At 47.0% G+C, this 961,300-nt stretch overlaps 18 protein-coding genes and 2 long non-coding RNA genes across 69 annotated transcripts in view; 13 read left to right on the top strand and 7 right to left on the bottom strand.

Moving 5' to 3' along the window:
• Positions 1–5,866, bottom strand: part of IQCA1 (IQ motif containing with AAA domain 1) — a 145,644-nt gene extending 139,778 nt beyond the window's left edge. Inside the window, exons 1-2 of the mRNA XM_050987541.1 lie at positions 5,840–5,866; positions 3,127–3,617 (exon numbers count right to left, since the gene is read on the bottom strand). Coding sequence (XP_050843498.1) covers positions 3,127–3,617; positions 5,840–5,866 — 518 coding nt within the window. The remainder of the gene's footprint in view (positions 1–3,126; positions 3,618–5,839) is intronic.
• On the top strand, positions 3,295–8,934 carry ACKR3 (atypical chemokine receptor 3). Its single transcript, XM_009088374.4, has 2 exons — positions 3,295–3,382; positions 6,954–8,934. Exon 2 carries the CDS (start codon positions 6,981–6,983, stop codon positions 8,073–8,075), a length of 1,095 nt encoding a protein of 364 aa, XP_009086622.1. The 5' UTR covers positions 3,295–3,382; positions 6,954–6,980; the 3' UTR covers positions 8,076–8,934.
• Positions 8,935–125,363: 116,429 nt separating this feature from the next.
• COPS8 (COP9 signalosome subunit 8) lies at positions 125,364–132,184 on the top strand. Its single transcript, XM_009088197.4, has 8 exons — positions 125,364–125,492; positions 126,309–126,379; positions 127,090–127,138; positions 127,275–127,407; positions 128,199–128,306; positions 128,974–129,036; positions 130,145–130,186; positions 130,845–132,184. Exons 1-8 carry the CDS (start codon positions 125,415–125,417, stop codon positions 130,922–130,924), a joined length of 624 nt encoding a protein of 207 aa, XP_009086445.1. The 5' UTR covers positions 125,364–125,414; the 3' UTR covers positions 130,925–132,184.
• A 57,013-nt stretch (positions 132,185–189,197) lies between these two features.
• On the top strand, positions 189,198–212,161 carry LOC115484626 (uncharacterized). 3 transcript variants are annotated; one of them, XR_007780592.1, is made up of 4 exons: positions 189,198–189,279; positions 193,567–193,653; positions 205,255–205,392; positions 211,983–212,161. It is a non-coding gene; the product is annotated as an uncharacterized LOC115484626 (long non-coding RNA). The 3 variants fall into 3 exon arrangements; XR_007780591.1 differs by having other exon boundaries at positions 193,567–193,702; XR_007780590.1 differs by lacking the exon at positions 189,198–189,279 and having other exon boundaries at positions 193,344–193,702.
• A 9,000-nt stretch (positions 212,162–221,161) lies between these two features.
• COL6A3 (collagen type VI alpha 3 chain) lies at positions 221,162–278,875 on the bottom strand. 11 transcript variants are annotated; one of them, XM_018911828.3, is made up of 46 exons: positions 278,584–278,875; positions 269,886–270,033; positions 268,383–269,000; positions 264,028–264,630; positions 259,500–260,102; positions 256,682–257,281; positions 254,847–255,413; positions 251,528–252,148; positions 249,804–250,403; positions 248,633–249,235; positions 247,638–248,240; positions 245,656–246,002; positions 245,103–245,181; positions 244,607–244,752; positions 243,312–243,404; positions 242,858–242,911; positions 241,862–241,933; positions 240,948–240,974; positions 240,785–240,829; positions 240,624–240,677; positions 240,406–240,468; positions 239,940–240,005; positions 239,199–239,252; positions 238,436–238,471; positions 237,884–237,946; positions 237,541–237,603; positions 236,799–236,861; positions 236,289–236,351; positions 236,052–236,102; positions 235,893–235,928; positions 235,733–235,795; positions 235,535–235,597; positions 234,866–234,898; positions 234,737–234,773; positions 234,614–234,625; positions 233,980–234,473; positions 233,317–233,416; positions 232,131–232,829; positions 230,982–231,090; positions 229,944–230,224; positions 228,318–228,572; positions 226,692–226,766; positions 224,968–225,147; positions 224,799–224,852; positions 221,796–221,966; positions 221,162–221,676 (listed from the first exon to the last, which is right to left on the bottom strand). In XM_018911828.3, exons 2-46 carry the CDS (start codon positions 269,971–269,973, stop codon positions 221,636–221,638), a joined length of 9,648 nt encoding a protein of 3,215 aa, XP_018767373.3. In that variant the 5' UTR covers positions 269,974–270,033; positions 278,584–278,875; the 3' UTR covers positions 221,162–221,635. The 11 variants fall into 11 exon arrangements, with proteins under 11 accessions (XP_018767373.3, XP_018767374.3, XP_018767377.3 ...); XM_018911829.3 differs by having other exon boundaries at positions 251,528–252,145; XM_018911832.3 differs by lacking the exon at positions 224,968–225,147.
• A 14,195-nt stretch (positions 278,876–293,070) lies between these two features.
• MLPH (melanophilin) lies at positions 293,071–318,111 on the top strand. 7 transcript variants are annotated; one of them, XM_009088195.4, is made up of 17 exons: positions 293,073–293,391; positions 297,301–297,522; positions 298,607–298,743; positions 300,158–300,196; positions 300,777–300,871; positions 301,549–301,677; positions 303,274–303,460; positions 303,749–303,900; positions 307,207–307,290; positions 309,073–309,264; positions 311,413–311,598; positions 313,358–313,513; positions 313,621–313,713; positions 313,912–313,977; positions 314,119–314,176; positions 315,705–315,802; positions 316,116–318,111. In XM_009088195.4, exons 1-17 carry the CDS (start codon positions 293,156–293,158, stop codon positions 316,140–316,142), a joined length of 2,157 nt encoding a protein of 718 aa, XP_009086443.2. In that variant the 5' UTR covers positions 293,073–293,155; the 3' UTR covers positions 316,143–318,111. The 7 variants fall into 7 exon arrangements, with proteins under 7 accessions (XP_018767367.2, XP_009086443.2, XP_018767366.2 ...); XM_018911822.3 differs by lacking the exon at positions 301,549–301,677 and having other exon boundaries at positions 293,071–293,391; XM_018911821.3 differs by lacking the exon at positions 307,207–307,290.
• Positions 318,112–319,842: 1,731 nt separating this feature from the next.
• On the top strand, positions 319,843–321,361 carry PRLH (prolactin releasing hormone). The gene is made up of 3 exons (XM_050987540.1): positions 319,843–319,915; positions 320,797–320,966; positions 321,204–321,361. The coding sequence occupies exons 2-3, from the start codon at positions 320,867–320,869 to the stop codon at positions 321,359–321,361; spliced, it is 258 nt and encodes an 85-aa protein (XP_050843497.1). The 5' UTR covers positions 319,843–319,915; positions 320,797–320,866.
• A 687-nt stretch (positions 321,362–322,048) lies between these two features.
• On the bottom strand, positions 322,049–325,852 carry RAB17 (RAB17, member RAS oncogene family). The gene is made up of 6 exons (XM_009088194.4): positions 325,730–325,852; positions 324,952–325,111; positions 323,546–323,697; positions 323,185–323,310; positions 322,902–322,995; positions 322,049–322,536 (listed from the first exon to the last, which is right to left on the bottom strand). The coding sequence occupies exons 2-6, from the start codon at positions 325,106–325,108 to the stop codon at positions 322,424–322,426; spliced, it is 642 nt and encodes a 213-aa protein (XP_009086442.1). The 5' UTR covers positions 325,109–325,111; positions 325,730–325,852; the 3' UTR covers positions 322,049–322,423.
• Positions 325,853–341,983: 16,131 nt separating this feature from the next.
• Positions 341,984–445,775, top strand: LRRFIP1 (LRR binding FLII interacting protein 1). 15 transcript variants are annotated; one of them, XM_050987528.1, is made up of 13 exons: positions 341,984–342,104; positions 387,044–387,130; positions 414,352–414,429; positions 422,911–422,943; positions 423,698–423,823; positions 426,379–426,549; positions 427,439–427,531; positions 429,730–429,871; positions 439,757–439,803; positions 440,629–440,746; positions 441,176–441,255; positions 441,875–441,979; positions 442,950–445,775. In XM_050987528.1, the coding sequence occupies exons 1-13, from the start codon at positions 342,015–342,017 to the stop codon at positions 443,058–443,060; spliced, it is 1,281 nt and encodes a 426-aa protein (XP_050843485.1). In that variant the 5' UTR covers positions 341,984–342,014; the 3' UTR covers positions 443,061–445,775. The 15 variants fall into 15 exon arrangements, 14 of the variants coding, with proteins under 14 accessions (XP_050843485.1, XP_050843487.1, XP_050843483.1 ...); XM_050987530.1 differs by lacking the exon at positions 414,352–414,429 and having other exon boundaries at positions 341,985–342,104; XM_050987529.1 differs by lacking the exons at positions 341,984–342,104; positions 414,352–414,429 and adding an exon at positions 380,159–380,238.
• LOC127061111 (uncharacterized) lies at positions 398,174–403,509 on the top strand. Its single transcript, XR_007780568.1, has 4 exons — positions 398,174–398,213; positions 398,735–398,785; positions 402,020–402,052; positions 403,462–403,509. It is a non-coding gene; the product is annotated as an uncharacterized LOC127061111 (long non-coding RNA).
• Positions 445,776–449,122: 3,347 nt separating the features above from the next.
• RBM44 (RNA binding motif protein 44) lies at positions 449,123–456,391 on the top strand. The gene is made up of 11 exons (XM_050987539.1): positions 449,123–449,866; positions 449,982–450,007; positions 450,599–450,766; positions 451,121–451,304; positions 451,395–451,420; positions 452,267–452,465; positions 452,663–452,753; positions 453,119–453,321; positions 454,820–454,965; positions 455,086–455,232; positions 455,901–456,391. The coding sequence occupies exons 1-10, from the start codon at positions 449,123–449,125 to the stop codon at positions 455,225–455,227; spliced, it is 1,929 nt and encodes a 642-aa protein (XP_050843496.1). The 3' UTR covers positions 455,228–455,232; positions 455,901–456,391.
• Positions 456,392–457,760: 1,369 nt separating this feature from the next.
• RAMP1 (receptor activity modifying protein 1) lies at positions 457,761–480,204 on the top strand. 2 transcript variants are annotated; one of them, XM_018911819.3, is made up of 3 exons: positions 457,761–457,847; positions 469,161–469,299; positions 479,398–480,204. In XM_018911819.3, the coding sequence occupies exons 1-3, from the start codon at positions 457,808–457,810 to the stop codon at positions 479,651–479,653; spliced, it is 435 nt and encodes a 144-aa protein (XP_018767364.3). In that variant the 5' UTR covers positions 457,761–457,807; the 3' UTR covers positions 479,654–480,204. The 2 variants fall into 2 exon arrangements, with proteins under 2 accessions (XP_018767364.3, XP_050843589.1); XM_050987632.1 differs by lacking the exon at positions 457,761–457,847 and adding an exon at positions 457,944–458,089.
• An 827-nt stretch (positions 480,205–481,031) lies between these two features.
• Positions 481,032–818,661, bottom strand: UBE2F (ubiquitin conjugating enzyme E2 F (putative)). 3 transcript variants are annotated; one of them, XM_050987610.1, is made up of 11 exons: positions 818,654–818,661; positions 537,061–537,147; positions 534,157–534,290; positions 525,459–525,488; positions 524,524–524,589; positions 519,386–519,453; positions 515,885–515,955; positions 511,263–511,320; positions 503,601–503,633; positions 501,357–501,419; positions 482,785–483,304 (listed from the first exon to the last, which is right to left on the bottom strand). In XM_050987610.1, the coding sequence occupies exons 3-11, from the start codon at positions 534,272–534,274 to the stop codon at positions 483,113–483,115; spliced, it is 699 nt and encodes a 232-aa protein (XP_050843567.1). In that variant the 5' UTR covers positions 534,275–534,290; positions 537,061–537,147; positions 818,654–818,661; the 3' UTR covers positions 482,785–483,112. The 3 variants fall into 3 exon arrangements, with proteins under 3 accessions (XP_009086441.1, XP_050843568.1, XP_050843567.1); XM_009088193.4 differs by lacking the exons at positions 482,785–483,304; positions 818,654–818,661 and adding an exon at positions 481,032–482,769; XM_050987611.1 differs by lacking the exons at positions 524,524–524,589; positions 525,459–525,488 and having other exon boundaries at positions 482,776–483,304.
• On the bottom strand, positions 540,390–543,140 carry LOC115484344 (interferon lambda-3-like). The gene is made up of 6 exons (XM_050987537.1): positions 543,120–543,140; positions 541,341–541,607; positions 541,011–541,073; positions 540,717–540,866; positions 540,569–540,640; positions 540,390–540,482 (listed from the first exon to the last, which is right to left on the bottom strand). The coding sequence occupies exons 1-6, from the start codon at positions 543,138–543,140 to the stop codon at positions 540,390–540,392; spliced, it is 666 nt and encodes a 221-aa protein (XP_050843494.1).
• LOC103814580 (putative methyltransferase DDB_G0268948) lies at positions 546,367–553,578 on the bottom strand. Of its 7 annotated transcripts, none has more exons than XM_050987608.1 (7): positions 553,495–553,578; positions 552,285–552,412; positions 551,754–551,914; positions 549,911–550,154; positions 548,498–548,598; positions 548,235–548,372; positions 546,367–546,792 (listed from the first exon to the last, which is right to left on the bottom strand). In XM_050987608.1, the coding sequence occupies exons 2-7, from the start codon at positions 552,393–552,395 to the stop codon at positions 546,702–546,704; spliced, it is 846 nt and encodes a 281-aa protein (XP_050843565.1). In that variant the 5' UTR covers positions 552,396–552,412; positions 553,495–553,578; the 3' UTR covers positions 546,367–546,701. The 7 variants fall into 7 exon arrangements, 5 of the variants coding, with proteins under 5 accessions (XP_050843565.1, XP_050843566.1, XP_050843563.1 ...); XM_050987609.1 differs by lacking the exon at positions 553,495–553,578 and adding an exon at positions 552,832–552,930; XM_050987606.1 differs by lacking the exon at positions 553,495–553,578 and having other exon boundaries at positions 552,285–552,798.
• MREG (melanoregulin) lies at positions 556,116–573,010 on the top strand. Its single transcript, XM_050987612.1, has 5 exons — positions 556,116–556,223; positions 559,668–559,827; positions 568,160–568,250; positions 569,791–569,954; positions 571,839–573,010. The coding sequence occupies exons 1-5, from the start codon at positions 556,135–556,137 to the stop codon at positions 571,965–571,967; spliced, it is 633 nt and encodes a 210-aa protein (XP_050843569.1). The 5' UTR covers positions 556,116–556,134; the 3' UTR covers positions 571,968–573,010.
• On the top strand, positions 716,887–769,863 carry FN1 (fibronectin 1). Of its 7 annotated transcripts, XM_030230653.2 has the most exons (47): positions 716,887–717,077; positions 717,320–717,448; positions 718,934–719,071; positions 720,908–721,039; positions 721,167–721,304; positions 723,676–723,834; positions 725,253–725,453; positions 726,246–726,425; positions 727,903–728,079; positions 728,521–728,673; positions 730,514–730,642; positions 732,141–732,284; positions 734,036–734,157; positions 735,359–735,536; positions 735,660–735,836; positions 737,393–737,521; positions 737,639–737,728; positions 738,268–738,462; positions 739,779–740,051; positions 742,973–743,239; positions 744,802–744,896; positions 745,175–745,343; positions 745,598–745,684; positions 746,419–746,610; positions 748,897–749,169; positions 750,219–750,401; positions 751,652–751,741; positions 751,876–752,145; positions 753,130–753,246; positions 753,593–753,757; positions 754,384–754,539; positions 755,227–755,340; positions 756,994–757,263; positions 759,040–759,227; positions 760,285–760,372; positions 760,530–760,706; positions 760,932–761,021; positions 761,222–761,401; positions 761,923–762,012; positions 762,790–762,889; positions 763,025–763,244; positions 764,360–764,498; positions 765,365–765,529; positions 766,573–766,698; positions 767,239–767,345; positions 767,812–767,922; positions 768,234–769,115. In XM_030230653.2, the coding sequence occupies exons 1-47, from the start codon at positions 716,921–716,923 to the stop codon at positions 768,306–768,308; spliced, it is 7,305 nt and encodes a 2,434-aa protein (XP_030086513.1). In that variant the 5' UTR covers positions 716,887–716,920; the 3' UTR covers positions 768,309–769,115. The 7 variants fall into 7 exon arrangements, with proteins under 7 accessions (XP_030086513.1, XP_030086511.1, XP_030086512.1 ...); XM_030230651.2 differs by lacking the exon at positions 768,234–769,115 and adding an exon at positions 769,157–769,863 and having other exon boundaries at positions 762,790–763,244; XM_030230652.2 differs by lacking the exon at positions 762,790–762,889 and having other exon boundaries at positions 762,922–763,244.
• ATIC (5-aminoimidazole-4-carboxamide ribonucleotide formyltransferase/IMP cyclohydrolase) lies at positions 772,610–792,329 on the bottom strand. 2 transcript variants are annotated; one of them, XM_050987604.1, is made up of 16 exons: positions 792,191–792,329; positions 791,599–791,725; positions 790,400–790,476; positions 789,377–789,443; positions 786,998–787,086; positions 785,593–785,744; positions 785,315–785,471; positions 783,991–784,116; positions 783,789–783,896; positions 782,501–782,586; positions 781,291–781,380; positions 780,202–780,330; positions 778,985–779,077; positions 774,400–774,582; positions 773,411–773,566; positions 772,610–772,899 (listed from the first exon to the last, which is right to left on the bottom strand). In XM_050987604.1, exons 1-16 carry the CDS (start codon positions 792,210–792,212, stop codon positions 772,780–772,782), a joined length of 1,782 nt encoding a protein of 593 aa, XP_050843561.1. In that variant the 5' UTR covers positions 792,213–792,329; the 3' UTR covers positions 772,610–772,779. The 2 variants fall into 2 exon arrangements, with proteins under 2 accessions (XP_050843561.1, XP_050843562.1); XM_050987605.1 differs by lacking the exon at positions 772,610–772,899 and having other exon boundaries at positions 773,418–773,566; positions 780,141–780,330.
• On the top strand, positions 813,148–891,991 carry ABCA12 (ATP binding cassette subfamily A member 12). Of its 2 annotated transcripts, XM_030231500.2 has the most exons (54): positions 813,151–813,582; positions 817,385–817,478; positions 829,425–829,572; positions 831,146–831,234; positions 832,271–832,380; positions 833,128–833,313; positions 834,125–834,303; positions 837,170–837,282; positions 838,334–838,430; positions 838,559–842,680; positions 843,266–843,381; positions 843,999–844,105; positions 845,560–845,813; positions 845,924–846,036; positions 846,482–846,606; positions 847,396–847,569; positions 848,459–848,623; positions 849,641–849,842; positions 850,431–850,570; positions 851,125–851,244; positions 852,361–852,451; positions 853,784–853,963; positions 854,831–855,137; positions 857,128–857,242; positions 858,543–858,872; positions 859,711–859,780; positions 859,882–860,016; positions 860,682–860,837; positions 861,577–861,754; positions 863,246–863,464; positions 864,114–864,310; positions 864,891–865,051; positions 865,772–865,996; positions 866,765–866,903; positions 868,394–868,646; positions 869,989–870,075; positions 870,879–870,972; positions 872,435–872,562; positions 873,789–873,876; positions 874,317–874,422; positions 877,725–877,779; positions 878,495–878,672; positions 880,869–880,984; positions 881,712–881,871; positions 883,117–883,385; positions 884,034–884,244; positions 885,685–885,794; positions 886,420–886,564; positions 886,694–886,828; positions 887,626–887,729; positions 887,973–888,065; positions 888,513–888,618; positions 889,262–889,399; positions 890,574–891,991. In XM_030231500.2, exons 1-54 carry the CDS (start codon positions 813,514–813,516, stop codon positions 890,691–890,693), a joined length of 11,922 nt encoding a protein of 3,973 aa, XP_030087360.2. In that variant the 5' UTR covers positions 813,151–813,513; the 3' UTR covers positions 890,694–891,991. The 2 variants fall into 2 exon arrangements, with proteins under 2 accessions (XP_050843560.1, XP_030087360.2); XM_050987603.1 differs by lacking the exons at positions 886,694–886,828; positions 887,626–887,729; positions 887,973–888,065; ... (1 more) ...; positions 889,262–889,399; positions 890,574–891,991 and having other exon boundaries at positions 813,148–813,582; positions 886,347–886,560.
• Positions 891,992–904,663: 12,672 nt separating this feature from the next.
• Positions 904,664–943,180, top strand: BARD1 (BRCA1 associated RING domain 1). Its single transcript, XM_050987621.1, has 11 exons — positions 904,664–904,927; positions 905,031–905,087; positions 906,891–907,036; positions 913,608–914,596; positions 921,799–921,879; positions 922,944–923,116; positions 929,958–930,066; positions 931,543–931,678; positions 932,682–932,774; positions 941,055–941,152; positions 941,839–943,180. Exons 1-11 carry the CDS (start codon positions 904,773–904,775, stop codon positions 942,166–942,168), a joined length of 2,367 nt encoding a protein of 788 aa, XP_050843578.1. The 5' UTR covers positions 904,664–904,772; the 3' UTR covers positions 942,169–943,180.
• Positions 943,181–961,300: the final 18,120 nt, after the last annotated feature.

Raw genomic sequence — 961,300 nt, 5'->3', positions numbered from 1 at the left:
TATGGGTTTCTGCTGTGAGTTGTTTTAACTCATTGGCCAATCAGAGTCAAGCTGGGTCAGAGCTCTAAAGAAAGTAATGAGTTTTCATTATTAGCTTTTTAGCCTTCTGTAAGCTTTTTATATAGTTTAGTATTCTTTAATACAATATAGTATCATAAAATAATAAATTAGCCTTCTGAGAACATGGAATCAAATTCATCATTCCTTCCTGCCACAAGGGACCCCACAAATACAATACATGGGATGGTGGGAGACTCATCCCGAGTCATCTGCTCTTGTTCCCTGGCATCCAAACCAGAAAGGACCCCAAAGCCCATCCAGTGCCACCCTCTGCCATGGGCAGGGACACCTTCCAACATCCCAGATTGCTCCAGCCCCATCCCACCTGGTCTGGAACACTTCCAGGGATGGGGCAGCCACAGCTTTTCTGTGCCAGGGCTTTGTCACCCTCCCAGAGAAGATTTTTTTTTCCCAATATTCCATCTAAACCTACTCTCATTTAGAAGCCATTTCTCCTTGTCCTGCTAATTGCCTGTGGATATATGATTATGTGGCTTTTGGGGCAGGTCCAAGGGCTAAACTTGAGCCCTGTATCTTCCAAAAAGTCGTGGTTCAGAGGTGTCAGCTAAGCTGCACGTGCTGGCTGGGCAGTGGCTCAGCCCTGCTGAGGAGATTTAGGAGCTGAAGGTCGGTGTGGGCTCAGGGGGAGGGTCTGGGGGCTGAGCTCACCTGGTGTTTTGGGAGCAGCCCAAAAAGCAGCCCAGGTTTGGGTCTCCAGGTGGGTGGACATCAATCCCAGCATTTCCCTGGGACACACAGCCTGACTGACCTCCCTCTCCCTCAGAATTAATGTTGCTGCTTCTAAGAAAGGGATGGGATTATTTTGGGGCTAGGAACCATTTATTGCCCAGATAAACATCAGTCTCAGAGGCTGTGGGGTTGGAAAGGAGCAGCAGTCAGCCATAGCTCAAGAGCAGTCACAAGTTTCTTTGTTACAAGGTAATGTATAACTTTCTAAGCTAATAGTCAGTTGTCACAAGGTTCATTTGGGTTTTCTAACCTATCACTTTTACTTGTTTCTACTGCACTGTGGATACTTTATTGGGATATTATCACATGTACACACATATGCTTCTATTATAACTTCAAAACTCTTAGCTTACTCTATACAATGACACCCCTCCTTCTGTATTTTTGTCTCTTTTTTTCTCTTTTCTCTAGTTTTCTCTTTTTCCTTCTCTTATTTTTTCCATTTTCTTTTTTTCTTTCCTCTCCTTTTCTCATTTTTTTCCTTTTTTCTATTTTCATCTTTCCCCCTCTTTCTCATTTTTTCTTTTTCTCTCCTTTGTTTCCCTCCCTCTATTTCCTTTCTTCTCCTTTATCTTTGTCCTCTTTTCTCCTGCTTTTGCTATCCTTTTCCCTCTTTTTTCTCTCCTTTTCCCTCTTTTTTCTCTCCTTTTCCCTCTTTTTTCTCTCCTTTTCCCTCTTTTGCTTTTTCCTCTTTTCTTCTGCTTTTGCTGTCCTTTGCCCTCTTTTTTCTCTCCTTTTTCCTCTCCCTATTTTCCTCCCTCTGATTCTCTTTTTCTCCTTTTTCTTTTTCCTCTTTTCTTCTGCATTTGCTCTCCTTTGCCCTCTTTTTTCTCTCTTTTCCACTTTTCTCCCCTCACCTTTTTTCCTCATTTCTCTTTTTCTTTCCTCTCCTTTTTATGTCCCTTTTTCCTCTCTCTTTCTCTATTTCTCTCCTTTTTCTCTCCCTTTTCCCTCTCTATTGCTCTCTTTTTCTCTCCTTTTCATTTTCTCTCTTTCCCCCTCCTTCTCTCTCTTTTTCTCTTATTTTCCTCCAATTCTTTTTCTCTTTCCTCTTTTCTTCTGCTTTTTCTCTCATTTTCCATCTTCTCTGCTTTTTCCTCTCCATATTTTCCTCCCTCTGATTCTTTTTCTCCTTTTTCTTTTTCCTTTTTTGTCCTGCTTTTGCTCTCCTTTGCCCTTTTTTCTCTCATTTTCCTCTTTTTTTTCTCCTTTGCCCTCCATCTCTCTCTTTTCTCTCTCCTCTCATCTTTTCTTTTTCCTCTCTCGTTCTTCCCTTTTCCCTCCCTTTTCCCTCTCGTTCTCCCTTTTTCCCCTCCTTTTTCCCCTCTCTCTTTCTCACTTTTTTCCCCTCCCTTTCCCTCTCTCTTTCCTCCCTTTCCCCTCCTTTTTCCTCTCTCTTTCTCCCTTTTCCCCTCCCTTTTCCCCTCTCTCTTTCTCCCTTTTCCCCTCCCTTTTCCCCTCTCTCTTTCTCCCTTTTCCCCTCTCTCTTTCGCTCCTTTTTTCCCTCTCCTTTCTCCCTTTTTCCCCTCCCTTTTCCCCTCCTTTTCCCCTCTCTCTCTCTTTCTCCCTTTTTCCCTCTCTCTTTCTCCTTTTCCCCCTCGTCTCTCTTTCATCCGCCTTTTTTCCCCCTCCTCTCTTTCGCCCTTTTTTTCTCCCTCCCTTCTCCCCTCTCTCTTTCTCCTCCCGATTTTTTCCCCTCCCTTCCCCTCTCTCTTCTGCTTTTCTCCCTTGTTTTCCCCTCCGTTTCCCCTCCTCTCTTTCTTCTTTCCCCTTTCCCACTCCCTTCTCCCCTCTCAGATCTTTCTTCTCCCTTTCCCCTCTCTCTTTCTCCCGTTTTCCTCTCCCTTTTCCCGCCTTCTTTCTCCCCTTTTCCCCCCTCTTCTTTCTCCCTTTTCCTCCCCCTCTCTCTTCTCCCTTTTCCTCTCACCCTTTTCCTCCCTCTCTCTTTCTCCCTTTTCCTCTCTCCCTTTTCCCCCGTCTCTCTTTCCTTCCCTTTTCCCCTCTCTCTTTTCTCCCTTTTCTCTCCCTTTTCCTTCCCCTCTCTCTTTCTTCTTTCTCCCTTTCCTCTCCTCCTTTTCCCCTCTCCTTTCTCACTCCCCTTTTTCCTCCTCCCCTTTTCCCCTTCTCTTTCTTCCCTTTTTCCTCTCCCTTTTCCCCTTTCTCTTTCTCTCTCCCTTTTCCCTCTCTATTGCTCTCTTTTTCTCTCCTTTCCATTTTCTCTCCTTTCCCCGCTTTTCCTCCTCTCTTTCTCCTCCCTTTCCCCGCTGTGTTTCCCCCATGCCGGTATCCCCCCTTTCCTCCCCCGGCTGCCCGCACCCCTCGCTCCCCGGGCGGGGCCGGAGCCGGGGCCGGACCGGGCCGAGCCGGGGCTGCGCTGAGCGGATCTCCGGCCGTGCTGTAGGGCTGTGGGGCCGAGCCGGGGCTGGGCCGATCGCCTTTGGGGCCGTGCCGATGGGAGCCAGGCCGCCGGAGCCGCCCCCGGGAGGCGGGCTCCCCTCACGGCCGATATAAGGCGGCGTTGGCGGCGGGGCCGCGCTCACTCGCTCGGGCAGCGCTGCCGCCAGGCCCTGAGGTAAGGGCGGCACCGGGGGAGCCCTGAGGGGCTGCGGGACCCGGGCTCGCTTCTCCTGAGCGCTCGCAGCCTCCCCCGCGTCCCTGCGGGCTCGCACGGGGTGGGGGGAGCCTCTCCTGCGTGTCCCTGCCCGGGTTTCCCGTGGCGGGAGGGTCTGCGGGAGCTTGGGGCGGCCCCGCTCCCCTGTGGGTGCCCTCTGCGCGCCCAGGTGCGATCCTCGGCTCCGCTCCTTGCCCTGCGGTTGTTGTTTGTTTCTTCAGCTCGGAGAGTTTGAATGTGCCGGGCTCGGGCTCGCAAAGCCCCTTGCGGGCATGGGTGTCCTCTTGTGGTGGGCGCCTCGCCGTGCCGGAGAGCCGGGACACGGGCGGGGTGAAGGTGTGCGGTGACAGCCCGCCCGGCCATCCTGACTTCTCCTGGCTTCTCCCTTTGGGAAGGGCAGAGCGCAGCGCTGAGCAGTCGGCAGGCAGGTCTGGGTGCGGGCCGGAGCGGGCTGTGGGATGCTCTGGGAAGCTCCGTACATTGCTGAGGGCTTGGACACTGCCCTGCCGTGCTGGGCTGCCCTCCTTGGCAGGGGTGCTGGTGCCTGTTTGCTTTGTCACAGCCTGCTGGAGGTGGGATGGGCAGGCTGCAATCCTACATGCTGCATCGGCTCCAGGGACAGCTCTGGGGGTCTGGAGAGGGGTTTTGGTTGCGTTTGTCCTTTCCTTCTTGTCCTGTAAACTAGCAGCGACTGGACTCAGTGCATGTGCCTGCCAGGTGAAGGGGGCATGGCCTGCAGGAGTTTTGCAGTGCCACGGACACAAATTACAGTCCTAGCTTCCTTGAGGAGTTTTTCGGATGCTGTGCTGTCTGCAGAGAGCGCTGGAGGTGCTTTTTTAGGAGCACGGAGTGGCTTGATTGAGTTTGTCCGGTGGGTTCCCCCCGCACCTCCCAGCTAATCTGGGTGGCAGTCGGAGCTCAGGTTACAGCAGCTAATCCCAGACTACAGCCCGGTTTGCGGGGCTGTAATCTGTGAGCACAGCCCTCCTCCCCGGCGGGGCTGGAGCCTGGGAGGCCGGCTCGGTGTCGGGTTTTTATTGCCGCGCTGGGGATGCGGAAGGCGCAGGCAGATGGATGCACGTGTGTGCAGCAGGCGGGCTGGGATCGGCCCGAGCATCCTTCGCGCTCCCCAGGGTGCCTCTGAGCCACCAGCTGCGACTGTGGTGGCCGTGGTGTCCCCAGCATTGGTGTGAGCCCCAGCCTCGGGGGCTCTCTGCTGCCCTGGTGCTGCCTCTCTGTCGGAATGTGACACCCCTCAGCCAGGTTTGAGTTTCTTCTCCATGAGGTATGTGCTGCGTAGTCACAGTCCTGTTCTGAAATGGGGTTTTGGGATGTGGAGTGAGCCTGTTCCTCTTGTTGTAGACCGTGTGCCTTTCCAGAGAAGCCCAGGCCCAACCATGCTACTTCTGTGGGGTAGCAGAGTGTTCCTCCTGCTGTGCTCCCCTTGCTGCCCTCAGATACCAGCAGGAGCCTATGGCCTTTGCCATGGGGCTGGAAGTTTTGTGGCTTTTAGGGAGTTTGCTTTAATTGCTGCAGAGTTTTGAGGCACAGGGACTTGGGGATGGTGTGTGAGAGGCTTGGAAAGTGTTTGTGCTGGGGATGCAGTGGGACCCTGGGTGAGGTCTGGCAGGAGCCCCATCTCTCTGTCCCGCTTGCAGCCCTGGGGTGAAGTGAACACCCAGGGGAAGCATCTCTGGGGGGTGGATCAGCCCTTTTGCCCTGCTTAGTGTTAGGGTTAAATCACTCTCTGCTTTCCCAAGATGAGCACAGGATCGGCTGTCCTAGGATGGAGAGCTGCCACTGGCTCAGCTCCCTCTTTAGCCAGTGTTTGAGCAAAATCCGTGCTTAATTTGGTTTGAGTCTTGGCTCTGTCTTTCATCAGGCCAGCAGGATGAAAGGCATAGGCCAGATCTCCTCACGGGCCAATTTGGACCTGTTTGTGGAGAGATTTGATCTCCCCTGAATGTGTGCAGGGCCCCCCTCATTGTTAGTGCCACCAGCTTCCCCTCTGCTGGGACAATAGTGCCTTGAGTCCTCCCGGGTAATCTCCCCCCTTATCTCCCTTCTCTTCCGTAGCCTCTGTCCCTGACAGGCAGGAGGGTGGGAGCTTTAGGAAGAGCTGATTATGCAGATGGAGAGGTGCTGTGTCTCCCTTTTTGGGGAGTGGGGCTGAGAAGAGGGTATTCAACACATCTGAGCAGTTCCCTGCTTACCCCCCACTCTGTGCTCCAGGAAACCCTACCAAGAGATCCTGTGGTGGGGTCAGGGATAGCTGGAGATCCCCCTTGCTCTCTGGTCACTTGGCCACACTGGCTTTGCCCCAGGCTGGTCCCTCTCTTTGTGGGGCTGTGGTCATGGGGAAGAGCAAGGTGACCATTGTTGGGGATGCTGGATGTGTCCATGGGTGGGCTGGCTGACCTGATGGTCCAGCTCAGGTGAAGCCATGACGGAACAAGGATGCATCCCTTGGGAACCCACCTCTGCAGCTTTATTTCGGCATGTCCCAGGCTGGATCCTGTGCTCCAAAAATGCCTGGCTGAAGTGTGGTGGGCACAGGCCTGTGGCTGTGGGTGGTACTGAGGGTCCTGTGAGGATCTCAGGGAGGGGGACAGCATTTTTATACCTCCCCAAAAGCACAAGGGCAATTAGCAGCCCCACTTGGGGTTTGGTGTGAGCTATTAAGGGCCTTTTCTTTCTGCTGGTGAGGAAGTTAACAGGTTGCTTTGTCCACTGCCTGCAGGTAGAAGAAAGCACTGAAGAGGCAGCAAAAGTAGATTTAGAAAAGCAAAAGGGTGGAAAGGAGGCAGTTGTGGAGCCAACTTTTGGGGGAGTGTTTTGAAATCAAAGCACTCTTCTGAAAAGAAAACTTAAAACCAGCAGATCTATTCAGCAGTCAAGCTCCGAGGTTTTTTTTTTTTTCCTTTTCTCAGCGCTGTGTAATGATTGTTAAATGCAGGGGATACTTTGTAAAATAGAAAGGAGGGAGGGAGGACAGAGCAGAATGTAAATTTAAGTTTGGATGGGAGTACAAAGCCCCTTAGTTCCCCACTTCTCCTTTATTCATCTGTATGGCTTGACAAGATGCTGACCAGAGCCTGTGGTAAATGTTTTACAGTACCATGTATCAGCCAGATCAATTCTACTGTGCTTGAGGGAGTGCAGATGAAATGGCTTAAAGGTTCCCCTGCTGAAAGCGATAGGGGCATCATTTCTGCCGGAGGAGACAGATTTAGTCGCCTGACATTTATTTGGCCACGGTGTACTTTGCAGATTTCACACCCGGGGACGATAGCCAACCTGATGATGTCAGATGCGAGCTGGAAGAGAAGGAAAAAAAATCACACAAAATCTGGTGCTGCTCCTCTTTTGTCAAGCAGATGAGTTTTGCTGAGTGTCTTGGTTGTTTTACTCCTCTGATGGAAGGTGCCTGGCAAGAGCAGGATGTTACTAAAGCGGCGCGTCCCGGTATGACATGGCAGCAGAAATAGCTCTGTAATTTGCGTCATTTCTCTCAATCCTGTTTTGCCTTTAGGTCGTTTGAATTCCAACCCGAGCGACCATGAGCGCGCTTGACTTGACTTCCATCCTGGATTTCCTGGAGACAGCCAACTTGACGGAGATCAACTGGACGTGCAGCAACGGCGAGTGCATCACGGTGGATGCCACGACATGCCCTGGCACGCTCAACAAGAGCGCCCTGCTCTACACCCTGTCCTTCTTCTACATCTTCATCTTCGTCATAGGCCTGGTGGCCAACTCGGTGGTGGTGTGGGTCAACCTGCAGGCCAAAATGACCGGCTATGAGACCCACCTGTACATCTTCAACCTGGCCATCGCCGACCTGTGCGTCGTCATCACCCTGCCCGTGTGGGTCGTCTCGCTCGTCCAGCACAACCAGTGGCACATGGGGGAAATCACGTGCAAGATAACCCACCTGATCTTTTCCATCAACTTGTACAGCAGCATCTTCTTCCTGGCGTGCATGAGCGTGGACCGCTACCTCTCGGTCGCCTATTTCACCAACTCCAGCAGCCGCAAGAAGAAGATCATCCGCCGCTGCATCTGCATCCTGGTGTGGCTCCTGGCCTTCTCCGCCTCCCTCCCGGACACCTACTACCTCAAGACAGTCTCTTCCAACAGCGAGACCTACTGCAGGCCTGTCTACCCCGAGGAGAGCTTCAAGGAGTGGTTGATTGGCATGGAGCTCATCTCAGTGGTGCTGGGCTTCCTCATCCCCTTTCCCGTCATCGCCGTGTTTTATTTCCTCCTGGCCAAGAGCATCTCCACCTCCAGCGACCAGGAGCGCAAGAGCAATGGGAAGATCATCTTCTCCTACGTCGTGGTGTTCCTGGTGTGCTGGCTGCCCTACCACGTGGCTGTCCTGCTGGACATCTTCTACAGCCTTCACTTCATCCCCATCAGCTGCCAGATGGAGAACTTCCTCTATGCCACGCTCCACATCACTCAGTGCTTCTCGCTGGTCCACTGCTGCGTCAACCCCATCCTGTACAGCTTCATCAACCGCAACTACAGATACGAGCTCATGAAAGCCTTCATTTTCAAGTACTCTGCCAAAACTGGCCTCACCAAACTCATCGACGCCTCCAGAGTGTCAGAAGCAGAATACTCAGCTCTGGAGCAAAATGCCAAATGACTGCAAGCCCAGGAAGGAACTTCCTTGACTCTCTGACCTGATGTGGTTGTTTTGTTTTGGTTTTTTGGGTTTTTTTTTGTGTGTTACAGTTTATTTTTATTTTTTTTTTACCCCTTCCTTTCAATGTGCTTGTCACGAACGCGGCGTGAATTCCAGCCTACAAAAGAGAAAGGACATAAATGTAATTTAAGAGTAGGATCAGTTGCAAAGTGGAAGTGGTACCAAAATTAAAACCTTTTCTCCTCCTAGCCCAGTGTGGACTCCTCAACAACGCTATGCAAGTGGAAATTACTTCCTAGCAGACAAAGCCATTTTGTACCATAGATAACATGGATAAGCTTCTCCTTCCACATCTTGATTCCCTCTTGTCTCCTTGTGTATGTTTATATATATAGTGTGTTGTATTTAAAAGCTCAAGACTTTATTTTCTGCCTCTTTGGTGTACCTTATACAAGTGTATTTGAAAGTTAAATATATTTTTATCATGTATTTGAAGTATATTGCTGATGAGTGTATCCAGAGTGCTGTAGTCTGAGTGTTAGGTGGCCGTTTGGCTCCAAGAGGATGCTGATAAATAGGATGGAAATGATCTCCTGGGAGCATCCTCCCTGGCTGGCACACTTTATGGACCATGGCTTTATGTGGTGTCACACCCACATGCTGGAGCATGAAATATATGTAGTGTAATATAGCTGCCATCATGTTAAAATTAACAGTATTGTCAAGAGTCCTTAACTTCTACACCCCTGCTTCACCAGGCTGTATCCTCCTGCACAGAGTGAGTGACCTTACTGCTGAGAGTTGTCTCTATTTGTAAGTTATTTTTGTAAAATAAAGGTCTGAGAAAAAGAAAACAAAACCTGTGCCTACCAGTGGTTTGACTTGCCAACCTTCTCCTCAGGTAAAAAAAAAAAAAAAAAAAGCCAAAAAGGAGAGATCTCAAGGCCACCTGGGTCCTTTGGTGCAGGAGCAGACAGGTCAGTCAGAGTTCCCCAGGTGTTTGGTGGCCAGAAAGAACTGATGGAGGAATGGGAGATGGCACTGGAGCATGGTGAGCAGGGGAGGGGTGGGAGGAGTGGGTCTGTGCTGGAGGGGAAGGTAAAAGTGATGGATTTATGAGGTAAAAGCTGCTAGGACTGATGAAAAGCTGTGTTTGTAGCTTAGAAATAAACACAGGGAAGGAAAATATGGAAGTGTGCAGATGGAGCGGGTATTTGGACTAATCCAGGTTCAGCCCTCTGTGGTTTTTGCTGGCTGTGGAATTGGGGGTTAGCAGTCCTGACAGCACTAAATCCCTTTTCATCTCTTCTTCCCTTTGGTGTGGATTTGCAGGGCTGTAGTGTCCGAGTGGGGCAGGATCCAGGCGCTGTGGGACGCCTCAAGTGGAGCTCCAAGCCAGCAAAGGAATTGTGGTGGTGTTCACCTCAGGACAAGGTATTTAATGTCAAATCAGTGATGTCTCCCAGCCGTGTTTGCTGCTCCAGGGCAGTGCTACACTGAAATTCCTGTTCAATCCAAGCATGCCCTCATCCCTCTGCCATCCCAGCAGCCAAACAATCTGGGAATGACTGGTTTTTATTTCTCTCTGCTCGTTCCATTACTGCCTCCTCAAAGGTCATCCTGTAAAAACAGATGTTAAGTCTGCCATCCCCTCCTCATACTGGTGTTGCTGAAAAAGCACCAGTGCATTCCCAAATGGGGAGAAATCCCAAAAGAAAAAGGATTCCTGGTTGCAGGGAAGCTGTCAGGGTGGAGTGCAGGCGTTGCTTTTTGTGCTGATGCCTCTTGTGCACTGTGGGTATTTTGAGTTTCCTGTTAACCTTAAGCTGCTGCTGAGCTGCAAGGAGAGTTCTCCTTTGTGCTGACATTGAAATGAGTGAGAAATTAATGCCCTGCTTTAGCTGGGCATTGCTTCCCTTCCCTCAGCATCCCTGTGTGCAGCTGTGTGTCCTCCCCAAAGGTGCTGGATACAGCTCTGGCATCCTGCTCCTGTCCCCCTGCGGGGTGTTTTTCATTTTAGAGCAGCAGAACTGTTTCAGTTCAGGTTCCCTCTCAGGCAGTGGGTTGTTCTCACGTGGTGCTGTAGCTTTCCACTGGCAGAAACTCACAGAATTTCTTTTTTTTTTTTTTTTTTTTTTTTCACCTCTGCAGTTTGGTATTCCCAGAGCAGCGTCAGCCCTGCGCAGAGCCCGGGTGGTGCTGAGTGTTGGGGAGATCCTGCAGACCTGCTGCTTCAACCACGCTGATAAAGTCTCCAGGCCTCTTCCTCAGGGAGGTGAATCGTGGTGTGATGGTGCCTTTTCCAAAAGCAGGGTCAGACAGGGAGCAGGGAAAGGTCAGGACCATGACCCTTGCTGTCAGTACTGTGCTCACATGGATCCTTTCCAGCTCCTTGATGGGAAAACCTGGAGCTGAGCACTCACCTTGTCCCTTGAAAGGACAAGTGGAGCTGGGAGGCAGCACCCCCCCCCCCCCACAGCAGCAGTTTGGGAAGTGGGAACCTTCCAATCCTCTCTCCAAATCCTCTCCAGGGATTGGCACTGCTGAGTGGCCCCGAGGTGGCCATGGCTCTGTGGGAAGGGGTGTGGTGGGCAGAGGATGGGAAATGGGTGGAGGGCAGGACAATGCAGAGGGGCAGGAGGGATGGAGTTTGTAATTGTGTATTTCTCATTAGGACTCTGGTTTCGTGCTCAAAAGTCTCAAAAATCAAACTCAATAATATGGTGTAACAGCTAAAAACGTGTCTGTGCTCTAGGAAGCTTTTCTGCTGTGTGACACAATACCCCAGCTGGTGTTTGCACAGAGACCAAAGTGTGGATCTGGACTCCTTGGAGACTGAAATGAGGGAATTTATCAGCAGGTGAGTGAAAATAGGTGTCTTCTGTGATGGGACTGTGACATAGAGTGATTGATATGTTGGCTGCTGTCACTTTGTTTGGCCAAACGTCCCCAGCCTGGAACTTAGGGTGTTTAGGAAGAATTTCTTCATGGAAAAGGTTGTTAAGCTTTGGAAGGGGCTGCCCAGGGGAGTGATGGAGTCCCCATCCCTGGAGGTGTTCAGGGAAAGACTGGACATGGCACTTGGTGCTTTGGGTTGGGTGACCAGGTGGGGATTAATCACGGGTTGAACTTTGTTGGAAAAGACCTCCCAGCCCATCAACATGACTCTGTGCTTCTGTTTTATTTATGCTCCTCCCTGCTGTGGCTTTGTGCCTTGCTGTGCCTGGGGATCTCCCTTGCTCCTCTGACAGCCACAGGTGTCCATGGGGATTCTGATCTTACCTTTTCCAGGAGGTCAAATTCACAGTGTAAAGGCTTGGCTGGAAAAACGAGCACAAATCAAACATAATCCATAACCTGGAGCGAGTCCTCCTGCTTAGCTCTTTCTGGTAAAGCATCTCCACGTGCCTCAGAGGCAGGCACTGAGCAAATAAAAATGCATCTGCTCCGTGAGAAAGGCTTTATTTCTCTTCTTCCACAGAAAGTGCAGTGCTGCTTTATTGTTCCTTAAACACAGCTTTCCTTTTATGAGCCATAAACGACGTTCAGGTGTAGCGCAGTGACTTTAAATCAGCTCCTCTGGCATTATGCAGATAATGCACTGCAAGAAACACCCAACTGGCCCCTTTCTCCTTGTGCTAATTCATGGTTTCAGCGCTGCTGACTTTAGGTACTCTCCTTTCACGAGTTCACTGAGCATAAAAGCCAGTTCAAATTCCTAAGAAGCAAGAAATAACTCAGCTGTGAGCAATATTGAAGCACGTGGGGGCGGCGGCAGCACTGCCAAAGCCCAGCTCTTAACTCTGAGACTTCCTCCATGACAAGAGTGGAGCTGCTGCTTCAAAAAGGGAAGGGCTGTGGGGCTGGGGATGGGTTTTGGTGGGGGAATTTGGTGTGTGCAGAGCCCAGGGTTTGCTTTCAGCCTCCCTGCTCCATGAGGATGTGTGGCTGAAGAGCATCTGAGGCAGAGCCTGCTCCGACCTACACCCCGGATTTACAGCAGGATAATGCTGCTGGTTTAAAAGGAGCTCTCTGGGATTTATAGGGCTTTTTATAAGCAGGATCAGGAATTTCAGCCATAATCCTGTGCAAATGGATGGGTGTGAGTGGCGACGTGTGCATCTGCATGGCTAATGCAGAGTAATACCCACGTCAGCCAGAGCTGAGAGATGAAATCACAGCAGCACAGCAGAGATAACCACGGCAGTCTGCTCCCACAAGAGGACTTGCATTACAGGGTTATAATGGGATTCAAACCAGGCTCCCAAAGATCCTGGCATGGATAAGCCAGCTGTAAGTATAAACATGTGGCTGATTCTTCAACATCCACTGTCACGAGAAAAATCAGCCCCCTTCCACTTTGGTAGTTGCTGTTTGGAAGCAATTCTTTTGTTTTTTCATAGAAGTCTTGATCTCTTTGTTTTTATTATGTGAAATACATTCAAGGCCTTGGCTAAAGGAAATGCTGTAATTTAAACATTTTAAAAATGCTGTAATGTAGTACCAACATCCCAGTGAGTGAATCCAGGGAGATACCCCAACCCTAAAATACTGAGCAGGATGGCACTGGAATGAGCATCACAGTAAGGCTTCTTGGGGCTTTTAACTTACTAACAAGGTGCAAGAAAGCACTGGGAAACCAACCAGACCCTCTGCAGATGATGCTTCTTGTCATCCTCTGGTTTGAAGCCAACTCTGATGATGGATGGTGCCTCTTGCCTTGAGGTTAAAGGGGGAAAAACAACCCAAGCCCCTCTCATGTTTGCTGTCTGTACAGTGCTATTTCCAGACTAAAGAAAAAGAGTTAAATTACATTTTAGCAGAACAATACTGACAACAGCAAAGGTCAGGAAACTCTTAGGTAAGGTCACCCTATCGATTGCAGCAGTGAAAGGAGAGACATCAAATACTTGGCCGTGAAAGGCTGAAAAGCAGTAAATTCAGCATGAGATACTGAAACCCAAGCCTCTTTCATATGTGGCAGAGCCTCTGACATAGCAGGTTTACTGTTCAAGCTGAGATATGTTGCCTTGCCAACATATATTCTGAGTTACCCAAGCAGATTTAATGTTTTTGCAGTGCTGACTTCTCCCTTTTTAGTTGTTTTTTTTTGGGGGGGGGGAAGGCTTTTCTTTTTCTTTTCAAAAAGGCAAAAAATTGTTGCAGAAGATTTCAAACCTACCTAGGAAATGACCTTAATCAATTTAGTTCCACCGATGAGTATGAAAACTCAGATCTTTCCTTTTTTGCTTCCTCTGAACATTGTCTTGCCCCCATTGAGCGGGGTGACCGAGTCACAGCTTGAGAGAAAAGTGTGTTTTGTTTGTTGTTTTGTTGTGGGCTTTTTTTTTTTTTCTATCCATCCAAGTGGCAGCTCTGCTTTGTCCAAAAGGATTGATGTGACTGACAAGTGTTTTGAATTTCTAAGCTCCGAGGTCTCCAAATGCATGAAAAGCGAGTGACACACACATAAAAATGTAAATCTTTGGAAAACAAGCACCAAGTACACACAAAAAACATAACAATTCTGCAGAAGGGTGACAGACGCTGCATTCATGCTGGGTTTTTTTTTTCTTTCTTCCCTCCCTTTTTCTTTTTTTATGAGCCAGAGTTTCTGGGCCACCTACAGGCACATTTGTGTGTCCTGCAGTGAGGAATTGGGATGCACAATAAGGCAAAGTCATGGTTGTGCATCAGGGTGGGTCTTGCTGCAGCTCCCATCATCGCCAGCTGACCAGGATCTGTTCCCAACATCTCCACATCCATCAGGGTCACTCCCTGGATCTTCATCCAACGGGCACACCCCACTCCAGTGTCCCCATTCCCTGGGGCCTGGGCTCTGGGAGTGCAGGGGAGTGAAGCAGGGCTGTGCCTCCCACCCTGGGAGCCCTGTCCAAACCCCCCCTGGAGCTCTGGCAGCTTTGGGGCTGTGCCCATGCCCTGGGAGCCTGGATCTTGTATTTCTGGGGTGCCCTGTGCCAGGCAGGAAGGGTGAATCTGACTCCATGTTCTCAGAAGGGTAATTTAATATTTTATGATGCTGTATTATATTAAAGAATGCTGTACTAAAGAATACAGAAAGGATTCAGACAGAAGGCTCAAAAGGATAATAATGAAAACTTGTGACTCTCTCCAGAACCTCGACACAGCTTGGCCCTGATTGGCCAATGAGTGAAAATAATTCACATTAAACCAATGAAACAATCTCCTGTTGGATAAACAAACACATTCCAAAGCAGCAAAACACAGGAGAAGCAAATGGGATAAGAATTCTTTTCCTTTTCTCTGAGGCTTCTCAGCTTCCCAGGAGAAGAATCCTGAGCAAAGGGATTGTTCCAGAAAATACAACTGCCATATTCCACCCTTTTTTTATATAATTTAAATTAAAAAATAAAATCCTGTGAAGTGTGGCAGTTGTATTTTCTGAAAAAATCTCTTTGCCCAGGATTTCTCTCCTGGGAAGCCTCAGAGAAAAATCCTGAGCAAAGGGATTGTTCCAGAAAATATGACTGCCATATTTCACCCTTTTTTATATAATTAAAATTTAAAAAACCCTGTGAAGTGTGGCAGTCGTATTTTCTGGAACAATCCCTTTGCTCAGGATTCTTTTCCTGGAACACAGAGAAAAATCCTGAGCAAAGGGATTGTTCCAGAAAATACAACTGCCCCACCTGGGCAGTGCCCAGCACCTCTGGGGAAGAACATCTCCCTGATCTCCAGCCTGGCCCTGCCCTGACACAGCTCCATGGCATTCCCTCCTGTCTCTGGTCACCACAGAGGGACCACAAGGTGTGAGAGGGAAGGAAAGGCACATTTCTGGGCTGCCAAACAGCAAGCTGGCTTTTCCCTCCTTCCAGGCACCCATCACAGCCTTGTTGTGTCCTGGGCAAAGCCTGTTCAGCTCAGGGTTATCCATGACAACCACGTGGAGTTACTCCAGAGAGTATTTTAATCAAATTTGCCTCCTGGTAACATATCTGAGAGCAGGGTGTGACTCCGTGGAGCAGCCCAGGAGCCCTCTGAGGCATGGCCCTGCTCCCTCCTGGCTCTCTTTTCCCCTGTGGCAGGATCAAAGGTGTGGGAATGCTGCCCTGGGTGGCCTTGAGGACACAATCTGGAGAGCTCTTGTCCCCAGCTCGGCCACCCTGTTCCAGGGCTGGCTGGAACCCCAAGGTCGTGCCTTTGGTGGGTGGCAGTTGTATAAAGAGGAGTGGTGGTGGGGAGAGAGGTTTTCTTCCCATTTCCCGTCCTGTCTGGCCTGGTGAATGCCATGTTCTGGTTGAGGGGTTTGAGAGAGCAAGGGAAGCAGTGGGTTGGAAAGGCCAATTCCACAGCTTCCCCTCAGTTCAGCTCCAGGGCTTCCTCATGGCTGCTTCCTGGGGAGCTGGCTGGCACAGGAGGATCCATACCTGATGTATTGTTCACAGGGGTCCCAGGATGAGGGACGAGAGGAGAAAGTTGACTCCATGTTCAGAAGGCTGATTTATTATTTTATGATATAAATTATGTTTAAAACTATACTAAAAGAATAGAAGAAAGGATTTCAGCAGAAGGCTGGCTAAGAATAGAAAAGGAATCAATAACAAAGAAACTGAGACAGTTTGGACACATGGACTGTGATTGGCCATTAATTATAAACAAATAAATGACACCAATCCCAGACCCACCTGCTGCATCCCACAGCAGCAGATAAGAATTGTTTGCAGTTTGTTCCTGAGGCCTCTCAGCTTCTCAGGAGGGAAAATCCTAAGGAAAGGATTTTTCACAGAACATGTCGGTGATCCATACCTTCCCTTTGCACTCCATCCATAAAACACCAGAGTGTATTGGACTCCTGCTTCCAGGAGAGAATGCCCTCACTCTACTGCTGGAGAATAAAATAGGAGAGGGAGAGGGAGACCCTTCCCCACTCAGGCTCTGGTCCCTTGGCTGAGAGGCAGCTCCACTCACCCAAGTTTGATTTTTGGCATCATTCGAGGCTTTCTAAACCTTGCCTGAGTTGTGGAGCAAATGCCAGGCATTGTTTGCTCAATCTAATGATGGGATGAGGGTGATGGAGCCTGGGAGATCCCTGGGGAAGGATGGGAAGTGGATTTTTCCTGGTTATTTTGCTGTCTCCCCTGGGCACCATCTCAGCTCCTTTGCACCTGGTGATCTCTTGGCCCTGCTTCTGCCTGAGGTACTGCAGGATGAAAGCCTGGATTTCAGGTTGGAAACTGCCAGACAGGTGAACACCCTGTGTGTCTGAGAGGGGTGTGTGACTGCTTGGCTCAGCCCCTGGAAGTCTGGAGGCAAACCTGAAGTGCACCAAACCCTCTCCAAGAGCGGGGAGTGAGGGGTGTTCACACTTTGGAAAGCTTCCTGAGCTTTCCAGTGTCTGCTGCTTCCACTCAGGCTGGAATCCAAAAGTGCAAAGGCTCGTGAAAGTGATTAATAAGGAACAAAAACCAGACCCTGAGGCAGGTTCAGCTCCATTACAGCTCTGAAATCGTGGGCTTGCAGCAGTCTCGTGCTTTCCCCAGGTAGGTTTGCTCTTGGAGAGCTGGAAATCCATTTTTCACTCTGCATTCACTTCCAGGTGCTGTTTGTATGAGAGTTAGGAATGCCTCCAGGTGTAAAATTTCCAGAGTCTGCTGGCATCTGTGTCTTGCCCTCCTTTATGGGGCTGGAAATTTTGGGGAAGTGAAGGGGATTTACCTGCAGGGAGGGGAGGTGCCCCTGTGCACGTGGCCTCCCATAGATCTGGTGACAGCCTCTTTTCCCTGAAGCCACTGAGAAATTCCCAGACACCTCTCAGCCTGGATTTCTCCCTAGGGAGTTCCTTGATCCCTCTCTGCCCTGTGAGACCACAGCTTGTTTGCTGTTGGGAAGGAGGGGCTGGATCCCATTTGTGCCAAGGAATGTCCAGGCAGGAGAAGATGCCTTTGGGGGTGGTACAACCCCAAAGATGAACTGCTGTCATGCAGACTGTGAAAGGAAGCAATGCACAGCATCAGAAATATTGCTTGGGATCTCACAAATCCCTCCTCCTTTCCTTTGGGAAGTGACCAGCCCCTTTCCCCTTTCCAAGCAGTTGGAATAGGTCTGTGCTGCTGGAGAGCTAAAGCTGTGTCAGCTTTAGGGTGATGGAAAAGGGAAGTTGGAATGAACTGCAGGTTTGTGTTGCACACATTGCACACGTTGTACCTTCCTCCCCAGCTGATTAGATCACATTTCCCCTTCCACTGACAGCTGGAGTTGTGCATTAGAGGAAGGTTATAAAGGAGAACAGCTCAGAACAAGGCTCTGAGGTAACCCATCAACCCACAGGACAGGGATGGACACAACTGCTGGGGGAAGAGCAAAGCTCTTGGCTGTTCCCGGTCTTGGAAGTTCACTGGGCTCTGTGACCCTGGGATGTGTTAAAAGTCTCTGCCTCAGCCTGTGTGTTCAAAGGAGGAGTCAAAGCTCCTCAGTTTTCAGTCTCAGAATTGTTTATTGTATCTCATCTATAAAATTTTCTCCCTGCCCAGCCCAGCTCTGCTCAGCAGGACAGCCAGAGGCACTCTGCCTCCCCCAGGGCAGTGCTATCTTTATATACTAAAATCTACATGTACAATATTTACAGTTATTTTCCAATACCCATCACCTGTGTGAGACACTGAGCTTCTACTCTAAACCAATCCAAAAGTGCCACCACCACCAGTGAAGGTGGAGGTAGAGAAGGAGAAGAAGAAAGGCCAGACACGCCCAAATCCCTCCATCTTGTCCCCAAACCCCTGTACTAACAATCCCCAAACCTACATTTGCACCCTGTGATAACTTTATTCTTACACTGTTGAACCTGCTGTGGCTTTTATCCCTTCATGTGAAGGTGGCAGTTTGCTCCAGGGTTCAGAATGGAGCCCACTGCTGTTCTGGGCTGTGTGCCAGGGTCTCTGAGCCCCCTGGCAGGGTCCTGGCATCTCCAGACTCCCAGAGGGATGTCCTGAGTGCTGACAGAGTTGTGTGTTAGAGGAAGATTATAAAGGAGAGCAGTTCAAAACAAAGCTCTGAGGTAACCCATCAACCCACTCCTCGTAGGACAGGGATGGACACAACTGCTGGGGAAAGAGCAAAGCTCTTGGCTGTTCCCAGGACCTGTGCTTCTCAGCTGAGGAAGGATTTTTCCCCCCCTTTGCAGCTCTAAGATATAAATTAAGCTGCCCTCTTAACCAGAAACACATTCAGTTCTGACTTTGAGTCAGCTGAGGTGTTGTTTGAGCTTTATCATAGTGTGCAGCCTCTCTGGGTGCTCCTGGTGCTCGTTTGCAAGGAATGAAGGTGAGAGCTTCAAGAAGCCCACACTGAAGTGGAGAGCTGTTTTTAGCAGCAGCATCTGCTTGATAGCCAGCACTGCTTTCATCAACATGGATAAAACAGATTTTTCCGGATTGACTTCACTGCTCTCTGCCTCCTGTGCTCTTCTCGCCCTCCTCCTGCAAACCTGAGGCTGGGAAAACTTTTCCCTGCAGTTTCAGGAGCCCTATCTCTGCCTTACAGCCAGGAGCAGGGCCCTGTGCTATCTGCTGCTGCAGGCTCCTGAAATCCAGCAGGGCTGGGTCTCTGCTCATCTTTCCTGCTGTGGGACCTTTCTCTGGGCCCCCAGATGCAGGTGACAAGGGGTGATGCTTTGTAAAAGCCATTTTGTAGCTGAGAAGTGCCTCAGGCCCTCCTGGTGCCAGCAGCCTGCTTTGTAGGGAGCAGAGTCTCCTGTTGGATGATCCAACAGATCTGGGGAAAAGCTCACAAGCCACTCCTCAGGCTAAAAGCAGGTCTGGCTTTTCCTCAGTTGTGTCCCTGCTGGTTTTTCCAGTGGTGCACAGATAAAAGCCATGTGCTCCCCACTGTTCCCAGAGGGATGTGCCTGCCTCGGAAACCAGCCTGGAGCTGCTGGGATCCAGTTCCTGGGGTGATCCCAGCCCAGCTGGGGCTTCCCATCCACATCCCAGCCCAGCTGGGGCTTCCCATCCACATCCCAGCCCAGCTGGGGCTTCCCACCCACACCCAGCTCTTCACAAAGATGTTGAGGACCCTTCTCCTGGCTGGAAGTGCTTTTTCCTTGTGGCTCCTGAGGGAGAGGTTGCCCACAGCCCCTTCCAGACCATGTCTGACAGCCTGAAGCAGCTTCTTGTGAAACCCCCTCCAAGATAATTGAAGTTTCTTCTGCTTTACAGTGCAATCCACTGACTTTTTATTCCTCCACCACCAGCAGCCAGTTGTTTCTGTGCAAGTTTAATACAGGTTAGTCATCCATCATGGAATCAAGTTATGGGTTTCTCATGGAATCAAGTTATGGGTTTCTCATGGAATCAAGTTATGGGTTTTTCATGGAATCAAGTTATGGGTTTTTCATGGAATCAAGTTATGGGTTTCTCTCCAATGCCAGACACTTGGAAGCATCTGCTGAGATAGAGGAGTACCCAGCATGGATAAATCATGTTTAAAAAGCTTGCAAATTTTAACTGCCTTGTTAAAGTGCTTTATTTTTTTCTCTTGTGTGTATGGTTCCACCTCGGGGGCATCTCCCCAGCTGGCTGGCAGTGAAAGCCCAGCCCAGAGGATGCTCTGCTGGAAAGGCAAGAAAGTGTTCTGAATCCAAGTTTTATACCTCATTTACTAGGGATTGCCTTTAAAAGCTGATTCTTCAGCTAAAAAAAATAAAAATAAAAAAATAAAAATAGGTTTCCTTTACTCACTTGGCAAAGGAAATATTTTGTGCAGGGTTCTGGTCAGAGCATCTGTTCCCTTTGTTTAAAGCCCAGCTTTTTGAGCTGTGCTTTGTAAATGTTTAGTACATTACTGATCTAGCAATTCCCTGCTCCTCCTAAAAATAGGCTGGGATGTCCTCTCAGCTCCAAACACTGATGGTTGGGATGGGAGTTTTCCAGCTGAGGGGTCTGCCTTGGCCCAAGTTCATCTGGAGAAACAGCAGCTCGGAGTGGAGCAGCCACTCCTGAGACTCAAACTGGGAAAAACCAAACCATTTTCCATGCTGAAGCAAGCCTGGTTCCTGTGGAAAAGGCAAAGGGGAAGGAGAGAGGCTGAATTAGAGCTTTGCAGTTAATTCCCTGCATGTGCCTCTGTCTGGGTCATGTTTGGTCTTTCCTCTGAGCTCTCCTTGGTTTGTGCAAGCCTGAGGGCTCTGGCCACAAGGAGATGGGTAGCCTGTCCTTGGGGGAGCTTTGTCTCCTTTTGGTGGCTTCCAGAGGGATGAAAAGGGGCTCTGAACTGGCTGCTAACATGAGGAGGTTGCATTTCATGCTTTTATCAAATTTAACATTATTTTCAATATAATTTCTTTACTTTTTAAAGGCGGACCATATCCCAAAATGAAAGAAGTGATATCCTTTCCAGAAAATCTGGGTGAATTAATGACACCTAAAATCATCACCAAGTTTTGTCTCCAGTTCTGGGCCCCTCACCAGAAGCACCTTGAGAGGCTGGAGCGTGTCCAGGGAATGGAGCTGGGGAAGGGAATGGAGCTCCAGGAGGGGCTGAGGGAGCTGGGAAGGGTCTGGAGAACCAGGAGGGGCTGAGGGAGCTGGGAAGGGGCTGGAGAACCAGGAGGGGCTGAGGGAGCTGGGAAGGGGCTGGAGAACCAGGAGGGGCTGAGGGAGCTGGGAAGGGAATGGAGAACCAGGAGGGGCTGAGGGAGCTGGGAAGGGTCTGGAGAACCAGGAGGGGCTGAGGGAGCTGGGGAAGGGAATGGAGCTCCAGGAGGGGCTGAGGGAGCTGGGAAGGGAATGGAGAACCAGGAGGGGCTGAGGGAGCTGGGAAGGGAATGGAGAACCAGGAGGGGCTGAGGGAGCTGGGAAGGGTCCTGGAGCTCCAGGAGGGTCTGAGGGAGCTGGGGAAGGGAATGGAGAACCAGGAGGGGCTGAGGGAGCTGGGAAGGGGCTGGAGAACCAGGAGGGGCTGAGGGAGCTGGGAAGGGACTGGAGAACCAGGAGGGGCTGAGGGAGCTGGGAAGGGGCTCAGCCTGGAACAAAGGAGGCTCAGGGGGGCCCTTGTGGCTCTGCACAGCTCCTGCCAGGAGGGGACAGCCGGGGGGGGTCGGGCTGTGCTCCAGGGAACAGGGACAGGAGGAGAGGGAACAGCCTCAGGCTGGGCCAGGGCAGGCTCAGGGTGGGCACAGCAGGAATTTCCCCATGGAAAGGGTGCTCAGGGATTGGAATGAGCTGCCCAGGGAGGTTTGGAGTCTCCATCCCTGGAGGTGCCCAGGGAACACCTGGAGGTGGCACTCAGAGCTCTGGGCTGGGTGACAGCCAAAGGTTGGGCTCGATGACCTTGGAGATCTTTCCCAACCTATTCCTGTGATCATAAAACCCCCCCCAGGATGTGGAGCTGCCCACCAGAAGGACAGAGCTGGCTTCATTCAGGACCCCCAGTGCTGGCAGGCTGGCAAGGAGGGCATCTGCTGGGCAAGGAGCATCCCAGCCTGGCAGGGGACGGCCAGCCTGGGCTTTGGGACCTGCAGAATGAGCCAGAGGGGCAGTGGCTGTGGGAATGCTGTGCTGAGGAGCCTGTCACCCTGTCACATTGCCAGTGGGGAATTGTGTGCTGCTCCCCAGCCTCTCCCAGCAGGGACACGGGGCACAAACTGCCTGGGGTTCAGGGAGCTGCTGGCTGCTCTCCTAGAAAGGAATCCCTGGTGCTTTTCTCTTCAGGGGAGCTCTGAAAGTGAAGATATTCAAAGCTAAACAAACAAACAAAAAAATTTAAAAAAATATGTTTACATGAGCTAAAGCCCCATCCTGTTGTTTTCCAGCTGAAATCTCCCACCAGGTTTTCCCGATCAGATAGGAGGGTATTATTATTATTATTATTATTATTATTATTATTATTATTATTATTATTATTATTATTATTATTATTATTATTAATGTGAGGGTATTATTATTATTGTGAGTGGGGTATTAGGGATAATTTCACACCCCAGGGGTTTCCCCCGGGGACTGAGATCTCCCCTGGAACGGCTTTCTGTTCCCTTCACGAGCGATTTGCTGCGAACAAGCGGGGCCGGCTGCGATCTGCATGACAAAAGCTCGGAGCTCCAGCTGCAGGGAGGGTCCCACCGCATCCCTGCCTGCTGCAGGGTGGCTGGGTGGCCCAGGCAAGGCCACCTTGGTGGCAGCCCAGCCCCCAGAGTGACTCTGTGATAGCTGAGCGATGCAGTGGTTGGCTCACAATTAAAATGCAAATATTAGTATGTGTGTTGGGAGAGGTTTTATGGATTTATGGTGATGTTTTACCCCCCTTGTGTTGTTTTCAGGGGGTGTTTGGGGACATTTGGGAGGGTTGGCTTGTCACCATGACAGCACCTGAGCTCCAATCAGGATTTAAGGAGGTGATCTCCACCCCTGGACAGGGAAGGAATCCATGGACAGAACTTTGGCAGGAGCTAAAGGGTTAAAAGATGAAACCTCCATTGTGTGGATGAGAAAAAGGTGAGAAAGATCCCCTGCTCGTGGTGCTGTGATATTTTCTCTGTTCAGTCTTCTGTTGTGTTTTTGATAAGGCTTTAATAAACCTTTCAGATATTTGGAGGTGAGGATCATTTCTCGCAGCTCCCAGAGCAGCTCTCCCAGAAAGGAATCCCTGGTGCTTTTCCCTTCGGGGAAGCTTTGAAACTGAAGATATTCAAAGCTGAACAAAAACTGGATGCTGTTTAGTCACAAAGATTCAATCTTTTGCTTGCCTAAAACTGTGATGTTGGCAGTGATTTCCAAGAGGCAGAGACTGACCCTTTGAGCAGCCCTGCCCAGCTCATCTGTCACAGCTGCTTTGAGGCCAGCAAGAGAAGAAGATCTGGAGGAGCTCAGAACCTCTGGGCAAGAGGGTTTTTTGTCAAAACCAGAGGTTTTTTGGGGTTTTTTTGGCTAAACAGCATCAGGGCTTGGCCTCAGCATTTCTGTTTTGGGGCTAAACCTGTGCAAGGCAGTGTTACCCCTGATCCTGCCCAGCAAAAATGAGTTTGTGCAGGGAGTGCCAGCACCAGGACAAACTTCAGAGGATTTGGGCAAAGGTGTCAAAAGGCAAAGAAAACTCCCACAGAGGGAGAGGTGGTTTTGGCTGCTGCCCTTCAGAGGAGAGAAACCCTTCCAGTTTTTGCTGTTTTACCCCAGGAGAGTTTGGTACCCCAGCTGCCTCTGTTGCCCTTGGCAACTCTGCTGCCCTGATGCTTGTGCCTTTTGAAGGAGTGGGAGAGGAAGGGCTTCTCCTGGAGCTGACATCTCAACTGCTCCTTTCCAGTCCTGCTGGGAATCTCTAGGTGCAAGAGCAGAGCATTCAGCCCAAGCAGATTAGGGAAAGGCAGGAAGGGCTCCTGATTGTGCTCTATCTGCAGCATAGGTGTTAGAGATGTGTTTGTGAGCCAGTCAGGGAAGAATGCTGAGGAAATCCTGTTTGGGTTAATCTTGTTTAATTTTGTAATAAAAACCAGATGGCCGGCCATCTGCTGCTTCTTGCAATCAAATATCTCACAATTAACAGTCATTTGCTTGCCCTGAGATTTCCATGCTCTTCATGTGCTTTTTTTTTCCCCCTCTCCAACCTGAGCCTGTGTGGTCCCTTCCCAGAGGAAGGCTGAGTGTGAGCCTGCCTGTGCAAAGCTGGGATGGAGGAGCTCCTGGGAGGCATCCTGGATTTTCCCCCCCAAAAAGCAGAGCTTAGGCAGCACATCTTGTGCTTTTCTGACCCTTCCAGGACCTGTGTTCAGGATGAGCAGAGTGTGTGAAGCTGTGGGTGGGTCGTGGCAAGGTGTGCAAGGCAGCACTTCAGGGGGATAGACAAATTAAATCTGTTTTTCACCAGGCTGGGGGATGAAAAGAGCTCAAAAGGGTTGTTCCTAAAGTGGCTTTGCTCCAGCAGCTGGGCTTGCTGGATGTAATTAAATGAGATTTAGGCCATCCTCAGCACTAGGAGAGCTTTCTGAGGGAATTGGCAGCAGAGTGGGATGCAGAATAAAATCCATGGAGCAAATGGAGAATCAGAGAATGGTTTGGGTTGGGAGGGACCTTAGAGATCACCTTGTTCCACCCCTGCCATGGCAGGGACACCTTCCACTGTCCCAGGGTGTTCCAATCCCCATCCAGCCTGGCCTTGGGCACTCCCAGGGATCCAGGGCAGCCACAGCTTCTCTGGGCAGTGCCAGGACCTCACCACCCTCCCAGGGAAGAATCTTTCCCCAATATCTGCTGCTTTTCTCTGCAGTTTTCCCTCCAGGATTTGATATTCCCAGAGCTGGCACTGGATCCTCTTCAGGACCTGCAGGGCTGTGCCCTTGCCCCAGCCCCTGAGCAGCACCAACAGTGAACAGGACCAGTGAATCCCAGAGGAGAGCTCCTCGTGCCCCCAGGCTGGAGCTCTCCAGCCATCCCTGCCTCTTTACCACCCCAATATTGTTTTGGTTGCAGATTAAGAAACAAAAATTGAGGTTTTCCCTTTCTCCTCCTCCCCCAAAGCAGCTTGGTGTGACTCAGAGGGTGCATGCAGATCCTGGGGTGCCTCAGTGCTGCTCTGCTCCATCCCCACGCTGTTTATTTATACAAATACTATTTATTTAAATGCAGAGGAGCCCTGTGAAGGGCAAGAGCTCCTTTCAGCAGGGCTCCCGGAGGGCTGGCAGGGCAGCAGGATCGGGTTTCACACTGCCCCAGCTGCCGAACTGCCCAGCCCGGCCCGGGAGGGGATCCCACATCCAGCGCCTCACCTGCCAGCCCGGAGAGGGCGGCTGGGAACACCGAGGGACCCGAGCTCACAGCTCACTTACATGGCTAGGAGTGTGAAATTATCCTAGAATTTATATTATTATTATCATTATTAAACAATAATAAATATTATATTACATTACATTACATTACATTATATTATATTACATTGCACGAGCACACAGGTCACTTAAATGGATATCATTATAATAATTAAATTATTATTGATCATATTATTATTAAACAATAACAATAAATATTACATTATATATTATATTATATTATATTATATTATATTATATTATTTATATTATATTATATTATATTATATTATATTATATTATATTACATTACATTACATTACATTACATTACATTATTATCTATATACATTATATTACATTACAGTACAGTACATGAGCACATAGGTCACTTAAATGGGTATTATTATTAAATTATTATTAAATTATTATCAATAATATTAATATTAATATTAATATTAAAAATGATACTATATTATATTATATTATATTATATTATATTATATTATATTATATTATATTATATTATATTATATTATATTATATTATATTATATTAATAATATAATATAATGATATTTCTTTATTAATAATATTTCTTTATTAATAATAATATTTATTAATAATATTCAATATTATCATTATTAAATTTTGTTATCATTAAATATATTATTATTATTAAGGAATATTTTTAATGATTTTTATTATTGATTATTTTTAAGGATTATTGTTATTGATTATTTTTAAGGATTATTTTCATTGAAGATTCCTACTGATGATGACTGATGATTGGAGCAGCTGCTGCCTGTGCTGCCCCAGGAGCTGTGTGTATTGAATCCTGCTTGAGCATTTCAGTGCTGCTCAGCTCACAGCGAATTCTGAACTTATATTGGGCCTGTTTCCTCCTTTTCTGTCTCCCTTTTCCAGCTGGGACCAGGCCAGACTCTCTTTGATGCTGCTTTCCCCCCACCTGCTGCAGTTGTTTTTTGTTTTTACAGTGTTTTTCCTGAAGAAGGAGAAGAATGGACGGGGCTTGGAGCAGCCTGGTGCCGTGGAAGGTGTCCCTGCCCATGGCAGGTGATTGCAGTGAGGTTTTCCAGCCCAAATCATTCTGTGATTCCACGATCCAGTAACTCCACAGGTTTTCCTGAGGGATGTGCTGCTTGGCACGTCACCAAGGATGTGACTGCCAGCAGCAAGCTTTGCTCCCAAGGCAGTTTTCCCACCCAGCCAGCGATTTCTGTGGAGGACAGGGAGGCTGTGGGGCTCTCCAGGTGGGATTGCTGCCACCTGGACATTCCTGGCATGGCCCAAGCCCCACCACGGTGATGTTTGCTGTGTGCCCTGCCCAGGGGATGTGCAGCACCAGCCTCGCCCAGCCTCCACTTGGAATGATTTTGAGCCTGGAGGTTCCACCAGGCCATTCCTGCCTCTCCCAGGCTGCAGGGAGCCTGGATGCCCAGCACAGCTCTGTGTGCCAGGCTGCCAGGCAGGGTGTGTTCTATCACCATCTGGGCTCAAGGGGGCAATTCCCCTTATCTCTCTCTGAGGGATCACACCCACTCCTCCATGGGGAGGGGACACCTGCTGATAACAGCCATGCAATGTCCCTGCATGGCTGATAAGAGCTGCAGCATCCCATTGGGAGATGTGAGCCCAGAGGGAGGAGCCAAGCATTCCTACCTGGATATAATCTGGAGATTCTGGAACACCAGCACAGCTTCTGCACTGGATTTCCCAGAGGAGCAGCAGCTGCCTCTTCCCCTGGACCTTCAGAGGAAGCCTGCACCTTTCTCCAGGATCCCTGCTCCAGCAGAACCAGCCCTGGTACTGCAGGAGGGCTCAGCCACAATTCCAGTGGGAATGGGACTGCTCCAGGATCCCTGCTCCAGCAGAACCAGCCCTGGCACTGCAGGAGGGCTCAGCCACAATTCCAGTGGGAATGGGACTGCTCCAGGATCCTGCTCCAGCAGAACCAGCCCTGGCCCTGCAGGAGGGCTGAGCCACAATTCCAGTGGCAATGGGACTGCTCCAGGATCCTGCTCCAGCAGAACCAGCCCTGGCACTGCAGGAGGGCTGAGCCACAATTCCAGTGGCAATGGGACTGCTCCAGGATCCTGCTCCAGCAGAACCAGCCCTGGCACTGCAGGAGGGCTGAGCCACAATTCCAATGGGAATGGGACTGCTCCAGGATCCCTGACCCACAGGGTGTCAGGTTGGGTTCTGACTCTGTCAGTGCTGGTTTTAGTTCACTGCATTGTTTATTTTAACCCTTTTTTTTTCCTTCCCTATTAAAGAACTGTTATTCCTGCTCCCATAATTTTTGCCTGAGAGCCCCTTAATTTAAAATTCACAGGAACTGGGAGGGGTGGGGAGGGTTTGCATTCTCCATTTCAGGGGAGGCTCCTGCCTTCCTCAGCAGACTCCTGTCTTTCCAAACCCCGACACTGGCACTGCTTTAAGGGTCCCTGCTGCCCCTGCCAGGCAGGGCACAGCCAGGGGGCACTGGGCACAGATAAATGCTGCTGAATCAGCCCTGCCAGGAAGTGAACCTTGCTCTTGAGGGGAGCTGGGTCTTGCCAGCACAATAGCTGGATTACAAAGCCATTTCCTCCAATTACCTCCCCTGTCAAACCTCTGGGCTGTGGAGAACTCGGATTCAAGCTCGCTGTGAATCGGGGCAACGGCACCAGAGATTTCTAAATTAATACCCTGCCAAGAGGAATCGAGCTTGTTTTTTCCAGCCATGTCACTTCTCATTCCTTGGCTTGTCAGGGAAAACCTGGGCCTGCCATCTGTTTTCAAGGGCACGGGCTAGGGGAGCTGTGGCTTGCTCAGAGCACTGAGTTTGCAGAGCAGCAGCTGCAGGGAGCTTTGGGGGTGAAAAAAGGGAAAAAATAATCAACTAAAAGGGATTATTGGGCTATTCCCAGCACCTGGCAAAGAGTAGAGAGGGAGACCAGAGGCACAGGGTGCTGCTGAGAAGGAAAAAGAGTGCATGACCTCTTCCTTGGAGCAGTGGGAATGTGCACAGCAGAGTGGAGTGGGATGAATTACTGCCCTCTTCACGTCTGCCCAGCAGAGAGTCCTCAGCCATTCTGGGTGCATTAACCATGGTCTGTTTGCTCCACAGGCTGCATTAAACACATTCAGCTGAGCACCAAAGGGCTCCTTTGCCCTGCAGAACCCACAGACCTGAACATTTCCAGGAAAGGAGCAGCTCCCGTGGCACCGAGCTGGGCTCTGTCTCACCCTATAAATTGGGATGGCCTTGGGAAGGAGATCTCCACGGGTGATTTTGGGAATGCTGTGGGAAGGGAGGAGCTGGGGAATTGGGATGGTCTGCATGTCCTTGTCCTGTTGCAGATTCTTTTCAGGAAGAGGGGGGTGCAGGGTGCAGGGCTGTGCAGCAGCAGGGAGCAGCTCGGTGCCTGGCCTGCCTCCCTCTGTAGGGGCAGATTTGGGCTTTGTGTCCCTCCTGCTGCCTCCCAGTGCCTGCAGGACTCTGCTGGGGTGGCCCAGAGCTGAGCCCTCCCAGCTGGTGCCACTGGGGCTGCACAGCTCCTTTGCCACATCCAACACAATTCCCCGGGCACCCAGCCAGGGTCACCCCTGTCAGCCCTGGGTGCCAGCAGTGCCACCCTGGGAAGGGACAGCTGCTTCCTCTGGGCATCCCTGCCAGCCTGGGCACTGTCCCCGTGCCTGGGGCTGTGTCCCTTCCCTCCCAGCCCCTCCAGCTGCTGCCAAGGGGCTGGGGACAGGCAGTGCTGTGTGCTCCTGGGAATCTGGAGGGATTTCCAGCCCTCTCCCCCTGAGCTGTGTGCACAAACCCTCTGCCTGGCCTGGGCACTGAGCTGGCACCTGGGGGAGCTGGAAGGACACATGGCTGGTGGCAGGTGACTCCACAGGCTTTTGGGATGTCACTGAGGATGTGGCTGCAAGCTTTGCTCCAAACTCTGCTCCAAGTGCAGCTTTCCCACCCACCCCACTACTTTATGTGGAGGAGAGGGAGGCTGTGGGGCTCTCCAGGTGGGATTGCTGCCACCTGAACCCCCCCATCCTTGTTCTGAGCCTTCTCCCTCCCTGTTACCCCCCCAGAAGGATGGGCAGCTCTCCCCCAGCAGCTGGGGAGGTGTTGGTTGTCTCCCCATTTTTATCTCCCCCTGCCCACCCTGCAGCCACTCCTTATCTCTGTTCCCAGCTCTGACAAACCTCTGGGTGTCCCCCTTGGCTGCTCTGTCACCGCTCTGTGGGACATTCCAGGTGCTGCTCTGGGAATGCCAGGGGCTCTCTCAGGCAGGGCTTTGTAAAGCCCAGCAGATGTGGCTTAGAAAAGCTCGGCTTTGAGGCACGCCGGCTCTTCGGACGGCTTCCGAGGAAATTTGCACTTCAGTGGATGGGCCGAAAAATGGCGTTTTCAAAGTGAAAATGAAATGGAAACCAGCCTTCCCCCTCCCTCCCTCCCTCCCTCCCTCCTTCCTTCCTTCCTTCCCCCAGTGAAGCAGAATTGCAAAGTGGGGCCTCTGTTTGGAGAGACTGGAAGCTCACACACGTCCTTCTTTCTGCTCCTTCCGCCTTGCTGCTCTTTTCTTTGCTTCCATTTCCCTATTTTAGCTCTGCCTCCAGCCCATTCCCAGCCAGCTCTCAGCTCCCCTTGCCACTTGTCAGGAGAGGGCTGCTGGAGGCTTGTCCAGGGCGCTAAATCCTGCTGCTTTCCATTTTTTGGTGGGTAAAATGTGCTCGGAACTGAAAATCTCGATGGAAACTTTCTGGTTTTTCCATCAATCAGGCCTTGGAAATTATTCCTGCTTCCCTCAGGCTGTGCCTGTGAGCCTTGGGAGGTGGGAAGGTTGGAGGTTTGGAAGGGAAGGTTGGGAGGGAAGGTTTGGGAAGGTTTGGGAAGGTTGGGAATGAAGGAAGGTGGGAGGTTTGGGAAGGTTGGGAAGGTTGAAGGAATTGGGTTTGGGAAGGAAGGTTTGGGAAGGTTGGGAAGGGAAGGTTGGGTTTGGGAAGGTTTGGAGTTGGGAAGGTTGGGAAGGTTTGGGAAGGTTGGGAAGGTTTGGAAGGTTTCGGAAGGTTTGGAAGGTTGAAGGTTTGGGAGGTTTGAGGTTTGGGAAGGGAAGGGAAGGTTGGAAGGTTGGGAAGGGAAGGTTTGGGAAGGGAAGGTTTGGGAAGGGAAGGTTTGGGAAGGTTTGGGAAGGGGGAAGGTTTTTGGGAAGGTTGGGAAGGTTTGGGAAAGTTGGAAGGGAGGGAAGGTGGGAAGGGAAGGGAAGGGAAGGGAAGGGAAGGGTAAGGGGAAGGGAGGTGGGAAGGGAAGGGAAGGGAAGGGAAGGGAAGGGAAGGGAACGGGAAGGGAAGGAAGGGAAGGGAAGGGAAGGGAAGGGAAGGGGAAGGAAGGGAAGGGAAGGGAAGGGAAGGGAAGGGAAGGGAAGGGAAGGGAAGGGAAGGGAAGGGAAGGGAAGGGAAGGGAAGGGAAGGGAAGGGAAGGGAGCACCTTTTATAACAAAAACTTTATATCATATAAAGTATATCCTAAAAAGTATAAAGTATATATCATAAAGTATATATCATAAAAAGTATATAATATTTATTTTTTATCCCCAATACCTGTCACCCTCGTCACCCAGTGCACCCTCACCCCAGACCAATCCCCAAGTGCCAACACCACCACAGCAGATGGATGACAAGAAGAAGAAAGAAGAGCCCTGTGACATGCCCTGACTTCTCCATCTTGTCTCCACAACCCCCCTGTACCCAAACCCCAAAATCTGTGATTTACCCTATAATTGTGTCTTCCCTTCACCATTCACACCCGAGTGATTCCCACAGGTTCCATCTCCTCACACACAGGTGGCACATCCCTAGATGGATCAAAATCCATCCACCAAGTGCTTCTGGCAACATTCCAAGGCTCCTGAGCCCCCCAGGGGTTCTCTCATAGCTCTGGACATCAGGAGGGATGGGCTGAGCTCCCACACAGGAGGGAGAGAGGGGAGCAGATGTCTCATTCTGGCCTCTCACCATGCCATCCATCAGGGCCCCCCCAGGAAAGCACCTGGGACGTTTTTGCAGCAGGGCCAGGATCTCACCCCTGGTGTGCCCGGGTGCCCCTTGACAAACAGCTCTTGGCTCTGGTTTTGTTCTGGTTTTTGCCAGTCTCAAGCATTCAAGTGCCCACCAACAGTGCCCCACAAATGGCCATTTCCTCCCCTTCTCTTGCTTTCTTTCCCCCCTGACAGTCACTCAGGAATTTATTTTTTAATCCCATCGGGAGTTTTTAAAGACAATTTTCGAGGAGCAGAGCAGCACCTCTTTAGTACAAATTATAAAATGCCCTGGGAGTTCATGAGGTGAGGGATTCCAGTTTGCACGGTTGTGTTGCTGACACCACATTCAGTTGCTTTTTTTAAGGCAGCTTTTCCAGCAAGTTGATTTATGGAGCTGGCTGGCAAAGCCTTGAATGCCTTGAGGAATGCTCAGACTCCTACAATGGGCCAGTGCAGCATTCATGAATGGTTCCTCTTTAAACTGGGAGCTGTGCTGGGAAAACCCAGGGAATTCAGCCACGGTGCACAGTGCCACTGGGGTGCTCTGTGCTTAGAAAAATTTGGGGTTTCAGCCGTCTTTTGTATCCCCTGGGCTGCAGCTTCGTGCTGTACCTCTCCATCTGCAGTCTCCCTCTGACCTCAGTGAGTTCATTGTCTGCTCAGAGAGCGTTTTCCATCTCTGGAGCCTGGAAAGGGAGAGGATTTATGGAATGGGGAGCGTGAGGCACCAGCTCAGCACATACCAGAGCGAGTGTGTAAGGGCTCACAGGTCGGAGATGGAGCCACACAAGTGCTCTTGATCATCTTCAGCCACTCTGTGCTCCCAGCTCCAGGGCTGAGCTGAGAACATTGCACAGGAACACTCTCAGCTCCTCCAGGGAGAGTTTTCCTCCTGCTCTGCTCCTGCATCTCCTCCTGATTATCCTCAGCCTGTGGATGGACTTGGAGCTGCCCAGCTGAGCTGGTGCTGGCAATGCTGCAGGTTTGTTATCATCTCCTCACGGCCTTGGCCTCCATTCCCTCCCCTCCTGGCAAGCCCATTGTGGTGTCTGTGACCTCTCAGGGCTTCCCTCTCCTTCTCACCCGCTGATGTCCCCCCTGCTGCCATCATTCAGGAGGTTTTTGGTGGCCCCTCTGCTTTTTGGTGGCCCCTTGTGCCTTACACTTTCTCTAGAGAGCAGCTTCCACCCCAGCCTTTAAAGGCATCTCCTGCTTCTTTCCAGCCAGGTAAAGCCTGCAGGGATCCCGTGGCAGATAATGGGAGAGCCTTGCCTGGTAATTGGAAAGTCAGGATCTGTAATTAAATTTTCTATCAAGCTCTCCACCCCAAGGTGTGCCTTTATCCCCTCTATTAATTGGCACAGGGAAGGGACACTCCTGTCCAGAGGCAGGGGACAAAAATAGGAGCAGGGACAGAACTGGCTGCTTTGAATGATAAATATTGTTCCCTTCGTGCCTGAAATAAAATGAGAGCTTGGCTAAAACCAGTGGGGTTTTAACTCTTGGAAGCACTGGCTTAAAAAAAAGAATTGGAGGAAATAGTGCTGGAATAGGCACCAGAGACCTCTTCCATGGATTCCTGTCATTCCAAGGCGAGCTCAGCAATCACCTGCGTGGTTCTTGGGAAATGTTTGCTTGACCTGTTCCTGGGGCTGCTGAAATGTTCTTTTTTTGCAAAGAGGAGGCCCGGGAGCTCCCACAGTTCCTCGGGTTTGCGTGTTAACCCCGTGAGCTGTGGCTTTGGGAAGACACCAAGAATTGGAAGCCCTGTTAGCACATCATTACTTGCTTTAAAAAAATTTTTTTTTTTTTTGATTAGCAACTTGGAAGCAGTTTAAAAACTCTTCCCTGAGAGGGACTGTCTGGGAAGGGTTTTTTTTTTTTTTCCCAAACCTTCATTTGGAATTGATTATCCAGCCCTGTTACTGGAAGGAGAACTTGATGTACCTCCACCTAAATCTACAGGCAGCAGGGTTTGTGCTGCCAGATTCAAAGGGAAGAGAGGAGTCCCCCTGGGCTGAGGGCAATAGGCAGCAGGAGCAGAGAGTGCCTGAGCATTGAGGACTCAAAGGTGGCTGGGCTGCAGAGCACAGCAGCTGGATATCTGCAGGATTCCTGCTCCAGGACCACGCAGCTGGGCCCAAAAAATGGGCATTCAAAAAGGCAAAGTGGACAGCTGAAGTGCTTGTTGGTTGGCTGGAATGAAATAAAAATGAAAAAGAAATAAAATTAAAAGGCTGTTTCAGCTGATCCTTTTGAAGGATTTTGGGGGAGAGTTGGGAGAAGCACGGTGTGAGTGATGGCAGCAGGACTTCTCCCCTCGATGTGGGCTGGTGGCCACCTTGGGGAGGGCTGCACTGCCCAAGACTCACATATCCCAGTGGGAAGCCAGCAGGAGAGCCCTGGGAGCTGCTTTGGAGGCGTGGAGGTGAAAGAAAGAGAGTTCAGACGTGACTTCAGCTCAGCACTGAGCCCTGGGGCTCCCTCCAGCAGGAACGAGCGTGCTGGGGTGTCTTGGCCCTGCACTTGCAGGGATGCTGAGAGACAGCTGAGCTGGTGTGGGAGGGTCTGAGCTGTTGTGGGTGGCTCCACGAGGCAGGCAGCTTCCCTGGTGGGTGTGATTTTGGTTTTTTTTTCTTTTTTGGTTAGGGTTTGTTTTCCTCATTGCAAAATTCCTTGGAGCAGCGCCCTTCGCCTTTCCCTCTCAGTGACTCAGGTCGAAGGCATCTGACTCCAGGGCAGTTGTTCCAGGGGGTGTTTTGTGCTTTTCCAGATGTGCAGGAGCTCTGGGACCACAACTGGGATGGGGATGAGTGCTGGGAGGGTGCTGGTGCTCCGCTCTGGCTCTGCCAAGAAGGGAAAGGGGACGAGGCTTTGCTGGAGCACAGGGAACCCTCACATTCCATCCAGGCACAGCTGACAATGCCCCTTTGGAGCTGGGACAGCTGGCAGGGAACCACTGAGCTGTGCTGCAGCTGAAGGTGCCACCAAAGGGGTGTCCCCAGGTGGCCAGGAAGGCCAATGTCCCCAGGGCTGGCCCTGCTGAGGGGCCGTGTCCAGCCCTGGGCACTCCCAGCCAGAGGGACCCTGAGGGGCTGGAGAGTGTCCAGGGCAGGGAATGGAGCCCCAGGAGGGGCTGAGGGAGCTGGGAAGGGGCTCAGCCTGGAGCAAAGGAGGCTCAGGGGGGACCTTGTGGCTCTGCACAGCTCCTGCCAGGAGGGGACAGCCAGGGGGGGTCGGGCTGTGCCCCAGGGAACAGGGACAGGAGCAGAGGGAACGGCCTCAGGCTGGGCATGGTGGGGTTTAGATTGGAGATTGGGGAAAATTTCCTCACTGGAAGGATGGACCAGCCCTGGCACAGGCTGCTCAGAAAAGCTGGGGTGTCCCCATGCCTGGAGGGGTTTGAAAGCTGTGAGGATGTGGCACCTGGGGACCTTGGCAGTGCTGGGTCAAGGTCTGGGCTCCGTGATCCCAGAGGGCTTTTCCAGCCTCAACCCTTCCATGGTTCCATGAAAGGAGAGGCTCCAGTGCCCTCCCTGCAAGATGCAGTGGTTCAGCACGGAGTCACATCCCAAAATGGATGGAGGATCCAGAGTCCAAACCTGGAGACTGCCCAGGCCTCCCTGCTGACCTCCCACATCCACTCAGCCTCTTGGCCATGGAGCCGTTAAAGCTTCCCCAGGTTCTGCCTCTCCATCAGCCAGCACCACCCCTCTCTCCCTGCAAGGAGAGTCTGGGATCACACAGGTTTCCAGCTGGGACTCTCCAGAGCCAAAGCAAGCCAAGCTCTTAAATACTTCTGAACCCTTGAAAAGCCCTCAGACTCTGGGATACTGAGCCCAGAACTGCTGGGCTTATTAACTGCTAATGACCCTGGAGGGCTAATGACCCTCTGCTAATGACCCTGGAGGGCTGCCAGGGCTGTCATCACAGAGTGGGGAAAGCTGAGGGCCCTCAGGTGGGTGTTCTTAGCACCGTGGGCTCAAACTGGGGGGTTTAGGGACCTTAAACCCCATCCAGTGTCACCCTTGCCATGGCAGGGACACCTCCCACTGTCCCAGGGTGCTCCAAGCCCCATCCAGCCTGGCATTGGGCACTGCCAGGGATCCAGGGGCAGCCACAGCTCCTCTGGGCACCCTACTCCACCTTGAGGTAGGACAGGATCTTAGGTTTAAAGATTTAAATTTGGAGTTTAAAGTTGAAATTGGAACCTGTCCCCAGTCCAGGTCAGGGCCTTTCCTGCATAGCAGAGAATCTGGGGGGAACTAAAGGGCAAGATCCTGATTGTTTCATGCAAAACCTACAAATTTATTCTGGATAAAAGTAGGGCTTGAACTCACTGACAGGGTTATCAGGACAGGTCAGCAGGCAAAGGGAGATTCAGAATCTCTTTTGTCTCAGCCCACAGCCTCCAGGGCTTCAGCAAAACCTTCCAGACCAGACCAAGGACAAAGATGTGAGGACTTCCCCGTGGAGGGTCAGACTTTGGTTCCTATCTTGATTAAATTAAGCCTTGGACAGGATGAACTCACATAAAATTCCTGCTCTCCACTTCCCTCCACGCTTTATTAGGTGCTTTAATTGTTTCACACCCTTTTCCACACTTTGCCTGGGATGTGCTGAGCTTTGTTTTCCTCTCTACAACAGCCGCTGATGGATTTTGGCTGGAATAATCTTGGCACCGGTCTTCTCCTTTGGGAAATGCCCCTGTGACTGGGCCAGGAGGAGCTGATGGCAGTGCTGTGCCCAGAGGCTGCTGCAGCAGGGGAAATCTGTGATTTGCCTTCACCAGGCTTGGGATGGAGTCTGCCCTAAGGAGACGGAGTCAGCCTGCTGCTATTTCCTGAAAATCCGCCTGGCCTGGAGCAGGGATCCCATCCAGAGGGCTCTAATCTGTCCTTCTGGCCCCTTAGTGATACCAAAGGCCCACTAAGGCCTGGACAATTCCTTGGTTTAATTTTATTTATTTATTTTAAGCGTTGCTTTGAGTAAGAGCCTGGGCCGAGAGCGCCAGCGGTGGAAGAGGGAAGAACCTGAGCCTCTCCACGTGGAATGTTCCTTCATTTCCCAGCCACTTCCTACTCAGGGAAATATTGTTTGCAGATGGTGCAGTCAGAAAAGCATCATGTACCACTCTGTTATTATCCAGATGGATTTACTGCTGCCGGGAAAGCCTGCTGCTGTCTGGTTTGGGGAACAAACTCACACACGGAATGGTTCTGCTCAAGATCCATCCAGTGCCAAGAGGTAAAATCTCCACATCCATAACCCTGACAGACTGGTTGGCTCTTGCTTCCTTTAAATCCCAGCCTGGGCTTGGCAGGATGGACAGAAAGGCCTGGAGAGTCCTTTTGGGGTCAGGCAGGGAGAGACTCTGTTCCTCACAGGAAAAGCAGAGGTTTTGCCATGGAGGAGGCTGTGGCCTCTGTCCCACCCCACCTCTCAGGGGAGCTGGAAAAATGCTCAGCATTCCAGCAGGAAGGGGACATGCTGCAGCTGCCTCTGACTTCTTTGCTCACCCACTGGGCACGAGTTGTTTCATCCACTTGCCAAAAAAAACCTTGGAAGAAATGGTAAAGGATGTAATGCCAGCAGGCAGAGCAGAGGCACCTGGAAATCCTGGGAAGGGGCCTCTCCATCCCACAGGGTGGATGATGCCAACATCTGGCTGTGACTTCCCTTGGAGACACCCATTTTCAGGCTCCCTCCCATCAGCCTGCCCTGGAAGCTGGGCAGGTCCAAAACACCACTCCACACTGAAACCAGCTGGGAAAAATCTCACAGGTGAGAGGAAATTCTTCTTGGCTGCCATAGAGGAGAACCCCAAATTATCTCCAAACAAGCAATCCTCTCATTTCCCACTCAAACCAGGGATGGGGAAGCACCAGGGCTGGAGCTCCAGGCTGGCTCCTGGATCTCCAGCAGGTTATTCTCCCTGCCCTGGTCACGCTCTCTTAAATTTCCCAACTTTTTTTTGGCTGGCAGCAGTGTTTTTGAAACAGCATCCACGGAAATTACGGTCTTGCTTCACTGCCCACACTTGGACGACAGCTGGCTCTGGCTGCAGCTCTTTAAATCTAGTGCCCTGCATTTAAATAAGTCTCATTTATTAAAATTAGGTGAAACATAACTCTTGCCATAAAACAATATTTGTTTTTTTTTTTTTCTTTTTCCCCAAGACCTGCTCAGCGATTTCATCCTTTCCTTTAATGGAGGCCTTTTGATTAACTCTGTATTTTTTTTCCTTGCAGGTTATTTATGTGTGTGCAGCCCATATTTGTGTGGGTTTGGTGCTGATCAGCTGCGTGTGTGTGTTTACAATAGCCCTTGTGTTATCCCAGCCGGCAGCCTGAAAACACTTCCAAATTATTCCACATCAGAGGCAACCAGCGTTTGGATAGGCTCCTAGGGGAAACTCTTGTCATGGTGCCCAAACCTCAGTCCCAGTGCTGTAAGTCAGGCACGTGGCTGATATTTTATCCACCCCAGCCTGGACTTTCACAGGCTGTTTTGTTTGTGGAGGAAAAGGGAGCTTGGGAGCAATTTTAATCAGGGGGTTTCTTGGAGGTGGGCTTCCTCCACCCCTTCGTCCTGCTCTCCTCTCCTCACGTGCCTGCACTCTGCCTGTGTTTTCTGGGGAGAAATTATGGAAAATAAGTGAAAAGAAATACAATGGGCAGGCTGGACTGGAACAAATCCCTCAGTGGAGTGGGGCTCATGCCTTTGTACCATGCTGATTTTATGTATAAAACATTTTTTTTTTTTTAATTACATATAAAACTTGGATGAGTGTAGGTGGGTGAGCACCAGGGATTTCAAGTCCAGCTCTGTTTGGAGTTCAGATCTAAACAGTGCTGCAACAAAACCTGGAAATGCTCCAGTAAATCCCAGAGAGGTTTGGGTTGGAAGGCACCATAAAAACCCATCTTGTTCCATCCCTTGCCAAGGGCAGGGACACCTTCCACTGGACCAGGTTGCTCAACGTGGAAAAAATCAGTATTGTCTCAAAAACAAATTCCTACGTGAGTTCAGCTCTGGAATTCTTTGCTTTTTTAGCTGGACTAAATATGACAATGTTTTCCCAAAAATATTGCCATTACTGGGGCTTGAAGACTCAACACCTGAGCCAGCTCTGGTCTTGGACCCTCAGTAACTCATAAATAATCCACTGCACCACTGGAGTAAAGATCACTTGAAGAAATGTAATTTAAAACCTGCACACGCATTGATTTAGGAATGCAAAACGATTTTGTTCCTATCTCATCTCAAAAACCTTTTCCTTGGCCGTCTGCGATTCCAAATGGCAAAACGTGTTCCAGAAACGCCCCTGTCGTGTCCTGTAATGTGAGGGAGGATGTTCCAGGGGGGTTGTTTTTCCCTAAAACATTAAAACATCGCAAGCAGCGTGGATTCCCCACCCCTGGAAGTGCCCAAGGCCAGGCTGGATGGAGCTTGGAGCAACCTGGGATAGGGGAAGGTGTCCCTGCCATGGCAGGGGTGGAATAAAATGGACTTCAGGGTCCCACCCAACCCAACCAGTGTGGAATTCTCTGAGGAGGAGGAGGAGGAGGAGAAGGAGAAGGAGAAGGAGAAGGAGAAGGAGAAGGAGAAGGAGAAGGAGAAGGAGAAGGAGAAGGAGAAGGAGAAGGAGAAGGAGAAGGAGAAGGAGAAGGAGAAGGAGAAGGAGAAGGAGAAGGAGAAGGAGAAGGAGAAGGAGAAGGAGAAGGAGAAGGAGAAGGAGAAGGAGAAGGAGAAGGAGAAGGAGAAGGAGAAGGAGAAGGAAAGGAAATTACTGCAGGGGCAGCATTCCAGGTCTTGTAAGAAGTACAGATCTGTGGCCACTGTTGTGTTTCAGTCCATTCCTTCAGCTCTGGGCTGTGTGACACATCCAGCAGCAGAGATGGGAGCTGCTCCATTAGCCCTGCATGGAAGTGGTTTTGTTTGCCTTTCAGAAAACCACAGAGTAATCCAAAGCCACTCTTGGCACCAGATGGCATTAGGGCTGGAGGGCCAGACTAGCCAGAGCTGGGGTAGGAGGAGGAAATACACACGATATTAAACACATTCCCAGGTTTCAGGTATCATCTGCTGGCTTTTGAGAGTCCAGTCTCCACCCAGCAGGATCCCAGCACAATTCCAGAGGCTGACACCCCCAGCTGACACAAACCAGAGCTCTGCTCAGCTCATGGCATTGCAACCACTCTCTTCAACCACAGGATCTGCCCCCTTCCCGGATTTCCAGCTCGGCATCCTGTGATCCTGACAGCCCTCTGCTCACTCCGAGGCAATCCAAGTCTTGGCAGGACTCTGTTGAAGCAGAAACATTCCCAACCTTGTGGTTTTCCATCTCTAATTACCAGGAGATTACATTCTGCTGGGGATGAGGGTGGTTGCTGCCTCCAGACTCGCTCTCAGAGAGAGGGAGAGGGAAGGCCAGGGAAAGGAGAGGATGGAGGAGGCTCTGCAGACACAGAACTGTGGAAATATTTAGTCTGGGAAGGATCTTTAAGATCAGCATGTCCAGCCATCAACATTCTCACATCCACACGTTTTTTGAAGACTTTCAGGGATGGTGACTCCACCATTTCCCTGGACCACCCTTTCCATGAAGGATTTTCTATGATTTCCCCCCAATACTCAGGCAGCACCCTTTCCCTCAGGGATCCAGCCTGCCCAGGGGTCCAAGAGACCTCCAGAAGGGGTCCAGGTGCTTCTGTTTCAGCAGCCCAGTGGGGAAATCCACGAGGGAATTGTTCCTCATCCTCCTGCCCTCCAATACCAACAAGTGGAGGCACTTGGGCTTGAGTTTCCTTCCCCTTCTCCCACCCTGGATGCTGCAGGGCTTCCTCCAAGGATGAGTTCAAGCCTCCAGCCTAAGCTCTGAGGCAAACCTTTCCCTTTCCCTTTCCCTTTCCCTTTCCCTTTCCCTTTCCCTTTCCCTTTCCCTTTCCCTTTCCCCTTCTTTCCTGTCCCTTCACTTGCCCTGCCCTTGTGCCCTTTCTCCCTTTCCTTCCCTTGGCCCATGCCGTGTACTAGTGCGAATCCCCCTGCCCTCTGGGCGGTATCTCCTTCTTCTTCTCCTGCTCTCCGTCTTCTCCTTCGTGCTCCGTCTGTCCGACCGTCGGATCCTCCGTCTCCCTCTCTTCTTCTTCTTCTTCTTCTTTCCTCTTCTTTCTTCTCTTCTTCTGCTTTCTCTTCTTCCTCTTCTTTTTTTGCTTTTTACTTTTTCTTTTCTTTCTTTTCCATCTCTGTCACTGTGGCACTTGATAAAGAAGGATGCAGGACACGTTTTATGGTGCACAAAGAAAGGATCAGTCCTGGTTTATTCTGTGTGTCCCTTTTTATGGGGTTTTTCAGGAACACCCCCTGTCTGTCCCCAGCTGGTCAGTAACAAGTTGTTACTCTATCCATTGGTCAGTCAAACCAATTTTTGTGAAAAGATAATTTTGTATTTTGTGAAAGACTGTTTTCATTTTTCTATATGACAGCATAAAAACAGTTTATACAGGTGGCTGGTATATATCATAGTCCTGGAGTTCCTTCTCAGGGAAAACAAGTTGTTTTCCACAGTCCTGGAGTTCTCTCTCCAGGAAAACAAGTTGTTTTCCACAGCTGCAGGGCTCTGTTCTCTCTAAGAGCTGTCAGCTTTCTGGTAGCTCCTGTCAGCTCAGTCAGGATTCAGCCTGCAGGCCTTTGGCTGCTGTTTCACCACCACACTTCCCCTCAGTACAATCTTGTCCAGAAGCTGCTCGGCAAATTTTGACAAAATCCTGGAGTGCCAGGAGAAGGGGGAATGGTTTAAACTGCCAGAGGGCAGGGATGGATGGGATACTGGGAAAAAATCCTTCCCTGGGAGGGTGGGCAGGCCCTGGCACAGGGTGCCCAGAGCAGCTGTGGCTGCCCCTGGATCCCTGGAGGTGCCCAAGGCCAGGTTGGATGGGGCTGGAGCACCCTGGGATGGTGGAAGGTGTCCCTGTCATGGCACTGGATCAGCTTCAAGATCCCTTCCAACCCAACCCACTGAGTGATTCTAAATTCCCTGCCTGAGCTGTTGGTCTGATCTGTTGGATCTGAGGCCATCTGGAGGCTCCCTCCCTCCCTGCCACCATCTCTGGGCAGGAACAAGCCCTGATGGAGCCGCAGGGACTCAGCTCCTGCAGCTGGAAGCCAGGGCAGCCCTTGGGTCTGTGCCCACTTGGCAGCCCCCTGCCTGAACCCAGGGCTCATTGTTGGCTGGGGGGCTCCCAGAGCCAGCCCCCAGGGCCTGGCCAGCAATTCCTGGCACTCCCTGGGGCCGATTTGCATCTCCTTTGGTGCCCCCAGCCCACCTTAGTGAGCAGCTCTGCCTCGCCTTGCCCTCCTTCCCAGGGTGCCAGATTTTGGGGAGACAGAAAGTCTGCAGAATGGAATCTGAAAATAAGAGAGGAAAACCTGGAATAAAGCCCTAAACCAGAGCATTTCAATGCTCCTGGCACTCCCTGGTGTGAAGAAGCCAGGCTGGGATGGCCAACCCCAGGCACCTGGCAGATGCTGGGTCCCCTTCCCCACACAGCTTGGCTCCAGGCTGGATATCCCAGCAGAGCTTGTCAGGAGAGAGGGAATTCACCTGTCCCTGCTCCCTGCAGCTGGAAGGAGGGAATTGTTCCGTGGTGACTCTGCTCTGCACTCCCACAGCACAGCAGGGACCTCAGCTTGGGTCACTCCAGAGCTACAGAGACAGAACTTGGTAACAGATATCCTGATTTTCCAGATAAATGCCAGCTCTCTTTTTTTGGTCTTCTGAGCTCTGGCTCACTCCTTTACATCCTTCAGAACTCTGCTGGTTGCATGTCATGGCACCCATTTTATGGTGTTGTTTTTAATCTGTTAAAAACTGTATTTTCTAGAAGTCAATTTTTCTTTGTCTGCACCTTATAAAAGACTCATTTGAAACTCTGGTTTCCCTCAGTCTGGTGTCAATCACCAGTATTTTCTACGTATGAAAAAGAGAATAATTTGAATTCAAAAGTGGCTTCAAAACGTGGAGTTTGGGGTTTTTCCCCAAGGTAAAATAGCTGTAATTTTAAAAGTGTTTTTTGTCTGTGTTAATGTCAAAGTAAATTTTAATTGCCTTTTTTCTTTGTTCTTTTTTTTTTTTTTCTTTTAGCAGAAGCTTGAAGTTATTGATAATGAGACTTTTGGACAACTTGACTTGAAAATTTGATGCTTTGAAAGCTGTTAAATGTCTGAGGAAGGCTGCCAACTTTTTTTTTTCTTGTTTTTTTGGAGGTTAATTAAAAATAATCATGGTTCTGGGAAGGGGCTCATTTATCCTGGCTTCTTGTTGGTTCTCTCCAACCTTTCTTGCCTCTGGTGATGGAAACTCATCCCAGAGCTCTCCTCCTGGACCTGGCTCAGTCCAGGACTCACTTCTGGAAGTGCTGCCACAAAAAACCAAAAGCTGAGGCTCTTGTAACTCCCTTGGCACAAGCCAGCCTGGCATTTTCCTCATCCCAGGGTGGTTTAAAAGCTGAAAGGCAAACAAAAAGCAGGATTGCACCAAAGCAGAGCACAGGTTGTACATCCTGATGGCTGGTTGGAGCAGGAGAAGGCTGGCATGAGGGTTCAGCCCTGCTTCCTGAATGCCCCCTTTGCCAGTCAGATGTTCTGCCCCACTGAAGGAGTCAGGCTGGTGAGATTATGGGTTATCACCTCGAGAAATGAAACCCAGCCACAGGAAGGACAAGATTTCTGTGTTGGGTTGGATGGCTGGGCTCTCCTCCTGGGGCTGAGCAGGGGAAAGCTCTGAACCTTCCAAGTGTGTCCTCAGAGGTGACTCTGCAACTCCCAGCCAAAAAAACCCAAACTGGAGCCACTTTACATCCTGGGTTTCACCAAGGCTGAGCAAAGTCAGGCCAACTTTAACTGTGGCACATCACAGATTTGTTCTGCCCCAGCTGCCAACGCTGTGCCTGCTGCACCACAAAAAACCCCTTGGGATTTTCCACAGGTGCTGCTCCCTAAGAGCACAGCCAGGTGTGCAGGCAGAGGAGGAGGGAAACCTCCACAGCAGTGATCTTCAGGAAGGAAACCTCTCCAGGTGTTTCTCCTGGCTGAGGCTGTGCACATCTGTAGGAACAGCTGCAGCCTGCACTCCTGTTTGCCCAGTTCTGCACCTCTGGCATCTCCCACTCTCCAGGCACTGCAATTCCAAGGAGGGTTAAGGGATGGGAAGTGCTTTTCCAGCTCTGTGCCCGTTCCTGGTGGGTTTTAAGAGCAGTTTTGCAGTTGGGTTTCTTTACCTTTGTTCCCTGTAAAATCCCCTGCTGGCAGAGCAAACAGTGCTGCTGTGGAGAGAGAGATCCCAGAGTATGGAATCTCTTGAGCTGGAAGGGACCCACAAGGATCATGGAGTCCAACACCCCAACAACCCCACCCTGCGTCCCTGAGAGTGTTATCCAAATATTCCTTGGGCTCTGTCAGCCTGGGGCTGTGCCCATTCCCTGGGGAGCATGGGCAGTGCCCAGCACCCTCTGGGGGAAGAACCTTTTCCTGATCTCCCACCTGACCCTGCCCTGACACAGCTCCAGCCATTCCCTGGGTCCTGTCCCTGTCACAGGGAGCAGAGATTGGAGCTGTCCCTCCTTGTGAGGTAGCACAACAACCCACAACCACTCTAGTGGGCAGCAGCATTTGCCAGCACAAGGAGCCTTCATGGCTGGGGATTTATCCCTCTCCACCTGTTTTCCATGCTGGCATACTCAAGGATTTATCCCTCTCCACCTCTTTTCCCTGCTGGCATACTCAAGGATTTATCCCTCTCCACCTCTTTTCCCTGCTGGCATGCTCAAGGATTTCTCCCTCTCCACCTCTTTTCCCTGCTGGCATACACAAGGATTTATCCCTCTCCACCTCTTTTCCCTGCTGGCATACTCAAGGATTTATCCCTCTCCACCTCTTTTCCCTCTTGGCACGGTGAAGGATTCATCCCTCTCCACCTCTTTTCCCTCTTGGCACGGTCAAGGATTCATCCCTCTCCACCTCTTTTCCCTGCTGGCATACTCAAGGATTTATCCCTCTCCACCTCTTTTCCCTCTTGGCACGGTGAAGGATTCATCCCTCTCCACCTCTTTTCCCTGTTGGCACGGTCAAGGATTCATCCCTCTCCACCTCTTTTCCCTGCTGGCATGCTCAAGGATTTATCCCTCTCCACCTCTTTTCCCTGCTGGCATACACAAGGATTTATCCCTCTCCACCTCTTTTCCCTGCTGGTATACTCAAGGATTTCTCCCTCTCCACCTCTTTTCCCTGCTGGCATACTCAAGGATTTATCCCTCTCCACCTCTTTTCCCTGCTGGCATACTCAAGGATTTCTCCCTCTCCACCTCTTTTCCTTGCTGGCATGCTCAAGGATTTATCCCTCTCCACCTCTTTTCCCTGTTGGCATACTCAAGGATTTATCCCTCTCCACCTCTTTTCCCTGTTGGCACACTCAAGGATTTATCCCTCTCCACCTCTTTTCCCTGCTGGCATACTCAAGGATTTATCCCTCTCCACCTCTTTTCCCTGTTGGCACACTCAAGGATTTATCCCTCTCCACCTCTTTTCCCTATTGGCACACTCAAGGATTCATCCCTCTCCACCTCTTTTCCCTCTTGGCACGGTGAAGGATTCATCCCTCTCCACCTCTTTTCCCTGTTGGCACGGTCAAGGATTCATCCCTCTCCACCTCTTTTCCCTGCTGGCATGCTCAAGGATTCATCCCTCTCCACCTCTTTTCCCTGCTGGCATACACAAGGATTCATCCCTCTCCACCTGTTTTCCCTGCTGGCATACTCAAGGATTTACCCCTCTCCACCTCTTTTCCCTGCTGGCACTCAAGGATCATCCCTCTCCACTGTTTTCCCTGCTGGCATACTCAAGGATCTCATTCCTTCATCCACTCTCCACCTCTTTTCCCTGCTGGCATACTCAAGGATTTCTCCCTCTCCACCTCTTTTCCCTGCTGGCATGCTCAAGGATTCATCCCTCTCCACCTGTTTTCCCTGCTGGCATACTCAAGGATTTATCCCTCTCCACCTGTTTTCCCTGCTGGCATACACAAGGATTCATCCCTCTCCACCTGTTTTCCCTGCTGGCATACTCAAGGATTTACCCCTCTCCACCTCTTTTCCCTGCTGGCATACTCAAGGCCTGGCTTATGGGCTCAGGGGATTCACCAGCTGAACTTCACCTCCAGTGCCTTTCAAACCTTCTCTCTCCCCCTTGGTTTGCTCTTCACCAGCAGGAAAAATATTTGCAGAAGGGCAAGGGGTAAAGGATGGATTGCCAGGGCTGTGACACAGGCCATGCTCCCTGGGGGTGGCTGCCAGGGCCACCAGAGCCAGGGACACGAGTGCCACCATCACTCCAGGTCCCACCATCCTCCATGCCCTCAGGTATGGAAATTCCTGATATTCAGGGATTTTTGACTCAGTCCTTTTTGGAAACAGAGCTAAGGACTGGCACCCTGCCTAATCACCACTCCTGGAGCAGCAGCACTTTGATTTGTTTGGGGAATTTGAGTTTTTCCCCTCTCCTGTGTCCAAGTTTTCCTTGCAGAGCCCCGTGCCACTCTGGGAAGCTCACAGCAATCCCCCCCTTCCTTGCTTTATCCAAACAAACCTGGCCTGCCACATTCCTCCTGTCTGCTGCTCCAGGGGAGAGGAGTCCCAGGAAAGCCAGAGGGAGGGGAAGAGAAGCAAACTAGGAGACAGGGGAAAAGCTGGAGGATCTTCTGTTTGGGGAAGAATTGGTGTTGTGGGGCAGATCCTGGGATTATCAGTCCTGCCACTCCCTTGGGTGACACTTGGAGGGCAAATGCTCCAGTGAAGCTCTTGGGAATTCCCTTTGGAATTCAGTATTATTTATATTATTCAGCATTATCTCATATTATTCTGTTATTCTATTATTGGTGGTTTTTTTTTTTTTGGTTGGTTGGTTGGTTGGTTTTTTGTTTGGTTTTATCTGGTTTGGGTTTTTTTTTTACCTTTTTGTTTTCTTTTTTTTTTGGGGGGGTGTCTTTTTGGATTTATTTATTTTTTTGATATTTTTGGCTTTATTTTTTGGAGTTTTTGAGGGTTTATTTTTTGTGGGTTTTTTGGTTTTTTTTGGGGGGGGAACTTGTCTTTTTCTTTGGGTTTTTTTTGTTTTTGGTTTGTGGGTTTTTTTTTTTTTTTGGTCGGTTGGTTTTTTTGTTTGGTTTTATCTGGTTTGGGTTTTTTTTCCTTTTTGTTTTCTTTTTTTTGGGGGGGTCTTTTTGGTTTTTTTTTTTTTATCTTTTTGGCTTTATTTTTTGGGGGCTTGGGGGGTTTATTTTCTGTGGGGTTTTTGTGGGTTTTTTTGGGGGGGTTGTCTGTTTGGAGGTTTTTTGTTTTTGGTTTTTTTTTGGTTGGTTGGTTTTTTTGTTTGGTTTTATCTGGTTTGCGTTTTTTCCTTTTTGTTTTCTTTTTTATTTTTGGGGGGGTCTTTTTGGGTTTATTTTTTGGATCTTTTTGGCTTTATTTTTTGGGGGTTTGGGGGTTTATTTTTTGTGGGGTTTTTGTGTTTTTGGTTTTTTTTGTGGGTTTTTTTTTTTTTTGGTGGGGGTTGTCTGTTTCTTAAGGGTTTTTTTGTTTTTGGTTTGGCTTGGTTTTTTTGTTTTTTTCATTTTGAGTGGAAAAGCACTCAAAATGAGTGGAAAAGCACTTTTGCCCAAACACCAGGTGAATATTTCAAGCAGGACCAGCCTGCTGATGCCCATGGGGATGGTTCATCCCCTCCAGCAGGGAATTGTGATGGTGCTGCCAAGAAGGGCTTTGGTTCCACCCAAAACCACCCAGAAACGTGCTGGAATTGGGGTGTGGGCTTTGGAGGGCACTTTTGTGTGCTTGGCAGCTTTGGTGAAGGGCTTGATGCAGGCAGGGCAGCAGTGCATGGATGGTTTCTCATCCCGGAATGCCTGCAGCCTGATAATTTTTGGGGGAAGAAGAAAAGAGAGGAGAATTGGATGAAGCAAACCGAGCCTGGGGAGGCTGTCTCTCCCTGGGGTGCCACGAGGCAGCCACAGCTCATCCATCACTCTGAGGGATGTGTCCAAGCCTTCTAATTAAGGAACATAACCTGAGGTAGGGAGCTGAAACTGCTTCTGACCTGTATTTTTTTAATTAAGGCATTTTTTAATACAGCCCTTGCTCGCTCGGGGTCATCTGACAGTGCTCATCTGGACCGAGTGCAGCCCAGCCTTGTTAACCCTCATTGTTCCTGCTGCACTTTAAAGCCAGTCCTAAGGAAAACCACCCCAAAAGTTCAGCAGCAGGCAGCCAGGGAATCCCAGAGTGGTTTGGAGTGGAGGGGACCTAAAGATTGTCCTGCCATGGACAGGGACACCCTCCCCTAGACCAGGCCTTGAAGCATCTCCAGACTCTCCTTGGGATCTTTGTTTCCTTGGATCTGCCAGACCAGAGGTCTGTGACAAAGGGCTCTGTGGAGGAGAGCCTTGTTCCCATGATCAGATGGAACAACTGCTGAACTCAGGGGACTGAGCAGACAAAACCAAGCCCTGAGCAGATTGACAGAACATTTTGTAGGTTTGGGGTTTTTCCTTGGCCTCTGGTGTCCTGCCCCAGCAACACTGCACAGGGAGAGCTGCTAATTCAGTGTTTTCACAATCACAGCCAGGGGAAACAGCAACCTAAGTGCATTCTGTGGCATCGTGTTTTTAAAGATTTGTTATTATTAGTTGTGTTCGTTGTTTTGTGTTAAGAAAATGGTTCGGTCCTTGGTTCCCCCCATGTCCTCCCCTCACGATGGTTTGTCCCAGGTTGTCTGTTACTTTCCTTTCCCGCCACTTGCCTGCCCATCAAACCCAGTGATCCTTCCCCCCTCCCAGTGGTGCCACCTACTCCCCTTGTCATTCACTGTAACCACCCCCCTTTTGTTCCAGATTTTTCCATGTCAGTCACCCTTACTGTGTATGATTTGCCCCTGGGGCTTTTCCCCTCCCATGTATGATCTTTATTGGTTTAATTGTTTTGCGTTAAGAAAATGGTTCGGTCCTTAGTTCCCCCATGTTCTCCCCTCACGATGGTTTGTCCCAGGTTGTCTGTTACTTTCCTTTCCCGCCACTTGCCTGCCCATCAAGCCCAGTGATCCTTCCCTCCTCCCTCCCTGCCCTTAGAAGTCTAACATTATCTGCAGGACACCAGAAGAAAAACTGGCACCAGCCTACCCCTCCCAGATGGAGCCCTGTAAAAGTTTGGGGAAGGGGAATTTTGGGAATTTCCCCTCCCAGTGGTGCCACCTACTCCCCTTGTCACTCACTGTAACCACCCCCCCTTTTGTTCCAGATTTTTCCATGTCAGTCACCCTTACTGTGCTCTATGATTTGCCCCTGGGGCTTTTCCCCTCCCATGTATGATCTTTATTGGTTCAAATATGTTGTTGGTTCCTCCCCTACCCTATCCTTATTGGTTACTTTGAGTCTCCCCCTTCACGCCCACTCCCTGTATCAGCTCCCCCCTGAGCCTGTCTCCTTTGTCACTTGGCCTCTGCAACCATGAAGGAATAAAGCCTTCTTGACAGCCACTCAAGTGTCCTCTCTTTTTCCTTCGCCTTGGACTCCTCGTGGTCTCCTCCTTGCCTGTGCCACCCACGCCACAGACGGCACCACCACCTGGGGTCCTCTGAGGGAACCTGGGGGTGGCAAGTCTTGTGGCTTCCTCCAGCCAAGCTTGGGGAGCTGCCAGCCGGGACTGATTTGCTCCCGTGGCTGCAGGGAAGAGCCGCACATTCCAAGGAACCAGATCCATGAAAAGCACGTGCCGAGTGCCCTGCTAGGCTTGGCTCTTTGATCTGCCATCATTAAAATATTTACACTGAGGGGGTGAAGAATTGCTGGGTGCTTTGGTTTTTTGTGGCCTTGTTTCTGGGTACAGGTCTTCCCAAGGTGGGAAAGGTGCTCTGCAGAGTGGCCTTTGGGAATGGTTTGGGCTGGGATTCCCTGGGCTGGAGCCAGTGATAATAAACACACGGACAGAGGTTTTTCCTTGCTTGCCCATTCTGGCACCCATTCTGCCTGCTCATCTCAAATACAATAAAAAGGAACTGAGGAATGGGAAGAACAAAAATTTGAGGAAGAGGCTCCACCAACACTTCCCCCTTCCCCCCAATAATTCCCACCAGTTCTCCCAAGCCCAGAGTCTCAAATTCAATTTACCACCTCCTTGGTGGGGGGAGTGTTTACGACACATTCCCTGCATTCCTTTTTCAGAAATGCTGTAAAATTGGGCTGGTTTTTGGTTTTTTTTTTCTTTTTTTTCCCTTGCATGTGAGGCAGAGAGTGACTCACATCTGGAAAATTCACCTTACACTGAGCTCTTCCCAGAGCAGCTTACCTGAAGGGGACACCAAAGGTGACCCTGAGTGTGCTACCCCACTACTTTTGTGGTTTTGGGGTTAGCTTGAGTCAGGAAAACAACAGAAATGGGGAGGGATGGGCTGAGATGGAGGATTTGCATGTTCTAGAGGAGGAGACCTGAGGAAATCCACCCCAGGTTGTGCCCAAGGGTTTCTTTTCCGTGCCCATGGTGGTCTGTGCTCAGCGTGGCAGGAGTGGGAAGGGAAAACTCCAGGGATGGGCTGAGGTGTCCTCAGCCCATCCCTGGAAGTGCTCCAGGCCAGGCTGGATGGGGCTTGGAGCCACCTGCTCTGGTGGAAGCTGTTCCTGCCCACGACAGGGCTGGAATGAGCTCCAAGGGTTTCCTCCAGCCCAAACCTTTCTGGGATTCTGTGACCCAAGGAGGAGAAGTGACGAGGTTCCTGGTGTTGAGATGGCTTGGAGGTGTTAGAAAGTCTCTTTTTCTCAGCTCTGAGACCAAAGAAGAAGAAGAAGAAGGGATTTTTTTGGCTCTGGTTCTCAAGGTTGTTTATTTTCTATTATCTATAAAATTTTCTCTCCCTGCTGAGATCTGTCCAGCAGGTCTGGGTGAGGCACACTGACCACCTTGGGGTGCTGTTGGCTTTATATACTAAGAACTACCTGTGCTTTATTTACAATAATTTTCTAATACTTATTACTTATGTTAGACAGTCTGTACCCTAAACCAATCCAGATGTGTCACCATCACAGCAGAAGATGGAGGACAAGAAGAAGAAGAAGGAGAAGGACAGGACATGCCCAAATTCTTCCACCTTGCTTCTTGAACCCTCATTCTAAAAACCCCAAAATTGTACATTTTCACCCTGTGATAATTTCACCATCATTCTACTCAAACTCTTGTGGTTTGTAACTCCTCACACAAAGTTGGTGATTGTTTCCATGGGCTAAAACTGAAGGCACAGGTGGTTTTGACTTTGTGCCAGGGTCTGGAGTTCCCCAGGGCAGCCAGAGCAATGTCCTGGGACCTGACAGAGAAAGCCCAGCCAGGCACTGAGGTCAGGAAAAGGCACCAAGGTGCTGCTCTCCAAATAAAAAGGGTTTAACCCTTGGAAGAGGTGTCTCCAAAGGACCTTGTGCTTTTTCCTCAGCTCTGCCCTGAGTTTATGCCCGCCCTGCAGTGGCAGATTCCTCCTCAGCTTGTTGGGCTTGGTGGTTTCCACCACAGCACAGGAGGTGGGGCTGGGTGTGGGTGAGGATTCCTTCCTGCCTGCAGATCTCCTGCTCCAACCTCTGCCTCCTGCCACCAGCTGGGAGCCCAGCCCAGAGGGTGAAATTGGCTCCCCCACGAGTTCCACCCCTCATTCCTGCAATCTGCCTGACTGCAGAGTCCTCACTGGCTCAGGGAGGGGAGATCCCTGGAAACAATCCCCAACTTTGTGTGAGGAGTTACAAACCACAAGAGTTTGAGTAGAAGGTTGGTGAATTTATCACAGGGTGAAGAAGTAGAATTTTGGGGTTTTTAGAATGGGGGTTCAAGAAGCAAGATGGAAGAATCTAAGTGTGTCCTGTCTTTCTCCTTCTTCTTCTTGTCCCGCATCTGCTGTGATGGTGACACCTCTGGATTGGTTTAGGGTAGAGACAGACTGTCTAACACAGGTGATAGGGATTGGGAAATTATTGTAAATAAAGCACAGGTAGTTCTTAGTATAAAAAGCCAACACCACCCCAAGGTGGTCACTGTGCCTCACCCCGACCTGCTGGACAGAGCTCAGCAGGTCAGAGAAAGAATTTTATAGATAACAGAAAATAAACAACCTTGAGAACCAGAGCCAAAAAAATCCCTTCTTCTTCTTCTTCTTCTTCTTTGGTCTCAGAGCTGAGAAAAAGAGATCCCCAAACCCAGGGCAGCAGCCCCAGCTCCCCACGACTCCTGCTCTCCCCAGGTGGTGTGGAGCTGCTCCTGCTGATGCATGAGGGTGTCAGGAGTGGTTATGTCACGTCAGGGGCTGCAGGGGGACAGGGAGAGCTAATGGGATGAGGCAGGAGTGGTTTGGGAATGGCAGAGGGAGAGGAGGCTCTCCGTGCACCAGAGCACACATCTGTTCTGTGGCATAATTCCAATTAACTGGGGGGGGTTCGCTGCGTCTCGTGTGTCTGCTGTGGTGACACACAGCACAGAAATGAAGGCTTGGAAAGGTTTTGTGAAAGCTCAGCAGCCACAGTGGGTTTAAATTGCCTTTTTTTTTATTATTATTATTTAAAAAAAAGAGAGAGAGAGGAATTCTGATGGCAATTTCCTACTCTTGACTGATTCTACATAATTTGTGCTTGCACTGATTGCAGTTCTATAAACAGGAACTCTGTATCTCTCCACCAAGGCAGGGGAGGTTTAGATTTTCACTTTTCTCCTGGATGAAATGTGAATTGCTGGCGTTTCATTCCCAGGGTGAGGAATTCTGGCTGCTACTGGGCTCCAGGTGACAGCCCACACTGGCAGCATCCTCCTCTCCAGGACAAAGGGGGATGGAAAGTGACCTGAACTTGGGATCCTCTAGGGATAAGAGCCCTCCTAAAACCCCCAAGGAAAAATCCCTCGGTGTGGGAATCACAAAAACAGAAACTCCTACAGACACTGAAGAGTTTAATCTGGAAACTTAGAAAAAGCTCCAATTGATGTAAAAATGCAATGTAAAAACATCAAGCATAAAAAACCATAAACTTAAGTGTCTGTAGCTGTAAGAAAAAATGTACCGTAAGTCAGTAAAAAGCTGTGTTGATAAGATAGGGAGGATTTTATAATATAAAAGTCTAGTTATATAAAATTAGGTAAGAGTTTAAAGGTTATAGTAGAAGCATAGGTGTCTACATGCAACAGAAACCCATGAGATTAAAGTGTCCACAGTGCAACAAAATCCAGTGGAAGTGATAGGTTGGAAAAGAAAATAAACCTTGTAGCAAATATCTTTTGAGTTAGAAAGTTATTTATTGTCTTGTAGCAAAGAAATTTATACCTGCCTTAAACTACAGCCATGTAATTATTCCTCTAAAACCTCACAGCCTCTGAAACTTGCATGGTCTGGAGAATGGGAATGTTGGATTGGCATGGTCTGGAGAATGGGAATGTTGGATTTGCATGGTCTGGAGACTGGGAATGTTGGATTGGCATGGTCTGGAGAATGGGAATGTTGGATTTGCTTGGTTTGGAGAATGGGAATGTTGGATTTGCTTGGTCTGGAGACTGGGAATGTTGGATTTGCTTGGTTTGGAGAATGGGAATGTTGGATTTGCTTGGTCTGGAGATTGGGAATGTTGGATTGGCATGGTCTGGAGAGTGGGAATGTTGGATTTGCATGGTCTGGAGAATGGGAATGTTGGATTTGCTTGGTCTGGAGAATGGGAATGTTGGATTTGCTTGGTCTGGAGATTGGGAATGCTGGATTTGCATGGTCTGGAGACTGGGAATGTTGGATTTGCATGGTCTGGAGAAGGGAAAAGGGATTTTATGCAGTGAGGGCAGCTGTGGGTCTGTCCTTCCCCACTGGGTGCAGCCAGTGAAGCTGGGAGGAATTTTGGGCTCATGGTGGTCCCTGCTGCTGTCCCTTGCCCTGCTCCCTCCCTCCCCATGGCACCCACCCCCCTGCTCCTGGATTTTGGGGGATTTTTGGAAGGAGTGAGGAGCTCTGGAAGCAGTTTGGTCCTGGGGTGTTTGTGATATGGAGGTGAGGGGTTTGTGTGGTGCTCAGCTTCACAAAAAACCACGTCCTTGTCCTCTAGGAACATCTCTGGCTTCACCTCCAGCTGGTCTGGAAAGAGATCCTATTTATTTATTTATTTATTTATTTATTCATTTACAGATAACTTTTTTGGGTGGTGCAGTTGGACAAAATATCCCCAAGCCTCTCACCAGGTTCTCAGGATGCAGGCAAGTCTGCAGGGTGCTGTGCTCTCCTTTGGGATCAGGGAGCTCATCCCACTGCTCTGGCCCTTCCTCCCCTTTCTCCTGCCTGGTCAGAGGGTTTGAATGAGGAGGGTGGTGTTCACTAAACTGGGAAAGGTGGATTTGCTGTGTTCTGGTCTCTGCTGGGTGGCTTTTCCAGGGAAAAGGAGTCCCCAAAAGAACAGGGCTGGATGGTGCAGCTCCCAGCTCGGCAAGGAAAGGGTGGCTCAGGTGGAGCCCAGGAGGAAAAAGCCCTGCTCCTCACGTGGATAACGAGGGGAAAAAAAGAAAATAAAAAAATAAAAAGAGCAGGAAAATCGGCAGGGAACAAATAGGTTTTGTTTTCCTTTCCTGGATGGAGAATTTCAGCTTCACCTTCCTCCTGGTGGCTGTGGAAAGTGAGTTCAGCCGGCTCCCAGGGCTCGCCTATTCAAGTTTTCCAACAGAAAAACTCTGCTTTTTCAGGACTACTTTCCTCCTTAAACAAAAGGGACATTGTCCAAGGAAGGATTTTGATTTTATGCTTCTTAAGTCGGGAAACTTCTTCCTGCAGGAGCTTTGCAGTGGCTTTCAGAGCACGTCTGCACCTCTCTGGGGGTGCTTGGCACTGTCCCCAGGCTGGGGTCACTGCAGGGAGCTGCACCCCTGGTCCCTCACCTTGCTCTGGCTCTCTCAGGAAAGCAAAAAAAACCCTCAGACTGCACATCCACCCTGTCCCTGGAGCACAGACTGGCTGACAAGGACTCCTGGAGCATCCCTGGATGGGGTGGGATTTATTTACCTGGCTTTTCCCTCGTGAAGATCTGCCCAAGGGTGCTGGGCAACAACCAGCCTGGTGGTGACAGCCACTGCCATGATTGTCCAGCTCACCTGCTGCTCTCTGAGCATCCAGCCTGAACTCCTTCTTCTCTGGAGCTGCAGGGAAAAAATGGATTGGGAATGGGCTGGGATGGAGAGTCAGCTGCAAAAAAGGAATGTCAGAAATAATAGAAAAAGGAGTATCAGAAATAGATAAAGGAGTATCAGAAATAGATAAAGGAGTATCAGAAATAGATAAAGCAGTATCAGAAATTGATAAAGGAGTATCAGAAATAGATGAAGGAGTATCAGAAATAGATAAAGGAGTATCAGAAATAGATAAAGCAGTATCAGAAATTGATAAAGGAGTATCAGAAATAGATGAAGGAGTATCAGAAATAGATGAAGGAGTATCAGAAATAGATAGATTGCTGTGGTTTGGGGGTTTTTTATCCTCACATCTTTGTCCCATCTTTGCTTCCAGCCAGTCTGGAGCAGCCAGAGGAGCCCAAACTCCCCTCAGAGGGAGGCTGGAAGGAAGGAGGGCCCTCGTGCTCTGTTCCTGGGGAAATGGCAGGCATTTGTCATCCTGCAGCAGCCAGGGTGTAAGCCAGGCTGCCAGACATTTCTGACAGGAATTTTTTTGAGATTCATGGCTGGGATTGCTGCTCAAACCCAGCAGGGATTTGGGAGCAGCCATGCCTGAGGCTTGGCCTGCAGGGAGGAAATCTTCCAGAGCAAGGGAAGGTGGTTGGGATCAATCTTTCCCTGCTGCTGGCAGATCCTGCTCTCCCAAAGGAGTGCTTGGGCTTCAAGGGGAGCTCTCACAGCTTTCCCTTCCTGGGGCACCTTCCCTAATCTCTGGCTGATGGCCACCTGCTTGTGCTCAGGGCCCCAGATGTTGAGGTGTTCCAGCTGTTGGTGCCCCAGCATGAATCCCCCACGTGGATGCACCTGAGGGATGTGGTGGCAGCTCTGTTTGCAGGGACAAGGCTGAGCCCCCCTCCAGCTCCTCCCCTGGCACCCATTTCAGCCTGGGAAACATTTGGGGTTTTCCTGCCTGCTCCTGGAGGGATGCTCTCCTGGCACTTGGGATTGCCACGTTTTGGTCTTCTCCAGCTGCCAGCAGTGCCTGCTTTGTGCTCCCTCTCCCTTCTGGGACTTCACTGTGTGTGTATTCATCTTTTTGCTGCTCTTCTAAGCATGCTGAGCTCCACTAAGCTCCACCATTAGAGATTCCCTCCAAAAAAATGGCTTGAAGGAGTGAGGAACTCCACCCCTGAGCAGGCACAGTGGTGGAGCAGCGAGGAATGAGGTAGGCAGGGAGATGCAGCACCCTGACACCTCTGGCCAGGTGTCACCCCCAGCCCTCCAAACCCACGTGGCAGAGCTCTAAACCCCATCAGGCAGGGCATGAGCTCACTTAGAGCCCCCCAATCCGTCCAAAATGGGGTGAATTCCCTGCCAAAAGGTGACCCCTGTGCAGGGTTTTGTGCTCCAAGCACCCTTTGGCTTCACAGGGGACAGATGTTGGAGATCTCGTGCTGGAGGGACAAAGGGGGAAATCCTTCTCTAAACAAAACCCTCCCTCATGTCCCAAAGCTTCCTAAAAGTGCTCCCTGCAGATATTTATCTCTCCCCTCCTCCCTGTGTATGTGTGCATTTATAGATATAAAAATTCATCATGGGGAGAGCTCCACCCTAAAATTCATCACGGTGAGAGCTCAGCCCTAAAATTCATCTTGGGGAGAGATCAGCCCTAAAATTCATCGTGGTGAGAGCTCAGCCCTGAAATTCATCCTGGGGAGAGCTCAGCCCTAAAATTCATCATGGGGAGAGCTCAGCCCTAAAATTCATCACGGTGAGAGCTCAGCCCTAAAATTCATCCTGGGGAGAGCTCAGCCCTAAAATTCATCATGGGGACAACTCAGCCCTAAAATTCATCATGGGGAGAGCTCAGCCCTGAAATTCATCCTGGGGAGAGCTCAGCCCTAAAATTCATCATGGTGAGAGCCCAGCCCTGCAAACACCACAACTTTTTGGCTGTCAAAACTCTGGTGGCTTCTCCCATGCCTTGCAAGGATGCTTGATGCAAACCACCCTTACCTCTACGAGGGCCAGTGATCAAATTAATGTGTTTGGTGTTAAGGCCATGGCCAGAAGCCCCCGTGCCTGATTCTGTCAGAGCCACAGGGAGATTTTGGCAGGTGTGGAAGGCTTGAACAGCAGCTGGGTGGGAGAAGATAGGCCCAGCCTAGCAAATCTGCCTTTGGTGGCTCTTGAGACCAGCCCTGTGGGGAAGAGCAAGGCCCAGGAGTGAGGCAGGAGAAGCAGAAAGGAAAGGGAGCTTGGAAGGGACCTTCAGGACCATTTCATTCCAACCCCTGCCCTTCCAGCCCCTTCCACGAGAGCAGGTTACCCCAAGAGAAAATCTGAGGCTCAGGGGGGTCAGAGCAAAATATTTTCCCCTGACTTCCCCTCTGGATTTCAGCTCTGCTCTCGTGGGTGTTGAGGGAAGTTTGTTTATTGCAGAGAATCTAAATATTGTGGTGCATGTGTATTCAAATCCACATGCAAATGGGAATTGCCTAATTTATTTTTTGTTTCCTCCTGCAAACAATTTCCCCGCTTCCTCCTGTGTAAATCAGGAGTATGTTCCCCAACACTGATAAATCCTGGGCTCATCTAACCCTGCTGGGGGAAGAGCTGGACTCTCTGTGTTTATAAACAGAGAGGGGAAATATAGATCTCTCCCCACAGAGTTTACATTCCACATGGTTCTCTGGCCAGGGTGTCCAATAAAAAAAAATAAATATGTATTTCTGGGAACATCTGGCTGGGTGGCACCATCCCTGATCCAATGAGAGGGATCCAGAGGAGGCCAGGCACGATGCAATTTGGGGACAAACTGCTAGGGACAAATAAACTTTGTGATTAAAAAAGATCAAAAGCAGGAAAACAGGGCCCTGGGGCTCTTAGGAGAAGCCCTGATGGTGGCTGAACATATTAATTAATTTCAAAAGTGTTCTGGTGCCTTTTTTGTCGTGGTTATCCGTGCACAGTTGTCGTCCCACGTGGTTCTAAACTCACTTGGAAGAATTTTTGGCAGGTTTCCTAAGCGTGTGAGGTGCAGAGATATTATTTTAACCATTAATTGTTGCTGTTGCCTGCTCTCCTGTCCCACCACTTTGCTGCTCCTTTACCAGGTGTCAAGGCAGCTTCTCAGCAGGGGTTAGAAACTGGCTGGAGATGAGGAAAGGGAACTTTAATATCTATGAACAGGAGAAAACAAACAAAAAAAATTAGTAGTTGATGTATCAATCAGCTTCTGCATCTTGGGCCAGTGGTTGTGCAAGCCCTTGCTGGGATTCTGATGGGACAAATTTTATTTTTTTTAAAATGTAGCAATAATGTTCTGCTCACTCCATAAAATTATTCCAGTAACCTCTGATTGGACTCCAAGGGTGAAATACTGCCAGGAAAATCCAATTCTGTGCATGGAGCACAATGGTCCAGCACTGAAGTGCTCTTTCCAACAAAAACAGGTGTGAAACCACAGACATTCCTGAGGGCAAATGTTGGGAAGCTCTGGAAGGTGGGCACAGCCTTGCAGCCCCACAGGGCACTTTGAACGCTTGGCAGTAGTGCAGGGACAAACCTCAAGCTTCTTTTCTCCCCTTCTTTGCACTTCAGCAGAGCAAAAATCCTTGCTGACCTCTCACCTGTGTGGAATTTTTCCCTCCCTGATCCACAATTTGGCTCCTGGCTCTTCATTACCCACCCCGCTCTTCACCTGGCACGTCCGGCCCCATCCTCGGGGATCCTTGGTGGGAATCTGACAGACAAACCAGCTGAATCCTCCTCCTCCTCCTCCTCCTCCTCCTCCTCCTCCTCCTCCTCCTCCTCCAGCATCCTCAGGTGGGTTTGTTTTTCAGAACCAGTGGGCTGGAGGCAGAGAAGGTGCTCCAGTGGGTCTCTTATCTTTGAGGAGTGATGCCAGGTGCCGGCCGTTCCGCCGGGATCGCTCTCCCTCGGAGGAATGACACGAGCAGGATTCACTGGAAGTCCCCTCATCATTCTTCCCACATTTCCCCCATAACTGTTGAGTGTGTGTGGGGCATCTTGTCGCTCATGAACCCTGAGGGCTCATCCTTGGCTGCAGAACTCCCTAAAGCAGGAATTTTCCCACTGCTGGTCCTCCAGGCGAGGAGCACGGGCTCGCTTGCGGCAATCGTTGTTCTTATCAGACACTGCAGCTCGAGCTGGGTGGTCTCTGAGATGTCCCACACGGCTCACGTGGGCTGGCCTGGGGAGAGGAGAGGTTTTTATGGTCAGGGAGGAGCCAGCCAAACTCCTCGTGGGATCTGGTGGAGCCCCCTCCTCGCCTGGTTCAGCGGAGGTGGATTGGAAGGGGCTGCCCTGCTCAGTTCTGCTGCCTTGACCTGCTCACTTCTGCCCTGCTCAGTTCTCTTCTGCTGCCCTGCCCAGTTCTGCTACCAGTCTCAGTTCTGCTGCCCCGCTCAGTTCTCCTGCCCCGCTCAGTTCTCCTGCCCCACTCAGCTCTCCCACCCTGCTCAGTTCTCCTGCCCATCCCTTTGAGGAGGACAGCAGGATTTCCTGCCCTCATCCCTGGCAGGACTGCAGCAGGTCAGCAAATCCCACTGGAAGGGTCTCGCCAGGAACAGGGCTGACGAACTCCACAAAAAGCCACCTGAGGAATGTTGTCTAAATTCATTTATCCTGGGCACAGCTCAGCTGAGAGGACTTCAAGACCTGGAGCCTGAGGGGATCACCTTCAGATCTCTGATCCAAGCCAGCACATCTCCCACCACGGGGAGATCTCCTGGCCCCCAAGGGTGGCTCTTCCTCCCTTCAGCTGGGCTGTGTGTGGTCAGCAGAGTGACCCTGTGCTCCGATGGCCAGTGGGAATGACCAGCACCCCTGGCATTGCTGGAAGGAGTTTGGCAGCCCACTCCAGCAGAGAGTTTAGGGCTGGACACACTTTGAAGGCTTCCACTCCCCCAGGCATTTATTTAAAAGCAAATAAAGAGGGTGATAGGGTGGGAATTATCTTCAGCAAGGGATTGCTCTTTTCACAGGCTTTTCTTTTTTTCCCTGTTAGTGAAAGCATTTCACAAACAACTGGTGAAGTTTTTCATCATCCCATGGCAGCTGGAACCAGCAATAGATCATTGCTCTATTTCCCTCTTCAGCTGGGAAATCTTCAGCAAATCAGGAGGTGCAGGTGGAAGAGAAAGGAGGGAAAAACCCCTCCACGTGCATGGAGAGCTATGGAAAACCCCAAGAAAAGGATTGGCCACAGCTAGGAAAATCCCTCTGGTTTTCCAGCAGCCCCAGAGCAGCAGAATTCCATCTGCTGGTGGTGTCACCTTGTCTGAGCAGAGAAAGCCCACCCCACCCCACGGATGTCCCGGTGTTTTGCCGGATCTAGCTGCACGTCCCATCTGGGATGAAGGCCAGTTGGATGCTGCACTACAATTGAAGTTGGACTGGTTAGATCCTGCTCGGGCTTGGACTCCATCCTCAATTTCCTTTGTGTGGTCTTCTCTTGGGAAGCTTTAGAGAAAACCAGCAGTTTGTTACAGGAAGGTCTGGATGCCGTCCAGGCAGCGTCCTCCTCACGCTGCGGGCTACTGTGCAGCTCCAGAACATCCCTGGCCACCTCCTGCCCTTCCTGGAGTCCCACCTCCAGGTGTTCCAGCCCTGGGAGTTCTCCCTGCCCCCAGCACGCTCAGCAGCTGCCGTGGCTCGGGAATGGAGGGTCTCCAAGTTGGACACGTGCCCACCCTGGGATGGAGACCACCAGACTCGCCTGCTGTGCAGCAATGAGCTGCCAGAGGCTCTCAGCCATCCGAGTTTCCACCAGGCAGGAGTTCTCTTCTCCCTCTCAGAGGGATCCAATTCCTTCTTTCCTCCCTCTGCAACCTCCACCTCTCGGGTCTAAGTCGTGGGGCTGCCCAAATATCCGGATCCCTGCAGGGCAGGAGGCTCAGAGGATGAGGTGGGACCAGGAGAGGCATGGAAATTCATCTCTTTTGGATTAAGTTGTGCTGGTTTTCCCCCCAGTTTTTTCATGAGGAATAATTATTATCCTTGATCATATTTTTCCTCCCAACTCTCGTACAATTTTCCAGGGAAAATGGTTTTGCTTTTGGTTTCATTTCACCAAAGTGAAACCAGGACAGTTCCTTAAGAAATGGTTTGTTTTCTGAGTGGGAAACCTGATAAAATTAGTGTGGCAGTGGAAAATATTCTCCCTAGCTGCAGGGGTGCTGCATGGCAAAATACTTCTGATTGAGACTAATCCAATTACTCTGGATTTGGCAATCCTGAAGGATGGGTTGCCAAACCCATCCTTTTCCTGGAACTGAGCTCCCTGAATGTTCCCACGTGCCAGGAATGCCAGGACCTCGTGGATGCTGCCAAGTGCAGTGGTGCTGTGTTGCTGCCCTGCTAGAGGTAATATTTTCAATTTCAGCTGCAGGGCTGCAATAAACTCCATCCTAAATAAACCCCAAATGGGAGAAATTGCATGTTTCCTATCTCTGGCAGAGGGTGTAGAGGAGATAGCCATTCCCTCATCACTCTAAACCCCAAAAGGACCATCCCACAGGCAGGTTCTTCCTCCCATGTCAGGCATTCCCAGCTGATGATTTCCACCTTCGGCCCTGGCAGTGGTTATTCCCAGATGCTCCATCTCCCATCCCAGGGGGTGTTTGTCTGCTTTAAGGATTGCAGAGCAGCCCTGAGGGCACCTGAGTGACATCCTATGAATGCCAGGAGCTCTGTCACCTTGGGGAACATTCCTGCAGCCAAAGCTTGGTGGAAACATGACTGAAGCAGGGCCAGCAGGGAGAGGCAGGAAGGGTGAGGAGCTTGGAAAGTCTTCCACAGGGTGGGGGTCAAACAGATTAGGGGTGTTTAATTCACTGAGGAGAAGAGTAAGGGGTGCCAGGGTGGGTTTTTGAAAGAGTGAGAGATGCAGAGAAGGTCAGGAAGCCACTGCTGTCTGCCAGCTCCTGTGATTTATAGGATACTACTTCTTCTAATCCATAGAATTAAATCAAATGATTAAAATGGGGGGGGGGGGAAAGGGGGAGAGGGTTTCAAGTACATCAGAGCTCCAGCTGTCTTTGAGTGATGATGTTAGGACAGATGGTGTCCAGGTTTTGGGAGCAGCACTTCTCCAGGGTCCACAAGGGTTTGCAGAACAATCTTCTGCCTGCCCCAAGAGGCAGCTGAAATAACTCTCAGGGGATGGGGAAACTCAGCTGAAGGTTTTGAGGATTTAAGGCTGGACCTGTAAAAGCTGGTTGAGGAGTTCTGCCTGCCTGGCAGTGTTGGGATGTGGTGAATAACCCCTTGGGAAAAGGACTGGATGAGGAGCTGTGGTTTGCTCCCTGGGAGCTGTAGCAGGATTTGCTGTGTGAGGCTGGCATTCCAAAGAGACAGATGAGGTTGGGACAAGCTGTGTCACCCGTTCAGTGTCACCCTGTGATTCCACTGTCACCTAAAGTCACACGGATTAGGGTTGAAAATCCTGGCAAAAATATTTGGGATGCCTGATGAGAGGGATTTGCTCTGCTGGGATGGTGTGATGGATGTGCTGGGTGCTGGTGCCCTCAGGTTTTGGAGGAGCTGGGACATGGGACATCCCTGTTCCACGGGGCTGGGGTGCTCAGACTCCATCACTGCTCTCCTTGGAAAGTGCAGGGCAGCATGGCAAGGTTGGTGGGGTCATTTTTGAACAGCTGTGAAAGGTTAAGGAAAACTGCTCAGAAAATCAGGGAGCTGCTCCCTCCTGCTCTGAGTCCAGTCTGTTTGCTAAAATACACACGGGTGCAGCACACCCATGTGAAAAAAAAGCCCAATTTCTGTCAGAGCTGTGGGAAATCAGCTGTGCCAGGATGGTCCAGGTGGAGTTAAGCTGAGCATGGTACAGCCTGCCAGAGAATATCTCCTGACAAAATCCAGGCATGAATCACTCTGCTGAGCGTGTTTTACCCACCTGGGCCTGTCATTCCAAGGTGTGGCTAACCCAACACAGAGAGGGAATAATTCAGCCCCATCCAGCAGAAAACTTGGCTCTCTCCCTCTTCCCCACCAGGTGCTGTCAGGACAGCAGGATTGTCCAAAAAATGAGTGTACAATGACAGATTCTGTGTTTAGGCACAATGTGCTTCATGGCATTTCATCTTTTTCTTGTTTTTCTACCTAAAAAATTTGCTTTGGCTCAGAGGAGGGGGCTCGGAGCACCCTGGGGTAGTGGGAGGTGTCCCTGTGGATGGCAGGGAGTGGCACTGGATGGGCCCTTCCAACCCAAACAATTCCAAACCCAAAAATTATGATTTTATACACAGAGCCAAGTTCCTCCTCCCAGCAGGGCTTGGGATTTGTCGTGGGGCAGGTGTTGGTGTTTGGTTTGTCAGTGTCTATCCACCCATCTTTAATATTAAAATAATAAACTGGGTGAAAATATTCCTCCTTCTTGTAGTGGCCGAGTTTTGTTTAAAAACAAGGAGCATGTGCAAAGTGGGATTTGTCACTGTAAAATATTTAAAATTAAAAAAAAAAAAAAAAGTGTAGCCAAGCCTTTGAAACCTCAAAGATGCTGTGGGATTGGTTTTGGCAGGAAATGAAAAAATTTCCTTTTCCTTGATATTCTTCTCTTTGCTTTTTTAATTTTTTGGTATTATTCTTATTATTTTTCCTAGGACGATGTAATTTCCTGACTCTCCCTGATCTGAGCTGTGCAATCAAAGGGAAGGGAAGACAAACTGGGATAGCTCCTTCCTGTAAGGAAATGATTTCCAATCTTTATTTGAATGCCCCATTGCTCTGCAGGCCTTCAGACATGACTGGAAATGTTCTTTGGCAAAGGTCCTGCCAGCAGAGAGAGAGACAGGCTGGGCATGGAGGGCAGAGAGGAACCACCCAAGGTGGGGAAAAGGCTCCCAAGAAAAATTTCCCTGAGTTTTGCAGCACATTCCTACCATCCAAGCAGTTTTTAGGTTTATTTTTTGCCATCACACCCTGCCTTGGGGATTTGGGTACCTCCAGCAATTCCTTTTCTTCTCTGATTGGTTTGGATCCTGGAATGGTTTGGGTGGGAAGGGACCTCAAAGTTCAGCCCATCCCATGGCAGGGACACCTTCCAGTATCCCAGGCTGCTCCAATTCCTATCCAACCTGGCCTTGGGCACTGCCAGGGGCAGCCACAGCTCCCCTGGGCACCCTGTGCCAGGGCCTGCCCACCCTCGCAGTGAGGAATTTCTTCCCAATGTTTTATCTAAATCTCTTGCAGTTTGGCTCTTCCCTCCCAGGCCAAATTCTGGGAGTAATTAAAACTTGCTCTGTTAGCAAATGGGAATATTTTTCATCTTTCAAACCAGCCTGGGACGTTACCAGCAGTTACTGGATGGGGAGCCAAGCAGGAAATGCAGGAAACTCCCCCCAAAATCAGATTTTCCAAGAGGATGCAAAGCTTTATGCTTAAAAAAAAAATTATGGAAGAGTGCCATGGTGTGGTTTGGTTGGGAATGGGGTTTCAGAAAGCCTTGTGACTGTTGGAAAATGTTCCTAGACTTGGTCCTGGCAGATTCTGCCAGTGGGACTCGGGATCCTCGGCTCCAAGCAGGACTTGCAGTTTGGGAAGCAGGAAAACCCTGGGGAATCTGTCACTTGCAGCAGTTTTCCAGCCACATCTGAAGCAGCTTTCTGAAAGGGGTCTGGCCTGGCTTCCCACATCAAAATGCTCAGCCACAGACCCAGATCTGGGGAGTCTCATCCCAACTGCAGCCCAGCCCTCAAAAAGGTTGGATTTGCAGCTCTGTTTTCAGCCCACTTGTAATGGGAAAATGGATTTTATTTTGGAGGATCCCCAGGAGTTCCTCTATCCTCCAAACTGCTGATTCCCAGATTTGTGTGGAGCACAGAGCAGGGGGTTGGAAACCTGATATTTTTTGCAAGTTTTATGTTCTTTCTCCATCATCCAACTGCTTCTGCTTTTGGCTGGGTCAAATTTCCCACGAGGGGAAAAAAAAAAAAATAAAAAAAAGTGGGAAAATTTGCATGTTCTTTGAAAATACAAAGAGATTTGGTTATGGACAAAGCCCTGGACCCCTGGAAGTGTCCAAGGCCAGGCTGGATGGGGCTTGGAGCAACCTGGGATAGTGGAATGTGCCCTGCCCATGGCAGGGGGTGGGATGGGATGAGCTTTGGGATCCCTCCCAACCCAAAGGAATTCCATGAGAGCTCAGCCTAAGAACCTTTCAGTCAAACCCTGGTCCTTATTTTCATTCCCAGCCAAATAAATTTCCCCTCTGTTTCAAGAGTTATGGCCTGATCCAAGGAAAAGAAAATGTAATTCTTATGGAACCTCTTAACAACAGGTTGTCTTTGTCATTTACTGGGTGTTTTTGCAGTGTAAAAACCCCCCAAATATTCGGGAAATGTTCTCTTTAATGCCCTTATGGAACCACTCTCTTGCCCCTGCAAAAAGCCAACAGGAAATCATTCCTGGGGCTGATGATCTTAGAGGTCTCTTCCAGCCCTAATGATTCTGTGCTGTTCACTATTTAAACAGCATGTTCAGCATCAGGAGGTGCTGAGGAAATGTGGTGCTTTAGACTGGAATTATTTGACTTGTAAAACTTTTAAGGGAATGTTGAAAAACCATTCTGGCTCTTGCTGGAGGAAAATCAAGGATTTGAGCTCCTACTGGGATTTTTATTCCTGCTTGTTTCTAAAAATGGCAGCTTCTAGTTGAGACTCCTTGGGATTCAGCACGGCCTTACTGAGGGATCATTTCCAGGGGCTTTGAAAAAGCAGAGGGAAAAGGGTTTAAATCACAAAAAAACCCCCTATTTTAAATAATTTAAATCTATGTAAATAATAATAAATAATTGTATAATAAATAATATGTAAATAATAATATGTAAATAATAATATGTAAATAATAATAAATTAAATAATAATAAATTATAATTAAATAAATAAATTAAATTAAAATAAAATAAAATTAATTAAATTAAATTATTTAAATAAATAGATAAATAAATAAATAGATAATCTATGTAAATAATAATAAATACTAAATCTATGTAAATAATTTAAATCTATGTAAATCACAGAATTGTTTAGGTGGGGAAAAGCCCTCTAAGAGCACCAAGTCCAAGAATTCCCCCAGCACTGCCAGGGTGTCTTCTTACCCACGTGGCTTTCAAATCCCTCTTGGAATGGGGGCTCCACCACTGCCTGGGCAGCCCCTCCCAAGGTCTGACAATCTTTTCCATGATGAAATTTTTCCCAGTCTCCAATTTAAACCTCCCCTGGCCCAGCCTGAGGCCGTTCCTCCTCCTCCTGTCCCTGTTCCCTGGGAGCAGAGTCCAACCATCTCCTTCCTAGTAGGAGCTGTGCAGAGCCACAAGGTCCCCCTGAGCTCCTTTGCTCCAGGCTGAGCCCCTTCCCAGCTCCCTCAGCCCCTCCTGGTTCTCCAGACCCTTCCCAGCTCCCTCAGCCCCTCCTGGTTCTCCATTCCCTTCCCAGCTCCCCCAGCCCCTCCTGGTTCTCCATTCCCTTCCCAGCTCCCTCAGCCCCTCCTGGTTCTCCATTCCCTTCCCAGCTCCCTCAGCCCCTCCTGGTTCTCCAGACCCTTCCCAGCTCCCTCAGCCCTTCTTGGTTCTCCAGACCCTTCCCAGCTCCCTCAGCCCCTCCTGGTTCTCCATTCCCTTCCCATCTCCCTCAGCCCCTCCTGGTTCTCCAGACCCTTCCCAGCTCCCTCAGCCCCTCCTGGAGCTCCAGACCCTTCCCAGCTCCCTCAGCCCCTCCTGGTTCTCCAGACCCTTCCCCAGCTCCCCCATCCCCTCCTGGAGCTCCAGCCCCTTCCCAGTTCCATTCCCTGGACACTCTCCAGCCCCTCAGTGTCTTCATTAAAACAAGAGGGCCAGAGCTGGGCACAGGCTGTGGAAGGAACTGGGTGTTATTTTGTAATATTTTCCACCATTTCCACAATTTTAAATTTTTTTTTCCCCCCACTGTTTTCCAGCTGCCAGCCCTTGCTCTGCCTCTTCTTGACACCCTTTGGATCAGCTGTATCATCCCAAAACCCTCATTTGTCCTTGGAAAGGAGGCAATGGGAGCTCTGGAGGTAGGAAAGGAGGTGCACAAAGGCTGGTGGTGAGTTTGGAATGAAGGGGAGGTCCCTCCAAGCAGCTCCTTTCCATGGGAGCAGGCAGGACAGGGGACCTGACCCAGACCTTGCTGGCCTGAGGACACAGCCAGCTCTGGGATTTGGGCACCAGGGAACAGCCTGGATGGTAAATTGTTGGTCCTGCCCCTCACCAGGATGTGTGCACGGTGTCAAAGGTTAGAAAATTGACATAAGGAAAAGAAACTTCACACAAATGTTCTTTTCACTATCCCTACACATCTGTCTTGTTTTGTTTTCCCCAGCCTGGAGAAGAGAAGGCTGTGGGGTTTTCCAAAGAGGGAAGCCACAAGGGACATGGAGAGAGACAATTTAGAGGGGATGGAGTGACAGGAAAAGGGGCTTCCCACTGCCACAGAGAAGGTTTAGTGGGATACTGGGAAAAAATTCCTCCCTGTGAGGGTGGGGATGCTGTGGCTGCCCTGGATCCCTGGCAGTGCCCAAGGCCAGGCTGGATGGGGCTTGGAGCACCCTGGGATGGTGGAAGGTGTCCCTGCCCATGGGACAGGGATGAGATTTGAGGTAATTTCCAACTCAGGCCGTTCTGATCCTGCTTTCAGGGACAAACCCAGGGGATTTTGGAGCTCCTCTCTGCCCTGCAGCAGCACACAGGGAAGAGCACCCCAAGTTTCAGGAGAGAAAACCCTGGGAGCTCTCTCTTGCCCAGGATGAAGCTCTGGGTGCATTTACACACACAAATATCACGGGTGTGTCTGTAGATCCTCAATATTTCAGTGAAAGGAGCTTTCCTGGAGCCACAGCAGGCAGCTTTTCCCTGCCAGCAGCCTTTCCCCCAGGCTGGGCTTCCACGTGGGGACCAGATGTGCCCATCCCAAAAGTTCTGCTCACTTCTGGCCACTCTCTTTTAGGGTTTTTTATTTTTTCCCCTCCACCCCACTGAAGTTCAGCAGGAGCCAACCTGAGCAGGAACCAGGAGGGACTGCTCCCTCAGAATGCCATAAATAGCTAAAGAGCTGCTCCCAGCAGCAAACAGGGATGTGGGGATGAGGAATGAACTCTCCCCCCAGCCTGCAGACATTCCAGTTGCTTGTTTTAATATCTTCATGTGGCTTTTTTTCCCTCCCCTCTCCTTGGCTTTTCTTGGTGGGAGGTGACACAGAGAACAATGAGCAAGGGGCCCACTCTGGTTATCTGAAGCAGAATGAAAAACAAGAGGGGGCGAAAAAAATAATTAAAAATATAAAAAAAAGGCTGGGATTCTTCAAAGGGAGCCTAGGAGAATTAGAGACCTCAGGTATTTTGGGAACTGCATATTCAGTTCTTAGAGGGGACCCTGAAGGATCCCATCCTCACGGTGTTGGCAGAGGATTTGGGGATGCTCTGCCAGCTTGGAGCCTTTGGATGAGATTCCAGAACTTCCCTGAGTTGTCTCAGCCAGCCTCCCCTTCCTCTTGACAGCAACCAAAGGTGTCCAAAAAGTGGAATTCCTGTCTCATGGAATGAAATGTCCTCATGGATTTTTCTCTGCTTTTGTTCCAGATGAGGGGGAAAAGGTCCAAGTTTTTTTTTTCACCGAGTGGAATTTTTTGTGAAATGGAATCAGTGACCTGACTGAAGTGGAAAATTTAGTGTAAAAAAAAAAAAAAAAAACCAAAACAGGTAAAATTGATACAAATCACAGGCATGCAGAATGGAAGGAAAGGGTGGGATAACCAACAGGGAAAAGAAGAAACAAAGCTTTTGGGTATCTGAACTTAGAGATTTTGCTGTCCAACTCCTTCAAAATCATAATTCTCTCACAAAGTCAAACGAATTTGGATGAATGGGAATTTACTGCTGAAAAACTGCTGTGGGAATTTCCTGAGGTTTGCCCTAAGCACAGCCTGCTCCCACACCTGTGCCCATCCTTACAACACTGAGCTCACATGGACACCCAAAATTTGGGCTCCAGCTCTGAGTCTGGCCCTGCTTTGAGCAGGAGGTGGGATTAGAGACCTCCTGAGGTCCCTCTGGACTTTGGTGCTGTCCACAGCCCATGGAAAAGAGTGATTTTGCTGAGAGATCAAGAGGGAAGAAGGAGAAGGGAGGAAAAAAGAGAGGAGAATTAAAACAGGGGTAGAGGAACACGTTTAGTCAAAGCCATTCCTAGAAGGAATAAAAAAAACACCTTTCCAGGCTGAAAATTTAAAATTCATTCCATCTTTTCTTCCAAAAGAGCCCCAAAGTGATGGTTTGGGTTTGAAGGAACTTTAAAGTCATCTCATCCAACCTCAAAGTAACTTCCAGCCACCCTAAGGACCTGAGCTCAGCAGTGGAGGAAGGATTTTCCAGGTGTGGTGTCTTTGGGAAGGGGACACCTCTGACTGTGGGGTGCACCCATTGGTGGGGAAGGCATAAGCAATAGGCCTTCAACTTTTCCCTTTCCTTCACAGAGAGGGGAGGAGAAGGCAGCCAGAATTCCCAACTCATGGGATGGAGGAGCCACTGCATGGATCCAGAGGGAAGAGTAGGCTCAGCACCCCATGGCAGAGGGAGCACTCAACAGATTGAGAGGTTTAGTGAGGTGAGAAGGAGCATTTTGATGATCCAGCACTGATTTTCCCAGGAAATCTTGGAGCTGCACAAAAATCTGAAGGTGATTCTTGTTGGTCGGTCTTCAGGGAATCCATGGCAGAGAGGTCTGGGTTGGAAGGGACCTTGGAGACCTTCTCAATCCATGGGCAGGGATTGTGAGGTTGAGATTGAGAGGTTTAGATTGAGAGGTTTAGCGAGCTGAGAAGGAACATTTTGATGATCCAGCACTGATTTCCCCAGGAAATCTTGGAGCTGCACAAAAATCTGACGGTGATTCTTGCTGGTCGGTCTTCAGGAATCCATAACAGAGAGGTCTGGGTTGGAAGGGACCTTGGAGACCTTCTCAATCCAAGGGCAGGATTTGGGAGGTTTAGATTGAGAGGTCTAGATTGAGAGATTTAGATTGAGAGGTTTAGATTGAGAAGTTTAGCGAACTGAGAAGAAACATTTTGATGATCCAGGAAATCTTGGAGCTGCACAAAAATCTGAAGGTGACTCTTGCTGGTCGGTCTTCAGGGAATCCATGGCAGAGAGGTCTGGGTTGGAATGGACCTTGGAGACCTTCTGAATCCAAGGGCAGGGATTGTGAGGTTTAGATTGAGAGGTTTAGATTGAGAGGTTTAGCGAGCTGAGAAGAAACATTTTGATGATCCAGCACTGATTTTCCCAGGAAATCTTGGAGCTGCACAAAAATCTGAAGGCGATTCTTGCCGGTCGGTCTTCAGGGAATCCATGGCAGAGAGGTCTGGGTTGGAATGGACCTTGGAGACCTTCTCAATCCAAGGCAGGGACAACTTCCACTAAAACAGGTTGCTCCAAGAAGGGTCTGAGAAGGAAATCAGAGCCCAAAGCCACCCAGCTTGAAGGGACAGCAGCGTGGCCTTGGTGCTGGTGGGGTGTGAGGCTGTGGCAGAGCCGCCCGCGAGCCTGGCGACGTTCGGTGCCGGAATTCCGGGAGTTCCCAGCACTGGCTCAGCCCTGCCTGGTTCCAAGCCAGCAGGAAGGGCTGCCAGGGAGCCAGCAGGGCTCTTGCAATCCCTCTGGCTCCCCTAATTGCTTCTGGCTGCTGTGGAAGCCCCGAGGACTTCAAAGGGACGAGGCTGGGTTTGCGCGGGGCTGTCTCTCCGCGTCTCCCATGCCGGGTTCTCAGCCCATGGTGGTCCAAAAGGGACTGCAGAAAACATTAAAATACATTCCAAATGCACATTCCCACACAGACAAAGGCAAGGAAAATGGAGAGAAATCAAAGGGCTAAGTGAACAATGGAAATTCAGCTTTTTTTTTTTTTTTTTTTGGCTGTAAATGGAAAAGCGTGTGTGGGAGATGGAGACGGCTTCTCCAAAAGGAGAAATGGAACTTCTTGGGTAGGTTTAGATGGGATGTTTGGAAATATTCCTCCCTGTGAGGGTGGGCAGGCCCTGGCACAGGGTGCCCAGAGCAGCTGTGGCTGCCCCTGGATCCCTGGAAGTGTCCAAGGCCAGGCTGGATGGGGCTTGGAACACCCTGGGACAGTGGGAGGTGTCCCTGCCCATGGCAGGGGTGGGATGGGCTGAGCTTTAAGGTCCCTGCAACCCAAACCATTCTGGAATGAAAGAGGAGAGATTCTGGTCCAGGCTAAGCAGAAAAAGGACATTTTGCTCTTGGTGGAGGTTTGATGGAGGTGCTTGTGCCAGGGAGAGCGATGGCACAGAGCTCAGGTGGGATGAGGGAGGCAGGCTGGGAATTGATGCTCTCCATATCCCATGGATGGGCAGCAAAACAGGGCTCTGGAACCAGAGCAGTGAATGTTCCAGGGGCTTTTTTCTCTTTCCCAGAGCATTGCCCACCTTCCTGGCCCCTTTTGGGTTGGAAAAGTGATATAATCCCAGGGCTTCTCCTGTCAAGGCTGTTGGGAATGCTCCTGCACATATCCCAAAAGACAAGGAAAGATGGATTTCATCCCACTAGACATCATCAACCCATGGCTCTTCTGGGCAGTGGGGAGCAAGGAGAGTGGGGGCTCTTTATCCACCAGGGGATAATCCCATTTGCTCAGCTCCTGGGGCACAGTGGTGGCACTTTTCTCCCTGTCCAGGAGCCCCAGAGGGTTTTCCAGGGCATGACGCTGGAAAAACACATCCCAGAGCTGGATTAACCCTGCCCAGCGTGGAGATGCTTTGTAAGGAGCTGTATCATTCCTCAGTGAGCTGGTGGGACAGCTCTGGGTCATTGGAGCAGACAAATGGCATCATCACACAAATTTCAGTGATTTTGGCAAAACTCTCCTGGCCAAAAGGAAGTTGGCTTTGTTTGCTGATTTTTCTCCCGTTTCAACCCCGAAGAAAACGGTGATTTCCAGCCAGCCAGGCAGCTCTGCCTGGGCTTGAAGAGGCTTTTAGTGAGCTTCAGAGGCTGGCAATTGGGGTGGTAAAGCCACTTTATGGGCTGTTATTTGCTCAGAGGCAGCAAAACTCATTATGTGCAGGAGCGCTCCCGTGCACCCACGCAGGGAACCTTTCATGCTCCCCCTTTTCCGGCTTCCCAGCGATAAAAACACATTATTGGGGGGCAAAAAAAGCACAAAACAAAAGCCTCAGAGCGAGCTGCTGGTTCTCTCAGCCTTCAGGTTTTATTTGGCTGCTGAGGTCCTGTGGATGGCTGCAGAACAGGCACTTGGGTTTTAGGAAGTGGGCCAGTGTGGTGCACTCTCTGTTTTTTATTTAGCTGCGCATTAAATGTTCCCCTTTGCCCCAAGTTTTATGAAGGAGAAATTAAAGGGAGCCTTGTTAAGCTGGGGACATGAAAGGAGAGCAGGCTGTCCTGCTGGGCTGAAGAAACAACCTCAGGATCAACAGCACAATTAGCCCAGTTCTGCTGGCCTGATATAATTATGGCTATCACAGCCTGCAAAGGGCATGGGAACAGCAGGAAACTCCTCTCTGAGAAAACTGGGCAGAAATGAAGGCTGAGAAGGACCTGGGAGTTCAGCAGAGCTCCCAGCTGGAGGATGTTGGCTCACGCTGGGTTTGTTGGGTGATGGAGATCCCTGCCTGACCCTTCCCTGATATCCCAACGTTTCCCTGCAAAACTGGGCACAGTTTGTACCTCTGGCAAGCAGGAACACCAGAGTGAAAACCTCCAAGAAGTGAAGGCCCTGTGGAGGAGACACAAAACACCAGAGGTTTTCCAAAGGTGCATGGAATGATGTCCTGAGTGCTGAGTTCCCATTCCCCACCACCTCGGCTTCTCCCATCTCTCCCCACTGCTTTGGTTGAACCCCTGGCACCACAATTTGGACTTTATTAGGCCTTGGTGATGTTTTCCCCATGCCCAACCTGGTGCTGGAGTCTCTCAGTGGAAGGAAAAAGCCCAAATTAGGTCGGGATTAACTAATACTGAGAGCACCATCTGGTGGGCTGAGGGGCTGGGGAGTGTGGCCATCAGAGCCAGGGATGGGCTGCTGAAAGCATCCCAGAAATGCAGCTGGGATGGGGCCAGCAGGAGGCTGTGGGTCTGCCTTCCCACAGCCTCGAGGAGAAGGTGGAAATAATGGCCAAACCTCCCCAAATCCTTCCTGCTTTTGGAGGGATGGATGGAGCTTGATGTGCTCCCTGAAGAGTGGGAAAAAACCTCTGAGTGGGATGAGTAAACTCCTACCATAAATACCCACCTGTCTTTCCTTCTTTGGACTGCATCCCTCCTTGTAGGGGCTCTTCCAGCTCGGGGGATTCTGGGATTCTTTGGAAGTGGAGAAAACCTTGAATTCAGCTTTGTTGTGGCCGTGGGTTCCACGGATCTGTGAGTGTACATTTAGATATATTTCTCTCATTTATATATATCCATTTTCAGCTGGCTGGTATTCAATGTTCCCACCTGTAGCCTTCATCTGTGAGAGAGGGATTTAGTGCCCGTGTTCCTGGGGCCATCCACACCATTCCTGTCCCTCATGGATTTTTCCAGAGCCCTGTGAGATCCCATTAACCCTCCCACAGACCCTCCACGTGCTGTGCTCACAGAACCCAGGGATGGTGACCTCCAAAAAAAAAACCAGATGGATCACATGGAAACTACACAACATTTTTAAAACCCCCAATCTTCTCCTTGACCTTTCAGCACAGCCCCAGAGCTCTGTGTGTGCTTTGGGGTTGGGAACATCCTCCCAGGATGTCACCTGGCTTTTTCCAGGCAGCTGATCCTCTTTTTATCTGCAGGAAAACAGGTCAAGGATGCTCCTTAGAACTGGAGCTCCTTCCTCCTGTCCTGTTTGCTGCTGGCCATGGCTCTGTCCCTCCTTTAGTCCACAACAGGGATAAACTATCCCAGGAGGGTTTTTTTTGTGCAAAATTTTTATTTATCATATAAATTTTGATCTATCACAGCTTTTTCTCTATATGACCTGCCAGGGATTGTGGTTTTTTTGTTGTTTTTCTATGTCCTTGAGCACAAAGATGCTCAGCTGTTCTCCTGCAGGAGGTGAAGGAGATGCTGGCAGAGGTCTGGCTGGAGATAGAAGTGGGATAGAAGTGATTATAAATATATTCTCAGCACAAAAGGCATTGCTGAGTGTGTGCTGTGGCTGTTTTGGGGCTCTGCAGAACAAGCTGGGTGATGTTCCATAAAACACTTACAGGGAATTTTATTCTCATTCCCCGTCGTGTTCCTGCGTGGCCACCAGACACCTCACAGAGCCTGGATAAATAATTAATGTGAATTATTGAACAACGGGGCAGCTGATGGTATTTTATCAGAGCTGGGTTTTGATGCAATCAGCTCAGATGGAGCACAAAGAGAAAAATGAGTGAGTGCCAAGGGAATTTGCAGCCCTGCCTCTCCGGGATGCTTTTCCCCGAGTTCCCAGGGCTCTCTGCTCCATCCTGCACTTGTGTCCTCCCTCTGCACCCTCCTCTCCGGGCTGAGGCATTGTGGTTCCAGTTCCCACGTCTCCTCAGAGGGCAGAATCCCAGAAGAAAACATTTCTCTCATAGTTTTCATAGCGTGGCAGGTGGAAACGTGCAGGCAGGCTGGAAGGAAATCCAGCTGGGTGCCCCCAGCCCTGCTGCCCCTGAGCCAACAGCAAACAAACCCCACCCCAAAAACACTTTTTAGCAGCAGCCTTGGGCAGGTTTCCCGACCTGGAGGGCTTTCCCCTTTGGGCTGAGAGCCCTGGGAAGTGCCAGCAGTGCCTCGTGGAGGTTTTCACTCCTTTGCACAGCCCCTTGCCCAGCTCACTGCTCGGTTTGCTTTGCCAACAGGGCAAACTTTGCCTTGGAGGGGAACCAAGGCACTCAAGGAGGCCAAGGGCAAAGTGTTTACCTCTCCCCCTTTTCCCAGCCCTGTGCCAGTGAGATTGGGCTGCTGTCACTGCCACTCTGTCCCTGATGGATGTGTGAAAGCTCCAGGGCCACCAGGTGCCAGCCCCATCTGAGCTGAGCCCTCCCTGTGCAGCTGTGCTGATCCCAGGCTCCCAGGTGTGCCAGCTGTGTTTTGGGATCAGTGGGAGAGCCCAGAGCTGTGCTGCCCACCAGCATCTCTGCCACAACCCCTTGCCAGCAGCTTGGCACCCTCAGGGGTCACAGAAGGAGGTAAAACATGGGATATCCTGGGCTGGAGGGCACCCACAAGGATTAAAGTCCAGCTCCTGTCCCTGCACAGACACCCCAACAATCCCACCCTGAGAGCATTTTCCAAACCATCCTTGGGCTCTGCCAGCCTGGGGCTGTGCCCATTCCCTGGGAGATTTGTGGGAAATGGATGCTTTGATTCAAATCCCTGGGCACTGCAGCAGAAGCAGGCTTTGACTTCTGCTGGCTGCCACGTGATGCTTCTCCAGCAGCTCCTTCCAACCCTCCCAGAAGAGCCAGCACAGCTCTGCTGCAATTTAAGAAGGCAAAAAAAAATCCTAAAAATCCCTCATGCAGATGAGTTTTCCCCTGTGATGTCTCCCTCCCCCCTTTCCATGGGCTCTGAATCACAGCACCTGCTTGCTTCAGCTGCTCTGATTAAAAGTGGAGAAGAAAATGATCAGTGAGGCTTTGCTTTCTTCTCCCCAAACAATGCCCCCAAACCTCCCCAGACTGGCATGTCCTGTACAAAAATAAAAAACACTTCTGCATTAATCAGCCAGCCTTTGGACCCTCAGGAGTGTCTTTTGTGTGGGGTTCTCCCTGCATTTTAATAAGCCTGGCTTTTACAAAGACCCCCCCCCAAAATAAGAGAGAAACAGAGACAAGCACAAAGACAAATTTCATTAGGCTCCAATCTCCTCTCTGACAAACACACTCCTGCAGATCCCTAAGCCCTTTCAGCCCAGAAAAGCTTTATTTTTTTTTATTATTATTTTATGTATAATCTTGTTGTTGTTTTGTTCCCCATCAAAATAAAACTCGTCCCCGGGTCCAGCAGGGAGAACATCTCTTTCTTTCTCAGAGGTGAGAAGTTGTTAATGAGCTGCCTCACGTGCAAGAAACCCCAGCAAACCCTTTGATTAAAACCAGTCCGAGGGGCAGAGCCTGGATTATTTGTGCTTGGATGCCTTTGAGGGATGGAGGTGGCTGTGGGGAGAGGAAGATGAGGAAGATGAGGGATGGCACTGGGGGCAGCAGGTTTGCTTGGCTGGGCAGAGCAGCAGAAGGGGAGGCCAAGGAAAGGGAGGGGAGGGTGTTAAATGCCATCAGCACCCGGTGTTGTACAAACAGAGGAGGATTTGCTGTGAAATCCAGCGGGTTTTGGAGGAGGGCAGCTCGGAGTGGGAGATCTTGGGCCAGCGTGACGCTGCTGGGATGCCAACAGTCACACCCAGGAGTTTGGGAGGGCTTGGCTGGTCCTTGCTGGCTGCTCTGCCTGCCCTGCCCTTCACAAAGCTCCTCAGCTCTGCTTCATTCTCCCTTTTCAGTGGGAACCCCCCACCCATCACATCCCAGCTGCAGAGACAGGGGGAGCACACCTGAAACCACCGAGGGGCAGAACTGGGGCAAAACCGAACAAGAAGAGGAGAAATGGCAGCAAAAGGAGCCAAAAATCCCCCCCAGAGTGAATCACCCATCGTGGCACTGCTGGAGGAGCTCCCACCTCTGGCTGGGAGCCCACTGGAGCATTCCTGGCACAGCTGCTCTAAACCCGGGCATTTTGGGTGGCTCCCCTGCTCCCAGGGCTGGGGTGGGGTGAGGAGGCAGACTCAGGGTGCATTTTGGGCATTGGGGTGGGAGATGCTGTGCCTTGGGAAGGGCTGAGGGAAATGCCAGCCTGGCACCCCAGAGCTGGCACCTGCACAGGGCTGGAGCCAGGGGAATGCAGTAAACATCTGTCCAGCTGCTCCATCCTGGGATGGAAACCAGCCCCCTTTGTCCTCTCTTTTGGCTGCTGAGATTCAAACACTCCCAGCGAGCTCCTGAGCCTCAGAGGAGCCTGGAAGGTGCCAGCAGCTGCCTGTCCCCCCCTTCCTGCTGCACATCAGGCTGACAAAAGCAGCCCAGGAGCAGCAGGCTGGGCTGGCAGGCTCCTCTGGCACTTGGCTGCAGCTCCAGGGTCCCTTTGGCTCCAGCCCTGGTGGCTCAGTTCCATGTGGATGCATGGCACGGAGGGGACGGCACGTCAGCCCTCTCTGGAGCCAGCCCAAAAAAGCAGCCCCCAGCCTGGGGGGGACAGGAAACATCTCAGCTGCAGCCCCCCCCCAAGAGGGGCTGGTGTCACTGACACGTTTTATGAAAAATCTTTTCTTTAAAATTTTTTCTTCTTAAAAAGCTGAGAGGCCTCAGGAACAAACTGCAAACAATTCTTATCTGCTGCTGTGGGATGCAGCAGGTGGGTCTGGGATTGGTCTCTGTGGTTGTTTCAATTAATGGCCAATCCCAGCCCAGATGTCCAGACACAAACCTTTGTTATTGATTCCTTTTCTATTCCCAGCCAGCCTTCTGATGAAATCCTTTCTTCTATCCTTTTAACATAGTTTTTAATATAACATATATCATAAAATAATAAATCAAAACTTCTGAAACATGGAGTCAACTTTCTCCTCTCTTCCCTCATCCTGGGACCCCTGTGAACACCATCACAGGCTCCAGGGGTTTTGGTGGAAAATGGTTTTTATACCCTGCAAAAATGTTGGTGGTGAGCCTGCAGTGCCTTCAGCCTGGGGGTTAAAGCACATTTGTAACCCCTGAAAACAGAGCCAGAGGGGGCTGCTGGTCACTCCTTGCTCTGATGGAGTGGTTTTCCTGGTCAGAAGGGCAGAAAGGGACCTGGAAAAAAACATGGAAAGGGAAAAAGGGGAAAAAGGAAAGGGGAGGAAGGGAAAGGGGACAAGGGGGAAAAGGGAAGGGAAGGGAGGAAAGGGAAGGGAAGGGAAAGGGAAGGGACAGGGCAAGGGGAAAGGGAAGGGAAGGGAAGGGGGAAGGGAAGGGAAGGGAAGGGAAGGGAAGGGAAGGGAAGGGAAGGGAAACGGGAAGGGAAGGGACGGAAGGGAAGGGAAGGGAAGGGAAAGGGAAGGGAAGGGGAAGGGAAGGGAAGGGAAGGGAAGGGAAGGGGGAAGGGAAGGGGGAAGGGAAGGGAAGGGAAGGGAAGGGAAGGGAAGAGGAAGGGAAAGGGAAGGGAAGGGAAGGGAAGGGAAGGAGAAGGAAGGGAAGGAAGGGAAGGGAAGGAAAGGAAAGGAAGGAAAGGAAAAGGAAAGGAAAGGAAAGGAAAAAAGGAAATAAGGAAGAAAAAAAGGAAAGGAAGGAAAAGAAAGGAAAGGAAAGGAAAAGAAAAAGGAAAGGAAGGAAAGGAAAGGAAAGGAAAAAGGAAAGGAAAGGAGACACAAACTCCAGCCCCAAACATCTGTTCCTGGCTTTCTCCTGGCCAGCAGGGTTAGGTCAGGCTGAGCTGCTCTCCAAGTGCCTTTTGCATCCGGCAGCTCTGCACAAGCTCAGCCCTGAGCCAGGCAGATCATCCCTGCTCTTGGAATTAAACACCTCCAGGAGCCCTGCCAGGAGCTGTGTGCAGGGCTTGGAGCTGAAGGAAATGATGGCTTCTGGACCAGACCTGGAGAAGTGAATAAATAAACTCCTCCTCTTCGTGTTGGAGGTGAAAAAAAGGTGCAAAACCAACAAAAACAACAACAAAAAAAGGCACATTGCATTACTGCAAGGAGAAAAGGACTCTCTGTGCCTCCCCAGCCACCAGGCTGGGTGTCAGGGAAAGGATTCCCTGTTGGAGAGAATTTTGTGGGATAAACTGGAGCAGCTCCAAGCCAGAAGCTTTTTTTTTTTTGTTTGGTTTTTCCATTAGCCAGGGCACAGCAGAGATGGGGTACCAGGGGCTCCCTCCTGCCTGAGACAGAGGGTGAAGGCAGAGCACACCAAAATGGGTGTGTGGAGAATGGTATGGGAACAGAGCCTTAAAAAATTAACAAATTAATTAATTTCAGCTAGATGGAAAGGGGGTGATTTACTGGAAAATGGGCCCTGGATGTAAATTTATTTCCCATTCATGCTGTCTGTAAATTGATTTATCACATGCTCGTCTTTGAGGGAGGCTTTGGGAGAGTCTCTCACAGCTTGGGGTTTTCTCCCGAGCCTTTCATGGCAGGGAGAAGCAGCATCCCTCTTTTCCTCCTTCCCTAAGGAACTGGATGGGGGGGAAGAGGAGCAGAAATTCCTTGGAGTGTGGAGAAGGTGGGGAGGTGCCAGCCCTGCTGTACCCCCCCCTTGGGAGCCCCTTTTTGGGGAGGGCAAGGTCAGCTGGGGGCACCCTGGACAAATGCCTTCATCTTGGGGTGAATTATCCACTTTAAGGGGTCATTGGGGCTGGGATCCAGGATTTCCTCCATCTCTGCCTGCCCATGGAATTTCTGTGAGGATGCACCTGGATTTAGGCAGGGCTGAGGTGATTTGGGAGCCACAAAACCAGTGGTGCTGCTTTCCCTGGGGAATGTGGGGCTGTGCTGTGGTCTTTGGGAAATGGGACCTGAATTGGGAGGGGGAGGAATAAACTGTGGGAGAACAGTAAAAGCCAGGGAATGGAGTGAAGGGTGAACAGAGCAAGGATCGTGGGTGATGTTTCCTTGACTCTGGGGCTGAGAGGCATCTAAATATAACAAATATTGAAAGCTTTTATCCCATCCAGTATAAACAACAACAAAGTACTGAGTGGGTTTTTTTTTTTTATCCCCTCTGCCTGGCAGAGGAATTGGAAAAAATTCCTTTTGGATCCCACAGGCAAAGTGAGGACAGGAGGGAGTCCTGCCCCAAAAGTGGTGGCATGGCCCTTCCTGACCTCTCTCTGTCAAGCTCAGCTCCCCAGTCTGCTCTGGTCCAGCTGGGGATTTGTCCCAGGTTTCAGCAGGTCAGGAACATCAGAGACACTGGAATTGATATTGCCTGCAGAATTCCTCATTCCAGCGGGATTAAATCCGGCTTGGATCAAACCTGCAGGCAGAAAGAGAGCCAAGAGCCAAATCTAGGCTGGGTTTTGCTGTGCCATGCCCAGTTAGGCTGGGGATTTGTCCCAAATTTCATCAGGTCAGGAACATCAGAGACACTGGAACTGATATTGCCTGCAGAACTCCTCATTCCAGTGGGATCAACTCGGGCTTGGATCAAACCTGCAGGCAGAGACAAAGAGCCAAGAGCCAAATCTGGGCTGGGCCTGGCTGAGCCATGCCCCGTTAGGCTGGGGATTTGTCCCAGGTTTCAGGAACATCAGAGACACTGGAACTGATACTGCCTGCAGAATTCCTCATTCCAGTGGGATGAACTCGGGCTTGGATCAAACCTGCAGGCAGAAATAAAGAGCCAAGAGCCAAATCTAGGCTGGGCCTGGCTGTGCCATGCCCAGTTAGGCTGGGGATTTGTCCCAGGTTTCAGCAGGTCAGGTGCTCCTTTGTAGGAGAGGAATTCCTGCCTGCAGGCCAAAACTAGCAGCAAGATCCTGGGTGGAAATCCTTCTGGAAGAGGGAGGGAAGTCTGTCTGCCCCCCAAAAGTGCACATCCCTCAGGTCTGAGCCAGCAAGAGCTGCTGGTGATGGTTAAAGGCACAGGATTAGCAGTGGCACACTTGGGGGGGCACAGAGGGGCAGTGGAGGGGTGCCAGGGGTTGGGAATTGTTCCATGGACAGTGGAGGGGTGGCAGGGGTTGGGAATTGCTCCATGGACAGTGGAGGGATGGCAGGGGTTGGGAATTGTTCCATGGACAGTGGAGGGGTGGCAGGGGTTGGGAATTGCTCCATGGACAGTGGAGGGGTGGCAGGGGTTGGGAATTGCTCCATGGACAGTGGAGGGGTGGCAGGGGTTGGGAATTGTTCCATGGACAGTGGAGGGGTGGCTGGGGTTGGGAATTGTTCCATGGACAGTGGAGGGGTGGCAGGGGTTGGGAATTGTTCCATGGACGTGGCCAAGGATGAGCAGTGTGAACAAAGCAGCGAATAAACAGAGGATGTCAATTTAGCCTGATTGCTATCAGCATTTGCCATCCTGGAGGCAGCTCCCTGCCATGTGGCTGTGGTTTCCTGTTTATCCAGAAGGGAGAGGCACAACAAAAAGCTGGAGCACTTGCCTGTGATTTATCTTTTATTTGTTTTTATTCCTTGAGCTCCAACCAGCCCTCGTTTCTGCGGGGGCACTGGAGCTCCTGCTGCCTGCAGGGGCTGAGCACAGGTGACCTGATCCCAGCTCCTGCTGGAGCTCTGAAATCCTTCCCTCCATCTGAACAAGAGGGAAAGTGCCACATGCTAGCAAGGAGCAGAGGCAAGGAATTAATTCCCTGTGATTTTCTGCTGCTCCTGGTTTGACACCCGATGACAGGGCGCCTCTGGAATCAATCCTAGGAACACATGTAGAGCTGTTGGGGGGGAATTCTGCCTTATCATCTGTCATGATTTATGCTCCCAGAGCTGCTTATCTCGTGCTGCCTGGTGGGACCCCTGTGAGCTTCTGGAATTCTCCTTCTTCCAGGCTTTTGGTGCCTCCCCTGGAGGAGCAGACCCAGGATCAGTCATCGCTCTCCTCTCCAGGGAACCTTCCAGCTTCCCTGCTGAAAGGAAGGGGAAATCTCACCCAGTTTTGGCAGAGGAGACCTGCAAGAAGGAAAGAGGAGAGTCTTTGTGGGATTATGGTGGTGTGAGGTCGGCAGGGACCTTCAAGCCCATCCAGTTCCACTGGCAGGGACACCTTCCACCATCCCAGGCTGCTCCAAGCCCCATCCAGCACTTGGGCACTTCCAGGGATGTGGCAGCCACAGCTGCCTGTGGCCAGGGCCTTTTCCTGCTGTTGCTGTCTGGAAGATGAAGGACACAAACCCAAAAATATTGTGGAAAGGCACTGCCAACCAAAAACTTGCTTTAAAAAAAAAAAAAAAAAAAAAAAAAGAAAAAAGGAGATTGTCTTTGAGCCCTTTCCTTTGAGCTGCCCCAAAGTTTGGCAAAGCTTTCCTTGGAAGGATGGAGGGCAGAATCAGGAAATGGAAATGGATTTAACTTTAAAAGAATGAGTTATTTGGTGAGATCTGCAGCCATTCTGATTGCCCTCACATAGTGAGAACAATCTCCATCCTTATTTACCTTCGTGTCAGCCTAGCAAGGATTTTGGCTCTATTTTAGTGGCATATGAAGAATTTCCTGCTTGCTCATATTTTAGGGAACTGGATGAGTGCTTCCATATAAAGAAAAAGGCCTGGAGGAGAGGGTTTATCTCAGGAAGGAGAAAGGTCTTCATTTTCCAGGATGTTTGAGAGTGCCTGGCTTGTGGATGGGGCTTGCAGCAACCTGGGATAGTGGAAGGTGCCCCTGCCCATGGAGAGGGATTTTAAGGTCCTTTCCTGGGATTCTGTGGTGGCCAGACAGGAATGCCCAGGTTCACCAGGGAGCTAAAGCTCATCCCTGCCATCAATCCACACCAGGCACCATCGGCGTGGTGGCACCACAGGGCAGGGCTTTGGCAGGGCCACTTGTGACAGTCTGGACCCAGGGGGAGGAAAGCAGCAGAGCTGTCAAACCACCCCAGTTCCTGTTTGTGTCACCAGAGCCCCAAGGTTAGGGCTTGAACAATGGATTAATGGGTTCAAGGGATGGGCTACAGGCACAGAAAGCTCTGGAAGAAGGAAGGAGGAAGAGGTTTCCCTCCCACATTTGGAATCGGTGACGTGGGGCTGCTGGGCAAGCAAAAGGCTTTTAGAGAGCCAAGGAAGGCTTAAAAAAAATTAAAGGGAGCTTGTAGGAAGGCTGCAGGAGAGGAAAGAAGAGCTGGAGGGATGCTCAGCTGCTCTGGGAGTCACGGGTTGGTGCAGTCAGGAGGTCAGAGCCAGTTCAGCACTTGGAGCCTCCCCAGAGCAGCTCCTTGTTCTGGAGCACACCTTGGCTTGTTGTGGTGTGAAGCTAAATCCTGTCCCTCAGCTGTGACTGCTTCCTCCTTCCCTTCCCCCTGCCCTCTTCCCAACTGCTGTCCATCAAGTTCCACATTCCAGCAAGGGCATCCTGTGATTGGCAGCAGTTCCAAAGATGCTTCTCAGACCTGGGGTCATTGGCCTGTCCAGGTGTCACTGTCCCCTGAGACCCTCCCCCTCCCACCTGGTTGGTGGCTCACCTGTCCTCTCCCTCCCCCCTCCCTGTGGGTGTAAAAGACACAGAGACCATGGGGTCAGGATTCTGTTGGAGCTGTTCCCAAGGTTCAGAGCTCTGTCACCCTGGAATAAACTCTGGATTTAACCCTCTGGCAGAACCCGCTCTCTTTCTCTTCACCATCGCCTGAACCTTTTCCACCAGAGGTAAACTGAGTTTCTGCCATGCCTGGGCTCATTCTGAGTGCCCAACTGCAACTTCCAGCCAGCCAGAGGTGTCTCTGAGGAGAAACATCCCCAGCAGTCACCCCTAGCTCGGTGCAATCAATATTTCAGCTTGTTTTTATTCTGCCTAATCACATCACTCTGAGCAAACAACTGCACAACTGCTGGGGCTGAGGCTTTGCTGCTGCCAGCATTCCTGGACCCATCCTGATAATCCCCAAATCCCAGGATCCCATCTCTGCTGAGTTCCACCCCACCAAGGCCAGGTGCAGTAGTGGGGAGCAGCCCAAGGGCCAGAGCCACGCTGTGGGTGAAGCTTGGGCTCACAGCAAGCCAGGAGGTTCAAAGTTCTCTCCCTTGGTTTGCTGCGTGCTGTTAATTTGTCAAGTTTTATCTCTTTCTGCAACCCCTGGCTGCTGCAGTCTGTGTGAAATCCTCCTTCTCTCCCTCTGCCTGCCTTGGACTGGGAAAACAAAAGCAGAGGTCTATTTTTATGTAAATGTTTAATTGGGGGCCTAATTGTCTCCCAAATCTGACTGAAGGCACTTAAATTGGTTTAAAGCCTTGCAGTTCCAGGCTTTTGACACATCCAGCCACAACCAGCTTGTTCTGGCATCTGTGGGCTTGTCACGTGAATTTCTTTGCTCTCAAATTAAGCTTTTTTTAATCACTTAACATCAGTTAATAGGCACTTAAGATGAAGTAATTTCCTTTTTATTTTCTTACTTGGTCTCTGCTGATCAGTGCAGGATGAGATCACCTGAATTTTATTTAGGGGGGGAGGCCAAAGGGAAAATTGGCAACATCCAGCTAGGGCTTATTTTGGTTTTATTTCCCCCTTCTCCTTTGAACAGGGTGGGATTTCTGCAGAACAATTAACAGTCGTTCTCTAAGTGCTTTTGCAAGCATGTTTACCAGAAATGCAAACACCCCAAGACTGGGCTGGGCTGGATTTTCACCTCAGTTCAGCCCCAGACCCTGTGGGCTTGGAATTTTGCACTCCCAGAGCTGAGCGTGTCTGCAAACCCCTCTGGGGTGGAGGGGCTAAGGCGTGAGAGAGCTGGAGATGTTGCAGCTCAGCTGAAAAATCGAGGCTGTTCTGGACTCTCCAGATGTCCTGGAGGGGAATTCCAGAGCCTGGAGACCAGCATCCCATGAAGAATGTTCCCCCAAGTGGCCCAAGATAACCCAGGGAGGCTGATGCGTCCAGGGCTCTGGTTTTCCACCTCAAACCATTCTGCTGGCAGAGCAGGGCTGCTGGGAATTCTGGTAATTCTGTGAATCCTGTGAATTCTGTGATTTATGGACTGGAGGCTGAGCTCCCAGCCAGGAGCAGCAGAGAGGTTTTCCATGGGAAGTGTGACAGAGGAGCAGGATCTGCGCTGGGTTTACCCAGCCTGGTGAGAGCCACCCCCAAATTTGGGGTTTTTCACGGGAATTGTAGGCAGCAAGACCTCTCTCCTCCTGTTTGAGCTTTCCAAGGAGCTGGCCAATCCATTCAGGGATGGAGGAAGGCAAAGCCCCATCATCTTTTCCTAAGGAGAAGAAGCTGAGGATGGAATTCCTTCTTCCCAACCCATTGATGGACCTCAGAGAACAAACCACGACCAAGGGCTGGGGAAAAGATTGGCAAAGGACAGTGAGAAGGGATGGATTTAACAGGGCAACCTGGATATCCTCTCCCACATGATGAATAGAGTGCCTTGAGGGCACTCACTGGGGAAGTCTCTGCTTAATTACAGCCTAATTACTGCTCTGGGAGCAGTTCCCACACCTTTGGAAGATGGCTTGGGACTGGCTGGTGGAAAACTGCTCCCAAAGATGTTTTTTTTTTAGGATATCAGGCCTGAAGGAATTATGCCAGGGAGTTGTGGGTATGGGTGGAGCAGGGATGAGAAGGGGCATGTCCTGTTCAGGGAGTCTTGGAAATATTCCTGGAATGGCAGCAGCAAAAAAAGAGATGATTTGTGCTTTTGATCCTTCAAACTTCATCAAAAAGAGGCTTGTGCTGCAGGGGGCTGAGGGGTAATACTGGGGATGGGTAAAGGATGACCTTTATAATATTAAAACCCTGGAAATTAAGTACCAGAAGATGATGCAGAAACTTGGATTTAAAGCAGGGTTTTAAACCTGATAGGAATTAAAAACTCACCCAAAGGACCTGTAAGAAATGATGGCTGACAAGGATTGTGGTGGATCAGTGCTCAGTAAATAATCAGTGTGGTCAGGGGAGGTGGGTGAAAGCTCCTTTGCTTCTTCTCCACCCCTGGATGTGTCCAAGGAAGGTTTGGGTGACAAAGTGGGCATTGGGCACAGCTTGGACTCCCTTGGAGGTCTTTTCCAACCTAAATATTTATGGGATTCTGTGACCCCCCCCCCAAACACCACGTGCCCCAGCAGGACCAAGGGTGCTGCACCTTCCACCTTCAAGGTGCCACGCTGGGCTCCAGCCTTGGAGCTTTAATAAAATCACCCTTGTTCAAGGTTACAGCACGAGCTGATTGCTCCTGATTAGGGATTTGTATTCAGTTGTGACATCCTGCCATTTTTATTACCTTTACGGCAATAATTGCAAATAATAAAATGGCAAACGATCGTAATTAAATTTTAATTAATTACAAACCCATTACTTTTAAGTTTATTCATGGTAAGGACAATGATACCCAAAACAATTCATTAAAGCACTTGATATGTAAATTATGAAGCCTGGCATTAATCTCAGGCAGCTCATGTGGGGAATTTGTTTAAGGAAAGGCAGCTCTGGATGATCTTAACTGCTCACTTGAGGGAGCAGGGAAATACTGGAAATACTCTCAGGCTGATTCCCAAAGTCAAGTTCTGCATCCTCCAAAGGAAAAATGCTAAGGAAGCAAAAAGAGATCCCTGGCTCCTTCCTGCTCTGGGTGTTTAATCAAGGAGATGGGGCAATCCTGCAGGGAGCTGGGCAGGAGGGCAGCTCCTGGCTCCCAGCTCTGTGTCACTCCTGATGGGCAGCTCTGTGCAGGCAGAGTGCTCAGGGAGAGGGTCTTGGAACACCAGGAATGTTTCCTGGGCTTCGGCTGTAAACACCCACCCACCTCCCCAAACCCATGGAATTCTGTCCTTAAGTTTCTCCATCAGGGCAGCAAACCTCTCCTGCCAGCTCTCCAGGCTGAAATGATCCCATCTGGCACGGTCTGTTTGCCATCAGCTTTTGCTGGCTTCATTCCATGCACCAAGCCACGCTGGGCATTGCTTCCCCCAGATAACCTGAGCACAGGTCCCTGCACATCCCACGGGAAAAATGGTCCATGTCAGGCACAGGATGGGGATTGTTCCTGGGCAGAAAGGCTCATCCTTGGCCCTGGACATGCAGCAAGAGAGCCTGCTGCAGCACAGGTCGTGTTGGATGGGGCTGGTCCAGTGGAAGAGATCCCTGCCCATGGCAAGGGCTGGAATGGGATGAGCTCCAACCCAAACCCCTCTGGGATTCTGGGATCTCCACAGGGCTCTCACCCCAGGCTCTTTGACAACCTGGCCTGAAGGAGGTCAGCAGCAAGCTCTTTAATTTTATTTTTCCCTCCAACACTGCTTTATACGGGGCAGCACAAGTCTATATTTGCCTTTTGCTGAAGCGAGCTGGCATCTGGCTGCAGCACCCCCTGTGCTCCCAATTGTCTGGGATCCATGTGTAATCCTACCCAGCCTGGGAGCTCTCCTGCCAAGGGGGGAGGCAGGGATGGAGGGGAGACGTGATCAGACAGAGAGGCACCTCACAGAGAGCCTGGAGCAGGGAGGCACACCCAAGGTTAATAACACGTTGCTCCACCAGCTTCTATCTAATCTTGGGAAAAAAAAAAAAATAAAAACCTCCTCTGCTGCGAAGAAAAATGGGAAAGTGATTATGTGACTTGAAATAAGGTCTTGCTCCACTGTCTAGACAGCTTTAAAAAACATCAAGCTGGGGTGTTCCTATTTGTGAGGAATGCAGCTGCAGGGCTGCCTGCCGCGGGCCAGGGAAGCCAGAGGAGCACTCGAGGTCATCTGGCTGCTCGCTGAGCCTGTCCATGGGAATTTATTCCTCTCTCCTTCCTGCTTTATTTGTTTTCTTCCTTCTGCTTCCAGCCTGCCATCCCCAGCCCTCTGGGCTGTGCCCTTGGGGGCTGTTGGCAGCGGGACAGGGATCCCTGTGGGGGTCTGTGAGCCAGGGTGGCTGCTGGCTGCTGATCCAGGATTTTTCCTTCCCGGATTATTGCTGTAGGGATTACTGCCCGGAGCAAAACTGCAGACAGCCTCCAGCTCCTTAATAGAGTCTCTTGTAACCTCTCTTTTAAACTGGAAGGATTTCATTTGCACTAAATGCAACCTCAGCAATTCCCCTCTGCCTTTTTTCCCCCCTCCCAGAGCATGTAGAGCTGGACCTTTTTTTTCCTGGTGGGATCCAGGCAGGTGGAATCTGATGCCAAAACCAACTGGGGCAGGATTTGCAGCAGGGCTCAGCATCCCCAGCACCACATTCCTGCCAAGGCTCAACCTTGGATGGTCTGGGGGGAAAAAAAAAGGGAAATGGGAAAAGGAAAAGGAAAAGGAAAAGGAAAAGGAAAAGGAAAAGGAAAAGGAAAAGGAAAAGGAAAAGGAAAAGGAAAAGGAAAAGGAAAAAGAAAAGGAAAAGGAAAAGGAAAAAAGGAAAAAAAAAAAGGAAAAGAAAAAAAAAAAAAAAAGAAAAAAAAGGAAGAAAACCCAAAACAAAAAAAAAAAAGAAAAAAAAAACGGAATAAAAACGGAAACCGAGACAAAAAAGGAAAGGAAAAAAAGAAAAAAAACGAAAAGAAGAAAAAGAAAGAAAAAAAGAAAAAAAAGAAGAAGAAAGAAAAAAAAAAAAAAGGAAAAGAAAAAAAAAAAGAAAAAAGAAAAAAAAAAAAAAAGAAAAAGGAAAAAAGAAAATGAAAAGAAAAGAAAAAAAAGAAAGGAAGAAAAGGAAAAAAAAAAAAGAAAAAAAAAAAAAGAAAAAAAAAGAAAAAGAAAAAAGAAAACAGAAATAGAAAAAGAAAAAGAAAAGAAAAAGAAAAAAGAAAAAAGAAAAGAAAGAAAAAAAAGAAAAAGAAAAAGAAAAAGAGAGAAAAAGAAAAAAAGAAAAAGAAAAAAGAAAAAGAAAAAGAAAAAAAGAAAAAGCCCAACTGGTCACGGGGCTGTGTCCTACAAAAGGGGGAAATGGGTCAGCGGATCTGTTAATCCCAGCTTGATCTAAAGTCTGCGGGACAGGTGGCAACCTTCATTTAGTGGAAGAATGAGATCATTAGGATCGGTAATGAAGTGCAGCGCAGCCAGGGAAGTGGGTCAGCCCCAGCCCAGGAAGGCTCCAGCCTGTCCCCGGGGGCAGGGGGACAGCTCCGCCCTGGGCTCTGCTGAACCAGATGATTTTAGGAACAGAGCAGGGCACAAAACGGGTTGGGTTATCTCAAATAAGAACAGGACTGAAAGCTGATTCTGGTTTGGGTGCTGTGTCCCACTGGCTGCCCATGATCTGTGGGGAGGGTGGTGCTGGCAGAACCAGTCGGGCCAGGGACAGTGATCAGCCAGGAGGAAAAGGGAGGAGATCCTTCCCTCATCCCCAGGGGAAGCTTTGCCCACCCCTGAGCATCACACAGCTCCCTGTTCCTGCATCATCACAGAGCTCCCTGTTCCTGCACCCTGAGATGCATCACACAGCTCCCTGTCCCTGCATCCTGAGATGCATCACACAGCTCCCTGTCCCTGCATCCTGAGATGCATCACACAGCTCCCTGTCCCTGCATCCTGAGATGCATCACAGAGCTCCCTGTCCCTGCATCCTGCGATGCTCTCCTCACTGCAGCACCCTCAGTGGAGGTGGCACTGTCACCCCTGAGCTTCTCCTTTCAGATGCTTTCCCTGTTGCAACTTCTGGCTTGGTTGAGTCATCTCAAATAATTCCAAAGATCCTTCCAGACACAAACCAAATTTTGCCAATCAGCCCAGCCCAAGGTCCCAAGCCTTGCACATCAAACATGATTCACATCCATGAATTTATTTCTTCTCCCTCCTGGATGAAACCCAAGTGCTCCTGGTAATGAGACCACAAATTTGAACAGCCTCTGTTCTTCCCTCCACCTTCATTTGCTCCCAAATCTTGACATTCCTACAGCTCCTTTCTGAACCACCAAGCAGGCATCCTGCTGCCCTGCAGGAGGAGAGAGCTTTGCTCAGCCAGTGAGAGCCCCAAGGGCTGAAGACAGGAAAGGTTATGAAAATATTTTGCCCGAGATGCAACAAGCAGCAGTGGGGTTTGGAAAGTTATTATTTCATTTTACTTTTTTTTTTTTTTAAGGGGTATTCAAGCAAGCACTTTGTAAATATTTATAGACAAGGAGCTGTGCTAAAATAACACTTGGTGGCTGGCTTGAGCTCCTCCAGGAAACTGAGGAGGTGCATGGTCCCCATGAGCACATCAGGGCACCAGGAGTGCCACCAGGCCACAGGAACAGGGCTCTCTTTGTCCCCCTTCACTGGGAAAAGCTCCACCAACCCCCCCTTCCCTCCACAGCTGGAGGTGATTGTCCACGTCCTCTCCTTCTGGGCTTTCACCAATGCTTAAAACCATCAGGAGGGGAGGGATTTGTGCTCTCCCTTCCCAGTTTTCCTTGTCTTGTTGATGTTTTCTGTGCTTCTCTTCATCTGCCCACAGCTCCAGGCTTTCCTTCCATCCGTGCTCCCGTGGAGTCTGAGCTGCTTCGTGGGGAATTTCTGTCCTGCCAGATGGGATCGGGACATCATTCCCTGGATGAAACCAGAAAATGCTCCAGGTTGTCTCCCCCGATTTCCTGCCAAAAACAGCTCTAGAGGATGGGGGGGAGCAAAAGATCCCGGTGGAGCTTGGAGAGGAGAAGGATTGGGACACTGGTGACACCTTTGGTGCAGCCAGCTGGGCTCTCCCATCCCAAGGGAGCTGGCTCTGGGGGAAAAAGGGACACACAGGGGCTGGGGGAGATGGATGGAAAAGCTTGGGAACCCTTCGAGGGAGAGGGATGCAGTTCCCCTCATCAGAAGGGCTGATTTTATTAGTCAGAAATACAATAATTAGGGCTGATTTCTTTTTATTACTCAGAAATGCAATAATTAGGGATGATTTATTACTCAGAAATGCAATAATAAAAGCTGGGTTTTTTTGCATTGCTCAGAAATACAATATTAAAGGCTGGTTTCTTTTTATTACTCAGAAATACAATGATAAAAGCTGATTTCTTTTTATTCCTCAGAAATGCAATAATAAGGGCTTTTTATTACTCAAAAATGCAATAATGGGGCTGATTTCTTTTTATTACTCCGAAATGCAATAATAAGGGCTGATTTCTTTTTATTATTCAGAAATGCAATAATAAGGGCTGATTTCTTATTATTACTCAAAAATACAATAATTAGGGCTGATTTATTTTTTATTACTCAGAAATGCAATAATTAGGGCTGATTTCTTTTTATTACTCAAAAATGCAATAATAAGGGCTGATTTCTTTTTATTACTCAAAAATGCAATCATTAGGCCTAATTTCTTTTTATTACTCAGAAATACAATAATTAGGGCTGATTTTTTTTTATTCCTCAGAAATGCAATAATTAGGGCTGATTTCTTTGCATTGCTCAGAAAGGGGCAGCCTACCTAGGTACCCACGTGTGGCTGAGCTGCTGAAAAATTCATTTTTCACCTTTTGAGGGAGGACTGGAGAGGGTCCTGTGTGTGTGTGTGCGTGCCCTTGGCTGTGACATCTGACAGTGCCACTCCCCTGGCACCAGTGCCAGCTCTCGGCTCCCCCAGTTTGGAGGGTGGAATGGAGTGGAATATCCATCTTGCTCTGCAGTGCAAACATTGCAGCTGATAAGGAATCACTCCTTGGTTTTCAGCTTCCCTTCAATAAAAATGTAATAGCCAATAAATTTGAGCTGAACAGCAAAAACTTCTGGAAGTGTACAGCGAGCAGTTTGGCCTAGAAATTTTTTCACCCCCTCTAAGAGCAAGGAAAGCATCCAGGTGAGTTTTGGGGCTTGTTTTTTTATTTTCTCCTCGTGGCCCAGCATCACCTGGTCCTGTGACATCTCAGCAACTCTTTAAAACCCAGCCAAAAAATCAGGTTTGCTGGACTTGAGCTGGACACTGGCCATGCTTCCTGGCAAATGTTGAATTCTTGGATTCCTTCCCACTGTTGTCAGCCAGCTGTGCCCAGATGGAAGGATGGTGGTGCTGCATTCCTCAGGGATCCCCTTCTCCAGCTCTGCTGTCTAAATGGAAGATAAAGGTAGGGGGACATGCAGTGACAGGGGGGTGGCTTCAAACTGGCAGAGGGCAGGGTTAGGGGGGATGTTAGGAGAAAATTCCTGGCTGTGAGGGTGGAATGGGGTGCCCAGAGAAGCTGTGGCTGCCCCATCCCTGGGAAGGGCCAAGGCTGGGCTGGATGGAGCTCTGAGGAGGGTGATGTCCCTGTCCCAGGCAGGGACAGGTAGAACTGGGGGGTCTTTAAGGTCCCTTTCAGCCCAAACCATTCTGGCATTCCGTGGATTTCATGGAAAGGAGAGGGTTAAGACACCATGCTGGGGTTTCAGGGAAGCTCTCCAGGGTCAACAGAGATCCCCCTCAGGGGCTCCTGAGCACACGAGGAGCAGGCAGCTAAAAGCAGCAGAAGGATGCCAGGGTGCTGGCCTTGGCTTGAAAACACTTTCTTTGGGAAGGAAACAAAACCACAATGAGTTTTTTATGACCACAATGAATATCCAGGGTGGATTCTGCTCCCAGAGCCCACACCCAGGAGGGCAGCTCCAGTTATTGACCTGAGGAAATTCCTGGTGTTGGTGCTGAAGTGTTTTCACGTGCACACAGAGACTCTCAGGGGTGATATTGTCCTTTTTTTGGAGCCCTGCTGCTAACTCAGCCCCTTCAGAAAGAGAAAATTTGGCAGCTTGTCCAGTGGGGGATTCAGGGATGTGTTCTCTTATCTCTGCCCCAAAGTTCAGCCTGCCATCCCTTAAACTCCCCTCTGAGCTGAGAGGGTGGTGGGTTGTGCCTGTGCTCCTTCATTTAAATGTTGGGTTTTTTTAATAATTCATCATTTAGGTTATTATTAATTAAGATCAAAACCCCCTTTTGATGGGGAGGAGTTGGCAGAGGTGCTGCTCACTGGAGAGATGGATGGGGTGGGACACCTGGGTATCCCAGGACTGGAATTTCCTTGGTGTCTTTGCAGGAAAGGATGAAAACCTGTCCTTAAAAGAGTGGTTACACTTTCTGTGCCACCTGGAATGCACAATTCCCTGTTGATATTAGCATTATTTAGTCCTCTGCAGCTTTATTTTGATAATTCATCCGTTTGGGAAGGAAGAGGTCATTTGGGAAAAAAAAAAAAAAAACAAAAAAAAAAAACCAAAACAACCCAACCCCAATGTTTCCATTCCCTCAGGAATGTCTTTCCCTTATAACAAACAACTGGTTGACAATTTCAACTGAAATGCACAAAAAGCTTCTCTCTCCCAGGCAGAATTTTCCAACAATTTTTCTGGAAATAGGCTGTCTTATGCCTGATTTATTTTTTACAAAAGCCAAAGATTTCAAGACCTGGCTTCTCCAATTCACCAGATATTGAGCAGTACAACCTGGTCGCATTCCCACACAGATAGCAGTAGAAATCTGTGTGGATTTCTAATATAAATCCAATCTAATATATTGGATTTATATTAGAAATCCACACAGACTTCTAATATAAATTCAATATAAATTTAAAATTTATAAATCCAATATAAATTTTAAATTTATATTGGTTTTATATTAGAAATCCAATATAAATTTAAAATTTATAGGACAAACATGAGGCATTTTTGTGGTTTATCACATTTGGTGTCTGTGGGAATTCCTTCTCCACGGGCATGCTCAAGGAAAACCTTAAAACACCGGGGGAAAAAAGTGTATTTTAAATGTTTACATATGGGGACAGGGAGTCAAATGTAGCAGAGATGCTTTTTTATGAACCAGATGGTAACTCCTTATTTACAATTCCCATATAAAACCATCTGTGCTTGAAGTGGGGAGATGCTCCAGTTGGGAGTTTGGCTGCAGGGGGTGGATTTGTTACATCCAATTTTCCCCTCTCATCAGAGCTGAATATGTAACACTTGTTTTATTTAACCTCCCCTCAATGAGAGGGTGACAGAAGTGCAGTTGGCTCCTCCATGCAGTAGCTGGCACTCTGGATTTTCCTGCTTTTGGACAAAATTGAGGTTTCTTGCCTCGAATCCTGCCGCGCTGCTGCTTCGAGTGCACTTTACTCCCCTGAGAGCGGGGAGGAGGCGGCGCCGGCTCGCTGGGAGCACAGCAGCAGCCAGCAGCTGGGGGCACTGCCTTAATTCACCGGGGTGTCAGGCAGCACCTTCGACAGGGCAGCGATATCGAGAGGAGCGGCAAAAGCGGAGAAGCTTGAGAGAAAAGAGGGTCTTAACTCGGCTGGTGCAATCCAGAGTTTTATTGTCTCCAGGGGATCCAGGTGGGAAAAGGCAGGGAACAAAGAGTAACAGCAGTATATAAAGGGGGTGGAACATAGGTACAAGAACCAATGGGGGAAACTGAGGAGGGGAATCGGACATAACTGACACGGGCGAGAACCAATGATATAAGAGCTAGGGAGGGGCCCGGAGCAGCTGCCCAATCACCTTGTGAGGAAGGGAGAAGTTTCTGGAGAAATGGGCAGGGCCCCGGGAGATGGACAGGGCTCTGGAGGCGGGGAAAATGTAACAAGTGGGGTGGTTGCTATGGGAACGGGGGTGGAGACAAGGGCTTGGCAGTATGGCCAGACTGGGAGGGAACCATTTCAGGGAGAGGGGAAAACCAGGACTGAACCATCAAAATAGGTTTGGGATTACAACTGGGGGGAACATTACAAAATGGGGAGAACGATACAAACAGGGAAGATAACACAACTGGAAATCGGATGCGCACCACAACAGAATCCCCTTGGCCTTGAGCGTGCTCCATTTCCATCCCGCGGTTCCCTCTCCAAATCCCCTTTCGTGGTGTGAAATCCTGGCCCTGCTGAAGTCCGGGGAAGTCTTGACACCAGCCCCAGCAAGGTCAGGATTTCTCCCTGGGTGTTTGTTTCCTTTAATCACTCCCAGCCTTTTGCTCTGTCCAGCTTTTCCCCGAGCCAAGTCCAACACTTCCCTCTCCCCTGTCTCTGTCCCTCCTCTCTGAACTCCCTCCAAATTAAAATCTTGGGTGCCCAGAATGCTCACTGCTGTTTCAGGTGTTGTCTGAGCTGTAACCTCATGGAAATTCCATATTTTCCCCCCCCCGTCAGCCTCACTGTGTTGTTTGTTTTTCTCTTTTCCCCCCCTTTTTATTGGCATATTGTGCTGCATTTTCATGCCATGAATAAAAAAGGACCAAAATACAAAATACCAGAGCTGACAGTGACCTCCCCATGGAATCCACCAGCTCTGGTTGTCCTTTTGCTCTTCCTCCCATCCAGTTCTTATCCTTCGTGGGCCATTTCCATCCAGGCCAATTTGAATTCATCCTGTGTGATCTGAGGAGACACCAAACTGGAGGCTTCATCCTGCTGAGAATCCCATCCATGTGGGAGCCAGATGTTGGCAGCTGGGAAAATTTTCATCGTTCAAAAAAAAGGAATTTAGAGGAAATTTTTTTTTTCCCCCTTATGTGTCAAAATAGAAATTTGACCAAAAAAGGATTTTAAAAAAAGAAAAATTCGCTGATAAAAATTTTCTGAGTGACATTTTTGGTGTTAATTTGAGTTACCTAAGCTTGTGCAGAACCTAAAAAGACTAATTGGGTGAAACCAAGCCTGTAAACTCTGATAAAATCAGGCTGGTCTGACACAACACTCTCAAAAATTAGGGTAACTCCACAGAACATAATTTCCCAGTAGAAAACTCCCTGGTGAGACCAGTTGTGACTAAGAGCAGTAGCCTAAAAATGTGATTTTTTTTTATTTTCCCCAGTCCCACAAATGCCTCTCATTTTCTGGAAATAAAAATTTAAAAGAAAAACCAAAAAAACCATGTTTTCAGAGTAGCATTTCTCATCTGAAGGGTTTTATCCTTTCCAAAACTGCTGCAGAAAATAAGAGTATACTCAGGAGGGAGGGGTTACAGACGGGGCTGGAACTGTCTGACGCTCAGCATGGAGCATCCTTTCCTGGGGCTTTCCCATCTCCTGGACTTCACTGGGATTTGGGGATAGTTTGGGGCTGAGCTGGGGATCTCAGCAGGCTCAGAGCTCCCCGTTTGCTTTGGCACTGTGCTCTGAGCGTGCTGGGATGAGGCACTGGCTGCTGCCCCCTCTCCCTGTGCTCCCCGTTTTCCTTGGCCTCTGGCCAGCTGTTCCTGCTGGACTCCTGCTCCAGGGCTGGGTTTGAGCTCCCTCAGCCATCCCCAGCATCCAGATGGGACAGATCCAGAGCACCACGATGCAGATGTTGCATATTGGCTGCAGCTGGGGGAAATTTCATTTCTACATCCCCACGAGGGTGAAGCAACATCTCCAGAGGGTTTGGAGGAGACTCACTTTGTCATGGGCTGCCCTTGGGCTCCTTCTCTTTTCTCCTCCTCTTTTTCAGGAAGGGGAAAAACCCTCAAGAATTTTTTTTTATTCCCTCTGGAAGGGGATTTCAGCTCTGCCTTGGATCCTGGTCAGGAAAACAGAGCTCTTTGTTTGTGATGGCAGCCTCCCCCAAAACGGCTCAGGGGCCAAATCAGGGCTGAGGAGGAAATTCCTCCTCTCCAAGGATGAAAGGTCTGCTTGGTTCCTTCCCTTGCCTCTGCTGCTTGCCCTGCCTGCCTCCCTCTGCTTGATGGATCATGGAATTACAGAATGTCCTGAGCTGGAAGGGACCCACAGGGATCATGGATCCAAGCCCTGGCCCTGCACAGACACCCCAACAACCCCACCCTGAGCATCCCTGGGAATGCTGTCCAAACCCTCCTGGAGCTCTGGCAGCCTTGGGGCAGTGCCCAGCACCCTCTGTGGGCGGAACCTTCTCCTAAAATCCAGCTTGAAGAGTCCCAGCTGTTCCCTGGGACTGTTCTGGCACCCCTTGGGAGGATGTGGGACCCCAGACCCTCCTACCCAGCTGCTCATCCCACAGCTCCAAACTGGGATGAGCTTTCCCTTCCCTTTTCCCTCAGGGTGTTTCTGGCTCCCTCCCCAACCCCAAAGCAGAACCTGGAAGGGAGAGCAGGAAAGTATGGACTCATTGAATTGGTGAAAAAAAAGAAAACCTTTCCATGAATTAAAAGTTCAGGGAAGTTCTGAGGCTTTTCCATCCCGTTTTTCAGGAGTGGCAGATTTGGGAAGGAAGCTTTTATTTGGAGATTTTCTCCTCTAGCCAGATTGGGGTTTTGTGATGAGCTGGCAAATCCCAAAATTGCTGTGCACTCACACAGGTGGGTAAGCAGTGATCAGTGGGACCCTCTCTTGTCTGGTGGCCTGATGTTCATATTTTATTTGAAAATACTCTTTTTTGGATAAGTTTTCAATTTTTTTTTTTTTAGGTGGCCTGATGTTCATATTTTATTTGAAAATACTCTTTTTTGGATAAGTTTTCAATTTTTTTTTTTTAGGCAGCTTGATGTTCATATTTTATTTGAAAATGCTCCTGTTTGGATAAGTTTTCAAATTTTTTTTTTAGGCGGCTTGATGTTCATATTTTATTTGAAAATACTCCTGTTTGGATAAGTTTTCAAATTTTTTTTCCTTTTTTTTTTTTTAGTTGGAACCCACAAGTTTTGAAACAGCTCAAAAAATCAGCTGCAAAACCGAGCTGGAAAACCCCATTTTGGGCAGATCTGGTTCCCAGCTTGTTTACCACAGCTAATAACACATTCCTGAGATCTCAGGCCATTTGAGACACTGTGTTCCAGCCTGAACCCCAAGTGGAAGTTGCTGGGCACGTCTCTTTGCCATTGAGAATGGTTTCAGTGGAAGCTTTTCCCTGCTGGAATCATTTCCCTGCTGGAATCATTTCCCTGCTGGAATCTTTTCGTTTCCCTGCCATCCTTTTCTGCCTGGAAATGTTGTTTTTCCCTCTTTGGGGTCCCATTCCCTCTCTGGTCCTGCAGGGGTGGGTGGTGCAGCCTGTCATCCTTGAACATCCCCAGGGTTTGAAATCCCTTCCCTGAGCTGGGAGAGCATTTTGTGGAGCTTGGATATTGCAAAGCCATTTTCACTTTCCACCAGGCAGCACAGGCAGAAATCTCTCCTAAATCCCAGCCCCTTCCAGCCTGTGTTTGATCTGCTGCCTGCCAGGCTCAGGGTTTTGTGTCCCTGGAGGTTTTTGGGGCACTGCCACCACCTCCTGCACCCCCAAACTCTGAGATTTGGGGTTTTGCTGCCATCCAGCACTGCCACCTGCGGCTCCTTACACCACATCCAAACTAAACAACACCTGGGGTCCTCCTCCCCCTTCCCCCTGCATTCCCAGGGCTCCCAGATGGTGATGGATCACCTGGAGGGCTGATGGCTGCCAGCCAAGCCCTAACCTGTTTAGTCTGCTGGGCACAGCCAGCTCAGACAATTGGCAGCTCAGCTTTGAAGGCTGAGGCGTCCCCCATCCTCTCCTGCAAATAAATCACAGCTCAGAGCAGCTGGGGCTGAGGCACAGGGGGTGTTTGACCATGGGATAATGTGCTTCCAGCTCTCAGCCCTCATAAAACCCAGGAGAGGGGCAGAGAAGCTGCCCAAAGTGGGTCTCAGCTGGGTGGAGCCCCACACCAGCACCTGAGGGTGGGGGGAAGGTGAGAAGAGGAAAAACGATGGGATCCCCACTCCAGTTTGCTGCTCTTCAAGTGGCAAACCTATCCCAAAGGGCCACTTTGTGGATTTCATTTCTGGCTGCTGCTGCCCTCCATCATCCCTGAGAGGAGAAGTGCCACTTTGGGTTTGTGTATCTTTGGCTGACATGTGTATTTAGCACTCATTAACCACTTACCTTGGGCTAATAATTCAACTTTTGTTCCAGATTTCCTCTTTTGCTGGAGCCAGAGACCCCCTCCTGACAGATTCAGCATTTTAGCTGATTTGAGCAATATTTACCCTGTTTTTTTTAAATGATTAGTCAGAATGAAACCATCTCGTTGCTTTAAACCTGCAAATGATTCTTGCTAAAAGCTAAAAGCAAATTCAGAACATTTGTTGATTTTTACAAGGAAAAAATCAATTAATTCACTTCATCTTGCTGCTTTAGCCAAGCTGGTTGCAATTAACTTTGTTGTTCCTGTCCAAATTTTTCCTGCTCTTGTTTCTGGGTGTTTTTATTGTTTTGTTCCATCTCCAGTGGGCCTGATTTTTTGTTTCCTATCTATTTAACCTGTGTCAGCACATAAACTCCCAGGACTGACAGGACCTGGAGTGTGTAGTGCTCACACAGTGTCTTTTTCATTGGAGTTTTAACTCAAATGTCTTTTTTTAGTTGGTGTTTTAACTCAAATGCACTTAAACCTGACTTCAGCATGATCTAAGCCTGTGTTAAATAGATTTAGGCAGGACTGGGGCTGTTTGCTATGAAAGCACCTGAGGCAGGAGGGGCTGTGAGCCTGGCACAGGCGTGGTGGGAAATACCCAGCTCTGTTCTCTGTCATTTCCTGTCCACATGAAACTGAAAATGCTGCCATGAGTCGAACCAAGTAGAGGCTGAACCACCGGGTTTTTCCCCCTTCAATGGAAATTGAACTCTCAGAGGATCAGGTTGGCAGCTCAACCCAAACCAGAATCAAATTTGAGGCACAGAACTTTAAAAAAAAATTTATTTAAATTGAGTTTAAATTGCTTTACAGTGCCCAGACCTGGGGCAGCCCCTGCTTGGATGAGCTCAACACACGTGGGGCTCCCAGAAGGGGAGTTTGGCATCTCCCCTCCTTGGCTGCTGGGCAGGAACCTGCCTGAGCTGTCAGATTTCCTCATCCCACCTTGGGGAATAACGTTTTGATTTCAGCAGCTCAGCAAATGCTCTCCAAGCAGTGCAGGGTTTGGTGGTTGTGGGGATTTTTTTATTTATCCTTGTTATTTCCAGTGCTGTGGGATGCGTGCACAAGGAATCCTCCATGGATTTATTGCAGGAGAGCAGCAAACAGCCCAGGCTGAGGAGGAAAGGGATGGAAAAACAGGAAAATGAGAAGTGAAGGATTCAGCCTTGGCTGTGCCCAGGGATGCTGAGAGCTCTGCTGTCACTGACTGCAGCAGCCTGGGGGCTGGGGACAAACCTTCTCCTAGGTTTAGTCAAGCCCATTCCCAGTTTTTTCCCCCTTTAATCTGTTTGTTTTTCCCAGGTAATTTGCACCCATATGTCACAAAACTCCTATTTTAAACATCAGTGCCTTCAACCAAGGGCTTCTCCTTCAATCCAAAGGTTTTGTATTCAATTCCCAGGAGCTCCCAAGCAGGCAAGGACATCCAAAAGGCAACTTCAGATTCAATAGAAATAAGGGAAATATTGGGATTTTAAACTTTTTTTTTTCCCCCTTGTCTATTCAGCAGTGGAACAAAACCCAGTGAAGGAGGAGGGAAGATTTCTCCCTCTGGTTTTGGTTATTTCCTTGGGCAGAGCTGCCACAGGGGTGGAGAAAAGCTGGAAGAAAAAGTCCCCAAGATGTGGGAGTGGAGAAATCAGCCCTGCTGGGTCACTCTGCTGCAGATCCTGCTGCACAGCTCCCCCCAGGCTGCAGGAATATCCATCTGTGGAGCCTGTTTTAAAGTCTTGTTGTGCTAATTTGTGGTTTTCAGGAGAAAGTGTTGGAAAAGAGAGCAGAGTCAGGAACCCGAGCCAGACTTGCTAGTTTTGGCTGGTTGTCCCTTTTCTATATTCCAACTGCTGTTGGATTTTTGGTATTTTTACTTTAAATCAATGAAATGAGAGAAAAATGAATAATATTAGGAAGGCTTCCATTCACTTCTCTGACTCAATGGGAGTCAGCTTTGCATCACTCTGAATCCCCCTGCTCCTTGTTCTGCTGATTCCAAAACATATTCCACGGTGCTGCTGAATTCTAAAAACTTAACTTGAGTCTGAGATTATCTTCACATTTAAGTCAAATTAAGCCTAGGAGTAGTTCCACATTTTGCAGCCTTCCAGTTCCTAAAAGGGTTCCAGAGTGATGGAGAGGGATTTTGGACCAGGGCATGGAGAGACAGCACGAGGGGGAAGGGTTTCCCACTGCCAGAGGGCAGGGTTAGGTGGGATGTTGGGAAGGAATTCCTCCCTGTGAGGGTGGGCAGGACCTGGCACAGGGTGCCCATGGAAGCTGTTCCTGGATCCCTGGCAGTGCCCAAGGCTGGATGGGGCTTGGAGCACCCTGGGATAGTGGAAAGTGTCCCTGCCATGGCAGGGGGTGGCATGGGGTGACCTTTAAGGTCTCTTCCAGCCCAAACCACTCTGTGATTCTCTAATTATTTATGATTTTTGCTGCTGATACAGCCCCTCTTCACCAGAATTCAAACATTTCCCACCAGCTTTGATGTGTTTATGACAGCAGGGATCCCCACGCTCAACCCATCTTATTTCTGTGTACAAATCACTGATTTTGGGGCAGACTCGGGTGCAAAGCTCCCCTTGCCTGCAGCAGGGGCTGGGGGAGGGATGTCCCAGGAATTGGGCACCTCTGCCAAGCCCTGGTGGGGTGCAGCAAGTGCACCAAGTGCTGCACAAAAAACCCAGCAGGTGATGAGGTCAAGGCCACATCTGCTGGTGGAGAGCAGATTTGAGGAGCAGATAATTCTGCTCCTCAAAAATCTGCCATTTTCCACAAAGCCTGCTTGCTGCTGTCCTCTTCCAGCCCTGCACTGAGGCAGCTTGGCTGGGCTGCCAAGGAAAACAGAGGGAATCACTCCTTTAGGAGCCATCCCTTCCTGCCTTTCATGTTGTTGGGAATTTCCTTGTGTGTCCTTCCCTCACCATTTCCTTTTAATTACGTTGCATCCAAGAGAAAGGAATCCATCCCAGTTTGGCTTCTCCAGCTTCTCGCTCTGCTCCTCCTCCTCTCCTCTGTCCTTTTTAAGGGTTTCCAGGACATCAGGCCAGTGGCCTGAAGAAGAAAAATCATCTCAGGTGAGGGCCAAATATCACCTGAGTGCCTGTAGGGGCTGGGAGGAAACGTTCCCCTGGAATTCCAGGGATTTGTGGGGTTTGGATGAGGGAAGAGCACGAGGAAAAGGTGGGGGATGTGTTGCTGATCCTCTTCATGGCTGTAGCCATGAGAGATAAGGGGTGAGATAAGGGGTCACCACACCAGGCATTTGGAGCTGTAATCCTTGGAATTCTAACACTGTGTTCCTGGTGCCTCTGAGGTTGCAGCAAACACAAATCTGAGGAAAACAAAAAGTGCTCGAATCCTCCCAAAGGGATCATTATTGTTCTCCAAGGGAATGATTATTGTCTTCCAAGGGCATGATTATTGCCTCTTTTTTTTTTTTTTTTTAATGGTAAACTCCCCTTTGTCAAAATGAAAACTTTCCAGTAGGAAAAAAAAAAAAAAACAACCAAAAAAAAACCCACCAAAAAACCACAAAACAAAAAACCAGCATAAAAAAAAATCCACTTGCAAAGATTCTGCTCGAGCCTTTCAGTTGTTTGTTTCCAAATGTCATTTTAATGAAGTCAAGGAGCTGCATCAGATTTTGTCAAAGCCAGAATGAAAACAAGATGTATCCACTAAAAACAGCCCTGGAAAGGGAGATTAGACAATTCCCCTGACCTAAAACAGGACTGACTATTTTCAGATAAAACGCCAAGAACTGATGTTACTCTGGCTTTGCTTTCATCCCCTTACCCAAAACTCAACCTCCTTTTTCCTGTGGCTTTGCTCCCACACCTTGAACACTCCCTTCTGCCTCTGGATTGTGGCTGGCCTAAATTAGGAATGCCCAATTAGAAATCTTCTTTAGGGGATCCCATCCCAGAGCAGCCCCTTGCATGGGATGCATGGGATGCATGGGATGCATGGGTGGTGTTCCCCTGTTCCCTGCCCTGCCCCAGTCCTCATCCCCCATAAAATCTTGCCATGGCCTTTCTGTGGCATCTTTGTCACCTCTTTTCTGGCTGGGATTTTACCAGTTTTCCTAGGAATTAATTTAACACCAATGCTGGAGAAACTCCTTTATATCTACAAGATCCTTGAGCCACTGCTGCTAGCGCTGGATCCATTTAATGAATCCAAACATTTTGGGAGAATGTATCAATTTCACCTGCAGTTTCAACAGGAAATTATGGAAACATTCCCATCCCATAGAGCCTGATTTTTCCCTGCCTTTCCTTTTTTTTTTTTTTTTCCACCATAACTACAACACTCAGAGCAGCTGATGTTCAGATTTCTATCTTGACTTATTTTAGCACAAAAGTCAAACCAACCCAAACATTTCAGCTTCATTGCTAATTTGCTTCCATATGTATTTGGGGAAAAAAGAAAATCACATATTCATACACTCCCTTCCCTCCAGACAAATGCTTTGGAGAATGCTTTTCCCTGACTTTTGTGCTCGAAAGTGTCAAGGAAATCTGAGTCACTTGTCTGCTTTGAATTGTGAAGAATAAATGGGCTTCTCGAGCCCTTGGGCTGTGTTGGAATCTCAGCCAGAGGCCTCTATTAATAACCCAGTGAGTTCTTGTATGACACTTTCTTATCCTCATCTCCCAGATGGGAATGTGGCTCTCCAAGGTCACCCAGCTTTGGAGCCCAGGCTTCTCCTGCTGGAACTGGAGGAAAGGCATCACCCTCTTACACAGCAGCTCTTCCAGCAGTGCACACCAGAAAATTAGGGATGTCTTCATGGGCATTTCCATGGGAAAGGTTCCTTTGCCTGGTCACAAATGTCTGTCCTGGGGAAATTTGCTTTTTCTGCAGGGCAGATTCAGAATGCAGGGAAGAAGGGGTTGCCTTCTGCCTTCCCTTCCAGTTCTCCTCTTCCCATGCAATTCCCATTTGGAGAGGGTATCTGTGCAGCTGCAGTGGTTTGATTCCTGAACACACAGGAGCTGGGATTTATCCTCACAGCAGTCTCCTGGTGGCCATGGGAAGACTTTGTTCCATGGCTCAGAACACCAAAAAACACGAGTCCAAGGGAGATGCTCCAGGGGCTGGAGCCCCTCTGCTCTGGGGCCAGGCTGGGAGAGCTAGGGATGCTCACCTGGAGAGGAGAAGGCTCCAGGGAGAGCTCAGAGCCCCTTCCAGAGTGGCTCCAGGAGAGCTAGGGATGCTCACCTGGAGAGGAGAAGGCTCCAGGGAGAGCTCAGATCCCCTTCCAGAGGGGCTCCAGGAGAGCTAGGGATGCTCACCTGGAGAGGAGAAGGCTCCAGGGAGAGCTCAGAGCCCCTTCCAGAGGGGCTCCAGGAGAGCTAGGGATGCTCACCTGGAGAGGAGAAGGCTCCAAGGAGAGCTCAGAGCCCCTTCCAGAGGGGCTCCAGGAGAGCTGGAGAAGAATTTAGAAACAAGAGAGTGCAGGGCTTCTGTTTCCTGCATTTGGGATATAAGCTGGGAGGGAGAGCTTTTTTCCTGTGTTTTACACAGCTAGACCTGAGTGTGATAGGAAAACCAGCAGGGATTAGAATATCCTGAGGTGGAAGATTCCCTTCTTTTGGTGCTGGGCACCCAGGGGTGCTCCCTGGGCTGTAAATCATCTTTTCCTCCCCAAAAGCAGACATCTCTTCCCTGTTCTGCTGTAGCCAGTGGAGTCCCAGAGGGGGTTGCTCATTCCAGGATGGAAATAGAGATTTATTTTCAGCTCCTACAAACTGAGGTCATCTGCATGAAAATAGGGGTTTGTAAACCAGGATAAAATTGTGCCTGTGGGAAGTTACACCAGTGCATGCAGATGACCAGGAATTCCTGTCCTGCATTCGTTGACCTCATCCATGCAGACAGGGATGGGAGTGGGGTGGAACTTGAAGGACATTTTCCACTATTCCAATTTCCTCCAAGCCCCATCCAGCCTCACCTTGAACTCTTCCAGGGATGTGGCATCCACAGCTTTTTATATCCTTCCCTATCATGTAGCAATTAGGGAATTGTTGCCTAAGGTGGTTGTAGCAGACAAGGGGGTGCAAATCTGACTCAATATTCCCTATTCCTCAGATTCCTGGGATCTGCTCTGTTTCTCCTGATTCACCAGGACCCCAGGAAAACAAAGCTGAGGAATTTATCAGGGGAAATGAACCCAGCTCGTGAGTGGCACCACAGCAACATTTCTGCAGATCCTCATGAATGCTGAATGGATCTCAGCTCCTCTTCCCAAACTGCGGGGTTTTAACCCCAAAGAAACTGAAATGAAATTATTGTTTGGCTTCTGAGGGGCTTTTTTTGTTATTTGGTCCAAAGGGAAAATGGAGTCTCCAAAATGGTAGCCTGCAGAAAACTTGGAGTGTTCAGAGATTGCATTTACCTCACCAAAGGAGATATTTTTGGGGAGGACTCCCCATCCAGTTCTGAAGCTCATTGATTTAGGGACGAGCTCATTTATTTAGGGATGTTAGGGATGCAGCTCAGCTAAGTTAGCTGCAGAACCCGATCTCTGGAGTATTTATCTTTAATAGAAACAGAGCCATGAACAGGCTCAGTGGTTATTTACGTTTTGGACAACTCCCTGCTCTTGTTTTGTGGACACCAGGGTTGTTCCTGGATGCCCAGGGAATGATTCCTTGGATGCCCAGGGAATGATTCCTTGGATGCCCAGGGAATGATTTCTTTAGAAGCCTCTCAGTCTGATAACTACCATGAAATATCAGTTGAGGTGTCAGAACCACAGAGAACCACAGAGAACCTCACAGAGCCAACCAGAACCACACAGAACCTCACAGAACCACACAGAACCACACAGAATAACACAGAATCACACAGAACCACAGAGAACCACACAGAATCACAGAGAATCACACAGAACCACACAGAATCACAGAGAATCACACAGAACCACAGAGAACCACACAGAATCACACAGAATTATACAGAATTATACAGAACCACAGAGAATCACACAGAACCACACAGAATCACAGAGAATCACACAGAACCACACAGAACCTCACAGAACCACACAGAACCACACAGAACCACAGAGAACCAGAGAACCACAGAGAACCACTCAGAACCACAGAGAACCACACAGAACCACACAGAACCACTCAGAACCACAGAGAAGCACACAGAACCACACAGAACCTCACAGAACCACACAGAACCACACAGAACCTCACAGAACCACAGAGAACCACACAGAATCACACAGAATTATACAGAATCACACAGAATCACACAGAACCAAACAGAACCTCACAGAACCACACAGAACCACACAGAACCTCACAGAACCACAGAGAACCACACAGAATCACACAGAATCACACAGAACCACACAGAATCACACAGAACCAAACAGAACCTCACAGAACCACACAGAACCACACAGAACCTTTTACCTTGGAAAAGGACTCCCAGGCCATCGAGTCCAAGCTGTGCCTGATCCCCACCCTGTCACCCAGCCCAGAGCACTGAGTGCCACATCCAGGCTTTCCTTGGCCACCTCCAGGGATGGCACACCACCACCACTGCTTGGGCATGGTCCTGTAGCCACATTATTGCTGACACCAGCCAGGTGCCCTTGGCCTTCTTGGCCACCTGGCCCCCTCTGGCTCGTGTTCATCCATGCCTTACAAGCCCCCTCCTCACTGCTGGGGCACCACAGGGGCACCCCCCAGTGTGGTCCAGGCTGTTCTCCTTCCTCCCTCCCTGCACCTCTCCCCAGATTCCCCTGCCATGACATTCCTGCAGTTATTCCCACTCCTGTAAATCACCCCAGCCCTGCCAGGCCGTGCTGTTAATTTTGTCACACGGAGACAAATTTACAGTGTGGAGCAACAGTGAAAAATAATCCTGCCTGAAATGATGGGAGATCTACATTCCATGGGAATCTCTGTAAATCACAGCCAGCTCCGTGTGCTGGGCTGGTGGGCTCTTCTTTGGTGTTGACAGCCCCAAAGAAGGGAGTGCTGAATAACCTGCATCACTCCCAGTGGGTGAAAAAAAGTCTATTTTAGGTGCCCAAGTGTTTGAGTACCTGACGTTCTACGTGGTGGCACCATAGCTTCTGGTGAAGAAAATTTATGTTCTCCTAGCACCTGAAAATCTGACTTTTCCAGGAGGAAATCTGCCCAAAATGTGAACTTCTGCACTTCAGGTAGGAGAAAAGCAGGGGCACAATTTCCAGGTGCCCAAGAGTGGTGCTGGCCTTGTCTCCATTGAAGGAAATCCAAGTTCAGCTGCCCAGCAGCTTCAAGACAGTGTGGGAACATCTTCAGCCCTTTCAGTGAAAATGTTCTGCAGTAAATCTGAGCTGGGTGCCAGGGAAGGAAATCCAACACCCCATCAATCACACATTTAAACAGCCAATTAGTGAAATGCCCACCTTGGCACTCAGTCATTTTCCCAATTCCTGGCTTCCAAGGCCGTTCCTGTGTAAATCCACGGAGCCAACATCTCACAGGCCACCCACTTGTTCATTGCATGGACTTCTGTGTCTGGACATCCATCCAGGTGCCTCCATCTCCCCATCAGGTCCAAAAATTTATGGCAGTTCACCTCCTGGCTCTGTTCTGTGCAGCCCAATGTTTTTCTTGGAAGAGGGAAGCACATCTGGGACACCTGCAGGCAGTGGATTAAAGACATCAGTGATCAGTCAAGGCTTTCCAACTGCACCAAGGAGGTCCAGGATGGATATTGGCCACACTGGAAGAGTGGCTGAGCATTGGAACAGCCCAGGGAAGTGGTGAGGTCACCATTCCTGTAGGTATCCAAGGAACTGAGTGGACATGGCACTCACTGGGATGGTTTGGTGGGAATGCTGGGAATGTTCGGCCAAAGGCTGGATTTGATGTCTTGAAGGTCTTTTCCAACCTTCATGATTCACTGGGACATTTTGTGCATGGAAACCTCTGGCACAGGGAGGCTCCCATGGCTTCCCCAAGACAGGACAAATTTAGAGAGTGGTCCCAGAATAAAAGTTGCCCTGACAGCCCCAGAACATCCAGGGAAATGCCTGGAGCCAAGGTGGGAGCACCTGGCATGTCCCAAGTCCTCCTGTACACCTCATCTCTCTGCTTTGCCAGGGCGTGGTGCCCCCAAAATTGGAGCTGCCTGACATCAGGGTGGCCATGGTGACTGTCCCCTTTTCCCGTGCTGCTGAGGAGACAGCCCCAGCTAAAATCTCCCTGCTTTAATGCCTCAGGGCTTCTCAGCTTTTGAGGCTGCATGTGGAAGGCAGCTGTCAATTAGCAGCTGAAAAAACAGAGCAAGTCTAACAGAGACCTTCTCCAAATCGTTTCCATCCATTTTCCAGGGCTTTTAATTGCTGTCATATCACGAGGAGGATGGCAGATGGAAAACACAGGGGGAAAAGCCCCATTCTGAGGTAGATTCCTCTCTGCCAGGGCTGACTCGGTGGCAGCCTTCTCCCCAGGGTTTTATTTAAAGGATAAAATTCTCAAGTTGTTTCTGAAGTTACTGGCTCTGGCTAGTTCCTGTAACCACTTTTCCCCCAGGATTGGGATGTTCTGTCAGCTGCCACAGCTGGATGGGAACAGATGTCTGCCATCCATCCTCAGGGCTAGATTCTGACTTTTTAAAATAAATATTAAATATAGTCAATAATATAGGAATATAGTCAAAAAAAAAGTATTATGAACTGAAACAGCAGTGGTAAAATGCTCAGTATTTCTAAATTCTTACCAAAGGAAAGGCTTCCTAATTGTTGTGTTGGGATGTGCTGGAGCCTCATCACGTGAGGGAGCAGGAATGAGAGGAGAACAAGGGAATGAATGAACAGTTGGACAGGGCTTGGAGCAATCTAGGATGGTGGAAAGTGTCCCTGCCCATGGCAGGGGGTGGGAATGACACGGTCTTTGACATCCTTTCAAACACCAGCCATTCTGGGATTTTATGAAATGCAACAAAATCTTGGAGCAAAAGTTAAATTTTGCAAGAGGGTTAAGGGTGAGGCAGGCCAGCATTCCCCAAAGCACATTACAAATGACCTGGAAGGGCTGGGATGGCAGCCCTGGCACCGGGAGCTTCCTGCTGCCTGCGGCTGATAAGGAAAGCCCAGGCAAACAAATCGATGTCCTTGTCAGGAGTTCAAGGACCCTGCGAGGTCCCAGCCGCCCCAGGGTCACCTGTGAGCTCCGGGCGATGCTGCAGCCACCAAAGGCTGTGCCAGGGTGGGGCCAGTTGTGCTCCCTGTGCATCATTCCTGGAGAAGGGAGGGGAGGGGAGGGAGGGAGGGATGCTGCTTCACTGGGATGGAGTTACACCAGTTCAATCCCCACTGGTGTTTTCTGAAAAATCCTCTTTGCCCAGGATTTTCTCCTGGGAAGCTGAGAAGCCTCAGAGAGAAATGAAAACAACCAATTATCTGATTGCTGCTCCTGTGTTTGCTGCTTTGGGATGTGGTCTGGACATTGTTTACCAGCAGGTGAATGTTTGATTGGTTCCATGGGAATTGTTATTAATTAATGGCCAATCCCAGCCAGCTGGGTCAGACTCTGAGGAGTCAGTCAGGAGTTTTTATTATTCATTCTTGTTAAGCCTCCTGATGGATCCTTTCTCTTTCTTTAGTATAGTTTCAGTATAGCATTCTTTAATATAATATCATAAAATAATAAATCAGCCTTCTGAGAACATGGAGCCAGATTCTCATCTCTCACCTCGTCCTGGGGACCTCACAAACACCACGCCCACGTGTGATTTTAACCCCCAGGCTGGTGCCAGGGGCTGAAATCCCCTCAGAGGGTGCTGCCCTGAGTGTCCCCTTCAAAGTCTCAGAGTCTCTGCTGGTCAGAGTGACTCTAAGATAAGTACAAGCTTCTTTTCCTCAGCTTGGCAGCTGAATAAGGAGTCAGGATTCTTCAGTTCTCGTTCTCAAGGTTGTTTATTGTTTCTTATCTGTAACATTCTTTCTCTGGCCTGCTGAGGTCTGTCTGGCAGGTCAGTCAGAGGCACACTGGCCACCCTCAAGGTGGTGTTATCTTTTTGAACTAAAAGCTACGTGTACACTATTTACCATAACTTCCCAATACCTATCACCTATGTTAGACAGTGAGTTTCTACTCTAAACCAATCCAAAAGTGCCACCATCACCCAGCAGATGGAGGCTAGGAAGAAGAAAGAAGAAGGACAGGGCATGCCCAAATTCCTCCATCTTGCCTCCTGAGCCCCCATTCTAAAAACACCAAAATTCTATTTTTCACCCCGTGACAAACTAACTGTTATTCTACTTAAACTCTCTTGACTTGTAATTCTTCATAAAAGGTGGGGTTATAATTTGCTCCATGGGTCAAAATCAAGGTCACAGTGGTCCTGTGACTCTGTGCCAAGGGCTCTGAGCCCCCTGGCAGGGGCTCCAGCCATCCAGGGCAGCCAGAGGAATTTCCTGGCTTCTGACACCCAGGGATTGGGGTGAATCCATGGGTGGCTGTGCTGGGATTGTGCTGGGATGAAGGTGATGAGTGTGGTGATGCAGCAGCCCTCGGAGCCATGGGGCAGCGCATCTTTCTGAGCCTCACTAAACAAACAAAAAAAAAGGCATTTCCTGCTGGATTTGCCAGGATTCTTGGCCCATCCTGAGTTCCACCAGCAGGGCTTAGAGAGGGGCTGATGTACCCTCGTGCCTTCCTTGACCTTGGGACAGGAGCAGCTTAGCAAAGCCCAGCTGCACCGGGCTGGAAACAATCCCGCTCAGCTGCTTTCCGGGCCTGCCTCGGGAATCTGGGCCAGACTGGGACAAACTGGGGATGGCCCTGGCCCAGGGAACATGCCGTTCAGGGAATGTCAGCTCCTGCCTCCCAGGGGCTAGGGGGGAGCCACAGGGAGAGCCTGGGGCAGTGGCTTTGTCCCAGCACACCTGCCCTGGAGCCAGCCTGGAGAGGGTCAGGCAGGGGAGCCCTGGGAAGCCTGAGGATGGATCCGTGCCTGGCTGCAGTGGGATTGCTGCAGGACAACAAGCTCAACAGTGAAAGGAGAACAGAGGAGTTCCCCATCCATGAACCTGATGCCTTCTGGGACCACACAGCACCTTCAGCTCCTCCTCTGCCTTTTCTGGAGACACTTCCAGAGCTTGGACACTGATGACTTTTAGTGCAGCTGGAAAACATCTTGCCTGGAGCTTTTGCTTTCCCATAAAGCTGCAGCGTGGTGGTGGCTGGATGCTTCACCTGGTAGCATGAAACACCTTTTCCCCCTCAGATTAGCAGTTTTCCAAGTGCTTGGCCACCATACACGAGGCCTTTGCTGCATCCATCCCTCCATATCCATCCCTCCTGTTTTTCCCAGACCATCTGCGAGGTCATGAACCCCAAGCCCACGTGCTGGGGGGACAGTGGGGACAGAGTGGTCTGAGCTCAGAGCCAGCCATCTGTTCCATGGAATGCCACGTGTGCTCCCTGTTTGGAAAAGGGAAGGAGGCAAAACAACCCCTCGTGAGGCAACGGCTTGCAAAGTCCTGTGGAGTCAGATCCTCCTCTCTGGTCTGTCTGGCTGGAGCTGGAGGTCAGCTCTGACTGGGGGGGGAGAGCTGGGCAGACAAATAGGGGCTCTGTTTGCCTTTCCAGTCCAGGATGAGACAGGAAACAGCAGGAGAGAGCTCCAGGCTTTATTTATCCTCATTAAGTGCCGAGGAGAAGCAGGGAAAAGAAACGCAGGGATGGGGTTGGTTCAGGTAGGCAGCACTCAGGGACAGGGAGGGGAGACTCAGAGGAGCCTCAGGAGGCAGCTTGGAGTGGAAAAATTTGATTTGCTTATGGTTACAGAGATTTTTTCCCAACTGTTTGCTGTGTGGTGTTTTTTACCTGTGCAGGGTCAGAGTTGAAGGTGGCCTTGGGGTACCAGTGGGGTAGAGAAGGTGGAGCATTGTCCCTTGGAGCCACTATGGAGCAGGACAGGTTTGGGGACAGCAGGACCACTCCCTGGTGCAAAGAGGGTGCCAGGGACGTGCCATCCCAAAGGGAATTCTTCACCAGGACTCGAGCACTGTGTGGGTGTGCCCCAATTTGCATGGAGATCCAAGACTTTAGCAGGAGGGTTTGGGTCTGTCCCTCCATCTTCCCAAGGAGCTGGTGTGTCACCCTGTTAAGGACTCACCACTGGACTCCATTTCCTCCCTCTCCCCTGATGGAGAAGGTGTTGGATGTGGGGGTGAGGTGAGGGCTCCTCACTCCTGTGAACACCGAGTCTAAATCCCCTGATTTCTCAAACTGAGATGGAACATTTTCTTCTGCCGAGCTCTTGGCAGCTTTCCTGGGGGCAGCTGGTCAGAGGCAGTCGTGTCAGCCCTGCCTTTACACCAGGGACTGACATCAGGCCCAAAACATCCCATGGTTGGTGCAATCTGGGACATTCCTGCAATGCTCAGAGCCTGACGCAGCCTGGAGGAAAGGGAGAGGCAGCACCATGGGGATTTTTCACTGGTACCTAAACAAATCCCCATCTTCTCCCTTCCCCTCCTGGGGATTTCTGACCTGTGCCTAAATAAACCTTGGGTTTGGACTGAGCCTAACCCAGCCCTTGTCTGCAGGCTGAGCTCCTGAGAGCTTGACAAACCTGGATAAACTTTGGTGGTAAATTCAGAGGAATGGGCAACCTCCTCCTGGAGGAGTCAACCGAGGCACTGCTGCTCCCCTGCCAAATCAAGGACCTTGTTTCAGGCAAATGAGGTTTTGGAGTGTGAGGAACCTCTCAGATTTGTACCAAGGCTGCTGTTGGTCCCACTGGAGCAGCCCCATTGTCACCACAGTCATCACCTGGCTGTCCCTGCATATGGCAGGGGGTTGGAACTGGATGGGCTTCAAGGTCCCTTCCAAACCAAACTGTTCCAGGATTCTATGTTATTTCAGGAGACATGTGGGACTGATCTCTCCTTTCCTGCTGGAAAGAAATGTAAAAGTATGGAAATGTTAATTTTAAGCTCCCTTTATTCCACCTCCTCTCCTTCCCTTAAAGTTTTGTTTAAAGAATTTATCTGGAAATTATTTTCAAGGTCACAGTGCCTGTGAGTAATCCACTCTGGCTGGCTGGAAAGCTCTGGGTGTCATTTATCATTTTATTTCGTGTTTTTTTTAAAACTACAGCACAGATTATGGAAGTGCATCCAGAGCTGAGGGCTCCCTTAAAATCAATGAGTTTGTGCAAGTTTACACCCACAGAGGAGGTGAGGGAGATGATGGTAAGGGGAAGTTTGAATTTAATATTGGGAAGAAATTCTTCCCTGTGAGGATGGGCAGGCCCTGGCACAGAGAAGCTGTGGCTGTCCCTGGATCCCTGGAAGTGCCCAAGGCCGGGCTGGATGGGGTTTGGAGCACCCTGGGATAGTGGAAGGTGTCCTTACCCATGGCAGGGGTGGAATGAGATGAGTTTAAGGCCCCTCCAACCAAACCATTCTGGGATTCTGTGATCTCCCATCATCTCAGAAACCTTCCTGTGCCTTTTAAGACTATTCTCCAAAGAGCTCTGCTCCATGTCAGCCTCAGGTAGTTTCAGAAGTGAGGGAGAAGATGGTAAAAAGATCTGCTCCTGCCTTAAGCCCGTGGCAGAAATTATGATGTGCTGGAGAGACACCTGCACAGGGAGCAGGACTTGTTGGGAGATGGCTGTGCCGGAATCTCAGGCACACTCCATCCTCTCTCCACCTGGGAATGGCACAAGGTGTCCATGCCCCGAGCTGGCCTCCAGGCTGAGGCCTCTGCAGGTGTTAAAGACATCAACTGCCCACTCTCCTCCTGGTGTTTTTCCATCTGCCTGTGTTTAGCAGCTCATATTTCTCGAGCTGCAGGATGGGTGTGAAGAGTACCGGGGCATAGCTGGGGCACCCAGGGACCCCAGTAAGCCAGCACTGGGATGGAGCTGGCTCTGGGGCTGTGCACTGCTGGAACTTTCCCAGGTACAGGCTTGGAAGTGACAACTCCAATGGAATTCAGGGGGAAGTACACAGCCAACCCTCCAGGCTTATGTCAGTGGAGCAGCAGGAGAAATAGTGATTTCTTCCAAGAAACCTTCAGTCCAAAATACTTTCTGTGCCTTTTTGCTCAAGTGCAGATTGGCACCCTCCAGGGAAAATGGTTTTCCTCCCAGAAACCACAGAGGGTTGACAGGGAAGGGAGAGGGGTGGGTGACAGCCAGGTTTTGGGAGTGTTTTTAAAGGGGCAAACATCCCATTGTGCTTTGCTAAGGGTTGTGCTTAAATCCAGGTGACTTCCATCTCCTGCTGTGCCCCTTCCCTGCAGGTGAAGGCTCACTGTGCCAATGAATCCCTTGGAAAACCTGTTGGGATTATGCAATAGAATCCCAGAATGGTTTGGTGTTGGACTTCAGGATGCTGGGAAGTTTAGATTTTCTGCACAGAAAAACTCTGGCCCCCCAGGAGAGCACTGCATTTGACCTGATGGGCGTGGAAAAAACTTCCAAAATTGATTGATAGCACTGGGATTGTGGGTGTGTGCTTGGTTAGATGTGTGTAATATCACAGGGTGGAAAACTTGGAGTTTGGGTTTTAGAATGTAGTAATAAATATGAAGCAATGTGAAAGTTTTAGAGTGGAGGCAGGTTGTTCTTTTTACCTTCTTCTTCCTCCTTCTTTACTTTCTTCTTCCTCCTTCTTCACCTTCTTCTTCCTTCTTCTTCCTTCTTCATGGGTTTGGGTGGTATTTTGTAATTGGGCAGAAAAGTCTGCCCTGTGGACTTTGAGTGATCAGATATTGAGCTAAAATGAGTGAAAATAATTTAGGTGAAATTTCTCAATTGGATAGTTTAGCCTTAAAAGACCTTGTAATGTGATAGTTAGCCATTTTTGGGCCTGGTTAATGAAAGACTGCAAAACTCACTGCTGTGAGACTGTAATATAGATAAAAAATAATAAACACCTGACTGTGCTCTTGAGTGCCTTCAATCCTGACCCCAACTGAGGTAGAAAAAGGAAGCCAAAACCCAGTTTGGGTTGGAAGGGACCTCAAAGACACTTTCTACCAGACCAGGTTGCCCCAAGCCCTGTCCAACCTTGCTGGGACATTTCCAGAGGTGGAGAAAAGAACAGGATGCAATGGCAAAAATCAATATATATTCCCTGCCAGGGCTTCCAAAAGCCACCAGTGCACTCCAGCTTTCCAAGGATGTTTTCCAGCCCTCTGGAGGGAAGCTGGAAGCAGGCACAAGGGCTGTGAAAACCCAGCTCTAGAAAGCTCATTGTGCTTCACCAGGACAAAGCAAAACTTAATTAGGGCCGGCTGGAAGAGCTTTTTCCTCTGCAAAAGCTCCTCTCGTGCAAAACAGATCTTTCATCAGAATGGGAAGGACATCAGGAATTTTAGCAACGAGGTGGATGCTGTCATCTGAAATGTTCTCTTCAAAAAAAACCCAACCAAAATGCTCCTTTGGGGGCTTTGAAGTGATGCAGTCACTTATTCATTTGGATGTCAACAGAACTCTTTTTATCCAGAGAACTGCTCTAGGAATGGAGCTTTTCCAGGCGTGGCGGGGTGATGGATGGATGTTTTGTGTGAAAATCACTGAAAATTTGGAGATAAATTTAAACTGGAGACCTCAAGTGCTGGCACAGCAGTTGATCAATTCACCCTCGTGCTTTCAACCCAACAACCTCCAGTAACCTAATCAAGATAAATTTTAAACATATATTGGATATATTTTATATGTGTATTGCTGGTTCTATGCAATTTAACAAATACATTCCTCCTGCTCCTTTGCCTCCCTTCCCACAGACAACATTTTAACAGCTTGAGTGATGCTGCTTTTATGATGCACAAGTCATTTTCCTAAACAGCAGGATAAAAGTTTGCTCAGGCAGGAATTTCATTAACTTAGGGATCCTTGTTGCACTTAGCTGCATCGGGCTTGGCATGTGGGAATAATGGGTTCCAGGGCCTGGAATTTCCATTATTTTCCATCCAGCTTATTTAAAAATCGTTGGGTGGATTATAAAAGGCCACAAAACAATGAAAGTACTGTTGTTTTGTATTGTTTGCTGCTGCATCCATATGTTTGGTGTTCCAGGGTTCCCTGGGAGACCTCTGGGGTGCCACAGAGGGAAATGCATCTCGTAAAACCATTCCTAAATCTTGCTTTGTCCTCATAAAAGAAAATTACGAGTCTTTGTGGATGGGATGAGACACTGGGAAGTTGCTGATGGAGCTGATGGTGTTGGTGAGGATTTTTTGTCTGCAGAGCTCTGTGCAAACCAGGAGCATTTGCAGAGGGGGAAACTGAGGCACAGCACAGCTGGTGTCCTGCTGTTCCAAAGCAACCCAAACATGGGATCAACCCTTTTTTTTCCAACCCCAAGCCAATGTTTTCCATGTGCCTTCACCCAGATCCCTCCTGAGGGATCCCAGCATCCCTTTGCCCCCAGCTGGGGATGGGACCAGTGGTTGTCTCTGTGCTTCCCATCCATGGGAAGTTCCTTAAAAAAGCCCCCCTAGATCAGATTTGCTCCCAGCCCATTTTTAATAGGAAGGAAGCACAATTCCTTACAAAGGCTGTGTTGCCAGAGCCCTCCTGCTGGCTGTGCTCTGCTCCCCAGCCTTTTTAGGGATCCCTCCTGGATGGTGTGTGTAAATTGGACCAGGCTCCAAAAGAAATAGCCTTGTCCTATGGTCTCCAGCATTCCTGAGGTGGGGAATGCCTCGTACTGTAAATAACTGGCTAATAAAAGCACAGTGTTCTTACAGAATAAACAGCTCTGCTGCTTAAATTAAATAGGGATGTGAAATATGGAGATGCTGGGTTCATCCCAAAATATCCCCCTGGGGAGGAGCTCCCAGAGGGGACCCTCTAAGCAGTGGGGCTGCTGTGTCCCCCTCCCTCGGCCCTCTGGGAAGGATGGAAGCGCTTGCAAGGCAGTTTCAGCTCAGCTTTTGATGGAAAAAATCCCCATTCAGAGCATGGCAGTGCTGGGAACTGCCAAGGAAAGGGTGTGAAGAGGGAGGAGAGCAGGATGGGGAGTGATCTGTAAATGTGGACAGTGTGTACGAGTGATCCTAATTGCCTGGCAAGCTTTCACTCCGTGTTCCAGGGATTCTTTTCCAGCTGGCTCTGTCCAGTGTTATCCTCTCTGAGACACAGGCAGATGTGCAAGGGGAATTGCTCACAGTGCCCTGTGCCCAGCTGTCTGCTAAGAGGTGTCCTGCACCCACAGCAGGCTCACATCTGTCTAATCACAGAATCACAGAATCACAGAATTTCTAGGTTGGAAGGGACCTTTAGGATCATCGAGTCCAACCCATGTTCTAACAGCTCAACTAGGTCATGGCACTAAGTGCCACATCCAGTCTTTTTTTGAACACATCCAGGGATGGTGACTCCACCACCTCCCTGGGCAGATGATTCCAGTATTTGATCACTCTTTCTGTGAAAAATTTCCTCCTTAATTCTAGCTGGTATCTCCCTTGGCACAGCTTGAGACTGTGTCCTCTTGTTCTGTCTGTTCCTGCCTGGAGAAAGAGACTGACTCCCAGCTCACCACAGCCACCCTTCAGGAAGTTGAAGAGAGTGATAAGGTCACCTCTGAGTCTCCTTTTCTCCAGGCTAAACAATCCCAGCTCTCTCAGTCGCTCTTCATACGGCTTGTGTTCCAAGCCCCTCACCAGCCTTGTTGCTCTCCTTTGGACACGCTCAAGCATCTCAATGTCCCTCCTAAACTGAGGGGCCCAGAACTGGACGCAATACTCCAGGTGTGGCCTCACCAGTGCCAAGTACGGGGGAAGGATGACCTCCCTGCTCCTGCTGGCCACACTATTCCTGATACTGGCCAGGATGCCATTGGCCTTCTTGGCCACCTGGGCACACAGCTGGCTCATGTTCAGCTGACTGTCAACTAGCATCCCCAGGTCCCTTTCCACCTGAGCACTGTCCAGCCTCACCGTCCCCAGCCTATAAGGTGTCAGGGGGTTATTGTGGCCAAAGTGCAGGACTCGGCACTTGGACTTATTGAACTTCATCCCATTAGATTCTGCCCATCCATCCAACCGTTCCAAGTCCCTCTGCAAAGCCCTCCGTTCCTCTATCAGTTTGACACATGCTCCCAGCTTAGTGTCGTCTGCAAATTTGCTAATGAAAGATTCTAAACCCTCGTCCATATCATCAATAAAATGATGAGAAACCCCCCCCTTGTAGCTTTGTTTAATCTCCTTCTAAATCCCTTTGCTCCTCATCCTCATCTTAGTCCCTCGATGCATCTGATGGTGCTCAGTCCCTGTATGGACTGCGCAGAATGGAGATTATTACATTGATTGTTGATTAGTAAAATTATGTCACATTCAATGCCACAAAATCCTGGGGGAAAAAAAAAATCTGGAGAAAATGTCATAGTCCCAGTCCCACAGTCCCAGAAACTTCACAGAATTCCAGACTGGTTTAGTTTGGAAGGGACCTTAATGACCACCCAGGGCCACCCCTGCCATGGGCAGGGACACCTGCCACTGTCCCAGGGTGCTCCAAGCCCTCTCCAGCCTGGCCTTGGATACTTCCAGGGATCCAGGGGCAGCCACAGCTTCTCTGGGAATTCCATTCCAGGGCCTCCCCACCCTCAGAGGGAACAATTCCATCCCAATATCCCACCTAACCCTGCTTTCAGGCAGTGGGAAGCCATTCACCCTTGCCCTGGCACTCCATGCTTGTAGAACCACATCCTGCCCAGCTCACGGACTCTGTGTCTGTACCTTCTCCTTTTGCTCTCCTTCATCTTTGCTTTCCTGAGAAAACATCATTTTCCACAAAATCATGGTCTCACCCAGGGCCAACTGGCCATCCCATCCTTCCCAGCAGAAATAATTAAGGAATGAAACCTGATTGTGCCAGAGATAAAGGTACATCCAAATTATTTCTAGCTTTGAGGGGCAGATTTGCACTTGCCTGAGATATTGTAAAAGATATTGCAGGAAACAAGGAAAAATTCCCAGCTCAGCACACAAAACACAGCCCCAAAGAGCTGAGCAGATCAGGAGGATTTTTTGTCCCACACCCCATCCCTCTTAACAGGCAAAGATCTGCTGTGCTTGATGGAAAAGTCACTCTTCAGCTAAACAAAACCTCTTCCAGAGTGAGTTTTCACTCCCTGAGATACAAAATACTTGTAAAAATGGATGAAGTTTGTTATGAATCCGAAACTTCTCTAATGAAAAACTTTTGCTCTCCTCCCACAGCCAGCGAGGACCGACACCCCAGGCAAGGGAGGATGGCTGGGACGAGTCAGCAAGAGACCCCACCCTTCTGCACCCAGGAGCCCAGTGAAAATCCTGTTGGATCATGGTGAAAAACATGGCTTTTCCCATCAGTGGAAGATGTCTCTGCCTTTTTTTCTTGGATTTCCTTTCCTCTGGGTTTTTCCATGGAAATAAAAGGGGGGAGGGGTGGGGAATATAATGGATTTGAGGGTTTCACCTGGGAAATGATGTCCAGAATAAATTTTGGAGACAAAACTGAGCCATGAGAGAGGGTGGAGGGGAGTTTCCAGGTCCTGGTGGCCACAACCCTTCCCCTGGCACTTGTTTGAACCCCATCCCAACTTTCCCCTAGAGGGGACAGACCCCCACCAGCGAGGGAACAGGGTAGGACCCTCTCACGAGTCTGGAACAGCAGGAATAACAGGACCTCCCACCAAGCTCAACCAGGCTGGAAGAAAAGCTCCTGCAAAATTATGGTCCTCAAGGGGAGTGGGATCTCTGACATTGCCTCAGGGAGTGGGGCACTGGGAACATCCTCTCCTCCCAACTTAGGAAGCCACCAAGCAATGGGAAGTGACCTCTCCATCCCAAGGGCTCTGATAGCCTGGGGTGTGCCTGCCTGTGCCATGAAATATTTATTCTGTGTGGCATCCTTGATTGCTTTTCCAACTTGTTTCTTCCCCACACTCCTTGTTTCATATCCACTTCTCTTCCTTTTCAGACCCGCCTTATTCCGGGAATTATGGGAAAAGTGTGGCAAAAATCCGGAAGGGGTTTTTAACTTTGTTTTAAGAAGCACTTCCCCCCTTGCCATCCTGCTGACAAAGACCCTTTCAGGAATCTGTGATTCTGTAAAAATTTACAGCAACCTGTGGGGTGCAGCATGGCACTGGCTTCTTTCTAATTCAGAGGGATGCAGGATCTGGTCTAAGGATTCCTACAGCCTAACTGCTGGGAGTTATTCTGGAATTTTCTGGCTTACACCATGCAGGTTTGAGCCAATCCTTGGAAATCAAAGAGCAAACAAGAAACACATTTCCTCTTCCAGTGTCACCAAATTATCTCCTCAGAAGGAGCTTCACAGCATCATTTGGATTGGAAAAGTCCAACCTGGGACTGATCCCCACCTTTTCACCCAGCCCAGAGCACTGAGTGCCACATCCAGGCCTTCCTTGGACACCTCCAGGGATGGGCACTCCAACACCTCCCTGGGCAGTCCCTTCCAGTGCCTGGCAGCCCTTTCCATGGAGAAATTCCTCCTGCTGTCCAACCTGAACCTCCTCTGGAACAGCTTGAGGCCATTTCCTGTTGTCTTGTGCCACTGGTCACCTGGAGAAGAGGCCAACCCCACCTGGCTACAGTCCTCAGCTTCTTCTGAGCCAGGATGCTTGTGTGGCATGCAGAGACCTCATCTCACACAGAGTGTCCCCTCTCTGGAGTGACCAGTATTGTTTGCTGCTGCATCCATATGTTTGGTGTTCCAGGGTTCCCTGGGAGAGACCTCTGGGGTGCCACAGAGGGAAATGCATCTCGTAAAACCATTCCTAAATCTTGCTTTGTCCTCATAAAAGAAAATTACGAGTCTTCGTGGATGGGATGAGACACTGGGAAGTTGCTGATGGAGCTGATGGTGTTGGTGAGGATTTTTTGTCTGCAGAGCTCTGTGCAAACCAGGAGCATTTGCAGAGGGGGAAACTGAGGCACAGCACAGCTGGTGTCCTGCTGTTCCAAAGCAACCCAAACATGGGATCAACCCTTTTTTTTCCAACCCCAAGCCAATGTTTTCCATGTGCCTTCACCCAGATCCCTCCTGAGGGATCCCAGCACCCCTTTGCCCCCAGCTGGGGATGGGCCCTGTGGTTGTCTCTGTGCTTCCCATCCATGGGAAGTTCCTTAAAAAAAGCCCCTCCTCAATCAGATTTGCTCCCAGCCCATTTTTAATAGGAAGGAAGCACAGGACCTTACAAAGGCTGCGTTGCCAGAGCCCTCTTGCTGGCTGTGCTCTGCTCCCCAGCCTTTTTAGGGATCCCTCCTGGATGGTGTGTGTAAATTGGACCAGGCTCCAAAAGAAATAGGCCGTGAAATCCGATTCGTGCCCCTCGGCTGGGGAAGGGAGCGGGAAAGGAGCCCAGCGGCAGGGCCGGGAGCGCGCTGGGGCGGCGGGGACGGACGGACGGACAGGTGGCCTCGGGCTGGGAAGAACTACCGTGACGAGGCGCCGCGGACACAAGATCCTCTTTGTTCGGGTGTTACTGGAGTAGGAGAGTGGCTGCGGGAGAGGTCTCGGCACAGCTGCCCGAACTCCTTCCCTCCCGGAGATCAAAGCCCGCCTTTCTAATTGCGGCTTTTATTGCGCTCGCCCGAGCGCTCGCCCGCTGCCCCGGTGGCTTTGGCGGGGGACAGGTGTTTTTTAACACGCGTGCCATCACGGGGGATTAGCGGATTGAAAAGCGTGTCCCGGGAGACACGGCGGTGCTGTTAAAAGGAGGGATGCTGAGCCGCGCAGGGAGTTTTCTGCAGGAGTGTCTGCCTCCCTGGCACAGGAGAGGGAAAGGAGGAAGCCGCTGGGTTCACAACGTGAGCATCCCATCCTGGTCAAAGGGCATCGGCTGGAGAGGGGCTCCTGCACAGGGATGCTCCATCCTGCAAATGCCCCAGCTGGAGCAGGGATCACTCACTCCATCCCCCAGATGCTCCCTTACTGCACTAAGGACTGTACTACTGCAAAATGCCCCAGCTGGAGCAGGGATCACTCACTCCATCCCCCAGATGCTCCCTTACTGCACTAGGGACTCTCCTCCTGCAAAATGCCCCAGCTGGAGCAGGGAGTCGCTCACTCCATCCCCCAGATGCTCCCTTACTGCACAGGGATGCTCCATCCTGCAAATGCCCCAGCTGGAGCAGGGAGTGCTCACTCCATCCCCCAGATGCTCCCTTACTGCACTAGGGACCCTCCCCAATTCATGGCCTCCAATATCCCTGTTGGACCAGGGACCCACCTGCTCCATTCCTCAAATGCCTCAGCTGGAGCAGGGATCCTCCATCCCCCAATCACCACGTGCTTGACCTGGGATTGTCCCACTCCATACCCAAAAATATCCCATGCTGGATGCTTGATAACACCCTACCTTGAGCCCATTCCGACCAGGAATCCCCTGGAATTTGGGAGCATTCAGAGATTTCCAAGCGAGGGAACTGCATGATGGGGATACAGTCAAGAGAAGAGCTGTTACATTGCTCAGAGGTACCACAGCCCCTTTCCACAGAGGATTCAAGTATGTGGAGAGCAAGAACTGCTGGCCCAGGAGCCAGGGAGGGGACAGAAACTTGGCTGAGGATCCCGGAGAACAAAGCAAAAACAGGAAAATGCACAGACGAGCCTGGAAAGTCATAAAAACAAAGTTTAGGTTAAATACACAGAGGGTCTCTTATCCCCTTGGCAGGTTAAGAAAGGGCAACCTTTGTCTGCAGAGCCTCTGGCAGACCAGCTCCTGGTTACTCAGAGGGAAGGCAAGAGAAGGGGGATGGAGGTGCCCAGGGTGGACAGAAAGGGGCTCAGCCACCCCCTAATCTCAGCTCTGGGGGAGGTTTGCTCCAGGGCAGCAGCAGCAGGACACAGAGCCCCATGGGCAGGGACAGCTGGGTGGAAAACCTTTTTCACTTCTTGCTACTCTGGTCACTTTTCATTCTCCTACACATCCTCCAAGCTCCTCAGGCTTTCTGATTTAGGTTTTTTTTACCTTTACTTCATAGAATCATGGAATTGTAGGATGGTTTGGAAGGGACCTTAAAGCTCATCCAGTTCCACCCCCTGCCATGGCAGGGACACCTTCCACTATCCCAGGTTGCCCCTAGCCCCATACATATCTGACCTTGGACACTTCCAGGAATCCAGGGGCAGCCACAGCTTCCCCACGCTGTGCCAGATATTTATGCCACCATGCTGGAGTATAACCCTCTAGAATTGAGACCTTGGGTGTGAGCTGAAAAATCAGGGATAAGGACAGCAGGAAAAAAAAAAAAATAAGGAAAAATGTAATATCCCAAATATCCCAGACAGCTTCTTGTTTATTGGAGTTGAAACCAACACCCCTGTGGAAATGCAATAGATTTAAAAGCTTGTTTGGGGAAAAGCAATGATCATTTCCCACCGTCTGCTCACAGCTTCCTTTCGTGGGTGCAGCTCCCAAAAACGAGGCGTTTTTCCCTTTGATGTCATGGAAGGAAATAACCTTCCGTGTTTGGATCCAGCTTTTGCTCAGCTCAGCCCAGCTAATGCCAATCAGGCTGTTGAGGGATGGGAAGGGTGTGGGGAGGTTCAGCTTGACCCTTTAGCACCCTTTTCTTTATCTTTCACATTAAATTGCTGTCCTATTGTTCCATATCGCCCCGATGCATCCTAATTTCCCCATCATGAGTCTTTTGTTCCCCTACAAAGCTTTGGAAGCAGATGAGAAAGGGAAACCACTTGCAATCATCTTTCCAAAGGGTACCTCCAGATCACAGGCAGCAGCACATGGAAACGACTGGGAAAATGAAGCCCTGTCACGAAATCTCTGTTAATTTTTCTTGGAAATGCCTCGGTATTGCTTTGAAAGCTACTTGGGACTGTGCAGGATGGCAGAACTGGGATCCATTTCCCTCCCTGCTTTAAAATTCATGCAAGGCACAAACGAGTTGCTGAGATCTTCCTGCCATCATCACCAGGAGCTGAATAAAAATCACATTAAACTTACTTTACACTTCTGCAGCAGCAGCAGCTGGCGGCCAGTGTCTTTAAGTGCTTTTTGAGCCCGTGGGCCAAAGAAAAATCAGGATGCTGTCAAGTCAAGGAGCCTTCCTGTTAATTTAAGGTGGTTAGCTTTGCCAGTGGGATAGATTTTCCAACGTGCTCAGCTGTTTTATGAGCCTGGCCTCTTCTTTTGGTGTCTGAATTGAGGAGAAACTCCTGAGTGAAATAAATGACCCTGTGGCTTTCTGGGATGCTGGCTCAGGCAGTCTCCATCACTGTCCAGAGGTCCTGGATGATGCCACCATACCGAGGCCAGGCTCCAAACAACCCCAGGAGCATCTTTCAAACCTCCTGGATTTATGACAACCCTGAAAATACAACAAATCTGCTGTATTTTGTCTTGGTGACCCGAAAAGAAGTGTATTCCCTTCTGGCATGTTTCCTTCCTGAAAATGTTGCCACAGCCTTAAACAGCTTTGGAAAAGGGGGGGAGAGAGAGGGGAGGATGCTTGCAAAAGGGTAGGTTCTGGCTAATTCATGCCAAGGAATTGCTTCCAGAGAGGGGCTGGTGCATTTGGGAGGCTCAGCTCAGGACAGCGGGAAGCAGCACTTCCTCTGTTGTTCCAAAAGAAAAGTGAAAAGCAAAACGAAATGCTAAAAAATATTAAAAAGCCGATTTTCCCCCAAACCGAATCTCTCGGGTGGAAAGGACAGCGGGATGTGTGGATGTCCAGCTTCCTTGGATTTTTCGGCAGTTTCTCTTGCACCTAGTGCCCTCTTGAGGAAACCTCTCCTCTATTCCATTTTTACAGCGTTTTTTCCCCCCTGGCTGCGATTCCGCCCTGACCCAACACAGCCAGGGGACCGGCTCATGCCTTCCCACCCGGAGCTACCAGGAAGGAGGATGGCATCGGGATGTGGGATGGCATCCCCCCAGGAGACGAATCCCAACTCAACGCGTTCCCGCTGGCAATCCGGGATGCTCTGACCCCAGCCCCGAGGGAAGGTCCCCCACCGGCACCATCACAAGCTCTGCTCCCCTCCTCGCCTCCCGAAAACACGAGATAATTGGGAATGGGAGCAAAAGGTGAGGACAGTGCTCCTCTCAGATGTCCGAATGTCAAAGCGACGCTGGCACAGAGCTGGCGGCAACAAAGGGCCGTGGGGATCGATGCGGCTGGCGGGGACGGGATGAGAGGTTGTTTCCCGGGAAAAGCGATGCCTGAGCCGGCGGAGCAGCAGTGCCATCGCCTGGAGCCCTCCTCCAAGATGCTGTAGCCTCGGGCGAATCCCAAAAGCGAACACAAACACGCGTTAGTTTTGTTTTTCCACAGCCAAAACCTCTCCCGCAGCGCGGGGATTCCATGGCAAAGGGATCGGGATTTACACCACTCTTCCTCTTTTTCACCCCTAAAGCGTGGGGAACGAGGGAGTTTTGCAGCTCTTGAGCACGGCTTGGGAAAACTCCCTGCATGGAGGATAAATGGTGTGGGGAATGATTTTTAGGGCAGTGCTGGGGATGGAGGGTGGTGGGAAGAGCTGGGGTCAGGCGTTGTTCAAGGAATACGGGGCAGAGGATGATGGTGGAAAGCAAATCTGTTGTATCAGAGAGCAGAGTTTTGCAGAAAAGGAGCCCCTCGCGTTGATTTTACCCTAAAAATGTGAATTTACATCTGTGGCCCCCGGTAATAACACAGGTTTTGTCATTTCCCGTTGCCTCAAACTGGGATGCAAACACATCCAAGCCATAAATGGGGCTCCTGAGCTCAGTTCTGGGGAAAGGAGGGCAGGGCTGGGGGTCCTGGTGCTGGATGGGACCTCACTGGGGATGGATGGGGAGCCATGGATGGACGAGGGGCAGTTCCACCTCTAAAATAGCACCAGTGCTGTTAAAAATGCTGTTTTAGCGTATTGTGGGCTCTTTTATAGGATATAAATATCTGTGCTTCTATCTATCTATCTATCTATCTATCTATCTATCTATCTATCTATCTATCTATCTATCTATCTATCATCTCTCTCTCTCTCTCTCTCTCTATATATATATACCTGTATCTATCTCTCTCTATACATATATATCTATATATCTATCTATATCTCTCTCTATATATCTATCTATATCTCTCTATATATATCTATATCTATCTATCTCTCTCTATATCTAAGCACAGATACAGATGCCTGGCTCTATATATATATTGAATATTTATTGGGTATGTATCAGAGCTGTGTCAGGGGAGGTTTAGGCTGGACGCTGGGATAAAGGGTGAGCTCTGAACAGGCTCCCCGGGGAATTGTGACATTCCCAAGGCTGCCAGAGCCTAAGGAATGCTTGGACAAGGCAAAGGCTGGGATTGCTGGGGTGTCTGTGCAGGTCCAGGGGTTGGACTTGATGATCCTTGTGGGTTAACTCAGGATATTCCGTGTTCCTGGCGCCAGCAGCAAGCAGGGGATTTCACAGGAAACAAAGATAAAGGAACCCACCTGTAAAAATTACTTCTAACCCCCACCAGAAACAGGCACAGAGCTGGAAAAGCAATTCCCATCTCTTGAAAGCAGCCCTTACATACATGTAATATGCAATAAGGGACGGAGGGAGCCCGTCTTACGCATCCCATGACAAATATGGAGAGGAAACCCAACGCATTGCACGCCAAACACACTAATTTCTTTTTATGACACGGAAATTTTGCTTATTACACAGAAAACAAAAGGATTTTTAACGACCGCCACCCTCAGCAGCCGCGCGCCGCCCTCAGCCCCTCACGGACTGTGACCACGCCCCCGGCTCAGACCACGCCCCCTCAAGGTCAGGCCACGCCCCCCCCGCGCGGTCCTCCAGGAGCACAAAGAGGCGGGCGGAAGGTGCTGAGGGGAAGGCGGAAGTGACGTCAGGGCGCGGGCGCCTGCAGCGGGCGGGCGGGCGGGCGGCGCCGTGAGGGGAAGATGCCGGTGGCGGTGATGGCCGAGAGCTCCGTGAGCTTCAGGCGGCTCCTGGAGCAGTGCGAGACGCAGGAGCTGGAGGTGCCGCGGGGCGGGGTGGGGTCTGTGTCTGTGCGTGGGAGGTGGGCGTGTGTGTAAGCGGGGGAGGGCGCAGCGTTTGAACTTGCCCCTTGGGCTCGTCATGGAGCCCTTCAGAAGGTCGCAGGCTACACATAAATTGGTGGTTCTGAATAATTATTCGCGTCATTTCAGGGGGAGTATGAGGGAGGGGGAGTTTGTGTGTTTCAGTCCTTCTCGTGGCTGAGAAAAGGAAGATATTTATCAGGGGAGTGGGGCCCTGAGCCAGGCTCGGGGAATTATCTTTAGACCGAGTTTTACTGTGGCAGCTTTCGCTGGAAGCTCCCTCCGTGCTGCTTTACGTTCTCTTGTCCCTTGAGAAAAGGCCTGAAAGTTGGAAATCTTTGCAGCTTTCAAAATTTTACAGCTTTTTTTTGTCGCTCGTTTATTTCCTCCTTGTGAGCTCTGCTGAAGTGTGGCAGGGGCTGAAGCTTAGCTTGAGGGTTTTGGGAGGGGGAGAGAGGCTTTGCTGTGGTGGAGTGGCCTGAGCTGAAGGTAAACGAAGTCAGGGGTTAATTAATAGGGGTAAATCAATAGGGGTTAATTTAATTTCACTTTCAACAGCTGCAACTCTCACGAGCATTTGAAAATAGAAGATGCAGGCTTATTTATTCCCCCTCCCAAAAAAATTGCACAGGTCTGTTATGTGATGTGAAAAAAAAGAAAATAAAAATCACTCATCTTGGAGTGTTCAGTTTACATAAACCTTGGCTTCCTGCTGTGTTTTGTATCACACCCCTCTTTAAAATCTGCAGCCCTGTAATGTGTGTTTGTTTCCAGGCCCCTGGAGGAATTGCCACACCCCTGGTTTATGGCCAGCTGCTGGCTCTGTACCTGTTGCACAACGACATGTAAGTGGCTTGTCCCAGCCTGTGGCACTGGCTTTGTCACCAGCACGCTGGGAAGGGGCTCTGTGATTAATAAAAATGTTGGTTTGGCAAAGAAATGATGGCAATGCTCCTGGGGATCAAGTCTCTTTCACCTTGATCTGACAGGAAAGCTGTTCCCCTTTCCTGTGGGGAAATTTGGGAATAAAGTTCCTTCAGTGGTGAAATTGGCTCCTCTGGGAAGTGTTGAACATTTCAGAGTTTTGTTTTGGGTTGGATTTGGGGGTGTTTTGGATTATTTTGTTTTGGGCTGGATTTGTTTAAATCCCAGCAGGATAACTCTGGACCATCCCTGTTAAAAATGAGGGATGCTGTTGGCTTGAAGGAGCTAAAACTGCAGGAATTCCTGGGAATTTGCTGTGGGGGGGGATATTCCATGTCCCTGTGTGTACTCAATGCACTAAATTGAGGTTTTAGGGAGAAATTGCTTTCCCAAACTGGTGTTAAATGAGGCAGTTCATGAGCTGTTGGTTGTGTTACAGCAGTCCAGCGTTGTCTGCTGGAGGGCAGCTCTGCTTTCCCACCTCAGTATCCAACATTCCTTCCTGGAAAGAATATTTTTAAAGCACTGAGAGTGTTCATCACAGCACCTGGGCAAACCTTGTGGTGTCCCTTTGCAGCATTTGGTGACTGAGAAGTATTTTTAATATTTTTATTTGTTTATTTATCTTTAGGAATAATGCACGTTATCTCTGGAAAAGAATCCCTCCTGCTATCAAATCTGTAAGTCCTGGGCCAAATTCACCTCAGAAACTGCTGGTTTTGTTGCACAGCAATGTTCTCTGAAAACCTGGGGGTGGAAAGGGGGATTTTCTTCTGGATTAACACTGGGGTTTGGTTTTGTTTTTGGTCACAACAGGCAAATGCTGAACTTGGTGCAGTTTGGTCAGTGGGACAAAGAATCTGGCAGAGGGACTTCCCAGGGATCTACACAGCAATCAGTGCACATCAGTGGTCTGAGACTGTCCAGCCAATCATGGAAGCACTCAGAGGTACCAGCTGAGCTCCTGAGGGCAGCAGGGAACTGCCTGGAATCACTTGTGTCTGCTCCAACAGAAATAAATTGTTCATTGTGAAAAATCAGGACAACTGCTGACAAGTTTTTGTGGGTTTTACTAAAAGGGTTTCAGGTGTTGGGTGTAAATTAAAAGCTCTACAAAACCTCATAGAAACAACCAAATTGGTCTCAGTAGGATTTTGTTTCTGTGTGTTCTTTGATACTGGATTTTCATAAACCATGTGGTTTGTTCTGTAAGAGCAAAGCAGACCATAAATCACCCAGTTTTATCAGACTTCTAACCAGGGAACTCAGCTTGGCATTCCAGGACCTCGTAGGACTTACAAGGTGGTTTCTCTGTGAAATGTTTTCCATCCTCTGTTGTGGTAGCATGCAGATTCTAGAGGGCAGTGCAGACTGCTGAAAAGAGGTGTTCTGCAAGACAAATTCTCTGTAGCTTGAGAAACAGCTGCTTTTTAGATGGCACTAATTATTAACTAATTGCTGGCACATTGCCAACAGAGAATGCCATCAGCTGCAGAGTTCCCTGTGCTGTGATGTGGAGCCCAGGATGCTGCAGGCTGCACTTGGAAGCTTTGCCCTGGCAGAGAACAAGCTGTTGTCTCTTGCTGCTGACTGTGAGCTGTGGAAAGGGAGGGGGAACTCCTGAAGGGCTCCCTTGAAGGCTGGTAGTGATTTCCCAAAGGTGGTAGAATTGAGGAAATGTTCTCAGCTGTCCAAGCTCTGGAGGTGAGTCTCTGGTGTCCTGTGTTCCTCTCTCCCTAGATGCAACCAGGAGACGAGCCTTTGGACTGGTTTCCCAGGCTTACACATCCATAGTTGCAGATGATTTTGCAGCCTTTGTTGGCCTTCCTGTAGAAGAAGCTGTGAAAGGTACTTGGCTTTATTCCTTGAGTAATTTTTATACTGATGATTGTGGCATTCACATTCTCTGATAAAATCCCTTTTTTGCCCAGGGCTTTACTCCTGGGAAGCTGAGAGGCGTTAGAGAAAAGGGAAACAATTCTTATCTCATTTGCTTCTCCACACTTCTCACATGTGTGGTGCTCACATGTGGAATGTGTTTGGAGATTGTTCACCCACAGGTGATTGTTCCATTGCATTCTGTGTGAGTTGTTTTGGCTCTTTGGCCAGTCAGGGCCAGGCTGTGTCAGGACTCTGGAGAAAGTCAGGAGTTTTCATTGTTATCTTTTAGCATTCAGTAAATGTCCTTTCTGTGTTCTTTAGTACAGCATTCTTTAATATAATATGCTATAATGAAGTAATAAATCAGCCTTCTGAGAACATGGAGTCAGATGCATCATTTTCTCCCCTCATCGGGGTTGCCAGCATTTACAATAGATGATGAGCTCAGAGAGCTCTAAGTGATGATTAATAAAAATGTATCTACAAATTCTGAGCCTCTCAAGTGACTGGGCAGTGATTAGAGGAAAAAAAAAAATCTTGGTTCTGGATAATGGTTTGATTTTCTTAAAAAAATTATTTGCTGTTAATTATCACTCTTTATTCTCCCCTTCTGTATCTTACAAATCCTCTCCAGGTGTGCTAGATCAGGGCTGGCAAGCAGACTTTGCAACTCGCATGGTGATGCCTAAAAAGCCAGGTAGGTGGAGCTGTAACTTCATGAAACAGTTCATTTTCTAGGAATTAGGTGAGATGTTTTTAATTACAGCTTTGCACAGGATTCTCTTCGATACTTTTTGGACACTCATGCTGCACATAAACACGGGGCATGTGTAAAACGGGAGGGAGTACAAAGTGGTGGATTTGGTTTGGACTTGCAACGAGTAGTTTGGATTAAGCTAAGTCCTCACCTGAACTTGTTTAAACAAAAGCAGACAGGATGTGCTGGGATTGCTCCTTCTCCTCCTGCTGCTGGCTCTGCCTCTATGCAGCATAAACTGGATAACCTCAAATGGTCTTAACCTCATCAAGATGAGTAAAAAATAGACCATCTTGAACCTGAGATTTTTTTTTTTTCCCCTTCAGGAGAATTAGAACTTCTTCAGGCAGGTGTTCAGAGGAGCTCCAGTTGTTGATATAATGTCCTTTCTTGTAAAACCTAAATATTTTCTTCACTTTCATGGTGTTGATTACAGAATGTCTATTCCTGCAAAGCTTGGTCTGCAGAAATACTTGGCTTTTTTTTTTTTCTTTTTCTAAATCTGTAGCTGGCTGTGGCAAAAATAAATATTAAGATGTAAAAGCAGGATGAAACAACTGTTCTTAAGTGCTCTGTGCAGCTCTGGCAGAAGGAGCCAAATTACAGCATATCCAAAAGGGCAGGACCTGTTAGACCAAGAAATGACACTGCTTGTATGGGCAGAGCTTTTGGGATTTCAGAGCCCATAATAAACAGGTGCCAGGTGTGAAAATTCACCCCTAAGGGGCACAAAGCCAACCACAGCCCTGAGGCTTTATGTATGAGCAGGTGGGGTTTTTATGAACTGGCTGCAAAATATGCAGAGCTTTAAAAAACTGGGAATTACTACATGTTTTTTTAATTCCAAAAGTGAGTGCAAAAACTACTATTCAGGCAAAAGAAAGAGGCTCTTTTGAAATGGCTAATCCTTAGGTGTTCTGCTTTTTAGTTACAAAGTCAAGTGTGAGGAATAAACAGGTTTAAATTTAACTAGCTTTTGATCCATGTTTTGTTGCATAGAACTGTTTAAAACTGTTCCACTGGGCTAATTTTGTATGTTTTTCTCCAGGTGTGCTGGAAGCTTCCTTTAACAGATTTATTCCTTCATCAGGTATTTTTGTTTATATATCATGGATTTAGCTAAACCTGCATAAACAGTGTCAGCACTGAGTGGGAATTGAGTCCTAGAGAGGTGAATGTCCTTGCTGCCTCCCCAAAATAAAAAACAACAGCCCAACCCAGTCAGGTGCTCTGTAAATGTGCTTCTCCCTCTGTCTTCTCACTCCCTCTTGTTTTAAGCAGTGCCTGAGATTTCTGAGGTTCCCAATCCCACAGCAGAGCTCCTGTGTGTTCTGCTGCTCTGGTTACCCACCAGATCTGTTTGTTTGGAGTCTCCAGGATGGCAACTTGCAAGGAAAGGAGCAGCCAGAGAGCTCCAGGAGCTTTCTTGTCAGGGCAGAATACTGCCAGAATTCAGTCTCAGTACTCAGACTGCAGTGTGTGCAGAGAAATTCTGGGGGCTGCTGACAAGTGGAACTTGTTGCAGCAGTTTTTGTGGTTAGTAACTCCTGGCCTACTGAATGGTGCAGATAACAGGAATTATGGCAGCTGGAGCTGTGCAGGGAGGAGATGCAGTTAAATCTGTCCCCAGAAGGCTGTTGAAAGTCAGATGCATTTAATTTGTTTTCCCTTACTGTTGTGATGGATGGTACTGCTGATGGATTTGCTTTCTAAATTTCATTATTGATCCATTTGTTTTATCTTTGTAGAACCTGCTCCGGTCCCACCAATTCCCAACGAACAGCAGTTGGCCAGATTGACTGACTATGTGGCTTTCCTGGAAAACTGATCACCCTGCTCCTGTGTTCAGAATAACTTGGGAATCCTGTGTACTGACAGTTTTAGATCTAAGATTTATTTTATTCTGTTTTATTCTGTTAAACATTGCAGCGTCCCCCACTCAGAAGTGTCAAGTATCCAGTGTGTGTCAGCCCCACTCCTGTTTTGCCAAAGCCCAGCTAGCAGTGAAACAATCCTTTAACTCCTGCAATATTTATTCAGTAGGTACACAGAATACACAGCAGTATTACATAGTACTTTTTTTTTTAATTGACTCAAAGCAGAACCTTTTTCAGATGTGTTAGAAATGGAGAAGAAATAATTCTCTGGTGAGTACTGCAGTGCTTATCACAGATCTACTGCATGTTGAACTAGAGGACAGAGAGTGGAAGGCTGCCCAGCCTGTATGTACAAAGAAAAAAATATTTTGATGAAAGTGAAAGAAAACAATTTTGCAGTAATTCTCTTGCAAATATTTTTGTGGCATATTTATAATTGATTTTTTTTTCTTGTTCTTTCTAGATTGTTAAATCTACTTCGTGTTCTGATGTGAGAAATTTCACATCAGGCATGTTTTTACAGCAGAATAATTGTTTAACAAAGACAAATCTATGCTTTGAGGAAGTATTTTGACTTTTTGAAGGTTTTATTTGAGTGATGTAGGACACCAGATGTTTTCCTGGGTAACCCTACACCTTGAAACCTGTCATGTCTTGCTCCCTTTCAGTACGCTGGGCCAGGATCTGCAAGAAATAACAATTCTTACCTGTCTTTAAGCTTTCTGGGTTACTTTTGCAGTGATTGGAGAGGAGTTTCAAGGTTAGAGTAGGAGCAGAGCCCAGCAGAGAGAGGGGTGATGCATTGTGCTGTGTCAGTCTTTGAGCTGAGAGTGGATTTTGGAAGCAAACATGAATTCTCTTGCTGTTTGTGTCGCGTTGGTGAAAAGGCTGCGGAGAAAGAGTGGTGCTTTAAAGGGCAGTGCATGTCTCCATTTATTTCTCTCCCCTTTCTGAAATCCTATCCAGAGGTTCCATGGAAGCTGGCGAGTGTGCCCTTGGGTTGTGATTGTTTTTCCAGTGTGCACTGCCTACTGTACATTCTCTTGGTGAGGGGGTGTTAGCAGGGAGGAATTACAAACTGTGCTCTTGCTGCCTTGAGAGCTCACTTGATTTGTAAACACTTTCTCAAAATGATTATTTATTTGAAACCCACCTAAGACTTGGATTGCTAAATTTTTCTTCAGTGATATTAAAGAACATGTTTACACTGACTTTGTGCACTTTGAGTTTTTAAATTTTCTGCAGAATGAAGGTCTGGTTTGGTGAGTTTTTTTAATGAATTCTTACTGGCCTAATTTGGAGAGGGCTAGTTAAAGATTACTGCAATATTTTATGCCTCAGCAGTTTCGTGTGCAGCAATTGTATGGTGGTTATTAAAAAAGAACCCTGGCACCCTTCAGATGTCTTAAAATATTCCTTGGTGTGTAAAGTATTTGAACAGCTGAGTGAAACTTTCCCTTCTGTGTTTGTATTGTACATGTCTGCACTCGTTGGTAGCACACAACCCTGCTTGGGGAAATGAAATTTTGACATAATTAACGGATTATTAGATATTCAAGGAATGGTAAGAGGAGAGGAGCAATCTGGACACTGGCAGTCTGTGTCTGTCTCAAATCTAGTATCAAATCTATGTCAAATACACTAAGTTTGACCCTGTCCTCTTCTGACAAGTTGATAACTGATTTTTGGTCTGCTGCAAATTTTAAGCTGTCTTTAGCTTTGGGTGAGGCATTAACTAATACCTTGCCTTGAGTACTGTTTTTCCAGGCACACTTTTTGCCTTGTGCTACTTTGGAATCCAAGCTATTTCACCTGGCTTTCATCCTCATTGCCCTTGTCCTGGTTTTTGGTTCAGAAATACCTGACTTCAGATGAGCAGCTTTGTGCTTCCCTGTCCAGAGCCCTACCTTGGGAAACACTGTGTGAAATATTTCCTAAAGTGACATCTTCAGGCATTTGAATTCTCACCTGGCCTGCACTAATAGGAAGTGCACTTCCTATTATTCTGCACTAAAAGGAAGTAATTTTTTGTGCTTGATTTGCTGTTTTAATTGAAGAAATTGGTGTGGGTTTTGGAGTTCTTCCAAGTACAGTGCTGAGTGGGAGGACCTTTGAGTTAAGAAACCATTAGGAATTCAGTTGGGAGCAGAGGTTTGTGAAGGATTTGGAAAAAAGGAACTATTTCAGTTTCAGTTTTCCATTTCATCTGCATCCCACACGTAATGGAACATAGTTTCTTGGCATTTTATTATCCTCTCCTATATGGGTCAGCAAAGCTCATTTACCCACAGTTCCAGTCTCTGTAAGGAAAGCTCCTTGAGCTCCAGGGTGGTTAAACCAGGAGAAATTGGGTGGGGAAGTAGGAGAGCTGAGTATCCCTCCCTGCTGAAGATCCACATGGAAACCTGTGGGCTCTAATAAGATATCCTGACAGATTTTCCAGTATTTCATTGGAGCTGCCAGTAATGCAGTGAAGAAAATGAAAGCAGAATGCATGTGTACAAGAGAAGTCTCAGCAGGCTTTGCAGGAGAGCAGTCTGGATGTGCTCTGAGTCTGTTTCAGCCTGGGCTATGCACAAGACAGTAGGGGACATCTGGAAGGAGTTCTTGGGCCAGTGGTTGGTTCTCCCTGAGTCCTACCCTGGAGGAGCTGGCTGGACTGTCACCCAGACACCACGCTGGTGTGTTCTCCTCCTAAGAAGGACTGGGCTGGCTGCCATGGCAAAAAAACCAAACAAACCCAAAAGACAAGCTTTTCTGTTAAGTGTCAAACAAATTTTTGTAATTGACTCTCAAGGGACCATGTGAAGGCAAATGAATTGCTGTTTGGAGATGGGAAGTAGATTTCCAAATATTTTACCTTCTCGGGTCATGCCAATTGACTTGGGAAATTTGTAACTTTATTTTTGTTTGTAACTACTTGTGTTGAGCAAAGGGAAGTAATGTGCATTCCTGGTTTCCTGAATTTAGGATTATTAATTGCCAGATTCTTCTGTGCCTTCACAGCAAAGAACCTCAGGTTAGGAATGGCCAGGCAGTCTGGCACAACTGGGTGTAAATAAAGTCAGAGAACAGGTTAAGCTTTAGGAATCAAGATGCTCCAAATCAATTCCAAAGCAGGAAATGTGGATACCTCTCTCTTGAATGTGCTCTCATGTAATCAAAGTACAAGACTGGGAAGGAAGGGAGGTTTTGAGCAGTAGGAACCCCATTTGGTTCTGCCATACGAGTCTTTTGTTACACAAGGATAAATGATAGAAACAAACAGTGCTGAATGGTGACCAGCATCTTACTGTGTGCTGTAATAGCCCCTCAAAGCTGAGGTTGGTGTAAAAGTATGCAATGAGAATCCACATGATGTGACAAGGCTGGTAGATCAGCGACTGCACTGAGACCTGGCTTTGGCCTCTGATCCACTCGTGTCTCAGATGTTTGAGAACCAATGGATGTTTGAGGTATGGAACATGTTTTATTCCTTTGTCTTTTTAAGCAGCATTGAGCCTGTGTCAGGTAGCACATACCAGCTCTGAGAGCTATCCTGAGCTTTACAAAGTGAGAAGGATGATGATGACACCACACTGTGCTTTCCTATACTAATTGGGATCTATGTTTAGACTGAGTTTATGAATTAACATATAGGACTTAAGTACCACAGGCATGGCAAGTCTCACTCTGTAAGTCAAACCTGCAGCAAAACAAAGGGAGCTATATTCAGTTCAAACATTTTACTGGGTTCCAACTTGTGTGTGTTGCACTTTGAGCCTGGCACTGCAGCTGATACAAGGTAAATTAATTACTCAGCCTGCCTTGCCTTTGAAAGAGTTAATACTTGCAAACAACTTGACACCTTTAGTGCTTATACTTGGAAAAATTACTTGGCTGCATAAATATTAATTGCTTCCAGGTATTTAATGCTTAATGCTGTTTCTGTGGTAGATCACTACAGCAAATGGGTTCAGCCTTGATCGGACAGGTCAGCAGTGCTGAAGAAGAAGTAGATGCTGAGTAAAAGTAGAGACTCGTGTGGCTGAGGTTCAGGGGTGGAGGGAAGCCCTTTAGTGTCCCCTGAGAAGATGTGCAGGTCACAAGCTTGGGCTTTGCTGCTAGAAGATCCTTCTTTGCTCTTGCTGGAGGCCATTCCCTACCAATGCATGGCCTTCCATTGTTCCTGGATCAAGTCTACTGAACCTCTGGGCGACAAGACCGTCCTGTGTGCATCTGACAGCAGAAAAGAGCAGGACGTGTCTGCTTCCAGCACTTGCCTTAGCTGCTCCTTCAGGGGGCTGCACTATCATCAGAACACAGAACAGCTTCTCCTACCAGAGTTATTCCTATCCTGTGTACTTCCCCAAATGTCTGCCTCAATGTTCACTGGGGAACCTCCCTCTTTGTGGCCATCCATGGCCAAGCACAGCAGAAACTGACTGTGTTTGGACATGAGCTGCCACACCTAGACACACAGAAACTGGACCCTAGAACATGAGAGGCTGGGCTGATTTTTTTTCCAGAGAGCAAGAAGAAGAGTTGAAAGAACAAAAGGAAACTGAACAATGTCTCTACAGAACACGAAAATCAGTGCTGCCCAACCACATGGGGTGGTGGAAAGTTTACACCTGCTGATGTCAGCACTCCCTGGGCCCCAAGGCTCAGAGCAGCATTCGTGCCCGGGCCCACCTGTTCCTTGTGCGTGTCACACCCACGGGTTTAGGATGGCCACCAGCCGGGACGTGTCCCAAGGAGGCCATGCCACCTTCCCTGGAAGGCCCTGTGCCCTTCCCAGCGCGGCTGCGTCTGCAGCCCTGGGGGCTCCTTCTGCTGCCCTGAGCCTGCAGAGCAGGGCAGTGTTTGCTGATGCTCTGAGCCCTTCCTAAAGATCCTGTTGGGCTGGCTTAGACACCTGGGGCCAGGGATTCCTTCCAGCCTGGGCCACTTTGGGTGGGCTGGGGGTGGGGCCAGGGCAGGCGGCAGTGTGTGCAAGGGCCTTTGTGACACAGTGCAGCACAGTCACCATGTCATGGAATGGGACAGGGTGTCCTTTGTGACACGTGGTGACATAGGAGCTGGTGGTGACAAGAGCACACCAGACTGCTCGGAGCAGGCGACGGGACAGGACAGGACTGAGTGGTGCTGTGAGGAGCCCCCGCACAGCGCGCTCGTTCTTGCCCAATCCGGAGCTTTTCCGAGGCGTTGTTCCTACAGGTGACCTCGTGGCAAGACTGCGGGCCTTGGTGGCCTGTGGCCTTCCCGAGGCTTCTCTTCTGCAGGTGTCCTTCAGGACTTGTTGCCTTGGAGCTTTCTGAGCCATCTCTCTAGAAGGTGCCCCTGACTCCCAACTCTGGAATGGCTGACAAATTTCTCAGCCTGTTCAAAATCTTCAGACGGAAAAAAAAGAGAGGGACTGAAACTGCCACAGCACAACAGCCTAAAAAAACAGAGCAGTTCCAGACACTGCAGGATGGTGAGTGACAGAGCTGGGTCACACGGCTGATGGCTGCTGACAACTTGGCCCCATCCCATCCCATCCCATCCCATCCCTGGGGACATGCCCATGCACAGGACAGAAGAGGGGCCAGGCAGACTCCCCACAGTGGCCCTGCTCCATCCCCTGGGCCATCCCGGAGTTCTCCCTGCCTGCGGAGCGCAGGCCTGGCCTCTCTTCTCCAGCCTCTCCCGCAGCCCCTCAGCTCTGGCTGCCCTCGCTTTTTGCCAGATCCAGCCTTGGACAAGACACAAGAGCAGGAACCCGGCCGTGGACGCTTCCGCAAAACCCTGAAGGTACCTGCAGCCATCCCCACCTGGGCTGGGCCTGCTGTCCATGCTCAGCCGAGCACCACGCCTGGAGCATGCCATGGAGCAACCCTGGCTTCCCTGTCCTTTGCTCCCCTGCAGAGTTTCCGGAAGTTCCTGCGCATTCGCCGTAAGAAGACCGGCACCACAGCAGCTGAGGGCCCAGCCCAGCCTGACTCGGGGCTGACCGAGTTCCAGGCAGAGCCTCAAGCCAGCCCAAAATCGACAGCTCACTCAGGAAACAATGCAATGAATTATCCAGTGGTGAAGGCTGTTCACATGGCAATGACTGAGAGCATGCCCATCAGAAACACTGACAGCAGAAAGACTCGGGACATCACAAATACTAGAGCCATGACCGTTCCCATTGTGATTCATGCTCCCCCTAAGGATTTTTTTGAGGAGAGTACTATTCCTATTCAGCAGCAGGTAAGCAGCCTGGGGCCAGGCCTGGAAGCCTCCCAGGATGGTGTGTCCCCTCAAGCCATGGTCACTGGGCCCCCTCAGCCTTTGAGGCCAGCACAGTGTGGCAGGAAGGGAAGCACTTCTTGGGGAAAGCTGGGGAAGTTGTTGCCTTGGACAGTGGTCCAAGTCTTCCCCATGCCTCTTCCAGGTACCAGCCATCGTAAGAAGCATTTACAAGAAGCTGCTGTCCCATGACTCTTTGGATGCCAGGCGGCAAATTGACATTGTGCGGCTGGCTGAAGAACACCCTGCTGACCTGGTGCTGACCCTCCTGCATTGTGCCCCAACGTGTGACAGGTACGGGGCCCACGTGCCTGGAGAGCTCAGGGCTCACCAGCCTTTAGGGCCCATGGCCCTGCACAGCCTGTCCAATGGGCTCTGCCAGACAGGCAGAGAGGTCCAGGACCCTCGGGCCCCTCTGTTTCCCGAGCCTGCTGCCAATGCTCCCTCCCTGGCCCTCAGGGCACCATGGCTCTGTCACCTGGGCCCCCACAGCTGCACAGGGCATGGTAATGTGACTGAGACACCCCTGACACAGAGCTCTGATCCCACAGAGCTGCTAAAATGATATGGAGAGCCATAGGATCATCGGGACCACCAGTGGAGAAAGTGCTGCCAACACTGCTGTGCGTTATGGAGGACTGGCCAGTGCACAGCACATGCACCTCTGATGGGGACGAGCAGGACGTTTTTGCCTTGACTGTGAGTTTCTGAAACTGGCTTCTTCTTGCCCCTCGGTCACCCCACCAGCGGCTCTCCATCCTCTCCATGCTTTAGTCTCTGGGCTGAAACCTGGGCTAGGGGAAGGCTCAGGGGGCACCAGGCCTGCTGCTACCCCTGCATCTGCCCTTGGGCCCTGCCCCATGGACACCTCAGCTCTGAGCGCTGCCTTGGGCTGCTTCTTTTGCAGGCAACTCTGGTGATCTGGCTGATTATCAAGTTGCCTGAGTGCCACGAGGCCATGATCCTTTATTCCTCCCGCCTGTTTGTGGCTCTGCTCTTCCATGTTGTCATCACCACACAGCAGATGCCACCAGTGGAAGCTAGTAACTTCTGGAAAGCATGCCAGGAAGAACACCAACTTCCCAGCAAGCCCAACAGGTCCCAGTCCTCCTGCCCTTCCCATGCCCTTGTGGCCAGTGCCAGCGCTCCCAGTGTGACCTGGGCTTTGCTCTGCACACAGGTTTGCAGTGCAGGCCATGAAGGCTCTGCTCTACCAGCTGCAGTGTGACCATGTGGTGATGTCCATGGAGCGCAAGCGTGGCTGGGACACGCTGCTGTGTCCTCAAACCCAGCACTATGCCGTGGGTCTGCTGGCCAGGTTAGACCCCCTTTGCCCCACTGGCCCACTGCCATTTGTGCCCTGTGCCTCACACTGTCCCGTGCTCATGGGCCAGAGGGCCTCGTCACTGAGGGACGGCCAAGGAGACTGGAAAAGGCTGGGAGAGGAGGGTTCCCAGAAGGGGCCACCTTCCAGAGCACCACATCCCCTCCAGGGATGCTGGGGAAAGACCAGACCTCTGTGAGTCAGTCCTGGGAGAGGTTTGCCTCCCCCACCTCAGGGTCTTGCTGCCTTCTTCCCTAGGGAGATGCGGCGTAACTTGATCCCTCTGTGTTCTCGCATCGCTGTCCACTTGCTTCGGCAGCTCAACAGGCAGGACCCATTCTGGGATCTGTCCTTCCTGGCATTCCTTGTCGAGGTGAGCCTGGTGACCAGCACTGCCTGGCTGAGCTGCCCCTCATCTCTCTGCCCTCTCACAGCCACAGCTGCCAGGACAGTGCCCACGCCCTGTGCTGTGCTGCTGCCTGGGCCCAGCCCTGTGCAGTTCCGGGCTCCTGCTGGCCGGGTCCCCTGTCACTGCCCTGTGCCTTTCAGGTCCTCGAGTTCCTGGACTTGAGGGAATGTGGTGGCACTGTCCTCAAGATCTTGTTGAGGTACCTGCAGAGCAAGTGCAGGGAGCGGCATCGCCTGGCGCTCAGGGCCCTCGTGGTGCTCAGCAAGGATCTCTTGATGGTGAGAAGGGGGCAGTGGCTGATGCTGTGCTGTGGAATGCAGCCCCTTGGGCTGGCAGGGCTTCAGGAGCTGAGGCAGCTGCTGCCAGCTCTCCTGCCTCACCTGCCCCAGTGCTCTGGCTCAGGCCTTTGGCCTGTGGGCCCTGCAGCAGCAGGGTGGGCTTGCAGTGCCAGGGCAGTGTTGGCGGTGCAGCCGTCCGTGCCTTCCCAACACAGCCTTGTGTTCCATACAGGCCAGGAGAATGTGCCGTCTGTCTCCAAGCCTTCTGGAACTGTTGGATGATGAAGATGGAGAGGTGGTCAGCATGTCCCTCCGTATTTTCACAAATGTGCTGCAGCACGAAGACATCCTGGTATCCAGCACCACTGCCCCAAAGCTGGCTGAGGCACTCCTGCTGCTCTTTGACCACGTAAGGTTCTGCATCCTGAGCCACAGACATCGGGTGCTTCCCAGAAACTTTGTGCCCTCTGGGTTTTCAGGCCTTTGCCCAGGTTAGCCTGGAGTGGTTCATATAGGTCATTTTGTTTCCTCTAGGACAACAGCCATGTGCAGTTGCTCTCCATTGAACTCTTCCGTAAAGTGATGGAACTGGTCGTGGATGAGGGGAAAAAGCCCCTGAAGACAATTGTGAACAAGAGCTTTTATGCACTTTTAATTTACTGTCATGCTGAGAACTGCGACGTAGCAAAGGTGAGGTTTTCTGGGATGCCGGTGGAACCCTGGGTGGGGGCTGGCTGCCTCCTGCCCTGTCACCTCGCGGGCTGCAGCCTCCTCCAGGCTTTGGCACAGGGATGTGGGTCCGGTGCCCTGGGCTCTGGGGCCATCTCTGGGTCTCTGCTGCTCTCCAGGCCTCTCGGGAAACGCTGCTTCGTGTGGCCGAGTTCCTGAAGAGGAGGAAGCTCGAACAGCTGTTGAAGAAGCAGCCGCCATTGGACGTGGATGAGTGCCTGGTAAGGAGGGCCTGCAAGCCCCAGGCTCAGCCTGGAGAAGCCCCCGAGGACGGTGCTCAGTGTGCAGGGCTGGCAGCTGTTCCCCTGCCCGCTGGGGCACACAGAGGCCGTGCGGGCTCTTCTCCAGGCTCCCGTGGGCCCGAGCCGGGTGCCCATGGAGCCCCGGCCCGGCGGGGCTGCGGGGAGGCACGCGCTCCGGGCAGCCTCTGCCCCCTCCCCTCAGGAGCCCCGCCCTAGCGGCTGCTGGCCGCGACTCAGGGCTGCGCGGGCAGGGGAGGCCGGGGCCGGGCACAGGCAGCGTCCGGCCGAGGGACTGCGCCCACACCAACGCTTCCTTCCCTCCTGCCGCTCTCTCCAGCTGGCAGAGGAAAGGAGCAGAGCGGCCGAGCACCGGCGCCGGGTCCTGCGCTACCTACAGAGACCACAGGAGCCCCTGCGAGAGGCGGCCGGCAGGTTCATGGGTGAGCCACGAGCCCGGGCTCCCTCCCCGGCCCGCGGCAGCTCGGCCCCAGCCCCGCCTGATGGCCCGGCAGCATCAGCCGGACCCGGCGCTGTGGAGCCCCGCCTGGCCTTGGCACCGCTGCCGCCCTCTGGCAGCCGTGCCCTTGGGCGGCAGCGTCCGGCCAGGGCCCGGGCTGAGCCCTGCCGGGCCAGTGGGCCGTGTGGGCACAGCACCGGCAGCGCCGCTGGCAGGGAGCTGTGCCACTGGGGCCATGACGGGCTCTGTGTTCACAGGCATGGCCGGGCGGTGCCTGAGGAGGCAGCAGGAAGGGCTCCAGCTGATCTGGAAAGGTGAGTCAGGGCAGCGGGCTGACAGCGGCGGGTGGTGCAAGCCCTGCCCCGGCTTTGGAGGGCTCTGCTCCCTGTGCGGACGAGTGGGGATGTGGGCAGAGCACAGAGACATTTCAGGGGCACGTGGGTGAGTCATGGCAAGTACCTCCCAACTGATTCCTCTCTCCTACTCTCTTCTGGGTCGCGTAGCCCTGTTCACAAGGTCTTGTAGGAATCCCACAGTCCCGGCCTGTTGCCATGGCTCTCTTCCTCTCTCTTTCAGCCCTTCAAGCCCGGAGGCAACGTGCCAGCCCATCCCGCCCTGACGTGGAAAATCAAGCTGAGTTTCCCCAAGGAGCTCAAGAATTAGGAGCATCTTCTGGATCCAGTGAGCCGGTGTCCGAGGAACAGCACCAGGAGACACCAGAGAGGACATCAGCTGTCAGCGCTCCTGGAAGTCCTGGCACAGCTGATGCTGGAGACAGTTCTCCTGGCTCCAGCGCTCTCCCTCCCAATTGACAGCTCCCTCCCTCCAGCCCTCAGACACTGCCCATCCCCATTTTTCCTCTCTTCTATTCCTCCCTTTTGATAGCTCTGCCCCACCAGCCCTCAGACAATCCAGTACCTTTTTTTCCCTCCACTCTCCCTCCCTGTTAAGGCTCCCTCCCTGCAGCCCTCAGATAATGCCCATTTTTCCTCTCCTCTATTCCTCCCTTTTGATAGTTGTGCCCTACCAGCCCTCAGCCTGTCCAACACTATTATTTCCCTCCACTCTCTGTCCCTGTTAAGGCTCCCACCCTCCAGCCCCCAGGTCCTCCCCATCCCTTTTTTCCCTCCCTACTCATTCCTTTGCTTTACCGTATATTAATAAACCGTTTGGCTTCTTCACTTTGGCTTCATCTCTGTGGAGCTGATTCAAATCCCGGGCCCTGGGACACACTGGCCCCTGCTGCCGTTCTCTTCCACGCCGTGTTTTGTGCACAGACACAGAGGAACGAGGGCAGGTCGGGCTGGGAAGGTCCCTGTGCTGGAGGTGCAGTTGCACAGCACTGTGCAGTTCCAGATCTCGCTGAGCACACGGAAGGCCAGCAGTGGCACAAGGAGCCTGTGTGTCAGCACCAAAGTCCTGTCTAAGGCCCTGCCATATTTGGTCCCCTGTTGAGCACGTCAACAAGATAATGGAGAGCAGACAATGAAGGAAAAATTATGGTTTACCTGGTGGGAATTTGACCCCTATGAGAAACAATGGACTGGTCAATCGTTGGGAAAAGAACCTGTGAAAGATAAAAAATGGAGCTGTGATTGGTATGGAGGTGGTATCACAAGTCACTGCGGCCTCATCTCATGCACTGGCCAAGCATGAAATAAAGTCATAACTGGAAAAACTCCACTGCAGAGAAGGAGATGCCAGGCCTGGTACTGGCCTAGAGGGACGAGAAGGACAAAATGCAAATCCTCTTGATGCTGAGGATGCCGTGAATGTTGGTGGCCTGCCTGCCCGTCCCACTGAAGCACCATGCTCCATCTGCTGCTGCTGCTCAGTGGCTTTTCTCCATTCCAGGGGTCCATACATATCCTCTGACACAGCAACTGATCAAACAACACTTGCACTCAATTACGGGTGCGATTCAGACATTCTGCATTGGAGTCCTTCAGAACCTGTAACACCCTGGTATTTATAAACACCCAACCTGCGTATGCTCTGAACCCAGCTGACAGGGATTCCATGGCATCCACAGAGGGCAAAGGAGCTTGGAATACTGCAAGTTTTCAAGAATAGCTTCCTGAAAGCACAGCAGTGCTCCATCCCTGCACAGGATGAGGAAGAGGGCAGAACCAGAGACCATCTGGGCTTAGCAGGGAGCTTTGGGTGTGCCAGAGGGCAAATGAAGCAGCAGCACGGTGCCCAAGACTCGGACAAAGAACTGTGCCGGGGCCCGGAGCGCTGTCAGGCAGTGCCAGGATCCCGGCTGTGCTTCTGGTCCCCACAAGTGAGGAATGGCAGCCCCAGGCTCAGAGCCTGTCAGAAAGCCAACCAAGGGAGACCAGAGGGAGGGCAGCCTTCCAGTCTCTCTTGGGCATGGCTGCAAAACAGCCCCTGCTGCTGCTTCCTCCGTCTGTGTTTGGGGTGTGCTGGTGGCAGAGTCAGCCAGCTTGTGCTCTGCTTTCCAAAGCCTGTTGGGAGCGGGCATGAAAAGCGCTGTGTGCACAGCAGAGTCCTGGAAGGTGCTGTGCCAATGGAACAGCCGTGCTCGGGAAGGCTCGCTGGGAAGGATGATCCAGGAACCACAGGCCTGGCGGCCTGAGCTTGCTGCTGGGGAAGGCCTGGGAGCAGATCCCCCTGAGTGCCATCGCACGGCCCGTGCAGGGAACCAGGGGGTCTGCTGGTGCGTGGGAAAGCTCTGCAGAGGGACGGGGACAGCTGGGGGTACTGGTGGGGTGTTGAGGGCTTCTGTGGGGGTGTTTGGGGGGGTTGGTCTTGGGGGCTGTTTTGGGGAAGGAGTTGTCTGGAAGGTGAGAGGTCTGGGCTGGAATTTGTGTCAGTTGATGGCAGCACCTGTGCTTGGCACAGCTTGGGTTATGGAGGGCAGAAAGAATATCTGTGACTCTTTCTGTTCATGGTCCTGTTTTCCATGCAGAGAACAAGAGGGCAGACCTGGTCTTTATTGGCCACTAAGATATCTGTACTGGGGGAGGATCAGCCCTTTTGCCATCTACTCATTTGTTTGGGTAACTCTTGTAACACTGAGTGGTCTTTCATTCCTTGAGAGTTGAGAGCTTTTATTCCTTAAGAGAATTAGGTGATTATAATCCCTTCATTGAAATCCATTTGCAAATCAAAGAATGTCCATCTTTTTGCCTCTGTGTAGTGTTTTGTAAAGTGTCTTCCAGTGGATTATAAGGCAAATGAGTTGCTGCTTCAAGATGGGATGCAAACTGGTAAACCAGTCATATTCTCAGGCCATTGCTATTAATTTTAGAAGTTTGCAAATTTTGGAACTACTTGAGTTGAGCAATGAGAAGTAAAGCTTTCCTGAAGTGAGGATTCCATAATGCCAGATTTTTCTGTGTCTTCACAGTAATGTTGTTTTTGTGCTGCAGGAAATGACTTCTATGAGAAATAAATTCCAGCATGGAGTAAGAGCTTCTGACAGAGGCCAAAGTGTAGCCAGCAGTTGCTGCAGGTGCTCCAGCCATCAGCCCCTGCAGGAAGGAGCACAGCCCCCAATGCACACCGGCTTTGGCTCTCTCTGGCACAGAAGTCGCCCGGGGGCACAGGTGTCTGGGGCAGGAGATGGGCACTGTTTTGCAGAGAAAATCAAAAACTTCACAACTTTGTAAACGTTGTAAAGCTGGTTGGTTTATTGCAGCACTGGATGCATGCAGGGATTACTCCCCTTAAAACGCTTGCATACTTCTTTGATCTCCAGGTCTATTTTATCTCCTTCTCTAAATACATATGTATACAATTTCACAATATGTTCATACACATTCATTTTACAGACTTCCCGTGACATTTAGTGCTAGTTCTTTTGTTATCAGAAAGAATTCCTAGGCCAACCTGACTTGTCTCCTGCCTTATCTCTGTTTTTCAATGAAGCAGTTTCTCTGAGCTTAGGTTTTGCAAGAACAGGCAGTCAGACTAACCAGCTAAGATTTTAAGGCTTAACTAAAAGATGTACATTTAACCTAAATCGAAATGGATTTCTACCCTGGAATTTGGAAAATTTCTAGTCTGTCTCAGCACCAGCGCTGCCAGCGCTCGGGGGGGTGGCAGGTCTGCTTGGGCAGGGACTCTGCCACACCTGTTGATGTCAGCGCTCCCCGGGCCCCAGGGCTCAGAGCAGCATTCATGCCCAGGCCCACCCGTTCCTTGTGCGTGTCACACCCGCGGGTTCAGGCTGGACACCAGCCGGGACGTGTCCCAAGGAGGCCGTGCCACCTTCCCTGGAAGGCCCCGTGCCCTTCCCAGCGCGGCTGCATCGGCAGCCCTGGGGGCTCCTTCTGCTGCCCTGAGCCTGCAGAGCAGGGCAGCGTTTGCTGATGCTCTGAGCCCTTCCTAAAGATCCTGTTGGGCTGGCTTAGACACCTGGAGCCAGGGATTCCTTCCAGCCTGGGCCACTTTGGGTGGGCTGAGGGCGGGCCCAGGGCAGGTGGCAGTGTGTGCAAGGTTCCTTTGTGACACAGTGCACCACAGTCACCATGTCATGGAATGGGACAGGGTGTCCTTTGTGACATGTGGTGACATAGGAGCTGGTGGTGACCAGAGCACACCAGACTGCTCGGAGCAGGCGACGGGACAGGACAGGACTGAGCGGTGCTGTGAGGAGCCCCCGCACAGTGCACTCGTTCTTGCCCAATCCGGAGCTTTTCCGAGGCGTTGTTCCTACAGGTGACCTCGTGGCAAGACTGCGGGCCTTGGTGGCTTGTGGCCTTCCCGAGGCTTCTTTTTGCAGGTGCCTTTGAGGCACGACTGAGGGACTTGGTGACTCAGAGCTTTTCCGAGACATCTCCTGTCCCTGCAGCCGGTGTCCTCGAGGCAAAGCCATAGGATAACGTGACAACAATCATTTATGAGGAGTCTCCTGTCCTTATGGCAGGAGCCCTCAAGACCAGAGTGCAGGATTTGCCATCCTACACCCTTCTTGGCACTTCTCTCTCCCAGGTGCCTTAAAGTCAATACTGCACAACTTGTTGACTTTGAGCTTTCCTGAGGCATCTCTCTTTAAGTTGCCCTCGAGGCCAGACTCTGGAATGGCGGGCAGATTTCTACGCCTGTTCAAAGTGTTCAGGGGGAAAAACAAGAAAGACCCTGGAGCTGCCCAAGCACAACAGCCTGAAGATCCAGAGCAGATCCAGACACTGCAGGATGGTGAGTGACAGAGCTGGGTCACACGGCTGATGGCTGCTGCCAGCTTGGCCCCGCCCCATCCCATCCCATCCCATCCCGTCCCATCCCATCCCATCCCGTCCCGTCCCATCCCTGGGGACATGCCCATGCACAGGACAGAAGAGGGGCCGGGCAGACTCCCCACAGTGACCCTGCTCCATCCCCTGGGCCATCCCGGGGCTCTCCCTGCCTGCGGAGCGCAGGCCTGGCCTCTCTTCTCCAGCCTCTCCCGCAGCCCCTCAGCTCTGGCTGCCCTCGCTTTTTGCCAGATCCAGCCTTGGACAAGACACAAGAGCAGGAACCCGGCCGTGGACGCTTCCGCAAAACCCTGAAGGTACCTGCAGCCATCCCCACCTGGGCTGGGCCTGCTGTCCATGCTCAGCCGAGCACCACGCCTGGAGCATGCCATGGAGCAACCCTGGCTTCCCTGTCCTTTGCTCCCCTGCAGAGTTTCCAGAAGTTCCTGCGCATTCGCCGTAGGAAGACCGGCACCACAGCAGCTGAGGGCCCAGCCGAGCCTGACTCGGGGCTGACCGAGCTCCAGGCAGAGCCTGATGTCAGCCCAGATCTGGCTGAGCCCTCACAAGACTCAATGAACGAGGACATGGCTAAGGTTGACATGGCACTGACTGAGGATGCGGCGATCATTGGAGAGACTCGGGGCATCACAAACACTGACACCAAACCATATTCAGCTGAGTGCTCAGAAGACACTGAGGCTGCAGTGAATTCCAGTGATCACAGGACAAAGGCTGACATGGCAGTGACAGAGGACCTGACCATCACAAATACCAACACCAGAATGACTCAGGGCATCACAAATACTAGAGCCATGACTGTTCCCATTGTGATTCATGCTCCCCCTAAGGATTTTTTTGAGAAGAGTACTATTCCTACTCAGCAGCAGGTAAGCAGCCTGGGGCCAAGCCTGGAAGCCTCCCAGGATCGTGTCCCCTCAAGCCATGGTCACTGGGCCCCCTCAGCCTTTGAGGCCAGCACAGTGTGGCAGGAAGGGAAGCACTTCTTGGGGGAAGCTGGGGAAGTTGCTGCCTTGGACAGTGCTCCAAGTCCTCCCCATGCCTCCTCCAGGTACCAGCAATTGTAAGGAGCATTTACGAGATGCTGCTGTCCCATGTCACTTTGGATGCCAGGCTGCAAATTGACATTGTGCGGCTGGCTGAAGAACACCCTGCTGACCTGGTGCTGACCCTCCTGCGCTGTGCCCCAACGTGTGACAGGTACAGGGCCCACGTGCCTGGAGAGCTCAGGGCTCACCAGCCTTTAGGGCCCATGGCCCTGCACAGCCTGTCCAATGGGCTCTGCCAGACAGGCAGAGAGGTCCAGGACCCTCGGGCCCCTCTGTTCCCCAAGCCTGCGGCCAATGCTCCCTCCCTGGCCCTCAGGGCACCATGGCTCTGTCATCTAGGCCCCCACAGCTGCATGGGGCATGGTAATGTGACTGAGACACCCCTGACACAGAGTTCTGATCCCACAGAGCTGCTAAAATGATATGGAGAACCATAGGATCATCAGGACCAGCACTGGAGAAAGTGCTGCCAACACTGCTCATTGTGATGGCAAACTGGCCACTGCACAGCATATGCACATCTGATGGGGACGACAGGGACGTTTTTGCCTTGACTGTGAGTTTCTGAAACAGGCTTCTTCTTGCCCCTTGGTCACCCCGCCAGCGGCTCTCCATCCTCTCCATGCTTTAGTCTCTGGGCTGAAACCTGGGCTAGGGGAAGGCTCAGGGGGCACCAGGCCTGCTGCACCTCCTGCATCTGCCCTTGGGCCGTGCCCCATGGACACCTCGGTTCTAAGCGCTGCCTTGGGCTGCTTCTTTTGCAGGCAGCTCTGGTGATCTGGGTGATTGTCCAGGTGCCTGAGTGCCACGAGGCCATGATCCTTTATTCCTCCCGCCTGTTTGTGGCTCTGCTCTTCCATGTTGCCATCACCACACAGCAGATGCCACCAGTGGAAGCTAGTAACTTCTGGAAAGCATGCCAGGAAGAACACCAACTTCCCAGCAAGCCCAACAGGTCCCAGTCTTCCTGTCCTTCCCATGCCCTTGTGGCCAGTGCCAGCGCTCCCAGTGTGACCTGGGCTTTGCTCTGCACACAGGTTTGCAGTGCAGGCCATGAAGGCTCTGCTCTGCCGACTGCGGTGTGACCATGTGGTGGTGGCTATGGAGCGCAAACGTGGCTGGGACACGCTGCTGTGTCCTCAAACCCAGCACTATGCCGTGGGTCCGCTGGCCAGGTTAGACCCCCTTTGCCCCACTGGCCCTGCCATTGGAACCCTGTGCACCACACTGTCCTGTGCTCATGGGCCAAAGGGCCTCATCACTGAGGGACGGCCAAGGAAAAGGCTGGGAGTGGAGGGTTCCCAGAAGGGGCCACCTTCCAGAGCACCCACATCCCCTCCAGGGATGCTGGGGAAAGACCAGACCTCTGTGAGTCAGTCCTGGGAGAGGTTTGCCTCCCCCACCTCAGGGTCTTGCTGCCTTCTTCCCCCTGCCTATAGGGAGATGCGGCGTAACTTGATCCCTCTGTGTTCTCGCATCGCTGTCCACTTGCTCCGGCAGCTCGACAGGCAGGACCCATTCTGGGATCTGCCCTTCCTGGCATTCCTTGTCGAGGTGAGCCTGGTGACCACCACTGCCTGGCTGAGCTGCCCCTCATCTCTCTGCCCTCTCACAGCCACAGATGCCAGGACGGTGCCCATGCCCTGTGCTGTGCTGCTGCCTGGGCCCAGCCCTGTGCAGTTCCGGGCTCCTGCTAGCCGGGTCCCCTGTCACTGCCCTGTGCCTTTCAGGTCCTCGAGTTCCTGGACTTGAGGGAATGTGGTGGCACTGTCCTCAAGATCTTGTTGAGGTACCTGCAGAGCAAGTGCAGGCAGCGGCATCGCCTGGCGCTCAGGGCCCTCGTGGTGCTCAGCAAGGATGCCTTGATGGTGAGAAGGGGGCAGTGGCTGATGCTGTGCTGAGGAATGCAGCCCCTTGGGCTGGCAGGGCTTCAGGAGCTGAGGCAGCTGCTGCCAGCTCTCCTGCCTCACCTGCCCCAGTGCTCGGGCTCAGGCCTTTGGCCTGCGGGCCCTGTAACAGCAGGCTGGGCTTGCAGTGCCAGGGTAGTGTTGGCGGTGCAGCCGTCCGTACCTTCCCAACACAGCCTTGTGTTCCATACAGGCCAGGAGAATGTGCTGTCTGTCTCCAAGCCTTCTGGAACTGTTGGATGATGCAGATGGAGAGGTGGTCAGCATGTCCCTCCGTATTTTAACAAATGTGCTGCAGCACGAAGACATCCTGGTATCCAGCACCACTGCCCCAAAGCTGGCTGAGGCACTCCTGCTGCTCTTTGACCACGTAAGGTTCTGCATCCTGAGCCACAGACATCGGGTGCTTCCCAGAAACTTTGTGCCCTCTGGGTTTTCAGGCCTTTGCCCAGGTTAGCCTGGAGTGGTTCATATAGGTCATTTTGTTTCCTCTAGGACAACAGGCATGTGCAGTTGCTCTCCATTGAACTCTTCCGCAAAGTGATGGAACTGGTCGTGGATGAGGGGAAAAAGCCCCTGAAGACGATTGTGAACAAGAGCTTTTATGCACTTTTAATTTACTGTCATGCTGAGAACTGCGACGTAGCAAAGGTGAGGTTTTCTGGGATGCCGGTGGAACCCTGGGTGGGGGCTGGCTGCCTCCTGCCCTGTCACCTCGCAGGCTGCAGCCTCCTCCAGGCTTTGGCACAGGGATGTGGGTCCAGTGCCCTGGGCTCTGGGGCCATCTCTGGGTCTCTGCTGCTCTCCAGGCCTCTCGGGAAACGCTGCTTCGTGTGGCCGAGTTCCTGAAGAGGAGGAAGCTCGAACAGCTGTTGAAGAAGCAGCCGCCATTGGAAGTGGATGAGTGCCTGGTAAGGAGGGCCTGCAAGCCCCAGGCTCAGCCTGGAGAAGCCCCCGAGGACGGTGCTCAGTGTGCAGGGCTGGCAGCTGTTTCCCTGCCCGCTGGGGCACACAGAGGCCGTGCAGGCTCTTCTCCAGGCTCCCGTGGGCCCGAGCCGGGTGCCCATGGAGCCCCGGCCCGGCGGGGCTGCGGGGAGGCACCGCGGCTCCCTGGGCAGCAGCCGGCCCTCTGCCCCCTCCCCTCAGGAGCCCGGCCCCAGCGGCTGCTGGCCGCGACTCAGGGCTGCGCGGGCAGGGGAGGCCGGGGCCGGGCACAGGCAGCGTCCGGCCGAGGGACTGCGCCCACACCAACGCTTCCTTCCCTCCTGCCGCTCTCTCCAGCTGGCAGAGGAAAGGAGCAGAGCGGCCGAGCACCGGCGCCGGGTCCTGCGCTACCTACAGAGACCACAGGAGCCCCTGCGAGAGGCGGCCGGCAGGTTCATGGGTGAGCCACAAGCCCGGGCTCCCTCCCCGGCCCGCCGCAGCTCGGCCCCAGCCCCGCCTGATGGCCCGGCAGCACCGGCCGGACCCGGCGCTGTGGAGCCCCGCCTGGCCTTGGCACCGCTACCGCCCTCTGGCAGCCGTGCCCTTGGGCGGCAGCGTCCGGCCAGGGCCGGGCTGAGCCCTGCCGGGCCAGTGGGCCGTGTGGGCACAGCACCGGCAGCGCCGCTGGCAGGGAGCTGTGCCACTGGGGCCATGACGGGCTCTGTGTTCACAGGCATGGCCGGGCGGTGCCTGAGGAGGCAGCAGGAAGGGCTCCAGCTGATCTGGAAAGGTGAGTCAGGGCAGCGGGCTGACAGCGGCGGGTGGTGCAAGCCCTGCCCCGGCTTTGGAGGGCTCTGCTCCCTGTGCGGACGAGTGGGGATGTGGGCAGAGCACAGAGACATTTCAGGGGCACGTGGGTGAGTCATGGCAAGTACCTCCCAACTGATTCCTCTCTCCTACTCTCTTCTGGGTCGTGTAGCCCTGTTCACAAGGTCTTGTAGGAATCCCACAGTCCCGGCCTGTTGCCATGGCTCTCTTCCTCTCTCTTTCAGCCCTTCAAGCTCGGAGGCAACGTGCTAGCCCATCCTTACCTGACGTGGAAAATCCAGCTGAGTTTCCCCAAGGAGCTCAAGAATTAGGAGCATCTTCTGGATCCAGTGAGCCGGTGTCCGAGGAACAGCACCAGGAGACACCAGAGAGGACATCAGCTGTCAGCGCTTCTGGAAATCCTGGCACAGCTGATGCTGGAGACAGTTCTCCTGGTTCCGGCGCTCTCCCTCCCAATTGACAGCTCTCTCCCTCCAGCCCTCAGACACTGCCCATCCCCATTTTTCCTCTCTTCTATTCCTCCCTTTTGATAGCTCTGCCCCACCAGCCCTCAGACAATCCAGTACCTTTTTTTCCCTCCACTCAACCTCCCTGTTAAGGCTCCCTCCCTGCAGCCCTCAGATAATGCCCATTTTTCCTCTCCTCTATTCCTCCCTTTTGATAGTTGTGCCCTACCAGCCCTCAGCCTGTCCAACACTATTATTTCCCTCCACTCTCTGTCCCTGTTAAGTCTCCCACCCTCCAGCCCCCAGGTCCTCCCCATCCCTTTTTTCCCTCCCTACTCATTCCTTTGCTTTACCGTATATTAATAAACCGTTTGGCTTCTTCACTTTGGCTTCATCTCTGTGGAGCTGATTCAAATCCCGGGCCCTGGGACACACTGGCTCCTGCTGCCGTTCTCTTCCACGCCGTGTTTTGTGCACAGACACACAGGAACGAGGGCAGGTCAGGCTGGGAAGGTCCCTGTGCTGGAGGTGCAGTTCCACAGCACTGTGCAGTTCCAGATCTTGCTGAGCACCGCAGAGCCCCTGGATTTTGAAAGAGCAAACCTGAGTATGCTCTGAACCCAGCTGACAGGGATTCCATGGCATCCACGAAGGGCAAAGGAGCTTGGAATGCTGCAAGTTTTCAAGAATAGCTTCCTGAAAGCACAGCAGTGCTCCATCCCGGCACAGGATGAGGAAGAGGGCAGAACCAGAGACCATCTGGGCTTAGCAGGGAGCTTTGGCTGTGCCAGAGGGCAAATGAAGCAGCAGCACGGTGACCGAGACTCGGACACAGGACTGTGCCAGGGCCCGGAGCGCTGTCAGGCAGTGCCAGGATCCCAGCTGTGCTTCTGTTCCCCACAAGGGAGGAATGGCAGCCCCAGGCTCAGACCCTGTCAGAAAGCAGACCAAGGGAGACAAGAGGGAGGGCAGCCTTCCAGTCCCTCTTGGGCATGACCGCAAAACAGCCCCTACTGCTGCTTCCTCCGCCTGTGTTTGGGGTGTGCTGGTGGCAGAGCCAGCCAGGTTGTGCTCTGCATTCCAAAGCCTGTTGGGAGCGGGCATGAAAAGCGCTGTGTGCACAGCAGAGTCCTGGAAGGTGCTGTGCCAATGGAACAGCCGTGCTCAGGAAGGCTCGCTGGGAAGGATGATCCAGGAACCACAGGCCTGGCGGCCTGAGCTTGCTGCTGGGGAAGGCCTGGGAGCAGATCCCCCTGAGTGCCATCGCACGGCCCGTGCAGGGAACCAGGGGGTCTGCTGGTGCGTGGGAAAGCTCTGCAGAGGGACGGGGACAGCTGGGGGTACTGGTGGGGTGTTGAGGGGGTCTGTGGGGGTGTTTGGGGGAGGTTGCTCTTGGGGGCTGTGTCGGGGAAGGAGTTGTCTGGAAGGTGAGAGTTCTGGGCTGGAATTTGAGACAGTTGAAGGCATCATCTGTGCTTTGGCACAGCTTGGGTTATGGAGGGCAGAAAGAATATCTGAGACTCTTTCTGTTCATGGTCCTGTTTTCCATGCAGGGACCAAGAGGGCAGACCTGGTCTTTATTGGCCACTTGGATATCTGTACTGGGGGAGGATCAGCCCTTTTTCCATCTACTCATTTGTTTGGGTGACTCTTGTAACACTGAGTGGTCTTTCATTCCTTGACACCTGAGAGCTTTTATTCCTTAAGAGAATTAGGTGATTATAATCCCTTCATTGAAATCCATTTGCAAATCAAAGAATGCCCATCTTTTTGCCTCTGTGTAGTGTTATGTTTTGTAAAGTGTCTTCCAGTGGATGATAAGGCAAATGAGTTGCTGCTTCAAGATGGGTTACAAACTAGTAAACCAGTCATATTCTCAGGCCATTGCTATTAATTTTAGAAGTTTGCAAATTTTGGAACTACTTGAGTTGAGCAATGAGAAGTAAAGCTTTCCTGAAGTGAGGATTCCATAATGCCAGATTTTTCTGTGTCTTCACAGTAATGTTGTTTTTGTGCTGCAGGAAATGACCTCCATGAGAAATAAATTCCAGCATGGAGTAAGAGCTACTGACAGAGATCAAAGTGTAACCAGCAGTTGCTGCAGGTGCTCCAGCCATCAGCCCCTGCAGGAAGGAGCACAGCCCCCAATGCACACCGGCTTTGGCTCCCTCTGGCACAGAAACCCCCGGGGGCACAGGTGTCTGGGGCAGGAGATGGGCACCAGCGCTGCCAGCGCTCGGGGGGGTGGCAGGTCTGCTTGGGCAGGGACTCTGCCACACCTGCTGATGTCAGCGCTTCCCGGGCCCCAGGGCTCAGAGCAGCATTCGTGCCCAGGCCCACCCGTTCCTTATGCGTGTCACACCCGCGGGTTTAGGATGGCCACCAGCCGGGACGTGTCCCAAGGAGGCCGTGCCACCTTCCCTGGAGGGCCCCGTGCCCTTCCCAGCACGGCTGCGTCGGCAGCCCTGGGGGCTCCTTCTGCTCCTTCTCCCTGCTCCCTGAGCCTGCAGAGCAGGGCAGCGTTTGCTGATGCTCTGAGCCCTTCCTAAAGATCCTGTTGGGCTGGCTTAGACACCTGTGGCCAGGGATTCCTTCCAGCCTGGGCCACTTTGGGTGGGCTGGGGGCGGCCCCAGGGCAGGTGGCAGTGTGTGCAAGGGCCTTTGTGACACGGTGCAGCACAGTCACCATGTCATGGAATGGGACAGGGTGTCCTTTGTGACACGTGGTGACATAGGAGCTGGTGGTGACAAGAGCACACCAGACTGCTCGGAGCAGGCGACGGGACAGGACAGGACTGAGCGGTGCTGTGAGGAGCCCCCGCACAGCGCGCTCGTTCTTGCCCAATCCGGAGCTTTTCCGAGGCGTTGTTCCTACAGGTGACCTCGTGGAAAGACTGCGGGCCTTGGTGGCCTGTGGCCTTCCCGAGGCTTTTTTTTGCAGGTGCCTTTGAGGCACGACTGAGGGACTTGGTGACTCAGAGCTTTTCCGAGACATCTCCTGTCCCTGCAGCCTGTGTCCTCGAGGCAAAGCCATAGGATAACATGACAACAATCATTTATGAGGAGTCTCCTGTCCTTGTGGCAGGAGCCCTCAAGACCAGAGTGCAGGATTTGCCATCCTACACCCTTCTTGGCACTTCTCTCTCCCAGGTGCCTTAAAGTCAATACTGCACAACTCATTGACTTTGAGCTTTCCTGAGGCAACTCTCTCGAGGCCAGACTCTGGAATGGCGGGCAGATTTCTACGCCTGTTCAAAGTATTCAGAGGGAAAAACAAAAAAGACCCTGGAGCTGCTCAAGCACAGCAGCCTGAAGATCCAGAGCAGATCCAGACACTGCAGGATGGTGAGTGACAGAGCTGGGTCACACGGCTGATGGCTGCTGCCAGCTTGGCCCCATCCCGTCCCGTCCCGTCCAGTCCCATCCCGTCCCGTCCAGTCCCATCCCGTCCCGTCCCATCCCTGGGGACATGCCCATGCACAGGACAGAAGAGGGGCCGGGCAGACATCCCACATTGGCCCTGCTCCATCCCCTGGGGCATCCCAGGGCTCTCCCTGCCTGCGGAGCGCAGGGCTGGCCTCTGTTCTCTGGCCTCTCACACAGCCCCTCAGCTCTGGCTGCCCTCGCTTTTTGCCAGATCCAGCCCTGGACAAGACACAAGAGCAGGAACCCGGCCGTGGACGCTTCCGCAAAACCCTGAAGGTACCTGCAGCCATCCCCACCTGGGCTGGGCCTGCTGTCCATGCTCAGCCGAGCACCACGCCTGGAGCATGCCATGGAGCAACCCTGGCTTCCCTGTCCTTTGCTCCCCTGCAGAGTTTCCGGAAGTTCCTGCGCATTCGCCGTAGGAAGACCGGCACCACAGCAGCTGAGGGCCCAGCCGAGCCTGACTCGGGGCTGACCGAGCTCCAGGCAGAGCCTGATGTCAGCCCAGATCTGGCTGAGCCCTCACAAGACTCAATGAACGAGGACATGGCTAAGGTTGACATGGCACTGACTGAGGATGCGGCGATCACTGGAGAGACTCGGGGCATCACAAACACTGACACCAAACCATATTCAGCTGAGTGCTCAGAAGACACTGAGGCAGCAGTGAATTCCAGTGATCACAGGACAAAGGCTGACATGGCAGTGAGAGAGGACCTGACCATCACAATTACCAACACCAGAATGACTCAGGGCATCACAAATACTGGCACCATGACCGTTCCCGTTATGATTCGTGCTTCCCCTAAGGATTTTTTTGAGAAGAGTACTATTCCTACTCAGCAGCAGGTAAGCAGCCTGGGGCCAGGCCTGGAAGCCTCCCAGGATCGTGTCCCCTCAAGCCATGGTCACTGGGCCCCCTCAGCCTTTGAGGCCAGCACAGTGTGGCAAGAAAGGAAGCACTTCTTGGGGGAAGCTGGGGAAGTTGCTGCCTTGGACAGTGCTCCAAGTCCTCCCCATGCCTCCTCCAGGTACCAGCAATTGTAAGGAGCATTTACGAGATGCTGCTGTCCCATGTCACTTTGGATGCCAGGCTGCAAATTGACATTTTGAAGCTGGCAGAAGAACACACTGATGACCTGGTGATGACCCTCCTGCGCTGTGCCCCAACGTGTGACAGGTACAGGGCCCAAGTGCCTGGAGAGCTCAGGGCTCACCAGCCTTTAGGGCCCATGGTCCTACACAGTCTGTCCAATGGGCTCTGCCAGACAGGCAGAGAGGTCGAGGACCCTCGGGCCCCTCTGTTTCCCGAGCCTGCTGCCAATGCTCCCTCCCTGGCCCTCAGGGCACCATGGCTCTGTCACCTGGGTCCCCACAGCTGCACAGGGCATGGTACTGAGACACCCCTGGCACAGACCTCTGATCCCACAGAGCTGCTAAAATGATATGGAGAACCATAGGATCATCAGGACCAGCACTGGAGAAAGTGCTGCCAACACTGCTCATTGTGATGGCAAACTGGCCACTGCACAGCATATGCACATCTGATGGGGACGACAGGGACGTTTTTGCCTTGACTGTGAGTTTCTGAAACTGGCTTCTTCTTGCCCCTCGGTCACCCCGCCAGCAGCTCTCCATCCTCTCCATGCTTTAGTCTCTGGGCTGAAACCTGGGCTAGGGGAAGGCTCAGGGGGCACCAGGCCTGCTGCTATCCCTGCATCTGCCCTTGGGCTCTGCCCCATGGACACCTCAGCTCTGAGCGCTGCCTTGGGCTGCTTCTTTTGCAGGCAGCTCTGGTGATTTGGGTGATTGTCCAGGTGCCTGAGTGCCACGAGGCCATGATCCTTTATTCCTCCCGCGTGTTTGTGGCTCTGCTCTTCCATGTTGCCATCACCACACAGCAGATGCCACCAGTGGAAGCTAGTAACTTCTGGAAAGCATGCCAGGAAGAACACCAACTTCCCAGCAAGCCCAACAGGTCCCAGTCCTCCTGCCCTTCCCGTGCCCTTGTGGCCAGTGCCAGCGCTCCCAGTGTGACCTGGGCTTTGCTCTGCACACAGGTTTGCAGTGCAGGCCATGAAGGCTCTGCTCTGCCGGCTGCGGTGTGACAATGAGGTGATGGCTATGGAGCGCAAACGTGGCTGGGACACGCTGCTGTGTCCTCAAACCCAGCACTATGCCGTGGGTCTGCTGGCCAGGTGAGAACCCTTTCGCCCCACTGGCCCTGCCATTGGTGCCCTGTGCCCCACACTGTCTTGTGCTGATGGGCCAGAGGGCCTCATCACTGAGGGACGGCCAAACAAAAGGATGAGAGAGGAGGGTTCGCAGAAGGGGCCACCTTCCAGGGCACCCACATCCCCTCCAGGGATGCTGGGGAAAGACCAGACCTCTGTGAGTCAGTCCTGGGAGAGGTTTGCCTCCCCCACCTCAGGGTCTTGCTGCCTTCTTCCCCCTGCCTATAGGGAGATGCGGCGTAACTTGATCCCTCTGTGTTCTCGCATCGCTGTCCACTTGCTTAGACAGCTAGAGAGGCAGGACCCATTCTGGGATCTGCCCTTCCTGGCATTCCTTGTCGAGGTGAGCCTGGTGACCACCACTGCCTGGCTGAGCTGCCTCCCAGCTCTCTGCCCTCTCACAGCCACAGATGCCAGGACGGTGCCCACGCCCTGTGCTGTGCTGCTGCCTGGGCCCAGCCCTGTGCGGTTCCGGGCTCCTGCTGGCCGGGTCCCCTGTCACTGCCCTGTGCCTTTCAGGTCCTCGAGTTCCTGGACTTGAGGGAATGTGGTGGCACTGTCCTCAAGATCTTGTTGAGGTACCTGCAGAGCAAGTGCAGGGAGCGGCATCGCCTGGCGCTCAGGGCCCTCGTGGTGCTCAGCAAGGATGCCTTGATGGTGAGAAGGGGGCAGTGGCTGAAGCTGTGCTGTGGAATGCAGCCCCTTGGGCTGGCAGGGCTTCAGGAGCTGAGGCAGCTGCTCCCAGCTCTCCTGCCTCACCTGCCCCAGTGCTCTGGCTCAGGCCTTTGGCCTGTGGGCCCTGCAGCAGCAGGGTGGGCTTGCAGTGCCAGGGCAGTGTTGGCGGTGCAGCCGTCCGTGCCTTCCCAACACAGCCTTGTGTTCCACACAGGCCAGGAGAATGTGCTGTCTGTCTCCAAGCCTTCTGGAACTGTTGGATGATGAAGATGGAGAGGTGGTCAGCATGTCCCTCCGTATTTTCACAAATGTGCTGCAGCACGAAGACATCCTGGTATCCAGCACCACTGCCCCAAAGCTGGCTGAGGCACTCCTGCTGCTCTTTGACCACGTAAGGTTCTGCACCCTGAGCCACAGACATCGGGTGCTTCCCAGAAACTTTGTGCCCTCTGAATTTTCAGGCCTTTGCCCAGGTTAGCCTGGAGTGGTTCATATAGGTCATTTTGTTTCCTCTAGGACAACAGCCATGTGCAGTTGCTCTCCATTGAACTCTTCCGTAAAGTGATGGAACTGGTCGTGGATGAGGGGAAAAAGCCCCTGAAGACAATTGTGAACAAGAGCTTTTATGCACTTTTAATTTACTGTCATGCTGAGAACTGCGACGTAGCAAAGGTGAGGTTTTCTGGGATGCCGGTGGAACCCTGGGTGGGGGCTGGCTGCCTCCTGCCCTGTCACCTCGCAGGCTGCAGGCTTCTCCAGGCTTTGGCACAGGGATGTGGGTCCGGTGCCCTGGGCTCTGGGGCCATCTCTGGGTCTCTGCTGCTCTCCAGGCCTCTCGGGAAACGCTGCTTCGTGTGGCCGAGTTCCTGAAGAGGAGGAAGCTCGAACAGCTGTTGAAGAAGCAGCCGCCATTGGAAGTTGATGAGTGCCTGGTAAGGAGGGCCTGCAAGCCCCAGGCTCAGCCTGGAGAAGCCCCCGAGGACGGTGCTCAGTGTGCAGGGCTGGCAGCTGTTCCCCTGCCCGCTGGGGCACACAGAGGCCGTGCGGGCTCTTCTCCAGGCTCCCGTGGGCCCGAGCCGGGTGCTCATGGAGCCCCGGCCCGGCGGGGCTGCGGGGCAGCAGCCGGCCCTCTGCCCCCTCCCCTCAGGAGCCCCGTCCTAGCGGCTGCTGGCCGCGACTCAGGGCTGGGCGGGCAGGGGAGGCCGGGGCCGGGCACAGGCAGCGTCCGGCCGAGGGTCTGCGCCCACACCAACGCTTCCTTCCCTCCTGCCGCTCTCTCCAGCTGGCAGAGGAAAGGAGCAGAGCGGCCGAGCACCGGCGCCGGGTCCTGCGCTACCTACAGAGACCACAGGAGCCCCTGCGAGAGGCGGCCGGCAGGTTCATGGGTGAGCCACGAGCCCGGGCTCCCTCCCCGGCCCGCCGCAGCTCGGCCCCAGCCCCGCCTGATGGCCCGGCAGCACCAGCCTGGCCCGGCGCTGTGGAGCCCCGCCTGGCCTTGGCACCGCTGCCGCCCTCTGGCAGCCGTGCCCTTGGGCGGCAGCGTCCGGCCAGGGCTGGGCTGAGCCCTGCCGGGCCAGTGGGCCGTGTGGGCACAGCACCGGCAGCGCCGCTGGCAGGGAGCTGTGCCACTGGGGCCATGACGGGCTCTGTGTTCACAGGCATGGCCGGGCGGTGCCTGAGGAGGCAGCAGGAAGGGCTCCAGCTGATCTGGAAAGGTGAGTCAGGGCAGCGGGCTGACAGCAGCGGGTGGTGCAAGCCCTGCCCCGGCTTTGGAGGGCTCTTCTCCCTGTTCGGACGAGTGGGGATGTGGGCAGAGCACAGAGACATTTCAGGGGCACGTGGGTGAGTCATGGCAAGTACCTCCCAACTGATTCCTCTCTCCTACTCTCTTCTGGGTCGCGTAGCCCTGTTCACAAGGTCTTGTAGGAATCCCACAGTCCCGGCCTGTTGCCATGGCTCTCTTCCTCTCTCTTTCAGCCCTTCAAGCTCGGAGGCAACGTGCCAGCCCATCCTTCCCTGACGTGGAAAATCCAGCTGAGTTTCCCCAAGGAGCTCAAGAATTAGGAGCATCTTCTGGATCCAGTGAGCCGGTGTCCGAGGAACAGCACCAGGAGACACCAGAGAGGACATCAGCTGTCAGCGCTTCTGGAAATCCTGGCACAGCTGATGCTGGAGACAGTTCTCCTGGCTCCAGCGCTCTCCCTCCCAATTGACAGCTCCCTCCCTCCAGCCCTCAGACACTGCCCATCCCCATTTTTCCTCTCTTCTATTCCTCCCTTTTGATAGCTCTGCCCCACCAGCCCTCAGACAATCCAGTACCTTTTTTTCCCTCCACTCTCCCTCCCTGTTAAGGCTCCCTCCCTGCAGCCCTCAGATAATGCCCATTTTTCCTCTCCTCTATTCCTCCCCTTTGATAGTTGTGCCCTACCAGCCCTCAGCCTGTCCAACACTATTATTTCCCTCCACTCTCTGTCCCTGTTAAGGCTCCCACCCTCCAGCCCCCAGGTCCTCCCCATCCCTTTTTTCCCTCCCTACTCATTCCTTTGCTTTACCGTATATTAATAAACCGTTTGGCTTCTTCACTTTGGCTTCATCTCTGTGGAGCTGATTCAAATCCCGGGCCCTGGGACACACTGGCCCCTGCTGCCGTTCTCTTCCACGCCGTGTTTTGTGCACAGACACACAGGAACGAGGGCAGGTCAGGCTGGGAAGGTCCCTGTGCTGGAGGTGCAGTTCCACAGCACTGTGCAGTTCCAGATCTTGCTGAGCACCCCAGAGACCCTGGATTTTGAAAGAGCAAACCTGCGTATGCTCTGAACCCAGCTGACAGGGATTCCATGGCATCCACGGAGGGCAAAGGAGCTTGGAATGCTGCAAGTTTTCAAGAATAGCTTCCTGAAAGCACATCAGTGCTCTATCCCTGCACAGGATGAGAAGAGGGCAGAACCAGAGACCATCTGGGCTTAGCAGGGAGCTTTGGGTGTGCCTAAGGGCAAATGAAGCAGCAGCACGGTGCCCAAGACTCGGACAAAGAACTGTGCCGGGGCCCGGAGCGCTGTCAGGCAGTGCCAGGATCCCGGCTGTGCTTCTGGTCCCCACAAGTGAGGAGTGGCAGCCCCAGGCTCAGACCCTGTCAGAAAGCCAACCAAGGGAGACCAGAGGGAGGGCAGCCTTGGAGTCTCTCGTGGGCATGGCTGCAAAACAGCCCCTGCTGCTGCTTCCTCCGCCTGTGTTTGGGGTGTGCTGGTGGCAGAGTCAGCCAGGTTGTGCCCTGCGTTCCAAAGCCTGTTGGGAATGGGCATGAAAAGTGCTGTGTGCACAGCAGAGTCCTGGAAGGTGCTGTGCCAATGGAACAGCCGTGCTCGGGAAGGCTCGCTGGGAAGGATGATCCAGGAACCACAGGCCTGGCGGCCTGAGCTTGCTGCTGGGGAAGGCCTGGGAGCAGATCCCCCTGAGTGCCATCGCACGGCCCGTGCAGGGAACCAGGGGGTCTGCTGGAGGGTGGGAAAGCTCTGCAGAGGGATGGGGACAGCTGGGGGTACTGGCGGGGTGTTGAGGGGGTCTGTGGGGGTGTTTGGGGGAGGTTGCTCTTGGGGGCTGTGTCGGGGAAGGAGTTGTCTGGAAGGTGAGAGTTCTGGGCTGGAATTTGAGACAGTTGAAGGCATCATCTGTGCTTTGGCACAGCTTGGGTTATGGAGGGCAGAAAGAATATCTGAGACTCTTTCTGTTCATGGTCCTGTTTTCCATGCAGGGACCAAGAGGGCAGACCTGGTCTTTATTGGCCACTTGGATATCTGTACTGGGGGAGGATCAGCCCTTTTGCCATCTACTCATTTGTTTGGGTAACTCTTGTAACACTGAGTGGTCTTTCATTCCTTGACACCTGAGAGCTTTTATTCCTTAAGAGAATTAGGTGATTATAATCCCTTCATTGAAATCCATTTGCAAATCAAAGAATGCCCATCTTTTTGCCTCTGTGTAGTGTTTTGTAAAGTGTCTTCCAGTGGATGATAAGGCAAATGAGTTGCTGCTTCAAGATGGGATACAAACTGGTAAACCAGTCATATTCTCAGGCCATTGCTATTAATTTTAGAAGTTTGCAAATTTTGGAACTACTTGAGTTGAGCAATGAGAAGTAAAGCTTTCCTGAAGTGAGGATTCCATAATGCCAGATTTTTCTGTGTCTTCACAGTAATGTTGTTTTTGTGCTGCAGGAAATGACCTCCATGAGAAATAAATTCCAGCATGGAGTAAGGGCTTCTGACAGAGGCCAAAGTGTAGCCAGCAGTTGCTGCAGGTGCTCCAGCCATCAGCCCCTGCAGGAAGGAGCACAGCCCCCAATGCACACCGGCTTTGGCTCCCTCTGGCACAGAAACCCCCGGGGGCACAGGTGTCTGGGGCAGGAGATGGGCACCAGCGCTGCCAGCGCTCGGGGGGGTGGCAGGTCTGCTTGGGCAGGGACTCTGCCACACCTGCTGATGTCAGCGCTCCCAGGGCCCCAGGGCTCAGAGCAGGATTCGTGCCCAGGCCCACCCATTCCTTGTGCGTGTCACACCCGCGGGTTTAGGATGGCCACCAGCCGGGACGTGTCCCAAGGAGGCCATGCCACCTTCCCTGGAAGGCCCCGTGCCCTTCCCAGCGCAGCTGCGTCGGCAGCCCTGGGGCTCCTTCTGCTGCCCTGAGCCTGCAGAGCAGGGCAGCGTTTGCTGATGCTCTGAGCCCTTCCTAAAGATCCTGTTGGGCTGGCTTAGACACCTGGAGCCAGGGATTCCTTCCAGCCTGGGCCACTTTGGGTGGGCTGGGGGCGGCCCCAGGGCAGGTGGCAGTGTGTGCAAGGTTCCTTTGTGACACAGTGCAGCACAGTCACCATGTCATGGAACGGGACAGGGTGTCCTTTGTGACACGTGGTGACATAGGAGCTGGTGGTGACAAGAGCACACCACCACAGTGCTTTGAGCACACAACGGGACAGGACGGGACAGAGCGTTGCCGTGACGAGCCCCCGCACAGCGCGCTCATTCATTGCTGACGTGGAGTTTTTCCTTGACTTTACTGCGGCAGGTGACCTCGAGTCCAGATCACAGGACTTGGTGACCTGTGGCCTTCTCGGGAGTTCTCTTCTGCAGGACCCCTCAAGGGTTCCCAAGGGCAGACCACGGGACTTGGTGGCTCGGAGCTTTTCCGAGGGAACTCGCATCCTTGTGGCCAGTGCCCTTGAGGCTAGACCGTTGGACTTGTCAACTTAGAGCTCTTCCAAGGCCTCTCTCTTCCAGGTGCCATCGACACCAGATTTTGGGAGAATGGCAGAGAAACGCCAAGGCCTGTTCAGTAGGAAGAAGAACAAAGATTCATCAGCTGCCCCAGCAAAGCAGCGTAATGCAGGACCAAATTTCCAGCCACTGCAGGACAGTGAGTGACAGAGCTGGGTCACAGGACTGATGGCTGGAGCCAGCTTGGCCCTATCCTATCCTATCCTATCCTATCCTATCCCATCCTATCCTATCCTATCCCATCCTATCCCATCCTATCCCATCCTATCCCATCCATCCCATCCCATCCCATCCCATCCCATCCCATCCCATCCCATCCCCATCCCATCCCATCCCATCCCATCCCAGCCTCCATCCATCCCATGCCCATCCCCATCCCATCCCATCCCCATCCCAATCCCATCCCATCCCCATCCCCATCCCCATCCCATCCCATCCCTGGGGACATGACCATGTACAGGACAGAAGAGGGCCTAGGCAGACACCCCGCAGTGGCCGTGCTCCATTCCCTGGGGCATCCTGGGGCTCTCCCTGCCTGGGGAGAACATGGCTGGCCTCTGTTCTCCGGCCTCTCCCGCAGCCTCTCAGCTCTGGCTGCATTCGCTCTTTGCCAAATGCAGGGAAGAAGCAGGAAGCCGCTGGTGGTAGCTTCAGCAAAACACTGAAGGTACCTGGAGCGATCCCCACCTGGACTGGGCCTGCTGTCACTGCTCAGCTGAGCACTGTGTTTGGAGCACTCCACGGAATGTCCTTCTCTTCCCTGCTCTTCTGCAGAAGATCATTTTGTGTGGAAGGACAGATAAGGAGGATGCCAAGCCAATTGATTGTAGCACACCATCAATTGAATGCGCCGAAATGAGTAATTACATAGTGAAGGCTGACCAGGTAACAAATGAGGCCAATTCTGACACCTGAATGACTGAGGTCATAAAAAACACGGATACTACCCGCACCTTAAGAGCCATTTATGCTCACAATTTATTATTTATGGATATTTGTGTTTTTTATCAGAAGTAATAAGCAGCCAGTGCCCATGGCTGGAGGCCTTCAGGGTCATGCGGCCCATCAAGCCATGTCCACTTGCCTGCCTCAAGCTTTGAGGCCAGCACATTGTGGGGAGAAGGGGAGCACTTCTCTGGGGAAACTGGGGAATCTGCTCCCTCAGGAAGCACTCCAAATTTTCCCCACATCTCTTCCAGGTGCCAGAAATGGTGAGGCTTATACACCAGAGACTTGCGTCCCCTGAGACTGCCGATGTCAGGCTATTCATGAACATTCTGAGGATGGCTGATGAACACCCTGCTGGTGTGGTGATGACCCTGCTGCGCTGCGCCCCAACATGTGACAAGTATGGGGCCCACATGCCTGGAGAGCTCAGGGCTCACCAGCCTTTAGGGCCATGGCCCTGCACAGTCTGTAAAATAGGATCTGCCAGACAGGCAGAGAGGTCCAGGACCCTCGGGCCCCTCTGTTTCCTGAGCCTTCTGCCAATCCTCCCTCCCTGGCCCTCAGGGCATCAGGGCTCTGTCACCTGGGCCCCCACAGCTGCACAGGGCATGGTAATGTGACTGAGACACCCCTGACACAGAGATCTGATCCCACAGACCTGCTACAATGATATGGAGAACTATAGGCTCGTCAAGTCCCACAGTGGAGAAGGTGCTGCCAACACTGATCTGTGTGATGGAGGATTGGCCTGTGCACAGCATGTTCACTTCTGATGGGGATGATACAAATGTCTTTGCAATGGCTGTGAGTTTCTGGAACTGGCCTCTGCTTGCCCCTTGGTCACCTCATCAGTGGCTCTCTGTCCTCTCCATGCCTCAGTTGCTGGGCTGAAACCTGGGCTAGGGGCAGGCTCAGGGGGCACCAGGCCTGCTGCTCCTCCTGCCCTGCCCCATGGACACCTCGGCACTGAGCGCTGCCTTGGGCTGCTTCTTTTGCAGGCAACTCTGGTGCTCTGGGTGATTATCCAGGTGCCCAAGTGCCATGAGGCAATGCAGAATTATGCCCCCCACCTGCTCGTGGCTCTGATAATTCAAATTTGCAACAGCACAGCGCATGCTTCTGAGGAGAATGACACCTTTTGGAAGCAATGCCAGGAAGAGCACCACCTTACCACAAACCCCAGCAGGTGCTCCATCCCACTTCTCCCATCCCTCCCATGTCCCCAGGGCAGGAGCCAGAGATCACAGTATGACCTGGCCTTTGCTTCTGCACACAGTTTTGCAGTGCAGACTATGAAGGCTCTGCTCTGCCGGCTGCGGTGTGAAAATGTGGTCATGGCAATGGGACGCAAGCATGGCTGGGACACGATGCTCTGTGCTGAGACCCAGCACTATGCTGTGGGTCTGCTGGCCAGGTGAGAGCCCCTTCTCCCTGGTTCTTCTGACATTTGTGCTCTGTGCCCGGGTGCCCCACACAGTCACTGTGGTCATGGGCCAGAGGGCCTTGTCACCGAGGGACGGACAAGGAGATTGGAAATGGCTGAGTGAGGAGGGTGCCCACAAGGAGCTGCCTCTCAGAGGGCCCAAATCCCCTCTAGGGATGCTGGGGAAAGATCAGAAATCTGTGACTCAGTCCTGGGAGAGGTTTCACACCATGCCTCAGAGTCTTGGTGCCCTTTTCCTCCTGACAGGGAGATGCGCCGTGAATCGATCCCCTTGTCTTGTCGCACTGCACTCCACCTGCTTGGGTTGCTCAGCAAGGAAGGGCATCCCTGGGATCTGCCCTTCCTGGCATTCCTTGTCGAGGTGAGCCTGGTGACCAGAACTGCCTGGCTGAGCTGCCTCCCAGCTCTCTGCCCTCTCACAGCCACAGCTGCCAGGACAGTGCCCACACCCTGTGCTGCTGCCTGGCCCCAGCCCTGTGCGGTTCCGGGCTGCTGCCGGCCGGGTCCCCTGTCACTGCTCTATGCCTTTCAGGTCCTGCAGTTCCTGGACTTGAGGGAATGCAGTGAAAGCGTTCTGGAGATGATGTCAAGGTACCTACAGATGGAGTGCAGGGAGCGGCGTCGCCTGGCGCTCAGAGGCCTTGTGGTGCTTATCAAGGATCCCTTGGTGGTAAGAAGGGGGCAGTGGCTGAAGCTGTGCTGTGGAAAGCAGCCCCTTGGGCTGGCAGGGCTTCATGAGCTGAGGCAGCTGCTCCCAGCTCTCCTGCCTCACCTGCCCCAGTGCTCTGGCTCAGGCCTTTGGCCTGTGGGCCCTGCAGCAGCAGGGTGGGCTTGCCAGTGCCAGGGCGGTGTTGGCGGTGCAGCCGTCCATGGATTCCCAGCACAGCCTTGTGCTCCATACAGGCCAGGAGAATGTGCCTCCTGTCTCAACGGCTTGTGGATGTTCTGGGTGATGAAGATGCAGAGGTGGTCAGGATGTCCCTCTCTGTCTTCATGAATGTTCTCCAGTACAAGGATATCCTGGTATCCACCACTACTGCCCCAAGGCTAGCTGAAGCACTTGTACAACTCTTTGACCATGTAAGGCTCCGTGGCCCCAGCCATGGGACTGGCTGCTGCCCAGAAAATTTGTGCCCTGGGAATTTTTAGTCTTTTACTCAGGTGGGCCTTGAGAAATTGTTGGTGAGGTCTTTTCTGCTTCCTTTCCTCCAGGACAACAGCCAAGTGCAGCTGCTCTCCATTCAGCTTTTTGAAAAGGTGACAGACTTAGTAGTGGATGATGGAAGAAAGCCCCTGAAGAGAACTGTGAACATGAGCCTGCTCCCACTCTTCATGCACTGCCATGAGGAGAACCAGCGTGTGGCAAAGGTGAGGTTTTGTGTGATGCTGGTGGATCTGTGAGAGGAGGTTGGCTGCCTCCTGCTTTGTTGCCTTGCAGGCTGCAGCCTCCTCCTGGCCTTGGCACAGGGATGTGGGTCCGGTGCCCTGGGCTCTGGGGCCATCTCTGGGTCTCTGCTGCTCTCCAGGCCTCCCGGGAAACACTGCATTATGCAGCTGGATTCCTGAAGAGGACAAAGCTCAAGCAGCTGGTGAAGAAGGAGCAGCTCTCAAAGTTCGGCAAGTGCCTGGTAAGAAGAGCCTCGAAGCCCCAGGCTCAGCCTGGAGAAGCCCCCGAGGGCGGTGCTCAGTGTGCAGGCCGGGTGGCTGTGCCCCAGCCCGCTGCTGCACACAGAGGCCGTGTGGGCTCTTCTCCAGGCTCCCGCGGGCCCGAGCCGGGTGCCCATGGAGCCCCGGCCCGGCGGGGCTGCGGGGCGGCACCGCGGCTCCCCGGGCAGCAGCCGGCCCTCTGCCCCTCCCCTCGGGAGCCCGGCCCCAGCGGCTGCTGGCCGCGCCTCAGGGCTGTGCGGGCAGGAGAGGCCGGGGCCGGGCGCAGGCAGCGTCCGGCCAAGGGGCTGAGCCCGCGCCAACCCTTCCTTCCCCCCTGCCGCTCTCTCCAGCTGGCAGAGGAAAGGAGTCAAGCGGACGAGTACCTGCGCCGGGCCCTGCCCTACCTGGAGAACCCACAGGAGTCTGTGCGAGAGGCGGCCCTGAGGTTCATCGGTGAGCCATGAGCCCTGACTCCCTCCCCGGCCCGCCGCAGCTCGGCCCCAGCCCCGCCTGCTAGCCCGGCTGCTCCAGCCGGACCCGGCGCTGTGGAGCCCCGGCCTGGCCTCGGCGCCGCTGCCGCCCTCTGGCAGCCGTGCCCTTGGGCTGAACCGAGCAGCCAGGGTCGGGCTGAGCCCTGCCGGGCCAGCGGGCCGTGTGGGCACAGTACCGGCAGCGCCACTGGCAGGGAGCTGTGCCACTGGGGCCCTGACGGGCTCTGTGTTCACAGGCATGGCCGGGCGGTACCTGAAGGGTCAGCCAGCAGAGCTTCACGTTCTCACTCAGGGTGAGTACGGCCAGCGGGCTCTCAGCGGGGGCTGGTGGGGAGAGCTGCATTGCCCCGGCAGGGAGCTGCAGTCCCTGTCCCGGCTGTGGCGGGCTTTGCTCCCTGTGTGGATGAGGGGAGATGTGGGCAGAGTACAGAGTGATTTCAGGGACACTGGTGGGGGGATTCATGGCCAGCGTCTTGCAAGGGTCAACCTCTCTTGTGGCTGATGCGAGAGCTGGGAGGGATGGGCTAAGCAGAAGAATCTCCCACTGTCTGTCTGGCTCTGACCCTGGTAGCTCTTCTGCCTTCCAGCCCTTGAAGCCATGAGCAAAGATGACAGTCCATCCTCCACCAATCTGGAAATCCAGGCAATTTTTGGACAAAGATCTACGGAACTACGGTCATCTGCTGGACTCAGAGAATCATGGTGCCAAGAACAGTTGCAGGACACTATGAAGAGAGGATCATCATTCAGCGTCACTGGAGCTCCAGGCGCAGCTGATGCTGGCTACAGCTGAGCCTGTGGGAGGCTCCCATAGCTACTGCCTTCTCCCTCCCTGTTGACAGTTCCCTCCCTCCACCCCTCAGACCCTCCCCGCCCCATCCCTTTTTTTTTGCCCCCATCTCATCCCTTCACTTTCCCTTCCATTAATAAACAGTTTTGTTTTCCCCCTTACCTCCCATCTCTTTTGGAGCTGAAGCAAATCAGGCAAATCCGGGGCCCTGGGACACACAGGCCCCTGCTGCCGTTCTCTTCCACGCCGTGTTTTGTGCACAGACACACAGGAACGAGGGCAGGTCAGGCTGGGAAGGTCCCTGTGCTGGAGGTGCAGTTCCACAGCACTGTGCAGTTCCTGATGTTGCTAAGCACCCCAGAGCCCCTGGATTTTGAAAGAGCAAACCTGAGTATGCTCTGAACCCAGCTGACAGGGATTCCATGGCATCCACGGAGGGCAAAGGAGCTTGGAATGCTGCAAGTTTTCAAGAATAGCTTCCTGAAAGCACATCAGTGCTCCATCCCTGCACAGGATGAGAAGAGGGCAGAACCAGAGACCATCTGGGCTTAGCAGGGAGCTTTGGGTGTGCCTAAGGGCAAATGAAGCAGCAGCACGGTGCCCGAGACTCGGACACAGGACTGTGCCGGGGCCCGGAGCGCTGTCAGGCAGTGCCAGGATCCCAGCTGTGCTTCTGGTCCCCACAAGTGAGGAGTGGCAGCCCCAGGCTCAGAGCCTGTCAGAAAGCCAACCAAGGGAGACCAGAGGGAGGGCAGCCTTCCAGTCTCTCTTGGGCATGGCTGCAAAACAGCCCCTGCTGCTGCTGCTTCCTCTGCCTGTGTTGAGTTGTGCTGGTGGCAGAGCCAGCCAGGTTGTGCTCTGCTTTCCAAAGCCGGTTGGGAATGGGCATGAAAAGTGCTGTGTGCACAGCAGAGTCCTGGAAGTGCTGCCAAGAGCATCCTGCTGGAACAGGGCTCTGGTCCCTAGGCAGGAACAGCCTGGTTTTGGTGCCATGAGCACAAACAGGAGTTGAGGCAGGTGAAGAGGCAGCAGGGAGCTTGAGTTTGTAGAGGGCCTGGGGCTGCATATCTGAACCTCCACCTGCAAACACCCTTGGGGGAATAGGAGCTAGAGCTGGAGTGCCTGTCCTGAAAGGACATGAAGTCATTCAGCCTTGCCAGTGTTTAAGGGTGTGTTGGTGTTACCCAGGAAAGCTGCACATTTGGGTCAAGATCAATGATTTTAACAGTGTGGAAGTTAGGAGAACTGGCTAACACCTCCAAACAAGGCCCTGCTGCAAATGACATGGATTTTTTCCTCCATCTCCTCCAAAGATGAGCAGGAATATTGACTCTGAAATGGTAAGTTTCAATGTTGGCATTTTTTTATCATGAGAAGTAACAGATGAGGGTTTGTTTGGTTTTTTTTCCATAGAAGGGCACAATTTGTTGCATTGTTTGTTTTTTCTTTTATAAGCAACTTCACTGCTTAACTTTCATTAGTAAAAATAACATTCCAGTGTAAGTGGGATGTCCTCCCTATGAGGCACTGCTGGGAATGATGTAGGGCTCTGGTCAGTTGAGAGAGAAGTTCTTTCCCCTTTTAGAAAATTCTTACTGTAACTTGCACTTATCCAGTTTTTGGGTCTTTCATGGTATCTAAAGAGCTTTTAGTGAAGTATTCTTCACTAGAACATGACTCTTCCTGACATTTGCAAAAATGTTCCTAGAGTCTCAAGAAAAAGCCATTTAGAAAGGATTTCACAGGAATCCTGGAATGTCATGAACAAGGACACCTCCAAGCCATGTCCAGCCTGGCCTTGGACACTTCCAGGGATCCAGGGGCAGCCACAGCTTCTCTGGGCCTCACCACCCTCACAGGGGAGGATTTCTTCTCAAATCCTTATCAAACCCTGCCCTCTGTCAGTGGGAAGCCATTCCCTGTGTCCTGTCACCCCACACCTTTGTAAACAATGAGTGGCCCCAGTCCTTGCCATGTCCATGCAGGCAGAGCAACGCTTCTCTGTGTGTTGGGGCCTTCTGAAAGAGAGGCAGAGCAAAAGGGAATCTACAAAAGAGTGGGAAGTACATTAATTAATCTTTGCTTCCCAGTTTCTTCCAACATCTTTGCAAAATAGCCACGATGAGTCATCCTGAAGCCTGGTCATTTTTCCTGTGGTTTAGAGTTCCCAGACTTTTGTAGGATGTGTCCTGTTGGAAGCATAGATTTACTCCAGACTTTTTTACAAGGATCTAAACTATCCTAAATAAAAGTCATGAAACCTTAGCTGAAAGCCTTTCAAATAAAAAAAATTTAAACAGTCTAGGTTAGTATAAGAGGCCATGTCCTGGTTTATGTATGGAGATAAACCAAATCCTATTCCTTGTAGGCAGGATTTAAGTCATATTGTTGCAGTGCTGCTCCCACAGAAGCCCATGGAAAACCTTCCAGAGACTTCAGAGAGGACAAGGATCCCATCTCAGATCTAGCACCACCTCTAGAGAACACATCTGGCCAGTGGGAAGAGGACAACTGATGAGGAATTTTGCAGGCTCTGTTAGGAAGCCACTGAGAACAGGACTGAAACAGCAGAGGGGGAAGGAAAAATAAACAAATATGGACCTGTTTAACCTTAAATTCAAATTCATTTCTGTTTTTCAGTGTCTTCTACATGAGGGAGAAGGCAGTGCTGCTTTTGCCTCTACCCTCTAAGCTTCATGCTGTCTCTAGGCACATGGTACAGAACTTAGACTCTAGTAAAGCAGTAACTTTACCAATTATGGCACCAAAATTATTGAGTGGAGGAGGCTGAACTCCAGAAATGCCAGCATATCTGCTCTGATCAACTTAACAGCACACACAGGAGCACTTCCTCCTGGTTGTGTTGTATCCCACAAAATGGCAAACCATGCTTTTCCCTGTAATAGTTGCCTTGGACAGAAGTCATGCAGTGGGAGGGTAGACACAAAAACCAAAGTTTTGACTGCAAAAGAGGCCTTATTCAGAATTACTGGAGGACTTTTTTATATCACAGATGCAGCTGTAAAACTCGAAACAACTCTCAGCTTCTTGTCCCTGTAGAATTTGTTACAGAATTTGACATCCTTCAACATTCATGTTTGAAATCTATTGGGTTTTTTTAGCTGTTTGTGTTCTGTGTTTGTTGATGGAGCTGGTATCAGCCCCTGCCAGTGTGTGTGTTGTCTCTTGTGAGTGGTCAGCTCTACAGCAGCAAAACCAGTCAGCAGAGGAATAATCTGGGGAAATTCAAGTTACTGCACTGAAAGCATGTTCATTTTAATGTTTTGGCCTGGAAAAATTGCTTATTCAGACAGTCCAAATTAGCAAAAAATCATAATAATAGTTGCAGACAAAGGGACTTTGAAGGATGACCTATGATATTTAGTTGTGTATTCACAACATGAGTGTGACTGGGGGACAGAGTCAGAAAAGGAAATGATAAGAATTACCATAATTTGAAGCACTTACCTCACATGTGATAGGTGGTGTTTTTATGTCTAAGCACTCTGGACTCTCTGAGATGACTGGGGAGATGGATTTAGCCAAAGGATCCTGGGGAAGGAGCTTAGAATTAGAAGGAAGATAAGACACTGTGGACTCAGAGATCTCTTGGCAAGTTCATTAACTCACCAAAGGCTTGTCCCAGGTTTGAGGCTGGGTTTAGAGCTGGATCCTTTGATTCTATATTTTTATTTTTTTAATTAGGTCTTGAGCACCTTGGCAGTTTTGCAGCTTTCCCAGATATATTTTGTAGCCAAAAGAGAAACCCTCTAAAGCCTGGCAGCTCAGGGATCTCTCAAGCACTTTCAAGGGTCCTCTCAAACACTTTTCAGTGATTGTGACACTGAAAGACCATGACAGATCTGTTAAAACCCCTGTGTCCTGCATGACCACCTGGGCACCCTTGTGTCTGTCAGCCCAGTGGCATGCTGAGAGTGAATCAGTGAGGAGAAAAGCTGTCAGAGGTTCTGCTGGACAATTTGTCCCTATGGCAAGCCAGAACAGTTCCTTGAACTGTTTTGGAGCTTGACTCATGCCAGGAGGGGACCTTCCTCTTAGCAATTTCCCAACTGCTTTCTGGGCTCATTTGTTTTTCTTGCAGGGGTGGTTTGTGCTGCAGACACTGCAAGGAGAGGGCATTCATCCTTCCTCTGACACATCCCTGCCTTGCCCCCCTCCTGCTCCTGGAGAGCACAGCTGGCACAAAGCCCTCCTTGGAGAGGTTAACCAAATGGATGGGGTCCACAGCAAGCTGGGGCTGGTAGGAAATGCAACGGTGTGCAGTGCCAAAGCCAAGATGTGTGTGCTCTTTCCATTGGGAACACTGACTCATAAAACAGAATAAAAAGCTGTTACATTTCTGCATGATGAAAAAATCAGGCTCTAGTCTAGTCCCTCTTATGCATTCACACAGTCTCTGTCCAGTGAATGCTTTCCCTGTTAGAGCTTGTGAAACCTGGCTTCCTTTGGTAGGAATTAAATTTATTTCAGCTGAAAAGAATTGGGTGTCACCTTGGATGGGCCTTCTCCTCACCCCTAGCCAGGGCCAAGCATTGGTCTTGTGACTCTCTAAATACAATCCAGATTCTTTATTTGCTGTTATTTTAATTGAGCTGAGAAGTGTTTGGCCTTGTCTCCCCTGGGTTGTGCTGTCAGCTGGTTGCTGATCAGTTATCCAAGGTATGCTTGGTAGAAAATAGAGAATGAAGCCCTTCCCATGGCCATGGTTCCCACTTCTGGTTCCTGTTTCAAGCACAGTGTGAGAGACCAGCAGAAGAAGTAGATCAGATAATCAGAGGCAAGGAAGCTTTGGAGAGGGTGGGAGTATTCTCACTGTATCCAGCATGAGGTGCAACAATTAAACACTGGATTTTATTGCATGATGTGTTACAACGTAATTGTGATGTTGTGTTAGACCTTTGTAAATTGATAAAGTTTAGGCAAAAAACCCTTGAACCTCTAATTATTGCAACCCTGAACTGAGATACACAGCTAAGTTGCAGCTTATATTGCTGTGACTGTTGAGCCATGGCCTCAAACTACCTGAGATTTCTGCAAATGCCTCTTTATGTTGCCTAAAATAGGAACAAATGCAATATAATTTAAATATTGTGACAGATCTTGAACTGCCTTTGGTAGCAGCAGCATGATAAATGTAGAAGTTAAACAGACTCTGTCAAGTCTGGAGTTGGATCAGTGATCCTTGTGGGTCCCTTCCAACTCAAAGTATTCTATGATTAAGAAAGAAAAAAGTATTTTGCTTTGCACTGAGGTTCAGACACAGCTCAAGGAGTCACTGCTGCTTGCCCACACCCTCACAGTTGATAATTGTGTGAGTTGTGCCTCAGCCAAGAGCTGTTCCTGATTTTTTGTGCAGCACAGGCTTGGATGTTCAGCTTCTGTGGTTTTGCTAGGGAGGGAGGTCAGTTTTTGGGAGAGTGTAACCTGCCTTTTGTCATGTTTAATCTCCTTTGTTCTGTCACCCCAGGCCTTGGAAATAGTCTCTCTCCATCTTTCCTGCAGGTTCCTTCAGGAACTGTAAGGCCACAGTTGTGTGTCTGATCTAGGTGGTGTAAAGAGATGGCACTGTTGTGACAAGACTTCTCCTCTCAAGCAATACTTCCATGATTTATTTTTTGGGGGGGGGAATCCAGAGGGATGTGCAGGTTACAGTTTCTTGGTGACTACTGTCCTGCTTGGGCCACTAAATAAAATTTTCGTGAGCTTAAGGCATCCTAGTGAAAAAAAAACTTGTTGCTTGGATTGGACTTGGATTTTTCTTGGATTTTCTTTGACCAGTGGCTTTTTCATGTGCTCTGGGAAGGGATTCTTGCCTTTTAGTTCAGTTCAGTTCAGTTCAGTGTTCTGGCTAGATGAAGTTATCAGTGCGTGTGAATTTCTGGAGGCAGAGTGGTTTCCTGCTCACAGTGGGAATGAAGATAAAGGCCAGGAACTCTGCTTAAATCCTTTTGTTATTAGCAGAATGCACTGTGGCCTATGGCATCCCCTAATTCTGCTTCTCTGCAAACTGATAGATGATTATGGTGATTATGGTAATTATGGTAATTAGGGTACCTGCCATTTGTGGGAATGTGGAGGATCCTGGAGAAGAATGCAGCCTTTTTGGAATTGCAAACCAATAAATCTGTTGAGTATTAATGGTTTGTTAAATTTATTGAGCCCTTTGGGACTGCTGAATGAAAGACCTTATACAAATGACACTTAATTATTGTTATTGCTAGAGAAGAGCTTGCACAAAAGCAGCAGTTATCTGGGAATCTGGGAAACAAAGGTCTGGAGCTCTCTGCCAACATCTGCTACCACTTAAAACTTACAGCATGAGGCACTAATTTGGAGAGAGAGATTCTGCAGCCCCTGAGTGTGGCAGTCCTTTGGTGAGGCTCTTCATATCCTGAATGTGTTCTGCCCACCTTAACTCCTTGGGAAGGGACTCTGACTCTGCCCTGGGTAGTCACAGGGGTTGTGGGACATTCTGGTTACAAATCTGGTTACAAATCTGCTTTAAACACTGTTTCCTTCCTCACAGAATTGAACAGGAACGGGCAGTGATGTTTTTTACTCACGACCTCAGGTGTCCTCACAAACATGGGCAGGATTGTGCTGTAGAGTACCAAGCAAAGTTTTCCAAGGCAGGTAAGGAAGCTTTCTATTTCTAGGAGCTCCTTCAAGCTCTTGGGTCTCAGCATGTGGAAAAAATCCATTAATGTGTGGTGTTTGGCTTTGCTTCTGGAGCAGTGGGAAGCTCCACCCCTCCATCTGAAGGGAACCTGGGAACCTTGCAACACCAATCTGCTGTGAGTCATGTACTCAGTGGCTTCAGAGGAGAGAGGAATAAAACCTTCTACCCCCCAAGCTGATTGCCAAGGAGTGCTGCCATGTCCTAGCAATTTCATGGATACTATGATGAATTCACTGACAAGCTTCTTGGAGCCTTTCTGTGCTGCAACAACAGCAGAGGGAACAGGGCAGGGCAAACACATTTATTTAATGCTTCTATTTCTGTTCCTGTTCTGGACCAATAAACTGTGAACTGGCTTTTGACCAGCAGGTTTGCTCACAGTCATGAGGAGCAGGTAGTGGTGACTGGTGGAGTTTTGTGTGTTGACTGAGCTGAACTAAATTCTTCCCATAACAGCTCAAATGGATCACTTAGCCATTTTGAGAGCATATTCAGCTAAAAACAAAGCCCATGATTCAGTAAAGCACTGTTTTCTTTATCCCAATTTTAAAATATAATCCAGGGAGCTTCCAAACCTGAGGAAAGAGGCCAGAAAAAAAAAAAAAAAAAAAAAAAAAAAACCTTCCAAAGAGGCCAGAAGAGCATCTCAGATGTGTGAGCAGCCCTTCTAGGGCACACAAGATCCAACCTGAGGTTTAGTTTTATGTCAGGTTGAGGAGGAGTTTGCTTTTTGGAGATCTCCCATGGCACACAGACTTCCTCATCCCTAGGGGAAGAGAGGGCTCCACTTCCATCCCCTCACTCATCTCTCGACTGGCCTCAAGTTCCATCTGTATTTGTGCCACTAATGGTGTAATGGTATTTTAACTCCATTTGACACATAAATACTTCATTATTCAGCAAACCCTTTTGTTAGAGGTTAGGAGGAAAGAAAAAGTTCTTTTTCTGAGATCCTTTTTCTTTAGCAGCTCAACTACAAATGAAGGCAAAGAAAGAGAAACAGTAGTTTCCCTCCTGTACTTTCCCTCCTGTTTGATCTTCCCTGCTCTTAGGACATTTCTGTTGCTCTTTCCACGCCACAGAGATGAATGTTCCCTTCAGCATCTGCCCTCCCTTGAACCATCCCCACAAAAGCTTGTGGTTGCTCAGCACACTTGCATTAATAATAATTTGGCTGAGAGCAGTGCCCTGTGTTCAGGACTGCTGGGATTGCTCTTGCAACTTGCTTTCCCAGAGTACTAGGAAGGAAGATTTCCTCCACAGCAGCCCTGCATAGCTCAGGAGAGAGTGGAGAATGGAATGCCAAGGATAAGTTGGTTCCCAGATAATTTCATGGTGGCAGGAGCTGTAATTTTCACGGTGGTTGGTTCTGGTTTGGTCCAAGAGCCCACAGCCTTCCCACTTATGTGCTGGACTGGGAGAGTGAAAATATTAATTTGAGCGTGGAAGGTTGATCCCTTTGCTCAGGAGAATGGAGAACTGGGTTTTGTGCATGGATGTGAATTCTGGTTTTGCAGGGATCTTGTTTCTTTATAAAGCAGCAGATGCACATTTCCTTCCAAAGGCATGCAAGACCTCTTCACTCAGGACTTACCTGTGTTTTCATAGACTTTGAGATCAGATCATGCTCAGTAGTTCATGTGCACAATCCAAACTGTTTGGTTTCTACTCTGCAAAGTTATTGATGCTTAATGAGTCAACTCCCTTAGTTAATAAGGAATCTGATTTTTTTCTTCCTGGTCTGGAAGTTTCCCCTCAGGAACAACTTAAGCTGACTCCCTCATACTTTTGACAGCCTTTGATACTTTCCTAACAAGGTCTTAAGTAAGTATTGTTGCTCCCCAGTGATTTAGAAACAGTAAGTCAGAACCTCAAAGACTGAAAAATAAAATCAAAATTCCTTTTTTCCCACATTTGATGTTTCTAAATCTTTTAAGGCTTGTTAGTTCCTATTCCCCAGAGCTTGCTGAACTGTAGCTGCTGAAGTGCTTTTTCTCACAAAATTACTTCCAGAGCAGCATTTTGAACAAGATATTGAATAATGTGAGAGTTGACAGCATTGATTGTGCAGAGTGTTATTGGCATGTTCCCTGTGCTGATTTTAAACATTTCAGTGGTGTTGGATATTGCTGAGAATCTGATTAAAATTCTGATGTGCTTATCCTCAGGTTGTCTGTGCAAGAGGGAAGTTACCAGGGCTGGATTTGAAGCAGATGGATTAAAAACTAGGCTCTAGGTGGAGCACATGGAGCATCTTCCTTGCTTATCCATTCCCTAACAGAGGAACTGAGGTGAGGACAAGCACCAATGTGGTTGGAAAAGATCATTCCCAGTGTTGGACTGAGGGCATGTACAGATACAAGAGTCCCTGATGTCAGGGAGGGAGAAACTCTGTGCTGCTGCAGCTCAGTTTGCCCTCCAGCCTTTTTGGTTCTCATCTCTCCAGGCACAGCTACTGCTGAATTTGTTCCTTGGGACCATTCAACATATCCATATTGGGGATTTTGTTTGGAACTGGAGAGAAAACACAATCCTAGTGCATTTTACACCCTCTTGGATCAAGGGCTGGATGCGTTTTCTATCTTCCCCTGCAGTAGTTTCAGGAAATGTTGTTTTGTTCCTGGTGATGCTCCATCAGAGCTGCTCTGTGGAGATACTCTGGCTGACACTCAGCTCCAGCCTTGGAGCCTGCTCCAGAACCATTCCTGCCAAATGCCTGGCCACTGAGTCCCTGCTTCCCAGCACCAAGAACTGGCTCCTTGCAAGGTAGGGAACTGCTGGGGGAGGGAAGCATTTCATGAATCACAACTCCCACGCCTTTGCATACCCACGACTTCCCAGCCAAAATACTTCCACCCTTATTCACACCAGATCCCACCTTTACTCCAGAATCTTTTCCATCTGTCCTGCAGGCTGCCATGCAAAAGGGAGAGGAGAGAATCCAGGCCTTCTCTGAAAAGACAGAGGGCTGACTTGAGGCAATAAATGGGTGTGCCTGCATCCAGTGGCCCCTGATCTCTGTTCCTGCTGCCACTGCCACCACCAACACAGGTGACAGCAGGAGGAGGATGGATTTACCAGTCTAGGAATATCTTGCAGCTGGACAAGAATCAGTCTCAATTTCGAAGTGGGTACCTTGAGAAGCTTTCTCAGCTCTGAGAGCCTCCAGAGGGACTCTGCTCGTTTTTTATGGGATGTGTATTTGATAGTAGGCCAAGGAGGATATTTCTTCGGGTCTTTAGCTAGTGGCAGGGATTTCCTGCAGTGTGGACTGTTTGAAGCCCCTAAAAGCATTGCTGACTGGTGTAGGACACTCTAAAATGGCTTGGTTTGGAGGACCTGGGTGGGAATATCAGGCAACATCCAAAACTTTTGTACTTTTAGGATATTAGCAGTGTCTGGAAAGGAAATGATAGGGATTTTCTTGCTGGTGGGGAGTGGTGACAGCAAACCACGCTGTTGCTGGAACATTAATCATGAAGGTACAGGCATCTATTCTATCATATGTTGGGGTGGTAAGAGTGGTCTTCTCCTCCTCTTTCTTTTCCCATATCCATGTAATAAGGATGGTCTCTTGCCTAGATGTAATGCAAGGATATTAATCCCATACTCTTTTAGTTGGTGTTTGGGTACCCACTGGAATGGATGGGCATGAAGAGGCCAAATCACACTAGGCTTATCTTGTCCTCAAAGAGATTCCCAGAGCTGGATCTGCTCCATGGAATAAGAATTTCAATATGAACAGAGCCCCTTGAGCTGATTGAGGATGCTGAAGGTTGGCAGGAGTGGCTGCAGCTGGCTCATGGTTTGAGGAGGAAATGCCAGGCAGGAGTTTGTCACTGTGTAACTGATATTCTTAGCTCCACCCTGCTCCCCGTCCTCCAGCTAAAGCTTTCCATGGAAAATTTAGCTACCATTGGCTCTGGTTGAGGCTCCAGGCATTGAGGCAGCTTTCATTTGTGCTGTTCAGGTCTTTAAAAAAACACAGCAGGGACTAAACCCCCAGTGAGCTCACAGTCTGGGTAGTGACTGATGGATGAAAAGTTGGCCTTGTCCCCCAAAATGGTGATTATTACTCTCTTTATAGTCATGTCTGGGGTGTTCAGGTTACAGAGAGGGGCTGACTCAGCTCTATCAACATCTGAGCTGCCTTACAACATTGTCTGTCTTCATAACCACCTTGGGCAGACTGGGAGTGGAGCTCAGTGCCCTCCATCAGCTGGGCTGAGTCTTGGCTGTGGTGGGAAGCAGGTTCTCCCCAGCTCAGTGATAAACCACTCTCCAGTTAGGCTGGCACTAAGGGTTGGGAACATTTGCTTTGGAAAGAAATTTGGCATTACACAGCAAAGAGTCAAGATATTTATTTTGTTCACAAGTGAGCTGCAGAGAATTTCAGGACGTGGTTCTGACTTTTTCTTGAGCATTTTGCTTTCCTCACAGCTTTGTCTAATGTGATAAGATTTCAGAGAGTTGGTTCAGCCAGAGGTGGGTCTTCAAGCATCTTCAGTTCACACCAGGTATCTGTGTCAGAGCTAGAAGTAAACCCCATGTCTCCAAAGAATTGATCTCATCACTGCCAGGGAGTTAGAGGTGCTTTTTCCTTGTGTTATATGAAAAGAAGGTTGGGCTGGAGTGTCTGCCTTGGCAGACACTGCTTTTCCTTTTCCAGGGAATGAGGGGAAGGGATTCCAGTGGCAGTGAGAATTGCCTTAGTGTTCAAGCCCATAAAGTGCAAGAGATGAAGCTGAACATTATGTACAGATTAGAAATGTAGTTTTGCCCAGGAACTGAAGATGCAGGAAAAAGAGTCAGTGCCTTGGCAGCAGCCTGGAACGTACACCCAGTTCCTGTGTTGGGTGTGGGATTAAAGCTTCTTCTTATGGCCATTGCAGGGAAATCTTTGAGACTGTCTTCCAGTGATTCTTGGAGTTTTCCTGGGAAATGGGCAATGGGTGCCATGGGGGAATGCTGCAGCATTTCTGTAAACCAGACCAGCTGCTTATTAGCTTTAAAGCTCTATTCCCCAAGCTGAATGTGCCCCACTGCTCCAGGAAAAGTCATGCACTTGAATTAGAAAGCCTGAGGCACTCTGTTGTTCTTTGGTGTTTTTATATGTGGGAGAAGGAGCCACAAATTTTATGTTCTCTTCACTGTGTTAGGGTGGGGAAGAGTTTTTTTAATAAGAATGAAAAAAAGACGAGCTGTAACTTTTTCTGTTTGGAATCTGAGGGGGTAAAAAAATCACACCTCTGAAAAAAAAAAAATGAAGATTTTATTGGGCCTGTTGAGGACCCAAAAAATGTCTTATATTTCAGTTCAGCTTCAACAGCTGAGCCTGGAAAAGAAAATTAGTGGAAGAAAGAAACATTGTTTTAAATAAAACCACTTCAAGTTCTAAACTTGGAACTTTTCCCTTGAAAAATGTTACAGTGAAACATTTTGTGAAATTTGAAACTTAAAACTCATATGGAGTCACTCTTTCCTATGAATATTTTAATTTTCAACAAGGTCTCTATTTGCTCCAGTGCTCTAGTGAAATATTCCTAAATAATGTATGTGTGTAAAAAATTGTCTCTTCCCTGCATTAAACCAACTGTTGTCCAAAGAACCTTTTCTATGAAGGGAGCAGATGTGTCAAGGTGTATTTGCAACAGGGAGAGCCTGAAGTACAAAGATACCTCCAGTCATTCTGACCAGCTGGGTGGTGCTGGAAGATGGTGAGAGAATTTTTGAAAGGCACAGAGGGGTAAAAAAAAGAGGGATGGTTTAAAACTCAAAGAGAGAATGTTTAGATCAGATATTGGAAAGAAATTCTTTTCTGTGAGGGTGGGGAAACCCTGGCATTGGTTGCTGTGGCTGCCCCATCCCTGGAAGTGTCCAAGGTCAGGTTGGATGGGGCTTGGCTGGGATAGTGGAAGATGTCCCTGCCCATGGCAGGGGTGGGATGAGATGGGCTTTGAGGTCACTTCCAACCCAAACCATTCTGGGATTCATGCACCCAGGCCTTCCCCTGCAGTGGCTGCACATGACCTGTTGAGTCCATGAGGTTGTTCTGGTGTGTCTGTCTGTCTGTCTGTTGGAAGCACAGCCAGGAGGAGCACGTTTGGCACTGTGTCTGCTGCGTGACGCCGTGGGCTGTGGCTTCTGGACGGCTGCTACGTGCACAGGGAGGAATTTGATCCTGTACAAGCAGGACAGCCACGTGCAGTCACAGGCAATTCCATGTTCCCTTTCCCAGGGAATGTTGCTGCTCAGCTGACGTACATCCCTCTTGGTTTTGCTTGCCAGCACTTTCCAGCTGACATGTTTGCACGAAGGCTGCACCAAGTATGAACTGCATTAACAATTTAGTTTTTTACCCCCCTCTGATACTCCTATTTTATCCTTTTCTGTTCCTGTCTACTATTTTATCTAAAACACTTGGAGTAGAAGTGGGGAGAGGGCTTGTTTTTACTTGCCACAGGTTGAGGATAGTGTAAAGCTATAAAAATGCAGGCAGAAAGAGACTCTGAAAGGGAGTGATGGAAACAGTAGGATTGTAGTTCTTGAAGTTTTAGACCAACCAGGCTGCTGTCAGCTGTCTGACTTCTTCCATCTCTTACACTGGTCACCGAGGTAACTGTGTCTGTCTGTAACTAGAACTGAAAATTCTGCAGAGGCTGAATGAGCTCTGGAGTTAGGAAGCCCAGTTTGCTGCCACAAACAGCCATGTGTGTGCTGTCTCCTCATGGATTCCCCTTGGATGCCCTGGCTTTCCGTGTCTGTAAGATGGAGCGTGACAAGGCTTTAGCTTCCACCAGAGCAGCCACATCCCTGTCACTTTTTACAGGCACTTTGCAGCTCAGACCAAGTCTCATTTGCATCAGGGCTGATGAGCTCAAACACATGCAGGGACAATGCCAAGCAGTAACTCTTGCCATATCCCTGGATTGCACTAGAAGTCACTCTTGTTCTGCACTGAGGCTGTTCCAGTAACTAACTGGCAGTTCCTGGAGAAATATGTCACTGTGAAAGATGCCATTAAACCTAGCCCATTTGTCTCCTGATGGAGACATTCCTTGTCTGACTTCCTCATGAATCATGGGGAGAGGGAATACTTGCTTGCCAGGCCTCCTACTCATTTTTATCCTGAGAATATTAATCCAGGCTTCTTCTCCAGAAGCCTCCATATAACCAAGCCAAGAGAGAGCAGGAAGGACAGCAGGAGATGGGCCAAAGTCCTACAGCTTCCATCCTTGTGTGCACCTTGGAGTGGCTTTGGAAGACCAGAGAGGGTCGCACCACCAAACTGAGCAGTGTGTAAGATGCAGTTCATAGGTTTCAGTGCATCAAACTGAAAAATAGTGGGTTTAGATCAGATATTGGGGGGAAAATCCTTCCTTGTGAGGGTAGTGAGGCCCTGGCACAGGTTGCCCAGAGAAGCTGTAGCTACCCCATCCCTGCAAGTGTTACAGACCAGGCTGGACTGGGCCAGAGTTTGAATCCTGTTCTCAGGAGGGTGATACAATTTTGCAGGATTTTTCTGTGTCTTGGACTGACAGGCTTATAGCAACACTGTTACTTTAAAGGCTGATGCCTTCCTCTCCTCTTTGTGCTCCAGAGTCTCAACCACAAGCCTTGCTTTAATTTAAATTTTAAACAGCAGACAGACACACATGCAATGAAGAATTATGGGCTGTTGCTGCCAAGGATGCCATCAAATGGCTGAGTGAAAGGGAACATTTACAAACTAATAAAAGTTGTTATTAAGGGGATTATTAATGAAAGACCTTCGAGCAAAATAACTCCCTCTCCCTCCAAATGCCTGAGGTTATTTTTTTGCAGCCTCCTCTTTATTTTTCTTTTTACCAAGTTTTTTTGGAAGCTAAATACCAAAAGGAATGATTGAAGAAGCCGTCACCATCATATGGGCCATTTTTTTGGGACCTGGTTTCGCAAGAGCTCATGTCATGTGTCTGTCCACCCCTGCTTTTTTGCACAGATGTAATGAACTTCACAGCCTGTTCTAATTAACACCAGGCCTAATGAGGGGCTGTGAGTGGGAATTCGGGAGGGGGGAGAAGGAGGGAAGAGAAAAATAATTCATACTGTTATTACTTGGTTTTGGTAGTTAGGGGGAGATGGTTGTAGAGCTGGAAAATATGACTTGGCATTTAAGGTTTCCTGTGGCAAATGGGGTGAAGAGCTGGGATTCAGGTGTGTTTTCCTGGTAAGGGTTTGCCTGTCATGTCCTGGTAGGTGTGAAGGTGTTGCTGTACTGGACACTGATCTGACAAGGTGACAGCAGAGGTTACTTGCTTTGCTTTGCTGCTGGGAGGTCACTGATTCCTGGCATTGTGTCCCTCCCCAGCAGCTCCAGCTCCTACTCCAAAGTAAGCAGTGCTGTTTCCTGGTGAATGCAACATCAGCAGGTTGGGAACACCTGGGCTGGGCCAGAGCAGGCTCTCCATAGGCTAGGCTGGATATATCAGTGCCTGAGGAGCAGATGTTCTCTCTCCTGTGCCACCTTTCCTTGGAAAGAGGTGGGAGGACAGCTCTCTCAAGTCACTGGATGTCTGCACTCCCACAATGTGGGCAGCAGGCACAGGAAGGAGAATCTCCTGCTCTGCTCTGCTCTCCTGAGACCCCACCTGGGACACAGTGACCACTTCTGGTGCCTCCAATGCAAGAAGGACATGGAACTATTGCAGCAAGTCCAGAGGAGACCACAGAGTTGATAAGAGAACTGGAGCACCTTCCCTATGGAGACAGGCTGAGGAAGTTGGTGCTGTTTAGCCTGGAGAAAGTTGATAGATGGAAGAAATTCTTCCCTGTAAGGCCCTGGCACAGGTTGTCCAGAGAAGCTGTGCCTGCCCCATCCCTGGAAGTGTCCAAAGCCAGGCTGGGTGGGGCTTGGAGCAACCAGGTCTGGTGGAAGGTGTCCTTGCCCATGGCAGGGAGGTGAGATGAGCTGGAATGAGATGATGCTCCTCATAATGCTGTGTGAAGGAAGTGCATTTCTGAGATGGATACAGGCTTTTCAGGGAAACCACAGCTTTTCTGGGAAGCTCAGAGCAGTTTGGCAGATGTTTGTGGATGGAAGTGCTCACAAGAGAAAGGCAGAGATTGATCAGTGTGGAGAGGAGGGAGGGCAAGGCCAGAGTGCCTGGGGTGGAGGAGGCAGCCTGTGCTCCATCTCTGGAAGGGACCAGACTTGCTCCTGCAGCTCTGGTCTGACTTGGGCCATGAGCTCAGACAGCTGGTAGAAAATGGATGATGCAGAAGAAGCATCTTTGGAGCTGGAAGCAGTAAAAGGCTTGGCTTCTTCCACAGCAAATGTTTCCATGAATCAGGACGGAACAAAACTTCAGCTGGATGAGTTGTGTGCAGCTGGGAGAGGGGACTCTGCCAGTTCCTCCCTCCTTGCTGTCACTGTGAAGGAAAATTGGGAATGTCTTTAAAGGGATTTTACATGATGCAAGTGCATCTTTTCTGAGGTTTGGGAGGCAGAAGCCTTGCTGGTGTCTCTCTTGCTTGCAGCTGATGTGGATTGTCCCCAAAGGCCACATGCCCCTTGCTCCCAGCCTTTGCAATTAAAATCCTCTGGCCAAAGGAAATGAAGGAGCTGAGCTGCTGCTCTGCTGAATGAAGCACCTATCTCATGTGTGGCACTGGACAGCTCAGTGGGAGCCTGGGAAAGGGAATAAATGGGATTTAGTGCTCCCCACTCTCTTCCTGACATCTCTGCAACCTGTGACAATGCTCTGAGTGTCCTGTGGCACCTGAGAGGTGCAGCTCCCACAAATCCCTGGAAAATACACCTCCAGGTGCGGAGGAGGAGGAGTTGGCATTCACAGGAGAACGGTGCTCCCCAGAGAGCAGCCAGCAGGGGCTGAATACAAAACTGAGATCTCCATCAAGTCCTCCTGTCCAGGAGCTGTCTCACCTCAGAAGCAGAACTTTCCTTGCTGTTTTAACTCCTGCACCTGGAGGAGCTGGGAGGCAGTGAGACAAGGGGTTAGAAATTTAACTTAGATTAGAAACCAATTTTAGGTTTAACTAGAATCTGCTGTTTAAACTTATTCAATCTGTTAACTTGTTGTGCTCACAAAAAGGACTGCAGAGAAAACAAAGGAGATTGAAAGCTACTTAGAAAAGAATGCAGGCATCCAAGCTGAAGAGGGATAAAGATCCAAATCTTTTAACACTGGTCTCCTTGCCAAGAAGCAGCCATGAGGGTTTGACATGGCATTATTACCTTCTCCTCATGAAGCTTTTGACTGGCACAGGGAGAAGGTGACAGGTGTACCAGGGGTTTGACACAGAGCAAGATGTGGCCAGAGAGATCTGGGAGTAGCTGACATAACCTGAGTAACATTTGGGAATGGTTTCCTGGTTGCTGGCTCTTGGGAAGACTCTGTTGGCTTAACTGGAGGGATTGCTGCTTTGTGGGCTGAGTGGGAGGAGAGGATCATCCGTGCAGCCTGCATCCTCTGGGCAGTGAGAAGGAGCAGTATTCCCAACAAACATCTCTCTCTTCTCTCTTAACAGTGTAAGATGATCAGGGCAGCTGTGCTTTACAGTTTCTGGTCTAAGCCCACGCCACATTTCTTTCAGAAGCTTTCCTGTGTTGGGTGCTTCTGGTCCTGCCTGTAAAAATGGGGCTTCCTGATCCTCCTCTCTGGTTTCTTTCCTTGTGGGCTGCTACTCTGCTGGTTTGCTTCTAGATTTGTTCTCTGCCCCTCCTTTCTGAACACCCTCAGTGGTAGCCTGAGGTGTGCTGGAGCCTCTCCCAGATGCTGGTGTGACTGATGTCCCTCAAACTTTTTGAAGGCAGTGCAGCACAGAAGGTCTGTGGGTTCCTCTTGCATCTGGTCCTGGTTCTGCCACCTCAGGTGACAGCACAGTGGGTGCATGGCCAGGCAGTATCCATGGATTTACTCTGTGTAAGGACAGCAATATCACAGAATCCCAGAATCATCTGGGTTAGAAGGGACCTTAAACTCATCTCAGTCCACCTCCTGCCATGGGCAGGGACACCTTCCACCAGACCAGGTTGCTCCAAGCTCTGTCCAACCTGGCCGTGGACACTTTGGGGAAAAATTAGTCTTAATGTGAGAATCTCTGTTTTGGTCAGAACACTTTGCCCATTTGTGCAGCAGTGTCTCTCTCCTGGCTGCATGCAGTTGCTTTGGAAGAATCAGCTTATTTAGGGTTCAGGCTATTAAAAACATCTGCTTTCCCATGTATCCTGAAACACTGCAGGATTTGAAAATGGAGAACATGTATCATGCTTGTCCCAGCCACCATAAAACATTGGCTCCATGGTTTAAATTGTGGGATTCTAATGATGGTGTATCTGTATTATTCAGTCCTGTGTAATGCACTTTTGGTTGTGGTGCTGTGATCTCCCTTCCTGTGTTGGACCTGAGCCACCTAGCCATATTTGCAGTGTGTGGTTAAACATCAAATGCATCAGAATAAGCAAAATAATCACTTCCAGACTAAACACATTTCAGATTTGTTTAGAATATTGAACAAGTTTCATCACTGGGAGATGTCTCTTCTGTGACATGAAGCTACATCGATGTGGCTCTGCTGATGCCAATTTCTTTTTCTCATGTTTTTGGACCAAAAGCTTAAAATCCTCTGAAAATCCTCCTTTGACTCTGGTGACTCTTGGATGAGGGTCAGTCTGAGCATAATATCTATGTCATCCATGGCCCCTGTGCAGCAAAAAGTTATAGACACTTTTCCTCCTCTTTCATGTGGGAAAACTGGATCATGAACAGACAATAATCCTCATCTGTTTAGCTTGGAATGAGTTGGGAGAAGCTGGTGACAGCACTGGAGGGAAGCAGAGTTTTGGCATTGGTTGAGTTTCCTACAAGACCCTGAACTATTTTTAGCAAAACTGGAGATCAGGGCACTACAGCCCTCCTGCTTCCATCTATCCTTCATTTTTGGGGGCTGATTTGTCTGTCTCCTTGCTGGCTACACTTGTGCAGTTGTGGAAAGGGTTTGTAATGCATCTGTGCTCCCCAGGGATTCTCTGGCTGCCTGTTTCTCAGGAGGGAAGGGTGTAGTTAAATAAGAGTCTCCCACCAAATTCCAGTGGGTAATCACACACGGACTGCTGTTGTCCCAAACCAGCCCTGACTCAGGCACCAACCACCCTCTGGGTACCACTGCAGGAAGAGCCAACAGCCTCCTTCCTGGCCTTGAAAAACAGTGGGAATGCTGAGTAAGAGTGGCATAAATAACAAGGCTGGGTCCTGAGTGAAAAAAAAAAAACAAAAAATCCCAAAAAGGTGCCTGCAGTCAGTAGGTGTTGTCCAAAGTTAATGCTGAGTTTTCACACAGCCCCACGGTGAATGTGGATGCTCTGGAATGGTCAGCTTCCCATTGGGAAGCTTTCCTTTGAGTTTAACAAGGTATTTAGCACATACCTCAGGGCAGAGAAGGGATTTTGGCAAGATCAGACATAAATCTGATCATCTGACTGGAGCCAGCCTGAGATAAGATTTTAAAAATGAGTTCCTAAGTGAGCTCTTCCCCACCCAGAGATAGTTTTTATCTTGGACTTCTGAAGTTCTTTACAAATGAACCCTGGCTTCCCCTTACAAAATATTTCAGCTTGGATAGCAATGTAGTCCATCATTTCAACCTGCTCTGGGAATGTTTGTGCTTGCAGCAATTATTTTTGCAAACTCGAGTTGTCATTTTTCTTCCTCTCGTACCTGAACAGTAAAAGACACATTACCATGGATAGCACACAGGGTTTTTTTTTCCCAAATCATTGGAGTACAAGAATGAGGATGGAGAGTTTGTGACAAATTGTTGTGTTGATAAATAAAGAAGCTCAAAGGAATTAGTTTCCCAAAGTTAACTGCAGCCATTAAAAAAGTCCTTCTGCTTATGTTTGGCTTTTCTGCACACATTCTTATCAGCATGTTTAGTTAGAAAAAATACTTTTTTATCTACCAAGAAGTGTCTATTCTGGTTTTTTTTCAGCAGTTTTGAAACTTCAGAAAAAAAAATTTAAAAGCCTCCAATTATATTCCAAAAACAATCAAGATTTTAAAAGATGCTGCTTTCTTCACAATTTTTATGTCATTAAGAACAGGGCATTCAGAGAGGAGGTTGGATGAGTTCTGTCATGTTTATGAAGCATCTGGATACAGTATGAAAATCCTCAACCAAAAACTTATTGAAGTCTCATTTTAATGTAATCATCCAGGATTACTCCACTAAATTATGTGTTTATTGGATTTGGGTGGAAGATGAGACAAGAATCAAACTGATATTGTGGAATATCATTTAAGATTGCACAGCTTTTGGGAAATATCCCTAATTGTGAATGTTAATTGCATGCACTTTTCAACATGTAATTGATTCCCAACCATCATGAGCATCAAACAAATCAGCTGCAGAGCAGTATCTGTTTGATGTCCAACCTTGAATCAACATTGTGTCATGACCTTTTGCTTTCTGAAGTATCAGGGAGCAAAGAAACAAAGTAAACTGTGTGCCTGACCCTGCAGTGCATCACTGGTGCTTGGCTTATTTAGCATCAGTTCCTTAATTACCAAGTGGGAATAAATAATAAATAATAATAAAGAATAAAACCTGAGGCACCACTTGGGATGTGTTGCCCCAGGATGAAAAGCTTCTCCCTGATTCTCTTTCTGTGTGTCCCTATTGCTGCTAAACCCCAGCAGACAGAATAATTCAACATGTGGTATCAATGACCCTTCCTAATTGTCATTTACCCCCCCACAGGTTAATTAAGCTGCTGATTAATGTGGCTTTCACCTTTCCCACATAGCAGGGTCACAGCAGCTTTGTCTGTGATGGGATTTACCCCTCTGTAGCTATTTCCAAAAGAAGTCCCTGAAGTGATTCAAGAAGTCACTTGAAATGATTCCATGAAAAGAGAATGGGACAACTATAACATTTATTTATTTCTTCCTGTTTGCCAGGCCAAAAGGAGCTGGGAAAAAAAAAAAAAAAAAAGAAAAGAAAAGGAGGAAAGAAAAGGAAACAGGTATTCAGGAGTGTTGCTCCTCATGTCAGGACAGCTGGTGACACTTCACTGGGGATATTCCAGAGCTTTCTGGACACAATCCTGTGCCCTGGAATGACCGTGCTGGAGCAGGGAGGTTGGATCATTAACCCATTGTTGTCCTTTCCAACCTGACCCATCCTGCCATTCTGTGACACCAAAGCCAGCTGAGGATTGGAGGAGAGTTCCCATTCCCTTGAAATTCCCTCACCCAAGTCCAGGCTTGGGGAATTGCTGGACTGTAACAGGTAAGGGTGACCAGAGCTACCTGCAAAGCTGCCGTGGGATAATGGCTTTTATTTGAGCTGGAGAGTGTTGGATCAGTTCCCAGCAGCAGCCGTGGGGATGGCCTGCAGGAAGCAGCTGAAAGCAAACAAACATTAGGTTTTTACTGTTTCTGAGAACAGTCTGGGTCACCTCCTTATCTGTGATTTGTGTTTCTCAGGAATAGGCTGCTCAGCTCTCGGGATGAGAGGACTCACCGCCTTGGAATTACAGCTGGGAAATGCTTTTGGAAAAACGGAAGATGTGCTGGAGGAAGATAGTGTTGTCTCTCTAGCCTGGCAGGTTTGTATAGGTTTGAGGCTTTTTTTTCCATTAAGATGAGAAATTGATTATATTATTTGGAGGGAGATATTCCTTGGAAAACTCATGATTTCCTCACACGCCATGTCTGTGATGTTCTGTTGCTATGACCTCAAAAGAAACAAACAGCTTCCTTGTCAGAAAGCCTCCAGCTCTCTTGAGCAGGCTGTGTCCCAAGAGGTCTGACTGTCTCCCTCCTCCTGAGGGTGTCTCCTGCTCCTTCCTTCTGGATTTCTCCTTAGGTATTTGTTTCCTTTCCTTTATATAGGTCTGTGATGGTCTGGTAGATCTCAGAGTCAGTTCACAGCTTCCAAAGTAACTTTGTGTTTATAATATTCTGGGAGGAAAAGGATTTTAGCTTGGGAGTAAAACGAGATTATATTTTTGTACTGACTTTTGTATTGTGTTTGACTTTGGACTGTGCATTGCATTTTACATTTCACCACGTGTTATTCCTCACCCCATGTGGACTGTAGAACAGGAGGGAAACAGAGGCATGATGGAGGATAACTGGATTAAAACCAGTGTTTGATTGTGCTCATGTGATGCTTCTTTCTGGCCTTGGTCTCTGAAATTATAATTTATAATTTATTTATAATTATTTATTTATAATTTATAACAGAGCCCAGTGTCAGGGCTGAGTGTGGGGCACAGTGCTGAATCCCAGGAGGGGCAGTATCCTAAAGTAGGGTGGGATAATCTGCTCCAGGTGGGAGCACAGTGTCTCAGAGCATTGTCATTCCATGCATGATGTTAAACTAGAGCACTGCAGGAGTGGATTCTGCTCATTCATTTCATGACAGTAGTGAGGAATTCCGTGCCAACCACACCTCCCTGAGGATTTCTTGGCTCTGTAATTCCTTACGTGCTGGAGCAGATGATCTCCAGCAATGTGGGGCTTCCCCTTCTTGGGGTGGCTACTGGGATTTCCCAGCACATTCAGGCAGAAATTCATCTCCTTCTTGTGTGGAAGGTCTATGTCTGCTCTGGATGCACAAACAATGTGTGCACAACTCTCTGAGAGGTGGATTTCCCATCCCTCATCGTGCAGGGATGAAATCTCTGACTAATGCAGAAAATCTTAATTGTTTTTTAAACTCACCCTGTGGGCAGGAAAAAAAAAAGCACAAATGGAGAGAAATATGACTTTATCTGACAGGATCTGAGCTGTGACTGATTTATATTCTGTGGTGCATCATGACCCTGCCCTGAGCTGCAACAGAAGGAAACTTGCCTTGCAATCAGAGAGTTGTTAAAAATGTGTCTATTTGTGTTAACCCAAGTGGGGAGACCTTTGGATCCCATTCAACAGGTTGGGATGACTCAGCTCCCAGCTGGGTTGGTCACCCTGCCCCTGAACATACAGTATGTGACACAAGGATTGATTCTTCTTGGCTTGCTCACTGGGAATTTTTCTGTGGCACGTTGCAAAATCCTGTACTCTTAACCCCCCAGAAACCCCATGGAACAAGCTGGACCCTCATTACCCTCAACATATGGTGAGGAATAGGAAGTTTCTGACCTAATTCCATCATCTCAGTCTCCTCCTCATCACCACTCCCAGGTTCTGTGGGACATTTCTTCTGACATCTCATCTCTTATGGCCTGCAGCAGGGAACAAGATTTTCCTAACCCTTTAGCAGCTGTGAGGTGGAGGATGGGATTTTTCCAAAGCACTCACCCTGTGAACTGCCCTTCTGTGGAAATAAGTGGTGAGCAGTCTCAATTTTTGTGGGACCAGGGTCAGAGCAGCAATAGGATTTTTGTAGAATCCCACAGATCAAGCCAAGATTTGAGCACTCACCATCCTGAATTCTCTTCAAGGACAAGAAGGGAAATCCCAGCAGGAGACCCCAAAGGAAAATAACATTTTCCCTGCTCATTTCAGCACTCAGTGTGGGAGCAGAGACCTCTTGTGAACTTGCCTGAATGCTCCTACCTCTGTTTGTTGTGCAAAAGATGGAATCTGAACAGAGGATGGGCTTTTTCAGATATACCCCTGTGTGATATGGGCTTAAATGAGCTTGGTCTTGAAGTGTCAGGACATTTTATGGATCACCTTTGCTCTAGAGTGCAGACAGTGACATTGGTCTTAGAAGGAACAGATTTCTCCCAAAATTATCACCATAACAATCATGCTGAAAGGGTCTTTAAAACCCAACTCATTCCACCCCTGCCATGGGCAGGGACACCTTCCACTATCCCAGGTTGTTCCAAGCCCTGTCCAGCCTGGCCTTGGACACTTCCAGGGATGGAACAGCCACAGCTTCTCTGGGCAAGCTGTGTCCATGCCTTCCCACCCTTAAAAGAAGAATTCCTTCTTTTCCTGGCCCTGAAATCCATGTCACTAGGCTATAGAGTTAAAAGAATGGGGGAAAAAACCCAACCCAAACCAAAAAAATAAACAAAAAACCCCAAACAAACAAAACACCCCAACAACAACAAAAAAAAAACAGCAAAAAAAATCCCCAACAACAAAAACCCAAAACTGTGTAAGTTATATTTCTCTTACTTATTTTAATCAAGAGGTTGGGAATTTCAGCCTACGATCAATGACAAGATGTGAGACTGAAATTTGCAGACAAAGGAAGTGAGTGGCTCCTGTCTGAAATACTTGTGAATAGATCAAGGTGGTGCTGAGGGAGGGGGACATAAAATGATAAAGTTGGTTGAGCTATAAGGCTCCAAGGGGTCACTCCATTAGAATTTCCACCAGAATTCAGCCCAGGTTGATTGATCAGCCTAAGGCTGTGTTCTCCATTGGCTTGAGGAATGCTGTTTCACTTCCTTGCTGCTGGCTAGCCCAGGGGGCCAAAGCCATGTGTGACTGAGCCCATTTCTTGGAGAAAGGCTGGACTTTCCTCCAGGGGCCTCTTCTTGAGTCCCAGCTAGAAAATGTTGCATCCTCTCAAAAGGAGTTGATACAGCTTTTTCCTGTAGCTGGTTAAAATAAAGCAGTGTCCTCAACATCACCTGGCTTGGCAAAAACCCACTGAAATCTGAGTGAAGAGCCAACTTTTGTTGAAGTTCTCCCTGTCCCAGATGTGGTGGCTCCAGCTGTGTCAGCAGCAGCACAGAGCTGCCTCTCCCAGTCTGTGCAGCTCCTGGCTCTGCATGTCAGCGTGGTAAAAATAACCCTGCTTGAAGTCTAAGTGGAAATATTAAGGGCTTAATTATCATCTGCTTTGGAGTTTTGTTTTTTTTTTCAGCTGAGACTGAGGAGATGGGAACAATTTGGCTGCTGCTCCCTGCTCCTGCACCACCCAGCCACACTGAGAGCTAAAGCAACTGGGTGGCTCCTATATTTTTAGTGTCCCCTCTGGCAGGAAGGGATTAGAGGGAATTGCAGCTACTTCAATCCCCCCTTGTTCCAGGCAGGAGTGTGTGCCTGTCCCCAGCAGACCCCTTAATGTGAAAGAGGGAAAGTAAAATCTATTTTTAGGCAGTCTGAGTGGCCTGTTGTTGGAGGCAAGGTTGTTGACTCATGCCCATCTGATATCATTTAAAGGGTTAGATATTGCCAGCTAACAAAAATAAGTGCTGTTACTCCCTCCTAGTCAATAGAATTAACTGTTCTTAGCTGGCATTTGCTTTTATGGCAGAGGCTGTGCATCCCCAGGGCCCTGTTAATAATGTATACATGGCTGAGAAGGTGCAAATCTGGATTTTCTTGGGCTGGTGGTGATGGAAACAGAAATGTGAAGGCAGCAGGATTGCCAGGGAGCCTTCAGCTCTCTGCATTCATCTCAATTTAAAGAACCTGCAGAAATTATAAAGGAAGGAGACAAAAGGCTGCTCTGTTAACAGCAAGGGCTCTTCCCTTTCCATGATATAGTTTGGGAAAGGCCCTTCCCTCCTCCTCCTCTTCACCCCAGCCTGCCTCAGGAGCATTCTCTTTGTTAAATAGAAACTCTTCTGCTTCCTGTCTGTTGGTTTTTGGCGTCAGTTTTGAAGGCCTGAATTGCTCCCTGGGGATGTGCACTGGAAAACTGATGGGAACTGCTTTCCTATCAGCAGCTGAGATGCAATTCCTGGCTCCACTTTTCTAGGGAAAAGTGTACAGACCTGGACAGCATCATGTGCACAGTGGAAGAGACCAAGGAGCTCTCGTGGGCTGAGTGTGTGAAATCCTGAGGCAAATTCTTCTTGCAAACTCAGGGCACGTGGGAGATGAGAGGGGAAAACATCAGCTCCTAAAGCTTTGCCTGCTGGCTCAGGAGCAGGGAAAGAAATGCATAAAAAGTGAATATAGTTCTGTTTCTTTTTTAGGTCACAGCTGGAATTAGCCATGAGGTGTTTAACACTGAAGTGGGAGAGAAGGATGAAACACCAGGAAGAGGAGCTGCTCGAAAACTGGTGAGCCCAGTGTCCCTTTAGAACAAGGAAAATGAAGGATTTGTTTGGGGTAAGGTCACACTACCTACAAGATCTTTGTCTTTCCTTCCCTCAGCTGGGATAAGGAATGCCAGGGCTCCAGGAATCCCACCTGGAATGTAACTTTTGAGGGGAGATGCCACAGGCAGGTGGCTGTGAGTGAAACAGGCCTCCCAAATACACCTTCCACTGCTTCCACTGCAGCTGCTGGGGCCAGGCTGACTCTGGGAAACCACAGCAGCAGCCAAAGAATCCCAGAAAGAATCCCAGAATGGTTTTTGCTGGCAGGGACCTCAAAGCCCATCTTGCTACACCCCCTGCCACATGCAGGGACACCTTCCACCAGCCTCCAAGTCCTGGCCAGCCTGGCCTTGGACACTTCCAGGGATCCAGGGGCAGCCACAGCTTCTCTGGGCACCTTTACCAGGCCATCACACCCTCACAGGGAAAGATTTCTTCCTAATGCAAAGCCTTAACCTGCCCTCTGTCAGTTTAGAGAGTAATGGAATCACAGAATTATTTAGGTTGGAAAAGACATCCAAGGCCATCAAGTCCAACTTGTCCCCAATCCCCACCTTGTCCCCAGCCCAGAGCACTGAGTGCCACATCCAGTCCTTCCTTGGCAGGGATGGGCACTCCAACACCTCCCTGGGCAGCTCCTTCCAATGCCTGGCAGCCCTTTCCATGGAGAAATTCCTCCTGGACCTCCCCTGGCACCCCTCATCCCATCACTTGTTGCCTGGGCAAAGCTGCCAATCCCTACCTGGCTCCTGTTTTAGGGTGAGGAGGTTTCCCCTGAGCCTCCTTTCCTCAGGAGACAGAGCTGAACTCCTCCCCAGAGCTGCCCTAATCCCTTCAGCTGCCCAATTCCCAGCATGGTGGACAATTCTCCCACTGAAGGAATGCTCAGAGCTGCTCTCTGGGTGCACTCTTTGGCTCACCATAGTGCCTTGATCACAGTTTGTATTCAGGCTAATCAACACCAAATGGGGTCTTGCTTTCAGAACAGAAATTTTCTGTACCATGATGATAGGAGTCATCTCAGAAATATTCCTGGAAAGGAAAGGGCTTGTTTTTCTCCCAGATGAAAATGGGGGCAGAGAATGGCACTCTAGAGCCAATATCTGAGTCAACCCCAACCCTTTGTGGGGTTTGGAAAGACTTCTTTAAAGTGCTGCTCAGATGTGTAAAACAAAATTTATGCTGACCCCCAGGTTAGCACTGCACGTGCTGGGATGTTGTTCCCTTCCCCTAACTAGAAAATTTATTCCAGACCTGAAAAAAAAAAAACCTCTTCCCCAATGTAGATAAATTCCTTTCTAATAAAAACACATTTTATTTTTCTGACAAAACAAGATTTTTCACAAGGGGAGGGGGAGAAAACAGCACTCAAAAACACACAGCAAGAAGTACATCACAAGAATATAGGCCAAGTAGTCATCAACAATTAGAGTAATTTCTTGGAGAGGGCCCCAAAATAGCCAAAAAAGCTTCTTTATTTGAGATAGCTTGATTAATAATACACTAATAGCTGAGGCATGTCTTTAATAATGATTTGGTTTTTAAAAAACCCAAGCAGAGCCAGGATCCTCTTTGGGCTGAAAGGGCAATTGCAGTTTTCCAGCAAGGCAGACTTTGGGATCCAGTAATGCCCAGAAAGCACATGCCTGACTTTACCCTTCCTCCATAAAACTTGTGGCATTCAGTGACAAGGCACAGCAAGAGAAATGCTGGACAAAGGGAGAAAAGATGGAGTTGGCCAAGTCAGGCAGGAGGCTGTTGCTGGAGCCAGGAGCTGAAATCACCTCTCCTGAGGATGCTCTTTACCATCCCTGCCAGAGGCAGAGCTGACCTTCCCGTGGCTCCCTGTGCAAGATCCCAGGCTCCACAGGACCTGACACTTGGTTGCAGATTCTCTCTTTTATCTTTTTTGCTCCTTGGCCCTAGGGCTGCTCTCTGAGTGGACCATGAGCATCAAGGTGAATTGCTGTCAGAGGGCTTTTCCAAGTAGAAAGGAACAAACAAAATCAAACAAAACCCCCAAGCTATGACCAAAAACCTTCCCTGAGGGTTTTTTAACCCAAGCTCCCAAAGAAGTTTAGTGCTCTGGTGGAGGACAGTGTTGTGCCTGAAAGGTGGGGAGGAGAAGGGAGAGCAGGAATTAATCTTGTGGTGAGCAAGGTGTTCACCTTGCAAGATGCTTTTCAGCAGTTAGTGGGGATGCAGTCCCTGCCTAATTGCATTTAGCCAATCCCTGACCTTTTAGATCAGTGGGAAGAGTCCCAGGCAGTCAGCAGATTTGGGAAAAAAGCCCCAAATGACAGAGAAAATGAGACTTTGGGAGTTTTGAACTGTTATTGTTTGACTCATGGCTGCGGGTATTTTCCTCTCTGTGCAGCTGTTGGGAGAACTGGGGGTGGCTACTGGGAGATGATTGAATCCATGTGAGATCCCTGAGGTAAAAGAGCTCTGTGGTGAGGCCTTAAAATGTTACAGCAATCCCAAGAACCAGCAATCCTGACCAGCAGGACTGAGTCTGGGAGAGCTCTGCTGTGAAACTCCTGGAGCTGTTTGGGCAGTGGTACTGGGAGAGGCCAAAGGGATGGGTTCTTGCCCCCAAGAAACTGCTCACGAGAGAAATGAGAAACAGAAATTGCTGTTGCAAATTTGAACAAGAAACAGGAGGGTTGGTCAGATGTGAGGGCTGACAGCTCCTCTGGCTGCTTTTAGGTGCCTCCTTGAATGAGCTGACTGTCTAAAGAAGGGTTTTAATGAGGTGAAAAGGAGCTCAGCTGCTCCAGAAGTCAGGACCAAGGATGGCTGTATCCCTGTAAATCCTGTATCAATTGGAGAGAGGAAGAGAGGCTCAGGAAGCTGCAGGGCTGTGCTGCTCACAGCTGCTGATTCCTCCCTTCCCAACTCTGCTTCCAAGAGGGGTCAGAGCCAGGGCAGCAGTCAAAGTGCCAGGGAGAACTTTCAGTGCTGATAGCCATAGTTTCTCCTCCTTCTGCAAAGCTGAAGATGGAGAGAGACCAAGAAAAAGTCTGAAGTACCACAAAGATGATAATAATAATCCCCAATTCCCTTGTAGTCCGTCTCAGCTCACCCCACCCTTTAGTTCCTCTCCAGAAATCCTGTTTCCCCAGGATTGCTGGCACCCTGAGGAGGACAGATCTGGTGCAGGAGTCGTGCTGGGGGTCAGATTGATAGCATGGGATAGGATGGGATGTGGGTTTCCTTCAGGACAGCAAGTTCAGATCGTGGTCTGCCAGAGGTTTTTCCATGCAACCTTAAGCCTACCTTTTAAACTCCTCCCTGCCTCAATTTTCCAGTAATTAAATGGGGTGCTACTTTTCTCTGTAGTTTGGATTGTCAGCTGTCTAAAGCAGAGGCAGTTCCCTCTCCCAGCGTGCTGGCTCCTGGCTGCAGCTGCTCCATGAAATCCCTTTTAATGAGGGAATGAGCCTCTTCCTCTCTCTGCTCAGGACCAGCACCAGGAGCCAGGATTTGCCTCTGAATTGCCAGATCCCAGCATGGATTGGCCAGGCACATTTACAAAAAGCCACAGGACAGTCTCTGCTGGGAGAGGGAGCTCCCTGAAGGTTTTGTCCCAGCCCACACTGTCCCCAGAGCAGCTGGGTCCCTCTGGACTGCTGGGCTCTCACTAGTAGGGCTGCCCAGAGGGCTCTGAGCAGGTGTTGCAAATTTTCCTGCTTTTGTGGTTTTTTTTTTTTTTTCCTCAATCAGGGCAAGGCCATCTGTGATGCTCTGAGGTCATTAATGGTTTCCAGGATGGCCAGGAAATAGAAAATACTTGTGCAGCCTACGACCAAGCAGACACTATGCTCACATGTGCAGGAACACGGAGCAGGGTGTAGGGCTCTGTGAAATATTCCAGTGGAGTGGCTTCCAGCAGTTTCTGCCTTTAGGAAGATGAACAGCTGTTCCCGGGGAGATGAGCTCTATTTGCATGACAAAGGCAAAAACAATGTGGTTGCCTAAGTCACCTTTTCCTCCGTGTGCCAAGCAGGGCTCCCTTCCAGCCCCTTGCTGGCACTGCTTCCACCTGCAGCCAAGGATCTCAGAGGTGTTACCTTAGCCCTCAAACCCACCTGGAGACCTTGGGTGTTTTGGGATGTCGCCCAAAAATCCAAATGAAAGCCTGCTGGAGCCAGTGGGAACCTTTCCATGAAATGCTCCAGGGTTTGCTGTGGATTTCATTTGCTCTCTGCAAAGCTGAGCTGTGGCCAGTGGAATGACTCTGCTTTGGGATACTCACGCTATCCCTTGGAGGGCTGTTTAAAGGTTAGGAAGAGTCTCCAAGCAGGAAGCAAATCCTACCAGGAGCACCAGGATCTCCTGGATTTAATCAGCCCCTGAAACCTCGATGAAGCTCTTTAATGGGGCAAGGCCACTTGGTGCTGCTGTCACTTGTGCACCAATCCTTGGTGGTCTGGAGGGAGCTGTGGGTGCTTGGAGGAGAGCTGGGATGTGCTTGTGTAATTTTGCAACTGCTCATCAACATCTGTCTCAGGATCAGTATTCATGGATCAGCTATCAGGAATCTGGATCAAGTAGGAGGCAGGGGGGTAAAAATGTCTGGATGTTTCATTTGCAGCCAGGAAAGGGAGCTGAGTTTGTCTAGGCTGGCGTGGGTTTCTTAGGCTTTGACAGAACAGTTTTTGTTTTAACACTATCAAAACATTACCTTTTTTTTTTCCTTTTTGATGGAGATGTTTTTTATCAAAATCTAACTTTAGTATTCTATAGACTGTGTGATTTTTATAGTATATTGGTAGTCTGCTCTACTGCTTGGCTGTTTGTGCACCAAACTCTTTCTACGTCTTCGAGAAGAAGAGATTTTTATGCTATCAGAAAAAAAAAAAATCAGCTTTACTAAACCAAACTATACTGATATTTCTGGGTGGTTTTCAAAGCAATTTGCTGAATAATTTCCACCGTTTTAATTTTATTTGCCTTTCTGGGAGCTTGTAGAAAAATCCTGGGGCTTTCCAGAGACCAAAAATTATCCCTCCCAGCCCACATGAGTGTAGTTCTTCTTGCAGGATGTATTTTTTGCATCCTTTTGTAAGGATGCATTTATTTCACTGGTGAGAGAGTCCCTTTATAAGCCTATTCCATGATCCAAGTGGTCTGGCAATAAGAACCTGCAGTAATTTAATGTTGCTGATTTTATATCTGTTATTACCTCTACCTGACTTCCCCCAGGGGGGGTTTCACTGACCCTGAGGCTGGATGCCATACACAGCCAGAGGGATATTGTTAATCCTTCCATCATAACCTGGGGAATTTGGGAATTGAGACAGCAATTGTTTTCCAGAGGTGGTGCAGGGAATCAAAGGGAGGTGAAACCATGAGCACTGGGGCCAGAACTCCCACACAGCATCAGGACCCCCAGCAGGTGCTACCTGTGTTTCCCATTTTGTCTTGCCAATGTTTTTCCCAGATCCCAGCCTTCTCCTTGGAAATCTCTTTCAGGAACATCCACTCTGTACTGTTTAAAGCTTTGCTCTGACCTTGAGGAAACAGAATTTTGAAACTTGTGCTCTCTTCACTTGTAGCATCACAGGAAATTAATTGACACGATCTTGCATAAATCTGATTTCTTAACAGCTTCAGCCCATCCAAAATCCTTGCTTTCTGAAGATGAGACAGATGGACAGGACATGCATATTTTTAAATTTGCTCACACTAAGCAGCTCACCAAGATTGTTCCAAACTTCAAAGCCCAGCTTGGGTGTGGTAAAGGGCTTAAAACAATTTATTTTGGTCCTGCTTAGGTAAAGAAGTGCATCTTTGCAGCACATGCATGGCCTCTACCCCAGTTTATCCAGAGGAGAGCCTGATTTCTCTGCCAGCAGAGTTTTGACCCCATCTGGGTGAAACTGGATGGAATGGCAAGGACTGGGCAGCCAGATTGCAACAGGAGGGCAGGGGTTGGAGTATCTGTGGAATGCCCAAGCAGGAATCTGGTGCAGTGGGGTCTGGCTTGAAGTGGAGGCTGCAAGCCCTGCCTGCCCTGGAGAAATCCTGCTGTCCCCTGAAAGGAATTAGAGGGAGTTACCCAGTGCTTCAGGACAGATTTACAGAGGGGGATTGGAGACAGACAGCCCTGCAGCAGTGTTTGTTTGGGTTTGCAGCTTTTAAAGTGCTGTAATTAAATAATAATGATAAATTAATAATAATAGCTATTAAACAGCTATTCCTTTATCCAAGGAGACCCACCCCAAGCTTCCCCAGCCCCATGGAAATCCAGGAGTCTGGGGACATCTCAGACTGGCCTTTGTGCTTGGTGATGTCTTGCCTTTTCCAGGACCAATAGATGCTACATGTAAAGCAGATCCTAAAGTGAAAGATCTTAGGAAAGGACTTGCCCTTTCCATGTGTGGAGAAATGCAGTCCATCCTCCAGCTTTTGCCCATTTGCAGCTCCCCAGGCTTAGAATAATCAGGTTTAAGATAACATGATAACATTCAGCTTGCCAGGGGCTGCTTCCTTCAAGTGTTACCCACCAAAGGTTTGGGCCAAGCCAGTTCCATTCCTTGTGTTGTTTGGGATTTGGGGGGTTTTTTCACCATTCCTTGAGCTTTCTAGGAAAAACAGCTTCCTCTGCAACCAAATATGGTTCTAACAGCTCCACTAAGAGCACTTTTGATCTGCTGTTCAAAGCAAATCCATCGGAGCAGGGTTTTGTTAACAAAACTCTGGAGAAACAGGAGGTCAAGTGACGTGAGTAAAGAGACTTCTCCGTCTCTTTGGAGCTCCCATTCAGAGCCAAGAGGGAAAATATCCTGACAAAACCACCAGTTTTAACTTCTGAGATTGCTCTCTGAGCCACAAAGAACTAATTCATGCTGGTGGATTGCACAAAGACACTTATCCACATCTTTCCTGTGCTCCCAGATGTACCCAGGGACGACGATTTTATTTTTATAAATATACTTTTCCATCAAAAGAATGAAACCCCAAACTCTGATCCTAGAAATTTTTTGGTGTTTCTTAGGTTCAGCCATAATTTCTGACTGGAGCCAGAGGTATTTAATCTGAGGAGGAGGTAAAGGTTTGCAGAGGACATCAGCTGGCCAGGGCTGTCTTTTCCTCTGTTTCTGAGATCTGCTGGGTTTTGTTGGGGTTTTCTTTCTCCCCAGAGAGAAATCCATGCTACTGCTTTCTTAGTGCTTTTAGCTGACTTTCCACCCTCCTCTTCACATCCCTGAAATGTTGCCAGCATGCAAAACACCACATCTTGCAGAAAATTTATGCCCCAGACACTTTATATGGAAGTCCCTGGGTGTGGGAAGCCTTTCCTGATGCTGCCACACCCTTGTTTTCCCCAGGATGAGGAACCAGAGGTAAGGATGGCTGAAAATCTCATTTCAGATGAGGTTTGTGTCTCCACCTCTTGTCAGTCAATAGCCTTGAGCTGCTTGTTGGGGTGGGGACCACCAGCAGTGATGGAGAGATGTGTTCACCTCTTGGAAAATATCATTTTCATGTAGCCACAAACCCAGGGCAGTCACTGCTCCCTGCCACTTCCTTCTCCCAGTGCCCAGAACTTGTAGAGACCATTTGCAGATTTTTCAGTCCTCCAGAAATGCAAGAACTTAAGCCAAAAAAAATCTTTCTCTCCCAAATCTTGTGTGTAACTGAAATACTTTGGCACAGGTGCTGAGGGTCCTCAGCCTGGCAAAATCTGGCAAAAACCCTGAAACCTCAGTGCCAATGTCCCCATGTAACCTGAACTTCTGATTTCTGTCAGGAAAGCTTGAATTTAGGGAAGTCTGTGGTATTCTTCAAGAAAAGAAAAGGAATAGGTTGGAAAAGCCCCAGCCCATTAAATATCCACTTGCTGATGGGAAGGGAGTATGTGGGATTGACTCTGTGGGGACTTTCTCTTCTTCCCACTCCTTTTGGCTCTGTGCCTTTTGCCAGCAATTTCCATGGCTGTCATTCTGGTGGCATTCCTGTCAAATTCCCCCCTGGCTCATCAGAGTCACTGGGCAAAAATCTTGCCCTGGTTTGGCTCAGCACCTAACTGGCCACTGTTGCCAGTCCCTGCATGGATTTCCATGCCCACAGCTGCCCATGGCTTCTCCAGATTTCCAAGCAGCCCTGTGAACCAAACACATCCCCATGTCCAAAGGGCTTCCCTTTCCTCCAAATGACTCATGGATAAGAGGCCCTTTCTTCCAGAAGGCTCCCAAAGACATTGCAGATGTTGCAAAAAAAAAAAAAAAAAAAAAAAAAAGGCCAAAGGTTCCTGGAAATTACTGTATTGTGGGGATAAAATGTAAAATATTGCAAAGTGGGGTTTGTCTTCCCAAGGGAATGGCAGGCTGGCTCAAGTATGCATTCCTTCCACCTCTCTTTGGAAAGGCTGACTCACCCTGTGGGGCTCCTTCTTTCTCTTTCCATCAGTTGCAGAGTCCTGCACATGTAGCTTAGATGGGCATTTCACTTCCAGGATCTTTGAAGGACTCTGTATTCTCTTTTCAGGTTGGTGATGGCCAGCCCAGCTCCTGGGCAGCTGACTTGTGCTTTAATCATAAAATGAATCACAAAATTAGAGATGGTTTGGGTTGGAAGGGACCCCAAAGCTCCTCTCATCCCATCCCTTTCCATGGGCAGGGACTCCTTCCACCATCCCAGGCTGCTCCAAGCCCCATCCAGCCTGGCCTTGGACACTGCCAGGGATGCAGGGGCAGCCACAGCTTCTCTGTGCCAGGTCCTCCCCACCCTCACAGGGAAGAATTTCTTCAGTAATACAATAAATAGAACAAAACATGCAGAACTTCTTGTTTTAAGCCAGGCACAATGATCTGGGCTCATAGCAATGCTGTTTGCCAGTTTGGGGTTAATGTATCTGAAGGCAGAGTTTGGATTTAAAGATCAGTTCTTTGAGCTGAGTGACAGGAGGCTGATTTTACTAAAGATACTTTTTGCAGGGTTTTTCATATTTCTCTGACCTAAAGAACAGCCCTCACCACAAGCTATTACATCATGAACTTGATATCTCTCCCTGGGAAAAGAAACACTTTTTAGGAAAAAAAGGCAAATGGAGTATGGAGGGGGAGGGGGTGAAGAAGGAAGTGTTCAGAGGAGTTCAGAAAGCCTGAGATTCCTCCAGGGTCCCCAGCTGTGCTGTGTGTTGTCCCAGCTGACCACCAGACATTTCCTCTCTGCACATTAATGCGCTCACAGAGAGATCAAAGCCGGCCAAGCGTGGATGTCCGACCTCCAAAGAGCCTGATCCCAGAGCTCCCAGCCCTTCATCCCTCCCTCCTGGCATGCCTGGGGCTGAGCACAGGCTCTCTGGAGATCATTATGGGCAGCTTGAGTGATGGACAATCCTTCCCAAGCTCCGTGGTGCCGGTGGCCTGGAAGCCACATCCGCTGCCGGAGTATTTCGGGTGATGGAAGCGATTTCCCTTCCATGCTGAGGGAAAGGAGAGCAGCACATCTCTGATGGTCCCACCACAGCCCATCTCCTGTGCTGCCACTCCTCTGAGGTGCCTCTGTGAAGGCAAGAGCTGGTGGGTGGCCTTGGGACAGCCCAGCTCATGCAGTGTTAGCAAGTTGGAGGAATCCAGTTTGGAAGGCTCCTCCAGCTCTGTTGCCTCACAGGGTTGGTTTGTGATGCAGCCCAGACCAAAGCCACGTCCTTTACCAGTCAGGAAATGTTTCAAAGCAGTATTTTACATCCCCACAGTATTTTACATCTCCACAGTGTTTTTTTCAGAGGATGGTTCTGAAATGATAGCATCACAGAGTCGTTTGGGTTGGAAGGGAACCTTAAAAACCCTCTTGTTCCAAGCCCTGAGCAGGTACACTTCCCACTGGAACCAGTCCTGGCATCTTGCCTTCCTAAGTACTCTGAGCAGCCATCACTGAGCACAAAGGGACAGGGAGACCTGCTGAAAACTGAAAGTGCTGGAGACAGTGGAGTGGGATGTGCAAGGGCTCTGTCCCTCCTCAGTGTCAAATTGCACAAATCAGAAGAAGTAACAGCTCACTTCCTAACATGGGAATATCCCCAGATGCTGTTTCTGGCTGAGGACTGGGGACAAGAGCAGCAAGGGGGTGGCAGTGACTGCAAAGCCCCCACAGTGCCCAAGGGAAGGAAATCAGCACTGTTTGCCATGGATCTGACAAGTACCAGGGCACTTTGCACCCTATAAAATCTCCCTGATGTCACTATAAACCTAAATAATGCATCTTCCTTGAAAAGAAGCTGCTGTTCTCTGGGATCCAACCTCTTCTGGTTAGATTCCCTGGGGCTTGAATGTTTCAGGCATGTGGCTAGCACAACAAGTTGAAATGGGGACTTGTAAAATCCTATATTTGGGGTTTATTTGCACAGTGAAGCAGCAAAATGCTGTTCCTCAAAAGGGGAGAGAGCAGTCAAGGTCCATCCATGGAGTGTGAGGGAAACAATTGGTAGGTGCCAGTGGAGGAAACCCAAATAAACCATGGGGCTCCTCACCCTGGGAATGAGCCACCATTCCATCCAGAGGAGCTTGCAGCCTCTCTCTGCCTGGCATTCTAAGGCTGCAGGTTTATTTTGATTTTAGTTTTAACTCCACTCACCATTTAGCCCTGTCCCAAGGCTTTGTGACCTTCCTGAGACCTGAGGTGCTGCTCATGTTCTGTTCTGCTCCCACATTTTTACCTCTTCTTCTTTTTTTTTTTTTTTTTTTTTCCCCTTAAACGGCCACAGCTGGATTGTATCCTGAAGGTTTTTCCAGAGGAGTTATTTATCCAGATGGCATGTTTGTTTAGCAGTAGCTCTGGACACCAGTTCCTCCCAGATGTCCTTGAAGGAGCAGAGTGTCTTGCCCACAGCTCATCAATCCTGTGGTCTCTGCCTTGCCAGAGCTTGTGGACAGCATCTGTCCTGATGTTGCTTCCAATGTATCCCAGCATTTTTATCCATTTAAGGACTAGGGATTTGGATTGCTTCTCCTTCCACATGAGTTTCCCCATCATTTTCACCAATTCAAGCTCTTATTTTGCAGTGAACTCCCCCCATCCGTTTGTTCTCTCCAACCATGACTTGCCCCCTTAGCACTCCAGATTCTCTCACTCACTTTCTTCCTGAAAGATCCTTGATGAACCTCTGTGAACCTCCTGTTGGAGCAAAACTCCTCTCTTTTGGGAGAGTTTCATGGCTTTCCCCTGCAGTTTAGCTCAGCTTGGCATTTTATCCATGTCAGCCCCCCAGCTCTTACATCTCCTGCACCCTCCACGTGGCTCATGGAGCTTCTCAAGACATCCAAAGGCAATCAAAAAGCAAGTTGTTTTGGTTTTTTTACAGAATTGATGGAAATGACATCCAGCCCACAGCTGTTCATGCAGGGGACATTTGCAGCCTTGAGCTGGAGGGGTGGGGAAGGTGTTGGGAAACCTGAATTTTGCCTTCCTTTGCTCCATGGCAAGATTTCATTTCAGCCCTCCTTCAGCAGTGACTGGCTCAGGTGGTGTCACCAGACAAAGCAGGAATTTCTCCTTCAAAACCAAGGCAAAGATTTAATTGGTTTTCTTTTACTCTGTTGCTTCTTTCAGAAATAAGAAAAATGAGAGTGAAAGCCACAGCAGTCACAGGTTGTGGAGCTGCCTGCTTTTAACACACAGAGCTCTGGGATCTGCCCTGAAATCCCAGCTGGTGGGGAGTTCCCAGCCCTGCTGGGGAAGGATTCACAGGTGAGTTTTAGCATGAAACCCCCAACACCCACAGGAATAAGCAGAACGAAGATTACATCAATTTTTCTTTAAAACTCCTATTTTTAAGGCAACATCAGGATTTTCCTGAGATTTGATTTATTTTATTTTGTGAGAGCTGAGGCAGAGGTGGAAGCACAGCTTCCCAAGGGGCAGGGGCAAGCCTGGAGCAGGAGACTGGAGGGAGATGAGATCCCCAGCATCAGCTGCTGCAGGGAGGGAGAATCATTGCCATTTCCTTGAGGCAGAACTCACAGAAATTGGGAAAACAGGGGAATACTCAATAACACAAACTTCTTTTAAAAGTCCTCAACTTGTGGGGTTTTCTTTGATCACTGGCCTAAAACTTCAGGTTTTTTGAATAGGAGGTTCCTTTTATTTATTTATTTATTTATTTATTGAAAGGGTGTCTGTGTGGCTAATGGAATTCCTGGGTTAATTGTGTCCATAGCTCGTTAGCCCTGGGCTGGGATTCAGTGCCTCAAGGGGCTTTGAATGGGGTTGTTTTCATTTCTGTCCTCCTTGGCACAGGATGGACAGAGGTCATGACTAAACTTTTCTGGTTTCTGTGCCAGTGCAGTCATGTGAGAGGTTCAGGGGCTGAGAGAAATGCTGAGGCCTCTCATATGAAAAAGGAGAGGGTTTTGCACATCAGATGAAAACGAGCAACCTCAGGCAAAAATTCAGGGGACAAAAACCACCCAGCCCTTCCCAGAACTGGTCAGAAGTAGCAGCAAGAGCAAAGGGTAAATGCAAAGGGGGGAAAAAGCTGGATCCAATGGAAACTGCTGGTCCAGGATCTCCCAGCTGGGTATCTGGCACAGTGCAGGCTTGGGAGACTTCAGCAGCAACCTGAAAATGAAGAAAATTAGGAAGAAATTTAAAAAATGCTGGCATTGGCAGTGAAGTCACAGGCATTACCAAGCAGGTTCCTCACTTCTGCATTGCTTAGTGACTCTAGAGAGTCCCTGCTCTAAAATCCTGCAGATTAGAAATATCCCTCTGATATTTCCTGCTTATTAGAAATATCCCTCTGTCCCTTCTCCCTGGTGATGCTGGGGAATGCCAAGGCATTGAGACAAACCTGACCTTGCTTGTAAGTTGTGCATGTTGGCCTTCCTGGGGCTGAGTTCCCCTGAGCTCTTCCAGAGACCTTTGGGAGTGGCTGGAGGAATGTGCCAGTGTCCCTTGATGCCAGCCCAGGACCTGCCTTTTGTCCATGTTTTCCTAAAAAACAATGGAAGGCTTCTAAAAACACCACCCTGGCACTTCCATCTTAAACCAAGTCCCACCTCTGCACCTCCCAGTGGCCTGGCTCCAGCTGCACTCAGCTCAGGCCACAGCAAACACTGCAGAAAGTTCTGGAATGTGCTGAAAGAAAAGGCAAAAACCAGACAGAGGAAGGCCAGGCATCACCTCCTATTAGTTTAGTAACGTGGTCCCAAATGGGGACCCAGAAAATCCATGTCACCCCACTGCCTGGACAGCTTCTGCCTGCTGCCAGTCCCTCAGATGGGGAGGCTGAGCTGGGGGGAGCTTTCTTCTCCCTTTTGGAATCCACCCAGCTGCCCCTCATCTGAGGGAGTTGTGTCCCTCACCCTGATCAAGCTGGGCCATCTTCTCCTCCTTGGTGACAGGGATTTCTTGGTGCTGTGGCCCTGCCAGCCACGGGGCAGGATGTCCCTGTGTGCACTGCACGAACCTGTCACAGCCAACAGTGCCCACCCAAGGCGTCCAAAACTGTTATTTTGGAAGCATGTGGCCAAAAAGGAAATGCAGAAATAGAAAAATTGGTTTTGACCTGCGTTGTTTGGGTTTTTTTTTTTACTTTGTGTGAGCGTTTTGTGCCAGGCAAATAAACCACTCAATAACATAATCTCAGCAGAAAAAGAAGTGAGGAAAGCAGTGGGGCCATCAAGTGCTATGAAAGCAGCTTTTTCAGAAGGTGCTCTAAAGCAAGGAGGTGGCATTGCTGCTCTGCACTGGGTGGTGGAGCACATTTAGTCACTGAATACCATCACCCCTGATCCCTGGCGTCTCTTTTTTTACCCAGTAAATGCCAGAAAAGGATCAGGCTCCCATGGAAATAAATTCCTTCTGATCCTTGCTGCTGTTTGGTGATAGTGGAAGGGAAGGGGCAGCTGCTGGATTTATGGGAAAGCAGGATGATAAGGAGTCAGGAGAGAGGCTTTGGCTCTCACACAGGATTTTGGGGCAAGGCTGGTGTGTTTCAGCAGCACTTGGCAGCCCTGCTTTAGTTGGTGCCCAGCAAACGTGGGACTGAGCAGCACCCACATGGCTCCAGGCAGGATTTTCATGAATTTTAAATTAATGACATTTAAATGAATGCATTTTAAAGACCTTTGCAGGACTGTGGTGCTGTTACACCCCTGGCAACATTAAAGCTGAGCTGAATCAGTCTGTCCCAGCCACCAGACAATGCAAGCTCACCTTTGGAGTGGTGTGAAACAGGGAGGAGAGGTCTGGATCAGGGTGACATTTAGACCTCCAGTGACAGCTTCCAAGCCATGCCACCCCCCAGTGCAGCATGTCTGGCCCCTTCACCCATCAGTCTGGCCTTGCTAACACATCCCTGGGGATTGCCTGATCCTTATCTGTGGCCATGATGGGAAGGAATTGGGAAATCTTGCTGCCAGCTTGGCATCTCCCCTGTCTCCTCATGGCTTGGGAATCTTCCTGCCCCCCTTGAGAAGCGTGGCTGTCAGACTCCCACTGATTTGCTTGCTTGAAAACTGTGTTGGTGGAAAAACTTGTTTTTTCCTGCCTGCTAGGGGAGGGCTGGTCCTGGTTTTCAGCTCTGGGTGGGATCAGAAGTGGGACAGGGGTGCTTTATCCAGCAGAGTGTGCAGTTACCTGCCAGCTTCATGCCCCAAGGGGCTGCCAGGAAAGTCAGGCTCTCACCCCTGGCTTTGATTATTGCAAATTATTGTTTCATCTGAAGAAATGACAGGGCAAGCAGCCAAAGAGCAAAGCTTCTGAGGACATGCTTTGAGCCAGCCCTGGAGAGATGGAGGAGGAATTCTGGACAAGCAGTTTTCTCCTGTGGTAAAGGCCCCAGGGAATCAGAGGGTGCAAATTTAAGTGAAAGCTTGAGGTTTTTCCCATATTAAGGTATTATTGTTTTAAGTATTACTAGAAAGTGTTGAGTTTCTTTAAGCCCAGCTTGGGCTGTTTCAAGAGAAGGTGTTTGGCCATCCCTGTAAAACATGAGACACCACATGCTGCAGAAAAGCTCTCTGCAGAAAAATTGTGTCAGTGAAGTAAAGGAAAAAGATACTAATTGGAGGAAATTACTCAAATTTCTGCCTTGGATCAGAAGGTACCATCCCCTGCATTTCTGGAAAAGAGCAGAGCCAAGGGCTTGGAGTGCTGGAGGAGTTCCTGGCTTGTTTCCTGAGGATTGGCCACGTTGGTAGGGTTGCAAGAGAATCAAAGCTCATTTAGAGCCTGGTTAAGGACTGGGATGCTGTGCTGGGAGCACTGTGAGTTAAAAAGGCATGGGGAGAAAGCTGCAAAGCCAAGGGAAGAAGGATGGAAAAACTCCATCCCAGTGCCAGTCTCACACTTTAGGATCAAAAAACCTGCAGGGGATGAATGGAGAAGCAGCTCCCCACAGCACATCCCTGATTCCCACTCTCATGGCAGATGGCTCCAAACATGCTTCAGCCTCACTCCTCATGCATTTTTCAAGATATTAACAGGGCTGGGTTTGGGGAGAAAGATCTCCTTTTCTACCCTGCCTCACTCATAAAAGCATTCCAGAAAAATCCCAGTGCAGCTGGGCTCTAGCTGCACAAGGGTTGGGTTCTTCTCAGTCCTCCTGTGTTGGCATCACCAGCTTTGTTTGCTGGCTCTGGGTGTACAATCCCCCTCCATGGGTGTCCTCTGAGCTGGCTCCCCCAGGGGGAGTACAGATAAAATCCCATCTTGCAGGTGTTTTCCCAATTCCCAGAGGAAGTCTGATGTTTATGCTGAGGTGGGCTGAGGACTGCTGGAGTACCAAGGTAAGGTAGGTGGGGTTTTGGTAGCTGAGCTCACGAAAATCACATTTCTGCCAAATTTGGAGGATTTTTCTGGGAAATGGGATGGTGTTTTTCCCTGGATGGCCTGGCTGTGACGTGGAGAGGTAGAGGATGAGCTGCCCCATCAGCTTTCCTGTGGGATCCTGCTCCATGATGCCATCCCAAGTGTGCAGGAACCAGATCAGACAAGGGTGATCTCAGGAGGACTAAACTTGTTGGGGCTGTTGACAAAAGTCTCCTTTTTTTTCCACCAGAGCAGGGACAGCAGCCATAACGTCAGCGAGGGACCTCTTCCAGCTCTCACAGGGATTCACAGCCACAAATCATCCCCTTGTCTTAACCAGCCCAGAGGGAAGCCCAGCCATGCAGGGGCTCTAAAAACACTGATGGGTTATTTCCTTGCATCCCTCTGAGCCACTGCTGCTGTTGCTGCCCCTCCACCAGTGAGCAGAGAGGTCCCTGAAATCCAAATGTCCCCTTCCTGCCCCTTGCATGGGGATTTCCCTGCTCATCCTTGTCTTCAGTGCACACAGGGCTGAAAGCATTCTTAGGGGCTCAAAAGACATGGAATTAAGAGGATTTTCCCCCCAGTTTGTGGGGTTGGCAAGGGAACTGTTTTCAGCAGAGAACAGGCTTCTTTTGCCCTGCCCTGGTCCCTGTCCCTCTCCTTGTCCCCTCTGGGAGTTGCTGCTGATCCAAGTGGACTTGGCCTCAAGGTATTTCCTTCTTTTTCCCTTTTTTCTTTTAAATTTTCCTTCTATTTTATCTTGCTCCTTTTTCCTGTTGTCGTTTTCCTTTTATTTTCTTTCTTCTTGGTTTTTTTTTTTTCCTTTTTCCCTTTCCTCTTTTCCCTTTCTCTTTTTCTTTTTCCATTCTCCATTCTCCCTTTTCCCTTTCTCTTTTTCCATTCTCCATTCTCATTTTTCCCTTTCTCTTTTTCCTTCTCCATTCTCATTTTCCCCTTTCTCCTTTTCCCTCTCCCTTCCCCATTCTCCCTTTTCCCTTTTTCTTTTTCCTTCTCCTTTCCCCATTCTCCCTTTTCCCTTTCTCCTTTTTCCCTCTCCCTTCTCCATTCTCCATTCTCCCTTTTCCTTTTCTCCTTTTCCTTCTCCCTTCCCCATTCTCCCTTTCTCTTTTTCCTTCTCCATTCTCCCTTTTCCCCTTCCCTTTTTTCCTTTCTCCTTCCCCTTTTACTTCTTTTTATACCCACATACATTTCCCATTTCCCTTTTTTTTTGTTTCCTCTTTCCTTTTTGTTTCCTCTTTCCTTTCCCCCTTTCCCTTTCATACACCTTATTTAAATACACATACATTTCTCTTTTTCCTTTTCTCCCTTTTCTTTTCCTTCCTTTTTTTCCTCTCCAATCCTCCTTTTTCTGGAGCTGCCTTCCCTTCCCTCTCTGTCCCTTCTGGCACCGCCCCAGCCATGAGCTCATGCAGCTCCCGGCTGGATCCCGGATCTGCGTGGGAGGCGCTGCTCAGCCCAGGGCTGGCCACGTTTGGGATCTCTGGGGGCTGATCCTGACATCCAAGAGCTCCTCGTGGCTCTGGGAAGGGATGGCAAAAGCCGGCTGCAGTCTGAGCTTGGGGTCAGACCCAGCTTTTCTGGATGGGGAAAGCAAAGGGGTTGTGCTGCCTCGTTTGGGATAACCATCCCAATCCATTTACAAGGGGCTTTCCAACATATCCAACTTCTCCAACATCAGAAACTTCCAGCAATGCTCCTTGGAATGAGTGCGTGCCCAAATATTTATCTCCTCCAACATGCCCTGCTTGGAACTCAGAGGTGCCAGTTGTGTCTGAGATCACCCACTGGGGCTCTCTCCTGAGGCCAGAGGGGTGAAACTGCACTGAGGGACCTTCAGGACAAATCCAGGACCTGTGGAGAATGTTTGTGGTTTGTGCTTCCCAGTTCTGAGCTTGCCAATCCATGGGAAGCTCATTGCCAGCCTGCAAACCCTGGCAGCGGGATGGAGCCGGGGCAGGATTGGCCTCTTCCCCCAGGGAACAAGGGGCAGGATGAGAGGAAAGGGCCTCAAGCTGTGCCAGGGGAGGTTCAGGTTGGACATCAGGAAGAATTTCTTCATGGAAAGGGTGGTCAGGCATTGGAAAAGGGGTCCCAGGGAGGTGGTGGATCCCACATCCCTGGAGGTGTCCAAGGAATGCCGGGACGTGGCACTCCGGTCTCTGGGCTGGGTGACAAGGTGGGGCTCAAGGTTGGACTCGATGGTCTTGGAATTCTTTCCCAACCTTCATGACTTTTTCCAGCCTTAGGGATTCTATCATTTGCTGCTTGGCCCCTGCAAGCAGGATTGTCCTTTCCAGCTCTTCCAAAGTCAAACATGGGCTGCAACATTCCCAGGCCTTTACAGCTGGGAAATAGCAGCGACCTCCTGAGAGAGCCTGATGTCACAAGACTGTTCAGCCTGATTTCCAGAGCAGTGGTCTGGATGTGCTTCAAACCTCTGGCTGCTTTTTCCAAGCTGCTTCTTTGTTGCTCAGGATTTCTGTCTCTCCTTTTTTTTCTAGACTCAACCTTGCCCAGCTCTCAGACCTTCTTGTGCAATCCATGTCCCATCGCAGACACGTCTGGGAGAAATGCGGAGATTTCCTGAGAGCGCTGCCATGGAAATTCCTGAGATTTCTGCTGTGGATGGACACGTAGGGTAGGAGGAGGCAGCCATTTAGGAGGTGCATTTTCCACAGAAATAAATCCTTTCTGCTCACCCTCTGTGCTCTGCACCTGCCAAAGGGTTTTGCACCCTGTGTTAATCCCATACCCAAGGGAAGGCTCGAGCATTTGCTGCTGCACCAACTCTTTGTAGCTGCTTTGTGCCTCTGGCAGGTTGAGGGCTTGGAAATGTGGCTTGGAGCTCTCCCTGCCTGCTGGAAATACCAAGGGAGCAAAGGCATGATGAAAACTCCTGGGGAGGTGGTGGATTTTGGCAGGGGGCTTCTCCCAAGCTGCTGCTGAGGCTGGGAAAACTCATCACGTCCGCCTCTGGTGTGCCTGGAGGAGTTTGGTGGGATGCACAGTTGTGGGGTGTGTAGGAAGGGAAATCAGAATGGAATTAGATGATCTCTAAGGTCCCTTCCAACCCAAACCCTCCTGTGATCCCGTGAGTCAGGATGAGCTGCCCCTGCACAGGGAAACCCATCTGGGAAAAGATCTGAACCTCGTGGGCATCCAGGGATCAGCACAGCCCCCTCGGAAAAGCATTCCCTGCCACAGGCTGCCAAAGGAAATGTGCAAGGGGGATGTTCTCCTCCCCATCCTTACGTGACCACCAGCATCAGATGTTCCCAGGATGGGACACAGCTGTGGGGACAATGCACGGGGCTGACCAGAGTACAGCCTGCTCTTTTGCAAGGAGCTTGGCTCCAGACTGCAAGCAAAACTGCCTTTTTATTCCCAAAAAATAAGATTATAAAAGGGAGGCAGCATTCCAGCTGCTGCCTGTTGCAGCAGCAGGAGAGGAGGGGTGGAAAGGACGAGCAGTTTTCAGTCTTCCCAACCCAGCAATGCCCAAACTCCTGGGGCAGGACTGGGGGCTCAAAGTGGGGGGCTTGGAATGGGGAGGGGACAAATGGAAGGGTTTAAAAAAAGCTGTGGAAAAGCAGAAAAAACCTTCTGGAGTTTTAAGTGCAGGGGATGGTTGCTGGTTCCCAAAGAGATGGGGAGCTGGTCAGGAAGAGTCACCATCCCTTTCCCTATGCCCACATCCTTTCACAAGGCAGCTGGGGCAGGAAAATGGGGCAGATGTGGATGCTTAGGTCAGACTGGGGGGGAAATGCTAAAAAATTAGGAGGTAACCTTCAAGTCAGAATCATCAAATCACAGAATATCCAGAGCTGAAAGGACCCACCAGGATCATGGAGTCCAACACCCCAACAACCCCACCCTGGGCATCCCTGAGTGTTGTCCAAATGTTCCTTGGGCTCTGTCAGCCTGGGGCTGTGCCCATTCCCTGGGGAGCATGGGCAGTGCCCAGCACCCTCTGGGGGAAGAACCTTTTCCTAAAATCCAGCCCAAACATCCCCTGACCCAGCTCCAGCCATTCCCTGGGTGTTGTCCCTGTCAAGAGAGCAGAGATTGGAGCTGTCCCTTGGGAGGCCTGACCTCAATCTCCTCCTCAGGCTGTTTAATCTGAGATTAAGCCCATCCCTGCAGGCCCCTGCCCTGCACAGCCACCACCATCATCCTTCCTCAGCTCCCACCTCCAGGGTGGAGCTGGCTTTAATCCCAAACACTTCAGATCTCCTGAAGCTCTTCCAAGCTGCCTGTACTTTTCCAGCACTTACCAAGGCCTTTGCCCTTGGGTGTTAAGCCTGGCTCAGCTGCCCTGTCCTGCTGGGAAGGGGGCAAAAAGGGGCTCTGGGCTGCCTTGGGAGGATGCTCTGACTTGGCCAGCTTCAAGAAAGGGGGAAGAGAATTCTAAATCTCTTTGCTTAGTCTGTGTCCTACCCCTGTGTGACGAGCTGTGGCTGTTCTCAGACACCCAGGGCTTGTCCACTGTGGTTTTTCAGGGTGACATTTCCATTTGTGACATTTTCCATTTCCCATTACCCAACTTGCTGCTTTGGATCCCAGATTGACACCTACAAGCTGCAAGCTTTGAAGGTAGGAAGAGGGGGTGCAGCTTCCAGGCTGATCTGGGGATGCCCTTCTGCCTTCCTCCCATGGCTGTTTCCATCCTGGGAGAGAAATAGCATTCCATGATCCATCCTGGGAGAGAAATAGCATTAAATATAATGCCCCTGACATTCTGGGGCCACCTGCATCCATTGCAGAGCTGAGCTGCTTTGTAAGCCCAAGGAAAAAGGGGTGGAAAATGAGAAAGCACAGAGGAAAAAAAAAAAAGGAGAATTATGGTGCAAGTGGGGATTTTGAGTGATTATTTTAGATCTGGATCTCTGACTTTTTGCTGGGTGTTTAGTCCAAAATCCACCCCTTCATTACTCCAAACACTGGAGTCCAGGGATCTGGATGTTTCACCCAGCAAGCCATGCAGGGACCCAGGGCAGGATTTTGGCTTTTCCAAAATAATTTATCATTTCTAGCAGCTTTAAAAATTAAAAAAAATAAATGAACTGGAGCAGAATGCAATGCCATGAGATCTGTGGAGCTGTGGGAAAGGTCAGGCTCACTGTATGCAACCCTCCTACTGCAAAACTCCTCTTTTAACAATTTTTACTCAGAAAACCATCCTTGCTCCCAGAATCAGCAGAATTCCAGGGATGGATTTGTGAGCAGTGAGTGAGAATATTGGCTTGCCCTTCCCAGTGGCATCAGTTTAAGCTTTCAGCTGCTGGACAGTGAGTGGCAATGCTGTCACCCCACATTGACCATCAGTAAATGGAGCAGGGAAGCAGCAGGGGAGCCTGGAGTCCCAGCACTGCAGAGGAGCAGCCACAGTGCTCCACTGATTTCCAAAGGCTGTGTCATGGCCCCTGCAATATTCCAGTCAATCTCATGCAATGCTCATTTTGTTTCATTAACCTCCAAGGCAACCTCCCCATCTGCTGAATTAATCACTGCTGGAAAGCCAGAGGAGTATTTTAGAAATAACAAACTACTGATTCTGTCCCTAACAACCCCTTTTTTTTTTTTCTTTAGACCTTTCAGTTCCTCTTCAGTTCATTGCCCATGCTCTTGCAGAGCCCATTTGCAAGGCATAAATATAAAATATATATATATTAACTCTCACTCACTTAAATAATTTCTGCCTTTTTTTCAAGAGCAATGGCTTCTTTGGCCTTTGCCCACTCCCATCTCAGAGGGGATCCCCAGCAGCACATTGGGGTGCTTTCATCCCAGTTTGGAAGCTAACATTTGCTAAGGGAGAGCTGGATTTAATTCCTAGAGTGCTTCCCTGGCTGCAAGGCATGCAGCTATGAGTTTGGAAATCAGAAAATCATAGAATGGTTCAGGTGGGAAGGGACCTTAAAGATCATCTTGGGACACCTTCCACTATCCCAGGCTGCTCCAAACCCCATCCAGCCTGGCCTTGGGCACTGCCAGGGATCCAGGGGCAGCCACAGCTGCTGTGGGCACCCTGTGCCAGGGCCTGCACCCCCTCACAGGGAGGAATTTCTTCCTAATATCAAATGTAAATTTAATCTCTTTCAGTTTGAGCTCGTTCATGTCAGTTTGAAGCCATTCCCCCTTGTCCTGTCACACCAGACCCTTATAAATATTCCTCCCTGTGTTTCCTGTAGGCTCCCTTCAGGTACTGGATGGCCACAATTTGGTTGCCTCAGAGCCTTCTCCAGGCTGAACAATCCCAATTCTCCCAGCCTTTCCTCACATCAGAGCTGCTCCATCCCTCTGATCATCTCCATGTCCTTCCTGTCCTGGGGACCCAGAGCTGGCCACAGAACTGGGATATCCACATGCCCTCTGAACAGAGAGAAGAATGACCAAAACAATTCTTATCTCACCTGCTACTCCTGTGCTTTTGAACCACGTGGAATGTGTTGAAGATTGTTCACCCAAGGTGATCACTTGATTAGACTCTGGAGAGAGTGTTTTAATTCATTGACCTGTTGGATCCATGTGTGGGCGTGGATCCAGCAGACAGTCACAAATTCCTTCAGTTTAAGGTAGTCCTTGTCAGGATAATACAGTGTGAAATAGAATAGAATGGAATAGAATAGAATAGAATGGAATAGAATAGAATAGAATAGAATAGAATAGAATAGAATAGAATAGAATAGAATAGAATTTAGAATTTAGGATTTAGAGAATAGAATAGAATAGAATAGAATAGAATAGAATAGAATAGAATAGAATAGAATAGAATTTAGAATTTAGAATTGAAGATTAGAGAATAGAATAGACATAGAATAGAATAGAATAGAATTTAGGATTTAGAGAATAGAATAGAATAGAATAGAATAGAATAGAATAGACATTAGAATAGAATTAGAATAGAATAGAATAGAATAGAATAGAATAGAACAGAACAGAATTTAGAATTTAGGATTTAGGATTTAGAGAATAGAATAGAATAGAATAGAATAGAATAGAATAGAATAGAATAGAATAGAATAGAATAGAATAGAATAGAATAGAATAGAATAATTAACATTCTGATAGCATAAAGTCAAATGCACATCATAAATCCAATACTGAATTCTCCATTTATGGTTTTCTCTCAGCACAGCCTTCTCCCCACAGGTGGCCCTGGCATCCCCAGGCATCCCCCATCACTCTCCCTGGGTGGGAAAACCCCCCAAAAATGGATGAATCTCCTGCCCTTCCCGGGGAGCAGAGCACCCGGCTCATCCCCAGCCCCCTGCCGGGTTACATCTTTACAATATCAGTTTTTTTACAGAGCAGCACAGTGAGCTCATCGCGGCCGGCACCGCTTTTATTTCTCCGCGGCAACGGAGGGAGGAAACAAAACACGAGGCTGAGCAGCTCCGAGAAGTTTCCTGGCTGCCAGGGCTCGTTTTTCTTGGTGAGCTGGCTCTGGGAGGCTGCGGGCCGGCCGCTCATGGAAACTCAAACGTCTTTCCCTCTCCCCTGTCTGCTCCCCCGTCTCTCCGCGCAGCGATGGAGATAAAGGTTACACATCTGGTTCGGATCTGCTCTGTTTAACTAAAAAAAAAAACCCAAAAAAGCCGTGCTGCTGCTGTCCCATAAATCATGCCGCAGCTGGAGGCACTGCCGGCTCTCGCTGGGGCTGTTTGTCCCGCCACGTCCCACCGAGCCCTGGGGTTTGCTTTTGGGAAGGCTGCGCTTCCCCAGAGCTGCCTGCGGCCGTTTTGAGTGATCCCCGGCCTCTGGGCGAGGTCTGAGAAGGTAAAAGTTATCGTGGGTCAAAGTTTTGGGATTTAGAACCACCCGGGATGCTCAGCTGGGCTCAGGGGAATGGAGCTTGCCAGGTGCTGCTCCCCAGGGGCAACTATTCTGCCCCAAAACACTTGTGGGGCTGCAAAACATTGGCAGAAAGCAATGGAGCAATAGAAAATCTAGGATCTTCCACATCCCTTTCTTTTACCTGGTCATCTCCACCTTACTGCAGAGATTTTGGGGCTGGGTGTTGCAGTATTTCCATCCCACCAGCAGCAGACCCCTGGCCAAAGAAATGCCCACACTTCTGTGCCCGTTTCCCAAAGATCCTTTGCTGCAGGCTCAGCTGCTCCAGGTTTATCTGCATCTCTGTTCAAGCACATGGATTCATTCCTAATTCCCAGGAATGCCCAGCATGGCAGGATGTCCTTCTCTTGAACTCCTGACCTTGGAATGTCAACACTGGCTGTGGAGGGCATTGCTGGGAAACCCAGGAAGGATCTGGGCAGGTACATCTGAGCATCTACAGACTTCTAGACTGGCTTCTTTTTGTGATGTAATAAATTTAATAGTGGCTAATAAAATGTGTCAGAGCCACTTTGCCTCTCCTTGTAAAGGTCTCCCTGGAAGGCTGTGATTAAATGCAAAGCTGCAGCATTGAGGGAACCTAACCAAGCATTAAATGCTGATGCTGTCCTAAATTTAAGGGTCTGGCTTGGGTGTTGAACTCTAGGACACGTCCTGCTCTTGGTTTTTATGGTACCATAAGTGGTTATGTCTGTGCTCTAGGGTTGAACCCTGGAATTCTCACCAGCAGGCTCGTAGCTTTCTGGTCTCCAAAGGCAGCTGAGGCATCCAAAACCCTCTGGATTTCAACTGGAAAAAGTGAGATTTGACAGTGACTGTTTGTAATAGTTTGTCCCAGGGACTGTCCACTATCACTCTTTAAGGACCAAGTGTGGGTGTAGGAGGGAGTGTAGGATTTTGTGGTTTCTTCTGGGCAGCCTGACTGGGAAATGCTCCATGAGGAAATTCCCTGGTAGAATAAGGGCTGGTGGCTCTGCTGATTGTGCTTCACCCATCTCCCTTCAGGACCTGAAGGGACAATACAGGAAAGATGTAGTGACAGGTCAAGGAGGAATGAATTCAAACTGAGGGTTTAGATGGGATATTGGGAATAAATTCTTCCCTGTGAGAGTGGGCAGGCCCTGGCACAGGGTGCCCAGAGAAGCTGTGGCTGCCCTTGGATCCCTGGGAGTGTCCAAGGCCAGGTTGGAGGGGGCTTGGAGCACCCTGGGCTGGTGGAAGGTGTCCCTGCTCATGGCAGGGGGGATGGAACAAGATGATCTTTAAGGTCCCTCCAACCCAGACCTTTCTGTGGTTCTTTCCTTGGGTCAGAATCAGCACTTAGATTTGAAGCCACAGCGTTACGTTCAAGGCTCACCTGGACTTTATGCAGGTGAGGGAGGGTCACCTCAACCTACACCAGCCCTCTGAAAGTTTCCCTGATCCAATCCTGGAAAACTCCAGAGATTTGGAGCAATTCCAGTGGCATTTCCATCTCACGAGGTGCCCTCAGCTTGAAGGGAAATTCCAGCCCTGCTCTGCCTTTCACGGCGTGGCTGTCCCCCTCGGGGCAGGGCTGTAAGCCTGGAACCTTCTGAAGCAGCTCCAGGGGCATTTTTGAAGCATCTGCAGAAGAAACCCTGCTCAGAGGGGGGTCTGAGGCCACCCCAAAAGCAGCAGGACGTGGCTCTGGGGGCTCCCCAGCGGCAGCCGGAGCGGCACGCGTGGTTCGGGCCAGGCCGGGCTATTTTTACTCCGGGTCCGGTCCCGCAGCCACGCTGGCAGATGCGCTCCCAGCTGCAGATGACTTCCATGTGCAGCCCCTCGTGGCCCTGGCCGGGGGCCCGGGGCGTAACTCGCTTCCTTAAAAGGCTCGGGAGGCGCCTGCAACGCCCCGGGGATGGGAGGGGATGGGAGGGGATGAGGGGCCCCTGCCCGAGCTGCTTCTCCCCCTTCCCGGCGCGCTGTGGATCCCCGGGATGCGCCCAGGCATCCTGGAGGGCTGCACGGGCCATGGAAAGCAGCTGCCCCGGGAAACGGAGGCGGCGCAGGCATCGGGAAAAAACCTCTCCCGTGCTGCAGAGGGCTGGGAGGATGGAGGGAAGGATGACTTTAACCTAAGTGCAGCATTTGAGAGCAGAAAGTGGGGGGGCTTGGCTGTGCCCGGTTCGCAGTGAGATGCAGTGAGGACTCCTGAGTCCCTCGGAGCCACTGCAAGAGCCAGTTACAATAATAAATAAATAAATAAATAAATGAAATTTACCCATTCCCTCTTTTTCTAATGAAGCCCTTGTGGTGTGCTCGGGGAAGGTGCCAAATAAACAGCTCAGCTTCCCCAGCTCAGCTGCCACGGCTTGGCTCTTCCCCAGCCGAGCTGTCCCCTGTCCCCACGCAAGCTGACGGGAAGTTTTGGGCTCTGGGCTGCTCCTCCTGCCAAGAATGGGATGCCTGAACTGTAAATCCTCATGAGGACAAACCCAGAGCAGCCTTGTGAGCTCTTCTTGCACCTTTGGAACCCCCTGGATCCAAGGGGGTGCAATAATTCAGTCTTGTAAATGATGTGGTGAAGGGCAAATCCTCCTGGGAGACGCCTCCAAAGGCATCGTTGCTGTGTGTGCAGCACACCTGGAACATCTCCTGCCTGTGGGAACCTGCCTGAAGTGCTTCAGCAAGCAGCAGGACAGCTCCAGGTGGCCTTGTCCTCGTGCCAGCCCCACCCTGAGCCCTGGAAGTACACCTGGATAAGCCCTGGAATGGCAAGGGTCTCCTTTCCAAGATTCAACCAGTCCAACCCAGTTCTCCAGAAGTCAGTGCCCTCTCCCAGTTCTCCCTCACCAATGCCCTGGTTTTGGTGTTCCAGCTGCCCTCTCCATGGCATGTGCCTGCAAGGCTCCATTTTTCCTTCCAGAGGTCATGAGAAGTGTTATCAAGCCCTGGCTGGGGACAGCAACGGAGGCTCAGGGAAACTGAGGACATCAGCCCCACAGCCCAGAGCTGCCCTGTGCCCTGGGGTGGCCACTTTCCTCTGCTTTGTGCTTTCTGAAGGGGCAGGGAAATGTGCATTGTTTCTGGGAATTTTATCCTCCTTGGGTGAGCTCAGAGAAAGAGAGCAGGGGTAAAAATCATGGCTGTGGAAAGCGAAGGAGACAGATGAAAATACTTATGGGGTCATTGAGTCACACAGGGACACCCAGGACTGGCTGAGGCCAAGTTGCTAATTGCCATGTCCAGCTCAGTTTAAATTCCTTCAGGATGGAGATTTCACAACCAAGACATCTCTGTTTCCACCTTTTTTCCAAGCTGGAAATCTCCAGGTTGCCAGCAGCTTCTCAGTGCTGTCCCCCTGAATACCCTTACTACATCTATCCTCCCTTTGAGGGACAGTGGGATTTCTCCCCCCACCAAATAATTGCTTTCCAGACCCTGGAAAATGATTCCATTGATACCCACACTGGCTTTAACAAAGACAAACCCACAAGTTTCTCAAAACCTCCATTAGACTTTATTTAAAAGTTCTTTGCATAGACTTCCTGACACAGAATCCACAATAAAAATAAAACCCCCCCTCCCTCCCACTGCTCCCCCTCCCCAGACTGCTTTGCTTTGTGTTTTATAAAACATACAACATCAGAAGAATGCCAGAGGCATCCTACACCACAATTTAAAGATTTGTTAACTGAGGCCTTGGTCCCAGCAGTGCATTTGCATTTGGAAACTTTGCTTCCTTTTCCTTGCTAGTTCGGTTGGCCACATGTGGTACAAATGCATACAAGAGATCTAGTCTGAGACTGAATCCAGCAAAAGGAGAAAAAAAAAAAAAAAGAAAAAAAAAAGAGGAAGAGTGGAAATGGAACCAATTTTTTATCAGAATCAGCCACTCTCTTACACAAAGGCTTCCCCTGTAAAGTTACACTCAGTTATGAGAAGGATAAAAGCAAGCAGGTAACAAGTTGTAGTGAAATTATTATGATTTTTTTGGACTCATTTTTGTGATGCCTTATATAGGCAGAGAGCCAGAATTGGGGGGAAAAAAGGCTAATTTAGAGACATGTTGAGAGACAACAACAATCTGCACTTGGGTAAATATTTGGCAATGTTGAAGCTATACAATATAACCCGGGCACGTGTAGCACTCAGTCCACAAACAGTTTAGCACCATATTGATAGGTCATGCAGCAAAACCCTCTCCTCAGGGTTTGCCTGGGAGTTAAAAGCATGAAATATTACAGTGCAAGGTTGTCTATACCCTTAGCTTCTATAGGGGCAAGGTGGCAAAGGTGATGCTGTCTCAGAGGTAAGTGTTGGCCAGCCCCTGGCTCTATGTCCCCATCGCCGTCACCACGCCGGGGTTGATGGTGCCTGGTGGGGAAAGAAGGAATAAATAAGGCTTTGCTGCAGGATATTGAGGGAAGATAAACGAGGTAACAGCCAGGAGGAGCAGAAGGGAGGATGGCAAGGGTTTGGCTGGTCCCTCTTACCAGGGCTGCAGAGTTTTTCACATTCTTTCTGCGTGTTGAACCTGTTGTCGTTGCCGCCGCAGCCGCCGTACCAGAAGCGGGCGCAGCTCTTGGTCTCGGGGTCGTAGTACCACTTCAGCACAAAGTTCCTGCAGGTGCCCTCGTCCTTCTGCAGCCGGCAGACATCCATCACTGTGGAAAAAACCAGGAGCAACAGTGGTCAGTAGCACTCCTGGGTGAAGCACAGCCTTTTCTGAGGGTGTCTGCAGGGCAGGGCTGGAATGTGGGCTGAGAAAGGGCATCCACAGCTCAGACTGTGCAATCTCCTGATTTAGATGACTAAATCCCATCTCCATCTTTGCAAAGAGAACCTCTTTCCCTGGAGGTCACCAGTTTGTTTGTCTCCTGTGTTGCTGCCATGCATCCAGGAGTGATGAAGGAAGAGGGATGCATGGCAGTGGTTGTCTGGAAATCCCTTGGATCTGTAGGAAAGGAGTTGGCAGGTCTCAGAACTGGGAGAGGACTGGCTGGGCTGCAAGGCAAGAAGTACTGGCACCACTAAAATGACTGACTTCATTTAAATGAGAAATTTTGGATGTGAAGGTGCTCCTGGGTCCACCACACTGCATCTTGCATCCCTGGCTGGGTGAGCAGGGGACAGAACAACAGAGCGCTTGGATTGGGGCTAAATGAAATCGCCAAATAATTTTTTAAAAATAACATTAAAAAAAATCTGATATCACCCACTGATTTGCCATCAGGTCACACACCTCCCTTCACACAGGAAAGGAGAAGGAGCTTGTGCCTCCTCTGCTCAGCAGAGCATAAACACCACAGATAAGGGGGAGTCAGAAATCAGCATTGACCTTCCAGTTCAGCTTTGCTTTTGGGCTCCTACAGCCTAAAGCTTCCCCATGCCTTAGGCAGGCTCTTTGCCTTTTTTACATTCAGATTTTCTTTTTCCAAAACCCATCTCCCTTCTTCCCCACCTTCCAAAACACTGAAATCCAGTAGGTGTGAACACAGGAATGGCTCTTCCCCAAAGGGGAAGATGCACAGGAATTCCTGCACAGGAAAGAAATCCTAACACTGATCAAAACAGAAGGATTTCTTCTGTGTATATAACCTAATTTTCCCCTATTTCTGTCTGAAATTAAACAAAAGCTTACCCTAAGATTTCCAAGAATTGATGGAGAGCAAGACTAGGGAGTTAAAATGTGTTTTAAGTTGTAGCAGATAGGGAGAGACAGGGGTTTTTAATCATCCCATGGAGAAAATGTGCCTTGGCTCCTCAGTTACACTTTGGAGTTACTTTTGTCATGGTAAAAAAGTTAATAACAATAAAAAAATAAAACCATAGAATCATTAAGGTTGGAAAGTCCTCTAAGACCCTTGATCCCAGCACTGCCAAGCCCACCACTAAACCATGCCTCATGTTCCACATCTACACATCAAAAATTATCTATAAAAAGTCCATAATTAAAGGGGATCACAGCATTTCAAAGGCTTCCAAAGGGAAGTGGGTCTGGTGCACGTTATTGCACCCAAAGTGCTTCAAAGTTTGGGAGCTCAACTCATTTCTCATTGTTGCACCTGCTGAGAGCTGAACCCAGAGCCTGAGCACCTTAAAAGCTGAGCTGCACTGAACCCCTGTGTCCATTTTCCATGTGGATTCAAGCTCTGGCTTTGCAGAAAATGGAAAGGGAATGAAGTGAGCAGAGCACAGCAGGCAGAGACCTGAACATCCCTCCAGGGCCCCCAGGCTGCTTTTCTTGACTCTGTGCCCAGGGCAGAGCAGTGCCAAGTTGATGAAATATCACTTTAGCCTCAGAAACAGTTGCTGGAAACATCATCAAAGCATGTGACAGTGATCAGGAGGGGCTGGCCTGTGGGACAGGGCTAGCAGAAACTCGTGCCCTCCAGAGAAAACCTCAAAACCTCATCAGGGAGGCTTCCCTGCCCTCCCAGGGTGGAATCCTGCTCTGGAGTGAAGCTGTGTGCTGCTTCCTCTGGCAGCAAAGTGCTCAGATCACAGCCAAAGGATCCATGGTGCCCATTTGCTTCCCCAAAGCACCTTGAAACCCCCTTCTGCCACCCCAGACATCTCTGTGGCTGGTGGTGGCCGCCTCCTCCTTGCCTCCACATCTTTGCCAGTGACAAACATTCCCAAATGCATTTAAGGATCCTAAAATGAACCTAAGAAAGTCAAATGAGGTGGGAGGGTCTGTAGTTCATCTTTTCAAACCCTGTCATGCCACTGCAAGGACTAAAGCCCTGCCTTTAGGTACCAGAGCTGTCTTCACTCCTTGGTTTCCCTCCCAGCTCCACAAAGGGCCCTAAAACACCCCTGGGAGGGGGAGGCTGCTCTGATATGGATTTTCTGGGCTCTGTTCCCTTCCCAACCCCTTGCTGAACCAACACAGGGGATTTCAAGCCTCTTCTCCCTTCCCAGGTCTTGAAGGGGTTTGCAAACATAACCCCTTAACCTCAGAAACTCCTTGAGGAGAGGAGGGCATCGCCCTTTTCCTGCGGGCTCCTCCCTCAGGCTTGGCTTTCCTCTTTTGGTGATGAAGGAAAGAGTCTCCATGCAATGCCCAAGCCCCATGGAGTCACTTTCCATCAGGTTTTTTGGTTACAGGCAGTGAAATGTTGGGAATTCTCTACATTCCAGCAGAAGGGTGGCACTTCTTGGGCACACAGAGATAACACAAACCGGTTTGGGACCGTGCCATGCTCTGTTCAGCAACCCCAGGTCCCTGATGAAATCCAGTGAGCTTTGCCACTCAGGCTGTGCCAACACAGCACATCCTGGTGGGTCAACACACCCTCAGCATGCAAAGTGACTGGCTCATGCAAAGCAGATGGAAGGGCATGGTTGTGTGAAGGAGCAAGTGAAAACTAAGTCTGTGCTGCTTTTGGTCTGGGGTTGGACAGGCTTGGATGCATGCTGTGAAATGGTCAAGGTGAAAGAATGGGTTTGCTTTGTTTGTGATGATTCATTTTTTTTTGGGGGGGGTGTGTTACCTGATGAGAATCTTTTCTCAAGGGGTGGCTGCTGCATGGCTTTCTCATCTGCTGCTGGAGGAGGAAAAAGTGCATGGGTTTGGATTTTAAATGGTGTTTTCTCTCTGATCCAAGCATCATTTGACAATAGGACAAAATGCAAAAGGGTGAATCCTCATGGGGTACTTACATGGCTTTAAGCATTTGTTATAGCACTCAGCTTCGGTCTCAAATCTATTGGCATTACCTCCACAGCCACCATACCAACCCTGGCTGCAGAACTTGTGTTTGGAGTCAAAGAACCACACAATCTGATAGTCCTTGCACTGCATGCCCATGTCAAAGTCCAGCAAGCAAGGGTCTGGCCAATCTGCATGGCAAAAGGTGCAAAGGTTAAGTGATTCTGAGAGGGTTAAAAGCTGAAAAAGCAAAGAGATTGAAAAGAGGGAAAAAAAGGGAAAATAAAGTCTGGTTCAGGACTGGTGGCATTTCCCTCTCATGTGTTTTGTTTTGCTTTGCTGGATGCAAACCTTCCTCAGCCTCCAGTTTACCTCTTCCTGCTCTTGGTTTTGTCACAGATCCAAACCCCAGATCCTTGGAGCAATGTAGTGGGAGCCCCTTACTCCCCACTTGTGCACTCAAGACTGAGCCCTCACACAAATCCCCCCACCCTCTTTCAAAGTTCTGTGTCTTGGCAGTGACTTCTAGTCCTAAAGTGTGTTTATCTCTAAAAGCAAGTTGCACCTGGTATATGTGAAGGCTCAATGAACACTTAAACATATGTTCCTTTCCTGCCCCAAAAATGATAATTTGGGTCCAAATCCCAGAGTTTTTATTAGCTATGCTGGGCCATCCATGCTATTTTACAAGGAGGGCAGACTTTCCTCCAAAGTCTCTTGGAAAATTTACACATGAGTGTCTCCCATGAACTAGAGGAGGCTCAGCTAAACCCATCCCCAATTCCCTGCTCTCTTTAGAGTCTTTATCCTGTTGAAAACCTTGGATTAGTGTCCTTGGGAAATGCTCCCCCCAGATTTCTGGCTGCCATAAATCCTCAGGCAGAGGCATTTGCTATAATTGGGTCAGCAAATGGAGCTGAGAAGGAGAGGTCTGTGTGGAAGTGCAGAGCAAAGCACACAGCACATCCCTTTTCCCTGGGGCAGGAGAAGCCCACACACCTGGTTTGCCAAGGGCTGGTGCCAGGGGGTTAAACAAGGGGTTAAATAAAGGTGCTTGTCACCTGGTGGGAACAAGGGGGGATGAGGGGGATGGCAGTGGCAGGGAGAGGGGCCAAATGAGCAGGAGCACACGGGAAGAGAAGGATGATGGGTCATGCAGGAAGGAGAAACGAGTTGGTCCAGCACAAGCCCTTGGCCCCTTGGCTGCACAAAGCTCCAGTGGTGCCACCAGCCAGGCATGACTGAAATCCATGCTCATCCCACTCAACACCAGCAGCCAGAGCTCAACAGCAGCTCCACAGCTCCTGGCTGAGCACGCTGAGCAGCAGCATCTCCCCGTGCTCTCAGACCACTTTGTGAAGAAAATGAGCCCCAGCACAAGCAAAATGTTTGAAGGAAAATCCAGGGGTGATGATCCAGGGCTGAGTTTTGGATGGCAGATCCATTGTTGGTGTGGCTGCAGTGGCTGTGCTGCTGGGTGAAGGCTGAGAGCCCTTCCAGGTCCTTGGAGGAGGGGTTGTGACACTGATGGTGTGTGACAGCACCGGTGTGATGAGCTTGATGTCACCCAAAGCCATGAAAAGAGGCAGAGACCCCAAAGCAGGGCTCCAACCCAAGGGTGTCACCAAGGCCATGCTCAGCTGGCTCTGCAAAGCCAAGGATTTGCAGATGCCTTGGTGTTAGTGGGACTGTGGGAGCTCCCCAGCCCAGCAATCCCCCCGTGGCCCACACTCACCACTCTCAGGCCCTTCCAGTGGCTCAGTGTTGAGCATCATGTTGGCCAGGGACACCTGGGACTGTGCCTGGGTCTCTGTGGGGAGAGGCAGAGGGTCACTCAAGGGGGAGGGCAGCAGCAGCAGCACCCTCAGGGCAGTCACAAACAAACCCCCTGGCCCCTGCTCCAGCACAGGGGCCAGGTCTGGATCTGTTTAGCCCAGCACACAAATTGGAGAAATGTTTACTGGAGGCATCTGATGGGATGGGCAATGCCCAACTGCCTGGCTGTGCCAGGATGGGATCACCTTCCCTCCCCAGTGGCTCTGCTTGGGCTCATCCTCAGGGGTCACCACAGAGGAGCATCCTCAGGCCCCATGGGACTGCTTTGGATGGCCCCACTCACCCCACAGCATCGACAGGGCAGGGGTTCAGGAGCTGGATGTGGCCTCTCCTGAGCCAGTTTAGCTCTGGTCTCCTGGCCTTGGAGATGGCAGAACAAAAATGGCATCACCAGGGGAGCCAATCCGTGATGGATCTGTCCCCTCTTGTTCCCTCAAGGGCTCTCTTGGAGCACACTCCTCCCATCAGGCCTCACATCCCTCTATGGTGAGGATTGTCACAGGTGAAAAATATTCCATGGGGTGTCTGCAGGAACAGGAAGGGCTGGATTTGCTTTTCTTTAGGGTGTGGTTTGGGTGTGGCTAAGGGGGACAATCCTACTCAGTGTCCCGGTCACAGCTTGCCACCACTGCCTACTCACTTTATTCCCATTCAAGGTTTATTCCATGGGAAATGCAGCTCCCCTGGGCTTTGGGAGCTCCAATTCAGCACATGCAAATGTTACTTCTACCCACTGATGTCTTTTCTCAACATTTTTGTGGGCATGTTTATTGCTTGCAAAGGTAAGGGACTGGTCCAAACCCACTGAAGCCAGAAGAAAGGCTCTCCATGGGCACTGGAATTGTCTTGGAAGTGCCAGAGGAAGCCAGACACAGCACTGGCAGGACCAGCACAAACTTCACACCACCAAGCCAAGTCACCTCTGTGCCAACTGTATTAAAAAAAAAATTTGGCTGTGTCTTAGACAGCAACTTTTGGCCATGCCAGAGAGTTTGGTGATGGATGTGCACACATGGAGTTTGGATCCCCAAGGGACTAAACCTTCCATTTCATCTCCTCTTTGTGGGTTTTTCTGGGTAGTGTGGGAAGCAGATCAGTAGCTTTGGAAAAGGCTATTAGGGAAGCAGCTTTTCTTGCTTATTTTGAAATCAGGGTGGACTGAGTTTACCAGTTTGACTCATTATTAATTGCAGTAGTGCAGGCTGGGCCCTTACCAAGACTTTTTGCACTGATGTACAAACCCTCCAGCACGTAACAAACCCACTCTGGGACTGCCTTTAATTATCCCACATTCTGTGCTGATTTAACCCCACTGAAGTGCAACTCCCATTTTTCAAAGAAACACATTTGCCACGTCTCATACCCTGCTGGTGAGAGCAGACATGAAGTGACACAGCTTAGCACAGCCAGGGCTGGAATTTTTGATACCAACTGATTCCCGATCTCTCTTTTTTTTCCCCTCCCACTTTTTCTGCCCACTTAATGAAAAAAAACCAATGCCCACATGTTTCTGAGAGTCACTTACTCGTGCTGAATGACCCTGTGTAGGTTACTTTGGGCTGGGATTTTTGGGAGCCAGTGATGACAACAACATATTTCTGCCCGCTCCTGAGCCCCCGGATGACGTGCTCGGTGCCGGTCAGGTTTTGCCTCTGCACGAGGGAGTGGTCCTGTGCCAAGGTGACAGTGACATCAAAGGTGCTGTGGGGCTCAGGGCTGGCCCAGCGCAGTCTGGCACTGCTCTCAGTGACGTCTGTGATCTGGAGGTCCTGGGTCTTTGCTGCAGGGCAGAACCAGAATCAGAATCAGAATCAGAATCAGAATCAGAATCAGAATCAGAATCAGAATCAGAATCAGAATCAAAATCAGAAAAGACAACAGGCAGTGAGTGAAGAGGGAAAGATCTCAAGGAAGAAATGCCTCAGTGCTGCAGAATCTTCTTTCCATGGCAAGTGTAAGCCAGGCTGGCACTTGGCTGTCTCAAATGCCCCTGCAGAGGAGGCTTTGTTTCCCATAGCTCAGATGATTCACCAAGTGGTTTATTTATCTTTAGTAATCTGTTGCAATCTAGCAAATCAAAGCCTTTTTTCTTTTCTTTATTTTTCCCCACAAGATTCTCACAGCTTGAAATTCCCAGCACTTTCCCAACAACTGTAAATGTGCCCAGTCAGATCCTTCCTTCTCTAGGGTGCAATGGATTCACTGAGCTGCTGAAGACCTTCAAGCCAAGCCTGCCTAAGAGTGAACATAAAATCACAGACTGGTTTGGGTTGGAAGGGACCTTCAAGACCATCTCATTCCAACCTCCATGCCATGGGCAGGGATACCTTCCTCTAGACCAGGTTGCTCCAAGCCCTGGTCTTGAACATTTCCAGGGATGATAACCTTAACAGGTCAAAGAAGTTGTTATGGAAAGGTTTTCCTGCTCTGGCAGATCACTGGATGAGACCTTTATAAACACTGCTTGAAGCACTGGTGGAGCAAGAAACACCCAGAAAAGTTTATTCCCCTCAAGCTGATAAAAGCATTAGCCTTGAAACAGCTGATTGCTTTTATTTATTTATTTTTAATATTTATGCAGGGATTTGCTATCAGTGACTGGATGAGCTTCCCTGTGCTTGGACACATTCTTTGATTTTTGCTCAGCTGGTGCAGATCTGCCTGTACCCCCTTGCAAAAATACCCCTTTGTATGAACTGTGCTCACATGAAAGAGGCTTGGCATTCCCAAACTGGTCTCCACACCGATCCATTGATGAACTAGCTATTCCTGTTAGCTGAGAGTTCAAACAATGCCATTTATATGAACCACCATTATAGCAAAACTTGGCCAATGCTCCAAGGAAATCATGGAAACAAATGAGCCACTAGAGTGAGTCACTAGAAAGAGAAACTCTCTGTAGAGGGATGGATTGTTCCTGCTTGTGTTTTGCCTAGGGGCAGTCTGTCCCTCACCTATTTTGCACAAAATTCTTAATGCAAGTTGGCAATGCCCCAGCACAGACCTCCTGATTTACACCTAAAACCAAAATTTGGCCTCTGGGTGACATTAACCACAGGAAAAATCCTCTCAGGGGGCGAGAAGAGCCACAGCCTGCTGTGGTTCAGCCTAGAGGCAGGCCCTGCCCACAGGGGGAGAGCTGCCCACGTACCGCTGTGTCTCCTCCTGCCGCCAGCCGCGGTGCCGGTGGCATTGCTGGTGGCAGCCCGGGCACTGGCTTTGCTGTGGGTGGTGGTGGCACTGGCTGCTCCCTGGGCAGTGGCGTTCCCCTGGGCCACAGAGCTGGCTGGGGTGGTCTCGGGGGCTCTGGCCTGGGCCGTGGTGCTGGCAGGAGTGGTTGTGGCGTGGGCACTCGCCGCTGGCTTGATGGTGGCGCTGACCGTGGTGCTGGCAGGGAAGGTGCGGCTGGCGGTCGCGTTGGGAGCCACGAACCTGAGCAGAATTTTGGAAATGGAGGTGAGTTGACCTAGAAACCACTGGCAAGAACCCACCTGAGGTCAAGAGTCTTTGCCAGCCTTAAATTTTCACTCTTCACAGTGAGTGAAAAGTGCTTAGATCCAGGCAGTGAAAAGTGCCCCTAGTTGAAGGTGTCCCTGCCCGTGGCAAGGGGTTGGAAGATGTTCTTTGAGGTTCCTTCCAACCCAAACTGTTCTGTGATTCTCTTATTATCTCTCATCCCCTTATTCTGATAAGGACGAACTCAGCAGACAGATCTGCAGTGTGCCTGACTTCAAGGGGCTTGGCCTTCTAAAGCCAGGACAGCTCTGTGCCACCAGTGAGTCTGGGTGACACAGAATGTTCAAGAAGCTTTCACTTCTCTTCAGAAAATATTACCATTGGTGCTGTGCTGGATTCTGTGTATCAGATAACCCAGGGCAGCCCAGCCTCTGAAAATAACATTTGGAGTAGAAAGCCCCAAATTCATAGTAATTTCTGGAATTCCTGACCTACAAAGTCAGCATATACCTCCTTCATATTTTTATAAATATATAAATATGATATTTTCCCCAAATTTAAAATTATTCATCACCCTTCTCTATAAGATATCTCTCTTGCTCTTTTGACACAGCACTGGGGGGACCAGTAAAATTAATTGAAATATTATTAGAATTATATTAATTAAAAGATAATCCTGATTTTTGAAAGTGAAGTTGCTTTTTTCTTTCCTTTTCCCCAAAGCATTACTCACACTGCTTTCTGCCCGATGAGCACGGGGTGCTGGCCCTGGATTTGCTGACCATTCTGGAGCCACTCACACTGTTTCCTTATCTCTGGAGACAGGTAGAAAGCAAATTCACCTGGAGACAGAGAGAGACATTAAATAGTGGAGTTGAGGATGGTGGATACCCACCACCAACACATTACATTTATTTCTTCTTAATTAAAAAGAAAAAAAAAAAAAGGAAATAAGTTTCCTTTTCTTGCTTGATGTTTAGTTACTGAAAAATCCTGGCCTGGGAGATTTGTTATTGCAGTCTACAAACATGAGGCCCTTAACTACAAGAGGGCTGTTTGCCTGAGTCTGTCACTTATAAACACATTTCTTGTAACAGAGCACTTCCAACCACACAGGTAATCAAGAGTTAGAAATTTCCAGGACTGCTGTAAGCAGTCAATGGAAAAAGCAAACTGAGATAACCTAAACATTTATTTCCAGATGTTTGCTTTCTATTTAGTGCAAGGCATTCCTGAATCTGTGGTATATCAGGCCATTAATCTGGTTTTCAGGAATTTTTGCTAAAAACTAGATTTCCTAAAAGACATCTACTTCTTATCCTTGCTGGAGGGGTTTGTTTAGGATCTGTGGCAGCTGGAGGTCCAGCCTGGGTTCTCTAGCTAAGCTGAGATGTAGATTTTCAGGGCACAGTCAGCACATCCCAAATACAGCAGGTTTATTTATCACAGTACAAAGGGATAAACAAAAGCTTTATTTATCCCTGAGCAAAGAATCCTGTACATCTGGTCCTTAAATCTGCATAGAGTGACTCCAGATCTCAGCCTGAGCCAGCCAAGGGCCTGCTGGACATGATGTTTATGCTGAAATTGCAAAGAAAGATCTGCTGGGTGTTGAAGGAGCTCCAAGGAAGTGCTGCAAAGGGCCTCAGCAGGACCTGTGTGAGTGGCAAGCCAGGTGGGATGAGATCAGAATCCACAGGTGAGCCCATGGAGACCAAGGCAGAGCACACTGAAGTGCAAACTCTACTTGGTGGATCAACATGGAAGGGGATGGGGAGGCCAAAGTGAACAAAACCAGACATACTCAGCTAGGTAAAGTAACCTCTCAGAGGCCATGTGTTGCCCCTTCCATGACACATGGGCTGCAGGATGTTGCACTTACTTCTGATAAAGGATGGCAGCAGTGTCCCAAAACGCAGCAAGGGCTCTTCATGGAGCTCTCCTGGTTTATCAACCAGCTTGAAGAACACGTCGTTGGGCTCGCTGGCAAGGCTGTAGATGTTCTTGGCATTCACCTTCCTGCCAATGCCCAAGACAACAAAGAAGTACCCTTTGCATTTTGCACTGATGACAGCCCTCTGCAGGTGCTCAAGTTCTTTTTTGTTCACTTTTCCAGTCATCATCAGAACGATGACTTTTAGATCCCGAGGGCTTGGCGCGCTTTCGAAGACATGAGCGATTGTGTGTTCGATTGCACTTCCCAGAGCCCTCGTGCCATGGAGCTGGGTCATTTGGTTGTGGAGATAATTAATGATCTTCTCTTTGGATGCATAATCAGTGAGTGAGAACTCAGTTTTCACTGGTGGGAAGCTTGAGTTGGTTTCATGTTCGTAAGGAGCTTGCTGGAGAACGGCCACTCTGGCGTGGTGCTGGGATACTTTTGGCTCTGAGCTGATCTCCAGGTTGGTTACAATGTGGGAAATGTACTTCCTCATCTCGCTGAACTGCAGGGGGGTGGTGGACTCGGAGCTGTCCAGGATGAAGGCTATGTCCGTGTCCACGTCAGTGGGGGCTGCCCTTCTGTCTCGGAAGGCAGGTCTCTGGCCAGTTCCAGCACAGCTGGGATGGGGGTCACACACATCTGGGGAAGAAACACAGGGGGTTTCACCTGCAGGACCCAAACACAACCCTCCCTCATCCCTGTAAACATCTCTTATGTCACATGAAATACCATCAAGCCATGGACATTCACTGGTCCATTGATACCAAAGTAATTTCATCCCACAACACATTCAGTCATGTGTTCAGTATTTTTTATGTGCTCCTTTGTCCAAGGGGATCCCTGAAGCACTCTGTCATAAGTGGCAGAAGGCCATCTTTTAGAGAACTTAGCTATCAGTATTTGGGCTGTAAAAGTGGCAACCAGACAAAAAAGGAGCTTCTCTTCACAAAGCAGAGAACGCCCAGCAAACCTCATTCACAATGCCAATGTTTTCTGCTCAACCCAGGAATCCCTTGTATCCATCAACAGAAGGGCCGACTCCCAAGTTGGGCTTTCCTTTTTACAACTGACTGCTGCGTGGCCAGAAGGGTTTGGAACTGTCTAGAGGAGAAATTGGATGCTTTACCCAAACAAATGTGACAAGTCAAAAGCCTCTGGATGGTTTGATTCAGCTGTCCGCCGCTGGTTGGAAGAACAATGGCGTGACCAACCGCTGTGTTGTTGATCTGGTGAGATGGAAACAGAAACACACAGAGTCAGTAATGCTGCCTTCTGCTCCTCTCAGCTCAGGGGAGGGCAGGGCACCCCACAACTCTGAGGAATTCTCTGCTCAGCACAATGCTCTTGGTGATCCCTTTTGGAGGAGCCTCATGTCCCCGATGTCAGTTTAGAGTCACAAACTTCAAGAAAAGAGACCACTTGAACCAGTGCTCAGTGAGTTTATCTGGGGCTTTTTTGTGCCTTTTAATCTCTGTCTGTCCACTCTCCCTCTGCCAACAAAGCTAATGAACTCCCACCTTCCCACCCTTTGCCTTTCTGTCAGACCTTTCCTTCTGTTTCATCCCACATTTGGCACCCTGGAGCCATGGCCTGGGAAAAGAGTAGTCTCACTAGCATTTCCCAGCATGTGCTGTGGGGATTACAAAATTAGCATTTCCCTCCTAATAGATGGATGAGTTTGGCCAGCCTTCCACATTTGAGAAGCCTTTGAAAGCCAAGCATTGCTTGTGGCATCCAACACCATGAAATCAGACAGATGAGCAGAAAATAAAGGGTGAAGGACCCCAACCTCCAGAGCTCTGGCAAGCACTGCATCCTGCCTGCTGGTGAGGAACACCGGCACAACCCCGGCGTCGTAGAGCTTCAGCACAGCATCGTTGAGCTGCGGGGACGCCCTGGTGTCCCCGTTGCTGAAGAAGACAGCCACCTTCCTCATCAGGAAGCCACTGCGGGCACGCTTGAAGGTGTTCCTGGCCACGAAGGACATGGCGGTCTCCAGGCTGCGTGGCTTCGTGGTCAGCGTTGCCTGGAAGTTTTGGATCTGCTGCAGGAGGCTGGATTTCTTCCTGGCGTCAGCAAAGCGGATCTCGGTGGTGACCTCGTTGTTGTAGGTGACCAGGGCCACCCGTGCCCCACGGGGACAGTTGCTCTCGGCGATGGTCAAGTTGTTGACCACTCTGAGCACGGTTTGCTTCATCCTGTTGAAAACCTCCCTCACGACGCCCGAGGAGGTGTCAATAGCAAAGGCCAGCTCGGTTGGGTAGACAGGGCACTCCTTGGGACCTGTTGGGAATGGGCATCAGGAACAAGTCATGCCTCAAGCAGCTGTCAGGATTCAAGGACTGTGTCCTCAGTAAATCCTTCATATGTGGGGAGAGCAACAGGCAGCCACCCTGGGGTTTAAAGGACTGAATGAGACTTACCATAGCAGCAAGCTGTGGGAAAGATGGACAGGACAAAACAGCTTGGTCAGTGCCATTCTCGTAACATGATGGGCAAATAAGGGTAGAGAGGGGGGCTTAGCAAAGCACTGAGGAGGTACTCACGGCATTTGTCTTTGATGTTCTGCACCAGCGCACATTGCTTTAGGAAATAAAGAAAGGGGGGGAGAGAAATAAGTCCCACAGCCAACCCAGGGGTGTTCCAAAACAAGAGAGAAATTGTGCCACACTTACATCTCTGGATTCTCCTTTCTCGCCTTTAAGGCCCTGTTTCAAAGAATTAGAGAAGTTGAGTGCAAAGTGTATCTCCAGGGTGCCTTATGAAACCTGTCAGAATTAACTCCTGAACCATGGGTCATGCAGGAGCCAAGGGAAAATCTGCCTGTTTTCAGCTGTGTTTCCAGAAACAGAGTGCAGGGCTCTTCTGTGTGAGGAATAAACCTAGCTGAGGCCAAACCCAAAAGGGAGGTTGGAACTGGATGGTCTTTAAGGTCCCTTCCAACCCAGACCATTCTATGAGTTATGATGCTCCAAGTTCACCTTGGCCTTTCTAGGGAGCCTTGTGCCAGCCAGAATTGGTCATGGCTCATATCCTGTGTGGGGTGGGGAATGATAAAGAGATGAGAATCTCCTAGAAGGAATTTTAAGGGGCATATTGCCATGGGGAATTCTTAATGCCTGCTAAGAGCATATCTCTTGACTTTCTCTTTTGGTTTGAGGGAGGGTAAATATTTGTCAGCAATAAACAGCTGCTTAAAAATTTATAGAGACACATCCAAGACAAATAAAGAGGGATTTCCCCAACTTGAAATCAGCAGGAGACAGTGATGGACATATTTTTCAACCCCTGGAACCCACAGGGACCATTACATGAAACCACTCAGCAATGCAATGAACACTTACAGATGGCCCAGGGTATCCAATCTCTCCTTTCTGACCGGGTGTCCCAGGTACTCCTGCATTTCCCTAGAAAGAGAGAGCAGAGAAGTCCCCTCCATGAACATCTACAAGAGGACTCCCAGGAGCACTTGGAGGGAAAGATGTGTCCATCTTTCAGGGCATTCATGCAGAAGGGAAAATTTGTACCATGGTCCAACTTACTCTGCGGCCTCTGTTTCCTTTGGGGCCAGGGCCTCCAGCAACACCACGGTCACCAGGTCCACCCTAGGAGTGGGAAAACCACAAAGAGCAGCTCTAAACCTGCACAAACCCATGGAAAATTGCTTGGAAAATAAATGCACAGCTCATGGGCTGCACCCACCTTTGGCCCTGCGTAACCTACGAAGCCACGTTCTCCCTGAAACAACAAAAAAGGTTAATTTGGATATGTTCAAGAAAATGCCCTCCTCCATCTGCACTGGAGGTCTTGGCTGCTTCCTTGTCCTTGTTGAGGAGGGGGGAATGCTGAGCATACACCTACCTTCCTGCCTTTAGGACCTGGGCCACCAATTCCATCTCGTCCATCATCACCCTGAAATTGGAAAGCCAGAGTCACTAATATGTAAATGATATGTGATATGTAAACAACTTAAACCCCACAGGTCCAGCAGCACTAATAGAAAGAACCCACTCAAGCCACAGGGCTTTGTGAAACTCTTAAATGTTCCCTGAAGTTCCTAAAGTGTCTTTAGAGGTGTGAAGGCATGGCCACACTCACCATCTCTCCTCGTGGGCCTGGCTGTCCATTCGGCCCTTTGGGTCCAGGGTTTCCAGGCTCACCCTAAAAAAGAGGAGCATCTGTTAAAGCATGTGCTGAAACTCCAGGCTACTCTGAGCCTTCCCCACCCCATCAACACTGGTTTCTTCTCACAGAGCAGTCTGCAGCCCTCCTTGTGGCAGAAAGGCATGACTGGACCTGCCCAGCCTGCAATGCTGCCATGTGCATGCTCTTTTGTGGGATCTTTGGTGATTTCAGGAAAGATAAACCTTCCCACATGGGCATTTCCTGAGAATCTGCCCAGGAAAGTTGATTTGGGAATCTCAGTTGCTCAGTTACTTTCTGTTCACTGAAATGGAAACCTAATGAGGCAATGAGCACAGAGCTGCTTCTGTCCACACTGTGCAAGCCCAAGACATTAATCTCATGTGTTTCTTTAAGCCCATGCAAAATCCATCAGCTTTTAAATGCAGCTTTAGTTGCTGGTGCCCAGTGCTCCTGAAGGCATACCTTCCTTCCCAGGGGACCAATCCTGCCACGATCTCCTGGGGGTCCTGGAGGTCCACTCCCAGCCTGGAATGGAAATGGGGTGAGGCATGTTGGCAACGTTCAAGGAAACTCGGGTGCCAGGAACTAGGGAACTGGATGGCCACAGAAATCATGTACTGACTGCTAGGGCTGGTGTCTCTCAAAACACCTCAGGAAATTCAGAAGTCTGCTTCATGTTTGGGAGGAGCTGGAGGTCCAGCTCAGTTCAATGCAAATGTCAGCAGCAATTTATATTGTCCCTAAGAGAACACTCACGGGAAAGCAGGAGAGGGAAAATCATGCTGGGGAAATGCAATGTGGCTTTATGTGAAGTGTGGCTGAAATACAGCAGGAGGGAGAAATAAATACATGGGGTGGCCCCTGCAGGCATGTGAGATGGTCATGCTCTGGCTTCAGAGGATGAAACATCACAGAGGTGCCCCACCAGTCACTCAGAGATCCTCTTTAACTAAAATTGCAATAATGGGCCAAACACTGAAGTCCTGACCCCTCTGTGGTTGCTTTTAGCTCTTTCTCTTCTGTGAATCTTGATCAAGGAGTCCTAAGCATAAGTTGAGAGGAGAATCATGCTGGAAGAGTGTGTTAGAAGAGACTGGAGCAGAGCTGGAGCCCTAGGAGAGGGGAATGTGAAGACACATTGGAATCTTATTAGTTGAACAACAGTACAGTTGGGCTAATATCTGGAAAGCAGCAGAAGGATTACCCTGGGTCCAGGGACTCCCTGCTCTCCTCTGATTCCTGGTGTGCCAACCTGGCCAGGGGGACCCTGTGTGGGAAGAAAAGAGAGGCTGTCAGCCCACGTGGGCAGAAACACACCAAGATCCAAGGGGAAGCAAACGCTGCAGTGTCTGAGGGATGCTTTGCAAACACATCACACCTTGGCTGGTGTGAACACGGTGGCAGGTGGGTGGCCAGGCCACAGCACACCCAAAAATACCCAAATCCCAACAGTCTTTGTGGGTGGGACTCTCTGGGGAAGTGGCTGTGATGAAGTAACACCCCAGCATCATGAGGCAAGGCCTTGCCTCTGCTGTGAACTCACTGACCTGTGGCCCTCGCATGCCTTGTTCTCCAGCTGGCCCAGGCTGACCAGGTGAGCCCTTGGTGCCCTGGAAGTATAAAACAGCACAGTGCAGGTTAGATGTGGTCAGCACCATGGGAAGGGAAAGGGGATCCACAGCTGCAAAAAGAGCAGGGAAGAACAGATTTTCAGTTGTGTTTTTTTCTTTGTTTTTGTTTTTTTTTCCCAAGATATGGTGATAGCAGATAATAGGCACAGTGTTGGTGGGGGCAATTTGCCTCCTGCAGTCAATGGCCATCAACCATCATGCCTTGGCCCTGTTACACTGCCCCAGCAGCACATGGGGACAAAACCTCTGACCAGGGAATGCTGTGGGACACAGGCAGGCACATGGACAGTTGGCTCTGCACCCAGTCCAGCAAGGAGCACACAGGGAGATGAGCCTGAGGAGGAGCTGGGAAATTTGGAGGAGAGAGGAGGCAGAGAGGAACAAGCAAAGCCTGCATGTGCCTTCTCTTGGCACTTCCCTCTGGGTGCTGAGGCTGCCTGGCCCATGGTATGTCCCAACACCACCTACCTTTACTCCTATGGGTCCCCTCCGTCCTGCCATGCCCTGCAGATGAAGGAACAATGAGGCTTGTTGATCCATTATGTAAGCACACCTTTCCCTATTGCTTTTAGATAAATGCTTCTTATAGTCCAAAAATTATATTTGGCTGTTTTAAACTCCTGGGGGGAAAGGGAGAGGGAAATCCACGTGGTCAGATCTCTTAAATCAGACTTGGGCATGTTTTTTCCCTCCTCACATCCCCCACATAGGTGAGCTGCTCCCTCATGCATGTCAGGTTTGTGTCACCATCCCTGGGACAGGAGTGACACACAGCAGGGAACACATCCCAGACATCCCAGCTCCAGCTTGGTTTTTGCCTTTCCAAATGCATATCATGGAATCACAGACTGGTTTGGATTGGAAGGGACCTTCAAGACCATCTAATTCCAACCTCCTGCCATGAGCAAGGACATCTTCCACCAGACCAGGTTGTTCCAAGCACCATCCAACCTGGTCTTATATATAAATCCTGTGTAACTCCACTGATCTGAGCACTGAGTTCTTTGCATGGGAATAAATTTGATTTTTGAAGTCTCTACAACAAGACAGGAAGCCATGAGGCATTTTCCTTTGGAGATTTTTTTTTTCTTATTTTTGGGGTGGCTTGTTGGGTTTTGAAGTTGAATTCCTGATGTTTGTGAAACAAAATACATGGAAAGGAAGGAGGGGAAAAGTTATGGTCAATCTAAGCTTGGGCCTTGCTGACTGGAGGTCTGGCAACTCAACTCACCCTCCTCCCCACTTCACCGTCTTGGCCCTCTGGCCCTGCTGGTCCAGGATCTCCCTAAGGGAAAAACAAAACTCAAGTGAGAGCCCTGAGATGAGCAGGCACTGAGAAAATACATTCAGTTCTCTAAAAATGGCTCTTTTCATGCTTTCACACAAGTTAATAGTCCTGCCTTTATTAGGAATCCTTCTAACAACTCACAGAGACTTTCCATCAAGTTTCTGGGCCAGCAGAAATCAACATTACTATTCTTTGGGAAATGCCTTCTGACAAATTAGGATGCATTTTTAATTGTGAGCTGATGTGAAAACAGATGGGTTTTGAAATTTTCCAAGGAGTGTGTGGGGGTTTTTTCCTTGCAGAGGTTTCAGGTGAATCAGGAGGTTTAGATTTGGTGTAATCTAATCAATTCTCTGTTTTTACATATGACCCATGAGAACATACAAAAGTAATTTCCAAGTTCTTTTCAGAGACAATATCCCAAAAAGGCATTGTAAAATGATAATAAAAAAAATTTAAAAGGTGCTTTTTTGACAAAACATCTTCTAAACTGACATCTTCCCAGAGAAAGTTTTGGTTGCAAAGCAACAACATTTTCTAGTGGAAAACAATATTCCATCTAACAAGGCATGATGACTTTAAGGAACTTGCATCTTTTTGGCAGCATCCTTTTTTCTCCCTTTATCTGGCCCATTTTGTTGTAAAAACCAAAAAAACCAACACAAGACAACAAAGAAATTTTACCATTGGTCCAATTTCACCCTTTTGTCCTCTGGGGCCCCGTTGAGTATTATCAGCTCCTGAATCTCCCTGAAAGCAACAGAGCAATGAGAAACATCTGTGTAAGTGGGACATGAAAATCAAATCTCATAAACTGAGAGGGTTCTCAGCTAGAGCTGAGAACCAACTCTTCTTTTTTTTCCTTTTTTGACTGAAATAGATGAATTATTGCTGGTGTATTCAGACAGACACATCTTTTCAACTAAGAAATAATACTGAAGAAGACGAGGAAGGTGAATTTTAATATGGTGAAGCAGTGATTGATGGGTTGGTACCACGTGGTACCCACGTGTCACCTCTGAGTCCTTGCTCTGTCATGGGACCTGCCACTGTCAAACAGCCTTTAATAAGTCAGAGCCACCCTCTCTGATGACCCCAGGATCAGTGGGAAGTGGGTGGAAAATCGAGAAGAAGCCTTAGCAGGATTTACCGGATCTCCACGGAGCCCACGGTCGCCTCGTTCCCCTCGTTCTCCCTTGACTCCCTTATCTCCCTGTGGGAAGAGATGGAGAGTTAGGAAGAGCAGCTCTTGCTTGTTGAGAGCATCTCTGCCCAGCCCTCAGCCCATGATGGCTTTGCACCCTCCCCTGGCTCAAATCCACCTCTACACCATCATTTAGCCCCACTGTAAATGGGATTGAAGCCTACCCTCCTGCCAGAATATCCCTTCTCTCCAGAGGAGCCAGGCAAACCCTTGTCTCCCTAAAAAAAAGAAAAAGATTTTAGAATATTTGCCACTTCCAAGGTGCTTTTTAGACGCTTGACTGAAGCACCAAGTCAGTAAGAGAAAAACAATTAAAATTACTGACCTCTTCTCCATCAATGCCATCCAGACCCATTTCTCCCAGTTCACCCTGTGGAAGGGAGGCAAGGGGCAAATGCTCACTGAGAGGAAGGGGGGAAGGGGAAGGGGGATACTGATGTGCCACACACTCATGCTCACTGCTGTGGCATGAGGAAATAGCTCCCTACCTTCTCTCCTGGGAATCCCCGAGAACCCTAAGGAGATAAAAAAGAGAGTTACTCCACTTTTGTCCAGCTCACTGCCAGAGAAAGCAGTGGAGAAGGAGGGCTGGGCTTGGTGGCAGACCCAGAGCCATCATCAGGACAGGACTTTCCCTAATTTCTCTTATGTCAATGTTTGTCTTCAGCTGCCTCCCCAACACTAGTGACAAGATAAAATATGTGGGGCATGGGGGTTAATCCAGCTGATCCAATGAAATATGTCACAACTCTTCCTTCCCTGACTTTTGTTTCTCCCTAGACTCATTTTTATGTTAATCCAGAGCCAGTCTAGTGCTTTTGTCCAAGGCTGAACAGATTTTTAATGAGACTCAGTATCTCAGCTAATGGGCTTGGTTCATGCATTCCTCTTCTCCCTGCCAGAGGATCATGTTGTCAGAGCAAATGGTAGGAAACATCCCCTTAATTTCACTACTTCCCATAAACATTATATGTTTCACCACCTTTTCTGGCTTGGGGTGCAGCTGCTGTCCTGGACCATTAGCTCAAGGTTCCTCTTTAAAGCCTCAGCCATGGCTCAATTGTCTCCCTCTTACCCCAGCAGCAGAGTTCCACCCACTCACTGTCCCAGCCCTGTGCCAAGACACGCACATCCAGCTCTTCCCAAATCTTTCCCCCAGAGCCAGACTGCAGAAGATAGATCATCCTTGTCTGTGGATTGAGCCTGGGTCTCTTTTTGTTCTTCATAGCAACACCAAAGCCACAACAGCCTCTGAAAGCCCTGGTGCCTGGCCAGGTGGACACAACCACTCAAGGGCATGTGGCAGAGGTTGTGTGACCTACTGAAGCAGAGGAGTTACCCCTGGGGGACTCCCAGCCCCTGGACTCTGGGTCTGCTCTGAGCAGGCTTGTTCCACACGTACCTTTGTTCCTCTGTGCCCGGGGCATCCCTGGAAACCTTGTGTCCCATTCACACCCGGTGGTCCACGCTCCCCCTGGTGCATAGAGGGGGAAAAAACAGCAGTCAGGAGTTGCCTGTTAAGCCTGTTTCTGTGGCTACCTGTCACAGGAGGTGGCTTGGAGTCACAGGAGCAACAGGTTTTGCCTGGCCACCCCATCATCTCTTGCCCACAACATTCCTCATGTAGAGACCAACTGCATCATCAAGAGAGAAACATCCTTCCCAGCCCCTCAGCTGTGAAAGAGCTTTGTGAAACTTCTTTTTCAAAATCAGAATGACAAGATGAAGCCCTCAGAGCTGTGCACAGATGTCTAATCCCATCCTGACCCTCAAGCCCCAGGAAGCCATTGCCTGGCATGTGATGTCTCACAGCAGCCTTTGGCACCTGCCTGTGCTGTTGGAAAAGCCATGAGCACCGTCAGCCCCTTGGCCTCAGCTTCAGCCCTTGGGAGTGATGCATGGAGGGATGTTTATTCCAGGGCTGACGTGGGATTCATGCAGAGTTTGGATGAAGAGTGCTAGTAAGAGTTCATGGGATTCACGTTGCCTGCCGTGTGAGGGATAGGAACATCACTCTTGGTTCCACTTTTGGACTAACTCAAATCTTTCAGCTGCAGGAGGTGTGGATAACTTTGGCATAGACTGAAGATTTTATGAAGTTGAGGATTTTATTTGCCTTGGGGAATAGCAGAGAGATGGGTCAAATAATCAAATAATGGGAGTTATTCCCCCATCATCCTTCTCCAGCTCTCAAGAATCCCTATTGATGTTCTCTCAGGAGAAGCTGGGACCAGCAACCCAGCATGTCAGGTGTGGGAAACCCAGAGTTCTGCTGTCTCTTCTAAGCCAAATCCACATTCCCAGAAGGAAAAAAGTTTGAAGGCTTTTCATTTAGTGGAAATCTCTCCAAACACTTGACTATGGTGTGGTTCCCACTGGAACAGGGGCAGTCACTCACCGGTCCTCCTTCATCACCAGGGTAGCCTCCGTAGCCAAGATCCCCTGTGACACCCTAGAGGACAACAAAAAAAAAATTGTGAATTTCCTTCATAGTTCTGTGATTGATATTCAAGGTTTCCCTAGATAAGCACAAAGCAGCTGCTTGGCCATATGTGCTAATGAGAGATATCATCTCCTTTTGATGTCCTTAAATTGTTTCACAGCACGTTTCACCTGTCTTTCCAGACATTTATCCCTGCCCTCTTGGATGTTTTGCAGCACTGAGACTGTGGAGAAAGGGAAGAAGAGCAGCCCTCAATTGCTCTGCATGTCCCAGGGTCAGTTTTCAAATGGGGGGAGAGTAAAGGGAGCTGATCTCCCCATTAACACCACCCACTGCAACAACATGACCTGCACATCACCACCAGGTTCCTGTGCACAGGGACCCTTCATCCCCAGATGAAGTGACCTACCTTTGGTCCTATAGGGCCTGGCACACCTCTGTCCCCTCTCTGCCCTGAGCACTTGCAGGGGACCTTGCAGCACGTCCTCTCTGCGATGTTATCCTGCAGGAAAAATTGGAAGTGAAAGCATTAGAAACCTGCCAGAGCCCCCACACCTGATTTTGGACACCAGAGGGAACAGTTTAAACAGAAACTGCATGGGGCAGGAGTGCATGTTGAGTGCATGTAATAGGACACCAGTCCCCAGAGTTGTGCCTGTCACTGAAGAGAGAAATCCCATCTCCAAAGGAAAAAATCCAGGCTGTGGAGCAGGCCATGAGAAAGTTACTGCAGTGAGCAGCTCACCAACAACCCACAGGCTGAGAACAGTTTGCAAGCACACAGTAAAGGAGAAAAATAAAAGGTTAAAAAGGATGATATGGACTCAGAGAAACCACAGCTTGGTTTTACATCATTCAACAGAAAAAAGAGGGGAAAAATCACTTTCTTTGCCAAGTACATTGCTGGCTGCAAACGTTTCCTGCCAGCTTTGCACATTTACATTTTGGAAGGATTTTTCTAGGCTGAACTACCTGGGGAGGGGCTGAGGACCAACTCTTATCTCAAAACCCAAGGCTCACTCACAAGTGGCTGCACTTTGATTTGTGGGGAAGGGCCCAGCAAGGTTACCACAGGGACCAGTGGTTAAGCCCAATCTTATTAAATCTATTGGAAAAGGAGCTCAATCGTGCTGGTAGCAGCTGAGGAGTTGGGAGGAGCTGGACATACTGAGGCTGACAGCAAATTAACTCAACACTTGAGAGGGACTATGCATTGGGAAACAAGTAAACCTATGAAGAAGAAAGAATCATGGAATGGGTTAGGTTGGAAGGGACTTAAAGAGTTGTAAAAGCATGTCTAAAATGCAGGCAGTGCATGAGATCAGGGAAAGAAACCTCGAAAGCAATGCTCCTACAAGAGGTTTAGCACTGACAGGGCATTACTGTAAGGCTAAAAAAACCAAGAGAGTAAACACAGGCAGAGGGCGGGTTTTTGGCACTGCAGCTTTTGATGGCATCTTATCCCATCCCATTTGACCTAAAGCCTTGGCCAGAGTAGGGTTTCTTCAGGAGTGGGAAGAGACTGTGATCTGCTCTGAACTTTGTTTGCTGTGGCATCTGTGAAAGGAGCTGACATGAGGCAGGGAGGGGAGAGGAGCAGAGCCAAGAGGGTGTAATCCAGCCACGGCTCAGCCCTGCAGGACATCCACCCGTGGGCTTTCCTCCAGCATTACAAGGCAGCACTGCCTGTGCCAAGTCACTTACAAGCTGCTCTGCCAGCTCGAAATCCAAGTCCAGCAGATTAACTCTGAGTGGTCTGTTGTAGGTAAAGCCACGGCCAAACTCCAGCTGCATCACTCTGTCAAAGTTGGTCACTCGGTCCAGCCCCACGAAGATGAGAGCGTTGACTCCTGGCAGGGAGAAGCAGAAGGGGCTTTGTGATGGGGAAAGGTGCTAACCATGTGTTATCCCTCTCCTCTGAGATAACACATGGTTATCCACATCTTTGATTGCAAACAGAGCCTTTTCGATAGAGAACAAGCATCTTCAGACACATCCAGTGTAAGGTGCCCACTTGCTCAGGTGGCTGCAGGCAGCTAAAACATCACAGGAAGGCAGTGAAGAACAGCAAGTGCATGCAGAACTCACAAAATCCTTAGCTCTTACTATCAAAAGCAGATGAATTTAGGAGAAGTGGTGGTAAAATGGGCTACGTCTTAACATGGACTATAATCACTGCCTGGAAGAGCAAAAAAATTACCTTCTGAGTGTAAAGTAGAGGAAGCATCCTCCAGCTGATTTATTGGCTCATCTACACCATCAGTAAAATGGATTATGACCTGGGAGAGAAACAAGTTTCTGTCAGGAACCTGAATACTTCAGGTGTGAAAAACATGCAGTGTGCAACCTGGAGAGCCTTTTTCCAATGCTTCATCTGAGAAGGTGAGGGGACGTCTACACCTTTTCCAGGCCATGCAGCTCTGCATTCCTGTGCCAGGTTCCTGTACCTTCCTGTTCCTGTACATCATGCAGGTGTTGCTAGAGCACAACACAGGAAATATCTGGAGAGCAATAATTTGCAGCTAAGCAGTGATTGTGGGAATGCTCATCAATTGTCAGGACCTTGACAATGCAGGGAGAGTGCTGCAAACAAGTAGGGTTTAAGTGACTAAATTTATGGTTAATAAATTCAATTCATTAAATTAATTTTTTAAAAAATATGATAGGAATTTAGAGTTTCTTTACCAACTAAAGGACACCAGAAGCTGGCTTTGCTGGCCAGTACCACCCCAGAGGTCTTGGCCCTGACTCACCTTGGTGCTGCCAGCAGGTGAGGACCGGAATTTGCTCAGGTAGGACCTCAGTGTGTCTGCCCTGAGGTAGTAGGGCCCGCGGGTCCTCATGTCCAGGAACCTCTCCAAGAGCTCGGGCTGGTACTCAGAGAAGTCCAGCCCCTCCACGGGTCCCCCCTGGGCCTGGGCCATGATGGCCACCCTGACATTGGGTGCCTGGTTGCCAGTGCAGCTGATCTTCTGCATCTGTGTTATCCTGTTCAGCACGGACTCCACTCTCGACTCCAGGCCTCGCTGGGAACTGAAGATGTTCTGACCGGGCCTAACATCACTGACATCAAATCCAATTATCACCTCTAAGTCACAGTCTGAGCGGGAAAGAAAGAGAGAAGAGCATCATGGAGCAATGCAGTTATTAGATTTCAATTTCTAATTACTCTTTTAGCAGTTAATGAGGACACTGCCTCAAGAACTGACACCATTTGCTGCACAAGTGCCTTCTGTTTCCCTTCACCATAGCAGTGATAACCTGGGAAAACTTACATTTTATTAATTTTCTTTTTTTAATTTTAGCACTGGGACGAGCTGCCTAAACCAAGTCCAAGAGAAATTTGCATTTTTATCAGGCAGCTAAGCCTGCTACTCTCTCTCTCCAGCCCATGGAAACCTGTTAGTACTTGTACAGTGTGCACCTCCTGCCTGTGCTGGAAGTGACACTCAGAGAATCACAGGGAGATGTCTGGATTCTTTTTGGTATTAGCCTGGTTAATGTCTTAACCACACTTGGGATAAGTTAATACCACCAGTGGTTTGCTTTTCCCAGCACTCAGTTTTTCTTCTCAGCTGGAGTGCTGCTCAGCTCAGGGCTGTTGTGCCTATCTTTCCTCTTCTCCAGAGATTTAGGAGACGCCTCTGCTTAGAGTCAGAGGGTTGAGCCATAATCAGCTGTGCTGGGAGTAGGACTGGCTGTAATGTAGTAAGTAAAACCAGCTGCTGGGAGCCTGATCCGACAGCAATACCAGCTCACTTACTCACCACAATTCCCCTGCTCGGCTTCTGAAGTAGCCAAATCATGGGATTGCTTGTTAAGGCAATTTTACCTTGAACTACAACCACTCGTGCCCTGATTTTCCCTCATATACCTGTATGAGATCAGGTGGGCATCCTGGATGATGTGGCAAGGGAAATTCTGTTTTTCCCCTCCATTGTCCAAAGGAGTTTCAAGAGAGCTGGACACAGGCTTTGGACAAGATCCTGGTGTGACAGCAGGGGAAATGGCTTCCCACTGTCAGAGGGCAGGGTTAGATGGGATATTGGGAAGAAATTCTTCCATGTCAGAGTGGGCAGGCCCTGGCAGTTGTTGCCCAGAGAAGCTGTGGCTGCCCCATCCCTGAAAGTGTTCAAGGCCAGGTTGGAATAATCTGGGATAGTGGAAGGTGTTTCATGGCAGGGAAGTTGGAACAAGATGGTATTTGGGGTGCCCTCCTACTTAAACTATACCGGAATTCTATGATTCTGTGATTTACAGCATACCATGCATGCCTGGATGGCCAAAAATTTCAATTATATTGTAGTAGGCACAGGGAGGGGAAACAAAGGGCATCACTTTTCATTTTGGCAAGAAGCAAGTTGGTCTGTCACAATGATGCTGGTATCATGTCCCTGTGAGAAAGTCCAAAGTGGGATTTAGACCAAAGGCTAAATGTGGTGGTAGGACACCAGTGACTTAGTGCCTGGCTGTCACATCTGAAATGAGTTCTACCACGGTGGTACCTCTGTGGTGATGTTACTCCAGCCATTCACAGGCTGAAGGCCATAGGCAGGCAGCTCTTGTACCAAAAGTTTGAAGCCTCCACCAGACTCCTGGAGAAGAAATGAGCCCATCCTGCACCTCAGGCCATAGAAAAGCACAACAGTCGACAGGCAAGTCCATCAAAACACACTGGACATTAAAAGCCACCCCTGAGAATGACCTGAGAACGTCATGAAGGGATTGTCCTTACCTCTTGTCACATCTGTTGTTCCTGGGCACAATCTTTCCTCCATGGCAGCTTCCAGCGTGACCAGGACCTGCTCATTCAGCTCTGACAGCTCCTGGGCTGTGGCTGCTCTGAAACTCATGGCGCTCTCACTGGCCAACAGGCTGACTTCCTTCAGGTCAATGTTCCTCACTCCAACTGCAAACACCTTGACGCCTTTCTGCGTGATTTCCAAGGAGGCCCTGGGCCCATCATCCGTAGACTTCCCACCCGTGACGATGAAGGCGATCTGGGGCACCCTCTGGTCAATCCTGCTGCCAGCCTCCTTCACAAAGTGCCTTTCCTGGATGTGCTTGATGGCCGCGCCGGTGTTCGCCACTCGCCCGCCTTTGTAGATGACTTTGTTGATAGCATCTAAAATCTGAGCTTTGGTGGAGTGGTCCTTGAGGAAAAACTCATCAGTGACATCCGAGTTGTACTGGGCCAGTCCTACCTGGATCGAGTCGCCATCCCTGTAAATGGCATCCACCACAGAGTAGACAAACTGGAGGACTTCTTGGAAGTTATCCCTCCCCAGATTGATGGAGCCATCCAGCAAAAACACAATGTCAGCCTGCTTTTTGCCTCCTGAAAAGATTACAAAGAAAACATAGTTGTTAGTAATTGTTTGGAGCATCTATAACATTTAAGCAGCTCAGGGATTTGTGAAGTAGCACTTTGCAAGTGAAATTTCTCTCTCCTTTCTACCATTTTAATTTCCTTAACCCTTGGCAGGATTTTACATCCATATAAGAAATTTTTTGTATAACACTTCATGATAGTCAGCTTCATCTCCTTTTAGAATATTAATTTAGATTTAATTATATTCTTTCCTAACTCAACAACTTCAAAGAGTTCTTTTAATCAATGAAACTAAAGGTTTGAGAATCAAAAGGTGTTATTACAGAATCATTTTCACTTTTTACAAATACCGTCTATACTCTGTTCAGAAAAGTCTCCAGGAGGAATAGCAGCCTTACCAGGTAGGGATGGTCCAGGTGAGTCTGTTGTAGGTATTGGGAGCTCATCTAGAATGTTCTGCACCCTCTTTTCTAAGGTTGAGAGTCCTGTAAAGTCCTGCACCACAAGCACGCGCCCAGGATCATTGGTAATGACCTGCAGCTGGTCCCTGTCCACATTCCTGGCTCCGACACCCAGAGGTTTGATGTTTGTGGAAGTGATCACTCTGGCAGGTCTGTCCACGTCATCCTGGGACCGGTCTCCAAGGATGACCACCAGGTGCTGGGGCACTCCATCTTCTATCCTGCTCCCCGCAGACTTGATGAAGTAGTTCTTCACCACGAAGTCCAGAGCTTTGCCAGCATTCAGGGGAGACCCACCTCTAAGCCTCAAGCGGCGGATGGCTTCCAGGACGGCATTTTTGGACTTGTGGGTCTTCAAGTAGAACTCAGGGAAGACACCATTGCTGAACTGCACCACCCCAATCCGCACTTTGTTCGGCCCCACTTCCAGCTGCTGGACAATCCTGCTGATGAAATCCCGAATATGAGCGAGCCCATCCGGCCGGACGCTGTCAGAGCTGTCAATGAGGAAGACTATGTCCTTTTCATCTCCAGAAACATCTGTGGGGAAGCGAGAAGAGAGGAAATTATTGTCGTGCTAAGGCTTTGCTCAAGCTTTGCTGGAGGATTTTTGTGTGATCTGCTGTCATGTGAGGTAGAAGCATGTGGAATATTTTGGCCAACTTTAGGCATGGTGCTACGGGGAGACTCTCCAAAAGGGCCCATGTGCCAGTGGGAATGTGTGTCTGCCTAGAATTTGAAGAATGTATTACTCACAGCCTTATCTGTTTCATTCATTAATACTATTCTATGGATTTGTCAATGTTTCCAGCTTTATTCTGCCCTGATTTATGCTTGTTTCCTAGAGAGCTGCTAAGTGGGAATAGAAAATAGTATACATTGTGTATTTGAATTGAAATTGACCCAAATAGGTGCCATGTTTAAAGCACTTGACTTGAAAATCAGAGGTTATAATGTATTTAGGTATTTGGGTAGAATTGCCATCTGTCTAAAGCTTTCCTTCTAAAATTGTACATGTTCTACAACTTTGGTTTTAACTAAGGAAAACCTTGACTTAAAGAGAAGGTCTTTTGTTTGAGTAGCAGCCCAGAGAGAGCCAGTGCCTTACCTATGGGGGGCTGCACATCTCCCAGCAGCCGCCTGATTTGGTCCACAGTCAGGGTTTCAATTGGAGTCAGCAGCTTCTGCTCGAGGCTGGGCAGCTCCTGAAAGCTGGAGACTTGGAATATATACTCAGGACTAAGGGAAATCTGTATCATCTCTTCAGTATCCACGTTCTTTGCTATCATCATAGGTGCCACCCCCACTTGCTTGACTTGGAGGGACGGGTACTCAAAGTCATCGTCGGACTTGCGGGAGGAGAGGATGACCAGGAACTGCGGGACGCCCTCCTCTATGCGGCTCCCGGAGGGCCGGGTGAAGATGGTCTTGGCCACAAACTCCAGGGCCTCCCCCACGTTCACCAGCTGGCCACCTTTGGACCGCAGCTGCCTCACGGCGTTCTGCACCTCGTCCTTGGTGGAGTGGGTGTTGAGCAGGAACTCCACGTGGGGGTGCTCGCTGAACTGCACCACCGAGATCCTGGTGGTGTCGATGCCCACGTCCAGGTTGTTCACGATCCTCCCGATGAGGTCGCGGACGAGGTAGAACTCCTGGGCGGCGTAGCGGGAGCCGTCAACCAGGAACACGATGTCCCTCTTCACGCCCGCTGCAGGAGAGAAGGCACTGGTCAGGAAGAAGCACCAGGAATTGCTTATGGAGAGCAGATAAGCTCATCATCTACACCACTGACCCATGCCTCTGGCCATGGGGATGGTACTCCTTGTTTCCCTGCCTGGGATAACTCCTGGGAGCCCCAGCAGGAAGCTCTGTGTTCAACCCAGAGACATGACCAGACTGCTAGGCACATCCCAGGGGGTGAAAGAACAGCAAATTCCAGAGCAAAGGAAGTGAGAGGGAGCAACGGGACACCTGGAACAGTAATTCCTTGTGAGATCTCCACCCGACAATATGTAGCCTGGTGGTAGTCCTTACTCAGGGCAGGCTGCTTTACATTCAGAACCACCCCTCGTTCTTTGGCTTTGCCCTCTAGGAAAGATTTTATCCTATTATTCTCTCAGCTTCTGCTTTTCCAGGATGATTTTTTGATTCCTAATGAGGTGTTTTCTGCAGTGGTTAATTCAGGTAATTCAGTGCCTGAATTATCGCAGAATATCACACTGATAAATGGGGATGGAGGAAAGTGGTCTGGCTTAGAAGTAAATGAACAGAGTAGGACAGTGAATTTCTAAGGCACTTCTCCAGGCTGGATACTCTTCATCCCAGGCATATGCTGGCTGGATTTCATTCCAAGGGAGACCAGAAATGTAAGATCTGATCCTTCTACTGATGCCTGCCTCTAATTTCCCTTTCCCCAGTAAATGAGGGAGGCAAAAGTAGGAAAAATCATCATGCCTTACATTTAGCAGAAAGCTGACCTTGATTTATAGTGGTCTAAAGGTGCCCCTGTAGCATCTAAATGACACAATTTCCATTCCAGAAGGAGCAGCATGGACTTAAAATCCATCCACTTAAGATTAAGGCGATAACATTCACTTTGTGGGTCTTCCATGTGGATAGAGCATGGACCACTTTGAGGGGCTGGGCTTAAAGGTGGCTCAGTTTAACTGCAGAGCTCCTGCCAACCCTGAGTGCACCAACAGGGAGGCCACGACAGACTTGGAGTCTTAGCCATGACCATCTTTGCTTTTCTCAGTTTGTGTTGCAGCCATGATGTTACTAAACATCATATTTTACCACTGGCTCTCGGTGCAGACACAAACATCTTCTCACCTGGGCTGGGTGATGTGAAAACCAGGTCAGGGGCAAGAGATTCTATCTCTTGCTTGGTCAGCCGGATGACTCTGTTGGAGACGACCTGCTGCACTGAGTCCAGCTGGCTGAAGTCGGGCACAGAGATAGCAAAATCTGGGAGGAAGGAAATGGTCTGCAACTCTGTGAGGTCGGCATTTCCGATCCCAATGCCAAAGGGCACTGTGCCACTCGTCTTCAGGACCACTGAGGGCCTCCTGACATCATCCTGGGACCGGTCAGCAGTCAGCAGGATCAGGAACTGCGGGACGCCCTCCGCTATCCTGCTGCCGCTTGACACCGTGAACACGTTCTTGATGAGATAGTCGAGGGCTGCCCCCGTGTTCAGAGGAGACCCTCCCATGAGCTTCAGCTGCTGGATGGCACTGATGAGATCTGCTTTGTCCTCGTGGGTGTCCAGCAGGAATTCGGGCTGTATGGTGTTGCTGTACTGTGCCACAGCCACGCGCACCTTGTCGCGGCCAATGTCCAGGCTCTCCACAACTCTTTGGACAAACGTCTTCAGGAGGGGGAAACCTCTTCTGACACCATCCGAGCCATCGATCAGAAACACCACATCCTTCTTCTCACCTCTCTCAACTACTGTTTGAGACAAGTAAGGGGAAGGGGGGGGAGAAGTGAGATTCTCTTTTGCAGTGGTTAATATTCTCCTCGTACATTGAACCGAAGGAGAACAAAGCTCGGGCAGGGGAAGGCGAGGTGTCAGGAAATGTGGTTCGGTTCCTTTGCCACTGGATGCAATCCCCGGTGAGGAGGCAGATGGGTGGAAGCTGTTGGAAACTGGAGTGCAGTGCATTCCATGCCTTACCCACCGAGTCATAGAATCATAGACCCACTGGAAATAGGGTGCCAAGGCACTTCTGGGTGCCATCTCCTACCTGAGGCTGGGAGAAGCCAACAGCTCCCAAGGGGCATGGGAAGGTGGCACGTGGCTTTGCAGTATGCAACAGGAGCCTGGGATCTTTTGTTCCCAAGAGACAATGAGTTTCTGGATGAAATGGCATACAGGGAGTGCTCACAGGGAGATGGTGAAGAGAGGGAGAGAAAAGCTTTCCTGAATTTAGAAAGAAATACTTCTGAAAAGAAATTAGGAAATTGCTGGAGAGGACATCCAGCTGAAAATGCTGAAATGTTCTTCTAAAATGCTAGAAACTGATCTCTGGTTTTTTTCTTTACTATCTTCAGGCAGGAAAAAACATGCTAATTGTGACCAAACTATTCTTCTCAAAAAAAAAAAATCAAACAAAAACCACAAAGAAACAAAAAAAAATCTCAAAATCAAAACCATGAAGTGTCAGAGATCAGAGAACTTTGACCTGTTATGCTATTGACCAACAGAATTGCAAAGCTTTGGCTTGGCCAAGCAGAAAACATCACTGCCTCTCAAACTCAACAACTGCTGGATGACATCCCAAAAAATACTGTTGGCTTGCTTAGAGCAAGGTCGAGTGGGACAAGCAGGGGCATGAAGAAAATATTAATTATCTACTTATGAATGCTTAGCCATATAAAGAGTTAACAAGGGCAGTTGAACTCTTAATGCAGACTTAGATCAAATTTATTTTTTAAGAGGATTGCTGGAAACCTGCATAGGAGAGGAATATTAATATAGGTGGGAAGAGGGAGCACACATTGCCTGGTATATCCCAGTTTCATATACTTCCTCTAAAGTTCAAGAACAATGGAAAAGTCCTATTAAAAATCCCCGAGTAGCAGATAAAGAAGAAAAAGAAGATAAAGATAAGATAAAATAAGAAGATCCAAAAAGATAAAGGAGAAAAAAAGTATGGTTGTTCCTTTGGAATGGATGTCTTTTAGCCAAGAATACTAGGAAAACCGGGTGGATGCTGCTGTCCCTGAGCACATAGCACAATTATTAATAGTCCTTGGTGGTCAAAGGAATTCCAAATGGTCTGGACAAGACAGAAATGGTTTTAAAAGGGAGGAGGGAACTCATGAGCACTGGTTGCACAAGTCTTGGTTGAGACAGAAGCTGCACAAATATGGGAAGGGTTATGAATCCTCATGGAAAGGATGGGGTAAGAGATGACCAGGGGATGCCATTGTCATGCTCTGGTCATTTGGAGCAGGCTGATGTTGGGGAGGCAAGAGTGAAAACGTAGAAGAAAACATACAACACCTGCAAGGAAGGATAGATGAGCTGGGTACACAGCTGGTACACGAGGACCAGGACAAGACCTACATGTCAGGCCTAAAGTAGATGAAAAGGCTGCCAGACAAAATTTGGGAGCAAGCTGACATCTGTGTCCTCCTCAGGCTGGAGGTGTAGAAGACTTCAGCTATGACTAGGGAGACAGAAGTGTGACGTGAAGGGAAAGTGCTGTCTGATAAAAGCAAGAGCACAGACTGGCTATGGAATCTGGGAAGTCTCCCCCAAAGGGTTCCCAGAACAGATTAGATCAATGTCATCTAGTTCTGGGCAAAAAGATCCTGCTGGTGACAAGGGCATGTAGCAGATGGCACCCTGAGATTCCTTCCAGCCCTAGTTCTTTTTTATGTTTCTATGATTCTAAGTCCATCTGCCCCTTTAGGGAGAGAAGAGATGGATGTTATTACACTTTTCCTTGTTTCCACCTCCTGTTGGGAGACGAGCCAATGCTCCAATTAGGGCTGCCTCAGGAAATCAAACAGCTGGACATTCATGATCTCCAGCACTGTGGTGTGAATTTGTTGTTGTGGCTGTGTAATTATTTTGAAGACCTTATAAAAATTATTCTTCAATTAATCCATCTCATCTACTGAGCTCACATGGTAACTGAGTCAAGAGCATCTGATTTATTGGTGTGTATGTAGAAAATGTAGAAACTGCCATCATATCTTGGAAGAGATAGCAGAGCAAGAGTGAATCCAGTGTGCTGGAATCCACTCCTCCAGAAAAGGGAAGATGGAAAGAGAAATTGAAACAAGCCAATATTTGCTTCTTTTAGCCCTTGCCCAGATTACACATCAATTAATGCAACATCTCTGAGGCAACAACGTCCTGTTATTTCAGGTTTGTCCCATGTTCTACACACTGGAAACAGCACCAGCTGCAGCTCTTGCAGCTGAATAAAGACGTTTTCCCCACTTATCATCAAAATATGGTTTGGCACTTAATGCTTTGCGGGATCAGAGTGTGAGCAGAGGAAACTCCAAGTACAACAGCAGTTTCTACACAATCATTTTTAACACCACCAGACCCAGATGCTCCAGTTATCAATTGAGCAGGGCATGTAAGTCATGTCTTTCAGCCTCTTGGAAACCCCGAGGCTCCCTGTACCTGTTGGCTGAAGCTGGACTGTTCTCAGCAGGTTGACTATGTTTGGCTGAAGCTCTGAAATCCGCTGGAGGGATTCGGCATTCAGAAGGAATTGAGGGGCGTAAACAATCCTTTCCAGCTCTACAGGGTCAGCATTTTTGGCTTTGATACCAAAAGTTACCACTCCAGCATGCTTCAGGACATCTGATGGCTCCTCCACATCATCAGTCGATCTCCCAGCAACAAGGAGGACCAAAAACTGAGGAACCCCTTCTTCGATCCTGCTTCCAGCTTCCTTCACAAACAGCCTCCTTATAGCCTCATCAAGTGCAGCTCCAATGTTCAGCTGCTTCCCAGTTTTAATCTTCATCCTTTTCACTTTGACAAGCATGTCTTGCTTCGATGAGTACTCGGCAAAGTCAAATTCAATTTGGATGGTGTCGCTGAACTGAGCTACGGCGACTCGTGTGGCGTCAGAACCCACGTTCAGGTCAGAAATGACTTTGTGTACAAAGTCCCGGACGGCAGGAAAGCTGCCCAAGAGGTTGGCTGAGCCATCAATCAGGAATAAAACATCCTTCTTGCTTTCTGGAATAAATTCACAAATGAAAAGAGGGGGGGAAAAAAAGAAATGAAAGCATTTTTCTTCTCATGTGCCATCCTAGAAAATTGTCTGCAAGTTAGCTGGGTTTCAATCTTTCAATATTCTCATTTACCAAAGTATTCAAAGTCTGCAGAACTATACAACATCTGAGGAAGAAGGGAAAGCAAGGACATGTCTATCCTAAGACTCAATAAGTTCGGGCACCAGACGGAAATATCACATATTGTATCACATCACATCACATCATGAATTGACTGGTTCAGTGAAGATTTAAGTCTAGCAATATGTTGACAATACAGACATGAAGTAAAGCAGCAGTGGAGAGTTGGTTGAGGGTTTTTTCCTATTTAAAGGCTCAGTAGACAACAAATAGACAGTTCATGCACATGTACACAAAGCATTTTCTGGATCTTCTCCCACTTGCATCTCAAGGAGCATCTAAATCCATAAAAGCCTTTCACCTGTTTCAATTTGATGTCCTTTTGATCTCATTGAATCCCCAAGGCAAACCCAAGCCTCTAGTACCTTCATATTAATCTTAATAGTCTCCTTTCCATACTGACCCATCCCAGTTGTTCCTATATCTTCCTGGGCACATAGCCTCAATAATGGAATTTGTGAGAAAATACCTGTTTAAAAAGGGTTAAACTTGCCAAAAACCTTTGGGTTTAATATTGGAGGATAACTCTGAATTTCTGGAGTCAAATCCAGCTTCTGTGACAGCCTGATGAAATCACTTTGACCAAGTGGTTCTGAGGATGGATTTGTCCACCTGTTCCTGGCTAGACCTCTGCTCCTGTGTGCTCTTTGGCATGATTTTAACCTTTCCTCTCCACTTCTTGTGGTCAAAATCTCATGCTCCCATTGCCTGATTTACTGCACATGATGCATTTACAGGTTGTGGCCCTATTATGGGAACAGCAAGGGAACATCAGAGCCAGTGACCGGTGGGCACAGACTCACTCAGGTCCTCCTTTGGTCCTGACCTACCAAAAGACTTAAAACTGTGTTTTCAAGGTGCGGTAGCAATGGATTGAACAAAATTAAGAGCTGCCAGTGTCAAGCCATGTATTCATAGAATCTAAGAATGGTTTGGTTTGGAAGGGACCTTAAAGGTCATCAAGTTAAGCACAGCCACAACCACTTTGATGACTGAGGGCTTGGACACGTGTCAAGGCGTACAGTGGAAACAAGAAATTCACTTAAACAAGATCAACTTCATGCAGTCAGCATGCAGGAAGGTAGGCATTACCTGTTGGGGCGAGTGGAACCTCTTCCACACCTCCACTAACATATGTTGTTATGGGCTTATTTAACTCCTGGGGTAAAGCTGCCAGGGCACTGAAATCATCCACAAAATACACCATTCTTGGATTAAAGGCAATCTGTCCAAGTTCTGCCTTATCCGCATTCCTAACGCCGACAGCAAAGGTCAGCACTCCGGCCCGAGCTAATTCATTGGAAACTTGGAGGAAGGGATCAGCAGAGCTCCCTGCTGCCACCAGGACCAGCACCTGGGGCACTTGTTCATTTATCCTGCTCCCCCCGGCCTCCGTGAAGTGACTCGAGAGCACAAAGTTCAGCGCGGAGCCGGTGTTGAGCACCGAGCCCCCCTTGGGCCTCAGCTGCCCCAGGCGCTGGATTATGTCAGATTTGGTCTGGTAGGAGTACAGGGAGAACTCGGTTTGGGGGGTGTCGCTAAATTGCACTAAGCCCACTCGCGTTTTGTCGCTGCCGACATCAAGGTAGTTAACTAGGGTGGCCACAAAGTCCCGCACAAAGGGGAAGTTGGCATTTCCGACGTTGAGTGATCCATCCAAAAGAAAGATGATATCCCTTTTGGTTACTTGAACTGCAGTAGAGCACAGAAAACAACATGAGACATCGCACAAAACGAAAAACGGAAAATTTTTTTTATCATGTGTGCATGCAGCGTACGCCGTACATGCATGTGGACTGTGTTAGGGTGGAGAGACAGAGAGAGAGAGAGGAGCAAGGGTGTGATTGGTGTGATCAGCACAGAAGTAACAGGGACCTTGCTGGAAATGACTGAATTGGGCAGGGAAGGATCAGCAACTCTTTTAAATGTCAGGCTCAACAGCGTCCTGAAGATACCTGACTTTTTGAGCTCTGCACTTTACTGTCTGTTGTTACAGACGTCCATTTCTTTGGGCAGTTGAAGGGGGACAAATTTCCCACTTTTGGCAGCTCTTAGTTCCCTTTTTTAAGGTTAAATCCTTCCTGAGCTGTCTCCAAGCATCTGAGCTCCAGGACTACACCCAAAAGACACCACAGGGTCATCATCCTGTGGTGTTTTTTTGCTCTAAACAAGTCCAGATCACAGACCAAAATGCCAAGATTTTAAATAAAATCTCGGAGAACTGATGTCATCCAAGATATCCCCCTAGATGCCTTCCTCCAAATGAGTTATTCAAGGATTTATTTATGCCCATTGTTAATTATATTTCTGTTTAAAGCATTTCTGGCTAGATTCATTCATTCTCTAGCCTGCCTTGTCCCTGTAAGTTTGCTGTCCTATATATAAAAGATATAAATACTGAGATATTCAGAACAAAAAGGAAATAAATTCTTCAGAATAGAGGGATTGCTCTCAGATTTTACAGATTGTCTTGGCTTTCTGTATTTTAAATTTTTCCCAGAAAAGTGCCATTCAAGGCCCAGGGTGAGACAATAGCCAGTTAAAATGCAACTGCCCAGTATCCAAATCAGTTTTGTTGCTACCAATAATAATTTGTAGGGGCAGGATATGATCCCTTGCTTATTATGTGTGTGAATAGCTGTGAGCACAAAAAAAGGACTGGTAAAATAGAGAAGCTGCATGAATGACCTTTAAAGAATGAGAAAACAAAGGAACATTTTTAATTTACATTGAAAAATAAGCACATCAGCTTTGGTGTATAGCCATGCAAAACTGTATTAGCTGGAAACACACTCTGAAACAAAGCTTATTAAATTATAGGTCCTGTGATATTCATCTTCATTAAGGACAAGTATTGGCAAACTGATTTCAAAATATCTTCTTTTCATGTAAATCAGACACATGCTTTAATTCTTTCAGGATTCTTTCCAAACATTCCGTTTCTTTTCCACTGCGGTTTATAATTTTAAATTACGTGAGAAACTAGAAAAAAGATGGACACAATTCAACAGCTACTTAAGCCAGTGGGAACCTCACTATTGATCTTACTGGGAGCTGGAAGAAATCCTGGTTTTCTAATGCTCATATGCCATGAGACAGAAATACAAGGTTCAAATATGATCTAGTGCAACATGGATTTCACCTCAAACATCTCTATATTGAAGAAATCCTGAGAAATTTGATATAAAATCTCTGTGTACCTAGAACTTCTCTTGAAATGCAGGGGGAACTTCCTCAAAAGCCACGACCCTATCAGTTGGTTTCTTCCAAAGTCTACTGATGTCAATGGTAAGGACAACTAAAAAGAGTCCACTGGCTTTGGATCATCTTCCAAACAGATTAAATGAAAATCAACACTGAAATATCCTTGCATGCCTCTTGGGTTCGAGCTGAGTAAATAATAAGAAACTAAATATGTTCCTAAAGGGTGAGTTTCAGTCCAGCAATGTCAGCTCCAAGCATCTCCACAAACAAACTGGCTTATGTTCTTTACACTCCAAAGAAACCTCTCCTTTCCTGAGCAAACACCCACTCTGGATGATTCCCAAACTGAGGAAGAGACTTTAAGACTCACAGGTGTCCCATTCATAGGCTACACAGACCCTAGGAAGAGAAAAACCCTCCACTGAACAATTTGGGTACCTAACTAGTAAAGCACATCATCTACATCATCCAGGCCTTTAAATGTTGGTGACAAAATGAGAACAGGACAAAAATCTCCAGGAAGGAACCATAAATCTGTAACAACAACCGCGCTACCAAGTTCACTGACCTAATTCATGCACTCACATTTAACCATGCTGGAACATGCATTAGGTATGGTTTTCCCCATTGTCTGTACATGTCATAGAATAAGAATTGGCAAACTTATAAACCACACCTCCTTAATTAGCAAAAGGCCTTTAATTACCTGAGGGTTGCTCTGGGACGATCAGTCCTCCAGAGAGTGTCCGGATAGGTGACAGCACTTCAGGAAGGATGGCTTGCATGAACTGGAGGCGGAAGTCGTTCGGGTTGAACACAAAATCTTGTTCATGAGCAATTTCTTGAAGCTCTGCCAGGTCAGCGTTTCTCGACCCAACAGCAAGGGTCACTATCCTGTTCCTCTTCATCTCTGCTGCAGCTTGGTCAACAGCATCCCTGGACTTACCCCCAGTGATGAGCACCAGCATGGGGAGCACCCCTTCCTCCATCCTGCACCCAGCAGCACTGGTGAAGAAGTTGGTCCTCACAAAGTCCAGTGCCGAGCCAGTGTTGAGTGTCGTGCCACCCATGAGCTTCATCTTCCTCACATTGGCCATCACATCCTTCCTGGTCTGGTAGGTGTTAAAATAAAACTCTGGCTTCACAGTGTCTGCATACTGTGCCACCGCCACTTGGATCAGGTCGGGTCCAACCTCCAGCCTTTGGACAATTTTGGCAACGAAATCACGAATTGCATTAAAGGGGGCGGCCCCCAAAGCAGTTGAGCCATCTATCAGGAAGACTATATCCTTCTTGTTCACTTCAATAACTGCAAGTAACACATGAACATCATGTTAGCCTTCAAAGCACTCTGCATCAGTTCTGTGCCAACAGCTCAGCAAGGTTCAGGACCTCTTGTTTACCTGGAATGCTGTTACTCTCAATGCCTTTAAAAAGGTCTAAATTATTTTTTTTAGGTTCTAGCAGAGGACTAATAGTAAATCTGACTGTTTTCCTTTTCTAAAACACCAAAGAGTTGGAGACTTGCAAAAACTGTGATTTTTTTACATACTTGAATATTAAAATACACGTACATGTCAAAGGAAAAATGGAAAGCAGGAAGGAGAAATCTTAGCACGCCGAGGGCACATGAGATAAAATAAGCAGGTGATGCTCCTTCCATCTGCAGAGGAACCACCTGAATGGTGGTGATTTGGTGTGAGAAGTATTAGGTTCCTGACAGCAATGACACAATAGTCTCCACCTACTCAACATACCTGGATTTTGGGTCTTTGCATCCTAAATCTTTTTCCTTATCTAACAAAAACAAGTTACGTTTTTTCTTGGCACAGCTGGCCCAGTCATGGATAAGCTGGATTATGTTCAGGTGGCCATGTCTTTAACAAACAGGTTCCCTGGCTTGTAACTTCTGAAACTTTATTATTGATGATGGCACAGGAGACAGAAAGGGCACAATTAGCTTTCCAGTGCCCTGGCTCAGTTTGAAGAAAGATAGTCAGGGAGAAAAAAAACCTTGTTGTGTGGCATTGGGACCAAAGCATCATGATATTTAATACAGTAAATATTTTTTTTTAAAGGTAGATATTAACAAGACCAACATGATTGTGATAACAGCATTATACATGATTATCATGATGCCTAACCTTAATACCATCTTTTAGACAAATCCTCTCACACCATCACCTCCCTGATTTCATGCCATTGATGTGAGAAAGGAAACTCTGTGTTGCTTCCAAGTTATGCTGGAGCACTATGAATCATTGTGTTACGTTGGACTTGGGGTATCCTTAGATCACTCACCCACCTAAGGGCTCCTGAGATGGGTTCATGATTCAAGGAGGCAGGTCCATCACTTCCCAGGCTTACTGCCACACCCAGTGCACTGCCTGCTCCCACTGGATCTCACACCTGCCAGGGAAAGCAGTAGCAAGCACTGCCTTGCCCTGCCTGGACAGAGAAGAGCAGCCCCCAGCCCATCAGGGCTCCTCTGCATGAAGGCTGTTTACTTTGGATTTCAACAAAGAACAAAACTTTGGCTACAGTCCTCCTTGGCCAGACACCAGCTGGCCATGGATAGCCGTGCTCCCAAAGGCTGGATGCTGTCAGGTTTCTCACTAGGGGTGAGTGCCATGAGACTGGGCTGCCCCGAGGGGTGACTTGGAGCTGGGGGTGCCATTTGTGACTCAGCTGCCCCTCTGCCCCCAGATCCTGAAAGATCTGCCTGCCTTGCTGAACCTTTGCAAATGTCTCTCATGGAGTCGTGCTCGAAATAGTATAATTAAGGACCAATTGTAAAAAATGGAGGTTGAAAATTGCCTGCCATGGTGCTCTCAGGCATGAAACGATGAGGACATGCACAAAGCAGACGTGGTGGTGCCCTCCTCAAGCCACAGCCTCAAGTGAGCTGACAGTGGTCTGCAATTGGCTGCCCAGGCTGTCAGAACAAAGCTACACACAAAGCAACGAGGGTTTGTGTAAATGATCCCTTTCCAGAGCCGTGATTTTCAGCATTCATCCCTCCAGCCAGGCTTTTTTTTCCTCCTCAGTTACTCCAAGGAGGAAAGGGCTGAAAACAGGAAACTTTCCAAATGGATAGCAAGGGCTGACATTGCTGCTTTGTGTGACCCAGGAGAAATGTCCAAAGCACATCCTTAGCTTCTCAGCAGCTAGAAACCAAAAAGTGGAGAGCCTGGAAACTTTTGACTTTTGGGGGAAACATCAAAGGAGCTTTGGAAAGATGAGGGAGGCTGGGAAGGAAGAGTTCCCTCTGCTTCTCATTTCTGTTGCATCTCTCAAATCCTGCAGTACTTTTCCCTCAGAGGAATGCAAGAATCAAACCCAAAACACACAGGAAGAAACAACCCACGGGTATGGTTTGCATGGACACAATTAATGCAAAAGCCTTTGAGCAGGGCTGTGCACATCTCATAGGGTTTAATCCAAAGCCCTGTGAATCTGATGGCAAGCCTCCCAAGAATTTCAAAGGATTTGGGATCAAAGCATTGTATCTTTGACTCTCAAAGCTGGGAGTGTTGGAGGGTGTCAGTGCTGAACCCAGCCCTTCATAGTTCCATCCTCATTGCCATGTCAGCTGTCTGGTGAAACACCTCATCTACCTCCATCATCCAGGCTCCCCCAGTAGGTGAAGGAGCAGAAAGCCACTTTGGAACATCCTTTCAGCCCAGGATGAACAGCTGGCAAGCCAAGTGAAGCAAGATGACTTCAGCATTTCATAGAAGCACTTGGCACCTCAGAGGGTTTGGCATCCCTTTTGGGCAGTGGCATGTCCCAAACTGCTTTGCACTCCAGCCTTCCAAGTTGTTGATGTCAATCAAGCAAACCAGTCAAAACTGATTTCCATGGGTGTCAGGGGAAGGAAATTCCCTAAAGATCCTTTGAAAATAATCTACTTCCCCATTTAGCACATGCATCTGTATGTAACTGTTCAGGCTGACTTAGCACCTTCCACAAATGAGCTGGCACTTTCAGTGAGAAATATGCAAGTGGAGATGAAAAAAAAAGTTCCAAAATGTTTTAATCTTGCCATTCAAACTGTTAAAAATCAGACAGGAGGAAAGAGAGATTTTCCACTGAGTTGCATGGATCCCAGCATACACATTTTAGCTACACATGCTGACTTCATATTATTTGGACAAATATGGTTCTTGTAAGGTGCTACAAGAAGTTCTACATGTTCTTTCCTGGAATAATCAAGGCAAGGTCATAAAACGATCTCTAAGGCAAATTCCTCCCTTTGATTTGAGCCACAGGATAGCAATCATGTTTAGGCATGGATCAGCAAAGACATCTGGAATGCAGTTTTATACGTCAACATACACCATGAGGAACAGTGTGTACAGAACTCCAGACTGACAAGGGGATCCCAAAAGTGCTGTTTGCATTAAGCATCCTGTTAATTAAGTGCAGCAGCTGCAGGCTGGCCCCTTCCAGGGGCCTCTGCAATATGTCATGTTGTGTCTTTCATAAATCACCATAAATCCAGGTATTCATTATTCTACCACATCTGAGCTGAAATAATGACAATGGGACTTATGGGGGACAAAGTAACCTAAGTGGAATATTAACACCTGCATTTTTAATTCCCATGGCCTCATGGAAAGCAGTAAACTTTCTCAGCTGATGGATCAAAAATAGGGATTTCACTCAGAAGAACTAAGGGCTGTTCAGTCTTTAAGAATATCACCCTTCTACCAAGGGCAGAGCAGACCTTCAGTGAGCTGTAGAATTTTACTGTTTTAGCAAGCAGATAATTTCAACTCTGGTACATAGGGATCCATTTAGCATTCCTGGTTCCTTCCTTAGCCACATTTTATGGTCATGACACTTCCAACTGACATATAATGTAAGCTTACATGGCATAAATATTTCTACAACTGGCAGTGTTGCAGTGTTTACTCCCAGGGTGCTTAGATATCTCAATGAGGATTATATGAGGGTTTTTTTATTATACCCTTTTTTTCTTATACTCTGTTTCTGTCTTTTAAAACATGTCATGCCAGTTATTGCAACAAGACCTCATGGTTTTTGAAAGATAACTTACTGGGCCAATGAGTTTCTGCAGAGAAACACTGCTTCTCCATAACCAGATCAGAGAGATTAATTGAAAAAAAAAATTAAGAATAATTAAAGCTTTAAATATGCTCATAAAGCGTGCAAAAGCTCAATCATTCATCGATTCACCAAAATGCAAGGGTCCAGAAAGGCATACATACCTTCAGTCACAATGGTTGGGGCCGCTAACAAAATGAGTCTTTGGGCCACTCCAACAATGTTGGGCAGTAATAATTCTTGAAGAGCATCAAGGTTACGGATATCCAGGGCAGTATAGGCGAAGCTTCCATCAGTAGCAATCTGCTGCAGCTCTGCACTGTCAGCATTCAGGACCCCAATGCTAAACGAAAATATACCAGCTTGCTTCACCGCTAACAAGCCCTCTCGGATATCATCACTAGACTCTCCACCACTTATCAGCACTAAAATCTGAGGCACTGCTTCCTCTATCCTGCTGCCTCCCGCCTGGGTGAAGAGGTTCTCCACCACGAACTCCAGTGCCGCACCGGTGTTCGCTTCCTCGCCCCCGCGGAATCCGAGTGCCTTCACGGCATCCAGGACATCCGCTTTTGTGGAGTAGCTGTTCAAAGAGAACTCGGTTCTGGGTTGATCACTATACTGCACCACCCCAATGTGTATCTGCTGAGCTCCAACTCTGAGGGTTTCAATCAAATTTACAAGGAAATCGCGTATGGCTGGAAAATTGACACCTCCGATGTTGTTTGATCCGTCAATAAGGAAAATTAGGTCAGCGGACTCTTGAGCTTTAAAAAAAAGAAATGCAAAAGGTGAAAGCATTAAAATGGGTGATTACATGCAGTTGTAACAGTGTTCTGACATGTTTCTTGGAAAACCAGTGAGAAACGCGAAAATGAGAAAACAAAACAACGTGATCACTGAGGAGGTGACTTATGCCTCTTAGTTCTGCATTCTGATTGAATATGAGCTCTCAGGCCCTTCCCAGTAGCATCCACAACCCATCAAGGGAGGGCTTGAGTGGACACAACACGAGCCAGAGGCTGTAGTAACATGGGGTCAGCATTATTGACCCCATATGCAAGGAGAAACCTCAGCAAAATAGAGTTTATGGAAATCTAGGTACATTTCATCAGTGGCCTGTACTGTCCAGATATTTAGAAAGAGCCAAAAGAAAAAGGTGGACTTTGGTGGCAATTCACAGTGAAGGCAGAGGGTGAGGAGGTTTTCATCATTGCTGCCTTCTATTTTTTGAGGACAAAAGCACACATTTACTGGATTCAGGGAAAGTTTCAGCTTCTCTGTCATGATTCTGCTCTTTTGCTGGTTAAACACTGAAGCTGAATGTATGGGCTTCTCCCACCATGAATAAATATTATTTAAAACACATTTGTTAGAAAAAATTGAAAAGGTTTTAGTTATTTTTCCTGGCCTGTAACTCCTCAACCAGCTGCCAGCATCCACCTGAAGTTATGTCTCTAGCAGGCTGACCCACACAGTTCTCAACCCAGGCCACGCAAAAATTGTCACTTTAAACATTTTGCACAAAGATGGGTTGATTATTGCCAGAGGGGTCTGGTCTGTACTTTTCATATGGATTCTGGGTATTCAATCAAGGAATGCAGAATCAGGTTAAAAAAAGGGTGTGATGAAATCAGTCATGACACAATTATCCAACTCTAGTTGTTGTGGCCATACCCAGATGATCACAAGCATTTGCTGACAATATACACACACCAAACAAAGCTTGCACATGGCATGAACCTGGGGTTGAGGGCAGGATTTTTGAGACTTACCAAAGCAGACCCAAAATGGTGTCTGCTCTTATTCCTTTTGCTCAACTAATGTTACCATCGACATCATCAAGAGCTGTATGCATGCAAAAAAGGGAGGGGGAACCCCCAAAGCATGCTTGGATGTTTCCATGTTGTTACTCTCCACTCACATTAAGAACTCAAATTTCAGACTATTTGCAAATGACTGACAAGCAACATTTGGAAATCTCTCTGTCAGCTCTCAGCTTTGGAATGCCAAAGGTGAAACCAGAAGCAAAGCTAGTGTGTGGTTTAGCAAGGCCAGGAATAAACCCAAGAGCTTTGCTATTAACCAGCACTGCCAGTAAATTATTTATTTATTGCCAATTTAGTTGTTTTTCTAGTACGTGTTTTCATAAACCAGGAGATTCAAATAATGCAGCAATTCCAGTGACAAAGGAGAAGGTCTCCAAGTCCCCACTGCTCCCCTGGACCATCTCAATGGCCAGTGTTGGCTCAGAGGAAATCACCAGGGTTCAGAATTTCAAGGAGCTCCAGGATTTATTTTTCCATAGAGGCAAAATTTAGGGGTGCTTGGGCTTGGTTTTACTGAGCCATTTTTAGTTGGGATGTACATGTTCCACTTCATTGTAAAAATGAAAGGGAAACCTCACAGTGGTTTTACCCAGGGATGCTTTAGATAATCCTGGATGTCTTTTTGGAGGAACAAGATTCCAGGCACCAATGGGTTGCTCCCACGGAAGAGAAACTAGATATGAAACAGATGTGTTGGATAATTTGTCATCACTGTAAAAAAAAAACCTTGTACTTCAGTGCACATTTATGGAACAAGCCGGTGTGGAGAACAAATAAAAAGCATGCTGGTTACACAACTAAGCAAGAAGGGTCAGATGAGACAGACAGGTCAGATTTAACAAATACTTCAGGGCAAACTCGGGGCTGACTGTTGTACTTACGTGAGTCAGCTCCAGGGACTGCCACAGACCCACAGCTTTGGTTCTCTTTACTAGAACCACTACAGGACTGGGGCTTTTTTACACTTTCATTTCATATTAGGGCTCATTTCTAACATAGCATCAATGGCAATTTTAGACATTTTCACGCCACATGTAGTAATCAGCTGAATAAATGACTTCTTAAACTCTTATGCAGATATTTGTACCATGTTTTGCACACTGTTATTGTCCAAGGTTTAGGACCTGTAACATTTTTTCCCATGTTTAACAATACTCTGTATATCACCCATGCAAGTCACACAGGGACAACACTACAACAGTAGGATTAACTTACATTTGTGTTATAGGATGGGAAGGAAATTCTTGCAAAAAATACCATTAAGCAGAAACAAACTTGGAAATGCACGATATACACAAACTAGGAATTTGGCTTTAAAGCTTTTAAGGGAATGTCTGTGATTCCAGATGTTTCTATTCAATGGGGTTACATGCTGGCATGGCCCAGAGGAGGACAGCCAGCTTCCAGAGACCAATTTCCCAATTGATTTCAACAGGGAATTTCACTGGGATCCTTCACAGCTAAGATGCCCAACAGCCACTGAAGGGCTGTCAGCAGGTTGGGTGTAACATTCATTTTCCACCAATATTGGTGTCATTTCCTTAGCACTGGTGAGCCTTTTGTTGTGTTTGTGGGGCAGCTACTCCCCTGTGGCTTTCTTGTGACCTGGATATTTGCCCTGTCAAGCACTTTGCACGACAAAAAACACACATGAGCACGGCCTCTTGGTGTTGCTCGGTGTCATGCAGTGATGGAGAGCACCCAGTGGGACTGGCGTGAGGGTTAATCAGGCAAGACAACACAGGGGGATTAATGTCACACTGCCTCATCACACTGCTGTGGCCTTACGTCGCCCCACAAGCTCTCGACCTTCAGATGGAGTCTCAGGAATAAAAAGAAAGGTTTGATCCCCAGGACTTCTGTTTTGAAAAACAACAAAGCTGCTCAGAAGGCTCTTGCCATGCTGGAATTTCATAAACAGAGAAGGGACGGAGGAAGACTGGTTGGGGTTTTTTTCAGGGAAATTTGGTCCTGTGTTGCAGTCAGTGCAGGTCCGCTGAAGCCAGCATGGTTTTCAGTTATGAGAAGGGTCCAGTGCTCCAGCAGGAGGAAGCCATGGGCTTGTAGAGAAGACTTTTCAACCACACACCTTCTCCAGGTGCATGAGGAGAGAAGTTAAGGGACAGCTCAGGGGTGGGCTTTCAGCAGAGAAATTCCCCACCCAGCTTCTTTTGCTGTCTTCAGCCAAGAATGTGACTTTCTGGAATGGCACACTGCCCGAGACTGACTTTCTGGAATGGCACACTGCCCATCTCCCTGTCCCCCCACCTTGTTCTAAAGGGACATCCACCATGGTGTCCCCACAACCAGCAGTGACCTTTTAAGTCTCCAGAGGATTTTCTGTAGTCAGGGTCACCATCAGGTCTGTTGTATTCACCCCCTGTTTTCCCCCCTTGGGCGTAAACAGGACATGGCAATTTGCTAACTCTGCAGAGCTCCCTGAGCTTGAATTTCCGTGCCATATGTGCCAAAGGATGGCCACAAGGTGCCACTGCCCATTCAAGGATTCCTGCCCTGACTCCTGGCAGCCCTAGCTCAGTCTGCAAACAGCACCTCAGCAGCTGCAAACACGGGGCCACACGCTTCAAACCTTTATTTTTAAACCTCTGAACGTCCATCTCAGTCTTGCCCCTACAGAGTGGCAATGCCAAACAGCGCAGCGCCAGCAGATACCACCAGCCAGCCATTACCTGTGATGTCTTTAACAATTCCTTTGGCTCCAGCCTTTTCTGGAGTCATGGAGGAGCGGACACTCGCCACTAAGTCCCCAACTATGCCGTGGAGAGTGGTAAAGTTCTCCAGGTTGAAGCGGTGCGTATCGAGGGGTCCGCTCGCTACTTCCTGCAACTCCCCTTCCACTGGCTCCTGAACGCCGACCGCAAACAGGTTTACACGGGCCGAGTTAAGGAGAGATGAGGGCAGAGCCACATCATCCCGGGGCTGTCCATCTGTTAGCACTACAATAACCTGGGGCACGCCTTCACTGGCTCTGCTTCCAGCAGCTTTAGTGAGGTGCTTCTCGATTAGGTACTCTAATCCTTTTCCAGGCTCGGCGCCTCCCCCCACGTAAGTCATGTTGGCAATATGGGACAGGACGTCCTGGGTGGAGGGGAAGGTATTTAACTGGAACTCTGTGTGGGGGTTTCCGCTGAACTGGACCAGGGCAAAGCGAAAATCATTTCCTCCCACATCTAAAGCCTTTACAACATCATACAGAAACTCTCGAACGAGTTGGAAGTGTTCCTTCCCAACGCTCCAGGAGGAATCCACTAGAAATATTATATCAGCCACGGCAACGGTTTTGACAGCTTTAAAAAAACAGATGGGGGTTTAGGATTTTCTATCTGTCAGCACAAGCATGCCTCCTCCTCCTCCTTCTCCTACTCCTCCTCACCCAAAACAACCAACAGCTTCCTTGGCATGAAGAAAGTGAAGCTCAGCTTCCCCTTATCACCCACAGCAAAATGAGAAGCGCTGGAGAACAACCACGCAGCCACCAGAGCCCCACAGGTGCTGGGGGACAGCATGCCACCTGCCCTGCCCAGAGAGGGGGAGCCAAGGTGCTCCTGCCCTCAGACAGCTTCACCCATGGGTTTGGACACCAGCCCTGAGCCAGACAGAAAACCTGGCAGCTTCACCTGTTAATTCAGCTCATTCAGCTTCTAGCTGCCTGTGTCTCTTGAATGGTTTTTGCTGTCTCCGTGGTAGTGGCTCAAGGAAGGAAGGACAGCTTGGTTTAAGCAGCCTGGGTGCTGGCATGAGTTTTCTGCATTTTTCCTGCTGTCACACTTGGTGACACCAGGTCCTGGTCCCAAAGGCACCAGCACCACCTCTTTAAACAGCCTTTCTGCAGGTCAGTGGCAGTGCTCTTCTCACTGCTAAAAGCTCTCCTACACATGCAGGGAGGGCAGAACAGCTCTGCCCAGGAGAAGACCCTCTCAGGACCACCCTGAGTGCAGGTCCCACACCCTGGTGCCCTGCAGAGCATCCTCCATGGCACCAGCCAGTGTCATGCTTGGGGAGGCACCGTGAGTGTTGGCCAAGGCCTGTGTCCCAAGGACCCTCAGCAAGGCAGGAGCTGGGAAGCAGGACACCACCATCCACAACATCCCATGGACATGCACATCAAACACCAAACAGTGCCAGTGAGGGCTTGTACAGGGCCAAAGTCAGGAGAAGCAGCCCAGGCTTACCTGCTTGCTGCTGAGCACCAACCGAGCCAAAGCCTGAGAGCAGGAGGCAAAACATTGCCACGAGGGGCAAATGTCGATGTTTCCTCATTTTGCTCTTTTAGGAGTTTTCCTTTTATTTTCTTTTGTTTCAAAGCACCTGACGTGAGACCTAAGGGGAGGAAAACAGGGAGAGTGAGAAATAGCAGCAGTGCTGGCCAGGCACAGATGAGGCACGAGGTAGAAAAGCCAAACCACGTGAGTTTACAAGGCTTTCGTGGCACTTTGGCAGGAAAAAAAATTCTTTGCTGCTTAACAGAGTGAAAATTCACCTAACTGACCTTTAATCACCTCTGTGGAATTATATTTTTTTTCTACCTGTGCTGTCCCAGGCAATATGTAATATATAGGAAAATGTTTAGGTTTCTCTACCAAAATACACAGTGGCCTCCCACCTGCCCTCCCCACCCATGGATGACCAGCTGATACATCTTTGCCAACATGCTTCCTCTTGCTGTTGCCTTTTCTCACTTTATTTCTTCCAAACACCACAATAATTGCCCTGAACATCACCCCTTGCCTCAGCTCACCTTTTCCAGCTGTCCCAAATATACAAATGGAAATTTAAGCACTCTAGACTCAAGTGAGCCACATGATCTGGCTGCACAGCAAAAAGCCCTTGGACTCCCCCAGGCTCAGAGCCCTGGTTGTAGAATAGCCTGCACTGGGCTGATCATATTTTGGAAAGGCACCAAGAATAATATTTTATCTGCTGGAGCCAAAAATATAATTTAAGCAAGTTTCTTATCTGTGATCCACCTGGCAAGCCTTCTGAAAAAACGTCTCCACCATGAAGGCTGTGTTTCTGTTGTCATAGAGATGACCAATTTATTATTTAATCTTCATTTCCAAGCCTACAGACCAGAAACCAGCAAGGCTTGCTTAACTGGGAAAATATCCTCCCAAAAGGGAACACAGTGATTTAATACCTTTCATTCCCCAAAGGGGATCAATTACTCAAATCAGCCAAAAGTGACTCCAATACATCAAACTGTTAACCAGGTCATCATAAAAGAAAAAAAAAAAGTGATTCAACTTTTTTATTACCATCCTTGCCAATTCCATCAATCCAGACAGTTTCAACCAAAACAAGAGCCTAAGAGGGCTAAGGGGGAGAGTAACTCTAATTTTTGAGGAAAACTGTGGTAATTACACTGATGGTTATTGCTGGCATGGCTGAAAACAGAACCAAGAGTTGGGAATAAGGGAAAATCTGGACATAAGGAGCTAATCCCACTTCTGCTGTAGAGACACTCCTCAGGGATATCAGAGGGCAGTTCTGTGGAAAGGAGGGGACAACTTCCACCTGGTTTCCCGAAATCCAATGTGATCCTGACACTTCCTCTCTTTCCCTGTGTGTCAAAGCTGGCCTGGGGTCTGGTCCTTCTTGGGAGAAGAGATTTTGCAGCATTTGGTCTTTCCTGTGCTCCAGGTGGAATTTATGAATGGCCTATAGCATGAGTCTGGGAAAAGCTCTCCTCTGCCTTTTCCCCTAACATTACTACTACTACTACTACTACTACTACTACTACTACTACTACTACTACTACTACTAATACTAATAATAATAATAATAATAATAATAATAATAATAATAATAATAATAATAATAATAATAATAATAATAATAATAAATTGAGAGACATTGAACAGGCCCCCAGAGCCAGCACACGATGTTAATCAAGACATGGCAAAGTCTTCCCTTTTATTGGCAACCTCTCAATTTATAGAGGAAGCTGCTGCAGCCCAGAGGTATCATTGTCATTCCTAAAGAGATTAAACCACCACCTTTGTGAGCTGGCACCCATCCATCCCCTTGGCTGTCCCAGTGCAAGCCAAACCTCCCAGTGCCTCCAGCAGGAGCAAACCTGCTCAGATGGGCTGTGTCCCTGCTGGACATCTTGCTCCCAGAAAAAGTAGTTTCAGCCAAAGGAGGCATGGAGAGGGTTTGTCCCCTGAGCACACAAATACAGAAGGGTCTGTAGGTCCTAGACCTTTCTTTCTGCAAAAAGGACCAAGCTCATGACAACCACCCACCCAACCCCATGGGAGAGTCTTCCCTCTGGGATGAAATTTATGGAAGAGCTGCAAGTTTTTGAGTGGGTTCATTTTGCAGCATCCTTTGGGATTGTATAGAAGCCTAAAGAGCCTAAAGTGCTGAACAATGCTCTCAGGCATAGTGTGGGGTTGTTGGGGTGTCCTGCACAGGGCCAGGAGGTGGATTTTGATGATCCTTGTGGCTTCCTTCCAGCTCAGGATATTCCATGGCTCTCTGCTTCAAGATGTGCATGTCTCAAATCCTCATAGGTGTGGAGCCAACCAAGGATTGCTGGTGATAACAACCCAGGATTGTTGGCAGTAACCCACCCTGGGAAAGAGCAGGATGTGGCTGGAGAAGAGGCCACATGGAGGTAGGGCAGCATTTTATGGGACAAACTTCCTTATTCTGGCTAGGGGAGATAAGCACAGCACAGGGATGGTTTTGAGAAGCAGGAAGACCTCTGGAGCCTCTTGACCCATTTCAAGAAAGGTCTAGGAAAAACTTGTTAGCTAATTTGCATAGAAAGTGAGAAATTTTTTCTCCAGGGAGGGGAAAATGTAGCAGCTATTAAAGATACAGCCATGAAGCCCAGGTGCATCTGTGCCCCTACATACCCCATCAGCTGGATCAGTGCTGGAGTCAGGAATGGTGATCTCTCTTTCTCCCTGCCTCTCCGTCTCTCCCTCTTTAATCCATCACCCTCCCTCTCTTCCCTTTCACTCTGTCCTTTATCCAGAAGTCACTGCCACGTGCTTATACTGAGATCAGGGAGATCACTGACTAACACACCAAATTCCATGCCAAGTGTGTAATTTGTTAATAAAACTTTGTAAGCTTTTGCAGGCCCTCTCACTTCTGTCTTTTCTTCCAACCATGAGCATCTACAAACCTTTGGAGCCCCCTTCCCCTTAAGGGTGGGATGCCACAGAATGAAAAGGCTGCTAGCACTGAATGAAAAACATGAAATAAAATGCATGCTAAGTAAAACAGCCCACTAAAGTAATGTGTGCTGTAAAACTGCTCATATTTCTTTCCCAAAATGCAGGAAGTTATATTATCATCCTGTTTATTAGCTGCTGGCAGCCAATCCCTCTTCAGACACAACAGCTGGGGATGAGCAGAGCATCAAGATAAACCAGTGAAAATTGATGTTTTGCTGGCTAAAAAGTGGCAGGACTGAAGCAAACATTTGGGGGCTTTTTTGGTCTTAACGTCAAGCAGCTGCTCAGAGCCTGTTTACAGCCACGAGATGTAGCCAAAGGGAAAAGTGAAACTCCCTGAGGTTGTGGAATCTCCCCTGCCCACAGGATCATCCATGAACTCCCATAGCAGTGGGAAGCTGAGATTTTCCACAGAATTTCTTAGGTTGGAAAAAGACTTCCAAGACCAAGTCCAACCTGGGGACCTATTCCCACCTTGTCACCCAGTCCAGAGCACTGAGTGCCACATCCAGGTGTTCCTTGGACACCTCCAGGGATGGAGACTCCACCACTCCCCGGGCAGCCCATTTCACCTCATTCCCCATTTTATCTTTTAGGAGGCCTCCAGATCTATCTCCAGCTTTCTCTGTGACCTCCATCACAGTATTTAGAGATCTGTGCAAGCAGGGGGACATGTCCATCTACAGGAGAAGAGTTTTAGCATCACACAAAACCATCCCAAAGTCATAGGAGCCAGGATTAGTCATCAGAAGGAAAAAGGCAGCAAAGAGGTGATGGATGTCTCTTAGAGATTGACAACTTAAGGAAAAGAAGAGCCTCTAAGAAAACCTGTTCCTGAGCAGTGTTTTCTCTTATAGCCCCCTCTCCATGGCACTCATTAGCTAATGAGGAAGAGTTCAGTGCTTGCAGAAAGGGGTGGGCAAAAAGATGGTTTTATGTAGAAGAAGAAGATGCAGCAAGGACAGCAAATTTTTTTGTAAAGGTGGGGGGTAATTTTTTATAATATAGGGGGGTTTGGGTGGGTGGGGGTAATTTATTTTTTCTTTCCTTGGATGGGGGAGTTCACCCAAAACTCTACTCAGCTCTTTTTTGGCGGAGTAAAGTCTCTGGCTCAGTGAGAAAAGTGGGTTTAAGTCAATGAAAAATGTGATTTTTATTGCTTGGCTTGCCTCAGTGAGGCACAAGAAATAATTTCCGTTGCTCAATGTGTTCTTGCTTTGTGTCCCAAATTACCACCAGTCACAGAAGATGGAGGTGGCACCAGCTCACAGGGGATGGATGATAAAACCAGAGATCTAAAATAATTTTAATACTTGGTTATGGTAAGTATTTGTTTTTTAACTTTATTCTCTGGCATTGTTGAGTACTCAATAATGTATTTTCAACAAGGCAATTTAATTGTGGATTTATTTCATTTTTAAAATGAAAAGTTCCTTGCAGGCCTGTGGGGTAAAAGCTCTGGTGAAGCTTTTGCTATACCCATTTCAAGCTGGAAAAATATGCTGAAAAACCTGACTCCTTTCCTTTAGGAAAGGAAAGAGTTTTCCTGAATTAAGTTAGCACCAAAGCCTGGGGAGCCAATTTCTTCATGATTCATGTGCTAAAAGATTAACTCCTGTAGCCTTCAATAATCTGAAAGTTTTATGTCTGTCTAGAGTTTATATAGTCTGTGCTGACCTCTTAATATTACAGTATTTCATCAGAAGCAATACATCTGTTCCTAATACTGCTCTCAAAAAGCAATCATTTCTACCTCCGACACAATGAAGTGATTTCCTTAAATATTTTCCCCAGCAGCTATTTTTTGCATATATTGCATACTTCTCTCGGCATAAAATTTGACATTTTACATATTTTTTTTTTCCTTTGAGTGGATGTTTTAAATTCACTTTCTAAGCTGTTGTTTGCTTGTGTGTGTAGGGGTAGGGGTGGTTTTTTTTCACTAGTGTGTAGTTAAAATAGAATAGATGGGATAATGGGAAGAAATTCTTCCCTCTGAGGGTGGCAAGGCCCTGGCACAGAGTGCCCAGAGAAGCTGTGGCTGCCCCATCCCTGGAAGTGTTGAAAGGGGCTGGAACAAAATGGTTTTTAACATCCCTTCCAACCCAAACCATTTTGTGATTGCATTTATGACCTTTGTTCCCATAATCTCCCAGTTCCTGTGACACATTCCTGCTGGAAAGCTGAGCAGCCTCTGGGAAGGAGCAGAGCATGACAAGCATGGTAGGCAGAGCCATGACTGGCACATTTTCTGGGGACAAATGGCCTGGATTTGGGCTTGGCCTTGCACAGCTTTCCCAGCTGGCACACCCAGGGACTTTTGAGATGCCTCACTGCCCCAGATCACAGGATATCTGGTCCAGTTTTCCTGCCCAGCCATGCAGCATCCACAAAAATATATTGATTAAAAACCCGAGGAGCAATTGCAGCCCTTAAATTCCCTTGTGCATGTGGGGTGGATCATGCTTTTCTTGTAGGAAAAAGAGGTGCATTTGCAGCTAGCTCCCAACAGCTTTTCTGAAAGGGGGACAGGGAGAGCAAAGCATCATCCCACAGCTGGTGCAGGATGCTGTGAGCATCCTCTAGGCACCTCCAGAAGGCTCTCATGGGGATGTCAGAGCCAAAACAAAGAGGCTTCTGCCTTACCTGCGTTTGCCTTGTGGGGATTTTCCCTTGTCCATCATCACCCTGTTTCCCAAGCAAACTGCTCAGCCTCAAATTCCCTTGGCTTGGCTGTTCTCTGCTGCATCAACATCAGTTGTAAGCACTGACAGAGGCTTGGAAGTGAACACCAGGCACCCAGAGCAACTAAATTTTTTTTGCATCCCCAGCAGTGGGATAAGATTGCAGTCATGGCTGTGGAGTGAGCAGCTGGGAGAAGCAGCTCCCAAAATCCTGATGTGGAGCCAGGGAGCTGCAGATTGCCCTCTGGAGGTGAGGCATGCTCCTCTCTTGCCTGGATGAATTCCCCCTCAAATATCCCTGAGCTGGGGAAAACGTTAGCCAAAAGCCACTCCCAGCACAATTTTGAGGCTGAATGCCATGAATTTTTCCATGCAAAAGAAAAAAAAGCTTGGTCACCTTTTCAAGGGACAGAAGTGTCCCATGCCTGGTCACCCCTTCATCACAGAACACTATTCTGCCTGGTTCCACAGACTTTGGGAGAAACAAAGTTAGTTCTAGAGACTCAGGATGAGCTGAACAGGACAGATCCTGGATTTATTCATGGCTCCAGGTGGAGACATTAAGATTTGTCTCAGCTCTTTTGAAGTGTAAAAGTTGCTGCCAAGTGCTACTGGGAAGGTGAGGCTTGTGGGGTTGAGGGCTGCCCCTGAAAAAGTTTATTCCTACAAAGGCAGACCTGAACATTAATAAAAGAAAAATAAAAGAAGTCTGAAAGGGTGGGAAAAAAAAAATCTCCCTGCTTTTGCAAGCCACTGGAGCTCTGATTTTTGAAAACCAGGGTTCAACAAAGCAATAGAGTTACAGTGCTTCCATCTCCTACTCAAGCAAGTTCCCTGGGTGCTAGAATTTAATATGAATCACATATTCATTGCTGTCCTTCTAAGCATGCTGTTGGCTTAAAATCTAGTTGTTTTCTCCATCCAAAGAGTGAGACCAAAATAGAGTCGTTAATAAGAGGAAAGGGAGTATTTGCTAAAAAAAAAAAAAAAAAAAGGGGAAACTCCCTCAAAGATCAATGACTCTTTATGTATAGTAACCAGAGCCTCCCAGAGCCTCTCCACCCAAACAAATCGACTCCTTAATGTGGAACACAGATCACTTAAAAAGGTGGAAAAAGTGATGGGCATGTGGAGGGGTAAGGCTGGCTGTGATTCACGGCGGGGAGCAGGCACGCAGTGCCACCCGGCGCCGTGCACGCCCAGCACAGGGCAGGCTCACCCCTCTGCTGGAAATCCAGTGGGGAACACAATCCAAGGCTGGCAAGGCTGTGCAGTTACCACAGCTTGTACTGATGGAAGGAATAAGATGTTCCCTCCTGTTCCTGGACAGGCACGTAGCAAAAGTAGAAGAGGAACATTATTTTTTTAAAATTCTTTTCCCCCTCCTTGACATGTGGGAATAAAGCGAGGGCTGGTTTAGCTCACCCTGAAATCAGGGAACTGGAAGTTACTGAGTTTGAATGGAAAATCGTAGAGATGTTTGAAAAACCAGAAAGGGGACTGGGCAGGGTGCTGGAAACTGGAGAGGGAATGAATGAACCTTGGTGTAGTGGCAGCAAGCATACAGCCCTGCACCCCTGTCTTAAACGCTGTCACAGCCTTGGTCATGGTCAACCTCTCTGCAAAGACAGAGAAAGTTTGGGGATGAAAAGCCTGTTTCCCTGAGCTCTGACTGAAGGGATGGTGCCAGGGAGAAGTGCAGTTGAGTCTCTCCTCTGCCACCACTGCATTCTTACACGACCTTGGAGGAATTCTCTAGCTCCTTAGAACAGCCTTAATCTGGAGGCATCTCTCTACAAACCTCCTAAACTGGGCATTTGTGCCCCAGAACAAATATAATATATATCACTATATAATTACCCAACCACAAATACTGATTCTTTTTTCCCTAAACCAGCAAGAAATGGGGCAAAACCAGAATTTTGAAAAACGCAGGAAGGATTCCTCCCCCAAGGGCGCGCATGAATCATCACAGCAACCAGAAACGAGCTGAGAGTTTCCCATTGCACTCACTGGAACCAGAGGGGGCTTTGGCTACCCCCATTCCAGCCAGTTTTGGCCCTTTTGCTTGGTCAGGAAACCAGTTTGGCCACAAGCATTTCTCGCCCCAGCTCTGCTTGGGAAGGGAGGGCTTTGCTGAGCCCAGCGGGATGGTGGCAGGGTGTCTCCAGATTAGTCATAGCCGCCCCCTCAGCAAGTCCCAGGAGGCTGAGGGCAACTGGGGCTGGGGGAGGAAAGGGCTGGGGAAGGCAGGAGGGAGAGCAGAGGGAGCTGAGGAGAGGGACAGTGGCTGCATGCATGGCTGGAGAGCCCTTTCCCTTAGGGGAAAATCTGCTGTTTGGCTAATTTCCCTCTCTGTGGATGACCACAAGAGGATGAGGATTATCCTTGGAGCCACATGCTGGCCCACCCCAGAGCAGTGGGGACATGTCTGGCAGCAGGACCTGAGATGGCACAGCTGAGCACCTCTGCTGGGTTCAACCTACCTCACCTTGAGGCAGGAGGGGTGAGGCAGCTATCCTACACCCCCTCAGTCCTGGGAGCAGGACAGGGGCACTGAGATACCCCCTCAGCAAGTTCCTTGCAAAGTCCCATTGATGCCCCCACCTCCTTGTGCTGATCCATCTTCCCAAACCACCACATGCCCCCACTGCTTCCCGTGTCATCCTGCTCCCGTCCCATCACACTGCTGCTGCACCAAGTCCGAGGCATCAAATCCAAAAACCACGCTGAGGCAGCAGGGGAAATACACTGGTCTGTGCTTTTGAATGGGTTTAGTTCCCCTGCAGTGGTGGGGACAGGAGTGGTCCGACACACCTGCAGCGCATCAGCTCCGAGAGGAGCTCACGGGCTGAACAAGCCGACAGCATCGCTCCGCTTTTCTAACAGCGAGGCAAACCTGGAGATGGCTGAAAAAACCCAAATACTACCACTCCACCAAGAAGAACCGCGCCTTAGCAGCTGCCGAGGGCTCCCACACGGAAAGCAGCACTCACCCCTGAGTGAACCTCCAGAAGAGCTGCTTACTCCAGGATTTTCCGCTGCGATGTGCCTCTCACCCTTGCTTCATGGCGTGCGGGGCTGCTCAGCCTTCCCGGTCCCCTCTGGCCGTGCTCGGTGGGGTGCAGGCACTGCTGGGATGAGGGAACGGCGGGACACCGGCGGGACACCGGCGGGACGAGGGCACTGGTGGGACGCTGGTCCCTGCGCGACGGCTGCCGTGGGTCTGAGCGCGGCCGGAGGAGGCAGCTGGCTCGGGAATGCCGGGGGGCCGGGCGAGCCGGCGTCGCAAATGGGATCCAGATGGTTGGTGCTGGCGTTCTCGGGGCTGAGGTCAGAGCTGCTCATCACACACACAAAGTCACCCCCCCTCCTCTTCGGGGGACGCCTCCGCGCTCTGTGGCTTCCCCCTCTCCGCGCTGGCCCTGCCGCGTCCAAAGCGCTGCTCCCATGTTGGTGAGAAATAGATATTAAAATTTTAAAAACAAACAGGATAAAAAAAAATCGAGGAAAGATTAAAAAAAGCCCTGTGGGATTGGAGGAAGCTGATTGAACCATGTCTTTTGGTCGGGAAGGGCTGGCTCTGGATGTTTGCAGGAGTGGGGATGTGCCAAGGACCATACCAAAGGAGCAGCGCCGCTCAGAGATGCTCGAGGCTGGGTAAAGCACAGCCTCTCTCCCTGAGTGTTTATAACACCAGCACAAGGAGAGATAGTCTCTTCTCTGTGCACCTTCCCATCGAAATGTAACAGCAGGTTTTTATACCTCCCCACACGGGGAGGCAGAAGTGGGGGATTTGTGTTATACAAAACTTATAACACCTTAGCATAAGGATGAATATTTTAAAAGATATGTAGGTTTAAAAGGGAAAGCATAAAAGGCAGCAAATCCAGTCTGCAAGTTCCTGACTGGCAGTTTTAAAATTTTTTTAAACATATGTGAAGTGAAAGAATACTTTAACCTTTCATTAAGCAGAGCCTAATAAATTTGGGGCTAATTTAATCCTGTTTTCTATTCCTGTATTCCAGCAGTACCACTGGCCAAAGTTAAATATTTCAGGCTGCGCTGGGTTGTGTTTTGCAATAAGCACTGATATGGAAATTTAACTCTTATCTCTTGCTCTTGCTTGGTTCCATATAAGGCTGGAGTGGAGATGGCGTCCCTGGAATCAAATAGTCAAGTTCTTTTCTTTTCAAAGGGGGATTTATGGTGTTTGCTCTTGGGTTGGTGCTGTTTGAAACAGCAGCCACATAAAGAAATAGCTGGAATGCTTCAGGGAAGTGCTGAGCCCCTGGACTGAGGCAATAACTCCTTTTAGAAATTGTGCTTGCCTTGGTGCTGGCAGAGACTGAAGACAGAGTGGAGAAACTCCCCAGCCTCGTGCCCAAAGGCAAGCAGGGCATTATGCCACCCCTACAAATTCTGTCAAGCTGCAGCTTACAGGCAGGGAGTTCCCAAAAAACAAATGAGCCTGGCAAAAGGGAGCTGCAGCTCCTCACTGGGTGTCAGCAGGCACTGAACAGGGGGTGGTGCAAACAGGAACTGCTGGAAAGCCATGACAATGAGCTAATTTTATTTTATTGTGATTTAAAAAAAATTATTTTAATTTTCACCCAGGGTGAGGCACATCTGCTAAAAGATAAAATATATATGATGGAGAGCATTATGTGGGCAGAAGGATCCAAACCAAAGGCCTTTCCAGGTGATTTCAGCTGTCAGAGCTCAGCTAGGATGCCCCACCCCTAGAAGTGTTCCTGGCCAGCTTGGACAAGGCTTGAAGCAACCAGGTCTAGTGAAAGATGTCCCTGCCCATGGCAGGGGGATAGAACAAGGTGGTCTTCAAGGTCCCTTCAAACCCAGGCTATTCTGAGATTCAGTAAAGCAAGAATTTGAGGCTACAGATGCTATTGTAATGAAGAATTATATCCACCAGTGGTTCCAGTTTGCCACCAGCAGTGGTAACCAGTATGCAGCTGGGATCTGTATTGTCTTTTCTTCAGATCTGCCTGGAAAACCAGAGTTTTCTGTGTGGCAGTGAGGGAGTGCAGGGAAACACTTTAATTGCCTGAAAAAAACCAAAAGAACAAACCACAGGAAAGCTCCATGCACCCCCAGAAGAGTGGTGAAAAACAGCCAAGTCAGGGAATTCCAGATAAATAATGTCACAGCACTGGTGAAATGTGTGTGAGCAGTGCAATGTGCCTATCACAGCTCAGTTGAGAACATGATCAACTCGGGAGTTAGACTGATTTCTTTTCATGCTGTTAGCATTTCTTCTTTTTTTTTTTTTTTTCTTTGTCTTAACATGGTTTTAATATTGAAGTGACTTTTACCAAGTGCTCCAGTAATTAAATGAGGCTGCAAGAGCTCTTCAATTCCCATCTGACTGCCTCTGTGGCTGTAATAACCAAGCTGGAAGATTTTCCTTTCCAAAAAGGGGCTTTATCACTGGCACATAGTGAGGGAGCAGCCAGACAGGATGCTCAGGGCATTTTGGGGTGGGGTTATTTTTTCTCCCCTTTCACTCACAACCCTTTACAATCCTGCCTTTAGCAGTTCCCTCTCCATTTGTGTTGGTGACTCCCAGCAAAGTGATTCCCATTCATCATGGGAACCTGGGCTGTGGCTGCTGTGGCATTCTGGGGGTGGGTGACCCCCCTGGAGAGGGGGTGACATCTGCAGGGACAGACTACTTTCCACCCCCAGACACCAAACAAGCCCTTTGATAATTAGTAAAAGACTGGATCACATCACTCTGGTAATTTCTAGAGGCAGCTGGGACAAAGTTCAGCAATATTTCCTCCCTGGTGCATTAATAACTAGATGTTATTAATGCTATGAGTCAGGAAGAGGGTTTTGAGGAATTCTCTTTCTACCCATGGAAAAAATTAAAAGCCCTGAGTGCTACATCATCTCCAGGATGCAAAGGTGACTTTGATGTCCTCCCACCGCCAGCATGAGGGTCCCAGCTTTAAAAAACATCCAGTGAAGCTGGCAGAGAGTGGTTAAATTTTGCAGTTCTTTTCTGATGTGCCTCAACTGGGCAATTTCCACCCTGACCTAGGAAACCTCTGTGGATTTTGCCTGTGTGTGATTCAGGCAAAGCACAGGGTGGCTGGCTGCAGGTCCCTGGTGACACATGGTGACACCCAGGAACATCTTGCCTTGGCTCCATCCTTGAGCACCATCTACTGGCTTTTCCTCCAGGGACTCCTCGGGCATCTGCCAAACCCAAAGTCACCTTTTCCCCCTCAAATAAAAGCTGTTCCTGCAAGAGAGAGAAGCTTCTTGCTCTGAAATCAGGGAGTAGTACCAAACCCCAGGGCTGCTCCATTACTTTCCCATCATCAGCTGATCAGGGGTGCAGTATCCCACCTCTCACAGCCCTTTTTTAAAGAACAAACTCTTTGTCCTGCTTGGAAATCAAGGCAAAGAGCAGCTCTGCTGAGACAGAGGGCAGGGATGCAGATTGCATTTTAATTTTGCTTGCAATATATGGTTTTCATTAGTTCCAAAGGATTTGCTATTGCTTTTATCCAAATGCCTCCCCAGCACCCTGGTTAGGAAGTGGTCCAGGAAATATTTTCCTGAAGTTCTCTTGGTTCTGCTCTTCTCCTGTGCTTTCTGTTGATCTGTCTGCCTTCATGCAAATATTTCTTGATGTATTTTTGTCTCATCAAATGACTTTGAAACAGTCAGGGAAAGGGGCAAGAGCATCTCTAGATGGGCAGGTCAGACAGGGAATTAAGAAAATATAAGGGACACTTGGATCTGCCATTCCCATCCTGCAGCACTGGCCAAGAATTTAAAACATCTCTTCAAAATCTCCCAACTTCCATCCCTGGGAGTGTTCAAGGCTGGGTTAGATGGGCCTTGGAGCAACCTGGTCTAGTGGGAAGTGTCCCTGCCCATGGCAGGTAGTTGGAACAAGATGAACTTCCAAGTCCTTCCCAACCCGAACCATTCTGTGATTTTATGATTCTATGATTTATTTTTCTCCCTCTCAAAAAAAATCTCAGCAACAAAAACAAGCCCACACCAGGCTGTGTGCATTATCTGAGTGTATATACACACACTTAATCCATGGCCTGCAAAAGAGATCATAATTCAAAAGGTGAAACTTGGAGCTCTAACCAACCACATCCTGTAAAAAGTCCTTCTGCTAGAAGGGATTTTCAGCCTCTGTGATTACAGGGAACAAACTATGCTCAAGTATGTAAATAATGTGGATATTTTCCCCTCTAACACAATGCACAGCCTGTAGGTCAGTAAACTCTAATGTGAACTGGGCTTCTAGGAAAGATAGCTCAGCTCTTTTTCAGAATAAGAGATAACTCATGGAGCATGAAATGCATTTTGGTCAACATAAACCTTGCCTTTGCTTTGGGTTACTCCTGTTTTCTTGTTTTAGAGCCTTCCAGGTCATGCCTTGCACAAGGAGATGAAAAAATCTTTCCAAGTCTTGGCCTCAACGTCCCGTGGCACCTTGTGCTGCAAAAAAAAACTGTTAGGAATGGATTTCAACAGTTCAACGAAACTTCCAACTTTTGTGATGGAAAAGCCTGTTACTAATTACAGGGAGAGAGGTGAGGTGGCTTGAAAAGAGCTGGAGTCAGAAAAATGGAGAGGCCAGAAATACTCCCTGCCCACACGGACAGGATGATGTAACGGCAGACGAGCCGAAGAGGAGTTATAGGGAATTTTTTGTACTCAAAGAGGAATTGTAAGGAATTATTCATACCCATGAATGAGTGTTGTGTTATTTGGGAAGGTGCAGAGGGGAAAAATAGACCTGGGGGTTTGCTGTAGGCTGTTCCTTGGAAACCTGTGGTCATTGTGCCCCAGTGCTGAAGAGAAAAAATCATGTGTAATGGCAAAAAGGAGAGGAGAGGCCAGGAAATGCAGAGCTCAGTGGTGGTGTGCCACACATCCCAGGCCCAGGGGGATGTTCTTGTTAGGGTTTCCAACTAAAGAAATAAGAAAATACATTTTTAATCTTTTCTGCCCGGGTTTTTACCTTGCCTACCTGTTTTTTTACATGATAGAATATTCCATGGCTTTTCTTGTCTGTGAGTAGGGCGAGATGGAAGTTGGGGATCAGCAATGCTGGAGTCTAAAATGACCTGTGGGGATTGTGGCCCACACCCCAACCTTGCCAGGGCTTCTGCTTCTCCCCTGGGGCACCAGGTCCTGACTCAGCTCTGGCTGTGATTTCCTGACAGGGTGCTTGTCCAAAATGCTGCTGCTTTTTGATCTTTGGGGCTAAGTTGAACAGGTTTAATTCAGCTGTGAAAATTGGGCCACTCTCCTGACTTGAATTAAGGGGTGGGAAAATCCCTACATTCTGCTCAAGGTGAGCACAGGGGTTTGAGGAGGGTTGAATCCACTCTGTATCTCTTTCTCTGGATCTCTTACAGAATCACAGAAGGGTTTGGGTTGGAAGGGACCTTAATGCTCATCCAGTTCCACCTCCTGCCATGGGCAGGGGCACCTTCCACTATCCCAGGTTGCTCCAAGCCCCCTCCAACCTGGCCTGGAACACTTCCAGGGATCCAGGGACAACCACTCTGGGCAACCTGTGCCAAGGCCTCACCACCCTCACAGGGAAGAATTTCTTCCCAATATCCCATCTAACCCTTCCCTCTGGCAATGGGAAATCACTTCCCCTACCCTGTGATTCCATGCCTCTCTTAAAAGGCCTTCTCCAGCTCTCTTGGAGCCCCTGTAGACACTGGAAGGTGCTCTAAGGTCTCCCTGGAGCCATGGGAGTTCCCCTGGGTGGGCACAGGGATCCAGGCTGCATCATCTTGCTCTCTTCCCTGTAAACTTCCCGTCGGTTGATGGGGGAGCTTACATAAACATCATCTCCACATCGTGGCTGTTTTGTTTGGAGCTCATGTCCAAAAAATCCCAGGAAACAGCACGTATGTGGTCGGTATGTATTTATTCCTGAGGGGCTTGTCCATTATTTATATGGAGCATATGGAACAACTTGTGCTTGAGATGTTTGATACATCTGGAGATGCCGAGTTTTGAACAAGGAGGGGAATCTTTAGAAGCTAAAAAAGCCACAAGTTTTGCCTTTAGAAGCTCACTTGAAGCTGGTCTAGGCAATTTTCAGAGAGATGGATTTTGCTGCATGAGAGCTCTGTTGGAGAATTTTTCTTAAAGCAAACATCAGCACTGCCAGGTTATTCCCACACAGTCAAATACAAACTAGTAAGAAAGTGAGAGACTGCAATTCAGTATTGAAGTAATTTTCAAATTGTGAAAAACAAATCAAATTAATCTGGTACAGCAGCACAAGTGACCAGGTGTAAGCTCCTGCTTAAAATCGGGGTAAAAAGGATAAAAAAAAAAAAAAACATCAGAAATTACTTTCCTGGGGAAAATAATGTAGTTTTGCTAATTTGCTTGGCAAGTGGATTTGTTGTTTGTTTGGGTTGGTTTTTTTTTTTTTTTTTGCTAAGGCAGCCATCCTGCTTTAACAGAGCCAAAGGAGAAGTTGAGTCTTTTTGTCCTGCAATTCAGTTTTGGGGAGGAAAGACAGACTCAGGAGGTTGTTATTGGGAACCACCTCCAACTTAATGGGAAATCTCTAATGAACTTTTCCCCATATTTAGGCATCTCTTTGGACAACCAGCACCTGCAGCTCTCACAGTTCCAGGATCCTGCCACAGCCCCTGGGCTGGGGATGTCCCTGGATGTGAAAGATCAACCTGTGCTGGGACAGGAAGAGGTGGGGATGGCTTTGCATGGTTACAGTTGCTGTTTATCACCCTTTCCAACCACTCGTGGCAGAAGGAGTGGAAAAATAGCCTTCAGCTCTCCATATAAAACCTGGAGCCAGAGGCCTTGCCAGCCTTACAAAGTATCCTCTGTCAAATGGCTCATTCATTCATTCTGCAGTGGGGACACGTGAAAATCACATCATTTCCCCAAGGTGGAACAGCAGCGTGCTTGTCCCTAAAAAATCCCAGTGTGGCAGCAGGTCACCTGTCACCTACAAGCAAGCTGGAACAGGGATGATCTTTATGGGACTGAGCATCTGTGGGAGTAAAGCTCAGGCAGAATGAGCCTGATGGAGATTTCTGGCTCCCTGAAGAACAAAAATATCATGGCCAGGAGTGCTGTCACCTTCCTTCTGGGCAGGCACATCCCCATGCCTAGGGAGGAGGTGCATGGAAAGGATGAGTTCACAGTGGGTGATGGCATGTCCCAACCCCTTGCTCCCAAACTGTGACCAGGCACTCTGCACTGTCACCCCCAAGGGTGTCCCTTTCATCTGAACCTGCTCTGCAAAGCTCAGACAATGGGTTTTTTAGAGTATGGAGCCTGCTCCACTTCCACAGGGAGTGTTTTACCCTCTTGAGAGCAAGGCCAGCTGCAGCCTGCCTAGTCCAACCCCCTCCAAACATGGAACCTCCACCATCCTGTCCCTTTGGCAAATTGCTGCTGCCCAGCCACGTGCCAGGACAAGGCTCTGCATCCAAGATAACTGATGGCCCAGCTCAAAGCCCAGCTTTACCTCCAGGGGATGCATGAAAACAGAGGGGGTGAACTCACCAGCTGCTCTTCCTCTGTAGGGATGAATCCAAAAGCTTGTCTTGTCTTGCTTTAATCTGTGTGTGGGGTTTTCCCTGTTTTATCTAACACTCAGGGGTCTCTGGTCCTCCAAGCAGCAAGGAGAGGGCTGGCAAGTTGACAGCAAGCACCATCCATGAACACCAGCATTTCTTTCACAGTTAATCTGCATTAGGTTCCCTCTCTGCCTTCAGAGAAACCTAATTCTTTGGAAATATGGGGTTTTGTCATCTGACATGGCACCTCTGATTCATCAATCCATCAGGCTTATTGTCCTTTAATTAGGAGGACCTGCATCCAGCCTGGCCAGTGGTGAGGTTCTCACTAGCCAGAAAATACCTGTGCAATTTATTGGGTGAATGTGATCCTTTTTTGATTCTTAGGGAAGCTTTATCCATCTTAATGCATCCTGCAAAGGTCCAGCCCAGGCTGCAGCTCTGAGGCTCTAGGCAATCCCTCAGCTTTTCCATGTTGCCATTCCCTCCCCAGTTTGGGTGCACACACCAGAAGGTGAGCTCTGGCAGGGCACTTAAATGACCTGATGTCTCCACAGTGTGCATCAGGTCATTTAAGCCCAGTATCCTGGATTATTATAGGAGTGGCTTTCCCTATGGCATCATCCTGGCAGCTGGATAAATCCCTCATGGAAGGCAAAAACTCAGGGACCATCTCTTTGTCCAGCATCTCCCAAGGCCTGCTGACTTGTGATGTTTTGAGGGCTGCATTATGTGGCTTTAAACTGATTTGTGTGGCTATAGAGATATGAGGTTCTGTATTGGGGAATGCCTTGAAGGCAGTGGTTTCCCCCAGCTGTGCTTTGAGGAGCACAGGAGCAGATACATGGTAAAAAAGGATCAAATCTTCTTTGGGATTTAACAACAGGAGCTATTTTTACTCTAACGACCTGAAACTCCACATAGAAAAGCTAGTTTGGTATTCAGCTAGGATGAGAAATACCAAAGAGAGAGAAAGAGAGGAGGAGATTTGGGTTTTTCCCCTGTTAGAGGCCAGCCCTGGCCAGGCTCCATCAGTCATGGGACAGCAGCTGTGATTTTCCTTCTCTATCAGCAAAAGGAACAGGGAGGAGAAAACTTTGATTTTAAGCCTTGCACGGAGGGGCTGTGTGGAGCTATAAGTGCTCTGAGGTCTATGGGGGCTGTGAAGGCTTGATCTGCAAGGAGTATAGAGATTTTGGGGGCTGTGAGGACTAGAGGGACTTGGAAGGTTTGGGGTCTGTGAGGTCCTTCAGAGCTCTCAGGGCTGTGAGGACTCTGGGGGCTCATGGGATCCATGGTGCCTGTGAATGTTAAAATGTGGCTTTGAGGTTTGTTAAGGCTATGGGGCTTGTGAGGGCTAAGAAAGCCATAGGGACAGCAAGGTCATTTATAGGTAGGAGGAGGAGTGATTGACAGGTGGGAATAGGTGATTGACAGGCTACCAGATTGATTGACAGGTGGGACTAAGAGTGATTGAGAAGGGGGTCAGCCCCTCAGGCTGGGTGACAAGGGGCAGGGCAGCTTCAGGCTTCAAACTGAGGGGAAAGATGAGTGAAAAGGAGTGGGAAAGGTCAGGGGGAAAGGGAGACAAAAAAAGTGTGAGAAATATAATGGGGAAGAGGCAGGAAAAAGTAGATAAAATGAAGGGAAAAGGGCTGGAAATGTGAGGTGGAAAAGGGCAGGAAAGATGGGTGAAAAAGAGTAGGAAAGGGAGACAAAAAAGGATGAGGAATATGGTGGGGAAGGGGCAGGAAAAGGTAGATAAAATGAGGGGGAAAGGGCTGGAAACGTGAGGTGGAAAAGGGCGGGAAAAGGGGGGAATAATGGCGGAAGCGGTGAGGGGAAAAGGAAAAGAAAAAAGGGTGGGAAAATTAAAGAAAAAAGGGCGATAAAGATGAAGAGCAAAGGGAAAGAAAAACAGCCGGCAGCCCTAGCAGGGTGAGGACGAAGGCTCCCAAAGCCGAGCTGCCGTGCAGAACCTTCCAGGGAAGCTTGGGGTCGCTCCAGGCCTTGGGAATGCAGCAAACCGGGGCGGCCGGAAGGGAAAGGAGCCTGGATGGAAGGAGCCGCGCCGGACCTTCCGCTCTCCCTGTGCTCACCTGCGTTTCTAGGGGGGCGCAGAAGGAGCTGGGACAAGCAGGGCTGGAGATGGGACAAGCAGGGCTGGAGATGGGACAAGCAGGGCTGGAGATGGGACACCCGCCCGGCTGCCACCCACCGCCGCTCCCCTCATCCCGTCCGCGCCATCGGGTTTCGCTTTGGAGGGGGATTTTACTTATTTATTTGTTTTCCCGGCAGAAAATAAGTAAATAAAGGAGACAACTCAGACCTACAAGAAAAAAAGAAAAGGAAAAAAAAAAAAAGAAAGAAAGAAAAAGCCACGAGTGAGACACTCGCGGGCCGGTCTGGAGCGCGGCTGGAAGGGGAAGGGATCGGTGGTGTCACATCCTGGCCGGGCCCCAGAGCACGCCCAGCCCCCGGTGAGGGATCTTATACAGATTTAAAGTCAGTTCTTCCCCCCAGAGACCTCTCCAATGGGAGTCTATGGGGTTTTTTTATAATATATTGCGTTGGAAGGGATTTCAAAGCTCATCTCGGTCCACTCATCTGCTACGAGCAGGGACACCTTTCACTGTCCCAGGTTGCTCCAAGCCGTGTCCAACCTGGCCTGAGACACTTCCAGGAATGGGGCAGCCACAGCTTCTCTGGGAAACCTGTGCTAGGGCCTTCCCACCCTAATTGTAAAAATCTTTTCCCAGTGTTTATGTCTATATTGAGCTCTATCCTTCAGTTTAAAGCCATCACTCCTTGTGCTGAGGGGTGGGGTAGCCCCATGTGTGGCTGGTGAGGGTGATGAGGGGGGACAGCATTTGGGGGCCCTGGGAAGATCTCTTTCCTTTCTCCTTTTTTTTTCATTTTCCCCATCCCTCACCAGTGCATCCCAGTGCCTCCAGTTCTCCCCAGTACATCCTGGTAACCCGAGAACAAAGACGGGGAGTTCAGGGGAAAGGGGGTTTAAATTGAGGGAAAAACCTCCTTTTCCATTATTATTTGTGTTTAAACTGGGGGGTAACCCTTTCACCTGTGATTTAAAGGTTATCAATTGAAGAAAAACCTGCATTTTCTGTGGTTTTAGGGGTATCAATTAATTGACCAGGAATCCCCATTTTTCAGTTTAAGTGGAAAAGAAATATCTTTTTTTATGTCATGTTATGGGTTTGAATTGAGGGCAACACCCCCCTCCTCATTTTCATCGTCATAGGGTTTAAATTGAGAGGGAATTCCTGTTGTCCCTCACCTTTGTAGGATTAAAATTGTGGGATATTACCCCATTTTCCCATCATTTGGGTATGTGTCCTATTGGGTTGTGAGGGCTGTGGGAGCTCTAAGGGCTATAGGGTCAGTGTAGGCTATAGGGTCTGTAAGAGTTATCTGTTACATGAGGGATGGGACAGCTATGGGGTTTGTTAAGGGTTATGGGCTGTGTGAGGTCTGTGAAGGCTTTGAGGTCTGTTTGGGGTATGTGGGTTCTGAGGGGTATAGGGCTTTTGGGGGGCTGTCAGTGCTGTGAGGCTCACAGGGTTTTTGAGGATCTGTGAGGGCTATGGGATCTGTGAGGTCTGTGAGAGTTATAGGGGCTGAGAGGGCTCCTTACACATTGGTTGGGAAAAATGTCCTTATATCTTCAACTCCACAAACTTTGTTTTCATGCTCTCAGTTGATCATTTCCTAATTGCTACAGATGTCAGAGCATCGTTATCCGTGATAATTAAAGTTGAATGGTTATTTTCTCTAAGTGAAGCTGTTGGGGTCATTCCAAATGAGCTGTGGTCATGCCATAGCATAATTTAATTGCTGTATTAATAGATGAAACCCATGGCAATCCCTCGTGAGTCACATACAGAAATAGCAGTGGCATTGTATCCTCCTTCCCTGTCCTGCTTGTTCTTCTCCAGTATGATGGTGGTGATAAGGTGTCTTTGTAAAGCTGCCAAAAAACTGAAGGGGGTAGGAATGCCATCCCAGTGAGATCTCATGACTTGGAGATGATTGCAGGAGGATGGGGGGAGAGACAGAGGCACCCATGAAGCTCCTGGGGTCAGCAGGAGCTTGTTGGAGCTCCTGGTTTTGTTATGTTCCTGTGAGTAAGGATCCTATGACCTCTCTGCCTGTGGCTTTGAAATTGGTCAGAGCTGCTGGTGGATGCTCCTGGTTCAACTCCACCTGGCTTTTGGAAGCTCCTCTAGCTTGGCCAGGTGTTTGGGATGACCCTGTGTTAAGGGGAGCCAAAACACCCATCAGTGTTGATGGAGTGAGAAGCAAAGCTGGAGCTGACATCACTGCAAATCACCATTTCAGCACCTTGTGTAGGCACATCTTCCCTCTGCAGCTCTTAAGGCACTGGAGAGATTATTGGGGTTTTGCTCCTTGGTTTGGCTAAACAGGGACCTCTTCAGCAGGAACAGAATGAGGATGTGGGAGTGTTGGATGGCTTCACTGTGGTGGTGTTTGCTGTCTTTAGAAGCAACTGGATATTATCTTCACTCATCAGTTTTGTTGAACTCTGATTATGGATTTATTTCCAGTTATCAGTTAAAACATTGTGGAATGAATGGCTGGAGGAGGGCCAGGCCACATGTCCCATATATCAGTTCACAGTTGTCTTACAAATAATTACCAAGAACTGCAAAGATAACAGCTCATATGACTGTTATTTTTAAAAGAGTGGCCCTGCAGCTAGAAGATCTCTTAAAGATACCCCAGAAATCCATTCTTTTCCTCATGTGGCAATAATGAATATCAGAAATGGTGCCTGGGATCCATCTGTGCTGGGTTTCCCAGGAGAGGCTTAGCTTATGACACTTCTCTCTCCCATTTTGCCACCAGGTCTCCAATTCAACTGGAATCAAGATCCATTTGAGCCTCCAGCTAACAGGAAGCACATCACTTTTCCTTTACATCCCTGCTCCTGATCTCCACCCCACACATGTGTGGTCACTGCAGGGGCTGGTGGACTTAGCCAGGCATATAACATCATCTGACCCTACAACTTGGAATCACGAAGGGAGGAAAAGTCTTCCAAAGCTGACTCCAACCATTAACCTAACACTGCCAGTTGCACCTCCACATATTTTTTGAAGGCTTCCATGTGACAGTGTCTGCCTCAGAGGTTCTGGGTGTGTGGGTTTTTTTGGTTTTGGTGGGTTTTTTTTTCCCTTTTGCCTGATTTTGTAAGATTTGGGAGCCTTTATTCACAGTTGTGTGATGGGAGAGGGAACTGTGGACAGGCAGGTTTAATTGTCCTCCTTAAGGCAGAGGATTGCTGGGAGCTGGTGATTGCTGGGTCTGAACTGCTAAAAAAAAATCCAACAAACTGCTTTGAAAGAGGGAAAAGAAAACGAAAACAATTCTATCTTTGCTGTTATACATGCCAGTGAGCTGAGAGAGAAGAGTTTTCCTAATGAGACTCTGTTTCCAGGCAATAAATATTTTGAATTTATTCCTGCTCCCAGGACATTTCCCTTGAGCTGGTTTTCTGGCTAAGCCAGCCCTTTTTAGGGGGTATTGGCGCTGCTGAACACTTGCATTTTTCCCCATTTTCATTGCATAGCAGGCCACATCTTCCTGATTTAACGCCACCCCTTTATCCTTTTGGAGGAGGATGTATTGGGATCTGGGGCGGTCAGAGCTGCTGGCGTGGCTGGAGCGGGAGGCCCTGGAACAGGGTCTCGTTGTGATGTTAATTAGTAGCTATTGACCGCTCCCTGTTCGGGTGCAGTGGGGCGCAAGGGCTCTCCAACACGCTTACATAAGGACCTGCCCGACTGATGTCTGGCTCCTGCCAATAAACGGATTGCTTTTGTCAGGACCTCTGCTGGACCAGGAGCTGGAAATCAATTTCTGGCTTCCAGAGAAGATCATGCATTCCCGATGTCCAAGCTCAAGCACTGCATCTGTAGTCATCACCTTTCCTGCGCAAAATCCATTCTAATTTGGGTTCAAAATGCTTTTCTGGCTCTGTTCGAGGAGTTTAATCTAATCTTTCTTTCAAGTGAGTTATCAGGGTGGATAATTCCCTGTACCCCTGTGCAGGCAGCAGGGATTTTAGTCCCACCAGGCAGAAGTTTTCCTCTTTGGTCTTGCTATCTTGCTCCCTGTTTACATCCCTGTCAGGGTAGAAAAAAAATAAATAAATAGAGTACTATCAATGTTTGCTCTGATGAAGGTGAGAAATGGGTTTATTTTAATATCCCTAGACACAGAGGGGGTGTTTTACTGAGCAAGAGAGCAGCCTCTGCAGTTGTGTATGACTATATATATATTACAATATATATCTCTTTGGTTGTGTGGTGTATTTAGCACTTTTCCTAAAATCCTGTCAAACCGTCTTTTCTTGCTCACGGCAAACGAGGGAAGCGCTGCGTCCTAATTAAGCAAAGCTCAGCTGCCCAAATTGCGGTGAGAGCAGCTCAGGACGCCAGTCTCTGTTGTGGGGGGAAGCCAGATGCGCTGAAGTTTTCCTCACAAACTGCTGCTGGGGGCAAAATCTGTGTAATGAGATGAGACACAGGAGAGCGGGCTGGGGAGCAGAGCATCCTGGTGGGGCAGAAGGCACCGCGAAGGAGCCGGTCCTCCCGGGCGTGCAGGCGCAGCTCCTCCCGGGGGTGCTCCGCTCCCTCCCAAAGCCCGTGGCCTGCCTTCCCCGGGGAGGCGTGTGAAGGCTCCCTTTCATTCGCACACCCTGCATCGGGCAGGCAGAGAGTAAACATCTCCCGTAGCCCCAGCCAGGCGGGCGAGGTCTGGAGCGGCGGCAGCTGCGGGCAGGACCCCAGGGGAAGGCAGAGCCTCCCTGGAGTCCCTGCGGCCGATAGGCGCCGTGCCAGCCCTGCTCGGCGGCCGGCTCTGCGGGCAGGCTCGCCCGGCAGAGCGGCTGCGGTGCTGGCAGGAGCCGGCTGGCCTGCCCGCAGCTCTGCCCCTGCCCGGTTATATGGGCAGCCGCGGAGGTGGGGCTGGGCTCTTCTTCCCCCTCCGTCAGCAGCATCCCAGCGTGCGGGACAGCGAGCGCTCGGGGGTAGCGAGTAACGGGATCGGCTTCAAGTGTCGCCGCGACGAGATGGGCAGGAAGCTGGACCTCTCCAAGCTCACCGATGAAGAAGCCAAGCATGTTTGGGAAGTCGTTCAACGGGACTTTGATCTGCGGAAAAAAGAGGAGGAACGGCTGGAGTGAGTATCTGCTCTCCGGTCCCTGAGTTGGGGGCGAGCCAGCCAGAACCTCGGGTCCCCGTGGGCTGTAGGGATAAAACAACCTGCAGAGGAGTGGGCGAGGAGGGTCGGCAGGAGAGCGGGCTTGGAAGTCAAACACGGTTAATAGATTACCTTATCAGCGGCAAGGTGACGCATTCGGGCAGCAAAGGTGCAAACTGGCGCCGTGCCACCGGCAGCGATGCGGATCGGTGACACCGCCGCACTTTATGGGGACAAATACCAGGAAATGCCTCTGTGAGGCTTGAGGCTGGTGGGGCTCTCCAGGGGAGGCTTCATCCGGGAGAAGAGGATGGGATTTAGCTCCCTTGGCTTTGCTTCATGTGATGGGTCTCTTGTGTTTAGGGCAGGAGTTGTTCAGTGGGTCCTGGAAGCCCTCAAATTCCTGAGGAATCCTGGAAAAATAACTGAGAGGAGTAGTAAACCTACTACTACTTGTAAACCAATTTTAGTAGCCTTAAATATGCAATACCGGGGGCTGTTCTGTCCTGGAAAGGTTTTAGGAGCCCACAGATTGGGAGAAGATTGAAAAGTCACTGGAGCAGCAAATTCTATGAACTTCTAAATCCTTATAAACAGGGTGTTGGATGAAAGTGCTGTTTAAAAAATGTTCTGTCAGATCAGATTAAATTTTGAGCATGGGAAATCATAGGGGTTCAGGTTTTGTTTATAGACTACATCAGATGCTGAACTTAATGCCCTAACATATTTCAAGAAGCTGCAGTGACCCTCTTCAGGGTCTGGCCAAGTTCTCATTATCCCAAGGGATGGTCCATGCTCTCAGACTGGGTTTGGGCTGTGCTGCACTCCCACTGAGCCCTCAGACCCTTCCAGCTCTGAATTTTGTGTGCCAGGGCTGGTGCTGATACCAATGCCTGGAGAGCAGGAGCTCATTAGTTCCTCTATCAGATCCAAAAGGAGGTGTGAGGAGTGATAGCCATCCTCGGTTTGGGATATCTGCAACCCCCAAAATCTTTCAATTGTGGGACCCTCTCCATTTACACCAATTTACTCTCAGTCGTGTATTTTTCATCCCCCTGATTATTACTTTTTTTTTTTTTGCCTAAGAAAAAACAGCCTGCGTGGGAGGCAGAGATAATTCAATATCATCATTACTGCCTTCCTCTTGGTAGCTCTGAAGAGCAGGAAGGAGATCAGACAGGGGTATTTAAAAAAATTATCACCCTGCAAAGGGTGAATGTCTCCCTTGTGATGAATCTGAGCTCAGCCTGGAGGGAGGAGGTGGAGACCCACATTGCTGTGCCCTGCAGCAGAGAACTGGGCGAGGTGAATTCCTTCCTTACTCGACCTTGGCGCCAGACTGGCTTATCTGGGTCCTCTCTGCTGCCCAGGAAGCTTCCAAATTGAGTTCCATGCTCTGGGAGATGCAGGATGGGGGAAGGTCTTGGGATGCTCCTACCCAGTTGCTGTCTCTCCTCCTAAGCATCATTTCCCCTGGTTTCTTATTTTTATTTTCTTATTTAATTGTCCCCTGCAGAGGGCTGGCATTAAGCATTCTGAACTACAGAAATTTCTGTACTTTCTGAATAATTTCTGCAACAGACCAGACCACCAGCCTGGGAAAGTATGCCACATTCCTGAGTGCTGGACATGGAGCTACACAAGAATTTTCTGCCTGCAACAAGCTGGGACATGATGTGACATTATTGAGGGACCCTGCAGCCATTCACTCTGTGCTCTGACCAGCCCCATTTACTTTTCTATTCATTTACTTTTCTATTCACCGGGCTTGTCTCAACCTGCCAGCCTTGAAGAAATGTCCTGTCCACCCCCTCCCCAGCTTGGTCTTTTTCTTCCCTTTTGGCTGCTTCTCTGTATTTTGTTTTTGGCAGATGCTATTCACCAACAAGGGACAAAGGCTTCAGCTGGCCACAAGCTGCATAGGCATGTGAGGGCAATACTTTGCCCAAAAAATGAAATAATGCCCATTTTGAGGGGTTTCTCCCTGATTCTTTCCATGCCCACAACCCCATTTTTGGGGGATGGCTCCCTGCATCTCTCCTGAAGCTCTGTAGGTCCAACCCTGCTGCAGCTGGCATCCCAACACCACCAGATTTATTCATCCTGCCCTGAGCAGAGCAGGGAAGGGGCTGGCTGGTGCTCCTGCCAGCAAGAGGAGACAGGAGGCATGCGGTTCCTGCGGGTTTTAAACTGGTTTGGCTGAGACTCTTCCTTCCTTTGGCAGGTCTGGTGGGTGAGGGAGGAGAGGTGAAGGGATCCAACCGGTCTCTGGGAACCAGAAAAAGCAGTTCCAGTAAAAAAGATTGGATCCTGCTGGCAACAACCTTAGCACGGGAGTGGAAAAGGAGTGCAGAGTCCAACCCAAGGGTTTTCTATTTGAGGGTTTCTTTTCAGAAATCACTTAAATTCACTGCTGGGACATTTGCACCAGTTTGTCCAAATCACTGCTGGGATGGTGAACAGCAGATTATACAAACCAGGTGCCCAGTTTTCTGTCTTTATGCTGGGTTTTACATCTCCCAGATGCAAATGCAAGTTGGTGTCACTCCTGTGTGACCACAAGCAGAGGAGTGACACCAAAAAATGTGTCTTGTGGTGTGCTGGCTGCCAGCTGGCCAGAAAATCCTTCCTCAGAAAACAAAAAAAATCAAAAGCTGAGCCCTAATGTGCAAACTGATTAGGTTAAACAGAGAATAGCTTGCTTGACATGCCTCCCCTTCCCACTGCCAGTCACACCACTGCTCCCAGGGCCAGCCAGGCTCCTGCTGTGGTCACCCCAGCTCCTGTTGTGGTCACCCTGGCGTCAGTCGGGCACTGGGAGCATCACCAGTGCCTCGTGGTCCACACTGTGATCCTGAAGCTGCCTCCAGAGCTGATTGCTTGGGGGTTTTAACCCAAGCTGACTTCTGCTCTGGAAAACACAGCTTCCTAATCCTGTCTAGAGAGAAAACAACTTTCTAGGACCTTCCCTACAAGTCAAACATTTTCCTTTCAACCATGGCCCCAAAGGCAAACATGCCTGAGGTGGTGCGTGGCACGGGCAGCAAACAGAGAGCTTTTGGGCAGTGCAGGGTGCCCCACCAGCCTGGCAGGCTTCTCAGCTGTCCCCAGCTGGTGCTGGGGCCTCAGCCTCATGCAGACACTCCTTCCCATGGGCACCTGCTCTGGCAGCCAGGTCTGGAGGGTGAAGGAAGCCTGAAAGGATGCACTGCCAGGTGAAGGTGCTCTTGGAAAGTGCTTCCCTTTCACAGGATTGTCACAAGCCTCTCCTCCTGCTGCATCCTCTGAACAGCCAGAATGTTGTTGCACATAACTTTATAAAAGTTCTCTGCTGAATTTTAATCCTTTTTAATCCCAGATTTCTTTTCTTCTTTCTTCCCCCCCCCCCCCCCCATATTTTTAAACTAAGAATTCCAGAAAGATTTTAATTCCCTGCAGGACTCCAGGCTTGAAGATTGTGTCATGTTGGGATAACAGCCACAGGGTTTGAGAAGAGCTGCTCTCCCGAGGTTCCTGGCATTAATGATCAACACCCTGTGAAACAAACAGGACAGGTTTTGGCACAATCACTTTTTTTTTTAATGATCCTTGTGGGTCCTGTCCAACTCAGAATATTCTGCGATTCTAATATTAAATTAAATCTAATATTAAACTCCAGTTACCCGTCCTGATTCTGGAGCCCACTTTGTTGTTAGCTTATTTAACTCGTGATATGTTATTTATTAGATTTGCCCTACAGCTGTTTCCACAAGCTGCAGACTTGCAACGTTCCCTGAAAAATCGTTCCTGAAATGATTGTGGCGTGATGGGCTTTGCCATGTGAGAGTTTGCAGTGAGACAGTAACAAACTCAAGTTCCTGCTTTTGGGGGGGGGGTTGTTTCCTACAGGGAGCTGAAATGCAAGATCGACCAGGAGAGCAGCAAGAGAGAGTTCCTGACCAGTCAGTCCCACCTCAACGAAACTCATTGTGTGCACTGCCTGCAGCCCTTCAAGTTCCTGCTGAACAGCAAACGGCAGTGCCTGGACTGCCGCTTCTACACCTGCAAGAACTGCAGCCGCTACAACAAGAAGGAGCAGGGCTGGGTCTGCGATCCCTGCCGCCTCTCCAGGTGCTGCTCCTCGGGGAATCACAGGGTGGTTTGGGCTGGAAGCCCAAAGCCCATCTAGTTCCTTAAAGCCTGTCCAGTTCCACCCTCCTGCCCTTCCACTGAGCCCTGTCCAACCTGGCCTGGAACGCTTCCAGGGAAGCCACAGCTGCTCTTGGAAACCTGTCAGAGCCTTCCCACCCTCACAGGGAAGAATTCCTTCCCTATATTCCATCTAACCCTGCCCTCTGGCAGTGGGAAGCAATTCCGCCTTGTCCTGTCACTCCAAGCCCTTGTCTCAAGTCCCTCTCCAGCTCTCCTGGAGCCTCTTCAGGCACAGGAAAGGGCTCTGAGGTCTCCCCAGAGCTTTCTCTTCTCCAGATGAGCACCCCCAGCTCTCCCAGCCTGGCTCCAGAGTAGAGGGACTCCATTCCTCAGAGCACTTTGTGGCCTCTTCTGGTCTCATTCCAGCAGCTCCACATCCTTTTTTGAGGGGCCCCAGAAATGGAGACAGCTCTGCAGGTGGGGTCTTACCTGACTGGGACAGAGGGGCAGAATTCCCTATTCCCCTGCTGCCCACACTGGGGGATCAGCCCAGCACACAAGGGGGTTTCTGGCTGCCAGTGCACATTTCTGGCTCTTGTCAACATTCCCTGCAGCACCCCCAATCCTCCTCCCCAGAGCTGTTCCCAATCCATTCTCCACCCAGCCTGTATATTCGCTTGGGATTGCTCCAACCCAGGGGCAGGATCTTGCACTTGGCCTTGTTGAGCCACATGAGTTTCTCTCAGCCCCACCTCTCAAGGCTGTCACGGCCCCTCTGGGTGTCATTCCTTCCCTCCAGCATGTGACAGCACCAGACAGCTTGGTGTGTCAGTGAACTGAGGGAACACTCAATCCCAGTACCCATGTCACCAGCATGTATGTTGAAGAATTCCAGTCCCCATATCAGCCATGGGAACACCACTCCTCACTGCTGTGCTCTGATGGACAGATGAGGCTCAACAAGACTTGCCCAGACTCAGCATCCTTTCAGATGAAAGCATGCTGTGTTTTTGTTAAGACACAGCTTTTTTGCTCACCTGGGGTGCCTCCTCTCTTTGGGCAGGATTGTGAAGATCGGCTCCCTGGAGTGGTACTACGAACACGTGCGCTCCCGCTTCAAGAGGTTTGGAAGTGCCAAAGTGCTGCAGTCCCTCTATGGCAGGCTGCAGCCAGGCCAGGGGCTCAACTCTGCCTTTCTGGGTGAGGAATGGCCACTGCTGCTCGTGGGGAATCTGTGCTGCATCACCTCGGGGAGCAGAAGGGGTGATGCTGCTCTGAGTGTTGTGGGGGACCAAGACTGCTCAGAACATCTCAGAGAGGAAGCAGAGGGTTGTTCATTCAGACACAGAGCAGGTGTTCATGATGGCTTTTCTACTGTTAAGTCTTAAGTTTTTACCACACACTGAAGAATGTATGATCATTACACTTGGAAAGCACCTCTGGATCATCCAGTCCAACCCAGTACTACCAAGAGTACCACTAAACCACATCCCCAGGTGCCAGATCCATGTTTTTTTGAACACTTCCAAGTATTGTTGTTCCATGACCACCCTTTCAATGAAAAAATTCCCTAATGCCTCATGTTTAATTTTGAAAGTCCCACATCCTGCAGTTTGTAAATACATAAATTTGCAGCCCTATTTTTTCTTTATTTTTGGTCTTTTCATCACAGAGCTTGTGGAATTAACCCTAGTTTAACCTGCAGGATAAAGCCAGCCCTCATTTTTTTTTCCCCAAGACCTGATGATTTTTACAACCAACCTGACTATCTCCTGGCACTGACAAAACTGTGCCAAAATTGGTGAGCTACCTGTCTCCATAACTGCTTTCTTCAGACCTTCTTCTTCACGGACCTTCCATATTTCTGATTTTTGTCCAAGGGTGCATAAATATGTGATTATATTAATATAGCATTATTACTAAGCAGCTCCTAGTTGTTATTCATAGAGCTCCTACTCCTTGGCCTATTTCCTTTGGAAGCCAGTGTGGAGTTTATTCCCATCTTGAGGAGCCACAGAGAAGTTTGCACACATACCATTGACATGACCTGATTCAACTGCTCCAATCACTCTTTTAGCCAGGCCACTCATGGCAGAAATAGCAGCATAAAAAAATTAATGGACTGAGAGACAATCCATGCATTGTTTGGACTGAAAATGCATCAGAGCACACAAAAACCCAACCAAGCATGAGGGTAACAGGGCCTTGGGCTGCTTTAAATTGAGATTCTGATGCCTTTTGCAAAGGGAAATGATTTTGTTGTTTATTACTTCATTAACACCAGTGAATTGGCTTGACCCTCGAGCGAGCAAGAATCTCCTCCTGGGATGTATCTCTGGCCATCTGCAGTTGGCTGTGCCTTCCCCTGCAGCTCCCAGGCATATTGCATCAGCCTGGGGAAGCAGTGGCGAGCAGTTCTTTGACTTTTAAAAGTCAAGTTCCATCTCCAAGTGCCTGTTTTGTTCTCTTTAAAGAGCCTTTTTAACCATTGTTTCTTGTGAGGGCTAGAGAATGAGAATTCCAGTTAGCCATGACTCTGAGGCTTGCTCTCTGCTTCAGGAACAGGAAGAAAATGTGATTATTCATTTTTCCCACCATTTTTCTCTTTGTTTAGGTCTTCATGACAGAGTTTATAGCCTGCCAGACATTAACAGTAAGTAAAAAAGGGGATTGCAGCAGGGGGCTTGCAGTTCAAGCAAGGTTTCCAAGTCTTTTTGTCTTCACACCCCCCCAGCTGTGGGCACTTCTGGATAGATTTGGAGTGATCAGACCAGGGAAAACATTCCTCTACTGCAGTGGAGATGGGCTGTAGTGCTCAACCCCTGCATTGTGGAACACCTGGGCTCTCCAAGGGTAGATTTGGATATAACAGAACTTTTAGCTACATGCCAGACTTGAACTTTGCAAGCACTCATGATCTCAAAGCAGTGGGTCGTGGATAAACAGAAGAGTTGATGGGAATCAGGAATAGCTCCTGAGCCTTCAAGCACTGGAGTCACCCAGGTGGCCCTTGGGGTGCTCTCTGGGGTGCAGGTGCCCCTTCACTTCCACATCTGTGATGGTGCACATCTGGCAGGGGAAGCAATGAGAGACCAGCAGGAAAAAAAAAAAAATGGGGGAGTTACTTCTAAATCTGGGCTTTTTCACTCCATATAAGAAGCGTGGCCTCACCTGCATGTACCCTGGTGTGGCCACCAGGGTGGGGACTCACCTGCTGCCTGTGTCCCCTGCAGGAGAGTGCCAGCTGCTCAGCAGCGGTGACGCCGGGGGTGACAGCGATGAGGAAGACAATGTCCTTCGTGGGGCTGAAGCAGAGCACTACAGCAGGGTGAGTGTTTGGTTCTGGAGCTGCCACTGCCTCACTCTGTGTCCCTGGCCTGCCCTGGGTGATGGTGGTGGTGGCTTTCTGTGCCACTTTCAGAACTGGACCTTTCCCTCTGTTTTTCTTCTCTGAGATAAGCTCCTCTCCCAGTTTGTGTAGAAACAACCATGTCAGTAGCATCATACTTGTGCTCTGGAAAAAAGACCCACTCCTAACACTGTGGATGTCACCAATTAATATAAAAGTCCCAGCTCTTATCTGTTTAATGAAAACCCACCTGCTTGGGGTTTTTTTACTAATGGCCTCACTATTCAGAGATCTGCCTGCAACATCCTTCCTCTGAGGAGAGGGAGATGCTTCAGGGCTCAAAAGCATCACCTGGATCTCTCTCTGAGCTGTAAGCTGGCTCAGCTTTCCCAGAGTGCCTTCATAAACCAGGAGAGAGATTCTCACTCTGCTTACAGAGGCTGTGGAAATCAGGAACCCACTTTCCCTTGCCTTTAGCACGAGCACACGCTGTACCTGGCTCCCTTCAAGCAGGACAGCGTCAGGCCCAAATTCTCTCTGCAAAAAGCAGGGCAAACTCAGGCAAACTAAGGAGAGAAAGGTCCTCCCTCCCCCTTTCCTCAAGGCCAACTGTGTCTGACACTGAATTTGCCTTTCTTGCACTTTGTGTGCTAAAGATGTGCAAGACAAAGCGGCTGCTGTCTGTGCACCCCTTTGATTTCGAACTGGACTCGGATTACTCTGCTCAGTCTCGCCGCCAGTCTGTGCAGCTCTCTCCAGCGGCCAGCAGCCCGGATGCTTTCCAGGTACTGGGAGACTCCTGGGGGGTTCCTTTCCTTTCTTCCTCCTTCTCCTTGCTTGCTACCACTGCTCCTTCAGCCTCAGAGCTCCTTCAGCTGGTGTTGGGAGGCAACGGGCCAGTCCCTGATCCTCATCACTTCGATCTCTTCTTCCAGCTGAAGTCCTTTGCCTCAGGCCAAGTCAGGAGCAGGACATCTGATCCAAGTGAGGATGAGTGCTAAGATGAGACAGCAGGAGGTTCTCTGGCCCTGTCCCTGCAGATTTCCTTGCTCTCAGCAGACAGTGGTTTTCTTGTGTTGTCCTCAGGCTGTGGAACACACCCTGGTTTCCAGCAGACTTGGTGCTTGTGGGGTTAAATGTAATCAGGCTATTCTCCCATGTTCCCATCTAGTTGGGGCTGGGTTTGTCCTGTGGTGGCACTGGGGTGCAGCTGGCCAGCAGCTCCAGGAGGCACAGGACCTTTGTGAGGTTGAGATGAATCCCACAGAGCCAGCATGAGTGAGGGCCAGCCAGAGGGATGAACACTGGGAGGGGAAACACTGCACGAATGCTGGATACTTCTAAATAGGAGACTAGATGTGCCTTAGTACCCAGAGCTTCTGGCCAGGAGCAAGACTCTGAGAGATCCAGACTGTGCCCTGTGATCCCACCTAGGGCCAGGGGCTGACCAACCCCACCTTCCTGCTCTGGGGAGGAACAAGGATGGGGCAGCCCTGGGTGTGGCAAAAAGTCTTCCAGCCTGAGAGGCTTCAGGTCCAGCTTTTTGGGCTGCTCTTGTTTGGCTTTCCTGGTGATTCTGCACTTTTAAAGCATTAAACATCTCCTTCTTTTTAAAAATGCTCTGATTAAACTATTCTTGGGTAGAAATAGGATGTGCTGACACCTGTAACAACAACTTAAACAAATAAATCTGCACAGTTCCACAGAAAAAAAAAAAAAAAAAAAAAAAAAGAATTTGGGGGAAATAATTAGATCCCTCTTTTTTTTTTCTTTTCCCCCTCTTTTTGCAGAAGAATTCAGTGTGAGGGCTGGCCTCTGTAAAATTGAATTTATGGATTACAGATTATTTGAGGTAGTGGCTGTTTGAATAAGTAGAAGGGCATGGTGTTTTAAAAGATCAGAGGGTGTTGCAGCCTGGCTGAAGGAACTCTGTGCTTGTAAAAATTACCAGTGCCCCCTGGCAGTGATGGGAAGTATTGCTCAGTGTTCAGCAGCCAGGCAAAGCCTTTAAATGGGATTATTAGGAACTTTTATATTTTATGTAAATATAATTGGCATTATAAAAGGTCAATCCATGCATATATTGAAGAATGAAGAGAGGAGCTCTTAGTGAAGGTCAGGAGAGACAAGGAATCATAGAATCATAGAAGAATTTGGGTTGGAGGGACTGTAAAGATCATCTCATTCCACCTCCTTCCACTATCCCAGGTTGCTCCAAGCCCTGCCCAGCCTGGCCTTGGATGCTTCCAGGGTTCCAGGGGCAGCCCCAGCTCCACATTTTCTTACTCTGGGGGCTCCTGAGCTGGAGGCAGCACTACAGGTGGGGGTGACACAAATGGAATCTCCATGGGCAGCTGCTCAGCAGCATCTTCAACTCTCAGTCCTTCCCAGATTTCCCCAACTCAGCTGAGGATGGCTCCCAGGAGTCCAGGATCACGGATGCAGACCTGGTGTTCCACCACGTGCTGCAGGAGCCGGGGGCGAGCGCTCCGGAGCAGCACTTCAGCACCGAGGTTCGGCTCACCGTCAACGCACGGAGGAGGAGCCTGGAGAGGAACCCAAAGCCTGGTGGGTGCCCTTGGCCAGCTTCCTCTGGTATCCTCTTGGGACAAGTGGCTGCAGGTGTTGGAACAAAGTGGAAACATCTTTGGGTTTGTTTTTTTTCTGAACAACCTCAGCTGTCCTTGGTCCCCAGCTAGAGAAGGAATTGTTCTGTCTCCCTACTCTGTGAAGAGAGCTCACCATCCCCTAATATGAAGCTCAGAACTACACACTAGAACAGCACAGAATCTGGAAAATATACAAGCTAAAACCTGAGGCACCCCTGTGAATGCCTTGTCCCTTTCTCTCCCCAAGGCATGCTCTGGAACGAGCCGCCCCGGGCGCGGTACTCGGCCGACATGGACACGTCCGACGAGGAGGTGAGGGGAGCCCAGCTCCCAGCCCACCCCACCAAACGCAGGAACAGAGCCTCCTCCCAGGAGAACATCAGCCACTCCTCCAACCAGGTACCAAACAACCTCTGCTGACACCAGGCCACGAACCTCTGGTTGCCTTTGAACTGCAGGGTGCTTCAGGGGACAAGAGAAGCAGCAATGGCCAGCTGGGGTGTGCTTTCCAAATCACAGCACAAAGAAAAGCAGGCACTGGTTGGTGCTTCCATGCTGCCATCACAACAACAAACCTGCCCTCGTTGCTGCTCCTTTTGCAGCTTGTCCTTATTAATCTGAGTTACTTGTGGGTTCTTGTGTCTCCAGAAAGGCTTGCTTAAATGGAATGTGCCAGTGCTTAATAACCAGATGGAGGTCTGGAGATGGATATTTAATAAGCACCAAGATCCTTCTCTTCCTCTGCAGTGTGTTCCTGCCTCGGTAGGACTGGGTCAGGATGACCTGTCACATACCTCTCCTGAGTGATGATAATGGGGGGAACAGCCTAAAGAAAGGTGTCCAACAGGATCTAAAATTGTGCTTTAATTGCCAAGCAAGGACCTGCTGTTCCTGGTGCTCCCTTTGCCAGTGGTGGGCAGTGAGGATGGTGAGGCTGATCTGGTTCCTCAGATATCATGAGCAGCAAAATCCAGGGTGGTGTTTGGCTACAGATGCAGGGGCAGAATCACTTTCCAGCCTCACAGCTGATAATTTGGCATGTCCTGGACCCCTCTTTGGGCAATCACTGTGAGATCTGTGACCACAACCATCACTAGGCACCACACTTCATGTGCCTGGGGAGGCAAAGCCTCTGTTTGCCATTTACTTCTGTGGGCACATGTTTTAATTAGCAAATGCCATTCCTTCCTCAGGCAGCAGTAAATGGGAGAACCCTGGACTGGGTGTCCTTAATGAGGCCACGCTGTGTTAGGCATGAAATGTGCACCATGCTTTACAGTGGGCAAATGGGCCCAAATTCCTACCAACGCCTCCCACGACTTCCTCCAGGAGCTGGGAAAGCTCCCACATCCCACATCGGGCTGTGGTTGGTTCCCTCACACCTGGTGGTGTGGAGCCTTGTCATCCTAATGGTTACGAGGCATCTTCTCACTCCCACTTTACCCCCATTTGCTCATGTGGCAGCGTTGCTAATTAGCTTAAATAGCTCCCCATCCTCTCTGCCCTTTGTGCTGCTGATATGTTTACAGCCAGCAAGGATCCTCCCACCCAGCCTGCTCCTCACCCAGCTCTAGCTAAATCAGGGGCTCTTCCCTGGTCCTGTGACTCCAGGAGCTGAAGGTTCAAGAACAAAACTTTAAACAAAAGAAAAACTCTATTCAAAAAAGCCCCTATGAGACACAGAAAGAAGCCCTGAATTGGTAACTGCGTGGGTCTTTGCCTTCAGGTTTTTGAAAGTCAGGTAGCAACAGGACCAAGCCACAAGAAATAGCTCCAATTTACCAAGTTTCTCCCCAGAAGCCATCCTGCTGTACCTCAAGGGAGCTCAGTGGCTCTGGATTCCCAAGGCTTTGATGCTGTCTGCCTCCCCTTCTTTACAAAAAGCTTCAGTTAGAGGCTTGGGTAGAGTAACCTGTCCTCCCTCCTCAGCAGCAAGGGGTAGTTTGCCCTACCTGATGTTATGGGCTGTGCTTTAAGCTTATTCCCCTTAAATGTTTTAATGCAGAGCACACTTTGCCAGCCTTTGTCACGCTGGGAGAAGTGCAGGGTGACCCAGTCCCTGCTGGAGATGTGCCCTAATGGGGTGAATCAAAACCAGCCTTGACTGGGAAGGAGAATGAAGCTTTTCAGCTCCTATCCTGGTAGATATCCATCAATATCAACAGCAGCCTGTGCTTCAGGCTCTGATCTCTCCCAGCCTTATGGAGATGGGGCAGTGGTGACTCCTGGTTTGTCACCATCATCAGAGGCTTCTCATTGTCACTGGGAGCCATGCAAGACTCAGGCCTCAAACAGGACTGAAAAACCTCTTAGCAATGGGCTGAAGTGCTTCCTGCCAGGGGGTTTAATGCTGCTTGGAGGTGCTTGCACTTCGGGGTGGTGATGACAGCTCTGCTCTCCACAGGGCCAGGTTTTTATATTCATCTTCCCTTAAGCAGATGCAATCATCCCTAGCTGTTGTGAGGGTCTAATTAATCAAAGGCTGGCAAGCACAAAAACTAAGTGAGAGGATGGAAATTGTTACAAAAACAAAACCTGCCCCTCACATCTCTTTGTTACCACCTCTGCTTGCTGCTTTTGCTGCTTGCTCCCCTTTGAATGGGCAGAAGCCACTCTGAACAGCAGTGATGCACTGGTAGTGTCATAAAACAGGCAATATTTGTCATCATTTATGTTTTATTTGTCTGGATCAAAGGAAAGAGACTTGGGTTTTTTTCAAAGAAATAAAAACTTCAATTTCTAAAAGGGATTTTAAAAAAAAGCTTCCTTTAATGTTTACAGTGACTATAGATCATAGAGATGTTTTGGTTTAAATGGATCTGAAAAATACCTCATTCCAGCCCCCTGCTATGGGCAGGGACACCTTCCACTGTCCCAAGGTGCTCCAAGCACTGTCTAGCCTTGGACAATTCCAGAGATCCAGGGGCAGCCACAGCTTCTCTGGGCACCCTGTGCCAGGGCCTGCCCACCCTCCCAGGGAAGGATTCCCTCCTAATGTCTAATCCAAATCCACCCTCACCACAAAGGTTTGTCTTGGTTCTTGAGCACAGGAAGTAACTTCTCTTTGATTTTCAGGGCTCTGTCTGTTTTTAATTCCTCTGCCCTTCTTTCCATGCCCCATTTTAGTCAGAAGAGTGAGGGAGAAGAGAGGGGTGAGCATCTGGGTAAATCAGTGCACAGAGAAGTGAGAAAATTTCAGGTGGGGAAAACTTTCAGGTTTTTCTACTCTGATTTTTTCATGGATTCCTCTCCACCACTGTGTTGGCAGGCATGTGAATGGGGTGGTTACAGCTTGAAAAACATGTTAGTAGGAAGTGAAAATGGATGTTGACTTCAATTTGGGGCAGCATGGGAAGGAGGGCGAGAGGGGTGGCTTTATTACAGGCTGGTGCTTTTATCGGTGGTGGGGTTTTACATTCACTGCATCAAAGCTCCAGATGCTGTGGTGGGAATTGCCTTGTGCTGGGGGCTTGGCACTGCTTGGAGTTTTCCAGGTTTGAGGTTGCTCTGCCCCTCCTGGAGCTTACTGGCATTTTTAAGACATTATTTAAAAGATATTATTTTTTAATGTCTTTCAACTCTGCCCACGGTGGCAGTGTCCTGCTGCTTGCTTTCCTCTGCTGGTTTCCTCACTGTGCTGGCAGTGGTGGCTGGTCTGTTCTCTCCTCCTTTTCCCTCTCCCTGTCTCTCTCCCCTTTCCTGTAGATCCATGAGCTCAACACTCGCATGTCCGCAATCGAGCGCGTGCTGAACCGCTTGGAGGAAAAAATCCTGACGCGCCCTGACGAGGTAACCAGGCAGGAATCCTGCAGGGATGGACTGTGGGCTCTGCTGCTCCCTTCCCTGCCCACTGCAGAGGCAGCCAGCACTGCAGGGAGAGACAAAATCATGGAAATATTTAGGTTGGAAGAGACCTCTGAGATCACGGAGCCCAGCTGTTCCCCTATCACTGCCAGGTCCTTCACTGAACCCTGTCCCTAAGTGCCACAACAACCTGGGCTGGCTGAGTTCACTCCTCTTTTGGCCTTGGAGGCTGTTCTCCAGTTCCAGGTGATGGAGTGCCTTAGAAAACATTGCATGGCAGGGCAGGAACAGCAGGAAATTGAACCCATTTAGACCCTGTGCAAACCAGTGCTTTCCTTGCCCCCTCTGCACAAGGGAAATTTGGGTTCGGGCTGATACTTCATGAAGTGCTAATTTCAGGAGTTTTGTTAGGTGGTGTCTGTATCTGCAGAGCTGTGACAGCTCATTTGAAATCATGGGACACTCAAGTGTACCTATGAGGAAGGCACCAGGTTATTGTGACTGTGAGAGCTGAGTCAAGGAGCGTTTCTGTATCTCTTCTAAGCTGCCCTGATCTTACCATGCCATCAAACTTGGAAGAAAGCAGCTAAATTAAGTTAAAGCTGAGCAACAGTGCAGAATCTGTGAATACTTAGACCGTTTAACATTGATTTTTGGGCTTCTAATTTTAGACCATGCACTCTTTTCCTTCATGTGAACCCATCACCACCCTGGCAGCTGATGGCTCAGTAGAATGGATGGTGATAATTACAGGCAAAGCCCCCAGGCATGGATGAAACAATGCAATTACTCAATTTTTTTTTTCTAAAATTCACAGAGGGGGGTGGCCACAATTTTAATCATTCAGGGTTTCCATCTGTAATCCTGACCAAGGGAGGAAGAGGTTTTCACAGTGTCAGGTTCCCACAGTTTATTGCCATATCCAGGGCAAATCAGAGCACAGACAGTGGGTCCAAACAGCTGTGGGACAGGCTGAGGTTAACAACAAAGCAAAGCTTCCCAGCAGAAAGGATAGCAGAGCCCTGGAATAGGTTGCCTGGGAAAAAAAGATTGCCTGCTGCAGATGCTGATGTTGGAGGCTGTTAAAAACCAGCTCAGATAAAACCCCACCAGGAATGACACAGGTAATTGCATTCCCATCTTAATGCAGGGGTCAGCAAGTTCAGAAACTTCTGGAGATCTCTTCCAGTGCCTGGGAGTTTAATAGGATTCTTCTCCAGCTACTATGAATTGCACCTAACAGGGGTGGGTGGCAATTTGCTACCTGTCCTACAGGGAAATTTGCTGTGTGGGTTCTCATCCCAAATGAGATTACCCAGAGGTTCCAAAAGTTATCTCAGGGAGTGGCAATTCCCATGGCTGCTTCCCTCTCTCTGGTGGACCTCTCTCTGGGTTTCTGTGATCTCTGCCCTCAGAGCCACCAGCCATGCCATGGCTCCTAATGAAAATGTGGTGATTTTTTGGCTCCAAATCCCTCATGCCCACCTTTTTAAGGGTGGGGGAAAGGCAATTTTCCATGGAGAAAATCAAGCAGGTTCTGTGCATGGGAAAAATGGGAGTGGAGGTTCTTTAGGTTAGGGGTTTGTGTTCCTCAGTGAGGAGCTGGAGAACAGCTCTCTGGGCTCTACTGTTCCCTGGGGTGGCTTGAAAGCCCCTCTGTGGTCCCACTGCTCGAGCTCCTCTGCTTGGTGAGCCTGTGTGGACCCAGGCACGCCCTGTGTCCACCACAGGAGGTTCTCACACATTTCCCTTCTTCTGCTCCTCTAGTCTCTGGCTCCAGAGTCCCACACTGACCCTGATGCTGAGGAGGAAGAGTTGAAGAGGAAGCTGGAGGAGTTAGCCAGCAACATCAGTGACAAAGAAGTCTCCTCTGAGGAGGAGGAGCGTGAAGAGGAGAAGAGAGCAAAGAAACCAGAGATGAGTTCCTCCAGCGAGGCCATGGCCAGGGATGTTAGAAAGGTAATCTGTGCCCTGCCACCCACATCATTCCAGGCTGCATCCATGGTTCCTCCTGCTCTCAGTGGTTGATGGTTTTACACCATGAAAATGTGACTCTCCTTCTGTCCCACACCTCCGCCAGGGCTGTGTCTGTGTCTGCTTTAACAATGTCAAGGGATAGGGAAGTCCCAGGGTGTTAGATCTGGATATTTATCATTTTAGGCTCTCCCAGTCTCAGCCAAGAGTCAAAAGTAAAGCCTCTGAGAGTTCTTGCAGGCTACTGCCTGTCATGGAGAGGTACACAGCCTCCACATCTACCTGAAGGAGTGGTCCCAGGATCTGGAAGTCACTATGGAGAAGAGTCCTGGTGGGGGAGAAGAGTTTGGTGATGATTTAGCACCAGCAGCCTTTGTCAGGCACCTGCTACAGCCTGAGATGTCTTTTTCACACCTGTCAGTGCTCCTGAGTCCCTAAATCCCTGACCCCACTCTGCTAGATCAGCATCTCCTGCATTTCCAGCTCTGTGCTGCCTCCTGTCCCTACTCCGTGGTGGGTGACCCGTGGGGACAGGAGAACAGATCACAGCAGTGCAGAGGGTCCAAGATGATCCATTAGCACAGATGGAGAGGTCAGCACTCCCTGTTTGGTCTCTGAGGGCAGGTTTGCTCATCCCCTCCTTCCAGGATACTCCCAAATGGTGGCAAAGGAAGGAAGCAGGCACCACGCTGCCCCTCTCCTCTCCTGCAAAGCTTGGAGGTTGTGGTGACTTTCATGGTGCCATGAAGGCTCCCTTTAATGTGCATTTGTTCCTCACCAAACAAAACCTGGTGGGTTTGGGCACCACTTGCTGTGCTCTGCCTGCCACTGGAGCAGCAGACCTTCCTTACCCACAGCATCCTTTAGTGCCTCCTTTTCCCTGAAAGCTGCTTTCAGGTGGTTGCTGCAGCCAGACTTAACTTCTCCTAGACTGAGCAATCTGCATCATCTTAATAACCATTTCTAATTAACTGTAGGTAAGTGGTAACTCACCAAGCCAAGGTTTCTGTGTGAGCTGCTGATCTGCAGCAGGCAGAGGCTCAAACCCTGAACTGCTGGTGTGGTATCAGTGTAAGATTCTGGTTTCTTATGAAATGAAGCCTGGATCTTCCAGATCTGCTACTTTCTATGCCCCCAGGCCCTGCTGTGAAGCAGGGAGGAGTATTGAGAAAGAAATGTCTGCAGTAGCTGGACCAGCCTTGGTTAAAGGCTGTCAGCATGGATGATATTTAACAGCAACTTTCCTTACACTTGCAACAGATCCAGGTTTGGATTTTGTGTGATTCTGAGGGATTTTTGATAGGAGGTTCCTCCAGTCAAGAGGAGATCTTCTCACTGGGGGAGCACTGTGATGGAAGCACACAAACCTAATGGAAAATTTGAAAAAACTCTGCTGTACCATGAAGGCACCATAAAATGATAAAAATATCATCTGCACTGAGTTAGCTGGTTCTCTGCAGGACAGCTTGCCTGGAAATACATGCAGCTGTAAACACAACCAGCACATATGTCACCCCCATCTCCTTGGTTTCCAGGGAATTATCAGCTGGGAGAGACCTGATGAGTTTCTTGGGCCCATTTTTACCCGTGTTGAGCACCTCATCAAGCCAAGGGCAGCACTTAGGGGCATTATTGCCATCAGTGCTCCTTGGGGTAGGAAGAGAGGGCATAATTAGCCCCAAGTTCTGTCGGCGTGGCAATACAATCATTTTATGGGGTCAGGTTTTTTGTTCTTTTGCCACAAACTCAAGGAGTTGTTTGCATCCCCGCTCAGGCCCGCTGAGGTGTAAAGCAATAAGCTGCAATTAGATCTTAACTGCTGCGAAACCGAGTGGCCCTCAGGTGGCCAGGTGCTTCCAGTGAGAGAAACATCCCTCCATAACCTCTTCTCCAAGCCCTTGGAGGTGACCTCTTTTGTCACATCCATCCTGCAGAAAGCAGGGGCTGAGATCAGAGCTGTGCTGGTGGAGAGTCCTTCAGGAGCAGCGTAAGCCCCTCAATCACCACTCCTCCCTCTTCCCACAGCTCCTGGAGCTCTGGTGCCCCTCTCCTCCTGGCTTGTGCTGTTTTATACACCACTTTACATAACATCCATATTTCTTTTCCCCCCTCCCTGTGCTTTGGCTCTGGCAGAGGTCGTCGGCTCAGGCTTTGAGTGAGATCACGGCCAAAGTGCTGAGAGCCATAAACGCCACGGAGGAGGCGGTGTGGGAGTCGGTGCATGGACACAGCCAGGGCTGGGCCCTCCCTGCAGGGCAGCTTCCAGGCCTGCCTGGTGGGAAAGAGGTGGCCGAAGTGTACCAGGAGCTGGAGGAAAATGTAAGGCTCCCCAGAGCTTTTGGGCAGAGGCTGGGTGGGAACACAAAGGAATCCCCCCCCTGGAATTTCTTGTTAGGGGGTAGGTCAGCACTGAAAGGATGGTCAGCACAAGGATTAAAAAATCTCTTTTGCTGTTGTGGTGCAGCAAATGAAGGTTCTCTGTCTTGTGACTTTCCTTCCCTTGGTTGCTGGGTGATGAGTTGGTCCCCACCCTGCTGTAGCATGGCTTTGCTGGATTTCACCAGTCCCTGCTCCAGCAAAACTCGTGTCCCATTCCCTTCAGCTCCTCCCCAGCACTGTGTGTGTTTCATCAAGGGGTTCATGAGCATCACCCCCCTCTTCACTAAGGCTGCTTGTGCCTGGGGCTGATGGGCTGGTGTGGGTGACAAGTCCACAGCCAGAGCCCAATCCCCCTGCAAGGTTTCTGTGAGCCCGGAGCGCTGACAGCTTTTTTAGCCACCATAAACCCACAGGGATTGATTCCCTGTGGAAATGTTGTGCATCTACAGTGCCCTGTACCAAGCTCCAAAGAAATAGTTCAAAGAAGAGCTGGATCTCCATCTGGGTGGTCGGGTTTTGCTGTAGGGAATGCCCTGCAATGGGAGCAGGGTTTTGGGACACGCTCTGTGGCTCATCTCTCACTGGAGAAAGCTTGTAAGTAAGGAGCTGCAAGACCTGGATGCTTTCTGACCAAATACAGCACCTGGGGAAGAGGGTTGGATGCATTAAGGGTTTGGGGTTCCCCCTCTCCCAAGAGAGGATAGGACTGGGAAGGATGTGAACTTGGGGCTTGCTGTCAGCTGGGGACAGGGATGGGTAGACAATGGCCCTGGGAGATGTGTGTCATCCTGCCACTGCCTCGGGGACCCTGGCTGAGTCACAGCTGGCTGGCCACTCTGTTCTCCTCTGCAAGGCATGCCACCCACCTTGGAGGGCACTGGGAGAGCCTGATGGGCCAACAACAAATCTCTGTGACTCAGGCTGGGTGGTGCTTGGCCTTAGGATTTGCACTGGGATGGGTGGGACCTCTGGGAGTGTGGTGCTGTGATTTGGGTGCATGGGCTGTAGCTCAGTGCATGCAGAGGGCTCCTGCCAGGCAGCTTTGCACAATGGCCTGCCCAGGGAAAGCTGAGAGGGCTGGAGGAGCAGAAATTGCCATGGCAGTACTGAGACCTTGGGATCAGTCAGCAGAAGAGTGGGATTGCATGCTGATGTGTTAATGTTTCCTGAGCTTGGACCTGTGTCCTTGTAGTAACCTGGGAGGAGACAAGTGGCAGTAAAACCAGAGGTTTTATTGGGATAGATCCTTCTACCCTTCTTCTCTAGGCAGCAAAGGCTGCCCTGCTCTGACCCTGCTCCCAGCAACACCGACACCCTTGAAACAGACTGAGCAGGTTTGGAGAGTCAGTTTGTCTCCTCCTCACAGGACACAGCAGCCTGAGCTGGTTTGCAGCTGGCACCTGCTCTCCCTCTGAGCACACAGCACAAAGTGCTGCTGCTTCTCCAGCAGGTCACTGAGTTTTGGTCCTTCCTGTGTTCCCACTGAGCCTCTCACCACTTCACACTGTTGGTAATTGCTCTCCAAAAGCCCAGGGAAGGGAGAATATGAGAAGAGAAGCTGTGTCACAGCTGACTGGCACTGTCTGTGCTGCAAGGCAAGAAGGCAGTCAAAAAAGAGTGGCAGGAGCTGCTGCAGCCACAGCAGGAGAGGAGAACTCCAAGAAGGTTAATTCTTCAAGGAATTTTTGCTGTATTCCAGGTGTACCTGACTGCTGGAAAGACCTACCAGCTTGAGAAGACCCTGAAGGATCTTGAGGAAGGGGCTCAGCACAGCGGCACTACTGACTCGGAGCTGTCAGAGCTGGAGGACAAAGTGGCCTCAGCGGCTGCTCAGGTGCAGCAGGCAGAGAGTGAGGTGAGGGCCTGCCCCTGGCAGATGCTTTGCCCAGCCAGTGATGGCAAACAAAGCCACTGATGGATCCTCCACCCACCATCCGTGTGTCTTTTCTCCTCCTTCTAAAGATATCAGATATCGAGTCCCGAATCGCAGCCCTGTCTGCTGCAGGGCTGACAGTGAAGTCTGTGGAAAAGGCAAAGAAGAAGTCAGGTGTGCAGGTGAGCATGGAGGCTGGTGGCTGTGATGTACCTGCTCCCCTGAGCTGTAGCTGCTGTCCCTGGGTGCTGGGAGGGGCTGTCTGGCTCGCTGAGCCCATTCCCAGCTCTCCCTGTGCTGCCTGGTGCCCTGCCGTGGCAGGCTGAGGTGTCTGCCTCCTCCTGCACCCCAGAGACACCTCTGCCTTCCTCTGTCCACAGGCTGCCTGTCTCCATTCTCCTGGTCCTGCCAGCAGCAGTCCTGGGGAGTCTCTGGATGACATTAAAGTGAGTGTGTGTCTATCACAGGCTGTGGCACAGCATTAAGCCTGGGCACACCCAGGGGGCTGCCATCAGAGCAGTGGCCTCACTGGAGACCTCTGCCCTCCCCTCCCTTCCCTACAGCAGGCTGCTGCCCTTCTCTTGCAGGCAATGCCCGGACTGCAGAGGTTCAGGAGGAAGTTCAACAGCCCCCTGGAAATCACCAGTAAGGAGCACAGCCCTGCCCCTGGGAGATGGGCAGGATGGGTGGCTGGGCTGGGCTTTGAGGATGCTGCTGCCCCCCTCTCTCTCCCTCTGCATCCTCCCTCTGCTGTGTGTCTGCAGTGGAGTCCCCCTCCCTGTGCTCACAGCCTGCTGGGACAGCCCCAGGGGGAACCTGTGCTGGGTAACTGGGAAAGGAGGCAGCATCTGGCAGGGCTGGGGGCAGTGATGGGAGAGCAGAGACCAGGCTGAGGTGGCCGAGTCCTCCAAGAACCAGGACTTGTCTGCAGCCACCCCACAGTCCAGGGAGACACCTGTGTGCCTTCATCCCCTGGGCTGTTAGGTCTCAAAGCCTCACCTAAGCCTGTCCTCTCTTCTGACAGCAATTCCTCCCTTGCTTGGCCATCTTGGGGAAGGTATCCTTCCCTGGATGGCATGCCCCACCCCTGGAAGTGCTCCAGGCCAGGCTGCATGGGGGCTTGGAGCAACCTGGGACAGTGGAAGTTGTCTCTGCCCATGGCAGGGGATGGAACAAGAGTGGATTTCAAGTTCCTTTCAACCCAAATCATTCTTTTGAAAGAATTTTGACCCTGCTGCCCACCTGACTCAGCCACTGCTGGGGGAAAGAAGCCCTCCAGGGCCCAGCTATGGACAAACAGCAACTTGGGAGAGATTCAAAGTAGATGGTGACCTGAAACTTGGCACAGCAGCTGGTGTGGTGGGGGGACAGTCACTGGAAATGCTTCATTCTGACCAACATCAGCGAGACCCATTAGGAAATTACTTTTCTATTTCTCTCTTATCTCTCCTCACAAGCTTAAAGGCAGAAAGAGTGGCTCTCCTTCCGGATAATGGAAGATGAAGGGAGGGAAGGGGGGAAGGATCATTTATTGCAGAGGTAGAGCAGAATTTCCCCCATTCACACAGACAATTAACAGTGCTGTTCCTCAGGATGGGGCTGGTAGGTGGAAAGGTCCCTTGTCCTCATCCTGAGGAGGAGTCATCTGCTCTCCTTCCTGCAAAGGGCAGGCAGATAAAGGCAGCCCTGCCAGGAGATAGAGGGATGTGCAATGGGGACAGACGTCACCAGGCAAACCTAATCCAGTGCCTGGGCTGGGCAAGCGGGGGATTTGGTCTCCTGACTTGCCTGCCTGGCAGGGCAGGGACTTGGAAAGCTGGGCCTGAAAAGGTGCAGCTGGTGGCAGAGGAGATGGATGAGCAGGTCAAGAGAGTCTCAAGGCTGGGGCAGGGAGAGCTGAGAGCTTCTCCCAGGCTGGGGTTTTGTTGCACCACCAGAGCAGAGTGTGGAAAGGCTGACCCAGCTCACACAGAGCTCTGGAAAGCTGAGCAGCAGCAGCAGCTCTGTCTCCTCCTTACCAAAGCACTTCCCATCGCAGAGAGGGGAGTGCTGGGATGCATCCAAACCCGCAGCCAGAGGGGGATTAGTCAATCCCAAGTGACTTGGTGGGTGGCTGAAAGCTCTGGGGAGGTGGGTGAGGAGCTGTGGCCACCTCTCCCCCCCCTCCCTGCAGGTTTTGACGACTCCTTTGAGCGCAACTCGGCGTACCGCGGCTCGCTGACACAGAGGAACCCCAACGGCAAGAACAGGAGGGTGGAGCGGCTCTTCGCGGTACGGAGCAGCCCCAGGGCAGGGCTGCTGGCCTGGCTTCCCTGGGACTGTCCTTCCCCACCTTCTCCTCGAGCTGGTGGAGCCCTCAGTTCTCTCCCTGCTGCCTGGTGAGGGCAGGAACGCCTGGGCACCACCCCTTGGGGTCGGGGATGCCCCAGAGAAGATGAACATCTCTGAATTCCCGGTGCCCGCGTGGTCCACGGGGTGGGGCAGGGGATCACTCCGTGCAGTGGCAGCCAGAAAGGGACAAGGAGATGCTGGGTTGGCTCAGGGTGGTGTGGACACTGAGGTTTCTCCTTCTTGTGCCCTGCAGAAGCCTGTGATGACCCACCTGTCCTGAGGAGAGGGGACCTCCCTGCTACCGCATTTCAGTGAAGATACAAGACCTCAGTAAAGCAAAGCCTCTCACAGCCTTCCCTGCAACACTTCCTCCTCCTTCTCCTGAGCCCCTCTCTCCCTGAAACCCTGGACAGAAAGGAAGCCAGAGGCCATGGGCAGGAGGCCTTGCTGGGGCTTGATGGGAAGAGGAGCAAAGCAAAGGCTGGGGTGCAGGCACATGGCCAGGGGTTCTCATGGGAGGATGCTGGAATGAGACCTGGGGATGGGACAGCTCTTTGGTTCAGGGTCAGCCAAGGGGACCAGAGAGGAGCAGAGCAGGAGTGACCTCCTCAGGGGCAGCTGGGTGTCAGTGTGACATTCAGCACAGGGACAGGGCAGGGACATTCAGCACAGGGACAGCCCTCACTTGGCAGCAGCTGTCAGTGCCTGTCCCTGCTCTCTCCAGGCTGCTGTGAGCAGGGACAGGAGCTGACAGTGAGTGTGGAATGCCCTTGGGGTGCCCCAGGTAGAACATGGATCCAGGCATCCCAGTGCTGGGACTCACATCCTGATGCTGGTCCCAATTCCCTGCCATGTCCCATGGAGATTTGTTTCTCTTCCCTGAGCAGCAAAGCAGGATGAGAGCAGTGCTGGTCCCCTCCCAGTGAGCACTTGCTCTTTGCCCCAGGCCATGCAAACACCCACTGAGGCTTCTACCACCACGCTTAAAGCAACTGTGGCCATCAGGGGATGGGAGTGAGGTGAGGCCTGAGGGGAACAGTGGCAAGAAAAGTAGGAGGAAAGGCTGGAGGGCTTTTTGGGTTTGCTTTTGGTTTGCTTTCCCAGCTCTTGAAGACATCTCTACTCCATGTGAGGCTGGATCAGCAAGATACAGAATCCCAGCACGCAGAGTGTAGCTGCTCCTCTGCTCCACAGAGGGATCAGCTCCTGCCAAGATGCACTTGGGTGGATGAGCATGTCCCCTGTCGCTGGTGATGGCATTGTAGAGCCTCTTGGGACCATGCCATCCTTTGGCAGGGCTGTGATGACCTTTGGGGGCTGCAGCAGCCCTGGGCCCCTGGTGTCAGCCTCCCCCTGCTCCCCCAGGACGTTTGTTTTCCTCCAATATTCAACTCTGTATTGATCCCAGAGGATCAGTACCAGCCCCATTCCCATGAGCAGAGCACCAGGATGGGCAGAGGGTTGCTTTCTCTTGCAGGTCACTTTGGAAGAGGTTTTTTGTTCTGTCCCTGTCCTGTACAGCCTCCACTCTCCTCCCTCCCTCCCCAGTGGGCAAAGTGGGGAGGATCACTCACAGCTGGAGCAGGGACATCAGACCAGTGCTGTTTCCCCTCCATGGCCACCCAGGCTGGATCATTTTAGGCAATTCCTGTGCATCTGAGCTAAAACCACTTTAATTAGGAGCAGTAGGGTGAGTTCTCATGCAAGTAACACATTTGTTTTGCTTTGCTAATAGTAGAGGCTGCTAACTGTGTAGGAATTGCTCCTGTGGTCATCCCAGAGAGTATTGGAAGTCCATAGTCTGGGCTTCCCAGCTGGAAACAAAATCAGTTTCTTAATTTAAAATTAAATCCTTGTGGCCTGAAGCTCAGCAGGGTAAGTGCAAACCTCTCCAGGCACTGCAGCTTCACTGGATCCAGCCTGTGCTGTGCTGGGATGGCAGCTCCTGGGCTGGAGAAGGGAGCTCCACCAAGACCATCCAAAGGGTTTGCACCCACCCTTCTGGCATCAGGGCTCAGCCTTCACCCCAGCCCATCCCCTGCTTGTCTGGTTCCAGCCATGGCTCCAGTCCTTCCACACCTGACCCTGTGCAGGAATCCTCGTGGGGAACCTCAGCAGTGCTCACCAAGGCACCGTTCAGTAGCGACCCACATTGTTCTTTGCTGGTTTCCTGACCTGTTTGCCCGTGTAGAGATGATAATAAATGTCCACTAAATCATGCAATAAAGCCAATTCTGTGTCCAGAACCACCCACCCATCTCCCAGGGTCTGTTTTTTCACCACACTCGAGTGAAGGCTCCTTCCTCTTCCCATGGAATCCCAGAATGGGTGGGCTTGGAAGGGATCTCAAAGCCCCTCTGCTCACACCCCTGCCAAACCAGGGATGCCTTCCACTAGCCCAGGTTGTTCCAAGCTCTGTCCAGCCTGGCCTTGGACACTTCCAGGGATCCAGGGGCAGCCACAATTTTCTGAGGGCGTCCCCACCCTCACAGGGAAGAATTCCTTCCCTATATCCCATCTATCCCTCCCCTCTGGCAGTGGGAGCCATTCCCTGTGTCCTGTCCCTCCATCCCTTTCCCCAGTCCCTCTCCAGCTCTCCTGGAGCCCCTTTAGGCACTGGAAGGGCTCTGAGCTCTCCTCAGAGCTTTCTGGGTGTCCAGGTGAGCACCCCCAGCTCTCCCAGCCTGGCTCCAGCCCTCAGAGCATCTCCACAGCCTCTTCTGGACCTGCTCCAGCAGCTCCATCCATTTCTTTACCCATCCTGTGCACTCCTTGCTTCAAAGCTGGCCAGGTGGAGCAGGCAGGAGCTGAGCCAGCAGCACTGAAGCCAAGTGGGGCAGATGGTGCACATCAGGATGGCCACATGAGTGGTCAGACACTGGCCACAGGGCCACAGGTGTGAGGAGGGGGGTCAGTGGTGCCCAGGGATGGAGCCACTGGGTGGGCAAAGGGGATGCCCAGGTGCTGAGGAGTGGCTGGCCCTGAGATAAAGGCACTGCATGGAAACCCTGAACCCAGCCTGGCAGCTGAAGCCACAAGAAGCACAAGCCCACAGCATCAAGGGATTGCTTTAAATCTATATTAAATATCAGCAGCAACCCTGGGGTGGAGAGAGGCCTGCTGAGCCAGGGGTGGGGATTTCCCTGGCTAAAGCCCAGCCTGGGGCAGGTTCTCCTCTCTTCAGTCCTTTCCCTGCTTTGCTGCACATCTGTGGCTGTCCCCTGTGTCCCACCTGTCCCCAGCACAGGCTGTGCTCAGGCAGGGGAGCTGGCACTGCCTGAGATGGAGCTCTGTCCCAGGGCAAAGCCACCCCACATGGGGGTGGCACACAGAGACCTTCCCCTGCTGGTGACAGTGTCTTCACAGTCCTGACAGCACAGAGATGTCTCATCCCTGTCTCGGGATGTCCCACTTCTGTCTGCTTGGACACCAACTGACCCTCATGCTGGCTCCTCCAGTGTCACATCCAGCAGGATAAACATCAGAAATCTTTAAAATCCATTTAAAATGGGAGTGAGGGGATTTGGAGCCCTCATGCCCAGAACAAGCCCGTTCCTGCCAGCCCGTGTGCCCCAGCACATCACCATTCCCTGGTCTGTGTGTTTAGTGTTCTGCTTTCCCTAAAGCAGGGTTTTGGGGGGAGTGGAGGGGAAGGGGTGGTGGCACCGCTGTAAATCCTGCGGTGGAATTGCACTGTTCCCTCCAGCGTTCAGGGCAGCAGCACACACCGACCCTGGCAGTGGGCGCCGGGGGGTGAAGAAGAAAACTTCCCCTTGTCCGAAATAACCCCGCGTCGAGGACGGGCATTAACAAATTCCCAAACTATCTCCCTCAGCCAGCGCCAGATAAAATGCTGATCCCTTCTGACTCACCAAAATCCCGGTGCTGATTTGATGAGAGGGGACAGCGGGGAGGGAGGGGAGATGCCCCGGCTCGGTCGCCTCTGACATCAGCACGAATCCGGCATAAAAGCAGCGCTGGAGGGGACTCCGGCTCACAGCGGCGCACCTGGCTCAGCGGGACGGAGCGGCCACCTCTGCTCGCCCCGCCCCGGTAAGTGCGGCTCGGCAGCGGCGCTTTCCTCTGCCTGCCGGGATGCTCTCGGTAATTCCCGAATGCTGCTTTGCCTCTCCGTGTGTCTGTCCTCGGGTCTGTCCAGCCGGCTGGCGGGGATGGGAGGGGATCCAAAAGTTGGTGGTCACAGCAAACCTGAGCTCCCGGGAGCGCGGGGTGTCTCCTGCTCAGCGCGCTGCGAACTTTTCCTTCACGAAAGTGGCTGGAAACGGAGCAGCTGCCAGCCCCGCCGTGTCCTGCCTCGCCCAGCTCTCCCGCTTGGCTCCCCTGCCCTGCTCCCTATTTTGGGCGGCTGCAGAGACCCAGCCCCTCACCCAGCCCTTCACCCAGCCCACCCTGCTCAGCGCCTCTGTACCCCAAAGTGTGGCACAGGGTGTTCCCAGGCTGTCACTTCAGCAGCCGCGGCCAGGGGTGGGTGCCAGCTGTGCAGAGGTGGTCACTCGCCATCCATCCATCCATCCATCCATCCATCCATCCATCCATCCATCCATCCATCCATCCATCCATCCATCCATCCATCCATCCATCCATCCATCCATCCATCCATCCATCCCTCCCTCCCCCATCTGTGGCTCTGCAGCCATAGTAGCATTTTGGTGGTGGTCCCCATCCCTTGGGCTCTGGGGTCCCACAGGTTTACTGGGGGTCCCTGAGAAGACCAGGCCTGACCTAAGGCACCAGGCTAGGATCAAAACCTGTTTCAATGACCATGAGGTTTGTGCAGCTCATATTTGGAGGTGGTATTTTCCCCAGAGGTGTCAGCCCCAGCAAACCCCTGGGTTTGTTCTGATGCTGTCCCCGAGCCCTTTGCTGCTGGCTTGGGGACACACATCAACAGCCAAATCCCTTCTCTCCTGCAGTCACATCGGAGCCTTCAGCAGAGCTCAGGAGACTTCACAGCCAAATCTCAGCGGCCCCGAAGTGCTGGGGATGAAGCTGGGGGTCGCCTGCCTCCTGTGGCTGCTGCTCGTCTGCCTGAGCCTGCCCGCCACCCACGGCCGAGTCCTGGAGCGCTCCATGGAAATCAGGAGTAGGGAGAACACGAGTAAGGGACCCATCCCAGCCACCCCCCGCCTCCAGCCCCCTCTGCATCCCCCGGCTCAGCTGCACTTGGGGGTGAGGAGCTGCTGCCACTGTGCAGGAGCTGCTTTGAGAGAGAATCGCAACAGCTTTTATCCTCCTCATCCCCCTTCCCTGCTCCCCTGGTGCTCCCATCCCCTCACTGGTGAGCACAATGCCCCTGACGGGTTCTCGGCTTTTCCCTCAGACCCGGACATCGACCCCTCGTGGTACACGGGCCGCGGGATCCGGCCCGTGGGGCGCTTCGGGAGGCGGCGAGCGCTGGGCGGGGGCAGCCGGCCCGGCGGGCCCGGGCAGAGGGGCTGCGCAGCTCCCCGCCCTCCCCGGCTGGAGCTGAACCCCTGAACCGAGCTGGCAATAAAATCCCTTCTCCTCTCAGCCCTGTGTGCCAGCCTCTCTGTTCCAAACCGCAGCGTGGGGGGAGTGATCCCCAAATCTGCACGGTCGCCATGGGTTTCTGCCTGCCCTGGTGGTGTGACATCCCCTCACACCGCAAGAAACACCCCAAAAATAATCACAGAGGCTCCTCTTTCCCAGGGGTATCCTCCTGAGCGTGCCAGCTCCCAGGGGTGTCCCTCACACCTTAATTTCCATGAGCTGGGGACAGAAACAGCCACCCCGTTTCTGCGGGGTCAGAAACTCCTGGGGAGGATGTGATGCTCTGTCCACCCCACTGCCATGCCCCAAAACCTCAGAGATCACTGCCCTGCAGTCAGGGTGAGTGCTGCTGCCTCTGGAGAGGGCACTGGTGGTTTTTTCTCCTCTTCCAGCCAAGGGGAGCTCCCACAGTGTAAAAGGAAGGCTCAGCAAGGCACAGGGCACTGACACCACACATTGGATTTGAGCCCATTCTGGCTCTATGATTGCCCCCAATGATGGGCTGTGACCCCTCTTTTGGGGTGGGTGGGGTGAGGAGAGCACTGGCTCTGGTCCCTGCCACCCCCAGGCTCCCTGTGGTTCCCTACAGGCTGACATGCAGGACAGGGAGGGGAAAAAAATGTACACCTTTAGGGCAATATTCTCTTTATTTGCAGCCTGGGTGTAAAACCACCAGGATCTTTGCTTTGGGAAATGAAACCCTCCCTTTTCAGAAGGAGGAGGTGACAGCTGGGGGTGGGGGGATGTCACCAGTCAGAGTTGGTGGCAGTGTTCCTGGCAATGGGAGATTGGTAGAGGAAACCTGGAAATGGGAGATTGTTGGAGGAAACCCCTGTGCTTTATCTCCCGGCTAAGGATGGAGCTAAAGGTTTGAAGAGGCCCCTTGTACCAGGCCAGGATGTGCTCTGGGTGGGCTTTGAGAGCGAGGGTGGCCAGGCTGAGCTGTCCCTGCAGCTCTGAGCCCCCCTGCTCTGTCACTGCCCCTATGGAGGTGGGCTCCAGCCCTGCTGAGTGCACAGTGTCACATCCTCAGCTCCGGCAGCACCTCGTCCTCGCCCCGCTCGCCCTCAGGTCCACGGTGGACCTCCCATGTGGGGATGGTCTGGGTGCCTTCTCTTTCTCCCTCCTCAGGAGCTCTTGGACTAAGAGGAAACACAAGGCAAAGAAGGGTTCATTTCTCCTGCCAGTGGTTGGGATGCCATGGCCACCCCGTGTCCCACCCCAGGGCACCATCCTGCAGAGCCCTGAACAGCTGAGCTGGGGACACCATGGCACTCCCAAACTGGATACCAATGCAAAATGAAATTGTGGCTCTGGAGAAGGCCTGAAAACCCTTCCTGACACTGGAATATCTCGGGATAGATCTGTGCATCCTTCTGCCTTGAGGGGTGGTGCAGGCTGGACTGGCTGGGAGGAACACCTCAGTGACAAGTAGGAGCAATGAAAGGGCTGAGCTTCTCATGGTTCACCTGCCTCTGCTCTCACCTAGAGCCATCCCATAACTCACCTATGGCCATGAAGACATCATTCACCTGGTGGTTGGATTTTGCAGATGTCTCCATGAACAGGAGACCTTTTGTTCGTGCAAAGTCTTCCCCCTCCTAAGAGAAACAAGCACAGTTATACCCCTGCCCCCTCTGGGGCTGTTTGTTCATTTTATGGTGGATTTCATATACAGGGATTTCAGAGGTGTCTGAAAACCTCTTAAATGCTTGGCTTTCCTTGGAAATTTTCCCTGGATGTATCCCAGTGTTTTCTGTGAGGGGTGATGAGGGAACCCCAGCACCCACCTCAGTAGTGACCTCTCTCTCAGCAGCAAGGTCTGTCTTGTTGCCCACCAGAGCAATCACGATTTCATCAGGCAGGAATTTCTTCTCCAGCTCCTCCAGCCACAGCTTTGCTCTGCTGAATGTTTGCTGGAGAGATGGAGACAAAACCACCCAGTGATCAGGTTTTGATTTAATCCCTTTGTCTCAGACCAAGCCAGCTGGGTGGCACCAAACCAGTGAGGGTGGGGAGGTTCTGATTGCCCCTCTCAGGGAAACAGGTCACCAGCCCTCAAACACATTGAGGGATAAATCACCCTTGGGTGGGATTCATGGCAGCAGGAAGCAACCCTGAGTGATGGCATGGTGCTGCCAGGGGCCTTACCTTGTTGGCAATGTCATAAACGAGGAGGGCAGCGTGGGCATCCCTGTAGTAGAGGTGACAGACACTCTGGTACTTCTCCTGGCCTGCCGTGTCCCAGATCTCAAACTTGACAGTGGCCTCGTCCAGCTCCAGTACCTGGGTGAAGAAGGAGCCTGCAGGCAAGATGCAGGGGGTATGTTCACTTGGAGCAAGAGCAGGGAGCTCAGATCCCCTGCCCTGAGGGGGTTAATGATGTTCTAATGCACAGAATCCAGGGGGGACTGCTGGTGACCACTGGCACTGGGCTGAGGTGGCCCTTCCTGGCAGCAGATTTGGGTGGATGACACCAGGTTTGATGTTGGGTAACTCTGAGCTTTGTAGAAAGCTCCCAGATACAGACAGCTCCACTTTGCTGGTGGGTCAGAGCTGTGAATGGGAATATCCATGGAAAGGGCTCCCACTGGAGGGGAGCCTCCATCCTTTCCCTCAGGGAGCAGATGGCTGGTCCACAAGCAGAGGGACAAGAGGAGAAGCTCCACCTTGCTCTGCTCCACCAGCTGCAGGTGGGATCACAGCCTCTGTACCTGCTGTGTCTGCTTAAGGCAAAACCCAGGTGCATCTTGTAAAATAAATATATATAACAACTAGGTGCTGCAGGAATTGAAACCAGGTGATCTTTAATGCAAACCTTTCTAAGAGACCCTCCTGGGGTGCCTGAATAGCTGGGAAGGCAGCTCAGCATGCAAAGAGCAGATGGGCTGCACAGTTTACTCATTATTCTGCTGCTCACCTGCCTCTGAAAAGCAGCACAAAGCCAGACCTGTGTGATGTGGATGTGGCTTTGCTTGTGCAAATGCAGAGATGTGAAGGGGCAGTGTGGCCATGATATTTTCTGAAAAATCCCTTTGCCAGGATTTTTTTCTCCTGAGAAGCTGAGAGGCCTCAGGAACAAAATGTAAACAATGATTATCTGCTGCTGTGGGAGGCAACAGGTGGATCTGGGATTGGTCTCATGTGGTTGTTTCTAATTAATGGCCAATCCCAGTCCAGCTGTCCAGACTGTCTGGTCAGTCACAAGATTTTACAATCATTCCATTCCTTTCTTTTCTAGCCTTCTGATGAAATCCTTTCTTCTATTCTTTTACTATAGTTTTAGTATATCATTTTCCTTTAATATAATATATATCATAAAATAATAAATCAGCCTTCTGAAACATGGAGTCAAGACTCTCATCTCTTCCTCATCCTGAGACCCCTGTGAACACCACCAGAGGCAAGGATCTGGCTTTTGGGCAAACCTTCCATGCTCCAAAGTGGATCTGTGCTACTGCAGGATGGAGCAAGCAGCTCTCCTGCATCCCACCCCCCTGCAGGGAAGTGCACCAGGCCTGCTCTCTTGTCCAGAGCTGTTGGAGCCACTCACTCACATCCCACAGTGGGCAGCAGCTCCCTGAAGTCGTTCTTCACGTATCTGTAGGCCAGGCTGGACTTGCCCACGGACATGCTGCCCAGCAGCACCACCTTGTACATGTAGGAAGGGCGGGGTCCCTCTGGGGAGGTGCCTGATGTCACCATCTGTGCCATGTCCTGCAAGGAAACCAGCTCTGCTCAATGGGCACCTGCCAGGGAGTGGTCCCAGCATCAGCTGAGCCTCCTGCAGCGGCTCCTGACTGGCAGCTGGGCAGGTGGGGCTTAACTCCCAAATAGGCTGGAATTAAATCAAAATCATTCATATCATAAGCTGCAGATTTAATGCATCAAAGCATCTGCCACTGTCAGCTACGACCAGAAGGTGGAGATGTTTAGGAAGAAACCTGATGCCAGAAGCCTCCTTGGATGTAGGCAAGGAGATTGGGGCATCTCCTTGAGGGAGGAACTGCAGGAATTTCCCGGCAGAGGGAAATCCCTTCTGGCTGTGCCTTGCTCTCCAGGATACTTCCTTCCCCTGGTGAAGAGCTTAGGCTGATGTCCTACATTTATCCTGGCTAGGAGTTACATCAGGAGACCCTCAGGAGTGAGAGGCCCTGGCCCCAGCAGCCCAGCACACAAAGCAGGTGGCAAATGCTCCTGCACCCCAGCTAAAGACCCCATACAAACCAAGACCTTGGAGTGCCACCCCCATGTCACCCCAGAGTGTGACAGACCACCCAGCTGTGCCCAGGGATGGCAGGAAACACGGACCCAGTAGCAGGGATTGCCTCAAACCTGACTGGAAGAGAGCTGCTGCAGAGCCTTGGTGTACCCTGGTCGGTGGGAGCCCTCCTGGGTGACACGTGTGTCCCCTCCTCCCAGCCCTGGGCCAAGGAAGTGCCACTGCTGGGTGGGAAGTGCCAGTGCAGGGCAGCAAACAACACTTTGCCCTGCTTTGCCCTGGTTCCTCCTCACAGAACTCCTCCTCCAAAAGCACTCAGCTCATGTGGACGGTCAGAAAGGAGAGAGGGAAATTCACGGGCTGTTGGGCTGAGCAGGATGCCAGGCTGAGCTCTGCTGGAGTGGGAGGATTCCCTCCTCGTGGAATACAGCCCTGGTGAGGCAGACAGCAGGGATCTGCAAGATTTATGATGAAGAACTGGTGCAATTTCTACTTAGGCCTCGGGGATTTGGCTGTGGAAGCAAGAAATACCTTTACAAAGACACCTACAGCAGCTGCAGTGGAGCTCCTGCAGTTCCCTTCCTGCAGCTCCTGCAGTTCCCTTCCTGCAGCTCCCTCCCCTGACAAAAGCCCCTTGTTCCTGTGAGCTGCTCATCCCACGTGGCTCCTTTATTTTGCCTGTCCTCCCTCTGCAATCTGGCAGGCTCCAGACCTTTAATTCTTCATTAAGGCTGTCATTAAGAGCGTTCCTTGGCTGAACCCAGGTCTGTATCTTTAGATCCAAGCAGTTTTTCTGCAGGGTGAGACAGGCTTTAATCCCCTTAAAAAACACAAGTAACATCATCTCCCCCAGCTCATGCAGCCCTGTGATGAAGAGCAGGACCATGGTTTGGGCAGAACAGCTAGTTAATCATATTTTTCAAGCAGGGAAAAGATAAGCCCTATGGCACAGCATGAATGTGCTCCTTAGGGTATTGATTACATACATTGACCTCTTTGTAGGCTGGAAACAAGACTGCCATCCATTCTGGCCAGTTATTGTCAGTGATAAGCCATAAAACTCCCTAAGGAAAGAGGAAGCTGCTTGAAAACTAGCCAAGGTTGTCTGTATTAAACACAGTTTCTCATCATTTCCCTCTGCTGCTCTCTGTTCAACCTTAGAAAGGTGGGTTGATGCTGGAACAAAACCCACCTGAGATTTACTGCAATGAGTTTTGCCAAAGCTCACTTGAAACAATTTTTTTCCCCCATGTTAGGAGGCAGAGGGTGAGTCTCCCTTCCCACCTGAGGGGGATGGAAAGGAAGCAAAGCAATTGGCTTTGTTCTGATTCAATGGAAAACAGGATTTGGGAGGGAATGGTGGGGGCTTTGTCCTCTTTTTTTTTGTTGGAAAAGAAGAATACAGAGTAAAACCTTGCATTTCCTGGGTGAGGGACTGTGGGAAAAGCCAGATATCTACTGTCATCAACCTGAGGAGCAACAGTTGAGGTGGTCCAGGTCCTCTCCTTCTGCCAAGAGGCCACACTGAAGGGCAGGGAAAGATCAGCCTGCTCAGATCCAGTGTAGTCAGAGAAAACAAACCAATTTATCTTCACTCTGCTGTAAAAACCCTGCTGGTGGATTTAGTCTCCAGGTACAGCTTGGTATTTTGTGGCAGCTGTCTAGCAGCAAATATTAGGGGCAGGATTGCTTGATCCTACACTTGTCCTGAAGGTGAGTTCCCAAACAGCCACAACACCAATCATTTCTCACTTCCTAACGGAGGATTAAACATTGCTGTACCCAGGAAATTGTGTTCAGCATCTTTATCCTGGGCTGGAGGGATCCTGGTGTATTTGTTCTCAGGGGACAAGCCTTTTATTTCCAAAGGAAAGCAGTAATAAAAGAAAAGTCATGCATGCCTTTGGGAATGGAGTCACTGAGAAGTCTTATTTAAAACCCTGTTTAGCTTCCTGGAAAATTAGTGTTGTTCAAGTGTAATGATGTCTAACTCTTATCTAAGCTTTTCTAGGTCCTAGATACCATTAAAGCCATTTGCTGAGTTTCTGCAAAGGGGTGCAAGGGTGAAGCAGAACAAAATTACTGAGCACCTCAGAAAAATTACAGGACTTCAACACTTAACTGTGTAAATCTGCAGTGTTGAACCCTGCAGGTTTTGGACACGATATTTCAGATTCTTTCAGATTTACATACTTAACTTTTCCCCCCAACACACAACATATTTGCCATGAACCTACCTCCCCAGTTAAGTTCTAGCATTCAGCTCAAAGCTCTCCTCTGCTTTTGGGAGCCTCCTCCTACTTGCTTAAGCTCTGTCTTAAATAAGAGAGTGGCCACTCAGAAAGTTCATTTAAGCCAGAGTTACCGGGGGATCCAGCAATCCCAGCTGCAAAGACACAATGTGTAAATATTAGATTTACACAGCGATGATCTCTCAGAAGAAGCAGCCGCCCTCAAAGTGAAGGGGAAGGGAATGAGGATCATTAACCACGAGGGGAAGTCAGGCTGCAATAAACGGGACTGCCCAGAGCCCCAGAGCTCTGCTGAGCCCTTCACAGCTCTGGGAGGATGGGTGAGGACACAGAGCTTCCTAAGACCTCTCCTCTTGGGCAGCAGGACCGTGGCACCCTTCGTGCCTCGGAGCTGGGCTGCCCCGTGAGGATGGGAGGATTCTGGAGCTCATCTGGCAAAGGCACCTTGGAGAGGGCGGCTCGGGGGATTGCCCTGCCCGCTGGGGAATTCCTGAGCGGAGGATGCCTTTACCTTCCCGAAGGTTCGCTGTGCCCAGTCCGTGTGTCAGGGGTGACAGGGTGACGTTCCCATCCGTGTGCTCCGTGCCGGGAGCAGCTCAAAGCGAAAGCAGCGGTGCCAAAGGTGGGAGAGGCAGCCCGAGCTCAGTGAACCTTAGACCTGACACCGGGTCTAAGGTCTGGCAGCCAGGCAAGACGGCGACAGGTTGTTGTCACCGTGGCCATCCCCCTGCATCCCTCCATCCCTCCCTCCGTCCTTCCATCCCCCTTCCCACGCTGGGATTGGGGGGGGTGTGGGGTGTGTGGATGGATGAATGGGTGGGTGGGGCTTTCTTTCCTCATGTCTTGGGATCCAAGAGTGTCACCGTGATATTTTCTGAAAAATCCTCTTTGCCCAGGATTTTCTCCTGGGAAGCCGAGAAGATTCAGCTTCTCCTGTGTTTGCTGCTCTGGAGATTGTTTATCCATACATATGAATTGTTTTTACTTAAAGAACAATCACCATCAGCTGTGTCGGACTCTGAGGAGTCAGTCATGAGTTTTTATCCTCATTCTTCTGCCTGTATCCTTTCTCTTTCTTTAGTATAGTTTTAATATAGCATTCTTTAATATAATAGAATATAATATCATAAAATAATAAATCAGCCCTCTGAGAACATGGAGTCAGATTCTCATCTCTCACCTCATCCTGGGGGCCTCACAAACACCACACAAGAGCATCCCAGCTAGCAAGGAGATGGGGGTAAAACCCTGCAAGGTTTGAGGATCAGGGAGGGCAGGGTGTGGCTGGAGTCATGGCACACACAGGATTGTCCTCTCTGGGTTTTTATAACATGGCAATTTCTGCTGCTGAACATTAGACCTGGCTTTGGTCTCATGCCAGGCTCAGATATCCCAGACTTGGCATTGCAAAGGGGATGTGTTCTGTGGGAGAAGATGTGCACACTTGTCTGGCGAAATGCTTCAGCTACAAAACAGCTGCTCCCGAGTTTGGGAGGTACAAAGTGAGCAAAACCTGAGCATTTTACTGCCTGTAAATTAAGGTAATAGCTGGTTACCCCAGGCAGCTGGGGCTCAGTGCTTTGAAGAAAGCTGCTCTTGTTTAATACCTTGAGAGAGAATTCACAGCATCTAAGATTGCATTGGGATAACGGGTCTGGAGTGGGAATGGGAAGATCTGATAATTAAACATCTGAATGATGATAATTCTGTGTTTCTGTCACTCCTCTTGTCATAGTCAGTGCCTTTCCTTCAAGTAAGAGATCTGGAAGTGAAACAGACTTAACAAAATCGAGTCCTAATGGTTATAGGGAACAGGGTGAAAAGCAGAAGTCCTACAAGAAAGCTTAAAAACAATAACACCCTAGTTTTGAAATTAAAAATGTGTCTTGTGACTTCCAAGGCCTAGGCACTGCAGTTCAATCACTTCCCATTTCAGTGATGAAAAGCCATGTACAGTTTACATTCCCAGGTCCTTCCCATCAGCTCTGCACGGGATAGAGCAGGATTTGGGGATCCTTTGAACACAGTTCCTATGAATATATATCGTTTTTCCAGTCCAGAAGCAGTTTAATATGCTCCCACCCCTTTCTTATAACTTAATTCCCAAAGGAACTGACTTAAAGCCTTTTTTTTCTCCTTTTTTTTTCCCTCCTAGACCTTTGGATTAGTCAGTCCTCTGTGACCCTGTGCACAGTTGCACTGGTACAGCAAGGGGGTAGGAAGATGTTTCAGGATTTTAGAAGGGCTGAGTGTGGATCCCTTGAGATGAGGTTGCTGCAGCAGGAATCCTTGCTCACAGCAATGATTTTACCCACTGGTTTGGACCTACAGGCTCTGGTAGCATCATGCACCTAAACTCAGCATCTAATTTTAATAGGAAAAAAAAGGCTGGGAGGCTTTGAAGCCTTATGAAAGGATGGCTTTGTCAGGGCTAAGAGAAACTTCATTCCCAGTTTGTGCTGCTCTGTAATTTTCATACCAGCCTTCTCTGCCCCAGCAGGTGTCACCTCTCAGAGGCCTCTGTGAAGGGCTTTATAAAAGAAGGTGGTGGAGAGGAGGTGCTCAAACAAAGTGCAGTGGCCTGGCTGGTGTGAATGCCCCGGGGACCTGCAGAGCCCAGGGCAGTGTGTCCCTTCTGTGGGCTGGGACAGCCTCTCCTGGAAGGCTCCTCTGCAGCTCCTGCTGAGCCAGACCCCGCTAGAGGGCACAGCTCATCTACCTTTTGAGACAGTGAGGATGCTGCTGCTGCCCAGCCTCATTTCTGACCCGGACAGACAGACAGACACCATGAGAGACTGACCGAGGTCTCCTGCCAGAAGTGTGGACAGACGGCCAAGCTTCTCTTGTTCTTTGCTCTCCAAACAACTGGAATGTAAACATCTCTGATGAGCCCTGTTGCAGTGCCAGGGAGCCAAATTTTTTCCAATGTATCTCTGTCTGCTTGCCTGCTTCTTGTGAGGGAAAATATGCAGGATGCTGAGGATCAGACCCATTCAGTGGTGAGTGGTTTGCAAATAGAGACTGTGGCTGCATTGGTACTGGATGGGTAGAGCACCTGGAGCATCCTGCACAAACCTGGGGATGCACCTTGCTGTGCTTGTGCAGTGAAGGGCTCCTCACTTGAAATAAATTTTACTGGTAAAACCTGGGCATGGGTTGTTTTTCTGAGGTTTAGGGACTGCATTTCATTTTACAGCCACCTGATGTGATTGGGTCATGAGAATTTGGAGGATGGGTCTGGCCACAGGAATGGTTGTAGACCTTCCCCCACTGCTCCACCTCAACTTTTTATTTGATTTTTAACTGTGAAGGAAAGGCTGATACATTATTGGTGCACAACAATTCCAGAGGAGATCAAAATTAAACTTCTAGGCTAAGCACTCAAGAATAATTCCAATAATCTTGTATTTCTGGCTCTGCCTGCTGCATAACTTTGAGCAGGATGCCTCTCCTTCCTCCTTTATCTGAGTTAAAGGACAAGGCACAAGCACACAGATCTTTGTGGGGCAGTTTAGAAACTCCTGGAGGGTTTTTTGGCAGTGGTTGTGTAGCACTTGGCTCTCCCTGTGACTGCTGTGAGGAAGCATCACTGTGGGCACTGTAAATCCTCCCTTGCTTAAGGAAGAGTGGTTGTGTGGGAAAGGCAGCAGAGTCTGGCAAAAAAGGCACATCCCTGAGCTGAACACAGAGATTGAAACCTCAGCTTTGCCACTTGTTTGCTGTCTGGCTGTTGGAAGAACTCTTTTTTCTCCTGACTTGTTTCTCCCCCTCTCCTTGGGCTCATCCACATGGATTCCATGTGGTCCCTGGTGTGCCCTGTGCAGGCAGCCCAGCTCAGGAGGTCTGATCACTGTCAAAGCTCCCACGCTGTGGAAATGAAGCTTAGACTTTGTACTGCTCTGAAATTATGCTCATCTTCAGCATTTTTGGTCCTCTGAGGCCCCTGAATACCACAAAAATTTTCCTGATGGGTCAGTTTGTATCTAAAACACTTTCATTTCTTAATTTTTCAAGAGCAAACACCTGAAACTGTGGTCAGCAAAATAAATTCAAAACAATTGATCCATCCAGAGGTCACAGCAAATGATGTTCTCAAAACTGTTTGCCATACCTGTGCTGTTAAATGTGCCATCACTTGTTTGTGTGGTGGTTTTCATACAAAACATGGCTAAGGAGTTAAATCACAGAATGGCAATGCTTGAAGTGTCCTGGTCTTTGCTGTTCCTCCTTTTCTGTGTGTGGTGAAGTAATGAAAACCCAGGGTATTCCATTGGTGATCATACAGGCAAGGTCTGTCACCACTGCCCTGCAGCATTAAAAGATCTTTTTGTTTTGAGAGAAGCAAGGCTTGTGCCTTTGCTAACGAAAAAAAAGATTGAGGTCCTCACTGTTACAGTGCTAAAAAGTTGAGACATATTTTAAGGATTGGTGGAGCTGTAATGGTGAACAGATCATTTATACTGTGGCTCAAAACTTGAGCCTGCCCTGAACTGCTTCAGGCCTCTAAAATGCTTGTCTTCCTGTATTAATTATTAACGTTGCTAAAACACTCCAGAGATTGGCTTGGAAACATTAAACAAACTTAATATTAATAGCTCCCAGATGAGAAGTGATGGTGAACATTAGCATGTGTTAAAGACCGAGGAGGGAAAATAATGACTGACTACAATAAACATTTGAAGTCTGGTGGCATTAAATTACAAAAAGAATACAAGTGTGTACCACAAGAAAGGCTTTCCTACAGCATTAGCACCTGAAGAGACAGGTGAGATTGTTTTCACCTCTGAAATTGCACTTGACAGGTCACAATAAATAGCCTTGAGGCATGTGCTGAGGTTCTTGCCATATGTCTAATAAGCAAGGTGCAGCTTGGGTGACATAAATGTATGTGGCTTGCTCGAGTAAAGAGGCCTGCATCGAACAGTTTGCTTAGCTGAAATTCACATCCTCATTTCTCAGCAGACCTTGGTCAGGAGGATCCCTCTCAATGAGTCCATCCCACCTTGCCAGGAGAGCTGCCACACAGAGACCTTTGGCTCTAGGCTGGGTACCTGACTTGAAAGGAAAAGCCAGCTCCCAAGGGCCATGAAAATGGAGGAAATGGTTCAGTGAAACAAGAGACATCTTTATCTGACAAGGTGCAGGTTTGGCAGCATTTCACATCATTAAAGCATTTAAGCACTCTCTTCCACGTGCAGGGTCTGGTGTCTGCCTTGAGCTCCATGTGCTGCTTTTTTGCCAGTGGGGATATCACATTTGGGATGGACCTTGACCTCTGAGGAAAACTTGGTGGCAACTGGCCAGCTGGCTTCAGCTTTATTGTGGGACTGGCAGAGTGATCACACATGTTCCCTTAGGAAACCAGGCTAAAAATGGCTGTAGGTGGTACCTTTCCAAGCCAAGAGCTCTAGAGGAGCTCCCTGAGAGCCAAAAGTTGCTCAATAATCTCCCCCAGAAGCACTTCATCTCTCTGTTTGTGAGACATTTGTATCCAATGCAACTGAAAATGTTTTGCCTGTACATGGAAAGAGAAATATTTAAGCAATGCTGTCTAGCACAGACTTGAAAAGCTCATGTGGGTGTGAATATGATCTTAGCTTCCCTGAAGTCCCCACCCAACTTTGGGGATGCCTAGCCCAGAAAACTTTACAGGACATTTTATGACAGGTTTTGCCTCTCCATGGCTGACAGGCCCATGGCCACAGCACAGTTTTGCCTTTTCAGGTCACATCTAAATGTTTGGCTGGTTTTCAGTTGGGTTTTAGTCTCAGGCACTGTGTGTTACAGGCATGGTCTGTATAGGCACAAGAATAGAAATTATTTCATCAGTTTGAGCCTGAGTAACCTCGTTTAAGGCCAGATGCTGCTGGAAGAGTTGTAAAGCAGTCATCTTGGGCAGAGGTGAAATGAGTAATCTGTTGCCAATAAACTTGGAAGGAACAGAGATGCCTGGGGGCTGGGGAACGACACCATTATCTGCTGTTACCTCCAGCAACTCCTTTTATAATTGAAAAAGGTATTAAAAATTATTTTGGGAATTTCTAATTAGTTGAGCTGAACCACTAATGCGCTCCGGATGTTTCAGAAACTTAACCTAGCAGCTTCCCCAAAAGAGGCCACGCAGAAAAGTGTCTTTCCTGCCTTTCCCTTCTGCCACCACAGCTCCAAGGTCAGAGAGGATGAAAACCTCGGCAGAAATTGAAGTTGAGCAACAAAGGCGGTGCCTGTCAGCCCCTGGCGAGGTGCCTCCTCCTAACAGTGCCCAGGCATCCATGGCTTAAGGCTGGAAACCCTGCAATAGATTGAGTAGCTGTCCTTAGGGAAAGGCACAGATAGGAAAGGCTGAAGGCACGAGGATGGAAAAGCAGAGATTTGGTGGCAGAGTCCGTTCTACTCCTGTCTCTGGCTTCTTTTTTCCAGTGTGATCCTTGACAAGTTGTTCAGCTGGCTATGGAAATTGGTAGTTTCTAGATGCAAAATGTTTTGCTGTCTGTCCAGTTTGGGTTATTCCGTGATTTATCTACCTATTGATTGATTTATTTACCTATTGATTGATTTATTTACTGTTTTTACAGCAGCTGAAACAAAAGGGTTCTGCAGCATCTCATTGTGTTTGGAGAGGGGAGGAAATTATTCTTCTAATTGTTGCTACAATAGGAGGGATAACTAAAAACTGGAGACTTTGACAACGCTTGCCTGACTGTTTTGGCTCTTTGTTGATGGAGAAGAGAGGAGCTGATCCCTTCACATTCCTACTGGGAAGGATCAGAGGGGTTTTAGTGCCACAATAATTAAAGCTGAGGAAAAGCTCCCAGGAAAATGGCAGAGCACAGTACCTGCTGCAGGGCTGGGATGGGTGAACTGGGTTGGGATTCCCAGTGAGGCACTGGGCAGGTGAAGTCAGCCCCATATGCCATTCATCAGTCACTCTGCATGGAAAACCAGGAATGCTGTGGATGCCAGAAAAATGTGTTATGATTTAAAATCAGATGCACCAGCTTTAACACACTGTATCATCTCAGATGTTTTGTCTCCATTTCCTCTAATGTTTTGTTACCAGTATCATCTTTCACTTCCCAGTTTAGGCAAAGTCCTTTATTTCAGGAAACTATAATGACCTGCCTTCCTGCCCTGCTGCTGATTATCCCAGCTGGAATGTGAAATCCTTTAGCACCAGCATGGCTTTAAGTAAGCCAGGAATTGTTAGCTGCCACAGCTGGTTCGCTGCTGTTCTGTGTGACAGGAGAGGTGGAGAGGTGACAGGAGGTGGGGCAGGGATGCACAGCTTCAGATCCATGGGACATCCCACAGGTGCTCTTCTGTCTGATGTCAAGTGGTTGGAACTATTCCCTGACAACAGGCCTGGCCATTTTTCACTTTGCTGTAGAATAGGTGAGTGGAAAATACTTCTTCCCTGACAAGAATGAAAGATGGCTTGAAGCAGAGCACAGCTTTCTGTGCTTGAGGAGAGGGATGGTTTGCCTCTGGTTTGTGCCTTGGAGGAATGTGGATAAATTTCCATGGGGACAATAAACAGCACCTCCTTCCCATCTTCCGCTCCAGCTGAGGGAGTTTTAACTGTGATGTGGTTTCCCAAAAGCTCTTCCAAAAGCATGTTCATATGGCATTTTACAGAACACTATGACTAATTAGTGCAAGCACTTGGTCTTTTGCAAACAATTGGTTGTTTTTAGGCCATGTGTTGCTGGCTGTGTTTTACCCCAGTCCAAAACAACTGGCGTTTCAGAAAATCTGGAGGGCCTGATTGGAAAATGTGGCTCAGCTTAAGGCTGCAACATTTGGGATGGGAATGGATGAGGCCACACAGCATGGAGCAGGAAAAACACAGGGAAACTTGTATCAAGGCCATGTGATTCCTCACTCCCCTGTCTTGGGGCTGTCAATGGGGTGAGGACACCGGCACCACGGCAGCAGGAATGCTTTGATATATTAATCCCAAAGTGATGCAGGGTTAGCTCCTCAGCTGCTCCAGCTGATGTAATGCATTGTTTGCACCAAAGCCAGCCCAACTTTGTCTGGCTGAAGGATTTACTAGTTCAGACTATGTTTTTGGACAGCTGTAGAGACTGTATTCCCAAATTAAATATGTACATTGATCTCTTGCCTGCATTCCACCTGGAGTCCAGGCAGACGGGATGCAAGGCATCCCACAGACTGGAATAAGTTTTGGGCCCACAGCACTTGAGGTAGGGAGCAAGGAGTGTTTTTAGACTAGGTAGAAGAGACTAGGATGTCTTTTCTTCTGAAAATAGCACGGGGCTCTCTTAAAATGTAGCCTTCTTTACACATCAAGAGGGGAAGCCACAGGAGAAACAGCCAAATTTGGAGCTCAGCAGTGCTGTGGCAGGCTGGGAATAGCAGATAGGAGCAGAGAGAGCAAACGACAGACCATGACCATCCGGCTTTGGGAAACAGCCTGGGATGGGTTTGGCTCCCCACAACCCCAGCTGCTGTGGAGCTGGCTTCACTTTGCTCTGCTGGAACACTGAGCCATGGCATGTCTGCTGCTAATTAGATTAGGTGCACAGAGGCTGCCTTGAGCAGGTTCCCATTTTTGCCTGAGATGGGTTGCTCTCAGTGAGCTCACTCATGGATCACTGCAGGTGAGCTCCTTGCCTGGCACAGTCACACAGAGCATGCACGTGTTGGTCTGGGTGAAGGCTGGCTGGTGCCTTCCCAGCAGGAGCATGGATGGGACAAGAACAACTTCTCTGGGGTCACTGAGTGTCAGCTGGGATGGACACCCTTGTCCCAGGTTTCCTGGCAGGGTGAAAATCCTGCAGTGTTTGGACCAGTGCTTGCTAAGGCAGACAGACCCTCAGGGTAGTGCTTACCACAGACTTGACATACCCACTCACAACCTCTTCTGGGGTGCATGTTTAGAAATTTGGCAAGAAATCTCTGGAGTCCAGACTAAAATGATACATGGTCTGTTTAGCTGTATGGTTTTGTGCTGCCTTGGCTTCAAGCTTTACATAGCATCACCCCCATCCCCCTTATCTCCAAAGGACTTCACAGAAGAAAGATGCAACTCCTTCTCATATCAGTAAAGTCCTCCTGCTGCTCATCCTAGGAGCTGCTCTCTCCACAAGTATTCAAGTTTGATTTATTTTTAATATGGAAAAGCAGATGTGCAGACACCATTTTAGGTAAGGTCTTGCAGATGGTTGTGCAATGACCCTTTCTTGAAGTGCTCTCAATGTTAGATGCAATGTTTTGGTGTTTCTGTTGTGATGGTGGCACGAAACACACCCATGGCCAGTTTGTGACCCCAGAACTTCCTCCTTTTTCCTTATTAACAGTTGGTGAGATCAGGAGTTTAGCCTTTGGCAGGGTATTGGGTGTCTGCTTGATTTCACTCCACTTGTTTCTCAAGTCCTTAACCTCTTGTATGACTTTACCCTCCTTTTTTGGTGACACTGTGTCATCAGCTTATTTCATTAGCACTGTCCAACTTATGCTGAGGTGCAGATGATGAAATCAACCCCGAGGTTAACCTTTGAAAAACTGCCTCCAAGGGAAGATTCTTCTTCAACCGTAAAAGCGATCCAACGCTAAGACCTCGAGTTCCCCGAAGAGGCATCTTGAGTGACCTGTGAAAAATTCACAAATGGAAAACTATCTCTCATGGCATGCCAAGGTGATTAGAGGAGGCCAATAACTCATTAAGGGGTTTTGGCAAGGTGAAGCCAACCAATAAGCTTTCTTCAGAAAAAAACCCACATCACATTGCTGTTGGTAAAAGCGATCAAGGGCTGCTGCTGGTGGGATTTTTTTTCTCCAGTCCTCCTAAAGCTTGGCTTGGAATCCCCACAGTATTGTCCTTGGCCAACCAAGCCCATGGATCTCTTTTTTGGGCCAGCTGGGAAGACTCTAATCAGTTCTGGCTTTGCTGTGTGACTACAAACTCCAGGCTAGACATGACAAAGATCAGCAAGGCTCCCAAGGGCCAGGGCTCTGCTGATGCAAATAATGACCCTGCTGACTTGAAGAGACAGAATAAGAGTAAGGAATTTCATCCAGGCAAAATACACATGGACACCACCAGTCTCCTGAGCCCTGTCTTGACACTGCTCAGAGGAGGCAACACACCTGAAAGCTTTTCCCAGGAGGTCTGATTTGCTGGTGAGGATCATCTTGGTTCCACCAGTGTTTTGTTCATTTTCATGCAGAATTTCAGTGCCAGCACAAATTTGTCTGTGAAGTAATTTTTTTTTCCATTAATAAATCTGCAGATCCTGCTGGATACCACTGCTGTTATGTTTGCAAAATATTGCAATGCTAATGGAGCCCTGCTCATCTCATGTATCCTGACAATCTCAAATATTGGCCTCCTCAGTGTGGATTTTCCAAGGTCTTTAAAGCATTCCACTCTCCTTGGACTAATGGACATCTTCTTAAAGCTGCCAGGCTTCATTTCTGGATTGGCAGATGCCATGACCTTACAGTGGAGTGGAGAGGTGCCCTTGTGCTTGCTTTTAACACCCTCACTCAGCCACTGGATTCCCCTGTCCCAGGGCTTGCCTCCAATAGAAATGTAATCACATTTCCCTTCCCAGGACACAAAAACATCAATTTCATTACATAAAGAGGTTCATCAAGTACACCACCACCAGTTAGAACAGCTGATTGCTTGTTCTGGTTCTCAACAGTGGGGTTTTACAAGAGGGTTTGGTTTAAGAGCAGCACAGAGGGAAAATTGTATCTTTTAGGGTGTGCTCTGCACAAAGCAGCCTCCTTGCACACAGGATACTGGAGAATGAGGGGTTTATTATGCACTTATAACAGAGCCCTTTAAAGCTGGCATGGGATACTCAGTGTTGTCCGACTATCATTCATCACAGTCATGACTTTCAGACAAAACCAGCCTCGCCCTTGTGTTGCTTGTTAAAATAAGGAATGTATGCTCAGTGTTTCATTTTCACTCACTGCGCTCCACAGCGCAGCCAAAACCAACGTGGTTTGTACCATTATTTCAAATTTATCTGGACAAATTATCTATGTATAGTATTTTTATAAGGAGATGGCTTATTTTGTCTATATTCAAAGAAAAAAAAATTACTGTGCGTGTCTGGAATGCAGGGAAAGAAAAGGATTTCTTACACTGCAGATCACATTCAGTGAGTGATTTGAAATCTGACTGCAGTCACCCACCAGCATGTTCTCTTCCAATTTCTCTGCTTTACTTCTTGAATTCTTCCTTCCCTCTTCCATCTTTTTTCCCCCTTCCCCTGCATTTCCTTTCTCTATTTCTTCCTTTCTCCCCCACTCTGTTTCTTTCTTCTCCCCCTTTACCATCTTTCCCCTGGTTTTCTTTTTTCTCTCTGTTTCTTCCCTCTCCCTTTCTCCCACCCATTTCTTTCCTCCTTCCCCTATATTTCTCTTCTCCTTTCTTCCCCCTTTGCCCCCCCCGCTCAGATTTCTACAGATTTCTATTCCCCTCTATTTCTTCCTCCCCTTCCCTTCTGCCTTTCCTTTGTCACCTCAATAGTCGGTTTTTGGACAAAAAAACCTGCCTAGCCCAAGGCTCTGCAAGGCTTTCAGCCAGGCAGGCAAACAGCACTGATGCAAATCCTCCTGCACCCCTGAACGGGGAAATTCCTTGCATGGATACCGTGATGCAGCTGCACAGGTGGCCAAAATCCCTGGGTAACAGGGACCTAAAAATAAGGCACTGCCCCTCCTCTCCAGCCAGAATTCCTCAAAGGGCAGGGGCAAATGTGAGGATAAGGGCTCAGGGAATGAGTTATGTAGAGACTGAAAGGGTGGTAGTGCTAAGCCAGGGCTTGGGGAGGTGGAAAAGGGAAGCCTGAGGGACATCTAGGAAAACCAGACCCAGCAAAGCTTTGCCTCCAGGGTGAGAGCTCAGCTCAAAGCCCCTGTGCTGCCTTGCAAAGCAGGTCCTTTTTAATCCACTTGTGTGGAGTCAGAGTAAACCTGACACCAAATCTGAGGGTGTGACGCACGTTCTGCTGCCCAAGCGAGGTGGGGGACTCATCCATCTACTTCTGCTGACTAAATAATCATTTGATTCTTGCACAGATAAACACTCCCAGGTGCAAGGATCAGCACCGATGCAGTATCACTACCCAGTCAGTCTGAGGATGATTTAGATCTCAGGTGTTGTACATGAAAACTGCCAATAAATATTGAGCAGTCAGGTGTTGTCTTTTACTTCAATCAAGTTTAAATCGATAGTAAAATTAAATCATAAAGATTAAAAGCAGCTTTCTGGTCAGAAGTGAATGGGTGGGTTTTGTAGCACTTTTTGTAGTCCTTTTTCTCTGGCTATGTAATAATGTGCGCTTGAGCCACTTTAATTCATATTTAGGGAATTAGCATGAAAATTGAGGTGTAAGGGCTGTGACAGGAATCCCAGAAAATACATGTTCCTTGTCAATGTGAGTTAATTAAGCGCTGATGTACTCGGAACTAAAATTAATAATGTCCTCTTACACTTATTAGGAAAATTCATTGTTGAAGAGACCCCACAGGGCTTTGAAGATGTGTAAGGGCACAAGGAGTCTTGTTTCTGTCCTGCTCCCCCTCTATCTGGGGCAGAGGAACCCCCCCAGCTTTACAACAGGCAAGGTTTTCATGCCCATTTCCATGATTTCTGGTAAATTTACTGGGTCCACTTCTCAGCTACTCAGGACAAGAGAGGCAGAGCTCCTGGAGGGGACGCAGCAAACGCTGCAGAGGTGATGAAGGGATTGGAGTATCTGTGAGGAGGAAAGGCTGAGGCAGCTGGGGCTCCTCAAGAGGAGGAGGCAGAAATTCTTCTCTGGGTAGTGACTGAGCAGTGAACAGAGTGTCCAGGGAGGCTGTGGAGTCTCCTTCTGGGGATATTCCAGAGCCATCCAGACACAATCCTGTGCTCTGGGATGACCCTGTTGGAGCAGGGTTGGACCAGATGATCCTTTGTGGTCCAACTTGACCTATTCTGGGATTCTGTAATTTCCTACAGCTTGGCAGGGAGCCCAGGCACCCCAGCAGGAAGGGGGCTGGTCCACAGTGGGGCTGGGGGAGCAGGAAGGGAACCCCACAGATCCTGATTTTGGGTGGTGAGGAGAGTGAGCAGGGACCATCCCACAAACACACACATCGATTTTGGATGGCAAGGACAGTGAGCAAGGACCCTCAAACAACAACCACCACCCCGCAAATTTCAGGTGGTGAGAGCAGAGACCCCCAAACACACCCTGATTTTGGGTGGTGATGGGAGCGAGGAGGAATCCCACACGCACCCCGATTTCGGGCGGTGATGGCAGCGAGCACGGACCCATCTCGGGCAGTGAGGGCAGAGGACAGGGAGCCCCAAACACAGCCCGGATTCGGTGTGAGGGCAGCGAGCAGGGAGCCCCAAACACAGCCTGGTTTTGTGTACAAGGGCAGAGAGCAGGAACCCCCAAACACACCCCAGTTTTGATACGAGGGTAGCGGACAGGGAGCCCCAAACATACCCCGGTTTTGTTGTGAGGAGAGGGGACAGGGAGCCCCAAGTACACCCCAGGTTTGGTGCGAGGGCAGTGGGACAGAGAGCCCAAAACACACCTCAGATTTGGTGTGAGGGCAGAGAGCCCCAAACACAGCCCGGGTTCGGTGCGAGGGCGGAGAGCCCCAAACACAGCCCGGGTTCGGTGCGAGGGCGGAGAGCCCCAAACACAGCCCGGGTTCGGTGCGAGGGCGGAGAGCGGGGAGCCCCAAACGCAGCCCGGGTTCGGTGTGAGGACAGCGGACAGGGAGCCCCAAACACAGCCCAGGTTCGGTGTGAGGACAGCGGACAGGGAGCCCCAAACACACCCCGGTTTCAGGTGCGAGGGCAGCGAACAGGGAGCCCCAAACACACCCCGGTTTCAGGTGCGAGGGCAGCGAACAGGGAGCCCCAAACACAGTCCGGATTCAGTGTGAGGGCACCGAGCGGGGACCTCCAGCCCGGTCTCGGGCGGGGGTGAGGCGGCCCGTCCCCTCAGGGCGGGGGGCGGCGGCGCATGCGCGGGGCGGGGGGCGGTGACGGCCGCGCCGGCGGAGGCGGCGGAGGGAGCGGGAGGGTCGCTGGGGGCCGGCGGGCAGCGGCTCCGGGTTCGGCTGAGCTCCGGACCGGGCCGGTCGGGACCGCCCCGCCATGGGGACGCCGGGCGCCGGACGCAAGCGGCTGCCGAACCGGGAGCGCCTGACGGCGGAGGATGATGCGCTCAACCAGATCGCCCGCGAGGTGAGCGGCGGGAGGCGGCATCCCCCCTTCTCCCTTCTCCATCCTCCTCCCCTCGCCTTCCCCCACGGGCTCCCCCGAGCGCCGCGCAGGCGCCCCCGGCCACCGGCACCGCGGCGGCTCAAGGGCGAGGTGGAAACCCTGCTTCACCCCCGCCTGTGCCGCCGTGCCCGGGCTGCGCTCCCGCGGTCCGCGAGGGAAGGGCGTGCGGTGCCGGAGCCGCCCCGCTCCATCCCCGCCGCAGGGGATGTCCATCGCCGGCCGCTGCTGCTGGGAACCGCTGGGATTGGTGTTAAGCCCTGAAAACAGGCCGCTCGGGTGTGTTATGGATAGGTATAAATCATAGAATGGCAGCGTGGTTTGGATTGGAAGGGATCCCAAAGATCATCTCCTTCCAAGCGCCCTGCCGTGAAACACCTTCCACTGGACCAGGTTGCTCTGAGCCCCATCCAAGCTGGCCTGGAACACTTCCAGGGATGGGGGTGAAAAATGAAAACCAGAATACTGCAAGGTGATGCTGGGTGTGGGCATAAGTGACCGCTCTCACTTGGAAATGGTTTTTATATTGCTGCCCACCAGATGCTGCATTGTGCTCAATGTGACTTTAACCTTCTAAACCAGCTGATTGCTGATGTGTCCTGCCTCCTTATTCTTCTTATGTGCGCTTAAATTGGTGCAGTGGTAACCAAGATAACGTGAATTTGTTTTTTATGTTTCCTAAATCTGACAGAGCTTGTTCTCCATCCTTGCTGTGGCCATTCTCCAGTGGGGGAAAGAGGAGTAAGCAGCCCTGGGGTTCTTCTGCAGTAGAAAACCTACAAGAAAGATGGAAAGGGACAGTTTACAGGAGCATGGGGACAGGACCAGGGGGAATGGATTCAGACTGAAAAAGACCAGGGTTAGATGGGATATTAGGGAGAAATTCTTCCCTGTGAGGGTGGTTAGGCCTTGGCAGAGGTTGCCCCAAGAAGCTGTGGCTGCCCCATCCCTGGAAGTGTCCAGGGTTGGGTTGGATGGAGCTCTGAAGAACCTGGTCTGGTGGAAGGTGTCCCTGCCCATGGCACGGGGTTGATCTAAGGTCCCTTCCAGCCCAAACCATTTTGTGAATCAGTGTAAAATGCTCCAATGCTGCTGCTGATGGTGAGCATCCTCTTCTAGCATGGATTGTGTGTATCAGCCCACCTGGTGTTGGTGTGACCCCTAGATGGGTTGCAAGATAAATTGCTCTTCTGGAGTTTTAGGTCTGTCTTGGTTTCCTTTCCTGATTCAGACCTGCAGCAGGATCAGGTGAATGCTAATGTGTGGCTTATTTTTGGTGGCACTGGTGGGTTGAGTTAGCTGTGACATTGTGCTCCTCATTACCACCAGTTGTTGTGCACCATTTTCTGGTGGTTTGTAGCATCTTTGGAGTGCATCCAGCAGAGTTTTGTGTGAGTGATTCACATAGTGTGTTCTCTGAAGGCAGATTTTTGTGGCAGGGTGGTGAGAAGGTTCCCAAGGATGGAGTTTGAGGTAGGAGGACAAGAATGTCTCATGTCTTGGACATGAGATAGCAAGTAAGAGTGATTGTGCTGTCTGTTAGAGTCATGATAATATCCTAAGAATTGTTTTGGGATGAGGGTTTGAATTCCACAGATGGGTCCTGGCTGTGCTGTCATTTGATCAAGGAAGGCATCAGTCTCTACCAAGGAACCCAGCTGCTCTTCTCTGTTGCATGTTTATCTCCCACTTTCTCTTTTCTTTATCTTAGATCTGCTTTTCACTGCATTGTGTAATGGCTTGAGGACTCAAATATTGTGGTGGTTTGTGTTTTGGTTTTTTTTTTTTTTTTTCCCTTTCTTCTCCTGGGGTTTGTTTAAAGGACAACTCCATTTGCTCAAAAAGCCCAACACAAGCATGTCTTTTATCTTTTCCCTTGAGTGCTAAAACTGTGAACTGCCAAGTTCAAGGTTCAGCATTTTCCCATATTATTTTATCTATTTGCATTACCCTGTCTCAGAGCGATTTAATTGTTTTGTTGTTTAACTGCCTGTTCTCCACACAAAGGATCCCAGATGAATCCTTCTGTATGATCCAGAATATGTCAGCTAAAGCTTTTGTCTCTCCTTAGCAAGGATGTTGAGAGCCTCCATGTTAAGAAGGTGGGAGGGTTCCTGATTTTTGGCTCTTCCAGCCTTCCTCACAGGTGTTTAGACAAAGCTGGGACACAGACACATGCCTTTTGCACATAGGTTTTTCATCCTCTCTTGGCTTTGGTCCTTTGTTATCCAGAAGCCAGAGGTGATGGTGAGTTATTTGCAGATCCTAGAGTCTCATTTTCCCTATGTCCATGTGGAATAGCCCAGGAGAGCATCCAAACCAGACTGACTCACAGAAGTACCTTTTATTTTGTGGTTATTTTGGCAAACCCATCATCCTCACTCTACTATGTGCTCCTGCAAGAAGACAGCAAGACTTGCAAGGCCTTTGTGAGACTCCTGCCATTTGAATATAAAATTTGTGTGGATTTGCAGGTGGGATGTCTTGCTGTGTGTCTTGCACAGCTCAGGAGAGAGCCTGGTGTGGTGAAGAGGGCAGCAAGAACAATCATGAGGGGAAGTAACTGAGCAAGAGGAAGGAAATTGTGAGAGTGAAGCATCTTGTAGTGACAAGGGTTTAGTAGCAGTATTAGTCATGTTAATCAGTAGAAGTTTTAATGTTTGAGGCACTTTCTGAAGTAGTTTATCACCTTGTCTGGAGCTGTTCAGAGCAGAGGTAGAAGGTGCAGATCCCTTCCATCAGGAAAGGGTAGTGCTGTACCGCCAGATCCAGCTGCAGGCTTTGACAGGCACGGTAATTAAGTGGATGGCAAATATGTAAATATAATTAACACAAAACACGGGGTTCTGAGTCTCTAACAGACTCACAGGCTGCCACTCACAGGATTTGCTGCTCACACACCTGGCTTGTGCTGCTGAGCTTGTTTTTTCCCGGGCGGCAGCGCAGCCGATCAACGATCGGCTTCTCCGCTTTCAGGCTGGCCTCCACACCAGCAGATTATTCCATGTTCAGGCCAATGGAAACTTTTGGGCTCCTTCATTCCCCTGGGTGAGCACATGCCAGCAGTGTTTGCAGAATCCAGCACTTTGATACTGCTCAAGGTCTGTGCCAGCAGAGCCAGCGGGAGCCGCGTGCTGCGCGCTCATCGGTGCGGACGGAGCGTGTGTGCCTCGGGAAGGCACAGTCCTGCCCGGCTGAACCTTCCAGGAGCTGCCTTCCTGCTTGGATTAGATGGCTTTGATGTGATTACTCGAGACATTGTTTCTTAAAGGAATAGGGGTTTTTTTTTTTGCTAACTTCCATATAATAATTGTTCCATGGGCAGGAGTTTTGCAGATCCAGCAAGGAGCTGTGTAGATGAGGTATTTCTCGTGTAGGCAGATAATGTTGGTTACTGTTTTTTATTTTCTTGAATGAGGAAGGACAAGGTCAATTTCTTGTTTGTATTAGGTTTGTAATTGACACCTTGTTTTGCCACAGTTTTGCAGGCAGGTGTGTTACACTATTCAGAAAAATGATCCTGCCGTGTGTCCTCTCTCTGCTAGAAATCTTCTTTATCCACCATTTCACAGAGCAAAGCTCCTTAGGTAATAATTAATTTGCAATTAGGAATTCAAGCAGCATAATTTATTTTTTATTGTTAAAGAAAGTAATGTTGCAAGGGTTGTGCCTTCACTTTTTGTACACTTTATTTTTTTTTATGTCACTTTCAAGAAGCCACCTACATCTTTGTATATACATAATTATTACTTTGTTAAAAGCAATAATTATAAACTAAATTAAAAAATAACAAAATTACTTTGTTAAAAGTAATAATAAAAACTAGCACAATCCATTTATGGACCATGCATTTGATTATTTCACTGAAGTAATCAGTTTGGGCATTGACCTGTATTCTTAGTGATTCAAAAATTGAGATGTTACACTGCTATGAAGGAGCACAAAGTGTTGCTAATTAGAAAAAGCTCAAAATGCAAATGAAACCAGCCAGCCAGGTTTAATGGTTACGGTAAGGCACTAAGTAACTTCAACAGGCTAAATTGGAGTTTAGAGACCAGTGAAGAGATGCTATGATGGCTGAATCTAGAATCTGTTAAATTGAGGAGTTAATTTGGGGGAGAAAACTCTGTTTTATGCAGCACTTTGGGTGACTTCTATAAATAGAGATGGGAACAATTTGGTACAAGCTGAAGCTAAAGCAAGCAGAGTGGCTGTTTGTACATGGGAACACAAGCCACACAAACCTTTATTGAACTGTTATGCAAAGCAGAGCATTTAAAGCAGTGTGTTCCCTAAGGATATGCTCCCTTAGGATATATTCCCTATAAGATCAGGGTAGGGTAGGGGTGGAACTTTTTGGAGCAGTATTTGGCATTCCAGATGTGTGAAGGCTTTTGTAAGCTGGGTGGATTTTCCAAGAGAAGCCCTTAGAAACAGCCTGGCTTATGAAGCACCAGTACTTGACTTATTCTTTTATTGCATTTCTTTCTGCCTTTAGGAGTGTTAATGGATGATCCAAAGGAATGATCTGAGAAAAGCATGTCTGGCTTTTCTGTTCTAGAACAGAAAGTTACGAAAGCAAGGGATGCTCTTGGAGGCCTTGACTCAGCCTGGCTGACCTAAATATAGGAAGGAAGGAGGACTCTGTGGGCGAGGCTTGCCAGTAGGGCGTGGGGAATTGTTCCAGATTTGAGATGATTTTATGTGGCAAATATGCTCTTCATCAAACTCTCCTTTCCCCTTAATGCTTTGCTTCCATATATCCAACAAATGGTGTTGGCATCACTTACAGTCTCTCCCCCCCAAAGTAAATATGGGAAGGAGCAGTTTAAAGAAGTGAGATAAAATCAGAAGACCCATCTCATGTTGGCTAAATGGGTGACTGGAGCCTGTCTTACAATCTGCCTCTCAACTTGAAATAATTAGTTGCCTTTTTTTGTGTCCGTGCCTGGCCTGAGTCCCTTTCAGCTGTTCCATTGCTGTCTGAGGAAGCAGCTGTTTAGGAACTGTGATTCCTGTTTCAGTCAAGCAAGGGACTACTGGTAGGATTAACAGCATGGGAAGCCCAGCCTCTGTCCTTGTGAGCCCAGATGCTGAGCTTGGCTGCAGGATGTAACACTAATCATTACCTCATCTAAAAGGATGTTTTTCCAGGCCTTTTGCTGGATAAAGTTGGAGCTCAAATGTGCTTGCAAGGCTTTCAACACTGGGATTTTTTTTTTTCCATCCTTTGCTTGCAAGGAGCATAATCCAGGTAGTATTTTGGGTTTGTGAAGCGAGGTATTTGTCCCTCCTGTCAAGTCAGCAGGTTGCCAAGAGCAGTGAATCTGTCTAGCTAGACTGGAGCACTCGTGGGCAATCCTTAAAATAGCAGCTCTGAAATATCAGCTGTTGTCTCGCTGGTGCTGAAATACTTTTTGGGGAGAAGCTGCCCACTGGAATGTGGGGTGTGGGGAGGAGGGGGTGAGGGAGCTGCAGTAAACCAAATTTTCCTTGGAAAGGTGACTTTGAGGGTTTATATTAAACCCCAGAGAAGGGGAGGTGCGTGCTCACTTTAATACCAGAAGCAGAGAAAGCCCCCTCATAATTGGTGCTCTTGCAACTCTGAATCCACCAGTGGCACAGCTGGCTTTGCATGGAGTAGAAAAAGAGCTGATTTTGGGGCTTCATCACACAGGAAAGATGAGGGAAGTGCTTAAGGGCTTCTTGTCAGAAGACATTTGTTGCCTTTAACTCTTCTTCCCTTCACCTTTTTAGTTATGGAACAAGAAGTAGGCTGAAGAACTTTCCTGCCTAATGCTGGGAAAATAAACTGGTGTGGGCACTGAAATGAGAACATGGCATCAGGCAAAAATATATTTCAAAAGCATCCTTATGGGCAGGCTTGGTGTTGAAGCAGCAGGTTGCAAGAAATGTAAGGCAGCTCACAAAGGCCTGGCTGCAGAAGATTTGGCTGTTGAAATTAAAGCTTGGTGTGGTACAGTAAATACTAAATAAAGCAGTACTTCAGTGGAAGGCATGTGATGGTTTTAGATAGTCAGGAAGAGCCCTGCAGTGCTTGCAGTGTGCAAACGACTTCAGGTAGCTGAATGAATTTTCTGTTATCAAGATGTGGAAGTTCTGCTCATGCTGTTAAAAACTCAGGGTTTTGAGGGTCTGCAGAGAGGGTACAGAAATATGGGAAAGCACAGAAATACCACTTTAATGCTGGCAGGAACGAGCCAGAACTCTGCCCACAGGGAGAGTTGCCAAGTGTCCTCACCTAGACCTCAGCAGCAAAGGCATTTCCCATTAATAATTGCATGGTTTCTCCTTCTGCCTTTAAACAAACTGGGCTAAGTGGCATGAGGTGTGAAGGGCAAGGCTCAGAAGCATTTCCCACTGAGCAGAGCTAGGAGCACTTTTCTGGCCCAACCAGCTGAGAATTTTGAGTGTTGAGAGAGGGGAAGACTCAAAGTCTGACTAACGCTGCTGTTTCCAAAACTGAGTGTTGCTTGTTTTGGGATGTGGATGTGTGCCTAAACCAAAAACTGGGCAGAAATGGGTGGGTCCCTGGCTAAATGAAGCAGTGTCCTCCCAAGATGGATTTGACTTGCACTTGAGCATCCATCCTGAAGTTCTGTGCTCTGTTCCTCCATCCCCTCAATGCTTCATGTTTTCCTGGAAGTGAAGTTCTGATTCACTGTGTGCTACTTCAGGGTGTGGAATTCTGAAAGGAGAGATCTTTGTCTTCAAATCATTTGGAAAGATGTTGGTTTTAATTTCAGACATAAAAGTTTTAACAAAGCTATCTATTTCTGGGTTGAGGAAGGATGGATGTTTTGGGCTTTGGATATACTTGAATATAAAGGGCACAGCTCTGGTCTAAAACTTCAAGTGACTTGTTCTGACTTGAAAGTTTCACTGAATACATTGAAATAACTTTTGTTAATTTAAGGACTTAAGATCTTGTTTGATGCCAAGAAAAATGAGTGTCTGAGCTAATTGCTCATTAAAAATGTCTGACCTAGAATTGGGAAGTTGATTGCTTTGGGGAGTGCTTTCAGTAGGAAATAGCCTGGGTGTGATTGGAGGAGAGGTGGATTTGTTCAGTGGCATCTGCCTTGCCCTTCTGTGTGCCTGTGAGCCAGCTTGGCGTGGGCTGTGGGTTTATCCACCTAAACACTCCTGCAGCTTCTCAGAGTTGAGCTGGAGACAAGGAAAGTGATCTGAAAGTGCCAAATCTGAGCTGTGTTCCCATCTCAGATGTGGTGAGGAGTGAGGAAGCCTCTTCATTTCTTATTGCTTCTACTCCTGGCTGGTTTATCACCTCTCTTTCCTCCTTCCTGCCCACTGCTTTTCTCTGCAAGAGTGGAGTTTCTTCTGTCATACAGCTTAGCCCTCACATTAGGCTTGCAAAAACACCATGTGCCTTCTGCTTCTCCAGCACTTTGTGAGCTCCTGTGCTCCTGGGGACAATATTTAGATTTTATTTTTGTGTTATGTGTTGCTGTACTAGAAATCTGAGGCTTTGGTACACCGTAATTGCCAGGTGCACCACCATGGCCACGTTCCTATTTTTAATAGCTGGAAATAAGGTATGAGAGTGCTTGTTATCTTTGGCATGGGAAGAAATGCAAAGACAGTGGTTGGGTCTCAGGGCTGCAGTTTCCTTTCCTCTTAGCTCTTGGAAGGTTTATGTGAACGAGACTGGAATATTCAAATTGCATCCAAACTTCTGTCAAAGAAATAGCAAGATGGTATCTCCAATTGGCTTCCTCAAAAACAGAGCTGGGCTTTTCCTACATGATGTCATTACTTGCAGTTTTTGGATGTAATTAGTGTCAGATTGATTTATCTCTCCCAGAGCGGCCGAGTTTACTGGAAGAGAGTTCCACAAAAGGAGTTTATTTGTGTGTAGCTGTTTGGGCAGTGACTTGTGTGTTAATATTGCCTGCAGTGTAGTGGTGATGCCTCTGTCCCACTGATGATTCTCTGCAAACCATTCCCCAGTCCAACAGATGCTCTGCTCAGACAGGGAATGTAAAGGAGTAATATTTCTCCTCTCCTGGTTTCTGCTTGTGCGTATCTTGTGACCTTTCCCTTCGCCAGCATCTGATTTAAATTTAATATTCCTTTTTTTCCCTTTGCCCTCCTCTTTTGAGTACTTCCTACGTCCCAAAATAACCTTTCTCTAATCCCACTGAATACCATGTTTAGTTGAGTCTGTCTCTCGTGTCTGCCTTTGCCAGCCCTTTCCAGTAGGCAGAAATGGAATACAGGAGGATCTGGCACGCTAAAAGCTGGGTCAGGTTTTTAAACTCATTCCCTCAGGTCAGATGGATTTCAGGCATCCCCACTTGGGTCTTCTAATTATGGAGCATTTATCAGCTAACATGCTGGGATGACAGGGGAGCAAGGAAAGGCTCTTGGTGTGCCTCACATGCAGAAAAATCCCTGGGCTCTGGTCTCCTATCGGACTCTTGTAGCTTCACATTTTTTCCCTTTTAAAACACACGTTGCTTCAGAGTCAGATAGTTGAGATATGTCTGTTTTTATCAGTGCCAAAGTGCTGCAGTCTTCACACAAACCCATGAAATTGTCTTTGCTTCTGCTGACTACAGAGGAAACAGCCTACTGCTTTGGGTTTTGGGTTTTTTTTTTAAATCTGTATTTATGTTTTGTTTCTCTCTGATTGCAAACTTGAAGTTCTTTCAACAGACTTGCCAGGAAATAGCAGATACAACTTTATGTGCTCTTAGGAAACAAGTCAATTTTTGATGGTCTACAACCCCTGTTTCTTTACTGTTCAACTGTGCATTTCCCATAAGCTGTTTTCCTTAAAATGTTCATTCTCCCATATGAAAAAAATGTGTGTGTTAGTCTTGGTTTGCTTCCTTTGCTGCATGTGCTGCTGGGCTCTAAGAGGATTTACACTGACAAATATGTTGAACCAACATCTGTTGAAAATGAAAGTGGGCTTTTGGGACATGCTTTGTGATACCCAAAGGTCACACTCCTCCATTGTCTCTTGCATATGAAATTGAAATCTGCCCTGATGTGAAATGAGTGTGTTGGAGCAATGATGTGACCTAACCTTTACATGAACTGTGGAGGAATCCAGGGGCTCTGGGAAATGCTGTGGATACAAGAGATAATGTTGGTGTATGTAGAGAATGTCACTGTTTTATTTATAGAGGGTTACACTGTGGTTTTAGGAATATTTGTGCATTCTTGTTTAATTACCCTGGGGGGGAAAATATCATTATTTGGTGAACTGGAGCAAGTGAAGAAAGGTTCTCTGTATGTGCTGGTGGAATGCTTGTGTATCACTGAGCACATCCTGTCAAACTGAGCAATAATTTTCAGCCAAGAGGTAACCCAGAACTTTCTGTCTAACCAACCTACAAATTAGCATTAGAAAATAAAGATCAGTGGGATTGCAGGGCTGTTACAAAAACCTAGCCTCATTTTTTTTAGGGGAGACTGAATCTGTTAGAACAGAAACAAGCTTTTTAGGGATCTGAATTATCCAGAGATGCTTCTCTGGGGTCTGCTGCCTGTGTTGCTGGCTGCACAAGGCTCCTCTCTCAGTCTTCCCACTATAAAATCAATACAGTGCACCCAAAAAAAGTCTTTTTGCTCTGTGAGTTACAGCAATCAGGTAAAAACCCCTTAGGAATAACCTTTCTAAGATTTCCTTGCTGCACCTCAGGAACTGGTAGAAAACCTTAAGGGAATTGGGGTTTCATTGTAATTTCCTCTAATAGAATGTGATTCTCCAAGGGCTAAGCTTTTGCTGCTGCCCTATCCCATTCTCTCACCACTTGTTTCTCTTCAAACACAGCTCCTCATGACCTTAAACTTACAGGTCTGCACAATTTGGGTGTTAAAAGTTTGTGTGACTGAGGATACAATTTATAATTCTATCTGCTGGGTGGTAAAGGCTGCTAGGGAAAAATGGAGCAGGCGAGGGAAAGGAGCTGCCCAGGGGCGAGCTGCCTTGTGCTGCTGGTACACTCCAGGTGGCATTCTGTGATTTCCAGAATTCCAGTAAAATTCCAGTAAAAACATCTGTGGAGGTCACTCTTGCTGTACCCCTAGACAAGGTGTGTGTAGCCCAGTAGCACATTTCAAACTGAATGAATTTGTTGGTGCCAGGGTTAGGACACAGATTCTCCAGGTAATCCATTAGTGCTCAGCCCCAGTTTGGAGGCAGTAATCCCCTCCCACCCCCACACAAAAGCTGTCCAATCGTTTCTCAAACAATGCTGTTTTTTTAGCCCTAATCCCAGTTGAAAGGTGGTTCAGCACCATCGCTGAACTCTGGGCAAGGTCTCTTGACATGTCCTGGCTCTCTCTTGGGGAATTCCTCTTCCCAGGAGGGAGAGGCTTGTGGAATGATAGCAGCATGAGAGGGTAACTCCTGTCCACCAGCCAGGTAAGACCATCTCACAAATTTCTGAGCTGATTGCAGTACTGAGATACAGAGGACAGAGAAGTTTTAAATTTTTCTTTTTAATTTATTTTTTTGACAGGTCTCTAAAAATTGCTGCAAAAGTGTGAATTTAAAAAAAAACCCACCTTGTTCCCTGTGAAATCTCCTCTGTGTGCTTTTTCTGCAAACTGAATGTAGGACTTGGCTCCTCTCCTGGAGAGCCGTGGTTTCAGCGCTGTTGCTAAATGTTTGAAGTTTGATATTTGTGCTTGAAGGACAGAAAATCCAGTCCAGCATGGTGTAGTGGAAGCTGTTATCCATCCTCTGCAGCATCCAGCTGTACTAACAAGAAAAGCCCAGCTTTTTTAAGGTGGTTTCTCTGGATTTAGACACTTTCCCTTGTATTGGGTTTGCTCAAGCAGGTTGTGGCATTCCCTTGGTGGATGTTACAAATGGAGATTTTCAGCCTGTGTTTTCTGCCTTTCCCTTGAGAATATGGGCAGCCTGAGGGAGAACTGTGGGCTGTTTCCTGTAGCAGAATATCTAAAAGAACCAGGAGCACAGTCCCTCTGCAGGAAGGTGGTACAGTTTGAAGAATTCCATGTAATTCTTTCCCACCTGGATCCCTCCAAACACTTTTTACACAAATGAAGTGGTCCAGAGCTTAAAAGAAATGTATAGCAGTGAGGGGCATAAAAAAAAAAATCACCATTTTTACAATAATTCCCTTGTATAGGATGATTTTATTTTTTACAGGAGTTTCTCCCATATGGCAAATTTGAAACATGGCTTGTTTTATATATAAAATTAAACCAGCCACCCCTGGTGACATCTCTTGTAGGGTCCCTCATGCAATATATTTTATATACTGCACTTCTGATCTTTTCCAGTGCTCATGAGGACTCTGGGCCCTTCTTTTAGGTTTTATATAAAATCAGTGCAGTTGGAGAGGGTGAAAAACCAGTGCCTTGCAGCTTGTAACCATTGCACAATATCCAACAAAACAGCACATTGTAAACATAATAAAATGGTCTATTAACAAATTGCTTAATTAACTCTAATCAGTCTAAAGAGCTAAATTTAATTAAATCTGCTTGTGGATGAGAACATTCCACTCATGGAAGGGTGCACTAAAGGTCATCTCCTGTTTTGAATCTTAATGTTTGCATGTGAAAGTTTGGTTTGTCTTTCATTTGCTTGAGGTCAGGCAGGGATGTGCCTTTAAGGATTTATTATTATTAATTATTTGAAGAGGTTTTGTCTCCCTGCCTTTTTGTGAGAGAAATTAGGAATATACCTATAAGGCATGAGGAGAAGCTTTGTCTACTAGGTGTGTGTTGTTGTAGGTTTTAACACTTTTTGAAATGAAAGTGCTGTGCAAAAGGAGATGGAACCCTTTGTTCTGATACTTGAATTATTCTGTTTTGAGCTCCTACTTTTTAAAGTACTTAACTCTAAATAGTAATTTGTTTTTTAAATATCTTGAATTTTAGGTCAATCCTTTCCAGAGCAAAAGTCTCTTAAATGAGGAAAAAGGAGAGTCCCTAATTTCAGATACATGGCTGGGAAAGGAAAATGCCCCTGAGTGCAGATGAAACCTTTTTCACTATTGAAAAGTTGTCCTGGACTTATTTTTTAAAGGGTGCTCAAACAGTATTGAGTGTCCACATTTCTGAGTGGCTTCTACAACATTATCCCTTGTTTGGACATTTTTGGATTAAATTTTGGAAGTGGGTTCTGGACATCTGCCTTACCATGAGTGTTCCAGCATTCTGATTTTTCTCCTGCTGTCAATGAGCTGTGGGTTTGAGGATCAAAACTGTTGCAATAAAAGCTTAGCAGAGATAAAATAAAAATTATTTTGACTCCTTAACAGTTTAAGTAGTGCTGATAGCAACTGATAATGTGGGATCTGTGTAACCTGGTTTGATTATGCATCTGGTCACAGACTTTGAAGGAAATTCTGTGTGTCAGTGCTGCCCAAATGCTGGAGAGACATGTGCTGAAGCAGAGATCAGGAGTTCTGGGATCTGAACAGGTTAAAAATTCTTCAGCAGTCATTAGAAAAATTAATTTCACTTGTGATTTTTACATTAGCCCTTAGGAAGTTCCACGAGCCGACACCGTGGGCATGGCAGGAAATCCTACCTGGCAGCCAGAAATCTCATTGTCACCTTGGGAAAGCCTGCAGAGTTTTATAAATTTGATCATTTGTTATACCTGTGTTGTGTTACTGCTGAAAACCTCAGGTGTTTTTATTCCTGTGTGCAGAGTTTTATAAATTTGGTCAAGGGTAACTGTGTTATACCTATGTTATGTTACTGCTGAAAACCTCAGGTGTTTTTATTCCTGTGTGGGATAAAAGACACTTCTGTGAATAAGTGCATGATGGTTTCTTGGATATTTTTAATATTAAAAAAAAGGATGGGGAGGCAGAAGGGAAGAAAACAGAGGCCACCTGGGGGAAAGGTGAGATGCTGGTAGGGAGCAGCTGGTAAGTTCTGATGGCAGCAGTGGTGCAGCTTTGTCACTGCTGCAGGGTTTTGTCTGCTCCTGGCCTCAAATCTTTGTTTCTGCTGCCTTGAATGATGTTCTTTACAAAAGGCTTTGCAAACTTCAAGAAACTCCATAATGAAGTGTAAGTGCTAGGTGTGATGGCTTTTTTTTCAGACTCTGTGCACTCCTGCTCCTTGAAAATTATGGGGTGCTTTGAAAATAACTCCAAAGGGGGATTTTTTTTTTCTCCCCCTCATCCAGGAGAGCTTGGATTTGGCGTCAGGCAGGCTGTATAATTCAGACACACTGTGCACCAGACAGGCAGTTTATATTTAGAAGCAACACACTTCTAGTACTCTCTTTAATGTGCTAAGCTTGACAGAATTCCATCTGAGATGCAGTAAAGTGGTTGCTCTGGCTGGATTTGTTAGCTGATGGAGACTGGGGGAAAGAGGGAAAGTGTGCCCTGGTAAATAAGGGAAATGCAGATTATTAACATCATACATTGAATTGTTTCCTTCAAAATATTATATATGCTTTCAAAAGGGGCAATAAAGCAGTTATGTGATTTATTGATTTATTTATTGTCACACTCTTCACTTTGCCTTTGCCTCAGTTGTACAGACATGGGATGCAGTGAGATGAAATATTCATCCCAATACTGCCAAACCAGGACAATTATATAAATGAATTTAATTTACAATTGTGTAGTGTTTCAGGGGGTTCTTTGTGAAGTGTGACCTGATTGTGCAGGGAACACCTTGGGAAGTACAGAAATTAGAATTTTTTATTTAACATAATGGGCCTAGTTGATAATCTTCTATGCTTAGTTATTTATTTGATATAGCTTTTCTTGCACAATAGTTTTAAAACCGGTCCTATTTTTATAGTACATGAAAATAGTTAGGCAGGGTGGGAGTCAGCAATAAATATTTTTATTCCCTTAAGTGGTGGCTCTTGGCCAACTTCTGTGCTCTTACTTATCAGCTGCTGGTCTTAATTCTGCTGAATTCAAACTTTTTTTTTTTTATCTCTGAGAAGCAGGAGTAATTATTTATGCATGATTCCTGCTCCTGAGTGTTGTTTCATTAATGAGATGCTGTGATTCCACAGTTCTTGAAAGGAGCTCATTCAGTGGCTGTGCCACTGCCCTGTGTGGCACCGTGCACCTCAATCAATAGAGATGTTGGCTTCAAAGTGTCCTGGTGTTTTCCTAACTTTTATTGGAGTCCCTTGAAAGATTGTAGGGCTGGCAATGCTCAGTGTGATACATTTTTTTTCCCCCATAAAAAATAAATGAAATCAAACTTCCAGCATAAAGGTCTCTCTTAAATAAAAGATATCCAAGTTAGGGGGCTGGATCTGAGCACAGCAAGGAATTTTCACTGTGTTGGTTTATCTTCTCATCCTGCTTGGTTGCTTATGCTGTGAGATTATGCTGCATAAAAATGAAATCCCAAGACAGAAAAAAAAAAAAACCCCAAACCCCACGGACTTACAGCTTCCTAGAAGTTTTGTCAGTCAGTGCTTATTTTAAAAATGGACTAGTTCAGGGGCATGAGAGAAAATTATGGTAATGCCACTGAAAGCTTCAGTAGTCAGATGTCAAAGCACTCTGCATTTGTTTTGCTTGAATGCCATTTAATGTTGCTGCTTTTAGAAGATAATGTTCTGCTTTCTCACTTTCATGCATCCCATGCTGGCATCAGCTGTCTCCATTATGGAATGTTCCAAGCTCATCAAATCCAGAAGTTTCAGTCTTCTTTTTGGTTACTCTTAAGTGCAGGACAGAAAATAAGAGCCTGGTTTGTTCTGTTGTCTGGGGGCTTTTTCTACCATAGCTGGGAATTCCAGGGGAAAGGAAATGGAGAATGAACTTCTCTCACTTGGACATGGATTCAAACCAGGAGCAGAGTGATCCTGGCAGAGAACTCTGGGGAAATCTGTCAAATGCCACACTGTGCACTGTAACAGTCAAAAGAGGAAAAAAGGGAAAAATGAATTGATTGTGGGGGAAGAAAAGGAGGAGAAAAAGGATAGAGGTGTTCTTATACCTTAAAATATATTTGAAAACAAATGTTGGTGTTGATTTGACCAGCTGCTTGGAAGTTGTGCCATAATTAAGGGAGGGGACACGATCCTGTGTGTCCATCCAGGGCACCAGTAAAGAATGAGAGCAGGCCCCAGTTATGGTGCATCTTTATCCTCCTTTCTTAATTCCCAAGCACTTGCTTCCCTCACTTTTCCTGTTGCTGGAGAGCTGAAGCAGTGCTGGCTCTGGAATGGTGTCACCCTAAGGGTCTGTCTTTCCCTCCCTGCTGCTGACTCACATTTGCACCCAAGTGGCAAAGTTAACCCTTTAGAGGAGCAAACATCATAACTCTTCTGGGAATGCACAGTGCAAGAAAACAGCTGTCCTTTCCTTTCTCTTTCTTCCTTTGGAGTTTGGATTTTGTCTCAGGGCTGGAAATGTACTGAGCAGTTCTCCAGGCTGAAGTAGGTCAGAGTGTGAACTGTCTCAGTCTCTCTGGTTCAGGTGTCACAGAGCTTTTCTGCTTGCTGGCTAACTTTCAATTCCATTCTGAAACAGATCAGAGGTCCTTGGCAGCTTTTTTTGGATACAGGCTCTTGGGTATTAGTGAAACCATTGCAGGAAATGCCTTTTTTTGTTGTTTCTTGAGGAAGGACCTGTCTTTTCCTGTCTGGATTTGGCAAGGTAGGAAGGCAGAATTGAAGGATTATTGAGATGAATTGACTGGAAGGTTTAACCTTGCTGTTGATAGTGCTTCACTATCTCCATGTCAGGATGGTTTTAATCTAGTGCTGGACTCAAGCATCTGAAATCTGTTATAAAGTGATTACATTGGGTGGAATTGCACTTCAGAAACCACAGCTTGAGTTCAGCAGAAATTGCACTGGACCTTCTTTCTGTGAGATAAAGCTCCCTGGTGCCATGGATGTTACTTCTACAAGACAAGGATGTATTTAAAAGCAGTACTGATTTACTAGCAGAATCTAGAGAAAATGAGCTTTTGTGCTTGGCAGTTCTTCACCTCCTCTAATACATCTTTTTTTCCAGTGCAAATTTGAGAAGTTGTGTCTGTGTGTCCCCAAAGTTTGGCAAGTTCCAACCATATAACTTTTAAGTATTTAATTCTGGAGAAGAGGCTCAGTAGGACTTATGAATGAGGTGAAAGAACAGACAGGACAAGCCAAGAGATTCTTAATAGTTCTGGCTGCTTTTGTATGTAGTGCACCTTTCATCACTGCTTTTGGACTGGAGTCACTTCCTCACATCCAAGATTTTTGGCATCCTGGCTCTTCTCTTAAAGTAGCTGAGCAGTGTTAGACCACGATTGCTTAGCAGTAACCTCAGAGAACTTTTTGAGGAGAAGAGCTGGCAAAGTATCCTGGTAAAGTTCAGGAGCAGAGCTGGCCCTTCATCTGTTCCTCCCACCCTCAGAGCGACCAAGAGATGTGTGTGCAAGCAAAGAGGGCTACAAATGACACCTCTGAATGGGCTGGGAGTGCTCCTATTCACCTCCTTCTGCTAAAAATGTGAGAAAACCTCATCTGGAGAGCTTTGCATTCTGGCTGTGCCTGAGGATTTCTCCCGTGCAGGGGGGCTGAAAGCTTAGCTCATCTCTTTTACAAGATTATGTTGCAATCACTTGGCATCTGAAGCCAAGTTTTGTCAAAAAAGACATTGAAGATGACAGCTGAGAGCTGAAGAACTGGCACACCTAAAAGGGGAGGGACTTGTCACACTTGTTGCTGCTCAGATTCTGTGCAGGCTTCTCTGAAGATGCTGCAGATGCGATATTAACCTTCCCATATGGTGAGAGTGGAGTTTGAGGGGCAGGAAATCTGTGTGTGACAACTCCAACTGAACCAGCCTCTGTTGGACACATCCCTGTGCTCTCCCAGCTTGGCAGCTCCAAATCCTCCCTATTTCTGCTCCTCAGAGGTGCCAGTGTCTGCTTTTCCCATTGGGACAGTCATCCAGGTGTCACTCCTTACCTAAAAACCACATTTCCTAATTGCTGCAAAATACCAGTTGAGGTCTGAGCCTAAATATATCCCTGATTTTCAATTTATGAAGCATTGGCACTCCAAACAGGCATGGAAATAAAAAGATTTATATGAAAGCTTAAGAGGAAAGCATCAATTCTTTTCAAAACTTCCTCAAAATCCCATTTTGTATCTCCAAATGAATTTTGAAAGGGCTGTTGCAGACTCAGAGTTGGATGCTAAGTCTTGTCCACAGAGATATTCATGTTTATGAGTTTCAGCTGCTCATTGTACTGAGTGAAGCAGTTCCATCATCCAGAGCAGTTCAGGATGACAGATGATCAAATGGATTCTTTAAAAAAAAAAAAAAAAACCCTCAAAAAATTGCTCAAAGCTTTGATTTGTACTGGTAATTATGGCTAAAGACCTCTCTGAGTCTTACAATTAACTTTAATAACCTCATAAATATTCTCCAAATATAATTAAGGGAAATTACATGTTAGGGAAATAAAGATTAAGTGGCTGTGTTGGTGAGGACTAATAGGCCCTAGCAGAGCTGAGATTTACAAACAAGACCTCACAGGCAAAGTGGCAGCTGTCTGGCAGGGATTTTGTTGATATTTCTAGTTCGAGGAGATAGATTTGTTTATAAACCTTGTGCATCAAAATTAATAATTAAGAGTGGTCAACACTGATATCACCAATCTGTGCTTGGATTTTTTGAAGGCTTGAAAGGTAAATTCAGCTTGAATCTATTTCCCTTACCCTTTTTCCCATTGGATGGGGAGGGTGAGAGAATCTTCCCCAGAATCATTCCCAGGCAGGGAGGCACAAATAAGGAAGGGCTGTGTTACATGAGGGAGTTATGGGAGTTATTTGGACTTGGTGGACAGCTGCAGCCCTCTGCTCTCGTGTGAATGGTTTCCTTTTTGTCACAGTGCTTATTTTAATGAACTCCATCTGCACAGAGCTCAGTCCATCACAGAGAGCAGCTCATGATCCTTGTGGATGCACAGTGCATGCCATGAGTTGTCCAGTCTATCAGGTTGCACATGAAAGCTGGATATGAAAACGAGCTCATCATCTGCAAAATTTATTTTGTAGTTAACTCCCTGGGGGGTTGTTGTCATTTGGTTTTAATTTTTTCTTATTTTTCTTCCCCTCCAAAAGTCATGATGATAGTGGCTTACCATTTGGGATTTTCCTGCAGTGGAAAGTAATTTTTTTTCTGGAATCTCTGGTTTTACTCAGATATTGGTGTAGAAACTCAATGTCCTATCCTTCAACCTCTTGCCAAGACAAATATGACAAAGGAGATACAGAGTGGGATTACTTTAAGGCAAATTCCATCTGAAATCAAAGAACTTCTTTTAAAACAGAAATAAGGAAGCAGAATCAAAACAGAAATAAGAAAAAGAACTTAGATTTGTTAATTAGACTTAATTTTTAGCCTCAGCTTGCTAAGGTAAAATTGCTTCTGCCTGTATCTAAATATATGAAGGATGGCATTCAAAGCTTACTGGGAATATATGGTGCAGCATATTTTCCTTTTCCTCTGCCATAGGTTGCACATAAATCCTCAAACAGCTCAGCACACCAAAAATAAGGCTGTAAAAATATCTGAGCACATGGAAAAATACCTCTCCTGTTGCTAGCACATTAGAAATTAAAAGAATTAGACCATTTGAGGCGCTAGGCGGGGACCTCTTAAATTAGTAACAATTCTCTGAACACAAACATCCAGGTTTTGGGCAGATTTCTGGAAATGAGCAAGGCAGTGCTGGCACTGAGATGACAGTTCCTAAGTAGTATTTCAGAGGAAGTGTTTGTCTGAGCTCTTGAACAATTTCCAGCAGCTGACATTTTGCAACCAAAAGTGTGCCAAATTAGGTAATTTACATTGCTTTTTCACTCTTTGTGTTCCATTTGCTTCTCCTTACATTGCAGCACCGGCACAGAGAATTCCTGACTTAATCTGTGGCTGCCTGAAAGCATGAATTAGTCACCTGAGCACTTCTAATAATCTTAAAATGACACTGTGGAAGGGAGTTAATGCCTTAGGCTGTCCCTGGTGGGATCTGTAAACTCTCATCTGCAGCTGTCAGGTCTGTATTGATAAGGAATTGCTGTTGCAATTGGATGCCTGTGATAACAATTAGGATGGAAGAGATGCAGAAAAGAAACTCAGCTGTTAATCTGGCATGGTTTGCTGCTGGAGGCTCCTTGGTGCCTCCTTTGGACACTTTCTAAGAACTTTCTATCCTCCTTATATTGTGGTGCCCAAAAGTGCAAACATTAATCTCTGCATTCAGTAATCTCAGTCTCCCAGGCAGATTTGGGAGCACTCTCAGTGCTTTTCCTGTTAATGAAAAGTTAAAACCACCTACTCCCCACAAATCCTGTGGAAGCAAGAAAGGGAGAGTATTTTACAACTTCCTCTGATTGGCATAGCTAAGAAGGTGCTAAAATTCAGGTTACTGCAGCTTCCTGGTCCTGTTTCTGAGGCATTTCTTCAATTAAAGGTTAAAGATGACTTAAATACCTTAATCATCAAAATACAGTGTGTTCATTCCTGGACTTTAGCCACAAACTGAGCTGTTTGTGTCTGGTGTGGCTGAGTGTCATTTCTGTTCAAAGGAAGCAAAGTTTACATGGATGCTCTTGTCCTCCTGGTGAAGCAAGAATTCTTTGCTGTGTCTCCAGGCAGCTTTTTTACAGCATGTGTGGCTTTCATTGCTTCCAGCCCTGAAATTGGGAATAAAAACATTCTTTCAGGTGAAATCAAGTGTTCATGAAGGATTTAGCCTGTGTAGATTGTTCTGTGTAGGACTGAACTTCCATTGCTCCCAGGGTTGTGGATGCTCAGACAGTGGGGGTGACTTTAGTTGGTTGTTTTCATGAACTTGTCCTTTTTCTGTTTGTAATAAACACTGCTCAGGTGTATGAACAAACTAAGTGTCAGCTGGCAAAAATAAAAACTAATGCTAAACATGGGGTGAGAATAAAGGGATTGGGACTGGATTAACCAGGATTTTGCTGGAGAACTGGGTTAGAAATTCACAGTATCATGTGCCAGGGTTCCCGTCTGGTTGAATTTGCTGAAATGTTGAATTTTAAAAATTGCAAAACTAAAACCATGATAGACCCTGCTGTACTAATGGTGGAGCTGATGGGTATTTCAGATTTTTATGTAGGCTGTTTGTTTAAGTTCAGATATGGAAAAATCAAGACACTGCTCATTTTAAATGCAGTATTCTGTGAATACCTGTGTGTTAACAGAGCTTAGTAACTTTTTATTTAAGACCTCTTCATCCCTAAGTCCTCTGGAGCAGCATGAACACTTTGAAACCTATCAGCTACCAGTGAATTTGAAATCAAAAGCCTGAGACTCAGATCTGTGAAAATATTTTCTTGACTATCTAGCTCTCAATGACTTAAAAACCCCATCTCTGTAGTTGTGTGCCTTTTTTAACATCATGGTCATGCAGTCAAGGGTCAACTCAGAGACCTTGGAGTGGTCTCCCTCCACTGTGGCTTTGTCACATCAGGGCTGATGTGAACATTGCACAGATCCTGATCTTGAGTTCTCTGAAAGCTTGAAGAAAATGACTCCTGTAGGTTTGAATCCATGAAACTGAAAGCCTGTTCACAAGTATTTGAGGAAAAAGGTTCATATTTAAAAAGTTGATTCTCATAATTTCCAGTCTGAGCAGTGGTTGGTAATGGTGGTGACAAGAAAGGAAGAAGTAATTTTAAAGTACATTTTAAAGTAATGAAAAAAGGGATTTCTCAATAAGTTTGTGTATTCCAGTTTCTCTTGGAAATGGTTTGCTGGAAAGCCTGGTGATGTGTAGAGGACCATTGCTTGGGAGGCTGGGACTGAGAGTGCCTGGGGGAAGTGCAGTGTGAGTCCAATGGAGTGGTTTTTGAGTGCTTTAGTGAACACATTTTAAAGATAAAACCAGCCCTAGAACTGTGCTGGATCCACGATGAAAAGCCCCTGTAGCACAAAGGGTTTAAATGTCACTGTGAGGCATGAAAGTCTTGGTTTGAGGAGAAAAGACTATTTTTGTACAGCTTGTGTGCTAGAAAAAAACATGGTCACAGAACTGTCAATTCTGATGCTTCTTTAAGATCAGGAATATAATATTCCACTTATATTTAGCAGAACTATGGCTCTGTGTGAACGCTTGAACATTTGTTCTTTTTGTAAGGGCTATGGGCAGCTCTGGGGGATTCAGAGCAGTGCTGGAGCTTTTTGACATTGAGGGGCTGCAAAGGTGGGGTCTTAAGTACTCTTCATGTTAAGACAACATAGAAAAGCCCATCAAAACCCCCTAATAATTATATTTATAAAGAGCATTGTTGCCAGCAGACAGGCAGGAATCTAGTTTTGGAGGGTGATGTGTGCTGGGAGGAACATGCAGCTTTTCCAGAGTCCTTTCCTGGCTTTCCTGTCATCAGAAAGGCATTTGCTCGTAGTAAATGCATTTAATGAAACTAATTTTAGAACTACAGGTCAGCACTTAAATTTGTTTTCTCCTTGTTAGTCTCACAGCTAGATGAGGCCCTAAATTTTATAACAAACAGGACTTCCAGGTCTCATTTCTTCTCCCTGTGCCAGAGCTGTCTTTGACACAAACAAAAGAACACAGTTGTCGCCAGGTTTGTACCCTTTATAAGTCAGACTTCATTTTTTAACACTTGAATCATATTTCCAGTGCTGGGGTGGTGCTTTACCCCCTTTCTTACTCAATTTTCCCTTTGTTCCCTCTCCTTTATTCCTTTTGTTAGAGACAGAAATAGCGGTTGCGCAAATCAGCAGCGTTGTCACTGGGAGACATCACAGCTTGAACGTGGTGAAAAATGGCCAGTTTTATTTTCTTTTTTTATTTCTCTTTCTGCACTGACACACCACAGAGGGATGAGCAGGGAAATCACTGATTTCCTATGATTTTCCAGCCTGTAGCTGGACAGGGAGCAGTGGTTGGTTCAGCTGGGCTGAACCAGGGGGACTCTCGGCGTATCCCTTGCGTGAAAAATGCCAGTCACTTGTTTTTTAAAATGTTAAAAGTTTAATGATAATAACATGGTTATAAAAATAGCAATATAAATAGAGTAATAATAATTTGGACAGTTTGGATTAGGACAATAGGAGACAATTGAAACAAAGTGTTATGGACATCTGGGTACCTTTTTTAGGGCAGCACAAGCCCAAAAAAGGACCCCTGTTAACAGAGGATTAACCCTTAAAAACAATAACCTGTTGCATATTCATACATGATGCATCAATTCCATTCAAACACAGGATTCTGTGTGGGCAGTGTCAGCTTCTTCCTCTGAATCCTGACGGCGTCTTCAGGGCTTAGTGAGGCGGGATAAGTTCATTTCTTCTGATAATGGAGCAATAAATTCTCTTTCTCTGAAAGACTGAGGTGTCCTGTGGCTGCTATCTCACTGCGAGTCCTTTCTTTAGAAAATTATCTTACACAGCATAGCTTCTATTTTAACATTTTGTTATAACCTAAAACTATATTTAACACACTACTTAAAGAATTAATACAGCATCACTTTCTCCCACAACACATATCATATTCATTTGAATATTTGTGAAAAGCCAGTTATAAAACATGCAATTTTCACACCTTGGCATCCGAGCCAGGCTGATTTCCTTGGAGCAGCAGGTTTGTGGAGCAGCGTGGCTGGAGTGCCAGTGCCATCTGTCCCCTGTCGCCTGGATCTGTGTGGCCGAGGCTGGGGCTGGGTGGCAGCTGCTGTGCCTGCTCCGGGCATTAATTCCCTAAGGAGATCGGCTCAAGCCGTGCCTGTGGAACGGGAACAGCGCTGGAGAAACTGTGAATTCCCAACGGGAATATTCAGGTTGTGCAGCTGCCCCTGAGGGCACCCTCTGCACAGAGATTTTAATTGGCTTATTTAGGGTTCTTCCTGCTGCAGGAGAGTTGGTGGAAGGACGTGGCAAAGGCTCAATCCTGGACATCATCAGGGAAAACAAACCCTTCATCTTGGCTTGGTGGTGGTGAGAGTTGTTATTGCAATGTCACAGCAAGATTTAAAAGCTCAAACAGACCCAGGGAGAATGATCAATACTCCCAGCAGTGCAGTTCTGTGGAATTTACAGGACTAATAAAAACCACAGTGCACAAAGAGGGAAATAGGATAAACACTTTCATTTCAGCCATCTCTTCTATGAGGAAATTTAAGCTGTACAATGTTTGGCTGTAAGGAGGTGGGAGTGTATGACTTTACTGTGACTGTGGTAAAGCTTTCCTTTTCCAGAGTATATTTAAGCCACGGGAATCTGCATGAAAGTCAGGAATGTATTCTAGGAGCAGCGCACTAAACCTGTCACCTGCTTGGCTAATTATGTGCCATTTTGAGAACAAAAGCTAAACCATGTGAAACATCTAATATAGAGCAAACTCCATGTTTAACCCTGATCAACCAAGTGGTTTAGTTTATGTGGGTGAAGGTATTGGCCAGATAAATCAGGTACTGCTGATCCTGGTATCAGTGCTGTACTTGCATTGTCCATCACAACTAGAATCTTTATATAGTCAAATATTTACACAGGCAAGCTGTGATCTCAGCTGAATGCTGCCAGAACACCAGCATTTAAAAGGTTATTTTATGAGAAAGAGATAAAAAATCCTTATTTGTGAAGAGTAAATATCACAACCTAGCTGCAATGATGTTCTGTTACATTTAAGTAGATAATTTATCTCCAAAGGTGATACCTAGTGAAAACAAATGAAGAGTATCAATTCATTAGTTGAAGAGTATCAATATTGATTTTGTATCAATCTCTTGAGAGGAATCATCCTGGTTGTGTTTTTAGTGGGAGAATCAGTCAGAGGAGGTCAGATCATCAAAAGTGGTTCAGAAGTGGCCACCAGAGAGGTGGACTTAAGCATCAGCATGTGTGTGCTGTGTCCTTTGCAGTGGGGCAGATGGGCTCTCCTTTTGGCACCTCCTAAGCCAGCCTTGGGCCGGGCTCTGCAGAGCCAGTGTTTGTTTTGCTGCCTGAGATAAGCTCAGCAGTGTCTGATGTGGGAGTGAAATCCAATCAGCGCTCAGCGGGAGCCACCGGGCTGGCATTCTGTGCCTGACATTGGGAACTGGGACAGGGCTGAGTGGGCTGGCATTGGGAGGTGGGACAGGGCTGAGTGGGCTGGCATTGGGAGGTGGGACAGGGCTGAGTGGGCTGGCACTGGGGATGGGGCTTGGGACACGGGCGCTTGAGTGGGCTGGCATGTGGAACTGGGACAGGCTGAGTGGCTGGCATGCTGGCTGGCATGGGAGGTGGGACAGGGCTGAGTGGGCTGGCATTGGGAGCTGGGACAGGGCTGAGTGGGCTGGCATTGGGAAGTGGGACAGGGCTGAGTGGGCTGGCATTCTGTGCCTGGCACTGGGAGGTGGGACAGGACTGAGTGGGCTGGCACTGGGAGGTGGGACAGGGCTGAGTGGGCTGGCATTCTGTGCCTGGCATTGGGAAGTGGGACAGGGCTGAGTGGGCTGGCATTGGGAAGTGGGACAGGGCTGAGTGGGCTGGCATTGGGAGGTGGGACAGGGCTGAGTGGGCTGGCATTCTGTGCCTGGCATTCTGTGCCTGGCACTGGGAAGTGGGACAGGACTGAGTGGGCTGGCATTCTGTGCCTGGCATTGGGAAGTGGGACAGGTCTCAGCCAGCTGCTGGGGTGGCTGCCAGAGCCCTGGAGAGGAGCTGCCTGGCCAGCAGGAAGGCTTGCCCCCATCCCCAAGGTATTCCTTAGTGATGGAGCTCTGTGGGTGCTCCCCAGTGAAACCCCTGCACAGCTCTGCTCCTGCTGGAGATGTCAGAGAGCAGGAGCATCCTTCCCTGCCATCCCTCAAGGCAGTGTTTGGAGGAGAATTATTCCTAGATTGGGTGTGGGAGAACTGGCCAGTGAGGAGTGGAGGCTGGGCTGGGGCCCTGTCCTGGCTGATGCTTACCCAGTTTTCAGTGCTCAGCTTTCACTCTGCCATAAAGCAAATGCTGATATGTGCCTAATGTGAAGTGACTTGTTTCTCCTAAATTCTTCAGAAAGAAGACAATTAAATCTTTCTTGCATTGCTAAAGATCAGCTGTTTCAGTTTTATCTTTGTATGTAAAGTTTCCTTGGGATGATATTCTACACTTACTTGTCTCTTAAATAATCTATGGATCACTTTTTATCCTGAAAAATAACATAGTGGAAATTTTTAACAAATAATAACACTTAGCAATATTCTCACACACCCCAATTTCTAAATGCTAAGTGAGGCCTTTGGTATGGATTGCACTGTGACCTATTCTTGTTTATAACTTCCCTGTGCTGGGATATGAGCTGTAGCATCTTGGTGTAGTGTGATGTGTTTAAGCCTGTGAGCATTTCCAAGCAGTTTTTGCAGCAGAACAGTTACCAAGGTATTTTTATAAAAACCTGGGCTGTTTATCATGCTTATTCCTACTCTACAGCTGGATTTATGGCAGAGCATCTCCCGTTTGAAGGGATTTAGCCTTGCTTTTCCCAGGCCTGCACCATGGATTTGCATAAGCTGCAGTTACACACTCCAGTGGCTTTTCCAGGCTCTGTACTAGAGGCTTTCAGTGGAGCAGACTTTGCTGACTGCAGCTGGGGAGTGTCCTCTGAATGCTGAAGGTGATTTCCAGATAACCTTGGCATTGCCAGGACTTCAAAAGCCCTGTCAGGTTCATAACAGTGGGACTCCACAGCCTTTCCCCTGCTGTATGAATGGAGCAGTGGCTGATTTTGTGATATTGCTGCCCACCGAGGTGACAGTTCCATTAATTGAGTAGTGGTGTGAGATCTGCAGCTCCACATGTTTTATTCAGAGGAAACCTTACACCTGCTGGTAGCTAATGCACGGTGTAAGCTGGGTGTATTCATCTGCTGCCCCAAGCTTCTGTCTTCAATGTCTTTTTCAGAGAAAGAATTCCCTTTTTTACTTCATTCTCTGCTAGAAACTGTATGAAGGAATGGCTGGATAGCAGAAAATTGCATCTCCTGCATAGAGTGAGGCTTGATGACCTCAAGGGGTTTTTTTAAAACTTTTTTTTGGCACCTTTATCTCCATGTGTAAATAGCTCACAAGTCTCTTCCTCGGCATTGGCTAGATGTAAAGTAGTGTTAAATGCTTTTGGGAGGTGAAAGGAGGCTTTCTCAGTTCCTTGTGGATGCAGCAAACCCAAGCTGAATGCTATATTTATCCATTTAGGTTCCCTAGCAGCCTTTACTCCCTAAGTAATATGTGCTGATTTGGTGCAGTGTATTTAAAATGCACTCCTAACAAAAGATTTAAAAGGCAGAGAAGTGTTTAACATCAGTTTGGAGCTGCATGCAGTCAGCATTTCCATCTTAATTTATTCATGCAATTTTTAGGTAATATTTTGATCAGCAACAATTCTTACATCTCTGGAAGAGTCATTTAAGGTGGCCAGGTTGTGCTGCTTCCCTCCCTGGTGTTTGCTGTGAGCAGCTGAATAAGCTTGTCATTCATGCCCTTGAGCCTGCACTGATTGATTTTTTTGGAATTGCTTTGGCAAGGGTACATTTTTCTCAGCTCACTGCTCGTACCACAGGAGAATTTCTCTGACTGTATGAAGTGGCCTGGCACCAGATCCTCCTGGAGGAGTTCACTGAGGACAAGCCCACAGGTTTATCTGCCTTTGCAAAAGGTCACCAGGAATTCTCAGTGACCTCAAGGAGACTTTTCCTTTCAGGCAGCATCTCAGGTTTCAAGGAGCTCTGTTGCTTCCCTGCTTAATTGGTGCTGTTGAGCCACGGAGATTGGAGATTTTGGAGATTTTTCCACTGACATGGAAGGCTTTGAGGTCTTCTCCCCAAATTTTTGTTGGTTTAAACTTGTGCTGTCTGACATGGCTGTGAGCATCACCACAGCTTGGGAGAGAGAGGTTGCTGTGATTCTTTTTAGAAATGCTACTCTGCATGAAATTGTTCTCAGGGCTGAGATGATAATGGGAGTTATTCTTTGTATAACTTCCATAAGTATGGTGGGTTGGATTTTTAATAAAACTTAAATCCCTACTTTAGCTTTAGTAGTAAACTGTGTTGTTATGATTAATATTTGACATTAACATTCTGGAATAATGTACAATAAATCTTCTGTTCTCTGGCAGACATGCCTCTAAAACCTGTTGTTTTGTATGTCTGTAGCTCCAAGTACTTCTACAGCTTAAAAAAATTAGGGGAGCAGTCAGAGCTTTTATTGAAGTCTGTATTGGGATGATTGATGTGTGCAAAGTCTATTGCCAAAGGAACCCAGAACATGGAAAAATGCCTCGTGTGGTTTGGGGGGGTTTGTGTCTGCTATTGGCACTGTGTTGGATTCTACAGATGAATGTAAAATCCTCATATTTTTAATGATCAAAGGCATGGCTCCAATTCAGATTCCTTCTTTCCTCCCTTTGTCAGTCAGTAGGATGTGCATATAATGAAATACCTGTCGAGGTCACTGTGGGTAATCCTAGAGGGAGAAACCTGGGAAAGGAGAACAGCAACAAAAAATAGCAGAGGGATGAGAAGAGGAGCAAACACACCCTCCAGGAGCAGCCAGGAGAACTAATGATGGGTTTCAGCTGTGGTTCCTGTGTCAGTGACCAAGCTCAGCTGTGCTCTGTTGGCCCTCCTGATATTGCCCTGAGGTACAAAAAGAAGAAATCCAATCTATTCCTCTGGCAAAAAGTTTCCACCACTTTCCCATCTCTGTTGTAATTTATAGTGAAATGGTCTCTCTTTACAATTCCCCCTCCTAACTAAGAAAAGGCAATAAATGATTAATGAGTCCCAAAATACTCAGCCTGGGAGGTAGGAGACAAAACAATGCAGGAGGTTCTGTCCCTAAAAACAGCATTTAGTTGAATCCTCAGCTTCTGCTTTGGGCTCTGAGGTGCTCCTACTTAAAAACCATCTGTCAGCACAGCACATTGCTGCCTGTTCTTCCACTTAGCCACAAGGCTGTGGGAGCCTGCAGGAATAATATTGTGAACCTTTTCAAACCTCTTCATGTTTGGTTTTTTTCCTGCTGTTGAAATGATGCTGAATGTGGAAGCTGTTACCTTTGGACAGGCTGGTTGGTATTTAAATAAAAAACCCCCGTAGGTTTTGTTTGAGTCCTTCAAAAGTATTGCAGATGGAGCAGAGAGTGAGGATGCAGAACAAGAATTACTTAAAAAATCAAGCTAGCTAGGATTTGTGGGTTATTTTGAGAATCTGGGGGGTCTGGAGACTTAACACAAGTTCTGAACATCCCCAGCTTTGCTTCTTGACATAAGTGGTTGAAATGTATCTGGTGATGGTAATAATTTAATGCTGAATTACCAGGTCCTCAGTAGGAACACAAAGGAGTGTCCTTTATCCTCTAATGGTAATTTTCATCCACATCCTCAATGACTGAATAACCGTGTAATTAAACATTTACATTGAAAATTCAGGGGTCCAGCTTTGTGTGGTGGAAGTAGTGTCTCCTTAGGGACACAAAAAAGTGTGCTTTGCTTGATTTACTTGATTTGCTTGATTGCTGCTCCCTCTTGTGGGGTTCAGGCCACTTCAAACAAGCTTGGAGTTCATTCTTGGTCTGTTTAGGTGGAGGAATTACTCAGTGGTTCTCCTCTGATACACTGGGTGGGGTAATGACCTTAAGACTTTCTCCTCTGTGTACCTCTACAACTCAGAGCATTCTTTTATATCAAGGGGACTAAATCTGTAAAAGCATTTAATTCACTTTTTAAACTTAATTCAGTTATTTTTCAAGAATTCATCCATTCATTGTGCTGTTAATATGGGGCAGGGTTTACCTTTCTGTCAGAGCAGGGATGAGGCAGCAGCACAGCTGTAGCAGGCTTGGCAGGTCTTGCTGTGCTGGCAGCAGTGAAACCTCTGACACCTCCTCTCCTGCAGTCAGCGCTTCTGCCTCGCCCTCCTCGGGCTGCTGCCCTTCTTAAGTGAGTTGCTCCTGAAAATTAAACTCCTCAAAATACCTCCCATTTGCTCTCCTGTATCCCAAATAAATGCAAGTGCTGTAGTTAGGGGAATTTTTTTTTTTTTTCTTGTCATTTCTCAGTTGTTCTGCTGGCCTAAAATCTCCACGTCTAAAATGTGTTGTGCCTTGAAGATGTACAAATACTGCTTATGTTTGTTTTCCTCCAGAGAGACAGATGAGCTCTGGACATATAATCTCTGTTCTCTGGACAAAAAACTGAAGAGCTGTGGATTTCTTCATTGCTCCTAATTGATGGCAAAGACCTGTGCAACTTCACTGACGAGTTTTTGGCGTGAAACTCTGCCAGGAATTTCCCCCTGAAGCTTAAAAGACAAATTGTCCTGACCTCTTGCAAAATGGGAAGGGGCCACATGAGTGTGACACTGCACCAAGAGCAGTTCACATGATGTAATTTCTAATCTTACACCATTTCACAATAATGATAGGATTTGTCTCAGCACTGCAGTTTCTATCACTTCACTCATCTTGAACTGTTTCTGTCCAGGAACTGCAGTATGGGTATTAAATCTCAGCTTTGGAGAGTATTCAGTGGATTATCTGAAACTTTTGATCTTCATTTTACCTGGCTTTGAAAGAATAAATCAATCTTTAATGTGCCTGCATGCAAAGTCTGTGCTTCTGTGGAGACCCAGAGCTGTTGTTGGACACATAATGAATTCCCTGTAAATGTGTTTATTCTTTCTGTGATGCAGACAAAGGTGGGATTTTGGCTGAGATTAAACCAGGAAGTAGGTGCACTTGATTTGAGGGAAAAAAAGCAGAACTTAGTGTTCTATTTATGCCTTTTCTTAAAGCTTTATATCATTTTGTGTCACAGACTGGGTAATCCCTAGAACAGCATCAGTAACCTTTACTTCAAAACTTGTGATTTTCTTTTCTTGGGCTGGTAGTGTAGCATTATTTTAAGCAGTTGCTGGGGTTTGTATCTACATTTTAATGTGCTCTAAGTGCAGAGCTGTGTTCAGGATTTGCCACCTTTCATTCAGATGAAATTTGCAGTTCAGAGGGGACCAGAGGGTGATCCCCACAGGTTCCATTGCTTGTAGCACTCCCTCAATTTCTCTTCCTGTTTATACTTCAAATACTTTTACCAGTCAGCAACAAAACCTCTGTTTCTGTCCATGCATCAAAAAGGTGTTGGCACCCACTCAGCCCCAGAATCCTCCCCAACCTGTGTTTATACTGTGAAGGCACCAGATGAGAAATTGCACTTCATTGCAGGTTCCAAATGGGATTATTGTGCTTTACTTCATGCTCGAGACAAATGTGTTTGCTCTTCAGGAACGTGTAGCAGTGGCTGAATTAATTTTGCATGTGTGCTCCTTGTTAAGAGCCTTTCTGCTGTGTGCTGGTGCCTGAGGATGAGTCCCCAGTGGGAAACACTGGTTGGGGCTTGGCTTCCAAAGTCAAACACCAGAAGTCTGAAATACAGCTCAACTCTTTTATTTGTGAGCTCTGAGTGACTTTAATTGCTGTTCTGCAATCAAACAGAAATATGGTATTGAAGTGGCACTCTGCAATTCTACTTGGGTGTTCTGAGGTTGTTTTATTTAAATTTTAGATGAGGACAACAGTTGCTGCAAAACACTGCTGATGCCATAGAGAGAACTACAAGTGGTCACTGCAGAGGAGAAACTTCTCTCTTTTTATAAAGAAGTTGGGTAAAACAAGTAGAAGAATCCCCTGGCTGCAGCTTCATACAAATAACTATTTCAGGAGATAGCACTGGGAAGATTTTTATGCTTTTCTTGTGAAATTCCAGCTCATATTTGCTAATGCTGCCAGTGGATTGGGGTTTTTTTTTCTCCTTCTAGTTATCATTTCTGATTGATTTATTTGTATGAGTGATCCAGTTGTTTCCAAAATCAATTGGACTCCCCCAAAACTATTTCCATGAGTTGCCAGTCTTGATGTAAATCCATGGCTGCAGTATTATCCAGGGTGTAGAAAACACAAGGATTTGTTCTCCGAGGTAACAGCTGTAGAGGAGTATCCAAATTCCTCCCTGGTGGGACCAACCACTTACTGACCAGAGAGCTATTTAGGGAGAAAATGCCAATTGAAGAAGTGACGTAAATGTGGTCAGTTGATACTAACTGAGGAGCTGCCAGCCAACATCCTATCCTGGAGTTGCTCTTTCATCCCTGTTTTGCTTTTTTGGAGTGGAAACAGCAGGAGTGATTGATTGCTAAATAGCAGTGGAAGTGGTGCACTCTATATATAGAGTGGTGCTGGAGAATGGAGCTACAATGCTTAGGGAAAAGAAAAACCCAAACCAAAACAAAACCCCACCAACAAAAACATTTACTGAGATAATAAATGCCTCTAAACCACTGCCAAGATGGAAATGATAACAAGATACCTCGGTTTTAAGAGGTGTTTTAAGATCAATTCCTTGTGGCAGGATTTGCTTTGGTAATCCTGGTGGAGCTCAGTAATTGTTTAGACTAAATATTGTTTATTTTTGTATTTTTAGCAGCAGCTCCTTGGGACTCCAGGGCAATATAATTTACGAGGTAGGATGCAAGAATCTAATTGTGTCTTGCATTGTAGAGCTGTACAGGCTGTTCAGTGCAGAATAAACATTCTCCTCCTTTGTGGGGGGGAGAAAAGGTCTGTGTCAACAAGACTTTGCAGCTTCTGCTTGCATGCCTAAGTTCTATCTCCAAGATGGGTTTCCTGGCAAACACATCAGCAAATGTTTCTCCAAAGTGCTCACTGCTCATGTATAAATTCCTTCATTAGTCGTGGCTCTCATTCCCTCCTCCCCTTTCCAGTCTTGGGCTCAAAATGTTAAGCAAGAGGACCAGGAATGCTGAGCCCTTAAACTCAGATAGCTCACAGCAGCACCCTCAGCATGTCAGAGCAGAGTGAATGCCTGTTCCCACTCCTGGTGCTTGGGAATGAAGGAAAACAGGAAACCAGAGCTCTGGCATTCAGAGAAACCCTAAAAACAAAATTGGAAATCACTCTTGGAATGCCCTTGCAAGAAAATCTTCCCATCATTTAATCTCCCACCAACCTTCAGTCTTGTAGGATTGCAGGGAGTGGATGAGCCTGACCCAGGGAAGTAGGTTCAGGCTGCTCATGGGAACACCACAATAGTTCTGGTTTCCAGGTTTCCACTGTAGGTACACTTATCATCCTCCTTTTATGGGAAAACTGGACACTCCTCAAAGGGAACTGTCAATTTTTCTGCTAAAGTGTTTGATGATGGGATTCTTTGGTGTTTGCAGAGGATGTGATCCCTGTTCATTGAAGGTGCCATCCTAGTTCATTCTCTCTAGTGAATACAGTCAAATATTCCAGTTGAAACCCTGATGAAGTTTAGCTCTGACTTTTTGGACTTGATTTTTACTGTGAATTTGATTTGTCTTTTGTTTGTTTGGTTGGTTTTGTGTGTGTGCTGAGTGGGAGAGCTTGGTGACTTAACCATGGCACTCCCAGAGCTTATAAATGCTGGTGGTGCTTTCCCACCTGATGTCCCTGGTGGGGGTAGGATGGAGTGCAGAACCTCTGCCCTTTCTGGAATTACTGTTGGGTTTCCAATTCACATTTGCACTCATGGTGGGAATGGTCAATTCCAATTCTTTAATCTCATTAGGTTGGAAGCAGAGCCTGGGAGATGGCAAAGCCTTGTGCTATGGATGCACCACCAGAAAAGCTCTTTTCTACAAGTAAAAGGCTCCCGCTGGATCGTTTTTGTATTTTTTTACTCAGGTTTTTTACACTCACGTTCTGTGAGATGATCTGAACCAAAACTCTTTTTCCTTTGGTTTGATCTTTTTTTTTTTTCATTCTTGAGCAAAGGAATGGAAAAGCTTAAGACTAGGCCAGGCATTTTTATTATGGGAACAACTCTTGAATCTGGCACTTCTAGAACAGGAAGATCACATAACTTTTCATCCACCCATATTTCCAATTTCTGAAGCTGAAGTAGTCCAGCTTTGATATATTCAATGTTGGTTTTTGGGTTTTTTTTAACTACTTTTACTACTACTACTTTTTTTACTACTTTTTTTAAGGTTGGGATTGAAGCTTTTGAGATGATATTTCGTGTTTAGGTTTAAATGTTTATTTTTTCTTGTATATGATATAGTTTTATAGGTAGTGAGTTTTGTTGTACTTTACTAACAAGGTACAAAATGGCTCATTATCTTTTGTTGTAAGGTTTTTTAAGGTTAAACTATCTAATTAATAAATGACACTCAAATTATTTTTACTTTTATTTTAATAACTAATTACTCAAAGCCCACAATGCAGACTTTTTTGTCTTATCACAAATACTACTTAAACTCATGAAGAAGAAGGTAAAGAAGAAGGATTAGTTTTTATTTTAAAACTTCTGTTTTGCTTCATGTTTTTTATTATATTCTAAAACTTTATATTATATTCTACATATAGACATGTGGTATTATACATATAGACATATATGTGATATTATACATACAGATATATGTCTATATAGACATTATATATATGATACATATAGACATTTATATCTATTCTACATATAGAAAAATATTATTCATATACTATAGTATATAGTTTTATTTAAACTATATACTTGTAATAATAGTAATATAAACTATATAATTGCAATAATAATATAAACTATATACTTGCAATAATAATAATATAAACTATATACTTGCAATAATAATAATAATAATAATAATAATAATAATAATAATATAAACTATATACTTGTAATTTTAGTGTTAATAATTAATCTTGCAAGGTTTTTTTACGGCCTTAGGTTAAATACAGTATTTTTTGGTGTGTGTGTTTGGGTTTTAAGTTTAAAACTCTCAGCCTCTAGGGTTCTAACAATTCAGTATCCAAGTGTTGATGGCATCACTGCTTAGAAGCTGAATGACAAATGTGCCATGGGCTCCCCAGGAGCCTCCCAGCTTCCCTGCTAGAGCATGACTCAGTCTGCCTTGTGCCTGCTCCAGCAGTTTCCTTCCTCCTCCTCCTCCTCCTCCTTCCAGGCCTCTGTGCAGCCTGGCCAGAAGATAATCTGTTGATCCTGGCAGGGGATTGTGGTGCTGAAAACCGGACATTGTTTTCCTAAGGAGCACTGGGCTGCGTCTGCTGGACTCCAGTGCCTTGGTGGTGGCTACAAGGGGGTTTTGTTCCCGTGGCCAGCTGGGCTCCAGGCTTGCCAGGATGGCCCAGCAGGCAGGGATGATGAAGTGATGAGGCACAGATGTCACTTTTCCTGTCCCTCTGGCCTCGGGTGGGTGTCACTCCAGAGGTTTTTATTGGCTTTCTTCAGCATTCGAAGAACAACACTGTGAACCTTATTAAAAAAAACCCCAAAAATTGGAGTAACCAAATATTTCTTCTAATATAAACTATTTTTAGCTTTTTTCCCCCAAAATGAGACTTTCTTTCTCTGTTCCCACTGTTTGGAAAGCCAGGACTGAATAAGACACTGACAGACATTACCAAAACTCCAAGAATCATAGAATCAGTTAGGTTGGGAAAGATCAAGTCCAGCCAATAATCCAACACTGGCAAATCCACCAACAGTGATACCACTTGAAGAGAATGCAGGAAATGCACAACAGAATTTCATTTTTTAATTTAATTTTTATAATCTTTCTAACTCAGAGATCATTTGAGTTTTATATTGAGGTGATGGATAGTGTTGGGAAGTGGCTGAAGAATTCATGTTGGCTGTATTGCTGAAGAATTAATACTCTGGCTAAGCTGGAGCCAGAGTGCTCTAAGGTGCAGTTTTTAAACCTGTCTCTAAAGGTTAATTCCTACTTGCATGCCTCTTAACCTGCCCATAACATGCCTCAAAGACAAAATAAAAATCAGTTGAGTATGAGCTGTGCTGGGGGCCAGGCTTCCTTGGAATTTGAGTTATCAGTGATACTAACATGCCTGGAGGCTGTCTGGGTGATTGCTCCCTCTTGCTTTTCACGCAGCTCCTCGGTTGTTGGTTGTTATGGGTGAAGTGCAGTTCTGGCAAGCTGATTTTTAGAATTTGGGCCAGTATTTGGGGAGGATTGCCTTGTTCTGAGTGCAGGCATGCATTTTGTGTGTGTGTGTTTGCAAAGGAGAGGAGTGTTCCCCACAGGGAGATGAGGAGTCTGTGTCATTGGGATCAGAGCTGCTGTCCTAACTGCAGTAAACTTCCTTTTAACTTTCTGCTTGGACATCCCCAGCTCACAGTTATGCCACCAATCTCCCCTTACCTGTTTTTTCTTAAGCTCAGTTTAGCATTGTAGTGTGTGCAGTGCATAAATGGGGACATCCTTCCTGCTTAGATATGTCCTGGAATTACTGTCACTCTCCCACAGCATATGGGAAATGCATGGACACAAGAACTGTGTGCTGAATAAATGAATAAATATCAATTTTAGAAGATGCTGCTGCTTTTCTGAATAGGAGGGAGCTATGACGAGATAGGCACTGCAGTTTTGAGGGGATTTGTCAGGACCTGATTGGAATTCTGAGCCTCCTTTTACCTAAAATCAATTATAAAATGCTGAAGTGTGTGTTCAGAGCTCTGTATTGCTGAAAAATGGAAGTTTGCTAGCATTAAAAAGACCTCTTGATCCTTCAGTTCCTCCCCAGCAGGTCTGTAGTACAGCTGTTTGTTTGAATTTATCCCAGGGTATGTATGAAGTGCTTCCTCAAGTAAACTGAGTAAAACCAAACATTTTGGCTTGGAAAGGAAATAGGAAAAGGTGGTGGCGGGGGGGGTAATTTATATTTTCACTGTATTTTCCAAGTGACACTGCAAAACCTGTAGAGATTTGCCAGTGAATGTAAGGGGAGGTTAATTCTTAACCAAGAACCAGAACAAATTGTCTGTTTCAAGCTAAGATGAAGATATTTGTCACGCTGAGTTGTTCTGGTGCTTCAGATTTACACCGTTAACATCACTCCCCTTCTCTGTTAAAATGTCCCATTTAAGGCAATATGTATTTTTCCTGAAGAATTGACTCTAGTGCCTGGTCCTGGCTGCCACAGTCCAGAAGTGCCTTCTTCACAGCTGAGCACCAAACATTGCTGGAAGCCCCAGATCATGCTGTTACCTGCACCAAAACTGAATGCTGAGCAACCTGTGGGAATTAGGGCATGACTCCTCTGGGACTTGGGGCTGTTCACAAAAGTCAGACCTGCTGGAGGATGAAGTGAGTGTCTGTTAAATGAAGATTTAAATTACAGATCCTTCACAGGAACATATATAGTATTTATTAGTTTCTTTATGTGCATGATGGAGTGGATTTGAGACAGTTTAAATTTATATTGTTGAAGCAAAGTTGGGTCATTTACCTGCTGAAGGAGTTAAAAATAACTTGTAGGCTCAACTGGTGGCTTTGGTGTTTTATGAAAGATGTGACTTTGGAGATCTTATTGCAGCCTTCCAGTACTTAAAGAATTGTTATAGGAATGACAGAGACTTTTGACAAAGTCTCTGAGAGTGACAGGACACAGAGGAATGTCTTCCCACTGCCAGAGGCCAGGGTTAGATGGGATATTGGAAGGAATTGTTTCCCTGTGAGGGTGGGGATGCCCTGGCACAGGGTGCCCAGAGAAGCTGTGGCTGTCCCTGGATCCCTGGCAGTGCCCAAGGCCGGGTTGGACGGAGCTTGGAGCAACCTGGGATAGTGGAAGGTGTCCCTGCCATGGCAGGGGGTGGAACTGGATGGGCTTTAAGTTCCCTTCCAACCCAAACCCTTCTGTAGTTCTATGATTCACATAAAACCAGGCTGGTTTATAATTCTAAAGCTTCCCCTGACCTAAGCAAGGTTTCTCCCAGAGGCAGAGTGCAAGTTAGACCATCCCTAATCCCGTTTATTTAAAGGAAGCATGACTGGCCTTCCCAGGGACAGTGGGGCATGGCTTGGGTCCAGGCACTGCCAAGTTATTGCCCCCAAATGTAAAACAGTGCCAGCGCTTCCAAATTAGCTAAAATACAGTCAGCAGCATGGCAGCGTGTGCTGTGCCAGCCTGAGCAGCCAGATTCCTTGTGCTGGGCAGGCTGCTCATGGAAAAACTGAGCTCAGCCGCTGGGTGGAGGCTTTGCTGGGCTCCTGAGCGGGAAGGAGGGCGCAGGCTGAGTTGCTAAGGAGCAACCTGTTTGGCTGGCCGTGGAAAATCCCGTGCCAGGAAGAGATGACTCCCCGGGTGCTCTGCTGGAATGGCAGTGGGTAAAATGAGCTCTTGAGGCTTCGAAGCTCTCCCAGCACCGGGCGGTTCTCCCTGGCCTTTGGGAGGGGATGGGTGTGCGAGCTTCAGGTGAAGTCAAGGGGAAACGAGGGATGCTTTGGGTGAAATCCGGTGGAATCAACAGATGGCATTGACCTCCCTGGAGCCAGGATATCTGCTCTAGCCGTGTCTCCAATTGTTCTTGGGGTATCGTTCTGTTTAGTGCCACTTAAAGCCACTTGTGCCCTCTAATCCTTCTGTGCTTTCGGCTCATCCACCTCATCACCAGAGACCTTTTGCAATGCAGGTTGTCCTTCTGTTTTGGCCAGCCGCTATTCCCGATTGCTCTTCTGCAGTACTGTCAGACTTCAATTACGCGTTTTGGGGTTTTATATTTTTTTCCATTACTCCATAGCGTGTAATGCCATTTCTGAAGGAATAAAACCAACACCAGCCCATCCAGCGTGGATAGCTCCTTTTAAACTCGGCTCTACACAACGCAATCCGCAGCACCGATATAATTGCAGCAATTAGCATCGGTGGGGCGGTTTGCTTCTGCCATGCAGAGCCCGCCTGGCGTGAACAGGAATATTCATTTATAAGCATCTGCCCCGGTGGATGTGCAGCCCGGAGGGAGGGCGGCCGTGCGCCCAGCTGTTGGGATGTTCTGTTTATCCTCCTCGGGGACACAAAGGAGGCGAGGAGGCGCTTTCCGTGCGGCATTCGGAGCGATGCCCGGCAGGTGTGTGTGTGTGTGTGTGGATGTGTGAGCGTTCCCTCGGTGCTGCCCCGGCCGCCGAGCGCAGCTCCCCGCCCGCTCCCCGCTCCGCCCCCGGGCTGTGCCGGGCGCGTCCGGGCGGGCCCCGCCGGGGACAGACGGCGGCAGCGGGAGCCATGGACGCGGCTGCCGACTGCCTCAGCCCGGCTGCCCAGCAGCAGGTAAGGCCGGGGGGCTGCGGGGGGCTGCGGGGGGCTCGGGCAGTGCGGCCGGGACAGCCCCGAGGGGTGCCCGGGAGCGGCCGGCGCCCAGCCCGGGGGCTTGTCCCGGGCTGGCTTTGCGCAATCGCTGGGCAGAACGTGAGCTGTGAGCTGTGAGCTGCTCCGGGAGCCGTGGTGCCAGCGGAACCTGTGACATGATTGCTGAGTAAAGTGTCGCAGCAGTCCCGTGGGACCATCAGGTGGCCGCGGGCGGGTCGGGCATCCCTCCGCACGAGCTGTCACTCGGGCTCACCGCTGTCACTGCGAGGGGACAGGAGCTGTCAGACCAGCCCAGGATGGGCTGTCGGGTATTAGAAGGGAATCCCTGTGGTTACGTGTAGGCTAAGGTAGGCCTGCTGCCTCTGAATTGTAATTTGCATTTAAGAGAAAGGTGAGGAGTAAAGCAGGATGTGGACTGACCGAGCCCTGTGTGATTCACTGGTTCATTACCATATGAGTAAGTGGTGCAAAGTGTTGTATGTATTCATAACTCATATGCAAAAAAATGTCAGATAAATGTGCTGGTTTGACCTCTTAAACACAGGAGTCCTTATAGTCCTCTTGTTTCGATGCTAAATAGTCACCACTCACCTGGTGAGCTCCTGGAACTCCTGGGTTAGGTCACATGTTGCTGAAGTGGAGAAGGGAAAAACATTGCCATGGGTTAGCACTGGTTCTACCCAGTAGCTATGCTGGTCAGCTGTGTTACAGGAATATTGCAAATCAGGTGTTGCATGTCCAAACAGACTTTAAATTATGTAGGAGGGCAAGGAACCTTATCAGATTTTTGACTGATGAAGTGTGACTTGGCTAAACAGAATGAACAGTCCTATAATATGTGAGGAAGAGGATACAGAATACAGGAAAGGGACAGCATTCATCATGAAAAATTATGTTGGTCCCAAAAATGACTGGCTGGCTGCATCTTAAGCATGTTGGCAAGAGGTTTAAATCAGCCTGAGAATAGTTATTGCAGCAATGCACAGCAGTGGTTGCTTACAGGGAGCAGGTGTAATTTAGTCAGGCAGACTTGTGTTTTAAGGTTTCTCTGGCAGTGGGATCAGAGAGCTTTTCTGGGTATGGTTTGGTGCTGGCAAGCTAACACTTCAATCCTCCACGACAAATATGACACTGGCTTTGATTACTAGTCTTGGAAGCAGGTAATTTGGAGTGCACTGGAATTGAGGGGTGCTTTGTATAGCTGAAAACTCTTACACATGTAACTATGTGGCAAGTCTACACAGTCATTTTTCACCGCTCAGAAAAGCAGCGTAACTTCCTGTCTTTGTTGGCTGTGTCTTGGGGCTGCCAGGCGAACAATGAAGCCCTGGCTGTTTCAGGAGGGAAAGGCTCTGAGAATGCACACCTTCAGGATGTGTGTGTGTGTCTCTTTGGCCTCTACCTTAGCAGCTCACCTCAATAATTCTCTCATCGTGCGATGATGACAGCGCGGCTTCCCCAGCGCGCGCGGGGCCAGGAAGCCGCGGCTTCCGTCACCATTGTGCTCCATCCCCTGACCACAGGCACAGCCAGGCCTGGTCCCCACCAGTGGGGTTTAAAAAGGGGCTCTGTAGGGTAGGGGTCTCTCCTCAGCAGCTGCACATCCCGTGTTCCCACTTCTGCAGGCAGCAGAAGATGCTTCTCACCCTTTCCAGATGACACCCAATACCTGCTTTGGGGTTTTTTTTTCAGAGGTGGTTGTGCTCCTGTTACAACCTGCTTAGTTCTTCCCTCTTCAGATCTAAACATACTGAACTCCTTAAGCCAGGGTAAAGATTTGCTGCTGCACAGGGCTGGGTTTTTATTTTCAGGCTGAGTGACCCTTAAGCTGGAGTGTCAAGTGCTGAGCAAGTAGCCCGGCAAAAGCAGGGAGCATTTTGGAGTTCAACGTTTCTTTCAGGGCTTGGTGACTGTAAATCATTCTGAGGAACTGCAATAAAAACCCAAGAATTCAGTGTGTATATTTGTAGTATTTGAGCGAGTCCCATAAATTAAGGCAATGATTTTTCAGCTGGTCCTCTCAGCTGTTCATCTCAGCAGTCTGGCTGCCATCTCCTCTCGTTTTGCCCATGGGGCCTTACAGAAGTCTCTGATGAGGTTTGGGTTTTTTTTGTGTGACATGCTCAGTAGGGCTGAAGCTGCCAGTTCTCCTTGTCAGATGAGCAATATTTCATAAAAGGGAAGTTGCAAAAGCTTTGTAATGAGTGCAATTAGGCTTCATATTTTTATTCTTCTGTTTTTGACAATGATCTGTCATTTTTGATTGAGGCCTGTATTGCTTGCTGAGTCACTGATGAATTTTAGATGATTTTAAGAATTCAAGGGGACTTCTTCAGTCTTAGTGATTTCTAATTTCTTTTTTCCTAAATCCTTCATTCCTTGAATAGTTATTTATGCCTTAGGCAGCCTAAAGAACAGCTTTTAGTAAGCTGAATTTCAGAAGTATGTGAATTTTTGGCTGGTTTTCTAGTGTTTAGCAGTGTCTCCTGCAGTCTGCAGTGTGTCTCTGCTACTGCCCTTAGAGGTGACTCGGCTCTGTCAAGTGCTTGGGCTGGACAAAGACCAAAGTCAGCCAGGCAAAGCCTGTTTTGGTTTAGTCAGCACAGAGAGAGAAATGTAAAGTTAGCGTTGCTGCTTGCAGGCTGTGCAAGAAATCAATGTATTTATAGCACAGAGCAGAGTCCAAGAGCTCAGAGAGTGTGGTCTGACAAACCCCGATGCATTCCGTCACGCCCGTGCTGCTGAGGAAGAGGCCCACAATAAATCTGACACTCCTCTGTGTGTGTCTGAAAGTCTGGCCTGTGTTTTTATCCTTACATGTCCTAAAGGTTCACAGCTTGAGCTGCTGGGGCTGTTCTGGCTGTCCGTGCCCTGTGCCATTCTGGGGGGCACCCACTGTACCTGAGCTGGGCTCTGGCACAGGAAATCCTGTGTGCAGCAGACTCCCACCCTCACTGCAGGATTTGTTAGGCTGGCTACCAGACTTTGATAACTTCAGGCTTTGATAACTTCTCACCCAGTGAGATGTGGACTCCTCCCTGTCCTGATGGATTTACTTCCTCTGAGCTCACAGGCGACACCAGCTTCATCACCAATGCCACCTACAGAGTATTTAAAAAAAATTCATTCTGAGTTAAGTAATTCCATCCACCAAAGCATGGTAGAAATGAGATTGTGAAGGCCACAGGTTGACCATTTGATGGCTGGCCTGACTATAGCATGATGTATTTCTGTTGAGCTGGAGGGCACCCTCCAAAGATTCGTGGGTAGCCTCACATGCTAATGCCTTTTTTTCTTCTCTTTGCACATTTCCTGTCCCCCCCCTTCTCTCATTTTGCTGTGGGCTCAAAAACCCTTTAGGGAAGGATGGCCTGTTTCTTACAAACCCTCCTTTGTCCAGCACAAATGAGCTGGTGTTTGGTTAGGAACCGTGGTGAAAATAACTGTGTAATCATCTAAATGGCACCCAGACATCCTTGAGAACGTGCTTGAAGATATTCCTTAGTGCCTGATGCAGCCCTTAAGGTACAGCAGCCTTCTGACAGAGAAGTTGGGGTGACTAAGGAGCCAAGAGCATGATTTGGTGGGGATTTATTCCTTTACTCCATGAGGATGGTCAGGCAGTGACACAGGAGCCTGGAGAGGCTGCAGAGCCACCAAACTCAGAGGTTTTCAAGAGCCATCTGGACCAAGCCCTAAGCAGTGTGATCTGAATGTGATGCTGACCCTGCTTTCAGCAGGAGGGTGGAATGGAGACCTCCTGAGGTCCCTTCCAGCCCAAACAATTCTGTAATTATTTGTTTTGATGTGATGAAAATGAGTTGCTTTAAAATATGAGTGTTCAGGATGGAATAAAACTCAATGACTTCTTACAAGGCACCAGTCTCTGATAACCACATGTTTTTAGCTTAAAGTTCAAGAACCCAGGATACTGTTTCTGTTGTTTTTTATTCAAAGATACTTAAGGCTGATGTGGTCATGGAAAGAAAAAGTTCATAAATAAACAATATGCTTGTTCCAAGATGTAAGCCATTGTTAGTCAAAGCTGCTGAGTGAAAATGTGGTTTTATTCTCACAAGGTTTGCAGGTTGGCTTTAAATGGGCAGCTGGAGGGCTGCAAAGATGAAATGGAATAAAGTAGAGATGCGTCATGGATTGGCACTAAAAGCAGAATTGTATCCTAAGAAATGACACACAAAATGTGTGGTTTTGCACAAGGTGAAATTCATTTAACTTCCTGCAGTTGGTGTCTGTAATTTAGAAACTGGCAAGCCTCATTCTCAGGAAGGCCTGAAAAAAACTGGCTAATTTTTTAATTCTTTTCCTATTTTTCAAGTTCCTTCGCTTCATATTATATTGTGCTTACTTCTGGGAGAATATATAATTTTCAACATAGCTAGCAAGTGTGTAAATCCTTTGGCCCTTATCATACAAGGTAAACAAGGGGAAATATGTATCATTTGAATTATACCTGAATTTTCCATATAGGCACCTAGTTCTGATGTGAAAGCTCAGCTGGTTATTGAAATTCATGAGGATGACAGCTACAATCATGTTAACATCCAAATAATCTTGTTTCTGCCTTTTTCTGTCAGGAGGGAAGTTGGGGATACACAGCCTGTATTGTTTGGTGTGTTTTGCTTATGGAGACTTTAGGGCCCTTTGTTTTCCATAGGGAAAAACCAGTTTGTGCTGGTGTTTTTCCTCACCTCTATCAGGTGGGGTTTGCCAGTGTTTCTTTTTAAATAAACAGGAGGGATCACATCAAGTCAACCCCAGAGCTGTGATTTGGTGCCTTCAGCACACATTTCAGGGCATGTTTGGGTACTGGGTGTCATCAGCAATTCCAAACACTGCAGGTGGAACATGGCACTGCCTGCCAGGGATTCCACCCAGGCTTTGCCCAGCAGCAGCAGCAGGGCTGGGGCTTTTTTTTCCTGGACAGACTGTGTCAGGTTGGGAGGTGGTGTTGAAAACACGTTTGGGGATTTATGTCTGCCCCTGGAGCCTGCTGTCACCTGGCTCTGGAAGTAACAGGTTATGGCAGGGGGTGGTTTTGGGTGCAGGTGTGGAGGGTCTGCTCCTGCTATGAGTTTCTGCAGAGCCACTTACCTTGAAATTCAGGCAAAGAACTCAAGAGAGAGCAGCTCTGTGCAAAACCAGCCCTGTGCTCTTTCTGCCTTGGGCTTTTTTTTTAATTCTCTGAGAAGGCTTGTTTCCTTTTCACAAGTAATTTTTCACACTTCACAGAATAACAGAACATTTGGGGTTGGACAGGACCTCTGGAATCCCAGTCCAATCCCCTAGGTCACCTGGAGCAGGGGACACTGAAACATGTCCAGGTGGGTTTGGGGTGTCTCCAGAGAGGGAGACTCCACAGCCTCCCTGGGCAGCTGTTCCAGTGCTCTGCCGCCCTCAGTGAACAGAAGTTCTCTCTTGTGCTGAAATGGAACTTGTGGTTTAGTTTATGGCCATTGCTCCTCGTCCTGCCACTGGGCACCACTAAGAGGAACCACCCTCTTAGTGGCCTTTGGGATATTTGTATGGATTGATGAGATCCCCTCTTGGTCTCCCCCAGTCCGAGGTTTTAAGATCTACAACATCACAAGGCTCCTGGTCTTCCTGTGCATCAGCTTGTGCTTGATTTTCATCAGCCCTTTTCTATTAACTGCAAGTTTCAACCATCCTACTCCCTTTTTTTGGCCTTTTTTCCATGTTTTGTTTGTGTTTTTTAAGGCTGTGACCCTTTTCCCTAGGTTTGAGTGGTGACTGCACTTAGAGAAGGGAAAAGAAATTACACCTTTCTGGTTTTTGGTGGTTTTCCTTCTGTTCAGAAGCACTCCTGAAAACACCAGCATTTTGATTTCTCTGTGTGCTTGACCTTGATGTTATGGCAGATTTTCCTGTCAATCTGGATGCTGTGCTTACAGTAAAAGGTTTCAGAAGGAGGTGTTACACCAGGGTGGCTGTGAGCTGTGCCTTTGGCTCCCTGCTGAGCTGTTCTGAGCTGCTCACAGTTGTACTGTACCAAGCCTGAGCTAATTTTACTTTTTTCTCTCTAAGATCTACTGGCTTTGCCTGGGATTTAAAGCAGAATATTAAAAATGTTACTCTATAGAATGTTCTATCACTTCCAACTGGGCTGAAGTGAGGAAGCACTGTAGATCTCTCGAGAGGTCTGGTCCTGTTCTTGGCAGAATTCCACTCCAGCGAAGTTTGGACTGGAATATGGAATTTTGGAGATTTATAATGGTCTTAGTGCATTTTCTCTCCATAATTTCAGCCTTTGCTGTTCATACTGACCTCCAGTGTTTACCCAAATCCTGTGCCCAGGTATGTGTGCACAGTGTCAGTGGTTAGGAAAAATGGCACATAATGTGTTTGGTGTTTGTCAAATTAATTCATCAATAAAAAACCAATCCACACTGCTGGGGGGGAAAAAACCCAACAAAACAACCCAAACAAAAAGAGCCAAACCTGCCTTTCTTAAATAAATCAACCTGCTTCCTATCTAGCCACACAAATAATAATTAAAGAGCTCTTTTAAACACAAGTGTGCTCAGGGAGGGTAGTGCCTGCACGGGGGTGTTAGGATAACAAGCTAGGGAAGGCAGGGCCATTACCTGCAATAGGGAATTAACTCCTACAGATGTGTTTACAGCCTTGCAGAGTCAATCCTCCCCATTCCCTGCCCTGCTTCCGGAGCGAGTTCCCCGTTGGGTTGCCCAGCTTTGATCTCATCCCATGCCTGTGTTCCCCTTCCCAGGCTGAAGCCAGACTCGCGGCCAAGCGAGCGGCGCGGGCGGAGGCGCGGGAGATCCGGATGAAGGAGCTGGAGAGGCAGCAGAAGGAGGTAAGGCCGGGGCTTTGGGGGGTGCCTGGCTTGTATCCATCGAGGAGGATGTTCAGAGATCCTGGAACAGAGGGCTTGTCTGTATTTTGTTGAAATAGTCTGCGTGGAGCTAATGCTGATTATAGGAAAACCTGGAAAAAACGTGGATGGTGGCAAGGATTTTATCTACTCACAGAAAATCGTGGTGGTTAGTAGTTCTTGTTTAATGTTAAACTTTGAAGTATGCAGCTTCTTTGTGTGCCTGTGGATTCTTATCACTTCTTTAGAAATCCAATGAATATGGAAGATCCCTTTGTGTAACTCCAGTGGGAAGTTGTTCTGCTTCCTGCTGTGAAGCTGGTGCTGTGCCCTCCTCAAGTTTGTAAAAAGGATGGGCTGCTCCTGGCAGGGGCAAGGGTAGAAGCTTCACTTGGCAAAGCATTACCTGGTGAACTGAACCAGAAGCTCTCAAAAGTTGTGCTTGGTGATGTGCATTCAGTGAAGAAGCAGAGTGGCTGCAAGAGGGATAACAATAATCACAATTTAGTTTTTTCAGCAGAGTTTTGAAGAAGAAGGAAGAAGTAGGGAGTCTGGGAGCAGAGTTTGGGAATACATAATAAGAATAAATGTGGGGCAGGAAAAAAGAGAATGGCTTCACACTGACAGAGGGCAGAGTTGGATTGGATATTAGGAAAAATATCTTCCCTGTGAGGGTGGGCAGGCCCTGGCACAGGGTGCCCGTGGAAGCTGTGGCTGCCCCTGGATCCCTGGCAGTGCCCAAGGCCAGGCTGGATGGGGCTTGGAGCACCCTGGGATGGTGGAAGGTGTCCCTGCCATGGCAGAGGGTGGAATTGGATGATCTTAAAGTCCCTTCCAACCCAGGCCATTCTGTAATTCAGTGGTTCTACATTTGCTTTGGGGTGCAGAGCAGGATCTGGTTGAGCTTTGGAGCAGTGAATCAGGAGGTGACAGCAGGATGTGGATCAGGATGTGACAGCAGAGCAGTGCCAGTGCAGGCTGCAGCAGCCAGCCCACAGAGAAGCTCCTGGGCTCGTTGCCCACGCTCAGCTTTTGGTGAGACAGGTCTGGATGTGTCTCAGCTCCCTTGCTGCAAACACAGAGCTTGGGGAAGGTGGGAGCCTTCTCCTGCTGCAGTTGATGCTTTCTCAAGGGTGTTTCTTGCAGCCTGGCCCACCCTGGGAACGCTGTCACTGCTGAGCTGTCAGCTGGGGCGGGGGAGACTTGGGAGCAGCCGTGGGAGGGTTGTGCCAAACAGGCACCACATGTTTTGTTTGGGTAGCAAAGTAAATAGGGGTGTCCTGGCAGCTGACACCACTAATTTACAGGTGACTTAATGAAGCTGATGACCCCTTTGCAGATTAAAAGCTGATGCTGCAAAGGGTGTCTTAGTAAACTGAAATTTAGGTGTGAAAACTAAAGCTCCTGCAATTAAGAGCTTGTCATCTGAAAACCTGTGAAAGCTTTGTATAGCTAGAAATTGGGTAGGGCAGGGTGTCCCTCTGAAATACCACAGCCATTGAAAGCTCAGCCAGATACCCATCACAATCTGCTTTGTAACTCACTGGCATAAATGACACATTTATTTAATGTTTTGCACACTTGGGTATTCTGTAACTTTTTGAAAGAGTTTAATCTTAGCCCCCCCAGATGCCAGGTAGAGATATTAAGGGTAGCTGCAGGAAGTTTTTCATTGCCACAAGTGTCTTGCAGGTATAATAAAACATAAATGCAGAAAATCCCAAGCAGTGATCAACACAAGATATTTGGCACCTACTCCCTCCTTGGAGGGGAACCTGCTGTGACACTGGGATCTGTACACCTGGTTCTCTGCCATCTTCATTTCCCTTTGCAAACTTTTCAGAAACATAAAGAGCGCTTTCCCACTGCTGCCATGTTAAATAATCAGAAGTTAAAGCACTTGCTTTACTACTTCAGAAGGCTTTTTAGAGCCCTAACTCCCTTCTGGGAGTTAAAAAGCAATAAATGAATTTATTGCATGTGCGTGTAGTCTTTCATGCTTTAAGCCGTGTGCATGCCCTGGCAGGCTTCTTGTGGAGCATGGATTACTTGGAAATATATTTACACTGCTGGTCTGACTTAAAAGTTTCCAGGTGCTACCATTACAGGCTATAACTATGGCAGTGAAAGAGGGTGTTTTAATGATTTGGGTTTGGAAACTGGCTCCTCTCCTGCCCAGCACCTCATCTTTATGACATTTCTTAATCTTGCACTTCGTTTCTCTCATTTTAAAGTAATTGGGTGACTTTTGCATGAAGAGTCTACACATAGGATTGAGAAATTGTGCAGCAGGAATAGCTGGGCTTCTGGCAGAGAGCTCTCAGCTGCAGGGGGAGATGTGGGAAAGTTCCTGTGGGAGACTGCTCTGCGGTGGGGCAGGATTGCAGGTGTGCTCCAGAGGCACTATCATCTCCTCACCTGGCACCTCCTCGTGCCAGGCAGCACAAAGAAGGGTAACTGTGCCAGTGGTTTGGGTGTTTTGGTTTGGTTTCCTTGTTGGTTTTTTTTTTTTTTTCTTCAGGGAAGGGAAGCTAAAGAGGAGAAGGCGAGCATGAATTTCACAGGGAAGTATAAGCTGGGTACATGAAAAGTGTTTTGTGAAGCTGAAGAAAAAAGTGAGCACAAGTATTGTGACCTGATCACAGAATTCCAGAATGTGTTGAGTTGAGAGGCCTTAAAACTTAACTTGTTCCTCCCCTTGCCATGGGCAGGTCACTATCCACTAGCCCAGGTTGCTCTGTCCAGCCAGGTCTTGGACACTGCCAGGGATCCAGGGGCAGCCACAGCTTCTCTGGGCACTCTGTGCCAGGGCCTCAGCATCCTCACAGGGAAGAATTCCTTCCCAATATCCAATGTCAGCAGTGGGAAGGCCTTCCCCCTTGTCCTGTCACTCCAGTCCCTTGTAAACAGTGTTGCACCATCTTTCCTGCTGGATGGGGCTCCTGTTGGAACACTCCCAATTCTCCCAGCCTTTCCCCACAGCAAAGCTGTCCCATCCCTCTGATCATCCTGGTGCCTCCTCTGGACTCTCTCCAGCAGCTCTGCAGGTGGGGTCTCACCTGAGCAAGGCAGAGGGGCAGAATTCCCCCTTTCCTGCTCCCCACCCAGCCCAGGACATGGGGAATCCCTCTGAAGATAAGGGTATTGATCCCTCCTGAATCACTGAGATGTGAATCAATTTCTCTCTTTATTAGAGAATGTGTTCTTGGTGATGAGGCTTTAGGAAAGGCACAGGTCTGACAAGTGTTACAGCTTGAATGCTTCTGGCTTCTCACTCAGAGCTGCTTTGTTATTGCTACCCACCAAAGATGTAAATAATTAATCTGGAAGTCTGGTTAAATTCTCTGCTTTGCTTGCACACATCAATGAATGCAGGGCAGCTCTCACTGCCAGGGCCTTTCTGAGCTGAAAGGACAATTAGAATATGTGGTATTTCCTCCCTTCCCTGGTTTCCCAGCACTGCTGGGAGTCAGAGCAGTGATGGGTCCTGCTTTACCATTCCATGCTGCCATGCTTTTGAAACATTTGGTTTCCAGCTGCAGAGTCTGAGACCAGTCCCTTTGGCTTGTGCTGTTGAGATGTGCCTGGTCCTGAGACAAATTCCTGTGTGCATTCAGGTATTTATTGCTAATTCATGCAGAACAGCAAGCCAGGAGTGGGCAGCCCAGTTTTTCTGAGTAACAATTTGTTAATTCTCAGGGGCTACAAGGTAAAACTGGAGGAAGATTTTTTTTTTCCCCTGTGCATTTATTTTTTCTCTTAGAAGTTTGACCTGAAATGCATTAAACCCTTTTTTCCCCCAAGCAATATTTAACAGTAACAGTTTTGGAGACACGTGAAAGCTGCAGCAGGGTTAATTGTAGAGAATGCTTTCTGTAGCAGTGCTGTCTGTGTGTTCTGCTGGCAAGGCTTTAAATGTCTCTTCAAGGGCTGACACTTGGAGACCACAGTGTAAGCTGATATTAGTGCCTGAAGTGAAAAGGGACTGATCTCCTCCCACTCCTGAATCGGTGGGATAAGATTCTTCCCTGCCAGTTCACACAGCAGATGAGCCTGTACTTCTGATTCAAGGCAAGTGCACTGTGCTGCTCTCCTGCCTTCATTTGCAGCACTTGCTTTAAGGGCACAGCATGAAACTTGCCTTGGCTGTTTTGTAAATTCCTTCCTTACCTCACTTGCACATATTTTTTCCCCTTTGGATTCATATTTCTTTGGAATAAAATAGACTACCAATGCTTTCTAGTAAAAAAAAAAAAGGGAAAAGCAGATTCTTGTGGCTCGAATGGGGAGGGCTGAGACTGGCTGTGAAACTCGGTGCTGACATAAGCAGGGAAGAAATGAAGGAGGTTTGTGGTGGTTCATCTGTCTCATATACTCACTGTGAAGATGCCCAGGAAAATTTGAAGAGGGATGATGTAGATGATGGTTTTAGCAGACTCTTCTGCCACCATCTAACACTGGCTTTTTCTGTCCAATTTTACTCTATGAAAAACTTTATTTTTGTGGGCAGCCTCCTTTGATGAGGAAATCAGGAAAGCTGTGTGCTGTTGATGCTGTGGACGAAACACATTTGGGTTTTTTGGTCATACCCTGACACAGAAAACTGTATACCTGTGTACCCTAATACAGGAAAGTGCTCTTTAAAGCATTTGACTGCTTGGATGTGTATTGACTCTTTTTTGGGGGGACACATCAGCAACAGAGGTGATTGTTTAAAAGTGTGTATTTTCTCTTTTCTAAAGAGGACATTGTTATCACAGAATCCTAAAATGGCTTGGGCTGAAAAACCCTTAAAAATCCCCTGATTCCACAGACAGGGACATCTTTCCCTTGTGCACTGCTGAGGGATCAGTCACTTTGGAGCAGAGCTGTTGTAATGCCTGTTGGCTAATGGGTTCCTCCAAAAACCCAGGTTTTATAAAAAGCTGGGATAGTTAAATGATGAATTTGGCTTTATCCCTGAGGCCTCCCCACCTCCCTCCACGGTGCCTGTCCTGAACAAGGGCCCTGTTGTTATCTTGTCCATTGGCAATTTGGGTCCTGGGCACGAGGCTCCTTGCTTTGGACTCAGCAGGGAATACCTGCTGTGCCAGGCCTGGAGCACTGGGCTTTGAAAAATAAGGATTCCATGGAGCTGCCTCCAGGAGTGGGTGAAAAAAACAGCATGGAAAAGTTAAAGCTTTGAGGTTAATCAGCTGTGTGGTAATTGCCACGTTTGAACCTGTGGTGTTTGGCTCCTGTGTGTGGATGAAAGGCACTCTGAGTGTGCCATGGAGAAGTCAGAAATTGGAATTGTTTGCAGCCTTGTGGGAGGGCCCAGTTCATTTTCCTCTGCATGGCTTTCTTAGGGAAAGGGAAGTGGGGTGGTTACTTGTGTGGTGGGAATGCTGGTTTTTGAATGGGTCCTAATTTTCCCTCCTGTGCTTGCTGGAATGGGAATTAAAGCTGCTGAGGCTTTAATCGGGGTTGTGCAGTTGTCCTTTGTGAAGGGGAAGCTGATCAGGAGGGCAGGGATTGAGAGACATAAGCTTTGCTTGCCAGCACTGGGATCCAGGTTCCCATGAGGTATCCTGAGAGCACTGAATGCCGGGGATCCTCCAAATACCCCAAAATCTGGGAGACTTGACTGCCTTGCCACCAAAGGATTGTGCAGCCAGCCAGGTGTTTTTGAACAAGAAGGTTTCTGGTTTCAGGAAAGATGTGAGAAAAAAATCTGTTTTCTGTTTTCACGTGGATTCACAAAGCTCAGCAGTCAAGGGCAGTTCTCCAAGAGCACAAAATTCAGGTGCAGTAGAGTGGCTGTAAAGGTTTTGTGTCTTATCAAAGTGCTCCAAGACTATGGAACAACAGTGTCAGCAGGGCATTTATTAAAGCCTGAAAATAGTGTGGGGCTGGAGAGAAACATTAAAAATTGACAGAGCAACCTGCAGGGATCCTTTAAGGCCAACAATATACAAGGAATTTTCCAGGAATTTTCACACTGGCACTGTGCTGTGCACAGGTGAGAGGTGAGTGGGGTTGGTGCTTTTGTAACTGTGCTTCATCCCTCAAGGACAAATTCTGTCCTCCAAAGAGGAACAGTTGGTCTGTAGTTAATGCTGTTTGCTTTTATTGTGGTGGTAGATACACGACTCATCCCGGATGAATATTTGGGCATCCATTCCTGTTCTGGAGGGAAGGCTGGAAAAATGAGAGGTCCTGGCTCACAGCTGGGCTGTGCTCTGGTGCAAAGCCTGGGGATAAAATGTCCCATGTGCACCCCAGAGGCTGGTGGGAATGGGAACAGGAATGCTGTGTTCTAGCCAGTCACATGGAGGAGGCCCACCATGCAAACACTGCTTTTGTCCTGCCTAAATCCACAGGGCTTCACTGTGCTCTTCTCTGTATTGATGTCCTGCTGTATTTTCTCTATAAAAGCTGTTTTTTCTCTCCAGAACGAGCTGTGGAGTATTTGCTATGTATCCATCATTCATGCTAGCTTTGTCCTTGTTTCTTTCCTCTCCCTTTCCCCCCAGATCTATCAGGTGCAGAAGGTAGGGCTTGCTCGCTTTCCTTCTTGTTTGCATGCCTTCTTCCCACCCTGTGAGTCTTGCTACAGTTTTCACAACCACACAGCCATTTAGGTGGCAAAAGACCTCCAAGATCCTCGAGTCCAACCTTGGAAATCCTCTGAAGAGTGGGAGATGCCCAGCAGGCTGCAAATTTCCATGTAATTCTGCCCTCCCCTCCCACAATCTTGTGGGGTGGACAGTCAAGGGGAGTGGGGGAAGGTGACCCATGTAAGGTGTCTGCTCAGGCACTTGAATGTGATTTTTTTTCTACAGCCTGTATGGCAAAGGGATAAGCAATAACAGAGAAGTGACTTGGCAGAGCAGGGTCACAGGAGGGCACAGTGGCTCCCTGTGTCACCTCTGTTCATGTGCTGAAGGCCAGGAAAATCACTGGAATGTTTCAGGCTGGGCAAGCAATTAACAGGTGCCAGCAGGAAGAATGACTTGCAGATGACTTTATTTGCACAAAGTCACTGAAGGAAATCAGGGATGCTGTATTTGAATTCATAATCCTTGGGTAAATAAACTGTATGGACTTCCTTCCAATGGCACACACACATTAAAAGTGATTTTATATTGTTTAATCCTCTCTCATCTCAGTTTAAAGTCGTGATCTCTTCCCCATTCCTTTCCATGGTGGTGGCAAAGAGGATGATAACAGTAGCTCTAACTGAGGTCACTTGCCATGTAGAAACAGATTTGGGGTTTGTGTTGTGATGTCTGGCTGAAATAACAGGATCTGAGTATAACAGCCTGGCTGTTCTGCACTTTCAGCATGTGAGCTGAGTGGCACCTAGAAACAGAAATAACTCCCAAGGATTTCTACAGGGAGGGAGAAAGCACATTTTCCTTCAAGCCTGCCATTTTCTACCTTATTGAATATTTCTCTTTTTTTTTTTTTTTTTTTTTTTTTTCCCTGAGGTGTTTTTATTGCTTGCTGAGTGATGAATGTCTCCCTAAACCACAGTGTGCTTGGTTTTGTTCTGGCACTCCAGCTGCCCTAACTGCATGTTTCAAAGCTTGACCCAGCCCTGCCTGTGCTTCTTGGGAGTGCTGTTCTCCTCTTTGAGTGTGTATGTATATGAAAAGAACTGCTCAAATCATGTGCTCTGGTTATTTAATCCTGACCCCATCAATTTGGCAGCAAGTCCCTCTCACTCCTGGTTTTATTCCTGGAGTTGACTGCACACTGAGTGACTCAATGGATCAACAGGCTCCTTATTCATCTTCTTTAAGGGAACTAATTTAACCTCCTGGTGCAGAAGCAGCCCCTGGGAGCCCAGGAGGTTGTTTACTGTTGGTGTCCTGACATGGGTGAGGAGATGAGTGGGTTGTGCTCCCAACATCCCATGGTGAGTTTGTGAGCCTGGGGGTTTCACTGGCACTCAGTGAGTGAATTGCATCTGGAATTCTCTCTCAATGGTATTAACATCATTAATTATTGAATTGTCTTATCACTTTTCAAGGTGGAAGGGAGCCTGAGTCCAGCAAGGGCCTCTAACTGAAACCTGAATGAATGGAGAAGCAGCATTTCCTCCTTCAACCCATTGGAATCAGGCCCCTGGGGGCAGAACAGAAGTGTTGGTGTAGAGGCAGAACTGAGAAAAGTGGCTGTGAGGGGTCAAAATACTTGAGAGCTCAAAAGCTGCCAGTTCAGTCCAGCATGACACGTGCTCTTTAAAAGATTATAAATTAAAATAGTCTCTGGGCAGTCTCATTCATTAAGATTTTTCTTCAGGGGATGTTAAGCTGAGTAATTTGAAATGGAGAAGGAAAAGCCTGTGAGTGGAACTTAAACTGTGACATAGCAAGTCTTGTAAGGGCTGTTTCCTAATCTGCCTTTTGCAAGGCTGAATTCATAAGCCAGTGTCAGACAGTGGGGAGGACAGAGGGCATGAAAAGAAAGCAGCAAACCCTAAAAAAATTACAGTGTGTTTATGGATCCTTCCTATGTGTGAAAAAGGATTCTCCATTTTAATAGTGTGTTTCAGTTTTTTAAACTGATGTCTAGTGTTAGAAAATGTTCTCAGTCTGTTAATGGCTAAAAAGCCTCTAATAAGGCTTTACCTGACCTGCTTTACTACCAAGCATATAATCTGTAGGTTCTCATCATGTACACAGCTCTGGGAGTTCATGGAATTCTCAGGGGTCATTCTCAGGCTGAGATGTGCATAACAGTTACTTTTATAACAAGCTGGTGTTTGGTTTATGAATCTGAAGTGGAAATAAAGTAATAAGCACTGAAGAAGGTGCAGCTGTTTGTTTTGGTTTATCAGTAAATAGTGAATGAGGTTTTAAGGGTGAAAATAAAATTAATACCATTGAGTGAGTGCTAAAACCAGAGTGCAATACAGAACAGGTTTCTGATTTTTTAAAAAATAATTTCCTAAGGTTTTGGCTGTTGATATTCCTGCTTCCTCAAGCCTGTAAGAAAGCTCTAAAATACATATTATTCTTCTTTCATTAAGCAGGATTGCCATTTGCCTATTGCTGTGCTTTAGGCCAGTGATTTTAATTCACACAGAAATCACTTTAATGGGCACCATTGAAAATACAAAATTCCTGAGACCAGATTTGACAGGCTGGTTTGGGCAGGAAGAAAAATCCCATTAAACCTGTGGATCTTTGAACAACTTGCTGCCTGGAGGAAATTCAAATTCATTGGGAAGTTCCCAGTGTTGTCTCTGCCTGCACTGGTGGATCTTGTCCTCTGGTACCCTTGTTGGTGCTGCGACTGCTCTCAGGTGGGTCAAATGTAGGCAGAAAGCCTGAAAGGAGCTCTGTGGAGCTCTAATCCAGCAACTCAGGGTGCCCAGAGATGAGTTGGACCCAAGTTGTCTGCCCAGTTTGACAAACCTTTACAGGAAACATGATTTGACAGCAATTTTCATCCTGGAAGTGTCCTGCGCTCGCCTCCCTTGTAATGAGTCTTGACTTAACTGGGTCAGGAATTCAAGACTCATTACTCTCCTTGCTCCTCTCCCCCAGCACGAGGGGTTTTGCAGTGCTGAGGGAGAAGTTGCTGAGCACCCTGGTCATGCCCAGGCTCCCCTTTCCCCTTTCCAGGCAGCTTTTCCCAGGCACTCTCTGCGGAGGGCTCCGGTGCCACGCGGCACAGCTCTCACTGGCACAGTCATGTGGAGCTGTGTGGCTTGGCCAAGGCCTGGCAGTGCATGTCTAAATGTTCTGTGTTTGCTTCTTTCATCTAAATTCTGCTTTTTTTCCCCTTTTCTGTCTGTAGAAATATTATGGGCTGGATACTAAGTGGGGAGACATCGAGCAATGGATGGTAGGACTTGATCAACGTAGCTCAACAACTTTTGCGTGTTGCAGTTCTGTGTAGTTCATAGAGTTTGAGATCCCTCCAAGTAGGTATTTTCATGCATTTGGGAGTGTGAGTTCCACTCCAAGCAATCCCACAGTCTTGCTTTTCCAACTGAAATGTGAGTTTTGATCAGCTTAAAACTGGTAAGGACTGGGTTAGAGCCACCTCTTTTTACAGCCCTGTGTCCTCGCTGGAAGATTAGGTTAGGATAAAAACCTGTTAAAGCCCCTTGAAATACGGGGAGTATTTGTGCTCATTTTACTTTTTGTGGGTTTCATCACCACTTGAGTCTTCTTAAATCTGCCTTCAGGTAAATTGTGGGCAAGTTTCACTCATGCTGTTTTATTTCCCTTAGCACTTACTGGCCCAGGGGAATCCCTCAGAGGAATTATTGCTGCTATGGTGGCAATCCTCACTTTTTTCCAATAATACCCCGTCCTGGATTTTAGAATTTGCTAAAACCAGTAAATACCAGCTGCAGACTTGGCCACTAGCAACATCTGACTGTTTTAACACCCATGATAGGAGATGAAGAAGTTGCTAATGGGCTGGAAGTCACTGGCTTCAAATGTGTTTCAACCCTAAGTTTATGAAACCAGTTAGCAGCCATGCCAGCTGAAAGCCTTGCAACAGCCAGCTTCCAGTGTGGAAGGTAACTTCCCAAACTCCCCAAATTCCTTGGTCTTTGATAATTAATCAGTAAATATTGGTCTGCATGGACCACCCACCCACCCCAGACTCACACTGAGTCTCCTCAAATCCTTGCTGGATGAGCACAACTCCACCTCACTGGCAAGTTCCCTTCCTTGGAAATCAGCTCACCTGTGACAATCTCTTGACTACAATATTAAAACTTTTTTTTTTTGCTGTTTTGAAATTCAGTGGCAAATCAATTTTGTTAAAACCAGCTTGTTGAAATGTAAAACATCTTGATGGCATTTCCAGTGTCACAGAGAGGAAATTTGGGGTCTCAGAGGAGGGAGGAAGGGTTTTTCTGCTTTGACAGGGTGTCACCTCCTGTTGTTTGGTTTAACTTTACTGGCTCCTAAGCGTGGCTGGAGTTCACTGTGTGTTTCTGGAAGGCTCTGTTGCTGTGTCTGTCCTCTCAACACCTCCCTCTGTTTTCTCTCTGCTGCCTTGGTAGGAAGACAGTGAGCGTTATTCCCGTAGAGCCCGAAGAAATGCCTCGGTCAGTACCTGCTTTTGCTTCTTCTCTTCAGCCAGACATTTCAGATTAAGAAAACAGACACTGTATAAGTGTACAAGGCATTTCCTTCTCAAAAGAAAAGGAACCAAAACAAGCTCCTGCCACCCCGGGCAAGGGGAAACCCCAAAGCCACTTCCTGACTTCTCTGCCCTCTCCCCAGTCACTCCAGGGAGCTTTTGCAAATGTGCAAGAATAAAGGGGGTGGAAAGTGGGGAAATTACCTGTTTGGAGTGTTTAATGTTCAGTAAAGGGCCAAGAGCTTAGAGCAGGGAACACCTGGGCAAGCTCCTCCATCACCCTACAGTAAAATGCTTGACTGTTTCTTGGGCAGGGTATGATTTCATTTGCTTTCTGCTTATATTTCCAATTCAATTCTTTTGTAAAAACATTTAGTTTGTGCATCTTTCCCTTCCTCCTGTCCCATCAAAGCCATCAGTGCCTGTTTCCTGTGTTCTTTTCACTGTTTGTTTTTTTTTCTTTGTCTCTACGCTTTCTCTCGCTAGGCTTCGGATGAAGATGAGCGCATGTCAGTGGGTAGCCGTGGAAGCCTGAGGGTTGGTAAACTGTGCAACCTCTGTGTGCATGTCTGTGTATGGCTGTCCCTGTCCCCCGTGTCCCCACACTCCGAGGGGACTGTCCTGGACGTGTTCCATGTTGGGTTTTTTGTCTCCAGTGTGTGCCCCGTGCAGGACCCTGTGTGGTCACTGCTCTTCACTCCTGCAGGAAGGACTCAGCCAAGACATTGGTGTCTGCATGCCCCTTGTGAGCTCCCCTGTTTCACTCCTGACACTGGAAATTTGGGAAGGGGAAGTGCTGGTGGGGTCAGTATTAGCTCAGGAAACCAGAAGTGATTGATCAGTGGAAATAAGTGTTGGGCACTTTGGAATTGCAGGTGAATAATTATAAAATAACAGAATATCCTGAGCTGGAAGGGACTCACAAGGATCATTGCTCCAGCTCCTGTCCCTGCACAGACACCCCAACAATCCCACCCTGACATCCCTGAGAGCTTTGTCCAAACTCTCCAGGAGCTCTAGCTCAGGACTGTGCCCATTCCCTTGGCAGTGCCCAGCACCCTCTGGGGGAAGAACCTTTCCCTGATATCTAACCCCAAAAACCCCTCTGACACAGCTCCAGCCATTCCCTGAGATCCTATCACTGGTTACTGCCTTTAAAAATGCTTTAGAAATATCTGAAAATCATCTGCAGGCCTGAGTTCTGTGGAGGGTGGGATTAGTAAAGCACTGAGTACTCATCTGTAGGAAAAGTTCAAACAGTTTTTTCCTCAAAACGTCCAGACAGTATTTTCCCAGATAACACACATTTATATAAACCTTAACTCTGTTTTTACATACTGTCTAAAAGACTCTTTTAAAAAAAAAGTAAAAATTCTGCTGCAGAGCCTTCTCAGGGATCCCACTGTAAAACTGCACAAAAATATGCTTAAAAATATAAAGTGCTGCCTTGTTCCCTTTTTAGTGGACACCTTATTGCTACTCATGAAATGCTGTTTAAACCTTTTTTGCTCAAGATGACAAACTTGAGTGCTTTTCAGAGCTGGGAGATGCCTCAAAGCTCCAAAGATTCAGTGAAGAAAAGCCCCTCTGCACAGCAGAACATGAAAAGCAGTGTTTATTTTACTTAGGGTTAAATGTTGACATATGGAAGTGTTTTTTGGAGGGGAAAAAGATCTCTAGTTCAGTTGAAATATCAATTCTGTCTGTTTAGAAGGTGATGACAACACAAATGGGTTGTTTATCCCTGGCTGTAACGTGGCACAATGCAAACACACCAGCTCTGTGTTTATAGCACATCTTCATCTCCTCTTCATGGAAATCCACCACTGATTCTTTGAGGTGTTTTTTCAACACAATCCTGGGGTTTGTATACATTTAAAGAGCAGAAGCCCTGCATTCTGCCTCCTCACCATGCCTTGGGTGAGCTTTTCTGGCCCTTTTTTCAGGCTCTGATCACCAGCAGCCTCCAGCTGCTCTGTGGGATGGCCCCAAATTCCTCAGACTTCTGCAAGGAATGTCCTTCTCTGACAGAAGGATCTGCCTGAAACTTCCCACCCTGCTGTTTCTCAGTGAAGTTACACAGGCCCTGGACCCAAAACCAGCATTTGGTGGTGGATGTGCTGACATTTTGGCAGGCACAGGAAAAGTTTTGACAGAGTTTCCTTGCCTCAGTTTTGTGTCACTGGGATTGTAGAAGCACGTAAATATTTGCCAGTCTGAACTGAAATTTAACCTTCTATATCTTCCAGTTGTTCTATTTACAATTAATTGATAGAGTCACAGGATGGGTTGAGTTGGAAAAGACCTTCAAACTCAGCTTGTTCCACCCCCTTCCACTATCCCAGGTTGCTCCAAACCCCATCCAAGCTGGCCTGGAACACTTCTAGGGAGCAGCCAGAGCTTCCATGGGCACCCTGTGCCAGGGCCTGCCCACCCTCACAGGGAGGAATTTCTTCCTAATACCCAATTTTAACCTATTTTTTGTCGCTTTGAAGCCATTCTTCCCTTCCCCATCTCTCCAGGCCCTTGTGCACAGGCTCTCTGATCACTCTCCCAGTGTGGATTCACAGCAGATGCTTTTGGTCATTTGGTCACATCTGGGGCCAATCTGTGAAGGTTTGGCTCCTGCTGCATCTCTCTTCAAAATAACAAAGCCAAAAGCCTCATCAATTTTGATCAACCTTAAACAATCACCTGAGTTCTTGTGTCCACTTTGGCTTTGGAGCTGTTTTAACCTGAAGTCAGCATCAGAAGCAGCTGCCTTGTGTCCATGAAGGGTTTATAAATTGACTTGGAGAATTCTGAGTGATGCTGTAGGTTGGGATGTTTGAAGGCTCTCCTTCCATTGTTGCAGGGTGCCATTGTTGGAAAATTCCTCTTCCATCTTTGGCACTCAGGCTCCCTGCACTGGGAGGGGCTGGTGGTGCCAGGGCTTCCTTTTTGCAGCTGGGCTTCTCTTCTGTGCAGGGAGTTCTCACTGAAATGAGCCAATATCAGACATTCACTTCTCCCTGGGCTTCACCACCCCACTCATCTGTGTGGGTTTCACTCTGGACTTTATTCCTGGAATATTTTTGAAGTGGATGCCTGGACTGCAGGCACCAGAGATGTGCTGAGGTAGCTTTTGGGCAGCTTCTGGATGCTTCTGGCAGAGCAGGCAGCATTACACACTGCAGAACCTCCAGAGATACTCATTAGACCAGGCCAGCAAATGGGCTGAGGCTCCACAGCTGTGACTGTGCTGCAAGCAGGGACCAGGGCTCCAGGGCTGTGTCTGTGCCTCCTCCATGGAGAGGCTTCTTCAGCACCTTCCCTGATAAATCCTGAGCCCATCAACAGCTCCTGCCACTCCTGTTTCAGGAGTTCTGCAAGCACAGTTCTGTATCATGCAGATTTTCCTAGGGAAGCTCAGTAACATCAGCCTGTGTTTGTTGAGGCTCTCTTCAGTCCCTTTTCTGTTTCATTTGTCCTGGTTCTCCCACTTCCCAGCTGGCTGTCTCTAATCCAACACCATCAGCATGAAATATTGTTGTGTTACCAATCACTCATGATCAATTTGGGCATCCTTGTTTTGTATCCTCCCAGCTTCCAAACTTGTGCCTTTGTGCAAGAAATCCTGCATTATCAAAGTTCTTTAGTTGGGATTTCCATCTCCCTGCCTATTTTTGTGTTTGTTTGTTGTTTGTTTTGTTTTGGGGTGTTCCTTTGATTGACATAACTTGTGTTTTCCGCTTTGTATTCTGATTTTCCTCTCCTCTCATGCCTTTACAGTCTCATTTGGATTATGCCAGCACCTACCCAGTGGTGAGAATAGTCTGCCAGTTGCAGAGTGTGTTTGTGTGTGTGTGCTCAAAAACTAATCATGAAGTAGCAGCTAACACGGGCTGTGATAACTGCTCTGAGATCAGGGTGATCTGGAAGCATCCTGAGGCAGTTTGTGGTCTGTGATGTCAGGGTGCCACTTCCCTCTCCTCCTGCTCTGACACACTTCAGATGAGAAGTGACAAATGATTCGTGAGATCTGAGCTGGGTTTAGCTCAGTGGTTAGCACAGGAAGAGCAGAATGGCTTGGATTTCCCCCCAGAAAATGTTAAAGCCTGTCTGTTGTTGGACCAGCTGCATCTGGATTTATTTCAGCACAGATCTGGAAAGGAATAAAGCTCTCATAAACTCCCTGTAAATAGATCTAGCAGAGGTGACAGGATGTGGTACTTTCGGGGTCCCCAGGACAAAGGAGGAATTGAGAATCTGACTCCATGTTCTCAGAAGGCTGATTTATTATTTTATCACATTATATTAAAGAATTCTATACTAAAACTATACTAAAGAATAGAGAAAGGATACAGACAGAAGGCGTAACAAGACACTAATGAAAAAACTCATGACACCCCAGAGTCTGAAACAGCTGGATGTGATTGGTCATTAAGTCAAAACAATTCCCACGGAACCAATCAAACATTCACCTGTTGGATAAACAATCTCCAAACCACATTCCAAAGCAGCAAAACACAGGAGAAGCAATCAGATAATTATTAGTCTCATTTTTCTCTGAGGCTTCTCAGCTTCCCAGGAGAAGAAATCCTGGTGAAGGGATTTTTCTAGAAAATAGGACAGTGACAGACAGGACAAACACACTGCCTACCAAAGCTGCACTTGTGCTACCTTCACTTTAGAGGACAAAATCACATTAATAATGCTTTGACAGCGAGTATTTGCTCTGGGAACACTGAGATAAAGCAGCTCCTGAAAGAACAGAAAGGAACAACAAGGACTAAAGCTCAGTTTAAAACATTTCCAGCTGCCTTGTGTTGAACGGGAGGTGTGCTGGTGTCTGCAGGAAGCAAACTGGGCAGTGCAGTCCTAGAGATCCTCCTGCTTTTCCCCTCTCCTTCATTCCCAGCGCATCCATTTGTGCCTGACCTACATCCCAGAATAGTTCCAGCACGTTTGGGTGTTTGCATGGCTCTGTTGATACAGTCAGGATGGACAGCTGGCAGCCCTGTGCATTGACTGAGCCCAGCCAGCGTGGCTGATTGGAAGCACAGCTGCTAAATTTACCATCAGCACTTGAGCAATATTCCCAATAACTGAGTGTTTGACTCCAGGGATGCATTGGCTGCTCCCTGAGCCCTGCATGGGGATGTGCATGCCTGGCCATGCATGGCTGTGCACACACTCACTGATCTCACCCCACCTTCTTCATCCCACTGCAGGCTGGATTAGAGAGTGAGAGGACCAAAAAGAAGAACTACTCCAAAGCAGTATGTATTTTTGTGTGTCTCAGAGAGGGCTCTGCCTCCAAAGCAGGAGCAGGAGTGTGTGCAGGTGGGAGAGCTGCCAGCCCAGTGTCAAGGATACACCAGAGCTACCAGCACGTGATAGGGAATAATGAGCATCAGTTCATCCCCAAAATGTGGGGTAATCCAACCCCTTATTTCAGTGCTGGGCATAAAGAGCATGTGGGAAAACTCAGTTTTTACTGGAGCTACCTGACTTGAGCTGTAATAGACAATATTGAGAGAATGCCATGGGATCCTAAATGGTTTGGGTTAGAAAGGCCCTTAAAACCCATCTCATTCCACCCCCTGTCATGGGTGAATCCTATGGGGAGCAGTTCCAGGCAAGGAGGACTCTGCTGCCTCAGGTTTGAGCTTTTCTATTTTTCACACTCTGTGCTGCTTTAGTGTGTGGGTCTGAGCTTCATAATATGGGATGGTGAGCTCTGTGCACAGAGCAGGGAGACAAAACAATTCCTGCTCTAGCTGGGGACCAAGGACAAATGATCCAAATCTCAGCCCAGGAGCACAAACAACGTGGACTGAAGAGAGAAAAACAAGCAGGATGGGATTTCATAACCTAAAGCATAAATTAGACAATTAACTCCAATATGCAAATGGAACAGAACTTATAAAACTGAGACCCTGTGACCAGTTGTCCATTTTTTGACCATTTTTGGGTTCATCTTGGGTGCAGCCCTGGCTGGGCTCTTGTGCTGCCCAAGGTGGATCCATTGAGGCCTCCTAATAAATCCCTGCTTTATTCTTTAGCTCATCACAGGTGGAGGCTGGGTTGGGATTCTTTGCTACACTGGAAATGAGCAGAGAATTTTTCTGAGGGCTGAAAGTTGGGTGTGGGATTGAGAAAGCCTGAGCTAAATAAAACCATTGCAAGCAGAAATGGACACGATGGCAGTGAAATGGTTTCCTTTGTCAAAAGCAAGAAGAAAATACAGAGAGAAATAAGGTCACAAAAAGGGAGAAAAGTAAAAGAGAGCCTTTTTAGCCTCTCTAGCATGCAGTTTTATTTGTTCCAGTTTTCATGAGGGTCAGATGCTTTGCATGTAAATGTAGCCTAGAACAAAGGCCAGCGAGGTCTGGTAGAACTGACCCTGCTCTCCAAGAGCTGCCTGGAGCATTTGCCTTCAAAAAAATGCACTGGAGAGGTTTCTGGAGAGGATGGGTCAGAGGGAAATGGCCTCAGCTCTGGGGCTTCAGGCTCAAATCTGGGAGACACAGGACAAGTGAGGCAAATTCCTTTAGGAGGCCCTGAACTGTGAAGTGATAACCAGTTACCCTGGGCTTGTGGAAAATCCATCATGCCATTCAGCTGAGGTCCTGAGCAGGGTGATTATCTCAGGGCATAAAGGATGTTCCTGTAAGTTGACTGAGAGGATCTTGGCTGTCTCTGCATGCCATGAAGTGAATCCTTGGGCCAGATCTCGTTCTTGTAAAAGGAATGTACAGTTGGAAAATAACTTGGGTAGAGAACAGGACAGCTGGGAAGGATCTCAGCTGGTCTGTTCTCAGCTTAGACAGCATCATCTGGGTTTTTTAAGGAGGGAAGAGCAGTTCCCCACGAGTCTGGATTGCCTGGCAGGGAGTGAAGGCAGTTTCATACATGGTTAGAGTGAAAATACTGATGATAAACAGGAGACAACTTGTCAGAATGGAATAACAGGAAAAACAAATGGGGAATACCACATCTGGGAAAAATGAAGGTACCATTACAAAGTAATAGGATGGTTCAGACAGTGATCTGTGGTTACATTTAGTCAATATTGCACAGCTGAAAAAGGCAAACAAGTCCTCAGTGTAGCAATAAAAGGGGTGGTGGAGGTAATTGGTGTGCACAGAGCTCTGCCTTCAGCTGCTGGAGATCCATTTTAACCATTCTTAAGTGTTGGAGAAATTCAGGGAGCTTGGGAAAAAAAAAAACAAACAACAACCTGGGAAAAACTGGAAAGAAGCCAAGCTACAGCAGTATTTCAAATCAGTTCTTGAATAAAAGAAGCTTGGAAGTTTGCCTTCCATTTGGGGTGATAGTATTGCATTTCAATAGAGATTCTAAGCTTTTCCCAGAAGTGGCTTTCCCAGCTTGGCTCTGAACTGGTTTCTGAGTTAATTTGTTTAATTTTTCATGCAAGCTGCTGTATAGCAGATGATAAATATTTCTCTTGGAAATTGATTCAGATTGGTTCTAGCGGATTTTCATTTTGGAACTCATTAAAGCATGGACTTCAAAACTTAATTTTAATAGAATTTCTAATTAAATTTCCACCAAATGCACAGAGTGCTTCCTTGTTTTCAGTGTGAAACCAGGGCTGGTTGTGAGGTGATACCTGAACAGTGAATTGCTGGGGAAACCTGAGCTTTTAATGCTGCCCATTGAGGAGACTTTTGGGTCTGTCCTCTCTTCTTCACCACCACATTCCCAGACTCAGGACTGAGTCACTGATCGTTTTCTTTTATTCCCAGCACTGCTGCCCTAGGGATTGAAGCACCTCACCTTGTTGATGTTACAGTCCTTCTGGGCTTGTTTGTTTTCCCTCTTGACACAGGGAGGACAGCTGAGCCCACCCAAATCTCCTCCTAGCCCTCAGACAGCTGCAGAACCCCGGGGTGTGGCAGATGGCCGCTGTCTGGCTTTAATTCTGATGCTCAAAATCAAAAAGAAGAGAATTTATACAGCATTGCTTGTTTGCTAAGCTGGATTTCTCCAACAGAATTAATTCCTCTACTACAATTTGCAGCTTTTTAGATGTTTGGCTGCCTGAGGTATAAAAAGTTACAGTGATTTTTGCCCTTTATTGTAGTCTCTGATCTCCTTTTTGTCCCCATTTTGTACCCTATTCCCTTCACAGAGTGTTTGAATATAGCAATAATAGGGCAAGCAAAATAAAAAAAGGAAGGGGGGGATCCAAAAAAGGGCAAGCAGGAGTATCCTTGACATTTTTGGCTGTTCTAGAGGCAGTGACACAAATGTTTGTGTCTTCATGTTTGAAATCATGACCTAATCCTGCACTGCTCCTGTTCCTGGTGGATCTTTGCAAAGTTCTGTCTCTGCCTTGGCTTTTCATAAGTGATGACATTTGCTTAAAAATGCCCTTCGGGGTCTACGTCAATTTTTCTTCTCTCCTTTTTTGTCTTTCCTTTTTTGTTTTTCCTTTCCTTCCATAACAGACCAATGGTTATGAGGAAGACGTGTATGGATCATCCCAGAGTAGAAAATCTAGCAGGGTTAGTAGATGATTTCTATTGCTATAAAATTCTATCACTCCATTTCATGGGATTAAATCTAATTAGCAAATTCTTTTAGGCAGGTTTTACCTGTCTTGAATGTTGTGGGTTTGGAGTTTGTCAGGCACTGGAGGTGCAGCAAGAAGCTGGCTGGGAAATAAAAAATCAAAAATCCAGCCTTGAGTGGGGAGTCTCAGAAATTGGTACAGAAAGATCTTGAGAGCCTGAACTGCTTTAAATTGTAAAAAAAAAAATGGTTAATAACTACATTGTGGTAGCACTGGCAGGGAGGATTTCCACATGCTGGAAACAGAGTGAGTGCATTTCCACCTCTGCAAGGTGTACTGAATCTCCTAGTTTATTCCATGCCTTGAGGTTTGCATAGTTAAAATGGATTTTGGCTTTTGAATTTTCCCCAAATGCACGTTGTTTATTTGAAGTTTGCTTAACTTAAATGCCTTTGGTTTTTTTGGGTTTTTTGGGTTTTTTTTTTTTTTCTTTTTTCCCTTTATAAACCATATCCTAGGATTTCTGGAAATGCCTACAGAGCTGAAGAGCCAGTGCAAGTGTTCCCACTCAACTCCTTAACATTGATGGACTTTGATTTCTGGTCCAAAAAAGCTTAATAATTAACTCAGTTGTGAGAATGCAGGTCACAGTGTTCCCTCCTGTTCCACAACAAGTGTTGTGTGGCAATTACAGCAACTCCTGGCCCTGCTTTGTTAAATATTGGGGATTGTGCAAATGATTTAAAGGGGTTGTCCAGGCACAGCCTGGGGGCAAAAGGGGAACAGTTTGGGATTCTTTTTTCCCCTTTATTTTAACAAAGGCAGACAAAAGCTCAGAGCCTGTTGATCTTTGTGCTTCTAAAGAAATGTAGTGCTATGCAGCCTGAAGCTCAGTGTTTAGGGCAAAAATAAACTCTTTTAAGCCTCCATTTATCCAAGTGTTTGAGCAATAACACGCTGAACATGAGAGAGAGTGCAGGGGGTGACTTTGTAGGTACAAAGTTAAGCAGGAGCCTGGATAAACAGTGAAACCTGATATTTCACACCCATCTAAAATTGTTGCTGCCATATAATTTAGGTGGCATTATGTGGATAAGAGACAATGAAATACTGTTGCTTGAGCTGCTGAAAAAAACCAGCCTGTCCTGTTGCTGGCATTCTTGCTGGCCCATTTGAGGAGTTCAAGGAGTTTTATTCTGCAGCACTGGTGATAAATGATGTTCTTACTCTTTACTGACATACTCCAGTGCTCCAAGGACTGCAGGGAGAGCAAAATATCTGCAAGAAAGTCATCCAGGGAGAAGAGGTTGTTTGGTTTTCATTTAAATAATTTCAAATCATGCTGGAATTAGTGTTTGCTGCGTGGGGGTTTAGTCTGAGTAGGGCTTAATTACAGCAACATCGTTAGTTCCTTGTAGTTCTGTTGCTGTTTGGATTAATCATTAATGAGGAGAGGGAGGAAAGTTTGGGGGTAACTCAGAATAGCTGAAAGTTCAAATCAAATTGATGCCAGCCTGGCTGGCATTCACTTTTTAGGAATATTCTCTCCAAAAAAGCCCAAGCTGAATCACAAAGATTGTCAAAGTGACAAGGAGAAATGAAAAAGAGGAAAAATTCTTCAGGACAGCAGGGAAATGATGAATAAGCCTGCTGGCAGTGGCTGTTTCCAAAATAGGTGTCCAGTTTGAAGTCACAGAAGGGACTGATCTCCATGTGCACACTGCACTTGCAGTGTCACAGGTTGAGCCCTTAAATATGATGTGCCAAATATATTTTATATATATATATATATATATATATATATAAATGCCATGTGCCAAACAGCCCACGTGCAGATTGCAAACTCTGAGCAGGAATGAAAGTAATTTCCTAAAATTCAGTTCAGGTTTCCTTTCAAAGTCTTCTTGTACAGGCATTGTTTGGGGGTTTTGGTTTTTGGCTGGGTTTTGCTTGGGTAAGGGATTTTTTTGAGGTTGGACAATGATTTGCCCCCCCTGTACCTGTGGGTCTTGTGTCATATCTGAATTTCTGTTTGCTCACAGTGACAGAAGAAAGCAAACAAATCTCTTTATTTTGCCACAGCTCTCCCTCCTTTGTGAGGAAATTAACACCTCCAGGACCACAGTGGTGAGGCAAGGATGAGTTAGGGTTTGTGAGGAGCTGAAAACAGAAAGAAATGTTTGGAGAGGTGTCAGGGAATAGGTGTGAGAGGAGAGCTCTGGAGAGCAGCAAAGGAGCTGAAGGTGTGAGATCTTTCAGAACAACCATTCCTCATTAAGATCCCCTAAGTGGACCAGAAGTGGATGCAAGGCAGAAAACAGGGAGAGAAGGTGTTTAATTTAAAGAAGGTGCTTGAAGTCTCACTTTTTAGAGGAATTTTCTCCCCACTCAGTCTTGCCATATCTGACAGTGGGCTGCTCACACTTCCTGCAGCTTTGGTCCCTGGCTTTGCTCTCCATTTCCCAGCATCTCAGGGTGTAACTCACAGGACATAAACTCCTGGGGTGTAGCTTACAGGACATAAACTCCCCAGGATCTCAGGAGGAAGCTGACCAGCTCTCTGACCAGTGCATTTTTCCAGTGCTTCAAAGATCCCACAGTTTTCACACATCCTCACAGCTTTAATGCAGCTCTCACTTCTTTTTGCATCTTTGTGACCACTTGGACTGCTCTGCAGTTTGTATTCACTTAATTTACTTTTTGCTGCCCATTTAAAGGAATAAAGAATGAAGCTGAGTTCTCAAGGAGGTTTTTTGGTTTTTTGCTTTGTTTGTTAATGCAGGCTTCCTACTACTCTGACCTGGGTCTCCCCAACAGCAGCTATGCTTCCACATCTCAACTTTGTTCCCAGAATGGAAATTGGGTCTGTTGCCCTCTGGCTTCACCTGGATTTTGTTTGGATAATACAACCTCTTGTGCTTAGGAATCAATCTGGACCAATTGTCAAGAGTCTCTGTAGCTCTTTTTAGTGAAACTTTACAAAAAAGCCCCAAACAAATCAGACCTTTTAAGATTGGAATGAGTCATGGAAAACTGTTTTCAAAGGAGCACAGTCAGTTTTCCTTTGCTGCTCCTCCCTTTCCTTGCCTGCCATTGGCCTCAGTTGGTCTGGAAAGATAAGGGAAATCTTAATTGCCTGAAGTTCTCTGTTTGAGGCAGCTCCTCTGCCTAGCGTGTCAGTCTGCTGAGCTTGAGACAATCCAGTCTGCACCACACAAAAATACAGGGAAGCAACTCCCAGAGTGCTGGGAGAGCATCAGTGGAGTGTAAAACTCTTGGGAGGTTGCATTGTCCCCTGTGTGTGGCAGAGCTGGGTGCCAGCAGAGCTCCAGCAGTGCCCCAGGTCCTGCCTGGGGACACAGCACAGCACAGGGGTGTGGATGGGGCACTGGCAGCAGCACCTGGGCTGGGGATCACTGCTGGAGTCTCTTGCACCCAGCTCTGCCACACACACAGAGTGCTCTGGGTTTGTTTAACTGCTGCATTTTGGGGGGGTGGTTACTAACACTTGTTTCAGGCTGCTCTGATTGAAGCACTTGGAATTTTTTCCTGAATTAATTGGGTTTTCTCTGATTTTGTGAATAGTGAAACACACAGGAGATGATCTAACAGCTGTGTGAAACACTAACAGTGTGTGCTTTGAAGCACTTCTGTGTAGCTCTTTTTCATGAGGACAAACCCCATTTCTGGCTCCTGTACACAAAAGTGTGGGAGACAATAACAGATTAACAACCTACAATTCAGTTTTGCTGGTTTGCTTTTGCATACTGTCTGTGCCCTCCCTTCCTGTAGGAAATGCACGTGCCTGCTTGGTATCCTTAGCCTTTGGGAGCAGAGATCTAATGCTTCCATGGTGCACATGACTAATATTCTCTGTACTGGCCTTCCTTCTGCTGTCATCTAGTGATCCTAATCTCTCACCAAGAGGGTTCATTCTGCTGCAGGCACCTTTCATTTATTTATTTTTCTGTTGAATTTACTGTGCCAATCCAAAAAGTGTTGTGCTTGTCTCCCCCAGCCCTCCCTGCTGTACAGCGATGCCCTGCCAGCCAGGAGTTACAGGGTTTGTTGTGCTGATGCTCTGGGCACCAACACCAGAGCCACCCACCCCCAGCCATGCACATCTTGTCCCCTGCCTCTGTCTGTGATTCCCCCTTGGGTGCATTTGTCTCACCCCCTGGTGTCCCATCCATCTGAATGCCACCTGTGTGATGCTCACCTGGGTTTGCTGCTCCTTCCTTTAACTCCTGTTGGGATTGTGCTCATGGGGTTGTGATGCTGCCAGGGAATTGTCTTCCAGGAGCAGGACAGAGAGGCAACATCAATTCTTGCTTAACAAAAATCTGTTCACAAATAATATAGTTTTTTTAGACAAATTCCTGCCTTCTTGTTTAAAATGAGCTTCTCAAAATTTTTTTCTCAAAACTTAAAGGTAGAGTTTCCCACTTCCCTTGAGTTTCCTGAGCCATATATCTCTGTGCTAAACCAGAGTCTGAATTAAAATATGCATTTTCCTGCCTATTGGGAAAATATGGCTGGTAAGTGAAGCTCATCAGGAGGTAAGTGAAGCTCACCACTGCCAGCACCAGCAGTGAAGGTGAAACAGATGGGATCAGTGTAAGAATTGATGTAGCCATTTCATGGGTAGGCAGTGAATTGAGTTGGAGTTGAACTGCAGCCCTGGGAGAAGGGTTGGTGTCCCATCTCGGCATGTGTCAGATCCTGCACCTCAGCTCACCCGGCTCTTCCCTTGCATGCTGCTTGTGCTTGCACCCAGGAGATGTCCCTGTCCCTGTCCCTGTCTCCCTGTCCCTGTCCCTGCCATGCTGCTGGGTGAGTTTGTGCTGACTCTGTGTTTCAATTGTAGGCGTCGGTGTACGAGGAGAGCGTTTACAGCGGGAGCCGGCGCTATAGTGCCCCCAGTTCCCGCGCTGTAAGAGCTTTTCTGCTTCTCCCTGCTCTGTCCCTGTCCTTTGCCAGCCTGGGGAACCTTCCACCTGGGCTGTGTGACATCCAGGACCTGCTGCTCTAGGCAGCAGGGATGGGAGCACCATTCCCATGAGCAGTGATCAATGGGAACTCGTCCCCTCTGTGGGATGAGTGTGCCTCGCACAGATAAAGCACCTTGGAAAGGCCAGACATGAAATCCTTTCCCTCCCTAAGTCTTAATTGTTGTCAAAACTGAGAAAAATAATCAGCCAAAAAGTCAAAAATCAGTTCCACGTAAGCAGTGTGAAGTGAAGGATTTTTGGGAATATATGGCTTGCTTGGTTTTGTTTCTTGGATTTCCCACGAGCTTCCATGGAGCAGTGATCACTGGGAACTCATCCTGCTGTGGGACTGGGAATCCACTTCTGCCTGTGCTTGGTTTGCAGATAAAGCACCTTGGAAAGGCCATACACAAAGTCCTTTCCCTCCCTGAGACTTAATTCTTCTTGCCAAATCTGAGAAAAATACAAGTTTAAAAAATAATCAGCCAAAAGGTCAAAAATCAGTTCCATGTAAGCAGTGTGAAGTGAATGATTTTTGGGAATATATGGCTTGCTCGGTTTTGTTTCTTGGATTTATAGTCAAATATATTTTACATTCATATTTGTGACAGTGCTTTCAAAATGTGTGTTGCTGAGAGTGGAGGGCTCTGTCATAGGTGGGGAGCAACAATATAAGGGATGACCATAGAAATTGTTTATTTTCACAAAAGAAACTCCAGGAGTTGGTTTACAGATTAAAAGGCAGAAAATGCCTTCACCTCTATGGGTGTTTAGGGCAGGCATGTGTCCACCTGGGAAAAAAAATAAAAGAAAAAAAGCCAATCTCTTTAGATTTTTCAGTCCTCCTCTGTGGGCCCTCTGCTTATTCAACCAACCAAAAAACCCCAGCAAACAAATAACCACCATCTAAGGCCATAAGAGTGAAAAAACTCGAGACAGAGCAGTGATTTTAACTTTAAACATCACATTTTTATTAGCTTGGAGGAGGAAACATTTCCAAGAGTGCTTACTAAGCACTTGTTAGTCCTTCAAGGGCTGTGCCAGTGTGCCACCCCCCTGATTCACAGCTGGGAGAAATCACTTACAGCAAACCTTTCAGCCCAAAACCTGTTTGCAAGTCTTTCAGGGGCTGTCAGTGGCATGAGGACTGAAACCCTGGTGCTTTCCCCTCCCTCCATCCCCATCCCCATCCCACCCTGAGCCACAGGTATTTCTTTCTGTGTCGCCTTTCCAGCTCCTGGAGTAATGAGAGAGCTGGAGCAGGAGGGGTTTGCCTCAGAGGCAGCCACCTTGTCATAACACCTGTGGTTGTTTGAGTGCCTCTGAGCCTTGCAGCACTTTTAACCTGGAGAGGGACTGTCACCTCGGGTGGCTGTTGCCAAAAAAATGTTTTTGGAAGGGCAGGTGAGGCTGAAAGTGGCCTTGCTTGGTCACAGCCACTTATTTTATTTCCACAGTCAGTTAGGGATTAATAGGGCCTGGAAACATTAATATGGGACTCATCAGTACTTACAACCTTTTCCCTGTCCCACGTTTCAAATTTATTCTAAACCCTTCTTTTGTTCAGCATAAAACACTGCAGTGACCCAACAAAATCTGGGTTTTTACTTCAGTGCTTTTTCCTGATTCACAGGATGTTTTGTGGGCAGTGGCTGACCCTGTGCTTGTGCTCTAGCTGGGGTTATTTCCAGCTTACCCTCTCACCATTCATTAGTGCTGCAAGCTTAATTTGCAGGTGATGCTGTGTTGCTGTGACTAATGATGATGGAGCAGCCCTGCAGTGGCCAGGTGACTTAATAAAAAAAGCCCTGAAAAAACCCCACAGCATCTCCAAAGTATAATAATTCTTCAGATTTCTGTGTGTTTGTATCTGAGAAACAGTCCTAATCACCTCTGAAATAAATTCATTATTTCCAGGGTAAGTTCTAGTTCTGTTTCCCTGATGCTTTAAACTTTCATTTCCCTGCTCCATTTCCACTGCATTAAAACCTCTGGAAATAAAACAGCATGGACACATTCCTTGTCCATGTCAGCAACCAGCCTGTCCTGCATCTCTGCTTAGATGTTTCCTTTCAAAAAAAGCTACAAGGCTTTCTTTGGCAGGAGATGAGGACTGCAGGTTCTGGAGAACCAGGAGAGAGACTCAGTCTGTGAGCTGGGCTCAGTTTTTACTTTAATCCCCACACAGATGGATGTTTCTTCCTTTGGCCTGTGGAGCACAAAGGAATTCATTTTATATGTGCACAATGTTGGGAACATGGGAAAGTGATTCACCAGAGAGCCTCAGAGCTCTTGGAAAGTAGGAGGATGGAGGCTTTTCTAGAGAAACTGAATTGTTTACTTGTCACTGGTACCTGAAGAGATATAAATAAATCATTAGTATTCTAAGAATTGAGTCAAAACTCTGCTGGAGCTGCCAGTGGAATTACTGCTTGCCTGAATTTTCAAATTAACAATTCTCTGTTTTTCACTGCTTTTCCTTTGTCCAGCTGCATGTATGTGATGCTCTACATCCTCTCCTGCTTCCCTTGCCAGTTCTAATGGCTTTCTCTTTTCTCTGCCTGCTGTTCCTGGTTCTCCTGCTGCAGCCCTCTGAGTACAGCTGCTACCTTGGGTCGGGATCTCGGGCATCCTCCAGAGCCAGCTCTGCTCGGGCCAGTCCAGTGGTGAGCTCCTCTATTTCTCTTTGCCGCTCAACTGTTTCATTCCTCTCCTTCAAGGTCTTTTTTTTGTGCAGAGAGGTCTCTGAGTAATTCTCAAGGGATGTATTATTTGCTGAAAAGTACTGTCACACTTCTCCTGTAACCTGCCTAAATACTTGGAACCTCAGAGTGAAAAATTCTCTGGTAGTAGCAATGGCAGCAGCACAGAAATTTCAGCTGTAAAATTCTATTTGCAACCTGGAGGTCCATAAAAGGGTAGGAAGATTGTTTTAGTAATTCAGGTACATCTACCTCAGACATTTCCCTCTAGTCCCTTTATGGTACTGTCAAATAGTAACCACTAGTCAGTCACCTGAGCAGGAATCCTCTAAATAGCCGTGCTGGTATCCCTGGATTTATAAATGCAGTGATGAAGAAATTAGTTAAAAGTGTTTCTGTGAGTTTCTTAGGGTGTTAATTGGACCTTCTGGGCAGTGCTTAAGGCAAAGAAACCAGAGGAGGAATTGCAAAGCTGAAGTGATTTCTATGCAGATCCATGTTTTTGGACTCTCATGACAATCAGAGTTTGCTTTAAATGGAGAAAAAAGCCCAGCAAGGTTATTGTGGAATAGACTGGGCTGTTGATGGGAGTGCTGTGTCTCCTTTTGGGAGAGCAGGAAACCACCCTAAATCTTCTTGCAGCATTCAAGCAGTTCAGTTTCTCTCCAGTGAGCAGTGTTTTGGTGCAGAGTTTGGATTGGAACATCTCTGTGGGACTGCAGAGTGCCAGGCACTGCAGTCCTTAGCATGGGGAGGTGCTGGAGGGATGAGGAGCACCCAGCACAGGCTGTGGCTGAGCAGTGCTCAAGTGCTAATGATGCCTCAGGTTTGAGCTTTTCTATTTTTCACACTCTCTGCTGCTTTAGTGTGTGGGTCTGGGTTTCATATTATGGGATGGTGAGCTCTGTGCACAGAGCAGGGAGACAGAACAATTCCTGCTCCAGCTGGGGACCAAGGACAAATGATCCAAATCTCAGCCCAGGAGCACAAACAACGTGGGCTGAAGAGAGAAAAACAAGCAGATGGGATTTCATAACCTAAAGCATAAATTAGACAATTAACTCCAATATGCAAATGGAACAGAACTTATAAAAGTGAGAGACCCTGTGACCAGTTGTCCATTTTGTGACCATTTTGGCTCATCTTGGGTGCAGCCCTGGCTGGGCTCTTGTGCTGCCCAAGGTGGATCCATTGAGAAAATCCTTTTAATAAATCCCTCCTTTATTCTTTAACTCTGTCCAGCCTCTGTTCCAGGTCAGCCTGCACAGGGCATCACTAAAGGCTTGGCCATCCCCTGCTTTTAGGGGCTTCTATCTTTAATTTTTCTAAAGACACATTGTGCTGTCTCTCTGGGGCTGTTCCTCTCTGGGGCTGTTTCCAGCTCTGGGTATTTCTGATTTATTTCCAAGCATGGGGAGAGCTGCTGAGTGCACTAGGATGTCTGGTAGAGGAAACATGCAGCTTACACTCTCTAACTAAAATATAACAACATTAATTTGCCACAGAGAGTGAGTTTTGGAGTCTGCCATTTGAAAACTGATACAACAGAGCTCTGTGCCCTGAAGTTTTGGTGTTCTAAGGGTACATTCACTTTTTAAAATTGGTAAAAAACAGAGGGATTTTCATTGGATACTGTATGGCAGCTGGTGAGCTATAAATAAATCAGTGTTTTACTAAACCTCTGAACCTGAGTCCCTGAGCTAGGAGTTCTTGCAGAATATAACTTATATTAGCAATAGATCTTAAATGGCTTTGCAAACTGAATTCCAATTACCCCCAAAGCAAGAACTAATCAGAATAAGCAGGGATTCCATCACAGTTCTGGGAGGGCACTGAGAGCTGGGTACCCACCCAGTGCCCAAAGTTGGTTCCCTGGGGGTGTTTTCTCTGTGCCAGCTGAGTCACTCCTGCAAGTTCCTTACAGGAATCACAGGATGCTGGGAGGTGCAAGGGAGGTTTTGGGTTTTAAATTCCCTGCTTTATACTTTGGCCTCTTGGTATGCAAGTGGCTGGAGAGGCTGTGCTGAGTCAGCTGACTCTGCTCTGCAGGGAGACAGCAGGCACTCCTTAAATTCCCTTTTTTTGGGTTTAATTAGGGATTTATTGCCTGCTCTGAAGAGCTTCCCTTGTCTCTGTCACCTTGAAGTGAGCAGAGTTAATGTCATAGTGAGTCCAGCTGATCCTAAAAGTTCTCATTGCTACACAGGGTCAATCCAGCACCTTATGATTACATTTTCTTTTTCTGCATTAAACAGACATTGCTCTTCCTGTAGCTCAGGGGGAGGGATCACTTTTACTGACAAGCTTCAAAGTGTTCTTGTAGAGTTTTCAGCTGGGTACTTGAGAGTGGAGAATGATTCCATGGAACTTTATAAATTAAAGCAAACAGGAGCTTGTCACTGCAGCTCTGATTTTTTTTCTCAGAGATGAAAATTGTGTTTTCCCCTCCTATCACTGTTCACTGAGCAGTGAGCAAAAAGCAGCAGTAGTTTTCCTGCAGTGGTTTTCCTGCTGTGCACAGCTTTGCTAGCTCGTGTTCTCATTTGTGTTACCACGTTGGTGATGCAGTCAAAGGCAGGAAGATACTTCAACACAAAGTGTGAATATTTGACTTTAGAGTTATTTTAAGAATTCACTATATCTGAATGAAGTTGGCTGTTTGTTTATTTTTCTTGAGTTATCCCACTGTTGTCCTTGCAGTTACTGCAGATATGCAAATATACTGTTTAATATTAAACCATCCTCACATAAAGTACAGATCTTAACACTACTGAGAGCAAACATCAGATAATTCTGTACAGATGGGCCTGAGCTCTCAGCATGTTTTGGCAGAGCTGGACTTTTAGTATGAATTGCAGGAGTTTTGTTATTTTTCTTTTCTAAATCAAGAAGCTGCTAGTGAAAAGCAATTATTTCCAAATCTGAACCAGGCTCAGGATGCAGTGGTATTTGTCTGAAGGCTCTCTAAGGCAAGGCAGGTGAAACCAGAGGAGAGGGCAGTGCTGAGATGATGATGATGATGGTTCATCCTGGCTTGTGGAACCTCAGGCAGCAACATGAGCAGTGAGAGTTCAGCCTGAGCACACACAGAGAATGTAGAATATCCTGAGCTGGAAGGGACCCTCAGGGTTCATCAATCCAAGCCCTGGCTCTGCTCAGACCCCCCAACCATCCCACCCTGGGCATCCCTGGGCGTGTTGTCCACTGGCAGCCTGGGGCTGTGCCCATTCCCCCAGTACCCTCTGGGGGGAGAACCTTTCCTGACCCAGCTCCAGCCATTCCCTGGATCCAGAGGAATGTCAGGGAGCAGAGATGGGAGCTGCCCCAGGGCAGGAGGATGCCAGCCATGCTGAGCTCTGCCCTGGGTCTCCTCTGCTCCAGCTGAACAGTCCAAGTGCCCCTCAGCTGCTCCTTCCCTATCTTCTGTCTCTCCTTTGAACACTCTCTAACAGCTTTAGATCTTACCTAAAGCTGCCCCCAGCACTGGAGGTGAGGCTGCCCCAGCCCAGAGCAGACAGGACAATGCAGGACAGGCCTGGCTGGCACTGCTGGGGTGATCCCCCAGGACAGGGATGTCCCTCCTGGCTCCAGGCACTGCTGACTCAGATCCAACCCATCGACCAGGACTTCAGATCCCTGCTGCTCTCACTCCCCAGTGTGTCCCTGCCTCCAGGGCACACCTCAGTGCCCAGCTGGGAACACCTTTGCTCACTGGCAGACACTTGTGTGTTCTCCCCATAAAGAAAATGAAGGCACTGACAGACTTTATGGTGGTGGAGGCACTTGGGAAGCTTTTCCTTCTCTCTGCCTGCAGGTTTAGGGTAGGTTGTATCCCAGCCCTGCCTCTGGCAGTCAGGATGTGCTTTGGGCCCCTCTGGAGTGAGGATTTGCTGCAGTGCTAACTTGCATTTCTGGCACTGATAAGTTTGTTTAGGCAGCAATGTTTGGCATAGCACTCATTCCTGAGAGAGGATTCTTCTCACAAACCCTCCTCAGACCTGACAGAGTTCAGCAGTGGTTTTCCCCTGCTGACTTGGAAAGGCTTCTTGCTAATTGCTGGAAGAGTTCAGGTGGCTCTCAGAGAAGCAGCAGGAACTCTGTTACTGCCCGGCCCAGCCCAGCTGATCAGACTGGTAAGGTGGGGTTTTTGGGGGGATTGTAATGACTGCAGTACCTCTTCTTCTTAATTCCAGGTTTTTGTAGATAATTGTTAGGCTCTGGCCTAACAGTTTTTCTCTGCTGTGAGCCATATTTCCACTTCAAGCTGTGCTGTGCTACTTTAAGGGCAGGAAATGATCCTCATTTGATTTGTCACCAAAAATCCCCCTTGCTTTGAGGGGAAGTTGAGCTAAGTGCAAGATGTGAGCTGGAGCTGAGCAGGGACAGCCACGTGTTGAACACTGAAGCTGTTCTGATACCTGAGCATGGGTCATGGCACAGGAGGGAGAATTCCAGCCTTCCCTTCCCTTCCCTTCCCTTCCCTTCCCTTCCCTTCCCTTCCCTTCCCTTCCCTTCCCTTCCCTTCCCTTCCCTTCCCTTCCCTTCCCTTCCCTTCCCTTCCCTTCCCTTCCCCGTCCCTCCCTTCCCTTCCGTCCCTTCCCTTCCTTCCTTCCCGTCCCTTCCCTCACCTTCCTCCCTTCCTTCCCTTTCCCTTCCCTTCCCTTCCCTTCCCTTCCTTCCCTTCCCAACCTTCCCAAAACCTTCCCAACCTTCCCAAAACCTCCCCAACCTTCCCAAACCTTTCCAAACCTTCCCAAACCTTCCCAAACCTTCCCAAACCTTCCCAAACCTTCCCTTCCCAAACCTTCCCAAACCTTCCCAAACCTTCCCAAACCTTCCCTTCCCAAACCTTCCCTTCCCTGCCCTTGTTCAGGAGCCTGGAAGTGGAAGCTGTGCCTCAGTCCTGCCCTTTCACTGAGTTTAAGATCCTGTACTTGCAGTAGGTGTTTGCTTGGTTGGATGCTCTGTGCTAGTGCTGCAGGAACTCTTTTTGGACACTCCACTGGTGGCAAAGAGCTTCACCTAAAAGGCTTTAATTCCCCTTTTAATCTATAGAAAACAGGCCATATAAAGGCTTGTGGGGTGATCTTGCTCGAGTTGTGTTTCCAGCTGTGGTGAGCTCTGATATTGCTGACATTTTTGTCATGTGGCTCTGGATTTATTCTGAAATTGCTGTCAGGGGAGGCTGAACTCTGATCCCACTGCACTTATTTTGCAGAGAGCAGCCAAAACAAAGATGTGCATGCTGGAGTTCCTCAGAAAATTACTTCCTTTTTCTGCTTTTTTATGCCCTGAAATACAAATTGCCCCAGTTGTTGGTGGAGAGGAAGATAATTTGTGATTAGAGACAGACCCAAACCCTTGTGCAAATGAGAAATGGTAGTGTTGTGTAAATTAAAGGCACCATTAGGTGAATCCCTCTTTAAATCTCCTTTTCTGGCAAGTATTCTGTCAGTCCTTTATGTTTGTGTGTGGAAAAGTCCCAAAGCCAGGATATTTTTAGGAAGGGCTGTGCTGAGTGCACGTGAGGGTGGAAAAGTTCTTCTCAGCCTATTTAACAATTGCAATGTTCTCGATTGAGTGATAATGCAGAAGCCAAGTATTGGGGCAAGAATTCTGTCCAACTTCAAATAAACATAAACATTTCTCTCCTGACCTTTCTCTGTTTTATTTACTGCTGAATCAACTGCCAGAGGGCTTGGGGGGGACTGGGGAAAAGCTGAAACCTGGAGGTCCCTCTGGTGGCTGATTCCTTTAGGAAAAATTGATCTTTTTAAAGAGTGCTGTGAATACATTCATCTAAACATGAGCACGATGAAAGCTGCATAAAATATTAATCTAAAGTAGGTTTCTCTCTTTGTACAAGACAGATTTTGGTGTATCATTACCCTGTAACCATAAAATTAAATGCTGCTTGTTTCAGTCTGGCTTTTTACTTAGAAAAGTGTCGTGTAGCAGGAGGCATCTGTGTGATGTGAGGATGTTAGTTTGGTGTGAGTTTTTTTGACTGAGTTTTTAAGTGTTAATATTTAAATGAATTGTTAGGGATAGTTGCTGGTTTTGAGGAGAAGCTGCTCTGAGTATGGCATTCATGGCACTGAGTGGATGAAAAATGAAATCTGGTTTGTTTCCTTAACCAGCTCAATTGTAGATGCTACTTAACAGCTTTCATTATTAGAGATTATGCCCCATCAGAGCCTTTATTTAAGATAGTTTTGCAATAAAGGTGTAGCAGGCTTCCCAGGTGTGGTTAGGAGTGCTCTGAGTAGAAACACTGCAGTCATGTCTCTCATATTGTCTTCAACATTCCCCTTTGTAAATGCAAGCTTCTCTTTGACTCACGTGATGAGTCAGTTTTGTTTTGTTTTATTTTATTTTATTTATTTTATTTTATTTTATTTATTTTATTTATTTATTTTATTTTATTTATTTTATTTTATTTTATTTTATTTATTTTTTATTTTATTTTATTTATTTTATTTATTTATTTTATTTATTTTATTTTATTTATTTATTTCATTTTTATTTTATTATTTTATTTTATTTATTTTATTTATTTATTTATTTCATTTCATTTTTATTTTATTTATTTTATTCATTTATTTCATTTCATTTTATTTCATTTCATTTTTATTTTATTTCATTTCATTTTTATTTTATTTTACTCACATGATGCATCATTAAATCAATATTGATATTTGCTCCCTTTTTTATTTTGCTAAAAACTGAGGTTGCACTTTGTTCCAGAAAATTGAGGCCATTGTGCAGCTGGCTGAAGGAGAATGAGTATTTTGAGTTGTGCCCTGTAAGATACATTTTAAAAGGCTGTACACAGATTTCCAGAGGTACATGAGTGTGGACACTCCAATCTTTTGGCACGTGCCATTACTGACACTGCCACAGCTGTCTGCATAAACAGCAGCACCACAGTGTTTGGCCAGGCTAGAAGGCTGCCAAGTCCAGCACTTGGAGCTGTCTGGCCTGAAAATAAAAAGCTCTTTGCCCAGTTCAGTCCATCTTGTCCTTGGTCTGAGCTAAATTGTCTGCCTTCATTAATGACCCTCTCTTCTTGCCTCCAAAATCAGAGATTTGAGGGGTTTTCCCCTGAAGATTTTATGGATTCAGCGTCTTTGCAAGTTTAGATCTAGTGCTTTAAGTCTGGCTTATTTTCCTTTGGAGCCTCAGACTGAAGATTTCCTGATGCTAATTCAGAGGGAATTTTGGCTGTGAGATGTCAGTGTAAAAAGCTGATTTGTAACACAGTTTTGAGATTTTTTTTTAAATAGGGTAACCTAGGTAATATGAAGAATAATGAGTGAGATTATCCCCATATTGTTCTATATAATAAAATAAAAAAAGCTCCAAACAACTCTGCCAAACTGATCAGGAAGAGATGCAGGTTTTGAGTGTGGTTTCAGTGGAAATTATCAGCTTAACCTCAGTTCTGCCCTGCCTTCCCCTGAATCAGGTCTGTCCTGATTGTTTTTCTACTATTCCCTTTGGCAATTGGGCTCTTCTTGCTCTGGGGAAGACATTAATTTTTCCAGGAGTCTTTTGGGAAACCAACTTGACTGTGCTGAATGTCCCAAGAAGAATTCAGGTTTTGTTGAGTTCTGCTGAGTTTTTCATTTCATTCAGTCCTTTTTTCACTTACTTCTATTTTAGATGGAGATGTTCTGTAACTTTTAAACCCTTCAGCTCTCTGCATCCCTGGTCATTTTCTGTCCCCCTAAATGCTGCTTTCTCACTGTTTGGGTTCTTCTAGGCTAGTTTTGGTACAGGATTTCTCTTTAAATTTGTAAATTGCAGTGAAATACTGAAACCCTAAAAGAGCCATTTATTTAGACTTTGGACTAATCCCTGATTTTTGATTTGAGGGTCAGTTTTGTTGTCTAGGATCTTTGTTGCAGTTGCTTGTCTTGAGAGAGGAATATTAACCACAGGTTTGAAGCTTTAGATTTCATGTCTAACTTGGTACCTTGCTCTTTGGGATGGTGAGGATGTGGTGCCATTTCTGGTATATCACTGCTTTCTCTTGCCCTTTATTGATTCTCTGCATCCCTGGTAATTTTCTGTCCCTCTAAATGCTGCTTTCTCACTGTTGGGGTTCTTCTAGGCTAGTTTTGGTACAGGATTTCTCTTTAAATTTGTAAATTGCAGTGAAATACTGAAACCCTAAAAGAGCCATTTATTTAGACTTTGGACTGATCCCTGATTTTTGATTTGAGGGTCAGTTTTGTTGTCTAGGATCTTTGCTTGAAGTTGCAGTTGCTTGTCTTGAGAGAGGAATATTAACCACAGGTTTGAAGCTTTAGATTTCATGTCTTAACTTGGTACCTTGCTCTTTGGGATGGGGAGGATGTGGTGCCATTTCTGGTATATCACTGCTTTCTCTTGCCCTTTATTGATTCTATTCATGATTCCTTCTCAACCTCTCTTTTACAGATTGAGGAAAGGCCAGAAAAGGACTTTGAGAAGGTAAGAAGGATCTTATCAATTATTCTGACAATAGTGCTTTGTTCATTCTTTTCAGTGGGTACAGCTTGACATGAGTGCACAGAAATCTCCTATAAAATCCATAAAATTTGAATTTCTGGAGCTTTCTGCTGCAGCATTTCTGAAGATGAATTTTCCAGCCCCTGCTTACTCAATGTTAAGTAGCTGACCTTCAACAGCAACTCCTTTAGGCTAAGCCACACAAACACTGGGTGTGTTTATTAGATCTTAATTATAAGACCTAAGTTATTTATGTAAAAATAAATAAATCATCATAATAAAAGAGGAGGCTATATTAACCCTGAGTACAGTCAAATAGGTCATGTGGCCACTGCTGCAGAGTAAATAAATACCCATAAAGGAGAGGAGCTTCCAAAGCTTCCACAGAATGATTTATTGCAAATTTTGAACTTGTCTGGCAGGCTGATACTACCCCTAAAGACTTTCTCCAATTCAGAATTAACAGTTAGGAGCTAAATTATGCAAACTCCTATTGCAGTATTATTTAAATACTTCTGATCTGCCTTTTCTCATGAGTTTCCCTTGTTAAATCTTGATTTTGATTTTTTTTACTTCTTGCAAAGTTTGATTTTAATCAAAAGCAAATCATTTAGAAGTGCAAGGATTGCTGTGATGTGTGGATTAGGAAAAAAAAAGAAGAAAAGGGGAAAGCTACAAACCCATAATTTATGTGGAAAAGAAAGTTCTGAGCAGTTTTATCTGTGTGTGATTGCAGGGAGCACGAACTGTCTCAAGTTTATCAGCAGCTACCTTGGCTTCTCTTGGAGGGACTTCTTCACGGAGGGGCAGTGGGGACACGTCCATCTCAGCTGACACAGAGGCCTCCATCAGGGAAATCAAGGTGAGGAGTGCTCATCCCTGAATAAATTAGGGAATATCCCCTTCAGGAAGGAGCTGGGGCAGGGAATGGGGTGCTGGAAGGAGAAGCTTTGCTGGAGATGTGTCTCAGATGGGACTGGTTGTAAAAGGCACCTCCCAGGCTGGAACAGGGAATGGGAGGAGGGTGGGGATAGCACAGAGGAGAGAGCTTGGGGCAGAGGGTGATCATCACTGAAAGGGACAGAGGATGGCTTTGAACCTGGGTCTGCACCTCCTCCTTAACGCTGAAGGTTCCATTTTTTCCAGAAGAAGAAAATCAGAATTAGCCCAAACCCCTGACCATGAAATCTGGCACAGCCTCAGCTTAGGGTCAGAGCCCTTCAGGTGTGTGGGAGAGGTGTGGGAGCAGCACCCTGAGCACTGCTTGTCCCTCCCAGCTGCACCCTGTGCTGTCACTGACCCTTCTCACCTCCCTCAGGACATCTATGAGTTAAAGGACCAGATTCAGGATGTAGAAGGCAAATACATGCAGGGGCTGAAAGAGCTGAAGGTACTGGTGTGTGAGCATTAACCCTGGCCCCAGTGGGAGCCCAGAGCTGCCCTTGCATGCTGTTCTCCTGGGAGCTGTGTGCAGACTGTTCTCACTGGGGGGTTGTGGTGGGAAGTGCTGCCCAGTGCTCCCTGAGAGGCTGCTGCCTGCTACTGCACCTTGGCTTTGCTGGTTTGAGGAGGTCGTTGTTTTTTCTAGCAAGTTAAAATTATTTGGGGTTTTTTTATATTGTTTCCTAATCCAGGAAACCTTCCAGTGTTGGGAGATGAGCTAGAACTCATCTCCTGCAGTACTAAAAACAAATATGAGTTTAAAACCTTCTCTGGTTTTATTTTTATAAGGCCATGTGAGGTGTCATTTTGGTTTCCCCTTCAACAATTCTTGCAACAAAATTTATCCATTTATCAAAGCCTGTCACATGAAGAAGGAATGCTGAAGCTCTTACTGCTCTTACTATGCTGAAGCTCTTACTATTTATGGCTTCCAGGAAGCCATAAATACATTTTGTATAAACAAAATGCATTTTGTTGATGAATACAACAGAAATACAACAACCAGCTTGTCCATCCATGTTCCACCCACCTCCTAAGTGAGCAGTGAGCTGTGGCTTTTTGGAAAAGGCAAATGGATAAATCCAACTTTTGCCAGCATTAATTGCTGCTTGTGTCATCAGCTCGGTGCTGACAGATGAAGGTGTTGCCATTTGAAGTGAGTTTTCTAGAAACAGAGTAGTTGGCCTTTTTTTGGTAAAATTTTGGTTTTCTTTGGGGTCACTGAGTAGCAGATAGAGCAAAATAATCCCACTGCATAAAAAAGTTTCAGTCCCTGTTCCTTAGACTGCCTTTTGGGGTGATTTGGATCTCAGCTGCACTGTTTGATGCTAAGACACCAAAACGTGGCATGCTGAAGGAGTGGAGCAGAACTTCCTGAACTTCTTCCTTGCATGTACTTCCTTTCCAGCTCCTTTCTGAGCTTTCCAAATCCTGGTGGCTTTCCTGTGCTTGGCATTTCTCATCTGGAGCTGGAAAGTGACCCAAAACACAGTTCAGCATTTGAACTGGACAAATTTGTGTCCTAAAAGACAAATCATCTCATTTGTTAATAGAAATGTCAATTAAACTGATTTAGACTTTGCCACTGATTTAGACTTTGCCACTGTCATCCTTAGTTCTGTTATCAGCTGAAAAAGGAAGTATATGAAACTCACCCATACTTAATGAAATAATTAAAATAACACAAGTTCCATGAGAGATTGTTTGATCTGTAAACTAAAACGTTGACATGTGTGTCCTCCTTGTTTGCACATTTACACTCCTCTGTTTGGATAACTCTTTGTTTATATAATTCTTTTATTTCTTTACTAAAATCAAGTGGTGCATAGTTTGTCTGCATAAATGAAAAATTATGCTTATCTTTATTTTACCATCATTTGTTGTCATAAATGTCTCTTATATTCAGGTCAAGCTGACAAGAAGGGGTTTTCAAGATACTGGGAATTGTATCTTAGAGAGTAAATTTGTAAAGAAGGGATGTGATATGGGAAATCACACATCAGGTCACAAAAGCTGCAGCTTTCTCTTTCCCAGTGAATCCTGAGTCAGTGTTTAAAGGGATCTCTGAAATTACTGTGAAGTGGCTGAATCTGCTTTGATTTCTGGCCTCAAATCATCCAAAGAGATCTTAAATCAAGGCCAGTTTACCTTTAAAAAAAAAACCCCATCCCAAGTTGCCATCTTTGAGCTGGCAGAGTGCAGGGGGAGGAGGGAGAAGGAGGGGAAGCAGGAGGCAGGAGCTGAAGCAGCAGAGCTCAGGAAGCGTCTGCTCCGTGCTGAGGTAAGGCTGCACAAACCTGGTGGGGACAGGGCAGGGTTTGCTCACCTTGGGACAGCTGGATCCTCCAGCACAGCATTCATGCTGCTTTCCACAGGCACATTTGTGCTTTGCTGCTTGATTTCCCCACTGAAGGTCTTGGTTGGCAAAGTCCTCCTTCATTTCTGACTCTGACCAGGGCTGCTTGTTCTCTGCAGGACTCTCTGGCTGAAGTTGAGGAGAAGTACAAGAAGGCTATGGTGTCAAATGCTCAGCTGGACAATGAGAAAACCAATTTCATGTACCAGGTGGACACCCTGAAGGATGCACTCTTAGAGTTAGAGGAACAGCTGGCAGAATCCAGGAGGCAATATGAAGAGAAAAGTAAAGTATGTAAAGAGCTCTGGCATGGGGGGAAAAAAGAAAAATAGGGAGAGCTTTGGAGGGGGGTAGAGATCTTTGGGAGAAGGCAGCTAAATTATTATTCTATATTTTGAATTACTGGTTTAATTAGTATTAAGTGAAATACCAGTTTGTTGTGCACTTGTGATCATACAAATGAGAATTTTCCCTAAGCCATTTCTGGAGAAGGGGAGAAATGTTCTGGCTGGTAAAGGCTACATTGATATTGTCACATCTCCTTTTATATTCCATCTCTAAAGTAAATTCATAGGGGTTGTCCATAGGGACTTCTGGAGCAGTTTTACACAAAGGTGTCTCCAGGCAGCCTCTGGGAGAGTTGTGCAGTTCAGGCAGCTCCGTGGTTAAATGTTGAATTAAATTTTACATTAATTCAGCAGCTGACAGTGGTTTGGTGTTAAATAATAAAACTGGGGCTTATGTTTTCAGAACTGCTTCTTGTAGCTTGGGGCATTTCACTACACCCCACTTCAAAACACAGCTCCTGAAAAATACTGTGTGGTTTTTTATCTTTTTATTTCAAAGTCCAGTTAACTTTCATGTGGGAAGAGTGGGTTAAATTCCCATCCATTCATCTGTGCAGTCTGAAGGACTGGAGTGTGACAGCTCCTCAGCCTCCTGCTCAGCTTATGAAATGGGCTAAATGATGTCTGCCACTTCTATATTTGGTGCAATAATAGCATCTTGGAAAAAGGACAAACTCGTTAAAAATTGCACCCTTGTGGGATTGTGATTAGAGGGATATTCATGAATTGCATTGCACTAAGCATTTTCTTTGTGTTTGGGCTTATTTTCCTCTTTTGGATGGGATGCTATTTTTGATTAATATTAATCTGGTGAATATTTCATTATTCACAGGAATTTGAGAGGGAGAAGCATGCTCATAGCATATTGCAGTTTCAGTTCATGGAAATCAAAGAGGCTTTGAAGCAGAGAGAAGAAATGCTTGCAGTAAGTAACTGGTTTTTTCTTTTAATGGCTTCTTTGATTGGTACATTCCCAAGCAGCAGTAGAGTGGAGAATGTGAGGAATGGAGAATTTTATTCCCTATTCAAGTTTCTCACCAGAAGAAATATTAGTGTTTCAGACCAAACAGGTGCAGAGCTGACTAATGGAAATAGTACTTTAAGTATTACCTTATTCTTCCTAAATATTGTATTTTGGACAGCTGTTTGTGGAGATACAGGGGAAAATAACAGAACTGTGTGAGTTGTTTTAAGTCATGTTGTGGATAATAAGATTCTTCTGGAGTACAGGTTCAGTTGGGATGTCAGGAACTGTGCACTGCAGTTACTCATTTACTTTAGCACCTGACTTTTTTCATTCTTTGGCACCACTGCAATCTTGGCCTTCCTTGTTAACCTGTTACCTGCTTTCTGTCTTCTTGTTTTGCTCCTGTCCTCAGGAAATCCAACAGCTGCAACAGAAACAGCAGAGCTATGTCAGGGAAATTTCTGATCTTCAGGAGACAATAGAGTGGAAAGACAAAAAAATAGGGGTAGGACTTGTCAACTCCTGCAATGTGTTCAAAGTGACACTGATCCTGCTTTTTAAAACCCCTCTGTAGTGCCTTTGCTTGCTGTGATGTTGCCAGTCAAGTAGCAAATAGCAAGTGTTGTCTTTGGCCAGTAGCACCTTAAAATCCAAGGAAAACCTAGCAGCTCTTCTGCTTTCAAAGCAAGGGCAATTGATTTGCTGTGCTGCACCATTTGCATTTGCCATGTGGGGAAAGGAAGTGCTATTTATAATGCAATTCCATCAGCACTGAGTTTTCTCTTCTTCAGATTTAATCTGCAGACTGAGCAGAAACTGGAGTGGGATAAAGAGGTATTGGAGCTATTTATAGGATGTTGGGATGAAAGTCTCCCTTGCTTCTCATCCCTTCCCACCACCTCTTATCAAAGCCACATGGAAACCTACTCTGGTTTTCTTTTCCTGCTGATCACTGAAAGGCTTCCTGAAGAGAGTAGGAGAAAGAAATCTGGCAGCTTGTCCAGTAATTTTTAGCAGCTTGAAACTAAAAACTGTCTAATTTTTTTTTTTTAATTGTTCTATTTGTATTTATGTAGAAATACTGGGAGGGAGGAGTTCAGTAGCAAAATATGCATTTGCACATGGTGCATCCCAGACTAAGGATGACTTAATGGCAGCTTTCAAATTAATTAAAATGTAAACTAAAAAGACTCCTGAATTCCAGTGGGTCTATTTCCATGCCCTTCCATTATTAACACATGGAAATGACATGGAGTCTTCAGTGTGCATGCTAAAGCAACGTGGGTTTGGATCAGCTTGTCTAGCAGATAAGAATAAAAAGTGGACCCTCATTTGAAGGATCCCCAGTGAAGAATTGGGCTCTGAATGTCTTTGGCAGGAATTCTTGGTTATTGAGGAAGCTTTCCTGGATTTGAGGTTTCTCTCTCTGTATGCAAACTCAGTCCTATAATCTGTAAACTCGATCTTTTTCATGTGCCCCTTCCATCCCCTGAATATCTCAAATCAGCTCATTCTTGTCTACATTTGCTTTTCATGGCCTTTACTTGTCTCCCTTCCTTTCTTCACATCTTCTGGCCCTCTGTCTGTGGTGGGAACTCAGGCACTAGAGAGGCAGAAAGATTTCTTTGATTCCATAAGGAGTGAGCGGGATGACCTTAGAGACGAAGTGGTTGTGCTGAAGGAGCAACTGAAGGTATGCAAGAGGAATAAAATGAATTTATATTCACCTGCTGACCCTTTCCCCCTGTACATTTGGGCAGAAAAATTAGGTCTAGCTCAGTAGCAATAACTCAATTTTCATGTTGCCTATAAATTGCCATTTCAGGGATTTTCTATATGAAGTCCTTTCCCCTACTATTGATTGTGAGTTCTTTGTGTAGACTGGAGTATAAAGAAGTTGTTTTTATAGGAGTCATTTCTCTGAGGAACATCTTATGCAGCAGATTTATATTAAAAAAAAATAAAAGAGCTGGGCTCAGATGCTTTCTGTCAGAATGGCTGAACTGAGAAGTGCAGTATCTGTTCTCCTTCCTGACTCCCAGCCACGTTTAATGGAATGATTGAAGCAATTGTTTATTCAGAGTATCTTGGATGAGAGCACTTGACAGTCCTTCCCTTTTGGAGCAGCTCTAAAGCATTGCTTTTGCTTCCCACAGAAACATGGAATAATCCCAGACTCTGATGTAGCCACCAACGGGGACACATCAGACATCCTGGATAACGAAGGACACTTGGATTCTTCCCGGACTGCCCCAGGCACCACTCAGGCATTAAAGTCAGGAGGGGAGGGGATGCTAGGTAAGTGCTGTGTGTCCTCTCAGCCCCTCCTGCCTGTCTGTCCTTCATTCATCCACCTCTGCTTGGATGGGGCAGTTGTTAGTGGGACAATTAACACCACGCAGCATGCTCCCTGTCCAGTCACTCCCTGTGCATTTCCCTGCTTCCTGTTGATTGTCACTCCCAGTGTGTCCTGCAGTCTCCTCCAGCAGCAGACTTCACCTCCCCTGCAAGGTGACAAAGGATGGGAATGCAAATAGGACATTACAGATAAGTAGCAGACATTCACATCACCCTTTAAACTCTGAACTGGAAAATTGTCCCAGGATAATCCTACTGCTGCTCAGTATTTTTCAGCACATGCCTTAAATATTCAGGGAAAAAAAGGCATTTTAGTTTCCTATCAAGAGCTTGTATGTTGGTTCATTGATATCCCTGAGAACTGTGTCTGCTTGAACAACAGTGCTGGGCTCTGCCAAAGCACACCAAAGGATAAATTCTTTGTTCCTGTGCTATTGAACACTTAAAATTAACACTTCTGTGTTTTTACTTGTTACATTGACACTTAAATTCAAAGGGTGTAATTGAAGTGGACAGCGTTAGGAAGGAGAAATCTGGTTGGCAAAACCTCTTTATGCCTTTATGTGGTGAACTTGTTAGAGAACTATTGTACTAGTGTAAGGAAATAAAGTAATATTTTTGCTTTGTTGGATGTTTTTTTGTTCTAAATGAACATACTAATAAATAGCTGCAGGCAGCCAATAGTTGCAAGTGCAGGTCCTCTTGCTTTGAGCTTTTGGCTGCTTTTTCCTCACTCAGTTTCTGTGTGGAAACAAAGTGGAACACCAAAAACCAAGGTAAGGGTGTATTTTTTAATGTAATATGTTTTCTACATCTCCTAATCCTGGGGTTTCTTTTTTCAGAATAGGTACAGCATAGACTAAAAAACTAACAACAAACACTATTTTTTTTTAATATCTGTTGCTTTTAAATAGAAATGGAAGGAAAAGTGTTACAACAAAAATAACCTTCAAAAAACCACAGAAGTCCCCACCCCTCTGGGTGGCTGAAATAAGGGGCACAGATTACCTGAGCTTTGATCTGTGTTGGGAGGTCTGAACAGCCAAATTGCCAATCAGATTTTACATTCAGTGTCTGTCATCAGGCCCTGATGATGCCTGGCTTGAGATTTTAAAAGCAAAATATTACTGAATAATCCTTCGTGATGCCATTGTAATGGCATCAGACTCCTGCACGGATAGAGGGGTGTCAGGGTTAAAGTTGCAGAGAAAATTGCTGAGGAAGAGCAGTCCTTAGAGGTACATCTGCAAGTGTTGCTGTTAAATTGCACTGCTTCAACCAGCTGATCTCTACCAGAGCTGTCACTCCCACAGCCAAGAGCAAAAATCTCCTCCCTTACAAAAACACCAGCCAGCAGCAGAGACTTCTTGCTTTGAGAGGGTGGTGAGTTTCACTGATCAAACCCCCTGGATCCTTACTAATTCAATTGCTGCTTTGCCTCACAAAATTGGCAAAAGCTCATCTTTTATTAACCTGTTCTTCTCATTCTGTCTTTTGGGTTTTGAGTGGGGAGGTAAGTGCTGTGGTGTGGCCCCCTCAACTTTCTCAATGGTCTTTTAGGCAAAGCCAATGAAGTGGAGATGAAAAATGAGATTTTGGAGGATGTGGGGAAAAGAGAAATCTTGCAGAATACTGAGCATGAGGAACACAAAGAGGAGTCTGAGGAGGAGGAAATACAGACATTGCATGCTGCAGAAAATGCAAAGGCAGAACAAGTGGTTGAAGAACGGGACGCCCTGCCAGCAGTGATGTTACCAGAGAGTAGGTTTGCAGAGCAAGCCCAAAGCCTCACAGAACCTGTGTCAGAGAGCACTTCTTCAAACAGGGACAGTGACACAGAGGGCTTGAGAAAGGGCACAGAGTCCAGGGGCACAGCAGCCCAGCAGCCTGAGAGAACAGAGGCTGAACACCATGACTTGAGTGCAAGGACAAATGAGAACCTGGAGCTGGGCTCTCTGCAAGGCCACCCAGTTCTTGAGAGTCCTCAGGAAATGTTTTGTGACTCTGGCACAGAGCAGGAGCTGGGAGAAGCTGCACCCAACCAGGAAGAACAAGAGGATCTTGAAACCAGCCATGCCCTGAGTGATGATGAAATGGATGAAGGGTCTGACAGGACAAGTGAGAGCAGTGAGTTGGTTTCTAACCAGGCAGGGCCACCTGAGGGAGCAGTGGCAGGCTTGCCTAGGGAGGAGGGAAATGTGGAGAGTTCCACTCCAGAGGAACCCCAGCACTCAGAAGAAAGTGCTGAAAATAAGGTTGCAAATGTCTTGGAGGAAAAGTTCGTTGACTGCACAGATGGAAGAAGTGATAAAACAGCAGGTGACAGAGCTGAAGGAGAAGATGAGGTTGGGAACACAGTTCAGGGTCAGCCAAGGAAAACAGAGTCTGTGGGTTTGGAGGGGACAGAGCCACGTGAAAGGGATGTCCCAGCAGAGCCACTTGGAGAGGAAGGTGGAGAACATCAGGCATTGATCCAGCCAGCTTCTTCAGAGGACAGTGCTTCAGCATCCCCAGAGGAACCAGGCACAGAGGGTAAAACTGAAGATGAAACTGTTCCAGGTGAGAAGGATGGACAGAAGGAAGGACTGGGGGAAGAGCTGGAGAAGTGTTCAGGTTCTGCTGAAACAGGGGAGCAGGGTGTAGCATCTGTGGAGGCAGGAGGCTCCACTCCTGAGGGAAAGGGAAGTGAGCTGCAGCAGGCACAGCCAGGAACAGAGGTTGGGAGAGAGGTGATCACTCAGGAAACCCATTTAGACCCGAGTCTTTTAGATGATGAAATTAAGGAGTCAGAATTGGAAACAGGGGATGAGGCTGGGGAAGGACAGGAAAGTAGGAGAGAATGGGTAGAAGATCTGAATCCAAAGGCAGAGGTTCAAACAAGTCAGGGCAGTGAAGAAACAGCAGGTGGTACAGAGGGAGAGAAAAATATTCCTTTAGAGGGTGCAGAAGTGCAGAAGGTGGTTAAACAAGAAGAAGTTGAATCTAAAGAGGAGTCAGGTGTAGGTGTTAGTGTAACTACTGAAAACAAAGCCAGTAAAGAAACCCTGAAAGCAAATGAGCAAGAGGTAGAGCTTGCAGACCACCCTGGTGGGGAATTTGCTTCTGAGGAAGGTGCCAGTAATGCCCTGGAACAGAAACTTGTGCAGGATGAAAACATTGGTGAACAAGTTAAACTGGAGGAAGGTGTAAATAATTCCCTGGAACAGAAACCTGTGCAGGATGAAAACATTGGTGAACAAGATAAACTGGAGGAAGGTGCAAATAATTCCCTAGAACAGAAACCTGTGCAGGATGAAAACATTGATGAACAAGATAAACTGGAGGAAGGTGCAAATAATTCCCTGGCACACAAACTTGTGCAGGATGAAAACACTGGTGAACAAGATAAACTGGAGGAAGGTGTAAATCCTTCCCTGCCACAGAAAGCTGTGCAGGATGAAAAGATTAGTGAACAAGTTAAATTGGAGGAAGGTGCAAATAATTCCCTAGAACAGAAACCTGTGCAGGATGAAAACATTGATGAACAAGTTAAATTGGAGGAAGGTGTAAATACTTCCCTGCCACAGAAAGCTGTGCAGGATGACATTAGTGAAGAAGTGAAATTGGAAGTAGGAGTAAATAATTCCCTGGCACATAAACCTGAGCAGGATGACAGCATTAGTGAACAAGAGAAATTGGAAGTAGGAGTAAATAATTCCCTGGCACAGAAGCCTGTGCTGGATGAAAACAGTAGTGAACAAATTAAACTGGAGGAAGGTGGAAATAATTCCCTGCCACAGAAACCTGTGCAGGATGACGTTAGTGAACAAGTGAAATTGGAGGACCAAGCAGAGGAAAGCCTGGAAGATGATGGTGATGCTTTTGATTTTGATGAAGAGTCCAATCAAATACTAGAATCTGATGAGAAATGTGATGGAGTGAAAGCTGATGCACAGGGAGAAGAGGATGATGGAGCAAATGGTGCTGTTGGAATAACTGCCCACACAGACAGAGCTGGAGAGGGACCAGACAAAATGGAAAGCAAAGATGCCTTGACCAAAGGTGAAGTCCTGCAGGATAAAAAAGATGAGCCTGAAGAAACAGGGTGCTTGGAAGGGAAAGCGTTGGGGAAAGCTGCTGAGGAGGCTGAGGCTGATGGGAAGGAAGATGAAATCAAAGTATCAGATTCTAGTAAAGTGGGAAAATTCCAGGACCGAGATGTTTTGGAACAGGATTTGGAAAGTGCTTTCATTAAGAAGGCTGAAAGCAGGGAGGATTTGCAGGTTGGTAAAAGGAGTAAGGGCAGATCCAGAGATGACTGTACAATCTCCTGAGTTGAGAATCTCCAACCTGCACGAGTTCCATGGCCTGTGAGCAGTCCCAGGACACAAACATGCACTTTGCACAAGACATCAGACCTTGGAATACTCTTAGAGCTTTGTCTTTGTAGGTAACTCAGCATAAAGCACGGATGTGGTAATGATGCAAGTTTTAAATTATTCACTCTTGTACCCAGCCACAAGAAATTGTGAGTGGGTTTGCTTTTGCTGTGTCTCAGGTTGAAAGCTTATCACCTGATGAGGAAGCTTCACCACTTGACTATTCAAACTATTATGCAATTAAAGTACCTCTAGTGTGGATAGCTGCTCCTGGGGAATTTCTATAGGAATTTTTTTATATTCTAGCCTAGTTGATCAATATCTTGAATGTAAATTGGGCCTTGGTGAACTTATGCACATGATGCTTACTTGTACTTAGATCTACAGCAAGTACATGAACTCTTCATGAAGGAACTTTTAGCCACACTGATGGTGAAACTTCTTTCAGAATGTTTAAAGCCTATGAACCAATCTCTTATTTTTTTTTTAAATATGAAGAAAAAAGATCTTTTCATTCCACCTTGTTTGTATTTCTTATATGGTTCCCATTCCAAAATATAGTTAGATCACTGTGAATCTGCTTAGTCTGAGCACTTTGGAGGAGCAATACACAGTTTGGAAAAAGTGCAGCATGCAGGTCTTAGTTTGCTGAAAGGAATAAATATCTACATGTTTACTTCATTTAGGCACTTTGCACCACAATAGGCCTTTTACACCATGTCTCACATGGGGTTTTTATTTTTTTCCAGAGAAAGTGTCAATACACACTGTAATGTGTGCTTAGGTTTGCTATCAAGTACTGTCTAGATATGAATATATAAAATATCTATTTTTCCAAGATTTTTGTTTAAAATTGCATTTGCTTACTGCAACATAAATATATATTTTTTTTGCAAACTCTGATTCTGAAAGAATGTTTTTATCTCTGAAACAAATCTTATCTCTTTCCTTCTGGAAAGAAGATAACTTTGCATGTCTTAACTCTTGCTGGATATCAGACCAAAGATGACTGTTGTTTTGTGTACTAGCCCCCCTGTGCCTTTTGGAAAAGCTGGATTGCTTTGAATTGCTGGCATAAATCAGGCTCTTGGACTCCCTTGCTGTACTTCCTCTTGCATCTCTGCTAGTGCTTGGGAGGAAGAGCATGTTTTGCATATATAAATATTCATTTAAAGTGTTAAGCAATGAATGTCCCAAGGGAATGCAGATCAAGGGGGGTGGGCTATGGAAGGCTGTATTTGTGTTGATGTTACAAAGTTGTCAGAGCACAGACTGCAAAATTTGAAGATGTATATCAAAATGTACTGCTGTATATAATTTAAATAAACATATTTTATACTTTAAAGTACCTGTCCAGAGCACTGTTTCTAAACCTGCACAAGGAGTTATTTAAACCTGTATCATTTCAACACCATTTTTCTGCAGCTTTTGTTCTATTTATTGCCTTGTGCCACGTAGCTACAAGAGCCATCTCCCTAGGACTGGGCAGCCTCGGGGTTTGAGCACCTTGAATATGTGATGGCACCTTAACTGTAGAGCTCTAACAGGTCTGTAACCCTGTAACTCCTTTCATGTGGCTTCTCTCCAACTTACAGCAGATCCACCGTGGTTTCTGTAAGTATTGGCAGTTCTTCCTAAGGGTTTACACTAGATGCTAATCCAAAAAGTCCTAGATCTTATAAGCATTTCTTATTAGCATGTAGCAGTGTTTATGTAAAGATTTAGCTCTGAATAGTTCATGTCATATTCTAAATAGTTCATTGAATAAGAAATAAATTCAATGAAAAGCAGTGTTTATTTAAAGATTTGGCTCTGCCATACTCTCAAGAGTAATATGTGGTTTAATGTTGGAAGTGGGTTTTAATTGTTAAATAGATTTAAACAGGTCATTAACTGTTCTTACCTGGCTTCACTTGTACTGTGGATGGATCTATCAGAGTTAAATTAGGCAACATGCCATTATATCTTGTATTTCTTGTGAGTTCATTTCTGATTTTAACTAGTTTTTTCACTTCAGAAAACACAGCATCTTTTAGAGAATTCCTTTTTAAAGCCAAGTCACAGGAGCAGAAACACCTCCAATCTTACCTGTCCAAGTACCAGCTTTGATCCCACTCCCAGTGTAACTGGGAGCAAGAACATGGAGAGGCAGTGCAGAGTAGCTGCTGTGCCAGAAATCCATCCTGGAATGTTGAAGATGAGGGTGTGACCCAAGTATGAAACTTCTTTGTCTTCCAGAATAACCCCAAATGCTCACTGGGTTTTCTGGTCCTCACCTAGTGGCACATAAATGCTGTAGCCCAGGTTTGTGCATATCAGAGCTAGCCTTAAATGCTTTCAAAAGCAGTGTCTCAAGAAACTTGATATCAAGGGGAATAAATAGTGAAAAGGTCTTGGTCAATATCTTCTTTGCTATAGAGAAGAACAGTCCTCCTGTCCCCCTCAAAATCAGTACTGCAAGCCAGTGCTTCCAAATCCTGTGCTGTCCCTGGCTGTGCCCCTCTTCTGAGAAAGACAGGAAGGCATTTTCTCATCATCCAAAATAAAGTGACAAATCTGGAGAGGCAGTATTGCCCAAGCTGCTCTGACAGCTTGGTTCTTGCAGGCTGTTCTGAATAGCTGCTTGGGGCTGGGATTCCATGGGATCTCTTTCCACCCTCCAAGAGCAGTTTACCCCTTTCATTTACATCAGCCTTTGTTTCTTCCTGGGCCACAAATCATGGGAATCATGCAGGTAAAACCAGCTGCTTCCCATCTCATGCTCCCCTCCAAGTGGAAGGAGACAGACATGGAGGATCTGTGGCTGATTGGGGAATGTTTGGAGCAGCACCTGAGTAAGCAATGCCTCAAATCACAGTGCCAAGGCAATGAGATCAGTCACTGGACTCAGAACCTGGCAGAAGACACAGGTCAGCCCCATGCTCACCCTCTGTGTCCTGCTCCCTCACAGGCCCCATCTCCTCCTCAGTTCTCTGTTAAACTCTGGTGTGGGAAGGCCATGAACTGGTGCAGTGAGTACCCTGGGGATCACCTTTCCTCATTCCATGAGGTGAATGTCACACTCTCATGATTCACTGGAGTATCTTTCTGTGTGGAATAAGGAGAATAACTCTTACAGATGAGAATTTTAATTAGCTGCTTCCTGTCCTGATTCCATAAGCTGTTCTTTCCTGCTCATCTGTTCTCAAGGTCCTCAGATTTGTTGGAAAAATATCTCCTAAATGCAAAATTAAGGTGACCCTGCAGAGTAAGTTTTCTGTGCTAATGTGGGAAGTTAAGATAAGTGAAACCCAAGAGACCCTCATCTCTACAGGCAGAAAACTTTTCTTCTATGTGAATGGCAATTTTAGCAAACTCATTTTTTCCCTGACCTGGTAAACCCTGCTGTCTGCATGTCCCAGTGGGGTGCACAGATGTCTGTAATGAGGGCAGAGAGAATTGAATGTGAGACCAAACTTGAAGGTTCACCCCAAAATCCATCCTCTTTGCAGGAAAAGGGTTTTGGGGAAGCCAGTGTGCTTCCTCAGTGGAAGCTGGCAGAGGTGTCCTTTCTTCAGGCAGGCAGGTTTCACCCCACAGCAGGGGTTGTGTTAATGAAAGTCACAACTACATTGTTTTCAGGATCAAAATGTGTTACTTGGCCCTTTTGGAGTCAGTAAGTTCCGGCTAATTTTGTAGTGGCCTAAAGGTTTCCTGTTGCACCAGTCCTCATTCTCTTTCCAGTCCTTGGAACTCCATTTCTCAGTCTTTGCTGGCCTTTAAATCCCACCACAATCTCTTGAGCCCAGGTTTCTCCAACCTGTTTGCTATTCTTGCTCTTCATTGAGCTTTGTTTTTCTTTCATCTTTTGCAGAATTTCTGTCTTAAGTTTTCTTTCCTTCCCATATAGATGTGAAAATATTTTATTATTTTAAAAGGGTTTATACTGGGACATTTTGTTTGTGGGTGGTATTTACAAAAGAATTTGGGGTTGTTTTTGTTTTTTCATACCAGTGCTCAGGTGTAGCAATGTTGGGTGTGTTACAAATGGATTAAACAAACAGAATAGGACTTCAGGAGGTTCAAAATGAATCCAATGATCTGCTGAACTGGGATGTCACACCAAGATCTGTATTTGGGTATTGCATCAAAAGCCAAGGTAAAGGTTTTATTCCATGCTCTGGAATGGGACTGTGTGGGGGTGTGTATTCCCAGCAGGGAAGTGACATACCACATGAATGGACTGCACATGTCTGCTCTACAGAGGGACTTCCATTGGGAGAACAGTTTTCACCATGATTTGATTCAATACAGATTCTTGGTTCCCTTTAAGTGCATGTGCCTACAAGAAAAAAGGGAGAACCACAAGACTTTGGCCTGTTCAGGAGTTGTCAACAAAGAAGAAATGGTATTTTTAAAGCTCTTAAAAATATTTAAGTCTGTCTATCAACAGAATTTACCTGGTAGAAGCCCACGAGGCTCTGATGTGTAATTTACCTTGCTTTCCTTTTTTTTCTTGAGTGACCTGTGGATTTTAACAGTTTAATTAGCAGGCCAGACCTCAGCTGTGGAGTTGAGCTCTGAACAACCTGAGCTCTGCACTGCTGGCAAGGGAGGCCAGCTGTGAACAAACCTGCAGTGAGACCCAGCTGAGGTCAACAGATCTCTCCTAATGAGTGGATTTCCATGTGATGTTGCAGTGCACTCCTGCCTGAGGTGTACCTGAACAAACTGAGCTTGTTAATTAATCATTTAGGTCATTTGGGTGGCAAGAAAATATGCTTTCACATTTTGCAGCCCTTAATGGGGATGGAAAAAAAAATAATTGATTTGTTTGCTTACTTTGTAGTTCTTTTTTCCAGCTGTCTCATTCTGTAGAGTGCACTTTTTAAATGAAGGCTGCACATACCCATGTGCTGATCTGTAGCTCTTCCAAATGTAGCACAACAGTTGGTGCAGGTTGTCCATTGCCTCTTGATGTTTGGATTGACTCTGAAGAGAAAACAGAGTTTTACCAGACTGCTGCATTCGAAACACAAATAATTTGATGGGCAAATGTTTTTTTCTGGTCACAATATTGGAGCTAAAATGTCACTGCCATGTGAAAGAAGGGAAGAGTTAAAGTGCTGAGAATGTGATTATAGGTGTTTGCAGTATTGTCATTGTGTTAAACTGTCAAGATCTGTGAGATTTTGTGTTGCAGTTGTGCTTGACCCTAGAGTTCTTGCATGCTAACCTAACGTAGAAGATTAGCCTCTTTGCATGCAGCTGGCTGCTGCTACTGCTGGGACAAGCATGTTCTGTGAGAATGCCATAAGTGCCCTGGCTGCAGCCCCCTCCCAGCCCCGCTGGGCCTCGTGTCCTGTGGTACGTGCCCTAACTCCCCATCAGTAGTCACTAACCTGAGCGGCTCAGCCTCGTGTCCCAGATGCGCTCCCCGATGCGCCGCTGGCTCGGTCAGCACTGAACTCTCCCTTTTCTCTTCCAGACAGGCTGAAAAAGCTCATTGATGAACGGGAGTCCTTGCTAGACCAGGTAATCACAGGGCAAGTGAAGGATTAAGAAGACAAAAATAGCCCAGACACAAGGTGTAGAGCAACAGCGCTGTGGTCTGGTTTGTCTTGCTGAGGACTTGCTGCCCACTCTGTTCTTCCTCCAAAACATTCCTCCTGTGTGTTAACTCAGGATACATGGAAGATATGACCCTCTTATTTCTGACTAATAGTCCTTCAGTCCTTCTCAATAATAGGACTCCTCCTTGGAGTCCTTGGCCAAGCCCAAGGGGAAAACGAGCATGGCTCAGAAATTGTAAAAGCGAATTTTCTCTCCAAGAGTAAACCCTCCCCTTTGCTGGGTCTGTGGGTAAATGGGCCTTTTGGAAAGGATTGTTGGAGGAATTGCAGATGGGTAGAGAGCAATTAAAGGAATTATTGCTGGTACCATGGTATTCCATAGTGGCTATAAAGCTTATTCAAGAAACCTCAGCTGATCTGTTGCCCTGCAGGACACTCTCTGCTTTCATATATGCTCAGTGACCTTGGCCTTGAGACTTGCACACGACCAAACACAGCTTTGGGAGTTTTTAAGAATGTTTTACATGGATGTGCCTGCAGAAGATTTATGGCTTTTCTAATAAACTAGTCATTTTTCATTCATTGTTTTGATCCTGAACTTGTACATAAGCACTGATGTGTAAAATACCATGAGTCATTTGCCAAAAGAATTTCTAGGATGTTGCTTTGTAACAGAAGATTTTTTTGAATTTATGTTTAAAAAATACATAATTTGTTTTATAATACTGGAGTGAATTTGAGCCACAATTTCCCTTAGTGATTTTAATAACTATTTTCTGTCCTTCAGATTAAAAAATTAAAGGGACAACTGGAAGAAAAGCAAAGGAATGGCAAGATGGAAAATACACAGTCTGAAGATGAAGTTCTGGAAAATGGGACAGATATGCACATGATTGACCTCCAAAGTGAGCTGCATTTTGATTTTAAGAGAATTTTGTGCCCTGCATGTGAGTGAGAAAATGTATCAGTACAATAATAAGCACATGGCTCTGAGTAAGAATGAGCCTTCAGTCCCAAGGGAGCTTTAGCCTGGGAGCAGCCATGCACCTCGACAGAGGTGAGGGAATTAGGAGCCTTTATTTAAGATTGCAGTTGGAGATCTCTGTTATTGCTCCTCAGCAGAACTGGGGGGAGTTCAGATTAATTCTGCCTTCAGAGTGGTTGGCAGGAATCAGGCAGGACTGGGAATGGTGCCTCTGTGCTGGGCACTTTCTGAGATAACTACTCTCCTCCTGCCCCACGTAGATCCCTGATGCATGGAAATTTTACCACAGATGTGATGGAAACTGTTCACGCTTGTTCTGACATCTCTGATAAATCTGTGATTCTTTTAGGAGATGCCAACAGACAGATCAGTGATCTCAAATTTAAACTAGCAAAGTCTGAGCAAGAGATAACAGCATTGGAGCAGAATGTAAGTTTTTGGCTTATTCTGTTTGTTCAGGCATGGTGAGAATACAACGAGAAAGTGTGTTTTGATAAATGATAAAGGAAATTATGTTTACTGTGATTTTCCCTTCAAATAAGAAACAGGAGTGTTGGAGCATGAGGGCCACTATGACACTTGTGTATGGGGAAGAAGGAATATATTATTTCTCTGTACTGAAGGAAGAATGGTTAAAACCAAAAGTACCTGATGAACTCTGCTGAACACTTCCTTATGCCTAGCTGTCAACAGGTTTTAAATGGTTCTCAGCATGTGATGTGGTAGAGATGGAGTTTATACACAGCTGTTCCATTTTGATTGTTTGCTCTTGTCCAGGGTACATCTCTCTTGCTAAGAGAAATTTAATCAATGGACTGTGTTTTTTGTTGCTGGAAGCACATTAAATATGGATATGTACAAAAGGTCAGCAGTAAATTACTGTTGCCAGGCTTCCTTGGTGTTGTTTTCTTCCCTGCAATTATGCCTTTATTTTATCAAAGAGGGGTTAGCATCTCTCTGGTTATTCCTTGAGTACTAGTGAAAGAGTAAAGCTTCAGAGTAACTTCTTGGTACAGCTTCTAACTGCCAGCCTTTGCCTTCACCCCAGGTAATACGACTGGAAGGCCAGGTAGCCCGATACAAAACTGCTGCTGAGAATGCTGAGCGAGTAGAAGATGAACTGAAGGCAGAGAAACGCAAACTGCAGAGAGAGGTAACTCCCCTGCTCCTGTGGGGGAAACCTGCTTCCCTGGGTGTTTTAGGGGAGCAACCACCTTTCTTGGCACAGCAAGGGATAAGCATCTAATTGCTTTGTTGCTTTAGTTACTCCTTCTAAATGTGCTTCCAAGTTTTCAGCACTCAGACTGGAGGAACAGTCACAGCTGTGAGCTCCCAGTGCCTTTTCACCATTCCTTCCTAACCTGACTTGCTAAAGGGATGTAAGTTGTTCTTTGTGAGCCTGTTTGCTTTGCCCTGCCAATCTGTTCAGGCCTGTTTGGGGAAGTGTGGCTGTCCACAGACTCTGACTGTGCCTCTGTCTCCTTAGAGCCTGAATACCTTTATCAGCTTCTCTCTCACTGCCTCCAGAGGTGCTTCTTTGATTTTTTTTTCCAGTATGACTCCTTGTTTGTTCTAAATATCCTTCTTCTTTGCTGCCTATAAATATTGTTCTGTGCAGTCCAGCTCTCTCTCCCTTCCCTGATCCTGTGGTGGGTTTTACAGGAAACTGAGGCTCTGAGTCACAGCTGGGAATAGAGTTCTAGGAACCAGAAACAAAAAAGCTGAGACAGGTGTACATCACCCAGAGCCTCGTGCCTCTGGATTGAGGGAAATTCAGTGATTCTCTGGGAATCTCCTGCTCCACAGGAGTAACCTTCTGTCCGTGCTGACTGCCTCAAGACACACAGTTCTATCAAGCCAAATCCAGACTTAGGAGACCACATTTCTTCTTACCTTGGCCTTTTTTGTTCAGCATTCTGTAAATACCCTGGTTTTTTGGCAGTGTGCTTAAATACCTGTGTGTGTAGCCTGCAAAGCAGTTTGACTCTGCTAAAGGAGTTTTCAGCTGTTTTGTGTTCTAAGTTAACGTAGTCAGTGTTGGCAGCTACAAACCTTGCTGTGCCTTTGCAAAGGGATAACACAGTGAAAGTCACGGTGTTTTTCTGCTTCCTTCCTTCCTTCAGCTCCGTTCAGCACTGGACAAAACCGAGGAGCTGGAGGTCAGCAACGGCCACCTGGTGAAGCGGCTGGAGAAGATGAAGGCCAACCGGAGCGCTCTGCTGTCCCAGCAATAGCCACCCCCTCCCGCGGGAACCGCCGCTACTCAGAACCGGAACGCCGCCGCTTCCGCGTCCCGCTGCCTGGGACCCTTCGTGCCATCGCCTCCCGAGAGCAGGCTGCCCCAACACCTGCTCCGTGCCTCCCCGCGCAGATCCCAGCCTGCTGCACTACATCCGTAGGAGGAGCCGATCCACGTGGCTGTGCCCGCGGGAGCCCTCCCACGCCGAGCTCTGGGGACATTCGAAGTACAACACGTAAGAAGCACATGGAATTCTCCATCCTGAGGGCACAGCAGCCATTTATTGCCGTTTAAAACGGCACTCAAAGAAAACACTTGGACTGGAATTTTTGTGTCTTGCTGAAAATTTTAAAACAAACACTGTAAGTTTGGGACTTTTCTCCTGACAGTATCTGTAATTTAGTGACTACGGTAGAGTTATTCATAGTAGGTTTTTCATTTACAAATCACTGTGGAACCACAAGCCATTACAAAGCAAAACTCCTTCAGTGGAAACCATGGAAGAAGATGGTCTTGGAAGCAAAAGTGACCTTAAATGACTTTGCCAATAAAACAAATGTGTTTGGAGGGATTTTTGCACCGGTAGAATCGTGAGACTCTTTTATTTCAGGGTAAATAGGCAATAGCTTCATTGGATTTTCAATTTTTATTTGTATTATTTAATCCCTGCTCTTGGAGTTGAAGTAAATGACTTTTAAAGGATGTAAGGTTGCATTAGTAAACCAGCATAAGGCCGTGTTTTCAGAAATGGTGGGGTTTGCACTTGGGTCACTCTCTTTGGTGCATTTATCAAAGCAAGTGTCATTTGCTTAAACAAAATATGTAATGGGTTTTTTACATCAGAAACTATCTGCTGGTCCATGACCTACTAGGAAACGATGCCGCTACAAAATACAAGTCTGATTTTTAAAAGAATAACTGCTAAGTAAAGAAGCACTTTAGAAAATATTACTGCCTATGGGTTTTCTACAGCTACGGAAGCAGCGAGTTATCTCCTTCTAACATCACCGTGGAGGTTTTTCCACTTCTCACGCAGAGCAGCGTGACCCTGAGATGTTGCAGGCGATCCTTGCGTGTGTAAAAATGGCACACGGCTGGCACTACAGCTCTGGTTCATCAGAACTCATTCTGAATGTACTACTCAAAGGAGAGCAGCAGCTACCCCAGGAACAAAGCTGCCTGTCCCACCTCAGCCCTAACAGGAAAGCCGGTCCCTCTGCAATCTGCTCACGCAGTGGAGCAGCGTCTCCTGTCCCACGGGAGCGGCCGTGGCTGCCTCAAGAGGTTCTGCCAAGCCAAATCCACGCCCAGGAGATCACATTTCTTCCTAACTTGGTCTTCAGACCCTACAATCCAGGTCTTTCCCCAGCCTCCTCCTCGCAGACGGGAGGTTAGAGCAGGAGCCGCTGCTATTTCCAACGCAAGGGGATCTCTGGGATCTTCCTCGAGCACCTTCACAAATTCAGTAAACCAAAACCGCTGTCTGAATGTGTTTCTCTGGTTTGGCTAGGAAAAAACACCCTCGTCTTCATCTCTTCCAAGTGCACAAGGAAATTTAGGAATGAAGTACTGCAGTTATTATTCCAGGAAAAGGATGAAGAAGGCTTTTTTTGTGCCCCTGGGGAATTATGTCCTTGTTGATGAAATGTGGTGAAACGTGGGGTTGGAAGGAATATTTTTAAATTAAATTTCCACTCCAGTTAGGGCTTTGGGTTTTTGGGTTTTTTTAAATTGTTTTTGAGAGAAACATTCAGGTGCAGAGCCAGGTTTCTTGTGGAATACCTCAAAATGGCTGTGGATACCAATTTACAATTTTCTGTGCATGACTTGTGTAATTTCTGGTGTACAAAGCCTCGGGGGCCTAAAAAACAAGGAAAGGGATTTTCAGAATGCAAAAAAAGATGCTAAATAGGGCATCTTACCAATGGTAAGGTGTGTGATTGCCACCAGTCATGATTTCATTTGTGGCAGCAGTGCAAGCTGCCTCTCCTGGCAAGGCTCAGGAGAAACAACCCAGCAACCAAGCATTGGTCCAAAAGGCAAAAAGTAACACTTTGTTCATCAAAAAGGGATGTGTTTGTCATTTTGAAGTAGATTTCATCTCACACCCCATAAGCATCAACCTCATGACGGAAATCAGATGTGTATTTCAACCTGGATATGCTCTTAGTAGAAACCTTTGTGTGTAATAAAGTAGGTGAATGTTGAAGCCACATTTCCCCCCCTCCCCTAACTTTCAGTATGACTTAGCGTTAGAATAAGGGAAGAAAAAGAACTGGTTGGTTTACTGCAAACTGTTCTATGTTTTTCTGTGAAGAATGTACAACAACAACAACAGGGCTTTGAATGGTGATAATAGCACATGTCCCAGTCCTAAAATTTGAGCTCCAAACGAGAGCACCTCGGTACCCTGAGAGCGGGGCCGAGGTGGCGGCAGCCGGGCGAGGAACAGCTCCTGGGGGAACCAGGATGGGTTTTCCTACAACTTCTGTTTCAATTTGTTATCCTCTGTTTTATTTTTAAATGTTACATGATTTTTATCGCTTGCAAATGGAATGTTAGAATGTTACCCAAAATGTTTTTGGTTTTGTTTTTGTTGGGTTCCCCCCCACCCCCCACAATCGCTCTGTTAGGAAATGTGAGCGTGGAAAAGGAAATTCATTATGAGCAGAACTCGCCAATAAAATGTCACTTGTTTGGGTAGTTTTTATGGAGTGGTCTGTCCATGCTGATGTTACCAGTACAGGTTCTCTTGGAAAATACAGAAAATTCAGGGTGATATGGGTGTAACAACTCATTTTCCTTTTCAAAACATTGCTGCAAGATCACACAAAACATGAGCAACACTGGTTGGGAAATGTACAAATTCAGGGGCTTGTGAGGGCACTGGTGTGAGACTACCTCCAAATATCAACATTTTTAGTGGCAGGATGAACATGCACCTTCAAATTTCAACATTATAATAGCCAGGTGCACTGGGGCAGGGGGAGGACTGGGACAGTCCCCCATCAGGAGAAATTTCAATGGTGTTGCTAAATGGATTCATTCTCCAATTTTATTTATGGTGAACACAGAGGTAACCCACACAGTAGCTTTCCCTGGAAGAATCCTTCACGAAGACTCCTTCACAACAGAAGATAGCTTGGTTCATCAAAAATATATTATTTTAATATTAAATGTCCTCTTGCCCTGATGTGTTGCCAGAGCTGTCACTTATATGAAAGAGATTAAGCAGGAGAGGAGTGCTTGTCTTCGCTTTAGATGCTCTAAACCATCGTATGTCTCTAAAGGTTAATTTTAGGCAACTGAGTGATGTTTTACACACTTCATTATGACCTTTACACATGTTTAAATGAAGAAGCAGAGCCCCTTGCACAACATGGACCTGTGTGGCAGGTAGGTTTGTCTGCGCTCCTGTAACACACTCCTTCAGCCTGGAAACTTTCAGGTAGGTTTTAATGTTTTTTTTAGGCCAGAGGAGGTTAGAGCTGGGTATTAGGAGAAGTTTTTCCCCCAAAGGGTGAGTTGGGCACTGAACAGGCTCCCCAGCGAATAGTCACGGCCCCAAAGCCGAGTTCAAGGCCCTGCCAGAGTTTGGTCAATGCTCTGAGGCACAGGGTGGGATTAGTGGGGTGTCCTGTGCGGGGCCGGGGGTTGCACTCCGTGATCCTCGTGGGTCCCTTGTAGCAGAGGATAATTCTGTGAGTCTGTGGTAGCCGTACAAGAGCTGCTGCGCTCCCTCCCCGCCGGCCGCGCTTTGGTCTGTCAGTGCTCGGCGGCGGGAGAGCCGAGAGGGGACAGAAGGGACCGTGAGGAGAGAGAGGGGTCCGTGAGGGGAGAGAAGCGTCCGTGAGGGGAGAGAAGGGACCGTGAGGAGAGAGAAGCGTCCGTGAGGAGAGAGAGGGGACCGTGAGGGGAGAAAAGGGACCGTGAGGAGAGAGAAGCGTCCGTGAGGGGAGAAAAGGGACCGTGAGGAGAGAGAAGCGTCCGTGAGGAGAGAGAGGGGACCGTGAGGAGAGAGAAGGGTCCGTGAGGGGAGAGAGGGGTCTGTGAGGGGAGAGAGGGGTCTGTGAGGGGAGAAAAGGGACCGTGAGGAGAGAGAGGCGTCCGTGAGGGGAGAAAAGGGACCGTGAGGAGAGAGAGGGGACCGTGAGGGGAGAGCCGTGAGGGGACACGGCGGCCCCGCCTTTGAGGGGATGCCGCGGTACTGTGTCTGAGGGCACACGGTGCCACCGCCTTTTAGAGGATACAGCAGTACCGATAATGGGGGGATATGGCGGTACCGGCTCTGAGGGAACACGGCAGTACCGCTTCTGAGGGAATATGGCGGTAGCGCCTCTGAGGGCATACAGCGCTACCGATTCTGGAGGGACACGGCAGCTCGCCTTTGAGAGAATACAGGGGTACCGATTCTGAGGAAATATGGTGGTTGGGCCCCTGAGGGGAGGCGGCGGCCCCACTTTTTGAGGGAAGGGGGGAGGAGGCGCAGGCGGGAAGAGCAAGATCCGCGTCCGCCAATCAGGCGTCGGAGCGCTGCGCGCCGCAGCCAATGAGCGCGGGGTGCGGCGGCGGGCGCTGGGTGCCCCTGTGGCAGGGCCGTGAGGGCTGCGGTCGGGCGGTGGCGGGCCCGGGGCTTCATGCGGCTCGGGCGGTGACCGGAGCGGGCCCGGGGGCTTCATGCGGCTCGGGCGGTGACCGGAGCGGGCCCAGGGTTTCGTGCGGGCGGCGGGACCGCGCCTCAGCCTGTCCTGGAGCTGTGGTGAGGCGCCGTTCTCCGGCCTGAGGGTTCCCGCCGGGCGAGCGGGAGCACCGGGTTGCCCTCAGGGCTCCCCCAGCCTCAGCCGGCGCTGCGGCGGGGGCGGGCTCGGCTGTGGTTCGGCATTTGGTTGTATCACTAGCAGCGACGAGGGGGGATTATTGTACCTTATCTGGGGTGTGGAGGTGTTTTGGATCATGTTCGCAAGGGAAAAGTCACTTCTATGTGACAATAATGTTGAGATTTCTGTACAGGCAACTGGAATGTGCTTTGGCAGCATTCGGCTTTTAAATTGCAGAGTCGCTCAAGCTTCATTAGGGGGTGAAAGTAAAGTTAATGTAGTAAAAAAAGGATAAGGTTTTGAGGCAAAATAACTGTAGAAGTGTATAATTAAACCGTGGAAGTGTTCAAGTTCAGGTTGGAGGGAGCTTGGAGCAACCTGGAATACTGGAAGGCTTGACTATTTGAACATTTGAATATTACTCCTTATTCCCCCCCACCCCCTGGGGAAGGGCTGTCAGAGACAGTGACTGGAATTTGGATGTGTCATTTAAGTAGTTTAGCAAGCAGATATAATTGAGAAATACAGCTAATGTTTTATGTATTGCTTTCTTTGTTAGAAGCTTCTGAGGGAAGGCAGAGAAGAATTAACAATATTTCTAAGAAAAAAGCTTCACAAAGAGCATCTTGCTTTCTCTCTGCTTTTTGTTGGTGCTTGTTACCAAACTGAGTTTGCTGCAAGTTCAGAGCAGGTGTATTGCTTTAGTCTGGTGAATTGTCCAGCTTCCTTCTATTGCTAAATGACCTTCCTGTGTTCCTTTACAACGTTATGATTGTAAAGATTCCCAGGTTTTCTTAGGGCTTTGTCCCTGATAAGTTTCTTCTTGCTTCCCCAGAATTAAGAGGAATATGCTTTGATTTCCCCCTTATCCAACACCCAAGAGATTTTTAGATTTTGGGAGGCACAGAGCTCAAAGTCCACTTTTTCCTTAATATAATACTTTTATTTTAACCCTTTGTGTTCTGTATAATGTCACAGGGATTCCACCAATTCAGAAATCAGCTCTTGGGATTTCTTTAGGAAGGTGCTGTAGAATGCTGACCTGCTCTAGTAGCACACAGTAGTTGAAAACAGGATGGTTAATTTAATGTGGTTTTTTTTTTTTGTCCTTCTGTATGGTATGGAGCATCTTGAACTTCTCTTCATTTTTGTTAAGGTAGGAAGAGCCAAACCAGTGACGTTGAGAGGTTGCAGTGAGTTGTGTGATTCCCTCTGAGGAGGAGGAGAGCGTGTTGGTGCCATGGAAGTGGAAAAGAGCAGCAGAAGGAGCTGCTTCACTCAGACCTCCTGCCTGGGTGCAGATTTAGGGGAAGACTCACAGCTGGAGTATCTCAGTGCTCACGAGGAGTACGAAGAGGATAAGAACAACTGGAGTGAGTTTTCTGAGCAGGAGGAGGTTGGAGAGGTGAAGGCCACGCCACTGGTTGGTGACAAGGTGCCACCCCAAATCACAGCAGGGGAAGAAGATTCTGGAAAGAGCCAGAGACCCACCCACAGCGTGGCAGTGGAGCCAGACATTCCTTTCCTGCCATCCAGGGAAGAGGCCCAGCTCTCTAAACACGGAGAGCCCTCCTACTTCAGCAGCTGTGAAAAACCTGCATTGTGCACTCGTGGTACCAGCAGCACTGCAGAGGATGCTGAAACCCAGCTCCCAGTCCCTGAAATCCTCCCTGGCAAGAATCCTGGGGCTGCCGTGGAAGCTGCAGAGAAATCCTCTGGTGGGAGCCCCAAGGCTGTGAATTCAGAGCGTGGTGAAGCCCCGAGGAGCGTTGCCAGTGTCACTGTGGATGCTGGCTCTGATTCCAGAGCTGGATTCCCAACCAGCAAGAGCAGCAGTGCCCAGATCTATCTGTGCTCCAGGGCAGTGAGCACAGAGGTAACCATGATGAGCAAAACTCAGCCTGTGGGGTGGCTGGATCAAACCTCTGTGGATGCTGCTTCCAACACGGAATGGTCCTTAGGAGCTCTCAGCTCACACCTGCAGGTAATTGACACAAAACAAGAAGGGCCCCACCAGACCAGATTGACAGAATTTTGTTAATTTTAACTTGTCTGCATGAGTTTTAATCTGACTTTTTTTTCTTTTTTTGGAAAAGCAGGAATCCAGAGATCATCTGTCTGACAGGTGAGTCAGGAGTTGTCCTTGGTTTTGGAATTTGAGATCCTGGATCAGAAGTTTTTTTTCATGACTGAAAGGTTGTCTGTGGCTTGGCAAAACTGGTGGTACTAAAAGCTTGCTGGGCAGCAGTTTCTGCTGCAGGGGCCTGGACAGGTGAGAAGAGTGAGCTAAAGACTTCCTGAAGTTAAACAAAGACCAAAGCAGCCTTGTTCTGCAGTTGCAGGCCTCCAGAGATCCTTTCCAACTTAAACTATTCCTGTGTTTGTTCCTAAACTATTCCTGTTCCTATTCCTAAACTATATGGCTGTGGAAACAAAATTAGTGTGTTTGCAGATCCACAGCGTTGCTAAGTTTCTTTTTGTTCTTCAGGCTTCACTTTTTGGATAGAAATTACGATGTGCTTGTGCAGTTCCCACCTCTCAGATAAAACTGACTGTAATGCTACAGTCATTATTGGGGGCTAAAAAGGATTTTCCTTAAATCATATCAGAAATAGCTTCTGGCGAGCTCCTTGCTTCAAAATAAAACACCAGGAATGTAAACAAAATCTTGAAGCCCTGGAATAAATATTTTGTTATTGTTATTATTATTTTAAAGGTCAGAACATCCCAACAAGCAAACTGGGAAGAATTCTGCATCAGGCTGCTGTCAGAACATCCTGCAGAGAGCAATTGAAGCAGAGCTGCAGCTCCTGGCCATCCATTACGAGATGTGCTACCAGCACTGCTTGAAGGTTTATGAGCTGGCTTTGGAGGAAAACACCTGGCTTGGGAGGCATGTGCTTTAATGTCCTTTAAAATAAAATGGGTAACTGCTTATCAGGCAAAAATTGCTAAATGCTACTGGTAGATTCTCTCCATAGCTTCTAGGAGTGTTTATAATTAGTGGTGTTATCCAGAGGGACCCCCAAGCCTTATTTCCAGCCTTCATTTTTTTGTAGCATTCACAGTCCCAAAATCCTGCCTTTTTTCCAGGAATAAAACTCAAGTGATGCACAATATAATTCACGTTCTATATACCATAATGTAGAGGGATCTTTAAACCCTGTAAAATCTTTGGGCATCTCGAGAAGCTGTAAAATCCATGAAATGTCTAAACTGATGTTGCATTCTTACTATATTTTAATAGCTGTGAGAAAAAGGCTGAGTTCTATTCATCTCTGCTGTTGGTCTTGGATGAACTGGACAAGAATTACAGTAACATGAGAAGGGAAATAAACATGGGCATACCTTTAAATGAACTTCCACCACTGTCAGTTGAGCTAAAGTTTTCCCCACTCTCTTCCTTTTACATCCCCTCCAAGGTAACTTCTTAACTGTTTTGTTTTTAATGTAAATTGTTTTATAATTCAGATAATCATAGTTAAATGTTTCTCCTTTTTTTTTCTTGACAGTTTTTCAGAAAGAGTCTTTACTCTGAGTAAGTAGTTTACATTTGTTGTTGTACTTACTAAGTTAACTGAGGAATGAGTTTATAAGATGTCAGACCTATAATTTCTTTATTTTGGAGTGCATCTTGTTGGTTCAGGCTGTTTACTGAAAGATCAGCATTGCCCTGTGGGTACAGTGGTTTTATTTTAAGGGCATTTTTCCTCTGTGGTGCTCTAGTATGCAGAGCAGGGAGTGTCTTTACTATCTTTATAGTAAAAGTTATCAATTTCCAGGTCATTCTCCTGGTTCCCTGCTTTCACTTCTAAAAATCTTTGTCTACAGTTACAATGGTGCTAAGCAACAAAAAACTCCCCAAAAAATCCCACACCACAAAAACCCAAAAAGACTTTGCTGCCAGCAGAGATAATTTCAAGCATACAGATAACATTAAGAAATAATATGAAGCTGTTTTGCCAAGATTATCATTCAGATATGAATTATCATAGAAAAATAACTTCTTATTTCAGGCAGGCACATGACAGAACACGTCCAGAAAGCCCATCCAGTGACCTTCTGTAAGTGGAGATGAAAACAAATGTGGCATGAAGTTTTTACTGAATTGGGTAAACTGCTAGAGACTGTTTCAAGTTTCCTGTTAAGAATAAGTGAAGTTAATAAAGAAAAAGCAAAGGCAATTGTTTTGTTTTGTAAATAATTAGTCAAAGTTGCACAGGTATTTTAAATTGTAAGGAATACATCTGAGCATTACGCAAAAAACTATTAAGATATAATGAAAAAAAGCATATTTATTAAGTATATTTATTTTACTGTGAGCTTCTGGAAATATTTGAATTACTGTAGAACTTAAAATTGTTGTCCCATATTTTATATGAAATTCTTGGATGTGTTTTAGTGATCTTTCAGGTGAAGGGAAAGCTGACTTTGAAGAACCAAAACGTCAAGAAAAGGGGATTTTTGTCAATATGGTAGGGAATTCTTCACTCCTGGGTTTTGGAGATGGTCCAAATGATGTTGAGAAGTATTTTCTCCTTATAGGTGCCCGCAAATGTGATCAGAGTCTTCAGGGCTCTCAGCCTGGGATCCTCTGCCACTGATGGCAAAATCAGCTCATATGTTCATAATTTTAATTGTTCTTTCAAAATAAAATAACTTGGGGGTTCTTGAGGATGATCAGCAGATTTAACTTTTTAAAATTCCCCCCTTTTATGGGCTGATATTCTGAAAAATAATCAGCTGGGAGTGCTGGGATGTAACTGAAATGTGTTTGTAGGACAACTCACAGACTGATGGTGATCAGCCAGGTGACTCTGCTTCTTCTGAGACATGGGAGGAACTGCTTAAAGATCAGCCTCTGGAACGTGGTGAGTGATCTGCTCCCAGTAAAAATAATCCTTTATTCCTGAGCTAAGTTCTCAGGGGAGGAAGGACACCCTGTGTAAAGACATGTCTGTGGTAACACAGCTGCCCTTTCTGTGATGGAATGTTTATAAATCAGCTGTAAAATTGATTGATAAGTGATAATAGCTCTGCATTAATTACTTACATCTTAAAAAAAAAAAAGTTTCTACTTAAATTAGAATTCCAAACTAGTAATGTCACCTCTTTGAAATGTAACACCAAGAGATGTAAGTAGCTGAAATCCTCTTCAGCACAAAAATTTGATACTCATTTATGTAGCATACCATGATTTAAACTTTAACACTTGAATTTTATCCCAACTGCCAAGGCTGTGTAAAAAATGAGGAAGGAAGTGAGTATTGGTTTGATGCTAAGGAAGACTTGTCAGTGGCAGATATTTCAGTAATGTGCAAAGAAATGAAAAAGCAACAAGGAAGACAAGACTCGAGAGGTAAAGTTGTGTGCTTTAAGCTGATAAACCAAATAATGGTGTTTATTATTGGAGTGCTCTGTTCCTTCTTCAAGCTTAAGTAAACTTGGAATAAATGCCAGCTGAGTTTTCAGATTTATTTTCTCATTCTCTAGCAGTGAATCCTTGTACTCAGCTGTCTTCATTCATCCATGTTTTTTCCCTGAAAACTTCACCCACAGTGCTTGAACTCAAATTAGTAAATGCCCAGCCAATCACATAGATGGAAATATTTCCTTTTTTTCTCCTCCTCCTTCTTTTTGTGCTTCCTTCCCGTGCTGGACTGTTCAGATGCAAATGGTTTGTGTTTGGAGACTGGAGTCATGGTTGTGGTGAGAAGTGCCAGGGTGTTGAAGCAGAGAGCTTGGGGGTTCTCTGTAGCAGCCTTCAGCACTGGTACTTTACTTCAGAGCTGTTTCCTCTGCCTCTTAAAATCTCAGGAAACACTCAGTGAAAAGGTGTTCCACAAACTGAACTGCTGTGGACACTTATTTTCTGTTAGAGTTCTCAAGACACTCATTTTCTGTTAGAAGATTCTCTTTCCCTTAGTTTGTTCTAAGGTGTTCTCTCTGGGCTGTCCAAAATCTGCAAAGAATGTCAGCTCAAGAGCAATTAGCAACTCTTTGCTTTCTTACATTTATTGTTAGAAGTGAAGATAGTGGTGACTGGGAAGGAACATTCTTCTGTTCCTGTTGGTGGCTCAAAGCCCTCAGTGCCTGAGGTAAGTCTGTTCTTAATTTGTAGTGGCAGTTTGTTTCCTCTTGAAGGTTTCTTTCATACTCTGCATTTACTACCAAGTGCCCTGATCTGAACTCACCTACTCAACAGCTGGCACATTCTTTACTTGGAGATAATCAAAAGGGAAATAATTATTACTAACACTCCTTTGTGTGGCAGACTAAGAGCTTTAAATCTTCTTGTCACATAACATTTAATAGACAGAAAATTATGTCAGGATAGGAAAATACAGTACATATTGGTAATAAATTTGTGACAGAAGAGTGAAAGCACCATTCTTCTGCCACTGCATCTAACTATGACACTCCAGCTGTTTTTTCTTAATCCCAGGACAGTTTGGAATTTCCCCATTTGCACTAGATTTTTCATCTTGTATAACAGCAGGTTTTTTAATGTAAATGTCACCTGGCTTTATACAGAAAAGATTTTGGGGTAATGAATGGGAAAGAAACTCTTGGATTTTCTAGCATAAATCTAAGAAACATCTACAAAGAGTGTTTTGTATTGGCTCAGCCTGGTCCTTGGAGAGTAAAGGGCAAATCAGTAATTGCTGGTGTTGCTCACATAAACCACACAGATTTGCTGTCTTTGGGGATTTCCCTTTAAACATGCTGCTCCTTTGGGAAATGGTAATGGGATCTAATTTAAAATAAGTTAGATCCAATTATTTTACTTTATTAGAATAAAGCAGGAATAAGATGAGCTTTGAGGTGCCTTCCAACCCAAACCATTCTCTGGGTTTAGGATTTTATATTTATTCAGTATAACCTGTACAACCCTTAACTGATGCTTTTTTTTTTCCTTATTTTGATGCAATTTTAGGATCCTGGGGAAAATTCCCTGCAGAAAATATCCACTTCTTCCTCTGTGAAGCCATCTGGTATCTTTGTTTCTCCTTATGCACTGAACTTGAGCAGCTTTACCAAGTTAGTAAGGAGACTTCAAGAAAAGCATCCAGGATTTAGCAGGTCAGATGGTGAAGGTTCTTCTCAGCCCTGATTTGCAATGGAACCAGTATCCATGCTAAATAATCACTAAATGTGGGGCACAGAATGTGATGTTAACATTTATTTCCTCAAATCCCACAGAAGTGAAATTGTGGAGGCTGTGCAGGAGGTGAGGAAAATGAACAAAGGAGTCCTGAGTGGCTTGGCCATCAGTTCTATTGAGGAGAAGGCCTCTGGCATTCTGAGGAGTTCCACATGCTGCTCTCAGCAGAAGAAGCACTGAGAAAGGTGAATATTCCAGCCCAAGGGAATAACCCACCCTCCAGCCTGACTGGATTAATGCAGCCTAAAGCCCTGCAGGAGGTGCCGGGGTGAATCCACTGGAGAAGTGGTTTATAAAGACTGGGAGCTGTAAAACAGGTTGTATTGTATAAAACTGGTGGTTAATTACTGAATATGGGGATTTTGGAAGGAATTTTGAATGAGTTAGAGACTGTACCTCTGAGTTTCTAGATGATGTGGTTTATTTTTCTTCTATATAGATGGAAAGGTTGAGTTTGGCTCACATCTTTACTGCATGGTTCAGAAGGTCACAAGACCTTAAGTTATAAGACTTTTTAAGGCTTTATTGACCAATAAAACACTGTTAGCAAGGATATTTATGTTTGTGACCCAGTTTTAAAGTACTTTGTCATACGGACTCATGCTACAGTGTAAGCTTTCTTAGCCAGTCATGTTTTGACACACAAACCTACAGTACTGCATTCTAAACTCCTTGTTTACCTTTGTAACTGCTTTTATTTTTTTCTGTATCTTAAACTCTAAAGTTTTCTCTTCTTTACATGTTTCTTCTTTAAACTATAAATCTACATTCTCGCTTCTAGCACCTAAGTTTGGAAGCCTTTTCCAAGGTCTCAGATCAAATCCTGTGTTTAATTCTAAGCTTTGGCTTACAGGCCCAAAGTTCTGAGAGCTCCCTGTAATTTGGATTCCAACGCAACTGGAGTGCTTCGCTGCTGAGCTGTGTGGAGGGCGCTGTCACACATGTTCGGTGCAGAGATGACACCTAACGGCCAGGCCTTGTGCAGCCTCTCATCCATCCAGAAATCCCAGCCCTGGCTCCCTTCTGCATTCAGACACCGATGGTTTCTGCCTGGGGGCCAGCCCTGGGCTGGAAACCTGACAGAACCAGACTGTGTCTTGTCTTTTTCTCACACCAATCCCTTTGCACGATCTTGGGGCACTGCAGGAAGCTGAAGGTGCTGAAACCACAGCCCAGAATCTCAGGGAGGTGTCTGTCCATCCTTGCTTTAGTCTCCTGCTCAGCTTGGTGCTCTGCTTGTTTTGGGTACCTCCTCGCAGTGCCATTGCCACATTTCCTGCAAAAAGGAAAAGTCTTCATGTTAATCTCCTGTTTGACTTTCACAGGACTGCAGATAGGGACAGAAACTCCTCCCCAAAACGTTCAAATCTTTTGTTTGGAAGCATTTTCAGTCACTAAGGTTTTAACAGCCTCAATGTGTTGTGCTTTCCTTGTGGAGTGATTATTTGGTTTTCCAGTGGTGCGTGGGCTCTGCGTCCTAATTGTTCCTATTACAGTATTTTTTTCCTGTTGTTTTGTGTGGGAGATGATGACTTTATAATTTTATTTTCATCATGAGGGAGGTGGGAAATGGCCAAGTCATTAATAAATAATGGGGAGAAAAAAATCCCCATTTTCTATACTAAGGAACAAGTACCTAATACATTTAAGAGAAGGTGATTTTCTCAGAGCTCACCTATAGTACCTCAGTCTCTTTGTTCTACTTTGTTCTAGACCCTGCTGCAATTGTTGCTGGAAAGAACAGCCTTGTTTACTGTCAATAAAGGTTAAAATTTGTTCTTCAAAAACGTTGGGCCAATGTTGTGCTGTTTGCAGACCTCTTCTGCTGCCTCTGCCCGTGGCAGAGCCGTGGCTTTGTGCCATGCCCTTGGTCCCGGTGCTGCAGGTGAGGCCTCAGCTTTGGTGTCTCCAGGTGTGTCGAGATGGAAGCAGGCCCAGGCTTTGCTCTTCCACCTCATCAGCAGCTGCTGCTGTTTCTGTTCCCCGAGCTCGGCTCTGTGCTTAGGCAGGTGGTCATAGTTCAGGAAGAACTGGCTCTCTGGCCTGCGAGCTGTTCTGTTCCTCCTAGGAAAGCAGAAGTGTGCACGACTCGAGTTAGCACGCTCCGTGTTCTTTCACGTTCCCTTTTTTATTGACCTTTGAAAGGGAGAGCTGACTTCAAGCATTAGAGAAGCCCTGACCTCGATGCAGGATGGTCTTGCCCCATTCCCAAGGGCAGATCCTGATCCGGAGCACCTGAGGAGCCCGGGCAGGCTCCGCTGCTCAGGCACCGCTCGGGAACGAGCTGCAGGTGGAGCTGTAGGAGCTCAAGAGCGATGTTACACTCCGATAGCAATTAAAGCGGAATCCACTAAACATTTCTCCACAAAATCCGCTCTATGTGTACGTTCAGCCCTAGAAAGGGGGAAGGCAGGATTTTTTAGCTGGGGCGAAATCCCCTCGGTGGAGGTGGAAAACCCCTCGGGGTTACGGAAAGCACGGGAGGGAGCCGGACTGCTCTGTGCATTCCTTCGGAACTGTTCGCTCCCTTTGCCGTGCCTCTGGGCTGCGAGAGGGCGATAAGGAGAACCTGGGCTCCATCCCGCTGCCCCCACGGGAGCGCTTCCCCCTCCTCTACCCCGCCCTGCCGCCGGGAGAGCGGGGCGGGAGCGGGGCAGGAGCCGGGCGGGGCCGCGCCCGTCCCGGGCCCGCCCCTCTGGTAGCGCCGCGGGCGCGGAGCCCGCCCGGCCCCGGGAGCGGAGCCGCTCCTGCCGCGGGGCCATGGCCCTGCTCCCGCGGCGCTTCCTCTGCTTCGTCCTGGGTAAGTGCGGCCGCCGCGACACAACTTCCCCAGGCTCCCCGGGACTCCCTCTGGGCGCGGGCGTGCAGCCCCGGCCGCCTCCTCCGCGGTTTCCCCGCTCTCCCCGCTCCCGCCTGGCTTCGCTGGCGACACAGCAGTAGGGGAAATTAAAAGGAGAAATGATTGCAGGGCGCTTGGCCTCGGGAGCAGTGAGGTGGTGATGCTGTGGGACGCAGCCTGCTTTGTAGGGGATTCCCTGCTTGGTAGGTGAGATGGACCGAGGCGAGTTCTGCCTCCTGTCCGTGCCTTTTGTTGCAAATGTTTAATTACTGCCTTTGGAGTCTGTCTTCCCATTGCTGAGCCTCAGAGAAGAGGAGACAGCCAGAAGTGCCCCTTCAAAGAGCTGAGGTTGGATGTTTTGGGTTTACCGGTGGTGGGGTGGGAAGCGCTGGCGTTGTGTGGTTGATTCCATGGGATGGAATCCACCGTGCCTCGGTTTCTTTGCTGTTTCTGGCGTTTCAGTGCAACAGGTCGAGATCTGTGCCGTGCTTGTCACCTGTGTACCTGCAGCAAAAGCTCGGAGGGATGTTGGTGCTCTGTAAAAGTGTGCTTATTTAAGGTGCTCCAAAGGGAAACTGCACCCCCTCATCCTATCGCTGATCTTCCACAAAATCAAAGTGCTCCTTGAGGCAGCACAAATTTCTCCTTCTTTCCCTTCCTTTCCCTGTGCCGGTTTTCTCCCCCAAGCCGTGGTGAATAATGCATTGAGCCGTGCTGCGCATAATGTGCTGATCTGTACCATGTAATTAACTATTTACTACTCCTCAGCTGTGCAGGGCAGGAGCAGCCCGTGCCCTTGGACGAGGCACATTCCCCTGCTGGGCTGCAGGGAAAGGCTGCACGTTCCTGGCTGCCGAGCCCTGTGCAGGGAGCTAGGATTTCTCTCTGCTCTGCTTTCCCAGCCCGTGTCTCCTCTCCCTGACTCTCCCTTCTCTTGGCTGGGGAGCTGTAACTTTTAGAAGTACTCCAGGCTGCTCCTTTCCATCTCCAGTGGGCTCGGGAGCAGCGGGCTGCTGCCTCTTGTGTGAGCCAGGTGCCCAGTGGCAGCTAATCTTGGTGCTGTGGATGTGTTTTTCACTGCCTTCTCCTCCTGGGATTTTGTATTTTGAGCACATTTAACGAAAAGACATTTTTACACCTTTCTGCTTTATATCAGGGCTGCACTGAAATTGCAAGTGGCAACTGAGTACCCAGAAATCATGGTGATTTGCACCGATGCAGGTGTTTTAAAGTGAGAAGTTTTGGGGTTTTTTTAAGGGAAGGGTCTGCAAGAAAAACCTTTCTCTTAAAGCTTGAGCTTTAAGAAACCTCACCACTGGCTGCAGTCTTTAAAAAGCAGTGATGGTCAGGGAATCAGCCATCCTAAAACCCCAGTCTCATTCAGCAGGCCAGGGATCCAGGTGTACCCCAAGGTAACATTTCCATTAAGGCAAAATGAGGCTTTTTCTGGGTTTGGCTGCAGCTTCCTGCAGAGGCTGCTCAGGGAGGAGGGGATGAGACAGGCTCTTGCTTTTGCTGGGGCAGTGATGACTGGCACCACACAGAGCTCTGTGCTGTGTTTTGGTCTTTAAGGGCAGTGCTGGGGTGCTTGGATTTCTTTTGGATGTCGAGAACTATTACTGTGAGAGGTAAGAGGCAGTTGCAAATAAGGTCAGCAAAACATTCATGTTTTCTTGATTCCTTGCATCTTCTGTCTATGCTGTACAGCACTATGTTTGTGTAGCCTACAGATGATTTCTTAAAAACAAAACTTATGGGTACTGTGTATGACCTCTCCTGGAAAACAGGAATTAAAGTGCTTTGTGTCTTCTCTCAGCCCAAGCACACTCGGTAATGCCTGCCACTGATTGCAGTTTGAGTGCCTCCTTTACAGCAGCTAAAGCTCCCTTGAAACTCGAATTTAAGGCTGTTGCCTCTCTGAGAAAATCTTCCTCAATATTTTCTGAGTGCCCTGGTAGAAAACCCTGACAATAAAGTAAAACATTCCTCCTCCTTTGAGAGCATCTCTGGCATGGAGAGGATTCAAAACTTCCTATGCGGACAGGGACAACAAAATTGCCTCCACCTGTAATTCCTTGCCCTGCTCCCATGGGTGCCAGTTGTTTTCCTGCAGGAAGCGGTGGCAGGTGGGTTTGGTGGCTGTGTGATGTGCTCAGGGAACCTCTTGGCTTTGAGAAATAGGGTTACATTTATTATCCCTGAAACGATGCTGAGTTTAAGAGCTGTGAAGCACCGGCTCTGCAGCCTCCCGTTCGTGCTGACCCGGGAGGCTGCGAGTAATGCAAATCCAAATGCCATGGCCTGGCTGGAATGAAATGAGACCTCATAATGGCTAAAGATGGGCTTGGCATCTCTCACCTTTCCACAGCGCTGGAAATCCACCTTGGCGTGGTGGCAGATCCGGAGTTACTGCTCGGATCTTGCAACTTTGTTCTGCCTCCCTGACTGGATGCAGAGCCTGGCTCTGTCGTTTTTTGGGGGAGGTTTGGGGCCCAAACCCGTGGCTGTGGTCAGAGCCCCTCCCAGCACAGACCCTGCTCCAAGCAAGGACCGAAAACACCACAGGGCTGGAGCGAGAGGAGCATTAAAAGCCCATTAGAGGGGAAATGCAGCGTTTCAGCTCACTCAGATAGCTAAATGCCTTTTTCTCCTCTAAAATGCAGTGCCTGGGGTTTGCCAGGTCAGTTCCTGCTGTGGGTGGGTGATTACCAGGGATTCTTCATCCCTGTCTGCCATTAAGCTGCCTACAGAGCTGGCTGCTTTTAATCATCAAACCCACTAATGAAGCTGCTTCATGGTTTCAGTCCTTTGTCCCTGTGCTTCTACACCATGAGCTTTTGGGGATGTGAAAACACATCCTGACACCTCAGAGAAGCACCCCAGTGGGGAGACAGGCAGCAGCATGGGTGAAACCCCCCTGATTTCAGCCAAGGGTGACCCCCCTGGGCATCCCTGTATCCCTAAGAAATGTTTGCGGGGAAAGCAGCAGTGCTGTGTGTGGGGGAGCTGCAGAGAGGTGCAAAATCCCCGTGTGCTCTTCAGCTGGAAGGGAGGAAAACCACATTGAGAAGTCTCCGTTGAAAAGGAAAACAAATGATTTTGGTGATTCCTGGGCTGCTCACGTGGCTCAGCAGCACATTTCAGTCTGGAAACTCTGCTGAAAGGGTTTAGTGAAGCTGCTGTGGTGTGCAGCCTGCGATGGGTGCACCAAGGTGACGGTGAGGTTGTTTTGGTTTTCTCCCTAACAGATTCTTATATTTACTCAATATTGATTCTTCATGGGAAATCTGTTAGATTGCCCAGGCTGTGATTTTTTTATCTTGAAGGTAATTCAATAAAATATTTGCTTGTCCCATGTAGCAGAAAATCTGTGTTTAACACACGTTGAAACCTGAACCAGCAGGATCACAGTGTGTTGTCTCCAAACCAATGCCAGGCACTTTTAACCTTGGTGTTGCTTTCCCCTGTTCTTATTTTAGCCTCAATCAACTGAAATAGCTGAAGGAAAAAATAATCCCGGGGGTGGAAGGGAGAGTACATTTGCCTTTAGCACATTCCTGAGATCTGGAGTGTGGTGGCTGCTCCTTTCTCCCTGGCTTTGAGACCAAACCAGCATCTGTGGCATCCAGTGCTTTGTTGATGTTTTAAAAATAACACTAAAGCTGGCTCTAATGTTGAATTAAGGTGTTGGTTTGGCAGTGTTGGACACCACAGTCCTCCCTGGGAAGGCAGGAGGATGTGGCTGGTTCCCTTCAGCCCCTGGATTTGGGGTGCACAGGATCCAGTGGGGATCCCTCCTTTCTTCCACCCTGCTCTTGTGAGCAGGGATTTGATGGTGGCCACGGCCAGAGATGGTTTGAACTCGGGCTGGGTGAAATCAGAGCTGTACAGACATTGCCAGTGTCTGTCTGAAGGCTGTGGTTTGCCTCCATTAATTCAATCAAGAAGAACTATTTTCCAAAAGACCCTGCTGTTCATCAAGGATATAATTATCTTTATAACTAACAGCTCATGGCACATTTTTCCTTCCCCTGATGTGCAGTCAGCCAGCAGTTGGGTTTTAGCATGCCTGGCTTTTGATTTCCTTTCTCCTTCCTCCCTTCTTGGCTGCTTTTGATTTTATTTTACCTAGTGAATGAATTTTGGTGGGTAAATCAAAGTATTTGTCATTCTGTCCTCTGCAGAACCAAGTCTAGGGACTTGTAAGAGAAATCCCATTATTGGAAATGTGCTTGGCAGCCTCTGATGGATAACAAGGTTAAGACAGGTGGGAAACTGAGGCAAGGAGAGAAAGACCCTCATCCAGGTCCTTGGAGCAGCCTATTGCAGTGTATTTGGTAGTTAATATTATTTAACAGCAATGCTTTATGACCAAAAGTCACCCAGCTAAGCAGGACTGCCCTGCACTGGGCTACACAGTACAAACCTTGATTTTGCATTTTCATTTCAGCCCCATATTCTGCATCTTACAGGAACTGTTACATGGAATCTTGCTTGGATTGGAATGGAAATGATCTTTCCTTTTGGGGTGGATTGGATGTTGTAGGTGCTTCATGAAATACTGGACTTGAAAGAGGAGTGACACAGTGCAGTGGTACCTCTGAGCCCCCAAAAGCCCCCAGAGAGGTTTTGCTTTCAGGCAGCTGGCTCCACCTCGACTTCCAGCTAATAATTCCCTGGCAGTTATTTTTAGGCAGTTTATTTTGTGCCCTCTTATAATGCTTGGAGTAGCTACAGAATGGCAACAAAAACTCAAGTGTCCCCAACCCAGCAAAAAGTAAATGCCTACAAATCATCCAAGTACCAGCTTGAGGGGTAAATCACTTCCTTCCTTTGCAGGCACAACAGGATTTGTGCCAAATTTAAAACCTGGGAGATCCTTTTGGGTTTCATGATGATGTTCAGCTGTATGCAAAAATACCTCATTAATGCTGGCTGGGAAGAAAAAAAAAGCAGATTTCTCTTTATTTTACTTAGTTTAATGAAATGAAGGGAATAACCATTCCAGGAGCAGGAGTTGGTAAATCAGATTAAAGGCCTTCAGGTTGTGGGTGCACTTCCCCTCAATATGAAAAAGTGGTTTGTGGGGAGAGCCCCAGAGGGCTCTTCAGGCCCAGCACATCTTGTGCTGCATTCCCTAAGAGGTGAAACCTTTGGCCCCTTTGGAAGTTTTCCACACAGCAGGTCCCTAACAGGGGCCTGTCCCCAGCACTCTGGGCAGGGAGTGACTTTCTCCTGTGGATCCAGTGTCCACTGTCTCCCAAGCCAGCAGGATGTACTCCCACCATGGGCTGGATCCTAGCCCTGCCTCTTTCCATTTCAGGTTTTTTCCCCCTCTCAGCATGAGTGGCTTCTCCCCCATCCCACTTTCCTCGAGTCCTTTTGTGGCTTTGTGGCAGTGAAGCTGTTGGGCAGGCAGAACTGGGGATGAGCTTTCCATCTGCAGAGCTCCCAGGGGAGCTCCATCCAGCAGGGCTCTGTCTCTGTGTCCGTGCCCTGCTCAAGCAGGAGCTCTGTGCTTTCCTTCTGCTGCTCCATCTGCAGCCCCCTGGAGCAGAAAGGGGCAGGGAGGGAGGGGGATCCTCCTTTGGGGGTTTCCCAAGTGAGCCTTGACAGCTTGTCCAAGAAATCCTGGATCAGCCTTGCCAGTGCTTGGAGATGGGCAGCTCTCCTCCCACTCCCAGCATCTGCTCTGTTGGAAAATCCCCACTCTCTTTCAGCACATAAACCCCCCCAAATCCCATGAATTCCCCTATAATTCCCATCCTGGGTGGCTGCCCTGGGAGAGGGAGTCCTGCAGGTTGAGGGACAGTGGCAGGAGCTGCTTTGGGGACCTGAGGATGCTCCTGAAGCTCCATGAGCAGATTGGGAATGGGATGATCCTGCAGGTCTCTGCCTCCCCCATGGTCACCTGCAGGGCTTGGACCCTTTTATCCATCCCCATTCCCAGGCTGCTGCTCAGCCCCTGGAGCTGCTGCTGGATCCCAGCCCTGGGCTGGCAGCACGGGCAGGTGGCTCCTGAGGAGGGCCCAGTGCTGGGCCAGCCCCCTGCTGTCCCCAGCCCCAACACCTGCAGTTTTCTGTCCCAAAAAAGCATTCCAGCTGCACACCAGCTCAGTTTTTCCCTGCTGAACCGAGGGCTGTTTGCAGGCTCTGAAGCCTCTGCTGAGCTGGTGGCTGGCAGAAGCAGCCCCAGTTCAAGGATTTTTTTTTAACAGAGGGTACCAGACCCCTCCCAGGTTTATGCAGTTGCTGGAAGGGCCAATTTTTCCTTTTTTTGTGGCTGTAAACTGGGATGTTTTCCATGCTCATCCTCTGCCTCCTGCCCCATGTCCTCTCCCCACCCTCCTGTGAGTGTTTTACTCTGTAGCCAGGTTCAGACCCACAAGGCTTGTTCTGAATAAAGCAGCAAAACCACCACCTTGAAGAGGAGAGGAAAACAGCCTGTTTCCATCTGGGGCTTGCTGAGAGCATTGATGATTTGAGAATTTGGGAGAAGCCCAGGGGAAGATACTGGGATGTTTGTTCTCAGAGCCCAGAGCTTTGCTGGTGCCACATGTGCCAGCCCTGCTGTCAGTGTCCCTTGGCACTTATCTGCCATCTTTGAGCTTCAGCTTTTGGATGAGTATCTGCCTATTTCCTGCTCTTTGCTATGAAGCCCTGAACAGTTTTCCCCCCAAAAATCCAGACTGGATGGTCTGGTGAATTCTCTGCAGGTGTTGTCAAACAGTTTCACCGTTCACCCAGCACCACCAGGGGTACTTGCAGCAGTGCCTGGGAAATGGGAACATCCCACGCTGCTGTGCCAGTCTGGAATCCCCAAATCTGTTCTCAGGCTCCACAGTCCTCCCTGTGGGGTTGGTTGCACATCCCAGCAGAAGCCCAAAAATTCCTGGAATTCCTGGAACACACAGAGGGGAAAGGCCAGAGAGCAAGGGATTGTGCAGAGGGGTGCTGATGGAAGTGCAGGATGTTTCTGGCAGAGAAAGCTCAGGCATTTTTGCAGGTGAACCATCACTGTGACAGGTGTGTGGGCTCACAGAGGGGTGGTGTCCCCAAGCTCTTGGTCCAGGTTCCAGCTCTGAGAAGTGCAGTGTAGGAAAGTCCAGTTGTCTTCCTTCTTCCTGAATTTTTTGTAACGCTTCAGGACCAGCATTGTTCTTCTGCTGAAATAAATGTGTGACAGGCTTTTTGCAGCTAACCCTCAGTAAGCTGAGTCCTGGTGGATGCTTGCTGGGGCTCTCCAGGACATCAATCCCAGGGCAATCATGAGGATCTGGGATGCCTGCAGAAGCCATCCCTCCAATCACCTCCTCACCACTGCTCTCCAGGTGTTTCCTGTGAGGAGCAAACCAAGGGTCCTTAATGTTGCATCTTTTCACAGGCAATCAGGGATTCTCTCAGCAGGGAAGGTTGTTCATCAACAATTCTGAAAGGAGAAGAGGGAATGGCTTCCCACTGCCAGAGGGCAGGGTTAGGTGGGATATTGGGAAGGAATTCTTCCCTGTGAGGGGGGTGAGGCCCTGGCACAGGGTGCCCAGAGCAGCTGTGGCTGCCCCTGGATCCCTGGCAGTGCCCAAAGTTAGGCTGGACAGGGCTTGGAGCAACCTGGGATGGTGAAAGGTGTCCCTGTCCGTGGCAGGGGTGGCACTGAATAAACCTGAAGGTCCTTTCCAACCCAAACCATTCCAGGGCTCTGTGATTCCCCATGTCCCTGTGGCACCTGAAGACCAGTCTGGGCTGTGGAGGTGCTGGCTGGCTGCAGTGGGATGCTCCCAGAGGAGCTCTGCATTCCTGCTGCTCTCAATGCCATTGTTCCTGAGGGAATGGCAGTGATGGGGCCCATGAGAGGGGAGGCAGCTCAGCCTTGGTCCAGCTGAGTTGTGGAGCTCAGTTCATCAGCAGCTCCTTGCAGCCTTCCCAGATGGATGCTGCTGAGTGCAGAGCTGTGACTGCTCTGGAGCTGAGTTATTTACAGCTCACTGCAGCTGACTTACACCATCTCCATCAGCAGGGCTGAGGGCAGAAGGAAACCTTCTGGGAGGAGAGCTAGGAGATACAAAAATCCCTCCCTGCTTTTTTCCCCCGTGTTGTTACAAACCCTGAGCCTGAAGTCTGAAGTGGGGTTGGAGGAAAATCTGTGAAGCAGCAGGGATCTGTGGGGTCAGGTGGGCACCATGTGGAAACATGGCAGGAGCTTCTCACTTTGATCTTCATTTGTGCAGTTACAGCTGAAGTCAGTTCTTCTGCTCAGCTGGAAACAAAAGAGCTTTTCTGCCTCACCGTGCCCAGCTCCAGCCTCAGCACTGACACAGCTGGCCCTGCTGGGCCTGAAACAAAAGAGCCCTTCACCATGTCCAAAATCCAGTGTCCTTGGGAAAGGGAGAGCCTGATGGCTCTGCTTTCCCCAGCCCCTGGGGTGAAGGGATTTGTGTAGGTGTGGGAGAGGCATCTTCAGGAGCAGGTCCTGGTGGGGCAGGCAGGGGAGCACTGAGGAGCTGCCAGGGGGGACAGCAAGGTGCTCACCTGCCTCTGAAGGAGCTCCAGAGCTGCATCTTCTGAGCTGCTGTGATTGGCAAGTGCTTAAAGCTCCCCAGGGTTTGGTTTTCACTTGCTTTGGGGTGTTTTTTTCTTTTAATGGTAGGGCTGATTTTCATGTTGGCTACCAGCTGTGTGTGGCTTGCTGCTACTTGCAGCCAGGTTGTGGTGCTTCCTCCCCATCATTTATTTATCCAGTGTTTCTCCTCCCTCCACTCAAGGTTAAGGTGTTTTTGCTGAATTTCCTCAAGTGGCTTCATCTTCCTCAGTTTCTCTCTGTGCTTTGCATTCCCACTCACTCCTTCCTGCTCTGTTTCCTCCTGTGCTCCTCAATCCCCTTGGCTGCTCATCTTTCTGCTTTTTAATCCCTTCTCCTCCCCTGCTCTCCCTGTTCTTTTGCTCTGCTCTGCACCTGACACATTCCCCAGCAGCATTTTCTCTGCAAGCTGCTTGTCCAGACAAGTGATGGCTGTGATATTTACGTGTCCTTCACAGCCCAGTGCACACATGTCACCGAGGGGTGACCCCGGGGTGGCTCCTGAGCCTCCCTGGGACACTGATGCTTTCTCAGCCATGTCACTCCTTCACTTGGCTCATCCAGATTGGAAGGGATAGGAAGGGGAGAAATCCTGGCCATCAATCATCCTTGAGCCTGCCTGGACTGAGATTTGCAGCCTGTAAATCATTTTACATTTGCCTCATGTAAAATCATTTCCTTCTTCTTCTTCTTGTTCATCTTCTTCTTATTGGTCATCTTCTTCTTCTTGTTAATCTTCTTCTTCTTGTTCATCTTCTTCTTCTTGTTCATCTTCTTCTTCTTGTTCATCTTTTTCTTCTTCTCCCTCTTCTTCTTCCCCTTCTTCTTCCCCTTCTTCTTCCCCTTCTTCTTCTTCCCTTCTCTTCTTCCCCTTCTCTTCTCCCCTTCTTCTTCTTCCCCTTCTTCTTCTTCCCCTTCTTCTTCTTCCCCTTCTTCTTCTTCCCCTTCCTTCTTCTTCCCCTTCTTCTTCTTCCCCTTCTTCCTCTGCTGCTTCTTCTGCTTCTGCTTTTTCTGCTTCTGCTTCTTCTTCTCTTGGTGTTTTGCTCCAGCATGTCAAGCCCTCCTGTCTGGGAGCAGGGCTTATCCCTGGGGTTGTGCTCCTGGCTGTATCAGCTAGGCAGAGCTTGAGATTTTGATAAAGTTTGTTTTATTATTGCAGCAGTGAGGGTTTCATGCTCTTCAACTTCTCTTGGCTCAGTAACTCCCATGGTTTTATCTCGAGTCAGGCCAAAGTGGCTGCTGCTGTCAGAGGCAGTGTGGGAGCCTTGCACCCATCCAGGAACATCAGCCAAGGCTCTGGGGGCCCTTCCACCCAGATTCCCACCAGCCTCTGACTTCCCACCCCTTGCCATAGGATGCTCTGAGGATTTTGGAGGCTGCAGAGGGATGGTGTCCCATGGTGATGTCCCTTGGCTACTAAATAAGCAGAGCTCAGCTCTGTTGTGTTAAAAAAATCAGATAAAAATAAAGCACAGAGTTATTCACACGTAGCAAAAAATAGATGTGGTATGTGGTGCCTGCCTGCAGTGCACTCCAGGAGCAGCAAAGGCACTAGCTGGCACTTTGGCACCAAGGGAAAGCTATTATTTATAACCAGGCTCACTAAACCATTCCCCCAAAGGGTTTTTTTTCCCCCTTCCCTTTGTAGCATCACTGTCCTTTCCCCTCACCAGCAGCACTGCCCTGGTTGTGCATGAGGCTGCCAGCAGCACCTTTTTTGTCCCTGTTTTAAAGCAGTTGCAGGGGCACATTCCCAGGAGGGAGTTCAATCAGCACTGTGCAGCCAGGGGTGGATTTGATGCATTTCCCTGTGTCTGTCCCTGTGCTCCATCAGAGGTGGATGTTTGTTCCCAAGTGTGGCACTGTGCAGGTCATTTCTCAGGGCTCAGCAGCAGGGTTCTGTTATTCCCCAGCTTCCCCCTCACCCTTACTTGGGTTTTAAGCCCAAAACCTGGACATTTGAAGTCAAAGGCATTTTGGGTGATCAGCAGAGAATAAATCCACATCCTTACTGATTTTTGAGCTGCCCAGCATGTCTTGAATAATTGATTTATTAGCACACCAAGCACTTGGGAGGGTTCAGGCTCCCAGGGCTGAGAGGAGGGGAGCAAACCTGGGAGGAGGAGGTTTTGCAGAGCTGGGGTTGCTCTGGGGGCAGCAGGACTTTGGCAGGTGCCTCTGTGTGAGGACAGGGGCTGTGGTGGGGCTGGTGATACCCTGACCTAGAACAGAGCTGACAGAGCTAAAGAATGAAGTAGGGATTTATTGGAAGGCCTCAATGGATCCACCTTGAGCAGCACAAGAGCCCAGCCCAGGTGAATCCAAAATGGTCACAAAATGGACACCTGGTCATGGGGCCTCTCACTTTTGTAAGTTCTGGTCCATTTGTGTATTGGAGTTAATTGTCCAATTACAGCTTTAGGTTATGAAGTCCCATCAGGTTATGAAGTCCCATCAGGTAATGAAGTCCCATCCTTCTGGTTTTTCTCTCTTTTTGTTTGTGCTCTTGGGCTGAGATTTGGATCATTTGTCCTTGGTCCCCAGCTCGAGCAGGAATTGTTTTGTCTCCCTACTCTGTGCACAGAGCTCACCATGCTCTAATATGAAGCTCAGAACTGCACACTAAAGCAGCACAGAATGTGAAAAACAGAAAACCTGAGCAGCCCTGTGGCCCCTGACAGCCCTGGTGTGTCTTGCAGCCCAGCACTTCATCGCAGCCACAGCGTGCCAGGAGGCCGAGTACGGGGCCATGATCCGCCACTACTGCCTCAAGGACTTCCAGCACAGCATGGAGGGCATCGGCCAGCGCCTCTGGTGTGACTGGGACCAGACCGTGGGGTGAGTGAGCCCCCTCTGCCATTCTGGGGTTCAGCTCCTGGGGGAGCACCCTGCTGGCACTCTGCTGCCCTGGCTCTGTCCCTGCTGGGTCCCCTGGGGGTTTCTCCAGCCTGGACGCACCTGGAGGGTTTGGAGGGGTTGGGGGGTTGGTGGTGTGCCCAGGTTTTGGTGGGGTTTTTGGCACTGTCTCCTGGGTGAGGTGGGTTGGGAATGCCAGAACAGCCAGGCCTGGGGGGTGTTGATCATTGGGGTCACCTCTGTCCTGCTTGATCTCTTCATTAGTAATGTGGGTGATGGCACTGAGGGTAACCCCAGCACCTCAGGTGACACCAAACCAGGAGGGTTGTGCTGCTGTCCATGGGGACCTCAGCAAGGTGGGACCCTCCTGAAGTTCAGCAAAGTCCTGCACCACAGGAGGAGCAGCCCAAGGCACCAGGCACCAGGACATGCTACAGGTGCCCAGAGAGAAACCAGTGTCTCAGTTTGAAAAGCCAGGTGTCTGCTAAGGAGGGCAGGAACCTCTCTTGAAATGGAAAATGTAAACCTCCTCCCTCTCAATATTATAATTCTGAAATTAAGGGACTCTCAGGCAAAGATATGGGAATAGGAATAACAGTTCTTTGTTAGGAAGAACAAAAATAACAATGCAGTAATACAAAAGACACTGCCAGAGTCAGAACAGGAGCTGTCCCCCTGTGTGTCAGGGTGGTGGCACAGTCCCATCCCAGGGGGGCTCAGGGTGGTGGCACAGCCCCATCCCAGGGGGGCTCAGGGTGGTGGCACAGTCCCATCCCAGGGGGGCTCAGGGTGGTGGCACAGTCCCATCCCAGGGGGGCTCAGGGTGGTGGCACAGTCCCATCCCAGGGGGGCTCAGGGTGGTGGCACAGTCCCATCCCCGGGGGGCTCAGGGTGGTGGCACAGTCCCATCCCAGGGGGGCTCAGCCCTCCTGCAGTGCCAGCTGTGGTTCTGCTGGAGCAGGGATCCTGCACAAGGGGGGAGTTTTCCTCTGCAGCTCCAGGGCTGCTGGAGATGGGCCTGCTCTCCCTCTGGGAATGCAGGGCAGCAGAAAGCTGCTCCTCTGGGAATGCAGGGGGCAAAGGCTGCTGGGCTGTTCCCAGGGCAGATTGGATCCAGGGAGGAATGCTTGGCTCCTCCCCTGGGCAGAGCATCTCCCCATGGGATGGTGGAATTTGATCAGCCCTGCAGGGACACTCAGTGGCCATGGACAGCAGAGATCTCCTGGAGGGAGGATGGGTGTGGGAGAGATAAAGAAACTTGCCCAAAGAACAGAAGGGAACTGCCCCAGCTCTGACAGATGGAAATAGAACACACACCCCAGGCACATTCTGCATTTCCAACCTAAGACAACCAGAAAGGGACCTGGGGGTTCTGGTGGGCACCAGGTTGAACCTGAGGCAGGAAAGTGTCCTGGTGGGAAAGCATGGGCAGAAACTGAGGCATGGGAGGTCCCCTCTGGACACCAGGAAATGTGTTTCCACTGTGAGGGTGGCCAAACACTGGCACAGATCTCCCAGGGAGGTGGCCCTGTGTGAGCAGGGGTGTTTGGACAAGGTGAAGTGGATCTCCAGAGGTCATCTCCAGCCTCAGCCATTCTGGGATTAAAGGGTTTTTCAAGGAGGGTTTGGAGGTCAGGGTGGTGACCATACTCCACCACACAGCAGTGGAGCTCCAATAGAAGACCATGGCTCTGCTGTGTGCTGGAAATTGATGGGTTAATGAAGAGGCAGATTGGGATCCCCATCTTGGGGCTTACAGCTTGATGGACACACTTTCCAGGAGGTTTTTCATTTTTGCTCAGCACTCTGGTTCTCCAGACAGTTCAAGACCCCCTGAGTCAGCATGAAAACCCCATAACCCACTGAGATGTCCTCAGAGCCTGGCTGTGAGAAAACCCCAAACTGTCCCACCAGGGCTGCTGGCTCAGCCCCTGCTTCCACAGGTTGTGTGTTGACTTTTCCAAGCAACTAGAGGGAGAGGCTGCAGAGGTATGGCAGTGGCAGCAGCCTGCTGAGGCTCCTGTTTGTAATCAGTGTCAGGGAGTCAGCTGGGATTTATGGCTTGGGAGCAGAGGAGGTGCAGCCCTGATTCCCTGGTGGAATGCTTGGGAGCATCTCTGTGGGATGAGGAGGGTGGAAAGGGAGACCAGGGGGACACCCCACACGTGCACTGTTGTTGGATCTTTTTGGGGGAATTTCCTTTGGGTTTGGTTTTATTTTTATTGCAAACACTGCTTTCTTTGGATAAGCTCTTTCCTATTTATAGTCAGCAGAGCTGAATCTTTTGGTACCACCTCGGTAGATCTGCTGAGATGGTTTGGATTGAAGCTGAAAGACTGGTCAGGGGTGGCTGTGTGGGCTTGAGGGAATAACCCCCTCTTTCCCCCTTCTGCTGATTTCCATCTTGTGCCTTTCCATGGCCTTTCCTTGAGAAAATGAAGTGGCAGAACAAAAATGAGCTCATGTGACAGCAGCAGGGATGGGGGTCAGCTGGAGACAGGGAGCAGATGGTGCTGTGTGCCATGAGTGGTTTGCACAAAAATTAAGAGGTTTGGTGAGATTTCTGTGGTTTCCTGCTTCGTGGCCCTTTCTTCTGGGTGAAATCAAAACCTACACATGTAGTGTGTCCATCAAAGGTTGGACTTCAAGATCTTGGAGGTGTTTTCTGTTCTGTGACTCTAAACAACACTTCTGGGTTTTCCTTCCCCTTGATTCATGGCAGAATGGAGGGGAAGAAAAGAGAGCTGAAAGACTGTGGGAGTTTTCTGCTCTTGAGAAGAAGCCTCAGCTGGTGCTCAGAAATGCCCAGGGCTGCTGATGTTGTTCCAGCCCTGACCATCTTGTTCTTTATCTCTCATGTCCTCTTTGTCTCTCATGTCCTCCTAAAGAGCTTCAGCTGAGCTGGTTACCCTTGAGGCACTTGGAGGAAATGTTGATAAGCTTGCAGGGTTTAATTTGATTGCCTGAGTCCATTTGCTCCGTGCAAACACATGGCTCAGGGTTATTTGAGAGATGACATTCCTCTGATCCTCTTGTGCCCTCAGGACAGTGGGAAAATTGGGCAGAAATAGTTCAGTTACTGCAGTAAATCAGCAGCAAGGATATGGGGTTTGGGTGGGCTCAACACCTTGTTCCCTGGATGTGTGTGGGAATCACCATCCCCTTTCTGGGCAAAGGGAAGATGTCCCAGCAGGAGTGGGACACAGCTGGCTGGTCACCCTCTGGCCCTAGGGGAAGGATTTTGTCTTCCCCCAAGCCAAGGGGGGAAGACAGGTGTTTGAAACCTGTCTGAAACAAGGAGTGTACCACCAGTAGCATCATGTTGGGATGATTTCCTGGATGCAGCATTTAGCTGGGAAATGCCCCTAAGCTCCATCATTCCTGCTCAGTTGAGGATGGCACGATGGGAACATCTTGACACACACACAGACTCAAAACTCATCCTGTCTTTGAGTTTTAAAGTAGGTGTGCTTTTATTTGGCAAGGGGATATCTCCACCAAGTCATGCCTGCCCCCTGTTCACTCAGGTTTTCTTTTATCCCCCAGAATGTTGCGTATGCATCAAGTTCCACAGATCATTTCCTGGCTCCCCTCCCTCTCTGCTTTGTATGCTAATCAGCTCATCAGTGGTTCTAGGGGATGAAGTAAAGTTGTCTTCCTCAGGGCTGACATTCTGACCCTGCTGTCTTGCACATGCATACTGATCTTTTGGCCACTGTCCAAGGCAGGAGATTCATCCAGATTCATCTGGTTTCAGGGGCCCAAAGAGCCTCATTATCTCAGCATCCTTTACAGATAAACATCTTCCCCTTATCAGACATCCCTGCATTCCTCTTGCTGTTTTGCTCGTAGTCCTTTCCTTTCTCATGAGACCAAGGATGCAGCAAATATTAAGCAATGTCCATCATTTATGTGCCTATTCCTAATCAATACCTTCTAATTTCTGTGATTAACGGAGATATCCTCTAGTTTCTGGCCCCATGTTTCAGTCTGGATGAATGAATTGTCTCAGCAGAGTCTGTAATTGTGGGTCACTGGTCCCATTTATAGGCAGCAGATGCTGCTCTGTGGATGGGTTTAGTAGTTGGTGTGTGAGTTAACAGGAGAAGAAACTGATAAAACAAAGTAAAGACGTTTTCTCCCAATAAGATAAAAAGTTTAGCACATAAACTCCTTTGTCTAATCTTACCTGGGGGGTTTCTCCTGACTCTGCTCCCTCCTTGCCCTCAGAGGCATCAGCTGAGCTCCTGCACCACTGCTCCTGTTCTGATACAGCCAAGGGCTCTCTCTGGAGCAGAGTGTTGGGTGAGCTCAGGTTAGGCCATGGGGACAAGCACCAACTCTCTGGGAAGGTTTGTCCAGCCCCCTTGAGCTCTGCTGGCTTTCTCAGCACTGCTTATTTAGGGAAAATGGATGGATTTTGATACTTAAGTTCTTCTCATGGACTGAGGGAGCTTGTGTGAGCTGTTGCCCACTTTGGCTGCCCTGGGACTCTAAAACCAGACTGGAGCTGCATCTGGGGATCTTTGGTGGCTGAGCTTTGGCCAGGAGCTCAGCAGTGCCCCATGAGTTATCCCAAAGATCAGCTTGGCTATTTGGACTCCAGCTCCATGGGCATGGTGGCTGGGCCAGGGGGATTAGCTGTGGCCTCCCTGGAGGCAGCTATTTCAGGGATGTGGAGGCTGGGGCTGCCCCTGCCACCCCGAGTGCGTCAGCAGGCACTGATGACTTGGGGATATTTGTCCTGCTGGGTTTTGCCTGGAGGGCCATGGCCAGGGAATGGATCTGCAGGAGGGTTCGTGCACAGGATGCTCAGGGTGCTGAGTGCTGCCACAGCTGTGGGTGTCACTCCAGCCCAGCCAGGCATCTCCATCCCAAATATATCCAGGCTGTGGCATTCCTGAAAATCTCCATGGAATGCTTTCCCCCGGAGCTGCGGGAAGGAGCTCACCAGGGGGATCATGGTGCTGCTCTCCCAGCTGCAGCCAGGGATGGAGCTGCTCTCCCAGCTGGCAGCACACTCATGCTCTGTCTTCAGGTAATTTGTCCATTATTTACAGAAAAGAGATTGATCCGTTCTCTTCTTATCTCATTATCTACTTCTTTATCTTCAGCTTGCCAGGTCCCTTCTGGATACCCCTTTAGCCTGGCTCCAGGCTCACCCTGCAGCCTTGCAGAGGAGGAAATCAGTGTTTTCTTTTAGTTTGCAAAGCAAAAGTGAATCTTTGTGGTGTTTTCTTTTTTCCTTTCTGAAGCAAGGAATTGAGGGAGAATAGGAAATAGGAAATTTCCTATAGGAAATACCAGGATACTCACGGTGAGAAAAACCCAAAGCTGTCAATCCTGTGAACCCCAGTCCTAGTGCAGCACCATCCCCATCCAAGTGCTGTCAAGGAATAAATGCCAGAGCCAATCCAGCCTTGGCTGCAGTGGTAAAAAAACCCCAGAGGAATTCCTTAGGATTTATAGCAGTATAAGCATTCAGATGCCATCAAACCCTAACTCATTCTTTGACTCCTTCCCAGCAGTGGCCCAGCCTCATCCCCATCCTGCCTGCAGCCCTTCATCCCCACACAGTCCAGCCACAGCATCCTTTAAAGCCAAACCATCTCCATGGTGACAGGGACAACAGTGGGAACTGCAGTTCATTTTGGGTAGGGAAAAAACATTCCAAAGCACAGCCAAGCTTTTCAGGGCCAGGTGTCTGTCTCCTGGCAGTGCTGGGATTGTTTGGGAAAACCTGCCCTCCTCCCAGTGCTGTCCTAGAGTGGCTGCTCAATATCTTTGTGGAGGAGATGGTGGTTGGGAGATGGAGGCTTGCAAATGAGCTGTGGGCTGGTCTGAAAGCCAAAAGCTTGGCTCCAGGCTTGCTGCAGGCAGAATGGAAGCTTGGGGCAAAGTTTATTGGGGAGGCTCTGCTGTTGAGTCAGGAGATGCAGAAAGGACCCCTTGGCTTCCTCAATTTCCTGGGGTGGGGTCTGGGTGTGGCTGCATCCAATTATTTCCTTCATAGCAGAGGTGGTTATTTACATTGTCCTGTTTATTGAAACCATATTGAAGCAAAGCTGTTAAAATGAGCAGAATAATTGTTGTGTAAAGATTGATGTCACCCATGTGGGCAAACTGTGACCCCCCCCTGCTCCATCCCTCCGTGGGAACTTTCACAAACAGGGTAAAGTTCAGGCTGCTTTACCCCCACTGAGGCACAGCATCTTCTCTCCAGAGAGTTTGGACTCTGTGCCTGAGGCTCATCCTTGCAGGCTTGGCTCAGCTCTGCCCTGCTCAGCACGGTAGGTCTGGGGGGGAACAACAGGGCAGGAAAACAAGCCCCCCCTCCCTGAGGGGTTTCACCAGAGCCCAGGCTGAATTCCCAGAGGGACCAGACTGTCACAGCAATGTGGCCCTGCCCGTGAGAAGAGAGAGCAGCAGCTGCTGTTGTGCAGAGGCAGTGGGACTGGGGCAGGGAAGAGCACTCAGGCCCAGGCAGCAGCACTGCTGCTCTCCAGAGGGATCCTGATCCTGACAGGGCACTGTGAGCAGCCTGGGTCTGGGGTTAACCCTGGCTGTCCCTTCCCAGCCCATGGATCACCTCTGCTGGTATCTGCTGGGGCAGGAGGTCCCCAGTGCCCTGTGACTGGTGCATTTGGGATGGACAGGAGATGATGGAGGCTCACAGGGCTGTTTGGGGGTCTGTGAGATGCAGTGGGAGAAATGAGAGCACTTGGCCACAGCTGAGAGCTCTCAGCTTTGCTTTTAGCTGTTCATGGATAGCAGTGCCATGGTCAGGTGTGCTCTGTGTAAGCCAAGGGCAGAAATCAGCTCCTCAGGAGCACCAGCCTTGCTCTGCCCTGGCCAAGAGCTCAGCAGCCCTCAGTGTCAGCTCTGCACTGGGACCTGTTCCTGAAGACAGTTTCTTTTCCCTCTGGGACCCTCCCACACTCCCCACTGGCCTCAGGGGTGTGTGGGGCCAGAGGGTGAGAGATGCCAGCCTGCTCCTGCTGAAGGTGCCAGCTGGAGCAGGGGGACTCTACTGAAAACAGCAAAAATAAAAGGGACAAGAGACTTTAGGGTGTGTTAAGCCACCCCATTAAGGTGGAGGCACCCCCCACACTGCTGGGGGGGCTGTGGCTGCCCAGCCCCTCTCCTCAGCTCCATCCTCACATGCTGGAATTCACTGCTGCCTCCTGGAAAGGGCACTGCCAGTTCATCCTTTCATTTGCTGCCACTGCTGGGCTCTGGTTCCTTGCATGTCTCACATGCACTGAGGGGAGCAGTGATTTATCCCCATGGAAGTGCAGTTGGAGCCAGGGAACGGCTAAGCCAGCTGCACTATGGCCCTTCAGCTTTAAAAATAGCTTTTATTTGCCTCTTAACACTTTCCCTTTGGCTCCTGAAGATGCTGCAGCTCCAGAATGAACAGGCACTGGTAATTCTGCACACTGGGATGCTGAGCAGAAGCTGCTTTTAGCAGCTGGAGGCTCTGTTAATTAAATCTCTGGCTGTGTGGGCACAGCCTGCCCCAAAACCCCAAACCCCAGCTGAGGAGCTGTGCTGGGGCTGTGCAGAGGGGCTGGGAAGCTGCTTCCAAAAATTTCTTTCCCCCCAGGCAGGTTTTTAATTGGAGAGCTGGGGTTTGTTTTGCTTTGCTTCTCTAGGATTAGACATGACTAATTGGGATGGGGGAGAAAAATTCTATCTGGGTTTTTATGCATGGCCAGTTTTAAAGCAGGGAAGGTTTAGATGTCATTTTTAAAGCAGGGAGGGTTGAGCTGTCATTCCAGAGCATGGCTGGATGGCCTGGCACAGGGACAGTGGCTCTGGCTCAGAGCTGTTCCTGCTTTTCCAGGTATTTTTTTAAAAAATGGAAAAATGGACTTGCTGCTCCTAGATCAATGCAACCTCCCCAGTTTTAGGCGAAATAAAGGAGATTTTGGAGTAGATTCAATGTACTTATTTCTGTCCCTCTTTGGACTGAGCTCACACAAGCTGGAGGATGGTGCACCAAAGGCCAGGTTGGGACAGGTTTCCTGAAAGTCTGCTTAAAATGTGGGTCTGGCCTGTAGTTTCTAATACACCAGTTCAGCCAGGAAATTCTGGAAAAATTAACACAAACCAAACAAAAACCTCCACACTTGCTTCTTGCTATTCCTGTAAATACTATTTCTGTTTCCTTTCCTACTGTAAATTAAACCACCACCACCACCACCACGTCATTCCATAAATGAAAACTGCTTTTGGCTGTGAGTGAGCCCTTAAAAGTTGCCATCAAAAGTGGGAATTTAAAATCCCCTGTAACCTTTTTACCTCTCTAGCTGTGAACTCAAAACCCCATATTTTTTATAGGTTACATACATTTTCAAAAACCCCCTATATATTTTTATGGGGCTATGTATATCTAGCTGCAAACTCAAAAAATGGCTAAAAAGTTTAAGAACACAGATCTGTAGCAGAATCTCAGGTACACACTTCGGCAACAGAATATAATATATTGTACAGGGAGGGATATATTATATGCCAAAGCAGATGATATATCCCTTCCTGTACAATATATATACAATATATATTATATATACAATATATAATACAATATATATAATATACAATGTAAACTATATATAATACATCTATACAATGTACACTCTATCTGTACTATATATAGTATACATACAATATATACTATATATAATCTATACAGTATTATATATAATACATATATGATGTATATTATATATATGAGATACTCCTATTCTATTCTATTCTATTCTATTCTATTCTATTCTATTCTATTCTATTCTATTCTATTCTATTCTCTACATCCTAAATCCTTAATTCTAATTCTATTCTATCTATTCTATCTATTCTATCTATTCTATTCTATTCTATTCTATTGACATTCCATTCTCTAAATCCTAAATCCTAAATTCTAAATTCTATTCTATTCTATTCTCTAAATCCTTAATTCTAAATTCTGTTCTATTCTATTCTATTCTTCTATTCTATTCTCTATTCTATCTATTCTATTCTATTCTCTAAATCCTAAATCTAAATTCTGTTCTATTCTATTCTATTCTATTCTATTCTATTCTATTCTATTCTATTCCATTCCCTAAACTCTAAATTCTGTCTATCTATTCTATTCTATTCTATTCTATTCTATTCTATTCTATCTATTCTATTCTATTCTATTCTCTAAATCCTAATCCTAAATTTTTTCTGTTCTATTCTATCTCTATTCTATTCTATTCTATTCTATTCTATTCTATTCTACTCTATTCTATTCTATTCTATTCTATTCTATTCTCTAAATCCCTAAATTGTTCTATTCTATTCTATTCTATTCTATTCTATTCTATTCTATTCTATTCTATTCTATTCTAATTCTATCTATTCTATTCTATTCTGTTCTATTCTATTCTATTCTATTCTTGACATTCCATTCTCTAAATCCTAAATCCTAAATTCTAAATTCTATTCTATTCTATTCTCTAAATCCTTAATTCTAAATTCTGTTCTATTCTATCTATTCTATTCTATTCTCTAAATCCTAAATTCTAAATTCTGTTTCTGTTCTATTCTATTCTATTCTATTCTATTCTATTCTATTCTATTCTATTCTATTCTATTCTATAAATCCTAAATCCTAATCTTGTTTTGTTCTATTCGTATTCTATGCTATGCTATTCTATTCTATTCTATTATTCTATTCTATTCTATTCTATTCTATTCTATTCTATATTTCTATTCTATTCTATTACTATTCTATTCTATTCCTATTTCCATTCTTCATTCCTCATTCCATTCCATTCTCCATTCTCTAAATCCTAACTATTCTGTCATCTAGTATCTTATTCATTCTATCTTTCTATTCTATTCTATTCTAGTTCTATTCTCTATTCTACTTTCTATTCTATTCTATTCATCGATTCTATTCTATTCTATTCATTATAAATTATGTAGTATATATTTGTTATTTTATGTATGCTATATCGAATGGATACAGTACTCCATACTGGGGTAAGTGTTAGCGTGGCCGGGTGCCGATGCCACCGCGGTGCCAGCCGGTGTCCCCGTGTTTTGCAGCACCTACGGGGAGCTCACCAACTGCACGGCGCTGATCGCCGAGAAGCTCGACTGCTACTGGCCCAACCGGCTGGTGGACGAGTTCTTCGTGGCCGTGCACAAGCAATACTTCAGGAACTGCTCCCCGTCGGGCCGGGCGCTGCACGACCCCCCGAACGGCGTGCTGTGTCCCTTCATCGTGCTGCCCGTGCTGGTCACCCTGCTGATGACAGCGCTCGTCGTGTGGAGGAGCAAACGCAGCGAGGGCATCGTGTAGGGGCGGCGCGGGGAGGGACGGGCGGAGCGAGCCCGGAGGTTGGGCAGAGCCTGCCGGAGGGTACCGAGCCCCGGAGGCCGGGACAGCACCGGCACCGCTCCTCCTCCGTCCGTGTGCCCGCTGGTTCCCAAATCAAGGTCATTTCAGCCGTGGGTGTTGGGCGGAGCGGGGACTCCGCGGGCTCCCCCCGGCCCGGCCCCGCTCCGCCTCTCCCCGCACGGCGCTTCCAGCGTGTGCCGAGCAGGAAGAATTGGAAAGGGAAAAACCCCAGGGGGATGTGGGGACTTGAAATCCTGCCGGCCCCGCCGTGCCAGCGGGTCGGGGTGCGCCTGAACATCCTCGGCTTCCTCTCTGTCCTGTGCACACGTGGAAAGGCATCTTCTCCCCCAGCCCCCCGCACAAGGACTGGGTTTTGCCTGGCAGCTGGGGAACAAGGCGGGGAAGTCGGTGGTGGGAGCGGGTGGCACCGCTGGTGCCCTGGGGCTACTAACAAGGAACGGGAAATAAGGTGCTTTCCCTACCTAAATAAATGCGTACCTAAATAAACCAGGTGCCTGTCTCTGTGGAGGCTCATTCTGTGATGGCAGAGACCCGCGGTAGTGCTGCCCCCACCCCGTGGGCACTGGCTGGGGCACGGGGTGTGAGTGGGCAGGTCAGGGCTCCAGGAGTGGGGTCAGCTCCAGAGCAAGGAGCCTGGGCAGCACCGGGGATGGGATGGGGACCCTTCAGTGCCTTGCTGGCTCAAGAAAAGGTTCCCTGGGGACATCCAGCTCCTGTTTACTCCTATCACATTGCCCCAAAACCCCCAAAACCTACTGGGACACCCAGCCCAGATCCCCTCTTAACCCAAACCAGTCCATGATTCTGGCAGAAGCATAGATTATTTGCACCTATACAAATATTACAAAATACATATAAACAAATCTATATTTATGTACATTCATAATACCCCACCCCCCAATCTCCTCACCTTCATGAAAAATTCCATTTCTTTTCCTGTACTGTGAGGTGATGAGGTCTAGGATCCCCCCTCTCTCCCCATGTCCTGGATGAGCACAAACCAATGCTCAGACCTCCTTGTACAGTATTTAACAGTATCCAAACTTTATTATTCTGCTCATCTCCTCCAGGCAAGCAACAATACAGGGAAGGGGTGAGACAGGAATGTCCTGGGAGGCAGGGATGGCTCTGATGGCTCTGTGCTCACAGGGCTGCTGCTACTGACACAGCTTTCCCTGGCTTTGTCCTGCCCTGGGCACAGCAGAGCAGCTTCCCAGCCTGAGTGGGGAGCCATCCATGGTGACAGCCCAAGAAATGGGGACTGTGACCCCTCCTCATGCTGACAGCACCGGGTGCCTCTAGAGCAAGAACACTTTGCTACAGCAACCTGGTTGAGTTTTTGACTCAAGGATGAGAATCCTTCTAATGCCATAAGCAAAATCCAGATGTGTTTCCCAGCCTTGCTGTTTTACTCCCTACCTTTGCTGATATTTCTGTTTTGGCAGCAAAGATCTCTCACTGCAGGTGCCTGCTTAAAACACTGGGCTGGTCCATGTGTCCCTGTGAATGCTGTCTGCAGGTGAAGCTCTCTCTCCTCCTGCATGCCAATCCCTGCATTTCATTCCCTGCTTCCCCAGGCCTCCAGCAACAGCTACAGGAGCTGCTGAAGCTGCAAAGGAAAAGGCACAGGGAAAACTCAACACAAAAGTTTCAGGCTTACAGTTTGCACCCCAGCTCTGCTGTGCTCTTGAGGGAGATTGTTTTCATTTCCTCCAGCATCTGCAGCAGATGAACAGCAGGAGACAATGAAGGGGGAGTAAAACCCCAACAGTCAATGCCCAAGTGTCACACACACACTTGCTCTGCATGAAATCACACAAATATTTATTTCCTAGTTTGTAGAAGCTCAGCTGGGCTCCATCAGCTCCTCTGCGTGATCCCAATCCTGGAGGATGCCCAGGGAGCTCTGGCACCAGGACTGAAGCCTCTCCTGCAGGCTCTCAGTGCCATTCAGCTCCTTACAGAAAAGGCACCTGCAGCATCACATCCTCCCAAAACAAGAAAGCCAAAGTGTGCACGAGTGGGGGAAATGTGCTGTGGTTCCAGCTGTGTCCTTGCTCTCAGTGCAGGAATCCTGAGAACACAATCAGGTGCTCTGCAGGTAACAGTGCCTAAATTTACCTTCATCAGAGCAGCTTCTGATGCTCCCTCACCAGATCCAGATTGGAAAGCCAAAGGCAGATTTCTTAAAAAAAAAAAAATCTCCCTTCCATTCATTTTTTCACAGAAATATATAATATATATTTTATATATATATATATATAATTTTACTAATACTAAACATGTACTTAAGTTACATATTAGCCTGTATTTCTTTCAACTACTTCACACAATGAATAGAAACAAAAACCCAATAAACCTGTAGCCCAAACAGGGCCTGAAATTAACAATGTAAAAATTCCAAACTGTGACAAAAACGTACTTACATTAAACAGCATCAAGAACTTCCACACCTGAAGTAGAATCTCATTTTGCACTTCCACTCTGGCAAGCTCTAAGCCTCAGCTGAGTGATTCTCAAAGCTCATTTTGTTTTTTCTGCTCATCAAAGGCAACAGTTTTGTGATTTGGTTCACAGGAGACCATTTATTGCCAACTCGAAGTGTTCCAAAAACACGCCACCTTTTCTGCTTGGGCTGTTTGGGTTTGCTTTTTTCCTTCCCTCCCTCCAGATTAGGCAAGAGTTAAAAAAAAAAGTGTAATTACAATTTCAAGAGTGACTTCTTTTAACTTCTCAAGCATACCTCATCAACAGGATATACAGTACAGTTCAGAAGAGTAAACATTTGTAAAAGGAAGCAGACAACTTTTTCAACCAACAGACACAATTTCTTGCTGTATTTATGCTGAACTCTCCTTTGAACATGGACAGGTTATGAAGTTTTTCTTCTTCAGTACAACGTGGACACAGGACTGGAACAAGCCAGGCTGCTTTGGCTGCTGCTGAGGTTAAGGACAGCTCTGGAGCCGTGGTCCTGCCATCCATCCATCCATCCATCCCCTTCATCATCTGGCGTAGCGCTTAATGTAATCTTCCACTTTATTCCGAAAGTCCTCCTGCAGGGAAGCACAGCTCTGTTACCCTGGCACAGCAGGGGAAGGCTCACAGGTGGCACTGGCAGGCTCAGGCTGCCCACAGCTCTCCCCAGGCACCCTGAATCCTTACAATGAGTGCTCCACAGCCATCTCCACTGGGGAATCAAGTGGGAAAAATCTGCCATCAGCAGCTACAGCTTAGGTGCACACAGACTGCCTGCAATTCCATACCCTGTGTCCAGGGAAAAGCACAGAGTTCTGGTGGTTTGTGCTCAGAAAGCACAGAGATGCTGAGCTAGAGTGTGATCCCTGTGCCAGCAGGGATGCCAGGCAGACACCACATTCCCAGCACGTTATTCTGTGGTTATTCACATTCTCTGATAAAATCAGAGGCTTTTCTCCTGGGATGCTGAGAAGCCTCAGAAAAAAGGAAAACAATTCTTATCTCATTTGCTTCTCCTGTGTGGAATGTGGTTGGAGATTGTTCACCCACAGGTGATTGTTTCATTGCATTCTGCTGGTTTTCACTCTTTGGCCAATCAGGGCCAAGCTGTGTCTGGAGAGAGTCAGGAGTTTTCATTGTTATCTTTCTAGCATTCAGTAATATCCTTTCTGTATTCTTTAGTACAGTTATAGTATTAGTTAATATAATATAGTATTATAAAGTAATAAATTAGCCTTCTGATAACATGGGGTCAGATGCATCATCCCAGCCTTCATGAGGACATTCCCAGCAAATACAACATTATTCTCACAGGCTGGTGGTAAATATGTCCCACCCAAACACACCGAGGGCCCTGTGCTCCAGAGGGCATTCTGCTGGATTTCCTGCTCCCATTTTTGTCTGCTGCTGGAATATAAAGCAGGAAAATCTGGGAAATTTATGCACTCCTATCTGTTGAAAAAGAAAACAACTAAAAAACCAATGCATGCAGTAGATGAGGAGGTTTTGAACACTGTCCTGGTACACTGGAGATGCCTGGAAGAGCAGAGGCCACATGGAAGCACTGAAATCCTCTGCCAAGGCTCTGCTCTTACTAGGAAGGGCACAAAATCCCATTGCCATCACCTGTGGGATCCCAGCAAGGAAGAGTCCTGCTCCAAACAATGTCACTTGTCAGCTCCAGGTTTGCCAACACATAAAATGATGCATTTCAAACAGAGCCCAAGTGTTTTGGCACAGCCCACCCAGAGCTGGACATCAGGGCACACCAGGAAGGGGCACCAATATGATCTTTTTGCCTGAGTTAAGCTTGAAACACATCAATATTTCCCTGGCTCCAACATCACACTTCAAACACTTCAGATCAGCTCCCCTTGTGAAGGTTTGGTTTTGTGCTGCTGAGTGAAAGGATAAAGGTTATCCCATGGTTAAAACCCAAAAGGATCAAAGAAAACCTACAATCCATGAGAAACTCTGATTTCACTTTTCAGCTGATCAGGCTGCATCACAATGTCCATAAAAGTGCAAAGTGCTTGGAATCTCAGAGTTTAAAAAGCAGTTTAAGGCCAGAAATATCCTGTAACAAAAGGGCTGCAGAAATCCCACTCCTCCTTAAGAACAGGCTGCCTGCTCTTCTGGGGTGAAAGAGCAGCTCTTTGGGTCCAATATGGCACCTGCTGAAGGCAACAGAAAGACTTTCTCACTCTGCTGCAAGCACACCCATTTCCACACTCATCCAACTGCATGCTGTGTTAAAAAAAATGCTGAATTTTAAAACCTAATGCCATCTTCAGCTGCAATAAAATTCCCAAACCCAGGCAATTCCAAGGTTATGATAGCTGTGGTGGAAACTGAATTCACTGAGGGCTTCTTGCACATTGTTTCCTGTGGGAAATGGGTTTGTAGAAAACTCTCAAAGCCTGACAGAAAGTTCAGTTTACATATCTGTATGTAAACTTTGAGATAAGGAATGCTGGCTTAGGAATGCCTTGGGATAGGACAGACATTGCTGAGAGAGAAATGGAACTAAAAACAAGTTTCAAAGGATGGCCTTGCACATAAAACTGGAGAAATAGAGCAATGAAAGATACATTGTAGTGGGACCCATGAGGGGTAATTTTAGATTTTTGGCTTTAAAGCATTTACAGCATGGTGTGGCTAAAGCTGACAGGCCAAGAAACACTTTATAATGTATTGAAATTGAAAAATAGTTAGCTTCTGATTGTGATGGGTGAATTATAACATCTGTATTGTCTCATGAGACTGAAAACAGAATAAGTTTTTAAATGCCTCTCAGTTGCCCAATCTCTGGTCAGAAAAGGGCATAATGCAAGAGTCTCCCAGTCCTGTGTTTCTCCAAAAGATGGATCACTACAAGGAACTGAGCCCAGGGCTGGGAAACACCACTGGACACACAGACAGCTGTACAATATCCAAGAGCAGGGCAGTGCAGGCAGCTCAGAGCAGCCCTGGCTTTTCCCTCTGTCCCTTGATGAGTTGTTACTCACAAGGGAGTTTTACTTACAGTGAAATGGGCTCTCAGCAGGGCCTGAAGAGAAGCAGGAGCTCAGCAAGGAAGGCTCCAGAAGGGCTCCCTGTCACTCCCAAGGAGCTGATGGCGCTGGCAGGGATGCATTCACAGGGTGTGAACAGGAGGGGCTCAGCCCAGAGCTGCAATGTTCCATCCTCACCTGCCATATGGTTCAGCACCTCCTCATTAATGGGGGGCACTTCTCTCTGGGCACAGCTGCTTATGTGCAACACTGAATAATCAGAAGCAAAATAATTTAGCAGAGCAGGATGCACCCTGCATTATAAAGAGGCAAAATCCTGCTAGAAATGAGAAAGGAAAGGAGGATTCAAACCATCCCTTCAAGGATGTAACATGGCCCACAGAAAGTGCCCTCTGTGTTTAAACAAAGATGTTTTGTTTGTACAAAGAGGTTTAATAAACAACCTTTACATGAATAAACATGCATAAAATAAAAAGGGCAGGGGACAACGATATTAAAGGGATAAAGAGAAGGTTTCCTTTCAGTGAGAACTCCCTGCACAGAAGAGAAGCCCAGCTGCAAAAAGGAAGCCCTGGCACCACCAGCCCCTCCCAGTGCAGGGAGCCTGAGTGCCAAAGATGGAAGAGGAATTTTCCAACAATGGCACCCTGCAACAATGGAAGGAGAGCCTTCAAATATCCCAACCTACAGCATCACTCAGAATTCTCCAAGTCATTTTATAAACCCTTCATGGACACAAGGCAGCTGCTTCTGATGCTGACTTCAGGTTAAAACAGCTCCAAAGCCAAAGTGGACACAAAAACTCAGGTGATTGTTTAAGGTTGATCAAAATTGATGAGGCTTTTGGCTTTGTTATTTTGAAGAGAGATGCAGCAGGAGCCAAACCTTCACAGATTGGCCCCAGATGTGACCAAATGACCAAAAGCATCTGCTGTGAATCCACACTGGGAGAGTGATCAGAGAGGCTGTGTACAAGGGCCTGGAGAGATGGGGAAGGGAAGAATGGCTTCAAAGTGACAAAAAAATGGTTAAAATTGGGTATTAGGAAGAAATTCCTCCCTGTGAGGGTGGGCAGGCCCTGGCAGTGCCCAGAGAAGCTGTGGCTGTTCCTGGATCCCTGGCAGTGCCCAAGCCAGGCTGGATGGGGTTTGGAGCAGCCTGGACAGTGGAAGGTGTCCCTGCCATGGCAGGGGGTGGCACTGGATGAGTTTTAGGGTCCCTTAAAACCCAAACCATTCTGGGGTTCAGTGACTGTATTTAAGAGCACTTGGCAGAGGATCTGTAGAGCCTTAACCCCAGAAGAGAATTCCATTCTACCCTTTGCAGAAGCATGCTGAAACACACACTCAGGAACCAGGCACTGCTTCAAAAACTGACATTTGACCTGATTTGGCAGCTCTGGGAGAAGAGATTTCATTTTTTCAGCTGTTTATACTGCACCAAGTTATGCTTATTAACTGCTTGTCTTTTATTAAGCTTTTAATTTCTAATTTGCTCAGTTATCCAAAGCAAACACAATCTTTTGGTGACAGCTACCAGAGAAGTCTGGAAAAATTCTGCTGGAAACTTTCCCTTGGGAATCTTCTTTATTTATTTAAAACAAATTATGTATAAGGATTACCCAGAAATAAAAATTAAAAATATGTATTAAAAAAAAACCTAAAGGAGATTTAGTTCATTTATTATCCTAAACATACCCACTACTGGTACTTCTCACCGTTTGGTTGGTTTGGTTTGTGGGAAGATTTGCAGTTGAACACATCTGTCCCTTCACTCTGACTACAAGCATGAACTTTCTGATCTACCTCCACATCCTTCAGATCCACAATCCTCTCAAATTCCAATGGAGCCAGAAAAAGATCACAGATAATTGCTCCTGCCTTTTCCTCTTCTGTGCTAGTAATCATAATAGCAGTAATTCTTTTTTTAAAGCAGCTCTGTTTTAACAGAACTTTATCCCAACCCAGCATTTATTACCAAGGTTAAATTCCAAACAACCTCTGCTAGGACCTGACTTGTGCATCTGAGGTGATCAGCAAAGGGGACTTCTGAGCAGCAGGAAAATGGCATTCAGAGCTCAGCCAAGGCTTTAGGATTTAATAACCAGGCAGCTCTACCCATTAGCCCTGTGAATTCTACTGAAAGCCACTTTTTCTTTCTTTCCCCCTTGCAGAAAATAATAAGTACTCACACCCATCAACCCCCACACATCCCCTCCCATTTAAGGAGCTGAATGAAACCTTTGAGTAGTACAGAAACCTCAGGTATGAGGTGTTTTTTTACAATTCTTTTTCCTGCCTTGCTCTCATTTCCCTCTAATTGTTTTATTTAGCTCAGTCTCTACACAATGGGAAGAGTTTTCCAAGCTCTGTAATTAAATTTTAGTTCTCTGAAGAAAGAGAAGAGTGGGGGGTGGAAAACCTACACAAAGATATCTCCCAGGAACTCTCTGCTGAGCAGGGGCAGCCAAAGCCACATCCATTTCCATGGATCCCAACTGTGATTTTAAAATTCTGTGATCCCAACTTCAGATTTTAAAATTCTCCTAGACACCAAGCTATTGTCATTTTGCAAAAGGATGAGCAAATGCTTTAGCAGATTTCTTAGTAGCCAAGTCCTAAGGGGGAAAAAAAAGGGAAATTTTTTACTGCAGGGGAAAAAAAACCAACCAAAGCCAGAACACACCACTGTAGCTATTTGGAAAAAAGCAGCACTGTGAGGGAGAAGAGAAACACTAAGGTTTGGACTATTTTTTAAAATTATCTGCACACAGAGGCAGGTTACAGAATAGGTGTGGGAAGCACTGACCTGCCTGCACAGAGAGAGGCTGCAGGTACCTTCCACAGACACAGCAATTCATTGACACACTGAACACATTTGCACATTTGTTTGAGATTTCACATCTTAAGCAGGAACCATTTCCCTCATGCTGCCACAAATTTTCTGCTGTGTGCCACTGGAGAAAGATAAAGGGAGAGAAAGACTCTCTGAAGTTCCTAGAGGAGAACAGGCCATGGATTAGATAAATACACCTGAATCCTGATTGTGCAAAGGGAAGGGAATTGAGGCAGATGAAGAGAGCCTGGATCAGATACAATGTGAGTCCAAACCCCCCACGGGGCTGGGTGGAGAGGGAGGCCTGGAGAGTCCCTGGGATTTGCCCAGACTGCCACAGGTCTCTTATTGCCATTTCACATTTCAGCTGTGCTGCTGAAACAGAGAAAGTGGGAATGACCCCAGGGAGCAGAGGCTGCTGGTGCCTCAGGGCCTGAGGTCAGGAGCCTCCTCTGCTCCTCCAGGGCTGGCCCAGGCTGTGATCAAAGGGTTTCACAAAAGCCCTGCAGGAAAATCACCTGAATTATCCCAATTCCACTGAGGTCAGCCTCCTGGGAGCTGCAACCACACTTCCAGCCAGGAGGATGGCCCTCATTCCCAAGAGAGCCTCTGTCCCTGGGATGCAGGATCTGATGGATGAATCACAAGGCCAGAGGAAATGGGAGCTGCCTGGCTCTGGTCAGAGGGTTCTGCAAGTCCTGCTCTGCCCCAGGCAGATGATGTTCAAACCAACCTGACAGGGCAGGTGAGGCTCCAAGAGCTCAGAGTCCCTGGGAACAGCCCTGCCATATGTTCCCTTTCAAAAGCCAAAGGATGCAAAGCAAAAACTTTCCTTTTAAGCCACTCAGCTGCCTGAAGCATCTGAAACAAAAGCTTTAAAACATCTGCATTTCTTCCCCATTACCTCAGCAAATCAACCCATCTGCAAAAGCTTAATCAACTTTGCTGAACCTGAGAGAGGCTCCATCCATAATCAGAGTTATGGAAGATGGGGAATGGCTGCTATAAATACCTGCAGCATTAGAAAAGTAATGGTTTTCCTATTTACATCTGTTAGCACAATTAGCAGCTGTGCTGTTGCTCATTTGCACATGCCATTTAATGCACTTTGTGCTGCTGGGAAAACCTTTCAAAGGCTGTTACAAGGACACAGAACATAAAATAGGGAGGCAATCCAAGAAAAACCCCAGTGCTGCTCTGTAAATGCAGAAATGCTGCAGAAAAACAAAGATGTATTCTGCCATGGCTGCCAGGGTTTCAGTGAGAGCAACAAACACCAAACAGGGTGCTTGGGGGAGCAGAGGAAGTGAAGGATTTACTGCAATAAATATGGAGATAAATAAATGCAATGACTCACAGGGAAAATTGTTATGAAAAGATGTTTTTGGACTGGGATGGAACTGTTGTTCTTAATAAGCCATTAAGCTGTAATCAGAGAGTAATAAAAACCCCACAACAGAAGTTAAACAGTTTCCAGAAAAACCACATCAAGCTTGAAAGCCTTTTGGGACTACATTCTTTTCCAGTGTGGTAAAAGCTTGGAAAGCTGAGGTTAGCCAAAGGTAAAGATCTACTTCAGCTCTTCAGATACACCTTGTGGGTGCATTTAATTAAAAGAATTCTTCAGTGTTTCATAACCCCTCTAGAAGAAATCTGGGAAGAGATACTTGATTCAGCAGCCAGGAATAAATCGAAGTTTCTTGTTTCACCTGAAGAAGGTTAAAAGCATCATCACACTTTCATCACTGCAGTTTTGTATGTTATAAATAAAAAGCAGTGTTCTCACTAATATCTGGAAATAGGAAGAGAAATTTCAGGATGTCAAGGGCTGGTGCAGGGCTATCAATTTAAACCAGGGGATGGGATTAAATGGAAAACCTCATGCTAGACCAAGGACAGAGAGATCCCAGCCTAGAGAACCAAACACAGCAAGGATGAGACTGTGCTAATTTAAGCAACAGCACTAACTCAAATATTCAACAATGCAAACAACATAAAAAATGAGGTCCTGGCAAAGCCAGCCTGGTGAGAGCCAGCTCTGTTGATGCCCCTGTCATGACCTGGATGAACAGCCCTTCTGCTCTGTACCCTTCCCTGAACTAAGAGCCATCAACAAGAGTTTCTGACAAAGTCTGACACTGAAAGGGCTGCAAATGAAAACTTTAATTTGCATCCTACATTCTTAGACCCAGAGCAGAAATCAAAAGCCTGAGAAGTTCCTGGTTTAAACCAGTACTTTTTTACAGTTTCTATGGGTACAGAAGTAGCTGTATCACCCCAAACTGTTTTCTGACACAGCCTTGGATCTCACCATAAACTCTCAGGAACTTCCCTTTTTTCACTGTAATTTCTCACTAGCAAAGACTGTGACCTCCCAAACTTCACATCAGAGTAACTCCAAAATCGTGTGAAGGAGCTGAAAATGAGAAATCCAGTCTGAAGATGAACTGAAAGCAACTAAAAATGCTAAGAGGTAATCCAAGGAGATGTTATGAAAAGCAGAGCAGAATGCAGGCAAGCAGAGCAGCCAGTGTGACAAAGTCCACTATTTTACAATGAATTTTACAATGTCACTCTTTCTGTATGCCAAGAGAATTAATAATTCACAATGAAGAAGCAGCACTTCAAAGCCTTGACCTCAATTCCTTCTTCAGCAATTTTAACAGCATTATCTTGCTCCAGTGTTGGGAGTGAGAGCCAGCAGCAATGAAAATGAAAAAAATCAGAGTTGCACAAAATCCCCTAAAAATTTATAGATGCAGCAGTGTGGCCACTAATTACTTCCAATGTGGCTAAATAGGGAAGAGGAAGAAAGACAACAGCAAGTTAAAACCTGCAGCTCTTGTGATCAGTAGGAAGCAAAGGAACACCCTGTGGTGTTTGAGTGGCTTGTGGGGAGGGCTCTTGACCAAAATAAAGCCTCACTTAGTGTGCAGGAGTCTGGAGTTCCTGCAGCCAGAGAATGTCTAGGACAGGCAAGAAAAGGCTTCAGAATGTACAGACAGCACAGTGTGAGTGCTCCCAGATCTGCAGCCTCTCAGCAGCACTCCCTGGCACTCTGCACCAGCTCAGCCTGAGCAGCAGCTGAGGACAGAGCAAAGCCTGGGCTCTGCTCTGAGCTGGCTGTGCCCAGAGCCCACCTGGAGCTGTCCTGGGGCTCCCTCCCAGCCCAGCCCCTCCCTGCTGCTGCTGCCAGCTTTGGTGACAGTTCAGAACTGGATGGAAAGACTGTGCTGCTCTGTCAGACCTGATGGGAACCCATGTGTGTGTTTAAAAGCTCCAGGGACTGATGGGGAGGCTGGCATGAGGGACAGATGGGTGCCATCACTGCATGAGCCTTGTTCCTCTGCCAAAAGCAAACACTGCAAATCAAAGCAATTGCCAAAGGCTCACTTCAGTGCAGCTCCAGGACAGAGCAGCTGAAGGGGCACTGGGGGAATGAACCTGAGCTCAGAGGGCCATGATCAGCAACAGAATCACTGCCATCCCCAAGGTGACTCTGCTGGAAGTGTCTCAAGGATGGAAAGCTACAGCTAAAGAGCAAACACCCCCTCTAAAGTGATTCAGAATCATTTCACTTGGTTCTGCTGGTCACAAGCAAGAGAACAAAGAAATGTTTCTAGCACGTCCTTTAACTTGCATTCCATTCAAATGCAAGATTGTTTTCATGGAACCTGACAGCTGCCTTGCCAAGTTTTCCAGAGGCTCCTTACTTTCATCATTATCCATAATTTTATATTTCTTCAAATTATTCTGCTGCTGTTACAAGACTATCAGACTGACAGACTCCAACTTTCATCAGAAATGTGAAAGGATAGAAAACAGAAAAGCTTTAAAAGCAACAGTGGCACTGAATTGACACATCTGTCCACAGCACAGTGATGCACCAAACACAAGAACATTTTGTTAAAAACAGTTTTTAGTCTTGGGGAATGGAGGAGAAAAACATCAAGCTTGTCAACTCAGTTATCTCCTTGACCCTCAGCTCCTCAGAAGTCCTTCTGTTCTACACCTAATTGCTATTATCTTGTACTCAGTCTGTTCAAGAGCACAGTGTTTAGTTTATAATACATGGAGGAATTCCCCTCCTTCCCCATGGCAATTACATTTCTACAGTCTAGGAAAATTTCATCAAAAATTTACTTTAAACCTGAAGTGCCCTGTAGTTCTGAATCTCTCCCCACTCAAAATAATTGGCATTAATCACATTAAATTGACTGCTTCTAATGCTAAGGCATAAACTTTCTTTTCCTTTCCACCTCTTTCAGCAGCTATCTGTACTACAATGCCTTGTTCAGGATATTAGCACCCTGATGACAGCTTTTGCTTCTATTTTGGAAAAGATGGCCACAGACTTTAATCCCACATGAGAGAAAATTTCCCTTCAGCCCAGGAATTACAGCTGGCACTGCCAGGTGAACACAGGAAAGAGATCATGGATGAGTGGCCACTCAGCCATGAAGAGCAACTCTCCCCTGAGCAGCACAAGGAGAATGGTTTGAAAACCCTCTTTTTGTCAGGGTCAGGCAGTGCCAGAGGCTTCCCAGGAGAGGGTGGCTTGTCCACCCAGCTGTGACACTGTCATGACAAAGAGCTTGGATCTGCACTGAGCTCCTTACCAAACATTCTTTACTCTCTTTATCACAAGGCTGGAGGGCTGAAGTTTCCAAGAGGTACCAGAGAAAAGCCCTGGGATGAGTGTCAGCTTTGAGTGCAGCCCAGCACTGATTCAAGCCACAGGCCAACCTCAGTTCTGACAGAGAAAAGAATTTCTTTTGCAGGTAGATTAAAAGAATAAAAAGTAGAATGTCAAGATGAAAAAACTGGTTGCTTCTTCCCTTGTGCATTTTAGCTTATCTGGGCAATGGGAACCTTTGGCACCTGTGAGTACAAAGGGCAGCACAGCAGAGCACAGTGGTCTGGATTTATTCCTTCCAAAGCGATCCTGATAAAGCACAGATAAACCAGGTGAGAGAGGCTGGCTGTGCAGGAACACCACAGCAAGGCTGAGACATGCAAGGAGAGGATAAGGAACAGAATGCAATTTAAATGTCAGGCTGTTAATCCAGGGCTAAGATGATCCAAATGAATGCCCAGCCTCCCACTGCTCCATTGTCCTCCCCTGGGTGAATCATTTCCCTCTCCACAGCACTCCAATTCTCATCAGCAAAGTTCCAAGCACCACAACAGCTCTCCATCCTTGAAATTTAGTTTGCTTGCCCAGCACTGCAATTTGTGGACATCAGATCTTATTCTATTCACACAAAAATAAGTGTCAAGCCTACCAATTCTGGAGTAAACCAACATTAACCACTTCATGATACTGAAAATAAAACAGCCACCTATTTTTGTTTAAACCTGTTTTTCAGTTTATAACAAAAGATATCAAAATGAAATCACTAACAATGACTACTGAACACTACAAGGAAAATCAGGATAAGGTGAAAAGCTTGGCTTGCCTGCAGCCAATGAAGAAAAAAACCCTCAAATTTTCAGTGGTAAAACATCAACTTTCATTCCTGATAAGACTCTTAAACCAAAGGATCATCTTTTTTGCCACCTGTTAAATCTTTCAGTGTTACCTAGATATTTAAACTGACATCTGTGAATTTTCAGAGAATACAAAAACCAGAATATTCCAAATTCACCCAGACCTGGTTTACTCTCTCCCCTATTAAATGAAATCCCCATTTCTTTTTCCAGAGGGATTTCAGCCCAAGGGTTCACATGCTCAGTGCTACTGAAGAATCCAAAGCAGCTGTTGTTTTCTGCACCAAGCCCTGGAAGGCCTGGGGGAGTTAGAAGGGCTGGTTTGGAGTTGAGGGTTATGTTAACAGTCCAGCAGGGTTAGATGGTGCAGGAATCTGAGAGCCCCAGCTCCCTGAGCTCACATTTCATGCTGGGGAGCACACACCCCAACAGCAGCACCAGTGATATTTGTTTCTGTTGATGCAGCTAAATAAAATACAATAAAACACAATGAATGCAGCTAAATAAAACACAATAAAAGAAATTGCCCAATCCTGCAGGATAAAATCTCTGCAATGCAAGCACACAGAGTGATGACCAAGAGCTCTACCTCATCACAGGAGGGGTCTTGTGATCAGCATGATCCTTCTGACACTGCCAGGTGAGGGGATGCTGGATTAAAGGGCTCTGAACACACAGGGCTGGTAAATTCTTCCTGCAGAACTTGTACAAAGGCTGAGGTTTTTTTTTTTTCCCAGTGCTAAGACAAAATCTGCCAAAATGAACTTGGCTGCCCCATCCCTGCAAGTGTCCAAGGCCAGGCTGGGCAGGGTTTGGAGCATCCTGGGATAGAGGAGGGTGTCCCATGGCAAGAGGTGGCACTGGATGGTCTGGAGGGTTCCTTCCAAACCACCCCACCCCTGTGACTCACACAGAAATCAATTTGGAGCTTACATGCTAAATGTTTTACTACTGAAATAAAGATCTTTCAAGACAGCAGGGGAAAAAAAAAACTCTTCTGGCTTGGTAGCTTTTGTTAGTGAATTATTCACACTGATGACAAGGCAGGCAGGACATGATGACAAGCTGAATTTTCACACAGGTTCCTTTCAAGTCTGCCAACACAGGCAGGAGTCCATGGAAAAGCCCCACTCCCTGACAACACCTCACTTGGCAGCTGGAACCAATCCCCTCTCCTCCTGTCACTTTGTCAAAATGAATGCAGCCCCAACCCAGGCAAGCACCAGCACAGTGCCAGAAATAAATTCCAGAAAATGTTCTTTATTGCTAATTTCCCACTCCTTTATGCCACGTTCAAGAGGTCAAACTTTGATACTTTGGTTTTTTTTAACCCTTCAAAAATAATCCAGCTCAATCTGTTCATGCCTTATGAGCACCTTGCACACCCAGCACCAGCTCAAACACAATAATAATAAAATACTTTCAAAGGCTACATTCAAGTAAATGTTTTTGAAGTATTTTCTCTGTTCTAAAGCAAAATTTTCCAGCTGCCTTGAGTCATCACTACACTTCTGACATTTGAGCTTAAAAAATGGGAAGAGTAATTATGAGAACCCTTCATGTATCACTGTCACTGTTTGAATACAGAACTTTACAGGGCAATGTTTGGAGAAAAATTCCAGCTGGCTGTGATGGGAAACCACTGGCAAGGGTGAAGAGCCTGACAAAGAGAACTGGGCTAAAAATAATGAGTGAATGAATTAAATGAGCATTATTTCTTAAAAATTCCTTAGTGAAGGCTTTAGAGAAATGAAAACCCCTTGGAGTGCATTCCCTGGCTGCAATCCAATACAGAAACATTCAGACAGAAACATGAGATCAGCTTGGGTCATGGAGGTATTGGACTTTTGAGCCACCCCTGTGCTTTGAATACTTTGCAAACCTAAAGCATTTCAATTTTCCCTTTCTTCAGGGACCACTACCCACCACAGAACACAGATTATCCACAATTAGCTGGAAAATAAAATGCCTGTTTAGAGCTATTTCTAATGCTTTTTACCACAAATAACATCTCTGAAATGCACAGTGACAGGATGCAGCATCCACAGTCCAGGAAATCTTGTTTATTATACTTTATATTCTCTAAGTGTTTTATATAAAAATGTCTTTTAGAGAATCTTGGACAATTTTGGTGACTGCTATCCAAACAAGCTGTTTTGCACCCAAATTGTCAAACAATTACTACAGATCAGTGGGTAATAGTCATAATTCCTAGACAGATTTAAGCCTCAAGGAATTAAGCCAAAAATAAACTGGAATAAACCACAGAATCTAAGCAGTTTGGAGGTAAGGAAGTGGCAAGGAAAAGACCTGATATCTTCTGAACAGGAAGAATCCTGCAGGAGCTAAATATTCAAATATACCTTTGACATAAAAATGATAAACACAGGGCAGGTACAACAGAGAAACAAAGAAGCTCCTGTAAGATCACTTAAATAAATTACTTAAAACCAGAAGATGTAAGGAAGAAATACAGATAATGAGTATTTTGTTCCCCAAACTTCCAAGTTGATTTTATTTTTGTGTTAGTTTGCCTGCTTAGAGGATCCTGTGGCACACTGGCATTTATAGCATGCTTTTCATTCAGATGTATCCAAGAGCATTTCAAACAGACTGATCTCCTGAGATAGGAAATTACATTAACAGAACAAAACTAACTTCAACATGATCAATGATGAGATAAAACAGAATCCAAATCTGAAGGCATTATTTAGTTTCAAATGCTTCTCTTCAGCTATGGAGAAAAATGGAATTTGAAGGAAGGCTTAAATCCAAATGTAATTATGCCCTTATTGTGTATGAGCACAGAAATAAAAAGCCAGGAGGATGAAAGCACAGATGGCCAGGACATGATTTTGGAGGAGTCTTTAGGAGGATCAGATCTGAAATGACACAGAGGCAGAGAGCTCTGGGACTCTTTAGCTGTCTAAAGGCATCAGCAGTGAGAGAACAAAATTACTGCAAACTTCAGCAGAGATAAAAGATCCCAAATCTGCCAGCTCCTGTGTATAACTCAGAGAAGAAAGCACCAGGCTCTCAGACTGGGGTTGATAAATTGGGAGGTGGGCACAAGGACAGGAATCCCTTTCCACTTGGAGATGTGCTTCCCAGGCCAGACCTAAGTGTCTGATTTTAAAAAAACCAACAAAGCAAGGGGGAGGAAATCACTCTTGGCTAAACAAGTTTTACAATCCCAACCTGCTGCTGCTTCCTGGTGGCTCCAGAACTGAGGAGGCTGAGCTGGGCAAGGACAGCTTTGGATGCAAGTGGAAATTCTGGCAGGAAATTTAACTCAGTGTGTTTCCAGAGGGATGCCTGGAGATCCTCTACAGAAAATCTGTATTTATTGCTTACTTTCATTACTGACTTGCTGAAAACCTTCTCTTGCCATGGCTCACCTGCTCTCAGGAAATCTCTGTCCCCAGCTCTGACACTTTGTCAGGTGCTGCTGGTTCTTGCCCAGCTGTCCCAGGGTTTCACAGAATTCCACACTGGTTTGGGTTGGAAGTTCATCCCATTCCACCCCTGCCACGGGCTGGACACCTTCCACCATCCCAGGCCTCATCCAACCTGCTTGGACACTTCCAGGGATGGGCAGCCACAACTCTGGGCAATGCTTGAGCAATTAAGACTCTTCTGTAAAAATTCTGAACTGTTTGGTGTTTAAGGACTCTAAAAAACTGCCTACAATTATGAGATGTTATAAAAATTCTCCAGTGAGATCTGTACTCAGCAACTGCTCCTGATGACCAATGGGATTTCTACTGGAGTGAGAGCAGTGCTCTCACTGTGAGGACACCATGACAGTCCTCAGGTAACTCCAGGAAAAATTCACCCCACAAGAGTCACCAGAACAACCTCCAAGGACCACAGGCAACTGAGAGGGTGGACTGGGTGTTTTAAGCCAAGTTTCCTATAGAACTGAGGCTGTGGAGGGCAATTACAGCACTGAGAGGAAACCTTAAGAGGCAGCTTCAGGTTCTGTAACACCATGAACTTCATAAATCCATCTCCACAGAAATAACCCTGAAATAAAAACTTTTATCACCCAGAGAAACAATTAATTAAAATTTAAAAATTAAAAAAAGAATTGCAGAAGTCAATGCAGAGCCAAACTCCTTCACACAAACCTATGCAAAATAATTGAGTGTTAAATGCTGCTTTCCAAAGAGGATGCAAATAAAATCAGGGCTCACTGAATGAGCTAAAAACCGCGTTTGAAGTGGGTTCTTGGCAAACAAACACCTCTTCCCATTAGATTTCTCAGCTCTGGCACTTCAGAGCTGCAGGTAAATGGCATAAGCTGGATTTTCACAAGGAGGAAGAAAAACTCCCTGCCAGGTTCAATCTACCTGAGGCTTTCACCAGGATACAGCACAGAGCACTGAGTGCTGGCTGATGGGCTGCACTGAGATGGAAACATTGGGCAGGAAAACAGCACAGGGAGATGGAGCTCAGCTTCTCCTACTGCTCAAACAGCTCCTGATCACAGGGAGGAAAAATAACAGAGTGTTTGCTAATCTGCAGGATGACAGAAGTTTGCATGAATTGCACCAAACACAGAGTAAATGTAATTAAATAGGACAATGTATTAGGGTTTTTGACTAAGCAGGCCTAGGTGAGAAAGAAATCTAAGGAACACTTGGAAAAACATTTCTATTTTAAGGCACACTAAGCTTGCAATGAATCTTCTGTTGTGTGTTGTACAAATGGCTTTGAAAAGTTTTTTGGACACCACAGAAAGCGTTTCCTAGATTTCAGGTAACAAATCACACCCACAGCACCTCTGGATGAGGAATACCAAGTCCTGAAGCACAAAGCTCACTTGGTTTTCCACTCTGGAAGAGCTTGGATCTTCCAAAATATCCCCATTATTTCAGTGTTCAGCCTACCTGGCTGCCACAGAGCAATCAGTCAAGCTCTATGTCTGCTGTATAAAACCCTACAGTTTTTAGCTCACATCATTTTTAAGTGAGTAGTCATTAAAACTTAAACACTTGCTCACTGCTTTAGAATCCATGGAAGTGATTGATAATTGATGGCTCTGGCTATCTGTAACTCCTGACAGAGTGACTCCTGTGCTAAATGCAGAGTGCTCCAAGCTCATTAATTAGTAAGAGCTTCTTTAAACTCAGCAAGAAATCAACCACCAAACTGCTGAGATTGTATCACTGGGAGAAGACAATGCTGGGCAACTCCTTGCTTAGTTTACATAGGCATATCAATCATCTTTTTATCATCTTTTTATTCTGATTTATTGAGCTCTACACCAGCAGAGGATGCTTGCTTATCTCCCAGTGACTGACTCAACTGCAGAGCAATGTGGGCACCAGGGATGTCCAGCATTTGGGAAAACAGATGTTGCCCAAATTTGTTGTACAGCCTGCCAAAAAATCACTGGCGCCTAGCAAGGTGTGTGGGGGAGAACTGTAGAATCAGTAAAGCTGCATAAACAAACATATTTCTTTTTAAAAATAATTTGCAGAAGTGACTTGATGCTCACCGACTGAAGGGAGCTGCAAAGGAACAAGTGCAGGAAGTGGCAGCTCCCTCCTGGAGCTAAAGGAAGTCATGCAGGGTTGGAAGCTGAAGCTGCACTAACACACATCTCAGGTAGGACAGGTTAATAAAACAATCAACTGATGGAACCTGAGCTCTGAATTTTGTATCATTTTACACCTCAGAGCAAGGCTGCTTTTCCAAACATGCTCAGATTGAATGCAAGAATGGAGAGGAAGGGATCACACCAGCCCCTTCCAGCCTGATCTAACACAAACACTCCCAGCACAGCTGCTTCCCAAGAACAATTTGCTACCTCTGATGGGATTTTTCCAGCATCTGCAAGGCAGGAGTCATTTGGGATGACCTGGAGCTGACCAAAGCCCAGCCTCAGCTCTCAATAAGCACAGGCAAGGCCAGGCTCAGCCTGGAAGGGACATCAGTAAAATTCTGAGCCACCCACCCTGGGAGAAGCACAGGGGACAGCCCTGGGTGCAGTTTTTGGCTGTGACACACCCCACACTCCCAGGACTCCCCTGCACACAGATGTTTGTGTGCAGAGCTGTTTCTGTATGGATGGATCTGCACATCTGTCCATACAGACACTGCACATTTATTACATATACACTATCTGTATAATCCTATTAAAAATGTAAACGAGTCTCAGAGAAAAGAAAACTAATTAGCATTCCCATATTAATCCTATTGGGCATTGCAAATATTTCTTTCTCCCAGCAGTCTGACTCCACAACAAAGTCTTTGTGTAAAATATGACATCTCTGCCACAGGGAACCAAAACAACTCAGGCTGCAAGTGCAGCTTTTTCTCTCCCTTGCATTATTTATTCTCCCCACAAAGGCATCATTGGGTTTTTTTGATGTCACCACAAAACACACTACAGAAAATCCACCTCTACCTGGTGCTATAGAACACATACATTAATTCAGAGAAGCTCAAAAAAGAAAATTAAAATGGCATAATATGAATTTTAGAGATGCTTATGAGATCGCTAGGAGTTTAATAAATAAAAATGTCTTTTCCCCAAAAAATTGTGATTTAGAAGACTGTCAAAAAACCACTCAATTTCCTTTTCACTTCTTCAAACAACTTCCATGTAATTAGTTAATTAGTGTAGCAGTACCTATTTTTGAGGGCTCACTTCTGGTTTTGAGGGAGGTGTGTCTTTTAAATCAGGCAGCATTTTCCTTTCTGAGGATTCCCAAGATTTCCAATCTCTCAGTGGGGTTGAGAGGTGCAGGACAGCAATTTGAACCACCCAGGGGGTGGAATGGGATGAGCTTTAAGGTTCCTTCCAACCCAAACCATTCTGTGATTCCACAGAGACCCCTCTCCTCCAGAGGAGGTTTGCAGATAATTTTTTCCAGCTTTGCTGTATGTTCTCATCTCAGCTCTGCAAACATGGATGAATACCAGAATAGCTACAAGATCTCATTAATCAAAAAATAGCTGGAAAGATGAACCTGCAATCCTGGTATTTCCTCTTGAAAAAATGAGCTAAATTAGGTGCACTGCCTGAATGTACTTCCAATGAACTCTTGAAATCAACACTTGCTTACCTGGGAACTTTCTGCAATCTTAAAGTTTAACTTCAACAAAAGTGTCAGAAGAGTTTAATTAGAACAAGATGTCTTGAACAGACTAGGTGTGAGTTCTGTGTGCTTGAGGAAACCATCCATGACATGATGGAATTCTGGAGATGGATACAAAGGAGAAATTGGCACTTTTGCTCAGAGGTGAGCAGTACATCCCATATGTTCACCAGGCTATGTTCTGCTTTGCCCAGTCCATAATACACACATGAAAATTAGGATCAGTAAAAAGAAAACAGAACTCTCCACTCCTGTTCTTTCTACTTGCCCAGATTTCTCCTGGCTTTATAAACACGTGCAATATGGAATAGCTCTGAGTAAAAGAGCTGCCTTTGGAAAGAGACAGAGAGAGAGGAGATCTTCTCACAGATCTCCCACGTCACCATGCCAAACCAGCTCACCATCAGCTTGCTGCACAGCTCAGGCACAACTTCAGGGAAATCTCAGACACAAGAAGGGAAAGATCATCTATTTTGGGGCTGTGACCACATTATGGCCCACAGCCTGAGCACATGGTGACTAACTCTGCTGGGTGCAGTTTGCCTTCCCAGAGTTTGCTTTCCCCTTTTTGTTTGAATAACTGGCTGCTGATACAATGAGTCACTCAACTACCTCGAGCAGCAGCTCCAGCACTCTAAAAGGACTGGCTGGGAAGTGCTGAGTACAGAATGCGTGCTTGTTTAGGAACAGCCTGCCTTAAATAAACCACTGACTCACCTTGTCACGCAAATGATGCTCTGCAGCCTCAATATTCAAAGGATCGTCAAAATTCAAAAGATCCTGGAAAAGAAAGAGAGAGAGAACATTGAGGGGCTCCCACTCACTGCATCACCAGGAGCCCAGAGCCCTCAGGAACAAGAAAATGGAACAAAGCAAACAGGGCAGCAGGTTTCATTTCAGTTTTTTTTCATAATTTCATCATTTAATCACGGCCTCGGTGGTGTCTGTGCCAAAGGTAAATGCAAATGAGTAATTTGGTAATTGGAAACCAAATCACAGAGCAATTAAATGGTAACAGCACCAGGGTATTTAAGCCCTCTGGTGTGGGCCCCATAACACTTCTCCCTGGAAGTCAAAGTATTTCTATCAGAAAACTAAATTTTAGAGGAACAGTCAAACTTTTAGGAGGCACAATTCCTGTTGATTTTTGTTAGAGGGCAAAGTAAACCTTGAAAAAAATTTCTACAAACAATGTGCTGATAAAGTGGGAGTTTCCTCAATTCCACCCCCACAGAAAAGCAATTTCACTCTCTCTGTGACCTGGAGCCTGCCAGGGAAGCTTTAGTGCTCTGGGCAAAACAGGGGAGTGGAAATAGAGCAAATAGTGGAAATAGAGGGAAAAGAGTGCAAAGATGCTGAGAACTAAGGACATGTGGGGTCAGGGAGCAGAAATAGTCCTGACAAACCTCAGACCTCTCAGTTTAATCTCATACAGTAACTTTGGAAGGAGGAAGAGTCTAGGGTTAAAAACAATGGAGAAGAGGAATCAGCATTAAAAATAATACTGAATCACAAGTCATAGATAAAACCAGCACTGAGAGATAAAAGAAGCAAGGGGAAGGATTCCACTGATTGATGAATGGAAAAAGATATTTGCCTTTACAAACAAATGAGGTTTGCTGATAAATGAAATTGGAGATTGAAGGATAAAAAAAACACTGGGGAAAAATCCATAAGAATTAAAAATTAAAAAGGAAGCTTATACATTAGAGGGAAATCTTAGGTATCAGGCATTTCAGGAAGTCTGAACCTCTCAAGTACCTCAGCCAATGGGGAAAGAGAGAGGGAAATGTGGCTGGGAAATTGGGATAAAAAGGAGGCTGCTTGCTCCAAAAATTGGAGAGACCCCAGGGGAAATGCCCCATGGCCTCTCCCTTTATTTGAATAAAATAAAAGAACTCCTCTGCCTCCTTTCTGGACATAAACCTCTGGTGTTTGTGGATTCATTTACCTGACAAATCCCATGGTCTCCTAAGCAGGACCACCCCTCCCTGCAGCTCTTTGCCCAATATTTTTATTTTCTGCAGCTCTGTCCCTGATGATTTTGCTTCCTTCCCCTTACTTGGCATGCACAGGGAGGCTGACTCTGAAATGCAATTCACTTTTGCTGGAAAGGCAAATGCTCTTTGATCCTTCACATCAATTTACCAAAGAAATTGTTGAAAAAACCAATCAAAACTTTGGGTGCCAGGAAATCCAAGATTCCTTCCACAGCCTGGAGTGGCTGGGGTGGTCCCTCCAGAGGAGATGACAAATGTGGCCACCATGTTAGTGCTGCTCTTTGCTTCCTCCTGACCTTCCCACCCAGCAGCATTGGCTGAGGAAAGGAATCCCTAAAAAAGGTAACTTTTGTAAAGACTTAGCTTCTCTCCACTTTTAGGGCAAAAGCAGCTGTTGCATCCTGCCTGCCTCTTGCAGCTTCCTGCCCTCTCCTCCATTTTCAAGGTGTTCCTGCAATTACACTTTCCTTGCTCCCAGATATCATTAAAAACAGGGGAGGCAATGGGATTCCTGAATAAAATCACATAAATTCTGTGACAAGTCAGGTTCTATGCAAACAAGGAATGAGACTGCAGGGCAGACATTAATTCCTAAATAGGATTTTTTTTAAAATACTACCAACACAATTCTTTCGCAGAGCAGAATGCATTTCTATTTCCTGCACATCAGCAGAAAGAGTTTCATACTGTGTGGAAGATCCCAAATAATTTGTTATCAAAATATCCCCTAATATTTCTAACCAAAGTCAAATCCATGTACAAAAAGCTGGCATTTCACACAGTCTGGATGAGTTCCACAAACAGAAGCACAATCTGATTTCATACTCATCCAACACCCACTGAAGTCAAGGGAAATAAAGACCTAAACTTTGACAGGCAGTTGGGTTTGTCATTAGTTGATGCTGAAACTAAACCAGGCAGGAAAAAGAAAAGAGGACATGCAAAATATTCCTTTACTTACAGTAAATAAAGAGTTTAACCCCCAGACAATATCCTGCAAAAGAAAAACACAGTTAGTTAGAAAGGCATTTCAGGAGTTTTGAATGTGTTCACAACCTTAATTTTTTAATTAATCCATGAAATAACTGGAAAAAAAATCTAGATTAGGAGTAATGTTTTACTAATTTAAATCAAAATGCTGAAAAGGCTTTCCCATTTCATGGCCACTTGATTACTGGAAGTCAGGAAAAACCAAATGCTGCATATTCAAACAGAAGGTAAGAGCTTTTTGTGGGTATTCCTGTTGCTCCTCCATTCAAGGAGAGGAGTGATACCTTGGGATTTGCCACCAGCTGAAAACTGCACTGCTTAAAGGGCGGGTAATGAAAGTTAATTCAGCAATCTATTCTTAAATTAAAGAGGGGTCAAACAAATTGAAACTGTCAACATATCAGAGAAAAGAGGGTGAGCTGTAGTAGGAGTACAGAGAAATACTATTATTACATAAGCATATGTGTCAAGTCATTCCACAGCTAAAATAAAAATTTACAATAAAGATAAAGCCTCAAAGTACCAAACTTCCAATGCACAGCAAAGACCTTCAACAAATGAGTGTATCTGAGCTTGTTTCTGCTCTGGGCCCTGTGCTGAGGGTGTACAGCACAGAAATCCTCATCCCTTAAGAACCCTGTCCAGTTATGCCCTAATGAAGGAGACACCAGGTCAGCATTCTGCAGCCAACAGCCTCTCACCACCCAATTTCTCTCTGCTCCTGCCCAGACAGCCCATCCAGTTTAACACCCAGTTCAGCTGCTTTTGGCCTGGATTGTCAGGCAAACTGGATTCTATTTGCCATCTGGATGGCAGTTGGCTTCTGCTAAGTTCTCCTTATCTCCCTGCATGGCTGGTAAGAACTGCAGCATCCCATTGGGGGGTGTGAGCCCAGAGGGAGGAGCCAAGCATTCCTACCTGGATATAATCTGGAGATTCTGGAACACCAGCAGGGCTTCCCCACTGGATTTCCCAGAGGAACAGCTGCTCTCTTCCCCTGGATCTTCAGAGGCAGAGTGCACCTTTCTCCAGGATCCTGCTCCAGCAGAACCAGCCCTGGCACTGCAGGAGGGCTGAGCCACAATTCCAATGGGAATGGGACTGCTCCAGGATCCCTGCTCCAGCAGAACCAGCCCTGGCACTGCAGGAGGGCTCAGCCACAATTCCAGTGGGAATGGGACTGCTCCAGGATCCTGCTCCAGCAGAACCAGCCCTGGCACTGCAGGAGGGCTGAGCCACAATTCCAATGGGAATGGGACTGCTCCAGGATCCTGCTCCAGCAGAACCAGCCCTGGCACTGCAGGAGGGCTGAGCCACAATTCCAATGGGAATGGGACTGCTCCAGGATCCTGCTCCAGCAGAACCAGCCCTGGCACTGCAGGAGGGCTGAGCCACAATTCCAGTGGGAATGGGACTGCTCCAGGATCCTGCTCCAGCAGAACCAGCCCTGGCACTGCAGGAGGGCTCAGCCACAATTCCAGTGGCACTGCTGCCAGCCCCCTGACCCACAGGGTGTCAGGTTGGGTTCTGACTCTGGCAGTGCTGTTTTAGTTCACTGCATTGTTCATTTTATCCTTTTATTTTCTTCCCTAGTAAAGAACTGTTATTTCCTGCTCCCATAACTTTTGTTGCCTGAGTTCTCCTTAATTTAAAATTTGTAGCAATTTGGGGGGGGTTCATTTTCTCCATTTCAGGGGAGGCTCCTGCCTTGCTTAGCAGACACCTGGCTTTCCAAACCAAGACACCTGAGCTGCCAAATTCCTCAAGGTGCTGTATCTGGTTCCTGCCCCAGCCTGCCCAGGCTGTTCCCTGGGTGGTGTCCCAGAGCTCTGCCACCAGCTCAGATGTCACCCGTGGCTCAGATGCCATGAGTCCAAGGCAGGTCTTGGATATGCAAATGGATTTAATTCACATTTATTGTTAGCTCAGAGGAGGCAATGCTGGTGTTTGAAATCAGGAACTGGGGTTCCCAAGCACAGCAGTACCTGGTTAGTGCACAGTGGGTGAGGGGAGTATGGAATAATGGGGGAAGCACACTCTGCTCCATGGCACTGCCACCACCCTGGGCTGGAGCATGGGGAAGCCAACACAAGCAAGTCAGAAATCAACAGACTGCTGTCAACACCCCTTTAGAATGGTCCCTTTTCATTCTGCACTATTTTTGTGCTGCATCTGAGTGAAAAGTTACACTAAACCCCTGCCCACAAATTTATTTGCAGCATGCCAAACAAGGAGAAAAAACCTGCTGCTACAGCAGTGCCTGAAGTTCAAGAATCCTCAAAATCCTCAATGCAGCTTTTGAAACAGCCTCTCCTGAGGCCAAGGAGTCTCAAAGCTTTGCATTTCTAGGAGGTCTTAACTCTTGCCAAGGGACAGTTCTCAGAGCCACTACACAAAAGCAGTGCCACTGAAACCATGGCACAGACAAGGGGCTCAGAAAGACAACCACAAACACTTCTGGACAGAGCAAACATAGAAATTGCAAATTAAGATCAAATTAAAATTTTCCAGTTCACCTCAATGTTTTTGAGGTATGGAATTAATTAAATTAAGATTTTCCTTTAACAGGCAAAGTATATTTAATACATTAATTTAAGAAGAGAGCAAACCAGACCAAAGCACCTAACAAACTTCCAATCAAAGAAATTCCCTTAAGGGATCCAAGAAGCATTTCTGATCTATCAGACTGAACAAAACAAAGCTCCTTGCTAAACAATTCTTTATAAACAAACAATTTAACCTCAGATGAACAAAAGGAGCAGCAGTCATTTATACAAGCAATTTTTTTTGGTTTGTTTTCAAAAGGGCTGGAAATGCCACTCCAAAGTCCAGCTTGCTCTAGTCCAGGCCATGCATGGCCAAGTCCTGGGACAGCTCTCTGCTGTCCTGTCTGCCTGTTCACCACCTCAAGGTGGTTTTCCTCTTCCTTTCCCTTCTTCCACCACCTCTTAAAAACAAGCCCAGCTTCTTCCTCTCTTCACTGCAGCCTAAAAAAAACACCAACCAAATAATCACTGGTCCTGGGGATCAAAAATAAAAATTCCTTCCAGAGACATAGGCACTTTTTAGTTTATGAAAAAGCTTCTTCTCTCCTCAAATCTCTTTTTTATTTCCTCTCCACTCTTACAGAAGTTGAAAAGCATTGTTTCCACCTAGAAAAAGGTGATAAAGTGAATGCCACCTTTCTTCAGCCACCCACAAAAGCCACCTCAGCTGTCATGTGCCTGTCATCCCACCCAAACACAGCAGCAGCTCCCCCCAGGGCTCTGGGTAACCTAAAGGCATGAACTGCTCCAGTTAGCAAACACAAAGCAAGGAGGAAGGCTGGCAAACCATTTCTTTTGTACTGAAATAGAGGAGGGGAGAGCAGACAGGACCAATTGCAGCCCAGAGGAGCAGCTGGAGGTGCCAAGCAGGCAGAGCACTCCTCTCCCACCCCTCACTCTGCCATGACTCCCTGACCCCGTGGTTTAACCCTGGGGAATTCTCTGTAACTCCTTAATGAACTACACCACAGTGAGCTCAGCACTGAGGCATCACCCTCTGGAGACCACTCTGCTCAGTGCATTAAAGCTGACACTAATTGAATATTCAGAAATCAACAGTTTGGGGAGAACAAGCATGGCTTAATTACAATTATTGAGCTATCTCAGCTCTCCTCACTCATGTGCCCATAAGAACAGCTACTGCACCTACACCAAAAATTTGGTTTTGCCAGGGGACATTAAAGAAAGAAAATAAAAACGTTACTAAGCATTTTTGAAGCAAAAGCTATTAGAAGACACTCAGCTCTATATCTTCACCAGCCTGGGCATGTGTGGAGGAGAAAGAAATAAATCTCTTACAAAACTGATAAAAGCAATTTATAATGAAGTCAAATTCAACACAATATGTCTTTGGAAAAATATTTCCTGAAGCTTATTTTAAGAAAAAACTGAATGTCAGATCTGCACAGAAGATTGTCTTCAGCAGTTTACAGCTTCTTTTTCAAAATCCTGGGTCTGAAGTTTTTGTCTGAGGCTTATTCAATTTTTAGAGGTGGAGGAAGACACATAAAAAGCCCAACTCCAAAAGATGACTTGAATAAATCAATAGCTGTACAATGTTATCATAATGCTGACAAAAACAGCCTGAGCAACAAGAATTAATGTAACATAAAGCATGCAGGTTTCTTTTTTCCTTTCATGCTCAAGACAGTGACAGTCACTTTATTGTCTGTTCCAAACAATCCTCTCCACTAATTACAGATGATTTTGACAGCAGACCATGTATTTTTCTTGAGATAAGTGAAAGTTTTGTACTTTCAAAACTCCTTGTTGATGCTTAAACATTGAGGTAAACTGGAAAAATGAAGGCAGGACCCTCTGATTTATTTCTCCAAGAGATGAATTTGACATTTGGATGATTCCAAATTAAGCCATTCCAGTGGCAGAAGAAAAGGGCAGAACCAGTGAACCAAACAGGACAAAATGCTGCCATTTAGTATTAAACCATTAATGAAATAAGCAAGGCTCCTAAGAATCAACTTCAAGTAGCAACAGTTTACTGGAAATGAGTCTTAATTCCTTTTAGATCAGGTAATCTAATAGCACAGACAGGAATTTATTAAGCTAGGATCTGGAGTTATGGGAGAGAAATTCCTGAAAAAACAGAGGTTTCCTGGAGGGGGGCATGAAAAGCTGTCTGCAAATCTGTAGTTTAAGACTACCTGGATGTTTCCTGCTCCTGGCTCTCCTGAGAGCAACAACACAAAAATGACAAACCCCAGCACTTGGAACTATCTCAGGGAAAAACTGAACTGCACATCCACCTAACAGACATGGAAAGGCTCCAGGAAAGAGCCCAGCTAGCTGAGCCCAGCTGACCTCTGTGAGAACACAGCTACAAAAAGGACAAATATTCCCTGTGAACATCCATCATGCCTTTTAAACACTGCCTTTAATGTTCATATGCTCAGCCCTCCACAGAGCTGCCCAAGTGTGCTTTGATTCTTTTTAAGGTCCATCAATCAGGCAGTGATTTATGAAGCCATTTCCAGCTGCAGCTAGGCAGAGGTAAGAGCAGAAGGAGCCTGACTTTTAGAACCAATCAGGCATTTAAAACACACATCCACCTGTTCAGTTCTTCAAATCCATCACCTGAGATGTTTTCAGAGCAAAATGAAAACAAGCATTTAGGAAAACTGAGGAGAAGTAAGTGAGCCAGGCAGGTGATAATCCTGGCAAATGAGGCACATGTTGAGGACTAACAGGACCACTAAAGCACTTTGGAGTTTGAAATTGAAATTACTGAAGGGTACAAAGCAGAGTAGCAGAGAAACAGCAGCAGTGTGAAGTCATGTGAGGTATTTAAAGCTGGTACTTCCAGTGACATTAAAAAAACTGAAAACAGAATGGAATTAAAGCCATCTATTTGTTTTCAGCCTGGAAATCTTGCATTTTGACCATCACATCTAAAACCAGGAGAAAAGCGGGGCCCAAAGTAACTGCAGCAGCCTCCAGCTTTGTGAATAAGCTGCTTTAGAGAGGAAAGTATACAATAAAATGATGCAGAACGTGACAGAATGGAGCCTGAAAGGTAAATAAGCTCCTGTTGTTAACTCAGGCTTAGCTACAAAGGAGCAGAAGGAACACAAAAATCACAAAGGAGTAGAAGGAACACAAAGATCAGCTGGGAAGCACTGCAGCAGTGTTCACATAACCCAACCACTACCAGAATTTATCTAAGGGTTTGGGATTCTGGAGTGTTGCTATGAATAAAAAGAAAGTGATTTTAAAAGAGTACCTATAGACAGGCTGGCAGGTTAATGCTTTAAACCTGTTTCAGGGTAAGAGCCCAACTCTGCTCAGAACCTGATCTCAAAAAAGGATCTCATGCAGGAATTCAGAAATAGCAAATCCTTTATTTCCCTCACTCACACACAGGCTGCTCTTCACAGTGGTCCATGGAAATGTTCCCAAGCACAAAGAAGGGAAAAAAGATAAAGCTCAACACTTGGTAACCTGAGGAGAATTCAATCATGGATGAGACGACATCAAGTGCAAAAAAATGCTGGGAAATAAAACTGAGTTAGGTCTCTCCCCATTAAGAATCCTCCACACTGTTAAAAATACATTTTAGCATTTAAGTTTTCCAGACAATTTAACAGATTTTCATTTTTATCTCAGAAAGTTTCTTCATGTTTCTACCCATTTGATAATAAAAAAATATTTTAAAAGTCACAGCAGCTGATTTTGAAGGATTTTACATCTTACAGTAAGAGCTCTGCTGTCACCACAAGGGTAAAGATGAGACACAAGCACAAACTTGAGCATTCTAAAGGGTTAAACACACGAGCTCCACACATGCAGCTGGTTTGTGCATGGGGTTTCTCATTTGAATGGCTTCTCTGATGCCCTTGGAACAGTTTTTGTGGCAGAAGGACATGCCCACTCTCAATTTAATTCTTTAGGAGCAGTTCAGAGTGCTTTATTGGGCAGGTCTGGGTGCTATTCCTCCAGAAAACCAGGCTGACTTCATATCACTGACAAATTCAATACTGAGTTTCAAGTCCATAACAGGCCAAGACTGAATTCCTGTCCACAGAGCTTCTGTGCAAATTCTCACTGCTCCCCTTGTGCTGATGAAAAGCTGTAAAAAGTGAGCTCACAACTGTGGTGCTTTAATGTTCAAAAATTTAAAAATCCAAGGAGGACACCTGATTTTTCTCTTTTGGAAGTTAAGCCACTGCTTCCTTTTCTCTTGCTGAATCTTTCATTGCAATAACCACAGGAAAAGCTCCTGTTGTCTTTTGGGTTTCTTGTCCACTTGTACTTATTTTTAAGCTTAAAACTTTATCTGAATGAAAATATAGGGCCAGGAACAGAACTAATTAAGTTAAATTACTCAGTGCCTTGATTTAACCTGAGGTGAAGATAGAAACACAAAGGGCAAAACAAAATCACACCAACTGATAAAAAAACAATAGGGAAAGACTGCTTAAGGAAATCCACAAAACAACACTCACATTTTACTTCCAGAAAGTCACATGCTCACCTCAGCAGAGATTTTACAGATGAGCAAAGTCACAAATCTCATTCCCAGTGCCAAAGAGCAAACCAAGTATCAGATAAAGGTCATTTTCAATTTGTTTTTTGAAAGAGACAAACACCTGATGTGTACCCTTTATGCACCTAATGCTGTTAAAGCTCTGCAAAACACAATTCTGGCAGCATTCCTGGGAACAGCAGCAGGAAGATAAATGCCCTGCTCAGGGCTCTGCACTGATTTTGTCAGGAGTATCAATCCCATGGAAATTAGCAGGGTTATGGATTGCTGTTCACAGGATGCTCTTGTGTTTGGTGCCTGGGTGAAAAGCAGCAGACCTGACAGAGTGTGGGTTCTCAGGGTCACACCAACCTCCAAAAGCTTGGAGCAGAGCAGGATTTGTGCAGCCACCCCAAAATTCCCAAAACATTTCTACAATCAGCACTGTACCTGCTCCACTGCTGCCACCACCACTTGCTGAAAGACAAAAACCTCACCTCAAAAACCTGCTCTTGAGCAAAGCCCATGAGCTGATTCTTTCCAAGGCCAGGAAAGGGTTTTTAAAGATGTATTTATTTGGAAGGACACATCCAAAAGGAAACAGTACCTTTAAGGTTCTAGTTGGGGCCCAGCCAGTGCCATCAATTGAGTGTTCTCTCAATAAACTGGAAAAGAAAGACACACACATTATACAGAGCAACTTCTGCTTCAGCTGCCTTTGTCAGAAACCTCCTCACAAACCATCAGGAAGTTATTGCAAGATAAGATCTAATTCTTGCACTATTTATATCCAGGTAATGGAATTTTAAACCCCAGGAGTTGGGATGTCTGCCTAAAATTACCTTCTCCACAGTGCCATTACACAACTCCCCATCTGAGCTCAGCCTCTGTCAAAACACCTGAATTATTCTCCTCCAGCAGCACAAGTGTGACAGAAATGCTTGTGACAGGCTCAACACTGACCCCTTTTTTATTCCCTGATGCATTTTAGAACATGTTCATCTCTGGTGAAGAGACAGCCTTGCAGGATGACCTCTGTCTCACCAAAACTGGCACAAACCAATCCAAAAAGGGTGTTTTGGGGAGGGGTATCTAATTAGCAAAGAGAGGATCATCATCCTCTATTGTGTCAAAGGACTTCAGCTTCCTACAGTTAAGATAAGAAGGGGAGAGAGTTTTAGTCTGTCTGCTCTGGAGGAAAAACTTCCTTATAAATATATATATATATTTAAAAATAGATAAGAGATATAAATATATAGCTATAAATATATATACAATAGATATAAATATATTTTATATATAATAAATACATACATAATAAAATGTATATATTATAAAATACAATTTGAATGTTAATGTAATATTAATATATAAAATACAGAGTTTCCTACATGCACACATCCAGTATAGATGTACCATATTATGGTATATATTAAGCCCAGTGAAGCTGCTGACCAATTTGCAAGTGGAAACCATTGAGGGGTTCAGGCATTTCTGGACCTTTCAGATGCAAACCTCAGCAGTTATGAGGAGGAGATACATTGGGGATCAGAGCACAGAAGTTGAAGTCTTGCTCAGTAAAGTAATAATCTGAATGAAAATTATGTAAAAATCTCCTTGAAGCATCATTTCACAGCCACACCTTCCTCTTTAAGGAGTCAGCTAAAACAACTCACACAGCAAAGCACAGAAATTCACCAGCAGCAGCAGCTTCTGCTAAAACCTTAAATTATAAAGTTTTAACAATTCCCAGGCTGACATGGATTAAGTCATTTTCATATTACAGCAGATGATTAGACCATACAGGTTATGCAGTTATTTAATGAACATGGCAAGTCTAATCCTAAACCTAACACTAACCCCTAACCCTAACCCCTAACCCAAACCCTAAACCTAACTCCTTGAAGCATCATTTCACAATCCCACCTTCCTCTGTAAGGAGTCAGCTAAAACAACTCACACAGCAAAGCACAGAAATTCACCAGCAGCAGCAGCTTCTGCTACTGAAATGACAGGTTAAAGTGAAACAGTCTTAAATTACAAGGTTTTAACAATTCCCAGGCTGACATGGATTAAGTCATTTTTAAATTACAGCAGATGATTAGACCATACAGGTTATGCAGTTATTTAATGAACATGGCAAGTCTATCTGCAAGGAAATTCAATCCTTGTTCAGTGCAGAGATCCTAGGAACAGGATGATCAACTGGACAAGTGTGCTGCTCGTCTCATTCCTGTGCCTTTCAAAAGATAAAATATGCCATCACCACCTGTGCAACGTTCACAATAACATCTTGTGGCTGCAGTTTGTCTCCATATGACAGAAAAAAGCTTGTTTTTTGTCTGTTCCTTATCAAACTGGGTGGCAGTGCTTCCATCTGCCTCTCCATACACCTGACAGGGAAATTCCAAGTGGGGGGGAAGTTAACACACCAAAAAAAGTCAGAAAAATATTCAGTGACAGAGCACCTGAGAATGAGCTAAGCCTCATGGACAGCCCTGCAGCTCCCCAAGGCCTCAGAGCTCTCCTGGCACAGCTCCAGCCAGGACTGAGGAGACACCTGAACCTCTCAGAGCACTCTGGCAGGAAAGCAGGGTAAACACATGTCACAGAGATATTTTCTGAAAAATCCTTTCCTTAGGATTTTTCTTTTCTCCTGAGAAGCTTCAGCATCTCCATGTTTTGCTGCTTTGGAGAATTGGTTACCCAGCTTGTGAAACTGTTTTTACTTGATGACCAATGACAGCCACTTGTGTCGAGGATGTGAGCAGCCACAAGATTTTATTATCATTTTTTCCCATCCTTGCTAGCCTTCTGATGAAATCCTTTCTTCTATTCATTAGTATAGGTTTAGTATATTATTTTCTTTTAATATAATATATAAAATAAAATAACCAGCCTTCTGAAGCATGGAGTCAAGTTTCTTGTCTCTTCCCTCATGCTGGGACCCCTGCAAACACCACCACCAACACAGAAGTGTTCTCTGGCTCCTACTCCTCATTTGCTGCTAGGATTTGTTTTTAGAGCAGCACCCTCTTTCTCCTCCAGACTGGGAATGATCATAAAGCCCCTCAAGAGATCTAAGGAGATAAGGGGTTTAATGAGGATCTCTAAGGAGATCTGCCAGCTCATGATACAAATCATAAATCAATCTGGGTTCCATGGGCAGACTGCAAAATCTCTGCTTTTGAACCTTCAATAACCAAACCAGCCCCTGATGTGACCAGTCAGCACTCAGCTTTCATTTCAACAATTATCTTCTCATCCTGTGAGCAATTCCTGCATGGCAGAAAGCTTTGGGGAATTTTTTTTTTAAATACACACATCCCAAAGAGATCTTTTAAAAAGCATCTCCTGAAGTGGGAACTGCATGACTGCAGTAAGTGTAAAACCTCTGAAAGCTCCAGCTGACCCAACCTGCAGCTTAAGTGACAACAATTTACTGGAAGGGGAAGATCAGCCTGGAGAAAACTCAATTTTTTCTATCCACATGTGCAGTGGAGGTGAAATCCAATATGGGCCAGACCTAATTAGGATCTGTCACTAATTATGGCCCAGGGTCACTGCAGTCCATAAAGCACAGAAAAACACCACTTTTCCTGCCCAGAACTGTTACACTTGAGCACAGGTTACCTGTTTAGAATGCTTTAATCCAGGGATGAGCATCAAACCAACACATACCACAGCACGAGGTATATGTGGGGGGAAAGCACTGATGAAGATGATTTTCTGCTTCTAAAAAGAACTGAAGCTATTTTAATGCAAAGACTCTTGTGTGAGTTGATTGCAGCTACTATACATAGAATGCATTCTCTTAACAGGCAGAAAGCAATTAAGTTATTTTAGTTTTGCCATAGAATGCCAGACATTTCCAGGGTTTGATGTGTTGAGGTATCTGACAATCCAAACTGTTTCAGATGCTGAAAGAATGCCTCCACTTCATTAGAATTATGATGCTCCAAGCACCACATTCATCTCTTATAATTAAAACCATTCCCAGAGATGGAAAACCTGTGGCTGCCCCATCCCTGGAAGTGCTCCAAACCAGGCTGGGTGGGCTTTGGAGCAGCCTGCTCTGGTGGGAGGTGTCCCTGCCCAAGGCAGGGGGGAATGGGATGAGCTTTAAGGTCCCTTCCAAGCCCAAGCACTCTGGATTTTATGAATGTGAGGCTTTACTGAGCCCCAAAGATGCTGTGCTGCAGCTGGAGCTCCAGCTTTGGTTTGGTGCCTGGCGTTTATTGTTCCCTGGTTCAAACACCTCACCTGTTCACTCCTCTACCTGCACTCAGAACATTTCAGTTGCTTCATGCTGATGAGCCTGACCTGCCTAGGAAGGGCAATAAAAACTTCATTTTCACCAGGACTTTCAACACAGCACTAAAATGATGTTTCCATCTAGAGGAAAAACTCAGCTTCTCTTTAAGCACTGATTTGCTACACATGGTGACAAGCATGCAGGATTTCCAGAGCAGCTTTCCATCTCACTTATGGGCTTTGCTTCTGCTTCATCTGCTTTTTCTTCTGTGTGCCATTAACTTGAAAAATGACAGGCAGGCTTCTCACTTCTGTTCCTGATTGGTTTCTGGCCAATTTCACCATCAGGTATTGAGGATGAAATTGCAAAGTTTTACAAATTCATTTGGAAGAGGAAACATTTACTATCAAGGAAAAGCACCCAGCAAGAGAAGCCTCTCACTCTGGCACAGTAAACCTTTCAGGTTTCATATCCTGACCCCAGCCCTGCTTTGTGATAACTGGCACATGTGTCTCATCACTGGATATTAAAGATTATAATTAACAAATGGCACACAAAGAATAATTACTGTCAAAGTTTAAGGAACACTTTTTTCCTTCCTTTATGAAATATAAAGAATTTTCAAGCTCTTAACACACTTGGGCATTAAATGGTAAAGCCTCAAAGCCTCCCTCAGGGTCTGAGGATGAATCAGTTATGAGGGAGGGAAGAAAAAAAAACAAATACATTTTGTTTAGGCTGGAGTTTACATTTTTACCCTAAGCAGAACAAAGTACTAATTCTGGACCTGAAAAGGCAGGCTCTCCATGGTCCTACAACACAGCAAGAATGAGACTTTCAGCAGATTTTTATGCTCCTAAAATTTAAATGCAGAATCAGCACCAAAAAAATACTGCCAGGACAGTTACATCCAATATTTTATCAAACAGAGAAACCTTCAAGGTAAAAAAACTCCAACAGAATGTTGTTCCTACCTTAGGCAGATTTCTCCTGTCTCTGTAATGTTTGGGTGCCAGATTCTTGTCAAACATTTTACCTTTGGAGGCTGCCAGGAGAGAAAACAAATTACTGTGTTATCCTTTAAGATAAAACCCTGTTATAACTCATAAACCAGAAAAAGGCAAATATATTTGATGTTCACAGCCTGGGTTTGTATGTTTAGAGCAATGATCCATTACCTACAACAGTCAAAACAGACTTCTCTGCCCTTTTAACTTTTCTCAACTCTTCAGAAAAAACAGGCTGGTATTACGATTTTCCTTAGAAAAAAATAAAATTTAAGAAAGCCAAGAAAATTTACTCCTTTAGGGAAAACACTCTAAGTCATTCAGTTTCTTCATATATAACTGTCAAGATAATAATTTAAACCAAAAAAATTCACCAAGGATTGTCCAAATTAGGGATTTGTTAACAAAACAGCAGAGGATGCAAAGACAACAAATAACTAATAATAAATAAATAACTTCTTTAAAATACAGATCCACCTGCTCACAACTGAACAGCTGAATTTGAGGCACTAAAATAAAAAGCCACAGGCAAGATCACCAAACTTCTGAATGTCCTAGTGGGGTTCTGAAGTACAGATTTTTCAAGTAGTCTCCTTTGCTCTAGTTTTGTGAAGTAAATAAAGAGTGGGACATGAAAATGTCAGTAGCTTAGCAACAGCACGCTGCTGCATCCCTGCTCTCCCCAGTAGGACTTGAAGCTTTCAATCAGGCAGATTATTCCTGATGGGAAGTGTCCTGGAATCCATCAGCACACAGCAGCACCTTGCAGAACTTCAATTAAATCCCAGATTATAAATGTGGAGCCATCTCCCTCCACTTTTTCCAATGATGTCTTCAATCAGGAGGCAAAACAGCTCCAAGAGCTGTATTTGCATGGCAGCATCATGTGTTTATCTCATTTTGTTCCCAACTTCCCCATTACCTTTTTAAGCAACTTTTTAAATTAAGACTCCTTGGAAGAGGTAAAAAATATGCATGGCACTAAGACACCAAAAACAGACCTAAAAGAGATGCTGTATTAAAAAAAAAAAAACAACATTTATCACCACAACAAATCTGGGATTGATAATGCAGATTTTGCCTTTCCTCCACTTAATTTCTGTGCAATAATTCAAGGGACATCAGTCATGGCATTATTGAAAATTAAGTGGCTCACAGAAAATAGTCTCAAAACTTTCTGACCTCCAAAATACCTTGGAAGCTTTCAAACAGCACAAGCTTTTCACTGGCTACACTTTCCCACTGTTTTGAAAGGTGAAGTCTAGTTCTCAAGCAAGGCAAAGCAGCAGAATTTATTCCAGGCCATTAGATCAAGATAAAAGAGTAAATTTCTACCATATACAACTTCAAATGGGAATGTATTGATGAGTCAAAAAAAAAGATTTATTGAAACTCTTTTTAAAAAAAATCCCCAAATCCTCACAGTGAATTAACTGGTGTCTCATTTTTTGTACTGTGGAAACAAAAGAATTCCTTTATCCTTTCAAAGTGATTTTTCACTGCTAAAAGCTAGAAAAACCCACTCCTGACAGTAAGACAAAGGTTTTTCTCTCTTTTCTTTTTCCCTTTTAGACACACAGGACAACTGAAGCACCACCATAAAATTTCTCTTCAGCCAAAACCTCACCTTGGAACTTGTTCCAAGTCATTTTTGAACCCTCCCCAGACCAATGGATCCAGAGGTTTCCTCAGGATGATGTTTCACTTGAAATCTGTGATTTCAATTTATTTCCTTGCTCAGCCTCCTCCTTCCCCTCAGACTGCACAGGGAGATGGGGCTCAGCTGGGGCACAGCAGTGACCACATTCACTTCCTTCTCCAGTTCCAAGCAGCCACTTCTGCTCTGGCATCCCTCATTTAAAATGAGCAGTTTCAGCTCTTGATAAATCAGCACTCTAAAAGCACAGGTGTACCAACAGATCTTGTAACTTTTCTTAAATTATGGATTATTTATATATTTAATTTGATCTCCTCATCACTGAAGAAATTTACCTGGAGTAGGCATGTGGCTCCTAAGAGAAATCTGGAATCCAAGTTATTTGAAATGTGTTTTCTGGACACCAGCTAGTCCCAAAGTTGAACCATTCTGCTAAACCACCCTGCAACTGCAGCTCCTCTCGTCACAGCTTGTAAAAAACAATTTCCCCCAGAAGGAAAGATGGGGGGATACAGGTTTCCCCTAGAGGGAGTACAAGTTCCTGGGGGTGAGCTGCACTCCAGCCCTGAGATATTTCTTGCCACTTTCCAGGAGGAGTTTCTGCAGAACTTCTCAGAGTGGCTGAAACTGAACACTCCACCCAGCAAAGCACTGAGGGGTTTGCCTGCAGGCCACAAGACCAAATCTTCCAAATTTGTTCCTCTTTATTTATTTTCTGCTCCTCCACTACATCCCAATTCCACACACCCACTTCTCTGGCCAGTGCAGGTGTGAATCCCAGCCTTGCCTGGGCTGAGAGCCCTGGCAGCTCTGCAGGGCTCTCCTGAAAACAGGCATCACTTGTGTCAGTCCCATTCTGCCTGGCAGGAAACCAACCACAGCCTCAGCACAACTCCCTCAATATCTGGATCAATACTGCATTAATAACCTGACCACAATCCAACACTCAACCTCCTGCATTGTCTCAAAACTTTTTATTTTTGTATTGGATAAGAGGTGCTCAAATTTAAAAATATTTAATTAACACTTGCTGTAGATTTTCCTGCCAGTGCTGAGCAGGGAACCATAACAAACCAGAAACTTCTAGATTATGGAAAAACTCAGATCAAAACTGAGCTTCAGCTCTCCTGTTAACACACAGCGAACATTTCCTGCAGCTGTGTTGTTTGGGTGAACAACTGGAATACAAAAATCAAAGGAAATCAAATGAATACACAAAAATGAGTGAGGGTGACCTCTGCCCCAGTATGAAATTCTTTGGTAAAGTTAAGGGGAACTTCAAACATCCCACAAGCAAACCCACACAGCTGCAAACACTACCTAGCTGGGACTGCAACTACTACATACAGATAATGCTGAATTTAGGCTCAGCTGAACAGGAACCAAAGATCTTCCCTGAAACTCTTCTCCAGGATCCTCCCTTACACATTCCTCAGCCTCTCTGCAAGAACTCTGAGCTACCAACACCAAAGTAAGACACCAAAGCAGAAGAATGGGGGGGCAGATTATACAGAACTGTCAACCTTTTCCTTTTGGTTCACTTATTTCATTCTTAGATATATAACTTTTTAATGAGAATAATCATTAAATGCAGATCTCATGAATAATTAACAGGAGAGTGCAGAACCTCAGCCAGAAGGGAGGACTCAGGTTTGACTCATCTGCACTTCTCAGAGCTTCTGCCAGACAGTTGTAGAGATTTATTTTATTAAGAGACAGAAGATCCTTTCTCAGTCTCAATGCCAAGTTGCCTCTGAAGTCCTGCAAAGAAAATCTAAAATGACAACTATGAGACTAATGCAAATACTCACCACCATATTGTAGGCATCAGGAACTTCAGTTTCAAACTGAAACTTTCCCCCTTGGTAATAGCCCTCATCTAGAAAAGGGAAAACAAGGCAAATAGTTAAATAAGAGATAAACACCAAGATTAAAACAACAGCACAGGCTTATCATCAAACACTTCAGCTGTTGCACCACCAGCTGCCACCTAACCCAACCAGTGTGTGAGTATTGTGTCCTCCTGCACTCACAACAGCTCTACAGCAGAAATTTGAAGTCAGGAGAGCCAACAGTCCCAGAAAAATCCACCATCCTGACCACAGGAACAGGGATACCCAGCTGGAGGAACCTTGCACTGAACTTCTCACTGTAGGAAGCAAGTCCAGGCATGTGGCAGGCAGCACCACATCAGTGACCCTTGGAACGAGCTGGAGAAATCCTGCAATTGCTAAAGCACTGCTAGATGCTGCTCCAGGACTGAGCACATCCTCCCAAATTCATGCTCCTAAAGCATTGCTAAACCCTGCTACAGGACTGAGCACACCTTCCCAAACCTGTGATTGTTAAAGCACTGCTAGATCCAGCTCCAGGACTGAGCACATCTTCCCAAACCTGTGCTGGCAATCCTGGTGAGCAGTACAATGATGTGTGCAAGGGCTTGTTTCAGAGTGTATTCAAGAAGGGCAAGCAGACTCTTTCAGTGTCATTATCTCACTGTGATGTATCTGCTAGGAACACATGTCTGCCTCTCTGCCAACCTCAGCACTGAATTATTAAAATGGCTGAATTTTCAAATATGACATAGTAAAAGATCTACTTGCATTTAAGCAGGGCTAAGAGAATGGGATGACAGACAGCCTGCAACTCTTGAAAGAGCTGTGCTTGGAAGCTGAAATGCTTACAAGTGATCTGAAATGCACCTTACAAAAAGGAAAGAGGCACCCAGCCCACACTGGGGGTTTGAGACATCTGAGGGATGCTCTGGCTCAGATCACCCTGAGCTCTCCAGCCCCAGGGAAGGCCAGGAGGGCTGGTTGTATGATACCATTCTGTGATGCAGGTTTTTCATATTTCTTAAACCAACACTGCAAAGAAATGTTCTGTGAAACAATCCACAGTTTACAGAAAGACTAAGAAGAATTTTGCTATTATCTAGCTTGTTCCAAAGCACAAAAAAAACCCCTAGATTGTCTATTCTAAGTCATCAAAATCCTCCTTCAGGTTGCTGCTTTTCAAATCCATTCTCCATTCCCACTCCAATTCAATTCTGAAGTGAGCTGGATTTATTAAGCAATTTCAGGCATGCTATGATTTACCAGGAAGTAAAGGGACATGCACTGAATTTTATAGGAAAAAAGCAAGATAAAAGCATTTCTCTTTTGTTGTTAAATATACAGAGGTAAAAAATCAGTAAACAAAGCCTTTACTGAGGAACAGAGTAAGAGGTGAGTTACACTGATAGCCTTTGCTAAAACTGCTCCCTGTCCAATGTGCAGTGCACTCAGGGTGAGACACTGCTCCAGAAAGGAATCCTTGGAAAATGGTCCAACATCCCCAGGAGCTCTAACACCACATTTATCCAACAGAACGCAGACAGATGACTGCACTTTATCCACCACCTAGCACTATAATACATTTTAACCAAGTGTCAGGAATTATCACATTTCCAAGTACAAAAGTTATTTTCCTTGGCTTAATTTCACTAGTTCTTTGATTGGCTGGACTTGGAGCAAAGCATGCAGCAGCTCTTCACATTCCACCCCTGCTAAAATGAAATAAATGCCTGCTGATGGATGTATCCATCTGTGGTTTATGCCAAAGAAAATCCCCAGGTTTAATGAACACTCACTGCAATTGCTGTCCAACAGAAACACTCAAGAACTTTCAGATTAAGTCTTCCTCCAAGACAATTCAATATTCATCACTGCCTCACATTGCAACTCATTTTATATTTTGGTTTTACCTTGTCACCAATCACTAATCAAAAACCACACTGGGTAAGCTATTGGCTCTGCTATCAAATAAGCAAGGACTTATTCATACAATTAAGAGGAGCAAGACATCTCTCCTCCCCTCTTTTATACAATTCTCCCTCTGTGTTCCTAAAGCAACAATCAAGCTACTCATTACCAGTCACTCAAATATATATTAAAAATTCTGGAGAGCCTCAGTACTCAGCCAGAAATCTTGCACTGCATTAACAAGATAATTTACAATGAAATCATCTTTCAGCATCTCAAGTAAATAGGTTCTCAGACTGAGAGAGAAATCCTCAATTTTTTAGGCATGGAGAAGTGGTGGGAAAAATGTTCTGGCAGAGTTAAGAGTGAGGAAAGAGCTATAAATAAACACATCAAATTGAACAGCTTTAACACATAACTTAGGAAGTTGGCCACAGGGACTTTTGCTAAAAAGAGAGGAAGTCTGAGCCACAGTTTTCCTCCTACTGCTTAAATTTATGTCTTCAAGTTGTATTAGCAGAGCAAGCATCCCTCCCACTTCAGCCTCAAGTTTCATTAGCAACAACCTGACTAATCTTAGCTTGTGTTTGTAGGGTGTTTTAATGCCTGAAAAAGCTCTGGAAAACACTTAACCAAATTATTTCTTCACTTTAGAAGAAAATGCAAGATAATTAGGGCAGGCCACAAAGGATGCACTTTGGATAGCTGCTCCTTGCATCAGCCATGCTCACCAATATTTGTGGGCATTTCACCAGAAAACAGTGCCTTTATTAATCCCCTTAGAGAGGCACTCAAATATCCACACCATGCCCAGACTAGTCCAACAGCCTGGGAACTGCAGGGAAATTGCATTTACTGCATTTACTCTTCTGGGTTTTTTCATGTACAAGCTACCTAAAATCACCTCCTTTCTTTTTCTCCAGGTCATTACCATGTTTTAATCCTCAGCTTCCAATTTTGTGCTCCAAATACCAGTGCAGCAAAAGCCTGGATTCTAAACATCTCCTTATTTTCATCCAATATGATACTGGTGCAAAAACAAGAACAGAGGCAAGTGGTGGCACAAGGGTATTTTTCAAAGGCAGAACAAATGTTTCAGATGACAAAAGGGAAGAGAAGCTTCAGACAGCAGAGAAAACCAGCAGTGTCTGCCTGGGGAACAGGGAGTTTGTCCACTGCAGCAGAAAAATTCAAGTCTGAGCCATTTTCTATCCACTGATAGTGCACTGCAGAAAACTGGAGCATACAGAGATGGGAATTCCTTCAATTATATGAAAAAAAAAAAAGCAGCCACCCTCATCAAGATTTTTTACAAAATAATTTTAAATTAAAAACCTCCTGTCACCAGGATAATTTTGCCACATTAAATACTGGCTGAGAAAGGTTTTTGTGAGAGGTGCTGAGCAAGGGACCTGAAAGGATTTCTGCTTGGTGGTCAAGTTTATTTTCTTATTCAAATCAGTTTTTTTGTGAAAGCCTAAGGAAGCTTCTTTTACTTTACTTGTCCTTTCAGGACCAGCCACATTCAAAATGACAGCAGAGCACAAAGTCAAGATTTATGCAATACTGTTCATACAATACAAAAAGAGTTGGCTGAAGTTTGCTTGAGCCATAAAACTTCTGTGACCACCACACTGCTGCCTCAAGGAAAACCAAGATTTAGCACTGGAGAGAACTTAGGATTGAAGAGAGGCAGATAACTACAAAGATTTTCTTGGTCTGTGCTGTGTTCTGCCTTTAGAGTGCTAAACTATGGCTGATCACAAGATTCTACACCTGAATTATGCACAGCTGAAAATAGATGTTTACTTGGGTCAGGCTGCAACTGCAGAGACTTCAGCTGTGCAGCTATATTTAGAGTAACAAAATGTTAATTAAGATCATCTCACTGGCAAGATCGTTGGCACAAAAACCCCTGCTCTGCATTCAACAGCTGGGCTCTGCCTGCAGCATCCTGCTGCACAGCAGTGAGCAGACAAAACAATTCCTAGAATTTCGACACCTTGGAGTTAGGACAGCTTTGTCATACATCACTCATCTGCACAGTGATGCTCTTGTAAAGTCAGCTCCTTTCCAAAATATTAAAAAGTGAAAGGCATTTGGTGCAAGCAGAATTAACACCCACCAAGTAAATATGAGCACAACTCCTACAGAGAATGACAGGGACAAAGTTCTAGATTAGCTCTTGGGTTTATTTTTAATTACACTAGCAAGGGCAGCCTCACTCATTTTTCCATCACAAAAGGGAGTCACATGAATGGACTTGTTAACAGAGACCACCCAAAATTTCTGCTGGAGGAAGGGCCAGTTGGTTTGGGCTAGGGAACAGCAACAGTGACACCTAGTGCTGCTCTGGCTCCAAAATACTGGATTACAGCAACACTCACTAAGGACACACCACAGTTTCTCCAGGTCAAACACCAGGACGACTGACACAGCTCACCCAAATTCTGCTGGCAGAGAGCAGCTACAGACAATGGGCACCATGGAGGAGCTGCAGGGGGACACTGACCCAGCACAGCTAACTCAAACCACCCAGAGCACTGCACACAATGCTCTCATTTGAGCAGCAGCTGAAATTTTCAAGCACATTTATCAACAAAACACAACCTTCTGTTCTAAAACACGTAGAAAACACTAATTTCAGGTGGCTATTAAGAATCTTACATGGAAATGATAATTTATGAAAATGCTTTTACTGACCAGCCTGCCAGCAAGAGCTTCACAGGATACTCAAGTTGTGTTAATTATAAAAAATCTGATTTCACATATTTGACCAAAGACTCAGAGATTCCTCCTTGATAAGCATCTGCAAGCACACCTGGGTTTGAAGTTTTCCAGCAGGGTTACACTGGTAACCTCTCTCTACACCTCTGCAGAACCAAACAATCAGCACTGGGGAACACACAACCTAACAGGGCTGCAAAGCAAAAATAAATCAAGGTGGTTTGAAACTGGCTGAGAGGAAAAAAGTTCTCAATCCAAGTAGACAAAAAAAACCCTGAGTATTTCCTAACCCCACTCATTTTTGAAGGCCTTTTTACTGGAATCTGGTTGTCAAAACTCAGCCCAGTTTCTCCATCTCTTTAATGAAATAATCACTATTGCAGCCAGACTTGGACTTGAGGCTTTATTGGAATTCCTCCTGGAATTACATTTCCTAAACACCAACACAGAAACAAAAGTTACATACTGAAAAAAATTACCTGGGGTTACAGTTAGCTGAAAGTAATGGAGCTTGTTTGGGTCAGGAAAATTCACTTTACATGTACCTGTGAAGCAAAAGAATAATTTACATCAGAAATGAGTTCTCCACTGCTGGCTGCCATCAGGAGACAAGTCCATCATGATTATTTGATCACCCACATTATGCAGTCTGTAGCTTCTTAACCCATCAAGCTGGCTGTTCCTCTTGGGTAGCCAAGGAGCTAAACAGTATCATAGCTCTGAATCCTATTTGCCTGAAAAAAACTACCTGGAACTGGACACAAACCCCAGCAAAGCCTTCACACTGCAGTAACTGAAAGTACACATTCTTCAGGGATTTGTTACCCTGTAACAGAACCTACACTGAAAAAACTTCACCTAAAATTACTCTCTGTAAATTCTCTATAACTGCCTTTAAGGAAGGCTTATATCTCAAATAAGATTTCAGGTCTAAAACAATTTTATCTTGCCTTTTTTTTTTTTTTTAGGGAATATAGATCACTCTTTTAAAATTACTTTTCCTGAGTATTTTCACTATTAACAAAGACATCAAGTTGACTTCATGTTCCCTGAGAGGTGAGCTATTTGCTCTGCCCCTGAATCAGAACCTCCTGTTTTGAAAATGAGAGAATAAAGAAAAAACACAAGTGAGGCACTAATTGCACCCTTGAGTCCCAGGAACCTTCTGGGCACTTTATGAAAGTTTTGCTGCCACTCCACAGCAATTAAAAACTGGAGGCAAATTATCAATACTCCTTCCAAAGGACACTAATGAGGGTCCAGTTCTCCACAGCCCCAGCAGAGGAAGCAAGGGAAAAATCTGTTCAAGCTTTGCACAGTTAACAAATACCATCAGCATTCACACTGCAGTCAAAATGTTCATTGCAATGGTCCCTTCCCCCTTAAAATGCATACTATTAAATGTTCTACTCACAAGGTAAATTAGCTTCAAGGTCTGCAACCTCTGTTGAAAGAAAAAAAAAAGAAACAAAACCATTATTTATGCCAGCATAAAGATCTTCTTCAAGTCCAAATTGGTACATCTAATTTAAACCTAAATCCAATTTTACTTAAAAATATAATTAAGCTGCAGTGGAAGTTTACCTTGAAATTTCTCTTTAAGCCCCTCAATTAATTGCTTCATCTGCCCTACAGACATGGCAAATGTATCCTCCTTTGATGGGGAGTTCAGCTCTGCCAAGACTGAAGCACCCACACAGAGCACTGGCATTTCCAAAGCACAGGTTTTGTTACTGATATTCACTCCAATTCCATTTTCATTTATTTCCTGAGCTTAAAATTCACCAAAGAAAGGAAGCATCCTGATTCTGTTCCACAGCCCCCAGGAAATGAAATTTTGAGGGTATTCCTAAGCCTGCCAAGTCACTTTCCCTGGAAGAACCCCTGCTTTTGTGTATTTTATTGAAATCTTATTTTCAATTCTTATCAACCAGATGCACCAAGGTATCTCCCCCTTTACTTCTTAAGTCCTAGGAAATCACACTGAGTATATTTCTCGCTTTTCCTGTGGTCTTATTTTCCGCTTCTAACTTTGCTTTCAGGCCTCCAGAGACACAGCCCATTTATTTGGGCTGACAATGTGCAAAATTCCAATACCAATTCTCAGAAACACACATCTGTAGAAAATGGTCACTCAGAATTCCTGGCACTGAATCCAAACTGATCTCATCACAACTCTCACTAAACTCCTCCTGCCATCCATGCTCACCAAACCTGGCATTCCTCTGCAGAGGGAATGATGTTTATTTGACTCCCATCTCCCTTGTGCTTGGCACACCCTGCATCTGCAGCCTACTACACCAAGGGAAAAAAACCACCAAACCCCACTCCCCTAAAATATTCAAACTTCACTCTTTTCAAATCCCACACCTGCAGCCAGAGCTGATTTAACCAAAGCCAAGCACTGAAATACAACACTGGAGCCATGCTTTTGCAAAATGACTGTCTTTATGGAACACACACACAAAAATGGAATTTCAGCTGTAATCAAGGACTTTATTTCAATTTTCCCTTCCTGGCTAATAAAAATAAAGATGTGACAACCAACCCCTGAAGGCTGCAGCTATGAAAACTTTTCCTAAGACTACTCCCTCACTCTTTTCTTTAAATTCACCAGCCTTCCATAGTGGCACATCAATCTCCACTGAAGTGCAAAGTTTAGGACCTGGTTCAATTCTTTTAAAGTGCTGACTGCTTTCCTTTATTGCTTTCTGTGCTTGTGTGATGTTCACCTTAACAAATCCTGCCTGCCTTTCCTGAACCCAAAAAAGGGAGACATTTAAGGGCTGAGCTGAGCAGTGCTGCCTCCTGCAAGGTTCAGTAAAGTTTACAGTCACCAGAGTTCCTTTGGAAGTGTGAAAATTCGCTGTGATGTGTTCCCACCCCTGTGTTTCTCTCTGCCTTGGCACAAGAATGAGTTGGTTTTTCTGGTGAAAACATGAAAACAAAATGCTCACACCCCAGAGAAGGGAGCACTGTGAAGGTGTGCAAACAGGTGGGAATGCTGTGCTAATAAACCCACACAAAAATTTTGGAAACAAAAACAAATGACCCAAAATTGAGGTTTCTAATGAACTCTGCAACAAACCACAAACTAAGAATAAAACAATTTCATGAAGCCAAAGCAGATAAAGATCTGCATCAATAATCTGAATGTTTAAAGACGTTTATATTAATTGTGCCATATGAACACTGCTGATTCACCAATTAACAGCACATTTAACAGGCCAAAGCTCAGTGTTTGAGGATTTTCCAAATTCTGTCTCTTTGCTGGTGACAGCATTGACATTAGAACCATTTCTGTGTGTTGCTGCTCACAAAGCAAACATTTTGACCAGAGCATTCAAGCTCCATTGAGATTCTGATGTTTTAACTCACACCTTTTCTGCATTAATCAATACCTCTGGCATGAGCATTCTGTAAGAAAACACCCCTTGAGCAGGCTGCCAACTTATTTAACAGAGATTTGTAACCAAGCAAAGAATGGAAGTGACAGAGCTCCAATGCACTGAACTCCCAAGAGCTCCAAAAGCTTCACTAAATTAAAGAACATTTTTCTAACCTATTTCCTCAATACAATGCCTTATAAATAATTTTCAACTTCTTAACTTTTACCACACAATACTACTATTACTTCTAGCACTAATCACCTGTATTTTTGCTCACATAATCCTACTACAATGCATTTTTCCCAATTCTAATTCTCTAAGATACCCAGTCTTTTATAACCTTTATATATATAATTTTTGTATTATATTATTTATATTTTTATTACATAACCTATATATTTTAGTAACTTTTTATTAACATTGTGCTTTGACCTAAAGGTGTAGGGCAGAAGTAAACTATCAGAATGGCTATGGGTAGCACTGACCAAAACATTTCTTTCCTACATAAAAGCATCTCCTGTCTGTGGTGTAATATATCACCGTTGCAGTATTTTAAAAGACTATATTTTAAAACTTGTCAAAACTTATTTCTATTTCAATCTCTCTGAAGAATATAATCTCTATTCCATAATGTTCCTAAGTCAACACACCTTATCTCAGTGTTTACATACAAATATACAAGACTGCATAAACTTGAGTTTTAAAAATTCTTTACAGATCCATTTCCCACACAAAGTTTTTCTGAGCTCCTCTTTCAAGAAATGACTGCCACTACAGCTGAACAGTGAAGAAAATTCAGTTTGAGTACTTTTCATGGTCATTTTGTGGAGAATCTGCATCTGTGTCTCAATTCACAGCACTAAGATGAGACAACCAGAAAACCCAAGTGGCAGGAACTCCAGGCAGTCCCTCTGTTCCCAAACCTGGTGTGACCTGCTGAGGAGCAGCCCAAGTGCAGGTGCACATTCAGAATCCTGCTCTTGCCCCAGTACACACCTGCCTGAACAGTTCCAAATCTATTTTAAACCATAAAAAAGGCGAGGCTTAAACTTAAACCCAGCACAAACACTGCAAGAGCTGAATGCAAAGGGATTGTGGCTCAGCTTTTCTCTCTTCCATACAGCTCCTGAGCTGCTCCTAAGCCTAACACAAGCAGCCAGAGTTATTTATAAATGATTTCACAAACAATAACTCTCCCTACCCATGACAGTTCTGCAGACAGAAATAGGAACACTCCTGCTGTGTGTACAAGGTCTATGAATGCTCAGTGCACACAGCACAACCCCACTGCTCTGCTCCCTCACCCTAAGTTAGAATTTAGCAGGGCTTTGTTTACTAAGCCTCCCAAAAAAATCAGACTCTCTGCTTCATTTTGGAGCTGGAATTGGGTTTTAAGTACACCAAATAAAAGCTTTATTTCCTCAAGTGAACATTCTCATCCACAGCAGTATTACTTCTCTGGTTTTGTTCAAAAGCCCCCTTTGTCCTGTTTAGGTCCCTCTTCAATTTACTTCTTTAAGACTTTCAGAGATGAAGATTAAATACTTTGACATTAATAAAAATTCCATTTTCTAAGTACTAATTCTAATACTCTATTAATTCTAGAAATGCTGTTTGCCTCCTAATTCTTATCCATCTATTTTTACAGCATTCCCTACTTAGCTCCTCTGAACTGTACAGAGCAGTATAAGAAAAGAAGTATTTTCTCACCTCTGAACTTTCCTCTCCTGTTGTTGTGAGAAGGGATTTTATTATTTTTAAAGGCTTGAAGAAGCAAATAAATGGTTTCCCTCATTTTTAGTTACAATGGATATTCACCTCACTTTCACCATCAGTTTCCCACTTCCATTCTCTCAGGCTTAAACAGAGACACACATAAAACATTTTCTGGTTACAGGAATGAGTGGTAAAAGCCACAGATATTGAAGACAACCAAGGAATAACTCATTTTCACATATATTAAGTTATTTCAAGTTGCCACAATCAAACTAAGCATATAAATGTGATAATATAAGCATAAAAGTGCAATATAAAAGTGAATGAAGAAGTTTCTGTGTGTGACTCATGAGTTGCTACTGCCATCCTGGATGCTCTATATCTTCAATTCCATTTAGCAGTCACCTTCATTATACAATATTAATCTTGAACACCTCTTAGGATTGTCCTCAGCCCTTTTTAAATTTCAGAAAGGATTTGCCTTTCAAGCTCAGCACTGCATGCTTGCCATGAGGAGCAGTCATGTGGCCCCTGCTCCCAGCTTAATGAAGTTCCCCTTGGAGATGAACAGGACATTAAAAATTGCCTCTGCAGCACAGAACAAAATGAAAGCTGCTGAAGCAATTGTACTGCTTGCTCTATTTTAATTTGGGTACTAGGCTTACAGAATTAGGGCCTTACTCTCCAACTGAGCCTAGATGGAAATGCAGCGAAAACAGATGAGTCACAGAGAATTTTGAACAAAGCTGTGCTTTACTAGGCCCTCTCTACAGCTGGAAAAGAATATCCAAATGACTCAGAATTACTTCCCTAGATATAAAACTTTAGTGATAGAGAGATTTCTATTCATAATACATCCATAAAATAGCCCAAGTGTCCTGAGACGTGACTGATATCTCAATCTGTGACAATGCTGGATATAAGCAGTCAAAGGAACAACTTAAGGAAAAACTAACATAGGACACCAGTACTTTAAGAGCAGCTTTTTCCCCCAAAAGTGGAACAAAGCCTGTTTAACGTGCATCCAACAGTGAAGTTCAAAGTCAGTGCCTGACACCACTATTTCCAACACCAGCTGAGATGTTTCTTCACACCTAGAGTGCAAATAGCTATCATACCTAAACCAGCACTTATTTTTCCTGCTTTCAGGCAGCATGCAGTTGGTCCGTGCCAAGTCTTTAAAAGTTTGAGCATCACCCTCATTTGTCTGTGGCTGGGGTCCTGGTCATCACCTCATCAAAACAGAACTGATCTACTCACCAGGCAGAGGACAAACACAACTGAGGGCTGCTGTGTGACAACACATCTGTACTGCCTTCCTGCACTGGAATTGCTATCAGCACAAACAAGGCTGTCTGCAATTTACCTCCAGGAAAAAAAAAAACAGCCACTGTCTGTGTCTGAACAACACCCTTAGCAAAGCTGGCAGACATCTGTCTGCAGGATTTATTAGATGATCCCCCATTTACTGTGGAGCAGGGATAGGACAGTGGTGCTTCACTGGCAGAACACTCTGGCCTTTTCTCACCTCCTCCTCCTCCCTTGCTGAAGGCCAGGATTTCTCTTCTTTTATGCAGGAGAGATTATTTTCTGATTTGTCACCAGGACACTGACCTGATGGAGCCTTTCCCCTGTTCTGCCACTGTCATCTGTTTGTAACTCCAGCCAAAACACACACCAGTGACAACTTCTACTTACAGCTGCTCTTCCAGGCTCCTGCTGGCTTTGGGATCCAGTGCAACACCTAAGTTCAGCTCTGACAGTTCCATAAACAAGCAATGAAAGCACTGATGCTGGTCCAGCTGCAGCAGCATCCCTGCTGTGTGCACACCTTCAGCAAGCTCTGCCCTCCTGTCCAAACTCATTCCTGCAACCCTTACATGACCTAGAAACACCATCAGCATCACAAGTTCTCTCCACTCAGTCTCATCACATCGTAGGTGCTGCTGCTGATCTGTCTCAAAATGTTGAAGCAAATTCTAGAAACTTTTGGAAACAAATGGTTTACATTTAGCTTGAGCAGCTTAAAACAGAACATCCCCAAAAAGCCTTTCCCACTACATTTCCCTGTCACTTTCAGCAGATACACTGGAATGATCGGCTTCTCCTGTCAGTCCCATTTCACCCAGAAATCACCCTCAGCACACTGACAGCTGCTCCCACAGCTCTTCTGGGAGAGCATCATGACTGTGGTGCTGCATCCCCTCTCCCAACCTCTGGCCTGCTCTGCAATCCCAGCAATTCCTATCAGGCTCTGGCCTCTGCACAAGAGCTGTGGGGAAGCACTCCTGAACTGCACCAGGAACTCCTGCTGCCTGGACAAGGTGGGAGATGGGAGTAGGAATAATCAGTCACTCCCTGATGGCTTTGGAACATTCCTGAGCTGAATTATAGCCTGAGTGCAATGTAACCATTCCCACTTGAACTTCAGAAAATTCCAGTTATCCCCAAAAGGGATTAACAGGATTATTTCATTGATTCTGGGGAGGAATTTTTTTAATATGTGTTCCCATGTATACATACATTTCCATACATGTGTGGGTTATCTTTGCACATTTGTGTGGATATCTATATATTTACACACTTATATATTTGTGTATGTGTGTGCATTGACCTGAACACACTATAAAACAGTATATATCTTATTATCCTGAGTCTATATTAGGTTTATAGCTGATTAATAATTAATATAACACTCAAGTGCTTTTATTATTAAGTTCTGCTAAATCTTTTAGACATAACTGTTGAGTCCAAGCCTGAGACTGGATGCAGCTGCACTGAGGAGTTTAGAAAGGAAGGGATTTCACTCTGCACCTCCTGACTCAACCAAGAATTTCCTTTACCTTCTTCCCTTTCCTCTTTTCATTCCAGGCTCTGCATAGATCCCTCTAAATTGACTCTAATTTGATTTTCCTTTACATGCATTACCCATGCAGCAAGCAGTATTTTTACCAACCTTTGTTGTGCTTTTGCAAATTTCTATTAAGGTCCATTTTCACCAATGCCTTTGATGGTGACTCTTTATGTGACCTACATCACTCATTTCACAGCAGGGATGCAACTTCCATGCACAATCACATCAGCATCCAGCACTCAATATTTGTTTAGAACCATGTGAGCACTGACGTGCTTTTAACATTTGTCAGTCTGGGACATGTTCAATACTTATTTTGAACTCAGTTAGTTTAAATACTTAGGGTTTTTTTAAATACTCAATTGTATTTAAATAGCTGATTTGCTATCACAGCCACAGCAACTATGATTAAAATGTCCAATATGAATTTTCTACAGGTTACATTCTCCTCCTCCCCTGCACACTTGGGTATGGTTTTGAAAAACATGATTGCCCTAAGGATAGAGTAAAATCTCTTTGCCCCCTCACATGAAGGGTATTTATTTCACACTGCTATCTCCCCCTCAAGTCCATACTTGTAGGTTAGGGAAAATCTCAGATTATATATATTTAGTAATTTGGCTTTGTGCTTAGCCTGGTTACAGAGCTTATTTCTCCTGCCTCAGAACTGGAGTTATATAAGAATTTCCAAATTGGAAGTGTAAGAGTGATCACAATCATGACTTAAAGCTTGTAAAACTTCCCAGTCCTTAAAACAATACAGGGAGAAAATTGTGGATACAACATTTCCACAATCCAGCTGAGGCACTTCCAGGGCACTGAGGCAGCAGTTTTATTTAAATAAAACTGAGTTTGCAGTGACACCTTGCTCCAGATATCTGACAGAATTTACCCTAATTTAGAAAAAAAACACATGCAGTGCTAGTTAGGTAATATCAGCCAGGCAATTACAGCCATGTCAGCCCCAAATCATTCTGAAACAAGAACAGGAAATGTGGATTTCCTCTGACTGGCATGAATCCCAACAGTGGAAGCTTAAACATCAGAGTATTTGCTACTGGTCATTTTCAGCAGAAACTTCAACCTAAAGAACACGTGACTTTAAATCCATAGTAACTGTAAGCTGTCAGCATCTATGGATTTTTAAATATGTTATCTATGCTACAGAAATAAATTGAACTGAAGGAAAGAGCTGTCCCTGATTTAACAATAAAATAGTTTAATTATTGTCTCATTAACCACCCCATTTACCCACAACTGCCAAGCAGTAGTTTTGGGGCTTCTTTTCCACCAGCTGGTAAAAACCTACAGCAGCCTTCCTAAAACACACCACACTGCAATCCAATCACTGGCTTATTATTCACAACTTCACACTCAACTTACAGTGACTCCAGGCCTAGTAAAATCTCTCTCTGCACTGCTTTTTAAAATCTTTTTCAAGTGTGCTGCCTCTGACCATTAAAACCTCTGTTGTGACTTTCAGGAACGTTTTTTCCTGTGACAGGCAGTTATGGTTTTGCTCAAAAACCACCTTCACACCAAGGCAAATATACTTCTGTTGACATTCTCCTCCTCTACATTCAGTGCCACTTCTGTGACAATTTTTTATCATGTTTTAATTGACGATTGATTAATTTTCAACAGAGTAAGGAGGACACTTATTTTTATTGAATAATGAAAATCAAAACAAGCATCCTATTGTCATCACAACGGGTCCCTGGCCAGGTAATAATTGCCATAGACTCCTTGTGTTTCAGAAGGCTAATAATCATTTTCTTTCATTGCTTTTTCATACCCTAGTTTGCTACACGTGGACCTAATTGGTCCTTCAATTAAACCACCATCACCACTGGCCAATTAAGAAAGCCCCTTTGGTAACCAAATCTCCATAACACATTCCACATGCTCACAAACACCAGGAGCAGCAACTTAAGTTTAGAAACGTTTATAATACTTTTCTTTGAGCTTTTCCCAGCCTTTCCCAGAACGATGCCACGGAAAGTTGTCTGTTTCTCTTTATGACCAGAGACCTGCTGCCACATCCTACAGGACATTTCAAAAACACCTGTGGGAACTTACAGGCAATTTAGTGCTGTTTATGGCAACACAGCCAAAAGCAGCAAAGCCCAGCACATTCCAGTGTATTGTCCCACCTTTAACGAGTAACTTGTCCCGGACAGACACCCTGCGAGTGGAGTCCGACGCTGCGCTGGGCGCACGGGGGCCTCTGACGCCATCATCCCGCTTCAGCTTGCTTGCCAGAGTTAGCATCACTGCTGCTTCCCACCTGGAACACAGGGCAGGGACAGTCACCTGGGGCAGGGGGAAAACAGCTCAGGGGCGCTGGGATGCCTTAAGTTTTGGCTTTTGTACTTTCCAGATTCTGTGCTGCTTTAATACACAGCTCAGAGTTACACACGAAGTGTTAGCAAGCTCTCTTCACAGGGTAGGCAAACAGAATAATCCTTTTCCACCTTGTCCAAGTGATAGTAAAAATCACAAAATTCAGGGAGCTAGAAAGAAAGTTAGGCTTAGTAGGCCCTGGGAAATGTTAGGCCTTGTGTTTGCTGCAGATCACGTGAAACTGCCCCTGTGTAATCAGTATATGATAAATGATGTGATTGTTAGATGTGATGATTAATTAGTAGTTAGATGCAATTATTGTTAATTCATAAGAAGAATCATTATTAACTATGTTAGGAGTTTGAGGGGGATCACAAGAAATCCATGCTTGGATGAAATCAATGTATACAATAGAACAATGTAAGTTTGATAATTATTATTTAAGTTATATCATGATAAAATATAAAATATCATGATGGGAGTTCATCCCAAACCCATGGCGGAGTCAGATTTGGGTTTGTCTACCCCTGACAAAAACCAGAGCTCTCCCATAAAAGCACCTGCTGAAAATCATTCTGTGGTTATGTGCTCCTGAATGCTAACACGAGGACAATTGTTACAAGCTCCAGGCCCAAAAGTATAAACAATGGTGAACTGAGGAGAGAAAAACAAGGAGGATGGGACTTCATAACCTAAAGCTGTAACTGGACAATTAACTCCAACATGCTAATGGACCAAAACTTATAAATTAAACTACAGACTTGTCATCTTTGTGTTATTAATTAATTTTGGAAACTTTTTCTATGGTCTCAGGTCAAATAGTGTATTTTTGGGTCTGTGCCCTTCAGCACAGACAGGTTAAAATTCTCAGTATCTAGGATTCCAACAGGAGACCCCCGTGACCGGGTGTCCATTTTGTGACCATTTTGGGTCCATCCTGGGCGCAGCCTGGTGCTGTCCAAGGTGGATCCATGGAGGAAATCCTTTTAATAAATCCCTGCTTTATTCTTTAACTCTGCCTAGCCTCTGTTCCAGGTCAGAGCTGAACAAGGAGTGAGGGACCATCACAAGGCAGAAGTGCTGCACACAGGTAACAGGTGAATAAAGGTGGGGATGCCCTCAGCACCTGAGGAATGAGCTTGTTTGGGCTGGGAGCATGGAGGGAGGTGCAGTGCATCAGGACAAGAGGAAATTCAGTTTTCTGGAGAGAGGTCGGGCTTACATCAGTGTTTACAACCCCACCTCACTGCCTGACACTGCTCCTGCAAAAAAACAGCTGTGAAAATACTCCCCACTCTCCTGAACACCTCACAGGACAACGCTCACAGCTGCCTTCTGCCTGGCCAAAAGGGAAAAAAACAAAAAGGAGAAAGGGGAGGGATTCCTGGAACAACTCTCTAACTAGGAAGTGAGCTTTGAGACAGCTCTCAGGGCACAGGAAAGGGACTGAGGCTGCAAACTGCAATCAGCTGCACTCCTCACAGGGCAAAAACCTGACACACAGAGACCAAATAACTGAAATGAAGAGATGCTTCTGCTGTGCCAGCCATCCACTCTAGAAAATAACCACACTGAAGAATTAATTACAGTGAAAGGTGGTCAGAATGCCAAAGTCATGAAGCCAAAACATCCAATCTGTCACGGCTTCAAATGTTTTGATGCTACTCCCAGTTGAAGACAACTCCACCTTCTTTAATATTTAAGCTAAAACCAACACAGTGCTGACAAAACCCAAACCCTTCAGGCCCCCCAACAGCTAAAATGGTAGAACTGCTTATCCTTTAAATCATATTATTTAATTCAACCAAGTAAAGGGGGGAAAAATACAAAAAGCCGGGGTATGATCTTTACATAGAGGTTAAGAAGGGCTTAACAAAAAACTGAGCAACAAAGCTTAAAAAAAAAATATATATATTTCAGAGCAGTCTTTAATAGCAGGAAACTCTGGTGAGATCTACAGAAAGGTCAAGCTCCCTGACGCTGACAAGTGATGTGCGTGTCAGGTCCAAGATGTATGTTCAAACACAAAAGTACAGTGCAGGGTAGATGTGAAATCCAGCTGGCTCAACCGAAACAAACTGCAGGTTCTACCCCGGAGGAAGAAAGAATAAGCAAAACAAAACATTTTTCCCTGGAGAAGGAAGAAACAACAGCTGCTTAAAAAAAAAAAAAAAAAAAAAACTTAAGAAAAAAAAAAAAAGAGGGGAGTAGGGGTCTGGAAAGTAATGAACGCGGCCATAAATTAAAAGAGGAAAAAAAAACCTGTGAGCTGCAGACCAGCTGTTCCCTCAAAAATACCTCTTTTTTTTAGGCTCTGATTTCAAATAAATTCAACTTCGATGGGCATTAAATTCCTAAATACCTTTACAACTTGTCCTGCACAACCAGGAAACCCAAGAGGAGCATAAGCAGTATGGAAAAGAAATTATTCGCTTCGGCTGCATCCCAAATTCTAATGAAACCCAACAAGAAAGCACTCTCAAATCGCAGGTGAAGCTTTGCAGAGAAGGAAGGGAGAGGAGCTGTGTGTATTTCTAAGGAAGGCAGCGAGAGTCCGGGGAATTCTGCAGCTCCCCGGAGCCAGGGCAAGGCACGGGGCTGTGGGGCCGGGGGACCCCGCCGGGAGCGAGGCCGGCCGGCCGGCAGATATGCGGACAGCGGGAGCGGCCAGGCCCGAGCCGGGGGCTGAGCGAAGGGGGACAGCCCGTACGTACCTGAGAGCGGCGTCAGGGCCCAGCAGCCGCGGCCAACACCATCCCCGGCGCCGGCCCGGGGGAGCGGCGGCAGCGGCGGCGGCGGCGGCGGCGACTCCTCCTTCCTCCTCTTCCTCCTCCTCCCTCAGCCGAGATCTCGCGAGAGCCCAGGCGGGGCCGGGCGGTGTCCCCGCTGCGATCTCGCGAGAGTGTGGCAGGGCGGCCGTTAGCCGCCGAGAGGGCGGCGCCATGTTGGGGCTGCCGCTGAAGGGTCCCTCAGGCAGCGCCGCCATATTGGGGCGCTCCCTTAAGGGTGCCGCAGTGCCTGAGGGGAGCTGATGTCGTTGGAGTTATCTGTCCCCAGGCGGAATTTTATCACCTTTTGTAAAGGGATTCACAGAATCCTTATAGTTAGGAACGAGCTCTGAGATCGCACCTTTGACGGATCTTCCCCGTGTTACCCAGACCGCGACACTGAGTGCCCCGTCCTTTCCTCGTTGAAGGAACAAGTCCTTAAACCATTCCTTGAACACCCCCAGGGATGGTGATCCCACCGCCTTCCTGACGAGCCGTTTCCAATAAGTTCCATTATTTTCCTGTCCCCTCACACTGCTGTGGAAAGGGGGGCGATTGAACCGCGATATAAATTAATGCTGAGTCTACGGCAAATAGGAAGACGCCAAGAAGGAGAAAAAGCAGCGATTGTCAGGGTGATTGCAGGAGCAGAGCTTAGCCAGGCTGCAGGTTAAGACAAATCTACTATTAATTAAATTAATCTAATCTATCCAAATTAATCTACTGTTTGTTCATTCCAGCAACAGATGAGTGGAAGCCTAGTGAATCAGATGGAATAGTCAATCAATATGTCAATAATATCAATATGCAACAGTGAATTGTGAGAAACACGACTCACTAGTTAAAATTTTTATAAAAGTTTATTAAGGGATAAAATCCAGTGCTGGGGTGGTTGGCAATTTGCCAAAATAAAAAATAAATAAAAACTTCAACCATGTTCTCTATAAACTGTTACATTACAGTGGGCACATGCATATTCATAGGCATTTATACATATTCAAACATTCCTTTGAGTTTAGATGTTCTTTTGCTTGGTTTTAACCTTTGACTTGTCTTCATGCTGTCTTGTAGATTAAACTAATATATTTTATTTCTTCTTGTGGTTCCATCCTGTAGTATTTTCACTCCCTGATAATGAGGGCTAATAAATTCTTTTACTTGGTGCTCCGGTTTCTGTTTCTGTTATCTTGTCTTTCAGATAAGATAGTCCCTAATGTGGGAAATCACTTAATTATTTTACACCATTTTCTGAGTCAGTTACATGTAAAAGCATTTTAACATTTCACAGTCTATTATGCTACAGTCTGAGATAGTATATATTACACTACTATTTATTAAAGCTATACATAAATGACAGATTATACTACACCAAAAGTAGTAATTACAAATTGTACTATATCAGGATTTTTGTGATCATAATAACTTGCAAAAGCTAATACATAAATGCAAAAGCCAATAACTATATTTGTTATTTATAACATCAATGAAATGAAATGTCAATCATATAGAAGCTCAAGTCCACCTGTTGGAATCTGTGTAAAAAATGATCACAAGAGTGCATTTAGTAATGAGAGGAAATACTTGGGTATGGTAACTAGACTGCCCAAAAACTTCAGAAACTTTCATAGTTCTGTTAAAGCTGTAAAAAAGGCGCATAAACTTAAGTTTTTCCAGTAAATAAGGGAACCAAAACATAACCATGAGAGCAGTGCCCAGCTCAGAAGGCAGAGCTGGAAACGTGGGAATTTTGGCAGACAGCTACTGCAATAAATACTCACTGCATCCTAAACATTCACAGCAGTGACACCACTGCCCCTTCCCCAAACCGAACTGCAACTTACTGAAATCCGGTTAAACCAGCACAGAGCTGCTGCTCAGAGCCCTCTCTTCCCTCCTTGGGCTTTTCCCTCCAGATCCGTGTATCGTTTGGATAACAGAGCGCAGCAGCTTTGGACAGAAACGCCCTGGAAACATCCTCCTCCCACCGATGCTGGCTGCAGGTAGGGAATCCCTGAGAGGGATTTCTCGCAAGCCTTCAGAAACCAGGGGTGAAATCGGGAACAGGGCCAGGAGGTTGTGGCCGCATTTCTCTTCGCAGAGAAAAGCAAGGCACAGCTTCCCAAGGATATTTTCTGGGAATCGAAGCGAGGACCGTCAGAGAAAGAAAAAACAATTTGTATCCCATTTGCTGCTCCTCTTGTTGTGCCAAAGTGGAATACATGGTGGAAGATTGTTTACCTGAAGGCAATTGGATTCTGGTGTGAGCGTTTTGATTCATTGACCAATTGAATGTGTGTGTGTGTGTGTGTGTGTGTGTGATAGAGAATAATATAGTATAATAAAGGAATTAATTACCCATCTGATATCAATGGAGTCCTCCTCGTCATTTCTCCTCTCATCGGGGGTTCCCTGCTTTCCGATAGGAGGTGGGGTCCCAAAGGAGCTATTGGTGGCATCAGCTTCCTGGGAGCAGAGCGTTCCTGCAGCCCGGCTTTTGGGGGAAATGGCATCTGCGTGCTGGGAGCCCGAGCTCAGAGAGCAGAGCGCTCCTGCAGCCCGGCTTCGGGAGAACGAGCTGCGCCCTGCCGCAGCCGAACCCCGCATTCCATAGGGAATTCCAGCCGCGCCTTCGGGGCTCTCCCCGCCCTTGGAGGTGTTGGCCCAAGGGCGTTTCCCTCTGGATGGTTTTCATTGCCCCGGGCGCTGCTCCTAGCATTAGGTGGCAGCACACGGGCAGCGTCTGGGGCGCGGCCGAGTGACAGAATCTTGTCAAAGCTCTCCAGAACACCCAACATCCCTGCTTTTTTCCTCTCCCCGCCCCCAGATTAAACGCACCGAGTTTCCTTTTGGGCAACGTCCTTGCCTGGATGTGCGGGCGATACCTGTGCTGTGGTGGCAGCTAATCTGCTTATGGTAGTTAATTAATTTAGTTTTCATAATAAATAGCTCATAAGAAAATAACTTATACAGGTAAGTATGCAGAATATATTCTTTAATAAATAGGTAAAAAAATAGATCTCCTTAAAAATATTTTAAGAACCAGAAAAAGGTACCTTATAAATACGCATATTCACGTTGTTTCGGGAAGGGCATTACTTCGCCTTATCCCGAGCCAATAATTTAAAAGACCGTAAAAAAAGAAGAAAAAAAAAGTTTTCTCAGCTCGCGTGAGAAGAAGGGTTAAATAGGTTAAATAGGAAGTGGCGGCGCTGTCGTTTTTCCCGGTTCTCGGGGTGTCCCTGAGGGCGGTGCCGCGGGCGGGGTCCGAAGGCGCTTCAGCACTTGTCCTGGAGGGCAGCGCAGCGCAGGTCGTCCAGCACCTGCAGGACGTGCAGGATGGTGGTGGCCCTGAGGCACGCCGTGCTTTCCTGCGGGGCGAGACGGGCTGGGTCAGCTCTGCAGAGGCGGCTTTTGATGCCCCAAAAGCCTGCAGAACCCCGACGGCCTGACTTACTGTTCCCATAGCCTTCTGCAGCTTGTCCAGCCAGTGCCTCAGCCTGCCCGAGGGCTGGTGCGAAGGATCCACCTGCAAGGAGAGAGGCCGGGTCAGCGGTGGCCCCGCAGCGCGGCGCGGAGCCGGCCCGGCAGGGCTCGGGGGAGGCACTCACACAGCCCCGCACGGCCTCCCGGGCGGTCGTGAAGAAGTCCAGGGGCACCCGGCACACCTCGGCAAAGCCGGGGGCAGCGGGCAGCTCCAGCATGGCAGTGGTGAGGTTCAGCTCGGCCTCCACCAGCAGCACTCGGTCGGGCATCTGTGGGGGAGAGTGTCCTGGTTAGGGACCCGGAGCAGCAGGGCTGGAGGGTGGGGGTCTCACAGACCAGCCCGGGGGTGCGGGTGGAGGTGGAAGCGGCGGACGGGAGAGCTGTGCCTCCTTACAGCATCACCTCTCTCTTACCGGCAGGTTTGCTGCTTTCCATTTCCGGTGGAAGAGCTTGGTGTTACATTTGTGGGTGGTCACCTGCAGGCATAAACCAAGAGAGGGACTCAAAAACTCTCATCGTGACTTCTGGCTATGTTGGACAACCCCAGCCAGCCTTGAGGGCTCTGAAACCAGGACGAAATTTGGCCGAGCATCCTTCATGTCCCCAAACACCCTTGGAAAACATCTTGCTCATCCCCAAACTGCTGCAGAAAACCTGCACTTTGTCACTCAGGTCTTGAATTCAGCATTCCCTCTGCCTTGCCCCCTGCCAGCCCACAGCCCCCTGTTGCCAGCAGTACTCACAAACTCTTGTCTCATCCTGTCCACAGCCTGCCGCTGCTCGCGTTCAATGTGCTGGTACTGGGACAGCCTGCAGTCCTTCCCCAGGGTGTCATGGGGAAAGGCAGCCCCCAGGCTGACCCCCAGCATCAGCACGAGCAGTGGGGAGAGGCCGAGGTGCAACATTTTGGCCAGGAAAGCTTGACGGTCGTTGATGGAGTACGATGGGGTGAGGAGGCTGCGGTGCAGGAAGCCAGAGAGGATGAACAGGAGGACTCCGGGCAGGATCCGCTAAATTTCTGATGCAGAGGTGCCTGACAGGTGCTACAGGTGGCTTGTTCAGACGTGGAGCTGCTGAGCTGCTGGCTGTCCCACGGATGTGCTTTGCCTTGCTCGCTGTGGCTGCCTTGCTGCTCCATCTCCAGCTTTTTATTCTGCCTGGTGTTTTCATCTTGGCAGGAAAACCCAGGGCTGGTGCAGCTGGAAAAAAGAAAATGAAAGTGGTGGAGGGAATCTCCCTCCTCTCTGTTACCTGCCCTGCTGCCTCCAGCCCTGCTGCCTGCTCCGCTTCAGCCCGGGATGCCGGGGGACGCTGGGGCTGGGGCTGGCAAGTGGGGGGACACCAGCATGACCCAACCCCACCCCGAGCTGAAAGCTACAGGAGACACCTGGGGACACCAGGTTCACAGGGACAGGAGGGTTTTGGTGCCTCCTGAGTGGCAGCAGGAGTTCAGGCCTCAGTTTCTCTGTGGGAGAGGCTGTGGTGGGTTGGGACCATAAGCAGCAGCCAGGGGTGGGCACTGCACTGTCCAGGCTGCAGGTGTGAGGTTTTATGGCTGTGTTATCATGAGGGACCAGGCTCACCACCAAAGCAAGGGAAAAGGTGAAGGCAGAAGCACTTCCACCTGAAGTTTTCTAGGTGGGACACAGAGTTGTGGAGGGAGATGAAGATGAGCAGGGCTGCCACTGGAGCTGGCTGGGGTGTCCTCCCTGTTCAGCCTGGAGGCACAGACAGGGTGTATTGACATCCCTCTGCTGACAGCTGGAATCTACCTCTCAGCAAACTGCCCCTCCATCAAGGGAACCTCCTGTGGTCACTGCTGAGCTTTTAGTCTCATGCATTCATCAAGCATTAAATATAAAAAATGAGGGCAATGCCTGGATCTAAGAAGCAGGGACAGTAAGAAAGTAAAAGGCATAAATGCACTTGGCAGGACCTTGCACAATGACCATAGAACATTCCAGGAGGACCCAATTTTTAATGTTCATATTTGGAACCAAAGTGCTGATTTCAAAGAATCCAAGAAAAGGAGAAAAGTTCTTGTGGAAGCATGTGGAAAGGTACACCTGTGGGTGAGCAGAGTGGCATGGATGTGCTCATGGAGATGGGCTGGGACTTCTCAACATCATCCAGCCCAACCCTTGCTGTGTCAGGATCAGCTGGCACAGGCTGCCCAGGACAGTGGCCAAGGATGGAGCAGACACTTCACAGTCTCTGTTTTTCTTGTGTTCAGCTGGACTTTCCCTGGTTCAGCTTGTGCTGTGCTCTCACACCACCATGAGCCCCTGAGCCTCCTCTCTCAGCCTTTCCTCACAGCAGAGATGTTCCTGTCCATCACCTTCATGACCTTGATTGGACTCCTCCAGTCCCTGCCATGTCTCTCTCCCACTGAGGAGCCCAAAACTGGACCCAGCACTTCAGGAGTGGCCTCACCAGCACTGAGGAGAGGAAGAATCACCTTCCTCAGCCTTCTGGAAACATCTCCCAGTGCAGCCCTGGATACCATTCACCTTCTTTCTCACCAGGACACTTTCCTGGCTCATGTTCAATCAGTGAAGAGGTCGAGCAGGACCAGCTCTTGACTCACACCAACCCTTCTTGAGCCCTTCCCCTGCTCCAGCAGCATCCCAGAACACTCAGATCTTTCCTGGAAAACCATGATGGAGATGAAGAATGGGAAGGGGCAGCATGGATTGGACTGTGGTTTGTTCCACTTTGTCCAAACTGGATGCACCCACAGCTTGGAGAAGAGCCAGGACAGCAAAACGTGATGCTAAAGCCCCAGAGCGTGGTGGGCACAGGTTTTCCAGTCATGGATGTGGCCACTGGACCAGGCTCCCATGCCAGCCTCCCTCACAGCAGCAGGTTAGGGGACGTCAGTAATTAAAGCCTGAGCCCTGGGGTGGGCTGGGATCCCTTGTCTGCCCTTCTGGTGAACAGGACAATGGCTCTGTCTTTCCTTTCTCTCCCATTAAAGAAACCCACAGGAGATTAATTTTTATTTAACACAGCAAAGTTCATGATCAGTATAATACAGTGTAATACAACTCCAAACCAGCATAAATAAGACCACTTCTGTCATCCAAACAGGCACAGCTCAGCTGGAGTAGGGGGCACTTTGGCAGAAAATCCCAAGAGATGAAAAATAAATGTGAGAGAGGGGTGATCCACCACCAGCCACGGTCCCACACCACCGATCTCTGCCGAGACACTTTCGGGTCACCCGTCGGGTCACAGAGCAGCATCACATCCTCGTGGGACAGCTTTGGCTCCTGTTTCCCATGGCTGTGGCTTTTTCTCTCCCAGGTGTCATTTCTGTTTGGAGAAGTAAAGCGAAACCTCATCTCTTCTCACATGCAAAAGGAAATTCAGAGGCACCAAAGAGAAGCTAAAGCTGCGGGGTGAAGCCGGGCCATGAGCGCAGCCCCTGGCGCCCATGGTGGTGGGATGGAGGGATGAGGGATCTCCTGCTCAGATATTTGTGCCACCCCAGGCACAGCTGAGCCCCCAGGGGCCTGGCTGAGCAGCCCTAAGGGCTTTTTCTTCATAGGATGAAGCCCATCCTGGGCTTTGGTGCGTGTCTTGCCCGGCAATGTAATGTTCCACCATAGCCCAGCCAGGCATGGCTGCATTCACCACAGCTCCTCCAAACCATGCCAGGGCCAGCTCCTGCCCTGGAATGGAGAGTTCCCCAAAGCCAGCACGGGCTGGGGCATCACACCCTGCCCAACAGAGTCTGCAGGGCACTGGGGACCCACCACAATCATTGTTCCAGTCCCAGTGATGCCCTGTGAAGGCTGACCTGGAACAGAGGCCAGACAGAGTTAAAGAATAAAGCAGGGATTTATTAAAGGCCTCAGTGGATCCACCTTGGGCAGCACAAGAGCCCAGCCAGGGCTGCACCCAAGATGGACCCAAAATGGTCACAAAATGGACACCTGGTCACAGGGTCTCACACTTTTATAAGTTCTGCTCCATTTACATTTTGGAGTTAATTGTCCAATTACAGCTTTAGCCCATGCAGTCCCATCCTTCTTGTCTTTCTCTCTTCAGTCCACGTTGTTTATGCTCTTGGGCCTGAGATTTGGATCATTTGTCCTTGGTCCCCAGCTAGAGAAGGAATTGTTTTGTCTCCCTACTCTGTGCAGAGAGCTCACCATCCCCTGATATGAAGCCCAGAATTACACACTGGAGCAGCACAGGATTTAAAAAATAGAAAAGCTAAAACCTGAGGCATCACCAGCTGCCAATGGTGCTGTTCCAGGGAAGCGCAGATGGTGATGATGGAGCCCCTTCCTTGAGAGGCTGGAGCCCCTCAAGCTTGCTGGGAGTGAGAAATCCCAGGTGTGGGATTTCCAGGTAGGAGAACAAAAGTGAAACCTGCCTGGGCTGGCGTCAGCAGCGGGTGAGGCAATCGCTCTGTGGTGACTCACAGGCTCCTGCATGGCACCAGCCTGGGAAAGGTGCTCACCACAGGCCATGGCCCTGGCGTGGGTAAGGAAGAGCCCAGATGGCTCCTGGCCCCAGTGGGCCAGTCTGGGAGGAAGTGACTCCTGCTAAACTGAGTAGTCTGGGTAGAGAAGATAAAAAGAACAGAAAGCGTGCCCAAAACAAGCCAGGTTTAAAAATAAAGCCCCCAAACACTTGTTCCCCAGAGCCTTTTTGCCAGCACTGTAGGGACACGGGATGTCACCTCCTGCAGGACCCCCCCCCTGCCCTGGAATGTCTGCAGGGATGCAGCTCACAGGGACAAGCCCTGCCAGCAGAGCAGGCCCTGGGCATGGCAGCAGTGGTGCCAGCCTGGGCAGGAGAGATGCCTGGTGCTCACCCAGCAAGGGAGCCCTGAGAGCTCCTGCTGGCCCCAAGCCCAGCTGCACCTGGAGCAGCCCCTCAGGCAGTGACATCAGGGCCTGATCCAGTATTGACTGGGGACACAGAGAGCAGCCTCCCATCCATGATGGGCTTCCCACACCATAGCTGTCCTCCCGAGACCCCATCACCCTCCTGGGGGATCAAGTGGGGTCAAAACCTTTGCCCCCACCCTGGGCAAGCTGAGAGCAGACCCTGGGAGTCCAGGACCTCAGGAGAAGCACCTCCAACCCCTCTCAGCCCCCTCTGGGGCTGAGAGCAGAGGTGGCACTTCACCTTTTTTAATAATGCAGTGATGTAGAAGAGTGAGGGCACAGCCCTTCCCATGGTGTCAGGGAAGCTTTCTTGCCAAGGACAGGAATTACAGGAAAGGGAAAGATCCCTGGAGAGGGTGGGTCTGGACTTGAAATATCCAGAAAGCAAACAGGAGGAGACCTGTGCCAGGGTATGCCCAGCTTTGAGCCCTCATGTCTCTCCTTGCCCCTCCCGAAAAATGCAGCCTCTAATCTTCCTTTTGCAGTGTGGGTGGATGATAGGGCACAAACCTCAGCAGGGGCACTGCTCTCCTTCAGCAGTGATCCCATAAAGGCTCCTGAGCTGCTCTGAGGGGCCTCACTAGGGCCAAGGCACTGCTGGGGCAGGTAAGGTGCTGATACCTGCACCAGGGATGAGGGCACACTGTGGGTGAGAGCAGCTCCTTTCCAGAGCAGCCCCCAAAGAGAGTGCACAGCTCCTTCCTTAGCCAGGGCAGGGAATGGCCCTTCCTTCCCAAAACCCACCCTCCCCACAGAGCAGAGGGGCACTGAGAGCATCAGGACACTCAGTGTCCATGTAGCAGAGTTATTCCCACACCAGTGAGTGCTCCACAGCCCCTTTGTAAAACAGGAACCACAGGCAACATTTTCTCAGCTGGATTTTTAATTATAATTATTAATTGTGTAAGAAATGCAGTGAGTTTCTCAGCTGTTCCTGTGATTCTCTTCCCCACATATTAAACCAGCAATCCACAATGGGACACTTCCAGTGCTGAGGGAGCAGCACTGGGCAGACAGCAGGACCAAGGTGGACAGGAATCTGAGGGGCACAAAACCCCATCTGCTTTCCAAAGGAGACCAACATTTCAATCAGCAAAATCAGCAGTAATCCTCCCAAGGAGTAAGAGCAGTTACAAGCAGGGTTTTAGGAGACAATCCACCTTCCCCTTCCACTGTAGCAGATCAGAAGGGTTTGCTCTCTCAGCTCTCCTTGCACCCCAGCACACAGACATGCCTCACCAAGAACTCCAGCGGGGTCTCACGAGAGGAAACTCCCATTGTCTCCAGCATCCTGAAAGGACAAGCAGAGGAAGGGTCTCACCTGCCCAGACAGCTCCCACCTGATGTGGGGCAGCACCCAGACCCCTTCCACCCACAGCACACAAGGGGGATGGCAAATGCTTCCAGCTGCTGCACAAGGGTTGTTCTAGTCAGGGAATAAATGAGCAGCACCCCTTCCCCTTGCTGGGGATGAAACAGATGGGTGAGTGCTGGAGTGCAAGCCTGAGCTCCTCAGAGAGGGAGATGAATGCAGGGGTTGCATTAAAGCCTTTAGAGAAATTAAGATATATTAAACCACACAGATATGAAGCAGAAGGATAGGTTCAAGTTTTAAGTAAATAGAAGTGTGAGTTATAATTTTAAGTAAGTTTAAGCTTTAGGTTTTAAGTAAGTAGAAATACATTTTAAGTGCCTTAAGAAACTGTAATAGCTAGCAAAAGCCCTAAGGCCTAGTTCAAAGCTCAGCAACTTAGCCCTAGATATAACAAAAACATAGCAGAACCTTGCCACTAGAATAGAATTATTCATATAAAACAGATAAAACTACATATGAAATAGAACTATTCACATAGATAGATAAACTTTTAATTAGGAAAACAGATAATACATTTGCATAAATAGATAATATTATATAGGTAGTTTTTTAAGAACTGACACTACTTTTGTACTACTCCTGCACATTCGAATCAAGCTTAGATTGGTTTAGAAGAATGTTCTAGAATGGTGTTTTCAGTTGATTGGATGTTTTGTGAATAAAAAGCCCCTGTAATGGGGTGCAAAAGACAACAACAAAAACCACCACAACCACGACTATGAACAACCACAACAGAAGAAGAAGACGAAGAAAACAGAAGAAGAAAAGAAGGAGAAAGAAGAAAGAAGGCTGTGATCCCTACTGCTGCTCAGGACATTGGACTCTGTGCCAGGGAACAACTGTTGCTGCTGCAGTTCCTGCACAGAACCTGGGACTATTCCAGAGAGCAGCCTGGCAGGGGCTGCTCTTGCTTGGGACTCTGAGTCAGAAAGCTTTTAGCACTGACTTCAACACCTTGACCTCTCTGCCTTCAAGAGTGATGTATTCATGCAATGAAGAACCTTGGAGCACCCCACAACTGCTCGTGTCTCTTTGAAGACCCTAGACCCACTAAAGCTCGATGGGTGAAGATGCAACCACCAATATTTTTCAAGCCCTTTGCCAATTAATAGCAAGGTAAAGAAACTCAGCAAACTCTCGTGTCAGAGGTTTCATGGCACATCCTACTGCTACACAAGCTTAAAATCTAAGGTTCTGCTGTTGAACTCCTGACAAGTGTCCATCCCTGGGGGAACAGAGGGAGCACATCCCTGCACACTCCCCTGCAGCTTTGGAGGGGTCTGCACAAGCTCCCTCTGCATGCACTGTGCAGGACAGGTCCTCCACACCCTGCTGGTTTTCCCAAGTGGTTTTCTCACCTTTTTTCAGTCTCTTGGAGGAGGGATGTTGCAGCTGTAGGGTCCTTCTTCTTAAAGGTTTGATATGAAGAGGTGGACTCCATGTAACCAACCACACCCTCAACAGTCATGGGAATTGGGTCGTGGATATCAGTGATTCTGCAGGGAACATGGGCAAGAAAGGAGCACTGCAAAGTTAAATCTCAAAGGCAGGGGAACACAGACCACAGGTTCACATGATGGTGGATAAAATACCTGACAGCATCAAAGGTGGTTCTGCTCACCTCTTCTTGTCTGGGAATGGCAAGGCCTCAAAGATCTCTTTGTAGTCATCCAAGACATATTTTATTTTATCATTTGAGTATTTTAAAATCTCGTCCCAGCACTGTAAAGACAGTGTATTAAAAACAAACACAAAATCACTTGAAGGTCTCAGTAACTCAGGTTTGGGTTTGCATGTGATACATTCATATATGTCCTTTTTTTTTTAAGATTTGTTGCATTAAAATACACCAAAATCTTGCTTAATGTCTAGAATTCAAGGATACTATTCTAGAAATAAGGCTCCTGTCCTCCCTACACAGCTCTTACTCATAGTAGAAAGTCTCCTTTTATCCAATTGTTAAAACTTCCTTTGTCCAGAAAGATTCCTTAAAAAAGGCCTTCTTCCCAACACTTTCTGCTTCCCATTCTTTTCACTGGGATCAGTGCAACAGGAAAAGTCTCCTGGACAATACCAGCTCCCAGATCTGCCCTGGCACCCTTCTCACCCCCACCAGAGTCTGCCCTGTCAGTCTTCGTGTCCCTCTCCTCACGATCCAGCCAGCCCAGTGTGGAAGCCTCTAAATCCCTGCATTTACCCCATTCTGCATTAGGATTCCTCTTGCCACAACCCCTCAATCCCACTCCTCCCTCTCTGCTGTGGGATTCACGTTCTCTGAACCTGAGAGAAGCAATGGGAGAAGCAGAGAAAAGAATGATCAAAACAATTCTTCTCTCATTTGCTGTGCCTGTGTTGTGCCAAAGTAGAATGCAATATGGAGACTTTACCCAGAGTGATGGTGTTTTGTTTCCTTGGCCTGTCAGGGCCAAAAAGAACTGGGAGACTGTCACAGACATTTTATTCAAAATCCTTTCCTTAGGATCTTTTCACCTGAGAAGCTGACAGGCCTCAGAAATGAAATGTAAACAATGATTCTCTGCTGCTGTGGAATGCAACAGGTGCATCTGTGATTGGTCTCATGTGGTTGTTTTTAATTACTGGATAATCGCAGTCCAGTCAGTCTCAAGATTTTAATATCATTCCATTCTTTCTCCTTTCCTTTCAAGCCTTCTGATGAAATCCTTTCTTCTATTCTTTTAGTATGGTTTTAATATAATATATATCACAAAAAAATAAATCAGCTTTCTGAAACACAGAGTCAAGATTCTCATCCTGAAACCCCTGAGAACACCAGCACAGGGGACCATGGGGACTGGGCTGACAGTCACGAGATTCTGTGCAGTGGAGCTGAGTGCTTTGTGCAGATTCAGTTGAGATGTAGTGCAATATAACACAGCCCAATGCAGTATAATAAAGTAAATAATCATCCCTCTGATATCACTGGAGCCAGACACATTTCTCCCCACCATGGGGCCACCCTGTGTTTCTGATCCTCTGCACCCACTTCCCCCTCCCTGAGGTGTTCCCAGCTGACCTCCCTGAAGACTCTGGTGAGCTGCTGGGAGCACTGCCCGTGGCGCAGGCTCATGTCCAGGGTGTAGGTGCTGATGGCCACGCAGCCGCCGGGCCGCAGCACGCGCCGCGCCTCGCACGCAAAGCGCTCCAGGTGGAACCAGTGCGCGGCCGTGAACGAGGTCAGCACGTCCACGGAGCCCTCCGGGAACGGCAGCTCCTCTGCTGGGCACACGCTGAGGGAACAGGGGGAAAGCCACACGGTGCTGGGAAGGGGGCAAGTCTGAGCAAGTCTCACAGATATGTATGACCAGCAGAAAGGGTTTGGGATGTAGAGTCTGATGAAGGAATGTGTGGTGGTGTTCGCAGGGGTCCCAGGAGGAGGGAAGAGACAGAATCTTGACTCCGTGTTTCAGAAGGCTGATTGATTATTTTATGCTATATATTACATTAAAACCATACTAAAAGAATAGAAGAAAGGATTTCAGCAGAAGGCTAGCAAGGAATGAAGTGGAATGATAACAAAAACTCACGACACTCAGAGTCTGAGACAGCTGGACTGTGATTGGCCATTAATTAAAAACAACCACATGAGACCAAAGATGCACCTGTTGCATTCCACAGCAGCAGATAACCATGGTTTACATTTTGTTCCTGAGGCCTCTCAGCTTCTCAGGAGAAAAAATCCTAGCAAAAGGATTTTTCATAAAATATCATAGCTACAAAAATAGAGATGGAAGCAAGTTTTGATATAGAAGGAAAGAATTGCTGAGCCAGTCTTACTGGATAACCAGGGAGGCAAAGAGTGTTAGTTACAAGGGGGTTTTATGACTTAGAGCAAAGCATCAACCCACTTTGAACAAGATGTTTTTACCAAGCAGAAGGATAGCACAGGCAAACAAGGCAGCAAATCGTGCAAGTAGAAAAAAGTCTCAGAACTTTCCACTGCAAGAAAACTGAAAAACAACTTCTAGCTTAAACTGTAATATAAACTGACTTTTAGTGATTGGAGAACAGTGACATGAATATGGTAATTATAGGAGTTATGATAGGCTATAGATAATAGTTCAGGTATAGATTGGTTCTACTGTATGAAGATGCTCAGCAAAGAAAAGTAAATAATGCAATGTAACCAAACCAAAGGGTCTGCAGGCCTGCCTGCAGCTGGAGCTGACAGCTGTGGGCACAGCTCTGTCACCCACAACCCTGGGCTGCTGTAACCTATTGGATGGAATAAACTGCATTTGGAAGAGTCACCTGGAGTCCCACATCTCTCATTTCAGCTCTTACAACATGGGATGGGGAACTTGCAGAGCAGGACATGGAGCCAGAGGGTGTTTTGGGATGGTTTGGGATGCAAGCCCACAAAGTCTAGGATAATGCCTGTTCATACCAGGAATTCCATCAAATGGAATGTCTGGTGCCAGCTGGCTCTTACAACAGTCATACTCATGTCACCATGATATTTTCTGAAAAATCCCTTGGCCAGGATTTCTTCTCCTGGGAAGCTTCAGCTTCTCCCTGTTTTGCTGCTGATTTGGAGATTGGTCATTAAATTAAAACAATTCACATGCTGGATGAACAATCATGGTCCAGCTGTGTCGAGGCTCTGAGGAGTCACAGGTTTTTCTTTATCATTCTTACTAAGCCTTCTGATGTATCCTTTCTCTTTCTCTAGTGTAGTTTTAGTATAGCATTCTTTAATATAATATAATAAAATAATAAATCAGCCTTCTGAGAACATGGAGCCAGATTCTCATCTCTCTCCTCATTCTGGGGACCTCACAAAATCCACATACTCCCAAACCACCAACCTCCACGTAAGGACCTGAACTGTGCCTTTGGCTGAGCATGCTGACACTCACAGGTAGGAGATGTTGGGCATGCAGGGGGTGGCCCTGGCCTCCTGGATCTGTGCTTCACTGATGTCTGTGCCCACCACCTTCTTGAAGTGCTCCCCAAGGAAGTGGGTGCCTTGTCCAGAGCCACAGCCAACATCCACCGCCAGCTGAGCAGGGATGGCCTTCTGCAGGGAGGAGTGCACGTCTCTCAGTGGGCAGCCACCCAATTCCTGTGCTTTCACCCCATTCCTTCCCCCAGCACCCACTCAGGAACAGCCTTGGCGTGGCAGAACCTGTAGAAATCCTCTTCTGTTCCCCCATCTGGCCGTGAGCCCTGCTGCTTTATCCTTCCCTGAGGCACCAACCACAGTGACACTCCCAGCAAGGTAAACACTACCACCGCACAACTGAATACTCCTTGGATTTTTCCCTACCCACAATTAAATACTCATTGGATTTTTCCCCACCCACAGTTAAATACTCCTTGGATTTTTCCCCACCCACAGTTAAATACTCCTTGGATTTTTTCCTCCAGCCTGCCCATACCCCGCTCACCTTTTCCCGCAGGTAGGAGAGGATGGTCTGCTGCAGCTCTTTGCCCGGTGCAAACCTGTATTTCTGGTAGACGGCCGCATGCCCCCTTCCCTCGAACATCTGGGTGGCCATGCTTGGTGACCTGGCACCTGGGAGGAGGCAGCAAGCCGGGGATGTCACACAGGACCAAACTCCTGCTGCTTCCCCAGCCCAGGACCGCAGGCAGTGAAGCCTCCGGTTCCCGGCGGGGCCACGGGGAGGACTTTGCCCGGGAGGCTCCAGCAAGGCAGCGTGATCCCGCTCTCCAGGAATCCCTCCCACAGCCCAAAGCTCACCCCAGGAGCAAACCAGCGGCCTCTGACAGGAAAAGCTTTCCAGGCTTTTACACACCCCACAAGGAGTGTATAACTCCTTTGTTTTCCCCACCCACCTGGCTGTTTCCTCAAATAATTCACTGAGCAGTGAAGCAGGAAAACTACCAGTAAAACAGGGGGGCTTTTTTGCTGGCTGGATTTTTTTTAAAAGGAAATCCATTTTCTCCTATTAGCAACACAAGCACAACTCCCACCTTAGGCTTTCCCAACCACCTGCTGCTCTTTGGCCCTTCCCAAGGGAAACAGCCACTCAAAGTCTTTCACTTAGGGCACTCAACCCATCAATGCGAGCGGGACCCTTCGGCCTGGCCGCAGCTGAGCCAGGGGAGAGCCAGGGGAGAGCCAGGGGAGCCGCTCCAGCCCCGTGCGAGCCCCGGTGTCCGCAGCCCCGGGGAGAGCCAGGGGAGCCGCTCCAGCCCCGGGGAGAGCCAGGGGAGCCGCTCCAGCCCCGGGGAGAGCCAGGGGAGCCGCTCCAGCCCCGGTGCCCGCAGCCCCGGGCGCTGTCCCCCCGCAGCCCGGGCCCGTCGCGCCGCCCCGGAAGGCTCCGGCCGTTCCTGTTGGTGGCGGTGCCCGAGCAGGCGCTGTCCGAGCAGCGGCAGCTCCCGGGACTCAGCACCGACCCCAGGCACTGCCAGGAGGGCTCTGTGCCTTATTTTCCGGAGAAGGATGTGTCCGAGGCGGGTTTATGGAGCGATACGGAAATGCATCGGGAGATCGAGGGTTGTTCTGCCTCCATGCAGGAAGAGATGCTCCAGCAGCTCAGGGCTGGAGCTCCCGGCCGGGAACAGCAGCGCTGCCAAAGCGCTCTCTGCAGGGATCCTCCCGAGCCTTCTCCCCGCACCATTCCCGCTCCTTACCGGGCAGCCCCCGCAGCAGCCGCTCCCGGCGCCTCCCAGTCCGGAGCCGCGGGGCCGGGGCCGGCGAAGGCGGGGGAAGGCGAGGGATGGCCCCGGCACCGCCCCCGGTACCGCCCGCCCGGTGCTCCCCTGCCCATGAGGCAGCTTCTACAGGTTCGATCCCACCGAGAGCCTGGAGCCGCAGACACAGCTCTGTGGTTGCTGATCACGTAGTTACAGCTTTCAAAATGCCCACGGACCCAGGGAATGCTCAAGCAGCCTCCACATCTCGAGAAGCAGATGAGGAGCCCAGGGGATGCTACAAGGTAGCCGAACAGGATTCAAATGCTGCAGGCAGCCCAAGCCATACCTACAGAGCTCTGGCTGCGTTGAAGTCCCCTCCTGGTGTCCAGCAGAAAGAGAAAATGCAGCAAGAGCCCCCAAGAGCAGCACTTGGAGAGCTTAGAATGTTGTGTTGGTATTTCAGACCTAGGCAGTTTGCCCTGATTCGGGGCAGGATTTTACCCCTTCAAAAGAGACCGGAGAGGGGAGGGAGAAGGGAATTCCCACAGCAGTGACTATTTTAGGGAAGTGCATCCCTGCCCCTGCAATTCCCGGATCCTTGCAATGGCAGCAGCAGTGCCTGGCGACGTCCTGGTGATTGCTGTGCTCCAGCACACAAAGGGCTGGAGGGGAAATGAAGGCAGGCAGGGACAGGCTCAAGGGCAGAGGAGGAAGCCTGCAGAGGAGAGAGCCCTTGGTTTGCAATCCTGCCTCGCCCTCAGCTCATCCGGCCAGAAATCCTTCCTGTGGAATGACCGATGAGCAGCACTGGGGCTGAGAGCAAAGCCCAGCACTGGGGGCTTCTAGAAACAATAGCAGCAAGTCCTTCTCCCTCCACTTCACCTTTTAATTAAGGAAGCTGGGAAATCTGGGGCTGGGGCCAGTGTATTAAATGAAATTTAGAAGTCACCTGAGGATCTGTGGCCGAGCAACCTGAGATCTCCCACTCCCCACACAGGGGCCGGATCCACTGCTGATGAATTAACAATTCTGGAATTAAAGGAGGGAGAGAAATGTGAGCTCTAAATGATCTTATTTCACCTTTCCTTGCATGCACTCTGTGGGCATGAGGATGTAATGGCTGATATTATTATATCTGCTGGCACAAGCAAAAGTCCAGTGGCGTCAGGAAGCTGCTGTACTAAAATTAAATAACTCTTGGGATGTGCATGGCCAAACCAGACTCAGAGCAATTGCTCTGGGTCTGGCTGATGCCTGATGGGCTGCTCTGAAATTGCAAACAAATTTGTGGCAATTAAACAAGATCCAGGACCATCTTAATTCAAAGTTTAAGCTTTTCCTTCTTGGGGTGCCAGCCAGGCTTGTGACAGAATGTGGGACAGTGAAAGGAATGAGAAGGGGGTGTCTGTACAAACTGTGGGCCTGATGGTAGGTAAGACCAGATAGGGAAGGGTGAAAGAATGGGGGAAAATATATAAATAAATTCCATAGGAATTCCACTAATTGACCCAGAGACCGTTACTCACTCAAGACTGTGCTAAATGTCTGGATTTAGAGAAAAAGAACAGAGACACAAAGAAAAGTGGGGTATATATTAGAAGGGGCCTTAGGTATCAGGCATTTCAGGAAGTCTGTGCCTCTCAAGTACCTCAGCCAATGGGCAAAGAGAGAGGGAAATGTGGCTGGGAAATTGGGATAAATAGGAGGCTGCATACTCTAAAAATCTGAGAGACTCCAAGGCAAATGCCCCATGGCCTCTCCCCTTATTTTAATAAAGTTACAGGATTCCTCTGTCTCCTTTTTGACATAAACTTCTGGTGTTTGGATTAATTTTCCTGACAATAGGGAGAAAAAAAGGAGAAGGCAACAATATTTTATGCTCTTCTTTCTCAAAAGCTCCTGTACCAGGAGACAGCTGAGTCCATCCCTCCCTGCCCAATTTCCTGAAATTCCCATATCAGCTCCCAGGATCACAAAAAGTCCCAAAAGCCAGGTGGGAACAGGCCTGAAAATGTAGTGGTGCAGAGGGTTGGAAAAGGGGAATTTTGGGGTTCTGGCTGTGCTGTGATGGCCAGCGATAATCTGTCCCTGTGGGGGCACGAGGGCTGGACGCTGCAAAGGCACCATGGCATTGAGGAGGGTGTGGGAGGGAGTGTGAAGATGCAGGAGCATGCAGGATGTGCGGGAGGATGCAGCAGGATGGAGGAGGGCACGTGGGGATGCAAAAGGGTAAGGAAAGATGCTGCAAAGAACAGGAGGGTTTGGAAGGGTGCAGAAGGGAGCTTCAGGATCCAGGAGAGTGCAGGGGATTGCGGAGGAATGCAGGAGGATGATGCAGGACAGTGCAGGAGGATGATGAGGGAGGGCAGTTCAAGGAGGATGCAGAAGGACGCAGCCGCTCCATCCCTGAGCTGCCGCAGCGGCCGCTTCTCCGGCGGGGCCGGGTCGGGCCGGGAGGGGCCGGGCCGGGCCAGGCCAGGCCGGGAGGGGTCGGGCAGGGCAGGGCAGGGCATGGCAGGGCAGGGCAGGCAGCGGGGGCGGTGCAGAGCCCGGCCCGGCCCCGGCAGGGCGGGGGCAGGGGACGGTCGTGGGGCCGGCCCGCCCTGCCGTGCCCTGCCCGGCTCTCCGGCGGCGCCGATGGGGCTGCGGGCCTGGCTGCGATCGCTCGGCTGCTGCGGCTGCTGCGGAGGGGAAGCGGCGGCGCCCGAGAAAGAGCCCCTGCTCAGGTGAGAGCCCCTGCTCAGGTGAGAGCCCGTCCGGCTCCCCGGCGGGGGATGCGCCCACCCGGCCACCCGGAGCCTTTCTCCCGCTGTCCCCTGCCCGCTCCCCGCGCTGTCACCGCCGCTGGAGCGGGGCTCCATCCCCTGCCAGAGCCATCGGGGCTCCGGAGGGATTTTCCCCGGCGGGTTGGAGCCGCTGCCCGCACTCTTTCCGCCTGGGGCGGCTGTCACAGGGACTGGACTCCTTGTGACAGCAGGAGCCCTGCCCGCGCATCCCCTCGGGGTTCCCGGCAGTAGGGACGGTCCAGCGCTCGTCTTTCCACGGTGGGATTTCAGTGGAGGAGCTGAGGCACTGAACAAAAAGGGGGCCCTCCATCCCTTACCGGGGGTCAGGTCCCACTGCCCCAGCTCTGGGTTGTGCCGAGCTCTGTTTGCAGGCTGGGCTCACAGAATCGCGGAATGGACTGGGATGGAAGGGGCATTAAAGCTCATCCAGTTCCACCCCCTGCCATGGCAGGGACACCTTTCACTATCCCAGGTTGCTCCAAGCCCCGTCCGACCTGGTCTGGAACACCTCCAGGGATGGGGCAGCCTCAGCTTCTTTGGGCACCCTGTGTCAGGGCATCGCCACCTTCATAGGGAAGAATTTCTTCCTAACACCTAATCTAAATCTCTTCTCGTCTCGTTTAAGACCGTTCCCCCTTGTCCTATCACTTCCTGCCCCGGTAAAAAGTCACTCTCCCCTTTAGGCACTGGAAGGGCTCTAAGGTTTCCCTGGAGCCTTCCCTTTTCCTGGTGAACACCCGCAGCTCTCCGGCCCGGCTCCATTCAGGGATGCCGGGGAGGAGATGGATGCTCAGCCTGAACCGGCTCTAAGGGGGAGCAGCTCCTGCTCTCCTGCTGCCGGCGCACAGAGCGTGAGCTTGGGGCTGTTGTATGAACAGATTCTCCCTGACCCGTGGAGAAGAGCTGTGCAAGCACTTAAAGACGGCTTGCATGTGGCAGAACAGCGGTGTTTTGCGGCGGCTCTCTCCCTTTCCCCCGTGCCAGCCCCGGGATTGAGCCGAGCCCGTGCCCTCCGTGTGCCCTCGGGAAGGAGGGTGGGATGCTCCCTGCATCGGTAACAGCAGAGCTGGGCACACACGGCTTCAAACGCCCTGATTTCGCGCTGGTAAAGCAGTTACCTAAATAATGACCGGCTAATCCCAAGCATGGGGCCTCCGGCCCAGGAAATTGGCATTAACCTCCCGGGAGCCGGGCACACGTGCGGAGAGGCTCCTGCTGCTGCCCCCTGTCCCTCTCCTGGCACCTGGCTTTAGTAACAGGCTAGCGATCCAATTAATGCTGGCCCCAAGGAGGAAAGGCTCTATAAATTCTGGGAATTGGAAGGGCACCTGCTCTTATACACGTGTGCCAGCATAATTAATCTAACAGCCTAATTGCTGTCTCTAACAGCATAATGCTTGCCCCTTCTCGGGGGGCTGTGGGGTCTAATTTCATAGTGGGGTCTAATTTCATAGTGGGGTCTTGCAATAGCTTGCTGCCTTTGTTTTTCCTGCAGTGCTGTTTAGAGTGAATGAATTGCATGAGGTTTCAGCTCTTTTAGCTGAGTTTTAGGTTTGGGAGCTGCTGTTGCAAAGCATCCAGGCTGCCCGGTTGTCTCTTGATGTGTGAAGGCAGGGTCTGGCTCGGATGGTACACTCAGGATGAAAATCAACTAAACATTTGGGCTCCAAATGCTAAAATTGAATGTGAACTGAAAGCCCCCTGGAGCAGCAATCTGTTGATGAAACACTGGTGCTCACCATTTTCTGGATAAAATCCACAGTGTGAAATGCTCCCTGTTCCTTCTGGTCCCACTCCTTAACCTGCACAGCCACTGCTGTCCACGTGCTTCTTTTCTCCCTCCCATTTTTTCCTTTGCAATGTTGCTTGGAAGAGCAGTTGGCAGAGCTCTCCGTGCTGGCATGGGTTGGCTGACTCCTGGGCACTGCCACATGCCCTACAGGATGCTCCATGCTGTGATTTGGAAATGGGAATGTGCTGGGAAGTGCCCTTCGAGCTGTGAGGGAGGGAGCGGCTTAGAAAAGCTCAGGTGTGGCAGTGTTATTGCTAAATGCTGGTGTTTTAAGTAATTCAAATGTTAAGCATATTTACTGGGGTAAATTCCTGAGTGGGAAGAAGCTTAGGATGGGAGTGAACTCCTGCTGATGGCACAGCTGGCTCCTGAGGGCTCCCTCCCTGTCTGCTCCACCATTGAAAAATGGTTGTGCCCCTCCACACCCTCCAAGTTACCTTTGTTTGCTTGTCTTTAATGAGAGATTATCTTTCTCCTTATTACCTGTTGCTCAGGTTTTTGGTTTGTTGAAAGTCTAATTAACCTTCCTGCTGGAATGCTGATGGGAATTAGTTTTTTTTTTTTCCTATTTCATCTATGTGCTGGAGCTCCTCTTGGCATCTTTTTATGGCTTGGTGCCAGGGTACCCGCAGTGTTACCTGAAGTTTCTCTGGATGGGTTCCTTGGGAAGGGAATGGGGTTTGGGTAGCAAACAAAATAAGCAGTGGTTTGTTTTGACAAGAAGTGAGTGGGGACTGCCAAGGGTGATAAGGCCAAAAATAGTTCTCCACTGGTATTGTTCTGTTGAAGCAGTTGGACACCTTGCTTAGACACTTTATGGAAATCCCCAGCTAAAAGGTCTCTTGGCAGAAGTGTCCTTGTTAAAAAATTCCAACATAAAGCCATAAAACAGAACTGCCCTAGTGCAGAGAAAAGCTCCCCACCACTGTGAGGACAGCCTTCCCAGAAGGTGATGCTCAGCTTTGCTAAGCAAATAAAGCCTGGGGTTCATTAGAAGGCTGAGAACATTTCCATTGCCACAATAGATGGGGCTGAATATCCTTTCCATGCCTTGTCTGTTGTTGCACAGCTCAGCACATCACTGCAGCTCTGAGGTGGGAGCTGCTGGGTGGGGGCACCTGTGGGCACTGCATGGTTTGGATTGAACCATGGCTTGCCTGCTCAGGATGGAAAAAAAGGAAAAACAGGAAAAAAACTCTTTCCCCCATCCTCCCTGCTCTCTGGGAGAGGGGAGGGCAGCAGGGGCCAGCCCTGTGCTGAGCTGCCTGGCCCTGTGTCCCTGCAGTGACAACAACCCCTGGGTGTCCCTGCAGTGACAACTGACAACAATCCCTGCGTGTCCTGCAGTGACAACTGATAACAACCCCTGGGTGTCCCTGCATTGACAACTGACAACAACCCCCGGGTGTCCCTGCAGTGGCAGTAACCCCTGGGTGTCCCTGCAGTGACAACTGACAACAACCCCTGCATGTCCCTGCAGTGACAGTATCCCCTGGGTGTCCCTGCAGTGGCAGTATCCCCTGGGTGTCCCTGCAGTGACAGTATCCCCTGGGTGTCCCTGCAGTGGCAGTAACCCCTGGGTGTCCCTGCAGTAACAACAACCCCTATGCGTCATTCGGGGCCACGCTGGCGCGGGATGAGGAGCAGAACCTTTGGAGCACTCCCCACGACGTGACCCACACCGAGGCCGACGACGACCGCGTGCTCTACAACATGATCGTGGTCAGGAACCAGCTGGACAAGGACTCGGAGGTGAGGGCTGGGCTGGGTGTGATGAATCACAGAGTCACAGGAGGATTTGGGATGGAAGGGACTTTAAAGCTCATCCAGTGCCACCCCCTGCCATGGGCAGGGACACCTCCCATTGTTGTATTTGCTGGGAACGTCCTGACGAAGGCAGGAGTGATACATCTGACCCCATGTTCTCAGAAGGCTGTTATTACATTAGAATACTATATTACATTAACTAATACTATAGCTATGCTAAAGAATACAGAAAGGACACTTACTGAATGCTAAAAAGATAACAATGAAAACTCCTGACTCTTTCCAGAGCTCTGACCCAGCTTGGCCCTGATTGGCCAAAGAGTGAAAACCACTCCCAGCAGAATGCAATGAAACAATCTCCTGTGGGTGAACAATCTCCAACCACAGGAGAAGTAAATGAGATAAGAATTGTTTTCCTTTTCTCTGAGGCTTCTCAGCTTCCCAGGAGAGAAATCCTGGGTGAAGGGATTTTATCAGAGAATGTGAATGCTACATTCCACTATCCCAGGTTCCTCCAAGCCCCATCCAACCTTGCCTTGGACACTTGTAGGGTTGTGACAGCCACAGCTCCTCTGGGCAACCTGTGCCCACCACCTTCCCTCACCACCCTCTAAAAAAGGATATTTTTCCTAATATCCTGTCTAAACCTACTGTCTGTCAGTTTGAAGCCATTCCCTCTTGTTCTGTCATTCCAGGCTCCTGTAAATAGTTTTGCCCAATCTTTCCTATAGGATTCCCTTCAGCCACTGGAAGGCTGCAATTAGGTCACCTTGTCTTTTCTTCTCCAGGCTGAACAATCCAAATTCCCTCAGCCTTTCCTCACAGCAGAGCTGCTCTGATCACCTTGGTGGGCTCCTCTGGACTCACACCAGCAGGTCAATGCCCTTCCTTCAATTCAGCTGCTGTGGAGACCCCAGAGTCCCTCAGTGTGGCTCATGTAGGCATCAGGTCCTCCCACCTGCTCCATCACCCTTCAGATTTTATCCTACATCTGGTGTGGAAGTCTCTGTGGCCATCTCATCCTGGGAAGCTCAGGGGTATCTCCAGCACCTGGTCCAGGAGGAGCTGCCCTGAGCCATGGTGTGTTTCTCACCTCCATGGTGCCCTTGGGTTCATGTCCCTCTGTGGTGAGAATTTCCATGTTCTCCTTGGCTTGGATACTTTCAGTGCCCTCCCAGGGCATGATCCCATTGAGCATAGATTGCCTCTGGAATCTTTTCTCACCTCACTCCCCATCCCGTTGGAAATCCCTATTTCTGTACATTTTTGGTCAGCCCAGAGCAAAGCTGATGTGCTTCTTGGGGAGGAGTGAGGGACCACAGCAGCTGACACTTAAAAACCAAAGAAGTCAGGAGGTCAATAATGGGCTGCCTACATGCAGGGATGTGGGAAAAGACACGAGGTAGCCTTGAGCTGGAGACCAGGATCAAATGGACTTCTCAGGGAAGGAAACTGAGAGGAGGAAGAGAAGAGACAGAGAAAGGAAGTGGCAGGGACTGGGAAGATGCTTTACAGTAGCTAGGAGGCATTTGTTTCTCACATATCAGGAAACAGGAAGATTCCAGGGAGGTTTCCAAGGTGTGCAAACCCAGAGCACTGGGAATATTTCTCTGTCTGCTCTGGGCTGCTCTGACCCCCAGGGGAGCATTGACTCTGACCCTCATCCATGGAGAAAGTTTCCTAGAGTTCAAGATAGACTGGAATCCACCAAAGTGTGAAATAGATTATAGAGAGCAGTGCAGGTGTGTCACTGGGTGAGAAATTGAGGGTTTGGGATTTTTAGGATGTTGTGGATGGAAGCAAGGTGGAGGGCACAGGGTGTTGTCCTGGGTTTCTTCTTCATGCTGCTTCCTTCTTCATGGGTTTGGGTGGCATTTTGTAATTGGGCAGAAAAGTCCCCATTGTGGGCTCCTTGGGATCAGTTACTGGGTTAAAAGGGAAAATAATCCAGGTGTCAGTTCTTAATTGGATAGTTTGGTCTTAAAAGACCTTATAACAAGAGATTGTTGGCCATTTTGTGCCTTCTAATGAAAAACTGCCAAACTCACAGTGATGAGACTGTTTTACTGATAAGAAACAATAAACACTTGAGTCTGAACACAAATTATTGTCTTAAGTGCCTTCAATCCTGACCCAGAGACACCAACAGCTGGTACAGCCACACCAAGGCATCCATGGCAGCTGGAACACGCTTGGCAACGATGCCCTGCACCCACCACCGCCCACCAAGGTGTGCTGGGAGCTCTGGGGCCCAGCCCCATCCCCTGCCTCCCCAGGCTGTGGCTTCTCCTGGATGCTTTCCCTGCTTTGTCCTTCCCATGGGCGGGCCCTGGCAGTGCCCGGGGCTCCGGGGCGGGTCCTGCCCCTGCGGGATGTGCTGCAATTATCGGGGAGCAGGGACCTGGCACGGCTCTAGTGGGGAGGGAAAAGTCATGGCTGTTACATAAAGGCTGTTCTGCAGCCCTGATTTCCTCTGCTAAGGCACTCAGTGCAAAGGAGATTGCTTCTAATCAGGCCACTGCAAACAGTGACACATTTTTCCCCTCTCTGATTGCTTTCATGATGCCAGAACGTTTGCAGGGAAGCCTGGAGGCTTCGTGTTTAACTTCAACGTGATCCTGCTTCATCCAAGAGTCTGCAGGAGTGTAACTGTTTCTCCTGTGATAGTCTCTGTAAAGCAAAATTCAGCTCAGCTTTACAAGGACCCTTAAACTCCAGAGAAATCAAAATTACAAGTTTTAATTAGCTAAAAGAAGTAATGGAATACAGTTGGCCAGAATCCCCACTTAAGGGGCTGTTTTTTGGTGAGTTTGATTTAATCGTGGTGTTTACAATGGATGGTTTTGTAACAACATTTTCATGGTGCCATGTGACCTTTACAACTGGAACTGGAGATCTCTTCCCTCCCCACTGCTGCTCTCTCTTGGGAGAGAGAGCAACCTTGAAACCTTGAGTTGCTTGTCTGAGAGAAGCCAGGCAGCTTCCTCCACCCCAAAGTGGCTGAAGGAAACAAGGACAGCTCCATTTAGGGGCTGCACTGGTGCACAGCAGGGTTTGTGTCACCCTCATTCAGGGGACAGGGAAGAGCATCAGTTATGGCTGAGCAGGAAGGTGCTCCTGCCCCTGCCTGCCCTAAATCCTGCCCTAAATCCTGCCCTCAGTGTATCTGTAGGGTTTTTAGCAGCTCTGAGCTGTCCCAGTGGAAAAAGAAAGCCCCAAACTCACAGGGCTTCCTCTCCATGGCAAAGGCAGGATCATACACTCTGCTTTTTCATGCATAAAAAGCCTGGGGGGCACAACATCAGGACAACAGTGAGGAAAGTTTTGAGGAAAGCCAACAGACTTTACACTTGCTTTGAGTGTGGCCCTGTGCCCTTTGCAGCCCAGGATTGGCAGCAGCTCTGCTCTCCCCTCTTACAGCTGGGAAACTGAGGCACACAGGGAAGCCCAGCAGGCTCTTGGATAGGGAGGGTCTGGGACAGCAATGCCAGCATTCCTGCACTTGGCCCCTGCTGCCAGAATCTCTCCTTACTCCAGCAAGCATTTTAAAACTAGGCCAGATTGCAGTGCCCTCCCCTCCTAATGAGACTTCAGCTCAGAGAGAGAGAAAAAAGTCTGATTGCAGAACAACACTGGGCTGCAAAAGCCAGCATCTGCTTGGGGGGCTGCTCTGCTCCCCAAATCCCCAGGGAGAGCCTGTGGATGCTGCAGGGCTGAGGATGGAGGAGCAGTTTCTTTGTGTGCTGCACAAGTGTTACAAAACCCCAGGTACTTCCTGTGGTTAAAACTGACTGAAAGGAGAATTTGCTGCATTTCTGCTCCTTCATTTAACAAAGAAATTCTGGTGTGCAGGACACTCACTGTGTGCTTTGCCATTCCCCACCTGTATCTCAGGGATTTCCCAGGGATTTGGAAGGATCCCAAAGAGCAGGCTGCTGTCTGTCCATCATGTGTTCCTGATCTGCATGGCCCCATCCTGGCAGTGGTGGTGCCCTCCCCTGGGGTCAGTTCTTTGTCCCCACCATGGAGCAGCACTCACACCTGATCCATGTGGAGCTGTGTCTTCCTCCTGTCCCACCTGGCAGCTCCAGCCCAAACTCAGGGTGTCCTTAGCTTGCAGAGGGAAAACCAGGAAAGTCTTTGTTGAGGGGCTGGTCAAGCACATGCAGACTTTGAAGATCAGAGCTGTCATCACAGCTTTTGAAGACTGAGATCATATTTCAAATTTGGGAAAAATGGGCGTTTTTTTCCCTAGTCTGGCTCTGCAGGTTCCTGGAGCCTGTTGTAGGGTAAAATAAAGGTGAGATCTGGTGGTGAAATGAGCAGCAGGGGCTGCACTGGGGCTCTTGCTGGGCTAATGAGTGTGAGGTGCAGAATCCCCTGCATGAGGTCCCCTCTGGGGTGGCCCTGGTTTCTCCATGGCCTCTGCTGGGGTGTGTGGAGTTACCCAGCTGTGGGCAGGGAGTGTGCAGCAATCCTGGCTTCAGAGAAGGAACCAGGCCAGCTGTGCCACAGCTCTGGGAACAGAAACTAAAGGTGACATTTTGCATGGTGAGTGAGGAAAACCCCCTCATGTTCTCATGGCTTGCTGTAAATTCAGTGTTTCTCTCTTCTCTTGGCTTATTCCCTAGGGAAAGGTGGGATCATAAACCCCAGAGCAAAGGCAATTCCTCAGCCTGCATCCCTGCCAGGGGCCTGGCTGGCAGAGCAACACTGGCATGACCCCCCTGAAAAGCCCATTAATGAGCTGGCAAGGCCTATTTTTCTTTCTCCTCCTGTTCTCTTACAGGATTATTCTTTTCTAAACAGGTCACAGAGAAGGTCAGAATTGTGACCAGCTGTTACTGGGGCACAGAGAGGTGATGGGATTTATCCAGGGCTGGGGAGCCCAAACCCAACCCTCTTAATGTCTGCATGCCTCTCTTAAATTGAATCCAATTTAAGCTTCTTCTGAGATGTCTGTCTGTGGTTTATATTTGTAGTTTATCTTTGTTCAGCTGTGGAGCCAGAGCAGGAGCATCCCTGGTACCTGCCTGCACTGATACTCTGCAGTCTTTCCCTGATAACTCTGTTTTGACCTAATTTCTAAAATAACTCTTGAACAGAACAGTGACCTCAATTGCTTTTAAGAGAATAAAGGCAATGGGTTTGGTAGAGGATTGTTCTGGCAGCATGAAGAAAGCTCCCTGGTAATTAGGGAACTTTCATATGATCAGGGATGAGAAGCTGGATGGTGCTGCCTGTTCTCTTGGCACTTTTTTTTCCCCAGAGCTCTGAGTTATGTACCAGCCTGGCTTATTCCATGTCATTTGGCATTTGCAGCTTTAGTTTTTCACACTAAAGAGTCTGGGGAGGTTTTCCAGGTAAATATTTGAAGGGCTGAGCATGTAGAGAAGGGAGGCAGCGGGGTTTCCCTGCTGCTCCTGGGATATTCTTGACTCACACACTCAGGGCTTTCTCAAGCCCCCATTGGTATCTGTTGTGCCTTCCTCTGTAGGTTTAAAGGGCAAAACTGACTGCAAAAAACCAGGGCTGGTTCCCTGTGGTTAACTCAGATTTTGGTAAAAGAGTTAAAAGGAATTAAGAGTTAAAAGGAATTAAGATATAAAGGATTGCTTTGCAGTGCATGGCTGGGATGTCCCAGACACACCCCACGCTTGTGTGTCACTGTCCCCCTGTGCTTTCAAGCCTTCTCCTTGGCCTGGGAGTTCATGTGACTTCCCGAGGGAGAGGGGGTTGGTGTGGAGCCTCTGCCCTGCCCTGCCCTGCCCCGCGGGGCTGAGCAGCCCCTGGGGACTCACGGGATCCCTCCCCAAAGCCTCTGATCTCGCCCTTGCCTGTGCACGGGCAGGGCAAGCTTTGCTCTGCTCTGTGCAGCTCGAGGGAGATGCTTTTTAGAATAATTCTGGGTGTGGAGAGATGCTCTTGAGTTTATTCCTTCATTAAAGGCACACAGAGCACAGCCCATGGCAGTTCAGGTGTCTCTGTTGGAAGGAATTGCCTGGGAAGATCCAGTGGTTTCTGAGATGATGGAGAGCAGGGCACGAGTCCCTGTGAGAGCTCAGCCCCATCTCATCCTGATAATCTCTGCTTCTCTGGGTCTTTTTCCATGGCTGGGAGCATCCTCCTCCCAGCTTTCTTTACAGCAAGATAAACAGTGCAGCTTCATGCTCAGGCAAAATAAATCCCACCAGAACAAGAGGTTCCACCCAGGCACCACAGTGAAGCATCATTTTGTGATTTAAACATCAAAATCATTCCTTTGCACACTCCCCAAACTGTCCATCAACAGGGCAGAGCTCCCCTGGGACTGAACATTCACCATATTCACTTCCATGACACAGCTCAGACACTGTGATGTACAAGAAAGCCATAACCCAGATTCCCTTAAAACAAAAACAGACAAGGGAAAACACGCTGCTGTTAATCCAGAGAAAATCAGGAGCAGCTTCCCTGCATGCTAAGCACTGCTCTCCATGCTTAGAGAGGAGTCTGGCTCTTACCACAGGGTCAATCCCATGGCCCTGAAAGCTGCTGCTGGGTGCCAGGAGGCCACATTTTGTGCAGGGGAGCACCTTTCCCAATGGCCCAGCTCCCTAATCCCACAGTGTGAAGCAGGCCTGGGATCCCAGTGGCTGGCTGGAGGGATTGTGTGCCCTAGAGGCCTTGTTTATCTCTGTGGGAGGGCACAGACACACAGCCATTCCCCACCAGCATGCCCAGACTGGCTCCCTCTCCTTTCTGCCTGTGCCAGGGGGTCACAAGAGGGCTGAGATGTTTCCAAGGAGCCCCTGCCAGCACGGACCAAGGCATGGTGCAGCTTTCTACAAACTCTCCACTTTTCAATAAACTTCCCACGAAGCTTTAACATAACAACCCCCCTCTTTTCTTTTCCACCCAGAGCAGCTCAGTTCCCAGCTCTGAGCTGGGAGAGGACAGTCCTGCCCCTGCCTCATTCCTCTGGTGAAAGGCTGTCCTGGTGCTCTCCTGTGCTAACAGCAAAGCTGGTCTCAAGTGCCACTCCAGGAGAGAGGGAAATGTGCCTCTGGAAGGGGATTTTGTGTTCTGGGAGTGAGTGACTGTGGCAGAGCTGGTTCCCCTGCTCTCCTGACCTGAAGTCACCACTGCCTTAACCCCTCTGGCTGCTTTTTCCCAAGTGTAATCTCCAGGGCTTCCTGCAGCTAGTGCTGATCAGCAGGAAAACAGGCTTGGCTTTAAATCTCTGCTGTCGTGGCATGTCAACCACAATCAGGGAAAAAAACCTGAGGAATCTTCAAATCTTTATGGAATCAAGTCAGCTCTTGGACCAAGTACCAGACAACAGTGGGATTTCTAACACACAGCTGACCTCTGTGGCTGTTGTTTTTCTGCTCTGAACCCAGCATGGCCTGTAGGAAAATCTCAGGGTGGCAGCACAGATTAACACCTGTTTATTCTTCAGGAGCCCATCTAGGTAATCCCCTGCTGAGAAATGAGATTAATTAAGGCTGTTACTGGAAGGAAGTCATCAGGTGATGTTGTCACCCTGCTGTTGGGCTGATTCTAAAAGTGCACCCTTTGCAGTGTGGGCATTGATTAAACTGGGAAAAGTGCTCCTGGTTTTCTTGCATTTCCACAGGAGTGCATGCCTATGGAATCATGGAATCATTTAGGTTGGAAAAGTCTCCTGAGATCATTGAGTCCAGCCATTAACCCAGCACTGCCAAGGCCACCCTGGCACTTGTGTTTAAATGTGTGATTTAATAAATGACCCCAAACCCAGTGTCACATTCTCCAGCTCTAAAGCTGGAAGTCCAGTGCAATATTTCAGCTGTGCAGTCAAGTGAAGCTTTAACTGCAGCACCTGGCAGCCACTAAGGGTTATCACATCAGATGGTTCCATTCAGCCCTCATCCATCCCTGTGCACCTCTTTCAAAAGAGGATACCCTGATCCTTTAAAAAGTCTGTTTTTCTTGTTTTCTAGGACTTTTGAACACCTGCCTGCTCCAGTTCATGCCAAACAAGGCTCCATGTCTGACTGAGGAGCAGTTGGCAGCAATACCTGAGCTAAACTCTGTAATTTCAGGGAAACTGAAAGCAGTTTGGAACAGAGAAAACACAGAATTGCTGAGCCAAGTGTCAAGCTAAATATTCTGTGTTGGTCAGTCTAATTTCTTCCAGGGCAGCAGCAGCCTGGTCATTGACCTTCACAGCCACCACCTCCCAGCTCAGTGCCTGCCCCAGCTCTGCACCTCTGGCTCCCTTCCTCAGAGCTGAAATTCCTTGGAAAGCAGCAGATCCCAATGACTGAGTGTCTCTCCTCCCTTTGCTTTGCAGGAGTGGCAGAAGCTCAACTATGACATTTACACTTTACGGCAGACCCGGAAAGAAGTGAGGAGCAGGTGGAAACACATTTTGGAGGATTTAGGTAAGCTGGAGGCCAGAGGGATGTAATTCCAGTGGTACAGAATGTGAGATCCCACCATGGTTGAGGGTGGGAACAGCTCCACAAAACCAAGCTGGAGAGGAGGGAAGCAATAGGAGGTTGCTGAGCGATGCCCTCAGGTGTCCCACATGGTACCTGAGGCTCCCCAGGGCTCAGGACAGCAGGGAGGGGACAGGGACATCATGTCTGCAGGCACATCAAAAGCCCATGAGCCATGATCACCTTCCAGGCCCATAATAACATGCACAGTCATCCATTTCAGGCTTCCTTGTGGAAACCTTGCAGTGGGAGTTCACCCTGGGTTTTTCCAAACAAGATAAGTAGGAAGGAATGAATATTCCTTTCAGATGGGAACACAGATACATCTATTTCATTTCCTCAGCCAATGGCAGCTGATCAGAGCTAAGCCACTCACCTCATTTGCTCCCAAGTGGGTTTGAAATATTCTTTCACCAAGTGGAATTGCTCCACAGGAACCCTCCTAGTGCTGTTTCCAAGTGCTGGTGGTGGGTGTGACGGGCTTTTCCCAATTGCCTGGCATGTGACACTCAGGACGTGCCAGCACATCAGCTGGGTGACTTCCATCATGCTCTGGAGGTGGGTGGTGGCTGCTGAGAGGAGGATGAGTGAATCTATTCTAGGATACCCTCAATGGGAGCCAGAGATGGGTATCTCAGCCACTCCTGCCCTACCTGCTATTCTGGCATTTGGGTGGGAGGAACATCATAAATCCATAACCAGGTGTCAACCCTCATCTCCACCCAGGTGCTCACAGCAGGCCAAGCTTGGGAGAGATCACTTGGCATCCTTCCATCTCTCACTGCAGGCTGACAGAGGCTCTCCCACATCCCTGTCACATCCACAGTGACTCCAGAGATGTTCTCCAAAGGCTGGGGAAGCTCAAGGGCAGGGATCATTTGCCCTTAGTGAAGCTAAATGAGCAACCAGGTGTGAAACCTGCTCTGTTCTGTTATCTAGGCCTCTGCTTTAAGCATAAGCCCACCACTCTCACCCCGTTAGTGTTTTCATGTGAGATTCATCACCACCAGCCCCCTGGAGCTGAACAAAGAGTTAATGGGAGCCCTTGCATTTCAAGACCCCTGCACTCAGTCTCCTCCAGCTTTCCTCCCCTGGATACCCTTCCTGTAATTGATGCTGACTGCTACAGGAACAATTAGCCTGGTGTTCATCACTGCCACATGTTCAATCCCTGTTAGCTGATTTAGGGAGCCCCAGCAGCCCTGAAAGCCTTGGTAGCATCAGGAGCATGGAAGAGCTGAATCAGCTCCCTGGGTTGTGCATGTTCACACACCTTTTCTCAGGAAAACCAGCACCAAACTCACTGTGACTGCTTTTGTGATTTATTTTCCCCACCAGCAAGTTTATACCTGTCCCACAGCCTGCCTGAGGGGGTGCTGGTTTGTTTTAGGAAGCAGGGATGAGGAACCTTCCAAGAGCCTGAAGGGCTCAGGGATGACCCTGCTCTCACGTTTGACTTGTTTCTGAAACATCTCTTTCCCAGGTTTCCAGAAGGAAGCAGATTCCCTCTTGTCAGTGACCAAACTCAGCATCATCAGTGACTCTCAGAACATGAGCAAAGCCCGGGACATCTTGTTAAAGCTCTCAGAGGAGACCAACATCTTCCCCACCAGCTGGGAGCTTTCTGAGCGCTACCTCTTCGTGGTGGTGAGTTCTCTGAGCACACCTTCCCCCACCATCCAGCTCTGCAGGGAGCTCACCTGAGGGGAAGAGAGCAGGTGAGCCAGAGGATGCTCAGATACCTGGTGGCATCTGGGGTGATCCCCTCAGATGTTGCACTTGGAGCTTGGTGTTCCGTTTCCTCGGAAATGCCAGTGCTGCAGCACCATGAATTCCACACCCCTCTGCAAGTTCCCTGCAACTGGATGCTCCTGCAGCCTGTGCAGGAGGTGGGAAAAGGATGATGAGAGGCTGGAGTCACTCCAGAGGAGGCAACGAGGCTGGAGAGGGGCTTGGAGCACAAACCCTGTGAGGAACAACTGAGGGAGCTAGGGGTGCTCAGCCTGGAGAAAAGGAGACTCAGAGGTGACCTTATCACTCTCCAACTTCCTAAAAGGTGGTTGTAGTTAGGTGGGGTTGGGCTCTTTCTCCAGGAACTGACAGACCCAGAGGACACAGTCTCAAGCTGCACCAAGGGATATAGAAAAAAGTTTTTCATGAAAAGAGTAATAAAGTTCTGGAATGGCTGCCCATTGGTGGAGTCACCATCCCTGGGTGTGTTTAACAAAGCCTGGATGTGGCACTGAGTGCCAGGGTTGACTTGAGGTGTTGGGGCTGGGTTGGACTTGATGATCTTGAAGGTCTCTTCCAACCAGGTGACTCTGTGAAAAGATGAGACCTAATGCCTGAGAGCAGCTGTGGAGGGAGGGCTGAGACAGAGTGGAAATTTTCCAGAGTAGAAATCCATTTTGATTTAGGTGAAATGTACATCTTTGAAATAAGTCTGTAGCTTGCAAACATAGCTGCTTGGTCTGGCTGCCTGTTCTCAGAAAAAACCTATGCTTGAAGAAACTGCTTCAGCCAAAGGACAGAGATAAGGAAGGGCCCCTTGAACTCTGAAACACACAGAGAGGCTGTGGGAAACAGGGCAGGATGACCCAGGAGTTCTTTCTGTATTTTCTGATTAAAAAAAAACCTAGCTGCAAGTATGAGGCGAAATAGTAAAATGAATATTTATGAACCTGTTGTGAAATTCCGTGCATATGGATTAGTAAGGGAGATAAAAAGAGATCTGGAGTTCCCAGAGGTACACATGTCCTTTTGAGGGGAGTGATCCCCACGTGTCCAGTGCTGGAATAAACATACTGGCTGTACAACTTCCACAAAAGTTGTGGAGTTTGTTTCCTTTTCTGTAATTCAGGGCCCTGGGCAGGGATGTGCCTGGAACAACCCAGGGTGACCACAATTCCCCTTTGTGAAAAACACCAATCCCTTGTTTTTAAAATCTTAAAAACTTAATAGTAATAAAATGGTTCTAAAAATAGTGATACAATTCGAGTAATAATAATTTGGACAGTTTGGATTAGGACAATATGAGACAATAGAAACAAAGAGTTACAGACATCCAGGTACCTTTTTCAGGGCAGCATAAGCCCAAAAAAGGGCCCACGTTAACAAAGGATTAACCCTTAAAAACAATAACCTGTTGCATATTCATACACCTCATCCATGATGAATAAATTCCATTCAAACACAGGATTCTGTCAGGGCAGTGTCAGCTTCTTCCTCTGAATCATAACGCTGCCTTTGAGGTGGGAAGGAGTTTGTTTCTTCTGATAAGAGGGCAATAAATTCTCTTTCTCTGAAAGACTGAGGTGTCCTGTGGCTGCTATCTCACTACAAGTCCTTTCTTTAGAAAAAGTATCTTACACAGCATAGCTTCTATTTTAACATTCTAACCTAAAACTATATTTAACACACTATTTAAGAGAATCCAGCATCACTTTCTACCACAACACACGTAATATTCATTTGAATATTTGCCAAAAGCCAATCCTAAACCACTCCTTTTCCACCCCCTCTGTTTGGCAGGACCGACTGATCGCCCTGGATGCTGCGGACGAGTTCTTCAAGCTGGCCAGCGCCGTGTACCCCAAGCGGCCGGGCGGGGACAGGCTGGACGAGGGCTCGTCCCCCAGGAGCGTCCCCGCGGTGCCCTGAGGGATGTGCCCTGCTGGTGTGACACGGCCAGCGCTCCTGGACAGGCTGCTGTGCCCGGGGCCAGCAGGACAGTGCCCTCCTGGTGGCCCTGTGGAGAAGCGAGCGGGGCGGGAGGCAGCGAGGTGTGCCCAGCACAGGGCAAAGGATGCTGGCACCAGGCGGCTCCTGGGCACAAGAGAGTGACAACTGGGACATCTCTGGCCAGTAGGGTATGAAATAGGCACAGGGAGGATCTGCCATGCAAGGCATTGCTGCTCTAGTTCCAAGGGCTGTGAGGAAATGCACTTTTCCACCTGGCTGCTGCCTGCCACTGTCCCATCCCTCATGCTGCCAGATGGGAAAAACAGCTCTGTGTCTACAGCTCTGTGCCAGTGCACTGGTCCTCATCCTCACCCCAGCCCTCCAGGCAGGTCCCAGGGGATTGGGGAAAGAGGCAGGAGCTGTGCCAGGACAGGATTTCATTGCAGGCAGCAAAGCCTTGGAGCAGTGTCACAGCTGGGTGCTCCATCCCCAGCCAGTAGTGGTTGAGGGATGTTTTGACATCTTAAAAGAAGGTAGAGTTTAGAAAGGTGCCAAGTTCAGAGCTGCTGAGAATTTGGCTCCTGGAACATCGGTTGCCCAGCATCTCAACCTATTTTGAAAAGTTTTGGTCTTAATTGCCTACAAAAACCCCACCACAAAGCTGCATGTACTGGCAATCTAAAAATCCTCATTACCAGCGGGGATGGTATAATGAACATCCTTTTAATCTTGGGGTTTTGTCTGATAATGAGCAATAATTTTTAAAGCCCTGGATTTGATAATTTAAAAACAAGTGGAAGTTCTTCACTGATGAACACACATGCTGCTAATTGGCCAGTTGAAAATGCTGGTTACACAGGGCCTCCCAAAGTAGCAAACCAGAGCTTTTATTTGTTTATACTACAGCATTTGAAAAAAATATTTACGAGCTGTATTTGTTTGTCAGTCTTCCTGGGAAACATTTTTGTCAACTCAGAACAGCAGTGAAAGCTGAGTTTAATAAAGAAAACATTACAAAACCAGCCTTTCTTATTCACTCTGTGAACCCAGCCAGGTAACAATGTTTATGGTGACTGCTGATAGCAAAAGGGTTGGGATGTTTGTAGAGCCTCTGCAGCTTGTTCTCCACACACTTTAAATTGTTGACTTAGGAGAGTTACATTTGCCAGCCTAAGACAAAAATCTTTGTATGAGATGATGGGGATCAAATTTAATTTCAGTGGGATTTGGCATCAGGTACCCATTTCCCACTGGTTTGTTTTTTTCTAGCAGGAGTTCAGCTGCCCTTTGCAAAACCTCCTGTGTTTTTATAGAAAATAAACTTTGGTGCACGACAAACCCAGGCTTTGATTTGAACAAATTGTTGCAGAACAGAGAGATCCGTGCCAAGGTGCCCGACGCCACCCAAAAGCCAGCCCTTGGCACGTTGTCACTTACAGTGCTACCTGGTATTTAAAGCCACCTGATGAGTTTGGAAACCTCAGAGGCAAGAAGAGAAATCCTTTTAGCTGTGCTGCTTGTTTTGAGCACGGAGGTCAGCGTTCAGAGTGCCTGTGCAGAGCTGCCCTCGCTGTCACGGCTGTCAGACCGGTTCTGATGTCACCAAAATGCATTTTGGTGGAACTTAATAGGGCAGGCTGCCCAAAAGGGACGGTGATCAGGATCTCTGAGTGAGTTTAGGAAGATCCCATTTCTGTGTGCAGCCACAAGGAGGAGCTGGAATTTGTTGGATGAGAGTGGAGCTGCTCCTTTCCCCACTCAGGGAGGAGTGACCGGGCTCAGAACTTCTGTTTATGGACCCATCACAACAGCAACAGAGAAAAGCCTGTCAGTCCCAGCCCTCAGCTAAAACTGGTCATGGGGTATCCTGGAAATATTGCAGCCTTTGGTGAAGTGGAAGGATGCAGAGCTTTGGAAAATCTGCAGCTTGAAAAATGATAGGAACCAGCAGCAATTGTTTCCATATAGATCCAAGCTCAGCTTGGTCGTTCTGTCCACCTCCATAGGAAATGTGCTTTCATTCACACAGGAGAGGAGAGCAATAAACCAGATTTCAATTAGCAAAATGCAGGGAGCAATTTGCCCTTTCTAAATTCCACAGAAAATACCAGGGAGATGCACAATGGTCCTGGAATTCCTGCCCTGATGTAGCAATTCCCTTCTTCACTAGAAGCAATCTGGGATTTGTTGCACCACCACCACCCAGGCCTCCAGCTGCCATTCAGATGGGCTTGAGCCCCCCACCTGATATTTGGGGAGCCATTTGAGCATCCTGCATGTCCCAGGTGCCACTGGGGGACCAGAACCTGCTGGATTAAGTTCTTCTCTAACTTAGAGATGGGATAACTGAGAAGTATTTTAAAAACTTTTATTCTCTTTTTAGTCTCATGAGAAGGATGAGACAATACAGATGTTATAATTCACACCATCACAATCAGAAGCTATTTTTTAATTACAATAGATTATAAGTGTTTCTTGGCCTATCAGCTTTTGCCACACCATGCTGTAAATGCCTTAAAGCCAAAAATCTAAAATTACCCCTGGGTCTTACTGCAATGCATCTTTCATAGTTCTGTTTCTCCAAGTTTTATTTGCAAGGCCACCCTTTGAAACTTGTGTTTAGTTCCATTTCTCTCTCAGCAATGTCTGTCCCATCCCAAGGCATTTCTAAGCCAGCATTCCTTATCTCAAGGTTTGCATACAGATATGAGAGCCTTCTGTCAGGCTTTGAGAATTCCCTATAAACCCATTTCCCACAGGCACCTGCATGTCCCAGGTGCCACTGGGGAGCCAAACCCTGCCCATGGCCAGGGAATGTTCCAGCAGCTGCCTGGGAAGTGGAGGCTGTAGGAGAGCCCAGTGAACAGCAGATGCCACTGTTCCCTCAGCTTGGGAAAAGTCCTGTTTACCATGCAGGGGAAATATTCCCAACCTTTTATTGCATGCATCGAGTCTCTGGAGCCTGCAAGGACTGGCTTGCTGTTAAAGGTTGGGGTTTAGACATTCAATAAGGACTCTGGCACTTTCCAGGAGATGGTGCCCAGCCCATCTCTCTTCCAGGGCCTCTGCTCCTGCTTGGAAGTGCCACTTGGCCTGAGGCTGGCTGCTGCAGGGATTAGCATCTTCACTAAGAACATTTATTTTTCTAACTAGAGGGTGATTTTGGTATCCCTCCCTTCAATCATGAAAGGAAAAAGACCAAGAATTCTTTAAAATGAGTGATATCAGAGGGTTTTGACAACATATTAACTGAATGCAACTTGACATTTCATTTAGCTAATATGTCATCAGAAGAGAAAGAAAGAAAAAAGGGACTTTTCTTTTTAATCTAAGCCATGGTTATGCTTCACTTGGATTTCTTCTCCTAGAATCACAGGATGGTTTGGTTTAGAAGAGAACTTAAAGATGTTCCACCCCTTGCCATGTCAAGGACACCTTTCACTATCTCAGGGTGCTCCAAGCCCCATCCAACCTGGCCTGGAACACTTCCAGGGATGGGACAGCCACAGCTCCTCTGGGCAAAATATTTTAATATTTTTGGGTCATGGGGAGCAGCACTGGAGAGTTCCCTTCCTCCAAAATAAAGCTAGGAAGTCAGCATAGTGCAATTAATAGAGATCAGCTAGGAAAAAATAAATCGGTTTACAGATTGTGTATGGGCACATGTGGTTTCTTCTTTGTATTCCAAGTTCTCCTAGGACAGACATCCTGAATTCAGCAGGATGAGCAAAAGAAATACTGAAGCGTGGTGGGAATTCAGCTGTGAGCTGTAAGCCAGGCAGAAGGTGGCAGTGCAGGTGTTTGGTAAAGGCTGGAGCAGCAGCAGGCACGGGAGATGGGATGCAGTGGCCTGGAAGGGGTCTGGTTTATCCATTTTACTTGTTAGGGATGTAAATCACAACCTAAGTTCTGATAAATAATGAGAATGGACACGGGAAAGAAAACTGTCATCTTTTAAATTTCAGCTGTAGGAAAAATTACCATTTCAAACTGCTCAGTTTCAATCATTTCCAACGATAGAAATGCCAACACTTCCATACTCCTCCTGGAGGGAAAGCATGTACTTTTCTGGTCTAATGAGGATCACTAAGGTTGAGTGACTGGCCACAGAGTAGCTCTCCAGAAGCATTCCTTTGAAGACAAGCAACCATTTCTGTGTGGGAAGTCCTTGTCAAGCAAGTTGTGGATTATCAAAACCATTTCTTTGCCTTACAAATCACAGACCTTGAGGACACATCCATCAGGAAGCTGTCCTTGCACAGGGGAGACCATGGAGAAATCTCTTAATAAAACCCTAAGGAAAGACTGGCAGAGCAAAGGCTTGGCTGCTTTGCCTGTCTTGTTTGGTCTGATAAAATGTGTTACACCTCTCTGTAAGCCTTGTCCTTACTCTTGGGAGAACAGAGGTTTTTCAGAGTGATAATAAATTTAAGTGAATATTTGGTTGGACTTGGATTAGGAAAGGGAGACACCATGGAGGCTGTGGGTGCCCTCCTTAGGATCTCAGCAGCTTTAGAACAAACAGATTTAGGCAGCCAAAGACAGAAATAGATGAGATAGAGATAGAGAGAGATAGAGATGGAGATGGAGATGGAGATGGAGATGGAGATGGAAATGGAGATGGAGATGGAGATGGAGATGGAGATGGAGATGGAAATGGAGATGAATGGAGATGGAGATGGAGATGGAGATGAGATGATGGGATGGGATGGAGATGTGGAGATGGAGATGGATGGAGATGGGATGGAGATGGAGATGGAGATGGAGATGTAGATGGATGGAGATAGATGGAGATGGAGATGGAGATGGATGGGATGAGTGGGATGGAGATGGAGATGGAGATGAGATGGCGAGATGATCTGGAGATGGAGATGAGATGATGGGATGGCGATGGAGATCGCTAGAGAGCTATTATAGAAAGCTAGAGATAGAGATAGACGATAGAGATAGAGATAGATAGAGATAGAGATAGAGATAGAGATAGAGATAGAGATAGAGATGATAGAGATAGAGCCACATGGTTGGATGGGGCTTGGAGCAACCTGGGCTTGTGGGAAGTGTCCCTGCCCATGGAAGGAGGTGGGCTTGGAGGCCCCTTCCACCCCAAACCATTCTGTGATCTCAAAGCAAAGACAAGAGGGCAGCAAATGGAGGCACAGAGGCCCAGGCACTGCCCAAGGGGAGGGCAGAGCATTTACTTGGGGTGTGCAGAGGGTACAGCACTGGTGCTAGATTGTGTTGTGATGGTGCAGCACCACCTGGGTAGCAGCAGCAGGATGAAATGGGTTTGTGCATGCCCCAACAGCCAGCAGCAAAACTCCTGCCTGAGGAGAGTCACCAGCACGTCAGGAAGAAGGGAGATTTATGAAAGGATGTGTTACCAAAGAGTTTCTCCTTCCCAGAGTGGCAGCTTTAGATCTGCTAAATGCTGGGATTCTTTCCACTGGCTTGAACTGGGTTTGAGTCAGACTTTGGAGACACAAACACCAGAGCAAGTCCAGACACCACTGGAGTCATAAACAAACCTCCTGCCAGCTGCCCATCTACTCTTCTTCTGCATCAAAGTCACAAAAAGAGCAAATATGGTTCCTGAGAAGACTTTTTACAAGGGATGAGAGGATCTACCTGTACTTCCCTAAAGAACAAAAACAAAGCCCGAACCATCTCTCACAGCACAGGGATCATGAGGAAATTCAGGTTGGAGGAGACCTCAGGAGGTTCTCTCAGCCAACCTCCTCCTTGCTTGAAACCATCTTCTCTCCCCTTTTGAAAATGGCATGAGAAACTTGAATGGAAAACATTGTTGGCATGCACAGTGCTTCATCTCTCCAAAGCAGTAATGGTCGGTACAAAGAGAATAAACTTCTTTTTTGCTTGAATTAAGAGAAAAGAAGATCTGTGAAACCCATCTGGAGGGCAGGTTTGGAATGGATTCATCCCCCCATGAAAGGCTGCTTTGACACCTGGAACTCAAGTGACCAAGGGTAGCTTTAAATGCACGTTTCCCCATTTCTCCTCAGGTGAAGGAGCTGGAGGGAGGAGTGATGGGAGCCTGGAGCCACCCAGGGCAGTTCAGCCAGCCTGGGCCATGGCCAGAGGGGTGATGTGGTCAGCAGGGAGCCAGCAGCACCCACAGGGTCAGTGTGAGCCTGCTGGGGATGAAGGGGGAGGAAGGGAAGGGATGGGTGTTATCTCAGTGACTGGGAGCTGGCCCAGGATTTGGAGACTCAGCTGCCATTCCCAGACATGCCCCATCTGCCTCTGCCCCTCAGGTCACCCAAAAGCAAATGGAGAGGTTGTGCCTCCTAGAACTGGTGGCAAAATGCTCTTCCTGTGCTGGAGGTATTGTCAAGGTCTTGATATTTCTGCATCTGTCTTCAAGTAAAGCTTTGTATCTCTAAAATGTTCACAATGCTGTTATCCAAAAGACTCTGCTATAATACTTTCAAGATGTTTTGCTTCATTTTGACTTTTTTTTGTAATGCTCTCCAGCTTTTTAATATAAGCCAAATCAAGCATTGTTTCTATCCAGAAAATAACATTTCAAATTTAGATCACAGCAGTGCTGAACCCATTGGGTTCTTTCTAAATTCAGGGGAATGCCTATTCCCCCAAACAGTTTCAATTCTGATAAATCAGAATTTCCAGACAGAATAGCAGTCAGTTTAGTTTTAAGTCCTAACCCTACCCAATAATTGATTCTTTTTGTGATCTGCTTGGGGATGCACTAACACAGTGTGCTGCACAGCTGTCAGGAACATCCCAATCATTTTTTGAGGGAAAATTACATTTGAAAACAAAAGGGAAGGGCATCCTTTAATCATTTTGACTCTGTTTAAATGAGATCACCAAGAGAGACTATAGCTCTGCATAGACATGTGCAGGCATGCCTAGGAATTTGGCTTGCCTGCATTTATCTGTCCCAATTAAAGGCAGATGCAGCCTTTAGCTTCCATGGACATTTATGAACTGGTAGATGTGCTAACAGGGAGAGAGCTCACACACAGCAACTGCTCCTGATCTAATCACACACGTTCCTACAGTGCTGTTTGGCTCCAACTTGCCCAACTGCAGGAATATTTTCAGTTTTCCTTCCTACCTCCTTGGACAGGAATCACCTGAGTTTGGTAATCAGGCAGTTTGCAGTTTATGTCACTGCTCCCCAGTCTGTGGCCAAAGAGGGGAATTACAAGATGGGCAAAGTGGCAAAATTCTGCTTTGCAGATGAGAAGGAGCTTCCTTGGAGGGCCTGCAAACCCACTGGGAATGCTGGTGAGTGGCTCAGGAAGCTTGGCAGGTACTGAAATCTGCCTTGTGCTCAGGTATCCAAGGAGTTCACTGGAGCTGAGCATCACCATTGCCACGCTGAAGGGCTGGGGATGCCCTGCTGAGGAGCACTTCAGGCACCTGCTGAAGCTGCCAGGCTGCAGCTCTGATGGAGTGGGGACAGCAGGAGACAACAAAACCTGACCAGCTCCCTTGTTGGAACCCTGGTACTGAGAATTTCAGACTTTCTGTGCTGCCAGGCACTGACCCCCAAGAGAACATTGCATTTGACCTGAGGGCATGGAGAAGGCTTCCAAAATTCAATGATGGAACTGGGATTGTTGGTGTGGAGTTTGAATAGAAGTGTGAAATTTCACATGGTGGAAAACTTACAGTTTCAGGTTTTAGAATGTAGTAATATAGATAAAGCAAGATGGAGGTTTTAGAGCAGTGGCTGGTCCTTCTTCTCCTTCTTCTCCATGGGTTTGGGTGGTTTTGTGTAATTGGATAAAAAAGTCCACAGTGTGGGGCATGCGAGTTGGTAATTGGGTTAAAAGTAAAAATAATTTAGGTGCCATTTCTTAACTGGACAGTTTGTCCTTAAAAGACATTGCAGAGAGAGAGATAGGGCTCCATTTTTACTTTGTTAGAGAAGTACTGTAGGACTCACAATTTGTGAGCCTGTAACATAGATAAGAACTAACAATCATCTGAGTCCCAACAAGAAATATCATCTCCAGTATTTAATCCCAACCCTGGCAAAAAAGAAGCAAAGACTCTGCACTCCCCTGCAGCCCTGGTGTCACCCATAAGCTAAAATTGACCCAGACACATGTCAGAGCTCACTGTCAGCTCCTCTCAGCAGTTCTTGCTCTCAAGAAGAAGGACTAGCCTCTGCTTTAAAACTTCTATCTTGCTCTCTTTATATTATATATTATATATTATATATTATATATTATATATTATATGTTATATATTATATATTATATGTTATATATTATATATTATATATTATATATTATATATTATATATTATACATTATATATTATATATTATATATTATATATTATATATTATTATATATCCTAAACCCCCAAAGTCTAAGTGTTCTACCTTGTGATATTCCACACTTCTAATCAAACAATACCCTCGTCATCTCAGTGCTATTAATCAGGGTTGGAAGTTTTCTCTGTGGTTCCATGTTCAATGTAGTGCTCTCCTGGGGGTCAGTCTGTCAGTACAGAAAGTCTAAAATTCCCAGCACACAGAACTCCAACACTTGAACAGCAGCAGGGCACAGACAGCTCTGTTTGCAGAGGCAAACCCCAGCTCATGGTCCCAGCCCCCTGGATGGGAGCCAGCACAAACCCCTCAGGCAGCCAGGCAGACAAGCAGCATGTCTCAAGGTAAGCTCAGTGCAGGTTTTGTTCCTGTGCTCATAAATACTCCTTGCTAATGCTGATTTCTCTGTGAGCTACAGATTATCAAGAGTTTCAAGAAGTTTCACAGCAATGCCCACACTTCACACCACTGCAGAGCATATGCAGGAGCAGAGGGTCCTTTTCATCCTCCCCAACCCTTATTATTCTTAACAATGACAATTTACATCACTTCCCACCACCTTTTTTCAGATTCTTTCCTTATCTTTATTATTCTTATTTCAAATTATGTTTATCTTTATGTGTTTACCTTTGAGCCTTCCCTTCCCCACCTCCCCATTTCCTAGTTTGCAATACTGTAAATTTCTATATTGTAAATCTGCACGGTTTCAAAGCTGATGAGGTGGTAGGGGCTGACTGGGAACAGGATCCACTGATGGCAGTGGTTACCAGGCTTCTCCTCTATTTAGGAAAAGATGTAACCATGGAACTATGTGAGGTGACAGTCAGCAAACCTACAGCTCTGCTGTGAAATATGTGCACAGACGTAAGCACCAGACTGTGACTGACTCTCCCACACATCACCCAGTGCAGGAGAACTTGCTGGAAACAACAAAACTCTTCCCTTTTTTAATGATTCATGCAAATACAGCCACTGACTTGAGGGGAGAGAGCTCAAGGTTTGAATCTGGGGGGGCTGGTAGTCACTGGGCAGTTTCTAGATAAAAATAAACATATTTCTCAACACTGAGAAAGGATCATCCAGAAGAGGTAAGTGGCCACTCCACCCAGCTTTTCATTCCTGTGTTTGTAGCCACTTTTGGAGATGCTATTCTCCATTTTTAAAATTTCTTTTAGATTAGAAACCAGTTGAACTTGGTGAACTGGATAAAAAGGTAGGGGGAAAATGAAGATGAGCAAGGAAAGGAATGGCTGTGATGTCCTGAGCATTTTGACATTGGGTTTTCCCCTGCTAAGCTAAAACTGGGAGAACCAGCACTGCAGAGTAATCCCTCCAAATCCACAAAAGGCCATAATGCACCCATTTATTCTTACAGCCCTGCACAAAAGGGGTTTTATGTGCAGGGAGGATAATTGTGGGTAAGGAAGAGGTCAGCATGGATGGTGGGACTAAGCTGTAAACACACCTGATTGAGGCAGTTTATCTTCCTGCTTTAAGTGCATCAAACACTATTTTTTCACTTGGATTCCTTTGTCCAACACCTCCCTGGTTCAGCAGGATGTGAGCCCACATGCCCCAGGCCAACAGAGCACCATCACTCATGGCAAGTGCACCCTTGAGAGGCTCCTGCAGCTCCCAAGGTGGGTGAGCAGCAGCAGGAGTAAGGATGCCCAAACCTCCACGTGCCAGGGCTCCCAGGGTGCCATCCCATCCAGCTCCTTCCTGTCCTGCAGTGGGGATGGATAAGGTCAGGACACAGCCCTCAGTGGCCTGGGGAAGCTCTCCTGGTGACATCAACTCCCCAACAAAGCAGAGCAGAGGGTCCATGGAGCTCCTCACATTAATCACCAAGCTCTGCTGATCCCAGGTGTCCTGGGGCCTGGCCCCAAATACTGGGCTTGTACAACTTCTTCTGGCTGTCTTGGGATGATTTGTGCCTTTTGAAGATGCACAAGTGACTCCATCTGAGCCAGAGCCATGACCTGTTACTGGGGTTGGCATGTGATAAATGACAGCGAGGAGTGAAGGGCAGCTGCTCTGACTCTCACAAACATCTCCAGTAAACAAGGGGTGGAGGCAAACACACATTCTGCTGTTTTAACCTGCTATTAACTTTTCAGCTTGAATTTCCAGCACTTGTTACAGCCTTTTTTTGGAATGATTTCCCACCCCAGAAAGAGGCAGATGTGATGTTTTCACAGGCTGCAGATGATTTGTGCTTGCTTTGCCCTGCACGGGTCAGCACCTTGCTCAGCTTGTCTTGGTTTGAAAAGCCAGGTGTCTGCTAAGGAGAGCAGGAACCTCTCTTGAAATGGGAAATGCAAACCCCATCCCTCCAAATTTTGAAATTGAAGGGCTCTCGGGCAAGATATGGGAATAGGAATAACAGTTCTTTGTTAAGAAAAATAAAAATAACAATGCAGTAATACAAAAGAGCACTGCCAGAGTCAGAGCAGGAGCTGTCCCCCTGTGTGTCAGGGTGGTGGCACAGTCCCATCCCAGGGGGCTCAGGGTGGTGGCACAGTCCCATCCCAGGGGGGCTCAGGGTGGTGGCACAGTCCCATCCCAGGGGGGCTCAGGGTGGTGGCACAGTCCCATCCCAGGGGGGCTCAGGGTGGTGGCACAGTCCCATCCCAGGGGGGCTCAGGGTGGTGGCACAGTCCCATCCCAGGGGGGCTCAGCCCTCCTGCAGTGCCAGCTGTGGCTCTGCTGGAGCAGGGATCCTGCCCAAGGGGGGAGTTTTCCTCTGCAGCTCCAGGGCTGCTGGAGATGGGCCTGCTCTCCCTCTGGGAATGCAGGGCAGCAGAAAGCTGCTCCTCTGGGAATGCAGGGGGCAAAGGCTGCTGGGCTGTTCCCAGGGCAGATTGGATCCAGGGAGGAATGCTTGGCTCCTCCCCTGGGCAGAGCATCTCCTGATGGGATGGTGGAATTTGATCAGCCCTGCAGGGACACTCAGTGGCCATGGACAGCAGAGATCTCCTGGAGGGAGGATGGGTGTGGGAGAGATAAAGAAAACTGCCCAAAGAACAGCAGAGAACTGCCCCAGCTCTGACAGATGGAAATAGAACACACAGCCCCATTTGCAACCTAAGACACAGCTGGAGACCATCAATGGGTACAACCAGAGCAACCACTCCAGCTAAGGGTTTTATTTAGTTGTAGTCTTTGTTAGGATTTTAGTTTTAGGAGTGAAGGATGCCTTGCTAGGCAGAGGTGGACATTTAGGCAACACAGTTTGATGGGGGAGGTGAAAAAAAAGTGTGACCCTGCATTTCCCCACTGTGGAGCACAGAAACCTCCCCAAAAAGGACTCTGGGAGGAGGAGGGAGTAGCAGGCAGCTGTCTCCTTCTACCCTTACCAGAGGCACTAACTCCTCCTGAGCTGATATTATTTTCTATGAAATAGCCTATAAAAGATTAAATTCAAGCTATCTGTTTCTATTTGTATTCCTCCTGTGTAGTCCTTTGAAGCATATTTTAATTCTCCCTGATCCCCAGCCTCATTTCAGCTGCTGGTGGTGGAAGGTATTTAAAGTTACAGCCCTAATCCCATGGGCCACCATGAAAGAAATTAGAAAAAAAAGAAGTAGGAAGAAACACAGAAAGAAACCCCAGGTCTGTGTGATGCACAGCAAAGCTTATATTTCAATTACAGAGAGTGAGGGGCCAGACTCAACAGAGTCTGAGACGGGGAAAGGAAGAATTATGTTGGAAAACCAGACAGGGAATCCATAAAAGAGCAAGTGGCTGTAAATGGCTAAGCCAGGTAAGGCAGTGGGCAGGTGGTGACCCTGCTTCCCATCAGAACTGAGCACCCCACACCAGACTTGTGAGAAACAACTCACTTTGAAAACTTAAAAAGGTTAATGAAACCTCAACAAAAATACAACAAAGGGCTACATAAGGAAAAATTCACAGTGCTGAGAACTGCCCCTCGTGCACACCACGGGGCTGGTTCATCTTCAAGATGGATGCTCAGTCTTTTCTACCCCTAAGGTATAAAAGTCTCAGTCTTTTATACCCCTGGCTGCATCAGCCAGCCCTGGCCCCTCTCAGAGTCTGTCAGTCAGCTCTTCTTTGCCATTTATCTGCAGAAACTGCTTCTTTGGGTTGGAGGTCAGGTGTTGCCATGCCTCACCCCCTGAGCACTCCCAGGCTTTTCCATACCCAGCTGCCCCAGGTAAGGGACACCTGTGCAGCTTCTTTGTACCTGTCCTAAACAACCCAGGCTGTCTGATGGCAACAATACAGGGGGGAAAGGGAACTGTGGGGAGAACAGAGGACATCTAAACCACAGTAACATAACTATATATCACTAAAGCTTTTCTTAATATTCACACCATAGTTATCTTTTAATTGGGAGAGCCAACATCATTATCCATCTCTAAGAGACTGACACTGCCTGAGGGTCTGCTCTGCAGGGGAGGAGTGGCCTCAGGGCGCTGGGTGATGGCACCCAAAGAGCAGCACCACTCTGGAAATGCAACTGCACAGAGCTGGTGTGGGGCAGGCAGCTCCCCAGCACCACCTCCTTGCTCCAGACATGGGCAGCGGGGGATTTCTGTCCTAGCACCCGGGGGGAGGCACAGGCTGCTCAGGCTGGGCACGGAGGATGAGAGAGGGATGGAGGAGGGATGGAGGAGGGATGAGAGAGGGATGGAGGAGGGATGAGAGAGGGATGGAGGAGGGATGAGAGAGGGATGGAGGAGGGATGAGAGAGGGATGGAGGAGGGATGAGAGAGGGATGGAGGAAGGATGGAGGAAGGATGGAGGAAGGATGGAGGAAGGATGGAGGAAGGATGGAGGAAGGATGGAGGAAGGATGGAGGAAGGATGGAGGAAGGATGGAGGAAGGATGGAGGAAGGATGGAGGAAGGATGGAGGAAGGATGGAGGAAGGATGGAGGAAGGATGGAGGAAGGATGGAGGAAGGATGGAGGAGTTCTCTGTGCTGTCCCCTCCGGGCACAGCCTCTCCGATAAGCAGACCCGCCTGAGTCCCAGGCTGACCTGGGCACGGCTCCCCCCACAAATACACAAATCCAGGCTCCTGTGGGAGTTCTGAATGGGGCTGGGCAGGGATTTGTGCCATGGCCGAGGTGACACGGTCCAGCTGCCTTCCCCAGGGAGGCTGGGGGCAGATAAACAGCCGGACTGGCTCCTCGATTCTCTGATTAACCAATGTTTTCCTCCGGGCTCTGTTCTCCACGTCTCATAAATCCCCTCGCTGCTTGGCCCCCGGGCAGCCCTGGGGGCTGTGAACACCCAACCCAGCTCTGCATCCTGTTCCCTGGCTAACAAGGGAGTGTTTCAAAAAGCTCTGAGCAGGGCGATGCCAAACCAGAAACCTCGCGGAGGATGTTGCAAGCCGGGCTTTGAAGGCAGGGTTTGTTCAGGGACGTCAGGTTTCAGCTGGATCCACTGATACCGGACGTGCCAACGAAAAATCCCAAGTACCAGGCAAAACTGAGTAAGATTTTCAGGATTTGGGTACCTTTGGCTGAGCAGCACATAAACATCCTGCCCTCTCCTCAGCAGGGAGGGGAGGAGAAACCTCTCTGCCCTGGGGGCTCTGTCTGGGTTAAATCAGAGCTCTCAGACTTCCCCAAGAAACAACCATCAGCACCTCTGCCTTCCCCATGTGCTCAGCAGTCAAAGCCAGCAGGGGCTGAGGATGGACTCTGTGTGTTTGGAGAGTGCAGAGCAGAGCCTAGAGCTGAGCTGGGTCAGGTTCCACTGTGCTCCTACAGAGATGTCAGTCAGGCTTACTGGAGTCACCAGGAGAGCTGTAAACACACAGTGCTGCTTCATCTTTAGAGAGGAATTAAATAGTCAGAAATCCTGCTTGACAACAAGGACAATGAGAGAATGGGATACAGCCTCCTGAATCTCCACACTCTGGCTTGGATCTGATCCTATTAAGAAGAGGGTTTCAAGAGGGGTTTAATTCTCTCTGTCCCTGCCTGCCTGTGGCCACACTTTTCCAACAGGAGATGGGACCAGAAGCCACTCCAAATGGGAGATGCTTCCTTTCTGGTGTGCTGCTCTCAGTCAGGCCACATCACAAGTCCTGGAAGCTGTATTGAACAGCTTGATGCTTTTATCTTCCAGAGCCTCCAAAAGGCTGGATCTGTATTTTATTTCAATGATCTCTCAATTGCTGGTGATTACACAGAGTAGGAGAACAGACCCATTTGGAGAACTCCTGCTTGGTCAAAGCCTATATTTAACCTCAATTCCTGTCTCCCTTTCCAGCACTCCATGATAAGGTTTATTTTCCAGCCAGCACCTGAACACCCAAAAGTCCTCAAGAAATGAACATTAGAGCTGGAAACAATCCAAGTCCCTATGCCTGCCAGGAGCTGAGGGCAGCACTTGGAATGGCTGGGAGCTCCCTTTACCCAGTCAATCACCATCTCTAGCAGTGGAAGCAGAGCACCAGTTTAAGATTATCAACTGCCAGGGGTCTCTCCACACAGTTCCATTTAATCCCATCACTATCCAGCTGCAGCTGTATTCCCCAAGTCACTCTTTGGGAGCTTGATGACCTTATAAAGCATGACTGGGTTTTGTTTAAAGAAACAAAAGCAGCTGCCTGCAGGGTACTTTGATCCTAAACAGCATTTTTAAGTACTGGGGCTGGGTGAAGCTCTGAAATAATCTGCTGGTGGGTCAAATCTCTTTTTGCAGGGACTCTCTCTGTCAAACAGCACACCTGATTTTCCTGCTCAGTGTCAAATATTTGCTGTCTGTCTGAGTAGAAAGGCTATTTCCCAGCAAGCCCAAATATCTGTCTTTGCAGTGGGGCATCCTTTCACTGCTCTCTATTCTCCCTCACACGTGTGTACACACACTCAGCTGTCCAGAGGAGCCAGACACAAAGCCAAGGTGAAAAAGCAGTAATCAAAATTGCACACAAAGCAAAAAATGCCCCCAAATGCCATTAATTTCCAGGAAACAGTAAACCTTGAGATTCCAAATCACCCTTGGTGAGAGTGAGCCCAGCTCCATTAGGTTCAACAGGCTCTGTCACACTTGACTGAAGGAGGTCTTTTGGGGTTTATTTGAGGTTAACTGCCCAAATCCCTGACTTGCAGAGCTCTTTATGTCCAAGATAACAAATGCAAAGGCAAATAGGAGCTAAGAAAGAAGCTGTGCCAGTGCCTGGTTCCCTGCTCTGGCTGCCTGTGTTTGCTGACAGCACAACTATGCAAAGCATTTGGCTCCACACACAGTGTGGCCAGTCCTGCTTTTATTCCAGCAGTCCCAAAAATGACCCATTTCTCTTCTGTTTGCTCTTGGGGGCTTTGCAGAGCAGCCAGGTAGGGATACCCACAGAGCAAACATGTCTTATCAGCACTTTTCCTTGACAAGGAGGCTGAATTATAAACAGGACCTGGATTATAAACAGGACCTGGCTACCCTGGACACAAAAGCTGGGCTTTGTCTGCACCTGGAGGATGCTGCAGTGGGAAAAGCCAGGCACTGGTCAAACTGGGACAAAGCCTAATGCTGCAAGAGACCAGAGCTGCTGCTGCCATAGAGCTGCTCCATAGGATGGATGCTCCCAGAGCAAGGGCAGTGGCACTGCTGCACCATGGTGTAGTTTCACACCACTGCCCAGCTCCAGGCACAGTGAATCCAGAAACAGCATCAGGGAAATGTCTCAGTGCCTGGCAGCCCACAGCACCTCTGTGTCCTGCTGTTTCCTCATGCAGGAGCAAGTCTGGGCTCTATTTGCAAGTGCAGTGATTGAGCTCATGTTCAAGGGTCTGTGTGATCCAGGACCCAGAGCCATCAACCTCCCAGTGAAACATCAAACCAGTCTCTCTTTAACACCTCCTTATCTCCCAGATAAAAATGGCCAGATGAAGTGGGGGGAGGAAAAAGGAACTTGCCTTAAGGACTAGGAACTGGGAAGGAAGGGTTTTATTAGTCATGTCCTCAGGGTTCAGCAGTGAAGCAGCTCTGATCTCAAAAGAATACACATGTTGGGTGAGAGCTGTGGGGAAGCAAAAAGGGGCAGTTTGTTGGAGAGGAATGCCAGCACACAGGGGATCTGATCAGCTTGGTTTGCTATGGGACAGCTTCTCCTGGGCTGGCACTCAGGCACCCCCTTCCCTCCTGGGAGCTCTGCTCCCCACATCAGCCCCCAGCACAGGAACAACACAGGAGCTGCTCACACACTCTGTCCTTTACTTCCATTTCCCAAGAAGCAAATTTCCATCCCACCCTGAGTAACCCCAGCCCTTCACTTTCACCCAGCAGTTCCACACCACAGGCTGTCATTTCACATCAAAGAGGAAGCTGGGAACGTGGAGACTGCTCCCAGGAAGCAGGATGGGAATTAACTGGAGAAAGTCCAACAGGGATCAGTGAGAAGAGTAAGAAGACATGATTTATGTGGAAAGAGTGAAAGAATGAGGATTGTTTAGTCTAGAAGATGGATGATCATGACCTTCAGATTCACACAGGACAGAGGAATGGATTCATCCTTTCCCACAGGTTGTGGTGGACAGCAGAAGAAGTAAAAGAGAGGCTTAAGCTGCATCAAGGAGGAGTTGGTTATATATTAAGCAATACTTTCATGCTTTCCTATGCTTGCTCTCCAAACTTACCTCTGGAGTCTCCCTCCCTGGATTTTTAAGAATGGGATTCATTGGTTATATATATTTTATATATATATATATATATGACATATATGTGAATATATACAATAATATATAATTTATATAAAATGCTGTATAATTTTAATATAAATAATGGTTACATATAACATATATAAAATATATATAACCAATAAATTATTTATGACCATTTATTGGTTGATTCCCCCTAGTAGGGCTTAAGTCTCAGAGTCTCAGCCTCCCCCCCAACCCTCCCTGCTTGGTTTTTTTTTTTTTTTATTAATAGCAGCAGTACAACCCCCACTTACCAATCTGGTTCTTGTTATGGAAGGAGTCCCCATGTGGGAAGGGGTTTGGGGATCAGAACCCATTATTATCTTGGGGGAAAACAGGATCCTTTCTGAGAAGAAAACACTCCCAGTTCCCAGTTGTCTCCAGTTGTCTCAGGGGAGATGCTGTGGTGCCTCTCCCAAAGAGAGCACAAAGCCACAGCTGCATAAGGCCTCAAGCACCTGACACTTCAGGAACATCAATATCTCCCTGCAGAGCTCCAGGGAGGAGCTGAGCAGTGCTGCTTGTACCTGGGACTCCCAGCATTTTCCTGCTTTCTCTGTGGTTTGGGATCACCTGCCTTCACTGCCCTTGAGGCCTCTGACAGCTATTTGCACTTCCAAGAGAAGCAGCTGCTCAGTGAGGATGGGGCAGGGAGCACCATCCCATTTACTCACTCCAAACAGGCTCTCCTTCCCTGCAATCCCCAGAGCCACAGTTGCTGCTCCTGCCCCTGCCAAAACTGCCTGAGTGATTACAGCCAGCCAAGGACCCTCCTGGATTTTTTTGGTCTGGTAAATATCAATTTATGATCACACCTACACCCCATATGCCATACAAACATTTCCTAGGACTCTGAGGACCCTGGCACCTCTTCTTCTTCTCCTAGCAGGCAAGGTCCAGTGGTTTGGGATAGCTTTTTCTTTTGGCAAAGAGATTTTTCACTCCCTGCCACACCAGGCACCCTCATTTCCTGCTCCTCCTGTTTTAACCTCAGGTCACAACAGCTGAGGAACACAAATTCTGCCCAAGTCCCTGAGGCCTGGGAAGAGATCTCTTCTAGCAGGGACTACATAAAATGAGCTCCTGATGGGAAACCCTGAAAAGACAAAGCTTTTGCAGGGTAAGCTCATGGGATCCTATTTAAGTGTGAAACAGGGGAGCTCACCATCCATGATTGCCCAGGGCACCCAGATTTAACCCAGGCTGCATTGGTTACTCATGGCCTGCAGAGGCCCTGGAAGCCACAAACCAACATTTTTCTGATTTGGGGCTGGTTTCTGGAGCCATGGACACAGAGGGAAAGACATAATGAGTGCTGCCCTTGTGCCTCAGCAGGAGATGTGCTAGCTGAGGACTGCACAGGGACAGAGGAGGCTCTGTCCTCATCTGGGACGGACAGAGGAGTTCCCAAGGGATGCTCTCATGGAGGGAAGGCAGCTGAGGAGATGGTGGGAAGGGAAGGAGGCAGGGGGGAGGGCAGAACAATAGTTATTTATCTTGATTTGAAAACCCAAAATTTCTAGTTTGTTTATTCTGCACTCTGTGGAGGGAGCACAGATTCCCAGAAAAAGTGTCTGGGAAAAAGAGGCTCCCATGTCCTTCAACCATTCAAAGAATGGGACTACAGTGTTTATCTGAATTTTTAAAAAACAATAACAAAAACAAAACAAAAAAACCCAACAACAAAAAAAAAAAAAACAAAAAAAAACCCCAAAAACAACAACAACAGCAACAACAACAAAAACCCCCCAAAAAAACCAAAACCCACACAAAAAACCCCAAAAACCCCAAAGACAAAAAACAAAAAGCAAAGCCAAGCAGCAGCCCCAGTCCTCATGCACACTTGGATGCTGGCACTGCTTGTCTGGATCACAGAATCACAGATGGGTTTGGGTTGGAAGGACCTTAAAGCCCAACCCATCCCACCCCTGCCATGGGCAGGGACACCTTCCACCATCCCAGGATGCTCCAAGCCCTGTCCAACCTGGCTTGGGACACTTCCAGGGATCCAGGGGCAGCCACAGCTGCTCTGAGCCTCACCACCCTCACTATAAACTCTTCAAGCCTCCCGTGGTCCCAGGGCAGATCTGGGTCCCTCCATCTTTTATTCACCACCATAAGATTTTGGAGGGAGGATGGAAACCAATGAACAAGTACCTTAAGTGCCAATCTCAGTGGTTTAATTCACATAAATCCACAATTTCAGTGTTGAAGGAGGAATCTCTCCTCAGCCCCTCCTCAGTCACTTGCATGAATCCTTTCCCTTTTCAGAGCAGCTCACCCTGGTCCCCAGGCTGACAGCCAGTCTCAGGAGCTGCCCACACTCTGAAGGTGTGAGACACACCAGGTGGTGAAAGGAAGAAGTCCATTAACAAAAATCACACAAATGTTGGAATAAGGTGTACAAAAAGGCACTGCATGTGTTTGTACTCACTAGCAGCAATTCAGATCCTAGAGCAGCCACCAGCCTGGATGAACAGCCCAACACCTCCTGCCATTACACCCATCACAGAAGTCCAGAGACAACAGAATTAAATTTATTGCATTTTTCCTGGATAGGTTTTAGCCAAAGCAACAGCTTAACTCTTTGGTGTCCTGTAGCAGGCACTATGGAATATTGTACATCATTCTGATGTGGGAGCTAAATGAAAAAGAGCCTTTTTTTGGCTCGGACCTCAGACTGGAGAGGTTTGATCTGGCACTGCTTTTCAGTAGGACAGAGCTCACACTTGGCAGGAAAACACCTCTGAAATCAGACTTATTGCAAGTGGAGAAGGAGCCTCACCTGCCATTCTTCCTGAGCAGTTGTCTGGTAGCTCTCCTGGGGACAGCAGTGTTTGGTCAAATTTTGGTTCTCAGCAGGGGCTAAGGGAAGGTTGGGAAATCACACACCAAGAGGTACCAAAGGATATTTTTACCCTGTCTGGGTTTACACCCCCATGTGTGGGTTTGTTGGTTTGGTGCATGAGCCAGCTCTCACTGGTTTGCTGACAAAAGCGAGGAACAACTCATTCTGAATGGAAACACCCTGATTTAAGACCATGAGTGATCTGGTCTCTGAGATCTATTGCAAGAATAAAAGTGGGCATTCCTTGTTTTGTGCAGAAAATACACTGACAATAAACTTATTTCAGTGTCATTTATACATATTTAGCCTCATACATGAAAGCTATTGAAAGAATTTCTGGAATGGAAAATGTTGTCAAGAAGAAAAGGAACATACTAGAATTTATCTGGTAGCCATCTCAGAGGAGACTAAAGTGCACCAAAGATGTAGACAGAGCCTTTGGGGCTTTGGAGGCTCCCAGGCTGGGCTGGGGAATGTTGGGGGGTCAAGCCTTGGGTGCTTCCCCTCTGCACCCAACACTGGTCAGAAGAAGAGGAAGGATGCTGAGCAAAATGAGCCTTTGCTCTGGACCACTTAGAGATCTGCCTACATTTGGTTAACAATGATGATTAGGCTGAGCTTTTATTCCCTTCTGCTAAATTTTCCTGTTTCCCTTCTAATAGAGCAACATTACAGAAATAGCCTTAGGAAATAAACCACAAAGAGCAGCCTTGGCTTGTTTTCCAGCAGCAAAACATGGAACAAAGCACGAGAAAATTCTCTTGCTTTGCAATTCTGTGCATCTTTCAAAATGTTTCTCCCACTGCAAGGAGTCCTGAGGATTGACCACCAGTGCTTCCCAGCCCATGGAAGTGCTGCAACAAGCAGGACTTACCCCATGACCTTCCCTTTCTTCCCACCTGCCCTCCCTGATAGACCTACCACTGATTATCTACCTCCAGGAGATCTCTGAGGAAGTGGAAGCTAAAAGCTTCTCCTTTGGGGAATTTTGGGCTTGTTGGCCTTCTAAATGCTGAATATCTCACCCTCCTCTATCAGAGGCAGTTCACATCCTGCTGACTCGACCCTTCACACACCAGTGCAAGCCAGAGACAGCCCTGACCACATCTAACAATGACAGCACAAATTCAAGATTGTGTACATACCCCCCCAAGTTTCCATCCAGTGTGATTGATCAAATATTTGCTTTTCTCAAAGCAGATAACATTTGTGAACTTACAATCTTCAGCCACAAAGCCTTATCCCCCTGTGCTATTTATCTCCAGAGTACAAAGGCCAATTGATTTCTTCCATGACAGCCAGACCCAGGCTCTCAGCTTTCACCCCTGCTGCAGTTCCTGGTTTGAGTCTTTGTTTTGAACTCATTTGGAGAACAAGGGAGGATAATGGGGAGAAGAGGGTCAGTAAAGAATGGAAGTGTTTAGAGTTAACCAGTCATCTGAGTACAAAGAAATCATTCAGCCCCTCTCTGCAGTGAGGGACTCATTTAGCCCATGGCTCTTTGAGGCTCTCACACTGATTTCTGCTGCTCTGAGTAGAGCTTGCCACCTGCAAAGGGCAACTCCAGCCTTTAAATGAGTTAGAGAAACTATCCAGTGGCTAAAGTTACCCAGCCAAGGAGAGAATGCCATCCTGCCAGGTGTTCCACAGGCCCTGAGACAGCAAATACAGTCATGGTGTCTCAGGATTAACTTCTGAACCGTGAGGTCAAATTTCTATTTTCAATTGAGAATCAGAAGTGAAGTGCTGGTCTGTGAGCCCCAAGGCACAGGAGGGGATAGCTGCAGATACTGGCAATAAGAAGAAAAGCTCAGCTTGGCACAGGGACAAGCTATCACTGCTTCTTAGCTTCCATCCCAAATTTCAGATGCAGGCCCACTGGGCCAGGAAGGCTGCTGGAAGAGTGATACCACAAGGATCTGCAGCCTTAGGATGACCCCGAGGAATGGAATCACTTCAGGAAATGGAGCTATGAGAAAGAGATCCATTAAAAAATACAGTGGAAAAAAATGCATCACTTGGCTTAGCTTTAGTTTTGAAAGTAGGGGAAAAGCCTTAAGTTTGAAAAGCCTCAAGTTTCTCACTCTTGCATTTTGTTCTCCTTAAGCCTTTGCTACAGAAGAAAGGTTCTTTCTGCCCATGAACTTGTGGCTGTTGCCTGGACACATGGAAAGCTGATCACTGCTGGTGGAGGTCTTCCTTGTTCCTCCAAAGGGCTTGAGAGCCAGGACTTAACTCTGTATTATGTCTGGCTTTAAAGTGCCAGGGAGCTACTGCACAGGTTTCCTTGCTGCTCTTGTAACCCTTTCCACTCTTCAGCTGAACTGCCTAGAAGGGCAGTTGGACATCTGAATTGTGACAATCTCTTCTCCCTTTCAGCCTGTTTGAAATTGTCCTTTCTTGGGCACCACTGCTGAGAAAGAAGGAAGGCAATAAGGATTAATCCTTCCCAGGAGTGCCACAAGCAGGGGAGCTGTCAGAGGCAGGGCTGGACAGGCAGAGGGCTGATTATAAAATCAGGTGGGCTGGAGAAGTTAGTAGAAGTTAGAGGGCAGAGAAGCATCCTCCAGATTCATTGACAGATGGGGAAACTCCTCTGGGAAAAGCAGCCTCTCCAAACCCTGAAGCTTTGGATTCCCCCTTTCAGGTTCAGCACATCCAGAACCTTCCTTTCCTCCCCCACGTGCCCTTCTGCCTTTCCACCAAGCTTTGGAAAGGACTCCTTTAAATCACAGATCGAATCCAGGTTTCTCTTGCTTCAGAGAAAGCTGCCAGGGGAGGGGATACACAACTGGAGAGATGCTTTTTGTGGTTGGGACGTGCTGATGAGTCCTGTACCCACAATGTGAACACAGGAGAGGTTCCTGAGCAGGTTTTCAGCTGATTTTCTCCACTACATCCATCCCTAAAGTTACCACTGGAATAACAGCAAGAGTGGGTATTGTTGGAAGCTTCAGCCTTGGAGGAGCATGGACTAACAAGATCCAAAAGCTCACTAAGACCTGCCTGGCACTGAGGGGCAGACACACCATTTCCTATTCAGCCCACTCAGTTTTTCCTTGTATTCTCTCATTTAATCACAATAACGTCATCTGCATAGCACAGATACAGGAGAAAACACCAAGCAAGAGCTACGTGCTGGAAGGAGAATATGAGAATCAGCCAAGAACAATAGCTTAGGAGAAAACTCTTCACTTTTCAGATGTCTTACCCAATTGTTTGAAAAGCATGGTGGAAAAGGAGACCTTTCATTCTTCCCTCCCAAAAAATCCCTTAGATTTGCAAAGGACACTGAAAATTCTGACTGTAGTTACTTGCTTAAATCAACATATAGCCAGAGTCAGGAAAAATCCCATTAATTTCAGTTTGTATCAGTTCAGAATGTGCTCATCAAAATTTTAGGGTCACTTAACCCTGCTTTAAGGAGCTCTGTACTTTGGGATCCCATTCAGTTATCACCATGAAATAACATATCTGGAATCTGGGTTGTTTGCACTTGAGCTCAATAGCAAAGATAAATGAAGTGGGAACTGCCCACACCTCTTGCATATGGAAATCTGTGTTTAAAAACAAGAACACCCACACAGCTCATCATCAGGAGATGGGTTTCTTGTTGTTTTGTGGTTGCACTCACAATAGAAACACTGTTCTAGAGAATTTTCAGGTCTTGTGATTCTCAGGGAAGTTTTTATTTGCATGTCCAATCCCACTGTAGCCCAACAAGCCTGATCAAATGGATACTCACAGCTTATTGATTCACATTGAAATTCTTGGGGACTCCCTTCTTAGAACTATGCATCAAAGGTGGGGAAAGGAAGCACCTTGGCTTTAGAGGATGTAAAAACCACCCTGTGTCAGATCCACATTGAAGCAGTGACAGAAATAAGTGATGCTTTTCAATCTAACCTCCCTCACCCAGTTTTGCCATTTCACCTCCTCATCTGAAGAGCTTTGTAGGAGCTGTCAAGCCCAGTCCTTGCAGGAATTTTGTCAGCTGCACTCACACCAAGTCCAGAGGCCTCACACATATGGCAGCCAGCCATGTCCTGCTTCCCAGGCCAGTGCCATTTCTGCTTCCACTTGGTCCAGAGTGGGACAAGCTGCTTTGTTTAGGGACCTGTCAGCACACAGAGCTGGTTGTCACAGCCTCCCACTGCCAGTAGCATCTACTGGTGTGGGCCCTTGCAGTCTCTGTAGGAACAGAATGCATTTATCCTTCCTCATATTTTATGGGGGAAGCAAAATTGAGCAGGTCTACCCAGGAAATCTGTGGTAAAGAAGAAAAACTTAGGGCAACATCCCCAGTTTCTGCTGTTCCTAAACCCTGGGTAAAGCCTACAAATCCCACATTAAAACAAGATTTTAAGAAGGATTTCATAAGTTATTTCTTCATTTGTGCTTGCAGTAGCACATGAGGAAACAGAAGGTCCAAGAGCCTCTTGGAAGCAGATGCTCTCATGCTTTCAGCTGTGCTCAGGCCAAGGTGCTCTGTGGAGCCCTAGGGGAAGGATGCATTTCTCTGGAAGCTGGGCTGAAATTAATAATGTTTGACAATTGGGTTGGATCAAGGGAGTGCAGCCAGGTCTCCTCCCCAGCCACTCAGAGAACACGAGGAGAAGGCCCATCCTCATTTCTCTGTCCAAACTCAGCCTTGCCCACAGCCACGTCCCTCCACAGGAGGAGGAAGGCAGTAAAATCACTGCTCACACTTGTCAACAGCCCTTCACACTCAGCTCTCCCCAGAGAGCAGCAAAGTGTTGCTTTCAGGAAGAAAAGCACATATTTTCCACAGTGATAAACAGGAGAGGTTCTTCCTAGGCAGAGGCTGGAACATTCCCCAGCACACACACACAGAGCTTGGGGGTCATGGCTGGCTGGGACAGCAGATCAGGGGCAGTGTCAGGCACTGACCATCACCTGGGGGTCTCTGTAAAACTCCTCACATCCCACACAAGCTACTGGGAAGCTTTCACTAGACACAAGGGGATGGGGATGATGCCTTTTGAGGCTGATCTAGAACAGAGGCCAGACAGAGTTAAAGAATAAAGCAGGGATTTATTAAAAGGCCTCAATGGATCCACCTTGGGCAGCACAAGAGCCCAGCCAGGGCTGCACCCAAGATGAACCAAAATGGTCACAAAATGAACAACTGGTCATGAGGTCTCTCACTTTTAAAAGTTCTGCTCCATTTGCATTTTGGAGTTAATTGTCCAATTACAGCTTTAGGTTATGCAGTCCCATCCTTCTGGTTTTTCTCTCTTTATTCTGCCATTGTTTATACTTTTTGGATCATTTGTCCTTGGTCCCCAGCTAGAGAAGGAATTGTTCTGTCTCCCTACTCTGTGCAGAGAGCTCAGCATGCCCTAATACAAAGCTCAGAATTACACACTAGAGCAGCACAGAATCTGAAAAATATAAAAGCTCAAACCTGAGGCATCAGGAGGGTGTGATTTTCACACTCTCCTGCTTGGGGAATAAGGATCTGCTCTCACCAGACTGAACCACTCAGCAGCCAGTACAGCCCTGAGCAGTGTTTCCCCTGTGCCAAAGCACTGTCACCAGGGCCTGGGGCACAGCAGGAGCACACACCGTGCTGCTGGGCTGCTGGTGGTAATATTCACTGCTGGCTCATGGCCTCGGGCCGTTTCTCCAGAGCAAAGAGGGTGTGAGGGGGAGGAGGAAGAAGCTGCAGTTGAGAACAGGTATTGGGATCTGCTGTGCAGCTCCCAGGACTTGTGCATGCAAGGCTCTCAGTCAGAGGTCAAGTCCACACTGACTCCTGGCAGCACAGACACCTCTGAGAGAGGACAGAGAGGTCACAACCTCTGCTTGAGTGGCTCAGTACATCTTCCAAGATACCAGGGAGACAACAGCAGAAAAACCAGCCCAAAGAGACAGCTCAATTGGCCCAAATGCTCTCCCATCCCACACTCAGAGGTGAGTCAGTGGCTTTTGGACCTCTGGGGCTGTGGAGGCTCTCCAGAACACTTTCAACTGCCTTGACCCTTCCGGCTTCCCTGATCCCAGACTCAGGCAGCAAAGCCAGCATTAGCATTTCATAGGGTGGCTTTAAAGCCAGGGTGAAGATGAAGAGATGCTGATACGGCTTGAGCTCCAAGTCAAACAAACTGTAAGAAACTAAACAGAGCAGAGGAGTCTTTTTGTTTTGCAAATCATGGCAAGCACCAGCTCTCCCTTACCTGCTAAACACATCTCAAACTTGTGGAAAAGTATTAGGGAATGAGCTCATGACACCAGCTGATGCTGGAGTAATCTCCTCTCCTCTTGGGCCAAGCTGCAATCAGCTCTCTTGGGAGCAGAGTGTGCTTGGGGCCAGGAGCAGGAAGGAGGACTCACTCCTGCAGGAAGCTGACCCGGGCAGGATGGGCTGATAGCCACCTATCAGCAAGGTTTCCATTGCTAGCAGCTGGCAGAGTCTCAAATTTCCTTGGATTGCTGCTCTGCTGCCTCCTTGCCTTCCCAGACTTCATCTGGAGCAATCTCTCAGTGCTGCCCTGCCAGGCACTGTCCCAGGGACAGCCCCCTCCCCAGTCCCATGGCACTGTCCCACGGAGACCCCTCCCCAGTCCCATGGCACTGTCCCATGGACAGCCCCCTCCCCAGTCCCATGGCACTGTCCCATGGAGAGACCCTACTCCAGTCCCATGGCACTCTCCAGTCCCATGGCACTGTCCCAGGACAGCCCCTCTCCAGTCCCATGGCACTGTCCCACAGAGACCCCTCCCCAGTCCCATGGCACTGTCCCAGGACAGCCCCTCTCCAGTCCCATGGCACTCTCCAGTCCCATGGCTCTGTCCCATGGACAGCCCCCTCCCCAGTCCCATGGCACTGTCCCACAGAGACCCCTCCCCAGTCCCATGGCACTGTCCCATGGACAGCCCCTCCCCAGTCCCATGGCACTGTCCCACAGAGACCCCTCCCCAGTCCCATGGCACTGTCCCATGGACAGCCCCTCCCCAGTCCCATGGCACTGTCCCACAGAGACCCCTCCCCAGTCCCATGGCACTGTCCCACAGAGACCCCTCCCCAGTCCCATGGCACTGTCCCACAGAGACCCCTCCCCAGTCCCATGGACAGCCCCTCCCCAGTCCCATGGCACTGTCCCATGGACAGCCCCTCCCCAGTCCCATGGCACTGTCCCAGGGACAGCCCCTCCCCAGTCCCCCCCAAGCCCCTCTGCAGGGCTGCACCCCCTGGAGCAGGGGCTGGATCTGGCACTGGGAGGGAGGACCTCGCTCCTTGAGCTCCCTGTGGTCCCACCAAGGCCCACACAAATCACACACGGTGACAGGCAGCCACGTTTCACTCCTTCCAGCCTGACAGTTCTTAGAGTGGATATGAAAAAAAAACCCCAAACCTTCAGCAAAAGGGCCAGTGGACATCTGTGCAAGCTCTGTCCAGATGTTTGTCAGAGCTGGCTGCTGGGGTGGGGTATTTGACATTTACATTTAACAAAGTATCCAAAGAGCTGTGATTATGAAGGGCCAGGGGAGACACTAGAAATGGGAAGGAAGGAGTTTTTCCTGGGCATAACAAATCCTTCAGAGACTGGCAGCAAGGGAGGAGGGACCTCTGGTTTAGCCCATCACTCACAGCATCACAATCAGATCACACTTGGTCACAGAGGAAAAAAAAATCCCAACTAAAACACACCTCCCAAACATACATCACAAAACTAAACATTTTGTCATTTTGTAAAAATAGAAGTTAAGGCCAGGAAAGAACTCCAAATAGTTCCACTTCAGAGACAGCAGGAGAAAGAAAGTGGAGAGGTTAATCCAGAGAAGGGAAAGAGAAATTTTAATATCTACTTTTCAGCCAGGACTTAAGGTAAATAGTTCTCCTTGTGTCATATGAACAAGTTGACAAAGGCTGAAACAAAACCACAAACAAAGCCCAAGGCATCAGCCTTGAATAGCAGAAATCCTTGTGCTGCAGAACATGAGCTGCAGTCAGGCACTCCTGAGATCCCAGCTGCACCCAGAGGGGGCAGGGACATGGTGACAGACCTGATGGAAAGCTGCTAGAGTCACATTGTTAAAAATAAACATCTGGACTGTGCTAGGCTGCCCAGCTACCTGGTCAGACTGCACACAGGACAAACCCCAACAAGAGCCCAGCCCAGCCAAGGGTCAGCCCCTAAAATACCCAGAGCAATCTGCCATCACCAAGGCAGTTTTACAGGAAACCAACAGATTAATTTTCCCATTTGGATTTGTCAGATTTCTTTTCAGTTCAGGTGGGGGGAAGCATTTTTAATATTCTGTGATAAAGGAATAAAGACGAGGCACTAAGAGATGCTGTGACACTTGGAATAGCTTCTCTATCCCAGGTTTGGTGAAGGGATCTGGATTTATTCCTGCAAGTTTGCTTGTCTGTGCAGCACATCTCACTCACTGCTACTCCCAGGTAATTTAATTCCAAGGACAAACCATGGCACCTGATTGGGGCCATATGCAGAGAGGACAGAGGCAAGAGCCCAGCATCTCAAACTAAGCATTAAATTCTTTCCAGGAGGAGGACAGCACTCCCAGGCAGGCTTGGCTTTTGTTTCCTCCCTGCTTGTCTACCAGGAGAATCTCCATCAAAGAAGTTCTTTTTTTATCTGAGGACATTTGAAGTGTCCTCTTTTAGCAGTTTGAAACATGCACATAAACTTTTCACCATGAACTGTGCATGGCCCCATCAGCAAGATCCCAGTAATTAATTAGACAAACCATTTATTTAGCCACCAAATCTGACCAAGCAATTGTCAAGAGTTTCAGGCAATGCACTGCAATTCCCAGCCCAGGATAACAGCGTGGCTCCTGGTGAGCAGGGCAGGCAGGGATCCAACCTTCCAGAGAAACAAGGCATCCTTTTGTGAACACAGCCCTCAGGGCTTCTCTTTGTCATCCAAGAGTAATTATTTTGCATATCTCAGCCTGGGTGAGCTGGAGGATTGCATTTCATTTCATCCCAGGCACAGGTGGTCTACCAGACTTTAAAAAGGATTTTTGATCCTGAAGGGGACAAGGAAAACTGGATATTCAGAGGCTGTTAATAAAATTGCACCACTAGAAAGAATATTATAGATAAAACAAATATGGCCCCTTTAATTATTCATAGGCAGTAATTAATTCAAGTTATTAACTAATTAATGACTCATTTCAAGGAGAAGGGAAAATGGTCTGTTTATAGCTTAAAATGATGTTATTGCTGCTTAGAAAACAAAAACAAAACATCAGCTGAAGATCAAACAGCTCTGTCAAGTCCTGAATTTGGTTCCAGGAAATCCTGTGTTCTTCTCCCCAAGGAGAAGTGATTCACAGTTGTGTCTTGCTAAAGAGACTGAAGCTGGGTGCTCTCATTTGCTCCACTTTAACAAGTTTTTACATTTTTTTGGTCCAAATTTGCAGATTCCTGGAGCCAAAATAAGCTGCAGAGTGTGAGACAATAATAAAAATTTGAGATTTATTACAAGGTTAGTAATATTTTAGCACTTTGGAGACCTGGTAAAGAGCCAAGACGGCCTTCTCTTTGCTCTTTGCCAAGTATTGTAAGAAACAGAACAAAACAATATGGTGCCTGCCCTAGAACACTCAGCCCAGCAAGCAGAGAGATGAAAAGTGCTCCAGGTCGTGGAAAAATTGTGACTTTCCCAGGAGACTGGGACAGTTCACACAGTCCCACACACGGGCTTGGTACAGCCAAGTTTTGGAGAAATGGAGGATGATCTTGCAGACCTGTTGCACTTCTGTCTCCAGTAAGGACCTAAAAAGGTTGAGAAGTGTTTCAGCAGTCTCTCAGTGTCCCATAAATTGCCTTCCCTTGAAATGGTTTAGGAGCCAGGTGTTTGGGTGCACAGGGAGCCCAAGTTCAGGCTGTTCCTTGGCTGGAGAAGCAGCACCTCCAATGAAATGAGTGTGTCATTTCCCAGGCAAGGGAGTGCTAAAAGGGCTGCTTGCTGCTGCTCCAGAAGGGAGGTGTGGGGCCAGAATTCCCAGCTGTCCAAACCTGGATGAGCTGGAAGAACTCTGCTGGTCACTTTGTGGGTGCTCAGGTTGGAAACCACTTCTGGCCCACTTTGGTTTTCTTCCCAATTTCTCACAAGAAGCCTCTCTGAGACAAGGCAGGAGATGCAGCTTCAGTCAATCTTGTTGTCAATGCTCCTTGTTTCTGTCAGGATGTGAATTTTGTCACCAAGCTAAGCACAACCAGATGGGGACAACTGCCAATTAGGTCTACATAACATCAGAAATCTCAACTACCTCAGAAAAGAAAAGAAACCCAAAAAACTCCTGACAAGCCTTCCCCAAACCCCTCTAAATTCACTCACTCTCATTACTTCATTTGCACTAAAACACAAATTGGTTTATCCTGAGCATCCTATAAGAAATACAACCCCTACATTGATATCCTGTGATTTCCAGGTCCTAATTAAGGGAAAATTCCAGGAAATGGAATTATAGCCCCAAAGAGCACATGGGAACATTTGCAACAGGGGTGTCAATAGATGTGCTAGTACTGGACTCTCCAAAATGCTGTGGAAAGCATCACTTTCCTCTTTCCAGCTGAATTCATGGACTCATCACAATTCTAAGAGAACAAACTCACAACCAAGAGGGCAAGCAACAGAATTAAGAGCTTCCAGGCATTATTAGAAAAAAATACATGAGGGATTTTTATTGGCAACACCAGTCCTTAAAGACATTGATTATTCAGCCTTATCACACAACTGAGTATGACTAACTTGTATTTTTCATGACTTCCTCTGCATCACTTTGGACACAGCTTTCCTGTTAAAAGAAGAGAAAAGCCCCTCAGTATCTCAAGTAGTTCCATGACTCTGACCTAGCAAAAGGAAGAGGAAACTTAAAAGTACAGCCAGGTACACAACAGGTACAGAAAAACCTCAATAACAGCAGGAAAGAGGCCAACACTGATCCACATTTGACCTGCTACTCCTGTGAAGAACATAGGATTGTATCATCCTCCTCCTCCAGTTCCCAAGGTGATATGTTAGGAAAATCTCAAACAGGGTAAAGCAATCAAAATCATGGAGTCACAGGTGGTTTGGGTTGGAAGGGACCTTAAAGCTCATCCAGTCCCACCTCCTGCCATGGCAGGGACACCTTCCACTAGCCCAGGGTGCTCCAAGCCCTGTCCAGCCTGGCCTTGGGCACTGCCAGGGATCCAGGGGCAGCCACAGCTTCTCTGGGCACCCTGTGCCAGGGCCTCACACCCTCACTGGGAAGAATTTCTTCCCAATATCCCATCTAACCCTGCCCTCTAACCCATTCCCTCTTGTCCTGTCACCCAGGCCCTTGTTCACAGCCCTTCTCCAGCTCTCCTGGAGCCCCTTCAGGCACTGGAAGGGGCTCTAAGTTCTCCCTGGAGCTTTCTCCAGGTGAGCACGCCCCAGCTCTCCCTGCCTGGCTCCAGAGCAGAGGGGCTCCAGCCCTTGGATCATCCTTTTGGCCTCCTCTGGACTCTCTCCAGCAGCTCTGCATTCTTCTGATGTTGGACTCCAGGGCTGAAGGCAGCTCTGCAGGTGAGGTCTCACCTGAGCAGGGCAGAGGGGCAGAATCCCCTCCCTCATCCTGCTGCCCACGTTGCTTAAAATAGTAAGTGAGGTACTCTTGTGTTTTTTCTCATGTTTTCTAGATGTTTTCAAAAAAAACTCCTTTAGCATTAATAATGTTTTGTGGGATTAAGAACCCTATGTCCTCTCCCATCACTTATCCACCCTGCTTCTTCCCAGCAGAGGTGCCTGAGGCCACCAAGTCAGCCCAGGAATTCCTGACCACCAAGGGGTTTGTTGTTCTGGAAACAGCAGTCAGTGACTAGAACAGACATGGAAGACCAGCCTGAGAAGAGATGATGGATGTGAGGACATTGGAAACACAACTTGGTTCTGAAAGTCTTTTCTCCTCTGAGCAAACCACGTTCCAAAGATGCTCAGAGCAGTTTCCACATTAGCTCTGAAACACAGAAAAAAGAGGGAAAAGAATCTTCCAAAGGGAAAAAATATCAGAGGCCTTGATTTGGCAACTCTTAGAATAGATTAGCCTTCATCTTGCAAACAAATCCCAAGTAAAAACATCAGTTCAACAGGAAAAAAACCCATTCCAAAATAGTATTGTTTAGGAAAAATAGCAATTGAATGTTTTAAGTTGTATTGTTTACCAGAAAGCTTTGAAACAGAAGTAGCTTTGAAACAGTCACAATTCTCACCCAAACTCTTTTCAAGTCCTTTCCAGGGGTAATTAGGGAGAAGAACATTCAGGTCTGCCTTGCACGTGGTTAGATGTGTGTGCAGTACAACACAACGTGGGCAGCTAAAGATATTGGAGGCTTTTTTTCCAGGCATGATTTTTCTCTAGTCTTCCATTTGTTCCTAACAGGATTAGAGGAGACCAAACACTGCCTTCCACAAGCTATACTCTTTTGGATGTAGTTTGATTAAAAAAAAAATAAATTAAAAATTGGGAAATGGCTGTCAAGGGAAATAATGCCAGGGGTGGAGGGTGGAGAAGAAGGGAATTGCCAAGAGGTCTGCAGTTTCCAGAGAGCAGAGCATGAGTCAGCAGAGTAATTTTTTAAAAATATATATATTGCAGAGCACAGTGATGCCCTGAAGACCACAACAGATGAAACCTCTTTACTGTGTGTGTTTTATCAATCAGACAGCAAGATCTCATTACTTCCTGACAGAGGAATTCCCTGCAAAAACAGCTGGGATGCTTTTAAAAAATCCACAAAAAAAACCACCCCCACAACTTATTTATATTTTAAGCAGAGCTTGGGCAATCTTTGCCCTTGTAGGGCTTGCCAGTATGAGCAACTTCTTGCACCTCCCTATATCTGATTTATCACCACAATATAAAGAACTTGCTTTTCTCTCTCCCTGACCTTGCAGCTCTGCAGAAGTCCTCAAGGGCTGCTTTTATTTGCTCTTAAATCCTGCTGCAAACTTTCCCTTTTGGAAAACATTGCCATCTCCCAGTGGCTGGCTTTGGTTCCCACTCCCACAGCAGCCAGCCCCTTTTCCTGGTGTTTACTCCACTCCTTGGCACTCACACCCCACCCCATGCCTATGGAGGAGTTGGGACAGCTGCACCATCCCAGCCACAAAGCAGCTCTGCCTCCCTGGGAGGCTGAAAGAGGAACTCAGAGCCCCAAAAGTGGTGGGAACATCTCACTCTCACCACTCAAACCCTCTGGGGGGTCAGGTCCAGGTGCTCCAAGACCCCTTAGCCCAGCAAACACCTCTGAGATCTCACACAACCTACCAGAAAAAGCTTTATTTTTTTTTTCCTTCTTAGAATAAAATTATAATTTCCAGTCCTTCATCCTTAGCAGCCTCATTGTACCACCCAAATGTCCAAGCAGGACATCGGCCACTTGGTTACCAACAATTCAGTGTCAGATGAAAGGCTGGCAGACCTCTGCAAGAAGGGTGGCAGGAAGAGCAAAACCTGCTTATCACCAGAAAGAAAACCAACACTGTAAAATGATGAGTACCTGCTATAAATGGAAGCTTCCAGAACCTCTCAGTAATCCTCATGCTGTTGCTCATAGATGTGCCACTGGGGACAGGGAGGATCCAAGGATTAGAGGGTGGCTCTCACCCCAAGTGCTGATGGAGCAGAAGTGTTGGGGAATGCTGGTCCCAACACAGCTCAATCAACTCCCCAGTTAACAGCCAGGGCAGGTGTTCTCAAACACATTCCTGCTCCTCCAGACCTCCTCAGAAAGCACCTCAGGTGGGCTGTGTTTGGCCATTTACCTCCCCAGAACTGTCTCCAGTCCCTCCTTGCCTTCAGGGCTGGGTCAGGGCAATCACAGACATGTTGTCCATGGAGATGGACAATTTTTGGGCAGCCAGGGCTGCTCCTTCACATCACAGGGATAGTTAGAGCTCTTCAGATGCAACCAGACTTTCATCTAAGTGACCCCCAACTGTGACACTCTACAAAGGTGGCCATGTCTAGTCTGTAATTTCTGGAATTTCTCTGGAGCACCAAGAGAAGCTGCCACTCCATCCCTGCCAGGAGCCTTGGAGCTGCTTGGTCCCAGGTGTCACTCCTCAGTGTTACCAAGAAGAGGGTTATTGTTAGAAAGAATAGAACTTTTAAATAATTTATGTTAATGGCTTTTATGAACTTTTAAAGTAATTAATTAATAATAACTAGTCTATATTAATTAAAAGTAGAGTGTTAGTCTTAAATTACTCTTAACCAGCATTTAGCAAAGTTGTCATAAGCTGCTTTTGGAGCTTGGGGAAAACTACTGAAACTTTGAGTTTTGATAAACTAACTCTGATGAGTTTCAATGAACAAAGCCTGGAAGAAGAGAGGTGTATTGTTGAAATTGGATACAAGGAGTCCAGAATTATGGACTACAAGGACATGTTGCAGAAACCAGAAGATAAAGTAAATAGTACTAAAGACTTGCTATATGTGTGCTGGAAAGTCCCTGCTGGAAGAAAAACGTGCTAAAAATACGGAGTAATTAGCATGAGCAGTGAAAAAATCAATAACCAATAGAGGACAGAATACTAATTAATGAATGATGTCATTTTGAACCAATGAACATTAATTTCTTTGTTGGCCAAAAATGTATAAATAAGTGGAAAAGTTTTGTATCAGTGTTTGTGTGGAGGCCAGAACTCTGTTGGCCTCACATACAAACCTTGGCCAAGAATAAAGTAATGCCTGACTCACTAACACCACAAAGTCAGTGTTAGAAGGTTTTATTTATCCTGATTTCAGAAGATTTGGTGACATTATTGTGAGTGATAACCCAGGCAGGCTTTAGGATAAAGGGCTTGTTTTCCTGTCCCTTCTGCATGAACACGTGGAATCCTCAGGCAAGCTTTTATTTTGGGGCAGGAGCTGGAGCAGCTCACCCAGCCTCAGCTGTGCCTTGCACGTTTCAGAGGATTCCTCCCCACGTCTGTGAAACATCAGAGCTTTCTGTTCAAGCACATGTGGGCTCCTGCCCAGCTCATCCTCTCTTCTCCCTTCTCTCTGAGTAGGGCCAAAGAATTTTCTGCTCTATTTCTGCTGATTGAAATGGGTTTTGACCCCAGTGCTTGCAGACCTGGGGCCCTGAACGTGTGACTTCAGCACCCATTTGTATAAAAGCAGGTTGTGGTGTCGCAGTGAGGAGGTCCAGCCTTGACCCAAAATCTGTAGGGGTCAGTGGGAAGGCATTTGGGGGATTCTATTGGGCTGTGGGTGAAAGCAGTGGGCTCAAAAGAAAGCAGTAGAGTGGTTCTGCTCTTGCCATTTGGCTGCTAGGTCCTTCTGTATTTCCTCATTCTTCTTCCTTAAACATCTCCATCATGGTAGAGGACCCTTTAAACCTTTGGGTGGAGGGAGTTAAGAGTCATTAAATAAACCAGCTCAGAAATTCTCAAATGAGCTGTGCCACCAAAATCAGTCACCAAGCAGTTGTGAGCTCTGAAAGGATTGGGGAAAGTCGGGGTCGATTTGCAAACAGAGCAAATGGGAGGAAATCCGATGCATAAATAATCTGTCATGAACTCTTCACCCTCTGCTCTCCCTGGTGAAGCCTCCATGAGCTAATCAGCAGCTCTGCTCCTCGGTGAAGGCTGACAGTGTGTGTGCCTTCTGTGGTGTGATGTGATGTGATGGCCCCTAATTGATTTTGGCCATGGACTGGCTGTGCGTGCTGCATTGCTGGGAAGAGCAATAACTTGAACATGCAATCATCCTGGGCAGGGACCAAGACAAGTTGTTCTCCAACAATCACTGGATACCTTCCTCTGTGCAGCCTCAGTGCTCCAGCTTAGCTCATCCTTTGGGAGACTTTCCTCTGCTGCCTTGAAGCACCTGCTGGCTGGAAATGAGGTTTCCTGGCCATTTAACCTTGGATTTCAGGGCTTTGGATATTTGTGGTGAAATTTTGTGTGAATTTTTGGTTGGAAAAAGTAAAAGGATCTTTTAAAAGGACTAGAAAAATCTTTGTAAAATAGGGTTCTATGTGGCAGATTTTGCAGGTCTGTAAGGACACGGCTGAGATGCTGTGAACACTGATGTGGGTGACACACTACAAAAATAGCTGGAATGCTTGCAAAAAGACAGTTCTCTCCTCTGGTACTGGGTTTCATTAGTATTCCCACCCCATTACAGCCCCAAACCTCTCCCTCATCATCAAATACTCTTCTTTGTATTTGAAATCAGATCTTCTTTCAAGATCAACTGCTTGCCTCGTTGGACTTTCACAGTGAGATTGGTCACAAAAGACATTTCACTCACTGCTCTACAAACAACCATCCTCAGCTCATGGCATGTGTTCATCCCTCAGCAGATTTTAGGATTTCTCAGGAAGAGTTCCCCACTGGGATCTCTGATGAGAGTTTAAACTGCTGGCCTGAGAAGCAGGGTAGGTAGAGGGGTAGATAACCTTATCCAGCTTTTGTTTGGTCAATTAAAAGTTCTGGCTGGGCCCAGACTGAAATGAACCCAAAACTCATTGACCAGAAAAGGTGATTCCAACAAAAATGTGGATTGATTTATAAACCACTCCAGGTTCTATATCTGCTCTGGGGGAGTCTCTTTCACCTTGTAGCTGTGCCCTTAGCTTCTCACCACCTGCCTTGTAGCACAGGTTGCTTGCTGATTCCCAAAGGCATTTCCATGAAAAATGCCCCTTTGGCTTAAAGTGACTCCACTAACCCACAAATGGCTTTGACTAAGAAGGACCAAGGGCAATTTGTGCTGGAAAAAGGGAGGATCATCTTTAGGAGGTGCTGCTGTAGCAGGCCAAGCCAGTTAAGTCTTCAGCTAGAAAGAGATTTGAATGGGCTCTGATGGCAGCTAAAAATATGGCAGAAGATAGGAAGAATCATGGGAACAGGTCCTTTGGAGGTCAAATGGAAGCTTCCACCAAAGTCAGTGACCATAGGTAGGAAGAGAGGAGCCTGCAGGGATCCCTCCCTCCCTCCCTCCCTACTCCTTGCAGCCACCTTGCAGCAGGTCAGGGACTGCCAGCAGCATGGATGAATAACTCTTCCCAAAGCTGAATCCTCTTCCATTTTCAGCCTCTGACAAGGGGTTTTGGTGTTATCTCCTCCATGCTGTGTGTGACTGAAAGCCCTCTCTCATATCCCCTCAGGGCAGTCATTCCTTTACTTGTTTTCTTCCTCACAGCTTTCTATGGCCTTCTTGAGGAAGATGAATAGGACTGCACACAGAATCCCAACCCCAGGGATTTATTTAATCACACAGAGTGTCTTCTGTGCTGCTCACTATTTGTCTGTGATAAGTCCTGCCTTTTGGTCTCTGAGCACTAAGCTGATGTTTGCACAGGCTGATCCACAGTAAATTCTCTGGAGCAGTGACTGGTGTGTGCTTGTGGCTGGGCTCCCTTTCTGCTGTGTGCTTTACCTTGCACTTGACAAAATCCAGTCTCATCTGCCATTTTCCCAAACACCCCCAACACCAGGACATCCTTCTCCATCTCTCTGCAGTCAGTTTTAGCTCTAGATAATCCTCATGAATGTTTGGAAAACACTTCTCTGTAAAACCTAAATGTTTCCTCCCGTCCTTTGTTTGCTTATTATTATACATTTGTAATTGATGAAAAATCTTTCCCTCCTGGGGAGGGGGCTTGTTAAAGCCTACTGACTCTGTCAGCCTTAGCTCAGGGTTGTTTGACACTTTGAACAGTTTTATAGGTTTGTGAAGTGTGATTTCTCCCTACAAATGCCAGACTAGCTCCTCCCCAGTCTATCAGTTGCAACCAAATGCCTACTAATTCTAACATTCCTGCCAGCCTGTGTGCCAGACAATCAGGATTCCTGGTCTGTGGGTCCCAGGAGATATTTTAGGAACTGGTGACACTCCAAACTTCCAGCACAGAGATTGGAGCAGTAGTTTCCTATCTAAACAACAGCAGAGCTTCTAGGAGAGCAGCAACAGTTTTAGCAAGTTATTGCTGTTGGTTCTGTTGGTTGGTCTGATCAAGGTTTGATGGGTTAATGAGCCATCACCCAGCAAAGCTGGCTGCAGTCACATCCCAAAATGGGGGTTTAAGCTACTGAGTTTTACTTCACAACAGAATTGGATGAAGACACATTTATTCTGGCTTTCTGAAAGGCAATAAACAATTTGGTAGGCCAATTCTGTTGCTCCAGATGTAAATCACTGCCCTTGGCTCATGTGCTCTTCATATTCAAAGTAGCTGAAATTGCCCCAAAATATCCTGGAACTACAGATGGGTTTGGGTTGGAAGGAAACTTAAAGCCCTTCTTGTTCCACCATGGGCAGGGACACCTTCCACTATCTCAGGGTGCTCCAAGCCCCATCCAAACTGGCCTGGAACACTTCCAGGGATCCATGGGCAGCCACAGCTGCTCTGGGCACCCTGTGCCAGGGCCTGTCCACCCTCACAGGGAAGAATTCCTCCCCAGTATCCCATCTAACCCTGCTCTCTGGCAGTGAGAAGATGTTCCCCTTGTCCTGTCACTCCAGCCACTTGTCAAAAATCCCTCTGCAGCTCCTTTAGGCACTGGAAGGGCTATAAGGTACCCCCAGAGCCTTCTCTTCCCCAGGTGAACACCCCCAGCTCTCCAGCCACAAAAGAACTTTCAGCCCAAGGACAGGACAGGATGGGCAGAGGGTACAAATGTTTTCCAAGGATGGGGAGCTGTGCACAGATCCTTGTCTTTGATGTAGGGCCTGGATTTCAGACCAACAACCTCAGTCACTCAGAGAAAATTGTGCTGTGGTAGAATAGGCTCGATCTGAGGCTGCAGGGGTGAGAGGTTAAAAAACTCTTGAACTAGACATGAGCTGAAAGAACTGCTGCCAGGTTAACTCCTAGAGAATCAGCCTCAGTCCAAAGGGGTGAACATAAATTGGTGAATAAGCTGAACCAAGTGCTGATGCTTTGCTGGAGCAGCACACCCAGCCCTGCTGTACCACGGGCCAGGCTGACACTCCATCACTGACACTGCCATCACACCATTTGTTACCAACCCCTCTTGTCCTCCCTTCCTGTTGTCACTTCAAGGGACAGGAGCTACAGCAGCACAGCCTGCAGAGCCCTGCTTCCATCTGTCTGTCTGTCCATTGGAGCATCCTCCTCTGAGGGCTGGCTCCTGCTCCCAGACAGAAAGCAGTGCCTCTTTGGGCTCTTGCAGGGAAAAAGCACGAGAGAATTATCTAGTGCAGACTTCTTGGCAGGCTTTCTAAACTCTGCATTATGCTGTATATTTCTAGACAATGGCTTTGCCCTTTTGTGGTCATTTCAGAACAAACTGAGCTGCCTCCTCCAATATTTTGATACCTCTGCAAACTTGCCTTAGACCAAACAGAGGTTTGGAGTGAATCAAACTTTGGTGGAATTATTTTAACACATGTGCAATAAACACTCCCCTTCTCTTTCTGCTTTGCTACTAACTCACGTCACAGTTACTCCAGGATTTTGCTACAGGAAAACAGCCTCAGACACAACAAATGGGTGGCACAAGGAGAGTCATGGCTGCTGCCTGTGTTTATGGGAGCTCTGCATCTATCCCACGCTTGGGTCTTTAAAACTCGAGCTGTACAAAAATGTCTGTAGTGAAACATGAAACCAAATGAGACTGACCCAGACTGGGATTTGGTTTTACATGGGAAAGTCAGGCAAAGTTCACCTAGAGAGTTGTGAAGGTTCATGAACCTTGTGAGTGAGCAAAGGTCCAGTTTTGAACAAGCCTAGACAAACCTTTTCCGGAAATTTTAAACAACTGGGCATTTGGGAACAGAGATCCTTTAAAAGAAATACTTTTGATAGGAAATCCATTGGAGTGAAACCTGGTGGCTTCAACAGTGCTTAACATTAATATGTTGAATGAACTGCAAGTTCAAACTCACACAGAGCCTGAGAAGTGTTAAATGAGTGGGAATGAACCTCCTTGTTCCTGGGGCCCCAATTAAAAATGTGTCATTTGCAGCTCTAGAGTTAAGGAGAGGTGAGGTGTATTTTGCTTTATTGGATACATGTACTACATCTGAAATATGGATTTCTTTGGCTGGGACCTTCACAGGATCAAAGCATCTCCTCATTTTCTCCTGAAAAGCCTCTCAGAAATAATTTTTTACAGTAAAATACCAGTCTGACCTTTCTGGACCTCCTTTTGGACATGCTCAGCAAAATACCCCACAAACACCAATGCAATGTAACTGAGGGTTCCCTAAGCACTACTGTTAACAGCTGAAAATCTGAAATATTTTTGGGGAACACATCCTTAGAGACAGGTTCTCTGACTATCAGTGTTATGATACCATGAAATTAAACAAGGGAACTCACCAACATAACAGAGTTTCCCTGAGGTAAAGAAATATTCCAGCAACTTGACAGCAGTTAGGGATTTTGCTTTGGGTCACGACTCCAGCTTTTTTTTTCCAGATTTGGCCAGGAGAAATGGAAAAAGATTTACAGTACAGCTAAAGGCCAGACACCAAACCTCTTGACTTATCGTCTGGTATCTAATCTTTAAATTAGAAAGGAACTGAAGGCACAGCTTCAGAAGTTACCACTAGGGTTCCTAAAGCTGGGGGGGTGGGGGAAAACACAATAATGGAGTTTTTAGAAGCCAGATGAATAATCCATAGAGTTATTAACATGTGGAACACGAGCTGGTCTGCAAGGGGCTCTGCTGTCCCTTTCTCTGGGGTCTGGGCAGCAGTGGTGCTGCACAGATGTGAGCTCCAAACACGATGGTGGTCCTGGCCTCAGGACTGGCAGTAGCAGATGGAAGAGGGTGCCAGGAGCTCTATTGGTGATGAACCTGCTCTTGATACCCCTGCCCTGCCTGCCCTGCTCACTCCAGAGATGAATGGAAATGGGCAGGGCAGAGCAGGGAGCAAAACAGAAAGCAGCAAAACTTCCCAGGCAGCTTTTCCTTTGTTCAGCAGTAAGGAATAACCCTCATTCTCCCTAATAAAACTCCCCAGCCATCCTGTGATGGGCAAAGGAATAAGGATTAGGAGATGAAATGGTGGTGCATGTGCCATAAACATCACTTCCATGTGAACTCCACTGCCAGAGCACACATCATGCACTTCATTTCCTGGTGCTGTGCCCTGACTGGAGCACACTGCCCAGATCTTCCTCTTGCTCTCAGCTGAGAGCCAAGTCATTCTATAGGATTATTTTGGTAAGAGCAAAGCTATTTGATCTGAAGAGATTTAGCAGCAGATTATGGCCACAGCTTTTTCCAGATCAGCGGCAGCAGGGGAAGAGGGCAGGAGCTCTCTGGTGGTTTGAGTTGGATCCTGGAGCTTGGGAGACCCAGGTTCAGTCCTTTCAGCAAGCTCTCCACACATCTGGAGATAAGATACCTCTCCTTCTGTTTGCACACTGAACCTCACACCTCTCCTCTGCCTTTGGGGAAAGCAGGTTTTGCTAGAGCTGCTGACTTGGGGAGAATTCCTGGTTTTCATTTCTCATGGAAACACAGAATGGTTTGTGTTGGAAAGAACCTTAAAGCTCATCTCATTCCAAGCTCTGCCATGGACAAGGACACTTTCCACTATCCCAGGTCGCTCCAAGCCCTGTCCAAATTAGCTTTGAACACTTCCAGGGATGGGGCAAATCGCTGTCCTTTGTTTCATGAATTGTTTAATGATAATGACTCTCCCCTGGACTCCTTACATTTCATCTCTCTTTTTGCACATAAATATTCCCTTTATATACAGACAACTCTAACTTGCACAGGGAATGAGAACAGTCTTACAAATTTCATAGTGCCAGCTTCCCAAACCAGCCAGTTCCAGCCAGGGTGGTTTATTACAACATCCTTTGGACTCTCACACTGTTGGAAAGTGTTACCTGAGTATTTCTAGTGAAACACATGGATGGACACGTGTCTAAAAGAGATTTGCACAGATGGGTGCACACACAGACAGGCTCTGCTCCTGAAAGCACTCTGTGACAACTCCTTCCTTGTAAAAAATGATAGTTGTTACCACAGAACTGCTCTTGTGCCACACCTGCAGCTCTGCAGGGAAGGATGTTTATCTGAGGGATCTCAGTTGGGTTGGCACCAACAAAATCATCACTGGTCCCACCATAAAGTCTTTCTGTAGGAAGTACAAGTCATTTTATAGAGAAAAGATCTGTTCAGAATTTTAGATTAGCTCTGTGGTGAGGGAAATCAGAGGTATGACACATCCCTTCCACCTCATGGGCTGGAATTGCACTTGGAGTCCCCATCCCATCCCATCCCATCCCATCCCATCCCATCCCATCCCATCCCATCCCATCCCATCCCATCCCATCCCATCCCATCCCATCCCATCCCATCCCATCCCATCCCATCCCATCCCATCCCATCCCATCCCATCCCATCCCATCCCATCCCATCCCATCCCATCCCATCCATCCCATCCCATCCCATCCCATCCCATCCCATCCCATCCCATCCCATCCCATCCCATCCCATCCCATCCCATCCCATCCCATCCCATCCCATCCCATCCCATCCCATCCCATCCCATCCCATCCCATCCCATCCCATCCCATCCCATCCCATCCCATCCCATCCCATCCCATCCCATCCCATCCCATCCCATCCCATCCCATCCCATCCCATCCCCCTCCATTTCCCCAGTCTGTCTCTATTTCACACACCAAAGCCACATTTGGAATGTTATGCACCTGGAGCAAGCTGCAACTCCAAAACCAGACAGAGAAACCACGACCATTAGTTCCACAGCCCAAAGCAGCCATCATGGGATGCTCTGAGTCTCTTCCAACATCATAAAAAGATGGCCAAACCTCCTTTGATTGCTCTGGGAGCAGGTTTTATCTCTTTCTGAACCAATTAAATTCTTCTTTCTCCAGGACTATGCCTTAGTGTTAATTCTTTGGAAAACACTGACAAAGCTGTATCCCTCTGAGGACAAGAACTGCACTGGGTAAGCTGTTGCCAAATCTGCTTTAATTTTGGTGTGTGTGGAACTATTAAGCAGCAACAGGGCCCATCACATGCTGGGGTACTCATCTAACATGCCAAGCCCTGTGGCAGAGGGACAGAAAACATTCCAGCTCATGGGGGGCTCTCTGAATCTGCAGCCTGGTGCAAGCCATGGACCAGCTCTGGGTCAGTCACCCTGCAGGGTTTTGTAGGCCTCAGTTTAGAAACCACAGGACTACATCCGAAAAGTAACACAGTAATTTCACTTAGACTGGAAAAGAAAAAGTTAATTTAAATAAAACATAATGGAATATAAATATAATTATGATTTTACTGACTGTGTCTCCTCTTACACAGCCCTAGCAGTTAGTGGAAATACTGATTAACTTGAAAATACAAACCAACTGCTCTTAGAATTGGATATTCTAGTGAATCTTCCTTCCCAGCTCCATGACGAATTCTTGGATGGTTAACAAGAAATCAGTGCTGGGCATTGCTCACATTATGGGCAGAAACAAAGTCATGGTGATGTGGAGTTGATTGTAAGCCTTGACTACAGGCACTGTATTAATTCCATGGATTTGCTAAGAGCTTGGGCCAAATGATTACATTTGTACTGCTATTTATGGATCAGATGTTGTGTTTCACTTACAGGTCAACTTCAGTGATGTAACAATGACCCCAGACCTCTGTTGAAGGGCTGGCCAGGGAGATGCTCACAGGGTCTGACAACTTGAGGAACTTGGCACAAACAGGGGCTCCTGAGATATGTGAGGAGGCAGAGACTGGTGGTCCTGAGCCTCCCCTGGCCTTTGGGAAAGGTAGGGCTGAAAAGGGGGGTGCAGAGGCCACCATGGCAGCGCTCCCTGTCCCCTCTGCTGCACAAGTCATGACCTCTCTAGACTACAAGCAACACTGTGGAGATTGTGGGTATCATGTTGCTTAAAACTGGATGCTGAAGCCTCTAGCTGAGGCAATTTATTGCTTTTCACAGAGGAAATGAGTACAAATTTGGCTGGGGACATAAATAAATATGAGATCATTTACTTGGTGCTGACTTACGTGATGAATGGTTTGCATTTAACCGTTTCCATCGCACGTTGTCCAAACCCTGGAAGCAGAGTCCTTCTTCTGGGATCAACAGGAGCTGTAGGTGCTCTGCTCCTCAAAACACCCACATTTCTCAGTGCCAAAATAAGCACCAGGCACTTCTCAACTCTCTCTTTCAGGATTTTGTGTTTGTAGCATTTGTTACTAAAAATCAAGGTGATCATTGCTAAAGCCCTGAGCCATCATGACTTGTCCTTTCCAAGCTTCCCTCTAGGCCACGTTTCACACTTGGACTGAAATGGTCACCAGGTCTATGTGTTTTGCACCAGATCTTTCTTTGTGCATCTATGTACTGAAAGAAACCTTTGAAAGTAACAGTTGGTAGAACAAATGGTAGTGTGATTTTCAATGTTTGAGATTCTGATTATTCAAAATTTCATCACAATGCCCAGATCCCAATATCCAGCCTTATGTATGGAGTTCTGACTGAATGGATCTGATTTTGGGGGCGCGATAATAAAATGTAGAATACAGCTATAAATCAGAGTTTGCAGCACTGCAAGCACCAAGTTTGGTTTCTACCATCAAAGCACTCTGAGAACAATAGAAGTCTGCACTTAAGTAGTTTGTGCTGTCAGATGGAGGGAAGATGTGGATGGTCTGGGGGAAAGAGGGGAGCTTGGATCTGCCACAGATTTGCTTTAACATAAATCTGCATAAATCTGTCCTTCATGCCCCTGAAGACACAAAGCCAACAACCTTCTGAGCAAGAGACAACATCACAGGCTACAAAGGGAAAATTTCCAGGCCAAAGGCCTATGACTGCCTCAGGAGCAGCTGCAGCAGTGATGTCAGCTGGAAGAAACGTGGTGGTTTAAAAGCTGTGGGCTTCTATGTTCTTAAGGTGAGATACATCATGGAATCAACCCCTGCAAGAGCATCTTGGGCTTATGAGTGCTTCACTTGAAGCTTCAGTTCATCAAGCCATGTATCAAAGACCTGTGGAAGGGAGAGTGGGGCTCAGTGGAGTGTTTTAAAGCTCCTTTGTAGAATCAGAGAATGGTTTGTGTTAGAAGAGACCTTAAAGGTCATCTAGTTCCAACCCCCTGCTCCAGACAGTTCCTGTGGCCCTGGGCAGGGATGCTTTCATGTGAATGCCACCTGCCTCAGGTCCTGTGCACTAGGAGCTTAAAACAGAACACCTTCCACTCTTGATCCAGGTCTTGGTGAACCTGCTTCCCATTCCAGTCCTGAATTTCTAAGAATAACTTCCACATTCTCTGACAGCAGCCAAGGGAATCACAGGCTATTCTTGCATTCCTCTGCAGGGTTTGTTCCACCAGCCTTTGAGAACTGATGTCCCCAGAGAAAAGTCAGGTAAACCAGGCCAAGCAGAACATCATACCTTGTTATCCTGTGGGGCTCTCCTGAGATCATCCTGCTCTGCATCGTTTCTTTGGCCCTGACTGCAGCCAGCTTGATAAACCCACCAAGAGCTGTGAGCTGTCTCCCCTGGTGTTGTAGGGCCATTGGAGCACAATGTGTTCCTTGCAAGTGAATCTCCATGCAGACAGGCCTGGGAAGAAAAAGAAAAACAGACCAAGCCAGGGTTACTTCCCTCCTCCTAATGTCTGTCCATACTTAGGTCTTTAAAAAAAATAAATGTTGTTGTTACAAGCACCTTGCTGACAACAAATCCTTTCTCATGCATCCTTTCAGTGCTGGTGCCTCCCTCCAGCAATGTCAAATGGAAAGAGTAAGGTTTCAGGCTCTGTACCAAGAAATTCCTGTTTTCAAAAGGCCAGACACAACAGCTGGGAAATTTTTGGTTGTTGCTGCCTTGTGTCAGTTCTTGCCCATTCCTGGAGTGGGGTGTAATTTCTGAAGCCTAGCAGCATTTGAAGCAGGCTGAGCAATCTTTGAATAATATCTTGGCTGACATTTCCCAGAGGCAGGAGTGTGTACTAACACAGAGCTATATGTGTGTTTTATGGCTGTCTATACACACACAGGCCTGGGGGGAGGGAAGGGGGGTAACTCAGCACGTCTGGCTTTCAAAATGCTGATTCAGGAGACTGGAAGCTACCCCCAAGTTGCTGTTCTAGCCAACCCTGCCCAATTTTCATCCACGATGAGTCTAGGGGAGCTGAGATGTCTGTTTAGGGTGAGGGTCCAGCCCCAAAAGCAGTTACTGCCAGCAGCACTGCCGGGCTGTAATTATGAACAGATTTGTTTTTGTGATATTCACATTCCCAATGCTCCCCCTGCCTTTCCCCCTCTCAGGGAGCTGTCTCCTCCTCCTCCTCCTCCTCACATACATGCTGAGCCCCTGTGGAGACACACATTTCCATGGGCAGCAGCAGTGGAAACCCATGTCAGCTCAGTCATCTCCTGGAAGCAGCCTCCTACTCTCTCCAGCACCACATTTCCATTACAGCAGCAAGGGTTTTTTGTCCTCTCAGGGATGACTTCCCCCTTGGATCCTGTCAGGAGTGACAAAAAAGTGTCATTTTGTCTGGTTTCTCCAGTGTGGCTGCCCACACACATTCCCACAATCGTTTCTTCTGCCAGACTCTTTGGAGACACACATGTGCACAGAGGAGGAGGGAATCCCCTCCTTTCCAGGAAAAGGGAAAGGGAAGCTGTCTGAGCATTTAGCCCCAGAAACTTCAGGACAGGAGGTGTGATCTGAACTGAGGACTTGAGACTAATCACACCAAGCTCTGAGTGTTTGATCAGTCCTTCTCTGGCCTCTTAGGGAGCTTTGTCCTGGGGTTTTCATCCCAAGCATGCCCTGCCCCAGGCAGGGATTATCCAGCTGCACAAGCAGCATCAAGATGTGGAGTAGAAGAACACTTCAGAATCACCTCCTGACAAAATATCTGAGGCATTTTGAATCCACATCCATCTTTCCTGGCAAAGTCTTTGTATCTCAGATATTTTGTTTTCAGTTCTTTGGGCCTGAGCCCGAGAAGAAACATCTCCTCCTCTTCCTCCCACCCATCTGAGCTGAGAGATGCAGCTGGTGGGGACAATCCTTGCCCGTGGAATCTGGAAGGAGATCTGCAACAAGTCACCAGTGCTGGATCTGCCTCTGTCCTGTGGGGATCAGGACTGTGCTGAGGAAAAGCAGATAGGGTTTCACACAATCCAAAGCACATGGACAGGAACTAAAGCTGCGTAAGCACTTTTCTTTCCCGGGGAATTTTTCCAAACGTATTTTTCAAAGGAATGTGAAAAGATCCCCCCTCTCCTTTCTTGCTTGCTTCCTGGAAGTCCAGCCTGATGTGGACAATCCCCTCAGACTCTGCTCCAAGAGGGATTTAAGGGTTGGGAAGGGGTAGGGATGACAAGGCTGGCAATTCATGCCCTGAGCAGCCAGTGCAGAGCAGGCCCCTAGGAAAGGACTTATCAGTCATGGAAAGCACTTAAGGTTAATCATACAGTGCTGCTGTGAGAAAACACACTCAGGCACTCAAATCCAGTGAAAATGGATGTGTTTGGGGTCATTTCCCTCTCTTTAAGCACCATCAGATGTTTTTATCCTCCACAGCTTTCTGGGCATCCCCTCCTCCTCCAGGAATGTCCATGCAAAAGGAAATTTCTCCATGGGAAGTAGTTTGTTTAAAAGCCAATTTCCACGGGGGAGGGAAAAGCAAAGCCTTGACAAAACATTCTGATTAGCTGCTTTGTGCACATATTGGCTGCAGTGGCTGCTAAAGACAGAGCTCCAGGGCCATGAGGCAAAGGTCTGGGGTCCCCAGCACAGGAAAGACATGGACATGTTGGATTGAGTCCAGAGAAGGGCCATGAAGATGATCAGAGGGATGGAGCATCTCTGCTGTGAGGAAAGACTGGGAGAATTGGGATTGTTCACCCTGGAGAGAAGAAGGATTTGGGGTGATCTAATTGTGGCCTTCCAGTGCCTGAGGAGCTGACAAGAAACATGAAGAAAGACAAATTACATAGGCCTGGAGTGACAGCACAAGGGGGAATGGCTTCCCACTGCCAGAGGGCAGGGTTAGATGGGATATTGGGAAGAAATTCTTCCCTTTGAGGGTGGTGATGCCCTGGCAAAGGTGCCCAGAGAAGCTGCAGCTGCCCCTGGATGCCTGGAAGTGTTCCAGGCCAGTTTGGATGGGGCTTGGAGCACCCTGGGATAGTGGAAGGTGTCCCTGACATGGCAGATGAGCTTTAATGTCCCTTCCAACCCAGAGCACTCTGGGACTCCGTGAGAATGTTTGATGAGCCATGCCCAACCTTTCTGCAGGAGCTGAGCAGGGCAATCAGCTCTCCATGGGCATGGTGCCCCCTGAGCATGGAGCCAACCTGCCCTGCTGACTCCATGATGGCTGCTCCCACATCCTGCACCTCCCCTTGCTCTGTGAAACACAGACCTGCTGTGCTGAGGTGGCCATGTGCACTGACATGGGAGTGGCTACATGGATTAGCAGAGTCCAGGGTCTCCCACTCATCCCCAGGGGCTGAGCATGGCCCTTGTCCAGGGTGAGGGATGCAGGAACCCCCAGGGCCATGTGGGAAGCAGTCATCCCTTGGGAAATGGCTGAAAACCCCATCTATATCCCTGCCTTTGCACACATATCCCTAACACTGAGCTGAGTCATTCCAGACAGCCTTATCAAAGATGATTTCCTCTTTAACTCCAAAAGCATTTGCTGGTTATAATTACTCTTAAAAAAACCCCAAAACCAAAACCAAAACAAAAACCCTAGGAAAAACTCCAACCCACTGAGAAAAAGCATCCTCCTCCATGCCCTGTACACATAAATTCATGGGGAAGGAATGACAAACTCCCAGGGGGAGTTTCTGCTGGGTCACCACATTAGTTTGTAGACTTTTGTATTCTTGCAAATTGTCATGTAAAATGACATTGAAGGTCTGCACAAAGTTCCCATTATGGCCATTTTATTTCATATCTAGATTTAACCAGTGAACCTACAGATCAGCTTCCACAGAAAAAGAAGAAGAGCCACAGGTTTTTGCAGGAGGTTAAGTTCTAAAATCCTTCCCAGTGTCCCAGTCTGTGTATGACCAAACAAGCACCAGAGGTGAAGAGAAGGAATTAAATGGTTGAGCCTTATTCCCAGGGAATGTCACTCAGCAGAGCTGCTTTGTGTATTTGTGTCTATTTACACCCACTGAGGATCTAAAATTACAGTTTAAGCAGGAAGCTAAACCTGGAGTTTTTAACAAGCTAAGCAGTTGAACTTCATGCTCAGGAGCAGGGGGGCTGTTCTGGTGCTAACTGGGAGGAGAGCTAGTTTTGAGAAATTATAATAAGAGATAATTTTCACCTTATTATCCACCTCAGGAAAACCAAGCCTTTTAAATATGCCTCAGGATAGAAGCCACAAAATGTTATTTAACATTGGAAAAGCCTTTCTGGGACTTACAGCAGTTTTCAGTCATGGAAAGGCAAAAATACATCCAGATCCTCCTTTTTTGTTTGCAGACAACTCCAGATTAGAAACTCCTGACATCAAACCTACCAAAATTGTCCAGACTTGCTCAAAATCACAAACAGAAATGAACAGCAGTCCCAGAAATGGGAAAGGCCAGAAGCCACTACCAAGGAATCTAATTTTGTAACCAGGAGCTTTCTTTGATCTCTTTTACAGGTAATGGGCAGACCTCAGGCTCAGCATCCCTTTGGGAGGGCTGAGAGAGGCATGAGCTGAGTGATCCTGCAGAATTCCTGGCGTGGGGGAGCTGAGGTGGGCAGCTGTGCAATGACTTACTGATGTGCTGAGGGCCAGGAGAGCTCTGCAAAGGAAATCTGCCTCTCCCAAGGGCACACAAATGCAGGAGCTGAGCTCCACATGGCCTGAAGGAAGGAACCTGAGCAGGAGCCAGGTGAAAGGGCTGACCTGTCATCAACTCCCCCTCCCAGGGCCCAGGGCAGAGCAAAAGGAGATGACAGGAGAGCTCCCAGCCCTCCCCATCTCCCTGTCCCCTCTCAGCTCTGGAACCCTTGGCCCTGCTGGGCTGGCCGCTGCTCCAAAGCTCAGGTGCAGGGGGAGCAGGTGAACACAGGATTCCTGCAACCCTGGGGAAGGGAGCAGCTTCACTTTGGAGGGAGAACAGCATGAAGGGAGCTGCAAGGTCCCATCTCCAGCAACAGAGCTGCTTCCTACTCTAGCATCATTTTTATAATCAGGTTCTTCCCTCTGCTACAGCTGTGCCCCTCCAAGCTCCTTCCAGAGGGATCTGGGAAGGATTTGTCTGTATCTGAGCTCAACCCTCTGGCACAGAGGCAAAAAGCTTCCTTCAGTAGCTCACAACCAGATTTCAGTGTCAGTTTAGTTATTACTCACAACAGCTCTGCCTGGAAATTTCTACAAACACAAGCAAAAAGTACCAGACTGGGGGGGTGACCATGCAAACTTCCAGGATGAAGTTTCTGTCTGTCCCAGACACACCCCAGGACCCCTGTTCTCCTTGTACTCCAACAGTGTGATCCTAAACCAGCCAGGAGCTGGTGCAATCCCCAGGAATGAGATTCTTTTAATTCACAGGCTCTTGCCTTTGGCCTCTCAGCAGTGTCTGCAGCAGTTGAGTGCACTTCACAGCACAGCCTGATTCCTGAGGGATGCACAGAGCTCATCAATGCTCAATAGAGCTCCTTGAGCACGTTACAGACAGGAAAATTATACACTACTAACAGCAAGCTGCTGGGTGCTACCCATTGATTACTCATTTATTAAAACATCCCCCTCCCCTTTCCAACCACTTGTGAATAAAAGCCTTGCTATTAAAACTCATCTCTCTTGAAAGCACAGAAGGGCATGGAGATGAAATCCCTTCCCAGACATGGAGGTGACCTCTATTTACTATAAACGTTATCCCACATTTAAATCTGGAAATGAAACAAGGGTGAGGCAAGGAGTCCTGATTCTGGTCAGAGCTTCCCTGCAGTCAGAGGTGAGCTCTGGAGCCAGGGTTTGCTCAAGCCCTCCTGCCTGCCTGCTTCCACAGGATCTTTGGATCACTCTGTACATGTTTCAGACTGGGTGGGGGAAAGGTTCCTTTGCACAGACATCTGATGAGGCTTACTCACAAGTGTTACTCACCAGCCACTTGCTTGTGGGCAAGGAGAAGTTCAAGCCCCATTCTTTGCTCAGACCCAAGAAACAGCCACAAATCACCTTAAAGCAAAAGGGTTGGACTCAAGATCATGTACCCTGTGGTTTGTACGAAAAAGCAACATCAGTTGGAAGGAATTTCTCTCAGCTGAAAGTCGGGAAAAACATTTATGCCACACAAGCCCTCTGCAGCAGCACAAGGCTAAGCCAGGCCTCAGTGAAGTAAGATCCTACATCTCATTCCCTTGATGTGTGTGCTTGCAATTCCCAGTCAGGCTGCTGCATCCCACACTGACAAAAGTGAACAAAAGCTGATGCTGCCAACTTGAAGCCTGAAGCTTCCACCTCCCCCATTCCACCAGGGGGTCAAGAGGAAACTCAGCTTGCTGCAGCCTGAAGGTCCTTTCATGTGAAGGAATTTCATGTGCAGGTCCTGCTGGCTTTGGAAAACACCTGGATCCAGACCCAGCTCAAAGCCCTGTCTATGAACAACCCCTGCAAACCCAAAGCTGAAGCCTGATGGCACTGGTGTAGCATCACCAGTGAGGATCCAGGTAGCCTGTCCTTGTGACTGCCATGCCTCACCTTGCACAGCTTTTCCTTGAATCCAGCAGTATAAAGGGTTCAGTAAATAAACAAACCCCTAAAATCACTGGTAATGTAAAAAAAATTAAAAGAAAGGGGAATATTATTTCACATATTCCTCCACCACTGCATAGACTCTGTTTCCTATTAAAGGCAACTGTGTGTAGTGTTTCCATTAAGATTCTGCTTCCTGTTGTGTAATATGGAATGTTAAAAATCTCAGTATCGCTTCAGAAGTTGTTACAAACTCCAGAGAGTTTTCTATTCCCAAGAAATCTCTCCCAGTGGGAAGCTGGAATAGTTCCTGCAGAATTTACAGCAAATGCCTCAGACCCTATGTAATATTTATGGTGTCCCTCTCATCTTATCCAGGCTGGCTTGCTGCTCTGCTGCTGTGAAAGAAAAGCCTGTTTCAATGGTTCAGGGCTGTGACATTCACTTTGAAGGATATTGAAGTGGATACAACAGCCACAGGAAATGTTCCAGTCTCACTGAGATACCTCTGAGAGGTATTCAGTCAAATGAGAATTCACTAATCTGATTCCCAGGAAAAAAAGTAATTAAAAATTATTTAACTTAATGAAGAAAGAGAAAGAAACACGATAGATCTGCATTCATGACTTGCCAGATCTGGATTCCATAAAAACCCTCCCATTCACTTTCATGGGAATAGGATTTTGACCCCAAAGGTCTTCCATTCAAACAGAATTATGATGTATTTTGAAACCTTGTGAGAATTAGGTGAGAATTGCCTTAGAAAGAAATGGATATATTTGCATGGCCACAGCCCACAGATCCCACAGCCCTTCCCACAGAAACATAAATTGGGGCAGCAGAACAAGCCTGGTGGGGTCATCACTGCTTCAGTTACTGACAAAAGGGCAGAGGTGCCACCTCCAAACTGCTGCTCCAGTATTGCTCCACATATCAACGTGCCTGGGCTCTATCCACTGCAGAATAAATGTCTGCTCCAGAGCTGTTCCCACTTTGCTGCCTGTGGGAGAACTGAATGTACAGTGGCAATGGCTGTGTGCTCTAACCTGCCAGAAGAAGTGGAGATAAAGAAAGAAGCTCCTTTGGATTGAGCTTGGTACGAGATAGAAATGACAAATAGATGATCAAACTGACAGAGAGGAGGTTTAGATGAGAGATTAGCAAGAAATTGGTCCCTGTGAGGATGGGGAGGCCCTGGCACACAGAAGCTGTGGCTACCCCATCCCTGGCAGTGTCCAAGGCCAGGTTGGATGGGGCTTGGAGCAGCCTGGGATAGTGGAAGGTGTCCCTGCCCACGGCAGGGGGTGAGACTGGATAAGCTTTAAGGTCCTTTCTAACCCAAACCATTCTGTGACTCTCTGATTCAATGTGTGCATGCTGACAACTCCTTTAGTGAATCCTTTTGCAGCCCTGCATCCCAACCTAAACTTTCAGCAGTAGAGGTCAGAGCTCAAAGTCCATATTGAAGTCCCTAGACCAGACCATTGATGTGCCAGGCACTCAGCAGCTTTCATTCGTCCTGAGGAAGATGATGGGTACACAGTACTTTTTAAATACAGGTATTTTCTGAGGAGTTGTGAAGCCTGGAACTGCAGACAGCTCGTCCCAGAGGTGCTGGAGGCTTCAGTCAAGTTGAAAGTTAGGGAAATGGGATGTGACACCTGGATGAAAGGGATGAAATGAACAAAGAAGGAGCCAGGGGCCAGAGCTGAGTCCTGGCTGGGACATCAGCTCTCCGAGGGAACGGCCGGAGCCTGAGTCATTGCAAGGTGGTCTGAGCACAGTCCTGGGAAACTCTGCCAAGATCAACCTGCCCTGCTCTCTGTGGATGAGAGACACAACCTAACAGGGCAGCCCATGTCTCTTGCTGTCTCCACAAACAGAGAGGAGATTATGTGGGAAGGAGGAACCCGCATTAGCTGTATCCTTGAGGGCAGATTATAGCTCAGGAGACAAACAGTCCTAGGAGCGAGGGACAGCAGGAGTGCTAAGCCTGCATGGTCATTTTTAGCTTCCTTTGCATATTCACACGTACACAGGAAGAGAATTCATTGCACCAAATAAACCACAGCCCTGGTTTGGATGTGGACAAATAGTTCTGGACGACTGGAGGGTGATGTTGCAGTGAAAGGAGTCAAAATTTTAGCATGGTGTCTCAAGAGACATTTAGAATGAAGAAGATGGGAAGCCCTTCATCCAGAGAGAACACTGATGGAAGATCCATGGGACAAGAAGAAATAGTAGCTGTTCCATATTGAAAAGCAGAGATGCTGAGGGGAGCAGTAAAAAGATTAAAGTCGGTGTCTGGTTTTATTTAACAACATCATTAATTCCTTGAGAATCAAGAGCAGTGAGTGCATTCACATCTGAAATGACTTTGAGACACACAGCCAACATCCCTGTTGCACTGAGCACTCAGAAATATGAGCAGGAAACAGTGAAACAAGATTCAGTTCAGGATAGGGAATGCCAGGGAGGGAGAGTGATCCAAACTGCAGATATTCAGTGCAAGGAATACAATTTGAGAGCGGGGATTGGGGTGAAGGTTGTCCTCTGAGACATGGATTTATAAAACAGTAAGGCAAGAGAGCTATAATAAATTGGATGTAGCTGCTGTGTGCATCAGAGAAGGAGCATCTCTGGCAAAGGGATTACTAGTGAGATTACAGGGATATTACTGATGAATCCAAACTTAAGAAGAAAAGGCAGGCAAGAATAATAGGAATGATTAAGGGATGTGTGCATATAAGTTTAAGGCTCATTGAAATAAATTTAGAAAACTCTTAAGAGAAGACAAAAATCACCTTTTACTTTAAAAACATTGATAAGCCCTCACTAGAAACTGAATATTGAGAAAAATGTGTTCAAAGCTCAGGATTCCATAAACCTAGTACAAGATGCAGATGAGGGAGAAGTCAACTAATCTTTCTGTAAAATGGCAACAACCACAGAGCAGAGGCACACCCACTGAGGTACTGAAGACAAGTTTCAAATCCTGGTATCCAAAATGAGTCCCTAGCCAGGATAAATTCCTGTTTTCCTATCCCTTGGGTTTTAAGAGGGAATATGTGAATTTACTATTTGGGAGATATGGGAAAAAGCTGAATGTGAGGAGAAATGGCCTCTCTCTGCATATGAGAGCTGCTCCTGGATTGTTTATATTTTCTTTTCCTGGGATGATTTCAAATGAGTGTGCTGCTCATGGCTGTCAGCTGCAGTCGGAGCGTGCAGTGAGAAGGATAAAAATGCCACTTGGGATTTCCATGCTAAATATCAGAGCACTCCCCTCGTGTGGAGCAGCCTGATTAGACCAGACAAAGCACTTGAAGAACAGAAGTCTAATGCAGGAAACAAGTCTGTGTGGAAGGAGGCAGAGACAGGCCTGGTTCACATCACCAGCAAATCCTGCACCCCCAGGAATCCTGGATTTCTCCATGGGAGTGATACCTTAGTGTTTAAGTTTTTCTGTTCTGTTTTGGTGTGCAGCTTTTAGCTTTATATGAAGTGTTACTAGGATCTTTTCACAAGGTGGTGAAGACAAAACAATCCTATTCTAGCTGGAGATTCAAGGACAATCTCTCCAAACTTCAGGCCCAAAAGTGAGAAGAGAGGGTGGGCAAGCAAGCCAGGAGGATGCAACTTCATAATTTGAAGCTATTAATTGGACAGTTAACTCCTGTATGCAATTGGACTAAAACTTATAAAAAATGTGAGATCTTGTGACCAAGCCCTCTTCTGCTTCCATCCTGGAGCCATCTGGGCAGAGCTGGGCTGGGGTCTGGGCTCTCTGCAGGCAGCCCGTGGTTGAGGCTGCTTGGACAAGGAGATGTATCCCATCATTGCTGCACGATGTTAGGGGATTTCTTGCGGGACTAATGGTTTGATTGTCAGCCAGAGAGGGGCTGAATGGAGCACGCATTCCTCTCACACCTCATTACCGCCCCGCCACCCCCGGCTGCCTCTGTTTGTTTAAGTGGAGCTCCTCAAGTGGGAGGATGCTCGTTAGGAGCCGGCTCTGATAAACACAGCACTTGTGCACTCGCCTAATTTGGTACCTCTGATGAGCCAGAACTTAATAAATGCAAACTGCTACCCAAATTACTTAGATTTGTTCAGTCATTTTCTGTCTTCCTCAGCATATTCTCTGGGCTGATCTCATGACATTCTCCTTCATGCCAGGTTGTTTTTTTTGTTTTTTTTTTTTTTGTCTATCTAACTTTCTTTTTCCACTGGAAGCCTCCAAGCTGGGCTTCTCTCAGGCACTTTGCATATATTATTTCACTGCTCCAGTGGAATGGTTCAAATTATAATTTTCCAGCTGAGCTACAAAGAGTAATTCATTCAAGACCACCTTTTTTTCCTCTGTGTGTTTTTGTGTGTGACAGTGTGGATTTCTCTGTGGTCCTTGAGGAGATAAAAAGCCCCCAAAGTCCTCTGGGAAAACTGGGAGCAAGACATAGAAAGCAATTTATGGAGCAAAGTCATCAAATGTACCCCTTGCACTTTTTGGGGATGAGCTGATTGTCTCTGGATGGTGGGAGAGAGGACAAGAAACCAGACATAGAAAATGCTGATTGACAGATACAAATCAGGGCTGAAACTGATCCAATCAAATCAAATCCACAGCAGGAGTCCATACCAAGAAACTGGCTGCTAATTTTTGTGGCTAAACATCCAGCAGTGAGCACCAGGGTTATACTGGGGAGCCCAGGAAGGGATGTGCATCCTTCTCCTTGCTCCTGGTCTGAGTAAGGCAGGAGATCCACCAGGAGCACTGCATTCATTTCTTGTGATGATGTTCACAGGGGTCTTCAGATGAGGGAAGAGATGAGAATCTTGACTCCATGTTTCAGAAGGCTGATTTATTATTTTATGAGATATATTATATTAAAACTACACTAAAAGAATAGAAGAAAGGATTTCAGCAGAAGGCTGGCTAAGAATAAAAAGGAATGAATAACAAAGGTTTGTGTCTGACTGAGACAGTCTGGACAGCTGGACTGGGATTGGCCATTAATTAGAAACAACTAAATGAGACTAATACAGATCCACCTGCTGCATCCCACAGCAGCAGATAAGAATTGTTTGCAGTTTGTTCCTGAGGCCTCTCAGCTTCTCAGGAGGGAAAATCCTAAAGAAAGGATTTTCCATAAAAAATGTCAGTGACAACTTCTGAGCTCCCCAGCAGAGTCCAGAGGAGGTCACAGAGATGATCACAGGGATGGAGCACCTCTGCTATGAGGAAAGGCTGAGACAAGTGGGGATATTCAGCCTGGAAAAGAAAAAGGAGACCCCACAGTGGCCTTTCAGTTCCTAAAGGGGGCCTGTAAGAGAAATGGAGATGGGGATTTGAGCAGGGCCTCTTGCTCTGGGACAAAGGGGGATGGTTCTACACTGAAGGAGGGCCAGCCTAGATTAGATGTAAGGAAGAAGTTGGTAACAATGAGAGTGCTGAGGCCCTGGCACAGGCTGTCCAGAGAAGCTGTGGCTGCCCCATCCCTGCAAGTGCCCAAGGTCAGGCTGGACAGAGCTCTCAGCAACTTCATCAAGTGTAAAATGTTCCTGCTCACTGCAGGGGATGGGACTGAATGACCTTTGGAGGTCCCTTCCTACCCAAACTATTCTGGGATGTAGTGATCTCTGTAGTGATCTCACCTCCAGCTCTTGGTTAGATGCCTCTGATCTCTCCTGGGATGGACAAACTGGACAGGGAGGGCTGGTGACATGCCGTGAGGCCTCTGGATGCAGCAGAGTGTGTCACCATCTGAGTGTCAGCACGCAGGGCTTACAGCTCCAGGGACAGTTCCATGGCTGTAATCCCAGAGAAGTCATTCAGGGCAGCTGAGAATTGTGCAGGTAGATGCCTAAAATGAAGATGGAAGTGTCTCTCATTGCCTTGGCCCCACATTGCTGCCCAGCCTGGGAGGACACCAGGGAGATCACCCATGAGAGCAGGAGTGGCAAACAGAGGATCAGTGTGGGCAGTGGCATGTCACAGGACAAAGGGACACACATGGGAAAGGCTGAATCCAGCTTTATTTCCACCATTCCATGGCCATAATCCTGATATTTGACAAGCAGCTCAAATTCACTTAGAGTAATCTTATAAAGTAAATAGCTTTGATCCAATGTGTTTAATTTAAAGCACTTACATTTTATTTATTCTTTTGCTGTGAGGAACAGACTGCACTTTCTTTAATAATGTCTAAGAAATAAAGGTTTCCAATCCCCACACAGAGCAAAATTCATACCAGCAATACAACTGTGAAAAGTGATTTCCTTGAGCCTGTCTTCATGCAGAAAAAACAATTCCTGTGCCTCAGGAATCAGTGTGGCCATGTATTGAAATGTGGTGCATCAAATAGCTGGATGACTGTTTGGAAAATTAACTCATGAATGATTTGTGAAGTTGAGAAATTGATAAGTAACAACAGCAACAGTAAAGAGTTGATATGATGATAAAAATAATGGAGAATATATTAAGGGCCTCTGGGGAAAAAAAAGAAAAAAGGAGGAAAAGAAGGAATTAGTTTGCAAAATATGATTGTTTTTGAAACATTTGCCTAGCAACAGCCCAACAAATGCTCCAAGTATGGCTGTATTTCATATTCTCACAGCAATACCACATCATGTTTCAACACAAGCCAGCCCTGAAATCCACCCTGGTGACCTCAGCTGCCCTGCTCCGGTGCTGGGGCATCTGGCAGCTCCCACCCTTCCCCAGCCTGATTGCAGCCCTGCTGGCTGTGGCAGGGCACAGAGCACATCTGTTCCCACCATCCTACATTACAACAACCTAGTCCCCACTTTCTGTCTCCTGGCACCACGGAAGAAAACAACTTGATGTGTCAATTTCCCTGTCTGTGCCCACCTCTGCCCACTCAGCTCTGCCTGACCTCACTTTCCCCACACGCTGTCTGAGCTGGAGAAGTCAAAGTCGGGTCAAGTTCTTGTGTTCCAAGCCCAGGTAAAATCTCTTCCTCGCAGAGTTCTGTTTACTTTTCCCATCATCTCACTCATGGCTCTGCTTTTCAAAGCAGACTTGAAAATTTGAGTCTAACAGCAGAAAGAAATCAGGGGATTTCAACAAAGTCCAGGGAACTGCTAGGAAAGGAAAGGTGCCAATCTGCCAGAAATAAGGTTCAGATCCATTTGTGTCCCTGCTATCCCCCAGAGCTCAGATGTAAGTGAGAACAGTTTTCAGCATAAATAGTGGCCATGCTGTGAGAAGCAGAGAGCTGTGCCCATGGAGGAAGGCTTGGGCCGGCACACAGCTCCCCTGAGTTCTGAGCCTGCTGTTGCCAGAGTTATTTCAAGAAGGAGGTAGATTTAGGTGCTCCTGTCTCTCAGCAATGGTATTTGTCCCTGAAGATGAGCTCAGGCTTCTGGATTGCCTGCAAAGCTCTGTCCTCAGAGGCAGCTGGGAGACATTGGTGCAGTGGAGGCATTATCTCAGGAGAATGGCAGCTTCTGCTGCACTCTGAGCTCCAGAGTGATCCAGAAACCTTCATCCAGACACACCTCTCCTGTCTACTCTTGTTTCCTTGGCCAGTAGAGCAGCAGGTCTCGTGGCAGGCAGCAGGGACAGCACAGCTTCACCACCCCAGAATGGGACATGAGCACATTCTGTCCCTGCCAGTGTGGCTCTGGAGAGGACACCTCTGCCAGAGGGATGAGGCAAACAGCCAGGCAGGTACAGCTTCAATCAGGTCCCTTTTGAGGCTAAAGGCCTTCATTCCATCACCTGTGTCACTTTGCAGTTTGGGCAGGCTTTGAGCAGAGGGGTGGGCAGCAAACACAAGGCAGCTGCAGGTACCTGCTGAGCCTGGCAGCTCTCTGGGCTCAGTGGTGCACCTGAGTGTGTGCTCCAGCTGGAGATCCTTTGCCAGGAGAAATTTTGTCCCCAGCAGGAGGGCCAGGCAGTGCAATTAGATCAGCTAACCCTTAAAGCACAGACAAAGCCCAGCCCAAGGCCACCCAGGAGCAATTTTGAAGTGAGAGCAGTTCAGCATCTGTCCTTGGGTGGCTACAAACTACTTTTATGAGCCAGTTGCAGGAGGCAGGGACTGCACATCATCACCTGTTTTCCAGGTCCAGGTCCTGCAGGCCTGGGTTTCATGGTAACTGGAAGCAGATCTTTGTTGTTGCATTTGTGTTGATTTAACACAATCACTTTGCTGATGAAATTATCTAGACTATATGAGGTAGAATTTAGCCTCACATCCTCCTTTTATGTCTGTCAGAACCCAGACAATTCCTAACCCAACGTTTACCAACATTGAGTTCACCCAGCTGCATTTTTAGAACATTTCTGCGATAGAAAAATGACTTTACATGGGATCACCTTGTTCTGCATCACACTGCCATCAGATTTTACCTAGTGCTGGGCCCCTGAGAGCTGGAATCACAGTTTTCACATCCCCAACACAAATTGGATGCAGAGGATTCACCATCAATGGCTCATCAGCTGCTGCCTGCAAGGCACACTGAGGCCCACAGAGGAAAGCGTGGCAGTGACAATGTTGTTTGTTAATCTCTGAGTTAATAACCCTTTATTTTGCAGCATATCTCTGACTTTGGTCATCACACCCTTCCCACCTCCCCATTCCAAACCACAGAGGGTTGCAATACAGAATACATCTGTTTCCTGTTTCAGAAATTGCAATTACACATTTACAACCAGCACCCTCAGCTGAGATTCAGAGGCAAGCAGTTGTATTTCCAAATCATGTGTGCTCCTGAACCCATCAGGCTCCTTTGCATTGTACTGCCTGCTGAAAATGCAGAATAGACAAATAGAGGAGAAAGAACATTCCTGTTATTTGGAGAGGTTTGCACCATCCTCTTTTTCTCTTACTGCTATTAAAATCAAATAGGTGTCAGGGATAATCTGGTCTATTTAACAGAAATAAGTAATGACACACAGGGAGAAAGGACAATTATTTAAATTGGTAATAAATAATTCTTTACTATCAAATCAGGATGACCCCAGTGGCAGGGAAGGGTGATGAAGAGGACTCCATCTTATCAGAAGGCTAATTAATTACTTTATTATACTATATTATTCTATATTCTATTACACTATATTACATTACATCTAAACTGAATTTGTTAAGCACTCAACTCTGCATAGACTGCCCAGAATCTCGTGACTGTCAGATTACAGTCCCAACACACACACACACCTGGCCCTGGCAGGCCAAGGACACAAAACACCATCGCTGTGGGTAAACAATCTCCATATTGCATCCTACTTTTGCACAAACACAGGCACAGCAAATGAGATAAGAATTGTCTTTTTTCTGAGGTTCAGAGAAAGTGAAACCCAGAAATATTCTTGGGAAGAATTGTGCCTTGCTTTTGTCTGTGAAGAGAAATGTGGCAACACCTTACTAAGATATTATTATTATTACTATTATTATTATTATATTATTAGTCATGAGAACCTGCAGGCCAAGTAAGGGTATGTGCTGGCTTCACTACTTCACTGAAGAGAGGCCAGTGGGTAAAACCCTGGCCAAAAGAAATCAGTGGTGAGAAGGCCCCAGGCTCCATCCCACAAGCACAGGTTCTGTGCAGTGCAGCTCCTCAGGCCCCTCTGGTGCTCTGGGACAAAGCCTGGCCAGCCCACAGTTGAGGTTTTCCATCACCTGCTGACATGTTGGATGCACACTGGAGGCTTGGTCTCCTGCCATTCTGGTAGGCAGTGAGGCTGAGGGAATTGCATCCCTCTGACCACTCCTCTCCCTCTGCCTCCTCAAGTTAAACAGCTTGAGACTGATGGGCCCAGCCTTGCTCAGGGATAAACACTGGTGAAAGTGTTTGCAGACATAGAACCAGAATCTGGAGGCCAGCATTGATCCCAGATATCATTTTGTTTAGGAGTGTCAGTCCTGGGGAATGGCTGAAATCCCAAGGGAAAAGCCTGTGTTTCAAGTGCTTGCAACATCTTATCTCCCAGCCTGGCTCAAGTGAGCAGCCTGACTTGCCAGAGAACTCAGCATCTACAACAGAGCTAAAATCACATGCTGGTGTAGGATGGATATGTTTTGCAAGCAGAGCTGGGAGTTGGAAACATGCAGACCTGCAAAAATGCTGGCACTCTGCAGGATGAGAATTTGCAAATGGTTTGGCCAGCTCTAGGTTCATCCACACTGAAAGCTTGTGTGGACTGGCTGTGTAAGGAAAGAGAAAACAGAAAGACTCCTGCACAGGCCTGCTGCTGCTTGAGCAAGGGAATCACCTGTCTCCTTGGCTCATTACTTGGCATATTCCCTTCTCCTTGCTAGTGAACCAAATGCAAATATCTTGATGGCTCATGAGTTCCATGGTGTATCAATCAGCTCTCTGCTACCAGCTCTTCCTCTCCAGTTCTTTCTTTGAGCTCCTAAATGCAAAATAACTTCCAAAATTCTCTTCCAAAAGATTTGCTGCTGCCCAAATGTGGAATAGGAACCAAACCTCTGAACCTCAGGTACACACAGTATTATAAACCCTGCTTTTCATGCAGTGATACTATTCATAAATAATATAAGCTATGACACCTTAGCTTTTAGCTTGGAAAACAGCAGCCTGGATTTTCAGGTTGGCTTAAACCTCAGCACACACATCAACACAATGTCCAGCACACACAGCTTCCTGCCAGGGCCTGATCTCTTGATTAGAAGGAATTTTAGCAGGCACTTCCCAGCCTCAGAGTCATGGTGTGACAAAACCATCAAGAGAATGGGCAACTGGAGGGATTCCTGAATTGCAGGAGCTCACCTGTTTTTCCTGGGCCTGCAACCAGAGTTTGGGAGCTTCAAAGCTGGCTTGGTGTGTTTACAGGGAGATCTGCTGCTCACACAATTTGCTGATGTGTCCCAGGCAGCTTTGCAGATGTGACAGGGCTAAGGAGAGGCCTCTGGAGACCCAACTCCTCTACAAACAACGCTGGTATTTGCAGTGGCTCTTTCCCTTTGGGAAAGCTCATGGCTTGGATGGGTGCACTGTTCTCTGAGGAAAAACCTGTCTGGAAGGCTGAGCCCAGAGAGTTACACCCAGCTGGTGACAGCTCAGCAGGGCTCAGTATTGGGGCAGTTCTGTTTAATACCTTTACTGACACCCCAGATGAGAAGCTCGAGGGCACGCTTGGTAAGTCTGAGCCAAGCTGGGCAGGAGTGTTGATCTGCTGGAGGGTAGGAGCTTGGACTGCTCTGATTTTAAGTTTTATTTCAAGAGGCCATAGCAGATTAGGGGGAAGAAAAGAGAAAGCATTGTGTCAGATCAGCATTAATTCCAAGAGAAGGAAGGGGGGAATCCTGATGTGCATTTTGTCTGCCACAATCAGGAAATGCTGCAGACATCTCCTCAGCATCATCTGCTGTCCTTATTTCTTCTCTGGGGTTGAGGCACACTGGAGACAAAAGATTTTGCAGCCCCAGCAGAAATGTTTGTGGAATGTTTATCTGATCAGCTAAAGCCTTTGAAGGCTTGCTTTGGTAAAGAGTTGTAACACTTCATCATTCAGATGCAACTGAAATACTTGATGTCTCCTTTTTGCAAGAGAGGCTTTTTTTCGGGCAGCAAATTGGTTTGTACCAACAGCAAAAGCTGGGATGAAGTCAGGGTACCACAGTTCATGGAATTATTTATTTTTCTGGACAAAGCTAGAAATGAGGCTACATGCTGTTTCATGTTTGTCAGACACACTGCACTGTCCACCAAACAAGCAGCCCCTGAAAGGGAACAGAGTCCCCAAACTCCAGTTTTGCTGCTAACTGTGCAGTGAGATGTAAGCTCCCTCCCTCATCAGTAACCTGATGCTGGTTACTCCTTTCTACATCATGAAGGAGACTGCACAGAAGGGAAAAAGCATCTCTGCTAAGAGTAAGACTGCTGGATTTCAGCATGGAAAAAGTGATGTCAGACACACAGAAGCAATTTGGGAATAGCCAGATTATTGGCCTGCTCCACAGTTTGGGGTAACCCCTGGGCAGCCAGGCTCTGCTTCCTGCCCTATCCCATGTGATGGGATGAAATGAAAGCAAACCTCGTTATCATCTTTTAACACCACTTTGCATATCTCAATTTCGAGGCTACCAGAGAGAAATATGGAAAGGTTTTGTGTCTCCAAGCTGGACAGTTACAGCTCACATGGAGCAGGGCTGTGTGGGTCTACACAGTCACAGTTCTGTGATCAGGGTGACATTTGCAACTCTTCTTCCTGCTGCTTTCTCTGCCTGGATTCCAGGTGTTTCTACAAGCTTGACTGCTTGATGCACTGCAAGGGACAAACACTTCTGATTTTCCTATGATGCCCAGCAGGGACACTCCTAAATGGCAGCACACTGAGCTCACCTTTCTGACCACTGCTCCAGCTGCTTTCAGCTCTCTCCCCGAGCTAAACCATAGATCACAACATTTCTGTGTGCCTGCAGGTGCTACATATTCATTCATGTCAGCTCAAAGACCACGAGCTCAGATGTATGTCAGGCTGAATTTCCAGCTTCAAGGGGAAAAAACAAACCTCAGGGAGACTATAATGTGCCTGCTCCTACTTCTAACCACTTGGAAAATACCATTTTGTCACAGGACATCAGCTCACCATTCTGAGCTACAGCAAATTTGCTTTTAAAGCTCATCTGCCCTCGAGCCCATTTTTGTCCAGGCCATGTGCCCTGTTCTGAGCTCAGCCTGGCACTGGTGGGGCCAGAGCAATATTTCAGTTTGAAGCCAACCCCTTTTAAAGCTCAATCCTGCAGAACAGGCTTGATCTAGGCTGGGTCCAGCCTAGTAGTTCCTGAACTGTCAGCAGAAAAATGCACACCAGGCACATACAAGACTGATGGTGGGAAAGTCTCCCAAAACCCACTGATGATCCCTGTAACTTCCACTAGCAATAACTTGCTTCAGTGCAATTAATTCCTGTAAATCTCCTGATGGTACCAGCTGTCTCCTACAGACACTGCTGTAGTCTCCTCTAATCTTCAACTGCAGAAAGAATTTTCTTTATAACTTTCTTGTCTCTGTGGGGAACGTTGTCATTTCTGCTTTCTGACTTTCAGTGTCACAGAGTTGCTCTGAACCTTCTTCCAAGTCTCTTTCCCCTCACCTTGCTTTTTTTTTTTTTTTTCTCCCTTCTTTTTAAAACGTTTTTAAGGCTTTTAGTTGCATTGTTCCTGGTATTGCTTCATCTGTGCAACTTTTGTTGCTGAAGCAAATGGGGCTGGAGCTTGAGCAATGCAAGTTCAGAGCAAGAAATGAGATAACTGAGGCAGGAATGAGGCAAGGCAGTGCCCTGCTCTTGCGAAAGAGAAATAGAAAATATAAATTTCTGAGGTTGCAAACAATCCCTTTCTGCTGGATCAAACCACAGCTGCAGCAAAGGATGGCTTCAACATTTTCAGGCCTGTGGTGTTTAGGATTAATTTAGGATATTTTGCTTTTGCCATGATTTGAAATCTTTTCTACTGCCACAAGGCAAAGAGCAACAACTGTGTATTTTAATCTTTGCTGTTCCTCAAAGATATTGAAATGTTTGAAATCCACTGCACTCCACGGGATGCTTGAAAGTATTCCTTTAAAAGGAAATTATGGTTGAGATATCAATGTCAATACAGTGCTAGCTACACTAAAGTTCCACTAGCTACAAAGAAAATGTTTATTTTATGTATCCTTCCATGATTCCTTGCATGTACTGAGCATTATAAACGTTTCCAGGAAATATTCCTGTTTATTTACAAGTTTTATTAGCACAGCACCACATGACCTGATGTTAACGGGCTGGGGGGAACTACAAAGAGGCAAAACCATTTTGCTTGGAGGAGAATAAAAAAATAAAGGGACAAAATATGATTTAAATGATGAGCTGCAGCCCAGAGAAATGGGGGAATCTGCCCAAAGTCCCACAGACCCAGAAGATCCCACATTTGCACATCCTTCCTCTGACTTCTGTCTGGGGTGAGCACCATGGATATTTCCTAGGGAGAACTTTGGCCCCATTAGCTTAGGTTTTAGAAAATCTCAGGCTATGCTAATTAATTTATTTATTTATTATTGATTATTTATTAATTTATTCATTTATTCATTTATTGCCTCTGTGCTATATACAGGATGAGGAGCCATTCAAATGAGCACAGCCTACAGTTCTGCTCTAGGGTTATGTGTCTGCAGGGCCCATCAGAAATGCTGCATTGTTTTTCCTTGCAGGAATTCATATTGGACTATGAACCTTCCAAATTCACTCACCATCTGATCTCTGCTGAGCAGATCCCTACAATTAAGTCTTTCTTCTTAGAAACCACATTCCAAGTTCCCTAACAAAAAATTGTATCAAGGTAAACCACAACAAATCATAATTTTTTTCTAACTTCTACCTAGTTTTAGTTTGAATTTCTACATTGAGTTTTAGACATCAGCTAATGTCATGAGTATGATGACATCTATCAGTATGATTTGCCATTTGAACTTTGAGTAAAAATTCTTTCTGTCCCATATCCTTGTGTTTTGATTATCTACATCACGGAAGAAAATAAAAATAAAATAAATGTTTCTACCCCTTTCCCACTGGTGTACAGGTGAACATCCTAAAGTGTAACATGACTGTGGAGTGTGGGAAGGAAGTGGGAACAAGCAGTGCTTGTGAGTGGGTGACTTTAACTCAAATTAAAATCCTTTTCTTATCTACACCCCCTGCTGAACTCACTTTGGCTCAAACCACCCCCACGAGGCTTTGCTGTGTGGGGAGGCTGAAGTCAGAGTTCAATCTCAGGCTAAAAATGCAGTGGAAAACTCACCCTGTGTTAAGGAACAGTTCAGAAAACTTTAGATTTTTGGCACCCACATTTCTAAGATGTCGTGAGCTATCCCAGTCATGCTGGAGGAAAAAAAAAAGAAAGAAAAAAGAAGAAAGGAAAAAGTGTTTCTGATATGCCAGTATTGGAGACCAAGCAGAAAATAATTTTTTTCCTGGTGGTAGAAAGACACCTGGATGCATTTTTTTGAGAGAAAAGGCTGTTCTCTGTTGTTGGGAGCTGCAGAGAGAGTATTTTTTTCCCACTGTAGCATTACCCTGCTTTCCACAAAGCATCCTGATACAGCTGCAGGTAGGATGAACCTCATCTTCCTCTGCAAGATCTCTGCACTGGGAACATCCCCCACTGCATTAATGAACTGCTCCCAGCTTCCCTTGAGCACCAAAGATATTTTTTCTAGCAGTTAATGCCCATTTCTGGGGGAAGCTGCCCATTTTCCCCTGCAGGGCACAGCCAGTCCCTGCACTGAGGAACAGGAGCCTGACAGCTTAGCAGGGATAGGAGGAAATTATGGATGACAATTATATCCAGAGTTATCTAAATCAAGCAGAGGCACTCAGGAAAGTTATAATGCATAATTCAGGTTGGAGCTGACCTTTAACTACTGCAGGCTGAAATCTCTTTTTCTGAAGCAGAATATCTTGAGAACTGGTTCATAAAGGGCTTTCTACACATTTCTCTGATGCCCTGAGCAACAACACACTCTGGTAAACAAGAAACTGCTGGTCTAATCTGGACTTGCAACCCCTGACTGTTAAAAGTTTCAGGTGAATATTTGTGTGTAGTTTAGGAGAGAAAATGAAGGACAGATGCTGCTAAAGACTTACAGGCAATCAGGATATCATTACCAGAGTTGTAGTCAAGTTAAGCTGTTACTATTCTCAGTTTTATTTGGATTTTACTTTAATCCCACAGAATCCAATAAAATATACCTTCTTGGAAAATATAATATGAAAGGATCCTATTGAAGCACCTGCTGTCCTTGCCAATAAACTGTAAAAGAGGGAAAGACATTTGGAAACTAGTGTTCAGAGACTGGGCAGGAGGACTGGAAACTTTGCAGAGATGCTGTTGTGTTGTCCTGTTTATCTTCTTTCCCTCTTCTTGCTCAGCTGGCCAGCAGTTAAGGAGAAGCATTTTGCCTCTTGTGAGTCATACTTACCAGAAACATTTTGCTTTGGGCATCTCCTTGTTGCCACAATCCTGGTCCCCCTTCTTTCTGTATTTCCCATTTAAATGGAAAGACACCAACTACTCTTTGGAAATATTACATGCTCTTGTATGAAGAGCACTGCATTGGGCATGTCCAAATCTTTCCATTACAGCAATCCAGGAACAACTGCAAATAACATTTGTAATCAGAGCAGGACCCATAAGATGAGTCACTGATGTCTGAGAAGTTCCTGACTATGGCAATTCATGGGGAGGGGGTGATTAAAGAGAAGGAGAAAAGGAAGTTTGGCTCTGATCCAGACTCATATCTGTACTGGAAGAGCAGGAGAAATAATAAAACCTTTCCAAAAACACCACATGGGAAAACACCCATTGTTTCCTCCAGTCTTTACTATCCTGTGGGGCAGAGCAGGAGACTCAGGAGAGGAACTCTCACCAAGTACAATCAGCTGTTCAAGAGGTTTCTAAGAGGGTCAAAGATTATGCTTCCAGTGCAATGTGGTGGAAAAGGGAGTGAGTGGCTACACTGCCCTGTCTCTGCCCTCTCTGTGCCCTGCAGGACCTCCTTGGGCAGGGTGTGCCCTGCCTCCTGCTTTGGGTGCTGAAATCAGCGGAAAGTTCCTCAGCACTTCAAGATCCAGTGAATCACATTCCCTTTTCAATCTGCAATCAGGGAAAGGAGTTATGCACAGGCTTGGCCTGCACAGGAGGCTGTGAGAGCCCCAGTCCCACCTGATGGAAGCCACCAACCACCAGAGAAGAGGCACCAGCTTAGAGTTGGTGACAGCCACTGCCAAAATAGCCTTGGAGGCTTCCATGCCTACCTCTGGCCTCTCCTGGATGCAGGATGGACCGTGACATCCCTCTAGGCTGGAAAGTCTTTCAGTTCCAAGTTTTGGTTCTAAATAAGCAAGCTTCTCTTGTTTCTGGCTTTCCATGTCAAGAATTGCATTACAGTTGATGGGGACCCACCAAACAGTCATGTTGAGAACAGCCCCAAGTTACTTCTGATCCACCAGAACTGATTTGAGGTATCAAGTACCTCAGTTGTGAGGTATCCTGACTCTCTGAGAAGTTCTGAAATTCAGAGTGATTACCTAGCTCAGGCATGGGTGAACCCTCAGCAGATACCTCCTAAGTTTCTACAGTGTTCCTCACCATCCTTCCCAGTACTGCAAACTTAACTGAGGGCAAGCACATCCTCCTTGCTGTCTGCTTGTTGCCAGTGCTGCTGCTGAGTGGATCCCAAACTTTGCTGAGGAAGGAGCCCTTCCCTGTACTCAGCATGGCTCGTTTTTAACATGTGCAAGTGAAGGATGGTGTCTTGAAGGTGACCCACTCTGGGTCACTCTGGCCTAGCAGAATATTTGGAACCATTGTGCACGGGAAAAGTATTAAGAAGGGTCTCACAAATCCACATGACTCCACCCAACTCAGTGAGGTTATCCTTCCTTTCTCCAACTGCTGCCTCTGAGCTATGGTAACTGTTGGAAAGAGCTGGAGGTTTGGATCACAACCACTGCTTTTTGCAGCAGGGCACATCAGAAGTTAAAATAACATGGTACAAAACCAGCATTTCCCAGGGCTTCTGATTCCAGTAGTAACTTGTGTCTCACCCTGACATGGGTCTTGCTGTTGTGCTGCCAATGCTTCCACTGCTCAGATTGCTCAGCTGCTCCAGTCACTTCCTAGAGCTTTCATAGAACCTTACCATAGCCTCAGAACCTTACCATAGCCCAGAGTCCAGCAGAGGATCCCTGCACCACGAGTTTTTCCTTTTTTTCTCCCCATCTCATGATGAATATCCATCCTCTGCCCCCTGAAATTACTGAAGAAGGCATTCCTGTGTTATTCATTTCCTGTCAGTGATCAGTCGAAGCCATGCAGATCTGTTCTCACCTTCATTTTCATTTGTCTGCACCAGGACCTGAGGTTCAGACTTGTATTTAGATCTGACTCTGCTATGTTCAACTTCACATTATATTTAACCCTCTGAGTTACTGAAGTACAGATGAGAATTTTCAATTATCCACCTTTCCCAGCTGAGGACAAGGGACTAATTCCTACCCCTTTAAACACTGAAATAACCTTTCCAAGACAAACTCAGCACTCTGTACTTCGACACCCAGCTGAGGCCAGGCTTGGTTTGAGTGACAATAATTCTCACCCAGGCAGGATGGACACGTTTCTCTGCTAGAATAGGAAAAAATTTCTGTAACTCTTGGGGCCTCACACCTGGTTTGAGTGTAGGAGTCTGGTTTAAGTCCTGGAGTCAGGCCCTGGCCATCTTTGGTACAAATTTAAACCCAGCCTCTGGCTGCTGTAATTTATGCTAAGAGTCAGGATGAATGCCAAGCCAACTCACGATGCAGGGATTCAAAAAGTGACTGAGAGTCACATTCTCTCCATTATTCTTCTAATGATGAGCCCATTGCTGCAGATCTGAGCTGGGGAATGAATAGCACTGGAAGGCAGCAGAAAGTGAAATCATCCTGAGTGCCTGACTGCTTACCTGTGGTTTCTGCAACAGGCCCAGTGAGCATTCAAACCTTGGGCCAGAAATCTGTAAACTTGGCTGCTTCAGCTACAACTAAAATCTCTGCATGCAGGGAAATGTCTGCATCCTACCCCAAGACAAGACACGATGGGAAGGCATCCAGGGAATGTGCTTGGTGCTAGAGAGCAAGTGTGTTAGAGTTCCCATGAATTAGCACAGCATTGTTTCCAGAGGAAAAAACTGAAGTGGTTTGGGTTGCAAACCCGAAGTGCTTCTAGATTCCTTCAGTGCTCATCTTAAAGGTAAAAGTTTTCCATGGATATTTGTTCATAGTTCACAATCTTTTGGTTGAACAAGCAACATTTACTTTTTCAGAAGTCTGGTTCTTTGGCCAAAGAGCTGGTAGGCCACAGCACTTCTGATTAACTACACATGGTGCAAAGTTATCTGAGTTATCATGGGATCCTTAGCACAGGATGAAAACCAATCTCCCACCTTAGCTAAGCAGATGATGGTTTGGGGAGGTGCAAGGAATATTGTAAAGCAAAAGGGAAATGGAGGGCATGAATTGCTGGGCTGTGGGCTGCTTATCAGCTCTTGTCTCACTTTTCTCATGCAGCTCTGTGGGAGGCATTTCTGTGGGACATGATAATAAAAGCTGGGATGTTTGTCCACCCTATTTTTTTCATGCTTTCTTTGATTTCGCTGTAGATCCCAGAGACCAGATGTCTCATATTAAAGGAAGAGTCACTCTGCTTCTCTTTGGGGACATATTTGGGGAAGGAAGGGAGGAAGAGTTTTTTCTTTTTAAAATGAGAGTTGAATTGACACACAGTGGATAAATGGCAGGCAGAGGCCAGGCATGCTGTTGATAGAAAAGATAACCCTGAACAGTGAGGCTGATCACCACAGGACCTGAAGATATTTTATTAAAATAACCTACAGAAGCTTCTTGGGCCATCCTATAACTAAGAGTGACCTGACATTGTGAGAACCTTTGTCTCCCAGGGGATCCTTCCCATCTCCCCAGTGGGATAAGGATGTGAGGGATGACATAACTCCCTCCTCTGTGCAGCTGCCTCAGCTCTGACAGGAACAAATGATGGCAGCCTGCTGATGGCAGACACGTTAGTCATGCTCCCACTGTTAACTGGGCTTCTGCATCTGGCTGGCTTCATCTGCTACCCCTTGTAACACACTGACAGCATAAGCCATCTCCTTGCCTGAAGAATTCCTGTGCTTCACAAACTGAGACCCCAGTCCTGCATTTGAGCTTCTCGCTGATACTTTGTGTGAATGTCATCATTCTTGAAGGAGGCTGCACTCAATAAATCACTCCCTTGATGCTGCTTTGAGAATGGGATGTGGATGTCATTTATCTCCCCTGGACTGGAGAGCAGCTGGGCCACTGAGATCACTCCCCACAAATCCCAGAGAAGCCCAGCAGAGGTGCTTAGCCCAGTTAAAATCTGCAGCACATCCTTTCCACACTCACCACAACCTTTAGGCAGACCTAACAAAACAAGGCAGTGACATGAAATGCCAAATCCCTCACAAACTAGAATGTGTTACTGGAAGGGAGTGAGGGACCACAGGCATTCTGGTGTCCTGAGGCCCTGTGGTGGCATGTCCTTCAGAGAGAGACTCCAGCTCACTCCTGCCAACACAAACTCAAGGCGCGGGGAAAGCGAGCAGAGAGCACTGCAGTGCAGATGTGCCCAACAGCTGGAGCACCACCAGGGTCCCTCAGCTCTGCCCAGCTCCCTGCAGCCTCTTTCACCCCCCTGGAGTCCCAAGGGAGCTCATTTCCTCCATCTTTCCTAGAGGCATCCCGCTGGGAACACAGATTCACATGAGTCATTAAGCCCTGCCAGCAGGATGACCATGAAAATGGAGATTTTAGAAGGGTTTTTGTTGGCACTGCTTACCCAGTTAAATGCTTATAACATAATTACTAAGGGGGAAAAAAAAGGATGTTTTCAGGGGAAAAAAAAAAAGTACAACCCAATCAAAAAATACTTCACAGAAGCCAAACAAACTACACACATTTCTGGAAATTATTTATGGTGGAATTGGCTGTTGGGCTCAAGCAAGTTACAAGGATCAGGTTGTCTATGCCCACAAAAGTAGGATCCTGCACAGAAGCTTAATTTTTAACTTCAGGGAAAGCAACAGAAAGAGCAGCTGCAGAGGGCATTAACACAAAAAATAGACCTGGTCAGGTATTATTCTCACAATATCTTTGTCATGAAAGGATAAAGCCAAAAGAATGCTTGATTTTTGCAAGTCTGATTTTTGCAAGTCTGATTTTTGCAAGTCTGATTTTTGCTTTCAGTCAATGCTAGAAAATCTGAACCATTTCGCCAAAAGTTGTTCATTCAATCCACGCAAATATTTGAATTTTTTTCTTCTTTCTGATGTTTTGACTAGATAGAATGAAAATATATCATAATTATGAGTAATTATGACCAAAAATCACCACCAGCAAGTTAAAACTCTCATCCTCTCCCTTCCACTGAATTTTTCCCTCCTGCAGTTTCAGTATTACCAGAATAAGTAGCCCAGCTTCCCAAAAGACTTGGATTATCCAGCTGCCTCTGCACTGACTCACAGGGAAGCTGTGGACAGCAGCTTGCAGACAATGCTTTCCATCTGTCCATAAAATCCCCCTCAGTGAGCATGGCAGGACTCACGTGCTGTACCTGCAAGGTGAGCTGCTCTCCCTGCATTTGGGAGTGCCCTTACTCCTCTGCCTGCTCCTCCAGCAGGGATCTTTCTCCCTCTCCTGTATTACTCAGTCCTTTCCCTAAAGTATCTGAAGGAGACAAGAAAGGTGGAGAGAGAACATTTGCAAGGGCCTGGAGTGACAGGACAAGGGGGAAAGGCTTCCCACTGCCAGAACACAGGTTTAGGAGGGATATTGAGAAGAAATTCTCCCCTGTGAGGGTGGGGAGGCCTTGGCACAGGGTGTCCACAGGAGCTGTGGCTGCCCCATCTCTGGAAGTGTCCAAGGCCAGGTTGGATGGGGCTTGGAGCAACCTGGGCTAGTGGAAGGTGTCCCCTCCCATGGCAGAGGGTGGCACTGGATGGTCTTTAATGTCCCTTCCAGTCCAAACCATTCTGTGATTCTCTGATTCTGACCAGCTTAGCAAAGGTGCTGACACAGTGATGGGCACTAAGGAAGGAGTCTGAGCCCCTGATCCCACTGCTACTGTCCAGCTGGGAACCATCACTGCTTCATAACACAGAGAGAAATGCAGGTTCCTTGGATTTTGGCTCAGCCAGAGTCATTGGCTCCTGCTGACCACCTAAGTGATCCCACCAGAGCAACAGAAGGAATTGATTGGATTGAGAAAACAGCTATAATTAGAAATGGGTTAAAACAGATGAACAGACCTCATCACTTGTTTTTTGTTTGCTTTAGCAAAACCAATACCAAGAATGGTTTGGCTGCAGGCCTCATTTCTGAGCTCATAATATTCACGGGTGGATCTGGGAATAAAAGAAATGGTTTCTGTCAAAAGCTGTCAGCAGAGAAAGAGCAAACTATTCTCCATTTCAGCATGCTCCCAGATGTGTATAGCTGAACCTCTCTGACCATCACCACATCTGTCACTGTGGCTTTTCAAATTCAGTGGCTGGATGAGTCTGTGAAGCTGCTTCTCGTCACTTCAGCGGCGGAGAATTCACTCTGAATTCAGCCTGGGACTCTACAGAAGGGGTCCCTGCTCCTCAGCCAAGGATCATTAGCTCTGGGAAGTGTTTACTTCCCAGAGTGGCCCAGTGCAAACTAGCACTGCAGACTCTGCTCAAGTGTCACCAAGGGGCTTTGGTCGTGCAGGAGGAAGTAAATTATAATCCAAAGGCAGCATTAATTCCCCCTCTGCCTCCCTCTCCTTCCTTCCCCTCATTTCTATGCAAATCCACACGTACATGAGTATCTGACTGAAGTCAAGTGCCACCCAAAGGTAATGCTACCAAGTTCAAGGGTTTTATTTAAGCTGCAGCTAGGCAAACCAACAATTGCATAAGCCCCTTTATTGTAGGAGCTCTGGCTGACATGGAATAATACAGGTTTAAGTGCTATTACAGCTCCAGAATTTCTTATGGCTTCTACAATCTGAAGCTAATCCAGGAAAACACTTCACCAAAATTTATCTTCCACACCACAGACATCCATTGAGCTACATCTCCATCAACCCACTGCTTTAGAAAGCATTAATTAGCAGAACCAGCCCCGATATTTTTTGGTGTATTCACTTTTCATGGAAAAAAACTCCTCAGCTGTTTGCCACTTTACCATTCCAGTATCAAGGAAGGATGGAATGTTATTATTAAATGTGTTTCCTCACTCTCACACATTCCCATATCAGCTGCTTTTTTAAGAAGTTCTTCATCTGTAAGGGAACATTAAAGCCTTGCTGCAGGAACCAACCCTTATTTGTTGGTCCTGGAAGTACCAGGGACCTTTTTTGCAGCTGTTGGGAGTAACAGCTCTGCTCCTCTGCCCATTCACTCAGCAGAGCTGGGCCATTGATGTTTGCAGCTGCAATCCAGCCAGAGCCACGCTGAGTTTTACTAACACAGAATCTGATCTAATACGTCTGAACTCCTCTGCTTGCTCAAGCAAAGCTACAAAGCCTTTGCTGTGATTCTGCCAGCTTCCATCTGCTACCTTGGTCAGGGCTGAACTCTTCCTGGATGGGAGTTTTCCAAGAAAAATGCAGCCAGCAGCCAGCCCTGCAGCCCAGCGCTGGCGGGCACGGCGCAGCCGGAGCAGCCGGATTTCAGATGTGGTCATGGGCAGGCGTGGGCTCAGCACTGACTCAAAGGGAAGGATACCACCCCTGAATCACCAGCACAGCTTCCTCCAAAGCTGGCCCTACATCAGAAGAGGTTTCTGTCCCTTCTGACATTTTTTTGTTTACTCTCTGTAATTTTCCACTATGCTAGACATCCATGGATTTTTCTCACTGGAGCAAGACAGTGCCCCAGTCAGTTCACCTGGATTCTGATATGCCCAAGGCCTGGCATCCCACCACCAACCTCTGATGGCAGAAGCTGGGGCTTTGCAGCCTGTTAAGGTGGGCATGCTCACTGAAAGTCTCCTAAGGGAGATTGGTCCCACTGGCTCACCTTCTCTAGACCTTTTCCATGGTTAAGGAGAGAAGAAAAGGAAAACAGGGAAAATGCAGAGGGAAAGGAACAAAGCCACCATTCCTGCTTCTCCTCTCCTCCAGAGGCTGAGGCTGTGCAAGCAACACTCACTACAGTCCCTGGTGCAGCAGGAGCTGTGCATCCAACACTGCATGACACCAAAAGCAAGACCCCCTCCACCTGCACCCTCACAGGGAGCTCAGACACAAATCTGTGCTTTCTTTGGGATCACTCCAAGCTCAGTGCCAGGCTTTGCAGCTCTGCACTTGTGGGTGGTATGAAATGGCATCCATAGTTCATGATAATGGATCTCCTGCTGTTCCCTGAGCTACAGAAACAACTTTCCAACTAAGAAATTTTTCCTCATCTCCAGCCTGAACCTCCCCTGGCACAACTTGAGGCTATTCCCTCTTCTCCTGTCCTAGTTCCCTGGGAGCAGAGCCTGACCCCCTCCTGTCAGGGAGTTGTGCAGAGCCAGAAGGGCCCCCCTGAGCCTCCTTTTCTCCAGGCTGAGCCCCTTTCCAGCTCCCTGAGCTGCTCCTGGGGCCCTTCCCTGGTTCCATTCCCTTCCCTGGACACGCTCCAGCCCCTAAATGTCTTTCTTGTCATGAGGGGCCCAAAACTGGATAGAGGATTTGAGTGCCCAGCACAGGGGACAGGCACTGCCCTGGGCCTTTGGCCACACTGTGCTGCTTCAAGCCACTGACCTTCTTCCCCATGAACCAAGTGACACTCAATGACCAAGAGAAAGAAGAATCTGAGACCTCTCTCTCATCATATTTCATCCTGAAAATGAAGGTACATGGGTAAAGGCTGCTTTTCCCTGTCCTGGAGAGAGAGCTGCTATCTCTTTTGAGGTTGTGGGCTTTTTGTGGGCTGTTGTCAGGGGACCTGGGAGATGGGGAGGTCCTTATATAAGGGGGAAAATGTGCAAGATTTTATAAATTCAGCGTGAATCTGCATTCATTCATTGTACTCCCTGTGTTCTTTTCCATTAAATGCATGGATGCAATGGCCCAAGGGCCCCAGAAGCTGAGCAGCATTCAGAGAAGGTCCTGAAGGGGCATAAATTCCTGCAGAATTTTATGAAGCTGAGATCAAAAAGCCCACACATCTTTCTATACATGCCCTGAACTTCATCATGATATTCAAAGGAACAAACCAAGCTCTTTTATCAATCTCCTTTACCTGAAACTGATGCTTCCCCTGCCCTTACATTTAGAATACAGGATCCAGTCTTTATTCCAGGACATGGTTTGGAGCTCATAGTTGGTGGGCTGCTGGTGTCTGGGTATGTGATCAAGGCTGTGCAAATCCCTCCCACTCAGAGACCCCTTTAGCCAGACTGGTGCTGCTGGTCATGACCCAAGGCTGACTCACTGACCCTCTTGCTGTGCTGATGCTGCACACCATTTCTGTGTGTCTTGATTCCCTCCTTGCTGCAAGAGAGGGGAAGGAGAGGCACCAGGACATGGGCAGTGTGGAATTCTCACTTGTGAATAAAGAGGAATAAATCAGGGAAGAATTCACAAGGGGGAAAGGAGTAATTAAATATGAAGGCACCTTAATAGAAAAGTTCCCAGCCTTGATAAGGACTCAAAAGAAAAGCAAACACAGTGATTTTGAATCTGTTGGTCTACCCTGGGTTATTACTGTTGGAAAACACTGTATCAGTCAAAGAGAAAGCAACAGTGCCAGCAGAGGCAAAGGAATGACAAAAACCAGTTGTCTAGAGGTGGGAAAAGGAGAAGAAATTCTTGTTGTGGAAATACAGACTTCCCAAGAGAATTCCTCTGCTGAATTTAGTAGATCCTGTCACTAAATACCTTGCAAAGGAAGGCATGCCTTCGCATATGCCTTTAGTTAGCTTAAAAGAACCCATGCTAGCAAACCTATTGTTTCTCAAGCTGACTCCAAATACTTTCTGGGAGGGAGTAGAAGCCCACTGATATGGTTTTAAGTAAAAGAATCACTGGTTAGGGAGGCAGCTGAACTATTCCCCTGCTGGAGAGCTCTCTACACCTAGGTCATATTTGATCAGCAAACATTTCCCTTTCATGCTGTTCTTACTAAATCTACTTACTGCAAGATGTGCTGCAGCCACTTCTGTGTGCTCCAGCTCTTCCTCAGTTCAGTGAGAGCTTTGCTCAGGCCAGGGGAAAATTGTGGATTCAAATATTTTCCAAAGGTCAGAAAGGACCCATTTGCTTGTACATCTTCACCTCTTCCATCATCAAAACAGTAAACCTCTGTTATAACTTCTCTGTGGGTGGAAATAACTTTTTTTTCTACCTAAGCTACCACCACTCAGGCTCAATAGTTTGTGAGTGACCTGGGACATGATTTTCAAGAACAAATCCTTGAACTTAGGGATGAATGTGACCTGTGATTTTGCCAGAATGGGCAATGTTGGAAGGGAGATCATCTAGCCCAAACTCCCTGCTCAGGCAGGGCATGTTACTCAAGATTGTGTCCAGACAGCTTTTGAGTATCTCCTAAGAAGGAGACTACAATGTCTCTTTCAAACATATATTTAATTTCATGAGGGCAGAAATAATGTGATAACACAATTCCTTTTCCCAGTTGTCACTCTGCAAGACCCACAGTTCATTCAGACTCAGATTCTTGATTAAATTGGTAAGAAACTCTACTGATTTCACCTGGGTTTTTTGAAGGGGAGACTTCTGTATACAAGTATCACCTTTATGGTCTTGTCCTTATACTCCAGGCCTGCTCAGGTAGCATCAACCTGACAGAAAGGAAAATACCCTCCTTTTTCTCCACTAATGCCCTTTATTTGCTCCATCCAGTGAAAAGTGACCCAAGACATTTATTAGGCTAAGGCACTTGTTTGGTTTTCCTTGGTCATAAATTCCTGGGAATGGTCAGAAGCATTTCCTGTTATTTCACCAGGCTCCACAGAGGTCTCCACAGAAATCCTGGAGAGAGGGAAGAAGAGAAAAGCCCAGCTCCTGCAGTTCTTGGTGAGCATTGGGGTGGACACAAACAGAAGCTCAGCCCCATGGAGATGGGAAGAGGAGCTCTGTGCTTGAGGAAGGAGCCTTGGCAGCTCCAGATTCTTCTGTGACTCACCTGGCCCTGCCAGCAGAGCTAAACCCTCTCAGAGAGATGGTGGGAGAGGGAGCAATCTGGTGGCTGCTGGGAATATTTGACCTCCATGGCAAAGGAGCCCTAACCCTCCCTTTATTCCTTGTGTAAAACACAAAGATGTAGAAGCCAAGCAGGTATAAAGTTGCTCATGGAAACACAAAATCACTGCTGGAAATGAGTAACACAGGTGAGGGGAACACTCAGACAGTCACAGCTGCACTCAGATCCTCACAGTGCAAGAGAAATGTGTCCAAATAACAGAGGCAGCTGCCCATAATCCCTGTGTGTTTCTTGCCTCCTTGAGGCCAGTACCATCCCTGTGCCAGGCATGGCAGAATCACATCCCATGAAAGGACTCCTGGGCTGGCAGCAGTTCCAAAACCACTTCCCTGGTGCTGATGGCATCTGGGCATCTCTCAAACTGTGCTGATTTATTCTCCTTGCGACCCTTTGAGGTGAGAAAACACTTTGCACAAGAAAATTCAGGCTTTAAAAGGTCACCAAGTAGCTTTGTACATCCCAGACAAGCCACTGATGCAGAAGAGCTTCCTTCCTCTTTCACTGGGAACATTCTGCTCCAGCTGACCCAGGGGAAAAGGCTCCAGCCCTCTGCCACCCATCCAAGGGATCTCCAGTGTTAGAACAGTTATTTCCCAACAGCTCCAGACAAAATGACCCTGGCTTGGCTTTAGTGAATTCTTCTCTTCCCCACCCTGCCCCAGGTCATTCTGAGAATGGACTGCATGAGAAAAAGGAACTGAAACACCAAGATGTGGCTCTGGCTTTTGAACACAGTTTGGGGAATTCCTTAAAAATGCCTAAAGAATTAAAGGCATGCTGAAGCCAAGAGACCTGCTCCAGTCAGCTTTGGGAAGCACCAGGTCAGGCAGCCAAGCCCTGCTTCCACCCCATTTGTGCTCACAGATTTTGCATCAAAAAAATCTCAGAGACAACACAACTACAACACAAATGCACTTCCCTCCCCTCCTCTGCTTCCCCTAGCAGGGCCTCCTGTTTCTTTTGCAGTTCTGATGGGACTTTGACTGGAGGCTCTGGTGCAGACATTAGTAACCCTAGAGCCTCTGTATCCTACAGCAGGCAGGAGCTGGCAGGTAGGGAGAAGCTGTAAGGAAACTTTGCTAAAAGCCAGAGCACTGTTCTTGTGCAGAGCCCCAGCTTTTCAGACCTCCCCTCCTCTCCCTGCTGACACTGTCTGTGCACAGCCATCTGTGTCAGGACAGCTGGGAGAACAGGCATTCATGTACACACAGGGAGACACTGCCAAAAAACTTCTGCAGAGTCACCAGATCAGCCTCGTGGCCAGATAGTCCATGAAGGAATAAATTCTGCCTGTATTTCCCACAAGAGCATGATGCTAAATTCACCCCTTCCCAATTTTTTTTCCTTTTCTTTTGTGTTTCAGCACCTCCTGCATCTGTTAAACAAAGTATCTCATCAGGATGCAGAAGTAAAAAGACTCATCAGTGTCCCTTTAGCATAACTAGCTGCTGCTTGAAGAATTATATAATAACATGCAGGAAAAGAAACCCTCACTTAAAAAGAAAATTTTTTTGTAAAGCCCCTTCACTTTTGTTCAGTGGAAACTCATTTAAACTTGATTTATTGCACCTTGGAATTTAAAGCTTCAGATGAGATTAATGGGCTGTTTTTTGGTTACATCATCTTCATGGATTGTCAAGACAAGCCTACAGTGAATTCACAAAGGAAAGTTTGGTTACAGTACCCTGTTAAAACACTGGAGCAATTGCTGTTTCTAAGTAACTCAATTGGATAACACAACAGATAGGCTTCATGAGAATAAATATGGAATTTCCACTGTATTAGAACAGCGAGCTGTGGCCATGTTTTACATTACAGGAATAGGTCATATATTTTTAAATACATCAGACGTGACTCATTCTTCAGCCCACACTCTGATTGGCTGACAGAACATATTTTTCCCCTTTTGGACTGTGTTTTTGGGGGATTTTGAGCTCTATACTTACACTTTCTAGTGTGGTTAGTTAGGAAGTTGACAGTGATAGCAGAGAGGCTGGAAAGGGAGGATTTTCAAAGGCAATAAAGGCCATCCTGTACCCTGCTGCCATGATCTAAAGAAAGGCTGTAGGGACAAGCAGCACTCAGAGCAAAGGGTTTATCTGTAATAGAGTAGCACCCTCAGACTCCTTGGAATTTGGATCCCAGGGGTTCAAAGTCAGCAGCAAACCCATCCTCCCACCCTCCAAGTGAAACAGCATTTTTCATTGCTGCTGGAAAAAAAAGGTTCACTCCACAACCATGTCCAGCAGCTCCAACTTTGACACATTTTCTGAGGTTTCCTTAGGGAGAGAGTGTGATTTCCATCAGATATCCACACAAAGAAGAGTGAAAACAACTCCAAATCTCAGCTTCGGCCAGCAAAGCCTTCGGACCAGATCACAAGTGCCACCCAGAAGGGCTGGACAGAATTCCCCCTGCAAAGAGAAATTCCCAAGGGGCTCCAGGACACCTTAAGGTGGGAGCCTCCCCCAGCTCCCCAGCAGGCTCCACAGTGTTCTAACAGCTTGACAGGCTTCCAGGAATGCAGCCTGGAGCCAGTAAATAAAGGGCTTAGTCAATAGGAGATGCAAAGAGTGATACTGTTTGCTAACTTACATCCAACCCATAGAGATAGCCAAGCAATTGGATTTGGCTTCATTTCCACACAATCTCCATCCCTGGGGGGATCTAGTTTAGAAAGCAAATTTCTTTACAATGAAATGGATTTGGCAGCCCTGCTGCAAATGAAGTTCATCTTGAGGGCAAAGAAAAAAACCCACCACCACCCTCCCAACACAGCTAAGCAGTTACTGTGTAATTTATGTCAAATTATTGGTTGCTAGGAGGAATAGATCCAGATTTGCCTACATTTGCTATAGGAAAGGATTAGAGATCTTTCATTCAGCCCATCAGAAGCATTATCAGAGCTGCTACTTAGTCTGCCAAATGTCTGATAAATGACCTTTTGGGGATTTTGTCCTTAGAGGTTTCGTTTCTTTAACAGCCTTGTTTAAACCATGGTGAAGGACATGAGCAGGCTGTAAGGCTGAGCCATACATGGAGCCTTTGGAGGACTAATAAAATCAGAGTATTTGAGCTTATAAATATCTCAGATTCTCAAATCTCCAGAGGGGAAGTTGTGAGAAAGTGCAATAAAACCAGAAAAGTTGGTATTTCTCATAGATACAAACTAAAGAGGGAAAAAAAAAAAGAAAAAAAAAGAAATTAAACCAGACTTCAAAATACACAGCTTCATAGGAAAAAAAAAAGTTTTAGATTTCTTTTGGGACTAATGGTGAACCAGCTTTACTTCCTTCCCTGCTATAAAGATCTTATATTCAAGGAGGAGTCGGGTTTAATGAAAAATTAGCAGCACTGCAATTTTGTTTACAAATTCACATCTACAGCAGTGCTCACACTTTGCTTGGTGTCAGGTTTGATCTGAAAGAATTATGGGATCCTACTAAATAAATGAAAGCCAGCTATCAACACAGGCCAGACTGTTCAAAATTATTAAATATCCATCCTTTCCCAAAAGGATGAATCTTTGTAGCACATGAGCAGCTGTTACATCCAGCTCTGATGTATTTTCTTTGCACACTGGAGGCACCCAGCAAAGCAGCACAGGGTAATTAAATAATTAAGCCTGAGACTAAAAGCCAGCACATTTATGGGCCTTAGCAGACATTTCTCAGTAGTTCACAAGGCTCACTATAAATTGCCATGTTTGTTTAACTTAACTGGGACTACATGCTGGAGGAGGTTTTCCTTCTGCTTTTATAGATAATTTTTCCAATATAAGAAATTATAACTCATGCAAAAGCAGCACGGTGCAGCACAGGATTCTGCAGCTGTGCTCTGGCACAACTTCTGGGACAGACAGAGATGAAACTGAGCTCCCCAGTGCCATTGGCCAAAGACATTTAGATTGTGGCCCATGCCTTGACCTGTGGATTGCACAGCAGGAACCCAAGATCAGAGCACAGGGGAGCCACTTACAGGGTCCTTTTTCATGTCCTTGGTGGCCACCTGCTCCCCCCCACTAACCTGGGGCCAAACTGTGCTCAGCCCGGAGGTGTTCATTGGTGCTTATAATGGTCAGACTGAAGGCTGTGGCTCCAGCTGCTGAACAGAGGCCATCAAATCACCAGTGGGAGGGGAGATGGTCTTGACCCTGTGAATTTACCTCGGGGCCACCTGTGATTGGGGATGGGACCTGTTGTAAAGTCAGGATGGAACAGTTAGAACAGTTTGAAAAGTTGATATTCTGTAAGTTCAGCTCCTATAATCACCTGGTTCACCCTGCACTGGCCAATTCAGTCCTTCTTTGGAGCAAGTTACCCTCTCAACTCCATGGTGCAAAGAGCAGTGGCATTGCTTTTGAATTAAAGCAAGTGCATCCACCTACATACTCCAAAAGAGTGGAAAATCAGTGTTATGGAATGGAAATTCCCTTAATCTCAGGGCCTCCTCAATGATCCCATGCACAGAGTAGGAGCTGAGAAATTCCAAAAGGGTTTGCATGTGCATTTTTCTGTCCAGCAGCTGAGGCAACTCCACCAACCAGGCATAAAAGGTCACCTGCCCTCCACTACAAGTGGGCTACAGGACAATGTCCCATTGAGCAGCTCTAAGTTTGCTTTCAGGTAACCATTAACAGGAGCTCAATGTACAGACAAACAGCTCCTCTTGCCACCCACTCCTCCAGGTGCCACAGGGATGGACCCCAGCAGTGTCTGTAATGTGTGGGCCTGGGGAGTCCTTTACAATCCTTCCTTGACCTTCCTTTTGCCCTGGTCCCAGCCTTGCTCAGGAATTACTTAATACCCCCTAACCCCACCCCTGTTTTCTAGTGGGGAGACAAAGCTGCACTTTGCATAATTCCTGAGCAAATTTTCCTTTGAGCTGGAAAAGCACATGTATTTGACTAAAAGACAATGGAGGTTGTATGGATGAAAGATGAACTTGGGACCAACTAATCTGGTGAACACATTGAATCAAGACCTTGGGTGCCCTATTCTAGGTGCTGATAATTTCTTGATGTGATTTAAGAAGCATTTTTTAACAACAAACCCTGAAGTTGTTTGGAAGTGCTTTGGTTTTCTGGAGCCTTCTGTCACATAATCTACTGATAGTGGAGGGTGTGAAACTGGAAAATTTTTGACCAATTAGTTTGGTCAAGAAAAATGCAACTAAGGCTGTAGATGGTTTAAACCAAAATCACTGTCCAAATGAACAGGATGACACTGATTTGTCAGAATTTCTGGTCTTTGTGTGGTTAAAATAGATACTGTTAGCAGCAGTATTTGTGAAGGAACCAGGTGCTTTCATTGTACCTGTTTGCAGCACCTGAGTGAAAGGCATTTTAAAAGTCCCTCAGAAAAAGAATCTCTGTTCTGTTCTATATGTTCTTCATGCTTCCCTGCTCATTTCCTTGCAGGGAGGTTGGACTAGATGACCTTTGAACGTCCCTTTGAACCCAAACCATTCTGTCATTCTTCAATGGCACCATGAATCACTGCCCAGAACACTTTCTGTAGCTTGCAAATGTTTATCCTCTAAATTACTGCAAATTAACTAATGGGAAGGAAAACAATTAAAAACCCTTCATGGTAGTCCATGACCAAGTCCTTGATAGCCTTCTCAGTGCACACACACGTGATTTGGTTATGTCATGTGTCCTGCTGTTTGCAAATATTCCATAGAAACCCAGAGAACAGGGGGCATGAATCACCTCAACACAAGTTCTGTTCCAGGTCGGCAAAGGAAGGGGAGGGAATAGCCAACCTAAACAGCACAGGTAATTGATCTCACATTCTTCTGTTTATACACCCACTGCCCTGAAGGCACATTGTGAGTCCCTCCAGATTGCTTGAAACGTCATTTCTTCCCCGTGTTTCCTTAGAGACAGAGGTGAATCAGCCTGGAGAAAAGCAGCTGGAGTCAATAAAAATTCCACAGGGATAACCTGGCCCCTCCACCTCTTTGCCTAAGACTTTCAGAGCAGGACTCTGCTTTCTCCTGTTACTTCAGTCTCAGGGGCTTCTGTTTTGAGGGAGGAATGCAACACCCCCTCTAAACTGGAAGGATCTCTGGGGGGGTTCCTCTCCCCTTTCAGCTGTTTCCCTGTGTTCCCATGCTGTGTTTACCCTCTGGGATCTGTTGGTAAGTGAATGGCTCAGGCAGTCCTGCCTGGTCCTGCAGTTTTGTCAATGCACAGTCTGAACACCAGCTAATTCCTCTGTCCCTCTGACACAGAGTTATCAATCTCTTGGTGAGGCATTTAGGGACCAACGATTCCAGGTGTCATTTGCAGCCCACTGGATTGGAGGGAATCTCTCACTGGGCTGGATCAGGACCAGGTGTAGCAAAGCTGAAGCTTTTTTCCACCTCCCAGCCTCCTCACCTTCAGCACAAGTCCCCTCCAGCTGTACCTTGGAGGTTACTCAGCTGATAAAAGACAGTCCTGTTCAAATCCTCTCCCTTCCAAGCTCATCACCACTGCAGAGATGCTGTGCTTGCGGAAAATGCCCCAAATCAGCAATGAAAGAATGAGATGTGGCCACCCTGGAAAGGCTTAATAAAACATTCATCTGGAAGCTGCAGAGCTCCTGAACCTGTGGGGCTTTTTGTAAATGCCACTCAATTACTTAACGGCTTCATTTCATTCAAAAAGATGAGGAATAATCACAGAAGGGTCAGGCCATGTAAATATGGTTAAAACAAAAAGAAACAGATGCCTCTAAAAGAAATGGTGTGTTTGTTATCATTTACTTCTGGGGTTAGAGTTAATGGAGAAATACTTTCAAACTGCCTCAGGCAATTCTTTTAAAATTATTTCTTCCAGGCTTAAATTTGCATTTTACCTTTATCTCTTTTATGAACTTAAACACAATCTACAGCCCCACTTTTTTTGTTCTAAATGCTATGCTTTGAAGCTACTACCACACAGCTCCAGCCGTTGTGAGTGTACATTCAGCGTGTTAATGTGTAACAGGTTTCATTCATAAGGCTCAATATTTTCTGTAGCCTAACACTGCCAGAGTCAGATCTGCTGTGATCAGCAGAGGCTCCATTCAGGAGGAAGGAAACTCAGCCTCCCTGCCTCTCTTTTTCTGGGGAAAGCCTTTGAAATTCACAGCAGAGCAGAAAAAAATGAGAAGTTTCCTCCTACTCCTTCCAATTTCAACAAGTTGCCCTTTTATTTTCATTCATGAGCATAGAAGCTATTAATAAAATCCCTGAATGAGAGTGGTTAACCCCCAAAAGTGACACATACCTTAGGCTTTGCAAGCCAACATGACAACAGTCAAAACAGAAATCAGCCTCTCAATATCTCAACACATAACTCTGTCTGCACTTTAAAAAAATCCATCAGACTGCATCGTATCAGCTGCAGACAGATGAGTCACTAGAAAGCCTGAGACAAGCAGACCTAGAGTCACCTCCAGCCTGGAAAACACTTCCTGTCTTTAATGAAGCAGTGGAGGCTTCTGTCAGTGAAGCAGAACTCCTGGCAGGCAGATGCCCTGTGCTTCCCATGCCCTCCTGGGGCAAGGGGAGCTGAGGGCAAAGAGGAGCAGTGAGGAAAGGAGGAATGGAGCTCTCTGCAGCTGGGACAGTGACAAGGTTTGCCCATGAGCAAAGGAACAGGAGAACAGCCCTCAAAGGAAAAATATGGCATGAGGCACAATGTTTTGGGTTGCAGGGCAGCAAAAGTTTTGGCTGGTTGGATTTCTTGTTCCTGTCTCATCCAGCAAAGCTGGCATTTTGCTTTTCCTCTCCTGAAAGCACCTCTCTGTGGCAAGGTTTAGTGCCAGCAAGGAGTAGCTTCTATCCAAGTGACCATATGTGTCCCAGCAGGCAGTGCTGGAGGGATTGCAGCAAGACAGGACATCTGTGTGGAGGCTCTCTGTCCTTAGCAGGCTCCATCTGTGACTGTGACGCCTTCTCTCTCCCCCGGGCACTCTCATAACAAAGCAGCAAAAGCCCCAATTACCGGGTCATTCCCCTTTCCTGGTGCTGGAGACCTCCCAGGTGGGATTCACATCCCAGCTTTCCTAAGGCAGTGTGGGGCTGCCCTTGGGTTAAAACCTACTTCTCTCTTGACTCATCAGCTTTATTTACATGGTTCCTCCGTTGACAGACAAAATCTCCACCAGTCCTACCCTTCCAGATTTTTCAGGAGAAATGCAAACAGAATTTCTTCAGTGAATCTGCCCTTACTTCTTATTAAAAGAAATCAGAAAAACAGCTCCTGTCACTACCTCTGCTTGCACTTCTCAGACCCCTCTTGCAAGTTTGAAAGAGAAAAGGGGCTGCACAAGCTCAGACTTGTCCTTTGAGACTGTCAGACCCCAGACCCAGTCAAGTCACCTCCTTTTCCCTTGGCAGCTGTGGCCCACAGCACCGAGCCTGCCACAGGCAGCTTTCAGGGTGGAGCAGGTAGGGCACAGCTCCCAGCCCCTGGAAAAACATCCCTGAAAGTTTAGCTTGCTCCATTTCCAATAAATCCACACCCAGCAGGGAGCAGCAATCCAGGGAAGGCAGTGCTCAGCCCAGGAGGGAGCAGGACAGGGGTGGCTGGGCTGAGCCAGGGCAGATTTTTGGGCATGGAGGAAATCAAGCACCTGCTCTGCAGCCTGGTGAGCCCCTTGGAGACAAGGACAAGGTTTGATAAATAACCCAGCCAAGGATGGTTCAATCACAGGCCTTGATCTGACCTTTTCCAAGTCTTTAGATGCCATCTGAAAAGCAAAGAATGAAAGGTTCCTGATCACCCAGAGATGAAGGGACGAGAGGAATAAAGTGCAAATGAGTAACAGTGAGGGATGGAGAAGAGAAATACTTGGAAATATTTCCTGCTTTGAAAGAATAGTACAGTATCCATATCTCTCAATGGGATAAATTAAATACCTCAGCTCTGAGCAACCATAATGCTTGAAACCCAAATATTTATGAGCTCTAGCTTGCTCTTTCTTGCCCCCTTTTATTTTCTTCTGATTAATGCATTACCAAGAGTCAGCTGTGCTGGGCACAGTACAGGTCTACATCAGGATATAGCTCCTGAATATTTCAGAGCTCAAAACAAGCCAAGAAGAGAGGAACATGAACCAATAAACTACAGAACATCTACAAGTTTTCCAGCCCTATGAAACTGGAAAGCATTTGTCTGGGAAAATACCTGCCTCAGGTATTCTATGGTCAATGTGGCCTTTTCTCAAACCTGATTGTTGGGACCACAAACTATCTCCTAACAAAACAATTTCTAATAGGAAAAACCACAGCTTCCTCACCCTGTTTAGCTCTATGAGATAAAGCAGCCCAGATCAATTTTCCTCATGGACATCTGTAAAGTGTTTCACTTTTGAGGACAGGGTAAGTGACCTGTTGCCATCATTTGAGTGGAGCTGGGGCTCCTCATTCCCAGAGAGGCTTCCCAACCACTGGCTAACTATTTCCCTGCCATATTCCAGCTGCTTGGCTCTCAGCAGAGCTAGAAACAACATTTCATGCGCATTCAAAGCACTCCACAGACAGCAGTTTAATTTCTCAGCATGTAAAGTAGAGTTATTAGTGTTTTGCTCTTGGCTGGAGGGATTTCCCCACAAAACCCAGGTCCTGAATGAGGAAGGGAGGGAGTATCCAGTGCTGTTCCCTTGGGGACACCTGGCCATGCAGCAGCACAAGAGCTGTGGGTTACATTCTACAAAAAGATGGGGTAAAAAATTAATGCACATTATCTCCTATATGCACCACTGATCCCAAGCATCTCACTCTCCAGCTGCTGAGTTCCAAAGAAAACATCCTTTTTATCCTGTGAAAAACATTACCTCAAAAACTTGTGTTTAGCCATAATCTCCAAGTTTCTGGCAAAGAAGAAGAAGCAAGTGCTGATTTTTTTAATCCCTAGGTGAAAAAGAGAAAAGATTACCTGCCTTAATCCATCCTTTGCTGCCCTTTGGAATTAAGACAGGGAATTATTTCTGCACAGCAAAGGACCAGCCCATCCAAAACAAGAGCAGGCACACACACACTACCCAACACTCATTTTACTAACACAAGTGCCTTGAGTCCTATAATGGTCATTTCTCTGGAACTCCAACAGCCTCTGAAGAAAAACAATAGGCAGGAAGAGAGGGAACACAAATGGTGTAAAGTTTTCAGTGTGGATACAAGTGCTTTATTAAATATTGTCTGCCAAATGCTCTAGTGCTGGAGGAACTTTGCCAAGCAGGAATTTGGCTCTGTGTGCTTCTTTGTCCATTTATTGGGTTTCTTTAAGCTTTATCCCAGCTCTCAATTTAAGGTATTCTGGATGCACAAGACAGTGATGCCCCTCTTAAATATTTATCAAGAAACTCACAGACTGGTCCTTTCCCAGGGAAACCCTTGAGCAGAATTTGACTTTTCAGTAAAGGTCCCACAGCTCCATGTGATGGTTGCACTTCTACCTGTGCTGAAGATTTTACAGATACTCTGCAAGTCCCAGCTTTGCTTTCTGATAATCATGAATATAAAGAACATTCCTTCATCCATTGACTGGTATTTACAGCAGTTGATTCTTTCCTTTCTTCCACAACATCTCTTTGTTTGACTAGATAATAAGCTAGCAGCAAGTGCTGTTTGCTTAAAGCATCTTCAAAGAGTCTCAGAGCACACAGGCCCCAAACAAAGCTGCTCTACACAATCCACTTGCCTGTTTACAAAACTGCAAAGCAAACCAGAGTTTTCATGTTTTATCTAAAACTCATGTTGGGTACTTTGAGCAGTGCATACAACAATACCTGATTCCTTGGTTAAAACAAAACCACAGGGCAGAGTTGTCAGTGGGAGTAAAAGGAAGCTTTTAGTCTTTCTGCTCATCAGCTGCTCCTATTTGCCACTGGAGCTGAGGACTGGTGCTGAATGCATGAAGTCCTTAGAATCCTTTTTATGCCTTCCATGGCAAAGCCCTTGGAATCCCCTCTCATTTTTCCTCCCAGGCCATAAGAAGCAAGGCCACCACTCTGCTACAAGACATGATCCTCATAAAGTGGTTTTCAACAGCAAATTTCAGGAAGCTGTAAAAATGCTCCAAGGTCACAAAGACCTTTCTGGAGCAGGAGGATCAATCACACACATGGCAACAACACTGAGCACAGCTGAAGGCTGGTGTTTCCTATAATTAATAGCAAATATTTAAGAATATAATTACCCCTCACTAACCAAGAGTGCAGAATTGCACTACTAAAGTTCAAGCAACCAAGTCAGATGGACTGCTCCATCCCACTATCAAAATTTTAGCTACTAGCTTGTAAAACAAAAAGCAAAAATCATCACATCAGGAGATGGATGGGGATGATGTGCTGGGTTTGACTCACCCTGACCAGCAGAGCCATCCTTTGAGTGTGCCACCACCATAAATTCTTGGGTAGGGGGAGTTCCAGTGCTGCTCTGTGTGCTGTGCCAGGTGTGCAGTGTGCCCTGTGAGGTGTGGGAAGGTGCCCTAGTTTGAACTTTGTGCTTAAGGTAAACCAGAGCTAACTAATGGATGAGGGATGAAGCAAGTGCTGCAATGCCTGGCTGCCCAGCCCACAGGCATGCCTCACTGCCAGCAGGATTTTGGGGGGCTGCTGAAGTCAGCCCAGGCTGGTCTCAGCAGCTACACCAGCTTAAACAGCTCCCACCTTTGCCTGTCTGCCATCAATCATTCCCTCTGCTCTGACAGCCCACTTGACCCCAGGGCTTGCCAGGACACAGCACTAGGGAACAGATCAGGTTAGATTCATTTCTAGGATTATTTTATAGCCTGGAGCAGTTCACTGATCCAATTTACCTGCTGCCTTACCAAATGCATGCCAGGCACTGGGTCACAGCAAAGCAGGTGAAGAGAAAGGACACAGGGGATGCTTTAGTCTGCTCTTGCTCCTGGGGAAGGAGCAGTGGATCTGCCCCTGGATTGGGGAGAAGCTGCTGAGGATGTGGGAATCCTTTCTGGATTCAGGTGCCTTCAGTCTCTTCTGGGGCAATGTTCTTTGAACTAAGAAGAATCATGCTTTGAACTAAGGAGTCACTAGCAGACAGACACTCTTTAGTGCTGCTCAGTTAAGTTATTCATAATTAAAATTGAAACCTTCCCTGTGATAATGCCACTGTGCCAGCCTTCTAGATGCTCTTTTCCCTAAAATCCCACTAATTTGCCAGTATCACGCTGTTAATGAGTTGCTCCAAACAGAACACATGTTGCTAAGGGCCATAAACACAGGGCTGTTAGCTCCTTGTCTCAGAAGCCAGTCCTTGAGGGCACTGAGCCTACCATTTAATTAACAGCCAGAGGAGCTGGGAATTGCCCGTGGCACAGGAGCAGCCAGTGTAGAAACACCATCTGTGCAGAGGAGTCAGAAAAGGAGATCTCTCATCCCTGCAGCCTGGGGAGCACAGAGGTGGCTGGGTTAGATCTCCATGGCTGCCCGACCACCACACTTGTAAATGCAAAGCTCGTGCCAGCACACAAACTCTTTGTGGTTTAAGGCTATGAGGCAGCTCTAGGTAAGCCACAAATGTTTGTGTCCCAGAGCAAGCATTTCCAGGGTGCCCACACAATCCAGAAGAATACCTGGGATTGAGCTGTCAGGCAGATGCACAGACTCCTGTCTAGACACACAGAGCACACGCCAGGCCAGGGCAGGTGGATGGACACAGGATGGGAATGTGGGTGGCAGCAGGAGGCTGAAGGGAGCAGTGTTCCACAGCACAGCAGATGTCCCAGCTTTCCATCTGTCTAACCAGGGCCAGATGTCCTTGCAGGGATGATCTGGCACATGTCCTCCTTGGTCTTCCTTGAGATCCTGTCCCAAGCCCATGTGAGATTTGGTGTTTGCTGTCGTGTTCAAGAGTGCAGCATCATAACCATTGGGGTCACATTCATATCTTCTGAAAAATCCCCTTGCCCAGGATTTTTCTCCTGGGAAGCTGAGAAGCCTCAGAGAAAAAGGAAAACAATAATTATCTCATTGCTTCTCCTGTGTTGTGCTCATGTGGAATGTGTTTGGAGATTGTTTCATTGGTTTCTGCTGTGAATTATTTTGACTCAATGGCCAATCAGGGCCAAGCTGGGTCGGGGCTCTGGAGAGAGTCACGAGTTTTCATTATTATCTTTTAGCCTTTCTGTATTCTTTAGTATAGTTTAGTACAGCATTCTTTAATATAATATAGATCATAAAATAATAAATTAGCCTTCTGAGAACATGGAGTCAGATTCATCCTCCCTTCCTGCCACGGGGCACCCCACAAATACAATACATGGGTACATCAGTACAAAAGGATTTGAGCAGAGAAAATAATGTGAGGGTACACTCAGCGTTTGAACATTTGCTCCCAAATGATAACTCATTTCCTTCAAGGGAAGCCTATGTACACAATTCTCAAAAACTGGAGCCTCAGCCCTGTGTTGGAGATTCACCTCTTTGGGAACCCAAGTGGAATTAGCAGTTGGACTGCAATGCACCTTTTCTTCTTGCCCCAGATTTAAGTGGGACAAATGATCCCAATCAATGTTAAAAGCTCAGGCTGGGCAGATTTCAATCCACTGCAGAGCCGGATTCACCAGTCAAGATATAACTTAGCAACAAAACTTTCCTTCCAGCAAAGTATCCATACATCCAGCTGGACATGTGCCCAGACCACAGAGCTGTTCAAACAGCCTTGCTGGAGAATTCAGTGCCCCAGAAGTCAGTCTCCAAGCCAGAGTCTCCCAATAACTTGAACAATAAAATCTCTGCACCCAGTCATTAAAAGGAGGCAATGCTGTCAGTGACTGGAGGAAATGGCAGGTCCCTTGCTAGTTCAACAAGTAATTACATACCCTGTTTGTGAAAATGCTCCCTGCCAATGGAAACATCATTTTTAATAATTTTTAAGAGGTTGTTTTTTTTTAATAGCCACTCTATAAAGCAAGCTGGGAATAAATACTCATTAAAATCAGATCTAGAGCTCAGTAAAAAAGCAAAAAGCAAATGCAGTGGGTTTCATTGGTAAACTTTCTCTCCCATGGTCCCAGGCCCCACAGAGCTGCCTCACTGTGCTGTGCTCTCTGCAATCCTTTCAGCAACTTCCCCATCTCCACTAAAACCCAAACTGGACAGGCCAAGCTCTCCAATGACATCAAATCACATGGCTTTGTACAAATTCTCTGGATCTTTAGCACTCAGTCCCCTTTCCTAATTTTTTCCCAACCCCCTTCAGTCTCATTTCCCTCTGGAAGGAACAAAAACCAGTCCTGAGGCACAAACTGGATCAAACAGGTGCCACCCATCACAGCACTTTGGACACAACAGGCTGTGACAGAACCACAAAGAAGAAAAATGTCTTTTTTTAATAAAGAGCATGGTTTTGCACTCACATCAAGCAAATCCCTAAGCATGAGCATTAAAATACAGCCTGCCCATGGGAATTCTGTTTGAAATAAGGCTGATCAGGTCCAGACAGAGCAGAAGAAACTTCTACCATGCCACAGGAGCTCTCCTGAGGTTGCTGCTGCCCACTTCCCTTGGGACGCTGGCTCAAACTGGAAGCCAAAGGGACAAGCTAGTTAAATTATATAAACTTATTTTGCTAGTATAAAAATAAACAGAACTTTTTCTTTTCTTTTTTTTCTGAAAGCACTTAAAGCAGACATTGTTTTTTCAAGCCTTCCCAAGATTTTGAAGGATGTTCCTCAAATTTTTAATGCAAATACCAAGTGTATATTTTGACTACCAGAAATGAGAAATGTTTTGAAAAACAATTTTGCTGGAAGTTTTGTAACTTGAAAAAAAAAAAAGTCATAAAAAAATACTTCACAGAGAAACTTTTCTGTGGAAAATTTTGTTTTTAAAAAGCCCAGTGATTTTCACATCGTTTTTTGGACTGCTGCTAAGAGGAGAAAAGCTGCTCCCATTCATAAAGAGGAATTTGGAGGCAGAAGTTTTGGGGTCTGTGCAGGTAAGAGCATCTTCACCTTGGCTTTCAGCTCCACACAGCCTCACCTGGCTGCATTTCCTGACAAAGGAGTGAAGCCAAAGCTGGAGTTTCCTCCTGTGAAATAGAGCCTGTTGGTCAGGATACTGCAGCCATCAGCTGAGCAGCAGGACAGTGGCCAGTCCTGCACTTCCAGGGGTGCAGAGCTCCTGAGGGCTGGAACATCCTCTCCATGCACCTGGGACCCCAGGAAGAGTCATGGCTCTTTTGAAGTGTGATTACAGCTGTGCAAATAATTACATTTTGGTTCCCTGGGTGGACTTGAAAACATGCTATTCTGTTTCAGATCCATCCAAAATGGTTTCAAAATTTTGAGTGCACCAAGAGATAGAAATCATCCAGCTCCCACCTGGGGTCAAATGAAACAATGCATTTCCAGAAGGAAAGAGAGAAAATATCATTTTAAATGGGAATTGTTGGTCAGCAATGCTTTCCTCTGCACACAGCAGCAATGAAACAGCTTTGGGGGGCTTGCAAATCAACACTGCAAATACACAGCCCCTCCAGAAGGCACAGAGATTGTCACAGCATGGCTGAGACAGGCAGGAGGCACCACAGAGTTGCTGCAGGGCTCATGCCACCCTGGCACCTTGCCTTGCCCTTTTGTCCCAGACCATGCAGAGCTGTGCTCAGGGGTGCAGAGGATCATGCCCAGGGCCCTGCCTCCTCTGGGACTGCTCTGTCCTGCCAAAACTCCATCCACACATGGATTCCTCACAGCAGGCCCAAGCTGCAAAGTTGGTTCTTGACTGGATTTGCATCTGGTTTCTCCTCTCCTTTGCAGGAAGGGCTTGCAGAGGGGACTTCTATCAAGTCCCTGAAGTTTGTGGAAAGGGAAAGACTGTGCAAATGCTGAACAGCAAAATATGAGATGCTAGAAGTCCAATGTCAGCAAGTCCAACAGTATTATTACTCTGCCCAACCACACAGTATTCCCAAACACACTGGAAAACAAAATTTGCTATTTATGTTTTTCCTGCCAGTATCATCTTTAAAAAATCTGTAAAATGATTCTGACTCATTAAAATCAGCTTTCTATTAGCTCTTGTCTGCTTCCCAAAGGCTGAGGAAGCCACCAAGAGCACTGCCATCACTCACTGTGTGACCCCACATGAGCTGGGTCACACATGGAGAAGAGCAGCCAGTGCCCTGAGAGGCCTCAGGACATGGATCTCCTTTTGGAGGAACCCCTCATGCCAGAAGAGCCCCACAGCAGTCAGCAGGAATCCACAGGACAGATTTTGTGGCCTGATCTGGGCTTACATAGGTGGGGTGGATGAAAGATGACAAATGACATTTCCTGCCCCAGTTCTCATCCCTTGGGATTGTCACCCAAGCCTGGCTGGAGCAGCCCAGCTCCTGCTGTTATCCTGAATATAAATTTGCACTGAGCTCTCCTTCAAGTAGTTTGCATATAAAGTGAAGCTGGCATACTTTGGCACATGAAAATGGATTTAACGAAGGCCTGGTTGAAAACTGCTTGGTGCTTGCCAAGAATATTTCACCAAATCTGAGCAGGCTCTGGGCCAGGCTCTGTCTGTTCCAGATGCGTCAGGCTGAGTGAGGCTCTCTATTCTGAGAGCAGGGATGACTCACCCAGACAAACTCCAGGCTTGGTGTGCAGGGTGGAGGAAACAGCCTGCTCCAGCACAAAGACACCGAGTCAGGGGGAGCCTGGGCATTGCTTCAGCAGCCTTGCATCTGCACCTGGGAGTGTTTGTGCTCCCTGCATGCATTTCCCTAAAAATATCCCAGCTCTGGGATACCTTCTCCAGTTCTCCCTCTGCCATCTCCTCTGGTTTTAGTTTGATGATCAAAAGTCAAACTTCTCCTGTATTTTTCCACATTTCATAGCAGAGAATAACCCCAAAATCCCATCCAATGTTCTTCAGTCCCTGCAGACTCAAGTCCAACAGTGAGAATGAGATAATTTGCCTTTTATTAAAATTAAAGGTGCCATATTATATTGAGAAGAACTTTCCCTCTGTTAATTGTTAAATCAGATTCCTAATGTAACATCAATTATGATTAATTGATTGTTACCTACCTTGTATATACAACAGAAGGAAAAAGTGACAACATAAAATTCCATAATAAAAATTTCCAGGCACCACTGTTTGGAGATTTTTGATTTAAGGTTTAAATTTGCCTTCCAACTCCTGGCTGCAGCAGAGGATTGAACAGAAATTGTCTTGTATTCAACAGCTTTAACAAGGTGTGAGAAAAGGGCCTGAGGTGAAGATGCTGGGTTGGAGAAGACACAAGGTGGAGGATCAGTCACACAGAAAGGGGACCTGAGTTTGAAGATTGTTTGCACCCAGCCTAGCTCAGTCTGGAACTGAGGATAGAGAACCATGAAGACAACCTGCATGGAATGGGTCAGCTCCTCAGTTAATGCACGAGGTCTGACAGGATGGTGCAGCAGTAAATTCTTTCAGAAAACATCTCAGTCCTCCTTTGAGCAGGACTTACCCTGATTTCCAAGGGCAGCAGCCCCGCAAGCCCCAGTCCTGCACTGCCAAGGGGTGCAAGGCTCCTTTGCACTCTGTGGATTTCCAGCCTTACAAACTGAATGTGCCAAAATCACAGCTTGCTACTGCAGTCTCTCCTTCACTCCCTGTGCTGATGCTCCAGGCAAAGTTTCACTGCAATGCACATACCCCCAGAAATGTGCCTGTGGTTCTTGGAAGCCTAAATTTGAACTTCTAAATAGCATGACAAAAACAACTGAGAAGTAACTCAGTGCATCATCCATGGCATTTATTAATCTTAGATCACCCATGCTCACTGGCTGCTTTTCTGAGTAGCCAGCAGCAGAGATTGATTTCCTTCCAAATGATTTCTCCCTTCTTGAGTCCGAAGGGACCTATGTGAAAAAGTCATCCTTTGGAAAAATACAGTAAAAGAAAAATCCTGTCCTAAATTGCTCCTTTTCAACACAGTCTGCAGTACAGTAGCTTCTAGCAGAATAACTCAAGAGACAAAGCTGCCTTTCTGCCACAGAAGAGGCTGAGAGAGACAGTTAACATGAATGTTTACATCCTTCTCTAGACAGATGGTTGTTTTTCTTGCCCAACCAAATATGTATATCTGGCCTGGCTCCAGTGCCCCAGTGGTGCTGCTGTCATACTTTACCCTGTCTTCTGAAAAAAAAAGAGAAATGCCTGATGCTTTTCCTAACAAACCAGCCTAGACACTATTTTCCAAGTTCACCACTTGAGCAGTCACTGCTTACTCTGAAAATCCTGGAAATGCAATGACAGCAGCTGAGTGCTCATTACCAGCACTGTTGCTTCTTCTCGTGGCTCAAATGCCTTCAACAGCAAAACTGCTGCAGATTCATCTTCTGCAGCTCCTTCTGCTCAACAGGGTAAAGGTGTCAAGTGCCCATTTACAGCTTTCTCCATAAATCTGGTTTTTTCTCAGCAAAGGCCTTTCCCTTGACACCAGCAAGAGCTGGATCAGGCCTAGAGCAGCTATAAACATGAGACTTCCCTGCCTCTAACAAAACTTGTGAGCTCCTGGGCTTGGAATTTTACACTTTTCAATCCAAGCTCGTCAGAATCTATTTCTGGAAGCTTTCAAAAACATCCCAGGGAGCCTTTCTTGGACTTGCAATAGTACAGTGTATCTTTACATCCAGCCACTGAGGAGGTAAAGGCAATAAATAAATAAATCCATGAATTCTCCTTTTCTTCAGCCTGTCATTCATTTTTAAGTGCCTCAGACAGCAGAAGGTTATGACCACAATTAAATGGACTTCCCTGAACCAAGAGGTTGCAGCTCTGATTTTTATTAGGGGTTGGCTGAGCCATTTGTAAGGGATTTTTCACCTTAAAGCAGAAAACCTGCCAGCACCAGAGCATGGCTGGGCTCATGTTCAGTCAAAGCACCACGTCCATGAGTTTCCTTGGGCCCTGGGAGAAAATCCTAAGCCCAGTCAAGTATAAAAAGGAGCCTTTCCAAACTCTTCATGGACTGAGGTAGGCAAAAATACTACCATGAAGGTTGCTCTTGCAACATCTCTTTTCCTTCAAATTAATCACAGAGTTACTTGGCCTAAGCCATCTGTACTTCTCCAGCTGAGGTTCATCACTGCCTTCCCAACAGCTTCCTTCCAAACCAGTAGTGATTACATGAACATAATTAAGACACTATAATCCTCTCAAGTTTAATTAACTCCTCTTAAAGTAATGGTTCCCCACCACAGATCCCAAATCAAGGGGAACTTCATTCAAGTACCCAAATGAGTTTGGGCTGGTCTCCAAAAAGCTGATCCATGCACAATATTATGTATTTCTACAGGAGAAAAATAAACTAAAGCTATGGCTCATGCAGCATTTTCCTAGGGAATCCCCTATGTCCTTTCTCCACCAGCACTAAGGATGAATCATTTGTAAAATGAGAATATACAGTACAGACACAGGAAGAGTTTTTGAAGATGAATGGAGGAATCATATAAATACTGCACAGATAAAATGAATGTGTATTAGTCAGATATATTTATTTTTCACAGGCAGCCAATTTCACCTTACTGTCACATAAAAGCCTGGCAAACCTTATGTGAAGAGTGGGGATGTGTATCAAAGGAAAAATTGGCAGAACATGTTCCTAAATTTAGTATTTATATTAAGTGGAGCTATTTCAAAGAGTGATTTTTTTTCCATTTTAAATTATGAATAAACTCCACCATAAGATCAAAAATCAGAACTTCAAATACTCTGAAATCAGAACTCCCACCTTCATTGAAAGAATGATTATGCAAGCAGAGGGATAAAAGGGGAGATATATAATTGGATCCATTGGTTATATATAGGAAAAAAACAGCCCATCAGTTCAGCCCTAAGACTGGACACTGAATTCCCAGAGAAATAAAAAAACAGTTGATATTTTTAGTGAAGAAGAGAGAAGATACCAAGGAGCATTCTCAGCTTCCTGCTGACAAAAGAACTAAAAAGAAACCTAAAATCTTTGAGTTTGGCTGCCTGGCTTTGCCTCTAGACCTAAAGAACAGACACTGAACGTTCAAAGAGCAGCATCTGTCTGGAACTCACACTGAACATCAGGAACAGGAATGCAGAGTGGAAACAAAGATAAAGAAAGACATTCATTTGTACTGCCAGCAGAACACCAGAGAGTAACTTATAAACTATCAGGAGTGCACAGCACAGCCAACAAGTGCTGTCAGTCCCTTTCCAGAGCCTTCATCCCTCCTTTTCCTTTTGACAGCCCACAGAGGGATGGGAATACAGCAAAACTGGGAAGAATTCTGCAGGGATTAAGTCAAGCCACCTCTGCATTCACAGGCAGGTTGACTACAGGTTTTAGGTTAACCACTCTGAGGGGTGCTGTAAAGGAAGGAGAGAATTTCAGGTGCCTCCAGCAAATCCTAGAGTGTGCAGGCTCTGGAGAGTGAGGGGATGAGATCCTTCAGGCTCTGCCATGGGAAGGATGCAGCAGAGAGTGGCACCAGCCCTAGATAGTGAAGCTGTGGTATGATGTGGTGCCTCTAGGAACAGTCCTCTGGTTTCTCACTGTACATCAGCACATCCACTCCTTTCAGGTGTTCACACAACTATATCTATGTTGCTTGGCAGTTTCATGAAGATATCTTCATCCTGTTGGTAGAACAGCAAAAAATTCCAGTCTTTCTGGATCTGAGCCAGTTTCCTGCTGTCCCAGGAACCTCTGTGGACCTTTACCATAAAGCTTTAAACAGAAATGATAGGAAGTGGATGTAAGTCCTTGGAGATGAAGCTAAACCATTCCCATCAACCAGATATTGTCTTTTCCCCTCATCAAGACCTCTGGGGCCAACCCTTCCCCAGTTTTCATAACAGCAGGAGTTTGCATTCATAGTTCATAATTCCCATTTAGTTCCCATAATTCCCTGAAACAGATTACAGAACTCAGGATTTAGGATCCTTGTGCACATATTTAAGTTAAAGACTGTTAACTTACAAGAACCAGCTGAGTTAAATAACTTCAAGCAGCTTCTAGACGGGGACAAAGTGTGCAGTGATGTACACACACCCTCTGTTAATCAGGATACCCCAAATAAGCTGCTCCTGCTGCCTTGGTGACTGAGAGGGAGGGACTCAAGACCTCTTTTTCATCCCTGGATTCACAGACCTGCAGAATGATTGCATCCCTGCTTCCATAGGAGGCATATCTCAGAAGTGTTGCACATCAGGATATCCTGATAGGCAGGAGGGAATATTTTTGGGCAAGAATCATAATTCTTTCCTGACTGCTAACATCTGTTTGCTAAAGCCTACAGAACTTCCCTGGAGTTTTGAGGTTTAAAAACATTGCTTGAAGATGACATACTAAATATTATTAAAATGTGCCTCATAATCCACACCCAAAACCCCCCAAAGAACATTTCATATTTTCAGTCTTTGGTCAACAAAACTTTTTTGGATTGTTTTTAGCTCCTTAAATGATGGCTATTTAATTAAAAACGAGCCCATATACCAGTATGGAGAAGGAGCTAGACAGCCATAAAGCCACAAGACCAACTTTGAACTAGGCTAGGATTGGAAAATCGTGGTGACATCCAACATCATCACCTTACTGGGAATTGGGATAACTTGCAAACACGCTCACTGAGCCACTGGACATAGGTAAACAAAGGGAAGATGGATATTTCCCATCTCAGACATCCTTGGAAGGCCTGCAATGGTGCAGCATTACTGCAGGAAACTGAAGTCACCATTCAGGAGCCTCATTCCTCTCTGGACACAGCTGGGACTTGGAGCACTCTGCTGACCTTCTGCAGCCACCACTCCTCCTCCTCCTCCTGGATGATATGCATTGACACTGATCTCCCACAGTCTTGGGCTGCATTCAGATTGCTGGGCTTTTTCTCACTCTTCCCTTTCCCCTAAAATCAATTCCATTCCCATTTGTGATTTATGAAGCTTCTCCTTCACCATCCCTCATTTGCTTTGTGTCACTGAATGACTGGCTCAGGTAGATGGATGAGACATTTTTTAAGATCCCAGGTAGAAACTCCCATGTGTGGAAACTCAGGAATTGGCAGAATGTGGTGAAGAGAGACCTTCACCAAGCAGCCAGAGAAAGGCACTCCTTTCTGCTGATAACACAGAGCATCAAAGACATAGATGTACACCACTATTTAAACATAGGTGACTCGGTTTTGGAAATTTTTTTGAAGATTCTAACTAGAAATTTAGCCTTTGACTTTTAAGTCATAAATGACTACACCTACCCTGCAGGTCATGCAGATAGAGAGTTCTCTCTTGTACCTCTCTACAATCTAAAATAATCAACTTTCAGTCACCTCTTGCACAAAAGCCATTCTGCACCCTTGATCTATCTTTGTCCTTCTCTCTATATTTATTGTCTTTTAGGGTATCAAACAGCACACAAAGTCCTTAAGGGAATGATGTGTTGGGGATCTATGCATTGCCACAAATTTAGTTTCTAGTGATTTCTGTTTTGGAAGTTCTTAAAATCATTTGATCTGCTTCTGACCTCAGCTGAGTGGCAATTTTCATACAATCACCTATTGCAGCTTTTACTGAAAAAGCTGGGTTTCAAAACATTCCTACTCACTAGGAGTTAGAGTTGCACATGGATGATGAAATCCCAGGCTGGTCACACTGGGGCACAGCCATATTGATCAGGGGGATATGGCAGTGTGAAGGGGCAGCTCTGTGAGCTCAGGAACCAACAGAGCATCCCAACCTCACCTGTCACCTCAACACCTGGATGTGCACACAGTTCTTACCATCTGACACCACCTCCACCAGCAAAAGACAGGACAGGACTTCACCCTTTAGGCAAGCAACAGGCAAACATCAGCCTGGCCATACTGTGTTTATGTATGTATAAATACATATGTTTATATAGGTACATGTATCGGGAGATTTTAATAAAGTCACTTTGAACTTTATTTTTAGCCCAGCTGAAAGGCACAGATGAAGAGGCCTGCCTGCTTTTTGGCAGGGATCCAGCTGTGCACATTTTCAGCATCTGGAATGCTAATGAGGCCAGCTCTATTTAAATGAGCTCCTTGGCACTGCTTATGCCAGCTTCCCAAAACAGCAGCCAAAGAGCACTTAGCATAACATGCTTCATAAAAGATGAAAGGGTGGCTCAAATACCTGTTTAAGCCTTGAGTGAACCCCCTTTCTCCAACAAAATCCAGGGGTTTTGACAAGGTCAAAGCTATTTCTCATGTTTGTTTCTCTTGGACTTTTTGGAGTCTATCAAAACACATTGGACTGGCTCAAATCAGCTCTGATGCTCCACGTGCAACTGACTGGACTAAAAAACTGTTCCCTTTAAAGGCTGCCCAGCACACAGCCATCTCTGGGGCTCCTGTCCCCACTTTTCCACATCAGCAAAGAGAAATCACTTCCAACCAGAGCAGCAGGAGGAATTTGCCTTGCCTGGGCATGCACTGAATGTTTGGAAGCTTCATCAGTGTAAAGCCTGGGGCCCAGCTCACACAGGTCACCTTCTGCCTTTATAGTTCTGAACAGGCCATGCTATCCCCAAGATATAAAAATCTTCCAGGTACAAATTCATCTACTTCCCTCCTCCATATATCTGATACTTCTGACAGCTTTGCTTTGGTTCAGGTTTATGCCAAGACCTGGCATGGTGCAATATTTCTTTTTTATAGACAAATGGGGTAAGATTTTCTCAAATATGGCAGCCTACGATAGGCCAAGTGCATTTGATGTCATTGAGCTCCAAAAAAGAGGCAGGAAATGTTCTCTCTTTTCTACCCAAAGTCAAAGCCATTTTACTAATGCCTTCCCACACTCCATTTCCAATCAAGCTGACAGCAATTCATGGAGCTTCATGCCAGCACCAAGACAGCCATCAAACATGATAAGTATTAACTTTTTATATGAAATCTAAAAACTAGCTCTGTCTAGACAGGAAAGGATGAGTAATCAAGCTTGCCAATCAATCCAGCTGCATAGGTTTGTAAGGGTATTTGTTTTAGTCAGCATTTCACTTCTCCCTGGCAAGTTCCACCTTCTGCTGATACTCCTAATGTGCTCCAGTTTAATTTCTCACCCCAGGCTCAGGAGGCCTCCAATGAGAGGTGTCCCTTTACTTCCAACTGTGCACGCCTTCCAGCTTTGCACAGCTCCTGTTTCTCCTGGCCTAGGAAGAGAGAAAACCTTTTCATTTCTGGTTAAAATCCCATCTGGTGAGTTCCCCTAATGCAGGAGTCATCTCAGTCAAGTCAGCAGGAATCCCATGGGAGCATATTCTGCACACATGAGATCAGCCACTCCACCCAGTGCCATTGGTTGCTCTTCTTTTTGTCACCTGATTTTTCAAAACTCAGCAGAAAGGGTTAATAGTCTCTGGAGGAGAGGGGAACCTCAGCCTTCAAAATCTTTATGAGAATATCCTGAGTTTGTTTAATTGTGAGATTTTTGATCTTTGCTTTCCAACAGAAAAGTCAAAGGTTTTCAGAGGCTATTCAAGCCTTGAGATAATTGGTGACTTTAGGAATTTTAGGAGAGCTTAGGACTAACCACTGCTCTCAAGAAACAGTGCAGACGAGGTTTCAACCCCTGGGGCCCTGTTTGTCATCAGCTGCTTACAGACTCACCCATCTATTACCCTGAACCTGGGAGTTGACCCCATTTGTGGCCATTCCTGTTGGCTCCCTGCAGAGACTTCCAGAGACATAGGTCTGAAAGGAGGAGCTCATGTTTCAAGACTGCTAAAAGAGCTCCCCAGATGAAAACACAACTTCCAAGAGCTTTGGTTCCCCTAAGGGCACTGGCTTGGAGTGAGTGGCCAGTTGGATGAACTGCTCAAAAAGACCATTGGGATTTTTCCCCAGATGTGTATAATGTAGAGGAGTACCAATGTAATGGAAGTGCTTTTGAATTTCTGTTATTTGTGGAACATGAGTATTCAGTATCTTTAGATACTGGACAACAGCCCAAATTCCCAAAGTTTCACTACAACAGAGCCTTTGTCTGAGATCTCATCCCAAAGTTTATTATTAAGTGCTTGGTGCTGTCACTCAGAGGTGTCAGTCACTTAGCCAGGGCACAGACACAACTCCTGATGGCAGAGGGAACTGTTCACAGCTCCTTCCTCTCACACCTCCAACCTGCCTCAGCAGAACCAAGAACAACCACAAGCAAATTCTCACTTGCCAACCCACCTCTGGGTGGGCTTCAGCACAACTCGTGATATTTCATTTCCCCATGTCAGTGGTGGAAGGGTACATGTTTGTGTAGAAAGCAAGCAGCCAATAATCCATATTCTCCTTTTAGTTCCTTTTGGATGAGTTCAACTTGTTAGAAGAGGGCTTTTGTCTCTGATAAGAAGAGAAAATGGAAAAGCCCAGTTTGGCTTTTACCTGAGATTTTCTTCTCTCAGTTGCAGTAGGTTTGAAACTCGTGAGGTTTTTGGATAGCACAGGGGTTGGCTCCTGCAGCCATGGCAGGTTTAGGCTCAGCATAAGTGGGATTCAAGATGAGGAGAGCTGGTAGACATGAATGGCCAGATAAAAAGCTTTCTCTGGAGAGTTTCCAATACTGCCACCTATGCAAACTGAACTCTGGCACAAAATCTGGAAAAATAGTTGGCTTGGATTTGTCATGTTTCCCTTGTACTGTGGGAAGCCTGTAACCATAGGTGGTATTATTATCACCTCTGCTTTAAATATAATACCTGCCTCAGCTTAGTTTTGTCTACAGCAATAAATGCCAGCTCAAAATGTACATTTATACACCAAATTTCATCATAGGATCATGGAATGGTTTGGGTTGGAAGGACCTTAAAGCCCATCCAGTTTCACCCCTTGCCATGGGCAGGGACACCTTCCACTAGCCCAGGTTGCTCCAAACCCTGTCCAAGCTGGCCTTGGACACTTCAGGGATCCAGGGGAAGCCACAGCTTCTCTGGGACCCCTGTGCCAGTGCAAGGAGAAAGTTGGATGTGGAAGATCCTATGCCATTGTTACTTTAGGACACGAGCTGTACTAATAGAGAGTGACACCTTTTTTATATATATTATATATATATTTGCCTTGCAGCAAAACAGGTCATGTTTAGTAAAGAGCATATTTCGAGTTTTGCCAAGTCAGTCATTGCAGATTTCCACCCAAGCTGTTCACTTGAGACAGGAACTCAGTGAGGAGACAATTGTGCTGCTTGATGTAGATGGTGACCCACCCCTGGATGTCACATTCATATTTGCTGAAAAGGCCCTTTGCTCAGGATTTTTCTCCTGGGAAGCTGAGAAGCCTCAGAGAAAAATAAAAACACTAATGATCTGATTTGCTTCTCCTGAGTTTTGGTCCTTTGGAATGTGTTTAGAGATTGTTTCATTGGTTTCATGTGAATTATTTTGACTCAATGGCCAATCAGAGCCAAGCTGTGTCAAGGCTCTGGAAAGAGTCACAAGTTTTCATTATTATCTTTTAGCATTCTGTAAGCATCCTTTCTGTATTCTTTAGTACAGTTTAGTATTCTTTTATGTAACATAGTATAATAAAATAATAAATTAGCCTTCTGAAAACATGGAGTCAGATCCATCATTCCTTCCTACATCTGGTTGGCATTGTACCCAAATACAATACCTGTATTCACTCCCTGAGGTTTCAGAATGTTCAGCAGGATGGGGGAAGAGAAGCAGCCCCACACTGCTGGCACTTTCCAGGCAGAGATATCAGAGGCTCCAAACCCACACTGAAACTCCTCCAAGTCTATTAAAGTCATTGTTGGACGATATTGAAAGGCAAGACTGACTCCAGCCCTATGCACCATCAGAAAAATAACCTGCTGAAATCTCCCAAGGTGCTTTGACATCCTCTGCAGGTTTCAGTGTCCCTTGTCTTTCAAGGCTGAGACTCTGTCTATGCCCTACAGTGTCACTCAGGCAGGGAGTGGTGGCAGAGCTTGTCCCTTTGGGCCCACACAAACAGAGCCACATCACTGCAGCACAGGGAGGAAATGTCTGGAGCCTCCAGGCTGAGATGGGGCATTTCAGCCCTGCCACTGCAGACAAGGCGTTCACAGCAGTCAGCTACCGAGCCTGGGTATTTAAGGACTCAGTAAATAACTACTCAGGGGTTGGTTTTCTCAAACATACCAATGGTATTTTCATCAAAAGACCCTTTCTACAGAAATAGACGAAGGAGAAAAAAAATATTTATTCAGAGTGTGTTTCAGGGAAGCGTCACTGGCTGGTGTTTTATGGTAAACGATTACAGTGTTCTGGGACAAACAGACCTGGCAGGCCAGACCTACTCTTGTCCTTGAACTGGGACAGGTGCAGGGGGAATAGCCCAGGCCTTGTGTGCTCAGGCCCTGCTGAAGGAGAAAGGATTTTTCCATCCAGTCTGCTTGAGAATAGCACTTGAATGCCCAGAGTCACCAGAGCACAACATTGTCCCCATCATTGTGACTCTCTCTTTGCCATCTCTTACTGAACCTTCCTCCCAAAGAGGTACCAGAAGTGATGGGTTCACCCTCACACTCTCCAGAGCTTCTGATCTGCTGGGTCACACAAATATCCAGCTCTTCCTCTAAAATGAAAGCTGCAGACACATCTGTGCCTGGTATTCAGTTACATGTTCTAGGCCCCAACAGAATGACATCTTAACAATATAGCCCAGAAAAGTTTCTGAAAAAGGAGAATAAAGTTGTTCTAAGGAGTAGGCCATAATCTTCTCATCTATAGAAGGTTTTTTCCTAGTTACTATTCCTATCCTCAGGTAGGAATTTAGGTGGTCTCTCTTTTAGGAGCACTTAGGAAATATCCCTCTAACTCTGCAGTCAGCTGTTCTTAAGTCTGCCTGCAACATCAGATGCTGGGAAACAGCAGGAAAGGATGAATCCAGTTGGACTAAAGCTCTGAAAGCTGTTCCTACCAGGACCTTTGTCACAATTGCTCACACAGCCTGGAACAGTGTTACTCTGAAGTGACTCATGTGATGGCATCTAGTCAGTAAGGCTGGGGCCTTTTGTACAGGCATACAAGGCCATGCTCTGCCTCTCAAGTGCCCCACATCCAGTGAGCAAGCAGAGACTCTCTGCCAATTGTGCCAAAAGGGGCACTTGAACCAGCCAGCAGCTCACTCTGTCTCAGGAAGGCACACAGCCAGCCAGCCTGGCACTTGCAGCAAGCTCTGGAGGCTGCAGTAATGCAAGGAATCCTCCATATACATATTTTTGGTTGATCACAACAGCCAAATTTTGAGCTGTGTGTTAGGATTGGAGACCAGGCTCCTGCATTGTAACCCCCTGTATAAAACAGGGGCTCCAAGGAGTTAGAAATGTGTATGCTCTGGGGCTCAACATGCTGCTTGTGACCCATCCATTTTGGAGGTCTAACCCCTTGCAGCTCCCTCTGTCACTCCAAGGACAGAGGCACTTTCCATGTGGCTCAGCCCAAGCAGGTCACCTCATTCAGTGACAAGGACCTCATCCTGGTGATGCCTCAGGTTTGAGCTTTTCTATTTTTCAGATTCTTTTCTGCTTTAGTGTGTAAGTCTAGGCTTTATATTAGGGGATGGTGAGCTCTCTTCACAGAGAAGGAAGACAAAACAATTCCTGCTCCAGCTGAGGACCAAGGACAAATGATCCAAATCTCAAGCCCAAGAGCATGAACAACAGTGGATTGAAGAGAGAAAACAAGAAGGATGGGATTTCATGGGCTAAAGCTATAATTAGAAAATTGTCTCCAATATGCAAATAGACCAGAACTTATAAAAGTGTGAGACCCCCAGTTGTCCGTTTTTCTGGCCATTTTGGGTTGTGCTGCCCAAGGTGGATCTATTTGAGGCCTCCTAATAAATCCCTGTTTTATTCTTTAGCTCTGCCAAGTCTCTGTTCTAGGTCAGCCTTCACAAGGCATCACAAGTTCCACTGGGGTTTAATAAAAAATAATCCAAGGAAAATGCAGTAAGATGGGCCTGGCATCCCAGTTTGGCTCATCTCACTTGACAGAGTGCCTGGTGAGTTACACAACTTCACTATGAAGGATCACAAATGTTTATATCCAACAGATTTCCCAGCACTGGCAGTTAAAGCATGGCAAGACTCCTTTGCTCTATAAGTGTCTGGTAAATAATCATGCAAGTCCTTCCCAGGTGACCTTTTAGGGCAGATTTGGACAAAGATCCCTCCAAACTGCCCATAATAGATTGTTACTTTACCAAGAAGCATCCTGAAATCACTTATACCAGTAAGAAAAAACCCCACAAGGCAGTGGGCATCAGATTTCAGCCTACTGATTCCATGATGGGATCTTTATAATGTGTGCACAAGTCTCTCATAGCTGAGCTGAAGTCAGCTACTGCACAGTGAGCACCTGTCCACAAGCCAGGTTTAAATCTAAACTAAATCTAAGTGGGAAACCAACTACTTGGTTTGGTCCTGGGATAGGTAAGAAGCTGGGTCATGCACTCAAGAGTTGCAGGGGAAAAAGAGAGGTTCAGGTGGCAAACAAGACCAACAGGTCCTTACACCAGATTTTCTGAGGATAGAAGTCACTACTGAGTGTTTCATGTGCTGTACAACACAAAGCCTTCATTCCCATGTTACACTTTGCCATGTGGTTCTTGCATTTATAAACTCCCCTGAATTAATACACAAAATGGGGTTAGGATTTCCCTGGGAGACAGTGCAAATCTGCTCAGAAGAGCATTTCTGGGAAATGTGGACAAACACTGGGCCAGAGCCTCTGCTGGCCCAACTCCACTGAAAGCAGAGCAGCAGCAGATAATTCAGCCATACATTCTTAGAGCGTCACTGCTCAAAAATCTCTCCCAGATGGGAACAAAGAAACAAACAAGAGATATTCTCATTAAGAAGAAATTAGAGAAATTTATTTAATCAGAGATAGAAACATTCAACTCCTACCTCTCACTACATCAAGAGTTTCCCAAATGACCATCCTTTGACACTACAGAACCTCTGAACTTCAGAGGAACTAGGAAAGAGAAACAAACAGGAATGAAAGGGAGGTGCTGTTAAGGGAAAACAATAAATTGTTTTCCTCAAAGCTAATATTCCTTTTTAGGAGACCAAATTGATCATTGTTTCACTCAACAAACACCAGACCTATAAAAAAAATTAAAAGCAAGTAGAAATTGCTTAATATACACAAACTGCAAGAAACAAAACACTTTAAAGCAGTGCTGCCAATTAGAACACCACGATCCTTCAGTCAAAAGGCAACAAATAACCACATCAGTCCTGCTAATCTTTCTGATACCATCCAAAAGGGGGGGGCTTCAATTCATCTTCCCTGCCCCAGCAGCTCCCCTCCTTCCAGAAAAGGTGGTGTCATTCACAGGAAGGGAAGCAGGACATTCCTGCCACCACCATGGGTGTTTGCAAGGGTTGGCTCATGCCTCGAATGAGCCACAACTTTGTGGCTGATTTACACTTCTGTCATTAAATCACAATTCATCTCAAGGAGAAAGTGCATAATATTCCACCCAAATAAAATTTCCCCAAGACCTGTAAACTCTTCAAATACCTGCCAAGTCCACTGGAGTCAATGCTCACAGCATCTAGGGGAAACTAACCTGCACTTTACCTCATGAAAATGAAGTATGAGAACAGAAAATATTCCAGCACCCTCTGCCTTCTCTGTCCACAAAGCAGTGGACAGAGAAGTTTGTCTTCCCAAACCAGTGTCCACAAAACACCCAGCACTCTGACAACATTCTCATGAAAGGAAGCTAATTCCCTGCCACTGGTACATGCTAAGGCATGCCAGTAGCAACAAGAATTAGCAAGTTTGAAATGGCCAAAAGATATACTGAAGTGTTAATTTTTATCTTTGCTATATCACCAACATCCAGAATATTCTCTCCTGCAGAGCAATCCACCAGATGTGCTCAAAGTGTGCATTGCTCCCATTGAGCAGCATCATCCCTGCACTTTAGAGACACTGAACAGATCTGAGGGTACCTGGGGATGAGGTGTCCCGAGGTATCTCGGATTCCAGGCTGCACAATGGCTTCTGCCTGCAGCCTCGAGGCTTTGCTGGAAAACCCATGGATTATAACACCTCATCCTTCAAATGAGGGTGATCTTTCAAAGGAAAGGGCTCCAGACACACATGCAACTGGAAACAGAACGTCATCACAGGGAAGAGATGTAGGCTGAGAATATCCAGCCAAAAGATTTGAGCTCATTTCAGCCTAAGTTCTGAATCCTTTGGTGTCTTTCAAAGCTTTTACAATACCAGTGTTTTTGGTATTGATTGGGGTTTGGTTTTACTTTGTTTTTTCAGTGCCTGAATTCAGTTCCAGTTCAAGTATTACAGCTCTAAAATTCCCCCTTCAAGATACCACTAAGCAATGTCTCAAAAAAAAGCTGACCTCTCAAAAAATAAAATAAATAATAATAATAAAAATAGAGGTTTCACTAGCTATGGTGGTACCTTGGCACTGCAACAGAGGGGACATTTGCCTTTCTGTAGTTCCAAGCAACACCTCCTTCCCCCTCTGTAATTGGTGGGACAGATTTCTCTTTCCTTTCTTTTGGGCACAGAATTGCTGCCACAGGAATGAATCACCAGAGTCTCACAGTGGTTATCCAGTTTATATATAAAGTGATGATGGAACATGAAGAGTTTCAAACACCTGCTATTCATTGTGTATTATTCTCCACCTTCTGATTTAATGAGCATTTGTGACAGCTCAATCAGCTCCTGCTGAGATACTTGCACTGTCCCTCACTTTTTCCAACAGCTCTTGTGAGGCAGCAAAGCAGCTGGACATGGAAAAATATCCACTTGTCAGTCCTTGCGTTTCTCAAGAGTTATGTGAGGCTTCATTATAAACCTTGGAGGTAATTAGAGATTTGATTAATTTGTCAAATATGAGCTACATAAGCAGTTCACACACTCTCTCTTGAAAATTAACCTTAGGGTCTTATTCTTCTATCAAGAAATATTTGGGAAGGACAAGCAGGACAATCTATTCTGCTGTAATTAGGAGATAAAAAGATTTTTTTGTACCTAAGATGAAAGAAAGAGGTATTAAACCAAATATTATTAGAGGCTAAGATTTTTACTGCTAAGTATGTTTGTTCTCATCCCAGTTGTAGAAAACAACTTGCCTCTTCTAGCAAGCAGTGAAATTCCAGCAATATTCCTAAAGATGTGAATGGATTCAGCTAAGCCTGGTTTTGTTCCACATCTCTCTGGATTTCTCAAGGAAGCCTCTGACCCCACAACACTCCACAGGATATCCAATACCATCCAATAGCTTCTTTCCCATTTGAAATTGGGAGCACTCACATTTGGACATAATTTCACCTTGCTTAGCTCACATAGGCTAAGCAAGGTGAGATTAAATTCCTCAATTTAGAGTTAAGCTATCTGATGGCACTATTATGCATTTTTTTTTCAGTTTCAAAATACTGCCTGCATCCTCTACCGCAAGAGAAAATCACTTTCACCTGCTACAGCAGTTTTTACCCAGGAGAAGCAGCCTTCTATTTAAAATACAGATAGAACTGAGCACTAAATAAATTTATTCTCTTACTGTTCTCTTGGATAACTGGGCTTTTTTAGAGTTTTGTTGGTTTGTTTTGTTGCTGCATGAAGTACACCTGCTCTGGAGAGATGTGCCAGGAAGCTTCACCCTGCTAAGTCCTTTATTCTGACATTTGAACTGGAGACATCAAGATCTCCCAAGTAAGTTTTATTCCAAATCCATCTTACCTAGCAATCAAAGTCTGGAGGTTTTAGCTGTTTGCTTTTTCTGAAAGAGTAGAATTCAGCTCAAAAACTGAAAAATAAGGAGAGCCAAAATCCCAAGCTCATCTTTAGGCTGGTATTGCAGTCTGTGACATCTGACATTACTAAGAACAGTCAAGCTGAACTCCAACCTCTCAGCCACATCTTACCACATCTGAAATCAAAAGTACTGAGAGGTGATGCCACTCTGGAAACTTCTCCCAAAAAAAGGATGTGGTTTCAGAGACTCCAGCTCTGCCTTTAAAGTATTTTATTTTTTTATTGATTGCTTTGTTGGTCACATATGATGCCAGTTCACATCTAGGGCACTCTGCAGTTGGGTTTTTTGGGGGTTTTTTGATAACTCTTAACCCAAGGGCTTTGCAAGCAGATGGGTAGAAAGAAACATGTTCCTAACAGCCAGATGAGATCATCCTGTGTCATGTGTGATCTCTCACCCTCCCAGATTCAGACAATACCCTATAGACTTTGAATGTATCCATGTGGTGCAAGTTCACAACAGTTCTTAGAAATGGGGGAATCTGGAACATCTCCTGTTTTCTTGCACTCAAACTGTTGATATCTTGTTGAAAAAGGACATTGTGAGGAGAGACATGCTGCTCTGCAAGACAAGGGGGTAGGCAACAGCTGCATGGCATGCCTGCAAATCCAAACATTTAGGAACAGTTTAACCCAAAGAAAGTCATGGCTGTCAGTGCATTTCGAGATGCCAGAACTGGTGCAAAGTCTCTGCCATCCTTCCTCAGCCTGTTTTAGCAACACCTGGAACAATTTGCTGTCAGAGATGAAGTTGCCAGTGCCAGGATGGTGTGGGAGGGGTACAACCCAGCACTGCTCCTTTTCCATACCCCAGGGCTGTTCAGCCCACCCTGGCACTTTCTCTGCATGATCACAGCTCAGCAGCCACTCTGACAGCATCTACTGCAAAGGAATGCTAATTTCCTCCTTAATTCAGAGCTGAGAATCACACAGGGATTTATTGGTACAGAACTGCTGTAAATAAAGACTACATGCTCCAAATATGGCATAATTTTTCTACCATGAGTGCAGCAGAAAAAGGAGTCTTGCCTGTAATATACTGGTTAAATATATATAAACACCACAAATATTAATAGAAGAAGTGTAGAGCAGGAGAGGACTCAGAGCCAGCTGAGGAACACAGGGAGAGAACCCAGTGGATGCCCCAGGGGTGTAGAGTCACCAAGCCAGCCCTCTTGAAGTTTGATTATTGAGTTGTGAGTTAGGTGGATGCTGCTATAGTCAGTGACCCAAGGATGGAACTGACCTTCACATTTAAGAGAAATAAATTGTTTTTAAGAGGATTCAAAAAATAATAAAGGCAGATGAGCATCCAGCATGAAGCATTTCAACTGCCCCAGGTATGCACAGAAGCATCTTCATGTGTGATTAGCCTGGAAATCTAAAAATCTGATCTTCAGCTTCAACTGCAGCTTTTCCTCAGCTTGGACCATTTACAGAAACTCTCCCCAGTGGGGAACTCCCAGCTATCCTTTGAGCAGGAGGTTACAGTTCACAGCTAAGTTGCTCCACATTTGTTGAGTAATACTCAAAACTCACTTTTGAAGAGTGATCAGATATCAGCAATTTGATTATTTGATAATTGCACTGAGTTCTAGAGCAGAGCTTGCTTTTAGGATTTAAGCACCTGAGAAAAGAGACAGTGTATAATATCTAAAGAGAAACATTTGGAGATTGGGGAAGAAAAAGAACAAGTTTAGGAATGGGACAAGGATGGCTTTCTGCAGAAAATCCAAGTGTTCAAGAGAAACACTGGCAGGCAGAAAGCAAGGAGAAATGTGTGGAACAGATGAAACTACGTGTGGATTTACCAGTCTCCTAAGATCATCCCTACTGGAAATTCACTGCTCATCTGCAAGAACAAGGGATTATTTGACCATAGCTGGACAGAAATCAAAACCCTCAGGAACATGGTCTAAAAAGCAGGACAACATCATTCTTGATATTTTTCTATTTTGCTCCTTACATAACAACAGTGGGAAGACTGGACCCACTGTGTCTTTGGACTTTTTATGGAATACACAGATTATTCTTCAAGTGTTTGGAGCTGGAGAAAAGCCTGTAACAGCTGGAATCCTATTGAATGACAAGCCATGGAAAGAACACCCTGATCTATGAAATAAAGATGATGAACAAGGTCTCAGAGAAGGGCATTGAAAGCTTGTGAGACACCACAAAAGGGATCTCAGGAGAGATGCCCAGGTGAAGGTGCAGCCCTGGAAGCAGCAGGGTGGCAGGAGCTGGCTATGTTTGAACAGGCTGCAAGTGGTGTGGGGTTTGCCTTCCATCAGCAACTTTCTCACAGCTGCACAGGAAAATAAGAAAAACCCCAAATTTCACTTTAAATGTTTCTAGCTCTTTATGAGGATGGTGCTTTTCTCTAACAAAGACAAGCAGAATTTATGTACTTCATACCAAAGCAATAGTACAAGGCTTTACATAAGTGTTTAGATAAATGTTTGTTAGTCTTACAGTCATAAGTGATGACTAAACCCAGATGAGAAGTCTTGGCAGAGAGCAGAAGCCAGGACTGAAGGACTGTTTTACCAAAAAGACAACAAGAAGCATTTTTGTTTGCTTTAGTTCAGTGGATAAGGCATTCAGGGATATTTGAAATCTTTATTCAGATCCCTGCTCTGCTTTGCTGGGCCCAACACACTGGGCTCATCTGCAGGATTGTCAATTCTGATACAAATCTTGTTATAAGCTTTTAAAGCAGAACCTTAACTGAGGTGGTTTGGAATAAGCTTTTCAGCCAAATATGGATGTTTGTGGTGAAGTTTTGTGCTGGAGAGGCTTTGCTCCAAAATTATAGTTTATCCCTCAGAAAGGAAAAAGAGTCTCCACACTGATCACCCAGGGGCTAGAAAATAAATCTGTGCAAAGTGTAAATTATCCAAGAAATCAGATTATCTTCTAGATCATACAAATAGATACCCCCTTTTCTATTGAAATCATTGGTTAAAAGTAGAGAATTCTGGATATTTGACACACACAGAAATAACAAGTATAGCTGAGACCTGCATGGTTATGGCTGCTGTGCCATAGTGCAGCAAGTCAGGACAGTTATTTTGATTTTACTTTTCCAAAGTGTTCTCTTCTAGCAGAAAATCAATGGTTTTCAGAAGTGAAAAGCTGAAAAAAAGTTCTTCAAATTCTTCATTTTAGTTCCAAAACTGCATCCTGTCTGATCTGAACAAAAACCAGGTGAATCCAGATTCCTGATTTGGAATGAATATTGTCATAAATCCATAGTGTCCATCACAGCACGTTTGGGGAAAGAATTTCCTGCTGTTATACATAATTGTTACAATAATTTTAGAGCATTTTCTTGAAGATGTCCTTTCAGACTGAGTTTTCCAGGTTTCACATTTTTTAACCCTTTTGTTTTTTAAAATTATAGGAATTTCAAAGCAGCAGGTATTTCCACATGAAAATACCTGCTGACTTTGTTGACTTCCAAAATCAAACAGTGAATCCCACAAACTCCAGATAAAACTATGGATACCACAACATTCCCTCCAAGCCTTTCCCACTGTCTAGCTGAAAAACCACAGCTTGCAGAGAAACTAAACCCAGTGGGGTGGGTGTCTTATTTTAAGCCTGAAATGCACAGTAAAAAAACAAAACAACCAACTTTTACTTATGTTTATTTATAATGACATTGATCAGACCAGCATTGGGGATTTGTGCAAATTCCACATTCTCATAAGTAAAATAGCATCCAAGATCAAATAATAAAACCTGGGATATGGTTTTGAACATAGAAAGTTGATTTAAAGCTGCACAACTCCACAGCCACACCATTTTCTGAGGCACATATTAAATTCTACTAACCCAATTTGTCATTGTCTTAAAGTTCATGCTCTTAATTATGCTCCTGTTCAAAAAAATCTTATTAATTCTTTGTGAAATGTGTGTATTGCAAATGGGAAAATGAGGAGAAAGAGACATTAAATGTAAGACCAAAGAAAAGGTTTTCTCATGAATAGTTAAACTGACTGTATTTAGTTTGCTTTTCTGTTTGTGTGTTTTTCTCTTAGCAACAAGGGGAAAAACAGCCTTTTAACTATAAGAAACCATAACTGTAAGAGCATAAAAATTGACATAGAAAACAGGATATCTGAAACTACCTGCAACAAATCACTTACACTGTTTAGGCTACAAATTGAAGATATTCCTCTAACTTTGAAAGAACTCAGATTTGTGTAACTACAAACAAACATTTAGAATTGTATTTTAAAGACATTCTTCCCAGAAAGCTTTACATGTGGAACCCATTCAAATCCTAGGAAAACCCTGAGGACTTTTATTCAGTCTATTTCCAACTCAGTGAGATTATTCATTTATTTACAATTAGTCACCAGTTTATGTATTTGCAGGAGTGAGTGTGCATGAAAGATTTCTTACATCCCACTGAAATGCAGACATCTCTGCAGCAAGACAAAGCTGTTCACAAGCTCTACACCACAGAAGAAATAAAGCCATCAGGTTCAAGGAAGGCAGAACACAACAGCCTAAATTAAAACTTCACCAGGACTAGACTTTCCATCATTTCCCCAGGCAAAAAGCACAACACAAGCTTTTCAGCAATATGTTCACAAGTCAAAACTTTGCCTCTGCATCTCAGATGTGGTTTATCTTAATTTAGCAAACCCCAGAGGAGAGTGTCACTGATTTGAGTGCTGTTAGCATCACCTGTATGGGATGAGATATTGCACACAAAGCTGGGAGGAGAACGTGCTCAAACATTTCCCAACCCAGTGGCTGCAGAATTTCTGAGGAGCTAGAGGAGGTAAGTTTTACTAAAGTTTTAGCATACAGGCGACAGAAAAAAAATAACCCTCTGAACCTGTTATCATCCTGTAAATCTCAGGCTGGGAATGACTGCCATGGCCCTAAAGTCTCCCAACACCTCACCACAGACTGGTGTGGTGAGAAGCTCCAAGCCAGTCCTGGGCTCTGCTTTTCACAAACATATTCCAAACAAATATTTGTTGGCAGTAAACCACCAAGGAAAACATGCACACCTTTGCACCTTCCAGCATGGCCTGGAAATTAATGACCCATGAGTTGGCAGCACACCTTCTCCTTCCTTGAGGTTGGAATAACTCAAGTAAACCACGATAGCAAAGTACAAAACAGGGTTTTAACAAGAGACTTCCCAGAGCATGGAGATTTCCAGCAAATCCCTTTCTCTTAATCTCTATTATTGTATAACCAGCTGCTCTTTGGGAGCTTTCTGAGGAAGCTCTTATCAGGTGGGGGAAATCAAGGGTCAGAAAAAGAGCTGGGCCCTGCTTAAGCCTCTCCCAGGTTTTCTTTCTTCCATCACCGTGCTAATCTCAGCCTGAACATTGCCCACAGGTAAGAGCCAAGCTCCCCTGCAGTTAGGAGAACAAAAAGGCAAAGAAGATTATGATCTTGAAGTAAGATGGGGAAAGCAGGTGGAATTTGCTGCAGTGGCTTGAGGAGTCAGTGTGGCTTAGGAGGATAAGTCATGACTTAGCTGACAGCAGGGATGGAGTTGCTTTTTGCTGTACAAACTTCAGCAGCTCTGGGAACCTTTCAGCATCACCAGGACTTGGGCAGCTCTTAAAAACCTTGACTGAGCAACACTTAAGGCTGCAAGTTGTGTACCCCCAGCATTAATCAGGGTCTCCAGCATTTAAGACATACCTGCAGGAGCTGTTTGTGGAGCCAGAAGAGACCAGCAGGTGCACCTGCACTTTCCCTGCTCCTGGGCAGCATCTTTTCAACAAAGCACCTTTTTTGCAGGATTTGTGGAACAATAACTTCCTCCCACAGCCTATGGCAGCTTTGTCTAAGCAGTTCTGCACACTGAGCTACATTATCAGTCTGGGACAAGATACATTACCACAGAAATGGGTTTCCCTTTAAGAAACTCAATGTCTCTTGTCCAATTTCTGAGTGGCAATAGCTGCTTTCATGCTGGATTTTCAGTTTGACTCCAGCCCACAATTAAACTGTGTGTAGATTTGAGCTGTACATGCTAATTGGAAGTGGCAAGCTCTGAAGGACTGGTGTGCCTCCAAGTTTGGGAAATACCCACACCCACTGCATCCTGCCACATCCAGGGGACCTTGGAGCTGAGTGTCACCAGCCCCTCTAACCTAAAGCAGCCTCACACTGTGTTTGGGCAAGGCCAAAGCAATCAGTGGTACCTGTGAAGATCAAGGGGACCTCAGCAGACAGGATCAGCTGATCCAGAATGCTGGAGTTCACATTTCCTGACTGCATCTCTGGCTTAGAGAAAACAACAGCCTGATCCCTGCTGATGTCCTGCTGCCTATGGTACACACACAGAGCGCTGCTTTTAGTCCTCTTGGAAACCAGATCTACCTCATGCCCTCTAATGCACCCTGGAAACAATCCCATCAAGGGAGAATTCAAGACAGGGAGGCAAAGAGGTAACAGCATGAGCATAGGGTCTGCAGGCTTCAGCCACAATCTCTTTGGGGTTAATTTCCTGCTAGAGAATAGAAGGAATGGGATGTAAATCCTGGATGCCCTATGAAGGCATCATCACTTGATACAATGAAAAATGATATAAAGCTGCTTCATGAGGGCTGGGGCTTCCAGCACTCAGAAAAGGGAGGTAGAGAAAATGCCTCAGATGCATCTAAATAAAGCCTTTTATGTTCTAAATTTTAGAACATATACGTTTAGAACATTTAGCTCTTAAATGTTTTAAATCCCATGTTTAATGCTAAGCTTTGGTTTACAGGCCCAAAGTTCTGAGAATTCCTTGCATTTTGGATTCCAACATCTCCCCCTTCTTTTTGCCCCAAGAACACTCCTTTGATGGCTTTGTCAATCATCTTTTGTATGCATTGGAGTAGGCAAGGCACAGCTATAACTATGATAACAAAGCTTTGTCTGCAGTAGGACTGAACAGACATTTATTTTACTGGGAATATACCGAAATTCATCCTTAAATTAGCTATAGTCTGAGGTTCTCACATAGCAAAGCCAAAAGCAGTTTAAGAAATAGTCCTGAGCAGAAAGTATTTTGTTTGGACAGACAGACAGAGCACCAATATGACCCTACTGCTGCTGACTAAACTTTTCATTACAAAACATGAGCTGCAAGTACGTGCAGGAGCAGGTTTTTAGCATGAAACATGGAACTCAAAAATCAACTGTGCACATGTATAGGAGCTATTGGAGAGAAAACTGGCAGGATGAATCAGAGGTGGCTTGAAAAACACTTCCAGGATTTGCTTTTAACAAGGCTGACAAGCTTTTGGTTTCTTAATGATTGCATAGAGAGCTTTGAAGAAACAAAGAACACTGTAAAAACACATCACAGAGCTATGTAAACACTCCACCCTAATAGGAAGTCTCTCCCCCCGCTCTGATCAGACATTTTTGTGTGTTTTCAAGGCTGAATTTCAGATCCAACCTCAGAAGTTCCATTCTAATGGCTATTGGACAAATCCCCAGTACCATGCAGTGAAGAACCTTATTCCAAGCAGTGTCGTCACAACAAAAATAAATTCAGTTCTCTGGCTTTATTTTGGGTTTCCTGAGTGACATATCTTGGTTGTAAGGTACACAGGAAAATTCAGACTCAAGCTAGTTACAAACAACAACTTAAAAGCCATTAATAACTCCAAACTGAAAAGAAAGCTTCCAAAGTCAGCATCAGACTTACACTGATTTGAATTCTGAGGGGTTTGTGACAAACTCACACCAATACATGAGCAGCTGCTTCTAAAGTCTGGTGCAAAATAAATCAGTTTTAGAACAACTAAATCATCCAACCCCTTTGGATTACTCTTTATTTTGTATTAAAAGAAACATATGCATGATGTGCCATGTTTTTCTTCACTGAGATCCTCCTGGAATGCCAGTAAAGATTTTTGCCTTCATGCCATAGAACATTTCTTAGTGCTGCTTAAACCCTTCTGCACATTTCTGCCTGGGATTGTGCCTTCCATTCAATTCCACTGCCAGACTTGCACCAGGTCTCATGGCTCAATTATGTCCAAACCCAGAGTTAACTGCTCTAAAGGGAGAGGGGAGCATCCACTTACAACTACAACAGCCAGAGATATTTTTCCCCAAAAAAATGGTTAAGAGAAGACACTTCAGTATAATTAAGAGAAGACATTTTGGTACAATTACTACAGGAACAAGGAGCCATAGTCCCATAGCAGTCCTCAGATAACTTCCTCACCTCAAATATTAGCCATGTCCAGAGCAGAACATGAACCAAAACATTTGGACATCAAAAGAGTACTGGATTGGAATGTTTTCTCCATTTGTGCATTTGGAATATGCAACATTACTTTTGGCTTGTAGAGTGTGAGAAAGTTCCTTTTCAAAGCTTTTCCAAGAGAGAAAAGGAGCAAAAAACACCTTCATGCAAGAAATATTTGCTTCCAGAACATTGGCAATTGTTGGTAGAGGCTGTGAAAAACTAGATTAGAGCATTAGTTCCCCTAAAAGCAAGATCAAACTTCAAATTTTCTGAAAATAAAATCCTCAATAATTAGTGCAATTGTTTTTTGTTCAATTGTTTTTCAGTTATTGTATGCTCTCAGTACACATGCTTGAAAGCACAACCCTGAAGGCTTCAAAAATTGAAGAATTAGGAAATGACTTTCCACTGGTTTAGCCAGTGGACCAGTTTGAGCTGTCTGAACATTACCATAACAAACCACCATTACACCACTTAAAAATAATATTTGTCTATTGAAGCTGTCTGTTACAAAGTCATCAACTTTGAGCAGTTTAAAAAAGGCACTAAATTATAGGGTGGAAATGCTTAAACACAGTTTTATTTGCAGGGAATTTGTGGAAGAGTTTTGCTCTTTTATCAGGAGCTGGCAGACAAGGATTTCACATGTTTTTAAGATCCTGGCATGGAGGGGATTGTGGCTGATGTGACCATCTATGGCCTGATCCAAACACTACCAAACTTTGCCATTTACTGACATTCAGTGCACTCAGACATTTACCTCTAATCTTGCAAGAGTAGTCCCATCAGCCCTGCTCCCACTGGGACTGGTTTGTTTTGGTGACCTAAACACCCAGAGCCAGCCAAGTGCCATTAGTCTGGATGTGGGGAAACATCTTCTTGCAGGACTGGCATCAGCACCTACTCCACCCTCCTCAAAGCACCCAGAGCCAGGGCAAAATGAGGTAGAAAATGCTGTTTCTAGGCAAGTATCACTAGGAATGCACCCAATCTTATTTTCTCAGCCCAAACCCAAAGTCTTATGGCTGGTTGGATGGACACTGACTTATAAAACAAGATTTTTCATGTCTGCTCCTGGTCCATCACATTCCTTGTGATCTAGGACAAATCATCTTTGCTCCCTCTGCCTCAGAAGATTTCTTATCTACTTCAAGCTCCTTTGGAGAAGCCAAGACAGGGAAGGAAGGATGCAGCTCCTGGTTTATCCATCTGACCCAGAGGTACAGGATTCCTCCCACATTGTGACTAACATCAGTAAGATGTATCAGTATTTCCCCTCCCCATTAAATCTGCAAAGCCCAACATCATCAAGAAAGCTTTAAGTGATAAACTTCACTCCTCTCAGCATGTGCCAATCCCTGTGCATCACAGAGCTCTCACATTAACTCATCCAAAGAGGAAGAAGCCTTTCAGGGAAGAGAAACAGAGACCAGAGCAGACAGCTGGCCAAGGAGACAGACACATAGTACAGAATATTTTAAGTCAGGGAATGAACTCCTCAGTGCTGACTGCAGTATTTTGAGGGCAGCAGGAGGCTGGTTTGCAAGGCCAGGCTCTCACCTCTCCTGCCATGCTCCAGTGATGTGTCAGCAGGCTGATTTTTAGTCAACACAGCTGAAATGTTTCTTCTTTGCTGTCCCCACTCATGATGCTCTGGAGCAGAGTCACAGTCAGCTGCTCTGGGATGAGGCAACAGCCAGCTCATCCTACAGCTGGAGAAGGGAGCAGTCACAGCTTCCCCTGGGGACAACCAACTGCCCTCAGGTTGGAGAGCACAGCTCCTGGGACACAAATGGCTCATGAGGAGAGTGAGCTGTGCTCAGCAGTCACGGACAGCAACAGCCTGGAGGTTTCTCTTCAAGTGCCTTCCCTTCCTGCTCACCTTTATGGCTTTCCTCACAGGCAGACTTGCTAAAAAAGCCCCCATGGGACCTCCTCCCTCCATAACCCCACTGGAACAGCAACTTAAAGAAATTCCTTCTTTAGATGTGTTCTTCATCCAACACTTAAATTCACCCCCCCAGCTTCAGACACACAGGAGCTCAGCTGATTCCTGACCCCAGCATTGACACTTGGAATTGGCACACAGACATTGATCCAGGAATTAATTCCTGGAAGTCACTTTCTTGGAAGAAGATGTTTAACACAGGCTTTGGTATCTCCCCTATCCTGCCATTCAAAGTTTCCTTCTGTGTGTTGAGCATGGTCAAAACTCCCAACTGGAGATTTCAATTTTACTGGAAACCTCCAAGTTAGTTTTCATCCCAAATTATAGAAGTTTTCTGTTTAAACAATTAATTTACCATCTCAAGAAAATGTCTGCTGGATTAAAAAAAATAATTCTATTTCACTAAAATTGAGGAGGTTTGTTCAAATAATGGTGTTTTGAAGTTTGATAATACCAAAACTCAACATATTCCCAGTGAAAGCATTATTGTGAAAGGAAATCCTTCATCTCTGTTTGCTTACATGACAGAGCTACACCAATGCCAGCATTTTACCATCAAAGTTTTGGATTTGTTCAAATAAATTTGTTTTGTGGGGAAGCTTTCTGTCAGAAGGCTTCCTACCACATGTGCTCTCAGAGCTGTCAGCACAAAGCTCTGTGGGGCAGTGGGCTCTGGGCAGAGGAGTCAGGAGGTTGCAGACAGGACTCCCCGAAATCAGCATCTCCCCACTGCTGAGACACCATTGTTTGTGTGCCAATAAATGTTCAGCAGCACAAGCTTTATATTCCTCACACTGACCCCAGCTTCCCACTTACTACATGCTCCTGGAGGAAGCTTCATGGGAGCTAAATGAAGCAAAGCCAGGGAAAAGGGACACCATAGCCTATTCCAGGAATACCTTTTCCAAACCAGGACCCACAAAGAATTTTGCACCAACAAGGACAGCACCCAGAGGAGACTGTCCCGTATAAAATAGCAGCCGCAGAGCTTCTCCTCCATTTAAAGGTTGTGAGCAGCAACCCCGTGGTGCTTACCAAGGAATCCACCTGGTGTCCTCTCCTCATCCCGTCTGGTTCCCGTCTCATTAGCAAGTTCTAATGAACTTGCTAATGAGCTCGCTAATGAGCTAACTAACTAGCATCGGCTTTCTGCCGCAGCTGGGCACGAATGCTGAGGTTAATTCATTTCTCCCTTCCTTTTCAAACAGTTTGCAACAGTAAATTCAAGCTTAATTTGGTTCCAATTTTGTACACGCTAAAATTTTGTATTTCAGAGGGAAAGATTCAGTGCCTCTTGCAGTTCTCCCTTTGGCTCTGCTGTCTCAGTCCCCTTAGGGTTTGTCCCCCTAAGCCATGCCATGAGGGCTTGAGAAAAATCAACATTTTCCATCAAAACTCTGCTTTGACCAGATATTTCCAACCATTTTTTCTTTCCCCCAAATATATTAGAGGCAACAGGAAGGGCCTCTCTTTTTCAAATCACACTCCTCACCCAATTTATTTTTCATCCTATTTATCCATTTATTTCTAATTACACCCTTTAGAACCATCAGTGTTCCTCTTATTAATATTACAACCCATTTGATTTTAATTATCACTCATTTACAGGAAGGGCGTGGCCAAATTAAATTGTAATTTGTGAACTCTCATTTGCAAAAGAAAACAGCTGTACAGCCAGATTTTTCACCATCCCCCTCCCCGCCTAAGAAAACTGGGGAAGAGAAATCCAGCAAGGAAAATGTGTGACAAAGAGCTTTATTAGCTCTCCCATCACCTTTTGAGCAGCATTTCCAGCTCCCAGAGGGATGAACAGCAAAACTCTCCCTGTTTCAGTGGCACCAAGGTTGATTGGAAGGGAGCCACAGATGATATTTCCAGGTCACTGCTGCAGGAGCATCCCACATCATCTGCTAAGCAGATGTGCCCAGATGTGGGGGTGGCAGCCTCCTGGTCTGAGGCAGGCACATTTTAGAGGAAGGCAGCTCCCAGGCAGGGCAGGGTATGGCAGCAGACCCTCTGAGCTTGGGAATTCCAAGGAGCACCCTCATCTCCATTAGCAACTTTATCATGAACCTTTTACATGTAGATCATGTGTAATTTTTCTAGAATGTAAATTTTCTAGAGTCAATAGATCATGGAAGATGTAGAAAGGGATTTTTGTTAATCTGCAGACAAAAAAAACCAAAATGTGCCAAAGGAAGGCTGCACAGGGGCCCATCCCATGGCTGCACAGACAAAAGGGCTTTGAGAGGAAAATGTATCCACAGAGCTGCAGGAATGATTGCTTCCAGAAGAACCTAGGAAATCCTCTCCAGAGGGAGGTCTGAGGCCACTGACTCATCTGGTGCAAGGCAAAATTACTACTTCACAGTCATAAACCATTTAGGTTGGAAAAGACCTTGAAGATCATCAAGTCCAACCACTAACCCAGCAGCATTTCACATCAGTGAAATTCTGCTGATTTGCAGAAGCAGAAAGTCTGTGTCTACTGAAGTTGCACAGACAAGTTTTCTCAGCCAGCATTTTCCCCCACAGTCTCCAAGAACTCGTGTGTCCCCCTCAGATTGGTTGGTGGGTTTATTATTTTAGTAACATTCCCCACCACCCCATGGAGGAGAGTTGAAAGTTATCTTGGAAATATGCATTTACTCTCAGTTAGAATCAAAACATCAGAGGCTCTGCCTCAGACAAACAGACACTCTGGAACCAAATTTGTCACATTTCTCACAGACAGTCCTTGCCAGTAATGCTATCAAAAAATATTACCATTTCTTGCTATTTTAAGGGTTCTTTCAACATCTGGTTATTTTCCTAAACACCCCAACTTCTGCATAACATGGTAAAAGACTGCTCCTGTCATTGAATTCCTGTTTCTTTTTTTAAGATACATAATAAAGCTGGAATCTAATCTAACATCTTTAAAGATATCACTCAGTAGGAAGGAAGAACAGGATTTTCTGAGCCAGCAATGTCCCAAGAGCAGGAGCATCAGGCTCAGAGGAGCATCAGGCTCAGGCTGATATGGATCAGAGGGGATTTCTGGAGGTCACCTGGTGCAACCTGCCTCCCCTTCCATGGAGGGACAGCTTTGCTGCCTAGAAGCCTCTTCTAGGCAGGGTTTAACATCTCTAAAGCCACTTCAGTTATTGCAGGAAGCACAGAGACACCTCAGAGTAAATGCAGGGAGGCAGGAGAATAAGTCCACTGATGGGAAGGTATAGAAAAATGGATGGAATTGTATCTAAAAATCATCATTTTTTTCTTTCAATCCTACCCAGAATAATGACCATGAAATTGTTTTCTGAGAATTCACAGATTCATGGAGCTCCTGTGGCACGTCACCTCTGGATCTCCACACCACTATAATCCAGGGTTCTCCAAAGACCTCTTCTGTGCCGTCAACACCTTTAATTTTACCATTCATCTCAATTTATTTGGCATTTTTCTTAACAGCTCAGCTTCTAAAGACACAGAGTGCTAGAACAATGTCGACTTTCATGGTGAAAAACCCCTGCTAGATTGTGGAGGAAAGCAGAACAGAGAACCTTATAGATTCCAAGGCCACAAGTCAAAAGCAGCCCCAATTAATTTTATTAGTTCAACAGGCAGTGAAAGCTGGTTTGCTACCGAGCCACGTCGGGTATGGGGATTCTCAATCATTTCCCCATTAGTGGAGCTTTCATAACTTCTCTCCTGGGCCCATTCAGACTTACTCACACCTGAGCTCACACTTCAATCTTTCCTTTCAGTCACAAGATCTCTCTCCTACTCAACAATTTATTGCTGACTCTTAGAGTGACAGAATTATCCTTGACATTTCTGCCCTTCTGGTGCAATGGGATGGCTTTAGTCAGCGGGTTCAGAAGTTAAGGGGGGAGGAGGATGATCACCAAAGGAAACAAAGTGTGGGCGACAGCTAAAAAGATCCCACAATCTGGAACCCAAGCTCATCTTTTCTAGGGATGTGACTCCCTCTTGAAATGACTGCTTGCAAGTAGCAAGACTCAAAGCAAGGCTGAGGGCAGAATGTATCACAAGGAGGCTCAAATGGGAAATTTGAAATGTTGTTTTTTAGCATTATTGTATGGGTGCATAGACAGATAATATAATGTTTTATCTTAGGAAGTGGGAGGCATGGGAAACATCTGCTAAAAGCATGACCACTTCTTTAATGTATTAAATGCAGGCATGCTATAAAGGCAGATCACCCCATGTATTATTGAATTAAAAAATAAATATTGCAAAGCTTTATATCCTGGTTTCCTATTGCTCAAGAGACATTTGTGATGAGGTTTCCAAGGAAGCAGTGTTTCACAAGCAGCTATCTTATTCTAGCTGCTGTGTCATGTTTTAGAACAAGACTTTCTTCAGAGTGTTGGACTCACCACCCATTTGTCTCAACAAAATTTCCTACAAATCTTTCTCCTTTTTTCTTCCTCTCTGCTACCAATTCTGCCCTTCATGTCTGAGTGACATTTCTCTACCAAGAATGAGAAATCTTGTCTTTTCTATGATTGCTTCACTCCCTTTCTAATAAACACCTACTGCGGTTAATCACTAGCTACCTAATTAACCACTCTTAATGTCCTATGGTTGGAAAGCAAAATGTTATTGCCTGGGTTCTTTCCCTTCCACTGTGGAAAGTGTTTAGCTTTTGTCCTATCTTGACCCTGCCTTTTGTAATTATTTTTGCCATATAAAAGGCAAATTCCCAAATCCTTGTTCTCAGAAACTTCTAAGGGTCCCAAAATCATGAACAAAATATCTTGCTGCAGGAAATGGGGTGAATCTCCCCAATTTTCAGACATATTGACTGGTTCTATACTTCTATCAATTCATCCATCATTCAATCCAATCAAGAGTCACTCCCTGGAGTTTTAAGATCTCCACTGTACTCATCTCATCCTACCTCTCTGATCTTAAGCTATCTTGGTCCACCAGAGACTCACTGTATTGCTTTCCCTTGTAATTCTGCTCTGCCTAATTCACCCCAGTGGAGGATTGTTATTTCATTTGTGTGGGTCCATCTCTTCAGGATCCTTCCTCCTGAATCACTTCCTCTACAATAAACTCTTTTTTTAAATCAGGCTATGTAAGAACTGATGGTAAAGCATTTTCCAACATGCTCTTAGAAAGACCCACAGGGGGAAAGCAGTTGCTTGTCAACAGGGACTCCACTTAAAAATCATGTCACTGGACCCACCCAACTTCATAAAGCCAGCTTTGGAGGCATTAAGGAGACCTTTGGTGGTCAAGACCAGCTGAATGTATTCCAGCCCCAGAATACTGAGTAGGCTGTGTAAATGGCCTCTGAACTGCTAAATTACATGGCATTGTTTTTACTAAATGATTAAAACACTCCAACACCCACAAAGAACTTCCAAAACAGCTGAGCAAATGCTTTCAGAGGGTGTCACACTTTTTCCTTTCCATTTTTCAGACATGCTCTTTTCCAGTTTTGTAACTGTTGTAAATAAAAGTGGTCGGACAGATGTTTGGAGAAAGCAAAGAAAAGGGGTCACAAAGCCAATTAAAGCAAAATCAGCCTGTTCAGAGCTGAAGATATGGCTCCCAGTTTCTCTTCAAAAATAAATACAGATTCATGTGTCTTTATTCCAGTGAGCACAACCCAAGCTCATTTTACAATGTCTTCTCAGCAGAATGAAGAACAACGAGGGATCACCCAGAGAAGGAAGAGCTCAGAGGGAAGAATAATAGTGGAGTAGAAAGACCAGAAATCCTTCTAAAAACAAAGCACATCATTAAAGGAGAAAAAAGCTCCATTAAACATAATATCTGAGACAGCAGTGTTTTTTTATATCTTAGGCTAGTGCCATGAGGCCTAAAATAATGATGAAGAATTCTAAAGCATGATGTTTTGTAAAACAAACTACAAGATAATCCTTGCCTTGAAGTATTTACTGCTTCAGCATGGATGGCAAGAGGCAGAGGAAAAGAAAATCCAGGCCTCAAAGAGTTGTAGGAGAGGGAATGGGAACAGCACACTTATTCCCCTGATACCAGTTAAATGTTCAGTGCAACAACTACCTAGTCTGTTATTGTCCTTCGGGAAGAATAGATCTCAGACACTTAAGAAGTGTTTTTAATTTAAAACTATTTTTACTTCAAAGCCTGAAGTGCTGTTTTGTGAACCCTTTGGGCTGGTCTCTCACCAGTGACATTTTCTTATCAATAAGGAAAATAAGAAAGGCAGCAGGAAGGAATTGACAAGAGGCTACCCCAGGACACAGGAGTGGCCCGAGAAAGCTGCACTCCTGTGGTCACAGGGACCAAGGTTTTCCAAAATCAGTAGGTGCACAGACAGGATTGCCAGCTGGGCTGTCCTGAGGTGGGAATCAGTGTCATGGTGACACGACCTTGGTCATGCCACAACACAGTCACAGTTCTCAGCTGTCTTTCATCACCATTTGCAAGCAGCCATCAGGGCAGGGTATTCCATACTGGTGTGTTCCTGGAAACACTTGGCATTCCCACAGGGCTAGGAAGGAGACAGAGGACATTTTGGGAAAAAGCCTTCTGGTCTTCATCAACTCCAACTGGTGCCCACCAGGACAGAGCTGAAAGTGAACTGGCACCAGCTGAACCTCTTGACACTGAATAGCAGACTTGGAAGAAATAGAAGTGAAGGGAATTTTGGGATCCACATGGCAAGCATGAAAATAACCCCTCTTTGTACCTAAATGCAGCAACAATGCCCCGCTCCAACAACTGGGACCAACACTGAGTTGTGTCAACATATGACTCAGAAGAGGAGGAGGAGGAGGAGAAGATGGAAAAACAGGCCAAAGGAAGGCAAGGCTGCTGGAAGAAAAGCAAACAAAAAGCAGCAGAGAAAGCAGCTGTGTTCTGAAGGGAGCGTGTGCCACTCGGAAATGGGTTAAATTACGGGGAAATTCACCTTCCATACTTCCTAATGCTCCCAACAAGCTTGCTTCACATTCTCTGAGGGGGCAGGGGAATGAAAAACATACTTGGGGATAATTAAGCAAACATGAGATGATTAAGAAGGTAAAGCTGCTCTCCCTTCGATCCAAACCACCATTCCTAGCGCCCCAGCTCAGAGCACATTCCATCCTTATTTTTCAAATCAGCCCACTCCTGAACTGCCAGCTGCTTCCCTAAGCAGGGAATACAGCAGGTTGTTCAAGCAAGAAGGACAGAAGCCCAACCATGCAGGAAATCCATCAGGAACTGATAAACCCCATACAGGTATGGCATTTCAAGGGAAGCAGGCCCATCCCTACATGTTACAACTCCTATTTAATAGAGCAGGGAAACAAATTCCAGAGATCTCACGTTTCCACCATTTGAAAAATCCTGAATAAAACAGAGACAGTTGCTTTTTTATGGTGGCCTCCCAAGACTGTAACACAGAAGCAGCATTTAACAGATTCAGGGACATACCTGTGCAGAAAGTTAGCCCCAAGTCATTGGAATTTCTTACGTGTCACCAAGGCTCAGTACAGACCTGTGTTTGAGGTAATAAACCAGCAATCTGACTTTTCAATCAGAGCAGACTCACATCCAAGGCATTTCAAAAGCCCTGCAATTTCAGCATTTATTTTCATTCCAAATCAAATGGGAATATTGCTTTTCAAGATTCTGATCAAAACAGAAGCAATCTGACTTTCATAGCAGGTTTCAATAGAAAATTTTTTTTAACATTTTAAAATTAACATAAATTTAAAAATCAGATTTTCTGCCTTTTTAGGGGTATTTGAGATTATTAAAATGCTGGATCTGATTTTCTGGGAGTTTTGTGGACATTTTGCTTACATTTCCAAAGTTCTGACTTTGAGGATACAGTACCTTCCAACAGCAAAATATTTCATAATGGCATTTGAGTCCCACAGATTCTCACCCAGGAGTGCACTCAACACCTTGAGTCATGAAAGAATTAGAAGTAATAGCTATTAAGTTAAGCAAAAAGAAATAATTCAGATTCCTAAGAGAGTTAGGGCATTGCCCAGCCCTTTTGATATCACCTAATGACAAAGGCATAGGATAAAATCCACTAAGGAGGGAGGAAAAATCAATTTAAGGGGATCTTCCTGCTTCTCCCAGGAGGCACCACTCTACATCAGCAGTATCTCATCATTAAAAACCCCATCCCATTTGCCACAATGGTAGGAGTGAAAGCCCACAGCCCTGGCTTAGTTTCAAATGGGATTTCGCCTGCTTATAATTTCACTTGTGGTTTCAACCAGAAAAAGTTGCTGTTCCCCTCTTGTTCCTGTAAATGCTGCTCTGCAGGGATGGATATGGTGGATATGCTGCTTCATTCCTCCTGATCCTACTTTCTCCTGAGTGATTATTTCCCTTGAATAAGTGTTTCCACTAAATAATTATTCTAGTGAATAAACACCCCCGTGAATAAATAAAGCACTTCAGGACCTTTCAGGGTGGAGCTGTGGAGCACTTCTCCCACCCCAACTGTGGAACAGCTGGAGGAGCTGTACCCTTGGCCTCTCTGCTGACCCCTTCATTTCAAGCCTCTTTCAGAGTTGCTTATGATAAGAACAAAGCTCTGTAAGAGACATTTCATGCATAGTGAGGTCCTTGGTGCAAGCCTTTCTGAGGATTCCCACCCACTCTGTTTAGGGAGAGTGGCTCCTCTGGAATCAATTAAATGACTCTCAACTACACCAGCTAAAGACTTGGTCAGGTTATTCTCATTCCTGCCTCTTGCCCCAGCTCTGCAGCAGAGGAGCTCGTGCCTCCACAAACACCCTTGGTCGCTGTCTCTGTGAAATCTGTCTCTGGCTGGTTTGCCCTGCTTTGTCTACACAACATGCTGGCTGCTGGAACATCAAGGGATTTGCATTACCAGGAAAGTCTTGGGTGTGAAAGGAAATTTTAATTTCCTCCTTAGCTGAGCACTTTACAATATGTGTTTTAATAAAACAGAGAGAGTCAAATTATTGCTTGTAAATGCCAATGTGCAAGAGAATTAATTAGGGCAGCAGCAGTCTGGCTGGGGAGCCTCTCTTGAGGGGTTCACGTGCTCAGGACAGACAGAGCATGGATTCCCTGAATAAATATCTCCTAAAATTGCAAGCTTATGTATTTAATCTTGATGCAAAAACTCACTGCTTTTGAAATCAGACTCATGATACACCACGGGCCAAGTTTATCTCTGTTCCTGCAGTATCATCTATCAGCCCTGAAGGAAATGGTGATCCTGATAGGAGGGAGGTGTGTCTGCCAGTGTGTCTGTAACCTGGAGGAGATTACAAAACATTTTTTTATAGCTTCCAGTGAGAATAAATCTTGAGAGGTATTAGGCAAGATGGCATAATAGTCCTGCTAATCTTCTCCTCCAGAGATTGGGTTTAGGCCAGTACATAATGGTTTAGTCAAAATAACCCCCAAAAATGTAGAGGACAATCATCTGCAATGAGCTTAGATCCAATAAATACCCCGGGTGTTTAATTGTGTCTCGTTTTACATGCTGTAATCCCTCCACCAACACCTCAGTGCAGCTCAAAATGCTGTCAGTCATCTTAAGCTTTTGCAAATCCTTCAGCTGACTGTAGGAGTGAGACACACTTTTTCTGTCTCTTGGAGGTCTGTAGAAGTTCTGGCCCACCTGCCATAATTAAAAGTCGGGATGCAAAATCAGGTTCAAGTGCAGGATGGTGTGATGGACAGGATGAGTGTGGCTCCAGAGAAGGGAACAGGAGTGAGCAGGATCTCAGGCCTGAAGGTGGCTGGGGTGGGTCAGAGGATGGAGGATGCACCCCTGGAGGCACTTTGGGTGCATGAGAAGAGGCTGAGAGTGCCCAGCAGGAGAAGAAAACCCCCTCCTGGTTTGTGCAAGCAAGCAAACAATTGCTATCCCTACCTGCCTGCAGGCAAGGGGTTTTGGTGTGAGTCTGCTGTTCCAGGGACACAGCCTGTGAAGCTGTTCCAATGTGATTCAGCCCAGTTTGTTTTGAAAATACACAAACACATGTACAGGAGGCATGTAAACTGCAGCTTGTGTTGGGAGCACAGTCGCTGGGTTTATACACTTCAGCCACGAAGAAAGGAATTCTTGTTGAAACTTGTTCTGTCTGTTGTTCTGTATGTAAACTTCACTTATTTTGTGGGATGCTACATCCAAAGAGAGTAATCAGAATGCATGGGGGGAAAAAGGAAACATTTGCACATAGTCCACTTTCCATTTCTGCTTTGCTGCTGCACATTATTAGCACATTGAACATAACTGCTAGTGCTCACTTCCAAAGACTATGAATAATTCACTCCTTTGATCTCTTTCAAAAATCAAGAGAAAGAAGAGATAGGGTAGGATAAGGATTGCATTAAGTATGATAGTGCTTAGAATTTCTTCAGTCTTGAATGCTCTTTTTTCAGGGACCGACATATTAAAAATTTAAATTATTCCCATTAAAACATTGTTGCATGGTACACCTGTCAAGAATAAATAGAACATAACTAGGACATTTTCATCTGGCCAAAAGTCACCAAAATTTCCAAAAATTCTTAAGGAGAAGGGAGGGAAAGAGGGAAAGAAGGAAAGAAGGAAAGAAGGAAAGAAAAAAAGAGAGAGAGAGGAAGGAAGGAAGGAAGGAAGGAAGGAAGGAAGGAAGGAAGGAAGGAAGGAAGGAAGGAAGGAAGGAAGGAAGGAAGGAAGGAAGGAAGGAAGGAAGGAAGGAAGGAGGAAGGAAGAAGGAAGGAAGGAAGGAAGGAAGGAAGGAAGGAGGAAGGAAGGAAGGAAGGAAGGAAGGAAGGAAGGAAGGAAGGAAGGAAGGAAGGAAGGAAGGAAGGAAGGAAGGAAGGAAGGAAGGAAGGAAGGAAGGAAGGAAGGAAGGAAGGAAGGAAGGAAGGAAGGAAATCAAGATCTGTCACTCTGAGGCTGCAGGGGAACATCCACAAGGAAGATAATTTAGCACAGTTTTTATCTCTAGTGGTTTAGGAAAATCTTTCTGCAGTTCCAAATGACAGAAGCAATCTCCCCCACAGGAGGTGCTCCAGTCCAGGTTAGACCAACATCTTCTGGACCACTTTACACCTCTGGTGTGTTCAAACCCCAGACTGGAGCATGTGAGTTTTTGGGTCCTCTAACCTCACTTTCAAGGAGTAGAAGCACCTGCAGTAACCAGGTCTACATGCAATTCCTCTCTGCAGTCCAGATTAATAGCTGAAGTCTTGACCTTTTAAGAAGTGAAGGAGTTCTGCAGCAGGCTTGAAAGTAGTCCAGATCTCAGACTTTGAATCCCAAGATGTTCACTGTGAAAGGTCAAAACCCTGGGAAATTCATGGACTCAAGTTTTGTCTGTAGCAAAGGACTCACATCCATCCTTTCACCAGTAAAGCTGAACATATATAAAACTGGAGACAGAAATGATCATTCTTGGAAAATGGTATGTTGTTTTTTGAAATGCAGAAGGGTTAATTTGAAGACACAACTTGTCTTCTGTATTTGTTCCCAAGGGTGAACTTTCATAAATCTAAATACACCTGAGACACTGAATGTTCTTTCTACCTTGAAAACAAACCAGTGTGAGTTTTCTTACACACAGATCCATTAGCAGACTAAATAGTTGACATCAGGATCTGCAGAGCAGAGATCTCCATCATTTCTTTCATTTGTTGTACATTATGTCATTTCCACTTACAACATCCAAAATAGCTGTGTTTATAGCCCTTTGCAGGAAGCAATCCTTGCATTGACACCTTTCCTCCCTGAGTCCCCTCAGTATTGTTTTCCAAGTGAGTATCAGGATACCTAGAAATTGTAATAGATTCCAAACTGTTCTATTTTTTTTTCATTTATTGCTAATATTTGCTATGACATTGAAGCTGAAGCATTTATCTTTTTTCTTTACATAAATGATTCATTTAGTTTGTTCAACAGTAAGACTTTTTTCCCTACAAGATGGACCTGAAAACTGATTTTCTCCCTGTTAACTTTGTTTTTCAAAGGGGAGAGCTGCCAAATTTTGCTGACTTGAAAAGGACTTAAAATTGAATTTGAAAAGAATTTCAAAACTTGAAAAGAGCATAGTTAGCATCATGTTATTCCATGTAGCACCTGACCCTAGAAGAAAGTGACCTGTGATTCTCAGAGATGCATTTACTTCAGAAAGGGCAGCAGGCTTCCAGAAGTATCTGGCCACAGGTGAATTCCTGTACTTCAGTTCTTTAAGAAAAGGAATGATATTTCTTAATGCTGTGAGTTGGATGAGGGAAAATCTGCACAATAACAGAGGTGTGCTCAAGGGAGGATTCCTGGAAGAGTGGGACAGGGATGGATGAAAATACAAAACACACAAGGAGTCAAGGTATTTCACCGTAGTGGTAGGAGAGATGATTAAGACAGAGATGTGCAAGCCAAGGTTTGCCCATAAGAGCCTTTGGTCTTTTAAACAAAATGAAAACAGGCTGTGCCACCAGCATAAAAGATGGTTATTACTGTAGACATAATAGACCTGCTATAAATTCACTTTTTGTCTGGCTTGGCCCTCTGCCACAAATGTGTTGCAAGCCATTACAAGGATGCCTCATAACCTTCCTTGACACAGCATCCTAAATTTCTTCTTTAGGAAATGTGCCTCCAAATTTCCACAGGCATACTGCTGCTTTAATCCCTCTGTATATCCAGACAGAAAACAATATTTGTCAGATGTTGTTTAGGTGCAGAGAAGTAAGTATACACTAGATTAGGAGAAATCCCACTTGTTCTCAGGAAAGTTTCTCCAAGATTTTGGATATTAGATCCAGGTCATATTAGAAGCTGTCCACCAGAGCACCACAGAGCAGTAACACCACAGCTAGCAGATAAAATTAACACCTTCTGCCTGTGTTACTGCCTCCTGCTCTGAGCCCACTGCAGCAAAAGGGAACATTTACTAAAAATGTCACAACCTTAATTTTAAAAGAAGTTTTGTGGTCCAATGTAGCGATAATTTTATTTCAAGAAGCATCTGGACTTTATTAGATGCAAACACAGTTGGTAGACATAGAGGAGGGGGAGAGATAAAAAATGTTCTCCCTGGAATATTTTACACCAGAAGCATTCATCATGCACAGCATACCCTTATAATCTAACACAGGGCTTTAGGGTGACAGTGCAGTTCACTGCAAAGCTCTTGCTACTGCAGTGAGTTATTGTATTTATACTTCCATTGCCTCTGGCAACTTGCAAATGGTGACAGGTGAAAAGTTTCCTTTTTTCTTTGCAGGATTCAGTAGTTGCTTGGAGCCTCATTCAGAATCCTTTGCAGCAGGAAAGACTGAAGACTGATTTCTGGTCCTTTCCAGACAGTTATGGACATTTGCTGAGCCTTTTCCCTACAAAAAACCCCTTTATATTTGGAAAGGCACCACTCACAGATGATGTTTGTGATCTCTCCCTGGTCTTGGCTCCTCTGGCACCAGTTTAACAAGGCCATGTCTCCTAGTACCTACTCAATAAACAGTATGTAATTTGTTCATTTAGCTAAATTTATATTTAGTAGACACATCAATACAAATTTGAGTATAAATCTAAATTTAAAATTCCTAGGTCACAACACCCCGAAGTTATGCTTGGATTTAAAATCAATATAAAAAATCAGTTTTGTAAAGGAAGTTTCTTCTTTCAATAAGGCAAAACAAATCAGTGACTGATATCTAGTGTGGCATTTGAACACCAGAAAGTGTCACCTTCCATGGAGGTGAATGTGGTTCAGTTTATCTATATTCTACCATTTAGGAGAGAATATCACCTGAAAAGACTTCAAGATTAAGCAGTTACCCTTAGCTGAGGCATGTCTGCAGTGTTCCTGTGCACTCATAGAAACAAATGGTGTGCACAGCACTGAACACACCATGGGGCAGAGTTTTAAAATGAATTTTATCTCTGTATGACCCCTGATTTAAAGTGCTGTGACTTGCAAAATTCTTCCAAGTGTGCACTTAATGCCCACCAGCAAGGCATTAAGTGTGCCTGGGATGCTGTGGCATTCTCTTTCATCCATAAAAAAAGGCAGTAATGTGTGCAGCACCAATAAATAAACAGATTTCTGGAACAACTCAGTAGCACTGAAACCTGCTGTGTGGCACTTGAGGACAGCCACAAATTAATCACTTTAAGATTGTCCTGAGGATGGATTGAGCTCAGGCCATTTCCTCTTTCCTCCTGCAGTTTGGCTGTAACAAGCAGCGTTGGAAGGCACATTTTGTGTATCTGAGAACTGGATCTAAAAAGCCATTTAGCACCACTCAGAAAAACTAACTAAGAGCATAAGCACATAAATATTAACTCATGAGGTCTCACTGATTCATGGGATGAACCTACACAGCTCTCCAGGGAGGGGCTTTGGCCAATATGCTTAAATCATGGGAGGGATATTTCTAGATGCCAAAAGGATTAGGATGCTCCATTTTCATTAATAACCAGGCACTGTGCAAGGACCCACAATGTCTTTGAAAATTTTTCTCCACGTGTTTGTTTCAGTATGAAATCATCTGGTGGGCTGCATCCTCCAGTGGGTGCATATCTGTTTATTTCTTTTAAAAAGCTTGACTGCTTCCAAGAGCAGGAATAAACTCTTAGAAATACCTAATCAGTATATTCAGATCATAACCAATACAGCATTATGAGTTTTTATTTCCTGTTCTGTGTTGATTTTTAATTAATGTTGACATTTATATATAAAATACTTGGTTTTCAAAAGGCCAACTGGAAACCCTCTTGTGGATTACCTCATCCAAGCACAGATTTTTTTGGTGTGCATATTTGTAATTGTTTGATGGTTTTCCAAGCATATCTTAAAGTCACACCACAGTTTTCAAACACACTTATGAGAATGTTATGAGTGCATGAAACTTCAAAGAAAAAAATTGAATTTTACGCAGTAATGGTGCTTAGAGTTTGTGACGGACACTGGATGTGAAAGGAATATTTAGTCCCACTTCCTGTGAAGGCTGACACACAAATTTAGGGATATAGCTGCAGTCCATGGATTTGGAGATGGGCATGGACAGTATGAATTGAGAGCAATTTTGTGAGATTGTTCTGGCCTGCTTCAAAATCAGTGCCACTTTATGGTTTTCACTTTGGCTTTTCTATAAAGATGGAAGAATTTCTAATGGTCTTAAAGCATCAATCCTTCCCTGAGAGTTGAGACAAAAAGAAAAACATTAAACAGAAATTAGGAGACTGAGCCTGCTCCCAAAGAAACCAAGGTCAGAAATGGTCTCATTTCAATGGAACAAAGTCTAGTAGTAAAATTTCTGCCTTCCTCTTAAATATTAGTCTTCCTTTGCTTCTCTCCTCATGTGTCTGCCACAGCTCTCATCTCTCCAGTAGCTCTGATCTGCTGCCAAGATTTGCTCTACTCTCCCTGTAATTTATGACCCTGTCATGCAGTTTATTCATACACACTTTCCCAGTGGCAAGGCTGAGGATACCAAGGTATCTCAACGCTGCTCACAGAGTGCAGGGAGCAAGCTCTGATAGACAAAGCTCATGCCTGCCTTTATTCAGGAGGCAGCTGAGGTAAATCAAATGGTGGAATTACTGCAGCAGGTAAAGCTGCACACTTTATTTGGTCTTTGCAGGGTCAGAATGTGAGCCTTTCAGCTACAAAGCCTCACAGATCTCCAAGATGAGAGCCAACAACAGCAAGGAATTCAGTGCCTTGAGCTGTGTCTGGCCTGACAGCCCTTCCCCCAGCTGATCTGCCTCCCACTGGCAAAGTTTCTACCAGACACTGTTTCTGCAGGAGCATAAAGGACATGGCTGTATGGATTCAACCATTAGGATACCAAAATTTACTGTCTTTCAATGAGGTTCAGGCTCACAAGTCTCTGGGACCTGGCCTGTCAGACAATCTTGGGTCATAAACACATGGGAGACAGATGTCCTTAGGCTGGCCTGAGCCTCCTGCATTTCAGAGGGGCTTAAACACCAGTAATGAGAGCCCAAAGCTCTAGCACAGAGCCATCTTACACAGTGTTGCTAAAACACTACTGCTTTTCCTGTGATCCTTAGGATTCTCTTGTCCTAAAGATCTCTTTCCCATTCACAGATGCTCTATCTTCTATAAAAATTCCTGTCAAAGGTATGTGTATCTTTTCCCACTTTGCCTTCCCTATAAGAAATGTCTCAGGCTGTTTGATAGAGGAAAAAGAGCAATTTCTCAAATTTGTATTTCAGGAAAATTTTTTCTAAGGAAATGAGACATATACAGGCCCTTTGCAGCCTTCCATTTCTATGTCCCTGTGCACCACTGAAACAAAATTTTAAAGAAGGGAGAAGGAAGAGTCCATCAGGAGATAAATTCTTTGTGTAGCACTAATTTTCAATACTGCACATCACATTTTTGACTGTAAATTAATTGAAGAGACCTTCTGTCAAAACTTTCCCTTCATTTTATGAGCACCTAATCTTCACTTTATACTCATGCACTCTGTGGAAAATGTGAATGTTGTTCCTGGAAAGTGAGCTACGACCTCTTTCCACATTGTATATAAATCTGGAGACTATAATCAGATGCAGAAGCAATGTATATCTCCAGACTCTAAAGCTTCTACCTTCCCCTATAAATCCTTCACACATGGAATGGACAGCAAGTGGGTTTATACTAATCCTGCCAGATTAATACCCCAATCTGATGATACGTATTTAGGTAATGTTTACTTCAATTTCTGCATGACCTGGCTAAGCAAAAATGTGCCTCCAATAAATATAGCTGGCTTGGGACATATTCAATCAGTACAAACACCAGATGCATCATCAAGAGCTTTGGGATATTTGTTTTTAGCATATGACCAAGATATGATGCATCTTTGAAACACTTCCTACTTCACTTAATAATAATGTTCAGCTTTTTTGGTCTTGCCAGAAGCTGTCCTGGACAACATAAAGAGAAACTTTCCTCTTCAGACTGTGTCAAACTATTCAGGCTTCTTTTTTTTTTTTTTTTCCCTTTAAAACAGCTTTTTTCTTCCCTCTGTTTCCATACCTATGGCAATGATTATCATTACTCTAGAACATCCTGCTAACAGGCTGAAATTCTGCACCTTTTAAGAAAAATGTGATTTTTTTTGCTCAGTTCAAGGGGCTGGACTGCAACTGCCTTATCATAAGAGCTTTAGTTTTCCATCCATTCCATGCCTAAGTACCTGCCTGGCCACTGCTCCCATGCCATTACAGGAAAAATGTAGCCAAGAAAGTCTAGGTCAAACTATGAAGCCATCCCTCTGCCCAGCACTCAGAGGTGCTGGCTGGTCTTGAGAGGAGAACTCTGCAAGAGAAGAGATGTGTCTGAATCACCAGCTTTCCTGCAAAACACTTTGAAGCTTTAAATCAGTGTGTAAGTGTTTGGAAGTAGTGGAACAGATTCCTGGAATATGGGCATGGCTCCTTGTTCCAGGCAAACTGACTTGTTTTCACTTGTGATGTCCCAGTGGAAAACCTCTTGCAGCATCTCTAGCTGAGCCAATCCCACACACGTCAAGGCTGAATCCTATCAGTGATAAAGCTTCCATTTCCCACAAACTCCTTTGGTGGGGCTGTATCAGGAGAGATGGCAAAAAGAATGATGTAAAATGGCCCATGAAAACCATGTCTATTTATTGTTACTACAGTCATTCATCATCTCAAGAGTGAGCACACTGTACACTCTATAAATACTGTCAGAAAGGAAAATGAAGTGAGTGACAGCTGTTGGAAAGCTCCAAATCTGTGTGATTTCATGGATAGGTGGCTTACTACAGACTGAAAATATGAGCTACAAGGCAGTCCAAGATGCAAAGAAGCCCCAAAACCAAAATCAAAAAACATATGCAGACTATTATCAGTTTTGAGTGCCAGGAAAAAAAAAAAGTCTAACTCACTGTAATCAACAACTGAAAGTAAAGAAGGAATTCAAAGGATTAATGACAGAGCAGAAATTTTCTGAGTCAGTATAGGAAGTCCTTTGCCATGAGACCAAACTTTCAACCAAAAGCTGGAAAGTAACAGGAACCCACCCCAGAAAGAGTTAGGTGATGAGACATGAGAGCTAAGGTAGCTCCATGTGCCAGTTTGACTCCCATTAGGGGTTTCCAATGGAATTGATGGAAGGAAAAAAATCATTTCAATACTGATGCCTATAAAGAACCAAAACTGTCCCTTGGCAAAGCTCCCCAGAGAAGAATCATACCTGTAAGAAGCCCTGGTTTCAGACTAATTGTGAGTTGACAGATTGACACAGAATGAAACTCCAGCCTGTTTTATGACAGTTTTTTACTAGAAGCTCAGCCTCCACAGAGGGTTTGAATAAGTCAGAAACAGCCCTTCTGCCTTATTCTGGGCCTCTCTCTGGGCTGGATTCCCATCCACAGAAGAGAAAGAGTTGTGAAAGTCCCACAGGAGAAGTGACACTATTGCTGGGCCATAGAAACAGCCAAGTTAAAATAAATACATCAGAAACTAAGGAACATCTTGCTGGCCTGGACTACCGGAAGGCAGAGGGTGGAAAAGCAAGAAGAAGAAAGTGAGAATGAAGACAGGGAGAAGACTCAAGTTCTACCCCAGAAGCTGGGAAGTATAGAGCAGGAGGCCAATGAGAACTTCTGGGCAGGGCTGAAAAACAAGTGAAAGTGGGAGCTTCTCTCATCTCTGAAAATGCAGCCAAAAAATCAGATTATTTACAGTAAAATAAGAAGAAGGAAACAAAAAAAAAATAAAGAAAACCCCCTCAAAACTGGCAGCAAAGAACTATCCACACTCTTGGCTCCATATAATGCTGGGTGGAAGGGGTAAGAAAGAAACAGGGGACAAGCTGCAGCTTGGAGCCAAAACATTTCCCTTCTGCATGCTCCTGGCTCAGTTCAGCCCTTTGTGACTCTCAATTTCAACCCCTTATGCACTCCCCTATAATCATCATAATATGTGGCTGGTTGCTTGCTCAGTGTATTCAACTTCCTCACAGCAAGCCAAGCTCAACCCAGCACTAGCATTTATTTCTGGATTTTAACCAGGCCTGCCTAAAACCAAACAAGACTCAGTGTGGTTTGCCATATTCACTGGGAGAGAATAAAAGGAATTGCAGTCAAAGACCAGGGTTTGTGGCCAAGTTCACCTCATGCTGCTGGTGGTGATATCACCGTTATTTCACTTTGCTTTAGTCTTTTTAAAAGTGCTGTGGAAAAAGGGAGGGTTTCAGCTCTGTTTCTGGGCTTTGAGGGAGATGCAAGTGATCCTAACAAAATGGACATAACTGACTGTTGCCCTTTCATTAAAAGAAAAAACCCTTTATTAGTCAAAAGTCAAATTATTGTTAGAAGCCTGTAATGACTAAATAAAAACAGCCAGCAGAATGTGAGCAGGGCAGACATCAACTGGGAGATGGAACAGCCCTTGAGACAAAATAGTTCCAACTCTGCCTGAAATAACATTTTTCAAGAGCTGGCCCCACTGTGCTTGGTGTGGGACACCAAGCCAGGTCCCACAGTCCCAATCAGCAGTGCTTATGATGCATCCTGAAACAGCAACTCAGAGTTCCAGAGCTGTCCTGAGAGTTTCCAGAGGTGCTGCAGATCTCCCTGTAGGGCCATCAGGATGGGGTACCCAAGTATTTAGGGCAACATAGGTAGGATTCAGGCATCTGTGAAAGTCTCTGCCAAATATCTCAAATGTGAGGAAGAACAGGTTTTCAGCTCTTTGAAGCTGCTGCTGCCCATCTGGAAACTTCAGCTGGGAATGAGGGACTGTCCCATGCCACTTGCCTATCAATTCCCATTGTGTGTGTCTAATGAGAGTTCTGATTTTTGTTGATGTTTTGGCAACAGGAAGCATGTCAGGATCTCAGTTGCTATTCTTAAATCACTAGTATGTGATGTAAACACCTCATTGAAAGTCAGGAAAACAAACAAACAACCTGAAAGGCCCGGGAGAACTCCTCTACCCGGGAAAGAATGGAAATCTCTTCCCCCTTGCCCTCCAAGGCTGCTCCCCTGATTTTGCAGGGAGTGGCTCAGGAGGGTTAAACGCCTGGGGCTGACAGCGCTGCAGACTCTAATGCAAAACAAGAGCTGTGGCTGCAAACTTCTCATCACTGGCAAACTGCAACAATTTGGGTAGACCAAAGTAAATCTCCTAATCCAGGGACAGCTAGAGAAAGGAAATGCATTTTTCTGTGTTGATGACACCGAACAATTCGTTGGGAAGGACTAGGGAGGAGGGAAACGAGAAGGAATTTCCATTGATAGTGCCAGAGATGCAGTTAATGTCCTGTCACAGAGCATTTATACCCGATGAAATTCATTCCTGTGCTGAGAGCATGGAGTTACATGGCCCTGAAGTTGCAGCTCGCAGGCAGAAGGAATGGATTTTATTTCAAGAGTCCTGTTCCGGATTCCTGGACGAGACAGCAGTGAATGAAGCACTGTGCAGCACAGCCTCAGCAGCCTTGAAGTGAATTTTGCTGTGACCTAACAAAAACCACAGAGTTGAAATTGTGATGATTCAGAAATTTTCAGCTCGCAACAGGGGTTCTTGCAAAATATTTGGGAACTGCAGGAAGCGTTTAATGGTCTCCCTATGTCAAGGAGAGGAATCCTGACCTTTTCTCTTCATGGTTCCTGTTCCTTATAAGCAATAATTTTAGAAGGATATAATTAAGCTCAAGTGGCCTTTTTTTCTAAGGTTGCTTATAGAATAACAAGTGACTTGGATTGGTTCTTTTTGTACTGATTCATCCTCTCTTTGCTGTAGGAATGTGCTGAAGAATGGCTACAGGGACAGACCATGCTCCCAGTCACACGTGTGGCTCCCCACGAGTGTGTGCAGTGAAGGAAATCAAGTGGAGAGGTTTATCTGCAGAGCAATACAATGGAGCAACAAAAGCCAGGAGAACCTTATAAGGGTATGTGCCTTTCCTAGCCAAGAGTCAAAAAGGTAGGATTTCAGTAGGAAAAAAAATTGAATAGACCAAGAACATGAATCAGAATACCAATGGCTAAAGCAGAGGTCTGGGACATTCCTAATCCTTATTTGGATGCAGAACCCATGAACGGGTGGTTTATAAATTCAAACTGATGTCATCTGAAGGGAAGACTTCAGGTGAATCTTCCTTTCATTTCCTGTTAGCTTGAGGGACAAACTGACAGAGGGACGGACAAAGAAGCTACATCCCTTTCCTGAAATAAATAAGAGACATCTCACAAAGTTTAACAGCCTGCAGTATAATAATTACTACAGGCTTGTATTGTAATTACTGTCAGAGATTTCTTTAAAAAAGAAACCAGGCTGTTCCAAATCATCTTGAAATACTACTTGTAAGACTATTTCTGCTGGCTTGTAAATGATGGCTATGCAAGAAACTAATTTGAGCATCACTGGAAATTATAATTTTGTTTTATGTGCTTCCAGTAATGTTTTCTCAAACAAGGATCTTACATTTGTCCCTGTATTTGTGTAACTAATTCTGTGGAAAGCATTAGCACAGTCACACGCTTGCTGACACTGTGTTTTCTCATTCAAATTTCAGACAATACAATTTTCAGTTTGTGTAAGGACTTATACTGCCCTTGATACCTAAGTGCAGTGCAAAATTACATAAACTGGACTTCAAGTAGACAGAAATGAGGTCAATGTCAATAATTTAACCTTCATGGGAACTATACCTGATACACAAACCTTTTATATACCACTTGCAAATAATTGCTAAAAGCAGATATTTCTTCCTCATGTTTGCTTCTTCCACTACATCCTGTTCCTTAGGTACTCAGCTCTTACATTTAGCAGATTTCCCTGAGCAAATTTTATATATTATAACCCTGCTGTCCTTGAAGACTTCTCATAACCCTTTCCTTTTCCATGCCAATTGAGCTCAATTGGCAGCTTTGTATCAGCAACAGAGTCTGTTCACACATTCATTGGCTCTATACTCAGAAACTGGAAAAATGACTTCAAATTGCCTCCTCATTGCATGTCTGGATGGAAACTCCTCTTTTCCACTGATTTCCACTCAGTAATTCTTTGGAGCAAGCTAGGTAAAGTGCTCAAACAGCAGCATTTTCTGACAATGTGCTTTTCACCTGGCTTTTATCAGAGAATTCCAGACATAAGGTGGAATGTGAGATGGAATTTGAGGATGACACATCATATCTTAGGTCTCGGAAAAGCAGGAACACTTTCTGAAAGCGGGTTCTCATTTCAAGAAACTGGGTATTTGCTGGTTTATGATGTTGTGTCCTGCTTCAAAAGCTAATACTCTCCCTTGCTCTGGCCACCTTAGTTCTGTGAATATTATGAGGGAAAATATGTGTCTGGTGACTCAAAAAAATAGATAAATTTAAAAAAGGCAGTGCAGTGGATCTAAAAATAAAAATTAGGAAAGGTGGGAATTAGCTCACCACAGCTCACCTCAATTGCCAGGTCAGGTTTCAATTTCCAGTAAGTTTTCAGCAGAGTAGCTTGTGTGAATGTATCTGTGGGCAATCCTCATACAGGGGAAAAGAAATTTCCTTGAAAACAGATACCTGACATCACAAGTACGTGTTTTCCTGGAAGGGAGCATGCACAGTACTCTCCCTGCTGCCATAGCCTTCATCCCAGCAGTGATGTTACTGCTTGCACGTCAGTAAAGAGAACACAGTGGGCTTGCAGGAAGTGGAACCAGAGCGTGGGGCTCAACATGCTGAAGAACTCTTATGGAAAGCTGTGGATGTTCACCTTAAAGATGTCTGGAAACACTGTAGGCTACTTCACACTCAGGTTTGTTTGAAGAGTTGCTTTTATACATTGGGAACTGCAGCAGACTTTTTAGATTAACAATCCCTTTGCCAAGACAAAATATGTGTGAGAAGCATGAAACACAACCTTCCTGTATGGTCTGAGCTTGGGTGCTGGTCCAGGCACTGTACCAGAATGGGGCATGCACTGTGCTTTGTTCACTGGCAGCCTGAGAGCCACACTTACTGTACACACTCTCTGTTTGCAGTATTCCTTCAAACCTGGGAAAAGAAACCCCCCCGGAGCAGCAGAGATGCCCATGAAAAGAAGACAGATGGAAAAAGTTGACAAAATTTGTGTACAGCAAGGTTACATTAGGGCATCACATTGAAGAACCCTTCTACTTAATAAAGGCTCAACACCTAGTATTTCTTTCACTTTTTTTTTTTTTTTGTTCTCAGAGTTGATTTTGGACAGCAAGAAATAAAGTCAGACAAAGAGTGTGTTAAATTTATTTTGAATGGAATGCAATGACAGTGATTTTTCCAAGCGAGGTGTGAAAGCTTTTAACTTTGATTTCCCAGCAGTAGATAAAACATCACTCAGAGTTGCTATTTCCAACCCGTATGTTACACCTCACCTTCTCCCCTGTGCAGAACATTACTCCTCCTGAACGGAGCAGTATCCGCTTACAGACAGCGCTGCTCCACGGGAAAAAAAAGAAAAGTTTGCCTCTCCCCTCAAAAAAAGCCATTTTGTTCAGCCAGATGTTCTACAAAATGGCACGGCCGCTGTGCTTGAGGGGGGCCGGGCCTCCCACCCCGGCGGGGCTCGGCGGGGCGGTGGCGGCCCCCGCCCGGCCCCCGGCGGCGCCGAGGCCAATGGGCGCTGGGGCGGCGGCGGTCGCCTCCTCCCGCCCAGCCCGCCCTATATAGCGCCCGGCAGCAGCGCCGTGCCGTCCGTCGGGCTGTCCGTGCCGAACCGTGCCGAGCCCAGCCGTGCCAGGATGCCGGGCCGCACCGTGTGGCGGCTGGCGCTGCTCGCCCTCTGCCTGGGGGCCGCGGCGGCGGGGGGACAACGCCGCGGAGCCGGCGGCAAGAGCCGGCGGCAGGCGCAGACCCAAACCACCTCGCTGCCGCAGGGCACCGCCGCGCAGGGAAAGCGTGAGTACCGCCCGCGGACCGGGTAGGGGCAGGGCAAGGCGCGGGGCTTGGCACGGCGGCGCCGGTGGCCCCGGGGGGTTTTGTCTGACCCCCGAGCTCGCCCGTAGGCGCCCCTCGGCTCGGCGGACCCGCACACGTGTACGCCCCGCTCCCCCTTCCCTCCCCGGCTACTGCCCTCGGTAACGCCGAACTTTGCTTTCTTTTCCCCCTCTGCGTCCCCGTTCCTCCTCCTCTCCCCCCAGAGACCTGCTATGACAATGGACGATACTATCAGATAAACCAGCAGTGGGAGCGCACTTACCTGGGAAACACTCTGGTCTGTACCTGCTACGGTGGGAGCCGAGGGTTCAACTGCGAGAGCAAGCCCGAACGTAAGTTGGTGGCCCCTTTTGTCTGCGTCGAGACCCCAGCGCGGCTTTTGGTGCCGAGTAAGCCAAGCTTTGTACGAGTTAGGGCTGGCAGCCCAGGCTTTCCACTGAAGTTTGGTACTTGGGGTCAGTAATGGGATCTACACTCAATTACACTGAAGATCTGGCTTGGGATTTTAAGAAATGCTTTTCATTAGCGATGGGCCTGCCACCAGAACCCTGAGCCAAACATCACTCATCTCTCTGGAGGATTGGATCTAAACATTAATTTTGGAGCCAACCTCTTCTTTATAATGAACTGAACTGACTCCTGGACTCGCACGGGGAAGTTCAAATCTGGAGTCACTTTGCAGCTCTGGCTCTGCTCTGTTTGATTGCTTCACCCCAACTTTTCATAGCTGTGCAGTGTCGTCAGCTTGTTTAAAAATATTTCAACTTACAACTTTCCACAGCCTCCCGGCCGTGCTGTGAGCTTTCTATAATTGAGTGTAAAATGAGATTGTTTAGTCTGTGCAGAAAAAGTTTAGGGAACAGAAAGAAGTTTAAATGCAAGGTCTGCTGGAGGATGCGTCTCTCCAGGATTCGGTGTAGTTCAGTTTATCAGATGAAATCTATCTGTATTTATTGGTCTGAAGCCACTGGTTTGCCATAATTCCTTTATGTTGCTCTGGAGATAGAAGAGATGAAAAGCTGGTTCCTGGCTGACAGTGTTCATGTAAGACAGATGTGAGCATCTCAGCCATCTGTTCTGCAAGGTTTGTGTGCTGCCTTCCTCACGACTGGAGTATTTGAAGGAGTACTCAGTCTCCTAACTCCATAAAAGAGGGTTCAATCTACTTTTCCTTCCCCTGTAGAGATTCCCAAGTTTTACAGTTTTGAAGTCCAGTGGGCAGTTTTCCTTATGACACAATGAAATTTATCTGCCCAGCAGTGCAGAAAGCTGTTCTCCTTCACATCTTGAGTCTGGTGGCAGCACTGATGTTCTGTAATCATTCACCTGTGCATCAGTGTGAGCAATACACAAGTACTGAACTTTGCTGTTGAATTTGGTGGGACTGCTGCAGAATTTGAGATTAATCTACTCAGTTTTTGCTAAATCAGAGTGAGGAGGATTAGCATGACAAAGCACACAGTTTCCAGGGGTTGTTTGCTCCCTCCTGTCTTCTCTCCTGTTGGCTTCAAACAGCTGGGATTGATGCTTTCAGGCATGCCTGCCATGTACAACTTCTGGTTCCCTGGGAGAGGGAAGAAGAGGTTATTGAGGTTGTTGAGCATCATGGGGGCCTTGAGGGGGCAAATTTCACCCAACTTCCTCTCTGCTGTTTCATCCCATGAGGAAAGAGGAGACTGATAGGCATTCTTCCCCAGGATAAAAGGAGTATCTGTGCGAGGATGCAAGGAATGTGTTTCTGTTGACTGTGCATGTTACTGGTGTGGTTACATGAAGCTGATTATTTAATTTTATATTTTTTTTATTCTCCCTCATAGCTGAAGAGACCTGCTTTGACAAATACACTGGATCCACTTACCGGGTTGGGGAGACCTATGAGCGCCCCAAGGACTCCATGATCTGGGACTGTACTTGCATTGGAGCTGGACGTGGGAGAATCAGCTGCACCATTGCCAGTATGTAACTAAGAGCCTCTTCCTAGAGCTATTGTTCCTTAGAGTCATATTTTCCAGAGCAATTTACACACTATTCCCAGTGCCTGTTAGCTACAGTTGCATGGGGTTTGATCCAAAGCCCACTAAAACTTCGAAATTAAAAGTCCCTGCTCCATGTACATACATACAATCAAACTCCTCTTTTATTTAAGAGGTCAAGTGCTATGTGAGAAAGCATAGGTCAGAAATTTCTGTTAGTGTCCAACCATACAGGCTAGTAATTTATTATGTACAAGAGTGTGTTACATCTTGCCAGGTGCAAGTATAAACGTAGTTTTTTGACTGGAGAAAAAGTCCACTCTGCAGCTGAAGGGTCAAAATAACGCAGTCAGCATTAATGGGACTACTCAGAATAAATGATAATAAACGAATGCTACCTGAGAGCCAGTCCATCATCTTCCAAAAATGTCATTGAACACTTGTCTCTAGGGGAACTAGGATTTGATATCCAGACAGGAGCTTAACATGTTTCTGCAACTCCTTTTTCACTAGCCTGACCTATACTTTCCTCTTGCTCTTCCTTCTCTTCCCTTGGTCCTTTCTCCCCAGCTCCTGTTTCACGTCTCTGTCTGGAAATCCTTTCCTTATTGAGTCACTGAATTGTTCACAATTTCCCCTTAGTTCATAATTGGACTTTCTGTGAGCCCAGAGGAAGATTGCTGTGTGTCAGGATTTTTAGACTGAGATTTCAAAGTCTCTGAGGTACCTTTTGAGAAAAGTCTTGCTGTTAAAAGTATCCAGTTTCTTGTTTAAGACACACATGCAGACCCTAGTAGTGTTGCCACAGAGGACTCGGAAACCAGCCATCATTGTAGGATGGGAAAAAAATAATGCATTAAATCTAACAAGTAAAGCTGGAGCCCTTCTGAATTTAATGGCACTTTATTGGGCAGGGATGATAAGTGTTGTAAGAAAAAGAGTCAGTAAGGAAATTGCGAGTGTAAGAGCAGCCTTGTTTCCTCATCATCAGCCTGGTTTAGAGCTCACTGGAGAGTCTCACTGACTGCAACTGGCTTTGAATCAATCTTCAGAGTTCTGAGATTCCCTGCTTTCACAAATGAGCCCACAAAACATTTTATTGACTCTTAATAAATGATGGTGTGTGGGTGTTTTTTTTCTTTTCTTTTTTTATTTTTTTTTCTTGAATCCTTCCAAAGAAACAACCTTGTGTTTGCAAACTGCCCTGTACCATGCTGCCCTCCCTCAGCCTGGGCTACCTCAGAGCTGTGGGCCACTGATGGGCGGGAATCTGCCTTTCCAGGGCAGGCTTTCCAAACCTCAAAAGAGGTCTGATTTCCCACTGGGCTGTCACACCAAGCACCCTCTTATCCTCCATGTGCTGTCCTAGCCACCATGTCCCTCATGAATGGCCACAGAGATGCCCAAGTGGTGCTGCCTCAAACAACATGGAGGCAGACCCTCTCTCGCCTGCCCTCAGCCTGAGGGCAGGGTCTGAGGGAGAAACAGGGCCTCATCACTCCCTGGCATTCCCTTTTCACCAGCCAGGCTTTGTCTGGGGTTTGGAGCATGGAGAAGTTAGCTGAGGGAAGAGGACAGGACCTGGGAAGTGAAGAAAAGTAGTGGGCTCCAACAGAAAATGGCGGGTGCCAGTGGGAAATGTTGAGCGCCATTTTACTGGCCGATGTCCCCCCTCATTCTCCTCAGCGTCCCTCCTCCTCCTTGCTGCCCCTTACCCCAGATGACCCCCTTTGCCCCTGGCCAGATAGCCCTTACCTTGTCATCACCATGCTGTCCCTGTTGTGTCCCTCACCTTGGCTCCACTGTGTGCCACCACAGATCGCTGCCATGAGGGTGGCCAGTCCTACAAGATCGGCGATACATGGCGCCGGCCCCACGAAACGGGCGGCTACATGCTGGAGTGTGTGTGCCTGGGCAATGGCAAGGGCGAGTGGACCTGCAAGCCTGTGGGTAAGTGGCTGCTCCTTCCTTCTCCCTCAGCGCAGCCAGGGCGTGTGGGCCCTTTCTCCTCGTCCTCCCTGAGGTGTCCCCGTGTGGGAATGCCCTGGCTGGGCTCTGATCCGCTTTCCCCTCACAGCCGAGCGATGCTACGACAACACGGCCGGGACATCCTATGTGGTGGGAGAGACCTGGGAGAAGCCCTACCAGGGCTGGATGATGGTGGACTGCACCTGCCTCGGTGAGGGCAGCGGCCGCATCACCTGCACCTCTAGAAGTAAGTGCCAGCCTCCACTTTATTTAGCTTACTTATTTTTTTCATTTTCCTACTTATTTTTCATCCTGCATTGGAAAGGAAAGTTACTCCTTCCTCTGCCCTGTGCAAGTAACAGCAGTTTGAGAGGGATGGGCATCACCTGAGGAGTGGCGGGAAGCAGGAGAGGGGGGAGAGGCCTGTGTGGTGCCTCGGTCACCATTTGCAGTCTGGGAACACTCCCCAGAGCTCGTCACTGGTGCTGGGGACAAGGGTGCCTGGATTATTTGGGGATTTAATCTCATTGAGAGAGAAAGGTGTAAGGGATCTGTATGTCAGCTGAGGCACAGCCAAGCATCTCCCAGGAAGTCAGGGAAATGGCTTGGCACACAAAATGCCACAGCGTTTAGCCTAGGGCATCCATTTCTGTCCTTTCAAGGAGCTTTCTGAGGGATGATCCAGTGGTTTTTAAGTTAAATACCCTTTCCAACAGCAGGATCTGCAAGATTAAAATATTTTCTTGCTTCTTTCTCTCTATTACTATTAAATTTATTTTTTAGCTAAACCAGGGTTTGTTTTACCTGCTCTGCCATCTTGTCTATCACTTTTCCCACCCCATTTCCCGCTCCAGCAGCACAGGTGATTTTTTTTAGAAGTTTTTGCATCATTGAGGGACATTACCGTAAATACTCCATTTTATTTGTATTTGCAGAGCAAACAGGACTTTTAAAACCCAAAATCTTGCTTGTTTATTGACCTCCTGTTCCAGTCCTGTTAGCTCTACCCCAGACCTTACTTTTGTCTCAGGTTTACACCAGTTGCCTCAAGAAAATTTATCTTTGTACCTTACACCTTGGTTATGCAAGGTTTGAGAAACTCTTCTGTAGCCTTTCAGTTGCCTTGGGGCACACAAATAATGGATTTTTGCTGATATAAACAGCAGACCTGATGATATAAGCAGCAGTAAAGAATAAGACACTAAGGAGGGTTGAGATGAAAATGGAAGAGCTGGAGAGACTTGTTCAAGAAATAAGCTATAAAAATCAACCCAGCCTTGACAATATTAAGTCTGTTAAAGACATGTGGGGAAAAATCATTAGCTGTCAAATGGGAATGAATAAAACAGAATGTGTTGTTTGTGAATTTTGGAGGACTTATTATTACTAATAAAATGCATTTGGCAGTAGCTTTCTTTCCATCACTCAGGTCTGGGCTGTTGTGTCGTGGGGGAAATTGCAATATAAGGAGCTGTTCATTTTTCATTTTGTTTTCCAATTACATTTGAATAGAGAAACTCAAATTTATGTCTATAAAATGATACCTCTAGCCCACAAAATGGCATTACACTTCAAGTGTGTGCTGCTGTTATATATCTTTTATGGCCAGCATTTTCCAGACTCACAGCTGGTTGCTTCCGTGACATTTCAGCTTTTCATTGAGAAGTGTGTCCATTAGACACATTTTTTTCACATTTGCAAAATTGCATGATGAATACCTCACCAATTTACCATACTTCTGGCAAATGCTCAATTTCTGGTCATTCTAGCAGTGTGAATCAGTAACATGTTTTCTACATTCACATTCTGTCCCATGTGCTCTCTCAGTGGCAATCTGGCTTAATGCATCTGTCCTTCCACAGTTCTTCATAAATCCATGTTCATTGATCTGTGATTATATTTGAGCCACTGTATCAAGTTTCCCTTGAATAAGAAGGTAAAATGTTGTAATGGAAGAAGAACTAGTTAATCCATGTGGATCTGGCATCCAGACAAAAGTAGTTTGTTGTGCTGTCCTTTGAACCCATTTGCTCAATTCACTGGGGGCTGTGGGTTATTAAAGAGATTTAGAAAGTCTGATACTCCTGGTATTACTTGAGCAGCTTGTATTAACTTCTCTGCAGCTTCTTGCAGGCTTCGTTTGAAAGAAATGGGGTTTTACATGTTGCCCTCAAACAGGTTTTAGTCCCTTCCATATGAGAGAGAACCTTGAACTCGAAATGTGCCCTTTGTATAGTATGAAATGACCAAGCTGCAAAGACTGCTGTTTTTTTTTCTTAAAAGAAAAAAAAGGGTCATTAAAACGAGTTTAGCTTTAAAGGTGTGTGCTGGACAGAATGGGTTTAGAATGGCTTTAAAAAGTAGCTCATTTTGACAACGGCTGCAAAGTGAAAGCCCAGTTATGGAAGTGAATGGCAATCTTTCAGGATTTTGGGGTGCTCTCAGCCTGTGCAGTTTAGTGCAGGCTCTAGTGCATGTAGGAATTGCAATATGGGCTCTAGAGGGTGAGATGGGCCTTTAATTCAGGCTTTAAAGGTGAGCTTGTTTGGTAGAGTTGGTGGTGGAGTGCTGGAAGCTGCCCAGTGCAGGCCCAGCTGAGAGTCTCATTCCTCACACAGATCGCTGCAATGACCACGACACCAAGACCTCCTACAGGATTGGAGACACCTGGAGCAAGAAGGACAACCGTGGGAACTTGCTGCAGTGTGTCTGCACTGGGAATGGCAGGGGAGAATGGAAGTGTGAGAGGCACACGGCCCTGCACACCACCAGCACTGGTAAGTGGGACATCACATCATGGAACAGAGAGAAGGGGAAGAGGAATGGCATGTTTTGACAGGTTAGGACTTGGAGTTGAGTTGTTCCATCCTAATTGAAGTATTTTGGAGTCTTGTCTGGGAAAGATCAGCAGCAAAGAGGATCAGAGTTCAGAAGATGCTCCTTGTTAGTACGTGTGGAGATAAGATTAATTGGTACCTTGTTTCCATGCACAAATGTGGCTGGCACGTACAGGTGGGATAGCCTGCACAATCACAGGACAGTAAATCACATCCAGGGCTCTGCGTCCACAGGAGCTATCTGTGTCTTGGAAGCATGGCACTCCAAGTTAATGTTTGAACTTTATGTATTCGCCTCAGGGTAACTTTCTTGAAATGTCCTTTATTTAAACCCCACTGAGACCATCTGGTTTCTTTGACATGATAAATACACCTACTAATGGCTGAGCTTTAAAAACCCAAAAATGTCAAGGAATGTATACAATGCTGTTTAGTATCTGTACATGAGATAGCTTGTAATTTCGGTATGAAATATTGCCTAGTTTATGGGAAGCATATTTTTTTGTGCCCAAGGTTTACATCTTCAGCTCCTAAGTTCTTTTTTTTTTTTTTGTCATTTTAAGGATCTAGGTTTCTTATCAGTGAGTGCAATGTAGGACTTCTGTTTTCCTGCAGTGCCTGCACTAAATTTTTCTTGGTAAATGACCTTTAACTGTTTGGTACCAGCAGGTTAACTTAAAACTCTCAGAAGGTCTAAACTTCTGAATGAGTAACGCTTGAAGGATGACAGTATTTTCAAAGGTTTCCATAATTACTTCCCCTATTTCAGCAGAGCTGAATTTGTGGAGGTTCCTGTGGGAATCATTAGCAGAAATTTATACGATGTAGACAACAACAAGCCTCTTTGTCTCTCAGTATTATTTCAAATGATAATGTGCTAAATACTTTGATTCAAAGTTTAAAAATTGCTGAGTAAAAGAATTTTAAATTTATTCTTCTTGTTTCTCAATGAAAAATTCAAAATTAATCCTTTTTGCCTTATCTCCTTACTATCTTGCTAATTTTTATTCTTTTGTCACTGATCTTGATTTTTCTATTCTACATTTCCTTCGACTAATTTTTTTTCCCCAAAAAATTGTTTTCTAAACAACTGTATGAAAAAGACTTTCTAAATGCTTTCTAAAGCCACTCTACAGGATTGGAAGCCAGAGGCTGTTATTAGCAGAGAGGGGGAGTCGTTCTTCTAATTTCAAAATTTGCAGAGTGGAATAATTAAGCCGCGTCTCGGGAAGCTTAAGAGTGTCGTGCCTTCCGTCTGCTGGAGTGCCTGAGGTTTTATTGTCTCAGCACTTAATGGCAGCCTTCTGTTGCTGAGCTTTGAGTGCCACATGTCCCTTCTGTCCCACGTTGTGCTGCAGGCTCTGGCTCCCCCAGCATTACGAACGTGCAGACGGCGCTGTACCAGCCCCAGCCGCAGCAGCCCCAGCCCCAGCCCTACGGGCAGTGCATCACTGACAACGGCGTCGTCTACTCGGTGGGCATGCAGTGGCTCAAGACACAGGGCAGCCAGCAAATGCTGTGCACCTGCCTGGGCAACGGAGTCAGCTGCCAGGAGATAGGTATGAGCTGCTGTGAGGTCTCTAGGACTGTCCTCTGGCTTAATTTCCAAGCAGAACCCTTTGTGTGCATGTCAGAAGTGTCCCCTGACAAAGACATACTGGAGAAAGGTGCAAGGTGGGGAAGAAATGCTTTGGTTATTTGAAACCTTGTTGTTTAGGGCAGGAATGTTTCCCAGTGAGGTGTGTATAACCTGCTGAGGGGGAAACAGAGCCCTTAGGGAGCAGCACCCTTTGTGTGTGTCTCAGAAATATCCTCTCAAGAAAACATACTGGAGAAAGGTGCAAGAGGGAAAGAAATGATTGGTTGTTTAAAGCCTTGTTTAGGGCAGGAATGTTTCCCAGTGAGCTGTATATAACCTGCTGAGGGGAAACAGAGCCCTTGGGGAGCAGCACCCTTTGTGTGCATGTCAGAAGTATCCTCTGAAGAAGACATAGTGGAGAAAGGTGCAAGGTGAGGACGAAACGGTTTGGTTATTTGAAGCCTTGTTGTTTAGAGCAGGAATGTTTCCCAGTGAGCTATTTATAACTTGCTGAGGGAAGCAGCACCCTTGGGGAGCAGCATTAATAACTTCATTCAAATGGAGCTGCAATAATATATGTTTGGAAAAGAATGTGAAGGAATGCCACAGCTATGGAGCTGTCTGTTGGTGTGTATTGGCCCAGCTCCTTGGCAGTCTCTGTGGGTTCCCAGCAGCCAGCAACTTGGCTTGGAGGGGCTGTTGCTGTTTTAGAGCCCTGAAATTTGTGAATTGCTTTAAACTGCAGTCTAATGCTGTGATTTTCTTTCTGAAGCCGTGACCCAGACGTACGGTGGCAATTCTGATGGAGAGCCCTGTGTGCTGCCTTTCACCTACGATGGAAGGACCTTCTATTCCTGCACCACCGAAGGCCGCACGGACGGGCACTTCTGGTGCAGCACCACTTCCAACTTTGAGCAGGACAGGAGATACTCCTTCTGTACTGAGCAGAACGGTGAGCTCCAGTCACAGGCTCTTCACATGCATGTCACCCTGGTGGAGGGATGGAGGAGGGAGCAGAGGACACAGGAACAGGCTGCCTGACCAATTCCAGCAGTCTGGAAGGACTCAAGGCAGTGCTGTGAATGGAGGGCTGCCTGCTGACAGAGCACTTGTATGCTCTTGGTGGTTTTGGAGGGTGCTACAGATGTACCCTTTGAGTCCTGTTCTCTGAGCTGAACTTAGAATGGGAGTACTTGGTCATGGTGGAGCTTTGGCCCAAGGGGTTTGTATCTTTGGCTTTGCCTGGGTGAATTGCTTCAAGCAGTGCCCATATTAGGCTGCAGAGAGGAGGATGTCCACGGAGTACAGTTTGTGCAGTTCTGTCACTCCCTCCATCCTGGCTATCTAGCCAGGCTGCCATATATAGCAGTGCTCTTCATGTGATTTGTGGTCACTGATCAGGAGCTGGGGCATGACTAAGGCAGCAGCATTGCCACTTGCCTGTGGATGGTCAGTGTTCACAGCACGGATCTGTCTACCTGTGTGGTTGCACTTCCTGGAGTGCCTGTCAGACATCCATGGAGCAGTGTCCAGGCAGCTTCTTGGGATCTGACCTTGGAAAGAATATTTCATGTTCCCACGTGAAAATACTGCTTCTTACACTGAATAGACACTAAAAAAAAACAAAAAACAAAAAACAAAACTGTTCTACTTTGGTTGTTTTTTCTTGATAAAACTCAAGTCTTTTTCTACAGCACTTATAATACTGTATTTTTAAATAAGCAAACAAACACCCAAACACTATCTCTGTCCATGTACATGTTCATGTTTTAGGGAGGCTTCTTGGGATACACTGTGGAAAAGAGAAATGTGATATAGAAAAATCTCAGTAAATGTCTTGTTGTTCTCCAATATTTGTAAAGCAGAGTTGCTCAAGAGGTGATTAGTTCAGGTAGATTACAGCCCTCTTTCCAGTGCTGCTTGCAAAACCTGCAAGCAGCACTGGAAAGCTGAAGCTTCCAACCTGCAGAGAGGTTTTGGCTTGTCCAGTTGTACATAACTGAGCTGTAACCCTTTCCTGAGGGTGAAGGCTTCCCTTAGAGCTGAAGGGCATCACTGGGAAATGGCTTCAGAGATAATACAGGTATGCTGAGAGCTGTGAGTTAATTTCATTCCCTAGGTCTTGGGAGAAGACATTTACAAAGCTACTTCCCAAGCACAGTAAGCTTTGGTTTTCCCTGTTTCCTGGGAATTCCCATGGCTGGCTCTGCAGCTCATTCCAGAGCAAAGCTTGAACTGAACTGACCTCATGCACAGCTTATGTTTCCACGTCTGAATTAATTAAAGCCAAGAAAAGAGGCCTGTGGATTAAATACAGGGCACACATGGGAAAAAGTGGTGCTAGTGGTTTGTTTTCCAAGCTCTTCCATGCATGCTAAGAGAGAGTGCAGGCTGAATTTGCATCTGTTCCCTTCATTTTTTTGGTACAGTTTTGGTCCAGACACGCGGTGGCAATTCCAATGGTGCTCTGTGCCACTTCCCCTTCCTGTACAACAACCGCAACTACACCGACTGCACTTCCGAGGGACGGAGGGACAACATGAAGTGGTGTGGAACCACGGAGAACTACGATGCTGACCAGAAATTTGGGTTCTGCCCCATGGCTGGTAAGGCTGAGAGCCATAAAGGGCTTATGGAGCATGTGGTTCTTTGAGCTGGAAAGTGAAGATCTCTGTTGTTGATCAGATATTGATGACTTCTATGATGATAATGAGCTGAATCTCAGCCCAAAGCCCTTTAAGGCATTTCTGAAGTTTTGGTTTGTCCTTTTTTTCCCCATTGACCAACTCTAGCAGAGATTTAGCAGTGCCAGGAGAAGACAATTTTCATTACTTCTTTGCTGCAAGCCAGTGGTAGGCATGCTCTTCAGCTGGTGCAAACTGGTGTAGATCTGCTGGAGAACCTAAATTTGAGTGTGTGCCTAAAATTTCCTTGTTAAGATGCAGAAACCGCTACCTGGTATGAAGGAGCATTGCAAATGGTCTCAGTCCTCAAGATCTTGTAAATTCTGGCCTCATAAATATCCTCTTGGCTTTCTTCTCACCCAGCCCATGAAGAAATCTGTACAACCAATGATGGTGTCATGTACCGTGTTGGGGACCAGTGGGATAAGCAGCATGACATGGGCCACATGATGAGATGTACTTGTGTGGGAAATGGCCGTGGAGAATGGACCTGCATTGCCTATTCCCAACTCAGAGGTACTGAATTTCATGTTGATATCATCACTTCAGTTGAACTGGGAGGTGGCAGAAGTTGGTATTCTTTTCTGTCATTTCTGTCTTTTCTGTCAACTCAAAACTGTTGTTTACTCTTAAGAGTAGGAAGGGGATTAGAAAAGCTGTGAAGTTCTTGTCTTGTTTATGTGCTGGATAAGTATATTCCAGCCTTTACAGGCTCTGAAGCAGAAGCAAACCTTGGTTGTCTTGATCGTGGTATCCCTCCCTCCTTTTGTCTACCTTTAGAATTTGGCAGCACTGTGACTTTACAAGGAGCTCAGTATAGGCACCTCCCTGCCTCAAGAACAGACAAAGCTCCAGACTAGTCTGAAGTTTGAAAGCAGACCTGTTGTGTTTTATTGTTCTGCAGTGAAATTCTCAATTCCTTTGTGATGGATTAGCCTTTTGCTGGCTAATCTATATGAAAGGCTGGCAGGAAAGCATGGAGATTTACTCTTATTTATTTACTCATTTGCATGAGTGGTCCAAGTGGAGAAGTACTTGAGCAATACCAAAAAAAGAAGACTTAAAAGCACAGACATTTGATCATCCTGCAGCTAGCTCACAGCATTGGCTTCATGTCTGGAAAAGGCAGGGGGGTTGCTGTCAAGAAGCCAAGAAAGGACTCTTTTAACACCACTGCTGAAGTGGGATATAATTTATAGGGAAAGGCTCACTCAAGGCCTTTGGAAGGGATTTTTTAATGTTTGAGGAACATTTTTTTAATGTTCCCTTCAGCGTGAAAGGCACTGCTCAAAGTTCTGGGCTGTGCAAGTCCTGTTTCCACTTAAACAGCTAGTTCTCTGCAGTTCCATTCTGGAGCTGAAGTGGTTTTCTTGCTGAGGAGAGGGTAGAGATACTTGGCTTTTTCAAAAGGCAAGGGTTATCTGAGTAGAGCTGTTGAAACACAGCAGCCAGACCTTGGTGCCTGCAAGAGAGTCTGAGGACTCCTTGGTTTATCCAGATGCTGTGCCCATGGTGTGGGAAAATGTCATGGGGAATAAAATCATGGGAATCATGGACTCACTTCCCCAAGGACAGCTGGTCCAGGGTTGACTCCAGACCTGAACTTGGGTCTCTTGGGTCCCACTTAACAAAACAACTTGCTTCTGGGCTTGTTTTCATATTTGTTTTGTCTTTCTGCTCCTTGCTGTGATTAGACTGGCTTTAGGAATTCTGGGCCAGATTCCAGATGGACATTGAACCTAACAGAGTGATGGCATTGTACTACAGCATGGGGTCTGGTTACTGTGTTGTGAGGGAAGAGTAGACTGGTAGGAACCAGCAGCATCTTGTGTGTGTAAAAGATCAGCCTCTACCTTCAGATTACTACAGAGGGTAGCAGAGGTAGACAGCAGAAAAACATCATGAGGATGGCTGTACTTCTTCATTGTATCCTCATAAATTTGGAGCAGCCCTTTTCTCCTTATGTAGTTGCAGTGGTTTGAGGCTGAGGAATTTCAGCTGAGGTGTTCCTCAGAGGAGATGGTCAGAGAGTCAGTGAGGTGGTTTAGAGTTTTGATCACACACGGAATCTATCTGAAGGAACAAAGAGGCAGTTCTATAGCTGGACTGTGTCCTACAGACCTCTTTTCTGCAGGTGTTGCTTATTTGTACAGTGCTGATAGATGAACTCGGGAGCAGGGCTGTGTGCAGCACTGTGGGGGTCACAGGTTACAGAAAGAAGGGCTCCCTTCTGGCTTGGATGGAGCTGGTCATGGTCAGTCTGTGTGCTGATCTAGCAAGGGATTGATGTTCCAGGCAAAAGGGTTCTCTCTCAATGCTTACACCTATTGCTGATGAACTCTACTCTCTCCCCCAGACCAGTGCATTGTGGATGGCATCACCTACGACGTGAACCAGACCTTCCACAAGCGCCATGATGAGGGGCACATGCTGAACTGCACCTGCTTTGGCCAGGGCCGGGGCAGATGGAAGTGTGATCCTGTTGGTGAGTCACTGGCTGTCCCCCCTTGCAGATAAACACACTTTGTGGCTCTGTACAAACTGGCTGTGGTATGGACAAACTGGTGTGTGAGTTTGGGCCCAGTCTTTGTCCACTTTCTGTCATGAGTTGTGCAAAAGCAAAAATAGAAGGAACTCTGCATTTGCTGGAGGGTAAGTGAAAGGACATTTGTTAATTTAAGGACAAATGCTTGGGTTATCACACCTGCCACAGAAGAACCATGACTGTGGCCAGCATATGTTGTAAAATGTAGCAGGTTGCGGTCGCAGGGCAGTTAGTCCGTGGTCATTTGGCTGGATTCTGGTACCTCATTTATCAGCTTAGCAGAGCTCTCAGCCTGAACACTGATAAAACATGCAGCTGGGCCCTGATGCTAGCATCAGTTTTCTTGCCTTTCTCTATCCTAAAATCTTTCACAGTTTTCTCCCTGAACTGAGGAAGGAGAACCAGCATATATTAACTTACCTTGGACTGAATTGATTTTTTGGCTGCCCTTTGTTCTAGCAAAGAGAAAGCTCAGGATGAGAACATGTGTTAATAGTGCTCTGGAGGTTACCTAAAACCATCATGATTCTCTGCAGGAATAAGATTTCATGTCTTCTTCCTCCCCCCTTCCCTAGCAAACCTTGATTGGAAGATAAAACCTGGCTGTTTGGTTTACAATTACTAAGTCCAAGAGAGCTTCAAACTATTGCCAAGAAAATGTATTAGAAATTACTGGTTGTGAAGCTCTACTTTGTTAACAGTAGTATCTGTACATGTTTACTCAAGGAACATAGATTGTAAAGCTCCTGAAAATTACTAGTTTGAAGGAGGGGGTGGGGGGATGATTTCAGCTATCTGTATAAGTGCAATTAAAGTTTTAATTTTGTTTGCTCTCTCTAAACAAAGCTCTTATTTATCCAAGCAAACATAATGCTGGTTCTCACTGAAAATTTCCATGGAGCCAGGCATACATGCAGTTCTTAGAGTAGAAAGTGTGCTGAAGTGCTGTACTGTGCTGTATTTACACTAGTTCAGCTGATTTCAGGATCTGATCTGTCTCCCTTTGGTTTATACAATGGTAAATCTGGAAAGATTCTGCTGAAAATAAAAACATTCTGGGGACTATTAAAGCATAAATGAATTCTGAAGGCAGGAGGAATTTTTTGCTTTGATCTCCTTGAGAGCAGCATGGTTTAGCTTTGGAGAGATGAACTCAATTGGCCAGGGCAGAATTGAGCTCCAGAGTGGATGAAATTCTTTCTAGAAGGAACACCCCACTGAAATGCATCAGAGCTGAATTAGCCCCCTAGTATCCAACTTAATACATGCAGTGCTGTATTAAGATCCTTGAGTTGAGACTCCAGTTCTGTTGCCTCTTTATTTTTATGTACCTATATTTGCAAATAAACATCAGTGCTTCATTTCTTTGTGCAAAAGTCTTTTGGCACTTCTTTGTAGATATTTCACCCAGTGTGAACTGTACCTCTTGTGCCTCCAGACCAGTGCCAGGACTCAGAAACTCGCACCTTCTACCAGATTGGAGACTCCTGGGAGAAGTATGTGCATGGGGTCAGATACCAGTGCTACTGCTATGGTCGTGGGATTGGAGAGTGGCACTGCCAACCTCTGCAGACCTACCCAGGTAAGCAACCCAACAGAAAATGAGCTCACCTGCTGAGTGAGACCTGAGGAAGGCCAGCTTTCCACCCCTCACCTGTTCAGGTTTCTGTACCTAATGCTTTTTGGTTTCCTTTTAAAGCAGAACAGATTCTTCCTGTCTCTTGGCAGACACAAGCAGTGGTCAGGGGTTGATAAAGAGGGGCTCAAGCTGTTTGCAGCTATTCCTGAGGCCAGGGTTAGTTCAGAGAATGACCCTCAGTGCACACAACAGCTTGGGTTTACACTGCCTCCTGGTATTTAGTGATATCACATGTGTGATCTTCAGCTTATATTTCCTGAAACTCACATGTGTGATTCTTCCTTTTCCAGTCATTGCAGAAGCAAAATCCATCATGGAACAAAATGTTTTTCCTGATCAGTGCCCCAAAGACATTAAATATTTGAACTCTTGTTTGTCCAGGCAATTCCAGGAACTCTATAGGAATGGGCAATGCCTGTTTGTTGGTTGTTCAGCTTCAGTTCCCTGAACAGGAGAGGAAGTTCTCTACTTTCCTCTTTAAGGTTGCAACTGCCACTGTCTTAATCTGAATAAGATGAAGTATTAAGGCTTGCTGAGCTTCATTTACTCCTGTTGGACTGCTTAAACAAACATCTCCCTGAGCTATGTGAAATATGCATGCCTCCAGCCTGGAGACCAGGCTTGGGGCTGCTTTAGACACAAGAGTGACTGAAAATGTGTAAATAAACCAAATCTAATGTTTCTGAATGTAGGTTTGGGGTTAGGTGAGCTTTGAAATTTTCTGCCTGTGGGCACAAGTTTGTTTTTCTAGAAATCCTGTTAAATGGGGTGCAGGTATATATGTTACATGGTTGTTCAAGTAAATTATTATTAGAAATGTTGGGAATGGGGTGAGGGTGCAGCTATTTAGTGGCTGAAACACTTTTCTGCAGATTCCAGGGATCTCTTTGCTGGGATTTTCTGAGAACTAACATGAGGACAGTGCTGTTGAGTGTTCAGTGACACCTCCCCAGTGGGCCCAGGTTCTCTGAAAGGAGAACCATGGGATCATAAAAGCTGTCCTTCTCTATTGGAGAGCTTGTTGGAGGAAACAGGCCTGAGCCTGACCTAGCTGAATGCAATCAGTAGTCTTAAGCATTAGAGCACTGCAGAACTTGTATTTTCATCAGTTCATGGGCCTCTTTTTTGTCTCAGACCCCTTCTGGTGGGGTTTGTGTGCAGAAGTCTCACTATCTGTAGAATCATTGCAGAGTCAGGAAGATTCGGTGTTTCAAATGAACTGATGAAGAAATTTAGTAAAATAGTAGAAGATTAGTGTCTCTTTTCAGGTTATCTTCAGTGTCAGATCAGAAATTTTTTCCTCACCATGCTGCATGATTAGACCTCGATATGGCAGATGGTTTTTATCAGCTTCCCTGCTGCCATTGCAGAAGATACTAATGAAGAAAAGTTATTTGCTGAGAAGTTCCCCCATCTCTTTGAACCTCAAGACTGTTTTGCAGACTTTCTGTACTAGACCTCTCCCATTTTCCATTTCATTGGTATCTTACAGGAAATGGACCCAAGCAGTGCACATAAACTTCCCCACAAAATTTATTCTTACTCACTGGTTTTCTAGGTAGGAATGAAGGATAGGAAGACAATAGACCTGATTTCCCATGTATAGAAATACTATGTGAGCCATGCAGCTTTCTTGCTTTTTGATGACTCCACAATATCCCCAGCAGGTTAAAACCAGCAATTCTCTTTTTCAGGCTCAACTGGACCTGTGCAGGTGATCATCACAGAGAGTACCAATCAGCCAAACTCCCACCCCATCCAGTGGAATGCTCCTGAACGATCTCACATCACCCAGTACATCCTGCGCTGGAGACCTGTGAGTGCCACATTGTCATCATTTGTTCCTCAAGAGTTCTTTATTTGGCTTTTTCTTCTGTCTGAAAGAAGTGGCTGACACAACTTCAGCAAACTTGAGTTGCTTATTCAGTGTCTTTGGCCTCTTGAGGTCAACAGCTACTCTTGAGCATCAAGGAGAGCCAGTGCTGTATAAACAATGTTTTCTTGCCCAAACTTCACTGGTTGCTGTGTTCATAAAGTATTTTATTGAACAAAGCACTGGTACAGCAGGCAGACAAGTTTATAGCCTTAGGAATGTAAATCCTTGTGGAAGCTTCTTCAAAGAAATGCTGTTTTAGCAACATGTGCATATCCAGAAACTACCAGGATACATTTTGTGCTGTTAATGTGGAGGTAAAAGTGACTAGGATATGAAGTCATAAACAGCTTGTGTAGGATTAAATAAACAGTCACTCCCATCTTCTCCTAAGTCTAAACCAAAACTGGTTAACCACAGCTTGTTGGCTGGTTCCTCTGTGAGGAATAATTTGGTTTAACCAACACAGATGAGCTGTCTTCCAGCTCCCCTGAGTACAGCTTCACAAAAGACCACTTAATGATTAAGAGCATTAGTACCTCAATGCTGCCTGTTATTAACAGAACAATAAAGGCCCTGATCCAAAGCCATTCAAGGCACTCAAGTTTTTTTACTGATTTCAGTGTATCTTGGATGAAGGCCTGAATGAAATGGACTTTAAAGCACTGGAGTACAAACCTCAGAGGATGGAGCATTATTTTAAAGCTTCCCATAGAGTTCAAACACAGGGTAGAAGGGAAGAACCTCTCTGTATATTGTTTTCAGATGATGGCTTTAGAGTGTTATTATGAACAGGCTTCAAAAGTATCTTTTCCAGCCACTACTTCATGCCTTACTGTGCTCTTGGTGAAGGAATGAGTTGAATTTATAACAAATAATGCTCCTTTTAAAGGGTAAAGTTCACAGCTAGGTTGTTTTGAGTTTACCCCTGTAAAACCTAGTAACTCAATGCCATTGGTCCTGCTTCTTGGCCTACTTTTCTCATCTCCTTTGACTTGATTCTGTCTGTGCACTAAAGCCATTCAAGTCGTAGCTGTGTTTGAATATTACAGTGAGTAGTGACCACACAGCAGCTTAGGTCTCTAGATTGCCCTGCTTGCAGCCTAGGGAGTCTCTCACTCTCTGAGTGTCCTTTTTCTTGCAGAAAAACTCAGGAAGGCAGTGGAAGGAAGCCACCATCCCTGGCCACCGCAACTCCTACACCATCTCAGGCCTGAAGCCTGGTGTGATTTATGAGGGACAGCTCATCAGTGTCCAGCAGTATGGCCACAAAGAAGTCACCCGCTTTGATTTCACCACAACCAGCACCACAGCAGTGACAAGTGAGCTGGGCAGGGGCACATCCAGGAAAACCTAATCTCCTTCACCTACGTCCTTGCTTTGTGCATCCCTAGAACACAAAAGTGTAGTGATGCTTAATGCAACCTCTTTCCTCTCTCTGGTAGGCAACACTGTTTCAGGAGAGACAACTCTTCTTCCTCCTGTGGTGGCTACTTCAGAATCTGTCACTGAAATCACATCCAACAGCTTTGTTGTCTCCTGGGTTTCTGCCTCTGACACCGTTTCTGGATTCCGTGTTGAGTACGAGCTGAGCGAGGAGGGTGATGAGCCACAGTACCTTGGTGAGACAATGCTGTGTGTGCCAGGGCAAAGCACTGCTCCCAGTCAGGGCATCACTGCTCTGTGCCACTCAGAGCTGGTGTGAGCATCACAGTGAGCACCTCTCTGTCTTTCAGTAGGATTCAGTTAGGATATGAGAGTGGCAGGAGCAGTTCAGATAAAAATTCAGTTCCTTGTCTTTTCTCCATTAATAGCTGTAAGCCAACAAGGCAAGTAAATAGCAATCCCCTCAGAATACTGTCCCAGAATTCTGTAGAGGAGAGCTGCCTGAGCCAGGAGTGGTGGATGAGTAATAACTTTAAGTAGATATAATTATTCTTTTGATCTCTGTGAATCTTTGCTCAGTTTTTTTTGCTCAGTTTTGTTTTTTGTTTTCATTTTACAATCATGTAAAGTTACTGGCTTCCACAGCATCCTGAAATGAGCAGCAGTTCAGATGAGAAAAGAACCAAATCTGTTTTTCTGAACCTACCTCCTGGCTAATTTCCTTTGGCATACCTTTGTCCTTCCATCAGAATGGACAGAGAGAACTCTTTCCCAAATGCCCTCTCTTGGCCGCTTGTTACCTCATGGATACCTCACGTTCCAGTCTGCTCTGTCAGTTTTGTTTGGATCAGATCTTCCTCATCTTTGATAATATGGCAGTTTAGCTGAGCTGGAAGCTGGTTAAAGGCACTGGACTCAGACACAGGAATTGAAACTGGTTTTCTAATATTTATTGTAGAGCCCATGGCGCCACTAAATGTAATTTCATTTTAACTTCTTTTTCCTAGTTTCCTGTCTTAACAGTGGTAATAGCAATATCTCACCTCAAGCATTTGAAGTTATAATAGTTAGTGGGACATGAGTGTGGTAGAAGAACATGACAAAAAGAACAGCAATTTCCTAACCTAATAATTCTCCCTGGACTATTGCTTCCCTGAACTCACAGGCTTGGACACTGAGCAGAAGTGGCTCTTGTGGGGACTGCCAGCATTGTCACCACCTTTCTTTCTGCCCAGGCAGATGAGCTGAGCTGTGATGCAGCTCCTGAGTTTGTCTGTCTACAGACAGAGGTTTACAGGCATATTGAAAGGCAATTCCTAGTTTTCCCTAAGATGCTTGATTTGTCTGGTCAGCAAAGAGCTGCTTCTTGGAGTTTTCTACATCTGGCACGTAGGTGGACATCTGGGAGAAGGGAAAGAAGTTCACCAGCCCTCATAATGTCATTCTTCTTCACTCATGAGTCAGTGTTTCCACATAACCTACTCATGTGAAAGTTTTTCCATATATTTCTGTACTGCAAGTTCAACAGTCAGGGTATGAAGTGAGTGTTCAGCTGAGGTGGCTACAGTGTGCAGGGGCTGCTGCCCTGCAATATCCCTTGGTTGCTGGTCCCAGCTCTCCACACAACTCTTGTGAGGTGAACCAAACACAGTGCAGAGAAACTGTTGTTTTATTGCTGAGAAGACTGTGCTTCAGCCCAGGTTAGAACAGTAGACTTCTCAATTATTTAATTTGGAGAGAAAGCAAGAAGATGGAATTGCTAAAAGAAATTTTTCTCTCCTGCCTTCCTCAGATCTTCCAAGCACAGCCACTTCTGTCAACATCCCTGACTTGCTTCCTGGTCGCAAGTATATTGTTAATGTCTACCAGATCTCTGAAGAGGGAGAGCAGAATCTTATCCTGTCTACTTCACAGACTACAGGTATGTGTGGTTGGCTGTTGCTGCACTTTGAAAGCTGTTGTTACTGTTTGCTCAAGAATTTTTTGTTACCTCTTACCCTCACACTTGCTGTCCTCCTGTGTTTATTGTCTTAAACAGCTCCTGATGCACCACCCGACCACACAGTGGAAAGTGTGGATGACACATCCATTGTCATCAGCTGGAGCAGACCACAGGCTCCAATCACAGGTTTGTCCTGTTGGAGAGCATTTATTCTGCATTATTGCTAGAATCTGAAATGTAGATGAAAAGGAAAAGGAAATACAACTCTGGGACAAAGGTAGTGCAGAATTCTGCCTGGTGAGAGAGACCAGCTGGAGAGCACATGGGCAGTTGAGCATTTCCTTGGCTTCAGTGGCTGAACCAAGCAAGGCAGAAGGCTTGATGTAAAACAATTCCTTCTGGATTTGTGTTACATGAAAACAAGCCCCAAGACCTTATATTTGTATCTGTCATCCAGACCATCCCATAGTGAGCATGTGAACAGTACAGGCCTGAATCCACATGTCAGACCCCAGAGAGATCCTCACCCAGGTCAGACTGTGCTTTGGAAGGTGGTGTGAGTGTGTGGTCTCTAGATGGGACGTGAGCACAGGCAGGCTATAGGTCCTGCTGAAGTTCAGGACTATTTTTATCAAAGCTCAGGAGGGAGATCAGTTCAGCCCTCATTTCTAGCATTCTTTGTGCTTACTGCTTGTGCTGAGGATTACATATTTCTCTTGCTTCAGGCTACAGGATTGTCTACGTTCCCTCTGTGGAAGGCAGCAGCACAGAGCTCAACCTGCCTGACACTGCCACCTCTGTGACACTCAGTGACCTGATGCCAGGGGTTCAGTACAACATCAGCATCTATGCTGTGGAAGAAAACCAGGAGAGCACTCCTGTCTTCATCCAGCAGGAAACCACTGGGGTCCCACGTACAGGTAATGCTCATCTTCTGGGTTTCAGTCCCTAAGTTGCTGTTGCTGCCTAATGGAGTGTCTAAATGAGCTCTGTTATGGTTTTGTTGGTTTGAATTGTAAGTTTCACTGGTTTTGAAGTTCTGCAGTGAAGTCATACTTATTGACACAGTTAAAACACCACTCTGCATTGGCAGGGTTGCAATTTCCTAGGGGTTGGACTGCAGGCAGGTCTTGCATTGTGTGCAGAAGAGAGATCAATTTCCCAAGATATCTTAGGGGGATTCTGCTAAGAAATCCTCTGAAGTGCCTGGTGTATCATTTTGACCCAGCACTTGGCTCACAGATGTTCAGGGTTATGTACTCAGACACCACAACACAATGTTCAAACTGTTCACCTGACTTTTCCTTCTCCCTTCCAGTCCTAGCCATTATTTTCCTTTACAGTCAGTGGAGTTGGGAGATTGCTCAGCATTGACTGATGTGCCAAAACACCATAGGATCTAAACTTGAGGCACTCAGTATTTAAAAATCTTCTGGTTTCAGGGTTCTTTAAGTATCCAGTTGGACTGAATAACCAAACCAAAAGAAGGGATAGTGAAATAATTGGGATTTGATGTGGTAAGCAGTGGAATTTCATGGTCCTGCAAGTTGCAAGCACGTGTTTGCAAATGGGAATTTACCAGGAATGAACTCAGCTCAATGACTTTATGGTTTGGCTTCTGCATCTTCCAAAAATGTGTGCTGGTTAACCTTAGGGCAGTATCAGTCCTAGTCTCAAGAAACTTATTTTAAACACAAGAATTCAAGGGTGCAGTACTGTGGCCCAGCACTGAGGGAACTGCATTTTGCATTTGACTGCAGTAAGGCCAGATCAGCCCCTGTACTTGTTTAATTATAAAAGGTGGATTTCAAGTTAATCACAGACATTCAGATCATGCTGTGGGTTTTGAAAACCCTCTCTTTTAATTTTAGAAGGAGGTTACTCTTTCCAACCCCTGGAGTACTTTGTTTCCCCTCAGGCTTTGGTTCTGCATATAATTGAAGTTCTGTAGCATATTACATCTGGTCTTTCAGTTCTTTCTGTCACAGCAAGATACCTTCTGAAGACATAAAGTAGATAATGATGTTTAGAATTATAGTCTACTTGAATATTGTCTGGGAATGTGTGTAGGCATGTTTACAGTGAGGTTACCCTGACTTTTTATTTTGGTAAATATTCTTGGGCTAGCCATTACTCAAGGAAAATTCACTTTTTTTTCTTTCCTTCCGTGGAAACCAATAACTTCTCCTCCTGCTAAGGACTCCCTCTGACAACTGTTGTACCCCTGTGCTTTCAGATGAAGTGCCTTCCCCCAGAGATCTGCAGTTTGTGGAGGTTTCTGACATCAAGATCACCATCATGTGGAGCCCACCCCAGAGCCAAGTGTCCGGCTATCGGGTGGAGGTGATCCCTGTCAACCGCCCTGGCCAGCACGGCCAGAGGCTGCCCATCACCAGGAGCTCCTTTGCTGAAGTCATTGACCTGATCCCAGGAACAACCTATCTCTTCAAGATCTTTGCTGTAAACCAGGGCAGGGAGAGCAAACCTTTGACTGGAGAGCAAACCACCAGTAAGTGCCTTTCCTCTGTGCTTTTTTCAGCTTTTTAAAGCGTGGATTTCTCTGTTGCTTGGAGAAATGTATAAACAGAGCCCTTGAAGTGCAACAGTTCTAGCCCAGGAGGTATCCCATCAGTAGGATGACAGGGCTGGGAATTCATTCATTCTAACAGTGATCTCTTCAGCAGATTTATCCTCCTCCAGGGCTTTGCAATGGGAGTTTAAGTCTCATGGCACTTTAAAACAATTTTGTATGGCTGGAATTCAACTTTTTTATTACTGACTGAGAATTGATGGACCCTGCAGTTCTTTTATAGCACAGATCACAGCCTGTGACTTTTATACTTTTTTTTTTTCTTTTGCTGGTACCTTAGGGCAGATTTCAGTATGACTTAGAAGCCTTGCTGAGATTCCTCTGAAAATCCCCATCTCCCTTCTGACAGCTCCATACCTATCTGGCTCCCCTGGCAGCAGTAGCAGTTGTGCCTGCCCATGAAAAAGGCTTATGCAGGATCCCTCAGAACCTGATTGCTAATGATCTAGAGGCAGTGCAGCACTCACCAGTGTGAGGAGAAATGCACTTTGTCAGACATTGCTTTTTGCTTTGCTGCAGTGCAGAGAAGAGAGAGGAGCAGTGGCTGGGCAAGATGTAGGTTTTCAGATGGAAGAGTAAGAGTTTTATCTGGGTGGTTATCTCCATTTTTGACCCAAGAGGAGCAGATCAGACAGAGCATGGGACATAGTTTGTTTGATCAAATCCTGTTTATTGAGCATTAGAAGGGTGAGTGGGTATTTGTGATGTGCTTTGGCTGGGTCACTTTATTCAAAGGGACAAAATTCAGCTGTGTGCATCTGCTGCTCTTTTACCACTTTTCAGTAAATAAGAGCAACTTCTGAGAACCCATCCTGGCTCTTAGTAATATGAGAGGGAATGAAAGGAAATGGGATAATCTGTGAATATAGCCATGCTGTTTGAGGATTATCCTTACTTCCATCCAAAGAGTTGTGAGCAATGAATAGTGCCTGTCCCTTGACTGTGCAGGGAGAATGGGATCCTTATGTCCATCCTTTGCCATAGGTGTCTAATTTGAGCCCAGCACAGATGGTGTGAGCACCCTCCCTCCTCTTTCAAGCAAAGCTTTCAAAAGCAAGGATGCGACTTAGGAATCTGAACCCTCTTGGAAGCATTTAGAACAAGAAGGGCTCAGTTCCCAGCCAGATTTGTAATTTTTTGTGGTTGTTTTGAGGAGCCTGGGCTAGGTGTAGGGTTCCTCTAAAACTGCACAGAGAGGTGTACATTGGAGTATAGACATTTAATTCAGACAGCACAGTCACAAATGTCTGGAATCATTTTCCATAGGCTGTGATCATCTGCTTAACTGCTTGGCCTAAACCACATTGCTGAAACTATTCACATAAATTGCATCCTGTAATCGAAAGTCCTGGGAAACAGAAATCATTCAGGGTTCCCAAGGAAAACCCTGCAGCCAAAGTCTCTTCCCACGGTGTAAATGTGATTCTCTTTTTGGCCTTCCGTTAAAAAGCAGTCTACAAATAAACTCCAAGTGTGTGTGTGTGGCTTTTTAATCTTCCCCTTTTTCCTCTGCTATGGGGAGAGGAAGTGATAAAAGCCTGATAGAGCTGGCAAATTAAATTGTGCAGAAAGGAACTGACTTTAGGCTACACATTTTAGGAAGATAGAATCTTTGTCAGATGAGACTTAGCCCAGATCTAAGTACCAGCAAGGGGTAAAGTTGACTTTCAGCCTGTGGGTTGGAGATGGGCTTAAGCCAGGTCACACTCATCTTTTTCCTTTTTGTGTTCTCCCCAGTTTTTTCCAGTGGTGGAAGAAGGAAGACCTCACTTCCTTTTTCCTCCCTCCTCAAAAATGGAGAAAACAAAAAGGACAAAAGCATCTTCTTGCTGAATCACTGGGAGAGTGATGAAAGCATTAAATTCTTTTGCCAAAATATTACTTCTCCAGGAGGAGAAAAAAAACATTTGCCAGCAAAAAAGAGCATTGATGAAACCTCACTGCTCTTAAGCTCAATATATGGTTAAAATACAGAAAAGGTGAGGAAACTTGCCATGTGAACTCTGAACTCCTTGCTGCAGCCAGTGCTACCCTGCCTGCTGTGGGGGCAAATTCCCCTCCAGAGCCTCACCTTCCCTCAGTTGAAGGCGGTGACATCTCCACCAGTCACTGTGGCTCCAGTGAAGGAGCTTTGCTGCCTCAGCCTCTTGTTTATGGAGTTATCTGGGTTATCAGCAGATTCCCAGGGGAACTGATAAAAAGGGGAGGGAGCCTGGTAAGAGCTGTTCCCTGAGTCCCAGGGGAGAGATGAGCGTGCTTGGAATTGTTGGATGGTCGGTTCTATGGTGTGAATATTTTTAAGTAGATCTAGGAACTGGTTTTCTGCAGAAAGTCGCTGACTGCTACTTATTTTGACATTCAAATGACAAAGTAGGGCTGGTTTATTTTGGGAAGGGATTTTGAGAGGACTGGGCAAGGATTTAAAAGAATAAATCTTTTTTGTGGAAAAGGGCTAAAATTAGGTTTCCGTGCTTACACTGACAAGTCTAAACCAAGCTGGTTTTTAAAAAATGCTCAGTGCTCATGAGAAACTGTTGAAATTCCTGAGTGTGTTGGGGTCAACCTTTAGGCTGCCTTCCCCATGGGATGCAGACATGGCAGAGACCCAAATCAGTGCAGCCTGGAGCGCTCAGGTCTGTCTGTCTTGGTGTATTAATGGATGGCGCTGAGGCGTGGATGCAGAAGTGAAATAACTTCCCGGCTCTCTCACGATCCCACCTTCTCTCCTCCCTTCTGCTGCCCTCCCACAATCCATCAGAAATACAGGCCGTGGTTTGGAAGTGGGGGTGAGGTGGAGATTCAGCTGGGAAGCTGATGGGTGTTCTGCTTTACCTCCCCAGAGCTCGACGCCCCCACCAACCTGCGGTTCCTCAACACCACGGAGCACTCGGTGCTGGTGCTGTGGACGCGGCCCCGCGCCATCATCACGGGCTACAAGCTGACAGCAGGGCCCACCAGAGGAGGGCAGCCCCGCACCTACAACGTGGGACCCTCTGCCACCAAGTACTTCCTGAGGAACCTGCAGCCTGGCACCGAGTACACCGTGTACCTGGTGGCCGTGAAAGGCGACCTGCAGAGCAACAGAGAGACCGGCGTCTTCACCACTTGTGAGTGAGACACACACACACCTCACATCCTCCTCTTACACCCTGGCCTTCTTCAGAACTTGTGCTGAAAGTGCCCATTGTGGGTAGATTTACAGGGGCAGCCTTTTGAAGTAGCATTCCAGCAGAACAGCTTGGGAAATGCTCCTTGTTGTTCTTTCTGAACTCGTTGGCAGGAAAAAAAGAGCTATTTGCATCAAAAAGCTTTTAGTAAAATATATTTCAGCTTTTCCTGATAATTAAAAACAAGAGGGAGAACTTACTACTGGTACCTCACTTTTTGCTTAACTGGATGTCAGAGAAATTTAATATTACTTGATCTTCCTAATTGCTTGGTTTTGGTGTGACAAATGAAGGAAAGAATACAACTCCCTTTAAAAAGGGCAAGGAATAATTAGTCTGGTACTTACATAAAGCTGAAAGCAGTCATTTCTCAAGCTCAGCCATATCATCTAAGGCAGTTCAACTGCAGTTACCCAAACTGACACAAACATTGTATTCTATGGGGTTTTTTGGGTTGGCTTTTTTTTTTTTTCAAATTTATATTTTTGATGCTGGTTTGGGAGAAATATTAAGCAGATTTTAGAAGGAAAGGGAGTTCTTTAACAACCCCCACATACTTCTAAAAAGAGCAAATAGATCCAGTATTTAAATAATGATGATGCCATCACTAGCAAAACTCAAAGCCACCCAAGCCCAGAACCACATCCTCTTTTCAAAAGAGAATGTGGTTTCTTTTAGAACAATGTGAAACTAAATAAGGGCTCAAACTTTCAATCAGAGTACCATTGTTGACATTGGCAAGGTGCTTTTTGCTGACAGTCTTATCTATAAATATTCCTCAGGTAGAATGTGGTTTGATAGATTTAATATATTCTGGTTTGTCTGAATGTAACCAGTCCAGTTTGAGACTATAGATTTGATTAACCAAGCCTCTTTGTTAATGACATTACTAACAAGGCCATTTTAGATTAAACTCAGTGTTGTTATTTAGGCTGATTTTGGCATGCACAGAGGCTTTGGCTTCTGTGTGATGCTTCTGACAGGTGTCAGTGAGACCACAGATGCCTCAGACTGATGTTGGCTCCTTTCTGCTGATTTCACAAGATGTTGGTGAGGGATGAGATGGTCCTTGCTGGGACAGCTGGGTGTCAGACAGGGATGTGGTGTTCTGCTGATTGGAAGGCATATGGTGGGTGAATAAAAAAAAAAAAAAAATCAGCTGAGTTTTGAGGAACACTTTAGATATCATGCCAAAAAAGAGGATTCCCCAGATTCTTGGAGCTGGATGCATAGAAGATCATGCATCCACTTGAGTAATTTTTTTTGCCTCAGGAATAAAAGCTCTGGCTATGATTAGACCATTTGCATGCTGTGCCTGTCAAGCCCAGCAGCAGACAAAAATCATCTGTCAGATTTCTCCCAAATCACTGGATTTTCAGAAGTGATCTAGTTCAGCACTCATTTCATACCTCTGGCTGTTTATGCTGCTGTAGGTCAGGTTTTCAAACTCTTTGGAGCCATCACAGCAGGTAGACTTGAACTCTGGTCAATTCACTCCACAGATCAGCCTGCTGGCTCAGTTCCTCCTTTTAACACAGAAGTGACTGAGACCTCTATTGTCATCACCTGGACACCTGCCCCAAGGATTGGTTTCAAGGTAGGAGGAGCTAAGTCCTGTGTTGGCTTTTCCTCTTGCTTCACTGTGGTGGGGAGGGCAGATTAAAGCCATTTCCTATGGACTGTGGTGAAGATAGCACAAAGGGGAGAGGTGAAAAGGGAGCAGGTTTAGGTGACAGAGGTCAGTGCAGTTGTGGGGTTTCAGGTCAAGTGGGACATTTAGACCACAAATTACAGGGCTAACAGCTGGAGTTCAGCATGAGGGTTCAGCAGGGTGCTGGCAGCTTGTGACTGAAGAGCAAACCCCTGTCCCTGCAGCTGGGAGTGCGCCCGAGCCAGGGCGGGGAGGCTCCCCGGGAGGTGATCTCCGACTCCGGCAGCATCGTCATCTCCGGGCTGACCCCCGGTGTGGAGTACACCTACAGCCTGACAGTGCTGATGGATGGCCAGGAGAGAGAGACCCCCATCATCAGGAGAGTCACTACACGTATGGCACCTGCTTTTCCTCCATCATTCCTTCCTCCACTCCCCACTGCCTTCTGGGAGGCAGTTCTGGTCTTTCCTCCCTTTCATGGTCTGGTTTTTCAGTGACAGCAGCACTGGCTCGTGCAATGCAGGGTCACAGCTTCAGGGCAGTATTTTTGGCTGATTCCAAAGGTTGAGGATATTCGGAGAGGGGTGCTGAGGCAGCCAGCATGATTCTCAGTGCCAACAGTGACCCATTTCTCTGAACTTTTGCAGCACTGGCTCCACCCACCAGCCTGCGCCTGAAGTCCAATCCTGACACTGGCATCCTGATAGTCTCCTGGGAGAGAAGCACATCTCCAGGTAACCATGTGAACTTTGTGCTCAAACTCTTGGAGCAGAATGCTAACACTTCTTCTGTGGTGCCTTGCAGTTTGGGGGGAAATCAGCTGTTGATTAATTTAAAGAAAAATGTACCTGTTTCTAGATATATTTAAGGATATTATTCACAGCTAACTACAACTTGCTGTAGGATTTAAAGATTTACGTTCTGTGTAAAATGCTGTTTTGGAGCATGAATGTGTTAGAATATGTCAGCTGTTTTAAGGATTTGAAGGGTTACTTCAATATCTCCAGTGGTTGAAAAATAGTCTGAGGGAAAGAAAGCAGAATGGACCACAAAGATTTGTGGAAATGACAAATGGAAAGTGAAAGTTCTAACAATGTTCAGGATGAACTCTTCTCCCACAATAGCTGATGGGAGCTGCACAATTGACTCCCATAAAAGTTGAAAGTTTTCAAAAACCTCTGTTGGTCGCTGAATCTTTTCCTGACAGAGTCCTGAGAGAAGTTCCTCTCAAAACTCCTGAGATTTTCAGTTTGGTGAGGTCTCAAAGGGAACAGAAATGCTGTCAGGGTGGCAGGGCTAGCTGCTGGGAAGCTCATTTTGGGGTGCTTGACAAAGCAGCCTCTTTCCTTCTGGGCCCAGGGTGGCAAAATCACTTGTAAAATGTCACATGTTTGCTTCAGCTGTTGCACTGAGGACTGATGTAAGTGGATCCATCAGGAAACTCCTGACAGTGGCTTCTGTATTTCAGGCATCACTGGGTACCGTGTGACCACTGCTCCCACGGATGGGCAGCAGGGCTCTACCCTGGAGGAGGTGGTGGGTGCAGATCAGACCACCTGCACCTTTGAGAACCTCAACCCTGGCGTGGAGTACAATGTCAGTGTCTACTCTGTCAAGGATGACCAGGAGAGTGTGCCCATCTCAGAAACCATCACACCAGGTAACGAAAGGATGAGCAGCAATTTCAGCTGCCCAAGCTCAAATGGCTGAGCCTGAGAGCTCTATAGTGCAGAACTTGTATCAGTCTGCTGGTAGAGGGCTTAAACTTCACATTTAGTTTCAAGAAGCAGAATAGCCACATTCCAGCCTGTGACAGAACTTCTCACACCTGTGCACTTCTCTGCATGGGCAGCTTGTGTTGTGCTTCACAGGCTGGTGGTCAGCACATGGATCTGCTGTAGGAGTACACCGAGCTGGGCAGCAGTGCCAGGGATTTAACTGAGCCCTGAAGTGCCCCAGCATCTGGAGCACAGCTGGTGGGAACAGGAAGTAGGTGAACAGAGGTATGAGTGGGAAATTCTGGCAGCAGTAGTGGCAGAAGATCACTTGAGCACAGTGGAGAGGAAAGCCAAGATGGAAAGGTCCATCACTATAGCACTTGAAGGCACAGTGTGGTGTGTGCCACCTCACATGACTCATCTGTGGGGACTTCAGAAACTGCCTTTGTAGCCACAGTAGCAGAATTAATATGCATTTCCCCAAATGGTTGCATTTAGTTTTCCTTTGTGAGGCCTTAGTTTGTTTTTGTTTCTGCTCTGAGATGATGCCAGCTACTGTGTTTGCTTGCTCTTGTAACACTGCTTTAAAATTTCTGTGCTTCACTGAAGTGCTTTGTGCTCCCTGGGGTGAACTAATACTGTGATGCTGCATAGTTATGCAGTAATAGCTTTAGCCCTTCACCATCTTCTGGAGGGGGAAAGCTAAGAATGTATGTGTCTGGCTTTTACCACTCTTTAAAGGTGATATGGTACATGCATTCCATGTGGATAAACAATTATTTTACAGAAAACTAGCTTTTTTTTGGCACCTATTCTGTAAAATGAGTGTTTTCCAAGAAGGACATCAAAATAGAACAAAACCACTATTATTAAAACAATATTTCTGTCCCTTAATTTCTTTTCAAACTAACTTGTAATGAACAGAATGGATACAGAGTCCTGCATCTTTGACTCACTGATGTCTGATCCTGAGTGAGGAAGAGCATCCATTAATTTCTGCTGGTTTCAGGATCACCCTGATAAACTTACACAGCCAAATCTTGTGCCTTCAGTCAATACCAGTTTATTGACTTGAGCTACTGAAGGTTTGGCCATTGTCAATTAAAGATGCATCTAAAGTTCCCCATTCCCTGCCCAATTCTGCTGGTCCTAACATGCAGGAAATGAGCACCTTTGCAAATAATAATATCAGTAGGGAAAACAGTCACAGCTGGGCTTGATTTCCCTACAGAAATTTAGGCAGCATCTTAAAGTTCATTAAAGGGCATTCTTATTCAGGGGCTAAAACTTGAGATTTTGAACAATTTTAGCCATGTATGTCAGGCTCTTGGGCACATCATATGCTGGGCATAACCTCTGAATTCGGGGATGTTGTCACTCTGAGAAAATTAATACCATCTAAAGGTCATTTTTAACCATTTCCATGTTTCCAAGGGAGTGTTCTGTTACTTGCTGTTTCACATCATCTGTTTTTAGCACATATATTGCAGCAGTTAGTTAGTAAGTAGAACTTAAGGAATTCTGGGCCAGATCCTCAAGCCATTGCAGGGATTGGAGGATTTTTTCCGAGTGCAGTGTAAATAGTTCAGATAGGATGATCTAGCCTGGAACTTTGTGAAGGTTCTCAGCAGCCGAGGGTGTGATTTAGCCTCTTCAAGCGAGTTGATATTTTTATGATCCCAGTGATAAAAGTTAGATTCACCATTTGAGCAAAACAAGAGTTTTAGAGGGTCAATCAACAGTGTTGTTTTATTTGCACTTTAGTAAACTTTGCTCTCTTGTAATTTATCTGTAGAAAGAAAAAAGGGCTGTGTTTTTTCTGCTTCTGTTTTTGTCAGAAAATTTACTTACATTGCTCAAAGTAAATTTGGTGCAAGTTAAGTGCCTCGTGTAGGAAATTTGGAAATTTTACATCTTAAGAGAACTGGGGTTTCAGCTTCTGAGGGGATCGGGGTTTCAGCTTCTGTCTGCCCAGGGAAGCAGCTGGAGATTGCATTGAAGGGTAAATCTAACAAAACAAACTGAAAACAACAAAAGCAAGAACTCAACAAAACCCACCCCACCAAAATCCATCCTTTTCCCCCAAACCCTAAAAGAAATTGTGCATATCACCGCAATTGCTTCAAGTTCTGTCAATGTTAATAGTGATGAACACTGCTTTTTTCTCCCTTGTCTTTCTTTTGCCTCCGTGTGTCTCTGCCTCTCCCATTTGCTCTTTAACTCATTAGAGGTGCCCCAGCTCACTGACCTAAGCTTTGTTGACATAACTGACTCGAGCATCGGCCTGAGGTGGACCCCGTTAAATGCCTCCACCATTATTGGGTACCGCATCACAGTAGTTGCAGCAGGAGAAAGTGTCCCTATTTTTGAAGATTTTGTGGACTCCTCAGTAGGATACTACACAGTGACAGGCTTGGAGCCGGGCATTGATTACGACATCAGTGTAATCACACTCATTAATGGCGGAGAGAGCGCCCCTACCACTCTGACACAGCAAACGGGTGAATTTTGAAAACTTCTGTGTTTTGTGACGTGGATGCTGTCACTGGCTGTCACTGGCTGTCAGGGTGTTGGGGCTTTGTCCAAAGAGGAATTGAGCCCCTCGCTGCGGGGAAGCCAGACAGACCCAGCTGGCTCCTTTCCCCAGGTGGCAGCTGGGGATGGATATGGCACTGCTCATTTTTGAATTGGAGGCATTTTAATACCGTGAATGACTGCAGACTTGCCAGGCTCATTCACCTTCTGCTGTTCAGATTTCCAGGATCCAGTTGGAATCAAGAGCCTGAAACATGAGCTGTATGCTTGCCAAACTTTAAAACTGTGATTCTTCAAAAGAGGAGTGCTAAAGGGTGGAGCAGATCAGTAGACACCCTCCAGCCTTGACAGCTGTTTGAGCTTCCAGCAGCCCATTTCCATGGTGGCCCCACTCTTTCCACAATGCCCCAAAGGATGCAGATGGACACCACTCCCTGAGTACATGCCAGTGACAGCCGTGCCACACCATCAAGGGTTTCAATAGTGCATGAGCTGAAGGAGAGCTGGAAACTGGTTCTTGCATGACATCCTGTTGGGTTTGAAAGTCCTGAGGCTGTAAATCCTTCAACATGAGTAGAAGTAGAGTCATAGGAAATTAGTGATATACCCTCTCCTCTCCTTTGTGTGCATGTATGGATCCTAGATGAGATTACTTTTCCATCTGTAAGCTGCTGTATGGCAACTTTAAACCTCTCTTGGCACCACATCTGTAATACAAAATCCAGCTGCTAGAAGCACATCGGTGAAACTTGCTACCTTGTTTTTAAATTAGCCCCTCGGGGTACATTTAACATATCAGGAATTGCCAAGAGGTTAAAGCAGCCTGACAGTAGTGCAGACACATTTTTCTTTTAACTGTAGTAGAACCAAATGTAGATTAGAAGTCTGTTTGCATGAGTCTGATGCCATAGTCAGTTGTGCATGAGATACTTTCTCTGGTGGTTGATTTCCCTGAGCAGACCTCTTGATCAATATGAATCTGAGAGCTGAGGTGAGTTTGTTCTTTGCTGTGTAGCTGTGCCTCCTCCCACTGACCTGCGCTTCACCAACGTGGGGCCTGACACCATGAGGGTGACTTGGACTGCCCCGACCTCCATCGTGCTGAGCGGGTTCCTGGTGCGCTACTCCCCCGCCAAGAAGGAGGAAGATGTTGCAGAGGTCACAGTCTCACCCTCAGACAACATGGTCATCCTAACAAGTGAGTGGGTTACCTGCATAAATCAAACCAACATGAGAAGCCCCTCATCATAAAATCATAAGAGAAGACCTCCATGGTCATTGAGTCATCAACCCAGCACCACCAAGTGCAAATCCCCACACACCACCTGAACACTTCCAGGGATGGTGACTCCTCTCCTGACCGACCTTTCAGTGGAGAAATTTTTCCTGATATCCAGCCTCAATCTGCAGCTTCAGGTCTTGTTACCTGGGAGAAAAGACTGATCCCCACCTTACTACATTCTCCTTTCAAGTAGTTGTAGAGGGTGAGAAGGTCCATGTGGCACAAGATGAAGCAAAAAAAAAAATTAAGTGTGGCTGGCCAAATTCTCAGCTGATCTAAAGTGATGTTGCAAGCAGCCTCATAGAAACTCACTCCAAATGGGATTTGGCCTCTAGCTTTACCCAAGTTAAAGCCAAACCACAGGCAAGATTTTTCCTATCAATCCAAGGACAGTGATGAATCAGGCTGTGAGGCAATTGCATTGATTTGCAGCCTGGTTAGGTATTAACAGTAAATACGTGTTGTTCACCTGGTTTGCCAGTAATGTCAAGGACTTGCAGTGCAGAGGTTCAGGAGGGGATCAGAATATGCAAAAAGGCCATTGCTCCTTTGACTCTGTATGCTCAGACCAGAAAGCACATCCTGTTTTGGAACCTTACAGGACATGGCAGCAAAATGGGGCTGCCATTTTCCAAAAGCTGACATTAATTTTTGGGGCAAAGGCTGTGTTGTATTTATAGTTGTGTTTTTTTGGTTTTGTTTTTTTTTTTTTTTTTTTAATCTGAGAATCTGGTTGGTTAAGTGAAAGACAAGCCCTGTTTTCAGAATAAAAAACTAAATCTAGAGCTTGTCTGAGTTGGAACAACTGTTGGAAATCTTTGGCCCTATTTCAGCTTATATCAGCTAAAGCTTTGGCCTGGTGCATAGGTAAACTAGTAGATAACTAGAATGGACCCTGTAAAAAGGTAATAGCTTCTAGTCAATCTCCACAAACTGATGAAGCAGTGATATAGGATATCATGCTCATTCAGGCTAAAGCACTGCAAGGAACCATAATGCCACAAAAATAACTGATTTAAACTTTTGATTGTCCTGGAAGCTCAGATCTTCCATCAAGCAACACCTGATTGTCTCCTAAGAAACACAGTTAAAATTGTGTAGGTTGATTAACATCTTGATGTTAGCAAAGAAACATTTGCCCAAATTCCTGTTCTTCAACTCCCCAGACCTGCTCCCTGGCACTGAATATCTGGTGAGAGTCTACAGCGTTTCTGAGCAGCATGAGAGTGCACCTTTGTATGGAATCCAGAAAACAGGTACTTGGCTGCACGTGTGCCTAATGCCATCCCTTAAGAAGTCATTAGTGGGACTTAATTACTTTTTTTTTTTTCCCTTTGATAATGCCAAGCAGTTTGATTCAGCTCACCCTTGTGTCTCTTGAAACACCCAGGCCTGGATTCCCCCACTGGCCTGGACTTCTCGGATATAACGGCGAACTCCTTCACGGTGCACTGGATCGCTCCCCGTGCCACCATCACTGGCTACAGGATCCGCTACCAGCCCGAGCAGGGCGGGGGCCGGCCCAAGGAGGAGAGGGTGCCCCCCTCCAGGAACTCCATCACCCTCACCAACCTGCTGCCAGGCACTGAGTATGTGGTCAGCATCATCGCTGTCAACGGCAGGGAGGAGAGCCTGCCCTTGTTTGGCCAGCAGACAACAGGTGAGCCTGCAAGGAATGCTGGATTTGGAGTGTCCTCTAGCAAAGTTCTTGCTGTTAAACCACATCTCCCCTGCCAGCTTCACTCATGAGGAAATGCCTGCGTGCTGAGGTAGGGTCTGATTTAGGAAAAGATGGGAGGACCCTGTTGGAACCCAGGAAATCCCTCTGGCTGCCCTGGAGGACTTGAGCCCCTGCCCCAGGGGGCTCAGAGACCTTGGCACAGAGCCCAAAACCCCTGTGCCTTTGATTTAGCCCTTGGAAAAAACAATTACCAACCTTATATGAAGAATTACAAGCCACAAAAGTTTAAGTAGAATGATAATGAAATTATCACAGGGTGAAAAAATAGATTTATGAGGTTTTTGGAATGGGGGTTCAGGGGGCAAGATGGAGGAATCTGGGCTTGTCCAGCCTTTCTCCTTCTTGGCCTCCATCTTCTGCTGTGATGGTGGCACTTTTAGATTGGTTTAGGGTAGAAGCTCACTGTCTAACATAGGTGATAGGTATTGGAAAGTAATTGTAAATATTGTACATCTAGTTTTTAGTATAAAAAGATAACACCACCCCAAGGGCAGGCAGAGTGCTTCTGACTGTCTTGCTGAGCAAACCTTGGCTGGACAGGAGAAAGAATTTTATAGATAAGAAACAATGAACAACCTTGAGACCAGGAACTGAAGAGCTCTGACTCCTTCTTCGAGCACTGGGCTGGGAAAAGAGACTTTTAAAATTTCCTCGGGGTCACTCTGACCAGCTAGAGAACCTGAGAGGACCCATGCTGCTTTCAGATGTTTCTAGGGCCAGCAGAACTATTTTCATTAAATCCAGTCCAGTGCCATATGGTTTTTAACCACTCATCTCTTTGGAGAGGAGTGGGCTCTGAGCCAAAGGACAGACAGATGAGTAGCAGAGGAGCACAGTGTAAGTGGAGTGTGTAGCTGATGTACAACTGTGTTTAAATTCCTTCTCAATTCTCTGTTTTTCTAGTGTCTGATGTTCCAAGGGACCTGGAAGTCACCCCTACCAGCCCAACCAGCCTCAAGATCTCCTGGGATGCTCCTGCAGTGACAGTCAGATACTACAGGATCACTTATGGTGAAACAGGTGAGGGCAGGCTGCTACAGCTGGTCACAGACCAGAAACTCTGTTCTCAGGCCATTAGAAAGCAAACAGCAAAGGCTGTAGCAGACACATAGGTGTATTTTTTAAAAAGAGCAAATCATATTTTGTCTACCCAAAAGAAAGATTATCTAGAGTATTCCAGTAATTTTAGAAGTGGTTCTATGTACATGTTTCATTCTTTTCCTCAAAACCATTTTGACCCAACAACCACTGAAATCAACAGGGTCCTGTCTTCAGCCTGATGCATGTAGGACTGTCCTGGTTTTGGTAGAGATTTTAAATGCATGCTTTACAGGTCCATCCCATTTCTTTCTTAACCTCTTGCTAGGTGGAAGCAGCCCAGTACAGGAGTTCACAGTGCCTGGCACCGTGTCTACTGCCACCATCACTGGCATCAAGCCTGGTGTTGAATACACCATCACTGTGTATGCTGTGACTGGCCGTGGAGACAGCCCTGCCAGCAGCAAGCCAGTCACTGTCACCTACAGGACAGGTGAGACCTGATTGAACCAATCAAGGCAAAAACCTCACAGCTTTGTGTTGGCTTTTCCCCATAAATGTGTATTGCTGATCCCTGGTTTCTTTTAGAAGCCATGGGCTTTAGGGCCATCAGTTTCAGTGGAGCTGTGTATCTTGGTGCCACAGAAGGGGTCTGTGGACCTGGAGAAGGAAAACCCTGTGGAGTCCAGATGGGGATAAAAGCAGTGCTCAGCTGCTCGCTGCAGAGTGGAAATCCTAATCCTGTTGGGCTCTCATAATGTGGGGTCACTGCTGGCTTAACTCCAGTGCATCACAGTCAGATTGTGATCCTGAGGAGACCTAACTTTCTAATGCTGTCTCACTCCTGATTTGGATATAGCTGAATCCTACTCCTGCTGTAGCTGCAGATAAAGGCATTAAGCAGCCTTTAAAACAACAAAAATCCTCAATTAACATTAATATGAGATCACTCACCCTCATGTCATGGTTAAGGCTTTTTTGCTCTGGCATGGCAGGAAAATAAATAGCAACCTGTGTTTTCTCTTCCAATCAGTGCACAATAAAATTCAACCTGGACATGAAAGTGGAGGGAGGGTTTCCTGTACCAACATACTCAGAAAAATTATTTTTGTTGCCCAGAAATAGACACACCGTCCCAGATGCAAGTCACTGATGTCCAGGACAACAGTATCAGCATCAGATGGCTCCCTTCAACATCCCCAGTCACAGGGTATCGGGTGACTGCTAATCCCAAGAATGGACATGGGCCCTCAAAAACAAAAAATGTCCCTGCAGGTAAGAGTCATGTCATCCTTCGCTGGATCTGTAAAGAATGCAAGATGTGACCACTAAAATCCTGCTGCATCTGTCTCATCCAGGCAGATTTTTGCCCCAAAAGCTTCATATTTCTTTGACACTGCTGTACTGCAGAAGTTTGTTCTTGGCAGCCTCAGTGTGCATAAAAAGCACCTGCATTTCAAAGAAATACCATTGGATCTTCTAGCATCCAGCAAAACTTGCTCTGAAATCCTTCTGGAAGTCACATAATGTGACCCTTGGTCATGGCATGGGTTCAGTCACATACTCTGCAGGTTTGTAGTGTAGTACCTGTGAAACCTGCCAAGTCAGCTCTCAGGAAAACTGCATGTTGTGGGATCAGCAGAGCACTTGGGCATGCTTGTGATGCAGCTGAGCTGATGGTCAGTCTTATCCTAAAAAATGATGAAAGCTGGTCTCCCTGTGCCTTGTTCTACCCACTGTGCTAACCTGCCCTTTCAGCTGTGGAGCCTTGGAGCAGGTACAAATGGCAGTTGTGCACTGCCAGAGAAGCATGGTGCAATTTAAAGGCAAATTTAATTTGTCACTCCCACCTTGTTTTAATAACATTTATTCATGTATGGCTTAGACAGGCCGTTCATTCAAGGCTACTTAGAACAGCACAAAGCTGGCCTCATTCTGACTGATTGTGTTCTTTCCTGCCAGATCAAACTCAAGTCACTATTGAAGGTCTGCAGCCCACAGTGGAGTACTTGGTCAGTGTCTTTGCTCAGAATCAGAACGGGGAGAGCCAGCCCTTGGTTCAGACAGCTGTCACCAGTACGTATTTCACTTCACAGGAACAAACACATGTTTTCTATTGATCTCTGAACCTACCACCACATTTCCAGGGAAAGCAAAAGCCAGGGGCCTGGTCTCCAGGAGAGTGTGAGCTGGTCTGCCCTGTGAGAAGTACCATGCACCTAAGCTGCAGATGCTGGCAAAAATGCAGTCCCTCTGCCTCAAACACTGCCAAAATGCAATTTCCCACACCCTCAAAGTGCTGCGCTTCTTATTTTCTTTCACTAAAGCTACAAAGCCTTTTGGGGTTTCATTTGTCATCAGCCAATCAGTGGATAAAATGTGGCAAAATCTTTGTGTGGAGCTAGGTGGCAAAGGTGATTGCTGTTAAGGGACTGGACTGGGCTTGGGAGCATTTGCCCTGTGTGAGGGAGTAAGGGAAACCACTTAGGTTATACTTGGGATGAAGCTCTGCAAAAAAAAAAAAATAAATCCAGGATTGAGGTGCTGTGTAGAAAACAACAGTCCTGCTAGGTCACAGGAGGGACAGAAGAGGGACCTTGTAACCCAGGGATGTGTTTGAGGCAAAGTGCTTTTGAGGGATACCTCTGGGGTAGGGATTTGTGTGATTCTTACTTCCCTGCTCAAGCTTGTATTCAAAACCATGACTCAGCCCCAAACGCTGCAGACAGCAGGAGCTTCTCCAGAGCTTTGCAGAGATGAGTGTAGAGTCCACATTCAAACCAACAAATTCCTGGACAAAAATCACCTTTGCCAACTAGAAAATGCAGAAAAATGAGGACTAATGCAACATGGCAAATGAAAAAGATGAAACTTTCTAGAAAATCATGGTTTTGATCCAATATAAGAATCACATGCTAGATCCTCCCATTTTGTGTAGCAGATGGATGTATTTCTGTGATAACCACTCCAGACTTCTGAGGAGCAAGGCTCACTTCCCCTGCTCTGAGCTCCCACCTTGCCAGGAAATCCTGTGATTGGTTTAATTGGGAGGTGTGCATATCACCCAGTTGCACCTGTGGACATTCCCTGTGCACTCAATACAAAGCTGAAAAGTTTGTTTCTAACTGATTCTACAATATAATATGCTGAGTAATTTTGCTTTCTTGATGAGTATGTTAATTGGATATTAATTTATGAAAGAAAATAGTGGGATGGATTCTCCTTGGACTGGCACTTAGCACAGCGGCTCACAGTAGTGAACAGCAAGTGCAGCATGAACCCAAACTTACAGAGCCAGGTGGGTTCTCTGGCTGCCTTTGGCACCACCAACCATTTACATGGAAGAAATGGGTCTTAGCATTCCCATTTCTTTTTTTCTCTTGTCCCCTTTTAAGGTAGCTTAATGCTACTGGGCTTGTGTGAAAGGGGTTTTGGTGCCAAGGGGACTCAAAAATAGGTGAGGATTGGTGTCCTGGCTGCTTTGAAGGTGGTAATGCAGGTCCTTTTGGTCTCAGCAAAGCCAAGATTGCTTTCCTGCTGCTTGGCGCCTGCAAACTCAGGCTTAGGGATGTAAGCATGTGTGCAAGGTGCAGCACAGAGGAGAATCCAGTGCCCCCCTTGCCACAGCAGACTGAAAACTGCTTTGCATGTAATCAAAATGCTTTATATTTTCCTCACCCACAACCTGCTTTTTATCACTTAACCTCTTCCCGTTAATTTGCCTAACAGACATTGACCGCCCTAAAGGACTAACATTCACTGAGGTGGATGTTGATTCCATCAAAATTGCTTGGGAAAGCCCTCAGGGGCAAGTCACCAGGTACAGGGTGACCTACTCAAGCCCTGAGGATGGAATCCATGAGCTATTGCCGGCCCCAGGGGGCGAAGAAGACACTGCTGAGCTGCATGGCCTCAGGCCAGGTTCTGAGTACACTATCAATATCGTTGCCATTTACGATGACATGGAGAGCCTGCCCCTCACTGGGACCCAGTCCACAGGTACAGCTCCCACCACCCCCAGCAGGCCATGGCAGCAGTGGGTTCTGCCCCGAGGGGTAAAGTGTGCTTCTGTGCAACTGGTGCTCCAAGTGGGGCAGTTCAGGGGATGGGATTGCTCCTGAGGGATGGCTTAGCTGGGGCCAGAGAGCTGCCTGGAGCAGAGTCAGCCTGCATACACATCAGGGAAGGCAGGCAAGAGAGCAGGATTGCAGGATCTCCTCCTGAGTGAAAGGAGGGAGGGGTGTCCAGTGGTGTCCTGTCCCTGGTCATGGAGCTTGATCCATGGTGAGCGTTCTCACAACGTTCTTGTCTTGCCTTTAAGGTATGGGGCACCTCAAACACAGGTAGTGACCAACAGGAGAGATGAGGGCAGCTTTCATGCCCCAGGGACCTTGCTGTTGGAGCCAAAGATCAGCAGGAAGGGCTGGCAGATTGCTGAACCCTCAGGTCTCACAGAGCCTGCAGATCCCTCACTGGCACTGCCCTCGGGACCACAGCCCACTGCATGCCCACACCCTGCACCTCATCATCTCCACAGGAGAGTCCCTTCTGTGCCAGGCTGATCCAGATGCAATTCCATGCATTGAAAATTCCTTGATGAGAAAGGAAAATTACCGCAAGGAATTAGCTTAATGTTGCTTCCAGCAATATGGAATCCATTGCAAGCTTCCAGCGCTACCAGATGTGACTTTATTACAAAGACAGATAGCACCTGTGTAATAAGGTCTTATTCCCATTCATTTGTGGCTGAAAAGTTGGCACTTTAATTCCAGGGGTGGAATAAATTCAGTGGGTCCTAGTGTTCAGATCTGCTTTGCTAAACTGAGGCAAAGTGATGTAATGATGGAACAGCTGGCTGACTACCTGCCAGAAATGCAAATATAATACTTTTTCAAACCCACCCTCTGTGGTTTACCTTTTGAGGGCTGTTCAAAAGTGGATTTGAAATAATTCTAGACTTTCCATTGACTCTCATGGGCTTTAGATTGAGCTCTGAGCTAAGCCAGAAGGAATAATTATCCTGTATTTCCACTTTGTAAAACTAAAAAGCATTGATAGCAATGTGCCATAGTGGGCACTATGCTAAGGTGTATCTTTGCTCTGTTTACAGCCCCAGGCTTACCAACAGTAAGGCAAGAGAATATTTCAATGGACATTCCTTTTTTGGGAAAGAATTTGTGTGCCAGGATAGTGGATGTGTTAGCTCCTGAACAGGCCCTTGTGTGATGAGCCTTATGGCCACCACAGCTCTGCTTTTCCATTGCCTTGCTCGCTGTGTAAGTGGCTGTAAAATGCTTCCCCTCTCCATTTTGCAGTATTTTTATATCTTCTCTGCAATTCCTGAGCCTGCTTCCTACTTACTTCTGTAAATCATCCATGGTATTTTGGAAATGAACAGACTGGGGCAAGTGGAGCAGGACTAAACCATGAGCTGTGTGATGAAAAGCAGAGACTGGTAGAATAATTAAAACAGGCTGGCCTGCTAGGGATTTAAGCACCTTCCCAAGCATTTACCTTATATCACAGCAAATGTCATTACTCACTTAACTTGAGGGTTGAAGCATTGATACCTCCTTATTTCTGCTGAAAAGTGTTTCTGTAGATTTGAGGATCTCCTCCTGAACAACAGGTCCCCTTCCCAGGGTGTTTTATGCCTGGGTTTGCACAAGGCACTCCACTTTGCTGGCCTAAACCTGTCTCATGTTCAGGAGAGAATGCTGTCCTATCCAACTGTCTTTTTTTAAAGTAACCATGTGCCTGTCTGGATTTTTGCAGCAATTCCACCTCCAACCAACCTGAAGTTTACTCAGGTGACTCCCACCAGTCTCACCATCAACTGGAATGCTCCCAACGTTCGCCTCACTGGCTACAGAGTCAGAGTGAACCCCAAAGAAAAGACTGGTCCTATGAAAGAAATCAACCTTTCTCCAGACAGCACATCTGCAGTCGTGTCTGGCTTGATGGTAACTTTTTTCTTTGTGTTGTGGGAAGGAATTTTGGGAGAAATTTCAGATTCCTGTGTCAGGAGCTTCAGTTGGAGTAGATCATTACAGCTTCTAAGGGTCTGGCTCTGAAGCTCATGGCAAGTCAGCCTGCAGCTACTCAGCACTGTAGTTTTTTTAAAAGGCAAGTGATTGGCCTGCTGAGGCTGCATTCTACCCCCTTCCTCATCTAGCACAGGGAGACTGGATGCCTAATCAAATGTAAATTACCAGGTTCACAATCAAAAGTAACCCAGCAAAATGCTTTTACTCATCTTTCACAAAAGAGGTCAGATAAAGTGATCTGATGCAGAGATTTCAAGCTGTGATATGGGAGCTCTGGCAGTCTATTGCCTATTTTTAAGACATCTGCAAAATATACCTTAAAAATACAAGTCTTTTGTGACTTAGGCTTAAATTTGCTATATAGCCATCTTCTCCCCTGGAAGCATTTCAGGAGTTCCTGAACTGGAGAAGGCTGAAAATAACTGCTTTTATGGTTCCTGCAATCTTAAAAAGCTACTGATCTGTTTTTAAGGAGTTTTATGAATACTTTTCAAAAATGAGCCTTAAAAAACATACTAATCTAAGTGGACCCATGGTCTGATGCAGCCAAGGACAAAACCCCCCATGCTGTTACATTCACAGTTATCTTTTATTCACATTATTTTATTCTTTATCATAGCAAATGGCATCCATTAACCCTGGGGAAAAATAGGAGGGAAATTAGAGTTTCTCTGAAGAATCAGCTTTAAAGCACAGATTCTAAAATGAGGGGTGATAAATAAGCTTCTTCTAGAATTTCTTCTGCTCCTGAGTGTGCACATGTGCAGTGTGTCAGGGTCTATGCCTACTCTTTTATTCCAGCTGGAAATAATTAGAATTATCCCATCAGTCCTTCCCCAATTTATTTTAAGGTTTCATATTTCAGTAAGTGGTGGCTGTGAAAGATGGCTCCACCAAACCCTGACTGAGGGCAGGAATATTTCTCCCCGTGCTGGGTCCTTCTCTTAACATGGTACAACTCTGTCCATTCTAGGTAGCAACCAAGTATGAAGTGAGTGTGTATGCCCTGAAGGACTCCCTGACCAGCAGACCAGCCCAGGGGGTGGTCACCACCCTTGAAAGTAAGTGGTGACCCTCCCCAGATGATCACTTGGGGCTGTGTGGGTGCAGAGGCCAGGAGCCTGCTCTGTGTCCAGAGTGGGGCTCTGTCCAAAGCTCCATCCCTGGTGAGATTGCCAGTCCCCCCTGTACTGACCTCACCCTGTCCCTTGTGTGCAGATGTGAGTCCCCCTCGCAGGCCCCGGGTGACAGATGTCACCGAGACCACCATCACCATTACCTGGAGGACCAAGACTGAGACCATCACTGGCTTCCTGGTGGAAGCTGTCCCTGCAGGTGGCCAGAACCCCATTCAGAGGACCATCAGCCCTGAGCTCAGGAGTTACACCATCACTGGTAAGTGAGGGCTTCTGCAGCTCCAGGGTCATACCAGAAAGTACACTGGGTTCTTGTTTTGGGATTGAATATCCTTGATGAAAAATACTACAGGAGCAAAAGGTTGCAAAAAATATCTGAGGCATCAAGACTAGGCTCCAAGAAGAGGTTATTGAAAGACCTTCTTTGGCCATCTTAGGTGGCTTCCTTTCCTTAGCTAACATTTATGTTTCAACTTGATTTTAGGCTTGCAGCCTGGCACTGACTACAAGATCTACCTGTACACTCTGAACGAGAATGCACGCAGCTCCCCGGTGGTACTGGATGCCTCCACTGGTAATGATCCTGTCTGACCTTTTTGCTCATCTTTAACACACAGTAATCACATCTGGCCAGTTAGGAGTTGTCTGTATCTGATCACATTTAATATTCCCTGGCAGTAGCTTTGAGAAGAGTGTCAAGCAGCTGTAGCTCAGGTGAACAATATGTTGGGTTTTTCTGTATTTGACTTGTTAAACCCTTTTGTTTCCACCCAGCTATCGATGCTCCTTCTAACCTGCGCTTCCTCACAACCACGAGCAACTCCCTGCTGGCCACCTGGCAGCCTCCCCGAGCCAAGATCACGGGCTACATCATCAGATATGAGAAACCTGGCTCACCTGTCAAGGAGGTGCTGCCTCGGCCCCGGCCTGGCACCACCGAGGCTACCATTACTGGTAACTCTGCTCTGCCTGGGAGCTCTTCACCTCAAACCCTTGAATTTTGAGAGAGAGGGAGGGGGAAGGCCTAATTATGGAATGTGATTATAATTGATGATTAGCTAATAGGTAGAAAATTGTGTTCCTTCATTGTAGTTTCCAGTACTAGAGAAGCACACCTGTCCTACAAACACATTGCACTTCACTGATCAGAGCAACCACATTTGAACAGCCTGGTGTTTGTTTCCACTGTCACCACAACTGTCCTTCCAAAAAAGCCCATAATTCTGGCACCCTCCAGTCACATGTGCTAAATATCCCTTATATTTGAGCCCATGATCTCAGCTGACGTGGTCAGACTGCAGACTTGCTCTGAGGAACAGGAGGCTGAACTCTGCACTGTCCTGAAAACCTGGGGTGTGAAAGGCACATTCCTGATACTGTAACCATACCTACCTCTCATTCTGCCTTAGTTCTTACACATAATCATAAGAGAAAAGCAACTCATAAGTCTAAAATTGTTCTTCCTCCCTCCCTAGGTTTGGAACCTGGCACTGAATACATCATCTACATCATTGCTGTGAAGAACAGTCAGAAGAGTGAACCACTGGTTGGCAGGAAAAGGACAGGTAAAACAAAGCTCTGGATTGTTGTGTGCCAACAGGAGAGAGCTTTCACAGTGTGAAAGACATTGAAGGACACTTGTGGAGGACTGAAATAATGTTTTTTAAAATATCCCATTCACACACACCTTTTCTTTGAGTCAAATAGGCTTTGTAAGGAGGTTTTCCTTTCTAAGGATGCAGGAGGTACACTTCCAAATTTATATTAATAACACTTACCTGTGTTTGAACACTAGCAACAGAACAGTGTGCTTGATGCTGGATTGTTGCTTGGGTACCTAATGGATAATTAAATCAGGGTTAACATGACTAACACTTGATGGTGTCAAATGCAGAATCCATTCAATTTGTTGCTTGTTGCATTCCTCTTTATTTTGCAACTTTCACAGTACAAGCCTGACCTATAGCAAGCAAAATCCCAGCTGGACATCCAAATGTGATCAAGCAGCAAGTTTCTTCCTGCTCACCAGTGATTCCTCTTAAAATGATAACCTGCAACTCTCTCTTGTAATTGTTCCTTCTCAAGTTTGAGCAGTGGTGGTGGCTTCTTTGGGTTGCAGTGTTCAAAGGTGTCACTGAGCTGTATGAAAATTTCACACCAACACACTTCTTATGCCTATGTGTGAAAGATGCAGAGAGAAAAATTATCTTTACAGTCAGTGCAAGGTCATAAAAAGTGTGTTGCACCTTGGGGCAATTGTTAATACTTGATGCTTGGGGTGGTGTAATTACAGCTGTTTGATTTGTTGCTTTGCTTGATGACCTCTAACCTTTCTTTGCCAGATGAGCTCCCCACGCTGATCAGCAGACCACACCCCAACCAGCCTGACATCCTGGACGTGCCTTCCATTGACGAGGGGACCCCTTACCTCACCAACAACAGGTATGACAATGGCAACGGTATCCAACTTCCAGGCTCCTCTGGGCACCCTCAGACTGTGGGACACCAGGGGCAGCAAGTCTTCTTCGAGGAGCACGGCTACCGGCGGCCCGGGCCCACCACAGCCACTCCCCTCAGGCCAGGCTCCAGGCAGGTGCTGCCCAGCGTGGATGAGGCCATCGAGGTGCCAGGCTACCAAGTGCCCATCGTGGTGGAGCCCTCGTACCCGCACGGGCCCCGGCGCAACGACAGCCAGGAGGCTCTGTCCCACACCACCATCTCCTGGAGGCCCCTGCTGGAGAGCTCTGAGTACATCATCTCCTGCCAGCCTGTCAGCCAGGATGAGGACACTCTGCAGGTAACAGGATGTCTCAGCATGGGGGTGGTGTAGCCTCAGCTGGGGCTCTCAGTGTCTTTGCTGTGCTAAGGGATGTTGGAACCCAAAAAATTCCTCTGGCTGCCCTGGAGGACTCGAGACCCTGTCAGGGGGCTCAGAGACCTTGGCACAGAGCCCTGTGCCTTTGATCTTGACCCATGAAAAAAAATTACCAACCTTATATGAGGATTTACAAGCCATGAAAGTTTAAGTAGAATGATAGTGAATTTATCACAGGGTGAAAAATAGATTTTTTGGGGTTTTTAGAATGGGGGTTCAGGAGGCAAGATGGAAGAATCTGGGCTTGTCCAGCCTTTCTCGTTCTTCTTGTCCTCCATCTTCTGCTTTAATGGTGGCACTTCTGGATTGTTTAAAGTAGAAGCTCACTGTCTAACATAGGTGATAGGTATTGGGAAGTTATGGTAAATAAAGTACATGTAGTTTTTAGTATAAAAAGCTAACACCACCCCAAGGGTGGCCAGTGTGCCTCTGACTGACCTGCCAGACTGACCTCAGTGGGTTGGAGAATGAGAACAGAGGAATTCTTTCTCAAGGTTGTTTATTGTAGTTTCTTATCTATAAAATTCTGACTCCTCCTTCGACCGCCAGATGGGAAAAAAGGCTTGTACATATCTGAGTCACTCTGACCAGCAGAGATTCTGAGAGAGAGAGTGGCAGGAATTAGCCTAATTAGTCTGTTTAACATGTAGCTGAGAACAGGGTGGGTGAAATCCTCCTCATCTCCTTTATGGAAAAGGCTACAGGGTAAAACTGCAAAACCAGAAACCTGGAAATGCTGTCAGCAGTGATGTTTCACCAGGGAAGGGGGCAGCAAGCTGAGGGGGAGTTTCAGAGATTGAGGTGCTGCTTCTCCAAGCTACTTGGTTTCCTTGAAATGACAAAATTAACCCCTTGTGATCCATAGTCCAGAGTAGCCAAGTCTAACTTGGTGTTGTCTGAAGTTCTCAGAGTATCTAAGGGGAGTTACATCATGGTACAGAGCAAGGGGTCATCCTAAACACCCTGTCTATCCTATGAGAGAGGTAATAAAGGGTGTTACCACCTTTCTGGTGACTTGGCATTGTCTCTTGTTGCAGTTCAGGGTTCCTGGCACTTCCTCTAGTGCCACTCTCAAGGGTCTCACAAGAGGGGCCACCTACAACATCATAGTGGAAGCCCTGAAGGACCACCGGAGACAGAAGGTGCTGGAGGAGGTGGTCACAGTTGGCAATACTGGTAAGGAACAGCCTTAGGGAGCCTGGCTGGACCTGTGCAGCCCCTGCCTCATTCCCCTCACTCAGGATCATCTACCTGGTGCCCAAGCTTGACAAAAGTTCAGAAAGGAAACTTCTGATAAGGACAGTTCATAGCAGGACACTGGGACAAGTGATTTGTGAGGTCCTCTGGTTTTTGATAACTGACACACACTGGTGGTGGGATGAGAGCTGTCCTGAGCTGCTGTGCAAGCACAGAGAGTTTGTTTGAGGCTGCAGACACACCCCAAGGCAGATCTGGTATTTGCTGTGCTTAAAGGAAGTCTTGTATCTGTCATGGACTGGACCATGAGCTCCTGACCCTGATCATCACACCCAGAACTGGTGGTTGTAATGCACCCACCAGCCAAGGCACACACCTAAGGTGACCAATCACTCTGCCCAGCAACAGGGTCTGCTCTCCTTCTCCCATCCCCTGCCATGACACAGAACCTGCAGCACCCCAAGAAGGTGCACATGCAGCTACCAACCCCCTGCTGTTCCTTAGCATCTTACAGCACATTTTCTCCTAAAAACAGGCAAGAGTCAGGTTGTTGCTCACCAGCAGCAAATGCAGAAACTCACACTTGCTTGAAAATTGGCAAATCAAAATGAAAATAGCCTTCATGTCAGATTTTTTTATCATTCAACTGTTCTGACACATGCAAATGGAAAATAAATCTCAGGGAGCTGGGCTGCTGACAACCATCAAGTAAATGCCCATGGGGTAACTCCATTACTGCCAGGATATTACAAGAAGAAAAACGTGTGTGTTCACTGAAAATCAGTCTGTCTGTCAGCAGCTCCCATTGCTGTGTGTGATGCCTGTTTCTCCTCTTTCTGTTGCAGTGTCTGAAGGATTAAACCAGCCAGCTGAGGACACCTGCTTTGATACTTACACTGGCTCCTTCTATTCCATTGGCGAGGAATGGGAGCGCTTATCTGAAACTGGCTTTAAGCTCTGGTGCCAGTGTTTAGGCTTTGGCAGTGGCCATTTCAGATGTGACTCTTCTAGTGAGTAGCTTGCTCTTAACCATCCCTATCCCCACTCTCCCCCAGCAGCAATGCCATGTTTGACAGACTCAGCCTGATCCAAACATGATGCAAATGAAGGCAGGGTCTGAAATCCTTAGACCAAAGCATTGTTTTGCATCATGGGAAGTGATGGAAAACTTTGGTTACCTCTGAGCTTTGCAGCTAATCTAGAATTGCCATCAGCACCAATCAGTATGGTATTGATAAGAGACTTTTTTTACCTTGCCAGACATGTGGAGGTAATATGGGAAAGTGTGGATTTCAGTGGGTATTACAATAAATCTGGTTTGCATTGCAGGCAGCCTTTGCAAAGCAGCTTGCAAAACCAGTTTTCTAATTTTTCTAACACTTCTGCCCAGGGCATTAAGTTTTATTCTATGCAGAACTGTGTGGTTTACATGGGGAAAAAAAATCCAACTTGACACAAGAGAATGGAACAAAAGTCTGTGATTGAGCAGTTTAACACAATGCATACCCAGCTAATTGAAATTAGGCTTTTAAATTGAGGAATAAGCTCAGCAGAGAGAGTATTTCTGCAATTTGCATAGATTCAGAGGAGTCTATGTAAAGACACTTAATTTTACAGGAAAAGATGCTTATTTTACAGGATTAATATTTATATTTCATTATTTGATACACATGGCTTACCCCTGGTGTCTTGTGAGATTGTGGTAAATTTTATGCTGGGTATTTGCACAAAAAAGAGCATTTAAATATTTTTCTCTCCTTTCCTGCCCCACACCTATTAAATTCCTCTTCATTTCTTTTCATCTCCTGTGAACCAAACCTCCTCTCCCCACTCTTTGTCACATCCTACTTTTTTCCCAAGAGCCTCTACACATTTTCCAGAGCTGAAACAGCCTTCAGCAGTTAAAAACTGCAGGAGATGAACCCATTTCCTCCTTGGGACTTAGATGAGCTGAGAAGATTCTTTCTCCTGCCTTTCCTGAGACAATGCCAAGCTCTTTTCCTCCTGCTGTATGTGGGATAACTCCTGATTCTTGTTCCCCTGCCTTCTCCAGAGTGGTGCCACGACAATGGAGTTAACTACAAGATTGGGGAGAAGTGGGACAGGCAAGGGGAGAATGGCCAGATGATGAGCTGCACCTGCCTTGGGAATGGAAAAGGAGAATTCAAGTGTGAACCTCGTAAGTGTCTTAGTCTGAGCTCTCCTGCAGCAAGTCTCAGCATCTCAGCTCTCTCCTGCCAGGGGAACAAGCAGATTCTCTGTGTGTCTGGTGACAGCTTCAGGCTGTTCTCACAAGAGATGAAGGCATAAATCTCACATTCCTGAGCTTGAAAAGAAAACCTTTTGTTAGCTCAGGTCACAGCACACTGAGCACCTGTGTGCCTCTGGCCCTGGAGCTGCACACCAGGGACATGTCACTGTCTCAGAGGGGTGGATTGCTCCAGCTGGGCTGTCCTGCAGGGCCTGCTGCCTCAGGCTCCTCTGGCTTCACACTGTGACTCAAACTGCATTGCTCATGTCAGGAGAATGCCCCCCTGCTGTAGGTTAAAGTGTCTGGAGAGCTGTGAACATGTCTGATGTCCCTGCCAGCCAGGGAGGCTCTGCTTAGACAAGGGGAGCACAATTCCCCAGGGGTTCCCCTGCTGCTCTCCAGGCTGCTTTGGGACTGCCTAAAGCCAAGCCCAGGCCCTGCAGCTGAGCTCTGCCTGTGCCTCCACAGATGAGACCACGTGCTATGACGATGGCAAGATGTACCACGTTGGGGAGCAGTGGCAGAAGGAGTACTTTGGGGCCATCTGCTCCTGCACTTGCTATGGAGGACAGCAGGTAAGCAGGAGGGAGGTGTTGTGTTGGACACAGGGGAGGCTGTGCTGGGCTGCACTTAGCAGACTCCTGGGTTTCAGGTTGTGAAAGGGCCCAAATAAAGAGAAAAGTAATTAGGAGAGCTGCAGTACTTGCATTGGTGCCTGTCTGGTGTAAGACAGGAGCAGCCTCATTGGTGCTGGTGGCTCTTGCCTCATGTATGAATGATGATGTAGTTTGGATATCAGGAAGGAATTCTTCCCTGTGAGGGTGCTGAGGCCCTGGCACAGGGTGCCCAGAGAAGGTGTGGGTACCCCTGAATCCCTGGAAATGTCTGAGGCCAGGTTGAATGGGGCTTGGAGCAGCCTGGGATGGTGGAAGATGTCCCTGCTCACAGCAGGGGAGTGGGATGGGATGAGCTTTAGGCGCTGGGTTCTGTGAGCCCTGGCAGCTCCTTGGCCAGGCACTGACAGCTCTGTTTGTCCCCCAGGGCTGGCGCTGTGACAACTGCCGCAGGCCCAGCGTGGAGGTGGCCCCCGAAGGCTCTGCTGGCCACACCTACACCCAGTTCACACAGAGGTACCACCAGGCCACCAACACTGTGAGTACAGCTTTCCTTCTCTGCCCCGTGAGTGTGGCACAGGCGGCGGGGTCGCTGCAGGGCTGGAGCAGCTGCGGGTTGGTGCTCCCCCAGTAGTGCATGGCAGCCCCCAGGACACACACACCTGCTTGAGCTCACCCCCACACACACAGTCCCAGCAGGGCCTCGATGCATGCTGTGAGGCAGTAGTGCATGGAGTGGTTTCCAGCTGTGTGCTTGGTGCTGGGAAACAGCCCCAGGCAGCTCCCAGCACAAAGCACAGCCAGGACAGAGCTCTAACTGATTTGATTTCCTTCCTTCCCTCCTGACAGAACGTCAACTGCCCCATTGAGTGTTTCATGCCCCTAGATGTACAGGCAGACACACAACAGCCACGGGGAAAGTAACATCCAGCGAGACTGCTTGCGGCCATGGCAACAGACAAACCAAAGTGTAAACCCCTCTGTGCCACGATTACCATCCAAACTGGAGTGATGCTAGCACAAGTGCATCCAGTGAGAATGGCCCCCTGCTCTGGAGCCATTTTCCCAGCTTAAGCTCAACTCACAGCTTCTCCAAGCGCCACTCTTGGAGTGTTTCAGACTTTTCTCATGATTGATAGTGATTGTCTTGGTTTTGCTCAAAGGGTTCAATTCCAGTCAATATTTTCAAATTTAAAGAGGGCAAGGAAAAAAAAAAAAAAACAAGGGGGAGGAGGAGGAGAGGTTGTGAATCACAAATTTGGTGGGGGAATCAAAATACTGATGGGGAGGGAGGGTGTAGAAATTCAAGGTTCCCGTGCTATGCAAGAACATTTGAGTACAGCAATACTGAGGTTTAGGGATAGGAAAGTCCACCAAACACTTCTGCTTTCACATAAGCGTGCAGCCAGCAATAAGATAGGAACAGCAAATCCAATCACTGTGATATTTAAAATATGCACAGTCCTAATTCTTTCTTGATGATCCTAGTATTTTTCTAGCTGTATCTTTATATCTCATACTGTTATTTATCAGTTTTGTTCCCCTGACCTTCAAGTGTTTTTATATGGGAATAAAATGTATGGAAGACACTTAGTATGCAGTTGACAAAAGAGGAATTTGGTGTAATTATGATCAGTGATTATTTTTATACTGTAAGTGCCAAAGCTTTACTACTGTGGAAGAGGAAAAAAAAAAAACCAACTCTTTTAATAAAAAGATTTACAAACCAGACATATAGTTTAAGTGATTCTCTTTGCTGCCATGGAATTTAGGATGAAGATGATTATTCTCAGCTGGATTATTCTGAGGTGGATAACTCTGAGCGGGATGATTCAGAGCTGGAGTAACACGAGATGGAACAAACATCCCCAAGAAGAGTGAAGTAAACCTGGAGAGAATATTGGTAGAGCAGTTTGTTAATGAAAGGCTTCCAGCTGCACCCCTGCCCCCCTAGAGCACAGACAGTGGTAGGTATGGCATGGGCAGGAGGCACAGGCTTGCTTTGGGGCATCAGGGGAAGGGAGGGAAAGGCAAACAGCCCCTGCTTTGCACATGAGCTGAGCTAGAGCTGGCTCCAGAGCTAGAATTCAATAAGCTTTCAGTGGCTGAGATGCCAGAATTAGGGTCCAAACCTGTGAATTTCAATGTTTCCAAAGCTTCAAAACCCAGCAGGAGACAGGCACCAGCTGGGTCTAAGCCTGGGTGTTAAAGGCACAGGCCCCTTTCTTGTCTCCTGTCCTTCTACCTCATGGTGGGGAGGGAGGTAAACAATGCTCCTTGCAACCCTTTGGATGAGAGTGAACCAAGCCAGCAGTGAAGTCCCTTTGCTTGCTCTGCCAGGACCTGTGCAGCCTTTGCAAAGGCAGAACAGGCCAGGTCCTGTCAGGATTGCTGAGCCCCCTCCCCTGGGCTGCACACGCACTGTACTGCTCCAGTCCCTGGCATTCTCTGCACCCAATAAAGCATCACATGAAAACTCCATCTGGCTTCTTGACATGTGGCAGCTGCCAGCAGGGATTGCTCCCTCCAGAGCACCCCAGACCTCTGCAGGGTGGGGATGGCTGCAGCAGCAGTCAGTTCTACCCCACCAGTGCTCCAAAGCCAAGCATGTCCCTAAAAGCCCCTGAGAACTGAAACTGGCCTAGACAGACACAGAGAAGTCATTTCCCATTAAACCAGACTGGTTTTCCCAAGTGAGGGCTACAGATTTTGGACCAGAGAACAACTCTGCAATGATCCTCTCATTTTGTCACCAAATAATTCACCAGCACACTGAAGAGGAGTCAGAGCCCACCTCCTCTCCTCTGCCACATTTCTTGTACCAGCAGCAACCACCTCCCCTGCCCACAGGGAGCATTTCAAGATAAAATCATTTTAACAGCACTTTTCCCCAAGCTCCCTGTAGAGGTTTGGCTGTGCCTTAAAGCACACAGTGCTCAGAGCCATGCAGAATTTAAGCCCTTGGCAGTTCTTTTCCAGAACAGGAGGCACATCTGCACAGGGCTTGTCTGCTCAGCTTTGGGTAGAGCCCAGGAACAACCAAAGTCAGGGCTCTGTACTCCAGGGAAAAGTGCCTTAGTGGCTGAAGAAGAAAATAAAACCCCTCTGTTACTGCCTGCCAAGGCCCAGGATGATTTCTCCCTGCTCTCTGTTCACACCCACATTTTGGGAGCTGTTGTCCTGCCAGCACAGGACCTGCCAGGGGCAAGGTGCCCCAGGTGACAGTGCCAATCCCAGCCTGGCAGCAGCTGCTCCTCAGGACACACCAGCTGAAGGGACATTCCCTACATTCCCTTCCTTCTGGGAAATGACACCAAGCAGAGCTCAGTAAGCATCCAAGGCAGAAGCAGATCAGGAGGCCTCAGGAGGGACACCTTGATACCCCCACAGCTTCAGGCAAAGCCTCCTTCAGGGGGGATGTGCCAGGCTGGTTGAACTTGTCACTGTAGCCCCAGGGACAAGCCATCCCCAGAGACATTCCTGTGAAGTCACCTCACACCTGGAACTAAACCAGAGATTTTTATCAACCTTTATCCACTCAAGTGAGGCAGGATCGTCAAGAGCTCTTGTTTGGGACATCAAACAATCCAACTTCCCCCTCTGACAACTCCTGCCTGTCCTTTAACCTTACCACAGGCACAGCAGGAGGCAAACCCATCCCTCTGCAGGTGCTGAGCTGATGTGTACAAGTCAGGCAGCTCCTACAGAGGTATCAGCTGAGGCAGACATTCCCTATCTCCTGCAGATCTCACCTGGAAGATCAGTACCCATTCACTGCCTTCAGTAAAACAAACACTGCCCCAAGGCCAGCAAAGAAAGGATCAGGGGAATCCACAGAACAGGAGCTGCCAGGTTCTCACTGCCAGCCTCTGTTTTAGCCAATGCTGCAGAAGATGCAGGTAAAGAATGCACAGAGGGATCCCCTGGAGAGCCTCACAGTGCCAGCTGCAGCCACAACAGCAGGACACAGAAGACATGTAAGGAACATTCTGGACTCTCCTCTGTGGAAGAGTCCCCCAGACCCCAACTTTGAAAGTAAAACCCCAAGCAATGACAACTTACTGGAAGCAACAGCACAGAAAACAGTCAGAGGCCAGGGTTGGGGTTAGCACAGCAAAGGGGCCAGCCAGGAAGAAATGGACATTTTTTATTTTGGATTGCAGTTTTAATCCGTGCCAAAATAGTAGAATGCTCTCTACCCTGTCCTGTCTCATCCAGGGACTTGGAAATAATCCACTGTAGAGATCAGAAATGACAAAATGATCCACTGCAGAGATCAGAAAAGAGAGGAGTGTGCTCCCTTTCAGGCTGGAGCAAGGGCAGAGGGAATAACAGTGTTAGAGGAAAACCAGTGTGTGGATTATGGTACCCTAAATAACTCCCCTAGGCAGTGTCTCTCTGCTTTGCTCCCTTTGAACCAGTCTGGATCAAACAGACAATCAGGTAAAATAAAGGCATGGCCACAACCACAGCAAGTCAGCAGCACCCCCCAAATTTCCCCTCTCCCAGGTCCATCTCCCACCTGGGCAGCCCTGCTTGAGCCAAGGGCACACGTGCACAGTCCCTGCTCTGCTCCAGCTGAGAGCTGAGCCCACTGAAGTGTTCATTGAAAAACTCTGGGCTGCTCCTGGGCAAAACTGAACAGATTTTATAAAATGGAACCAAAAAGAGAAAATCCCTTTGGAACAGGCACAGTGATTGCCAGCAGAAATGTGTCTGGGCTCATCGTGCACTTCTCTCACTGTGCTCCACATCTTCACTTTGCTTTTTCCCAAATTTAAATTCAAATCTGCTTAATGCAAACTGCAGACAGCAGAGAAGGGAAGTGGCTCCAGACCCTTCCCCCTTCCAGCCAGTGAACTCTGCTCTGCTCCCACTATGGGGACAGACCTGTCAATGGGTCTGCTTTGGAGAAAGCACTGCCAAAGCCCAGAGTGCAGGGCAGGATTCAGAGCACCAAACCCCAGAGTGCCTCCTGCAAAGGAGCTGCTCCCCTCTCCTCCCAGGAAAGAGGACAATGGATTAGAAGTACCTGCTGACTCAAAAGAACCCCACCAACCCAACTTAGTTTAGGGCAATGCAGATCTTCATCAGTTCCACAGAAGCTGAGCAGAAGCCAGGCTTTCACACCATTCCACAGACCCTCTACTGAATTCCTACCTCAAAAATCAACCTTTTTCCTGAGGACACAGAATTTGGGTGACAGGAACCACACAGACAGCAGGTAGCTAACAACTGTATGTTTATTTGCAAAAGAAATGGATTTTCTACACTGGAAGCCAACTTGTACCTCTTCCTTCTCCCTGACCATGGGGAAAGGGCTCTTCCCAGGCTGCAGGAGCCTCCCAGTCACAGCAGTGCCACGTGGCTGCTGGTGAGGCTGTGCCCAGAGGGCTCAGTGGTGGAACAGACGGAGGTTGGTGTGGATGAGGGTGATCCCCAGCTCATTGCAGGCCTCGATCACGACGTCGTCGGCAGCCGAGCCCGACGGGGCAGCGATGAACTGCACTCCACTCTGCACACACAGGGAGCAGGGCAAGGATCAGAGCATGGAAACCCAAAATCCCCCTCAGAAGGAGCTGCCAGTCCCAGTTTTTCATCCACATCCCACTGAACAAAGGCTTCCAGTCCCAAAGATGCTCCTTAAGGGAGCAGGAAGTTCTCTCTGCTGCTCAGGGAGAACCTAAAATGGTTCCTCTGGAAGTGACAGGCCTTGGCTTGATATTCCTAAATGGTTTCATAAACTTGAATCCTCTATTCATCCCAAATCAACAAAATGAACAATGACTGGATAATCAGTGTCCATGTGACTGGATAATTAGTGTCCATGTGAGAGCTGTAACCACCAGGAACATCCTTCCCAAGATCTGCTCTCCTAGTGCAGGGATTTTGCTCAGCAGTGCACACAGAATGAAAAGGACAAGCTCGGGCTGCACAGCCATTCTCCTGGAGCCACCCCCAACCCCCTGGAGCCACCAGAGCCCCCTGGAGCCACCCCCAGCCCCCTGGCCCTGCCACAGCCTCACCCGCTTGGCTCTGTCGACGTTATCCCTAAAAGGGAAGAAGGCATCGGAGCTGAGGGACACAGCAGACAGCTTGGCAATCCACTGCTTCTTCTCTGCTTCTGTCAGCTGCTTGGGCACCTCTTCAAACAGGGCCTGCCACTTCACCAGGTCCTCATCCTGCAGGCACAAGAAGGCAGCTCAGCTCCAGAGCACACAGCTCCCCCAGTTCCCTGCCAGAGGGATGAGTGATGGCCTCCCTCTGATGCCAGGATTTCTGCTCCATGACTCTGCTGCTGGGAACTTCATACCAGAGGGTTTAAACACATCACCACCATCAGTTATTTCTGCATCCTTTTAACTCCCTCCCTCTCCTCACCACAGGACCTGAGGGATTCCTTCTCTCCCTCCTGAATTCCAAGATGCTCTCTGCCTGCAGTGTGCTGCTCCATGAATGCCAGCAGCCATCTGGTAGATGATTTAACCCGTGACCAACAGCAGCTCAGTTTATGATTCACCTTCTGAAACAGCAACTGATCCAGTTCTTACCCCTTTAAACAAGCAAGTGCTCACAAGGTGATTCACAAGGTCCCTAATCCAGCTCTTGGCTTTTGATACTTAAAAAGGACACACACACTATTTTGTTGTCTCACTATGGCCCCTAACGGGAAGGTCAGAATCTGGATTCTGAGAACCCAAAGTGCCACACGAACAAACAGCTCTGTGTGAGGAGAAACCACTGACAGGGCAGGGAGAACCAGAACATCAGCTGGAGCTTTAACCCATCCTCACTGCTGGGAAGAGGCAGGAGCTGAAGCCAATGTGCTCAGCGAGGCACAGGGCAGGGCTCCAGCTCCAGCAGGGCTCCAACTCCCGGGGCTGTGGGTGCAGTAAACGACCTTGGGGGATGGATCCCCATCCTGTGCTCGCAATGCCCCAGCTCTGGAGTCACCATTACAACACAGAGCAGGTACCACAAGGAGCTGGTGTGGCAGGAGCTGTGCTGCTCTCACCTCCCCGATGGTGTCGGTGACGTACTGGTCGATGGCGTTGGAGATCTCGGCCCTCTTGACGCCCGCGCGGAACCTCATGGCCAGCACGCGCGGGTGGTGCCGCAGCCACCAGTTGTTGGCCTTGTCCCCGGCCAGGCGCGTGCAGTGGATGCGCGACTGCTGCCCCGCGCCGATCCCGATCACCTGCAGCACAGCACAGGGGTCACACACAGCCACAGCTGCAGGGAAGGTGCAGGTGATGAGTGGGGGAGTGCCTGCGTTGCTGGTGCTGTGAATTGGTTACAGGGCCAGCTGTCGGCACTGCTCACTTGTACAGCTCTTTGGAGCTGAGAGTCACGCTCAAACACTGATGTGCTTTCACCCTTCTAAATAGCACAGCCCCAGCCATCAGAGTCAAAGTCTTAACCTCAGGGGAGGGACACAATTATGGGTTCCTGCCTCTTCTGGTCAGAGTGTTAATGCCTGAGCCCAGGTCACACAAACATCATCCCTCCACTGAGTCACACACAGCTTAACCACATCAGCTAGAGGCAGTTTGTCTGGCAAGGTTGGTAAAGTAAACCCACTGCTCACTCAGGAGTGCTGGTCAGTGGCACTGTTACATCCAGAAATTGTCAAGGCCCTGGAGCTACCACACATCTCCTGTGCTGCCATCTGCCAGGATCCAGGCTTTTTGAAATGGCTGCTGCTAACCCTGTTTAACAGCACTTGATCTCTGACAGATTAGCAAAATCCACACAGTGGTTTTATCTCAAGGAAGCTGCTATGAAAATACAGCACTGGCTCAGCTCCTGCAGCCAGACCCAGCCACCAGGGATGTCAGACTTGGGCTGGTAACTTTTGTCCACCCTGTGGGTCCTGCTTCCTACAGAGAACTGCTGCCATTCCAGTCTGGAGATCTGACAGGAAACAAGTCTCTCCCATCATTTCCTGCTCAGCCACAGCTGAGCTGTTCCCCAGACTGTTCTCCAGGGACACAGTGCTGAGGCTTGAGGCGCTGGCCAGTGCCTCACAGTTCCCAGCTCAGACTGGGACAGATGGTAAAGCCATAAGCTGCAGGCTGCCCTCAAAGGAATGACTCATTTGTCTTCCCATTCATCAAGGCACGGTGACTTCACCTCTTACCAGAACCATAAAACATTCTGCTGGATTCTGTTCCCCCAAGGAGCAAATGAAAGGCTTGGGAAGCTTGGGCTGCTATCAGATATAATCTGCTCAGCCATAACTGAAGTCACCAGTGTGTAATAAACCCACAGGGATATTGCTGGCACCACAAACACTGGACAGACACAAACTTTCTTCAGTTTAGTGCCACCTTGTCCCTGACAAACGCTGCTGATGTCCAACCTCTGCTCTCAACCCACTTCCAAGGGACCCTGGACCCAAAGGAGCTCGACAGCAGCTGCACACTGGTGCTATCACTTCCACAGGGGCTCATCCTCCCTCCCTGCACCTGAGCACAGCTCACCAGGAACTGCCACCCAGCCCTGCAGAGTGGGACCAGCAAGGCCAGGCTAAGGCATGCAGATGGTGGAGAGTAGCTCAGACTGACTGCTGCTAGCAGGGGCCAAAGTACCATCAAACATCCCCAAATTTCTAAAGCTTGGGATGTCCTGTGTCCTTTCCCAGCCAGAATGGTGCCTCAGTCTTCATCATGTCCTTGTGAGCTGTGGCCTGGCACTCCTGTGATGGAATAAGCAGGAATAACTCCAGCTACCTGTCAGCATCCCAGAACCTTTCTAAAGAACCTTTTCCTTTCCTTTCCTTTCCTCTGTGAACCACTCAAAGTATTTCATTCAACAACTCCAAAATGGCAGAGACTTGGTACTTCAGTTGATCAAAGTGATGCAGCCTGTAAATTCCTCACAAGCATCCCCACAACTGCAGAGGTTTATCTGTAACACTGGTTCAAGCCATTGTTTTGCCTTTTTTTAAAGGACAGGTTTTGATGGAACACTTCTGGGGAAGATTTCCTCAATCCAGCCTGGAATTTCTGGTCTAAAGAAGAGAAATCAGGAGGTTTTAGCTTTTCTGCTTAATAACACAACCTCTACACTTGTACCTGCATCTCCCCTCACACTGGCCTGTACCTATTCCCTGCCTTTTTCACTTTATAAAATCCTTCTTCCTACACCTCAACATTCCCTGCCCCACATGGTGCCCTTCCCCCTCACAAAAACACAGCCAAAACCTCAAAATCCTCCACTAAGGAGCCATTCCCCCCCTTTCCTACACAAAAATTAATTATGTTTCTTTCAGAGCCTTATCTCCTGGGAATCCAAAAGTGCTTAAGCAGAGCCTATTAAGTGTGAGCAGTGAAAGGAGACAGCAGCACAGGGTGAGTAGAAAAAAAAATAAATCTATCACTTAATAGGAAAAAGACTGGGTGAGAATTAAGAATTACTTGACTAAAACCACTGTGGTTCACAGGAGAGGCAAACACACTCCATAGCTGGAATGCTGTGCAATAGCACAGAGTGGATGAGATGGATAATACACAAAGGATTCTTGCAAAATGATCCAGACTGGTCTGGGTTTACTCAGATTTGCCCTGGATAACGAATGAAAACAAAAACCCTAAAGACACCTGGAAATATAAAAATCTAATAAAGGACTTGACCATTGGGAAGACAAAACAGGGAAGTCACTGGGAAAGCATAAGGTAAATTAACAGGTTTGTTTAATGCTGCTGTACAGAGAATAAAGAAAGAATCATTTAAAATTGCTAATTTAAAAGATGATGGTGTCATTAAAGCAAGTGTAAATCAATGTGCTACAAGCTGAAAGTCAGCCAGAACAAGAGCAAGTGTTTATTGCAATTAGTGGCAGCTGGCTTCCTGCAAATGAAGTGACACTCAGGTCCAGAAATGCTTCCCACTTTGCTGGAATGTACTAACACAGCTACCTTGCTGGAGGGGCTGATGTCTCATACACCAGAGCTTTCCAAGGCATCCCCATTTCTTAGGGATGCTGTGAGGCTGAAATAACTCCTGGAAAACCAAAAGCAATGGGACTGAAAGCAAGCTGGACTTGCCAGGCTTGGCTCATGTAGCCCAAGGCAGGTCAGACCCTGGAGGAGCAGATGAAGAGTAGCAATGTGGAAGGTGATTTCCACATGAAAATCTGCAGGCTCCCTCTGCAGCCCAGGCAGCTGAACCCCTGCCTGCCCAGGCTTGTCCCTGCTCCCTCCTGCCCTCTCCCTTCCATATGGCACATCCATCAGCACACACACTCTGGAAACAGCTGCAGCACCACACTCAGCCCAGCCTTGCACAAGCACTGGGGAAATTGGAAATTGCTGCTGTGATGAGGGGAAGGGAGCAAAGACAGGGACACCTTTGTTCTGGGCTATGGGATCTGACACTGCTGAGTGCAGAGAATCACTTAAAAGCAAAAAAAACCCAACATAAAGCAGAGGAAAAGACAAATGCTGGATCTCCAGAGACATCTGAGGAAGCACAGAGCACAGGACCCCAGGAAGTCCTGTGAGAGCACTGCAGCCTCTTCAGGCTGTACCAACAACCTGACAAACACACATCAGTGCCAGTGCAGCTCACTCTCTACCTGTAGGGTTCACTCTTTGATCCATTTTGCTGATTTATGATGTACCAAAGCTCAAAAGCATCCTCTGTATTTTTCTCCTGCATTTTTTTTAAAGTCATCCAGGACTACTGAAAACTTCCATGGAGAGCAAAGAGTCAGCTAAACAGCACCTTACAAGAATGATCTCCTGGGCAACAACACAACTTCCAATACACTTACATCAACTTTTAGATAAATTATTTAGGCTGAACACCTGGTAACAACTTGGAAATAATAGACTTTTTTAAAAATTCAAGATTCAAACTGAAAGAGAAGGACTTTAGGTTAGATATTAGAAAGAAATTCTTCCCTGTGAGGGTGGTGAGGGCCTGGCACAGGCTGACCAGAGAAGCTGTGGCTGCCCCATCCCTGGAATTGTTCCAGGCCAGGCTGGACAGGGCTTGGAGCAACCTGGGATAGTGGAAGGTGTCCCTGCCCATGGCAAGGGGTGGAATGAGATGGGCTTTAAGGTCCTTTCTAGCCCAAAACCACTGTGTGACCACATGATTAATAATCTCAATTACACATTCAATTATACCCCTATAAATTCCAACATCCATCATCAGCTTTAAAAAAAAATACAATCAGGGAAAACAGAAGATTTTTATTACCCCTAGAGGGGTGAAAAAAAAGCATATCCCATCTTTCTAAGGAAAATGTGAAAACAAAGAAGCATTTGGACAGTCAGAACCCAGCTGAGAAACCTACTGTAATTTCCTACGGCTGTACATCAACTCCCTGAGAAAAATGATGTCAAAGAACAGAGTAGTTAAAAGAAATAACTCAAGTCCACATTGCAGAAGCCCAGAAGAGCTTTTCCAACCCCACCAATGAAACAGCCAGCCCTGCCATGACCATGAATAAATGGCTGCAAGGTTTTGAAGCAGCCCCTTGAGAAGCAGCTGTTCTGCAGAGCACTGTGCAGGGCACAGCTCAGCAGCTGGAGGCTTTTCCAGGCCTGCCTGGGAGCAGGGGGTGGGGGAAGCCCTGCTGCAGCTCCTACCTGGCCATCCTTGGCATAGCAGACCGAGTTGGACTGGGTGTACTTGACAGCGATGCTGGCCACGATCAGGTCCCGCACAGCAGCCTCGGGCAGCTGGAACAGAGCAGCACTGTCAGCACCCCCTGAGAGCCCTGCTGCACCCCAGCCAGCACAGCCACTGAACCACTCACAGCGAGAACAAGGCAGCCAGGAATACCCTGCTTTGGTCAATTTAGCTAATTTAGTTTAGATTAAAAGGCATAAATGATTGGTCTTCCAACTCTCAGGGTAAGACTCAGTCTCAGTGGGTTCCATCACTGGCCTTCAGCCTGAAAACTCCTCTGCATTTACTGACATCAGATGTGCTCACAAGCCACAGCAATTAGAGCAGCTCCCAAAATCTGTATTATTTTTAAGTTCCATTCCTAATTTAGGAAAGTGATTATTATTACCTCAATATCTGAACTTGCTTCTGAGCCCATGACTAATTGTGTGCTCATTAATGTCTGATCTCACTCTCATTAAAAAAAACAGAGACAAAGAAATCACTGAAAACTTTCTGGTGATGTGGGCTGTAATTGCTGAGCAATAGCAGCCAGGCCAGAGTTTATACACCACCATGCACACAAAAGGGTGAGGTAAACAATGAGTCAGGAGATGTGATGGATCCTCAGCACACGGCTGTCTCACCATAAAAAATTGCACAGTGGCTCCCTGTTTACAAAGAGTATTTACAAATATTGTGGTAGTCTGAGATAATGGGAAAGGTCCAGCTCCTCTTATTTATCCAAGGAATCAAAACAAAGGAACGCTATCTTGATTTACTCAAATACATTAGGTCCAGAAAATCTGCTGCATTGTTTACTAAGAGCCAGTTAAACCTCATTAAAATAATTTAGGAGCTCTTGAAATTGCCCAATGGTAAATTCCCTGATGAAGGCACAGCAGCTGATTCACTCCATGTGTCTTTAAGCTCACTTGTCCCCACACTCACATTTTTGTTCTTGGTGACAATGTTCCCATGTGTCTTTAGGCTCACTTGTCCCCACACTCACATTTTTGTTCTTGGTGACAATGTTCCCATGTGTCTTTAGGCTCACTTGTCCCCACACTCACATTTTTGTTCTTGGTGACAATGTTCCCATGTGTCTTTAGGCTCACTTGTCCCCACACTCACATTTTTGTTCTTGGTGACAATGTTCCCATGTGTCTTTAGGCTCACTTGTCCCCACACTCACATTTTTGTTCTTGGTGACAATGTTCTTGAAGAGCGAGCGGTCGATGACTGCGTTGTTCCTCTTCTGCATCAGGTTCAGGCCATAGAGGGTCCGGACCTCCAGGTCATCGGGCTCGTAGTTGGGATCCATCTGAAAACCAAAGGCAGCCCAATAAAACACTTTTACACCAAAACCTACACTCCTCCCAGTCTTCACACAGAGGGGAAAAACATGCACACACACACACACACAGAGCCTTCCAGAGGAAGGCAGGAATATTTGGAGCTGCCTCCTACATGCCTCAAGCTACAACTCCCAGCCCTCTGTAGCATCCAAGAACAGGGAATGGGATTCTTTGCAGAGCTGCACTCCTGGGGCACATCTCCATCCCAGCTGGAAGCACAATTAATTTACACCAGCCCAGGGATCAGGTTAACTGGAACTGTGACACTGCAATCAGGTCCACCCATGCATGGCCTTACTCAGAATTTTGGGAGCCCCAGCTGAGGTTTCAGACAGGAAACAACCCAGCCTAAGGTGACCAGCTTGAAATAGGAGCGTGCACATGCTTTTATGTGGTTTTACTAATCCACTGAAATGTTTAAGACCAACTTTCCTTAGCATTGCTCTGCATTCAGCCCTGTAGATACAGGCTTCACCAACATGACCTCATCCTTGTGAAGTTAATTGAATTCCAGGAGGTAATCAGCTGCCAAGACTGTCTGCAATTTCATTCCTTCTTGCCTGAAGCTCCTGAGCCATCTTCTCCAGCTCCTCTGGCAGCTGCACTACAATTGCAACTTCAGCTAAGCCTTGGATTTTCTTTTTGTGATGCTATAGTGAAGTTCTCTGCTCATTTGTCTCTCAGAGGCAGCAGAAATAGGCCCTGACAGCAATCTGTGATCCATGAGTCATGTTCACTAAAAGTGGGGGATTTTGGAATCCCAACCATCACTGCAGGAAGCAGGAAGGCAACGTGACACTGACTTGAGCACAGAATATTAATATTGCTTGACAAGCATGCTGGCTGCAGCAGGTAAAGGTGCATCATCTCAGGTCCAAAGTGTCTGTGCTTCCAGCTTCATCCCTGACTGGAGCAGGGGCACATACCTGGAGGACACAGTAAGCACCATTCTTCTTTTTGGAAAGGATTTTGAGAGCTTCTTCCTCATAACCAGGAGCCACCACACCATCAGACACCTGCAACACACAGAGATTTCAGCTTCCACAGGAGAAAAATGAAACAGGGGCTAAGCCTGAAAGCTGCACCAGCCATTTCCTGCACTGAAGACACATCTCTCTTGGGGCCTGTGTGTATCCTAGAACAGCAAAAGCACTGTTATAATGTGGGCTTCAGTCCTGGAAACAAACACCAGCAGAGCATTGGGATCTCTTGGCAGAAGTTAGTAAAAAAGCACCCCACATCCCTCTTATCAGAAAGGAACTAATACCTAATATCCTCCTCCAGGGGGAAACAGCTTGACCATGACATCCCCACTTCTCAGCCCTAACAGTAAACGTGGCTTAAAACCCAGTAAATCCTTATTTCAACAATGACACTCCTGAGGAGGAAAAAACCCTGGAAAAAGAGCTGTTAAGAGCATGGAGAGTTTACATTTATCAGTGCCATGAAGCAATACACAACTTCCACACTGGTGCCTTACAGTGTGTGTGAGGAGTTTTTTATTTTCAGCAGCATTGTGTCAAAAGCCACTCTCACAAACCAGCTGATTATGCTCTTTCATTTGTTTGGCATCATAAAATCACAGAATGGTTTGGTTTGGAAAAGGCCACCTCACTCCATCCTCCTGTTGTGAACAAGGACTAGAGCAGGCTGCTCCAAACCTAAAAGATTCTGTGATTCTAAGGAAAAAGCACAGCCTGGGACGTGGCTGAGCCTTCATGTAAGTGGCAGGAAGCAATTTATTTCCAAACTCCTGCCTTGGGCAAGGGGCTGGCCATCAGCATTCCAGTCCTTCTTTTCTCCCATGACAGCTGCTCAGGCAGACATTTGTGACAGCTTAAGCAGGGCACCTTTCCAGAGGTTTGCAATCATCTCATGGAAAGCAGCATTGCCAGCTCTGCTGTTCCACAGGCTCCAGCACACAGCCAGGTGATAATTGGTAGGGGGGAAAAAAAAAACAAGCATCAAAAGCTGGTGTAAATTCTGCACTCCAGATCAGAGGATGACACAAATGGCCCAGTAAAAGTCCTCCTGGTAAAATGGGTCAATTTCCAACAAAAAGGCTGTTAGAAACCAATGGCTGCATCTGAAATGACTCTCCTTGATTGCCTGGAATGATCTGTTGCTGTCACTGACCTCTCTGGAGATGATCTTGGCAGTAGGCACGTCACAGACATCAGACAGGGCAATGAAGTCACCAAAGGAGGACATCCGATCAGCACCTGAAAAATCCTGGTTTTACTCATTTGTCAAACTTCAGCATCAGACAAAGAAAACTCTCCACTCCTACAGTCCAGCCAGCTGCTGTGAGAGCTAAGAATTTAATCCCACAGCAAAAATAACCAAGAAAGAGGCCATAAAAGCAACAAGGATGAAAAATCCTACCTCAAACACATGGACCTTTATATATTCCCATAGTTCAGATATTCTTCCTTCTTCACTGCCTCTGTCAAAGCTCTAACTCTGTAATGACTACCTCCAGCACTGCAAGCAGCCCAGCTGTACCCTTGGTGGCAGGAGGACAAGGAGAGGCAAGGATCACACAGAAAGATTTTAGATGGGAGACAGTTGGAAAAAGAGGAAAGCTTTTAGATGGCTATGCTCCCACCTGGCTTTTCCTGCAAGAAAGCAGATCCAGAAATGTGGCAAATTTGTTCTTCTTCTGTTTTAAAATAAGTATTTTCTATTTAATGGCATAGCTAAGGTGAAATCAATTCCCATCACAAATGCTCCACTACTCAGCAAGGTCAGTTCTTCTGTCCCTGCCATTCTAAGGGTTGATTTTTCTAGCAATCATGCAATGGTTTTGTGAGAGCAACATTCAGAGGTGGACTATGAAAAATGAACCCAAGCCAACATGCTCTTTATCAAGTCTGCCTTGTTTTTTGTAATCTGTGCAGATTTTCTAGGAATGCCACAGAAAATGAGAGAGGTAGCAAAGTATCTGAGCTAAGCAGAGGAAGCTGGTTTTGTTTACTTTAGTGAGCTCTGCAGCACAAAAGCATTTAAAAAAACCCCATCAAATACCAGACAGAAACATCTCAACTCAAGTTAAATATTCCTGAGCAGCCCAATGCTGAGTGTGCTACCAGCACTGCTGTTCATCCAGGTCCTTTAGTCAAAGCCCTATCTATATATCTGTGTGTGCGTGTATGTACAAATTTAAATTTAAAAATATTTCATCTTGCAGGTCTTCTACATTCACCAAGGAACAGAATCCAAACTAGTTTTAGCTCTTTGAAACCATATACAAGGGCTGCTCTCTTGGAAAGCAACTTCTGGCAGGCAGTCAGGAAGACCCTTATGGAGAAAGCCCCTCTGGAGGAGGAGCCTGCTGCACAAGGAAGAGCAGGGCAAGAGCTGAGGCTGCTGCTCAGGTTTGGACTCTTTGGACAGGTTTGCTGCAGTTCTTTGGAGCCCTCACCTCTGCTCCGGGCGTAGGCAGAGGCCAGGGGCGTCAGGCTCTTGTGCAAGTCGTGCACCATGCACACTTGGGCCTCCTCCTCGCTGAGCGGAACTCCAACAGCAGCACCTAGTGGGAAACACGAGCCAGGGCACTGCGGCTGCCGCCGCCCGCCCCAGGGCCTGCCCCCACGGCCGGGGGCGGGGAGCGGGACCCGGCCTACCTGCGGGACTGACGTGCTTGAAGGAGGCTGCGGCCGGGATGCCCAGAGCCTGCTTGAGCTCCTTCACCAGCTGCCAGGCATTGAGGGCATCGCAGAGGTTGATGAACCCCGGGGAGCCATTCACCACTGTGAACACAGCACATGGACAGATGTTAAAGCAGGCAAAGCCCTCTCTCCAGAGCCTGGGGAGCCAGCACAAAGGATTTCCCCAGAGAGCACTCAAATCACTACAAACTCTTCTTGTTCAGTGACCCTGGCTCCTCAGCAACTGGTGGAGTGCCCAGAAATCCACACCAAGAGTAAAGGCCATTCAAAAGTTTGCTCTCAAAACGTTTTGCTCTGACCCTGAGAGAAGAACTGCTCGTACTGACATGGCAGCACTGTGAGCATTTCAGGAGACTGGAGGACAAAAGATCATTTCAACAATAATCCAGATTCAGGAGGAGTGAGCCTAGCATTGCTCTGCTGCCATTCTGGGAGGCAGACATGCAAGCAAATCAACCTCCAGTGCAGGAATGGAAAAGTTTCCTAAGAGGTCCCAGAGCTGAAATGGGGAAAATGCTTCAATACAAAGCTTCACTGCTTATTCAGCAGGACAATCCTGCACACATTGAAAGCAGTCTCAAGAACAAGAGTAGCCAGACTTTCCCTCAAAACAGGGCTTTCCCTCACTACAACAATGCTGTGGCAAGTGCACACCCTTGTAAAATGGCACAGAGATACACCAGACCCATCCCAAATTTTCAAGTGGAACTAATTTCCCTTCCTGCTGCCACCATCAGCAGAAGCAGCATTCTACAAACCCAAGGCAATAACCCCCTGCTCAAATCCATCAAAAAAAGAAAGACAAAAAGAAGAACAAAACCAATTCAAACTTAGAGAAAAACAGCTTGGTTTCCAGGCAGTAAATAGTGACACAAAAAAAAAAAAAATGGGGAAGATACTAAACAAAGAAACTTGCAAGTAGAAAAGCATCTTAAAAGGATGATGAGGTTTTCCTTTGCAAAATCAGGATCTAATGTCATGCAGAAAGTACACTACATAAATCTGTTCAAAGCATCTTGGACACACAATCCTACAGCAACAGAGAACAGGGAGCTACAATTGGTCTGGTGGGGCTCAACAAAGCAGCTTTCCTGTCTCCTACAGCTCAACTTTTAATTGCAAAGTTAGTGCCACTCAGTAATAAAGCAGCTGTGATGACACTGCTGGCCATCCCTGGACTAAGGTGCAAGATGGTCTTTCAGTTTCAAAGGCCTGTCCAAGCTCCTCCATTCCCAGCTATCCCAGAGCTCCCTCCAGGCCAGCAGAGGTGAGGCCTCACCTGTCAGGGGCAGTCTGGGGCTCGTGGTGTAGAGCTGCGCAGGACTCTGGTGAGGATTCATGCCGTACCTCAGGGGCAGCTGTGACACTCCCTTGCTGTACTCCTTCCTGAAGTAGTCAGAGATGGCTGCATCGTACTGAGCAGTGTGGGTGAAGGCCTGGGGACACAATGGGGGACATTTGTCAACTTAGACACATCACCTTGGTGTTTAAAGGGGTAAAGAACCCCTTCCTACACGAGCCTGGCCCAGCCCCTCACGGCAGGAAAGCGTGACCAACCTTGAGTGCCAGCAGCCGCCGGGTTTCCATGGCAGTGTCTTTGTCCCTTGAGGCTGCCATCTCTTTAGCTACTGCAGCATAGTCAGCAGGGTCACACAGGACTGTCACACGGGCATGGTTCTTGGCAGCTGCCCGCAGCAAGGCCACTCCCCCTGCAAGAGAGGGGCACGGGCATGGAGCACTTCCCTCCTGGACACAGCACCATCAGGAGGTGAGGCCAGGAAGGGACAGGCACCATCACTCCTTTGTGCCAGATGAATGTGTCCCTTCCCTCCAGCAGAGAGAGGAGGGAGAGTGCTCTTCAAAATGTCAAGGCTGGAGAGTTTGACTCAACACTGATTGGGTTTGGCAGACCCTGGAACAGAATGTGGGCTGGGATGTGCAACTGGGGCAAGAAAAACAAGATGGCTGTCCCCCCCCACACATGGCTTAACCACCATCCTCTGTACACTGGGTCTGCAGAAAGATTTGCTTCCACACTGCCACACAACAGAGGTTCCCAAATGTCTCTGCAAATAATAATGAATCTTGCCCAGGTCCTCTGCGTGAGATAAAATGCCACACTTTTCCCTCAGTCTGACTGCCCTGCTATTGCAACTCTTTAAATCATACAAGATACTAGGCTGCTGCAAAGGAAAAGTAGAGGCTGGCATTGCTTCATGCAGAGCAAGTATTACTCCATAAAACATTTAATAGAGAGCTCTGCTGGGCATCATTTGGATTAAACTACTGCAAGAAAATCCAATCCCAACCCAAGCACATGGCACAGAACTGTGCCCGTGCTGTTCACAGGCTGCCAAGCAGAGATGCTGCAGTGAAGGCACAGCAAGCTTTTGGGGTTAATAACTAGCAGCAAGAGAAAACATGCTAATGTCAAAGCAGGTGTCCATGCTTCCCAGCTTAGGTCCTGAGTACTCTCCCACATATTCAGACCAACCCCTTCCCTTCTAATGGCTTCCTGCAGTGAAGTTCTCACTCATCCTCAGAGCACTTCCAGTGGCTCAGCTCTGCTCTCCAAAGCTCATGTTTTTTTAAATTCCTATTACACTGTCAGGCTGTAAAAGAGGTTTAGTCTGCTCCCCATGTTTCAGCAGGAAGCATGGTCCACCTGGCCTTTCCAAGCACAGCCCCCAGGCTCCTTCTTTAGGGCAGTGCATGACTTGCCCCCCATGCAGCACGCCTTGCCAGCCTGTTATGGACACTTCAATTGCTTTAAAGCAACAAGGCTTACCCAGCTATGCCTTCAGCCTGCTCCTTGCAGCTCCTGAGCCCCTGAGCAGACTTCCTTTACAGGTGTGCAAAGAACACCAAGCAAAAAGAGAAGAGCTGAGACCACTCAGAGTTCAGAAGCATAGAGTCTGTCTGGAAAGCAGACTTTCCCTTCTTTACTTTCCCTTCAACTTACCAATATCAATCTTTTCCACTGCATCCTGTACAGTCACACCAGGAGAAGACACGGTCTTCACAAAGGGGTACAGGTTGCACACTACAACTCTGAGAATTGAGGGGGAAAACTGGGTTACTCAGCAAGAAATAGAAGTGTCAAACTGGGCTTGGCAAGCACAAGGTATCACCAGTGATTTTATGGTCGTGTCTCTCAGATCAGGGACCAGCATAGAATCCTGTGGCCAAGAGTGTTGCTCAGCCCAAGGGCAAGTGATGGTACAGTGCATTATAACATTCAAATGAACTCTGTGTATCAATGACAGAATCACAGCTTACAGCAAATAGATTGAAGGAAAAGCTTCTTTAAATACATGTGCCTGAATAGAAATGTTTAGTTATTTTGGTGCCCAACCTGAGCCATTTCAAACGACTTCAAAATGGGCTCTCAGCAATACTGAAAATGGGCATCCACCAATTCTCAAAAGAGCGTAAGCACCCAAGAAAGATCCATTGCAAACCAAGTACAATCAAATTCTCCACAACTTTTCCAAGAGAAGAAAATTACCTACATGTCACCTTCTGGACTTTTAAAATACCAACAATATATGAAACATGAGTGTGCAGCCCAAATGCCATAAAGCCTCTGTAGCACATGAAAGCAGGGGAGAAAATCGACTTTTCCCTCTCAGGCTAAGACTGGACCTCACTGGAATTAGTTTTTCCATCTGATCTAGAAGCAAGTGTGTATTCCAGCAAGCATGATGTAATAACTTGCCTGTCCCATCCTACCAGAGCCACAGGAACTGCAGTGAATGGAGGGATTTGTTCTGACCTTCACAAACAGGGTTTTTAATCCAAGAGAATTAATTTACTCTCTTGATCTGAGTACATGAAGGTATAGAACTCCAAGGCGTGCTCAGCATGGCACAGAACTGCTGTGATGAGTACCCTTGTGTCCAACTTAGTTTTCCTTTGTTCTCACTCCCTGTGAACTCCAGCAGAAGGGATGATAAGCTTCCAATATGGCTTTCAGAACCCCCCGTGTCTCTGAATTTCCTACAATGTCTTTTATTGTCTCTTGTGTTTCTGATGCCCTCTTCCCCCGATCCATTCGTGCTCCTGACGTGTTGCAAACCATCAGGAACCTGTGGACTTTAACACTGCTAATGCTTTTATTTGTGCAAACCAAGACAATCAATATCAGGCTTTCCTTCACTGACTTGGATATGCAAATTTTATGCAACTATGCAAAGGCAGTCCTGCTGAGGATCAGCTACTTCTGCTTTTTGCAAGAGAACCTGAATCCAAATTACCAGTCTGGATGCAAGTGCACCATAAGTCACTGATGGAAGGGCATGTTATTCCCCCTGCAATTCAGCAGAGCCTGCTTTAATATGCAGCATGCTCCGAAGAGCCACCACTGCTGAGCCATCTAAGAGGATTCCTGCGGTTTTAAATTTCAGGTTTTCAAATTCAGCCCAGAAATCCATCCATCAGTTTCTAAAAGTAATTTTAAAACTCCAGATGCATTCTGGCCCACAACTGTACTGTACCTCCCACCCTGGCTACACCTACAATTTGCTATGTCCAGCTCAGCCAATTGCTTCTGAACCAGGAGCTACTCCCTGATGTACAACTGGTTATTCACAAGCAGTAGCTGCATGTTAACACCAGTTAGTTACAAACAGCCCCCAGCTGCTCTGTGGGACTCAACTAAGTAAACACATGCTAACAAAAACTGAAAAAACCTCTAAACTTTGGTACATTAGTGCACAAACTTTGTTACTTCAGCTTCTGGATGCAGCTCACTTGCTCCCAAGATGGTTCTCAAAGTTGAAGTTTTTGGTCTCTTATCTGTGTGTTTTCTGTCTGAACAAACACAGTGTTCCTGACCCATTTTCTGTGTCTATTCTTTATTTATGTGTTGAAACTCAGTAAACATTATGCAAATATCAAAGGGTATATTTACTAAGCAAGCATTTCAAAATCGGGAATTGCCATCTGATCAGACACGTGGAACCAACCTGGGGGAAGATGAGCCAGCTTCAAAAGTACTGAACTCAACTCTGCAGCACGTGTAACGTGGCCCTACACTGACTGAGTGTAATGTGTCAGATCTCCCAGGGAACCAGCAGAAATTCAGACCTCTGAGTTCCCTGTGGAAACCCCAACACAACTTTCTTGTTACAGCTTTCTCTTACTACAAGTGGTGAAGAGGCTCCTGTAAAAAATTATGTTTCTAAATACACAGTATATCCTGCCAGGACAAAGAAAGGAGACTGCAGATCTGCTGGTGTGTAGAGGCCACAATTCCTACTGCTCCCCTTCCCTGGTGTTGACTGGGCTCTGCTGTGGGTTTTTGATTACTGATGGATTGCATCACATCCCCCCACATTACCTTACAAGGCTGAAATCCTGTTTCTTCATATCAGCATTATCCTCTGGAATATTGCGAGCCAAGATGCCTAGTTGCAAAAAACAGTGCATCTTCATTAAAAGAACTAAATCACCACCAGGTTTTTAATTCAACATCTCCCTTCACACTGTGCTTTTGTCCTGAGCCTTTCTATCTTAACTTTTTCATTTTAGTTCAGACAGCACCCTCAGCCCTGCTCCTTTATTCCACTTTACAGTCTTTAGCTGTTCAAATTCCATGCTAACAGGTGGAATGATAAATCCTAGAATACTCCAAATACTGACCAGCTACCTCAACAACTTTTTAAGCACTTGGTTGCTACCCTTCAAACACTGAAACCATCATCAAGGACTTCAGGGGAGAGGAAAAGGGCACCTGCCCTATGAGACAAGGGAAGCAAGAGAGGATGAGCAGTGCAGATGGCTGGTGGGGTCTAGGAACTCAGAGAAACATGAGGCTGGCACAATGTGAGATGCAGCACAGTCCTGTGTTCAGGGTCAGGGGAAATTGTCTCCAGCCCTCACGTACAATGGGCAGGCTCCACTTGAGGTACCTCAAGCACAGCAACAGGAGATGAAAGAGCAGATGGATTAATGTGCAAGCAGAGCAGATATCAGAGATCCTCCCTGCTGAATAGAGTCAGAGAACATCAGAGCATGCAGGAATCACCCCTAAAGCCTACGCTGTTGTGTTCCTTGTGCTGCACACCAGACCCACCCACAGGTTAACTCTCTGCAGAGGCATTTACAGAGAAGCTCTGTTACTTGTAGCCCCAGGGAGAGAGCTCTGCTAACTGCAGAGATGCCAGCATTGCAACAAGGAAGTAATTCAGCCACACTGCACTTCTCCACCCCGTGGCTTTTCACCTCTTCTTCCGCTCCTGGATCAAATCTGTTTTCGTTACTCTGTTCTTCCACACAACCCTTAAAAAAGGCATCTGTCAACTCCTTCTTCCCACCCTCCCTGCCCTCTTTTAGAGTGAAAGATGCATTAGTAGAAACTTACCAGCATGGACTGCAGGATGAAGGGTTTTCACACGCCCACCCAGCATCTCAGGGAAGCCTGTCAGGTCTGACACATCTCTGCCCAAGAAGAAAACAGCACAAAACAGATGTGCCATACTGACTTTATCTAGAGGCTGAATGACCCAAACCAAAGAAAATGTAGAGATTTCACTACAAACCAAAGGGGCAACAACTACTTTTCCCACGGATGGAAATGGAGTTCATGGGTCACACCCAACTAAGCAGTACAGCTATTTCTTGAATACACTGGAATAACCAAGATAAACAAAGCCCAAATCAGAATGGTTTACAGAGAGAATGAATTGCTATGTGGAGGTGCTCTTCCTCCCAGCTTAGTTTCACCACTCCTTGTGACTATTTAGGGTGGTAATAACAATCATGAGGGAAGGGGAAATGTCAGCATCCTTTGCTTCAGGCTTCACTGACAGCACAGCCAAGGAAATAAGTTGGAGAGACACAACCAGGGGCTGGGTAACAGTGAGCTCTGGAGGTGATGTAGATTTGTGCTGATGGTCCCAGGGGCCAACCACTGCGTTCACAGGGAGCAAAAACAGACTCACAGCCACCTTTTGCTGCCAAATAATTGACATTATTCTCATCACTGCGCTAAAACCCATTTTTATTTGGCCAGAGCTGTTTTTTTTTTAATCACAGCATGGAAGAAATCAGAACAAATTTCCTCAGAATCATGGGCTAAAACAGCCAGTGACTGTACATGACCTTTTTCCATGAGTGGATGCGCAACACAGAGCCTTCAGGCTCTGTCTGCATTAAGTGAATTGCGCTGGGAAAATTATTTGTGACCTGTGAACTCCAGTGAGCTTCAACATGTTCTTAACACATCAGTGCTGTCCCAGGACCAGCTTTCACCTGGCTGAGAGAAGCAGCACTCAGGACAGATTATAAACATCAAGGTAACAGATTGTCCCATGGAAATAAAGCTGGCTCAATGCAGACAAGGAATCCCAACAAAAAGCTCCTCAGCCAACAGATCTGTAGACAAAAAAGTTCTGAAGTTTGCTTTGGGGCAAGGTTTCTTTTTTTGTTGCTGTTGTTTTTGAAGGGAAGACTTCTTTCAGACCAGTTTTCACTCATTTTTGTTCACAGAGAAAACAGTTTAAGCAGCCTCAGGGCCCAAAAGAGCATTTTTAGCGGTGAGGTACAGGGGAGTGTGTGTACCTGACCGGCAAGCCAGCATCCCTCAGGGACTTGGCCGTTCCTCCGGAGGCAATTAAACCCAGGCCGAGCGCGTTCAGGCTCTTCGCAAATTCCACCAGGTTGGTCTTGTCAGAGACGCTGAGTAAAGCTGGCAGGCGGGAAAAGCACGAGTGGTTGAGTTTTAACGGCGGAACAGAGAAAACAGCAGGATTAAGCGAGTAAAGCTTTTATAAATTGCGTAGTTTAGGAGTTTATGCCGTGCCAGGTGCCTAGGGAGGGGAAGGGAAGCAGCACCAGAGCGTCGCCGTTCTCCTCAGAGGAAGCCGCCCCTCATGCGAGGCCACGGCCTCAGGCGCGGGCCCGATCGCCTCAGCGCCTTCCCGCTCTCCGAGCTCCGGGAACGAGGGACGGCCGGCCCGGGGGACACGAACAGACAGAGCCCGCCCGCCCTCGGCACCCCGCGCGGGAACCAGCGCTGAGGCGCCTTCCGGGGCCGCGCTGCCGAGCCGAGCCGAGCCGAGCCGGCGGCCATGGCGGGGCATTGCGGCGGCAGCACGGCACCCCCCAGCCCTCAGGGACACCCTCCCCGCGGCCATCGCCCGCCCCGCGTTACCGAGCTGCTGCCGCGCGGCCATGGCGCCGTCGGTGGGTGCAGGAAGGCGGGGAGGCCAGGAAAGGACGAGCAGCGGCGGCCCGGCGGGATTTGGGCGCACGGGGGCGGGAAGCGGAGGGGGCGGCCCAGGCGGGGCGGGGAATGGAGGGAGGTGGCGGTGCCGGGGTCGGGTTCATGTTTTTCGGGACACACGCGTGTCCTGGGGGTGAGGTGCCCTGGAGTGGGTGAGCGGGTGTTGCCGCTGCACATGTGCTCAGGGCGTGTGTGTGCGCGACATGAGACACACAGACACACATGCACTCGTGTATCTATGTGCATCGTGTGTTTCCCGCACGGTGCTGGGAAACCCAGCTTGGTACTCAGGTGAAAAGTGAGGGGCAGGTGAGGCAATCCCTCTTCACAGTGGAAGGTGGTGCAGTAAGGACCATTAATTTTTTCCAGGAGCACTGACAGGAGTTTAATCTATGGAAAGTCCTCCCGCAGAGCTTCCACACAGGCAGAGGCAAAACACCTGTTTACCAAGTCTGAGGTAAAAAAATCATTTGCAAATAGCAAAATGATGTTTTTCTTTATTTATTTTCTATTTGTCTCCCTAAGGGGAGCTTTTTTTCCCCTCTGTGGGCCTCCAAATTTCCTGATACTTCTTGCAAAAATGCTTTCTTTGTTTTCCCGCTAGCCTGTGGTTCGCAGGTAACACTGACTGAACGCGTTGGCTTTAACTGGTTAAAATCTCTGCTGTGCCCCTGTGCACCCCAGCAGGTTTAGCTGCACCACTGGGACAGCAGCAATCTGCACACAGAGAGCTCTGCAGGTAATTTACAGCACAAGCCCTGGCCCCACCTGGTAATATTGAATCAGCAATTATGTCAGCACGAGCAGGTCCCCAGGGCATCCCTGCCTAATTCTGTCGCGTTTTCATCGGCCACACAGGGGTTCAATGCACACCTGCAGCTCCCAGATCACCCAGGCTGCATTAGACTCTCCACTTGCATTACAAAAGAAGGAATAAATGGAAGTTTTTAGCTCTTGCAGGCAAAAAGGTGGGAAGTACAAGGCAAAGTGCAACTGGAAGGCCAAGACACTTGGCTGTTGTGATTTGTGAGTCTCTGGGCTTGGGCAGTATTGTCTGTGTGAGGAAGAGTCAAGCCAGAAATACCAAATATACTGAATAAACCCAGTGTGTGTATTACTCTCAGTAGCAGCTAGTGACAAGCAGCAATAAATTACTGCTCAGAGGGTGGCTGGGGCCAAATGAAAATATACTGTTAAGTAAAATATACTGTTAAGAGCACTATCATTATGAAAATACACACCTTGGAGAGAATAAAAGTTGTGCACAGAGTGCAGCTGAGGAGGGCTTTGGTGATGATGAATGTGTGGGCAAATGAACAATTTGACAGAGCACTGCATTTTTATCCATCATTGGAGAGTGACTGTGTATTCCAGCGGGGTGCCTGGTGGCCCTGTCAGCCTGTGCATGAGGACAGGGACACTGCTGCCTTCAACAAACAGTGGGAGGGACATTATCAGGGTCAATAATGGCATTGGTTCCATTGTCTGTCCAGCAGTTTGTTGTCCCCTGGCACCTGAGGTGAGGTTTCTGTTTGTGCAGGAGTGGCAGGGGGTGGTTTGGGCTTAATCCCAGCTTTTGGTTTGTTTGCCTTTTGCTCTCAGGGGTCGTCAGAACTTCAGGGTAAAATCTTCTTGGTGTATTCCAGGAGAAGAGCTGCTAAGTATTGCTCTGTTGAACCTTGTTCCAGAGCTGCATCACCCTGCCCGTGCCACTCCTGTGAGTTAACTCTGGGGTAGCTTCAGCACTGAGCTGATGAACAGGCTGGTCAGGAGTGTTCCACAATAACAGAGAGGCTCAAGAGCCCTGATGCATTTTGAGTTGCTTTTTCAGCCCTTATCAGCTCGGAGCAGCTTTTCTTTCACTGTGCTCCTCGGAGGTCCCAGTTAAATCACATCCGTGCGGTGCCGGCTGTCAGCTGTCGTTGTAAATCCCTGCTCAGGGTCCCAGGGAGCTGCTGGGGTGACAGTGAGCCTTTAGCTGAAGTTCAGAGACACCAAAGAGCTCTGCACGTTCAATCTGACCTGTGATGTGAAGGTTACATCCCCTCTTCGCTCACCAACACCAGTGGTCGCTTTTCCCACACCTGTGATATCAATGCCTGATGCTTTTCCTGCAAAAGAACCAATTTCCTTGTAATAGAATAAATATTGCAGATTTCAGCCTGAGTTATTCTCCTAATGCTCTGGGTTATGAATGAGACCCAAAGGTGCATAAACCGAAGAACGATTTATTTTCTGAACACTTCCATTCCTTTCCTCCCAGAGGCTGGTTCCTATCCAAGCATAGAAGGAAAAATAATACCAAAAAATATGAAATAGTTTCTCTTGTTGGTGACTCAGTGCCTGCTCTATGATCTGAACCCCACATACAGGCTGTGGGTGAACAGGTCTGTTTGCAATTGCAAATATGGGGTTTGCAGTATAAAAAAAATCTCATCCACTTTGAGGTTCCTTGCCTTGTCAGGCTATTTGTGTGAAAGAATTCCCAGAGGAAAGGAAAGAGGAGGAAATATTTTATTTGTGTGTTTTTGCTGTAGGTGAGAAGAAATAACTTTATTCATAAATAACAGGCTGTTTTACCTTTTCACAGCACCATGGAATCCCAGAATGGTTTGGGTTGGAAGGGACCTCAAACTCATCTCATTCCACCCCCTGTCCTGGGCAGGGACACCTTCCACTATCCCAGGTTGCTCCAAGCCCCGTCCAACCTGGCCTTGGACACTTCCAGGGATGCAGCCACAGCTTCTTTGGGAAATTGAAATCACTGATTCATCGGTGCCTCCCTTGCTCCCAGCTCTTTGGACAGCAGTGTTTGTTTCCCTGGGTGAGAGGGCTGCTGCCGGGAGAGCTGTCCTGCCGGAGATCTGTCCTGCCTGATCCCGCCGGGATGCTGCCAAATGTGCAGGGAACGGGCTCCCACTAGAGCGCGCTAGGACAGTTGAAATGGAGCTGGTTTTCCGCTGGCATCGGGGTGGAACCGTCTAAGGTGCCTATGAAAGGAGCGGCACTTCTGGCTTTCAGCAGGGATTCTGGCCAAGTTCCCCATCTTTTGAGTACAGTTTCCCTGGATGAGTGTGCAGCAAAGCCAGCTGTAGCTGCCTTAGAGCACTGAGGTTTGGGCTGGGACAAGTGCTGGCAAAAACCTGTTGGAAAGCCCTGGCCTGGACAGAGGGCAAGGAGAAGCTGTGTCCTCAAGGCCTGCCTCATCTCAGAGTCCTTTTGTTTGCTGCTCTGTAAGGCAGAGGAAGTGGAAATCTGTGCAGTACCTGGAGTCCAGACAGGAGTCCACCTTGAAGTCCCATTGTTGGTCTGCTGTTGTCATTTGTGCATTTTGAAGCTACCCCTAACAAACTTGCCCATCTTCTCAGAGAATTTTCCGCCTCCATCCAGGCCCTTGGACCCCTGTCTGCTACCCTGGTTTGCTTCATGTTTACTTAATTAGCCAGCTGGAGCATAAATCCTTTCATGATGCACGGTCTAATACATAAAGATGACAGTGACATGAATCTTGGCTTAGGTTTCAATTTGCATGTTAATTCATTGTGGTTCCCCAGATAGCTGGAATTTGCTCCAGCAGGATCTGGGAGATGATGAAATGGGCGGGTGTGCTCTCCTGTGTCCCCAGCGAGAGCCTGGAGCGATAGGTGACATAGTTTTACTGTCCACCAGGCACCATCTCTGCTAGATCTGCAGCAAAAAGCAAAGCAAAGGTGAAAAGCAAAGCAAAAATCCTAGATGAGGAGCTTTTCTTAGTACAAAATGCAAACAGAGTCATGGCTCTGGCAGTTGAGAAGCATCTGGAAATCAGTGAAGCCTGCAACAGATTAAGAAGGAGCAGTGTGATTTTACATAACAACCCAGCCCCAGTCATCTCTGGTTCACAAGCCCCTCGACACACTTATCTAGAGAAAGAGAGACTCCAGGCAGGGAGGAAACAGTGATTTCCCTGAGTGGCAGACAAGCCCATGTTGGCTGTGAAGGGTTTAGGCACAAACCCCATCACTCCATGGGACTCATCTTTCTGTGTGACATCCAGGAGCTGGTTCACAGGCAGGAAATGCTGCGAGCCTGTGTTCAGTTCCAGCACTCTGGGGGACCATGGGAACACTGTCAGGCTCACAGGAGACTGACAGCAAACACAGGCAGAGCTGCCATTTTCCTGAAATGCCTGAAAAAGCAGCACCTTGCCAAAAGTGGCACAAGCTCTCTGGGAAAGACAGCCATAGGTGGTTATTTATCTGTTACATTAGAGCTGACTGAGATCCAGACCCTGGAGAGCCGGGATCCAGGATAAAAACAGGGCTTGCCGCAAGACCCTGTGAGCTGAATAGAAATCATGGCTAAACAGGAGGATGGGAAGAGAGACAGAGCTGTGGGAAGAGGCATGGCCAGCATCACACAGCAGGCAGTGCCACAGCCAGCGAGGCTTGGAGCAGTCTCTAGCTGGCAGATGGGTTTAGTTGCAGCAAATCATCCATTTTCAGATTTTGCTGATTTTACACAGTCTAATTTTAATAACAGAAGAATGAGACATTTTTTCATAAATCACTTCTTCCTTTCCTTTGTTTTTCCTCCCAAGTAACAGCACTAGGTAACTGGATTTTGGCCTTAGAAACATGGATAACATTTTAATGAAGAATTGTGGGGACAAAAAATTGAAAATAAATGTTGTCTCTTCTCTGTGTTCAAAACCCAGTGGCTTTGGATTCTCCAGGAATTTCTTGTGCTTTCTGAAAATGCTGTTATCTTGTATCCCTTGCATTCACAATCAGTTGTGGTTCCTTCTTTCTGTTCTGACTTTCCTTGCTCAGAGTCTTGAGTCGCAACAGGACAAGTTCTGGCTTTTCAAAATCATCTTCCTGATGCTTTATGGCTAGAAAAAGAAGGGTTTTTTTCCCCCCAGAAAACATTGTTAAATCAAGCCTTTTCATTTTTCACCTCAATCAAAGCCAAGTTTCTCAGCTTTTCATTAAAAACCAAGCATTTGAAGTTGTTCAGGAGGCCCTAAAATGAACATTTCCAGGTTCTAAAATAAACACTGTCATTTTCCAGATACTGCTTTTCAAGGAAGCAGAATTTAATCATGTAGCTTCTGTTCCATTAACTAAGTTCCATTAATATTTTGAGCTGGCTTAGTACAGCTGTTTGGGAATTGGAAAATGCAAGGTTATGATAAGGCAGTGCAAATTCAGTGAGGGGTGTTGGTGTTTCCCTGCATGAAACAGTGTGGGGGGAAAGCCTGTTCACAGCTGAAATCTCCTGGTGCAAAGCCCTGAGCAGGACTGAGTTCCATCAATCCTGGGCACAGAGCACCCATGTTCACGTGGCAAATCCATCTGGAAGCAGCAGGGAGCCTTCAGGATGGGGAAGACAAACACCACCCCTCATTAGGCAGAGCTGAGGCAGGTACTAATTAACCTGGAGCTGCAGTGATGCTGCTCCTGCCTCGTGCCCTGATGATTCCCAACTCTCTTGGGCAAGGGCAGGATCAGCATTGGCTCTGCTTGTGGTGCAGCTTCCCTCCACCTTTTCCTCCACCTGTCTCCATGCATTTCAGGCATGGAAACTGTGTCCCTGTGCCCATCTGTGCTCGGTGGCTCTGGAGCCACTGGAGCTTTAATTGAGTGGAGCTGTTTTCCTGAGCTAAATTAGCAGACACATGGGGGTGACAATTTGGGCCCCGTATGAGTTTGGTGGTAAAAACTGAGCCTGGGACTCAGGCCAAGACAGCAGGGCCAGAGGGAATTTAATGGCTCTTCCTGCAAAACATAGCTACAGACTTTCAATTGACTTTCTTCAATTTGTCTAACTAATGTCTTCTCCAGCCCTGCTTTTTAATTCATGATACTATCATCAATCACAAAATTATGACCTCATCTCATTCTCTGTTAAGACTTGGGTAACAAATAAGGACAGGGTCACACTTCAGTTTGTGTTGCTGTGTTTTATTGCCTAGATGAAAAGAAGTAAACATGCTGGGGACAGAATTCCCAAAACATAAAATTCTGCTGACAATTTGCAACATTTAGCTACTTCTGGAGAGCTGGAAAGCAGGACTTTTGGGTTGGTTGGTTTTTTACACTGTTTTCCACATAAATACACACCTTGTCAGACCTGGGAACAGACTCCTTTTAACTCATCTCAGGAGCATACATCAGCATCATAACAAACACATAGGGAGAAGAACTATTTCTCCAGGCAAGAGGCAGCTTAATCCAGTGGGTCAGATAAAAATCCTTCAAATAAAAAATGAGAAGTTCTTTTATAGATTAACCACTGCAAGGGACTGAAATCCCAGTGTTAGGCAGCCTCAAATTCCACTGATGCCATAAGCCATGGCAAGGAGCACACTGAGAGTAGGAATTAAGAACATGATTGAATCATGTGAAAGGGTTTATACTCCTGAATTAATGTTAGAGATTTGGGTCTAAAGTTATGGTTAATTATTCACAGCCTGTATTTTTGTTCAGCTTTGACATTTCCCTGCCAAAACCTCCCTTTGCTGACCCACTGTTCACAATTTTATTTGGTTATCAGCATCATCACTTCTGGAAAGAGGGTGGCTCTATTCTTCAAGACATTTTAGGCTAAAGAGATCCTCTTCTAAGCATCTTGGGAAGACCCTGAATGCTGAATTCCATGGCATTCCTTGGATTCCCAAGAAGGGATAAACCCCAAGGCTGTGGGAAGTCTGGTGTTTGAAGTCTGATCTGTGGCTCTGTTGCAGACACTTGAAGCAGACTCTACCCTTGCACAACAGAAGTAAACCATGAAGGTTGAAAACTAGAAGAGAAACATTTAGAATGTATGGAGTGTTTTTAAAAACCCATCCATTTTCAAGCCACTTTCACAGTTTCCTGAGCCTAACTTGAAAGTTATGAGTGTTTGGGGTGGGCAATACCCCACAAACAATATCCACTTCCAACACATGTACATTCACAAGCTTCTCACTGTTTCTCCTACAGATAATGCCATGCAAAACTATTCATACTGGTTTGATGGCATAATGCTCAGCCAGTTTGAGCTGTGCCACACCATTGCAGCAGTTTTGCTGCTCATCTCTTGTATTCACACTTGGTAGCTGAAATACTGCAGCCCTCTGAACCTGCTTTCCTGTTTCCCCCTGATTTTCACTTAAGCTCAGATTAGCACTTAGTCATCTTTAAAATCCTTGCCTTTCCCTGTGTTCTCTTCTCTACAGCATGACCAAAATTTATTAGCACAGGGTTTTTATGAGCTTCTGCCCTCACTAAAAAAGGGCCAACTTGTCTTGGGAAGTTTCCCCCATCAGTTTTGACATCTCCTGCAGCTTGCCATTCCTTAGCATTAATTTCTACCGCTTCCCCCGATTTCCCTGGAAGAAATTCTGATTAGGCAATAAGTGCTGGGCTATCCATCATCTCCTGCCAGTCACAAGTCCAGGGTTCTTCTCAGCCTGGAAGGCACCGATCATTCTTAATCAAGCTAGGAGTGCCACAGGTAACAGAGCTAAAGACCTGATTTCTGTGGCCATCCCCTGGGATCCTGTGTGAGCACGCAGTAAGGCAGAGCCATTGTGAGAGCCCTGTAACACAGCCCTGCAGCACAGCTGATTAAACCCCTGCAGAGCTCTGAGGGCTTCACAAAAGTCCTGTCAGTCAGCCTGTATTTGATTTCAGGTCTGATTTTCATTTGTTTACAGTATCGCCCATTATGTGTAGAGTGTTTGCTAAACACTGAAGAATAATGGTCCTGTCCCAGGTAGCTGACAGCAGAAGGGCTGACAAAGGGAAGGAAAGCAGTAAAATAGGTAATTTATGTATGAGTCATGCTTCCCAGCCAGCTGTGCTGATAAAAAATGGCCACTTTTATGGGAAGGCTGGAAAAGAGCAACGAAATTACCTTTCTGAAAGAAAACCAACCCAAACCAAACAAAATATTTGGACCAGCAGTTTGATTAAAGATGACTTATTGCCAACAGCACAGGGAAGGGAGTCCTGGGGAGGCATTTGGGTTTCTCAGGGAAAGATGTTTCTGGCACAGGCACCTGCACCTAAAACAATAGGGAGGCAGCAGCAGGAGGTCCTGCCTAGGGCACAGAAAAACCTGATAAGGAAGAAGGAAAACAGAGGATATGAAGTGTCAGAGATGAGAATTGATAAGCAGGGGTGGAGTTAGGAGCTGGGAGCAGTCACTGAGGCAGGGGAGAAAATCCTTGGAGGTACTTTTCCAGCAAATTGCTGAGCAGTCCTGTATCCACCTAGAGCTCTGGGGAAGATTTATGTTGTCATGCAGGCACGTGACTGGGGGCCTGACTTTGCTTCACTTAGAGGCAATGACAGACTCCTATTGATTCATGGGAACCATAGAAATCAAAGGAAACTTGCTGTGGCAACTGGCTAATTCAATAAAAGCATTGATTTTTCCAGCTGGATAATTAGAGAGTGTGAATGCAGTGTAGCTGATTTCTGTCTCTGAATTAATGTAACAAATGATTATTGATTCATGTGAGAGGAAACTGTACCCCGAAGGAAAGGACCTCCCATAGTAAACATCCCCCAGCCTATATGTGCTGGTCTTTAATGTGCCAGAGATAGAGCTGGTTATGATTCTGTGTCTCTCTTGGTTAGCACACTTAGGAGTGAGTTGACTGTCACCTCACAGAGCAGCCAAGGTAAAGGCAGACACACAGGGCCAGGGAGAACCCTGGAAAGGTGATGCAGGAGACCATGGAGTTCAGAACAGGTAGTGGGAGCACCTCATAGCATCACTTCAGATGAATGGCTCTAGTTTTGCCCTGGCTTTGAGATAGAATCATGGAATGGTTTGAGTCCTTAAAGATCATCCAGTTTCACCCCCTGCCATGGGCAGGGACATCTTCCACTATCCCAGGTTGCTTCAAGCCCCATGCAACCTGGCCTTGGACAGGGATGGGCCAGCCACAGCTTCTCTGGGCAGCCTGTGTCAGGGCATCACCACCCTCACAGGGGAGAATTTCTTCCTAGCATCTGATCTAAATCTACACTCTGTCAGTGAGAAGCCATTCTTCCTTGTCTAGTCCTTGTAGATAATCTCTTCATTTTTGGTGTCAGTTCCTTCAGGCACTGAAAGGCTCCAATTAGGTCACCCCAAAGCCTTCTCCTCTCCAGGCTGAGCAATCCCAATTCTCCCAACCTTTCCCCACAGCAGAGGTTCTCCATCCCTCAGTCATGTTGGTGCTTCCTCTGGACTGGCTCAAACCTCTCCACATCCTTCCTGTGCTGGGTCCCCAGGGCTGGAGGCAGCTCTGCAGGTGGGCTCTCACCAGATTGGAGCACACAGCTCTCTCTTCCTCCACAGTGGGGAAGATACTTTGAGCACCCCCTTAAAGCCTTAAAAGAGGAACTTACATCACATGCAGTAGCTGTGAACACGCCCTGAGATTTTTGGGTCTGTTGGGTATTTGCAAATGTAGGTTACGGCTAATAGGTTATGGCTTAGGATATTGCTGCCCTGCCTCAGGAGTCAGTGTTCCAGGCAGTGTGAGCATTTCTTTCAGAGGAAACTGGTGTGCCACTTGTCCATTTGCAAATCCCTTTTGCTGTTGAGATGAGCTCTAATGGTGTTGAAGCATCTTGAGCTCACTGCACCATGGAAACCCCCCAGGCTGGGCTGAGGAGTCCCAGCTGCTGACCAAGCCTCCCCCAGGGGTGACCCTGGTTGCAGCAGGGCACACACCCCGGTGTGCCCAGCCCCTGAGTTCAGGCTGGCTGCTGGCTGTGTGGGAGGTGCCACGGGTGTGCTGCAGTGCTGGCACAGGGGCTGTTCCCCGCCGGGTGTCACCCGGGGCAGGACAGGCAGTGACGTTTTAACAGCTGCCCTTGTTTGCGTCAGTGCCTGTGAGTCAGGGCCCTGACCTGGGGGATGTTTCACCTTGGTCCCTTGGCTTTGACGTGGTGTGGCCATCCCAGCACCCCTGACCTGGCAGAGACACCACCTCCTCTCATCTCCCCCCTGCTTCTGCTCTGGGTGCTTTTTTTGTTCCGTTTCTAATGTCCTGTACCTGCAATAGAGATGTTCTGAGAGGACCCTACAGACACAGTGCACCTCCTGCCCTTCATCACAGCAGCAGCAGCAGTGAGGATGTGTGATAAGAGTTGTGGAGCATTAATGGAGCAGGATGCTCAGTGCTGGAGGGGGAGGAGGGATATTTCTATCAATGCTAAGCTGCTTTACAGCACAGCCTGCTAGAAAGTGGTGGTTAGAAAAACGTGTCTATTAAAAGGTCAGGTGTGGTCCTGAGTTCTGGGCTGACACTTGCACAAGCTGGAAAATGATACATAATGAACACCTTATTAGATTAATTTTGTCTATTTGGGGTCACCGTGAACAGCCCATTAGAAAATAGCAGGTTTCTCTGAGGCTGCCAAGTGCTGGTTGTTGTTATTTCTGCAGATAAGACTGAATCTGTAACTTGTTTGAGAGCAGAATATGCAATATTTGGTGGCAGATTTGGAGCATTAACTGGATAGCTCAACCACTCAACCATGTGTGCTTCTCTTCACTGGCCATGGGAGTGTAACTCTTAGAATCAGATTTCCCATGTGCAACAATCACAAGGACAGCCACAATTAAAGCTTCACTACCCCAAAGCACACAAAAATTGTGGTGGCCTCTCTGATCACCATGTCTTTGTAGAGTCTCTGGTTTTCAGCTTTTCAGTTTTGAGAGCTGAAAATTATCTTTTGCTTCAAATAAGGGAATATTCTCACTTATATCCCAGATGCCAGCACCAGAAACACCAGGGAGAAAAATGAAATACCTGAGAGCATAAAACTGCAAATGTACTTTCAGAATACAGCACAGGATTCGCTCCCAGTAAACTGTCAGAGCTCCTGCTGGTAGTGGAGAGTGCTTGCTGAAAAACAATGTGAAAGGTGCCAGACTTATTTAAAAATTCACAGACACATTTTCATACTCAGAACTTCTCTCCCAGTGTAGTAAGAGAGCTCCACTCCTGGAATGGCTGCTAGCTGTCCATGGAAGCTTTTTGTTTCCTAACAAAAGGCACAGAGGCAACAGTGGCACAGGCAAGAGAGCTTTGATGCAGAATGTTTAAAAGCCTGAATTCTGTTTCCTCTCCAAAGACAGGCCCTCCAGAAACCTTCCTTAACCTCTTCCAGGTATGAAATAGTCTAGGATGGGCTTTGGTGCTCTTCTTCATAGGATTCTTCCATGTCCTCCCTACAGGCATCTTGCCAAACAGCCCAGGAAAGTATTGCTAGCACTGCTTTCTTCTGTGGATGGATTTTGATTATTAATAACTTGGTCAGGATGAATGGAACTAGTTCACATCTTGTCAAAGCAGCAAAAGCAGGATGCTGCTTTTATGAGACTTGCCACTGCCCCTTCCTCCTCCAGATCATCCCTTTCATGTGCCTGAGCAGCACTGAGGTGACTGCCTGCTTCATTAAGAGCTGCTGCAGCACAGGAACCCGCTCAGGAAGTGGTTTACAAACAGCAAAGAGAAAACTCAGAGGCAGAACGAAAAAGAGGGGAAGAAAGAGATGATTGCAGTTTTAAGTTGAATTTCCATGACCTTCCAAGCAGGCATTCCAGTATGAGTACATTAAATTCATGTATTTCTCAACAGCAAGGGCTGTTTAGCAATAAAGACCTTTGCCATTGAAAGAGGCTCAAAACAAATCTTTGCAGCCAGCAATAAAACAGAAGGAGTGCCATGCTGAACATCACTGGGTCGCATAGCTTGTTAAGGCAAGAGGCTGGAGGCTTATTTGTGCAATCCCTGCAAGAAATGCTGTCCTGTGACACACTCACTGTCAGAGATAACTGCTTTGGAGATTAAAAAAGAAAAAAATTCAATGTAGCCCTTCCAATGCAGTGCTGTAGCCACACTAAAGGAAAATGTGCACACCCACAGAGACACAGAACATGAGAGCTTTTTGAAACTTGAACCAAACTGCATTTGGAATTGGGTTTAGAGCTGTTGATTGTTGCCTGTGGAAAAAAAATAACTGCAAGAGATGCTTGTGGTGCATCCTCTGAACAACCTGATCCAGGGGAAGTGGTGAAGTGATCCCCACCCTTGGCAGGGACTTAAACTGAGATCATCTTTAAGATCCCTTCAAACCCCGGCCATTCTATGATTCTGTGATTCTAGAAATAAAGAAATAAAAAGTCTCAAAGCCAATGCATAATACAGGGTCTTTTCTGGAAGGTCCAAGCATATAGTCCAGGAAAAAGGTAGTGTGGGATTTTCACATATTCTCCTGTAAAAAAGGAGATGTTTGACTCCCCAGCTTTCCTGAGGTCTGAATAATGAAATAGTTCTAAGCAGTGTTTATAGGAAGCTTTGCATTGCACCTGCAGTGTGCCAGGAGCCTTCCTGCCCTCCAGGAGAGGCCTCTGGCTCCCACTGGCTGGTACCCCAGTCCTGCAGGGATTTTTTCCACAGGCTTTTCTTCTTCTTTGTGGGGAGCTGTTCCACTTTTCAATTGTCTGTGGAGATAAGCAAGTGTATAAATGACTGTAGAAGTGGGTTATTTAAACTTGGGGTTATGTAAGGGCTATACATTTTAAGATGGTTTCTTCCAGGGATTTTGCAGGCAGATTTGAGTTTGCTCTGCTCATACTCCAAGGAAAACTGAGGAAATGTGGAAATGTGTCCATGGTTAGCTGACACACCATTCCAGCTCAGCTCATAATGAACTCCAAGCATTGCAGGCACAGCTCTTTAAGCTGTGACTTTAAGGATAAAAGCAAATATAGAAATTCTTCAAGACTCGAGGCAAGGTGATGCTGAAACTCCCTGTGCTCTCACACCACAGTGTGTAGCTATGTGTGTGTGTATGGGAGTTACTCCATGTTCTTACATGCAGGAGAGTTTTTTTCCAAAATTTCTCTCTCTTCCCAAACCCACTGTTTAACCAATGCTTGATGAGGATGTTTTAAATCATGGTTTTCATTAACTTTCCCATGGAATTTAAGAAAATTTCACTGTCACAAAATATCCAGTTGTATCCAAGTGGCATTAACATATGGGACTGGGGGAGATTCCATAAATACCAGTGGTGTAGGAACCCAGTGTTTTACACTGGTGGGGCCCCAAGGCTCCTGCCTGTCTCCAAGTGATGAGCTCCTGGACAGCCTTTGTGCCCAAAGCAATCTGAAAATAGTCCTGCAGCACAGAATTGCTTGCAGGGTTTTGTCCCATTGCTAGCCCACCCTTGTTCCACATTAATCTGTGTCTAATTTGCTTCATGTAAATGCAGGAGATAAATTGTTGATTCTACAATAGCTGGATTAGTCAAATGAAGACCATGTCTGGGTATCATGGAGTCCCCAGTTTTCTGTTCATGGCCTGAGAGAAAAAATATTTCCAAAAGGAGACAATCATCTGTTGTTGGCTGATTTCTGCTGTTACAGGTTGTGTTATTTGTGCAGGTCTCTTCACCCAAGTCAAACAGCCTGGACTGGTGAGGAGCTTCATGCCTTGCTGTGTCATCTGCCTGATGTGGATATTACATCCCCATTTATCCTCTGGTTTAGCTTCTAGGAAGAAGTTCTATCCCAGATAAATACACAATCCCATTTGCCAATCCCATCAGTAGTCCTTAATGTTGTCTTTCAGTTGTCAGGATGGCAAAACTGAGCCTTTCTCACCCTCTTCTAGTGAGATACAGGTATACATCTGTCACAGTCTGTCTTGGAATTAGTTTTGGAAAGGCAGGCATCAGCTAGTCCCTTCCCAGGGGTTTACATGGATTAGTGTCTACAGAGGGCACCCTCTTCCCTGGCATTTTTTCCTCAAGCAGACATCTGATGCTGCTTCTGTTTTCTTGGAGGCAATGAATGTTGCTTCCAGTGCATCATCAAGTGTCTCATTATTAAATAATTAAAAAATGTTTTTTTAGAAGCATTTTGACTGTAAAGAGCCCCAATTACTGCTGTTACTATGACCTTCTGGCAATGCAGAGGAAGACACTGGTGAATCTTCCTTTGATCTTTGTTGAAACAAGCTGGAGAAAATGGGCAGACCTTTGGACTCTAAATAATGATGATATCCATAAATAATAAAGCTCTTTGGGGCCCTTTGAAAACAGACTGTAACTTCTTCACCCACAGGCATAGTGTGTGTCCTGTGCTCTCTTATCCCTGGTCCTGCTGCTTACATTTCTGACTGTGGTAGTTGTAATGGCATCCAAAAGGACACTCATCCTTTGGCATGGGTTTGAGGGGTGTTTTATAAGGGGTTTTTATAAAGTAAAAGTTTTTCTGGACAGAAATTTCTGGGGGGCGAGGAAAAGAAATCAAAAGGTTGCAAACAACGTCACTTTTTGGAGATTTTCAGACATCCAGGTTGGCAGTGAGGGGAATTCTGACCAGAAGCTGCAAAACCCAAGAAGATATTTGGGATATCTTGGACTCCAGACCAAGGAGTCCAGAATACAGTGACCAAAGAACCTTGCTGATAGTCAGAGGGTTCTGCCAGGCCTGCCAGATAGGCAGAGGTCCTGGAGCTGTGGCTGTACACAACTTGCCTTTCAGCTTTACAGTGCACATGGAGTGGGACCAGCACAAACAGGACCTGTCTGACCTGCTGAGGAGGTCCTGCATGGTGCATCACTCTGTGCCCACCAAGCATGGCTTGGTTTGGGTGTGATTGACCATCTGTGGCTATCCAGAAGCTGCTGGACTGGCTGTGCAAATCCATCCAGCAGTACTGGAGTTTAATTTCTCCTGTTTCTCTGTTCCATGCCCAGGATAACTTCCATGTAACAGCAAAGTCCCAATATCAACTCAAGGTTTCATTTCTGTTTGAAATGTGAAACTACAGCATGAGTCAACTCTCTGAAGTGTAAATCTAGAGTGGGGTCTGTCTGCCTGGGCATCCAGGGATGTGCATCTCCCAGGACACCTCCCAAGGTAAGGACTCATCATGGAAGCCCCAGTGAGGGCGTGCTGGTGGCAGGGAGAGGGGAACTGCAAGCTCAGGGTGTGCAGGTGAGGCCCAGGTGGGTGGCAGCACATCCTCCAGCCCCTCCCAAGGAGCTGCCTCTCCCAGCACGTGTCCCACCCCTGCTCCCCAGCTCTCCAGGGATCAGCCTGTGTGCCCTGTGCTCAGGCACACATGGGCTTTGACATGCAGGCCATAAGCTCAGGGCATGCCTTATAATGAACCCTTCTCTGTGCATTGCACTTCCTGAAGGACCAGGCTGATTCCTCCCAGGAAGGGTGCCTGGTGCTACAGTCATTAGGGAAAGGAGGGTGAGCACTCTCTCCCAGGCTGATTGCAGAGCCACCTTCCTTGCCCATCTCCACCCTGGGAGTCAGAGAATCAAACCCTCTTTTGAGACACCTGCCTTTCATCAATGACCTAAGAGATCTTTAACCTTTCCTTTGCTAGGAGTGAAGGAGCTCTCAGAAACATTCTGTAGGTAAGCAGCCCTCCTGTGCTCCTCCATCACTGTGGTGCTTGTGAGGGATTATTACAACACCTATTTTTCTCTGCAGCAAGCAAGTTCCCAGCTCCAGGAGGCTGACAGGCCTTGTGTAACTTGTCATTACTCATCAGCACTCCCTATGCTCGTTTAGATCCCAGGGTGTGGTTTTAATGAGCTGATTTTGTAATAACACCAGGTGACTTGGTGATGGATAGTCACCCTAGAAACCTATTAAGCAGGAGTGTGGTGGCTCCATGTCCTTAGACCATGCTCTCAGATTGCTGTTTGCTTCTAGACATTGAGCTTGTGGGGATGCCTGTCTGCCCTTCCCCACAGCTTCCAAGGCTGTTGGTGGATAAATCCCACAGAAATGATCTGTAGGTTCTTCACTGAGATGTGCAATCTTCACTGAAATGTGCAAACAGGTAGTAGAGAAAGAATATGGTAAGTGCCTGGGCTGGAAGTCCTGTGTTGCTTTAGAGAGTCCATGTGGGAAGGAACATGTGTGAGTGCACTCCAGCTATGGGGGAACAAATATTGCTCACACCTCAGTTGCTAAATCTGAGCAAGCTTTTAAGAAGGTGTTTTATTATCACATAATATAATAAAAATTATGTTTTTTCCTGGTTTTTTGTGTGATGAGGTATATTGGGTTAAACCATTGCATTATGGAATGTAGAAAAAAGCCTTTACTAAATCCACATGACTGAGGATTTAACTTCCTTTGATGTGCAAATATAGTTAATTTTTAATTTGATACTATTTTAATCTTTCATTGCAGATAGAACAGCCCACCCATGATACAGCTGTTGTCCCAAGCACATCCTCTCTCTGTGTTTCCTTATCCTTACAGTCTGTTCCTAGGCCTCTGAACTTGGAAGCTGTTTTGCTGGAGTTTTTTTGGGCAGCTTTGCTGACACTTTGGCTTGGAAAGCACAAGTTGTGCCCAGCCTTGGAAATACCAATTGTTCTTTGCAAAGTCAAATCTATTTTTCACAGTGACCTTGCTTTGACCTTGTTATCAGCCATGCCATGAATAGTGTGATCCCTAATTAGTCCATCTGTCAGCTGGCCAGGCTCACGTGATGGGACAGGAGCATTGCTGGCAGATTGGAAACCAGCTGAAAACACAAAGAATGATAAATGAGAAATGTCAGGATTTGGACACTGGCAGCCATCTCTTGTTGGCATCAGATCTGGGTTTAACATTGCTAAAGAACTGAAGGAAGGGTTAAAGGACATCCTAATGAAACTCTCCTATCACCCACTTGCACCAGCCTTGAGATTTAGTGGGTTTTTTAGACTGGGAGTGGGGCCCTGCCCTCAAGAATAAGACTTTTTAGAAAGAGTTTTAATGAATCAGGCCCAACCCATAACTGTGTGAGCACAACAAACCCCAAGTCAGTGGCTTCACTGCATACTCTGAAGAGCTGTACATTGCTGAGCAGGAGCAGGGTGGCTCCACTGGTGACCTTCTGCTGTACCAGGGAGAGACTAAGCTGGGGTTGTTGGTGCCTGCCAGGATCTCCCAGCAGCTGCTGCCTTTCACTGCTCATTTTGTACCCACAAGTCTTTGCTGACTAACTTCTAATCCTGATCCAGTGTGGATGGGATCACAGGAGATGGCAACCACTGGAAAAGGGGGAGTGTGGAGCCTGCAAGCAGCCCTGTGGCAAGGTAGGTGTGTGTGTGGGAGCCTCACAAATCCAGCCCTCAGTGCTGGGTGTGGTGGGAAATGATTCATGCACCTGTAGGTTTGCTAGGACCAGATGTGGCTAAAGGTGACCTTGGGAGCAAAGGAGTAGGGTGATAGACTGGCTGGGAACAGGGCACCATGGCCTTAAAACCAAAAGTTGCATTTCTCTGCCTTTTCCTCAATCCAGCAGAGCATTGCTCACATAAGAGGAAACATCCCAATAATGAGCTCTTCTGCAAAACCTGTCCCATATGTTTCAGCTTGTCATGCCTCTAATTCATTTGCAGGAAGCTTGAACTTAAGCTAAAATAAAATTTATTTTCGTGCTTATCTGCTCTGCTCTCAGAGTATCTCCAAGCTCTGCTTGGTCTGGGGGCTTGTTCCTGGAAACAAGGCTGCCTTGCAGGAATAAGGAGTTAACATCCAAGAACTTTGAGCCAAAAATCAGCTGCACAGTTCTCCTTGACCTCTTTGGAGCAGGCCCTGTGGGCGATAATCCTTGTATTGATGACAGTGACAGACCCCTTGAGGGAAAACTGCTTCCAGGAGGGGCTGCTTTGCAAATATATTTTTATGGTGGGGGGGAAATCACTAATAAATAGTGGAAATGGCAGTGGCAGTTTGGTGGCAGAGTGGTGCTGTGCTGGTGCCATATCACCTGCAGTTTCATAAGGACTAAAAACACTGCTGCCCATTTAATTTTTTTGAAATGTTCTGAATGTTTTTTAAAAATGCTGAGTGAGCATTTCTCAAAACCATGTCTTGTGCCTGAATTTAGGCACCCAGGAAATGTGTTGGAATTTGCATTTCCAGACTCCTGCCATGCCATTGGAAGGAACTAGGAACAATTCCCAGAGAGTTTGTGCAGCCTCTCCTGGGGAATGCCATGGGCTGCTCAACAAAAGCCTTTTTTTACCATTTCTCAAGTGGTGTTTCAGTTTGTCTTACACCACTGCAGCATCATCCAGAGCTGTGCACTGTGTTGCCTAATCCTGGCAAATCCTCAGGCAACTGCTGCTCCACCTGTGAGGGAGGCAGGGCTTTAAATTGGTTATAGACTTTTAAATGCTACCTTCCTTGGTGCTGCAAGGGCATGTGATGCTAGAATCATGGAATTGAGGTTGGAAAAGACTTCAAAATCCAAGCATCTATGCAGCTACCACCATCTTCACCTCAGAACCACATCCCAGGGATAGAGACTGGCACTGACTTCAAGGGGGTAAATATTCTACCCTGTCAGGTTTGATCCCCTGGTATTTCTCAGCCAAGCCATGAGCAGACAGCTGCATTTTGTGGTGCTGCTGTGTGGACCTGTCATTTTGGCCAAGAAAACAGTGATATATGAATGATAAATGTGGCCATTTCTTCTCATCCCCCTGCTGTGTTAGGGCTGGAGAGAGCCCCCAGCAGCCCCTGACTGACCCTGTGCAGCAGCTCCTCCACAGCACTTTGCTCTGTTCATGGATCCCTGCCTTGCTGCTGCCTGTGGCACTCACAGCCAGCCCTGGACCAGTAAGGACATGTCCTGCAAGAATGTTTCCAACATCTGGTAGATCATCCACTCAAGGGCTTGATTCTGTCTTGCATCACTTGTCTCACTTTTCATTTCTCATAGAGGTAACAGGGCACACTTGGGAAGCACAAATGTAATCATTGCTACTGAAATAAAAACTCCTCCCTTTGAAAGAGCATCCAAGGAAAGGTCTGTTGGTGAGTTCTGGCTCTCTGGGGTGATTCTTCCTGCCCTGGAAGCTGCAGCCCCTGCAGGGTGATGGGAGCTGCAGTACAGGGGATGAATCATGGCTCTAATCATTTGCATTGGATAAAAATCAGTGTTCAGAGCTCCCCTGAGAGCTTCCTCAGCTCCACAGGCACAGAAACAGATGCTGCTTTTCTTCTCAGTGATCTGAACCACCCCTCAGTGGGTTTGCCCTTCAGCCAAGAAGAGCCCTAGTTGTTCAACCAGAGGAATAAACCAACTGAGGATGGATTAGGAGAGGGAAGAATTTGGCCTTTCCCTCCTTTCCCCCTCTGGCTATTTGCACACATTGGCACAGTGGGACATGTTCCTGCTCTGGTCACTTTGTTCACAGCCTCCTGTGCCATCTGCAGGAATTATTAAATACAAGAATTAAAAAGCAGAAGAGTGTAATGGTTTAATAAAGTTCTCATCCTGTCTTCTGGAATGGGAATGCTGTGGTGTTTGGGGAGTTGAATGCAGGTGCTCTGAGAGCCAACTGACATTGAGTTATTCTGATTTTACAGTGATGATCTTGAACAAATTATCCTTTGGGTACTTCCCAAGGGGAATGTTTGTTGACTCAGTTCACAAAGGAAGTAAGGATGTGCATTTGCTTGGGAAAATTATTATCCAAATCATAGTGCTCTTTTGAAACAGTTGTTTGACTGAATACCAAAAAGAAGCAATCAGACTCTTGCCTTAGAAGACCTTGGCAAGGCAGTGAATGGTGAAATTATAGATTTCTTCTCTCTTACCCCCTCAGAGCAGAATTATCTATATTTGGATTTCTTTTTTCAGCCCCAGAGAGGAAGTGAATGAAGTTTGCAAATCCTGTTTGGACCAAATGCAGTGAATCCAGCTGTGCTTCCTATGTGGAGCTGAACTGAAACAGGGTCCCAAGGAGCAGTGATTGTTCTCAACTCCCAGACCCAAATGAGACCCCTTTTCCTCCTAAGGATATTTAGTAGAGAAATAAAAGGGAATGTAGAGCTGGAAGGTTAGACATTTAGGTTTCTTCCCATTGTTATTAAAACTATATCAGGGAAGCCTTTTAGGTTAATTTTAGCTCCAGCTTCACTCCCACCGTTGGAATGTCCAATCTATTTAGGCTGAAGGTATGTGGGGCAGGGACTGTTCTGGATCTGTTGCCATTCCCACCTTTGCAGTGCTTCCTCACCAATCCAGAGAAGCTGTTTTCCTTCACCAAGTACCACATCTCTCTCTTCCTCTCAGTGATTTCAGCAGCCCTTGGATCAACACTCCTCTACTGCCACCTCCACTCTGGTCCCTGGTTGGAGTTTGGCAAGGACTCCTTCAAGACGGTTTTCATTTCTGAGGCCTGAAGTTAGTTTGTGGCTGAAAGAAATGCCCTGTACAGGAATGCTTTTGGATGTCTTTTGTGGAATATGCTGAGAACAGTGCTGTCTTCCATTGCTTACCAAGTGCTTCAAGGATGGTCTCAGTGTTAGCAGACACCCAAGGGGGACCAGAGCTCTTTCAGCTGACCAGAGCCATCAGACAAATCCATATTTCAGATTTATGCTGCTCCTGTTGTGCAATGAGTAGTGTCCTGTGCTGTCATTGCTTCCCTCTGTACCTGCCTCTTCTCTTTCCTCTCATCTTTGGCTGTTCTTTTTAGGTACTACTACCTTGGGAAATTCAGTGATTAGTAGAATAATGAGTATTTAAGCCACACTAATGCTCTGAAATCTTGTGAAATCTGCCCCATTCTCAAGGGACTCGGTGTGTTTCATGGAAACCCGGCAGTGAGAACCCCAGGACTTGATTTCCTGGAGGAAAAGGAAGATGCAGGAAGCCAAGCAGTTGGATCAGGCCCTGAGATGCATGCTGTGGCTGTGGATGCTCTTTTCCCAGTCATTCCCTGTGAACTTGGGGAAGTCAGACTGGCCTGGCAAGTGGCCTAACTCTGCTGCTGATGACACCTCTCCAGCAGAAGCGGTGTGTGGGCAGACAGGGAGTTTCATCATGGGGAGGAGGAGGCGGCATGCATCACCTTTTGTTTAAGCAGAAGCATCTTTTTGGAATGCTATCCATTTTATCGGTGAGGGTTGGACAGGGAGCATCCAGGAGAGGCTGGATATTGTAATTAACACAAGTGGAGGCAGGCTGCTGCATCTGCCCGCCCGCCCAGAGAGGAAGAACCTGTTGAATTTGCTAGGAGCTATTGCTGTGAGGACAAGAGCCACAGTTCCTGGGAGTACAGCAGCCACAAGTGGATGGAGTAGCTGCTTCAGAGCTATGCTGTGGGGAAGAGGCAGAGGCCTGGATTTTGGACACTGGATGCCCTTTTGGGTTAGAGCCTCCACTTTTGCCTCCTAAGCACGAGGAGGAGGAACACGCAGCCCCTCACTCTCAGTTGGGTGAGCCAAGGATGGCTGCACTCTCCCAGCACCTCAGGATCCTGCTCTGGAAGAACTGGCTGAGTGTCAAGAGGCAGCTGGTGAGTGTGGGAACAGAGGAGTGCAGGAGGGGGAACCTGGAAACACCAGGTGCTGAGGAGCGAGGGGGGCACTGCAGAGAGGCAGGTTGGGCTGTTAGGGTAGGAGGGTGGTGGTAGAAGCAGAAGGAAGGAAGGGAATGGCACAGAAGTGAAGATGGATCTTGTGTGAAGTCAGGAGTCCAGACTGAGTACCATGGATGCCTCTTTTGTTCCCTCAAGACAATGTCTGTGCAAACAAAACCATGCACAGGCTTGTGGGCAGACCTGAGTTAGGGCTGCAGTTCTGAAGCTGCTGCCATCTGAGCAGACCCTGTACCTGCTGCACAGCCTGTGAGGAAACCCTGGAATCTGGGGGTGATGGGACTGCCCTCATACAGAGCATCCATCCTTTACTATTTGTAAAGGATGAATAACAAAAAAGTAGCTCTGAGAGATGCAGGTAGGACAGGTTTCCAGTGCAGTCCAGTGTCCTGCAAATCAAACAGCCCAATGATCTTTCTGTCTGAAAGATAAACCACTGCCAGCAATATCCAGAGAGGGATCTGAGCTGCAGCAGCTTCAGGGAGCAAATGTTCCTTTGGGAAGCATTGCATGGCCAGGCAGAGTTGTTGTGTCCCAGCCCAGTTTTGGTCCAGCTGTGTGTGGTATCTTCAGCAGAAGCACGGGCAGTTCAGGGGACTGCACCATAACCTGTGCTCCAGGAACCCAGATGTGGTGGGGTTTAAACTTGCCCTGGTGGAATGGAAACCTTGGCAGGCACAGGAAGTGCTGGCCAAAGAGAAGTGTCCGTGGAGGGTGTGAAGTGAAAGGCCTTGTATGACTGTGTGCTTCTGCAAGGTCTGTTCCAGCTTACCCTGCCCTATCTCCTGGTTGTGGAGCCTGATTCAGAGAGGTGCTGAGTGCCTCTGACTCCTGTGGATATTCTGTGTGCCTCTTCACTGCTGCAAAATACACTTTTCCCGAGATGCAGAAGAATCCCCATAAATTACCTCTAATTTCTCAAGAGAAATTGTAACAGCCTCGTTACAAGCAGAAGGCTTGGGTCCCTTTTAGCTCTTGTGTACCCTGAGTAAATGCCACCTTAGCCCTACCTGTGCTTCTGACCACAGTCTGACTTGCTGTAATTCTGGTTTCCTGTGGAGTGGAAATATCAACTCTGTAGAACTGAAATGTCAATTAAAATAAAAATCTGGCCACTGCTGACTATTTTATGGCTGGCATGCTTTGCAACCCTCCTTAATTTTTCTGTCTTGCTCCAAATTAGGGAGCTTGCTCAGGCTGAGGAGGGTGTGAGGAGGTAAACTCAGATCTTTTTGGGAGCAAAGTTGGGCCTGAGTGCCAAAGGGAACTGGAGATATTGGTGCCTCTTGTGTCTGGCACGTCATTATTTAAACAGAGGCAGAAGGGGAGATAAATGTGCACTCAACCAGAGATCCAAAGTACGATCTGAGAGATTAAATCAACTTTTAGCAGTGAAATAATCCAGCAACTAAGAGATTATGCAACCTACATCACAGTTCTTAATGTCCCAAGAGCCAGATTGAGGTTGGTTGTGGTTCCATTGGAGTCAACACGTTCCACCTGCAAACAGTTTGGCCAGGGTGGTTGACTTGTTTTTGTTTATTAGAAATGCCTGGGACAGTGGGAATGCTGTGATGTTGCAACTGATGTGCCCAGCTACTATTAAATCCAATTAAATCACAGGACAGAGATAGTGAGAGAAGACATGTCTGGAAAGTGGGGAGTGTAAGCTCAAAATGAGGAGGGACAATGATTTTCCTGAGTAGGAGCAATCAGTATTCATTTATTGTCCCAGGAATGTGACAGATGTCCAGCCCTTCCTTTAGGCAGCTTCTGACTAATATCAGTTTCTGTGCTGCTACCCCATAATTTTACTTTAGCCTGTGTGATGCTAAACAAGGAGAACACATTAATGATACCATTTGCATGAGAATTAATCACAGTTAAACTGCATGTTTGGGGACTGATTATAGGGAAAGCATCTGATATAAAAAATTACTAAAATATGTCAGTGCCAGTGATGGATCTTGTTACAGGTTGGCATTGTATACATAAAAAGCAGGAAGGGTACTGTCTGTCTAAGCTAAAATGTGGCTGAATGCTAAAATTATAGGAGCACCTCTGAAGGGGTGTGTGGGGAGGTGCCTTGTTTTTGATGTCTGTCACTTACCTATTTTGGGGCATGAATTTGCTGCTACTTTCAAGCCTGAGTCACCTCATCAGGGATGATAGGGATGGGGTTGCTGTAGAACAACCATCTTTAAGCTGAATTGCTCTCCAGGATTTGTTTGTCTGTCTGTTTGGCTTTATGTTCCAGTGAGTGTTACAGGAAATGAAAACACGGTTATGGGCTTGGAATTACTGTGGAAAAACAGCTTTAGGTAATATGTACTGATCTTAAAAAAAAAAATAGCAATACAACAATGAAAAATGGGATTATTTTGAAGAAAGACATCTTTGCAGTTCCAAAAATGGGCATGAAGATAGAACAGCAATTTTGTAGCACAGAGGAGTTTCAGTTTAACTACTGATGGATGGAAAACTCTTAATCTAGTAAGCATGGGAACCAGCTCTCCACTAGTGCAAAAGCAAGGGATTGGTTGAATAATTACAAATTCCTAGCTCACAAAATTCCAAGGTTTGTATTTTAAGATTTTGGGCATCCTCCCTTGATTGGTTTACTATACTAGATGATTAATTCTAGTATAGTAAATGATCAATTCACTATACTAGATGATTAATTCTAGTGTTTTCTTAATTCTTGTCCATTGAAAGGGTCAACCCTCATGTCAGAGGCAAGAGTTCTATACATGATCATGTGTTTTCCAACACATAAGGGCAATATTACATTATTTCTCTTCCACCTTAAGTTAGATATATGGAAGAAATTCTTCCCTGTGAGGGTGGTGAGGCCCTGGCAGAGGTTGCCCAGAGAAGTTGTGGCTGCCCCATCCCTGGCAGTGTCCAGTGCCAGGTTGGATGGGTTTGGGGCACCCTGGGATAGTGGAAGGTGTCCCTGCCCATGGCAGGGGGTGGGACTGTATCAGCTTTAAGGTCCCTTGAACCAAAACCATTCTGGGAATCATCTCAGCTGATGTGTATGGACTGCTACAGTCTGGAGATGGAAAGGTGCCAGGGGTTTGGGCTGCTGGGGTCAGAAGTTCTTCTAAGGGATTTTTTTCTTGATGATGGGTGTTCAGATGTGTGTTCTGTAGGCTGGTTGCACAGCTCTATAAACCCATTCCTCTGCCATGCTTGAGCTCCACATCTTGTGAATGACCACTGTGAAAATCCTTCCTTCCAGCTCTACCACAAAGATCCACTGGTTGTGAAAAACAGCTAAATTTTTTTGGGGAAACTGCTGTAGGCTTGTCAAACACTTTCATTCTGGGGTGTAGGTCAATTGAGGTCCTATTTACCCATCATTTCACTGAAAGTGAAACCAAGCTTTCACTCTGCTTTATCTTCTGCTTGGTGCTTCCCAGCGTGCCTTTACTGTGACATAGCAGTGTCTCAAAGCTGGGTAAACACAGTCCCCCATAATTACCAGCCAAACTGAAACCTTGTGCTGCTCTCAGCCTCTTATTTGCTCTTAAAATCTTCGGTAGTGTTTCTTCCTGAATAGATAATGCCTGGATTTTAATTGTATGCATGCCAAGACAGGTGTGATTTACAATGCACCTCATAACTCACTTAGGGCACTGCTTGTACATTCCAGACAGGCTCTGGGTGACATCAATGGCACAAACGTAACCAATATATTTTCATTGCTGTTTTATAGGTATGGTCGTTTGTTTTAATTTCCTGGCCTGTGGTTGTTTTCATAATCTTGGCCATTATCCGTCTCAAATTCCCTCCAGAGCCACAGCAAAACTGTAAGTAACTGGTTTGTTTTTATGTCTGTGGGGTTTAGTTCTCATTTCAGTGACTGATGTGTTCATTTGATGTGTTTTGTTACTTTTACAAATTTGGCTCCGTGTAGTTTCCAGTGGAGATTTCCTGGGATGCATCATGCTGTAAATAAAATGTGTGTGCTCCTCTGAGGTTGTTTTTGCTCATGGGTTTTTTTTTTTCCAAATTAGCTTTATAATTAGAAAACAACCTTAAAGAACTGTCTCATCAAGATTTATTTGGATACTGCAATATAAATTTCCAGAATAAACTGAGGGAGAAGAGGGCAGCTGGGGGAGAGCTTGCTCAGAAAAATGAGTGAGGGCAGAAGCTGATTATGCAGGTGAGGTGGCAAACATGAGGTGGGTCAACATGAAAGGTTTTACCTCGTGCATGCCACAGGCAAAATGTGCACATTAAAGTATCTTGTTGCTAAGGCTCAGTTGCAGAGTGATAACTTGCTTGGCTCCTGGGACCTGATGGTGAATGTGAGCCCCTTGTAATAAAACCAGCAGCTCCTTGGGTGGGTCAGGAGGTGTTGGGGGTCAAATGGGTGAGAGTTTGCACAAGCTGGTTCTGTTTGCAAGCCTTGCTCCTTGGGTCAGGAAGTGTCCATAGAGCAGGGATGCACTTGGGTCTGCTCTAAAGCACTTCTGCTGAGCAGTGAGTCCTTATCACCATCAGAAGCATGGCCCAGCCCTGAGCACATTTGTTCATAAAGTAGAATAAAGCAGAGCAAGGAGTTTCTCCAGTTGGGAGCTTTTTTATCTTTCACAGTGTTAGTTTTGGGTTGAATCAAATGATAAAGCCATGGAATGGTTTGGCTTGGAAGGGACCTTAAAGATTTTCAGCCCCTGACAGCACAGACATGCTGTCTTTTTTTTAAGACAGCACAGGTCATCACCATGGATGACCCAGGTGGGGCTGTCCTGGGCCTGCAGGAGCAAAGCCCTGCCATGGGCAAGGTTGGGGGTTTGTGTTTGGGGCAGGGAGACTGGTGCAGGAGGAGAGGAGACAGTGCCTGGCAGCAGAGGAGACAAGCAGTTGGCTCCCAATGTTTGTAGCTGTCCCATGTGTGAGATGTGCTTGGGAGGGATCTGCCTCTGAACCCTGGGAATGTTCACCCTGCTGAGTGACAGGTGGGATTCCCTGGTTAGCAACTCCTCCTTCCTCTGTGAGCTGGGGGGCAGGAGCACACTGTGACAAGTCTCAGACATGCAGTTAGGATAGTCCTTGTTGCAGAGAGTCCTTGTTACAGCCTAATCCCACTGAAGCATTGTGTACCTCCTTCCACAGGCAGGGACATAGGCAAGTCCTTCCTGAAAGTATCACAGGAATTCTTTAATGGGAAAGGACATTCTTGAAGTGTTGGGATCATTTTTGAACCCCAAGCCCATCTGCTGTCAGCAAAAGACCTCTTTAGTCATGTCATATATTCCAAGTTCTCCCAAATTCCCTTGAACAAGTTGGAGCAGGCAAGACAGGACACGTTGTGCTTTGTGAAAACCCTGGATTTTGCCAAGTGTGGAAATGGCAGACCTCCCACGCTGCCCCACCAGTTGTACTTCCTGTCCTCAATAAATCAGATAAGTTGGATCTCAAGGGAGCCATCTGGATAGGGAAATATTTATTCTTTTATTTGACATGGTTATTAGTTTGAACCTATATTGATTTACAGCGTTTTTACTCTGGATGATCACATCTCTGCCTTAATGAATGAACAGGAATAATCTTAGGAACTGCAAGTAGCACCAGCAGTTGTGCTTTGCAGGAAAGGGGAAAGTTGGGCAGTGTCTTTGGATGAGTTCCCTTTCCTTCTGCAGATTAATTTTATTTCAGTACAAGTCTCAGTAAGTGTGTGAGTAGGCGTCTGTCTCTCTTAGAAGTGGCTGATAGGAACTCTCTATTGCAAGAGAGGTTTTTTGCTGGAAAATAATGGTTTTGGTGTATTCTTGTGATCCAGATGTTCAGAGACCATCTAACAATCCTGAGGGATGCTAATCAGAGCATCAAACAGCCACTTTCTGCTGCTATTACTGTTAAATAAGAACAGTTGCTTGACAATTACTCTTTTTTTTCTTTTTGACAACTGGAAAAAATGTATCAAACTTTTTGCTTGAAAAGCAAAAGATAAATCACTTGGGAACTTTCCTTTTTGATAGAAAAGCAGGCGGGGGTGGACACATCTAGGAAAACTATTACAGGAGGGGATTTTATTCATTTTATTCATAAAATTCACCTTATGCTGAGTTCCAGTGCCTGCCTTAAGACAGAATTGTTAAGTAGTGACAAGAAATTGTTTCCAGTTCTGCTGTCAAGAGATTATTGCAGGAAGACAAAAGTCAGGAGGCACAGAATCAATGGCACAGAGATGGAATAAGCTACTCAGATGCTGAGGTTTGGAGCCTTAGAGATAACCCCACAGAAAATCCCACTTTGTAAGCTTGTCTTGTGTATTCAGGGCCACAGAAATATCATGAAATCTATTAATTTTTTTTTTCAATTAAAACAGCTGAAATTTGAGTCAGTAATTTCTTCTGAAGGGCAGCTAATACACATTGAATAGATGGAGGATTATGTAGAGAAATGACCTGGCAAATATCAGTGAAGGGTGAACAAATGGCAAGGGTTTCCTGCAGGAGCAAGTTGCTTGTGCTGAATTATATTGTGTAGCACTTAATGCAAAGGGAGCTTGTGCCAGGCTGAGCTTCAGAGGGAAATGACATGCCAAATAAATGTCACCACTCAAGAGCTGCTCATAGGAGAACTAAGAACTGAGGAAAACAAGGAGCTGAGGTCTGATAAATAATTTTCTTCACAACTACAGCATCTTGTACCTAGGAGGTAAAAAAACCCTATCTCTCTTCTTTATTCAGGGATTCTGTTTGATGATCTGTATCCAGGTCAGCAGAGATTGTTGTCAGGAGAAGTGAAAAAGAGATTTCACTGTCTGCATACCCAGTTTCTGTGATGATCCCAGAGTCTTACAAACAAAATCCCCATCCAACTTACTATTCACATTGCAGTTGTGACTTCTGACCCTTTCATTCCAGCCTTTGTCTTTGCTAGGAGACATTGGGATGTGTGTGTTTGGAATAGAAAGCTCTGAACTGGAAGCTTGCAGGTGAAAGCCACTGGGTTTGATGGTATCACCCAGACTTGTGTGCCTGTATCACCTGTTTTCTAGAGCAGGGACACAAGTCCCTTTCCATCCTACAGGTTTTAGCAAGGTATGGGAATTGTGTGAGATACAATCTGTCCCTCAGGGCTCAGCCCACTCAGTCTGCAGAGGAGCCCAATTACGCTCCTTGCTTTAACGAGCTGTCACACCCTGTCACACCCTCCCCGCCCGATTTCTTCCTTTCCTGCTGGCCTCCTCTCCCCTGCTGCCAGTAGTTGAACCTCATCAGTATTCCCGGTAGGAGCTCTCTTGGGTGTGGTTACAGAACCCTGCTCAGAGCCCTGAGCTGTGGGGAGGATGTGGGACAAACCTCACCCCTGTTAGACCCCGGGTCTGCTCCTGTGGCACTCCCAGGGACAGCTGGGCTGTCAAACCCTTGTCTCATTCACAGACAGTTCTTCATGGAATGTAGCTGTGCTCTTGGGTCTGCTCTTAAATCCCAAATTCTGCCAGGGAATTTGTTGGCAGAAGTTTTCCCAGTGAAGCACTTTCTACCCTTCAGCTCTGCCCAGAATTTCCCCCCAGATTTCCCCAGCATTACGGAGATGCCTGCAAGGATGCATTGCATTCATTCAGAGATGTTTGTCAGACTCAGCAGCAGAGTCCTCCATGAGGCTGCTCTTTGCAGCCAATATTTTGGGGGAATAGCATCAGAATTGGTTGTCTGGTCAGTACCAGCACAGGTGTTGGGGTCTAGCTCAGAGCCAGAGCTGGGTGGCACAGCACTGTGAGGAACAGACTCTGCTCTCATTCTTGGCTCCAGTGCTCCGGGGAGAAGGAAGGCCCAGGATAGGCTCTGCCTCTGAGCTGCATCCCCTTCATTCTTACTCTGATGGGTAGCTAGGATTTGAACAGGTCCAGAACTGGCTGGAAAAATCAGTACAGGCCCCTGAGCAGAGCTCTCTGATGCCTTAGAAGGTATCTCACCTGGAGGTGAGAAAACCCTGAAAATATGCTGTACTTTATAGGAATTTGCCTCTTAGTTGGAGGCACCTGTATTCATCTCTTTTCCCAATAATGTGGAAAAATTAATAGGTTCCCATGCTAATTACAGGGAGTTGGGATGATGGCTCAGCTGCACAGGCCACTCCATTCATTTGGATAAGTCATGGATATTTATGCAAGTCATAATCCACCCCCAGGGTTCAGCCCATTCTGCACACAGACAAGCTCACAGCAGATTTCAGGGCTCTCCTTCACCACTTGCCTGTGGTGGAGCAGCCCACTCCTTGTGTTCCTTTACACTGCTTCATTCTCCTCCCCTTCTTTTCTGTCAGTCTTTCCCCCCTCTCTCCACACCAGATATTTTTTATCTGATAGAGTCTGCAGTGATTAGGAAAATACCTCACCAAGGCTTTGGTGTGAAATGTTCTGTTTCATTCTGTTGGGCTAGGGAGCAGACTGCCCTAACCCTCTGTTTCATTAAACCAGAGCTGAAGGGGGTATGGATTATATTAATTAACCCCACATTTGCTGGAACAGACATATTCACTGATCTCCTTGCATGCAGAAGCAGTGCCCAGCCATACAGTTCCTTGTCTTCCCCTTGGCTTGGAGATCAACTGCTTAAAGAGAGCACTGTGATGTTTGTAATGCCTCCCTTGCCATAAATCTCCATTTCCCTCTCTTTCCACAGACTCTTCTGCCTTCTGGGGTGTGACTGAAGGATGTTCAGAGTTGGAGCTGGGAACTCCTGACTTACCACTGTGATTTTTCCTTCCTCATTGAAGCAGGGCCTTGGGGCAGTCACTTAATTCTAATTGACTTCCTGAAACATCTCAGTCCAGGCTCTGGGATCTAAAAGGGCAGAGGTATTTTTCCAAAGGTGCTGAGCAGCTTGGCTCAGACTGAAATTAGCAGTTTTGGTGCCTGTGTTTCTGGAAAGGAGGTCACTTTTGGTTAATGAATCTAAACCTGGGCTCTGGAGGCACCCAGCACTGAAAGATGTTGCTTGTGTAAACACAGTTTTTTGTGCAGGTGTTTTTGCAAGAGTCTAGATATGGATTTAAGCTTTTAGGTTCCAGTTTCTTGCTGGGAAATGCCATGACTCTCTTCTTAGGTCCTGTTTGAATAGTCCCCTGCTGCTCATACAGACAAGATCAACCTGGCTTCGTTACAAGACCGAGTTAGCCTTGTCTGCATTAAATATTGCTTTCAAAGAGCCCTCTAGGAAAAGGGCTTGTGTGCAGTTACTGCTTTCCCCTGCTGTGTTTGTGCTTCAGGCAGTGGAGCATCCCTTGCTAGCACTGTCAACCTCCTCAGCTCTGTCATTTCCCCGCCTTGCCCTGAGTTTGCAATACCTCTTCGAAGGGCTCCAGGTTCCACCTCCTCTCCTCTGTTCCTGTCTTTGGTGTGGAGATTCTTTCTCCTCCCTCTGCACCTGCTGCTCTTTGGCTCCTTTGTGATTTTTATGCTCTCTGCTCTTTATGATCAGTCCACGAACCCAATGCAATCAGATCACAGTGCTGATTTTTAATTTATTAAAGAAGGAGGTGGAAGTGGAAGGTCTGTGGTTGAGCAAAACCAGCTTGCCCAGTCTTAATAAGCATGGAAGTAGATTCTGTCTGCTCTGGGCTGGTCTTATTGCAGAGCCTGAAGTGCTTGGGGGAGGAATTGGGCAACAAAATGAAATGTTTCTTCCGTGGAGGCCACAGAGGGAGGGAGGAGTCTGGCTGTGAGTTGTCTGCTGCTTTGATTGCAGTGTCCTAGGCAGGCAGCTGAGGACATCATGGGAAAACAAGGGTCCTGTTGCTGTAAAGATAAAAAAATGCAAGGCTTTAAATCTCACTCAGCCACACTGGCTGTGCAGGGGGCTTGGATGGGTTTATCTGGGGTCCTGCTGTGCTTTCATTTCAAAAATCAGGAGATGCAAAAGGAGGCTGTAGTGAGGTGGGGGTCAGTCTGTTCTGCCATGTCTCTAGTGAAAAGATGAGAGGAAATGACCTTAAATTGTGCCAGGGGAAGGTCAGATTACATATTAGAAAAAAAAAAAATGCACTGAAATGCCACAGCAATAGATGTGCCAGGGCAATTAAATATTCTCTTTTAATAGGTAAGGCAAAAGCCAGCTAGGTATTCATGTATAAAAAGTACCCTGCTTAAAAATTAATCTTATCCCATAGATTTGATGATTTGGTTTAGTTTTTGGAGAGAGGTTCAAAGTCCTGGCATTAGCATAAAGCTTTGTACAATAAAAAAATCAAAATAGGCAGCTTAAGTTGTTACAGATAAATAGATATGAACAAAGCTGGACAGTTGCATGTGGTGGAAGGGAAACAGGATCTTTGTCATGTCATGAAACAGGCACTTTTGTCTTTCTGACTGTTGAAAAAAGCAGAAATTAAAATTTAAAGTGATGCTGTGTGACCATGAGAAAGACTAGAAGGGAAGCCAGAAGGTTGTGTGTGCACAAACACAGCCAAACATTTGGCATAGAAAGTTGGCAGGAGGTGACCAGAGCAGGGCATGTTCTCACTGGGAGTTTTTGTGACTCTTGAGATAAATATGGATCACAGCTGATAAACAGTTGGGGGTCTTGTGCTGTTCTGGGTTAGACCCCCACTGCTCAGGGGTGATTTTAAGAGAGTGTGTAGGAACACAGCACAGAGTGTTCCCTCCACTACAAAAATCCTGAAAGGTTCAAGGTTTCTTCAGCCAGAAGCTGAAGGGGTTTGATCCATGAGATCATTTTAGTAGCTGCTGACAAATCTATTTTTGTGAATTTGTCTAATTCTTATGAAATCAATGTCTGCTTTATCCCATGGCAGTAAGTTCTACAACATTGTGATATTTGTTACAAAAATGTGTTTTCAGTCCTTTTTGCTGGTGATGTCCTGATCTCACTGTGCTTTGCTGTCCCTGTGTTGTGAGGGGTGACCGTTTTTTCACCCTTTTACTCACTGATTCCTAACTTTATTTCTTTATCAAACCATTTTTGGCTACCTTTTCCCTAGCTGAAAAGTCCCAGTTATGATGTTGCCTTGTATGGTTTGCCAGTGATTGAATGCATTTCCAATTAAACACAATACTTCCTAATTAAACCATTGGCTCATTAGTGCCTCCAATTCACCAGAGCTGAGATCTGTATGGATTTTTTATCAACTATGGGAAGAATCTGGAAGGATTTAGAGCATAGGTAGTGTCAGAGTGTGTGAATTTTGAAGGCAATAGAATTTTTTGATGCCCGAGGACTGGTGATATAACCCTGAACTAGAGGTGAGTAGAAACAAGGAAAATTCAGCTGAGGACTGCTGTGGTCATGGTGCTGTGCCTCTGATCTGCTGAATTCCTGGCTGGACTCAGCTATAATGCAAATACCACAAACCTCAGTGCAGTGGCAGCAGCAAAATCAATGTGGCAAGGTGAAACATGGTCCATTTAGGTTTAAACATTTGGGTCAATTTCAATTAATCTTCTAGACCATAGTGAAATAGTCATTTTCATCCTTCTTGTATGACATTTAGAACCACCCTGACATTTCTCATTGGTATTATACCAAGCACCTTTACCTGAAGGAAACAAAATGTTTTGCTCGTGTTGAAGGGAAGTGTGCTGGAATTTACAACATTCAGAAAAATAGGAGAAATTAATTTCCTTTTTTTATTCTGAATGAGAGCAGATGGGGAAAAACCAGAATTTCCAGTGGCATGCATGCATTAATTGGTATCTTACGTTTGTTGTTACTGCTCTGCATGCCTTGGTTCTTTCCAGCTCTTGGAGATGTGGCTGGCCTGGTTAGATGCTACTGAACAGGGAGAACCAGCCCATGCAACTCTGAGCTTTTGGCCTCCTCTGCCCTTTGGGATGCCTCTTTCCTTCAGTTTTGGGATAGGAAATCAAAACTCTTTGTCAGAAGACACAGTAAAAGCCTCTGCCCTTGGGATTCTGCTGCTGGCAGACCCAAAGTCAGGCTTTGCAAACAGGATACAGATTTGGGCTTGAATTTTGGTTGCAGAGGTATCAATTTGGCCAGAAATGTGAGAGGGTGATCTCTCAGCTCAGACATGTGGCAGCAGTGGGTGCAGTGATCTCTCCCCCTTGACTCCTGGGCACTGGTAGTGGGACCCTTCAAGGGAAATTGGGAGTTTTAGCAAATTAGGAGGTTTAAAGGTAAAGGCTTTAAAGGGAGATTGAAAAAATCTTTTGTCATGTGTTGTGGATCTGCTCTAGTGGGGGATGTGGGATCATAAAGTTGGGACTTGGATATGGCATTGCCATAGGTTTGAGTGGGAGAAGGAGCTGCCTGTGAAGACAAAGGGATTCCCAACAGCAGAAATACAGCCAAAGTCTCTAGTGGGGGTGTTACACTTCAGACTGGGAAACTATCACTGTGCAAAGACCATCCTTTAAAATGTGTATTTGCAGAGCAGGTGCAGCTCTCCTTCTGTCACATTTTCTGGTGCTTATGTTGTGCACTGGTGTCACTGGATAAACCTCAGCCAAGGCAGGGACAGGTCAGTATGGAGGTCTCCTGGAGCAGCTTCTTCCCTGGCCATCCATGCAGTGGTTACAGGGCCAGCAGGAAATTCACCTGTGTGGGCAGCACAGTCCCTGTGGCTCTGTGGGGTCACATCTCCTCACCTCCAGCAAGGGGATGGAGGGCAGGAGGAAGAAGCAGGGAAAGCATTAATCTCATGGCTCACCTTGGCATCAGTAAATTCCTTCCTTTGCAGGATGCAGGGCTGAGAACCAGCGTGGGTCTAACTCACACCACATGAGAATCTGGCCCAGACATTTTGGGGTTTTCTGTGTCATGGTCTTTCTCAAACATCTTCCTTAATTCTCTAACTGCTGTCAGAGCCCAGGCCTCTTCCAGAAGAGGCCTCCCTGGCACTGTCACTGCTCCTGTGCCAGGAGCATCATGGGGTAACACTGGTTTGTGACTCAGGGATGGATCAGGCCCCATGGCTGGATCCAGCTGCCAGCAAACTGCTCAGCATCTGCTGAGAGTTGGCAGAGCCTCACTGAGTGCCTCAATCTCATGGGCCAACAATGTCCTCAGAGGCATTGTGCCACCAGTGGCAGCACTTCCAAACTTCAGGTCACAAATTCCTGGCTCTTTATATCTGGGGCAGCTGTTTCAAAAGAAAAGGAAGAACCTTTTGTATGATACCATCGCTGTGTTCTGATGCTGAACACTTCACTGTGATAGAGCAGCTGATTGTTTAATTGCCCACTTAGTTCAAAGTGTGCCACCTTTGAGTCCAGTTAGGGTTGTATCACCACTACTTGGGCATGAAAAAAATTCTCTTGCCTTCAAAATCCACACACTGACACTACCTATGCTCTAAGCCCTTCCAAATTCCTCCCATAGTTCATAATTCTATGCATAATTGCTATACTTGTACCTCAAGGAAGAGTCTTCCTCTGATCTGGATGCATCAGGATCTCTTTCTTAATCACCTCTGCAAACATCTGACATGTCTCTGGAGAAGACCAGTGCTCCCCAGACCCATCCTTGTGTTCCCCTTTCAGCCTTCCCCTGAGGAGTTACACAGCTCTAGGTGCTCCTGGTCTCCTAAGAGCCATGAGCTCAGCTCCTGGCTGTGTGGTTGTTGATAGGTGTGCAGGGCAGTGAAGGGTGGAGATCCTACACATCGTTGTGGCTATGCCCTCCATCCCAGGCCTCATGGCTTCCCACATCTTTGAAGCTTCATTTTGGTAGGGACAGCCATCCAGTGAGGTCTGTGGTGTGCATTTTTGGATTGGTGTGCAAGTCAATGCCCTGCATGGCAATGAGGGTGTGGGAGATGAGAAGGAAGATGAGAGGAAAGTGCCTGCGTGTGCAGGGTTGTAATTGGTGATCCCAAAGGGCAAACACTGCAGACATGGCAGGGACATTCACACAAGGATGCTTCCAGATTAAAGTGCTCTGCTCTAAAGTTTCCCTCATGGGCAGCAGATTAATTACCCTGCAACACCTTTAGAGTGGTGGATGCTTGGTCCTGGGGCCTCAACACCAGAAGTTCTGCCTGGAGGGATAAGGGAGCTCTTTTGCTGCCCTTGGTGCTCTGAGGTTACTGGGAGCTGGTTCAGCCAGCTGTGTAACTCCTGAGGGAGGGAGGGGTGTAATTCCTGAGGGGGCTTAAGGGATGCAGGGAGTGTTGGGGGAAGCTTCCCACAGCAGGGAGCCTTCTCCTCTGGCAGGTATCCATGTCCTTTAATTTTCTCTTGTACTCCTAGCTCTCCACTGAGGTGTACAAGAGAATCACACCACCATCAGGGTGGGTGCCTGTACCTCTGCAGTTCTCAGGGCAATAGAACTGAGAACTCTGTTTTGGTTGCTGTTTTGGCAGTGGCAACTCCTGTGCTAAACCATGAGCTCTTGTGTTCTGACCCAAAAATGCAGTGACCAACTGAGCTGAGAAAAGCTCAGGAAAATCCAGTCTCCATCAAGGAGACCAACAGCCCTGGAATCCACCTACCCCTGCAAAGCTCTCGGGGGCATCTGGGGTTTGACCACTGCTGTAATGAATAAATGTTGTACAAATGTAGTACTGTGTCCTTGTTGGAGGGGTGAGAGATAAAGCTGTGCCTGGGTGAGAGTCTCAGGTTGTCTTTGAAGACTAAAGAGCAAACTAATCAATTACCACAAGCCTGCCCGCAGGCCTGCAACAAATCTGGATCCTTTCCATAGCAGAAATAATAGCAATGTCCTTTGCCAGGTAATTTTCCAAATGATTGTTTTAAATAATATGTTGCTGTGATCCAGCAAAAGAGTTTGGAGATTTATGAGAGCGTTTGTCTGCGAGAGGAAGAGCAGCCGTGAACTCTGCGGGCTGGCAGCGAGCAGCACGGGGCAAGTGGCACATCAAACACTCCTTGGGTGTCTCATTGCTCAGGTCCACTCTGTGTCTGGAGAAATGGAGCCAGGGACACAGATCTCATCCCTCAGCCTTGATGCCAGCATCCCAGGTCACCAGGCAGATGGTGCTGGAGCTGCTCTGAGCTGGGAGGATGCACAGGGGGTGGTGGTGATGGATTGCCCCTCTGCCTTCCCAGGGCAGCTCTGCTCAAAAAGCAAAGGATGTTTGTTGGTCCTGGATCCATTGCCCCTTCCTGTGGTAAAAGCTGAGACAAAGCTCTGTTTTAACAGCAGCAGTGGGTGCAGTGTTTGGCAATGCATTTGATTTCCTGGCTTTATTTCCTGGCTTGGAAATGAAGATTATGGCTTTGTGTAGTAAACAGTCCAACAAGTCTCAGAGAACATCTTCTCATGGATACCTCAGGTTACTCTGGCCATGTGCCTGCTTTCACTTCATTTTATTGTTTAAAGGCAGAATTAAGATACCTTAATCTAAGGGGGTTTTTTGGTCATTTCTTGCCTGTTGTTGCATTTGGGAGAGAAGGGAGGAAATGTGCAGTTGCTTCAGGATCAGCAGGTATCCTATGAACAAACAGCTTGGCTCTTCTTCCTATTAACTGGGACCCTGAGCAACTGGGTCTAGTGGGACATGTCCCTGCCCATGGCAGGCATGTTGGAACTGGACAGCTTTCAAGGTTTCTTCCAAGCCAAACCATCCTGTGATTAAACAGCCTGTGATGACTTTGTCAGTGTTGAGGAGGTGCTTGGAGTGGGATTTGGCAGATGATGCTGCCAGGGTGGAGTCAGTGAAAGGTGGCTCAGTGAAACTGAGAATCTGTCCTGTTGTTTAGGAAGGGAAAATAACACATCCTGTCAGAAACATATGGCTAAAAAGTGCATGTCCTCATCATCATAATGGCATTTTCTCTCTCTTTCTCCCTGCAGGTTACCTTGCACCCCGAAACCTTCCCAGTGCAGGCTTCTTCCCGTTCCTGCAGACGGTGCTGTGTGATTCTGATGCCAGGTGTAAGGGCACACCATACACACCAGAAGATCTGCTGCCAAGACTTAATGACATCTCACCCCTCAGACTGTAAGGGAATCTGAATATTTCCTGCTGTTAGGAGCTGTAAAACAAAGCCTGTTTTGAGGGGGAGGGAGCATCCATGCATGTCTATGTGCATGTACAAATTTGTCCACAACAGATACACCTCAACTACCTGTTCTAACAGGTGTCTGACACTTAGAAAAGAGAATATCAGCTGCAGCTGGACACTTCTGAAATAATCATCTTAGAGACAGCTCTTAGGAATGTGTCCACTGATTCAGGCTTGAATCTTCTACTGAAGGGAATTTTTGTTTGGTGGCTCCTTAAGGATCCTCCTTAGTGCAGAGGGAGTCATTTCCCAGGCCAATTCAGTGATCAGAATCTCTCCATGGGTGTGAAGGATGACTGAGGATGAAGTTGCTCAAGGTGAATGCCAGTCAAATTCAAGGTCATGCAGCAGAAGAGAGGAGGGAAGGCAAAGCCATATGGAGACTGGAGGCCTGGATTCACAGCTCTGTTCCTCAGTGTCATTGTTTTTTCCTGGGCATGTTAAACAATGCTTCATTTGGGGTATTGAAATGAAGAAATGGGAGCTTCTAGTGCCAAAGCTGGAGGTCTTCCATGGGTTTGAATAGCTACAAATCCTCCTTGCTTTCTGCTTTTGGTTTCTGCAAAGCTGTTTAGAAATAAGTGGTTTTTCCTGCCAAATGAAAACCAAAGGATTTGGCCAAATTTTCTATCAAGAACATGAGTTATTAACAAGCATCTTGACCACTCTCGATGCTCAAGATTGTCTGTGGGAAATATCATTATAGATATGTGGCCATACCTCCCCTTGCATGGTCAGTGTCAGCCTTGGTGTATTCTACAAGGAAAACCACCAACTATTAAGTAGCCACAGCATAAGCAGCAGGATGCAGCAGAGTCTAAAACCTCAGGAAAAGATTCCTTAGGAAGGGGAAGGTTCCAGATGAATAGGTGCAGCTCTGCCTCAGGCGTGCTGGATCCCCATTGGTGAGTTTGTCACAAAGTGTTTCAGCTGTAGCCCTTCACTACCTGGATATGTTGTTTTGTAATATTCAGCTAATCCAGGCTGGTTTTCTCCTCTCCCATTGTGCAACTCACTGAAGCTCTTGTTAAGCTGTTTTATAACTTGCCCTAAAACTATGTATAACCAGAGGTCAGCAGAGAAAATGGGCAAGGTTCTCCCCTTTGATTCTGTTCCTTAGAGGCATTTACCAAGGTGTGCATGGTAAGGTTGCTTGAAATTTCCCTTAATAAAAAGGAACCAAGTCCAAAAATCAAGCTCAGCAACCTTTCCTCCTGTAGTGGAATGTTTGGGAAGGATGAGTAAGGTCCTGCTGTCTGGAAGGATTTCTTGGTAAGGCCACACACTTTATAGCCATGGAGTTCTGTACTTTTGCTTCCCCAAGATACCTGCCAGGCCTCCAGAAGGAACCAGGCTTTTGCATAAGCCAGATTTCAACACACCTGCCATGAAATTCAGCCACAGACACATTCTGAGTTAAAGCAGTAAGTTAATTATAATTAATTCTGGCAGTTCTTACAGTTGTCTCTTTGTTTTTTTCCTTTTTTCTTCTTTTCTTCTTTCCCCCAGCAAGCGCAGGAGCTCATCCAGTGTAGCCAAGGACAGGCAGCCATCACCATGGAGTGCAGAGGTTCCTGAAAGCAGGAATGCTTCACTGGGTAGGTTACTCACTGCTCCAGGAAGTTCTGCTCTTTGGAGGCTGATCTTTTGAAGATCTCTGGACAGAGCTGCAGTTCTCAGAGCACTGCTGAAATGATTGATGTGTTTCATGGAGGCACGTGACAATGGCCACGACATTAGTGTAAATTCTTAGGAACAAGTACAAGTAGCTGTAGAGAAGACTTTGGAATTTGGCCAAGAAACCAGGATTAAATGGTTGTGTTTCACAGGAGCAATGCAAGATCACAGATTGATTGGACATTAATTAGAGACCTGGCTGTTTATGGAAAATTGCCCTTTTACTACCCACAAATTCTCCATAAACAGTTTATGATTTTTTTTTTTCAAATGGGTTTTTATCCACAGTTATCCAGCAAATAAGTTATCTTCTGTGCCAGAGTGGATATTTATTGTTGGTGATGTTCTCCTCTGATGTGGTTCTCTTTCCTGAAGGAACTTTCAGTCTGAAAGTTTCCATGAAATCATTACAATTATTATTTATTGATGGTAATGGCTGGTACAATCTTCAAGCCATCATGATGGATAATCCTTTCTGCAGGGAGCTCACGATGAAATGAATGATTACATATTTGCATTTGCCTGTTCTGCTCCAGCCATTCACTGTTCCAATTAGCATTCCTGCCAGCACCCTCCGTGGTGCACAGACAGAAAAAGGCAGAATGCAAAAAGGACCAAGTGCAGAGGCGTGGGGAGGGGAAAAGCAAATCAATGAACAGTTATGGGAACTATTGACTCATGCTGATGGTCAGGCAGGAACTCAGTTCTACATTTTATTTGAAAAAAAAATTTAAATGACAGGTCGTGGCCCCATATAACAAGTTACAGTGTCATCCAGAATTTAATTATAGCAGAAAAAACCCTCAAGTACTTACAGGTTGCCATTGGCTGTACCTTTGGAAACAGTTTGATAATGCACCCAAAGCTGTAGGTTGCTGTCCTGTGTCCTGGTTTTATGTAGCAAAGAGGTTTTAAAAGCCATAAGTAAAATAGAGTGCTTTCAAACTGTTATTGCAGCTTTTGGGTATTTGGTATCTCACGGAGAGAAAAACCTTCAGAATGTTTCATCACCATCCAACTTGACTGCCAGCACCCACACGTTCAACAAGATCTTCAGTTTTGGGAAGGTAAGTCTGTATTTGCATAATAGCTGAGTCTGAACATTTGTGTATTCTCATATTTAAAGAATTAGAAGCTCCAAGTACCAGCACACAGCTTTTATTGCTTTAGGATATCTCTCCTATTATGTGAATGAGCTTTATTTTGGAAACACAGTGGTTGTGGGTGGATTTTTAAGCTTTGTGGTGAATTTTTTATCCTCTAGGCAGAAACCAAGCAAACCTTGAGACATAATACCATAAAATACAAAATATAGTCACACACAAGAAATACCCTGAGATACTTTGTTCAGAACTTTTATGAGTTAAGATGTTTGCAGTGTATTTTCTCTTTTATGAAATTAAAGATACAATGTCACAGGCTTTGACATTCAAATATTTATTTGCCCAGGCTAGTCCTGCAGTGGCATCAGAGGCACTGTGTGTTTATTGTATAGGTATTTGATATTTATAGAATCTATTGCTTTGTAGTAGAAATTTGTTACAATGTGGCCACTCTTTTGTGCTTTGGTGTCAAAGCTTACAAACACTTGAGCACACTTTCTATTTTTAACAGATGAGGAATTTGAGGGATTTTAGTGGAACTGTTCAGCTGTTAGAATTCTGTCTACTCTGTAACCACAATGCTTTTCAGATATTACTGCTACCCCTTAAAAATGTCTCATCACTGCACCTCATTTAAAAAAAGTCTCATTTAGCACCACCCCAAACACAATATTGCTTTTCAGGCACCCTGAATGTTTGTTGTTCTTTCAGAGCCAGCCCCAACACTCCACTGCAGGGAGCCTCAGGGCCCTGCTGTGCCAGGTCTTGTCGCGGTACCTGGCACATCCCGGTGCCTCGGGAGGGAGCATGGCAGCCAACATCCACCACACCTTCTGCTTCACCAACTCATCACTTCTGGAGTCCTTTGCCCAGGAGTTCAGGACCCAGCTCTCCCAGGTGAGTGCCTGGGACCTTCCCTGGGGGCTGTGGCAGTTCACACTGCTCAGGCAGGGTTTGGAGCTGCAACACGGCCCCTCGTGGGCAGGAGTTGCTCATCTCTGTCTCCAATACAAGTAGGGCACAGTGAGGCTGAGTGAATTCTGCATGGGGTTAGCCCAAAGACCTCCAAGGTGAATACATGGAAAATTATTCAGGAAAGCCAAGGGTCATCCACTATCAGCTCATGGCTACCAGGGTTCTCACCTGGGCCTTGCTTCTCCTCTTTGTTTGCCCTGCTGCAATGGCAGGTCAATAGAACAGCATGAGGATGTGGTGAAAATAAGAGTGTTTAAACCTTGGGAAGGCAATAAATTTAATTGTGTATTACCTCAGCAGTATAACTTCATCCAGTGACTCCTGCATCTGATCCAACAATTCATGATTGAAGCCGTACTTGTCTTTGGGAAAGCAATATAATTAAAGCAAATTAATCCTTTAAAGATAAAGCCTTCTTCTTTTTTTTTTTTTTTCTTTGCCAAGGTTAGGATTGAAATTAATTTTCTTGTGTTCCTAGTCTTTGGATTCTTTAGGACATTGTGAATCGTAGGGCTTGTCTGAACAGAGAATTTATTGTACAACCTGGGGTGTGAAGGTAAAACTCAGTCACACTCTCAGTTATTACCTGTCCTTTGAATGTATTGTTTGCAGACTTGCATGCAAATGCAGTGCCAGCTGAAAGACAAAGAAGTCCCCCCCAGCAGCAGGGCTTTTGGTTATTAAATAATTTCCTCTGGTTCTTAAATAATTTCTTACATTTTTATTTGTTAAGGTGCAGCACAACCCAGAGTACCAGGAGACTTTTGTCAATGAAATGGTCTCGTTTCTGACACTCATCTCCCAAGTGCAGAATGACACCTCCCTGTGGCACCTGCTCTTGTTGGCCCCAGATGTGTTTCAGGACAACATGCAGCTGCGAGACATAATTGATTTCCTTCAGAATCCAAGCAGGTAAAACAGAGAAACTGGCAGGAGAAGCACTGAAAGCTGGTGGGTTTGTGTACTGACCTCTAAGGACATCACCTATCCTCTGGAAAGAAAGGTGTTACCTTAAAAGCATGTTTATTTGGGGAATGATGCAGCTCCATGCTAATGCATCTCTAAAGGTGTTGGTGGGCTGTGGGCACTGTGTTGTTTTTCAGTGACTCTTGTGTCATTCTTTTAATGGGAGCTTGATATAAACTCTTGAGTTTTCTCCCAGCCTGCTTAGAGGCACTGTCATGCCCTTGTGAAGATAGAAAAGCTGCTGAGTCACAGGCACTGCCTTTGGTGGAAGAAAAACCCTCCTGGATGGATAAAGAAAGCAGCCAGCTGCTTCTTTCCAGAAAAGCTCAAAGCCAAGTTCAGCTTGCTTTGGAACACCTCAAGCACTTGTAGGGGAGCCATAATGTTGTTTTCTAAAACTGATTACCTAATCTACTGCTGGGTTCATCTTTCAAGACTGGTCCCAAGAAAGCAGAGAAGAGAGGGAGCCTGGTTTTCTACCATATGGGCTTTAAAACATCTGACTTGAAGAAGAAAGTGCCAGTTATGTACTTGCTCAGTGGTTCTATGAAAAACAGAGCTGGCTTAACTGCATTATTTAACTGTACTGAAATACTTGATGCAGTTTGCACCTCGGGCAATACAAATTTCTAAAATGGGCTTAGCCTTGAAATCACTTTCCTGGGCTGTAGTTTGGCTCAACTCTCCTTCTCCCAGAAGACACAAGTTACTCAAGATTAAGGGACTCTGTTCCAAATCATCTTCTGGATGTGTGACTGACCCTGCTATAGAATATTCTGGATAGTGCAGTTGTTACAGTACATGGAGGACACCAAGAAACCGAGTGTCTTCAGACTGCTTTTTGTTTTTATCTTGCATACATGAGCAGTTGGGTTAAGATGCCAAAAGAAGTTGTAGAAGCTTTGCCACTTTGGATGCACCCAGACTTAGAGGAACTCACTTTTGATCATTGGTGTGTTGCACTTAGAAACCTGTACATTCAATTTCAAGGTAATTTTCCGTGCTGCATTGTGAGACCCATGTGTAAGCTGTAATGTCCTTATCCTTAAAGGAGTCAGCAGCAGTGTGGCAAGAATTGTAATTTTATTCAGGAGTGTTTTGTTCATGCTGCTGTTTCAGTCCCAGGATTATTACATTTGGTTGCATTTACTGGCTTGCAGAACCCAGCCTGAGAACCAGCCCTGTTGGAGTGCCCAGGGAGAATTAATATTTACTGTGCTGCTCTCCAGCTGCAGAGCTGGGGGAAGTTATCATAGGCACAACAAAGAGGCACATAGAATTTCATCACCAGAACTGTGCAGTGCTTTTATGCCTGGCATCTGGCACTGTAAATGCATGAGTAAAGAGTTATTGCAAAGAGATTGCACAAATAGTACTTTTAATGATGCTTACAAAAGCACATCTTAGCGAGCCTGGCCATGTCTCTTACTCAGGCAGGAGTGAACTCCTAAAAAAGTGCTGTACAGGGAGGTTTTTTTTGTGGTTGAAATATGAAGGTATAGAAGAAAAGAAGTTTTGCTCATTGTTGCATCTGTATGAACTGAGTGATAAACACCACCAGTGTGAAACTGTGACTTCCAAGTCATGAATCCTATAGAAAGTTTAGCAGCAAATTTTATTACTCACAAAAACCTGATTTGCAGACTGATTTCACAAATGCTCCTGTTTTTTGCTGTAAGATAGTTTTTCAGCTAAGCATATGAGCTGAGCTTTTTCTCCACAGCCAAAGTCTGCAGAAGCCCTGCAAGACTGAAATAAAAGGGCAGCAACAACACTTGTTTCCATTTTTGCTGCCTTCTGATCTGTTTTTGGCAAGTCTGTGCCTGCCTCCTCCTTGGCTCTGCCATTGCTCAGCTAAATATGTCACTTATAACTGGGTTTCTTCCCCTCTAAGACTGTTACTAGCACATCTGCAGAATGAAAATGATGAGCACCAAGCCCATGAAGCCTGCATGGAGACATTATGTTAAATTAGGAGAGAAGAGATCCCCAGTGCTCTGCTCTCAGTAGCAGCCTGTTCCCACAGCTCAGTATGTATTTATTTATGCCCCTGAGATCAGTCCAGCCAGGTTCTTTGTGTATCACCTGCAGAACTTGAGGCAGGTGAGAGAGAGGTGGTGCCTTTCAGTGACCCCACAGCTACAGTGAAGGTTGCTCTTTATACAGGAGAAGAAAAAGGGACTAAAAATCACAGTGAAGTTTTCAGTAACCTGCACACCTGAGCAGGTAGTCCTTTAAATTATTTCCTCTGTGGTACAATATGCCTGATTATCACCTGATTCCTTCCTAAGACTGGAAAACATTCCTTGCTTCCCTGTCAGCCTGGCTATTACAGCATGAAAAAGGAAAGAAGGAGAATTGGAAATGGCAGCAGTTATTTGTCATTGCTTCTTCCTTCCACAGATGTTTTCCCCCTGGGATCCCTGCTCTCCCTGGAGCCTTGTCTCCTTTGTTCTTGGGGTTTTTAGGAGGACTTTTCCCTGCAGCAGTGAATCACATGGCTGGTGTGTCACCTGGGTGTTTTCTGAGACCTGCTGGCTGGATTTTAGTGGCCTGTAGATTTTACATAACTCTGAAAAAGTGCACCTAATGAGTGTCACATGTGTGTTTGTGCTAATACACCACCGTGGCTTTCCCATCAAAGCCCCTGGTGTTTGTATCTTGTGCATGATCAAACAAATAATTAAAAATAGGAGTGATCTCTTGTCTGTCAGACATTTTAAGAGTGATAGGCTGTATTCCAGCTGTTTCCTATTAGAGCAAATAAACCTGTAACCACAATTTATTTTCCTTTTTTTCCCCCCTCCTTCAGTGTTGTGCTGGGAGCTCAGAATGTCTCTGCATCTCTTGCGGGTGATGAGAGATTCAAAACTGTTCAGAATGGGGTTACAGATTCTCCACTTCCCCTGAACTGCTTGGAGCAAGGTAAGACTCCTCCATTGAGTCATATCTCTGCTGAAAACCTGTGGTGCTGAGGAGAAGCAGACTGCAGGCTAATAAGTAACCATACAGATTGCACACTGTTCAGGGCTCAGCATGATGGGTTCTTCCTTCAGCTTTTTACAAATGCGAATAAAATGCCTGATTTCAAATGGAAAAGTAAAAAAGGCTTGGGTTTGTCAGTAGACAATGAATTAACATGAGTTTGCAGCCTCAGTGGAAATGGGGAGCAGAAATGTTTTACCTTGAGTTGCTTTTTTGGGGGGTGATGTCAAAATCTGCCTCTGGTTGTGGACTCTGTCTAACTCAGCTCAGTGCAGCAAGGCAGGGGCTGCACAATGAGCTGTTGACATCCAGATGAGCCATTCCTTCAAATCCCTGTCCCTTCCAGCAGAGATATCCCCCTCTAACTGGGGATCTGGGAACAGGCAAGGGAAAGGAACTAAATGCTACAAGGGACAGATGGGGATTGCAGTCCATTCTCTGCTTGTTTTGAGATTGTGGAAGTTGAGGTGGGTAAAAAGAAAGATGAGGTGTGCAAGAAGGGAAAACATGGAAAGTGGCTGGTGAGGGGATTGGACACATGGGAATATCAAGATGAGTGTAAATGGCAATGGAAACATAAATGATGCTGCAGACAGAGCTTATGTGTGAGCAGTAAAAAAGCAACCCTAAATGAAGGGAAAGAAATCATAATAAATACTTGGCCACCTTACCCTGCATTACTGACAGCAAAGTGCTCCTAAAGCACGAGGACACCTCTGTTAGCATCCAGATCACAGGAGCATTGAATTGTTCCTGAATTATTTAAACTCACTTCTAGGATGCCATCTTCACTTCCCTCTAAAGGCCAGGAAGAGTTACACCCCAAAAGAAAACTCAGGTTTCTGGAAACTCAACCGGGATATTGTGGCTTGTGGTAGGAGCCTAAATTCATATGTGCATGTTATCCTGGATAGATTTGCCATTATAGCAGCTCTCAGGTTCCAGAATTACATGAATCTTCACTAACATGCTCTTCACATTTTTGTTGTAGATAAAGAAAGGAGTTGGGTGACCAGATCTATTTGTAATTCCTTTGTTCACTGGGAAGACAATCACACTTTAGTATCTGAATTGGAAGAAGTTCTAAGGTGAGACATTAGCTAAAGGGATATTACTAACAGTGTAATTCAAATCAATGATCTTTGCTCTAAATCACCTTATATTTCCACTTGCATTGATTTCATATTCACTAAAACACTTTTTTGTTCCCCTCCAGAAAAATAAAGTCACCAGAGATTGGTGGAAAGCACTCCAAGAGGTCCATTAATTCAGATGATTTAGAAGCCATACAAAAGCATCTACATCGTTTAAAAGGCTTTGAGGAAAAAATGAATAGAAGTGAATTAAAAAGCTTAAATCTATTCAGAAATTTGAAGAATGAAACATTACAGAAATTGTATGCATTTCTTGAACTGGGAATGAATCCACACCATGATTATAAATTAAAGGAACCATATAATAAGGAAATAATTGATGAAATCTATAACTTCACATCACTGCAATTACAGAGTGACTTTAATGGGACTTCCATTTTCAATACAGTGACCCAGTGGAAAGAAATTCAGAGGGCTTTAAAATTAGCTACAATGCTTTGGAATCCAGCTCTCCTAAATAATTCCAATTTTAGTACATTGAAAACTAAGGATGCTCTCAAAATATTGCTCTCCACAAGCATGCCATCACTTCTGGAAGGTCTCAGGGACCGTTTGAGTGGATTGCAAGAAATCCCATCTGTGTTTTCTGATGATCTGCTTGAGCCTGAGTCCTACAGAAACTTCCCAGAGCAGCTCCTAGCTCTCGAGGAGATCTTCTTTAGAATGATGGGCACAAATGTAGGTTATCAGTACCTCCTGCTGCCTGTGTTTAAGCTGATGAGGGCCGTAGAGAAGTCCATGGGTGAGGCCTGGTGGGATGAGTTGAATGTCTACTGGCGCCTTGGGGAGAAGCTGAGATCCATGAGGTGGAATAACACAGCCATCGTTGCCTATGGGCAGTTCTTGGAGGTGTTAAACAGCCATTTGCAAAAGCTGCATAATAAATCAAGTGGTGTCTTCAGTGAAGAGTTGGATCAGCTGTCAGAGTTCATAACAGCTGTGTTTAAAGAGTTTGGGGAAAGCTCTGGAGTAGCCAATATCTCACAAGTCACTCAAGCCATCCAGAAGACGTTGTACATCTTAAAAGACTTACAGCTGAATTATAATGTCAGTACATTAAAATCTATAGATCTTTTCTTTAATTTTAACAATAAAACCTTGGAGAGCTTGTCTGAACTTCTGAGAACAGGAATGAAAATCCTTCATTATTCAAGTGCCAGGGAAGGTTTCAGTGAAGACATAATGAACCCCATCTATAATTTAACACATCTTCTACTGCAGGAGTTCAGCCAGTCTTCCTCACAGCACAATTCCTCACTACAGGCCAAAATTTGGGAGTTCTTGCAATCAGCCTTGAGTCCTTTCCTTGAGCACAGCAGCAATGGTTATAGAACATTCCAGAACTGCTCCTTTGAAGATCTGCTTGACATAGGCCTCGAGGTGCTGTTTGAAAATGCCACTCTAAGGGAGTCCTCAGGCAGGAGCCCCTGCAAGCCCCTCTTGGAGTCCTTGGGCATGGAGGGTGGGACAGGGAGCAATGAGACCTTTGGCAGGGTGTTCCAGCTGGCCATCAGCAACCTGCAGCTGTCCCCAGAGTTTGCTGCTGCCTTCAACAACAGCAGGGAGAGCTTTTCCAAGGAGCTGTTGTGCCTCACCCGAGCTCTGCGTTTGTCTCTGGGTTTCCTCTCCAAGTTAAACCTTGTCTCAGAGCTGGGAAACTCATGGCTCCAGGAGAAGGTGAGAGCTCTGAGTGCAGCCACAGAGGGGCTGGTGCAGGGTGATGCCTCGTGCCCCGTGCCAGCCCAGGATGTGGGTGATGTGTCCCCATCCCAGCTTCTGAACATGCTCCTTCCTGCCCTGCTGAATGAAACAGTGCTGAGCTCCCTGAATTCCTCTGGCAGTGCCACAGCCTGGCATGGGCTGAGGGATGGGCTGCCTGTGTTTTCCCAGCTGTCAGCACCTGCTTCCATGAGGAACAGCAGTCTCTACCAGCTGCTGCAGGTGGGCAGAGCTGCCTCCAGCCAGCCTGAGTGGGGACACTTCTCCCGGCTGTGGCACGCCACTGGCAGCCTGCTGACCTCCAAATGGAGCCTGACCGAAGTGGGTGAATATGTGGAACTCCTGCAAATGATGAAGAAAGCTCTAATCCTTGTGGACTTTGGGGTAGCTCCTGGAAAAGCATTGGTGCATCAGATCTTTCAGAATTCTACTGAAGCAATTGAATCCTCAGATCTGAGTGATTTGTATAGTTCATTAAAACTCTTTTTCAGTTCAACTTCTGCCACAGACAACACACTGGACTTGGAAAAGATGTTTCAAGAAATACTTCCTCTGTATGAAGGGGGTGGTGAGGGACTGTTCTACTCTAATCCCTATGGAAAGGAAAATCAAGGTGTTCTGACTATGGCTGCAGTGATCTGGAATAAGATAATTTTAAACAGGACTCATTTTAATGCAGAGAATGCATGGGAGGTTATCAAAATGCTTACACTCGATGCAATCTCACTTGAAGACATTGAAAATTATCTCAGCACAAATGAAAAAGTGTCATCATTATTTTCTGACTTCTTGTTGACCCCTGAAACTTCTGAAAATTTTGCAGAACACCTTTTGTCCCTTGAGAAACTTCTTGGTGCCATGGCAAAGGTGAATTCCAGTGATCATTATCTGCTGATCTCTTCTTTGTCTAAGCTAATGCAGAAGCTCCTTCCTGGAAGACAGGAAAATGAACTTGATGCTTTCTGGCACATTGCTGAAGGTCTCCAGTCCTTGAACTGGAATAGTACAGACAATCTCACTGCCCAGTCACTTCTGGACATGCTGCAAAATCTGCTAAATACCCTGGAAAATTACTCCAGTCTTCCTTTCAGTGAGGAACTGAAGCAGCTGCTGAATTTTGCATCTTCCATCTTTGAGCTGTATGATGATGAAGACTCCAGGGGTAAAAACATCTCCATGTACTTGCAGGCCATGCAGAGAGGTATCTTAAGTTTGCAGAAAAGGTACAACATCAGTGAGCTTGAATCTCTCAGCCTGTTACTTGATTCTTACAGTAACTATACCCAGAGACTGATGGAAATGTGGGAAGCAGGAATGAAAGTTCTTCATGACACCAATTTAAACAAAACATTTGAGGAAAAAATGGACACTGTCTATAATTTCTCACGTTTGCTGCTGCAGGAGTTCAGCCAGTCTCCCTCACAGCACAATTCCTCACTACAGGCCAAAATTTGGGAGTTCTTGCGATCAGCCTTGAGTCCTTTCCTTGAGCACAGCAGCAATGGTTATAGAACATTCCAGAACTGCTCCTTTGAAGATCTGCTTGACATAGGCCTCGAGGTGCTGTTTGAAAATGCCACTCTAAGGGAGTCCTCAGGCAGGAGCCCCTGCAAGCCCCTCTTGGAGTCCTTGGGCATGGAGGGTGGGACAGGGAGCAATGAGACCTTTAGCAGGGTGTTCCAGCTGGCCATCAGCAACCTGCAGCTGTCCCCAGAGTTTGCTGCTGCCTTCAACAACAGCAGGGAGAGCTTTTCCAAGGAGCTGTTGTGCCTCACCCGAGCTCTGCGTTTGTCTCTGGGTTTCCTCTCCAAGTTAAACCTTGTCTCAGAGCTGGGAAACTCATGGCTCCAGGAGAAGGTGAGAGCTCTGAGTGCAGCCACAGAGGGGTTGGTGCAGGGTGATGCCTCGTGCCCCATGCCAGCCCAGGATGTGGGTGATGTGTCCCCATCCCAGCTTCTGAACATGCTCCTTCCTGCCCTGCTGAGCTCCCTGAATTCCTCTGGCAGTGTCACAGCCTGGAATAACCTGAGCATGCTCTCCAGTGTGGCACAGGATGAGCTCCACAATCTGCTGCAGAGGCTCCAGCAAAGCCTCACCATAGGCAGTTACTACACAAACGTCTGGGATGTGTATGGCAGCTTGCTCAGCACCAAAAGGAATCCAGCTGAAGGAGCTTCCCTTGCAAGGCTGTTGGAAGCAATGGCAAGTGACTCTGCCAGTGATCTGTCAGCTCTAGAAATCACAGAAGCCACCCTCTACATTCTCAATGGGCTGAACATCCCTGGCCTGCTAAATGAATTCAATATAAGTTCCAGCTCAGCTTCTCTCTCCAACAAAACCAGTTTTGACAGTGTGATTGATATTGTTGCTCATCACTTCAATGTTGTGGCAGAAACCCTTCACAACAAGACTCTGCCTTGGACTCTGAGTGACCACACTCTGTCCCCAGCCAGCTTGATCACACAGTAAGTTTGGGCTTTGGGTCTTGTAATTCCATGGATGGGTTGTGACCACTATTCTCATTCCAGCATGAGAAGTATGGGATTTTCTTCCAGTGGAACAACCTAAGCCTGCAATCACTGTAATTTAGGACACAATGTATAATGTGGGTTAAATTGAAGAAGAGGAAACTTCTCCTTGAGCTGAAAGTCAGACTTACAAAAATTTTGTGTGTTGGCACGTATCAATGCACAGTGGAACAGAGTCCTGAAAGTCTCACCACCAGTGGTAGGCTCTTTGGAAAACCTTCCTTTGTTGGATGACTCTCTAATTTTTGATGCTCAGTCTGCCTTAGGTGTGCCTTTCCATCATAGATGTGAACTTTTCAAGTGTGTTTTCTTATTTTGAGAGTGAGTGACAGCTTTGGGAAATAACAGCAGAAAGAACTGATGGAATAAAACTGGGGGGGTACCCACTTAGGAGAGATGGCTTTCATCTGGAATTCTTATTTACTCTGCTGAGGAGCAGCATCCACAGCTGGCAGGTCGCTCACTAATACATACCTTGTTTTTGAAAGAGAAGCTGATTTAAATTCCTATCTTATTTTTCAGATTTCTGTTTTTAGAATTTCAAAACACCATCTTGCAGGTGACAGCGAATAACAGCTATAACCCTTACCTGATGTGTTTAATAAATTCTGCAGAAGCTGAAGATGGGGAATTGACAGGTGATCATGATTTCATTAATGCTGAGGGGCCTCAGCTGCAATGTCTTTTGCCTAATGGTGGGAAGGAATGGTGCTACATGGTTTTATCTGCTGGCAATTAACTGGAGCTGTGAGATCTGGGGAAGCCAGCCTGGGGTTTTATTTATTTGGATTATGAGTTTCCATCCTAGTCTCTCCAGAAGGCACATCTCCTCTTTTCAGTGTGATGACAGGTTGCTGACACTCAGACAAAGCCATCTTACAGATAGAAACCTCTTTCCCTTCACAGCTTTATGTAGCTGTAATATGACAGCAGTTATTTCTGAGAGTTAACATGGTGTTTCACAAAGATACTCATCTTTTGTGCTTACTGCAACACCCCAGAGGTTTTACCTGTGCACCTATTACCAGGATGGGGTGGATTTCACTAGGAACAGAGCACCTACTTGAACTCAATCCCTCATAACCCAGATTACAGTTTAGGCCTTGCTCTGGGATTTCAGAGGTCCTCAGCCACGGGAGTTTGCTATTTTTCACCACTGCTCAGTTGGCCTCAGACTAAAAGTGCTGATATTTCCCTCTGTGAAGTTTCTGGCATTTTTGTCTGGAGTAACTATTGTTTTTTTTCCCCTGCACAGAAAACATCACACTGCTTTTGAAGCAAACTCATCTGAAAAAGAACTCTTTTATGCAAAATAATACCTCTGAGAAACATTCATCCATACCAGAGCTCCTGAAGCTAAAAGTGAGTCTGCTTAAAATGCTGACTTGAAGGGCATCCTGCAGTGATACATGAATGTGCAATGGTGGTTTTGAAAAACAGCGTATGGAAAAAAGTTTTCTTAAGAGAACAGCTGATAAAAACTAGAGCTGAAACTCTTGTGTTCTGCCTGCTGCCTGTATTTGAAGGTCACCTGTAAACTGGGTTGAGGAACTTGGTCTTTTATGTGTCCCTACTGAGTGTACACCCATTTTTCAGGGAAGGTAGAGGTGTTCCTGTCCTCCCATGTGCTGGAGAGGATGGCTCTGTTTTCTTCCAGCTGTCCCAGGAGGATGAGCACTGCAGAGATGGCCAGTGGTAGCATATTCCTTAGTGCACCACTAGCTTTAAAATTCAGTATATTGAGACTTGCTGAATTACCTTGCAGAGCTGCAATCATTCTAGAATGCCTCAGCTTCACTTGAGGAGGAGGTAGGGAGGGGTTGTGGAAGGCACAGGTAGGGATTAGATACCTCTGCCCTGCTGCAAATCCATGGAATTGTGCACTCCTAATTGGCAGTTGGCAGCATGACTAACTGGGTTACTGCTGTGCCTAAGGAGCTGTACCAGCACCAGCGTGGCTGGAGTCAAGTCCCCACATGCTCCTCTGGCCCCAGATGTCACACAACACCAGAATGGCTTCTGAGATTAAGCACCAGGATTGATTCATGGAGTTCCCTCACCAGCTTTGGGTTTGGCAGTGCCTCATTTGAATAAAATGCTTCTTAGCCCGTGCATTCATGACTGCACTAATAGCCTGCATGCACTTTAGTCTATTGCTCCATATGAGAAATAGCATTTAAAAGTCCTTTTAAAAAATACAGCAGTGTGCAATGTTGTTGCTCTGTAATATATCTGTAACAATAATATGATGAGCCTCAGTGTGACAGGTACTTAAGGGCATAAAGCTGAAAATAATTCTTCCCATAAGAGCCTGATAATGTAAATAATGATGTCAGACAAGAGGGAAGCCCATAATAGCAAAGGGCTATAATTTTACACGGGTTGGCAGATGAGGAAGCTCTGACTTCTGGCCAAGTCCCTTTCCTGTGCTGCAGTAGATGACCAGGTGGTATCTGAAAGGCTAAACCTGTTGTGCAAGGTGGATTTATTTGGTCTCTGAGAAGATTAATTAGTAAACAGGTAAGTGCAATGGAGTACTGCTGTCTAAGTGTGTAGGGCAGGGGAAATGACATGTTAAGGTTTGCAAGGTTTATTAGATGCAGCCAGGTCTGCCAGAAGCTCACACAATGATTGTCACAAGCTGTTCTATTGGAGACCTTTTGAATGAACTAAATAAATATATATATTTCAAAATCTTAGTCCTAAGGAGAGACAGAAAGGGACAGCTAGATTCTTTAAAGCTTTTCTTTTATAATTCTGTCATCTAACTGGTGTTTGTGCATTTGTCTTCCTTTTTTTCAAAATGTCCTTTGAAGATCTCTCACCTCCGGGATCTGACAGCACTCCTGTGTGACTATGAGAGCTTTCAGTCCATCCAGCAGCTCTGCCACCTTCCTGAGGTTCCCTTTGGGGAGCTGTGTGAGCAAGGCCAGTCTCAGGAGCAGCTCCTCCGTGCTGCTGAGCTGAGCAGCCAGCTTGTGACCAACGTGCTGAGTCACAGGAGGATCTCCCAGGAGCTCCAGGATGTCCTCATTGGGGATGCCACAGACATCCAGGCACAGCTGAAGTGGTGAGGCTCTCCCTCTGTGCTAGACTGTTTTAGTATTCTGTTTATGAAATGACTTCTTGCCTTCTCTTTATATTCTCAGTTTTGTTTGTTGTTTTGTTTTTCCAATTCAGGCTTCAAGAAAATGTACCAGAAATTGCTTTCTTTCAAGAGATTCCTCAGTATGTGGCTACTTTGAATTCCATGTTGAATGTCACTGAGGGTATAACAGACTCCAGCAAGCAAGGTACTCTTCTGTATTTTCTTTACAATCTTGGTAAACATCACCACTGGTACCACACTTTGTGCTGGAAATCCCAGAACTGCCTGGCTGCCAGGAAGAACTGGTATGAAAGAAATCACCATACACCATGACCTTGGGATCCTTTATCTGGGGTGCTTCTAGAGCCTGGTCACGACCACACTTTGTTTTCTTTACAAAGAAAGCACCAAGTCTTTCCATCTAAGCAAATTTTGCTGTCCTGAGAGATGATAACTTCAGCCCACAAACCAGACTGTGAAATGTAGGAAGTAATGACTGTATGTTCCATGTTTTTTTTAGGTTTTTTTTCATATCAACAGTGAGGTACCACGCTCCCATCCTTTACATAAACTCTTCTCCATGTGCTGGAGATTTGCTGTGTGTCTGGAAAAAGCTGTAACATCAATTGTTCTTTGACTCTTCATTCCAGAAAAGTTAAGAGATGTGTTTAAAAATGTGGACCAGCTCAAAGAGGACCTCAGAAACACAACAGGAATGTCCACAGCCAGCATTGATGCTCTTCTGGAAGCATCTTTCCCAGAAAACAGCAGTCAGGTAAGTTTGCTGTTATCCTTTAGGGAGGTCTGTTGCTTTCTACTGCTCAGACCATTAAAACTGTAATTTGTTACTGAATGCAGCTGACAGATGACCCCACAGGGACAGACAGAGGACAGCAGAGCATGTTATGGGTTGGGATAGCCACCAGGAATGCTGTAGGAGCATCACTGTTGTCAGCCCAGCCATTGGAGACCATGTGGTCCCTGTGGCTGTCACCAGGAGCTGGGCAGCAGCCAGGCACTGCCTGGAGAGGGATGGCTCTGATCTGGAGCAGGGCACAACTCTCTGGGACACACTCATGGGGGCTGAGCAGGGTCTTCAGTCAGTCCTGGTCACTGAGAAGTTGTCCCAGTCCAGGTGGAAAAGTGCATTTATAACCACAATGTGTGAGAGCGCTCAGGGTCCAAAAATACCCTCCCAGAATGAGAGATGAGCTTCCCTTCCTCAGCCTCCTGCTCCTCAAGCTGAGCTCCAGATGCTTTTCCTCTTCCCAGCCACCTTGTCTGGACTGGGCCCCAAAGAGTGTGCTCTTTTCCAAACTTCACATGCATCAGTCAATGAGAAATTGAAGCCACAAAAGCTTTTACTACTGTGCAAGCTGGGTAGTAAAACACAGTCCTTAGGATCTGTCCCTGGGAGCAGGAGTAATGGGCAGGCATTTTCTGGTTCTTGGGGGGTTGAAATATGGTTCTGTGGAAAGAACAAGAGCCAGGCAAGATGAATCCAGGCGTGGTGGAGCATGCAGTACACCCCTAACAATCCTCTTTTTCCTTTGTGCACACCCAGCTCCTCTCTCAGGTGCTGCAGCTGGAGTCCTGCAGTGCCCATCCCACTGACCCACAGCTGCAAGTGGTGGTGCAGGAGTTGTGCAGCCTCCCTGTGCCAGAGAGGACTCGCAGGACCTACCTCCTTGGGGTCACCCTGCTGAGACACTTGGACATTTACAATTTCTTATACAAGGTCAGTGCTGGATTTTTAGAGTGCTTTCTACAGGCTTTGCTGCATGCTCTGGCTGAAAGGTTATAAAATATCATTGCAGTGGCCAGAAGCTCCACTGATTTACACAAGCCAGAGATCAGGCTTTGCTCATGAAGCAATTTTTATTGCATATCCATGCTGTGACAGCGTGGATATAAATGAGAATCCCAGCTGGTGTAAAGCAGAAAACCTCATTTAAAGGCACTGGACCTACTCTAAATGCCTCCCTATCTGCTAGTATCCTTTATGTGCTGTCACAACCTCTTGAACACTCCCAGCTGACCCAAAAGTGAGCCAAATTTTTTGATTTCCTGAAAAGGGAAGCCCTGGAAAAAGTCCTGTAAAATATCTTTTCCCTATCTATTTGGAACTACAAAATATTAAATGATTCAAATTTCTCCCACCCCAGCTATAGAAACAGCATCTATGAAAACATTCACAAAGAAGTGAATAGTGAGCATGTATTTAAAAATACAGGAATGATCCTGGGCAAAAAAAAGTTGTTTAATGACAATGCCAATGAATTTGGGCTCAGGTCAAAAGTCACTCACAGTGTTTGACACCTGTGCTCTGTGAAATGGGAGATTTGGTCATATCCCAGCCAGTACATGACACATATTTCCCAACTGTAGGTGTTTGGAAACACACTGCTAGATTATGTAATGTTCAGGTGAATGGCTTGCAAAAGTGCTTGGGGATTTAGGAATACTAATCCCATTCATTTCCCATGGGACACCCACTCTGTAAAGCCTCCTTGAAGTTTTGAAAATCCCACAGTGCTCATGTTTGAGTTAACACAATATGGATGTGTGCATGCCTGTGCATGCAGATTCCTGCTCATCATAATTGATTTCCTTCCTGCCTCTTGCAGATGTTTTTCCCCAAGGAACTTCAGAAGCCCATGGACAAGATGTTAGGCCTTCTGACAAAAATGAAATATTTCAGACACCAGGTTGAATCTGGCATTGATCCATTGCTACAAGCTATTCATTCCCTGAAAAAGCTCCAACAGTCCAGGAAAATGCCACTGACTAAGGTATGTGTGGTCTGCATGTGCTTTTGAGGCAAAATGCCACTGAAATGGTTTCCACAGTAATTTCTTACCCTAGAAGCCACAGGTGCATTAAACCAAAGATTCTGTTTCAAAGCAACAGTCATCTGATGAAAAGCTCTATCAAACCTATCTCTGGAAGTGTTCAAGGCCAAGCTGGATGGGGCTTCTGGCAGGTGTCCCTGCCCATGGCAGGAGGTTGGAGTGAGATGAGCTTTGTGGTCTCTTCCAACCCAATCCATTCTGTGATTCTGTGTTGCCTTCCTGGGAAAGTTTCGATTTGGAGCTGTGGGACCATCGTGTGCTCATGAGTGGGGAGCTGTGGGAGGAACACTTGGAGCAAGAATGTCTTAAAGGAGAGAGGATTTGCAGCAAAATACTGGAAGCTGGTGAAAACTGCCCACTAAAGGCAAACCCACCAAAGTCAGCAGCAAAAAACTGCCTTAGCTTTAGTGTGCATTAGATCATACCCAAAGCCTTGAGCCTGCCCAAAACATTGAGTACAAACCCATTACTGCTCTGACAGCTGCAGTAACTCCAGGGTGCTCTGCCTTCATCCAGCACAGTGCCCAATCCATCTCTGATCCATAGTCCAGGAGAGCACAAGTGACAGGAATTGTTCCTGGTCATCATTCTGCCTGCACATTGCAGAGCCACGTGCAGCCATGGACTGGATGGGGACAGTGATGTGCACATCCATGTGACAAATCTGTGTTGTAACCCAGGTGTGTGAATGTCACCAGGCACACATTATAAGGAATTTCTCTGCACACATTGTAGGCACTTCCCACATTGGCTGTCATACCTGGAAATAAATGTGCCACCTCTGTCATAACCAAAAAATGCTTGATTTCCATGGGAAGTTCCTGTTTTTGTAAATGCAAACCTCTCATAAGAAAGCAGTGTAAAAATGTTCAGTCTTTTCCTTCTCATTCTGTTATTTCTCTCCAAGTGGGGTGCTTTCAGTGTGCAGGATTCATTTGTGTTTTGCCTTTTCTGCAGGGGTTATTTAAACCAAACAACTCTGGGATAACACATGGCACTTTTAAATCCATGTCAAAAGTCCTCTGCAACCAGGAGATCACACCTCTGTTTTTTGAGTCTTTGCTTCCAGACTTTGGAGACCCCATAAGCAACAGTTCTCATGCAGAGGATGTCTATGTCCAAAAGCTGATGAGGAAATATGGGATTCCTCAGGATTCCAGTAAGTCTGGCTTTTCCCTGGGGCACAAACGTTTCAGAGCTGAACTTTGCTATTTCCAGACAGATCTAGTGCTGAGCTATTCTCCATATGTCTCTGAGGGCTGTAAGTGCTCATTATTTATGGTAGCTGAAGATCTGCACTGCCCTAATTATTGGTGGTTTATTTCCATAAGTGTTCAAAGGGAAAACTGCCTGTGCAGCAGAGCAGTGCTTGACACTGCACTGTCTCCCTTTTGTTGATGATCTGGTCCTAGGGCTCGACAGGTCACTGCTTTTTCTTGATGTGTAGTTTTTCTGACTGTACTGACATTATTAGCTCCTCTGAGTTCACAAAACTCCATTTAACCTTCAAGCAGATAATGTTGGCTCGAGCAGCGAGACTCTTGTTGTCTTGAGTTCAGCAACAGGAGATCTTGGGGGGGGATTGCTTTTGTCAAGATGCATTAGATCAGTCAGTGAAGAGGGCCCTGAAGTCATTCACTGGCCACAGCAACAAACTGGGCAGATGGGAGAAAAAACACCCTGGCAGCTTTCTTGTGTCTGGATTGTTTGTTCTCTGTGCAATTTGTTTGCTTATCTCTCCTTGCAGCCCCATTTTGCTTATCCTTTTACCTGGACCTGGTCAAGACCCCCACTGGAGCTTTGATTTGGTCTTTCTTGAAACCAATGGTGCTTGGGAAGATCCTTTTCACACCAGATACCCCAGAAACTCGAGCAATCATGGGAAAGGTATGGCTCTGCTCCAGGATACACCCACTGCACAGGGCTGTAATTTGTCTAGCACAAGCTTGTTTCCCTGGGAAGCAGAGGGCTGCTTTCCTACTGCTTGGAGTATTCATCAAATTCTCTTTTCCTACTTGCCTTGCTGTAGCCACATGAGTCATCTTTTGTCTTTGGTTGAATCTTCCCTCCAGAAGCTGCTGTTGCTCTAATATTTATAGAATAATTGCTTGAGGTCTTCAGCTTATCAAGTTTCACCCCCATATTTTCAGCCAGTAGGAGAGATGTGTCTCCCAGGACAAATGCTGTAACCAGTGCTTGTTCACAGGCAGACCAGAGGCAGAAGGAAAGCAGATATTCAAGGCATGCTCTAAATATAACATTTTTAAGTAATTGCATAAATTCAGTGTGTTAAGGGGTATTTTGCCAAACAATGAGAGGATGCTAGGAAAAATCCTAAGGAAAACAAATTTGATCTCAACTGTTTTTTGTTTTATTTAGTGGTTAAAATCTGTAAGATAATGAATAAATTAATCCTTTTATGTTGTGGGTTTCTTTTGTAGTCAAATGCAACCCTGGAGCAGATGGCTGAGTTAGCCCTGAAGTCCCAGGAGTGGCTGGACCAGTCTCCTGTCATCCTGAATTCACTGACTAAGTTAAACCAGACAGTTCCAATGATCAAGGTATGGCTTCCTACCTCTCCTCTGCCTCTTTCCAGGAGGGAACTGAGAGGATGGATTTGTTCACTGAAGTAAACTGGGGTTCAGTTTACTTCAGACCTCTCAGGGTGTCCTGGACTTCACAGTTTCTGTGCCTGCCTGTTCCCTTAACAGAGATGCTCCTGACTCACCTTCCCCTGCAAATTCTCTTTCTCAAATGAGCTGTTTGTAATATGCTCCCTGACCCTGGCTGTGCTGGGGCCTGCTGGAGGGCTAAGATGAGCAGGGAACACTCTTCAGTTTGTAAATTAACTTTCTGCTTGATGGACTGATCCAGCCAGCCAAGACCAGGCAAGAAATGAATTTTTCAGAAAATGAAACAGTATCTATAATAAGCATGTAGTTCTGGGTACACACATAAGAGCTAGAAGATGTTTTGTACCTCAGTGAATGTAAATAAAATTTCTTTTTCCCCCTCCTAAGAAGCCTAGCCTTGCTTGGATACAGAAAGCAGTAGACTGTCATGTCACCCACACTTGTTCCTCATTCTTTCTAGTAAAAATTGTCTCCTTTTCTTACAAAAATGAGATCCCTGGAAGCCAAAAGCATTAGCAGTTAATTTTAGGGGCTGGAATTCATTCTAATTTCCATGGCACTAAGAGAAAATCCAGAGTGGAATATACAAAGGTGAAATTAAATATTCTCTGCTGATTGTAGTCATTGGTGGAATAATGAAATATTCAGCCAAAGAAAAACCTGTGCTGATCTCCAAGTTCAGTTTTGGTTGCCTGTGCATTGTGCACTGGCTGTGTTCTCAAGACTTAAACAGACACAAGGGAAATTTACTTCTAGAATAACTAAAATGATCCATGGTTTTTTGGATGAGACTCTAGTGCCTGGTGGAGACTCAGTGGGTCCTTTCTTGACTCAGAGCAGCACTGACTTGGACTCAGAGAGCTCTCCATGACATTCCCATTGCTGGCATTTCCCCATCCTGATGCAGACTGAAGGGAGTAGGGAGGGGGCTCTACAAATGCCCAGTGAAGGCAGCTGCTCTCTTGTGGTTTAGAATTACACAGTGGGTGAGCTCAAGAAGCTTCTGGTCAAACTGATGCTTTGTCTTTCTCTGCTTGATGATAGAACGCCCTGCAGAATCCCTTTGTGCAGGTTTTTATCAAGCTGATGGTGGATTTGGATGCAGCTGAGCTCCTGAGTCAGATAAATGAGCTGGGTAAGTGTGTCCATGATGTGCTGCCCTCTTCCTTCTTTGTACTTCAGGCCTGGGAGCTCCAGAGTCAGCCAGCTGCAGCCATCCCATAATCTGCTCTTCTCTGGCCATGGGCAAGGCAATCCCAGCTGTGATGCAGAAATCTTCCAGGAAAAAGACTCTTAGAGAGCAAAGTGCTGGTGTGGAGAGATGTTTCCCCTGGGTGTTCAGGGCTGGGGGATGGGAGGCTTTGCCGCGGTGTGTGGCCACTGGAGGACACTGTTTAGCCGTAATTATGGCTCCAAATGAGCTACCTGGGACTCGCTGGAAAATGTTGTGGAGAGCTCCCTTGCATCGCAGCGAGGTTCAGATGAAAAGTTCTCCAGGGCAGAAGAGCCAGGGATCAGATAAATGTACCCAGGCTGATGGAGCCAGAGGCATCAATGCAGGAGATGCTCTGTTGCAGTTTGCTGTTCTCTGGTGGGCCTGCAAGGCCCTCCAAGGTGACATTTGCTGCTGTGCACTGTGAGAATCACCAGTAACAGTGGTGGTGGGTACATCCCCTGTGAGTGCACAGCATGGGGATCACAGTCCCTTCCTGCCAGCCTGGCTGTCCCTACCTGCTGTTGCAGTGAGTGGCCAGGCATGTCACCATAAATCTGAACTGTGCCAGCAAAGCCCAGCAGCAGCCAAGAGTGATTATGGTCTGTTGCAGTCATTTACATCCAGTTGGTGATGACCCCTGTGTTATTCAGGAGCAGCAGCTCCTGCCTTAACTCCCCATAAAGCCACGGTGCCTGCAGCAGCTGTTCCATATTAGTTACCTTGCATTATGCAGCCACCTTTGAAACCTGCCAGCACACAGCAGCATCTTTATTAACTGCAGCATCAGGTTCAGTCCACACATCAGCACAGCACTCACAGCTCTGCCTTGATGTGCTTGGATAAAGCATGTCCTCCCCTGAGACACAGCAGCTCAAAAGGAGAGTTGATTACTCCTAAACCAGAGGGTGTGGAAGGAATGGTGAGCACCATGTGCGTGTCTAAAGCCTCAGCAGGTTAGTGGGGACTTCTGATTTGGGATGGCTGTCACATCCCAGTGCTGGCATCCTCCCAAAGGCAAACTCACCAGCATATTACAAATGATTAACATAAAAACTGGGTCAACAGCATGCCTTCATTGCATTGCTGAGTGCAGAAATGTATTTCACACTGCATATTTAGCATGATGGCTTTTGGTTTGTTTTCTTTCCTCTTGTCTGGTGTCATCATCAGTGTGAAGGAGTGGAAAGAGGGAGTGGGATTTTTGCTGGGTGTAGTGATGCTGGAAGGTTTGTTTGTGGGGTTTTTCCCTAGATGATATCCGGCTGGAGCTGCAGAACAATGCTGATGTTGTTGAGCAGCTGAACACCTTGGCTGCCCTGGCTGTGAACGTCTCCTCCTGCGTCTCCTTCAACCGCATCCGGGCAGTGCAGGACTTGGACGAGATGGAAGCGGTGGCTAAGGAGCTCTTCCTGAAGAACGAGCTGTTTGCAAGTATGTGACAGTCCCAAATCCCCCTGACAGTTCCATTTTGCCTGATAGAGTGTGGGAATGCAGCATAAAATATTTGGGTTTTTCACCAGCAGCTGTTGTCTTCACAGCTCCCAGCACATTGCAGTTGATTTGGAGCCAAGTGTGTGTGGGACCTTTTCATACCTTCTCTTCCCTTACACCTCCCCTGGCTGTGGTCAGCTGGTGATTCCTCTTGGTTAATTCTCAGTTTGAATAAAATCCCACAGCCCCAAGGTGATCTTTGTGCAGCCATTTCCTTTCAAGCTGCTACGGGAAAAGGTGCTTTAATCAAGAAAGGTATCACAGAATCATTCAGGTTGGAAAAGACCTTTAAGATCCTCAAGTCCAAATTTGAGGCAATTCAATTTATTAGAAGGTCATAAATCACTTGAGATATTCCAGCCCAGCACTGTAATGGTGTATTGGATCTTCTAAGTCACACTTTTCACATTTGTGGGATTGGATTGTGGAATCAGACAGCAGAGAAGGGTGGAAGGAGCAGGAAACAGGAACTTACATTTGTATCATTAATACATCTTAATACTTAAAGATTAGATCCACTCATAAATCCTCTGACCTGTTTGGTTTTATACTTTGATAGAAACTTCTGCTTCTCTTGTAACTTCAACCCCTGGTAATATTTGTCCTTTCCCATTTGTCCTTTCCCATAGTAGCAGTGTTCTTCTCTGTTTGTCCTCCCATCTATCATATGTTTTTATATGGAATAATCAAGAAAAATGTTCTGGCTAGAAAAATTTCTGTGAAGAAGCCTTGTAAAAATGAGGAGTTCCTACATATCTGTGTGTGCTGTCAACTCCTAAGGAAATCCTTTTCCCTTTCCTTTCCCAGGTATCATTTTCAAGCTGCCTTCAAGGCCTGGCCACTCAGTTGCTGGGGGCCTGTCCCTCCCTCCTGTGCTCAACTACACCATCAGGATGAGCAGCAGGATCACTCAAACCACCAACAGAATCCGGGAACGCATCTGGACCGTGGGCCCGCACAACTCCACCTCCCAGAGCCAGATCTACAGCAGGGCCTTCATCTACATCCAGGACAGCATTGAAAGGGCCATCATTGAACTGCAGACTGGCAAGAAACCAGAGGAAATAGCTGTTCAGGTCCAGGCCATGCCCTACCCCTGCTACAACAAGGACATGTAAGTTTGGGTGGCTTTTGCCTTCATGCTTTGTGCTAACTCATCTTGTATTGCTTAATACTATACTCACATAGCATGAAAATAATTTAATTCTGTTCTGTTGGGTTTTTTTTCTCCAGGGGCTGAACAAAACAGGCAATTTTTGACCCTAAGATGGTCTGTTTAGTTTGCCTAATCTTTTGGTTTCAGTGCTCTTTTTATACCTGGATTGTGGTGGGAACTGTAGGTTTTACAGCAGGTAAAACTCCCTGTCCCTGTTTTACTGCTCATAGTGGGGTTGAGAGTTGGCAGAACTTGGTTAAGTATGAGTTTGGCTTGTTCTGCAGGTGTTCACATGAAGACAATGCAGCAGAACTTAAAATATTGATTTTTTTGGGGGGGGGAAAAAAAGGGTGCCTAGGTTTATGAGCTTTGCAGTGGCCAAACTGAGTGGAAAACACACAGGGAAGGGATTTCAGTGTCCATCAGGGAGCACTGGAGGATGTCCAGCAGAAGTACTGATAGATGTGAGGATCACTGTGCCCTGACTGAGGCTCTCCCTTGGGACAAAGGGATAGGCTGGACCTGGGAGCTTTTCCTACTGAAAAACCTCCGTGCCAACTGCATGAGCCAAAAGATTTTTTGGGAGCTAGAAGAAATCATTTAGGAGTACAGCAGAGCTGTTCATCTCCTGTGTCAGCTGTCACTGCAGAGAGCTGGGCACCTATAACCCTTCCTCAGGGGAGCAGCAAGTGGGGCTCCCAGGACACAGACAGAAGCATCCAAACCCAGTTCTGCAGCAAATTCCTGGGTTACTGCTGAGAGAGAGTTTTGTGCAGTAATTAACTGCCTGCTGGAAGCACTGACTCCAGTGCTCCCTGCTCCTTTTTGTTCTTGGCCTGCTGGGAAAACCACTTGCCTTTGGGTTTCTCTCTCCCCAGCCCAGGTTCAGAGGGAGGTGTTTGCTCAATTAATACAATACCTTAAGGCTTTGGATTTGCATTCAGAAGAAATCATCACAAAATGTCTGCTTACTGATTGTTATAGCACAGTTATCATCCTGGAGAGAAAAGGGGGGAGAATATATAAATATATATAAATATAAATATATATAAACCAGTACATAAGAGGTGTTGGGCTATGCTGAATTTTTAGGAGCCTTTCTGCTGAATTTTTAGGAGCCTTTAATGGTTCTTTATAAATAAGGCTTCATTTGCATGGAAACATTTCCTAAAATGCTGGTTTATAGGAAATTTTCAGCTTTACAGGTAAAAAGAAAAGTTTGAAAACAAATGTAATGTTCATTTCTCACTGTCCTTGTACATTGTTCCAGGAATAACACTGGTTGTGGGTTTTAAGGCAGGTTTAGAAATTAAGGAGGAAAATAGAAGCCCTGCAGATGCAATGAAGGGGAGCTCCTGCTATAAAAACTTGCTTTCCATGTAAAAAGGAGAAATTTAATTTTGGCCATTGTTTTGGGTTTTCTTTTTTCTTCTCACATTTGGCATTAGAAGGTTTTAACTAAAATGAGGAGCCAAGAAATGTGCCCTGGGTCTGCCTGTCCTGTGGGGTGGCAGGACAGACAACCTGTAGGAAAGCACCCCCATCCAGACTCCAACACCAGGAAATATGGCCTGATCATGAAATTTGGCCATTTTATCTGGGAATTATGTTTCCAAGTGGAATGCAGCCCATCAGAGAGCCGGGAGATGCCATTGCCCTTGGTGCTTCCTGCTCCTGCCAGTGGTGCTGCTGAGCAAGGAAATCCCTCTGCAACATTAAAAAAACCCAAATTCTGAGCAGTCAGGAGTTTGATGAATAGAAAATCCAATGCAGTGGCAAAGGAGTCTTTTTTTTTTTTTTTTTTGTAATTAATAATTTTACTACACATTTTAAAATATAAGCATGTCTTTTCCTGTGCCAGAGTATTGTTCTGAAAAATATATTCTTGTGTAAAGCCTTAATCCAAAACATTTTGTATTCAGCTAAAGCCTGCTTTTGCTTTTTACAGGTTCTTAACCAGTGTGACCTACTCTCTTCCATTTGCTCTGATGGCTGCCTGGGTGCTGTTTATAGCTGATTTTGTTAAAACACTTGTTCAGGAGAAAGATCTGAGGCTTTATGAGGTATGGGGAAACTTTCTGGGGCGTGCAGAATTATAAACAGATTTTCCTTATTCGTGGTTAGTGTGTCTGATGTTCAATATTAAATGGAGCAAAACAAGCATTAAGGGAAATATTCCAGATACCTATTGTTTGACCTGCAGTGTGTGAATTCTGACATTATAGCCAAGCTCAAAGCCATGGAAATGCAGAGTGTTTGCCCTTCAAGTGGAGGGAATATTGCTTTGCAGTGCTGAACACAGGAAACATGGGCATCTCACAAAATTACAGGGTTTCTGAAGATTTAAAGCTCTCTAAAAATTGACTTTGAGTCATACCTACTGGGGACAAAGACATGAAAAGTGACTTATTTCCTATCCTTGAAGTTATTATACTTAATATTTCAGAAGGTGCTACATATTACATCAGCTCCTCTGAAATGAAGTTCTTCATTCAGGTTGCCTGTTGGGAAAGAAATGACATTGAGACATTGGGAATTTATTAAATGAACTCAGGTTTTCAGTGTGATCACTGTCAACAGAGATGAACAGCAAAGAACTTTTGTCAAACTAAGCTTCAGCAAGCAACAAAAGCTTTGAGCAGATTTGTTTTTTATCCAACACCATGGTAACAAATACAGATTCACCAAAAACACTTCCAAGAAAGGACACTGTGACCTGTGATGAGATGGAAAATGAATGAACCCCAGGGTGTGCTCCCTGGCAGCCCTCTGCTCTAATTTAGGCATTTTCTCCAAGGATCAGGGCATCACTAATCTTTTTAGCTGTGTAATAATCCACAAGAAAACACCAGCACATGTAATCTCTTCTGCATTTATCAATACAAATTTACACTTTCATGCAAGTATGGGGAATTAATTATCAGCTAATATAAATTAATATTTCCTCCTTCTGACCATAGCAATTGAGCTGTTATTTTTTTCTGTCTTGGGGTTGTGTGAGAAAGGTCTGGTTTCAAAGACATTTGAGAGCTTTTAGGCTTAAGCCACTGGATCAATTATTATTTTTAAAAACAACCAAAAGGCTTTAGAAAACTTACAAATCTGAGGCCAGAAGCTGCTTTGGAGCCTGTGGGCTGTGACATTTGATCCTTGCAGGTCCTGTCTGGGCTGTTCTTTTCCAACAGACTGCTTTGCAAATCTTGGGCATTCCTGAAATGGGAGTGCAGGGTTTGTCCCTGGACAGAACAAGCATGGTCTGGTTGCAGAAGCTGGAAAAAGAAATCATTCAATATCAACAGAAAGATCTCTTCATTTCTCTGGAATGCCACTTGTGATTGTTATTTTTTACCTTCCTCTGTGCAGTACATGAAGATGATGGGTGTCAATGCCAGCAGCCATTTCATCGCCTGGTTCATCGAGTGCGCCGTCTTCCTCCTGATTACTGTCACCTTCCTCATTGTTGTCCTGAAAGTGGGTGAGATCCTTCCCAAAACAGACACAGCACTCCTCTTCCTGTACCTGATGGACTACAGCCTGTCCATCATAGCCATGAGCTACTTCATCAGTGTTTTCTTCAACAACACCAACATCGCTGCCTTGGTGGGCAGCCTCGTCTACATCCTCACCTTCTTCCCCTTCATCGTGCTGCTCGTCATCGAGAACCACCTGAGCTTCTCTGCCAAGAGCCTCCTGGTGAGTTCTGCTTCTCCTCATTCCCAGGCAGTGTGTGGAGGCAGGAACCTCAGTACACTCCAGCTCTTTCTGTATCTCGTGCCTTTCTGAATTCCATCACCAGTGGTGACAGGCATGCTAGGAGAGTTGGCCATGGCCCTTTTTAGGGACACCTGGAATTAGCTGCATCCCCTGACTGAAGGCACTCCTTGTGGATTTTTAGTGAGTTCCCACCTGCCAGCTGGATCACAGTAATTTGAGTTATGTACTTTCCCCTTTGGAATTGCAAAGGAAAATGGGCTGCTTTTATCCACTGAAAAACCAGGCTGTCTCAGTGAGGGGTTTGGGTAGCAGGGCCAGCTTTGCTCATTGCTGCTTCAGATCATCCTCTGGCTTCCTGTGTCTCAAATTCCTACCCATGGGAGTAGATGTAGAGCCTTGTTTCTTACCAAGGGGCAGAGTAGGAAGGTTTTAGGTTCCAGAAGCCAGACTCGTCACCAAATTCAGGAAATGACATCTATTAATGCAAGTGGTAAAAGAATGACTCCATGAGGTCTTTCTCAAGCACTGCTGTATTTCAAAAGCCTAAAATAAAGTCCTACATGAGGGAGGAAGCTGCATCCTGGGTGTGGAAGCAAAAGTCAAGCCCTAAGGAGACATTTCAGCCTATCACCAGGTAACATTTCCCATCACAGGCCTGGTCCAGTGCTCCTTGTGACTGCTGGGGAAAAAACAAACCCAACACTCATTTTTCTGGCTATTGGAATAACCCAGTGAAGTACCTGATTGGTTGACTGACCTGACTTCTCTTTGAGACTAATTCAAATGTTTCTTGTTTTCAATTTTGTTTATTCCCCAGAGTCTGTTGTCTCCAACTGCCTTCAGTTATGCAAGTCAATACATTGCTCGCTACGAGGCACAGGGCATAGGTGAGTTTGTGGCTGACAAAGCCAGGCTTTGAGCTCTCCTGTGGGTGCTGTTTCACTGGCTGAGAGGGCTTCTGATTGTATTTCTCAATTCCTCTCTGCAGGACTGCAGTGGGACAACATGTACAAGTCCCCAATGATTGGAGACAACACCTCCTTTGGTTGGATGTGCTGGCTCATTCTGATAGACTCCTTCATTTACTTCATCCTGGGGTGGTACATCAGGAATGTTTTCCCAGGTAAGGATGCAAAGCATGGAGGGTGGTGCTGTAGCACCTCTTTTGGAGAACAGTGAGCACAGAGCTGGCTGAGGCAGTGAGACAGTGCACACACACTCTGTCCCAGGCCAAAGGGAGCATGACTTTGTGGGTGTCTGAGCCTGTTAATGGCACTGAGAGAGCACAGCAAGGGAGAATTAGGGTTTCTCAGCCTGTCACTGGGGTAGGTGGGTCTCCTGAAGAAGCTGAAGCCAAGGACACAGGAGGGTGTGACTGCAGTCTGGTGGGTGAGAGTGGAGCATGTTAGACTGCATTTGTCAGCTGAGTGATTTGGAGCTGTGTTACTTACATCATTTGGTTTCAAAAAGTAATTCTTGCCTTGGGCAAGAGCCAGTACATTTGTCTTTTGCTTTTCTTCCCCACCTAATGAAGCAGTCCACTGGCATACAGAAATCTACCCAGTGGAAAATGTGAAGTTTTCCTGCCCTCCAGCTATGGAGTTACTCAGAATAACAAATTAGTGAGTGTTTCCTATTGTGCCAATCAGAAAAAGTCTCTACAAAGTCCTGGTAGTGCATGAACATATCAAGAAATCTCTGTGAAGTTAATTTTTGCTATTTTGAGTGCACCCCAACAGTGGCACTTCCTGAGGAACAGACAGCTGAATGAGACTCCTGTTCCTGCAGGTAGATATGGCATGGCTGCTCCCTGGTACTTCCCACTGCTTCCATCTTACTGGATTGAGTACAACAGCTACCTGCCCTTCTGGAATGAGAAACAAAGATGCCTGCTCTTCTCCAAGCTGATGTTGAGGAAAGAAGTCACCCTCCCCAACAAGATATGTATGTGGATACTAGAAGGGGTACCAATAATAACTTCTATTTTGGGTAAACAAAGGCAAATTTGTAAAGAGGCACCATACTCAGAAAACACCATTGATTGTTACTTTGAAGCACAGGAAAAATTGAAAGCTGTTCCTCACATGAATGGAGATCTGGCCCTTAAATTATGTTTGTTCTTTCTATTTGTTGTGGAGAGTCAGTACTGATTTTCACACTCATATTCATGTGTGTTCTAGTTGGGCAGTTATCTTCCATGCCTGTCTCTCTGTGTAGAAATACACTTTGGTTTGGGCAAGCAAATACAGGTTTCCACTTGGCAAAGGGCACGTGTGCTTCCTTGCTTACCCTTTAAATATTTAGCCTGTGGAATATTGAGATCACACATAAAAGCTTGCTGGTTGCACCTAACTGAAAATAACTCTGTAGTTTTGCTTCATGTCCTCTAACTTTGTGTGCTTGTCTGGTATAAATAAAGTTAGGTGCTCTGAAACACCTAAATATGAGACCTTTTCAGAAGTGATTAATGCCTGTTGTCAGGAGTTATTAGAAGCTTCAGAAGTAGAAAGGAAAACAATCTCAGAGAGTTCAAAATGATACAGATCCAGTGGCATGTTCTCAATGTTCCTGGCTGAAAGGCACCTGCCTCTGCTGTATTTTGGTTTGCTCTGAGATGAAAAAAGTAGCACAACACCTGCTGGAGTGCAGTAAGTGTCCCTGACCCTTCTGTTTGGTGTCCAAGGTGCCCCCCACCCTCACGTGGAACCGGAGCCCACCGACCTCACCTTGGGAGTGTCCCTCCATGGCATAACAAAGGTTTATGGATCCAAAGCTGCAGTGGACAACCTCAGCCTCAACTTTTATGAAGGGAATATCACTTCCCTGCTGGGACACAATGGAGCTGGGAAAACTACAACCATGTGTGTATCCTTTAAAGCAGCTCTTTTTTATCCTGTGGGGTGTGGTTGGGTGAGCAAGAGGGCAAGTGGGGCTGTGCTGCAGTGGGAGACTGAGGAAGGTGTTTCACTAGGCCAAATCTCTCCTGTAGTTTCATCTTGGCCTCAGGAGTTCCTTCATCTGTTAGAATTCTTTAGGTTCTAAAAGGTCCTTTTTCTACTTAGGAACATGCTTTTTAATCTGCTGAGATACCTGGGATCCACAGCACAGCAGCTGTTCAGGTGTTCTGTGCCATGGCCTGGGGTTAGGTTGTTCTGGAGCCCATGGGGAGCTCATGCACACACCAAAGCTGAAGTGATTCTAGCAAGAAAACTTAATAAAGATACACTTCAGCTGTCCAGAGTCATGTGTTGGCTGGGCTGGAATGGCAGGGGATTAATGCATTGGCCTTTCAGCCTTGCTGTTTATAAATTATTATTTGACTTGTTAGATAACAGCACTAAAACAGACCTGTAGAACTTGATTTTTCCACTGATATATATGTGCATATCTCTGAAAGGAACATTAAGCTGATAAATAGAAGCCTCAGAAGAGCCAAAATCAGTAAGACAGATGTGTGCTTCACCTCAGCTTATTATCAATTCACCTCAGATTCTGTTTGCAAAGTGTAGCAAAGGTGATATGCAGAAAAGTATAAAACCTTCCTGAAACTTAGCACGGGCTTCAAATCCTGAGTAAGGTCACAAGTTTCTGCTTTTAAATGATGGTTTGAAGTCCCAGGAGAAAGGAAAAACTCTGTGAAGGTGAAGGGTGGTCTGAGATGCATCTTCTCCCTTTAGTCCCTGCAGGACAGCAGCAAAAATGAGCTGTAATGTGCAAGTAGTTATTCTGAGCAGAGGGAGTTTGACTCAGCTCCTGCTTGGTGGGTGATTATTTGCTTGAAGTAGATGAAAGTGCTGCCCACTGTGAGGTGTCTCATGGAGAAGTCCTCTCCCATTTCTCATGAATAATGGCAGTGAAATCAGGTCTGCATGCTCTCTGATTAGTCAGATGAAGAGGTGGTTTTCAGTCTCAGCTGTGGTTACAATCTGAGGCCGTGTGGGCACTCCAGACAAACCCCAGAGAACCAGGAGTAACTGCATTCTGGGAATTCCCAGTAATTAAACTGGAAGTCAAGGGCATTCCTGAGTGTGTGGGATGTGGGTCTGACCTAGGGAGAGGGAGGCTGCAGCAGGTAAAAGGAGAGCTGAGGAGTAGCCAGGGTGAGCTTGGAGCTTGGCCCTGCAATCCCACAGAGGGGAACAGGGATGGCCATGGATGTTCATTTGCCTCTGCTCTGCCAGAGCATGGCTGGACAGCAGGACACACAGTGGGCAGTGGTGTCTGCCTGGAAGGAGTGGGAGGGGGATACAAGGAAACCTTGAAAGTGGTGACAGCTCCAAGGCCACATGGAAAAAATTACCCATGGCTTCCTCCTTTTTCTAACTTCCCCTTTCTATTTCTTTTCCCTTCAGATCTATTTTGACTGGGTTGTTCCCTACATCATCAGGCACAATCTTTGTGTATGGCAAAGACATCAGGACTGACCAGGAGGTGATCAGGAAGAACATGGGGGTGTGCATGCAGCACAACGTGCTCTTCAACTACCTCACCACCAAGGAGCACCTGCTGCTCTATGGCTACATCAAAGTCCCTCACTGCAGCAAACAAGAGCTCTACCAAGAAGTGAAGAGGTATAAAATAGCAGAGAAGGGAGAGAGGGCTGTCAAAATGGTTGTGTGGTGGTGCCAGCCCCCCTGCAAAGCTCAAAATCGTGGATTGGAGGTTTTGTTGCAGCTCCAGCTTAGGGTTCAAATGGTGCCTTGCTCCAACTAGAGGAATACATTGATACCTGTGCTGTAAGAAAACAATACCTCTTCTCCAGGGTGTTTACAGGCTGCTGTGGCAATTATTTGGAGATGAATTTATAGGCCTAAGGGGCTACTCCTTGCTGCTTTACAGTTTGCCCTGGGAAGAGATTTAATCAACCAGTCAGAAAGATGATGTTGGCTTTATTGGTTCTGCAGAGAAATGAAGCAGCCAGAACATCCCAGGGAGTTTGGATCTTGGTGTCTCAGTTGATGGGGTTGAGCCTTTAACCTTGACTTGTCAGATGAAAACTGACTGAAAACTTTGAAAACATCCTCAAAAATATTTTAAATTAAAATCCCAGTGACTGACTGCAGGGTGACTCTACACTGTGACCACTCAGCAGAGCAGTCCATACTTGAGCAGGTTACAGTTTTTTTCCAGTTACAGTTTTTTCAGATATTTTCAGATTCCCTGCTTGGTAAAGATACATGAAGGACAACTTTTGGCAGTTGTTTTCCCTCTGTTTTGCAGGACTTTGAAGGAGACTGGGCTGTACAGCCATCGTCACAAGCTGGCTGGCACCCTGTCAGGGGGCATGAAGAGGAAGTTATCCATAGCCATTGCTCTGCTGGGGGGATCCAGGGTGGTGATCCTGGATGAACCAACCACGGGTGTGGATCCCTGCTCCAGGAGGAGTATTTGGGAAATCATCTCCAAGAATAAAAAAGGTACTGTGATGAGAGATTGCCCAGAGACAAAGGGGATTTGTGTCACTTTACAAAGATGGTACCAGTGGATTTGAATTGAGGGTTTTGGAGGCCAGAGAGAAAAAAATTTGGCAGACTGGGATTTTGCAATTCTGGAGGTTGCTTTCTGTGAATTCACAGTGTCATTTAAAAAATAAATTCACCATAGAACACAGCTTACAATACTGTAAAATTTGTCTCTCTTGTTGCCTTTCATCTGATTTCACTAATAATTACCCAAAAATGCAGTTGATTTTCACCTGATACTCTGGGTTCCCTCATTCAGTGAGGCTTTCAGCTGTCTCACTGTTGAGATAAGGACAGATCTGACCTGAATGTGATAAAATAAAATTGCTATAAACATTCATTGTTTTGATTTAACAATGTGGACTTATTTGCCATGGGCTGATCCAGAGCAAGGGGAAGCTCTGGACCCCTGCAATTATATTGTGTAGGGAAATACAGAAATTTATGAGGAAGAAAAGAAAATAACCCAAATCCTTCTAAAATCCAGTTTTGCCATAAAACCAGGTGTCCATTTTGTGGTGACTGTGTTTTCCAGGCAGAACCATCATTCTCTCCACACATCACCTGGATGAAGCAGAGGTGCTGAGTGACCGGATCGCCTTCCTAGAGCATGGAGGGCTCAAATGTTGTGGCTCCCCTTTCTACCTGAAGGAAACCTTTGGGGATGGCTACCACCTGACCCTCACCAAAAAGAAGGTTTGTGTCTGAGCTGGTCCTGGAGCTCCTGGCAGCTCTGTCTCTAAGGGAGTCATCAGGGCTGGTTGAGGGATGTGTTTGGAGGAGCTGAGTGATCTCCATGGTCTTGTGAAAACAGCAATGTCAGTGCTCTGCTTTGGTGAAGAAGAACAGGGTCTCCTGGAAGGTTAAAGGCAAGGGTGCAGCATGAGAACTCTGGAGGAATAAAGCAGATGGAAAGAGCCCATCCATAGTGTCTGGCCTGGATCAAAGTGTTCTGCTTGCAAAGAGTGGGGAATTCTGTTCTTGCTAGCATTTATTACAGTGCTGTTGGTAGCCCCAGCACACAGGTACCATGAGAGACCAGCCCCTCTTCCAGACAGAGAAAATGAAAAAAGACCCATGAGCAAGCCCATTTTTCATGGGAAAAAGAGTGAGTTTGGGCTGGCAGCCACGTTCTGCTCTGTTGTACTACAAACCTCTAGCACTGCAAAGTAGTTGGTTCAGCCCAACCTGCTGAGGTTATGGATGGACCAAGATGGGAGACTGTCACAAATCCCTTTTTCAAGGGCCAGAAACCCACCTTCATCTGCTTTTCATATTTACCCTGACATGCTGGATAGCTGGACTGAGATCACTTACTAGTTATGCTGTGGGACAGGATTTGGGCTACATCCCGCAGGAGAAAACTTGACCTTGCAGCCTTCTCAGTGACCACAGAGTGTTTTCCTCCTTTTTCAGAACATGCTAGAGGAATGTGACACCACAGCAGTGACCTCCTTGATCCAATCCTATCTCCCAGAGGCTTATCTGAAGGAGGATATTGGTGGGGAGCTGGTGTATGTGCTTCCCCCCTTCAAGTCCACAGTGTCAGGGGCCTACCAGGCTCTCCTCAGAGCCCTGGACACCAGCTTGAATGATCTCCACCTGGGATGCTACGGGATTTCCAACACAACTGTGGAAGAGGTATGAGCTCAGGAGCTGCTGGATTTGCTGAATTGTCATGGAGATTCATTTCACAGCACTGTGTGGCTCTGCTCCCTGGGCATGTTAGGAATTCCATGAGGGTTTCAGGCAGGGAGGAAGGGGTTACACTGAGGTACACATCTATAAATCTATATAAATCTGTATATACTAATGCTGTCTCACCTTGCTGACAGCCTTTTGATGTTTTACCCAGAAAATGAGGCACTGGAGTTTGACTGAGGAGAGAGTAACACAGGCACCTTTCTGCCCATGGGGAATCTCTGGTCAAATAAACACATTTAATTGCATCAGAAATAAAAAGGATATTATTACCAGTGATGACCTGTGTCTTGCAGGAGGGAGGGAGGGAGATTGTTACCCTCCTGCTCAGAATTTCTTGCTTTCTTTTAAGATGTTTTCCTAAGGCAGCAAGAATCAGTTGTACATCATGTCCCATGTGCCATGACTGCACACTCCCAGCATGGAGGCAGTGGGATTGTCAGGAGCTACAGGGTGAATATCCCAGGGAAACAGGTTTGAGTTTCCACTGCTGCAACAGAACAGAGATAGGAGGTGACAGGGAGTTGGACAACAATTTTACATGGAAAAAAAAGTTAATTTCTCTCACACAAAGGGAATAGAAAGAGAATTATTGTACATAACTGCTGCACCAACTACAGCTGCAAAGCAGGAGAGTGGATTCTGGTAATTGTTTTGGTAAATGAAGTCATTTGAACAAATTTTCCTTCCTATTTTCTTGCTCCATAGGTGTTCCTCAATCTGACAAAAGAGCTTGTGAAGGACCAGCAAGAAGATGCTGTGCTGCCCCATCAGCTGCCTGGAGCCAGTGGTCACACTGGTGGTGACGAAATGTCTGTGAGCACAGACACCTTCACAGAAAGAGATGGTACTCAATCACTTACAGGGTTTATTCCAGATTTACTGCAGATGCAAACACTGACAGATGGACTGATTTGAGCTCCCTGTCTTCTTTCTTTGTTGAAAACCACATTTCACCCAGCCAGGAATCACAAAACTTATAAATCACTGGAAATACAGCACTCATCAGTCCTTTAGGTCCCCTGCTTTGGAACAGTCTGAATCACAGGATAAATTACTGAAGGGGTTTTGTTTGCATCTGCTTTCCTTTAAATTGATCCAGGTTTTAATCTAATCAAATACAGCATGTGGGTGAAAGAGTGAATGTGTACCTCTGAAACTAATTGCTGTCATAGATGTAGAGGATCATTGTCCCATAAATAGTAGAATTGGAAAGAAACTTCATGGAAATCCTTTAGTGTGTTGGAAAAGCAGCACAGCTCTGAACTGGGTCCTCCTTAATGCTTTTTGCTGTGCCCCAGACATTGCAGTATGAAGGAGCCCAAGGGAGCAGACAGTGGGGTAAATTCAGAAAAGAACCAAGCTGCAGCACTATCCCTGGGGGTCTGAGACCTCCTAAAGGTGCCCCAACCCAAAAATGAGATATCCCTGGCTGCAAGGTTTTCTTGGGTTAGAAACTGTACTTATAACTATACAATTTGTAGTCAGGAAGGTGTCCAAGGGGCAACCCAGAGGTATTTTTGTACTTCTCAAAGCTGACCTGCACTGTAAATGTTACTGTAAACCATCACTCATGTAGAAAAGGGTTTTGTTTCACCTTTAAAAAAGCTGAAAAGGATTTGCTTCATGGTGTATTATACAGGTTAATATTTCATAAAGAAGAATAGCTGGCACAGGATTTGGCTCTGCTTTTAGTATACCACAAAATCTGTCTGTGCAAGAGGCCCAGTGGTTTGTGCTGGTTTTTTTTTATTTCAAGTCTAATTCCGTTATTTATTTTTCTGAGGACCTGCTTTTTAAATTATGAAAAATTTCAGCTTGCAAATCGAAAAGAAAAATGTATTTTGCCTGAAAGTTGAAGTGAATAGGTTGGATGTACATAACCTATTTCATCTGGAAGCCTGTGTTCCTCTTGCAAGGTCTCACACTGAAGGTCACTACACGCACACACTTGAAATTTAACAAAATACTGGTGTTACATGAGCTTATGACTGGAGTCCTGTCCCACACCTGATCCTGTGTTTGCTCCACCTGGGTAGTTTGGATTTGCCATCTGTGAAAGTGTGCAGGAAGCGAAATACCCTCTCAGAGTGCTCTACCCAGCACTTCCTGCCTTGCACAAATGCTGAGCCATGACCCAGTGCCATCCTTTGTGCCCAGACCAGCTCCAGTTCAGGTCCAATCTCCCCATCACTGCCCTGCCTTGCACAAACGCTGAGCCATGACCCAGTGCCATCCTTTATGCCCAGACCAGCTCCAGTTCAGGTCCAATCTCCCCATCACTTCCTCCATTGCACAAATGCTGAGCCATGACCCAGTGCCATCCTTTGTGCCCAGACCAGCTGCTGATCAGGTCCAAGAGCCTGCGGGGTTTGCCACTGTTGCTGAAGAGAACCTCAGCCCTGTTCATCAAGAGGTTCCACCACACCCGGCGGGACGTGCGCGGCTTCATCGCCCAGGTCATCCTCCCCGTGCTCTTTGTGATGGCTGCCATGGGCCTGGGGACACTGAGGACCAAGGAGACCGAGTACCCTGAGCTGCCTCTGTCCCCCTCCCTGTATGGCACGGCTGACCAGGCAGACTTCTTTGGGTGAGTGCTGCTCCTTGGGACCCTGTGATGCCCTGTGAAGGCTGACCTGGAACAGAGTTAAAGAATAAAGCAGGGATTTATTAGGAGGCCTCAATGGATCCACCTTGGGCAGCACAAGAGCCCAGCCAGGGCTGCACCCAAGATGAACCAAAATGGTCACAAAATGGACACCTGGTCACAGGGTCTCTCACTTCTATAAGTTTTGGTCCATTTGCATATTGGAGTTAATTGTCCAATTACAGCTTTAGGTTATGAAGTCCCATCCTTCTTGTATTTCTTCTTCTGTCCACATTGTTTATGCTCTTGGGCCTGAAATTTGGATCATTTGTCCTTGGTCCCCTGGAGAAGGAATTGTTTGTCTCACTACTCTGTGAAGAGAGCTTACTATCTCTTAATGTGAAGCTCAGAACTACACACTAAAGCAGTACAGAATCTAAAAAATATAAAAGCTAAAAGCTGAGGCATCACCCTACTCCCCTTGGTTCAGGAGGGAAATGAGGGACCCACCTCAGTTGCATCCAACATTGCAATTCTGGGATCAAATTCCATCCATCTTGTGAGCATTTCCCTCCTCTCTGTAAGCACAGGATGTTCTTTCCTGCTCAGGCCTTGCTGGTCCAAGGCAATTGGAAGAGCATGTGCTTTTCCAGGGTCATTAGGATGCCACCACTGAATTATTTCATTCTCCTTAAAAATCCTCTTACCAAAACAAGTATAATTGGTATAATTTGGTTTTCATGCTGTGAACCTCTTTCCTTTTCCAGTAATTCTCAGCTCTAAGTCAGAAATACAAAATTTAACTCTAAAGCCATCTGCTCTAGGTGTTCTTCCCAGGATTCCTCACACCTTTCCACTTCAGTCCTGCTAGATGGGGGAATGAGCCAGAGTTGCATGTCTGAGTCCTCTGTTCCTAATGTTCCCTGCTTCTCCTTTTGGATCATTGCTGGAGAGCTGGGGCAGAACCAAGGACAATCTTCTGGAATGGCCCAAACCAAGTGAATGTCACGGATGAGAGACCTGATTGAGCCAGGGCTGCAAGCAGTGCCTGGAAATTGCAGTAGATTTTTTTTTTTTCCCCATAAAGAGAAATTTGATTGTCCAAAAGTATCTTGCTTGGATCTAGAGGCAGCAAATCCCTGGAGTGGCTGAGATGATGAGGGCTCCTTTTAAATCTGTGTGACTGTCCTCACGTACAGCGTGTCCTTCAGAGCTGCTTCCACAAATACTCAATTATTCAACATCCTAAATCCTGTTTCAATCAAACACAGTTTTCCTCTGCACAGTGGAAGTGGAAATTCTTTGAACATTCTCCTGTTTTCTGTTTTTCTTTGTTAATTCTTAGGAATTTTAATGAAACCACAGCTGCTCTAGTTTCTTCCATGCTGGCTTTCCCTGGGACGGATAACACGTGCATGAACGAAAGCAATTCGTAAGTAGATCTTGGGGGTTTTTTTCCACTTAAACTCCAAACCTGCAAGAGAATTGGCATGACACTATTAGCCATTAGACCTTAATAACCATCTTTGATCATGGGCAGAATTCTCATGCATTGGACTCCTGCATTATGAGGAGTGATAAGGAAGCAGCTTTGGTGGTGGCAGGATGCCAGGAGGAAAATGAGCAATTCTCCTCTCTGGGAAGTGGTCCTTGCCGCCCCAATAACTCCAATTATAACCTGAGCCCACACAGCAAGTCCTCAGCACTGTGTTTGCTACCTCTATCTAGAAGCTGTGCCATGAGGGCTGGTTTGTTTTGGGCTTTGCAGATAAATTCTCAGGATGGTAAAGTCCTGGGCAGACTTGAATGCTCATGAAGGCAAATATTTACTCTGAGTGTTTGCAGTGACTGCCCAGGCAATACAGCCCATCACAGGAGTGCCCAGGGATTGCCACAACAATAGCCCTTATTTCTGGGCAGGTTTCAGCTGCTTTTGGCCTCTGGGTGCCAATTCCTTGCACTGTCTGCTGTAGGAATGAAGTGGTGCCTGGATTCCATCTGATAGCTGAGCGAATCCAGGCACAGGGAGCAGCAGCAGGGAGGGCTCTCTGCCAAGGGGCACGAGAGGCAGCAGCAGGCTGGGGATTCCCTGAACCACCCAGAGCTGACAAGAAGCTCTCTTTTCTGCTGGAACTGCCCAGCTGCCAGCCTTGCTGTCATTAAACATGACAGCAATTAGCTTCCTTTGCACACCTGAGCCCAGAGAGCCTCAGAGGAAAACGTGTTCCTTTTCAGGCAGTGTTTAACAGAGGACATGCTTGGCCAGTGGATTACCAGTGGAAACCAGAGAACTAAATATTCTGCCTGCAACTGCACAGATGGCATCCAGGTAACTTGGATAAACCCAAAAGTGAGGGGGCTTGGGGGATAATTGGGGGCCTTGTTTGTTGGGAGTGGTTTTATGGGCTGGCATGATGCTGAGAGGGACTCAGCCTTCCAAGTCCTCCTGTCTGTCTTTGGCCTTGTTGAATTTGCACACTGGATGACCACTGTCTGCACCAGCTTGGGGACAGGAAAGGAGACAGCATCCTCAGAATATTCACACCCTAACATCCCTGCCTTGCTCCTCATGGTGGGAAAAGGTTTAGTGGTGTTTTTGAGTGTTGTATGATTGTCCTTTTTGACAGAGGTGAGCATGTGTTCAAGAGGAAGATTTCATCTTATACAAGCACTGTCACTGGATAAAATCACAGCTACTTTTCTGCTTGCTCTTCAGAATTTAACTTTATGCAAAGTCTAGATCTGCTCCTTGTTCTAAATATTAATGATTAATAAGAATAATTTGCATTACAGTGGTACCTACAGAGCCAGATATGGGCACTGCTGGGATTTGCCTGCACTTGGGGAAAAGTCAGATTGTGCCCCAAGGGTGTTACAGTTTTAGAGTTCAGTTTGGGGCTGAGCTCTCCTCCCTTCAGTGCTGCTCACCTGTCCTCAGCTTTTTGCCATAGCAGATAAACTCATGGCACAATGTGATGCCTTTTAACATAAAGGATGTACTTAGCTGAACATTTCTAGTCATTCTTTCAAATGCAGCTCTTTTGTGCAGTTTTCTGGACATACACCTAATTTCACATCATTAAAAGTATTGGCATAATTTCTCCAGCAAGTTGGGATAATGTTCAAAGCTGATTCTCACCTCTAGCAGGCACAGGCAGGTGTTCCTCAGCATGGAGGAAGCTATTTTGTGTATTCAGATGAACAGATGCACAATGGGGGAGTCCAGGGCTTTTGTTCTAGATGAGCTGAAGGAAGAAGCCAACATGCTGTCTGGGAGGACACTTCAACCTCATGAAACACTGATGTGACTTTGGGCCTCAGCATGTTAAATTATATATTCAGGACTAATTCAAGGTTTCTCTGAAGCCCAGGAAAACATTTCCAGTGACTGACAGTAAAGCAGAAATGCAGAGTGTGGCTGCTGAGAAATGGAAGTTGAGAGTTTGAGGCCACAGAGTTTTCTGCTCTCTGAGTTGTTTTGCCCTCTGCAGTTGTCTGTGCAGTCACTCTGCTAAATTCAGCCTTAATTCAACCAAAATCTTCCTCCATAGCATGAAGCACATCTCCCAGTGATGCCAGGAGAACTGAAGGGTAGATTTAAGCAGAGGTTGTTTTTAAGCACGTCCCTGAATGTGTTGGGGACAGTGTGCAGGGGTGTGTGCTGTGTGTCCCTGCACCCTGGCTTGGGAAGGAGCAGCCTCTGCAGGAATGCTGCCATGGCAGGCTCTCAGTCTTGTCCTAATGTGCTGGTTTTTAGTTAAAACACAAAGTTTTGCTTTGTCTCCCCTCAGACATGTCCACAGACAAACTACACTCCCCCTCACAGAAGGACCTTCTCCACACGGACCCTTTACAACGTGACAGGGCACAATGTGGAGAGCTACATCCTGGCAACCACCAAAGACTTCCTGCAGAAAAGGTGGGGCACAAACCCCTCCCTCTGTGCTGGATGGCACTGGGAGCAAGGCAGGACATCCTGGGGTGGTTCTTTCCTCGGGGTCACCATTTGTGACAGTGTTTGCAGGGATCCCAGGATGAGGGAAGAGATGAGAATCTTGACTCCATGTTCAGAAGGCTGATTTATTATTTTATGATCTATATTACATTAAAACTATACTAAAAGAACAGAAGAAAAGATTTCAGCAGAAGGCTGGCTGGGAATAGAAAAGGAATGAATAACAAAGGTTTGTGTCTGGCCAGCTGGGCTGGGATTGGCCATTGATCAGAAACAACCACAGAGACCAATCCCAGACCCACCTGTGCATCCCACAGCAGCAGGTAAGAATTGTTTGCAGTTTGTTCCTGAGGCCTCTCAGCTCCTCAGGAGGGAAAAATCCTAAGGAAAGGATTTTTCACAGAACACGTCAGTGACAACGTCCCCTCTGCCTCAAGAGGTGGCAGGGCAGTGGGGTTTGGAGTCTGCTGAAAGGAGCTGAAGTGTCCTGCAATCATGGATAAAAGATAAAGGCTCGTGCAAGTGCTCTGCTTGATGGAGCAGATCATAGCCTGGGGATAATAACGTGTCAGTCAGCTGGCATCTTGGGGCTGCATCTGCAGACAAGCCTTTGTCTGACTCAAATCTTTAAAAAGAGGAAATCTGATACAGCCTGTCATGAAATAAACTCTGGGGAGAGATTTTCCTCCAGATTTGACTCTCTGAAGAGTCTCAGTGAGTGCTTTACTTCGAGGAGTGCATCCATTGCAGTGAGAGCAGAGTCTGAGCATTTCCTTGTGCTGTGGGGTGGGTGTGAGCTCTCTGCCAGGCAGCTGGCACAGCAGGGATGGGGCAGAGGTCACCTGCCACTGAGGCTGGCAGGAAATGTGTCCCTCTGCCACTGACAAACTGAGCTGCTCATCTCCTGGGTCAGAAGCAGCATCTCATCCCAGAGTGGCAGGTACACAGCTCCAGGATCTGCCTCCAAGGGAGGCTTTCAGCAGCTTTGTGACAAGGCTACAGAGCTTCTGGGGTTTTTTCCCCCAAAAAAGGCTCCCAGGGGAGAGGTGGCTTGGCCCCACCTGGGATAAGCTCTCTGAAGTCAGGCTGGAATTGCCTGGGGGGGCAGTGACATGTTGGCATGGCTCATCCAAGGCAATCAGGGCTTTGGGATGAGGGCAGCAATGCATTTCCCTCTGGTTTTCACTCAGGTATGGTGGCTGGAGCTTTGGGCTGCCTTTGACACCAGATCTGCAGTTTGACATCAGGCCAGTGCCCCCCAACAGAACACTGACTAAGGTAACCAACCTCCACCTGCTCACCCTGGCATGGGAAGGGTGGGACTCAGGAGAAGCAATGTCAAGTTCATGGAAATTCCAAAAAAACCCAAACAAAACCCTCTGAAATCTGCAGCTTGGCATGACAAAGATGACTTGCAGTTCATTTTCTTTTCTCTCCCCTTTTCTCTCTTTTCTCTCACTTCTCTTGCTAGCAGGAGGTAATTTTTCTGCTGTCATAATTTTATTATACAGGGGTGAAAAGATCAATTAGTAACACTTTTATCTCGTGAGGGGATGTATGTACCATAACAAGGGCTGGTGCATTCTGATATGCCCATTTCTCTGGTTCAGCTCAGGGAAAATGTTGTAAAGCACCAGGGCTAAAATGTGAGGTGGTTTGCAGAAGTGAAGCAGGACAAACCAACATATTGTCAGTAATAATTTCTCAATTGTGTGCAGGTGTGGTACAATCCTGAGGGTTATCACAGCCTCCCAGCCTATCTCAACAGCTTGAACAACTTCATTCTTCGAGCCAACTTGCCAAAAAATGAGACTTCTAGATATGGTAAGTGTCCCTTTACAAGAGCAGGTAACTTCTCCCCTTTGGAGGGATATCCTGCAAATCAATGACAACACTTACCTTGACTTCAATGAGGCCTTTTCTTTACTCACTGTTCTGCAATTCCTTTCCAAACAGAATTCAAGAGCATGAATAACTCACAGAGTTCATTTGTCATAGTCAGAGGCTCAGGGGAGCTGGGCAGGGAGCCCCAGGTCCTATGTGAAACACTTCATCTGAGACATGCCAGCAGTTCCTGATGGATTTATTGCCTCTCATGTGGCACTGCAAGGGCTTTCTCTTGAGAGGTGCCCATCAGAGAAAAGCTCCTCTAGGTCATCTCCAGGGGTGGGTTAGATTGGGAAATTTTAGGATGTCACCCATCTGCTGAGAGCAGCCAAGGGTGTGTGGAGATTGAAGGAGGAACAGAATTTCCAGCTGTGTTTTGACTCTGACACCTGACAGACACAGATCCTGGAGTGCTGATGGCCCATTTGGGGTCCTCATAGCTTCTCCTCCATAACACACTGCAGCAACCCAAACTCCTGCTGGTTAACCAGGGCACCTTGCCTTTCCCTTTGCAGCTGAGCACCTTTCACAGTGCAGTGTGGGCACAAACCTGTCTGCAGGTGTGTCTGCCTCCAGAGAGGGCCAGGCTGCAGAGACAAGAAGAGATTGATCTTGCACAGAGATGTCTGTGCTCTGCTCTGCCAAGAGCAGCAATTGTGTGCAGAAACACCCTCCTGACTGATCTTGGAGCTGCAGTGCCCTTCCAGCCATGTCTAGCCCTGCTCACCTCAGAGGGCTGCTGTCCCTGGTGACACAGGGACAGGTGGCAGTGTCTCTTGGCTCACAGGACATGTCTGAATTGTGCTATGATGGAGCCAGGCATGTGGCCTGAAGCTCTGTGTGTGACACCCTGAATTCCAGCAGCAGCTGATCCCAAGTGGCCCCCAGTTCTTCCCAGCTCACTCCACTGCACTGAGACTCCCCTCCCAGCCAGCTCAGCTCACAGGGAGTGACACCAGAGCCTTGTCCTGGCCACCCCCTCAGTCAGGGCCTGGCTGTCCTCTCTGGGGTTTGCAGTGTGCCCTCAGCTCACACATCACAGAGCTGCCCAGAGAGGAGACCCCAGCCAGGCACTTCCACATCCCAGAGCAGCTGAATTATTAAGCAGTGAAGCTCCTTGCTCTGTCTCTCTATTCCCAACACATGCTGTGTTGGGAAAGAGCAAACAGCAAAGGCAGGAAGCTCTTGTGAACAGCCAGAAAGTTTTCCCAGGGAAAGTTTTCTACCAGCAAAATAGCAATTTTCAGGGGGAAAGAGTTCTGTTCTATCTGCCCCACTGCTTCTGTGGTTTTGGAAAGAAATGCTTAGCAATAAATGACCAGAAAGACAATTCTGTGCTTCCCACTAATCATCCAAGCCAGAGAAGGGGAGAGATAAAGTGAGTGGATGAGGCTGGTTCCCCTGAGGTGGAGTAAATCCAGTCTGAAATACAAGAGAAGGCACATTCCTTGGGGTATGCTCCTGGCAGCTCAATGGAGTTGTTGTTGTGACAAATAAATGATGGTTTAAGAGCCATTGAAATGGCCAGATCAAAGTGTGTTGTCACTTCAGCACTCAGAAAGAGGTGCCAGTCCTGCTCTAGAGGTTTGACTTAGACTGGGTGTATTTAAAAAAAAATACATAAAAAGCTTTTTACCCTGTCACTAAGCAAGTCATAATAGCTTTTGACTTCTGTATATTGTGCTTTCTCTTCTCTCAATCCCAGCTAACAAAAAAGGAGGAAGCATTGAAATGGAAATTTTGACTTCTAGCCTAAGCTCCAGTAAAGGAAAATGGCTTCATAGTGAAGTATTAACAGATTAGACAGACAGTATCTTTCTTTCTCTCTCTCCCTTTTGGAGAAGGCAAACATTTCCTGGCTGTTTGTATGGCTTTATCAGCAGTCCAGGATTTTAATCCCATTTCTCTCACTGATGACAAGACTGAGGTTTGGTTGGGTTTGGTTTTTTTTCCCTCCAAAATTAATTTCTGGTTAAATCCTCCCTTTCAGATTCATTTGCTCAGCATGGCATTTGATCAGCTAAACCCTCAGGCTCCTCCCTTCTGGTCCCCCTGTCAGAGTGCCCATTCTTAGGGAAAATTACCCAGGATAATTCTTCATCACATCATTCCTAAGGTCTGCCACCTGGCTGTGAGGAGTTTAAATTCCACAAGTGGCATGGTGTAGAAAATCTCTGGATTTAAGAACAGCTGGAGGTCCCCCAACACTCCCTGAGGCATCTTTTAAGATGTCAAAATACAAATTGAGAGCCACATTTTTAGGCACATAAACATGGGAGCCCTTTCTCAGGAGTCTTAGAGACTGGGCTGGGCCAAGGCAGTGGAGGTTGGGGCTGCCCCACCAGTGCCCTCTGTGCTCCTTTTGCTTTTGTGGGCACCAATTGCCTCCAGACATGAGAAGCACTGTGGTGAACAATACCACTGTCTTTTGGGCTGGGTGTTCTCCTTGGAGAAGAAGTGCTTAAACCTCATCTGAAGATACCTGCACATAAGTAGAGAATTTCTCCGTTGCAGTTTGGGCCTGATAAAAACCCATTTTTAATAGATTGGTGTTTTTTTTTTTTTTTGAAAACATCACAGGGACTTATCAGTGTGATAATTAAATTTTTGCTAGTAACTGATATCAAAATACTCTTTATTTTATTTTTTTCTAGTTTTTTAAGACAGAACAGTTCAGAATTAACTCACTGCCACACTGGGGGCAAAAGTAGCTTACCTGGGTTTCTGCTCTCACCTCCACAGATCCCATATGGAGAAAGAAAAACACCTATCACAGGCAGGTAGCAGTTGTGGAGGAGGGCAGAAGGGAAAGAATTGTTCCTGGTGATAAAGGAACAAATGGAACAAGGTGGGCTCAGCAGACAGCAGCTCTGAAACAGAACACATCCATCAGTCTGGAGGGTGTCAGTGCTGAGGGATCTGAGCTGCCCAGCACAGCCCCACAGTGCCTGATCTGAGTGTGGGATGGGAATGGGGCTGGCAGCCACACAGGTGGAGGAACAGGGCCCAGGGTTTGCATTTCAGATCTGTCTGCAGCCAAGTGAAATCCTAGGAAAAAGGAGGATGCACAAAATCCTGCCCGAGATCACACAGAGATGACAGAGCACAAACACACTTTTGATCTGCTTTTCTTCTTTTTTCTCTATTTTCTATACTGTTGTCAATATCAGGAGCTGGTGAAGGAAGCTTTAATCTGGACATATTTTCAATTTCTTTTTTTCTTTTTTTTCCTCCCATAGGTATTTTCCTATCAGCTCACCCATATCCTGGAGGACAGAGCCAAGAACAAGTAATGTAAGAAGATTCATTTGGCTGATGCCTGAATTTTTTTAGCTTTAAAAGGAGCAAACCAGCTTATTGCAAACCATAAACCAGCCTAAATTCCTGGATATCTTTCTCTAAGTGATGAAACTGTTCTCACTCATCTTCATTCCCCCTATTCATGAATATTGTCCTACTTGCCACCAGAACTGGGGATTCCTGGGGGGGATTTTTGGCAGGATCTCATGGAGATCTGGAGGTCACAGTTACAGCCTCACACATTTGTGTGCTTGGGCATATAAATAAATAAATAAATAAGGATTATGATGATGATAATAGTAATTATGATGATGATATTATTTTTCTTTTGGCCCTTCCATTCCATGCTGAGGTCCAGCACTCCAGCTCAGTCCTGTGAGTCCCCTTTGCTGGAAATCATTGCCATCAGCAAAGGGACCAAAGAAAGGAAGAAATTCTCCTCTGTAAGGGGGGTGAGGCCATCCCTGGGAGTGTCCCAGGCCAGGTTGGACAGGGCTTGGAGCAGCCTGGGATAGTGGAAGGTGTCCCTGCCCATGGCAGAGGACTGGGATGGGCTTTGAGGTCCCTTCCAGCCCCAAATCATCCCTGGATTATAAAAGATCTGTACCAGACTCAGGACCTTATTTCTCCTGAGCTCTGACCAAGCCTCACAGTGAGGCAAATCTGCCACTTTCACTCACCAAATGCATCTTTCTCCCCTTTTTTCCAGGCTCAACAGCTTACTGGACATCATAGTGTCCATGTCTGTTTTGGTGGGCTACTCCATCACCACTGCAAGCTTTGTGCTCTACATGGTCAAGGAGCACCAAACCAAAGCCAAGCAGCTGCAGCACATTTCAGGCATTGGGATGACAACCTACTGGGTGACCAACTTGGTTTATGATCTGGTAAATAATTCACATTCCTAAATGCACCAGGGGGAGCATTACACACCATGGGGGAAAAAAAGTTCTTTATTTAAAGTTCTTCCTATTGCTACCAAGAGTGTTGTGTAGTAATTGTTCTCCAAGGCACTGGGGAAGATTAGATGTGAACTGCAGCACTGGATTCTGCCAAGCAAAGGCATTCCTGCTCTCTGGAGTGTGTGTAAAACACCCAGCAGATTTATATGGCAGCAGCAGGGAGCAGGCTGCAGCTTGATTTCCATCCCAGCACCCAGCTACTGCTCTGACAGCTTGCAGGGCTGGATCTGCTGTCAGCCAGGCTCCCCAGATCTGGGGTGAGGCTTTGGGGCTCGGGGCTACAGCCCCTCTGGGATCCCACAGCAGCAGGATCCCTCAGCTGACACAACCCTGCTGGGCAAAACCCCACCTCTGGCTGGAATGCTGTCTGTAAGAGTCTGTGTTACAAAGTTTTTAAGCCAAGAAAAGCTACAAATGCAGCCTTGCAGGACCTGAGCAGTTCTTTTTCACACAGTGCTGCTTGGATGTGCCTTGCTGAGCTCCCAGCACTGCATTCCCTGGCATAGGTGTGCCCCTGTTCCTCCTGAAGTTGTTTCCTCCTGGGGCAGAGGGTTCATGGCACTGTTGGAAAGCATTGCTGGGCCAAGGGGAACAATGTTTGGAGTGTCTGTAGGCTGGAGTGCTTTGTGTGTTCTGCATTCCCCCTGGTGCAGGCTGTCAGACCCTCACACAGGGAATGGGCAGTGCAGCCAAGCTCAGCTCCTGAGCCTGGGCACTGCCAGCTGGGCTGCAGTGGTGACCAGCTCCCCCCATCCCACACAGATCTGCAAGAGCCTGAAATCCCAGTGATTCCATTGCTTCCCAAAACCAGGAGATCCTCAAGGGCTTTTGGGTGACTGACCCTCTTTGGTGTAGGGAGAAGCAAGGGCTGGAATCCCATGGGGAATGTGAGCAGAAGTTCCTGCCTGGTGGAGCTGATGGGTGCAGGGAGCAGCACAAGGATGCCCTGCCCTGCAGGAGGGATGGAAGGGATCCCAAAGCAGAGGCTCAAGGATGCCCTGCCCTGCAGGAGGGATGGAGGGGATCCCAAAGCAGAGGCTCAAGGATGCCCTGCCCTGCAGGAGGGATGGAGGGGATCCCAAAGCAGCAGCACAAGGATGCCCTGCCCTGCAGGAGGAGTGGAAGGGGTCCCAAAGCAGAGGCTCAAGGATGCCCTGCCCTGCAGGAGGGATGGAGGGGATCCCAAAGCAGCAGCACAAGGATGCCCTGCCCTGCAGGAGGGATGGAGGGGATCCCAAAGCAGCAGCTCAAGGATGCCCTGCCCTGCAGGAGGGATGGAGGGGATCCCAAAGCAGCAGCACAAGGATGCCCTGCCCTGCAGGAGGAGTGGAAGGGGTTCCAAAGCAGCAGCTCAAGGATGCCCTGCCCTGCAGGAGGAGTGGAAGGGGTCCCAAAGCAGCAGCTCAAGGATGCCCTGCCCTGCAGGAGTAGAAGGGGTCCCAAAGCAGCAGCACAAGGATGCCCTGCCCTCCAGGAGGGATGGAGGGGATCCCAGGGCAGCGTGGCCCCAGCCTGGCTGGGCAGTGCCCAGCAGGGAGGGTGGAGCCGCTCTGTGCCTGCCTGCCCGCTCCGGGCCCTCCCTCCAGCCCTGCATATTTGTAAATCAGCCTGTGGCAAAATCCCCGGAGTCCTTGCACAGCCGGTATTCAGCGGGCTGAAACTAATCCAGCGCTCTCGGCAACTTGATATTTCTCAGTGAATCCCTGCCAGTAAATTCTGCTAAATCCCAGAGCAGGGGAGGAGAGGGAGCTCTCCAGGCAGACATTTGGTAGATCTCTGGCTTGCCTCGACACTATAAAGACTGGATTTACAGGGCACAGTGAAGTGGTCTGACTGCAAGGCTAACAGAAAACCCAGAGGGGTATTTTTCATTCACAACCTTTTTTTAAAAGTTCTTTCTGCCCACTCTCCTCAGTGCTGAGATTTTGCCTATTCAAAGAGGTTTTGTGGGTTTTCATCTGCAATTCATCTGGGGGGAATTGAGAGCCCACCTGTGTTTGGCTCCCCAAGAAAAACCAAACCAAGCTGCATTTGTTGGACGAGATTCAGTCCTGGCATTGTTTCTTCTGTATGGTTGTAGAACTGTTGTCCTAGTAACACCTTTTTAATATCATTTTGCAGGTACTTTTTATGGTCCCTATTGGACTCTCAGTAGGAGTTATTTCAGCCTTCCAGATCCCAGCTTTCTGCAACAACAGTAACTTAGTGGCAGTATTTCTCCTGCTGTTACTCTTTGGGTAAGTGTGGAGCTTAGTTATTTAAATATCACTGCACAGGGTAAGGAAGTGGATCTGAGATCCAGGGGGGAATATGTGGGCTTTTCTCTTCAACATGCCCTTCACAAAGAGTGACTGAGTTGCTCCTTGCAGGAGCAGGGGGAGGTGAAGCATTGTTGTCATGCCTGCTTTATTCAAAGCAATCCCTGTGTGAGGATATAGAAATATCAAGGAACAGCCCAAGCTATAAAAAAATGCTTGCTGACCTCTTGCAAAGTCCAAGAGCATTTTAATATCAGAGAGCAAAAGAAACAGCAATAACACAACTCTGGAAAACTTAGACAAACCCTGCCTGGCTTTGAATCCTTCAGGCCCAGGATCTCTGTTTTCAGGGGGGTTCCATGTTCAAAGTATGTCTCATAAACCTTTTCTCCAAATTCAATTCTTTCTAACACAAAGGCATTTTTCCTTTCTTTAAGCTCTGTCATGTGGAAATGTAATTACATACCAGAACAGAACTGTTGTGTTCCAACTCTGGGAGTGTTCAAAGCCAGGTTGGACAGGGCTTGGAGCAACCTGATCTAGTGGCAGGTGTCCCTGCTCATGGCAGGGGGTGGAACTGGATGGGCTTTAAGCTCTCTTCAAACTCAAACCAGCCAATGATTGTGTTGTCTGATGTCTTCAGTGGTTTGTTTTCAAAGTAGCCTTTGAGTTACCATGGTTTTCTCTGCACTGTTGGTATTTATAGATATGCATCATTTTCCTGGATGTACCTGCTGGCTGGGCTTTTCAAGGAAACAGGGATGGCCTTCATTGTTTATGTCTGTGTCAACCTGTTCTTTGGCATCAACACCATTATCACTCACTCTGTTGTGTTCCTGCTCTCCCAGGAGAAAGCCACAGACCAGGTAGGAGCCCCACAGGTACTGACCCTGTGGTGACCCAGCAGGAGGCTTCTTGTGGGCTTGGTGGCTTTAATCAGGTCTGTAGCAGCTGGACACAGTCACAGGGTTTCATGGGGTTCCCTACAGACAGGACAGGAGTCAGATATGGATCTTGCTTGTCTGTAAATCTGCACCCCCAGCAAAGAAGGAAATGATGGTGACAGAGGGGAGAACATAAAAAGAGAGGGAGAAAACTGAGGACAGTTTATAACCACCCTGGTGATGGAAGATGGAGGGCAGAAGGTGGTGGAGATGCTTGATAAGAAGTTGTTGATGGACTTCAAACCATTGCTGAGTTCTTGTGGGGGGTGACAGCTGAATGTCACTGCCCTGAGTCTGACATGGGCTGCAGTTAACCCAGCACCAGCTGTCTGTCATTTCAATCTGTAGTGCAGTCATCTTCTCCCTGCAAGGATGAAAAACAACCCAGAGACAGTGATGATTCCCTAAAGTAAAGCCCTCTCTTAAACTGAGATCTGCCTGGGAATGGCTGGGATAAAATGCACACCTTACACTTCGATTTCTTTCTTTGTGGAGGGCAATTACAATAGCTGGGTTGGATTTTTCTCTCTGTCTGGACAGAGTTTGTTCAGCAACCCCTTGGATTTTAGGGATATGCAATTATGATCACCTTTCATCCCTCTGTGTCCCAGTGGCAGAGAGTCAGTTCCCTTCCATGCTAATTTAGTGCCTCTCCAGTTTGCTTTGTGCACTAATCCTTTCTTCTGCTAGAAATGTACCAGAGATCTTTGCTGTGAGACTGCACTGGGCTGTTCTGCTGTGAATTAGCTGGAAAAGCCCTTCTATGTCTAGAAAAGCCAAATCTTTTGTTTTATGGAGATGTTTGTCCAAGGAAAACAGACAGGGCAGTGCTCCAGGGGAGCAGATTAGGGGGGCACAGTGGCAGGACTCAGCTCTGGCTCCTGGGTGGGTTCAGAGTGCTGGAGCAGCAGCAGGGACCATGCTGGGAGCTGCCTGCTGTTTACTATGGGTGATCACAACCTCAGAGCTGCCTGTTGACTTTTATGACCTTGTGCCTGTGAAACGAGCTGTCTGCAGAGCTCTTTGCTCTCAATTTATCTCTGCTGAGACACAGGCAAATCCCAATGTAATTGTTACACTTCAATCCCACAGTAAAACCTATGAATTTATTCCATGTATAAAAGCAGTGACTGACTGCTGCTCTTTGTTGGTTTTTTTTTCTTCCAGGGCTTGCGTGATCTTGCTGAAAATTTAAGGCATGTGTTCCTCCTGTTCCCACAATTTTGCTTTGGCTATGGCTTGATTGAACTGTCTCAGGATCAGGCACTGCTGGGCTTCTTAAGAGCCTATGGAGTGGACTACCCTGACAAAACCTTTGAGCTGGACAAGACCACATCCAAGCTGCTGGCCATGTTCATCCAGGGCACCGTGTTCTTTGCCATTCGACTCACAGTTCACGACAGGATGGTCCAGAGAGTCTGGAACAAGGTCCTGGAGTAAGTAACACCTGGAGCCCAAGTCCTAAGTAACACCTGGAGCCCGAGTCCTAAGTAACATCTGGAGCCTAAGTCCTAAGTAACATCTGGAACCTCCCTGGGAGCAGCCCCAGCCACAGCTCCATGGTCACATTCCAGGCTTCCACACCATCACTGGCAATTATCCAGCCCATAAATTTCCAGGACAATTTGTGAATGTGGAGTGAGTTTTCTCTCTGTTAATATTAGAATATTAACTACCAGAGGTGGAGTTTACAGAGTGCCCTGGTAGTTGGTGCTGGCTGGCACTGCAGCCCTGGGTTTGGTGGGTGGATGCTCAGCTGTTGGTGAGGGCAGTCACTCCACTGACAGCCTCCTTTGTTTGGCTCTCCCCATCTCCTCTGCCCTGGGTGCTCACAGAGAGGAGTGAGAACATCCCTGTCACCTGCATTAGGAGCTGTCCACAAGGCAGGACCTGCTCCAGCCCAGATTATCTGCTGAAAAAGAGGGGGAAAAAAACAGGCAGGAAGAGAACACTGGGTGGAGCAAATAGCGGGAGAGAACAGAAACTCCGAGTGTTGTGTGCATGCCCTGGGATCTCACAGGGAGGCTCCCCAGGATCTATCCCGGCTGCTGCTGGAGGCTGAGTCCCTCTCTGCCCTCCCCCAGGTTCCTGTTTGACAGAGTCCATGGCAAAGCCTCCCTTCTGCCCCCTGCGGCCGTGGAGGATGGGGATGTCCAGGCAGAGAGGAGCCGGGTGGAGTCTGGCAAAGCTGACTTCGACGTGGTGCAGCTCCAGAACCTCACCAAGATCTACCACCTCCCTCACAAACGCATCACAGCAGTGAAGAACATCAGCCTTGGCATCCCTGCTGGGGAGGTGAGTGAGGGGAGAAGGCTGCAGGCACCGTCCCCTGTCAATGGTTTGTTCTGCTCTGGCCTCTTCCTTTCTTTGCCTCATTTATTGATTCTTGGGGTTGCAGCAGTGACAAAAGGTTCCTGGTAGATTTGGGACATCAAGTGACAGTTTGAAGGCCCTAGAAGGATGGGAATTGATGGAGCTCTATATTCAGAGCAAAATGGCTGCATGCTCTGTTTGTTCAGTGCAGTCTTGGGGGGGTCACTGGGGATCACCAGGTGGTGAATGAGAACAGCAGAACGTGTCCAGCTGAAATTATTCACCTGAACTGCATGGGACATGGTGAGTCAGGCTTATCTGCTTGTGTTATCCCATCAGGGGAAGACAAATCACTCCAGCTGAACACACATTTTCATGAATCAGGACCTAAAATTAGCTCCAAAGAAAAAAAACATTCTTTGGTCATGTCACTGCAGCTGCCTCCCTGAGAAGTGAAAAGACAGGAGTACAGAGAGCACCCCTGAGATCCAGAGGAAACTGGAGACCAGATTCTACCTCAGGCTGTGCACCTGACTTGTGGGGAAGCTTGGAATTAATCCTTGGCACCTGGTTTATTTTAATGGCCTGGGTCCCACTGAGATGAAAGGACAGTATCCTCACATGGACACTGTGCTGGTCTTTATGGCTGAGGAGTTTTTATAAGCCAGGACTGGCACTGAGGTCTCTGACTTCTAGAAAAATTCACTCTGATGCTGGTGGGATTCAGGGCACCATTCCCCACCTGTAAGCAGGAGCTGTGCCTAGATCCTGTTCCTGTATGGACCAAGGTGGGGAAGAGCCCTGGATTGCTGTGCATCCTCAGCACAGGAGGACTTTCACATCAGCTGGTCTGTACTAATGATGGCAAAGTAACAGTAATTATCAGCACAATGGAGATGCCTGATGCAACACACAACTGCCTATCTCCAACCTTAGCTATAAAATGTGGATTTTACCATGACATGCAGGAAGACAATTTTTCATCTTATTAAGGTAGTGCTTTGGTGATACTATGTGACAAAAACCTTGTGTTGATGAAGGTTTTAACCAGTGCCAGCCCAAACCTCACTCACCCCATCCCCAGGAGCAGCTCTGTCCCTGTCAAGGGGAGGCTTGGCACAGATGAGCTGATGGGGATTTGGCCTGAGCTCCTGCAGAAGTGCACCCCACAGTAAAAGGACTGACTCTACTGGAGACACATCCTTGGTTCTTCACCATATTAAACAAATGGTGCTGATATAGGCTGGAGTGTATGGCACCATAAACTCCACTGTAACACTGCCATGCTCTGAGTTCCTCTGGCAATTCATCTTGCTCAAGGGACTGGAGAAAGAAGGGGCAAGGTGCACTGAGCAGCCATCTCAGAGCAATATTTCTGCATTACAAATACAGCAGGTTTACATTTTGACTTTTCTTTCCCAGTGCTTTGGCTTGCTTGGTGTGAATGGAGCTGGAAAGACAACAATCTTTAAGATGCTGACAGGGGATATTGGAGCATCCAGTGGAAGGCTGCGGGTCCAGGATCATTCTGGGTATGGAGGATTTGATTTCTGGGGAAGCAAATCAACCTGAGAGCAGTTTTTAAGGCTGGGTGGCAAAGGAAAAGAAATGTAAAAGTCTGAAATAAAACACTCAAACCAAAGCAAAAGTAAATAAGCCAGGGAATTCATCCCTTGAAGATGACATGGTTGCTTCTTAGAGGATTGCATTGTGCTGCTCAGAGGTGTTTGTTCCACTTCAGCCCATTGCACATGGGATCAGGCTCAGATCCTGAGCAGTGTGATCCCACTTCTAAGCCAGACCTGGAGCCCAGCAGGGCTCACCTCAAAGCTTTCTTCACCAGGTGTAGGCTTGGTGGCAGCTGTGCCACCAGAGGTGCTGGCAGTAACTGGAGAGCTACATACTGGACATGCAGCCTCTGCAGAACTGGGGGCCTGAAAGCTGGAGCTCTGCAGATCCATCTTGCATTTTCCTTCAAGGGCTGGGAAGGTTGGTAGGGAGTAGGAGAAAGAGATTTTCTCCCTCCTGTTTGATTCCAGAGCAATTCAGTGAGGTTATAGTGATGTGCCAACCTCCTTTCACAGGTCCTTGAATGACATCAGTGAGGCCCACTGGCAATTCAGTGAGGTTATAGTGATGTGCAACCTCCTTACACAGGTCCTTGAATGACATCAGTGAGGCCCACTGGTCACTCTTTGGCTACTGTCCTCAGGAAGATGCCTTGGATGACCTGCTGACCGTGGAGGAGCACATGTATTACTATGCTCGGCTGCACGGCATCCCAGAGGGGGACATCAAGGGAGTGAGTAACAAGGGCTTTGACTTGCAGCATTTCTGTCCTTTGGAGCCTTTAAATCAGTCCTTCAATTAGACACATGTGTGGTAATCCATGGGCTGGACAGGTTGTGGTAGCAGAACTCTTGTTGCCTAGGTTGTGCTCCAGCTACTCCACCGGCTGAACCTGATGGCCTACAAGGACAGAGTGACCTCTATGTGCAGCTATGGCACCAACAGGAAACTGTCAACTGCTCTGGCTCTCATTGGCAATCCATCCATTCTGCTGCTGGTGAGAAATGGGGTCTTGTTGAGGGAAGAGGAGCAGGTCCTTGGGCTGGCAGGAGAACTTGGACAGTCTCACAAAACCTCCTCAGGCACAGCTTAAGGGACATTCCCCACATACCCATGCTTGGCCTGACAACAGAAACCATGGCAGGAAAGTTCAGGTTCCAGCAAACACTCATCTTTTCTAAGAGAGTGGCAAGTCTTTCAGTTTCTCTGGCAGCATCTTCCAGAAGTCAAAAATAGATCATATATTTGCCAATTAAACTCTCCTAGTTCCCAGCTCTCTCTTGTTTTTTATTTCTATCAACTTACCTGCACAGCCTTGCAAGAAAAGCAGCAGCCAAGACTTCAAAACTGTAGGAGAGCAAAGGAGCCACTTTCCTCAGGCTTAGAACATGACTGCTTTTTTAGCTTTGGCTTCCTGTCTTGTCTTTCACTCTGAATTTCTCCTTCTTCCATTTGCTTACCTCATTGGTAAAACGTTGCTTTTTGTGCAGTTTTCCCACTTGCTGTGCACTCAGTGTGTGCAGCAGGATTTCCAATAATAAGTCAGATACCTAGTGGACATAAATATCCCTTGTCCCAACTTCTATTGAGCCCAGCAGTGCTGCCTTTACTTCTGACCACCTGCCAGTGCTCATGCTGCTTTGTGAGATAAAAAAATCCCAATAAAAATAGGAGGGGGGAATTCTCTCTATACTAAACTGCTGGTGAGCCCAGGCTTGTTTACTTTTTGAGTGCAAATTTCCATCCAGTCCTTTTTGAGTGCAAATTTCCATCCAGTCCTGTCTTTCCCAACAGGATGAGCCGAGCTCTGGAATGGACCCGAACGCCAAACGCCACCTTTGGAAAATCATCAGTGAGGAAGTGCAGAACAAATGCTCAGTGATACTCACATCCCACAGGTAGGGCTGGGCTGCTCTGCCTCCCCTTTTGGGGTCAGCAGGAGTGTGGAGAGACCCATCCCTCCCTGCTCTTTGCACAGTTTCAGGGCACCAAGCTGTGGCAGGTTTGGGGGTTTGTTGTGGCTGACTGTGGTGTCCACAGAGACCCACTTCAGGGAAGACTTTAGTGCTGTTCTCCAGGTACTTAACCATGTTTTTATACCTTCTCAGTGACTTACTAGGGTTTCTTGGTTGGTTTTGCAGCATGGAGGAGTGTGAAGCCCTGTGTACCAGGCTGGCCATCATGGTGAATGGGAGTTTCCAGTGCATTGGCTCTTTGCAGCACATCAAGAGCAGGTCAGTAAAGTGAACCTATTTCACTTTCACTGAGCAGCCTCTGGAGTGACTGACCTACAGCTCTGAGTGCTCAGAACATGAGAGCTGTGTTATCAAAACAATGACTTTTCCTGGTTCATCTCCCTTATACTCCAGTGAAATTCTGGGTTAACTAATGCACTTTCTACTCCCTCACAGCCTGTCTTCCCAGAATGTGTCCCCCAAAGTATTCTGTTCACTGCTACAAATGAAAAATGTGTATTAGGGTTGAGCTTTGGTTTTATTAGTTATAACAATAGCTCAGCTTCTCACTAAGTTTCACTGCAGGTTAACAACACTGACCCCATTCAGGCTGCACCATGCCTGGATTAGATTTCCCCAAAGAGGCTGTGCAGCACTTTCAAAGGTGTTTCTTCATCTGTTTTTCTCTTTTTTACAGCATTAATTGTGATTTTCTTTTCCCCCCAGATTTGGAAGAGGATTCACTGTGAAGATGCACTTAAACAGCAGCACAGTTTGCACTGAGAAGCTGACAGAGTTTATGAAGTCACACTTCCCAAATACATGCCTGAAGGTAAGCAAGGCAAATGCTTTCAGGAGAGGCTTTCAAAATCCCTTCAAACTGACCAAGAAGATCCTTGCCCAGTGGACATCTTGTGACATACTGTGCACATAGATCTGAGCTCTCAGAGCCACACTTGTCACTGCTTTCAGCTACATTTTCTGAGAGCTGGAGCACTCCAGTTCCTGGTGGCTGAAGTAACATCAGCCAAAGAGCTGCAGTGACCCTGGAAGGCAGCTGTTATGTGACCCTCTGCCCTGGGAATGCCCTTCCCACTGAAGCCTGGAATGGATGGAAACCCCCCTTAGGTTCAGTGGGTAGAGATGCTTCCAGTACTTCCAGTAACTGAGTAATTGTAAAACCAGAGTAACTGAGTCACAAATCCCATCCATTGTCTGTAACCCAATCTCTGCATGAATCAAAACTGCACACCTGGAGCTGGAAAATGCCTTGGCCACCCTGGAGCCTCCAGCCTTGCAGTTCAGTTGTGCTCCCCCAGTCACAAACCCCACGAGAACTCCCAGTGGGGAATCACTGGTCACTCCCAGACAATAACATTCAGGAGACACCACAGCCCCTGCCCCTTCATCCTGCCATGGTGCAGCTGTTGGATCTGTTGGCTCTGGGCTTTCCCCCACCACTCCTGTCCCCACAGGATCAGCATTTCAAGATGGTGGAGTACCACGTCCCGGTCTCTGCAGGAGGGGTAGCAAATATATTTGATCTCCTGGAAGGCAGCAAAGCAGCCTTCAACATCAGGCACTTCTCTGTGAGTCAGACAACGCTGGAGGAGGTAAGGAATTAAAATGTGAGGCCATCCATTTAAAACTGCTAACAGGGGAGCAGAATGATGGTTACACATAATGGACTGCTGCACACAATAGACTACAGTTTGAAAGGGATTTCCATCTATATTCCTCCTGGGGGTACTTTGTCAGCACTGCTGCCTCCAGGTACCTCTGCTGGTGCTAGGGAAACACACACAGAAAGCTGCCTGGAGCATAAAGGATTTATTCTTCCCTCTGTCACTGCTGATTTCAGGAGCCTCGTGGGTGTGGGTGAAGGGCAGGACTATGAATCACCCCCAAGTCCAGGGCTAGGCTTTCCACCAGTATTGAAAATATGCTTAATTTCACTTTTTAGGTTGTAAGTTCACTTAGCATTACTCCAAACTTAGCTTTGGGGCTCATTCCATTTTCCCTTGGAAGAGCATTCTCAATGGCAACAAAATCTTATAGGGAGCACCTTAGCTGAAGGGATTGCCACAAGGACTATCCAGAAGAAATCTGGATAGCAGATCCTGTTGAGCATCAGCACCTGGAATATTAGGTTTGTCCCAGACAGAGGAGCAGAGCTGCAGCCCTGCAGTGCCATGGACTGTCACACAGCAGTCTGGGAGGGGATTTCCTCAGTGCTGCTCCAGCCAGGGGCAGTGGCTGTGGGAGAAACAGGCAGGTAAAGTGCAGGAAGCCCCAGCTCAAATTTTGTGGGAGGACAGCTTGGCTCGGTGAATATGCAAATGTGATTGCAGGGAGTGTTCTGGTAAGAGTCCTTTCTGTATTCATTAGGTGCTGTTGAAAGGAAGGCTGTTCTGTGATTTCCTACACCTCTCTGCACGCTCTGCAGTTGTGCGTGCACAGATGTCAATTACACAGAGACAGATGGGTTTATGAAGTAATCATGGGACTGTATTCCAGTGTGATTGAAACCAGCACTGCAGGGGCAGTGCCTTGCTGGCTCCTGGCGAGCCTGAGCTGCAGGACAATGAGGTTCCATGCAGGAATGTCTGCCTTTGGATACGGGAGTGCACATCCATTTATTTACATGAGCCCACAGAAGCTGCAATTCTCAAATTCAGCGTGAATCCAGGCTCACAGTCAAATGAACAGCCATGCCTTTTTTATATTCATTCGTGTCATAAATTATTTATGCTGTCACACACTGAGTGTTTTCCTTTAAACTTCCAGGTTTTCATCAACTTTGCTAAAGATCAAGCAGATCCTGATGGCACCGATGCAGGTCCTGATGTGACGCTGGACAGCTCTGACACAAGTAGCCAGGCTAGCACCATAAGCTCCATCTATTGAAGGGATCCACTCACACAGGATCATGGAAGCTGGGGAAAAGACCTGACAGCCCCTTCAACCCTGTTTTAAGTGATTTTAGGGTGATGGGGATAAGCAGTTCCACTTTCTTTTGTTTTTTGATATGCGCTTCATTAATGTCACTAGGAACGTGGTAGGTGTTTGAGACTGGCACTTGGTTACAAATCAGATTGGTCTTTCCACAGGTTCTTTCCCCCCCACCCCCAATTCTTGTTTTATGATCACTGTGAGGATTTCAAGAACACCACCTGCAGCTCGTGGCTGTTTGCTTGCAGCAGAGTGGCTGTGATGGAGCAGAGGAGTTGTGGGCAGTGCAGGCTGTCTGACCACAAAAGCAGCCCCACGGCCACAGAGGAGAGCCCACCTCCTCTCCCTGCTCAGCAGCTGACTTCTGGGTGAAAGTGGCTCAGTTTTGACAGGCTCCCCCTGGGGAAATGGGGCTCATGGCCTTGCCCCTCCTCACAGGGGGGTTGTGAGGATGCAGGTGTTAAATACTGACAGTGGCAAAGGCCACTGGTGGGGGCCATCTTTGGTGATGACACAGAGCTTATCTGGTTATGTCAGCACAAATATAACTATTTTATAAGTTAGTGCTTCCAGTGGTTTTGGTTTGTTCCTGTAGCTTATTCCAGCTCTGTGTAACTCCTTGAGTGAGTTCCCTGGTCCCAGGCAGTTCCGGGCTCTTGGTACCCAGTGGAAGATGATTCCCCCATGAGCTCCTTTCTCCTTCTGGCTGGAGTTCAGGGCTGCTCTGGAACAGCTGAGGAGTGGTACAGGGCAGGTCTGTTGGCTGAATGCTCTGACAAGAAGCAGCTCTTTGCTTCATAAGATTGTATTTCCCTGAGCACAGTAGAAGCAAGGAGCATCCCCCTTGCTCATAAAGCCTCCATCTCCAGCAGCTTTGCCTCTCTGTGTCCTCTCCAGTGACCTTCCTCCTCAACCCCACGTGCTGGCTGCCCCCTGACTCTGGAGCTGTGTTTTCCTACATAATAAGGCATCATTAGCTCCTGCTTCAAAGACTCTGCCTGCTGGCTTTAAGGGAGTGCTCTGCCCACTTCTGAGAGCAGCCCCCAGCAGCAGAGTTCAGCACACCACCACACACACCCTGCTCTCTTCCCCAGAATGATTAATAGATAGAATAGTTTAATATGATTCTTTATTAGATGTATCAGCATAAGGCCCCAAAGACTTGGGTTTGGGTCAGGACATTGATGTACCTTCAAGCACAAAATGAACTGAAACTCTGAGCTCAATAAACTTGCTGTTGCTGGTAAAACAGATTGCAGATCAAGCCTTACCTTGTGAGACCTGGGGTGGCCCATACTTACCTGGGTTCACCCACACAATTCCAGCCAGGTGATTTCTTTCTTCTTTTCTTTTCCTTCCCTCAAACTAATTTGAGTCAAAGAAACCTTTGATGAAAGCTGCAATGACACATCTCTGTTACCCTGGCCATGAGTTTGAGTAGTTCAGCTCCTCTGTGATGTCAGGGTTTGCTGTGAGAATCATGCAAGGAGTAGGCAATTTGTAAAATCCCAAACACCCTTGGTATTCAGTGGGATGCTGAAGTTCAAGGTTTAGCTGCTGCAAGGAGGTCATGTCCTCTCCTTGGTCTTGGTGTAAACTTCTTACTGATAGCAGGAGGAGTTTTATTATGGATTGAAAATGTTACAGAGCTTTGAATTATGCCTCAACCTGCTGACTGTAATTAAAACTGGGATTCAGCTTCTTTCCAGAATGCATTTGACACCTGCAGTTTATAAGTGACTGAAAAAGCTGCCCAGACATCCATTGTAGCTTCTATTATTATGTCTCCAGCTCTGCAAAAGCTCTTTTTCTCATTTTCATTGCACATCTTACACAGATCACAGTGTAAAATTAAGCTTTTCTCTAATGGAGGGCTTGTGCTCCCTGCAAAGGACTTGGAGCATGAATGCCAATGATTTAAATGCAGCCTTGTAATACCAATCAGAGTATTATTTTATTATGTCGATGGCTTTGCAACTGCCAGTGAAAGATGGATCTTCAGACTCTGTCCAGATGTATTTTCATGTAATTGAGGGAGACTGATACAAAACTATTCTTTTGTCCCTTTAGAGCCTACTAATCAAACAGGGGAAAAAAAAAAGAGGAAGTGATTCATTGGAATACTTCAGCAAGTTGCAATTTAATTGTGTAAAATAGAGTTTTGAGGAGAAAAAAAAAAGCCAAAAGCATCCTTTGAATTCCCACCCAATTCTGGCATTAATAGAAACATCTGCTCCATGTGAAATGTGTCACGGCCATGATCTACGCTCCCCGCTCTCACTCGCAGGTAAAAATAAACCATCTGCTCTTGCAATCAAGTCTGTGGGTATTGGTCCAAGCAAGGCAGAGTTTATATACCGGGGGAATTTAACTGAGGCCCGTGGAGAAGCAGTTACATCCATTTGGGGGCTGGAAGCATCTGGCAGGGAGGTTGTGTATGACGCCACCAGGGCTGAATTACCATTCCTGCCACTTTCCAAACATCCCTGTTCCCTGCAGAGCCTCAGATCCATCCTGTCCCTTTCAGAGGCAGGACATGCTCCAAGCTCAATTCGAGGCAGAACCCTTGGAAGCCAGCACTCTGCTTCCTCTGAACAGCTCCATGCCTGCCATCACCTCCTTGTCTCCCTGAGAAGGTCCCAGGAGTGGCCAGGAATGCAGAGCGCTGACTGAGAAACCACTGATGAGAATCTGAAAGGTTTTGAGCAGGCTCTACAGGACAGGGGTGTCATACTGGGTGCCCCCTACTGCCAGCCCTCTCTGAATCCCCTCAGAAATTTTGGCTTTACATGACTCAGCTTCCAAAATGAGCCACCAGGCTGCCTCCTTCCTCTGGCCTGAGCAGGGAGCTGAGATTGCTGCCTACCACGGCACATCACCTCTCCAGGAGCCAGAGATGAGTGCGTGTTCCAGGGAAAACAAGCTTTTCATCTTCCTCCTTTAATGCAGCGTCACCTCAGTCACCCCAATATCCCCCGAGGGGGCAGCAGTGCCAGGGCGAGCCCGCCCAGCGCGGTCACAGAGCCCTGGGGCGTTAATTGGCACCGGCCTCACCCCGGCTTCGTTTAAAATGCATTTAACACAGGGAGAGGCAGGGCAGTCGCTAAGCAGGGCCAGGGAGTCAAGGAGGAGTTGCAGAATTGGTTTTGTGCATTGGCAGGCTGATTGAAGTCGGGTTTGTAATTTGAGTTGTGGACTTGGAGACAGTGATTCAAATCTCCATCCTGGCTCTCCTGCATTTATCACTTCGTGCTGCTCCAGCCTGGTCCTTCCTTAGCTCTGCTCTCGGTGCAAATGGCCACTGAGGGCTGGTTTGGCAGGGTCAGAAAGGGTCTGGCAGGGGCTGGGGAAAACTCTTCAGAGGAGCCAGTGTTAAGTAAAATATTGTAAATATAAATTCAAGGTCTCTAATGGGATTTTTTGGTCCTTTCATGAGAGCTGCAGGAGTGGTTTTGTTACAGGGTCAGTTCAGTAAACATGTTTACAGCTCAGACAAACACATCCAGGTAAACAAAATTCAGTGACTGCTGGAGCTTAGGGGCTGGTGGTGCCCAAAGACCTGCAGCCTGTGAGGAGTCACTCCTGGGATCCAGAATTTGAGGGATCCATCCTCATAACAGGCTCACAATAGAGCTTAGCCTGTTGGAGGAGCTTCATCTTCTTCCATTGCTGCAGCTTCACTGAAGTTGCTGGAAGGCTTTTGGGCTTTTTACAAGCCAAGAAAAATATATGTCTCTTCAGTTAATAGTGGAAGGGTTATTTTGTGAGCTGGTGGAGAAAGAAAAATGGGTTTTGGATGGCAACAGCACATAGCATGATTTTACTCTTTTTTTGTGGACAACAGCTGTGATCTTGTATAGCTCTAACAAAATATCAACAGCATATTAAAAGTGAGCCCAACACAGAAAAGCGGCAGTGGGGAATGACAAAAAAAATTGAATTCACGAGAATTATTATTCCATGGCAGTATTTAAAGAAAAAAAATCACTCTAATTAATTTAGTTGTTCAGGGAGAGGATGGAAAGAAGGAGGATGGCACTGAAATAATAAGAAGAACATTAGTAAGGGACACAGCCAGCTCTTGCTGTTGGCTCTGCTCCTCATGCTACTCACATACACAGCACTGGGAAGGAGGGAGCACAATGGAGAGCAGAATGGTGAGTGCAGCCCATTTTGGGCCAGACCTGACTCCTCAAAATATCTGTAGAATGCATGAGATCATCCCAGGGAGTATCAGAGTTTTGGGGTTGGAGGCTGCCCTGTGCCATGGTACAACCCTGCAGCACCTGGATGGTGGCACGTGCCAGAGTGGAAGGGTCCCACTGGTTGAGCCTGGGATGAAGAACACAGATCCTTGTGCCTGCAACACTTGGAAGCCGTTCCCTCTCCCAAGTGCTCATCCTGGGGGGTGTAGCCTCCACTTCATTGCTCAATGCTGCTGGAAGACCCTTCTGGAAACAAGGGAGAGCAACCCTGAGGGCCCCGTGCTGGGGGTGAGACAAGGACATGGCAGCACTCCCATGAGCTGTAAGGCTCAAAGCAACAACCCCACCATCTCCCCAGCCTTGAGAGTCTTGGAGGTGCTTTGGTGTTAAGCAGTGAGGAGGCTCTCACTAGACCTGCAAGTTGGGTAGAAATGAAGAATCTCTTGGAAAAAGTTCAGGTCTTCACGACAATTTATGGTAACACACATGAGATGAAATCCAAGTGAAGACAGGGGAATATATGAGGCTCTTACCTCCATGAGCAGGCCAAGGTGAGCTCTCAGCCCTCTACTCTCCATGTCCTGGTTGGTTTTGCCCAGCTCTCTGCTTGAGTGTGCACTGCCTCTTTCCCAGCCAGAGACAAACAAACTGAAGCACATCCAGCATGTGACAGGGAGGAGGAAGCAGGATGATCTGCCTCTCCATAACCAGACCCAGCTGGGTTATTCCTGCACAAGACAGCAATGAATTTAGGTTCAAATGATACCAACCAGATTGAAATGCAATTAAAGGAGTCCCCTTAGGGTTGTGCATCCAATTAGTAGTGTACCTTTAATTACATCAGTGCAGCTCCAAGCAGACACGTGCTGAGAGGGCCAGCAGCCCAGAGCTGAAGCCTGCCTGGTGACCCATGTCTGTGAGGTCCCAGAGCTGATACATGAGGGTTTGCATCACCAACAGTGACCTGCTCCTCCCCTGGGGAAGAGCTCCCAGAGGAGAAACACAGGAACCTTTTTCAGCTTTGTAAGAGCAATTTTCTCCAACAGACAGTTGCTGGAAAACAATTAAGATCCAGGTGCTTCTAAAAGGTAAGAGCTTTTCACACTTTTTTGTACATGACATTTCTCTCTTGCACTGCCAAAATGTACCCTGCCTCCAGGAACCCTGAAAGTTAAAGCAACAGAGCTGACTTTGTTAAGAAAACTCATTAAAAAATTAGCAATGCAAACATTAGGAATTGCTAGAAACACCAGAGCACTTCTGGCTGTCCCTCAGCCATCTCTGTGGAGTTACATGAGGTAAAAGAACTTTAACCTTGAGCATAATTCCATCCCCAAAGCAGCCAGCTGTGAGTCTAGAGTATGGTCCTTGGTCTGGAGCCTTAGCTGAAGTCCCTGGCAAAGCCTGCAGTTAAGCTGCTCTGGACAGCAGCAGGCTGTGCAACCACAGCTTGCTCCCCCAGATTCTTATTTAAAATCCTGTCAAAGAGAGAAAATAAAGCTGAAGGAGACTCTCGTGAACCACATGACTCTGCCAGCCTACAGGAAAATGTCATTCCTGGGTGAATGTCAGTGACCTGTGGGAGCAAGAAACCTTCACAGCTCCCTTGGAGAGTCTTGATGTTGTAAGGGGTCATTTTCCCACTGTGAATATCCTACACAGGGTGATTTCAGGGCTTGAAAGCAGCTCATATGTGATGCTAATCTAGTGCCCCTGTGAATAACAGAGCACCACTTCTCCCAGCAAGTGAAATGGGAGAGGCAAGTGTCCCCCCTGGACTGCTAAGTTCCTGTATTATCTCACCAGCCTCATCCTGATAAATCAAAGCTGCTGTGTTGTACTTCCCTCCCAGCCCCTTTGGCATTCTTGAGCTCTGGCTCAAGCAGGAATTATGGAGTGAGCTGACTTGGGCTGTGTAAGGGGAGCACTCCAGCCTGTGAGCTTATAAAGTCCTTGGAATCACCTTAGGATGTGGAAGCTGTTTTCCCATCCACCCAGGCTGTGACATGCAGAGCACCCACCTAGTGCAAACAGGAGGGTCTGTGGCAGAGCCTTCCCACCCCCACTTGCAGAGTGGGGCAGGAAAAAGGAGCCTGTGCAAAGGGTTTGGATGGCTCAGGGCTGGGGTATCCCAGCATGGGGCACTGAGGGTGCAGGGCTGGGGAGGTGCACTGGCTCTGGGAGGGCAGAGGAGCTCACAAACCATCCTGCTTCCCTCGGGTGGATCCAGAGGAGGGTTTACAGCAAAACCAGAGCACAGAAATAGTGGTTGTGCTTGCAGTGTGGTACATTTGAGTGACAGAGCCTGCTAACCCAGAGGGGGGGGTGTGATGGTGTCATCCACTGTCACAGTTTGGCTCTCTTCCCTGCAGAGCCTGGAGAAGCCAGACCTGCTCCCAGAGGGTTTCCAGAGGGAAACAGAGGTTTCCTCTGTTTTCCAGAGGGAAACAGCCCCCGTGGCTCACAGGTCAGACCACTGTTTCTTCTGGAACTTTATGGCAATCCTATTTGTGGATTAAAATGCAGCTGAAATCCGAGGCTGCTGGCACAGGATTTACAACGTGGCATCAAAATACAGGAGAGAAGGAAAGCTGAACTCTCCTTTGATGTTTGCAAGTGTAAACTGCAGACCTGGGCTGAACACACTGTAAATAAGGATCATTAATCATCAGCTAAGTGCCGTGCAGTTGCTGTTATTTACTATAACAACATAAATCACCAGGAGCTGCTATCATGTTAATTTGGATTTAGTATGGATTAGTATGGAAAAAAATAATATCCTCACCTATTTGCAGAATCCATAACTTGTTAACACATACAGATGTGCTGTGGCTTTTGTTCTTTAGCTTCCTCCAGCCAGGATGCAAGTCAGGAAAACACTCTGGGATCTCTCCACGTGAGGGATTCCCAACAGTTCAGGCCAAGCCCAACAAAATCTGTCGTGTGCTGACACAGTAAATCAGCACTGAGGGGCAAAGCAAGACCAGGGGGTCTTGGACCTGTTCTGCCACCCCCAGCCCTCCCTCCAGCCCCAGTGCAGGGCACAGTGCTGGCACTTCCCAGCTGCTGCATTGCATCCAGGGATCTCTGCAGTAACTCCACGGCTTTCCTTATCTTGTTATCTGCAGCTCAACTCTGGCTTTCCCATTTAAAAAGCACCAGGCTTGGGTTTTGTGGGATGCTGGAGCCTGCTGCTCCTCCCTTTGGAAGGAAGGCTTAGCAGGGAAGGAGCATTTAATTTTAAATTAAGGGAGCATTACCCACATATTCCATATTCTCCAGAAATGCCAGCTGCACTCCTTGCTGATGTATTAGTTTTTCCCCCTAATTTGACTTTATTCAAGCTAAAAGGGGGGGGGGGCTGAGACACTTGTGCACCAGAGCAAGGCTGGCAGGGCACCAACATGACCATACTTGGTGTTTTGGGTGTGGAGCTCATGCCAGATTGGCTCCATCCCTCTCCACAGATCATTTCTAAATTTGGTGGTGACACAGCTTCCCTGCCCAGGGATCCTCAATCTTGGTGCTTGGGCACAGCATCTGCCTCTGCCCTCAAGCACTCAGGCAAAGTGGGGGTGTCTTCTCTAGCCCCCAAAATAACTTGAATTTTTTAAAGTGAGGCAGGTTTGTTGCTAAGAAATCACAGCAGATTTCTTCTCAAAGGTAGTCCAGCACTCACAGTCCTGGTTATCAGCTTTATCCTGCTGGAACTGGAGGTGCTAAGCCCTGACTGAAAGTGTGGATGTCCCTGACTGACCTCATGGAGGTCACCAGTGCTGCTCTAGCTGCAGGTTAGTCCTGATTAAGAAATAGGCCTTGATATCTGGGAAACAATTACAGTATGCATTTTTAAAATGTAACTGGAAGGGAAATAAAAAGAATTTGATTTTTGGGGGGTTTCCCAAAGATTTCCCTTAGGCATGAAGCTGCAATGATACTTTTAAAAACACTCACAGGTGAAAAGAACAAAAGCAATGATGCACCTGCACTTTGGTACTCCACCAGGCCTAAAAATACAAGTAATTGCCTTTAATGGTCTCTGTCATTTTTAAACTGTGTTTTGTGTGTGCCAGATGAACAGACATCAAACCAGGGTGAATCTCTCCAAGCATTGAGCCAGAGCTGAGGTTTGCATAAATTAAAAGTGGGTTAATTATAATAATTCTACCACAATAGGGATAGTATAATAAGATTAATTAGATGAGGACTAATAAGAGGGTTCAATCCACAGCAGTACAAAAACTGCACTAAGGTTCTTCAGTGGACTTGTCTCCCACTCAGCTCAAGGGCAATCCAACATCTAAAAGCCACTGCAGAGCCTTGACTGTGTTTTCCTGAGCAGCCAGGCTCGCCTCGCACCGACCATATGTCTGTCTCTGTCTGCTAGCAGCTTGCACCAAATATTTTCCTTTTTCATGGTGGCTGAGCAAACAAACACCATCTGTGGGGCTCCAGGGAAATCCTGGCCCCCTGGTGCCAAAGTGAAGGCAGCCACACGTGTCCATGGGGCTGACATTTCTGACATCCACAGCCCCAGACAAGAACTTCCCTCTGCTCCTCAGCTCTGCCCATCTGCCCAGTTGAGTCAGGACCTGCCATCTCCCAGATTTAAATTCAGGTTTTACTGAAGAAAGGCTGGGTCCCATCGAAGCAGACTGCCTGGCCTGACCCAGGTTAGTGGGACTGCCTTGGGTGGTGGTAGCTGGAAGAGGGCAAGAAGGCTGTTTTTTGGGTGATTCTGTCTTGGATGTACCCACCCTGCTGGAGGCTTTGGGCATTTTCCAGCCATACTGAAATCCCTCAAATCCCAGGACTGATGGGGATATTTGGTCTTGCTTGACCTGCTTAGAGCCAGAGTTCTTGGAGGGCAGCTGATGTGGGATGCACATTATTCCCTGTTCAGACATTTTCCCTTCAGAAGTTAAAACTCTGGGGGACACCCTCACCTGGTAGGGAGGGTCTGTGCCATCTCTCCATGCACTCCAGCACTGGAGCAAGGGAGCATCAGCAGTTACTGCAGCAAAGGTGTGAACATGGTCCCTGGCTGGGCACAGGGTTTCTCATGCTTTGCTGTTCTCTGTTACTTGCCTTTCTGCAGGAAATCCCTTTTCCGGTCAAAACAGAAGGGTAATTTAAATTTTGTAAAATCCCCCCCAGTTTTTGACCCATATGAGCATTGACAGAGATCTCCTGCTGGGCGATGGGCAGGTGGAAATTACCTGTCACCTCTGCTGCTTTTCTGCAGTGCTGGGCCCAGAGCGTGTGCTCTGACCAAATCTTTTGTACAAGTGCCCTTTGGATTTAGCAATTCACACAGTGAAAGCAGAACCAATGAACCACAGGCTTCTCTGCTGCTGCCTTTAATTAAAAATGCCATGTCTAACACCAGCAGATGTTCCTGCTATCAAGACTTGAGGAATAATTTAATGCTCTGTAATGCAATGCTGACTGTGCTGCTTAGTCTGAAAGTGTAATAGACTTTTTAAAATTATCATTATTATTTCCTTTGAGGGATCAAATCCCTCAGTATCTGAGACCTTAAAATTTGGTAGTCTAACAGCCCTAATCAATTCCTGCCCTGAAAGATCTCAGCAGCCCCATGTCTGTCAAACCAGCACTGCAGCCCACGATTGCCTCTGTGACCACCGTGAGCTCACAGGGCTTTGGGTGTGGGGCAAAACTGGCCCCAGAGGGGTGGCCTGAGGAGCAAACTAAGCCTGTTAAAGCCTGTGATTCAGACATTTGGGAAGAGAGGGAATTCAAAGATGAGGCTGCACCTCCTCCAGTTTTTTCTGCAGTCTTCTGATGAAGAGGATCCATCCTGTCACTTGCTGTGGGTGGTCAGCACGTCGAGCTGAGCAGCCTTTCCTGGCAGGGTGCAGAGATTTCAGGATGTGCTCTGTATTCAGGTGGATGAGAGCAGAGGGATCCCCTCTTCAGGGAGCTTTGGCTCTTTTAACCCCTAGGAAAACAACAGATTTACAAGACTCATTGGAACTGCTTCTCTCTGCTCCTTCCCGTTACACGATGAATCCCATAATAATTGTATATTTGTTGAAAAACAGCTGGGGAGCTTCACTAAATGAATAAAATATCAGGTAGCAGTGGATTTCCATAAAAAGGCCTTTACCAGATGGGCAATGCTTCGAAATGAAGCACGAGCTAGGTGAGGATTTTTTCCCTGCCTTGTCAGCCAGGGAGCTGAGCCATCCTTCAGCATGGCTTTGGCTCTGGAGCCCAGCATTGTTTGGAAATCCCATTTCCAGCCCAGCACAGTGAGGATGAGCACTGCCTCAGCGGGGTGTGGAGCTGCTGATTCATGCACACACCAAACGCTGCTGCCTCACTATATCACACCACTGCTGAAACCCTTCCACTGGCTTTCTGTCATGCAACAAATTTATTTTAAAGTCTGTGGGCCTTATACTGCCTGGAATGGCTTGACTTGTACTTTAAATACCGCATAAACCAAATTTAGGGATATATTTCTTGCTTCCCTCTGTTCCCCCCCATCATTTTTTTTTTCTGCTCTGACTGTCCAATTGGTTGCAGTAATTCACTGCTGAAGAAGACATTTCTTAGATTTCCAAGAGTGCCAGCTCCTTAACCTTTATAAAATTAAGGGGAATGAATCATTCGTGACTTTTACATCTTTCTTGAACACAAGTATTTGTTAGATGCAGGCTGCCCAGGGCAGTGCTTTGCCTTAGTTTAACTTAGTTGTAAATGTTTGTAAATTCCCACATAATGTCTCAGCACAATGGAAACTATTGCATCTGTGGATTTATTGAGAGAGACACTAAACATATTTCAGCTGGAGGAAAGGAAGAGGAGGCACTTATCTGCTTTACTGTGCTATACAGTATATATTGGCATCTCATATTTTGTGAACATAAATGCCAGGTTGACTCAAGAGATCTATGGATCAAGTGTTGTTTGTAACCTGCTCCAAATGCTTCAAATAGTGTTAAAGTTTCATCTCAGCACTGAGGCCTTTTGCCATCTTCCAGGATCCCTGGTGCATGGGGAGCTGCTGGGAGCTGGGTTTTTGGAGCACAGGATGAGCCAAGAAACAGGGAGTAGCTTAAAGTTAAGGTTGCCCTTGTCAATTCTTCATTCTTAAGGGAAAAATGACAGGCTTAGCTTATTTTCTTAAGCCTAATTCTTCTTTTCTTAAGCCTTATTCTTATTTTCTTAGCTTATTTTCTTCAGGGACTTAAGTCCCTTGGCTTGAAGGGACAAACTCCTCTTTGAGCAGCACACCCAGGGCACCTCTGCCTGCCCCTTTTCCCTCTCCCAAGCCAGGAAAGGAGGATGCTGTGCCCCGCAGCAGCTCATTGCACCCAGATCCTGTCAGACACACATCCGAGCCCGCCTGCTGCCCGCGAACATCCATCCACACGTGTCCCTCGCAAGGTGCGCTTTGTAACACGAGTGGTTTTTGTTGCACTCCCACACTCGCCTCCGCGGCTGCTGCTCTTCCCTGGGAGGTGCCGGGCTGTCGGCAGAGGGGACACAGCGCCGTGTTATTAACGCAGCGGGGCTTCCCTGAGCGCCGGGAAAGAACAGCCCGTTCCAGAGACACACCGCACTTCTCCCGGCTGGATCCGAGCGCGCTGATGGCAGCGGGCAGCCCCGCTCCCCGCGCCGGGGAAAGGAGGGGATGGGCGGGCTGGCTTTCATCCCTCCCTGCCCCTGGTTCCGGGAGGGCACTGTCACCTGCAAAGGCTGCTGAGTGACCCTGCAGCCCCTCCATGGATTCTTCTCTCACTGATAAGGACTGCAAGTTACCGCGAGTGCTGAGAGCGTGATGCTGCTTCACCCTGGGATGTGTCAGCTTTGCTCCAGAGGACAGCAGCAAACGTTCTCCAAAGTGCTGATATTTCACATTTTCACATCCTATGTGGAGCCCACTTTGCTGCACCTCTGGCTCATATTAGTAAAAAAGATAAATATTTAGCCTTCCCTTGAGAAAGAGAAAAAAAAATAGAAAGTTCACATTTTAGACCATCCCCGGTGTTCAGGAGCCGTGGAGGGAACAAGCTACAAAAGCAGGGGAGTGTGACCCTTGAAAACTGTAGAACCTCCCTCTTGGAAGACATTAATAATAAGACATTAATAACTTATTAAGAAATACTTTCAGCCCTGATTTAACACCCATTCCAGTAGAACTCCTTCTGTCTGGATAGGGTAAGGCTGGGACACCCCTCTGATGGCTGTTTTCTACGACTGTCACAAACCCAATTTTGCAGCTCCACACCGCCATGTCCTTTTATGATGAAGTTCCCTCAAAGAATAACTTGCTCGCTTTAATCACGTTTTCTCTGAGATTTATGGCTTGATGCTTATTCACTGGCGGAGCTTCTCCACGTGAAATGTCAGTAAGCCTGTTATAAATTGCTCCTGGCATTCCTGCTCTATCTTTTACTTGGCCAGGAGTATTTCTACCTGAAAGTGATAAATTCCTGCTATAACTACTTTATGTGCTCCAGTAATTACACTGTAGAGGGATGGCAGGGGCTGCATCTCTGTGTAGGTACCACCTAAAAAACATCAAGCTGCAAAAGTGGGAGATTGGGCTGTGGCTGGGGTGCTGCAGGACCAACAGGCTGAAGGAAAAACCACCCTGGAAACCTGAAATAACGGGGACTGGTGAGGTATCTCTGCCAGATATTTATGTTTATGCTGTGTTAGACATGCTTGTTATAGATACACAGATACTGGGAAGGCATGCATAGGAGCATCAGGTTTGGGTAGGAGATTGATTTGGGTGTTGTTGTGATATCTTGATGGCATTAGGTTCAAGAAGGCCAAGTGTGTCCTGCACTTCAGCCAGGATAACCCCCTGCAGCTCCAGGCTGGGGCAGAGAGGCTGGAAAGCTGGGAAAGGTGCCAGAAGCAACGGCTGAACATGAGCCCAGGTAGGCAAGAAGGCCAATGGCACCTGGCCTATATCAGGAATCGTATGGCCACAGGAGCAGGGAGGTGATTTTTTCCCCAGTGCTGGGCACTGGTGAGGCCACACCTCACGTGTTGTGTCCAGCTCTGGGCACTTCAGGACACTATGGATATCGAGGGGCTGGAGCAGGTCAGAAGGGCAGCGGAGCTGAGGAAGGGTCTGGAGCACCAGGAGAGGCTGAGGGAGCTGGGAAAGGAGCTCAGCTTGGAGAAAAGGAGGCTCAGGGGGCCCTTGTGGCTCTGCACAGCTCCCTGACCGGAGGGGACAGCCGGGGGGTCGGGCTGGGCCCCCAGAGAACTGCGATGGGACATGAGGAAATGGCTTCAAGCTGCTTGAACTTGTATCGTCATTTGCCACTAAAGTTCGGAAGTTCAGACGCTCTGGGTTCTGCATAGACTTAGAAACTTGTGCGGAGACATTTCTGCCATTGCCCTAAAGTTCGGAAGTTTAAACTGTAACAAGTTCCCGCAGTTTGACTTTAGAGACAAAAAGACTGTCAAGACTGTCAAGCTATTCTTTCAGACCTATTCGTTCCTTAAGCCTATTTTCCCAGTAATTACTTCAGACTCCCACCCATGGAGCTGCACGTGAAGACATTAACACCCAATTTTTCCTGCCACACCTTAAATGACCCCGAGCTCCTGGCTCTCCGCTCCGAATTTCGCCCAGCCCGCCATTTCCCCGCCTCTCCCCTCACGGGCGGCCCCGCCCCGCTCCCGGCGCGCGGGAAACGCTGAGGGCGGGGAGCGCGCGCGCGCCCTCGCGCCTGCGCAGTGACGGCGAGCGGGGGATTCGGAGCGGCGGCGGGAAGCGCTGAGGGAAGGAAGGGCTCGGTTCGGAGCTGATGAGGGAACCGCTGTGAGAGAAGCGATGAGGGAGGCGCTGCGCGGACGCTCGGGCAACCAGCCGGCCCCAGGCAGCTCCCTCCGCTCCGCTGCCCCCTCCATGGCGCCGCCCGAGCACCCCTGGTCCCACACCCGCGCTGCGCTGGGGCGGCTGGAGAGGGCACTGATCTGCTCCCGCTGGTAATGGATGTCCTCCTTCCCCCTTCCCCTCCTACCCCGTTTTCCTCCACGGCCCCTGCTGTGTGTGTTAAAAGTGCCGCGTTTCTCCTTGCTCTGCCCACAGCGCCGGTGTCCTGCGGGAGCCCGTGTCCCTGGGGCAGTGCGAGCACGTCTTCTGCCTGTAAGTACCGGGGCCCGCCGCCGTGCTGTGGAGAAAGGACAGGGAATGGGCACCGCTGGGGCCTGCTGCTCCTCCCGGAGAGCTGAGAGCGGGAGCTGCTGTTCCCCTGAGGGTCCCATGCAGGAGTGCTGGTTTAGGCTTCAGAATGCTGGCCAGGTGTGAAGGGAACTTTCAGTGTGGTGGAGGGAATTGTCCGCTTGTAGTGAGGTAAAAATCCAAAATAACCTGCAGCTCGCATCACTTTAAACTACTTTTTCCTCACATAAAGAAAAAAGAGCAGCTTGGAAAGGTGTTTTCCGTTCCGAGGGGGTTTTCCTCTGCCCCTGAAGGTTGGGTGGTGCTTGTTGTTGGTTTGGCTTTCTGTCAAGACTTTGCTCCTTCAGCTCTGCCTCTGTGCCTGTTGCTGTTCTCACACGCATCCGAACACATTGGCATAGGCAGGTTTACCTCTGCTCAGAGCTGGTCAAATAATCTGAGTGCTTCAAAAAACAGACTTTAATTAGAAACGTTCTGCCAGCAAGGCGCTTCTGAAGTGGCAGTGTTCTGGTCGCCTGTTGTGGGACAACTCACTGCATTTTCAATAAAGGCAGAGGCTGAAATATTTGTGCCCCAGAGCCACCTTTGGGTGAGGTGGGGGAACCTTTTGGCCACCGTGTGTGTCACTGCTCTTCAGGGCATTCCCAGGCACGCACGGGGAGTTAAAAGGTCTGCTGTGCATCTTAAAGAGGTTCTCTGCACAGCACAGGTGTAAGCAATCTGATAAAATCTACCTTTGTTAGGGTGAAGAAGAAGGATACTGTCTAACCTCTACTTGTAGACCAGTATAGATACTCAGCTTTATGTCCTGTTAATCTGTAGTCAGTATGTCAGTAAAAACTGAAGGAAAAAAAAAAAAAAACCCGGAAATATAATCCAGGATGTGTTGGAGGCAAGAGCTGTGCTTCTGTCTGCCCAAACCAGCAGTGCCTCAGCCACAAGGGCCACTGCTTGTTTAAAGCATGAAACACACCTAGCAGCAATTTTTCCATGAGTAGTGCTCAGGTAACTGAGACTGTTCAAACTGATTCAATTTTGGCTGTGTGGAACTGTAACCTCTATTTAAAAGGTTAGATGGGGGGTGAGATGGAAATGGCCCTTGAATGTTGCAGTTCAGGTGACAAATCATAAGGTCTTCTCACTGGCCTAATCAAAGAATAACAGATTTTAGGCTGATTTGGGGAGAGTAGTATTAGTGAGTAAATCTATTTCCCCACCTATCCCTCCACAATCATCTGACATAAATGCTGAGAAAGAGAGCAGTGATAAAATACTCCGAGCACCTGGAGTTCCTCGTGGGACTTCATACAGAGAAATGTTCACACAGGTGAAACGTCTTCACAGCATCAAGCAAATTTTAACTGGGAAGAAGGGGAAATTGTAGTTTATTATGAGTTGGCTTTCTGACACTTGTTTAAAAATGGAAGGCTGCAGAATAGCAGATGTAAAAGAATTTGTAGTTTTAACAGCAAAGCCTAATTGTTACCTGAAATCAAACAGCAGTGGAGCATTTGAAAATTTGGGTCAGCTTGTGAGGCACTGCGTTTTTAATGGCTGTCCTGACAAGGCTTTGGAAGTGGGTTGCTTAATTTTATGTTCAGTTTGTCACTTGCCATGATAAATATGTCCTGTCCTGCGTTTGTGACTAATTCGTGTGGGCTTTCTTACAGTGCTCAAACAAGAGATTCTCGCTGGGCTGTGAAATGGTTGATGGTGGGTGCAGTGGATAACTTCCACTGGATAATGGGTTTTCCCCTTGCCTTGCAGGTCCTGTGTGGGTGACTGTGTTGGCACCGAGTGCCCTGTGTGCCACATGCCAGCCTGGGTGCAGGATGCACAGATCAACAGGCAGCTGGATAACATGATCCAGCTCTGCAGCAAGCTGCGGCAGCTCCTGCGCATCAACGCCTCAGGTGAGACTCACTCGGCTCCCTGGTGGCTGCAGAGTCCAGGCCACCCCGGTTCATTTTACAGGGAATGAACTGTGCAGCCCTGCTTAAAATTCTGAGAGGCTGTTCCAAATCATGTTTGGAAAGTTTGATTTGAAGGGAGCTGTCTGTATGGATTGCTCGTTCTTTGAATCTGTTTTACTAAGAGATCTGCGTGAGTGGGTTAGTCCATAATTCATTAGAATCTGTTTTCCAAAATTAGATGAAAGTGGGAGAGATTGCTGAGTCATGTGGCACAAAATAGGGGCACAGGTTTCCATATCTTATGGGAGCCCCTGTGTGTAAAGTTCCCCTATTAAAGAATTAATGCATGTCTTCTCCTGCCTCTGGGTTTCTGTGCACTGAGTTGTGCCTGCTGTCCCAGTAATTTTCAGTTCAGGGTTTTTGCACACGGGGAAAAATGATCTATGTTCTTTGCCTAAAAAGGGGAAAGAAGCAAGTCTTAACTAATTTATTTTCTGGTCCCTAACAATCAGCTAATCTGCTGCAGTGAAGTTTTGTCATTGCTGTCTGTGCTAGGAGATTGCAGAGAACGTACTCTGGGAATCAATCTCTATCAAATTTTAGATTGTTTATCAAAGTAGGAAAAACTGTATGAAATCAACATAGATGATTGTGTGCTTCCTCTGCAAGCTCAGAGAGGAGCATTTATGTAATACCAAGTTTTAGAAAACATTGATTTACTTGTCAGATACAGAGTAGGTAATTCTTCCTTCATTGTTGCTTCCCAATATGTTTGTCTAAGTCAGATTCCTTTTCATTGTCTAATCCTATCAGCACCTATCAGCACCTTCACTCATTTATGGAATATCTCTTTATTGACACCAAAATGGATTTTAAGTGATGTGGCTTGAAGCCTGTGTCCAAGTGTAAAGGAATACATTTTATATAGGTATAAAATCCTGTGGTGATTAAATCTTCTGGAGCACAGAAAACAGATGATGGCTTAAATAGGATTTCAGGGAAACATTTTAAGTGATGAAGGCTTTTAAAAGCACACTGGGAAGAGAATCATTCTGAGAGGAACTGTTTTTGATGCTATAAATAAAGCATTTAAATACAACCCGGTAGCATTATTGATACTGTTTAGATGTTTTGGAGAGCTCTTAGAGATGGATTAACTCTTAAAAATTGGTCTGATGTTTAACTGTACTAAAAATTGAATACTACATTTAATCCCATAGTTCTTCTAAAATGTAGTCTGTGTGCTGTGGCTAGGCCACAGAACTAAATGAGGTCCTTTTTATCATCCCTTGTTCTGACTAAAAGCAGACACAAAATAGAAGTTTATATGAGTGTTTTATATTAAATGATTTGAGAGATGCCTTTCTGTCACTTGTAATCTCTGCAGTGTGCTCAGGATGAGCACAGTGGCCTTTTGGAGGTGTGGTTAGGAGGAAATCCTCCCGAGCTGGTAATAGTTCACTGTCATAAGTAAATGAGCACACCTCTAAGAACAGCCAATTATATATTGGGAAAAAAATATATATATACGGTTGAAAATCACAGGATATTGTAGCTTTAGAGATTTTGAGAGCAAATTCTTCAGGATGTTTTGTCCCTCATCTCCAGCAAGTCCCTCACCTCCCATAGATGCCTGGATACATTAAGTTCTGCCTTGAACTTACTGTATCCAAAGAGAAATATGTTTGAGTTTGGAGAATCATGGGTTCTTTTCTCTTGTTAAGGACTTGCTTTCATGTTCTTACAGCACCGTACTTCTGTCAACAATATTTTCTTCTCTTTTGTGTTAGAAGGTCAGAAATTGTACTTTATGTTCCAGTAAAGGAAGTAGACCGAAAAATCAATCTTTCAGTGCAGGAGAGAAGCAGTTGAAATAACGAATATTTCCATATATTTGTTTTATGTCCCTTTTGCATATTTGCTGTGTATACCTTGTTTTGAGACAATTGTAGCTTCTCTTGAATCTTGTTGGAGATCCTTGTTGACACTGAAATTTCTAAGTGCATCCTGCTAGTAATTTTTTTTTGTCTCTGACAGAGCTAGTGCATGCAGTAAGTTGTGTGTTTTTCTTTTAAAAAACCCCATGGAACTGCTGTGACTGAAAAGGATAGGGTTAAACTCACACTGAATATTTCAAATACAAAAATCCCTGTACCTTGAGGTTCCACAGTAGACATGAGAGGGATCTCACTTTGTATTCCATTGGGATAAAAATAGCTTCTGCCAAACAGCATGTGCATTGTAAGAAGCAGCAGCAAATAATTCAGGAAAGACTGCACAAAACAGCTAATACTTCCCTACTTCCCTTTTAAATTAGAGGGAAACACAGCCAGTGACACTCCTGGGGTGACTGAAGATGAATTGACAAACCTGAAACTGGCTGGAAAATGCAGATTATAGGTGGAAAATTCAAGCTATAGGTAGGAAATGCTGAGCCTCCAAATTAATTCACTTGTTGGAGGTTTTCTGTGCTTAGTCTATGGCAAGATGAAGAGAGGTGCCTGACATTTTGGCTGCCCTGTGCTGTGCCTTCCTAAGGGTGAAGGGAAGCTGCCTGGCAGGCACCACAGGCAGGATGTCTGCACTCAAACTCCTTAGCTTTAGTGTTGCAGGGTCCAAGGTATCTTGGGAGCTGACACTGGTGGTATGATGGGCTTCATGGGTGGGTAATTCCTGAGGACTTGTGGAATCATGGGCCTAGTGTACATAAACCACTTGATTTGTTGATTTACAGAGATGATTTTGAAAGAGAAGTTCTAAATACTTGAGAGTTTTCTGTGTGATATAAATTTTCAGAACCATCAGCAAGCATTTATAGTTGATTTTACCTTATTCTTTGTAGCAATCTGCTTCACTGTTACACATCAAACAGAAGGACCTCCCCCCTCTTCTCATGCAGAGCTGCACCTTGCAGGAGTTGATCAAAGCTTCCCAAGCTGGTGCTGATGCTGGTGGACAGTCAGGTCAATCAGCCTTTATAGCATCATGACTGTTTCACATTTACTGCATGTGGAACTCCTGTAGTAACAGATGACATTGCATTTCATGGCTGCTGTGACATTTTTCATAACATCTAAAGATTAAGTTTGAATTGCTGGAATTTCTCCCTTTCCCCTTCGGTGTTGAATACTTAACTTGCAAAATAATCACTCTTCAGTGAAGGCACTAATGTTGCACAGATGGTACCAAAGCTCTTCCCTTTGATTTTTAATAAGGGACTAGTTTGTTAAAGAGATTTCTCAACTTCTGTTCTGAAACCCGTAATAGAGAATAATTTAAAAGGCACACAATGTGCATCATTACATTCCTTTGATGCAGATTAATGATAGCTAAACCACATTTTCTAATTGCTCCTTTTTTTCCCCTGCACTAACCTGCTATTGCACTGCAGCAGAACTTGGAGCTCTAGTTGCAAGGCACTGACCATCTCCTGGTATTTCTGTGTACTCTCAACCCTTTTAACACTTAAGAACTCCAACTCTATTAAATGCCAGCATTGAGAAACTTGTGCTTATTGTGTGCAAATAACTCTAATTTAGAAATAATTCAGTTACTACATTGTGTATCTGAATGTTATGTTTAAGAGGTAATGGAGACTAAATTTACTGCATTTATTATAGGCTGATTCTAATACTGTTATTGTGGATGCCCTTTATGCTATTGCAGATGCTTAAAATCTAGAATTAGTAAGGAATGCTCTACTGATTTACCTTGTCTAAATGCCTCTCTGAAAATCTTTGTCAGGACACTTATGTATTAAAAAGACAAATCAAAATCTTAATAGTAATTTTATTTCAATCCTGTTGAGATCCAAGCTCTGGCTTCAAACTCAATGACAGCAGAGAATTCATTTGGATTGATTTTATTGGGAGCAATTATCTCTGAAGGTACTTTAACTGAATGAACTTAGCTACCAGATAATACCCTCTTTATATGAATTAACATTTACTTATTTAATCATAAGAACATCCTTTCAGCTTCTTGACTCTGGATCTCCCCTCTTTATTTCTCTCTCACAACTCTTGGTCCATCAAGAGATTTGATTTTCAGGGGAGGCAGATTGGCCATTTGTCCAAGTTGCTGGGGCTCCCTACCTTGTACACTTTGGAAATGGAGGAAGGGGTAGCAGAGTCTGAGAAAAGCCAGAAAATTCAGTTTCCTGCCCTGGGTGTGCAGGGCTGGCCTCTGGATGGAGTGGATCTCTGTCAGGATATGGGCATCTTCTGATCATGTCCCGTGAGTGCCTCCCTGGTCTAGAACATGCAGCACACCCTATTACACCTCAAGTCATTGCAGGTGAGGAAAAACACTCCTTGGGAAGTATTTATTTAGCATGTTCTGTTTTCAGCAGGTTTTTAATAACCTGACTGGTAAGTCCCTGCTGAGCAACCAGCATTGACCAGATCAGTTCAGGAAGCCTTGTGGTGGATTTCTCACAGGCTTTCCTGCTGCCAGAAGTGGTACATCAGTGTAAATGCTTCATTGTGTTCTGCTGCTTTAGATCATACTTCTGAAGGACAGTGCCTTTGATTGAATTTGTCACTTGGACTTTAAAGTCTTGCTGTGCTATATACATCAAAAAGAATTCTGGCCATCACAAAATTGTTGCACAAATTACTTCTGCAAGCCGATGTTATTCTTTCTCTTTACTTGGGGATGACTGATACTTTTAGCACGGTAAATATTTTACAAGGAGATCTGCTAGTTTGTGTAAACACTGGCAAGATGAGAAAATAGTAACTTGTGTTTTATATTTTGCATCTGTTTGCAATCAAGCTCTTCCTTTTTTAGATGTTATTGCCAGAATGAGATTGGATATGTTCTCAAGGCTAGCTAGTTCTGAGATTTCAGTCTCAATTTCAGTGCTTTTTTCTTGTTTGCACCAAGCCCAGCCTTAGAGGAAAACCAAATAGCTGCAGTTCTGTACTTGATAATTATCTTTAGATGACTAAATGATTGATTACCTAGCCTCAAGCTGTATTCTTAATGACACTTTTGGTCTGATGGCTTTACATATTCCTCTAGCTGAATCTAACATGTAACAGGATTTAATTTGAGGGGTAAGTAGGGTAATTGAAATCAAGATTAAGGAAACATTTAACTTTGCAATATTGCTTTGAAAGACAACTGTGAATGTCTGTTTTAGTGTTGAATTACTAGCTACATGGTTCTCTTTTAAGTGGAGTTTCAAAAGCACTTATTTTTGTGACTGAGAGATTGGAACCAGTGTGTTTGTTGCTATGAGTTTATCCCAGCTTGCTGTGAAAAACTGGCTGTAGTTACTAAGACCAAAAATAGAAGAGAAGGTATGGAGATAATAAATTAGCCATAGAAACTTAATGCACTGAAGTGAAAGTGATAGATTGTTGCAGTGAGTGTCTGTCACTTTTAATAATTGAGACTTTATATTGTTTATTTCAAGAATATTTAAAACCCTCCCCTCCCTTCTAATCTCGGTCTTAGTGCTGCTTCAGAACAAAATTCATATTGGTTTTGTGTTTGATTGCTATAAATCACCAAGACTTTTGTGAGTGGTAGTCCCTAAGGTTTGAGGCAACAGGAAGAATGAGTTGTGCATTTACTTTGGAGGACTTGTCCAAATAACCTAAAATGACACCAGTTCAGAATGAAGGAATTGGTCAAAAATCTGCTATGGTTCTTTTGTGTTAAAAAACTGTGACATTAAATTAGTGTCTAAGTTTAAGGTCACTTTATACTCCTTAATTTATTCTTAAGCCATTGAAGACAGTATTTATGTCCTCAGTCCTTGTTCTCAACTGTTATTTCATGTGCTGGGAGTACAGGATATTCCTCCATCCTGGTCATTGATTTGTAATGTGCTGTACAATGTGATTTATAAAATTGCTCCACTGCATATTTTTAAAGAAATGTTTGAGATCATCAAAATGCATAGCTTCCTTGAAGTTATTTACTACCCAGGGGTAAAGGATCAAATGACAGGGCACAATTGCTTACAGATTTTCTATATATATTCCTCTGGTTCATCTGCTGTATCTGTGGAATCAGTCAAAAATTTTCAGGAATGTTTGACATTTTTATAAGGGTATTGGTTTTGCTTGCTTACAGCTATTTTTCCTTTCCATCTTTGGATGAACTGTAATATCTCTTTAGAAAATTGTTTCTGTGCTCTTTTGTGTATGCACATGCCTCTTTGTTAACTTTTTTTCCAAGGAAAACTCAGTGAGAAAGACAACTTCTGTCTGTCCTTTTCTCACCTGGTCAGAACTCTGCTGTGTTGTGAACTCAGACTACTGAAGGAATTGCTCTGCCAGGATGTTCACTAGCCTGATGGACAGCTGTCAGTGCACTGGGATCTGAGCTCCACAGTGGTATGTGGCCTGGCCAGGGCTTTTAAAGTCACTCTATGTGCCTTCTCAGAAGGGTCACCTTGCCAGGGCTTTTAAAGTCACCACATGAAGAAATGAAGGCACTCATTGATTGTATTTAGTAACACTTCATCAATTCTTGCAGTTGTTATGATCTTTTTTTTGCTTTGTGAGCTTCTGAAGAGTACTCCATAATTATTTTTCCCCTTTTCTCATGCACTTAGATTCAGCAGAAGATGCATCCACACCGCCTGACTCAGAGATGGAAAAGAAGAGCAAGAAGGAACAGATAAAAATGTGGTTCAGCCCAAGAAGCAGGAAGATTCGATGTGTGTTGAAGAGGAGTCAGGCTGGCACTAAAAGCAGTGACCTTGGTCAAGACACATCTTCAGCTTATGATTTCTTTCCTTCCCCTCCTCATGAAAAGCCCTCTAAGCCCACAAAAAGACCAACTCAGAGACAGAGTAAGAAGACGAAGAAGAAACATCTAGCAGACATTAACAAAGAGTGGAGCTTAGAGAAACCTGAGCAGAAAAAAGCTGAGAAGACTGCCAAGGAAAAGTGTGTGACCATCTGCAGTCAGCCAATAGTGCTGTGCACTCAGGAACCAGAGAGTCCTGAAGAAAGACCTCAGCAGGAATCTCTGAAGGAAGCTGACTCCAGCAATAATACAGAAGATGTGGAAGTTCTACCAAAGACAGAATCCCCAGAGAAGAAAGATAACAGTGAAGTTGTGTGCTCTGCACAAGAGAGCAAGGAAAAAAATTGTGCTGCAGAGGCATTGCTGTCAATAGCAAATGAAGTTACACCCTTGAAACGTGGAAGGGAGCAGTCCAGACCTCAGGGTACTCCTCAGTCTAAAAGAGCAAGAAGTGAGAGGGGCATTCCTGGGAAATCAGGCAGGCAGGCTGATGGCTTAGAGGAGTCTCTGCAGGGCTCCCCCATCTCCCCAGGCACTGGACAGACACCAGTCCAGATTTCTTCCTCTGCATCCAAAGTCACCGACACTGGAGTGAAGACAAGAAGATCTGCAGCTCTTCAAGCCATGAACAGTCCTTCACTTGCAGAATCTCCCTCTACCCCATCCACTTCCAAGAGTTGCAGTCAGGTGGCAACACCACTCAGTCCTTCTGTGGTGAAATCCCCTGGTGTCAACACAATTGCCAGAAGAAATTACAAGGGGGAGACTTTGCTCCATGTTGCTTCCATCAAGGTAGGACCATCATCTTCTAGTTCAGCTTTAAGCAGAGGTTTAAAAAGACAATGTTGTTTAAAAATATTCTGGAAACCAGTTACTTCAGAACATCCTGTTTCAGGGAGGGAAATCTCATTTTGTGATCTGTTTCTTCTGGGTTTATTGGGAGCTTTCCAACCTGATTCTCTGATTTCATAAAGAAATGACTGTTTGAATGATCAAAGATGATTGTACTTGGAAACTCAAAGCACTACAGTGTCAGTTATACCTGTGAGGTTTAGGAAGTGATAAGCATTTAAATGTTTTGGCCTTGTGTGCCAGGAAGCTGTCTCTGATTTGTCACAAGGAGTTTAGGAAGTATTTCAGATCTCACTGAGTGACCTTGATCCGTTCAGTCTGAGCTGGTAACTCAGCCAGGAAAAGATCTGAGTTATGCACATGAAGATAACTCTGTGAAACATTGGTTAACATTATCTAAGTGTTGAGATCCACCACCTGATGCAAGTGTTGGCTCAGGGGAATGAGGTGCTGCACCCTGTGATTGCCATGCTGATTCCCTGTACTCTGGAGGGAAGGGACACAGTTGGGGTGTTCTGACTCTCAACATTATTCTTGGAATGTCAGCTATCACTCATTATGCTGTTTATATCTTAACCAGTTCCTGGTATGGTAGAACTTCATGGCTTTGCTCTTTGCAGGGGCTGTCCTTGCCCATTACTTTTTAAAAGCTGGGTAAAACATGTCCCACTCATCAGATATACTCATGGCAGCTCCCTTCTGAGAGGTCATTTCAAAGAGTTTGTAGTCTGGCAATTTAAATGTACTTTGTGCTAAATCATATAATACAAATGCTGTGTGGTTAATAAACTGCATCTACTGGAAGAATTGATTCTTCTCTAAGCACCTGACATTTATACAGCACTTCTGGCTGGTGAGACAGAGGCTGTTCTTGATAAATAACTCTGTCCTCTTCCAAAGGCATTCTAATAAGCCACTCCTGCTGCACGAGACCTTTTTAAATGGAAGTGTCAGCTGAGCTGAGTTCAAATCTTGTATTTGATGTCATTAATATGGAATTAGAGGGGAGAAAATGAAATGTTGTCCTCACAGGACTCAAGAGCTTTGAAGGAGAGATCTCTTGTTATCTCTTGTCATAAGTCCTGCATATTCCTCTTTATTAAAACACTGTTTACAAATTACCCTTCTGTGATTTTCTGGGAATTTGTGATGAATGCAGTCATGACTGACTGGTTCTGAAAAAAATAGATCTGCCTTGACAAGTTTTCACACAGGTATGGTTTCCAGCAATATGCCTGATGCTTCTTTGGAACACAGGTATTTCATCTAAGGAAACAGCATCCCTGCAGCTTATTGAGACTTGGAATATTGGCATGTTGGGGAAATGCCAATAAGGTTTCATTGCAAAGCATTTTGATGATAAATGAAAAATTAAGCAGTTCATGCTGTAGACAAAAAGGATGATAAACATGTTTTGATTATTGAAGTTCAGTGGTGTTGCTGGCACTCCTTACTGGCATTGGTACAGCCAAAAAAAAAGCTGACTTCCAGCTGGAGTGTGGGCAGTGGGATGGGCTTTTTCAGTCCTGTGTGTGAGTTCCTTTCACTGTTGTCTTTTGATGTTTATAATTATTGAGCTAAAGTGGGAAATGGCTTCTGTTCCTCATTAGTTCTGCTGTGGTTTTTATCCAGCAGCTCCACTCTGATTGAGGAGCTCATTAGCAAAGGCTTTTGTAGCTAGCTAGGTCTTCAGGTTGATTCCCAAAGTTTGCTTTGAAAAGGAACTAAAATAAGACAAGGAAAGTGATGCTTGGTTATGATCTTTGCACTTGCAGAAGCCCTGTATGAACTGATAAAAGTATTTTGTCAAACTGCTCTTGAAAATACCAGGCTTTATCCTCTTTGTGTATTTTCAGTGTGGGGTTTAGATTTACTGGTTTGAGTTTGGTTGGTGCTTTGGGTTTTTGTTTTTTTTCCTTCTAACTAGTTCTGATTGTTTGTTTTTTTTTCCTGAAAGAAGCATTTCTCTTCCAATTTTGTTTTATGGGCAGGTTTTTTTCTTGTTGTTTTCACAGCAAGTAATGTTTTTCCATGTGTGTAAAGTGAAACAGACTTGTAGCTGCCACCCTCCCCCAGAGTAAAATGAAGTCTAATTCTCTGGCACTTCATTAGTTACAAAAACAAATCTGTATTATTTTCATTAGCTGTTGGGGTCTAACAGCCAGATTCCAGTTAAAGTTAATTGAATTATCCCTTTTTTTCTTATTTAAAAGAGATCATAAACAAGGTTAGCAGGCATGAGAACTAAGAGTGTTGTGCTGTTTATAATGATTCTGAAGGATTGTCCCCATTTACTGCTAGTACTAGTAGTTATTATTTTCACTGAAATCAAAATGGTTCTCGAGAAAGGTTCTAGTGTGGATGAACTTAATGTTGAGTTAAACTAGTAAATGAAAATAAATGTGACTCTTCCTGTAACAACCAGCAGTCACGTTTGTCTTCATAGTCATTAAAGGGGAAAATCCAATTAGTTAAAATACAAAATGTGACCTATTCACCTCTGAATATTCTAAACTAATGGGAAATTGCCCCATCAACAGCCCTTCCACATGGGACTTTTTTTTGCAGTAAGAGAACAGATTGTTCCCAGGACCAGCTCTTCCATGGCAATTAAATCACAGCAGCACTTAACAGTCAGTGCAGAGTCCTAAATCTGCTGTGGAGAGAGGAACCCCCAGTGCCTTGGCACTGCATTTCAGGTCTGGGTGGTGCCTCTGCTCCTCCTGCTTTGCTGAGGGAAGGGATGGGGCAAATTGTGCCACTCTGGATTCCAGAGAGAGAGACAGTGAACTGCAACAGGAGAGGGTGACAGGGGACCTTGGCAACATTACAAGGAGTAGATGGGAAATAGCTGGGAGAAGGCTCCTGGTGCTTCAGGTTAGGAGGAAATAAGGGGTTGTCCTTCTTCTGAGGAAAGAATTTGTCTCTATGCAGAGCATCTGTTGAGTTTGGAGAGAGAGGTGTAGTGTATTTGGACCAGTTTTGGTTATCTCCTGTTCCAGGAACCCTTTCATTTTGCCAGCTCATGATGGCTTTCCCTCCTTGCACTCTCAGACTCACAGAAAGGCTTCACCCATGGCTAGCCTGCTGTGCTGGACTCCTCATGGTCATTATAATTAACACAGTAAAATAACTGTGAACTAATTCCTTCTGAGCCTGTGAGAGTGCTCCTTTTATTGCTGTGTTACCAGTTAATGACACCTCAGGAAGGAAGAGCAGAGAAGATGGTGTGGCTTTGTGAGCATGTGATGACAAACATCAGGATGGCGTTTAAATTTTGTTTTCAGGTGTCTGACCTAGTCAGCTGTGCCCTTCCTTGCTTTTGGGACTGGATCTGCCTGTGTCATGGCTGGGAGATGGGTCACAGATGAACATCTCCCCTCCTGGAGAGAGGAGGTCAAGGCAAATATGAAATAGTGCAATGGTTTCAAATGCAGGACATGAGAATATGGAAACTGGCCATGAGTCAAAGCAATCCATCTTCCCAAGTGCTGATCTGGAAGCTTGGAAACAAATTACCATTTCTTTTCCAATAATGCTTGGTTGTCACTTGTCTTGTTTCTGAGGCTGGGCAACTTCTTGCACGTTTTCTCTTTATTAAAGGTTAATCATAGCTTCTTGTGTGTTTGTTATCAGGGAACAGGCTGTGTGGGGAATTCATTTGGAGGATTTTGAGGTGAGAAACTTGCAGGATTCTGGAAAGAATTCCCATAAGAATTCCCACAACCTCTTTATTGCATATTTGTCCTCCTTGACCATTTATGAGTTGTAGATAATCCAGTTCCCCCACAGCTTAAACAAGCAAATGGCATTGTCTTTGAAAGGGGGCTTTTTGGTTCATTTGTTTGACCTAAAGACTGAAGCTGCTTGATTAAATTTGTAAATAAAAGAAGAATTATTTGGTTGAAGGAGTACAGCTCTTAGCTTCATCTTCATGTACTATCCTAATTCGTTGGATATCTCATTAACTGGTAGAATATGTTTTCTGGTTTTTATTTATTTAGTAATTTGACTTTTTGGTGAAAAATATCTTGATTTATGGAAGTTTGTAAAGGACAAAATGGAAAAGAAAAGCCCTGTAAAATAGAACTAAAAGGACACTTGCAGTTCTTGACCATATGTATTAAATTCAGGACTTGAGAGAAAAGGAAAAAAAGCCTCCAACAACCTTTTGTAAGCCAAGTAGAGATGGTTTTCTGGTCAGAAATTCTCCTTGGGAGGAGGAAGTGCTAAAGCCCTGTAAATGCTCCTCTCTGTCTCATCTACTGCCGGCTCCAGCTCTGCCAACAGATGGCCCCAGTGCCTTTCCTGCTTCTCCTCTTTGCCGAGCTCCGGGAGCGGCGGTGCCGAGGAGGAGCAAACCCGTGGCTTCACTGCCGTGTCACTACGGCTGAGCTTTGTTATGAACGTGAAATGTCCTGAGCTTTGTTTGTTCCCAATGGGTAATTCTGCAATCTGCAGCAGCTCCTGCTTTTTCAAGAGCTGGATGTAATCCTTCATTGATAATTAGATTTCAAAATAAACACTTGCCTGTGAATTCTTAATGGTAGGAGCATTTTTCTACCTGATGTTTGCCTTGTTCTCCTTTTCTGAACAAGAATGTCTCCACTTAACGTTTCCCCTCTGTTGCTGCAGACTGCTAAGAGGGTCTCTCCTTGTGTCCCCTGGTTATGGCTTCTTGGTGCACACTGGTGATATTCCTGCTGCATCAAATATACTCGAGGAACTAAATGTGCAGAATTAATTTCAGCATTAGTCAAAGCACATCTTTATGCAGCATGTTGGAATTACTCATTCCATACTAATAGGTGTAGTTTTTTCTGCTCTCTTGTGGAGGGAAGACCTGGAATTCTGGGATTTGCACCTCTGTGCTCCTTACTCTTGTTTAAGAGTTTAGAAAAGCATTTATTAGCTTATAAATGTTAGTAATTCCTTCAACTTGGATAGAAGTGGCCAATGTAAAAAATCACCAAGCCACTTTTTTTTTTACTTTTGGATCACAGTTATTTGGCTTGACTTGGCATCTAAAGATGTTATCAGCCTCTGGAAGATCCATGCAAATGTCAGAGGCACCTGTGGCTGGATTTGATGATCTTATAGGTTTTTTCCAACCAAAATGATTCTGTGATTGTGGTCCTGCTTGCAGGAGGGACTTGGTAACATGTCTGTTAATCATCTGCCACTTGAAATTTAGTCTCCTGCTTTTTTAAGCTAAATGTTCACTTATGGTGGCTGACTGAAGAGCCTCTGAGGACACAAAAGGCACATTCTCCTGGCTCTGGTTTGTTAACATCTCTCTTGTAATCCTGATTGGCAGCCCCCATCCAGTCCCTGCACAGCTCATGACAGCTTTCCCTCCTTGCTGTCACTCTCAGTGCTCGGTGCTGGTTGTAGGGAGCAGGTTCCATTTACAGATGACATGATGACAATATTTATCTTCTGTAAGCAGCAAACCACCAATTTTCTAATTCTGACATGGGCCTGGATTTAAGTCAGGGGATGTTGTCAGTCCTGGGGTCCACACCAGCAACATTTCCTTTGCTGAAGCCCCAGCGATGTTTTACAAATCAATGCTCACATAACTGATCTGAAAAGCTGTGATAGCATCTGATGCCCACACAAATGATTAGCTGTGCTTCCTGCTTTAAAGCAGTACTCCTGAAATGTCAAACCCTTTGCAGTACATGTTTGCAAACTGAACTTTAAATGATAAGCTCAGCTCTTGCTCATTATAGATAATTGTGTGTTCCCTCTGTCAGGAAGGATCTTAATGCTGAGTGCTGCCTTGGCTGCCTCTGAATAACTCCTCAGGTTTGATCTATGTCTGTTACCTTGCAACCATAAAGAATATACTGCTGCTAGGATCCTTTAATTGCTTTGAAAGGTAGCATTTTGCTGGGACATCCAGATTGTGAATATAATGCATGAAATTTATCTCTGATGTGTTAATTTGCTTGATGGTTGTAAAGCCAGTGAGTCTCAGCATTTATTTGGGTGAATTTTGAGTTTATAGTTGTTGCTCTCTGGATTTATTTTTGCAGAGCAGTCTGTCTTATTATTTTTTCTAACTTAAAGAGTAAAGATTAAAGCTGTTTTGTTTTTTCAAAGAGTTTCTTGGTAAGAAAATCGGATTTAGTTTGTTTTTATTGTATTTCAAGCTTAGTATAATATTCTCTCACCTTTTCCAAGGCTTGCTGTGAGTAGCACCTTGAAATTCCACTACTTAAAGGCATTGAACTTGATATGTATCATGGATTAAATTTCTCTCTTCCAGATCTTTTGCCCTGGCAAGAGCTACATACCAATTTGTATATTAACAGATCTCAGTACCCTGGTCTAGGCAAAGTGTCTGCAGTTGTCTTGAAATGCTTTATTTTGCCTAAAATAATAAGAATTGAGGCCTGCACTGCAATCTTATTACCAGCTTTGCTTTTCAAAACCTCTGATTTCCTAAATTCTGCCCTTTTGCTTCCTTTGCCTCATCTCTATTCAGCCTCTTTTCCTTAGGCTCTGCATCACTTTCCACCCTTTCCACACCTCCTTGCTTGCAGTGAAAGCTGAGTATAGCATTTTTCCAAAAAGCAAATTAAAACTATTTTGGTAGATAACTGTCAGAGAAAGTGTCAGTGAGATTCAACATAAAGTAGTAATTGCAGTGTTAAATAAAACTCTTTTCCTTTCATGGAAAACCAATTTCTAGAAGCTTGTCAGGCTTATTAATTTATTTCACCTGTGTTTTCAGACAGTTACTTTGATTAACTTGAAAAAAATCCAGTCTGAAGGACGAGAAAATTCTTAATAAATGTTTCCAACTTTGCTCCTTGCAGTTTGACCGTAGTGCATGGACTGCACATAACACAAACTTTTCCATTTATTTTGAATTATCTCTGTTACATGCATAGTTTTTATCTAGAAATAAGTAGTTTTGTAAAATGTGTGGGTGGTTCTAAATGAACAGCAATGATTAACTGTGATCTCCAGGTCACTTGAGCTTTTGTTATCCTGACAATATCTACATGGAAGGCTTATACCATAACATTCTCATTGCAGCTAAATTTACAATTGGGCATCTCTCCAACTGGTGTTTTATCTATGTATTTTCTTCATTACTTTTTCATAATTCTGGTTTTTCCCCTGTGTAGGGTGACTTAGCAGCTGTGGAGCAGCTGCTGAAAAACGGGGCAGATCCCAATGTCAAAGATAATGCTGGCTGGACACCTTTGGTGAGTGTTGAAGGCTTCTTTCTGTCATCTAATCAGATTTCACTTCATCCCTCCTTTCTCTCTGATATTTTAGTTCCCTTCACACACATTTAGGTGACAGAGAGTTATGCAAAGTGAAGAAGTGATGATAAACAAAAGAATTCATCAGCAGCCACTGACCTGCCCAGGTGTCATTCTCCTTTGCTGGGGTGTAGGGCAGGCCATGAAATTGATCAGCTGGTGACTGCAAATGCAGAAAATTACAGCTGGGATTACTCGAAAATGATCAAATCCAAACAATGTTTGTATTTAATGGGTTCCTAATATCCTCAGTGGTTTGGAAATATATCAAGTAGTGGAGTGAAAAAATTGCTTGATTGAATTACAGAAAATAAACAAAAGGTTCTTGTCAACCATGACTTCTTCCTTTCCTGCAGAATACTCCTGGTAGGCTGTAGTCTGGAGGGGTTTGTTCCCTGTGGTCTAACTTGCACACAGCTGGCCTTTGTTCAGTTCTTTTTGGGCTTTTTGTTAGTGTTGGGTTGTCAGAGACCTATTTTATGAAAAATCTTTTTGCCAAGATCTTTTCTCTTAAGAAGCTGAAAGGCCTCAGAAACAAAATGTAAACAATGATTATCTGCTGCTGTGGAATGCCACAGGTGCATCTTTGGTCTCATGTAGTTGTTTTTAATTAATGGCCAGTCTCAGTCCAGCTGTCTCAGACTCTCTGGTCAGCCACAAGATTTTATTATGTGCCCTTTCCCCACCATGATGAAATCCTTTTCTTCTATTATTTTAGTATAGTTTTAGTTTTCTTTTAATACATATCATAAAATAATAAATCAGCCATCTGAAAATGAAGTCAAGATTCTCATCTCTCCCCTTGTCCTAAGACCCCTGCAAACACCACCACATGTGGTGACCCCGAGTGAAGAACTTTGGGTTCCCAGGGCCATTCCTGTCAGCAATGTGACACAATACCCTTGCCTCATCTTCCCTGGCCATCCCTGGAGTGCTGCCATGAGAGGAGTCCCCCTGTGAGTTGTGCTTCCCCTGAGTTGCCCCCTGTGGCTCTCCCCCCGCAGCACGAGGCGTGTAACCACGGGCACAGGGAGGTGGTGGAGCTGCTGCTGCAGCACGGGGCGCTGGTGAACACCACGGGCTACCAGAACGACTCGCCCCTGCACGACGCTGCCAGGAACGACCACGTGGCCGTGGTGGAGCTGCTGCTGCTGCACGGCGCCTCCCGCCACGCCGTGTGAGTATCTCACATCAGCACCGAGTGTTCCTGCCATTAACCGAGCCTGCAGCGCCCACAGGGGGTGGGGAGTGAACGTGGAGCAGGGCTGGTGATAAATGTGGTTTATGTGAAGTGAGGGGGTGGGTGTTAAATGTGTGCTCTGCTGTGCTTACCAGGTGGGTGTTTGCTTTCCTTTTGGCTTTGTCCTGAGCTTTTCTGAGGATGCCTGAGTCATAGATAGCTGGAGTACTGGAGAGGAAAGTAGCAACATATGCACGCCCTAATCTTACACTTTCCTGTTGGCATCTTGTTATAGCTGCTGTCAGCTCTAAGATGCTGAGCTAGATGGGTTTTGAACTGCTACAGCTGGTTTTTGTCTCTTTACTTTTACTACACTACTTGCCAGCAGAAGGCATTTTGCTCCAGTCTCTTCTCTTTTCACAAATGACACAGACACAGGCTGGGACATGGGAATTTTCATTTTTTGCCTTTCTGGATCAAAGCACTAATCCTTGGTGTACCTTTTAATTAAAAAAAAAAGTAGCTAAGTAATATTTTCAGTTGACTCTTCTATACAGTTAAGTCTTCTGAAGGTTTTGACATTTGTGTATAAGAGTTGCTAAAGAATCTTTCAGTCTATGAATAACCCTGTTAGCATTCCAGGCACTAATATAATTTTAGGGGTTGTACTGTTGTTGTGCCAGGGCCTGTGTGTATAAATTTGAGTCCAGTGCAAGGACTCTTGTCCATAGGTGTGTGTGTGTATAGAAACACAACAAGATGATATTTCTGTGGCAGCCACAGAGGAAGCATAAACAAGTTCAGCTTTATCACTTCAGCTCTAAATATTCACACTCTTGAAGCACACAGAATTAAGGTGCTTTGTGGGAAAGCATAGGGTTTTCAGCAAGTCCTAATCTTGTATATATTAGAGTTTACAAAACAAGACAGAGCCAAAACAAAGCAACAAGACTTTTGACTTAAGACTTCAGCATGAAAAAGTAAAACAAGGATCAGTTGTTCATCTTCACTTTGTTCATGAATGAGCAGCAAGGACTGGTGCACCTGGAAAAGTGACAGCTTCAGAGATTTTCAAGCCACTTGAATATGAGGAGCTGGTTGTGTCACACTTACCACGTGTTTGTCTGGTGTTTGAAAGCACAGCCAACAGCTTTGTTGGGAGGTTGTGGCAGGGTTTCAGCTCTGGTGGCTTTGCTCAGCCCAGGCTCCAAAATGCCAGCCATGGACTCTGCAGGCTCCTGTTAGCCTTGGTCTCTGCTGCATGTGCTCACACAAACAGAGGTCAAACTGAATCCTTCAGCTCACTCTGCATGAGCAAACATGACTCTGTTGAAACAGAAGCTTTTTAATCAGGGAAGGGCAGATTTATGTAAACTTTAAGCCCTGCTTTAACTTTTCACTGAATGTTGATAATGTTCAGTTAAAATCTCTGAGGACAAATGTAGCTGCCATTAATCTTTGTGTGATTTGTCTGGGTGCTGTGGCACAAATTCAGTCCTGTCCATCCCTCCTGGAATACCTGAGACTTCCAGATCTTCTGTAGGCTTTGTCTTTGGCTGAAATCCCACTGTGTGTGTTGCAATTGCACTGATCATGGAAAGGAGGTGGGGTTTCCCCTCCCCTATTTTTACACACAGTATTAGAGCCACAGAAAAATAGATGTACAAGCCAAGTGTTCAGACTTGCTCTGCTGGCCCCTTCCAAACAGTGTCAAGAAACAACAGAAACAAGAGTAGTGTGTCTGAGACTCCTGAGAATGCCTGGTGCCTCCCTTCCCTCCTGTTCCCCTGTAGCTTCCAGCAGTGAATGGTGCTGTGATCTCCCCCTGGATCATGACTTTGCAAATCTCACAGGGTGTTTTTGCAGCCTCTGCCAGTTCTAGTCCTAATTAAGCAGTGGTTGGATTTGGCTAGGTAAGTGGAACCTTCTTGCACCTAGAAGGTTTAGTTAATTCTTCTTTCCTAGTGGATGCAGGTATCCTTATAATGGAGTCCCATCTGACAAGAAGCTTGTTTTTTCTTCAGTGACTTTTTTTTCCAGATCTCTGAAACCAGCTGGCCACAATTCTGAAAACAGGAGATGAGAACTGGCTGATCATTTAAAATGGTGCAATTACAGTTCATTTCATTATGGCTAGTTATAATTGCTCTCTTTGTACTTAATGCTCACCTTCACATTATTATTTTAGGTTCTTTACAGTAGAAATTGAAGCAGTGATGAGTAGGACTTGCATCTCCAAGGCTTATTTTCTTGAGGAGTGCCTTAACTTGAGAGGAGTGCAGTGTGTGAGCTAAGGCTACACCAAACCAATTTTGTCAAATGGATAAATTGGTCTCATTTTAGTTCACTTTTTTTTTCTCTTTGGTGTATAAAACCCTTTCTAGTCCGTTTGTAGGCTCTTCAGGCTCACAATGAATTAACTTTCAGCCAAGGAGAGGACTCTCCTTAATGTGGTGGGATAAAGTGATTCTTCTTTATCTCACAGGAGCGAGGAGAAAAGTTTGATTAGTTCACTGTGTTACTTACGTGTTTTACTTTAGCTAAACGAAGTAAAATGTGAACATGACAAATGCATTCAAATGTTACTTGGGACACTGTGAAATATATAGCATGAGACCTCCCAGGAGTGACTGATGTCGTGCTGCTGTCTTAAGAGTAGAATTAACTCAGTTTGGTGTCTTAATGTCCCTTGTGTGTTGAAGAGTTAATCTACTGGAACAAAACCAGAGCTTGCATCCAGCAGCCTGCTTAGAGCAGTAGTTTGGAAATTTAGCATGATCCTCAGTTGTGCCAGGTGAGATTGATTTTAAAGGTGTGCAGCAGTGACTGACAGCAGGTCCAAAGGCAGGTTAGACACTGGCTGTGGGGGGATGTAGGATTTATGTGAGAAACCTCAGTGGGTGAGGTACAACCCTATCCAGAGAGCTGAGACTTTGCCATTTCACATTTAGATGTCAGATATTCACAAACCCATCAAGTGGGCACATTCCAAGTGCCTTTCAGGCTGTGTTTTTCTCCTTTCATGTTAACTTGTAGTGCATTAAGAAATAGCTCTGTATAACAGGAAGCAGCCACATATCTTTTGGACCAAGCAAGAACAGATGAGGGCTTCCTCTTTTGCCAGAAATTAACCCTGGGATTTCCTTATTCCTTGGCAAAATTTCTTATTGGTAATCTGTGAGATTGAATAGTTGTGGCACTTCAGTTGTCCACAACTTCCATTGAAGTTTCACTGACTGGGAGAGACACAAACTACAAATGAAAAATATTATATGGACCAGTGAACCTATTAATTGTCCTACTGGTCCTGTTAATTTTTCGACGTTAATCTCCTACACATAACTAATTTTTATTTTTATGGCTTTTTTCAACATGCTTGAATTCTTTTTTCTTTGCTTCACAGCAAGCCAAGTGATTTGAAAAATTAGATCTGTGCATTTGCAATTTCACAGTACTTCCTAAATGCTTTCACTCAAATGGGCTGTCTTTCCAGTTCTTCATGCACAGTAAGTTTAGCATTGGCAGGAACTGTCATCTTGCTCTGGTTTTTTAGGTGTAGTAGCTGTGAGTCTGACTCTGAACAAACCTGTGGGAATGCTAAGGGGAAGACCAGGGTCCTCAATTATGAATGGCACAGGGACAAAAATGATTCTAACCTGTTCCAGGAGGCATTAGACTCATGGCACTGATAGCATTTTGTCTCCTTATTCTGAGTCGAGATAATGCTGGTTTTGCTGCTCAAAGTGCAAGACAGTGTGTTGAACTTCCTGCTGACAGTAGGTTAATTAAAATCCTGGCTCTGTTTGGATATGTCAGATGGTCTTTCTGGCTACACACATTAGGTTTTCTTCCCTCTGTCAGGTTCAGGAAAGATTTCTACTTAGCACATTCTCAAAATCCAGGTGCTGCCTGGAGAGCCCTGAGCCAGTCAGATTTCCACGTGGGAGTTAGTGGGTAGTGCACTGAGACCTGGCTGCAGGATTTCCATTCACTGCTGAACTCTTCTGTGGGGCTGGGGCAAAACTTGGTTTGTGGAGCAGCTTAAAAGTCCTGTCATTATGTCATTTCATGGAAAGTCACCCTCAGATTTGTTGAGTTGCTCCTCACTGGGCTCCTCTTTGTCCTCAGCAGAGCCATCCTGCTCTTGGATTGGATTTGTTCCAGCTGTAACAGCCCCCTAGTGATTATTCAATACCTTGATGACTGGCTAACAGGAAGCTGCTTGCACCCAAGGGTACATCTGACACTGGGATGGTTAAAAAAAACTTCCAGACAGCCACTTGCCTTCTGGTAGAAAGAAGGATGCCTTGGGTACCTGGTATTCCAGATTAAACACCTCACTAATTTCTCTCTAGCAGAAACAATTGTGTCTTCCTGCTGAATGTAGAACTCATCATGTGCACTGGACCCATTCCAAACAAACCCAGCTTTGCAGGAGGAGCACCCAGAGTTATTGGCATTTCTGAAAACACTTATTGGTGTGTTAGGGTGGACATAATTTGGTTTTGAATATTAAAAATACATCTTAGAACAAGGTGGATGATTTGCCTTGTTCAGGTGGGTTGGATAAAGATGGATGTGAGCTTCCCATTCCCCTGCCTTACTAAAAAAGTACAAATATAGTTTTCATCCTTTCTCTTTGAAAAGTAAATTGCAGCACTATCCTACTTGAAAATCTGTTGTTAGGATGTGTTCCTTGTATTGGTTTTTATTATGTAAACCCTCTTTTCTCCTGTTTCAGTTACATTTTCACGCTCTGTTTAAGCTCAACAATTTGTTTAGTTGCAAACATTCTAAACTCTTAAACCATTTCTTGTGCTGGGGTTCCTTTTTCAGACCTTAGCTCCAAAGTTTGTCACAATTTAATGATGCCACCTTAACATGCAATAAATAGCCCTTCATTTTTCAAAGCTGTATAATGATGGGACACCATATCACAATACTCTAGTAAGAAGCAACTAAAGCAAGCTTAAAACTGTAGGAGAAAATTGTAAGTGAATACAGAAGGAGGAGCTGGAGCTTGTATTTGTACAGTTCAATTGGCAAAAAATGTTGTGTATTTTTTTCTATGGTAAACATTGATGAGTTTTTTCCAACAGTCAAGAACCTTACTGTGCCTTTGGAGGGAAAAGCACTCCCAAATCTGTGCTACTGACATGCAGGGATTTCTTCTCTCTGCTTAGCTCACAGTGAAAGGTCAGCCAGCTAGTCTAAAGGTGATTTTGGGGTGTTTGATGATATGTATATGTATTTCCCCCCCTCTCTGGATGCATTGTTCAAAGGAGCTTTATCTTGCAGCAGTTTGAGTTGAATATTGGCCTTATTTAAGGAAAGGGCAAGAGCTACCCTGATGATGCATGACAAAGCAGGAACAGCATGACAATATTTAATGGGCTGCAACTCCCAGGCCTGGGCAGAGATTGAACCAATTATCTTTCAGTCTGCAGAGTTTGTATTATGCCTGCACTGTGCTCATTAGTAGCACAGAAGAGCTTGGGGTTGGTAATAGTGTAAAACACCACCCTGGACTCTTCTGGGGGGGATTTTTGTGGATTGTTGTTTTCCCCAGGGGCTGTGTTAGTGAGCAGTGCTCAGCCTGGGCTGCAGAAGGGTGCTGAGGTCAGACTTGTCTTTCAGCTTAGCACTGGCCAAAGCCTCCTAGTTAAGTCAGAGTGGAGACTTAATAATTTGAGCTGCTCTTTGAGCTGGATTGGGTTATGGCCTTATGTGGGATACCCTGTAAAGCTTCCTGGATTCCTACTGCACAGAAATGTGTGGCCAAGAGAGAGCTCTTCAAAGCTGCAGTGGTCCTGTGACCTCTTTGGATGTTTCATTGTTTGATGACTAAGCTTGCCAGGTTTCAGACACTGAGTCAGGGCTTTGTTCTCACGACAAGTTTCCCCTCCATAACGAGCTCTTATTGTGCCTTTGGAGAGCCAGAGCTGTGTGAGGTGGGCAGAAGAGGATCAGCTGCAGCAGCCATTATTCTCATAAAGGGCAAAGCAAGCAGAATATTTCCCCAGAGTGCTGGCAGAGGCTCCTGTTTGCTAATGGCAGTGATACCTGTTCTGCAGTTTCAGGCTTTCCTCCCCTCACTACTGTCCTGCAGCAGCAAAGTTGTGTGAAAAAGAAATTGAAGCAGTGGCTGAGTTTGATGTGTTTATAGCAATCACCTCAGTCTGAGGGGTGCTAAAAGAGAAAATCAGTCTGGAAGCACAACTGATAACTATGAGGTGCCACCTGCAATCAATAGCTTTGAACAAAATTGGCAAACCAACTACAATCTGACTGAATTGGCTCTAATGTGTTCTGTGGAACAGTACACTGAAGGAAAATGAGATGCACACTCAGATTTTGGAAGTGCAAGGGAGCTGTGGTTCCCAAGTAGGAAGCAGACAGCTTTTCCCATAAAAGCACTGCCACATCAAGCTCCCATGTTTAATACACTATGGAGAGACTTCTGACATGTCTTTTATGGCAAATGGATAAGCCAGAAATACATTTTTTGGCTCTATGACTGCAATGAAAGATTAAAGCTGAAATTTCTGGGTCTTGCAAATGATATCAAAGTGCATCTTGAGACAGTTTAACAGGGACTGTGGTTTATTTAACTGAACATTCTGCTCTGAGCATCCCTTACTCCTCAGCTGAATGCAACAGCTTGTAATTCAGTATCCATCTGTCTTGGATGCAATTCTTACTTGAAGCTTTGTGCTTTTAGCTGAAATTACATATTAATAAGAAAGTGGGAGGGAAAGCTACCCAGCTAATATGCCTGGTTAGTTAAGAATCAAGTCACATTTTATTTACTTAAACCCATCTGTGCTTGTTTTGCCAGTAATATATTTGGTCTGCGGCCTGTGGACTACGCAGAAAGCAAAAAGATGAAATCTGTGCTAATGTTACCAGTGAAGGATGAATCATTTTCACTTACCCAGCCCTCTGAGGTAAATGTCTGTGTGGGTTTGTTTTTGTGTTCTGCTTTTTAACAAAACAGCAGCCATGAGTTCTTCCTTTAAATATTGAAGGCTCGGATGTAAGTACAGTACATCACCTCTTTTACAGGGAGATTTGAAATAGGCTGGGAAGCTGTCTTGGACAGTATTTCTAGGATGTGTGGAACACTGACAAGCTATGAAGTTCTGTGTTACAGCTTTATATGGGAAGACAAAAGATGTTTCTTGTCATGTGGTTTTATTACAGGAGCATGAGCCTGTGTTTTTCCTCAAGTATCAGTGCTTGAACTTTGCTGTTGATGTTGTTTTTCTGCATATCTAAATTTGTTCTGCTTTCCAAACTGTCTGCAAACAGCAGCAGCCTTTGTTCCAGGTGCTTTTTGCGTGCCTTTAAAAGGCTGTTCCACTGTCATCCTTTGTCCAGCAATGGAAATATCAGCTCAGCAGTGGAAAATAGCTTTTGGGAGATTGTTCTGGGGTTTTTGTTTTTCTCCTCCTTTGGACAAAGACTTCCCAGGACTTGTAACCTGAATCAGGTAGTCAGACCTAACAAGTTGCTGCATTATGAAATGGAGGAGGATTAAGCTGACCTGGCTGATAGAAGCAGCCCTTATCTACTCCAGCCTATACAGCCTGCATTGAGGTCACAAGGTACCAAAAGTAAACTGCTGGAGCTAAACCAGGACCCATGTGGCTGTTCCTTCCACCTGCAGCAGATGTAAGCTGTAGCTCTTCTATGCCAAACAAACCATTTTGGTATTTGCATTTGCTTTGGGGTGAGTGTGTGCCACGGGATGGCTGCTGGCTCACATGGATGACTTGATCCTGAGCCTGAGGCTGTGGGGGGACTGGATCTCAAAGGTCTTCTGGCCTGTGGAATCTGGAGTATTCAGGAAAATCCAGGAGCTGAAGTATCCTACCCGTGTCAGCATAAAGCTCCTCTTACTTTGCATTAACACTACCCACATCTAAAATCCCATTTAATCATTGGTTGCTTACAGGGTAAAGTATTAGGGACTTCTACTAAAAAGAAATGCAGATATTAATTATATAGGTTACTCAATAATACTCTGTTAATACTTTGCTAAAAGTAGGAGGTTTTACTACTTAATTGGGATTTTTATTCTCTTTCAACACTGCAGTCTGCCAGGCTGTTTACACAGTGTTCAACCAGCTCTGTGTGTGCACCCCAGTGTCTTTAAAAAGCACCAAAGAGGGCAAAGGAAGAAAAACTGATCCATGTTTTGGTACTTTGCATAAGCTAAATGAAATACTTCTGATGTGAAGCTTTTCTGCTGTGGAGCTGATTTGTTACATGGACATTTATTCATGGACCCTGTCCACTAAGCTTGTCATGAATTGTGTTTCAAAATGCTTATTCTTGAAAAAGAAAGCTGTCCAGTAAGTAAGTTGCTTTCTTTATGTTCCCAAATATTCAGCTTATTGCAGAATTTTGTGTTCATGCAGGTGCTGAGCTCCAGCCAGCCAAGAAATGGACCCCTTGGTATACTGGGCAGCAGTCTTAATGTGGAGCAGGAGAAATTGCTGAACAAATTAGCAGCAGTCCTGAAGGCCCAGAGGTGCACTGAATTTAACTGCAGAGGTATGGAGCCTTGTTGAAGTGTCTCAGTCCAAATATAATAACTACAGTCCTGCACTTTATGGTTTAAGGTACTACCTGCAACAGGCTTTTTATCACTCCTAGGAAGGGCAGTTCCTGAAACCCCTGAGTTGTAGCTGCAGTGGAGTGCTGGTGTGTTTTGCATGTAAACACATAGAAAGCTTGTCTGGCTAGCAAGGCAGCAAGTTTCTGGGGGAGCCACAGCTTGGCAGTTTATTGTCTTATTTAAAATACCAAAGGCTCCTCAGAGGCCTCTTCTCTTTACACCCTTTTACCAACTTTAAGGTCTCTGCTTGTGAGACATCCTGTAAAGGTTTTACTCTCCAGAAGTGAGCCTTGGGCAGGTGCTGCCTTGAGAAAAGAGCATAGCATTGACTGAAAGTTTACATATCTTCTCACATGCTGCCTTCCTCCAGATTTTGTTCTTCATTAAGATTGGTGAACCCAAATTATGGGATTTGCTGGAGCTCTTTCCCCTCATTGAGGACAGGAATATTACCTTAATCCCTCCTGTTTTATTTTGGAGTGCTTGTGAGCAAAATGCTAAGGTAATTTCCCCCTGCCATCTTTCATTTCTGGATTACTAGTCCGGAATTTTGAGTGGAGTTCTGTTAGCTTTGTATTAAAGCAGTGAGCTCCTGTAGTAAGAGTCCTGTCAGAGTTATATTTAAGTCTAAAAGGATTGAAAAAAAATTTGCTGTCCTATAAACTGGAGCCTCATCTGAAGATTTAAGTGTTAGTGTAGAACTATAAAACCATGAGTTCCCTTTTCCACAGCAAGTGTTTGTTGAAACCCACAAAATTTCTAATAGCTCTCCTACTAACTCAGATCATAGCCTCAAAAATTACCTCCTGGAGCTGGAAAGAGTGGCTGATAAATTATTATAGTCTGCTTATTCTTTAAATAAAGATTGATTGCTTTTCAGCCAGGCATGGTTCTGATTTTTCTGTGCTTTTAGTTTTACTGATGTAATCTTTCTCCTAGTAACTCATCTCGTTATCCCTGATGTTCCAATGCCAACTACTCTCAAGTGCATGATGGCTGTTCTGACTGGATGTTGGGTCCTCAGGTTTGAATGTAAGTATTAAATATGTGGCAATCCTTGGGGCTTTAAAGCAGAAATTGTAGATGAGGTTCCAAAGAAACTTTCTTTTTCAACAGCTGCCCTAATACCAATGCCATCTTGACACAAAGTGCAAGGGATTGCTTTCAGTTTCTCAGGAATGACTAGAAATTTAATTGAATATAAAATTAAATATAACTGCTACTTCCTTGGTGAAGGAGTGCATTTCATCATTAGGTGTGTTGGATAGATCACAGCCTAAGTATCAGTGGGGAGTGAATTTTTCATTGCTACATTAAGACTGATTTGGAAAATTATGGAAGATACTCTGGGAGAGAAGGAAGGGTTTTATTGAATTCCAGGATTTGTTATGAGCAGTTTGCATTTAAATTGAGAGGAGACTTTGATTTGTTTGGGATATTTGCTCAAGGCCTGTGGGAAGTGAGCTTAAGTTTACATAGAGGCTCAGATCTATTGGAGGTTGGAACTTCTATCCCAAGTCAGCATGCAAGTCATGTTTCATACAAACTGTAATTTGTGTTTATACAGTGCATGCTTTCCTATACAGCTGTTCTGTGGACTTAAACCCTGAATTTTGAGTTTATTTATTTATTCTGATGTGTGTCTTAATATCTGCTTTCACAGTAGATGCAAAACCCATCTTCTTCCCCTAGACCTTTATGGCTAAGTCCCTTTAGCTAATAAGTACACTACAAATGAGTTAATTACCCATGGAGAACTTACAGACAGATTTCATTCCAGTTTTCTACTGTGTGACTAGACATCAGAACATAAGGATTCTTTAATGGCCTGGACACTAATGTTTGTGAAGACACTGCAAAACTTCAGAAGCTGCAAACTAAAGCACAGCATCAGGTTGGACACTGGACTCAGGGTATTCATTTGGCTTCCAGACAGTTTGTTCCATGCTTGTTTTTTCTCCCCAAGACTGAAGACTCTGTTTCTGTGGTGAATGCCTTGGCAGGTTCTTGGCTTCACTCAGAAGGTTTGCATACATTCTATCCCACATGCTTCCTTTATTTCATTTCATCTTCCTGCTACTCAGAGAAACTCCTGAGTGGTAGGGAGATTTCATTAGTGAGACCTGAATTTAAATCTTCATGGAAGAACTTTCATATTTGGAAGTGATTGGGAAAAAAAAATAAATGAAATAGTCCAGGGGTTATTCTGGGAATATTTTTATGGGTTTTTTTTCACAGTTGAGTTTTATTTTATGTTGTTGGTACTGATTAATACAATCCTGCCTGCTAATGCTCCCAGCTTAGTAAGCAACATACTCCTTAAAAGCAAGTGATTCTCCTCCCTAGTGGGAAATGTTAGCAATAACTCATGGGGTCTGATGCAGCTAAGTGCCTATAATTAACAGCACCACTCCATCTGTTCCCACCAGTCTGTTATCAGTCTTCTTCAGAGCCATTACAAGTTAAAGATTGTTATAACAAATAATGGGACTCCTGCTGATGGAACATTTGTCTAGGAAAAAGAGGCCCTTGCTTTTCCTTTTCATTTCCATTTATCGTGGCATTTTGACTTCTATTTGGATAAGTTTCCTTAAATGTGATGCAAATAAACTTCCAAAAGTATGTGCATTTCCTGGTTATATAATAAATATAAGTTATTGTTTATGGTTCACTGTTCCAAACTATTCACTTAAAGTGAATTCATGTTGAAAAAATTCACTAAAATATTTGAAAAAACAAAGCTCAGTGAGGCACTTAATGAAATGCTGACTATGCATAAGGGAGTGTTTGAATTTTTTTTTACTACAAGGTAAGCTGCATTTGACTGCTATCCCTAAAGTTATATTTATAGCCTACACATTATATATCTTCTTAGAAAACACCACAAGCTTGCAAAACCAGTATTTTATTTGAGAGGCTCTTATGTTAACTCTTCTGTTCCAGCAGTAAGATAAAAAGCAGTTTCCTTCTCGTGGTGATTCTGTGATTCTCCTGTTCCCATGTGTCCATGCACACACAGCCAGCATCCATTCATATTGCTAGAGAGGTAATGTGGAATTTTCCAGCAGAGTTTGAGCTGAGTGTTGGAGAGCCAAGATTTAAGTTTGTATCCCCAGTTTTGGGGTTGCTTTTTGTCTTCAGGGGGGAGATCAGGATGAGAGGATGTCACCACTGAGCAATATTAGATCTTCACAGAAGAACAATTTCATGTTACCAGTTGCTTTCCCACCTTGTGTGTATGTAGCACGCTGTCAGCAGTGCATCCACTTGCAAGGCAGCACAGAATTGAATTGAGGCAGTGTTGCCACAGTGCTCCTTGCCCTTGGCCAGATCTTTCACTGGTTTCATTATTTTATTGCCTTTATTATTTCTGGGATGGTAATAGGACACGAAGTGGCCAGTCATTATCCTCCTGCAAGTGGGAGACAAAGATTCAAGTATCACTGTATTTCCTCTAAACTGTATGTGCAGCATAGAACACTGTAATTAAAACCAGCAGAAGTCTTTAATAGCTTTTCAGCTTTTTTTTTTTTTTTTTTTTCCTTTAAGTTATTGTCATCTGTTAAAGCAGAGAATGAAAAATGATCTCAGTAATGATATGCATTGAAACAAGCTTGTGTCAGTCCTGGCAGGGAAGTGTCTGGCAGAATTCTAAGCATCTGATTGCTCATTCCTTCCTCTGCTTTGCTTACCTGAAAGCAGCAGCAATGATTTAGTTCTGATCATTATAAGGAAGCAGAAAAAACTGCTTTTCCTGTAAGGACTCAGAGCAACAGGGAGTTGACTGGAAGAGCTAGGGGACTGCATGACTGACATTTCAAGGTGAAAACATCTCTCTGAATTTTCTATGCCCATCCTTGTTTAGGCTGTTAGAGCAGAGTGCAAAGCTGCTTGAGCTGACTGCTCCTCAGGCTGGACTCTCTTTCATCCAAAAACATTTTTAGGTAACTGACTGATCCTCAGCAAAGCCCTCCCTCCTTGAAACACCCAAAACTTTTGATCACTGGAGTTTCATGCTCTTTTTGTACCTGGAAACTTCCTTCAGCAGCCTCCTACAAAAGGACTCCTAGCTCTGAGAGGCTTTAGAACTCTCCCAAGTGCAAGTTCTGGTTGTATGGGGTGTGCAGCTCAGGGCAGTGCTTCAAACCAGCAGGGGCTGAACTTCTGCACTCCCTCAGTGTCTGCACCTGCTGGGAAGGAGCTCACAGTTTTACACTGTGAAGCTGCTGGGGCTTGCAGAGGAGAAAATGGGAGTGAGAATATCTTCAGTGTGGTGTCTGCAGAGATTGGAGGTGGGTTGATTTGAAATAAGGTCTGGAAGAAAAGGGAACCTTGGTGTTTCCAAAGCTCCCTCTGTTCTGTGTCATCCAGGTACTCAGTTTTCCATATTTGTGGGGGCCTTTGTTCTAGCTGGCTTCTGGTTTGAAGAAAACATGGCATTAAGGAAGCCCTTTGTAAGGAAGAGGATGGGAAATAGAACCTCAGTCATTAAAAAGGCTGTGATGGGATCCAGAGGATGAGCACTCCTGGGGGGATTTAACCTGACCTTAGGAAGGGCTGCCTCCAGTCACTTTGGTCACTCTAGAATACAGCTGTGGCCAGCAGGGTTTCTGTCCAAAGAGGATGGGACACCTGGGGCTCCAAGTACAGGAATTTTCAAATCACATGTTGTCAGCTTCTGGGAATGTTTCAGGACTTCCTAAGCACCTGTTCCATCGTGTTCAATAAATACCACCTGGATTCACTTGTAAGCTACCATTCTTCAGCAGATGCACTTCAGTCTCTGCAGATCTTGTGTCATTTGCATGTGATGAGAAAACAGACTGCTCTTGTTTCACCAGTGAGATCTCTACCTCACTCCATGGAAATCTGTGTCTGAAGTCAGTTTATGAGCATATAAGAGACAGTGTAAAAATTCTTTGCTGTAGCAGAGGCCAATAATGCTGTTTATGAAAACAAATTGAAGCCAGCCATGCCAGATTCCCCTAAAGCTTTCTCTCAGTCCAGATTTCTTCCTTTTCTAGGAAAAAAAATCCCACCAGGCTTTATTCAATCTGCATGTAAGTTGTAAAACCTATTGCAGACTGAGCTAGGGAAGTATCAGGTGCACTCTTTACTAGATCTTGGATGTGTAGTATTTCATCTTCTTTGTTGCTATCATGTATTCCTAAATTACTTTTAGCCATTCTAAGAGACTGTTGGGACTAACCCCTGCTCTTTGCCTTATTAATGCAAATCCAACAAAACTCCACTAAGGCTAATTGAGTTACTGAGAGATACCCTTGGGTATCTGTGGGTGATTACAACTTGTTCTTGGCAACCAGGTTTTTTTTTGTACTTCATTCTCTTCAAATTGTTTTTGCCGATGCAGTTAGTTTCATTACCAACCAATAAGACTTACATGAATAAGGATTAGAGGGCTCTGATCTTAAATTTTGCAAATAATGATTTCTTTTATTTCCAGTGCTAGCAGCTGCACTTGTATCAAAGGTCAATTAGAGTGGGCACCCTGTTAACCTGCTTGCTCCTCAGATCTCAAAGGTGAGAAGGCAGGGGCAGCTGCTCAGTGAGGTACTCAGGATCAGTGTAAGTAGTGATGCTTTACTGATCTTGTTCATCAGGGGAAAAAATGAGCAGTGCTCTGGGTGCCAAGTGTGGTGGCACCAAGCTAAATGTAGATTTAGCATTAAGCTAAAAGTTCTTTCTACCATGTTTTCTAGGGACTTCAGTGCAGACTTGGGGCTTGCTAAAATCTGCTGCAAATGACCTTGTTTATACCTAGAAGTTGCAGGTGTGAAATCAGCTCTTTAGGAGGCTCTGGAGCCTGTGATGTTCTGTATTTGCAGGGCAGAACTCTGCAGGACCCCTGTGCCCATGGGAGCTGGCCCCACCATTATGTCAGGCCAGCTTGCACACTGACCTTGGCAATGAAGGCAGCTCTGCTCTGCTCCATGAGAACTGAAATGCCACTTGCATTCATACAAGTCTTGCCTTGCCCTGGGTGATTGATCAGCTACTGAGGTTAAACTAAAGGGCCATTAACACCTAGCTGTAATCATCACCCTCCTCTCTTCAAGAACAAGGATGAACCTGAACAACCTCAAACTTCGCTGGTCCACAGCTCTTACTGGCAGAAGTGTTAAGGAATAAATCAAGATTGGCTGAGACCCTGTGCAAGTTGGATAATCCTATGTTAGAACAGAGCAGAGTGGATTTTTAGTCAGGCTTGCTGGTTAAGAATGCACAGACTGTGAATATGGAGAGGAAAAGAACACACCCCTGATCTCTGCTCCCTCCTAAAATTACAGGTGTCTTCTCAAAAGTAAGTTTAGGTTCCCTTCCATTTTCAGAAACCTTCTTCAGGGCTGTCCTTGTCCTTCTGAGATTCAGTCCTGATTGAACATTTTTTTACACAAGTACTTCAGGTGTCCATCTCAGTTTCAGAAGGGAGATGGCATCCTGGTCACTTTTTAAATTAGGATAATAGCAATTCTCTTTGCAGTCCATTCATGTGACCAGTGCCTTGGCATCAGGTTCTCACTGGTGGCTTTTCAGTGTAGTGCTACAGAAATGAGAGTCTGATCTCAGGAGTTTGGGGAGTCAATTAAACATTTGAAATCAAAGGGGCATTTTGACTTGAAGTGATGTAAGGTCAAAAGAGCTTCTGGAAAAGTTCCTGTAAGAGTAGCAGGCTGATAAATCTGTGAGTAAAGTATGGAGTTTTATCTCCTTTTATATGTCCTAATCAGGATGATACTGAGTTGATGAAGAGACCATTAAAAGAGAACTGTCTTGTTATCCAGCCATTTATACATGTTGGCAGTTTTAAAATTAATACCTACTGAAGGAAAAGAACTGGCCTATACTGAATGGACTCAACACTCATTTTCAAAGAAAATAAAATCTCTAGCAGAAAAAAAAACAAGCTGGAAGGGTCTGCAGTATGCTGCAACCTTTTGTTTGCATTCCTACTAGTGTACTGGTTTTCCATCACCAAAAAAACCCCCAGAGGGGCTGTTGCTCCATGAAGAGGTGTGTGTAGGTGTAGGCCTGGCTGTTGCCTCTTGAAATACTTGTATTAAAGGAAAATACCTGGGCACTGAGAATTTATGCTCTTGGCTCTTTATGCTATGTGGAAAACACATCCTTTGTGTCACAAACCTGTTAAGACACAGACCTGGCCTGTTCCTAGGTGGGAAAGAAAAGCTGCAATTAATGAGATTGCTGATCGTGCAGACACTTGGCTGTTTGCATGTCTCCAGTTTCTCCAGGAAACAGACGTGTGCCTGCTGCTTCTTGTGGGCACAGGGAGAACAGGATACAGGTGGAAGAGTCTCCTTGTGGCCCTCTTGGAGGATTGTGATTAGGAGTGACAAGGAACTCTGAGGCTTTGAGGCTCCTCAGAGGAGCTGGCAGTGTCCAATGGACTGATGTGTGTAGGCAAGACAGACCTCACTGATTTTGCTTTCTGTGACATCAGCTCTCCACTGTCATTAGTCACTTCCCTGACTGGAAATTTGTTTTTTCCAGGCAAGCAGCAGTTCAAAAAGACATTGCAGTCTTTTGTATTCATTCAATCTTTTATTACTTTTGTATCCCATTTGCTTCATTTACTGATGCTGGCAGTGGATGCTCCATTTGTGATGCACTTATTGTATAAAAACCTCATCTCTGTAGTGAAAGTCCTTGAAATCAAGCTTTTGATGGTGGATTGAAATAAAACATGCTCTTAATGAATGGACAGTTCCATTCTTAAAATTAGATGAGAATTCTTCCTTTATGGTAAGTGGTACCCATTAATATCTGTATTTCCTTGGAGGGAAAGAAGAGCAGTGTAAGTTAGAGGCACATTGACACAGGAAGTCTTGTTGAATTGTGGTGATTTAAAATAAATAAATAAAATGTGAAATAGCTTTTAGATTTATTTCTGAGTTATGAGTACTGAAATTAAGTTATCAGTATTCATTGCTGTTATCAATAATGAATATGTAAGTTGCCTTTCTGGAAAATCCATGACTAGGTTTGCCCTTCTAGTTCATGTTCATTTTCCTTGAAGGAATGAACAAGTGCAAATAATCAATCTGGTACTTGTACAGGGAGGCAGATATTTGCTGCAGTATTCAGCCAGTTGTAATTTTCTGTAAGGGTTTATCTTTTTTGATGTAAGCACGTTGAAGGACTTCTACCTAAAAATGTGAATTTCTGTTGCATTTTGTGAGTTTGTATGAACTGACAGTAAATTACTGCGAGTTTCTTTCAAGATCTCTCCAGATCAGATTTTCCTATCCATTGGCTACTTACTGCCGTGACATCCAGGTGCCTTTGTCAGTGATATTTCTCTTCATAGCCTTGGGCTTTCTTCCTTTTTAGGGTCAAGCCTTCACAGTTCTCTTTTGATTTGGTTCAGTTTATAGTTTTTATGTACTGTGGGTTTCCTATTTTCCTGTGCAAAGAAGTTGCCTGAATTAGAAACACGGTGGAAGGAGTGAGGTGCTATAAAAGTTACAGCCTCGGCCACATTGTAAATCCTCATGGAACCCTTTGCAAAATCAGCTTGGCAAACTTTTTCCTGGGTAATTCTTATTAATGGCTGCAATGTACATGCAGGCAAAATGTTCCATCCTTGAATGGGTGACCACAGCAATTCCTCTCCCTGGAGTGAGGTCAGGCAGTACATTTTACGGACGTTAGCAATGCATTACCATCAGTGCTTTCTCCATTGGAAAAAAATAACTGGCCTTAAAACAAGGTAAAAACATGTTGACTCTAAAAGACAATCTCATTATGCAGCAGTGCTAACAGAAACGAATGCCACTGTTAAACCCCAGCATAAATCTCCAGTTTGTGCTGATCCTGGAGACCTTGAAATCCCATCTGATTTGTTATTTGAGGCCGTGGCTGCTCAGAAGCAGCTTTGTGCTTGCCTTGTAATTGCTCTTTATCAGGCAATTGTGTCCATTTCATAACTGCCGTGCTGGCTCCACACTCTGCCTTTGAGCTCCCAGTGATCAGCAGTTTGACATTTGACATTAAGTGCTTGACCTTTAGAGGGTAAGAGGAAGAGCTAATAATTCCTGGTGTTTATAGCACTGATTTTAGTGTGATATTACCTCTCACCATCTCACTTGTATCTTTCAGGAACTGTTGTAAATTTTTTCAGGCTTTAAAAACAAATTGCTAAAACACACCAAATGTAATATCTTGTATTGTAATAACTTTCTCTTAGTCACATTTTAGTCCCTAAAATGACACGCAGGCCTCTCTTAAAGCCTGGGCTATCTAATTCCTGCCTCCCTTATGTGGTTTTTGTAGGGGTGCAAGCCTGTCTGCAGAGCTCAGCTCGAGAACAAGAAGAAAAATACGAAGTCCAAGGTGGCCCCCGGCGAGGGCGGCTCAACCGGGAGCAGCTGGTGGGTTTTAGTGCTCCACAGAGCCTGGATTAATGACCTGGGGCTGGGCAGCTCTGCCCTTTGCCACACACAGAGGTGCAGGAGATGTAAAATTTTAATGTGCTCTTGTACAGAAAATTGGATTATGTGCAAGGTGATCCAAAGAGCTGTGAACACCCATAAAGCTGTCATTTTTCTCCATTAGTGGAGATGTTGCTGTAACCTTGTCAGGGGAACACTGTGTTGCGCTCTGTAGTATCACACCTGATGGGACAGGAAGTGATGTGCTTTGGCCTTTTCTACTCAGCTTTAGAGCATAGTTCTGAAAGAAAAAATGGTTTTATTACTATTTATTTCCATTTAGGGCCTTTTTTACATTTAACTGGGTTCATTCCTGGTTATTTGCTGGATTACACTGGAGAATTTATTAACTGCATTTTAACAGTAGCTGTAAATACTCGTATCTCATAGTTCAAACCCTGTTGTGCTGGAAAGTATTTAAACAGAAACAAGAATTTACCACATAAACAAGCTTTTCTTGGTTGCCTACTTACCCTGAGAACCTTGCATGTTAAGTTACTGTTCTGCTTTCTATTGGTGGTTATAAATTGTAGGGGTTTAGTATGCTCTGCTTTTTCCTTTCCAAAAAGGAAAGGAAAAGTTGTGAAATCCTGTATTCATGCTTGTTTCTTTTTTCTTCCACACAGCTGCCTAAGTTGTTTGATGGATGCTACTTCTATTTTTTGGGACCTTTCAAACAGCACCAGAAGAGTGACCTGCTGGAGCTGGTGAAAGCAGCAGGTGGCCAGGTGCTGGTTAGGCAGCCCAAACCAGACAGTGACGTGACCCAGACCATCAACACAGTGTCCTACCACGCAGAGCCCACCTCTGACCAGAGGCTCTGCACTCAGTATGTCATCTATGACGTGGCTTCCAAGTTCCAGCCGGAGAAAATCCGGCAGGGCAAGGTGTGGATGGCCCCCTCCAGCTGGCTCATAGACTGTGTGATGTCATTTCAGCTCCTGCCTGTGAAGTGAATATCAAACAGCAGCAAGACTTTAAAATGGGCTGAATCTTGGGCAACTGGGATGCTCTGACAAGCTGCTCTGATGCTGGGATTTCTTTTTGGGATTCAGGAGAGCTTTGAGCATATCAGTGAGTTACTAAGGTGACTGATATGAACATACAATGGAGGGAAAGGATTGAAAAATGTGCCTTGGCTTATTTAATATGCTTTATTTTTGCATTGAACTTAATAAATGCTTAATAAATAATCACTGACATTTTGTAACTGGGATTTTGCAAAATGAAACCTTTTGCTTCCTTGATTTAAACCAGCCCTTTGTAGGCAACTGAGCTTGACTCCATTTATGTTGTATTTGACATCCATTGATAAGGATCTGCTGTAATTATCAAGATTTCCCAGTCCAGAAATTGTGTTCTTTAAACAAAGGACTCAATGCATTTGAACCTGTGCAGACATGTCAGGTGACATTTATTATAACTTCTCACAACTGAATTTTGCTGGTAATTCTTGGCATGGGATAAATCTTGTGGAAATCAGAGTTAAATAAATGACCTGAATTCATCTGGAAGCAAACACTTTTGAGAACACTGTATTTGAATATCTTGGTCTAAAATTTACTTAATTGTATAAAGATTCATGCTTTACTTCTGTTCTCATTCATCTAAGTAGAATTCAGTTCTATTTTCTGAAGGCTTTTAAGCATTGAGATCCTTAATTATTATAGTAAATATTTTTGTAAATTTGGATGGTTGCTCTCATGGCAACTTTAAAGAAAAAAAACCAGTGATCACAAAAGAATTGCTTCACTTTGCACTGTTGTACCTAAACAGCTGGCCACACTTTATGAATGTTTGATTATTTCATATTTGTTACAACATTTCTCATAATAGCTCTTAAGTTATTGTCAGAATCTTGTGCCCTCATTCTGTGCTCTTCTGTAATGTTTTGTATCTTAGCTTGTGAATGTAATTGAGAAATGGTGTTTTGGAATAATGCACAATAAGAATGGTGGTTGTGGGCTACATGAGTTTTGTGGGTTTGTTTTTGTATTGTTTGTGATTAATGAAACTTTTTTGTGTGCAGTAAGTTTGGAGCATCTGTTGCATGAGCTTGGCTGCAGAATAAGAGCATATCCCATACATATCTCAGCAGGTCAATGCAAGCACTTTTCTGTGAGCTCAGTACAGCTGTGAAGATGGTGTGTCACACCAAGAGCTGCTTTTGCAGAGGAGGAGAGCTGTTTTCTGTAACCATTGCTGCTGGAGCTCCTGTGCCCTGTAGAACCATTAGAACTATTCACAGCAGGTAGAACAGGTACAGTTGTCAATAGCATCTGCTAGGTTTGAGTAGCTGGAGGATCTTAATCTTATCCCTTATGTCAGACTGAGTCATTGCTGTTCATTTAAAGCAGGGCTTATTGATAAGTGGAACAGCCCATGGGATTGATGTGGTTTGGGGTTTTGTGCAGATGAACACTGACAGAGAATGAGGTACCCAGTCAATACTGAGTGGGCTTGGGCATTTGTCTTAACAGCTATAGCACATTTTAACTTGGCATTTCATAGCACATCAATATACCTAATGCAGTGTTCTTTGCAAAAGCAGTAGTGAATCTCTGCAAAATTCTTAAGAATGGAGTTTTTCTGCCCCGTATCAGGAAGAAATTTGACCCATCAGTAATCCTGCTCTGTGTTCTAAAGTGGAGGCAGCACTTCTACAGATTTTAAGAGCTGTTGTTCCTTGGCAGATGTGAAGAAACTCAGAAAATTGCCATAAATGTTTTAGGTTTTTTTAAGCCATGCTCTGAAGCTCAGTCTTGTTCCTTTGAGTACAGTTGTGTTACCAAGCAGTGTTTCTCTCCAGTCACATTAAGAATCACCCCATGTCACACTGAGGAGAGACCCTTACCCCAGGGTAACTCTGGCCCATCTGCTTCAGTCCCTGCAGGAATTCAGAGTGTGATCAGCTTATGTACAGGTAGCCTTCAAGAGCCTCACAGTAGACTTTGATGCCAGAGCTACAGCAGGTGTCAAACACTCCTGAAGCACTGCAAGTACACGGAACTTCAAGGTCAGTGACACAGACCCTGCTTAACTTGCTCTTTCTCATTGTTGAAAACAGAGGGATAGCACTTGATAAAAGAGCCCTGTAGTAAGCAGGTCCCTTAATCCATTGGGTAGAGTTAGGGTCCTGAAAGCAAGGCTCTGAACTCCTGAAGTGAGGTAAGGAGTGGGTAGGGATCATTTCTCACTGTCTCTTCTCATCTGAAACCCAGGGTGCACTAAAGGAAAGTACTGGGAGGCAGGCTGAAAATGGAAAAGGGATTGCAGGAAGTGTGGAAGACTTGTCATGATGGCCATAGTAGCCTGGCTTAGTCAGAAGGAGTGAGTAAATGAGTTTATCAAAAGAAATCTATATTAGAGGTTAATGAAGAACTTAAGCTGTAACATGAATTTATATTAATGTGCACTCATGATTGGGGCATTTCTTAGAAACAGAGAATGGGTTGGAAAGGACCTTAAAGATCATCTAGTGATCATTACCTCATGGGAAGAGCTAGAAGTTCAAGACTTGCATTCAGGATTGCAGATATTTTAATTGATCTTGATCAAAAATACTGTGCATCACAGAATGGCTTGGGCTGGAAGAGACCCCAAAGCTCACCTCATCCCACCGCCTGCCATGGCCAGGGGCACCTTCCACTGTCCCAGGCTGCTCCAAGCCCCAGTGTCCAAGCTGGCCTTGGGAACTGCCAGGGATCCAGGGGCAGCCACAGCTTCTCTGGGCACCCTGTGCCAGGGCCTGCCCACCCTCACAGGCAAGTTGTTCTTCCTCAGTTAACTCAGTTAATGATTTTCAAGCATCTTTTCTTGGAAACAATCTGTTTCTCTTAATTACGTGATCTGGGGTGCCTGATAACACCTTCAACAGCAGTGTCTGGGGTTCAGTGACAATATCAGTTTAAACCCTTAATAGTTAACAGAAGATAAAATTTTCAGTAAATACTGTGAAATCTTTTTGAGATGTTTCAATATTTCAGCAAATGGTTCAGGGAAACCACAGGCAACCAAGCAGAACCAAACAGCAGTTGCTGCTTTTGCTGTCACACCAGGAATGGCTTACCTGGGAGGTGCTGTGGCTCTGTTTCTCACAGCCCTCTTGCAATGATAACAAACATGGGCGTGTCCAAAGATAAATCTCTGGTAAAAAAGATGTCAGCAAGTGCTTCACCCAGCTGGTACCTACCCAGCCTTTAGGGGGATAAAGCCCCTTCTGCTCTGTGCCAAGCTGTGAGCTGAGATTGAATCTGACCCAACATGGTTAGCCCAGATCAGCCTGGGCAAGGCTCACTGGAGTGACTGAAGGGAATTCATTCAAGGAAGGGAATAATTCTAGGCAGGGGATTGAAGCTGGTTCTGTTTCCTCCATAGGTCTAGTGTCTTAACTCCTCCAGAGTAAGTCTGGTCTTAGTTTGTGTGGCAGTCTTCCAGGAGAGCATCTTGGCTGATGAAATTTCTGCATTCTGCTCAGGACAAAGCTGTGTGCATGGAAGCTGTGGCCTGGTGTAAAACTGCACGGTGTGGGTTATCTGGGGGAAGTGTATAAACAGGGATCCTCTGGTGCCCCTCCTATGCTTGCTGTGCTGCTTCCAGCTCCTGAAAGCTAGCTTGGCTGCCAGGGTGGCAGAGGGAAGGCAAGCACCAGCTCCTCCCTGCCAGCCCTGCAGTGCAGAGCAGTTCTGGCCTGGCCTGGCCTGTCCCTTGGCTGAGCTGCCAGCAGAGTCTGGGTAGCAGCATCTTGGCATCTTGTTGAGAACAAGTCTGTGAAACACACTAGAACAAAGCTTTTCCTTTTTACTCCTCAGGGAATTTTGTACTTCAGTGCTGGAAGATCACCTGGAAATGGGGCAGATCTGATGTCACATCATCAGTTTGGCCCCATGTCCGTTTTCTGCCTTTACTCCCATAAGCAGTTTGATGGAAAGGTTTGAATCTTTGATATCTGAGGGGACTGCTTTGTGTTTAAAGTGCCAGCAAAGCAGGCTTAAATACCAGCTTAAAAACAGCAGCAAGAGGTCTTTGGACAGCTGGGTAGAACTGGCTTGGAAATGGGCAGCAGTGTCTCAGTGGAACAAATGAAGATTCAGTTGTTTTTAATAGCAGTGCAGCATGTTCTATCTTTTCAGACTTGTTTGATTTAAATTAATGGTAGTTTAACTAGTGTTAAATTACCCTTAAGAGCAGAAGAACATTTTATGTGTAATCAGATGGAAGAAGGGGAGGAAGCCTCCCCACCTTTATTTTTTTTTCCCTTTTTTCCTATGGAGAAGATGCACTTTGTGTTCTTTAATTTAATTCCCGGCAGGAGGGCTGGGCTGATGAAGTAGCAGAGAGCCGTCAGCTCCCGCTGCGTGTGTGAGACCCCGCTGTCATTCCCTGCTCCGAGATGCCGAGGGCCGCGGGGAGGCTGCTCCCCAGGGCTGGTGGTGCAGCAGGGGTCGGAGGGCTCTTCTCCACGGCTGGGAGGAGCTACGGAGCAGCACCGCCCTCGGCTGCCTTACAGAGCCTGTCCTGGATGTCCGAGGGTGTTCCAGAGGCAGGGAGGTTCCTTTGAGAGTTGGGAGCTGCCCTCGGGGCTGTGCCTGCCCAGTGACAGTCACTGCAGCAGAGCGGGGCTGCACCAGGACAGGGCTTCCCTTCTCAAGCCCTGCAGCAAAGCAGGTACTCAGTGACAGCAGGGTTAAAATAGGGATTAAAAATGGAATGTGAAGCAGCAGCTAAGCTGGCTGTCCTGCTCAGCTTGCTGAACTGATAAAAATGTACTTATTTCTTCAGCTAATGTGGGGCTGAGTTAATTTCCTGCTAGTTTAGCAAACTGCTAATTCTCAGAAGAGCCAGACTCTTTGGTGGGGAGCAGCTGGGAGGCTGCCTCTTCTGGGGGCTCAGTTGCAATAGGAAGGCCTCTGAACTGAGGGTTTTGGATTGCCATACACAGCTGTGTGCTTCCCAATCCCCTGAGGGGGGTCCCAGTCTCTCTGCAGGATTGTGCTGGGTGCTGCTGGCAGCCTGAGCAGGGAAATGGTTCTTCCTGCTCTGCTTGGAGTGTCAGCTTTCAATAGCTGGTGCCAGGAGAAACCCAGATCAGCCATAGCTTGGGTCTAGCTGGAATTCATGGTCCAGCAAAATTTAATTCTGCAGCATAAAGGATCTGAAGGAACACTTAAAAAAAAATTGTGAGCCTTTTAATTGAATTAAATATTAATATGGATAATGCAATCAATGCTGTATTGATTGCATTAGCCACAATAATGTTTAATTCAATAAGTCTGCAGTGTTGGATCTTTTTCTTCCCTTGTGCAGCAAAGGAATGCCATATGCTCTGCCTGGCTGTGTCCCCCAGGCTCATTTCAGGAGAGCAGGAGGTGATAGGATTGGGAGAGGGCAAAGGAGCCAGGCTGTGTTGGGGGTTGAACTCCTTCATGTGCCCTCAGGTTTGCTGTGTAAAGCCGGGGTCACTGGCATGGCTGGGTTCAAACCAGCTACTCTTAGCATGCATCTTTTCTAAAGCCCTCTTGCAATGTTGTTATTAATGCCAGTACTGCCCTGATCCCCATCCTGTGCCCCTGCACTGCTTCATTCCTGCCCTCAACAGCTGTGTCTGCCAGAATGGGAAGATTTTCTACCCTAAGCTCACTAACGTGCTTCTGAAGAGGTGCCAGGTTCTGGTTTTAAACCCAGCCAAGCTTGAACAATTTTATCTGTGGTTGTAGGCAGAAGGCTTTTATTAAATTAACGTCACAGGTTTGTTTGACTGCAAAATTAGAGGCAGATGTTCTCCCCAGCTCAGTCCACTCACACTATACAAGGTTTCTGGCCTCTGGTTCTTTGCTTGCTGTGTACCTGTTGCACAAGATGTGGTGAAAAACATCTGGGAATAGCTTGAAATAACCATTTGGGGGTTTTCCAGTCTTAGTGGTCTTTTAGAGGGCTTGATGAAAGCAACCTTGTCTCAGTGAGGAGAGCTGGAGGAACTGCCCATACAGAACTGGCAGCTGCTGCAGTGTCTGGGGCTCAGAAGTAGCCTGTCCCTCCCTGGGCTTGGGTCCTGGAAGCTGCAGATGTGTGTCCCAGCCATCAGCAGGACACCAGGCTTGCCCAAGGAGCTGCCTGGGTGTGTGTGCCCACCCTGCACCCTGGGCCAGCGCGGGACACTCAGGATTTTACCAATCTCTGTGGCCCCTGAGGAGATTCCTACCAATAGGCAGAGACACTGGGGGGGAGCAAGGGGTCAGGATTTGATTTGGTCTTGTTGTATTTCATTTACATTTGTCAAATCCAAGGAAAAGCCCATAACCTTGCTTTGATTTCCTCCTTACAGGCCCATGTGTTCCAGCAGGAAGCCTTGTTGGTGTGCAGGGAATCTGGGGGCACAAAGGATGGGCACAGTGAGCTCAGCTGCAGTCAGCTGTCCATCAGGCCCAGGTTTGGACACAGTCTCCTGTTTTCCCTTGGTTTTGGGAGCGTGCAGCCAGGTACTTTGGGCAGGATTTGGACTGTAAGACAAGCTGTGAATGCAAAATGCAGCAGAAGCTCCCAAATTCACACATAACTGAGTGAGTGATCAGGTGCAGCAGCTCCTGCTGTGGTTGTTGCACACTATGGTCCACAAGTTGGAAGGAGCCACAGTTCCTGAGGGCCAGGCAAGGCATCCTGGCTCTGGATCAGTCTCTGGATGGCACCACGGTGAGCTGGTAAATTGGGGGTGGCACTTGCACTGCAGGCATGTGCAGTAATATTTGACAGTGGTGGGTAAACACACCTGAGTGCAGCAGGGAGAGAGGCTCTAACCTGGCCTGGGGATGTGCTGCATAGTCCCACACTTAATTAGTGCACATTAATGTAAGTATTTCAGCCGTCTTTGTGTACTATATATTTACTTCTGGTCTCATTCTTTCCCCTTTTTCTTCACATCACTGAAAGAAAAGCACCTAAATCTTACAATTTCAAAGCAGAACATACAGAAAGTGAAAAACCCCTCAAATAAAGGCATTAGAGGCTGTTCTGTCTCTTCATTGCCATGGTCACTTTCACCTCTTCTGTTCCTTCTTCACACTGTGTCCAGGCAACTCCTGGTATTTCTTTCATCTTCAAAGAGATGATATTAAAGATAATTTTGTACCTGCTGGATGAGGGAAATCATTGTTTTGGTGCTGCCCAGCCCAGCACCAGAACTTGGAAAGGAGCTCATGTTTCACTGCCCATCAGCATTCGTGTGGCAGTGGAAGAGGTTTTATATAGGGGCTTCAAGGCTCTGCTCTTGGCATGAGCAACAAAATTCCCCTGCTGAGGGGGCAGCTGCAAAGCTCACTTTCTGAATCCTCACCTCCCCAGAGCCCATTCTGCAGGGTTTCTCTGCCCAAAGCAGACGGGAGAGCCCTCTTTGATCATTTTGCATGGGTCCCTGCTGTGCCCACTCCCGAATTCCAGCCTTATTCCCTGCATCAGAGCAGTTCCACACTCTGTTCTGCTTCCCAGGTGTTTCCCTCTAATGCATTTTGCATTAGCAGCTAGTATCAAGAAATCTAGTACCAAAAGGTTAATGTACATCCATTAGTCCTCTTCCCTCCCTTCTTCTTTATGTGCTAGTAGAGGACAATCAGTTTCATTAAATACATTGGGTCTGGAAGCATTGAAATCCTGGATGTGCAGAGCTCTGGGGCTGTTAATATTGTCCTGTCTAAGCACTGCAGGTAAAGTGAGATTTGTGGATGTTGAATGAAACCTCTAAGGTGTTTTCCAGCCTCCACAACCTTTTTCTTCCTTTTAAAAAGAGTTGGGGGTTTTGGAGACCTGCTCAGGATTACCTGCTTGGCATCTCCTCCTTCAGTGTGGTCTCTAAGCTATGGCAGGGTAAAGGAGGAGAGATGTCAGGGAAGTTGGGATGGTTGTGTGGGCAGCTGAGCTGTCTTTGACAGCCAGACTATTCCTCCAGCTGCAGCAAGAGGTTTTCTCCTTCCCCCTGAAGCCAGCATGACAATTTCTGTCCCACTAATTAGAGTAAAGCTGAACCCTGTGAGTATCTCTGACCTGCATTTTAGACAGGGAACCCTGTGAGTATCTCTGACCTGCATTTTAGACAAGGAACCCTGTGAGTATCTCATTGCATGCTCTGACCTGCATTTTAGACAAGGAACCCTGTGAGTATCTCATTGCATGCTCTGACCTGCAGTTTAGATAAGGTCAGGCTGTTTCAGTGAAAAAAAATCTATTACTCTAGCAATCCCAAGTGGCACATGGTAGGGCTGGAGGGGGGCTGGCTGTTTGTTTTGCCTCCTAATGTGTTTATGATTTGAGGAGTGTGCCACATGCTCTAACTGAAACCTTGTGTTTTAGCGCAGCAGACCTTGGAGAGTCAGTAATTTGGGTGGTGGTGCTGTAAGGCCTCCAGCAAGGTTTTGGCAGCAGGGGAAGCTGCTGGAAGCCCTCACAGGAAGGAGTGGCAGAGACAGCCTGTGATGGTCTGACTGCAGCCCCCACTCCCTCTCTCCCTTTGCCACTGGGGGAGAGGAGGTAGACCAAAATAAAAATCTATTTTTAGGTGAAATGGGGACAGACAAAGCAGGGTGCATGAGCAGGTCTGGGTGTGCGAGTTCAAACACAGCAGAGTCATGGCCAAAAGAAAAGAAAAACGTTCCCATGGGCTTTAATTTCACTTAATGAGAAACCATTCACAGTGTTCCATTTCTGATCCATATCTTTCCCTTCCTATTCTAATGGTAATTACTGTAGCAGTTTATTAACAAAGAAATCATTTGATAGCTTTCACATGATCCCATACTTCAAGTATCTAACAACCTATTGATTCGATAGCTTGGCAGCGTTCCTGATTGAGGAGCTGGAGTTTGATTTTTTTAAATCACTTTGATCATCTCACATGCAAAGGATAATTATTTTTCTAGTTGAAACATGGGCTGGATTGCAGAATGATGGAATGTAAGCATGTCCTTGTGTGGGATCTGTGCTGTAGCCACAGTCAGAGTGAGCAGTGTCTGTGCTTTTACAGAGGGCTGAGTTGCTGCAATCAGGTGTGCAGCACATCTGCACAGAGGTAATTGCAATATTTGTCATTTCTGAGTGTAATTATGCTGCCCAGAGAGCTGTGGGCTCCCCATCCCTGGAAGTGTCCAAGGCCAGGTTGCATGAGGCTTGGAGCAACCTTGGATGGGGGAAGGTGTCCCTGCCCATGGCAGGGGGTGGAACAAGGCAGTGTTTAAGGTCCCTTTCAACCCAAACAATTCTATGGTGATTCTTTGATGTCTTTATGGAGGGTTTTGTGTTTGCACCTGTGTGCCCTGCTCTGCTGAGCCCCAGGTGCTGCATGGAGCAGGTTTTGCAGTGGCATTTGCAGCCCTCCCTGGTGCTGCAGACTCATGGCTCTGCTGGGTGATTCCCTCCCCTGCTTCCTCACTTGCTCAAATGATTGGGGAGGTTTCCCTGGACAGCAGCTCCCACTAGGACAGATGGCCAGGACCCTGCAGGAGCTCCTGGAGAGCTGTGCAGTTTGTGAGGAGGGACTCTGCCAGAGCACACAAGCCCAGAATTGTGGTCCAGCCCCTCAGAGACAACCAGCAGCCAGTCTGCACTGTCCTGGGATGGCTGGTTTGTGTTTCCACTGGGAGCAGTGTGTGGCATAGGCTACTTGTGCACATTGCTTTCATACTTTTTGAGAACTTCTAGGAGATTGTTCCCAATTTTATTGGAGGCCAATGTGGGAATTGTGTATCTGCTGTTCAGTTGGGAATCTTACCTAGACAGGGGCCCAGCTAATTGAGCAGTTAGACTTGGACCAAATGACTTTTGTCACATCATGAGCCCTTCTGAAAGGAGTGAGGGGAACAAAATGGATGGAAGCAATTTGCTGGAAGTTTTCTCATTCAAGTTTGGAAAGAACAGAAACATCTGACCTCCATGAGGAGAACCTGCCACCTGTGTCCTCTCAGGGCATTCTATGCCCGTGGCCTAGATGGGTTCCTGAACTGGTTGGTTAACAGTTCATACACTTCTGGAGCAGCCTGGATTGATCATGCAATGCCCAGGTGACCATACACCCTGTTGGGAAGAAGGTGCTGGGAGAACTTGAATTACATGTTGGTCATTTTCTCATCTCATATATCACAGACTGAAAGCTTTATGACTTCAGAGCTTACTGTATTAATTTTATGCATGAGTGCTTTATTTTTTGCCATATGAGATATATCACTGGCTTACTAGAGCAAAATATCATTAGACCTGGGAAAGGATTTGGTCACTTTAACTTTGTCACCAAGGATCATTGCACACAGATTATGTAGGGCTGTACTGTGCCATTTCTCATGTGTTTATTAAGTGATTATAAATATTGAACTGTGTGCCTTCAGGGGACGCTTGAGATCTGGGACTGCAGCAACATTTCATTTCAAAGGTGGCACACACACAGTGATTTGTGCCTCAGCAGGGCCCATCCCAGGCTTTGCCTGGTGAGAAGGCAGAGGTCTGTTCCACCTGAAGGAGCTCTGCACAGTTTTAGAGATCTGTCACAGGCTGGACTCGGTGGTCCCAGAGGTCCTTTCCAACCACAATGGTGCTGTGGTTGTGTTATTGTGCATTTTCTGATATCCTGGTGGCTGGCATTGAGGTCAGGATCCTGTGGCACCCAGGTCCCAGCCCAGGCCTGAGCCCTCAAGTGAATCACATCAAAGTGCTTCAGCTGCTTTAGTTTCCTCCACCTCAGTTCAGGCTGTCAGTCTTGGAAACACCACAAACCTTTCAGAAGTGCTGAGCCTACAGTGTTTATTGTTTCAATAATAATAAATGGAATTTTTATATCAACCCATAAAATGCAGCTGTTCACCCTGAACATTCCAACTCCTTCTGCACAAGCCATTTCCTGGCATCAGGTGATAGGACATGGGGTGGTGCCTTCAAACTGACAGAGGGCAGGTTTAGATTAGAGTCAGGAAGAAATTCTTCTCTGGTGAGGCCCTGGCACCTCCAGGTTGCCACAGAAGCTGTGGCTGGATCCCTGGAAGTGTTCAGGCCAGGTTGGACAGGGCTTGGAGCAGCCTGGGATAGTGGAAGGTGGCAGGGGGTGAAATGAGATGGGCTTTAAGGTCCAAGCCAGGCCACTCCATTTCCCAGAGTCTGAGGCTGTGCAGGACCATGGCTGAGCACACCAGAGCTCTTCCACTCCTCAGTCACCAAGACCAAAGAGCAGCCCCCATCTCCAGATTTTCCTTTCCATTTGCTGCCAAGACTGCCAGCAACCTGATCCCTTCAGTCAGGTTTTCCAGAGCAGTGTTTTCCTCTTCAGTCACTGCAGTAGGTTTTTATTTTCCACAAAAAATTCATTTGTAAAGCATCTGCAAGAGAGCTGGTAAAGGCTGGGCCTATTCTGGAAGTGGATGCTTCTTTAGGTCCCTTCTTTTCCTGTAAAATTTTATATTAAAATCTTTCCTGCTGGAAAAGCACAACCTGGAATTGTAGCTGTTCTCCATTTCTGAATTTCCACTTATAACTGAACAATTCAGGCCCACCTTTGATTCAGTGATCCACAGAAAAAAAACCAAACCTGCTGTCTGCCTCTTAAAAGTTAATTAATGCTTCTGTGATTCACTAATGAAAAAGACCAAGATGAGAAATAGGTGAGCAGTAAAGAGCTGCATAAATTCACCAACAAAGCTGACAGAAGCCTGCAATTGTGTTCTGAGCCTGAGAACACGAAGAAATGGGGTTAAAATGATTTGTGACCAGGAGAAGGAAGAATTTCCTTCTGTTACATGGCTGCATGTAACTTTTATTAGTTTGATGATGTACACAGGGACTATTTCTCTTCTCAATGGCTTTTTGGTTAACATTTCATTTTCCTCCCCAAAGTTAGCTCTCTTGCAGTGCTAGGAAACACAGCTCCCTGCAATTTCCTACCCCCCAACTTTATTAATGGCACTTGTTGTCATTGCAAATGATCTATTTCAGGCCAGGCCACAAAGCTCTTGTTTTGCAGGTGAGTGAGCCCTCTGCCCTTTATTGCACAGCATTTCCACAGCAGGGCAAGGCTGAAAAATTGCTTAATAAAAAATAGCAAGAATAAAACTCATTATAGGTTGCATTGATAGTTGTATCACTTTTATATCAGCTGCTGCTCTTTAGGAATTTGAGTCTGTGCACTAATTTGATGTCACTGAATTGTCCTGGGTGTTAGTGTGACCTGTCCCAATAAGGCATTTTCAGCCTCTGTCACTTTGGTATTACCCAAATAACAAATAACAGCTGCAAAAGTACCAAGGTCACTCCTGCCTGCAAAAGGCACAGGCTTCCAGGGCTTGAGAGGTGATGCAGATGACCTGGCAGTGGGTTAAGATACATTGATCACCAAATAGATATGAGCAAATCAGCTGGAGTGGCCTCTTGCCATGGGAATAGTTTCCTGTGGGGAATGGAGCTTTTAAGACCACATCTTGGGAATGGGGAGAGATTCCTGCTCCTGTTGGTGCTGGATGTAGCATCTTCTCATGAGGTCAGTTTTTATCCCTGCATCTTCTCCAGCAGCAGGTTCTGGTCCCAGTTTCTGTTTGTTTGAAGGGAATGGGGCTCAGTTGTTTTCATGTTTCTTTCTTGTCACATTTTCTAACCTGTTTGGTTTCTCTTTTCATAGGTAACTGAAAGGCTTTGGCTTCAAGGCTTCCCTCCAGCACTGGTGGCCCCTGCACATGGAGCTAGCAGAATCTCTGCTGTGTGTCATGTTCTACAGGTGTTTCTATGCTCCAAAGAGTGATTTTAGTCTCAAATTTAGGTCAGATGCCATGGTTGGGTGACACTGCTTGTAGAGTATGCCTGACAAAATGACAGAACAAGTCTGTGGTGGATGTGGGTGGATTTCTCAAAGCCTCTCTTGTGCCCTGCTCAGGGTTAGAGGTGCAACAGGCCAACCCTGGGCAGTGACACTTCCCTTGCTGGGGTAACTCCTTCAGAGGATGCTTCAGTGGCCAGGAATTCAGGTGTGCATCCACCTAAACTTCTGTTTCTACACTGACCTAACCTGCAGGATCTTGCCTCCTATCTGGGAATTTCTTATTTCTGTTCTTAACATGATTTCACAGAAGCAAATTCCTGTATTTCTGCCAGAAGGCATCACACTCGTGGGTAGCACACAAACACTGGGGGAGTTTGATGGCTTGGGTTTGGGATCCACTTTCTCAAATCCACAAGTGTAGGGGCATAGAATATAAGAAAATAAAGATAGTGTAGAAAGTAATCTTACCCCTAAGGAGTTGCAGCTGGGCCAATTATCAAAGATTAGGAACAGGCCTGACTTTAACAGGCCACAGCTGTAACCAGTGAGAAGAAGAGGGCTATAAAAGAGTGGGGTGGCTGGGTGAGAAGGGAACTGGAGTCAGTTGGCTGCTTTGTGAAGAAGAAAGGGTCAGTGCTCTGAGGAGCTGCCCATGAGAGAAAACCAGGGAGGTATGAAACTTTTGTGATAAGGAGACAGCAGTATGGAGCCCCTGCAATAAGATGACAGCGCAGAAGGATGCAGAGAGGTGGGACTGCAAATGATTTGGTCCCCATGCTCCAGCTGGATGGAGACCAGCTTTGGATCTTAGAGGCACCCAAGAGGAGCAGGTAGGGAATCCCTGTGGTCTCATGACACTTGTGCTATGGTTTTAGGGATTGTCTTTTCCTGAGTGTCTCCTTCTCCCTTGCCTGAGGCACCTGCACCTCCTTCCTTTTAATATTTAGGATTTCTTTTAGGAGAGCTTAAATATCCCATGGAGCTTCCCAGCAGGGTAACAGCCACACTTTATTATCCAGGCACATCTCCATTTGCTTTCCCTTCCTGCTGGGGGCAGGGAGGGGCAGTGCTGTTTGTTTGGAAATGCAATTAGCCCAAGTGCTGAGGCCCATGGCCAGCCAGGAGGATAACCTTGAATCCAGGGAAGTTAGGGGAAATTTAAAGCCATCTGCAGCTGCAATGAGTCCCCACACAGCCCTTTGGCTCTGAGCTTCTATTCCTGCCAATAAAGTGCCAGAAGATTCGCACTACAATGGGAAATTGCTTCTTTGGGTATCACAGTATCTCAGCTTAGAAGTGCTTTAACCTTGGCCTCATGCTTCCTGTGGGGCCTGTTTGCTGTGCTGCACAAGTGCCCACAGCAGCCAGCAATGTATAGGATTTTCCATCTGAGGAAAATTAAACCCCAGAACCTTTACCATCCTCTCGATGCCAGACATGCTCTACCTGCATTAACTTGAGCTTAATGGACTGCAAAACGAGCCTTTCAGTGTGGATGGGAGTGGATTATTTGCAGGAGAGCAAGTCCCTCACATTTTTATCTCTTCACTTTCCCAAAGCTTTTGTCCTTTGGAAAAAAAAAAAAAAAGAGAGAAAAGGCAAACACAGCCAAATTGTAGGAAGAGAGTCAGGCCCTAGGAAGTGCAGAGAACTGTTTGGGCAAGGCAGAGGGTGCATCCACCAAGTCAGGTAAGTAATGAAAAGAGCAGTGACCATTGATCCCTGGCTCTGAAACCAAAGTGATGTTTATTAGCCAAGATCTTGATGGCAGGGTTGGGGATGGTACAAACACTCCAGGCCACTCTTTTCAGCACACCAGCTGAGCTCCTCACCCTGGCATTATTGCAGCCTTTCCCAAAGTCCTCCAGGTAGGACTGAGGCTGCAAGAGACAGAGCCTGCTGCTGGTGGGATGCTGCTGTCTGCAGTGTGCACTCATCACCTCACCCTGCTGCACAAGGGGTGATGGTGTTACACTGAAGGAGGGGCACTTTGTACTGGATTTAAGGAAGATGGTTTTGCAGTGAGGGTGGTCAGAGCCTGGTACAGGCTGCCCAGAGGTGGTGGCTGCCCCATCCCTGGAAACATTCAAGGCCAGGTTGGATGGAGCTGTGAGCAACTTGGGCTAATGGAAGGTGTCCCTGCTCACTGCAAGGGGTTGGATTAGGTGGACTTTAAAGGTCCCTTCTGACCCAAACTATTCTGTAAGTCTGTGGTCATCACACATTGTTTGGAAGGACAATTTAAAGTCCTGCAGTTTCTTCACCTGCTTCACTGGAGTTTTCCCTTCCAGATTCACAAGATTTTTTTTTTTTTTCCCAAACTCCATAGGCTTGGATTTGGCTGTTTCTCCAAACACAGAGCCCAGGCACCACTGAATCCCTGAAGAGACAATCCAAATGGGTAACAGGATAATCCCTGTGCAAACTGGGAGGGAGAATGGGCTGGTGGTTTCTCTTCAAGCTTTCATGGGTTATCACTGTCAAGCAGCATGGAACATTGTGTGTGTTTAATGACCAAAAGTACCTTCACTGTGTCCTTCCCAGTGCCAGATGCCTTACAGTCTAAATGAGGATCTTTAATAGAGGCATTAATTATTACTGAAACCCTGCTTTGTCCCACTGAAACAAGTCTAATAGCTCACACTTGCTCTGCCTCTCTCCTCCTTTCCCCAGATCACCATCTCCTGTATCTGATGCCAGCAGCAGGAAGGCTCCTTTCACCTGGCTGCTTGGGCCACCAGCATGGGGTGGTGTGCAGAAAAGGTCAGGCACAGGTCCAGCTCCAGGGCTGCTCCCTGAGCTGAGGATTGGGAAGGATGCCCTGAAACAGTTAGAGAGCATCACTTGGTGCTGCCACACCCAAGCCCTTTCCTTCTTTTGTGGGAGGCCCAATGCCAAGAAAATACCAGCTCACAGGGATGCACATAACTAATAGAAATAATTAATTGATTAAATGCAGATATCTCTTCCTTACCACAGGGTGGTGAAGCCCTGGCACAGGGTGCCCAGAGCAGCTGTGGGTGCCCCTGGATCCCTGGAAGTGTCCAAGGCCAGGTTGGACAGGGCTTGGAGCACCCTGGGATAGTGGAAGGTGTCCCTGCCCATGGCAGGGGTGGGATGGGATGATTTCTGAGGTCCCTTCCTGTAGGGGGATACAGTGTGGGTAAATGAAGGGGGTGTAGAAGGCAATCTTATCCTCCAATGAGCTGCAGCTGGACCAATTACTGAAGATTAGAAGCAGGTGTGATCTTAACAGGCCACACCTGTAGCCAATAAGAACAAGTGGTATAAAAGAGTGGATTGGTGGGATCTGGAGTGAGAGGAGTCAGATGGCTGCTGGACCAAGAACAGTCAGTGCATAGAGGAGCTTCCTGTGAGAAACATCAAGGAGGTATGCAGCTCTGGGGATATGAAATCCTTGCTCTGTAATGATGTTAGAACTCATGCTAGCTAAGACAACACCTTCCAAGCCACACCATTCCCCTGATTCTATGAAATAGTGGCCCCAGGGGAGCCAGCACAGAGGACATGAACTCCTGAGAAAGGAGAGGCTCTGTCTCTTGAGCAGCCATGGGTAAGGCCCAGCCATGGGTGGCCTGCCCAAAAGATGAGGCCATCTCTGTAGATGGGTGCAGCCATCACCTGCCCCCAGGGACAAGACCAGTCAGTGGTGGCAGGGGCACCTCATTCTGTGCCATCCCAAAGGAAGCCTGGCTTAGCTTTTGTGTTGTGTTCTGTCTTTGCTTCCAATTTCCTAGTGCTTAATTATCCCTTTGTCTGTGTGGGGCTGAGTTGAGTGAGCTGGCATCTTTTAAGAGCAAAGCTTTTTTAGGTACTGGACTTAGTAATGGTAAAAAGATACTTTTTTTTAAAAAAAAAGTCCTCTATCTGCAAGTACAAATGGTATATTTTGGTATATAATATACCACATGGTATATTAGATGGCCCTTGAAAGGTTCCAGGCCAAACCATTCTATGATCCTAAATTTATAAATACAGGCAATTCCTTTCCATGCCTTCCATCCCCTGTGTTTTAAAAGCTAAGCTTCCACACCTCAAGGAAGCTGGATTCTTGATAATTTTTTCATTTTCTCTATTGACTTGCTGTTGCAAACCCATGTCCTTTTGCTGTGTAAAGGGCATCCATTTGCCCTGTATCCACATGGGCCCTTTAACAAGCACCAAAGAGAAACACTTTATTGCTCTTGCTGTGCTGGAATCCTGGGATTTGCTCTTTGCTTTTACCTCTAGCAGAGCTGTGGCTGCACAGGGGTTGCTGCAGTGGATCTGTTCTCCAGGGGATGGTCACCAGGGCACTCAGCTCACTGTGTGCCACTGAAGCCATGGTGTGCTGCTGCCTCAGGAGCCCTGGTAGGATGGAGAGGAGCAAAGGTGGGGATTTTCCCAAACACACTCCAAACTCCTGGTTTGGAGTGTGCTTTGCAGCTCCCTGGGGGAGAAAGACATTGCCCTGCTGTGCTCCGGAGCTGAGTCATTCCCCCTGGGGTGTGCAGGAAATAATTCTGTAATTATAAAACAATCTTGACTAATGGCATATTAATGAGGACAGGGAAAGGTGATGCTCCTGGGAGGGGCTTTCCCACTGCTAGGAGAAGGAGGAGGGAACTGTACACAGCCTCTGCATTTGGGGGGCAAAAATGGCCTCACATCAGTGAGGTTTGTGTATGAGAACCCTAAGGAAGGACTTTTCCTGACTCTGGGTCTGTTTCTTCTGCAAAATTCACTGTTGCTCCTGCTGAAGGTGTTGCCTCTGAGCTGTCCACTCTCTGACCTGCTCTTTTGCTCCAGTTTGAGTCCTTTTGGCTCCTTTTTCCAGCCACATCTGCTAGGCTGTACCATTGCTATCTCCCCTCATTTTTCCAACCCATCAACTCTACCTTCCCCTACTTCCTGCCCTACCAAGCCCTCTGCTCTTCTTCACCCCTCAGCATCTTCCCTCACCTTTATCCACCTTCTGTCCTGCATCTCCCACAAATATCTGATGTACTTTCAGGAGTGTCAGCCTGGGGGCAAGGGGAGGATGGTGCCCATGGAGGGGGTTGTGCTCTCCCATCTGATAACATATGTACCAGGCACCTTTCCCTTCAGCTGGCAGCCTCTGGGAGCCCAAGATGAACCTTTCAACAAGATTAAAGAGATGGTATTAATTGCTATCGATCACAGGTCAACAAATTAAATTGCATCTGCAACTGCATCTCTGAAAGGTCTAAATGAGAAGAGTAGTTAATGGCTCTGGCTGGCCCAGAGCTGTGATTAATTAAAGAAAGAAATGAACTACAACATTAAAAAAAAAAGAAATTGGGATGAGGATGACATTCTGTAGTGTATCTGGAGAGTGCCTGATGGGAACTCAGTTCTGCTTCCACCCTGGCCTGAGAGGCTGATGGGAAGCAGAGTGGTGGCAATGGCTTTTGGGGCTGCTGGCAGCCCCAGTGCTGTGGGGACACTGCCCACCTGTGACTGGCAACTCTTCCACATGGAAGTGGAAGGTTTTCTAGAAAGAGATCAGTGCCCTTCACTTCTCCTGTGGTCCCAGAGCTGTGGGATCCCTTGGTGGGACTGTGTCTGACACTGCTGGATTTGGGGGAATCAGTTTCCCTTCTACAGCCTGAGCCAGAGACCTTGCAGACACATCCAGGATGGGATCTGCAGGGCTTTCCCTCACGTGACCCAGAGCATGCTCCTGCTCCCTGTGTGGGGTCAAGGGGTCCCCCTCCATCTGCTGCTTCTTCCCTTTTATTTTCCACAGTGCTGTGCAAGAGTGAAGGGTAAAATCCTGAGCATTGTTCCTTAGCAATCCCCCTGCTCCTCCCATGCCAACAGAGCACTGCAGCATCCCCCTGGCAGCTGGGACCAAAGCACTCCTGGGTGGGGATAAGGGTGCTACTGTGACTCCTTGGGAAATAATGGAGTAGCACAGCATGGAATGGAGATGGTGCTTAATTAATAATGAAGAAAATAATAATATGTGGCATGTATAGTGCTGTACTTGTTCCAAGCACTGTACAAACATTAACTACAGTAATTAAGCTGTAATTAATTAGACTAACTACTAATCAGTGTAAATAATGATGCATCTGGAGGTACCAAAAGGAGTTTGTGAACTGAAAGCAAATTTCTGTGTTCAGGAAATGGCATCAAATATAAAATGGCACCAGTAAAAGTAATAAAAAAGCAGATGGAGGTTGAAGTGAGAGCCTGGGAGCCATGCTAGTCCATGGCAGCTCCACAAATGGGAATCCTGGTTTGGCAAAGCAAAACTGGTTTAGTGAGTTACTGCTGAGCTACTCCCT

This window comes from Serinus canaria (assembly GCF_022539315.1).
Source record: "Serinus canaria isolate serCan28SL12 chromosome 7 unlocalized genomic scaffold, serCan2020 HiC_scaffold_29, whole genome shotgun sequence".
Taxonomy (NCBI): Eukaryota; Metazoa; Chordata; class Aves; order Passeriformes; family Fringillidae; genus Serinus; species Serinus canaria.
This window is presented reverse-complemented; position numbering and strand designations above follow the sequence as displayed.

Coding starts and splice junctions, on each gene's coding strand:
- ACKR3 (XM_009088374.4), top strand. CDS start 6,981: ATGAGCGCGCTTGACTTGACTTCCATCCTGGATTTCCTGGAGACAGCC.
- COPS8 (XM_009088197.4), top strand. CDS start 125,415: ATGCCGGTGGCGGTGATGGCCGAGAGCTCCGTGAGCTTCAGGCGGCTC. Junction 127,139..127,274: donor TCCCTCCTGCTATCAAATCT/GTAAGTCCTGGG, acceptor TGGTCACAACAG/GCAAATGCTGAACTTGGTGC. Junction 129,037..130,144: donor GGTGATGCCTAAAAAGCCAG/GTAGGTGGAGCT, acceptor GTTTTTCTCCAG/GTGTGCTGGAAGCTTCCTTT.
- ABCA12 (XM_030231500.2), top strand. CDS start 813,514: ATGGCTGCACTCTCCCAGCACCTCAGGATCCTGCTCTGGAAGAACTGG. Junction 847,570..848,458: donor TTTACAATTTCTTATACAAG/GTCAGTGCTGGA, acceptor TGCCTCTTGCAG/ATGTTTTTCCCCAAGGAACT. Junction 863,465..864,113: donor CTCTACCAAGAAGTGAAGAG/GTATAAAATAGC, acceptor TCTGTTTTGCAG/GACTTTGAAGGAGACTGGGC.
- BARD1 (XM_050987621.1), top strand. CDS start 904,773: ATGAGGGAGGCGCTGCGCGGACGCTCGGGCAACCAGCCGGCCCCAGGC. Junction 923,117..929,957: donor GGCGCCTCCCGCCACGCCGT/GTGAGTATCTCA, acceptor TTGTTTTGCCAG/TAATATATTTGGTCTGCGGC. Junction 932,775..941,054: donor TTGGGTCCTCAGGTTTGAAT/GTAAGTATTAAA, acceptor TGGTTTTTGTAG/GGGTGCAAGCCTGTCTGCAG.
- COL6A3 (XM_018911828.3), bottom strand. CDS start 269,973: ATGAGGAAACATCGACATTTGCCCCTCGTGGCAATGTTTTGCCTCCTG. Junction 264,631..268,382: donor AATTGTTAAAGACATCACAG/GTAATGGCTGGC, acceptor TTTTTTTTAAAG/CTCAAGAGTCCGCTGACCTA. Junction 232,830..233,316: donor GACTTGTCACATTTGTTTGG/GTAAAGCATCCA, acceptor TTTCTTCCCCAG/ATGTGTGTGACCCCCATCCC.
- RBM44 (XM_050987539.1), top strand. CDS start 449,123: ATGGAAGTGGAAAAGAGCAGCAGAAGGAGCTGCTTCACTCAGACCTCC. Junction 449,867..449,981: donor CTCTCAGCTCACACCTGCAG/GTAATTGACACA, acceptor TTGGAAAAGCAG/GAATCCAGAGATCATCTGTC. Junction 452,466..452,662: donor AGAGTCTTCAGGGCTCTCAG/CCTGGGATCCTC, acceptor ATGTGTTTGTAG/GACAACTCACAGACTGATGG.
- RAB17 (XM_009088194.4), bottom strand. CDS start 325,108: ATGGCACAGATGGTGACATCAGGCACCTCCCCAGAGGGACCCCGCCCT. Junction 323,311..323,545: donor TTTATGACATTGCCAACAAG/GTAAGGCCCCTG, acceptor CCATCTCTCCAG/CAAACATTCAGCAGAGCAAA. Junction 322,537..322,901: donor TGATGTCTTCATGGCCATAG/GTGAGTTATGGG, acceptor GTTTCCTCTTAG/TCCAAGAGCTCCTGAGGAGG.
- MREG (XM_050987612.1), top strand. CDS start 556,135: ATGGGGCTGCGGGCCTGGCTGCGATCGCTCGGCTGCTGCGGCTGCTGC. Junction 556,224..559,667: donor GAGAAAGAGCCCCTGCTCAG/GTGAGAGCCCCT, acceptor GTGTCCCTGCAG/TAACAACAACCCCTATGCGT. Junction 559,828..568,159: donor AGCTGGACAAGGACTCGGAG/GTGAGGGCTGGG, acceptor TTTGCTTTGCAG/GAGTGGCAGAAGCTCAACTA.
- RAMP1 (XM_050987632.1), top strand. CDS start 458,047: ATGCTGTGGGACGCAGCCTGCTTTGTAGGGGATTCCCTGCTTG. Junction 458,090..469,160: donor TGTAGGGGATTCCCTGCTTG/GTAGGTGAGATG, acceptor TGTGTCTTGCAG/CCCAGCACTTCATCGCAGCC. Junction 469,300..479,397: donor GACTGGGACCAGACCGTGGG/GTGAGTGAGCCC, acceptor CGTGTTTTGCAG/CACCTACGGGGAGCTCACCA.
- LOC103814580 (XM_050987606.1), bottom strand. CDS start 552,797: ATGGATTTCCTTTTAAAAAAAATCCAGCCAGCAAAAAAGCCCCCCTGT. Junction 551,915..552,284: donor TCTCCTACCTGCGGGAAAAG/GTGAGCGGGGTA, acceptor TCCTCCCTGCAG/AAGGCCATCCCTGCTCAGCT. Junction 548,599..549,910: donor TCACCAGAGTCTTCAGGGAG/GTCAGCTGGGAA, acceptor CTGTCTTTACAG/TGCTGGGACGAGATTTTAAA.
- LRRFIP1 (XM_050987516.1), top strand. CDS start 342,015: ATGGGGACGCCGGGCGCCGGACGCAAGCGGCTGCCGAACCGGGAGCGC. Junction 414,430..422,910: donor CTGCTCGGGCCAGTCCAGTG/GTGAGCTCCTCT, acceptor TCTCTTTTACAG/ATTGAGGAAAGGCCAGAAAA. Junction 423,824..426,378: donor CCTCCATCAGGGAAATCAAG/GTGAGGAGTGCT, acceptor TGTTCTCTGCAG/GACTCTCTGGCTGAAGTTGA.
- ATIC (XM_050987604.1), bottom strand. CDS start 792,212: ATGGCCGCGCGGCAGCAGCTCG. Junction 787,087..789,376: donor CAGGATTTCAGCCTTGTAAG/GTAATGTGGGGG, acceptor CTCAATTCTCAG/AGTTGTAGTGTGCAACCTGT. Junction 773,567..774,399: donor TCACCGACACCATCGGGGAG/GTGAGAGCAGCA, acceptor TTGTGCCTGCAG/GATGAGGACCTGGTGAAGTG.
- FN1 (XM_030230651.2), top strand. CDS start 716,921: ATGCCGGGCCGCACCGTGTGGCGGCTGGCGCTGCTCGCCCTCTGCCTG. Junction 723,835..725,252: donor CCTGCACACCACCAGCACTG/GTAAGTGGGACA, acceptor GTTGTGCTGCAG/GCTCTGGCTCCCCCAGCATT. Junction 726,426..727,902: donor CTTCTGTACTGAGCAGAACG/GTGAGCTCCAGT, acceptor TTTTTGGTACAG/TTTTGGTCCAGACACGCGGT.
- UBE2F (XM_050987610.1), bottom strand. CDS start 534,274: ATGCTAACTCTGGCAAGCAAGCTGAAGCGGGATGATGGCGTCAGAGGC. Junction 519,454..524,523: donor TCAGCTAACTGTAACCCCAG/GTAATTTTTTTC, acceptor TCCCTTTTCTAG/ATGAGGGCTATTACCAAGGG. Junction 503,634..511,262: donor CCCCAACTAGAACCTTAAAG/GTACTGTTTCCT, acceptor TTTCTTTTGCAG/GATATTGTCTGGGGGTTAAA.
- MLPH (XM_009088195.4), top strand. CDS start 293,156: ATGGGCAGCCGCGGAGGTGGGGCTGGGCTCTTCTTCCCCCTCCGTCAG. Junction 293,392..297,300: donor AAAGAGGAGGAACGGCTGGA/GTGAGTATCTGC, acceptor TGTTTCCTACAG/GGAGCTGAAATGCAAGATCG. Junction 301,678..303,273: donor GCAGCCCGGATGCTTTCCAG/GTACTGGGAGAC, acceptor TTCAACTCTCAG/TCCTTCCCAGATTTCCCCAA.
- LOC115484344 (XM_050987537.1), bottom strand. CDS start 543,140: ATGAGCCAGGAAAGTGTCCTG. Junction 541,608..543,119: donor TGAGCCAGGAAAGTGTCCTG/GTGAGAAAGAAG, acceptor TCAGAAATTTAG/CGGATCCTGCCCGGAGTCCT. Junction 540,641..540,716: donor CCGTGCGGGGCTGTGTGAGT/GCCTCCCCCGAG, acceptor CTCTCCTTGCAG/GTGGATCCTTCGCACCAGCC.
- PRLH (XM_050987540.1), top strand. CDS start 320,867: ATGAAGCTGGGGGTCGCCTGCCTCCTGTGGCTGCTGCTCGTCTGCCTG. Junction 320,967..321,203: donor GCGCTCCATGGAAATCAGGA/GTAGGGAGAACA, acceptor CTTTTCCCTCAG/ACCCGGACATCGACCCCTCG.